Here is a 1144929-nt window from a genome sequence, read left to right as displayed (position 1 = left end):
GGGGTGGATTTGTCACCCTTTGAAGTGAGTCAAGCCCTGGTGGCTGGGGGGTGGAGTTGTCACCCTTTGAAGTGAGTCAAGCCCTGGTGGCTGGGGTGTGGAGTTATCACCCTTTGAATTGAGTCAGGCCCTGGTGACTGGTGTGTGGAGTTTGAAGTGAGTCAAGCCCTGGTGGCTGGTGTGTGGAGTTTGAAGTGAGTCAAGCCCTGATGGCTGGGGGGTGGAGTTGTCACCCTTTGAAGTGAGTCAAGCCCTGGTGGCTGAGGGGTGGATTTGTCACCCTTTGAAGTGAGTCAAGCCCTGGGGGCTGGTGTGTGGATTTGTCACCCTTTGAAGTGAGTCAAGCCCTGGTGGCTGGGTGTGTAGTTATCACCCTTTGAAGTGAGTCAAGCCCTGGTGGCTGGGTGTGGAGGTGTCAGCCTTTGAAGTGAGTCAATCCCTAGGGGCTGGTTGTGAAGATATCACCCTTTGAAGTGAGTCAAGCCCTGGGGGCTGGGGTGTGAAGTTATCACCCTTTGAAGTGAGTCAAGCCCTGGTGGCTGGGGGGTGGATTTGTCACCCTTTGAAGTGAGCCAAGCCCTGGTGGCTGGGGGGTGGAGTTTTCACCCTTTGAAGTGAGTCAAGCCCTGGTGGCTGGGGTGTGAAGTTATCACCCTTTGAAGTGAGTCAAGCCCTGGTGGCTGGTGTTTGGAGTTTGAAGTGAGTCAAGCCCTGGTAGCTGGGGGTGGATTTGTCACCCTTTGAAGTGAGTCAAGCCCTGGTGGCTGGGGGGATGAGTTGTCACCCTTTGAAGTGAGTCAAGCCCTGGTGGCTGGGGTGTGGAGTTATCACCCTTTGAATTGAGTCAGGCCCTGGTGACTGGTGTGTGGAGTTTGAAGTGAGTCAAGGCCTGGTGGCTGGTGTGTGGAGTTTGAAGTGAGTCAAGCCCTGGTGGCTGGGGGGTGGAGTTGTCACCCTTTGAAGTGAGTCAAGCCCTGGTGGCTGAGGGGTGGATTTGTCACCCTTTGAAGTGAGTCAAGCCCTGGGGGCTGGTGTGTGGATTTGTCACCCTTTGAAGTGAGTCAAGCCCTGGTGGCTGGGTGTTTAGTTATCACCCTTTGAAGTGAGTCAAGCCCTGGTGGCTGGGTGTGGAGGTGTCAGCCTTTGAAGTGAGTCAAGCCCTGGTGGCTGGGGTGTGGAGTTTGAAGTGAGTCAAGCTCTGGTGGTTGGGGTGTGGAGTTATCACCCTTTGAAGTGAGTCAAGCCCTGTTGGCTGGGTTGGAGTTATCTCCCTTTGAAGTGGGTCAAACCCTGGTGGCTGGATGTGGAGGTACCAGTCTTTGAAGTGAGTCAAGCCCTGGGGGCTGGGTGTGGAGTTATCACCCTTTGAAGTGAGTCAAGCCCTGGTGGCTGGGTGTGGAGTTGTCACCCTTTGAAGTGAGTCAAGACTTGGTGGTTGGTGTGTGGAGTTTGAAGTGAGTCAAGCCCTGGTGGCTGGTGTGTGGAGTTTGAAGTGAGTCAAGCCCTGGTGGCTGGGTGTGAAGTTATCACCCTTTGGAATTAGTCAAGCCCTGGTGGCTGGTGTGTGGAGTTTGAAGTGAGTCAAGCCCTGGTGGCTGGGGGGTGGAGTTGTCACCCTTTGAAGTGAGTCAAGCCCTGGTGGCTGAGGGGTGGATTTGTCATGCTTTGAAGTGAGTCATGCCCTGGGGGCTGGTGTGTGGAATTGTCACCCTTTGAATTGAGTCAGGCCCTGATGACTGGTGTGTGGAGTTTGAAGTGAGTCAAGCCCTGGTGGCTGGTGTGTGGAGTTTGAAATGAGTCAAGCCCTAGTGGCTGGGGGGTGGAGTTGTCACCCTTTGAAGTGAGTCAAGCACTGGGGGCTGGTGTGTGGAATTGTCACCCTTTGAAGTGAGTCAAGCCCTGGTGACTGGTGTGTGGAGTTTGAAGTGAGTCAAGCCCTGGTGGCTGTTGTGTGGAGTTTGAAGTGAGTCAAGCCCTTGTTGCTGGGGTGTGGAGTTATCACCCTTTGAAGTGAGTCAAGCCCTGGTGGCTGGGTGTGAAGTTATCACCCTTTGAAGTGAGTCAAGCCCTGATGGCTGGTGTGTGCAGTTTGAAGTGAGTCAAGCCCTGGTGGCTGGGGTGTGGAGTTATCACCCTTTGAAGTGAGTCAAGCCCTGGTGGCTGGGTTGGAGTTATCACCCTTTGAAGTGAGTCAAGCCCTGGTGGCTGGGGGGTGGAGTTATCACCCTTTGAAGTGAGTCAAGCCCTGGTGGCTGGGTGTGGAGTTATCACCTTTTGAAGTGAGTCAAGCCCTGGTAGCTGGGTGTGGAGGTATCAGCCTTTGAAGTGAGTCAAGCCCTAGGGGCTGGGTGTGGAGATATCACCCTTTGAAGTGAGTGAAGCCCTGGTGGCTGGTGTGTGTAGTTTGAAGTGAGTCAAGCCCTGGGGGCTGGTGTGTGGAATTGTCACCCTTTGAAGTTAGTCAAGCCCTGGTGGCTGGGGTGTGAAGTTACCACCCTTTGAAGTGAGTCAAGCCCTGGTGGCTGGGGGGTGGATTTGTCACCCTTTGAAGTGAGCCAAGCCCTGGTGGCTGGGGGATGGAGTTGTCACCCTTTGAAGTGAGTAAAGCCCTGGTGGCTGGGGTGTGCAGTTATCACCCTTTGAAGTGAGTCAAGCCCTGTTGGCTGGGTTGGAGTTATCACTCTTTGAAGTGAATCAAGCCCTGGTGGCTGGGGGGTGGAGTTATCACCCTTTGAAGTGAATCAAGCCCTGGTGGCTGGGTGTGGAGTTATCACCCTTTGAAGTGAGTCAAGCCCTGGGGGCTGGTGTGTGAAGTTATCACCCTTTGAAGTGAGTCAAGCCCTGATGGCTGGTGTGTGGAGTTTGAAGTGAGTCATGCCCTGGTGGCTGGGGTGAGGAGTTATCACCCTTTGAAGTGAATCAAGCCCCGGTGGCTGGGTGTGTAGTTATCACCCTTTGAAGTGAGTCACGCCCCGGTGGCTGGGTGTGGAGGTGTCAGCCTTTGAAGTGAGTCAAGCCCTAGGGGCTGGTTGTGGAGATATCACCCGTTGAAGTGAGTCAAGCCCTGGTGGCTGGTGTGTAAAGTTTGAAGTGAGTCAAGTCCTGGGGGCTGGCTGGTGTGTGGAATTGTCAGCCTTTGAAGTGAGTCAAGCCCTGGTGGCTGGGGTGTGAAGTTATCACCCTTTGAAGTGAGTCAAGCCCTGGTGGCTGGGGGGTGGATTTGTCACCCTTTGAAGTGAGCCAAGCCCTGGTGGCTGGGGGGTGGAGTTTTCACCCTTTGAAGTGAGTCAAGCCCTGGTGGCTGGGGTGTGGAGTTATCACCCTTTGAAGTGAGTCAAGCCCTGGTGGCTGGGGTGTGGAGTTTGAAGTGAGTCAAGCCCTGGTGGCTGGGGTGTGGAGTTGTCACCCTTTGAAGTGGGTCAAGCCCTGGTGGCTGGGTGTGGAGGTACCAGTCTTTGAAGTGAGTCAAGCCCTGGGGGCTGGGTGTGGAGATATCACCCTTTGAAGTGAGTCAAGCACTGGTGGCTGGTGTGTGGAGTTTGAAGTGAGTCAAGCCCTGGTGGCTGGTGTGTGGAGTTTGAAGTGAGTCAAGCCCTGGTGGCTGGGTGTGAAGTTATCACCCTTTGAAGTGAATCAAGCCCTGATGGCTGGTGTGTGGAGTTTTAAGTGAGTCAAGCCCTGGTGGCTGGGGTGTGGAGTTATCACCCTTTGAAGTGAGTCAAGCCCTGGTGGCTGGGTTGAAGTTATCACTCTTTAACGTGAGTCAAGCCCTGGTGGCTGGGGGGTGGAGTTATCACCCTTTGAAGTGAGTCAAGCCCTGCTGGCTGGGTGTGGAGTTGTCACCCTTTGAATTGAGTCAAGCCCTGGTGGCTGGGGTGTGGAGTTATCACCCTTTGAAGTGAGTCAAGCCCTGGTGGCTGGGGTGTGGAGTTTGAAGTGAGTCAAGCCCTGGTGGCTGGGGTGTGGAGTTATCACCCTTTGAAGTGGGTCAAGCCCTGGTGGCTGGGTGTGGAGGTACCAGTCTTTGAAGTGAGTCAAGCCCTGGGGGCTGGGTGTGGAGATATCACCCTTTGAAGTGAGTCAAGCACTGGTGGCTGGTGTGTGGAGTTTGAAGTGAGTCAAGCCCTGGTGGCTGGTGTGTGGAGTTTGAAGTGAGTCAAGCCCTGGTGGCTGGGTGTGAAGTTATCACCCTTTGAAGTAAGTCAAGCCCTGATGGCTGGTGTGTGGAGTTTGAAGTGAGTCAAGCCCTGGTGGCTGGGGTGTGCAGTTATCACCCTTTGAAGTGAGTCAAACCCTGGTGGCTGGGTTGAAGTTATCACTCTTTGAAGTGAGTCAAGCCCTGGTGGCTGGGGGGTGGAGTTATCACCCTTTGAAGTGAGTCAAGCCCTGCTGGCTGGGTGTGGAGTTGTCACCCTTTGAATTGAGTCAAGCCCTGGTGGCTGGGGTGTGGAGTTATCACCCTTTGAAGTGAGTCAAGCCCTGGTGGCTGGGGTGTGGAGTTTGAAGTGAGTCAAGCCCTGGTGGCTGGGGTGTCGAGTTATCACACTTTGAAGTGAGTCAAGCCCTGGTGGCTGGGTTGAAGTTATCACTCTTTGAAGTAAGTCAAGCCCTGGTAGCTGGTGTGTGGAGTTTGAAGTGAGTCAAGCCCTTGTTGCTGGGGGGTGGAGTTATCACCCTTTGAGGTGAGTCAAGCCCTGCTGGCTGGGTGTGGAGTTGTCAGCCTTTGAAGTGAGTCAAGCCCTGGTGGCTGGGGGGTGGATTTGTCACCCTTTGAAGTGAGCCAAGCCCTGGTGGCTGGGGGGTGGAGTTGTCACCCTTTGAAGTGAGTCAAGCCCTGGTGGCTGGGGTGTGGAGTTATCACCCTTTGAAGTGAGTCAAGCCCTGGTGGCTGGGGGTGGAGTTATCACCCTTTGAAGTGAGCCAAGCCCTGGTGGCTGGGGGGTGGAGTTATCACCCTTTGAAGTGAGTCAAGCCCTGTTGGCTGGGTTGGAGTTATCACTCTTTGAAGTGAGTCAAGCCCTGGTGGCTGGGGGGTGGAGTTATCACCCTTTGAAGTGAATCAAACCCTGGTGGCTGGGTGTGGAGTTATCACCCTTTGAAGTGAGTCAAGCCCTGGGGGCTGGTGTGTGAAGTTATCACCCTTTGAAGTGAGTCAAGCCCTGATGGCTGGTGTGTGGAGTTTGAAGTGAGTCAAGCCCTGGTGGCTGGGGTGAGGAGTTATCACCCTTTGAAGTGAATCAAGCCCCGGTGGCTGGGTGTGTAGTTATCACCCTTTGAAGCGAGTCATGCCCTGGTGGCTGGGTGTGGAGGTGTCAGCCTTTGAAGTGAGTCAAGCCCTAGGGGCTGGTTGTGGAGATATCACCCGTTGAAGTGACTCAAGCCCTGGTGGCTGGTGTGTAAAGTTTGAAGTGAGTCAAGCCCTGGGGGCTGGCTGGTGTGTGGAATTGTCAGCCTTTGAAGTGAGTCAAGCCCTGGTGGCTGGGGTGTGAAGTTATCACCCTTTGAAGTGAGTCAAGCCCTGGTGGCTGTGGGGTGGATTTGTCACCCTTTGAAGTGAGCCAAGCCCTGGTGGCTGGGGGGTGGGGTTTTCACCCTTTGAAGTGAGTCAAGCCCTGGTGGCTGGGGTGTGGAATTATCACCCTTTGAAGTGAGTCAAGCCCTGGTGGCTGGGGTGTGGAGTTTGAAGTGAGTCAAGCCCTGGTGGCTGGGGTGTGGAGTTGTCACCCTTTGAAGTGGGTCAAGCCCTGGTGGCTGGGTGTGGAGGTACCAGTCTTTGAAGTGAGTCAAGCCCTGGGGGCTGGGTGTGGAGATATCACCCTTTGAAGTGAGTCAAGCACTGGTGGCTGGTTTGTGGAGTTTGAAGTGAGTCAAGCCCTGGTGGCTGGTGTGTGGAGTTTAAAGTGAGTCAAGCCCTGGTGGCTGGGTGTGAAGTTATCACCCTTTGAATTGAGTCAAGCCCTGATGGCTAGTGTGTGGAGTTTGAAGTGAGTCAAGCCCTGGTGGCTGGGGTGTGGAGTTATCACCCTTTGAAGTGAGTCAAGCCCTGGTGGCTGGGTTGAAGTTATCACTCTTTGAAGTGAGTCAAGCCCTGGTGGCTGGGGGTGGAGTTATCACCCTTTGAAGTGAGTCAAGCCCTGCTGGCTGGGTGTGGAGTTTTCACCCTTTGAATTGAGTCAAGCCCTGGTGGCTGGGGTGTGGAGTTCTCACCCTTTGAAGTGAGTCAATCCCTGGTGGCTGGGGTGTGGAGTTTGAAGTGAGTCAAGCCCTGGTGGCTGGGGTGTGGAGTTATCACCCTTTGAAGTGGGTCAAGCCCTGGTGGCTGGGTGTGGAGGTACCAGTCTTTGAAGTGAGTCAAGCCCTGGGGGCTGGGTGTGGAGATATCACCCTTTGAAGTGAGTCAAGCACTGGTGGCTGGTGTGTGGAGTTTGAAGTGAGTCAAGCCCTGGTGGCTGGTGTGTGGAGTTTGAAGTGAGTCAAGCCCTGGTGGCTGGGTGTGAAGTTATCACCCTTTGAAGTGAGTCAAGCCCTGATGGCTGGTGTGTGGAGTTTGAAGTGAGTCAAGCCCTGGTGGCTGGGGTGTGGAGTTATCACCCTTTGAAGTGAGTCAAGCCCTGGTGGCTGGGTTGAAGTTATCACTCTTTGAAGTGAGTCAAGCCCTGGTGGCTGGGGGTGGAGTTATCACCCTTTGAAGTGAGTCAAGCCCTGCTGGCTGGGTGTGGAGTTGTCACCCTTTGAATTGAGTCAAGCCCTGGTGGCTGGGGTGTGGAGTTATCACCCTTTGAAGTGAGTCAAGCCCTGGTGGCTGGGGTGTAGAGTTTGAAGTGAGTCAAGCCCTGGTGGCTGGGGTGTGGAGTTATCACACTTTGAAGTGAGTCAAGCCCTGGTGGCTGGGTTGAAGTTATCACTCTTTGAAGTGAGTCAAGCCCTGGTGGCTGGTGTGGAGTTTGAAGTGAGTCAAGCCCTTGTTGCTGGGGGGTGGAGTTATCACCCTTTGAGGTGAGTCAAGCCCTGCTGGCTGGGTGTGGAGTTGTCAGCCTTTGAAGTGAGTCAAGCCCTGCTGGCTGGGTGTGGAGTTGTCAGCCTTTGAATTGAGTCAAGCCCTGGTGGCTGGGGTGTGGAGTTCTCACCCTTTGAAGTGAGTCAATCCCTGGTGGCTGGGGTGTGGAGTTTGAAGTGAGTCAAGCCCTGGTGGCTGGGGTGTGGAGTTATCACCCTTTGAAGTGGGTCAAGCCCTGGTGGCTGGGTGTGGAGGTACCAGTCTTTGAAGTGAGTCAAGCCCTGGGGGCTGGGTGTGGAGATATCACCCTTTGAAGTGAGTCAAGCACTGGTGGCTGGTGTGTGGAGTTTGAAGTGAGTCAAGCCCTGGTGGCTGGTGTGTGGAGTTTGAAGTGAGTCAAGCCCTGGTGGCTGGGTGTGAAGTTATCACCCTTTGAAGTGAGTCAAGCCCTGATGGCTGGTGTGTGGAGTTTGAAGTGAGTCAAGCCCTGGTGGCTGGGGTGTGGAGTTATCACCCTTTGAAGTGAGTCAAGCCCTGGTGGCTGGGTTGAAGTTATCACTCTTTGAAGTGAGTCAAGCCCTGGTGGCTGGGGGTGGAGTTATCACCCTTTGAAGTGAGTCAAGCCCTGCTGGCTGGGTGTGGAGTTGTCACCCTTTGAATTGAGTCAAGCCCTGGTGGCTGGGGTGTGGAGTTATCACCCTTTGAAGTGAGTCAAGCCCTGGTGGCTGGGGTGTAGAGTTTGAAGTGAGTCAAGCCCTGGTGGCTGGGGTGTGGAGTTATCACACTTTGAAGTGAGTCAAGCCCTGGTGGCTGGGTTGAAGTTATCACTCTTTGAAGTGAGTCAAGCCCTGGTGGCTGGTGTGGAGTTTGAAGTGAGTCAAGCCCTTGTTGCTGGGGGGTGGAGTTATCACCCTTTGAGGTGAGTCAAGCCCTGCTGGCTGGGTGTGGAGTTGTCAGCCTTTGAAGTGAGTCAAGCCCTGGTGGTTGGGTGTGGAGGTATCAGCCTTAGAAGTGAGTCAAGGCCTGGGGGCTGGGTGTGGAGACATCACCCTTTGAAGTGAGTCAAGCCCTGGTGGTTGGGGTATGGAGTTATCACCCTTTGAAGTGAGTCAAGCCCTGGTGGCTGGTGTGGAGTTTGAAGTGAGTCAAGCCCTGGTGGCTGGGGGGGTGGAGTTATTACCCTTTGAAGTGAGTCAAGCCCTGGTGGCTGGGTGTGAAGTTATCACCCTTTGAAGTGAGTCGAGCCCTGGTGGCTGGTGTGTGGAGTTTGAAGTGAGTCAAGCCCTGGTGGCTGGGGGGTGGAGTTGTCACCCTTTGAAGTGAGTCATGCCCTGGTGGCTGAGGGGAGGATTTGTCACCCTTTGAAGTGAGTCAAGCCCTGGGGGCTGGTGTGTGGAATTGTCACCCTTTGAAGTGAGTCTAGCCCTGGTGGCTGGTGTGTGGAGTTTTAAGTGAGTCAAGCCCTGGTGGCTGGTGTGTGGAGTTTGAAGTGAGTCAAGCCCTTGTTGCTGGGGTGTCTAGTTATCACCCTTTGAAGTGAGTCAAGCCCTGGTGGCTGGGTGTGAAGTTTGAAGTGAGTCAAGCCCTGGTGGCTGGGGTGTGGAGTTATCACCCTTTGAAGTGAGTCAAGCCCTGGTGGCTGGGGTGTTGAGTTTGAAGTGAGTCAAGCCCTGGTGGCTGGGGTGTGGAGTTATCACCCTTTCAAGTGAGTCAAGCCCTGTTGGCTGGGTTGGAGTTATCACCCTTTAAAGTGAGTCAAGCCCTGGTGGCTGGGGTGTGGAGTTGTCACCCTTTGAAGTGGGTCAAGCCCAGGTGGCTGGGTGTGGAGGTACCAGTCTTTGAAGTGAGTCAAGCCCTGGGGGCTGGGTGTGGAGATATCACCCTTTGAAGTGAGTCAAGCACTGATGGCTGGTGTGTGGAGTTTGAAGTGAGTTAAGCCCTGGTGGCTGGTGTGTGGAGTTTGAAGTGAGTCAAGCCCTGGTGGCTGGGTGTGAAGTTATCACCCTTTGAAGTGAGTCAAGCCCTGATGGCTGGTTTGTGGAGTTTGAAGTGAGTCAAGCCCTGGTGGCTGGGGTGTGGAGTTATCACCCTTTTTAGTGAGTCAAGCCCTGGTGGCTGGGTTGAAGTTATCACTCTTTGAAGTGAGTCAAGCCCTGGTGGCTGGGGGGTGGAGTTATCACCCTTTGAAGTGAGCCAAGCCCTGGTGGCTGGGGGGTGGAGTTATCACCCTTTGAAGTGAGTCAAGCCCTGTTGGCTGGGTTGGAGTTATCACTCTTTGAAGTGAGTCAAGCCCTGGTGGCTGGGGGGTGGAGTTATCACCCTTTGAAGTGAATCAAGCCCTGGTGGCTGGGTGTGGAGTTATCACCCTTTGAAGTGAGTCAAGCCCTGGGGGCTGGTGTGTGAAGTTATCACCCTTTGAAGTGAGTCAAGCCCTGATGGCTGGTGTGTGGAGTTTGAAGTGAGTCAAGCCCTGGTGGCTGGGGTGACGAGTTATCACTCTTTGAAGTGAATCAAGCCCCGGTGGCTGGGTGTGGAGGTGTCAGCCTTTGAAGTGAGTCAAGCCCTAGGGGCTGGTTGTGGAGATATCACCCGTTGAAGTGAGTCAAGCCCTGGTGGCTGGTGTGTAAAGTTTGAAGTGAGTCAAGCCCTGGGGGCTGGCTGGTGTGTGGAATTGTCAGCCTTTGAAGTGAGTCAAGCCCTGGTGGCTGGGGTGTGAAGTTATCACCCTTTGAAGTGAGTCAAGCCCTGGTGGCTGGGGGGTGGATTTGCCACCCTTTGAAGTGAGCCAAGCCCTGGTGGCTGGGGGGTGGAGTTTTCACCCTTTGAAGTGAGTCAAGCCCTGGTGGCTGGGGTGTGGAGTTATCACCCTTTGAAGTGAGTCAAGCCCTGGTGGCTGGGGTGTGGAGTTTGAAGTGAGTCAAGCCCTGGTGGCTGGGGTGTGGAGTTATCACCCTTTGAAGTGAGTCAAGCCCTTGTGGCTGGGGTGTGGAGTTCTCACCCTTTGAAGTGGGTCAAGCCCTGGTGGCTGGGTGTGGAGGTACCAGTCTTTGAAGTGAGTCAAGCCCTGGGGGATGGGTGTGGAGATATCACCCTTTGAAGTGAGTCAAGCACTGGTGGCTGGTGTGTGGAGTTTGAAGTGAGTCAAGCCCTGGTGGCTGGTGTGTGGAGTTTGAAGTGAGTCAAGCCCTGGTGGCTGGGTGTGAAGTTATCACCCTTTGAAGTGAGTCAAGCCCTGATGGCTGGTGTGTGGAGTTTGAAGTGAGTCAAGCCCTGGTGGCTGGGGTGTGGAGTTATCACCCTTTGAAGTGAGTCAAGCCCTGGTGGCTGGGTTGAAGTTATCACTCTTTGAAGTGAGTCAAGCCCTGGTGGCTGGGGGGTGGAGTTATCACCCTTTGAAGTGAGTCAAGCCCTGCTGGCTGGGTGTGGAGTTGTCACCCTTTGAATTGAGTCAAGCCCTGGTTGCTGGGGTGTGGAGTTATCACCCTTTGAAGTGAGTCAAGCCCTGGTGGCTGGGGTGTGGAGTTTGAAGTGAGTCAAGCCCTGGTGGCTGGGGTGTGGAGTTATCACCCTTTGAAGTGAGTCAAGCCCTGGTGCCTGGGTGTGGAGGTGTAAGCCTTTGAAGTGAGTCAAGCCCTAGGGGCTGGTTGTGGAGATATCACCCTTTGAAGTGAGTCAAGCCCTGGTAGCTGGTGTGTGGAGTTTGAAGTGAGTCAAGCCCTTGTTGCTGGGGGGTGGAGTTATCACCCTTTGAGGTGAGTCAAGCCCTGCTGGCTGGGTGTGGAGTTGTCAGCCTTTGAAGTGAGTCAAGCCCTGGTGGCTGGGTGTGGAGGTATCAGCCTTAGAAGTGAGTGAAGGCCTGGGGGCTGGGTGTGGAGACATCACCCTTTGAAGTGAGTCAAGCCCTGGTGGTCGGGGTATGGAGTTATCACCCTTTGAAGTGAGTCAAGCCCTGGTGGCTGGTGTGGAGTTTGAAGTGAGTCAAGCCCTGGTGGCTGGGGGGGGTGGAGTTATCACCCTTTGAAGTGAGTCAAGCCCTGGTGGCTGGGTGTGAAGTTATCACCCTTTGAAGTGAGTCGAGCCCTGGTGGCTGGTGTGTGGAGTTTGAAGTGAGTCAAGCCCTGCTGGCTGGGGGATGGAGTTGTCACCCTTTGAAGTGAGTCAAGCCCTGGTGGCTGAGGGGTGGATTTGTCACCCTTTGAAGTGAGTCAAGCCCTTGGGGCTGGTGTGTGGAATTGTCACCCTTTGAAGTGAGTCTATCCCTGGTGGCTGGTGTGTGGAGTTTTAAGTGAGTCAAGCCCTGGTGGCTGGTGTGTGGAGTTTGAAGTGAGTCAAGCCCTTGTTGCTGGGGTGTGGAGTTATCACCCTTTGAAGTGAGTCAAGCCCTGGTGGCTGGGTGTGAAGTTTGAAGTGAGTGAAGCCCTGGTGGCTGGGGTGTGGAGTTATCACCCTTTGAAGTGAGTCAAGCCCTGGTGGCTGGGGTGTGGAGTTTGAAGTGAGTCAAGCCCTGGTGGCTGGGGTGTGGAGTTATCACCCTTTGAAGTGAGTCAAGCCCTGTTGGCTGGGTTGGAGTTATCACCCTTTGAAGTGAGTCAAGCCTTGGTGGCTGGGGTGTGGAGTTGTCACCCTTTGAAGTGGGTCAAGCCCAGGTGGCTGGGTGTGGAGGTACCAGTCTTTGAAGTGAGTCAAGCCCTGGGGGCTGGGTGTGGAGATATCACCCTTTGAAGTGAGTCAAGCACTGATGGCTGGTGTGTGGAGTTTGAAGTGAGTCAAACCCTGGTGGCTGGTATGTGGAGTTTGAAGTGAGTCAAGCCCTGGTGGCTGGGTGTGAAGTTATCACCCTTTGAAGTGAGTCAAGCCCTGATGGCTGGTGTGTGGAGTTTGAAGTGAGTCAAGCCCTGGTGGCTGGGGTGTGGAGTTATCACCCTTTTTAGTGATTCAAGCCCTGGTGGCTGGGTTGAAGTTATCACTCTTTGAAGTGAGTCAAGCCCTGGTGGCTGGGGGGTGGAGTTATCGCCCTTTGAAGTGAGTCAAGCCCTGCTGGCTGGGTGTGGAGTTGTCACCCTTTGAATTGAGTCAAGCCCTGGTGGCTGGGGTGTGGAGTTATCACCCTTTGAAGTGAGTCAAGCCCTGGTGGCTGGGGTGTGGAGTTTGAAGTGAGTCAAGCCCTGGTGGCTGGGGTGTGGAGTTATCACCCTTTGAAGTGAGTCAAGCCCTGGTGGTTGGGGTATGGAGTTATCACCCTTTGAAGTGAGTCAAGCCCTGGGGGCTGGTGTGTGGAGTTGTCACCCTTTGAATTGAGTCAAGCCCTGGTGGCTGGGGTGTGGAGTTATCACCCTTTGAAGTGAGTCAAGCCCTGGTGGCTGGTGTGGAGTTTGAAGTGAGTCAAGCCCTGGTGGCTGGGGGGGGGTGGAGTTATCACCCTTTGAAGTGAGTCAAGCCCTGGTGGCTGGGTGTGAAGTTATCACCCTTTTAAGTGAGTCGAGCCCTGGTGGCTGGTGTGTGGAGTTTGAAGTGAGTCAAGCCCGGGTGGCTGGGGGGTGGAGTTGTCACCCTTTGAAGTGAGTCAAGCCCTGGTGGCTGGGGGGTGGATTTGTCACCCTTTGAAGTGAGTCAAGCCCTGGGGGCTGGTGTGTGGAATTGTCACCCTTTGAAGTGAGTCAAGCCCTGGTGGCTGGTGTGTGGAGTTTGAAGTGAGTCAAGCCCTGGTGGCTGGTGTGTGGAGTTTGAAGTGAGTCAAGCCCTTGTTGCTGGGGTGTGGAGTTATCACCCTTTGAATTAAGTCAAGCCCTGGTGGCTGGGTGTGAAGTTTGAAGTTAGTCAAGCTATGGTGGCTGGGGTGAGGAGTTATCACTCTTTGATGTGAATCAAGCCCTGGTGGCTGGGTGTGTAGTTATCACCCTTTGAAGTGAGTCAAACCCTGGTGGCTGGGTGTGGAGGTGTAAGCCTTTGAAGTGAGTCAAGCCCTAGGGGCTGGTTGTGGAGATATCACCCTTTGAAGTGAGTCAAGCCCTGGTGGCTGGTGTGTAGGGTTTGAAGTGAGTCAAGCCCTGGGGGCTGGCTGGTGTGTGGAATTGTCACCCTTTGAAGTGAGTCAAGCCCTGGTGGCTGGGGTGTGAAGTTATCACCCTTTGAAGTGAGTCAAGCCCTGGTGGCTGGGGGGTGGATTTGTCACCCTTTGAAGTGAGCCAAGCCCTGGTGGCTGGGGGGTGGAGTTTTCACCCTTTGAAGTGAGTCAAGCCTTTGTTTGTGGGGTGTGGAGTTATCACCCTTTGAAGTGAGTCAAGCCCTGGTGGCTGGGGTGTGGAGTTATCACCCTTTGAAGTGAGTCAAGCCCTGTTGGCTGGGTTGGAGTTATCAACCTTTGAAGTGAGTCAAGCCCTGGTGGCTGGGGGGTGGATTTGTCACCCTTTGAAGTGAGTCAAGATCTGGGGGCTGGTGTGTGGAATTGTCACCCTTTGAAGTGAGTCAAGCCCTGTTGGCTGGGTTGGAGTTATCACCCTTTGAAGTGAGTCAAGCCCTGGTGGCTGGGGGGTGGAGTTGTCACCCTTTGAATTGAGTCAAGCACTGGGGGCTGGTGTGTGGAATTGTCACCCTTTGAAGTGAGTCAAGCCCTGGTGACTGGTGTGTGGAGTTTGAAGTGAGTCAAGCCCTGGTGGCTGTTGTGTGGAGTTTGAAGTGAGTCAAGCCCTTGTTGCTGGGGTGTGGAGTTATCACCCTTTGAAGTGAGTCAAGCCCTGGTGGCTGGTGTGTGGAGTTTGAAGTGAGTCAAGCCCTGGTGGCTGGGGTGTGGAGTTATCACCCTTTGAAGTGAGTCAAGCCCTGGTAGCTGGGTTGGAGTTGTCACCCTTTGAAGTGAGCCAAGCCCTGGTGGCTGGGAGGTGGAGTTATCACCCTTTGAAGTGAATCAAGCCCTGGTGGCTGGGTTGGAGTTATCACCCTTTGAAGTGAGTCAAGCCCTGGTGGCTGGGGGGTGGAGTTATCACCCTTTGAAGTGAGTCAATCCCTGGTGGCTGGGTGTGGAGTTATCACCTTTTGAAGTGAGTCAAGCCCTGGTGGCTGGGTTGGAGTTATCACCCTTTGAAGTGAGTCAAGCCCTGGTGGCTGGGTATGGAGTTATCACTCTTTGAAGTGAGTCAAGCCCTGGTGGCTGGGGTGTGGAGTTGTCACCCTTTGAAGTGAGCCAAGCCCTGGTGGCTGGGGGCTGGAGTTATCACTCTTTGAAGTGAGTCAAGCCCTGGTGGCAGGAGTTATCACCCTTTGAAGTGAATCATGCCCTGGGGGCTGGTGTGTGGAATTGTCACCCTTTGAAGTGAGTCAAGCCCTGGTGGCTGGGTGTGAAGTTATCACCCTTTGAAGTGAGTCAAGCCCTGGTGGCTGGTGTTTGGAGTTTGAAGTGAGTCAAGCCCTGGTGGCTGGGGGGTGGATTTGTCACCCTTTGAAGTGAGTCAAGCCCTGGTGACTGGGGTGTGGAGTTATCACCCTTTGAAGTGAGTCAAGCCCTGGTGGCTGGGTGTGGAGTTGTCAGCCTTTGAAGTGAGTCAAACCCTGGTGGCTGGGTGTGGAGGTATCAGCCTTAGAAGTGAGTCAAGGCCTGGGGGCTGGGTGTGGAGATATCACCCTTTGAACTGAGGCAAGCCCTGGTGGTTGGGGTGTGGAGTTATCACCCTTTGAAGTGAGTCAAGCCCTGGTGGCTGGTGTGGAGTTTGAAGTGAGTCAAGCCCTGGTGGCTGGGAGGTGGAGTTATCACCCTTTGAAGTGAGTCAATCCCTGGTGGCTGGGTGTGAAGTTATCACCCTTTGAAGTGAGTCGAGCCCTGTTGGCTGGTGTGTGGAGTTTGAAGTGAGCCAAGCCCTGGTCGCTGCGGGGTGGAGTTGTCACCCTTTGAAGTGAGTCAAGCACTGGTGGCTGGGGGGTGGATTTGTCACCCTTTGAAGTGAGTCAAGCCCTGGGTGCTGGTGTGTGGAATTGTCACCCTTTGAAGTGAGTCAAGCCCTGGTAGCTGGTGTGTGGAGTTTGAAGGGAGTCAAGCCCTGGTGGCTGGTGTGTGGAGTTTGAAGTGAGTCAAGCCCTTGTTGCTGGGGTGTGGAGTTATCACCCTTTGAAGTGAGTCAAGCCCTGGTGGCTGGGTGTGAAGTTATCACCCTTTGAAGTGAGTCAAGCCCTGATGGCTGGTGTGTGGAGTTTGAAGTGAGTCAAGCCCTGGTGGCTGGGGGATGGAGTTACCACCCTTTGAAGTGAATCAAGCCCTGGTGGCTGGGTGTGTAGTTATCACCCTTTGAAGTTAGTCAAGCCCTGGTGGCTGGGTGTGGAGGTGTCATCCTTTGAAGTGATTCAAACCCTAGGGGCTGGTTGTGGAGATATCACCCTTTGAAGTGAGTCAAGCCCTGTTGGCTGGTGTGTGGAGTTTGAAGTGAGTCAAGCCCTGGGGGCTGGCTGGTGTGTGGAATTGTCACCCTTTGAAGTGAGTCAAGCCCTGGGGGCTGGGGTGTGAAGTTATCACCCTTTGAAGTGAGTCTGGCCCTGGTGGCTGGGGGGTGGAGTTTTCACCCTTTGAAGTGAGTCAATCCCTTGTGGCTGGGGTGTGGAGTTATCACCCTTTGAAGTAAGTCAAGCCCTGGTGGCTGGGGTGTGGAGTTTGAAGTGAGTCAAGCCCTGGGGGCTGGGGTGTGGAGTTATCACCCTTTGAAGTGAGTCAAGCCCTGGTGGCTGGGGTGTGGAGTTGTCACCCTTTGAAGTGGGTCAAGCCCTGGTGGCTGGGTGTGGAGGTACCAGTCTTTGAAGTGAGTCAAGCCCTGGGGGCTGGGTGTGGAGATATCACCCTTTGAAGTGAGTCAAGCCCTGGTGGCTGGTGTGTGGAGTTTGAAGTGAGTCAAGCCCTGGTGGCTGGGTGTGAAGTTATCACCCTTTGAAATTAGTGAAGCCCTGGTGGCTGGGTGTGAAGTTATCACCCTTTGAAGTGAGTCAAGCCCTGAGGGCTGGTGTGTGGAGTTTGAAGTGAGTCAAGCCCTGGGGGCTGGTGTGTGGATTTGTCACCCTTTGAAGTGAGTCAAGCCCTGGTGGCTGGGTGTGTAGTTATCACCCTTTGAAGTGAGTCAAGCCCTGGTGGCTGGGTGTGGAGGTGTCAGCCTTTGAAGTGAGTCAAACCCTAGGGGCTGGTTGTGGAGATATCACCCTTTGAAGTGAGTCAAGCCCTGGTGGCTGGTGTGTGGAGTTTGAAGTGAGTCAAGCCCTGGGGGCTGGCTGGTGTGTGGAATCGTCACCCTTTGAAGTGAGTCAAGCCCTGGGGGCTGGGGTGTGAAGTTATCACCGTTTGAAGTGAGTCAAGCCCTGGTGGCTGGGGGGTGGATTTGTCACCCTTTGAAGTGAGCCAAGCCCTGGTGGCTGTCGGGTGGAGTTTTCACCCTTTGAAGTGAGTCAAGCCCTGGTGGCTGGGGTGTGGAATTATCACCCTTTGAAGTGAGTCAAGCCCTGGTGGCTGGGGTGTGGAGTTTGAAGTGAGTCAAGCCCTGGTGGCTGGGGTGTGGAGTTATCACCCTTTGAAGTGAGTCAAGCCCTGTTGGCTGGGGGGTGGATTTGTCACCCTTTGAAGTGAGTCAAGCCCTGGGGGCTGCTGTGTGGATTTGTCACCCTTTGAAGTGAGTCAAGCCCTGGTGGCTGGGTGTGTAGTTATCACCCTTTGAAGTGAGTCAAGCCCTGGTGGCTGGGTGTGGAGGTGTCAGCCTTTGAAGTGAGTCAAGCCCTGGTGGCTGGGGTGTGGAGTTTACACCCTTGGAAGTGAGTCAAGCCCTGGTGGCTGGGGTGTGGAGTTTGAAGTGAGTCAAGCCCTGGTAGCTGGGGTGTGGAGTTATCACACTTTGAAGTGAGTCAAGCCCTGTTGGCTGGGTTGGAGTTATCACCCTTTGAAGAGAGTCAAGCCCTGGTGGCTGGGGTGTGGAGTTGTCACCCTTTGAAGTGGGTCAAGCCCTGGTGGCTGGGTGTGGAGGTACCAGTCTTTGAAGTGAGTCAAGCCCTGGGGGCTGGTGTGTGGAGTTTGAAGTGAGTCAATCCCTTGTGGCTGGTGTGTGGAGTTTGAAGTTAGTCAAGCCCTGGTGGCTGGGTGTGAAGTTATCACCCTTTGAAATTAGTCAAGCCCTGGTGGCTGATGTGTGGAGTTTGAAGTGAGTCAAGCCCTGGTGGCTGGGGGGTGGAGTTGTCACCCTTTGAAGTGAGTCAAGCCCTGGTGGCTGAGGGGTGGATTTGTCACCCTTTGAAGTGAGTCAAGCCCTGGGGGCTGGTGTGTGGAATTGTCACCCTTTGAATTGAGTCAGGCCCTAGTGACTGGTGTGTGGAGTTTGAAGTGAGTCAAGCCCTGGTGGCTGGTGTGTGGAGTTTGAAGTGAGTCAAGCCCTGGTGGCTGGGGGGTGGAGTTGTCACCCTTAGAAGTGAGTCAAGCACTGGGGGCTGGTGTGTGGAATTGTCACCCTTTGAAGTGAGTCAAGCCCTGGTGACTGGTGTGTGGAGTTTGAAGTGAGTCAAGCCCTGGTGGCTGTTGTGTGGAGTTTGAAGTGAGTCAAGCCCTTGTTGCTGGGGTGTGGAGTTATCACCCTTTGACGTGAGTCAAGCCCTGGTGGCTGGGTGTGAAGTTATCACCCTTTGAAGTGAGTCAAGCCCTGATGGCTGGTGTGTGGAGTTTGAAGTGAGTCAAGCCCTGGTGGCTGGGGTGTGGAGTTATCACCCTTTGAAGTGAGTCAAGCCCTGGTAGCTGGGTTGGAGTTGTCACCCTTTGAAGTGAGCCAAGCTCTGGTGGCTGGGGGGTGGAGTTATCACCCTTTGAAGTGAGTCAAGCCCTGGTGGCTGGGTTGGAGTTATCACCCTTTGAAGTGAGTCAAGCCCTGGTGGCTGGGGGATGGAGTTACCACCCTTTGAAGTGAGTCAAGCCCTAGTGGCTGGGTGTGGAGTTATCACCCTTTGAAGTGAGTCAAGCCCTGGTGGCTGGGGTGTGAAGTTATCACCCTTTGAAGTGAGTCAAGCCCTGGTGGCTGGGGTGTGGAGTTTTAAGTGAGTCAAGCCCTGGTGGCTGGGGTGTGGAGTTGTCACCCTTTGAAGTGAGCCAAGCCCTGGTGGCTGGGGGCTGGAGTTATCACTCTTTGAAGTGAGTCAAGCCCTGGTGGCAGGAGTTATCACCCTTTGAAGTGAATCAAGCCCTGGGGGCTGGTGTGTGGAATTGTCACCCTTTGAAGTGAGTCAAGCCCTGGTGGCTGGGGTGTGAAGTTATCACCCTTTGAAGTGAGTCAAGCCCTGGTGGCTGGTGTTTGGAGTTTGAAGTGAGTCAAGCCCTGGTGGCTGGGGGGTGGATTTGTCACCCTTTGAAGTGAGTCAAGCCCTGGTGACTGGGGTTTGGAGTTATCACCCTTTGAAGTGAGTCAAGCCCTGGTGGCTGGGTGTGGAGTTGTCAGCCTTTGAAGTGAGTCAAGCCCTGGTGGCTGGGTGTGGAGGTATCAGCCTTAGAAGTGAGTCAAGGCCTGGGGGCTGAGTGTGGAGATATCACCCTTTGAACTGAGTCAAGCCCTGGTGGTTGGGGTGTGGAGTTATCACCCTTTGAAGTGAGTCAAGTCCTGGTGGCTGGTGTGGAGTTTGAAGTGAGTCAAGCCCTGGTGGCTGGGGGGGGGTGGAGTTATCACCCTTTGAAGTGAGTCAAGCCCTGGTGGCTGGGTGTGAAGTTATCACCCTTTGAAGTGAGTCGAGCCCTGGTGGCTGGTGTGTGGAGTTTGAAGTGAGTCAAGCCCTGGTGGCTGGGGGGTGGAGTTGTCACCCTTTGAAGTGAGTCAAGCCCTGGTGGCTGGGGGGTGGATTTGTCACCCTTTGAAGTGAGTCAAGCCCTGGGGGCTGGTGTGTGGAATTGTCACCCTTTGAAGTGAGTCAAGCCCTGGTGGCTGGTGTGTGGAGTTTGAAGTGAGTCAAGCCCTGGTGGCTGGTGTGTGGAGTTTGAAGTGAGTCAAGCCCTTGTTGCTGGGGTGTGGAGTTATCACCCTTTGAAGTAAGTCAAGCCCTGGTGGCTGGGTGTGAAGTTTGAAGTGAGTCAAGCTATGGTGGCTGGGGTGAGGAGTTATCACTCTTTGATGTGAATCAAGCCCTGGTGGCTGGGTGTGTAGTTATCACCCTTTGAAGTGAGTCAAACCCTGGTGGCTGGGTGTGGAGGTGTAAGCCTTTGAAGTGAGTCAAGCCCTAGGGGCTGGTTGTGGAGATATCACCCTTTGAAGTGAGTCAAGCCCTGGTGGCTGGTGTGTAGAGTTTGAAGTGAGTCAAGCCCTGGGGGCTGGCTGGTGTGTGGAATTGTCACCCTTTTAAGTGAGTCAAGCCCTGGTGGCTGGGGTGTGAAGTTATCACCCTTTGAAGTGAGTCAAGCCCTGGTGGCTGGGGGGTGGATTTGTCACCCTTTGAAGTGAGCCAAGCCCTGGTGGCTGGGGGGTGGAGTTTTCACCCTTTGAAGTGAGTTAAGCCTTGGTGGGTGGGGTGTGGAGTTATCACCCTTTGAAGTGAGTCAAGCCCTGGTGGCTGGGGTGTGGAGTTATCACCCTTTGAAGTGAGTCAAGCCCTGTTGGCTGGGTTGGAGTTATCACCCTTTGAAGTGAGTCAAGCCCTGGTGGCTGGGGGGTGGATTTGTCACCCTTTGAAGTGAGTCAAGATCTGGGGGCCGGTGTGTGGAATTATCACCCTTTGAAGTGAGTCAAGCCCTGTTGGCTGGGTTGGAGTTATCACCCTTTGAAGTGAGTCAAGCCCTGGTGGCTGGGGGGTGGAGTTGTCACCCTTTGAAGTGAGTCAAGCACTGGGGGCTGGTGTGTAGAATTGTCACCCTTTGAAGTGAGTCAAGCCCTGGTGACTGGTGTGTGGAGTTTGAAGTGAGTCAAGCCCTGGTGGCTGTTGTGTGGAGTTTGAAGTGAGTCAAGCCCTTGTTGCTGGGGTGTGGAGTTATCACCCTTTGAAGTGAGTCAAGCCCTGGTGGCTGGGTGTGAAGTTATCACCCTTTGAAGTGAGTCAAGCCCTGATGGCTGGTGTGTGGAGTTTGAAGTGAGTCAAGCCCTGGTGGCTGGGGTGTGGAGTTATCACCCTTTGAAGTGAGTCAAGCCCTGGTAGCTGGGTTTGAGTTGTCACCCTTTGAAGTGAGTCAAGCCCTGGTGGCTGGGTTGGAGTTATCACCCTTTGAAGTGAGTCAAGCCCTGGTGGCTTGGGGGGTGGAGTTATCACCCTTTGAAGTGAGTCAATCCCTGGTGGCTGGGTGTGGAGTTATCACCTTTTGAAGTGAGTCAAGCCCTGGTGGCTGGGTTGTAGTTATCACCCTTTGAAGTGAGTCAAGCCCTGGGGGATGGAGTTATCACCCTTTGAAGTGAGTCAAGCCCTGGTGGCTGGGTATGGAGTTATCACTCTTTGAAGTGAGTCAAGCCCTGGTGGCTGGGGTGTGGAGTTATCACCCTTTGAAGTGAGTCAAGCCCTGGTGGCTGGGGTGTGGAGTTTTAAGTGAGTCAAGCCCTGGTGGCTGGGGTGTGGAGTTGTCACCCTTTGAAGTGAGCCAAGCCCTGGTGGCTGGGGGCTGGAGTTATCACTCTTTGAAGTGAGTCAAGCCCTGGTGGCAGGAGTTATCACCCTTTGAAGTGAATCAAGCCCTGGGGGCTGGTGTGTGGAATTGTCACCCTTTGAAGTGAGTCAAGCCCTGGTGGCTGGGTGTGAAGTTATCACCCTTTGAAGTGAGTCAAGCCCTGGTGGCTGGTGTTTGGAGTTTGAAGTGAGTCAAGCCCTGGTGGCTGGGGGGTGGATTTGTCACCCTTTGAAGTGAGTCAAGCCCTGGTGACTGGGGTGTGGAGTTATCACCCTTTGAAGTGAGTCAAGCCCTGGTGGCTGGGTGTGGAGTTGTCAGCCTTTGAAGTGAGTCAAACCCTGGTGGCTGGGTGTGGAGGTATCAGCCTTAGAAGTGAGTCAAGGCCTGGGGGCTGGGTGTGGAGATATCACCCTTTGAACTGAGGCAAGCCCTGGTGGTTGGGGTGTGGAGTTATCACCCTTTGAAGTGAGTCAAGCCCTGGTAGCTGGTGTGGAGTTTGAAGTGAGTCAAGCCCTGGTGGCTGGGAGGTGGAGTTATCACCCTTTGAAGTGAGTCAATCCCTGGTGGCTGGGTGTGAAGTTATCACCCTTTGAAGTGAGTCGAGCCCTGTTGGCTGGTGTGTGGAGTTTGAAGTGAGCCAAGCCCTGGTGGCTGCGGGGTGGAGTTGTCACCCTTTGAAGTGAGTCAAGCCCTGGTGGCTGGGGGGTGGATTTGTCACCCTTTGAAGTGAGTCAAGCCCTGGGTGCTGGTGTGTGGAATTGTCACCCTTTGAATTGAGTCAAGCCCTGGTAGCTGGTGTGTGGAGTTTGAAGGGAGTCAAGCCCTGGTGGCTGGTGTGTGGAGTTTGAAGTGAGTCAAGCCCTTGTTGCTGGGGTGTGGAGTTATCACCCTTTGAAGTGAGTCAAGCCCTGGTGGCTGGGTGTGAAGTTATCACACTTTGAAGTGAGTCAAGCCCTGATGGCTGGTGTGTGGAGTTTGAAGTGAGTCAAGTCCTGCTGGCTGGGGTGAGGAGTTATCACCCTTTGAAGTGAATCAAGCCCTGGTGGCTGGGTGTGTAGTTATCACCCTTTGAAGTGAGTCAAGCCCTGGTGGCTGGGTGTGGAGGTGTCAGCCTTTGAAGTGATTCAAACCCTAGGGGCTGGTTGTGGAGATATCACCCTTTGAAGTGAGTCAAGCTCTGTTGGCTGGTGTGTGGAGTTTGAAGTGAGTCAAGCCCTGGGGCCTGGCTGGTGTGTGGAATTGTCACCCTTTGAAGTGAGTCAAGCCCTGGGGGCTGGGGTGTGAAGTTATCACCCTTTGAAGTGAGTCAAGCCCTGGTGGCTGGGGGGTGGAGTTTTCACCCTTTGAAGTGAGTCAATCCCTTGTGGCTGGGGTGTGGAGTTATCACCCTTTGAAGTAAGTCAAGCCCTGGTGGCTGGGGTGTGGAGTTGTCACCCTTTGAAGTGGGTCAAGCCCTGGTGGCTGGGTGTGGAGGTACCAGTCTTTGAAGTGAGTCAAGCCCTGGGGGCTGGGTGTGGAGATATCACCCTTTGAAGTGAGTCAAGCCCTGGTGGCTGGTGTGTGGAGTTTGAAGTGAGTCAAGCCCTGGTGGCTGGGTGTGAAGTTATCACCCTTTGAAATTAGTCAAGCCCTGGTGGCTGGGTGTGAAGTTATCACCCTTTGAAGTGAGTCAAGCCCTGATGGCTGGTGTGTGGAGTTTGAAGTGAGTCAAGCCCTGGGGGCTGGTGTGTGGATTTGTCACCCTTTGAAGTGAGTCAAGCCCTGGTGGCTGGGTGTGTAGTTATCACCCTTTGAAGTGAGTCAAGCCCTGGTGGCTGGGTGTGGAGGTGTCAGCCTTTGAAGTGAGTCAAACCCTAGGGGCTGGTTGTGGAGATATCACCCTTTGAAGTGAGTCAAGCCCTGGTGGCTGGTGTGTGGAGTTTGAAGTGAGTCAAGCCCTGGGGGCTGGCTGGTGTGTGGAATCGTCAACCTTTGAAGTGAGTCAAGCCCTGGGGGCTGGGGTGTGAAGTTATCACCGTTTGAAGTGAGTCAAGCCCTGGTGGTTGGGGGGTGGATTTGTCACCATTTGAAGTGAGCCAAGCCCTGGTGGCTGTGGGGTGGAGTTTTCACCCTTTGAAGTGAGTCAAGCCCTGGTGGCTGGGGTGTGGAATTATCACCCTTTGAAGTGAGTCAAGCCCTGGTGGCTGGGGTGTGGAGTTTGAAGTGAGTCAAGCCCTGGTGGCTGGGGTGTGGAGTTATCACCCTTTGAAGTGAGTCAAGCCCTGTTGGCTGGGGGGTGGATTTGTCACCCTTTGAAGTGAGTCAAGCCCTGGGGGCTGGTGTGTGGATTTGTCAACCTTTGAAGTGAGTCAAGCCCTGGTGGCTGGGTGTGTAGTTATCACCCTTTGAAGTGAGTCAAGCCCTGGTGGCTGGGGTGTGGAGTTGTCACCCTTTGAAGTGGGTCAAGCCCTGGTGGCTGGGTGTGGAGGTACCAGTCTTTGAAGTGAGTCAAGCCCTGGGGGCTGGGTGTGGAGATATCACCCTTTGAAGTGAGTCAAGCCCTGGTGGCTGGGGTGTGGAGTTTGAAGTGAGTCAAGCCCTGGTGGCTGGGGTGTGGAGTTATCACCCTTTGAAGTGAGTCAAGCCCTGGTGGCTGGGGTGTGGAGTTGTCACCCTTTGAAGTGGGTCAAGCCCTGGTGGCTGGGTGTGGAGGTACCAGTCTTTGAAGTGAGTCAAGCCCTGGGGGCTGGGTGTGGAGATATCACCCTTTGAAGTGAGTCAAGCCCTGGTGGCTGGTGTGTGGAGTTTGAAGTGAGTCAAGCCCTGGTGGCTGGGTGTGAAGTTATCACCCTTTGAAATTAGTCAAGCCCTGGTGGCTGGGTGTGAAGTTATCACCCTTTGAAGTGAGTCAAGCCCTGATGGCTGGTGTGTGGAGTTTGAAGTGAGTCAAGCCCTGGGGGCTGGTGTGTGGATTTGTCACCCTTTGAAGTGAGTCAAGCCCTGGTGGCTGGGTGTGTAGTTATCACCCTTTGAAGTGAGTCAAGCCCTGGTGGCTGGGTGTGGAGGTGTCAGCCTTTGAAGTGAGTCAAACCCTAGGGGCTGGTTGTGGAGATATCACCCTTTGAAGTGAGTCAAGCCCTGGTGGCTGGTGTGTGGAGTTTGAAGTGAGTCAAGCCCTGGGGGCTGGCTGGTGTGTGGAATCGTCAACCTTTGAAGTGAGTCAAGCCCTGGGGGCTGGGGTGTGAAGTTATCATCGTTTGAAGTGAGTCAAGCCCTGGTGGCTGGGGGGTGGATTTGTCACCCTTTGAAGTGAGCCAAGCCCTGGTGGCTGTGGGGTGGAGTTTTCACCCTTTGAAGTGAGTCAAGCCCTGGTGGCTGGGGTGTGGAATTATCACCCTTTGAAGTGAGTCAAGCCCTGGTGGCTGGGGTTTGGAGTTTGAAGTGAGTCAAGCCCTGGTGGCTGGGGTGTGGAGTTATCACCCTTTGAAGTGAGTCAAGCCCTGTTGGCTGGGGGGTGGATTTGTCACCCTTTGAAGTGAGTCAAGCCCTGGGGGCTGGTGTGTGGATTTGTCAACCTTTGAAGTGAGTCAAGCCCTGGTGGCTGGGTGTGTAGTTATCACCCTTTGAAGTGAGTCAAGCCCTGGTGGCTGGGTGTGGAGGTGTCAGCCTTTGAAGTGAGTCAAACCATAGGGGCTGGTTGTGGAGATATCATCTTTGAAGTGAGTCAAGCCCTGGTGGCTGGTGTGTGGAGTTTGAAGTGAGTCAAGCACTGGGGGCTGGCTGGTGTGTGGAATTGTCACCCTTTGAGTTGAGTCAAGCCCTGGGGGCTGGGGTGTGAAGTTATCACCCTTTGAAGTGAGTCAAGCCCTGGTGGCTGGGGGGTGGATTTGTCACCCTTTGAAGTGAGCCAAGCCCTGGTGGCTGGAGGGTGGAGTTTTCACCCTTTGAAGTGAGTCAAGCCCTGGTGGCTGGGGTGTGGAGTTTACACCCTTTGAAGTGAGTCAAGCCCTGGTGGCTAGGGTGTGGAGTTTGAAGTGAGTCAAGCCCTGGTGGCTGGGGTGTGGAGTTATCACCCTTTGAAGTGAGTCAAGCCCTGTTGGCTGGGTTGGAGTTATCACCCTTTGAAGAGAGTCAAGCCCTGGTGGCTGGGGTGTGGAGTTGTCACCCTTTGAAGTGGGTCAAGCCCTGGTGGCTGGGTGTGGAGGTACCAGTCTTTGAAGTGAGTCAAGCCCTGGGGGCTGGTGTGTGGAGTTTGAAGTGAGTCAATCCCTTGTGGCTGGTGTGTGGAGTTTGAAGTGAGTCAAGCCCTGGTGGCTGGGTGTGAAGTTATCACCCTTTGAAATTAGTCAAGCCCTGGTGGCTGATGTGTGGAGTTTGAAGTGAGTCAAGCCCTGGTGGCAGGGGGGTGGAGTTGTCACCCTTTGAAGTGAGTCAAGCCCTGGTGGCTGAGGGGTGGATTTGTCACCCTTTGAAGTGAGTCAAGCCCTGGGGGCTGGTGTGTGGAATTGTCACCCTTTGAATTGAGTCAGGCCCTAGTGACTGGTGTGTGGAGTTTGAAGTGAGTCAAGCCCTGGTGGCTGGTGTGTGGAGTTTGAAGTGAGTCAAGCCCTGGTGGCTAGGGGGTGGAGTTGTCACCCTTTGAAGTGAGTCAAGCACTGGGGGCTGGTGTGTGGAATTGTCACCCTTTGAAGTGAGTCAAGCCCTGGTGACTGGTGTGTGGAGTTTGAAGTGAGTCAAGCCCTGGTGGCTTTTGTGTGGAGTTTGAAGTGAGTCAAGCCCTTGTTGCTGGGGTGTGGAGTTATCACCCTTTGACGTAAGTCAAGCCCTGGTGGCTGGGTGTGAAGTTATCACCCTTTGAATTGAGTCAAGCCCTGATGGCTGGTGTGTGAAGTTTGAAGTGAGTCAAGCCCTGGTGGCTGGGGTGTGGAGTTATCACCCTTTGAAGTGAGTCAAGCCCTGGTAGCTGGGTTGGAGTTGTCACCCTTTGAAGTGAGCCAAGCTCTGGTGGCTGGGGGATGGAGTTATCACCCTTTGAAGTGAGTCAAGCCCTGGTGGCTGGGTTGGAGTTATCACCCTTTGAAGTGAGTCAAGCCCTGGTGGCTGGGGGGTGGAGTTATCACCCTTTGAAGTGAGTCAATCCCTGGTGGCTGGGTGTGGAGTTATCACCCTTTGAAGTGAGTCAAGCCCTGGTGGCTGGGTTGGAGTTATCACCCTTTGAAGTGAGTCAAGCCCTGGTGGCTGGGGGATGGAGTTATCACCCTTTGAAGTGAGTCAAGCCCTAGTGGCTGGGTGTGGAGTTATCACCCTTTGAAGTGAGTCAAGCCCTGGTGGCTGGGGTGTGAAGTTATCACCCTTTGAAGTGAGTCAAGCCCTGGTGGCTGGGGTGTGGAGTTTTAAGTGAGTCAAGCCCTGGTGGCTGGGGTGTGGAGTTGTCACCCTTTGAAGTGAGCCAAGCCCTGGTGGCTGGGGGCTGGAGTTATCACTCTTTGAAGTGAGTCAAGCCCTGGTGGCAGGAGTTATCACCCTTTGAAGTGAATCAAGCCCTAGGGGCTGGTGTGTGGAATTGTCACCCTTTGAAGTGAGTCAAGCCCTGGTGGCTGGGGTGTGAAGTTATCACCCTTTGAAGTGAGTCAAGCCCTGGTGGCTGGTGTTTGGAGTTTGAAGTGAGTCAAGCCCTGGTGGCTGGGGGGTGGATTTGTCACCCTTTGAAGTGAGTCAAGCCCTGGTGACTGGGGTGTGGAGTTATCACCCTTTGAAGTAAGTCAAGCCCTGGTGGCTGGGTGTGGAGTTGTCAGCCTTTGAAGTGAGTCAAGCCCTGGTGGCTGGGTGTGGAGGTATCAGCCTTAGAAGTGAGTCAAGGCCTGGGAGCTGAGTGTGGAGATATCACCCTTTGAACTGAGGCAAGCCCTGGTGGTTGGGGTGTGGAGTTATCACCCTTTGAAGTGAGTCAAGTCCTGGTGGCTGGTGTGGAGTTTGAAGTGAGTCAAGCCCTGGTGGCTGGGGGGGGGTGGAGTTATCACCCTTTGAAGTGAGTCAAGCCCTGGTGGCTGGGTGTGAAGTTATCACCCTTTGAAGTGAGTCGAGCCCTGGTGGCTGGTGTGTGGAGTTTGAAGTGAGTCAAGCCCTGGTCGCTGGGGGGTGGAGTTGTAACCCTTTGAAGTGAGTCAAGCGCTGGTGGCTGGGGGGTGGATTTGTCACCCTTTGAAGTGAGTCAAGCCCTGGGGGCTGGTGTGTGGAATTGTCACCCTTTGAAGTGAGTCAAGCCCTGGTGGCTGGTGTGTGGAGTTTGAAGTGAGTCAAGCCCTGGTGGCTGGTGTGTGGAGTTTGAAGTGAGTCAAGCCCTTGTTGCTGGGGTGTGGAGTTATCACCCTATGAAGTAAGTCAAGCCCTGGTGGCTGGGTGTGAAGTTTGAAGTGAGTCAAGCTATGGTGGCTGGGGTGAGGAGTTATCACTGTTTGATGTGAATCAAGCCCTGGTGGCTGGGTGTGTAGTTATCACTCTTTGAAGTGAGTCAAACCCTGGTGGCTGGGTGTGGAGGTGTAAGCCTTTGAAGTGAGTCAAGCCCTAGGGGCTGGTTGTGGAGATATCACCCTTTGAAGTGAGTCAAGCCCTGGTGGCTGGTGTGTAGAGTTTGAAGTGAGTCAAGCCCTGGGGGCTGGCTGGTGTGTGGAATTGTCACCCTTTTAAGTGAGTCAAGCCCTGGTGGCTGGGGTGTGAAGTTATCACCCTTTGAAGTGAGTCAAGCCCTGGTGGCTGGGGGGTGGATTTGTCACCCTTTGAAGTGAGCCAAGCCCTGGTGGCTGGGGGGTGGAGTTTTCACCCTTTGAAGTGAGTCAAGCCTTGGTGGGTGGGGTGTGGAGTTATCACCCTTTGAAGTGAGTCAAGCCCTGGTGGCTGGGGTGTGGAGTTATCACCCTTTGAAGTGAGTCAAGCCCTGTTGGCTGGGTTGGAGTTATCACCCTTTGAAGTGAGTCAAGCCCTGGTGGCTGGGGGGTGGATTTGTCACCCTTTGAAGTGAGTCAAGATCTGGGGGCCGGTGTGTGGAATTATCACCCTTTGAAGTGAGTCAAGCCCTGTTGGCTGGGTTGGAGTTATCACCCTTTGAAGTGAGTCAAGCCCTGGTGGCTGGGGGGTGGAGTTGTCACCCTTTGAAGTGAGTCAAGCACTGGGGGCTGGTGTGTGGAATTGTCACCCTTTGAAGTGAGTCAAGCCCTGGTGACTGGTGTGTGGAGTTTGAAGTGAGTCAAGCCCTGGTGGCTGTTGTGTGGAGTTTGAAGTGAGTCAAGCCCTTGTTGCTGGGGTGTGGAGTTATCACCCTTTGAAGTGAGTCAAGCCCTGGTGGCTGGGTGTGAAGTTATCACCCTTTGAAGTGAGTCAAGCCCTGATGGCTGGTGTGTGGAGTTTGAAGTGAGTCAAGCCCTGGTGGCTGGGGTGTGGAGTTATCACCCTTTGAAGTGAGTCAAGCCCTGGTAGCTGGGTTTGAGTTGTCACCCTTTGAAGTGAGCCAAGCCCTGGTGGCTGGGAGGTGGAGTTATCACCCTTTGAAGTGAGTCAAGCCCTGGTGGCTGGGTTGGAGTTATCACCCTTTGAAGTGAGTCAAGCCCTGGTGGCTTGGGGGGTGGAGTTATCACCCTTTGAAGTGAGTCAATCCCTGGTGGCTGGGTGTGGAGTTATCACCTTTTGAAGTGAGTCAAGCCCTGGTGGCTGGGTTGTAGTTATCACCCTTTGAAGTGAGTCAAGCCCTGGGGGATGGAGTTATCACCCTTTGAAGTGAGTCAAGCCCTGGTGGCTGGGTATGGAGTTATCACTCTTTGAAGTGAGTCAAGCCCTGGTGGCTGGGTGTGAAGTTATCACCCTTTGAAATTAGTCAAGCCCTGGTGGCTGGGTGTGAAGTTATCACCCTTTGAAGTGAGTCAAGCCCTGATGGCTGGTGTGTGGAGTTTGAAGTGAGTCAAGCCCTGGGGGCTGGTGTGTGGATTTGTCACCCTTTGAAGTGAGTCAAGCCCTGGTGGCTGGGTGTGTAGTTATCACCCTTTGAAGTGAGTCAAGCCCTGGTGGCTGGGTGTGGAGGTGTCAGCCTTTGAAGTGAGTCAAACCCTAGGGGCTGGTTGTGGAGATATCACCCTTTGAAGTGAGTCAAGCCCTGGTGGCTGGTGTGTGGAGTTTGAAGTGAGTCAAGCCCTGGGGGCTGGCTGGTGTGTGGAATCGTCAACCTTTGAAGTGAGTCAAGCCCTGGGGGCTGGGGTGTGAAGTTATCACCGTTTGAAGTGAGTCAAGCCCTGGTGGTTGGGGGGTGGATTTGTCACCATTTGAAGTGAGCCAAGCCCTGGTGGCTGTGGGGTGGAGTTTTCACCCTTTGAAGTGAGTCAAGCCCTGGTGGCTGGGGTGTGGAATTATCACCCTTTGAAGTGAGTCAAGCCCTGGTGGCTGGGGTGTGGAGTTTGAAGTGAGTCAAGCCCTGGTGGCTGGGGTGTGGAGTTATCACCCTTTGAAGTGAGTCAAGCCCTGTTGGCTGGGGGGTGGATTTGTCACCCTTTGAAGTGAGTCAAGCCCTGGGGGCTGGTGTGTGGATTTGTCAACCTTTGAAGTGAGTCAAGCCCTGGTGGCTGGGTGTGTAGTTATCACCCTTTGAAGTGAGTCAAGCCCTGGTGGCTGGGGTGTGGAGTTGTCACCCTTTGAAGTGGGTCAAGCCCTGGTGGCTGGGTGTGGAGGTACCAGTCTTTGAAGTGAGTCAAGCCCTGGGGGCTGGGTGTGGAGATATCACCCTTTGAAGTGAGTCAAGCCCTGGTGGCTGGGGTGTGGAGTTTGAAGTGAGTCAAGCCCTGGTGGCTGGGGTGTGGAGTTATCACCCTTTGAAGTGAGTCAAGCCCTGGTGGCTGGGGTGTGGAGTTGTCACCCTTTGAAGTGGGTCAAGCCCTGGTGGCTGGGTGTGGAGGTACCAGTCTTTGAAGTGAGTCAAGCCCTGGGGGCTGGGTGTGGAGATATCACCCTTTGAAGTGAGTCAAGCCCTGGTGGCTGGTGTGTGGAGTTTGAAGTGAGTCAAGCCCTGGTGGCTGGGTGTGAAGTTATCACCCTTTGAAATTAGTCAAGCCCTGGTGGCTGGGTGTGAAGTTATCACCCTTTGAAGTGAGTCAAGCCCTGATGGCTGGTGTGTGGAGTTTGAAGTGAGTCAAGCCCTGGGGGCTGGTGTGTGGATTTGTCACCCTTTGAAGTGAGTCAAGCCCTGGTGGCTGGGTGTGTAGTTATCACCCTTTGAAGTGAGTCAAGCCCTGGTGGCTGGGTGTGGAGGTGTCAGCCTTTGAAGTGAGTCAAACCCTAGGGGCTGGTTGTGGAGATATCACCCTTTGAAGTGAGTCAAGCCCTGGTGGCTGGTGTGTGGAGTTTGAAGTGAGTCAAGCCCTGGGGGCTGGCTGGTGTGTGGAATCGTCAACCTTTGAAGTGAGTCAAGCCCTGGGGGCTGGGGTGTGAAGTTATCACCGTTTGAAGTGAGTCAAGCCCTGGTGGCTGGGGGGTGGATTTGTCACCCTTTGAAGTGAGCCAAGCCCTGGTGGCTGTGGGGTGGAGTTTTCACCCTTTGAAGTGAGTCAAGCCCTGGTGGCTGGGGTGTGGAATTATCACCCTTTGAAGTGAGTCAAGCCCTGGTGGCTGGGGTTTGGAGTTTGAAGTGAGTCAAGCCCTGGTGGCTGGGGTGTGGAGTTATCACCCTTTGAAGTGAGTCAAGCCCTGTTGGCTGGGGGGTGGATTTGTCACCCTTTGAAGTGAGTCAAGCCCTGGGGGCTGGTGTGTGGATTTGTCAACCTTTGAAGTGAGTCAAGCCCTGGTGGCTGGGTGTGTAGTTATCACCCTTTGAAGTGAGTCAAGCCCTGGTGGCTGGGTGTGGAGGTGTCAGCCTTTGAAGTGAGTCAAACCATAGGGGCTGGTTGTGGAGATATCATCTTTGAAGTGAGTCAAGCCCTGGTGGCTGGTGTGTGGAGTTTGAAGTGAGTCAAGCACTGGGGGCTGGCTGGTGTGTGGAATTGTCACCCTTTGAGTTGAGTCAAGCCCTGGGGGCTGGGGTGTGAAGTTATCACCCTTTGAAGTGAGTCAAGCCCTGGTGGCTGGGGGGTGGATTTGTCACCCTTTGAAGTGAGCCAAGCCCTGGTGGCTGGAGGGTGGAGTTTTCACCCTTTGAAGTGAGTCAAGCCCTGGTGGCTGGGGTGTGGAGTTTACACCCTTTGAAGTGAGTCAAGCCCTGGTGGCTAGGGTGTGGAGTTTGAAGTGAGTCAAGCCCTGGTGGCTGGGGTGTGGAGTTATCACCCTTTGAAGTGAGTCAAGCCCTGTTGGCTGGGTTGGAGTTATCACCCTTTGAAGAGAGTCAAGCCCTGGTGGCTGGGGTGTGGAGTTGTCACCCTTTGAAGTGGGTCAAGCCCTGGTGGCTGGGTGTGGAGGTACCAGTCTTTGAAGTGAGTCAAGCCCTGGGGGCTGGTGTGTGGAGTTTGAAGTGAGTCAATCCCTTGTGGCTGGTGTGTGGAGTTTGAAGTGAGTCAAGCCCTGGTGGCTGGGTGTGAAGTTATCACCCTTTGAAATTAGTCAAGCCCTGGTGGCTGATGTGTGGAGTTTGAAGTGAGTCAAGCCCTGGTGGCAGGGGGGTGGAGTTGTCACCCTTTGAAGTGAGTCAAGCCCTGGTGGCTGAGGGGTGGATTTGTCACCCTTTGAAGTGAGTCAAGCCCTGGGGGCTGGTGTGTGGAATTGTCACCCTTTGAATTGAGTCAGGCCCTAGTGACTGGTGTGTGGAGTTTGAAGTGAGTCAAGCCCTGGTGGCTGGTGTGTGGAGTTTGAAGTGAGTCAAGCCCTGGTGGCTGGGGGGTGGAGTTGTCACCCTTTGAAGTGAGTCAAGCACTGGGGGCTGGTGTGTGGAATTGTCACCCTTTGAAGTGAGTCAAGCCCTGGTGACTGGTGTGTGGAGTTTGAAGTGAGTCAAGCCCTGGTGGCTTTTGTGTGGAGTTTGAAGTGAGTCAAGCCCTTGTTGCTGGGGTGTGGAGTTATCACCCTTTGACGTAAGTCAAGCCCTGGTGGCTGGGTGTGAAGTTATCACCCTTTGAATTGAGTCAAGCCCTGATGGCTGGTGTGTGAAGTTTGAAGTGAGTCAAGCCCTGGTGGCTGGGGTGTGGAGTTATCACCCTTTGAAGTGAGTCAAGCCCTGGTAGCTGGGTTGGAGTTGTCACCCTTTGAAGTGAGCCAAGCTCTGGTGGCTGGGGGATGGAGTTATCACCCTTTGAAGTGAGTCAAGCCCTGGTGGCTGGGTTGGAGTTATCACCCTTTGAAGTGAGTCAAGCCCTGGTGGCTGGGGGGTGGAGTTATCACCCTTTGAAGTGAGTCAATCCCTGGTGGCTGGGTGTGGAGTTATCACCCTTTGAAGTGAGTCAAGCCCTGGTGGCTGGGTTGGAGTTATCACCCTTTGAAGTGAGTCAAGCCCTGGTGGCTGGGGGATGGAGTTATCACCCTTTGAAGTGAGTCAAGCCCTAGTGGCTGGGTGTGGAGTTATCACCCTTTGAAGTGAGTCAAGCCCTGGTGGCTGGGGTGTGAAGTTATCACCCTTTGAAGTGAGTCAAGCCCTGGTGGCTGGGGTGTGGAGTTTTAAGTGAGTCAAGCCCTGGTGGCTGGGGTGTGGAGTTGTCACCCTTTGAAGTGAGCCAAGCCCTGGTGGCTGGGGGCTGGAGTTATCACTCTTTGAAGTGAGTCAAGCCCTGGTGGCAGGAGTTATCACCCTTTGAAGTGAATCAAGCCCTAGGGGCTGGTGTGTGGAATTGTCACCCTTTGAAGTGAGTCAAGCCCTGGTGGCTGGGGTGTGAAGTTATCACCCTTTGAAGTGAGTCAAGCCCTGGTGGCTGGTGTTTGGAGTTTGAAGTGAGTCAAGCCCTGGTGGCTGGGGGGTGGATTTGTCACCCTTTGAAGTGAGTCAAGCCCTGGTGACTGGGGTGTGGAGTTATCACCCTTTGAAGTAAGTCAAGCCCTGGTGGCTGGGTGTGGAGTTGTCAGCCTTTGAAGTGAGTCAAGCCCTGGTGGCTGGGTGTGGAGGTATCAGCCTTAGAAGTGAGTCAAGGCCTGGGAGCTGAGTGTGGAGATATCACCCTTTGAACTGAGGCAAGCCCTGGTGGTTGGGGTGTGGAGTTATCACCCTTTGAAGTGAGTCAAGTCCTGGTGGCTGGTGTGGAGTTTGAAGTGAGTCAAGCCCTGGTGGCTGGGGGGGGGTGGAGTTATCACCCTTTGAAGTGAGTCAAGCCCTGGTGGCTGGGTGTGAAGTTATCACCCTTTGAAGTGAGTCGAGCCCTGGTGGCTGGTGTGTGGAGTTTGAAGTGAGTCAAGCCCTGGTCGCTGGGGGGTGGAGTTGTAACCCTTTGAAGTGAGTCAAGCGCTGGTGGCTGGGGGGTGGATTTGTCACCCTTTGAAGTGAGTCAAGCCCTGGGGGCTGGTGTGTGGAATTGTCACCCTTTGAAGTGAGTCAAGCCCTGGTGGCTGGTGTGTGGAGTTTGAAGTGAGTCAAGCCCTGGTGGCTGGTGTGTGGAGTTTGAAGTGAGTCAAGCCCTTGTTGCTGGGGTGTGGAGTTATCACCCTATGAAGTAAGTCAAGCCCTGGTGGCTGGGTGTGAAGTTTGAAGTGAGTCAAGCTATGGTGGCTGGGGTGAGGAGTTATCACTGTTTGATGTGAATCAAGCCCTGGTGGCTGGGTGTGTAGTTATCACTCTTTGAAGTGAGTCAAACCCTGGTGGCTGGGTGTGGAGGTGTAAGCCTTTGAAGTGAGTCAAGCCCTAGGGGCTGGTTGTGGAGATATCACCCTTTGAAGTGAGTCAAGCCCTGGTGGCTGGTGTGTAGAGTTTGAAGTGAGTCAAGCCCTGGGGGCTGGCTGGTGTGTGGAATTGTCACCCTTTTAAGTGAGTCAAGCCCTGGTGGCTGGGGTGTGAAGTTATCACCCTTTGAAGTGAGTCAAGCCCTGGTGGCTGGTGTTTGGAGTTTGAAGTGAGTCAAGCCCTGGTGGCTGGGGGGTGGATTTGTCACCCTTTGAAGTGAGTCAAGCCCTGGTGACTGGGGGGTGGAGTTTTCACCCTTTGAAGTGAGTCAAGCCTTGGTGGGTGGGGTGTGGAGTTATCACCCTTTGAAGTGAGTCAAGCCCTGGTGGCTGGGGTGTGGAGTTATCACCCTTTGAAGTGAGTCAAGCCCTGTTGGCTGGGTTGGAGTTATCACCCTTTGAAGTGAGTCAAGCCCTGGTGGCTGGGGGGTGGATTTGTCACCCTTTGAAGTGAGTCAAGATCTGGGGGCCGGTGTGTGGAATTATCACCCTTTGAAGTGAGTCAAGCCCTGTTGGCTGGGTTGGAGTTATCACCCTTTGAAGTGAGTCAAGCCCTGGTGGCTGGGGGGTGGAGTTGTCACCCTTTGAAGTGAGTCAAGCACTGGGGGCTGGTGTGTGGAATTGTCACCCTTTGAAGTGAGTCAAGCCCTGGTGACTGGTGTGTGGAGTTTGAAGTGAGTCAAGCCCTGGTGGCTGTTGTGTGGAGTTTGAAGTGAGTCAAGCCCTTGTTGCTGGGGTGTGGAGTTATCACCCTTTGAAGTGAGTCAAGCCCTGGTGGCTGGGTGTGAAGTTATCACCCTTTGAAGTGAGTCAAGCCCTGATGGCTGGTGTGTGGAGTTTGAAGTGAGTCAAGCCCTGGTGGCTGGGGTGTGGAGTTATCACCCTTTGAAGTGAGTCAAGCCCTGGTGGCTGGGGGGTGGAGTTGTCACCCTTTGAAGTGAGTCAAGCACTGGGGGCTGGTGTGTGGAATTGTCACCCTTTGAAGTGAGTCAAGCCCTGGTGACTGGTGTGTGGAGTTTGAAGTGAGTCAAGCCCTGGTGGCTGTTGTGTGGAGTTTGAAGTGAGTCAAGCCCTTGTTGCTGGGGTGTGGAGTTATCACCCTTTGAAGTGAGTCAAGCCCTGGTGGCTGGGTGTGAAGTTATCACCCTTTGAAGTGAGTCAAGCCCTGATGGCTGGTGTGTGGAGTTTGAAGTGAGTCAAGCCCTGGTGGCTGGGTGTGAAGTTATCACCCTTTGAAGTGAGTCAAGCCCTGATGGCTGGTGTGTGGAGTTTGAAGTGAGTCAAGCCCTGGTGGCTGGGTGTGAAGTTATCACCCTTTGAAATTAGTCAAGCCCTGGTGGCTGGGTGTGAAGTTATCACCCTTTGAAGTGAGTCAAGCCCTGATGGCTGGTGTGTGGAGTTTGAAGTGAGTCAAGCCCTGGGGGCTGGTGTGTGGATTTGTCACCCTTTGAAGTGAGTCAAGCCCTGGTGGCTGGGTGTGTAGTTATCACCCTTTGAAGTGAGTCAAGCCCTGGTGGCTGGGTGTGGAGGTGTCAGCCTTTGAAGTGAGTCAAACCCTAGGGGCTGGTTGTGGAGATATCACCCTTTGAAGTGAGTCAAGCCCTGGTGGCTGGTGTGTGGAGTTTGAAGTGAGTCAAGCCCTGGGGGCTGGCTGGTGTGTGGAATCGTCAACCTTTGAAGTGAGTCAAGCCCTGGGGGCTGGGGTGTGAAGTTATCACCGTTTGAAGTGAGTCAAGCCCTGGTGGCTGGGGGGTGGATTTGTCACCCTTTGAAGTGAGCCAAGCCCTGGTGGCTGTGGGGTGGAGTTTTCACCCTTTGAAGTGAGTCAAGCCCTGGTGGCTGGGGTGTGGAATTATCACCCTTTGAAGTGAGTCAAGCCCTGGTGGCTGGGGTTTGGAGTTTGAAGTGAGTCAAGCCCTGGTGGCTGGGGTGTGGAGTTATCACCCTTTGAAGTGAGTCAAGCCCTGTTGGCTGGGGGGTGGATTTGTCACCCTTTGAAGTGAGTCAAGCCCTGGGGGCTGGTGTGTGGATTTGTCAACCTTTGAAGTGAGTCAAGCCCTGGTGGCTGGGTGTGTAGTTATCACCCTTTGAAGTGAGTCAAGCCCTGGTGGCTGGGTGTGGAGGTGTCAGCCTTTGAAGTGAGTCAAACCATAGGGGCTGGTTGTGGAGATATCATCTTTGAAGTGAGTCAAGCCCTGGTGGCTGGTGTGTGGAGTTTGAAGTGAGTCAAGCACTGGGGGCTGGCTGGTGTGTGGAATTGTCACCCTTTGAGTTGAGTCAAGCCCTGGGGGCTGGGGTGTGAAGTTATCACCCTTTGAAGTGAGTCAAGCCCTGGTGGCTGGGGGGTGGATTTGTCACCCTTTGAAGTGAGCCAAGCCCTGGTGGCTGGAGGGTGGAGTTTTCACCCTTTGAAGTGAGTCAAGCCCTGGTGGCTGGGGTGTGGAGTTTACACCCTTTGAAGTGAGTCAAGCCCTGGTGGCTAGGGTGTGGAGTTTGAAGTGAGTCAAGCCCTGGTGGCTGGGGTGTGGAGTTATCACCCTTTGAAGTGAGTCAAGCCCTGTTGGCTGGGTTGGAGTTATCACCCTTTGAAGAGAGTCAAGCCCTGGTGGCTGGGGTGTGGAGTTGTCACCCTTTGAAGTGGGTCAAGCCCTGGTGGCTGGGTGTGGAGGTACCAGTCTTTGAAGTGAGTCAAGCCCTGGGGGCTGGTGTGTGGAGTTTGAAGTGAGTCAATCCCTTGTGGCTGGTGTGTGGAGTTTGAAGTGAGTCAAGCCCTGGTGGCTGGGTGTGAAGTTATCACCCTTTGAAATTAGTCAAGCCCTGGTGGCTGATGTGTGGAGTTTGAAGTGAGTCAAGCCCTGGTGGCAGGGGGGTGGAGTTGTCACCCTTTGAAGTGAGTCAAGCCCTGGTGGCTGAGGGGTGGATTTGTCACCCTTTGAAGTGAGTCAAGCCCTGGGGGCTGGTGTGTGGAATTGTCACCCTTTGAATTGAGTCAGGCCCTAGTGACTGGTGTGTGGAGTTTGAAGTGAGTCAAGCCCTGGTGGCTGGTGTGTGGAGTTTGAAGTGAGTCAAGCCCTGGTGGCTGGGGGGTGGAGTTGTCACCCTTTGAAGTGAGTCAAGCACTGGGGGCTGGTGTGTGGAATTGTCACCCTTTGAAGTGAGTCAAGCCCTGGTGACTGGTGTGTGGAGTTTGAAGTGAGTCAAGCCCTGGTGGCTTTTGTGTGGAGTTTGAAGTGAGTCAAGCCCTTGTTGCTGGGGTGTGGAGTTATCACCCTTTGACGTAAGTCAAGCCCTGGTGGCTGGGTGTGAAGTTATCACCCTTTGAATTGAGTCAAGCCCTGATGGCTGGTGTGTGAAGTTTGAAGTGAGTCAAGCCCTGGTGGCTGGGGTGTGGAGTTATCACCCTTTGAAGTGAGTCAAGCCCTGGTAGCTGGGTTGGAGTTGTCACCCTTTGAAGTGAGCCAAGCTCTGGTGGCTGGGGGATGGAGTTATCACCCTTTGAAGTGAGTCAAGCCCTGGTGGCTGGGTTGGAGTTATCACCCTTTGAAGTGAGTCAAGCCCTGGTGGCTGGGGGGTGGAGTTATCACCCTTTGAAGTGAGTCAATCCCTGGTGGCTGGGTGTGGAGTTATCACCCTTTGAAGTGAGTCAAGCCCTGGTGGCTGGGTTGGAGTTATCACCCTTTGAAGTGAGTCAAGCCCTGGTGGCTGGGGGATGGAGTTATCACCCTTTGAAGTGAGTCAAGCCCTAGTGGCTGGGTGTGGAGTTATCACCCTTTGAAGTGAGTCAAGCCCTGGTGGCTGGGGTGTGAAGTTATCACCCTTTGAAGTGAGTCAAGCCCTGGTGGCTGGGGTGTGGAGTTTTAAGTGAGTCAAGCCCTGGTGGCTGGGGTGTGGAGTTGTCACCCTTTGAAGTGAGCCAAGCCCTGGTGGCTGGGGGCTGGAGTTATCACTCTTTGAAGTGAGTCAAGCCCTGGTGGCAGGAGTTATCACCCTTTGAAGTGAATCAAGCCCTAGGGGCTGGTGTGTGGAATTGTCACCCTTTGAAGTGAGTCAAGCCCTGGTGGCTGGGGTGTGAAGTTATCACCCTTTGAAGTGAGTCAAGCCCTGGTGGCTGGTGTTTGGAGTTTGAAGTGAGTCAAGCCCTGGTGGCTGGGGGGTGGATTTGTCACCCTTTGAAGTGAGTCAAGCCCTGGTGACTGGGGTGTGGAGTTATCACCCTTTGAAGTAAGTCAAGCCCTGGTGGCTGGGTGTGGAGTTGTCAGCCTTTGAAGTGAGTCAAGCCCTGGTGGCTGGGTGTGGAGGTATCAGCCTTAGAAGTGAGTCAAGGCCTGGGAGCTGAGTGTGGAGATATCACCCTTTGAACTGAGGCAAGCCCTGGTGGTTGGGGTGTGGAGTTATCACCCTTTGAAGTGAGTCAAGTCCTGGTGGCTGGTGTGGAGTTTGAAGTGAGTCAAGCCCTGGTGGCTGGGGGGGGGTGGAGTTATCACCCTTTGAAGTGAGTCAAGCCCTGGTGGCTGGGTGTGAAGTTATCACCCTTTGAAGTGAGTCGAGCCCTGGTGGCTGGTGTGTGGAGTTTGAAGTGAGTCAAGCCCTGGTCGCTGGGGGGTGGAGTTGTAACCCTTTGAAGTGAGTCAAGCCCTGGTGGCTGGGGGGTGGATTTGTCACCCTTTGAAGTGAGTCAAGCCCTGGGGGCTGGTGTGTGGAATTGTCACCCTTTGAAGTGAGTCAAGCCCTGGTGGCTGGTGTGTGGAGTTTGAAGTGAGTCAAGCCCTGGTGGCTGGTGTGTGGAGTTTGAAGTGAGTCAAGCCCTTGTTGCTGGGGTGTGGAGTTATCACCCTATGAAGTAAGTCAAGCCCTGGTGGCTGGGTGTGAAGTTTGAAGTGAGTCAAGCTATGGTGGCTGGGGTGAGGAGTTATCACTGTTTGATGTGAATCAAGCCCTGGTGGCTGGGTGTGTAGTTATCACTCTTTGAAGTGAGTCAAACCCTGGTGGCTGGGTGTGGAGGTGTAAGCCTTTGAAGTGAGTCAAGCCCTAGGGGCTGGTTGTGGAGATATCACCCTTTGAAGTGAGTCAAGCCCTGGTGGCTGGTGTGTAGAGTTTGAAGTGAGTCAAGCCCTGGGGGCTGGCTGGTGTGTGGAATTGTCACCCTTTTAAGTGAGTCAAGCCCTGGTGGCTGGGGTGTGAAGTTATCACCCTTTGAAGTGAGTCAAGCCCTGGTGGCTGGGGGGTGGATTTGTCACCCTTTGAAGTGAGCCAAGCCCTGGTGGCTGGGGGGTGGAGTTTTCACCCTTTGAAGTGAGTCAAGCCTTGGTAGGTGGGGTGTGGAGTTATCACCCTTTGAAGTGAGTCAAGCCCTGGTGGCTGGGGTGTGGAGTTATCACCCTTTGAAGTGAGTCAAGCCCTGTTGGCTGGGTTGGAGTTATCACCCTTTGAAGTGAGTCAAGCCCTGGTGGCTGGGGGGTGGATTTGTCACCCTTTGAAGTGAGTCAAGATCTGGGGGCCGGTGTGTGGAATTATCACCCTTTGAAGTGAGTCAAGCCCTGTTGGCTGGGTTGGAGTTATCACCCTTTGAAGTGAGTCAAGCCCTGGTGGCTGGGGGGTGGAGTTGTCACCCTTTGAAGTGAGTCAAGCACTGGGGGCTGGTGTGTGGAATTGTCACCCTTTGAAGTGAGTCAAGCCCTGGTGACTGGTGTGTGGAGTTTGAAGTGAGTCAAGCCCTGGTGGCTGTTGTGTGGAGTTTGAAGTGAGTCAAGCCCTTGTTGCTGGGGTGTGGAGTTATCACCCTTTGAAGTGAGTCAAGCCCTGGTGGCTGGGTGTGAAGTTATCACCCTTTGAAGTGAGTCAAGCCCTGATGGCTGGTGTGTGGAGTTTGAAGTGAGTCAAGCCCTGGTGGCTGGGGTGTGGAGTTATCACCCTTTGAAGTGAGTCAAGCCCTGGTAGCTGGGTTTGAGTTGTCACCCTTTGAAGTGAGCCAAGCCCTGGTGGCTGGGAGGTGGAGTTATCACCCTTTGAAGTGAGTCAAGCCCTGGTGGCTGGGTTGGAGTTATCACCCTTTGAAGTGAGTCAAGCCCTGGTGGCTTGGGGGGTGGAGTTATCACCCTTTGAAGTGAGTCAATCCCTGGTGGCTGGGTGTGGAGTTATCACCTTTTGAAGTGAGTCAAGCCCTGGTGGCTGGGTTGTAGTTATCACCCTTTGAAGTGAGTCAAGCCCTGGGGGATGGAGTTATCACCCTTTGAAGTGAGTCAAGCCCTGGTGGCTGGGTATGGAGTTATCACTCTTTGAAGTGAGTCAAGCCCTGGTGGCTGGGGTGTGGAGTTATCACCCTTTGAAGTGAGTCAAGCCCTGGTGGCTGGGGTGTGGAGTTTTAAGTGAGTCAAGCCCTGGTGGCTGGGGTGTGGAGTTGTCACCCTTTGAAGTGAGCCAAGCCCTGGTGGCTGGGGGCTGGAGTTATCACTCTTTGAAGTGAGTCAAGCCCTGGTGGCAGGAGTTATCACCCTTTGAAGTGAATCAAGCCCTGGGGGCTGGTGTGTGGAATTGTCACCCTTTGAAGTGAGTCAAGCCCTGGTAGCTGGGTGTGAAGTTATCACCCTTTGAAGTGAGTCAAGCCCTGGTGGCTGGTGTTTGGAGTTTGAAGTGAGTCAAGCCCTGGTGGCTGGGGGGTGGATTTGTCACCCTTTGAAGTGAGTCAAGCCCTGGTGACTGGGGTGTGGAGTTATCACCCTTTGAAGTAAGTCAAGCCCTGGTGGCTGGGTGTGGAGTTGTCAGCCTTTGAAGTGAGTCAAGCCCTGGTGGCTGGGTGTGGAGGTATCAGCCTTAGAAGTGAGTCAAGGCCTGGGAGCTGAGTGTGGAGATATCACCCTTTGAACTGAGGCAAGCCCTGGTGGTTGGGGTGTGGAGTTATCACCCTTTGAAGTGAGTCAAGTCCTGGTGGCTGGTGTGGAGTTTGAAGTGAGTCAAGCCCTGGTGGCTGGGGGGGGGTGGAGTTATCACCCTTTGAAGTGAGTCAAGCCCTGGTGGCTGGGTGTGAAGTTATCACCCTTTGAAGTGAGTCGAGCCCTGGTGGCTGGTGTGTGGAGTTTGAAGTGAGTCAAGCCCTGGTCGCTGGGGGGTGGAGTTGTAACCCTTTGAAGTGAGTCAAGCCCTGGTGGCTGGGGGGTGGATTTGTCACCCTTTGAAGTGAGTCAAGCCCTGGGGGCTGGTGTGTGGAATTGTCACCCTTTGAAGTGAGTCAAGCCCTGGTGGCTGGTGTGTGGAGTTTGAAGTGAGTCAAGCCCTGGTGGCTGGTGTGTGGAGTTTGAAGTGAGTCAAGCCCTTGTTGCTGGGGTGTGGAGTTATCACCCTATGAAGTAAGTCAAGCCCTGGTGGCTGGGTGTGAAGTTTGAAGTGAGTCAAGCTATGGTGGCTGGGGTGAGGAGTTATCACTGTTTGATGTGAATCAAGCCCTGGTGGCTGGGTGTGTAGTTATCACTCTTTGAAGTGAGTCAAACCCTGGTGGCTGGGTGTGGAGGTGTAAGCCTTTGAAGTGAGTCAAGCCCTAGGGGCTGGTTGTGGAGATATCACCCTTTGAAGTGAGTCAAGCCCTGGTGGCTGGTGTGTAGAGTTTGAAGTGAGTCAAGCCCTGGGGGCTGGCTGGTGTGTGGAATTGTCACCCTTTTAAGTGAGTCAAGCCCTGGTGGCTGGGGTGTGAAGTTATCACCCTTTGAAGTGAGTCAAGCCCTGGTGGCTGGGGGGTGGATTTGTCACCCTTTGAAGTGAGCCAAGCCCTGGTGGCTGGGGGGTGGAGTTTTCACCCTTTGAAGTGAGTCAAGCCTTGGTAGGTGGGGTGTGGAGTTATCACCCTTTGAAGTGAGTCAAGCCCTGGTGGCTGGGGTGTGGAGTTATCACCCTTTGAAGTGAGTCAAGCCCTGTTGGCTGGGTTGGAGTTATCACCCTTTGAAGTGAGTCAAGCCCTGGTGGCTGGGGGGTGGATTTGTCACCCTTTGAAGTGAGTCAAGATCTGGGGGCCGGTGTGTGGAATTATCACCCTTTGAAGTGAGTCAAGCCCTGTTGGCTGGGTTGGAGTTATCACCCTTTGAAGTGAGTCAAGCCCTGGTGGCTGGGGGGTGGAGTTGTCACCCTTTGAAGTGAGTCAAGCACTGGGGGCTGGTGTGTGGAATTGTCACCCTTTGAAGTGAGTCAAGCCCTGGTGACTGGTGTGTGGAGTTTGAAGTGAGTCAAGCCCTGGTGGCTGTTGTGTGGAGTTTGAAGTGAGTCAAGCCCTTGTTGCTGGGGTGTGGAGTTATCACCCTTTGAAGTGAGTCAAGCCCTGGTGGCTGGGTGTGAAGTTATCACCCTTTGAAGTGAGTCAAGCCCTGATGGCTGGTGTGTGGAGTTTGAAGTGAGTCAAGCCCTGGTGGCTGGGGTGTGGAGTTATCACCCTTTGAAGTGAGTCAAGCCCTGGTAGCTGGGTTTGAGTTGTCACCCTTTGAAGTGAGCCAAGCCCTGGTGGCTGGGAGGTGGAGTTATCACCCTTTGAAGTGAGTCAAGCCCTGGTGGCTGGGTTGGAGTTATCACCCTTTGAAGTGAGTCAAGCCCTGGTGGCTTGGGGGGTGGAGTTATCACCCTTTGAAGTGAGTCAATCCCTGGTGGCTGGGTGTGGAGTTATCACCTTTTGAAGTGAGTCAAGCCCTGGTGGCTGGGTTGTAGTTATCACCCTTTGAAGTGAGTCAAGCCCTGGGGGATGGAGTTATCACCCTTTGAAGTGAGTCAAGCCCTGGTGGCTGGGTATGGAGTTATCACTCTTTGAAGTGAGTCAAGCCCTGGTGGCTGGGGTGTGGAGTTATCACCCTTTGAAGTGAGTCAAGCCCTGGTGGCTGGGGTGTGGAGTTTTAAGTGAGTCAAGCCCTGGTGGCTGGGGTGTGGAGTTGTCACCCTTTGAAGTGAGCCAAGCCCTGGTGGCTGGGGGCTGGAGTTATCACTCTTTGAAGTGAGTCAAGCCCTGGTGGCAGGAGTTATCACCCTTTGAAGTGAATCAAGCCCTGGGGGCTGGTGTGTGGAATTGTCACCCTTTGAAGTGAGTCAAGCCCTGGTAGCTGGGTGTGAAGTTATCACCCTTTGAAGTGAGTCAAGCCCTGGTGGCTGGTGTTTGGAGTTTGAAGTGAGTCAAGCCCTGGTGGCTGTGGGGTGGATTTGTCACCCTTTGAAGTGAGTCAAGCCCTGGTGACTGGGGTGTGGAGTTATCACCCTTTGAAGTGAGTCAAGCCCTGGTGGCTGGGTGTGGAGTTGTCAGCCTTTGAAGTGAGTCAAACCCTGGTGGCTGGGTGTGGAGGTATCAGCCTTAGAAGTGAGTCAAGGCCTGGGGGCTGGGTGTGGAGATATCACCCTTTGAACTGAGGCAAGCCCTGGTGGTTGGGGTGTGGAGTTATCACCCTTTGAAGTGAGTCAAGCCCTGGTGGCTGGTGTGGAGTTTGAAGTGAGTCAAGCCCTGGTGGCTGGGAGGTGGAGTTATCACCCTTTGAAGTGAGTCAATCCCTGGTGGCTGGGTGTGAAGTTATCACCCTTTGAAGTGAGTCGAGCCCTGTTGGCTGGTGTGTGGAGTTTGAAGTGAGCCAAGCCCTGGTGGCTGCGGGGTGGAGTTGTCACCCTTTGAAGTGAGTCAAGCCCTGGTGGCTGGGGGGTGGATTTGTCACCCTTTGAAGTGAGTCAAGCCCTGGGTGCTGGTGTGTGGAATTGTCACCCTTTGAATTGAGTCAAGCCCTGGTAGCTGGTGTGTGGAGTTTGAAGGGAGTCAAGCCCTGGTGGCTGGTGTGTGGAGTTTGAAGTGAGTCAAGCCCTTGTTGCTGGGGTGTGGAGTTATCACCCTTTGAAGTGAGTCAAGCCCTGGTGGCTGGGTGTGAAGTTATCACACTTTGAAGTGAGTCAAGCCCTGATGGCTGGTGTGTGGAGTTTGAAGTGAGTCAAGTCCTGCTGGCTGGGGTGAGGAGTTATCACCCTTTGAAGTGAATCAAGCCCTGGTGGCTGGGTGTGTAGTTATCACCCTTTGAAGTGAGTCAAGCCCTGGTGGCTGGGTGTGGAGGTGTCAGCCTTTGAAGTGATTCAAACCCTAGGGGCTGGTTGTGGAGATATCACCCTTTGAAGTGAGTCAAGCTCTGTTGGCTGGTGTGTGGAGTTTGAAGTGAGTCAAGCCCTGGGGGCTGGCTGGTGTGTGGAATTGTCACCCTTTGAAGTGAGTCAAGCCCTGGGGGCTGGGGTGTGAAGTTATCACCCTTTGAAGTGAGTCAAGCCCTGGTGGCTGGGGGGTGGAGTTTTCACCCTTTGAAGTGAGTCAATCCCTTGTGGCTGGGGTGTGGAGTTATCACCCTTTGAAGTAAGTCAAGCCCTGGTGGCTGGGGTGTGGAGTTGTCACCCTTTGAAGTGGGTCAAGCCCTGGTGGCTGGGTGTGGAGGTACCAGTCTTTGAAGTGAGTCAAGCCCTGGGGGCTGGGTGTGGAGATATCACCCTTTGAAGTGAGTCAAGCCCTGGTGGCTGGTGTGTGGAGTTTGAAGTGAGTCAAGCCCTGGTGGCTGGGTGTGAAGTTATCACCCTTTGAAATTAGTCAAGCCCTGGTGGCTGGGTGTGAAGTTATCACCCTTTGAAGTGAGTCAAGCCCCGATGGCTGGTGTGTGGAGTTTGAAGTGAGTCAAGCCCTGGGGGCTGGTGTGTGGATTTGTCACCCTTTGAAGTGAGTCAAGCCCTGGTGGCTGGGTGTGTAGTTATCACCCTTTGAAGTGAGTCAAGCCCTGGTGGCTGGGTGTGGAGGTGTCAGCCTTTGAAGTGAGTCAAACCCTAGGGGCTGGTTGTGGAGATATCACCCTTTGAAGTGAGTCAAGCCCTGGTGGCTGGTGTGTGGAGTTTGAAGTGAGTCAAGCCCTGGGGGCTGGCTGGTGTGTGGAATCGTCAACCTTTGAAGTGAGTCAAGCCCTGGGGGCTGGGGTGTGAAGTTATCACCGTTTGAAGTGAGTCAAGCCCTGGTGGTTGGGGGGTGGATTTGTCACCATTTGAAGTGAGCCAAGCCCTGGTGGCTGTGGGGTGGAGTTTTCACCCTTTGAAGTGAGTCAAGCCCTGGTGGCTGGGGTGTGGAATTATCACCCTTTGAAGTGAGTCAAGCCCTGGTGGCTGGGGTGTGGAGTTTGAAGTGAGTCAAGCCCTGGTGGCTGGGGTGTGGAGTTATCACCCTTTGAAGTGAGTCAAGCCCTGTTGGCTGGGGGGTGGATTTGTCACCCTTTGAAGTGAGTCAAGCCCTGGGGGCTGGTGTGTGGATTTGTCAACCTTTGAAGTGAGTCAAGCCCTGGTGGCTGGGTGTGTAGTTATCACCCTTTGAAGTGAGTCAAGCCCTGGTGGCTGGGGTGTGGAGTTGTCACCCTTTGAAGTGAGTCAAGCCCTGGTGGCTGGGTGTGGAGGTACCAGTCTTTGAAGTGAGTCAAGCCCTGGGGGCTGGGTGTGGAGATATCACCCTTTGAAGTGAGTCAAGCCCTGGTGGCTGGGGTGTGGAGTTTGAAGTGAGTCAAGCCCTGGTGGCTGGGGTGTGGAGTTATCACCCTTTGAAGTGAGTCAAGCCCTGGTGGCTGGGGTGTGGAGTTGTCACCCTTTGAAGTGGGTCAAGCCCTGGTGGCTGGGTGTGGAGGTACCAGTCTTTGAAGTGAGTCAAGCCCTGGGGGCTGGGTGTGGAGATATCACCCTTTGAAGTGAGTCAAGCCCTGGTGGCTGGTGTGTGGAGTTTGAAGTGAGTCAAGCCCTGGTGGCTGGGTGTGAAGTTATCACCCTTTGAAATTAGTCAAGCCCTGGTGGCTGGGTGTGAAGTTATCACCCTTTGAAGTGAGTCAAGCCCTGATGGCTGGTGTGTGGAGTTTGAAGTGAGTCAAGCCCTGGGGGCTGGTGTGTGGATTTGTCACCCTTTGAAGTGAGTCAAGCCCTGGTGGCTGGGTGTGTAGTTATCACCCTTTGAAGTGAGTCAAGCCCTGGTGGCTGGGTGTGGAGGTGTCAGCCTTTGAAGTGAGTCAAACCCTAGGGGCTGGTTGTGGAGATATCACCCTTTGAAGTGAGTCAAGCCCTGGTGGCTGGTGTGTGGAGTTTGAAGTGAGTCAAGCCCTGGGGGCTGGCTGGTGTGTGGAATCGTCAACCTTTGAAGTGAGTCAAACCCTGGGGGCTGGGGTGTGAAGTTATCACCGTTTGAAGTGAGTCAAGCCCTGGTGGCTGGGGGGTGGATTTGTCACCCTTTGAAGTGAGCCAAGCCCTGGTGGCTGTGGGGTGGAGTTTTCACCCTTTGAAGTGAGTCAAGCCCTGGTGGCTGGGGTGTGGAATTATCACCCTTTGAAGTGAGTCAAGCCCTGGTGGCTGGGGTGTGGAGTTTGAAGTGAGTCAAGCCCTGGTGGCTGGGGTGTGGAGTTATCACCCTTTGAAGTGAGTCAAGCCCTGTTGGCTGGGGGGTGGATTTGTCACCCTTTGAAGTGAGTCAAGCCCTGGGGGCTGGTGTGTGGATTTGTCAACCTTTGAAGTGAGTCAAGCCCTGGTGGCTGGGTGTGTAGTTATCACCCTTTGAAGTGAGTCAAGCCCTGGTGGCTGGGTGTGGAGGTGTCAGCCTTTGAAGTGAGTCAAACCATAGGGGCTGGTTGTGGAGATATCATCTTTGAAGTGAGTCAAGCCCTGGTGGCTGGTGTGTGGAGTTTGAAGTGAGTCAAGCACTGGGGGCTGGCTGGTGTGTGGAATTGTCACCCTTTGAGTTGAGTCAAGCCCTGGGGGCTGGGGTGTGAAGTTATCACCCTTTGAAGTGAGTCAAGCCCTGGTGGCTGGGGGGTGGATTTGTCACCCTTTGAAGTGAGCCAAGCCCTGGTGGCTGGAGGGTGGAGTTTTCACCCTTTGAAGTGAGTCAAGCCCTGGTGGCTGGGGTGTGGAGTTTACACCCTTTGAAGTGAGTCAAGCCCTGGTGGCTGGGGTGTGGAGTTTGAAGTGAGTCAAGCCCTGGTGGCTGGGGTGTGGAGTTATCACCCTTTGAAGTGAGTCAAGCCCTGTTGGCTGGGTTGGAGTTATCACCCTTTGAAGAGAGTCAAGCCCTGGTGGCTGGGGTGTGGAGTTGTCACCCTTTGAAGTGGGTCAAGCCCTGGTGGCTGGGTGTGGAGGTACCAGTCTTTGAAGTGAGTCAAGCCCTGGGGGCTGGTGTGTGGAGTTTGAAGTGAGTCAATCCCTTGTGGCTGGTGTGTGGAGTTTGAAGTGAGTCAAGCCCTGGTGGCTGGGTGTGAAGTTATCACCCTTTGAAATTAGTCAAGCCCTGGTGGCTGATGTGTGGAGTTTGAAGTGAGTCAAGCCCTGGTGGCAGGGGGGTGGAGTTGTCACCCTTTGAAGTGAGTCAAGCCCTGGTGGCTGAGGGGTGGATTTGTCACCCTTTGAAGTGAGTCAAGCCCTGGGGGCTGGTGTGTGGAATTGTCACCCTTTGAATTGAGTCAGGCCCTAGTGACTGGTGTGTGGAGTTTGAAGTGAGTCAAGCCCTGGTGGCTGGTGTGTGGAGTTTGAAGTGAGTCAAGCCCTGGTGGCTGGGGGGTGGAGTTGTCACCCTTTGAAGTGAGTCAAGCACTGGGGGCTGGTGTGTGGAATTGTCACCCTTTGAAGTGAGTCAAGCCCTGGTGACTGGTGTGTGGAGTTTGAAGTGAGTCAAGCCCTGGTGGCTTTTGTGTGGAGTTTGAAGTGAGTCAAGCCCTTGTTGCTGGGGTGTGGAGTTATCACCCTTTGACGTGAGTCAAGCCCTGGTGGCTGGGTGTGAAGTTATCACCCTTTGAATTGAGTCAAGCCCTGATGGCTGGTGTGTGAAGTTTGAAGTGAGTCAAGCCCTGGTGGCTGGGGTGTGGAGTTATCACCCTTTGAAGTGAGTCAAGCCCTGGTAGCTGGGTTGGAGTTGTCACCCTTTGAAGTGAGCCAAGCTCTGGTGGCTGGGGGATGGAGTTATCACCCTTTGAAGTGAGTCAAGCCCTGGTGGCTGGGTTGGAGTTATCACCCTTTGAAGTGAGTCAAGCCCTGGTGGCTGGGGGGTGGAGTTATCACCCTTTGAAGTGAGTCAATCCCTGGTGGCTGGGTGTGGAGTTATCACCCTTTGAAGTGAGTCAAGCCCTGGTGGCTGGGTTGGAGTTATCACCCTTTGAAGTGAGTCAAGCCCTGGTGGCTGGGGGATGGAGTTATCACCCTTTGAAGTGAGTCAAGCCCTAGTGGCTGGGTGTGGAGTTATCACCCTTTGAAGTGAGTCAAGCCCTGGTGGCTGGGGTGTGAAGTTATCACCCTTTGAAGTGAGTCAAGCCCTGGTGGCTGGGGTGTGGAGTTTTAAGTGAGTCAAGCCCTGGTGGCTGGGGTGTGGAGTTGTCACCCTTTGAAGTGAGCCAAGCCCTGGTGGCTGGGGGCTGGAGTTATCACTCTTTGAAGTGAGTCAAGCCCTGGTGGCAGGAGTTATCACCCTTTGAAGTGAATCAAGCCCTGGGGGCTGGTGTGTGGAATTGTCACCCTTTGAAGTGAGTCAAGCCCTGGTGGCTGGGGTGTGAAGTTATCACCCTTTGAAGTGAGTCAAGCCCTGGTGGCTGGTGTTTGGAGTTTGAAGTGAGTCAAGCCCTGGTGGCTGGGGGGTGGATTTGTCACCCTTTGAAGTGAGTCAAGCCCTGGTGACTGGGGTGTGGAGTTATCACCCTTTGAAGTAAGTCAAGCCCTGGTGGCTGGGTGTGGAGTTGTCAGCCTTTGAAGTGAGTCAAGCCCTGGTGGCTGGGTGTGGAGGTATCAGCCTTAGAAGTGAGTCAAGGCCTGGGGGCTGAGTGTGGAGATATCACCCTTTGAACTGAGGCAAGCCCTGGTGGTTGGGGTGTGGAGTTATCACCCTTTGAAGTGAGTCAAGCCCTGGTGGCTGGTGTGGAGTTTGAAGTGAGTCAAGCCCTGGTGGCTGGGAGGTGGAGTTATCACCCTTTGAAGTGAGTCAATCCCTGGTGGCTGGGTGTGAAGTTATCACCCTTTGAAGTGAGTCGAGCCCTGTTGGCTGGTGTGTGGAGTTTGAAGTGAGCCAAGCCCTGGTGGCTGCGGGGTGGAGTTGTCACCCTTTGAAGTGAGTCAAGCCCTGGTGGCTGGGGGGTGGATTTGTCACCCTTTGAAGTGAGTCAAGCCCTGGGTGCTGGTGTGTGGAATTGTCACCCTTTGAATTGAGTCAAGCCCTGGTAGCTGGTGTGTGGAGTTTGAAGGGAGTCAAGCCCTGGTGGCTGGTGTGTGGAGTTTGAAGTGAGTCAAGCCCTTGTTGCTGGGGTGTGGAGTTATCACCCTTTGAAGTGAGTCAAGCCCTGGTGGCTGGGTGTGAAGTTATCACACTTTGAAGTGAGTCAAGCCCTGATGGCTGGTGTGTGGAGTTTGAAGTGAGTCAAGTCCTGCTGGCTGGGGTGAGGAGTTATCACCCTTTGAAGTGAATCAAGCCCTGGTGGCTGGGTGTGTAGTTATCACCCTTTGAAGTGAGTCAAGCCCTGGTGGCTGGGTGTGGAGGTGTCAGCCTTTGAAGTGATTCAAACCCTAGGGGCTGGTTGTGGAGATATCACCCTTTGAAGTGAGTCAAGCCCTGTTGGCTGGTGTGTGGAGTTTGAAGTGAGTCAAGCCCTGGGGGCTGGCTGGTGTGTGGAATTGTCACCCTTTGAAGTGAGTCAAGCCCTGGGTGCTGGGGTGTGAAGTTATCACCCTTTGAAGTGAGTCAAGCCCTGGTGGCTGGGGGGTGGAGTTTTCACCCTTTGAAGTGAGTCAACCCCTTGTGGCTGGGGTGTGGAGTTATCACCCTTTGAAGTAAGTCAAGCCCTGGTGGCTGGGGTGTGGAGTTTGAAGTGAGTCAAGCCCTGGTGGCTGGGGTGTGGAGTTATCACCCTTTGAAGTGAGTCAAGCCCTGGTGGCTGGGGTGTGGAGTTGTCACCCTTTGAAGTGGGTCAAGCCCTGGTGGCTGGGTGTGGAGGTACCAGTCTTTGAAGTGAGTCAAGCCCTGGGGGCTGGGTGTGGAGATATCACCCTTTGAAGTGAGTCAAGCCCTGGTGGCTGGTGTGTGGAGTTTGAAGTGAGTCAAGCCCTGGTGGCTGGGTGTGAAGTTATCACCCTTTGAAATTAGTCAAGCCCTGGTGGCTGGGTGTGAAGTTATCACCCTTTGAAGTGAGTCAAGCCCTGGTGGCTGGGTGTGGAGGTGGCAGCCTTTGAAGTGATTCAAACCCTAGGGGCTGGTTGTGGAGATATCACCCTTTGAAGTGAGTCAAGCCCTGGTGGCTGGTGTGTGGAGTTTGAAGTGAGTCAAGCCCTGGGGGCTGGCTGGTGTGTGGAATCGTCACCCTTTGAAGTGAGTCAAGCCCTGGGGGCTGGGGTGTGAAGTTATCACCGTTTGAAGTGAGTCAAGCCCTGGTGGCTGGGGGGTGGATTTCTCACCCTTTGAAGTGAGCCAAGCCCTGGTGGCTGTGGGGTGGAGTTTTCACCCTTTGAAGTGAGTCAAGCCCTGGTGGCTGGGGTGTGGAATTATCACCCTTTGAAGTGAGTCAAGCCCTGGTGGCTGGGGTGTGGAGTTTGAAGTGAGTCAAGCCCTGGTGGCTGGGGTGTGGAGTTATCACCCTTTGAAGTGAGTCAAGCCCTGTTGGCTGGGGGGTGGATTTGTCACCCTTTGAAGTGAGTCAAGCCCTGGGGGCTGGTGTGTGGATTTGTCAACCTTTGAAGTGAGTCAAGCCCTGGTGGCTGGGTGTGTAGTTATCACCCTTTGAAGTGAGTCAAGCCCTGGTGGCTGGGTGTGGAGGTGTCAGCCTTTGAAGTGAGTCAAACCATAGGGGCTGGTTGTGGAGATATCATCTTTGAAGTGAGTCAAGCCCTGGTGGCTGGTGTGTGGAGTTTGAAGTGAGTCAAGCACTGGGGGCTGGCTGGTGTGTGGAATTGTCACCCTTTGAGTTGAGTCAAGCCCTGGGGGCTGGGGTGTGAAGTTATCACCCTTTGAAGTGAGTCAAGCCCTGGTGGCTGGGGGGTGGATTTGTCACCCTTTGAAGTGAGCCAAGCCCTGGTGGCTGGAGGGTGGAGTTTTCACCCTTTGAAGTGAGTCAAGCCCTGGTGGCTGGGGTGTGGAGTTTACACCCTTTGAAGTGAGTCAAGCCCTGGTGGCTGGGGTGTGGAGTTTGAAGTGAGTCAAGCCCTGGTGGCTGGGGTGTGGAGTTATCACCCTTTGAAGTGAGTCAAGCCCTGTTGGCTGGGTTGGAGTCATCACCCTTTGAAGAGAGTCAAGCCCTGGTGGCTGGGGTGTGGAGTTGTCACCCTTTGAAGTGGGTCAAGCCCTGGCGGCTGGGTGTGGAGATACCAGTCTTTGAAGTGAGTCAAGCCCTGGGGGCTGGTGTGTGGAGTTTGAAGTGAGTCAATCCCTTGTGGCTGGTGTGTGGAGTTTGAAGTGAGTCAAGCCCTGGTGGCTGGGTGTGAAGTTATCACCCTTTCAAATTAGTCAAGCCCTGGTGGCTGATGTGTGGAGTTTGAAGTGAGTCAAGCCCTGGTGGCAGGGGGGTGGAGTTGTCACCCTTTGAAGTGAGTCAAGCCCTGGTGGCTGAGGGGTGGATTTGTCACCCTTTGAAGTGAGTCAAGCCCTGGGGGCTGGTGTGTGGAATTGTCACCCTTTGAATTGAGTCAGGCCCTAGTGACTGGTGTGTGGAGTTTGAAGTGAGTCAAGCCCTGGTGGCTGGTGTGTGGAGTTTGAAGTGAGTCAAGCCCTGGTGGCTGGGGGGTGGAGTTGTCACCCTTTGAAGTGAGTCAAGCACTGGGGGCTGGTGTGTGGAATTGTCACCCTTTGAAGTGAGTCAAGCCCTGGTGACTGGTGTGTGGAGTTTGAAGTGAGTCAAGCCCTGGTGGCTGTTGTGTGGAGTTTGAAGTGAGTCAAGCCCTTGTTGCTGGGGTGTGGAGTTATCACCCTTTGACGTGAGTCAAGCCCTGGTGGCTGGGTGTGAAGTTATCACCCTTTGAAGTGAGTCAAGCCCTGATGGCTGGTGTGTGAAGTTTGAAGTGAGTCAAGCCCTGGTGGCTGGGGTGTGGAGTTATCACCCTTTGAAGTGAGTCAAGCCCTGGTAGCTGGGTTGGAGTTGTCACCCTTTGAAGTGAGCCAAGCTCTGGTGGCTGGGGGATGGAGTTATCACCCTTTGAAGTGAGTCAAGCCCTGGTGGCTGGGTTGGAGTTATCACCCTTTGAAGTGAGTCAAGCCCTGGTGGCTGGGGGGTGGAGTTATCACCCTTTGAAGTGAGTCAATCCCTGGTGGCTGGGTGTGGAGTTATCACCCTTTGAAGTGAGTCAAGCCCTGGTGGCTGGGTTGGAGTTATCACCCTTTGAAGTGAGTCAAGCCCTGGTGGCTGGGGGATGGAGTTATCACCCTTTGAAGTGAGTCAAGCCCTAGTGGCTGGGTGTGGAGTTATCACCCTTTGAAGTGAGTCAAGCCCTGGTGGCTGGGGTGTGAAGTTATCACCCTTTGAAGTGAGTCAAGCCCTGGTGGCTGGGGTGTGGAGTTTTAAGTGAGTCAAGCCCTGGTGGCTGGGGTGTGGAGTTGTCACCCTTTGAAGTGAGCCAAGCCCTGGTGGCTGGGGGCTGGAGTTATCACTCTTTGAAGTGAGTCAAGCCCTGGTGGCAGGAGTTATCACCCTTTGAAGTGAATCAAGCCCTGGGGGCTGGTGTGTGGAATTGTCACCCTTTGAAGTGAGTCAAGCCCTGGTGGCTGGGGTGTGAAGTTATCACCCTTTGAAGTGAGTCAAGCCCTGGTGGCTGGTGTTTGGAGTTTGAAGTGAGTCAAGCCCTGGTGGCTGGGGGGTGGATTTGTCACCCTTTGAAGTGAGTCAAGCCCTGGTGACTGGGGTGTGGAGTTATCACCCTTTGAAGTGAGTCAAGCCCTGGTGGCTGGGTGTGGAGTTGTCAGCCTTTGAAGTGAGTCAAGCCCTGGTGGCTGGGTGTGGAGGTATCAGCCTTAGAAGTGAGTCAAGGCCTGGGGGCTGAGTGTGGAGATATCACCCTTTGAACTGAGTCAAGCCCTGGTGGTTGGGGTGTGGAGTTATCACCCTTTGAAGTGAGTCAAGTCCTGGTGGCTGGTGTGGAGTTTGAAGTGAGTCAAGCCCTGGTGGCTGGGGGGTGGAGTTATCACCCTTTGAAGTGAGTCAAGCCCTGGTGGCTGGGTGTGAAGTTATCACCCTTTGAAGTGAGTGGAGCCCTGTTGGCTGGTGTGTGGAGTTTGAAGTGAGCCAAGCCCTGGTGGCTGCGGGGTGGAGTTGTCACCCTTTGAAGTGAGTCAAGCCCTGGTGGCTGGGGGGTGGATTTGTCACCCTTTGAAGTGAGTCAAGCCCTGGGTGCTGGTGTGTGGAATTGTCACCCTTTGAAGTGAGTCAAGCCCTGGTGGCTGGTGTGTGGAGTTTGAAGGGAGTCAAGCCCTGGTGGCTGGTGTGTGGAGTTTGAAGTGAGTCAAGCCCTTGTTGCTGGGGTGTGGAGTTATCACCCTTTGAAGTGAGTCAAGCCCTGGTGGCTGGGTGTGAAGTTATCACCCTTTGAAGTGAGTCAAGCCCTGATGGCTGGTGTGTGGAGTTTGAAGTGAGTCAAGCCCTGCTGGCTGGGGTGAGGAGTTATCACCCTTTGAAGTGAATCAAGCCCTGGTGGCTGGGTGTGTAGTTATCACCCTTTGAAGTGAGTCAAGCCCTGGTGGCTGGGTGTGGAGGTGTCAGTCTTTGAAGTGAGTCAAACACTAGGGGCTGGTTGTGGAGATATCACCCTTTGAAGTGAGTCAAGCCCTGGTGGCTGGTGTGTGGAGTTTGAAGTGAGTCAAGCCCTGGGGGCTGGCTGGTGTGTGGAATTGTCACCCTTTGAAGTGAGTCAAGCCCTGGGGGCTGGGGTGTGAAGTTATCACCCTTTGAAGTGAGTCAAGCCCTGGTGGCTGGGGGGTGGAGTTTTCACCCTTTGAAGTGAGTCAAGCCCTTGTGGCTGGGGTGTGGAGTTATCACCCTTTGAAGTGAGTCAAGCCCTGGTGGCTGGGGTGTGGAGTTTGAAGTGAGTCAAGCCCTGGTGGCTGGGGTGTGGAGTTATCACCCTTTGAAGTGAGTCAAGCCCTGGTGGCTGGGGTGTGGAGTTGTCACCCTTTGAAGTGGGTCAAGCCCTGGTGGCTGGGTGTGAAGTTATCACCCTTTGAAGTGAGTCGAGCCCTGTTGGCTGGTGTGTGGAGTTTGAAGTGAGCCAAGCCCTGGTGGCTGCGGGGTGGAGTTGTCACCCTTTGAAATGAGTCAAGCCCTGGTGGCTGGGGGGTGAATTTGTCACCCTTTGAAGTGAGTCAAGCTCTGGGTGCTGGTGTGTGGAATTGTCACCCTTTGAAGTGAGTCAAGCCCTGGTGGCTGGTATGTGGAGTTTGAAGGGAGTCAAGCCCTAGTGGCTGGTGTGTGGAGTTTGAAGTGAGTCAAGCCCTTGTTGCTGGGGTGTGGAGTTATCACCCTTTGGAGTGAGTCAAGCCCTGGTGGCTGGGTGTGAAGTTATCACCCTTTGAAGTGAGTCAAGCCCTGATGGCTGGTGTGTGGAGTTTGAAGTGAGTCAAGCCCTGCTGGCTGGGGTGAGGAGTTATCACCCTTTGAAGTGAATCAAGCCCTGGTGGCTGGGTGTGTAGTTATCACCCTTTGAAGTGAGTCAATACCTGGTGGCTGGGTGTGGAGGTGTCAGCCTTTGAAGTGAGTCAAACCCTAGGGGCTGGTTGTGGAGATATCACCCTTTGAAGTGAGTCAAGCCCTGGTGGCTGGTGTGTGGAGTTTGAAGTGAGTCAAGCCCTGGGGGCTGGCTGGTGTGTGGAATTGTCACCCTTTGAAGTGAGTCAAGCCCTGGGGGCTGGGGTGTGAAGTTATCACCCTTTGAAGTGAGTCAAGCCCTGGTGGCTGGGGGGTGGAGTTTTCACCCTTTGAAGTGAGTCAAGCCCTTGTGGCTGGGGTGTGGAGTTATCACCCTTTGAAGTGAGTCAAGCCCTGGTGGCTGGGGTGTGGAGTTTGAAGTGAGTCAAGCCCTGGTGGCTGGGGTGTGGAGTTATCACCCTTTGAAGTGAGTCAAGCCCTGGTGGCTGGGGTGTGGAGTTGTCACCCTTTGAAGTGGGTCAAGCCCTGGTGGCTGGGTGTGGAGGTACCAGTCTTTGAAGTGAGTCAAGCCCTGGGGGCTGGGTGTGGAGATATCACCCTTTGAAGTGAGTCAAGCCCTGGTGGCTGGTGTGTGGAGTTTGAAGTGAGTCAAGCCCTGGTGGCTGGTGTGTGGAGTTTGAAGTGAGTCAAGCCCTGGTGGCTGGTGTGTGGAGTTTGAAGTGAGTCAAGCCCTGGTGGCTGGGGGGTGGAGTTGTCACCCTTTGAAGTGAGTCAAGCACTGGGGGCTGGTGTGTGGAATTGTCACCCTTTGAAGTGAGTCAAGCCCTGGTGACTGGTGTGTGGAGTTGGAAGTGAGTCAAACCGTGGTGGCTGTTGTGTGGAGTTTGAAGTGAGTCAAGCCCTTGTTGCTGGGGTGTGGAGTTATCACCCTTTGAAGTGAGTCAAGCCCTGGTGGCTGGGTGTGAAGTTATCACCCTTTGAAGTGAGTCAAGCCCTGGTGGCTCGGGTGTGGAGTTGTCACCCTTTAAAGTGGGTCAAGCCCTGGTGGCTGGGTGTGAAGTTATCACCCTTTGAAATTAGTCAAGCCCTGGTGGCTGGTGTGTGGAGTTTGAAGTGAGTCAAGCCCTGGTGGCTGGGGGGTGGAGTTGTCACCCTTTGAAGTGAGTCAAGCAATGGTGGCTGAGGGGTGGATTTGTCACCCTTTGAAGTGAGTCAAGCCCTGGGGGCTGGTGTGTGAAATTGTCACCCTTTGAATTGAGTCAGGCCCTGGTGACTGGTGTGTGCAGTTTGAAGTGAGTCAAGCCCTGGTGGCTGGTGTGTGGAGTTTGAAGTGAGTCAAGCCCTGGTGGCTGGGGGGTGGAGTTGTCACCCTTTGAAGTGAGTCAAGCACTGGGGGCTGGTGTGTGGAATTGTCACCCTTTGAAGTGAGTCAAGCCCTGGTGACTGGTGTGTGGAGTTTGAAGTGAGTCAAGCCCTGGTGGCTGTTGTGTGGAGTTTGAAGTGAGTCAAGCCCTTGTTGCTGGGGTGTGGAGTTATCACCCTTTGAAGTGAGTCAAGCCCTGGTGGCTGGGTGTGAAGTTATCACCCTTTGAAGTGAGTCAAGCCCTGATGGCTGGTGTGTGGAGTTTGAAGTGAGTCAAGCCCTGGTGGCTGGGGTGTGGAGTTATCACCCTTTGAAGTGAGTCAAGCCCTGGTGGCTGGGTTGGAGTTATCACCCTTTGAAGTGAGTCAAGCCCTGGTGGCTGGGGTGTGGAGTTATCACCCTTTGAAGTGAGTCAAGCCCTGGTGGCTGGGTGTGAAGTTATCACCCTTTGAAGTGAGTCAAGCACTGATGGCTGGTGTGTGGAGTTTGAAGTGAGTCAAGCCCTGGTGACTGGTGTGTGGAGTTTGAAGTAAGTCAAGCCCTGGTGGCTGTTGTGTGGAGTTTGAAGTGAGTCAAGCCCTTGTTGCTGGGTTGTGGAGTTATCGCCCTTTGAAGTGAGTCAAGCCCTGGTGGCTGGGTGTGAAGTTATCACCCTTTGAAGTGAGTCAAGCCCTGATGGCTGGTGTGTGGAGTTTGAAGTGAGTCAAGCCCTGGTGGCTGGGGTGTGGAGTTATCACCCTTTGAAGTAAGTCAAGCCCTGGTAGCTGGGTTGGAGTTGTCACCCTTTGAAGTGAGCCAAGCTCTGGTGGCTGGGGGTGGAGTTATCACCCTTTGAAGTGAGTCAAGCCCTGGTGGCTGGGTTGGAGTTATCACCCTTTGAAGTGAGTCAAGCCCTGGTGGCTGGGGGGTGGAGTTATCACCCTTTGAAGTGAGTCAATCCCTGGTGGCTGGGTGTGGAGTTATCACCTTTTGAAGTGAGTCAAGCCCTGGTGGCTGGGTTGGAGTTATCACCCTTTGAAGTGAGTCAAGCCCTGGTGGCTGGGGGATGGAGTTATCACCCTTTGAAGTGAGTCAAGCCCTAGTGGCTGGGTGTGGAGTTATCACCCTTTGAAATGAGTCAAGTCCTGGTGGCTGGGGTGTGAAGTTATCACCCTTTGAAGTGAGTCAAGCCCTGGTGGCTGGGGTGTGGAGTTTTAAGTGAGTCAAGCCATGGTGGCTGGGGTGTGGAGTTGTCACCCTTTGAAGTGAGCCAAGCCCTGGTGGCTGGGGGCTGGAGTTATCACTCTTTGAAGTGAGTCAAGCCCTGGTGGCAGGAGTTATCACCCTTTGAAGTGAATCAAGCCCTGGGGGCTGGTGTGTGTAATTGTCACCCTTTGAAGTGAGTCAAGCCCTGGTGGCTGGGGTGTGAAGTTATCACCCTTTGAAGTGAGTCAAGCCCTGGTGGCTGGTGTTTGGAGTTTGAAGTGAGTCAAGCCCTGGTGGCTGGGGGGTGGATTTGTCACCCTTTGAAGTGAGTCAAGCCCTGGTGACTGGGGTGTGGAGTTATCACCCTTTGAAGTGAGTCAAGCCCTGGTGGCTGGGTGTGGAGTTGTCAGCCTTTGAAGTGAGTCAAGCCCTGGTGGCTGGGTGTGGAGGTATCAGCCTTAGAAGTGAGTCAAGGCCTGGGGGCTGAGTGTGGAGATATCACCTTTTGAACTGAGTCAAGCCCTGGTGGTTGGGGTGTGGAGTTATCACCCTTTGAAGTGAGTCAAGTCCTGGTGGCTGGTGTGGAGTTTCAAATGAGTCAAGCCCTGGTGGCTGGGGGGTGGAGTTATCACCCTTTGAAGTGAGTCAAGCCCTGGTGGCTGGGTGTGAAGTTATCACCCTTTGAAGTGAGTCGAGCCCTGTTGGCTGGTGTGTGGAGTTTGAAGTGAGCCAAGCCCTGGTGGCTGCGGGGTGGAGTTGTCACCCTTTGAAGTGAGTCAAGCCCTGGTGGCTGGGGGGTGGATTTGTCACCCTTTGAAGTGAGTCAAGCCCTGGGTGCTGGTGTGTGGAATTGTCACCCTTTGAAGTGAGTCAAGCCCTGGTGGCTGGTGTGTGGAGTTTGAAGGGAGTCAAGCCCTGGTGGCTGGTGTGTGGAGTTTGAAGTGAGTCAAGCCCTGCTGGCTGGGGTGAGGAGTTATCACCCTTTGAAGTGAATCAAGCCCTGGTGGCTGGGTGTGTAGTTATCACCCTTTGAAGTGAGTCAAGCCCTGGTGGCTGGGTGTGGAGGTGTCAGCCTTTGAAGTGAGTCAAACCCTAGGGGCTGGTTGTGGAGATATCACCCTTTGAAGTGAGTCAAGCCCTGGTGGCTGGTGTGTGGAGTTTGAAGTGAGTCAAGCCCTGGGGGCTGGCTGGTGTGTGGAATTGTCACCCTTTGAAGTGAGTCAAGCCCTGGGGGCTGGGGTGTGAAGTTATCACCCTTTGAAGTGAGTCAAGCCCTGGTGGCTGGGGGGTGGAGTTTTCACCCTTTGAAGTGAGTCAAGCCCTTGTGGCTGGGGTGTGGAGTTATCACCCTTTGAAGTGAGTCAAGCCCTGGTGGCTGGGGTGTGGAGTTTGAAGTGAGTCAAGCCCTGGTGGCTGGGGTGTGGAGTTATCACCCTTTGAAGTGAGTCAAGCCCTGGTGGCTGGGGTGTGGAGTTGTCACCCTTTGAAGTGGGTCAAGCCCTGGTGGCTGGGTGTGAAGTTATCACCCTTTGAAGTGAGTCGAGCCCTGTTGGCTGGTGTGTGGAGTTTGAAGTGAGCCAAGCCCTGGTGTCTGCGGGGTGGAGTTGTCACCCTTTGAAGTGAGTCAAGCCCTGGTGGCTGGGGGGTGGATTTGTCACCCTTTGAAGTGAGTCAAGCTCTGGGTGCTGGTGTGTGGAATTGTCACCCTTTGAAGTGAGTCAAGCCCTGGTGGCTGGTGTGTGGAGTTTGAAGGGAGTCAAGCCCTGGTGGCTGGTGTGTGGAGTTTGAAGTGAGTCAAGCCCTTGTTGCTGGGGTGTGGAGTTATCACCCTTTGAAGTGAGTCAAGCCCTGGTGGCTGGGTGTGAAGTTATCACCCTTTGAAGTGAGTCAAGCCCTGATGGCTGGTGTGTGGAGTTTGAAGTGAGTCAAGCCCTGCTGGCTGGGGTGAGGAGTTATCACCCTTTGAAGTGAATCAAGCCCTGGTGGCTGGGTGTGTAGTTATCACTCTTTGAAGTGAGTCAATACCTGGTGGCTGGGTGTGGAGGTGTCAGCCTTTGAAGTGAGTCAAACCCTAGGGGCTGGTTGTGAAGATATCACCCTTTGAAGTGAGTCAAGCCCTGGTGGCTGGTGTGTGGAGTTTGAAGTGAGTCAAGCCCTGTGGGCTGGCTGGTGTGTGGAATTGTCACCCTTTGAAGTGAGTCAAGCCCTCGGGCTGGGGTGTGAAGTTACCACCCTTTGAAGTGAGTCAAGCCCTGGTGGCTGGGGGGTGGAGTTTTCACCCTTTGAAGTGAGTCAAGCCCTTGTGGCTGGGGTGTGGAGTTATCACCCTTTAAAGTGAGTCAAGCCCTGGTGGCTGGGGTGTGGAGTTTGAAGTGAGTCAAGCCCTGGTGGCTGGGGTGTGGAGTTATCACCCTTTGAAGTGAGTCAAGCCCTGGTGGCTGGGGTGTGGAGTTGTCACCCTTTGAAGTGGGTCAAGCACTGGTGGCTGGGTGTGGAGGTACCAGTCTTTGAAGTGAGTCAAGCCCTGGGGGCTGGGTGTGGAGATATCACCCTTTGAAGTGAGTCAAGCCCTGGTGGCTGGTGTGTGGAGTTTGAAGTGAGTCAAGCCCTGGTGGCTGGGTGTGAAGTTATCACCCTTTGAAATTAGTCAAGCCCTGGTGGCTGGGTGTGAAGTTATCACCCTTTGAAGTGAGTCAAGCCCTGGTGGCTGGGTGTGGAGGTGGCAGCCTTTGAAGTGATTCAAACCCTAGGGGCTGGTTGTGGAGATATCACCCTTTGAAGTGAGTCAAGCCCTGGTGGCTGTTGTGTGGAGTTTGAAGTGAGTCAAGCCCTGGGGGCTGGCTGGTGTGTGGAATCGTCACCCTTTGAAGTGAGTCAAGCCCTGGGGGCTGGGGTGTGAAGTTATCACCGTTTGAAGTGAGTCAAGCCCTGGTGGCTGGGGGGTGGATTTGTCACCCTTTGAAGTGAGCCAAGCCCTGGTGGCTGTGGGGTGGAGTTTTCACCCTTTGAAGTGAGTCAAGCCCTGGTGGCTGGGGTGTGGAATTATCACCCTTTGAAGTGAGTCAAGCCCTGGTGGCTGGGGTGTGGAGTTTGAAGTGAGTCAAGCCCTGGTTCCTGGGGTGTGGAGTTATCACCCTTTGAAGTGAGTCAAGCCCTGTTGGCTGGGGGGTGGATTTGTCACCCTTTGAAGTGAGTCAAGCCCTGGGGGCTGGTGTGTGGATTTGTCAACCTTTGAAGTGAGTCAAGCCCTGGTGGCTGGGTGTGTAGTTATCACCCTTTGAAGTGAGTCAAGCCCTGGTGGCTGGGTGTGGAGGTGTCAGCCTTTGAAGTGAGTCAAACCATAGGGGCTGGTTGTGGAGATATCATCTTTGAAGTGAGTCAAGCCCTGGTGGCTGGTGTGTGGAGTTTGAAGTGAGTCAAGCACTGGGGGCTGGCTGGTGTGTGGAATTGTCACCCTTTGAGTTGAGTCAAGCCCTGGGGGCTGGGGTGTGAAGTTATCACCCTTTGAAGTGAGTCAAGCCCTGGTGGCTGGGGGGTGGATTTGTCACCCTTTGAAGTGAGCCAAGCCCTGGTGGCTGGAGGGTGGAGTTTTCACCCTTTGAAGTGAGTCAAGCCCTGGTGGCTGGGGTGTGGAGTTTACACCCTTTGAAGTGAGTCAAGCCCTGGTGGCTGGGGTGTGGAGTTTGAAGTGAGTCAAGCCCTAGTGGCTGGGGTGTGGAGTTATCACCCTTTGAAGTCAGTCAAGCCCTGTTGGCTGGGTTGGAGTTATCACCCTTTGAAGAGAGTCAAGCCCTGGTGGCTGGGGTGTGGAGTTGTCACCCTTTGAAGTGGGTCAAGCCCTGGTGGCTGGGTGTGGAGGTACCAGTCTTTGAAGTGAGTCAAGCCCTGGGGGCTGGTGTGTGGAGTTTGAAGTGAGTCAATCCCTTGTGGCTGGTGTGTGGAGTTTGAAGTGAGTCAAGCCCTGGTGGCTGGGTGTGAAGTTATCACCCTTTCAAATTAGTCAAGCCCTGGTGGCTGATGTGTGGAGTTTGAAGTGAGTCAAGCCCTGGTGGCAGGGGGGTGGAGTTGTCACCCTTTGAAGTGAGTCAAGCCCTGGTGGCTGAGGGGTGGATTTGTCACCCTTTGAAGTGAGTCAAGCCCTGGGGGCTGGTGTGTGGAATTGTCACCCTTTGAATTGAGTCAGGCCCTAGTGACTGGTGTGTGGAGTTTGAAGTGAGTCAAGCCCTGGTGGCTGGTGTGTGGAGTTTGAAGTGAGTCAAGCCCTGGTGGCTGGGGGGTGGAGTTGTCACCCTTTGAAGTGAGTCAAGCACTGGGGGCTGGTGTGTGGAATTGTCACCCTTTGAAGTGAGTCAAGCCCTGGTGACTGGTGTGTGGAGTTTGAAGTGAGTCAAGCCCTGGTGGCTGTTGTGTGGAGTTTGAAGTGAGTCAAGCCCTTGTTGCTGGGGTGTGGAGTTATCACCCTTTGACGTGAGTCAAGCCCTGGTGGCTGGGTGTGAAGTTATCACCCTTTGAAGTGAGTCAAGCCCTGATGGCTGGTGTGTGAAGTTTGAAGTGAGTCAAGCCCTGGTGGCTGGGGTGTGGAGTTATCACCCTTTGAAGTGAGTCAAGCCCTGGTAGCTGGGTTGGAGTTGTCACCCTTTGAAGTGAGCCAAGCTCTGGTGGCTGGGGGATGGAGTTATCACCCTTTGAAGTGAGTCAAGCCCTGGTGGCTGGGTTGGAGTTATCACCCTTTGAAGTGAGTCAAGCCCTGGTGGCTGGGGGGTGGAGTTATCACCCTTTGAAGTGAGTCAATCCCTGGTGGCTGGGTGTGGAGTTATCACCCTTTGAAGTGAGTCAAGCCCTGGTGGCTGGGTTGGAGTTATCACCCTTTGAAGTGAGTCAAGCCCTGGTGGCTGGGGGATGGAGTTATCACCCTTTGAAGTGAGTCAAGCCCTAGTGGCTGGGTGTGGAGTTATCACCCTTTGAAGTGAGTCAAGCCCTGGTGGCTGGGGTGTGAAGTTATCACCCTTTGAAGTGAGTCAAGCCCTGGTGGCTGGGGTGTGGAGTTTTAAGTGAGTCAAGCCCTGGTGGCTGGGGTGTGGAGTTGTCACCCTTTGAAGTGAGCCAAGCCCTGGTGGCTGGGGGCTGGAGTTATCACTCTTTGAAGTGAGTCAAGCCCTGGTGGCAGGAGTTATCACCCTTTGAAGTGAATCAAGCCCTGGGGGCTGGTGTGTGGAATTGTCACCCTTTGAAGTGAGTCAAGCCCTGGTGGCTGGGGTGTGAAGTTATCACCCTTTGAAGTGAGTCAAGCCCTGGTGGCTGGTGTTTGGAGTTTGAAGTGAGTCAAGCCCTGGTGGCTGGGGGGTGGATTTGTCACCCTTTGAAGTGAGTCAAGCCCTGGTGACTGGGGTGTGGAGTTATCACCCTTTGAAGTGAGTCAAGCCCTGGTGGCTGGGTGTGGAGTTGTCAGCCTTTGAAGTGAGTCAAGCCCTGGTGGCTGGGTGTGGAGGTATCAGCCTTAGAAGTGAGTCAAGGCCTGGGGGCTGAGTGTGGAGATATCACCCTTTGAACTGAGTCAAGCCCTGGTGGTTGGGGTGTGGAGTTATCACCCTTTGAAGTGAGTCAAGTCCTGGTGGCTGGTGTGGAGTTTGAAGTGAGTCAAGCCCTGGTGGCTGGGGGGTGGAGTTATCACCCTTTGAAGTGAGTCAAGCCCTGGTGGCTGGGTGTGAAGTTATCACCCTTTGAAGTGAGTGGAGCCCTGTTGGCTGGTGTGTGGAGTTTGAAGTGAGCCAAGCCCTGGTGGCTGCGGGGTGGAGTTGTCACCCTTTGAAGTGAGTCAAGCCCTGGTGGCTGGGGGGTGGATTTGTCACCCTTTGAAGTGAGTCAAGCCCTGGGTGCTGGTGTGTGGAATTGTCACCCTTTGAAGTGAGTCAAGCCCTGGTGGCTGGTGTGTGGAGTTTGAAGGGAGTCAAGCCCTGGTGGCTGGTGTGTGGAGTTTGAAGTGAGTCAAGCCCTTGTTGCTGGGGTGTGGAGTTATCACCCTTTGAAGTGAGTCAAGCCCTGGTGGCTGGGTGTGAAGTTATCACCCTTTGAAGTGAGTCAAGCCCTGATGGCTGGTGTGTGGAGTTTGAAGTGAGTCAAGCCCTGCTGGCTGGGGTGAGGAGTTATCACCCTTTGAAGTGAATCAAGCCCTGGTGGCTGGGTGTGTAGTTATCACCCTTTGAAGTGAGTCAAGCCCTGGTGGCTGGGTGTGGAGGTGTCAGTCTTTGAAGTGAGTCAAACACTAGGGGCTGGTTGTGGAGATATCACCCTTTGAAGTGAGTCAAGCCCTGGTGGCTGGTGTGTGGAGTTTGAAGTGAGTCAAGCCCTGGGGGCTGGCTGGTGTGTGGAATTGTCACCCTTTGAAGTGAGTCAAGCCCTGGGGGCTGGGGTGTGAAGTTATCACCCTTTGAAGTGAGTCAAGCCCTGGTGGCTGGGGGGTGGAGTTTTCACCCTTTGAAGTGAGTCAAGCCCTTGTGGCTGGGGTGTGGAGTTATCACCCTTTGAAGTGAGTCAAGCCCTGGTGGCTGGGGTGTGGAGTTTGAAGTGAGTCAAGCACTGGTGGCTGGGGTGTGGAGTTATCACCCTTTGAAGTGAGTCAAGCCCTGGTGGCTGGGGTGTGGAGTTGTCACCCTTTGAAGTGGGTCAAGCCCTGGTGGCTGGGTGTGAAGTTATCACCCTTTGAAGTGAGTCGAGCCCTGTTGGCTGGTGTGTGGAGTTTGAAGTGAGCCAAGCCCTGGTGGCTGCGGGGTGGAGTTGTCACCCTTTGAAATGAGTCAAGCCCTGGTGGCTGGGGGGTGAATTTGTCACCCTTTGAAGTGAGTCAAGCTCTGGGTGCTGGTGTGTGGAATTGTCACCCTTTGAAGTGAGTCAAGCCCTGGTGGCTGGTATGTGGAGTTTGAAGGGAGTCAAGCCCTAGTGGCTGGTGTGTGGAGTTTGAAGTGAGTCAAGCCCTTGTTGCTGGGGTGTGGAGTTATCACCCTTTGGAGTGAGTCAAGCCCTGGTGGCTGGGTGTGAAGTTATCACCCTTTGAAGTGAGTCAAGCCCTGATGGCTGGTGTGTGGAGTTTGAAGTGAGTCAAGCCCTGCTGGCTGGGGTGAGGAGTTATCACCCTTTGAAGTGAATCAAGCCCTGGTGGCTGGGTGTGTAGTTATCACCCTTTGAAGTGAGTCAATACCTGGTGGCTGGGTGTGGAGGTGTCAGCCTTTGAAGTGAGTCAAACCCTAGGGGCTGGTTGTGGAGATATCACCCTTTGAAGTGAGTCAAGCCCTGGTGGCTGGTGTGTGGAGTTTGAAGTGAGTCAAGCCCTGGGGGCTGGCTGGTGTGTAATATTGTCACCCTTTGAAGTGAGTCAAGCCCTGGGGGCTGGGGTGTGAAGTTATCACCCTTTGAAGTGAGTCAAGCCCTGGTGGCTGGGGGGTGGAGATTTCACCCTTTGAAGTGAGTCAAGCCCTTGTGGCTGGGGTGTGGAGTTATCACCCTTTGAAGTGAGTCAAGCCCTGGTGGCTGGGGTGTGGAGTTTGAAGTGAGTCAAGCCCTGGTGGCTGGGGTGTGGAGTTATCACCCTTTGAAGTGAGTCAAGCCCTGGTGGCTGGGGTGTGGAGTTGTCACCCTTTGAAGTGGGTCAAGCCCTGGTGGCTGGGTGTGGAGGTACCAGTCTTTGAAGTGAGTCAAGCCCTGGGGGCTGGGTGTGGAGATATCACCCTTTGAAGTGAGTCAAGCCCTGGTGGCTGGTGTGTGGAGATTGAAGTGAGTCAAGCCCTGGTGGCTGGTGTGTGGAGTTTGAAGTGAGTCAAGCCCTGGTGGCTGGTGTGTGGAGTTTGAAGTGAGTCAAGCCCTGGTGGCTGGGGGGTGGAGTTGTCACCCTTTGAAGTGAGTCAAGCACTGGGGGCTGGTGTGTGGAATTGTCACCCTTTGAAGTGAGTCAAGCCCTGGTGACTGGTGTGTGGAGTTGGAAGTGAGTCAAACCGTGGTGGCTGTTGTGTGGAGTTTGAAGTGAGTCAAGCCCTTGTTGCTGGGGTGTGGAGTTATCACCCTTTGAAGTGAGTCAAGCCCTGGTGGCTGGGTGTGAAGTTATCACCCTTTGAAGTGAGTCAAGCCCTGGTGGCTCGGGTGTGGAGTTGTCACCCTTTAAAGTGGGTCAAGCCCTGGTGGCTGGGTGTGAAGTTATCACCCTTTGAAATTAGTCAAGCCCTGGTGGCTGGTGTGTGGAGTTTGAAGTGAGTCAAGCCCTGGTGGCTGGGGGGTGGAGTTGTCACCCTTTGAAGTGAGTCAAGCAATGGTGGCTGAGGGGTGGATTTGTCACCCTTTGAAGTGAGTCAAGCCCTGGGGGCTGGTGTGTGAAATTGTCACCCTTTGAATTGAGTCAGGCCCTGGTGACTGGTGTGTGGAGTTTGAAGTGAGTCAAGCCCTGGTGGCTGGTGTGTGGAGTTTGAAGTGAGTCAAGCCCTGGTGGCTGGGGGGTGGAGTTGTCACCCTTTGAAGTGAGTCAAGCACTGGGGGCTGGTGTGTGGAATTGTCACCCTTTGAAGTGAGTCAAGCCCTGGTGACTGGTGTGTGGAGTTTGAAGTGAGTCAAGCCCTGGTGGCTGTTGTGTGGAGTTTGAAGTGAGTCAAGCCCTTGTTGCTGGGGTGTGGAGTTATCACCCTTTGAAGTGAGTCAAGCCCTGGTGGCTGGGTGTGAAGTTATCACCCTTTGAAGTGAGTCAAGCCCTGATGGCTGGTGTGTGGAGTTTGAAGTGAGTCAAGCCCTGGTGGCTGGGGTGTGGAGTTATCACCCTTTGAAGTGAGTCAAGCCCTGGTGGCTGGGTTGGAGTTATCACCCTTTGAAGTGAGTCAAGCCCTGGTGGCTGGGGTGTGGAGTTATCACCCTTTGAAGTGAGTCAAGCCCTGGTGGCTGGGTGTGAAGTTATCACCCTTTGAAGTGAGTCAAGCACTGATGGCTGGTGTGTGGAGTTTGAAGTGAGTCAAGCCCTGGTGACTGGTGTGTGGAGTTTGAAGTAAGTCAAGCCCTGGTGGCTGTTGTGTGGAGTTTGAAGTGAGTCAAGCCCTTGTTGCTGGGTTGTGGAGTTATCGCCCTTTGAAGTGAGTCAAGCCCTGGTGGCTGGGTGTGAAGTTATCACCCTTTGAAGTGAATCAAGCCCTGATGGCTGGTGTGTGGAGTTTGAAGTGAGTCAAGCCCTGGTGGCTGGGGTGTGGAGTTATCACCCTTTGAAGTGAGTCAAGCCCTGGTAGCTGGGTTGGAGTTGTCACCCTTTGAAGTGAGCCAAGCTCTGGTGGCTGGGGGTGGAGTTATCACCCTTTGAAGTGAGTCAAGCCCTGGTGGCTGGGTTGGAGTTATCACCCTTTGAAGTGAGTCAAGCCCTGGTGGCTGGGGGGTGGAGTTATCACCCTTTGAAGTGAGTCAATCCCTGGTGGCTGGGTGTGGAGTTATCACCTTTTGAAGTGAGTCAAGCCCTGGTGGCTGGGTTGGAGTTATCACCCTTTGAAGTGAGTCAAGCCCTGGTGGCTGGGGGATGGAGTTATCACCCTTTGAAGTGAGTCAAGCCCTAGTGGCTGGGTGTGGAGTTATCACCCTTTGAAATGAGTCAAGTCCTGGTGGCTGGGGTGTGAAGTTATCACCCTTTGAAGTGAGTCAAGCCCTGGTGGCTGGGGTGTGGAGTTTTAAGTGAGTCAAGCCATGGTGGCTGGGGTGTGGAGTTGTCACCCTTTGAGGTGAGCCAAGCCCTGGTGGCTGGGGGCTGGAGTTATCACTCTTTGAAGTGAGTCAAGCCCTGGTGGCAGGAGTTATCACCCTTTGAAGTGAATCAAGCCCTGGGGGCTGGTGTGTGTAATTGTCACCCTTTGAAGTGAGTCAAGCCCTGGTGGCTGGGGTGTGAAGTTATCACCCTTTGAAGTGAGTCAAGCCCTGGTGGCTGGTGTTTGGAGTTTGAAGTGAGTCAAGCCCTGGTGGCTGGGGGGTGGATTTGTCACCCTTTGAAGTGAGTCAAGCCCTGGTGACTGGGGTGTGGAGTTATCACCCTTTGAAGTGAGTCAAGCCCTGGTGGCTGGGTGTGGAGTTGTCAGCCTTTGAAGTGAGTCAAGCCCTGGTGGCTGGGTGTGGAGGTATCAGCCTTAGAAGTGAGTCAAGGCCTGGGGGCTGAGTGTGGAGATATCACCCTTTGAACTGAGTCAAGCCCTGGTGGTTGGGGTGTGGAGTTATCACCCTTTGAAGTGAGTCAAGTCCTGGTGGCTGGTGTGGAGTTTCAAATGAGTCAAGCCCTGGTGGCTGGGGGGTGGAGTTATCACCCTTTGAAGTGAGTCAAGCCCTGGTGGCTGGGTGTGAAGTTATCACCCTTTGAAGTGAGTCGAGCCCTGTTGGCTGGTGTGTGGAGTTTGAAGTGAGCCAAGCCCTGGTGGCTGCGGGGTGGAGTTGTCACCCTTTGAAGTGAGTCAAGCCCTGGTGGCTGGGGGGTGGATTTGTCACCCTTTGAAGTGAGTCAAGCCCTGGGTGCTGGTGTGTGGAATTGTCACCCTTTGAAGTGAGTCAAGCCCTGGTGGCTGGTGTGTGGAGTTTGAAGGGAGTCAAGCCCTGGTGGCTGGTGTGTGGAGTTTGAAGTGAGTCAAGCCCTTGTTGCTGGGGTGTGGAGTTATCACCCTTTGAAGTGAGTCAAGCCCTGGTGGCTGGGTGTGAAGTTATCACCCTTTGAAGTGAGTCAAGCCCTGATGGCTGGTGTGTGGAGTTTGAAGTGAGTCAAGCCCTGCTGGCTGGGGTGAGGAGTTATCACCCTTTGAAGTGAATCAAGCCCTGGTGGCTGGGTGTGTAGTTATCACCCTTTGAAGTGAGTCAAGCCCTGGTGGCTGGGTGTGGAGGTGTCAGCCTTTGAAGTGAGTCAAACCCTAGGGGCTGGTTGTGGAGATATCACCCTTTGAAGTGAGTCAAGCCCTGGTGGCTGGTGTGTGGAGTTTGAAGTGAGTCAAGCCCTGGGGGCTGGCTGGTGTGTGGAATTGTCACCCTTTGAAGTGAGTCAAGCCCTGGGGGCTGGGGTGTGAAGTTATCACCCTTTGAAGTGAGTCAAGCCCTGGTGGCTGGGGGGTGGAGTTTTCACCCTTTGAAGTGAGTCAAGCCCTTGTGACTGGGGTGTGGAGTTATCACCCTTTGAAGTGAGTCAAGCCCTGGTGGCTGGGGTGTGGAGTTTGAAGTGAGTCAAGCCCTGGTGGCTGGGGTGTGGAGTTATCACCCTTTGAAGTGAGTCAAGCCCTGGTGGCTGGGGTGTGGAGTTGTCACCCTTTGAAGTGGGTCAAGCCCTGGTGGCTGGGTGTGAAGTTATCACCCTTTGAAGTGAGTCGAGCCCTGTTGGCTGGTGTGTGGAGTTTGAAGTGAGCCAAGCCCTGGTGTCTGCGGGGTGGAGTTGTCACCCTTTGAAGTGAGTCAAGCCCTGGTGGCTGGGGGGTGGATTTGTCACCCTTTGAAGTGAGTCAAGCTCTGGGTGCTGGTGTGTGGAATTGTCACCCTTTGAAGTGAGTCAAGCCCTGGTGGCTGGTGTGTGGAGTTTGAAGGGAGTCAAGCCCTGGTGGCTGGTGTGTGGAGTTTGAAGTGAGTCAAGCCCTTGTTGCTGGGGTGTGGAGTTATCACCCTTTGAAGTGAGTCAAGCCCTGGTGGCTGGGTGTGAAGTTATCACCCTTTGAAGTGAGTCAAGCCCTGATGGCTGGTGTGTGGAGTTTGAAGTGAGTCAAGCCCTGCTGGCTGGGGTGAGGAGTTATCACCCTTTGAAGTGAATCAAGCACTGGTGGCTGGGTGTGTAGTTATCACTCTTTGAAGTGAGTCAATACCTGGTGGCTGGGTGTGGAGGTGTCAGCCTTTGAAGTGAGTCAAACCCTAGGGGCTGGTTGTGAAGATATCACCCTTTGAAGTGAGTCAAGCCCTGGTGGCTGGTGTGTGGAGTTTGAAGTGAGTCAAGCCCTGTGGGCTGGCTGGTGTGTGGAATTGTCACCCTTTGAAGTGAGTCAAGCCCTCGGGCTGGGGTGTGAAGTTATCACCCTTTGAAGTGAGTCAAGCCCTGGTGGCTGGGGGGTGGAGTTTTCACCCTTTGAAGTGAGTCAAGCCCTTGTGGCTGGGGTGTGGAGTTATCACCCTTTAAAGTGAGTCAAGCCCTGGTGGCTGGGGTGTGGAGTTTGAAGTGAGTCAAGCCCTGGTGGCTGGGGTGTGGAGTTATCACCCTTTGAAGTGAGTCAAGCCCTGGTGGCTGGGGTGTGGAGTTGTCACCCTTTGAAGTGGGTCAAGCACTGGTGGCTGGGTGTGGAGGTACCAGTCTTTGAAGTGAGTCAAGCCCTGGGGGCTGGGTGTGGAGATATCACCCTTTGAAGTGAGTCAAGCCCTGGTGGCTGGTGTGTGGAGTTTGAAGTGAGTCAAGCCCTGGTGGCTGGTGTGTGGAGTTTGAAGTGAGTCAAGCCCTGGTGGCTGGTGTGTGGAGTTTGAAGTGAGTCAAGCCCTGGTGGCTGGGGGGTGGAGTTGTCACCCTTTGAAGTGAGTCAAGCACTGGGGGCTGGTGTGTGGAATTGTCACCCTTTGAAGTGAGTCAAGCCCTGGTGACTGGTGTGTGGAGTTTGAAGTGAGTCAAACCCTGGTGGCTGTTGTGTGGAGTTTGAAGTGAGTCAAGCCCTTGTTGCTGGGGTGTGGAGTTATCACCCTTTGAAGTGAGTCAAGCCCTGGTGGCTGGGTGTGAAGTTATCACCCTTTGAAGTGAGTCAAGCCCTGGTGGCTCGGGTGTGGAGTTGTCACCCTTTAAAGTGGGTCAAGCCCTGGTGGCTGGGTGTGGAGGTACCAGACTTTGAAGTGAGTCAAGCCCTGGGGGCTGGGTGTGGAGATATCACCCTTTGAAGTGAGTCAAGCCCTGGTGGCTGGTGTGTGGAGTTTGAAGTGAGTCAAGCCCTGGTGGGTGGTGGGTGGAGTTTGAAGTGAGTCAAGCCCTGGTGGCTGGGTGTGAAGTTATCACCCTTTAAAATTAGTCAAGCCCTGGTGGCTGGTGTGTGGAGTTTGAAGTGAGTCAAGCCCTGGTGGCTGGAGGGTGGAGTTGTCACCCTTTGAAGTGAGTCAAGCCCTGGTGGCTGAGGGGTGGATTTGTCACCCTTTGAAGTGAGTCAAGCCCTGGGGGCTGGTGTGTGGAATTGTCACCCTTTGAATTGAGTCAGGCCCTGGTGACTGGTGTGTGGAGTTTGAAGTGAGTCAAGCCCTGGTGGCTGGTGTGTGGAGTTTGAAGTGAGTCAAGCCCTGGTGGCTGGGGGGTGGAGTTGTCACAATTTGAAGTGAGTCAAGCACTGGGGGCTGGTGTGTGGAATTGTCACCCTTTGAAGTGAGTCAAGCCCTGGTGACTGGTGTGTGGAGTTTGAAGTGAGTCAAGCCCTTGTTGCTGGGGTGTGGAGTTATCACCCTTTGAAGTGAGTCAAGCCCTGGTGGCTGGGTGTGAAGTTATCACCCTTTGAAGTGAGTCAAGCCCTGATGGCTGGTGTGTGGAGTTTGAAGTGAGTCAAGCCCTGGTGGCTGGGGTGTGGAGTTATCACCCTTTGAAGTGAGTCAAGCCCTGGTGGCTGGGTTGGAGTTATCACCTTTTGAAGTGAGTCAAGCCTTGGTGGCTGGGGGGTGGAGTTATCACCCTTTGAAGTGAGTCAAGCCCTGGTGGCTGGGTGTGGAGTTATCACCTTTTGAAGTGAGTCAAGCCGTGGTAGCTGGGTGTGGAGGTATCAGCCTTTGAAGTGAGTCAAGCCCTAGGTGCTGGGTGTGGACATATCACCCTTTGAAGTGAGTCAAGCCCTGGTGGCTGGTGTGTGTAGTTTGAAGTGAGTCAAGCCCTGGGGGCTGGTGTGTGGAATTGTCACCCTTTGAAGTGAGTCAAGCCCTGGTGGCTGGGGTGTGAAGTTATCACCCTTTGAAGTGAGTCAAGCCCTGGTGGCTAGGGGGTGGAGTTATCACCCTTTGAAGTGAGTCAAGCCCTGGTGGCTTGGGTGTGAAGTTATCACCCTTTGAAGTGAGTCAAGCCCTAGGTGCTGGGTGTGGAGATATCACCCTTTGAAGTGAGTCAAACCCTGGTGGCTGGTGTGTGTAGTTTGAAGTGAGTCAAGCCCTGGGGGCTGGTGTGTGGAATTGTCACCCTTTGAAGTGAGTCAAGCCCTGGTGGCTGTGGTGTGAAGTTATCACCCTTTGAAGTGAGTCAAGCCCTGGTGGCTGGGGGGTGGAGTTATCACCCTTTAAAGTGAGTCAAGCCCTGGTGGCTGGGGTGTGAAGTTATCACCCTTTGAAGTGATTCAAGCCCTAGTGGTTGGGGGGTGGAGTTATCACCCTTTGAAGTGAGTCAAACCCTGGTGGCTGGGTGTGGAGTTATCACCTTTTGAAGTGAGTCAAGCCCTGGTAGCTGAGTGTAGAGGTATCAGCCTTTGAAGTGAGTCAAGCCCTAGGTGCTGGGTGTGGAGATATCACCCTTTGAACTGAGTCAAGCCCTGGTGGCTGGTGTGTGTAGTTTGAAGTGAGTCAAGCCCTGGGGGCTGGTGTGTGGAATTGTCACCCTTTGAAGTGAGTGAAGCCCTGATGGCTGGGGTGTGAAGTTATCACCCTTTGAAGTGAGCCAAGCCCTGGTGGCTGGGGGGTGGAGTTGTCACCCTTTGAAGTGAGTCAAGCCCTGGTGGCTGGGGTGTGGAGTTATCACCCTTTGAAGTGAGTCAAGCCATGGTGGCTGGGGTGTGGAGTTTTAAGTGAGTCAAGCCCTGGTGGCTGGGGGGTGGAGTTATCACCCTTTGAAGTGAGCCAAGCCCTGGTGGCTGGGGGGTGGAGTTATCACCCTTTGAAGTGAGTCAAGCCCTGTTGGCTGGGTTGGAGTTATCACTCTTTGAAGTGAGTCAAGCCCTGGTGGCTGGGGGGTGGAGTTATCACCCTTTGAAGTGAATCAAGCCCTGGTGGCTGGGTGTGGAGTTATCACCCTTTGAAGTGAGTCAAGCCCTGGGGGCTGGTGTGTGGAATTGTCACCCTTTGAAGTGAGTCAAGCCCTGGTGGCTGGGGTGTGAAGTTATCACCCTTTGAAATGAGTCAAGCCCAGGTGGCTGGTGTTTGGAGTTTGAAGTGAGTCAAGCCCTGGTAGCTGGGGGGTGGATTTGTCACCCTTTGAAGTGAGTCAAGCCCTGGTGGCTGGGGGGTGGAGTTGTCACCCTTTGAAGTGAGTCAAGTCCTGGTGGCTGGGGTGTGGAGTTATCACCCTTTGAATTGAGTCAGGCCCTGGTGACTGGTGTGTGGAGTTTGAAGTGAGTCAAGCCCTGGTGGCTGGTGTGTGGAGTTTGAAGTGAGTCAAGCCCTGGTGGCTGGGGGGTGGAGTTGTCACCCTTTGAAGTGAGTCAAGCCCTGGTGGCTGAGGGGTGGATTTGTCACCCTTTGAAGTGAGTCAAGCCCTGGGGGCTGGTGTGTGGATTTGTCACCCTTTGAAGTGAGTCAAGCCCTGGTGGCTGAGTGTGTAGTTATCACCCTTTGAAGTGAGTCAAGCCCTGGTGGCTGAGGGGTGGATTTGTCACACTTTGAAGTGAGTCAAGCCCTGGGGGCTGGTGTGTGGATTTGTCACCCTTTGAAGTGAGTCAAGCCCTGGTGCCTGGGTGTGTAGTTATCACCCTTTGAAGTGAGTCAAGCCCTGGTGGCTGGGTGTGGAGGTGTCAGCCTTTGAAGTGAGTCAATCCCTAGGGGCTGGTTGTGGAGATATCACCCTTTGAAGTGAGTCAAGCCCTGGGGGCTGGGGTGTGAAGTTATCACCCTTTGAAGTGAGTCAAGCCCTGGTGGCTGGGGGGTGGATTTGTCACCCTTTAAAGTGAGCCAAGCCCGGGTGGCTGGGGGGTGGAGTTTTCACCCTTTGAAGTGAGTCAAGCCCTGGTGGCTGGGGTGTGAAGTTATCACCCTTTGAAGTGAGTCAAGCCCTGGGGGCTGGGTGTGGAGGTGTCAGCCTTTGAAGTGAGTCAAGCCCTGGTGGCTGGGGTGTGGAGTTTGAAGTGAGTCAAGCTCTGGTGGTTGGGGTGTGGAGTTATCACCCTTTGAAGTGAGTCAAGCCCTGTTGGCTGGGTTGGAGTTATCACCCTTTGAAGTGGGTCAAACCCTGGTGGCTGGATGTGGAGGTACCAGTCTTTGAAGTGAGTCAAGCCCTGGGGGCTGGGTGTGGAGTTATCACCCTTTGAAGTGAGTCAAGCCTTGGTGGCTGGGTGTGGAGTTGTCACCCTTTGAAGTGAGTCAAGCCTTGGTGGTTGGTGTGTGGAGTTTGAAGTGAGTCAAGCCCTGGTGGCTGGTGTGTGGAGTTTGAAGTGAGTCAAGCCCTGGTGGCTGGGTGTGAAGTTATCACCCTTTGAAATTAGTCAAGCCCTGGTGGCTGGTGTGTGGAGTTTGAAGTGAGTCAAGCCCTGGTGGCTGGGGGGTGGAGTTGTCACCCTTTGAAGTGAGTCAAGCCCTGGTGGCTGAGGGGTGGATTTGTCACGCTTTGAAGTGAGTCATGCCCTGGGGGCTGGTGTGTGGAATTGTCACCCTTTGAATTGAGTCAGGCCCTGGTGACTGGTGTGTGGAGTTTGTTGTGAGTCAAGCCCTGGTGGCTGGTGTGTGGAGTTTGAAATGAGTCAAGCCCTAGTGGCTGGGGGGTGGAGTTGTCACCCTTTGAAGTGAGTCAAGCACTGGGGGCTGGTGTGTGGAATTGTCACCCTTTGAAGTGAGTCAAGCCCTGGTGACTGGTGTGTGGAGTTTGAAGTGAGTCAAGCCCTGGTGGCTGTTGTGTGGAGTTTGAAGTGAGTCAAGCCCTTGTTGCTGGGGTGTGGAGTTATCACCCTTTGAAGTGAGTCAAGCCCTGGTGGCTGGGTGTGAAGTTATCACCCTTTGAAGTGAGTCAAGCTCTGATGGCTGGTGTGTGGAGTTTGAAGTGAGTCAAGCCCTGGTGGCTGGGGTGTGGAGTTATCACCCTTTGAAGTGAGTCAAGCCCTGGTGGCTGGGTTGGAGTTATCACCCTTTGAAGTGAGTCAAGCCCTGGTGGCTAGGGGGTGGAGTTATCACCCTTTGAAGTGAGTCAAGCACTGGGGGCTGGTGTGTGGAATTGTCACCCTTTGAAGTGAGTCAAGCCCTGGTGACTGGTGTGTGGAGTTTGAAGTGAGTCAAACCCTGGTGGCTGTTGTGTGGAGTTTGAAGTGAGTCAAGCCCTTGTTGCTGGGGTGTGGAGTTATCACCCTTTGAAGTGAGTCAAGCCCTGGTGGCTGGGTGTGAAGTTATCACCCTTTGAAGTGGGTCAAGCCCTGGTGGCTCGGGTGTGGAGTTGTCACCCTTTAAAGTGGGTCAAGCCCTGGTGGCTGGGTGTGGAGGTACCAGACTTTGAAGTGAGTCAAGCCCTGGGGGCTGGGTGTGGAGATATCACCCTTTGAAGTGAGTCAAGCCCTGGTGGCTGGTGTGTGGAGTTTGAAGTGAGTCAAGCCCTGGTGGGTGGTGTGTGGAGTTTGAAGTGAGTCAAGCCCTGGTGGCTGGGTGTGAAGTTATCACCCTTTAAAATTAGTCAAGCCCTGGTGGCTGGTGTGTGGAGTTTGAAGTGAGTCAAGCCCTGGTGGCTGGGGGGTGGAGTTGTCAACCTTTGAAGTGAGTCAAGCCCTGGGGGGTGAGGGGTGGATTTGTCACCCGTTGAAGTGAGTCAAGCCCTGGGGGCTGGTGTGTGGAATTGTCACCCTTTGAATTGAGTCAGGCCCTGGTGACTGGTGTGTGGAGTTTGAAGTGAGTCAAGCCCTGGTGGCTGGTGTGTGGAGTTTGAAGTGAGTCAAGCCCTTGTGGCTGGGGGGTGGAGTTGTCACCCTTTGAAGTGAGTCAAGCACTGGGGGCTGGTGTGTGGAATTGTCACCCTTTGAAGTGAGTCAAGCCCTGGTGACTGGTGTGTGGAGTTTGAAGTGAGTCAAGCCCTGGTGGCTGTTGTGTGGAGTTTGAAGTGAGTCAAGACCTTGTTGCTGGGGTGTGGAGTTATCACCCTTTGAAGTGAGTCAAGCCCTGGTGGCTGGGTGTGAAGTTATCACCCTTTGAAGTGAGTCAAGCCCTGATGGCTGGTGTGTGGAGTTTGAAGTGAGTCAAGCCCTGGTGGCTGGGGTGTGAAGTTATCACCCTTTGAAGTGAGTCAAGCCCTAGTGGCTGGGTTGGAGTTATCACCCTTTGAAGTGAGTCAAGCCCTGGTGGCTGGGGGGTGGAGTTATCACCCTTTGAAGTGAGTCAAGCCCTGGTGGCTGGGTGTGGAGTTATCACCTTTTGAAGTGAGTCAAGCCGTGGTAGCTGGGTGTGGAGGTATCACCCTTTGAAGTGAGTCAAGCCCTAGGTGCTGGGTGTGGAGATATCACCCTTTGAAGTGAGTCAAGCCCTGGTGGCTGGTGTGTGTAGTTTGAAGTGAGTCAAGCCCTGGGGGCTGGTGTGTGGAATTGTCACCCTTTGAAGTGAGTCAAGCCCTGGTGGCTGGGGTGTGAAGTTATCACCCTTTGAAGTGAGTCAAGCCCTGGTGGCTGGGGGGTGGAGTTATCACCCTTTGAAGTGAGTCAAGCCCTGGTGGCTGGGGTGTGAAGTTATCACCCTTTGAAGTGAGTCAAGCCCTAGGTGCTGGGTGTGGAGATATCACCCTTTGAAGTGAGTCAAGCCCTGGTGGCTGGTGTGTGTAGTTTGAAGTGAGTCAAGCCCTGGGGGCTGGTGTGTGGAATTGTCACCCTTTGAAGTGAGTCAAGCCCTGGTGGCTGTGGTGTGACGTTATCACCCTTTGAAGTGAGTCAAGCCCTGGTGGCTGGGGGGTGGAATTATCACCCTTTAAAGTGAGTCAAGCCCTGGTGGCTGGGGTGTGAAGTTATCACCCTTTGAAGTGATTCAAGCCCTAGTGGTTGGGGGGTGGAGTTATCACCCTTTGAAGTGAGTCAAGCCCTGGTGGCTGGGTGTGGAGTTATCACCTTTTGAAGTGAGTCAAGCCCTGGTAGCTGGGTGTAGAGGTATCACCTTTTGAAGTGAGTCAAGCCCTGGTAGCTGGGTGTAGAGGTATCAGCCTTTGAAGTGAGTCAAGCCCTGGTGGCTGGTGTGTGGAGTTTGAAGTGAGTCAAGCCCTGGTGGCTGGGGGGTGGAGTTGTCACCCTTTGAAGTGAGTCAAGCCCTGGTGGCTGAGGGGTGGATTTGTCACCCTTTGAAGTGAGTCAAGCCCTGGTGGCTGGGGGGTGGAATTATCACCCTTTAAAGTGAGTCAAGCCCTGGTGGCTGGGGTGTGAAGTTATCACCCTTTGAAGTGATTCAAGCCCTAGTGGTTGGGGGGTGGAGTTATCACCCTTTGAAGTGAGTCAAGCCCTGGTGGCTGGGTGTGGAGTTATCACCTTTTGAAGTGAGTCAAGCCCTGGTAGCTGGGTGTAGAGGTATCAGCCTTTGAAGTGAGTCAAGCCCTAGGTGCTGGGTGTGGAGATATCACCCTTTGAACTGAGTCAAGCCCTGGTGGCTGGTGTGTGTAGTTTGAAGTGAGTCAAGCCCTGGGGGCTGGTATGTGGAATTGTCACCCTTTGAAGTGAGTGAAGCCCTGATGGCTGGGGTGTGAAGTTATCACCCTTTGAAGTGAGCCAGGCCCTGGTGGCTGGGGGGTGGAGTTGTCACCCTTTGAAGTGAGTCAAGCCCTGGGGGCTGGGGTGTGGAGTTATCACCCTTTGAAGTGAGTCAAGCCATGGTGGCTGGGGTGTGGAGTTTTAAGTGAGTCAAGCCCTGGTGGCTGGGGGGTGGAGTTATCACCCTTTGAAGTGAGCCAAGCCCTGGTGGCTGGGGGGTGGAGTTATCACCCTTTGAAGTGAGTCAAGCCCTGTTGGCTGGGTTGGAGTTATCACTCTTTGAAGTGAGTCAAGCCCTGGTGGCTGGGGGGTGGAGTTATCACCCTTTGAAGTGAATCAAGCCCTGGTGGCTGGGTGTGGAGTTATCACCCTTTGAAGTGAGTCAAGCCCTGGGGGCTGGTGTGTGGAATTGTCACCCTTTGAAGTGAGTCAAGCCTTGGTGGCTGGGGTGTGAAGTTATCACCCTTTGAAGTGAGTCAAGCCCAGGTGGCTGGTGTTTGGAGTTTGAAGTGAGTCAAGCCCTGGTAGCTGGGGGGTGGATTTGTCACCCTTTGAAGTGAGTCAAGCCCTGGTAGCTGGGGGGTGGAGGTGTCACCCTTTGAAGTGAGTCAAGTCCTGGTGGCTGGGGTGTGGAGTTATCACCCTTTGAATTGAGTCAGGCCCTGGTGACTGGTGTGTGGAGTTTGAAGTGAGTCAAGCCCTGGTGGCTGGTGTGTGGAGTTTGAAGTGAGTCAAGCCCTGGTGGCTGGAGGGTGGAGTTGTCACCCTTTGAAGTGAGTCAAGCCCTGGTGGCTGAGGGGTGGATTTGTCACCCTTTGAAGTGAGTCAAGCCCTGGGGGCTGGTGTGTGGATTTGTCACCCTTTGAAGTGAGTCAAGCCCTGGTGGCTGGGTGTGTAGTTATCACCCTTTGAAGTGAGTCAAGCCCTGGTGGCTGGGTGTGGAGGTGTCAGCCTTTGAAGTGAGTCAATCCCTAGGGGCTGGTTGTGGAGATATCACCCTTTGAAGTGAGTCAAGCCCTGGTGGCTGGGGTGTGAAGTTATCACCCTTTGAAGTGAGTCAAGCCCTAGGTGCTGGGTGTGGAGATATCACCCTTTGAAGTGAGTCAAGCCCTGGTGGCTGGTGTGTGTAGTTTGAAGTGAGTCAAGCCCTGGGGGCTGGTGTGTGGAATTGTCACCCTTTGAAGTGAGTCAAGCCCTGGTGGCTGTGGTGTGAAGTTATCACCCTTTGAAGTGAGTCAAGCCCTGGTGGCTGGGGGGTGGAATTATCACCCTTTAAAGTGAGTCAAGCCCTGGTGGCTGGGGTGTGAAGTTATCACCCTTTGAAGTGATTCAAGCCCTAGTGGTTGGGGGGTGGAGTTATCACCCTTTGAAGTGAGTCAAGCCCTGGTGGCTGGGTGTGGAGTTATCACCTTTTGAAGTGAGTCAAGCCCTGGTAGCTGGGTGTAGAGGTATCAGCCTTTGAAGTGAGTCAAGCCCTAGGTGCTGGGTGTGGAGATATCACCCTTTGAACTGAGTCAAGCCCTGGTGGCTGGTGTGTGTAGTTTGAAGTGAGTCAAGCCCTGGGGGCTGGTGTGTGAAGTTATCACCCTTTGAAGTGAGCCAAGCCCTGGTGGCTGGGGGGTGGAGTTGTCACCCTTTGAAGTGAGTCAAGCCCTGGGGGCTGGGGTGTGGAGTTATCACCCTTTGAAGTGAGTCAAGCCATGGTGGCTGGGGTGTGGAGTTTTAAGTGAGTCAAGCCCTGGTGGCTGGGGGGTGGAGTTATCACCCTTTGAAGTGAGCCAAGCCCTGGGGGCTGGGGGGTGGAGTTATCACCCTTTGAAGTGAGTCAAGCCCTGTTGGCTGGGTTGGAGTTATCACTCTTTGAAGTGAGTCAAGCCCTGGTGGCTGGGGGGTGGAGTTATCACCCTTTGAAGTGAATCAAGCCCTGGTGGCTGGGTGTGGAGTTATCACCCTTTGAAGTGAGTCAAGCCCTGGGGGCTGGTGTGTGGAATTGTCACCCTTTGAAGTGAGTCAAGCCCTGGTGGCTGGGGTGTGAAGTTATCACCCTTTGAAGTGAGTCAAGCCCAGGTGGCTGGTGTTTGGAGTTTGAAGTGAGTCAAGCACTGGTAGCTGGGGGGTGGATTTGTCACCCTTTGAAGTGAGTCAAGCCCTGGTGGCTGGGGGGTGGAGTTGTCACCCTTTGAAGTGAGTCAAGTCCTGGTGGCTGGGGTGTGGAGTTATCACCCTTTGAATTGAGTCAGGCCCTGGTGACTGGTGTGTGGAGTTTGAAGTGAGTCAAGCCCTGGTGGCTGGTGTGTGGAGTTTGAAGTGAGTCAAGCCCTGGTGGCTGGGGGGTGGAGTTGTCACCCTTTGAAGTGAGTCAAGCCCTGGTGGCTGAGGGGTGGATTTGTCACCCTTTGAAGTGAGTCAAGCCCTGGGGGCTGGTGTGTGGATTTGTCACCCTTTGAAGTGAGTCAAGCCCTGGTGGCTGGGTGTGTAGTTATCACCCTTTGAAGTGAGTCAAGCCCTGGTGGCTGGGTGTGGAGGTGTCAGCCTTTGAAGTGAGTCAATCCCTAGGGGCTGGTTGTGGAGATATCACCCTTTGAAGTGAGTCAAGCCCTGGGGGCTGGGGTGTGAAGTTATCACCCTTTGAAGTGAGTCAAGCCCTGGTGGCTGGGGGGTGGATTTGTCACCCTTTGAAGTGAGCCAAGCCCGGGGGCTGGGTGTGGAGGTGTCAGCCTTTGAAGTGAGTCAAGCCCTGGTGGCTGGGGTGTGGAGTTTGAAGTGAGTCAAGCTCTGGTGGTTGGGGTGTGGAGTTATCACCCTTTGAAGTGAGTCAAGCCCTGTTGGCTGGGTTGGAGTTATCACCCTTTGAAGTGGGTCAAACCCTGGTGGATGGATGTGGAGGTACCAGTCTTTGAAGTGACTCAAGCCCTGGGAGCTGGGTGTGGAGTTATCACCCTTTGAAGTGAGTCAAGCCCTGGTGGCTGGGTGTGGAGTTGTCACCCTTTGAAGTGAGTCAAGCCTTGGTGGTTGGTGTGTGGAGTTTGAAGTGAGTCAAGCCCTGGTGGCTGGTGTGTGGAGTTATCACCCTTTGAAATTAGTCAAGCCCTGGTGGCTGGTGTGTGGAGTTTGAAGTGAGTCAAGCCCTGGTGGCTGGGGGGTGGAGTTGTCACCCTTTGAAGTGAGTCAAGCCCTGGTGGCTGAGGGGTGGATTTGTCACGCTTTGAAGTGAGTCATGCCCTGGGTGCTGGTGTGTGGAATTGTCACCCTTTGAATTGAGTCAGGCCCTGGTGACTGGTGTGTGGAGTTTGAAGTGAGTCAAGCCCTGGTGGCTGGTGTGTGGAGTTTGAAATTAGTCAAGCCCTAGTGGCTGGGGGGTGGAGTTGTCACCCTTTGAAGTGAGTCAAGCACTGGGGGCTGGTGTGTGGAATTGTCACCCTTTGAAGTGAGTCAAGCCCTGGTGACTGGTGTGCGGAGTTTGAAGTGAGTCAAGCCCTGGTGGCTGTTGTGTGGAGTTTGAAGTGAGTCAAGCCCTTGTTGCTGGGGTGTGGAGTTATCACCCTTTGAAGTGAGTCAAGCCCTGGTGGCTGGGTTTGAAGTTATCACCCTTTGAAGTGAGTCAAGCCCTGATGGCTGGTGTGTGGAGTTTGAAGTGAGTCAAGCCCTGGTGGCTGGGGTGTGGAGTTATCACCCTTTGAAGTGAGTCAAGCCCTGGTGGCTGGGTTGGAGTTATCACCCTTTGAAGTGAGTCAAGCCCTGGTGGCTAGGGGGTGGAGTTATCACCCTTTGAAGTGAGTCAAGCCCTGGTGGCTGGGTGTGGAGTTATCAGCTTTTGAAGTGAGTCAAGCCCTGGTAGCTGGGTGTGGAGGTCTCAGCCTTTGAAGTGAGTCAAGCCCTAGGGGCTGGGTGTGGAGATATCACCCTTTGAAGTGAGTCAAGCCCTGGTGGCTGGTGTGTGGAGTTTGAAGTGAGTCAAGCCCTGGTGACTGGTGTGTGGAGTTTGAAGTAAGTCAAGCCCTGGTGGCTGTTGTGTGGAGTTTGAAGTGAGTCAAGCCCTTGTTGCTGGGTTGTGGAGTTATCGCCCTTTGAAGTGAGTCAAGCCCTGGTGGCTGGGTGTGAAGTTATCACCCTTTGAAGTGAGTCAAGCCCTGATGGCTGGTGTGTGGAGTTTGAAGTGAGTCAAGCCCTGGTGGCTGGGGTGTGGAGTTATCACCCTTTGAAGTGAGTCAAGCCCTGGTAGCTGGGTTGGAGTTGTCACCCTTTGAAGTGAGCCAAGCTCTGGTGGCTGGGGGTGGAGTTATCACCCTTTGAAGTGAGTCAAGCCCTGGTGGCTGGGTTGGAGTTATCACCCTTTGAAGTGAGTCAAGCCCTGGTGGCTGGGGGGTGGAGTTATCACCCTTTGAAGTGAGTCAATCCCTGGTGGCTGGGTGTGGAGTTATCACCTTTTGAAGTGAGTCAAGCCCTGGTGGCTGGGTTGGAGTTATCACCCTTTGAAGTGAGTCAAGCCCTGGTGGCTGGGGGATGGAGTTATCACCCTTTGAAGTGAGTCAAGCCCTAGTGGCTGGGTGTGGAGTTATCACCCTTTGAAATGAGTCAAGTCCTGGTGGCTGGGGTGTGAAGTTATCACCCTTTGAAGTGAGTCAAGCCCTGGTGGCTGGGGTGTGGAGTTTTAAGTGAGTCAAGCCATGGTGGCTGGGGTGTGGAGTTGTCACCCTTTGAAGTGAGCCAAGCCCTGGTGGCTGGGGGCTGGAGTTATCACTCTTTGAAGTGAGTCAAGCCCTGGTGGCAGGAGTTATCACCCTTTGAAGTGAATCAAGCCCTGGGGGCTGGTGTGTGTAATTGTCACCCTTTGAAGTGAGTCAAGCCCTGGTGGCTGGGGTGTGAAGTTATCACCCTTTGAAGTGAGTCAAGCCCTGGTGGCTGGTGTTTGGAGTTTGAAGTGAGTCAAGCCCTGGTGGCTGGGGGGTGGATTTGTCACCCTTTGAAGTGAGTCAAGCCCTGGTGACTGGGGTGTGGAGTTATCACCCTTTGAAGTGAGTCAAGCCCTGGTGGCTGGGTGTGGAGTTGTCAGCCTTTGAAGTGAGTCAAGCCCTGGTGGCTGGGTGTGGAGGTATCAGCCTTAGAAGTGAGTCAAGGCCTGGGGGCTGAGTGTGGAGATATCACCCTTTGAACTGAGTCAAGCCCTGGTGGTTGGGGTGTGGAGTTATCACCCTTTGAAGTGAGTCAAGTCCTGGTGGCTGGTGTGGAGTTTCAAATGAGTCAAGCCCTGGTGGCTGGGGGGTGGAGTTATCACCCTTTGAAGTGAGTCAAGCCCTGGTGGCTGGGTGTGAAGTTATCACCCTTTGAAGTGAGTCGAGCCCTGTTGGCTGGTGTGTGGAGTTTGAAGTGAGCCAAGCCCTGGTGGCTGCGGGGTGGAGTTGTCACCCTTTGAAGTGAGTCAAGCCCTGGTGGCTGGGGGGTGGATTTGTCACCCTTTGAAGTGAGTCAAGCCCTGGGTGCTGGTGTGTGGAATTGTCACCCTTTGAAGTGAGTCAAGCCCTGGTGGCTGGTGTGTGGAGTTTGAAGGGAGTCAAGCCCTGGTGGCTGGTGTGTGGAGTTTGAAGTGAGTCAAGCCCTTGTTGCTGGGGTGTGGAGTTATCACCCTTTGAAGTGAGTCAAGCCCTGGTGGCTGGGTGTCAAGTTATCACCCTTTGAAGTGAGTCAAGCCCTGATGGCTGGTGTGTGGAGTTTGAAGTGAGTCAAGCCCTGCTGGCTGGGGTGAGGAGTTATCACCCTTTGAAGTGAATCAAGCCCTGGTGGCTGGGTGTGTAGTTATCACCCTTTGAAGTGAGTCAAGCCCTGGTGGCTGGGTGTGGAGGTGTCAGCCTTTGAAGTGAGTCAAACCCTAGGGGCTGGTTGTGGAGATATCACCCTTTGAAGTGAGTCAAGCCCTGGTGGCTGGTGTGTGGAGTTTGAAGTGAGTCAAGCCCTGGGGGCTGGCTGGTGTGTGGAATTGTCACCCTTTGAAGTGAGTCAAGCCCTGGGGGCTGGGGTGTGAAGTTATCACCCTTTGAAGTGAGTCAAGCCCTGGTGGCTGGGGGGTGGAGTTTTCACCCTTTGAAGTGAGTCAAGCCCTTGTGGCTGGGGTGTGGAGTTATCACCCTTTGAAGTGAGTCAAGCCCTGGTGGCTGGGGTGTGGAGTTTGAAGTGAGTCAAGCCCTGGTGGCTGGGGTGTGGAGTTATCACCCTTTGAAGTGAGTCAAGCCCTGGTGGCTGGGGTGTGGAGTTGTCACCCTTTGAAGTGGGTCAAGCCCTGGTGGCTGGGTGTGAAGTTATCACCCTTTGAAGTGAGTCGAGCCCTGTTGGCTGGTGTGTGGAGTTTGAAGTGAGCCAAGCCCTGGTGTCTGCGGGGTGGAGTTGTCACCCTTTGAAGTGAGTCAAGCCCTGGTGGCTGGGGGGTGGATTTGTCACCCTTTGAAGTGAGTCAAGCTCTGGGTGCTGGTGTGTGGAATTGTCACCCTTTGAAGTGAGTCAAGCCCTGGTGGCTGGTGTGTGGAGTTTGAAGGGAGTCAAGCCCTGGTGGCTGGTGTGTGGAGTTTGAAGTGAGTCAAGCCCTTGTTGCTGGGGTGTGGAGTTATCACCCTTTGAAGTGAGTCAAGCCCTGGTGGCTGGGTGTGAAGTTATCACCCTTTGAAGTGAGTCAAGCCCTGATGGCTGGTGTGTGGAGTTTGAAGTGAGTCAAGCCCTGCTGGCTGGGGTGAGGAGTTATCACCCTTTGAAGTGAATCAAGCACTGGTGGCTGGGTGTGTAGTTATCACTCTTTGAAGTGAGTCAATACCTGGTGGCTGGGTGTGGAGGTGTCAGCCTTTGAAGTGAGTCAAACCCTAGGGTCTGGTTGTGAAGATATCACCCTTTGAAGTGAGTCAAGCCCTGGTGGCTGGTGTGTGGAGTTTGAAGTGAGTCAAGCCCTGTGGGCTGGCTGGTGTGTGGAATTGTCACCCTTTGAAGTGAGTCAAGCCCTCGGGCTGGGGTGTGAAGTTATCACCCTTTGAAGTGAGTCAAGCCCTGGTGGCTGGGGGGTGGAGTTTTCACCCTTTGAAGTGAGTCAAGCCCTTGTGGCTGGGGTGTGGAGTTATCACCCTTTAAAGTGAGTCAAGCCCTGGTGGCTGGGGTGTGGAGTTTGAAGTGAGTCAAGCCCTGGTGGCTGGGGTGTGGAGTTATCACCCTTTGAAGTGAGTCAAGCCCTGGTGGCTGGGGTGTGGAGTTGTCACCCTTTGAAGTGGGTCAAGCACTGGTGGCTGGGTGTGGAGGTACCAGTCTTTGAAGTGAGTCAAGCCCTGGGGGCTGGGTGTGGAGATATCACCCTTTGAAGTGAGTCAAGCCCTGGTGGCTGGTGTGTGGAGTTTGAAGTGAGTCAAGCCCTGGTGGCTGGTGTGTGGAGTTTGAAGTGAGTCAAGCCCTGGTGGCTGGTGTGTGGAGTTTGAAGTGAGTCAAGCCCTGGTGGCTGGGGGGTGGAGTTGTCACCCTTTGAAGTGAGTCAAGCACTGGGGGCTGGTGTGTGGAATTGTCACCCTTTGAAGTGAGTCAAGCCCTGGTGACTGGTGTGTGGAGTTTGAAGTGAGTCAAACCCTGGTGGCTGTTGTGTGGAGTTTGAAGTGAGTCAAGCCCTTGTTGCTGGGGTGTGGAGTTATCACCCTTTGAAGTGAGTCAAGCCCTGGTGGCTGGGTGTGAAGTTATCACCCTTTGAAGTGAGTCAAGCCCTGGTGGCTCGGGTGTGGAGTTGTCACCCTTTAAAGTGGGTCAAGCCCTGGTGGCTGGGTGTGGAGGTACCAGACTTTGAAGTGAGTCAAGCCCTGGGGGCTGGGTGTGGAGATATCACCCTTTGAAGTGAGTCAAGCCCTGGTGGCTGGTGTGTGGAGTTTGAAGTGAGTCAAGCCCTGGTGGGTGGTGGGTGGAGTTTGAAGTGAGTCAAGCCCTGGTGGCTGGGTGTGAAGTTATCACCCTTTAAAATTAGTCAAGCCCTGGTGGCTGGTGTGTGGAGTTTGAAGTGAGTCAAGCCCTGGTGGCTGGAGGGTGGAGTTGTCACCCTTTGAAGTGAGTCAAGCCCTGGTGGCTGAGGGGTGGATTTGTCACCCTTTGAAGTGAGTCAAGCCCTGGGGGCTGGTGTGTGGAATTGTCACCCTTTGAATTGAGTCAGGCCCTGGTGACTGGTGTGTGGAGTTTGAAGTGAGTCAAGCCCTGGTGGCTGGTGTGTGGAGTTTGAAGTGAGTCAAGCCCTGGTGGCTGGGGGGTGGAGTTGTCACAATTTGAAGTGAGTCAAGCACTGGGGGCTGGTGTGTGGAATTGTCACCCTTTGAAGTGAGTCAAGCCCTGGTGACTGGTGTGTGGAGTTTGAAGTGAGTCAAGCCCTTGTTGCTGGGGTGTGGAGTTATCACCCTTTGAAGTGAGTCAAGCCCTGGTGGCTGGGTGTGAAGTTATCACCCTTTGAAGTGAGTCAAGCCCTGATGGCTGGTGTGTGGAGTTTGAAGTGAGTCAAGCCCTGGTGGCTGGGGTGTGGAGTTATCACCCTTTGAAGTGAGTCAAGCCCTGGTGGCTGGGTTGGAGTTATCACCTTTTGAAGTGAGTCAAGCCTTGGTGGCTGGGGGGTGGAGTTATCACCCTTTGAAGTGAGTCAAGCCCTGGTGGCTGGGTGTGGAGTTATCACCTTTTGAAGTGAGTCAAGCCGTGGTAGCTGGGTGTGGAGGTATCAGCCTTTGAAGTGAGTCAAGCCCTAGGTGCTGGGTGTGGACATATCACCCTTTGAAGTGAGTCAAGCCCTGGTGGCTGGTGTGTGTAGTTTGAAGTGAGTCAAGCCCTGGGGGCTGGTGTGTGGAATTGTCACCCTTTGAAGTGAGTCAAGCCCTGGTGGCTGGGGTGTGAAGTTATCACCCTTTGAAGTGAGTCAAGCCCTGGTGGCTAGGGGGTGGAGTTATCACCCTTTGAAGTGAGTCAAGCCCTGTTGGCTTGGGTGTGAAGTTATCACCCTTTGAAGTGAGTCAAGCCCTAGGTGCTGGGTGTGGAGATATCACCCTTTGAAGTGAGTCAAACCCTGGTGGCTGGTGTGTGTAGTTTGAAGTGAGTCAAGCCCTGGGGGCTGGTGTGTGGAATTGTCACCCTTTGAAGTGAGTCAAGCCCTGGTGGCTGTGGTGTGAAGTTATCACCCTTTGAAGTGAGTCAAGCCCTGGTGGCTGGGGGGTGGAGTTATCACCCTTTAAAGTGAGTCAAGCCCTGGTGGCTGGGGTGTGAAGTTATCACCCTTTGAAGTGATTCAAGCCCTAGTGGTTGGGGGGTGGAGTTATCACCCTTTGAAGTGAGTCAAACCCTGGTGGCTGGGTGTGGAGTTATCACCTTTTGAAGTGAGTCAAGCCCTGGTAGCTGGGTGTAGAGGTATCAGCCTTTGAAGTGAGTCAAGCCCTAGGTGCTGGGTGTGGAGATATCACCCTTTGAACTGAGTCAAGCCCTGGTGGCTGGTGTGTGTAGTTTGAAGTGAGTCAAGCCCTGGGGGCTGGTGTGTGGAATTGTCACCCTTTGAAGTGAGTGAAGCCCTGATGGCTGGGGTGTGAAGTTATCACCCTTTGAAGTGAGCCAAGCCCTGGTGGCTGGGGGGTGGAGTTGTCACCCTTTGAAGTGAGTCAAGCCCTGGTGGCTGGGGTGTGGAGTTATCACCCTTTGAAGTGAGTCAAGCCATGGTGGCTGGGGTGTGGAGTTTTAAGTGAGTCAAGCCCTGGTGGCTGGGGGGTGGAGTTATCACCCTTTGAAGTGAGCCAAGCCCTGGTGGCTGGGGGGTGGAGTTATCACCCTTTGAAGTGAGTCAAGCCCTGTTGGCTGGGTTGGAGTTATCACTCTTTGAAGTGAGTCAAGCCCTGGTGGCTGGGGGGTGGAGTTATCACCCTTTGAAGTGAATCAAGCCCTGGTGGCTGGGTGTGGAGTTATCACCCTTTGAAGTGAGTCAAGCCCTGGGGGCTGGTGTGTGGAATTGTCACCCTTTGAAGTGAGTCAAGCCCTGGTGGCTGGGGTGTGAAGTTATCACCCTTTGAAATGAGTCAAGCCCAGGTGGCTGGTGTTTGGAGTTTGAAGGGGGTGGATTTGTCACCCTTTGAAGTGAGTCAAGCCCTGGTGGCTGGGGGGTGGAGTTGTCACCCTTTGAAGTGAGTCAAGTCCTGGTGGCTGGGGTGTGGAGTTATCACCCTTTGAATTGAGTCAGGCCCTGGTGACTGGTGTGTGGAGTTTGAAGTGAGTCAAGCCCTGGTGGCTGGTGTGTGGAGTTTGAAGTGAGTCAAGCCCTGGTGGCTGGGGGGTGGAGTTGTCACCCTTTGAAGTGAGTCAAGCCCTGGTGGCTGAGGGGTGGATTTGTCACCCTTTGAAGTGAGTCAAGCCCTGGGGGCTGGTGTGTGGATTTGTCACCCTTTGAAGTGAGTCAAGCCCTGGTGGCTGAGTGTGTAGTTATCACCCTTTGAAGTGAGTCAAGCCCTGGTGGCTGAGGGGTGGATTTGTCACACTTTGAAGTGAGTCAAGCCCTGGGGGCTGGTGTGTGGATTTGTCACCCTTTGAAGTGAGTCAAGCCCTGGTGGCTGGGTGTGTAGTTATCACCCTTTGAAGTGAGTCAAGCCCTGGTGGCTGGGTGTGGAGGTGTCAGCCTTTGAAGTGAGTCAATCCCTAGGGGCTGGTTGTGGAGATATCACCCTTTGAAGTGAGTCAAGCCCTGGGGGCTGGGGTGTGAAGTTATCACCCTTTGAAGTGAGTCAAGCCCTGGTGGCTGGGGGGTGGATTTGTCACCCTTTGAAGTGAGCCAAGCCCGGGTGGCTGGGGGGTGGAGTTTTCACCCTTTGAAGTGAGTCAAGCCCTGGTGGCTGGGGTGTGAAGTTATCACCCTTTGAAGTGAGTCAAGCCCTGGGGGCTGGGTGTGGAGGTGTCAGCCTTTGAAGTGAGTCAAGCCCTGGTGGCTGGGGTGTGGAGTTTGAAGTGAGTCAAGCTCTGGTGGTTGGGGTGTGGAGTTATCACCCTTTGAAGTGAGTCAAGCCCTGTTGGCTGGGTTGGAGTTATCACCCTTTGAAGTGGGTCAAACCCTGGTGGCTGGATGTGGAGGTACCAGTCTTTGAAGTGAGTCAAGCCCTGGGGGCTGGGTGTGGAGTTATCACCCTTTGAAGTGAGTCAAGCCCTGGTGGCTGGGTGTGGAGTTGTCACCCTTTGAAGTGAGTCAAGCCTTGGTGGTTGGTGTGTGGAGTTTGAAGTGAGTCAAGCCCTGGTGGCTGGTGTGTGGAGTTTGAAGTGAGTCAAGCCCTGGTGGCTGGGTGTGAAGTTATCACCCTTTGAAATTAGTCAAGCCCTGGTGGCTGGTGTGTGGAGTTTGAAGTGAGTCAAGCCCTGGTGGCTGGGGGGTGGAGTTGTCACCCTTTGAAGTGAGTCAAGCCCTGGTGGCTGAGGGGTGGATTTGTCACGCTTTGAAGTGAGTCATGCCCTGGGGGCTGGTGTGTGGAATTGTCACCCTTTGAATTGAGTCAGGCCCTGGTGACTGGTGTGTGGAGTTTGTTGTGAGTCAAGCCCTGGTGGCTGGTGTGTGGAGTTTGAAATGAGTCAAGCCCTAGTGGCTGGGGGGTGGAGTTGTCACCCTTTGAAGTGAGTCAAGCACTGGGGGCTGGTGTGTGGAATTGTCACCCTTTGAAGTGAGTCAAGCCCTGGTGACTGGTGTGTGGAGTTTGAAGTGAGTCAAGCCCTGGTGGCTGTTGTGTGGAGTTTGAAGTGAGTCAAGCCCTTGTTGCTGGGGTGTGGAGTTATCACCCTTTGAAGTGAGTCAAGCCCTGGTGGCTGGGTGTGAAGTTATCACCCTTTGAAGTGAGTCAAGCTCTGATGGCTGGTGTGTGGAGTTTGAAGTGAGTCAAGCCCTGGTGGCTGGGGTGTGGAGTTATCACCCTTTGAAGTGAGTCAAGCCCTGGTGGCTGGGTTGGAGTTATCACCCTTTGAAGTGAGTCAAGCCCTGGTGGCTAGGGGGTGGAGTTATCACCCTTTGAAGTGAGTCAAGCACTGGGGGCTGGTGTGTGGAATTGTCACCCTTTGAAGTGAGTCAAGCCCTGGTGACTGGTGTGTGGAGTTTGAAGTGAGTCAAACCCTGGTGGCTGTTGTGTGGAGTTTGAAGTGAGTCAAGCCCTTGTTGCTGGGGTGTGGAGTTATCACCCTTTGAAGTGAGTCAAGCCCTGGTGGCTGGGTGTGAAGTTATCACCCTTTGAAGTGGGTCAAGCCCTGGTGGCTCGGGTGTGGAGTTGTCACCCTTTAAAGTGGGTCAAGCCCTGGTGGCTGGGTGTGGAGGTACCAGACTTTGAAGTGAGTCAAGCCCTGGGGGCTGGGTGTGGAGATATCACCCTTTGAAGTGAGTCAAGCCCTGGTGGCTGGTGTGTGGAGTTTGAAGTGAGTCAAGCCCTGGTGGGTGGTGTGTGGAGTTTGAAGTGAGTCAAGCCCTGGTGGCTGGGTGTGAAGTTATCACCCTTTAAAATTAGTCAAGCCCTGGTGGCTGGTGTGTGGAGTTTGAAGTGAGTCAAGCCCTGGTGGCTGGGGGGTGGAGTTGTCACCCTTTGAAGTGAGTCAAGCCCTGGTGGCTGAGGGGTGGATTTGTCACCCGTTGAAGTGAGTCAAGCCCTGGGGGCTGGTGTGTGGAATTGTCACCCTTTGAATTGAGTCAGGCCCTGGTGACTGGTGTGTGGAGTTTGAAGTGAGTCAAGCCCTGGTGGCTGGTGTGCGGAGTTTGAAGTGAGTCAAGCCCTTGTGGCTGGGGGGTGGAGTTGTCACCCTTTGAAGTGAGTCAAGCACTGGGGGCTGGTGTGTGGAATTGTCACCCTTTGAAGTGAGTCAAGCCCTGGTGACTGGTGTGTGGAGTTTGAAGTGAGTCAAGCCCTGGTGGCTGTTGTGTGGAGTTTGAAGTGAGTCAAGACCTTGTTGCTGGGGTGTGGAGTTATCACCCTTTGAAGTGAGTCAAGCCCTGGTGGCTGGGTGTGAAGTTATCACCCTTTGAAGTGAGTCAAGCCCTGATGGCTGGTGTGTGGAGTTTGAAGTGAGTCAAGCCCTGGTGGCTGGGGTGTGAAGTTATCACCCTTTGAAGTGAGTCAAGCCCTGGTGGCTGGGTTGGAGTTATCACCCTTTGAAGTGAGTCAAGCCCTGGTGGCTGGGGGGTGGAGTTATCACCCTTTGAAGTGAGTCAAGCCCTGGTGGCTGGGTGTGGAGTTATCACCTTTTGAAGTGAGTCAAGCCGTGGTAGCTGGGTGTGGAGGTATCAGCCTTTGAAGTGAGTCAAGCCCTAGGTGTTGGGTGTGGAGATATCACCCTTTGAAGTGAGTCAAGCCCTGGTGGCTGGTGTGTGTAGTTTGAAGTGAGTCAAGCCCTGGGGGCTGGTGTGTGGAATTGTCTCCCTTTGAAGTGAGTCAAGCCCTGGTGGCTGGGGTGTGAAGTTATCACCCTTTGAAGTGAGTCAAGCCCTGGTGGCTGGGGGGTGGAGTTATCACCCTTTGAAGTGAGTCAAGCCCTGGTGGCTGGGGTGTGAAGTTATCACCCTTTGAAGTGAGTCAAGCCCTAGGTGCTGGGTGTGGAGATATCACCCTTTGAAGTGAGTCAAGCCCTGGTGGCTGGTGTGTGTAGTTTGAAGTGAGTCAAGCCCTGGGGGCTGGTGTGTGGAATTGTCACCCTTTGAAGTGAGTCAAGCCCTGGTGGCTGTGGTGTGACGTTATCACCCTTTGAAGTGAGTCAAGCCCTGGTGGCTGGGGGGTGGAATTATCACCCTTTAAAGTGAGTCAAGCCCTGGTGGCTGGGGTGTGAAGTTATCACCCTTTGAAGTGATTCAAGCCCTAGTGGTTGGGGGGTGGAGTTATCACCCTTTGAAGTGAGTCAAGCCCTGGTGGCTGGGTGTGGAGTTATCACCTTTTGAAGTGAGTCAAGCCCTGGTAGCTGGGTGTAGAGGTATCACCTTTTGAAGTGAGTCAAGCCCTGGTAGCTGGGTGTAGAGGTATCAGCCTTTGAAGTGAGTCAAGCCCTGGTGGCTGGTGTGTGGAGTTTGAAGTGAGTCAAGCCCTGGTGGCTGGGGGGTGGAGTTGTCACCCTTTGAAGTGAGTCAAGCCCTGGTGGCTGAGGGGTGGATTTGTCACCCTTTGAAGTGAGTCAAGCCCTGGTGGCTGGGGGGTGGAATTATCACCCTTTAAAGTGAGTCAAGCCCTGGTGGCTGGGGTGTGAAGTTATCACCCTTTGAAGTGATTCAAGCCCTAGTGGTTGGGGGGTGGAGTTATTACCCTTTGAAGTGAGTCAAGCCCTGGTGGCTGGGTGTGGAGTTATCACCTTTTGAAGTGAGTCAAGCCCTGGTAGCTGGGTGTAGAGGTATCAGCCTTTGAAGTGAGTCAAGCCCTAGGTGCTGGGTGTGGAGATATCACCCTTTGAACTGAGTCAAGCCCTGGTGGCTGGTGTGTGTAGTTTGAAGTGAGTCAAGCCCTGGGGGCTGGTATGTGGAATTGTCACCCTTTGAAGTGAGTGAAGCCCTGATGGCTGGGGTGTGAAGTTATCACCCTTTGAAGTGAGCCAAGCCCTGGTGGCTGGGGGGTGGAGTTGTCACCCTTTGAAGTGAGTCAAGCCCTGGGGGCTGGGGTGTGGAGTTATCACCCTTTGAAGTGAGTCAAGCCATGGTGGCTGGGGTGTGGAGTTTTAAGTGAGTCAAGCCCTGGTGGCTGGGGGGTGGAGTTATCACCCTTTGAAGTGAGCCAAGCCCTGGTGGCTGGGGGGTGGAGTTATCACCCTTTGAAGTGAGTCAAGCCCTGTTGGCTGGGTTGGAGTTATCACTCTTTGAAGTGAGTCAAGCCCTGGTGGCTGGGGGGTGGAGTTATCACCCTTTGAAGTGAATCAAGCCCTGGTGGCTGGGTGTGGAGTTATCACCCTTTGAAGTGAGTCAAGCCCTGGGGGCTGGTGTGTGGAATTGTCACCCTTTGAAGTGAGTCAAGCCTTGGTGGCTGGGGTGTGAAGTTATCACCCTTTGAAGTGAGTCAAGCCCAGGTGGCTGGTGTTTGGAGTTTGAAGTGAGTCAAGCCCTGGTAGCTGGGGGGTGGATTTGTCACCCTTTGAAGTGAGTCAAGCCCTGGTAGCTGGGGGGTGGAGGTGTCACCCTTTGAAGTGAGTCAAGTCCTGGTGGCTGGGGTGTGGAGTTATCACCCTTTGAATTGAGTCAGGCCCTGGTGACTGGTGTGTGGAGTTTGAAGTGAGTCAAGCCCTGGTGGCTGGTGTGTGGAGTTTGAAGTGAGTCAAGCCCTGGTGGCTGGAGGGTGGAGTTGTCACCCTTTGAAGTGAGTCAAGCCCTGGTGGCTGAGGGGTGGATTTGTCACCCTTTGAAGTGAGTCAAGCCCTGGGGGCTGGTGTGTGGATTTGTCACCCTTTGAAGTGAGTCAAGCCCTGGTGGCTGGGTGTGTAGTTATCACCCTTTGAAGTGAGTCAAGCCCTGGTGGCTGGGTGTGGAGGTGTCAGCCTTTGAAGTGAGTCAATCCCTAGGGGCTGGTTGTGGAGATATCACCCTTTGAAGTGAGTCAAGCCCTGGTGGCTGGGGTGTGAAGTTATCACCCTTTGAAGTGAGTCAAGCCCTAGGTGCTGGGTGTGGAGATATCACCCTTTGAAGTGAGTCAAGCCCTGGTGGCTGGTGTGTGTAGTTTGAAGTGAGTCAAGCCCTGGGGGCTGGTGTGTGGAATTGTCACCCTTTGAAGTGAGTCAAGCCCTGGTGGCTGTGGTGTGAAGTTATCACCCTTTGAAGTGAGTCAAGCCCTGGTGGCTGGGGGGTGGAATTATCACCCTTTAAAGTGAGTCAAGCCCTGGTGGCTGGGGTGTGAAGTTATCACCCTTTGAAGTGATTCAAGCCCTAGTGGTTGGGGGGTGGAGTTATCACCCTTTGAAGTGAGTCAAGCCCTCGTGGCTGGGTGTGGAGTTATCACCTTTTGAAGTGAGTCAAGCCCTGGTAGCTGGGTGTAGAGGTATCAGCCTTTGAAGTGAGTCAAGCCCTAGGTGCTGGGTGTGGAGATATCACCCTTTGAACTGAGTCAAGCCCTGGTGGCTGGTGTGTGTAGTTTGAAGTGAGTCAAGCCCTGGGGGCTGGTGTGTGAAGTTATCACCCTTTGAAGTGAGCCAAGCCCTGGTGGCTGGGGGGTGGAGTTGTCACCCTTTGAAGTGAGTCAAGCCCTGGGGGCTGGGGTGTGGAGTTATCACCCTTTGAAGTGAGTCAAGCCATGGTGGCTGGGGTGTGGAGTTTTAAGTGAGTCAAGCCCTGGTGGCTGGGGGGTGGAGTTATCACCCTTTGAAGTGAGCCAAGCCCTGGGGGCTGGGGGGTGGAGTTATCACCCTTTGAAGTGAGTCAAGCCCTGTTGGCTGGGTTGGAGTTATCACTCTTTGAAGTGAGTCAAGCCCTGGTGGCTGGGGGGTGGAGTTATCACCCTTTGAAGTGAATCAAGCCCTGGTGGCTGGGTGTGGAGTTATCACCCTTTGAAGTGAGTCAAGCCCTGGGGGCTGGTGTGTGGAATTGTCACCCTTTGAAGTGAGTCAAGCCCTGGTGGCTGGGGTGTGAAGTTATCACCCTTTGAAGTGAGTCAAGCCCAGGTGGCTGGTGTTTGGAGTTTGAAGTGAGTCAAGCACTGGTAGCTGGGGGGTGGATTTGTCACCCTTTGAAGTGAGTCAAGCCCTGGTGGCTGGGGGGTGGAGTTGTCACCCTTTGAAGTGAGTCAAGTCCTGGTGGCTGGGGTGTGGAGTTATCACCCTTTGAATTGAGTCAGGCCCTGGTGACTGGTGTGTGGAGTTTGAAGTGAGTCAAGCCCTGGTGGCTGGTGTGTGGAGTTTGAAGTGAGTCAAGCCCTGGTGGCTGGGGGGTGGAGTTGTCACCCTTTGAAGTGAGTCAAGCCCTGGTGGCTGAGGGGTGGATTTGTCACCCTTTGAAGTGAGTCAAGCCCTGGGGGCTGGTGTGTGGATTTGTCACCCTTTGAAGTGAGTCAAGCCCTGGTGGCTGGGTGTGTAGTTATCACCCTTTGAAGTGAGTCAAGCCCTGGTGGCTGGGTGTGGAGGTGTCAGCCTTTGAAGTGAGTCAATCCCTAGGGGCTGGTTGTGGAGATATCACCCTTTGAAGTGAGTCAAGCCCTGGGGGCTGGGGTGTGAAGTTATCACCCTTTGAAGTGAGTCAAGCCCTGGTGGCTGGGGGGTGGATTTGTCACCCTTTGAAGTGAGCCAAGCCCGGGTGGCTGGGGAGTGGAGTTTTCACCCTTTGAAGTGAGTCAAGCCCTGGTGGCTGGGGTGTGAAGTTATCACCCTTTGAAGTGAGTCAAGCCCTGGGGGCTGGGTGTGGAGGTGTCAGCCTTTGAAGTGAGTCAAGCCCTGGTGGCTGGGGTGTGGAGTTTGAAGTGAGTCAAGCTCTGGTGGTTGGGGTGTGGAGTTATCACCCTTTGAAGTGAGTCAAGCCCTGTTGGCTGGGTTGGAGTTATTACCCTTTGAAGTGGGTCAAACCCTGGTGGATGGATGTGGAGGTACCAGTCTTTGAAGTGACTCAAGCCCTGGGAGCTGGGTGTGGAGTTATCACCCTTTGAAGTGAGTCAAGCCCTGGTGGCTGGGTGTGGAGTTGTCACCCTTTGAAGTGAGTCAAGCCTTGGTGGTTGGTGTGTGGAGTTTGAAGTGAGTCAAGCCCTGGTGGCTGGTGTGTGGAGTTATCACCCTTTGAAATTAGTCAAGCCCTGGTGGCTGGTGTGTGGAGTTTGAAGTGAGTCAAGCCCTGGTGGCTGGGGGGTGGAGTTGTCACCCTTTGAAGTGAGTCAAGCCCTGGTGGCTGAGGGGTGGATTTGTCACGCTTTGAAGTGAGTCATGCCCTGGGTGCTGGTGTGTGGAATTGTCACCCTTTGAATTGAGTCAGGCCCTGGTGACTGGTGTGTGGAGTTTGAAGTGAGTCAAGCCCTGGTGGCTGGTGTGTGGAGTTTGAAATTAGTCAAGCCCTAGTGGCTGGGGGGTGGAGTTGTCACCCTTTGAAGTGAGTCAAGCACTGGGGGCTGGTGTGTGGAATTGTCACCCTTTGAAGTGAGTCAAGCCCTGGTGACTGGTGTGTGGAGTTTGAAGTGAGTCAAGCCCTGGTGGCTGTTGTGTGGAGTTTGAAGTGAGTCAAGCCCTTGTTGCTGGAGTGTGGAGTTATCACCCTTTGAAGTGAGCCAAGCCCTGGTGGCTGGGGGGTGGAGTTGTCACCCTTTGAAGTGAGTCAAGCCCTGGGGGCTGGGGTGTGGAGTTATCACCCTTTGAAGTGAGTCAAGCCATGGTGGCTGGGGTGTGGAGTTTTAAGTGAGTCAAGCCCTGGTGGCTGGGGGGTGGAGTTATCACCCTTTGAAGTGAGCCAAGCCCTGGTGGCTGGGGGGTGGAGTTATCACCCTTTGAAGTGAGTCAAGCCCTGTTGGCTGGGTTGGAGTTATCACTCTTTGAAGTGAGTCAAGCCCTGGTGGCTGGGGGGTGGAGTTATCACCCTTTGAAGTGAATCAAGCCCTGGTGGCTGGGTGTGGAGTTATCACCCTTTGAAGTGAGTCAAGCCCTGGGGGCTGGTGTGTGGAATTGTCACCCTTTGAAGTGAGTCAAGCCTTGGTGGCTGGGGTGTGAAGTTATCACCCTTTGAAGTGAGTCAAGCCCAGGTGGCTGGTGTTTGGAGTTTGAAGTGAGTCAAGCCCTGGTAGCTGGGGGGTGGATTTGTCACCCTTTGAAGTGAGTCAAGCCCTGGTAGCTGGGGGGTGGAGGTGTCACCCTTTGAAGTGAGTCAAGTCCTGGTGGCTGGGGTGTGGAGTTATCACCCTTTGAATTGAGTCAGGCCCTGGTGACTGGTGTGTGGAGTTTGAAGTGAGTCAAGCCCTGGTGGCTGGTGTGTGGAGTTTGAAGTGAGTCAAGCCCTGGTGGCTGGAGGGTGGAGTTGTCACCCTTTGAAGTGAGTCAAGCCCTGGTGGCTGAGGGGTGGATTTGTCACCCTTTGAAGTGAGTCAAGCCCTGGGGGCTGGTGTGTGGATTTGTCACCCTTTGAAGTGAGTCAAGCCCTGGTGGCTGGGTGTGTAGTTATCACCCTTTGAAGTGAGTCAAGCCCTGGTGGCTGGGTGTGGAGGTGTCAGCCTTTGAAGTGAGTCAATCCCTAGGGGCTGGTTGTGGAGATATCACCCTTTGAAGTGAGTCAAGCCCTGGTGGCTGGGGTGTGAAGTTATCACCCTTTGAAGTGAGTCAAGCCCTAGGTGCTGGGTGTGGAGATATCACCCTTTGAAGTGAGTCAAGCCCTGGTGGCTGGTGTGTGTAGTTTGAAGTGAGTCAAGCCCTGGGGGCTGGTGTGTGGAATTGTCACCCTTTGAAGTGAGTCAAGCCCTGGTGGCTGTGGTGTGAAGTTATCACCCTTTGAAGTGAGTCAAGCCCTGGTGGCTGGGGGGTGGAATTATCACCCTTTAAAGTGAGTCAAGCCCTGGTGGCTGGGGTGTGAAGTTATCACCCTTTGAAGTGATTCAAGCCCTAGTGGTTGGGGGGTGGAGTTATCACCCTTTGAAGTGAGTCAAGCCCTCGTGGCTGGGTGTGGAGTTATCACCTTTTGAAGTGAGTCAAGCCCTGGTAGCTGGGTGTAGAGGTATCAGCCTTTGAAGTGAGTCAAGCCCTAGGTGCTGGGTGTGGAGATATCACCCTTTGAACTGAGTCAAGCCCTGGTGGCTGGTGTGTGTAGTTTGAAGTGAGTCAAGCCCTGGGGGCTGGTGTGTGAAGTTATCACCCTTTGAAGTGAGCCAAGCCCTGGTGGCTGGGGGGTGGAGTTGTCACCCTTTGAAGTGAGTCAAGCCCTGGGGGCTGGGGTGTGGAGTTATCACCCTTTGAAGTGAGTCAAGCCATGGTGGCTGGGGTGTGGAGTTTTAAGTGAGTCAAGCCCTGGTGGCTGGGGGGTGGAGTTATCACCCTTTGAAGTGAGCCAAGCCCTGGGGGCTGGGGGGTGGAGTTATCACCCTTTGAAGTGAGTCAAGCCCTGTTGGCTGGGTTGGAGTTATCACTCTTTGAAGTGAGTCAAGCCCTGGTGGCTGGGGGGTGGAGTTATCACCCTTTGAAGTGAATCAAGCCCTGGTGGCTGGGTGTGGAGTTATCACCCTTTGAAGTGAGTCAAGCCCTGGGGGCTGGTGTGTGGAATTGTCACCCTTTGAAGTGAGTCAAGCCCTGGTGGCTGGGGTGTGAAGTTATCACCCTTTGAAGTGAGTCAAGCCCAGGTGGCTGGTGTTTGGAGTTTGAAGTGAGTCAAGCACTGGTAGCTGGGGGGTGGATTTGTCACCCTTTGAAGTGAGTCAAGCCCTGGTGGCTGGGGGGTGGAGTTGTCACCCTTTGAAGTGAGTCAAGTCCTGGTGGCTGGGGTGTGGAGTTATCACCCTTTGAATTGAGTCAGGCCCTGGTGACTGGTGTGTGGAGTTTGAAGTGAGTCAAGCCCTGGTGGCTGGTGTGTGGAGTTTGAAGTGAGTCAAGCCCTGGTGGCTGGGGGGTGGAGTTGTCACCCTTTGAAGTGAGTCAAGCACTGGTGGCTGAGGGGTGGATTTGTCACCCTTTGAAGTGAGTCAAGCCCTGGGGGCTGGTGTGTGGATTTGTCACCCTTTGAAGTGAGTCAAGCCCTGGTGGCTGGGTGTGTAGTTATCACCCTTTGAAGTGAGTCAAGCCCTGGTGGCTGGGTGTGGAGGTGTCAGCCTTTGAAGTGAGTCAATCCCTAGGGGCTGGTTGTGGAGATATCACCCTTTGAAGTGAGTCAAGCCCTGGGGGCTGGGGTGTGAAGTTATCACCCCTTGAAGTGAGTCAAGCCCTGGTGGCTGGGGGGTGGATTTGTCACCCTTTGAAGTGAGCCAAGCCCGGGTGGCTGGGGAGTGGAGTTTTCACCCTTTGAAGTGAGTCAAGCCCTGGTGGCTGGGGTGTGAAGTTATCACCCTTTGAAGTGAGTCAAGCCCTGGGGGCTGGGTGTGGAGGTGTCAGCCTTTGAAGTGAGTCAAGCCCTGGTGGCTGGGGTGTGGAGTTTGAAGTGAGTCAAGCTCTGGTGGTTGGGGTGTGGAGTTATCACCCTTTGAAGTGAGTCAAGCCCTGTTGGCTGGGTTGGAGTTATTACCCTTTGAAGTGGGTCAAACCCTGGTGGATGGATGTGGAGGTACCAGTCTTTGAAGTGACTCAAGCCCTGGGAGCTGGGTGTGGAGTTATCACCCTTTGAAGTGAGTCAAGCCCTGGTGGCTGGGTGTGGAGTTGTCACCCTTTGAAGTGAGTCAAGCCTTGGTGGTTGGTGTGTGGAGTTTGAAGTGAGTCAAGCCCTGGTGGCTGGTGTGTGGAGTTATCACCCTTTGAAATTAGTCAAGCCCTGGTGGCTGGTGTGTGGAGTTTGAAGTGAGTCAAGCCCTGGTGGCTGGGGGGTGGAGTTGTCACCCTTTGAAGTGAGTCAAGCCCTGGTGGCTGAGGGGTGGATTTGTCACGCTTTGAAGTGAGTCATGCCCTGGGTGCTGGTGTGTGGAATTGTCACCCTTTGAATTGAGTCAGGCCCTGGTGACTGGTGTGTGGAGTTTGAAGTGAGTCAAGCCCTGGTGGCTGGTGTGTGGAGTTTGAAATTAGTCAAGCCCTAGTGGCTGGGGGGTGGAGTTGTCACCCTTTGAAGTGAGTCAAGCACTGGGGGCTGGTGTGTGGAATTGTCACCCTTTGAAGTGAGTCAAGCCCTGGTGACTGGTGTGTGGAGTTTGAAGTGAGTCAAGCCCTGGTGGCTGTTGTGTGGAGTTTGAAGTGAGTCAAGCCCTTGTTGCTGGGGTGTGGAGTTATCACCCTTTGAAGTGAGTCAAGCCCTGGTGGCTGGGTGTGAAGTTATCACCCTTTGAAGTGAGTCAAGCCCTGATGGCTGGTGTGTGGAGTTTGAAGTGAGTCAAGCCATGGTGGCTGGGGTGTGGAGTTATCACCCTTTGAAGTGAGTCAAGCCCTGGTGGCTGGGTTGGAGTTATCACCCTTCGAAGTGAGTCAAGCCCTGGTGGCTAGGGGGTGGAGTTATCACCCTTTGAAGTGAGTCAAGCCCTGGTGGCTGGGTGTGGAGTTATCAGCTTTTGAAGTGAGTCAAGCCCTGGTAGCTGGGTGTGGAGGTCTCAGCCTTTGAAGTGAGTCAAGCCCTAGGGGCTGGGTGTGGAGATATCACCCTTTGAAGTGAGTCAAGCCCTGGTGGCTGGTGTGTGTAGTTTGAAGTGAGTCAAGCCCCGGGGGCTGGTGTGTGGAGTTGTCACCCTTTGAAGTGAGTCAAGCCCTGGTGGCTGGGGTGTGAAGTTATCACCCTTTGAAGTGAGTCAAGCCCTGGTGGCTGGGGGGTGGATTTGTCACCCTTTGAAGTGAGCCAAGCCCTGGTGGCTGGGGGGTGGAGTTGTCACCCTTTGAAGTGAGTCAAGCCCTGGTGGCTGGGGTGTGGAGTTATCAATCTTTGAAGTGAGTGAAGCCCTGGTGGCTGGGGTGTGGAGTTTTAAGTGAGTCAAGCCCTGGTGGCTGGGGGGTGGAGTTATCACCCTTTGAAGTGAGCCAAGCCCTGGTGGCTGGGGGTGGAGTTATCACCCTTTGAAGTGAGTCAAGCCCTGTTGGCTGGGTTGGAGTTATCACTCTTTGAAGTGAGTAAAGCCCTGGTGGCTGGGGGGTGGAGTTATCACCCTTTGAAGTGAATCAAGCCCTGGTGGCTGGGTGTGGAGTTATCACCCTTTGAAGTGAGTCAAGCCCTGGGGGCTGGTGTGTGGAATTGTCACCCTTTGAAGTGAGTCAAGCCCTGGTGGCTGGGGTGTGAAGTTATCAACCTTTGAAGTGAGTCAAGCCCTAGGTGCTGGGTGTGGAGATATCACCCTTTGAAGTGAGTCAAGCCCTGGTGGCTGGTGTGTGTAGTTTGAAGTGAGTCAAGCCCTGGGGGCTGGTGTGTGGAATTGTCACCCTTTGAAGTGACTCAAGCCCTGGTGGCTGGGGTGTGAAGTTATCACCCTTTGAAGTGAGTCAAGCCCTGGTGGCTGGGGGGTGGAGTTATCACCCTTTAAAGTGAGTCAAGCCCTGGTGGCTGGGGTGTGAAGTTATCACCCTTTGAAGTGATTCAAGCCCTAGTGGTTGGGGGGTGGAGTTATCACCCTTTGAAGTGAGTCAAGCCCTGGTGGCTGGGTGTGGAGTTATCACCTTTTGAAGTGAGTCAAGCCCTGGTAGCTGGGTGTGGACGTATCAGCCTTTGAAGTGAGTCAAGCCCTAGGTGCTGGGTGTGGAGATATCACCCTTTGAACTGAGTCAAGCCCTGGTGGCTGGTGTGTGTAGTTTGAAGTGAGTCAAGCCCTGGGGGCTGGTGTGTGGAATTGTCACCCTTTGAAGTGAGTGAAGCCCTGATGGCTGGGGTGTGAAGTTATCACCCTTTGAAGTGAGCCAAGTCCTGGTGGCTGGGGGGTGGAGTTGTCACCCTTTGAAGTGAGTCAAGCCCTGGTGGCTGGGGTGTGGAGTTATCACCCTTTGAAGTGAGTCAAGCCATGGTGGCTGGGGTGTGGAGTTTTAAGTGAGTCAAGCCCTGGTGGCTGGGGGGTGGAGTTATCACCCTTTGAAGTGAGCCAAGCCCTGGTGGCTGGGGGGTGGAATTATCACCCTTTGAAGTGAGTCAAGCCCTGTTGGCTGGGTTGGAGTTATCACTCTCTGAAGTGAGTCAAGCCCTGGTGGCTGGGGGGTGGAGTTATCACCCTTTGAAGTGAATCAAGCCCTGGTGGCTGGGTGTGGAGTTATCACCCTTTGAAGTGAGTCAAGCCCTGGGGGCTGGTGTGTGGAATTGTCACCCTTTGAAGTGAGTCAAGCCCTGGTGCTGGGGTGTGAAGTTATCACCCTTTGAAGTGAGTCAAGACCAGGTGGCTGGTGTTTGGAGTTTGAAGTGAGTCAAGCCCTGGTAGCTGGGGGGTGGATTTGTCACCCTTTGAAGTGAGTCAAGCCCTGGTGGCTGGGGGGTGGAGTTGTCACCCTTTGAAGTGAGTCAAGCCCTGGTGGCTGGGGTGTGGAGTTATCACCCTTTGAATTGAGTCAGGCCCTGGTGACTGGTGTGTGGAGTTTGAAGTGAGTCAAGCCCTGGTGGCTGGTGTGTGGAGTTTGAAGTGAGTCAAGCCCTGGTGGCTGGGGGGTGGAGTTGTCACCCTTTGAAGTGAGTCAAGCCCTGGTGGCTGAGGGGTGGATTTGTCACCCTTTGAAGTGAGTCAAGCCCTGGGGGCTGGTGTGTGGATTTGTCACCCTTTGAAGTGAGTCAAGCCCTGGTGGCTGGGTGTGTAGTTATCACCCTTTGAAGTGAGTCAAGCCCTGGTGGCTGGGTGTGGAGGTGTCAGCCTTTGAAGTGAGTCAATCCCTAGGGGCTGGTTGTGGAGATATCACCCTTTGAAGTGAGTCAATCCCTAGGGGCTGGTTGTGGAGTTATCACCCTTTGAAGTGAGTCAAGGCCTGGTGTCTGGGGGGTGGATTTGTCACCCTTTGAAGTGAGCCAAGCCCGGGTGGCTGGGGGGTGGAGTTTTCACCCTTTGAAGTGAGTCAAGCCCTGGTGGCTGGGGTGTGAAGTTATCACCCTTTGAAGTGAGTCATGCCCTGGTGGCTGGTGTTTGGAGTTTGAAGTGAGTCAAGCCGTGGTAGCTGGGGGGTGGATTTGTCACCCTTTGAAGTGAGTCAAGCCCTGGTGGCTGGGGGGGTGGAGTTGTCACCCTTTGAAGTGAGTCAAGCCCTGGTGGCTGGGGTGTGGAGTTATCACCCTTTGAATTGAGTCAGGACCTGGTGACTGGTGTGTGGAGTTTGAAGTAAGTCAAGGCCTGGTGGCTGGTGTGTGGAGTTTGAAGTGAGTCAAGCCCTGGTGGCTGGGGGGTGGAGTTGTCACCCTTTGAAGTGAGTCAAGCCCTGGTGGCTGAGGGGTGGATTTGTCACCCTTTGAAGTGAGTCAAGCCCTGGGGGCTGGTGTGTGTGGATTTGTCACACTTTGAAGTGAGTCAAGCCCTGGTGGCTGGGTGTGTAGTTATCACCCTTTGAAGTGAGTCAAGCCCTGGTGGCTGGGTGTGGAGGTGTCAGCCTTTGAAGTGAGTCAAGCCCTGGTGGCTGGGGTGTGGAGTTTGAAGTGAGTCAAGCTCTGGTGGTTGGGGTGTGGAGTTATCACCCTTTGAAGTGAGTCAAGCCCTGTTGGCTGGGTTGGAGTTATCACCCTTTGAAGTGGGTCAAACCCTGGTGGCTGGTTGTGGAGGTACCAGTCTTTGAAGTGAGTCAAGCCCTGGGGGCTGGGTGTGGAGTTATCACCCTTTGAAGTGAGTCAAGCCCTGGTGGCTGGGTGTGGAGTTGTCACCCTTTGAAGTGAGTCAAGCCTTGGTGGTTGGTGTGTGGAGTTTGAAGTGAGTCAAGCCCTGGTGGCTGGTGTGTGGAGTTTGAAGTGAGTCAAGCCCTGGTGGCTGGGTGTGAAGTTATCACCCTTTGAAATTAGTCAAGCCCTGGTGGCTGGTGTGTGGAGTTTGAAGTGAGTCAAGCCCTGGTGGCTGGGGGGTGGAGTTGTCACCCTTTGAAGTGAGTCAAGCCCTGGTGGCTGAGGGGTGGATTTGTCACGCTTTGAAGTGAGTCATGCCCTGGGGGCTGGTGTGTGGAATTGTCACCCTTTGAATTGAGTCAGGCCCTGGTGAATGGTGTGTGGAGTTTGAAGTGAGTCAAGCCCTGGTGGCTGGTGTGTGGAGTTTGAAATGAGTCAAGCCCTAGTGGCTGGGGGGTGGAGTTGTCACCCTTTGAAGTGAGTCAAGCACTGGGGGCTGGTGTGTGGAATTGTCACCCTTTGAAGTGAGTCAAGCCCTGGTGACTGGTGTGTGGAGTTTGAAGTGAGTCAAGCCCTGGTGGCTGTTGTGTGGAGTTTGAAGTGAGTCAAGCCCTTGTTGCTGGGGTGTGGAGTTATCACCCTTTGAAGTGAGTCAAGCCCTGGTGGCTGGGTGTGAAGTTATCACCCTTTGAAGTGAGTCAAGCCTTGATGGCTGGTGTGTGGAGTTTGAAGTGAGTCAAGCCCTGGTGGCTGGGGTGTGGAGTTATCACCCTTTGAAGTGAGTCAAGCCCTGGTGGCTGGGTTGGAGTTATCACCATTTGAAGTGAGTCAAGCCCTGGTGGCTAGGGGGTGGAGTTATCACCCTTTGAAGTGAGTCAAGCCCTGGTGGCTGGGTGTGGAGTTATCACCTTTTGAAGTGAGTCAAGCCCTTGTAGCTGGGTGTGGAGGTATCAGCCTTTGAAGTGAGTCAAGCCCTAGGGGCTGGGTGTGGAGATATCACACTTTGAAGTGAGTCAAGCCCTGGTGGCTGGTGTGTGTAGTTTGAAGTGAGTCAAGCCCCGGGGGCTGGTGTGTGGAGTTGTCACCCTTTGAAGTGAGTCAAGCCCTGGTGGCTGGGGTGTGAAGTTATCACCCTTTGAAGTGAGTCAAGCCCTGGTGGCTGGGGGGTGGATTTGTCACCCGTTGAAGTGAGCCAAGCCCTGGTGGCTGGGGGGTGGAGTTGTCACCCTTTGAAGTGAGTCAAGCCCTGGTGGCTGGGGTGTGGAGTTATCACCCTTTGAAGTGAGTGAAGCCTGGTGGCTGGGGTGTGGAGTTTTAAGTGAGTCAAGCCCTGGTGGCTGGGGGGTGGAGTTATCACCCTTTGAAGTGAGCCAAGCCCTGGTGGCTGGGGGGTGGAGTTATCACCCTTTGAAGTGAGTCAAGCCCTGTTGGCTGGGTTGGAGTTATCACTCTTTGAAGTGAGTCAAGCCCTGGTGGCTGGGGGGTGGAGTTATCACCCTTTGAAGTGAATCAAGCCCTGGTGGCTGGGTGTGGAGTTATCACCCTTTGAAGTGAGTCAAGCCCTGGGGGCTGGTGTGTGGAATTGTCACCCTTTGAAGTGAGTCAAGCCCTGGTGGCTGGGGTGTGAAGTTATCACCCTTTGAAGTGAGTCAAGCCCTGGTGGCTGGTGTTTGGAGTTTGAAGTGAGTCAAGCCCTGCTAGCTGGGGGGTGGATTTGTCACCCTTTGAAGTGAGTCAAGCCCTGGTGGCTGGGGTGTGGAGTTGTCACCCTTTGAAGTGAGTCAAGCCCTGGTGGCTGGGGTGTGGAGTTATCACCCTTTGAAGTGAGTCAAGCCCTGGTGGCTGGGGTATGGAGTTTGAAGTGAGTCAAGCCCTGGCGGCTGGGGTGTGGAGTTATCACCGTTTGAAGTGAGTCAAGCCCTGGTGGCTGGGTTGAAGTTATCACTCTTTGAAGTGAATCAAGCCCTGGTGGCTGGGGGGTGGAGTTATCACCCTTTGAAGTGAGTCAAGCCCTGGTCTCTGGTGTGGAGTTTGAAGTGAGTCAAGCCCTGCTGGCTGGGTGTGGAGTTGTCAGCCTTTGAAGTGAGTCAAGCCCTGGTGGCTGGGTGTGGAGGTATCAGCCTTAGAAGTGAGTCAATGCCTGGGAGCTGAGTGTGGAGATATCACCCTTTGAAGTGAGTCAAGCCCTGGTGGTTGGGGTGTAGAGTTATCAACCTTTGAAGTGAGTCAAGCCCTGGTGGCTGGTGTGGAGTTTGAAGTGAGTCAAGCCCTGGTGGCTGGGGGGTGGAGTTATCACCCTTTGAAGTGAGTCAAGCCCTGGAGGCTGGGTGTGAAGTTATCACCCTTTGAAGTGAGACGAGCCCTGGTGGCTGGTGTGTGGAGTTTGAAGTGAGTCAAGCCCTGATGGCTGGTGTGTGGAGTTTAATGTGAGTCAAGCCCTGGTGGCTGGGGTGTGGAGTTATCACCCTTTGAAGTGAGTCAAGCCCTGGTGGCTGGGTTGGAGTTATCACCCTTTGAAGTGAGTCAAGCCCTGATGGCTGGTGTGTGGAGTTTGAAGTGAGTCAAGCCCTGGTGGCTGGTGTGTGGAGTTTGGAGTCAAGCCCTGGTGGCTGGGGTGTGCAGTTATCCCCCTTTGAAGTGAGTCAAGCCCTGGTGGCTGGGTGTGAAGTTATCACCCTTTGAAGTGAGCCAAACCCTGGTTGCTGGGGGGTGGAGTTGTCACCCTTTAAAGTGAGTCAAGCCCTGGTGGCTGGGGGGTGGAGTTGTCACCCTTTGAAGTGAGTCAAGCCCTGGTGGCTGGGGTGTGGATTTATCACCCTTTGAAGTGAGTCAAGCCCTGGTGGCTGGGGGGTGGAGTTGTCACCCTTTGAAGAGAGTCAACCCCTGGTGGCTGGGTGTGGAGTTATCACCCTTTGAAGTGAGTGAAGCCCTGGTGGCTGGGGGGTGGAGTTATCACCCTTTCAAGTGAGTCAAGCCCTGGTGGCTGGGTGTGCAGTTATCACCCTTTGAAGTGAGTCAAGCCCTGGTGGTTTGGTGTGAAGTTATCACCCTTTGAAGTGGGTCAAGCCCTGGTGGCTGGTGTGTGGAGTTTGAAGTGAGTCAAGCCCTCATGGCTGGGTGTGGAGTTATCACCCTTTGAAGTGAGTCAAGCCCTGGTGGCTGGTGTGTGGAGTTTGAAGTGAGTCAAGCCCTCTTGCCTGGGGGGTGGAGTTGTCACCCTTTGAAGTGAGTCAAGCACTGGGGGCTGGTGTGTGGAATTGTCACCCTTAGAAGTGAGTCAAGCCCTGGTGACTGGTGTGTGGAGTTTGAAGTGAGTCAAGCCCTGGTGGCTGTTGTGTGGAGTTTGAAGTGAGTCAAGCCCTTGTTGCTGGGGTGTGGAGTTATCACCCTTTTGAAGTGAGTCAAGCCCTGGTGGCTGGGTGTGAAGTTATCCCCCTTTGAAGTGAGTCATGCCTTGATGGCTGGTGTGTGGAGTTTGAAGTAAGTCAAGCCCTGGTGGCTGGGGTGTGGAGTTATCACCCTTTGAAGTGAGTCAAGCCCTGGTGGCTGGGTTGGAGTTATCACCCTTTGAAGTGAGTCAAGCCCTGGTGGCTGGGGGGTGGAGTTATCATCCTTTGAAGTGAGTCAAGCCCTGGTGGCTGGGTGTGGAGTTATCACCTTTTGAAGTGAGTCAAGCCCTGGTAGCTGGGTGTGGAGGTATCAGCCTTTGAAGTGAGTCAAGCCCTAGGGGCTGGCTGTGGAGATATCACCCTTTGAAGTGAGTCAAGCCCTGGTGGCTGGTGTGTGTAGTTTGAAGTGAGTCAAGCCCTGGGGGCTGGTGTGTGGAATTGTCACCCTTTGAAATGAGTCAAGCCCTGGTGGCTGGGGTGTGAAGTTATCACCCTTTGAAGTGAGTCAAGCCCTGGTGGCTGGGGGGTGGATTTGTCACCCTTTCAAGTGAGCCAAGCCCTGGTGGCTAGGGGGTGGAGTTGTCACCCTTTGAAGTGAGTCAAGCCCTGGTGGCTGGGGTGTAGAGTTATCACCTTTTGAAGTGAGTCAAGCCCTGGTGGCTGGGGTGTGGAGTTTTAAGTGAGTCAAGCCCTGGTGGCTGGGGGGTGGAATTATGACCCTTTGAAGTGAGCCAAGCCCTGGTGGCTGGGGGGTGGAGTTATCACCCTTTGAAGTGAGTCAAGCCCTGTTGGCTGGGTTGGAGTTATCACTCTTTGAAGTGAGTCAAGCCCTGGTGGCTGGGGGGTGGAGTTATCACCCTTTGAAGTGAATCAAGCCCTGGTGGCTGGGTGTGGAGTTATCACCCTTTAAAGTGAGTCAAGCCCTGGGGGCTGGTGTGTGAAGTTATCACCCATTGAAGTGAGTCAAGCCCTGATGGCTGGTGTGTGGAGTTTGAAGTGAGTCGAGCCCTGGTGGCTGGGGTGAGGAGTTATCACCCTTTGAAGTGAATCAAGCCCCGGTGGCTGGGTGTGTAGTTATCACCCTTTGAAGTGAGTCAAGCCCTGGTAGCTGGGTGTGGAGGTGTCAGCCTTTGAAGTGAGTCAAGCCCTAGGGGCTGGTTGTGGAGATATCACCCGCTGAAGTGAGTCAAGCCCTGGTGGCTGGTGTGTAGAGTTTGAAGTGAGTCAAGCCCTGGGGGCTGGCTGGTGTGTGGAATTGTCACCCTTTGAAGTGAGTTAAGCCCTGGTGGCTGGGGTGTGAAGTTATCACCCTTTGAAGTGAGTCAAGCCCTGGTGGCTGGGGGGTGGATTTGTCACCCTTTGAAGTGAGCCAAGCCCTGGTGACTGGGGGGTGGAGTTTTCACCCTTTGAAGTGAGTCAAGCCCTGGTGGCTGGGGTGTGGAGTTATCACCCTTTGAAGTGACTCAAGCCCTGGTGGCTGGGGTGTGGAGTTTGAAGTGAGTCAAGCCCTGGTGGCTGGGGTGTGGAGTTATCACCCTTTGAAGTGAGTCAAGCCCTGTTGGCTGGATTGGAGTTATCACCCTTTGAAGTGAGTCAAGCCCTGGTGGCTGGGGTGTGGAGTTGTCACCCTTTGAAGTGGGTCAAGCCCTGGTGGCTGGGTGTGGAGGTACCAGTCTTTGAACTGAGTCAAGCCCTGGGGGCTGGGTGTGGAGATATCACCCTTTGAAGTGAGTCAAGCCCTGGTGGCTGGGTTGAAGTTATCACTCTTTGAAGTGAATCAAGCCCTGGTAGCTGGGGGGTGGAGTTATCACCCTTTGAAGTGAGTCAAGCCCTGCTGGCTGGGTGTGGAGTTGTCAGCCTTTGAAGTGAGTCAAGCCCTGGTGGCTGGGTGTGGAGATATCAGCCTTAGAAGTGAGTAAAGGCCTGGGGGCTGAGTGTGGAGACATCACCTTTTGAAGTGAGTCAAGCCCTGGTGGTTGGGGTGTGGAGTTATCAACCTTTGAAGTGAGTCAAGCCCTGGTGGCTGGTGTGGAGTTTGAAGTGAGTCAAGCCCTGGTGGCTGGGGGTGGAGTTATCACCCTTTGAAGTGAGTCAAGCCCTGGTGGCTGGGTGTGAAGTTATCACCCTTTGAAGTGAGTCGAGCCCTGGTGGCTGGTGTGTGGAGTTTGAAGTGAGTCAAGCCCTGATGGCTGGTGTGTGGAGTTTGAAGTGAGTCAAGCCCTGGTGGCTGGGGTGTGGAGTTATCACCCTTTGAAGTGAGCCAAGCCCTGGTGGCTGGGTTGGAGTTATCACCCTTTGAAGTGAGTCAAGCCCTGATGGCTGGTGTGTGGAGTTTGAACTGAGTCAAGCCCTGGTGGCTGGGGTATGGAGTTATCACCCTTTGAAGTGAGTCAAGCCCTGGTGGCTGGTGTGTGGAGTTTGAAGTGAGTCAAGCCCTAGTGGCTGGGGGGTGGAGTTGTCACCCTTTGAAGTGAGTCAAGCACTGGAGGCTGGTGTGTGGAATTGTCGCCCTTTGAAGTGAGTCAAGCCCTGGTGACTGGTGTGTGGAGTTTGAAGTGAGTCAAGCCCTGGTGGCTGTTGTGTGGAGTTTGAAGTGAGTCAAGCACTTGTTGCTGGGGTGTGGAGTTATCACCCTTTGAAGTGAGTCAAGCCCTGGTGGCTGGGTGTGAAGTTATCACCCTTTGAAGTGAATCAAGCCCTGATGGCTGGTGTGTGGAGTTTGAAGTGAGTCAAGCCCTGGTGGCTGGGGTATGGAGTTATCACCCTTTGAAGTGAGTCAAGCCCTGGTGGCAGGGTTGGAGTTATCACCCTTTGAAGTGAGTCAAGCCCTGGTGGCTGGGGGGTGGAGTTATCAACCTTTGAAGTGAGTCAAGCCCTGGTGGCTGGGTGTGGAGTTATCACCTTTTGAAGTGAGTCAAGCCCTGGTAGCTGGGTGTGGAGGTATCAGGCTTTGAAGTGAGTCAAGCCCTAGGGGCTGGGTGTGGAGATATCACTCTTTGAAGTGAGTCAAGCCCTGGTGGCTGGTGTGTGTAGTTTGAAGTGAGTCAAGCCCTGGTCGGCTGGTGTGTGAAGTTATCACCCTTTGAAGTGAGTCAAGCCCTGATGGCTGGTGTGTGGAGTTTGAAGTGAGTCAAGCCCTGGTGGCTGGGGTGAGGAGTTTTCACCCTTTGAAGTGAATCAAGCCCCGGTGGCTGGGTGTGTAGTTATCACCCTTTGAAGTTAGTCAAGCCATGGTGGCTGGGTGTGAAGGTGTCAGCCCTTGAATTGAGTCAAGCCCTAGGGGCTGGTTGTGGAGATATCACCCGTTGAAGTGAGTCAAACCCTGGTGGCTGGTGTGTAGCCTTTGAAGTGAGTCAAGCCCTGGGGCTGGCTGGTGTGTGGAATTGTCACCCTTTTAAGTGAGTCAACCCTGGTGGCTGGGGTGTGAAGTTATCACCCTTTGAAGTGAGTCAAGTCCTGGTGGCTGGGGGGTGGATTTGTCACCCTTTGAAGTGAGCCAAGCCCTGGTGGCTGGGGGGTGGAGTTTTCACCCTTTGAAGTGAGTCAAGCGCTGGTGGCTGGGGTGTGGAGTTATCACCCTTTGAAGTGAGTCAAGCCCTGGTGGCTGGGGTGTGGAGTTTGAAGTGAGTCAAGCCCTGGTGGCTGGGGTGTGGACTTATCACCCTTTGAAGTGAGTCAAGCCCTGTTGGCTGGGTTGGAGTTATCACCCTTTGAAGTGAGTCAAGCCCTGGTGGCTGGGGTGTGGAGTTGTCACCCTTTGAAGTGGGTCAAGCCCTGGTGGCTGGGTGTGGAGGTACCAGTCTTTGAAGTGAGTCAAGCCCTGGGGGCTGGGTGTGGAGGAATCACCCTTTGAAGTGAGTCAAGCCCTGGTGGCTGGGTTGAAGTTATCACTCTTTGAAGTAAATCAAGCCCTGGTGGCTGGGGGGTGGAATTATCACCCTTTGAAGTGAGTCAAGCCCTGCTGGCTGGCTGTGGGGTTGTCAGCCTTTGAAGTGAGTCAAGCCCTGGTGGCTGGGTGTGGAGGTATCAGCCTTAGAAGTGAGTCAAGGCCTGGGGGCTGAGTGTGGAGACATCACCCATTGAAGTGAGTCAAGCCCTGGTGGTTGGGGTGTGGCGTTATCATCCTTTGAAGTGAGTCAAGCCCTGGTGGCTGGTGTGGAGGTTGAAGTGAGTCAAGCCCTGGTGACTGGGGGTGGAGTTATCACCCTTTGAAGTGAGTCAAGCCCTTGTGGCTGGGTGTGAAGTTATCACCCTTTGAAGTGAGTCGAGCCCTGGTGGCTGGTGTGTGGAGTTTGAAGTGAGTCAAGCCCTGATGGCTGGTGTGTGGAGTTTGAAGTGAGTCAAGCCCTGGTGGCTGGGGGTGGAGTTATCACCCTTTGAAGTGAGTCAAGCCCTTGTGGCTGCGTGTGAAGTTATCACCCTTTGAAGTGAGTCGAGCCCTGGTGGCTGGTGTGTGGAGTTTGAAGTGAGTCAAGCCCTGATGGCTGGTGTGTGGAGTTTGAAGTGAGTCAAGCCCTGGTGGCTGGGGGGTGGAGTTATCACCCTTTGAAGTGAGTCAAGCCCTGGTGGCTGGGTGGGGAGGTATCACCTTTTGAAGTGAGTCAAGCCCTGGTAGCTGGGTGTGGAGGTATCAGCCTTTGAAGTGAGTCAAGCCCTAGGGGCTGGGTGTGGAGATATCACCCTTTGAAGTGAGTGAAGCCCTGGTGGCTGGTGTGTGTAGTTTGAAGTGAGTCAAGCCCTGGGGGCTGGTGTGTGGAATTGTCACCCTTTGAAGTGAGTCAAGCCCTGGTGGCTGGGGTGTGAAGTTACCACCCTTTGAAGTGAGTCAAGCCCTGGTGGCTGGGGGGTGGATTTGTCACCCTTTGAAGTGAGCCAAGCCCTGGTGACTGGGGTGTGGAGTTATCACCCTTTGAAGTGAGTGAAGCCCTGGTGGCTGGGGGGTGGAGTTATCACCCTTTGAAGTGAGCCAAGCCCTGGTGGCTGGGGGGTGGAGTTATCACCCTTTGAAGTGAGTCAAGCCCTGTTGGCTGGGTTGGAGTTATCACTCTTTGAAGTGAATCAAGCCCTGGTGGCTGGGGGGTGGAGTTATCACCCTTTGAAGTGAATCAAGCCCTGGTGGCTGGGTGTGGAGTTATCACCCTTTGAAGTGAGTCAAGCCCTGGGGGCTGGTGTGTGAAGTTATCACCCTTTGAAGTGAGTCAAGCCCTGATGGCTGGTGTGTGGAGTTTGAAGTGAGTCAAGCCCTGGTGGCTGGGGTGAGGAGTTATCACCCTTTGAAGTGAATCAAGCCCCGGTGGCTGGGTGTGTAGTTATCACCCTTTGAAGTGAGTCAAGCCCTGGTGGCTGGGTGTGGAGGTGTCAGCCTTTGAAGTGAGTCAAGCCCTAGGGGCTGGTTGTGGAGATATCACCCGTTGAAGTGAGTCAAGCCCTGGTGGCTGGTGTGTAAAGTTTGAAGTGAGTCAAGCCCTGGGGGCTGGCTGGTGTGTGGAATTGTCAGCCTTTGAAGTGAGTCAAGCCCTGGTGGCTGGGGTGTGAAGTTATCACCCTTTGAAGTGAGTCAAGCCCTGGTGGCTGGGCGGTGGATTTGTCACCCTTTGAAGTGAGCCAAGCCCTGGTGGCTGGGGGGTGGAGTTTTCACCCTTTGAAGTGAGTCAAGCCCTGGTGGCTGGGGTGTGGAGTTATCACCCTTTGAAGTGAGTCAAGCCCTGGTGGCTGGGGTGTGGAGTTTGAAGTGAGTCAAGCCCTGGTGGCTGGGGTGTGGAGTTATCGCCCTTTGAAGTGGGTCAAGCCCTGGTGGCTGGGTGTGGAGGTACCAGTCTTTGAAGTGAGTCAAGCCCTGGGGGCTGGGTGTGGAGATATCACCCTTTGAAGTGAGTCAAGCACTGGTGGCTGGTATGTGGAGTTTGAAGTGAGTCAAGCCCTGGTGGCTGGTGTGTGGAGTTTGAAGTGAGTCAAGCCCTGGTGGCTGGGTGTGAAGTTATCACCCTTTGAAGTGAGTCAAGCCCTGATGGCTGGTGTGTGGAGTTTGAAGTGAGTCAAGCCCTGGTGGCTGGGGTGTGGAGTTATCACCCTTTGAAGTGAGTCAAGCCCTGGTGGCTGGGTTGAAATTATCACTCTTTGAAGTGAGTCAAGCCCTGGTGGCTGGGGGGTGGAGTTATCACCCTTTGAAGTGAGTCAAGCCCTGCTGGCTGGGTGTGGAGTTGTCACCCTTTGAATTGAGTCAAGCCCTGGTGGCTGGGGTGTGGAGTTATCACCCTTTGAAGTGAGTCAAGCCCTGGTGGCTGGGGTGTGGAGTTTGAAGTGAGTCAAGCCCTGGTGGCTGGGGTGTGGAGTTATCACACTTTGAAGTGAGTCAAGCCCTGGTGGCTGGGTTACAGTTATCACTCTTTGAAGTGAGTCAAGCCCTGGTAGCTGGTGTGTGGAGTTTGAAGTGAGTCAAGCCCTTGTTGCTGGGGGGTGGAGTTATCACCCTTTGAGGTGAGTCAAGCCCTGCTGGCTGGGTGTGGAGTTGTCAGCCTTTGAAGTGAGGCAAGCCCTGGTGGCTGGGGGGTGGATTTGTCACCCTTTGAAGTGAGCCAAGCCCTGGTGGCTGGGGGGTGGAGTTGTCACCCTTTGAAGTGAGTCAAGCCCTGGTGGCTGGGGTGTGGAGTTATCACCCTTTGAAGTGAGTCAAGCCCTGGTGGCTGGGGGTGGAGTTATCACCCTTTGAAGTGAGCCAAGCCCTGGTGGCTGGGGGGTGGAGTTATCACCCTTTGAAGTGAGTCAAGCCCTGTTGGCTGGGTTGGAGTTATCACTCTTTGAAGTGAGTCAAGCCCTGGTGGCTGGGGGGTGGAGTTATCACCCTTTGAAGTGAATCAAGCCCTGGTGGCTGGGTGTGGAGTTATCACCCTTTGAAGTGAGTCAAGCCCTGGGGGCTGCTGTGTGAAGTTATCACCCTTTGAAGTGAGTCAAGCCCTGATGGCTGGTGTGTGGAGTTTGAAGTGAGTAAAGCCCTGGTGGCTGGGGTGAGGAGTTATCACCCTTTGAAGTGAATCAAGCCCCGTTGGCTGGGTGTGTAGTTATCACCCTTTGAAGTGAGTCAAGCCCTGGTGGCTGGGTGTGGAGGTGTCAGCCTTTGAAGTGAGTCAAGCCCTGGTGGCTGGTGTGTAAAGTTTGAAGTGAGTCAAGCCCTGGGGGCTGGCTGGTGTGTGGAATTTTCAGCCTTTGAAGTGAGTCAAGCCCTGGTGCCTGGGGTGTGAAGTTATCACCCTTTAAAGTGAGTCAAGCCCTGGTGGCTGGGGGGTGGATTTGTCACCCTTTGAAGTGAGCCAAGCCCTGGTGGCTGGGGGGTGGAGTTTTCACCCTTTGAAGTGAGTCAAGACCTGATGGCTGGGGTGTGGAGTTATCACCCTTTGAAGTGAGTCAAGCCGTGGTGGCTGGGGTGTGGAGTTTGAAGTGAGTCAAGCCCTGGTGGCTGGGGTGTGGAGTTTTCACCCTTTGAAGTGGGTCAAGCCCTGGTGGCTGGGTGTGGAGGTACCAGTCTTTGAAGTGAGTCAAGCCCTGGGGGCTGGGTGTGGAGATATCACCCTTTGAAGTGAGTCAAGCACTGGTGGCTGGTGTGTGGAGTTTGAAGTGAGTCAAGCCCTGGTGGCTGGTGTGTGGAGTTTGAAGTGAGTCAAGCCCTGGTGGCTGGGTGTGAAGTTATCACCCTTTGAAGTGAGTCAAGCCCTGATGGCTGGTGTGTGGAGTTTGAAGTGAGTCAAGCCCTGGTGGCTGGGGTGTGGAGTTATCACCCTTTGAAGTAAGTCAAGCCCTGGTGGCTGGGTTGAAGTTATCACTCTTTGAAGTGAGTCAAGCCCTGGTGGCTGGGGGGTGGAGTTATCACCCTTTGAAGTGAGTCAAGCCCTGCTGGCTGGGTGTGGAGTTGTCACCCTTTGAATTGAGTCAAGCCCTGGTGGCTGGGGTGTGGAGTTATCACCCTTTGAAGTGAGTCAAGCCCTGGTGGCTGGGGTGTGGAGTTTGAAGTGAGTCAAGCCCTGGTGGCTGGGGTGTGGAGTTATCACACTTTGAAGTGAGTCAAGCCCTGGTGTCTGGGTTGAAGTTATCACTCTTTGAAGTGAGTCAAACCCTGGTAGCTGGTGTGTGGAGTTTGAAGTGAGTCAAGCCCTTGTTGCTGGGGGGTGGAGTTATCACCCTTTGAGGTGAGTCAAGCCCTGCTGGCTGGGTGTGGAGTTGTCAGCCTTTGAAGTGAGTCAAGCCCTGGTGGTTGGGTGTGGAGGTATCAGCCTTAGAAGTGAGTCAAGGCCTGGGGGCTGGGTGTGGAAACATCACCCTTTGAAGTGAGTCAAGCCCTGGTGGTTGGGGTATGGAGTTATCACCCTTTGAAGTGAGTCAAGCCCTGGTGGCTGGTGTGGAGTTTGAAGTGAGTCAAGCCCTGGTGGCTGGGGGGGTGGAGTTATCACCCTTTGAAGTGAGTCAAGCCCTGGTGGCTGGGTGTGAAGTTATCACCCTTTGAAGTGAGTCGAGCCCTGGTGGCTGGTGTGTGGAGTTTGAAGTGAGTCAAGCCCTGGTGGCTGGGGGGTGGAGTTGTCACCCTTTGAAGTGAGTCAAGCCCTGGTGGCTGAGGGGAGGATTTGTCACCCTTTGAAGTGAGTCAAGCCCTGGGGGCTGGTGTGTGGAATTGTCACCCTTTGAAGTCAGTCTAGCCCTGGTGGCTGGTGTGTGGAGTTTTAAGTGAGTCAAGCCCTGGTGGCTGGTGTGTGGAGTTTGAAGTGAGTCAAGCCCTTGTTGCTGGGGTGTGGAGTTATCACCCTTTGAAGTGAGTCAAGCCCTGGTGGCTGGGTGTGAAGTTTGAAGTGAGTCAAGCCCTGGTGGCTGGGGTGTGGAGTTATCACCCTTTGAAGTGAGTCAAGCCCTGGTGGCTGGGGTGTGGAGTTTGAAGTGAGTCGAAGCCCTGGTGGCTGGGGTGTGGAGTTATCACCCTTTGAAGTGAGTCAAGCCCTGTTGGCTGGGTTGGAGTTATCACCCTTTGAAGTGAGTCAAGCCCTGGTGGCTGGGGTGTGGAGTTGTCACCCTTTGAAGTGGGTCAAGCCCAGGTGGCTGGGTGTGGAGGTACCAGTCTTTAAAGTAAGTCAAGCCCTGGGGGCTGGGTGTGGAGATATCACCCTTTGAAGTGAGTCAAGCACTGATGGCTGGTGTGTGGAGTTTGAAGTGAGTCAAGCCCTGGTGGCTGGTGTGTGGAGTTTGAAGTGAGTCAAGCCCTGGTGGCTGGGGGGTGGAGTTGTCACCCTTTGAAGTGAGTCAAGCACTGGGGGCTGGTGTGTGGAATTGTCACCCTTTGAAGTGAGTCAAGCCCTGGTGACTGGTGTGTGGAGTTTGAAGTGAGTCAAGCCCTGGTGGCTGTTGTGTGGAGTTTGAAGTGAGTCAAGCCCTTGTTGCTGGGGTGTGGAGTTATCACCCTTTGAAGTGAGTCAAGCCCTGGTGGCTGGGTGTGAAGTTATCACCCTTTGAAGTGAGTCAAGCCCTGGTGGCTCGGGTGTGGAGTTGTTACCCTTTGAAGTGGGTCAAGCCCTGGTGGCTGGGTGTGGAGGTACCAGACTTTGAAGTGAGTCAAGCCCTGGGGGCTGGGTGTGGAGATATCACCCTTTGAAGTGAGTCAAGCCCTGGTGGCTGGTGTGTGGAGTTTGAAGTGAGTCAAGCCCTGGTGGGTGGTGTGTGGAGTTTGAAGTGAGTCAAGCCCTGGTGGCTGGGTGTGAAGTTATCACCCTTTGAAATTAGTCAAGCCCTGGTGGCTGGTGTGTGGAGTTTGAAGTGAGTCAAGCCCTGGTGGCTGGGGGGTGGAGTTGTCACCCTTTGAAGTGAGTCAAGCCCTGGTGGCTGAGGGGTGGATTTGTCACCCTTTGAAGTGAGGCAAGCCCTGGGGGCTGGTGTGTGGAATTGTCACCCTTTTAATTGAGTCAGGCCCTGGTGACTGGTGTGTGGAGTTTGAAGTGAGTCAAGCCCTGGTGGCTGGTGTGTGGAGTTTGAAGTGAGTCAAGCCCTGGTGGCTGGGGGGGTGGAGTTGTCACCCTTTGAAGTGAGTCAAGCACTGGGGGCTGGTGTGTGGAATTGTCACCCTTTGAAGTGAGTCAAGCCCTGGTGACTGGTGTGTGGAGTTTGAAGTGAGTCAAGCCCTGGTGGCTGTTGTGTGGAGTTTGAAGTGAGTCAAGCCCTTGTTGCTGGGGTGTGGAGTTATCACCCTTTGAAGTGAGTCAAGCCCTGGTGGCTGGGTGTGAAGTTATCACCCTTTGAAGTGAGTCAAGCCCTGATGGCTGGTGTGTGGAGTTTGAAGTGAGTCAAGCCCTGGTGGCTGGGGTGTGGAGTTATCACCCTTTGAAGTGAGTCAAGCCCTGGTGGCTGGGTTGGAGTTATCACCCTTTGAAGTGAGTCAAGCCCTGGTGGCTGGGGGGTGGAGTTATCACCCTTTGAAGTGAGTCAAGCCCTGGTGGCTGGGTGTGGAGTTATCACCTTTTGAAGTGAGTCAAGCCCTGGTAGCTGGGTGTGGAGTTATCACCTTTTGAAGTGAGTCAAGCCCTGGTAGCTGGGTGTGGAAGTATCAGCCTTTGAAGTGAGTCAAGCCCTAGGTGCTGGGTGTGGAGATATCACCCTTTGAAGTGAGTCAAGCCCTGGTGGCTGGTGTGTGTACTTTGAAGTGAGTCAAGCCCTGGGGGCTGGTGTGTGGAATTGTCACCCTTTGAAGTGAGTCAAGCCCTGGTGGCTGGGGTGTGAAGTTATCACCCTTTGAAGTGAGTCAAGCCCTGGTGGCTGGGGGGTGGAGTTATCACCCTTTGAAGTGAGTCAAGCCCTGGTGGCTGGGGTGTGAAGTTATCACCCTTTGAAGTGAGTCAAGCCCTAGGTGCTGGGTGTGGAGATATCACCCTTTGAAGTGAGTCAAGCCCTGGTGGCTGGTGTGTGTAGTTTGAAGTGAGTCAAGCCCTGGGGGCTGGTGTGTGGAATTGTCACCCTTTGAAGTGAGTCAAGCCCTGGTGGCTGGGGTGTGAAGTTATAACCCTTTGAAGTGAGTCAAGCCCTGGTGGCTGGGGGGTGGAGTTATCACCCTTTAAAGTGAGTCAAGCCCTGGTGGCTGGGGTGTGAAGTTATCACCCTTTGAAGTGATTCAAGCCCTAGTGGTTGGGGGGTGGAGTTATCACCCTTTGAAGTTAGTCAAGCCCTGGTGGCTGGGTGTGGAGTTATCACCTTTTGAAGTGAGTCAAGCCCTGGTAGCTGGGTGTGGAGGTATCAGCCTTTGAAGTGAGTCAAGCCCTAGGTGCTGGGTGTGGAGATATCACCCTTTGAACTGAGTCAAGCCCTGGTGGCTGGTGTGTGTAGTTTGAAGTGAGTCAAGCCCTGGGGGCTGGTGTGTGGAATTGTCACCCGTTGAAGTGAATGAAGCCCTGATGGCTGGGGTGTGAAGTTATCACCCTTTGAAGTGAGCCAAGCCCTGGTGGCTGGGGGGTGGAGTTGTCACCCTTTGAAGTGAGTCAAGCCCTGGTGGCTGGGTTGTGGAGTTATCACCCTTTGAAGTGAGTCAAGCCATGGTGGCTGGGGTGTGGAGTTTTAAGTGAGTCAAGCCTTGGTGGCTGGGGGGTGGAGTTATCACCCTTTGAAGTGAGCCAAGCCCTGGTGGCTGGGGGGTGGAGTTATCACCCTTTGAAGTGAGTCAAGCCCTGTTGGCTGGGTTGGAGTTATCACTCTTTGAAGTGAGTCAAGCCCTGGTGGCTGGGGGTGGAGTTTTCACCCTTTGAAGTGAATCAAGCCCTGGTGGCTGGGTGTGGAGTTATCACCCTTTGAAGTAAGTCAAGCCCTGGGGGCTGGTGTGTGGAATTGTCACCCTTTGAAGTGAGTCAAGCCCTGGTGGCTGGGGTGTGAAGTTATCACCCTTTGAAGTGAGTCAAGCCCAGGTGGCTGGTGTTTGGAGTTTGAAGTGAGTCAAGCCCTGGTAGCTGGGGGGTGGATTTGTCACCCTTTGAAGTGAGTCAAGCCCTGGTGGCTGGGGGGTGGAGTTGTCACCCTTTGAAGTGAGTCAAGCCCTGGTGGCTGGGGTGTGGAGTTATCACCCTTTGAATTGAGTCAGGCCCTGGTGACTGGTGTGTGGAGTTTGAAGTGAGTCAAGCCCTGGTGGCTGGTGTGTGGAGTTTGAAGTGAGTCAAGCCCTGGTGGCTGGGGGGTGGAGTTGTCACCCTTTGAAGTGAGTCAAACCCTGGTGGCTGAGGGGTGGATTTGTCACCCTTTGAAGTGAGTCAAGCCCTGGGGGCTGGTGTGTGGATTTGTCACCCTTTGAAGTGAGTCAAGCCCTGGTGGCTGGGTGTGTAGTTATCACCCTTTGAAGTGAGTCAAGCCCTGGTGGCTGGGTGTGGAGGTGTCAGCCTTTGAAGTGAGTCAATCCCTAGGGGCTGGTTGTGGAGATATCACCCTTTGAAGTGAGTCAAGCCCTGGGGGCTGGGGTGTGCAGTTATCACCCTTTGAAGTGAGTCAAGCCCTGGTGGCTGGGGAGTGGATTTGTCACCCTTTGAAGTGAGCCAAGCCCGGGTGGCTGGGGGGTGGAGTTTTCACCCATTGAAGTGAGTCAAGCACTGGTGGCTGGGGTGTGAAGTTATCACCCTTTGAAGTGAGTCAAGCCCTGGTGGCTGGGGTGTGGAGTTTTAAGTGAGTCAAGCCCTGGTGGCTGGGGGGTGGAGTTATCACCCTTTGAAGTGAGCCAAGCCCTGGTAGCTGGGGGGTGGAGTTATCACCCTTTGAAGTGAGTCAAGCCCTGTTGGCTGGGTTGGAGTTATCACTCTTTGAAGTGAGTCAAGCCCTGGTGGCTGGGGGGTGGAGTTATCACCCTTTGAAGTGAATCAAGCCCTGGTGGCTGGGTGTGGAGTTATCACCCTTTGAAGTGAGTCAAGCCCTGGGGGCTGGTGTGTGGAATTGTCACCCTTTGAATTGAGTCAGGCCCTGGTGACTGGTGTGTGGAGTTTGAAGTGAGTCAAGCCCTGGTGGCTGGTGTGTGGAGTTTGAAGTGAGTCAAGCCCTGGTGGCTGGGGGGGTGGAGTTGTCACCCTTTGAAGTGAGTCAAGCACTGGGGGCTGGTGTGTGGAATTGTCACCCTTTGAAGTGAGTCAAGCCCTGGTGACTGGTGTGTGGAGTTTGAAGTGAGTCAAGCCCTGGTGGCTGTTGTGTGGAGTTTGAAGTGAGTCAAGACCTTGTTGCTGGGGTGTGGAGTTATCACCCTTTGAAGTGAGTCAAGCCCTGGTGGCTGGGTGTGAAGTTATCACCCTTTGAAGTGAGTCAAGCCCTGATGGCTGGTGTGTGGAGTTTGAAGTGAGTCAAGCCCTGGTGGCTGGGGTGTGGAGTTATCACCCTTTGAAGTGAGTCAAGCCCTGGTGGCTGGGTTGGAGTTATCACCCTTTGAAGTGAGTCAAGCCCTGGTGGCTGGGGTGTGAAGTTATCACCCTTTGAAGTGAGTCAAGCCCTAGGTGCTGGGTGTGGAGATATCACCCTTTGAAGTGAGTCAAGCCCTGGTGGCTGGTGTGTGTAGTTTGAAGTGAGTCAAGCCCTGGGGGCTGGTGTGTGGAATTGTCACCCTTTGAAGTGAGTCAAGCCCTGGTGGCTGGGGTGTGAAGTTATCACCCTTTGAAGTGAGTCAAGCCCTGGTGGCTGGGGGGTGGAGTTATCACCCTTTAAAGTGAGTCAAGCCCTGGTGGCTGGGGTGTGAAGTTATCACCCTTTGAAGTGATTCAAGCCCTAGTGGTTGGGGGGTGGAGTTATCACCCTTTGAAGTTAGTCAAGCCCTGGTGGCTGGGTGTGGAGTTATCACCTTTTGAAGTGAGTCAAGCCCTGGTAGCTGGTTGTGGAGGTATCAGCCTTTGAAGTGAGTCAAGCCCTAGGTGCTGGGTGTGGAGATATCACCCTTTGAACTGAGTCAAGCCCTGGTGGCTGGTGTGTGTAGTTTGAAGTGAGTCAAGCCCTGGGGGCTGGTGTGTGGAATTGTCACCCTTTGAAGTGAGTGAAGCCCTGATGGCTGGGGTGTGAAGTTATCACCCTTTGAAGTGAGCCAAGCCCTGGTGGCTGGGGGGTGGAGTTGTCACCCTTTGAAGTGAGTCAAGCCCTGGTGGCTGGGGTGTGGAGTTATCACCCTTTGAAGTGAGTCAAGCCATGGTGGCTGGGGTGTGGAGTTTTAAGTGAGTCAAGCCTTGGTGGCTGGGGGGTGGAGTTATCACCCTTTGAAGTGAGCCAAGCCCTAGTGGCTGGGGGGTGGAGTTATCACCCTTTGAAGTGAGTCAAGCCCTGTTGGCTGGGTTGGAGTTATCACTCTTTGAAGTGAGTCAAGCCCTGGTGGCTGGGGGTGGAGTTATCACCCTTTGAAGTGAATCAAGCCCTGGTGGCTGGGTGTGGAGTTATCACCCTTTGAAGTGAGTCAAGCCCTGGGGGCTGGTGTGTGGAATTGTCACCCTTTTAAGTGAGTCAAGCCCTGGTGGCTGGGGTGTGAAGTTATCACCCTTTGAAGTGAGTCAAGCCCAGGTGGCTGGTGTTTGGAGTTTGAAGTGAGTCAAGCCCTGGTAGCTGGGGGGTGGATTTGTCACCCTTTGAAGTGAGTCAAGCCCTGGTGGCTGGGGGGTGGAGTTGTCACCCTTTGAAGTGAGTCAAGCCCTGGTGGCTGGGGTGTGGAGTTATCACCCTTTGAATTGAGTCAGGCCCTGGTGACTGGTGTGTGGAGTTTGAAGTGAGTCAAGCCCTGGTGGCTGGTGTGTGGAGTTTGAAGTGAGTCAAGCCCTGGTGGCTGGGGGGTGGAGTTGTCACCCTTTGAAGTGAGTCAAGCCGTGGTGGCTGAGGGGTGGATTTGTCACCCTTTGAAGTGAGTCAAGCCCTGGTGGCAGGGTGTGTAGTTATCACCCTTTGAAGTGAGTCAAGCCCTGGTGGCTGGGTGTGGAGGTGTCAGCCTTTGAAGTGAGTCAATCCATAGGGGCTGGTTGTGGAGATATCACCCTTTGAAGTGAGTCAAGCCCTGGGGCCTGGGGTGTGAAGTTATCACCCTTTGAAGTGAGTCAAGCCCTGGTGGCTGGGGGGTGGATTTGTCACCCTTTGAAGTGAGTCAAGCCCTGGTGGCTGGGTGTGGAGTTATCACTTTTTGAAGTGAGTCAAGCCCTGGTAGCTGGGTGTGGAGGTATCAGCCTTTGAAGTGAGTCAAGCCCTAGGGGCTGGGTGTGGAGATATCACCCTTTGAAGTGAGTCAAGCCCTGGTGGCTGGTGTGTGTAGTTTGAAGTGAGTCAAGCCCCGGGGGCTGGTGTGTGGAGTTGTCACCCTTTGAAGTGAGGCAAGCCCTGGTGGCTGGGGTGTGAAGTTATCACCCTTTGAAGTGAGTCAAGCCCTGGTGGCTGGCGGGTGGATTTGTCACCCTTTGAAGTGAGCCAAGCCCTGGTGGCTGGGGGGTGGAGTTGTCACCCTTTGAAGTGAGTCAAGCCCTGGTGGCTGGGGTGTGGAGTTATCACCCTTTGAAGTGAGTGAAGCCCTGGTGGCTGGGGTGTGGAGTTTTAAGTGAGTCAAGCCCTGGTGGCTTGGGGGTGGAGTTATCACCCTTTGAAGTGAGCCAAGCCCTGGTGGCTGGGGGGTGGAGTTATCACCCTTTGAAGTGAGTCAAGCCCTGTTGGCTGGGTTGGAGTTATCACTCTTTGAAGTGAGTCAAGCCCTGGTGGCTGGGGGGTGGAGTTATCACCCTTTGAAGTGAATCAAGCCCTGGTGGCTGGGTGTGGAGTTATCACCCTTTGAAGTGAGTCAAGCCCTGGTGGCTGGGGGGTGGATTTGTCACCCTTTGAAGTGAGCCAAGCCCGGGTGGCTGGGGGGTGGAGTTTTCACCCTTTGAAGTGAGTCAAGCCCTGGTGGCTGGGGTGTGAAGTTATCACCCTTTGAAGTGAGTCAAGCCCTGATGGCTGGTGTTTGGAGTTTGAAGTGAGTCAAGCCGTGGTAGCTGGGGGGTGGATTTGTCACCCTTTGAAGTGAGTCAAGCCCTGGTGGCTAGGGGGTGGAGTTGTTATCCCTTTGAAGTGAGTCAAGCCCTGGTGGCTGGGGTGTGGAGTTATCACCCTTTGAATTGAGTCAGGCCCTGGTGACTGGTGTGTGGAGTTTGAAGTGAGTCAAGGCCTGGTGGCTGGTGTGTGGAGTTTGAAGTGAGTCACGCCCTGGTGGCTGGGGGGTGGAGTTGTCACCCTTTGAAGTGAGTCAAGCCCTGGTGGCTGAGGGGTGGATTTGTCACCCTTTGAAGTGAGTCAAGCCCTGGGGGCTGGTGTGTGGATTTGTCACCCTTTGAAGTGAGTCAAGCCCTGGTGGCTGGGTGTGTAGTTATCACCCTTTGAAGTGAGTCAAGCCCTGGTGGCTGGGTGTGGAGGTGTCAGCCTTTGAAGTGAGTCAAGCCCTGGTGGCTGGGGTGTGGAGTTTGAAGTGAGTCAAGCTCTGGTGGTTGGGGTGTGGAGTTATCACCCTTTGAAGTGAGTCAAGCCCTGTTGGCTGGGTTGGAGTTATCACCCTTTGAAGTGGGTCAAACCCTGGTGGCTGGATGTGGAGGTACCAGTCTTTGAAGTGAGTCAAGCCCTGGGGGCTGGGTGTGGAGTTATCACCCTTTGAAGTGAGTCAAGCCCTGGTGGCTGGGTGTGGAGTTGTCACCCTTTGAAGTGAGTCAAGCCTTGGTGGTTGGTGTGTGGAGTTTGAAGTGAGTCAAGCCCTGGTGGCTGGTGTGTGGAGTTTGAAGTGAGTCAAGCCCTGGTGGCTGGGTGTGAAGTTATCACCCTTTGAAATTAGTCAAGCCCTGGTGGCTGGTGTGTGGAGTTTGAAGTGAGTCAAGCCCTGGTGGCTGGGGGGTGGAGTTGTCACCCTTTGAAGTGAGTCAAGCCCTGGTGGCTGAGGGGTGGATTTGTCACGCTTTGAAGTGAGTCATGCCCTGGGGGCTGGTGTGTGGAATTGTCACCCTTTGAATTGAGTCAGGCCCTGGTGACTGGTGTGTGGAGTTTGAAGTGAGTCAAGCCCTGGTGGCTGGTGTGTGTAGTTTGAAATGAGTCAAGCCCTAGTGGCTGGGGGGTGGAGTTGTCACCCTTTGAAGTGAGTCAAGCACTGGGGGCTGGTGTGTGGAATTGTCACCCTTTGAAGTGAGTCAAGCCCTGGTGACTGGTGTGTGGAGTTTGAAGTGAGTCAAGCCCTGGTGGCTGTTGTGTGGAGTTTGAAGTGAGTCAAGCCCTTGTTGCTGGGGTGTGGAGTTATCACCCTTTGAAGTGAGTCAAGCCCTGGTGGCTGGGTGTGAAGTTATCACCCTTTGAAGTGAGTCAAGCCCTGATGGCTGGTGTGTGGAGTTTGAAGTGAGTCAAGCCCTGGTGGCTGGGGTGTGGAGTTATCACCCTTTGAAGTGAGTCAAGCCCTGGTGCCTGGGTTGGAGTTATCACCCTTTGAAGTGAGTCAAGCCCTGGTGGCTCTGGGGTGGAGTTATCAACCTTTGAAGTGAGTCAAGCCCTGGTGGCTGGGTGTGGAGTTATCACCTTTTGAAGTGAGTCAAGCTCTGGTGGTTGGGGTGTGGAGTTATCACCCTTTGAAGTGAGTCAAGCCCTGTTGGCTGGGTTGGAGTTATCACCCTTTGAAGTGGGTCAAACCCTGGTGGCTGGATGTGGAGGTACCAGTCTTTGAAGTGAGTCAAGCCCTGGGGGCTGGGTGTGGAGTTATCACCCTTTGAAGTGAGTCAAGCCCTGGTGGCTGGGTGTGGAGTTGTCACCCTTTGAAGTGAGTCAAGCCTTGGTGGTTGGTGTGTGGAGTTTGAAGTGAGTCAAGCCCTGGTGGCTGGTGTGTGGAGTTTGAAGTGAGTCAAGCCCTGGTGGCTGGGTGTGAAGTTATCACCCTTTGAAATTAGTCAAGCCCTGGTGGCTGGTGTGTGGAGTTTGAAGTGAGTCAAGCCCTGGTGGCTGGGGGGTGGAGTTGTCACCCTTTGAAGTGAGTCAAGCCCTGGTGGCTGAGGGGTGGATTTGTCACGCTTTGAAGTGAGTCATGCCCTGGGGGCTGGTGTGTGGAATTGTCACCCTTTGAATTGAGTCAGGCCCTGGTGACTGGTGTGTGGAGTTTGAAGTGAGTCAAGCCCTGGTGGCTGGTGTGTGTAGTTTGAAATGAGTCAAGCCCTAGTGGCTGGGGGGTGGAGTTGTCACCCTTTGAAGTGAGTCAAGCACTGGGGGCTGGTGTGTGGAATTGTCACCCTTTGAAGTGAGTCAAGCCCTGGTGACTGGTGTGTGGAGTTTGAAGTGAGTCAAGCCCTGGTGGCTGTTGTGTGGAGTTTGAAGTGAGTCAAGCCCTTGTTGCTGGGGTGTGGAGTTATCACCCTTTGAAGTGAGTCAAGCCCTGGTGGCTGGGTGTGAAGTTATCACCCTTTGAAGTGAGTCAAGCCCTGATGGCTGGTGTGTGGAGTTTGAAGTGAGTCAAGCCCTGGTGGCTGGGGTGTGGAGTTATCACCCTTTGAAGTGAGTCAAGCCCTGGTGCCTGGGTTGGAGTTATCACCCTTTGAAGTGAGTCAAGCCCTGGTGGCTCTGGGGTGGAGTTATCAACCTTTGAAGTGAGTCAAGCCCTGGTGGCTGGGTGTGGAGTTATCACCTTTTGAAGTGAGTCAAGCCCTGGTAGCTGGGTGTGGAGGTATCAGCCTTTGAAGTGAGTCAAGCCCTAGGGGCTGGGTGTGGAGATATCACCCTTTGAAGTGAGTCAAGCCCTGGTGGCTGGTGTGTGTAGTTTGAAGTGAGTCAAGCCCCGGGGGCTGGTGTGTGGAGTTGTCACCCTTTGAAGTGAGGCAAGCCCTGGTGGCTGGGGTGTGAAGTTATCACCCTTTGAAGTGAGTCAAGCCCTGGTGGCTGGCGGGTGGATTTGTCACCCTTTGAAGTGAGCCAAGCCCTGGTGGCTGGGGTGTGGAGTTGTCACCCTTTGAAGTGAGTCAAGCCCTGGTGGCTAGGGTGTGGAGTTATCACCCTTTGAAGTGAGTCAAGCCCTGGTGGCTGGGGTGTGGAGTTTTCAGTGAGTCAAGCCCTGGTGGCTGGGGGGTGGAGTTATCACCCTTTGAAGTGAGCCAAGCCCTGGTGGCTGGGGGGTAGAGTTATCACCCTTTGAAGTGAGTCAAGCCCTGTTGGCTGGGTTGGAGTTATCACTCTTTGAAGTGAGTCAAGCCCTGGTGGCTGGGGGGTGGAGTTATCACCCTTTGAAGTGAATCAAGCCCTGGTGGCTGGGTGTGGAGTTATCACCCTTTGAAGTGAGTCAAGCCCTGGGGGCTGGTGTGTGGAATTGTCACCCTTTGAAGTGAGTCAAGCCCTGGTGGCTGGGGTGTGAAGTTATCACCCTTTGAAGTGAGTCAAGCCCTAGGTGCTGGGTGTGGAGATATCACCCTTTGAAGTGAGTCAAGCCGTGGTGGCTGGTGTGTGTAGTTTGAAGTGAGTCAAGCCCTGGGGGCTGGTGTGTGGAATTGTCACCCTTTGAAGTGAGTCAAGCCCTGGTGGCTGGGGTGTGAAGTTATCACCCTTTGAAGTGAGTCAAGCCCTGGTGGCTGGGGGGTGGAGTTATCACCCTTTAAAGTGAGTCAAGCCCTGGTGGCTGGGGTGTGAAGTTATCACCCTTTGAAGTGATTCAAGCCCTAGTGGTTGGGGGGTGGAGTTATCACCCTTTGAAGTGAGTCAAGCTCTGGTGGCTGGGTGTGGAGTTATCACCTTTTGAAGTGAGTCAAGCCCTGGTAGCTGGGTGTGGAGGTATCAGCCTTTGAAGTGAGTCAAGCCCTAGGTGCTGGGTGTGGAGATATCACCCTTTGAACTGAGTCAAGCCCTGGTGGCTGGTGTGTGTAGTTTGAAGTGAGTCAAGCCCTGGGGGCTGGTGTGTGGAATTGTCACCCTTTGAAGTGAGTGAAGCCCTGATGGCTGGGGTGTGAAGTTATCACCCTTTGAAGTAAGCCAAGCCCTGGTGGCTGGGGGGTGGAGTTGTCACCCTTTGAAGTGAGTCAAGCCCTGGTGGCTGGGGTGTGGAGTTATCACCCTTTGAAGTGAGTCAAGCCATGGTGGCTGGGGTGTGGAGTTTTAAGTGAGTCAAGCCCTGGTGGCTGGGGGGTGGAGTTATCACCCTTTGAAGTGAGCCAAGCCCTGGTGGCTGGGGGGTGGAATTATCACCCTTTGAAGTGAGTCAAGCCCTGTTGGCTGGGTTTGAGTTATCACTCTTTGAAGTGAGCCAAGCCCTGGTGGCTGGGGGGTGGAGTTATCACCCTTTGAAGTGAATCAAGCCCTGGTGGCTGGGTGTGGAGTTATCACCCTTTGAAGTGAGTCAAGCCCTGGGGGCTGGTGTGTGGAATTGTCACCCTTTGAAGTGAGTCAAGCCCTGGTGGCTGAGGTGTGAAGTTATCACCCTTTGAAGTGAGTCAAGCCCAGGTGGCTGGTGTTTGGAGTTTGAAGTGAGTCAAGCCCTGGTAGCTGGGGGGTGGATTTGTCACCCTTTGAAGTGAGTCAAGCCCTGGTGGCTGGGGGGTGGAGTTGTCACCCTTTGAAGTGAGTCAAGCCCTGGTGGCTGGGGTGTGGAGTTATCACCCTTTGAATTGAGTCAGGCCCTGGTGACTGGTGTGTGGAGTTTGAAGTGAGTCAAGCCCTGGTGGCTGGTGTGTGGAGTTTGAAGTGAGTCAATCCCTGGTGGCTGGGGGGTGGAGTTGTCACCCTTTGAAGTGAGTCAAGCCCTGGTGGCTGAGGGGTGGATTTGTCACCCTTTGAAGTGAGTCAAGCCCTGGGGGCTGGTGTGTGGATTTGTCACCCTTTGAAGTGAGTCAAGCCCTGGTGGCTGGGTGTGTAGTTATCACCCTTTGAAGTGAGTCAAGCCCTGGTGGCTGGGTGTGGAGGTGTCAGCCTTTGAAGTGAGTCAATCCCTAGGGGCTGGTTGTGGAGATATCACCCTTTGAAGTGAGTCAAGCCCTGGGGTGTGAAGTTATCACCCTTTGAAGTGAGTCACGCCCTGGTGCCTGGGGGGTGGATTTGTCACCCTTTGAAGTGAGCCAAGCCCGGGTGGCTGGGGGGTGGAGTTATCACCCTTTGAAGTGAGTCAAGCCCTGGTGGCTGGGGTGTGGAGTTATCACCCTTTGAAGTGAGTCAAGCCCTGGTGGCTGGGTTGGAGTTATCACCCTTTGAAGTGAGTCAAGCCCTGGTGGCTAGGGGGTGGAGTTATCACCCTTTGAAGTGAGTCAAGCCCTGGTGGCTGGGGTGTGGAGTTATCACCCTTTGAAGTGAGTCAAGCCCTGGTGGCTGGGTTGGAGTTATCACCCTTTGAAGTGAGTCAAGCCCTGGTGGCTAGGGGGTGGAGTTATCACCCTTTGAAGTGAGTCAAGCCCTGGTGGCTGGGTGTGGAGTTATCACCTTTTGAAGTGAGTCAAGCCCTGGTTGCTGGGTGTGGAGGTATCAGCCTTTGAAGTGAGTCAAGCCCTAGGGGCTGGGTGTGGAGATATCACCCTTTGAAGTGAGTCAAGCCCTGGTGGCTGGTGTGTGTAGTTTGAAATGAGTCAAGCCCCGGGGGCTGGTGTGTGGAGTTGTCACCCTTTGAAGTGAGTCAAGCCCTGGTGGCTGGGGTGTGAAGTTATCACCCTTTGAAGTGAGTCAAGCCCTGGTGGCTGGCGGGTGGATTTGTCACCCTTTGAAGTGAGCCAAGCCCTGGTGGCTGGGGGGTGGAGTTGTCACCCTTTGAAGTGAGTCAAGCCCTGGTGGCTGGGGTGTGGAGTTATCACCCTTTGAAGTGAGTAAAGCCCTGGTGGCTGGGGTGTGGAGTTTTAAGTGAGTCAAGCCCTGGTGGCTGGGGGGTGGAGTTATCACCCTTTGAAGTGAGCCAAGCCCTGGTGGCTGGGGGGTGGAGTTATCACCCTTTGAAGTGAGTCAAGCCCTGTTGGCTGGGTTGGAGTTATCACTCGTTGAAGTGAGTCAAGCCCTGGTGGCTGGGGGGTGGAGTTATCACCCTTTGAAGTGAATCAAGCCCTGGTGGCTGGGTGTGGAGTTATCACCCTTTGAAGTGAGTCAAGCCCTGGGGGCTGGTGTGTGGAATTGTCACCCTTGGAAGTGAGTCAAGCCCTGGTGGCTGGGGTGTGAAGTTATCACCCTTTGAAGTGAGTCAAGCCCTAGGTGCTGGGTGTGGAGATATCACCCTTTGAAGTGAGTCAAGCCCTGGTGGCTGGTGTGTGTAGTTTGAAGTGAGTCAAGCCCTGGGGGCTGGTGTGTGGAATTGTCACCCTTTGAAGTGAGTCAAGCCCTGGTGGCTGGGGTGTGAAGTTATCACCCTTTGAAGTGAGTCAAGCCCTGGTGGCTGGGGGGTGGAGTTATCACCCTTTAAAGTGAGTCAAGCCCTGGTGGCTGGGGTGTGAAGTTATCACCCTTTGAAGTGATTCAAGCCCTAGTGGTTGGGGGGTGGAGTTATCACCCTTTGAAGTGAGTCAAGCCCTGGTGACTGGGTGTGGAGTTATCACCTTTTGAAGTGAGTCAAGCCCTGGTAGCTGGGTGTGGAGGTATCAGCCTTTGAAGTGAGTCAAGCCCTAGGTGCTGGGTGTGGAGATATCACCCTTTGAACTGAGTCAAGCCCTGGTGGCTGGTGTGTGTAGTTTGAAGTGAGTCAAGCCCTGGGGGCTGGTGTGTGGAATTGTCACCCTTTGAAGTGAGTGAAGCCCTGATGGCTGGGGTGTGAAGTTATCACCCTTTGAAGTGAGCCAAGCCCTGGTGGCTGGGGGTGGAGTTGTCACCCTTTGAAGTGAGTCAAGCCCTGATGGCTGGGGTGTGGAGTTATCACCCTTTGAAGTGAGTCAAGCCATGGTGGCTGGGGTGTGGAGTTTTAAGTGAGTCAAGCCCTGGTGGCTGGGGGGTGGAGTTATCACCCTTTGAAGTGAGCCAAGCCCTGGTGGCTGGGGGGTGGAATTATCATCCTTTGAAGTGAGTCAAGCCCTGTTGGCTGGGTTGGAGTTATCACTCTTTGAAGTGAGTCAAGCCCTGGTGGCTGGGGGGTGGAGTTATCACCCTTTGAAGTGAATCAAGCCCTGGTGGCTGGGTGTGGAGTTATCACCCTTTGAAGTGAGTCAAGCCCTGGGGGCTGGTGTGTGGAATTGTCACCCTTTGAAGTGAGTCAAGCCCTGGTGGCTGAGGTGTGAAGTTATCACCCTTTGAAGTGAGTCAAGCCCAGGTGGCTGGTGTTTGGAGTTTGAAGTGAGTCAAGCCCTGGTAGCTGGGGGGTGGATTTGTCACCCTTTGAAGTGAGTCAAGCCCTGGTGGCTGGGGGGTGGAGTTGTCACCCTTTGAAGTGAGTCAAGCCCTGGTGGCTGGGGTGTGGAGTTATCACCCTTTGAATTGAGTCAGGCCCTGGTGACTGGTGTGTGGAGTTTGAAGTGAGTCAAGCCCTGGTGGCTGGTGTGTGGAGTTTGAAGTGAGTCAAGCCCTGGTGGCTGGGGGGTGGAGTTGTCACCCTTTGAAGTGAGTCAAGCCCTGGTGGCTGAGGGGTGGATTTGTCACCCTTTGAAGTGAGTCAAGCCCTGGGGGCTGGTGTGTGGATTTGTCACCCTTTGAAGTGAGTCAAGCCCTGGTGGCTGGGTGTGTAGTTATCACCCTTTGAAGTGAGTCAAGCCCTGGTGGCTGGGTGTGGAGGTGTCAGCCTTTGAAGTGAGTCAATCCCTAGGGGCTGGTTGTGGAGATATCACCCTTTGAAGTGAGTCAAGCCCTGGGGGCTGGGGTGTGAAGTTATCACCCTTTGAAGTGAGTCAAGCCCTGGTGGCTGGGGGGTGGATTCGTCACCCTTTGAAGTGAGCCAAGCCCGGGTGGCTGGGGGGTGTAGTTTTCCACCCTTTGAAGTGAGTCAAGCCCTGGTGGCTGGGTGTGAAGTTATCACCCTTTGAAGTGAGTCAAGCCCTGGTGGCTGGTGTTTGGAGTTTGAAGTGAGTCAAGCCGTGGTAGCTGGGGGGTGGATTTGTCACCCTTTGAAGTGAGTCAAGCCCTGGTGGCTGGGGGGTGGAGTTGTCACCCTTTGAAGTGAGTCAAGCCCTGGTGGCTGGGGTGTGGAGTTATCACCCTTTGAATTGAGTCAGGCCCTTTTGACTGGTGTGTGGAGTTTGAAGTGAGTCAAGGCCTGGTGGCTGGTGTGTGGAGTTTGAAGTGAGTCAAGCCCTGGTGGCTGGGGGGTGGAGTTGTCACCCCTTGAAGTGAGTCAAGCCCTGGTGGATGAGGGGTGGATTTCTCACCCTTTGAAGTGAGTCAAGCCCTGGGGGCTGGTGTGTGGATTTGTCACCCTTTGAAGTGAGTCAAGCCCTGGTGGCTGGGTGTGTAGTTATCACCCTTTGAAGTGAGTCAAGCCCTGGTGGCAGGGTGTGGAGGTGTCAGCCTTTGAAGTGAGTCAAGCCCTGGTGGCTGGGGTGTGGAGTTTGAAGTGAGTCAAGCTCTGGTGGTTGGGGTGTGGAGTTATCACCCTTTGAAGTGAGTCAAGCCCTGTTGGCTGGGTTGGAGTTATCACCCTTTGAAGTGGGTCAAACCCTGGTGGCTGGATGTGGAGGTACCAGTCTTTGAAGTCAGTCAAGCCCTGGGGGCTGGGTGTGGAGTTATCACCCTTTGAAGTGAGTCAAGCCCTGGTGGCTGGGTGTGGAGTTGTCACCCTTTGAAGTGAGTCAAGCCTTGGTGGTTGGTGTGTGGAGTTTGAAGTGAGTCAAGCCCTGGTGGCTGGTGTGTGGAGTTTGAAGTGAGTCAAGCCCTGGTGGCTGGGTGTGAAGTTATCACCCTTTGAAATTAGTCAAGCCCTGGTGGCTGGTGTGTGGAGTTTGAAGTGAGTCAAGCCCTGGTGGCTGGGGGGTGGAGTTGTCACCCTTTGAAGTGAGTCAAGCCCTGGTGGCTGAGGGGTGGATTTGTCACGCTTTGAAGTGAGTCATGCCCTGGGGGCTGGTGTGTGGAATTGTCACCCTTTGAATTGAGTCAGGCCCTGGTGACTGGTGTGTGGAGTTTGAAGTGAGTCAAGCCCTGGTGGCTGGTGTGTGGAGTTTGAAATGAGTCAAGCCCTAATGGCTGGGGGGTGGAGTTGTCACCCTTTGAAGTGAGTCAAGCACTGGGGGCTGGTGTGTGGAATTGTCACCCTTTGAAGTGAGTCAAGCCCTGGTGACTGGTGTTTGGAGTTTGAAGTGAGTCAAGCCCTGGTGGCTGTTGTGTGGAGTTTGAAGTGAGTCAAGCCCTTGTTGCTGGGGTGTGGAGTTATCACCCTTTGAAGTGAGTCAAGCCCTGGTGGCTGGGTGTGAAGTTATCACCCTTTGAAGTGAGTCAAGCCCTGATGGCTGGTGTGTGGAGTTTGAAGTGAGTCAAGCCCTGGTGGCTGGGGTGTGGAGTTATCACCCTTTGAAGTGAGTCAAGCCCTGGTGGCTGGGTTGGAGTTATCACCCTTTGAAGTGAGTCAAGCCCTGGTGGCTAGGGGGCGGAGTTATCACCCTTTGAAGTGAGTCAAGCCCTGGTGGCTGGGTGTGGAGTTATCACCTTTTGAAGTGAGTCAAGCCCTGGTAGCTGGGTGTGGAGGTATCAGCCTTTGAAGTGAGTCAAGCCCTAGGGGCTGGGTGTGGAGATATCACCCTTTGAAGTGAGTCAAGCCCTGGTGGCTGGTGTGTGTAGTTTGAAGTGAGTCAAGCCCCGGGGGCTGGTGTGTGGAGTTGTCACCCTTTGAAGTGAGTCAAGCCCTGGTGGCTGGGGTGTGAAGTTATCACCCTTTGAAGTGAGTCAAGCCCTGGTGGCTGGCGGGTGGATTTGTCACCCTTTGAAGTGAGCCAAGCCCTGGTGGCTGGGGGGTGGAGTTGTCACCCTTTGAAGTGAGTCAAGCCCTGGTGGCTGGGGTGTGGAGTTATCACCCTTTGAAGTGAGTGAAGCCCTGGTGGCTGGGGTGTGGAGTTTTAAGTGAGTCAAGCCCTGGTGGCTGGGGGGTGGAGTTATCACCCTTTGAAGTGAGCCAAGCCCTGGTGGCTGGGGGGTGGAGTTATCACCCTTTGAAGTGAGTCAAGCCCTGTTGGCTGGGTTGGAGTTATCACTCTTTGAAGTGAGTCAAGTCCTGGTGGCTGGGGGGTGGAGTTATCACCCTTTGAAGTGAATCAAGCCCTGGTGGCTGGGTGTGGAGTTATCACCCTTTGAAGTGAGTCAAGCCCTGGGGGCTGGTGTGTGGAATTGTCACCCTTTGAAGTGAGTCAAGCCCTGGTGGCTGGGGTGTGAAGTTATCACCCTTTGAAGTGAGTCAAGCCCTAGGTGCTGGGTGTGGAGATATCACCCTTTGAAGTGAGTCAAGCCCTGGTGGCTGGTGTGTGTAGTTTGAAGTGAGTCAAGCCCTGGGGGCTGGTGTGTGGAATTGTCACCCTTTGAAGTGAGTCAAGCCCTGGTGGCTGGGGTGTGAAGTTATCACCCTTTGAAGTGAGTCAAGCCCTGGTGGCTGGGGGGTGGAGTTATCACCCTTTAAAGTGAGTCAAGCCCTGGTGGCTGGGGTGTGAAGTTATCACCCTTTGAAGTGATTCAAGCCCTAGTGGTTGGGGGGTGGAGTTATCACCCTTTGAAGTGAGTCAAGCCCTGGTGACTGGGTGTGGAGTTATCACCTTTTGAAGTGAGTCAAGCCCTGGTAGCTGGGTGTGGAGGTATCAGCCTTTGAAGTGAGTCAAGCCCTAGGTGCTGGGTGTGGGGATATCACCCTTTGAACTGAGTCAAGCCCTGGTGGCTGGTGTGTGTAGTTTGAAGTGAGTCAAGCCCTGGGGGCTGGTGTGTGGAATTGTCACCCTTTGAAGTGAGTGAAGCCCTGATGGCTGGGGTGTGAAGTTATCACCCTTTGAAGTGAGCCAAGCCCTGGTGGCTGGGGGTGGAGTTGTCACCCTTTGAAGTGAGTCAAGCCCTGGTGGCTGGGGTGTGGAGTTATCACCCTTTGAAGTGAGTCAAGCCATTGTGGCTGGGGTGTGGAGTTTTAAGTGAGTCAAGCCCTGGTGGCTGGGGGGTGGAGTTATCACCCTTTGAAGTGAGCCAAGCCCTGGTGGCTGGGGGGTGGAATTATCACCCTTTGAAGTGAGTCAAGCCCTGTTGGCTGGGTTGGAGTTATCACTCTTTGAAGTGAGTCAAGCCCTGGTGGCTGGGGGGTGGAGTTATCACCCTTTGAAGTGAATCAAGCCCTGGTGGCTGGGTGTGGAGTTATCACCCTTTGAAGTGAGTCAAGCCCTGGGGGCTGGTGTGTGGAATTGTCACCCTTTGAAGTGAGTCAAGCCCTGGTGGCTGAGGTGTGAAGTTATCACCCTTTGAAGTGAGTCAAGCCCAGGTGGCTGGTGTTTGGAGTTTGAAGTGAGTCAAGCCCTGGTAGCTGGGGGGTGGATTTGTCACCCTTTGAAGTGAGTCAAGCCCTGGTGGCTGGGGGGCGGAGTTGTCACCCTTTGAAGTGAGTCAAGCCCTGGTGGCTGGGGTGTGGAGTTATCACCCTTTGAATTGAGTCAGGCCCTGGTGACTGGTGTGTGGAGTTTGAAGTGAGTCAAGCCCTGGTGGCTGGTGTGTGGAGTTTGAAGTGAGTCAAGCCCTGGTGGCTGGGGGGTGGAGTTGTCACCCTTTGAAGTGAGTCAAGCCCTGGTGGCTGAGGGGTGGATTTGTCACCCTTTGAAGTGAGTCAAGCCCTGGGGGCTGGTGTGTGGATTTGTCACCCTTTGAAGTGAGTCAAGCCCTGGTGGCTGGGTGTGTAGTTATCACCCTTTGAAGTGAGTCAAGCCCTGGTGGCTGGGTGTGGAGGTGTCAGCCTTTGAAGTGAGTCAATCCCTAGGGGCTGGTTGTGGAGATATCACCCTTTGAAGTGAGTCAAGCCCTGGGGGCTGGGGTGTGAAGTTATCACCCTTTGAAGTGAGTCAAGCCCTGGTGGCTGGGGGGTGGATTCGTCACCCTTTGAAGTGAGCCAAGCCCGGGTGGCTGGGGGGTGGAGTTTTCCACCCTTTGAAGTGAGTCAAGCCGTGGTGGCTGGGGTGTGAAGTTATCACCCTTTGAAGTGAGTCAAGCCCTGGTGGCTGGTGTTTGGAGTTTGAAGTGAGTCAAGCCGTGGTAGCTGGGGGGTGGATTTGTCACCCTTTGAAGTGAGTCAAGCCCTGGTGGGTGGGGGATGGAGTTGTCACCCTTTGAAGTGAGTCAAGCCCTGGTGGCTGGGGTGTGGAGTTATCACCCTTTGAATTGAGTCAGGCCCTGGTGACTGGTGTGTGGAGTTTGAAGTGAGTCAAGGCCTGGTGGCTGGTGTGTGGAGTTTGAAGTGAGTCAAGCCCTGGTGGCTGGGGGGTGGAGTTGTCACCCCTTGAAGTGAGTCAAGCCCTGGTGGCTGAGGGGTGGATTTGTCACCCTTTGAAGTGAGTCAAGCCCTGGGGGCTGGTGTGTGGATTTGTCACCCTTTGAAGTGAGTCAAGCCCTGGTGGCTGGGTGTGTAGTTATCACCCTTTGAAGTGAGTCAAGCCCTGGTGGCAGGGTGTGGAGGTGTCAGCCTTTGAAGTGAGTCAAGCCCTGGTGGCTGGGGTGTGGAGTTTGAAGTGAGTCAAGCTCTGGTGGTTGGGGTGTGGAGTTATCACCCTTTGAAGTGAGTCAAGCCCTGGTGGCTGGGGTGTGAAGTTATCACCCTTTGAAGTGAGTCAAGCCCTGGTGGCTGGCGGGTGGATTTGTCACCCTTTGAAGTGAGCCAAGCCCTGGTGGCTGGGGGGTGGAGTTGTCACCCTTTGAAGTGAGTCAAGCCCTGGTGGCTGGGGTGTGGAGTTATCACCCTTTGAAGTGAGTGAAGCCCTGGTGGCTGGGGTGTGGAGTTTTAAGTGAGTCAAGCCCTGGTGGCTGGGGGGTGGAGTTATCACCCTTTGAAGTGAGCCAAGCCCTGGTGGCTGGGGGGTGGAGTTATCACCCTTTGAAGTGAGTCAAGCCCTGTTGGCTGGGTTGGAGTTATCACTCTTTGAAGTGAGTCAAGCCCTGGTGGCTGGGGGGTGGAGTTATCACCCTTTGAAGTGAATCAAGCCCTGGTGGCTGGGTGTGGAGTTATCACCCTTTGAAGTGAGTCAAGCCCTGGGGGCTGGTGTGTGGAATTGTCACCCTTTGAAGTGAGTCAAGCCCTGGTGGCTGGGGTGTGAAGTTATCACCCTTTGAAGTGAGTCAAGCCCTAGGTGCTGGGTGTGGAGATATCACCCTTTGAAGTGAGTCAAGCCCTGGTGGCTGGTGTGTGTAGTTTGAAGTGAGTCAAGCCCTGGGGGCTGGTGTGTGGAATTGTCACCCTTTGAAGTGAGTCAAGCCCTGGTGGCTGGGGTGTGAAGTTATCACCCTTTGAAGTGAGTCAAGCCCTGGTGGCTGGGGGGTGGAGTTATCACCCTTTAAAGTGAGTCAAGCCCTGGTGGCTGGGGTGTGAAGTTATCACCCTTTGAAGTGATTCAAGCCCTAGTGGTTGGGGGGTGGAGTTATCACCCTTTGAAGTGAGTCAAGCCCTGGTGACTGGGTGTGGAGTTATCACCTTTTGAAGTGAGTCAAGCCCTGGTAGCTGGGTGTGGAGGTATCAGCCTTTGAAGTGAGTCAAGCCCTAGGTGCTGGGTGTGGAGATATCACCCTTTGAACTGAGTCAAGCCCTGGTGGCTGGTGTGTGTAGTTTGAAGTGAGTCAAGCCCTGGGGGCTGGTGTGTGGAATTGTCACCCTTTGAAGTGAGTGAAGCCCTGATGGCTAGGGTGTGAAGTTATCACCCTTTGAAGTGAGCCAAGCCCTGGTGGCTGGGGGTGGAGTTGTCACCCTTTGAAGTGAGTCAAGCCCTGGTGGCTGGGTTGTGGAGTTATCACCCTTTGAAGTGAGTCAAGCCATGGTGGCTGGGGTGTGGAGTTTTAAGTGAGTCAAGCCCTGGTGGCTGGGGGGTGGAGTTAGCACCCTTTGAAGTGAGCCAAGCCCTGGTGGCTGGGGGGTGGAATTATCTCCCTTTGAAGTGAGTCAAGCCCTGTTGGCTGGGTTGGAGTTATCACTCTTTGAAGTGAGTCAAGCCCTGGTGGCTGGGGGGTGGAGTTATCACCCTTTGAAGTGAATCAAGCCCTGGTGGCTGGGTGTGGAGTTATCACCCTTTGAAGTGAGTCAAGCCCTGGGGGCTGGTGTGTGGAATTGTCACCCTTTGAAGTGAGTCAAGCCCTGGTGGCTGAGGTGTGAAGTTATCACCCTTTGAAGTGAGTCAAGCCCAGGTGGCTGGTGTTTGGAGTTTGAAGTGAGTCAAGCCCTGGTAGCTGGGGGTGGATTTGTCACCCTTTGAAGTGAGTCAAGCCCTGGTGGCTGGGGGGTGGAGTTGTCACCCTTTGAAGTGAGTCAAGCCCTGGTGGCTGGGGTGTGGAGTTATCACCCTTTGAATTGAGTCAGGCCCTGGTGACTGGTGTGTGGAGTTTGAAGTGAGTCAAGCCCTGGTGGCTGGTGTGTGGAGTTTGAAGTGAGTCAAGCCCTGGTGGCTGGGGGGTGGAGTTGTCACCCTTTGAAGTGAGTCAAGCCCTGGTGGCTGAGGGGTGGATTTGTCACCCTTTGAAGTGAGTCAAGCCCTGGGGGCTGGTGTGTGGATTTGTCACCCTTTGAAGTGAGTCAAGCCCTGGTGGCTGGGTGTGTAGTTATCACCCTTTGAAGTGAGTCAAGCCCTGGTGGCTGGGTGTGGAGGTGTCAGCCTTTGAAGTGAGTCAATCCCTAGGGGCTGGTTGTGGAGATATCACCCTTTGAAGTGAGTCAAGCCCTGGGGGCTGGGGTGTGAAGTTATCACCCTTTGAAGTGAGTCAAGCCCTGGTGGCTGGGGGGTGGATTCGTCACCCTTTGAAGTGAGCCAAGCCCGGGTGGCTGGGGGGTGGAGTTTTCCACCCTTTGAAGTAAGTCAAGCCCTGGTGGCTGGGGTGTGAAGTTATCACCCTTTGAAGTGAGTCAAGCCCTGGTGGCTGGTGTTTGGAGTTTGAAGTGAGTCAAGCCGTGGTAGCTGGGGGGTGGATTTGTTACCCTTTGAAGTGAGTCAAGCCCTGGTGGCTGGGGGGTGGAGTTGTCACCCTTTGAAGTGAGTCAAGCCCTGGTGGCTGGGGTGTGGAGTTATCACCCTTTGAATTGAGTCAGGCCCTGGTGACTGGTGTGTGGAGTTTGAAGTGAGTCAAGGCCTGGTGGCTGGTGTGTGGAGTTTGAAGTGAGTCAAGCCCTGGTGGCTGGGGGGTGGAGTTGTCACCCCTTGAAGTGAGTCAAGCCCTGGTGGCTGAGGGGTGGATTTGTCACCCTTTGAAGTGAGTCAAGCCCTGGGGGCTGGTGTGTGGATTTGTCACCCTTTGAAGTGAGTCAAGCCCTGGTGGCTGGGTGTGTAGTTATCACCCTTTGAAGTGAGTCAAGCCCTGGTGGCAGGGTGTGGAGGTGTCAGCCTTTGAAGTGAGTCAAGCCCTGGTGGCTGGGGTGTGGAGTTTGAAGTGAGTCAAGCTCTGGTGGTTGGGGTGTGGAGTTATCACCCTTTGAAGTGAGTCAAGCCCTGTTGGCTGGGTTGGAGTTATCACCCTTTGAAGTGGGTCAAACCCTGGTGGCTGGATGTGGAGGTACCAGTCTTTGAAGTCAGTCAAGCCCTGGGGGCTGGGTGTGGAGTTATCACCCTTTGAAGTGAGTCAAGCCCTGGTGGCTGGGCGTGGAGTTGTCACCCTTTGAAGTGAGTCAAGCCTTGGTGGTTGGTGTGTGGAGTTTGAAGTGAGTCAAGCCCTGGTGGCTGGTGTGTGGAGTTTGAAGTGAGTCAAGCCCTGGTGGCTGGGTGTGAAGTTATCACCCTTTGAAATTAGTCAAGCCCTGGTGGCTGGTGTGTGGAGTTTGAAGTGAGTCAAGCCCTGGTGGCTGGGGGGTGGAGTTGTCACCCTTTGAAGTGAGTCAAGCCCTGGTGGCTGAGGGGTGGATTTGTCACGCTTTGAAGTGAGTCATGCCCTGGGGGCTGGTGTGTGGAATTGTCACCCTTTGAATTGAGTCAGGCCCTGGTGACTGGTGTGTGGAGTTTGAAGTGAGTCAAGCCCTGGTGGCTGGTGTGTGGAGTTTGAAATGAGTCAAGCCCTAATGGCTGGGGGGTGGAGTTGTCACCCTTTGAAGTGAGTCAAGCACTGGGGGCTGGTGTGTGGAATTGTCACCCTTTGAAGTGAGTCAAGCCCTGGTGACTGGTGTGTGGAGTTTGAAGTGAGTCAAGCCCTGGTGGCTGTTGTGTGGAGTTTGAAGTGAGTCAAGCCCTTGTTGCTGGGGTGTGGAGTTATCACCCTTTGAAGTGAGTCAAGCCCTGGTGGCTGGGTGTGAAGTTATCACCCTTTGAAGTGAGTCAAGCCCTGATGGCTGGTGTGTGGAGTTTGAAGTGAGTCAAGCCCTGGTGGCTGGGGTGTGGAGTTATCACCCTTTGAAGTGAGTCAAGCCCTGGTGGCTGGGTTGGAGTTATCACCCTTTGAAGTGAGTCAAGCCCTGGTGGCTAGGGGGTGGAGTTATCACCCTTTGAAGTGAGTCAAGCCCTGGTGGCTGGGTGTGGAGTTATCACCTTTTGAAGTGAGTCAAGCCCTGGTAGCTGGGTGTGGAGGTATCAGCCTTTGAAGTGAGTCAAGCCCTAGGGGCTGGGTGTGGAGATATCACCCTTTGAAGTGAGTCAAGCCCTGGTGGCTGGTGTGTGTAGTTTGAAGTGAGTCAAGCCCCGGGGGCTGGTGTGTGGAGTTGTCACCCTTTGAAGTGAGTCAAGCCCTGGTGGCTGGGGTGTGAAGTTATCACCCTTTGAAGTGAGTCAAGCCCTGGTGGCTGGCGGGTGGATTTGTCACCCTTTGAAGTGAGCCAAGCCCTGGTGGCTGGGGGGTGGAGTTGTCACCCTTTGAAGTGAGTCAAGCCCTGGTGGCTGGGGTGTGGAGTTATCACCCTTTGAAGTGAGTGAAGCCCTGGTGGCTGGGGTGTGGAGTTTTAAGTGAGTGAAGCCCTGGTGGCTGGGGGGTGGAGTTCTCACCCTTTGAAGTGAGCCAAGCCCTGGTGGCTGGGGGGTGGAGTTATCACCCTTTGAAGTGAGTCAAGCCCTGTTGGCTGGGTTGGAGTTATCACTCTTTGAAGTGAGTCAAGCCCTGGTGGCTGGGGGGTGGAGTTATCACCCTTTGAAGTGAATCAAGCCCTGGTGGCTGGGTGTGGAGTTATCACCCTTTGAAGTGAGTCAAGCCCTGGGGGCTGATGTGTGGAATTGTCACCCTTTGAAGTGAGTCAAGCCCTGGTGGCTGGGGTGTGAAGTTATCACCCTTTGAAGTGAGTCAAGCCCTAGGTGCTGGGTGTGGATATATCACCCTTTGAAGTGAGTCAAGCCCTGGTGGCTGGTGTGTGTAGTTTGAAGTGAGTCAAGCCCTGGGGGCTGGTGTGTGGAATTGTCACACGTTGAAGTGAGTCAAGCCCTGGTGGCTGGGGTGTGAAGTTATCACCCTTTGAAGTGAGTCAAGCCCTGGTGGCTGGGGGGTGGAGTTATCACCCTTTAAAGTGAGTCAAGCCCTGGTGGCTGGGGTGTGAAGTTATCACCCTTTGAAGTGATTCAAGCCCTAGTGGTTGGGGGGTGGAGTTATCACCCTTTGAAGTGAGTCAAGCCCTGGTGGCTGGGTGTGGAGTTATCACCTTTTGAAGTGAGTCAAGCCCTGGTAGCTGGGTGTGGAGGTATCAGCCTTTGAAGTGAGTCAAGCCCTAGGTGCTGGGTGTGGAGATATCACCCTTTGAACTGAGTCAAGCCCTGGTGGCTGGTGTGTGTAGTTTGAAGTGAGTCAAGCCCTGGGGGCTGGTGTGTGGAATTGTCACCCTTTGAAGTGAGTGAAGCCCTGATGACTGGGGTGTGAAGTTATCGCCCTTTGAAGTGAGCCAAGCCCTGGTGGCTGGGGGGTGGAGTTGTCACCCTTTAAGTGAGTCAAGCCCTGGTGGCTGGTGTGTGGAGTTATCACCCTTTGAACTGAGTCAAGCCATGGTGGCTGGGGTGTGGAGTTTTAAGTGAGTCAAGCCCTGGTGGCTGGGGGGTGGAGATATCACCCTTTGAAGTGAGCCAAGCCCTGGTGGCTGGGGGGTGGAATTATCACCCTTTGAAGTGAGTCAAGCCCTGTTGGCTGGGTTGGAGTTATCACTCTTTGAAGTGAGTCAAGCCCTGGTGGCTGGGGGGTGGAGTTATCACCCTTTGAAGTGAATCAAGCCCTGGTGGCTGGGTGTGGAGTTATCACCCTTTGAAGTGAGTCAAGCCCTGGGGGCTGGTGTGTGGAATTGTCACCCTTTGAAGTGAGTCAAGCCCTGGTGGCTGGGGTGTGAAGTTATCACCCTTTGAAGTGAGTCAAGCCCAGGTGGCTGGTGTTTGGAGTTTGAAGTGAGTCAAGCCCTGGTAGCTGGGCGGTGGATTTGTCACCCTTTGAAGTGAGTCAAGCCCTGGTGGCTGGGGGGTGGAGTTGTCACCCTTTGAAGTGAGTCAAGCCCTGGTGGCTGGGGTGTGGAGTTATCACCCTTTGAATTGAGTCAGGCCCTGGTGACTGGTGTGTGGAGTTTGAAGTGAGTCAAGCCCTGGTGGCTGGTGTGTGGAGTTTGAAGTGAGTCAAGCCCTGGTGGCTGGGGGGTGGAGTTGTCACCCTTTGAAGTGAGTCAAGCCCTGGGGGCTGGTGTGTGGATTTGTCACCCTTTGAAGTGAGTCAAGCCCTGGTGGCTGGGTGTGTAGTTATCACCCTTTGAAGTGAGTCAAGCCCTGGTGGCTGGGTGTGGAGGTGTCAGCCTTTGAAGTGAGTCAATCCCTAGGGGCTGGTTGTGGAGATATCACCCTTTGAAGTGAGTCAAGCCCTGGGGGCTGGGGTGTGAAGTTATCACCCTTTGAAGTGAGTCAAGCCCTGGTGGCTGGGGGGTGGATTTGTCACCCTTTGAAGTGAGCCACGCCCGGGTGGCTGGGGGGTGGAGTTTTCACCCTTTGAAGTGAGTCAAGCCCTGGTGGCTGGGGTGTGAAGTTATCACCCTTTGAAGTGAGTCAAGCCCTGGTGGCTGGTGTTTGGAGTTTGAAGTGAGTCAAGCCGTGGTAGCTGGGGGGTGGATTTGTCACCCTTTGAAGTGAGTCAAGCCCTGGTGGCTGGGGGGTGGAGTTGTCACCCTTTGAAGTGAGTCAAGCCCTGGTGGCTGGGGTGTGGAGTTATCACCCTTTGAATTGAGTCAGGCCCTGGTGACTTGTGTGTGGAGTTTGAAGTGAGTCAAGGCCTGGTGGCTGTTGTGCGGAGTTTGAAGTGAGTCAAGCCCTGGTGGCTGGGGGGTGGAGTTGTCACCCTTTGAAGTGAGTCAAGCCCTGGTGGCTGAGGGGTGGATTTGTCACCCTTTGAAGTGAGTCAAGCCCTGATGGCTGGTGTGTGGATTTGTCACCCTTTGAAGTGAGTCAAGCCCTGGTGGCTGGGTGTGTAGTTATCACACTTTGAAGTGAGTCAAGCCCTGGTGGCTGGGTGTGGAGGTGTCAGCCTTTGAAGTGAGTCAAGCCCTGGTGGCTGGGGTGTGGAGTTTGAAGTGAGTCAAGCTCTGGTGGTTGGGGTGTGGAGTTATCACCCTTTGAAGTGAGTCAAGCCCTAGTGGTTGGGGGGTGGAGTTATCACCCTTTGAAGTGAGTCAAGCCCTGGTGGCTGGGTGTGGAGTTATCACCTTTTGAAGTGAGTCAAGCCCTGGTAGCTGGGTGTGGAGGTATCAGCCTTTGAAGTGAGTCAAGCCCTAGGTGCTGGGTGTGGAGATATCACCCTTTGAACTGAGTCAAGCCCTGGTGGCTGGTGTGTGTAGTTTGAAGTGAGTCAAGCCCTGGTAGCTGGGTGTGGAGGTATCACCCTTTGAAGTGAGTCAAGCCCTGGTGGCTGGGGGGTGGAGTTATCACCCTTTAAAGTGAGTCAAGCCCTGGTGGCTGGGGTGTGAAGTTATCACCCTTTGAAGTGATTCAAGCCCTAGTGGTTGGGGGGTGGAGTTATCACCCTTTGAAGTGAGTCAAGCCCTGGTGGCTGGGTGTGGAGTTATCACCTTTTGAAGTGAGTCAAGCCCTGGTAGCTGGGTGTGGAGGTATCAGCCTTTGAAGTGAGTCAAGCCCTAGGTGCTGGGTGTGGAGATATCACCCTTTGAACTGAGTCAAGCCCTGGTGGCTGGTGTGTGTAGTTTGAAGTGAGTCAAGCCCTGGGGGCTGGTGTGTGGAATTGTCACCCTTTGAAGTGAGTGAAGCCCTGATGGCTGGGGTGTGAAGTTATCACCCTTTGAAGTGAGCCAAGCCCTGGTGGCTGGGGGGTGGAGTTGTCACCCTTTAAGTGAGTCAAGCCCTGGTGGCTGGTGTGTGGAGTTATCACCCTTTGAAGTGAGTCAAGCCATGGTGGCTGGGGTGTGGAGTTTTAAGTGAGTCAAGCCCTGGTGGCTGGGGGGTGGAGATATCACCCTTTGAAGTGAGCCAAGCCCTGGTGGCTGGGGGGTGGAATTATCACCCTTTGAAGTGAGTCAAGCCCTGTTGGCTGGGTTGGAGTTATCACTCTTTGAAGTGAGTCAAGCCCTGGTGGCTGGGGGGTGGAGTTATCACCCTTTGAAGTGAATCAAGCCCTGGTGGCTGGGTGTGGAGTTATCACCCTTTGAAGTGAGTCAAGCCCTGGGGGCTGGTGTGTGGAATTGTCACCCTTTGAAGTGAGTCAAGCCCTGGTGGCTGGGGTGTGAAGTTATCACCCTTTGAAGTGAGTCAAGCCCAGGTGGCTGGTGTTTGGAGTTTGAAGTGAGTCAAGCCCTGGTAGCTGGGCGGTGGATTTGTCACCCTTTGAAGTGAGTCAAGCCCTGGTGGCTGGGGGGTGGAGTTGTCACCCTTTGAAGTGAGTCAAGCCCTGGTGGCTGGGGTGTGGAGTTATCACCCTTTGAATTGAGTCAGGCCCTGGTGACTGGTGTGTGGAGTTTGAAGTGAGTCAAGCCCTGGTGGCTGGTGTGTGGAGTTTGAAGTGAGTCAAGCCCTGGTGGCTGGGGGGTGGAGTTGTCACCCTTTGAAGTGAGTCAAGCCCTGGGGGCTGGTGTGTGGATTTGTCACCCTTTGAAGTGAGTCAAGCCCTGGTGGCTGGGTGTGTAGTTATCACCCTTTGAAGTGAGTCAAGCCCTGGTGGCTGGGTGTGGAGGTGTCAGCCTTTGAAGTGAGTCAATCCCTAGGGGCTGGTTGTGGAGATATCACCCTTTGAAGTGAGTCAAGCCCTGGGGGCTGGGGTGTGAAGTTATCACCCTTTGAAGTGAGTCAAGCCCTGGTGGCTGGGGGGTGGATTTGTCACCCTTTGAAGTGAGCCACGCCCGGGTGGCTGGGGGGTGGAGTTTTCACCCTTTGAAGTGAGTCAAGCCCTGGTGGCTGGGGTGTGAAGTTATCACCCTTTGAAGTGAGTCAAGCCCTGGTGGCTGGTGTTTGGAGTTTGAAGTGAGTCAAGCCGTGGTAGCTGGGGGGTGGATTTGTCACCCTTTGAAGTGAGTCAAGCCCTGGTGGCTGGGGGGTGGAGTTGTCACCCTTTGAAGTGAGTCAAGCCCTGGTGGCTGGGGTGTGGAGTTATCACCCTTTGAATTGAGTCAGGCCCTGGTGACTTGTGTGTGGAGTTTGAAGTGAGTCAAGGCCTGGTGGCTGGTGTGCGGAGTTTGAAGTGAGTCAAGCCCTGGTGGCTGGGGGGTGGAGTTGTCACCCTTTGAAGTGAGTCAAGCCCTGGTGGCTGAGGGGTGGATTTGTCACCCTTTGAAGTGAGTCAAGCCCTGATGGCTGGTGTGTGGATTTGTCACCCTTTGAAGTGAGTCAAGCCCTGGTGGCTGGGTGTGTAGTTATCACCCTTTGAAGTGAGTCAAGCCCTGGTGGCTGGGTGTGGAGGTGTCAGCCTTTGAAGTGAGTCAAGCCCTGGTGGCTGGGGTGTGGAGTTTGAAGTGAGTCAAGCTCTGGTGGTTGGGGTGTGGAGTTATCACCCTTTGAAGTGAGTCAAGCCCTGTTGGCTGGGTTGGATTATCACCCTTTGAAGTGGGTCAAACCCTGGTGGCTGGATGTGGAGGTACCAGTCTTTGAAGTGAGTCAAGCCCTGGGGGCTGGGTGTGGAGTTATCACCCTTTGAAGTGAGTCAAGCCCTGGTGGCTGGGTGTGGAGTTGTCACCCTTTGAAGTGAGTCAAGCCTTGGTGGTTGGTGTGTGGAGTTTGAAGTGAGTCAAGCCCTGGTGGCTGGTGTGTGGAGTTTGAAGTGAGTCAAGCCCTGGTGGCTGGGTGTAAAGTTATCACCCTTTGAAATTAGTCAAGCCCTGGTGGCTGGTGTGTGGAGTTTGAAGTGAGTCAAGCCCTGGTGGCTGGGGGGTGGAGTTTTCACCCTTTGAAGTGAGTCAAGCCCTGGTGGCTGAGGGGTGGATTTGTCACGCTTTGAAGTGAGTCATGCCCTGGGGGCTGGTGTGTGGAATTGTCACCCTTTGAATTGAGTCAGGCCCTGGTGACTGGTGTGTGGAGTTTGAAGTGAGTCAAGCCCTGGTGGCTGGTGTGTGGAGTTTGAAATGAGTCAAGCCCTAGTGGCTGGGGGGTGGAGTTGTCACCCTTTGAAGTGAGTCAAGCACTGGGGGCTGGTGTGTGGAATTGTCACCCTTTGAAGTGAGTCAAGCCCTGGTGACTGGTGTGTGGAGTTTGAAGTGAGTCAAGCCCCGGTGGCTGTTGTGTGGAGTTTGAAGTGAGTCAAGCCCTTGTTACTGGGGTGTGGAGTTATCACCCTTTGAAGTGAGTCAAGCCCTGGTGGCTGGGTGTGAAGTTATCACCCTTTGAAGTGAGTCAAGCCCTGATGGCTGGTGTGTGGAGTTTGAAGTGAGTCAAGCCCTGGTGGCTGGGGTGTGGAGTTATCACCCTTTGAAGTGAGTCAAGCCCTGGTGGCTGGGTTGGAGTTATCACCCTTTGAAGTGAGTCAAGCCCTGGTGGCTAGGGGGTGGAGTTATCACCCTTTGAAGTGAGTCAAGCCCTGGTGGCTGGGTGTGGAGTTATCACCTTTTGAAGTGAGTCAAGCCCTGGTAGCTGGGTGTGGAGGTATCAGCCTTTGAAGTGAGTCAAGCCCTAGGGGCTGGGTGTGGAGATATCACCCTTTGAAGTGAGTCAAGCCCTGGTGGCTGGTGTGTGTAGTTTGAAGTGAGTCAAGCCCTGGGGGCTGGTGTGTGGGGTTGTCACCCTTTGAAGTGAGTCAAGCCCTGGTGGCTGGGGTGTGAAGTTATCACCCTTTGAAGTGAGTCAAACCCTGGTGGCTGGGGGGTGGATTTGTCACCCTTTGAAGTGAGCCAAGCCCTGGTGGCTGGGGGGTGGAGTTGTCACCCTTTGAAGTGAGTCAAGCCCTGGTGGCTGGGGTGTGGAGTTATCACCCTTTGAAGTGAGTGAAGCCCTGGTGGCTGGGGTGTGGAGTTTTAAGTGAGTCAAGCCCTGGTGGCTGGGGGGTGGAGTTATCACCCTTTGAAGTGAGCCAAGCCCTGGTGGCTGGGGGGTGGAGTTTTCACCCTTTGAAGTGAGTCAAGCCCTGTTGGCTGGGTTGGAGTTATCACTCTTTGAAGTGAGTCAAGCCCTGGTGGCTGGGGGGTGGAGTTATCACCCTTTGAAGTGAATCAAGCCCTGGTGGCTGGGTGTGGAGTTATCACCCTTTGAAGTGAGTCAAGCCCTGGGGGCTGGTGTGTGGAATTGTCACCCTTTGAAGTGAGTCAAGCCCTGGTGGCTGGGGTGTGAAGTTCTCACCCTTTGAAGTGAGTCAAGCCCTGATGGCTGGTGTTTGGAGTTTGAAGTGAGTCAAGCCCTGCTAGCTGGGGGGTGGATTTGTCACCCTTTGAAGTGAGTCAAGCCCTGGTGGCTGGGGGGTGGAGTTGTCACCCTTTGAAGTGAGTCAAGCCTTGGTGGTTGGTGTGTGGAGTTTGAAGTGAGTCAAGCCCTGGTGGCTGGTGTGTGGAGTTTGAAGTGAGTCAAGCCCTGGTGGCTGGGTGTGAAGTTATCACCCTTTGAAATTAGTCAAGCCCTGGTGGCTGGTGTGTGGAGTTTGAAGTGAGTCAAGCCCTAGTGGCTGGGGGGTGGAGTTGTCACCCTTTGAAGTGAGTCAAGCCCTGGTGGCTGAGGGGTGGATTTGTCACGCTTTGAAGTGAGTCATGCCCTGGGGGCTGGTGTGTGGAATTGTCACCCTTTGAATTGAGTCAGGCCCTTGTGACTGGTGTGTGGAGTTTGAAGTGAGTCAAGCCCTGGTGGCTGGTGTGTGGAGTTTGAAATGAGTCAAGCCCTAATGGCTGGGGGGTGGAGTTCTCACCCTTTGAAGTGAGTCAAGCACTGGGGCATGGTGTGTGGAATTGTCACCCTTTGAAGTGAGTCAAGCCCTGGTGACTGGTGTGTGGAGTTTGAAGTGAGTCAAGCCCTGGTGGCTGTTGTGTGGAGTTTGAAGTGAGTCAAGCCCTTGTTGCTGGGGTGTGGAGTTATCACCCTTTGAAGTGAGTCAAGCCCTGGTGGCTGGGTGTGAAGTTATCACCCTTTGAAGTGAGTCAAGCCCTGATGGCTGGTGTGTGGAGTTTGAAGTGAGTCAAGCCCTGGTGGCTGGGGTGTGGAGTTATCACCCTTTGAAGTGAGTCAAGCCCTGGTGGCTGGGTTGGAGTTATCACCCTTTGAAGTGAGTCAAGCCCTGGTGGATAGGGGGTGGAGTTATCACCCTTTGAAGTGAGTCAAGTCCTGGTGGCTGGGTGTGGAGTTATCACCTTTTGAAGTGAGTCAAGCCCTGGTAGCTGGGTGTGGAGGTATCAGCCTTTGAAGTGAGTCAAGCCCTAGGGGCTGGGTGTGGAGATATCACTCTTTGAAGTGAGTCAAGCCCTGGTGGCTGGTGTGTGTAGTTTGAAGTGAGTCAAGCCCCGGGGGCTGGTGTGTGGAGTTGTCACCCTTTGAAGTGAGTCAAGCCCTGGTGGCTGGGGTGTGAAGTTATCACCCTTTGAAGTGAGTCAAGCCCTGGTGGCTGGCGGGTGGATTTGTCACCCTTTGAAGTGAGCCAAGCCCTGGTGGCTGGGGGGTGGAGTTGTCACCCTTTGAAGTGAGTCAAGCCCTGGTGGCTGGGGTGTGGAGTTATCACCCTTTGAAGTGAGTGAAGCCCTGGTGGCTGGGGTGTGGAGTTTTAAGTGAGTCAAGCCCTGGTGGCTGGGGGGTGGAGTTATCACCCTTTGAAGTGAGTCAAGCCCTGGTGGCTGGGGGGTGGAGTTATCACCCTTTGAAGTGAGTCAAGCCCTGTTGGCTGGGTTGGAGTTATCACTCTTTGAAGTGAGTCAAGCCCTGGTGGCTGGGGGGTGGAGTTATCACCCTTTGAAGTGAATCAAGCCCTGGTGGCTGGGTGTGGAGTTATCACCCTTTGAAGTGAGTCAAGCCCTGGGGGCTGGTGTGTGGAATTGTCACCCTTTGAAGTGAGTCAAGCCCTGGTGGCTGGGGTGTGAAGTTATCACCCTTTGAAGTGAGTCAAGCCCTAGGTGCTGGGTGTGGATATATCACCCTTTGAAGTGAGTCAAGCCCTGGTGGCTGGTGTGTGTAGTTTGAAGTGAGTCAAGCCCTGGGGGCTGGTGTGTGGAATTGTCACCCGTTGAAGTGAGTCAAGCCCTGGTGGCTGGGGTGTGAAGTTATCACCCTTTGAAGTGAGTCAAGCCCTAGTGGTTGGGGGGTGGAGTTATCACCCTTTGAAGTGAGTCAAGCCCTGGTGGCTGGGTGTGGAGTTATCACCTTTTGAAGTGAGTCAAGCCCTGGTAGCTGGGTGTGGAGGTATCAGCCTTTGAAGTGAGTCAAGCCCTAGGTGCTGGGTGTGGAGATATCACCCTTTGAACTGAGTCAAGCCCTGGTGGCTGGTGTGTGTAGTTTGAAGTGAGTCAAGCCCTGGGGGCTGGTGTGTGGAATTGTCACCCTTTGAAGTGAGTGAAGCCCTGATGGCTGGGGTGTGAAGTTATCACCCTTTGAAGTGAGCCAAGCCCTGGTGGCTGGGGGGTGGAGTTGTCACCCTTTAAGTGAGTCAAGCCCTGGTGGCTGGTGTGTGGAGTTATCACCCTTTGAAGTGAGTCAAGCCATGGTGGCTGGGGTGTGGAGTTTTAAGTGAGTCAAGCCCTGGTGGCTGGGGGGTGGAGATATCACCCTTTGAAGTGAGCCAAGCCCTGGTGGCTGGGGGGTGGAATTATCACCCTTTGAAGTGAGTCAAGCCCTGTTGGCTGGGTTGGAGTTATCACTCTTTGAAGTGAGTCAAGCCCTGGTGGCTGGGGGGTGGAGTTATCACCCTTTGAAGTGAATCAAGCCCTGGTGGCTGGGTGTGGAGTTATCACCCTTTGAAGTGAGTCAAGCCCTGGGGGCTGGTGTGTGGAATTGTCACCCTTTGAAGTGAGTCAAGCCCTGGTGGCTGGGGTGTGAAGTTATCACCCTTTGAAGTGAGCCAAGCCCTGGTGGCTGGGGGGTGGAGTTGTCACCCTTTAAGTGAGTCAAGCCCTGGTGGCTGGTGTGTGGAGTTATCACCCTTTGAAGTGAGTCAAGCCATGGTGGCTGGGGTGTGGAGTTTTAAGTGAGTCAAGCCCTGGTGGCTGGGGGGTGGAGATATCACCCTTTGAAGTGAGCCAAGCCCTGGTGGCTGGGGGGTGGAATTATCACCCTTTGAAGTGAGTCAAGCCCTGTTGGCTGGGTTGGAGTTATCACTCTTTGAAGTGAGTCAAGCCCTGGTGGCTGGGGGGTGGAGTTATCACCCTTTGAAGTGAATCAAGCCCTGGTGGCTGGGTGTGGAGTTATCACCCTTTGAAGTGAGTCAAGCCCTGGGGGCTGGTGTGTGGAATTGTCACCCTTTGAAGTGAGTCAAGCCCTGGTGGCTGGGGTGTGAAGTTATCAGCCTTTGAAGTGAGTCAAGCCCAGGTGGCTGGTGTTTGGAGTTTGAAGTGAGTCAAGCCCTGGTAGCTGGGCGGTGGATTTGTCACCCTTTGAAGTGAGTCAAGCCCTGGTGGCTGGGGGTTGGAGTTGTCACCCTTTGAAGTGAGTCAAGCCCTGGTGGCTGGGGTGTGGAGTTATCACCCTTTGAATTGAGTCAGGCCCTGGTGACTGGTGTGTGGAGTTTGAAGTGAGTCAAGCCCTGGTGGCTGGTGTGTGGAGTTTGAAGTGAGTCAAGCCCTGGTGGCTGGGGGGTGGAGTTGTCACCCTTTGAAGTGAGTCAAGCCCTGGGGGCTGGTGTGTGGATTTGTCACCCTTTGAAGTGAGTCAAGCCCTGGTGGCTGGGTGTGTAGTTATCACCCTTTGAAGTGAGTCAAGCCCTGGTGGCTGGGTGTGGAGGTGTCAGCCTTTGAAGTGAGTCAATCCCTAGGGGCTGGTTGTGGAGATATCACCCTTTGAAGTGAGTCAAGCCCTGGGGGCTGGGGTGTGAAGTTATCACCCTTTGAAGTGAGTCAAGCCCTGGTGGCTGGGGGGTGGATTTGTCACCCTTTGAAGTGAGCCACGCCCGGGTGGCTGGGGGGTGGAGTTTTCACCCTTTGAAGTGATTCAAGCCCTGGTGGCTGGGGTGTGAAGTTATCACCCTTTGAAGTGAGTCAAGCCCTGGTGGCTGGTGTTTGGAGTTTGAAGTGAGTCAAGCCGTGGTAGCTGGGGGGTGGATTTGTCACCCTTTGAAGTGAGTCAAGCCCTGGTGGCTGGGGGGTGGAGTTGTCACCCTTTGAAGTGAGTCAAGCCCTGGTGGCTGGGGTGTGGAGTTATCACCCTTTGAATTGAGTCAGGCCCTGGTGACTTGTGTGTGGAGTTTGAAGTGAGTCAAGGCCTGGTGGCTGGTGTGCGGAGTTTGAAGTGAGTCAAGCCCTGGTGGCTGGGGGGTGGAGTTGTCACCCTTTGAAGTGAGTCAAACCCTGGTGGCTGAGGGGTGGATTTGTCACCCTTTGAAGTGAGTCAAGCCCTGATGGCTGGTGTGTGGATTTGTCACCCTTTGAAGTGAGTCAAGCCCTGGTGGCTGGGTGTGTAGTTATCACCCTTTGAAGTGAGTCAAGCCCTGGTGGCTGGGTGTGGAGGTGTCAGCCTTTGAAGTGAGTCAAGCCCTGGTGGCTGGGGTGTGGAGTTTGAAGTGAGTCAAGCTCTGGTGGTTGGGGTGTGGAGTTATCACCCTTTGAAGTGAGTCAAGCCCTGTTGGCTGGGTTGGAGTTATCACCCTTTGAAGTGGGTCAAACCCTGGTGGCTGGATGTGGAGGTACCAGTCTTTGAAGTGAGTCAAGCCCTGGGGGCTGGGTGTGGAGTTATCACCCTTTGAAGTGAGTCAAGCCCTGGTGGCTGGGTGTGGAGTTGTCACCCTTTGAAGTGAGTCAAGCCTTGGTGGTTGGTGTGTGGAGTTTGAAGTGAGTCAAGCCCTGGTGGCTGGTGTGTGGAGTTTGAAGTGAGTCAAGCCCTGGTGGCTGGGTGTGAAGTTATCACCCTTTGGAATTAGTCAAGCCCTGGTGGCTGGTGTGTGGAGTTTAAAGTGAGTCAAGCCCTGGTGGCTGGGGGGTGGAGTTTTCACCCCTTGAAGTGAGTCAAGCCCTGGTGGCTGAGGGGTGGATTTGTCACGCTTTGAAGTGAGTCATGCCCTGGGGGCTGGTGTGTGGAATTGTCACCCTTTGAATTGAGTCAGGCCCTGGTGACTGGTGTGTGGAGTTTGAAGTGAGTCAAGCCCTGGTGGCTGGTGTGTGGAGTTTGAAATGAGTCAAGCCCTAGTGGCTGGGGGGTGGAGTTGTCACCCTTTGAAGTGAGTCAAGCACTGGGGGCTGGTGTGTGGAATTGTCACCCTTTGAAGTGAGTCAAGCCCTGGTGACTGGTGTGTGGAGTTTGAAGTGAGTCAAGCCCTGGTGGCTGTTGTGTGGAGTTTGAAGTGAGTCAAGCCCTTGTTACTGGGGTGTGGAGTTATCACCCTTTGAAGTGAGTCAAGCCCTGGTGGCTGGGTGTGAAGTTATCACCCTTTGAAGTGAGTCAAGCCCTGATGGCTGGTGTGTGGAGTTTGAAGTGAGTCAAGCCCTGGTGGCTGGGGTGTGGAGTTATCACCCTTTGAAGTGAGTCAAGCCCTGGTGGCTGGGTTGGAGTTATCACCCTTTGAAGTGAGTCAAGCCCTGGTGGCTAGGGGGTGGAGTTATCACCCTTTGAAGTGAGTCAAGCCCTGGTGGCTGGGTGTGGAGTTATCACCTTTTGAAGTGAGTCAAGCCCTGGTAGCTGGGTGTGGAGGTATCAGCCTTTGAAGTGAGTCAAGCCCTAGGGGCTGGGTGTGGAGATATCACCCTTTGAAGTGAGTCAAGCCCTGGTGGCTGGTGTGTGTAGTTTGAAGTGAGTCAAGCCCCGGGGGCTGGTGTGTGGGGTTGTCACCCTTTGAAGTGAGTCAAGCCCTGGTGGCTGGGGTGTGAAGTTATCACCCTTTGAAGTGAGTCAAACCCTGGTGGCTGGGGGGTGGATTTGTCACCCTTTGAAGTGAGCCAAGCCCTGGTGGCTGGGGGGTGGAGTTGTCACCCTTTGAAGTGAGTCAAGCCCTGGTGGCTGGGGTGTGGAGTTATCACCCTTTGAAGTGAGTGAAGCCCTGGTGGCTGGGGTGTGGAGTTTTAAGTGAGTCAAGCCCTGGTGGCTGGGGGGTGGAGTTATCACCCTTTGAAGTGAGCCAAGCCCTGGTGGCTGGGGGGTGGAGTTTTCACCCTTTGAAGTGAGTCAAGCCCTGTTGGCTGGGTTGGAGTTATCACTCTTTGAAGTGAGTCAAGCCCTGGTGGCTGGGGGGTGGAGTTATCACCCTTTGAAGTGAATCAAGCCCTGGTGGCTGGGTGTGGAGTTATCACCCTTTGAAGTGAGTCAAGCCCTGGGGGCTGGTGTGTGGAATTGTCACCCTTTGAAGTGAGTCAAGCCCTGGTGGCTGGGGTGTGAAGTTCTCACCCTTTGAAGTGAGTCAAGCCCTGATGGCTGGTGTTTGGAGTTTGAAGTGAGTCAAGCCCTGCTAGCTGTGGGGTGGATTTGTCACCCTTTGAAGTGAGTCAAGCCCTGGTGGCTGGGGGGTGGAGTTGTCACCCTTTGAAGTGAGTCAAGCCTTGGTGGTTGGTGTGTGGAGTTTGAAGTGAGTCAAGCCCTGGTGGCTGGTGTGTGGAGTTTGAAGTGAGTCAAGCCCTGGTGGCTGGGTGTGAAGTTATCACCCTTTGAAATTAGTCAAGCCCTGGTGGCTGGTGTGTGGAGTTTGAAGTGAGTCAAGCCCTGGTGGCTGGGGGGTGGAGTTGTCACCCTTTGAAGTGAGTCAAGCCCTGGTGGCTGAGGGGTGGATTTGTCACGCTTTGAAGTGAGTCATGCCCTGGGGGCTGGTGTGTGGAATTGTCACCCTTTGAATTGAGTCAGGCCCTGGTGACTGGTGTGTGGAGTTTGAAGTGAGTCAAGCCCTGGTGGCTGGTGTGTGGAGTTTGAAATGAGTCAAGCCCTAATGGCTGGGGGGTGGAGTTCTCACCCTTTGAAGTGAGTCAAGCACTGGGGCATGGTGTGTGGAATTGTCACCCTTTGAAGTGAGTCAAGCCCTGGTGACTGGTGTGTGGAGTTTGAAGTGAGTCAAGCCCTGGTGGCTGTTGTGTGGAGTTTGAAGTGAGTCAAGCCCTTGTTGCTGGGGTGTGGAGTTATCACCCTTTGAAGTGAGTCAAGCCCTGGTGGCTGGGTGTGAAGTTATAACCCTTTGAAGTGAGTCAAGCCCTGATGGCTGGTGTGTGGAGTTTGAAGTGAGTCAAGCCCTGGTGGCTGGGGTGTGGAGTTATCACCCTTTGAAGTGAGTCAAGCCCTGGTGGCTGGGTTGGAGTTATCACCCTTTGAAGTGAGTCAAGCCCTGGTGGATAGGGGGTGGCGTTATCACCCTTTGAAGTGAGTCAAGTCCTGGTGGCTGGGTGTGAAGTTATCACCTTTTGAAGTGAGTCAAGCCCTAGTAGCTGGGTGTGGAGGTATCAGCCTTTGAAGTGAGTCAAGCCCTAGGGGCTGGGTGTGGAGATATCACTCTTTGAAGTGAGTCAAGCCCTGGTGGCTGGTGTGTGTAGTTTGAAGTGAGTCAAGCCCCGGGGGCTGGTGTGTGGAGTTGTCACCCTTTGAAGTGAGTCAAGCCCTGGTGGCTGGGGTGTGAAGTTATCACCCTTTGAAGTGAGTCAAGCCCTGGTGGCTGGCGGGTGGATTTGTCACCCTTTGAAGTGAGCCAAGCCCTGGTGGCTGGGGGGTGGAGTTGTCACCCTTTGAAGTGAGTCAAGCCCTGGTGGCTGGGGTGTGGAGTTATCACCCTTTGAAGTGAGTGAAGCCCTGGTGGCTGGGGTGTGGAGTTTTAAGTGAGTCAAGCCCTGGTGGCTGGGGGGTGGAGTTATCACCCTTTGAAGTGAGCCAAGCCCTGGTGGCTGGGGGGTGGAGTTATCACCCTTTGAAGTGAGTCAAGCCCTGTTGGCTGGGTTGGAGTTATCACTCTTTGAAGTGAGTCAAGCCCTGGTGGCTGGGGGGTGGAGTTATCACCCTTTGAAGTGAATCAAGCCCTGGTGGCTGGGTGTGGAGTTATCACCCTTTGAAGTGAGTCAAGCCCTGGGGGCTGGTGTGTGGAATTGTCACCCTTTGAAGTGAGTCAAGCCCTGGTGGCTGGGGTGTGAAGTTATCACCCTTTGAAGTGAGTCAAGCCCTAGGTGCTGGGTGTGGATATATCACCCTTTGAAGTGAGTCAAGCCCTGGTGGCTGGTGTGTGTAGTTTGAAGTGAGTCAAGCCCTGGGGGCTGGTGTGTGGAATTGTCACCCGTTGAAGTGAGTCAAGCCCTGGTGGCTGGGGTGTGAAGTTATCACCCTTTGAAGTGAGTCAAGCCCTGGTGGCTGGGGGGTGGAGTTATCACCCTTTAAAGTGAGTCAAGCCCTGGTGGCTGGGGTGTGAAGTTATCACCCTTTGAAGTGATTCAAGCCCTAGTGGTTGGGGGGTGGAGTTATCACCCTTTGAAGTGAGTCAAGCCCTGGTGGCTGGGTGTGGAGTTATCACCTTTTGAAGTGAGTCAAGCCCTGGTAGCTGGGTGTGGAGGTATCAGCCTTTGAAGTGAGTCAAGCCCTAGGTGCTGGGTGTGGAGATATCACCCTTTGAACTGAGTCAAGCCCTGGTGGCTGGTGTGTGTAGTTTGAAGTGAGTCAAGCCCTGCGGGCTGGTGTGTGGAATTGTCACCCTTTGAAGTGAGTGAAGCCCTGATGGCTGGGGTGTGAAGTTATCACCCTTTGAAGTGAGCCAAGCCCTGGTGGCTGGGGGGTGGAGTTGTCACCCTTTGAAGTGAGTCAAGCCCTGGTGGCTGGTGTGTGGAGTTATCACCCTTTGAAGTGAGTCAAGCCATGGTGGCTGGGGTGTGGAGTTTTAAGTGAGTCAAGCCCTGGTGGCTGGGGGGTGGAGATATCACCCTTTGAAGTGAGCCAAGCCCTGGTGGCTGGGGGGTGGAATTATCACCCTTTGAAGTGAGTCAAGCCCTGTTGGCTGGGTTGGAGTTATCACTCTTTGAAGTGAGTCAAGCCCTGGTGGCTGGGGGGTGGAGTTATCACCCTTTGAAGTGAATCAAGCCCTGGTGGCTGGGTGTGGAGTTATCACCCTTTGAAGTGAGTCAAGCCCTGGGGGCTGGTGTGTGGAATTGTCACCCTTTGAAGTGAGTCAAGCCCTGGTGGCTGGGGTGTGAAGTTATCACCCTTTGAAGTGAGTCAAGCCCAGGTGGCTGGTGTTTGGAGTTTGAAGTGAGTCAAGCCCTGGTAGCTGGGGGGTGGATTTGTCACCCTTTGAAGTGAGTCAAGCCCTGGTGGCTGGGGGGTGGAGTTGTCACCCTTTGAAGTGAGTCAAGCCCTGGTGGCTGGGGTGTGGAGTTATCACCCTTTGAATTGAGTCAGGCCCTGGTGACTGGTGTGTGGAGTTTGAAGTGAGTCAAGCCCTGGTGGCTGGTGTGTGGAGTTTGAAGTGAGTCAAGCCCTGGTGGCTGGGGGGTGGAGTTGTCACCCTTTGAAGTGAGTCAAGCCCTGGGGGCTGGTGTGTGGATTTGTCACCCTTTGAAGTGAGTCAAGCCCTGGTGGCTGGGTGTGTAGTTATCACCCTTTGAAGTGAGTCAAGCCCTGGTGGCTGGGTGTGGAGGTGTCAGCCTTTGAAGTGAGTCAATCCCTAGGGGCTGGTTGTGGAGATATCACCCTTTGAAGTGAGTCAAGCCCTGGGGGCTGGGGTGTGAAGTTATCACCCTTTGAAGTGAGTCAAGCCCTGGTGGCTGGGGGGTGGATTTGTCACCCTTTGAAGTGAGCCAAGCCCGGGTGGCTGGGGGGTGGAGTTTTCACCCTTTGAAGTGAGTCAAGCCCTGGTGGCTGGGGTGTGAAGTTATCACCCTTTGAAGTGAGTCAAGCCCTGGTGGCTGGTGTTTGGAGTTTGAAGTGAGTCAAGCCGTGGTAGCTGGGGGGTGGATTTGTCACCCTTTGAAGTGAGTCAAGCCCTGGTGGCTGGGGGGTGGAGTTGTCACCCTTTGAAGTGAGTCAAGCCCTGGTGGCTGGGGTGTGGAGTTATCACCCTTTGAATTGAGTCAGGCCCTGGTGACTGGTGTGTGGAGTGTGAAGTGAGTCAAGGCCTGGTGGCTGGTGTGTGGAGTTTGAAGTGAGTCAAGCCCTGGTGGCTGGGGGGTGGAGTTGTCACCCTTTGAAGTGAGTCAAGCCCTGGTGGCTGAGGGGTGGATTTGTCACCCTTTGAAGTGAGTCAAGCCCTGGGGGCTGGTGTGTGGATTTGTCACCCTTTGAAGTGAGTCAAGCCCTGGTGGCTGGGTGTGTAGTTATCACCCTTTGAAGTGAGTCAAGCCCTGGTGGCTGGGTGTGGAGGTGTCAGCCTTTGAAGTGAGTCAAGCCCTGGTGGCTGGGGTGTGGAGTTTGAAGTGAGTCAAGCTCTGGTGGTTGGGGTGTGGAGTTATCACCCTTTGAAGTGAGTCAAGCCCTGTTGGCTGGGTTGGAGTTATCACCCTTTGAAGTGGGTCAAACCCTGGTGGCTGGATGTGGAGGTACCAGTCTTTGAAGTGAGTCAAGCCCTGGGGGCTGGGTGTGGAGTTATCACCCTTTGAAGTGAGTCAAGCCCTGGTGGCTGGGTGTGGAGTTGTCACCCTTTGAAGTGAGTCAAGCCTTGGTGGTTGGTGTGTGGAGTTTGAAGTGAGTCAAGCCCTGGTGGCTGGTGTGTGGAGTTTGAAGTGAGTCAAGCCCTGGTGGCTGGGTGTGAAGTTATCACCCTTTGAAATTAGTCAAGCCCTGGTGGCTGGTGTGTGGAGTTTGAAGTGAGTCAAGCCCTGGTGGCTGGGGGGTGGAGTTGTCACCCTTTGAAGTGAGTCAAGCCCTGGTGGCTGAGGGGTGGATTTGTCACGCTTTGAAGTGAGTCATGCCCTGGGGGCTGGTGTGTGGAATTGTCACCCTTTGAATTGAGTCAGGCCCTGGTGACTGGTGTGTGGAGTTTGAAGTGAGTCAAGCCCTGGTGGCTGGTGTGTGGAGTTTGAAATGAGTCAAGCCCTAGTGGCTGGGGGGTGGAGTTGTCACCCTTTGAAGTGAGTCAAGCACTGGGGGCTGGTGTGTGGAATTGTCACCCTTTGAAGTGAGTCAAGCCCTGGTGACTGGTGTGTGGAGTTTGAAGTGAGTCAAGCCCTGGTGGCTGTTGTGTGGAGTTTGAAGTGAGTCAAGCCCTTGTTGCTGGGGTGTGGAGTTATAACCCTTTGAAGTGAGTCAAGCCCTGGTGGCTCGGTGTGAAGTTATCACCCTTTGAAGTGAGTCAAGCCCTGATGGCTGGTGTGTGGAGTTTGAAGTGAGTCAAGCCCTGGTGGCTGGGGTGTGGAGTTATCACCCTTTGAAGTGAGTCAAGCCCTGGTGGCTGGGTTGGAGTTATCACCCTTTGAAGTGAGTCAAGCCCTGGTGGCTAGGGGGTGGAGTTATCACCCTTTGAAGTGAGTCAAGCCCTGGTGGCTGGGTGTGGAGTTATCACCTTTTGAAGTGAGTCAAGCCCTGGTAGCTGGGTGTGGAGGTATCAGCCTTTGAAGTGAGTCAAGCCCTAGGGGCTGGGTGTGGAGATATCACCCTTTGAAGTGAGTCAAGCCCTGGTGGCTGGTGTGTGTAGTTTGAAGTGAGTCAAGCCCCGGGGGCTGGTGTGTGGAGTTGTCACCCTTTGAAGTGAGTCAAGCCCTGGTGGCTGGGGTGTGAAGTTATCACCCTTTGAAGTGAGTCAAACCCTGGTGGCTGGGGGGTGGATTTGTCACCCTTTGAAGTGAGCCAAGCCCTGGTGGCTGGGGGGTGGAGTTGTCACCCTTTGAAGTGAGTCAAGCACTGGTGGCTGGGGTGTGGAGTTATCACCCTTTGAAGTGAGTGAAGCCCTGGTGGCTGGGGTGTGGAGTTTTAAGTGAGTCAAGCCCTGGTGGCTGGGGGGTGGAGTTATCACCCTTTGAAGTGAGCCAAGCCCTGGTGGCTGGGGGGTGGAGTTATCACCCTTTGAAGTGAGTCAAGCCCTGTTGGCTGGGTTGGAGTTATCACTCTTTGAAGTGAGTCAAGCCCTGGTGGCTGGGGGGTGGAGTTATCACCCTTTGAAGTGAATCAAGCCCTGGTGGCTGGGTGTGGAGTTATCACCCTTTGAAGTGAGTCAAGCCCTGGGGGCTGGTGTGTGGAATTGTCACCCTTTGAAGTGAGTCAAGCCCTGGTGGCTGGGGTGTGAAGTTATCACCCTTTGAAGTGAGTCAAGCCCTGATGGCTGGTGTTTGGAGTTTGAAGTGAGTTAAGCCCTGCTAGCTGGGGGGTGGATTTGTCACCCTTTGAAGTGAGTCAAGCCCTGGTGGCTGGGGGGTGGAGTTGTCACCCTTTGAAGTGAGTCAAGCCCTGGTGGCTGGGGTGTGGAGTTATCACCCTTTGAAGTGAGTCAAGCCCTGGTGGCTGGGGTATGGAGTTTGAAGTGAGTCAAGCCCTGGCGGCTGGGGTGTGGAGTTATCACCATTTGAAGTGAGTCAAGCCCTGGTGGCTGGGTTGAAGTTATCACTCTTTGAAGTGAATCAAGCCCTGGTGGCTGGGGGGTGGAGTTATCACCCTTTGAAGTGAGTCAAGCCCTGGTGGCTGGTGTGGAGTTTGAAGTGAGTCAAGCCCTGCTGGCTGGGTGTGGAGTTGTCAGCCTTTGAAGTGAGTCAAGCCCTGGTGGCTGGGTGTGGACGTATCAGCCTTAGAAGTGAGTCAATGCCTGGGGGCTGAGTGTGGAGATATCACCCTTTGAAGTGAGTCAAGCCCTGGTGGTTGGGGTGTGGAGTTATCAACCTTTGAAGTGAGTCAAGCCCTGGTGGCTGGTGTGGAGTTTGAAGTGAGTCAAGCCCTGGTGGCTGGGGGGTGGAGTTATCACCCTTTGAAGTGAGTCAAGCCCTGGTGGCTGGGTGTGAAGTTATCACCCTTTGAAGTGAGACGAGCCCTGGTGGCTGGTGTGTGGAGTTTGAAGTGAGTCAAGCCCTGATGGCTGGTGTGTGGAGTTTAAAGTGAGTCAAGCCCTGGTGGCTGGGGTGTGGAGTTATCACCCTTTGAAGTGAGTCAAGCCCTGGTGGCTGGGTTGGAGTTATCACCCTTTGAAGTGAGTCAAGCCCTGATGGCTGGTGTGTGGAGTTTGAAGTGAGTCAAGCCCTGGTGGCTGGTGTGTGGAGTTTGGAGTCAAGCCCTGGGGTGGGGTGTGCAGTTATCCCCCTTTGAAGTGAGTCAAGCCCTGGTGGCTGGGTGTGAAGTTATCACCCTTTGAAGTGAGCCAAACCCTGGTTGCTGGGGGGTGGAGTTGTCACCCTTTGAAGTGAGTCAAGCCCTGGTGGCTGGGGGGTAGAGTTGTCACCCTTTGAAGTGAGTCAAGCCCTGGTGGCTGGGGTGTGGATTTATCACCCTTTGAAGTGAGTCAAGCCCTGGTGGCTGGGGGGTGGAGTTGTCACCATTTGAAGAGAGTCAACCCCTGGTGGCTGGGTGTGGAGTTATCACCCTTTGAAGTGAGTCAAGCCCTGGTGGCTGGGTGTGGAGTTGTCACCCTTTGAAGTGAGTCAAGCCTTGGTGGTTGGTGTGTGGAGTTTGAAGTGAGTCAAGCCCTGGTGGCTGAGGTGTGGAGTTATCAGCCTTTGAAGTGAGTGAAGCCCTGGTGGCCGGGGGGTGGAGTTATCACCCTTTCAAGTGAGTCAAGCCCTGGTGGCTGGGTGTGCAGTTATCACCCTTTGAAGTGAGTCAAGCCCTGGTGGTTTGGTGTGAAGTTATCACCCTTTGAAGTGGGTCAAGCCCTGGTGGCTGGTGTGTGGAGTTTGAAGTGAGTCAAGCCCTCGTGGCTGGGTGTGGAGTTATCACCCTTTGAAGTGAGTCAAGCCCTGGTGGCTGGTGTGTGGAGTTTGAAGTGAGTCAAGCCCTGGTGGCTGGGGGGTGGAGTTGTCACCCTTTGAAGTGAGTCAAGCACTGGGGGCTGGTGTGTGGAATTGTCACCCTTTGAAGTGAGTCAAGCCCTGGTGACTGGTGTGTGGAGCTTGAAGTGAGTCAAGCCCTGGTGGCTGTTGTGTGGAGTTTGAAGTGAGTCAAGCCCTTGTTGCTGGGGTGTGGAGTTATCACCCTTTTGAAGTGAGTCAAGCCCTGGTGGCTGGGTGTGAAGTTATCCCCCTTTGAAGTGAGTCATGCCCTGATGGCTGGTGTGTGGAGTTTGAAGTAAGTCAAGCCCTGGTGGCTGGGGTGTGGAGTTATCACCTTTGAAGTGAGTCAAGCCCTGGTGGCTGGGTTGGAGTTATCACCCTTTGAAGTGAGTCAAGCCCTGGTGGCTGGGGGGTGGAGTTATCACCCTTTGAAGTGAGTCAAGCCCTGGTGGCTGGGTGTGGAGTTATCACCTTTTGAAGTGAGTCAAGCCCTGGTAGCTGGGTGTGGAGGTATCAGCCTTTGAAGTAAGTCAAGCCCTAGGGGCTGGCTGTGGAGATATCACCCTTTGAAGTGAGTCAAGCCCTGGTGGCTGGTGTGTGTAGTTTGAAGTGAGTCAAGCCCTGGGGGCTGGTGTGTGGAATTGTCACCCTTTGAAGTGAGTCAAGCCCTGGTGGCTGGGGTGTGAAGTTATCACTCTTTGAAGTGAGTCAAGCCCTGGTGGCTGGGGGGTGGATTTGTCACCCTTTCAAGTGAGCCAAGCCCTGGTGGCTAGGGGGTGGAGTTGTCACCCATTGAAGTGAGTCAAGCCCTGGTGGCTGGGGTGTGGAGTTATCACCCTTTGAAGTGAGTCAAGCCCTGGTGGCTGGGGTGTGGAGTTTTAAGTGAGTCAAGCCCTGGTGGCTGGGGGGTGGAATTATGACCCTTTGAAGTGAGCCAAGCCCTGGTGGCTGGGGGGTGGAGTTATCACCCTTTGAAGTGAGTCAAGCCCTGTTGGCTGGGTTGGAGTTATCACTCTTTGAAGTGAGTCAAGCCCTGGTGGCTGGGGGGTGGAGTTATCACCCTTTGAAGTGAATCAAGCCCTGGTGGCTGGGTGTGGAGGTATCACCCTTTGAAGTGACTCAAGCCCTGGGGGCTGGTGTGTGAAGTTATCACCCATTGAAGTGAGTCAAGCCCTGATGGCTGGTGTGTGGAGTTTGAAGTGAGTCGAGCCCTGGTGGCTGGGGTGAGGAGTTATCACCCTTTGAAGTGAATCAAGCCCCGGTGGCTGGGTGTGTAGTTATCACCCTTTGAAGTGAGTCAAGCCCTGGTAGCTGGGTGTGGAGGTGTCAGCCTTTGAAGTGAGTCAAGCCCTAGGGGCTGGTTGTGGAGATATCACCCGCTGAAGTGAGTCAAGCCCTGGTGGCTGGTGTGTAGAGTTTGAAGTGAGTCAAGCCCTGGGGGCTGGCTGGTGTGTGGAATTGTCACCCTTTGAAGTGAGTTAAGCCCTGGTGGCTGGGGTGTGACGTTATCACCCTTTGAAGTGAGTCAAGCCCTGGTGGCTGGTGTTTGGAGTTTGAAGTGAGTCAAGCCGTGGTAGCTGGGGGGTGGATTTGTCACCCTTTGAAGTGAGTCAAGCCCTGGTGGCTGGGGGGTGGAGTTGTCACCCTTTGAAGTGAGTCAAGCCCTAGTGGCTGGGGTGTGGAGTTATCACCCTTTGAATTGAGTCAGGCCCTGGTGACTGGTGTGTGGAGTGTGAAGTGAGTCAAGGCCTGGTGGCTGGTGTGTGGAGTTTGAAGTGAGTCAAGCCCTGGTAGCTGGGGGGTGGAGTTGTCACCCTTTGAAGTGAGTCAAGCCGTGGTGGCTGAGGGGTGGATTTGTCACCCTTTGAAGTGAGTCAAGCCCTGGGGGCTGGTGTGTGGATTTGTCACCCTTTGAAGTGAGTCAAGCCCTGGTGGCTGGGTGTGTAGTTATCACCCTTTGAAGTGAGTCAAGCCCTGGTGGCTGGGTGTGGAGGTGTCAGCCTTTGAAGTGAGTCAAGCCCTGGTGGCTGGGGTGTGGAGCTTGAAGTGAGTCAAGCTCTGGTGGTTGGGGTGTGGAGTTATCACCCTTTGAAGTGAGTCAAGCCCTGTTGGCTGGGTTGGAGTTATCACCCTTTGAAGTGGGTCAAACCCTGGTGGCTGGATGTGGAGGTACCAGTCTTTGAAGTGAGTCAAGCCCTGGGGGCTGGGTGTGGAGTTATCACCCTTTGAAGTGAGTCAAGCCCTGGTGGCTGGGTGTGGAGTTGTCACCCTTTGAAGTGAGTCAAGCCTTGGTGGTTGGTGTGTGGAGTTTGAAGTGAGTCAAGCCCTGGTGGCTGGTGTGTGGAGTTTGAAGTGAGTCAAGCCCTGGTGGCTGGGTGTGAAGTTATCACCCTTTGAAATTAGTCAAGCCCTGGTGGCTGGTGTGTGGAGTTTGAAGTGAGTCAAGCCCTGGTGGCTGGGGGGTGGAGTTGTCACCCTTTGAAGTGAGTCAAGCCCTGGTGGCTGAGGGGTGGATTTGTCACGCTTTGAAGTGAGTCATGCCCTGGGGGCTGGTGTGTGGAATTGTCACCCTTTGAATTGAGTCAGGCCCTGGTGACTGGTGTGTGGAGTTTGAAGTGAGTCAAGCCCTGGTGGCTGGTGTGTGGAGTTTGAAATGAGTCAAGCCCTAGTGGCTGGGGGGTGGAGTTGTCACCCTTTGAAGTGAGTCAAGCACTGGGGGCTGGTGTGTGGAATTGTCACCCTTTGAAGTGAGTCAAGCCCTGGTGACTGGTGTGTGGAGTTTGAAGTGAGTCAAGCCCTGGTGGCTGTTGTGTGGAGTTTGAAGTGAGTCAAGCCCTTGTTGCTGGGGTGTGGAGTTATAACCCTTTGAAGTGAGTCAAGCCCTGGTGGCTGGGTGTGAAGTTATCACCCTTTGAAGTGAGTCAAGCCCTGATGGCTGGTGTGTGGAGTTTGAAGTGAGTCAAGCCCTGGTGGCTGGGGTGTGGAGTTATCACCCTTTGAAGTGAGTCAAGCCCTGGTGGCTGGGTTGGAGTTATCACCCTTTGAAGTGAGTCAAGCCCTGGTGGCTAGGGGGTGGAGTTATCACCCTTTGAAGTGAGTCAAGCCCTGGTGGCTGGGTGTGGAGTTATCACCTTTTGAAGTGAGTCAAGCCCTGGTAGCTGGGTGTGGAGGTATCAGCCTTTGAAGTGAGTCAAGCCCTAGGGGCTGGGTGTGGAGATATCACCCTTTGAAGTGAGTCAAGCCCTGGTGGCTGGTGTGTGTAGTTTGAAGTGAGTCAAGCCCCGGGGGCTGGTGTGTGGAGTTGTCACCCTTTGAAGTGAGTCAAGCCCTGGTGGCTGGGGTGTGAAGTTATCACCCTTTGAAGTGAGTCAAACCCTGGTGGCTGGGGGGTGGATTTGTCACCCTTTGAAGTGAGCCAAGCCCTGGTGGCTGGGGGGTGGAGTTGTCACCCTTTGAAGTGAGTCAAGCACTGGTGGCTGGGGTGTGGAGTTATCACCCTTTGAAGTGAGTGAAGCCCTGGTGGCTGGGGTGTGGAGTTTTAAGTGAGTCAAGCCCTGGTGACTGGGGGGTGGAGTTATCACCCTTTGAAGTGAGCCAAGCCCTGGTGGCTGGGGGGTGGAGTTATCACCCTTTGAAGTGAGTCAAGCCCTGTTGGCTGGGTTGGAGTTATCACTCTTTGAAGTGAGTCAAGCCCTGGTGGCTGGGGGGTGGAGTTATCACCCTTTGAAGTGAATCAAGCCCTGGTGGCTGGGTGTAGAGTTATCACCCTTTGAAGTGAGTCAAGCCCTGGGGGCTGGTGTGTGGAATTGTCACCCTTTGAAGTGAGTCAAGCCCTGGTGGCTGGGGTGTGAAGTTATCACCCTTTGAAGTGAGTCAAGCCCTGATGGCTGGTGTTTGGAGTTTGAAGTGAGTTAAGCCCTGCTAGCTGGGGGGTGGATTTGTCACCCTTTGAAGTGAGTCAAGCCCTGGTGGCTGGGGGGTGGAGTTGTCACCCTTTGAAGTGAGTCAAGCCCTGGTGGCTGGGGTGTGGAGTTATCACCCTTTGAAGTGAGTCAAGCCCTGGTGGCTGGGGTATGGAGTTTGAAGTGAGTCAAGCCCTGGCGGCTGGGGTGTGGAGTTATCACCATTTGAAGTGAGTCAAGCCCTGGTGGCTGGGTTGAAGTTATCACTCTTTGAAGTGAATCAAGCCCTGGTGGCTGGGGGGTGGAGTTATCACCCTTTGAAGTGAGTCAAGCCCTGGTGGCTGGTGTGGAGTTTGAAGTGAGTCAAGCCCTGCTGGCTGGGTGTGGAGTTGTCAGCCTTTGAAGTGAGTCAAGCCCTGGTGGCTGGGTGTGGACGTATCAGCCTTAGAAGTGAGTCAATGCCTGGGGGCTGAGTGTGGAGATATCACCCTTTGAAGTGAGTCAAGCCCTGGTGGTTGGGGTGTGGAGTTATCAACCTTTGAAGTGAGTCAAGCCCTGGTGGCTGGTGTGGAGTTTGAAGTGAGTCAAGCCCTGGTGGCTGGGGGGTGGAGTTATCACCCTTTGAAGTGAGTCAAGCCCTGGTGGCTGGGTGTGAAGTTATCACCCTTTGAAGTGAGACGAGCCCTGGTGGCTGGTGTGTGGAGCTTGAAGTGAGTCAAGCCCTGATGGCTGGTGTGTGGAGTTTAAAGTGAGTCAAGCCCTGGTGGCTGGGGTGTGGAGTTATCACCCTTTGAAGTGAGTCAAGCCCTGGTGGCTGGGTTGGAGTTATCACCCTTTGAAGTGAGTCAAGCCCTGATGGCTGGTGTGTGGAGTTTGAAGTGAGTCAAGCCCTGGTGGCTGGTGTGTGGAGTTTGGAGTCAAGCCCTGGGGTGGGGTGTGCAGTTATCCCCCTTTGAAGTGAGTCAAGCCCTGGTGGCTGGGTGTGAAGTTATCACCCTTTGAAGTGAGCCAAACCCTGGTTGCTGGGGGGTGGAGTTGTCACCCTTTGAAGTGAGTCAAGCCCTGGTGGCTGGGGGGTGGAGTTGTCACCCTTTGAAGTGAGTCAAGCCCTGGTGGCTGGGGTGTGGATTTATCACCCTTTGAAGTGAGTCAAGCCCTGGTGGCTGGGGGGTGGAGTTGTCACCATTTGAAGAGAGTCAACCCCTGGTGGCTGGGTGTGGAGTTATCACCCTTTGAAGTGAGTCAAGCCCTGGTGGCTGGGTGTGGAGTTGTCACCCTTTGAAGTGAGTCAAGCCTTGGTGGTTGGTGTGTGGAGTTTGAAGTGATTCAAGCCCTGGTGGCTGAGGTGTGGAGTTATCAGCCTTTGAAGTGAGTGAAGCCCTGGTGGCCGGGGGGTGGAGTTATCACCCTTTCAAGTGAGTCAAGCCCTGGTGGCTGGGTGTGCAGTTATCACCCTTTGAAGTGAGTCAAGCCCTGGTGGTTTGGTGTGAAGTTATCACCCTTTGAAGTGGGTCAAGCCCTGGTGGCTGGTGTGTGGAGTTTGAAGTGAGTCAAGCCCTCGTGGCTGGGTGTGGAGTTATCACCCTTTGAAGTGAGTCAAGCCCTGGTGGCTGGTGTGTGGAGTTTGAAGTGAGTCAAGCCCTGGTGGCTGGGGGGTGGAGTTGTCACCCTTTGAAGTGAGTCAAGCACTGGGGGCTGGTGTGTGGAATTGTCACCCTTTGAAGTGAGTCAAGCCCTGGTGACTGGTGTGTGGAGTTTGAAGTGAGTCAAGCCCTGGTGGCTGTTGTGTGGAGTTTGAAGTGAGTCAAGCCCTTGTTGCTGGGGTGTGGAGTTATCACCCTTTTGAAGTGAGTCAAGCCCTGGTGGCTGGGTGTGAAGTTATCCCCCTTTGAAGTGAGTCATGCCCTGATGGCTGGTGTGTGGAGTTTGAAGTAAGTCAAGCCCTGGTGGCTGGGGTGTGGAGTTATCACCTTTGAAGTGAGTCAAGCCCTGGTGGCTGGGTTGGAGTTATCACCCTTTGAAGTGAGTCAAGCCCTGGTGGCTGGGGGGTGGAGTTATCACCCTTTGAAGTGAGTCAAGCCCTGGTGGCTGGGTGTGGAGTTATCACCTTTTGAAGTGAGTCAAGCCCTGGTAGCTGGGTGTGGAGGTATCAGCCTTTGAAGTGAGTCAAGCCCTAGGGGCTGGCTGTGGAGATATCACCCTTTGAAGTGAGTCAAGCCCTGGTGGCTGGTGTGTGTAGTTTGAAGTGAGTCAAGCCCTGGGGGCTGGTGTGTGGAATTGTCACCCTTTGAAGTGAGTCAAGCCCTGGTGGCTGGGGTGTGAAGTTATCACTCTTTGAAGTGAGTCAAGCCCTGGTGGCTGGGGGGTGGATTTGTCACCCTTTCAAGTGAGCCAAGCCCTGGTGGCTAGGGGGTGGAGTTGTCACCCATTGAAGTGAGTCAAGCCCTGGTGGCTGGGGTGTGGAGTTATCACCCTTTGAAGTGAGTCAAGCCCTGGTGGCTGGGGTGTGGAGTTTTAAGTGAGTCAAGCCCTGGTGGCTGGGGGGTGGAATTATGACCCTTTGAAGTGAGCCAAGCCCTGGTGGCTGGGGGGTGGAGTTATCACCCTTTGAAGTGAGTCAAGCCCTGTTGGCTGGGTTGGAGTTATCACTCTTTGAAGTGAGTCAAGCCCTGGTGGCTGGGGGGTGGAGTTATCACCCTTTGAAGTGAATCAAGCCCTGGTGGCTGGGTGTGGAGGTATCACCCTTTGAAGTGACTCAAGCCCTGGGGGCTGGTGTGTGAAGTTATCACCCATTGAAGTGAGTCAAGCCCTGATGGCTGGTGTGTGGAGTTTGAAGTGAGTCGAGCCCTGGTGGCTGGGGTGAGGAGTTATCACCCTTTGAAGTGAATCAAGCCCCGGTGGCTGGGTGTGTAGTTATCACCCTTTTAAGTGAGTCAAGCCCTGGTAGCTGGGTGTGGAGGTGTCAGCCTTTGAAGTGAGTCAAGCCCTAGGGGCTGGTTGTGGAGATATCACCCGCTGAAGTGAGTCAAGCCCTGGTGGCTGGTGTGTAGAGTTTGAAGTGAGTCAAGCCCTGGGGGCTGGCTGGTGTGTGGAATTGTCACCCTTGAAGTGAGTTAAGCCCTGGTGGCTGGGGTGTGAAGTTATCTCCCTTTGAAGTGAGTCAAGCCCTGGTGGCTGGTGTTTGGAGTTTGAAGTGAGTCAAGCCGTGGTAGCTGGGGGGTGGATTTGTCACCCTTTGAAGTGAGTCAAGCCCTGGTGGCTGGGGGGTGGAGTTGTCACCCTTTGAAGTGAGTCAAGCCCTGGTGGCTGGGGTGTGGAGTTATCACCCTTTGAATTGAGTCAGGCCCTGGTGACTGGTGTGTGGAGTGTGAAGTGAGTCAAGGCCTGGTGGCTGGTGTGTGGAGATTGAAGTGAGTCAAGCCCTGGTAGCTGGGGGGTGGAGTTGTCACCCTTTGAAGTGAGTCAAGCCCTGGTGGCTGAGGGGTGGATTTGTCACCCTTTGAAGTGAGTCAAGCCCTGGGGGCTGGTGTGTGGATTTGTCACCCTTTGAAGTGAGTCAAGCCCTGGTGGCTGGGTGTGTAGTTATCACCCTTTGAAGTGAGTCAAGCCCTGGTGGCTGGGTGTGGAGGTGTCAGCCTTTGAAGTGAGTCAAGCCCTGGTGGCTGGGGTGTGGAGTTTGAAGTGAGTCAAGCTCTGGTGGTTGGGGTGTGGAGTTATCACCCTTTGAAGTGAGTCAAGCCCTGATGGCTGGGTTGGAGTTATCACCCTTTGAAGTGGGTCAAACCCTGGTGGCTGGATGTGGAGGTACCAGTCTTTGAAGTGAGTCAAGCCCTGGGGGCTGGGTGTGGAGTTATCACCCTTTGAAGTGAGTCAAGCCCTGGTGGCTGGGTGTGGAGTTGTCACCCTTTGAAGTGAGTCAAGCCTTGGTGGTTGGTGTGTGGAGTTTGAAGTGAGTCAAGCCCTGGTGGCTGGTGTGTGGAGTTTGAAGTGAGTCAAGCCCTGGTGGCTGGGTGTGAAGTTATCACACTTTGAAATTAGTCAAGCCCTGGTGGCTGGTGTGTGGAGTTTGAAGTGAGTCAAGCCCTGGTGGCTGGGGGGTGGAGTTGTCACCCTTTGAAGTGAGTCAAGCCCTGGTGGCTGAGGGGTGGATTTGTCACGCTTTGAAGTGAGTCATGCCCTGGGGGCTGGTGTGTGGAATTGTCACCCTTTGAATTGAGTCAGGCCCTGGTGACTGGTGTGTGGAGTTTGAAGTGAGTCAAGCCCTGGTGGCTGGTGTCTGGAGTTTGAAATGAGTCAAGCCCTAGTGGCTGGGGGGTGGAGTTGTCACCCTTTGAAGTGAGTCAAGCACTGGGGGCTGGTGTGTGGAATTGTCACCCTTTGAAGTGAGTCAAGCCCTGGTGACTGGTGTGTGGAGTTTGAAGTGAGTCAAGCCCTGGTGGCTGTTGTGTGGAGTTTGAAGTGAGTCAAGCCCTTGTTGCTGGGGTGTGGAGTTATAACCCTTTGAAGTGAGTCAAGCCCTGGTGGCTGGGTGTGAAGTTATCACCCTTTGAAGTGAGTCAAGCCCTGATGGCTGGTGTGTGGAGTTTGAAGTGAGTCAAGCCCTGGTGGCTGGGGTGTGGAGTTATCACCCTTTGAAGTGAGTCAAGCCCTGGTGGCTGGGTTGGAGTTATCACCCTTTGAAGTGAGTCAAGCCCTGGTGGCTAGGGGTGGAGTTATCACCCTTTGAAGTGAGTCAAGCCCTGGTGGCTGGGTGTGGAGTTATCACCTTTTGAAGTGAGTCAAGCCCTGGTAGCTGGGTGTGGAGGTATCAGCCTTTGAAGTGAGTCAAGCCCTAGGGGCTGGGTGTGGAGATATCACCCTTTGAAGTGAGTCAAGCCCTGGTGGCTGGTGTGTGTAGTTTGAAGTGAGTCAAGCCCCGGGGGCTGGTGTGTGGAGTTGTCACCCTTTGAAGTGAGTCAAGCCCTGGTGGCTGGGGTGTGAAGTTATCACCCTTTGAAGTGAGTCAAACCCTGGTGGCTGGGGGGTGGATTTGTCACCCTTTGAAGTGAGCCAAGCCCTGGTGGCTGGGGGGTGGAGTTGTCACCCTTTGAAGTGAGTCAAGCACTGGTGGCTGGGGTGTGGAGTTATCACCCTTTGAAGTGAGTGAAGCCCTGGTGGCTGGGGTGTGGAGTTTTAAGTGAGTCAAGCCCTGGTGGCTGGGGGGTGGAGTTATCACCCTTTGAAGTGAGCCAAGCCCTGGTGGCTGGGGGGTGGAGTTATCACCCTTTGAAGTGAGTCAAGCCCTGTTGGCTGGGTTGGAGTTATCACTCTTTGAAGTGAGTCAAGCCCTGGTGGCTGGGGGGTGGAGTTATCACCCTTTGAAGTGAATCAAGCCCTGGTGGCTGGGTGTGAAGTTATCACCCTTTGAAGTGAGTCAAGCCCTGGGGGCTGGTGTGTGGAATTGTCACCCTTTGAAGTGAGTCAAGCCCTGGTGGCTGGGGTGTGAAGTTATCACCCTTTGAAGTGAGTCAAGCCCTGATGGCTGGTGTTTGGAGTTTGAAGTGAGTTAAGCCCTGCTAGCTGGGGGGTGGATTTGTCACCCTTTGAAGTGAGTCAAGCCCTGGTGGCTGGGGGGTGCAGTTGTCACCCTTTGAAGTGAGTCAAGCCCAGGTGGCTGGGGTGTGGAGTTATCACCCTTTGAAGTGAGTCAAGCCCTGGTGGCTGGGGTATGGAGTTTGAAGTGAGTCAAGCCCTGGCGGCTGGGGTGTGGAGTTATCACCATTTGAAGTGAGTCAAGCCCTGGTGGCTGGGTTGAAGTTATCACTCTTTGAAGTGAATCAAGCCCTGGTGGCTGGGGGGTGGAGTTATCACCCTTTGAAGTGAGTCAAGCCCTGGTGGCTGGTGTGGAGTTTGAAGTGAGTCAAGCCCTGCTGGCTGGGTGTGGAGTTGTCAGCCTTTGAAGTGAGTCAAGCCCTGGTGGCTGGGTGTGGACGTATCAGCCTTAGAAGTGAGTCAATGCCTGGTGGTTGGGGTGTGGAGTTATCAACCTTTGGAGTGAGTCAAGCCCTGGTGGCTGGTGTGGAGTTTGAAGTGAGTCAAGCCCTGGTGGCTGGGGGGTGGAGTTATCACCCTTTGAAGTGAGTCAAGCCCTGGTGGCTGGGTGTGAAGTTATCACCCTTTGAAGTGAGACGAGCCCTGGTGGCTGGTGTGTGGAGTTTGAAGTGAGTCAAGCCCTGATGGCTGGTGTGTGGAGTTTAAAGTGAGTCAAGCCCTGGTGGCTGGGGTGTGGAGTTATCACCCTTTGAAGTGAGTCAAGCCCTGGTGGCTGGGTTGGAGTTATCACCCTTTGAAGTGAGTCAAGCCCTGATGGCTGGTGTGTGGAGTTTGAAGTGAGTCAAGCCCTGGTGGCTGGTGTGTGGAGTTTGGAGTCAAGCCCTGTTGTGGGGTGTGCAGTTATCCCCCTTTGAAGTGAGTCAAGCCCTGGTGGCTGGGTGTGAAGTTATCACCCTTTGAAGTGAGCCAAACCCTGGTTGCTGGGGGGTGGAGTTGTCACCCTTTGAAGTGAGTCAAGCCCTGGTGGCTGGGGGTGGAGTTGTCACCCTTTGAAGTGAGTCAAGCCCTGGTGGCTGGGGTGTGGATTTATCACCCTTTGAAGTGAGTCAAGCCCTGGTGGCTGGGGGGTGGAGTTGTCACCATTTGAAGAGAGTCAACCCCTGGTGGCTGGGTGTGGAGTTATCACCCTTTGAAGTGAGACGAGCCCTGGTGGCTGGTGTGTGGAGTTTGAAGTGAGTCAAGCCCTGATGGCTGGTGTGTGGAGTTTAAAGTGAGTCAAGCCCTGGTGGCTGGGGTGTGGAGTTATCACCCTTTGAAGTGAGTCAAGCCCTGGTGGCTGGGTTGGAGTTATCACCCTCTGAAGTGAGTCAAGCCCTGATGGCTGGTGTGTGGAGTCTGAAGTGAGTCAAGCCCTGGTGGCTGGGGTGTGGAGTTATCACCCTTTGAAGTGAGTCAAGCCCTGGTGGCTGGTGTGTGGAGTTTGAAGTGAGTCAAGCCCTGGTGGCTGGGGGGTGGAGTTGTCACCCTTTGAAGTGAGTCAAGCACTGGGGGCTGGTGTGTGGAATTGTCACCCTTTGAAGTGAGTCAAGCCCTGGTGACTGGTGTGTGGAGTTTGAAGTGAGTCAAGCCCTGGTGGCTGTTGTGTGGAGTTTGAAGTGAGTCAAGCCCTTGTTGCTGGGGTGTGGAGTTGTCACCCTTTGAAGTGAGTCAAGGCCTGGTGGCTGGGTGTGAAGTTATCACCCTTTGAAGTGAGTCAAGCCCTGATGGCTGGTGTGTGGAGTTTGAAGTGAGTCAAGCCCTGGTGGCTGGGGTGTGGAGTTATCACCCTTTGAAGTGAGTCAAGCCCTGGTGGCTGGTGTGTGGAGTTTGAAGTGAGTCAAGCCCTGGTGGCTGGGGGGTGGAGTTGTCACCCTTTGAAGTGAGTCAAGCACTGGGGGCTGGTGTGTGGAATTGTCACCCTTTGAAGTGAGTCAAGCCCTGGTGACTGGTGTGTGGAGTTTGAAGTGAGTCAAGCCCTGGTGGCTGTTGTGTGGAGTTTGAAGTGAGTCAAGCCCTTGTTGCTGGGGTGTGGAGTTGTCACCCTTTGAAGTGAGTCAAGGCCTGGTGGCTGGGTGTGAAGTTATCACCCTTTGAAGTGAGTCAAGCCCTGATGGCTGGTGTGTGGAGTTTGAAGTGAGTCAAGCCCTGGTGGCTGGGGTGTGGAGTTATCACCCTTTGAAGTGAGTCAAGCCCTGGTGGCTGGGTTCGAGTTATCACCCTTTGAAGTGAGTCAAGCCCTGGTGGCTGGGGGGTGGAGTTATCACCCTTTGAAGTGAGTCAAGCCCTGGAGCTGGGTGTGGAGTTATCACCTCTTGAAGTCAGTCAAGCCCTGGTAGCTGGGTGTGGAGGTATCAGCCTTTGAAGTGAGTCAAGCCCTAGGGACTGGGTGTGGAGATATCACCCTTTGAAGTGAGTCAAGCCCTGGTGGCTGGGGTGTGGAGTTATCACCCTTTGAAGTGAGTCAAGCCCTGGTGGCTGGGGTATGGAGTTTGAAGTGAGTCAAGCCCTGGCGGCTGGGGTGTGGAGTTATCACCATTTGAAGTGAGTCAAGCCCTGGTGGCTGGGTTGAAGTTATCACTCTTTGAAGTGAATCAAGCCCTGGTGGCTGGGGGGTGGAGTTATCACCCTTTGAAGTGAGTCAAGCCCTGGTGGCTGGTGTGGAGTTTGAAGTGAGTCAAGCCCTGCTGGCTGGGTGTGGAGTTGTCAGCCTTTGAAGTGAGTCAAGCCCTGGTGGCTGGGTGTGGACGTATCAGCCTTAGAAGTGAGTCAATGCCTGGGGGCTGAGTGTGGAGATATCACCCTTTGAAGTGAGTCAAGCCCTGGTGGTTGGGGTGTGGAGTTATCAACCTTTGAAGTGAGTCAAGCCCTGGTGGCTGGTGTGGAGTTTGAAGTGAGTCAAGCCCTGGTGGCTGGGGGGTGGAGTTATCACCCTTTGAAGTGAGTCAAGCCCTGGTGGCTGGGTGTGAAGTTATCACCCTTTGAAGTGAGACGAGCCCTGGTGGCTGGTGTGTGGAGTTTGAAGTGAGTCAAGCCCTGATGGCTGGTGTGTGGAGTTTAAAGTGAGTCAAGCCCTGGTGGCTGGGGTGTGGAGTTATCACCCTTTGAAGTGAGTCAAGCCCTGGTGGCTGGGTTGGAGTTATCACCCTTTGAAGTGAGTCAAGCCCTGATGGCTGGTGTGTGGAGTTTGAAGTGAGTCAAGCCCTGGTGGCTGGTGTGTGGAGTTTGGAGTCAAGCCCTGGGGTGGGGTGTGCAGTTATCCCCCTTTGAAGTGAGTCAAGCCCTGGTGGCTGGGTGTGAAGTTATCACCCTTTGAAGTGAGCCAAACCCTGGTTGCTGGGGGGTGGAGTTGTCACCCTTTGAAGTGAGTCAAGCCCTGGTGGCTGGGGGGTAGAGTTGTCACCCTTTGAAGTGAGTCAAGCCCTGGTGGCTGGGGTGTGGATTTATCACCCTTTGAAGTGAGTCAAGCCCTGGTGGCTGGGGGGTGGAGTTGTCACCATTTGAAGAGAGTCAACCCCTGGTGGCTGGGTGTGGAGTTATCACCCTTTGAAGTGAGTCAAGCCCTGGTGGCTGGGTGTGGAGTTGTCACCCTTTGAAGTGAGTCAAGCCTTGGTGGTTGGTGTGTGGAGTTTGAAGTGAGTCAAGCCCTGGTGGCTGAGGTGTGGAGTTATCAGCCTTTGAAGTGAGTGAAGCCCTGGTGGCCGGGGGGTGGAGTTATCACCCTTTCAAGTGAGTCAAGCCCTGGTGGCTGGGTGTGCAGTTATCACCCTTTGAAGTGAGTCAAGCCCTGGTGGTTTGGTGTGAAGTTATCACCCTTTGAAGTGGGTCAAGCCCTGGTGGCTGGTGTGTGGAGTTTGAAGTGAGTCAAGCCCTCGTGGCTGGGTGTGGAGTTATCACCCTTTGAAGTGAGTCAAGCCCTGGTGGCTGGTGTGTGGAGTTTGAAGTGAGTCAAGCCCTGGTGGCTGGGGGGTGGAGTTGTCACCCTTTGAAGTGAGTCAAGCACTGGGGGCTGGTGTGTGGAATTGTCACCCTTTGAAGTGAGTCAAGCCCTGGTGACTGGTGTGTGGAGCTTGAAGTGAGTCAAGCCCTGGTGGCTGTTGTGTGGAGTTTGAAGTGAGTCAAGCCCTTGTTGCTGGGGTGTGGAGTTATCACCCTTTTGAAGTGAGTCAAGCCCTGGTGGCTGGGTGTGAAGTTATCCCCCTTTGAAGTGAGTCATGCCCTGATGGCTGGTGTGTGGAGTTTGAAGTAAGTCAAGCCCTGGTGGCTGGGGTGTGGAGTTATCACCTTTGAAGTGAGTCAAGCCCTGGTGGCTGGGTTGGAGTTATCACCCTTTGAAGTGAGTCAAGCCCTGGTGGCTGGGGGGTGGAGTTATCACCCTTTGAAGTGAGTCAAGCCCTGGTGGCTGGGTGTGGAGTTATCACCTTTTGAAGTGAGTCAAGCCCTGGTAGCTGGGTGTGGAGGTATCAGCCTTTGAAGTGAGTCAAGCCCTAGGGGCTGGCTGTGGAGATATCACCCTTTGAAGTGAGTCAAGCCCTGGTGGCTGGTGTGTGTAGTTTGAAGTGAGTCAAGCCCTGGGGGCTGGTGTGTGGAATTGTCACCCTTTGAAGTGAGTCAAGCCCTGGTGGCTGGGGTGTGAAGTTATCACTCTTTGAAGTGAGTCAAGCCCTGGTGGCTGGGGGGTGGATTTGTCACCCTTTCAAGTGAGCCAAGCCCTGGTGGCTAGGGGGTGGAGTTGTCACCCATTGAAGTGAGTCAAGCCCTGGTGGCTGGGGTGTGGAGTTATCACCCTTTGAAGTGAGTCAAGCCCTGGTGGCTGGGGTGTGGAGTTTTAAGTGAGTCAAGCCCTGGTGGCTGGGGGGTGGAATTATGACCCTTTGAAGTGAGCCAAGCCCTGGTGGCTGGGGGGTGGAGTTATCACCCTTTGAAGTGAGTCAAGCCCTGTTGGCTGGGTTGGAGTTATCACTCTTTGAAGTGAGTCAAGCCCTGGTGGCTGGGGGGTGGAGTTATCACCCTTTGAAGTGAATCAAGCCCTGGTGGCTGGGTGTGGAGGTATCACCCTTTGAAGTGACTCAAGCCCTGGGGGCTGGTGTGTGAAGTTATCACCCATTGAAGTGAGTCAAGCCCTGATGGCTGGTGTGTGGAGTTTGAAGTGAGTCGAGCCCTGGTGGCTGGGGTGAGGAGTTATCACCCTTTGAAGTGAATCAAGCCCCGGTGGCTGGGTGTGTAGTTATCACCCTTTGAAGTGAGTCAAGCCCTGGTAGCTGGGTGTGGAGGTGTCAGCCTTTGAAGTGAGTCAAGCCCTAGGGGCTGGTTGTGGAGATATCACCCGCTGAAGTGAGTCAAGCCCTGGTGGCTGGTGTGTAGAGTTTGAAGTGAGTCAAGCCCTGGGGGCTGGCTGGTGTGTGGAATTGTCACCCTTTGAAGTGAGTTAAGCCCTGGTGGCTGGGGTGTGACGTTATCACCCTTTGAAGTGAGTCAAGCCCTGGTGGCTGGTGTTTGGAGTTTGAAGTGAGTCAAGCCGTGGTAGCTGGGGGGTGGATTTGTCACCCTTTGAAGTGAGTCAAGCCCTGGTGGCTGGGGGGTGGAGTTGTCACCCTTTGAAGTGAGTCAAGCCCTAGTGGCTGGGGTGTGGAGTTATCACCCTTTGAATTGAGTCAGGCCCTGGTGACTGGTGTGTGGAGTGTGAAGTGAGTCAAGGCCTGGTGGCTGGTGTGTGGAGTTTGAAGTGAGTCAAGCCCTGGTAGCTGGGGGGTGGAGTTGTCACCCTTTGAAGTGAGTCAAGCCGTGGTGGCTGAGGGGTGGATTTGTCACCCTTTGAAGTGAGTCAAGCCCTGGGGGCTGGTGTGTGGATTTGTCACCCTTTGAAGTGAGTCAAGCCCTGGTGGCTGGGTGTGTAGTTATCACCCTTTGAAGTGAGTCAAGCCCTGGTGGCTGGGTGTGGAGGTGTCAGCCTTTGAAGTGAGTCAAGCCCTGGTGGCTGGGGTGTGGAGCTTGAAGTGAGTCAAGCTCTGGTGGTTGGGGTGTGGAGTTATCACCCTTTGAAGTGAGTCAAGCCCTGTTGGCTGGGTTGGAGTTATCACCCTTTGAAGTGGGTCAAACCCTGGTGGCTGGATGTGGAGGTACCAGTCTTTGAAGTGAGTCAAGCCCTGGGGGCTGGGTGTGGAGTTATCACCCTTTGAAGTGAGTCAAGCCCTGGTGGCTGGGTGTGGAGTTGTCACCCTTTGAAGTGAGTCAAGCCTTGGTGGTTGGTGTGTGGAGTTTGAAGTGAGTCAAGCCCTGGTGGCTGGTGTGTGGAGTTTGAAGTGAGTCAAGCCCTGGTGGCTGGGTGTGAAGTTATCACCCTTTGAAATTAGTCAAGCCCTGGTGGCTGGTGTGTGGAGTTTGAAGTGAGTCAAGCCCTGGTGGCTGGGGGGTGGAGTTGTCACCCTTTGAAGTGAGTCAAGCCCTGGTGGCTGAGGGGTGGATTTGTCACGCTTTGAAGTGAGTCATGCCCTGGGGGCTGGTGTGTGGAATTGTCACCCTTTGAATTGAGTCAGGCCCTGGTGACTGGTGTGTGGAGTTTGAAGTGAGTCAAGCCCTGGTGGCTGGTGTGTGGAGTTTGAAATGAGTCAAGCCCTAGTGGCTGGGGGGTGGAGTTGTCACCCTTTGAAGTGAGTCAAGCACTGGGGGCTGGTGTGTGGAATTGTCACCCTTTGAAGTGAGTCAAGCCCTGGTGACTGGTGTGTGGAGTTTGAAGTGAGTCAAGCCCTGGTGGCTGTTGTGTGGAGTTTGAAGTGAGTCAAGCCCTTGTTGCTGGGGTGTGGAGTTATAACCCTTTGAAGTGAGTCAAGCCCTGGTGGCTGGGTGTGAAGTTATCACCCTTTGAAGTGAGTCAAGCCCTGATGGCTGGTGTGTGGAGTTTGAAGTGAGTCAAGCCCTGGTGGCTGGGGTGTGGAGTTATCACCCTTTGAAGTCAGTCAAGCCCTGGTGGCTGGGTTGGAGTTATCACCCTTTGAAGTGAGTCAAGCCCTGGTGGCTAGGGGGTGGAGTTATCACCCTTTGAAGTGAGTCAAGCCCTGGTGGCTGGGTGTGGAGTTATCACCTTTTGAAGTGAGTCAAGCCCTGGTAGCTGGGTGTGGAGGTATCAGCCTTTGAAGTGAGTCAAGCCCTAGGGGCTGGGTGTGGAGATATCACCCTTTGAAGTGAGTCAAGCCCTGGTGGCTGGTGTGTGTAGTTTGAAGTGAGTCAAGCCCCGGGGGCTGGTGTGTGGAGTTGTCACCCTTTGAAGTGAGTCAAGCCCTGGTGGCTGGGGTGTGAAGTTATCACCCTTTGAAGTGAGTCAAACCCTGGTGGCTGGGGGGTGGATTTGTCACCCTTTGAAGTGAGCCAAGCCCTGGTGGCTGGGGGGTGGAGTTGTCACCCTTTGAAGTGAGTCAAGCACTGGTGGCTGGGGTGTGGAGTTATCACCCTTTGAAGTGAGTGAAGCCCTGGTGGCTGGGGTGTGGAGTTTTAAGTGAGTCAAGCCCTGGTGGCTGGGGGGTGGAGTTATCACCCTTTGAAGTGAGCCAAGCCCTGGTGGCTGGGGGGTGGAGTTATCACCCTTTGAAGTGAGTCAAGCCCTGTTGGCTGGGTTGGAGTTATCACTCTTTGAAGTGAGTCAAGCCCTGGTGGCTGGGGGGTGGAGTTATCACCCTTTGAAGTGAATCAAGCCCTGGTGGCTGGGTGTGGAGTTATCACCCTTTGAAGTGAGTCAAGCCCTGGGGGCTGGTGTGTGGAATTGTCACCCTTTGAAGTGAGTCAAGCCCTGGTGGCTGGGGTGTGAAGTTATCACCCTTTGAAGTGAGTCAAGCCCTGATGGCTGGTGTTTGGAGTTTGAAGTGAGTTAAGCCCTGCTAGCTGGGGGGTGGATTTGTCACCCTTTGAAGTGAGTCAAGCCCTGGTGGCTGGGGGGTGGAGTTGTCACCCTTTGAAGTGAGTCAAGCCCTGGTGGCTGGGGTGTGGAGTTATCACCCTTTGAAGTGAGTCAAGCCCTGGTGGCTGGGGTATGGAGTTTGAAGTGAGTCAAGCCCTGGCGGCTGGGGTGTGGAGTTATCACCATTTGAAGTGAGTCAAGCCCTGGTGGCTGGGTTGAAGTTATCACTCTTTGAAGTGAATCAAGCCCTGGTGGCTGGGGGGTGGAGTTATCACCCTTTGAAGTGAGTCAAGCCCTGGTGGCTGGTGTGGAGTTTGAAGTGAGTCAAGCCCTGCTGGCTGGGTGTGGAGTTGTCAGCCTTTGAAGTGAGTCAAGCCCTGGTGGCTGGGTGTGGACGTATCAGCCTTAGAAGAGAGTCAATGCCTGGGGGCTGAGTGTGGAGATATCACCCTTTGAAGTGAGTCAAGCCCTGGTGGTTGGGGTGTGGAGTTATCAACCTTTGAAGTGAGTCAAGCCCTGGTGGCTGGTGTGGAGTTTGAAGTGAGTCAAGCCCTGGTGGCTGGGGGGTGGAGTTATCACCCTTTGAATGAGTCAAGCCCTGGTGGCTGGGTGTGAAGTTATCACCCTTTGAAGTGAGACGAGCCCTGGTGGCTGGTGTGTGGAGTTTGAAGTGAGTCAAGCCCTGATGGCTGGTGTGTGGAGTTTAAAGTGAGTCAAGCCCTGGTGGCTGGGGTGTGGAGTTATCACCCTTTGAAGTGAGTCAAGCCCTGGTGGCTGGGTTGGAGTTATCACCCTTTGAAGTGAGTCAAGCCCTGATGGCTGGTGTGTGGAGTTTGAAGTGAGTCAATCCCTGGTGGCTGGTGTGTGGAGTTTGGAGTCAAGCCCTGGGGTGGGGTGTGCAGTTATCCCCCTTTGAAGTGAGTCAAGCCCTGGTGGCTGGGTGTGAAGTTATCACCCTTTGAAGTGAGCCAAACCCTGGTTGCTGGGGGGTGGAGTTGTCACCCTTTGAAGTGAGTCAAGCCCTGGTGGCTGGGGGGTGGAGTTGTCACCCTTTGAAGTGAGTCAAGCCCTGGTGGCTGGGGTGTGGATTTATCACCCTTTGAAGTGAGTCAAGCCCTGGTGGCTGGGGGGTGGAGTTGTCACCATTTGAAGAGAGTCAACCCCTGGTGGCTGGGTGTGGAGTTATCACCCTTTGAAGTGAGTCAAGCCCTGGTGGCTGGGTGTGGAGTTGTCACCCTTTGAAGTGAGTCAAGCCTTGGTGGTTGGTGTGTGGAGTTTGAAGTGAGTCAAGCCCTGGTGGCTGAGGTGTGGAGTTATCAGCCTTTGAAGTGAGTGAAGCCCTGGTGGCCGGGGGGTGGAGTTATCACCCTTTCAAGTGAGTCAAGCCCTGGTGGCTGGGTGTGCAGTTATCACCCTTTGAAGTGAGTCAAGCCCTGGTGGTTTGGTGTGAAGTTATCACCCTTTGAAGTGGGTCAAGCCCTGGTGGCTGGTGTGTGGAGTTTGAAGTGAGTCAAGCCCTCGTGGCTGGGTGTGGAGTTATCACCCTTTGAAGTGAGTCAAGCCCTGGTGGCTGGTGTGTGGAGTTTGAAGTGAGTCAAGCCCTGGTGGCTGGGGGGTGGAGTTGTCACCCTTTGAAGTGAGTCAAGCACTGGGGGCTGGTGTGTGGAATTGTCACCCTTTGAAGTGAGTCAAGCCCTGGTGACTGGTGTGTGGAGCTTGAAGTGAGTCAAGCCCTGGTGGCTGTTGTGTGGAGTTTGAAGTGAGTCAAGCCCTTGTTGCTGGGGTGTGGAGTTATCACCCTTTTGAAGTGAGTCAAGCCCTGGTGGCTGGGTGTGAAGTTATCCCCCTTTGAAGTGAGTCATGCCCTGATGGCTGGTGTGTGGAGTTTGAAGTAAGTCAAGCCCTGGTGGCTGGGGTGTGGAGTTATCACCTTTGAAGTGAGTCAAGCCCTGGTGGCTGGGTTGGAGTTATCACCCTTTGAAGTGAGTCAAGCCCTGGTGGCTGGGGGGTGGAGTTATCACCCTTTGAAGTGAGTCAAGCCCTGGTGGCTGGGTGTGGAGTTATCACCTTTTGAAGTGAGTCAAGCCCTGGTAGCTGGGTGTGGAGGTATCAGCCTTTGAAGTGAGTCAAGCCCTAGGGGCTGGCTGTGGAGATATCACCCTTTGAAGTGAGTCAAGCCCTGGTGGCTGGTGTGTGTAGTTTGAAGTGAGTCAAGCCCTGGGGGCTGGTGTGTGGAATTGTCACCCTTTGAAGTGAGTCAAGCCCTGGTGGCTGGGGTGTGAAGTTATCACTCTTTGAAGTGAGTCAAGCCCTGGTGGCTGGGGGGTGGATTTGTCACCCTTTCAAGTGAGCCAAGCCCTGGTGGCTAGGGGGTGGAGTTGTCACCCATTGAAGTGAGTCAAGCCCTGGTGGCTGGGGTGTGGAGTTATCACCCTTTGAAGTGAGTCAAGCCCTGGTGGCTGGGGTGTGGAGTTTTAAGTGAGTCAAGCCCTGGTGGCTGGGGGGTGGAATTATGACCCTTTGAAGTGAGCCAAGCCCTGGTGGCTGGGGGGTGGAGTTATCACCCTTTGAAGTGAGTCAAGCCCTGTTGGCTGGGTTGGAGTTATCACTCTTTGAAGTGAGTCAAGCCCTGGTGGCTGGGGGGTGGAGTTATCACCCTTTGAAGTGAATCAAGCCCTGGTGGCTGGGTGTGGAGGTATCACCCTTTGAAGTGACTCAAGCCCTGGGGGCTGGTGTGTGAAGTTATCACCCATTGAAGTGAGTCAAGCCCTGATGGCTGGTGTGTGGAGTTTGAAGTGAGTCGAGCCCTGGTGGCTGGGGTGAGGAGTTATCACCCTTTGAAGTGAATCAAGCCCCGGTGGCTGGGTGTGTAGTTATCACCCTTTGAAGTGAGTCAAGCCCTGGTAGCTGGGTGTGGAGGTGTCAGCCTTTGAAGTGAGTCAAGCCCTAGGGGCTGGTTGTGGAGATATCACCCGCTGAAGTGAGTCAAGCCCTGGTGGCTGGTGTGTAGAGTTTGAAGTGAGTCAAGCCCTGGGGGCTGGCTGGTGTGTGGAATTGTCACCCTTTGAAGTGAGTTAAGCCCTGGTGGCTGGGGTGTGACGTTATCACCCTTTGAAGTGAGTCAAGCCCTGGTGGCTGGTGTTTGGAGTTTGAAGTGAGTCAAGCCGTGGTAGCTGGGGGGTGGATTTGTCACCCTTTGAAGTGAGTCAAGCCCTGGTGGCTGGGGGGTGGAGTTGTCACCCTTTGAAGTGAGTCAAGCCCTAGAGGCTGGGGTGTGGAGTTATCACCCTTTGAATTGAGTCAGGCCCTGGTGACTGGTGTGTGGAGTGTGAAGTGAGTCAAGGCCTGGTGGCTGGTGTGTGGAGTTTGAAGTGAGTCAAGCCCTGGTAGCTGGGGGGTGGAGTTGTCACCCTTTGAAGTGAGTCAAGCCGTGGTGGCTGAGGGGTGGATTTGTCACCCTTTGAAGTGAGTCAAGCCCTGGGGGCTGGTGTGTGGATTTGTCACCCTTTGAAGTGAGTCAAGCCCTGGTGGCTGGGTGTGTAGTTATCACCCTTTGAAGTGAGTCAAGCCCTGGTGGCTGGGTGTGGAGGTGTCAGCCTTTGAAGTGAGTCAAGCCCTGGTGGCTGGGGTGTGGAGCTTGAAGTGAGTCAAGCTCTGGTGGTTGGGGTGTGGAGTTATCACCCTTTGAAGTGAGTCAAGCCCTGTTGGCTGGGTTGGAGTTATCACCCTTTGAAGTGGGTCAAACCCTGGTGGCTGGATGTGGAGGTACCAGTCTTTGAAGTGAGTCAAGCCCTGGGGGCTGGGTGTGGAGTTATCACCCTTTGAAGTGAGTCAAGCCCTGGTGGCTGGGTGTGGAGTTGTCACCCTTTGAAGTGAGTCAAGCCTTGGTGGTTGGTGTGTGGAGTTTGAAGTGAGTCAAGCCCTGGTGGCTGGTGTGTGGAGTTTGAAGTGAGTCAAGCCCTGGTGGCTGGGTGTGAAGTTATCACCCTTTGAAATTAGTCAAGCCCTGGTGGCTGGTGTGTGGAGTTTGAAGTGAGTCAAGCCCTGGTGGCTGGGGGGTGGAGTTGTCACCCTTTGAAGTGAGTCAAGCCCTGGTGGCTGAGGGGTGGATTTGTCACGCTTTGAAGTGAGTCATGCCCTGGGGGCTGGTGTGTGGAATTGTCACCCTTTGAATTGAGTCAGGCCCTGGTGACTGGTGTGTGGAGTTTGAAGTGAGTCAAGCCCTGGTGGCTGGTGTGTGGAGTTTGAAATGAGTCAAGCCCTAGTGGCTGGGGGGTGGAGTTGTCACCCTTTGAAGTGAGTCAAGCACTGGGGGCTGGTGTGTGGAATTGTCACCCTTTGAAGTGAGTCAAGCCCTGGTGACTGGTGTGTGGAGTTTGAAGTGAGTCAAGCCCTGGTGGCTGTTGTGTGGAGTTTGAAGTGAGTCAAGCCCTTGTTGCTGGGGTGTGGAGTTATAACCCTTTGAAGTGAGTCAAGCCCTGGTGGCTGGGTGTGAAGTTATCACCCTTTGAAGTGAGTCAAGCCCTGATGGCTGGTGTGTGGAGTTTGAAGTGAGTCAAGCCCTGGTGGCTGGGGTGTGGAGTTATCACCCTTTGAAGTGAGTCAAGCCCTGGTGGCTGGGTTGGAGTTATCACCCTTTGAAGTGAGTCAAGCCCTGGTGGCTAGGGGGTGGAGTTATCACCCTTTGAAGTGAGTCAAGCCCTGGTGGCTGGGTGTGGAGTTATCACCTTTTGAAGTGAGTCAAGCCCTGGTAGCTGGGTGTGGAGGTATCAGCCTTTGAAGTGAGTCAAGCCCTAGGGGCTGGGTGTGGAGATATCACCCTTTGAAGTGAGTCAAGCCCTGGTGGCTGGTGTGTGTAGTTTGAAGTGAGTCAAGCCCCGGGGGCTGGTGTGTGGAGTTGTCACCCTTTGAAGTGAGTCAAGCCCTGGTGGCTGGGGTGTGAAGTTATCACCCTTTGAAGTGAGTCAAACCCTGGTGGCTGGGGGGTGGATTTGTCACCCTTTGAAGTGAGCCAAGCCCTGGTGGCTGGGGGGTGGAGTTGTCACCCTTTGAAGTGAGTCAAGCACTGGTGGCTGGGGTGTGGAGTTATCACCCTTTGAAGTGAGTGAAGCCCTGGTGGCTGGGGTGTGGAGTTTTAAGTGAGTCAAGCCCTGGTGGCTGGGGGGTGGAGTTATCACCCTTTGAAGTGAGCCAAGCCCTGGTGGCTGGGGGGTGGAGTTATCACCCTTTGAAGTGAGTCAAGCCCTGTTGGCTGGGTTGGAGTTATCACTCTTTGAAGTGAGTCAAGCCCTGGTGGCTGGGGGGTGGAGTTATCACCCTTTGAAGTGAATCAAGCCCTGGTGGCTGGGTGTGGAGTTATCACCCTTTGAAGTGAGTCAAGCCCTGGGGGCTGGTGTGTGGAATTGTCACCCTTTGAAGTGAGTCAAGCCCTGGTGGCTGGGGTGTGAAGTTATCACCCTTTGAAGTGAGTCAAGCCCTGATGGCTGGTGTTTGGAGTTTGAAGTGAGTTAAGCCCTGCTAGCTGGGGGGTGGATTTGTCACCCTTTGAAGTGAGTCAAGCCCTGGTGGCTGGGGGGTGGAGTTGTCACCCTTTGAAGTGAGTCAAGCCCTGGTGGCTGGGGTGTGGAGTTATCACCCTTTGAAGTGAGTCAAGCCCTGGTGGCTGGGGTATGGAGTTTGAAGTGAGTCAAGCCCTGGCGGCTGGGGTGTGGAGTTATCACCATTTGAAGTGAGTCAAGCCCTGGTGGCTGGGTTGAAGTTATCACTCTTTGAAGTGAATCAAGCCCTGGTGGCTGGGGGGTGGAGTTATCACCCTTTGAAGTGAGTCAAGCCCTGGTGGCTGGTGTGGAGTTTGAAGTGAGTCAAGCCCTGCTGGCTGGGTGTGGAGTTGTCAGCCTTTGAAGTGAGTCAAGCCCTGGTGGCTGGGTGTGGACGTATCAGCCTTAGAAGTGAGTCAATGCCTGGGGGCTGAGTGTGGAGATATCACCCTTTGAAGTGAGTCAAGCCCTGGTGGTTGGGGTGTGGAGTTATCAACCTTTGAAGTGAGTCAAGCCCTGGTGGCTGGTGTGGAGTTTGAAGTGAGTCAAGCCCTGGTGGCTGGGGGGTGGAGTTATCACCCTTTGAATGAGTCAAGCCCTGGTGGCTGGGTGTGAAGTTATCACCCTTTGAAGTGAGACGAGCCCTGGTGGCTGGTGTGTGGAGTTTGAAGTGAGTCAAGCCCTGATGGCTGGTGTGTGGAGTTTAAAGTGAGTCAAGCCCTGGTGGCTGGGGTGTGGAGTTATCACCCTTTGAAGTGAGTCAAGCCCTGGTGGCTGGGTTGGAGTTATCACCCTTTGAAGTGAGTCAAGCCCTGATGGCTGGTGTGTGGAGTTTGAAGTGAGTCAAGCCCTGGTGGCTGGTGTGTGGAGTTTGGAGTCAAGCCCTGGGGTGGGGTGTGCAGTTATCCCCCTTTGAAGTGAGTCAAGCCCTGGTGGCTGGGTGTGAAGTTATCACCCTTTGAAGTGAGCCAAACCCTGGTTGCTGGGGGGTGGAGTTGTCACCCTTTGAAGTGAGTCAAGCCCTGGTGGCTGGGGGGTGGAGTTGTCACCCTTTGAAGTGAGTCAAGCCCTGGTGGCTGGGGTGTGGATTTATCACCCTTTGAAGTGAGTCAAGCCCTGGTGGCTGGGGGGTGGAGTTGTCACCATTTGAAGAGAGTCAACCCCTGGTGGCTGGGTGTGGAGTTATCACCCTTTGAAGTGAGTCAAGCCCTGGTGGCTGGGTGTGGAGTTGTCACCCTTTGAAGTGAGTCAAGCCTTGGTGGTTGGTGTGTGGAGTTTGAAGTGAGTCAAGCCCTGGTGGCTGAGGTGTGGAGTTATCAGCCTTTGAAGTGAGTGAAGCCCTGGTGGCCGGGGGGTGGAGTTATCACCCTTTCAAGTGAGTCAAGCCCTGGTGGCTGGGTGTGCAGTTATCACCCTTTGAAGTGAGTCAAGCCCTGGTGGTTTGGTGTGAAGTTATCACCCTTTGAAGTGGGTCAAGCCCTGGTGGCTGGTGTGTGGAGTTTGAAGTGAGTCAAGCCCTCGTGGCTGGGTGTGGAGTTATCACCCTTTGAAGTGAGTCAAGCCCTGGTGGCTGGTGTGTGGAGTTTGAAGTGAGTCAAGCCCTGGTGGCTGGGGGGTGGAGTTGTCACCCTTTGAAGTGAGTCAAGCACTGGGGGCTGGTGTGTGGAATTGTCACCCTTTGAAGTGAGTCAAGCCCTGGTGACTGGTGTGTGGAGTTTGAAGTGAGTCAAGCCCTGGTGCCTGTTGTGTGGAGTTTGAAGTGAGTCAAGCCCTTGTTGCTGGGGTGTGGAGTTATCACCCTTTTGAAGTGAGTCAAGCCCTGGTGGCTGGGTGTGAAGTTATCCCCCTTTGAAGTGAGTCATGCCCTGATGGCTGGTGTGTGGAGTTTGAAGTAAGTCAAGCCCTGGTGGCTGGGGTGTGGAGTTATCACCTTTGAAGTGAGTCAAGCCCTGGTGGCTGGGTTGGAGTTATCACCCTTTGAAGTGAGTCAAGCCCTGGTGGCTGGGGGGTGGAGTTATCACCCTTTGAAGTGAGTCAAGCCCTGGTGGCTGGGTGTGGAGTTATCACCTTTTGAAGTGAGTCAAGCCCTGGTAGCTGGGTGTGGAGGTATCAGCCTTTGAAGTGAGTCAAGCCCTAGGGGCTGGCTGTGGAGATATCACCCTTTGAAGTGAGTCAAGCCCTGGTGGCTGGTGTGTGTAGTTTGAAGTGAGTCAAGCCCTGGGGGCTGGTGTGTGGAATTGTCACCCTTTGAAGTGAGTCAAGCCCTGGTGGCTGGGGTGTGAAGTTATCACTCTTTGAAGTGAGTCAAGCCCTGGTGGCTGGGGGGTGGATTTGTCACCCTTTCAAGTGAGCCAAGCCCTGGTGGCTAGGGGGTGGAGTTGTCACCCATTGAAGTGAGTCAAGCCCTGGTGGCTGGGGTGTGGAGTTATCACCCTTTGAAGTGAGTCAAGCCCTGGTGGCTGGGGTGTGGAGTTTTAAGTGAGTCAAGCCCTGGTGGCTGGGGGGTGGAATTATGACCCTTTGAAGTGAGCCAAGCCCTGGTGGCTGGGGGGTGGAGTTATCACCCTTTGAAGTGAGTCAAGCCCTGTTGGCTGGGTTGGAGTTATCACTCTTTGAAGTGAGTCAAGCCCTGGTGGCTGGGGGGTGGAGTTATCACCCTTTGAAGTGAATCAAGCCCTGGTGGCTGGGTGTGGAGGTATCACCCTTTGAAGTGACTCAAGCCCTGGGGGCTGGTGTGTGAAGTTATCACCCATTGAAGTGAGTCAAGCCCTGATGGCTGGTGTGTGGAGTTTGAAGTGAGTCGAGCCCTGGTGGCTGGGGTGAGGAGTTATCACCCTTTGAAGTGAATCAAGCCCCGGTGGCTGGGTGTGTAGTTATCACCCTTTTAAGTGAGTCAAGCCCTGGTAGCTGGGTGTGGAGGTGTCAGCCTTTGAAGTGAGTCAAGCCCTAGGGGCTGGTTGTGGAGATATCACCCGCTGAAGTGAGTCAAGCCCTGGTGGCTGGTGTGTAGAGTTTGAAGTGAGTCAAGCCCTGGGGGCTGGCTGGTGTGTGGAATTGTCACCCTTGAAGTGAGTTAAGCCCTGGTGGCTGGGGTGTGAAGTTATCACCCTTTGAAGTGAGTCAAGCCCTGGTGGCTGGTGTTTGGAGTTTGAAGTGAGTCAAGCCGTGGTAGCTGGGGGGTGGATTTGTCACCCTTTGAAGTGAGTCAAGCCCTGGTGGCTGGGGGGTGGAGTTGTCACCCTTTGAAGTGAGTCAAGCCCTGGTGGCTGGGGTGTGGAGTTATCACCCTTTGAATTGAGTCAGGCCCTGGTGACTGGTGTGTGGAGTGTGAAGTGAGTCAAGGCCTGGTGGCTGGTGTGTGGAGATTGAAGTGAGTCAAGCCCTGGTAGCTGGGGGGTGGAGTTGTCACCCTTTGAAGTGAGTCAAGCCCTGGTGGCTGAGGGGTGGATTTGTCACCCTTTGAAGTGAGTCAAGCCCTGGGGGCTGGTGTGTGGATTTGTCACCCTTTGAAGTGAGTCAAGCCCTGGTGGCTGGGTGTGTAGTTATCACCCTTTGAAGTGAGTCAAGCCCTGGTGGCTGGGTGTGGAGGTGTCAGCCTTTGAAGTGAGTCAAGCCCTGGTGGCTGGGGTGTGGAGTTTGAAGTGAGTCAAGCTCTGGTGGTTGGGGTGTGGAGTTATCACCCTTTGAAGTGAGTCAAGCCCTGATGGCTGGGTTGGAGTTATCACCCTTTGAAGTGGGTCAAACCCTGGTGGCTGGATGTGGAGGTACCAGTCTTTGAAGTGAGTCAAGCCCTGGGGGCTGGGTGTGGAGTTATCACCCTTTGAAGTGAGTCAAGCCCTGGTGGCTGGGTGTGGAGTTGTCACCCTTTGAAGTGAGTCAAGCCTTGGTGGTTGGTGTGTGGAGTTTGAAGTGAGTCAAGCCCTGGTGGCTGGTGTGTGGAGTTTGAAGTGAGTCAAGCCCTGGTGGCTGGGTGTGAAGTTATCACACTTTGAAATTAGTCAAGCCCTGGTGGCTGGTGTGTGGAGTTTGAAGTGAGTCAAGCCCTGGTGGCTGGGGGGTGGAGTTGTCACCCTTTGAAGTGAGTCAAGCCCTGGTGGCTGAGGGGTGGATTTGTCACGCTTTGAAGTGAGTCATGCCCTGGGGGCTGGTGTGTGGAATTGTCACCCTTTGAATTGAGTCAGGCCCTGGTGACTGGTGTGTGGAGTTTGAAGTGAGTCAAGCCCTGGTGGCTGGTGTCTGGAGTTTGAAATGAGTCAAGCCCTAGTGGCTGGGGGGTGGAGTTGTCACCCTTTGAAGTGAGTCAAGCACTGGGGGCTGGTGTGTGGAATTGTCACCCTTTGAAGTGAGTCAAGCCCTGGTGACTGGTGTGTGGAGTTTGAAGTGAGTCAAGCCCTGGTGGCTGTTGTGTGGAGTTTGAAGTGAGTCAAGCCCTTGTTGCTGGGGTGTGGAGTTATAACCCTTTGAAGTGAGTCAAGCCCTGGTGGCTGGGTGTGAAGTTATCACCCTTTGAAGTGAGTCAAGCCCTGATGGCTGGTGTGTGGAGTTTGAAGTGAGTCAAGCCCTGGTGGCTGGGGTGTGGAGTTATCACCCTTTGAAGTGAGTCAAGCCCTGGTGGCTGGGTTGGAGTTATCACCCTTTGAAGTGAGTCAAGCCCTGGTGGCTAGGGGGTGGAGTTATCACCCTTTGAAGTGAGTCAAGCCCTGGTGGCTGGGTGTGGAGTTATCACCTTTTGAAGTGAGTCAAGCCCTGGTAGCTGGGTGTGGAGGTATCAGCCTTTGAAGTGAGTCAAGCCCTAGGGGCTGGGTGTGGAGATATCACCCTTTGAAGTGAGTCAAGCCCTGGTGGCTGGTGTGTGTAGTTTGAAGTGAGTCAAGCCCCGGGGGCTGGTGTGTGGAGTTGTCACCCTTTGAAGTGAGTCAAGCCCTGGTGGCTGGGGTGTGAAGTTATCACCCTTTGAAGTGAGTCAAACCCTGGTGGCTGGGGGGTGGATTTGTCACCCTTTGAAGTGAGCCAAGCCCTGGTGGCTGGGGGGTGGAGTTGTCACCCTTTGAAGTGAGTCAAGCACTGGTGGCTGGGGTGTGGAGTTATCACCCTTTGAAGTGAGTGAAGCCCTGGTGGCTGGGGTGTGGAGTTTTAAGTGAGTCAAGCCCTGGTGGCTGGGGGGTGGAGTTATCACCCTTTGAAGTGAGCCAAGCCCTGGTGGCTGGGGGGTGGAGTTATCACCCTTTGAAGTGAGTCAAGCCCTGTTGGCTGGGTTGGAGTTATCACTCTTTGAAGTGAGTCAAGCCCTGGTGGCTGGGGGGTGGAGTTATCACCCTTTGAAGTGAATCAAGCCCTGGTGGCTGGGTGTGAAGTTATCACCCTTTGAAGTGAGTCAAGCCCTGGGGGCTGGTGTGTGGAATTGTCACCCTTTGAAGTGAGTCAAGCCCTGGTGGCTGGGGTGTGAAGTTATCACCCTTTGAAGTGAGTCAAGCCCTGATGGCTGGTGTTTGGAGTTTGAAGTGAGTTAAGCCCTGCTAGCTGGGGGGTGGATTTGTCACCCTTTGAAGTGAGTCAAGCCCTGGTGGCTGGGGGGTGGAGTTGTCACCCTTTGAAGTGAGTCAAGCCCAGGTGGCTGGGGTGTGGAGTTATCACCCTTTGAAGTGAGTCAAGCCCTGGTGGCTGGGGTATGGAGTTTGAAGTGAGTCAAGCCCTGGCGGCTGGGGTGTGGAGTTATCACCATTTGAAGTGAGTCAAGCCCTGGTGGCTGGGTTGAAGTTATCACTCTTTGAAGTGAATCAAGCCCTGGTGGCTGGGGGGTGGAGTTATCACCCTTTGAAGTGAGTCAAGCCCTGGTGGCTGGTGTGGAGTTTGAAGTGAGTCAAGCCCTGCTGGCTGGGTGTGGAGTTGTCAGCCTTTGAAGTGAGTCAAGCCCCGGTGGCTGGGTGTGTAGTTATCACCCTTTTAAGTGAGTCAAGCCCTGGTAGCTGGGTGTGGAGGTGTCAGCCTTTGAAGTGAGTCAAGCCCTAGGGGCTGGTTGTGGAGATATCACCCGCTGAAGTGAGTCAAGCCCTGGTGGCTGGTGTGTAGAGTTTGAAGTGAGTCAAGCCCTGGGGGCTGGCTGGTGTGTGGAATTGTCACCCTTGAAGTGAGTTAAGCCCTGGTGGCTGGGGTGTGAAGTTATCACCCTTTGAAGTGAGTCAAGCCCTGGTGGCTGGTGTTTGGAGTTTGAAGTGAGTCAAGCCGTGGTAGCTGGGGGGTGGATTTGTCACCCTTTGAAGTGAGTCAAGCCCTGGTGGCTGGGGGGTGGAGTTGTCACCCTTTGAAGTGAGTCAAGCCCTGGTGGCTGGGGTGTGGAGTTATCACCCTTTGAATTGAGTCAGGCCCTGGTGACTGGTGTGTGGAGTGTGAAGTGAGTCAAGGCCTGGTGGCTGGTGTGTGGAGATTGAAGTGAGTCAAGCCCTGGTAGCTGGGGGGTGGAGTTGTCACCCTTTGAAGTGAGTCAAGCCCTGGTGGCTGAGGGGTGGATTTGTCACCCTTTGAAGTGAGTCAAGCCCTGGGGGCTGGTGTGTGGATTTGTCACCCTTTGAAGTGAGTCAAGCCCTGGTGGCTGGGTGTGTAGTTATCACCCTTTGAAGTGAGTCAAGCCCTGGTGGCTGGGTGTGGAGGTGTCAGCCTTTGAAGTGAGTCAAGCCCTGGTGGCTGGGGTGTGGAGTTTGAAGTGAGTCAAGCTCTGGTGGTTGGGGTGTGGAGTTATCACCCTTTGAAGTGAGTCAAGCCCTGATGGCTGGGTTGGAGTTATCACCCTTTGAAGTGGGTCAAACCCTGGTGGCTGGATGTGGAGGTACCAGTCTTTGAAGTGAGTCAAGCCCTGGGGGCTGGGTGTGGAGTTATCACCCTTTGAAGTGAGTCAAGCCCTGGTGGCTGGGTGTGGAGTTGTCACCCTTTGAAGTGAGTCAAGCCTTGGTGGTTGGTGTGTGGAGTTTGAAGTGAGTCAAGCCCTGGTGGCTGGTGTGTGGAGTTTGAAGTGAGTCAAGCCCTGGTGGCTGGGTGTGAAGTTATCACACTTTGAAATTAGTCAAGCCCTGGTGGCTGGTGTGTGGAGTTTGAAGTGAGTCAAGCCCTGGTGGCTGGGGGGTGGAGTTGTCACCCTTTGAAGTGAGTCAAGCCCTGGTGGCTGAGGGGTGGATTTGTCACGCTTTGAAGTGAGTCATGCCCTGGGGGCTGGTGTGTGGAATTGTCACCCTTTGAATTGAGTCAGGCCCTGGTGACTGGTGTGTGGAGTTTGAAGTGAGTCAAGCCCTGGTGGCTGGTGTCTGGAGTTTGAAATGAGTCAAGCCCTAGTGGCTGGGGGGTGGAGTTGTCACCCTTTGAAGTGAGTCAAGCACTGGGGGCTGGTGTGTGGAATTGTCACCCTTTGAAGTGAGTCAAGCCCTGGTGACTGGTGTGTGGAGTTTGAAGTGAGTCAAGCCCTGGTGGCTGTTGTGTGGAGTTTGAAGTGAGTCAAGCCCTTGTTGCTGGGGTGTGGAGTTATAACCCTTTGAAGTGAGTCAAGCCCTGGTGGCTGGGTGTGAAGTTATCACCCTTTGAAGTGAGTCAAGCCCTGATGGCTGGTGTGTGGAGTTTGAAGTGAGTCAAGCCCTGGTGGCTGGGGTGTGGAGTTATCACCCTTTGAAGTGAGTCAAGCCCTGGTGGCTGGGTTGGAGTTATCACCCTTTGAAGTGAGTCAAGCCCTGGTGGCTAGGGGGTGGAGTTATCACCCTTTGAAGTGAGTCAAGCCCTGGTGGCTGGGTGTGGAGTTATCACCTTTTGAAGTGAGTCAAGCCCTGGTAGCTGGGTGTGGAGGTATCAGCCTTTGAAGTGAGTCAAGCCCTAGGGGCTGGGTGTGGAGATATCACCCTTTGAAGTGAGTCAAGCCCTGGTGGCTGGTGTGTGTAGTTTGAAGTGAGTCAAGCCCCGGGGGCTGGTGTGTGGAGTTGTCACCCTTTGAAGTGAGTCAAGCCCTGGTGGCTGGGGTGTGAAGTTATCACCCTTTGAAGTGAGTCAAACCCTGGTGGCTGGGGGGTGGATTTGTCACCCTTTGAAGTGAGCCAAGCCCTGGTGGCTGGGGGGTGGAGTTGTCACCCTTTGAAGTGAGTCAAGCACTGGTGGCTGGGGTGTGGAGTTATCACCCTTTGAAGTGAGTGAAGCCCTGGTGGCTGGGGTGTGGAGTTTTAAGTGAGTCAAGCCCTGGTGGCTGGGGGGTGGAGTTATCACCCTTTGAAGTGAGCCAAGCCCTGGTGGCTGGGGGGTGGAGTTATCACCCTTTGAAGTGAGTCAAGCCCTGTTGGCTGGGTTGGAGTTATCACTCTTTGAAGTGAGTCAAGCCCTGGTGGCTGGGGGGTGGAGTTATCACCCTTTGAAGTGAATCAAGCCCTGGTGGCTGGGTGTGAAGTTATCACCCTTTGAAGTGAGTCAAGCCCTGGGGGCTGGTGTGTGGAATTGTCACCCTTTGAAGTGAGTCAAGCCCTGGTGGCTGGGGTGTGAAGTTATCACCCTTTGAAGTGAGTCAAGCCCTGATGGCTGGTGTTTGGAGTTTGAAGTGAGTTAAGCCCTGCTAGCTGGGGGGTGGATTTGTCACCCTTTGAAGTGAGTCAAGCCCTGGTGGCTGGGGGGTGGAGTTGTCACCCTTTGAAGTGAGTCAAGCCCTGGTGGCTGGGGTGTGGAGTTATCACCCTTTGAAGTGAGTCAAGCCCTGGTGGCTGGGGTATGGAGTTTGAAGTGAGTCAAGCCCTGGCGGCTGGGGTGTGGAGTTATCACCATTTGAAGTGAGTCAAGCCCTGGTGGCTGGGTTGAAGTTATCACTCTTTGAAGTGAATCAAGCCCTGGTGGCTGGGGGGTGGAGTTATCACCCTTTGAAGTGAGTCAAGCCCTGGTGGCTGGTGTGGAGTTTGAAGTGAGTCAAGCCCTGCTGGCTGGGTGTGGAGTTGTCAGCCTTTGAAGTGAGTCAAGCCCTGGTGGCTGGGTGTGGACGTATCAGCCTTAGAAGTGAGTCAATGCCTGGTGGTTGGGGTGTGGAGTTATCAACCTTTGAAGTGAGTCAAGCCCTGGTGGCTGGTGTGGAGTTTGAAGTGAGTCAAGCCCTGGTGGCTGGGGGGTGGAGTTATCACCCTTTGAAGTGAGTCAAGCCCTGGTGGCTGGGTGTGAAGTTATCACCCTTTGAAGTGAGACGAGCCCTGGTGGCTGGTGTGTGGAGTTTGAAGTGAGTCAAGCCCTGATGGCTGGTGTGTGGAGTTTAAAGTGAGTCAAGCCCTGGTGGCTGGGGTGTGGAGTTATCACCCTTTGAAGTGAGTCAAGCCCTGGTGGCTGGGTTGGAGTTATCACCCTTTGAAGTGAGTCAAGCCCTGATGGCTGGTGTGTGGAGTTTGAAGTGAGTCAAGCCCTGGTGGCTGGTGTGTGGAGTTTGAAGTCAAGCCCTGTTGTGGGGTGTGCAGTTATCCCCCTTTGAAGTGAGTCAAGCCCTGGTGGCTGGGTGTGAAGTTATCACCCTTTGAAGTGAGCCAAACCCTGGTTGCTGGGGGGTGGAGTTGTCACCCTTTGAAGTGAGTCAAGCCCTGGTGGCTGGGGGGTGGAGTTGTCACCCTTTGAAGTGAGTCAAGCCCTGGTGGCTGGGGTGTGGATTTATCACCCTTTGAAGTGAGTCAAGCCCTGGTGGCTGGGGGGTGGAGTTGTCACCATTTGAAGAGAGTCAACCCCTGGTGGCTGGGTGTGGAGTTATCACCCTTTGAAGTGAGACGAGCCCTGGTGGCTGGTGTGTGGAGTTTGAAGTGAGTCAAGCCCTGATGGCTGGTGTGTGGAGTTTAAAGTGAGTCAAGCCCTGGTGGCTGGGGTGTGGAGTTATCACCCTTTGAAGTGAGTCAAGCCCTGGTGGCTGGGTTGGAGTTATCACCCTTTGAAGTGAGTCAAGCCCTGATGGCTGGTGTGTGGAGTCTGAAGTGAGTCAAGCCCTGGTGGCTGGGGTGTGGAGTTATCACCCTTTGAAGTGAGTCAAGCCCTGGTGGCTGGTGTGTGGAGTTTGAAGTGAGTCAAGCCCTGGTGGCTGGGGGGTGGAGTTGTCACCCTTTGAAGTGAGTCAAGCACTGGGGGCTGGTGTGTGGAATTGTCACCCTTTGAAGTGAGTCAAGCCCTGGTGACTGGTGTGTGGAGTTTGAAGTGAGTCAAGCCCTGGTGGCTGTTGTGTGGAGTTTGAAGTGAGTCAAGCCCTTGTTGCTGGGGTGTGGAGTTGTCACCCTTTGAAGTGAGTCAAGGCCTGGTGGCTGGGTGTGAAGTTATCACCCTTTGAAGTGAGTCAAGCCCTGATGGCTGGTGTGTGGAGTTTGAAGTGAGTCAAGCCCTGGTGGCTGGGGTGTGGAGTTATCACCCTTTGAAGTGAGTCAAGCCCTGGTGGCTGGGTTCGAGTTATCACCCTTTGAAGTGAGTCAAGCCCTGGTGGCTGGGGGGTGGAGTTATCACCCTTTGAAGTGAGTCAAGCCCTGGTGGCTGGGTGTGGAGTTATCACCTCTTGAAGTCAGTCAAGCCCTGGTAGCTGGGTGTGGAGGTATCAGCCTTTGAAGTGAGTCAAGCCCTAGGGACTGGGTGTGGAGATATCACCCTTTGAAGTGAGTCAAGCCCTGGTGGCTGGGGTGTGGAGTTATCACCCTTTGAAGTGAGTCAAGCCCTGGTGGCTGGGGTATGGAGTTTGAAGTGAGTCAAGCCCTGGCGGCTGGGGTGTGGAGTTATCACCATTTGAAGTGAGTCAAGCCCTGGTGGCTGGGTTGAAGTTATCACTCTTTGAAGTGAATCAAGCCCTGGTGGCTGGGGGGTGGAGTTATCACCCTTTGAAGTGAGTCAAGCCCTGGTGGCTGGTGTGGAGTTTGAAGTGAGTCAAGCCCTGCTGGCTGGGTGTGGAGTTGTCAGCCTTTGAAGTGAGTCAAGCCCTGGTGGCTGGGTGTGGACGTATCAGCCTTAGAAGTGAGTCAATGCCTGGGGGCTGAGTGTGGAGATATCACCCTTTGAAGTGAGTCAAGCCCTGGTGGTTGGGGTGTGGAGTTATCAACCTTTGAAGTGAGTCAAGCCCTGGTGGCTGGTGTGGAGTTTGAAGTGAGTCAAGCCCTGGTGGCTGGGAGGTGGAGTTATCACCCTTTGAAGTGAGTCAAGCCCTGGTGGCTGGGTGTGAAGTTATCACCCTTTGAAGTGAGACGAGCCCTGGTGGCTGGTGTGTGGAGTTTGAAGTGAGTCAAGCCCTGATGGCTGGTGTGTGGAGTTTAAAGTGAGTCAAGCCCTGGTGGCTGGGGTGTGGAGTTATCACCCTTTGAAGTGAGTCAAGCCCTGGTGGCTGGGTTGGAGTTATCACCCTTTGAAGTGAGTCAAGCCCTGATGGCTGGTGTGTGGAGTTTGAAGTGAGTCAAGCCCTGGTGGCTGGTGTGTGGAGTTTGGAGTCAAGCCCTGGGGTGGGGTGTGCAGTTATCCCCCTTTGAAGTGAGTCAAGCCCTGGTGGCTGGGTGTGAAGTTATCACCCTTTGAAGTGAGCCAAACCCTGGTTGCTGGGGGGTGGAGTTGTCACCCTTTGAAGTGAGTCAAGCCCTGGTGGCTGGGGGGTAGAGTTGTCACCCTTTGAAGTGAGTCAAGCCCTGGTGGCTGGGGTGTGGATTTATCACCCTTTGAAGTGAGTCAAGCCCTGGTGGCTGGGGGGTGGAGTTGTCACCATTTGAAGAGAGTCAACCCCTGGTGGCTGGGTGTGGAGTTATCACCCTTTGAAGTGAGTCAAGCCCTGGTGGCTGGGTGTGGAGTGGTCACCCTTTGAAGTGAGTCAAGCCTTGGTGGTTGGTGTGTGGAGTTTGAAGTGAGTCAAGCCCTGGTGGCTGAGGTGTGGAGTTATCAGCCTTTGAAGTGAGTGAAGCCCTGGTGGCCGGGGGGTGGAGTTATCACCCTTTCAAGTGAGTCAAGCCCTGGTGGCTGGGTGTGCAGTTATCACCCTTTGAAGTGAGTCAAGCCCTGGTGGTTTGGTGTGAAGTTATCACCCTTTGAAGTGGGTCAAGCCCTGGTGGCTGGTGTGTGGAGTTTGAAGTGAGTCAAGCCCTCGTGGCTGGGTGTGGAGTTATCACCCTTTGAAGTGAGTCAAGCCCTGGTGGCTGGTGTGTGGAGTTTGAAGTGAGTCAAGCCCTGGTGGCTGGGGGGTGGAGTTGTCACCCTTTGAAGTGAGTCAAGCACTGGGGGCTGGTGTGTGGAATTGTCACCCTTTGAAGTGAGTCAAGCCCTGGTGACTGGTGTGTGGAGCTTGAAGTGAGTCAAGCCCTGGTGGCTGTTGTGTGGAGTTTGAAGTGAGTCAAGCCCTTGTTGCTGGGGTGTGGAGTTATCACCCTTTTGAAGTGAGTCAAGCCCTGGTGGCTGGGTGTGAAGTTATCCCCCTTTGAAGTGAGTCATGCCCTGATGGCTGGTGTGTGGAGTTTGAAGTAAGTCAAGCCCTGGTGGCTGGGGTGTGGAGTTATCACCTTTGAAGTGAGTCAAGCCCTGGTGGCTGGGTTGGAGTTATCACCCTTTGAAGTGAGTCAAGCCCTGGTGGCTGGGGGGTGGAGTTATCACCCTTTGAAGTGAGTCAAGCCCTGGTGGCTGGGTGTGGAGTTATCACCTTTTGAAGTGAGTCAAGCCCTGGTAGCTGGGTGTGGAGGTATCAGCCTTTGAAGTGAGTCAAGCCCTAGGGGCTGGCTGTGGAGATATCACCCTTTGAAGTGAGTCAAGCCCTGGTGGCTGGTGTGTGTAGTTTGAAGTGAGTCAAGCCCTGGGGGCTGGTGTGTGGAATTGTCACCCTTTGAAGTGAGTCAAGCCCTGGTGGCTGGGGTGTGAAGTTATCACTCTTTGAAGTGAGTCAAGCCCTGGTGGCTGGGGGGTGGATTTGTCACCCTTTCAAGTGAGCCAAGCCCTGGTGGCTAGGGGGTGGAGTTGTCACCCATTGAAGTGAGTCAAGCCCTGGTGGCTGGGGTGTGGAGTTATCACCCTTTGAAGTGAGTCAAGCCCTGGTGGCTGGGGTGTGGAGTTTTAAGTGAGTCAAGCCCTGGTGGCTGGGGGGTGGAATTATGACCCTTTGAAGTGAGCCAAGCCCTGGTGGCTGGGGGGTGGAGTTATCACCCTTTGAAGTGAGTCAAGCCCTGTTGGCTGGGTTGGAGTTATCACTCTTTGAAGTGAGTCAAGCCCTGGTGGCTGGGGGGTGGAGTTATCACCCTTTGAAGTGAATCAAGCCCTGGTGGCTGGGTGTGGAGGTATCACCCTTTGAAGTGACTCAAGCCCTGGGGGCTGGTGTGTGAAGTTATCACCCATTGAAGTGAGTCAAGCCCTGATGGCTGGTGTGTGGAGTTTGAAGTGAGTCGAGCCCTGGTGGCTGGGGTGAGGAGTTATCACCCTTTGAAGTGAATCAAGCCCCGGTGGCTGGGTGTGTAGTTATCACCCTTTGAAGTGAGTCAAGCCCTGGTAGCTGGGTGTGGAGGTGTCAGCCTTTGAAGTGAGTCAAGCCCTAGGGGCTGGTTGTGGAGATATCACCCGCTGAAGTGAGTCAAGCCCTGGTGGCTGGTGTGTAGAGTTTGAAGTGAGTCAAGCCCTGGGGGCTGGCTGGTGTGTGGAATTGTCACCCTTTGAAGTGAGTTAAGCCCTGGTGGCTGGGGTGTGACGTTATCACCCTTTGAAGTGAGTCAAGCCCTGGTGGCTGGTGTTTGGAGTTTGAAGTGAGTCAAGCCGTGGTAGCTGGGGGGTGGATTTGTCACCCTTTGAAGTGAGTCAAGCCCTGGTGGCTGGGGGGTGGAGTTGTCACCCTTTGAAGTGAGTCAAGCCCTAGTGGCTGGGGTGTGGAGTTATCACCCTTTGAATTGAGTCAGGCCCTGGTGACTGGTGTGTGGAGTGTGAAGTGAGTCAAGGCCTGGTGGCTGGTGTGTGGAGTTTGAAGTGAGTCAAGCCCTGGTAGCTGGGGGGTGGAGTTGTCACCCTTTGAAGTGAGTCAAGCCGTGGTGGCTGAGGGGTGGGTTTGTCACCCTTTGAAGTGAGTCAAGCCCTGGGGGCTGGTGTGTGGATTTGTCACCCTTTGAAGTGAGTCAAGCCCTGGTGGCTGGGTGTGTAGTTATCACCCTTTGAAGTGAGTCAAGCCCTGGTGGCTGGGTGTGGAGGTGTCAGCCTTTGAAGTGAGTCAAGCCCTGGTGGCTGGGGTGTGGAGCTTGAAGTGAGTCAAGCTCTGGTGGTTGGGGTGTGGAGTTATCACCCTTTGAAGTGAGTCAAGCCCTGTTGGCTGGGTTGGAGTTATCACCCTTTGAAGTGGGTCAAACCCTGGTGGCTGGATGTGGAGGTACCAGTCTTTGAAGTGAGTCAAGCCCTGGGGGCTGGGTGTGGAGTTATCACCCTTTGAAGTGAGTCAAGCCCTGGTGGCTGGGTGTGGAGTTGTCACCCTTTGAAGTGAGTCAAGCCTTGGTGGTTGGTGTGTGGAGTTTGAAGTGAGTCAAGCCCTGGTGGCTGGTGTGTGGAGTTTGAAGTGAGTCAAGCCCTGGTGGCTGGGTGTGAAGTTATCACCCTTTGAAATTAGTCAAGCCCTGGTGGCTGGTGTGTGGAGTTTGAAGTGAGTCAAGCCCTGGTGGCTGGGGGGTGGAGTTGTCACCCTTTGAAGTGAGTCATGCCCTGGGGGCTGGTGTGTGGAATTGTCACCCTTTGAATTGAGTCAGGCCCTGGTGACTGGTGTGTGGAGTTTGAAGTGAGTCAAGCCCTGGTGGCTGGTGTGTGGAGTTTGAAATGAGTCAAGCCCTAGTGGCTGGGGGGTGGAGTTGTCACCCTTTGAAGTGAGTCAAGCACTGGGGGCTGGTGTGTGGAATTGTCACCCTTTGAAGTGAGTCAAGCCCTGGTGACTGGTGTGTGGAGTTTGAAGTGAGTCAAGCCCTGGTGGCTGTTGTGTGGAGTTTGAAGTGAGTCAAGCCCTTGTTGCTGGGGTGTGGAGTTATAACCCTTTGAAGTGAGTCAAGCCCTGGTGGCTGGGTGTGAAGTTATCACCCTTTGAAGTGAGTCAAGCCCTGATGGCTGGTGTGTGGAGTTTGAAGTGAGTCAAGCCCTGGTGGCTGGGGTGTGGAGTTATCACCCTTTGAAGTGAGTCAAGCCCTGGTGGCTGGGTTGGAGTTATCACCCTTTGAAGTGAGTCAAGCCCTGGTGGCTAGGGGGTGGAGTTATCACCCTTTGAAGTGAGTCAAGCCCTGGTGGCTGGGTGTGGAGTTATCACCTTTTGAAGTGAGTCAAGCCCTGGTAGCTGGGTGTGGAGGTATCAGCCTTTGAAGTGAGTCAAGCCCTAGGGGCTGGGTGTGGAGATATCACCCTTTGAAGTGAGTCAAGCCCTGGTGGCTGGTGTGTGTAGTTTGAAGTGAGTCAAGCCCCGGGGGCTGGTGTGTGGAGTTGTCACCCTTTGAAGTGAGTCAAGCCCTGGTGGCTGGGGTGTGAAGTTATCACCCTTTGAAGTGAGTCAAACCCTGGTGGCTGGGGGGTGGATTTGTCACCCTTTGAAGTGAGCCAAGCCCTGGTGGCTGGGGGGTGGAGTTGTCACCCTTTGAAGTGAGTCAAGCACTGGTGGCTGGGGTGTGGAGTTATCACCCTTTGAAGTGAGTGAAGCCCTGGTGGCTGGGGTGTGGAGTTTTAAGTGAGTCAAGCCCTGGTGGCTGGGGGGTGGAGTTATCACCCTTTGAAGTGAGCCAAGCCCTGGTGGCTGGGGGGTGGAGTTATCACCCTTTGAAGTGAGTCAAGCCCTGTTGGCTGGGTTGGAGTTATCACTCTTTGAAGTGAGTCAAGCCCTGGTGGCTGGGGGGTGGAGTTATCACCCTTTGAAGTGAATCAAGCCCTGGTGGATGGGTGTGGAGTTATCACCCTTTGAAGTGAGTCAAGCCCTGGGGGCTGGTGTGTGGAATTGTCACCCTTTGAAGTGAGTCAAGCCCTGGTGGCTGGGGTGTGAAGTTATCACCCTTTGAAGTGAGTCAAGCCCTGATGGCTGGTGTTTGGAGTTTGAAGTGAGTTAAGCCCTGCTAGCTGGGGGGTGGATTTGTCACCCTTTGAAGTGAGTCAAGCCCTGGTGGCTGGGGGGTGGAGTTGTCACCCTTTGAAGTGAGTCAAGCCCTGGTGGCTGGGGTGTGGAGTTATCACCCTTTGAAGTGAGTCAAGCCCTGGTGGCTGGGGTATGGAGTTTGAAGTGAGTCAAGCCCTGGCGGCTGGGGTGTGGAGTTATCACCATTTGAAGTGAGTCAAGCCCTGGTGGCTGGGTTGAAGTTATCACTCTTTGAAGTGAATCAAGCCCTGGTGGCTGGGGGGTGGAGTTATCACCCTTTGAAGTGAGTCAAGCCCTGGTGGCTGGTGTGGAGTTTGAAGTGAGTCAAGCCCTGCTGGCTGGGTGTGGAGTTGTCAGCCTTTGAAGTGAGTCAAGCCCTGGTGGCTGGGTGTGGACGTATCAGCCTTAGAAGTGAGTCAATGCCTGGGGGCTGAGTGTGGAGATATCACCCTTTGAAGTGAGTCAAGCCCTGGTGGTTGGGGTGTGGAGTTATCAACCTTTGAAGTGAGTCAAGCCCTGGTGGCTGGTGTGGAGTTTGAAGTGAGTCAAGCCCTGGTGGCTGGGGGGTGGAGTTATCACCCTTTGAATGAGTCAAGCCCTGGTGGCTGGGTGTGAAGTTATCACCCTTTGAAGTGAGACGAGCCCTGGTGGCTGGTGTGTGGAGTTTGAAGTGAGTCAAGCCCTGATGGCTGGTGTGTGGAGTTTAAAGTGAGTCAAGCCCTGGTGGCTGGGGTGTGGAGTTATCACCCTTTGAAGTGAGTCAAGCCCTGGTGGCTGGGTTGGAGTTATCACCCTTTGAAGTGAGTCAAGCCCTGATGGCTGGTGTGTGGAGTTTGAAGTGAGTCAAGCCCTGGTTGCTGGTGTGTGGAGTTTGGAGTCAAGCCCTGGGGTGGGGTGTGCAGTTATCCCCCTTTGAAGTGAGTCAAGCCCTGGTGGCTGGGTGTGAAGTTATCACCCTTTGAAGTGAGCCAAACCCTGGTTGCTGGGGGGTGGAGTTGTCACCCTTTGAAGTGAGTCAAGCCCTGGTGGCTGGGGGGTGGAGTTGTCACCCTTTGAAGTGAGTCAAGCCCTGGTGGCTGGGGTGTGGATTTATCACCCTTTGAAGTGAGTCAAGCCCTGGTGGCTGGGGGGTGGAGTTGTCACCATTTGAAGAGAGTCAACCCCTGGTGGCTGGGTGTGGAGTTATCACCCTTTGAAGTGAGTCAAGCCCTGGTGGCTGGGTGTGGAGTTGTCACCCTTTGAAGTGAGTCAAGCCTTGGTGGTTGGTGTGTGGAGTTTGAAGTGAGTCAAGCCCTGGTGGCTGAGGTGTGGAGTTATCAGCCTTTGAAGTGAGTGAAGCCCTGGTGGCCGGGGGGTGGAGTTATCACCCTTTCAAGTGAGTCAAGCCCTGGTGGCTGGGTGTGCAGTTATCACCCTTTGAAGTGAGTCAAGCCCTGGTGGTTTGGTGTGAAGTTATCACCCTTTGAAGTGGGTCAAGCCCTGGTGGCTGGTGTGTGGAGTTTGAAGTGAGTCAAGCCCTCGTGGCTGGGTGTGGAGTTATCACCCTTTGAAGTGAGTCAAGCCCTGGTGGCTGGTGTGTGGAGTTTGAAGTGAGTCAAGCCCTGGTGGCTGGGGGGTGGAGTTGTCACCCTTTGAAGTGAGTGAAGCACTGGGGGCTGGTGTGTGGAATTGTCACCCTTTGAAGTGAGTCAAGCCCTGGTGACTGGTGTGTGGAGTTTGAAGTGAGTCAAGCCCTGGTGGCTGTTGTGTGGAGTTTGAAGTGAGTCAAGCCCTTGTTGCTGGGGTGTGGAGTTATCACCCTTTTGAAGTGAGTCAAGCCCTGGTGGCTGGGTGTGAAGTTATCCCCCTTTGAAGTGAGTCATGCCCTGATGGCTGGTGTGTGGAGTTTGAAGTAAGTCAAGCCCTGGTGGCTGGGGTGTGGAGTTATCACCTTTGAAGTGAGTCAAGCCCTGGTGGCTGGGTTGGAGTTATCACCCTTTGAAGTGAGTCAAGCCCTGGTGGCTGGGGGGTGGAGTTATCACCCTTTGAAGTGAGTCAAGCCCTGGTGGCTGGGTGTGGAGTTATCACCTTTTGAAGTGAGTCAAGCCCTGGTAGCTGGGTGTGGAGGTATCAGCCTTTGAAGTGAGTCAAGCCCTAGGGGCTGGCTGTGGAGATATCACCCTTTGAAGTGAGTCAAGCCCTGGTGGCTGGTGTGTGTAGTTTGAAGTGAGTCAAGCCCTGGGGGCTGGTGTGTGGAATTGTCACCCTTTGAAGTGAGTCAAGCCCTGGTGGCTGGGGTGTGAAGTTATCACTCTTTGAAGTGAGTCAAGCCCTGGTGGCTGGGGGGTGGATTTGTCACCCTTTCAAGTGAGCCAAGCCCTGGTGGCTAGGGGGTGGAGTTGTCACCCATTGAAGTGAGTCAAGCCCTGGTGGCTGGGGTGTGGAGTTATCACCCTTTGAAGTGAGTCAAGCCCTGGTGGCTGGGGTGTGGAGTTTTAAGTGAGTCAAGCCCTGGTGGCTGGGGGGTGGAATTATGACCCTTTGAAGTGAGCCAAGCCCTGGTGGCTGGGGGGTGGAGTTATCACCCTTTGAAGTGAGTCAAGCCCTGTTGGCTGGGTTGGAGTTATCACTCTTTGAAGTGAGTCAAGCCCTGGTGGCTGGGGGGTGGAGTTATCACCCTTTGAAGTGAATCAAGCCCTGGTGGCTGGGTGTGGAGGTATCACCCTTTGAAGTGACTCAAGCCCTGGGGGCTGGTGTGTGAAGTTATCACCCATTGAAGTGAGTCAAGCCCTGATGGCTGGTGTGTGGAGTTTGAAGTGAGTCGAGCCCTGGTGGCTGGGGTGAGGAGTTATCACCCTTTGAAGTGAATCAAGCCCCGGTGGCTGGGTGTGTAGTTATCACCCTTTTAAGTGAGTCAAGCCCTGGTAGCTGGGTGTGGAGGTGTCAGCCTTTGAAGTGAGTCAAGCCCTAGGGGCTGGTTGTGGAGATATCACCCGCTGAAGTGAGTCAAGCCCTGGTGGCTGGTGTGTAGAGTTTGAAGTGAGTCAAGCCCTGGGGGCTGGCTGGTGTGTGGAATTGTCACCCTTGAAGTGAGTTAAGCCCTGGTGGCTGGGGTGTGAAGTTATCACCCTTTGAAGTGAGTCAAGCCCTGGTGGCTGGTGTTTGGAGTTTGAAGTGAGTCAAGCCGTGGTAGCTGGGGGGTGGATTTGTCACCCTTTGAAGTGAGTCAAGCCCTGGTGGCTGGGGGGTGGAGTTGTCACCCTTTGAAGTGAGTCAAGCCCTGGTGGCTGGGGTGTGGAGTTATCACCCTTTGAATTGAGTCAGGCCCTGGTGACTGGTGTGTGGAGTGTGAAGTGAGTCAAGGCCTGGTGGCTGGTGTGTGGAGATTGAAGTGAGTCAAGCCCTGGTAGCTGGGGGGTGGAGTTGTCACCCTTTGAAGTGAGTCAAGCCCTGAGGGCTGGTGTGTGGATTTGTCACCCTTTGAAGTGAGTCAAGCCCTGGTGGCTGGGTGTGTAGTTATCACCCTTTGAAGTGAGTCAAGCCCTGGTGGCTGGGTGTGGAGGTGTCAGCCTTTGAAGTGAGTCAAGCCCTGGTGGCTGGGGTGTGGAGTTTGAAGTGAGTCAAGCTCTGGTGGTTGGGGTGTGGAGTTATCACCCTTTGAAGTGAGTCAAGCCCTGATGGCTGGGTTGGAGTTATCACCCTTTGAAGTGGGTCAAACCCTGGTGGCTGGATGTGGAGGTACCAGTCTTTGAAGTGAGTCAAGCCCTGGGGGCTGGGTGTGGAGTTATCACCCTTTGAAGTGAGTCAAGCCCTGGTGGCTGGGTGTGGAGTTGTCACCCTTTGAAGTGAGTCAAGCCTTGGTGGTTGGTGTGTGGAGTTTGAAGTGAGTCAAGCCCTGGTGGCTGGTGTGTGGAGTTTGAAGTGAGTCAAGCCCTGGTGGCTGGGTGTGAAGTTATCACACTTTGAAATTAGTCAAGCCCTGGTGGCTGGTGTGTGGAGTTTGAAGTGAGTCAAGCCCTGGTGGCTGGGGGGTGGAGTTGTCACCCTTTGAAGTGAGTCAAGCCCTGGTGGCTGAGGGGTGGATTTGTCACGCTTTGAAGTGAGTCATGCCCTGGGGGCTGGTGTGTGGAATTGTCACCCTTTGAATTGAGTCAGGCCCTGGTGACTGGTGTGTGGAGTTTGAAGTGAGTCAAGCCCTGGTGGCTGGTGTCTGGAGTTTGAAATGAGTCAAGCCCTAGTGGCTCGGGGGTGGAGTTGTCACCCTTTGAAGTGAGTCAAGCACTGGGGGCTGGTGTGTGGAATTGTCACCCTTTGAAGTGAGTCAAGCCCTGGTGACTGGTGTGTGGAGTTTGAAGTGAGTCAAGCCCTGGTGGCTGTTGTGTGGAGTTTGAAGTGAGTCAAGCCCTTGTTGCTGGGGTGTGGAGTTATAACCCTTTGAAGTGAGTCAAGCCCTGGTGGCTGGGTGTGAAGTTATCACCCTTTGAAGTGAGTCAAGCCCTGATGGCTGGTGTGTGGAGTTTGAAGTGAGTCAAGCCCTGGTGGCTGGGGTGTGGAGTTATCACCCTTTGAAGTGAGTCAAGCCCTGGTGGCTGGGTTGGAGTTATCACCCTTTGAAGTGAGTCAAGCCCTGGTGGCTAGGGGGTGGAGTTATCACCCTTTGAAGTGAGTCAAGCCCTGGTGGCTGGGTGTGGAGTTATCACCTTTTGAAGTGAGTCAAGCCCTGGTAGCTGGGTGTGGAGGTATCAGCCTTTGAAGTGAGTCAAGCCCTAGGGGCTGGGTGTGGAGATATCACCCTTTGAAGTGAGTCAAGCCCTGGTGGCTGGTGTGTGTAGTTTGAAGTGAGTCAAGCCCCGGGGGCTGGTGTGTGGAGTTGTCACCCTTTGAAGTGAGTCAAGCCCTGGTGGCTGGGGTGTGAAGTTATCACCCTTTGAAGTGAGTCAAACCCTGGTGGCTGGGGGGTGGATTTGTCACCCTTTGAAGTGAGCCAAGCCCTGGTGGCTGGGGGGTGGAGTTGTCACCCTTTGAAGTGAGTCAAGCACTGGTGGCTGGGGTGTGGAGTTATCACCCTTTGAAGTGAGTGAAGCCCTGGTGGCTGGGGTGTGGAGTTTTAAGTGAGTCAAGCCCTGGTGGCTGGGGGGTGGAGTTATCACCCTTTGAAGTGAGCCAAGCCCTGGTGGCTGGGGGGTGGAGTTATCACCCTTTGAAGTGAGTCAAGCCCTGTTGGCTGGGTTGGAGTTATCACTCTTTGAAGTGAGTCAAGCCCTGGTGGCTGGGGGGTGGAGTTATCACCCTTTGAAGTGAATCAAGCCCTGGTGGCTGGGTGTGAAGTTATCACCCTTTGAAGTGAGTCAAGCCCTGGGGGCTGGTGTGTGGAATTGTCACCCTTTGAAGTGAGTCAAGCCCTGGTGGCTGGGGTGTGAAGTTATCACCCTTTGAAGTGAGTCAAGCCCTGATGGCTGGTGTTTGGAGTTTGAAGTGAGTTAAGCCCTGCTAGCTGGGGGGTGGATTTGTCACCCTTTGAAGTGAGTCAAGCCCTGGTGGCTGGGGGGTGGAGTTGTCACCCTTTGAAGTGAGTCAAGCCCAGGTGGCTGGGGTGTGGAGTTATCACCCTTTGAAGTGAGTCAAGCCCTGGTGGCTGGGGTATGGAGTTTGAAGTGAGTCAAGCCCTGGCGGCTGGGGTGTGGAGTTATCACCATTTGAAGTGAGTCAAGCCCTGGTGGCTGGGTTGAAGTTATCACTCTTTGAAGTGAATCAAGCCCTGGTGGCTGGGGGGTGGAGTTATCACCCTTTGAAGTGAGTCAAGCCCTGGTGGCTGGTGTGGAGTTTGAAGTGAGTCAAGCCCTGCTGGCTGGGTGTGGAGTTGTCAGCCTTTGAAGTGAGTCAAGCCCTGGTGGCTGGGTGTGGACGTATCAGCCTTAGAAGTGAGTCAATGCCTGGTGGTTGGGGTGTGGAGTTATCAACCTTTGAAGTGAGTCAAGCCCTGGTGGCTGGTGTGGAGTTTGAAGTGAGTCAAGCCCTGGTGGCTGGGGGGTGGAGTTATCACCCTTTGAAGTGAGTCAAGCCCTGGTGGCTGGGTGTGAAGTTATCACCCTTTGAAGTGAGACGAGCCCTGGTGGCTGGTGTGTGGAGTTTGAAGTGAGTCAAGCCCTGATGGCTGGTGTGTGGAGTTTAAAGTGAGTCAAGCCCTGGTGGCTGGGGTGTGGAGTTATCACCCTTTGAAGTGAGTCAAGCCCTGGTGGCTGGGTTGGAGTTATCACCCTTTGAAGTGAGTCAAGCCCTGATGGCTGGTGTGTGGAGTTTGAAGTGAGTCAAGCCCTGGTGGCTGGTGTGTGGAGTTTGGAGTCAAGCCCTGTTGTGGGGTGTGCAGTTATCCCCCTTTGAAGTGAGTCAAGCCCTGGTGGCTGGGTGTGAAGTTATCACCCTTTGAAGTGAGCCAAACCCTGGTTGCTGGGGGGTGGAGTTGTCACCCTTTGAAGTGAGTCAAGCCCTGGTGGCTGGGGGGTGGAGTTGTCACCCTTTGAAGTGAGTCAAGCCCTGGTGGCTGGGGTGTGGATTTATCACCCTTTGAAGTGAGTCAAGCCCTGGTGGCTGGGGGGTGGAGTTGTCACCATTTGAAGAGAGTCAACCCCTGGTGGCTGGGTGTGGAGTTATCACCCTTTGAAGTGAGACGAGCCCTGGTGGCTGGTGTGTGGAGTTTGAAGTGAGTCAAGCCCTGATGGCTGGTGTGTGGAGTTTAAAGTGAGTCAAGCCCTGGTGGCTGGGGTGTGGAGTTATCACCCTTTGAAGTGAGTCAAGCCCTGGTGGCTGGGTTGGAGTTATCACCCTTTGAAGTGAGTCAAGCCCTGATGGCTGGTGTGTGGAGTTTGAAGTGAGTCAAGCCCTGGTGGCTGGTGTGTGGAGTTTGGAGTCAAGCCCTGTTGTGGGGTGTGCAGTTATCCCCCTTTGAAGTGAGTCAAGCCCTGGTGGCTGGGTGTGAAGTTATCACCCTTTGAAGTGAGCCAAACCCTGGTTGCTGGGGGGTGGAGTTGTCACCCTTTGAAGTGAGTCAAGCCCTGGTGGCTGGGGGGTGGAGTTGTCACCCTTTGAAGTGAGTCAAGCCCTGGTGGCTGGGGTGTGGATTTATCACCCTTTGAAGTGAGTCAAGCCCTGGTGGCTGGGGGGTGGAGTTGTCACCATTTGAAGAGAGTCAACCCCTGGTGGCTGGGTGTGGAGTTATCACCCTTTGAAGTGAGTCAAGCCCTGGTGGCTGGGTGTGGAGTTGTCACCCTTTGAAGTGAGTCAAGCCTTGGTGGTTGGTGTGTGGAGTTTGAAGTGAGTCAAGCCCTGGTGGCTGAGGTGTGGAGTTATCAGCCTTTGAAGTGAGTGAAGCCCTGGTGGCCGGGGGGTGGAGTTATTACCCTTTCAAGTGAGTCAAGCCCTGGTGGCTGGGTGTGCAGTTATCACCCTTTGAAGTGAGTCAAGCCCTGGTGGTTTGGTGTGAAGTTATCACCCTTTGAAGTGGGTCAAGCCCTGGTGGCTGGTGTGTGGAGTTTGAAGTGAGTCTAGCCCTCGTGGCTGGGTGTGGAGTTATCACCCTTTGAAGTGAGTCAAGCCCTGGTGGCTGGTGTGTGGAGTTTGAAGTGAGTCAAGCCCTGGTGGCTGGGGGGTGGAGTTGTCACCCTTTGAAGTGAGTCAAGCACTGGGGGCTGGTGTGTGGAATTGTCACCCTTTGAAGTGAGTCAAGCCCTGGTGACTGGTGTGTGGAGTTTGAAGTGAGTCAAGCCCTGGTGGCTGTTGTGTGGAGTTTGAAGTGAGTCAAGCCCTTGTTGCTGGGGTGTGGAGTTATCACCCTTTTGAAGTGAGTCAAGCCCTGGTGGCTGGGTGTGAAGTTATCCCCCTTTGAAGTGAGTCATGCCCTGATGGCTGGTGTGTGGAGTTTGAAGTAAGTCAAGCCCTGGTGGCTAGGGTGTGGAGTTATCACCTTTGAAGTGAGTCAAGCCCTGGTGGCTGGGTTGGAGTTATCACCCTTTGAAGTGAGTCAAGCCCTGGTGGCTGGGGGGTGGAGTTATCACCCTTTGAAGTGAGTCAAGCCCTGGTGGCTGGGTGTGGAGTTATCACCTTTTGAAGTGAGTCAAGCCCTGGTAGCTGGGTGTGGAGGTATCAGCCTTTGAAGTGAGTCAAGCCCTAGGGGCTGGCTGTGGAGATATCACCCTTTGAAGTGAGTCAAGCCCTGGTGGCTGGTGTGTGTAGTTTGAAGTGAGTCAAGCCCTGGGGGCTGGTGTGTGGAATTGTCACCCTTTGAAGTGAGTCAAGCCCTGGTGGCTGGGGTGTGAAGTTATCACTCTTTGAAGTGAGTCAAGCCCTGGTGGCTGGGGGGTGGATTTGTCACCCTTTCAAGTGAGCCAAGCCCTGGTGGCTAGGGGGTGGAGTTGTCACCCATTGAAGTGAGTCAAGCCCTGGTGGCTGGGGTGTGGAGTTATCACCCTTTGAAGTGAGTCAAGCCCTGGTGGCTGGGGTGTGGAGTTTTAAGTGAGTCAAGCCCTGGTGGCTGGGGGGTGAAATTATGACCCTTTGAAGTGAGCCAAGCCCTGGTGGCTGGGGGGTGGAGTTATCACCCTTTGAAGTGAGTCAAGCCCTGTTGGCTGGGTTGGAGTTATCACTCTTTGAAGTGAGTCAAGCCCTGGTGGCTGGGGGGTGGAGTTATCACCCTTTGAAGTGAATCAAGCCCTGGTGGCTGGGTGTGGAGGTATCACCCTTTGAAGTGACTCAAGCCCTGGGGGCTGGTGTGTGAAGTTATCACCCATTGAAGTGAGTCAAGCCCTGATGGCTGGTGTGTGGAGTTTGAAGTGAGTCGAGCCCTGGTGGCTGGGGTGAGGAGTTATCACCCTTTGAAGTGAATCAAGCCCCGGTGGCTGGGTGTGTAGTTATCACCCTTTGAAGTGAGTCAAGCCCTGGTAGCTGGGCGTGGAGGTGTCAGCCTTTGAAGTGAGTCAAGCCCTAGGGGCTGGTTGTGGAGATATCACCCGCTGAAGTGAGTCAAGCCCTGGTGGCTGGTGTGTAGAGTTTGAAGTGAGTCAAGCCCTGGGGGCTGGCTGGTGTGTGGAATTGTCACCCTTTGAAGTGAGTTAAGCCCTGGTGGCTGGGGTGTGAAGTTATCACCCTTTGAAGTGAGTCAAGCCCTGGTGGCTGGGGGTGGATTTGTCACCCTTTGAAGTGAGCCAAGCCCTGGTGACTGGGGGGTGGAGTTTTAACCCTTTGAAGTGAGTCAAGCCCCGGTGGCTGGGGTGTGCAGTTATCACCCTTTGAAGTGACTCAAGCCCTGGTGGCTGGGGTGTGGAGTTTGAAGTGAGTCAAGCCCTGGTGGCTGGGGTGTGGAGTTATCACCCTTTGAAGTGAGTCAAGCCCTGTTGGCTAGGTTGGAGTTATCACCCTTTGAAGTGAGTCAAGCCCTGGTGGCTGGGGTGTGGAGTTGTCACCCTTTGAAGTGGGTCAAGCCCTGGTGGCTGGGTGTGGAGGTACCAGTCTTTGAAGTGAGTCAAGCCCTGGGGGATGGGTGTGGAGATATCACCCTTTGAAGTGAGTCAAGCCCTGGTGGCTGGGTTGAAGTTATCACTCTTTGAAGTGAATCAAGCCCTGGTGGCTGGGGGGTGGAGTTATCACCCTTTGAAGTGAGTCAAGCCCTGCTGGCTGGGTGTGGAGTTGTCAGCCTTTGATGTGAGTCAAGCCCTGGTGGCTGGGCGGTGGAGTTGTCACCATTTGAAGATTGTCAACCCCTGGTGGCTGGGTGTGGAGTTATCACCCTTTGAAGTGAGTCAAGCCCTGGTGGCTGGGTGTGGAGTTGTCACCCTTTGAAGTGAGTCAAGCCTTGGTGGTTGGTGTGTGGAGTTTGAAGTGAGTCAAGCCCTGGTGGCTGAGGTGTGGAGTTATCAGCCTTTGAAGTGAGTGAAGCCCTGGTGGCCGGGGGGTGGAGGTATCACCCTTTCAAGTGAGTCAAGCCCTGGTGGCTGGGTGTGCAGTTATCACCCTTTGAAGTGAGTCAAGTACTGGTGGTTTGGTGTGAAGTTATCACCCTTTGAAGTGGGTCAAGCCCTGGTGGCTGGTGTGTGGAGTTTGAAGTGAGTCAAGCCCTCGTGGCTGGGTGTGGAGTTATCACCCTTTGAAGTGAGTCAAGCCCTGGTGGCTGGTGTGTGGAGTTTGAAGTGAGTCAAGCCCTGGTGGCTGGGGGGTGGAGTTGTCACCCTTTGAAGTGAGTCAAGCACTGGGTGCTGGTGTGTGGAATTGTCACCCTTTGAAGTGAGTCAAGCCCTGGTGACTGGTGTGTGGAGTTTGAAGTGAGTCAAGCCCTGGTGGCTGTTGTGTGGAGTTTGAAGTGAGTCAAGCCCTTGTTGCTGGGGTGTGGAGTTATCACCCTTTTGAAGTGAGTCAAGCCCTGGTGGCTGGGTGTGAAGTTATCCCCCTTTGAAGTGAGTCATGCCCTGATGGCTGGTGTGTGGAGTTTGAAGTAAGTCAAGCCCTGGTGGCTGGGGTGTGGAGTTATCACCTTTGAAGTGAGTCAAGCCCTGGTGGCTGGGTTGGAGTTATCACCCTTTGAAGTGAGTCAAGCCCTGGTGGCTGGGGGGTGGAGTTATCACCCTTTGAAGTTAGTCAAGCCCTGGTGGCTGGGTGTGGAGTTATCACCTTTTGAAGTGAGTCAAGCCCTGGTAGCTGGGTGTGGGGGTATCAGCCTTTGAAGTGAGTCAAGCCCTAGGGGCTGGCTGTGGAGATATCACCCTTTGAAGTGAGTCAAGCCCTGGTGGCTGGTGTGTGTAGTTTGAAGTGAGTCAAGCCCTGGGGGCTGGTGTGTAGAATTGTCACCCTTTGAAGTGAGTCAAGCCCTGGTGGCTGGGGTGTGAAGTTATCACTCTTTGAAGTGAGTCAAGCCCTGGTGGCTGGGGGGTGGATTTGTCACCCTTTCAAGTGAGCCAAGCCCTGGTGGCTAGGGGGTGGAGTTGTCACCCATTGAAGTGAGTCAAGCCCTGGTGGCTGGGGTGTGGAGTTATCACCCTTTGAAGTGAGTCAAGCCCTGGTGGCTGGGGTGTGGAGTTTTAAGTGAGTCAAGCCCTGGTGGCTGGGGGGTGGAATTATGACCCTTTGAAGTGAGCCAAGCCCTGGTGGCTGGGGGGTGGAGTTATCACCCTTTGAAGTGAGTCAAGCCCTGTTGGCTGGGTTGGAGTTATCACTCTTTGAAGTGAGTCAAGCCCTGGTGGCTGGGGGGTGGAGTTATCACCCTTTGAAGTGAATCAAGCCCTGGTGGCTGGGTGTGGAGGTATCACCCTTTGAAGTGACTCAAGCCCTGGGGGCTGGTGTGTGAAGTTATCACCCATTGAAGTGAGTCAAGCCCTGATGGCTGGTGTGTGGAGTTTGAAGTGAGTCGAGCCCTGGTGGCTGGGGTGAGGAGTTATCACCCTTTGAAGTGAATCAAGCCCCGGTGGCTGGGTGTGTAGTTATCACCCTTTGAAGTGAGTCAAGCCCTGGTAGCTGGGCGTGGAGGTGTCAGCCTTTGAAGTGAGTCAAGCCCTAGGGGCTGGTTGTGGAGATATCACCCGCTGAAGTGAGTCAAGCCCTGGTGGCTGGTGTGTAGAGTTTGAAGTGAGTCAAGCCCTGGGGGCTGGCTGGTGTGTGGAATTGTCACCCTTTGAAGTGAGTTAAGCCCTGGTGGCTGGGGTGTGAAGTTATCACCCTTTGAAGTGAGTCAAGCCCTGGTGGCTGGGGGGTGGATTTGTCACCCTTTGAAGTGAGCCAAGCCCTGGTGACTGGGGGGTGGAGTTTTAACCCTTTGAAGTGAGTCAAGCCCTGGTGGCTGGGGTGTGCAGTTATCACCCTTTGAAGTGACTCAAGCCCTGGTGGCTGGGGTGTGGAGTTTGAAGTGAGTCAAGCCCTGGTGGCTGGGGTGTGGAGTTATCACCCTTTGAAGTGAGTCAAGCCCTGTTGGCTAGGTTGGAGTTATCACCCATTGAAGTGAGTCAAGCCCTGGTGGCTGGGGTGTGGAGTTGTCACCCTTTGAAGTGGGTCAAGCCCTGGTGGCTGGGTGTGGAGGTACCAGTCTTTGAAGTGAGTCAAGCCCTGGGGGCTGGGTGTGGAGATATCACCCTTTGAAGTGAGTCAAGCCCTGGTGGCTGGGTTGAAGTTATCACCCTTTGAAGTGAGTCAAGCCCTGCTGGCTGGGTGTGGAGTTGTCAGCCTTTGATGTGAGTCAAGCCCTGGTGGCTGGGTGTGGAGGTATCAGCCTTAGAAGTGAGTAAAGGCCTGGGGGCTGAGTGTGGAGACATCACCTTTTGAAGTGAGTCAAGCCCTGGTGGTTGGGGTGTGGAGTTATCAACCTTTGAAGTGAGTCAAGCCCTGGTGGCTGGTGTGGAGTTTGAAGTCAGTCAAGCCCTGGTGGCTGGGGGTGGAGTTATCACCCTTTGAAGTGAGTCAAGCCCTGGTGGCTGGGTGTGAAGTTATCACCCTTTGAAGTGAGTCGAGCCCTGGTGGCTGGTGTGTGGAGTTTGAAGTGAGTCAAGCCCTGATGGCTGGTGTGTGGAGTTTGAAGTGAGTCAAGCCCTGGTGGCTGGGGTGTGGAGTTATCACCCTTTGAAGTGAGTCAAGCCCTGATGGCTGGGTTTGAGTTATCACCCTTTGAAGTGAGTCAAGCCCTGATGGCTGGTGTGTGGAGTTTGAACTGAGTCAAGCCCTGGTGGCTGGGGTATGGAGTTATCACCCTTTGAAGTGAGTCAAGCCCTGGTGGCTGGTGTGTGGAGTTTGAAGTGAGTCAAGCTCTGGTGGCTGGGGGGTGGAGTTGTCACCCTTTGAAGTGAGTCAAGCACTGGGGGCTGGTGTGTGGAATTGTCACCCTTTGAAGTGAGTCAAGCCCTGGTGACTGGTGTGTGGAGTTTGAAGTGAGTCAAGCCCTGGTGGCTGTTGTGTGGAGTTTGAAGTGAGTCAAGCCCTTGTTGCTGGGGTGTGGAGTTATCACCCTTTGAAGTGAGTCAAGCCCTGGTGGCTGGGTGTGAAGTTATCACCCTTTGAAGTGAATCAAGCCCTGATGGCTGGTGTGTGGAGTTTGAAGTGAGTCAAGCCCTGGTGGCTGGGGTATGGAGTTATCACCCTTTGAAGTGAGTCAAGCCCTGGTGGCTGGGTTGGAGTTATCACCCTTTGAAGTGAGTCAAGCCCTGGTGGCTGGGGGGTGGAGTTATCAACCTTTGAAGTGAGTCAAGCCCTGGTGGCTGGGTGTGGAGTTATCACCTTTTGAAGTGAGTCAAGCCCTGGTAGCTGGGTGTGGAGGTATCAGGCTTTGAAGTGAGTCAAGCCCTAGGGGCTGGGTGTGGAGATATCACCCTTTGAAGTGAGTCAAGCCCTGGTGGCTGGTGTGTGTAGTTTGAAGTGAGTCAAGCCCTGGGGGCTGGTGTGTGGAATTGTCACCCTTTGAAGTGAGTCAAGCCCTGGTGGCTGGGGTGTGAAGTTATCACTCTTTGAAGTGAGTCAAGCCCTGGTGGCTGAGGGGTGGATTTGTCACGCTTTGAAGTGAGTCATGCCCTGGGGGCTGGTGTGTGGAATTGTCACCCTTTGAATTGAGTCAGGCCCTGGTGACTGGTGTGTGGAGTTTGAAGTGAGTCAAGCCCTGGTGGCTGGTGTGTGGAGTTTGAAATGAGTCAAGCCCTAGTGGCTGGGGGGTGGAGTTGTCACCCTTTGAAGTGAGTCAAGCACTGGGGGCTGGTGTGTGGAATTGTCACCCTTTGAAGTGAGTCAAGCCCTGGTGACTGGTGTGTGGAGTTTGAAGTGGTTCAAGCCCTGGTGGCTGTTGTGTGGAGTTTGAAGTGAGTCAAGCCCTTGTTGCTGGGGTGTGGAGTTATAACCCTTTGAAGTGAGTCAAGCCCTGGTGGCTGGGTGTGAAGTTATCACCCTTTGAAGTGAGTCAAGCCCTGATGGCTGGTGTGTGGAGTTTGAAGTGAGTCAAGTCCTGGTGGCTGGGGTGTGGAGTTATCACCCTTTGAAGTGAGTCAAGCCCTGGTGGCTGGGTTGGAGTTATCACCCTTTGAAGTGAGTCAAGCCCTGGTGGCTAGGGGGTGGAGTTATCACCCTTTGAAGTGAGTCAAGCCCTGGTGGCTGGGTGTGGAGTTATCACCTTTTGAAGTGAGTCAAGCCCTGGTAGCTGGGTGTGCAGGTATCAGCCTTTGAAGTGAGTCAAGCCCTAGGGGCTGGGTGTGGAGATATCACACTTTGAAGTGAGTCAAGCCCTGGTGGCTGGTGTGTGTAGTTTGAAGTGAGTCAAGCCCCGGGGGCTGGTGTGTGGAGTTGTCACCCTTTGAAGTGAGTCAAGCCCTGGTGGCTGGGGGGTGGAGTTATCACCCTTTGAAGTGAGTCAAGCCCTGCTGGCTGGGTGTGGAGTTGTCAGCCTTTGATGTGAGTCAAGCCCTGGTGGCTGGGTGTGGAGGTATCAGCCTTAGAAGTGAGTAAAGGCCTGGGGGCTGAGTGTGGAGACATCACCTTTTGAAGTGAGTCAAGCCCTGGTGGTTGGGGTGTGGAGTTATCAACCTTTGAAGTGAGTCAAGCCCTGGTGGCTGGTGTGGAGTTTGAAGTCAGTCAAGCCCTGGTGGCTGGGGGTGGAGTTATCACCCTTTGAAGTGAGTCAAGCCCTGGTGGCTGGGTGTGAAGTTATCACCCTTTGAAGTGAGTCGAGCCCTGGTGGCTGGTGTGTGGAGTTTGAAGTGAGTCAAGCCCTGATGGCTGGTGTGTGGAGTTTGAAGTGAGTCAAGCCCTGGTGGCTGGTGTGTGGAGTTTGAAGTGAGTCAAGCCCTGGTGGCTGGGGTGTGGAGTTATCACCCTTTGAAGTGAGTCAAGCCCTGGTGGCTGGGGTGTGGAGTTTTAAGTGAGTCAAGCCCTGGGGGCTGGTGTGTGGGGTTGTCACCCTTTGAAGTGAGTCAAGCCCTGGTGGCTGGGGTGTGAAGTTATCACCCTTTGAAGTGAGTCAAACCCTGGTGGCTGGGGGGTGGATTTGTCACCCTTTGAAGTGAGTCAAGCCCTGGTGGCTGGGGGGTGGAGTTATCACCCTTTGAAGTGAGTCAAGCCCTGGTGGCTGGGTGTGGAGTTATCACCTTTTGAAGTGAGTCAAGCCCTGGTAGCTGGGTGTGGAGGTATCAGCCTTTGAAGTGAGTCAAGCCCTAGGGGCTGGCTATGGAGATATCACCCTTTGAAGTGAGTCAAGCCCTGGTGGCTGGTGTGTGTAGTTTGAAGTGAGTCAAGCCCTGGGGGCTGGTGTGTGGAATTGTCACCCTTTGAAGTGAGTCAAGCCCTGGTGGCTGGGATGTGAAGTTATCACTCTTTGAAGTGAGTCAAGCCCTGGTGGCTGGGGGGTGGATTTGTCACCCTTTCAAGTGAGCCAAGCCCTGGTGGCTAGGGGGTGGAGTTGTCACCCATTGAAGTGAGTCAAGCCCTGGTGGCTGGGGTGTGGAGTTATCACCCTTTGAAGTGAGTCAAGCCCTGGTGGCTGGGGTGTGGAGTTTTAAGTGAGTCAAGCCCTGGTGGCTGGGGGGTGGAATTATGACCCTTTGAAGTGAGCCAAGCCCTGGTGGCTGGGGGGTGGAGTTATCACCCTTTGAAGTGAGTCAAGCCCTGTTGGCTGGGTTGAAGTTATCACTCTTTGAAGTGAATCAAGCCCTGGTGGCTGGGGGGTGGAGTTATCACCCTTTGAAGTGAGTCAAGCCCTGCTGGCTGGGTGTGGAGTTGTCAGCCTTTGATGTGAGTCAAGCCCTGGTGGCTGGGGGGTGGAGTTGTCACCATTTGAAGAGAGTCAACCCCTGGTGGCTGGGTGTGGAGTTATCACCCTTTGAAGTGAGTCAAGCCCTGGTGGCTGGGTGTGGAGTTGTCACCCTTTGAAGTGAGTCAAGCCTTGGTGGTTGGTGTGTGGAGTTTGAAGTGAGTCAAGCCCTGGTGGCTGAGGTGTGGAGTTATCAGCCTTTGAAGTGAGTGAAGCCCTGGTGGCCGGGGGGTGGAGTTATCACCCTTTCAAGTGAGTCAAGCCCTGGTGGCTGGGTGTGCAGTTATCACCCTTTGAAGTGAGTCAAGCCCTGGTGGCTAGGGTGTGGAGTTATCACCTTTGAAGTGAGTCAAGCCCTGGTGGCTGGGTTGGAGTTATCACCCTTTGAAGTGAGTCAAGCCCTGGTGGCTGGGGGGTGGAGTTATCACCCTTTGAAGTGAGTCAAGCCCTGGTGGCTGGGTGTGGAGTTATCACCTTTTGAAGTGAGTCAAGCCCTGGTAGCTGGGTGTGGAGGTATCAGCCTTTGAAGTGAGTCAAGCCCTAGGGGCTGGCTGTAGAGATATCACCCTTTGAAGTGAGTCAAGCCCTGGTGGCTGGTGTGTGTAGTTTGAAGTGAGTCAAGCCCTGGGGGCTGGTGTGTGGAATTGTCACCCTTTGAAGTGAGTCAAGCCCTGGTGGCTGGGGTGTGAAGTTATCACTCTTTGAAGTGAGTCAAGCCCTGGTGGCTGGGGGGTGGATTTGTCACCCTTTCAAGTGAGCCAAGCCCTGGTGGCTAGGGGGTGGAGTTGTCACCCATTGAAGTGAGTCAAGCCCTGGTGGCTGGGGTGTGGAGTTATCACCCTTTGAAGTGAGTCAAGCCCTGGTGGCTGGGGTGTGGAGTTTTAAGTGAGTCAAGCCCTGGTGGCTGGGGGGTGAAATTATGACCCTTTGAAGTGAGCCAAGCCCTGGTGGCTGGGGGGTGGAGTTATCACCCTTTGAAGTGAGTCAAGCCCTGTTGGCTGGGTTGGAGTTATCACTCTTTGAAGTGAGTCAAGCCCTGGTGGCTGGGGGGTGGAGTTATCACCCTTTGAAGTGAATCAAGCCCTGGTGGCTGGGTGTGGAGGTATCACCCTTTGAAGTGACTCAAGCCATGGGGGCTGGTGTGTGAAGTTATCACCCATTGAAGTGAGTCAAGCCCTGATGGCTGGTGTGTGGAGTTTGAAGTGAGTCGAGCCCTGGTGGCTGGGGTGAGGAGTTATCACCCTTTGAAGTGAATCAAGCCCCGGTGGCTGGGTGTGTAGTTATCACCCTTTGAAGTGAGTCAAGCCCTGGTAGCTGGGCGTGGAGGTGTCAGCCTTTGAAGTGAGTCAAGCCCTAGGGGCTGGTTGTGGAGATATCACCCGCTGAAGTGAGTCAAGCCCTGGTGGCTGGTGTGTAGAGTTTGAAGTGAGTCAAGCCCTGGGGGCTGGCTGGTGTGTGGAATTGTCACCCTTTGAAGTGAGTTAAGCCCTGGTGGCTGGGGTGTGAAGTTATCACCCTTTGAAGTGAGTCAAGCCCTGGTGGCTGGGGGTGGATTTGTCACCCTTTGAAGTGAGCCAAGCCCTGGTGACTGGGGGGTGGAGTTTTAACCCTTTGAAGTGAGTCAAGCCCCGGTGGCTGGGGTGTGCAGTTATCACCCTTTGAAGTGACTCAAGCCCTGGTGGCTGGGGTGTGGAGTTTGAAGTGAGTCAAGCCCTGGTGGCTGGGGTGTGGAGTTATCACCCTTTGAAGTGAGTCAAGCCCTGTTGGCTAGTTTGGAGTTATCACCCTTTGAAGTGAGTCAAGCCCTGGTGGCTGGGGTGTGGAGTTGTCACCCTTTGAAGTGGGTCAAGCCCTGGTGGCTGGGTGTGGAGGTACCAGTCTTTGAAGTGAGTCAAGCCCTGGGGGATGGGTGTGGAGATATCACCCTTTGAAGTGAGTCAAGCCCTGGTGGCTGGGTTGAAGTTATCACTCTTTGAAGTGAATCAAGCCCTGGTGGCTGGGGGGTGGAGTTATCACCCTTTGAAGTGAATCAAGCCCTGCTGGCTGGGTGTGGAGTTGTCAGCCTTTGATGTGAGTCAAGCCCTGGTGGCTGGGGGGTGGAGTTGTCACCATTTGAAGAGAGTCAACCCCTGGTGGCTGGGTGTGGAGTTATCACCCTTTGAAGTGACTCAAGCCCTGGTGGCTGGGTGTGGAGTTGTCACCCTTTGAAGTGAGTCAAGCCTTGGTGGTTGGTGTGTGGAGTTTGAAGTGAGTCAAGCCCTGGTGGCTGAGGTGTGGAGTTATCAGCCTTTGAAGTGAGTGAAGCCCTGGTGGCCGGGGGGTGGAGTTATCACCCTTTCAAGTGAGTCAAGCCCTGGTGGCTGGGTTTGCAGTTATCACCCTTTGAAGTGAGTCAAGCCCTGGTGGTTTGGTGTGAAGTTATCACCCTTTGACGTGGGTCAAGCCCTGGTGGCTGGTGTGTGGAGTTTGAAGTGAGTCAAGCCCTCGTGGCTGGGTGTGGAGTTATCACCCTTTGAAGTGAGTCAAGCCCTGGTGGCTGGTGTGTGGAGTTTGAAGTGAGTCAAGCCCTGGTGGCTGGGGGGTGGAGTTGTCACCCTTTGAAGTGAGTCAAGCACTGGGGGCTGGTGTGTGGAATTGTCACCCTTTGAAGTGAGTCAAGCCCTGGTGACTGGTGTGTGGAGTTTGAAGTGAGTCAAGCCCTGGTGGCTGTTGTGTGGAGTTTGAAGTGAGTCAAGCCCTTGTTGCTGGGGTGTGGAGTTATCACCCTTTTGAAGTGAGTCAAGCCCTGGTGGCTGGGTGTGAAGTTATCCCCCTTTGAAGTGAGTCATGCCCTGATGGCTGGTGTGTGGAGTTTGAAGTAAGTCAAGCCCTGGTGGCTGGGGTGTGGAGTTATCACCTTTGAAGTGAGTCAAGCCCTGGTGGCTGGGTTGGAGTTATCACCCTTTGAAGTGAGTCAAGCCCTGGTGGCTGGGGGGTGGAGTTATCACCCTTTGAAGTTAGTCAAGCCCTGGTGGCTGGGTGTGGAGTTATCACCTTTTGAAGTGAGTCAAGCCCTGGTAGCTGGGTGTGGGGGTATCAGCCTTTGAAGTGAGTCAAGCCCTAGGGGCTGGCTGTGGAGATATCACCCTTTGAAGTGAGTCAAGCCCTGGTGGCTGGTGTGTGTAGTTTGAAGTGAGTCAAGCCCTGGGGGCTGGTGTGTAGAATTGTCACCCTTTGAAGTGAGTCAAGCCCTGGTGGCTGGGGTGTGAAGTTATCACTCTTTGAAGTGAGTCAAGCCCTGGTGGCTGGGGGGTGGATTTGTCACCCTTTCAAGTGAGCCAAGCCCTGGTGGCTAGGGGGTGGAGTTGTCACCCATTGAAGTGAGTCAAGCCCTGGTGGCTGGGGTGTGGAGTTATCACCCTTTGAAGTGAGTCAAGCCCTGGTGGCTGGGGTGTGGAGTTTTAAGTGAGTCAAGCCCTGGTGGCTGGGGGGTGGAATTATGACCCTTTGAAGTGAGCCAAGCCCTGGTGGCTGGGGGGTGGAGTTATCACCCTTTGAAGTGAGTCAAGCCCTGTTGGCTGGGTTGGAGTTATCACTCTTTGAAGTGAGTCAAGCCCTGGTGGCTGGGGGGTGGAGTTATCACCCTTTGAAGTGAATCAAGCCCTGGTGGCTGGGTGTGGAGGTATCACCCTTTGAAGTGACTCAAGCCCTGGGGGCTGGTGTGTGAAGTTATCACCCATTGAAGTGAGTCAAGCCCTGATGGCTGGTGTGTGGAGTTTGAAGTGAGTCGAGCCCTGGTGGCTGGGGTGAGGAGTTATCACCCTTTGAAGTGAATCAAGCCCCGGTGGCTGGGTGTGTAGTTATCACCCTTTGAAGTGAGTCAAGCCCTGGTAGCTGGGCGTGGAGGTGTCAGCCTTTGAAGTGAGTCAAGCCCTAGGGGCTGGTTGTGGAGATATCACCCGCTGAAGTGAGTCAAGCCCTGGTGGCTTGTGTGTAGAGTTTGAAGTGAGTCAAGCCCTGGGGGCTGGCTGGTGTGTGGAATTGTCACCCTTTGAAGTGAGTTAAGCCCTGGTGGCTGGGGTGTGAAGTTATCACCCTTTGAAGTGAGTCAAGCCCTGGTGGCTGGGGGGTGGATTTGTCACCCTTTGAAGTGAGCCAAGCCCTGGTGACTGGGGGGTGGAGTTTTAACCCTTTGAAGTGAGTCAAGCCCTGGTGGCTGGGGTGTGCAGTTATCACCCTTTGAAGTGACTCAAGCCCTGGTGGCTGGGGTGTGGAGTTTGAAGTGAGTCAAGCCCTGGTGGCTGGGGTGTGGAGTTATCACCCTTTGAAGTGAGTCAAGCCCTGTTGGCTAGGTTGGAGTTATCACCCATTGAAGTGAGTCAAGCCCTGGTGGCTGGGGTGTGGAGTTGTCACCCTTTGAAGTGGGTCAAGCCCTGGTGGCTGGGTGTGGAGGTACCAGTCTTTGAAGTGAGTCAAGCCCTGGGGGCTGGGTGTGGAGATATCACCCTTTGAAGTGAGTCAAGCCCTGGTGGCTGGGTTGAAGTTATCACTCTTTGAAGTGAATCAAGCCCTGGTGGCTGGGGGGTGGAGTTATCACCCTTTGAAGTGAGTCAAGCCCTGCTGGCTGGGTGTGGAGTTGTCAGCCTTTGATGTGAGTCAAGCCCTGGTGGCTGGGTGTGGAGGTATCAGCCTTAGAAGTGAGTAAAGGCCTGGGGGCTGAGTGTGGAGACATCACCTTTTGAAGTGAGTCAAGCCCTGGTGGTTGGGGTGTGGAGTTATCAACCTTTGAAGTGAGTCAAGCCCTGGTGGCTGGTGTGGAGTTTGAAGTCAGTCAAGCCCTGGTGGCTGGGGGTGGAGTTATCACCCTTTGAAGTGAGTCAAGCCCTGGTGGCTGGGTGTGAAGTTATCACCCTTTGAAGTGAGTCGAGCCCTGGTGGCTGGTGTGTGGAGTTTGAAGTGAGTCAAGCCCTGATGGCTGGTGTGTGGAGTTTGAAGTGAGTCAAGCCCTGGTGGCTGGGGTGTGGAGTTATCACCCTTTGAAGTGAGTCAAGCCCTGGTGGCTGGGTTTGAGTTATCACCCTTTGAAGTGAGTCAAGCCCTGATGGCTGGTGTGTGGAGTTTGAACTGAGTCAAGCCCTGGTGGCTGGGGTATGGAGTTATCACCCTTTGAAGTGAGTCAAGCCCTGGTGGCTGGTGTGTGGAGTTTGAAGTGAGTCAAGCTCTGGTGGCTGGGGGGTGGAGTTGTCACCCTTTGAAGTGAGTCAAGCACTGGGGGCTGGTGTGTGGAATTGTCACCCTTTGAAGTGAGTCAAGCCCTGGTGACTGGTGTGTGGAGTTTGAAGTGAGTCAAGCCCTGGTGGCTGTTGTGTGGAGTTTGAAGTGAGTCAAGCCCTTGTTGCTGGGGTGTGGAGTTATCACCCTTTGAAGTGAGTCAAGCCCTGGTGGCTGGGTGTGAAGTTATCACCCTTTGAAGTGAATCAAGCCCTGATGGCTGGTGTGTGGAGTTTGAAGTGAGTCAAGCCCTGGTGGCTGGGGTATGGAGTTATCACCCTTTGAAGTGAGTCAAGCCCTGGTGGCTGGGTTGGAGTTATCACCCTTTGAAGTGAGTCAAGCCCTGGTGGCTGGGGGGTGGAGTTATCAACCTTTGAAGTGAGTCAAGCCCTGGTGGCTGGGTGTGGAGTTATCACCTTTTGAAGTGAGTCAAGCCCTGGTAGCTGGGTGTGGAGGTATCAGGCTTTGAAGTGAGTCAAGCCCTAGGGGCTGGGTGTGGAGATATCACCCTTTGAAGTGAGTCAAGCCCTGGTGGCTGGTGTGTGTAGTTTGAAGTGAGTCAAGCCCTGGGGGCTGGTGTGTGGAATTGTCACCCTTTGAAGTGAGTCAAGCCCTGGTGGCTGGGGTGTGAAGTTATCACTCTTTGAAGTGAGTCAAGCCCTGGTGGCTGAGGGGTGGATTTGTCACGCTTTGAAGTGAGTCATGCCCTGGGGGCTGGTGTGTGGAATTGTCACCCTTTGAATTGAGTCAGGCCCTGGTGACTGGTGTGTGGAGTTTGAAGTGAGTCAAGCCCTGGTGGCTGGTGTGTGGAGTTTGAAATGAGTCAAGCCCTAGTGGCTGGGGGGTGGAGTTGTCACCCTTTGAAGTGAGTCAAGCACTGGGGGTTGGTGTGTGGAATTGTCACCCTTTGAAGTGAGTCAAGCCCTGGTGACTGGTGTGTGGAGTTTGAAGTGGTTCAAGCCCTGGTGGCTGTTGTGTGGAGTTTGAAGTGAGTCAAGCCCTTGTTGCTGGGGTGTGGAGTTATAACCCTTTGAAGTGAGTCAAAACCTGGTGGCTGGGTGTGAAGTTATCACCCTTTGAAGTGAGTCAAGCCCTGATGGCTGGTGTGTGGAGTTTGAAGTGAGTCAAGTCCTGGTGGCTGGGGTGTGGAGTTATCACCCTTTGAAGTGAGTCAAGCCCTGGTGGCTGGGTTGGAGTTATCACCCTTTGAAGTGAGTCAAGCCCTGGTGGCTAGGGGGTGGAGTTATCACCCTTTGAAGTGAGTCAAGCCCTGGTGGCTGGGTGTGGAGTTATCACCTTTTGAAGTGAGTCAAGCCCTGGTAGCTGGGTGTGCAGGTATCAGCCTTTGAAGTGAGTCAAGCCCTAGGGGCTGGGTGTGGAGATATCACACTTTGAAGTGAGTCAAGCCCTGGTGGCTGGTGTGTGTAGTTTGAAGTGAGTCAAGCCCCGGGGGCTGGTGTGTGGAGTTGTCACCCTTTGAAGTGAGTCAAGCCCTGGTGGCTGGGGTGTGAAGTTATCACCCTTTGAAGTGAGTCAAACCCTGGTGGCTGGGGGGTGGATTTGTCACCCTTTGAAGTGAGTCAAGCCCTGGTGGCTGGGGGGTGGAGTTATCACCCTTTGAAGTGAGTCAAGCCCTGGTGGCTGGGTGTGGAGTTATCACCTTTTGAAGTGAGTCAAGCCCTGGTAGCTGGGTGTGGAGGTATCAGCCTTTGAAGTGAGTCAAGCCCTAGGGGCTGGCTGTGGAGATATCACCCTTTGAAGTGAGTCAAGCCCTGGTGGCTGGTGTGTGTAGTTTGAAGTGAGTCAAGCCCTGGGGGCTGGTGTGTGGAATTGTCACCCTTTGAAGTGAGTCAAGCCCTGGTGGCTGGGATGTGAAGTTATCACTCTTTGAAGTGAGTCAAGCCCTGGTGGCTGGGGGGTGGATTTGTCACCCTTTCAAGTGAGCCAAGCCCTGGTGGCTAGGGGGTGGAGTTGTCACCCATTGAAGTGAGTCAAGCCCTGGTGGCTGGGGTGTGGAGTTATCACCCTTTGAAGTGAGTCAAGCCCTGGTGGCTGGGGTGTGGAGTTTTAAGTGAGTCAAGCCCTGGTGGCTGGGGGGTGGAATTATGACCCTTTGAAGTGAGCCAAGCCCTGGTGGCTGGGGGGTGGAGTTATCACCCTTTGAAGTGAGTCAAGCCCTGTTGGCTGGGTTGAAGTTATCACTCTTTGAAGTGAATCAAGCCCTGGTGGCTGGGGGGTGGAGTTATCACCCTTTGAAATGAGTCAAGCCCTGCTGGCTGGGTGTGGAGTTGTCAGCCTTTGATGTGAGTCAAGCCCTGGTGGCTGGGGGGTGGAGTTGTCACCATTTGAAGAGAGTCAACCCCTGGTGGCTGGGTGTGGAGTTATCACCCTTTGAAGTGAGTCAAGCCCTGGTGGCTGGGTGTGGAGTTGTCACCCTTTGAAGAGAGTCAAGCCTTGGTGGTTGGTGTGTGGAGTTTGAAGTGAGTCAAGCACTGGTGGCTGAGGTGTGGAGTTATCAGCCTTTGAAGTGAGTGAAGCCCTGGTGGCCGGGGGGTGGAGTTATCACCCTTTCAAGTGAGTCAAGCCCTGGTGGCTGGGTGTGCAGTTATCACCCTTTGAAGTGAGTCAAGCCCTGGTGGTTTGGTGTGAAGTTATCACCCTTTGAAGTGGGTCAAGCCCTGGTGGCTGGTGTGTGGAGTTTGAAGTGAGTCAAGCCCTCGTGGCTGGGTGTGGAGTTATCACCCTTTGAAGTGAGTCAAGCCCTGGTGGCTGGTGTGTGGAGTTTGAAGTGAGTCAAGCCCTGGTGGCTGGGGGGTGGAGTTGTCACCCTTTGAAGTGAGTCAAGCACTGGGGGCTGGTGTGTGGAATTGTCACCCTTTGAAGTGAGTCAAGCCCTGGTGACTGGTGTGTGGAGTTTGAAGTGAGTCAAGCCCTGGTGGCTGTTGTGTGGAGTTTGAAGTGAGTCAAGCCCTTGTTGCTGGGGTGTGGAGTTATCACCCTTTTGAAGTGAGTCAAGCCCTGGTGGCTGGGTGTGAAGTTATCCCCCTTTGAAGTGAGTCATGCCCTGATGGCTGGTGTGTGGAGTTTGAAGTAAGTCAAGCCCTGGTGGCTGGGGTGTGGAGTTATCACCTTTGAAGTGAGTCAAGCCCTGGTGGCTGGGTTGGAGTTATCACCCTTTGAAGTGAGTCAAGCCCTGGTGGCTGGGGGGTGGAGTTATCACCCTTTGAAGTGAGTCAAGGACTGGTGGCTGGGTGTGGAGTTATCACCTTTTGAAGTGAGTCAAGCCCTGGTAGCTGGGTGTGGGGGTATCAGCCTTTGAAGTGAGTCAAGCCCTAGGGGCTGGCTGTGGAGATATCACCCTTTGAAGTGAGTCAAGCCCTGGTGGCTGGTGTGTGTAGTTTGAAGTGAGTCAAGCCCTGGGGGCTGGTGTGTAGAATTGTCACCCTTTGAAGTGAGTCAAGCCCTGGTGGCTGGGGTGTGAAGTTATCACTCTTTGAAGTGAGTCAAGCCCTGGTGGCTGGGGGGTGGATTTGTCACCCTTTCAAGTGAGCCAAGCCCTGGTGGCTAGGGGGTGGAGTTGTCACCCATTGAAGTGAGTCAAGCCCTGGTGGCTGGGGTGTGGAGTTATCACCCTTTGAAGTGAGTCAAGCCCTGGTGGCTGGGGTGTGGAGTTTTAAGTGAGTCAAGCCCTGGTGGCTGGGGGGTGGAATTATGACCCTTTGAAGTGAGCCAAGCCCTGGTGGCTGGGGGGTGGAGTTATCACCCTTTGAAGTGAGTCAATCCCTGTTGGCTGGGTTGGAGTTATCACTCTTTCAAGTGAGTCATGCCCTGGTGGCTGGGGGGTGGAGTTATCACCCTTTGAAGTGAATCAAGCCCTGGTGGCTGGGTGTGGAGGTATCACCCTTTGAAGTGACTCAAGCCCTGGGGGCTGGTGTGTGAAGTTATCACCCATTGAAGTGAGTCAAGCCCTGATGGCTGGTGTGTGGAGTTTGAAGTGAGTCGAGCCCTGGTGGCTGGGGTGAGGAGTTATCACCCTTTGAAGTGAATCAAGCCCCGGTGGCTGGGTGTGTAGTTATCACCCTTTGAAGTGAGTCAAGCCCTGGTAGCTGGGCGTGGAGGTGTCAGCCTTTGAAGTGAGTCAAGCCCTAGGGGCTGGTTGTGGAGATATCACCCGCTGAAGTGAGTCAAGCCCTGGTGGCTGGTGTGTAGAGTTTGAAGTGAGTCAAGCCCTGGGGGCTGGCTGGTGTGTGGAATTGTCACCCTTTGAAGTGAGTTAAGCCCTGGTGGCTGGGGTGTGAAGTTATCACCCTTTGAAGTGAGTCAAGCCCTGGTGGCTGGGGGGTGGATTTGTCACCCTTTGAAGTGAGCCAAGCCCTGGTGACTGGGGGGTGGAGTTTTAACCCTTTGAAGTGAGTCAAGCCCTGGTGGCTGGGGTGTGCAGTTATCACCCTTTGAAGTGACTCAAGCCCTGGTGGCTGGGGTGTGGAGTTTGAAGTGAGTCAAGCCCTGGTGGCTGGGGTGTGGAGTTATCACCCTTTGAAGTGAGTCAAGCCCTGTTGGCTAGGTTGGAGTTATCACCCATTGAAGTGAGTCAAGCCCTGGTGGCTGGGGTGTGGAGTTGTCACCCTTTGAAGTGGGTCAAGCCCTGGTGGCTGGGTGTGGAGGTACCAGTCTTTGAAGTGAGTCAAGCCCTGGGGGCTGGGTGTGGAGATATCACCCTTTGAAGTGAGTCAAGCCCTGGTGGCTGGGTTGAAGTTATCACTCTTTGAAGTGAATCAAGCCCTGGTGGCTGGGGGGTGGAGTTATCACCCTTTGAAGTGAGTCAAGCCCTGCTGGCTGGGTGTGGAGTTGTCAGCCTTTGATGTGAGTCAAGCCCTGGTGGCTGGGTGTGGAGGTATCAGCCTTAGAAGTGAGTAAAGGCCTGGGGGCTGAGTGTGGAGACATCACCTTTTGAAGTGAGTCAAGCCCTGGTGGTTGGGGTGTGGAGTTATCAACCTTTGAAGTGAGTCAAGCCCTGGTGGCTGGTGTGGAGTTTGAAGTCAGTCAAGCCCTGGTGGCTGGGGGTGGAGTTATCACCCTTTGAAGTGAGTCAAGCCCTGGTGGCTGTGTGTGAAGTTATCACCCTTTGAAGTGAGTCGAGCCCTGGTGGCTGGTGTGTGGAGTTTGAAGTGAGTCAAGCCCTGATGGCTGGTGTGTGGAGTTTGAAGTGAGTCAAGCCCTGGTGGCTGGGGTGTGGAGTTATCACCCTTTGAAGTGAGTCAAGCCCTGGTGGCTGGGTTTGAGTTATCACCCTTTGAAGTGAGTCAAGCACTGATGGCTGGTGTGTGGAGTTTGAACTGAGTCAAGCCCTGGTGGCTGGGGTATGGAGTTATCACCCTTTGAAGTGAGTCAAGCCCTGGTGGCTGGTGTGTGGAGTTTGAAGTGAGTCAAGCTCTGGTGGCTGGGGGGTGGAGTTGTCACCCTTTGAAGTGAGTCAAGCACTGGGGGCTGGTGTGTGGAATTGTCACCCTTTGAAGTGAGTCAAGCCCTGGTGACTGGTGTGTGGAGTTTGAAGTGAGTCAAGCCCTGGTGGCTGTTGTGTGGAGTTTGAAGTGAGTCAAGCCCTTGTTGCTGGGGTGTGGAGTTATCACCCTTTGAAGTGAGTCAAGCCCTGGTGGCTGGGTGTGAAGTTATCACCCTTTGAAGTGAATCAAGCCCTGATGGCTGGTGTGTGGAGTTTGAAGTGAGTCAAGCCCTGGTGGCTGTGGTATGGAGTTATCACCCTTTGAAGTGAGTCAAGCCCTGGTGGCTGGGTTGGAGTTATCACCCTTTGAAGTGAGTCAAGCCCTGGTGGCTGGGGGGTGGAGTTATCAACCTTTGAAGTGAGTCAAGCCCTGGTGGCTGGGTGTGGAGTTATCACCTTTTGAAGTGAGTCAAGCCCTGGTAGCTGGGTGTGGAGGTATCAGGCTTTGAAGTGAGTCAAGCCCTAGGAGCTGGGTGTGGAGATATCACCCTTTGAAGTGAGTCAAGCCCTGGTGGCTGGTGTGTGTAGTTTGAAGTGAGTCAAGCCCTGGGGGCTGGTGTGTGGAATTGTCACCCTTTGAAGTGAGTCAAGCCCTGGTGGCTGGGGTGTGAAGTTATCACTCTTTGAAGTGAGTCAAGCCCTGGTGGCTGAGGGGTGGATTTGTCACGCTTTGAAGTGAGTCATGCCCTGGGGGCTGGTGTGTGGAATTGTCACCCTTTGAATTGAGTCAGGCCCTGGTGACTGGTGTGTGGAGTTTGAAGTGAGTCAAGCCCTGGTGGCTGGTGTGTGGAGTTTGAAATGAGTCAAGCCCTAGTGGCTGGGGGGTGGAGTTGTCACCCTTTGAAGTGAGTCAAGCACTGGGGGCTGGTGTGTGGAATTGTCACCCTTTGAAGTGAGTCAAGCCCTGGTGACTGGTGTGTGGAGTTTGAAGTGAGTCAAGCCCTGGTGGCTGTTGTGTGGAGTTTGAAGTGAGTCAAGCCCTTGTTGCTGGGGTGTGGAGTTATAACCCTTTGAAGTGAGTCAAGCCCTGGTGGCTGGGTGTGAAGTTATCACCCTTTGAAGTGAGTCAAGCCCTGATGGCTGGTGTGTGGAGTTTGAAGTGAGTCAAGTCCTGGTGGCTGGGGTGTGGAGTTATCACCCTTTGAAGTGAGTCAAGCCCTGGTGGCTGGGTTGGAGTTATCACCCTTTGAAGTGAGTCAAGCCCTGGTGGCTAGGGGGTGGAGTTATCACCCTTTGAAGTGAGTCAAGCCCTGGTGGCTGGGTGTGGAGTTATCACCTTTTGAAGTGAGTCAAGCCCTGGTAGCTGGGTGTGGAGGTATCAGCCTTTGAAGTGAGTCAAGCCCTAGGGGCTGGGTGTGGAGATATCACCCTTTGAAGTGAGTCAAGCCCTGGTGGCTGGTGTGTGTAGTTTGAAGTGAGTCAAGCCCCGGGGGCTGGTGTGTGGAGTTGTCACCCTTTGAAGTGAGTCAAGCCCTGGTGGCTGGGGTGTGAAGTTATCACCCTTTGAAGTGAGTCAAACCCTGGTGGCTGGGGGGTGGATTTGTCACCCTTTGAAGTGAGTCAAGCCCTGGTGGCTGGGGGGTGGAGTTATCACCCTTTGAAGTGAGTCAAGCCCTGGTGGCTGGGTGTGGAGTTATCACCTTTTGAAGTGAGTCAAGCCCTGGTAGCTGGGTGTGGAGGTATCAGCCTTTGAAGTGAGTCAAGCCCTAGGGGCTGGCTGTGGAGATATCACCCTTTGAAGTGAGTCAAGCCCTGGTGGCTGGTGCGTGTAGTTTGAAGTGAGTCAAGCCCTGGGGGCTGGTGTGTGGAATTGTCACCCTTTGAAGTGAGTCAAGCCCTGGTGGCTGGGATGTGAAGTTATCACTCTTTGAAGTGAGTCAAGCCCTGGTGGCTGGTGTGTGTAGTTTGAAGTGAGTCAAGCCCTGGGGGCTGGTGTGTGGAATTGTCACCCTTTGAAGTGAGTCAAGCCCTGGTGGCTGGGGTGTGAAGTTATCACTCTTTGAAGTGAGTCAAGCCCTGGTGGCTGGGGGGTGGATTTGTCACCCTTTCAAGTGAGCCAAGCCCTGGTGGCTAGGGGGTGGAGTTGTCACCCATTGAAGTGAGTCAAGCCCTGGTGGCTGGGGTGTGGAGTTATCACCCTTTGAAGTGAGTCAAGCCCTGGTGGCTGGGGTGTGGAGTTTTAAGTGAGTCAAGCCCTGGTGGCTGGGGGGTGGAATTATGACCCTTTGAAGTGAGCCAAGCCCTGGTGGCTGGGGGGTGGAGTTATCACCCTTTGAAGTGAGTCAAGCCCTGTTGGCTGGGTTGGAGTTATCACTCTTTGAAGTGAGTCAAGCCCTGGTGGCTGGGGGGTGGAGTTATCACCCTTTGAAGTGAATCAAGCCCTGGTGGCTGGGTGTGGAGGTATCACCCTTTGAAGTGACTCAAGCCCTGGGGGCTGGTGTGTGAAGTTATCACCCATTGAAGTGAGTCAAGCCCTGATGGCTGGTGTGTGGAGTTTGAAGTGAGTCGAGCCCTGGTGGCTGGGGTGAGGAGTTATCACCCTTTGAAGTGAATCAAGCCCCGGTGGCTGGGTGTGTAGTTATCACCCTTTGAAGTGAGTCAAGCCCTGGTAGCTGGGTGTGGAGGTGTCAGCCTTTGAAGTGAGTCAAGCCCTAGGGGCTGGTTGTGGAGATATCACCCGCTGAAGTGAGTCAAGCCCTGGTGGCTGGTGTGTAGAGTTTGAAGTGAGTCAAGCCCTGGGGGCTGGCTGGTGTGTGGAATTGTCACCCTTTGAAGTGAGTTAAGCCCTGGTGGCTGGGGTGTGAAGTTATCACCCTTTGAAGTGAGTCAAGCCCTGGTGGCTGGTGTTTGGAGTTTGAAGTGAGTCAAGCCGTGGTAGCTGGGGGGTGGATTTGTCACCCTTTGAAGTGAGTCAAGCCCTGGTGGCTGGGGGGTGGAGTTGTCACCCTTTGAAGTGAGTCAAGCCCTGGTGGCTGGGGTGTGGAGTTATCACCCTTTGAATTGAGTCAGGCCCTGGTGACTGGTGTGTGGAGTGTGAAGTGAGTCAAGGCCTGGTGGCTGGTGTGTGGAGTTTGAAGTGAGTCAAGCCCTGGTAGCTGGGGGGTGGAGTTGTCACCCTTTGAAGTGAGTCAAGCCCTGGTGGCTGAGGGGTGGATTTGTCACCCTTTGAAGTGAGTCAAGCCCTGGGGGCTGGTGTGTGGATTTGTCACCCTTTGAAGTGAGTCAAGCCCTGGTGGCTGGGTGTGTAGTTATCACCCTTTGAAGTGAGTCAAGCCCTGGTGGCTGGGTGTGGAGGTGTCAGCCTTTGAAGTGAGTCAAGCCCTGGTGGCTGGGGTGTGGAGTTTGAAGTGAGTCAAGCTCTGGTGGTTGGGGTGTGGAGTTATCACCCTTTGAAGTGAGTCAAGCCCTGTTGGCTGGGTTGGAGTTATCACCCTTTGAAGTGGGTCAAACCCTGGTGGCTGGATGTGGAGGTACCAGTCTTTGAAGTGAGTCAAGCCCTGGGGGCTGGGTGTGGAGTTATCACCCTTTGAAGTGAGTCAAGCCCTGGTGGCTGGGTGTGGAGTTGTCACCCTTTGAAGTGAGTCAAGCCTTGGTGGTTGGTGTGTGGAGTTTGAAGTGAGTCAAGCCCTGGTGGCTGGTGTGTGGAGTTTGAAGTGAGTCAAGCCCTGGTGGCTGGGTGTGAAGTTATCACCCTTTGAAATTAGTCAAGCCCTGCTGGCTGGTGTGTGGAGTTTGAAGTGAGTCAAGCCCTGGTGGCTGGGGGGTGGAGTTGTCACCCTTTGAAGTGAGTCAAGCCCTGGTGGCTGAGGGGTGGATTTGTCACGCTTTGAAGTGAGTCATGCCCTGGGGGCTGGTGTGTGGAATTGTCACCCTTTGAATTGAGTCAGGCCCTGGTGACTGGTGTGTGGAGTTTGAAGTGAGTCAAGCCCTGGTGGCTGGTGTGTGGAGTTTGAAATGAGTCAAGCCCTAGTGGCTGGGGGGTGGAGTTGTCACCCTTTGAAGTGAGTCAAGCACTGGGGGCTGGTGTGTGGAATTGTCACCCTTTGAAGTGAGTCAAGCCCTGGTGACTGGTGTGTGGAGTTTGAAGTGAGTCAAGCCCTGGTGGCTGTTGTGTGGAGTTTGAAGTGAGTCAAGCCCTTGTTGCTGGGGTGTGGAGTTATAACCCTTTGAAGTGAGTCAAGCCCTGGTGGCTGGGTGTGAAGTTATCACCCTTTGAAGTGAGTCAAGCCCTGATGGCTGGTGTGTGGAGTTTGAAGTGAGTCAAGCCCTGGTGGCTGGGGTGTGGAGTTATCACCCTTTGAAGTGAGTCAAGCCCTGGTGGCTGGGTTGGAGTTATCACCCTTTGAAGTGAGTCAAGCCCTGGTGGCTAGGGGGTGGAGTTATCACCCTTTGAAGTGAGTCAAGCCCTGGTGGCTGGGTGTGGAGTTATCACCTTTTGAAGTGAGTCAAGCCCTGGTAGCTGGGTGTGGAGGTATCAGCCTTTGAAGTGAGTCAAGCCCTAGGGGCTGGGTGTGGAGATATCACCCTTTGAAGTGAGTCAAGCCCTGGTGGCTGGTGTGTGTAGTTTGAAGTGAGTCAAGCCCCGGGGGCTGGTGTGTGGAGTTGTCACCCTTTGAAGTGAGTCAAGCCCTGGTGGCTGGGGTGTGAAGTTATCACCCTTTGAAGTGAGTCAAACCCTGGTGGCTGGGGGGTGGATTTGTCACCCTTTGAAGTGAGCCAAGCCCTGGTGGCTGGGGGGTGGAGTTGTCACCCTTTGAAGTGAGTCAAGCACTGGTGGCTGGGGTGTGGAGTTATCACCCTTTGAAGTGAGTGAAGCCCTGGTGGCTGGGGTGTGGAGTTTTAAGTGAGTCAAGCCCTGGTGGCTGGGGGGTGGAGTTATCACCCTTTGAAGTGAGCCAAGCCCTGGTGGCTGGGGGGTGGAGTTATCACCCTTTGAAGTGAGTCAAGCCCTGTTGGCTGGGTTGGAGTTATCACTCTTTGAAGTGAGTCAAGCCCTGGTGGCTGGGGGGTGGAGTTATCACCCTTTGAAGTGAATCAAGCCCTGGTGGCTGGGTGTGGAGTTATCACCCTTTGAAGTGAGTCAAGCCCTGGGGGCTGGTGTGTGGAATTGTCACCCTTTGAAGTGAGTCAAGCCCTGGTGGCTGGGGTGTGAAGTTATCACCCTTTGAAGTGAGTCAAGCCCTGATGGCTGGTGTTTGGAGTTTGAAGTGAGTTAAGCCCTGCTAGCTGGGGGGTGGATTTGTCACCCTTTGAAGTGAGTCAAGCCCTGGTGGCTGGGGGGTGGAGTTGTCACCCTTTGAAGTGAGTCAAGCCCTGGTGGCTGGGGTGTGGAGTTATCACCCTTTGAAGTGAGTCAAGCCCTGGTGGCTGGGGTATGGAGTTTGAAGTGAGTCAAGCCCTGGCGGCTGGGGTGTGGAGTTATCACCATTTGAAGTGAGTCAAGCCCTGGTGGCTGGGTTGAAGTTATCACTCTTTGAAGTGAATCAAGCCCTGGTGGCTGGGGGGTGGAGTTATCACCCTTTGAAGTGAGTCAAGCCCTGGTGGCTGGTGTGGAGTTTGAAGTGAGTCAAGCCCTGCTGGCTGGGTGTGGAGTTGTCAGCCTTTGAAGTGAGTCAAGCCCTGGTGGCTGGGTGTGGACGTATCAGCCTTAGAAGTGAGTCAATGCCTGGGGGCTGAGTGTGGAGATATCATCCTTTGAAGTGAGTCAAGCCCTGGTAGTTGGGGTGTGGAGTTATCAACCTTTGAAGTGAGTCAAGCCCTGGTGGCTGGTGTGGAGTTTGAAGTGAGTCAAGCCCTGGTGGCTGGGGGGTGGAGTTATCACCCTTTGAAGTGAGTCAAGCCCTGGTGGCTGGGTGTGAAGTTATCACCCTTTGAAGTGAGACGAGCCCTGGTGGCTGGTGTGTGGAGTTTGAAGTGAGTCAAGCCCTGATGGCTGGTGTGTGGAGTTTAAAGTGAGTCAAGCCCTGGTGGCTGGGGTGTGGAGTTATCACCCTTTGAAGTGAGTCAAGCCCTGGTGGCTGGGTTGGAGTTATCACCCTTTGAAGTGAGTCAAGCCCTGATGGTTGGTGTGTGGAGTTTGAAGTGAGTCAAGCCCTGGTGGCTGGTGTGTGGAGTTTGGAGCCAAGCCCTGGGGTGGGGTGTGCAGTTATCCCCCTTTGAAGTGAGTCAAGCCCTGGTGGGTGGGTGTGAAGTTATCACCCTTTGAAGTGAGCCAAACCCTGGTTGCTGGGGGGTGGAGTTGTCACCCTTTGAAGTGAGTCAAGCCCTGGTGGCTGGGGGGTGGAGTTGTCACCCTTTGAAGTGAGTCAAGCCCTGGTGGCTGGGGTGTGGATTTATCACCCTTTGAAGTGAGTCAAGCCCTGGTGGCTGGGGGGTGGAGTTGTCACCATTTGAAGAGAGTCAACCCCTGGTGGCTGGGTGTGGAGTTATCACCCTTTGAAGTGAGTCAAGCCCTGGTGGCTGGGTGGGGAGTTGTCACCCTTTGAAGTGAGTCAAGCCTTGGTGGTTGGTGTGTGGAGTTTGAAGTGAGTCAAGCCCTGGTGGCTGAGGTGTGGAGTTATCAGCCTTTGAAGTGAGTGAAGCCCTGGTGGCCGGGGGGTGGAGTTATCACCCTTTCAAGTGAGTCAAGCCCTGGTGGCTGGGTGTGCAGTTATCACCCTTTGAAGTGAGTCAAGCCCTGGTGGTTTGGTGTGAAGTTATCACCCTTTGAAGTGGGTCAAGCCCTGGTGGCTGGTGTGTGGAGTTTGAAGTGAGTCAAGCCCTCGTGGCTGGGTGTGGAGTTATCACCCTTTGAAGTGAGTCAAGCCCTGGTGGCTGGTGTGTGGAGTTTGAAGTGAGTCAAGCCCTGGTGGCTGGGGGGTGGAGTTGTCACCCTTTGAAGTGAGTCAAGCACTGGGGGCTGGTGTGTGGAATTGTCACCCTTTGAAGTGAGTCAAGCCCTGGTGACTGGTGTGTGGAGTTTGAAGTGAGTCAAGCCCTGGTGGCTGTTGTGTGGAGTTTGAAGTGAGTCAAGCCCTTGTTGCTGGGGTGTGGAGTTATCACCCTTTTGAAGTGAGTCAAGCCCTGGTGGCTGGGTGTGAAGTTATCCCCCTTTGAAGTGAGTCATGCCCTGATGGCTGGTGTGTGGAGTTTGAAGTAAGTCAAGCCCTGGTGGCTGGGGTGTGGAGTTATCACCTTTGAAGTGAGTCAAGCCCTGGTGGCTGGGTTGGAGTTATCACCCTTTGAAGTGAGTCAAGCCCTGGTGGCTGGGGGGTGGAGTTATCACCCTTTGAAGTGAGTCAAGCCCTGGTGGCTGGGTGTGGAGTTATCACCTTTTGAAGTGAGTCAAGCCCTGGTAGCTGGGTGTGGAGGTATCAGCCTTTGAAGTGAGTCAAGCCCTAGGGGCTGGCTGTGGAGATATCACCCTTTGAAGTGAGTCAAGCCCTGGTGGCTGGTGTGTGTAGTTTGAAGTGAGTCAAGCCCTGGGGGCTGGTGTGTGGAATTGTCACCCTTTGAAGTGAGTCAAGCCCTGGTGGCTGGGGTGTGAAGTTATCACTCTTTGAATTGAGTCAAGCCCTGGTGGCTGGGGGGTGGATTTGTCACCCTTTCAAGTGAGCCAAGCCCTGGTGGCTAGGGGGTGGAGTTGTCACCCATTGAAGTGAGTCAAGCCCTGGTGGCTGGGGTGTGGAGTTATCACCCTTTGAAGTGAGTCAAGCCCTGGTGCCTGTGGTGTGGAGTTTTAAGTGAGTCAAGCCCTGGTGGCTGGGGGGTGGAATTATGACCCTTTGAAGTGAGCCAAGCCCTGGTGGCTGGGGGGTGGAGTTATCACCCTTTGAAGTGAGTCAAGCCCTGTTGGCTGGGTTGGAGTTATCACTCTTTGAAGTGAGTCAAGCCCTGGTGGCTGGGGGGTGGAGTTATCACCGTTTGAAGTGAATCAAGCCCTGGTGGCTGGGTGTGGAGGTATCACCCTTTGAAGTGACTCAAGCCCTGGGGGCTGGTGTGTGAAGTTATCACCCATTGAAGTGAGTCAAGCCCTGATGGCTGGTGTGTGGAGTTTGAAGTGAGTCGAGCCCTGGTGGCTGGGGTGAGGAGTTATCACCCTTTGAAGTGAATCAAGCCCCGGTGGCTGGGTGTGTAGTTATCACCCTTTGAAGTGAGTCAAGCCCTGGTAGCTGGGCGTGGAGGTGTCAGCCTTTGAAGTGAGTCAAGCCCTAGGGGCTGGTTGTGGAGATATCACCCGCTGAAGTGAGTCAAGCCCTGGTGGCTGGTGTGTAGAGTTTGAAGTGAGTCAAGCCCTGGGGGCTGGCTGGTGTGTGGAATTGTCACCCTTTGAAGTGAATTAAGCCCTGGTGGCTGGGGTGTGAAGTTATCACCCTTTGAAGTGAGTCAAGCCCTGGTGGCTGGGGGGTGGATTTGTCACCCTTTGAAGTGAGCCAAGCCCTGGTGACTGGGGGGTGGAGTTTTAACCCTTTGAAGTGAGTCAAGCCCTGGTGGCTGGGGTGTGCAGTTATCACCCTTTGAAGTGACTCAAGCCCTGGTGGCTGGGGTGTGGAGTTTGAAGTGAGTCAAGCCCTGGTGGCTGGGGTGTGGAGGTACCAGTCTTTGAAGTGAGTCAAGCCCTGTTGGCTAGGTTGGAGTTATCACCCTTTGAAGTGAGTCAAGCCCTGGTGGCTGGGGTGTGGAGTTGTCACCCTTTGAAGTGGGTCAAGCCCTGGTGGCTGGGTGTGGAGGTACCAGTCTTTGAAGTGAGTCAAGCCCTGGGGGCTGGGTGTGGAGATATCACCCTTTGAAGTGAGTCAAGCCCTGGTGGCTGGGTTGAAGTTATCACTCTTTGAAGTGAATCAAGCCCTGGTGGCTGGGGGGTGGAGTTATCACCCTTTGAAGTGAGTCAAGCCCTGCTGGCTGGGTGTGGAGTTGTCAGCCTTTGATGTGAGTCAAGCCCTGGTGGCTGGGTGTGGAGGTATCAGCCTTAGAAGTGAGTAAATGCCTGGGGGCTGAGTGTGGAGACATCACCTTTTGAAGTGAGTCAAGCCCTGGTGGTTGGGGTGTGGAGTTATCAACCTTTGAAGTGAGTCAAGCCCTGGTGGCTGGTGTGGAGTTTGAAGTCAGTCAAGCCCTGGTGGCTGGGGGTGGAGTTATCACCCTTTGAAGTGAGTCAAGCCCTGGTGGCTGGGTGTGAAGTTATCACCCTTTGAAGTGAGTCGAGCCCTGGTGGCTGGTGTGTGGAGTTTGAAGTGAGTCAAGCCCTGATGGCTGGTGTGTGGAGTTTGAAGTGAGTCAAGCCCTGGTGGCTGGGGTGTGGAGTTATCACCTTTTGAAGTGAGTCAAGCCCTGGTGGCTGGGTTGGAGTTATCACCCTTTGAAGTGAGTCAAGCCCTGATGGCTGGTGTGTGGAGTTTGAACTGAGTCAAGCCCTGGTGGCTGGGGTATGGAGTTATCACCCTTTGAAGTGAGTCAAGCCCTGGTGGCTGGTGTGTGGAGTTTGAAGTGAGTCAAGCCCTGGTGGCTGGGGGGTGGAGTTGTCACCCTTTGAAGTGAGTCAAGCACTGGGGGCTGGTGTGTGGAATTGTCACCCTTTGAAGTGAGTCAAGCCCTGGTGACTGGTGTATGGAGTTTGAAGTGAGTCAAGCCCTGGTGGCTGTTGTGTGGAGTTTGAAGTGAGTCAAGCCCTTGTTGCTGGGGTGTGGAGTTATCACCCTTTGAAGTGAGTCAAGCCCTGGTGGCTGGGTGTGAAGTTATCACCCTTTGAAGTGAATCAAGCCCTGATGGCTGGTGTGTGGAGTTTGAAGTGAGTCAAGCCCTGGTGGCTGGGGTATGGAGTTTGAAGTGAGTCAAGCCCTTGTTGCTGGGGTGTGGAGTTATCACCCTTTGAAGTGAGTCAAGCCTTGGTGGCTGGGTGTGAAGTTATCACCCTTTGAAGTGAATCAAGCCCTGATGGCTGGTGTGTGGAGTTTGAAGTGAGTCAAGCCCTGGTGACTGGTGTGTGGAGTTTGAAGTGAGTCAAGCCCCGGTGGCTGTTGTGTGGAGTTTGAAGTGAGTCAAGCCTTGTTTGCTTGGGTGTGGGGTTATCACCCTTTGAAGTGAGTCAAGCCTTGGTGGCTGGGTGTGAAGTTATCACCCTTTGAAGTGAGTCAAGCCCTGATGGCTGGTGTGTGGAGTTTGAAGTGAGTCAAGCCCTGGTGACTGGTGTGTGGAGTTTGAAGTGAGTCAAGCCCCGGTGGCTGTTGTGTGGAGTTTGAAGTGAGTCAAGCCCTGGTTGCTGGGGTGTGGGGTTATCACCCTTTGAAGTGAGTCAAGCCTTGGTGGCTGGGTGTGAAGTTATCACCCTTTGAAGTGAGTCAAGCACTGATGGCTGGTTTGTGGAGTTTGAAGTGAGTCAAGCCCTGGTGACTGGTGTGTGGAGTTTGAAGTGAGTCAAGCCCTTGTTGCTGGGGTGTGGAGTTATCACCCTTTGAAGTGAGTCAAGCCCTGGTGGCTGGGTGTGAAGTTATCACCCTTTGAAGTGAGTCAAGCCCTGATGGCTGGTGTGTGGAGTTTGAAGTGAGTCAAGCCCTGGTGGCTGGGGTGTGGAGTTATCACCCTTTGAAGTGAGTCAAGCCCTGGTGGCTGGGGTGTGGAGTTTGAAGTGAGTCAAGCCCTGGTGGCTGGGGGGTGGAGTTATCACCCTTTGAAGTGAGTCAAGCCCTGGTGGCTGGGTGGGGAGGTATCACCTTTTGAAGTGAGTCAAGCCCTGGTAGCTGGGTGTGGAGGTATCAGCCTTTGAAGTGAGTCAAGCCCTAGGGGCTGGGTGTGGAGATATCACCCTTTGAAGTGAGTGAAGCCCTGGTGGCTGGTGTGTGTAGTTTGAAGTGAGTCAAGCCCTGGGGGCTGGTGTGTGGAATTGTCACCCTTTGAAGTGAGTCAAGCCCTGGTGGCTAGGGTGTGAAGTTACCACCCTTTGAAGTGAGTCAAGCCCTGGTGGCTGGGGGGTGGATTTGTCACCCTTTGAAGTGAGCCAAGCCCTGGTGGCTGGGGTGTGGAGTTATCACCCTTTGAAGTGAGTCAAGCCCTGGTGGCTGGGGGGTGGAGTTATCACCCTTTGAAGTGAGCCAAGCCCTGGTGGCTGGGGGGTGGAGTTATCACCCTTTGAAGTGAGTCAAGCCCTGTTGGCTGGGTTGGAGTTATCACTCTTTGAAGTGAATCAAGCCCTGGTGGCTGGGGGGTGGAGTTATCACCCTTTGAAGTGAATCAAGCCCTGGTGGCTGGGTGTGGAGTTATCACCCTTTGAAGTGAGTCAAGCCCTGGGGGCTGGTGGGTGAAGTTATCACCCTTTGAAGTGAGTCAAGCCCTGATGGCTGGTGTGTGTAGTTTGAAGTGAGTCAAGCCCTGGTGGCTGGGGTGAGGAGTTATCACCCTTTGAAGTGAATCAAGCCCCAGTGGCTGGGTGTGTAGTTATCACCCTTTGAAGTGAGTCAAGCCCTGGTGGCTGGGTGTGGAGGTGTCAGCCTTTGAAGTGAGTCAAGCCCTAGGGGCTGGTTGTGGAGATATCACCCGTTGAAGTGAATCAAGCCCTGGTGGCTGGTGTGTAAAGTTTGAAGTGAGTCAAGCCCTGGGGGCTGGCTGGTGTGTGGAATTGTCAGCCTTTGAAGTGAGTCAAGCCCTGGTGGCTGGGGTGTGAAGTTATCACCCTTTGAAGTGAGTCAAGCCCTGGTGGCTGGGCGGTGGATTTGTCACCCTTTGAAGTGAGCCAAGCCCTGGTGGATGGGGGGTGGAGTTTTCACCCTTTGAAGTGAGTCAAGCCCTGGTGGCTGGGGTGTGGAGTTATCACCCTTTGAAGTGAGTCAAGCCCTGGTGGCTGGGGTGTGGAGTTTGAAGTGAGTCAAGCCCTGGTGGCTGGGGTGTGGAGTTGTCACCCTTTAAAGTGGGTCAAGCCCTGGTGGCTGGGTGTGGAGGTACCAGTCTTTGAAGTGAGTCAAGCCCTGGGGGCTGGGTGTGGAGATATCACCCTTTGAAGTGAGTCAAGCACTGGTGGCTGGTGTGTGGAGTTTGAAGTGAGTCAAGCCCTGGTGGCTGGTGTGTGGAGTTTGAAGTGAGTCAAGCCCTGGTGGCTGGGTGTGAAGTTATCACCCTTTGAAGTGAGTCAAGCCCTGATGGCTGGTGTGTGGAGTTTGAAGTGAGTCAAGCCCTGGTGGCTGGGGTGTGGAGTTATCACCCTTTGAAGTGAGTCAAGCCCTGGTGGCTGGGTTGAAGTTATCACTCTTTGAAGTGAGTCAAGCCCTGGTGGCTGGGGGGTGGAGTTATCACCCTTTGAAGTGAGTCAAGCCCTGCTGGCTGGGTGTGGAGTTGTCACCCTTTGAATTGAGTCAAGCCCTGGTGGCTGGGGTGTGGAGTTATCACCCTTTGAAGTGAGTCAAGCCCTGGTGGCTGGGGTGTGGAGTTTGAAGTGAGTCAAGCCCTGGTGGCTGGGGTGTGGAGTTATCGCCCTTAGAAGTGGGTCAAGCCCTGGTGGCTGGGTGTGGAGGTACCAGTCTTTGAAGTGAGTCAAGCCCTGGGGGCTGGGTGTGGAGATATCACCCTTTGAAGTGAGTCAAGCACTGGTGGCTGGTATGTGGAGTTTGAAGTGAGTCAAGCCCTGGTGGCTGGTGTGTGGAGTTTGAAGTGAGTCAAGCCCTGGTGGCTGGGTGTGAAGTTATCACCCTTTGAAGTGAGTCAAGCCCTGATGGCTGGTGTGTGGAGTTTGAAGTGAGTCAAGCCCTGGTGGCTGGGGTGTGGAGTTATCACCCTTTGAAGTGAGTCAAGCCCTGGTGGCTGGGTTGAAGTTATCACTCTTTGAAGTGAGTCAAGCCCTGGTGGCTGGGGGGTGGAGTTATCACCCTTTGAAGTGAGTCAAGCCCTGCTGGCTGGGTGTGGAGTTGTCACCCTTTGAATTGAGTCAAGCCCTGGTGGCTGGGGTGTGGAGTTATCACCCTTTGAAGTGAGTCAAGCCCTGGGGGCTGGGGTGTGGATTTTGAAGTGAGTCAAGCCCTGGTGGCTGGGGTGTGGAGTTATCACACTTTGAAGTGAGTCAAGCCCTGGTGGCTGGGTTGAAGTTATCACTCTTTGAAGTGAGTCAAGCCCTGGTAGCTGGTGTGTGGAGTTTGAAGTGAGTCAAGCCCTTGTTGCTGGGGGGTGGAGTTATCACCCTTTGAGGTGAGTCAAGCCCTGCTGGCTGGGTGTGGAGGTGTCAGCCTTTGAAGTGAGGCAAGCTCTGGTGGCTGGGGGGTGGATTTGTCACCCTTTGAAGTGAGCCAAGCCCTGGTGGCTGGGGGGTGGAGTTGTCACCCTTTGAAGTGAGTCAAGCCCTGGTGGCTGGGGTGTGGAGTTATCACCCTTTGAAGTGAGTCAAACCCTGGTGGCTGGGGGTGGAGTTATCACCCTTTGAAGTGAGTCAAGCCTTGTTGGCTGGGTTGGAGTTAACACTCTTTGAAGTGAGTCAAGCCCTGGTGGCTGGGGGGTGGAGTTATCACCCTTTGAAGTGAATCAAGCCCTGGTGGCTGGGTGTGGAGTTATCACCCTTGGAAGTGAGTCAAGCCCTGGGGGCTGGTGTGTGAAGTTATCACCCTTTGAAGTGAGTCAAGCCCTGATGGTTGGTGTGTGGAGTTTGAAGTGAGTAAAGCCCTGGTGGCTGGGGTGAGGAGTTATCACCCTTTGAAGTGAATCAAGCCCTGTTGGCTGGGTGTGTAGTTATCACCCTTTGAAGTGAGTCAATCCCTGGTGGCTGGGTGTTGAGGTGTCAGCCTTTGAAGTGAGTCAAGCCCTAGGGGCTGGTTGTGGAGATATCACCCGTTGAAGTGAGTCAAGCCCTGGTGGCTGGTGTGTAAAGTTTGAAGTGAGTCAAGCCCTGGGGGCTGGCTGGTGTGTGGAATTGTCAGCCTTTGAAGTGAGTCAAGCCCTGGTGGCTGGGGTGTGAAGTTATCACCCTTTGAAGTGAGTCAAGCCCTGGTGGCTGGGGGGTGGATTTGTCACCCTTTGAAGTGAGCCAAGCCCTGGTGGCTGGGGGGTGGAGTTTTCACCCTTTGAAGTGAGTCAAGCCCTGGTGGCTGGGGTGTGGAGTTATCACCCTTTCAAGTGAGTCAAGCCCTGGTGGCTGGGGTGTGGAGTTTGAAGTGAGTCAAGCCCTGGTGGCTGGGGTGTGGAGTTGTCACCCTTTGAAGTGGGTCAAGCCCTGGTGGCAGGGTGTGGAGGTACCAGTCTTTGAAGTGAGTCAAGCCCTGGGGGCTGGGTGTGGAGATATCACCCTTTGAAGTGAGTCAAGCCCTGGTGGCTGGTGTGTGGAGTTTGAAGTGAGTCAAGCCCTGGTGGCTGGGTGTGAAGTTATCACCCTTTGAAGTGAGTCAAGCCCTGATGGCTGGTGTGTGGAGTTTGAAGTGAGTCAAGCCCTGGTGGCTGGGGTGTGGAGTTATCACCCTTTGAAGTGAGTCAAGCCCTGGTGGCTGGGTTGAAGTTATCACTCTTTGAAGTGAGTCAAGCCCTGGTGGCTGGGGGGTGGAGTTATCACCCTTTGAAGTGAGTCAAGCCCTGCTGGCTGGGTGTGGAGTTGTCACCCTTTGAATTGAGTCAAGCCCTGGTGGCTGGGGTGTGGAGTTATCACCCTTTGAAGTGAGTCAAGCCCTGGTGGCTGGGGTGTGGAGTTTGAAGTGAGTCAAGCCCTGGTGGCTGGGGTGTGGAGTTATCGCCCTTTGAAGTGAGTCAAGCCCTGGTGGCTGGGTGTGAAGTTATCACCCTTTGAAATTAGTCAAGCCCTGGTGGCTGGTGTGTGGAGTTTGAAGTGAGTCAAGCCCTGGTGGCTGGGGGGTGGAGTTGTCACCCTTTGAAGTGAGTCAAGCCCTGGTGGCTGAGGGGTGGATTTGTCACGCTTTGAAGTGAGTCATGCCCTGGGGGCTGGTGTGTGGAATTGTCACCCTTTGAATTGAGTCAGGCCCTGGTGACTGGTGTGTGGAGTTTGAAGTGAGTCAAGCCCTGGTGGACGGTGTGTGGAGTTTGAAATGAGTCAAGCCCTAGTGGCTGGGGGGTGGAGTTGTCACCCTTTGAAGTGAGTCAAGCACTGGGGGCTGGTGTGTGGAATTGTCACCCTTTGAAGTGAGTCAAGCCCTGGTGACTGGTGTGTGGAGTTTGAAGTGAGTCAAGCCCTGGTGGCTGTTGTGTGGAGTTTGAAGTGAGTCAAGCCCTTGTTGCTGGGGTGTGGAGTTATAACCCTTTGAAGTGAGTCAAGCCCTGGTGGCTGGGTGTGAAGTTATCACCCTTTGAAGTGAGTCAAGCCCTGATGGCTGGTGTGTGGAGTTTGAAGTGAGTCAAGCCCTGGTGGCTGGGGTGTGGAGTTATCACCCTTTGAAGTGAGTCAAGCCCTGGTGGCTGGGTTTGAGTTATCACCCTTTGAAGTGAGTCAAGCCCTGGTGGCTAGGGGGTGGAGTTATCACCCTTTGAAGTGAGTCAAGCCCTGGTGGCTGGGTGTGGAGTTATCACCTTTTGAAGTGAGTCAAGCCCTGGTAGCTGGGTGTGGAGGTATCAGCCTTTGAAGTGAGTCAAGCCCTAGGGGCTGGGTGTGGAGATATCACCCTTTGAAGTGAGTCAAGCCCTGGTGGCTGGTGTGTGTAGTTTGAAGTGAGTCAAGCCCCGGGGGCTGGTGTGTGGAGTTGTCACCCTTTGAAGTGAGTCAAGCCCTGGTGGCTGGGGTGTGAAGTTATCACCCTTTGAAGTGAGTCAAACCCTGGTGGCTGGGGGGTGGATTTGTCACCCTTTGAAGTGAGCCAAGCCCTGGTGGCTGGGGGGTGGAGTTGTCACCCTTTGAAGTGAGTCAAGCACTGGTGGCTGGGGTGTGGAGTTATCACCCTTTGAAGTGAGTGAAGCCCTGGTGGCTGGGGTGTGGAGTTTTAAGTGAGTCAAGCCCTGGTGGCTGGGGGGTGGAGTTATCACCCTTTGAAGTGAGCCAAGCCCTGGTGGCTGGGGGGTGGAGTTATCACCCTTTGAAGTGAGTCAAGCCCTGTTGGCTGGGTTGGAGTTATCACTCTTTGAAGTGAGTCAAGCCCTGGTGGCTGGGGGGTGGAGTTATCACCCTTTGAAGTGAATCAAGCCCTGGTGGCTGGGTGTGGAGTTATCACCCTTTGAAGTGAGTCAAGCCCTGGGGGCTGGTGTGTGGAATTGTCACCCTTTGAAGTGAGTCAAGCCCTGGTGGCTGGGGTGTGAAGTTATCACCCCTTGAAGTGAGTCAAGCCCTGATGGCTGGTGTTTGGAGTTTGAAGTGAGTTAAGCCGTGCTAGCTGGGGGGTGGATTTGTCACCCTTTGAAGTGAGTCAAGCCCTGGTGGCTGGGGGGTGGAGTTGTCACCCTTTGAAGTGAGTCAAGCCCTGGTGGCTGGGGTGTGGAGTTATCACCCTTTGAAGTGAGTCAAGCCCTGGTGGCTAGGGTATGGAGTTTGAAGTGAGTCAAGCCCTGGCGGCTGGGGTGTGGAGTTATCACCATTTGAAGTGAGTCAAGCCCTGGTGGCTGGGTTGAAGTTATCACTCTTTGAAGTGAATCAAGCCCTGGTGGCTGGGGGGTGGAGTTATCACCCTTTGAAGTGAGTCAAGCCCTGGTGGCTGGTGTGGAGTTTGAAGTGAGTCAAGCCCTGCTGGCTGGGTGTGGAGTTGTCAGCCTTTGAAGTGAGTCAAGCCCTGGTGGCTGGGTGTGGACGTATCAGCCTTAGAAGTGAGTCAATGCCTGGGGGCTGAGTGTGGAGATATCACCCTTTGAAGTGAGTCAAGCCCTGGTGGTTGGGGTGTGGAGTTATCAACCTTTGAAGTGAGTCAAGCCCTGGTGGCTGGTGTGGAGTTTGAAGTGAGTCAAGCCCTGGTGGCTGGGGGGTGGAGTTATCACCCTTTGAAGTGAGTCAAGCCCTGATGGCTGGTGTGTGGAGTTTAAAGTGAGTCAAGCCCTGGTGGCTGGGGTGTGGAGTTATCACCCTTTGAAGTGAGTCAAGCCCTGGTGGCTGGGTTGGAGTTATCACCCTTTGAAGTGAGTCAAGCCCTGATGGCTGGTGTGTGGAGTTTGAAGTGAGTCAAGCCCTGGTGGCTGGTGTGTGGAGTTTGGAGTCAAGCCCTGGGGTGGGGTGTGCAGTTATCCCCCTTTGAAGTGAGTCAAGCCCTGGTGGGTGGGTGTGAAGTTATCACCCTTTGAAGTGAGCCAAACCCTGGTTGCTGGGGGGTGGAGTTGTCACCCTTTGAAGTGAGTCAAGCCCTGGTGGCTGGGGGGTGGAGTTGTCACCCTTTGAAGTGAGTCAAGCCCTGGTGGCTGGGGTGTGGATTTATCACCCTTTGAAGTGAGTCAAGCCCTGGTGGCTGGGGGGTGGAGTTGTCACCATTTGAAGAGAGTCAACCCCTGGTGGCTGGGTGTGGAGTTATCACCCTTTGAAGTGAGTCAAGCCCTGGTGGCTGGGTGTGGAGTTGTCACCCTTTGAAGTGAGTCAAGCCTTGGTGGTTGGTGTGTGGAGTTTGAAGTGAGTCAAGCCCTGGTGGCTGAGGTGTGGAGTTATCAGCCTTTGAAGTGAGTGAAGCCCTGGTGGCCGGGGGGTGGAGTTATCACCCTTTCAAGTGAGTCAAGCCCTGGTGGCTGGGTGTGCAGTTATCACCCTTTGAAGTGAGTCAAGCCCTGGTGGTTTGGTGTGAAGTTATCACCCTTTGAAGTGGGTCAAGCCCTGGTGGCTGGTGTGTGGAGTTTGAAGTGAGTCAAGCCCTCGTGGCTGGGTGTGGAGTTATCACCCTTTGAAGTGAGTCAAGCCCTGGTGGCTGGTGTGTGGAGTTTGAAGTGAGTCAAGCCCTGGTGGCTGGGGGGTGGAGTTGTCACCCTTTGAAGTGAGTCAAGCACTGGGGGCTGGTGTGTGGAATTGTCACCCTTTGAAGTGAGTCAAGCCCTGGTGACTGGTGTGTGGAGTTTGAAGTGAGTCAAGCCCTGGTGGCTGGTGTGTGGAATTGTCACCCTTTGAAGTGAGTCAAGCCCTGGTGGCTGGGGTGTGAAGTTATCACTCTTTGAAGTGAGTCAAGCCCTGGTGGCTGGGGGGTGGATTTGTCACCCTTTCAAGTGAGCCAAGCCCTGGTGGCTAGGGGGTGGAGTTGTCACCCATTGAAGTGAGTCAAGCCCTGGTGGCTGGGGTGTGGAGTTATCACCCTTTGAAGTGAGTCAAGCCCTGGTGCCTGGGGTGTGGAGTTTTAAGTGAGTCAAGCCCTGGTGGCTGGGGGGTGGAATTATGACCCTTTGAAGTGAGCCAAGCCCTGGTGGCTGGGGGGTGGAGTTATCACCCTTTGAAGTGAGTCAAGCCCTGTTGGCTGGGTTGGAGTTATCACTCTTTGAAGTGAGTCAAGCCCTGGTGGCTGGGGGGTGGAGTTATCACCCTTTGAAGTGAATCAAGCCCTGGTGGCTGGGTGTGGAGGTATCACCCTTTGAAGTGACTCAAGCCCTGGGGGCTGGTGTGTGAAGTTATCACCCATTGAAGTGAGTCAAGCCCTGATGGCTGGTGTGTGGAGTTTGAAGTGAGTCGAGCCCTGGTGGCTGGGGTGAGGAGTTATCACCCTTTGAAGTGAATCAAGCCCCGGTGGCTGGGTGTGTAGTTATCACCCTTTGAAGTGAGTCAAGCCCTGGTAGCTGGGCGTGGAGGTGTCAGCCTTTGAAGTGAGTCAAGCCCTAGGGGCTGGCTGTGGAGATATCACCCGCTGAAGTGAGTCAAGCCCTGGTGGCTGGTGTGTAGAGTTTGAAGTGAGTCAAGCCCTGGGGGCTGGCTGGTGTGTGGAATTGTCACCCTTTGAAGTGAATTAAGCCCTGGTGGCTGGGGTGTGAAGTTATCACCCTTTGAAGTGAGTCAAGCCCTGGTGGCTGGGGGGTGGATTTGTCACCCTTTGAAGTGAGCCAAGCCCTGGTGACTGGGGGGTGGAGTTTTAACCCTTTGAAGTGAGTCAAGCCCTGGTGGCTGGGGTGTGCAGTTATCACCCTTTGAAGTGACTCAAGCCCTGGTGGCTGGGGTGCGGAGTTTGAAGTGAGTCAAGCCCTGGTGGCTGGGGTGTGGAGGTACCAGTCTTTGAAGTGAGTCAAGCCCTGTTGGCTAGGTTGGAGTTATCACCCTTTGAAGTGAGTCAAGCCCTGGTGGCTGGGGTGTGGAGTTGTCACCCTTTGAAGTGGGTCAAGCCCTGGTGGCTGGGTGTGGAGGAACCAGTCTTTGAAGTGAGTCAAGCCCTGGGGGCTGGGTGTGGAGATATCACCCTTTGAAGTGAGTCAAGCCCTGGTGGCTGGGTTGAAGTTATCACTCTTTGAAGTGAATCAAGCCCTGGTGGCTGGGGGGTGGAGTTATCACCCTTTGAAGTGAGTCAAGCCCTGCTGGCTGGGTGTGGAGTTGTCAGCCTTTGATGTGAGTCAAGCCCTGGTGGCTGGGTGTGGAGGTATCAGCCTTAGAAGTGAGTAAAGGCCTGGGGGCTGAGTGTGGAGACATCACCTTTTGAAGTGAGTCAAGCCCTGGTGGTTGGGGTGTGGAGTTATCAACCTTTGAAGTGAGTCAAGCCCTGGTGGCTGGTGTGGAGTTTGAAGTCAGTCAAGCCCTGGTGGCTGGGGGTGGAGTTATCACCCTTTGAAGTGAGTCAAGCCCTGGTGGCTGGGTGTGAAGTTATCTCCCTTTGAAGTGAGTCGAGCCCTGGTGGCTGGTGTGTGGAGTTTGAAGTGAGTCCAGCCCTGATGGCTGGTGTGTGGAGTTTGAAGTGAGTCAAGCCCTGGTGGCTGGGGTGTGGAGTTATCACCCTTTGAAGTGAGTCAAGCCCTGGTGGCTGGGTTGGAGTTATCACCCTTTGAAGTGAGTCAAGCCCTGATGGCTGGTGTGTGGAGTTTGAACTGAGTCAAGCCCTGGTGGCTGGGGTATGGAGTTATCACCCTTTGAAGTGAGTCAAGCCCTGATGGCTGGTGTGTGGAGTTTGAAGTGAGTCAAGCCCTGGTGGCTGGGGGGTGGAGTTGTCACCCTTTGAAGTGAGTCAAGCACTGGGGGCTGGTGTGTGGAATTGTCACCCTTTGAAGTGAGTCAAGCCCTGGTGACTGGTGTATGGAGTTTGAAGTGAGTCAAGCCCTGGTGGCTGTTGTGTGGAGTTTGAAGTGAGTCAAGCCCTTGTTGCTGGGGTGTGGAGTTATCACCCTTTGAAGTGAGTCAAGCCCTGGTGGCTGGGTGTGAAGTTATCACCCTTTGAAGTGAATCAAGCCCTGATGGCTGGTGTGTGGAGTTTGAAGTGAGTCAAGCCCTGGTGGCTGGGGTATGGAGTTATCACCCTTTGAAGTGAGTCAAGCCCTGGTGGCTGGGTTGGAGTTATCACCCTTTGAAGTGAGTCAAGCCCTGGTGGCTGGGGGGTGGAGTTATCAACCTTTGAAGTGAGTCAAGCCCTGGTGGCTGGGTGTGGAGTTATCACCTTTTGAAGTGAGTCAAGCCCTGGTAGCTGGGTGTGGAGGTATCAGGCTTTGAAGTGAGTCAAGCCCTAGGGGCTGGGTGTGGAGATATCACCCTTTGAAGTGAGTCAAGCCCTGGTGGCTGGTGTGTGTAGTTTGAAGTGAGTCAAGCCCTGGGGGCTGGTGTGTGAAGTTATCACCCTTTGAAGTGAGTCAAGCCCTGATGGCTGGTGTGTGGAGTGTGAAGTGAGTCAAGCCCTGGTGGCTGGGGTGAGGAGTTTTCACCCTTTGAAGTGAATCAAGCCCCAGTGGCTGGGTGTGTAGTTATCACCCTTTGAAGTGAGTCAAGCCCTGGTGGCTGGGTGTGGAGGTGTCAGCCTTTGAAGTGAGTCAAGCCCTAGGGGCTGGTTGTGGAGATATCACCCGTTGAAGTGAGTCAAACCCTGGTGGCTGGTGTGTAGACTTTGAAGTGAGTCAAGCCCTGTGGCTGGCTGGTGTGTGGAATTGTCACCCTTTTAAGTGAGTCAACCCTGGTGGCTGGGGTGTGAAGTTATCACCCTTTGAAGTGAGTCAAGCCCTGGTGGCTGGGGGGTGGATTTGTCACCCTTTGAAGTGAGCCAAGCCCTGGTGGCTGGGGGGTGGAGTTTTCACCCTTTGAAGTGAGTCAAGCGCTGGTGGCTGGGGTGTGGAGTTATCACCCTTTGACGTGAGTCAAGCCCTGGTGGCTGGGGTGTGGAGTTTGAAGTGAGTCAAGCCCTGGTGGCTGGGGTGTGGACTTATCACCCTTTGAAGTGAGTCAAGCCCTGTTGGCTGGGTTGGAGTTATCACCCTTTGAAGTGAGTCAAGCCCTGGTGGCTGGGGTGTGGAGTTGTCACCCTTTGAAGTGGGTCAAGCCCTGGTGGCTGGGTGTGGAGGTACCAGTCTTTGAAGTGAGTCAAGCCCTGGGGGCTGGGTGTGGAGGAATCACCCTTTGAAGTGAGTAAAGCCCTGATGGCTGGGTTGAAGTTATCACTCTTTGAAGTAAATCAAGCCCTGGTTGCTGGGGGGTGGAATTATCACCCTTTGAAGTGAGTCAAGCCCTGCTGGCTGGCTGTGGAGTTGTCAGCCTTTGAAGTGAGTCAAGCCCTGGTGGCTGGGTGTGGAGGTATCAGCCTTAGAAGTGAGTCAAGGCCTGGGGGCTGGTGTGTAAAGTTTGAAGTGAGTCAAGCCCTGGGGGCTGGCTGGTGTGTGGAATTGTCAGCCTTTGAAGTGAGTCAAGCCCTGGTGACTGGTGTGTGGAGTTTGAAGTGAGTCAAGCCCTGGTGGCTGTTGTGTGGAGTTTGAAGTGAGTCAAGCCCTTGTTGCTGGGGTGTGGAGTTATCACCCTTTGAAGTGAGTCAAGCCCTGGTGGCTGGGTGGGAAGTTATCACCCTTTGAAGTGAGTCAAGCCCTGATGGCTGGTGTGTGGAGTTTGAAGTGAGTCAAGCCCTGGTGACTGGTGTGTGGAGTTTGAAGTGAGTCAAGCCCCGGTGGCTGTTGTGTGGAGTTTGAAGTGAGTCAAGCCTTGTTTGCTTGGGTGTGGGGTTATCACCCTTTGAAGTGAGTCAAGCCTTGGTGGCTGGGTGTGAAGTTATCACCCTTTGAAGTGAGTCAAGCCCTGATGGCTGGTGTGTGGAGTTTGAAGTGAGTCAAGCCCTGGTGACTGGTGTGTGGAGTTTGAAGTGAGTCAAGCCCCGGTGGCTGTTGTGTGGAGTTTGAAGTGAGTCAAGCCCTGGTTGCTGGGGTGTGGGGTTATCACCCTTTGAAGTGAGTCAAGCCTTGGTGGCTGGGTGTGAAGTTATCACCCTTTGAAGTGAGTCAAGCACTGATGGCTGGTTTGTGGAGTTTGAAGTGAGTCAAGCCCTGGTGACTGGTGTGTGGAGTTTGAAGTGAGTCAAGCCCTTGTTGCTGGGGTGTGGAGTTATCACCCTTTGAAGTGAGTCAAGCCCTGGTGGCTGGGTGTGAAGTTATCACCCTTTGAAGTGAGTCAAGCCCTGATGGCTGGTGTGTGGAGTTTGAAGTGAGTCAAGCCCTGGTGGCTGGGGTGTGGAGTTATCACCCTTTGAAGTGAGTCAAGCCCTGGTGGCTGGGGTGTGGAGTTTGAAGTGAGTCAAGCCCTGGTGGCTGGGGGGTGGAGTTATCACCCTTTGAAGTGAGTCAAGCCCTGGTGGCTGGGTGGGGAGGTATCACCTTTTGAAGTGAGTCAAGCCCTGGTAGCTGGGTGTGGAGGTATCAGCCTTTGAAGTGAGTCAAGCCCTAGGGGCTGGGTGTGGAGATATCACCCTTTGAAGTGAGTGAAGCCCTGGTGGCTGGTGTGTGTAGTTTGAAGTGAGTCAAGCCCTGGGGGCTGGTGTGTGGAATTGTCACCCTTTGAAGTGAGTCAAGCCCTGGTGGCTAGGGTGTGAAGTTACCACCCTTTGAAGTGAGTCAAGCCCTGGTGGCTGGGGGGTGGATTTGTCACCCTTTGAAGTGAGCCAAGCCCTGGTGGCTGGGGTGTGGAGTTATCACCCTTTGAAGTGAGTCAAGCCCTGGTGGCTGGGGGGTGGAGTTATCACCCTTTGAAGTGAGCCAAGCCCTGGTGGCTGGGGGGTGGAGTTATCACCCTTTGAAGTGAGTCAAGCCCTGTTGGCTGGGTTGGAGTTATCACTCTTTGAAGTGAATCAAGCCCTGGTGGCTGGGGGGTGGAGTTATCACCCTTTGAAGTGAATCAAGCCCTGGTGGCTGGGTGTGGAGTTATCACCCTTTGAAGTGAGTCAAGCCCTGGGGGCTGGTGTGTGAAGTTATCACCCTTTGAAGTGAGTCAAGCCCTGATGGCTGGTGTGTGGAGTTTGAAGTGAGTCAAGCCCTGGTGGCTGGGGTGAGGAGTTATCACCCTTTGAAGTGAATCAAGCCCCAGTGGCTGGGTGTGTAGTTATCACCCTTTGAAGTGAGTCAAGCCCTGGTGGCTGGGTGTGGAGGTGTCAGCCTTTGAAGTGAGTCAAGCCCTAGGGGCTGGTTGTGGAGATATCACCCGTTGAAGTGAGTCAAGCCCTGGTGGCTGGTGTGTAAAGTTTGAAGTGAGTCAAGCCCTGGGGGCTGGCTGGTGTGTGGAATTGTCAGCCTTTGAAGTGAGTCAAGCCCTGGTGGCTGGGGTGTGAAGTTATCACCCTTTGAAGTGAGTCAAGCCCTGGTGGCTGGGCGGTGGATTTGTCACCCTTTGAAGTGAGCCAAGCCCTGGTGGCTGGGGGGTGGAGTTTTCACCCTTTGAAGTGAGTCAAGCCCTGGTGGCTGGGGTGTGGAGTTATCACCCTTTGAAGTGAGTCAAGCCCTGGTGGCTGGGGTGTGGAGTTTGAAGTGAGTCAAGCCCTGGTGGCTGGGGTGTGGAGTTGTCACCCTTTAAAGTGGGTCAAGCCCTGGTGGCTGGGTGTGGAGGTACCAGTCTTTGAAGTGAGTCAAGCCCTGGGGGCTGGGTGTGGAGATATCACCCTTTGAAGTGAGTCAAGCACTGGTGGCTGGTGTGTGGAGTTTGAAGTGAGTCAAGCCCTGGTGGCTGGTGTGTGGAGTTTGAAGTGAGTCAAGCCCTGGTGGCTGGGTGTGAAGTTATCACCCTTTGAAGTGAGTCAAGCCCTGATGGCTGGTGTGTGGAGTTTGAAGTGAGTCAAGCCCTGGTGGCTGGGGTGTGGAGTTATCACCCTTTGAAGTGAGTCAAGCCCTGGTGGCTGGGTTGAAGTTATCACTCTTTGAAGTGAGTCAAGCCCTGGTGGCTGGGGGGTGGAGTTATCACCCTTTGAAGTGAGTCAAGCCCTGCTGGCTGGGTGTGGAGTTGTCACCCTTTGAATTGAGTCAAGCCCTGGTGGCTGGGGTGTGGAGTTATCACCCTTTGAAGTGAGTCAAGCCCTGGTGGCTGGGGTGTGGAGTTTGAAGTGAGTCAAGCCCTGGTGGCTGGGGTGTGGAGTTATCGCCCTTAGAAGTGGGTCAAGCCCTGGTGGCTGGGTGTGGAGGTACCAGTCTTTGAATTGAGTCAAGCCCTGGGGGCTGGGTGTGGAGATATCACCCTTTGAAGTGAGTCAAGCACTGGTGGCTGGTATGTGGAGTTTGAAGTGAGTCAAGCCCTGGTGGCTGGTGTGTGGAGTTTGAAGTGAGTCAAGCCCTGGTGGCTGGGTGTGAAGTTATCACCCTTTGAAGTGAGTCAAGCCCTGATGGCTGGTGTGTGGAGTTTGAAGTGAGTCAAGCCCTGGTGGCTGGGGTGTGGAGTTATCACCCTTTGAAGTGAGTCAAGCCCTGGTGGCTGGGTTGAAGTTATCACTCTTTGAAGTGAGTCAAGCCCTGGTGGCTGGGGGGTGGAGTTATCACCCTTTGAAGTGAGTCAAGCCCTGCTGGCTGGGTGTGGAGTTGTCACCCTTTGAATTGAGTCAAGCCCTGGTGGCTGGGGTGTGGAGTTATCACCCTTTGAAGTGAGTCAAACCCTGGTGGCTGGGGTGTGGATTTTGAAGTGAGTCAAGCCCTGGTGGCTGGGGTGTGGAGTTATCACACTTTGAAGTGAGTCAAGCCCTGGTGGCTGGGTTGAAGTTATCACTCTTTGAAGTGAGTCAAGCCCTGGTAGCTGGTGTGTGGAGTTTGAAGTGAGTCAAGCCCTGCTGGCTGGGTGTGGAGGTGTCAGCCTTTGAAGTGAGGCAAGCTCTGGTGGCTGGGGGGTGGATTTGTCACCCTTTGAAGTGAGCCAAGCCCTGGTGGCTGGGGGGTGGAGTTGTCACCCTTTGAGGTGAGTCAAGCCCTGCTGGCTGGGTGTGGAGGTGTCAGCCTTTGAAGTGAGGCAAGCTCTGGTGGCTGGGGGGTGGATTTGTCACCCTTTGAAGTGAGCCAAGCCCTGGTGGCTGGGGGGTGGAGTTGTCACCCTTTGAAGTGAGTCAAGCCCTGGTGGCTGGGGTGTGGAGTTATCACCCTTTGAAGTGAGTCAAACCCTGGTGGCTGGGGGTGGAGTTATCACCCTTTGAAGTGAGTCAAGCCTTGTTGGCTGGGTTGGAGTTATCACTCTTTGAAGTGAGTCAAGCCCTGGTGGCTGGGGGGTGGAGTTATCACCCTTTGAAGTGAATCAAGCCCTGGTGGCTGGGTGTGGAGTTATCACCCTTTGAAGTGAGTCAAGCCCTGGGGCCTGGTGTGTGAAGTTATCACCCTTTGAAGTGAGTCAAGCCCTGATGGTTGGTGTGTGGAGTTTGAAGTGAGTAAAGCCCTGGTGGCTGGGGTGAGGAGTTATCACCCTTTGAAGTGAATCAAGCCCTGTTGGCTGGGTGTGTAGTTATCACCCTTTGAAGTGAGTCAAGCCCTGGTGGCTGGGTTGAAGTTATCACCCTTTGAAGTGAGTCAAGCCCTGGTGGCTGGGTGTGAAGTTATCACCCTTTGAAGTGAATCAAGCCCTGATGGCTGGTGTGTGGAGTTTGAAGTGAGTCAAGCCCTGGTGGCTGGGGTATGGAGTTATCACCCTTTGAAGTGAGTCAAGCCCTGGTGGCTGGGTTGGAGTTATCACCCTTTGAAGTGAGTCAAGCCCTGGTGGCTGGGGGGTGGAGTTATCAACCTTTGAAGTGAGTCAAGCCCTGGTGGCTGGGTGTGGAGTTATCACCTTTTGAAGTGAGTCAAGCCCTGGTAGCTGGGTGTGGAGGTATCAGGCTTTGAAGTGAGTCAAGCCCTAGGGGCTGGGTGTGGAGATATCACCCTTTGAAGTGAGTCAAGCCCTGGTGGCTGGTGTGTGTAGTTTGAAGTGAGTCAAGCCCTGGGGGCTGGTGTGTGAAGTTATCACCCTTTGAAGTGAGTCAAGCCCTGATGGCTGGTGTGTGGAGTGTGAAGTGAGTCAAGCCCTGGTGGCTGGGGTGAGGAGTTTTCACCCTTTGAAGTGAATCAAGCCCCAGTGGCTGGGTGTGTAGTTATCACCCTTTGAAGTGAGTCAAGCCCTGGTGGCTGGGTGTGGAGGTGTCAGCCTTTGAAGTGAGTCAAGCCCTAGGGGCTGGTTGTGGAGATATCACCCGTTGAAGTGAGTCAAACCCTGGTGGCTGGTGTGTAGACTTTGAAGTGAGTCAAGCCCTGTGGCTGGCTGGTGTGTGGAATTGTCACCCTTTTAAGTGAGTCAACCCTGGTGGCTGGGGTGTGAAGTTATCACCCTTTGAAGTGAGTCAAGCCCTGGTGGCTGGGGGGTGGATTTGTCACCCTTTGAAGTGAGCCAAGCCCTGGTGGCTGGGGGGTGGAGTTTTCACCCTTTGAAGTGAGTCAAGCGCTGGTGGCTGGGGTGTGGAGTTATCACCCTTTGACGTGAGTCAAGCCCTGGTGGCTGGGGTGTGGAGTTTGAAGTGAGTCAAGCCCTGGTGGCTGGGGTGTGGACTTATCACCCTTTGAAGTGAGTCAAGCCCTGTTGGCTGGGTTGGAGTTATCACCCTTTGAAGTGAGTCAAGCCCTGGTGGCTGGGGTGTGGAGTTGTCACCCTTTGAAGTGGGTCAAGCCCTGGTGGCTGGGTGTGGAGGTACCAGTCTTTGAAGTGAGTCAAGCCCTGGGGGCTGGGTGTGGAGGAATCACCCTTTGAAGTGAGTAAAGCCCTGATGGCTGGGTTGAAGTTATCACTCTTTGAAGTAAATCAAGCCCTGGTTGCTGGGGGGTGGAATTATCACCCTTTGAAGTGAGTCAAGCCCTGCTGGCTGGCTGTGGAGTTGTCAGCCTTTGAAGTGAGTCAAGCCCTGGTGGCTGGGTGTGGAGGTATCAGCCTTAGAAGTGAGTCAAGGCCTGGGGGCTGGTGTGTAAAGTTTGAAGTGAGTCAAGCCCTGGGGGCTGGCTGGTGTGTGGAATTGTCAGCCTTTGAAGTGAGTCAAGCCCTGGTGACTGGTGTGTGGAGTTTGAAGTGAGTCAAGCCCTGGTGGCTGTTGTGTGGAGTTTGAAGTGAGTCAAGCCCTTGTTGCTGGGGTGTGGAGTTATCACCCTTTGAAGTGAGTCAAGCCCTGGTGGCTGGGTGGGAAGTTATCACCCTTTGAAGTGAGTCAAGCCCTGATGGCTGGTGTGTGGAGTTTGAAGTGAGTCAAGCCCTGGTGACTGGTGTGTGGAGTTTGAAGTGAGTCAAGCCCCGGTGGCTGTTGTGTGGAGTTTGAAGTGAGTCAAGCCTTGTTTGCTTGGGTGTGGGGTTATCACCCTTTGAAGTGAGTCAAGCCTTGGTGGCTGGGTGTGAAGTTATCACCCTTTGAAGTGAGTCAAGCCCTGATGGCTGGTGTGTGGAGTTTGAAGTGAGTCAAGCCCTGGTGACTGGTGTGTGGAGTTTGAAGTGAGTCAAGCCCCGGTGGCTGTTGTGTGGAGTTTGAAGTGAGTCAAGCCCTGGTTGCTGGGGTGTGGGGTTATCACCCTTTGAAGTGAGTCAAGCCTTGGTGGCTGGGTGTGAAGTTATCACCCTTTGAAGTGAGTCAAGCACTGATGGCTGGTTTGTGGAGTTTGAAGTGAGTCAAGCCCTGGTGACTGGTGTGTGGAGTTTGAAGTGAGTCAAGCCCTTGTTGCTGGGGTGTGGAGTTATCACCCTTTGAAGTGAGTCAAGCCCTGGTGGCTGGGTGTGAAGTTATCACCCTTTGAAGTGAGTCAAGCCCTGATGGCTGGTGTGTGGAGTTTGAAGTGAGTCAAGCCCTGGTGGCTGGGGTGTGGAGTTATCACCCTTTGAAGTGAGTCAAGCCCTGGTGGCTGGGGTGTGGAGTTTGAAGTGAGTCAAGCCCTGGTGGCTGGGGGGTGGAGTTATCACCCTTTGAAGTGAGTCAAGCCCTGGTGGCTGGGTGGGGAGGTATCACCTTTTGAAGTGAGTCAAGCCCTGGTAGCTGGGTGTGGAGGTATCAGCCTTTGAAGTGAGTCAAGCCCTAGGGGCTGGGTGTGGAGATATCACCCTTTGAAGTGAGTGAAGCCCTGGTGGCTGGTGTGTGTAGTTTGAAGTGAGTCAAGCCCTGGGGGCTGGTGTGTGGAATTGTCACCCTTTGAAGTGAGTCAAGCCCTGGTGGCTAGGGTGTGAAGTTACCACCCTTTGAAGTGAGTCAAGCCCTGGTGGCTGGGGGGTGGATTTGTCACCCTTTGAAGTGAGCCAAGCCCTGGTGGCTGGGGTGTGGAGTTATCACCCTTTGAAGTGAGTCAAGCCCTGGTGGCTGGGGGGTGGAGTTATCACCCTTTGAAGTGAGCCAAGCCCTGGTGGCTGGGGGGTGGAGTTATCACCCTTTGAAGTGAGTCAAGCCCTGTTGGCTGGGTTGGAGTTATCACTCTTTGAAGTGAATCAAGCCCTGGTGGCTGGGGGGTGGAGTTATCACCCTTTGAAGTGAATCAAGCCCTGGTGGCTGGGTGTGGAGTTATCACCCTTTGAAGTGAGTCAAGCCCTGGGGGCTGGTGTGTGAAGTTATCACCCTTTGAAGTGAGTCAAGCCCTGATGGCTGGTGTGTGGAGTTTGAAGTGAGTCAAGCCCTGGTGGCTGGGGTGAGGAGTTATCACCCTTTGAAGTGAATCAAGCCCCAGTGGCTGGGTGTGTAGTTATCACCCTTTGAAGTGAGTCAAGCCCTGGTGGCTGGGTGTGGAGGTGTCAGCCTTTGAAGTGAGTCAAGCCCTAGGGGCTGGTTGTGGAGATATCACCCGTTGAAGTGAGTCAAGCCCTGGTGGCTGGTGTGTAAAGTTTGAAGTGAGTCAAGCCCTGGGGGCTGGCTGGTGTGTGGAATTGTCAGCCTTTGAAGTGAGTCAAGCCCTGGTGGCTGGGGTGTGAAGTTATCACCCTTTGAAGTGAGTCAAGCCCTGGTGGCTGGGCGGTGGATTTGTCACCCTTTGAAGTGAGCCAAGCCCTGGTGGCTGGGGGGTGGAGTTTTCACCCTTTGAAGTGAGTCAAGCCCTGGTGGCTGGGGTGTGGAGTTATCACCCTTTGAAGTGAGTCAAGCCCTGGTGGCTGGGGTGTGGAGTTTGAAGTGAGTCAAGCCCTGGTGGCTGGGGTGTGGAGTTGTCACCCTTTAAAGTGGGTCAAGCCCTGGTGGCTGGGTGTGGAGGTACCAGTCTTTGAAGTGAGTCAAGCCCTGGGGGCTGGGTGTGGAGATATCACCCTTTGAAGTGAGTCAAGCACTGGTGGCTGGTGTGTGGAGTTTGAAGTGAGTCAAGCCCTGGTGGCTGGTGTGTGGAGTTTGAAGTGAGTCAAGCCCTGGTGGCTGGGTGTGAAGTTATCACCCTTTGAAGTGAGTCAAGCCCTGATGGCTGGTGTGTGGAGTTTGAAGTGAGTCAAGCCCTGGTGGCTGGGGTGTGGAGTTATCACCCTTTGAAGTGAGTCAAGCCCTGGTGGCTGGGTTGAAGTTATCACTCTTTGAAGTGAGTCAAGCCCTGGTGGCTGGGGGGTGGAGTTATCACCCTTTGAAGTGAGTCAAGCCCTGCTGGCTGGGTGTGGAGTTGTCACCCTTTGAATTGAGTCAAGCCCTGGTGGCTGGGGTGTGGAGTTATCACCCTTTGAAGTGAGTCAAGCCCTGGTGGCTGGGGTGTGGAGTTTGAAGTGAGTCAAGCCCTGGTGGCTGGGGTGTGGAGTTATCGCCCTTAGAAGTGGGTCAAGCCCTGGTGGCTGGGTGTGGAGGTACCAGTCTTTGAATTGAGTCAAGCCCTGGGGGCTGGGTGTGGAGATATCACCCTTTGAAGTGAGTCAAGCACTGGTGGCTGGTATGTGGAGTTTGAAGTGAGTCAAGCCCTGGTGGCTGGTGTGTGGAGTTTGAAGTGAGTCAAGCCCTGGTGGCTGGGTGTGAAGTTATCACCCTTTGAAGTGAGTCAAGCCCTGATGGCTGGTGTGTGGAGTTTGAAGTGAGTCAAGCCCTGGTGGCTGGGGTGTGGAGTTATCACCCTTTGAAGTGAGTCAAGCCCTGGTGGCTGGGTTGAAGTTATCACTCTTTGAAGTGAGTCAAGCCCTGGTGGCTGGGGGGTGGAGTTATCACCCTTTGAAGTGAGTCAAGCCCTGCTGGCTGGGTGTGGAGTTGTCACCCTTTGAATTGAGTCAAGCCCTGGTGGCTGGGGTGTGGAGTTATCACCCTTTGAAGTGAGTCAAACCCTGGTGGCTGGGGTGTGGATTTTGAAGTGAGTCAAGCCCTGGTGGCTGGGGTGTGGAGTTATCACACTTTGAAGTGAGTCAAGCCCTGGTGGCTGGGTTGAAGTTATCACTCTTTGAAGTGAGTCAAGCCCTGGTAGCTGGTGTGTGGAGTTTGAAGTGAGTCAAGCCCTGCTGGCTGGGTGTGGAGGTGTCAGCCTTTGAAGTGAGGCAAGCTCTGGTGGCTGGGGGGTGGATTTGTCACCCTTTGAAGTGAGCCAAGCCCTGGTGGCTGGGGGGTGGAGTTGTCACCCTTTGAGGTGAGTCAAGCCCTGCTGGCTGGGTGTGGAGGTGTCAGCCTTTGAAGTGAGGCAAGCTCTGGTGGCTGGGGGGTGGATTTGTCACCCTTTGAAGTGAGCCAAGCCCTGGTGGCTGGGGGGTGGAGTTGTCACCCTTTGAAGTGAGTCAAGCCCTGGTGGCTGGGGTGTGGAGTTATCACCCTTTGAAGTGAGTCAAACCCTGGTGGCTGGGGGTGGAGTTATCACCCTTTGAAGTGAGTCAAGCCTTGTTGGCTGGGTTGGAGTTATCACTCTTTGAAGTGAGTCAAGCCCTGGTGGCTGGGGGGTGGAGTTATCACCCTTTGAAGTGAATCAAGCCCTGGTGGCTGGGTGTGTGAAGTTATCACCCTTTGAAGTGAGTCAAGCCCTGATGGTTGGTGTGTGGAGTTTGAAGTGAGTAAAGCCCTGGTGGCTGGGGTGAGGAGTTATCACCCTTTGAAGTGAATCAAGCCCTGTTGGCTGGGTGTGTAGTTATCACCCTTTGAAGTGAGTCAATCCCTGGTGGCTGGGTGTTGAGGTGTCAGCCTTTGAAGTGAGTCAAGCCCTAGGGGCTGGTTGTGGAGATATCACCCGTTGAAGTGAGTCAAGCCCTGGTGGCTGGTGTGTAAAGTTTGAAGTGAGTCAAGCCCTGGGGGCTGGCTGGTGTGTGGAGTTATCACCCTTTGAAGTGAGTCAAGCCCTGCTGGCTGGGTGTGGAGTTGTCACCCTTTGAATTGAGTCAAGCCCTGGTGGCTGGGGTGTGGAGTTATCACCCTTTGAAGTGAGTCAAACCCTGGTGGCTGGGGTGTGGATTTTGAAGTGAGTCAAGCCCTGGTGGCTGGGGTGTGGAGTTATCACACTTTGAAGTGAGTCAAGCCCTGGTGGCTGGGTTGAAGTTATCACTCTTTGAAGTGAGTCAAGCCCTGGTAGCTGGTGTGTGGAGTTTGAAGTGAGTCAAGCCCTGCTGGCTGGGTGTGGAGGTGTCAGCCTTTGAAGTGAGGCAAGCTCTGGTGGCTGGGGGGTGGATTTGTCACCCTTTGAAGTGAGCCAAGCCCTGGTGGCTGGGGGGTGGAGTTGTCACCCTTTGAGGTGAGTCAAGCCCTGCTGGCTGGGTGTGGAGGTGTCAGCCTTTGAAGTGAGGCAAGCTCTGGTGGCTGGGGGGTGGATTTGTCACCCTTTGAAGTGAGCCAAGCCCTGGTGGCTGGGGGGTGGAGTTGTCACCCTTTGAAGTGAGTCAAGCCCTGGTGGCTGGGGTGTGGAGTTATCACCCTTTGAAGTGAGTCAAACCCTGGTGGCTGGGGGTGGAGTTATCACCCTTTGAAGTGAGTCAAGCCTTGTTGGCTGGGTTGGAGTTATCACTCTTTGAAGTGAGTCAAGCCCTGGTGGCTGGGGGGTGGAGTTATCACCCTTTGAAGTGAATCAAGCCCTGGTGGCTGGGTGTGGAGTTATCACCCTTTGAAGTGAGTCAAGCCCTGGGGCCTGGTGTGTGAAGTTATCACCCTTTGAAGTGAGTCAAGCCCTGATGGTTGGTGTGTGGAGTTTGAAGTGAGTAAAGCCCTGGTGGCTGGGGTGAGGAGTTATCACCCTTTGAAGTGAATCAAGCCCTGTTGGCTGGGTGTGTAGTTATCACCCTTTGAAGTGAGTCAATCCCTGGTGGCTGGGTGTTGAGGTGTCAGCCTTTGAAGTGAGTCAAGCCCTAGGGGCTGGTTGTGGAGATATCACCCGTTGAAGTGAGTCAAGCCCTGGTGGCTGGTGTGTAAAGTTTGAAGTGAGTCAAGCCCTGGGGGTTGGCTGGTGTGTGGAATTGTCAGCCTTTGAAGTGAGTCAAGCCCTGGTGGCTGGGGTGTGAAGTTATCACCCTTTGAAGTGAGTCAAGCCCTGGTGGCTGGGGGGTGGATTTGTCACCCTTTGAAGTGAGCCAAGCCCTGGTGGCTGGGGGGTGGAGTTTTCACCCTTTGAAGTGAGTCAAGCCCTGGTGGCTGGGGTGTGGAGTTATCACCCTTTGAAGTGAGTCAAGCCCTGGTGGCTGGGGTGTGGAGTTTGAAGTGAGTCAAGCCCTGGTGGCTGGGGTGTGGAGTTGTCACCCTTTGAAGTGGGTCAAGCCCTGGTGGCTGGGTGTGGAGGTACCAGTCTTTGAAGTGAGTCAAGCACTGGGGGCTGGGTGTGGAGATATCACCCTTTGAAGTGAGTCAAGCCCTGGTGGCTGGTGTGTGGAGTTTGAAGTGAGTCAAGCCCTGGTGGCTGGGTGTGAAGTTATCACCCTTTGAAGTGAGTCAAGCCCTGATGGCTGGTGTGTGGAGTTTGAAGTGAGTCAAGCCCTGGTGGCTGGGGTGTGGAGTTATCACCCTTTGAAGTGAGTCAAGCCCTGGTGGCTGGGTTGAAGTTATCACTCTTTGAAGTGAGTCAAGCCCTGGTGGCTGGGGGGTGGAGTTATCACCCTTTGAAGTGAGTCAAGCCCTGCTGGCTGGGTGTGGAGTTGTCACCCTTTGAATTGAGTCAAGCCCTGGTGGCTGGGGTGTGGAGTTATCACCCTTTGAAGTGAGTCAAGCCCTCGTGGCTGGGGTGTGGAGTTTGAAGTGAGTCAAGCCCTGGTGGCTGGGGTGTGGAGTTATCGCCCTTTGAAGTGGGTCAAGCCCTGGTGGCTGGGTGTGGAGGTACCAGTCTTTGAAGTGAGTCAAGCCCTGGGGGCTGGGTGTGGAGATATCACCCTTTGAAGTGAGTCAAGCACTGGTGGCTGGTATGTGGAGTTTGAAGTGAGTCAAGCCCTGGTGGCTGGTGTGTGGAGTTTGAAGTGAGTCAAGCCCTGGTGGCTGGGTGTGAAGTTATCACCCTTTGAAGTGAGTCAAGCCCTGGTGGCTGGGTTGAAGTTATCACTCTTTGAAGTGAGTCAAGCCCTGGTGGCTGGGGGGTGGAGTTATCACCCTTTGAAGTGAGTCAAGCCCTGCTGGCTGGGTGTGGAGTTGTCACCCTTTCAATTGAGTCAAGCCCTGGTGGCTGGGGTGTGGAGTTATCACCCTTTGAAGTGAGTCAAGCCCTGGTGGCTGGGGTGTGGATTTTGAAGTGAGTCAAGCCCTGGTGGCTGGGGTGTGGAGTTATCACACTTTGAAGTGAGTCAAGCCCTGGTGGCTGGGTTGAAGTTATCACTCTTTGAAGTGAGTCAAGCCCTGGTAGCTGGTGTGTGGAGTTTGAAGTGAGTCAAGCCCTTGTTGCTGGGGGGTGGAGTTATCACCCTTTGAAGTGAGTCAAGCCCTGCTGGCTGGGTGTGGAGTTGTCAGCCTTTGAAGTGAGGCAAGCCCTGGTTGCTGGGGGGTGGATTTGTCACCCTTTGAAGTGAGCCAAGCCCTGGTGGCTGGGGGGTGGAGTTGTCACCCTTTGAAGTGAGTCAAGCCCTGGTGGCTGGGGTGTGGAGTTATCACCCTTTGAAGTGAGTCAAGCCCTGGTGGCTGGGGGTGGAGTTATCACCCTTTGAAGTGAGCCAAGCCCTGGTGGCTGGGGGTGGAGTTATCACCCTTTGAAGTGAGTCAAGCCCTGTTGGCTGGGTTGGAGTTATCACTCTTTGAAGTGAATCAAGCCCTGGTGGCTGGGGGGTGGAGTTATCACCCTTTGAAGTGAATCAAGCCCTGGTGGCTGGGTGTGGAGTTATCACCCTTTGAAGTGAGTCAAGCCCTGGGGGCTGGTGTGTGAAGTTATCACCCTTTGAAGTGAGTCAAGCCCTGATGGTTGGTGTGTGGAGTTTGAAGTGAGTAAAGCCCTGGTGGCTGGGGTGAGGAGCTATCACCCTTTGAAGTGAATCAAGCCCTGTTGGCTGGGTGTGTAGTTATCACCCTTTGAAGTGAGTCAAGCCCTGATGGCTGGGTGTGGAGGTGTCAGCCTTTGAAGTGAGTCAAGCCCTAGGGGCTGGTTGTGGAGATATCACCCGTTGAAGTGAGTCAAGCCTTGGTGGCTGGTGTGTAAAGTTTGAAGTGAGTCAAGCCCTGGGGGCTGGCTGGTGTGTGGAATTGTCAGCCTTTGAAGTGAGTCAAGCCCTGGTGGCTGGGGTGTGAAGTTATCACCCTTTGAAGTGAGTCAAGCCCTGGTGGCTGGGGGGTGGATTTGTCACCCTTTGAAGTGAGCCAAGCCCTGGTGGCTGGGGGGTGGAGTTTTCACCCTTTGAAGTGAGTCAAGCCCTGGTGGCTGGGGTGTGGAGTTATCACCCTTTGAAGTGAGTCAAGCCCTGGTGGCTGGGGTGTGGAGTTTGAAGTGAGTCAAGCCCTGGTGGCTGGGGTGTGGAGTTGTCACCCTTTGAAGTGGGTCAAGTCCTGGTGGCTGGGTGTGGAGGTACCAGTCTTTGAAGTGAGTCAAGCCCTGGGGGCTGGGTGTGGAGATATCACCCTTTGAAGTGAGTCAAGCCCTGGTGGCTGGTGTGTGGAGTTTGAAGTGAGTCAAGCCCTGGTGGCTGGGTGTGAAGTTATCACCCTTTGAAGTGAGTCAAGCCCTGATGGCTGGTGTGTGGAGTTTGAAGTGAGTCAAGCCCTGGTGGCTGGGGTGTGGAGTTATCACCCTTTGAAGTGAGTCAAGCCCTGGTGGCTGGGTTGAAGTTATCACTCTTTGAAGTGAGTCAAGCCCTGGTGGCTGGGGTGTGGAGTTATCACCCTTTGAAGTGAGTCAAGCCCTGCTGGCTGGGTGTGGAGTTGTCACCCTTTGAATTGAGTCAAGCCCTGGTGGCTGGGGTGTGGAGTTATCACCCTTTGAAGAGAGTCAAGCCCTGGTGGCTGGGGTGTGGAGTTTGAAGTGAGTCAAGCCCTGGTGGCTGGGGTGTGGAGTTATCACACTTTGAAGTGAGTCAAGCCCTGGTGGCTGGGTTGAAGTTATCACTCTTTGAAGTGAGTCAAGCCCTGGTAGCTGGTGTGTGGAGTTTGAAGTGAGTCAAGCCCTTGTTGCTGGGGGGTGGAGTTATCACCCTTTGAGGTGAGTCAAGCCCTGCTGGCTGGGTGTGGAGTTGTCAGCCTTTGAAGTGAGTCAAGCCCTGGTGGTTGGGTGTGGAGGTATCAGCCTTAGAAGTGAGTCAAGGCCTGGGGGCTGGGTGTGGAGACATCACCCTTTGAAGTGAGTCAAGCCCTGGTGGTTGGGGTATGGAGTTATCACCCTTTGAAGTGAGTCAAGCCCTGGTGGCTGGTGTGGAGTTTGAAGTGAGTCAAGCCCTGGTGGCTGGGGGGGTGGAGTTATCACCTTTTGAAGTGAGTCAAGCCCTGGTGGCTGGGTGTGAAGTTATCACCCTTTGAAGTGAGTCGAGCCCTGATGGCTGGTGTGTGGAGTTTGAAGTGAGTCAAGCCCTGGTGGCTGGGGGGTGGAGTTGTCACCCTTTGAAGTGAGTCAAGCCCTGGTGGCTGAGGGGAGGATTTGTCACCCTTTGAAGTGAGTCAAGCCCTGGGGGCTGGTGTGTGGAATTGTCACCCTTTGAAGTGAGTCTAGCCCTGGTGGCTGGTGTGTGGAGTTTTAAGTGAGTCAAGCCCTGGTGGCTGGTGTGTGGAGTTTGAAGTGAGTCAAGCCCTTGTTGCTGGGGTGTGGAGTTATCACCCTTTGAAGTGAGTCAAGCCCTGGTGGCTGGGTGTGAAGTTTGAAGTGAGTCAAGCCCTGGTGGCTGGGGTGTGGAGTTATCACCCTTTGAAGTGAGTCAAGCCCTGGTGGCTGGGGTGTGGAGTTTGAAGTGAGTCAAGCCCTGGTGGCTGGGGTGTGGAGTTATCACCCTTTGAAGTGAGTCAAGCCCTGTTGGCTGGGTTGGAGTTATCACCCTTTGAAGTGAGTCAAGCCCTGGTGGCTGGGGTGTGGAGCTGTCACCCTTTGAAGTGAGTCAAGCCCTGGTGGCTGGGGTGTGGAGTTATCACCCTTTGAAGTGAGTCAAGCCCTGGTGGCTGGGGGTGGAGTTATCACCCTTTGAAGTGAGCCAAGCCCTGGTGGCTGGGGGGTGGAGTTATCACCCTTTGAAGTGAGTCAAGCCCTGTTGGCTGGGTTGGAGTTATCACTCTTTGAAGTGAATCAAGCCCTGGTGGCTGGGGGGTGGAGTTATCACCCTTTGAAGTGAATCAAGCCCTGGTGGCTGGGTGTGGAGTTATCACCCTTTGAAGTGAGTCAAGCCCTGGGGGCTGGTGTGTGAAGTTATCACCCTTTGAAGTGAGTCAAGCCCTGATGGTTGGTGTGTGGAGTTTGAAGTGAGTAAAGCCCTGGTGGCTGGGGTGAGGAGCTATCACCCTTTGAAGTGAATCAAGCCCTGTTGGCTGGGTGTGTAGTTATCACCCTTTGAAGTGAGTCAAGCCCTGGTGGCTGGGTGTGGAGGTGTCAGCCTTTGAAGTGAGTCAAGCCCTAGGGGCTGGTTGTGGAGATATCACCCGTTGAAGTGAGTCAAGCCTTGGTGGCTGGTGTGTAAAGTTTGAAGTGAGTCAAGCCCTGGGGGCTGGCTGGTGTGTGGAATTGTCAGCCTTTGAAGTGAGTCAAGCCCTGGTGGCTGGGGTGTGAAGTTATCACCCTTTGAAGTGAGTCAAGCCCTGGTGGCTGGGGGGTGGATTTGTCACCCTTTGAAGTGAGCCAAGCCCTGGTGGCTGGGGGGTGGAGTTTTCATCCTTTGAAGTGAGTCAAGCCCTGGTGGCTGGGGTGTGGAGTTATCACCCTTTGAAGTGAGTCAAGCCCTGGTGGCTGGGGTGTGGAGTTTGAAGTGAGTCAAGCCCTGGTGGCTCGGGTGTGGAGTTGTCACCCTTTGAAGTGGGTCAAGTCCTGGTGGCTGGGTGTGGAGGTACCAGTCTTTGAAGTGAGTCAAGCCTTTGGGGCTGGGTGTGGAGATATCACCCTTTGAAGTGAGTCAAGCCCTGGTGGCTGGTGTGTGGAGTTTGAAGTGAGTCAAGCCCTGGTGGCTGGGTGTGAAGTTATCACCCTTTGAAGTGAGTCAAGCCCTGATGGCTGGTGTGTGGAGTTTGAAGTGAGTCAAGCCCTGGTGGCTGGGGTGTGGAGTTATCACCCTTTGAAGTGAGTCAAGCCCTGGTGGCTGGGTTGAAGTTATCACTCTTTGAAGTGAGTCAAGCCCTGGTGGCTGGGGTGTGGAGTTATCACCCTTTGAAGTGAGTCAAGCCCTGCTGGCTGGGTGTGGAGTTGTCACCCTTTGAATTGAGTCAAGCCCTGGTGGCTGGGGTGTGGAGTTATCACCCTTTGAAGTGAGTCAAGCCCTGGTGGCTGGGGTGTGGAGTTTGAAGTGAGTCAAGCCCTGGTGGCTGGGGTGTGGAGTTATCACACTTTGAAGTGAGTCAAGCCCTGGTGGCTGGGTTGAAGTTATCACTCTTTGAAGTGAGTCAAGCCCTGGTAGCTGGTGTGTGGAGTTTGAAGTGAGTCAAGCCCTTGTTGCTGGGGGGTGGAGTTATCACCCTTTGAGGTGAGTCAAGCCCTGCTGGCTGGGTGTGGAGTTGTCAGCCTTTGAAGTGAGTCAAGCCCTGGTGGTTGGGTATGGAGGTATCAGCCTTAGAAGTGAGTCAAGGCCTGGGGGCTGGGTGTGGAGACATCACCCTTTGAAGTGAGTCAAGCCCTGGTGGTTGGGGTATGGAGTTATCACCCTTTGAAGTGAGTCAAGCCCTGGTGGCTGGTGTGGAGTTTGAAGTGAGTCAAGCCCTGGTGGCTGGGGGGGTGGAGTTATCACCCTTTGAAGTGAGTCAAGCCCTGGTGGCTGGGTGTGAAGTTATCACCCTTTGAAGTGAGTCGAGCCCTGGTGGCTGGTGTGTGGAGTTTGAAGTGAGTCAAGCCCTGGTGGCTGGGGGGTGGAGTTGTCACCCTTTGAAGTGAGTCAAGCCCTGGTGGCTGAGGGGAGGATTTGTCACCCTTTGAAGTGAGTCAAGCCCTGGGGGCTGGTGTGTGGAATTGTCACGCTTTGAAGTGAGTCTAGCCCTGGTGGCTGGTGTGTGGAGTTTTAAGTGAGTCAAGCCCTGGTGGTTGGTGTGTGGAGTTTGAAGTGAGTCAAGCCCTTGTTGCTGGGGTGTGGAGTTATCACCCTTTGAAGTGAGTCAAGCCCTGGTGGCTGGGTGTGAAGTTTGAAGTGAGTCAAGCCCTGGTGGCTGGGGTGTGGAGTTATCACCCTTTGAAGTGAGTCAAGCCCTGGTGGCTGGGGTGTGGAGTTTGAAGTGAGTCAAGCCCTGGTGGCTGGGGTGTGGAGTTATCACCCTTTGAAGTGAGTCAAGCCCTGTTGGCTGGGTTGGAGTTATCACCCTTTGAAGTGAGTCAAGCCCTGGTGGCTGGGGTGTGGAGCTGTCACCCTTTGAAGTGGGTCAAGCCCAGGTGGCTGGGTGTGGAGGTACCAGTCTTTGAAGTGAGTCAAGCCCTGGGGGCTGGGTGTGGAGATATCACCCTTTGAAGTGAGTCAAGCACTGATGGCTGGTGTGTGGAGTTTGAAGTGAGTCAAGCCCTGGTGGCTGGTGTGTGGAGTTTGAAGTGAGTCAAGCCCTGGTGGCTGGGTGTGAAGTTATCACCCTTTGAAGTGAGTCAAGCCCTGATGGCTGGTGTGTGGAGTTTGAAGTGAGTCAAGCCCTGGTGGCTGGGGTGTGGAGTTATCACCCTTTTTAGTGAGTCAAGCCCTGGTGGCTGGGTTGACGTTATCACTCTTTGAAGTGAGTCAAGCCCTGGTGGCTGGGGGGTGGAGTTATCACCCTTTGAAGTGAGCCAAGTCCTGGTGGCTGGGGGGTGGAGTTATCACCCTTTGAAGTGAGTCAAGCCCTGTTGGCTGGGTTGGAGTTATCACTCTTTGAAGTGAGTCAAGCCCTGGTGGCTCTGGGGTGGAGTTATCACCCTTTGAAGTGAATCAAGCCCTGGTGGCTGGGTGTGGAGTTATCACCCTTTGAAGTGAGTCAAGCCCTGGGGGCTGGTGTGTGAAGTTATCACCCTTTGAAGTGAGTCAAGCCCTGATGGCTGGTGTGTGGAGTTTGAAGTGAGTCAAGCCCTGGTGGCTGGGGTGAGGAGTTATCACTCTTTGAAGTGAATCAAGCCCCGGTGGCTGGGTGTGTAGTTATCACCCTTTGAAGTGAGTCAATCCCTGGTGGCTGGGTGTGGAGGTGTCAGCCTTTGAAGTGAGTCAAGCCCTAGGGGCTGGTTGTGGAGATATCACCCGTTGAAGTGAGTCAAGCCCTGGTGGCTGGTGTGTAAAGTTTGAAGTGAGTCAAGCCCTGGGGGCTGGCTGGTGTGTGGAATTGTCAGCCTTTGAAGTGAGTCAAGCCCTGGTGGCTGGGGTGTGAAGTTATCACCCTTTGAAGTGAGTCAAGCCCTGGTGGCTGGGGGGTGGATTTGTCACCCTTTGAAGTGAGCCAAGGCCTGGTGGCTGGGGTGTGGAGTTATCACCCTTTGAAGTGAGTCAAGCCCTGGTGGCTGGGGTGTGGAGTTTGAAGTGAGTCAAGCCCTGGTGGCTGGGGTGTGGAGTTATCACCCTTTGAAGTGAGTCAAGCCCTTGTGGCTGGGGTGTGGAGTTGTCACCCTTTGAAGTGGGTCAAGCCCTGGTGGCTGGGTGTGGAGGTGCCAGTCTTTGAAGTGAGTCAAGCCCTGGGGGCTGGGTGTGGAGATATCACCCTTTGAAGTGAGTCAAGCACTGGTGGCTGGTGTGTGGAGTTTGAAGTGAGTCAAGCCCTGGTGGCTGGTGTGTGGAGTTTGAAGTGAGTCAAGCCCTGGTGGCTGGGTGTGAAGTTATCACCCTTTGAAGTGAGTCAAGCCCTGATGGCTGGTGTGTGGAGTTTGAAGTGAGTCAAGCCCTGGTGGCTGGGGTGTGGAGTTATCACCCTTTGAAGTGAGTCAAGCCCTGGTGGCTGGGTTGAAGTTATCACTCTTTGAAGTGAGTCAAGCCCTGGTGGCTGGGGGGTGGAGTTATCACCCTTTGAAGTGAGTCAAGCCCTGCTGGCTGGGTGTGGAGTTGTCACCCTTTGAATTGAGTCAAGCCCTGGTGGCTGGGGTGTGAAGTTATCACCCTTTGAAGTGAGTCAAGCCCTGGTGGCTGGGGTGTGGAGTTTGAAGTGAGTCAAGCCCTGGTGGCTGGGTTGAAGTTATCACTCTTTGAAGTGAGTCAAGCCCTGGTAGCTGGTGTGTGTAGTTTGAAGTGAGTCAAGCCCTTGTTGCTGGGGGGTGGAGTTATCACCCTTTGAGGTGAGTCAAGCCCTGCTGGCTGGGTGTGGAGTTGTCAGCCTTTGAAGTGAGTCAAGCCCTGGTGGCTGGGTGTGGAGGTATCAGCCTTAGAAGTGAGTCAAGGCCTGGGGGCTGGGTGTGGAGACATCACCCTTTGAAGTGAGTCAAGCCCTGGTGGTCGGGGTATGGAGTTATCACCCTTTGAAGTGAGTCAAGCCCTGGTGGCTGGTGTGGAGTTTGAAGTGAGTCAAGCCCTGGTGGCTGGGGGGGTGGAGTTATCACCCTTTGAACTGAGTCAAGCCCTGGTGGCTGGGTGTGAAGTTATCACCCTTTGAAGTGAGTCGAGCCCTGGTGGCTGGTGTGTGGAGTTTGAAGTGAGTCAAGCCCTGGTGGCTGGGGGGTGGAGTTGTCACCCTTTGAAGTGAGTCAAGCCCTGGTGGCTGAGGGGTGGATTTGTCACCCTTTGAAGTGAGTCAAGCCCTGGGGGCTGGTGTGTGGAATTGTCACCCTTTGAAATGAGTCTAGCCCTGGTGGCTGGTGTGTGGAGTTTTAAGTGAGTCAAGCCCTGGTGGCTGGTGTGTGGAGTTTGAAGTGAGTCAAGCCCTTGTTGCTGGGGTGTGGAGTTATCACCCTTTGAAGTGAGTCAAGCCCTGGAGGCTGGGTGTGAAGTTTGAAGTGAGTCAAGCCCTGGTGGCTGGGGTGTGGAGTTATCACCCTTTGAAGTGAGTGAAGCCCTGGTGGCTGGGGTGTGGAGTTTGAAGTGAGTCAAGCCCTGGTGGCTGGGGTGTGGAGTTATCACCCTTTGAAGTGAGTCAAGCCCTGTTGGCTGGGTTGGAGTTATCACCCTTTGAAGTGAGTCAAGCCCTGGTGGCTGGGGTGTGGAGTTGTCACCCTTTGAAGTGGGTCAAGCCCAGGTGGCTGGGTGTGGAGGTACCAGTCTTTGAAGTGAGTCAAGCCCTGGGGGCTGGGTGTGGAGATTTCACCCTTTGAAGTGAGTCAAGCACTGATGGCTGGTGTGTGGAGTTTGAAGTGAGTCAAGCCCTGGTGGCTGGTATGTGGAGTTTGAAGTGAGTCAAGCCCTGGTGGCTGGGTGTGAAGTTATCACCCTTTGAAGTGAGTCAAGCCCTGATGGCTGGTGTGTGGAGTTTGAAGTGAGTCATGCCCTGGTGGCTGGGGTGTGGAGTTATCACCCTTTTTAGTGAGTCAAGCCCTGGTGGCTGGGTTGAAGTTATCACTCTTTGAAGTGAGTCAAGCCCTGGTGGCTGGGGGGTGGAGTTATCACCCTTTGAAGTGAGTCAAGCCATGCTGGCTGGGTGTGGAGTTGTCACCCTTTGAATTGAGTCAAGCCCTGGTGGCTGGGGTGTGGAGTTATCACCCTTTGAAGTGAGTCAAGCCCTGGTGGCTGGGGTGTGGAGTTTGAAGTGAGTCAAGCCCTGGTGGCTGGGGTGTGGAGTTATCACCCTTTGAAGTGAGTCAAGCCCTGGTGGCTGGGTTGAAGTTATTACTCTTTGAAGTGAGTCAAGCCCTGGTGGCTGGGGGGTGGAGTTATCACCCTTTGAGGTGAGTCAAGCCCTGCTGGCTGGGTGTGGAGTTGTCAGCCTTTGAAGTGAGTCAAGCCCTGGTGGCTGGGTGTGGATGTATCAGCCTTAGAAATGAGTCAAGGCCTGGGGGCTGGGTGTGGAGACATCACCCTTTGAAGTGAGTCAAGCCCTGGTGGTTGGGGTATGGAGTTATCACCCTTTGAAGTGAGTCAAGCCCTGGTGGCTGGTGTGGAGTTTGAAGTGAGTCAATCCCTGGTGGCTGGGGGGGTGGAGTTATCACCCTTTGAAGTGAGTCAAGCCCTGGTGGCTGGGGGGTGGAGTTGTCACCCTTTGAAGTGAGTCAAGCCCTGGTGGCTGGGGGGTGGATTTGTCACCCTTTGAAGTGACTCAAGCCCTGGGGGCTGGTGTGTGGAATTGTCACCCTTTGAAGTGAGTCAAGCCCTGGTGGCTGGTGTGTGGAGTTTGAAGTGAGTCAAGCCCTGGTGCCTGGTGTGTGGAGTTTGAAGTGAGTCAAGCCCTTGTTGCTGGGGTGTGGAGTTATCACCCTTTGAAGTGAGTCAAGCCCTGGTGGCTGGGTGTGAAGTTATCACCCTTTGAAGTGAGTCAAGCCCTGGTGGCTGGGTGTGAAGTTATCACCCTTTGAAGTGAGTCAAGCCCTGGTGGCTGGGTGTGGAGGTGTCAGCCTTTGAAGTGAGTCAAGCCCTAGGGGCTTGTTGTGGAGATATCACCCTTTGAAGTGAGTCAAGCCCTGGTGGCTGGTGTGTAGAGTTTGAAGTGAGTCAAGCCCTGGGGGCTGGCTGGTGTGTGGAATTGTCACCCTTTGAAGTGAGTCAAGCCCTGGTGCCTGGGGTGTGAAGTTATCACCCTTTGAAATGAGTCAAGCCCTGGTGGCTGGGGGGTGGATTTGTCACCCTTTGAAGTGAGCCAAGCCCTGGTGGCTGGGGGGTGGAGTTTTCACCCATTGAAGTGAATCAAGCTTTGGTGGGTGGGGTGTGGAGTTATCACCCTTTGAAGTGAGTCAAGCCCTGGTGGCTGGGGTGTGGAGTTATCACCCTTTGAAGTGAGTCAAGCCCTGTTGGCTGGGTTGGAGTTATCACCCTTTGAAGTGAGTCAAGCCCTGGTGGCTGGGGTGTGGAGTTGTCACCCTTTGAAGTGGGTCAAGCCCAGGTGGCTGGGTGTGGAGGTACCAGTCTTTGAAGTGAGTCAAGCCCTGGGGGCTGGGTGTGGAGATATCACCCTTTGAAGTGAGTCAAGCACTGATGGCTGGTGTGTGGAGTTTGAAGTGAGTCAAGCCCTGGTGGCTGGTGTGTGGAGTTTGAAGTGAGTCAAGCCCTGGTGGCTGGGTGTGAAGTTATCACCCTTTGAAGTGAGTCAAGCCCTGATGGCTGGTGTGTGGAGTTTGAAGTGAGTCAAGCCCTGGTGGCTGGGGTGTGGAGTTATCACCCTTTTTAGTGAGTCAAGCCCTGGTGGCTGGGTTGAAGTTATCACTCTTTGAAGTGAGTCAAGCCCTGGTGGCTGGGGGGTGGAGTTATCACACTTTGAAGTGAGTCAAGCCCTGCTGGCTGGGTGTGGAGTTGTCACCCTTTGAATTGAGTCAAGCCCTGGTGGCTGGGGTGTGGAGTTATCACCCTTTGAAGTGAGTCAAGCCCTGGTGGCTCGGGTGTGGAGTTTGAAGTGAGTCAAGCCCTGGTGGCTGGGGTGTGGAGTTATCACCCTTTGAAGTGAGTCAAGCCTTGGTGGCTGGGTTGAAGTTATCACTCTTTGAAGTGAGTCAAGCCCTGGTGGCTGGGGGGTGGAGTTATCACCCTTTGAGGTGAGTCAAGCCCTGCTGGCTGGGTGTGGAGTTGTCAGCCTTTGAAGTGAGTCAAGCCCTGGTGGCTGGGTGTGGAGGTATCAGCCTTAGAAATGAGTCAAGGCCTGGGGGCTGGGTGTGGAGACATCACCCTTTGAAGTGAGTCAAGCCCTGGTGGTTGGGGTATGGAGTTATCACCCTTTGAAGTGAGTCAAGCCCTGGTGGCTGGTGTGGAGTTTGAAGTGAGTCAAGCCCTGGTGGCTGGGGGGGGGGTGGAGTTATCACCCTTTGAAGTGAGTCAAGCCCTGGTGGCTGGGTGTGAAGTTATCACCCTTTGAAGTGAGTCGAGCCCTGGTGGCTGGTGTGTGGAGTTTGAAGTGAGTCAAGCCCTGGTGGCTGGGGGGTGGAGTTGTCACCCTTTGAAGTGAGTCAAGCCCTGGTGGCTGGGGGGTGGATTTGTCACCCTTTGAAGTGAGTCAAGCCCTGGGGGCTGGTGTGTGGAATTGTCACCCTTTGAAGTGAGTCAAGCCCTGGTGGCTGGTGTGTGGAGTTTGAAGTGAGTCAAGCCCTGGTGGCTGGTGTGTGGAGTTTGAAGTGAGTCAAGCCCTTGTTGCTGGGGTGTGGAGTTATCACCCTTTGAAGTAAGTCAAGCCCTGGGGGCTGGGTGTGAAGTTTGAAGTGAGTCAAGCCCTGGTGGCTGGGGTGAGGAGTTATCACTCTTTGAAGTGAATCAAGCCCTGGTGGCTGGGTGTGTAGTTATCACCCTTTGAAGTGAGTCAAACCCTGGTGGCTGGGTGTGGAGGTGTCAGCCTTTGAAGTGAGTCAAGCCCTAGGGGCTGGTTGTGGAGATATCACCCTTTGAAGTGAGTCAAGCCCTGGTGGCTGGTGTGTAGACTTTGAAGTGAGTCAAGCCCTGGGGGCTGACTGGTGTGTGGAATTGTCACCCTTTGAAGTGAGTCAAGCCCTGGTGGCTGGGGTGTGAAGTTATCACCCTTTGAAGTGAGTCAAGCCCAGGTGGCTGGGGGGTGGATTTGTCACCCTTTGAAGTGAGCCAAGCCCTGGTGGCTGGGGGGTGGAGTTTTCACCCTTTGAAGTGAGTCAAGCCTTGGTGGGTGGGGTGTGGAGTTATCACCCTTTGAAGTGAGTCAAGCCCTGGTGGCTGGGGTGTGGAGTTATCACCCTTTGAAGTGAGTCAAGCCCTGTTGGCTGGGTTGGAGTTATCACCCTTTGAAGTGAGTCAAGCCCTGGTGGCTGGGGGGTGGATTTGTCACCCTTTGAAGTGAGTCAAGATCTGGGGGCTGGTGTGTGGAATTGTCACCCTTTGAAGTGAGTCAAGCCCTGTTGGCTGGGTTGGAGTTATCACCCTTTGAAGTGAGTCAAGCCCTGGTGGCTGGGGGGTGGATTTGTCACCCTTTGAAGTGAGTCAAGCCCTGGGGGCTGGTGTGTGGAATTGTCACCCTTTGAAGTGAGTCAAGCCCTGGTGGCTGGTGTGTGGAGTTTGAAGTGAGTCAAGCCCTGGTGGCTGGTGTGTGGAGTTTGAAGTGAGTCAAGCCCTGGTGGCTGGTGTGTGGAGTTTGAAGTGAGTCAAGCCCTTGTTGCTGGGGTGTGGAGTTATCACCCTTTGAAGTAAGTCAAGCCCTGGTGGCTGGGTGTGAAGTTTGAAGTGAGTCAAGCCCTGGTGGCTGGGGTGAGGAGTTATCACTCTTTGAAGTGAATCAAGCCCTGGTGGCTGGGTGTGTAGTTATCACCCTTTGAAGTGAGTCAAGCCCTGGTGGCTGGGTGTGGAGGTGTCAGCCTTTGAAGTGAGTCAAGCCCTAGGGGCTGGTTGTGGAGATATCACCCTTTGAAGTGAGTCAAGCCCTGGTGGCTGGTGTGTAGAGTTTGAAGTGAGTCAAGCCCTGGGGGCTGGCTGGTGTGTGGAATTGTCACCCTTTGAAGTGAGTCAAGCCCTGGTGGCTGGGGTGTGAAGTTATCACCCTTTGAAGTGAGTCAAGCCCTGGTGGCTGGGGGGTGGATTTGTCACCCTTTGAAGTGAGCCAAGCCCTGGTGGCTGGGGGGTGGAGTTTTCACCCTTTGAAGTGAGTCAAGCCTTGGTGGGTGGGGTGTGGAGTTATCACCCTTTGAAGTGAGTCAAGCCCTGGTGGCTGGGGTGTTGAGTTATCACCCTTTGAAGTGAGTCAAGCCCTGTTGGCTGGGTTGGAGTTATCACCCTTTGAAGTGAGTTAAGCCCTGGTGGCTGGGGTGTGGAGTTTTCACCCTTTGAAGTGGGTCAAGCCCTGGTGGCTGGGTGTGGAGGTACCAGTCTTTGAAGTGAGTCAAGCCCTGGGGGCTGGGTGTGGAGATATCACCCTTTGAAGTGAGTCAAGCCCTGGTGGCTGGTGTGTGGAGTTTGAAGTGAGTCAAGCCCTGGTGGCTGGTGTGTCGAGTTTGAAGTGAGTCAAGCCCTGGTGGCTGGGTGTGAAGTTATCACCCTTTGAAGTGAGTCAAGCCCTGATGGCTGGTGTGTGGAGTTTGAAGTGAGTCAAGCCCTGGTGGCTGGGCTGTGGAGTTATCACCCTTTGAAGTGAGTCAAGCCCTGGTGGCTGGGGGCTGGAGTTATTACCCTTTGAAGTGAGTCAAGCCCTGGTGGCTGGGTGTGGAGGTGTCAGCCTTTGAAGTGAGTCAAGCCCTGGGGGCTGGGTGTGGAGATATCACCCTTTGAAGTAAGTCAAGCCCTGGTGGCTGGTGTGTGGAGTTTGAAGTGAGTCAAGCCCGGGTGGCTGGGGGGTGGATTTATCACCCTTTGAGGTGAGTCAAGCCCTGGTGGCTGGGGTGTAAAGTTATCACCCTTTGAAGTGAGTCAAGCCCTGGTGGCTGGTGTGTGGAGTTTGAAGTGAGTCAGCCCTGGTGGCTGTGGGGTGGAGTTATCACCCTTTGAAGTGAGTCAAGCTCTGGTGGCTGGTGTGTGGAGTTTGAAGTGAGTCAAGCCCTGGTGGCTGGGGGGTGGAGTTATCACCCTTTGAAGTGAGTCAAACCCTGGTGGCTGGGTGTGGAGTTGTCACCCTTTGAAGTTGGTCAAGCCCTGGTGGCTGGGTGTGGAGGTATCAGCCTTTGAAGTGAGTCAAGCCCTGGGGGCTGGGTGTGGAGATATCACCGTTTGAAGTGAGTCAAGCCCTGGTGGCTGGTGTGTGGGGTTTGAAGTGAGTCAAGCCCTGGTAGCTGGTGTGTGGAGTTTGAAGTGAGTCAAGCCCTGGTGGCTGGGGTGTGGAGTTATCACCCTTTGAAGTGAGTCAAGCCCTGGTGGCTGGGTGTGGAGTTATCACCCTTTGAAGCGTGTCAAGCCCTGGCAGCTGGTGTGTGGAGTTTGAAGTGAGTCAAGCCCTGGTGGCTGGGGGGTGAAGTTGTCACCTTTTGAAGTGAGTCAAGGCCTGGGGGCTGGTGTGTGGAATTGTCACCCTTTGAAGTGAGTCAGGCCCTGGTGGCTGGTGTGTGGAGTTTGAAGTGAATCAAGCCCTGGTGGCTGGGGTGTGGAGTTATCATCCTTTGAATTGAGTCATTTCCTGGTGGCTGGGTGTGAAGTTATCACCCTTTGAAGTGAGTCAAGCCCTGGTGGCTGGGGGGTGGATTTGTCACCCTTTGAAGTGAGCCAAGCCCTGGTGGCTGGGGGCTGGAGTTGTCACCCTTTGAAGTGAGTCAAGCCCTGGTGGCTGGGGTGTGGAGTTATCACCCTTTGAAGTGAGTCAAGCCCTGGTGGCTGGGGTGTGGAGTTATCACCCTTTGAAGTAAGTCAAGCCCTGGTGGCTGGGGGGGTGGATTTATTACCCTTTGAAGTGAGTCAAGCCAGGGTAGTGGTGAATACTGCAAAAGCCAGGTCTGCAGCTTCTTGAGGATGTTGAGAGTTGAGTGGGTGGCTCTGATGTGCAGCTCAGGTGACCCAGGCTTTGGGAGCCACCAGAACCCCAGACAGCCTCGCTGATTGGCTGTGCCTGGACCGTGACTCCCTCTTCTCGCCCCTTCAGGCCCAAAAGGGGGCCACTCCTTGTGCTGGGGGGCTCAGCAGGGCACCTCAGTGCTGCAGGTAGGGGAACCAGAGGGACCACAGAAGGGTCTGAGTATGAGGGCCCTGGCTCAAATCTGCAGGGGAGGTAACCATACTGGCGAGCAGCTGCTGAGGGCAGAGACCAGAGCAAAGAGACCAGGGCAGCTTCTGAGGGCCGAGACCTGGGCAAAGAGACCAGGGCAGCTGCTGAGGTCAGAGACCAGGGCAAAGAGACCAGGACAGCTTCTGACGGCCGATACCAGGGCAAAGAGACCATGGCAGGTGCTCAAGGCAGAGGCCAGGGCAGCTGCTGAGGGCAGAGAGACCAGGGCAGCTCCTGAGGTCAGAGACCATGCAAAGAGACTAGGGCAGCTGCTGAATGCCAAGTCTGGGGAGGATGAGCCATGGCATCTGCTGAGGGCCAAGACCAGGCCAGGGCAAAGAGACCAGAGCAGCTGCTGAGGTCAGAGACCAGGGCAAAGAGACTAGGGCAGCTGCTGAAGGCCAAGTCTAGGGAGGATGAGCCATGTCATCTGCTGAGGGCCAAGACCAGGGCAAAGAGACCAGGGCAGCTACTGAGGGGAGAGACCAGGGCAAAGAGATAAGGGCAGCTGCTGAAGGCCGAGACCTAGGCAAAGAGACCAGGGCAGCTGCTGAGGGCCGAGACCAGGGCAAAGAGACCAGGGCAGCTGCTGAGGGCAGAGACAAGGGCAAAGAGACCAGGCAGCTGCTGAGGGCAGAGACCAGGGCATAGAGACCAGGGTAGCTGCTGAGGGCAGAGACCAGGGCAGCTGCTGAGGGCAAAGACCAATGCAAAGAGATCAGGGCAGCTGCTGAAGGCAGGGACCAGGGCAAAGAGACCAGGGCAGCTGCTGAGGGCAGAGGCAAGGGCAAAGAGACCAGGGAAGCCGCTGAGGGCGAGACCAAGGCAAAGAGACCAGGGCAGCTGCTGAGGGCAGAGACCAGGACAAAGAGACCAGGGCAGCTGCTGAGGACCAAAGCAAAGAGACCAGGCAGCTGCTGAGGGCAGAGACCAAGGCAAAGAGACCAGGGTAGCTGCTGAGGGCAGAGACCAGGGCAAAGAGACCAGGGCAGCTGCTAAGGGCAGAGACCAAGGCAAAGAGACCAGGGCAGCTGCTGAGGGCAGAGACCAGGGCAAAGATAGGGCAGCTGCTGAGCGCGAGACCAAGGCAAAGAGACCAGGGCAGCTGCTGAGGGCAGAGACCAGGGCAAAGAGACCAGGGCAGCTGCTGAGGACCGAGACCAAGGCAAAAAGACTAGGGCAGCCTCTGAGGGCAGAGATCAGGGCAGCTGCTGAGGGCCCAAATTAGGGCAAAGAGACCAGGGCAGCTGCTGAAGGCCCACATCAGAGCAGCTACTGAAGGCCGAGACCAGTGCAGCTGCTGAAGGCCAACTCTAGGTAGGCTGAGAGCAGGGTAGCTGCTGAAGGCTGAGACCAGGGCAGCTGCTGAAGGCAAGTTTAGGGAGGATGAGAGCCGGGGAGAGGGGACTAGGGTAGCTGCTGAGGGCGAGACCAAGGCAAAGAGACCAGGGCAACTGCTGACGGCAGAGACCAGAGCAAAGAGACCAGGGCAGCTGCTGAAGGCAGAGACCAGTGTAAAGAGACCAGGGCAGCTGCTGAGGGCCAAGACCAGGGCAAAGAGACCAGGGCAGCTTCTGAGGGTCGAGACCAAGGCAAAGAGACCAGGGCAGGGATCAGGGCAGCTGCTGAGGGCCCAGACCAGGGCAAAGAGACCAGGGCAGCTGCTAAGGGCAGAGAGACCAGGGCAGCTGCTGAGGTCAGAGACCAGGACAAAGAGACTAGGGCAGCTGCTGAAGGGCAAGTCTAGGGAGGATGAGCCATGGCATCTGCTGAGGTCCAAGACCAGGGCAAAGAGACCATGGCAGCTGCTGAGGGGAAAGACCAAGGCAAAGAGACTAGGGTAGCTGCTGAGGGCAGACGCAAGGGCAAAGAGACTAGGGCAGCTGCTGAGGACCGAGACCAGGGCAAAGAGACTAGGGCAGCCTCTGAGGGCAGAGATCAGGGCAGCTGCTGAGGGCCCAGATTAGGGCAAAGAGACCAGGGCAGCTGCTGAAGGCCCACATCAGAGCAGCTACTGAAGGCCGAGACCAGTGCAGCTGCTGAAGGCCAGCTCTAGGTAGGCTGAGAGCAGGGCAGCTGCTGAAGGCTGAGACCAGGGCAGCTGCTGAAGGCAGAGACCAGGGCAAAGAGACCAGGGCCACTACTGAGGGCAGAGACCAGGGCAAAGAGACCTGGGCAGCTGCTGAGGGTCGAGACCAAGGCAAAGAGACTAGGGCAGCTGCTAAGGGCAGGGATCAGGGCAGCTGCTGAGGGCCCAGACCAGGGCAGAGAGACCAGGCAGCTGCTGAAGGCCCACATCAGGGCAGCTACTGAAGGCCGAGACCAGGGCAGCTGTTGAAGGCCAAGTCTGAGGAGGAGGAGGATGAGAGCAGGGCATCTGTTGAGGGCAGAGACCAGGGCAGCTGCTGAAGTCAAGTTTAGGGATGCTGAGAGCCAGGCATTTGCTGAGGGCAGAGACCACGGCATCTGCTGAAGGCTGAGACCAGGGAGAGGGGACTAGGGCAGCTGCTGAGGGCGAGACCAAGGCAAAGAGACCAGGGCAACTGCTGACGGCAGAGACCAGAGCAAAGAGACCAGGGCAGCTGCTGAAGGCAGAGACCAGCGTAAAGAGACCAGGGCAGCTGCTGAGGGCAGAGACCAGGGCAAAGAGACTAGGGCAGCTGCTGAGGGCCGAGACCAAGGCAAAGAGACAAGGGCAGCTGCTAAGGGCAGGGATCAGGGCAGCTGCTGAGGGCCCAGACCAGGGCAAAGAGACCAGGGCAGCTGCTTAGGGCCGAGAGACCATGCAGCTGCTGAGGTCAGAGACCAGGACAAGGAGACTAGGGCAGCTGCTGAAGGCCAAGTCTAGGGAGGATGAGCAATGGCATCTGCTGAGGGCCAAGACCAGGGCAAAGAGACCACGGCAGGTGCTGAGGGGGAAAGACCAAGGCAAAGAGACTGGGGTAGCTGCTGAGGGCAGAGACCAGGGCAGCTGCTGAGGGCAGAGACCAGGGCAGCTGCTGAGGGCAGACGCAAGGGCAAAGAGACTAGGGCAGCTGCTGAGGAGCGAGACCAAGGCAAAGAGACTAGGGCAGCCTCTGAGGGCAGAGATCAGGGCAGCTGCTGAGGGCCCAGATTAGGGCAAAGAGACCAGGGCAGCTGCTGAAGGCCCACATCAGAGCAGCTACTGAAGGCCGAGACCAGTGCAGCTGCTGAAGGCCAGCTCTAGGTAGGCTGAGAGCAGGGCAGCTGCTGAAGGCTGAGACCAGGGCAGCTGCTGAAGGCAGAGACCAGGGCAAAGATACCAGGGCAGCTGCTGAGGGCAGAGACCAGGGCAAAGAGACTAGGGCAGCTGCTAAGGGCAGGGCTCAGGGCAGCTGCTGAGGGCCCAGACCAGGGCAGAGAGACCAGGGCAGCTGCTGAAGGCCCACATCAGGGCAGCTACTGAAGGTCGAGACCAGGGCAGCTGCTGAAGGCCAAGTCTAGGGAGGATGACAGCAGGGCATCTGTTGAGGGCAGAGAACAGGGCAGCTACTGAGGGCAGAGACCAGGGCAGCTGCTGAATGCAGAGACCAGTGCAAAGAGACCAGGGCAGCTGCTGAGGGCTGAGACCAGGGTAAAGAGACCAGGGCAGCTGCTGAGGGCCGAGACCAAGGCAAAGAGACTAGGGCAGCTGCTAAGGGCAGAGACCAGGGCAGAGAGACCAGGGCAGCAGCTGAAGGCCCACATCAGGGCAGCTACTGAAGGCAGAGACCAGGGCAGCTGCTGAAGGCCAAGTCTAGGTAGGCTGAGGGCAGGGCAGCTGCTGAAGGCTGAGACCAGGGCAGCTGCTGAAGGCTGAAACCAGGGTGTAGGAGGCTGGACTGGCTTGTAGTGAGTACCAAGGGGTACTTACACCTTGCACCAGGCCCAGGTATCCCTTATTAGTGTATAGGGGGTCTAGCAGCTTAGGCTGATAGATAATGGTAGCTTAGCAGAGCAGCTTAGGCTGAACTAGGAGACGAGTGAAGCTCCTACAGTACCACTAGTGTCATATGCACAATATCATAAGAAAACACAATACACAGATATACTAAAAATAAAGGTACTTTATTTTTATGACAATATGCCAAAAGTATCTCACTGAGTACCCTCAGTATGAGGATAGCAAATATACACAAGATATGTGTACACAATACCAAAAATATGCAGTATAGTATTAGAAAACAGTGCAAACAATGTATAGTTACAATAGGATGCAATGGGAACACATAGGGATAGGGGCAACACAAACCATATACTCCAAAAGTGGAATGCGAACCACGAATGGACCCCAAACCTATGTGACCTTGTAGAGGGTCGCTGGGACTGTAAGAAAACAGTGAGGGTTAGAAAAATAGCCCACCCCAAGACCCTGAAAAGTGAGTGCAAAGTGCACTAAAGTTCCCCAAAGAGCACAGAAGTCGTGATAGGGGAATTCTGCAGGAAAGACCAACACCAGCAATGCAACAACGATGGATTTCCAGACGAGAGTACCTGTGGAACAAGGGGACCAAGTCCAAAAGTCACGATCAAGTCGAGAGTGGGCAGATGCCCAGGAAATGCCAGCTGTGGGTGCAAAGAAGCTGCTACTAGGAAGTAGAAGCTGAGGATTCTGCAGGAACGACAAGGGCTAGAAACTTCACCTTTGGAGGATGGATGTCCCACACCGTGGAGAGTCGTGCAGAAGTGTTTTCCTGAAGAAAGACCGCAAACAAGCCTTGCTAGCTGCAAGTAGTGCGGTTAGGGTTTTTGGATGCTGCTGTGGCTCAGGAGGGACCAGGATGTCGCCAATTGCGTCAGGGGACAGAGGGGGCGCCCAGCAAGACAAGGAGCCCTCTCAGAAGCAGGCAGCACCCGCAGAAGTGCTGGAATAGGCACTACGAAGAGGAGTGAAACAGTGCTCACCCGAAGTTGCACAAAGGAGTCCCACGCCGCCGGAGGACAACTCAGGAGGTAGTGCAATTCAGGTTAGAGTGCCATGGACCCAGGCTTGGCGGTGCACAAAGGATTCCCTCTGAAAGTGCACAGGAGCCGGAGTAGCTGCAAAAGACGCGGTTCCCAGCAATGCAGTCTGGCGTGGGGAGGCAAGGACTTACCTCCACCAAACTTGGACTGAAGAGTCACTGGACTGTGGGAGTCACTTGGACAGAGTTGCTGGATTCAAGGGACCTCGCTCGTTGTGCTGAGAGGAGACCCAGGGGACCGGTGATGCAGTTCTTTGGTGCCTGCGGTTGCAGGGGGACGATTCCGTCGACCCACGGGAGATTTCTTCAGAGCTTCTAGTGCAGAGAGGAGGCAGACTACCCCCACAGCATGCACCACCAGGAAAGCAGTCGAGAAGGCGGCAGGATCAGCATTACAGAGTTGCAGTAGTCGTCTTCGCTACTTTGTTGCAGTTTTGCAGGCTTCCAGCGCAGTCAGCAGTCGATTCCTTGGCAGAAGGTGAAGAGAGAGATGCAGAGGAACTCGGATGAGCTCTTGCATTCGTTATCTAAGGATTTCCCCAAAGCAGAGACCCTAAATAGCCAGAAAAGAGGGTTTGGCTACTTAGGAGAGAAGATAGGCTAGCAACACCTGAAGGAGCCTATCAGAAGGAGTCTCTGACGTCACCTGCTGGTCCTGGCCACTCAGAGCAGTCCAGTGTGCCAGCAGCACCTCTGTTTCCAAGATGGCAGATGTCTGGAGCACACTGGAGGAGCTCTGTGCACCTCCCAGGGGAGGTGCAGGTCAGGGGAGTGGTCACTCCCCTTTCCTTTGTCCAGTTTCGCGCCAGAGAGGCTGAGGGGTCCCTGAACCGGTGTAGACTGACTTATGCAGAAATGGGCACCATGTGTGCCCATGAAAGCATTTCCAGAGGCTGGGGGAGGCTACTCCTCCCCTGCCTTAACACCATTTTCCAAAGGGAGAGGGTGTAACACCCTCTCTCTGAGGAAGTCCTTTGTTCTGCCTTCCTGGGCCAGGCCTGGCTGGACCCCAGGAGGACAGAAACCTGTCTGAGGGGTTGGCAGCAGCAGCAGCTGCAGTGAAACCCCTGAAAGGCAGTTTGGCAGTACCCGGGTCTGTGCTAGAGACCCGTGGGATCATGGGATTGTGCCAACAATGCCAGGATGGCATAGAGGGGGCAATTCCATGATCTTAGACATGTTACATGGCCATATTCGGAGTTACCATTGTGAAGCTACACATAGGTAGTGACCTATATGTAGTGCACGCGTGTAATGGTGTCCCCGCACTCACAAAGTCCGGGAAATTGGCCCTGAACAATGTGGGGGCACCTTGGCTAGTGCCAGGGTGCCCACACACTAAGTAACTTAGCACCCAACCTTTACCAGGTAAAGGTTAGACATATAGGTGACTTATAAGTTACTTAAGTGCAGTGTAAAATGGCTGTGAAATAACGTGGACGTTATTTCACTCAGGCTGCAGTGGCAGGCCTGTGTAAGAATTGTCAGAGCTCCCTATGGGTGGCAAAAGAAATGCTGCAGCCCATAGGGATCTCCTGGAACCCCAATACCCTGGGTACCTCAGTACCATATACTAGGGAATTATAAGGGTGTTCCAGTATGCCAATGTAAATTGGTAAAATTGGTCACTAGCCTGTTAGTGACAATTTGAAAGAAATGAGAGAGCATAACCACTGAGGTTCTGATTAGCAGAGCCTCAGTGAGACAGTTAGTCATAACACAGGTAACACATACAGGGCACACTTATGAGCACTGGGGCCCTGGCTGGCAGGGTCCCAGTGACACATACAACTAAAACAACATATATACAGTGAAATATGGGGGTAACATGCCAGGCAAGATGGTACTTTCCTACACAACCCTCCCCCAAACGAAGGACAATAAGACTAGCCATGACCTGATGAGTCTTCATTTTCTAAGTGGAAATATCTGGAGAGTCCATCTGCATTGGAGTGGGTACTCCCAGGTCTATGTTCCACTGTATAGTCCATTCCCTGTAGGGATATAGACCACCTCAACAATTTAGGATTTTCACCTTTCATTTGTTTTAGCCAAAGTAGAGGTTTGTGGTCTGTTTGAACAATGAAGTGAGTGCCAAACAGGTATGGCCTCAACTTCTTCAGTGCCCAGACCACAGCAAAGGCCTCCCTCTCTATGGCAGACCAACGCTTTTCTCTAGGGGTCAACCTCCTGCTGATAAAAGCAACAGGTTGATCCTGGCCCTCAGAATTAAGTTGTGAAAGGACTGCCCCTACCCCTAATTCAGATGCATCAGTTTGGACAATGAATTTTTTGGAGTAACAGGGGCTTTTCAGGACAGGTGCAGAGCACATGGCCTGCTTCAGCTCCACAAAAGCTTTCTGACAGCTAGCTGTCCACAATACCTTTTTAGGCATTTTCTTAGAGGTGAGGTCATTAAGAGGGGCTGCAATGGAGCCATAGTTCCTTATGAACCTCCTGTAATACCCAGTGAGGCCTAAGAAGGCTCTCACCTGGGTCTGAGTTGTAGGGGGAACCCAATCTATAATAGTTTGGATTTTCCCCTGAAGTGGTGCAATCTGTTCTCTACCTACCAGGTGTCCCAGATAAACCACCTTCCCCTGCCCTATCTGGCACTTTGAAGCCTTGATAGTGAGGCCTGCCTTTTGCAGGGCCTCCAAAACTTTCCATAGGTGGACCAGGTGATCATCCCAGCTGGAGCTAAAGACAGCTATATCATCTAGATATGCTGCACTAAAAGCTTCCAGCCCTTGCATGACTGTATTCACCAACCTTTGAAAAGTGGCAGGTGCATTTTTCAATCCAAAAGGCATTACTGTGAATTGGTAATGGCCTCCAATGGTTGAAAATGCAGTTTTTGCTTTTGCATCTTCTGATAATTTGATCTGCCAATACCCTGCAGTCAAATCAAAAGTGCTTAGATACTTGGCAGATGCCAGTGTATCTATGAGCTCATCTGCCCTGGGTATAGGGTGAGCATCAGTTTTGGTTACTTGGTGAGACCTCTATAGTCTATACAAAACCGCATTTCCTTCTTTCCATCCTTGGAATGAGGTTTTGGTACAAGTACCACAGGAGAGGCCCATTGACTTTCAGAGTGCTCAACCACTCCTAGTTCAAGCATGTTCTGCACTTCTTGTTTTATGCAGTCTCTGACATGGTCAGGCTGCCTATAGATCTTACTTTTGACAAGCAAGCTGTCTCCAGTATCTATAGTGTGCTCACACCAAGAAGTGGTGCCTGGCACAGTAGAGAAGAGTTCAGAAAATTGACCTAGGAGATTTATGCAGTGGTCTTTCTGCTCAGCAGTAAGACAATCTGCCAAAACTACACCTTCCACTAGAGCATCTTGTTCTGTGGAAGAGAAGAGATCAGGGAGAGGGTCACTCTCTTCTTCCTGTCCCTCATCAGGCCTCAGAGTGACAAAGGCACTCTCCCCATGGGGCCAGCAACATGTCTCGGTTGTGGCAGGCTGCTGGAACCAGTCAGCCTACACAGATAGTCGGTTAAGGTTTCAGGGGGCACCCCTAAAGTGCCCTCTGGGGTGTATTTTACAATAAAATGTACACTGGCATCAGTGTGCATTTATTGTGCTGAGAAGTTTGATACCAAACTTCCCAGTTTTCAGTGTAGCCATTATGGTGCTGTGGAGTTCGTGTAAAACGGACTCCCAGACCATATACTCTTACGGCTACCCTGCACTTACAATGTCTAAGGTATTGCTTAGACACTGTAGGGGCACAGTGCTCATGCACTGGTGCCCTCACCTATGGTATAGTGCACCCTGCCTTAGGGCTGTAAGGCCTACTAGAGGGGTGACTTATCTATACCTGCATAGGCAGTGAGAGGCTGGCATGGCACCCTGAGGGGAGTGCCATGTTGACTTACTCGTTTTGTTCTCACCAGCACACACAAGCTGGCAAGCAGTGTGTCTGTGCTGAGTGAGGGGTCTCCAGGGTGGCATAAGACATGCTGCAGCCCTTAGAGACCTTCCTTGGCATCAGGGCCCTTGGTACCAGGGGTACCACTTACAAGGGTGTGCCAATTGTGGAATCAAAAGTACATTTTAGGTGAAAGAACACTGGTGCTGGGGCCTGGTTAGCAGGGTCCCAGCACACTTCTCAGTCAAGTCAGCATCAGTATCAGGCAAAAAGTGGGGGGTAACTGCAACAGGGAGCCATTTCTTTACAGTAGGTGACTTCACCCTTCTTCTCAACAATTGTGTGGGGTCCACTCCATTTATCTTGGAGTGCTCTTGGGGCCACAGGCTCCAAGACCCACACTTTCTGCCCTGGTTGGTACTGAACCAAAACAGCCTTCTGGTCATGCCATTGCTTTTGGAGCTCTTGGCTGGCCTGAAGGTTTTTACTGGCCTTTTTCATGTACTCAGCCATCCTTGATTTGAGGCCAAGTACATAGTCCACTATGTCATGCTTTGGAGCTTATAAAGGTTGTTCCCAACCCTCCTTAACAAGTGTTAGAGGACCTCTCACAGGGTATCCAAATAGGAGTTCAAAGGGGCTGAAGCCCACTCCTTTTTGGGGTACCTCCCTGTAAGCAAACAGGAGGCAAGGTAACAGGATATCCCATCTCCTGCGGAGTTTTTCAGGGAGTCCCATAATCATGCCTTTGAGAGTTTTGTTAAATCTCTCCACCAGTCCATTTGTTTGTGAATGATAGGGTGTAGTGAACTTGTATGTAACACCACACTCCTTCCACATGGCCTTTAAGTAAGCAGACATGAAATTGCTTCCTATGTCTGATACCACCTCTTTTGGGAAGCCCACCCTGGAAAATATTCCCAGGAGGGCCTTTGCCACTGCAGGAGCTGTAGTGGTCCTTAGAGGAATTGCTTCAGGATATCTGGTGGCATGGTCCACTACCACCAAGATAAACCTATTGCCTGAAGCAGTAGGAGGGTCAAGGGGGGCAACTATGTCAACCCCTACCCTTTCAAAGGGAACCCCAACCACAGGCAGTGGAATAAGGGGTGCCTTTGGAGTGCCACCTGTCTTGCCACTGGCTTGACAGGTTTCACAGGACTTACAAAATTCCTTTGTGTCCTCTGACATTCTAGGCCAATGAAACAGGGGAACAAGCCTGTCCCAAGTTTTCATTTGCCCCAAATGTCCAGCTAAGGGAATGTCGTGGGCTAGAGTTAGGAGGAACTTTCTGTACTCCTGAGGAATCACCAATCTCCTGGCAGTTCCAGGTTTTGGATCCTTTGCTTCAGTGTACAAGAGGTTGTCCTCCCAGTAAAGTCTGTGAGAGTCACTGACATCCCCATTTGCTTGTTTGACAGCTTGCTGCCTTAGACCCTCTAGTGTGGGACAGGTATGCTGTGCCGCACTCAGCTCCTCCCTGGCAGGCCCCCCTTCACCCAAAAGCTCAGCAGTGTCTGCTTCCAGCTCCTCTGGTGTAGGTTCTGCACAGGGTGGAAATTCTTCTTCCTCAGAAGTAGAATCCACTGTAGAGGGAGGGATAGTAGGTAGTGATTTACTTCTACTAGCCCTAGCTTTAGGGAGCACTTGGTCCATTGTTCCAGGATCCAAGTCACCCTGTCCTTTTTGCTTTTTGGCCTGAGCCCTGGTTAAAGCAAAAATATGCCCTGGAATGCCCAGCATTGCTGCATGGGCCTCCAAATCCACATCTGACCAAGCTGATGTATCTAAATCATTTCCAAGTAGACAGTCTACAGATAAATCTGAGGCAACCACAACTTTCTTTGGACCAGTAACCCCCCCCCTCCAGTTGAGATTTACAACAGCCATGGGGTGGCTAAGTGTGTTGTTGTGAGCATTGGTTACTTGGTACTGGTGACCAAGTAGGTGTTGTTCAGGGTGGACCAGTTTCTCTATTACCATTGTAACACTGGCACCTGTGTCCCTGTAGGCCTGAACCTCAACACCATTTATTAGGGGTAGTTGCTTGTACTTATCCATGTTAAGGGGACAAGCAACTAAGGTGGCTAAATCAATAGCCCCCTCAGAGACTAACACAGCCTCTGTGGTCTCCCTAACAAGACCAACCCCAACTAAGTTACCAAAAGTGAGCCCAGCTACTCCCTTGGATTGGCTATTAGTAGGTTTGCTCCCACCACCACTGCTATTAGTAGGGACACTAGGTGTAGCAGTAGGGGTTGTAGTGGTACGAGGCTTGGTGCTTTTCTTTGGACAACTGGGATCTGTTGTCCAATGGCCTTTTATTTTACATAAATAGCACCATGGTTTATTTTCTTTGTTTTGATTTGAAGAGGATTTGGACCCACCACCCCCACCAGAGTGTTTTTGTGGGCCTGATGAAGACTCATTTTTAGATTTGTCCCCACCCTTGTCAGAAGAGTTACCATCCTTCTTCTTGCCATCTTTATCACCCCCTGTATGAACTTTTCTGTTCACCCTTGTTCTGACCCATTTGTCTGCCTTCTTTCCCAGTTCTTGGGGAGAGGTCAGATCAGAGTCTACCAGGTACTGGTGCAACAAATCAGACACACAATTATTAAGAATATGCTCTCTCAGGATTAAGTTATACAGGCTTTCATAATCAGTAACTTCACTGCCATGTAACCACCCCTCCAAGGCCTTCACTGAATGGTCAACAAAGTCTACCCAGTCTTGTGAAGACTCCTTTTTGGTTTCTCTGAACTTCATCCTGTACTGTTCACTGGTTAAGCCATAACCATCTAGGAGTGCATTCTTAAGAACTGCAAAATTATTGGCATCACTTTCTTTCACAGTAAGGAGCCTATCCCTACCCTTTCCACTAAATGATAGCCATAGGATAGCAGCCCACTGCCTTTGAGGGACATCCTGTACAACACAGGCCCTCTCAAGTGCAGCAAACCACTTGTTAATGTCATCCCCCTCCTTATAAGGGTGAACTATCTTATGCAGATTCCTAGAATCATGCTCTTTTGCAGGATGACTATGGGGAATACTGCTGCTGCCCCCATGGGTTTCGAACCCCAATTTCTGTCTTTCTCTTTCCACTTCTAAGGACTGCCTATCCAAATCCATCTGTTGCTTCTCGAGCTTCAGTCTGGTTTGCTCCACTCTCAATCTATTGAGCTCCCTTTCTAACACTCTGTCATCAGGGTGGGTGGGTGGGTCATTCCTTGAAACAGAAGTATGGTGAGAATGAACAGAAGGAGACCTGTCCCTAACAGATGGCACCCTAATAGCTTGACTAACAGAAACAGCACTTCTACTATGATGAGAAGGGATACTCTTACTGTGATGTGAGAACACTATCAGTATGGTGTGACTCTACATCAGTACCAGCTATGCTAGGTGGCTTGCTAGGGGGCAGGCTTGAAATCTTCCCTCCCACATCTTTTGCTAGGGGTGCCCCAGAATCAGAGTGGGAACCATCAGCTAATTTTTCACCAGAAGTGCCACCTCTGGCTTTATCTTGTTCAACAAGCATGTTAACCAACAGTTCTCTAGAGGGATTCTTCCTTACACTTAAACCTCTTTCTATGCAGAGACCCCTTGCTCCTTTCCAGCTAAGGTGATCATAAGCTTGTTTGGACAGATCAACAGTTTGGCCTGTGCCAGACATTTTAGAAAGTGTTTAAGTGATAGAAAAAGGAAGAAAAAGTTTTTCAGAACTTTTGTAAAGACAGAGAAAAAACTTTTTAAACTTTTTAAGAACTTTTTAGAAAGTTTAGAGGTACTTTTCAGCACTTTAGAAAAGAAGTGAGAAAAGAAATGCAAAACATTTTGGTTAGGTGTACATACACTGAACTTGTTTTGTATATTTTTCTCTTATGAAAAGTACAATGACAAAAGTGGTAAGTAGTTACAAGTACTTATCCCACCACTGCATAACCAATGTAGGAGGCTGGACTGGCTTGTAGTGAGTACCAAGGGGTACTTACACCTTGCACCAGGCCCAGATATCCCTTATTAGTGTATAGGGTGTCTAGCAGCTTAGGCTGATAGATAATGGTAGCTTAGCAGAGCAGCTTAGGCTGAACTAGGAGACGAGTGAAGCTCCTCCAGTACCACTAGTGTCATATGCACAATATCATAAGAAAACACAATACACAGATATACTAAAAATAAAGGTACTTTATTTTAATGACAATATGCCAAAAGTAGCTCAGTGAGTACCCTCAGTATGAGGATAGCAAATATACACAAGATATATGTACACAATACCAAAAATATGCAGTATAGTATTAGAAAACAGTACAAACAATGTATAGTTACAATAGGATGCAATGGGGACACATAGGGATAGGGGCAACACAAACCATATACTCCAAAAGTGGAATGCGAACCACAAATGGACCCCAAACCTATGTGACCTTGTAGAGGGTCGCTGGGACTGTAAGAAAACAGTGAGGGTTAGAAAAATAGCCCACCCCAAGACCCTGAAAGGTAGGTGTAAAGTGCACCTACTATCCCCAGAGAGCACAGAAGTCGTGATAGGGGAATTCTGCAGGAAAGACCAACACCAGCAATGCAACAACGATGGATTTCCAGACGAGAGTACCTGTGTAACAAGGGGACCAAGTCCAAAAGTCACGATCAAGTCGAGAGTGGGCAGATGCCCAGGAAATGCCAGCTGTGGGTGCAAAGAAGCTGCTACTAGGAAGTAGAAGCTGAGAATTCTGCAGGAACGACAAGGGCTAGAAACTTCCCCTTTGGAGGATGGATGTCCCACGCCGTGGAGAGTCGTGCAGAAGTGTTTTCCTGAAGAAAGACCGCAAACAAGCCTTGCTAGCTGCAAGTCGTGCGGTTAGGATTTTTGGATGCTGCTGTGGCCCAGGAGGGACCAGGATGTTGCCAATTGCGTCAGGGGACAGAGGGAGCGCCCAGCAAGACAGGGAGCCCTCTCAGAAGCAGGCAGCACCCGTAGAAGTGCCGGAACAGGCACTACAAAGAGGAGTGAAACAGTGCTCACCCGAAGTTGCACAAAGGAGTCCCACGCCGCCGGAGGACAACTCAGGAGGTCGTGCAATGCAGGTTAGAGTGCCGTGGACCCAGGCTTGGCTGTGCACAAAGGATTCCCTCTGAAAGTGCACAGCAGCTGGAGTAGCTGCAAAAGACGCGGTTCCCAGCAATGCAGTCTGGCGTGGGGAGGCAAGGACTTACCTCCACCAAACTTGGACTGAAGAGTCACTGGACTGTGGGAGTCACTTGGACAGAGTTGCTGGATTCAAGGGACCTCGCTTGTCGTGCTGAGAGGAGACCCAGGGGACCGGTGATGCAGTTGTTTGGTGCCTGCGGTTGCAGGGGGACGATTCTGTCGACCCACGGGAGATTTCTTCGGAGCTTCTAGTGCAGAGAGGAGGCAGACTACCCCCACAGCATGCACCACCAGGAAAGCAGTCGAGAAGGCGGCAGAATCAGCGTTACAGAGTTGCAGTAGTTGTCTTCACTACTTTGTTGCAGTTTTGCAGGCTTCCAGCGCGGTCAGCAGTCGATTCCTTGGCAGAAGGTGAAGAGAGAGATGCAGAGGAACTCGGATGAGCTCTTGCATTCGTTATCTATGGATTTCCCCAAAGCAGAGACCCTAAATAGCCAGAAAATAGGGGTTGGCTACTTAGGAGAGAAGATAGGCTAGCAACACCTGAAGGAGCCTATCAGAAGGAGTCTCTGACGTCACCTGCTGGCCCTGGCCACTCAGAGCAGTCCAGTGTGCCAGCAGCACCTCTGTTTCCAAGATGGCAGATGTCTGGAGCACACTGGAGGAGCTCTGGGCACCTCCCAGGGGAGGTGCAGGTCAGGGGAGTGGTCACTCCCCTTTCCTTTGTCCAGTTTCGCACCAGAGCAGGGCTGAGGGGTCCCTGAACCGGTGTAGACTGGCTTATTCAGAAATGGGCACCATGTGTGCCCATGAAAGCATTTCCAGAGGCTGGGGGAGGCTACTCCTCCCCTGCCTTAACACCATTTTCCAAAGGGAGAGGGTGTAACACCCTCTCTCTGAGGAAGTCCTTTGTTCTGCCTTCCTGGGCCAGGCCTGGCTGGACCCCAGGAGGACAGAAACCTGTCTGAGGGGTTGGCAGCAGCAGCAGCTGCAGTGAAACCCCTGAAAAGGCAGTTTGGCAGTACCCGGGTCTGTGCTAGAGACCCGTGGGATCATGGGATTGTGCCAACAATGCCAGGATGGCATAGAGGGGGCAATTCCATGATCTTAGACATGTTACATGGCCCTATTCGGAGTTACCATTGTGAAGCTACACATAGGTAGTGACCTATATGTAGTGCACGCGTGTAATGGTGTCCCCGCACTCACAAAGTCCGGGGAATTGGCCCTGAACAATGTGGGGGCACCTTGGCTAGTGCCAGGGTGCCTACACACTAAGTAACTTAGCACCCAACCTTTACCAGGTAAAGGCAGGTTCAGTGACGCCGAACTCAGGGTCATGGTGGAGGAATTAGTCCGTGTAGAGCCCCAGCTCTTCGAGGCACAGGTGCAGCACACCACAATTGCCAGGAAGATGGAGCTATGGCAAAGGATAGTGGACAGGGTTAACGTGGTGGGACACCATCCACGCAATCGGGAGGACATCAGGAAGAGATGGAACGACCTACGGGGAAGGTGCGTTCCATGGTATCAAGGCACAACATTGCGGTGCAGAAGACTGGCGTCGGACCCCCACCTACTCCCCCAGAATTTACCGCGTGGGAGGAGGAAGTCTTGCACATCCTGCATCCTGAGGGCCTCGCAGGAGTAGGCGGAGGAATGGACTCTGGTAAGGCAAATCTTCACTACTGCTTCCCACCCCCTCCCCACCTGCATGCCAAATCATACCCCCACCCTCATCGTGGACTCATGTGGCTGAGGTGCCCCCCCTTCCCTTCCCCCTGAGGTGCCTGTAGTTTTATCATCTGATGCCCCTGCAGTGTTCTCTCCAATGGTATCTGGTCTCCTGTGTGGGCTTTGCCCATGTGTTTGTGCACATTGGCCCACGGACTATGGAACTTTGACGGAATGTGCAGGACTTTTTGCCTATGGATATATTGTTGACTATGTTCATTCCTTATTTTTGTATCTTTTATATGGCATATTTGCCATTCCTTCAATGGAGCTATTTATACATATATTTTATAGATCATTTAAATTGTGTCTTTGCATTATTCCGGGGGGTTTGTGTGGTGTCACTCTGACTTGTTGCTCGGCAGTGGGGTATAGGTATTTGTGGTGGGGGGGTGGGTGTATGGCGCATGTGTGTGCCCGTAAGCTTTCCTCCTCCCCCCTCGCCTGTGTCGTAGGTGCAGTACTCACCGTTGTCGTCTGCGCCGGCGTTCGTACTCCTGGTAGATGAGCAGGTAGAAAATAGCTGGTAGGATGTGTAATTCGGGCTCCATGCTGTCCTCCTTCCTCGTGGAGTGTGTATAGGTGAGCGTTTTCCCGTTCGTAGTCTGTTTACGCCGTGTTTTTATCGGCGGGGCTCCCGCCCTGGAAAAGGTGGCGGATTGGTGAATTGTGATAGGGTGGGCGGTACATTGTCTGCCGCATGCCTGTTGGCGGTGACCGCCGCGCTGTTTGTCGGTCCCGCCGTGGCGGTCGGAGTGTTAAAGTGGCGGCCTGTGTTGGCGGTTCCCGCCAGGGTTAGAATTCCATTTATTTGACCGCCGGCCTGTTTGCGGGTTGGCCGCCGCTTTATCACCGACCGCCAGGGTCAGAATGACCCCCAAAGTCTTCCCCGTGACAAAGCCCATGGGCCATAACCCATGACTGTGAAAGCTACTATCACTTCACTGATAAAGCTTACAATCTATTTGTATTTTTCTGTGACCATTTAGTAGAGAGTGTGGAACAAAGACCGTCTTTTTTTAAAGCCCAAGCACATTGGACATTGATGTTTTGTCATTGCGTTTTGCTGAAGTGGTGTCATGTGGCCCACACCACTTCCCTGAGATATCACTCGACAAAGTTGCACTTTTTGGTCAGAATATCACAGCGCCAGAACTCAGCCTCACTCACACAAGAATACATGATGGAGAAGCCTCCACGGTGCGGAGGCACAGGGCGCCTGGCGTGTGTGATGAGATGCTCTCAGCGCCTCGAAAGCAGGCAGGTAGGTGGTGTGAAGGGGGGGCGCCTGGGTACCCCATAACTCAGCCTCACACGGGCACTCATGATGAAGAGAGCCCCCCGTGCCACGAAGGCCACCGGCGGCCCCGACGCGCCCATGATGAGCTCCAGGGAGGGAGGCAGCGCCTGGTGGCTGGTGGAACCGAACTGCCAGGCGGCGCTAATTACCGTCCCATCTCCAGGCGCCACCGAGGCCGCCTGACAGCCCAGGTCGCCCTGCGCTCCCCCCAGACCACGATGGACGCGCTAATTGCTTCCTCTGGCAGGAGCCCCCCACACCTACGCCCCCGTTCCTCCTGTCCCCCCAGGGCCACTCCTGCCAAGGGCTGACATTTCACTTCACTACGACTTCCAATTAGGGAGAGCGGGGTCTGCGCGCCCCCCTGTGGTCCAAGTCAGATGGCGCCAGCTGCGCCATAGCGCCTTGGGGGAGTGGGAGCTGCTGCCCTAATGGCAACCCCCACAGGGTGGGCGCTGCTGTGCCAATGGGAGCCCCCCACAGGGTGGTAGCTGCTGTGCCAACGGAAACCCACAGGGGGTGGGTGCTACTGTTCCAAGGAGAGCCCCCCGCAGGGTGGTAGCTGCTGTGCCAACGGCAACCCAAAGGGGGTGGGTGCTACTGTTCCAAGGAGAGCCCCCCGCAGGGTGGTAACTGCTGTGACAATGAGAGCCCCCCACAAGGTGGTAGCTGCTGTGCCAACGGCAACCCCCACAGGGTGGGCGCTGCTGTTCCAAAGAGAGCCTCCCACAGGGTGGTAGCTGCTGTGCCAACGGCAACCCACAGGGGGTGAGTGCTACTGTTCCAAGGAGAGCCCCCCGCAGGGTGGTAACTGCTGTGACAATGAGAGCCCCCCACAAGGTGGTAGCTGCTGTGCCAACGGCAACCCCCACAGGGTGGGCGCTGCTGTTCCAAGAGAGCCCCCCACAGGGTGGGCGCTGCTGTGACAAGGAGAGCCTCCCCCCCCCCCCCACAGGGTGGGCGCTGCTGTGCCAACGGTAATCACTGCTGTGCCAATGGTTACCGTAGGGTGGGCGTGTCTGTTCCTATGGTTACCGCGGGCTTGGCGTGGCTGTGCCCATGGTTACCGCGGGATGGGCGTGGCTCTGCCCATGGTTACCGCGGGATGGGCGTGGCTCTGCCCAGGGTTATCGCTGGGTGCCTTTTGCACTCATTGAAGCATTATATGAATAAAGCAGTCACAAGCCAGGGTGCACCAAAGAGTCAGTCAGACGTCAGCCCTCAGGGAAGGATTATATGATTAAAGCAGTCAGTCACAGGTCAGGCTGTACCAAGAGGTTTTGTGTGCTGCAGCTGAGTCAGTCACACGTCAGCACTCAAGGGAGGATTATATGATTAAAGCAGTCAGTCACAGGTCAGGGTGCACTGCAGATGAATCAGTCACATGTCAGCGCTCGTGGGAGTATTATATGATTAGAACAGTCAGCCACAAGCCCTTGCCTGTGACTGTGCTGTGTTGGGCTATCCTGCCGTTGCTGCTTCGGCCTATGCAAGGGGACAGAATCCCACACTTGCATTCCTGCTTGAGAAGTGACTCCAAGGGCTTGGAGTAGAGCTTGCCTCCTGTTTTGAAGCCTCAGGGACAGCAAAGGCTTCACCAACCAGACCTGAGTCTACCTGCTGTGGGGTCTAGCTTGCCAGAGGGTGCCATTCCGGTTCCTGGACCCCTGAAAGTGAACTCCTGGAGAAAAAACAGTCTAACGATGCTGGATGACACAGTGCAACTTCGCAAAGGACACCGCTACCTGAAACCGCAACGCAGCTTGCCCCAAGGCCGTGGACCTCGCTGAGTGCAACGAATCCGACGACCCTGTGAGCTGACGCCGCTACCCCGGAACCGCAATGCCATCAGCCCAAGGCCGTGGACCTCATAAAATTCCGATGACCCTGTAGGCCTCATGTCGCTGCAGCCGCTGATCCCGCCCAACTTCGCTGACACCGGAGTGTCGTAAAAAGTCCAGCTTCCGTGAGGATCCAACGCAATAGTACTGCCTGAGGCTGTGTGATATCATCGCGATCCCGTGAGGTTGCCTTGCATCTGCTGGAACCAAGGGACCCACTTCGCATCTGACACCACTTCATCTCCACCTCCCTGTAGTGGGGGCCCTTGTAGGAAGGTAGCCTCTTACTAGCCTTGTTACCCCCACTTTTGGCCTGTTTGTTAGTATATGTCAGGGTGTTTTAACTGTCTCACTGGGATCCTGCTAGCCAGGGCCCAGTGCTCATAGTGAAAACCCTATGTTGTCAGTGTGTTTGATATGTATCACTGGGATCCTGCCAGCCAGGGCCCCAGTGCTCATAAGTTTGTGGCCTATATGTGTTCCCTGTGTGGTGCCTAACTGTATCACTGAGGCTCTGCTAATCAGAACCTCAGTGTTTATGCTCTCTCTGCTTTCTAAAATTGTCACTGCAGGCTAGTGAATAAATTTACCAATTCTCATTGGGACACTGGAACACCCTTATAATTCCCTTGTATATGGTACCTAGGTACCCAGGGTATTGGGGTTCCAGGAGAGACCTACGGGCTGCAGCATTTCTTTTTCCACTCATAGGGAGCTCAGACAATTCTTACACAGGCCTGCCACTGCAGCCTGCGTGAAATAGTGTCCACATTATTTCACAGCCATTTTACACTGCACTTAAGTAACTTATAAGTCACCTATATGTCTAACCTTCACCTGGTGAAGGTTGGGTGCCAAGTTATTTAGTGTGTGGGCACCCTGGCACTAGCCAAAGTGCCCCCACATCGTTCAGGGCAATTTACCCAAACTTTGTGAGTGCGGGGACACCATTACACATGTGCACTATACATAGGTCACTACTTATGTATTGCGTCACAATGGTAACTCTGAACATGGCCATGTAACATGTCTAAGATCATGGAATGGTCACCCCAATACCATTCTGGTATTGGGGGGACAATTCCATGATCCCCCTGGGTCTCTAGCACAGAACCCGGGTACTGCCAAACTGCCTTTCCGGGGTTTTCACTGCAGCTGCTGCTGCCAACCCATCAGACAGGATTCTGCCCTCCTGGGGTCCAGGCAGCCCTGGCCCAGGAAGGCAGAACAAAGAATTTCCCGTGAGAGAGGGTGTTACACCCTATCCCTTTGGAAATAGGTGTGAAGGGCTGGGGAGGAGTAGCCTCCCCCAGCCTCTGGAAATGCTTTGATGGGCACAGATGGTGCCCATCTCTGCATAAGCCAGTCTACACCAGTTCAGGGATCACCCAGCCCTGCTCTGGCGCGAAACTGGACAAAGGAAAGGGGAGTGACCACTCCCCTGACCAGTACCTCCCAGGGGAGGTGCCCAGAGCTCCTCCAGTGTGTCCCAGACCTCTGCCATCTTGGATTCAGAGGTGTTGGCGGCACACTGGACTGCTCTGAGTGGCCAGTGCCAGCAGGTGATGTCATAGACCCCCTCTGATAGGCTCTTACCTTTCTTGGTAGCCAATCCTCCTTTCTTAGTAGCCAAACCTCCTTTTCTGGCTATTTAGGGTCTCTCCTCTGGGGTATTCTTCAGATAACGAATGCAAGAGCTCACCAGAGTTCCTCTGCACTTCCCTCTTCTCCTTCTACCAAGGATCAACCGCTGACTGCTCCAGGACGCCTGCAAAACCGCAACAAAGTAGCAAGACGACTACCAGCAACATTGTAGCGCCTCATCCTGCCGGCTTTCTCGATTGTTTCCTGATGGTGCATGCTCTGGAGGTCACCTGCCTTCACCCTGCACTGGAAGCCAAGAAGAAATCTCCTGTGGGTCGACGGAATCTTCCCCCTGCTAACGCAGGCACCAAAAGTCTGCATCACCAGTCCTCTGGGTCCCCTCTCATCCTGATGAGCGTGGTCCCTGGAACACAGGAATTCTATCCAAGTGACTCCCACAGTCCAGTGATCCTTCAGTCCAAGTTTGGTGGAGGTAAGTCCTTGCCTCCCCACGCTAGACTGCAAACCGGTGTACTGCGTGATTTGCAGCTGCTGCGGCTCCTGTGCACTCTTCCAAGATTTCCTTCGTGCACAGCCTAGCCTGGGTCCCCAGCACTCCATCCTGCAGTGCTCAACCCTCTAAGTTGGCCTCCGGCGTCGTGGGACCCTCCTTTGTGAATCTGAGCCAGCTCCGGTTCACAAATCTTCTAAGTGCCTGTTAGGGTACTTCTGCGGGTGCTGTCTGCTTCTGTGGGGGCTCTATGAGTTGCTGAGCGCCCCCTCTGTCTCCTCCTCCAAGGGGCAACATCCTGGTCCTTCCTGGTCCCCAGCAGTACCCAAAAACCTCTACAGCGACCCTTGCAGCTAGCAAGGCTTGTTTGTGGTATTTCTGTGTGGGAACACTTCTGCAGCCTTCATCGCAACGTGGGACATCTTCCATCCAAAGGAGAAGTTCCTAGTCCTGTTCGTTGTTGCAGAACTCCAAGCTTCTTCCACCTGGAGGCAGCTTCCTTGCACCTTCATCTGGGGTTTTCTGGGCTTCTGCCCCCCCGGACACTATTGCGACTCTTGGACTTGGTCCCCTTGCCTTGCAGGTCCTCATTTCCAGGAATCCACCTTCAGTGCCTTGCTGGTGTTTGTTGTTCTTGCAGAATCCGCCTATCACGACTATTGTGCTCTTTTGGGGTAGTAGGTGTACTTTACTCCTACTTTTCAGGGTCTTGGGGTGGGGTATCTTGGACACCCTGACTGTTTTCTTACAGTCCCAGCGACCCTCTACAAGCTCCCATAGGTCTGGGGTCCATTCGTGATTCGCATTCCACTTTTGGAGTATATGGTTTGTGTTTTGCCCTAGACCTATGTCTGCCTATTGCAACCTATTGTAATTCTACACTGTTTGCATTACTTTTCTGACTCTTACTTACCTGTTTTGGGTTTGTGTACATATAACTTGTGTATATTACTTACCTTCTTACTGAGGGTACTCACTGAGATACTTGTGGCATATTGTCATAAAAATAAAGTACCTTTATTTTCAGTAACTCTGTGTATTGTGTTTTCTTATGATATTGTGCATATGATATAAGTGGTATAGTAGGAGCTTTGCATGTCTCCTAGTTCAGACTAAGCTGCTTTGCCATAGCTACCTTCTATCAGCCTAAGCTGCTAGAAACACCTCTTCTACACTAATAAGGGATAACTGGACCTGGCACAAGGTGTAAGTACCTTTGGTACCCACTACAAGCCAGGCGAGCCCCCTACAGCCCTACACCACTGCTCGATGCTGCAGTCCTTTTGTCCCGTGGCATCGGAACCGACGCCGCTTGGGACCCAGCGAGGCCGCTCTCCCCGACTCCGTGCACTGGCCTCCTTTCTTAAGGTACCGTACCTAGGGGTCAAACGACTCCATAAATGGCGCCATTGACGTCGTACTGTAGGAAACAACTCTGTCACGACACCGCATAATACCAACTTGCAGTATTTGTGCCTCAAGGCACTGTTTTCTTGCTTTTAAGTGCTAAATTCGTATTTTTAACTGTATATTGTGGATTACCATATTTGGTCTTGTTTATTTAGATAAAATATTTACTATTTTTCTAAACCTGTGTTGTGTCATTTTGTAGTGGTTCACTGTATTACTGTGTGTATTTGTACACATACTTAACACATCGTCTGAGTTAAGCCTGCCTGCTCGTGCCAAGCTACCAAGGGTGTGAGCGGGGGTTAACTGAGTGTTAGTCTCCTTTACCCTGACTAGACAGGGTCCTTGCTTGGACAGGGCGTAACCTGACTGCCAACCAAAGACCCCATTTCTAACAACAAATATATAGGGAAAATAACTTGTTACCCTCTGACAGAAACCTTGTCATATGATGGAAAAAAATAGACCTCTTTGGTGAGTTTGAAGCAAGTATGAAATATAAAAACAAAGTGATTCTAGGGAAAGTTTATTGAACTAAAAAGGATTGAATATATTCGGTATGACAATAAGACCAGGGAGGAGTGTTCAAGTTTTGTTAGTTACTGATGAGTTAAATGAAGAATCTCTGGTGGCTGAAGACAAGCAACCCAAGAATATTTGGTTACAAAAGTTCAATAAGGTGTTCAGTAATAATTTGGGCAAGATCATAGGTTTCAAATATAAGATCAAAGTACAAAATGGTGCTGCATCTGTAAAGCATAAATTGAGAAATGTACCCTTCAGTGTACGTCAGGATTCAGAGAGTATTCTCAGACAAATGGTTGTTGATGGAGCTATAGAACCTATAGTCTCATCACTTTGGTTATCTCCATTGGTCATCGTATGAAAATAAATTGACAATTAATAGTTTGCATTGATTTGCGTAGTATGAACAAGGTCATATGGGTCCATTCACATCCTTTACCATGTATTGATGGCATCACATCTACTTTTGCTGGAAAGAAGTTTTCAGCAAAATAGACTTATCTTCGGCATATCATCAGGTTGAGTTAGACGAAACCTCAAGACATTGCACAGCTTTTGTGTCACCTTTTGGCACTTTTCAATTCAAAAGGATGCCTTTTGGGCTGGCGTCCGCCGCTTCTGTCTTTCAGAGAGTTTTAAAAAACATACGTCAGGGTATTAAAGGTGTTCTAACTTTTCAAGATGATATACTGATCGCTGGTGAGAATGAACATACCCATGATGAAGCAATGATTAAAGTGTTACAAAGATTACAAAAATATGGGGTAGTAGCAAATGTAAAATAAATTGTGAGTTTGCTAAATCCAGAATAGAGTAATTAGGTCATGTTATCTCAAAAGATGGGGTTAAACCAAGACCAGGTTTGGTAGAAGCGATCGTTAGTGTATCTGAACCAAAAACAAAAGACAATGTCACATCTTTTCTTGGTTTATGTGAGTTTTATTCAAAATTCATTAAGAATTTTTAGACTAAAAAAGCAAATTTACGGGAACTCCTCAAGAAGAATAAAGAATTTGTGTGGGATGCAAAATCACAGGAAGAATTTAGAGCACTTAAAAGTGACATAGTTGAGGCAGGAATTTTAGCGCCATTTGATCCTGTTGAACCTTGCACTATTACTGTAGGCACTAGTAACAATGGTTTGGGGGCAATGTTATCCCAAGAAGACAAAAACAATCACAAAGTGGACTATAGGGTTTGCGTCACGTTCTTTGAGAGTCAATGAAAAGTTCTTTCTGTGATAGAAAAATAGTTTTTGGCTTGCTGTTGAGTGATTCAAGAACTACATTTGGGGGAGAAGATTTACACTCAAGACTGATCATAAACCATTAGTGAACATCCTTAGTGGAGAAGTTATCAAAGAACACACACTGAGAATTGCTAGATTGAGTTAAAAACTACTACAGTATGATTTCAAAGTAGAGTATATTCCTGGAGGGAAAAATTTCAGGGCCAATTATTTGTCTTGTGCACCAAACGATTCGGACGAGAAAATAGAGTTGGTGGATGAAGAAGATGAAGAGTGTTTGCGGTTGTAGATACATGTGATGGGAACACTTTTATGGAGATTGAGTGGAAGGAAGAAATGTTAAAAGATGAAGATATGGTACGTATTAAGAGCTATTTGACTCATGGTTGGCCCAAGGAAAGTTTTCTGCCAATAAATTTACAAGCCTATATTAAAGTTGCAGACAAATTATCGGTAGAGAACAATGGTATTCTGATGGTGAACCATAAATTAATTCCACCAGAGGCTTAAGAGACAAAGGGGGTTATTCTAACTTTGGAGGAGTGTTAATCCGTCCCAAAAGTGACGGTAAAGTGACGGATATACCACCAGACGTATTACGAGTTCCATAGGATATAATGGACTCGTAATACGTCTGGTGGTAAATCTGTCACTTTTCCGTCACTTTTGGGACGGATTAACACCTCCTCCAAAGTTAGAATAACCCCCAAAATCATTATGATTGGTCATCAAGGACATTTTGGACAAACCATCACTAAGAGAAAGATGAAAGGTGTTATTGGTGGCCATGTATGGATCTTGAAATACTTACGTGTGTGAGAAATTGTGTGATCTGTGCAAACAGTGACAAAGTGCTGAAAATTCTGCCAACACCTTTAACACCAAGTATTTTGCCTGCAGGACCCTGGTTTAAGCTGGTCATTGATTTTATTGGTCCCTTTAGCACCATAGCAAGAAGATCTAGATTTGCCTTTGTGGTGGTGGACTTTTATAGCAAATGGTGGGAAGTAGAGTTTATGGAGCAACCCAATACAAATGCGGTTATTAAAAGTTTTAAGAGATTATTTGCCAGGGAGGAGTCCCTAAATAATTAGTGTCAGACAACAGGGTTCAGTTTATCTCTAGAGAAATTAAAGATTTTTTGGGAAAATATGCCATCCTACACAAGCGGGTAGCTCTTTATCATCCCCAAAGAAATGGTCTCATTGAAAAGATGAATCGCACACTGGTAGAATGTATACAATGGGCGATTGAAAATGAAATAGAAGTGAATGAAGCAGTGGAGTACATGTTGTGGTCACATTGTTCCTCTCCAAATTCGGTTACTGGTGTAAGTCCATTTGAAGTGATGAGAGGTCATGTTTCGGCCTCTAAACTGTGTCCTGCTTGGTTGAAAGAAGTTAAGTCTAAAGCTAAGTCTTTAGATGAGATCATTAGACCTCGTGTTCAGAAGTTTCAAAATAAAATGAAAGATGACTGTAGGAAGTTGTTCTGTATATACTATCTCAAAATAAGAAATAGTGTGCACAGAGTACAAGGATTCCCCTTAGAGGTAAAATAGTGGCAAAAGTTGTTACAAGTTTGTTGTACCCACACAGGCAATAAATCAGAACATACACTCAAGACCTAACTCCAGGCCAACAGGTTTTTATATAGACAATTATTTTCTTAATTTATTTTAGAACCACAAGATTCAGAATTTAGGTAAGTACGTAAATTGTAAGGTACTTCACACAGCTAAGTATGGAACTTTGAATTAAAACAGTAGTATACACAGTTTTGGCAAAAATGGCAATAAGCTATTTTAAAAGTGTACAGGGCAAAAATCAACAGTTCCTGGGGGAGGTAAGTATTGGTTAGTTTATCAGGTAAGTAAAGCAATTACAAGTTCAGTCTCCTGGGCATAGGCAGCCCACTGTTGGGGGTTCAAGTCAACCCCAAACACCCAGTACCAGCGACACAGGGCCGGTCAGGTGCAGAGGTCAAAGTAGGGCCCAAATAACATAGTTGCCTATAGAGAACAGGGGTGCTCCGGTTCCAGTCTGCTAGCAGGTAAGTACCTGCGTCCTCGGGGGGCAAACCAGGGGGGTTTTGTAGAGCACTGGGGGGGACCCAAACAGGCACACAAAATACACTCTCAGCCTCCCAGGGGGGGGAAACAAGGCATCTGGCTTTGTATTGAAGTTAATGGAAGGACCCAGGGGTCACTCTGGCGATGCAGGCAGGGCACAGGGGGGCTTCTCGGGCCAGGCACCGACTGGGCTAGGAGGAGGACTGCCTGCTGGTCACTCCTGCACTAGTGGTTGGTTCCTCTCGGTCCTGGGGGCTTTGTCCAGGCGTCGGGTTCCTTTGTTACCAGGCAGTCGCGGTCAGGGGGGGCCTCTGGATCCTGTCTGCAGGAGTCGCTGTGGGGGTGCAGAGAGGTCAAGTCAGGATGTCCGCATCATTGGAGTCGCCTGGGGGTCCTCTCTGCAGTGTTGGTTTCTCTGACACAGGTCGGGGGCGTTGGGTGCAGAGTGTGAAGACTCACGCTTCCGGAGTGAGGCTGGAATGTTTTTTAAAGATGGTTTCTTGGTTGTAGTTATGGACAGAGCCGCTGTTCTCGGGAGTTTATTGGTCCTTTAGGTGCAAGTCAGTCCTCTGAGTCTTCAGAGGTCGCTGGTCCCGCGGGATGCGTCGCTGTGCAGGTTCTTTGAGTCTGGAGATAGGCCGGTAGGGCTGGGGCCAAGTCAGTTGTCTCCATCGTCTCTGCGGGGCTTTCAGGTCAGCAGTCCTCCTTCTTTCTTCAGGATGCAGGAATCCAATTTCCTGGGTTCAAGGTTGCCCCTAAATACTCAATTTTGGGGTGTGTTTAGGTCTGGGGGCAGTAGCCAATGGCTACTGTCCTGGAGGGTGGCCACACCCTCTTTGTGCCTCCTCCCTATGGGGAGGGGAGCACATCCCTAATCCTATTGGGGGTAATCCTCCAAAACAAGATGGAGGATTTCTTAAGGCTGGGGTCACCTCAGCTCAGGACACCTGACTGGTGGGTGACTCCTCCTTGTTTTTCTCATTATCTCCGGACTTGCCACCAAAAGTGGGGGCTGTGACCGGAGGGGTGGGCATCTCCACTAGCCTTTGAGTCTCACCGCCAGGTGTTACAGTTCCTGCTGGGGGAGGTGTAAAGCACCTCCACCCAGTGCAGGCTTTGTTCCTGGCCACAGAGTGACAAAGGCACTCACCCCATGTGGCCAGAAAGCTGTCTGGTGTGGCAGGCTGGCAGGAACTGGTCAGCCTAACACTAGGAATTGGACTGGTATACAGGGGGCATCTCTAAGATGCCCTCTCTATGCATTTCTCAATAAATCCCACACTGGCATCAGTGTGGATTTATTGTGCTGAGAAGTTGGATACCAAAATTACCAGTATTCAGTGTAGTCATTATAGAACTGTGAAGTACGTGTTTGACAGACTCCCAGACCATATACTGTTTATGGCACAATGTCTAAGAATTGGCTTAGACACTGTAGGGGCATAGTGCTCATGCAACTATGCCCTCACCTGTGGGATAGTGCACCCTTCCTTAGGGCTGTAAGGCCTGCTAAAGGGGTGACTTACCTATGCCCCAGGCAGTGGGGTGTGGGCATGGTACTCTGAGGGGAGTGCCATGTCGACTTAGTCATTTTCTCCCCACCAGTACACACAAGCTGTGAGGCAGTGTGAGTGTGCGTGTGCTGAGTGAGGGGTTCCCAGGGTGGCATAATACATGCTGAAGCCCTTAGAGACCTCCACCGGCCACAGGGCCCTTGGCATCAGGGGTACCATTTACAAGGGACTTATCTATAGGGCAGGGCTGTGACAATTGTGGGAACAAAGGCACAGTTTAGGGAAAGAACACTGGTGCTGGGGCCTGGTTGACAGGGTCCCAGCACACTTTCAATCATAACTAGCATCAACAAAAGGCAGAAAGTTAGGGGGTAACCATGCCAAGGGAGGCATTTTCCTACAATGACTATGATACAAAAGACAATGCACGGGTAGAAAGAACCAATATTAATATAGGTTATTGGATACGAGTTAAAGATCCCACTCATGTGGCTAAGGGGATGTCCAAATTCAGAAGTCCACAGAGAGTAGATGCTGTTTCCAAAAATGCAGTATGCATCAAAGGTCACGAATGGTGGAATAAAAGCAGAATAGTGAACATTAAGGGAGATTACGATGGAGACACTAGGGGGAGATCTCACGATGTTATTGAAGAGCCAAGTGGGATTAAAAATCATGGTGAACAAAAATCAAAAAACAAACCTGGCTTGAAACCAAACAATGAAGAACTATTAAGACACAGAAGTAAGAGGATTATTAAAAAAAGAACCTGCTAGATGTTGTAATTAAGCTTTTGCTTATGTATTTTGAAGTGCATTTATATTCAGTTGTTATCATTCTCTATAGAGAAGGAAGATGTTGTGGTGATCGCTTATACTCTACAGTCCATGCTAAACACGGATTGTGGAATAAGAGATCCTCGGGGGGCATTCCAGAGGGGACAGTTGTAGAGAGCAGTCAGAGTGGTCAATGACTTTGGCCAATAAAGATCTAACTTCATTTAACTGATCATCAGTGTTCATTCATATTTTTATCACCATACATTTGGCACCGTAAGTGGGAAGGATAATGTCCAGATGTGGGTCCCGTGCTCACTATGCCACCAGTTTCAAGCTAGCCTGGATGATGAGGGGTGATACCCCGAAACCGGTCCCAGGATGCTTGTTTCTGGTCAAAGGAGGACATGGTCTGGCAGTTTGGGCTGGACTATTCCCATGGGGAGCAGGGTCAAGGCTGATTTGCATACAGCTGGGTCCAAACTGGAATGTGGTGAGCACAAAAAAAAAACGATGGATTAAACTCAGATCTGTGACTGGGCGTGAATGTTTGTTTTGTTTTGCATCCCACCCATCATCTGTTCTTTCGGCACTTTACTCCCTGGAAAAGAGCTGCACCATGTGTCTGCACCCTGAAACAGAGTCATACCATGTTTCTGCATCCTGTAACAGAGGCACACCATGTCTCTGCATCCTGGAACACAGCTGTACCATGTGTCTGCATCCTGGAGCAGAGCAGTATCATGTGTCTGCACCCTGGAACAGAGCCGTACCATGTGTCTGCACAGTAGAACAGAGCCGTACCATGTGCCTGCACCCTGGAACAGAGCCGAACCATGTGTCTGCACCCTGGAACAGAGCCGCACAATGTGTGTGCACCCTCAAACAGAGCTGCACCATGTGTGTGCACCCTCAAACAGAGCTGTACCATATGTCTGCACTCTGGAACAGAGCCGTACCATGTCTCTGCACCCTGGAACAGACCCGTACCATGTCTCTGCATCCTGTAACACAGCTGTACCATGTGTCTGCACCCTGGAACAGAGCTGCGCCATGTGTGTGTGTACCTTCAAACAGAGCCGGAAAATGTCTCTGCATCCTAGAACAGAGGTGTACCACATGTCTGCACCCTGGAGCAGAGCCGTACTATGTCTCTGCATCCTAGAGCAGAGCCATACCATATGTCTGCACCGTGGAACAAGGCCGTACCATGTGTCTGTACCCTGGAACAGAGCTGGACCATGTCTCTGCATCCTGGAACCCAACTGTACCATGTGCCTGCACACTTGAACAGAGACATACTGTTGTGTAGCCATTTTAGTTATAGCTCCATGCACGTTATTTTAGCACACTAGGGGGGTCATCACGACCTCGGCGGTCTTTTTGCAAGACTGCCGAGGGACCGCCGTGCGGAAGACCGCCTGTGCAGGCGGTTTGCCGCTCGGCGTATTATGACTGTTGGCTGCTCTCCGTCGTTATTCCGACAGAGAGCCACCAACAGCCATACTTGCGGGCGGCGGGAAGTGGAGGTTGCTTCACCTCCACCGCCACGCCAACAGAACACCGCCCAGCGAATCACGTCCTGTGATTCGCCGTGCCGGTGTTCTGTTGGCGGTGTGGTGTCGGCGGAGCTTCCCCCATGGCTCCCGTCCCCTCCAGGAGGATCGACGGACCAGGTAAGTCGATCGTCCGTTAGGGGTGGGGGGGCGTTGTGTGTTGTGTGCGTGCATGGGGGTGTGCGTCTGTGTATGTAGAGGAGGTGTGTGAGTGCATGTATGCTTGTGGGGGTGTTGTGTGTATGGGAATGAGTGCGTGTATGGCTGTGGGTATGTCTGGATGGATGTGTGCGTGTATGTTTGAATGTGGGTGTACGTGTCTGACTGTGTGTGTGGATGTAGGCATGTATGTCGGGGTGTGTGCGTGTGTGTGTTGGTGGTGCCTGCATGCGTGTCGGGTGTGTGTGAGTAATGTTATGTTGGGGGTCGGGGTGGGGAGGGGGCCATGCCACCTTTGGGGGGTGGCAAGGGTGGTGGGGGGTGACCCCTATCAGTGCCAGGGAAGGAATTCCCTGGCACTGGTAGTGCTTACCGCCATGGATTTCATGGCGGTTGAAACCGCTGGTAATCCACGCCGTTAAGCTGGGTTCAAATGCCGCCAGCGGTATACTGACGGCCGCCGGGCTGGAGACTCACGTCTCCAGCCCGGCAGTCGTCTCCGCCCGGGCGGGACGGAGAACCGGCGGTTGACCATGGCGGTAACCACCATGGTCATAATACACAAAGGTAAGACCGCCAGCCTGTTGGCGGTCTTACCGCCGGTTCTCCGCCATCCGCCAGGTTTGTAATGACCCCCTAGGTCTGCCCCTGTGCACTTTAACCTAGATATATTTTATTCAGCTTTGTTTATTATTCTTACAATAGCCACTTTTGCGGTCTTGTTTTTATTTATTTCTATCTAGCTGTTTTTACTCAGGCCAGCACTATGTTCTTAACCAACACATTCTTGTTGACTCTGTGCTTCTTTCAGGGCTGCAGTAAGATAGCTTGCCAGAGAACGTGGTAACCGTTTTGTCTCTGACATTCATGGAAAAGCACACATCCTTACATAGGGACATTTTCTCAGAACATCAGCTGTTTATTATAAAAACACTTCCCTTTCCCTTACACGTTAGAGGGAGATTCCAGCCAGAGAACCACAACTGTATGCTGATTGCTGAACGCTTCACTACAGCTGCTTATGCAGACTTCAGGCCTTTGCTCAGGTATGGGGGATGATGTCTTCCCAGGGGAACACGAAGGGCAGAATTAGAGCTTAACTTGCGTGCTCTATTATAGCCTAGGTAGGAATTAGTCTATTGACTCTAGTGACAATATTGGTAGCGTTATTTCTACGCTTTACTCTCCTTGTCACAATTCTAATCTTGTCATGCTGTATCGTCTTGGTTATTACAGCACATGCTTTGCTATCTAAGATGCAGTTGCTTCATTAAAACCTTTTTGAAACGTATACTGCCTCTGTTTGTCATTGTGTATGTGAGACTAATGTAACTGAGAGAAACGGATGAGACCTGAGTGACCACGGTTTCCCTGAGAAACCAGTTATGTCATGCGCTCGGCTGCCCAATCATCCCTGCCCTTGGGTAGAGATGAAGCACTGCTAGTTAGCCGGAGCAAAACCCGGATTGGGGCGACATGTGTCACCTGTAGTTGGTCAGACTCCGTCTCCAACACAGCAGGAGATTATTCTGCTCAAAATCCAGAAGTTTCATTAGAATAATGAGAGCCTGCGCGACAATACCATGTGTCTGCACCCTGGAACAAAGCTGTACCATGTCTCTGCACCCTGAAACAGAGCCGTACCATGTCTCTGCAACCTGAAACAGAGTCATCCCGTGTCTCTGCACCCTGAAACAGAGCCATACCATGTGTCTGCACCATGGAACAGAGCCATACCATGTGTCTGCACCTGGAACAGAGCCATACCATGTGTCTGCACCATGGAACAGAGCCGTACCATGTGTCTGCACCCTGGAACAGAGCTGTACCTTGTGTCTGCACCATGGAACAGAGCCATACCATGTGTCTGCACCCTGGAACAGAGCTGTACCTTGTGTCTGCACCCTGAAACAGAGCTGTACCATGTCTCTGCAACCGGAAACAGAGTCGTCCCGTGTCTCTGCACCCTGAAACAGAGCCATACCATGTGTCTGCACCATGGAACAGAGCCATACCATGTGTCTGCACCTGGAACAGAGCCATACCATGTGTCTGCACCATGGAACAGAGCCATACCATGTGTCTGCACCCTGGAACAGAGCCGTACCATGTCTCTGCAACCTGAAACAGAGTCGTCCCGTGTCTCTGCACCCTGAAACATGGTCATGCCATGTCTCTGCATCCTGAAACAAAGATGTACTATGTGTCTGCATCCTGGAACACAGCTGTCCCACGTGTCTGCATCCTGGAGCAGAGCTGTACCTTTTGTCTGCACCCTGGAACAGAGCCGTACTATATCTCTGCACCCTGGAACAGAGCCGTACCATGTCTCTGCACCCTGAAACAGAGTCGGGCCATATCTCTGCACCCAGGAACAGAGTCGTGCAATGTCTCTGCATCCTGAAACACAGATGTACCATGTGTCAGCATCCTGGAACGCAGCTGTACCATGTGTCTGCATGTTGGATCAGAGCTGTACCTTTTGTCTGCACCCTTGAACAGAGCCGTACCATATCTCTGCACCCTGGAACAGAGCCATACCATGTTTCTGCACCCTGGAACAGAGTTGTGCCATGTCTCTGCACCCTGGAACAGAGCCATACCATGTCTCTGCACTCCGGAACAGAGCCGTACCATGTGTCTGCACCCTGGAACAGAGCCGAACCATGTGTCTGCACCCTGGAACAGAGCCGAACCATGTGTGTGCACCCTCAGACAGAGCCGTACCATATGTCTGCACTCTGGAACAGAGACGTACGATGTGTCTGTTCCTGGAACAGAGCCGTACCTTGTGTCTGCATCCTGGAACAGAGTTGTTCCATCTGTCTGAATCGTGGGACAGAGCCGTACCATGTGTCTACAACCTGGAACAGAGTCGTACCATGTGTCTGCACCCTGGAACAGAGACTTACCATGTGTCTGAACCGTGGAACAGAGCCGGACCATGTGTCTGTACCCTGGAACAGAGACTTACCACGTGTCTGTACCCTGGAACAGAGACTTACCACATGTCTGCACCCTGGAACAGAGCAGTACCATGTGTCTGCACCTGGAACAGAGCCGAACCATGTGTCTGCACCCGGAACAGAGACTTACCACGTGTCTGTACCCTGGAACAGAGACTTACCACGTGTCTGTACCCTGGAACAGAGCCGGACCATGTGTCTGCACCCTGGAACAGAGACTTACCACGTGTCTGCACCTGGAACAGAGCCGGGCCATGTGTCTACACCGTGGGACAGAGCCGTACCATGTGTCTGCAACCCTGGGACAGAGCCGTACCATGTGTCTGCACCCTGGGACAGAGCCGGACCATGTGTCTACACTATGGTACAGAGACTTACCATGTGTTGCACCCTGTAGCAGAGGGGAACCACGTGTCTACATCCTGAAGCAGAGTTGTTCCATGTCTTTGCACTCTGGAGCAGAGGGGAACCAGGTGTCTACACCCTGTAGGACAGGGGAACATGTCTCTGCATTCTGTCATTGTGTAGTCATTAAGAGGCTCCTTGGGTGTGTAAGTCAGGCTTGCATGCAGGCACAGCTTCGTGAATGAGGCCACTGGTGATTTACTAATGTCACTCCCCGCCAGCCTTACAGCTTGCACAGAAAATGTAAAAATGCCTGTAAGGGGAGGTGCATCTTCCAAAGATGCTGATTTCCCCGTGGACGCCGCAGGCAAGCAGATCAAAGGTAACGTTGTAAGTCTCTTTAATCACGTAAATCTGGGGCAGCCCAAATATCCACGTCAATGAGTCAGCAAGGGGCGCAGAATGCTTTCAAGGGCCCCTCACTCAGGAAAATATTGATTGAAAACGGGGTCAGTGGCAGTTTTTTAATAGCACTGTTTTTTATTTATTTATTTTCTGCATTTTTTTCCCTTTTAGCCCGAACTGGACGAAAGGTATAGAAGCGCTTTACACGAGCATCAGTCACATTACACAAGGGCACATATATATATATATATATATATATATACACGGGGAAATTAAGTGATTTACCCAGAATCACAGGATGCTGAGCCGACCTCAAAAAACCTTTGTACATCTGGCCTCTGGTTGCTCGGTTAAAGTCCACCCTACTGAGGCCTCTTCGACAAGGCAGGTTGCTTGCAGCCCGCCCAGCCCAGCTTCCCAGGTCCTGCCGTGATGTGCTGATCCATTCTCTGTTTTATTTTCTTTGAATTCTGTGACGTGTAGTTCTGTTTTTTCCCCATTATTAAGTAGGACTGCAACTCCCAGAATGCAAGAGAGAAAACACTGGACTGGAGCAGCACATCACGCATGGACCACACATGGACCTGGGAATCTTGGCAGCTATGTGCTTGCCCTACTAATGTGAGAGACGTTTTAAGCCAAAGACAAAGTGGCCACTTGCCCTCGATACCGCCTTCCAAAGGGTCCCCTGTCAATGTGAATTTTCTCTTACTCTCTTATCTGAAAACCTCTCCTTCTTTCTCCCATCTCTACTTCTCATCCACCCCTCTTTTTTAAGGATTTTCCAGCTCCAATTACATTTTATTGCGGTTTGATTTCACGCAGCCTTGAAGTACAAGTTACTTACCTTCGGTAACGAAATATCTGGTAGAGACAGAATCTAGTTGCAGATTCCTTACCTTAGAATTTTCCCCTAGGCGTCAGACTGGATCCGGAGATTTGTCTTCAAGCAATACCCTTGCATGTCGGTAGGTGGCATCGGTCGACTCTGCAGGCGGTGTTGGCATCGTAGTCTCCGTGATGACGTCGGGAGTAGTATATAGACGCCGCCTTCGCGCAGTGACGTCAGTTTCTTTTAATGACTTTTCACGCCAAAGCACAGAGCCGCTAAGAACACTGAGATTGGTGCTCCAGAGCTAAGGACCTGAAAGGGGAATCCTTGTCCCTAGAAATCAGTTCACAAGCGGGGAGGATGGGTGGGTGGTAAGGAATCTGCAACTAGAATATGTCTCTACCAGATATTTCGTTACCGAAGGTAAGTAACTTGTACATCTGATAGAGATTTCTAGTTGCAGATTCCTTACCTTGGAATAGATACCCAAGCAATGCCATCCTCGATGGTGGGCTGTGAACCAAGATCATACCAGGAAGTCCTGCAGGACCGAACAACCTAAGTAGCCGTCCCAATGGGCCTGACTGTCCAGGCAGTAATGTTTAGCAAACGTGTGCAGGGACGCCAACGTAGCTGCCTGGCACATATCCAGGACAGGAACTTCGAGTGCCAATGCACTGAAAGCAACAGTTGCTTTGGTGGAATGAGCGCACAAGCCCTCAGGAGGTTGCTTCTTGGCCAAAGTGTAGCACATTTTGATGCAAAGAAGCACCCATCAAAAGATGGCACTCTTTTGCACTGCCTTCCTGTTGGGAATGGACCTTTTTGCAGGGTTATCCCCAAACTTTTTGCCTTCTTCCTCCTATTTTTCTAGGTCTGTTTTTGCTGGTTTATTGTCTCTGCGCACTTTACCACTGCTAATCAGTGCTAAAGTGCAAGTGCTCCTTATAGATATTGTACTGTTGATTGGTTTATCCATGATTGGCATATTTGATTAACTAGTAAAGTGCACTAGGGGTGTCCAGGGCCTGTAAATCAAATGCTACTAGTGGGCCTGCAGCACTGGTTGTGCCACCCACATTAGTAGCCCTGTAAACATGACTCAAACCTGCCATTACAGTGTCTGTGTGTGCAGTTTTAAACTGCCAATTCGACTTGGCAAGTGTGCCCACTTGCCAGGCCTCAACCTTCCCTTTTACTACATTTAAGGCACCCCTAAGTTAGGCCCTAGGTAGCCCCATGGGCAGGGTGCAGTGTATGTTTAAGATAGGACATATACTAGTGTGTTTTCTATGTACTAACAGTGAAATACTGCCAAATTCGGTTTTGACTGTGCAAGGCCTATCTCTCTCATAGGTTAACATGGGGACTGTCTTTAAGTATCCTCAAAGCGCAGATTCCCTTTGAGAGCAGATAAAAAATTGGAGTTTAGGGTCTCTGAACTCACAATTTAAAAATACATCTTTTAGTGAAGTTGGTTTTTAAATTGTCTGTTTGAAAATACCACTTTTAGAAAGTAGGCATTTTCTTGCTTATACCATTCTGTGACTCTGCCTGTTTGTGGATTCCCTGTCTGGATCAGATTGACAGTTGGCCTGTTCACACCTCTCCTCTAGACAGTGACACGAAGGGGGCTGGGGTGTAGCCTGCATATTTTGATTAGCCATCTGTGCTGGAGAGGAGGGGAGGAGTGGTCACACACACCTGAAAGGACTGTGCCTGCTATCACACAATGCCATCTCCGACCCCCTGGTGAGTATCTGGAGCCTGGCCTGGACAAGGAAGGATCTTGCAAACACTTGAGACTTTGCTCTGAGGTTTGCCAACTTCAGAGGCAGAACTGGGTATAAGAAGAAGACCCAAAACCCCAGACTTTTAGAATCTTTCTGGAACCAAGAAAAACCTCTGCCCAGGAGGAGAGTTGAAGGAGGAGTACTGTCCCTTTGCTGTGTTGCTTTGTTGGACTGGCCTGCAGTTGCTGCTTCTGCCTGAAAAGAGTGCAATGGGTGAACTTTGCTGTGTGTCCTGCTTGAGAAAATTCTCCAAGGGCTTGGAGTAGAGCTTGCCTCCTACTGGAAGTCTCAGGGACACCAAAGACTTCAGTTTCCTCGACCTGCAGCACTGGGAACTGTGTGTTTTGTGCTGTTCAAGAGAAGAAACCACTGCGACGCCACCAACGACTCCGCTGGCCTGCACCGTGAACTGCTGATGCCACACGGAGTCGCATTGCCCCGCGACCCTGGTCTTCCCTACGCTGTCATCAGACGACTTCACCGAGCCGCTGCTCGCACCGCGACCTTTGGGCCCGCACTCCGGCATTTCCTGCTCACACAGGAGCCTGGGCATCCCCGACGACGACGCTCCTGCTGACAATGGCGCCGCTGCCTGCACCGTGGCCTGTGGACACTGCTCGTGAGGTACACGAAGCACTGTCCCATCCCGCACCGTTGCCCCGGTCCACCGACGCCAGCACCATCAACTCCTGTGTCGTCACCAGGCATCCTGCTGCACTATGGCCTGTGGACACCGCTTATGAGGGTCACGAAGCACCGTCCCGTCCCGCACCACTGGCTTGGACCTACCGACGACACCGCAGCCTCGATCTCACTGAGCCGATGCCTGCACCATGACCTGTGGACACCGTACATCGCATTGTCCCGCTTCGCACCGCAGCCCCAACACCATCCACGGCGGCCCACCTGACTTCATCAGCCTGAAGTTCGAGCTGCAACGCGTGTGACCTCAAAGGCCCAATGACTCCTGCACTGACTACGGAACCGACACCGCAACGTCAGTGACGGTGTACTCCGGGGCTCACCGCAAGGATCATGACACCCTGCAAATCCAAGGTACTATTTGCAGGTCTTCCCGACACCGTAGCTGGCCCGCAACGCCGCGGCCGGCCTGAACTGTTGGTTTTGCTGATCACGACGCAGTGATAGCCCCACGTGGAGCTATCGACTTCAAGGAACTGCATTTTTGAGTAAATATTGCAGAATTAATATTTTTATTACTGTATGTTGAATTTTTATCATATTTAGTCTTGTTTTATATAGATAAATACTGGCTATTTTTCTAAACCTGGTGTGGTGTCCTTTTGTAGTGTTTTCACTTATTACTGTGTGTTATGTGCAAATGCTTCACACGTTGCTTCTGAGATAAGCCTGACTGCTCGTGCCAAGCTACCAAGGAGGTGAGCAGGGGTTATCTGAGCGGGTATCTCCCGTATCCTCACTAGAGACCCCATTTCTAACACTTCCCTTTTTTCACACCCACATACCCAACAAAGAGTTGATCGTCCACCCGGAAATCTTTAGTACGATTGAGGTAGAACGTCAACGCTCTTTTTGGGTCCAGGCGGTGGAGTCCCTCCTCCTCATGGGAAGGGTGTAGGAGTGCATAGAAAGTAGGCAGAGTGATGGACTGGCCTACATGAAAAAGTGTAACCACCATAGGAAGGAAGGAAGCCTTAGTGTGTGCAACACTACTTTGTCAGGGTGCACAGACAAGTATGGAGGTTTTGAGGAAAGGGCCTGAAACTCACTCACCCTGCGAGCAGAGGTGATAGCAACCAGAAATACAGTTTTGAAGGTGAGGAGCTGCAAGGGACAATTATGCATTGACTCAAAGGGAGTACACATCCAATAAGTAAGGACAAGATTGAGGTCCCACTTAGGCATGATAAATGGAGTGGGAGGAAATAAATGAGTGAGTCCTTTTAGGAATCTACTCACAATAGGAGACTTAAAATGTGAGGACTGATCAGGTAACCTAAGGAAGGCCAAAATGTCAGATAAATACCTTTTAAGGGTGCCCAAAGCAGAGCCCTGCTGGGCCAAAGAAAGAATGAACAGAAGAACCTCAGTCAGAGGGGCAGAGAGGGGATCAACACATTTGCTAGTGCACCATGCCACAAATTTATGCCAATGACAGGCGTATACAGTTTTGGTTGAGGGACGCCTGGCTGCCAAGATAAAATAGCAGACTTCGGGTGGAAGATCAAAAGTCGTCAACTGTCGCCACTCAATTTCCACGCATGAAGGCGGAGGTTGGGCAGGTTCGGGTGAAGAACCGTCCCCTGTTGCTGCGACTGAAGATCCGCCCAAAGAGGCAGTTTGAGTGGAGGATCGACGGACATGCTCAATAGCTCTGGATACCAGACTCTTCTTGCCCAGTCCGGAGCCACCAACATGACTTCAGCCCGGTTGTTCCTGATTTTCTTGAGAACTCTGGGCAGAAGTGGTATAGGCGGAATGGAGGCCAGAGTTCCACTCGATACCTAAAGCGTCTCCGACAGCCGCCTTGGAAACTCCCTGACATTGCGTGCTCTCTGCCAAGGCGAGCAGATCTAACCAAGGCTCTCCCCTCTGCTGAAAGAGACCTTGCGCCACATCTGGATAGAGGTGCCATTCGTGATCGGCTGTGCATTGACGGCTGAGTTTGTCCGCTCCGGTGTTGAGGGAACCCGCCAGATGTTGAACCATCAGGGTAATGCCCTGATGTTCCAGCCATGTCCAGAGGCGTAGTGCCTCCTGACAAAGGGTCCAGGACCCTACTTGTTGCAGTACCACATGGCGGTAGTATTGTCCATGAACACCTGCACTACTTTCCCTTTGAGAGAAGGAAGGAATGATTTCAATGCAAGCCTGATTGCCCGGAGCTCCAGAAGATTGATATGGAGCCCAGACTCCGCCGGAGACCAGAGGCCTCTGATCTTTGCCTCTCCCATGTGGCCACCCCAACCCAGAAGTGACGCATCTGTCACTATGGATAGATCTGGTTGGGGAAGCGAGAGGGATGTGCCGTGGACCCAATGTGGATTCGAAAGCCACCACTGCAGGTCTTTTGCAGTCCCCTCTGAGATCTGGACCATGTCGGGGAGATTCCCCTGAACTTTAGGTCCCACTGCAGAGCCCGCATAGGCCGTCTGGCATGTGTTATTAGCAGGATGCAGGAGGCCATGAGGCCCAGCAGCCTCAGAGTCAGTCTCACCGAAACCCAAGACCGAGGCTGAAAGATCGGAATCATAGCTTGAATGTCTTGGACTCTCTTTTCGGAAGGATAAGCCTGAAACTGCACTGTGTCCAGAACAGCTCCAATGAAAAGGGGTGTCTGAGAGGGAGTCAGGTGTGACTTTGGCACTTTTATAGTGAACCCCAGTGTGTGCAGGAGGTTCGCCGAAGTCTGAAGGTGGGAGATGACTTCCTCAGGCGAGTCCGCCTTCAACAGCTAGTCGTCAAGGTAGGGGAAGACTGAGACCCCTAACCTGTGCAGATGAGCTGCAACCACCACCATCACTTTCGTGAACACCTGAGGGGCACTGGTAATGCTGAAGGGGAGCACGGTAAACTTAAAGTGCTCGTAACCTACCACGAACCGTAGGTAACATCTGTGGGCAGGCAGGATGGGGATGTGGAAATGAGCGTCCTGCAAGTCCAACGCTACCCATCCAGTCTTCTGGGCCCAAGGCAGACAGAACCTGAGCTAGGGTGAGCATTTTGAATTTTTCCTTCTCGAGAAAGTAGTTCAGGTCCCAAAGGTCTAGGATAGGACGTAAGCCCTTATTCTTTTTCAGCACCAGAAAGTAGCGGGAATAACAACCACAACCTACTTCGGGCACAGGGACCTTTTCTATAGCTCCCTTGGCCAAGACAGCCACGACTTCTTGGCGGAGAAGTGCCAAATAATCCTCTGGAAGGTGACTGAAGGATGGAGGCACGGCTGGTGGAGCAGATTCGAAAGGGAGGGAGTAGCCCTTTCGAACGATCTGCAAAACCCACCTGTCCATTGTGATGGATTCCCAGTGGGGCAGGTGATGGCCAATCCTGCCGCCAACTGGATGGAAGTGAGGGGACAGACTAGGAGGATTTGGAGGCTGCAGTGGGGGCAAAGGTAGCCTGGGCAGACCTCTGGTTCCCTGTCCCACGCGGGATTCCACGTCCCAGGCCATGCTGAGGCTGGACAGCATGGGTGGCATGGTGGCTGGGTGGAGGATGCAACTGGGAGCCCCGTCCGTGGCCACAAAAGGGGCAAAAAGCAGATTGTGGGGGGCGAGGGGCAGAGGAAAGACCAAGGGACCGAGCCATAGCCCGGGAATCCTTGAATCTCTTCAAGGCCGAGTCAGCATTGTCTCCAAAGAGACGGGCGCCATCAAAGGGCATGTCCATGAGTGACTGTTGGACATCCCCAGAAAAACCAGAAGTACGCAAACAGGGGTGGCGTCTTAAGGCCACCGTTGTAGCAACCGATATGCCCAGAGAGTTGGTCCTGTCCAGCCCACAATTGATTGTGAACTCCGCTGCATCTCTCCCATCGTTCACAGCTTGGGAGATGATAGCACAGGCCTTCTTCGGTATCTGCGGCAGGACTTGCACAACCGTATTCCACAAAGAGTGGGTATAGCGGCCCAAAAGGCATGCTGTGTTTACAGACCGCAGCACAAGACTGGAGGAAGAAAACAATTTCTTACCAAATTGTTCCAGTCTTTTTGATTCCCTGTCCGTGGGTGCGGAAGGGAATGTGCCTGAAGAAGAGGAAGCCTGGGTGACAAGACTCTCAGGCGTGGGGTGTTGGGACAGGAATTTAGAGTCGTTCAGAGTGGGCCAATGGCGGCGTGCAATAGTCCTATTCACAGGAGCCCCTGTGTTGGATTTGGACCAGGTACCCAAAAGGATATAGGTGAGGGTTTCATTGAATGGCAAAAAAAGTAGAAGCCCCAAGCTGAAGCACCTCCATCACCTCTACAATAGGAAGCTCAAGGCCAAGTACCTCAGCTGCCCTACTGACCACCATACCATAAGTCACTCCCTCCCCCGTACCCACAGTAGCAGGAGAAGTATCCAGACCACTGGCATTGCCCAATTCCTGAGCCCAGTCCAAAGATGGGTCATCCTGGTAATCATAAGGGTCCAGAGACCCCTCCAATCCCTCCCCAAATTCGTACCCATAAGAAAAAGGGTCTGAATCTGACCTGGGGCGAATAGACCCCATCGAAGACAATGGCAGCGGCAGCCAATGCCGCTCCAATTCCAAGTCACCGGGGATAAGGATTGGGTCGACATCGATAGTGGCCACTACCGATGTCGGGAGCATCGACTATCGACCCGGCGCCGGGGAAGGTCTCAAGGGTGCGACCAGTGCGGATCCACAAGTGGATCCAGAGGTGACCTCGGTGGCCAGTGCGGAAGCCGCCGGCGCGGAAGCCGAAGCTGGGCGGCCGTCGCTCCGGCTCTAGGAAACTCATGGAAGCGCAGAGCCGACTCAGATGTAGGCTCCGAGGATGGAGACCTTGAGCGTCAAGGCTCTTCCCGCGTCACGGCAGCTGAGCGACGGGGCGAAGTTGGAGAGCGATGGGATCTCTTCGACTTCTTCTTCTTCTTACCTTGACCCAAGGATTTAGAAGAAGACGAGTGTGATGGTTCCTCGAACGGTCTTGAGACCTTCCTCTCAATCGAGACCGTGACTTACGCTGAGGTGAATGCCAGGCCGCCATTAGCTTTAGGGACCACTCCCTCATGGCCTTCGGGTGCATGGCCTGGCACTCTGAGCACGACTTCGGGTCGTGGTCATGCTCGAGATACCACAGACAAACCCGATGAGGATCCATCACCGACATCGAGCGGGGACAGTCCTTGCACGGCTTGAAACCGGTCTTTGGGGACATCCTCGACGCACCAAATATCTCACTTGAAAACTCGACAAAACGGTCAAAGTCGGTCCAAAACAGACCAGGATAGCTCTTCTCCGGATCAGCGTGTGGCGTGGAAAGAAAAGAACTGACGTCACTGAGCGAAGGCGGCGTCTATATACTAGTACAGACGTCATCACGGTGACTGTTAGAAATGGGGTCTTTGGTTGACAGTCAGGTTACCCCCGGTTCAAGCAAGGACCCTCACTCTAGTCAGGGTAAAAGAGAATCACCCTCAGCTAACCCCTGCTTACCCCCTTGGTAGCTTGGCAGAGCACCAGTTTAGAAAAATAGGAAATATTTATCTAAACAAAACAAGACCAAAACGACAAAAATTCGACATACACAAGTCAAGTTATGAATTTTTAGAGATTAAACTCAAAAATAGCGCTTAGAAACAAAAATGCTTCGATGAGATGTTAACACGGCGTCGTGACGGAGTCGTTCCCAACAAGCCAACACCAGCGGCGCCGGACACGGAGTCGTGTAGACCCCCAAGTACAGTACCTTTGGTGAAGAGTGAAAACAAGCCGATGCACGAAGTTGGGGATCACGGCGTCTGTGCGAAACGTTGAATCCGTGCACTTCGAGCAGCGTCGGTCACGACGTGGTGCGGCGACTTCCACGGAGTCGCGGACTTCAGCGGGGTTGCAGCGGCGTCGGGCCTGCGAAGAGCGTTGCGTTCCAGCGAAGGTCACAGCCTCAGGTGCAGGCGGCGTTACCGGATTCAGCAGCGGCGTCTGTCCGGAGTCGTCCGAAGTCGATTTCCTTGGATTTCCACCAGCTTTTCTTTCAAGGGCCCAGGGACTGGATAGGGCACCACTTGTCAGAGCAGGAGTCTCTCCAGAGACTCCAGGTGCTGGCAGAGAGAAGTCTTTGCTGTCCCTGAGACTTCAAACAACAGGAGGCAAGCTCTAACTCAAGCCCTTGGAGATTTCTTCACAAGATGGAAGGCACACAAAGTCCAGTCTTTGCCCTCTTACTCTGGGAGAAGCAGCACTGCAGGAAAGCTCCACAAAGCACAGTCACACGCAGGGCAGCACTTCTTCCTCAGCTATCAGCTCTTCTCCAGGCAGAGGTTCCTCTTGGTTCCAGAAGTGTTTCTAAAGTCTGTAGATTTGGGTGCCCTTCTTATACCCATTTTAGTCTTTGAAGTCACCTTTCTTCAAAGGGGACTCACACCTACTTGTGAAATCCTGCCTTGCCCAGGCAAGGCCTCAGACACACACCAGGGGGTTGGAGCCGGCATTGTCAGAGGCAGGCACAGTCCTTTCAGATGAGAGTGACCACTCCACCCCTCCCTCCTAGCAGAGATGGCTAATCAGGAAATGCAGGTTACACCCCAGCCCCCTTGGTGTCACTGTCTAGTGCGAGGTGAAAAACAACCCAACTGTCAAACTGACCCAGACAGGGAATCCACAAACAAGGCAGAGTCACAGAATGGTTTAAGCAAGAAAATGCTCACTTTCTAAAAGTGGCATTTTCAAACGCACAATCTTAAAATCAACTTTACTAAAAGATGTATTTTTTAATTGTGAGTTCAGGGACCCCAAACTCCACATGTCCATCTACTCTCTAGGGGAATCTACACTTTAATCATATTTAAAGGTAGCCCCCATATTATCCTATGAGAGAGACAGGCCTTGCAACAGTGAAAAACGAAATTGGCAGTATTTCACTGTCAGGACATATAAACCACATTACTATATGTCCTACGTTATCCATACACTGCACCCTGCCCTTGGGGCTACCTAGGGCGTACCTTAGGGGTGCCTTACATGTAAGAAAAGGGAAGGTTTAGGCCTGGCAAGTGGGTACACTTGCCAAGTCGAACTTACAGTGTAAAAATACACTTACAGACACTGCAGTGGCAGGTCTGAGACCTGATTACAGGGTTACTTGTGTGGGTGGCACAACCAGTGCTGCAGGCCCACTAGTAACATTTGATTTACAGGCCCTGGGCACCTCTAGTGCACTTTACTAGGGACTTAACAGTAAAACAAATATGCCAATCATGGAGAACCAATTACGTACACATTTTAAACAGGAGCACTTGCACTTTAGCACTGGTTAGCAGTGGTAAAGTGCCCAGAGTAACAAAAACAGTAAAATCAGAGTCCAGCACACATCAACAACCTGGGGAACAGAGGCAAAAAGTTAAGGGAGACCACGCCAAGGATGAAAAGTCTAACAGTGACTAAGATGCCAATGACGCCCGCAGGGTTGACCGATGCCACCTACTGACGTGCAAGGGTATTGCTCGAAGAAAAATCTCTGGATCCAGTCTGACGCCTGGGGGAAATTCTAAGGTAAGGATTCTGCAACTAGAAGTCTCTATCAGATTTAGCAAAAATAGGTGAGAACATCCAATGTTTTTCCAAATAGGGGCCATAAAATACGCCTTGTCACAAAAAAATTCTTAAGGTGACACTGACTAATGTGGCTCGTACCCCACGGAAAGAACAAATCCACCAAAGTCTGTGTGTCCTGTTGGAAACCCAATGAGGGAGTGGGACACCCCTACAGTGTGGGACACTGGCAAGGTGCACCCAGATTTTGGCTGAACCATCAAAGTTTGTCTAATGGGTTTATACCCTCTTTGTGCCTCCTCCCTGAAGGGATGGGGGCACATTTCTATTCCTATTGAGGAAATCCTCCAAACTCAAGATGGAGGATTTCTAAAGGCAGGGGTCACCTCAGCTCAGGGCACCTTAGGGGCTGTCCTGACTGGTAGGTGACTCCTCATTGTTTTCTCATTATCTCGTCTGGCCTTGCCGCCAAAGTGGGGGTTGTAGCCGGAGGGGCCGGCATCTCCACTAGCTGGGATGCCCTGGGGTGCTATAACAAAAAGCATGAGCCTTTGAGGCTCACCACCAGGTGTTACAGTTCCTGTAGGGGGAGGTGAGAAGCACCTCTACCCAGCACAGGCTTTGTTCCTGGCCACAGTGACAAAGAAACTCACCCCATGTGGCCAGAAACTCGTCTGGTTGTGGCAGGCTGGCAGAAACTGGTCAGCCTAAACTAGGGGTCGGACTGGTATTCAGGGGGCATCTCTAAGATGCCCTCTGGGTGTATTTTACAATAAATCCCACAATGGCATCAGTGTGCATTTATTGTGCTAAGAAGTTTGATTCCAAACCTCCCCGATTTCAGTGTAGCCATTATGGAACTGTGGAGTTTACAATTGACAGACTCCCATACCATAGACTCTTTATGGCTACCCTGTACTTACAATGTCTAAGGTTTTGCTTAGCCACTGTAGGGACATAGTGCTCATGCAAATATGCCCTCACCTGTGGCATAGTGCACCCTGCCTTAGGGCTGTAAGGCCTGCTAGAGTGGTGACTTACCTATGCCACAGGCAGTGGGATGTGGGCATGGCAACCTGAGGGGAGTGCCATGTCAACTTAGCCATTTTCTCCCCACCAGCACACACAAGCTGTGAGGCAGTGTGCATGTGTTGAGTGAGGGGTCCCCAGGGTGGCATAATACATGCTGCAGCCCTTGGAGACCTTCCCTGACCACAGGGCCCTTGGTACCAGGGGTACCATTTAAAAGGGACTTATCTGTGTGCCAGGGCTGTGCAAATTGTGGGAACAAAGATACAGTTTAGGGAATGAACACTGGTGCTGGGGCCTGGTTAGCAGGGTCACAGCACACTTCTCAGTCAAGTCAGTATCAGGCAAAAAGTGGGGGGTAACTGCAACAGGGAGCCATTTCCTTACAATACCCCAACCCAGGACCCGGGAAAGTAGGAGTAAAGTACTACTATTTTCCCAGAAACACACTAGAGTTGTGATAGAGGATTTTGCAAAGACCATAACAGACTGCAAAGCACAGAAGACGGATTCCTGGACCTGAGGACCTGCAAAGGAAGGGGACCAAGTCCAAGAGTCGCAAAAGTGTCCAGGGGGGGCAGGAGCCCACTAAACCCCGGATGAAGGTTCAAAATGGCTGCCTTTGGCTGGAAGAAGCTGAAGATTATGCAACAACGAAAGGTGCTAGGAACTTCTCCTTCATGCAGAAGATGTCCTACGGGGTGCTGGAGGATGCAGAGTTGTTTCTTTGGCAAAATACTGCAAACAAGCTTTGCTAGCTGCAAGAGTCATGGCTGAAGAAAAAGGGTGCTGCCCGGGCCCAGGAAGGACCAGGATGTCGCCACTTGGAAGAGGAGACAGAGGGGGACCTCAGCAATGTAGAGTGCCCATGCACAAGAAGGCAGCACCCGCAGAAGTCCTTGAACACAGGTTCAAGAAGTATGAACACGGCAGTCATCTCAACACTACAAAAGAGGGTCCCATGAAGCCGGAGATCAACTCAAGGGGCTGAGCATATCAGGACAGAGTGCTTGGGGCCAAGGCTTGACTGTGCAAGAACAATTTTGTGGAAATGTGCACAGAAGCCCGTGTAGCTGCAGTTCACGCGGTGCACAGGATTACTGTCTGGAGAGGGCAGGCAAGGACTTACCTCCTCCAAATTTGAACAGTTGGACCACTGGACAGTCTGGGTCACTTGGGTCTACTACCTGTGTTCCAGTGGCCACGCTCGTCAGGATGAGAGGGGTCCCAGAATACTGGTGATGCTGACGTTTGGTGCCTGCTGAAGCATGGGGGAAGATTCCGTTGACCCACAAGGGATTTCTTTGTGGCTGCCAGTGCAGGATAAAGGTAGACAGCCCCCAAAGTATGCACCACCAGTAAACAGTTGAGAAAGCCAGCAGGATTAGGCGCTACAATGTCACTGGTAGTCATCTGGCTACTTTGTTGCGATTTTTCAGGAGTCCTGGAGCAGTCAGCGGTCGATCCTTGGCAGAAGTCGAAGAGAGAGATGCAGAGGAACTCTGGTGAATTCTTGCAAGTCGTTATCTGAGAAAAGCCCACAGGAGAGACCCTAAATAGCCCTCAGAGGAGGATTGGCTACCTAGTCAGGTAAGCACCTATCAGGAGGGGTCTCTGATGTCACCTGCTGGCACTGGCCACTCAGAGGCCTCCAGAGAGCCCTCACACCTCTGCATCCAAGATGGCAGAGGTCTGGGACACACTGGAGGAGCTCTGGGCACCACCCCTGTGCTGGTGATGGACAGGGGAGTGGTCACTCCCCTTTCCTTTGTCCAGTTTTGCACCAGAGCAGGGACTGGGGGGTTCCCTAAACCGATGTAGACTGGCTTATGCAAGGAGGGCATCATCTGTGCCCTTCAAAGCATTTCCAGAGGCTGGGAGAGGCTACTCCTCTCAGGCCCTTAACACCTATTTCCAAAGGGAGAGGGTGTAACACCTTCTCTCAGAGGAAATTCTTTGTTCTGCCTTCGTGGGACTGGGCTGCCCAGACCCCAGGAGGGCAGAAGCCTGTGTGTGGGGTGGCAGCAGCGGCAGCTGCAGAGAAAACCCCAGAGAGCTGGTTTGGCAGTACCCGGGGTCCATAGGGGAGCCCCGGGGATGCATGGGATTGGCACCCCAATACCAGATTTGGCATGGGGGGACAATTCCAAGATCTTAGACATGTTACATGGCCATATTCGGATTAACCATTGTGAAGCTACATATAGGTATTGACCTTTATGTAGTGCACACATGTGCTGGTGTCCCCGCACTCACAAAGTCAGGGGAAATTGCCCTGAACTATGTGGGGGCACCTTTGCTAGTGCAAGGGTGCCCTCACACTTAGTAACTTTGCACGTAACCTTCAGCAAGTGAAGGAAAGACATATAGGGGACTTATAAATTACTTAAGTGCAGTGAAAATGGCTGTGAAATAACATGTGCGTTATTTCACTCAGGCTGCAGTGGCAGTCCTGTGTAAAAGTTTGTCTGTGCTCCCTATGGGTGGCAAAATAATTGCTGCAGCCCATACCCTGGGTACCAATACCTTGGGTATCTAGGTACCATATACTAGGGAATTATAAGGGTGTTCCGTGTACCAATCGAAATTGGTAAAAGTGGTCACTAGCCTATAGTGACAAATTTAAAGGCAGAGAGAGCATAAGCACTGAGGTTCTGATTAGCAGAGCCTCAGTGACACAGTTAGTCACTACACAGGTACACACATTCAGGCCACAAACTATGAGCACTGGGGGCCTGGCTAACAAACCAATATACATGTAAAAACGGGGATAACATGCCAGGCAAGATGGTGCTTTCCTACATGGTGTTCTCGGACTACACGTTGGCGGTTCAGCGTAAACACCATACTTTCCTGGCAGTTAAACGCGCACTGAAGGAACAGCATATTCAATACACACTCTCTTACCCGCCCGTGTCCAGGCTGACAGCATGACAACACTTTTTAATGATCCCAAGGACGCTTAGGACTTGATGGAAAACCATGGAACAGCAAGGGCTGGCCATACCGTGACCCCGCGCAACCCAACAGCTGCAGGAAGGAAACACAAGAAGCATTTGAGGCACATGCCTTTGGCAAGCCCTCATGGTTCTCTGCCCCACAAACCTGGAGGAAGTTCTCCAGGTGCGCCATAAAGCACTGCAGATGGCGGCGGACTTCCGTGACCCTGTACATTGCTCTCGTAACTCTGGCAATATCCCAAAATAAAATGATGGACGGAGTGTTAAAACTTTTCAAACACTCACCCTCAGTCACAGATCTGTGTTTAATTCATCGTTATTTTGCTTGCAACGTCACCCCAGTTCGGACCCAGCTATATGCAAATCAGTCTTGACATTTCTCCCAATGGAAGCAGTCCAGCCCGAACTGCCAAGCCAGGTGTTCCCTGGACAGGATTCAAGCATCCTACGACCGGTTTCAGGGTATCACCCTTCATCAGCCAGGCTAGCTTGAATCCAGTGGCGCAGCGAGCAAGGGACCCACGTCTGGGCATACCCTTGCCACTTAGGGCACAAAAGGCAATATCACAAAATAAAATGATGGACAGTGTTGAAACTTGTCAAACACACCCCAGTCACAGATCTGGGTTTAATCCATTGTTACTGTGCTTCCCACATCACTGCAATTCGGACCCAGCTATATGCAAATCAGTCTTGATCCTGCTCCCAATGGGAGCAGTCCAGCCCGAAATGCCAAGCCACGTCCTCCACGGACAGGATTCAAGCATCCTAGGACCGGTTTCAGGGTATCACCCTTCATGGGTGATGGCAGTTCGGGCTGGACTGTTCCCATGAGGAACAGGGTCAAGACTGATTTGCATATGTTTGCATCCAAACTGGGGTGGCATGGTGAGTAAAAACACAATGGATTAAACCCAGATCTGTGACTGGGGGTGAGTGTTTGCATTGTTCATCACTCCGTCCATCATTCTTTTGTGTGACTCTCGTACCTCTTGCATTGTTTCCTCGAGCGTTGATGAGCTGTCCATAGTGACTCCTCAAACATCGGATATCCTTTAACATGTTGTTTTACTGCATTTGCATGTTTCACCTATTTGATCTCACCCTTCAAATCACCTGTTATTTGGGGTATATTTCCTGATTGTGTTGTTTCTGTTCTTGTCATTTGAATACTCTTTGTGGGCTCTCTCTGCTGGTCCCAACACCTGTTGGGTTCACCTGCTGACATTATTTGGGGTCTAGATGTTCGCCCAAATCGCTAACTTTTTTCCACACTGTATGTGTCACGGCCACTGTTTGGAACCACCTCCCAGCTCACCCTGTAGACTATCTCCTTCCTACTGGCCCTTTAATTTTACTGGTATGGGCATGTACCTGTAGTACACCTGCACTCAATGGTATTATCTGTTGGTTATTATCATGTTGTTGTTTTTTTGTTTTGTTATTGTTGTAACCTGCACTCATGTACCGCACACTGGGTCACAGTCAATGGCATTCTCCCAGGGCAACCTAGGATCCTTTACCCTCAGACACCACATCATGGCAGCCACTAACCTTTTCACTTGGAATGTGAAATGTATTCATACACCCTCCAATCTATATGCAGCATATTCATATCTACATCCTAGAGAGGCACACATAGCACATCAGAGAAGCATAAAGACAAATACAGTCAGTTTCAGGGGTTCACCTTCAGGGTTTGGAGTCGTAGTGGGCCAAGGTCCAAAGTTCTTCCATCAGTTCTTTGGGTTCCACATGGAGCAGGGTGCTGGTGAGGTTGTAGCTGGGTGCGCTAAGGTGAAGGGGGCCACCAGGAAACAGGCAGCACAGGGGGACTTGCGGACAAGTCTGTGAACTCCCAAGCAGGGGCTTAAGTCGCAAGGGAACTTGGAGCAAGAGGGCACAGCCGGTTCTTCGGAACACGGGAAGGGTGGCTCAGGTGCAGAGTGGTTAGGGTGGCTGGGCTGGTACGCAAAGATGCTCTTTGCGGTTAGGGGCCAACAGCTGGCAAGGGCAAAGTCAAGACAGCTGGGCCACTCACAAAGTGGGTCTCAATGGTGCTGACTTCCCTCGACAACCGCCCAGTCCTGGTGCAGTGGGAAATCGGACTGGACTCTCACTGTTGGTGCTTGGTGCAGGATGTCCGGTACATCCTTGGTTGGTGCTGCATGGCTCCGGTTGGTCCTGGTGTCTTCACACTTGGTGGAGAGACAGATCTGATCCTACAGAGCCTGGGTGCCTTTTCCTGTTTGTCTGCGGCATCAGTCGGGCGAGGAGCTGCAAGGCGGTGGACCGGCCTCTGCTTGTCGGTGCCCGTGGTCTTCAGGGAAGTAGCTCCTCTACTCCAAGGGAGACTGCTGGCGATTTTCAAGGTGCTGGTAGACTACCTGAGGCTTTGGGAATTCTCCAGCTTGCAGGACGAGTCACTCTGTCGATTGTCAAGCATTACGAGCAGGCAGGGTTTGGCGCCAAATTATTTCAGCTCTTCTGCTGTTCTCGCCAGGCATGGACTCTTCTTTGTCCTTCCTCTCTTGCTCTATCTAATCCGAGTTCTTGGGTTCAGGGGTGCCACCGAAATACTCAATTTAGGGGCATTAAAAGGGAGGGACAGGTTGCAGCCAATGGGCTGATAACCTTTAGGGTGTCTAAACCCTTTACATGACCACTTCTGGTGGAAGTGGGCATAACCCTGACCCTAGAATGCTAATTCCATCCAGAACAAGATGAAGGAATCTGAAACGTGGTGTCCACATCAGCCAGTCCACCTTGAGGGAGGGCCTGGCATGATGTGGGCACACCTCCTAATCTTACTAATTTTCCCGCCTGTCTTGCCGCCAAGAACTGGGGTCAGGTCAGAGGGGTGGCCATCTCTGCCATCTGGAGAGGCCTGGGTCACAAAACAAAGGTAGCTTGGCCTTTAAAGCTTCCAGCCCTGGATACACATCCTGCAGGGAGGTGTCAACACCTCCACCAAGAGCAGTCAACACACTAGCATTCAATAGGTTTTTCAGGGGACACCTCTAAGGTGCCCTCTGAGTGCATGTATTAATAAATCGTTCACTGGGATTAGTAAGGGTTTATTAAAACAAGATGCTTGATACCAAACATCCCTATGGTCAGAGAAATCATCATGTAGCTGGGGAACTCGTGTTGACCAGTGTCCAGCACATATATTTAGAATGGCTTCCCTGCACACTTACTATGTCTAAGGATCGACAGAGACATAGTAGGGGCATATTTGCTCATGCATATATGCCCTCACTTGTAATATAATACACCCTGCCTTAAAGCTGGAAGGGCAGCTGCAGGTGGGACTTACGGATATTGCAAGCAGTGTTTTAGCAGATATGACACAAGTGTGTGCCATGTGAGGTTTTCAATTTTGGGAGCACCTTATCACTCAGTCTGCATTGGCAGTGCGCATAAGTTTGGTGCTGGGTTTCAGAGTGGTACAAGCTGTGCTGCAGCTCTGAGGGGCCCTCCTCAGTACCAATGCCCTAAGTATCAGTGGTACCAGTAAATAGAGACTTACAGAGGTGCTAAGGGGCCTGGTCACTTGGGGATCTAGTGACCAGGTGCCTTGTCTTGTTTTGGGGTAGGAACACTGACGACCTGGTTAGCAGGAACTCAGTGCACTTCAAAGTTGCATCTAAAACCAGGCAAAAAGTGGGGGAGGATACTGCAACCAGAACCCAGTTCCCTACACAAGCCCCTCCGGAGCCACCAGGGCAGGAGACTCAGCTACAACCTGGAAGAGTCTTCCTAGTCTGTAAGGCGAGGAGGAGTAAGGGAGCAGGCTGTATGTATGCAGGGCCAAGGGAGACTGCTGGCGATTTTCAAGGTGTTGGCAGCCTGCCCAATGCTTTGGTCATTCTCCAGCTTCCAGGACGAGTCACTCTGTCACAAATGTTGAGAGGTGCGTGCAGGCAGGGTTTCACGCCAAAGGTTCTCAGCTCTTCTCACCAGGCACTGACTCTTCTTTGTCCTTTCTCTCTTGATCCGTCAAATCGGAGTTCTTGGTTTCAGGGGTGCCACCTATATACTCAATTTAGGGGCGTTAAGGAGAGTGACCGGTAGCAGCCAATGGGTTGCCTACCTTTAGGGTTTCCACACCTTCTATGTGACGTCTTCCGGTGGAAGTGGGCATAACCCTGACCCCAGAACACTGATTCCGTCCAAAACAAGATGGAGGAATCTGAAAAGTTGTGTCCACATCAGCTAGTCCACCTTAGAGGTGGGCACACCTCCTGATGTTACTCATTTTTGCACCTGTCTTGTCGCCAAGAAGTGGAATCAAGATGGGGGTGGTCATCTCCGCCATCTGGAGTGAGCTGAGTCACATAAGAAAAGTTTCCCCGCCCTGCAATGCACATCGTCAGCCATTAGCAGGCTTTGTTCCTGCTGTACAAGAGCACAGACTCTCACCTCAGGAGGTCAGAAATGTGTCTAAGGTGGCCGAACTGGTTGAGACCAGTCAGTCAACACACTAGCAATCAATAGGTTTTACAGGGGACACCTCTAAGGTGCCCTCTGAGTGCATGTATTAATAAATACATCACTGGGATTAGTAAGGATTTATTAAAACGAGATGCTTGATACCAAACATCCCTATGGTCAGAGAAGCAATTGTGTAGCTGGGGAACTCATTCTGACCAGTGTCCAGCACAAATATTTAGAATGGCTTCCCTGCACACTTACTATGTCTAAGAATCAACAAAGATATTAGGGCTTATTTGCTCATCCATATTTGCCCTCATCTGTAACATAATGCAGTCTACCTTAGGGCTGGAAGGCTTGCTGTAGGGTGACTTACAGATATTGCAAACAGTGTTTTAGGGGACAGGGCACACAAGTGTGTGCCATGTTGTATTTTCAATTTTGGGAGCACCTTGTCACAGTCTGCATCGGTGCTAGGTCCCTCAGGGTGGCACAAATTGTGCTGCAGCTCTTAGGGGCCGTCTTCAGTACGTATGCCTAGGTACCAGTGGTACCATTTACTAGGGACTTACAGGGGTGCTAAAGGGCCTGGTCACTTGGGGATCAAGTGACTGGTGTCTTGTTTTTGGGAAGGAACACTGGCTCTGGGGACCTGGTTAGCAGGAACCCACTGCACTGCAGTCAAAACCCACACCGTCTATACAGGGCTCTTATTACACACGGAAAGGAAAATACATTCCGCCTTTGTATGCCACTACGTATCACTATATACATCCCCGTGGTGTAAGGAAACTTTAGGGGGACCCCTGCACAGTACATGGAGGAGCATCCCTCTGGATTCACGCAGCTCTCAGACCAGAGTACCGTGCTGAGGGGCACCCCTGGAGCTCGCCCCCCTCGCTCTGTGGAGGCTGTGGGGGCCATTGTTATGCCACTGATACATCCACTACTATGGTACCGTTGGGAGACATAAGTGACTTCTTGTTTGACATTACCTACCACAGGTTACATTAGAACTGAAGAAGGAACTAAATGGAGATATCACCATCTTTGAGGTGCAAAAGGCGATACATGCTCCTGCCACCAGCAGAACCCCAGACTCTGATGGACTACCGTCAGAGTTTTATAAAGTGTGTGCAACATTGTGGCGCCCCGTCTGAAAATGTTTTGTGACATTGCTCTTGCTGAAGCAGCTTTGCTGTCAACGCTGAAGGACATTTTACTTCTTCATTACGTAAACCGGGATGAAACACTCTTGGGCTGGAATCTTAAAGACCTCTTGCGTTGTTACACACAGAGTACAACATTCTAGCAAAGATTCTGGCGGATCACCTGCCCCCCTGGCGCCACAGCCGGTACACACAGATGAAAGTGTTTTTTTGCCTGCCAGTTGATCTGGGGACACTTATCTAACATGCACCTGAAGACCTCCTGGAAGGTAATCTGGTTCAAGATGTCTCTGCTGCAGGCACAGATTTCATTCTGGCAAAATGTGCCACCATCAGTTGCGGGAAGGATGGCTCCAACAAAATGGTGGTTTTGCTGAGACTGGTATACTATTTTGACAGTCTCAATATCTATCTATCTATCTATCTATCTATCTATCTATCTATCTATCTATCTATCTATCTCTCTCTCTCTCCTCTATATATATACACACACATCAGCCCTTCTTTTGCTCCTTTGGAACATCTGATAGGTGCTCTTGTCTGGCACAAATCATACCGCAGAGTAGCGCTGCACAAACTTTATCTCTCGGCAGACATTGGCGGGCTCGATATATCTAACCTCAAACGTTATTATTGGGGCTCCCGGCTACAGTGGGTGGCACGCTGGTTTGCGGGCTGCAATCTAACATACGGTGACGCTCCTCCCTCTCTGGGATTTGGAAGGATTGCTGGCGGCTTTCCACCCATTCGTAAGACACCGCCCCCAAGGACACCTATCCTTCAGGCGTTTATCTCAGCTTTCGTAGGACCCCGTTTATTATTCGTCGCTTCACCCGTCTAGCATTGCCATCGCTAGGTATGCCCCGTGGACCAATAGTGACCTCCCTTACAGAGCTGACATCATGGCACACAGCGGGAATACACATTGTGGTACCCTCTCTCCACAGAGGAGCGATTACCTGACATTCAGCTGCCATCGGGACACCTTCAGTACCTGCTCCCTTTATTGGCGTTTTAAGCCACACACGGGGATGCAGATGGAGCCCGGCAACACCTTGACATTCAATACCTCCATGTTTTAGGAACGGGTGGCCCTCGGGCTCGATGGCCGCTCCCCTCACGGCACAGACAGTGGGGCGCAGATCTTGGGCATGCTTGCACTGATGCTGAATTGTGGACCACTTTACTTTATCCCTCAATAGTGTCCTCTAACGCCCGTTTTAAGTTAATACAATTCTCTGTCTTTCACTGCACCTATTTAACTCCCACCAAAATAAATCGTTATTTTCATCGCACTGGTGCTGCTTGCCCCCGCAGCTTGGCATAAGATGTGGCGCTCTTACACATGCTCGGGTTCTGCCCCTCACTGACAGACTACTGGAGGGCGCTCATTATGCACCTGGCACGCTGCGTGGGCATGGTTATCGCTTGCACCTGGGAAGCGTGCATTTTGGGACTCTACCCTCGGGGCAAAAAATACAGAGCTGCAAGGCGGTTTGCGGATCTCGCCCTCCTATTAACGAAAGAGGCTGATCACTTGCAAATAGAAAGCTCCAGCCCTGCCACCTTCCACGTGCATGTTAGCATGGGCACAGGCAGAGATCGCAGTCTTACACAGAGAAGAGGTGGAAGGTCTTTGTAAATACCCTGTTTCTGGACATGGATGCACCTTCAGCGAGAGCAGGACCATTTATTTTTTATTTTCAGATTCTAAAGTTCTACACCATTCTCCCTGCTTTTAAGTAGGTTCACATGACTATTAGAGAACATATTATTTGGCATCTCTGACTTCCAATAAACCTCTCTCACGTGTACCCTGATTTACATTCTGACATATTTATTATTGCAGTTGAGGTTACTTTAACTGGTATTAGCATTCACATTTATAGCCTTTATTATGCAAAATGCAACATCATATGTGATGTGTATATGTGCCAACGTGGTTGCACGATATGCATAAACCTACTGAACCATAAGTATTGTGTTATAGTTGATGTATTACACAAATGCCAACAAAACTATTAGAAAGAAAATGAACCACAGGTAGCACCAATGGGCATGCAGGATGGGGACAAGAAAAAAAGGTGTCCTGCAGGTCCAACGCCACTATCCAGTCTCTCGGGTTGAGGGCAGACAAGGCCTGGGCCAGCGTGAGCATCTTGAATTTTTCCTTTCGGACGAAGGCGTTGAGAAGACTCAGGTTGCCGTAAAGTGACTCCCGCTATGGTAATAAGGCTGCTGGATTTGGGCGGCAGCGCCACTGAGGGTGGGGGGCTCAGTCTGATCCTGCGCCGTGTGACAACTGTCGGTCAAACCGTTCCAGCCAGCTAGCAGCACCTCACCAGAACCCAAGTATAAACGTGATTTGTGGCAGCCCTTTGCATGACATCTTAGATTTCTCAGGGAAACCGTGGTGGACCAGATCTTACCCCTTTCTCTGGGAAAGACAGACAGAAGCAGGATTAGGGTCAATATGTTTTATTGAATCAACTGCATTCTATGTAAAGAGGCATGTATTGCAGTTATGAGGATGATAATGTAGTGTGGTTAGTTTTACGTATACTTTGCGCATTAGCTTCAGGCTTTTGGCCTTAGTGCACTTTGCCCTGAATGTATTTTATTCATTTGCTGACAGCTCAGAGCCTCTGTGCACTTTGCTCTAAATGCTTTTTATTAGGCTTCGTACTGTTATTTTTCAAATGGCCAGTTCTACGGTGTTGTTTTTTATTCATATCACACTGTTTTGCCTACTTCAGCACTGGAGTTCTTCATAACATATTCACTCTGTTCTTCAGTCAAGGATACAGTCTGGTACATTGCCGATAGACGTGGTAGGAGTTTAGATTTGGCATTCCTGCGTAGGGACATTTTGTGATCACAATGACATGTTACTTATAAAATCACTTCCTTGTCCCAATACACGCAAGAGGGAGATTCCGACCAGAGACCCACAGCTAGACGCTGACTGCCTCGTTGCAGATGCTGAACCAGATCACAGGCCTTTTCTCAGGTATGAGGGCTTATGTCTCCCCGGTGATTCGGAAAGGCAAGCTAGAAGCTTAACATGCTGTGCTCTAAATAGAACAAGCAGAGGGAGAGTAGAAACTGTTAGGCACTATGATAGCTTTGTTCTTATGTTTTACTCTCCTGGTGACTATTTCAATCCTACTGTGTTGTATGGTTCTGGTTACTGCGGCTCACGCCTTATTATCTAAAATACAGTTGTTTTATTAAATCATTATATAAAACTTATACTGTCTTTGTCATTTGTATATGAGATCATATTGTAAATGAGAGAGTGACCACGACTTCCCTGAGAAGTTCCAAAGATGTCATGCGCTCAGCTGCCTAATCATTTCTTCACCGTGGGAGAAATGAGGCACTGCTAGTTAGCCGGAGCAAAAACCGGATTTAGGGTGACAGAGTTCCTTACACGTGGGTCAGACTCAGTCCCCCACACCGTTATCGATCCTGCTGCCTAGAAATCCAGTAGTCTCATTTAGGATAATGAGAGCCCACGCGACATGGTGCCGCCAACGATTGGTCTGGCTCTAATGTTTAGGTCCGACTGACTCTCTCGGTCTCATATATATTTTGACTCCTCGGTTCCGTACGCGGAGACGTCCGTGGGGCTGAGGGTTTCCGCCACCACGGGATAGGTACGTCCTATTGCTTAGTGGTTGGTTGCTCAAGCTTGAACTTTGAAAGGAACAACCCCGATATTGGTGTGCCTTCTCTGACCTGGAGCTATTTTGTATAAATGGCGAATCCTAATGTAGTGAATATAGCAATCAATATGCGTCACCTGCTCACAGGACATCTGATAGCACATGGACTAACAGTCCAGGGGGGTCCAGTCACTTTTGTGGTGGACGCCCATGCAGCCTATAGGACAGAACTTTTTTATTCTTGGGTCGCATTTCCAGCAGTTGATGGGGGTACAAATACTTTTCACGAATACACTGTTGCGAATGCCCCTGTACAATACAGGGCTTACGCTTATTTAGAGATACCTCTATCTTATCAAGAACACCATAATTGGCTTGATGGCGCCCTCCCACATACAGTAGCACAAGTGAGGTTAGATCCGTTGAGTAATGATGGTCCGACCTGGCCTTTATTGGCTACTTACACACCATATCCTGCGGTTGCAAATTTGTCAGTGGCTGATGTGCGTCGTTTATATATAGACTTAGCTACAACATACAGAAGACTGGTTCAGTTTGTGATGCAGACATTAAATACTAATGCAGCGCGTGCTGCTCCGGCGCACCCACAAGCAGTGTTTCCGGGAATCAATCCAGCCACTGTACACTCAGTTATGGGCAAGGTGCCGGCTAAACGTGAGGAGACTCCATTTTGGCTGGCGCAAAAAATTAATACGCTGAAAGCAGTATTTCCCCATACGGGACCTCAGGATAAACATAGAATTTTGACGATGTGTTTGCCGTACGGGATGGTTCCTCCGGTGGACCTTTGTAATACTTGGGGCACAGAGTTTGCCGCGCTCTACACTACAGCACACGGTACGCCGACTTTAGCTAATTTACTGGAAGTGCTTAAACAAATTCAAGATGAATATGGGGCTGCCCCTGCCTTAGATTTGGGCATGCAGTTAATGGGCAATTTTGCTGCAGTTTCTTCTATTATTTTGAGTAATCTCAAGGGAGAGGAGGTAGCACTAGCCGTGCGAATGCGTCTTCGGGATGTTCCGCAGATTGATCAAGAGCGAGAACTTCCGAGAATAATAGCTGAGACATATTCCAGTATTGGTCGCGATAGCCTAGGGGCTAGACCGCAGAAACCCCAATTGCAGGGTAAAAATAATAAAGATGATGCTAAGCAACAGCAACCTGAGGGTACAAAAAAGCGCTGGGAAAAGAAACAGCAAACACCTAAAAAAGATGGGGGACAGTCTCCGCAACCGGAGACCCCGCAGAATAGGTATAATCTCAGGAATAGGATAATTTGAAGATGCCTGATAGATATCAATATACTGATACACGCCAATCTCGTTCCTTTCAGGACTCCTCAGAGAAGAGAAGTGAGAGAGGTGGGCGGTCAGAGCGGAGGACGGAGTACGTGAAACCGAGACAGGATTCACAACGCTCAGCGGAGGTTTCTGTTAAACAAGAAGAGAAACCGCTGCAACAAAAACAGCAATTTAAAAAGAAAAAAGTGGCAGCAGTCTCAGTTAGACATGCCGCTCAAGAAGAGAGTTCTCTTGACGAACAAGACATGGGCATTAGCACTGTTAGACAGCGCGGCAGAGGTCACAATAGTTCGCCGGAGTCTTCTAGAGCATCTGGAGGTGAAAGCAACTGATGACTTCATACAAGTCAAAACGGCGGATATGCGAGTCTCTGCTCCTGATAGAGTATATCAAGTGACTCTACGATTAGAAGGGGACACTGACCGCATTATACACGCCATCTTTTGGGACCATGTGGTAAAATCATATGATGTTCTGTTGGCCGAACAGGATTGGCCACCTGACTTTGTTCGCGACTGTCCGGTTGGGGAGGATGTTATAGTACCTTCCTTCTCGCCACTTGTTCCGAGAGAGCTAGCGGAGTCCTATGGTAAAACATGGGCTCTAGCACAGGCTCCCGCCCTATATAGAAATAATGTGGGGTGGGATAGACAATCACCTTATCATGTAATTCCAATAAAGGGCACACCTCAGCCACAGCCGCAGTATCCTATTAAATTTGAGGCAAGGGCATCGGTTCGGAAAATTCTTACACAATTGGAGTACCAGGGTGTAATTGAGCCCTGTGTCTCGCCGATGAATAATCCCTTATTTCCGGTTGCTAAACTGGACCATTCATCTAGGATAGTGGTAGATTACAGACATTTGAATAGTCACACACGCACATATGCAATACAGGATTCGCATAGCGCAGCGCTTATGAACAATATAGTGCGTAAAAAATGCAAAACAACGTTGGATATCTCGAATGGATTTTTCTGCCAAAATATAGCACCCGAAAGTCGGGACTATACCAGTTTCAGTGCGTTTGGCTCTCAGAAATTTTTGTCGTTTGCCTCAGGGGTATAAGAATAGCCCAGGACTGTTTTCGGTTCGTGTGACTGAAATGCTGCACGAGTTGGACCCTGAAGCGTTATCATATGTTGATGACATATATTTGACAGACGATGAGATTCTGCAACATCTAAGGCGCGTATCGCGCATTGTTGTGGGATTTGCTGATTTTGGCTATAAGTTTAATTTTAAGAAATCAAAGATTGCCTTCCTCAGCGTCATTTTCCTGGGATATGAGTTATCGAGTGAGGGCAAGAGCCTAGCACCACATTTTTTGGAGAAATGTGCTTTATTGCAGCCTCCTAATACGGTTCGGAAGCTCCAGTCATTGTTGGGGTTTCTGAATTTTGGCAGAACTTACATTCCTGACTATGCTACGCGTATAAAACCCTTATACGAACTGATTCGCCCGAATTTTTCGAGTAGATTTTGGACGATTGAGCATACACACATACTGCGAGAATTACAGACTGATCTCTTAGAAGTTAAACACTTACACACACGGGACAATAAGACACATTTAGTCATCAGGGTGATACCTGGGGCTGTTGGGTTTACGTATGTCACCTTTAATGAGGGTGAGACAGTCCCGATTGCATACAAGTCCCACTTGTATTCTGCTGCAGAACAACGATTTGCACAGACTGAGAAAATACTCACTGCAGTACAGATGGCTATGATCAAAGAAAGACCGCTTGCCCAGGGCCAACGCATCATTGTCGTTTCCCCGGTTCCGGCCTTAGAGGCTGTTACAAAAGCGAGTGTTCATAATTCGAAAGCTTTACACCCGCGATGGATACAATGGGCTACGTCTTTGACAGCCACTGATGTAGATTACATATTTGACCCTAAACTGCAGACTCAAGAATTTCTTCAATATGAAATAGAGTACCCAGTTCCTGCTGGCACATTGCCTATTGACCAATATCAAGTGGTCATGTATACCGATGGCTCTGCGCAACCAGCGGTTGGGACTAAACAACAGTATTCTGCTGCATGTGCGGTGGTGAGTGGCACTATGAAGGGGGAAGTGTTCTGCCCCCGACATACTAAAACCTTGGGAGATTGCACGGCACAGTTAGCAGAGCTCAAAGCTCTTTTGTTAGCGTTGGAGCACGCGGATCCAGCGATTTTGACCTTGCTGGTCTGTGACTCCTACTACTGTGTTCAGTCTTTCAATGAATATCTGCACTATTGGAAGTTGAATGGGTTCAGAGATTCTAAAGGCAACACAATTAAACATAAATTGTTGTGGGGTAAGGTTGCGGATCTGAAAGAAACGCTTCCTAAGGTCCATGTTGTGCATACACTTGGACACCAGCGCATTGGAATACACGTTGCTGGGAATACTTTGGCTGATGAAGCCACAAAGTCGGCAGTGGCTGTCGCCACTGTGGCCGCAGTGACTCGTTCGAGTTCCAAACCAGACACAGAGATTTCGGCTGCCATAAAAGCTACGGCTGATGGCACGCCGTTTCCTAAAGGATTTCCTTCTAAATATAGTTACTGCTTGAGTAGTGCGCTAAATGCTGTTGTTAATATTCCAGGCATTGGTGTACGTGAACTACCCAATAGAATTGAGAGACCTCGATTAATTTCTGCAGCACATGAGGGGGTGGCATCTGCACATGCTGGTGTGGCTGCCACAATTTCACTTTTACAGGCTCGTTACTGGTGGCCTCGTCTCTATAAAGAGACAAAGCAGTATGTCCTTTGTTGTGACGTCTGTCAACAAATTAAAGCATTGTCGGCTAGACGCCCGCAGCAGACGCCCCTTCTGATTTCAAACAAACCGTTACAGTGTGTGTACTTGGATCATTGTGGTCCGCTGACACCAGATAGTGCATACAAATATATATTGGTTGCTGTAGATTCGTGCTCCAGATTTGTGTGGGTCTGGCCACAACGCTCGGCTGACGCTCGGACTGTTATTAAAGATTTGCGCATCTTTGTCGATACATTTGCAGTTGCGGCTTTTCATTCGGACCAGGGCCCTGCTTTTGCCTCTAAGGCATTCAGGGACACCATGGGTTCATTGGGGGTCCAACTCCAATTCTCGTCTACATTTCATCCCGAGGGAAATTCTGTCATGGAGCGTTTAAATCGCGATTTAAAGCAATCCTTAACGGCCAGAGTTATAGGTACGGGTCGTAGTTGGTTAGCCCACCTATATGGAGTACAGAGAGCACTTAATAACTTGCCTAGACGGTCACTGGGGGTTCGTACTTCATATGAGTGCCTGTTTGGAACACGAATGTATGTTCCTGATCTAGATGGTCCTGGTGTGGAGGCGGCAGTTACGCCCTTTCACATAAATGATCGTGTCACTGTTTTGCAGGATTTACAACAATTCCGTTAAGATAACTCTTCTGCAAGTGCTGCCTCCTCAGGAATTAGGGATGAGCCAGTAACACCTACTGGTTGGATTCCCAGGATTGGGGATCTAGTGCGTGAAAAGGTCACAGTAAAGAAAGAATTTGGTCCTTCTTATCGAGCACCTGTCCCTGTGTTAGGGGTGAGCGGCACGAGAACTGTGATTTTACCGCCGCTGCAAGGGGCCAAAGGAAATCGCTTTGTTTCTATTGATAATGTCAAGTTACAACATGTGGCCGATTCTGCACAGCAGACCAAGAGGGACACCCAGTAGTTCCGGCATCCCTCTCACTACTGGGGAAGAAGTCCCGCTGCAGTTGATTTACACCGACGCTGTTTCCTCTCCGAGCTTGGGGAGGGTGGAAGATGATCTTGCAATTGTTCCACAGACAACGATTAATATGGAATCTTTTGATCAAGTTGCTGTACGTTCTACTGATGTTTCTGAACATGTGGTTTATAGCGTGCCTAGGAGAGAGCCTCCATCTGCTTCTTTGTTCACAATTGCACCTTTTGCAAGAACTGCCTCTGGCTTCTTCAACGACGCTGATGAAGCAGTGTCCAGCTCTTCGTCCTCGATGTCTTCTGTCCGAGGTCCACGTAAGCTGCTGAGTTGGCTTAAACGTACATATTTTATTTTTCCTTGGAACTATTTGTGGCTTTTTATGGCTGTAATGACTCTTTTTTTATGGTTGGGATTTGTAGTTACTTTTTTTCTAGTAATACATGGTCATTTTCTTCCTGATCGATCTGACATTGAGCACGTGGAGACTGTGTTGAGACCACATTTTTTGTCTCATATGGTTCGAAGAGACTTGTCCAATGTGAACATTTCTGCAATACCGATTCCGGATGGGATTGTATGGGATAAAGTAATGTTTGATATATATGGTCCGACTGAATTGATTCAAATACCGTATGTCCTCAAGTTATCAATGAATGATATTGTAATACCAGGCATTGTTTCTGATGATTGGGATGTGAAGACAGTAGATTCTATGCTAACGGATTTGCAATATTATACTGTCTATGACGATGAAGATGCTTACCAATTTAGAGATGATCATGGTGACATGTTTTGCTACAACTATTATGGACACCACTTTATTCATAAAGCAAGTAGCCCTAAGTCCATATTTAATTATGTGCAATGGGAACATTGCTCGACTCCTCCACAAGGGAGTTCGAAAACGTATTATGATAAATTTGCATATTTTTCTGGGTATGATCAGCGGAATGCTAAGTCTTACTATTTTAAAGTTACACCGTATTCTAATAAGCAAATTTTATTGACCGATACTAAATTACTATATTCAAATTTGTTTGTATCTAAACTTTCGGTCGAGGGGTATGAATACTGGTTAAAGACTGTTGACTTGAAAAGTGTTTGGGGTACGAAAAATTGGCAGATGCAAGGCAGGGATACATTATTTAGAGCATGTCTTATCCCTGTGCAGATGATTTTCCTCAATGACACGGTACAACAGACTAGCTGTTTGGGCTTGGTGACAATTAGAGAGTTGAATTTGCCTAGTAAACCTGTCCCTTCCAAATTAAACAACTGGCAGCACTATGTGAATGCTACTTTTAGTGAATTTACGCATTGGGTCCAGAATGGTACGCTTAACACTTCATCGTTACATCCGGGCGGGTGGTTATTATGGCCCGTAGACACTAATCAGTGTCATCAACGTTTTGTCACCTCTTCAGGGGGGTTGAGGACTAGTAGGGCAGACCCTCGTTACATTTCACCAGAACATGCTGATATTATAACTACGTACAGCGTGGGGAAGCTTTGTCAACAATGGTAGAAGGGTCCACGCTGGATGCAGTTAAGTCACATCTCAAATTACTGTCTAATGGTACTGATTTACAAGATTTTTTGTCAGGTCCCAAGGTACCACAGAAGAAAAGGTTTTTATATGAAGTTTATAATGAGATTTGGAAACTTTCACAACAGGAGGCTGCAGCCCGGTTGAGGCAGATTGATCAGGAAAATCTGCTGTAGACTTTGTCTGTTGTTGATAATGGCATGCATACCCTTTCTGACCGTGTTTACACGATTGACAGCATTGTTTCCTCTGCTATTGACATTATTAAATCGGACATGTCTTCTTTATATCATGGGCAGAGTCAGACACGGTCCATCATGCAGCTGGGTTGGACTCTTCAGACCTTGAAGGCGGGTCGCGTTCCATGGCAGCACATTCGTGCCAGAGAGATCTTTATCTCCTTTAATTTGACTCGTCAACAACAGTTGATGGCTAAAAAGGAAGCAACATATGTTATGTTGAATATTGAGAAATTGGAGAAACTGCCTTTCACGGTGGCTGAGATTCCGTCAGCTGAGTGGTTGATTCATGGGGTTATTAATTTGCCTATCTCCACTCTGCAATTTACTTCTTGTTTGAAGCACATTCCGGTGGGTAGATATGAACTATTGGGAGACAGTTACATACACGAGGTGTGGGAGCTTCCCTTTCAATACAGATGTGTTAATGGTTTGAGGGAAGTTTTTCTTAGCGGTAGCGAATGCGAAGCTTCTGTCAACCATTCCATAGTTTGTAAACAGCTGTCCTTGCACGGAGCGTGTAACGCTTCGATTGCTAACTTAGCTTGTTATTTAAAGGGTGTTCCAGTCCCGGTTATTAAAAGCACTTTCCAGGTGCTTTCTAACGGCAGTTACGTTGTTCTTAACAGAGAACGCTGCTGTGGCATGCGTGCTGGCATAGTTTACGTTGTCGTTGTCAACAAGGCCGTTACGTGCTGCGGGAATGTGTTGTTTCCCCCCACTCAAATTAGGGAGGTAGCGGACATCTGGCCTCATATTGCTACTTCCAAGGTTGATTTCGACAAGTTGAGTCGGCTGAAAGCTTTATTGTTTCAAAAGCATGTGGCCCTTACATCTGCTAGCGAGACCTACGCACTTCAGGTGGCAAGGTCATTGGCGGAGATACAGTCCCTTTTGAATACTAACTTTCCAAGTCACTTCGGTGAACTCGTGGGACGTATATTTAATGCATCCAGCACTGCTGGTATTGCTCATTTTTTCAAAGCCGTTGGTGTTGGTTTCGCTCACACCTTCTCTTCCATATTCGGTTTGATACCTTCGGCTATACACTCTATTTTCGGAAGCATTTTTGGGGGTTTCCCGATTACTTTGGCTTGAGTCTTGCTATTGTTGCTATTTTTTCGCAATGGCTGTCCCGCCACGACGAGATCCTATATTGCTGCTCCCGTCAGCGCAGCTGTGTCGTGAACGCATGATGCAGCATTTTGGAGCTACACTCCTGGGCCATTTGGAGTGTGACTGGTCTCTGTCATTCAGACCGGTTTTGGATTGTGTGCAACCCGTGTTTCGGTGCCTTTGGTGCTCATTTGAACATGCACTGGCTTTCTGTCTCTCACTGCAGCGCCCTCCAGTGGTCGATCCTGATCTGTTGATGTTCCCGATTAGGGCTCATTCCCAGACTTGTGCACTACGGTTGCGTTTGCTTCGTGAGGCGGTTTATGAGATTCCCTTCCTGGAGGAAGATGGTATTGTCTCTTTCATTGGCCCTGCACGGGGTGCCGCCCTGAATGGTTTTGGGGCTTTGGAACACACCTGCTCCATGGTACTTTGTGGCATGGATCTTCCGATATTAACATATATCGAAGTGGAGGAGCTCCTACGTTCTATTGCTTCTGTCTGACAATTGGATTTTTTTCTTCAGCAAAATTGACACTATATTGAATTTGGCTTTATTGTCACATGTTTCCTAAATTTATGACTTTGTTGTCTTCTTACCTTGTCGAAATATATTGTTTATGTTTAGTGCATGTTTTTATGTTATTGGAACCACTTGCTACCGACAAGGGGAGGGTGTAGTGTGGTTAGTTTTACGTATACTTTGCGCATTAGCTTCAGGCTTTAGGCCTTTGTGCACTTTGCCCTGAATGTATTTTATTCATTTGCTGACAGCTTAGAGCCTCTGTGCACTTTGCTCTAAATGCTTTTTATTAGGCTTCGTACTGTTATTTTTCAAATGGCCAGTTCTACGGTGTTGTTTTTTATTCATATCACACTGTTTTGCCTACTTCAGCACTGGAGTTCTTCTTAACATATTCACTCTGTTCTTCAGTCAAGGATACAGTCTGGTACATTGCCGATAGACGTGGTAGGAGTTTAGATTTGGCATTCCTGCGTAGGGACATTTTGTGATCACGATGACATGTTAGTTATAAAATCACTTCCTTGTCCCAATACACGCAAGAGGGAGATTCCGACCAGAGACCCACAGCTAGACGCTGACTGCCTCGTTGCAGATGCTGAACCAGATCACAGGCCTTTGCTCAGGTATGAGGGCTTATGTCTCCCCGGTGATTCGGAAAGGCAAGCTAGAAGCTTAACATGGTGTGCTCTAAATAGAACAAGCAGAGGGAGAGTAGAAACTGTTAGGCACTATGATAGCTTTGTTCTTATGTTTTACTCTCCTGGTGACTATTTCAATCCTACTGTGTTGTATTGTTCTGGTTATTGCGGCTCACGCCTTATTATCTAAAATACAGTCGTTTTATTAAAACATTATATAAAACTTATACTGTCTTTGTCATTTGTATATGAGACCATATTGTAAATGAGAGAGTTGGTTTGGATCTGAGTGACCACGACTTCCCTGAGAAGTTCCAAAGATGTCATGCGCTCGGCTGCCTAATCATTTCTTCACCGTGGGAGAAATGAGGCACTGCTAGTTAGCCGGAGCAAAAACCGGATTTAGGGTGACAGAGTTCCTTACACGTGGGTCAGACTCAGTCCCCCACACCGTTATCGATCCTGCTGCCTAGAAATCCAGTAGTCTCATTTAGGATAATGAGAGTCCACGCGACAATAAAACATAATAAAAGCAAAACAGTGATGAGGAAAGTGAAACCTATGAAAGGTCCCACCATACAGTCACAATAATGGTTATAGAATCCCAACCTGCACTACTACTATTCAATAGAAGAGCATAGCAGTGTAAGCCCTAATCTGCCTATCAGGCCCCCCGAAAGGAACCCAATCCCCACACCTCTGTTTGTAGGTAAAGAAGAGGTCTGTTGGTTTACTGCAAGTCCTTCTACACATGGGCAGAGGAGGCAGAAACGGCAAAGTCAGCTTCCAGCCTACGATATAAACCGGCTGGAAATCCACTCTGATGTGAAGGGGCACTGAGGTGTTTTATAATAAAACATCAGATGTTCTGAGAAACTGCCCTGACATGTCAACATGTATATTTCAGTGTATAAGAGTTTGGGACACGATGAATGGTTTGTACCAGCAATAACTAATAAGCTTATTAGAGTCAGTCTTGGAGAAAGAAGTGAATATGCCGTGCAAGAAAAGAATAACAAAATTCTATGCATAGGAACAACTGATAAAATAATAAAAACAGCTTCCACTAAACAAAGCCTTTTCTGAAATAATAAAGATTAATCAAATGCCATGTGTTAGAAATGGGGCCTTTGGTTGGCAGTCAGATTACCCACTGTCCAAGCAAGGACCCTCACTCTAGTCCGGACAAAGGAGAAACACACTCAGTCAACCCCCGCTCGCCCCCTTGATTGCTTGGCATGAGCAGGCAGGCTTAATTTCAGAAGCAATGTGTAAAGTACTTGTACCAACACACATAGTAATACAGTGAAAACACTACAAACACAGGTTTAGAAAAATAGGTAATATTTATCTAAACAAAACATGATAAAAACAACAAAATCCAATATACACAAGTCAAGATATGAATTTAAAAAAATAATAAGAGTCCTAATCCTTAAAACACAGTGAGAATGCTGTTTTTGCACAAAAAGTACCTAGGTAGCGTCAAAATAAAGCCGCTCGGGCGAGCGTGCGTCGAAGAAGGCCAGCGATGTGTCGATTTCTCATTCGCAAGCGAGACCGGCCTGGTCAGGTCAGCTTGCGTCATTTCTTCTCTCCCACAAGAGAGCGATGCGCCCATCCCAGACGGGCACCTCGGGTCCAGGCAGGCTTTCCATTGATTTTCCACACCCAGTGATGTTGTGTTGAAACCTGGTTGCATGGTGTCAAGAAACTGGGCTGCGTGGGGGCTTGCGTCATTAACAGCAGCCGCTGCGGATGTTGCGCACCATTTCTCCAGCTGCGTTGTGTCAACCTCTCAGCCGCGATGCAGGTGGAGTGCCGAATTTAGCTGCAAGTCCGGCGGCACGTCATTTATCAGCCACGGGTCAGGTGGTGTGTCGAAAATTTCCCCACACGGCAGTCTTTACGTGGATTTCTGTCCTTTTCCGCCAGCTTCACCTTTGAAGGGCCCAGAGACAGATTAGGGCACCACTTGCCAGGGCATGACTCTCAGCAGAAAGTCCAGGTGCTGGCAGAGAGAAGTCTTTGATGTCCCTGAGACTTCAACAACAGGAGGCAAGCACAGTTCAATCCCTTGGAGATTCTTCATCAGTGGGAAGTCACACAAAAGTCAGACTTTTTCCTCTCTCTGGCAGAAGCAGCTACTGCAGGCCAACCCAGCAAAGCACAGTCACAGGCAAATGCGCAGTACTCCTCCTCCAGCGCTCCCCAGCTCTTCTCATTGTCAGAGGTTCCAGAAGTAATCTAATTTTCAGGGGTTTTGGGTCCTCTCTTTATACCCCTTTCTGCCTTTGAAGTAGGCCTACTTCAATGAAAAGTCTCTGTTGTTTACAGGATGCTGCCTTGTATAGGCCAGTCCCCAGACACACACCAGGGGATTGGAGACTGCATTGTTTGAGGGCAGGCACAGCCGTTTCAGGTGTAAGTGACCACTCCTTCTCTCCCATCCAGCCCAGATGGCTCATCAGGATATGCAGGCTACACCCCAGCTCCCTTTGTGTCACTGTCTATAGAAGAGGTGCAAACAGCCCAACTGTCAAACTGACCAAGACAGGGAATCCGCAAACAGGCAGAGTCACAGAATGGTTTAAGCAAGAAAATGCCCCTACTTTCTAAAAGTGCCATTTTCAAACACACCATCTAAAAAACAACTTCACTAAAAGATGTATTTTTAAATTGTGAGTTCGGAGACCCTAAACTCCACATTTTTATCTGCTCTCAAAGAGAATCTAGCGCTTTAAGGATATTTAAAGGCAGCCCCCATGTTAACCTATGAGAGAGATAGGCCTTGCACAGTGAAAACCGGATTTGGCAGTATTTCACTGTTAGGGCATATAAAACACACTAGTATATGTCCTACCTTAAACATACACTGCACCCTGCCCATGGGGATACCTAGGGCCTAACTTAGGGGTGCCTTACATGTAGTAAAAGGGAAGGTTTATGCCTGGCAAGAGGGTACACTTGCAAGTCGAATTGGCAGTTTAAAACTGCCATACAGACACTGCAGTGGCAGGTCTGAGCCATGTTTACAGGGCTACTAATGTGGGTGGCACAACCAGTGTTGCAGGCCCACTAGTAGCATTTGATTTACAGGCCCTGGACACCTCTAGTGCACTGTACTATGGACTTACTAGTAAATCAAATATGCCAGTCATGGAAAGCCAATTACACATACATTTTACATAGGAGCACTTGCACTTTAGCACTGGAAAGTGGTGGTAAAGTGTCCAGAGTATCAAAAACAGAGTCCAGCACACATCAACAACCTGGGAAACAGAGGCAAAAAGTTAGGGGAGAACACGCTAAGGATGCCACGTCTAACACGTGTCCCTCCGAGCTGAAAGTGGGGAGCAACTACCCAAATTCATGTGAGCTCTCATCGCTAAGGCGGAAGAATCTGGACAGACCATCAGCATTGGCATGTTCTGTGCCAGGGCGGTGTACCACCGTAAAGTCCATCCCCTGTAGGAAAAAGGACCACCTCAACAGTTTTGGATTCTCACCCTTCATCTGCATTAACCATCTGAGGGGACTGTGGTCGGTCTGAAACCAGAAGCGAGTCCCAAACAAGTAGGGTCTTAGCTTCTTCAGCGCCCAGACCACAGCAACAGCTTCACAGTCTATTGCACTCCACCTAGGTTCCATGGGAAGTAACCTCCTGCTAATAAAGGCTTCAGGTTGATCTAGGCCCTCTTCATTAAGTTTTGAGAGTACTGCTCCTATACCATGCTCTGAAGCGTCTGTTTGCACAACAAACTCCTTAGAGTAGTCAGGTGCCTTCAGCACAGGTGCTGTGCAAATAGCAGCCTTCAGTGCATCAAAAGCGGTCTGGCGAGCCTCTGTACAGATCACCTTCCTTGGTTGCTTCTTTGAAGGCAACTCATTCAAGGGAACTATAATGGTGCTATATCCCTTAACAAATGCCCTATAATAGCTAGTGAGGCCTAAAAAGGCCCTCACCTCAGTCTGGGTCTTGGGAGGCTCCCAAGCCAGAATTGTGTAAATTTGTGGCTGTAGGGATTCCACCTGGCCACTCCCTATGTGGTGTCCCAAATACACCACTGAACTCTGCCTTATTTGGCACTTACTGGCCTTAATAGTGAGGCCTGCCTTTTGCAGGACCTCCAACACTCTGCAGAAGTGCTGCAAGCGTTCCTCCCGAGTGGGACTAAACACTGCAATGTCTTCCAGGTAGGCTGCGCTGAAGTCATCCAGCCCAGCCAACACCTGGTTGACCAACCTCTGAAATGTGGCAGGGGCATTTTTCATCCCAAAGAGAATCACTTTAAACTGGAAGTTCCCATCTGGGGTAGAAAATGCTGACCTGTCCTGGGCCCCCTCAGTTAGGGCAATCTGCCAATACCCAGACATCAAATCAAATGTGCTGAGGTATTTGGCAGCTCCCAACTGACTGATGAGCTCATCAGCTTGGGGGATGGGGTGCGCGTCAGTTTTAGTGACCGCATTGAGACCCCGGTAGTCAACACAGAACCAGATTTCTGGGGTGTCACCAGGAGCAGCAGCCTTTGGGACCAAGACCACAGGGCTGGCCCAAGGACTCCTAGAAAGCTCAATTACCCCTAGGGTTAACATCTTAGACACTTCATTTTTGATGCTAGCCCTGGCCTTATCAGTCACACTGTAAACCTTCTGTTTAATAGGTGGACTGTCCCCAGTGTTCATATCATGTGTACACAAGAGTTTGACCCCTGGGATCAGGGAGAACAGGGAGGCAAACTGACCCAATACCTGGCGACAGTCCCTCTTTTGTTCTGAGGTCAGGGAGGGGGAGAAGTTCACTCCTTCCGCAGACCCATCTTTCTCTCCAGCAGACAGGAGTTCAGGAAGAGGCTCACTCTCTTCCTCCATCCCATCACCTGTCGCTAGGAGCATGGAACATTCAGTCTGCTCAAAGTGTGGCTGAGACGGTTCACATGCAGGACCCTTAAGGGGTTCCTGGGAGTCCGCAAGTCCACCAGGTAGGTGACTTTGCTCTTGCTCTCTTCCATCCCACACCTCAAATGGCCCGGTCCACTTGTCCTGGAGCGCCCTAGGCTCCACCGGCGCCATAACCCACACTTTCTGCCCAGGATGAAACTTGACCAGTGTGGCATTCTGGTCATACCACTGTTTCATGTCTACCTGGCTTGCTTCCAGGTTCTCTTGTGTGAGAGCTCTGAAGCGGGCAGTCTGGATTCTGAAGCCCAGCATGTAGCTAAATACATCATGGGGAGGTTTACTGGGGGCTTTTTCCTAGCCCTCCTTCACCAGACTCAAAGGTCCCCTGATAGGGTGGCTATACAGTAACTCAAAAGGACTGAATCCAAGCCCTTTTTGAGGCACATCCCTGTAGGGGAACAGAAGGCATGGCAAGAGGACATCCCACTTCTGCCTCAAGGGCTCTGACAGGTCCATGATCACGCCTTTTAAGGCGCGGTTGAATCTCTCAACCAGACCACTGCTTTGAGGGTGGTAAGGAGTGATGAACTTATATGTTACCCCACACTCCTTCCACAGAGATTTCATATACGTAGATATGAAGTTGGTACCCTTATCAGATACGACTTCCTTGAGGAACCCCATGTGGGTAAAAAAAAAAAAAAAAAACATCAACGCATGACCCAGCACAGGGGAAGTGATTGATCTCAGAGGAATGGCTTCTGGGTACCAGGTGGCATGTCCACCAAGACCAGGATGAACATGTTGCCCATGGCTGTCTTGGGATCCAGAGGCCCCACAATGTCAATACCGACACTTTCAAAGGGGTTACTAACCACTAGAAAAGGTTGGAGAGGAGCCTTGCATTTCCCCCACTCTTGCCACTTGCCTGATAAGCTGGGCAAGACCTACAATGAGCATCTGAGTGCCTGTGCATTAGGGGCCAGTAAAAGTGTGTGACAAGCCGTTCAAAGGTCTTGTCCTGCTCCAAATGTCCAGCTAAAGGTACATCATGAGCCAGACCCAGTAGGAAGGCTCTGATGCACTGGGGTACCACCAGCACACGGGCAGACCCAGGGTCAGCAACCTTAGGCTCACTTTACAGGATGCTGTCCCATTAAATCAGGTGAGATCCTGGCTCCTTACCAGCCACCTGGTCTGCAGCATGCTGCCACAAACCCACTAGAGTAGGGCATGTCCTCTGTGTCTCACAGAATGCCTCCCTGGTGGGCCCCCCCATCCTGCTGCCATTGGGACAGCTCTGAAACCTCACTCAGTTCAGCCACCTGTTCCCCTGTAGGCTCAGGGGCGTCACCCTCAGGCTCTGCCTCCTCCCGGACCATGGGAACTTCTGGGGCTGGTTTCCCGCACCCCTTGCCCTTCCTCTATTTGGCAGTCCCCTGTTTCACTGTTTCAGGCTCCATAGGCCTCTGACCACCCTGATGGGCTTCCATTGGCCTGGTGGATCCGCATGCCCACCCAGGCAGACCCAACATCTCCAAGTGTGACCTGTGTTCCACCTCCTTCCGAGGGGAATCCTCCAGGTCATTGCCAAGCAAACAATCTACAGTCATGGTTAGACTCACAGCTACCTTCAAGGAACCTGAGACCCCCCCACCCCCCATTCAAAGGCCCTCTGAGTTGTCCACTGAAACTACTTGGCGAAGTACACAAGGATCTATCTGCTCTTCAGACACCAGGTGACTCCTCACTGTAGCATACTGGCTCCTGTGTCTCTCATGTCTCTCAAAGCCTCAACTCTCTGTCCATTAATGGTCACCCACAGTCTGTACTTCTTAGTTTTCTCAGGCACAAAGGTTCTCTGAACCATCTCACTGTCCTCTAGCGAGACAAGTGTCATCTCTGCTGGGTCCCACCCACCTGGAACCACCTCCTCCTAGCCAATCTCTGAGACCGAGCATCAGTGGGTGCCGGTGTACTCTTGGGGCATTTGGGGTCCCCCTCACATGACCAACTTGGTCACATGCATAACACTTACAGGGGGGACCCCCCTCCACAGGTTTCCTTTTGGAGAACCATGGTTTCTTTTCACTGGGGGATTGGGAATCCTTACCCTGGGAACTAGGTTGGGGTCCTTTTGAGAACCCCCCTGTTTACCCTTACCCCCCTTTCTTCTGAGAGGGACCACATCCACCCTTGGCATGGTCTCCGCCATACCTCTTCCGGACCCTGGTGCTCTCCCAACTGCACGCTTCGTGCGCAAGCTTCCTGGGATCAGTCAGCTTGCTGTCAATGAGGTGCTGGCGCAGCTCTGGAAAACAAACTGTACAAGTGCTCCCAAGCAATTAAATTGTAAAGCCCCTCATACGTTTTCACCTTACTGCCCTTCAGCCAACCATCCAGTGACCTGCAAAAAGAATCAACACATTCCAACCATGTTTGGGATTCCTTTTTCTTATGGGACCTAAACTTACTGCTCAAGGGTGAGACCATACCTTGTGAGTAGGGCATCCTTCATGATATAGTAGGTGAGCCCCTGAGGATCCCCAAAGGTTGTCAGAGAACCCCTCCTCTCTACCTAAAAGTGCTCCCAGAGACCTACCTGTAGGAGGCTGGACTGGCTTGTAGTGAGTACCTAGGGGTACTTGCACCTTGCACCAGGCCCAGTTATCCCTTATTAGTGTATAGGGTGACTAGCAGCATAGGCTGATAGATAATGGTAGCTTAGCAGAGCAGCTTAGGCTGAACTAGGAGACGAGTGAAGCTCCTACAGTACCACTTAGTGTCATATGCACAATATCATAAGAAAACACAATACACAGTTATACTAAAAATAAAGGTACTTTATTTTTATGACAATATGCCAAAGTATCTCAGAGTGTACCCTCAGTGAGAGGATAGGAAATATACACAAGATATATATACACAATACCAGAAATATGCAGTATAGTCTTAGAAAACAGTGCAAACAATGTATAGTTACAATCGGATGCAATGGGGACACATAGGGGCAACACAAACCATATACTCCAAAAGTGGAATGCGAACCACGAATGGACCCCAAACCTATGTGACCTTGTAGAGGGTCGCTGGGACTATTAGAAAATAGTGAGGGTTAGAAAAATAGCCCACCCCAAGACCCTGAAAAGTGAGTGCAAAGTGCACTAAAGTTCCCCAAAGGACAAAGAAGTCGTGATAGGGGAATAATGCAGGAAAGACACAAACCAACAATGCAACAACGATGGATTTCCAATCTAGGGTACCTGTGGAACAAGGGGACCAAGTCCAAAAGTCACAAGCAAGTCGGAGATGGGCAGATGCCCAGGAAATGCCAGCTGTGGGTGCAAAGAAGCTGCTACTGGACAGTAGAAGCGTAGGTTTCTGCAAGAACGACAAGGGCTAGAGACTTTCCCTTTGGAGGACGGATCCCTCACGCCGTGGAGAGTCGTGCAGAAGTGTTTTCCCGCCGAAAGAACGCCAACAAGCCTTGCTAGCTGCAAATCATGCGGTAAGAGTTTTTGGATGCTGCTGTGGCCCAGGAAGGACCAGGATGTCGCAAATTGCGGCAGGGGAGAGAGGGGACGTCGAGCAAGACAAGGAGCCCTCTCAGCAGCAGGTAGCACCCGGAGAAGTGCCAGAAACAGGCACTACGAGGATGCGTGAAATGGTGCTCAACCGAAGTCGCACAAAGGAGTCCCACGTCGCCGGAGAACAACTTAGGAGGTCGTGCAATGCAGATTAGAGTGCCGTGGACCCAGGCTGGACTGTGCACAAAGGATTTCCGCCGGAAGTGCACGGAGGCCGGAGTAGCTGCAAAAGTCACGGTTTCCAACAATGCAGTCTGGCGTGGGGAGGCAAGGACTTACCTCCACCAAACTTGGACTGAAGAGTCACTGGACTGTGGGAGTCACTTGGACAGAGTTGCTGGATTCAAGGGACCTCGCTCGTCGTACTGAGAGGAGACCCAAGGTACCGGTGATGCAGTTCTTTGGTGCCTGCGGTGGCAGAGGGACGATTCCGTCGACCCACGGGAGATTTCTTCGGAGCTTTTAGTGCAGAGAGGAGGCCGACTACCCCCACAGCATGCACCACCAGGAAAACAGTCGAGAAGGCGGCAGGATCAGCGTTACAGAGTTGCAGTAGTCGTCTTTGCTACTATGTTGCAGTTTTGCAGGCTTCCAGTGCGGTCAGCAGTCGATTCCTTGGCAGAAGGTGAAGAGAGAGATGCAGAGGAACTCGGATGAGCTCTTGCATTCGTTATCTAAGGAATCCCAAGTGACAGAGACCCTAAATAGCCAGAAAAGAGGGTTTGGCTTCCTAGGAGAGAGGATAGGCTAGCAACACCTGAAGGAGCCTATCAGAAGGAGTCTCTGACGTCACCTGGTGGCACTGGCCACTCAGAGCAGTCCAGTGTGCCAGCAGCACCTCTGTTTCCAAGATGGCAGAGGTCTGGAGCACACTGGAGGAGCTCTGGACACCTCCCAGGGGAGGTGCAGGTCAGGAGAGTGGTCACTCCCCTTTCCTTTGTCCAGTTTCGTGCCAGAGCAGGGCTAAGGGGTCCCCTGAACCGGTGTAGACTGGCTTATGCAGAATTGGGCACCTCTGTGCCCAACAAAGCATTTCCAGAGGCTGGGGGAGGCTACTCCTCCCCTGCCTTCACACCATTTTCCAAAGGGAGAGGGTGTAACACCCTCTCTCAGAGGAAGTCCTTTGTTCTGCCATCCTGGGCCAGGCCTGGCTGGACCCCAGGAGGGCAGATGCCTGTCTGAGGGGTTGGCAGCAGCAGCAGCTGCAGTGAAACCCCGGGAAAGGCAGTTTGGCAGTACCAGGGTCTGTGCTACAGACCACTGGGATCATGGGATTGTGCCAACTATGCCAGGATGGCATAGAGGGGGCAATTCCATGATCATAGACATATTACATGGCCATATTCGGAGTTACCATTGTGAAGCTACATATAGGTAGCGACCTATATGTAGTGCACGCGTGTAATGGTGTCCCCGCACTCACAAAGTCCGGGGAATTGGCCCTGAACAATGTGGGGGCACCTTGGCTAGTGCCAGGGTGCCACACACTAAGTAACTTAGCACCCAACCTTTACCAGGTAAAGGTTAGACATATAGGTGACTTATAAGTTACTTAAGTGCAGTGTAAAATGGCTGTGAAATAACGTGGACGTTATTTCACTCAGGCTGCGGTGGCAGGCCTGTGTAAGAATTGTCAGAGCTCCCTATGGGTGGCAAAAGAAATGCTGCAGCCCATAGGGATCTCCTGGAACCCCAATACCCTGGGTACCTCAGTACCATATACTAGGGAATTATAAGGGTGTTCCAGTAAGCCAATGTAAATTGGTAAAATTGGTCACTAGCCTGTTAGTGACAATTTGAAAGTAATGAGAGAGCATAACCACTGAGGTTCTGGTTAGCAGAGCCTCAGTGAGACAGTTAGTCACTACACAGGTAACACATTCAGGCACACTTATGAGCACTGGGGCCCTGGATGACAGGGTCCCAGTGACACATACAACTAAAACAACATATATACAGTGAAAAATGGGGGTAACATGCCAGGCAAGATGGTACTTTCCTACACAACCCCCCCCAAACGAAGGACAATAAGACTAGCCATGACCTGATGAGTCTTCATTGTCTAAGTGGAAATATCTGGAGAGTCCATCTGCATTGGAGTGGCTACTCCCAGGTCTATGTTCCACTGTATAGTCCATTCCCTGTAGGGATATGGACCACCTCAATAATTTAGGATTTTCACCTTTCATTTGTTTTGGCCAAAGTAGAGGTTTGTGGTCTGTTTGAACAATGAAGTGAGTGCCAAACAAGTATGGCCTCAACTTCTTCAGTGCCCAGACCACAGCAAAGGCCTCCCTCTCAATGGCAGACCAACGCTTTTCTCTAGGGGTCAACCTCCTACTAATAAAAGCAACAGGTTGATCCTGGCCCTCAGAATTAAGTTGTGATAGGACTGCCCCTACTCCTAATTCAGATGCATCAGTTTGGACATAGAATTTTTTAGAGTAACAAGGGCTTTTCAGGACAGGTGCAGAGCACATGGCCTGCTTCAGCTCCTCAAAAGCTTTCTGACAGCTAGCTGTCCACAATACCTTTTTAGGCATCTTTTTGGATGTGAGGTCATTAAGAGGGGCTGCAATGGAGCCATAGTTCTTAATGAACCTCCTGTAATACCCAGTGAGGCCTAGGAAGGCTCTCACCTGAGTCTGAGTAGTAGGGGGAATCCAATCTATAATAGTTTGGATTTTCCCCTGAAGTGGTGCAATCTGTTCTCCACCAACAACCACTGAATGCTACCGGGCATCCCCGAAGCACACGAAAGGACCTTTTTCCTGCCGTACCTGCAACTTCTCCTGCAACAGAACGACCATTCCAACTACGAAAACATCCAACCCCAACCACCTGAACTGCATCCTCATCAACACCCGCTCCGCACGAAAACACGCCATCGAGCTCTGGGATTTGCTCGACACCACTGCTCCTGACGTGGCTTTCCTGACCGAAACCTGGTGGAACGACTCCTCGTCTCCGGACATCACCATCGCCATACCGGACGGCTACAAAATCACCAGAAGAGATCGAACCAACGGAATCGGCGGCGGAATAGCCATCGCTCACAAAGCTACCCTCAAAATTCACACCCACTCGGACGACACCCTCAGGACAGCAGAACACCTCCACTTCCAGATCCACACGGACCCCAACACGACCCTCAGAGGAACCCTCATTTACCGCCCACCAGGACCAAGAGCCCCCTTCAACGACACCATCGCCGACCTTGCAAGCACCCACGCCGTCGCTTCCCCGGATTACATCCTCCTGGGAGATCTGAACTACCATCTGGAAAATGCCAACGACGTCAACACCGCGTCACTGACCTCCAACCTCCTCAACCTCGGTCTCCGACAGCTAGTCAACACGCCTACCCACATCGCCGGTCACACCCTTGACCCCCTCTTCACCTCTAGCAACCACATTTCCTTCAACCACACCTCCGAACTCCACTGGACTGACCATCACTGTGTCCATTTCACCTATAAGAAAACCACAGAGCAACACCGCATCCAGCTACCTCCCCACCGCCGCTGGGGCAAAGTCACCCAAGAACAACTGACCAGCACCCTCAGCAACAACCCTCCACCCGACGCAATCGACCCGAGCACAGCCGCCCTCAACCTCCATCAATGGATCCTCGACTGCGCCAACACCCTTGCCCCTCTCAAGAAACCCACCACCATCCAAGGAAAGAAAAAACCAGCCTGGTTCACAGACGATCTCACCACCTCCAAAAGCAACTGCCAGAAGCTCAAAAAGAAATGGATCCAAGAACGCACACCCGACAACCTCGCCGCCCTCAAAAACGCCAACCGCGAACACCACCAACGGATCCGCACCGCGAAGCGCGCCCACTTCACCGAACGCATCAACAACAACGCCCACGACTGCAAAGAACTCTTCGGCATCGTGAAGGAACTCTCCAATCCGAAAGCCAACTCCAACGACATCCCGCCCTCCCAGAAACTCTGCGACGATCTCTCCACCTTCTTCCACCAGAAAATCACCACCATCCACGACAGCTTCATCACCGGTCCACGGCCAGACCTCACCCCTGACGTCTCCTCCCGCGACTGCCGCCTCACCGCCTGGACCCACGTGGACGAGGCAGAAACCATAGCAACCATGAACACCATCCACTCAGGCTCCCCCACGGACCCCTGCCCCCACCATGTTTTCAACTCAGCCAACGCCACCATCGCCCCCGAACTCCGCAAGATCATCAACCTATCCCTCACTTCTGCCACCTTCCCGGACAGCTGGAAACACGCAGAAATCCAACCCCTCCTCAAAAAACCCAAGGCTGACCCCAACGACCTCAAAAACTTCCGTCCGATCTCTCTCCTCCCTTTTCCAGCGAAAGTCATCGAGAAGATCGTCAACACTCAGCTCACCCACTTCCTCGAAGACAATTCCATCCTGGACCCCTCACAATCCGGATTCAGACGAAACCACAGCACTGAGACTGCCCTCCTCGCCGCCACAGATGACATCAGACATCAAATGGACAATGGCGAAACCTCAGCCCTCATCCTCCTCGACCTATCAGCCGCTTTTGACACCGTCTGCTACCGCGCCCTACTGACCCGCCTCCAAGAAGCCGGCATCCAAGATAAAGCCCTCCACTGGATCTCATCCTTCCTCTCCGACAGAACGCAGAGAGTCCGTCTCTCCCCTTTCCGCTCCAAAGCCACCAACCTCATCTGCGGCGTCCCCCAAGGATCCTCCCTCAGTCCCACGTTGTTCAACGTCTACATGGCCCCCCTCGCTCAACTGGCCCGCCATCACCACCTCAGCATCATCTCCTACGCCGACGATACCCAGCTCGTCCTCTCCCTGACCAAAGACCCGCTCACCGCCAAAACAAACCTCCACGAGGGACTAAAATCCATCGCCGATTGGATGAACAACAGCCGCCTGAAACTCAACTCCGACAAGACGGAAGTCCTCATCCTCGGACGCACTCCCTCGGCCTGGAACGACTCATGGTGGCCCTCCGTCCTCGGACTCCCACCCACCCCTGCCAGCCACGCAAGAAAACTCGGCTTCATCCTGGACTCCGCCCTCACCATGTCCAAACAGGTCAGCGCCGTCTCCTCCTCCTGTTTCAACACCCTTCGAATGCTCCGCAGAATCTTCAAGTGGATTCCAACAGAAACCAGAAAGACGGTGACCCAGGCCCTCGTCAGCAGCAGACTTGACTACGGCAACGCACTCTACACAGGCATACCAACCAAAGACATCAAACGCCTCCAACGTATCCAAAATGCCTCCGCCCGACTTATCCTCAACATACCTCGCCGAAGTCACATCTCCCCTCACCTAAAGGAACTCCACTGGCTCCCGGTAGACAAGAGGATAACCTTCAAACTCCTGACCCACGCTCACAAGGCACTTCACAACACCGGACCCTCCTACCTCAACACCAGACTCAACTTCTACACTCCAACACGTCAACTCCGATCCGCCAACCTCGCCCTCGCCATCGTACCCCGAATCCAGCGCAAGACATCCGGCGGCAGATCCTTCTCCTTCCTCGCCGCCAAGACCTGGAACTCTCTCCCCACATCTCTTCGCCAGACCCAGGACCTCCTCACATTCAGAAGGCTCCTCAAGACCTGGCTCTTCGACCGCTAATCCAGCAGCGCTCCCCCCCCCCCCCCCCCCTCAGCGCCTCGAAACCCTGACGGGTACATAGCGCGCTTTATAAATACCATGATTGATTGATTGATTGATTGAACAAGGTGTCCCAGATAAACCACCTTCCCCTGCCCTATCTGGCACTTTGAAGCCTTGATAGTGAGGCCTGCCTTTTGCAGGGCCTCTAAAACTTTCCATAGGTGGACCAGATGATCATCCCAACTGGAGCTAAAGACAGCTATATCGTCCAAATATGCTGCACTAAAAGCTTCCAGCCCTTGCAGGACTGTGTTCACCAACCTTTGAAAAGTGGCGGTGCATTTTTCAATCCAAAAGGCATTACTGTGAATTGGTAATGGCCTCCAATGGTTGAAAATGCAGTTTTAGGTTTAGCATCTTCTGATAATTTGATCTGCCAATACCCTGCAGTCAAATCAAAAGTGCTTAGATACTTGGCAGATGCCAGTGTATCTATGAGCTCATCTGCCCTGGGTATAGGGTGAGCATCAGTTTTGGTTACCTGGTTGAGACCTCTATAATCTACACAAAACCGCATTTCCTTCTTTCCATCCTTGAAATGAGGTTTTGGTACAAGTACCACAGGAGAGGCCCATGGACTTTCAGAGTGCTCAACCACTCCCAGTTCTAACATTTTCTGCACCTCTTGCTTTATGCAGTCCCTGACATGGTCAGGCTGCCTATAGATCTTACTTTTGACAGGCAAGCTGTCTCCAGTATCTATAGTGTGCTCACACCAAGAACTGGTACCTGGCACAGTAGAGAAGAGTTCAGAAAACTGACCCAGGAGATTTATGCAATGGTCTTTCTGCTCAGCAGTAAGACAATCAGCCAAAACTACACCTTCCACAAGAGCATCTTGTTCTGTGGAAGAGAAGAGATCAGGTAGAGGATCACTGTCTTCTTCCTGTCCCTCATCAGTTGCCATGAGCAGGGTGAGATCAGCCCTGTCATAGTAGGGTTTCAGGCGATTGACATGGAGCACCCTAAGGGGACTCCTGGCAGTGCCTAAGTCAACTAAATAGGTGACTTCACCCTTTTTCTCAACAATTGTGTGGGGTCCACTCCATTTATCTTGGAGTGCTCTTGGGGCCACAGGCTCCAAGACCCACACTTTCTGCCCTGGTTTGTACTGAACCAAAACAGCCTTCTGATCATGCCATTGCTTCTGGAGCTCTTGGCTGGCCTGAAGGTTTTTACTGGCCTTTTTCATATACTCAGCCATCCTTGATCTGAGGCCAAGTACATAATCCACAATATCTTGTTTTGGAGCTTTTAAAGGTTGTTCCCAACCCTCCTTGACAAGTGTTAGTGGACCCCTAACAGGGTGTCCAAAGAGGAGTTCAAAGGGGCTGAAGCCCACTCCTTTCTGGGGTACCTCCCTGTAGGCAAAAAGGAGGCATGGTAACAGGATATCCCATCTCCTGCGGAGTTTTTCAGGGAGACCCATAATCATGCCTTTGAGAGTTTTGTTAAATCTCTCCACCAGTCCATTTGTTTGTGGATGATAGGGTGTAGTGAACTTGTAAGTCACACCACACTCCTTCCACATGGCCTTTAAGTATGCAGACATGAAATTGCTTCCCCTGTCTGATACTACTTCCTTTGGGAAGCCCACCCTGGAAAATATTCCCAGGAGGGCCTTTGCCACTGCAGGTGCTGTAGTGGTCCTTAAAGGAATTGCTTCAGGATATCTTGTGGCATGTTCCACTACCACCAAGATAAACCTATTGCCTGAAGCAGTAGGAGGGTCAAGGGGGCCAACTATGTCAACCCCTACCCTTTCAAAGGGAACCCCAACCACAGGCAGTGGGATAAGAGGTGCCTTTGGAGTGCCACCTGTCTTGCCACTGGCTTGACAGGTTTCACAGGACTTACAAAATTCCTTTGTGTCCTCAGACATCCTAGGCCAATGAAACAAGGGAACAAGTCTGTCCCAAGTTTTCATTTGTCCCAGATGTCCAGCTAGGGGAATGTCGTGGGCTAGAGTTAGGAGGAACTTTCTGTACTCCTGAGGAATCACTAACCTCCTGGCAGTTCCAGGTTTAGGATCCCTTGCTTCAGTGTACAAGAGGTTGTCCTCCCAGTAAACTCTGTGAGAGTCACTGACATCCCCATTAGCCTGTTTGACAGCTTGCTGTCTTAGACCCTCTAGTGTGGGACAGGTTTGCTGTGCCACACTCAGCTCCTCCCTGGCAGGCCCCCCTTCACCCAAAAGCTCAGAGGTGTCTGCTTCCAGCTCCTCTGGTGTAGGTTCTGCACAGGGTGGACATTCTTCTTCCTCAGGAGTAGAATCCACTGTAGAGGGAGGGATAGTAGGAAGTGGTTTGCTTCTACTAGCCCTAGCTTTAGGGAGCACTTGGTCCATTGTTCCAGGATCCAAGCTTCCCTGTCCTTTTTGCTTTTTGGTCTGAGCCCTGGTTAGAGCAAAAATATGCCCTGGGATGCCCAGCATTGCTGCATGGGCCTCCAACTCCACATCTGACCAAGCTGATGTCTCCAAATCATTCCCTAATAGACAGTCTACAGGTAAATCTGAAGCTACCACAACTTTCTTTGGACCAGTAACCCCCCCCCCAGTTGAGATTTACAACAGCCATGGGGTGGCTAAGTGTGTTGTTGTGAGCATCGGTTACTTGGTACTGGTGACCAAGTAGGTGTTGTTCAGGGTGGACCAGTTTCTCTATGACCATAGTCACACTGGCTCCAGTGTCCCTGTAGGCCTGAACCTCAACACCATTTATTAGGGGTAGCTGCTTGTACTTATCCATATTAAGGGGACAAGCAACTAAGGTGGCTAAATCAATAGCCCCCTCAGAAACTAATATAGCCTCTGTGGTCTCCCTAACAAGACCAACCCCAACTAAGTTACCAAAAGTGAGCCCAGCTACTCCCTTGGATTGGCTATTAGTAGGTTTGCTCCCACCACCACTGCTATTAGTTGGGACACTAGGTGTAGCAGTAGGGGTTGTAGTGGTAGGAGGCATGGTGCTTTTCTTTGGACAACTGGGATCTGTTGTCCAATGGCCTTTTATTTTACATAAATAGCACCATGGTTTCTTTTCCTTGTTTTGATTAGAAGAGGATTTGGGCCCACCACCCCCACCAGAGTGTTTTTGTGGGCCTGATGAAGACTCATTTTTAGATTTGTCCCCACCCTTGTCAGAAGACTTACCATCCTTCTTCTTGTTGCCATCTTTGTCACCCCCTGTATGAACTTTTCTGTTCACCCTTGTTCTGACCCATTTGTCTGCCTTCTTTCCCAATTCTTGGGGAGAGGTCAGATCAGAGTCCACTAAGTACTGGTGCAACAAATCAGACACACAATTATTAAGAATATGCTCTCTCAGGATCAAGTTATACAGGCTGTCATAATCAGTAACTTTACTGCCATGTAACCACCCCTCCAAGGCCTTCACTGAATGGTCAATGAAATCAACCCAGTCTTGTGAAGACTCCTTTTTGGTCTCTCTGAACTTTATCCTGTATTGTTCAGTGGTTAAGCCATAACCATCCAGGAGTGCATTCTTAAGAACTTTGTAATCATTAGCTTCATTTTCTTTCACAGTAAGGAGCCTATCCCTACCTTTTCCACTAAATGATAGCCATAGGATAGCAGCCCACTGCCTTTGAGGGACATCCTGTACAGCACAGGCCCTCTCAAGTGCAGCAAACCACTTGTTAATGTCATCCCGCTCCTTATAAGGGGGAACTATCTTGTGCAGATTCCTGGAATCATGCTCTTTTGCAGGATGACTATGGGGAATACTGCTGCTGCCACCATGGGTTTCTAAACCCAGTTTCTGTCTCTCCTTCTCTACTTCTAAAGTCTGTCTATCCAAATCCAGCTGTTGCTTCTTGAGCTTCAGTCTGGTTTGTTCCCCTCTCAATCTATTGAGCTCCCTTTCTAACAATCTGTCATCAGGGTGGGTGGGAGGGACATGTCTTGAAACAGAAGTATGATGAGAATGGACAGAAGGAGACCTGTCCCTTACAGAGGGCACCCTAACAACTTGGCTAACAGAAACATCATTTCTACTGTGATGAGAATGAATGCTCTTGCTATGATGTGAGACAACACTATCTGTATGGTGTGACTCAACATCAGTACCAACTATGCTAGACTGTTTAGTAATGGGCAGGCTTGGAAGTTTCTTTCCTGAATCTTTTCCTGGGGGAGTCCCTGGATCAGATTGGGAACCATTAGCTGCTTTTTCTACAGATGGGGCACTTTTAGCCTTATCTTGTTCTCTAAGCATGTTAAGCAATAATTCCAAGGAAGGATTCTTCCCTACACTCAAACCTCTTTCTACACAGAGACTCCTTGCTCCTTTCCAGCTAAGGTGGTCATATGCAAGTTTGGACAGATCAACATTTTGGCCTGTGCCAGACATTTTCAGAACGAGTTAAAGTGATAAAAAAAGAGAAAAAAGTTTGTCAGAGCTTTTAAAAAAACTGGAAAAAAAACTTTTAAATCTTTTTAGAACTTTTTAGAAAGTTAGAAGTACTTTTCAGCACTCAGAAAAGAGTGAAAAGAGGAAATGCAAAACTTTTTGGTTATGTGTATATACACTGAACTTGTTTTGTATATTTTTCTCTTATGAAAAGTACAACGACAAGAGTGGTAAGTAGTCTCAAAGCACTTATCCCACCGCTGCACAACCAATGTAGGAGGCTGGAGTGGCTTGTAGTGAGTACCTAGGGGTACTTGCACCTTGCACCAGGCCCAGTTATCCCTTATTAGTGTATAGGGTGTCTAGCAGCATAGGCTGATAGATAATGGTAGCTTAGCAGAGCAGCTTAGGCTGAACTAGGAGACGAGTGAAGCTCCTACAGTACCACTTAGTGTCATATGCACAATATCATAAGAAAACACAATACACAGATATACTAAAAATAAAGGTACTTTATTTTTATGACAATATGCCAAAAATATCTCAGTGAGTATCCTCAGTATGAGGATAGCAAATATACACAAGATATATATACACAATACCAAAATATGCAGTAGTAGTCTTAGAAAACAGTGCAAACAATGTATAGTTACAATAGGATGCAATGGAGACACATAGGGCTAGGGGCAACACAAACCATATACTCCAAAAGTGGAATGCGAACCACGAATGGACCCCAAACCTATGTGACCTTGTAGAGGGTCGCTGGGACTATTAGAAAATAGTAAGGGTTAGAAAAATAGCCCACCCCAAGACCCTGAAAAGTGAGTGCAAAGTGCACTAAAGTTCCCCAAAGGACATAGAAGTTGTGATAGGGGAATTCTGCAGGAAAGACACAAACCAGCAATGCAACAACGATGGATTTCCAGTCGAGGGTACATGTGGAACAAGGGGACCAAGTCCAAAAAGTCACAAGCAAGTCGGAGATGGGCAGATGCCCAGGAAATGCCAGCTGTGGGTGCAAAGATGCTGCTACTGGTCAGTAGAAGTGTAGCTTTCTGCAAGAACGACAAGGGCTAGAGACTTCCCCTTTGGAGGACGGATCCCTCACGCCGTGGAGAGTCGTGCAGAAGTGTTTTCCCGCCGAAAGACCGCCAACAAGCCTTGCTAGCTGCAAATCGTGCAGTAAGCGTTTTTGGATGCTGCTGTGGCCCAGGAGGGACCAGGATGTCGCAAATTGTGTCAGGAGAGAGAGGGGATGTCGAGCAAGACAAGGAGCCCTCTCAGCAGCAGGTAGCACCCGGAGAAGTGCCAGAAACAGGCACTACGAGGATGCGTGAAACGGTGCTCACCCGAAGTCGCACAAAGAAGTCCCACGTCGCCGGAGAACAACTTAGGAGGTCGTGCAATGCAGGTTAGAGTGTCGTGGACCCAGGCTGGACTGTGCACAAAGGATTTCCGCCGGAAGTGCACGGAGGCCGAGTAGCTGCAAAAGTCGCGGTTCCCAGCAATGCAGTCTGGCGTGGGGAGGCAAGGACTTACCTCCACCAAACTTGGACTGAAGAGTCACTGGACTATGAGAGTCACTTGGACAGAGTTGCTGGATTCGAGGGACCTCGCTCGTCGTGCTGAGAGGAGACCCAAGGGACCGGTAATGCAGCTTTTTGGTGCCTGCGGTTGCAGGGGGAAGATTCCGTCGACCCACGGGAGATTTCTTCGGAGCTTCTAGTGCAGAGAGGAGGCAGACTACCCCCACAGCATGCACCACCAGGAAAACAGTCGAGAAGGCGGCAGGATCAGCGTTACAGAGTTGCAGTAGTCGTCTTTGCTACTATGTTGCAGTTTTGCAGGCTTCCAGTGCGGTCAGCAGTCGATTCCTTGGCAGAAGGTGAAGAGAGAGATGCAGAGGAACTCGGATGAGCTCTTGCATTCGTTATCTAAGGAATCCCAAGAGACAGAGACCCTAAATAGCCAGAAAAGAGGGTTTGGCTACCTAGGAGAGAGGATAGGCTAGCAACACCTGAAGGAGCCTATCAGGAGTAGTCTCTGACGTCACCTGATGGCACTGGCCACTCAGAGCAGTCCAGTGTGCCAGCAGCACCTCTGTTTCCAAGATGGCAGAGGTCTGGAGCACACTGGAGGAGCTCTGGGCACCTCCCAGGGGAGGTACAGGTCAGGGGAGTGGTCACTCCCCTTTCCTTTGTCCAGTTTCGCGCCAGAGCAGGGCTAAGGGGTCCCTGAACCGGTGTAGACTGGCTTATGAAGAAATGGGCACCAAATGTGCCCATGAAAGCATTTCCAGAGGCTGGGGGAGGCTACTCCTCCCCTGCCTTCACACCATTTTCCAAAGGGAGAGGGTGTAACACCCTCTCTCAGAGGAAGTCCTTTGTTCTGCCATCCTGGGCCAGGCCTGGCTGGACCCCAGGAGGGCAGATGCCTGTCTGAGGGGTTGGCAGCAGCTGCAGTGAAACCCCGGGAAAGGCAGTTTGGCAGTACCAGGGTCTGTGCTACAGACCACTGGGATCATGGGATTGTGCCAACTATGCCAGGATGGCATAGAGGGGGCAATTCCATGATCATAGACATATTACATGGCCATATTCGGAGTTACCATTGTTAAGCTACATATAGGTAGTGACCTATATGTAGTGCACGCGTGTAATGGTGTCCCCGCACTCACAAAGTCTGGGAAATTGGCCCTGAACAATGTGGGGGCACCTTGGCTAGTGCCAGGGTGCCCACACACTAAGTAACTTAGCACCCAACCTTTACCAGGTAAAGGTTAGACATATAGGTGACTTATAAGTTACTTAAGTGCAGTGTAAAATGGCTGTGAAATAACGTGGACGTTATTTCACTCAGGCTGCGGTGGCAGGCCTGTGTAAGAATTGTCAGAGCTCCCTATCGGTGGCAAAAGAAATGCTGCAGCCCATAGGGATCTCCTGGTACCCCAATACCCTGGGTACCTCAGTACCATATACTAGGGAATTATAAGGGTGTTCCAGTAAGCCAATGTAAATTGGTAAAATTGGTCACTAGCCTGTTAGTGACAATTTGAAAGTAATGAGGGAGCATAACCACTGAGGTTCTGGTTAGCAGAGCCTCAGTGAGACAGTTAGTCACTACACAGGTAACACATTCAGGCACACTTATGAGCACTGGGGCCCTGGATGACAGGGTCCCAGTGACACATACAACTAAAACAATATATATACAGTGAAAAATGTGGGTAACATGCCAGGCAAGATGGTACTTTCCTACACCTCCTCCTCCTCATTCTCATCCTCCTCCTCCTCTGTGTGCCCCTCAGCTTCCTTTGCTGTCACCCAGGCCCTTAGTGGCTTCTGCAGCTCTTCCTTCCTGGTGGAGCCCCTAATGGGACAGGCAATAATTTAGCAGCACTGCCTTAATTGAGCAACTGTATTGCTCTCCAGTTTCCCTGAGTCAAAAGCAGCCGCTGCATCTCCAGATTGTGATAAGAAAAACTCCCCAGGGGGAACAGAAAACTATCCACCACTCAATACACTACTTCAAACACTCATTCACTTCACTGATCAGTCTCAATAAAGAAATATACTGGAAAATTATTAAATAAATAATCCCATATAAATAATAAATTTAAAAAACGCTATTAAAAAAAACGGCAGAAAACTACTGAAAGAAGATTAATAAAAATAAAACATCTTAGGGGAAAAAAAACACAACATGTGGGAGACAAAACACAAGACATCCATCATAGTCTATTATATTAACCTGTCCCAATTTTGGTAGAAACAGGCTAATTGATTTGTGCACTCAATCTCTGTTCTATTTTAAGCCCGTACCAATGGGCCCAGCAATCCAAGTTGCGTCAACACGTTTCGATGGTCTTCCAAAGTCCTTTCGTCACCTTCTTCAGGACAATTGAATATCCTCCCATCATATAACTTTCATATCTATACAAAAAAATTAAAAACAAACAAAAATACATAAATTCCCAAGTTCCGTACATTCCATATAAATCTAAAAACCTCCAAAAGGAGTACGTCCCAATTAACCACAACAACCCATTATTGCAGGACTTTAGTCCAAAAGGGAAATACCCCAATTCCTTTATAAAGAACATCACAAGGAGGAATGCACTATAAACAGTCAATCATCTCTGTACTCCCTTAAAGATAATCCACATTCTCCTCTCCCTATCATAAAACCTCACCGCTCATCTACATCCAAAATAAGTCAAACAGACACGAGCTCACCAATCATCACAAATTCATATCCTTATCCAAATATTGTCTTTTGCTTCACAATAGTCCAGAAGCAGATCACTTCTATATGGGCAAAACAAAACAAATTAGTAGGCCATTATAGTCCTATCCATTGATTGTCTCTGATTGTTTCTTCGTGTCACACATGATTTTTCCAACTCATGCACAGCCCGTTTTATTACCCACAATTGTAATATATGTGAAAACAGAAGAAAAAATGGGCTCTAACCTGGCTATCACAGCGTTGTTAATAGAGTCGTTCCCAACAATCCCAGGACACCCGTAAGGAGGGCGGCACCAGTCATGAAGTTGCACGGACCCCAGATACAGTACCTTTGGTAACGAGGAAACAAGATGGTGCACGGAGTCGGAGAGGTGAGGCGTCTTTGGATCTGGTGCGGCGTTGGTTCCTTAATGTAGAGAAGGGGAGATGATGGGGCATCGGTACGAGGCGTCGGTCTCTGGTGATCTGGCAGGGTTGATGAATCCAAAGCGCATCTGGCAACTGAATAGGGTGGGAGCAGGCATATAGCATCTGAATAGATGAGAAGCTATCTGGCACCTGAATATAGTCCATGCAGTTATCTGGCATCTGAATACAGTCTGAGCAGCTATTTGGCATCTGAATAAAATCCGAGCGGGCATCTGAATACAGTCCGAGCAGGCTTCTGAATATAGCTTGAGCAGGCATCTGAATAGAGTCTGAGCAGGCATCTGAATAGAGTCCGAGCAGCTATCTGCCATCTGAATATAGTCCGAGCAGCTATCTGCCATCTGAATAGAGTCCGAGCAGGCATCTGAATAGAGTCCGAGCAGGCATCTGAATAGAGTCCGAGCAGCTATCTGCCATCTGAATATAATCCAAGCAGCTATCTGGCATCTGAATACAGTCTGAGCAGCTATCTGGCATCTGAATAAAATCCGCGCAGGCATCTGAATAGAGTCAGAGCAGGCATCTTAATAGAGTCCGAGCAGGCATCTGAATAGAGTCCGAGCAGGCATCTGAATAGAGTCTGAGCCGCTATCTAGCATCTGAATATAATACGAGGAGCTATCTGGTATCTGGTTATAGTCTTAGCAGCTATATGGCATCTGAATATAGTTCGAGCAGCTATCTGGCATCTGAATATAGTCTGAGCAGCTATCTAGCACCTGAACAGAGTCCGAGCAGGCATCTGAATATAGTCCGAGCAAGCATGAGAATATAGCTTGAGGATGTATCTGGCATCTGAGTAAAGTCCAAGCAAACAGCTGGCATCTGAATATAGTGCGAGAAGCTATCTGGCATCTGAATATAATGCAAGCACCTATCTAGCATCTGAAAATAGTCCAAGCACCGATCTGGCATCTGAATATAGTCTGAGCAGCTATCTGGCATCTGAATATAGACCGAGCAAGCATGAGAATATAGCTTGAGGATGCATCTGGCATCTGAGCAAAGTCCAAGCATGCAGCTGGCATCTGAATATAGTGTGAGAAGCTATCTGGCATCTGAATATAATGCAAGCACCTATCTAGCATCTGAAAATAATCCAAGCACCTATCTGGCATCTGAATATAGTCTGAGCAGCTATCTGGCATCTGAATATAGTCTGAGCAGCTATCTGGCATCTGTATATAGTCTGAGCAGGCATCTGAATATAGTCCGAGCAGGCTTCTGAATATAGTCCGAGCAGGCTTCTGGTATCTGAATATAATCCGAGCAGCTATCTGGCATCTGAATAGAGTGTGATAAGGCATCTGGGTATAGTCTGAGCAGCTATTAGGCATTTGAATATAGTCCAAGGAGCTATCTAGCAGCTGAATATAGTCTGAGCAGGCGTCTGGCACCTGAATATATTTCGAGCAGCTACCTAGCATCTGAATATAGTCGAAGCACCCCTCTAGCATCTGAATATAGTCCAATCACCGATCTGAATATAGGCCGAGCATCTATCTGACATCTGAATATAGTTTGAGCAGGCATTTGAATATAGTCCGAGCAGCTAACTAGCATCTGAATAGAGTGCAAGAAGGCATATGGCATCTGAACAGAGTGCGAGCAGGCATATGGCATCGGAATAGAGTGCGAGCAGGCATATGGCATCTGAGTAGAGTGCGAGCAGGCATATGGCATCTGAGTAGAGTGCGAGCAGGCATATTGCATCTGAATAGAGTGTGAGCAGGCATATGGCATCTGAGTAGAGTGCGAGCGGGCATATGGCATCTGAGTAGAGTGCGAGCAGGCATATGGCATCTGAATAGAGTGCAAGCAGCTACCTGGCATCTGAATATAGTTTGATCAGGCATCTGAATATGGTCAGAGTCCAAGCTGAAGATGTCTTTCACTGTTTGCTAATACGGAGGTCTTGGGGTAGGCTGAAGCTGGGTTTCATCCTTTTACTGGCCTTTTCAGCCAAACTCCAGGCCTCTCTCCTTGATAGCATCAGGATCAGGTTAGTTTTTGGAGACGGCTGTGGTGCCTGGGTTGATGGTGCTGGAAGAAGGACCACTTGCAGCACCCCAGTTAGGAATTAAACACCCTAGGTGCTGACATTCCCAAAGTGAAACACTTGTGAACTGCTATTGTGCATCTCCCATTATGAACCTTAGGTCCTTGTGATGATGCTGGTCCACTGGTGAATGGAAGTGTGTGTTTTTGAATTGATCATGGCTAGGTAGTCTTGTTTCTCCAGTAGAATGAATTCCTGTAGGTCTGTCATCTAGAACCTTTGCTTCCTGCAAGACTGTTCAAACATCTGCTGTACATGACAGGCCACAGTATTAAGCATTGCTCTGGAATCAGGAAGTATACTACCCCATTTTACTTCTTCCAGGTTGCACTACAAGGCACGAGATCCCTTTTTTGCAGAACTTGCAGTTTCAGTGTTAGAAGTACAGTTTATGGCCTATGGAATTGCCTCTGTGGCTTAGAGAGTGTTGACCTTCCTTCCATTTCTATGCAGTAACCAAGCCAAATGAGATTTATTGTCCCCTTGTATGATGCGATTTCTCAACATTTAGGGGGTCATTCTGACCTTGGCGGACGCCAAAAGACCGCCCGCCAGCCCAGGGCAAATCAACCTTCCCACTAGGATGCCGGCTCAGAATTGAGCCGGCGGAGTGGGAAGGTGCGACGGGTGCAGTTGCACCCGTCGCGTATTTCAGTGTCTGCTGGGCAGACACTGAAATACTTTTTGGGGCCCTCTTACGGGGGCCCCTGCCGTGCCCATGCCATTGGCATGGGCACGGCAGGGGCCCCCAGGGGCCCCGCGGCACCCCCTACCGCCATCCTGTTCATGGCAGGAGAGCCGCCATGAACAGGATGGCGGTAGGGGGTGTCAGAATCCCCATGGCGGTGGAGCGCGCTCCGCCGCCATGGAGGATTCAGACGGGCAGCGGAAAGTCGGCGGTACACCGCCGACTTTCCGTTTCTGGCTGCGGCTGAACCGCCGCGGTCAGAATGCCCAGCGGTGCACCGCCAGCCTGTTGGCGGTGCTACCGCCGACCTCCGCCATGGCGGTAATTACCACCATGGTCAGAATGACCCCCTTAGTGAGGTAATCTGAGCTCTCCCTGAGACTTGTGTTAATCAGGCTTTAGGTAATCAAATACAGTGACTTATTTGTGCGCCTCCTTTGGAGGTTGGGTTCTTCCCATGAACCTTCTATGAAAGAGTGGCACGGCTGATGCCCCTGAGGAGTTATGAGAGATGCTCTCTGACTTTGGGCAGTAGGAGTTTGCGGGATCCCAGTTCCACTTCTTGGGCTAAGTGTTATCACTAGGAAAGGTTCCTCTTGGTTGTGATGCTCTGGCTGTGTCTGTTGCATTCATTTTTTCTTAGAAGCCGAGAGGTTCTCTCCAAGCATTATTATGGTGGACTGGACTCCTGGACTGGATCCAGAGTAGTGCCCAAGTGTGTCTGCTGCCGGTATCTGACAAGTCTAAGAAGGATTTAAGGTATGAGTCGGTTGTGTTCTTTACCTCTGGCTCTTTGCTCTCTTCCACAGTGAAGTGTGGGATTAATTCCTGCGTCTCATCCCACTGCTGCTACTAGTTGGCTTTGAAATTCTCAACTGTGTTGCAGTTGGGGTTTCTGCTTTATTTCCCAGCCTTCTGCTATCCTTGGCAGGTGAGAACCCAAGAAAATGTATGAGTATTTAGGAAAAAAGGAAGGTCATGCTCACCGAATTAATCAGAACCTAAAAAGGAGACCCAAACTAAAGCAGAACAGACAGTATTCTTTGGTCGAGAAAAAGAGAGCTTGCCAAGTTACAACCATTAGCCAATTTAATAAGTGGGTAAAAAAAACTCCTAACATGGTGTATGCACAACAGACAGGAAACAAAGAGGGTTTCTAAATAAACAGTAGGAGGGAGCCCAATTTTAATACTGTGAAAGATCAGTCTCTTAGGTTTCTCATCCCTGGTGTATCCAATACAATCAAGGGATCAATGGTGCTTTTATTGTAGAAAGAAACCACTACTTACAAAGGGGATCTACAAGGGACACTCTGGCACCTCGGTTTGTGTCCTGTTCCCCCCCTGAGGGGGCAGTTCTTTCCCTACCTCCACCCTGATCGCTGATGGACTGCCTCAGATGCAGTTAAGAGTCAGCTACTCCTCATGGAGACTTTTACAACCAGAGTCTAGCATTGACTTAGTTACTTCGATTACAACTGTGCTAGCACAGTATACACAAGTTTTACTAAATGTCAGTACCACTTAAAGTGGTATCGACATGTTTCACTGGATTAAAATAACTTTTTGCAGTCATCATCAGTGCCAACCTGTTTCATCATTAGTTGCCACAAAGGACAGTAACTGATACTGAAACACAGGGATGCAATGGGCAATCCTATGGTGAAACACCAAATATATCACTAAAGGTGTTTGGTGTGGAGGGTTACAAAACACTACTAAGTGCCAAAGGGATGCTGAACGCTCACTCCATGGCATCTCCCTGGAACTACTGTCAGGTGGGAGGCCAGCAGCCGCCACACTGGCGGTTATCCTTGCGCCACAGCCACCGTCGGCGAGTCTGATTCAGTGTGTGTCTTAATAGGGGTGAAGGCTACTGGTAATCGTCAAACAAGTTAATACCTTCGGAAACACTCTTTCTGGTGGAAACTGGCTACGTACAGATTCCTCGCCTTTGGAATCTTCTCAGGTGCCAATGTTTTTTTTTTTTTTTTTTTTTTTTACAGCAATAGCTTCTAATTGCTGGAAGGTAGCGTCATCTGACTCCATGGCAACTTTGTCCACCTCCAGAATGACAACAAGGAGACACATATAGGCACCAACCCAGCACCCTGACGTCAGTTCATTAACCTGACCACGTGTTGTGTCACCTTGAGAAAAGACCTCAGAGTTCTCCTCTTTGAACAACACCTGGCCTAACCCGCTCCTAACCCCTCATATTCCCCTCAAGTGCAGAACAACCTCAACCATCATAAACGATTGACAATCATCTCATGGTACTGTACCACCTGCTTGTCACTGCTATGTTTTACAATTAATAGATTTGAAGGACTCTACCTCACAGGGAGGCTTACCTGGTGTTCTCTCCACCTATGATGTACGTGTATAGTTACTCTTTGTTCTTTCTGCTGAGAGAGCGTAGCTTATATAATCTATATTAACATGAAATGTTCTGAATTAATGTGTGATAATGCCGCATAGAAAATGTATTAATATATTTTGTTAAACATGCACTTGAAATGTGACCACGGGGAGTGGCCGCCATTATATACGGGGACTAATAAAAATGACTAATGTTCTGTTAAAGAATGGTTTTGTACTAATTATTAATGATTATGTTACTTAAGTTATGCAAAATAAATCTTGTAGGCTTTAGTTAGCATGAGTCAAGGCCTAGCTGCCTGGCTCTCATATTAAATGTGTTTTCTAAACGCACAGTGTGCTGACTCGCAAAAGGACATGAACTCTTGTTTTCCTTCAAACTAGGAGCTGAATGTAACCATAGTAGATCCGTTCTCATGAAATTCATATTGCTTGTAGAAATGTTTTAGTCAAAATGCAACAGTGTAGATTAATATAATGTACAAGGTCGCTCAAACCGGTATGGACAATGGAGCTACTGACCAAAGATGTGCAAAGAAATTACAGAAGGATGAAATCATACCGGACGTGCTACCTCTGAAGACGTCAATCATATGGACCAATAAAAGTCTGAGAACTAATGTGGGGTGAAAGATTAATGACATAATCCGTTTCTTAATTGGCTAAAGATAGTGGGGTGCAATAATCGTCCAATCAAGTTTAGGGGAATGTACAACGAAAATGGGATAAAAACCCCTGTCACCAGGAAGTGAATTAGAGAATTAGGGAGCAGGAGACCAGGAGAGATTGGTTAGGGAAATGCTATTGATTTGATCCAGATACTTTGTCACTCTGTTTGGTGACTTATTGGTTTTACTTAAACCATCCTCTTCCTTAGATTGCCCATTCTTACACTTTACCTCCTTATGAGGGAAGTGCCCCTTTTCCCCGTGAGCGGAGTCTCTGACTGATGGCGAATCCACTGATGTCCTGAAGACGAAGACTGAACCTGAGTGCTGACCCAAACCTTGGAGGGTAACTATGACAATGATCTTGTGATTTGTCGGTTTGCTTTTCCTTTCTAGGTACCAACTGCTTGCTTTTGACAGAGACCTTCGCTAGATGTTTTCCAAATTGGTGTTCTAAATTGTTTTGCATGAAGCCCAAACATGCGAATGCTAATCAGTGGTTAGGACAGGTGTTCACCAAAACTGACGCAAATAGACAAACAACTGAATCCATGCTTTGTTGAACTGATGCTTTAATGGCACTCTGCTAAAGTTGATCTATGTTCACGCATTGTTATGTTCTGATGTTTGTGATTCTGCCTTAATGAAATCTTATCAGAGTTGCCATATTGTGACTATGCTATTTTGTTTCTTGGTTTTGAGATTAACACACCTGCTCTTAGAATTGTAATCAATAGGGAATAAACCTCATAAAAATCTACTAAACTGGTATGGTTATTCATGACTGCAAGTTCATGGTGGTGTCTTGAATTGATTAATTTACTTTGACTAAGGTGAAATGTATTATTGTACTAAATATTGATAATATTATTGACATACTGATTGACATATTGATTAGCTATCTCGTCCTAAGGTCTCTCTCAACTGGGTCAAAAGATTCACTGGCCTAAAACTAGTCCTGATGTGTAATAAATGATCATAGAGGGACGCGTTAGCAGTTCTGGTAGCAGAGCGACGGTTTAGGCCCTTTGAGGCCCTAGGACGGAGAATTAATGTTTAAATAGTTTTTCTGAGATAATGCAAATTGGAGATATGATGTGTTTCTATATTCCCCATGACTTTCCCGGGATCTCAGAGCCGGCCTAAGTGAGTTGGGAATGTTCTCGCCGTCTTAGAATGTGTGGTATAGAATTTGCGCTTGCTCAGCTTATGCATATTGCAGGTGTTTTGTGAGGATTATGTGTGTTTGGGCCAGGTAATGTTGTTTTAGTAGGAGTGGGCGTACTCCGGAGTATTAGAGTAGGGAAGTCGGCGTACTTCATGTGAATGTGGCGTTTGTGCTCGGAAAATTATCCACATGGTTGGTTAATGTACGGACCCGTAGTGGTCTAAGACTCCAGAGTATATTGACAAGTGTAGGAGACACTTGGGTTTATGTTGTAATTTGTGCAGTTTAATTAGGTCAATCGGGCGTGGTTGACAAGTCGAGTTTGAGTTAAGTGTATGAGTGAAACCTTCGTTGGAGATTTGGCAAGTTCTAAAGTGCACTAGAACAAACCATTGACAAGTCGAGAGTAGTATTTGCGGGTTGAATTCTGCTTGCGTATGCGGGAACTGAGAAGGAGAGAGTAGTGGCTGAGGCTTCAAGTGAAATCTCTGTAAAGTTCTGAAGCGATTGTTCACCCTTCCTGTAGTAAACCGACAAATTTGAGTTGTTGTTGTTGTTAAAGGTGTTCGCAATCATTTTGCATTAGTTTGGTGTGTATCCAGTGTAAGGAGGACAGGCCGCAAGACTTTGTCAGCTGCAGTGTGTGAGTGTGACGTCAGCAGTGCCGCGCTGGGATAGGTCAGTTGCCAAGAGGGGTCGCGCACGGATTGGCAGCCGTCCGTGAGAGGCAATAGGTTGAGAAAGGTGGGTGAAGAGTGTCCTGGGAATTAAAGTCACTTCCTGATCAAATACAAAACAAAAGAAAAGACGCAAAGATGAATTTTATCAAGGCTTTTAGGAGCGCTCTGAAAGGAGACGCATACATTATGGCGAGTGAAGGGGAGCCTACACCGCCTGAGGGTACTCCAGCTTATATAGTAATGGAGGAGAAGGGAGTCGCGCCTTGCCTATGGATGAAACAGTGGCGCAAATTAACAGAGAAGGAGGGATGTTTAGCGTTTCCGGAACACGGAACATTCAATACGAGAATTTTGGAAAATTTGAGGTGGATGTTAAGTGTACAAAAGCCACCTCCGAGGCCAGCTCAGTATGAGGCATTAGCAGTCTGGGATTTAATGGCTATTAAACAAAGACAACAGAAATTTGAGAGAAGAATGAGGAGGGCAGAGAGGACTTTAGCTGAGGCTAGATGGGACAATGAGAGCAAAATGTGGAGAAGGGGAATAGTTGACGGACTCAAACTGTTTCCAGCAATAGCAGAAGAAGATGAGACACAGGGAAAAAAAGCCACCTGTAAGATAGATAAGAGCTCTGGTAAACCAAAAGAGACTGAGCGGTCTTGGATAGAGGAAGACGACTCGGATGATGAGGAGTTTCTTAATCAGTTGTTGCATAATCGCCCGCCACCTTACGCAGTAGACGACAATGCCCCGAGCACTAGTGCGGGTCCTGGGAACCAGATGCAGGTTAAGGGAGTTACAGATACAGTACAGACTAGTGATACGTTTTCGACACAAAGTGGTGTCAGTGTACCCACTGCGCCAGACATGCAGATACAGTTGCAACCTCCACCGCAGATACAGAGAATTTATCCAGACGTCCCAGTACTTGAGACTACTACGAATCTAATGGTGCCGCCTGATCCGATATATACAAAATCAAGGTTAGTGCAGATTGAGCCAACTCCGCAATTGCTGCCCCAGCAACAGCTGATTCCGGGTTATAATCCAGCAGCAGGATCTCCGTTAGTACCTGCACCAGCCACAGTGAGCGAAGCATTGGGAGCTACTGCTCCGCGGGGGTTGGGACCAGGTCAGACACCAGCTGCCATATCGCTACTGATCACAGTTGGGCCCCCGGTACCACTGTATGCGCAAGATAAGCCTGGCACATGTGATCAGGAAATGAGGACCCAAGAAATAACAAGAGGAGGGTTCACAGGAACTCCCCAGCCCATTTTACAAAGAGAACGAGCAGCAGAAGGACTCAAATCTTTGTTAGACCTCAGTCCGATTGGAGCTCCTCTAGAGGCAATGAGACAAGCAGGGTTGAGCGTGCTGACCCCACAGGCAATGAGTGCAGAGACATCACAGTCACCATTGATGCAGTCCGGAAACATTTTGTTGCAAGGTTTCTCGGTGCAACAATTGAATGAGTGGTTAGAAAGGACCTATCCTTCACAAAATATTACAGTAACTGTGGAGAAGCCAGATAGGGAAGAATACCTACATTTTGTGAGACTGGGAGCAGAAGCTGCAGAACTAGTGGAAGGGACAATGGGGGTGAATAGATTAGAGTCATACACAGAAGCAGAATTGAGATATCTGTGCCCCAAAATCACTAAAGAAGTAGGTAAGGTACATCAGAGGTTGGCGAACCTGGCAGACAAATACAATATTGATGTTGAGAATACTAAACATTTGAAAAGAAGCTACAGATTAGACTTTGACTCCAAGGACTTTGAGCATATGAGGTCTGCTGGAATGAAAGCGCATCTTAAAGAAATACTGCACAGTGCGCAGATCTGGGGAGCTTTAGAGAAATGGGAAGGCAGATGGGCAAAGAAGAGCGATAAGGAGAAAAGCGACAGTCCGGGATCAAGTCAAGCTAAAGCTTTACCAGACTCGGGATCAGTAAAAATGCTACCAATGAGAGAAACAACTGGAGGGGTCTTAATCCACGTACCGTGGACTAGGGGAGATATTTTGTCATTTACAAATGATTATCCCAGGTTGAAGAAGAAACCGATAGAGTGGTATCAGCAGACAGACAGGTTTGTGAAGCTTGCGAAGTGTCTCTGGGAGGACTTGAATACCTTGTTTGAGATCATTGTTCCACCTGATTTATGGCTTGAGTGCAAGAGAGGTGTGGACTGGCCGACGCAGGAACCGGCAAGGGATAAGGTGACTGGAGCACCATCTGAGGAAGTGATGGAGTACTATCATAAAGTAATTGAGTTTTTGAAGCAGAAGGTGTTGCCAAAAGTGACTGATTGGCAGAAAATCCACCGGACCTCACAGGAGGTCAAAGAGTCAATCCATGCTTACTATGAGAGGTTGTTGAAAGCGTTTAAGCATTACAGTGGCACTGAGACTATTGAGCTGAAAGACATGAACCATCTTGTGTTTAGATTTGTTGAAGGACTAAAACCAGAGGTTAGTGTTGTATCAATACACGAAAACGCCGTATCCAGTAACTATAGTTTATTTAAGTTATAGATACACGCCAACACCTCCAAGACCTCTGTCTGCCACCCCGGTAATCTCCAACTGCCTCCCTTCCAACCCTTCACATTCTATTCCAACCCAACATTCTTTTAATCCATAACATTCTACATAACTCTATATTCCTACAAGTAAAACACATTACATAACACATCTTCCCCCTTTAGAAGAAAATCCAAAAAAATATATATAAAGATGAACAACAAAATTACAAATAAGAAACATCTAATCTACGATATAGTCCTTTAAATGCAATGGTTTCTTAATATTTCTACCCAGTTTGCTTCTATAAGTTCCATTCTTTTCATGGTGATCCAAATAGTTGTCAGAAACTTCCACTTCCTGTGTAGGATCGTCATCCACTTCCCGTGTAGGATTGTCATTCTTAACAAAGGTATCTTCTGACGCAGAATCTGCTCCCATAATGTTTGCCGCTCCAGAAGGAAAGTCATTATAAACAGTTTCTAACCACGAATAATTCTTTATAGCTTCAGTCGAAGAATTCTCATTCACGTCAGAAAAATATTTTACTAACTTTGCACAACGACTCATATGCCATACCCGCCCATCACTTAATTTAGCAGAATTTTTGTATACTTCAAGAATCGTTTTAGGTTGCGAAAACCTTGTATCACCTTTTTTAACTTTACCTGGTAGTTTGACACGAACAACATCCCCTTTTTCCAATCTAATATCCTTAGCACCTTTCTTACAATCAACATAGGTTTTATAAAGATCTTGTGCCTTTAGAATATTTGCCTTAATTTCAGTAGGTGACCATTCCTTCAATCTAGAATTACGTAACCAACCCTGGTTATCTTTCATGAATGGAATTCTTCCTCTCATGACAGTAAAAGGAGTGTGGCCTGTTACAGTCGGGGTGGTTCTGTACAACCAAATCATTTTCTTAACACTGGTTTTCCAATCAATATTCTTATACTTAGCTAACTGCAAAGAATCTTTAATAACTCGATTAAACCTCTCGACTTCTCCATTTCCACTCGGGTGATAAACAGAAACCAACTTGTGTTCAATGCCATTTCTCTCTAAAAATTCCTTAATCTCCTCACTCTTAAATTGAACACCATTATCAGTTATAATTTTCCTAGGTAATCCTTCTCTTTGGAAAAGTTCATCTAAAAATATGAGAACATTCCTCGAACTTGCACTCGAAACAATTTTAATCTCTGGCCACTTTGAGAAGTAATCTACCACTACTATAATGTACCATTGTACATTTTCCTCAATAATGGGTCCCATTATATCCAAGCCCACAACTTCCCAAGCCATCTCAGGGCAAGGTACAGGATGTAACATTGGTTTTAGGGTTACCAGAGATTTGTCAGCATTCATGCATAGATCACAACTCCTACCAATCCTCTCGATATTATCATCCATACCAGGCCACCAATAGTTCTCTTTAATTTTCTTCTTAGTCTTGACTATACCTAAATGTCCCTCATGATTTATTTTAATAATGGAGTCCCTTAATTTCTCAGGTGGAACTATTCTGGTACCCCTCCAAACCTTACCATGGTCTACTGATAATTCATCACGCACCTCAAAAAAAATTCTGAGCTCAGCTGAAATCTTTTTTTTTTCCGGCCAACCTTCATGAATATATTTCTTTAACGTGGTAAACATAGAGTCATTTGAGTTTGTTTCATCCCAAACCTCCGAACTAATGGCCGTCCAATCATAATTTCCCGACCAAGCAACCAAGAGCTCTTCGTCATCATTCACCACTTCTTGGAGAGGTAGAGGCAATCTGCTTAAACAATCCGCCACCTTATTCTTAACTCCTGGGACATATACTAATCTGTACTTGAAGTCTAACAATCTTATGGACATCCTAGCTAATCTTGCAGTGGCCTTTATCAATCCCTCAGTAGTTAAAACTTTGATTAGGGGTTTATGGTCACACCTAATTTCATTGTCAAAACCCCAAAGAAAATTCCTGAAATGCTCTAGACCCCAAACAACAGCAAGGGTCTCTCTCTCAATAACAGAATACCTTTCCTCTGTTGGAGAAAGTGCTCTTGAAGCAAATGCTATAGTGACCTCCGCACCATTAACATCTTTCTGGCTTAACACAGCACCAATACCCCTATTAGATGCATCCGTGGTGAGAATTGAAGCCAGATCAGGATCAAATCCTGCCAACGCCTTACCCTCACAAATCTCTTGTTTAATACATTCAAAGTCTTGCTGTAAAGCACTTGTCCATGCAAATTTACACCTTTCCTTCAACAATTGTCTTAAATTAAAAGTTTTCTCTGAAAAGTTTCTAACAAACCTCGCATAAAATTCTGCTAAACCCAGAAAAGATCTTAATTCGTCCTTATTATTAGGAGCTGGGGCACCTCTAATGGCAGACAACAACTCCTTTTTGGGTCTAATCCCACTCATAGTGATTTCATGACCCAAATAGTTCAAATGTTGAACTCCAAATGTACACTTTGAAAATTCAGCTGTTAGACCTTTCTCTCTTAAGATACCTAAAACGCAGTTAACTCTCTTATGTTGCATCCTGTTCTTTCCCATGATTAAAATGTCATCTTGGAATACAATCACACCTTCTACATCCTTGAATAGTTTATGCATAAATTTTTGAAAAACTGCTGCAGCTGAAGCCAATCCGAAAGGCATGCGAACATAACGGAAACAACCCTGTGGAGTCATGAACGCAGTTACATTTTTACTATCCTCATGTAATCTGACCTGATGGTAAGCGGACGATAAATCAATGGAGGTGAACCACTCCATGTTCTTTGTCAAGGCAATCATTTCAGATATCCTTGGCAAAGGAAATCGCTCCACCACAATGTTGTCATTTAAGTACCTCAAGTCGATGCATAAACAAATCTTCCCATTGGCCTTACGTACTGCCACCAATGGGGAAATCCATTCAGAGGCATCCACTTCCTCAATTACACTCCTTTGTAAGAGAGACTCCAATTCCTTATTCACTTCATCTCTTATCACCCAAGGAATATTCCGAGATTTGTGAACCCTCGGTACCGCATTGACCTTCAAAACAATTCTATGCGTGAAGTCTTTAAGTGCACCAATTTTTCCAGAAAAGAGTTCTGGAAATTTGTCCCTCAAAGTGATGCTATAATCTCTGTTATCATTCACTATCTTAACTTGTTCCACACCATTCGGATCTAACACAATGTTCAAAGCTCTTTGATCTAACCAACCTAATACCGATGGGCCCTCTTTAGCAACATATAATTTACCTACAGCTTTCCTTCCCTTGAACTCAAAAACTACCTCTCTAAATCCGATCATAGGGATTGATTCACCAGTGAAACTCTCAGGAGACACATCAGATGTAATTAATGTAGGTCCAAGAACCCTTTCGAATTTATTCTTCCATAGTCTCTTGTTAATAATTGTATACGGGGAACCAGAATCAGCCACTATTAATACATGCACTCCCCCCAAAATAATCTCACAAACTGGTTTGTTTCTTGATTGCACACATAGGTGTGAAACACCATAATTTTCAGTGTGGTTTACTTCCTCCTGATCTCCTACAACCGGGTGATCAGACTCACTGTTTATTCCTAGGACACACTCATGAGACTTACAGTCTATGCTAGAATCGGAATTGCATTCTGAATCAGACATACCGACAACAGCTGCAACCTTCCTACCTTTCCTGCATACCTTGGCAAAATGGCCCTTAATACCGCACTTAGCACATGTCTGGTCACGTGCAGGGCATTTCCTGTAAAATGCTAGATGTTCCTTACTACCACATCGAAAACACTTCCTCTCATTGGACTTTATTTCAGGTTGTTTCCTTAGTGTTTCTTGACTATTCTTTTTAAATTTAACCTTGTTAACTATTTCATTTTGTACCTCTTTTTTCTCAAGAGAAATAGCCCTTGCACATTTATTTGAAATTTATGCTTTTTTGACTAGGGTCACCACTTCCTCCAAAGGTGACTCGCCATGCACCCACAACCTCTCTTGGATATGTGAATTGTTTACATGCATAATTACCTGATCTCTGATCAGCTCATTGTGTAACCCACCAAACCTACAGGTAAGTGCTAATTTTTTTAACTCAGAAACATAATCTTCAATAGATTCTGTTTTCTCTTGTCTTCGACTAAAGAAATGATATCTGTCAATAGCAATGCAAACAGAGGTCGAATAATATCTATCTAAGTCTTCTAAGGCATGAGCGAAAACATCAGAGTCTCCAACTTGTTGAACCTTCTTTTCCAGCGAATTGTACACTTTAAGGCCCATGGGACCCAAGCAATGTAATAAAATGTTCTTCTTTTTAACTGGAGATAAGTCTTCGTCATCAATGGTGTCTAAATAATTCAAAAAATATTCCTTCCACTCCAGCCATTTAACGTGTTGATCACCTGTAGAGTTCAGAAAAGGCTGTGGAGGAGTGAGGGTAAAAGTTTGTGCAGCACTCATTTTACCCTGAGTAGTACACCAAAGATGGCCACCGAAAGAACAAAAACAAAAACACCACCAGAAATGCTAGTCTTTCACCAGGAGTAGAACTTGACCTTTGATCTCTAGATAGAGAGTGCAGAGTGAAAGATTGAAGTGTTGAAGTCGGACAGCCACGAGCAGAAAGTCTCTGTATAACGTACGGCGTAAAATCAGGTAAATAAATATATCAAGTTAATGCAGTATGTATCCAGGGAATTGCAACGGTGAAGCGAGTATGGTTGATACCTTGCGCCCCTTCAAATTCCGTGTGCGCGAGTAATACGTCGATGGAGCAAACTGCGCGCGGCGCCTCGCGCTCTTCTTATAATCCGTGGGCGCGAGGGTTACATCAATGGGTGCGTGCGGCAGTCGCTGCCTCGCGCCCTTCTAAGAATCCGTGGGCACGAGTGAAACCGTTCATGCCTCGCGCCTCTCACGGCCCACCGACAAACAACAAGTAAACATCTTGGAAAAAACAATAAATTCAGGGCTAAGGCGGGCTCGCGAGGGACACCAAAAAACGAATTCAATTCTGGAAATAGGAAGCGGGAGGTGTTGGCATTACTCACTTCATGTTGCTGAAGTAAGGAGTCGAATCATCGTGATTCCTTTGCTGCGTAAGTCCTTTGCTGATAAAATACAGCTCTCGTTGCCAAAATTCTTGTTGTATCAATACACGAAAACACCGTATCCAGTAACTATAGTTTATTTAAGTTATAGATACACGCCAACACCTCCAAGACCTCTGTCTGCCACCCCGGTAATCTCCAACTGCCTCCCTTCCAACCCTTCACATTCTATTCCAACCCAACATTCTTTTAATCCATAACATTCTACATAACTCTATATTCCTACAAGTAAAACACATTACATAACAGTTAGCCAGATGATTAAGAATCATTTGATCTGCTGGCAAGCGAAACCGATTGATGAGGTGTTACAGTAAGCAAAATACTGTAGTGACGAGATTAAACTGAAGCAGAGAAAATTGAAGGAGAAAGTGATGGTGATGCAGATTAAGGCAGCGCAGGCAGGTGTACAGGGAAATGGAGTCCAACAGATGGTTCAGCAGCAACCGCAAGAGAATGGCATGTTTCAGGCACAGCTGAGAGGTTGAGGTTTTGTGAATCGCGGTCCAGACTTGAATACGGTTGTGGTTCAAAATGATGCGCAGGGGATGAAAAAGATGTCACCATGTCACGCGTGGGGCATTGGAAGCGGGAATGCCCAAATGTGGTGCATGATGGTGTTGTTCAACAAAGCACTGATGTCTGTACATTTCAAAATATGAGGGGTCCAAAACTGAGAGGTCAAAATCAGAACCTCCAAAATAACATGGTTCAGATGCAGGGGTTACAGCCCATGCAGCAAATGCAGCAGGTACAACAGCAGGTTCCATGGTACCTAGATAGCAAATGCAATTACCATTAGCTCCAATGGGACAGCAACAGGTGATGCTTCCTCAGCAGGTCACAGGCCAAATGATGAGTCAAAATAACACAGTGCAGCAGTTTCCATTGCGGGGTGAAGATGGGATGAATGATGAATGGTCGGATGACAGTTCAGACAGTGAAGAGTGTAGGCTTGCAGCGTCCCTAGAAGTAGATCAGAGGGGACCCTATGTAGAGGGGAAGGTGATGGGTCACAAGGTCTCATTCTGGGTTGACACAGGAGCTACACGCTCTACAGTCAGAAGTGAAGAGGTTCCAAAATTACCACTATCAGGGCATACCATAAGAGTGGTAGGAGTAGCAAACCAGTACCTGACAAATCCGATTACTGACCCAGTTCAAGTTGAGATTGGCAACTTTCAGGGACTGCATAAGTTTGTAGTCTGTGATTCGAGTGCCGTATCTCTACTGGGAAGAGACTTCCTGTGCAAGACTAAATGTTTGATTACCTGCTCTAATGGAGAAATTGAAGTGCAAAGAAACAGTGATGATGAGGGAGATGATGGGCAGTTTTCAGAATCAGAAACAGAGACCGCAAATGAAGACTACCCTTTGATAACCTTGTTTCCGATGCTTACAGTAACTGACTTGCCAGCTGAGCTACAAGGAACCGTGACAGAGAAAGTGTGGGACCTGACAGGAAAGGAAGTGGGACTGATAAAAGGAATAGAACCGGTTAAGGTACAAGTAAAGCCAAATGCAGTGTTCCCCCAGGTGCCACAGTACCACATGTAATTCACCAATAATGGGTCTGAAAAAGCCTTGCGGGAAGGTTCGAATTGTGCAGGATTTGAGGAAAATAAATGAGATTGTGGTAAAATGTTGCTCCATAGTACCGAATCCAGCAGTAATCATGTTCCAGGTTCCGTGTGATGCAGAGTGGTTCACAGAGGTGGATCTGTCACAAGCGTTCTTTTCGGTGCCTCTTCATGAGGACAGCCAATTTTTATTCAGTTTCAAATTCTTGGACAAGGTGTACAGTGGGTGCAGAATTCCTCAAGGGTTTTCTGAGTCACCTTCCATCTTCAATCAGATACTGAAGAAGGACTTGGAGTCATTAGAACTGCCTTTCAGTTCGACCCTAGCGCAGTACATTGATGATTTGCTGATTGCGTCCAGAACAAAAGATGACTGTAGGTATGACACAATTGCCTTATTGAACCATTTGGGAAAGAACGGACATAAAGTGTCCCCAAAGAAGCTGCAGTACTGTCAGAAAGAGGTAAAATACTTTGGGCACTTGATTGAGAAAGGGTCCAGGAGAATATCAAAAGAGAGGGTCACGGCCATACTACAGATGAATCCCCCGACAACAAAGAGAGATGTCAGAATCTTTTTGGGAATGGTGGGCTACTGTCGCCAGTGGATACCCAACTTTTCAATTATCTCTAAACCATTGATAAAACTGACAGGCAAAGAAACTAAGGATGACCCGTATATCATAATCTTGTCTGAAGAAGAGCTTGAGTCATTCATGGAATTGAGAGAGTGCATGTGTAGGGCGCCAGCCTTAGGTATGCCTGATTACACAAAGCCTTTTCTACTGTTTTGTCATGAACGTGATGCTTGTTCTTTGTCTGTCTTAACGCAGGTCCATGGAGGTGCAAACCGCCCTGTAGCATATTTTTCAGCTACTCTGGACCCAGTCGCAGCAGCCTTACTGGGTTGTTTGCGCGCAGTTGCAGCAGTTGGTCAGAGCCTCACACAGTGTGAAGGCATAGTGATGGGACATCCCCTAACAGTAATGGTTCCACATTCAGTTGAAATTCCGTTGACCCGAACTAAAACTCAGCACATGACAAATGCCCGACTTACCCGATATGAGACAATTATTTTGGGGTCACCTAATGTTTCTTTGAAACGATGTACTGTGTTGAACCCGGCAACTCTACTTCCTGTTGAAAACACTGAGATTATCAATACAGAGGAAGTGGAGCACGACTGTCTTGAGGTAACAGAACTATGTACCAAACCCAGACCTGACATTAAAGATGCGCAGTTAGAAAAAAATGACTGCATTATGTTTGTTGATGGATTCTGTTTGAGAGACTCAGCCAGAATACTGAGAGCCGGTTATGCTGTATGTACAATCACCGGTATTATAGAAGCCTCCTGGCTCGAAAGAGATTATTCTGCACAAGTGGCAGAATTAATTGCCCTTACTAAGGCATGCCACGCAGCTGAGAATCTGTAAGTCACTATCTACACGGACAGCAGGTACGGGTTCGGAATTGTACATGATTTTGGCCAATTGTTGTCACAGAGGGGTTTTATGACCTCTTCTGGCTCACCAGTGAAAAATGGCGAACAGATTAAGGATTTGTTGCATGCGATTCAGTTACCTCTTGAAATTGCCGTAGTGAAACGCAGTGCTCATGTTAAGTCACAAGACTTTGTGTCAATGGGAAACGGCTACGCAGATCAAGTCACAAGGTTTTGTGCATTGAACTGTATATCGTTCAAGGATCAGTGGGAATTGTTACCGCAAACTGAAAATGAAACATGCTTAAATTTTGCATTAAGAGTTGTTGACACATTAGATGAGCTAAAATCACTGCAGGGCCGTGCTAGCAGAGAAGAAAAACGCTCCTGGCAGAAAATGCAATGTGTACAAAGAGCGACGACTTGTGGGTGTCAGAGGAGGGGAAACTGGTTTTGCCAAACAGTCTTTTGTCACAATTTGCAAGGCTTTATCATGGACATGCACATCTTGGGAGAGATGCAATGATCAGATTGTTCAAAATTGATTGGTTTAATCCGAAATTCAGACAAGCCGCAGAAGTTACCTGTCACAGGTGCATCATCTGTCAACAGATGAATGCAGGAAAAGGGACTGTGGTGATTTTGAGCCACATAGGGAGAGCTGGAGGTCCGTTTAGCAAGATGCAAATGGATTTCATTGAGATGCCCGTGTGTGGAGGCTTGAGGTATGTGTTGGTAATTGTGTGCGTTTTCAATCACTGGATTGAAGCTTACCCTACACGTAGGAATGACAGTCTCACAGTAGCAAAGCTATTGCTTAGAGAGCTAATACCAAGGTTCGGATTTCCGGTCTCTTTAGAATCAGATAGGGGCAGACACTTCGACAATGAGGTGATAAAGCTCTTGTGCGCCGCATTAGACATTGAGCAGAAGCTGCATTGTAGCTATCGCCCGAAGCATCAGGACTAGTGGAACAGATGAATGGCACCTTGAAGTCCAGAATGGCAAAAATGTGCGCAGCTACCAATATGAAATGGCCAGATGCATTGCCTTTAGTGCTGATGTCAATGAGAAACACACCTGATAAGAAGACAGGACTATCCCCCCATGAAATACTCATGGGCAGAGCTATGAGGTTACCCGCAGTATCTGCAAATGCTCTTGTGAATATCACGGATGATATGGGGTTGGACTACTGCAAGGGTTTGGCTGACGTGGTCCGCTCTTTTTCCCACCAGGTGGAGGCCAATACATTGCCACCAATCAGTGATCCAGGTCACACTCTACAAGCCAGTGACTGGGTGGTTGTTAAGAAGCATGTGAGGAAGTCGTGTTTGGAGCCACGCTGGAAGGGGCCACATTAGTAATACTGACAACAACCACTGCTGTGAAATGTGCAGGCGTACCAAACTGGATACATGCCAGTCACACAAAGAAAGTGACATGTCCAACTGATGAGGATCTTGAAGTGCCCGAAACAGCAACTACAGAAAAGGAAGTCTCAGGGCTGGAGAGTATTCAAAGGGGAACTGAGACTGCAGGAGAGCCCACTGAGGACGGCCTAGTCCCTCAAACAGTAAACAAGTTCGAGAGAGGTGATGGTGAGCCTATCTCAGTAGAGGCAGCAGGAGTAGACGGATACGGGTTAGAGCTTGAACCCGTTATGGACCCAGAAGACGAGGGGGAGAGAGCAGACGGAGATAAAAACACAGATACCTCCTGAGCCAATTGCAGGTCCGTCAAGAGAAAACACCATAGCACAAGAGGAGGGTGCTGTTCAGCGTCCTGAAAGGCCAAGCAGGAAGAAAATGCATAAAGGTGATAACTGGCCAAAGAAACAAGCTGCAAGAGAAAAAGTCGTCCCTTGTGAGACAATAGAGGAAGAAGTCGATACAACCAGAAGGGAGGATCTTAGTGAAGGACAATTGCAGAGTGAACGCAGACTAAAAAGGAAAAGAGTCGCAAACAGAAGGTACGCAGGTCCTGAATGGGCGTATGCAACGACATCTGAATGGCAACAAGAATTCTTAGCATTCTGCTTTGATCGAGAAGTACCAGGCCAATATTACGGCACCTGAAATCAACCAAAGAAAGAGAATGTGCTAAAATTTGAAATTGAAAGCTAAAAGGCTGAGAAAAGAGACTGAAAATTACTGGATGTGACATTGATAACCTGAATTGACTTTGAAAACCGATTATGACAAGCTGCTAACCTGATTTGATAAAAGGGTGAGTGAAACGCTGTAAATAACACGCAGAGAGAAAGAGAGACTTTGCATTAAGAAAAAAAAAGAGAGCTTTTAAATCGCCCTCAAGTTGATTGTTTGTCTTATATTTTCTGCTATCTGATTCTTTACAGATCATGGCTTACACTAGAGGTAGTAACAAAAAGGATAAAGTGTGTGGTTGGTTAAGTATTATATTAGGTATTGTGTGTGCAATAATAATTGTGGGTGTGATTGTGGGAATGCCATGGTTGGATAAGAAAATGACTAACAATGCTTCAAAACCTGAGACTGCTACACTAACACCATGGGAGAAGTTCAAGCAGGATACTAAATATTTGCATGAGGGAACTAATTCAAAGGGGGAACTCTCTACTAATATCTTCTATCGCTTGCTGAATGAGTATGTTGATACTACGGATGCGAGGAACTGTTTTGTGTGCACAAAGATTCCTTCGTCAGTACAAGAAGGGGTCACTTATCATAGTCTGCCACTAACCTACGGGATAAGCTGTAGTTTGCTACTAACAAGATTCTATGACCAGGAGCATGTGCAATATTTTTATTCTAATTTGGATGTAGTGTTTTCCTTAGTGCCTGTGATTGAGTTTCTGAACAAGTTAGCTAAAGAGCACAGTATAAAATTAGTTAGAGGTTTCTTTGAGCCGACATTGACATTTGGAACAGCTTATGCGCACCGCAACAATCTGACCTGCTTATTAACACGTGTAGAGAAAAGCTTTTTAGATCACACTGATGATAGATGCAAAGCACTGAAAGAAAGATTAGAAAAAGGGCTAGAGAAACACACCTATGCAAATGATTATGCTTACACTCCAATCAAGGCGCAGGGCAAATTAGCAATAGATGCATTACATGCAGGAAGGTTTTGTATATATAGGCCGAAATCTGATCATGACACTATTTGTGGGAACGAGTGAATGCAGGCATGTGTTTGTTTCAGAGTAAATGGACATTCATGTTAAATGGACAGGATCCAACGATCCCTGGGATCTATTAAATCTGTGGAGTCAATGCTTATTACCGTCTCCCTAGGGGATGGTATGGGACATGTTATCTGGGGATAGTTTTCCCAAAGATTTACCAGATTGATGACTTAAAGCAAATACCTAAAATGTCTGAATTACAACATGCTAGACAAAAACGAGAGACAGCGGCTGTTGTCGTTGGTGACATATTTGGAGCCATTATTCCATCAGTAGGGGTTATCTTAAACTCCATAAAGATTCGAAAGTTGTCTACTATTGTGGATAACATGCTGACAAATTTTACAGGGGCTATACTCCTGATGGATACTGAACTTGCTGCGGAAAGAGCTATGACTCTTCAAAATCGGCTTGCTTTAGAAATTCTTTTAGCAAAGAGCGGCAGAGTCTGTAAGATGCTTAACGAGCGTCATTGCTGTTCGTTTATTCCGGATAACAGTAAAAAGATTAGAGGTATGCTTACTAACCTAACAAGAGATAGTGTAGATTTGAAAGACTTGAAGGAACCTGGAGTTTGGGGGAAAGTTGGAAAAGGATTTGCCAGAGTAGGGAGCTGGTTTAGTAATATTTGGAATGGGGTGCTTGCAAAAATATTAGGGGGTCTGTTAATCGTTTTGATTTGTTTATTAGGTTTATGGGGATCATGCAAAATTAATGAGAGAATTAGAAGAAATTGGACCAAAAGAAATAAAAGAAATGAAGAAAACGAAAGGGAGAAAATGTTTAATGAAATTTAGGAAAGTTCACATAAAGGGTAAGATGTCGAAATGTGCATTATGCGCAAAGTGAAAAATTGAAAGTGAAAGGTTGAAAGGGAAAGATTGGTGTGATGACGAATGTCATCAGAGGAGGGACTGAGAGAGCGTAGCTTATATAATCTATATTAACATGAAATGTTATGAACTAATGTGTGATAATGCTGCATAGAAAATGTATTAATATATTTTGTTAAACATTAACTTGAAATGTGACCACGGGGAGTGGCCGTCATTGTATACGGGGACTAATAAAAATGACTAATGTTCTGGTAAAGAATGGTTTTGTACTCATTATTAATGATTATGTTATTAAAGTTATGGAAAATAAATCTTGTAGGCTTTAGTTAGCATGAGTCGAGGCCTAGCTGCCTGGCTCTCATATTAAATGTGTTTTCTAAACGCACAGTGTGCTGACTTGCAAAAGGACATGAACTCTTGTTTTCCTTCAAACTAGGAGCTGAATGTAACCATAGTAGATCCGTTCTCATGAAATTCATATTGCTTGTAGAAATGTTTTAGTCAAAATGCAACAGTGTAGATTAATATAATGTACAAGGTCGCTCAAACCGGTATGGACAATGGAGCTACTGACGAAAGATGTGCAAAGAAATTAAAGAAGGATGAAATCATACCGGACGTGTGTAGGAGGCTGGACTGGCTTGTAGTGAGTACCAAGGGGTACTTGCACCTTGCACCAGGCCCAGTTATCCCTTATTAGTGTATAGGGTGTCTAGCAGCTTAGGCTGATAGATAATGGTAGCTTAGCAGAGCAGCTTAGGCTGAACTAGGAGACGTGTGAAGCTACTACAGTACCACTTAGTGTCATATGCACAATATCATAAGAAAACACAATACACAGTTATACTAAAAATAAAGGTACTTTATTTTTATGACAATATGCCAAAGTATCTTAGAGTGTACCCTCAGTGAGAGGATAGGAAATATACACAAGATATATATACACAATAGCAAAAATATGCAGTATAGTCTTAGAAAACAGTGCAAACAATGTATAGTTACAATAGGATGCAATGGGGAAACATAGGGATAGGGGCAACACAAACCATATACTCCAAAAGTGGAATGCGAACCACGAATGGACCCCAAACCTATGTGACCTTGTAGAGGGTCGCTGGGACTATTAGAAAATAGTGAGAGTTAGAAAAATAACCCTCCCCAAGACCCTGAAAAGTGAGTGCAAAGGGCACTAAAGTTCCCCTAAGGACAAAATAGTCGTGTTAGAGGGAAAATGCAAGGAAAACACAAATCAGCAATGCAACAACGATGGGTTCCTGACTGAGGGTACCTGTGGAACAAGGGGACCAAGTCCAAAAGTCACAAGCAGCTCGGAGATGGGCAGATGCCCAAGAAATGCCAGCGGTTGGTGCAAAGAAGCTCTTACTAGGCTGAAGAACTGTGAATACTGCAGGAACGACAAGGGCTAGAGACTTCCCCTTTGGAGGATGGATCCCCCACGCCTTGGAGAGTCGTGCAGAAGTGTTTTCCCGCCGGATGGACGCCAACAAGCCTTGCTACACGCAAATCGTGCGTTTGGCGTTTTTGGACGCTGCTGGGGCCCAGGAGGGACCAGGAGGTCGCAAATTGGACCTGCAGACAGAGGGGACGTCGAGCAAGACAAAGAGCCCTCACTGAAGCAGGTAGCACCCGGAGAAGTGCCAGAAACAGGCACTACGAGGATGCGTGAAACGGTGCTCGCCGAAGTTGCACAAAGGAGTCCCACGTCGCCGGAGACCAACTTAGAAAGTCGTGCAATGCAGGTTAGAGTGCCGTGGACCCAGGCTTGGCTGTGCACGAAGGATTTCCGCCGGAAGTGCACAGGGGCCGGAGTAGCTTGCAAAGTCGCGGTTCCCAGCAATGCAGCCCAGCGAGGTGAGGCAAGGACTTACCTCCACCAAACTTGGGCTGAAGAGTCACTGGACTGTGGGGGTCACTTGGACGGTGTCGCTGGATTCGAGGGACCTCGCTCGTCGTGCTGAGAGGAGACCCAAGGGACCGGTAATGCAGCTTTTTGGTGCCTGCGGTTGCAGGGGGAAGATTCCGTCGACCCACGGGAGATTTCTTCGGAGCTTCTGGTGCAGAGAGGAGGCAGACTACCCCCACAGCATGCACAAGCAGGAAAACAGTCGAGAAGGCGGCAGGATCAGCGTTACAGAGTTGCAGTAGTCGTCTTTGCTACTATGTTGCAGGTTTGCAGGCTTCCAGCGCGGTCAGCGGTCGATTCCTTATCAGAAGGTGAAGAGGGAGATGCAGAGGAACTCGGCTGAGCTCATGCATTCGTTATCTAAAGTTTCCCCAGAGACAGAGACCCTAAATAGCCAGAAAAGAGGGTTTGGCTACCTAGGAGAGAGGAAAGGCTACTAACATCTGAAGGAGCCTATCAGCAGGAGTCTCTGACGTCACCTGGTGGCACTGGCCACTCAGAGCAGTCCAGTGTGCCAGCAGCACCTCTGTTTCCAAGATGGCAGAGGTCTGGAGCACACTGGAGGAGCTCTGGACACCTCCCAGGGGAGGTGCAGGTCAGGGGAGGTGCAGGTCAGGGGAGTGGTCACTCCCCTTTCCTTTGTCCAGTTTCGCGCCAGAGCAGGGGCTAAGGGGTCCCTGAACCGGTGTAGACTGGCTTATGCAGAATTGGGCACATCTGTGCCCAACAAAGCATTTTCAGAGGCTGGGGGAGGCTACTCCTCCCCTGCCTTCACACCATTTTCCAAAGGGAGAGGGTGTCACACCCTCTCTCAGAGGAAGTTCTTTGTTCTGCCATCCTGGGCCAGGCCTGGCTGGACCCCAGGAGGGCAGCTGCCTGTCTGAGGGGTTGGCAGCAGCAGCAGCTGCAGAGAAACCCCAGGAAGGGCAGTCTGGCAGTACCAGGGTCTGTGCTACAGACCACTGGGATCATGGAATTGTACCAACAATGCCAGGATGGCATAGAGGGGGCAATTCCATGATCATAGACATGTTACATGGCCATATTCGGAGTTACCATGGTGAAGCTACATATAGGTAGTGACCTATATGTAGTGCACGCGTGTAATGGTGTCCCCGCACTCACAAAGTTCAGTGAATTGGCTCTGAACAATGTGGGGGCACCTTGGCTAGTGCCAGGGTGCCCTCACACTAAGTAACTTTGCACCTAACCTTTACCAGGTAAAGGTTAGACATATAGGTGACTTATAAGTTACTTAAGTGCAGTGTAAAATGGCTGTGAAATAACGTGGACGTTATTTCACTCAGGCTGCAGTGGCAGGCCTGTGTAAGAATTGTCAGAGCTCCCTATGGGTGGCAAAAGAAATGCTGCAGCCCATAGGGATCTCCTGGAACCCCAATACCCTGGGTACCTCAGTACCATATACTAGGGAATTATAAGGGTGTTCCAGTAAGCCAATGTAAATTGGTAAAAATGGTCACTAGCCTGTCAGTGACAATTTGGAAAGAAATGAGAGAGCATAACCACTGAGGTTCTGATTAGCAGAGCCTCAGTGAGACAGTTAGTCACTACACAGGTAACACATTCAGGCACACTTATGAGCACTGGGGCCCTGGGTTACCAGGGTCCCAGTGACACATACAACTAAAACAACATATATACAGTGAAAAATGGGGGTAACATGCCAGGCAAGATGGTACTTTCCTACAACGTGCTACCTCTGAAGGCGTCAATCATATGGACCAATAAACTATCTGAGAACTAGTGTGGGGTGAAAGATTAATGACACAATCTGTTTTTTAACTGGCTAAAGATAGTGGGGTGCAATAATCGTCCAATCAAGTTTAGGGGAATGAACAACGAAAAGGGGATAAAAACCCCTGTCACCAGGAAGTGAATTAGAGAATTAGGGAGCAGGAGACCAGGAGAGATTGGTTAGGGAAATGCTATTGATTTGATCCAGAAACTTTGTCACTCTGTTTGGTGACTTATTGGTTTTACTTAAACCATCCTCTTCCTTAGATTGCCCATTCTTACACTTTACCTCCTTATGAGGGAAGTGCCCCTTTTCCCCGTGAGCTGATTCTCTGACTGATGGCGAATCCACTGATGTCCTGAAGACGAAGACTGAATCTGAGTGCTGACCCAAACCTTGGAGGCTAACTATATGGCAATGAAATTGTGATTGTCTGTTTGCTTTTCCTTTCTAGGTACCAACTGCTTACTTTTTACAGAGACCATAGCTAGATGTTTTCCAAATTGGTGTTCTAAATTGTTTTGCATGAAGCCCAACATGCTAATGCTAAACAGTGGTTAGGAAAGGAGTTCACTAAACTGACGCAAATACACAAACGACTGAATCCATGCTTTGTTGAACTGATGCTTTAATGGCACTCTGCTGAAGTTGATCTATGTTCACGCATTGTTATGTTCTGATGTTTGTGATTCTTGCCTTAATGAAATCTTATCAGAGTTGCCATATTGTGACTATGCTATTTTGTTTCTTGGTTTTGAGATTAATACACCTGCTCTTAGAATTGTAATCAATAGGGAATAAACCTCATAAAAATCTACTAAACTGGTATGGTTATTCATGACTACAAGTTCATGGTGGTGTCTTGAATTGATTAATTTACTTTGACTAAGGTGAAATGTATTGTTGTACTAAATATTGATAATATTATTGACATACTGATTGACATATTGATTAGCTATATCTCGTCCTAAGGTGTCTCTCAACTGGGTCAAAAGATTAATTGGCCTGAAACGAGTCCTGATGTGTAATAAATTATCATAGAGGGACGCGTTAGCACTGCTTTACTGTAAAGTGTTCTGATGGCTACGGGCCATGACTGCACTGTATAAAATCACAAAAATAAATGATTGGACCCATTACTTCTGCACTACAGCGCAATGTCGATAATATGCGAGCTCTAGCTTGGACCTGATCACCTAGAAATAGTCCACTCCACAGAAAAGCGAGGTGGGTGGATGGTGAGACACCTGCTTTTGCATTAGTACAGCCACAAGGGCCTGTGCTTACACTGAATCTGTCTTGATAAAGTAGGCAGAACTGTCTGCTGCATGTCAGGCTGGCATCCATCATCTACTGAAGGTCTTGACAGCCATTTCTGACTGACAGGTAGACGTTGTCAGACAGGCACCCTCGATGTTGGTGGCACTAAAAGCAAGGGTTCAACTGCAGAGGGTGCGTTTGCCAATGGGCACCATGCACAAGCAGTATGCATGGAACTCGGAGACCAAGTAGCATCAGACGCTTCCGGAATGGAAACAAGCCACAATCCTGGCTGTCTTAGACTTGCTGCCAATGTTGAAAGACCTTTAAAGTCTCCATGTCCAGGATGGCTCCTACAAAGGGAATGCACTGCACTAACTGAAGATGGCATTTTGGTTTGTTTACGGAAAATTCCATGGTACACAGCAATAAAACAATTGTTTCCAAATGATTTGAGACTGACTGAGGTGAGGTCACCTTAAGCAGCCAATCATTGAAGTATGAGAATGCATGTCTTCCAGACCGGCAAAGAAGCTCCTATCACTGACGTCACTTTCATTAACACTGTCACTATGCAGGATCTTAGGCCGCCAGGTACTGAGCAGATGTCAGCATCTTGAACTTGTCCTTCCTCAGGAACGTGTTCAGAAGCCTGAGATCCAATATCAACCTCAAACTCCCATCCTTCTTTAGGACAAAGAAGTTCTGTGTTCCTCTCAATGTTGAAAACCAGTTCTGGCTCGTAGGGTTGCATGCCCCGCAGATGTCTAACCACAAACTGGTAAAAGATGTAAAAGTGGGTACAAAAAGGGAAGGGCGTAATCAAAATGAACAATCAGAAGGACGCATAAGTCCTTAGAAGCTGCATGCCAACTTGGCAGGCGCTTGGTGGCTTCAGCTGCTGATAAGGAAGTAGGTGGGAACCGTGAATCTTCTGGTTGCCAAGGCGACTGCCACCACCTCACCCTCTGGAGCTACAACAAGGCTGGATAGGCATTGCAGGCTGCCTTATCAGCAGGCAAGGTCCGTTGAGTACCCTCAAATTTTCTGGAGCGTTATGTAAGTAATCCTAGGGAGCAGACCGTAGCCTTTTAATTCTTGAAGTGCACTAGTGCAGAATCCACCTTTCCCCTAAAGAGCCTACCTCTGTCAAATCGCATACCTATCAATGACACCTATACCATTTCCAGTACACATCTAATCATGTTGTCTAATGACCGCACTAGAGCTTATGGCATGACTGAAACACTGTATTATCCAAAACGGTCCTCAGGATGTAGTCGGCCACATCCAGGCCATTATGTACAGGTTTGAGAAAATGAAACCCAAAGGTCCTCAGGGACAGTAGGCAGGATGTTGTTCACCATGTCCCAAAGTGCGTACATATAACAGTTGAAGAGGCAACACAGTTCAATGAACACAGGGACTAACTGGCAAAAGAAAAAAACTTTTGCCTACAGCGTAGGTCTTCTTGGATTTCATTACAAGACCGGAGACTACCATTATGCATTATTCCTTTAATGCTACTCCACGTAGAACTTTAAAGCAATTATCACCACAAAGAAAACATTCCAGAACAGAACTTTCAATACAAAGAACAAGTCAATGTAGACAGTAATCTGCCTCTTTTAAATGCTGCTCTCGCAGATAAGTATCATTCTATGCGTGCTCTTTTATATGTTAAGTATATTGCCTAACTGTATTAATAGTGTTGGTTCTTCAGTTGTTTACGGTTTCCAATTTATGGATACTGAAAAGTACGGCGGACACAGCGGTATGGTTTCTTCAGATATTCTCTTTTATTTTCAAGATAGGACGATACAGCCTCGACTCCCGTCCGCCCACACAGCTGCCTCTTCGCAACTGCCCCGCAACCTTCAACCACCCCCTGACATTCCAAGATCTAGACATTCTAAATTCCTAACACGGTCGCGCGGCAGAGCATAATATGTGTAAATACCCAACAGATACCTTTATTATTCTGTGGCGTTTTTGGTGAATTGCTGATTTCTTTCATTTTGGATAACGGGACAAAAGTACTTTGTATGGGGCTATCTGGGTTTTAGACATTTGCTAGTTCCTTTGATTTCATACTTACAGAGGGTACTGTAGGAGTGTATATGGGTGTGGGAATAAAGAAGAACAGTCCGATGAGACAATGAGATTTCGGAAGAATTTATTGTATTAGAAGAACCCACAACAGCATGAGCAAAACAAGCATCCATGTCGAGAGCCAGTCGGCAACTACCAAGAGCACTCACGCCCAAGTAACAGAAGAAGGGCACGAGGCTTACCACAAGCGCTCGTACCGCTTGAGTCCCTGACAAACCACTGGAAAAATTAATTTAAGGAAGAAGCTCAAGTTTTAACATTACCTTTGTGCTTTTCACACGCTCAGTCCTTCACGCGTGCTGTGGTCTCTGTGATGTGATTAGGGCGTGTACTAAATTCTACTTCCTCTTGGCACACTAGAACTCTTGGAAGTGTCTTTTCGGCGGCCACATTGGATGTATTTTTTGTCACTTTAAGAGACTTCTTTAGCAGTTTTTTATTTATTTCTTTACTCAATTGTCGTGTTATTTTTTTTTCTTCAAAAAAAAAAAAAATGAGTGCTGCACAGACCTTTACTCCTACTCCTCCACAACCATTTCTGACTTCCACTGGAGATCAACATGTCAAATGGCTGGAGTGGAAAGAATACTTTTTGAATTATTTGGATACCATTGATGACGAAGATTTGACTCAAATTTAAAAGAAAAAGATTTTGTTACATTGTTTAGGTCCGATGGGTCTTAAGGTGTATAACTCAATAGAAAAAAAAATTCAACAAGATGGGGACTTGAATGTTTTTTCTCATGCCTTAGAAGACCTTAATAGATATTATTCAACATCTATCTGTATTGATATTGACAGATACAATTTGTTCAGTAGGAAACAACAGAAAACAGAATCCATTGAAGAATATGTCTCGGAACTAAAAAAAAACTGGCACTTACCTGTAGGTTTGGTGGGTTGCATAATGAATTGACCAGGGATCAAATTATCATGCATGTAAACAATTCTCACATTCAAGAGAGATTGTGGGTACATGGAGAGTCACACTTGGAGGAAGTTGTGGCTCTAGTCAAAAAAGCTGACATTTTGAAAAGGTGTGCGAAGGCCATTTGTTGTGAAAAAATAGAGGTACAGAACGAAGTAGTTAGCAAGGTTAAATTTAAAAAGAATATGGAAGAAACACATAGGAAGCAAGTTGAAACAAAGAATATTGAACAAAAATATTTCCGCTATGGGAGTAAGGAGCAAGGAGCATTTAGCATTTTACAAGAAATGTCCTGCGCAAGACCAACAGTGTGCTAAGTGTGGTATTAAAGGCCATTTTGCTAAGGTATGTAGGAAAGGCAGAAATGTTGCAGTGGTTATTAGTAAATCCGATTCAGAATTCAATTCTGATTCTAGTGTTGATTCAAAATCCCATGAGTGTGTCTTAGGTATTAACAGTGATATTGATACCCCTATTGTAGAAGAGTGTGTGGAAGTAAATCAAACAGAAAATTCTTGTATCTCACACTTAAGTACGCAATCTAGGAACAAGCCTGTTTGCGAAATTCTCTTGGGGGAGTGCGTGTGCTGATTGTAGCAGACTCTGGTTCCCCGTACACAATTATAAACAAGAATATGTGGGAGAATAAATTTCAAACGGTTCTTGGCTCCACATTAAATCCCACAGATGTGTCTCCGGAGAGCTTTACAGATGAATCCATTCCAATGACTGGTTTTAGAGAAGTGGTTTTTGAATCTAAGGGCAGGAGAACCATGGACAAATTATATGTTGCCGAAGGACCAGCGGTTTTGGGTTGGTTGGATCAAAGGGCCTTGAATATTGTGTTGGACCCCAATAGTGTGGAGCAGGTTAAGGTAGTGGATGACTACAAAGATTATAGTTTTATACTGGGGAACGAATTTCCAGAACTCTTGTCAGAAAATATTGGTGCCCTTAAGAATTTTACGCATAGAATTGTTTTGAAGGAAAATGCAGTACCGAAAGTTCACAAATCGCGTGATATTCCGTGGGTGATAAGAGACCAAGTGTATAAAGAATTAGAGTCCCTCTTACGTAGGGGTATAATTGAAGAGGTGGATGCCTCTGAATGGATCTCTCCTTTGGTGGCAGTACGTAAAGCCAATGGGAAGATTCGTCTATGCATCGACTTGAGGTATCTAAATAATAACATAGTGGTGGAGAGATTTCCTTTACCTAAAATTTCTGAAATGCTAGCCTTGACAAAGGACATGAAATGGTTCACTTCCATTGACTTATCTTCCGCTTACCATCAGGTTAGATTACATGAAGATAGTAAGAATCTGACTGCTTTCATGACCCCACAGGGTTGTTTCTGTCATGTTCGTATGCCTTTCGGATTGGCCACATCGCCAGCGGTCTTTCAGAAACTGATGCATAAACTGTTCAAGGATACGGAAGGTGTGGTTGTCTTTCAAGATGACATTTTAATTATGGGAAGGAACAGGTTGCAACATGATGAGAGAGTTAATTGTGTGTTAAGTATCTTAAGAGAGAATGGTCTGACAGCTGAATTTTAGAAATGTAAATTTGGAGTTCAATGCTTGAATTATTTGGGGCATGAAATCACTACGAGGGGGATTAAACCTAAAAAAGAACTGTTATCTGCCATTAGAGGTGCCCCAGCTCCTAGCAATAAGGACGAATTATGATCGTTCCTAGGCTTAACGGAATTCTATGCGAGGTTCGTTAGGAACTTCTCTGAGAAAACGTTTAATTTAAGACAACTGCTGAAAGAAAGATGTAAGTTTGCATGGACAGATGCATTCCAAGAAGATTTTGAATGTATAAAACGAGAGATTTGTAAGGGCAGGGCGTTGTCAGGATTTTATCCTGATCTTGCTTCTATTCTCACCACTGACGCTTCAAATAGAGGTATTGGTGCTGTATTAAGCCATAAAAGTACCACTGGTGAGGAATTTACTATAGCTTTTGCCTCTAGAGCATTTTCTACTGCAGAAGAGAGGTATTCGGTTATTGAGAGAGAGACTCTGGCGTCCGTTTGGGGATTAGAGCATTTCATGAATTTTCTGTGTGGCTTTGACATTTAAATTAGATGTGATCATAAACCTCTAATCAAAGTGTTGACTACGGAAGGATTGTTAAAGGCAACGGCAAGAATAGCTAGAATGTACATAAGATTGTTGGACTTCAAATAAAAATTAGTATATGTTCCAGGAGTTAAGAATAAGGTGGCGGACTGCTTGAGCAGATTGCCCTTACCCCTTCAAGAATTGGTGAGTGATGACGAGGGGCTCATGGCCGCTTGATCAGGGAGTTATGATTGGAAGGCCATTAGTTCTGAGGTTTGGAATGAAACTAATGTGAATGACCCCATATTAACCACTCTGAAGCAGTATATTCGAGAAGGTTGGCTGGAAAAAAAAAAGGATGCCAGCGAAGCTCAGAGTTTTCTTTGAGTTACGTGATGAATTATCTGTAGACCAGGATAAGGTGTTGAGGGGTGATAGAATAATTCCACCTGAGAAATTAAGGGACTCCATTATTAAAACAAATCATGAAGGACATCTTGGCATCGTCAAGACTAAAAAGAAGGTTAAAGAGAACTATTGGTGGCCTGGTATGGATGTTAATATTGAAAGGATTGTTAGGAGTTGTGATTTATGCATGAATGCTGACAAATCCCTAGTGACCCTAAAACCAACTTTACATCCTGTACCTTGCTCTGAGATGGCTTGGGAAGTTATTGGTTTGGATAAAATGGGACCAATTGTGGAGGAGAATGTGCAGTGGTACATTATAGTAGCAGTAGATTACTTCTCAAAGTGGCCAGAGATTAAAATTGTTTCCAAGGCTAATTCAAGGAATGTTCTGATATTTTTGGATGAACTTTTTCAAAGGGAAGGGCTGCCTAGAAAGATAATCACTGATAACGGAGTGCAATTTAGGAGTGAGGAGATTGAAGAATTATTTGAGAGAAATGGCATAGAACACAAGTTGGTTTCCGTGTACAACCCTAGTGGGAATGGAGAAGTAGAGAGGTTTAATCGAGTTATTAAAGATTCAGTGCAATTAGCTAAATTTAGGAATGTTGATTGGAAAACTAGTGTTAAGAAAATGATCTGGATGTACAGAACCACCCCAACATTAACAGGCCACACTCCTTTTACAGTCATGAGAGGAAGAATTCCATTTACGAAGGATAATCAGGGTTGGCTAAGTAAATCTAGAGTGAAAGAATGGTCACCTGCTGAAATTAAGGAGAATATTCAAAAAGCACAGGAGCTTTATCAAACCTATGTGGATTTAAAACAAAAGGGGCAAGAGACATTGGATTGAAGAAGGGTGATGTTGTTCGAGTTAAACTACCAGGTAAAGTTAAGAAAGGTGATACAAAGTTTTCAGAACGAAAAACAGTTCTTGAAGTTTACAAAAACTCTGCCAACTTAATTGATGGTCGTGTGTGGCATATGAGTCGTTGTGCAAAGTTAATAGGTGATGCTACTGGGGTGAATGGGAATACTTCTACTGTAGCTATGAAGAATTATTTGTGGCTAGATACTGTATAAGAAGACACTTCCTCTGGAGCTGCTAACATCTTGGGAACTGATCCTGCGTCAGAAAATACCATGGCTAATTATGACACCCCAACACAGGAAGTGGAAGTGTCAAAGGACCATCCGGACAATCTTGAAAGGAATGTAACTTACAGGAGCAAATTGGGTAGAACTGTTAAGAAACCTTTGCATTTAAAGGACTATATTGTAAATTAGTATTTGTATTGTAATTTTTTTTTCTTTTCTTCTTTTCCTTTCCCCTTTGATTTTTGTTTTACTGGTTGTATTATTTTCCAAGGGGAGAAGAGGTGTTATGTAATGTTGTTCTTATTCAGAATGTAGAGCTTAGTGGAATGTTTGTAATTAAAAGAATGGAATGGGATAGAATGTTAAGGATTGGAATGTTGGGGCAGTTGGAGCTTACCAGGGTGGCAGACAGAGGTGTTGGCGTGCATCTACAGCTTCAACCATTCGTCAGTATACTGTCTCATCATTCTCGCTTTCCCCTCCTCGAATATATTCCAACCAGCACGGCCGATGGAGGGCGCAGGTACGGGTAGTAAATTGTCAAGAACTTGTTGACCCGCCATCCCCAAGTGATTGAACAGTAAGGCCATCTTCCTTGCTGGCGAGAACTCAATGGCATCAATAGCTGTGAGATAATTCTCAAAGATTCTCAGCCATTCAGACCATTTCAATTCAGGTTTCCCACCTTTTTGTAAAAAGGGAGAAGGCTGAACAACACCTTGAGAAGATGCCATGGTTGAAATTAAGTATGCGAAATACCAACTAAAGAATGGCAAAGAAGGGAAAAGATACGTGTGAAAAGTAGTTAAAAATTAAGACAATGCTGAAATGTCCTGAACGACTGTCTTGCCAGACACAAACTGTATGGAAAACAGCATTATTTTGTCCTTTGACAGAAGTCTATAAAGTGCCAAAGATTATTAACAGTTCAATTACTAACAGTTCAAGTCATGACAGTTTCTATTGCGCTGATCTTTAAAGAAATCCTTTTTTTTTTCTTTCTTCTCTTCTTTTGAGCAAATTACCCATCTCGAATGCGAAGAGCAAACACTATGCGAGATTTCTTGAACAGTTAAAGAAAAAATGAATTGATGCAAGGATAATAAACTAAGCGCTCACCGTGCGTTTCAAAGCAGACTGGAACTGGTCTCTTGTAAACAAACGTAGCCAAAACTTTGCCTGGACGGTGCGATGATTAGGCAAGGATCGCACAGCCACCGTGACGCATTGATTCTCACCACGCAGCATAAATCACCTAGGCAACAATTGACGCTCCCTGCGTCAACCTCCGTGACGTGCAGTGACACTCCCTGCGTCAACCTCTGTGACGTGTAGCCCAGTTCGTGCATCTCCTGTACGTCAGCACCAGCAGCCTTCCTGTGAGTTTTTGAATCTGAGCTCCAAGGCGCGAGTGTTAAATGCCTCGTGGAAGTTCGCCTCGAAGAATCCTGGGAAGTATGGTAAGGCGATAGTGCGCAACTAACGTTTTATGTCCAAGGTGGCTGCGCGTCGCTACGGGTTTAAGGCCCAAAAATAAAAAGTCTCTATGAACGACACAGGCTTGCGGCAAAAGGAAACTGGCTTACTCACGCGACAACCTCACTTCTTCTTTCTGCCCGTACAAGACTAAGGTTGGGTCGGTGGATCCTCAATAAAAAATACTCGTCTTCCAAAATACACCCAAAATCACCCCACTCCTGGTATCATAAAATGTAGGAGTGTATATGGCTGTGGGAATAAAGAAGAACAGTCCGATGCGACGATGAGATTTCGGAAGAATTTATTGTAGTAGAAGAACCCACAACAGCATGAACAAAACAAGTATCCAGGTCGAGAGTCAGTCGGCAACTGCCAAGAGCTTGACTCCTCGAACTCGGAATGTTTTGCTGAGACAGACAGGGCACGAGCGAAACGAAAAGTAAACAAACACAAATACAGAACATAAAATCCATTATAAGAAATGACAGTAAGGAATAACAATACTGATGTTAAATGTTACAGGTACGAACTCCGCACTCGCCGCACTGGGCCACCCGACACCCATCGGCCACATTGGGCCTCCCGACACCCGAGGGCCTTCCGAGGCTTTTCTGATAGAACCGGGCCTTTTGAGGGTGTTATACAAACACAAAGGTTTACCTGTGCCCCTTCCCTACAGCGGCTACCATCTGACGCCTCTGCCACATTAGAGGAAGCGCTAATCATCCGTCATCTGTCTCAACACGAGACCTGAAGCACCATTTTACTTTGGGCTCCGGCTCATTGTTTTTAACTTTACTCACGCCGATGTACAGGGAGATTGTAACACGTCAACTCTGACAGTTACAGTCTCTGCTCCTCCAGCTGATCGCTGAGCATCCCCTATCATCAGCACCACCTCTTCGTGGATTTTAGAAAACTGTCTTACTTTCTTACTCCAGTTAGATAAATTAGTAAAGATAAGCACCCCCTTCATTTAAAACTTATACTATTCTGGATGAACCTGGAGTATTCTAAAATTGGACATTTTATATACTCTACCATGTCTGATAAAAAGGGCAGTGCTCTGATATTTTTAAGGGTAGAATTAATGAAGAACTGATCAAAAACAACTGACAGAGCATGAGAAGCATTCTTGTGTCAAAGAGACACTAGACCAAGTTATATCTCTTCATAATAATGAAGGGGATCCTGACCCCATTTCACTGGAGAAAAACACTCGGGGCATCAAAGGTGGGGTAAGAGGAAAAGAAAATGAAAGCATATTGATGATACTAAAAGGGAGTCTATAAAAAATGGCAGGTCAAAGCACCTCAAGCAGAATGTAGGTCCTAAGCACCTAAAAAAAAACTGGAGGTCCAAGCACCTCGCAGAACATGCGTGCCCTATGCAGCACAAAAATGAACAGTGTCCCTGGAGGCACAATGGGCTCAGATGTTTCAAATGACATCCAGATTTCTAATGCTAATGATGAGGAATTTCTAAATGAAAGTCCTCTGGATGAATATGTGTTAGATCTAAACGAGAGTTTGATCTGGACAAATTATTTATGGATGAAGGACTCTCCTCATCCTCAAAGGATGTAATCAGAGATCCCTTAGGAGAAGAGAGGTTTTCCCCAAATAATATTAAGCACCCAAGGACTGCAGACTAGTGCCCTCAAGAACTCATTGCTAAATTAATTAAAAAGTGGATTTGTAACCCACTTGATAAGAGATCCAGAAACATCTTAAAGTCTTGATGTTCTTGGCCTGTCATTCATGATAAAATTTGTCTTACCCCTAACCTAGACCCATAACCAATAACCTTCCTCTTGAAGCTGGGCAGAGACCCAAGTAAAGGGCTCGAAAGATCTCTAACTTCATACTAGGACAATCGCCTTGATGTGGTCGGGCCTCTGGCAAGTATCATTGATATGGTAGAAGAGGCTCACATCAATGAAATCCCACTGGCTTTAAATTTGCTCAGGGCGATTATCTTGCTGAGAAACACTAACGCCGGGCTCAATACTGAGAGACGTAGAGTTGTTCTATTGAAAATTAGTCCCAAGCTTAGGGGTCTTGCTTAGCGAGAATCTTCTCAAAATCCTAAAGGGCTTCTCTTTAGAGAGGCTATGATTAAGACATTAAGCAAGTATGTTGCAACCTTTACTGCCCTTGAGAAGGCACAGTCCAATATGCCCAAAGTCTTCAGCCTGAGTGTTTTTGGACAGGCAGAAGGGGACTTTCTGTCGGCCAACCCTTAGAAAGGTTCCATTTCTCGAACTACAGACAGTCAAGAGGCTTCGGCTGAGGTTATCAAGGGAAAAATGTCTCTTCCCAGCAAGGACGAGCCTTTCATAGAAGAGGCAACAGAGCTTGTGGTCAACCAACCCTCGTCAGGATATCAGGGTGAGTACCACAATTTTACCTTCTTCCCAAAAAGAGTGGGAAGACGACTCAAATTCTTTCCCCCATATTTGGCCAACAAATATACAAGACCCAGGGGTTTAAGGAACCGTCTAGGGGTTTAAAATAGACTTTTGGGAAGAACTCTTCCAATCAGGTTTTCCAAGAGATCTGATGTTAGCACCTACACAGGAACTCATTGTAGAAGAAGAGTTAGGAACCCTGCTACAGAAGGGAACCATCTTACAGGTGCCTGTAACGGACAGGTTGTTTGTGAGTACTTATTAGTGGAGAACGACAAGGGGTGGAGTCCTGTGATAAATCTAAGCGATATAACAAATTCCTAGTCTTCAAGGTGGCAGGGATCCATCTTCTAGGAGATTTGTTGTTGCTGGTCAAAGCATTTGGAATAGTAAGTATGAGTTCTCAGGAGCAAACGTGCTACCAAGCAATTTGGCGGCTCACAGGCAATGCTGAAGGAGGTTTGGACCCAGGGGTACCTAGAGCCTGTAAGTTAAATGTCACAAGTGCACTGCAGCACCCCTTGTGCCAATTTAAACATGACTGTCGGTCTGCTACCAGTAGCCTGGATGTGCAGGTTTTTACTACAAATTGGGTCTGTGAAAATAACATCTATTGACAGACCCAAACCCCTTCTTTTAAACATTTATGAGTAACCCCTAAGCAAAATCTTACTGCCCAATAAGGATGGTATTTAAAGGTTGGACATGCAAAGGTTAACATTACACAAAGATTAAACAAGTCCTTACAGTGACTCAAAGTTGTTTTCACTGTTCCAGGATAGGTTGTTCCAAAGAAAAGCATTGGGATACAACATTACGTTTAATAAATATCACTTCCACAACATTATGTTTAATAAATATTATTTCCACATTACATTTAAGAAATATTATTTCCACCTAGGGAACAGCTACAAATAAAATTTTGGGACTTTTGAAAAGTGTATTAAAAGCCCAATTAACTGATAAAGTTGGATTTGTAATAAAATGTTTTGGAAAGATGACTTTTAAAAAGTCACCTTTGCCCTGCTGGAACACCCTGGAAGCTAAATCTTCATTCTGCTTTTCTCCGTTCAGGACAGGAAAAAAAGAGCCTATGTTATAATATAGCTCATATGACTCATATATTATTGTAGTTCACATTACAATAAGTGTATATACTCATGCGGTAGTTTTAAGTCATCTATCTATAGTCAACAAACACTTATGTATATTATTTTCCATGTTAAGAGTTGGTAGGCTCCAATGCTCTCCTTTAGAATGTTGAACAGTGGAACAACCGGGAGTGCACCTTAGAATGTTGATGAGGGGAGCTGTGACTGGAGCAGTAGAGGTGTTGTGGAAGGAGTCTGTTCAATAAACCAGTATTCAACTTACCTGAGTTTGTGCGTTACTACAGAGGACTTTTGGCGACGAGGATGGGATCTGCGCAGGAGCAGTGAAGACTCCTTGCCCCTGATTACTTCATCACCTCAGTAAGACAATAATCTGCGGAGAGAACTGTAAGTGTATAGTGAAGGGAATTCTATGCCTGAAGGAAGCACCCTGGTGTACTGCCTGTTGAGTGGTCCTAGCACTGGGGCAATTCACAGGGCAGTTTTGTGAAGACCGGATAACTCTGGTCTGTGGACAAAGGCGTGTGCAAACGGAAAATGGAGCAGCATAACCATGATCAGTAAAGCGTAAAAGAGAAGAGAAAGCTATCCGCCTTGTCCTCTTACCGTATTTGTGAGAGGAACTGGCGAGTGCGTGTAGGAGGCTGGCCTGGTTTGTAGTGGTACCAAGGGGTACTTACACTCTGCACCAGGTCCAGTTATCCCTTATTAGTGTATAGGGTGTCTAGCAGCTTAGGCTGATAGAAAAGGGTAGCTTAGCAGAGCAGCTTAGGCTGAACTAGGAGACGTGTAAAGCTCCCACTATACCACTGGTGTCATATGCACAATATCATAAGAAAACACAATACACAGATACACTAAAAATAAAGGTACTTTATTTTTATGACAATATGCCAAAGTATCTCAGTGAGTACCCCCAGTATGAGGATAGCAAATATACACAAGATATATGTACACAATACCAAAATTATGCAGTAATAGCAATAGAAAGCACTGCAAGCAATGTACAGTCACAATAGATTGCAATGAGAGCACAGAGATAGGGGCAACCCAAACCATATACTCTAGAAGTGGAATGCGAACCACAAGTGGACCCCAAACCTATGTGACCTTGTAGAGGGTCGCTGGGACTAAGAAAACAGTGAGGGTTAGAAAAATAGCCCACCCCAAGACCCTGAAAAGTGGGTGCAAAGTACACCTAAGTTCCCCAGAGAGCACAGAAGTCGTGATAGGGGAATTCTGCAAGGAAGACCAACACCAGCAATGCAACAACAATGGATTTCCGGACGAGAGTACCTGTGGAACAAGGGGACCAAGTCCAAAAGTCACGATCAAGTCGGGAGTGGGCAGATGCCCAGGAAATGCCAGCTGTGGGTGCAAAGAAGCTGCCACCGGATGGTAGAAGCTGTGGATTCTGCAAGAACGAAGAGGACTAGGAACTTCCCCTTTGGAGGATGGATGTCCCACGTCGTGAAGAAGCTTGCAGAGGTGTTTCCGTGCAGAAAGACCGCAAACAAGCCTTGCTAGCTGCAAGGGTCGCGGTTAGGGTTTTTGGATGCTGCTGTGGCCCAGGAGGGACTAGGATGTCCCCAATTGCGTGAGGAGACAGAGGGGGCGCCCAGCAAGACAAGGAGCCCTCTCAGAAGCAAGCAGCGCCCGCAGAAGTGCCGGAACAGGCACTACGAAGAAGAGTGAACCGGAGCTCACCCAAAGTCACAAAGGAAGGTCCCACGACGCCGGAGGACAACTCAGGAGGTCGTGCACTGCAGGTTAGAGTGTCTGGGACCCAGGCGTGGCTGTGCACAAAGGAGATCCTGGAAGAGTGCACAGGAGCCGGAGCAGCTGCAAATCACGCGGTACCCAGCAATGCAGTCTAGCGTGGGGAGGCAAGGACTTACCTCCACCAAACTTGGACTGAAGAGTCACTGGACTGTGGGAGTCAATTGGACAGAGTTGCTGAGTTCCAGGGACCACGCTCGTCGTGCTGAGAGGGGACCCAGAGGACCGGTGATGCAGTCTTTTGGTGCCTGCGGTTGCAGGGGGAAGATTCCATCGACCCACGGGAGATTTCTTCGGAGCTTCTAGTGCAGAGAGGAGGCAGACTACCCCCACAGCATGCACCACCAGGAAAACAGTCGAGAAGGCGGCCGGATCAGCGTTACAAGGTCGCAGTAGTCGTCTTTGCTACTTTGTTGCAGTTTTGCAGGCTTCCAGAGCAGTCAGCTGTCGATATCTTAGCAGAAGGTGAAGAGAGAGATGCAGAGGAACTCTGATGAGCTCTTGCATTCGTTATCTAAAGAATTCCCCAAAGCAGAGACCCTAAATAGCCAGAAAAGGAGGTTTGGCTACTTAGGAAGGAGGATAGGCTAGCAACACAGGTAAGAGCCTACCAGAAGGAGTCTTTGACGTCACCTGCTGGCCCTGGCCACTCAGAGCAGTCCAGTGTGCCAGCAGCACCTCTGTTTCCAAGATGGCAGAGGTCTGGAGCACACTGGAGGAGCTCTGGGCACCTCCCAGGGGAGGTGCAGGTCAGGGGAGTGGTCACTCCCCTTTCCTTTGTCCAGTTTCGCGCCAGAGCAGGGCTGGGGGATCCCTGAACCGGTGTAGACTGGCTTATGCAGAGATGGGCACCATCTGTGCCCATCAAAGCATTTCCAGAGGCTGGGGGAGGCTACTCCCCCCCAGCCCTGACACCTTTTTCCAAAGGGAGAGGGTGTATCACCCTCTCTCTGAGGAAGTCCTTTGTTCTGCCTTCCTGGGCCAAGCCTGGCTGGACCCCAGGAGGGCAGAAACCTGTCTGAGGAGTTGGCAGCAGCAGCAGCTGCAGTGAAACCCCGGGAAAGGTAGTTTGGCAGTACCCAGGTCTGTGCTAGAGACTCAGGGGATCATGGAATTGTCTCCCCAATGCCAGAATGGCATTGGGGTGACAATTCCATGATCTTAGATATGTTACATGGCCATGTTCGGAGTTACCATTGTGACGCTATACATATGTCGTGACATATGTATACTGCACGCGTGTAATGGTGTCCCCGTACTCACAAAGTCCGGGGAATTTGCCCTGAACAATGTGGGGGCACCTTGGCTAGTGCCAGGGTGCCCACACACTAAGTAACTTAGCACCAAACCTTTACCAGGTAAAGGTTAGACATATAGGTGACTTATAAGTTACTTAAGTGCAGTGGTAGATGGCTGTAAAATAACGTGGACGTTATTTCACTCAGGCTGCAATGGCCGGTCTGTGTAAGAATTGTCAGAGCTCCCTATGGGTGGCAAAAGAAATGCTGCAGCCCATAGGAATCTCCTGGAACCCCAATACCCTGGGTACCTCAGTACCATATACTAGGGAATTATAAGGGTGTTCCAGTATGCCAATGTAAATTGGTGAAATTGGTCACTAGCCTGTTAGTGACAATTTGGAAAGAAATGAGAGAACATAACCACTGAGGTTCTGGTAAGCAGAGCCTCAGTGAGACAGTCATAACACAGGTAACACATACAGGGCACACTTATGAGCACTGGGGCCCTGGCTGGCAGGGTCCCAGTGACACATACAACTAAAACAACATATATACAGTGAAATATGGGGGTAACATGCCAGGCAAGATGGTACTTTCCTACAGTGCGGTGTTGATGTTAGTGGCAGACGGACTATCCTGCTGAGCGCCGGATCTGGTTGGGGCGCTCCCAGGCAAAGGTGCGGAAGGTGCATGGTGATTGGGAGCATCGCGCTCCAGGCGCTGGTCTGGGCTGAAGTTGCCCAATCGTACGATTCCAGTGACGGGCCCACCGGTAGTTGAGGAGATCGGGAGCAGAGTGCTAACGGAGCGGTAACGGGGACGTAGTGCTCTTGTGCCTGGTTCCAGGTTGGAGCGTGGTGAAAGGCAGGGTCCCTACCTCTGTCCTTCCCTTGCGAGTTCCCGTGTGAGGTGGATCTGCTTCACCCGACCTTCGTGGGTGTTACAGGAAGGCGGGGTCCCTACCTCGGTCCTTCCCTTGCGAGTTCCTGAGGAGGCGGAACCCGCTTCATTCGACCTTCCTGGGTGTTACAGGAAGGCAGAGCCGCCTACGAAGGACTGGACTGAAGCGACTTCAAAATAAGAGTGCTTGTCGGCCAGAAAATACTCTTTTGAGAGCCTTGTGAGAAGTTAGCTCTTAATTATTTTTACCTCGACGTCAACCGAGAGGAGGTAAAAGAAAGGTAAACATTGGCAAGGAATTTGACTGCGTGAATCCCCTAACTGGAGATAAAAAATAAAAATAAAAAAAAGAATTAACTGATTTACAGTGTGTGTACAATTTCATTTACATTTTGTGTATTTTTCTTGCCATTCAAATACAATTATCAGCTGGAATTGTGTGTGTGGGGGGGGGCTGCACAGATATCTATCAAGGTTGCGGGTCATCTTACAGTGTAACGGGCAACTTAACAAGTGTACTGTAGTTTGTATAATAAGTGTATGGTTAATGTATAGGGTGGTACAGAAATCTATACAAGGGTGGTCACTCTTACAGCATAACGTGTGACGTTGATACCCAAAGGAGTCATGGCAGCGGCAGGGATGTCCCAACCTCCTCCATTCTTGAACGAGATAAGTGAACCCAATTTACCCTGGAAGGAGTGGTCAAAATTATTTGAATCATATTTGATTGCCATAGGAGGGGAAAAATTTACGGCCTTAAGGAAACAGCACATACTTTTGCATAATTTAGGTATACAAGGAAGGAAGGTTTACGAGAGCCTGACAGGCTTAGAGGATGAAGTGGAAGAAGAAGGGGAAAATGTAGATGTTTTCCAACAAACGCTCAATAAATTGGAAAGTAATTTCACCCATAAAGTTAACGTAGTCCTAGAGAGACATAGATTCTTTAGTAGGATACATGGCAAGGACGAAAAAGTAGCCACTTACATTGCTTACCTGCGAGAGTTGGCCCATACATGTGAATCTGGGGAATTAGAAGATTAGTTGATTTGTGACCAGTTGGTAGGGTGCACTAATAATCCAAGAGTGCAGGAGAAGCTCCTAGCCCAGATTGCAGGAGAAGCTCCTAGCCCATAATCCTTCTATTAAGGAAGCTGTAGATATAGCAAAGAGCATAGAGCATACAGCTGAGTGTATGAGGGAGGTAAAAAAACACACCAGAATCAGAAGGGGTGAAGGAGATAAAAGTCTATCATAAACAGGAAGAGGGGGTGTTTAAAAAGGAGAAAGACTGTTACAGGCTACTTCAATAAAAAAAAAATACAACTGAGGAAACAAACAAAAGCAAATGCTTTAGGTGTGGGAACTACAAGCACCTGGCTAACAGCCCTTTTTGTCCGGCTCGTAATTACTTGTGCAGGAAATGTGGAGCTAGGGGGCACTATGCTCGCGTATGCAAAAATGATAGAAGTAATAAGAAAGTGGTACACAAAGTGGAAGAAATCACAGATCAATGTAATAAATTTGTCATTCAAGTGGAAGAAACACAAGGAACTAATCTACCTGACAATTCATACCCCATGTGTGACATTAAACTAAATGGTATAGGCGTGAGGGCGTTTGCAGACTCATGCTCCCCATTCACCCTCATGAACTACAAAACTTTGAAGACAAGTTCCAAAATCAAGGGTACGAATTGCGACCTGCCAACATAAAGCCTGGGGGGTACAACAATGATCCCATACCCCTGAAGGGAATGTTGAAACTATGCATATCCTTCAAAGATCGCCATACTGAAGGAATGGTGTATGTCACAGACAAGGTGTCCAATTTGTTAGGATGGAGACACCAAAGGGAACAGGGGATCAAACTTGATCCTAATAACAAAGAACAAGTACTGTTAGTGGACATGCCAAAGTTTAGTGAAAGTATATTTGAAGAATTTCCCAGATTATTTGAGGATAGACTCGGTCTGCTAAAAAACTATCAACACAAAACTAAAGTGAAAGAAAATGCTGTACTAGTGGTACATAAAGTCAGATCCATCCCGTATCTAATGAGAGAACCTTTAAAGGAAGAATTAGATAAGTTGGTTGAGCTGGGAGTCATAGAACCCATAGAAAGTTCCCTGTGGTTAGCTCCCATTGTAGTTACCAGGAAACCGAGTGGTAGAGGCATACGCCTATGCGTTGATTTGAGGGACTTGAATGCCAACATATGGGTGGACAGATTCCCTTTACCTAAAATAAATGAAATGGTAAGCATGTTATAATCAGCTAAGTATTTTAGTGTAATAGATTTATCATCCGCTTACCATCAGGTGGAACTACATCCGGCGTCTTGCTCGCTCACGTCTTTTATTATCCCGTTTGGAGCCTTCAGATACTGGAGAATGCCATTTGGCCTTGCCTCAGCTGTTGCAGTGTTCCAACAGATCATGCAAAGGATATTGCAAGGGATTAGACAAATAATGTGTTTCCAAGATGATATAATAGTGTATGGGAGTACGGAATGTGAGCACAATTCCATTTTGAGAGAGGTGTTCAAGGCCCTTGATGATGCTGGCATGACTATTAGGAAGGATAAGTGCCAACTGGGAGTAGAATCAGTGGAATATCTTGGGCATAAAATAAGCAGGGACGGAATAGAACCCAAGTGTGATTTGGTTGTGGCTGTGAAGAAAGCCCCAGCACCCACCAATAAGGAAGAACTGAGATCATTTTGGGGATGAGCCGAATTTATGTCAAAATTTGTGCACAACTTTGCAGAGGTTACAGCCCCTATGAGAGCTTTGTTAAAGACAAACATACAATTTGAGTGGAGTATTGATTGCCAAACGGCTTTTGAAAAAGTGAAAGAAACCATAGTTCAATGTCCAAGCTTAGGAAATTTTGACCCCACTAGGAAAACGTGGCTAACTACTGACGCTAGTGGGACAGGACTAGGAGCCACCTTATCCCAGTGTGTGGACGGGCAGGAAAGGATTGTGGCATTTGCATCTAAGTCGCTAAGGGATGCGGAACTCAACTACTCCACGATAGAGAGGCTTTGGCATGTTATTGGGCCATTAACCATTTTAAGTTCTTCCTATGGGGTTTACCCTTCCATGTCAGAACTGACCACAAACCTCTTATTTCCTTATTTACCACTAAAGGTAGAGACCATGCTACCCCACGAATAGCTAAATGGATCTTGGAGTTGGAGGGCTTTAACTTTGAAATGCAATATGTTCCTGGTAAAAGAAACATATTAGCTGATTGCCTTTCGAGGTTACCAAGGAAGGGAGGACACAACATGGTAAAAGAGACCCTCAAAGCAGTGCTGTATGTAGAGTTTGCAGGCATTACCAAGGAAGAGAGGGTTGCAGCTATGAACAAGGACCAGACGATACAGGCAATAAAAGACAAGATAAGGAATGGGTGGCCGGAAAGATCCCAGCATTTGGAGGAAGGCTTGAGGGGGTACTGGGAGGTGCGATCAGAGCCACATATTTCCGAGGACATGGTAATGAGAGGGGAGAGAGTTATACCCCCACATGAGCTATGGGACAAGCTTGAGAGCCTGGCCTACAAGGGCCACCTAGGAAGAACTTTAACCAGAAGTAAACTCAGGGCAACGTACTGGTTTCCCACCATGGACAGGCTAGTAGAGAACACTGTTCGAGATTGTGTCCAACATTTTAGAACAGCATTGTATAACCCCAAGGCAAATGGTCTTGTGGAAAGGGTCAACAGGATGATTAAGGAGTGCCTGCAATTAGCAACCATGTCACGTGAACCTGCAGAAACTGCGCTTAAGCAAATGTTGCGGTCGTATCATACCACACCCAATTTGGTTACAGGGATATCCCGCTTCCTGTCGCTTAAAGAAAGGCTACCAGGGACTAAACTAAACCCGAACTGGTTGAAGGCGGGGTGAACCCCACTGGGTGCGATGTGAGGAAGCAGCAACAAAAGTTCTGCAGAACCAATGGAAGTAACGGAATTGGTATGATAGCAAATATGGCACAAGGAATAAACAATGGAACGTAGGGCAGTGGGTCAGAGTCAGACTTCCTGGACCCTCCCGGAGGGAAGACAGAAAATTCTCGAAACCCTTTAGGATCGTAAGGGTACATAAGAACGTAGTGACTCTGGAGGATGGCCAGACATGGAGTATGGACCGAATAACTCGCAACCATGATATTGGGTCAGAGGCAGAACAGGAGCGTGAGAGAGAGAACCGAGGAATGCCTCGGATCGGAAAAGCCCAGTCAAGCCTTCAAGAGAAAAAACATGTCCAATGTGGCATAAGGACAATGTACTACATTATTAAATAGGCCTATGACAGGCAGACTTTGTTTACTTTATTAAAGGGGGGGGGGGGTGTTATAATATAGCTCATATGACTCATATTATTGTAGTTCACATTAGATTAGAGTATATACTCATGCAGTAGTTTGAAGTCATCTATCTATAGTCAACAACCACTTATGTATATTATCATCCATGTTAAGAGTTGTTAGGCTCCAATGCTCTCCTTTAGAATGCTGAACAGTGGAACAACCGGGAGTGCACCTTAGAATGTTGATGAGGGGAGCTGTGACTGGAGCAGTAGAGGTGTTGTGCAAGGAGTCTGTTCAATAAACCAGTATTCAACTTACCTGAGTTTGTGCTTTACTACAGAGGACAGGAAGGCTTTGTTGTGCCCTTGACAGAATAACTTGGGGTCTGGGCCCAAGGACTTGATTAACTTTAAAGTGGCCCGCCCTGTCACAAGCAGATGTGGCTAAGACCCAGGTTTTTTTGCGTTCTTGATGCGTCAGCGATGGGTGGCAGTGGCATCGCTGAATGAGGCAAGGTCTCTGCTGGTTTTGCTGTTTGGTCTGGTTTCTGTAAATTGGGCTTTGTCCTACCAGCCGTCTGTCCCTGAGTTTTTTGGGGGTATACGGATTCCCTAAAACTGGATTTCAATCAATCACTCAATCAGGGTTTATAAAGCGCAGCTAATAACCTGCTAGGGTATCCAGGCGTTGGCAGGTCCCGGAGGCTTATCCGAACAGTCATGTCTTGATGGCCATTCGGAATTCTGGAAGTGAGGCGATGGCCCTGAGGTGTGTGTGGGGAGGCTGCTCCAGGTTTTCTTGAAAATGTCCAAAGAGAGTAGGTTAGCCCCGGGAAGCTTTACCCCATTGGTCAGGATGTCCCCAAAGGCCATTCTCATCCACTGACCCATTAGATCATGTCAGGCATAAGAGGTATCTCTAGGCAGCCACTTCAGTGCACTCCTGGACCTGTAGAAGATCAGAAGCTGACTGAATCTGCTGTCTGATACATGAATTGCACTCCTTGTTCCCAGGACAAAGAAGTAGACTCCAAGGGCCATAAGGCTGACCTCCTGTGGAAGTAGCATGGACACAACAAGCTACAAGAGGCCTGTTCCTGCAACTGCCCAACTAAAAAGCCACAACTGAACCTGAACTAGAACCTCCTGTTAGCCTTGCATGGCCAACTTGTGACTTTCTAATGGCTTCCCCTGAAGTCCTGGGGAAAGGAGGGTCAGAAGAATGCACCTGTAGTGAATTGGGACATAAAGAACTAAAGTCAGACGGTAAAATCTTTGACGAGGATGAGCCTGGTTTAGTGTACCCCGCCTGCGCTCGAATGCAATCAGCGTCAATTGTATCCAGGTCCGATTCTACCACAATCATTGACTATCACTGGCATTCTGTGCTTCATGGTACTATTTCTATTTAATACCTGAGAAAGGCATATCTCTGCTTTCCCTTATTGCATTATTGTAATTTTGTTTATTAAAATGTACTCTTTTTTCTAATGTGTTTATTTTTTTCCATTTCAAATGTATTATTGCTTTAGTAATGCATGAATACTTTAATCATTTCCTCTAAGTTAAATCTGTCTGCCCTGTACCACAGCTACCAGAGGGTTAAACTCAGGTTTATTTAGTGATTCCACTGACAATGATTGTGATTATGACTTGAGGTGGGTACATATCCCCCTGAACTAATAATGTTGTTATACTTGCCAAATAATGAAAATGTCACTTACCCAGTGTACATCTATTCGTGGCATCAGTCGCAGTAGATTCGCATGTTCTGCAATAGCTCGCCATCTGGTGTTGGGCCGGAGTGTTACAAGTTGTTTTTCTTCGAAGAAGTCTTTCGAGTCACGGGACCGAGTGACTCCTCCTTTTGTCTCCATTGCGCATGGGCGTCGACTCCATCTTCGATTGTTTTTCCCCGCAGAGGGTGAGGTAGGAGTTGAATTGTAGTAATAGTGCCCATGCAATGGAGTGACTAAGTATGCACCTATTTAAGGTTGAGATGACACATATATAAATAATTGAAGGTAACTTCCAAACTGCTACAGGCTCCCGGGGAGGCGGGTGGGCACATGCGAATCTACTGCGACTGATGCCACGAACAGATGTACACTGGGTAAGTGACATTTTCAGTTCGATGGCATCTGTCGCTGTAGATACGCATGTTCTGCATAGACTAGTAAGCAGTTATTTCCCCAAAAGCGGTGGATCAGCCTGTAGGAGTGGAAGTAGTCTGAAATAATGTTCTTAATACAGCTTGACCTACTGTGGCTTGTTGTGCGGATAACACGTCTACACAGTAGTGCTTGGTGAATGTGTGAGGCGTAGACCATGTGGCTGCCTTACATATTTCTTGCATTGGGATGTTTCCTAGAAAGGCCATGGTAGCACCTTTCTTTCTGGTTGAGTGTGCCCTTGGTGTAATGGGCAGCTGTCGTTTAGCTTTAAGGTAGCAGATTTGGATGCATTTAACTATCCATCTGGCTATACCTTGTTTTGAAATTGGGTTTCCTGCATGAGGTTTTTGAAATGCAATAAAGAGTTGTTTAGTCTTTCTGATGTTTTTTGTTCTGTCAATGTAATACATCAATGCTCTTTTGACATCTAATGTATGTAGTGCCCTTTCAGCTACGGTATCTGGCTGTGGGAAGAACACTGGAAGTTCCACTGTTTGATTTAGATGGAACGGTGAAATAACCTTTGGCAAAAATTTAGGATTGGTCCTTAGGACGACTTTATTTTTGTGTAGTTGTATAAAGGGTTCCTGTATTGTAAACGCCTGAATCTCGCTTACTCTTCTTAGGGAAGTAATGGCGATGAGAAATGCCACCTTCCAGGTTAGGAACTGTATGTCGCAGGAGTGCATGGGTTCAAAAGGTGGACCCATAAGTCTAGTTAGGACAACATTTAGGTTCCATGAAGGAACAGGTAGTGTTCTTGGTGGTATAATTCTCCTAAGGCCCTCCATGAATGCTTTAATGACTGGTATCTTATATAGGGAAGTTGAATAGGTAGTCTGCAGGTATGCAGATATTGCTGCAAGGTGTATTTTAATGGAAGAGAAAGCTAGGTTAGATTTTTGTAAGTGAAGCAAGTAACCCACTACATGTTCTGGAGTTGTGTGTAATGGTTGTATTTGATTAATATGGCAGTAGCAAACAAACCTCTTCCATTTACTTGCATAACAGTGCCTGGTGGATGGCCTTCTGGCTTGTTTTATGACTTCCATACATTCTTGGGTAAGTTGTAAGTGCCCGAATTCTAGGATTTCAGGAGCCAGATTGCTAGATTCAGCGATGCTGGATCTGGGTGTCTGATCTTTTGGTTGTGCTGTGTCAACAGATCTGGCCTGTTGGGCAATTTGATGCAGGGTACCACTGATAGGTCTAGCAGCGTTGTGTACCAGGGTTGCCTTGCCCAAGTTGGTGCTATTAATATGAGTTTGAGTTTGCTTTGACTGAGTTTGTTTACCAGGTAAGGAAGGAGAGGGAGAGGAGGAAAAGCGTAAGCAAATATCCCTGACCAGTTCATCCATAGGGCATTGCCTTGGGATTGTTTGTGTGGGTATCTGGATGCGAAGTTTTGGCATTTTGCGTTCTCCCTTGTCGCAAACAAGTCTATCTGAGGTGTTCCCCAGAGTTTGAAATAAGTGTTCAGAATTTGGGGGTGAATTTCCCATTCGTGGACCTGTTGATGATCTCGAGAGAGATTGTCTGCGAGTTGATTATGGATCCCTGGTATAAACTGTGCTATTAGGCGAATTTGGTTGTGAATTGCCCAATGCCAAATTTTTTGTGCTAGCAGGCTTAACTGCGTGGAGTGCATCCCCCCCTGCTTGTTTAGATAATACATTGTTGTCATGTTGTCTGTTTTGACGAGAATGTATTTGTGAACTATTATTGGTTGGAAGGCTTTTAGTGCTTGAAAAACTGCTAGAAGTTCTAGGTGATTGATATGCAGTTTTGTTTGATGTACGTTCCATTGTCCTTGTATGCTGTGTTGATCGAGGCGTGCTCCCCACCCTGTCATGGAAGCATCTGTTGTTATTACGTATTGTGGCACTGGGTCTTGGAAAGGCCGCCCCTTGTTTAAATTTATGTTGTTCCACCACAGAAGCGAGAGGTAAGTTTGGCGGTCTATTAACACCAGATCTAGAAGGTGACCCTGTGCTTGAGACCACTGTGATGCTAGGCATTGTTGTAAGGGCCTCATGTGCAGTCTTGCGTTTGGGACAATGGCTATGCATGAAGACATCATGCCTAGGAGTTGTAATACCATCTTTGCCTGTATCTTTTGTGTTGGATACATGCGTTGTATGATGGTGTTGAAATTTAGAATTCTTTGTGGACTTGGAGTGGCTACTCCCTTTGATGTGTCTATTATGGCTCCTAGGTATTGTTGTACCTTGCGCGGCAGAATGTTGGATTTTGTAAAGTTGACGGTGAACCCGAGTTTGAAGAGGGTTTGTATGATCTGATTTGTGTGATTTGAGCACTGTATGAACGAATGGGCCTTGATTAGCCAGTCGTCCAAATATGGGAACACATGTATTTGCTGCCTTCTTATGTGTGCAGCGACTACCGCTAGACATTTGGTAAAGACCCTTGGTGCGGTTGTTAATCCGAAAGGCAGTACCTTGAATTGGTAATGTATTCCTTTGAATACAAACCTTAGGTATTTCCTGTGCGATGGGTGTATTGGTATATGGAAATAAGCATCCTTGAGGTCTAAAGTTGCCATGTAGTCGTGTAGTTTTAGCAATGGCAATACTTCTTGTAGTGTGACCATGTGGAAGTGGTCTGATTTGATGAAAGTGTTCACTACTCTGAGGTCTAGGATTGGTCTCAGTGTTTTGTCCTTCTTTGGTATCAGAAAGTACAGGAAGTAAACTCCTGTGTTTATTTGTGTGTTTGGCACTAATTCGATTGCATTCTTTTGCAATAGTGCCTGCACTTCTATCTCCAGGAGATTGGAATGGTGTGTTGTTAAATTTTGTGCTTTTGGTGGTATGTTTGGAGGGAATTGTAGAAATTCTATGCAATAACCATGTTGGATAATTGCTAGAACCCAAGTGTCTGTAGTGATTTTCTCCCATGCTTTGTAATAGTGACCTATTCTTCCCCCCACTGGTGTTGTGTGGAGGGGGTGAGTGACATGTGAGTCACTGTTTAGTAGTAGGGGTTTTGGGGCTTTGGAATCTTCCTCTATTTCTAGGGAATTGCCCTCCTCTATATTGTCCCCGAAAACCTCCTCTATACTGTCCCTGGTAACTGGACGGTGTGGCTTGTGAGGTGCTGGCTTGTGTGCTTTGACCCCGAAACCCCCCTCGAAAGGGTGTTTTACGGAATGTGCTGTAATTCCCTCTGCTCTGCGGGGAGTAGAGTGCGCCCATGGCTTTGGCAGTGTCCGTATCTTTTTTGAGTTTCTCAATCGCTGTGTCCACTTCTGGACCGAACAGTTCTTTTTCATTAAAAGGCATATTGAGAACTGCTTGTTGAATCTCTGGTTTAAATCCAGACGTTCGGAGCCATGCATGCCTTCTGATAGTTACAGATGTATTAATTGTCCGTGCAGCTGTATCTGCAGCGTCCATGGAGGAGCGTATCTGGTTGTTGGAGATGGTCTGTCCCTCCTCAACCACTTGTTTTGCCCTATTTTGTAAGTCCTTGGGCAGATGTTCAATGAGATGTTGCATCTCATCCCAATGGGCTCTGTCATAGCGCGCAAGTAGTGCCTGGGAGTTCGCGATGCGCCACTGGTTTGCAGCTTGTGCGGCGACTCTTTTACCAGCTGCATCGAACTTGCGGCTTTCTTTATCTGGGGGTGGTGCATCTCCAGATGTGTGAGAGTTGGCCCTTTTCCTAGCTGCTCCTACAACGACAGAGTCTGGTGGCAGCTGTGTAGTGATGAAAACCGGGTCCGTAGGAGGCGGCTTATACTTTTTTTCCACCCTTGGTGTGATTGCCCTACTTTTGACCGGCTCCTTAAAGATGTCTTTTGCGTGCCGGAGCATACCAGGGAGCATAGGCAGGCTTTGGTATGAGCTGTGGGTGGAGGAGAGTGTGTTGAATAAGAAATCATCCTCGACCTGTTCTGAGTGGAGGCTTACGTGGTGAAATTGTGCTGCTCTAGCCACCACTTGAGAGTACGCGGTGCTGTCTTCTGGTGGAGATGGCTTTGTAGGGTATGCCTCCGGACTGTTATCTGACACTGGGGCGTCGTATAGGTCCCATGCGTCCTGATCTTGGTCACCCTGGCTCATGGTGGTGTGAGCTGGGGAGTGTGATGGAGTTTGTGCTGGTGAAACGTTAATCACGGGCGGAGGAGAGGGTGGTGGTGTAACTCTTTTCACCACTTTTGGTTGTGGTGTTTGTTCCGTCTGGAACTCCAACCTTCTCTTTCTCCTAATGGGGGGAAGGGTGCTTATTTTTCCTGTCCCCTGCTGAATGAAGATACGCTTTTGCGTATGGTCCACATCAGTTGCTTGTAGCTCTTCCTCAAACCTATGCTTCTGCATTTGGGAGGTTAGCGAGTGCTCTTCTGTATAAGAGCCTGAAGCTGGGTCTCTTGCAGTTTGTTTCGGCATCGAAACTTTGTCTGCGTGTTTTTTCGGCTCCGAGGTGACTTTTTTCCTTTTCGGGGCCGAAACCTCTCGGCGTCGATCTGTTTCGGTGCCGCTGTCTCGGCGTCGAGCCGTGTCCACACCGGCATCTCGGTGTCGAGGCTTGTCTCCAGCACTTTCTCGGTCCCGAGAAGGCTGCGTGCCGGTGTCTCGACCGGAGTCGGACGATCTCGGCACTGTTTGGGCCTTTTTCGGTGCCGACGGTCGGTCACCGAATTTATGGGTCGAGCCATGGCCTGGTGGCAGTGGCGTCCCCTGGGCCTTGTAAATGTTCCTCTGAGTGGATTTCGACGTCTTACTCACGGTTTGTGTATCGTCGAATCCTTCGGAGTCTGAGTCTTGGATCGAGAAGGTACCTTCCTCTTCCTGTTCCTCGAACTCCCGTTGGGCTGTCGGTGCGGACGCCATCTGAAGTCTTCTGGCTCGACGGTCTCGGAGTGTTTTTCGGGACCGGAACGCACGACAGGCCTCGCAGGTGTCTTCGCTGTGCTCAGGTGACAGGCACAGGTTGCAGACCAAGTGTTGGTCTGTGTAGGGGTATTTATTGTGGCATTTGGGGCAGAAACGGAACGGGGTCCGTTCCATCGGCGTTCTTCAGCACGCGGTCGGGCCGACCAGGCCCCGACGGAGGATCGAAAAACTACCCCGAAGGGCACCGGAGCTCTTCGATCTTCGATGCGGTGTGGAATCTAAGTACGCCGATCCCGAACGCAACAATACCGACGAAAATCTTCCGAAATTAGCTAATTTTCCGTTCCGAAACTCGGAGCGACAGGAACACGTCCGAACCCGATGGCGGAAAAAAAACAATCGAAGATGGAGTCGACGCCCATGCGCAATGGAGACAAAAGGAGGAGTCACTCGGTCCCGTGACTCGAAAGACTTCTTCGAAGAAAAACAACTTGTAACACTCCGGCCCAACACCAGATGGCGAGCTATTGCAGAACATGCGTATCTACAGCGACAGATGCCATCGAACCAGAAGTTCTGTCTTGGTTGGGCTTCAGAAAGGCCCTGAATATTCAGATCTGAATGATGTGCAGGCAGTGTTTGAGGCCCTAGGTGTGAAGCAGAGATTTCCAAGTAGAGTTGTGTATCATCAGCGACTCTTGAATCTTGATGCTGTCATCTGTGAGGAGAGCAACAAGCAACTCCATGAAGTGGTTGTAGATGGCAGGCACAGTATGGAATGTTGGGGGACTCTGCAGGTGATAGATCCTCGTAGTCCTCCATTGTCTGTGACCATTGTGCTTGCATCCTTCCCAGGCTTGATCTCATGTGGAGATGAAATCCGAGGTATACATGTTGTCACCATGCCAGTAGGTTCATCACAGTTCTCATCTGTCAGACGTGGTCACTTCTGGTACAGGCAAGCTTGCTCTGTCAATGCAAAGCCTCCTTTACATTGCAAAGGCTTTCCCCTTCAACATATCAGGACTAGCTTTCTGAAAACCTATACCCTTGTGAATGTGGGGGACGGTTTGTCTATAGTTAATTAGAATCCCCGCATATGCCGGTCCTTTAGTGATCGCGCCTTAACCAGACAGTTGCCTAGAAGGGTGCACATGTACCTCCTGCCTTTTTGTATGAGCGGCAGACACTGCAAGGCATTTTCTGACAACCCTTTGAGCTTATTGTATCCCAAACAGGAGTTCCCTGAATTGAAAATATGAGTTGTTGACCACAAACCTGAGGTACTTCCTGTGCCTGTAGGGGTATGGATGGAGGCATTGTTGACGTCTATAGTCACCACGTAGTACCTTTTTTCCATCCTTGGGATAACCTCCTGTGGTCTTTTTGAACTACTAAGAGGCTGCCCCTCTTGTTGTTTGGCCTCTTCCTCTGTTTGACCTGGAAGGGCTGTCTTTGGTATTGCTGCAGGTGCCATGACATACATGTAGCGGTAGCAGGGTCAATGCTCGTCTATAGAGCCTGAGTTTGTTGTGGGACTGGTTGAAACACCTCCTGTGGTCCCTCACAGCCCCCCACTCTTAGCTATCCTCTCCTGCTGTGCGTCGTGCTCTCTTGAACGTGACCCTGAATTGTAGGGACCCAACTGCCTAGGCCATCTCACTGTCTTTCTTCATTTGATCCAGTGACTAATTCAAGCAGTTCCAAACAGACTATCCCCCCCGTGAACGATGGAGGCCTGGACTTCTTAATTTAATCCTGAGACTCTCAGCCATTTGTACCTTCTAAGCATGGTGCCAGTGCACATTTATCTGCTGGCAATCTTCGTTGCATCGAAGAGTGACAAAGCATGTGTTCAATATTGTCCTTCCCTCTTGTATGACGGCTTTTGCCCTTTGACTGTATTGGATTGGGGACGGCTGTCTTTCCTTTTCAAACCCTTGTGCTTCTCTCAATCATGATCCCCCTTTCGGAGTGGAGTCAGTTTTCAAAGGTTTATCCCCAGCGGTGTCCTTGTATTTTGACCTGAAGATCTCTTTTGTCTTGGAGCGGCTGATTGTTTCAGCGTTTAGGGTGCTTTTGCAGATTTCAAAGTCCAAGTGTTTTGGCTCGGACCCTCATCGATCTTGGGGCTTTTACGGGTGTGCATATCTGGATGTGCGCTTAGTCCGGCAATGCTTGTTTGGTGTCTTTGAGGTCGGCATAGATGTATTCCACTTCACACTACTCTCCCTGTGCCACCTTGGCCTCCTTAGGCATCTCCTTGTCACTCGAAAGTCAAGCTCCTTAAAGGAGTCCTGCTTGGTGTGACTATATCGCACAGCAAAGTTCTCTGTCACTAGTATTTTTCCCAGACGTGCTTCATTCATTCCCAGTTGACGATATGGGACTAAACGGCAGGTAATGAGTCAAACATGTGAATCTGTGAAAGATCCAATGATGGAAATTTAGCTTCACATTCTTTGCTTGAAAAAGGAAGTGGTGGCATGACTGAAAATTATGTTCTGGCATCTTATAAGAGCCCTCAACAGACATGATTTCTCATGCAATAGTCTGGCAGCATTCAGTATTAATTGTTAAAAATGTCAGCAGTACTCTCTTGAGGGATTTGTGGGGGGGTGTTTTACCTCATGAGGGGCTTCACATACAAATATTTCTAACCCAAAGCGACAGAGAGTACTACGATTGTGCAGCACACAATTTCTTTGAAAAAGAGCGCAGAGAAAAATCTGTGTCACCCAACCAGCGCATCTGCCGTGGCAGACTAACTCGCCTCGATTTGTTTTGCTGCCCACAGAACCCACCAAAAACACTGGTAAATGAAGAAAACACAGCAAAGTGAGGATGTTTGTCAGATTTTAATCATTATGACGTTGATCTTTGGTGTTTTCCTCTTTTTGAAGTTGAGCCATTTCCTTCCCCCGCCCCAGAGCTCCCACCAAAAACATTCTACGATGAAGTTAAAATAAAAGAAACAATAAAAGAGGGATGGAAATAAATCACATTTTATACTAAAACTGAAAGTGATCAGAGCGACTGGATTATTCTGGCGAGAAGCTACATGTACAGTTCCAGACCCATGCAACGACTTACATCACTGCCGGACAGCTTGCTATAAGGCTCCTGTTCAGGGCCCATCACCCTGTTCTTGCACAGGTAGGTGCACAGCAACCTCCATCACCAAACTCCCACCCTCCAACCAACAGGGTGTCTGGGAGGTCTTGGAGTTTATGGGTAACATTCAAGTTTTAACATTTTAATACTGCTAGGATGAGATCACCTGACCCAGGCTAGAATTTATCCAAAAACATGGTGACTAACCCTCAGGAAACGGATCCAAGCAACAGGTGCCAGAAAAGAGTCTATGGTGAAAGGACATACGACATCCCTGGGACCCAGGGATCAGAACACTAGTCAGGAGGACATCCTCAAGGGCCACCCATGGAGAGGCAACGGATATGAGCCCCAGAGCTGCAACAGAAGACATGCTGTCATGGTAGGTTTTAGGATACACAAGAAAAGAGGGTCAGGACAAGTGCCATCAGCAAAGACAAAACTTTTAAGAGCAAATATTCAGCTATACACAGTGTGAGCAAAACAGCTAGTGCTCTCATAAGCTGGAAAGCAGTGTTGAGCTATTCAAAAACGAAGTGACCCCATCTCTTCCAAGCAAAGCCATTAAAGGTTCAACACACTTAGGACATTTTCAAGGTGAGCTGTGCACTAGAGAGTGCAGGGGTGCAGAGGAATGTCCTCCACCAAGGAGGTACAGTGACTATTTTGTTTTAGAATGGCTGATCATGTTCTACCCTACCAACTGTTATTATTAAAGCAAAAGTGATGTCCACCAGAGGAGAGATCTCTCTCCTCCAAGACTCTGATCCAAAGGCAAATAAAGGGTTGTTGGGGGAAGTCGTGAAGACCTGCACGATGAAGAGGGAGGAGGAGGAAGGTGAAAATTTGCAGCTATTATCTACTAATATGAAAGTACCAACACAAAATGTCTGCTAGGGAGTGAAGATTTGAAGAATATGGAAACCAGTTAGTTAAACTTTAAAATATTGTGCATTTTTCTCAGCAGTGGTGCAGGGAGGGGGGGTATGTTATCACAGATGCCATAGCACCAGGTGAGGGGCCTTGGGAAGAAAGATGGGAGTCATCTGTCTGAGCAGGGGAGCTCTTTGCTCAATGATGAAGTCAACTTAATCAGTAAAAGGTGATCTATCTCCTGCTTGCGATGATTGGAATATCTTCTATTAGCAATTTGAAAACTGTGAGAAATGTACTCTTATTAGCAACTTATGCTCGGGAAGGGTGAGATGACCCTGTCATTCACTCGTCTCACTCTCTGGAGGAACTGGTTCAGCTATGGTTGACCAGGACATTTTCTATGACTATTCTCGCAGTGCCAGAGGGGATATTTCTTTCTCGGTGGAAGTCCAGTGTACCATCGAGGAATGTTTCTGGCGACATCAACAGAGCTATCGTCTTTACACAGTAAGAGCATACTCTGTTACTCAGTTTTGTTTTCAGGGTCCAGAACAGTCGATCCAGAAATCTTTGCATAATCATTGAGCGCATAGAGTTCTTAGACAGCCAAGCACACGTCCGGGAAGCCCTGGCTCAGGGAGTGGTGTTTGCCCAACTCCGTACCAACTGCATACACCCTGGTGCACTCCTCTTCCTCTGGCACTGAACAACGCAACATACATACTATGTGTAGATTTAGCACCCAGGATGGGAAACAAGGGCACCTCCCCACCCACCATACTGCTGACTATTTAGACCTCAGGATGGCTCTTCGTGGCCACGCGCCCTGGATTCTAATGCCCAACCATGATGCCGCACACAGACGAGAACATTAAATAAGCTACAGCCAAGGACCCCCACTGTATGACCCCTCAGGATCGCATGGCGCCTCGCGTCTGAAATGAAGTGACTAGGGTTTAGTTCTTCACTTTGCCATCACTTCAGGTCCATAAATGAATTTCACACAAAAATCCTAAAAAAAACAAAAAAACAAAAAAAAAAGGCAGGAAGCAGCATTTCTAGGCAATCAGTGAAACTTCTCCTAATATCTGGCTGGTGATCCCTCGCAAACACTTCAGCCCGATCCTTCATTCGCCGCAGGTAAACCGATGCCCAGGTGGCCTAGCTGGTGGCCAGGTAGAGGCTGTCCTCACAGCACTAAGCACTGACACGGGGGGCAAGTCTCTACCTGTTCTGGGACTCCCCAGTGTTGGAGTCCGTGCTAGAGAAGCTGTCACTTTCAAGGCGATAGGGCTGCTCGTTACTGTTACTGGACGAGTCACTAAGTTCAATTGGTCCCTCTGGGTGACTGGAGGTCTGGTCCTGCTCAACAACTGCCTGTCCGTCAGAAGCATCATTGTGAGAGTCTGACATGCCCTGCAGAGCCTCGAACAGCATTCTCCTCTCCATCTCAGTGGCTGTGGCGAGGGAGGTGGAGGGCTGAGGCGAGCCCCGGTCCGCTGCAGCGCTGTGGGCCTCACCACCCGTCTGAGAGCCACGGTGGATGCGGTGGCTCACAATGATGTTATTCCCAAAGCCACCCATGGAGGCCATGGTGGTGCTCTGCTCCCGTTGGACCACAGCAGTCATGCCGCCCTCTGCCATGAGACGCTGGATCCGGCTGATGGCGTCGTCTCCAGCCGCAGCATAGTCGTGACCTTCCACTAAACACAAACAGAGCAGACATTTTAGTGCAAAAATACCACAGAAAATATTCACTAACACGATCTACAAATCTGACAATGCTCTTTAAAGTGGACCACAGATGAGACCACTGCGCACATAATACCAAGGTCCGACTTGGGTCGCCAGAGGTATCTGGTGCATACCATGCAAGATACTCTGTTGCTTCCCTCTACCTTTGTAAGAAATTATGTAGCTGGGCTTTGTTTCAATGGGTGCCTGATTGACACCATCAAAGGTAAACCCACATCCAACCGCCTCCGTTGCGTATGCTTCATAAAAGCCCAACTGTGCAACTTACAACAGCGTAGAGGCAAAGAAGAAAGACCGGGGCAGTCACTGAGGATCACACCAGGTCAGGAGCACAGACCATGGCAGTCACTTAGGATCACACCAGGTCAGGGGCACGGACTGGGCTAGTCACTAAGGATCACACCAGGTTAGGGGTAACCGGAGGTTAAAGGGGCACAGACCGGGGCAGTCACTGAAGATCACACCAGGTAAGGGGTAACCTGAGGTTAAAGGGGCACAGACAGTGGCAGTCACTGAGGATCACACCAGGTCAGGGGCACAGACCAGGGCAGTCACTGAGGATCACACTAGGTTTGGGGCACATACCGGGGCAGTCAATGAGAATCACACCAGGTCAGGGGCACAGACCGGGCTGTCACTGAAGATCACACCAGGTTAGGGGTAACCTGAGGTTAAACTGGCACAGACCGGGGCAGCCACTGAGGATCACACCAGGTATGGGGTAATCTGAGGTTAAAGGGGCACAGACCGGGGCAGTCACTGAGGATCACACCAGGTCAGGGGCACAGACTAGGGCAGTCAATGAGGATCACACCAGGTTAGTGGCACAGATCAGGGCAGTCACTGAGGATCTCTTCATGTCAGGGGCACAGACCAGGGCAGTCATTGAGGAACACACCAGGTCAGGGGCACAGACTGGGGCAGTCACTGAGGATCACACCAGGTCAGGGGCACAGACCAGGGTAGTCATTGAGGAACACACCAGGTCAGGGGCACAGACTAGGGCAGTCAATGAGGATCACACCAGGTTAGTGGCACAGATCAGGGGCAGTCACTGAGGATCTCTTCATGTCAGGGGCACAGACCAGGGCAGTCATTGAGGAACACACCAGGCCAGGGGCACAGACTGGGGCAGTCACTGAGGATCACACCAGGTCAGGGGCACAGACCAGGGCAGTCACTGAGGATCACACCAGGGCAGTCACTGAGGATCACACCAGGGCAGTCACTGAGGATCACAAAAGAACAAGTTACTTACCTTGAATAACACTCCTTCTGGTGGAGACTACCTAGTCACAGATTCCTCACCTTTTGAGTATTCTGCAGATGTGGGACTGGATCAGGGAACTTTTTCAAAGTACTTCACTGTACAGGAAGGTGGCACCGTTCGGCTCCACACAGACGCCATTCCACTCTTGAAATAACATGCAGAGTCTATAAAGGCACCACTTCTGTTCGTTGACGTTAGTTGCTTTCAAGACTCCAGACGTGAAGCCCCAAAAGGAAATCGGTAGACCAAAGAGCAGATTCTGAGATTTTGGGATCTTTTAATAGAAAGAGTCAAACCACAGAAAGAAAAGGATGGGAGGGTTGGTGAGGAATCTGCAGCTAGACAGAGTAGCTCCCAGAAACAGTGTTACCGAAGCAAAGCAACTTGTTCTTCTGATAGCTACGGAGCCACAGATTCCTCACCGTTTGCACGGATACCAAAGCACGACCGAAGGGATGAGGGCTGTTGACAGACTCAAACTGGAAAGTTCTGCAGGACCAAGCGGGTAAAGTGCCCTGTTCAGGGGACTTGGCTGTTGAGACAATGATACTCTATGATTGTATGGAGGGTCGCCAACAAAGCCACCTGACAAACTCAAGGACAGGGGCGCCAAGTGCCAACGAAGTGGGAGCAGATATGGCTCTAGTGGAATGGTCACGCAGTCCTTCCTGACAGGGGCGTAATGCAAACCCCTTGAAGTCCCTGCAGCACAGAGGGCCCCCAACCTTTCAGCGGATCCCCATTGATACCTAAGCCCAATGAATATCTGTGAGATATGGAGGCTTCTGCACAGCCTTTTTTTGCTCTGGCAAACCCCACAAAGAGCTGATCATGCACACAGTGGTCTTAGGTGCGTTCGATGTAGACGCTCAGCTCACTCTAGCTCCTTGGAGGACGCAGTGAAGCACAGAACACCAGCAGAGTGATGGACTGGCCAATGTGGTAAGGTGTCACAACGTTTGAGAGAAAGGATGCCCTAGCACGCAGGCCCAACTTGTCAGGAAAAAAGGTGATTTATGGAGGATGGATACACAAGGTCTGAAGCTTAATCACGTGCTATACACAGTTTGATGATAAGAAGCTGTAAAGGACAACTGTGAGCGGTTCGAATGGAGTACACATCAGGACAAGAGTGAGGTCCTGTGAGGGTATGGGGAGTAGTACGCTTACCAACCCCTTTAGGACCAGTAGGTTTCATTTGTCAACCCTTCAGCTCAACTCTGGGTAGCTGTTGCTCTGAGCAGCAAGGCTTACACAAAGGAATAAGTGAGAAGAAATTAAACAGCAGCAAAACAACTGAAGAAATCAAAAAGTATCTGAAGAAATCCAACACCAATTTATAATGAAAATGTCACTTACCCAGTGTACATCTGTTCGTGGCATCAGTCGCTGAAGATTCACATGTTGTGCATAGCCCGCCATCTGGTGTTGGGTCGGAGTGTTACAAGTTGTTTTTCTTCTAAGAAGTCTTTCGAGTCACGGGACCGAGTGACTCCTCCTCTTCGTCTCCATTGCGCATGGGCGTCGACTCCATCTTCGATTGTTTTCCCCGCAGAGGGTGAGGTAGGAGTTGTGTTGTAGTAACAGTGCCCATGCAATGGAGTGACTAAGTATGTACCTATTAAAGGTTTAAATAATATATTTACAAATGTACAGAGCTTAAGCTAACTTCCGAACTGCTACAGGCTCCCGGGGAAGCGGGTGGGCACATGTGAATCTTCAGCGACTGATGCCACGAACAGATGTACACTGGGTAAGTGACATTTTCAGTTCGATGGCATCTGTCGCTGGAGATACACATGTTGTGCATAGACTAGTAAGCAGTTATCTCCCCAAAAGCGGTGGCTCAGCCTGTAGGAGTGGAAGTAGTTTGAAATAAGGTTCTTAACACGGCTTGACCTACTGTGGCTTGTTGTGCGGATAGCACGTCTATACAGTAGTGCTTGGTGAACGTGTGAGGCGTAGACCATGTGGCTGCCTTACATATTTCGTTCATTGGAATATTTCCTAAAAAGGCCATGGTAGCACCTTTTTTTCTGGTTGAGTGTGCCCTTGGTGTAATGGGCAGCTGTCGTTTTGCTTTAAGGTAGCAGATTTGGATGCCCTTAACTATCCATCTGGCTATACCTTGTTTTGATATTGGGTTTCCTGCATGAGGTTTTTGGAATGCAATAAATAGTTGTTTAGTTTTCCTGATGTTTTTTGTTCTGTCAATGTAGTACATTAATGCTCTTTTGACATCTAATGTATGTAGTGCCCTCTCAGCTACGGAATCTGGCTGTGGGAAGAACACTGGTAGTTCTACCGTTTGATTTAGGTGGAACGGTGAAATAACCTTTGGTAAAAATTTAGGATTAGTCCTTAGGACTACCTTATTTTTGTGTAGTTGGATAAAAGATTCTTGTATTGTAAACGCTTGAATTTCGCTTACTCTTCGTAGAGATGTGATGGCGATGAGAAATGCAACTTTCCAGGTTAGGAACTGTATTTCGCAAGAGTGCATGGGTTCGAAAGGTGGACCCATGAGTCTTGTTAGGACAACATTGAGGTTCCATGAAGGAACGGGTGGTGTCCTTGGTGGTATAATTCTTTTAAGGCCTTCCATAAATGCTTTAATGACTGGTATCCTATATAGTGAAGTTGAATAGGTAACCTGCAGGTATGCAGATATTGCCGCAAGGTGTATTTTAATGGAAGAGAAAGCTAGGTTAGATCTTTGTAAGTGTAGCAAGTAACCCACTACATCCTTTGGAGATGCGTGTAATGGTTGGATCTGATTATGATGGCAGTAGCAAACAAACCTCTTCCATTTGCTTGCATAGCAGTGCCTAGTGGATGGCCTTCTGGCTTGCTTTATGACTTCCAAACATTCTTGGGTAAGTTCTAAGTGTCCGAATTCTAGGATTTCAGGAGCCAGATTGCTAGATTCAGCGATGCTGGATCTGGATGCCTGATCTGTTGGTTGTGTTGTGTTAACAGATCTGGCCTGTTGGGCAATTTGATGTGGGGTACTACTGATAGGTCTAGCAGTGTTGTGTACCAGGGTTGCCTTGCCAAAGTTGGTGCTATCAATATGAGTTTGAGTTTGTTTTGACTCAATTTGTTTACTAGATAAGGAGGGAGAGGGGGAAAAGCGTATGCAAATATCCCTGACCAGTTCATCCATAGGGCATTGCCCTGGGATTGCCTGTGTGGGTATCTGGATGCGAAGTTTTGGCATTTTGCGTTCTCTTTTGTTGCAAACAAGTCTATTTGAGGCGTTCCCCAAAGTCTGAAGTAAGTGTTTAGAATTTGGGGGTGAATTTCCCATTCGTGGACCTGTTGGTGATCTCGAGAGAGATTGTCTGCAAGTTGATTCTGGATCCCTGGAATAAACTGTGCTATTAGGCGAATGTGGTTGTGAATTGCCCATCGCCATATCTTCTGTGCTAGAAGGTTCAACTGCGTTGAGTGTGTCCCCCCCTGTTTGTTTAGATAATACATTGTTGTCATGTCTGTTTTGACAAGAATGTATTTGTGAGTTATGATTGGTTGGAAAGCCTTTAGTGCTTGAAAAACTGCTAGCAGTTCTAGGTGATTTATATGCAGTTTTGTTTGATGAACGTTCCATTGTCCTTGTATGCTGTGTTGATCGAGGTGTGCTCCCCACCCCGTCATGGAAGCATCTGTTGTTATTACGTAATGTGGCACTGGGTCTTGGAAAGGCCGCCCTTTGTTTAAATGTATACTGTTCCACCATAGAAGCGAGAGATATGTTTGGCGGTCTATCAACACCAGATCTAAAAGGTGACCCTGTGCTTGTGACCATTGTGATGCTAGGCACTGTTGTAAGGGCCTCATGTGCAGTCTTGCGTTCGGGACAATGGCTATGCATGAGGACATCATGCCTAGGAGTTGTAATATCATTTTTGCTTGTACTTTTTGTGTTGGGTAGATGCGTCGTATGATATTGTTGAAATTTTGAATTCTTTGTGGACTTGGAGTGGCTAGTCCTTTTGTTGGGTCTATTATGGCTCCTAGGTATTGTTGTACCTTGCAAGGCAGAATGTGTGATTTTGCAAAGTTGACGGTGAAACCTAGTTTGTAGAGGTTTTGTATGACCTGATTTGTGTGGTGTGAGCACCTTGTCAGTGAGTTGGTCTTGATTAGCCAGTCGTCTAGATACGGGAATACGTGTATTTGCTGCCTTCTGATGTGTGCAGCCACTACTGCTAGACATTTTGTAAAGACTCTTGGTGCGGTTGTTAAACCAAACGGCAATACTTTGAACTGGTAATGTATTCCTTTGAATACAAACCTTAGGTATTTCCTGTGCGACTGATGTATTGGTATATGGAAATACGCGTCTTTGAGGTCTAAGGTTGTCATGTAGTCCTGTAGTTTTAGCAATGGTAACACTTCTTGTAGCGTGACCATGTGAAAGTGATCTGATTTGATGTAGGTGTTTAGTATTCTGAGGTCTAGGATTGGTCTCAGTGTTTTGTCCTTTTTTGGTATTAAGAAGTAGAGTGAATAAACTCCTGTGTTTATTTGTGACTTTGGTACTAGTTCGATTGCATTCTTTTGCAATAATGCTTGGACTTCTATTTCTAGAAGGTCGGAATGTTGTTTCGATAAATTCTGTGCTTTTGGTGGTATGTTTGGAGGGATTTGTAGAAATTCTATGCAATAACCATGTTGGATAATTGCTAAGACCCAAGTGTCTGTAGTTATTTCTTTCCATGCTTGGTAGTAATGACCTATTCTTCCCCCCACTGGTGTTGTGTGGAGGGGATGAGTGACATGTGAGTCACTGCTTGGTTGTAGGGGTTTTGGGGCTTTGAAATTTTCCCCTATTCCTAGGGAATTGTCCCCCTCTATATTGGCCCCGAAAACCTCCCCTGTACTGTCCCTGGTAGCTGGACGGTGTTGCCTGTGAGGTGCTGGCTTGTGTGGCCCGACCCCGAAACCCCCCTCTAAAGGTTGTCTTGCGGAAGGTGCTGTAAGTGCCTCTGCTCTGCGGGGAGTAGAGTGCGCCCAAGGCTTTAGCAGTGTCAGTGTCCTTTTTCAGTTTCTCAATTGCCGTGTCCACCTCTGGTCCGAACAGTTGTTTCTCATTGAAGGGCATATTGAGCACTGCCTGCTGTATCTCTGGTTTAAAACCAGACGTTCGTAGTCATGCGTGCCTTCTTATAGTCACAGATGTGTTAATTGTCCTTGCAGCTGTGTCTGCTGCGTCCATAGAGGAGCGTATCTGATTATTAGATATGTTCTGTCCTTCCTCAACCACCTGTTTCGCCCTGTTTTGTAGTTCCTTGGGTAGATGCTCAATGAGGTGTTGCATCTCGTCCCAATGGGCTCTGTCATAGCGCGCAAGTAGTGCTTGAGAGTTAGCGATGCGCCACTGGTTTGCAGCTTGTACTGCGACTCTCTTTCCGGCTGCATCGAACTTGCGGCTCTCTTTATCTGGGGGTGGTGCATCCCCAGATGTGTGGGAGTTGGCTCTCTTGCGAGCTGCTCCTACTACGACAGAATCTGGTGGCAGCTGTGTGGTGATGAAAACAGGGTCTGTGGGAGGCGCTTTGTATTTCTTTTCAACCCTTGGTGTGATTGCCCTACTTTTGACCGGCTCCTTGAAGATTTCCTTTGCGTGCCGAAGCATTCCTGGGAGCATAGGCAGGCTTTGGTAGGAGCTGTGGGTGGATGAGAGGGTGTTGAATAAGAAGTCATCCTCAACTGGTTCTGAGTGGAGGTTTACGTTGTGGAACTCTGCCGCTCTAGCCACCACTTGTGAATAAGCTGTGCCGTCTTCTGGTGGTGAGGGCTTTGTGGGATACGCCTCTGGACTGTTGTCCGACACTGGGGCGTCGTATAAGTCCCAAGCGTCTTGGTCCTGGTCACCTTGGCTCACGGTGGTGTGAGCCGGGGAATGTGATGGAGTTTGTGCTGGCGAAATGTTAGTTACAGGTGGAGGAGAGGGTGGCGGAGTTACCTTTTTCACCATTTTTGTTTGTGGTGCTTGGTTTGTTTGAAACTCCAGTCTCCTTTTTCTCCTAATAGGGGGAAGGGTGCTTATTTTCCCTGTTCCTTCCTGTATGAAAATACGTTTCTGCATATGGTCCACTTCGGTGGATTGCAACTCTCCCTCAAATCTATGCTTTCGCATCTGAGAGGACAAGGACTGCTCCTCTGAATAGGAACCGGTAACTGGGTCGGTTGCGGGTCGTTCCGGCACCGAAACCCTGTCTGTATGCCTTTTCGGCTCCGAGGTGACCTTCTTCTTTTTTAGAGTCGAAGCCTCTCGGCGTCGATCTTCCTCGGTGCCGCTGTCTCGGCGTCGAGCCGTTTCGGCACCGCTATCTCAGCGTCGATCCTTTTCAGCAGCACTTTCTCGGTCCCGAGAAGGCTGCGTGCCGGTGTCTCGACCGGAGTCGGACGATCTCGGCACTGTGTCGGCCTTTTTCGGTGCCGATGGTCGGTCACCGAATTTATGGGTCGAGCCATGGCCTGGTGGCAGTGGCGTCCCCTGGGCCTTGTCACTTTTCTTTTGTTTCTTCAACGTCTTACTCACAGTTCTTGGATCGTCGAATTCCTCGGAGTCCGATTCGTGGATCGAGAAGGTTTCTTCTTCCTCTTGTTCCTCGAACTCTCTGTGCGCTGTCGGCGTGGACGCCATCTGAAGTCTTCTGGCTCGACGGTCACGAAGTGTCTTTCGGGACCGGAACGCACGACAGGCCTCGCAAGTCTCTTCACTGTGCTCAGGCGACAGGCACAGGTTACAGACCAAATGTTGGTCTGTATACGGGTATTTGTTGTGGCATTTGGGACAGAAACGGAACGGGGTCCGTTCCATCAGCGTTGTTGTACACGCGGTCGGGCCGACCAGGCCCCGACGGGGGATCGGAAGCTACCCCGAAGGGCACCGGAGCTCTTCAATCTTCGATGCGGTGTCGATTCAATCTAAGCCAATCCCGAACGCAACAATACCGACGTAATCTTCCGATAAATAGCTAACTTTCCGTTCCGAAACTCGGAGCGACAGGAACACGTCCGAACCCGATGGCGGAAAGAAAACAATCGAAGATGGAGTCGACGCCCATGCGCAATGGAGACGAAGAGGAGGAGTCACTCGGTCCCGTGACTCGAAAGACTTCTTCGAAGAAAAACAACTTGTAACACTCCGACCCAACACCAGATGGCGGGCTATGCACAACATGTGTATCTCCAGCGACAGATGCCATCGAACAAATAGGCTATTTTTTAGGAGGGTTCAGGAATATAGAATTTACATGTTCGAGTAATTCAAAGAATTTCACTCACCCGCCAACAAGCAGAGGCAAATTCAACACATTTGACACTTCGAAACGTTTTCATTACCAACAGGCTTCTCCGCTCATGTGGACCTGCATTGAGAGCAGAATGTTGGCCAACTGACTCTTGGTGTCTCTTTGCTTTGGCTGGGCTCTGGAGACAACTTCTCCACAATCAGGTCGCAGCAGGCACAGTTCTCTTGTTTGCTAGCCACCAGGTTCAGCAGGGCAATCTTTCTTCTGTCCTTCTTTTAGTCCAGTTAAGATCTGAGTTGTGAGTACCAGGGTGCTCTATTTTATTTTCAGAAAATGCCCTCAGGGTAGACACAGTGAATAGTCAATGGGACCCCAGGCACCCTACCTCCTGATGACCACTTCCATGGAAGTGTGACAAATGACTAACCCAAGATGCACCACTATGCCCACTACCAACATGGCAGAACCTCTCTTTTAGTGTCTAGAGCTCTCTGGCACAACCCAGATGTGTAGCTACTAACACCCGTGTGGTTTCCTGCAAGAGAGAATTAACACTTCTCTCCATTGCAGGCCCATATGATGTCCCTTTCTGGGAGTCATTAGTAGAAAGCTGTCTGGAGGGTAGACCCCAAGTAGATCTGCAAACAGGAACTGGAAACCTTGGGCAACTAAACAGCCAGCCTCTTTTTTTTTTTTTAAATATGTTTTTATTGTTTTATCAGCCAAGTGGCAACATTTTAAATGGAATACAAGAGGTTACATTATGTTTCATCGAACATTATACATATAATTATTACGTATGAGCATATCGCTCAAGAAACATCTAGAGAAGAGAGTAAGATAGGAGCAGAGTCGGCTCCGGCGTACACACACCGATGGGGGGGGGGGGGGGGGGGAGGGGGGGGGTTGGTGGGGTGTTGTAGTGGACCGACAGTGGAGGAAGGGGGGTGGAAGGCCAGCCACCGGGGGGGGGGGGGGTTTGGTGGTGAGACCAGCCACCAGGGGGGGGCAAGAAGCGCCCCACACGAGCAATGCATAACAATTGCGCTAGCAACCCCTCGATTCCGCGGCCCACTGTTGGCCGTGGAGCGTCGTGCATGGGCATCGGGCCGCAGCAGGAGGGAACCAGCAGGGCACGAGGACTCCCAGACCCAGTACCCCCCAGCGCACCACAAGGCTCCAGCAATGCGCCCAGGGGCACACGCGAAGTGCGTCGCGATTTTATATTGGTGATTTATTTTTTATTTTTTTTATCCTTCCTCTCCCCGTGTGCCTCGATCGGCCCATGCATTAATGTTTCACTATGGCCATTGCAATGATGTCAATTATCTCTTACTCATTTGTTTAGGGAGGGCGTTCATCGTCTTTATTTTCTGCACCTGTCAAGAACGAGTTCCACACCTCTAGGCCTTTAACTAATATACCTTTATCCAGTAGATTCTGTAATGTCTGTGTTTCTGCTTTGGTCCAACGTATTACCTCCTCACGCCACTGGGTAACACTGGGAGCGCCGGGGGCTTTCCACTTCATGGCGATAAGGCGTCTATACAGCACCAGCGCCAGGGCAATGCATTTATATGTACGTTTGCGTTTCTTGGGATGAGGTGTTATGCCCAGTAGGCACACCTCAGGGGTGGGAGATAATGTGGTATTTGTCCATTCAGCTAGCAACGTTATTATCTCTATCCATGTGTTTCGGATCGGGAGGCATTCCCATGTCATGTGGTAGAATGTGGCCTCTTTTGTGTCGCATCTGGGGCATGTTTGCGGTGATCGGGGAAACATGCGTGTTATGCGGTGTGGTGATAGATAAGTCTGATGCACATAATTAAACTGTGTGTATCGGAAGCGAGGGTTGCGTGAAACCTTGCGAGTCATTTTCATCGCTAGTTCCCATGAGTTAAGGGATAGTGGTTCCGGTAGCACACGATCCCATTTATTTTTTGCATGTTCCTGTTTGTGTTCAGCCTGGACAGCGAGGATGTTGTATATATTTGATATACTTGATGGGGTGTTTGTGCTCCCCATCAGTTCGTGCAGCAGAGGGGAGACATCCGGTTCCGAGTTGCCTTTTCTCCAGCACTCTCTCATTACCTGCCGAATTGCACCATAAGCTATAAAGCCTCCCCGGCCGAGCGCATGCCTATCGGCTAGTGCTTCATAGGTTTGAAGTTGCCCATCCTGGTAGATGTCTCCTAGTGTATGTATGCCCCTGCTACCCCATGTATTCAGGCCCACTTTGGCTGCTATTTTTGCTAATGTCGGCTGGGCCAGCAGTGGGATCCGCGGTGAGTACTGCGGGTCTTTTGCGTTTTGCAACCTGTATCGGCCCCAAGCCCAGTGTGCAGTGTACAGCAGCACATTGCTAGTGTTTACTGGATCAGTACGATTCATGAGGTATTGCATTATTTCTGTGCCTTCGAGATCCAGTAACACCCTCTGAGTTTCGGCCCCGGTTGGGTTTCCAACCCACGTGGATATCCATTGTATTTGGGCAGCTGCGTAGTACGCTTCAAATTTGAGCGGTAGGAGTACTTTTGTTAATGCAACGCGTCTGCGGCCATTGCCCCATATTAGGTCCGTTAGTAAGCTATTCAATAGTTTAAAAAAGGAGCTCGGAAGTATCAAGGGTAATGCCATAAAATAATTGAGTAGTTGGGGCAGTACTATCATCTTTGCAATAGCTACTCTGCCCATTGGAGACAGTGGGAGTGAGCACCAGAAGGGCAAGGAGCCCCTCGTTGATCTGACCACTTGGCCAAGGTTACCATCTCTGAGATCTTGACTGTCATGGTATATATTTACACCTAGATATTTAAATGTTGTATAGCACCATTTCAAGCCTCCCGGACCCGTTGGTGTTCAGTGCCTCGGGGACAGGGCGCATAGGGAATATGCAGGATTTTGTCCAATTCACTGTTAATCCAGCCACCAAACAAATTTTTTTTAAGAGTTCCAGCAGGCCCGGTAGGGCTCCCACGTGATCACGTAGGAAGATCAGCGCATCATCCGCATATAAGGATACTATCTGGTGCGTCTGGCCATCCAAGACACCCCACGTGGGGGCCATTATGCGAAGGTGGGCGGCTAGAGGTTCAATAGCTAATGCGAATAACAGTGGTGAAAGCGGGCATCCCTGTCTGGTGCCTCTACTAATGTTAAATTTTTCGGAGATCGTGTCGCCCGTCTTAACCCTAGCTGTTGGGTCAGTGTATAATGTTCTCACCCAACCAATGTATACTTGCCCGAAACCCATCCGCTTGAGTGTCTCTGTTTAGAAAGGCCAACCCAACGTATCAAATGCTTTTTCTATGTCCAGTGATACTGCCACCTGGTGCCTGCCTTGCCTGATGTTGCTGAATGTGTTGCGACCGGGTATGAAGCCTGCCTGGTCCTGATGTACCAGCTCTGACACATAAGGAAGCAGGCGGTTAGCTAGTATTTTGCAATCAGTGTTTAGTAATGATAATGGCCTATATGAGCGAACATCCAAAGGGTCGCGGCCTGCCTTTGGTAATACTGCTATCAGAGCCTCACGGCATGTTTCAGGGAGCTGGCCCAGTTCCTGCGCTTCCTTTAGCATTGCTAGATATGGGGCTAGAATCTGAGATTGGAACGTGCTGTAGTATTCTATGGGTAGGCCATCGCTGCTGGTTGCTTTGCCGTGTGTCAACTGTAGCAATGCTCGTTGGATTTCAGCTATCTCAATCGGGCTGTCTAGCTCTACAGCTTGAGCAGCTGTCAGGCTGCTCAGGGTTATATAGCTGAAGAAGTCGTTTAAATAGGTATTAGTGGGTGGGGGCCGTGCCTGGTACAACAAGCTATAATACTCTTTGAAAGCATTATTTATATCTACCTGTGTATTGACTATCCGACCTGATTCCAGGCGGATAGCGCCTAAGGGGGCGTTCCGGTGTTCGCTCTTTATAAGCCACGCTAATAGTTTACCGGATCTGTCGCCCTCCGCATGTGTACGGGCCATGTTATATCGATAGTCGAAGTGTCTGAGGCGACCATCTGTCTCGGACCATTTGGAGCGCATGTTAGTGAGTATGGCCGCTGTTATGGCCCCTCTAGCGAACTCGCCCTCAGCTAACTGAATTTCTTGTTCTACTGCTCAGAGTTCGCGCATCAGTGTTTGCGGCACTCCCACTGTGGTTGATATGCATACACCTCTTATGACTGTCTTATGTGCATCCCATTCGATGGCTCTGGAGGTGGCCGTCCCTTCATTCGATGTGAAATATGCTGAGATGTGTGTAGCAATGTCCTTCCTAAAAGGGGGGTCTTGTAATAGTTGCGTTTGCAGACGCCAGGTAGGAATGCATGAGCGAGGTCTACCCCATCTTATTTGTACTATGAGTGGACAGTGGTCTGAGATTACCCTAGCGGAATACTCCGCTCTTGTTATTTTATGCGTTAGATTCAGTGAGGTGAGGATGAGGTCTATACGGGTATGTAATAAGTGTACTGGGGAATAATAGGAGTATACATTTTCATGTGGATACAAGTGTCTCCATATGTCGATCGGTCAACGTTCTTCCATCCATGCGCCCAGCATTCGGGAGTTTTTCATTATTGGGGCGGCCACTAGCGGGGGATGTGATCTATCCTTATCTATGTGTGGGACACAGTTCATGTCCCCCCCCCCCCCAATATGCATGATGAGGTTAGATCATTGGTTAATTGTGAAGTCTTGGTTTGTAAAAATTCACCTTGTTTGATGTTCGGTACATATAGCCCATTTATCACGAGTTCCTCCCCCATCCAACAGGCCCCTTAGTTGTATAAACCTGCCCTCCTTGTCTTTTGTGCTGTGTTGTACTGTGTAAGGGACACCCGGCGCTATCCAGACCAGTACCCCTCTGGCGAAGGAAGAGTCGCCAGCGCTGTATATTGAGCCCATCCAGCACTTTTCTAACCAAGCAGCCTCTGTGGGTGCAATGTGTGTTTCCTGTAGTATTGCTATATGTATGTGGTGGCGTTTTAGGTACGCATGTATTCTGTGACGTTTGCTAGTCCCGGACATGCCCTTCATATTCCAAGTCATAAGACTATAACTGGGTACCTTATTCATTGTGTTATGCTGAGGCGCAGGGAGCTATCTGATCTGTACCCGCCACGGCCACCCCCCCGGCCCCACCCCCACCACTGCCCCCCAGCCCCCAACCCCCCGCCCCAGCCCCCAGGCTCCAAAGAGTGAGGAGTAAGCCCGTAGTGGGCTAAAGATAGAAAAGAAAGAGATAGATATAACAACCAAAAGGATATTACGGACTGTATACGTCCGTTAATTAAAGTGGCACAACCGGTGCTTAAGGTGGCTTCCAGAGAAGTCAGTTCCATTCGGATACCGTTCAGGTGTAGGGGGTCGTGGGTAACTTGATGTCTAGCCCTTGGGTGGCCCACCTGCAGGATACTTCACGATTCTGCAGTCCCATTCGCCTTTATGCAGTTTACGAGGATTCAGTTGTAGTTACTCATATTAATGGCTGTTATTCGTTGTGGATCTCGGGGCGAGGGTGCCGATGTTGGTGTTATGCAGCACCTTAATTGCGGTCGCTGTCGGCGAGGGGCCGCGGGGGCCAGATCTACACTTTTAAAGTTAGTCCGCCAATCGCGGCGTGAGGTCCGGGCCCGCCAGCAACGGGGAGGGGGATGGGCTTGTATCTACCCCATGTGAGGCGATGTCGTTGGTGTCTGTCTCACTCCTTGAGTCCAGCATCCCACGAGCGAAAGAGTTTGTGTCTTAATATTTGCGCACGGTCCAATGCCATTTGCGCTTTTGTGGGACGGGAGGATGTTTTAGTGTTTTTTTCTTCTTTCTGGACTTAGCAATGGACCATTCTTCGGATACTGTATCTTCCTTGGCTGAGTCGGCCAATCCTTTGGCATGGATCCAAGTCCATGCGTCTTCAGGAGTGGGGAACATTAGGGTTTTCTCGTCAATAACGATGCGCAGTCGTGCTGGGAACATGAGGGAGTAAGTGATGCCTTTCTCTCGCAGCAACTGCTTGATCTTGCTATACGCGATTCTCCTGCCTTGTACTTCCATTGTGTAGTCAGGATAGACAGTTACCCTGCTGTTCTCCATCATGATCTGGTCAGACGTTCTGAAGTGTTGAAGGACCAAGTCTCTATCCCTATAATTTAGGAAGCGAGCTATTAGTGGACGGGGCGGTGCTCCCAGCCTAGGTGGTCTGCCCGGTATTCTGTGTGCTCTTTCGATCACTGGTGTTGTGGTAGGGTACTGCTCTTTAAGTGTGTTCCTCAGCCAGGCCTCTAAGAACACCTCTGCCTTAGGGTGTTCGATTCTCTCAGGAATTCCAAGGAATCTGATATTATTCCGTCTGGAGCGACCTTCAGCTTCCTCAGCCCTACGTTGTAGTTGAGTTATGTCTAGTTCAATTTTTTGCATTCTAGTTCTCATTTCTACTACTTCTGGTTGGATAGTTTTCAGTGACGTTTCAGTGTCGTGGACCCTTCCAGTTAATTTGCGGTGGTCAGCTCGCAGCAATGAAACTTCCTGTACTGCAGCGTCTATTTTCCCTTCTAACGATGATTTAGTGTCCATTATTGCTTGCATAATTTTGTCAAATTGAAGGGAGTGCATGCGTAATGTTTCATTCAGCCGTAGCTGTGTGAGCGATTGCGTGTCCGCATGGCAAGTCGGTTGGGGAGGGTCTCCTTCTCCCGTGGACCCCGTTTTGGGGTGTTTTGGTTTGACCATGATTTCCTTACTATTCTACATCAGAGCGTTACGCCAGAGTTACCGGTCAGCTGTTTGCCGGGAGTGTCCGCCCACGTCTTTGGGCTTCCTCCAGCGCGTCCCTTAGTTCTCTTGGACTGAGGTACAGGAGGGAGTTGCGTATCCTTTTCTGATATTGGTGTCAGTTTAGTTTCACCGTTTTTTTACTCCGTCTTTGTTGTTTTAGCCCCAGTTTGGTGCCTAACCGATCCACACCGCGTGGCACCCGCCGCTCCCGGTAGCCAGCAGGACCCAAATGGGCCCAATGTCATGTGTGGTGCTCCTTGCCAGGGGGGGCAGCTCGATATTCAGTGCTCCCGGAGATTCCAGTTTGAAAGCAGTAATAGTGCCATTAGAGACACCGGATGACTGTTGAAGATCAGCGTATGCCCGCGCGGCGCAGCTCGGCGGGAGCACCCGTTCTGCCAGAGGATCGCTGCCTCGCCTCCGGCCTCCCCGCCAGCGGAGCCCAGATGCTCAACCCAGTACCAAGATGTCGGTGTGACCAGGATATGAAGAGTGCACTGTGCGGGTAAGGCAGTTGGTGCACCAGTTCAGTATTTCACTAAGCCATAAATGCCGTGAGTCTACGGTGCAGGAGCAGGCCGGGGATGCAAGCGTCGACGAGGGAACGGGACAGCGCCGCGTACCTGCCCATCCAGGAAAGTCATTGGTGGAGTCTTCAACCTCCCAACTTAACTGTTGTCCATTTCGCATGAGCAGGCCTCAAAGGGGAAAGAGCGATCCCCCCCACACCGCGACCCGATCCGTGTCGCCGAAAGGGGTGCAGCCTCCCATCGCTCAAACAAGCCTGGGCACCCGGGGCCCAGCAGGGGATCCCCCGAGCGGCCGCCTTGGAAGCGTGAGTGCGACGGCCTCTCCGTCACTGCAGCGCCCAGGTCGTCCGCTGTTTTAAATTGAGTTTGGCTTTGAGGGCCTCAGCTCAATCGGGCCGTGCTCACATTAAATACCGTGTTCCAGCGCCATGGGGGGCCCCAATTGTTGTTACAGTTGCGGACCGGTTGGTGCGTTGAGAAATGGGGCCCAGCTGGGGAGAGAGCCCCGCCGGCTGAGGAGTCCCAGTGCCGCCGCAGTCATTCAAGTCGCGTGGCGCCGGGCGCTCCGAGAGGTCCAGCCGCAGCAACTCCGCCGCAGGTAAAGGGCCGCGTGCAGACGCACCGCCGCGGCTCGATCCCCGGGGCGCGAGTCCCCCGAATCTCCGGCTCCCCTCGGCTCCCCGCGGGTCTCCCCAGACCAGCACCGCGCGCCAGAGGTCCGGGGGCGGAGCCGGCCCACGGCCCCGGGCAGCAAGCACACCAGCCGCGGCCACGGGCGTCGGCTCGGCAGGCCGCCAGCTCCTCCTCAGGTCCTGAGGCGACCCCGGCGTCACAGAAAGGGTCGCTGCATCGGCTGGTGGAGCTGAGACGTTGGGCGGGCGGCACCCTCCTCAAGGAGGGCAATGGGCGCCGCACTCAGGATATTATTGTGGGCCAGGCACGGAGCTGCAGTATTATCCTGCCGCTCCGGTCACCATGTTGGCCACGTCCCCAAAACAGCCAGCCTCTAAAGCTGCACTTTGCCCACCAGTGACACTGAATTCAAGTTAACCATTAATTCACTCATTCTTTTGATATCTCACTCATTCTTTTAATACCTCAGTTATTTGGATACCTCACTCATCCTTTTGATACCAGACTCATCCTTTTGATACCAGACTCATCCTTTTGATACCAGACACACACTCATCCTTTTGATAACACACACACTCATCCTTTTGGTACCTCACAATGATAGCTTTAGCAGGGCAATCAGCAGTCAGCAGGGCTGCGGTGTAAACTCTGTACTTGCCAATAGGGTTACTAGCCTTTCCACAGTAAAAACGACAATTAAGGGTTCTTGCTGCTGGAACATGTAAAAGTGCATGTTCTACCTTTTAATATGCAGCACCCAGCCCTAGGGCTCAACAGGGCTATCTTAAGGTTGACTTTCATACATGAAAAAGGGAGAATTGGGCTTTGCCAATGCCTTAAATGGCAAAGTTGAGCTAGCAGTTTTAAAATGCCCTTTCAGTCTGCACTGGCGGACTGGGAGCTATATTTGACCTCGTCCCACTCAGGGTGGCACAGAAAGTACTGCAGTCCCTGAGGGGACACTAACCTACAAGTCCTAGGTACCCCCCTGGTACAATGGGTTAGGGGCCTACAAATAAATAAGGCTATGACATTTGGGGACAAGCCAATTAAAACATGCACCATTTTAAGGGTCAGAGCACATGCACAGTTTCCTGTTCAGCAGGGCTCAGGGCATTTCAGAGCCATTACAGCTGTATATTGCAATCAAAATGGGGGCAAAAGGAGGGGGTAAACCTGCAAAAAGTATGTTTCCTTACAACCTTCCCACCAAGCTAATTTGTTCAGGAGAACTTGACAAGACTTTTCGTTAGTCTCCTTGGCCATTCAGAGAGGAAGGATGTAGAGAAACTGGATGACCATTGCATGACCTACTCTGCCTTACATCCTTCTGCTAGGGTCACTCCTTCTAGGGAGCTGACCTACCGCCATCAAGACAGGCCCCTACCTACATCGTGCCTTGGATGGGACTGTCTCTGCCTAAGATCCCCCCCCAAATTTGGAACTGTGAGGTGCCTACCTCAGCTAGCCCTACCCTAGCTAGGGCAACACCTAGCTGGCCCAAAGAGGTCACCCAGCACTAGAGCAACCCCACCATGACCAGCAGGGTCAGTGGGCCTACCTTAGGCTCTATCATGGGGTCTGACCACCATGCCAAGGATTGTCCTGCTACAAAGGCCAGCACTGAGCAGAGGCTATTGGCAAATGTCAGTGGCCAGAACTACCCCCTGAGCTCTCCACTGACAGGTTGGTGGGCTAGCTTGGGGGCTATGTCAGTCCTTGGGGCCTCTCCAACTTTTCAGAATGGGGCCGGGGGGGCTACCACTTCAGGTGGCAGACACCCTCACCCCACTCCTTCCGTAGGATGTTAAATAACAGCCTTGTGCCTGGTCCAAAAACTAACACTGGTCCTGAGCCCTGACACCAAGCCTAATGCGGACCTTTAACATAAGTCTGTTAACTTTAAGCCTAAGTCTAACCATAACTCCTACATCTTGGTACAGTTTGACCATAAACCTAAAAGTAACTTTAAATCTCGGTGTAACTCTATCCCCTCACCCTATAAACAGAGCGCACAGCTTAAGTGTAACTCTAAGACCGAAACCTAGACCCAAGGTGACCCATTTAAATTTCGGAATACACAGACCTTGTAAGTTATCACATTAGATCTCACAGTTATTTTCAAGTACTTGACATTTTTGAATGTGTGCTCCAGGTGGCTCTAAGTAATGCATTTCGTCCACAGTATGACCAAGAACTGTAGCACAGCTGACAAGCTCTGACACTCATCAGAAGAGACCTTGCCCGTCTCAGCACAGCTATCCCTGGGTGCGCTGGACACCGGCAGCTAATTCAACACCGTCTGATCACGTCCACTCTCCTTAAATGTGATTCTGCAAAATGCATTACAAAACGTTTTATATGCTTTTCTATGAATAAGGATGCCTTGGATACTGAGACATGGCTCTGTGAGTTAATGTTCCACTGCCACAATTACTGTGGAGCAACTGTTTGTTTTACCTGGACTCTTGGGTAATATTCATTCATGGTCTTTTGTGCTCTTTTCCTTTGTTTGTTGAGGAGTGCCAATGAGATTCCGCACAGATTTCGTAAACTGCAGAGCACACAGCTTCTATTGTGTTTAATTAGTTCACCTGACACTGCAGAGAGATTTGCAAAGGTCTAATGTGTTTGCCCAAGCTCTTTGTTACTCAGCAACAAATCGATTGGCGATACCTAGACTTTGTCAATAAAAGGATCCTATGTGAAGTCTATTTGAAAATCAAATAGAATCTACAGGGAGATTTTAGTATAAATTAGGGAACATGTAAAGTACATATGTGCAAAGATCAAAGCAAGGGTAGAGAGGAGTGCAGAAGACAGGAAGGTATGTGTGGGCCCATCAGATCTCTTTGGTCGCTGTTCCTGCTCTTTCAGGTCCATTCAGAACACCAGATGCAGAGGTTCCCTCTTCACATTAGCCAAGGCACATTTGAGGCTTCTGCTTTCAGGCTGGGGTTCCACTGCAAGGGATCTAGTAAGCTGTCCGGCCTGCACTGGCGTTTGCAGTCCACTGGGGCTGAGAGGTGTCAGATGGCCGATCACAGCTTTCTGGCACTGACACATGGACAAATAGTAGCTTGAAAGCGTACAGCTGTATAGAGAGGTGCTCCTTGCAGAAACCAGCACTGGCATTGAGATGCCATCCATGAAAGATTAGACTGAGATGTTACTGTATGAAAAAGATGCCCCTCACATCCAATGCAGTGGTGGGCTGAATTGGATGAGGCACCCAAGCCTGTACCAGGTGATGGGCTGCATTAGATGAGGCAACCAAGCCTGCACCAGGAGGTGGACTGCATTAGATGAGGCCAAACAAGCCTGTACCAGGTGGTGGGCTACATTAGACTAGGTCAACCAAGCCTGCACCAGGTGGTGGGCTACATAAGACGAGGCCAACCAAGCCACTACCAGGTGGTGGGCTACATTAGACGAGGCCAACCAAGCATCTACCAGGGGGTGGGCTACATTAGACGAGGCCAACCAAGCATGCACAAGGAGTTGGGCTGCATTAGATGAGGCAACCAAGCCTGTACCAGGTGGTGGGATACATCAGACAAGGCCAACCAAGCCTGCACCAGGTGGTGGGCTACATTAGACAAGGCCAACCAAGCCTGCACCAGGTGGTGGGCTACATTAGACGAGGCCAAGCAAGCCTGTCCCAGGTGGTGGGCTACATTAGACGAGGCCAACCAAGGCTGCACCAGAAGGTGGGCTGCATTAGATGAGGCAACCAAGCTTGCACTACGAAGAGGGTTGCATTAGATGAGGCCCACAACACCTGTACAAGGTGGTGGGCTGCATAAGATGAGGCCAACCAAGCCTGTACCAGGTGGTGGGCTACATTAGACGAGGCCAACCAAGCCTGTAGCAGGTGGTGGACTGCATTAGATGAGGATTACTTCATGTATGCAACTTCTGTATTTCACCTCTCAGAATGACCGACTTGTGGGTAGTTCTAGGGCTTTTTTGTATCGAACAAGTTACCAATAAATAAGAAGAGGTTATGAGACAAAACACAGCAGTGCACAACAGAACACACTGTGCATCAGAAGAGGCTATGTGACAAAACACAGCAGGGTACAGAACGGGACACCCTGTGCATCAGAAGAGGCTATGTGATAAAACACAACAGGGTACACAACAGGACACCCAGTGCATCAGAAGAGGCTATGTGATAAAACACAGGAGGGTACACAATAGGACACCCTGTGCATCAGAAAAGGGTATGTGACAAATCACAGCAACGTACACAACAGGACACACTGTGCATCAGAAGAGGCCATGTGATAAAACACAGCAACACAGCAGGGTACACAACAGGACACCTTGTGCATCAGAAGAGGCTATGTGACAAAACACAGCAGCGTACACAACAGAACACACTGTGCATCAGAAGAGGCTATGTGATAAAACACAGCAGGGTACACAACAGGACACCCTGCATCAGAAGAGGTTATGTTATAAAACACAGCAGCGTACACAACAGGACACACTGTGCATCAGAAGAGGGTACGAGACAAAACAGCAGGGTACACAACAGGACACCCTGCATCAGAAGAGGTTATGTTATAAAGCACAGCAGGGTACACAACGGGACATGCTGTGCAGCAGGATGGGTGGTATGGAGAGTCTGAAACACCACTATTGACATGTCGGAGGTACTGCATCCAGTACTAGTGACATCATTTGGGTACTGCACCCAGTTATGCAGGCCTCATCCGAAGAGTTGCACCATTTTTGGGAAGCCTCATCAGGGGCATTTTAGCCAGCACTGGGGGGTCATGTGACACCCAAATGCTGCTCAGTGTTCGCGCGTGGTATCTCTAACCTAGCAATGAAACCTCAGAGCAGTACCTCTATCTTGACAGTTCTCACAGGGCTGACTGCAGGTGTCTCACCCAGCGCCTAAGGAAGGATTGCTTCAAGGAGTTTAATGCCGCTGCTGCCCTTCTGCAGAAGGGGCAGCTGGATTCTTGCAAAGTGCCCTTAAAAACCAGTCTGTAAAGGGATTGCTTCAGGGCAACAAAGATTTGCTGCTGTGACAAAGGAGACCTACGACTACTACCCCTGTTGCTGCTATGCCCTTCAAGGCCTGTCTGTAAAAGGATTGCTTCAGGGTGCCAAAGTTTGCTGCTGTGACAAAGGCGACCTACTTGTAAAAGGACTGCTTCAGGGTGCTGAAGGCTAAGATTGCCTCATGGTGCTGGATGTTGCTGCTATGCCCTTCAAGGCCCATCTGTAAAAGGTTGCTGCAGGGTGCTGAACATTACTGCTCCACCCCTGCAGGAGGGCCCACTTTGACCTCTAAAGTTTACATCAGGGCGCTGAATGCTGTTCCTGCAAGCTGTATTGGAATCCATTGTAAGCACCAAGGTCTGCCTGTTCAGGGCTGTTTGAGAGCACTGAACATTGTTGGTGTGAACGTTGCTGCTGTGATATTATGGGAGAGCCTTCTGTGACCAAAGAGGCCTCCCTGCAAAAGGAAAATGTTAGTTACCCTGCGAGCATCTGTTTGTGGCATATAGTGCTGTAGATTCACATGTAGAGCACACTACTGCCATCTAGTGTTGGACTCGGAAGTGTCTTCAAATTTTTCTTGAGTCAAAGGGTATGGTGACTCCACCTATTGCAGATAAGGCGCATGGGCATTGGCTCCATTTTTAGACTGTTTTTGACACAGCGGGTGAGGGTGGAAATGGAGCACAGTGATACAGAAAGAGAGGTGACCATGTAGAAGAAGTAAAGGAAGGAACATCTGCAAACATCTAAATGTTTCCGGGGAGGAGACTGACTGGGAGCATGTGAATCTGCAGCACTACATGCCACGAACAGATGCTTACAAGATAAGTAACATCTTGCGGCTGTAGATACATATTCGGTACATAGACTGTAAAAGCAGACCTCATTTAAGTGGTAGCTAGCCTGATGATGTTGCAGAGGACTCAAAGTGTATGGGGTACAGCCTGTCAAACATTTGTTTGTTGGCTTGCCAATACGTCCACACAACAGTGTTTTGTGGAAGTGTGTGGTGTGGACCAGGTAGCTGTTCAACAGAGGTCTCTTGGATTTTGCATAAAATATTTGAATACATTTCACTATCCACCTGGCTAGGCCTGATCTGGGAAGAGTCTGCCCCTTGTGCTGTTTTGAGAAGGCAACTAAGGGTTGTTGTAGAACAAAGGTTTTGTTTTATCTACATTACTTAACATGCAAATCACGAGGAGCCTGTTCTGCAACAAAGTCTGCTTGGGGAAAGAAAAGTGGGAGCTCTATGGATTGGTTAAGATGGAAAGGATGAACGACATTAGGAAGGAACTTAGGATTAGTACAGAGGACAAAGCTATCTACCTGGACCAGAAAAAAAAAGGATCCTTCAACGTTGAGGCCTGATGCTCACTTTCACTTTCAAGAGAGGTGACTGCGACAAGAAAGGCCACCTTCCAGGAGAGGAATTGAAGGGGCTCAAAACGACAGCCCATGAGTCTAGTGAGTACAATGTAGAGATTACACACAAGAGCTGGGGGGGATCCCTGGAGTAACGGCTCATTTCAGACCCCTCCATAAAGCCTTTGATAACATGGTTAATTGAGAGGGACATGCTCTCTATTTTGAAGGTAAACAGAACTGGGGTTAAGCAGAGCCAGATGGAAGCCTATGCTTGTCCACAGATCTGTAAGTGAAGGGGGTAGCAGACAATGTCCTGGACACTGGCTGCTAAAGATCACTGTGTTGTGAGAGGCAGTAGTGGGCAAATCGTTTCTACTTTGCAGTGTAACAGATGTGAGTGGTGGGCCTGAGTGCTTCCTTAAGTATATTCATGTATTGCAGAGGAAGGTTAAGCTAACCAGACTCTAAGACCTCAGTAGCCAAATGGCAAGTTGAACGTCCTGCAGTCGGAGTGTCTGATTTCTCCATGGTTCTGCGTGATAAGGTCACATCTGCTGGGGAGTGTCTCGTGCAGACCCACAGAGTTCAAAAAGTGTGGTGAACCAAGGCTGTCTGGCCCAGGTGGGAGCCAACCAGATGAGGGTGAGGGGCGTTTGACAAAGCCTTTGAATAGAAGAAGTAAGAGAGGCAGAAAAGCATAGGCAAACATTTCTGACTAGTTCATCCATGGTGCATTGCCGAAGGACTGTGGGTACCTGGAGGCGAATATTGGGCATTTTGCATTTTCTGAGGTGGCAAAGAGGTCTATGTTGGGGAACCATCACTGACTAAAGTACGGGAGGAGGACTTGTGGGTGGACTTCTCACTCGAGAACTTGTTACCGCAACCAGCTGAGGAGGTCTGCAAAGTCGTTATTCACACTCAGAAGGTACTCCGCCAGCAGCTGGAGATGCCCACCGCCAAATGCCCTGGGGCAATGCAGTTGGGGAGCGTGAGTGCCACCTTTTTTCTGTATATAGGATATGGTGGTCATGTTGCCAGTCTATATGAGGACCACTTTGCCCAGTGTGTGGAGCTGGAAGGCCTTCAAGGCTAGGTGGACAGCTAACAACTCCTGGTAATTGATGTGGTGACTTGGGTGTCTAGGTTCCCACAGTTTTTGGATGGTGAGAGCCTGCAAATTAGCTCCCAACCGGTGTCCAAAGATGTTAGTTTTGATGCAGAGGATTTTGGTGCCGGCACCTAGGTCATTGGTGCAAAAAGGGACTTTGACGTCAAAGGTTTCGGCTCAGAAGAGTGTTTCGGTGTAGCCTCGGATGCCAAAGTGGTGGTGGTTGGTGCTGAGTGTGTCGGCTTCATGACATTCTTTGGCATCAAGCTGAGGCTGGGCATGGGGTCCAAAGCAGGTGTTCGGTGCAGACCATGGTTGGGTGGAAGGGGCCGACCAGAAGCCTGTCGTTGGGCTTCATGACTCAATGCCTGGCCCTTGGGTGGGGGTTGCTCAGAGTGCCATGGTGGCGAGGGGGCAGCGGAGGAGGGTTCGTACTCATGGGCTATTGAGTGGATGGCAAGACTGATTTCCAGGTCAGAGCTAGGTTCCGGTGAGAAGGCCTCCTCCTTGGTTGTTGACAGAACTAGCTGGTGTTCATCCTCAAAGTTCTGGGTGCCGAAGAGGTCATAGGTACCGTTGGTGCTTCTCTGTGACATTTTGAGATGTCGAGCCTGATGGTATCAGAGTTTTCTTCGAGCAGAAAGAGCAGCAGGCGTCGGAGGCCTCGTCATGCTCAGGAGAGGTACAGAGGTTGCAGACCTGGTGCAGACTGACAAAGGGGAATTTGGCACGACAGGGATCAGCATTGTAATGGCATCCATTTCATCACTGGTGAGACATGCTTGTCATGGAGAAAGTAAATGGGGGAAGGGCCCAAAGGGAAAGGCTCTAACGTGGGTGTTGAAGTTGTGCCAATCCCCGACCCGGACGAAATAACGTTTGTCAAGTCGATGTGAGAAAGGAGACCGCGATGGCAAACAGTACAGATGGAAAGGAGAAGGCCTGGAGAGATCACAGCAACAGCCTCGACCCGGAGCATGGTCACACACACACACATCCGAATCAATAGTGGAAGAACACACTCTGAAAATGGATCTGACGCCCATGTACATTACCAGCAATAGGTGGAGTCACCATACCTTGTAACTTGGAAAACATCTTCGAATAAAAACAACTGGCACACATCCGAGACCAACACTGGATGACAAGAGTGAGCACAGCGTGTGTATTTACAACCACAAATGCTTTGAACTGACTGCTTTAGGGTCCTCAACATTGCAGCTGCACTCGTGCAGTGCCCTACAAGGCCTGGCTGTAAAAGCACAGCTGTAAGGCCCTGAACAATGCTCCTGCACTCCTGTGAAGTGCAGCACTTGCTGGTGAAGGCCTGCCTGTCAAAGGGTAGCTTTGGGGCCTTGAATGCTGCTGCTGTGACAACAGAGGTCTGCTTGTAAAAGGGCTGCTTCAGGGTGTAGTATGTAGGTCCTGCTGTGAACGCCAAGGTCTGCCTGTAAAAGGATTGCTCCAGGATTGAACATTGCTGCTGCAGCCCGGCAGAATAACCATGTCAAAGTCGGCCTTTATAACGTATCTTGTCACATTCTGGAGAGCATCAAGTACAGTCTGTTGGAGCATGCTGAGCAAGGAGACTGCCCCTAGAGGATTCCTAGAGTTCAAGATCTGGGAAACTAGCAAGGAGCGGGTGATGAGGCAGATGGATTTGCAGCCACCCCTGACAAATCTAGTTCAGGGCAGAGCTAGACCTGGGGTCATCCCATTAAAGCATCAAGAGACTGAACTTTCTAAAGCTGGAAACATTCAAACAGATCCGGCAGTCTCTTTGCAATATGTATGACCAGCAATACACACACACACAGACGTATGCCCACAGCGACCAGGAATGTATTGCTGTCTGCTTAAAATGTAGGTTGCGCAGGCAGTGAGCACATCACCTGCAGACAGCCAGGAAGCATGCAATAAAAGCTATGAACCCAGCCCAGTCCTCAGCCACACTGCTACAGAACGTAACACACACAAGAACTTTCCAAAATGACGGACTGTCTAAAGTACAACAGCCAGCACCGCTTTCATATGGCCCCAGTAAGCAATTCACATTAGTCTTACCAGTTTCACCACTGCCTTAGTATGTAACACATAACTATCAGGCCAGCTTCATGTAAGGAAATGCCTATTTTTGTATGGTCACCCTGGAGTATTCTGGACTAAAGCTGATGATTCTCAGATTGTGAGAGTGCACTGAGCCTGTTAATCAGACCTCCATGCCAGTGGCCTGACCCCCAAACATGTATGTTAATTGGCTATACCCAACTGCCATCAGCTAAGTTTCCTAAGTCCGTAGCATATGTGACCCAGGGCATGTAGGTTAGTGAGTCACCCCAAGAATTGCAGCACTGGTTGTGTCACAGGTAAAACACGTCTCCCAGTCCGCCAATGCAGACTGGAAGAGCAGTTTTAAACTGTTAACCTAACTTTGCCGTTTAATGCAATGGAAAGCCAAATCTCCCTCTGCACTAAGTGTTGTCAATTATATGGTAGGCTTACCGAGCCCTGAGGCAGGGTGCAGCATATTTACTAATCGAAAAGCGCTTCGACGCCTCGTCAGGGATAGTAAGCGCTATATAATGAAAATGTCACTTACCCAGTGTACATCTGTTCGTGGCATCAGTCGCTGAGATTCACATGGTATGCATGAGCTCGCCATCTGGTGTTGGGTCGGAGTGTTACAAGTTGTTTTTCTTCGAAGAAGTGTTTTCGAGTCACGGGACCGAGTGACTCCACCTTCTGTGCTCATTGCGCATGGGCGTCGACTCCATCTTCGATTGTTTTCCCCGCAGAGGGTGAGGTAGGAGTTGTACTATAGTAATAGTGCCCGCGCAATGAAAATGTAAGTATGTACCTATTAAAGGATTAAGTAATATATATACAAATGTACAAAATTGAAGGTAACTTCTGAACTGCTACAGGCTTCCGGGGAGGTGGGTGGGTCCATGTGAATCTCAGCGACTGATGCCACGAACAGATGTACACTGGGTAAGTGACATTTTCAGTTCGATGGCATCTGTCGCTGTAGATACACATGGTATGCATAGACTAGTAAGCAGTTAGTTCCCCATAAGCGGTGGTTTAGCCTGTAGGAGTAGAAGTTGTCTGAAATAGAGTTCTTAATACAGCTTGACCTACTGTAGCTTGTTGTGCGGATAGCACATCTATACAGTAGTGTTTGGTGAATGTGTGAGGCGTAGACCAAGTGGCTGCCTTACAAATTTCTTGCATTGGGATGTTTCCTAAAAAGGCCATTGAAGCACCTTTTTTCCTTGTTGAATGTGCCCTGGGAGTAATGGGCAGTTGTCTTTTTGCTTTAAGGTAGCAGATTTGGATGCATTTAACTATCCATCTGGCTATACCTTGTTTTGATATTGGGTTACCTGCATGAGGTTTTTGGAATGCAATAAATAGCTGTTTAGTTTTTCTGATGTTCTTCGTTCTGTCAATGTAGTACATTAATGCTCTTTTGACATCTAATGTATGTAGTGCTCTTTCAGCCACAGAATCTGGCTGTGGGAAGAATACTGGTAGTTCTACCGTTTGATTTAGATGGAATGGAGAAATAACTTTTGGTAAAAATTTTGGATTAGGTCGTAGGACGACCTTATTTTTATGTATTTGTATAAAAGGTTCTTGTGTTGTGAACGCTTGAATTTCACTTACTCTTCTTAGAGATGTAATGGCGATGAGAAAGGCAACTTTCCAGGTGAGGAATTGTATTCCGCAAGAGTGCATGGGTTCGAAAGGTGGGCCCATGAGTCTTGTTAGAACCACGTTTAGGTTCCATGAAGGAACAGGTGGTGTTCTTGGTGGTATAATTCTTTTAAGCCCTTCTATGAATGCTTTGATAACTGGTATCCTATACAAGGAAGTTGAATATGTAGTTTGCAGGTATGCAGATATTGCTGCAAGGTGTATTTTAATAGAAGAGAAGGCTAGCTTTGCTTTTTGTAAATGGAGCAAGTAATTTACTATATGTTTTGGAGTTGCCTCTAGTGGTTGTATCTGATTATGATGGCAGTACCAAACAAATCTTTTCCACTTACTTGCGTAGCAGTGTCTAGTGGATGGCCTTCTGGCCTGCTTTATGACTTCCATACACTCTTGGCTAAGTTGTAAGTGTCCGAATTCTAGGATTTCAGGAGCCAGATTGCTAGATTCAGCGATGCTGGGTCCGGGTGTCTGATCTGTTGGTTGTGTTGCGTTAACAGATCTGGTTTGTTGGGCAGTTTGATGTGTGGTACTACAGACAGATCTAGCAGTGTTGTGTACCAGGGTTGTCTTGCCCACGTTGGTGCTATTAAAATGAGTTTGAGTTTGTTTTGACTCAATTTGTTTACTAGGTAAGGAAGGAGAGGGAGAGGAGGAAAAGCGTAAGCAAATATTCCTGACCAGTTCATCCATAGGGCATTGCCTTGGGATTGCTTGTGTGGGTATCTGGACGCGAAGTTTTGGCATTTTGCGTTCTCTTTTGTTGCAAATAAGTCTATTTGTGGTGTTCCCCAGAGTGTGAAGTAGGTGTTCAGAATTTGTGGGTGGATTTCCCATTCGTGGACTTGCTGGTGATCTCGAGAGAGATTGTCTGCCAGCTGATTCTGGATCCCCGGAATAAACTGTGCTATTAGACCAATTTGATGGTGGATTGCCCACTTCCATATTTTTTGAGCTAACAAGCTTAACTGCGTTGAATGTGTTCCTCCTTGTTTGTTTAGATAATACATCGTTGTCATGTTGTCTGTTTTGACAAGGATGTATTTGTGGGTTATGATTGGTTGGAAAGCTTTTAGTGCTTGAAAAACTGCTAATAATTCTAGATGATTTATATGCAGTTTTGTTTGATGTATGTTCCATTGTCCTCTTATGTTGTGTTGATTGAGATGTGCTCCCCACCCTGTCATGGAAGCATCTGTTGTTATTACGTACTGTGGCACTGGGTCTTGGAAAGGCCGCCCTCTGTTTAAATTTATACTGTTCCACCATAGAAGCGATAGGTAAGTTTGGCGGTCTAGCAACACCAGATCTAGAAGGTGACCCTGTGCTTGAGACCACTGTGAGGCTAGGCACTGTTGTAAGGGCCTCATGTGCAGTCTTGCGTTTGGGACAATGGCTATGCATGAGGACATCATGCCTAGGAGCTGTAGTATTGTTCTTGCTTGTATTGTTTGGTTTGGAGACATGTGTTGAATGACCCTGTTGAAATTGTGGATCCTTTGTGGAGTTGGCGTTGCTACTCCTTTTGTCGTGTCTATTATGGCTCCTAGATATTGCTGTACTTTGCTTGGCAGAATGTTTGATTTTGCAAAGTTGACGGTGAACCCTAGATTGTAGAGGGTTTGTATGACTTGATTTGTGTGGTTTGAGCATTGTGTGAGCGAACTGGTTTTGATTAGCCAGTCGTCTAGATACGGGAACACATGTATTTGCTGCCTTCTGATGTGTGCAGCGACTACTGCTAGGCATTTTGTGAATACTCTTGGAGCGGTTGTTAAACCAAAAGGCAATACTTTGAATTGGTAATGTATTCCTTTGAATACAAACCTTAGATATTTCCTGTGTGATTGATGTATTGGTATATGGAAATATGCGTCCTTGAGGTCTAGGGTTGTCATGTAGTCGTGTTTTCTGAGCAATGGTAACACTTCTTGTAGTGTGACCATGTGAAAGTGGTCTGATTTGATGAATGTGTTTACTACCCTGAGGTCTAGAATTGGTCTCAGTGTTTCGTCCTTTTTTGGTATCAAGAAGTACAGTGAATAAACTCCTGTGTTTATTTGTGTGCTTGGTACTAATTCTATTGCATTTTTTTGCAGTAGTGCTTGAACTTCTATCTCTAGAAGCTGTGAATGGTATTTTGATAAATTTTGTGATTTTGGTGGTATGTCTGGAGGGAATTGCATGAATTCTATGCAATAACCATGTTGGATAATTGCTAGGACCCATGTGTCTGTAGTTATTTTGTCCCATGCTTCGTAATATTGATGTATCCTCCCCCCCACTGGTGTTGTGTGGGAGGGGTGAGTGACGTGTGAGTCACTGCTTGTTGGTAGTGGTTTTGGGGCTTTGAAATCTTCCTCTATTTCTAGGAAATTGCCCCCCTCTATACTGGCCCCGAAAACCTCCCCTGTACTGTCCCTGGTAGGTGGGCGGTGCGGACTGTGAGGTGCTAGCTTGTGTGGCCTGACCCCGAAACCCTCCTCTAAAAGGTGTTTTGCGGAAGGTGTTATAAGATCCTCTGCTCTGCGGGGAGTAGAGTGCGCCCATGGCCTTGGCAGTGTCAGTGTCCTTCTTGAGCTTTTCTATGGCTGTGTCGACCTCCGGACCGAACAGAAGTTTCTCGTTTACTGGCATGTTAAGCACTGCCTGCTGAATTTCTGGCTTGAATCCAGACGTTCTGAGCCATGCGTGCCTACGGATGGTAACCGACGTATTAATGGTTCTTGCGGCCGTGTCTGCTGCATCCATGGAGGAGCGTATTTGATTGTTGGAAATGTTTTGACCCTCCTCAACAACCTGTTTTGCTCTTTTTTGCAGATCTTTTGGGAGATGTTCAATGAGATGCTGCATCTCATCCCAGTGGGCTCTGTCGTATCGCGCTAGCAGCGCTTGTGAATTTGCGATGCGCCACTGGTTTGCTGCTTGGACAGCAACCCTCTTCCCGGCTGCATCGAACTTCCTACTTTCTTTATCTGGGGGAGGTGCATCCCCAGAAGTGTGTGAGTTTGCCCGTTTTCTGGCAGCCCCTACCACCACAGAGTCTGGTGGCAGCTGAGAGGTGATGAATACAGGGTCCGTAGGAGGCGCCTTATACTTTTTGTCCACCCTAGGCGTCACTGCCCTACTTTTAACTGGCTCCTTGAAAATGTCCTTTGCATGGCGTAGCATGCCTGGGAGCATCGGCAGGCTTTGGTAGGAGCTGTGGGTTGAGGAGAGGGTGTTAAATAAAAAATCATCCTCTATTTGTTCCGAGTGTAGTTCCACATTATGGAATAATGCTGCTCTAGCCACCACTTGTGAGTAGGCTGTGCTGTCTTCCGGTGGTGATGGCCTAGTTGGGTATGTGTCTGGGCTGTTATCAGACACTGGTGCGTCATACAAGTCCCACGCATCCTGATCTTGGTCATCGTGGCTCATGGCGGTGTGAGCTGGCGAATGTGACGGGGTGTAAGTTGGCGAAGCCGGAGTTACAGGTGGAGGCGAGGGAGGAGGTGTTACCTTTTGTGCTGTTTGTTGCTGAGGAGTAAACTGAAGCGTTCTCTTTCGTTTGACAGGTGGAAGGGTACTGATCTTCCCAGTCCCCTGCTGAATAAAGATACGCTTTTGCGTGTGATCCACGTCAGTGGATTGCAGTTCTTGTTCAAATCTATGTTTCTTCATTTGAGAAGACATAGAATGCTCTTCAGTGTAGGAGCCAGAAACAGGGTCTGATGTCGCTTTTTTCGGCTCCGAAAACCCAGTCGATTTTTTCGGCTCCGAGGTAACCTTCCTCTTTTTCTGTGCCGAAAATTCTTGGCCTCTATGGTCTTCGGCGCCACTGTCTCGGCGTCGATCCGTGTCGACACCGAACTCTCGGTGTCGATGCTTCTGTTTAGCACTCTCTCGGTCCCGAGGAGGCTGCGTGCCGGTGTCTCGACCGAAGTCGGACGATCTCGACACTGAATGGGCCTTTTTCGGTGCCGATTGTTGGTCACCGAGAATTTGGGTGGAGCCATGGCCGGTTGGCAGTGGCGTCCCCTGGGCCTTCTTTCCTTTTTTAAGGTTTGATCTCGACGTCTTACTCACAGTTCTTGTAGAGTGTAGCTCGTCGGAGTCTGAGTCCTGGATGGAAAAGGATTCCTCCTGTTCCTCTTCTGTCTCGAACTGTCGACGCTCTTTTGGCGTGGACGCCATCTGGAGTCTTCTCGCTCGACGGTCGCGCAGAGTTTTTCGGGACCGGAACGCCCGACAGGCCTCACAGGATTCTTCGCTGTGCTCGGGTGACAGGCACAGATTACAGACCGAGTGTAGGTCCGTATAAGGATATTTGTTGTGGCATTCGGGGCAGAATCGAAACGGGGTCCGATCCATCGGCGTTGTCCTCCACGCGGTCGGGCCGACTAGGCCCCGACGGGGTGCCGAAATCTACCCCGAAGGGCACCGAGGCGCTTCGATGTTCAACGCGTCGTCGTATGTGTCTATCTCTAACCGGATCGCAACGATACCGTCGAAAATCTTCCGTCTTCAGCTATCTTTCCGTTCCGAAACTCGGAGCGACAGGAACACGTCCGAACCCGATGGCGGAAAGAAAACAATCGAAGATGGAGTCGACGCCCATGCGCAATGAGCACAGAAGGTGGAGTCACTCGGTCCCGTGACTCGAAAACACTTCTTCGAAGAAAAACAACTTGTAACACTCCGACCCAACACCAGATGGCGAGCTCATGCATACCATGTGTATCTACAGCGACAGATGCCATCGAACATACGATTACAATACAATATTTCACAGGCAGAACAGGGATTTTACAAGTTCTGGCAGGAAAAACGTGAAACTTGTTTATACCGTGGAGAGAGATGGTTACCACACTGGCGAACACATAGTTACATGCCGACCCTGCAACTGTGCTAACTCCTGAACGGTGCAATCAAAGTCCAAGGTATAAAACAACTCTTTACATTAAACGACTTGATTCTCAAGCAGAAATTATTCTAACAAGTAACAGTGTGCAACTTTTATAAAGTTGCTTCTTTGTTGCCTTGAATCTCTTGTGCCACTTATGGTTATACAAGGAGCTTGAAACGGAGACAGCTTTCTGCCTTCCTAGGACGACGTGCTAACGGCTTTCAGGAAAGGAGACAATAGGGGCCTGCGCTAGAGAGGTGTTGCCTTCCTTCTTACCTGAAAATTTCAAGAGGGAAGTGCAGCAGTCAGTATATGGTACGTAGCATGTATTATGTCACCCACGGGAGCCCGTGCAAAATATGTCAGCAGGCCTGCCATTGAAGCCTGCATGAAAAGGTGCATGTGCCGTTTCACTACAGGTCACTGCACCAGGTCACTGTAAGTCATCCCTACGATAGGCCCTCCTAGCCCAGAGGGCAGGGTGCAGTTCCCTGTGTGTGAGGGCACACCTGCATGAGCAGAGATGGCACTATGAACTCCAGTTCCAATTCACTTGACTTCATAATTGCGTGGAAGCCATTTTACCCGTGTACTCACTACCTGTGTCCAGCTAAATCATGGTTGTTGGTTGCTGGCATCAAACGTGTCGGAATCACTCTTCAATACTAATGCCAGAATTGGTTGTATGATTCCATGCACTCTGGTGGCCCCTTAGATGTCCCCTAAGTATTGCTACTACCAGTCTTCCAGGGCTTTCCGGGCAGCCCACTCTGCTGCCACCTCTCAGACAGGTTTCTGCCCTCCTGCTGCTTCACCAGCTCAGGCAGGGGTAGGCAGAACAAAGGATTTCCTGTGGGAGAGGGAGGCAAAACTGTCTCCCCTGGAATGAAAATGTCACTTACCCAGTGTACATCTGTTCGTGGCATCAGTCGCTGTAGATTCGCATGTTGTGCATAGCTCGCCATCTGGTGTTGGGTCGGAGTGTTACAAGTTGTTTTTCTTCGAAGAAGTCTTTCGAGTCACGGGACCGAGTGACTCCTCCTTTTGTCTCCATTGCGCATGGGCGTCGACTCCATCTTCGATTGTTTTTCCCCGCAGAGGGTGAGGTAGGAGTTGTATTGTAGTAATAGTGGCCATGCAATGGAGTGACTAAGTATGTACCTATTTAAGGTTAAAATAATATATATACAAATAGTTGAAGGTACCTTCTGAACTGCTACAGGCTCCCGGGGAGGCGGGTGGGCACATGCGAATCTACAGCGACTGATGCCACGAACAGATGTACACTGGGTAAGTGACATTTTCAGTTCGATGGCATCTGTCGCTGTAGATACGCATGTTTTGCATAGACTAGTAAGCAGTTATCTCCCCAAAGCGGTGGCTCAGCCTGTAGGAGTGGGAGTAGTCTGAAACAATGTTCTTAATACGGCTTGACCTACTGTGGCTTGTTGTGCGGATAACACGTCTACACAGTAGTGCTTGGTGAATGTGTGAGGCGTAGACCATGTGGCTGCCTTACATATTTCTTGCATTGGGATGTTTCCTAGAAAGGCCATGGTAGCACCTTTCTTTCTGGTTGAGTGTGCCCTTGGTGTAATGGGCAGTTGTCGTTTAGCTTTAAGGTAGCAGATTTGGATGCATTTAACTATCCATCTGGCTATACCTTGTTTTGATATTGGGTTTCCTGCATGAGGTTTTTGGAATGCAATAAATAGCTGTTTAGTTTTCCTGATGCTCTTTGTTCTGTCAATGTAATACATTAATGCTCTTTTGACATCTAAAGTATGTGGTGCCCTCTCAGCTACGGAATCTGGCTGTGGGAAGAACACTGGAAGTTCCACTGTTTGATTTAGATGGAACGGTGAAATAACTTTTGGTAGAAATTTCGGATTAGTCCTTAGGACGACCTTATTTTTGTGTAGTTGTATAAAAGGTTCTTCTATTGTAAACGCCTGAATCTCGCTTACTCTTCTTAGGGAAGTAATGGCGATGAGAAATGCAACCTTCCATGTTAGGAACTGTATTTCGCAGGAGTGCATGGGTTCAAAAGGTGGACCCATAAGTCTAGTTAAGACAACATTTAGGTTCCATGAAGGAACAGGTGGTGTTCTTGGTGGAATAATTCTTTTAAGGCCCTCCATGAATGCTTTAATGACTGGTATCCTATATAGGGAAGTTGAATAGGTAGGCTGCAGGTATGCAGATATTGCTGCAAGGTGTATTTTAATGGAAGAGAAAGCTAGGTTAGATTTTTGTAAGTGAAGCAAGTAACCCACTACATGTTTTGGGGTTGCGTGTAATGGTTGGATTTGATTAATATGGCAGTAGCAAACAAACCTCTTCCATTTACTGGCATAGCAGTGCCTGGTGGATGGCCTTCTGGCTTGCTTTATGACTTCCATACATTCTTGGGTAAGTTGTAAGTGTCCGAATTCTAGGATTTCAGGAGCCAGATTGCTAGATTCAGCGATGCTGGATCCGGGTGTCTGATCGTTTGGTTGTGTTGTGTTAACAGATCCGGCCTGTTGGGCAGTTTTATGTGGGGTACTACTGATAGGTCTAGCAGCGTTGTGTACCAGGGTTGCCTTGCCCAAGTTGGTGCTATTAATATGAGTTTGAGTTTGTTTTGACTGAGTTTGTTTACCAGATAAGGAAGGAGAGGGAGAGGAGGAAAAGCGTAGGCAAATATCCCTGACAAGTTGATCCATAGGGCATTGCCGTGGGACTGCCTGTGTGGGTATCTGGATGCGAAGTTTTGGCATTTTGCGTTCTCTTTTGTCGCAAACAAGTCTATTTGAGGTGTTCCCCAGAGCGTGAAGTAAGTGTTCAGAATTTGGGGGTGAATTTCCCATTCGTGGACCTGTTGGTGATCTCGCGAGAGATTGTCTGCGAGTTGATTCTGAATTCCTGGGATAAATTGTGCTATTAGGCGAATTTGGTTGTGAAATGCCCAACGCCATATGTTTTGTGCCAGCAGGCTCAATTGCGTTGAGTGCGTCCCCCCTTGTTTGTTTAGATAATACATTGTTGTCATGTTGTCTGTTTTGACGAGAATGTATTTGTGAACTATTATTGGTTGAAAAGCCTTTAGTGCTTGAAAAACTGCTAGCAGTTCTAGGTGATTTATATGCAGTTTTGTTTGATGTACGTTCCATTGTCCTTGTATGCTGTGTTGATCGAGGTGTGCTCCCCACCCTGTCATGGAAGCATCTGTTGTTATTACGTATTGTGGCACTGGGTCTTGGAAAGGCCGCCCTTTGTTTAAATTTATATTGTTCCACCATAGAAGCGAGAGGTAAGTTTGGTGGTCTATTAACACCAGATCTGTAAGGTGACCCTGTGCTTGTGACCACTGTGATGCTAGGCACTGTTGTAAGGGCCTCATGTGCAGTCTTGCGTTTGGGACAATGGCTATGCATGAAGACATCATGCCTAGGAGTTGTAATATCATCTTTGCTTGTATTTTTTGTGTTGGATACATGCGTTGTATGATGTTGTTGAAATTTTGAATTCTTTGTGGACTTGGAGTGGCTACTCCTACTGTTGTGTTTATTATGGCTCCTAGGTATTGTTGTACCTTGCGCTGCAGAATGTTGGATTTTGCGAAGTTGACTGTGAACCCTAGTTTGTAGAGGGTTTGTATGATTTGATTTGTGTGGTGTGAGCACGTTATTAACTAATGGGTCTTGATTAGCCAGTCGTCTAGATACGGGAATACATGTATTTGCTGCCTTCTGATGTGTGCAGCGACTACTGCTAGACATTTGGTAAAGACTCTTGGTGCGGTTGTTAAACCGAAAGGCAGTACCTTGAATTGGTAGTGTATTCCTTTGAATACAAACCTTAGGTATTTCCTGTGCGATGGATGTATTGGTATATGGAAATACGCGTCTTTGAGGTCTAATGTTGTCATGTAGTCGTGTAGTTTCAGCAATGGTAACACTTCTTGTAGTGTGACCATGTGAAAGTGGTCTGATTTGATGTATGTGTTTAGTATTCTTAGGTCTAGGATTGGTCTTAGCGTTTTGTCCTTCTTTGGTATTAAGAAGTACAGTGAATAAACTCCTGTGTTTATTTGTGTGTTTGGTACTAACTCGATTGCGTTCTTTTGCAATAGTGCTTGAACTTCTATCTCCAGGAGCTCGGAATGATGTTTTGATAAATTTTGTGCTCTTGGTGGTATGTTTGGAGGGAATTGTAGAAATTCTATGCAATAACCATTTTGGATAATTGCTAGAACCCAAGTGTCTGTAGTGATTTCCTCCCATGCTTTGTAATAATGACCTATTCTTCCCCCCACTGGTGTTGTGTGGAGGGGGTGAGTGACATGTGAGTCACTGCTTAGTTGTAGGGGTTTTGGGGCTTTGAAATTTTCCCCTATTCCTAGGGAATTGCCCTCCTTTATATTGGCCCCGAAAGCCTCCCCTGTACTGTCCCTGGTAACTGGATGGTGTTGCCTGTGAGGTGCTGGCTTGTGTGGCCTGACCCCGAAACCCCCCTCTAAAGGGTGTTTTGCGGAAGGTGCTGTAATTTCCTCTGCTCTGCGGGGAGTAGAGTGCGCCCATGGCTTTGGCAGTGTCCGTGTCTTTTTTAAGTTTCTCAATCGCCGTGTCCACTTCTGGACCGAACAGTTCTTTTTCGTTGAATGGCATATTGAGAACTGCCTGCTGAATCTCTGGTTTAAACCCAGACGTTCGTAGCCATGCATGCCTTCTGATGGTCACAGATGTATTTATTGTTCTTGCAGCTGTGTCTGCTGCGTCCATGGAGGAGCGTATCTGGTTGTTTGAAATGTTCTGTCCTTCCTCAACCACTTGCTTTGCCCTCTTTTGTAGGTCTTTGGGTAGATGTTCAATGAGATGTTCAATCTCATCCCAATGGGCTCTGTCATAGCGCGCAAGAAGTGCCTGTGAGTTAGCGATGCGCCACTGGTTTGCAGCTTGTGCTGCGACTCTCTTTCCAGCTGCATCGAACTTGCGGCTTTCCTTATCTGGGGGTGGTGCATCCCCAGATGTGTGGGAGTTGGCCCTCTTCCTAGCTGCTCCTACAACGACAGAATCTGGTGGCAGCTGTGAAGTTATGAAAATAGGGTCTGTAGGAGGCGCTTTATACTTTTTTTCCACCCTTGGTGTGATTGCCCTACTTTTGACCGGCTCCTTAAAGATGTCTTTTGCGTGCCGAAGCATACCAGGGAGCATAGGCAGGCTTTGGTAGGAGCTGTGGGTGGCGGAGAGGGTGTTGAATAGAAAGTCATCCTCGACTTGTTCTGAGTGGAGGCTTACATTGTGGAATTGTGCTGCTCTAGCCACCACCTGAGAATATGCAGTACTGTCTTCCGGTGGTGATGGCTTTGTAGGGTATGCCTCCGGACTGTTATCTGACACAGGGGCGTCGTATAAGTCCCATGCGTCCTGATCCTGGTCACCTTGGCTCATGGTGGTGTGAGCCGGGGAATGTGATGGAGTTTGTGCTGGTGAGACGTGAATTATAGGTGGAGGAGAGGGTGGCGGAGTAACCCTTTTCACCATTTTCGTTTGTGGTGTTTGGTCAGTTTGAAATTCGAGTCTTCTCTTTCTCCTAATAGGGGGAAGGGTGCTTATCTTTCCTGTCCCCTGCTGTATAAAAATACGTTTCTGCGTATGGTCTACATCGGTGGATTGCAGGTCTTCCTCAAACCTATGCTTTCGCATTTGGGAGGTCATTGATTGCTCTTCTGTATAAGAGCCTGAAACTGGGTCGGTTGCAGGTTGTTTTGGCACCGAAACCCTGTCTGCATCTTTTTTCGGCTCCGAGGTGACTTTTTTCTTTTTCGGAGTCGAAACATCTCGGCGTCGATCTTCATCGGTGCCGCTGTCTCGGCGTCGAGCCGTGTCTACACCGCTATCTCGGTGTCGATGTATGTCTCCAGCACTTTCTCGGTCCCGAGAAGGCTGCGTGCCGGTGTCTCGACCGGAGTCGGACGGTCTCGGCACTGATTGGGCCTTTTTCGGTGCCGACGGTCGGTCACCGAATTTATGGGTGGAGCCATGGCCTGGTGGCAGTGGCGTCCCCTGGGCCTTGACAATCTTCTTATGAGTGGTTTTCGACGTCTTACTCACGGTTCGTGGATCGTCGAATTCCTCGGAGTCCGATTCGTGTATCGAAAAGGTTTCTTCCTCTTCCTGTACCTCGAACTCTCGGTGCGCTGTCGGCGTGGACGCCATTTGAAGTCTTCTGGCTCGACGGTCTCGGAGTGTTTTTCGGGACCGGAATGCACGACAGGCCTCGCAAGTGTCTTCACTGTGCTCAGGTGACAGGCACAGGTTACAGACCAAGTGTTGGTCTGAATAGGGGTATTTTTTGTGGCATTTGGGACAGAAACGGAACGGGGTCCGTTCCATTGGCGTTCTTCTACACGCGGTCGGGCCAAGCAGGCCCCGACGGGGGATCGAAAACTACCCCGAAGGGCTCCGGAGCTCTTCGATCTTCGATGCGGTGTTGATTCTAACTACGCCGATCCCGAACGCAACAATACCGACGAAAATCTTCCGAAATTTAGCTGTTTTTCCGTTCCGAAACTCGGAGCGACAGGAACACGTCCGAACCCGATGGCGGAAAAAAAACAATCGAAGATGGAGTCGACGCCCATGCGCAATGGAGACAAAAGGAGGAGTCACTCGGTCCCGTGACTCGAAAGACTTCTTCGAAGAAAAACAACTTGTAACACTCCGACCCAACACCAGATGGCGAGCTATGCAAAACATGCGTATCTACAGCGACAGATGCCATCGAACATAGGTGTTACAAGGCTTGGGAGGGGGTAGCCTCCTCAAGCCACTGGCTTGCCTTGAATAGCACATTTGGTGCCCTCCTTGCATAAACTGGTTTGCACCAGTCCTGGGACATCCGGTCCCTCCTCCGGCACGTAACTGGACAAAGGAAAGGGGAGTGACCACTCCCCTGTCCATCACCACCCCAGGGGTGGTGCCCAGAGTTCCTCCAGGACTCCACTTGATTCTGCCATCTTGAAACCAAGATGTACGGAAGCCCTGGCAGCATCGGAGTGGCCATGCCAAGCAGGTGACGTCAGAGACCCCTCCTGATAGGTGGTCACCATGCAAGGTGGCCAAACCCCCTTTTAGGGCTTTTTAGGTGGGTGAGTCCCCAGATTTGGCGTGCAAGACTCCACCAGGGCTCCTCTGCACTGTCTACTTCTGCTCCTGGCCACTGGAACCGCAACTGGACACTTAAGGAACCGACAAGACAAACTCCTGAGATGACCTCGCCATGCAACATTGTTTCCCCGGCTCCTTTCAGCAACTGCAACATTTCCCTGCCTGTGCATCCTCGGGTGTCGGCAAGACGTAGCTGCCCCAAGAAGCAAGAAGGAACTACAGCAACAATGTCCGACTGCGTGGATCTGCTCTCCTCTGGAACAGCGTGGATCCTGCATCACAGGTGGTGGTCTGGAGTGATCCCCTTGGTCCTCTCTACCCGCTGTCCAACTTAGGAGACAGTGAGCCCTTGTCTCTCCTTGCAGAACGGTACGCCTGTGCACTGCGACTCTTGCAGAAACCAAGGCTTGTTGTCTCCTGCTCCAAGGGATTTTCAGGCTCTGAGTAGTCCCGTCCTCCAGCACTTCATCCTGCCAAGAACAGTCTTCTCTCCGCTGCTCCAGTGACGTGGGACTCCTCTTCAGGTGTGCTGACTGGCCTTCACTGCAACTTACTGTGCCTGCTGCCAGTGGGTTGCCTGTGGGGACTGCAACTACTTCTGCTGGCTCTCCCGACTGCTGAGGGTCAGCCTGGACTCCCCTCCAAGGTTCGAGTGCCCTGGGCCTTGTTGGTCCTCTTCAGCCTTGCAACTCTTCTTTTGCTTCCTCTTGCATTTGTGAAGGCTTTTTGGTGGTTTTCCCAAACCACTGACCATCTGTGACCCGGCGACCGACGTGGAACATTATCTGCACCGCTCCAAGGGCTTCTCTGCAGCTCCTGGGCTCCACGGCTGATCATCCTACTTCATCGACCCAGATCTTCATCCATAGAAGGGTGGGTAGTGGCCCTTGCCCCGACTGGACACTCCATCGTGGACTGGACTCTATCCTTCTCTTGCAGGTCCTCTTCTTCCAGAATCCACCTTTGGGTTCCTCTGGTCTGGTCCTGTTCTTGCACAATCCATTTTCTAAGTCCTCTTGTTAGTCCTTGGGAAGACCAGGTACTTACCTTTGCTCTCCTGGTCGCTGGGGGGTCACTTAGGTACTCACCTCTTGGGGTCCTGGGTTCTCCCAGTTCCCATCTAACTACTCCATATCCATGGGTGGGGGTCTTCACTTCGCATTACACTATTTTAGTATATGGTTTGGTCCTTCCTTAGGGCCCTAACTATTTTTCACTAATTCTTGTCAATGCTTGTTGTTTCTTGTGCCATTTCCTAATTATTACTGTGTATATACATATAGTGTGTACTTACCTCCATTTTGGCTATAAATAATCTAGTGTTGTGTTACTATAATAAACACCCTTTATTTTTTTTAACACTGAGTGTTTTCTTTCATGTGTGTAAGTGCTGTGTGAGTGTAGTGTTATTGCATGAGCTTTGCATGTCTCCTAGATAAGCCTTGGCTGCTCATCCACAGCTACCTCTAGAGAGCCTGGCTTCTAGACACTGACTAGACTACACTAATAGGGGATACCTGGAATAATGTGTAAGTACCTTAGTTACCCACCACATACCAGGACAGCTTTCTACAGGGCCTACAACTTGGAGCAGGACCTACGTAAAGACTGCAACTGCTCATATTTGCCAATCTACAACTTCACCTCCGGGGCTACAATGGTCTTTGGATGTGCAAGAGAGCACCTGTCACAAGAGTCTCGGTTACGCCCAGTGCCAAACCTCCAGAGACGCAGCTCATGCTGGTCTGTGACCAACATCGCCTTCCTGCAGTCACAGCACGGCTTAAATGCTGTAGTTTTCAGTGGTGATGTTCATCCCCAGCACACCGTAGAAGACTTCTTTGGGGGCATCGTAGGACCCACAATTCTGGGAGCAAAGATCTGAATGCGAGTCAAGTCATACGGTGCGTAAAGGAAAGCGTTGATGCCAAAGTCCATGGGGTGGTGGTAATACGGGGCTCCGCTTTCTCACTTCCTGGGAGGTATGACGTCAGCACAGAGCTGCACAGCATCATCTACCTGCACAAAAGAGCACTGCTGCAGAACAAATCTGGCACTCGGGGATGTCCCACGGTGAGGAACTGGTGTTTCGAAATATCCAGCAGAAGGCCATAATTAAATGTACCCCCAAAGTTCAACCAAGGAGATGGTCGAGCATTCCAAGGGCATTGGCCTTTGATGAACAGCTTCATGAATCACATCTCTCTCAGTATAATGATTTCAGAAATGTTCAAGACTGATTGCAGTAGGTGCGGGAGGCTGGGAGGCTACTTGTAAGTGTGGTGAAGACCCCACACTAAAGACGCTGGCGGCTGTGCCATGTGTGGGAGCACACGTGTGCACAGGGCACTTCTGTTCAAGCAGCTGTGTGACAAGCACCGGGACAGACCTTGTGACAAGGATGGAGAGTGCACCTATCTGCTCAGCTCCTGAATGGAGTCATGTGCAGATCCCTGTGCACTATGCTTTTCTCAGCTAAAAACCACAGCTTACTTTTACAATTACCCTCCATTTATCTGCTGCAGCGACAGTCTCCTTCACAAAAAAAGGCTCTCTCTAGTGCTGGATGCATGCCCCTATCTTCAGTGTGTCTCCTAAGGGACAGCACTGAGGGCACTAGATCATTACCTTTCTTCAGAGTCTCTGCCAAAGTTCAGCACTGAGCTCCCTCTAAGCTCACAATACTCAAGTCTCTCTGCCTCACCAGATACCAGCCCCCTGCCTTCACTGTATCTGTCATGGGTCACCACTGAGTTCTCTCTAAGCCCACAATACTGACGTCTGCCTCACCAGATCCCAGCCCCTACCTCCAGAGTGTCTGCTAGGGGTCGGCACTGCGCTCCCTCTAAGCTCACAATACTCATGTGTCTCTGCCTCACCAGATCGCAGCCCCTGCCTTCACTGTATCTGTCATGGGTCAGCACTGAGTTCTCTCTAGGCTCACAATACTGACGTCTGTCTTACCAGATCTCAGCCCCTGCCTTCAGTGTGTCTGTCATGGGTCAGCACTGAGATCTCTCTAGGCTCACAATACTGAAGTCTGTGCCTCACCAGATCCCAGCCCCTGCCTTCAGTGTGTCTATCATGGCTCCGACTGAGCTCTCTCTAGGCTCACAATACTGAAGTTTGCCTTACCAGATATCAGCCCCTGCATTCAGTGTGTCTGTCATGGGTCAGCACTGAGCTCTCTCTAGGCTCACAATACTGAAGTCTGTGCCTCACCAGATCCCAGCCCCTGCCTGCAGTGTGTCTGTCATGGCTCTGACTGAGCTCTCTCTAGGCTCACAATACTGAAGTCTGCCTTACCAGATCCCAGCCCCTGCCTGCAGTGTGTCTGTCATGGGTCAGCACTGAGATCTCTCTAGGCTCACAATACTGAAGTCTTTGTTACCAGATCCCAGCCCCTGCCTTCAGTGTGTCTGTCATGGGTCAGCACTGAGCTCTCTCTAGGCTCACAATACTGAAGTCTGCCTTACCAGATCCCAGCCCCTGCCTTCAGTGTGTCTGTCATGGCTCTGACTGAGCTCTCTCTAGGCTCACAATACTGACGTCTGTGTCTCACCAGATCGCAGCCGGTGCCTTCAGTGTGTCTGTAATGGGTCAGCACTGAGCTCTCTCTAGTCTCACAATACTGAAGTCTGTCTTACCAGATCCCAGTCCCTGCCTTTGGAGTGTCTGCCAAGTTTCGGCACTGAGCTCTCTCTAGGCTCACAATGCTGAAGTCTGTCTTACCAGATCCCAGCCCCTGCCTGCAGTGTGTCTGTCATGGCTCCGACTGAGCTCTCTCTAGGCTCACAATACTGAAGTCTGTGCCTCACCAGATCTCAGCCCCTGCCTTCAGTGTGTCTGTCATGGCTCCGACTGAGCTCTCTCTAGGCTCACAATACTGACGTCTGTGTCTTACCAGATCGCAGCCCCTGTCTTCAGTGTGTCTGTCATGGGTCGGCACTGAGCTCTCTCTAGGCTCACAATACTGACGTCTGTCTTACCAGATCGCAGCCCCTGTCTTCATTGTGTCTGTCATGGTTCGGCACTGAGCTCTCTCTAGGCTCACAATACTCAAGTCTGCCTTACCAGATCACAGTCCCTGCCTTCAGAGTTTCTATCATGGCTCCGACTGAGCTCTCGCTTGGCTCACAATACTAAAGTCTGTGTCTTACCAGATCACAGCCCATGCCTTCAGAGTGTCTGCCAAGTTTCGGCACTGAGCTCTCTCTAGGCTCACAATACTGAAGTCTGTGTCTTACCAGATCCCAGCCCCTGCCTTCAGTGCGTCTGTCATGGGTCGGCACTGAGCTCTCTCTAGGTTCACAATACTGAAGTTTGCGTCCTACCAGATCCCAGCCCCTGCCTCCAGAGTGTCTGTCATGGGTCGGCGCTGAGCTCTCTCTAGGTTCACAATACTGAAGTCTGTGTCTCACCAGATCGCAGCTGGTGCCTTCAGTGTGTCTGTCATGGGTCAGCACTGAGCTCCCTCTAGGCTCACAATACTGAAGTCTGTCTTACCAGATCCCAGTCCCTGCCTTTGGAGTGTCTGCCAAGTTTCGGCACTGAGCTCTCTCTAGGCTCACAATACTTAAGTCTGTGTCTTACCAGATCCCAGCCCCTGCCTTCTGTGCATCTGTCATGGGTCGGCACTGAGCTGTCTCTAGGCTCACAATACTGAAGTCTGTGTCTTACCAGATCCCAGCCCCTGCTTTCAGAGTGTCTGCTAAGGGTCGGCACTGAGCTCTCTCTTGGCTCACAATACTGAAGTCTGTCTTACCAGATCCCAGTCCCTGCCTTCAGTGTGTCTGACATGGGTCAGCACAGAGGCCACTGAAGAGAAGGCTCTGTTAGCAGACCCTCATCCTATCTTAGGTGCGTGAGATCACTGACCTCTACTGCACTCACAGTGATGAACTGCCTCTTTCTAAGAACTCAGTGCCCCCGTTTTCAGAGTCTGCTGCCATGGGTCAGGGCAGAATATGGGTGGGGGTCATACAGTGGCCAAGAAGTGCGAGACTGGCTATAACAAAAGGGCACGGAATGAGGATAAAGGCTAGGAAATGAATGACACGTAAAGAGTGAGGGAATTAGGGTCAGGGTGGTCCAAGGAGTTTTATAAAAGGGGAACTAGAGAGTTTAGATCTAACAAATCAGTAGGGAATGAAGTATGGGCTGTGACATGATATGCTGTGTAAAATATCAGGGAGTGATTAGAGAAATGAGACACATGCTGAGACTTAAGTGATACATGCAGGGGAGCAGGAGACTGAAAAGAAGCTCCATGTAGAGGCAAGTAGAGTCTGGCACCTGCACACAGGGAGGATGAGTGATGGGAGAGGATCCACACATGATACAAAGGAAGGAGAAAAGACATCAGGAGCTTCAACAGAGTAGAAAATGCTTCAGGAAGACACTGAGAAGGAAGCAAATGATAAAGATATGGCAAAAGGCTGAGACACATACGTCTTTAACGATTAAAGCCCAGCAGAGTAAACAGGTGGAGAAGAGACAGGCTGGAGATGGAGGGAAGACATTCTCAAGTCAGATCATATACAGTCCCAAACAATCGCGAGCATGTCACACAAGGTATGGAGTGGGTGACTGAGGAAGTTGTGCTGACTGCTTTAAGTCTATATTACATTATGCAGCCAGATAGGGGTACTCAGAAGACAAGAGGGGCAAAAAGAACAAGTTGCCCTTCAGTCCTTCAGTCAACCGTATCTAACCACAGACTCCTCACCATCAAAGTATCCCTAGGTGCCCGATTGGATCCTAAAGATGTTTCAGCCTAGCCCCGGCGCACTCATTGGTGGTGTCACGGGGGCTCTGCATCAGCTCCATTCCACCCAGAAGTGATGGCTGGAGCCACATATATTTACCAACCAGGCATACTGACAACACTTTATTCTTGCACCCTTGGGCGGGAAGCCCTAAAGAACGAGTTCCTTACCTTTGGTAACACCTTTTCTGGTAGAGACTATCTAAAACGCAGATTCCTTACCTTCAAATATTTCCCAGGTGCCAGACTGGACCTGTAAAATCTTGAGTAGTACCTCTCTACACCGGTAGATGGTACAGACGGTTTCGCATCAATGTTGTCCATCCCTGATGTGATGTACGCGGTGCCTATTTAGGCACGACCCTGGTGCGATGAAAGCAGTTTCTTTTGTGATATATTCCATGCCCACAGAGCCACATCTGAACAAGTTACCAGTGTACTGTGACTGAGAGAACCTTTCTCCTGAGGAAGTGCAGTATGTGGAGAGGAAGTGAGGGTCAGTAAGGACTCTGCAGTTAGTTAGACTCTCTACCACAAAAGGTGTTATCAATGGTAAGTAACTTGTTCTTCTGGAAGAAACTTCTAAAAGCAGATTCCTTACCTTCGAATACACACCACAGCAATAACCTCTCCGGAGGAGGGGCTACAAAATGACTTAGACCAAAAAGCCCCTCTCGATGGACCTGACCATCCAGACAGTAGTGCTTTATTAATGTATGGAGGGGAGCCCACTTAGTTACCTAGAAAACATCAAGGACGGGAACTCGGTACATTAATGTAATAGTCACAGCCAAACTCTGGTGCAGTAAGCCTACAAACCTTCTGGGGGTCGCTTCTTCACCAACACGTAGCAGATCTTAAAGCAGGTTATAATCCATTGAGATGGCTCTTTTACACAGTTTGCCCTTCTTGGCTCTGGTGAGTCCAATGAAAAGCTGACCATTCAGTTGGTGTCCTTTGTACGATTGGTATAAAAACTAAAGGCCCTCTTTGGAGCCAAACAATGGAACCTCGCCTCCTCTTTAAGGGTGAGGGGGAGCAAACAGTGCCAGAATAGTGGAAAGGGGCCACCATGTTGGGTAGAAAGGAGGGAGGCATTCAGAGGACCAGTTTGTCCTTAAAGAATGTAGTGTGGACAAGTTGAGCCGAGAAAGCCTAAAGCTCGCTCACCCTCTGAGCAGATGTTATAGCCATCAAGAAGACAGTTTTAAAAATCAGAAACCTGAGAGGACAGCTATGCATGCGCTCACGATGGGAATCCATCAGGAAGTGAGGACCAGATTCAAGTCCCACTGCAGCATATTGAAAGAAGAAGGTGGAAACCTTGTCTGCAAACCTTTTAGAAACAGAGTCAAGACAGGTGGCTTAACCCCTTCTCTGCTAAGCCTTTCCCCCCTCCTGTGCTAAGCTTTTTTGGGCTACTTGGGGTAGTGTGCGCCTAGGCCCACATAACTTTGTCCACATAAGCTATAAGGGCCAAATTTGTGTCCTTTTTTCCCCAACATCCAGGGGACTCGAAAGGTACCCAGGGTTAGTGGATTCCCCTGGTGAGGATCGAGAAATTAGCCAAAATACAGCTAAAATGTGTTCTTATTTTAGGACAAATGGGGAAAAAAGTGCTGCAGAAAAAAGCATCTGTTTTTATCCCTTGTAAATGACATCAACAAAGGGTTTGCGGTGCTAAAATCTTCATCTTCCCAGCTTTCAGGAACAGGCCGACTAGAATCAGAAAACCAAGTATTTCAACACAGGTTTGGCCTTTTACTGGGACATAGACCATTTTTCCTATTTGTTTGTGTTTTCAACCTCCTTCCAGTTAGCGACAGAAATAGGTGTGAAACCAATGGTGGAGCCCAGAAATCTATATATTTCTGAAAAGTGGACAAAATTCAGATTTCATTTGTGTAGATCTTTCAAGGTTTTCCTATAAAAAAAAAAAGGAACAGTTGAAGTAAAAAATATTGAAATTCAGTTGAAAAATTTCTGTCTATGTTTTCATCTGTAACTTTCTCGAACTATGGCAGATTTTAGAAGCAATGTACCCTTTACGTCCACTGGGCCCGTCTGATTGCGGGGCTTGTACGTTCTCCAAGAACTCAAGCTACCCAGAGCTAATAACTTAGCTGCATCTTGCTATGTTTTTTCAAGCATACAGCAATTAATTTGGTAAAATATCAAGAGTGAAAAATAGGTATCAAGAAAACCTATGTATTTCTGAAATGGGCTCAAGATATGGAGTTTAGAAGCAGTAATTTTCACATCATTGAATTTGTGAATGTCCATGCTAGGATGAGCATTACAGGGCATTTCTCAAAATTATTTTTTCCTACACACTATACAGAAAGACAATTGTTAATAACACTTGCTCTGCTATTCTGTGTTCCAAATCTCCTGATAAAAAATGGTACCTCTCCTTGTGTAGGTAGGCCTAGTGCTTGCAACAGGAAACGTCCAAAAACGCAACGTGGACACATCACATTCTCCTACTGAAAACTGACGCGTTTTTTGCAAAGTGCCTAGGTGGGGATTTTTAGGTCTAGCTCAGCCAGCACTTAGGGAAACCTAACAAACATGTACATTTTCTAAAACTAGACACCTAGGGGAATCCAAGGTGGGGTGACTTGTGTGGCTCTCAACAGGTTCTGCTTCCCAGAATTCTTTGCAAACTTCAAAATATGCCTAAAAACACATTTTCCTCATATTTCTGTGATGGAAAGTTCTGGCATCTGAGGGGAACCACAAACTTCCTTCCACCCAGCATTCCCCCAAGTCTCCTGATAAAACTGGTACCTCACCTCACTTGTGTGGATTGGCGTAGGGCTCACAACAGGGAAGGTCCCAAAACGTATTGTGGAGACATCTAAGTTATTTATCACAAAATGACCTGTTTTTTCTAGGAGGACACCTGCGTTTTCGGTCCCGGGCTCGGCAGCCATTGAGGGAAACCTTCCAAACCCAGACCTTTCTGAAAACTAGACACCCGAGGGCCTCATTGGAGCATGGACGCTCAGTTCCAGAAGTTCCTTATACCAATGCCTCCTTGCACAGGCCAGAGCCAATAGGGTGACTTGAGTCCTGACCTTCTAGAGGAGCTTGGGGAACGAGTGCTATCAATGGAAAGGTGTACAGGAGTCCCACATTATACTCCAAGCAGAATACACCCCCTAGCGAGAACTAGTTTGGATACTCTAACACTCAGAAGTGCTGACACTGGGCGTTCTTGCCAGAAGTGAACAGATCAAGCCAAGGTTCTCCTGAACCATAGAAAAGACCTGGCATGGGAGTTAGTCTGCCCTTGAGTTCAGAGATACCACCAGGAAGATGTCCTGATGTTCCAGCCATTTACAGAGGCACAAGACCTCTTTGCACAGTATTCATGACTTGTTACAGAACCAGCCTTCCTTTCATGATTGGCAGGAAGGCTTTAATGCCAAGGGGTGATGCATTTGTCACCACTGTCAACTCCGGGAGGGGAATGGAGGGGCTTCTGTCACTGACCAGAATGCATTTCAATAGCCATCACTGCACATCACTTTTTCATCTCTTGCAGCCTCTTCTGAAATCTGGATTCTGTCGGAGATGTTCCCCTGATGTTACACTGGTACTTCAGATGCCACTACAGTGACTGCGTATGCCATCTGGTGTGATTTAACAGCAGGATGCCAGTATTCCAAGTACCATCAGAGTCAGTCTCACCAAAATCCCGGCTTGAGGCTGAAACATCGGGATCATGGTTCAAATGTCCTGAACTCTCTGCCTGGTGAGAAGGTGCAATACTGTACTGTGTCCAGAACAGCTCCGATGAAAGGCAGCCTTTGGGAAGGAGTCAGGTGTGACTTTGGCATGTTGGTAGTGAACCCCAACGAATAAAAACTGTTTGCGTAGTCTGGAGGTGGGTGATGACTGCCCGGGACAAGCCTGCCTTCAGCAGCTACTTGTTGAGTTAGGGGAAGACTGAAAAAATATAAACTGATAATTCCATGTATTTGTCTCACGTTGATTGTAGTAGCCGGGAAATGAGTAAGATAGTCCTTGAAAAATAACAGAACTGTTCTCGTGTATGATTCCTTATGGAACAGTATTTTGTAAATATTGTATATATTGCATAGTTACCCATGATGCACTGGAATTTGGGGTGCCCCGTGCTTGTATGTTTGACATCAATCCTTTAACAGAAGAAGCCTCGGAGCCACCCCCACTGAGACCTAGGACCAAGGCAGAAACATTGTGTTCTTAGGCTTAATGTACTCGACTCACTTATCTGGAAGAAAGGGCCGATAACGCTGTATTATCTGTGAAGGCTTTGCCACACTGAAAGTGAACCCCAATGATGTCAGGAGACTTGCCATAGTCTGTAAGTGGTCTCCAACCGACTGTCCTCCTTAGACAGCCAGTCATCGACGTAGGGCAAGACAGGTATACCCGGGCTCCAAAGGTATGCTGCGACCCCCATTATCTTTGTGTACACCTAAGGCTTAATTGTGAGGCCAAAGGGGAGCTCATCAACCTGAAAATGTCTCTGGCCCACTTATATCTACAAATAACGCCTGTCAGCTTGCAGGATGGGAACACGCAAATAGACATCCTGCTGCAACGGTACCCTGCGTTCTCATGGTTCGAGGGCAGCTGGTACTTGGCCAGGGTGAGCATTCTGAATTTGTCCTGTCTCTGGGAAAAAAGCGAGAGCCCGGAGAGCTAAAATAGGGCAGTGGCCTCCACCAATTTTAAGCATCAGGAAACAGCAGGAGTAACATTCAGTTCTGATTTCCGAGTCCAGGACAAACTGTTTCCCAGAAGATTCTGAACACCCTGTAGTAAAATGGGTAAGTGCTCCTCCAAAAGAGGCTTTGGTCTGGGTGACCGATGCAGTGGGACAGGGCAGGGTGTGGCCCTTCTGAACTATCAGTATCTGATGTCATGGTCCGCCAACTCTGGAGGAAATGGGTGGTGCTGCATTCCACAGGGTTGTCATGTGCTGCCAAAGACAAACCAAGCAAGCTAATAGCTGGGAAGAACATCAGTTTCACGAATGCCTCAATTCTATCTGACATTCAGTGGGAAAGGGGACATGTGGAAGAGCAGGGATTAATTGCGCTGTTAGATGCCTGAACTACCAGTCTCTCAAGAGTGGGGTACTGTGTCAGAAAAGCAGGTTCACCCGGAGCAGGTCTGTGGTGTTGTGCTACCTGTCTCTTCACAGGTGTCAAGGAACAAGGTTTAGCCCAGGTGTCCATGAGAGTGGGTGTCATGGCTATACTGAATAGCAGGAAGGGCTTAATGAGGGCTGCTCAGCCTGTAAGATTTCAAGGAGGACACTGGTTTTCATCACAACAGACAGCATCTGTTAGTCTAGGACTTCATCTGCTCATCTGATGACTACAGTGAATTAGGCTGTTCGTTCCATAGAAGGGCCAAGGAGAGAATGCAGCCCCACAATCTGCTGAGGGAACAGGCCCAAAAATGGTAACTGGTTAATGCTCTCTACTTCGAACATGGGAGGAATTGCATGACTTCCTGCATTGTTCGGCAACGGTCAAGTTGGTTTCGCAATCCCAGATTGTCTTCAGATGCATAATGACACACTCTTCACATGACAGGGAGTTGTGGCCCGAACCCAAATATCGAGACCTCTCATGAAGGTGTGTCACCGATATCTGCTTGAGACAGTCCCTACAAGGCTTGAACCCTGTAGCTTTAGAAGGGGACATGTTCCCTTACCCACTGGAGAAAGTTTTCAAGAAAAAAACTCAGCAAAGGACGAGAAAAAAGTTAGGTTCTAGCGCCGTATTCATGTACAAATGCGCAGAAAGAAAAGAACTGACATCAGCGCACTCGGGTGGGACATTTATACAGGTCCAGCTTTCACTTCTGGGTATATATTTTGCGGTGCCACACAATGCAACCTAATGGCACGTGGGGGCTATGCTGAAAATGCTTCCAGACCAGTCTAGCACCTGGGTATATATTTTGAAGGTGAGGAATATGCAGTTACAAGTTCCCATCAGAAAAGGCTCCTACTTAAGAGGCAAGGGCGTTATGTCTACCCACTCAGTGCAGTGTCCTACCTTCGCTACTCGTAGACGCTGTGCTGGGCTCTGGCAACTCACGCTCAGTCTGTGTCTCGGCATTCTGGAGCTGTGGCACTGGGGTCTGGGTGCCCTGTGAGGTCACTGACGTAGTGGGGTTCCTTCTTTGCAGTCCAATGGCATTCATTAAGCCCATATCCCGGTCTGTTCTCCATGTGGATCGGTTTGTTCTAGGGTTAGAAGCAGGAAGGGAATCACAATAAGTTACTGAGCAGGACAAGCACATGAACAAGCAGCAAACTAGAACAGTCACATTATAGTCTATGCCCTAATGAACATGAGGTCAGTATGGATGTGCACACACAAACATGGACACAGTGTCCAGTCAGGGGCACTCATTTTGCAAGAGCACACAGCACTAAAGGTGAACCCTCCTGAACCTAGGCCCAGGGTTCAATAGCATGTGCTCATTCTGTAGGCGCTCTGCACGTGTAAAGCAACGACCTGCATGAGGCCTTTGGAATACAGATAACAGGTTTGTTGCGAATCATGAATGTGGGCACTGTGCCCACTCTCTGAGGTCCCACAGGACCCTTCTGGAGTGGGGCAGACTAACACTTGTCACCAAGGAGTACACGATCTTTAGATGGTTGCTGAGGAGCGGACTTCACAAGAGAACTGCAATGGCCAAGCCCTAACAGAACTCAGACTTTCAGACTTCACTATACCATGCCTGCTCATCTAAAGACAACCTTCTGGCAGGTATGGTGGGGAGCATGTTCTCAACAAAGAAGACGAAGAAGCAGTCTAAAACCTGTCTGATTGAAACAATCAAAGCCTTTCCTTTAGAAAGGGCCACAGAGAAACATGAGCAAAGAAACAGGCAACCACGGACCAGCAGCTCCAATTCTGTAAACCAAGCACTTTGGTAGACTGCTAAAGGCTGAACCAGGAATGTGTTCTATGTTTTGAAACCAATGGTATTTAAAAACGTGTCTTGCAATCAGGCATACAGTGTCAACAATGTGAACACCTAGGTTTTTGTTGGTGATGTGGCCATCAGTATGTAAGTGGAACTGGCAGCAGAGGCTAACATGAATGAAGCAAACAGACCCTACATGTCTTAGGAGGCAGGAACAACTCCCAGGCCAAACCACGTAGGCCTACCACCAGTTGTGGCCATTCCGACATGGGGCCATGGTCCACCATGTCAACAGACGACTACAGATCTAGTTGCACTGTGCAGGAACGTAGAGTATTATGTGGTGTGGGGGTTAGTCCTCACCATGTAATTCTCTCACAGTGCCCCAAAGATGGTCCTTGGATTCACTCTAGTAAATCCTTATTTAAATACTGGTACTGTGGCAAAGAGCAGTCAGGCTTTACTTAGAGGAACAAGTGTTAAGCATTTCAGAGCACCCACATGAAAGATAGGTAACTGACGCCACTCAAAAGAAATCAAACACCAATTTATCAAAATAGAGCTTATTTTTATCTAAATTTAGACACCAAAATGAACAGAATTGAATCAGTATAATCATAGTTATAGATTTTAGAAGCAAAATTAAATCATAGCAGAACTGACATTTAAACATTGCGTTGAAGTCTATGGAGAAACATCACTGGTTGCAAAACTACACTTAAGAAACGAGTTATGTGGAAACCCTACAGGGTTAAGGCTGTGCAGTTGCCTAGGACCAGATCATGACAGTCAGTTCAGTTTTAACTGGCCTCTGGCGTCTGAGTGCAGACTTGTCCTGGCTGTCCGTGGTGCTGAACAGGACTCGCGTTGAAGTCAATGGCTGGGAGCCACTGGTGACAAAAGACCACTTAGGCGTCGAGTTAGTACGAACACTTACAGGGTTAAGGTTGTGCGGGGCCTAGGACTATGCCACGACAGTCAGTTCACTTCTACCTGGTCCGTGGCGCCTTGGTGCAGAGTTGTCCTGGCTATCTGTGGTGCTGAACGGGACTCACGCTGGTGCTGAATTTACCGCTTCCACAAAGGTGCTGACAAGGGGATGCAAAATCTCGGCTGTGGTGCAGATGTCAGATGCAGGCTGCAGGATGTGCCTTGCACTTCCAGCATGTGTGAGGGTTAGCTACTGGACTGGCAAACAACAAGCCTTAGCAGGGGTAAAGATGCAGAAAAGCTTCAGCAACTTTACAGGGTCCGGGGGAGCGATGTAGCGGCCTGAAACTTGGAGGCAGGCAGGACTACAACTCATAGAAGACACTGGACCACCTGACGTTTTTTGATCCCATATCAGGCCCAATTGGCCTGTAAGCGTTTTTACATGCAGTTTGCAGGGGACTAGTGCCACTAGTCGAAGTGAGTCTGAGGGTGCGTCTGGCTTCCATAAGGGACCCTTTGGTCGGGAGTTTCAGCCAAGGACGAGGGTCGTTCGCACAGTTCCCTCTTTTGCCCTGGTGCAGTGGACAAAATCTGGTTGTCAGTGATGCAGAGCTCTTTTTGGTCCTTCTTCTCAGTTGGTCGATCAGATCTGAGGTTCTGGTGACCGGGGTGTCCCTTAAATCCTGTATTTAGGGGATTTGGGTGTGTGGAGGTTAGTGCCAATGGGAAGCTAGCTCCTACAGCTGATCCGTCCCAGATGTAACCACATTAGGTGGGGTAGATCACCTTTAGCTACCCAGAAGTTTATATTCTGCCACTTCTAAGATGGCAGACATCCAAATGTAGTGCACAGACCGGGCTGCTCACCCTAGAGGTGTGGCCAGGCTGCTGGGGGTGTGCATTGTCATGCATACCTAATTTCCCACCTTAGCACATGCAAACGTGCCTAGGGGGAAGGGGAGGGCAGTTTCCTAAGCTGGGGGACAGCACAGATGGCTATCGGGGGTGGTGAAGCCTTTGAAGCTCACTGCCCTGATGGCTGTATTCACTATCAACAGGAGTGTAACCATCGGAGAAATAAAACACTTGTGGTAGAAAATAGCTGGTGAGGGTATCCCAAAAGAAACTAAAGGGACTCCTTAGTGAATACTGGGACAAGTGGTTACACTCCTGTTGATATTAAAAGATTGTTGGTTGGGAAGCTGAGTGGTAACCTGATACTTCTACCTCTCCTGTTTGATTATGCTGTCTGTATTCACTAGCTCGTGGGGGGATTGTCGGGGGCAGGGAGGTGTGACCTCCTTTCTGCCTCAGTCTTTGTCTCTGACTTATGGGAACACCTATGTGCCTGGCAGGGGGTCAGAAACCGATCCTGGCAGCAGCAAACATGGGTTGACCGTTCAGAGCACAAGAAAGGGTGGCAAACAGGTGGGTAACCTCTAATGTGCCACCAGGGTGCATGCCAGCCATCCCTCGACACCAGTTTCATGTTGGGGAGAGAAAGCAAGTTGTTTGACACCAACCTTGACATATCTAGGCAGTACCATAATGGAGGTAGTAGCCCACGTCTGCTGGGGCTTAAGTTCCATTTTATCCTATGGACCAGCCTGTACTTACAGTGTACTTTACTGGAAAGGACACTATAGGGATATAAAGGTTGTGCTTACATGTCTGCATCTTAAATAAAATGCATCCTGACTCCTGGGCTGCAGAGGTCTTCCTTAGGGGGTATCTGACATATATGTAAGGCTGTGCCCCTCATGGTGACGGCAGTCAAAGTCGAGCAGTTTGCACCACTCTGGCAGTCTGCATTGGCAGGCCTGCCATCCACAAATTGTGTGGGTCACTTAAGGTGGCACAAGCCTGTGCTGCAGCCCTATGGACGCCTTTACCACCTATACACTTGGTACCACTTACTAGGGGCTTATAAGAGGGTAAAGCCTTTGCCAATCAGGAAACTACCAAGTCGACAAATAAATTTAGGGAGGAAAAAAAAAAAAGAAAAAAAGTGTGTGTGTATATATGTATAAATATATATACACACACACGCACCATACATAAAGGGACACTTTCCTACACACTGGAGTGAATGGGGACCCAAACCAGCATGACCCTGGATGAAATTCCAATTAAAAGAGCCCCACGGAAACACAACCTGCCATATCATTCCACCACTACACACCCATCTCACGCTAGTAGGTTCAGATATAACTGTATGGATTAAAAATGGAAGATAAATGAGTGTGTGGAATCTGAAGGTGGTTTTGGGATCAGGGGACACCAGTTTGTCAGACCTTTTTAGCGATAGGGGACATCACTCGGTCAATTAGACATGGGAGAAGGACAGAGCGTGAGGCTGCTTATGTGGCTGGTGGAAGAGAGGCAAGTGCTCTGCTGCAACTATGATCACGTTAGACTTTGGTTTAATGGATCTTTCAGGGCCCAGTACGCCCCAGTCGACAGGATCCCTGGCACTCCTAGTATCTCCAGAGCTAGAACTCTTACAAGGTCATTATATAAGCACAGAAGTCTTAGTGGCAAATTCCGCTGGATATACATAGTAGTACTGTGTCATCTTATTCCACTGGTGTCACAGTGGTGCATTCACACGCTTCTGAGACATAGAATAATATTTAAACTGCTGCTCTAGACTCTGATTGTCCACTTTAAGCACATCTAGTTAGCACCTTTGTTGTCTTTAATGTAGGTCATATTGCCTTCTAAGAGCCGGTTCTGCTTCAATTTGAACACAGAGAATTTGAAAACACATGAAATTTTTAAGTCTCACCAGCCCTACCATGCCAGCCAACACAAGCTACATCAGCCTTTAGATGCCAGAGGAGGACATCTTACACTATCCTGCTGACTCTTGGAGAGTAAGTGACCATGACAATCCTTGAGAACTCAGCCTGAAGCTTGGAACAGGAAGGTGTGAAGACACGTTAGGCGCAAAGAAACCTATTACTTACGTGTAACAATGACTCTAGCTAGAGACTCTTCTATGTTTACTTCCGGGTCACTAGTTTGCAATCTAGTGGCTGGGGTCGAAAGATCCAGTATGACTCAAGCAGGTGTGAGAGCAGGCTAGGCGACAACATGAGAATTTACCAGCTGGGGCTTCCACTAGTTGGTAAATATCCTTGAAAACTCTCTAAAAGACCATTAGCAGGTCCGAAGAGTTGCTCTTTACTGTTTTAGTCACCTTTTTGATCCTGCGGGTACAGGAAAGATGGAGAACTCTGGAATGCTTTGTTCTCTTACTTTGAAGACGCTCACTGAAAACTGTAGTAAAAAAATAAAATTAAAATAAAAAAAAAGGTACTAGGCAAGGTATGGGTGATTACAAAGTGTAGGAAAGCCATGCTATTGTGCCACTATGTTTTGGTGGATGGGATGAACATGTTACGGACCTTCGGTAAGGCTCTTTCTGGTGGATACTCTAGCGGCAGATTACTCACCTTTGGCATATATCCCAGGTCCTAGACTAGATCTGGAGAATTTTCCCAACAACTTTCACCTGCTGCTAAGGTGGTGCCGTGTGACTCTGCAGGGACCTCACACTGCCCAGGAAGTGACACCTCCGTGTCACGTAGAAGCACCACCCCAAGCAATGATGTCAGACCGCAGGGACCTCGGACGTGCACCAGTCCAAACACATTATTACTAAAAGTGTTTGGATATCAAACTTGGATAATGGGAATAGGGTACAAAAAGGGGAGGAGTGAGTGCGGTGCAGAATCTCCTGTTAGATCCAGTATACACCAGAAAGAGCATTAGTTGATATTTTGATGGAGATTTCGAATCATAGATTTCTCACCTAAAGAATAGATACCAAGCTACGAAAAGGGGAGGAGTGAACATTAACCAAAAGTGGACAAATGGCCAACTCTCCGGAGGTGGGTGTGAAAGCACTAGTGCTCCTGAACGTACACACCGATGCCCATGTCGCAGCCTGGCAGTTGTCCAGGACCGGCACCAATGTTGCAGCCTTTGCCGCGGTGGAATGGGAATTCTTTCCTGGCCAATACAGAGCACAATACACCTTACCAGCATCCTCTTTTGCACTTCTTTACCTTTTCAGGTCCCAGCAAACGCCACAAAGAGCTGGCCTCGTGATCGATGTACCTGCCCATGGATCTTTTAGGGCCAAGCCAATGAAGCCTCTCCTCCTCTTTCAAGCGTTGTGGCAGAGCAAAAACAACAAGAAAGGCTGGAAGGGCGTTCAATGGCCTGACACGGAAGGACAATATTACTTTTGGCAGGAAGATGAAGTCCTAAGCACTAATAAGGTCCAAAAGAGAGCGGGGTAGCTAAGTGCACTGATGGTGTCTATAGCTTCCTCATGGGGAGCACAGAAGTGATTGCAATGAGAAAGTCTTCTTTGATTATTAGAAGTCAGAATGTGTAATGATGTATTGGCTCAAACTGTGCACGTAAAGAACGCAATGACCAAATAACTGTATAACTAAGGATTTTGGAGCAATTAGGAGATGTGCTTTTCAGGAAAGATCACAACTGTTAATCTAAAAAGAGGAGGTTGATCTGGCAAACTCGAAAAGGTCGACATGTAACCTTTGACTGTGTCAACTGCAAGGCATTTCTCAGCCAACTACATAACAAAGAGCACATCAGAAAGCATGGTCTATAGAGCATTACAGTGCCGATCACTTACCAGGCCACAAACCCTTCCCACCCTCCAGCAGAAATGGATTTAGTTAAGGGATGTCTCGCAGGAAGGATGACTTCCACTTCTTCTACGGGCAATTCGAAAGAGCTCTGCAGTTGCTGCTCAATCTACACTCATGATGGTGTAGGTTGCGAAGTGGCAGAGGCAGGACATTTCCGTGTTGTTGAATCAAGAGGTTCTCCTGAAGAGGGATCCTGACTGGAGAGTAAAGCATTGAGAATGACATGGACTCGGGCCTGTCCAGAACTCACGGTAAGAGATGCAAAGGTGGGAACATACCCATGAGACCAGTGTCCCACGGAAGTCTTTAAGCATTTCCCAGTGACTTTCCTGGAGGAAACACCGAACTACAGCACTTTTGACACTGTCCATTCTTGATGGTGGAGTTAAAACTAAAGCATGACCCACTGTTCGAAGATGCTTTGTGTCATCTCGGGATGGAAACGCTATTAGTGGTACACTTGTTCAGCTCATCAGCCCTCGTGTTCAGGGAGCGCACTAGGTGGCTGATCAGCATGCAGACCTGCTCCTGATACCTCCACAGGCGCAGGGTTTGCTGGCAGAGCATCAAACAACATACTCCGTCCTGCTTGTACCGGTATCTCATGGCAGTCACCTTGTCCGTACGTATCTAGATCCAGCCTCTCGATGATGGTCAGCAGGAAGGCTTTCAGAGCCAACTTGATTTCATGACGCTCCAACAGACAGTAACGGAGCTGAAAGGCAGCCCAGCAAATTGGAATTGTTCAGACTCCACAGTGAACATTAGGTAGTGTATGTGGGACAGCAAAAGACATGAGGAAGAGCAAAAGTAGCACATCTCACCGCTCTGAGTCCGGCATGCATCCAATGACACCCATCACCAGGCAGAGGGTGACTCCCGGCATTACAACTGAGGTAAGGTCTGCAAAGCTGAGTCTGGCATGCATCCAATGACACCCATCACCATGCAGAGGGTGACACCCATCACCATGCAGAGGGTGACACCCATCACCATGCAGAGGGTGACACCCAACACTATGCAGAGGGTGACACCCAACACCATGCAGAGGGTGACACCCAACACCATGCAGAGGGTGACACCCAACACCATGCAGAGGGTGACACCCAACACCATGCAGAGGGTGACACCCATCACCATGCAGAGGGTGACACCCATCACCATGCAGAGGGTGACACCCAACACCATGCAGAGGGTGACACCCAACACCATGCAGAGGGTGACACCCAACACCATGCAGAGGGTGACACCCAACACCATGCAGAGGGTGACACCCAACACCATGCAGAGGGTGACACTCATCACCATGCAGAGGGTGACACCCAACACCATGCAGAGGGTGACACCCAACACCATGCAGAGGGTGACTCCCGGCATTACAACCGAGGTAAGGTCTGCAAAGCTGAGTCCGGCATGTATCCAATGACACCCATCACCAGGCAGAGGGTGACTCCCGGCATTACAACCGAGGTAAGGTCTGCAAAGCTGAGTCCGGCATGCATCCAATGACACCCATCACCAGGCAGAGGGTGACTCCCGGCATTACAACTGAGGTAAGGTCTGCAAAGCTGAGTCTGGCATGCATCCAATGACACCCATCACCATGCAGAGGGTGACACCCATCACCATGCAGAGGGTGACACCCATCACCATGCAGAGGGTGACACCCATCACCATGCAGAGGGTGACACCCAACACCATGCAGAGGGTGACACCCAACACCATGCAGAGGGTGACACCCAACACCATGCAGAGGGTGACACCCAACACCATGCAGAGGGTGACACCCAACACCATGCAGAGGGTGACACCCAACACCATGCAGAGGGTGACTCCCGGCATTACAACCGAGGTAAGGTCTGCAAAGCTGAGCCCGGCATGCATTCAATGACACCCATCTCCAGGCAGAGGGTGACTCACAGCATTACAACCGAGGTAAGGACTGGAAAGCTGAGTCCACAATGCATTCAATGACACCCATCACCAGGCAAAGGGTGACTCCCGGCATTACAACCGAGGTAAGGTCTGCAAAGCTGAGTCCGGCATGCATCCAATGACACCCATCACCAGGCAGAGGGTGACTCCCGGCATTACAACTGAGGTAAGGTCTGCAAAGCTGAGTCTGGCATGCATCCAATGACACCCATCACCATGCAGAGGGTGACACCCATCACCATGCAGAGGGTGACACCCATCACCATGCAGAGGGTGACACCCATCACCATGCAGAGGGTGACACCCATCACCATGCAGAGGGTGACACCCATCACCATGCAGAGGGTGACACCCAACACCATGCAGAGGGTGACACCCAACACCATGCAGAGGGTGACACCCAACACCATGCAGAGGGTGACACCCAACACCATGCAGAGGGTGACACCCAACACCATGCAGAGGGTGACACCCAACACCATGCAGAGGGTGACACCCAACACCATGCAGAGGGTGACACCCAACACCATGCAGAGGGTGACACCCAACACCATGCAGAGGGTGACACCCAACACCATGCAGAGGGTGACTCCCGGCATTACAACCGAGGTAAGGTCTGCAAAGCTGAGCCCGGCATGCATTCAATGACATCCATCTCCAGGCAGAGGGTGACTCACAGCATTACAACCGAGGTAAGGACTGGAAAGCTGAGTCCACAATGCATTCAATGACACCCATCACCAGGCAAAGGGTGACTCCCGGCATTACAACCGAGGAAAGGTCTGCAAAGCTGAGTCCGGCATGCATCCAATGACACCCATCACCAGGCAGAGGGTGACTCCCGGCATTACAACTGAGGTAAGGTCTGCAAAGCCGAGTCTGGCATGCATCCAATGACACCCATCACCATGCAGAGGGTGACACCCATCACCATGCAGAGGGTGACACCCATCACCATGCAGAGGGTGACACCCATCACCATGCAGAGGGTGACACCCAACACCATGCAGAGGGTGACACCCAACACCATGCAGAGGGTGACACCCAACACCATGCAGAGGGTGACACCCAACACCATGCAGAGGGTGACACCCAACACCATGCAGAGGGTCACTCCCGGCATTACAACCGAGGTAAGGTCTGCAAAGCTGAGCCCGGCATGCATTCAATGACACCCATCTCCAGGCAGAGGGTGACTCACAGCATTACAACCGAGGTAAGGACTGGAAAGCTGAGTCCACAATGCATTCAATGACACCCATCACCAGGCAAAGGGTGACTCCCGGCATTACAACCGAGGTAAGGTCTGCAAAGCTGAGTCCGGCATGCATCCAATGACACCCATCACCAGGCAGAGGGTGACTCCCAGCCTTACAACCGAGGTAAGGTCTGCAAAGCTGAGTCCGGCATGTATCCAATGACACCTATCACCAGGCAGAGGGTGACTCCCGGCATTACAACCGAGGTAAGGTCTGCAAAGCTGAGTCCGGCATGTATCCAATGACACCCATCACCAGACAGAGGGTGACTCGCGGCATTACAACCGAGGTAAGGTCTGCAAAGCTGAGTCCGGCATGCATTAAATGACACCCACCACCAGGCAGAGGGTGACTCCCGGCATTACAACCGAGGTAAGGTCTGCAAATCTGAGCCCGGCATGCATTCAATGACACCCATCACCAGGCAGAGGGTGACTCCCAGCCTTACAACCGAGGTAAGGTCTGCAAAGCTGAGTCCGGCATGTATCCAATGACACCCATCACCAGGCAGAGGGTGACTCCCGGCATTACAACCGAGGTAAGGTCTGCAAAGCTGAGTCCGGCATGCATTCAATGACACCCATCACCAGGCAGAGGGTGACTCCCGGCATTACAACCGAGGTAAGGTCTGCAAAGCTGAGTCCGGCATGTATCCAATGACACCCATCACCAGGCAGAGGGTGACTCGCGGCATTACAACCGAGGTAAGGTCTGCAAAGCTGAGTCCGGCATGCATTCAATGACACCCATCTCCAGGCAGAGGGTGACTCCCAGGATTACAACCAAGGTAAGGCCTGTAAAGCTGAGTCCAGCATGTATTCAATGACACCCACCACCAGGCAGAGGGAGACTCCCGGCATTGCAACCGAGGTAATGTCTGAAAAGCTGAGTCCGGCATGCATTCAATGACACCCATCACCAGGCAGAGGGTGACTCCCAGCATTACAACCGAGGTAAGGACTGGAAAGCTGAGTCCACAATGCATTCAATGACACCCATCACCAGGCAGAGGGTGACTCCCGGCATTACAACCGAGGTAAGGTCTGCAAAGCTGAGTCCGGCATGTATCCAATGACACCGATCACCAGGCAGAGGGTGACTCCCAGGATTACAACCAAGGTAAGGCCTGTAAAGCTGAGTCCAGCATGCATCCAATGACACCCATCACTAGGCAAAGGGGGACTCCCGGCATTACAACCGAGGTAAGGTCTGCAAAGCTGAGTTCGGCATGCATTCAATGACACCCATCACCAGGCAGAGGGTGACTCCCGGCATTACAACCGAGGTAAGGTCTCAAAGTGGAGTCCGGCATGCATTCAATGACACCCATCTCCAGGCAGAGGGTGACTCCCAGGATTACAACCAAGGTAAGGCCTGTAAAGCTGAGTCCAGCATGCATCCAATGACACCCATCACTAGGCAGAGGGGGACTCCCGGCATTACAACCGAGGTAAGGTCTGCAAAGCTGAGTCCGGCATGCATTCAATGACACCCATCACCAGGCAGAGGGGGACTCCCGGCATTACAACCGAGGTAAGGTCTGCAAAGCTGAGTCCGGCATGCATTCAATGACACCTATCACCAGGCAGAGGGGGACTCCTGGCATTACAACCGAGGTAAGGTCTGCAAAGCTGAGTCCAGCAGACATTCAATGACACCCATCACCAGGCAGATGGTGACCCCGACATTAAAACTGAGTTAAGGTCTGCAAAAGCGTGTCCTGGTGGGGAGGGTGGGGGAATAAGAGGAAAGAAGTAAACGAAAAGCAGGGCTTGGTCCTTTTGAACAATCTGTAAAACCCATCAGACTGATCTGAAGGATTTCCAGCCAGAGAGGAAATATCTGATTATGCCACCCTCCGGCTGGCTGTGGGTCTCAGAGGACAAATCAAAAGGGCTTGCGGATCTCTGCTGTAGGGGAGGAAGAAGAAGAAGATGATGATTGCAGCCCCTGATGGTATGAATGGTTTCACCTAACACCATCTCCTCTGTAATGAAAAGTCTGGCTCAATCTCTGCACCTGATGAGGAGGATGGCTTTACCAGGATGCGAAACCTCTTGATTATCCTGTTGGTGTAACTCTTAGGCTGGCGGCAACAATTCTACGGATTATGTTGTGGCATGACTATTTTTAAATTACTGTCTGGCCAAATCATCGTTCTCGCTGAGCAGGCTAAAGCATCAATGGACATATCCATGAGGGACACCCGGTCATGCCTACAGAACTTAGCTGTTTGCATCCAAACACTGGTCTAATCACTATGCTGGTGCTGGCAGTGCAGCATATGCAACTGGTGGTGTCACGGCCAAATCACTGAACACGTTGGTACATCCAGTCCATCCTGAAACGTTTGGGCAGATGACACCCATATGCCAGGTTGGCTGAGGGAAAAAGTGTTACCAAAAGCATAAATACAGTTGGATATCTTGTCTGAGGGATAAGATGGAAAAGCAGTGGGGTTAGCTTTGCTTGTTATCCTACAAAACTATCAGACGTAGTGAGTCTCATGGGAAAATCAGGGTCGCCAGGCGTCAGTCTACATCTCCTAGTCACAACAGGACTGCCTAGAGGGAATGAGCAGGGTTTTGACCAATGGTCGTGAGTCTGCGAGGATGTCAATAAATGGCAACAGAAGCTGAGGAAGTCATCTAGGTTGGAGACTCTCAGTTAAGAAAATATATGTGATCTCAACAACAGGCTAACACGTCTGGAGCTCTGCGCACTACAAAAAAGGCACTTTCTCCAGCTGATGGACCAGGTTGCGAGTCCAGCTCAGTTTCGGGGGTGCAGCCTAACCCTCTGGTATCCTGTAGAACCAAGCAAAGCCCTTCATCTGTATAATTAGGAGGAACTCTGGATATGTGTTGAAGAAGGTGTAAATCAGAGCAGAAAAAGGCCACCAGCATCTGGTAATACTACTCTTATGGAAGAAGCTGAGGATCTGATTGCATGACTTCTCAATCAGCCTTAATCATGTCACATAACATAGGCTTGGTGAGGCCAAACCCAGCTCGGAGACTGGTGCTGGAACTAGTTTCAGAACAGATCCCGTTGAACCATCTGCATCACCTGCACAAGGGGACCAGCATGGATTTTGGAATGGCACTGGAAGTGAGTCCACCAGCAGACGTCTGGCCGGAAGCCCCTGCAACTCAATGGTCCCAATGATCTACAAAGGTAGCTGGTAGCATCTTGAAAGTCTGAAGCATGGCCTCCTTAAAGGCCTCAACTTGCTGCTTAGTCGACAACAGCCTGGAGAACTTAGGGAGCGCCGGGACCAGAGGTGGAACTGGACTGAAAAGTCAAGAAATTAGAAGTTGGGACCCTTCGAATGCCATCCTCACAGCTCCATGTCTGATTTTTGAGTGGCAAGAAGGGGTCGAATAAGACAAGGGAGTCAGTCCTGTAATGGAATGCTCTTCTTGTTCAGGTTTTTCTTGCTGAATACAATACTCCAAAGAGCCAAACAGTCACTTCCAGAGAGCTGCAAGGTCACTATGGAGCTATACAGCGTCACCTAGAGGTGTGTTGGAGTCATTGCTGAGAGAAGTCCCCTGATCCTGTTTGGCACTTTGGACAGAGGGGAGGAATATAGAGGTTAGAATAATTCATCAGAACTTCCTTTTATAGAAGCCACAAACAAAGCTCCACACTTAGCCGAATCTCAAACAACTAACGATTCCTCAGGTGAGAAGACTATTTCTACGGGTTAACAGTAAGTACTTAATTGTATTCCTCAAGAAAAACCAGAACAAGAAGAGCATTCCATTATAGGATTGACCCCCTCATCTTATTTTCACAGGTGATTTTCCTTGGAACTTCAACTTTACACACAGCTCAACTAATGGAGCTGATACTGGGCTCAGGGCAGAATGAGCGATCCAAAAACTCATGTCAATATTACAGAGCCTGAGAGCATCAGCTGTGACTTAAGTGATAATTGATGGTACTCACAAGTACTTGCCCAAAGTCCTCAAGGGCAGCACGGGATCACAACCATGAACACAACAATTTTGTCACTCAAAACCACTTTGTGTAAACTCGTCTTCATGTAATCATTTTCAATACATTTCCAAACTTTATATGCAATTTATCGTAAGTTGACTGCAAGAGAAGATATTCCTGACTGCAATATAGTACAACTGGACCACCACTATCTCTCCAATAAGTCTACTCCTGGTTTCTGGAGCTTGTACCTCTGTCTCTCCTTTCCCACGATATGCCTCTCTCTGCATCACTGAACTAAATGTTCCTCTAGATCTCCAGCCACCTCCTAGAACAATCTCTTTACGCTGATCTAAGATACCCCTGAACTGTTGAACTCTGTTACATTTAAACTCCATAAGCAGGCTTGCCATGCACATGTACTCACCCCAGCCTCTCGCTCGTTCGACTGCTGCTATTGCTGCCGCTGGAATGGACAGTGAAGACTGCTTCGTTCAGCTGGTCCCAGTAATATTCAGCACCGGAGTGCAAAGCCCTGGAAGGTGGACATGGACAAGTGTTACCTTCTGCACAGGCCTGCAGGCCTCAATGTAGGGTCTTAAGTTACTCCGAGAGCCTTCAAAGTATAATAGGTTACACACAATGTGTTTTAGCTCTCAGTGTCTAACAGAAAGCAAAAGACTGTCATTGGAAAACCCGCAGTAAACACTGTGGTCGTGGGACCAAAACCCAAACTGGCAGCAGAGGACAAGTGTACAAGTCCTAGGACAGCACCAATAAGGTTTGTGAAAATGAAGCCAGATATGTAAAATTAGAAAATCAAGTATTTATATATAAAAAAAACTAGGATTATCATACATACACATTTCTATACCTTAGTACTACACACAATATATCTTTGTTTAAAATCATTAGCCTTGTGATTTGTGAGCATTTACTAAACACACAACCTTGAGATACCATCACAGGGACACAGCACACAATTACCATCAGAAGCCGACCAGCTGCATCTGTCCTGCTCCTGCCCCACACCCAACTACACTGGTGACACCAGGTCCAGGGCCTTTTCCATGGGGCAGTGAGGAGTTACTGGGCATCATCCGTGGAGGGGTCCATTGCTTACTAGAGCTATCTCAAGGCTAGCAATACTATTGGATCAAACAAGACACCCAAGCTTCTTGCTTCATACACTTGACTCTCCAGGGGTAGTGAGGTCGAGCAGTCAAGCCTTACTTCGAGGAACTGAAGGGTTGGAGCACACATGCTTTGAGGGTGCAAGGTGCTTGTTTATTATTTACAGTTTCTCATGCAGTGCTTCTCAATCCAAAGGGTGTCAGCACGTTACAATAACAGCAAAAACAAGAAATAACGATATACCCAGTGCACATTTAACTGTAACCAGTGGAACCTTTAAACTAGAGCTGCGAGAGAGTAATTCTGCAAGAGGACTGGAAGAGTATGGGATAATGGGGAGGGGAGATGAGGCATTCGTGGGAGAGGGTAAAGAAGGAGAAAAACAGAAGCATTCCTCATTAGGAAGATATCAATGAGAGAATTACACATTTAGGGGAGTTTAGATAGTTGTGTTTTGAGATTTTCCTGGATAAACACATTCTTTCATCATGTTAGATATTCAGGAAGAGAAATCCATGGTCAAAAGGCAACCTCAAAAAATGACTTTGAAGCTGCAGAACTGGAGTTAAAAGTTCTTTCTATCAAGTACTTGTGAGATTTTGTTCTTCCAGATATATGTACAGGAAGGGCTGAGGATAAAACTGGTTTACAAGGTTTTAGTGCTTTAAAGTAAAGGCATGCATTGGGTCAGTAGGTGTATAAGCTTTTCAAAGAAAACAATTCTGGTTTAGTTGATTTTACTGGGTGATTTGTAAGTACTTTCTTGGGAAGATTTTAAACCTTCCAAAACTAATGGATAGTTTACAGCGTCATGGACCTCACTGGCTCAGCAGTCTGCGAGAATGCCAGTTGGCAGCAAGAGACAAGTATGGGAACTAAACTCCCACTGGTTAACCAGTTGAGCTGGACTTTAGAATTTGGATCCAACCACAATATTTATTTTTGAGAAGCTACCATGCTTTCCAGATTCAGAAGAAACTGTCTCAGCCAATGGGGCAATATCTCAAGACCCTAAGAGAAGACGAAAAACGTCAATGCTCTTCCTGGTTCAGGAAATTAACAGATATGGGTTTCTTCCTGAGGAGGGGGTGGGATGTGAAGGCCCAGGGACAGTGCAGGATCATCACCCTTGCAGTCTCCAAAAGCGTTCTGCATTCAGGAAATGCAACCAAGAGTAATGCTTACAAAGGGCATGAATGGCAGACCAGGAGGCTGCCATATAAGTGTGCAGTAGGAACGTCTGCCCAGATCTGATGGAGACATAATGAAGACTCAATAATGCAACAGCAGGAATCCACCTTGCAATGTAGCTTTCAATGCTTTGCTTCCCCAGGATAAGACCATCACACCGGACAAACTAATGGTCTTGAACTCTGAAGGAATCTATTCTTTACAACTAGAATGTCAAGGTTCTGAAAGTCTCTAGACCACAAGCATTTCTTCAACTGAGAAAACAAGTGGTCTAGGCTATTACAATGGATTCCCGATTTGGATGGCATTTCAATAACACTTCTGGAATGAATGAAGGGACCACTCTGGAGAAGCTCCTTGTTTTCATGAAGACTATGCATGACTGATTTGAACAGACACCGGAAGGCTCCCTGCTGCTTAAGCAAGATATGATCACAATCAGCACGGATGCATGTCTACATCACATGAAGACAGAGGATAAGACAACAGAAGCACAACTAGATTCAGATCCTGCTGAGGAGCTGGCCCACTAATGGCAGAGGCAAAGGAAGCAAGCCATCAAACTCCCGCATCAAAAAGGCGTGGGAAGATGGAAGACAAGTAACACCTGTTGGTCGTCCACTCCAGCACAATGGAATGAGCGGTGTCAATCCCCGTTTTAAGGCACAAGACGTAAGGAATCATGTTGTGATATCATCAACCAATGATACCTTGCATCACAGGTTGCACTTAGGTTGAGATGACCACAAAGTGAGGTGAAACAGGGAAGCCATGTTAGAAAATGTTTTCTTCCTTGGGGTGAAGTTGGCGGGCTAGGCCTCAGAAGTAATTAAATAGCTCGGGGACCAATTTGACTGAACAAGAAGGTGGCCCCTAAAGTTGAGGGTGAAAGTGGCCCCAATGCGGGATCTGGAGCAGGAAACACTCTGACCAGGCAATTCAAGGTGGGCCTATATACACTTTAGCATGATGTCAAGGAGTTCAAAAAATTCCTCCGTGAGTTGCAGGAGAGTGTAGAGTCTTGAGGTACGGAATCATGGAGGATGAGGGTTTCCAGTGATGGTTAAAGTTTCGAAGGCACAGACAGGAAGTGCTATGTAAGGCAAAATATCATCTAAAACTAAATGCAGCAGTACAAAACTTAACTTAAGAACTCTTCCCATGAGCACAAGAAAGAAGATGGCACCAGCATTGCTCCACCATATGAGGACGGCGACTACCCATGTGAGACAATGGGGCTTAAACCTGTGGGACTCTTTCTTGGATGGGAGGGGACTCAGATTCCTCAATATGAGGCTAGAAGGGAGAGACATCTCTCTAGCATCAATCGCTGCACCAAACCAGGGACAGGAGCGCATAACGGAACACACTATGTAAAAAACGCCTTTACTAAAGCTCTGGGCCTGTTACTGGGCACAAACAATAACAGTGCGCCCTAGTAAAAATAACACACTGCAGTCAAAGAGCTGTGAATCTGTGCCTGCCCTCAGGGCAGTGCATTCAGTGAAATATGGAGTGGTTCTTTACAAGGCACTCCGTGTTTCACAGTGCAGGCAACTTGCCGCCCGCACTCTAAGGAGAGGAGAGATTCCCTTGCAGGCAGGGGCAGTGAGTGAGTGAGTGGTGCTGCATGGGACCCTTATTCCCCCTTCCACAGGGCTGACCACACATGGCACACTAACACTGTTAATGAATACACCTCCTAACGGCCTGTTTGCCTCTGCACCCATGTCCCTAATACAGCGCAGGCACAGAGGCAAAGTGATTTCCCTCGTTTCCATGGCCTCACGCAAGTAAGGGAACACCCTCTTAATTTGGCGTGGTGTGATACCACAGTGGCGGCCTAAGGACGGGTCCAGCAGACCTTGGTGACTATATAGTCACAATGGGAGAGTGAAACCTCAGGTTCTTTGTGAGGAAATACCTCCTTGGCATGGTTACCCCCTAACTTTTTGCCTTTGCTAATGCTAAGTTATGATTTGAAAGTGTGCTGCGACCCTGCTAACCAGGCCCCAGCACCAGTGCTCTTTCCCTAAACTGTACCTTTGTCTCCACAACTGGCACAACCCTGGCACTCAGGTACGTCCCTTGTAACTGGTACCCCTGGGCCCTGATGTCAGGGAAGGTCTCTAAGGGCTGCAGCATGTCTTATGCCACCCTAGGGACCCCTCACTCAGCACATGCACACTGCTTCACAGCTTGCGTGTGCTGGTGGGGAGAAAATGACTAAGTCGACACGGCACTCTCCTCAGAGATCCATGCCAACCCCACACTGCCTGTGGCATAGGTAAGTCACCCCTCTAGCAGGCCTTACAGCCCTAAGGCAGGGTGCACTATACCACAGGTGAGGGCATATGTGCATGAGCACTATGCCCCTACAGTGTCTAAACAAAACCTTAGACCTTAGACATTGTAAGTGCAGGGTAGCCATAAGAGTATATGGTCTGGGGCTTTGTCAAACACAAACTCCACAGTTCCATAATGGCTACACTGAAAACTGGGAAGTTTGGTATCAAACGTCTCAGCACAATAAATGCACACTGATGCCAGTGTGCAATTTATTGTAAAATACACCCAGAGGGCATCTTAGAGATGCCCCCTGAATACATACCCGACTTCTAGTGTAGGCTGACAAGTTCCTGCCAGCCTGCCACACACCAGACATGTTGCTAGCCGCATGGAGAGAGTGCCTTTGTCACTCTGTGGCCAGGAACAAAGCTTGTACTGGGTGGAGGTGCTTCTCACCCCCCCCCCTGCAGGAACTGTAACACCTGACTGTGAGCCTCAAAGGCTCACCTCTTTTGTCACAGCGCCCCAGGGCATCCTAGCTAGTGAAGATGCTCGCCCCTCCGGCCACTGCCCCCACTTTTGGCGGCAAGGCTGGAGGAGATAATGAGAAAATCAAGGAGGAGTCACCCACCAGTCAGGACAGCCCCTAAGGTGCCCTGAGCAGAGGTGACCCCTGCCTTGAGAAATCCTTCATCTTGAATTTGGAGGATTCCCCCAATAGGATTAGGGATGTGCCCCCCTCCCCACAGGGAGGAGGCACAAAGAGGGTGTAGCCACCCTCAAGGACAGTAGCCATTGACTACTGCCCTCCTAGACCTAAACACACCCCTAAATTCAGTATTTAGGGGCTTCCCCAGATTCCAGGAAATCAGATTCCTGCAACCTGAAGAAAGAAGTATGGCTGGCCTACAAGCCTGCAGAGAAGGAGGAAGACTACAACTGATTTGGCCCCAGCCCTTCTGGCCTGTCTCCAACTTCGAAAACCTGCTCTAGCGACGCATCCGACAGGGACCAGCGACCTCTGAAGCCTCAGAGGACTGCCCTGGACTACAGGACCAAGAAACTCCCGTGAACAGCGGCCCTGTTCAAAACCAGCTACTACTTTGCAACAAAGAAGCAACTTCCAAGGACTTCACGTTTCCCGCTGGAAGGGGGAGACTTTACACTCTGCACCCGACGACCCTGGCTCGACCTGCAGAAAACCAACACCTCAGGAAGGACTCCCCGGCGACTGTGAGCCCATGAGTAACCAGAGACGACCCCCCTGAGCCCCTGCAGCGACGCCTGCAGAGAGAATCCAGAGGCGCCCCCTGACCGCGACTGCCTGTAACAAGGGACCCGACGTCTGGAACCAACACTGCACCTGCAGCCCCCAGGACCTGAAGGAACCGAACTTCAACGCAGGAGTGACCCCCAGGCGACCCTTTGCCTAGCCCAGGTGGTGGCTGTCCCGAGAAGCCCCCCTGTGTCCCTCCATTGTTTCCTACCTAACACCCGACGCCTGCTTTGCACACTGCACCCGGCCGCCCCTGTGCCGCGGAGGGTGTGTTTTGTGTGCCTACTTGTGTCCCCCCCAGTGCTCTACAAAACCCCCCTGGTCTGCCCCCGAGGACGCAGGTACTTACCTGCTGGCAGACTGGAACCGGAGCACCCCTGTTCTCTATAGGAGCCTATGTGTTTTGGGCACCTCTTTGACCTCTGCACCTGACCGGCCCTGAGCTGCTGGTGTGGTAACTTTGGGGTTGCCCTGAACCCCCAATGGTGGGCTGCCTATGCCCCAGGACTGAGACTTGTAAGTGTTTTACTTACCTCCTAAACTAACCTTTACTTACCTCCCCCAGGAACTGTTGATGTTTGCACTGTGTCCACTTTCAAAATAGCTTATTGCCATTTTTACAAAGACTGTACATGATATTGTTTTCATTCCTAAAGTATCTAAGTGAAGTACCTTACATTTAAAGTATTAACTGTAAATCTTGAACCTGCGGTTCTTAAAATAAACTAAGAAAATATATTTTTCTATATAAAAACCTATTGGCCTGGAATTGTCTTTGAGTGTGTGTTCCTCATTTATTGCCTGTGTGTGTACAACAAATGCTTAACACTAACCTCTGATAAGCCTACTGCTCGACCACACTACCACAAATGAGAGCATTAGAATTATCTGCTTTTGCCACTATCTTACCTCTAAGGGGAACCCTTGGACTCCGCGCACACTATTTCTTACTTTGAAATAGTATATACAGAGCCAACTTACTACACTATTCTATAATAAATCTGAAGGGAACTTGCGTGTTTGTTTACTTCGCTGACATGGTCGTGCCCATAAAACTGGTGGCGGTTTGCATGTTAATATGCTGTCCTTTTTTTGTTTTGATGGCATTGTGGAATATGTCTCAATATTTAAATGGGTGCATGTAACGTAACTGACATTTGTTTTGCAACGCGTGAACAGTGTGTGGTAAGAAAAACGGGGTAACTTAAGGATGTTGAATACCTTTCTTGGGTTTGAGTATACTCCACAAGGGCAGTAGGGTATATCTTTGCATCTGTAAACTAAGAGGAGCAAGTAGGCTCCTCTTTCATGGTGAACAGGAGAATATTTGCTTCTCCGATAAGGAATTCTGGTGCTTTTTGTTAGCGAATGTTTTGGGGCTGCATGGTCTATACATTGAATTCTTATAACTGTTGCAAGTAAATCAACATAACAATAGGCAGGGGATACTTTGCGACTAGGCTTTAAGGAAGCCTAATATAGAGGGTAGCCCTCAATCTTTGGTTTGTTTTTAGTCGATGGATGGAGACACTTATCAGGATCAAACAGGTAAAGAACGCGCCATCTACTATATTCCTACCAGTTTGTTCAGACATGTGAGGATTTAATTATTTGATGACCAGAAATGGTGAACACTGTACCCCGTTTTATCTTTCCTTGAATAGAGGTTGATGTATAATTTGGCTCATCACACTTTGAATCCAAGCAAATGATGTGAAAAGGGCTTCCCCATTAATTGGGGGTGTGGGGGGGACTACTTTTAGCAATTCCAAACTTAAGACGATTTCTTTTGCTGCCACCTCGGGCAATAATTAAGACACCAACTTTTTACATCAATTACATTTTGGGGGGGTTATTTTTTTCACTTACTTGTATTTTCTAATAATTTAAAAACTAGATATGGATTCTTGGACAGCAATTGACATAGCATCTTGTCATTGTGACAATACCTTTATGTATCCTCCAGTAGATTGTGAACAACTGCAAACTGGACTTGACATACCAGAGCCCTGTTGAAATTATCTGCAAATGTGTTCATCTCTATGAGGCTTGATGTTGTCCCTTCCATTCACAAGAGCGCACATGTGGCAACTCGTGGTTAGCACTGGGGAGACCACAAACCGCGCTCAAGGAGCCCGGTGTTTGTACTCCTGTAGATGTCACAGTAACATAGGGGTTCTGGCAAAATACAATTCTGAATTTGTGGTTCTCAGGTTAGTGTTTTCGATTTCGACAATTCTTCCTTTCATCTAGAAACCTTGCTCGTGGCTATCTTTGTGTCAGGTCTGGGAGAGGACAATTTCCCAGAAATAAGTAACGGATATTTCTTATGCATGTCTTTCAAGCCTTTTTGGATTTCCTTGTTTCCCACTTTCCTTTAATCCAATGATTTAGTTTTGATGAAGTTATATGGATTTAACAATTTATTTTTAACGCAATGTTTGCCTGGTGTAATAGCAGAGACTCTCTTCTTGTTCTATCACCTTTTCTTCACGATGCTGTTCATCTCTTCCATGCATTTCTTTCTGGGTTCTGTTGCATTTGTGAACTCTTATGGTTGAACCTATCATGGTGGTGGGAACTGTAGCTTCACAAGGACATCTCTTATTTCTGAGCACTTTTTTCTTGTTCAAACAAACAATGAGAACGCTCTTAGTGGATATTGTGTAAACTCTAGGTTGGCGACTTGTAAGACTTAAGTATTCATTGGAGCTCTATTTAAAATATCTCTCTTATCAATGTGCTTTCTTCTTTGCATGTATGATCGTACCAGGCTTGAAAAAGTCCAAGGAGTGGACGAAACACGTGTTGGATGAATCATCTGTATTTCATCTTAGAACAACTACTTCACCGTCATGTACACCAAGTGGAATAAAATACACCAGCTGAGCACAATATCAACGATTGGACTTTCGTGAGTACTAAAGGAACACGTCTACTTTACAGAGTCTCTAAAGTTATGGACTAGAACGTCTCATGATAGGGCTAGGAATTTCATATATTCTGAGAAGTGGGTACACATTTGGAGTGCTCTGCTTCTGAATTTCATGTTGTTCCCTCTTAGGATGACACAGGCGATATATGTGCGCTGGCACTATCGGTATTACAGACGGAGATGCAAAAGAGCACACATGTCCACCGCGCCCCAGGGCACTATGGGGGTTATTCTAACTTTGGAGGAGTGTTAATCCGTCCCAAAAGTGACGGTAAAGTGACGGATATACCACCAGCCGTATTACGAGTTCCATAGGATATAATGGACTCGTAATACGGCTGGTGGTAAATCCGTCACTTTTCCGTCACTTTTGGGACGGATTAACACCTCCTCCAAAGTTAGAATAACCCCCTATGTCTACAACAGCGACTGGTGGTGATCTTTCCCAGATAGGGGAGTTTCTTTGCTTGTAACCTGTGGGGAAATGTGAGATCTCAACAGAGTGGGACACATTTAAAGCTGTAGACTGGATCTAGATAAGCGAGATGGGCAGATTTAAGAAAATCCGGAAACTAATGTTGCACGGCCTTCTAGAGGAACTCAAGATACTAGACAACACAAACTCTGATCACGGAAGACTTGGCATAAGATCTCACATCAGTGGAACTTAAATAAAGATGTCTATCCTCAGATGAAATTGAAAAAGAAACTATAGTAAAGGGGGGAGCAGGGGGTATATTGGCAGTCAAACATAAGGCAAGATATGGCCTTAATCCTTCATAGTGACTGTCAAGGGAACAGACTAGGCTTATGACAGACTCAGGGTCTTCCAGCAGTACTTTCAGAGCCTATAGTCCAGGGGAGAGGCAGTGCATTATATTTTGGTGGGAAGATGGGGGACTATAAAAAACATGAAGGAGGAGCAAAGGGAGCGACCAGAAAGCCCGATAAGCCCTGAAAAAGTGGTTAATTTGAATAAGGGTCTCAAATCTCGCCAAGCTCCCGGCCTAGTCTTCTTAGGTCTGGACTTCCGTAAATCACTTTAGGCTCCACTGATTGGCCTCATGGTCAATTTGTTTAATCTGTCGGCTGGTCCCGTGGAGATGACTTGCTCAATGAGGGACACCGGGGTTTCAGTGCTTCAACAAAGTGCTCTCTCGTATAATACACCCAGATCAAACACATAGGCAAGCGGGTGAGAGCACCAGATAGTAGTGCACCTAATAGAAGGTGTCAACAATCGATGGCGAAGAGTCATGTTCCTGTCACCAAATTCTGAGAAGACTTTTGACGGGGGGACTTGAACCTCATCAAGCAGACTGCTAACTGGACATTTCCAGCCCCATTATCTCACAATGGCTCTGGCAGGCTACTCAGACCCATGTACAAAGATGTAAACGCAAGGACTGCCAGAAGGTTAAGATTGAGAGTGGAAGAAGCCAGGCACTGACTCTGTCTCCCCTCCTCTTTGTGCTTCTGCAACGCCAAGGACATCAGAGGAGTGAAACCAGAGTCGGTGACTGTGTACACCAATGATGTTTTAATCTACCTTGCTGACCCAGCTCACTCCCTGAGATCTCTGATCAGAGACATATCAGTCTCTGGCACGGTGCCAGGGTTTGAAGTCAATCTTCAGAAATCAGCACCACTCGGGTGAACGTGCACAGTGAAGAGAAGGCTTGGTTAGCAGATCAGTTGAAGCAGCTCCCTGATCAGATATTGCAGGATTCAACTTGCAGCATCAATATCTGTCCTTGGGAGGCATCATTTCTAATCCTTACAACAGAGAATCCAGGTGTATCTATAGCTTTGGTACAGCCATTCGCTCTCCTGGCTTGGCCGGACAGCCCTTTGGCAACGGAAGTCCTAACTAGGGTCCGATTCACATCTCAGACCGTAGCTCTCTAATTTGACTATAAATATATCTCACAACTTCAGAGTGTGTGCTGTAACTTCATAGTAGGAAGGATGAGAGCAATAATTATGGCAGGTGTGGGTTGGAGGCCCATCATGGTAGACAAGTCTGGGATCCTGCATTTGCATCTATGCTAACAGGCCACACACTTCCACTACCTACTTAAGTGGTCGAAGGCAAAGACAGAGAAACACTGGTGCCTCATAGATCATATATCCCAGTTGGGAGACCACTTTCGGAAGGACCCTCATTCACACCTGAAGCATGGCCATTTAATATGTGAGGATCTCACTGGACACAATAACCACAGACATGGGCTTGCCGGTTTCTTTTCACTCTACACCTTGATACTTGGAGATCTAGAGTTTGTCCCCACCCTTAAGAAGAAAGCATTTGGATGCAACAGTCCAGGTGTATAAACACAGAGGGACTTGATCCCATAAGGGGGCTTTAATAACTTTTTGACAGATGAAGATTGATTACGAGCTGGGGATGAAGACAGCTTAGATATGCATAGGTTAGGCAATGGCTATAGTTGCCATTATGAAGGCAGCAGCTGCACCATAACCAACACTGTTTGAAAAGCTGCTCCACAGAGCTTCTGATGACACTCACCTGACCTCTAAAATATATTAATTATTGCTAGAAGGGGCAACACAAACAAAATGCAGATTCTGACTTAAGTGGAAAGAGGGAAATGGGTACATCCCTCTCAGACTAGCAACAAAATATGATCTTAGTTTCTACATTTAGGGGTATTTCACACTACCAAGGGCAGAACTCAAAAGGGAAGATACTCTTTCGATGGCACTGGACACTGCAACAACATCACAGAACAGAAGGCAGGAGATCAGCCCAATGCTGGAGAGGGTGTGACTAGGAGGATAGTATTTCTGGAGGCTAGAATAAGCTGTGAGACAACAGGACCAGATGAAGATTCTAAAACTGAAACATATTACACGAGGGCCTGCTGCGAGACAACTGGACCAGAAGAAGGGTTGAAACATACAGTGTGATCACCGGAACAATGGTAGATCAGAAATCTACTTTGGGACAATAGGACTTGAGGAAAGGTCTGAAACCCAATGTGAGACATCAAGACCAGAGGAAGGGTCAGAAATCTTCTGTGAGACAACAAGATCAGGGGAAAGATCGCAAACCTGGTAGTATGCGATTTCATAGGAAAACTATTTAACGGAATTCCATTATTGAGAAACAATTTCACCTAAACTGTTTAATAGAAATTTGCAGAATTAATGGTTTTTACCTTTTCATATAGATCAAGTCATAGTGTGTCCTATTTTAAATTGCCCTTTGCATGTTTATTTTTAAAGGTGTAGATGCAGGTACATTTTTGTCCAAAGTATTTATTTTAGTGGTTCACTTCACAGGGTTATAATTTAAAATATGCATATTTTATTTTATCAAACAATTATTTTGGAATGCTTTAAATGCACTTACCTACTTCACCACCCATGAACACTCTTCATCCATGACCCTCTCACAACCTCTATAAAAAATCCATCCCTGCACACTAAAAACCCCTCGCCACATCTAAACAACACCCATCCCTGAACACTAAAAGCCATTTATACCCACGCTCCACCCATCCTGAATCCTAAAACCTCATTAGGCCTGTACTTCAGCCATCCCGGAACCCTAAAAACCCCTTTCTACAGCTAAACTTCACTCATCCCGGAATCTTCAAAATCCATTAACCATCCTACACCCTAAAACTGTCTGCCCCTAAACTCTACCCATCGCTGACACCTAGTTTCTCACCACCCCTAAAGTCCACCCGTCTGTGAACCTAAAAAGCCTTCACCACTGCTAAAATCTGTCCATTCCAGATCCCTAAAAACTCTTGCCATCCCTAAATTCCACCATTCCTAAAACCACTTTCTATGTCTTAACTCCACTCATCCCTGACCCTTTACAACTCCCCATTACCTCTAAACATCACCCATCCCTGAGCCTAAATACCAGTCATTACTCCTAAACGCTACCCATGTTCAATGTAAACTTGGATTTTGCCCTCAAATTATCTTACCTTTAAAAAATTTCATTCAATTGATTTGCCTTTCCTTGAAATTATTTTTCCATAATTTGGTTTCTCAGTTTTTGTTTTTCCATAAATTCATACACATTACGTAAACCTACTGTACGATAATACGAACTACGGAAGGGTATGGAAACTGGAAACCTACTGAAAAATCAATGGAACGGAGTTTCCAATCAGATAACAACTGTTATGCTGCTTCTATTATGAGCAGTCCAGAGGCACACGAAATTGGCTTCCAGAGAAGGCATCACTGCTTCAGGAAGAACCAGATTGAAAATGTCACTTACCCAGTGTACATCTGTTCGTGGCATTAGTCGCTGCAGATTCACATGTTGTGCATAGCCCGCCATCTGGTGTTGGGTCGGAGTGTTACAAGTTGTTTTTCTTCGAAGAAGTCTTTCGAGTCACGAGACCGAGGGACGACTCCTCTTTTGCTTCCATTGCGCATGGGCGTCGACTCCATCTTCGATTGTTTTCCCCGCAGAGGGTGAGGTAGGAGTTGTGTGTGTTAGTAATAGTGCCCATGCAATGGAGTGAATAAGTATGTACCAATTAAGGTTTAAGTAATATATTTACAAATGTACAAAGTTGAAGATAACTTCCAAACGGCTACAGGCTCCCGGGGAGGCGGGTGGGCACATGTGAATCTGCAGCGACTAATGCCACGAACAGATGTACACTGGGTAAGTGACATTTTCAGTTCGATGGCATGTGTAGCTGCAGATACACATGTTGTGCATAGACTAGTAAGCAGTTATCTCCCCAAAAGCGGTGGCTCAGCCTGTAGGAGTGGAAGTAGTCTGAAATAGAGTTCTTAGTACGGCTTGACCTACTGTGGCTTGTTGTGCGGATAGCACGTCTACACAGTAGTGCTTAGTAAATGTGTGAGGCGTAGACCATCTGGCTGCCTTACATATCTCGTGCATTGGAATATTCCCTAGGAAGGCCATGCTAGCGCCTTTCTTTCGGGTTGAGTGTGCCCTTGGTGTAATGGGCAGCTCCCTTTTTGCTTTAAGGTAGCAGATCTGGATGCATTTAACTATCCATCTGGCTATACCCTGTTTTGATATTGGGTTTCCTGTATGAGGTTTTTGGAATGCAATAAACAGTTGTTTTGTTTTTCTGATTTCTTTTGTTCTGTCAATGTAGTACATTAGTGCTCTTCTGATGTCTAATGTATGTAGTGCCCTTTCAGCTACCGAGTCTGGCCGTGGGAAGAACACTGGTAGTTCTACCGTTTGATTTAAGTGGAACGGTGAAATAACCTTTGGTAGAAATTTAGGATTGGTTCTTAGGACTACCTTATTTTTGTGTATTTGGATATAAGGTTCTTGTATTGTAAACGCCTGAATTTCACTTACTCTTCTTAGAGATGTGATGGCGATGAGAAATGCAACTTTCCAGGTTAGGAATTGTATTTCGCAAGAATGCATGGGTTCAAAAGGTGGACCCATGAGTCTTGTTAAGACGATGTTGAGGTTCCATGAAGGAACGGGTGGTGTCCTTGGTGGTATAATTCTTTTGAGGCCTTCCATAAACACTTTAATGACAGGTATCCTAAATAGTGAAGTTGAATGGGTAATCTGCAGGTATGCAGATATTGCTGCGAGGTGTATTTTAATGGAAGAGAAGGCCAGGTTCGATTTTTGTAAGTGTAGTAAGTAACCCACTACATCCTTTGGAGATGCGTGTAATGGTTGAATTTGATTATTATGGCAGTAGCAAACAAACCTTTTCCATTTGCTTGCATAGCAGTGTCTAGTGGATGGTCTTCTAGCTTGCTTTATGACTTCCATACATTCTTGGGTGAGGTTTAAGTGTCCGAATTCTAGGATTTCAGGAGCCAGATTGCTAGATTCAGCGATGCTGGGTTTGGATGCCTGATCTGTTGTTTGTGTTGTGTTAACAGATCTGGCCTGTTGGGTAACTTGACATGGGGTACTACTGATAGGTCTAGCAGTGTTGTGTACCAAGGTTGCCTTGCCCATGTTGGTGCTATCAGTATGAGTTTGAGTTTGTTTTGACTCAATTTGTTTACTAGATATGGAAGGAGAGGGAGAGGGGGAAAAGCGTACGCAAATATCCCTGACCAGTTCATCCATAGGGCATTGCCTTGGGACTGCCTGTGTGGGTATCTGGATGGGAAGTTTTGGCATTTTGCGTTCTCCTTTGTTGCAAATAAGTCTATTTGAGGTGTTCCCCAAATTTTGAAGTAAGTGTTTAGAATTTGGGGGTGAATTTCCCATTCTTGGACCTGTTGGTGATCTCGGGAGAGATTGTCTGCAAGTTGATTCTGGATCCCTGGAATAAACTGTGCTATTAGGCGAATGTGGTTGTGAATTGCCCATTGCCATATTTTTTGTGCCAGGAGGCACAGCTGTGTCGAGTGTGTCCCCCCGTTTGTTTAGATAATACATTGTTGTCATGTTGTCTGTTTTGACAAGAATGTACTTGTGGGTTATGATGGGTTGGAATGCTTTTAACGCTAGGAAAACTGCTAGCAGTTCGAGGTGATTTATATGCAGCTTTGTTTGATGTACGTCCCATTGTCCTTGGATGCTGTGTTGATTGAGGTGTGCTCCCCACCCTGTCATGGAAGCATCTGTTGTTATCACGTATTGTGGCACTGGGTCTTGGAAAGGCCGCCCTTTGTTTAAATTTATACTGTTCCACCATAGAAGCGAGATGTATGTTTGGCGGTCTATCAACACCAGATCTAGAAGGTGACCCTGTGCTTGTGACCATTGTGATGCTAGGCACTGTTGTAAGGGCCTCATGTGCAGTCTTGCGTTCGGGACAATGGCTATGCATGAGGACATCATGCCTAGGAGTTGTAATACCATCTTTGCCTGTATTTTTTGTGTTGGATACATGGTTTGTATAACTTTTTGGAAATTTTGAACCCTTTGTGGACTTGGAGTGTCTATTCCCCTTGTTGTGTCTATTGTTGCTCCTAGGTATTGCTGTACTTTGCACGGCAGAATGTGTGATTTTGCATAGTTGACGGAGAAACCAAGTTTGTAGAGGGTTTGTATGACCTGATCTGTGTGGTGTGAACACTTTGTCAGTGAGTTGGTCTTGATTAGCCATTCGTCTAGATACGGGAATACGTGTATTTGCTGCCTTCTGATGTGTGCAGCTACTACTGCTAGGCATTTTGTAAAGACTCTTGGTGCGGTTGTTATACCGAACGGCAATACTTTGAATTGGTAATGTATTCCTTTGAATACGAACCTTAGGTATTTCCTGTGCGAGGGATGTACCGGTATGTGGAAATATGCGTCTTTGAGATCTAAGGTTGTCATGTAGTCTTGTTGCTTTAGCAATGGTAACACTTCTTGTAGCGTGACCATGTGAAAGTGTTCTGATTTGATGTAGGTGTTTAGTGTTCTGAGATCTAGGATTGGTCTCAGTGTTTTGTCCTTTTTTGGTATTAGAAAGTACAGTGAGTAAACTCCTGTGTTTATTTGTATACCTGGTACCAGTTCTATTGCGTTCTTTTGCAGTAATGCTTGAACTTCTATCTCCAGAAGGTCTGAATGCTGTTTTGATATATTCTGTGTTTTTGGTGGTATATTTGGAGGGATTTGGAGAAATTCTATGCAATAACCATGTTGGATAATTGCTAAGACCCAAGTGTCTGTTGTTATTTCCTCCCAAGATTGGTAATACTGACTTATTCTTCCCCCCACTGGTGTTGTGTGGAGGGGATGAGTGACCTGTGAGTCACTGTTTGGTTGCAGGTGTTTTTGGGCTTTGAAATTTTCCCCTGTTTCTAGGGAATTGTCCTCCTCTGTACTGGCCCCGAAAGCCTCCCCTTTGGTACTGTCCCTGGTAGGTAGACGGTGTTGAATGTGAGGTACTGGCTTGTGTGGCCTGACCCCGAAACCCCCCTCTGAAGGTTGTTTTGCGGAAGGTGCCGAAAGTGCCTCTGCCCTGCGGGGAATAGAGTGCGCCCATGGCCTTGGCAGTGTCAGTGTCCTTTTTTAGCTTCTCAATTGCCGTGTCCACTTCAGGTCCGAACAATTGTTGCTCATTGAATGGCATATTGAGCACCGCTTGCTGTATCTCCGGTTTAAAGCCAGATGTTCGTAACCACGCGTGCCTTCTTATGGTTACTGCTGTGTTAATTGTTCTTGCAGCTGTGTCAGCTGCATCCATAGAGGAGCGTATTTGGTTATTGGAGATGTTTTGTCCCTCCTCAACCACCTGTTTCGCCCTTTTTTGTAAATCCTTGGGTAGATGCTCGATGAGGTGCTGCATCTCGTCCCAATGGGCTTTATCATATCGCGCTAGGAGCACTTGAGAGTTAGCGATGCGCCACTGGTTTGCAGCTTGTACTGCGACCCTTTTTCCGGCTGCGTCGAACTTGCGGCTTTCTTTATCCGGAGGTGGTGCATCGCCTGATGTGTGAGAGTTGGCTCTTTTGCGAGCTGCCCCTACTACAACCGAATCTGGTGGCAGTTGTGAGGTGATGAAAGCAGGGTCTGTGGGCGGTGCTTTATATTTCTTTTCCATCCTTGGTGTTATTGCTCTACTCTTGACAGGCTCTTTGAAGATTTGCTTTGCGTGCCTTAGCATTCCTGGGAGCATAGGCAGGCTCTGGTAGGTGCTATGGGTGGAGGAGAGGGTGTTGAAAAGGAAGTCATCCTCGACAGGTTCCGAGTGTAGCGACACGTTATGGAACTCTGCTGCCCTAGCTACCACCTGTGAATACGCAGTGCTGTCCTCTGGTGGTGAGGGCTTGGTAGGGTACGCCTCCGGACTGTTGTCTGACACTGGGGCGTCGTATAGGTCCCAAGCGTCCTGGTCATCTTGGCTCATGGTGGTGTGAGCCGGTGAGTGTGACGGAGTCTGTGCCGGTGATATGTAAGTTACAGGTGGAGGAGAGGGTGGCGGAGTTACCTTCTTCACCACTTTTGTTTGTGGTGCTTGTTCCTGTATTTGGAACTCAAGTCTCCTTTTTCTCCTAATAGGGGGAAGGGTGCTGATCTTCCCTGTTCCACTCTGTATGAAGATCCGCTTTTGAGAGTGGTCTACTTCAGTGGACTGTAACTCTTCCTCGAATCTATGTTTGCGCAATTGAGAGGACAGTGATTGCTCCTCTGAATATGAGCTGGTAGTTGGCTCGGTTGCCGGTTGTTTCGGCACCGAAACTATGTCCTTACTCGTTTTCGGCTCCGAGGCGACTTTTCTCTTTTTTGGAGTCGAAACTTCTCGGCGTCGATCCTCCTCGGTGCCGCTGTGTCTGCGTCGAGCAGCTTCGGCTCCGATGTCTCGGCGTCGAACTTTGTCGGCAGCACTTTCTCGGTCCCGAGATTGCTGCGTGCCTGTGTCTCGACCCGAGTCGGACGATCTCGGCACTAGTTCGGCCTTTTTCAGTGCCGATGGGCGGTCACCGACTTTATGGGTTGAGCCATGGCCTGTTGGCAGTGGCGTCCCCTGGGCCTTGTCTGTTTTCTTGTGTGCTGGCTTCGACGTCTTACTCACTGTTTCGTGGATGTCGAATTCCTCCGAGTCCGATTCATGGATAGAGAAGGCTTCCTCTTCTTCTCCTTGTTCCTCGAACTCTCGGTGTACTGTTGGCGTGGACGCCATCTGTAATCTTCTGGCTCGCCGGTCACGGAGCGTTTTTCGGGATCGAAACGCACGACAGGCCTCACAAGTTTCTTCCTTGTGCTCGGGCGACAGGCACAGGTTACAGACCAAATGTTGGTCTGTATATGGGTATTTGTTGTGGCATTTAGGGCAGAATCGGAACGGGGTCCGTTCCATCAGCCTCGATGTTACACGTGGTCGGGCCGACCAGGCCCCGACGGGGGATCGAAATTACCCCGAAGGGCTACCGGAGCTCTTCACGATTCGATGTCGATTCTATCTAACCCGATCCGGAACGCAACAATACCGACGTAATTTTCCGAATTTCTAACTATCTTTCCGTTCCGAACCCGGACCGAAAAGGAACACGTCCGAACCCGATGGCGGAAAGAAAACAATCGAAGATGGAGTCGACGCCCATGCGCAATGGAAGCAAAAGAGGAGGAGTCCCTCGGTCTCATGACTCGAAAGACTTCTTCGAAGAAAAACAACTTGTAACACTCCGACCCACCACCAGATGGCGGGCTATGCACAACATGTGTATCTGCAGCTACACATGCCATCGAACCAATAACTTACTGCAATCTGTGATTTTGTTCTGTGTGGCAGCCACATATCCTTTTCACATAAGGGAAGTCTCTCCATTTTCGGCCCCTCCTCTTTGGCTTCTGTAATAGGCAGCTAAAAAGTAGATCATGCGCAAATGGTAGGCGTACGCCCAGCCCTTCGTAACAAATGGGTTTCAAAAAGCTCTTTGCCTCAATATAAGTGCATTAGTGCAACAGTGTGCCGTCTCATACTGATTTTTAATCACTATAATTCAGCCTTTATTAGTCTTCATGCCACAGTACCCCACGTCCACTCCGCGAGGCAGAACAGCCTTGAAAGCAGCTTGCTGGAGGGGTTACAGTGAGAGCATTTATACAGTTTAAATTAAGGGAAACCCAAAACAGCTATTGTTGGTTCTAGCTCTGAAGACCAGGAGCCTTGGGCTAATTGAAAAACACAACCCAAGCTCCATGCTTAGGCGGCGGTTGCAGATGCCACAGGGTGATGGGGCAAGCTGTAAACACCCCCCCCCCCCCCACCATCTCTCCACATTTAACTGACCTTAAGTATTGTAATAGGGAAACCATGAAGTTTAATTGGAATTAGTTCACAACTCTAGTCTTTTGATAAGGGCACGATCAAACGGCCACTATAAAGAGAATAATATTCAGCGAGCCTTCGCAAGGCTGAAAGCACCTTACAATTCCTCAATTAGTTCCCCTACAAGAGCCTTTGTGAACGTAAGTCTCCGGTCACTGCACTCAGGGCCGACCATCACCCTCCTTCTCAAGCTCCAAGGACCAGAGACCTATTTCTTGCAAAAGACCTAAACCTAGGCCTTTTGTGAATTTACTGTTAAAGTGCTGGCAGAGAAATATATAGCAAAAGCTTTGAGCTGCCTCTGAAGGCCTAGAAAAGTATGGTTCAATAGAAACAAATAGCGTAAATTAATAAATTTACACGACGAACCAGCTACTTAACTTCGATATTGCCTTTTATGGTAGGGAATCTATCCAACCACAGAGTTCTCCCCTTGTGAATTTTCCCAGGTACCAGAACGGATCAGTAAACTTTCATAGCAATTCCTTCTTGCATTGACAGGTGGAGTCATGTGGCTTTGCATGGGATCTGTCCCACCCAGGATATGATGTAAGGGGGGCTACACCTATACCACCTCTGAGCATTGACGTAGGTGCCTTTTTCATCTCCGTCCATGCCGACTGCGGCAGAGCCGTGGTAATCAGATTGGGATCTTATTAATGGGCTATAAAAGGCCAATGCACAGAATGGGAAGCAGGGAGAGTCTGAAGGGAATCTGCAGTTAGAGTCTCTATCAGAAAATATGTTAATTAAGGTATGTAACTTGTTCCTCTGATAGAGACTTCTAGCCGCATATTCCTCAGCCTGTGAATGGACATCAAAGCAGTACACCTCCCTGGCGGTGGGTACCAGGAAATCCTACAGATGGGGCACAGTACCTGTCCAGGCAGTAGTACTTCTTGAGCATATGGAGGAACTCTCAGGTCACTGCCTGGCAAGCGCTCAGAATGGGTACACTATGCACCAGTAAAGTAGTAGCGCCCCTTTCTCTGGTATAGTGAGCTTGGAAGCCTTCCGGGGGCTGTTACTTGGTCAGGCCACCACAGATCTTGATGCATCATACAATGCTTTGCAAGGTGGTCCAATTTTGAACCGCTTTCCCTTTCTTGGACCCAGTGAAAACAAAGAAAAGTTGCCCATCCTGTCCCTGATGCGTTCTAGAGAGAAGGCAAGTGCCCTTCTAGGGTCCAGGGGGTGCAGCCATTCTTCCTACTTGCTGGGATGAGGCACTGCATAGAAAGCTGGCAAGGCGATGGATTGCCCTATGTGGGATGGCATGACTGTCCTGGGCAGCAATGCTGCTTTTGTTCAGAGAACTACTTTCTCCAGCAGGAAGGATGCATCCAGAGGAGCCATGGGCAATGCCTGGAGTTCGCTCACTCATCTTGCCGATGTTATGTCGAAGAGGAATGCCAACGTCATGGTAAGTAGGCGAAGAGGACAACCGCGCACCGGTTCGAAGAGAATGCACACCATGTAAATAAGTACTAAACTAAGGTTGCACTGCACCATCACAAATGGTGTAGGTGGAAACGTGGCCAGCCCCTTCAGAAACCGCCTCACAAGAGGCGATCTGAAGAGGGATGGCTGATCAGGTAAATGTAAAAAGGTCAAAAGATGACCTAACTATCGCCACAGCAAGGCATTGCTAGGCTAAGGACAAGCAAAAGAAGAGAATGTCTTAATTGTGCATTTAGGTATTAGAGGGTCCAAGAGAAACAGCATCCGGAGTAGACAGACTTGGTAAAGGGTTGCCTGGCTGCCAAAATAACACCAAGAACTTCGAAATGAAGGGAGCCGGCCATGATCTATCGCTGCTGAATCTCCATATCTAAAAGTGTAGCTTGTGCAGGCTCAGGTGTAGAACTCTGTCCTGCTGCTGCAACAGGAGGTCTACCCGATGGGGTATCCAAACTGGAGGACATGTACTGTTAGCCAGAAGTTCAGAGTACTACATTTTTTCATTTAGCCCAGAGCCACTAGGACGACCTGGGCCTGCTCTTTCTGATCTCCTTCAGCACTCTGGGCAGGGCAAGGAGGAGCATAAAGGTGTACAGGAGTCCTGATACCTAATGCTGGCGGAAGGAGTCTCTAAAGGATGACTGCCTTGGGAACTGTGTGTTATCTTTGAGGGCAAAAAGACTGAGCCAGGTTCTTCCCATTGCTGGAAAGTGGAAATGTCACTTGTGATCCATGGGCCATCATCAGCTGTTTGTGTCTATCCTGCCATTTAAAGATCTCATCAGCTACAGGGTCATCGGGGAGATGCCCTGAGAGTTCAGTCACGTCCAGAGGGCTCAAAGTCTCCTGACTCAGGACCCACAATCCAACATCACCCTGTTTGCTGCAATACCACTAGGTAGTCATGTTATCAGTAAAAACCTGCACCCATTCCTCCTAGATGGCTGGAAGGAACACTTTCAGTGCCAAACAAATCGCTAGCAATTCCAATAGATTCCTCTCCCAGATGGTCTCCCAAACCCAACAACAATGCATCCATCATGATCATTACCTGTGAGTGGGGTGTGGAGAGGGGTCTGCTGCTGTCCAATTGCGGTCAAGCAGCCACCACTGCACTGCAGGTCTTCTGCAGTCTGCTTCGACACCCCGATGGAGTCTGACATCTTCCCTTCGCGCTGAGTCCACTGAGAATTCAGATTCCACTACAGGGCCCACCTGGCGTGGTCTGTCGTCACGATGCAAGAGTCTGAGGCGTGTCAGAGATACGCTCACCAAGCTCAAGTCAAAGGTTGAAACATCAGGATCATATCCTGAATGTCCTGGACTCGTGAAGACGGGGGAATCTGCTTGGAGAAGCACCGTATCCAGGATTGTTTCAATGAACAGTAGCTGTTGTAAAGGAGTCAGGTGTGACGTTGGCACGTTAACGGAAAAAAAAAGTCAGCAGGTTGACCGTTGTCTGGAGGTGGTTTATGACTGTTTGAAGCGAGCCTGCCTTCAGTAGCCAGTCGTTGAGGTATGGAAAGGCAGGTATTCCCAAGCTCCACAGATGAGCTGCGACCACCACCATCACCTTTTTGAACACCTAGGAGCACTGGTGAGGCCGAAGAGGCGCATGAAGAACTGAACGTGCTATTGGTCTACCAGAAACTGCAGGTAATGTCTGAAGGATTGCAGGACAGGAATGTTAAATTTGCGTTCTACAAGCCCTGCGCTAACATCCAGTCTACTGGATGCAAGGAAGACAGGCGAAGTACTCCACCCTTTTTGTGCACTAGAAAATAACGAGGGGAGCAACCAACCCCAAACTCTGGTGCAGGCACCCTCTCTAGTACTTCCTTGGCCAAGAGAACTTGACCTTCTCCACGGACTATGGGCAAGCAGTCCTCCTGGAGGTTTTGGGGTGCAGGAGGCATGTTCAGGAACAGCGACAAAACAGGGAGGAAGAATACATTTGGCTCGACCTGGAGCGCCCATTAATCAGAGGTGATGCTCCTCCTGCACGGGAGGTGAAAGGAGATGTGACTTCCTACTGGGCTATCATGTGCCATCAAGAACAAATTAAAGTGGTTTTACGGCAGGTGTGGGGAGAGGGTCTGGGGTTTGAGTAGCTTGCTGCCCCTGGGGGGCCTCGCCGCTGTCAGCTTGCGTCCTGGCCTCAACATGGCATGACTGCATAAAGTGGAGTCAAGCGTTCCTTTCCCGTATTCCCTCCACAAGGGCCTTACAGTAAGAGACGCTGTCTGACTACACTGTGCACTGTGGTTGATAATTTGGGATTATGACATATAGCAGAGACCAATTAGCAAAACGATCACTGTATTTCTATTACAGCACTGTTATGTCACCCTAATGACTATAACAAGAGATGGCGATGTTTGATTCCAATGTCAAAATATCGCAGCTGATATATATTTCTCCTATCACAGCTAAGACATTCTTAGCATCTATCGACCTTGTACTGTTACAAATTAATAAAAAATATACTTTATAAAAAGTGGAGTCTAGCGTTGTAGAGTGGCATGGACTGGCACAGAGTGGAGTGGCGAGGAGTAGTGCTTTATAGTGGCGAGGAGTAGAGCTTTGGAGTAGAGTGAAGTAAAGTGGCATAGAGGGAGCTGCGCACAGTGTTGTAGAGTGGAGCAGTGTTGTACATTGACATGGTGGAGTAGAGCAGAGTGACAGAGTACAGTTGAGTGTAGTAGAGTGAACGGGCATAGTCTCCCAGAATGGAGTGGTAGTGTGGGGGGTGCTGAGTGAGGGGGCGGCGTAGAGCGAGGGGGCATAAAGGGAGGGCGTAGAGGGGGAAGGGTGTAGAGTGGGGAGGGCACAGAACAGGGAGGGCACAGAGTGGGGAGGCATGTCAAACTGGAGTGGCGTAAGAGTGGAGTGGTGTGTTGTGTTGTAGAGTGGCATAGAGTGGAGAGCGTAGAGTGGAGGGCACAAAGTGGGGAGGGCACAGAGTGGGGAGGCATGTCAAACTGGAGTGGCGTAAGAGTGGAGTGGTGTGTTGTAGAGTGGAGGGCACAGAGTGGGGAGGGCACAGAGTGGAGAGGCATGTCAAACTGGAGTGGTGTAAGAGTGGAGTGGCGTGTTGTAGAGTGGCACAGAGTGGAGTGACATGGAGATGAGTTGTGTGCTGTGGAGTGTCAGAGTGGCGTGCCGAGCGTGCAGTACGCATGGTGTGGTAGCATGCTGCCATTACAGGCAGCATATTTTTCAATTGAAATGACCATTACATTTGCACAAACACAGCTTTACTAATAAAAGTATACAGTGCACAAACAAGGTGTGGAAATGTCATCACCTAGTGCAATGATTTGTTTTGATCATAGTATTTGTTTCCATCACACTTCAGAATTACAAAGGTGGGTCATTTGTACTTTCCTAATTCTGATATATTCTGAAATATCTGCATTGTTTATTTACAGAGATTTGCATTTTGTTTTGTGGTCGAAAAAAGCCTTTCCTTTTACAGCAAGATGGCCACATAAATCCTCTCACTCAGCAAAAGAAACGTAAATACCAAGCCTCCTTAGAAGACAGAGCCTAACATTTGATGTCTGTCCTTGAATGTACAGCAAATGTGACAAAATAAGAACACGATTCAAAGGCCTGTTAACAGAAAGTGAGCACTTATAGAATACAGTAAATAGGCTGTGCTCCATGGGAGGGACAAACTCAAGATGGACAGCATAAAACAAATAAAGCCAGTAAATAGAAAGAAAGCAAATGTGAGTTACAAAACACAAGGCCAAAGGTAAGCAATGGGCAGAATGCATTCCCAGGGATGCTTTCCAAATGTCCCCAAAAGGTTGTTAGCAAACCAGATACTTGCTCGGTTTGGTAGTTTTCGACCTAATAGGCACTGCCTTGCCTTTAAAGCTTTGGGGAGGTCAGCTACCAATTAACACAACCCCAAAAGTGCAAGACTGTACACCTGTTTGAGCCTACTTGAAATAGTATTCTTGCTGGTGTACAAGCCACCAGTATCTTCCTAGCCCTGTGGCCAAGTGTCTCTATGCACCCTCTGAATAAGGGGCAGCAGAGCAGGTGACATGTCCCAGTGCCTGCAGCTCAACAGTATCAAAAGCTGTGTGGAAGTCCTGGAAGTGAGAGTAAAGATGGCTGACACCTTGTAGGAGGCTGGACTGGCTTGTAGTGAGTACCAATGGGTACTTACACCTTGTACCAGGCCCAGGTATCCCTTATTAGTGTATAGGGTGTCTAACAGCATAGGCTGATAGATAATGGTAGCTTAGCAGAGCAGCTTAGGCTGAACTAGGAGACATGCAAAGCTCCTACAGTACCACTTGTGTCATATGCACAATATCATAAGAAAAAACAATACACAGATATACTAAAAATAAAGGTACTTTATTTTTATGACAATATGCCAAAAGTATCTCAGTGAGTACCCTCAGTATGAGGATAGCAAATATACACAAGATATATGTACACAATACCAAAATATGCAGTAATAGCAACAGAAAACAGTGCAAACAATGTATAGTCACAATAGAATGCAATGGAAGCACATAGGGATAGGGGCAACACAAACCATATACTCCATAAGTGGAATGCGAACCACGAATGGACCCCAAACCTATGTGACCTCGTAAAGGGTCGCTGGGACTGTAAGGAAACAGTGAGGGTTAGAAAAATAGCCCACCCCAACACCCTAAAAAGTGGGTGCAAAGTGCACCTAAGTTCCCCAAAGAGCACAGAAGTCGTGATAGGGGAATTCTGCAGGAAAGACCAACATCAGCAATGCAACAACGATGGATTTCCAGACGAGGGTACCTATGGAACAAGGGGACCAAGTCCAAAAGTCACAAGCAAGTCGAGAGTGGGCAGATGCCCAGGAAATGCCAGCTGTGGATGCAAAGAAGCTGCCACCGGATGGTAGAAGCTGAGGATTCTGCACGAACGACAAGGGCTAGAAACTTCCCCTTTGGAGGATGGATGTCCTACGTCGTGAAGAGTCGTACAGAAGTGTTTTCCTGCAGAAAGACCGCAAACAAGCCTTGCTAGCTGCAAGGGTCGCGGTTAGGGTTTTTGGATGCTGCTGTGGCCCAGGAGGGACCAGGATGTCACCAATTGCGTGAGGGGACAGAGGGGGCGCCCAGCAAGAGAAGGAGCCCACTCAGAAGCAAGCAGCACCCGCATAAGTGCCGGAACAGGCACTACGAAGTGGAGTGAAACGGTGCTCACCCGAAGTTGCACAAGAGAGTCCCACGACGCCGGAGGACAACTCAGGAGGTCGTGCAATGCAGGTTAGAGTGCCGTGGACCCAGGCTTGGCTGTGCACAAAGGAAATCTTCGTGGAGGGCACAGGAGCCGGAGTAGCTGCAAAAGACGCGGTTCTCAGCAATGCAGTCTGGCGTGGGGAGGCAAGGACTTACCTCCACCAAACTTGGACTGAAGAGTCACTGGACTGTGGGAGTCACTTGGACAGAGTTGCTGAGTTCAAGGGACCTCGCTCGTCGTGCTGAGAGGAGACCCAGAGGACCGGTGATGCAGTTCTTTGGTGCCTGCAGTTGCAGGGGGAAGATTCCGTCGACCCACGGGAGATTTCTTTGGAGCTTCTAGTGCAGAGAGGAGGCAGACTACCCCCACAGCATGCACCACCAGGAAAACAGTCGAGAAGGCGGCAGGATCAGCGTTACAAGGTCGCAGTAGTCGTCGTTGCTACTTTGTTGCAGTTTTGCAGGCTTCCAGCGCGGTCAGCAGTCGATTCCTTGGCAGAAGGTGAAGAGAGAGATGCGGAGGAACTCTGATGAGCTCTTGCATTCGTTATCTAAAGAATTCCCCAAAGCAGAGACCCTAAATAGCCAGAAAAGGAGGTTTGGCTACCTAGGTGAGAGGATAGGCCACTCAGAGCAGTCCAGTGTGCCAGCAGCACCTCTGTTTCCAAGATGGCAGAGGTCTGGAGCACACTGGAGGAGCTCTGGGCACCTCCCAGGGGAGGTGCAGGTCAGGGGAGTGGTCACTCCCCTTTCCTTTGCCCAGTTTCGCGCCAGAGCAGGGCTGGGGGATCCCTGAACCGGTGTAGACTGGCTTATGCAGAAATGGGCACCATGTGTGCCCATGAAAGCATTTCCAGAGGCTGGGGGAGGCTACTCCTCCCCTGCCTTAACACCATTTTCCAAATGGAGAGGGTGTAACACCCTCTCTCTGAGGAAGTCCTTTGTTCTGCCTTCCTGGGCCAAGCCTGGCTGGACCCCAGGAGGGCAGAAACCTGTCTGAGGGGTTGGCAGCAGCAGCAGTGAAACCCCTGAAAAGGCAGTTTGGCAGTACCCGGGTCTGTGCTAGAGACCCGGGGAATCATGGGATTGTCTCCCCAATACCAGGATGGCATTGGTGGGGCAATTCCATAATCTTAGACATGTTACATGGCCATATTCGAAGTTACCATTGTGAAGCTATACATAGGTAGTGACCTATGTATAGTGCACGCGTGTAACGGTGTCCCCGTACTCACAAAGTCCGGGGAATTGGCCCTGAACAATGTGGGGGCACCTTGGCTAGTGCCAGGGTGCCCACACACTAAGTAACTTAGCACCCAACCTTTACCAGGTAAAGGTTAGACATATAGGTGACTTATAAGTTACTTAAGTGCAGTGTAAAATGGCTGTGAAATAACGTGGACGTTATTTCACTCAGGCTGCAGTGGCAGTCCTGTGTAAGAATTGTCAGAGCTCCCTATGGGTGGCAAAATAAATGCTGCAGCCCATAGGGATCTCCTGGAACCCCAATACCCTGGGTACCTCAGTACCATATACTAGGGGATTATAAGGGTGTTCCAGTATGCCAATGTAAATTGGTGAAAATGGTCACTAGCCTGTTAGGGACAATTTGGAAAGAAATGAGAGAGCATAACCACTGAGGTTCTGATTAGCAAAGCCTCAGTGAGACAGTTAGTCATAACACAGGTAACACATTCAGGCACACTTATGAGCACTGGGGCCCTGGCTGGCAGGGTCCCAGTGACACATACAACTAAAACAACATATATACAGTGAAATATGGGGGTAACATGCCAGGCAAGATGGTACTTTCCTACACACCTCCCACAGCAGACTTCAGCACAAGAGAGCAGAGGGCACCAGGTACCAATGCAGGACTCAAACTGTGGCACCAGTGTCCTGAAGAGAGACTATTCTACATGCTTCTGGCGCAGTCATAACTTGTTTCTAACAAGGTGCTCAACATGTGTAGCCAACCAGTTTTTGGTGGTATAACCAAACTATGATAAAGGGAAACAACAGATCATTAGCTTTAGCTCACAACTGCCCAACGGCGCATGCCCTCACACGAGACATGAGTACATGCTTCTCTCACTTGTGCTCACTTTTCACACTGCTCAACAATACCAGGCCCTCACACTGCCCACTAGTTCCATCTCCACACACTGTCCACCAGCATGAGCCACACACACTGCCCACTAGTGGAGGCCCTCGCTCTGCCCACCAGCGGCAAGCCATCACAGTGCTCAATAGTGCCAACTTGCCACACTGTCAACCACTGTAGGTTCCACTCAATGCCCACCAGTGCATCTACAACAATGCAGGCTTCGTGGGCGAGAAGTGCGTACAGCTGTATGGTTCACACTGGGAATAGGGTGAAAACAACAGGAAGGAGCTACAGTGTGGCATCCCTCAGCAGTACTGGTTATGGTTTTGGGTAAACAGAGGAGTACTGGGGTGCAGTCCAAAGAAGGGGCCCTACATCAATGCTTTTTTTTCTAGTACTATCAGCCGCTGCCCTGCGTCTCAAACTGAACAGGTGTTCTGATGGTGCGTGACGAGTTCCCAGAATGAACTTCTATCACCTTAATCTGCGTCTCTCCGCCACCTTCCTGCAGAGAGAGAGAGATGGGTACAACCGTGTCTTACACATAGCGGCTTAAAATTGAGTATTCGTCTGACATGACCTCAGAGGGCAACCTCTCACAGGCCTCCTTTCACCTGCCTACACGCACCAAGGGGAAGGCAACTCCAGAGACTAAAAGGGCCAAACACAGATACAAGGTGTCGCACACCCACTAAACCCGTGCCCCGCACCACATGCAAGGCAAGGTGAGACACACCACCTATACTACATGAGAATCAACAGAAGTCCTGCACCCCATTGCAAGGTGGCACATGCCCCCTAAACTCAGTGAGTGCTGATAGGTGCCCTGCGCCCCATGCAAGGTGGTGCACAGCCTCTAAACACTTTGTGAGCCAACTGGTGCCCTGCGCTCAATATAAAGTGCTGCACACCACCTAACCTCAATGAGAGCTGACAGGTGCCCTGCTTCTTACAGCAAGGTGGCACACCCCTTGGTATCCCATGAGAGGTGCCCTGCGCCCCCAATGCAAGGTGGCACACACCTATAAACCATGAGAGCTGACAGATGCCCTATGCCCCAGGGCAAAGTGCTGCACGCTCACTAAAACCAATGCAAGTTGGTGCACGTCCCCTACAGTGTCTCCAATATGAAAAGGCATGTGATCTGTAATTGATGTTTCCATGCGCCTTGTGCTGGTCACGCGTCCTGCATCCACGCATCCTACATCTGCACAAACACTAGAGCAGCATCTACACAGTTGAACCCTCCTTGCTTCGCTAGAGCTCCCTTGACACGGAGGGTCGGATGTCCCTGGGGAGGGAGTCCGGATCAAGCCTCGGACGAATAAACCTGCAGCTGCTGAAAGGCCCTTTGTAAGGCCTGACAGCCCAGTCCTGGGATTTGACAGCACAATGGGTTTCTCAGAAAATGACATCTGCACATGCATGAGTGGAATATCATGCAATATGTGCAGCTATGCATGAAGCGGGCTCTCCTTTGCAAAGGATGCAATTATGCAGATTTTACCGGCCTGTGATGCGAGTTTTGAGACAGGGAACATACACCACAAAGTGGAACTGCTCCTCACAACTGGTGCCAAAAGAAATGCTAAGGATGCCCCCAATCTCAGGTCTCCTCTGTTCAAGACATATTGCCTCCAATATAACACTGGGCTTTGGATCAGCCTCTTCGTCATAACTGGATGGCTTTTTTGTTGATGTCAGTGTCATGCTCCTCATGAAGAAGTTACTTACCTCCGGTAACGCACTTTCTGGCGCATACTCTGTCTCACCACAGATCGCTCTCCTTGTGATTATTCTCCCAGGCGTCAGACTGGATCTAGAAAATTCAAAAGCAGTACTCCTGCGTGTTTCTAGGTGGAGTTGTGCGGCTCGGTACCTGCATCATTCTGCTCCAAAAGTGATAAGCAGGGCCACATACAAGCTCGACACAAGTGCACCGACATCTTCTTTCAAAAGCTTGTCCACACTCTCAAATGCAGAGCCCATCGGCAAATTAGCTTGACCAGTGTGCACATATCTAAACTGGGACTTTTTAGATGAAAAATGGTTGATTTCACAGAACAAGGCAGTGAAGAATCTGCAGTTAAAGTATCCACCAGAAAGAGTATTACCAAAGGTAAGATACCTGTTCTTCTGATGGATACTTCTAATCACAGACTCCTCACCTTGTGAGTAAATACCAAAGCAATCACAAAAGTATAAAAAGTGATGGATGGAATATGTGAATTAACCTCAGCCATTGGTGTAGGAGGCTGGACTGGCTTGTAGTGAGTACCAAGGGGTACTTGCACCTTGCACCAGGCCCAGTTATCCCTTATTAGTGTATAGGGTGTCTAGCAGCTTAGGCTGATAGATAATGGTAGCTTAGCAAAGCAGCTCAGGCTGAACTAGGAGACGTGTGAAGCTACTACAGTACCACTTAGTGTCATATGCACAATATCATAAGAAAACACAATACACAGTTATACTAAAAATAAAGGTACTTTATTTTTATGACAATATGCCAAAGTATCTTAGAGTGTACCCTCAGTGAGAGGATAGGAAATATACACAAGATATATATACACAATAGCAAAAATATGCAGTATAGTCTTAGAAAACAGTGCAAACAATGTATAGTTACAATAGGATGCAATGGGGAAACATAGGGATAGGGGCAACACAAACCATATACTCCAGAAGTGGAATGCGAACCACGAATGGACCCCAAACCTATGTGACCTTGTAGAGGGTCGCTGGGACTATTAGAAAATAGTGAGAGTTAGCAAAATAACCCACCCCAAGACCCTGAAAAGTGAGTGCAAAGTGCACCAAAGTTCCCCTAAGGACAAAATAGTCGTGTTAGAGGGAGAATGCAAGGAAAACACAAATCAGCAATGCAAAAACGATGGATTCCTGTCTGAAGGTACCTGTGGAACAAGGGGACCAAGTCCAAAAGTCACAAGCAGCTCGGAGATGGGCAGATGCCCAAGAAATGCCAGCGGTTGGTGCAAAGAAGCTCTTACTAGGCTGAAGAACTGTGAATACTGCAGGAACGACAAGGGCTAGAGACTTCCCCTTTGGAGGATGGATCCCCCACGCCTTGGAGAGTCGTGCAGAAGTGTTTTCCCGCCGGATGGACGCCAACAAGCCTTGCTACACGCAAATCGTGCGTTTGGCGTTTTTGGACGCTGCTGGGGCCCAGGAGGGACCAGGAGGTCGCAAATTGGACCTGCAGAGAGAGGGGACGTCGAGCAAGACAAAGAGCCCTCACTGAAGCAGGTAGCACCCGGAGAAGTGCCAGAAACAGGCACTACGAGGATGCGTGAAACGGTGCTCGCCGAAGTTGCACAAAGGAGTCCCACGTCGCCGGAGACCAACTTAGAAAGTCGTGCAATGCAGGTTAGAGTGCCGTGGACCCAGGCTTGGCTGTGCACACAGGATTTCCGCCGGAAGTGCACAGGGGCCGGAGAAGCTTGCAAAGTCGCGGTTCCCAGCAATGCAGCCCAGCGAGGTGAGGCAAGGACTTACCTCCACCAAACTTGGGCTGAAGAGTCACTGGACTGTGGGGGTCACTTGGACGGTGTCGCTGGATTCGAGGGACCTCGCTCGTCGTGCTGAGAGGAGACCCAAGGGACCGGAGATGCAGCTTTTTGGTGCCTGCGGTTGCAGGGGGAAGATTCCGTCGACCCACGGGAGATTTCTTCGGAGCTTCTGGTGCAGAGAGGAGGCAGACTACCCCCACAGCATGCACAAGCAGGAAAACAGTCGAGAAGGCGGCAGGATCAGCGTTACAGAGTTGCAGTAGTCGTCTTTGCTACTATGTTGCAGGTTTGCAGGCTTCCAGCGCGGTCAGCGGTCGATTCCTTATCAGAAGGTGAAGAGGGAGATGCAGAGGAACTCGGCTGAGCTCATGCATTCGTTATCTGAAGTTTCCCCAGAGACAGAGACCCTAAATAGCCAGAAAAGAGGGTTTGGCTACCTAGGAGAGAGGAAAGGCTACTAACACCTGAAGGAGCCTATCACAAGGAGTCTCTGACGTCACCTGGTGGCACTGGCCACTCAGAGCAGTCCAGTGTGCCAGCAGCACCTCTGTTTCCAAGATGGCAGAGGTCTGGAGCACACTGGAGGAGCTCTGGACACCTCCCAGGGGAGGTGCAGGTCAGGGGAGTGGTCACTCCCCTTTCCTTTGTCCAGTTTCGCGCCAGAGCAGGGGCTAAGGGGTCCCTGAACCGGTGTAGACTGGCTTATGCAGAATTGGGCACATCTGTGCCCAACAAAGCATTTCCAGAGGCTGGGGGAGGCTACTCCTCCCCTGCCTTCACACCATTTTCCAAAGGGAGAGGGTGTCACACCCTCTCTCAGAGGAAGTTCTTTGTTCTGCCATCCTGGGCCAGGCCTGGCTGGACCCCAGGAGGGCAGATGCCTGTCTGAGGGGTTGGCAGCAGCAGCAGCTGCAGAGAAACCCCAGGAAGGGCAGTCTGGCAGTACCAGGGTCTGTGCTACAGACCACTGGGATCATGGAATTGTACCAACAATGCCAGGATGGCATAGAGGGGGCAATTCCATGATCATAGACATGTTACATGGCCATATTCGGAGTTACCATGGTGAAGCTACATATAGGTAGTGACCTATATGTAGTGCACGCGTGTAATGGTGTCCCCGCACTCACAAAGTTCAGTGAATTGGCTCTGAACAATGTGGGGGCACCTTGGCTAGTGCCAGGGTGCCCTCACACTAAGTAACTTTGCACCTAACCTTTACCAGGTAAAGGTTAGACATATAGGTGACTTATAAGTTACTTAAGTGCAGTGTAAAATGGCTGTGAAATAACGTGGACGTTATTTCACTCAGGCTGCAGTGGCAGGCCTGTGTAAGAATTGTCAGAGCTCCCTATGGGTGGCAAAAGAAATGCTGCAGCCCATAGGGATCTCCTGGAACCCCAATACCCTGGGTACCTCAGTACCATATACTAGGGGATTATAAGGGTGTTCCAGTAAGCCAATGTAAATTGGTAAAAATGGTCACTAGCCTGTCAGTGACAATTTGGAAAGAAATGAGAGAGCATAACCACTGAGGTTCTGATTAGCAGAGCCTCAGTGAGACAGTTAGTCACTACACAGGTAACACATACAGGCACACTTATGAGCACTGGGGCCCTGGGTTACCAGGGTCCCAGTGACACATACAACTAAAACAACATATATACAGTGAAAAATGGGGGTAACATGCCAGGCAAGATGGTACTTTCCTACACAACCCCCCCCCAAACGAAGGACAATAAGACTAGCCATTACCTGATGAGTCTTCATTGTCTAAGTGGAAATATCTGGAGAGTCCATCTGCATTGGAGTGGCTACTCCCAGGTCTATGTTCCACTGTATAGTCCATTCCCTGTAGGGATATGGACCACCTCAACAATTTCGGATTTTCACCTTTCATTTGTTTTAGCCAAAGTAGAGGTTTGTGGTCTGTCTGAACAATGAAGTGAGTGCCAAACAGGTATGGCCTCAACTTCTTCAGAGCCCAGACCACAGCAAAGGCCTCCCTCTCAATGGCAGACCAACGCTTTTCTCTAGGGGTCAACCTTCTACTAATAAAAGCAACAGGTTGATCCTGGCCCTCAGAATTAAGTTGTGATAGGACTGCCCCTACTCCTAATTCAGATGCATCAGTTTGGACATAGAATTTTTTAGAGTAACAAGGGCTTTTTAGGACAGGTGCAGAGCACATGGCCTGCTTCAGCTCCTCAAAAGCTTTCTGACAGTTTGCTGTCCATAATACCTTTTTAGGCATTTTCTTGGATGTGAGGTCATTAAGAGGGGCTGCAATGGAGCCATAGTTCTTAATGAACCTCCTGTAATACCCAGTGAGGCCTAGGAAGGCTCTCACCTGAGTCTGAGTGGTAGGGGGAATCCAATCAATAATAGTTTGGATTTTCCCCTGAAGTGGTGCAATCTGTTCCCCACCAACAAGGTGTCCCAGATAAACCACCTTACCCTGCCCTATCTGGCACTTTGAAGCCTTGATAGTGAGGCCTGCCTTTTGCAGGGCCTCCAAAACTTTCCAAAGGTGGACCAGGTGATCATCCCAGCTGGAGCTAAAGACAGCTATATCATCCAAATATGCTGCACTGAAAGCTTCCAGCCCTTGCAGGACTGTGTTCACCAACCTCTGAAAAGTGGCAGGTGCATTTTTCAAACCAAAAGGCATTACAGTAAACTGGTAATGTCCTCCAATGGTAGAAAATGCAGTCTTAGGTTTAGCATCTTCTGACATTTTGATCTGCCAATACCCTGCAGTCAAATCAAAAGTGCTTAGATACTTGGCAGATGCCAGTGTATCTATTAGCTCATCTGCCCTGGGTATAGGGTGAGCATCTGTTTTGGTTACCAAGTTGAGACCTCTATAGTCTACACAAAACCTCATTTCCTTCTTTCCATCTTTAGAATTGGGTTTTGGTACCAGTACCACAGGAGAAGCCCATGGACTGTCAGAGTGCTCAACCACTCCTAGTTCCAACATCTTCTGAACTTCTTGCTTTATGCAGTCCCTGACATGGTCAGGCTGCCTATAGATCTTACTTTTGACAGGTAAACTGTCTCCAGTATCTATAGTGTGCTCACACCAAGAAGTGGTTCCTGGCACAATGGAGAAGAGTTCTGAAAATTGTCCTAGGAGATTTATGCAATTATCTTTCTGCTCAGCAGTAAGACAATCAGCCAAAACTACCCCTTCCACAAGAGCATCTTGTTCTGTGGAAGAGAAGAGATCAGGTAGAGGATCACTGTCTTCTTCCTGTCCCTCATCTGTTGCCATGAGCAGGGTGAGATCAGCCCTGTCATAGTAGGGTTTCAGGCGGTTGACATGGAGCACCCTAAGGGGACTCCTGGCAGTGCCTAAGTCAACCAAGTAGGTGACTTCACCCTTCTTTTCAACAATTGTGTGTGGACCACTCCATTTATCTTGGAGTGCTCTTGGGGCCACAGGCTCCAAGACCCACACTTTCTGCCCTGGTTGGTACTGAACCAAAACAGCCTTCTGATCATGCCATTGCTTCTGGAGCTCTTGGCTGGCCTGAAGGTTTTTACTGGCCTTTTTCATGTACTCAGCCATCCTTGATCTGAGGCCAAGTACATAATCCACAATATCCTGCTTAGGAGCTTTTAAAGGTTGTTCCCAACCCTCCTTCACAAGTGTGAGTGGACCCCTAACAGGGTGTCCAAAAAGAAGTTCAAAGGGGCTGAAGCCCACTCCTTTCTGGGGTACCTCCCTGTAGGCAAAAAGGAGGCATGGTAGAAGGATATCCCATCTCCTGCGGAGTTTTTCAGGGAGTCCCATGATCATGCCTTTGAGAGTTTTATTAAATCTCTCCACCAGTCCATTTGTTTGTGGATGATAGGGTGTTGTGAACTTGTAAGTTACACCACACTCCTTCCACATGGCCTTTAAGTATGCAGACATGAAATTGCTTCCTCTGTCTGATACTACTTCCTTTGGGAAGCCCACCCTGGAAAATATTCCCAGGAGGGCCTTTGCCACTGCAGGAGCTGTAGTGGTCCTTAAAGGAATAGCTTCAGGATATCTTGTGGCATGGTCCACTACCACCAAGATAAACCTATTGCCTGAAGCAGTAGGAGGGTCAAGGGGGCCAACTATGTCAACCCCTACCCTTTCAAAGGGAACCCCAACCACAGGCAGTGGGATAAGGGGTGCCTTTGGAGTGCCACCTGTCTTGCCACTGGCTTGACAGGTTTCACAGGACTTACAAAAATCTTTTGTGTCCTCAGACATCCTAGGCCAATGAAACAGTGGTACCAATCTGTCCCAAGTTTTCATTTGACCCAGGTGCCCAGCTAAGGGAATGTCATGTGCCAGTGTTAGGAGGAACTTTCTGTACTCCTGAGGAATCACTAATCTCCTGGCAGCTCCAGGTTTAGGATCCCTTTGCTCAGTGTACAAGAGGTTGTCCTCCCAGTAAACTCTGTGTGAGTCACTGACATCCCCATTAGCCTGTTTGACAGCTTGCTGTCTGAGACCCTCTAATGTGGGACAGGTTTGCTGTGCCACACTCAGCTCCTCTCTGGCAGGCCCCCCTTCACCCAAAAGCTCAGCAGTGTCTGCTTCCAGCTCCTCTGGTGTAGGTTCTGCACAGGGAGGGAATTCTTCTTCCTCAGAAGTAGAATCCACTGTAGAGGGAGGGATAGTAGGAAGTGGTTTGCTTCTACTAGCCCTAGCTTTAGGGAGCACTTGGTCCATTGTTCCAGGATCCAAGCTTCCCTGTCCTTTTTGCTTTTTGGCCTGAGCCCTTGTCAAAGCAAAAATATGCCCTGGGATGCCCAGCATTGCTGCATGGGCCTCCAACTCCACATCTGACCAAGCTGATGTCTCCAAATCGTTCCCTAATAGACAGTCTACAGGTAAATCTGAAGCTACCACAACTTTCTTTGGACCAGATACCCCCCCCCAGTTGAGATTTACAACAGCCATGGGGTGGCTTTGTGTTATGTTGTGAGCATCGGTTACTTGGTACTGGTGTCCAAGTATGTGTTGTTCAGGGTGCACCAGTTTCTCAATCACCATTGTGACACTGGCACCTGTGTCCCTGTAGGCCTGGACCTCAACACCATTTATTAGGGTTAGTTGCTTGTACTTCTCCAAGTTATGGGGGCAAGCAACCAAAGTGGCTAAGTCAATAGCCCCTTCAGAGACTAAAGTAGCCTCTGTGGTCTCCCTAATCAGACCAACCCCAACTAAATTACCAAAAGTGAGCCCAGCTACTCCCTTGGATTGGCTATTAGTAGGTTTGCTCCCACCACCACTGCTATTAGTAGGGACACTAGGTGTAGCAGTAGGGGTTGTAGTGGTAGAAGCTGTGGTGCCTTTCTTTGGACAACTGGGATCTGTTGTCCAATGGCCTTTTATCTTACATAAATAGCACCATGGTTTCTTTTCCTTGTTCTGATTAAAGGAGGATTTGGGCCCACCACCCCCACCAGAGTGTTTTTGTGGGCCTGATGAAGACTCATTTTTAGATTTGTCCCCACCCTTGTCAGAAGACTTACCATCCTTCTTTTTGTTGCCATCTTTGTCACCCCCTGTATGAACTTTTCTGTTCACTCTTGTTCTGACCCATTTGTCTGCCTTCTTTCCCAATTCTTGGGGAGAGGTCAGATCAGAGTCCACCAAGTACTGGTGCAACAAATCAGACACACAATTATTAAGAATATGCTCTCTCAGGATTAAGTTATACAGGCTGTCATAATCAGTAACTTTACTGCCATGTAACCACCCCTCCAAGGCCTTCACTGCCTGGTCAATGAAATCAACCCAGTCTTGTGAAGACTCCTTTTTGGTATCTCTGAACTTGATCCTGTACTGTTCAGTGGTTAAGCCATAACCATCCAGGAGTGCATTTTTAAGAACTTGGAAATTGTTAGCATCATTTTCTTTTACAGTAAGGAGCCTATCCCTACCTTTTCCAGTAAATGATAGCCATAGGATAGCAGCCCACTGCTTTTGAGGGACATCCTGTACAGCACAGGCCCTCTCAAGTGCAGCAAACCACTTGTTAATGTCATCCCCCTCCTTGTAAGGGGGAACTATCTTATGCAGATTCCTGGAATCATGCTCTTTTGCAGGATGACTATGGGGAATACTGCTGCTGCCACCATGGGTATCTAAACCCATTTTCTGTCTTTCCCTCTCTATTTCTAAAGACTGTCTATCCAAATCCAGCTGTTGCTTCTTGAGCTTCAGTCTGGTTTGCTCCACTCTCAATCTATTGAGCTCCCTTTCCAACAATCTGTCATCAGGGTGGGTGGGAGGGACATTTCTAGATACAGAGGTATGATGGGAATGAACAGAAGGAGACCTGTCCCTTACAGAGGGCACCCTAACAGCTTGGCTACCAGTATAATGTGAGAGCACATCATCAGTATGATGTGATTCAACCTCTGTACCAACTATGCTAGACTGTCTAGTAATGGGCAGGCTAAGAAGTTTCTTTCCTGAACCTTTTCCTGGGGGAGTCCCTGGATCAGATTGAGAACCATTAGCTACTTTTTCCACAGATTGGGCACTTATGGCCTTATCCTGTACTCTAAGCATATTAATTAACAGTTCTAAGGAAGGATTCTTCCCTACACTCAAACCTCTCTCTATGCAGAGACTCCTTGCTCCTTTCCAGCTAAGGTGATCATATGCAAGTTTGGACAGTTCAACTTTTTGGCCTGTGCCAGACATTTTTTTTAGAGAGAGTTAAAGTGATAGCAAAAGAGAAAAAAGTTTTCAGAACTTTTTGGAAAGACAGAAAAAAAACTTTTTAAACTTTTAAGAACTTTTTGAAAGTTTAGAAGTACTTTTCAGCACTTAGAAAAGAGTGAAAAGAGGAAATGCAAAACTTTTTGGCTATGTGTATATACACTGACCTTGTTTTGTATATTTTTCTCTTATGAAAAGTACAATGACAAGAGTGGTAAGTAGTCTCAAAGCACTTATCCCACCACTGCACAACCAATGTAGGAGGCTGGACTGGCTTGTAGTGAGTACCAAGGGGTACTTGCACCTTGCACCAGGCCCAGTTATCCCTTATTAGTGTATAGGGTGTCTAGCAGCTTAGGCTGATAGATAATGGTAGCTTAGCAAAGCAGCTCAGGCTGAACTAGGAGACGTGTGAAGCTACTACAGTACCACTTAGTGTCATATGCACAATATCATAAGAAAACACAATACACAGTTATACTAAAAATAAAGGTACTTTATTTTTATGACAATATGCCAAAGTATCTTAGAGTGTACCCTCAGTGAGAGGATAGGAAATATACACAAGATATATATACACAATAGCAAAAATATGCAGTATAGTCTTAGAAAACAGTGCAAACAATGTATAGTTACAATAGGATGCAATGGGGAAACATAGGGATAGGGGCAACACAAACCATATACTCCAGAAGTGGAATGCGAACCACGAATGGACCCCAAACCTATGTGACCTTGTAGAGGGTCGCTGGGACTATTAGAAAATAGTGAGAGTTAGCAAAATAACCCACCCCAAGACCCTGAAAAGTGAGTGCAAAGTGCACCAAAGTTCCCCTAAGGACAAAATAGTCGTGTTAGAGGGAGAATGCAAGGAAAACACAAATCAGCAATGCAACAACAATGGATTCCTGTCTGAAGGTACCTGTGGAACAAGGGGACCAAGTCCAAAAGTCACAAGCAGCTCGGAGATGGGCAGATGCCCAAGAAATGCCAGCGGTTGGTGCAAAGAAGCTCTTACTAGGCTGAAGAACTGTGAATACTGCAGGAACGACAAGGGCTAGAGACTTCCCCTTTGGAGGATGGATCCCCCACGCCTTGGAGAGTCGTGCAGAAGTGTTTTCCCGCCGGATGGACGCCAACAAGCCTTGCTACACGCAAATCGTGCGTTTGGCGTTTTTGGACGCTGCTGGGGCCCAGGAGGGACCAGGAGGTCGCAAATTGGACCTGCAGAGAGAGGGGACGTCGAGCAAGACAAAGAGCCCTCACTGAAGCAGGTAGCACCCGGAGAAGTGCCAGAAACAGGCACTACGAGGATGCGTGAAACGGTGCTCGCCGAAGTTGCACAAAGGAGTCCCACGTCGCCGGAGACCAACTTAGAAAGTCGTGCAATGCAGGTTAGAGTGCCGTGGACCCAGGCTTGGCTGTGCACACAGGATTTCCGCCGGAAGTGCACAGGGGCCGGAGAAGCTTGCAAAGTCGCGGTTCCCAGCAATGCAGCCCAGCGAGGTGAGGCAAGGACTTACCTCCACCAAACTTGGGCTGAAGAGTCACTGGACTGTGGGGGTCACTTGGACGGTGTCGCTGGATTCGAGGGACCTCGCTCGTCGTGCTGAGAGGAGACCCAAGGGACCGGAGATGCAGCTTTTTGGTGCCTGCGGTTGCAGGGGGAAGATTCCGTCGACCCACTGGAGATTTCTTCGGAGCTTCTGGTGCAGAGAGGAGGCAGACTACCCCCACAGCATGCACAAGCAGGAAAACAGTCGAGAAGGCGGCAGGATCAGCGTTACAGAGTTGCAGTAGTCGTCTTTGCTACTATGTTGCAGGTTTGCAGGCTTCCAGCGCGGTCAGCGGTCGATTCCTTATCAGAAGGTGAAGAGGGAGATGCAGAGGAACTCGGCTGAGCTCATGCATTCGTTATCTGAAGTTTCCCCAGAGACAGAGACCCTAAATAGCCAGAAAAGAGGGTTTGGCTACCTAGGAGAGAGGAAAGGCTACTAACACCTGAAGGAGCCTATCACAAGGAGTCTCTGACGTCACCTGGTGGCACTGGCCACTCAGAGCAGTCCAGTGTGCCAGCAGCACCTCTGTTTCCAAGATGGCAGAGGTCTGGAGCACACTGGAGGAGCTCTGGACACCTCCCAGGGGAGGTGCAGGTCAGGGGAGTGGTCACTCCCCTTTCCTTTGTCCAGTTTCGCGCCAGAGCAGGGGCTAAGGGGTCCCTGAACCGGTGTAGACTGGCTTATGCAGAATTGGGCACATCTGTGCCCAACAAAGCATTTCCAGAGGCTGGGGGAGGCTACTCCTCCCCTGCCTTCACACCATTTTCCAAAGGGAGAGGGTGTCACACCCTCTCTCAGAGGAAGTTCTTTGTTCTGCCATCCTGGGCCAGGCCTGGCTGGACCCCAGGAGGGCAGATGCCTGTCTGAGGGGTTGGCAGCAGCAGCAGCTGCAGAGAAACCCCAGGAAGGGCAGTCTGGCAGTACCAGGGTCTGTGCTACAGACCACTGGGATCATGGAATTGTACCAACAATGCCAGGATGGCATAGAGGGGGCAATTCCATGATCATAGACATGTTACATGGCCATATTCGGAGTTACCATGGTGAAGCTACATATAGGTAGTGACCTATATGTAGTGCACGCGTGTAATGGTGTCCCCGCACTCACAAAGTTCAGTGAATTGGCTCTGAACAATGTGGGGGCACCTTGGCTAGTGCCAGGGTGCCCTCACACTAAGTAACTTTGCACCTAACCTTTACCAGGTAAAGGTTAGACATATAGGTGACTTATAAGTTACTTAAGTGCAGTGTAAAATGGCTGTGAAATAACGTGGACGTTATTTCACTCAGGCTGCAGTGGCAGGCCTGTGTAAGAATTGTCAGAGCTCCCTATGGGTGGCAAAAGAAATGCTGCAGCCCATAGGGATCTCCTGGAACCCCAATACCCTGGGTACCTCAGTACCATATACTAGGGGATTATAAGGGTGTTCCAGTAAGCCAATGTAAATTGGTAAAAATGGTCACTAGCCTGTCAGTGACAATTTGGAAAGAAATGAGAGAGCATAACCACTGAGGTTCTGATTAGCAGAGCCTCAGTGAGACAGTTAGTCACTACACAGGTAACACATACAGGCACACTTATGAGCACTGGGGCCCTGGGTTACCAGGGTCCCAGTGACACATACAACTAAAACAACATATATACAGTGAAAAATGGGGGTAACATGCCAGGCAAGATGGTACTTTCCTACAATTGGTAATTACTTGGAGTCGCATCCCAGATACCAAAGCAGTGCATAACACAATGATACCCCCCAGCAGAATGTGATGAGGGGCCCCCCGAGTCTCCTTTATCTTAGAGATATTAATTGACCTTCGGCTGAATGGGGGCCCACTGCACAGTTTGGGGGTTCCCTGAAAAGGGTGGGGCCTTCTGCACCACAGGGGATTCCACCCTGTACCAAAGCAGTACCTCCACAGGAGGTAGGTGGAATGGCACAGTCCAAAAAGTCCTCCAGGATCGAATGATAAAAATGCCCATCCCGACAGAGCTGACAATCCCACGTAGCCCCTTGACAAACACACATGGCGCGCACTCTGCGTGCTAGCGCACTCGTGGTCTCCTTTGTTTAAGTGGACTGAGCCTTCATCCTTTACGTGGCTGCTTCTTAGCTAGCAAGTAGCGGATTTTAACGCAGAGGACTATTGTAGGAAAGTACCATCTTGCCTGGCATGTTACCCCCAGTTTTCACTGTATATATGTTGTTTTAGTGTATGCGTCACTGGGACCCGGGTAACCCAGGGCCCCAGTGCTCATAAGTGTGCCTGAATGTGTTACCTGTGTAGTGACTAACTGTCTCACTGAGGCTCTGCTAATCAGAACCTCAGTGGTTATGCTCTCTCATTTCTTTCCAAATTGTCACTAACAGGCTAGTGACCATTTTTACCAATTTACATTGGCTTACTGGAACACCCTTATAATTCCCTAGTATATGGTACTGAGGTACCCAGGGTATTGGGGTTCCAGGAGATCCCTATGGGCTGCAGCATTTCTTTTGCCACCCATAGGGAGCTCTGACAATTCTTACACAGGCCTGCCACTGCAGCCTGAGTGAAATAACGTCCACGTTATTTCACAGCCATTCACCACTGCACTTAAGTAACTTATAAGTCACCTATATGTCTAACCTTTACCTGGTGAAGGTTAGGTGCAAAGTTACTTAGTGTGAGGGCACCCTGGCACTAGCCAAGGTGCCCCCACATTGTTCAGAGCCAATTCCCCGAACTTTGTGAGTGCGGGGACACCATTACACGAGTGCACTACATATAGGTCACTACCTATATGTAGCTTCACAATGGTAACTCCGAATATGGCCATGTAACATGTCTATGATCATGGAATTGCCCCCTCTATGCCATCCTGGCATAGTTGGCACAATCCCATGATCCCAGTGGTCTGTAGCACAGACCCTGGTACTGCCAAACTGCCTTTCCCGGGGTTTCACTGCAGCTGCTGCTGCTGCCAACCCCTCAGACAGGCATCTGCCCTCCTGGGGTCCAGCCAGGCCTGGCCCAGGATGGCAGAACAAAGGACTTCCTCTGAGAGAGGGTGTTACACCCTCTCCCTTTGGAAAATGGTGTGAAGGCAGGGGAGGAGTAGCCTCCCCCAGCCTCTGGAAATGCTTTCATGGGCACATTTGGTGCCCATTTCTGCATAAGCCAGTCTACACCGGTTCAGGGACCCCTTAGCCCTGCTCTGGCGCGAAACTGGACAAAGGAAAGGGGAGTGACCACTCCCCTGACCTGTACCTCCCCTGGGAGGTGCCCAGAGCTCCTCCAGTGTGCTCCAGACCTCTGCCATCTTGGAAACAGAGGTGCTGCTGGCACACTGGACTGCTCTGAGTGGCCAGTGCCACCAGGTGACGTCAGAGACTCCTTGTGATAGGCTCCTTCAGGTGTTGCTAGCCTATCCTCTCTCCTAGGTAGCCAAACCCTCTTTTCTGGCTATTTAGGGTCTCTGTCTCTTGGGATTCCTTAGATAACGAATGCAAGAGCTCATCCGAGTTCCTCTGCATCTCTCTCTTCACCTTCTGCCAAGGAATCGACTGCTGACCGCGCTGGAAGCCTGCAAAACTGCAACATAGTAGCAAAGACGACTACTGCAACTCTGTAACGCTGATCCTGCCGCCTTCTCGACTGTTTTCCTGGTGGTGCATGCTGTGGGGGTAGTCTGCCCCCTCTCTGCACTAGAAGCTCCGAAGAAATCTCCCGTGGGTCGACGGAATCGTCCCCCTGCAACCGCAGGCACCAAAGAACTGCATCACCGGTACCTTGGGTCTCCTCTCAGCACAACGAGCGAGGTCCCTTGAATCCAGCAACTCTGTCCAAGTGACTCCCACAGTCCAGTGACTCTTCAGTCCAAGTTTGGTGGAGGTAAGTCCTTGCCTCCCCACGCCAGACTGCATTGCTGGGAACCGCGACTTTTGCAGCTACTCCGGCCTCCGTGCACTTCCAGCGGAAATCCTTTGTGCACAGTCCAGCCTGGGTCCACGGCACTCTAACCTGCATTGCACGACCTCCTAAGTTGTTCTCCGGCGACGTGGGACTCCTTTGTGCGACTTCGGGTGAGCACCGTTTCACGCATCCTGGTAGTGCCTGTTTCTGGCACTTCTCCGGGTGCTGCCTGCTGCTGAGAGGGCTCCTTGTCTTGCTCGACGCCCCCTCTGTCCCCTGACGCAATTTGCGACATCCTGGTCCCTCCTGGGCCACAGCAGCATCCAAAAACCCTTACCGCACGATTTGCAGCTAGCAAGGCTTGTTGGCGTTCTTTCGGCGGGAAAACACTTCTGCACGACTCTCCACGGCGTGAGGGATCCGTCCTCCAAAGGGGAAGTCTCTAGCCCTTGTCGTTCTTGCAGAAACCTACGCTTCTACTGTCCAGTAGCAGCATCTTTGCACCCACAGCTGGCATTTCCTGGGCATCTGCCCATCTCCGACTTGCTTGTGACTTTTGGACTTGGTCCCCTTGTTCCACAGGTACCCTCGACTGGAAATCCATCGTTGTTGCATTGTTGGTTGGTGTCTTTCCTGCAGAATTCCCCTATCACGACTTCTATGTCCTTTGGGGAACTTTAGTGCACTTTGCACTCACTTTTCAGGGCATTGGGGTGGGCTATTTTTCTAACCCTTACTATTTTCTAATAGTCCCAGCGACCCTCTACAAGGTCACATAGGTTTGGGGTCCATTCGTGGTTCGCATTCCACTTTTGGAGTATATGGTTTGTGTTGCCCCATCCCTATGTGTCCCCATTGCATCCTATTGTAACTATACATTGTTTGCACTGTTTTCTAATACTATTACTGCATATTTTGGTATTGTGTACATATATCTTGTGTATATTTGCTATCCTCATACTGAGGGTACTCACTGAGATACTTTTGGCATATTGTCATAAAAATAAAGTACCTTTATTTTTAGTATAACTGTGTATTGTGTTTTCTTATGATATTGTGCATATGACACTAAGTGGTACTGTAGGAGCTTCACTCGTCTCCTAGTTCAGCCTAAGCTGCTCTGCTAAGCTACCATTATCTATCAGCCTATGCTGCTAGACACCCTATACACTAATAAGGGATAACTGGGCCTGGTGCAAGGTGCAAGTACCCCTAGGTACTCACTACAAGCCAGTCCAGCCTCCTACAACTATCCACCGAGATATGATACTTCCTGCGCTGCCCTGCGTTTCTTCGCTTCTGAGAAGCCAACAAAAACCACCCGCTGCTCCCTGATACAATCTATATAGAACCTGCGGGCTCTTGTTGGGACTCAAACAATTGAGTTATGTTTAATTTATTAAGTTTATTTGTAAAGCACATTATCACCCTTGACGGTACCCTGGCACTGAGCCTCTTGTGGAGGGTGATATTTGAAAAGCCAGGTCTTCGGCTTCTTGCTTCAGTCAAGCAGAGAGGAGGAGGTTCTGACATTGCGTGGAGGTCATCCACACTTTAGGAGAGATGCACAAGAAGGGCCAGGCTCTAGATTTATTCGTGTATGTGGGGGATGGGTGCATGTAGGAGTCCAGCAGAGAGGTGGTGTCTGGGGGATTGGTGGAAGGAGATGCAGCTGTTCAGGTAGGCGGGGCTTATGCTATGTAGTGCCTTAAATGTGCGCGGAAAGTCTGAACTGGGCACATTTGTGTATCGGGAGATAGTGTAGCTCTAGGGGTGAGGTGTGATGTGTGTTCCGAGTGTGAGGTTAAGGATAAGTCTGGCTGCTGAGGTCTGGATGGTGTGTAGGATTCTGGCGAGTCTCTCTTTCGAGGTTTGAGGCAGGGCATAGAATAACAGAAAGGTGCTAGCCTGCCCGACATAGGAAGGCGCTACCACAGAAATGCAGCTCGAGGAGCTTGTCTGGAAAAAAGTTGTGTAAGGCAGCTGGATCGTAACTGCCTGCAGCTCACTCATGCGATGAGCTGACATTATCGTGACCAGAAAGATTGTTTTCAGGGGCAATAGACGTAGTGGAGAACTTTGCACTGGTTAAAAGGGCTGGACTGCAATTCCATTGTTGCATCCCAAAGGGCTATTGTAGAAATAAATGTTGCAAGCCTTTAAGATACCTCATCAAAGATAAAAGGTGATTTAAACAAGGAAGGCTAATCTGTCAACTCTGAAGAAAGAACGAAAAAGAGCTGACAAGCAGCCTTAAACATTGTCCAATGCAAGTCCTTCTGGCCCAACAACAAAACAGGCAAGAAAGAACAATTCAGACACTAAGGATATCTGGACTTACCCTGATAAGCCTTTAGACATCATCCAGGCGTGGTGCTGAAACACCACCACTGCCCCTTGCCTGACCCAAGCAATCACTTGTATTCAGACCAAACTGAATAACAAATTTCGCAGCATCTCATATCTTTCATAGTTTGGACTAAAGATGCTCATGGGTCCCCTATTTGCTGGTATGATTTGCCCCACCGTATTAAAAGCATAAGAGAAGGTGCACTTATTATAGGAATCCGTGTATTTTGATTTGCAGTCAGGAGACTGTATTAAACCCTGCTACTTTGGGAGGTGACCTATTTAACTTGCATGCTGGTTAAAAGAAAAAATTTAGAAAATAACTCAGAGACGAGAGGAGCAGAGCGCCGGGTTTGTGCCTGATCGCACAGAAAGGTTCTGACATCAACGCATCTGGATGGTGATTATATGTGGCCCTGCTTGTCACTTTCAGAGCCTAATAACATCTGTGCAGAGCTGCACAATGCCAGGTACGCAGGAGACGTGCTTTTGTGTTTTCTGGATCCAGTCTGACACGGGGGGGGGTGAGACAGTAACTCGCTGAGGAATCTACAGTCAGAAGTATCCGTCAGAAAAATGAGTTACTTATCTTTGTTAACACTCTTTCTAGTAGAAGGTCTGTCTAACCGCACATTCCTCACCTTTAGAATATTTCCAGGTGCCAGACTGGATCTGTAGATTTTTTCAGCAATGCTCACTTCGTCCCGGTATCTGACACCCTGGTGGTGCCATCATTCTGCTCCGGGAGTGTCAGAGCAGAGACTCACATGAAGGCCATTCCCATACATAGATGACAGTTTCTTAATCGTTCTCCTTCCACACTCTCAGACATGGAGCAATGTATATAGTTCCGGGTGCCATAGAGCACACTCAGGGATATCCCGGCACTAGACAAGAGTCCTGACCCAAAACACGCTCTAGTAAGCCAGGCACAGAGAGTGTCAGAAGAAACAGACAAGTTTTCAACAGTTCACAAAATGTAATAAGATCAGGGGTGGTACACAGATTAAGGGGAAGGGCATTCCAATGGGTGGCTGCCAACTAAGTAATGGCGCGACCTCCAGCCCATGCCTTTCTCACACACCTGCGCTTAACACACGTCTGGCTAGCTGCTCTGAGAGCTCTAGCTGGCTTGTAGAAAAAAATTCTACTTCCAAAAGCCGCAAGCACTGTGCAACGGACAGCTCGATGCATGTGGCAGGGCAGTTTGAAAACTGCCCTGCTGCAGCCAAAGGGGAGAATTCAGACCGTCCGAAACTAAAGTCCTGGCGGGAAGTTTACAGATCAGTCGAGCCACACTGTTTTAAATACACTGTAAAAAAGAAAAAGAGATAGTTGGCTATCCCTACATAAAAAGCATTACCATAACACAGTCGACTCATGAGTGCGTATACCACAGCTTTGCGCCAGACAGTAGGAATCCAATAGACAATCCTGCACAGAGATTGAAGTTGGCCACCATGAGGTCTTCCAGGCACTACAGGCCTTCCTGAGTAGTAGGATCTCTGTTTTCTCCCCACGGAGCTTTAGGTAGAGGTACTGAATCCAGTCCTCCACAACTGTAAGTGGCTTCACTGCTCTCACATCGACGAAGAGCATCAGATGAAAGTGTGTCAAAACCTAGCTCTGCACCTTATTATCATGTTCAATAGTTCAGAAGATCATTCAATGAGTTCACTCTACAGAATAGAGAGAAAGGAGGGCAGGAATCTGTAGCTAGACTATATATCAGAAAGAGTGCTATCGAATATGAGTATCTTGTTCTTCCGATAGATACTTTTACCTACAGGTTCCACGCCTTGAGAATAAACACACAGGCACATGTTCTGGGTTCAGATGAGAAAGTCTTGCAGGACCAACCGAGTGCGTAAAACAGCCCTCCTGACTGCACTGACTCAACGGCAGTAGCATTTTGTGAACGTGTGCACCAGCGCCAACCTCGCAGCCCGACAGATGTCCAGAACTGACCTCCCTTGTCAACACTACCTTGGTACTGGTGGAACGAGCCTGCAGGCTTATTGGGTTCGTTTTCAGTCAGCGCACTTGGAAGAGCCCTCTTTTGCTCCACCTTGCCTTTATTTGACCCAGTGAAATGTACAAAGAGCTGGATCATCCACAGAATGATCCTTCAGAAAGCCAACAGAGAAAACCAAAGCTCTGGGAGGGTCACGCCAATGTCACAACTCTTCTTTCGAGGGGGTGAGGTGGAGAGAAAAAAGAAGGCTGGGTAATCAATTGACATGATACCGCCTATAACAGGATGACAGCCAGAGTCCTTACCACCAATTTGTCTAGGAAGTAAGCAGTGTAGGGAGTTTTCACAGAGACCACCCATAGTCAAATTATGCAGCACACCATATTTATAATGATAAAGACCGTCTCGACTGCAAGAAGCCAAAACAAGCAACTGATATGGAATGCACACAAGCAAAACCAGGACTAGATTTAGGTCCCACTGAGGCATGACGAATGGCTTTAGCGGGAACATATGCATCAGGCCCTTCAGAAAAAGCATCACATTGGGTGATTAAAAGAGACAGGATAGATCAAGCAAACAAACAAAATGCTGAAATGGCAGACAAGGAACACTTAACTGTGCCAACTGTAAGGCCTTGCCGGAAGAACAAAAAGAACAATACATCATAAAGTTTGGCCTGGAGAGGGTCAAGATGACAGACCTTACACCAGGTTGCAAACTATTCCCAGTGCCTGTCATAGATGGATGGGAACCCGGCTGCAGGAATGGCGTCTACACCGTTGAGCGACAAGTCAAAAGAAGTCAACTGCCACTGCTCTGTCACCAACCATGTAGGAGTAGGTTGTGGAGATACAGGTGAAGGACTCCCCTGATGGTGAGACAGAAGGCCCACCTGAAGAGATAGCCATATGAGAGGAGAAATGCTCAGGTTCAGAGGGCTCTGGGTACCACACTCTCCTGGCCCAGCCTGCGGCTTTCAAGATGACTTGGGCTCAGTCTATCCTGAATTTCGTCAGAACTCGAGGTAGGAGAGGCAGTCACGAGAACATGTCCAGATGATCCATGTCCCATCACAGAGAGAATATGCCTCCTCCAAAAAATATTTGGAGCCAAAGCACAGAAGCTTGACACTGGGTTATTGATCTTGGATACAAGATCTATCTAGCACATGCCTACTGATCGAAGGACGTTCAGGGACAACTCAGGACAGACACCACTTATAGTCTACCAGCTGGTATCTGCTCAGCTCATTTGCGCTGGCATTCAGGGACCCTACTAGGTGGCTGGCTACCAAAAAGATCTTCTGTTGGTGTAGCCACCTCTAGAGATGTATAGTCTCTTGGCACAAGATACAGGACCCCACCCAGCCCTGCTTCTTGCAGTAGCGCATGAAGGTCATGTTGGGAAGGTCCTCTGGGCATTGTGCATCGCCAGAAGCTCCAAAAGGCTTACACAGAGCTTGCTCTTTGTTGCAGACCAAAGGCCCCGGATGTCCACTTCCCATGGATGGCCTCCGCACTCCAGTAATGCATCCGGTTACACCTGTGACATCCAGGGAGGGATGGGAAAGTGACCTACCAATTTTCAGGCTGGCATTCGTCTGCCAACACATGAGGTCCTGAGCAGTCTCTTGCGAAGTCTGTGTATGGTATTTCTTTTGCAAGAAAATAGCAAGAAGGCAGTAGCATGCTTGTCAAAGACAAGCATAAAGCCAATGACTCAGAGGGGAGTAAGCTGGGTTACAGACGGTTAATGCACTGCAATATAGTGTTCTTTAAAGAGATGAGTCTTCAACTCTTTCCTAAATTGGAGCAGGGTTGGGGCAGTCCTGATGGATACAAAGATGTTGTTCTAGATCCTGGGTGCAGAGATGGAAAATGCCTGTTGTCTTGTTTTTTTCATTTTTTTACACTTCTACATCTGCAGTCTGATGGTATTTTGGCTGTGAGTGTGCCCAGAACCCCCTGAGATGGTGAGCTTGTCTGTGAGATAAGCGGGGTGATGTTCACAGTGGCTTCGTAAATCATGCAGCTGATTTAAAAGATAGTGCGGGTCGGCAAGAGAGACCAATGGAGTTCTATCAGAACGGGGTTGATGTGATAATATTTCTTCGGGCCCTGGGTGAGATGGCCTGCGGCATGTAGGATATTCCTAGGGAGTGCCACAGTAGAGTCTGGGAGGCCATGAAGTAGGGTATTACCACCATCCTGATGCAAAGGTACAACGTTTTGAGCAAAACATTTCTGAAGTCACTTTCTCAAAGAAACATTTAGACTTTCTTTAAGAGAAAGCTAGTAGGGTTATTTTTTGGTAGTGTGTTTTTTTAGGGTGATATAAGTGTCCTAGGTGAATCCAAGTCACTTTGTATTCGGTGAAAGTTGGGGTTCAAATCTGTAAAGGTTCATGTCACTGAGTCAAGCTGGTACAGGATGCACTGGGCCAGGAGCCGAAGAATCCTCAAAACCATCTTCACCAAGACCCAAGACAGAATCTGAAATGCTGGGATCATATCCTGAATATTCCAGGGCACCCTCGGCAGAGGAGTCAAGTAGGCCTTCGGCTCATTGACGGAAGACCCCAAGGAGATCAATAACTTAGCTACTGCCTGGAGGAGGACTGTAACTGACTGCGGCGATCCCTCCTTGAGAATCCAGATGTCAGCACATCTATCCCCGACCTCCAAAGACGAGCCTTGAACACCACCATCACATTTGTTAACACCCAAGGGATGAAGGTCAGCCAGGCAAATATTTCCAACCCCACTGTGAATCTAAGGTTGTGCAGGACTGGTAAGGAAAATACTCCTACAGGATCCAGAGTAAAGAAGATCTGAGCAGGAGTGAATGCTTTCAATTTGTCCATTATCACAAAGACATTCCATGACCTGGGATCCAATATAGAACCTAGGTCTCCGTGCTCTTGCAACAAAAACAAATTAGTGCAAATAGTATTCCTCGCTCCTCTACGAGTCCGGCACCAGCCAGCCTTCCACCAGAAAGAGAGTGACTCTTTGCATCAAGATATACACGGTCTGCTGAAAACCACACTAGTGTTGGGGGACAAGAGGTGGGGACAAAATGAAAGTCAGGGTGTAGCCCCTTTGAAAAATTTGTTAAGCCCATTGGACTGATATGAAGAGTTTTAGCTGTGGAAAGAATACAGTATCGTGCCGCCCACCGGCTGATCGCAGGCATGAGAATTAAAGCAACTGCAGACCTGCTGCCACAGCGGAGGAAGAGTAGAAGATTACTGTCCCTGCTGGAGTTTACAGCCTCAGCCTCCACCAGGCCTTCTGCCCCAGAAGGTCCAAGTTTGCTGTTGTATCAGCTGGGAAGCTTGAAGTTTATGGGTAGAACAGCTTCTAAACTTCGAAACTGATGATGGAATTGTCTGGCAGGGGACAATGACCCTAAAGATTGTGCTACGGTTCGACTATCTTCAACTCATTCAAGTGCAGAGTCAGCTTTTCTCCGAACTTTCCAGATCAATCAACGGACATATCCATAAAAGACATTTGGTCATCCACTGTAAATTCTGTTGATTGCATCCAAGCATGCCCTTTAAGCACCACACTGGTGCCAACAGCACAGTCTACGCAGTAGGTAGTGGCCAGATCTGAATGCAACACAAACTTTGTTGCAAACTGTTTATCTTCGATGCATGCTTTAGGCAGTGAGTTCTTGAGTACATCTAAAATATCCTTTAAGATCTCACTGGCCACGCCCTATAAGGTATACATTTACTTGTCCAGAAGGCACACCACATTCACAGAGCGAGGAAACCAGCGAGATTTGAAGGAAAAGCATTCAGATTCTCTTTACTTATGGATGCCTGCATCACAAGGTTTTTTAGGTGTTGAGTATATCATCACAAAGCAGGGTCGCCAAACCATGGTATGTGCCATGTGGCTTCAGGTCAGCTGACCAGAGGGGCCACAAGAGTGTCCGTAAGGGCTTTTGTCAAAGGGCAATAGTGGCTCAAATGAAGTTAGATCTGGTTGAAGAATTGTAGACGACAAATTGGCTTGAATATCCACGGTTGCAAGTCTTCGAGAACTACAGCAAAAAGAGGCACTGGTGGACCAGGTGGCGAGTCTAGCATTGCCTCTGGTAAGGTATTTAACTCACTGGCATTTTGTACGTCTAAACACAGCACTTAATCAGAGTAAGGGGGGGCCAGGGGCAGGCTGTCTCCTTTCTTGTCTTCATTAGAATGGCAACTGACATTAGGTTGACATAGCTTCTGAGTGAGAGATGGAAATGTTATTCCTAGTTCTGCATCATAGGTCTCCTCACTGAACTCATAAATAAACATGGACTTTTCCAGAGCATTTGCGGGGATCCTGGAACACTTTCTATTCAACTATTTCAAGTCAATCTTTATATAGTCACCTCACTGGCCATAAAAATTGGTGTTACCTCCATTAAAAACAAGACAGGCCTCTTTTACTGATTTTTTTGGAGCCATAAAATGACATGTATTTAATCGAATATGACCACACTGCAGCACCTAACAAAAGGCAATGTTGAATTAAATCGAAAAACACCTATTAGGTACATACAGAAAAGAGAAAAATAAAGGAAACAGTGACAGAGTGGCCGCACACCTTTGAGGAGGGACCTCCTTTTCAACTGTGGTCTCTTCAGCTTATGAGCGTTCACAAACTTTAGCTCCCAGCTCCCTGACTGCATCTGTGTGCGCGAGGGAACACTGATCGCACAACTTCAAGTAATGACTGAACACCAACCACCATAGGTATGTGTCGTGTGGGTCCGTAACCGACATGTTTCGTGCGGCCGGGTCACAATTTGAATTGGTCAGAAGCTAAGAGCAAAGCACCTGATTTGCACCAGAGAGCAAGGGAGGAATGCAACAGATGTCAGTGTTGAGGCTGATCTGCTCGGTCTTCCTGCTCCCTATGCTTTTTGTTCTACCAATGGTACATTTCCTATTTACCATCCTTTTGTATCTTTCCATTGCTTACATCAATTACTTTTCATTTTTTGTTAGCCCTTCATGGCAACACACTACTTTGCTTTCTCTTGCCTCCTCCGTGGTAACTCCCTTCTCACTTTATTTAGTGTTATTAGTTTTTCATTCATTTTTGATGGCCTGACAGCTGCTCACTCCATCCCTGTTCCTCCATTCCCTCGCTTGCCCAAAGTATTTTTTTAATTCCGTGAGGGCAGGACAGCCACGCACTGCAGACGAGCCGCTGGCTCCTTGAAGCTGCTCTACGTTTCCTATTATTTTAGGCGAGTGCCTTAGCAGATTAAAACTGCTGCCTGGTCACGTGCTCTTTGCCAATAATTCTTCCGCAAATCTCAGGTTTTTTTTTTCCTTCCTTGCACACAGTGGGTGCCCTCTGCTACTATGCAGCTTGCTCCTCTATTGTGCAGCTTTCATATTTTCTTCTTGATAGTTTATTTTACTGTTCGAAAATGGCAGTTGGCCAGATGTGAATGGTTAATTAAACCTGAAATAAATTGCAAAATGACTGAAGATTCGGTTGCCATCTTGGAATCTGCTTTCTTTGAGAACCCACCATTCCAAATAGCAAGAGTTGCCTGCATGCTTTTCATGTCACAACTGATGCACATGCCACAGCAGCCATTTTGAATGTGGTGTTCTCAAAAAAAGATGTTTTGCAAGATGGCTCCTGGTGTGCTAATATACACATGACATCAAGATACAGTGCGTACCAAGGTAGCCATCTTGGAATGGTATTTCCTTTGCAAAATGTATTCCTGAATGCTCGCCGGTGTGTGTGCTTATGACACACCACCGATTTTTTATATTTTTGTTTATTTCTACTATGCAAAAAACAAACCAGCATTGGCGAAGCTAATGGTTCACCGTGCAATTTAAAAGCAACATCAACTGGCTTTGCCAATGCTCGTTTAACAAAGTACTCAAAGTAACATTTCGGAACAAAGCCAAGACTAGTATTTCCACAGAAGGAATTGGGCGTGAGGGCTGTGGGAGCCCCACTCACTTCCCAGCAGTAGTAGTTAGTCTGGTAAGCCACTGCCAGCCTTGGAAGAATGTCGGGGGCTCTAGACTGCATGGTATTTTCGGCTGGTCTTCTAAGGGTTCTTCTACATCACACCTAAGACCAATGCTGGATCAGGGGCTGCGATGAGCCACATTACTTGAGAGCTGCATGTTTATTCTGGTGAGCCACTGCCAGCCATGGAAGGATGTCGGGGGCTCTAGGCTGCATGTCATTGTCGGCTGGTCTTCTAAGAGTTCTTCTACATCACACCCAAGACAATGCTGGATCAGGGGCTGGGATGAGCCGCATTACTTGAGAGCTGCATGTTTATTCTGGTGAGCCACTGCCAGCCTTGGAAGGATGTTGGGGCCTCTAGGCTGCATGTTATTGTCAGCTGGTCTTCTAAGGGTTCCTCTACATCACACCCAAGACAATGCTGGATCAGGGGCTGCGATGAGCCGCATTACTTGAGAGCTGCATGTTTATTCTGGTGAGCCACTGCCAGCCTTGGAAGGATGTCGGGGGCTCTAGGCTGCATGTTATTGTCGGCTTGTCTTCTAAGAGTTCTTCTACTTCACACCCAAAACAATGCTGGATCAGGGGCTGTGATGAGCCGCATTACTTGGGAGCTGCATGTTTATTCTGGTGAGCCACAGCCAGCCTTGGAAGGATGTCGGGGCCTCTAGGCTGCATGTTATTGTCAGCTGGTCTTCTAAGGGTTCCTCTACATCACACCCAAGACAATGCTGGATCAGGGGCTGTGAACAGCTGCATCACTCGGGAGCTGGATGTTTATTCTGGTGTGCCACTGTTGGAGCTGGCTGTCAAGTGTGGGATCTAGTTAGTCAGCCTTCAAATGCTCTTTTACATCACACCTTAGACATAGCCTTAGCCACAGGCAGACTGGAAACTGAACACTGCAGGCACTTCAGGGAGCCAACCTCCCTGCACCTCTTAGTGGATCAGGGGACATCAAGTGCTCTAATGAAGAACTACTTTACAATAACAAGTCTGCTTGGATGGAGCGCTGCACGGCCTTGCCTTGATGCACAGAGGGCTCACAACACAGGCCTGTCTTGGAAAAAGGGGTCTTGAGAAAAGGCACATTCTCTTCCCTCTCAGGGTTGCAAAGGCTGAACAAGAGAGAGGCCGGCAACGTTCACTCTGGAAGGACTGAGCTGATGACCATCAGTAGTTCCGATATAGGAGTCACACAAGGGACCAACGGCTGAAGAGGAATCTGTCTGAAAGAAACTATTTCCTACATAACAGTCAATAAAATGTATGCAGAGTAATACGACGCCTTCAGGGTTCATCGCTAAAATAACATGTACCCAGCTCCATAAGCATTTATGTACCACACCACAATCAATCAATAACCAAAGGAATTGGAGTCATTCTCTTGCCTTCAGAAAAATGACAATAAGTTGTCAAGTTCCTCGGTGAGGCAAACTCTCCCACCACCAGGGAAAGCTAGTTTCTAGATCAAAAAACTATAAAGGGGTTAGAGGGATTTACTGTCCGACCTCCCTTAACCAATAATTCTTCACACAAAAAGGACGAGGAATATAGTCAAGTATCAGAACCCGACTGATTCAAAATCAACAATATTTTGAAAAAACGGCCCTCACCCACAAGTTGTGGCATGCTTCATGATAGGACCCTGCTAACACACTCCAAAAATATAAATCCCCTTTGGAGTGGAGTAGTGAGGGTGGGGGAACATATAAGCACAACAGACAAGAACAACAATCATGACACAGGGACCTAAGACGAACAACAGAAAGAAATATAAAACTGACTCAGGCTGACCACTTGTCCTATTTTATTCCGGTACAACCCGGACAGGATTAAAATGTTATCGGTGGTGTTTTTAGAAGTTAGTAACCTGTACACCCCAATCTCTGAAGAGGGTCAACATGTTTCGGCTGTTTCTAATGCCAACTAGGGTCATGCGGGTCAGTCGGGTTCTGATACTTGACTATATTCCTTGTCCTTTTTGTGTGAAGAAAGCTAGTTTCTAGCCTGGCTCACACTTTCGCCAACCTCGTCTACCCTAGGAGTGCAGAACGGAGACAGAGGCTATGTCAGAGAATGTGGTACTGACCAGCAGCACCAACACTACCAGAACCAAGAAACCACTCAGTAAAGCTCCCACTACTTTATGATTACTCTAAGGGCACAGCAACAGAAATGGCAACAGCCACTGCAAAGGTCTACTGTGTTTCAAAGCATCAGTTCCATTCAACACACCTTCTCCGTTGTCCACAGCACCCACAAGTGTCCACTGGAGCCTTCTTATCTCATTCAGTCGCACAGCACAGCTCCCAGCTAGAGGCTGTCTCTTGTTCTCAGTCAGGCCGGAGGGGCTGGATGAGACAGTTGCTGTAAGAAATAGGGTCAATAGCGTGAAGGATACAGGACCTTCACCACTAATATGTCCATAACCATCCCCTTACTGAGAACCAAGCACACCACGGTGGCACTGGACTCTCCCAGGGAAGCGAAGCAGAGCAGTCCAAGGCCTACTCAGGGGAGGTGACGAGGATTAGCAATCCCAAGTCGTTGGCACACAACAAGTCAAATTATTGTTCAGCCAGTGCTTTTTTCTTTTCAAAAGGAAAAGTACATTTATTACACACTCACTACTAAATACTACTCATTGAATTACAAATATGTACATCAGGTAGATGGAAATACTTTTGGTGACACCCTTATACCTCATTTCACCCCAAGGGGGTCCTGAACCAAACAATCACAATGCCACACACTTACATCAGATGCAACATAACAATATAAGGATGCATCATTATAAATGAGGCACACCGACAGGCTTTGTCAAGAGGTCACCATATTAATAATCCAATACTCACATACCAGGAATCACTATCAAAACCAATCAAATCAATAACCATATTTAAATGCATTGATAGCTAACATAAGCTGTTGAAATGTACATCAATCATGTTATCAATAAAGTATTTTAAACAAACCCAAGCGTGTCAGAGCCTTGCTTTTACATGACTCAGGTCACATAATGTAGCCACAGGACCAATCACTAGAACTCCTTGCAACCGAGAGCCAAGTGTAAAGACTCCAGCTCTGGGGGTGCTTTCAAAATAATGGAAACCTTCTCCCAGGGTAACCTTTACTAGGGCTCAGGAGACTTTGGGTCAGTTTGTTAAGCAACATTACTGGGGCTGCTGGGACCTTTGTGCCCCTCAAAAATGTTACCTTACTGCTGGTACCCCTGCGCCTTCCAGAGGCAGGGACACCACAAGGGGGATGAACGCTACTAGCCTACCTTTGTGGTTCTGGGCTTGAGGCAAAGGGGTCCTAGGGCACACCATTGATGCACGTCCCTGGCAGGGCCACATCCTTCCTTGCTGCACCAGCCACCAAGGACATGGGGCCCCCAGAGGCAAAACGTAAGCACGGGGAGAGGAGCGCCTCAAAAGGGGATTTAAACACATATGTGCCCATGAACCAGCCCTGGCCCATCCTCGTGTAATTTAGAGAACTAGTGTTGAGACTCAGTTTCTCGTTTTTCTTTCAGGCTTTAACCGTCAAATCTTTTCAGTGCCATAACTCAGGCCCTGTTGGGCTATTGGTGGACATACTGCAGGGAGCTTGCCTGCATGCCTCCCTGCACCAGCCTTCTTCTCTTCCTGGCTGTTGGTGCTCCTCTCCTGCTGGTGTTGCATCCGGGGCAGCCTCTCTGCCATCGGCCAGCACAACACCCTCTGCCTGCGCAACAGGTTTCATAGCTTCCTGGCTGTTTTGCTGAGCACGTAGGGTGGCACTGGAGTCCAGATCTTTCCCCAGCTGGTCCTCAGGGGGAAATGAGGGTACACCATATGTCCCTGTCCAGATCCATTCTACATCTGGGGTCAGGTGGCGTAAAAGTCCTTAGTCTGTTTTGACAGGGCATCAGGTGGCTTCTCTTTCTAGCTGGCTATTCTTCTGCGGCCACATCTCCCACGTCCAGGACCTTCTTCACTGTCTCTCGCTCGTGTAACGATTTGGGAGTGGGGTTTAAATTTCAAGATGTCAGGCACACCTTGCCAATCCTAGGATGTAACATCATCCATCCACTTCTGTCCCAGCCCTCCAGCACAGCGGTCTGAGCCAATCTAAATTGGCCCTGTGAATTGTTTTCTGAACAGAGCTCCTCTGAGGGCCTCAGCACCATCCCTCATAGGCACCACAGCCAGATACCTTCCCACCAAACTTCAAAGACGAGACTCTCCTGTGTTGGCTTCAGATGTCTGGGCTTTCTCCTTTATTCAGAGGCCTGGTATGTCCCAGTACAAGTGCAGTGTGACAAGTTAATTATCAGAAGCATATGTTCCCCACATCCCCCTTCCTCTCCCAGGGACGTAGTCAATCAATGATAATTGTTCTTCTGGTGTGGGAAGGCCTTTGTTCCCTCTGCTGTAGAGTAATTCAATGGGCCCAGAGGGGGACAAAAAACTAGATCCTGATTATAAGCTGAGCCAGAGAAATAAGACAATTCCTAAAGTCCCATAAGGTTTTGATTAAGTGTGTTGGGAAAACTTGGCATGCTTGTTTTACTCCTGTTTGACATCTTGCTGAACTGTGTAGGCCTAAGTATAGCAAGGGTCTATTTTGTGCCAGGCTACCCGTTTACAATAAAAGGGCTGCGCACAAAGGTAGTCTCATACACACACAGCCTGCACATGTGGGCACACGTGTAACAGCCCAATGCCCCTCGCCCCAGCTAAATAAAAATTCAGGCCACTTTAGGGTGAAGACGCTGGACAGCTGCTTTCCTCCGCCTTCAATGGCAGAGGCACTGCAATAAGCACTGACACACTATCAATCAATCAATTAGTGTCTTCGGTCTGTCGTAGGGGCAAGGGAAGGGTGTTCCAGGTCGTGACGGCGAGGTGGGAGAAGGATCTGCCTCCGGTAGTCACTCTTCGGATGCGGGGGATGGTGGCAAGGGCGAGGTCGGCTGAGCGGAGTTGGCGGGACGGGGTGTAGAAGGTGAGTCGTCTGTTGAGGTAGGCTGGACTGGTGTTGTGGAGCGCTTTGTGCGCGTGGGTGAGGAGCTTGAAGGTTATCCTTTTGTTGACGGGGAGCCAGTGTAGGTCTCTCAGAAGGGGAGTGATGTGGCTGTGGGCATCGAGGAACAGGCGTGCGGAGGCGTTTTGTAGGCGTTGCAGTCGTTTGAGTTTGGCTGGGGCGCCAGCGTAGAGGGTGTTTCCGTAGTCAAGTATGCTGCTGACGAGGGCTTGGGTGACTGTTCTTCTTGTATCTGTGGGGATCCATCTGTAGATCTTGCAGAGCATGCAGAGGGTGTTGAAGCAGGATGAGGAGACGGCGCTGACTTGCTTGGTCATGGAGAGTGTTGAGTCGAGGATGATGCCCAGGTTGCGTGCGTGGTTGGTGGGTGTTGGGGCTGCTCCCAGAGCCGTCGGCCACCAGGAGTCGTCCCAGGCTGAGGGGTTGGCGGCGAAGATGAGGACCTCCGTCTTATCCAAGTTCAACTTCAGTTTGCTGTTCCTCATCCATTCGGCGACGGCCTTCATGGAGGTTGGATTTGGCTAACGTGGAAGGAAGTCACAAACTTTGGTAGGAAGTTTGCCCTGATCCAGAGTCCCAAACTGTCCAGGTAGGTGGTGGAGTAGGGCAGGTAAATCAAAGGCAGCTGCAGTTCACCATTGCTACGTACTGACATAATGACTACGAGGAGGATGGTTTTTTAGAGTCAAGAGCCACATGACATCCTAAGATACCAACCTCAGAATAACATCTGGACCTGTAAAAGATCAGAACTGGACTGAGACTGGACTTGCTGCCTGTGGCCAAAGTAGAACTGTGAAGGACTGGTTCTGCTCCCTCTTGTACCCAGGACAAAGAAGTGGACTCCAAGGAACAGGTCAGTTGGCTGACCACCCGTGTCCCCACAGGGATACAACAACCTACAAGAGGTCTTTTAGTAAAAGTATCTAGCTGACCAGTGGCAACTAGACCTAAACTGAACTTTGCTGTTGGACTCTGCCTGACACCATGAGAGTCTTTATGTACCCTGCCCTGAGGTCCTGAAGGCCTAAACACTGTACTCTTGTGATTGTCTGGGCACCAGAAGAAAGCTGGAAGCGTTCCCTACACAGCCTCTGGGGGATGTGCAGGAAAGAGTATCCGACAGCAGTTTCACAGTGTTGGACTGAATTTCCGCTTTGAACTTTTTGCCTTCCAGACTTTCATAGGGACCGATCCACTTGTAGAAGACCAGGGCACCATTGCAGTCAGCCATAAACGGCACCTAGGTCCCCGTCTACGGCCTCCAGACCATCACTGGCACTTCCTGCTTTTTGGCATTATTTTCAGTCTTTTGAAAAACATAGGTTCTTTTTATTGGATTTTTGTCATTTTGGTCTATCAATCAATCAATAAATAACTTTATTTCGGCTGAAAGCCATAAAAGTGTCCAATAATAACAGACAATTACCATGCAATGAGATAATAAATGATAAAAAGCACAATTTCCACATAAAACATTAAAAAGAGGAACAATAATTAGACTGAATTAAAATATAAAGCTCATTTGTTAAATCAATTACTGGACAACTATCTAATTTTATAGATCTAAAAACCTACCTAAAATTGATTCCATATAATAGTCTATTTCTTCCTACGGTAGATTGTGCAAAAACCCACAGTTATAACAACAATGTAAAACTAGCTACTAACATCAAATTTCCTTTTTCTTTACAACAAACCTTTGTGGTTTCATGCCCATAATGATCAACAGAGGCCTAGGGTAATTATAGCTAATCCAATCAATCGGCAGTGTATTCTCTAGTTCTTATGGCCCAAGCGTTTTGTAGGCACTTGGCAACGGCAAAGACCACCTTATCACTTGTGTCACTAGAAAGGATTCGCAAGGATATACTATGTTTCCTTATCCCCGTTGATCTGCATAAGGGGATTATCCACTTCTTCCTAGGCATCAGATACATAGGACAAAAAAACATAAAATGGGCCAATGTCTCTGATTGCTCAGGACAGAAGTGGCAGAATCTCGATTTGTGCACCACGCTACACCATCTTGTGGTAAACGTATTAAGAGGCAATAGCCTAAATTTAATAAAAAGTGTTTTGGCGTAAGGGGGATTGATATTATCCATAAAACCCTCAAACTTTGGGCTACACTTATGGTCCAAAAACTGTAACGTCCTACTACCATGGTCGTTTTTGGACCAAAGTTGGGTCAAAATGAACTCCCAGTAACACCACCTTATTCGTGCCTTTGCTTCCTTCGTCAAGCTATGGGGGTCTGACCACACCTCGTCCATTTTAATAAGTTGGCACGTATCTCTGATGTATTTAAGCCAGGGAACTTTTAACACACCGCGATCCGCTAAAAGCTCTAGGGGGACAAGTATTCGGATGTCCAAAGGTACACCCAATAAATAAGGGGTCTTAAGGCAGCCTCGTTGTGGATCTCATTTAAAGCTAAATCCAGTCTTAAAGGTGTGAGTGGGGTACTTGTTGGTAAGTGCAGAAAATTACGCATAAAGCGATTTTCCACTTTCGTCAAGCAGCTTGAATTGCAGTACCCCCATAATTCAGCACCATAGATTGAAGCAGAACAGCCGCTGCCTTATATACTGTCATTTTGGTCTAATTATACTCATAATTTACTATTTTTCTGTTTTATTTTACAATTGGCTGTGAAATTGTATTGTGTTTTGTGTGACGTTTTATACTGTGTGTGCACTGCTTAGATACTTTACACATTGCCTTTGCTTAAAGCCTGTCTCCTCTGTGTCACATTACCATGGAGTGAGATACTGTTCGCCCTCTTTATTGAGCCTCTAGCTCTCTCTATTAGACAGTATGCTGTGATCTGCCCCCTTGTCAAGCAGATGGCAAAGATGAAACTATATGCAGATGATATTCTATTCTTAGATAAAAATAGGACCTCCCTGGAAAAAGCCTCTAGAGATCTTTTTGAAGTCTGAGCAAGTGGGGGGGATACAATATCAATAGGATAAAAATAGAAATTATTCTAGCTGGATGTGGGTCAGACATTACAAGTTGAATTGGCTCCCTGCTTGAGTTCGTGATCTAAGAGATACTTGGGGGCTAGGTTTTCTTGAAAAATTTAAGACTTGTATTATCTCAATGTTGCCTCTCTCTGCAAAAAAGTTCAGACCATGCTATGACAGTGGGGCTCGCTTCCTCTGACAATTTTAGGAAGGGTTGCTCTGGTTAAAATGTCGATACTGCCATTATTCAACTTTTTATTCTCAGCCATCCCATGTGTTTTAACTACTTCATTTTTTTTTTTTTAAATAGAATCTATGTTTACCTCCTTTATTTGGCAAAACAAAACCGCCCGATTTGCACTGAGCACTTAATACGTGGAACCGGAGAAGGGGGGTGTAAGGAAATGCCTCCTTGGCATGGTTACCCCCTGACTTTTTGCCTTTGCTGATGCTAAGTTATGACTGGAAAGTGTGCTGAGGCCTGTTAACCAGGGACCAGCACCAGTGTTCTTTCCCTAACCTGTACTTTTGTTTCCACAATTGGCACACCCTGGCACCAAGGGCCCTGATGCCAGGGAAGGTCTCTAAGGGCTGCAGCATGTCTTATGCCACCCTGGGGACACCTCACTCAGCACAGACACACTGCTTGCCAGCTTGTGTGTGCTAGTGGGGATAAAACGACTAAGTCGACATGGCACTCCCCTCAGGGTGCCATGCCAACCTAACACTGCCTACAGGTATAGATAAGTCACCCCTCTAGCAGGCCTTACAGCCCTAAGGAAGGGTGCACTATACCATAGGTGAGGGCATAGGTGCATGAGCACTATGCCCCTACAGTGTCTATGCAAAACCTTAGACATTGTAAGTGCAGGGTAGCCATAAGAGTATATGGCCTGGGAGTCTGTCATGCATGAACTCCACAGCACCATAATGGCTACACTGAAAACTGTGAAGTTTGGTATCAAACTTCTCAGCACAATAAATGCACACTGATGCCAGTGTACATTTTATTGTAACATACACCCCAGAGGGCACCTTAGAGGTGCCCCCTGAAGCCTTAACCAACTACCCGTGTAGGCTGACTGGTTTAAGCAGCCTGCCACACTCCAGACATGTTGCTGGCCACATGGGGAGAGTGCCTTTGTCACTCTGTGGCTAGTAACAAAGCCTGTACTGGGTGGAGGTGCTTCACACCTCCCCCTGCAGGAACTGTAACACCTGGCGGTGAGCCTCAAAGGCTCACACCCTTTGTTACAGCACCCCAGGGCACTCCAGCTAGTGGAGTTGCCCGCCCCCTCCGGCCACGGCCCCCACTTTTGACGGCAAGGCCAGAGGAGATAATGAGAAAAACAAGGAGTCGTCACTGGCCAGTCAGGACAGCCCCTAAGGTGTCCTGAGCTGAGGTGACTCTGACTTTTAGAAATCCTACATCTTGCAGATGGAGGATTCCCCCAATAGGATTAGGGATGTGCCCCCCTCCCCTCAGGGAGGAGGCACAAAGAGGGTGTAGCCACCCTCAGGGCTAGTAGCCATTGGCTACTAACCCCCCAGACCTAAACACACCCCTAAATTCAGTATTTAGGGGCTCCCCAGAACTTAGGAACTCAGATTCCTGCAACCTAAGAAGAAGAGGACTGCTGAACTGAAAAACCTGCAGAGAAGACGGAGACACCAACTGCTTTGGCCCCAGCTCTACCGGCCTGTCTCCTCACTTCTAAAGACACTGCTCCAGCGACGCGTTCCCCAGGGTCCAGCAACCTCTGAAGCCTCAGAGGACTACCCTGCATCTAGAAGGACCAAGAACTCCCGAGGACAGCGGCTCTGTTCCACAAAGACTGCAACTTTGCAACAAAGAAGCAACTTTGAAACAACACGCGTTTCCCGCCGGGAGCGTGAGACTTGGCACTCTGCACCCGACGCCCCCGGCTCGACTTGTGGAGAACAATCACTTCAGGGAGGACTCCCCGGCGACTGCGAGACCGTGAGTAGCCAGAGTTGACCCCCCTTACCCCCCACAGCGACGCCTGCAGAGGGAATCCAGAGGCTCCCTCTGACCTGACTGCCTGCTTCTAAGAACCCGACGCCTGGTAAGGACACTGCACCCGCAGCCCCCAGGACCTGAAGGATCCGACCTCCAGTGCAGAAGTGACCCCCAGGTGGCCCTCTCCCTTGCCCAGGTGGTGGCTACCCCAAGGAGCCCCCCACTTACCTGCCTGCATCGCTGAAGAGACCCCTTGGTCTCCCATTGCTTTCTATTGAAAACCCGACGCTTGTTTACACACTGCACCCGGCCGCCCCCGTGCCGCTGAGGGTGTACTTTCTCTGTGGACTTGTGTTCCCCCCCCCGGTGCCCTACAAAACCCCCCTGGTCTGCCCTCCGAAGACGCAGGTACTTACCTGCTGGCAGACTGCAACCGGGGCACCCCCTTCTCCATTGAAGCCTATGCGTTTTGGGCACCACTTTGACCTCTGCACCTGACCGGCCCTGAGCTGCTGGTGTGGTAACTTTGGGGTTGCTCTGAATCCCCAACGGTGGGCTACCTTGGACCCAAACTTGAACCCCGTAGGTGGTTTACTTACCTGCAAAAACTAACAAACACTTACCTCCCCCAGGAACTGTTGAAAATTGCACTGTCTACTTTTAACATAGCTATATGTGATTTATGTGAAAACTGTATATGCTATTTTGCTAATTCAAAGTTCCTAAAGTACCTACCTGCAATACCTTTCATTTGAAGTATTACATGTAAACCTTGAACCTGTGGTTCTTAAAATAAACTAAGAAAATATATTTTTCTATACAAAAACCTATTGGCCTGGAATTGTCTCTGAGTGTGTGTTCCTCATTTATTGCCTGTTAATAAATACCTGATCACACGACTAAATTCCAAAAATTGTCATTAGAAACTGATTTTTGAAATTTGAGCTATTTTTCTAAATTTTTAAAAGTCCTGCTAGGGCCTTGTGTTAGTCCCGGTTAGCATTTCTTTTAGAGTTTAAAAGTTTTGTGAAAGTTTGAATTAAGTTGTAGAGATAGTTTTAGATTCTTAAAAAGTATTCCAACTTTTAGAAACATAATGTCTAATGCAGAAGAGAATGTGGTGGAACTCAACATCACCCCTTACCTCCATCTTAGGATGAGAGAGTTAAGGTCTCTCTGCAAATTAAAAAATATTAAAGCTGGTTTAAACCCTACCAAACTACAGCTCCAGGAGCTGTTGGCAGAGTTTGCCAAAGCCAAACCCTCTGAGGATGACCTCCCAGAGGAGGAAGCTAGTGATGTGGAGGAGAACCCCCCCCTCCAGTCCTAGTTAGGGAGAACAGGGCCCCTCAAGCCCTGTCTCCAAGTGTGATAGTCAGAGATGCTGTTTCCCTCACAGGAGGGTCCAGCACCTCTGGAGTCACTGAGGATAGCATCAGTGAAGATGACCTCCTGCTAGCCAGGATGGCCAAAAGATTGGCTTTAGAGAGACAGCTCCAAGCCATAGAAAGGGAAAGACAAGAGATGGGTTTTGGTCCCATCCATGGTGGCAGCAACATAAATAGGGTCAGAGATTCTCCTGACATGTTGAAAATCCCAAAAGGGATTGCAACTAAATATGAAGATGGTGATGACATCACCAAATGGTTCACAGCTTTTGAGAGGGCTTGTGAAACCAGAAAAGTAAACAGATCTCACTGGGGTGCTCTCCTTTGGGAAATGTTCACTGGAAAGTGTAGGGATAGACTCCTCACACTCTCTGGAAAAGATGCAGAATCCTATGACCTCATGAAGGCTACCCTGATTGAGGGCTTTGGATTCTCCACTGAGGAGTATAGAATTAGGTTCAGGGGGGCTCAAAAATCCTTGAGCCAGACCTGGGTTGATTTTGTTGACTACTCAGTGAAAACCCGGGATGGTTGGATTCAAGGCAGTGGTGTAAATGATTATGATGGGCTGTACAATTTATTTGTGAAAGAACACCTGTTGAGTAATTGTTCAAATGATAAACTGCATCAGCATCTGGTAGACCTAGGACCAATTTCTCCCCAAGAATTGGGAAAGAAGGCGGACCATTGGGTCAAGACTAGGGTGACCAAGACTTCCACAGAGGGTGATCAAAAGAAAGGGGTCACAAAGCCTCCCCAGGGGAAGAGTGTTGAGACATCCAAAGGGAAAAATAGTAAAGAGTCTTCTACAGGCCCCCAAAAACCTGCACAGGAGGGTGGGCCCAGAACCTCTTCACAATCCAATTTTGGGTACAAGGGTAAAAACTTTGATCCCAAAAAGGCCTGGTGTCGTAGCTGTAATCAGCCTGGACACCAAACTGGAGACAAGGCCTGTCCCAAGAAAGGTTTCACTTCAAACTCTACTCCAGCTAACACTGGAATGGCCAGTCTCCAAGTAGGATCAACAGTGTGCCCAGAGCAAATCAGGTGTCACACTGAAGCTACATTAGTTTCTGAGGGTGGGGTGGATTTAGCCACACTGGCTGCCCGGCCCCCTAACATGCAAAAATACAGGCAGCAGCTCTTAATTAATGGGACAAGTGTAGAAGGCCTGAGGGATACAGGCGCCAGTGTCACCATGGTGACAGAGAAACTGTTTTCCCCTGGTCAATACCTGGCTGGACAAACTTATCCTGTCACCAACGCTGACAATCAGACTAAAGTACATCCCATGGCTATGGTAACTTTAGAGTTGGGAGGGGTCAATGGCCTGAAACAGGTGGTGGTCTCCTCAAATATCCCTGTAGACTGTTTGCTTGGAAATGACCTGGAGTCCTCAGCATGGGCTGAGGTAGAACTGAAAACCCATGCAGCCATGCTGGGTATCCCTGAACTGGTGTGTGTCAAGACAAGGGCACAGTGCAAGGCTCAGGGTGAAAAAGTGGTGTTGGAGCCTGGAAAAAGGGCCCAACCTACCAAGAGAAAAGGAAAGACAACTGGGGAACTAGTTGCAACACAACAAGAACAAGAGAACCTCTCTTCTCAGGAAAAAGTTCTGCCCTCTGAGGGAACTGAGCCTCTGGAGATAGAACCTTATCAGGTTGAGCTCCTAGGCCCAAGGGGACCCTCAAGGGAGCAGTTGTGTAAGGGGCAAGATACCTGTCCCTCTCTTGAAGGCCTTAGGCAGCAAGCTGCTGAAGAGTCCAATGGAAAGAAAACAGGAACACATAGGGTCTATTGGGAAGATGGACTCCTTTACACTGAGGCAAGAGATCCCAAACCTGGTGCCACTAGGAGAGTGGTAGTGCCTCAGAAGTTTAGGGAGTTCATTCTGACCTTAGCCCATGATATTCCTCTTGCTGGGCATTTGGGACAGACCAAGACGCGGGAGAGACTAGTCAACCACTTCTATTGGCCCAACATGTCCCAGAAGGTCAAGGAGTTTTGTGTCTCCTGTGCCACCTGTCAAGCCAGTGGTAAGATAGGTGGGCACCCAAAGTCCCCCCTCATTCCACTTCCAGTGGTGGGGGTCCCCTTTTAAAGAGTGGGTGTGGACATAGTGGGTCCACTTGAACCTCCCACAACCTCAGGGAACCTATACATACTAGTAGTAGAGGATCATGCTACTAGATACCCTGAAGCAATTCCCCTTAGGTCGACTACTGCCCCTGCAGTAGCCAAAGCACTCATTGGTATTTTTACCAGAGTGGGTTTTCCTAAGGAGGTGGTGTCTGACAGAGGTACCAACTTTATGTCAGCATACGTGAAACACATGTGGAATGAGTGTGGGGTGACTTACAAATTCACCACACCATACCATCCACAAACCAATGGCCTTGTTGAGAGATTCAACAAGACATTGAAAGGCATGATCATGGGGCTCCCTGAAAAACTCAAAAGGAGATGGGATGTCCTCTTGCCATGTCTGCTTTTCGCTTACAGAGAGGTGCTTCAGAAGGGAGTAGGGTTTTCCCCCTTTGAACTTCTGTTTGGCCACCCTGTAAGGGGACCACTAGCTCTTGTGAAAGAAGGCTGGGAGAGACCTCTTCATGAGCCTAAGCAAGATATAGTGGACTATGTACTAGGCCTACGTTCAAGGATGGCAGAGTACATGGAAAAGGCAAGCAAAAACCTTGAGGCCAGCCAACAGCTCCAGAAGTTTTGGTATGACCAAAAGGCTGCAATGGTTGAATTTCAGCCAGGGCAGAAAGTCTGGGTTCTGGAACCTGTGGCTCCCAGGGCACTTCAGGACAGATGGAGTGGCCCTTACCCAGTGCTAGAAAAGAAGAGTCAGGTCACCTACCTGGTGGACCTAGGCACTAGCAGGACCCCCAAGAGGGTGATCCATGTGAACCGCCTCAAGCTCTTCCATGATAGGGCAGATGTGAATCTGTTGATGGTAAAAGATGAGGACCAGGAAGCTGAGAGTGAACCTCTCCCTGATCTCCTCTCCACAGACCCTAAAGATGGCTCAGTAGATGGAGTGATCTATTCAGACACCCTCTCTGGCCAACCGCAATATGACTGTAGGAAGGTCCTGCAACAGTTTGCTGAGCTCTTTTCCCTAACCCCTGGTCAGACACACCTGTGTACCCATGATGTGGACACAGGAGACAGCATGCCTGTCAAAAACAAAATATTCAGACAGTCTGACCAAGTTAGGGAAAGCATCAAGGTGGAAGTCCACAAGATGCTGGAATTGGGAGTCCTTGAGCACTCTGGCAGTCCCTGGGCTAGCCCAGTGGTCTTAGTCCCCAAACCTCACACCAAAGATGGGAAGAGAGAGATGAGGTTCTGTGTGGACTACAGAGGACTTAATTCTGTCACCAAGACAGATGCCCATCCCATTCCAAGGGCAGATGAACTCATTGACAAACTAGGTGCTGCCAAATACTTAAGTACCTTTGACTTGACAGCAGGGTACTGCCAAATCAAAATGGCACCAGGAGCAAAAGAAAAGACAGCATTCGCCACACCTGATGGGCATTATCAGTTTACTGTTATGCCCTTTGGTTTGAAGAATGCCCCTGCCACCTTCCAAAGGTTGGTGAATCAAGTCCTTGCTGGCTTGGAGTCCTTTAGTGCAGCTTATCTGGACGATATTGCTGTCTTTAGCTCCAGCTGGCAGGATCACCTGGTCCACCTGAAGAAGGTTTTGAAGGCTCTGCAATCAGCAGGCCTCTCTATCAAGGCATCCAAATGCCAGATAGGGCAGGGAACTGTGGTTTACTTGGGATACCTTGTAGGTGGAGGCCAAGTTCAGCCACTCCAGCCTAAGATCCAGACTATTCTGGACTGGGCAGCTCCAAAACCCCAGACTCAAGTCAGGGCATTCCTTGGCTTGACTGGGTATTACAGGAGGTTTGTGAAGGGATATGGATCCATAGTGACAGCCCTCACAGAACTTACCTCCAAGAAAATGCCCAAGAAAGTAAACTGGACTGTAGAATGCCAACAGGCCTTTGACACCCTGAAACAAGCAATGTGCACAGCACCAGTTCTCAAAGCTCCAGATTACTCCAAGCAGTTCATTTTGCAGACAGATGCCTCTGAACATGGGATAGGGGCAGTTTTGTCCCAAACAAATGATGATGGCCTTGACCAGCCTGTTGCTTTCATTAGCAGGAGGTTACTCCCCAGGGAGCAGCGTTGGAGTGCCATTGAGAGGGAGGCCTTTGCTGTGGTTTGGTCCCTGAAGAAGCTGAGACCATACCTCTTTGGTACTCACTTTTTAGTTCAGACTGACCACAGACCTCTCAGATGGCTGATGCAAATGAAAGGTGAAAATCCAAAACTGTTGAGGTGGCCCATCTCCCTACAGGGAATGGACTTTATAGTGGACCACAGACCTGGGACTGCCCATGCCAATGCAGATGGCCTTTCCAGGTTCTTCCACTTAGAAAATGAAGACTCTCTTGGGAAAGGTTAGTCTCATACTCTTTCATGGGGGGGGGGGGGGGGGGGGGGGGGGGGGTGTTGTGTAAGGAAATGCCTCCTTGGCATGGTTACCCCCTGACTTTTTGCCTTTGCTGATGCTAAGTTTTGATTTGAAAGTGTGCTGAGGTCTGCTAACCAGGCCCCAGCACCAGTGTTCTTTCCCTAACCTGTACTTTTGTTTCCACAATTGGCACACCCTGGCACCAAGGGCCCTGATGCCAGGGAAGGTCTCTAAGGGCTGCAGCATGTCTTATGCCACCCTGGGGACCCCTCACTCAGCACAGACACACTGCTTGCCAGCTTGTGTGTGCTAGTGGGGATAAAACAACTAAGTCGACATGGCACTCCCCTCAGGGTGCCATGCCAACCTCACACTGCCTACAGGTGTAGATAAGTCACCCCTCTAGCAGGCCTTACAGCCCTAAGGCAGGGTGCACTATACCACTATGCCCCTACAGTGTCTAAGCAAAACCTTAGACATTGTAAGTGCAGGGTAGCCATAAGAGTATATGGTCTGGGAGTCTGTCATGCATGAACTCCACAGCACCATAATGGCTACACTGAAAACTGGGAAGTTTGGTATCAAACTTCTCAGCACAATAAATGCACACTGATGCCAGTGTACATTTTATTGTAACATACACCCCAGAGGGCACCTTAGAGGTGCCCCCTGAAACCTTAACCAACTACCCGTGTAGGCTGACTGGTTTTAGCAGCCTGACACACTCCAGACATGTTGCTGGCCACATGGGGAGAGTGCCTTTGTCACTCTGTGGCTAGTACCAAAGCCTGTACTGGGTGGAGGTGCTTCACACCTCCCCCTGCAGGAACTGTAACACATGGCGGTGAGCCTCAAAGGCTCACCCCCTTTGTTACAGCACCCCAGGGCACTCCAGCTAGTGGAGTTGCCCGCCCCCTCCGGCCACGGCCCCCACTTTTGGCGGCAAGGCGTGGGGGGGGATAATGAGAAAAACAAGGAGGAGTCACTGGCCAGTCAGGACAGCCCCTAAGGTGTCCTGAGCTGAGGTGACTGACTTTTAGAAATCCTACATCTTGCAGATGGAGGATTTCCCCAATAGGATTAGGGATGTGCCCCCCTACCCTCAGGGAGGAGGCACAAAGAGGGTGTAGCCACCATCAGGGCTAGTAGCCATTGGCTACTAACCACCCCAGACCTAAACACGCCCCTAAATTCAGTATTTAGGGGCTCCCCAGAACCTAGGAACTCAGATTCCTGCAACCTAAGAAGAAGAGGAGTGCTGAACTGAAAAACCTGCACAGAAAACGTAGACACCAACTGCTTTGGCCCCAGCTCTACCGGCCTGTCTGCCCACTTCTAAAGACACTGCTCCAGCGACACGTTCCCCAGAGTCAGCAACCTCTGAAGCCTCAGAGGACTACCCTGCATCTAGAAGGACCAAGAACTCCCGAGGACAGCGGCTCTGTTCCACAAAGACTGCAACTTTGAAACAAAGAAGCAACTTTGAAACAACACGCGTTTCCCACCGGAAGCGTGAGACTTGGCACTCTGCACCCGACGCCCCCGGCTCGACTTGTGGAGAACAATCACTTCAGGGAGGACTCCCCGGTGACTGCGAGACCGTGAGTAGCCAGAGTTGACCCCCCTGAGCCCCCACAGCGACGCCTGCAGAGGGAATCCCGAGGCTCCCCCTGTCCGCGACTGCCTGCTTCTAAGAACCCGACGCCTGGTAAGGACACTGCACCCGCAGCCCCCAGGACCTGAAGGATCCGACCTCCTGTGCAGGAGCGACCCCCAGGTGGCCCTCTCCCTTGCCCAGGTGGTGGCTACCCCGAGGAGCCCCCCCCCCTTGCCTGCCTGCATCGCTGAAGAGACCCCTTGGTCTCCCATTGCTTTCTATTGAAAACCCGACGCTTGTTCACACACTGCAACCGGCCGCCCCGGTGCCGCTGAGGGTGTACTTTCGGTGTGGACTTGTGTCCCCCCCGGTGCCCTACAAAACCCCCCTGGTCTGCCCTCCTAAGACACGGGTACTTACCTGCTGGCAGACTGGAACCGGGGCACCCCCTTCTCCATTGAAGCCTATGCGTTTTGGGCACCACTTTGACCTCTGCACCTGACTGGCCCTGAGCTGCTGGTGTGGTAACTTTGGGGTTGCTCTGAACCCCCAACGGTGGGCTACCTTGGACCCAAACTTGAACCCCGTAGGTGGTTTACTTACCTGCAAAAACTAACAAACACTTACCTCCCCCAGGAACTGTTGAAAATTGCACTGTCTACTTTTAAAATAGCTATATGTGATTTATGTGAAAACTGTATATGCTATTTTGCTAATTCAAAGTTCCTAAAGTACCTACCTGCAATACCTTTCATTTGAAGTATTACATGTATATCTTGAACCTGTGGTTCTTAAAATAAACTAAGAAAATATATTTTTCTATACAAAAACCTATTGGCCTGGAATTGTCTCTGAGTGTATGTTCCTCATTTATTGCCTGTGTGTGTACAACAAATGCTTAACACTACTCCTTTGATAAGACTACTGCTCGATCACACTACCACAAAATAGAGCATTAGAATTATCTCTTTTTGCCACTATCTTACCTCTAGGGGGAACCCTTGGACTCTGTGCATACTATTCCTTACTTTGAAATAGTGCATACAGAGCCAACTTCCTACAGGGGGCCTGGCACTTCCTAATATCAAAGATTACTACTTTGCACACTTTGCACACTACATGGCTAGATTCAATAGAAAGCCGGACCATGGGTCTTTTTTCCCCACAAGTCTTTGTGGAATTAATCTGCAAGGTGTATAGAACATGGCAAAATTATTGAAATCCCCAAAGAACGTTTGCTATAAGATCCTTAGGTGGTTGTTCAGGAAGCGGACTGATCGCTAACGTACAAGTTACTTGCCTTCGGTAACAAAATATGCAACTAGAATATGTCTCTACCAGATATTTAGTTACCGAAGGTAAATATACATTTGATAGAAACTTCTAGTTGCAGATTCCTTACTTTAGAAGAGATACCCAAGCAATGCCATCCTCAGAGGTGGGCTGCGAACCAAGATCATACAAAATGTCCTACAGGACCGAACGACCAAGGAAGCCATCCCGACGGACCTGACTGTTCAGGCAGTAATGTTTAGCAAATGTGTGCAGGGATGCCCACGTACCTGCCTGGCAGATATCCAGGACAGGAACTCTGCGTCCTAACAGAGTGGACGCAGCAGTTGCTCTGGTGGAAGGAGCGTGTAAGCCCTCAGGGGGTTGCTTCTTGGCCAAAGCGTAGCACATCTTGCTGCAAAGAAGTAACCATCGAGAGATGGTACGTTTTTGCACCGCCTTTCCTTGCACCCACATACCCGACAAAGAGTTGCTTGTTCACCTGGAAATCCTTAGTACAATTTAGATAGAACGCCAACGCTCTTTTTGGGTCCAGACGGTAGAGTGTCTCCTCCTCATGAGAAGGATGTAGGGAGGAGGGGGGTAAAAAGTAGGCAAGGTGAGGGACTGGCCTACATGAAAAGGCGTAACTACCTTGGAAAAGAAGGACGCCTTAGTGCACAACACCACTTTGTCAGGGTGCACAGACAACAATGGAGGTTTGGAAGAAAGAGCTTGAAGCTCACTCACTCTACGAGCAGAAGTGATGGCAACAAGAAAGACAGTCTTGAAAGTGAGGAGCCATAAAGGGCAATTGTGCATCGGCTCAAAGGGAGTACACATTAAGTAAGAAAGGACAAGACTTAGATCCCACTGAGGCATGATAAATGGAGTGGGAGGAAATAAATGGGTGAGACCTTTAAGGAATCTATTCACAATAGGAGATTTAAAGAGTGAGGGCTCATCAGTTAGACTAAGAAAGGCCGAAATGGCCGATAAATACCCTTTAAGTGTGCCCAAAGCACAGGCCAGAGAAAGAATGAACAAAGAAACTCAGATAGAGGAGCAGAGAGGGGATGAACAGATTTGTTGGTACACCATGCCACAAATTTATGCTAACGACAGGCGTATACTGTTTTGGTGGAGGGACGCCTGGCTACCAAGATAACATTGCAGACTTCTTGAGGAAGACCAAAAGTCGTCAACTGCCGCCACTCAATCTCCTACCATGAAGGCAGAGATTGGACAGGTTCGGTGGAGAACCGTCCCCTGATGCAACGACAGAAGATCCACCTGAGGAGGCAGTCTGAGTGGAGGATCGGTGGCCATGCTCAATAGCTCTGGATACCATACTCTCTGTGCCCAGTCAGGACCCACCAAGATAACCTGGGCCCGGTCGTTCCTGATCTTCTTGAGAACCCTAGGCAGAAGTGGTATAGGTGGAAAGGTGTAAAGGAGGCCGGAGTTCCACTTGAGGCCAAAAGAGTCTTCGAGCGAGTGCCGCCTTGGAAACTCCAACGCGCAAAACAGCTGACATTGCGCGTTCTCTGCGGAGGCGAACAGATCTAACCAAGGCTCTCCCCACTGCTGAAAGAGACCTTGCGTCACCTTCGGATGGAGATGCCATTCGTGATCGGCTATGCATCAAAGGCTGAGTTTGTCCGCTCTGGCGTTGAGACCCCGCCAGATGTTGAACCACCAGAGTAATGCCCTGATGTTCCAGCCATGTCCAGAGGAGTACTGCCTCCTGACAAAGGGTCCAGGACCCTACCCTGCCTTGTTTGTTGCAGTACCACTTTGTAGTTTTGTCCGTGAATACTTACACTACTTTCCCTTTGAGAGAGGGAAGAAATGCTTTCAATGCAAGCCTGATCGCCGGGAGCTCCAGAAGATTGATATGGAGCCCAGACTGATCTCTGCCTCTCCCATGTGGCCACCCCAACCCAGAAGCAATGCATCTGTCACTATGGACAGATCTGGCTGGGGAAGGGAGAGGGATATGCCATGGAGCCAATACGGATTTGAAAGCTTCCACTGCAGGTCTTTAGCAGTCCCCTTCGAAAACTGGACCATGTGATGCTGCGCCCACTGGAACTTCAAGTCCCACTGTAGAGACCGCATATGTCATCTGGGATGTGTCACTAGCAGGATGCAGGAGGCCATGAGGCCCAGCAGCCTCAGAGTCAGTCTCACTGAAACCCAAGATAGAGGCTGAAAGATCGGAATCATAGCCTGAATATCTCGGACTCACTTTTCGGGAAAATATGTCCAAAACTGCACTGTGTCCAGAGCAGCTCCGATGAAAGGGAGCATCTGAGAGGGAGTCCGGTGTAATTTCGGCACTTTGATAGTGAACCCCAGTGTGTGCAGGAGGCTCACCATAATCTAAAGGCTGCCTTCAACAGCTAGTCGCTAAGGTAGGGGAAGACTGAGACCCCTAACCTGCGCAGATGAGCTGGAACCACCGCCATCACTTTTGTGAACACCCGAGGGGCGCTGATAAGGCTGAAGTGGAGCACGGTAAACTGATAGTGCTCGTGACCTACCACGAATCGCAGGTAAGGTTTGTGGGCAGGCAGGATGGGAATGTGGATATAAGCGTCCTGCAAGTCCAACGCTACCATCCAGTCTCCTGGGTCTAAGGCAAACAGGACCTGAGCCAGGGTGATCATTTTGAATTTCTCCTTCTTGAGGAAGTAGTTGAGGTCCTGAAGGTCTAGGGTAGGACGTAAGCCCTTGTACTTTTTTGCTACCAGAAAGTAACGGGAAGAACAATCATGACCCTCTTCTGGCACAGGGACCTTCTCTGTGGCTCCCTTGGCCAAAAGAGCCGTGACTTCCTGGTGGAGAAGTGCAAAATGATCCTCCAGAAGTTGGCTAATTGATGGAGGCATGGCTGGTGGGGCAAATTCAAAGGGGCGGGAATAGCCCTTTCGAACTATCTGCAAAACCCATCTGTCCGTAGTGATGGATTCCCAGTGGGGCAGGTGATGGCGAATTCTGCTGCCAAGTGGATAGGAGCGAGGTGACGGACTAGGAGGGTTTGGAGGCTGCAGCAGGGGCAAGGGTGGACTGGGCAGACCTCTGGTTTCCTGTCCCACGCAGGATTCCACATCCCCAACCACGCAGTGGCTGAACAGCGTGGGTGGCACTGTAGCTGGGTTGGGGATGCGACAAGGAGCCCCTTCCGTGGACACAAAAGGTGGACTGTTGGGGGCGAGGGGCAGTGGAAAGGCCAAGGGACCGAGCCGTAGCCCGGGAGTCCTTGAATCTCTCCAAGGCCGAGTATGCCTTGTCTCCAGAGACGGGGAGCCATCAAAGAGCATGTCCATAAGACACTGTTGGACATCCCCCGAAAAAACAGAAGTACGCAATCAAGCCTGGTGTCTCAAGGCCACCGTTGTCGCAACTGATCTGCCCAGAGAGTCAGTCATGTCCAGCCCACATTAGATTGTGAACTTCGCCACATCTCTCCCATCGTTCATAGCTTGGGGGCTCCGGGCACTTCTGGCGATAATTGTGCAATATAAATTGATTTATAAAGATGTTCTCTTCTTTCTCTTTCTTTATGCCACTATCTGTGAAGTACGAATAATATATTTTGGCACTGGATCTTAATAGAAATATATATTTTTTTAAACGTTACCAGGGATTGAGCACAGGTTTATTTCATTCTATTTGTGTGATATGTACCAGGAGGTGGCCTTATCCTTTGCCCACCTCAAATCAACTTTCCTACAGGGCTTCGTTTAGGAGTATGAAGATAATGTAAGAAATGAATGAGACATCTCTTAAGTGTACGTAGGCACTGATTTGGAACTGAGTGGGGTATATAGAAGTGCCTGAAGCCAGTGAAGGGAATAAGGGAAAGTTGTTGAGGTGAGCAAGGCTGGGAATACGTCAAAGAGTGAGACTCCACTTAAGTGTGTAAAGCCAGTGATGAGGGATGAGCGAGTCTCTCCTGAACAGAATAAAGCCAGTAAATTGAATGTGTGAGACTGTACATAAGTGTATGAGACCAGTGATGTGAGTAAGGCTTCACTTAAGTGAGACCAGTGATGGGAAAAGAGGGAGTGCAGTGGAGAAATACACAAGACTCCACTGGTGGGTATGAAGCAAAAACTATAATCAGTTCTACTGTTCGTATTTGGAGGTGGTATTGAGAAATATCAGGGTCTTACTTGACACCCCATCCCTGACTTCCAAGAGGCTGGTCCCCAATCGTTGGCTGATGGGTGAGGGCTCTTTCAATACACCTGCATTATCTCAGTGCATCTCGGAAGAACATGCAGACTGCTAGAACCCCCATGTCTCAGAGTACACAGGTCTTGTGTGTGAAGGTTTTGTTCTCACAAAATAAAAAGGATATTCAATGTGTAACAACATTAAAATATATGTTTCCATTGAGTATGGTATGTTATGTGTTTTTATAGCACGCTCATCACACCTGAGGGTATCCAGGCGCTCTGTAGCAGATTTGTAAGGTCAGCCCTGGGAGCTTACTTGAAAAGCCACGTCCTCAGCTTCTTGTGAATGTCAGGAACAGAGGAGGCTCTGATGTGTTGTAAGAGGTTGCTCCGGGTTTCAGGGGCCAGGTACGAGATGGTGCAGCTCCCTGCTCTGGTTTTATGTATGCATGGGGAGTGTGGTAGTGAGAGACCTGCAAAGCAGAGATGTCTGGAAGGTTGGTGGAACTGGATACAGCAGGGCTAGTGCTGTGGAGAAATATGTTGGTGGGCATGAGGATTTTGAAGTATGCACACTTGTGTTTTGGGAGCCAGTGGAGTAGTGTGGTGCGATTTGGGCTCAGCGTGGAAGGTTGAGCGTTTGGACAGTCTGCAGTCTTCTTGTAAGCTGTTTGGCAATCCCAATCCTTGCATACAGGGTGTTTGCATACTCTAGTCTGTTGGTGATGAGGGCTTGGGTGATCGTTTTCCTGGTGTTTCCAGGTAGCCACTTGAAGATTTCCCTCAGCATTCTTAGGGTGTTGAAGCCAGACAAGACAACTGCTTTGACTCGGGCAGTCATGTCCAGTTTGTTGTCTATGATGATTCTGAGGTTCCTCACTTGCGAGCAGGGTTTGGGCCAACAGGTGGAGTCCCATGGTAAGGCATGCTTCCTGAAGATTACCACCTCGGTCTTGTCAGAGTACAATTTGAGGCACATAGATTTTATACATGTGGCTACTTTGTCATGCATGTGATGAACTTTTTCCTAGTGCTGGATGTTTTTTTCCTGAGGACTGTATCAGTTGTGTGTCTTCCGAGTGAGGATATTTAGACTGTGAGCTCGTATGACAGCCAGCAGGATCATGGAGATGTTAAGAGCGTTGGGCTGAGCGAGGAGCCCTCAGGGACTCCGCAAATAAGATCTCATGCTTAAGAGGTGTAGGTGGTCATGTTGACAGTTTAGGTTCTTACGGTGAGAAGGGAGCAGATCCATTTGTGCGCAAGTACCTGGATGCCTCCTTTGTGGAGATGTTGGATTAGGTCCTTTACGCCATGTTGTGTATATTAATGCAAGAATATGTTGGTGACAGATCATGGACCCACAAAAGTATCTTTGATTTATAAAATTATTTGTGGAATTAATATTTACTTTGATATTCAGTAGTAAATGTATATTCTGAAAAGGTAGCAGGTATAGGGGTGTGAAGACAGGTACAAAAGAATTGCCTTAAAATAATAGAGATCAACGGTTAAGTACAGGTGCAAAATATCTTGTAGCCTGTAGTTGTTTATTTTCCTAACAAACCCATGGTTTAAGGAGCAACATTTTATTCTCAGGCAGTAGGTGCAGTGGCACCGGGTGCAGAAGTGTGAGGAGCCTATGGTGTCCTAAGAATTGTTAGCTTTTCTGGCCTAACCAGATGCACATTGGCCATGTTTCCTGGTATGCGTGCTACGCCGCTGCTCGTTTGCATGGAAGCAATGGTTTAACGTTAGCACATTATGGCCTCTTTCTGCACATAAGTCCTGGTTTTAAGGTCACCTGCACCACACTCGCACTCACAGGCCAGGGGCCCTCTAAGCAGGAAGTGATCCATACTCACTCTGGCCGGCAGATCACCAGGTCTCCCTTGTTGGTGCCATAGGCCAAGCCCAGCCCTGGCTCCGGAAGCCAACGCGCAGAGTTGATGCTCACATGTCTCCTCTGATCGGTGGGCATCGGATAAAGGACGTTGAAGACTCTCTGTCATGGGAGAATCAAAAAATACTACGAGTGAATCATGGTCAACAGAGCATGCTTGAACAGAAGGCGTCTTAAACAGCAAACACAGCACTCCACACAGCTGTAGTCAGCTTTTATTAAAGGGCGTCTTCCCCCCGGATAGAGAAACCCAGCGGTGAGAGCCTTCTGCACTGCTTCCAAGCTTACTTTGTTAATTTCTCAAACTGTACCCCGGCTTGAATAGAACCAAGTTTAAAGTGTCAGAAATGCGTGAAAAAAAAATAACAGATAAAACATGTAACAAATACAATTACAATTACAAAATTGGTGAAAACATACACAACCCCTTCTAAGAGGGTGTAGTAAGGATTAAACCCCAACATCCTTGCCTGGGATAGTAACCTGGTAAGTTCCCTGTAACAAAGTACCTGTCAAGAACAATTCACAGTGTCCTGCAGGCTTCTCCAACGAGTAGCTTGTGAGCCCCTGGTAGCTCTCCAGCTGCCTGTGAGTAGCTCTTCTGTGTGCAGCCGAGCATACTAAATTAAACACTTAAGCTTCTCTGAATTAATACGTCTATCAGAATTGCAAAGTATTTAAGACGAAAAAGTGCTTACCTCTGGAAATCCCAAGCAGGTGTTTGGAGAAGAAAAATGCTTGGATTTGAAAAATATATTTAAAGCTGATATTTCAGTGATAAATCATTTGGTGTTGGGAAGACTTGTTACTATTATTATTACCTTGGTGCCAGGGATGTTGCTGCACTGACCGTTAGATATTACCCATGCAAAGGCATTCTAAATTGACAAATTCTTTCTTTACGTTACTACTGGCAATCCTGCCTGGTGTACTGAGGTGATCACTGATGCTAACTGTGCATGGGGTGATCACTGATGCTAACTGTGCATGGGGCGGCCACTAGTGCAACCCTGCCTGCTGTACCACGTGATCACTGATGCTAACCGTGCATGGGGAGGCCACTACTGCAACCCTGCCTAGTGTAAATAGGTGATCACTGATGCTAACCGTGCATAGGGCGGCCACTAGTGCAACCCTGCCTGGTGTACCACAGTGATCACTGGTGCTAACCGTGCATAGGGTGCCACTAGTGCAACACTGCTTGGTGTACCGAGGTGATGACTGATTATAGCAGTGCATAGGGAGGCCACTAGTGAAACCCTGCCAGGTGTACTGCGGTGATCACTGATGCTAACAGTGCATAGGGAGGCCACTAGTGCAACCCTTCCTGGTGTACTGCGGTGATCACTGGTGCTAACCGTGCATGGAATAACTCTTTCAATGAACCAGAGACCATAGCCTTTATGACTGACTTCTCCCCATAACCAGCTCAGGCCTACTTTACTGAGTAGAAGCCTTCCCGCAAGGCAACCATAAGTCATACAGACATTAATAAAAGGCCACCACGTGCAAACTTACATTCGACAAAACAGTACTGAATCCTTCCTGTGATGGCCAAAAAAGGTGATGTTTTATCCCAGGGTTTGAGTAGGGGTACTAGCACTAAACCCTTGTCTACCATGGTAATCTGGGAGACTGTATGCCTCGTGTACTTATGTGCGGGCTTCACCACAGAGTAACAGCAGCCCACACCAAAAGGGCCCATGGGCCTCAGTACATGGCATATCTTCACAGCCAAGGTATGCCACGAGACCCAACTACTGATGAAATTCTGCCCTACAACCACAGCAATTATGCGGCAGGGTTCGGCCAAATTATGTGGCAGGTTTCAGTAAATTATGAGGTAGGTAAAGGAAAATTATATGGCGTAATTTGGCTCATTCTGTGATAGTTTTACTTAATTATTTTGTCATCTTTACACTGTTCTGGGTATTGATTGTATTTCATTAGTACCAGTTTAACCAGGGGTGACATGTTCATGAGAAAAAGGGGAGCTGCCCTGCCACCCTCGGGGGAGACGCAAAACAGGAACCAACAGAGCGCAGATGAAAAGTAATCACTGCTCAGAGAGAGTGCTGAATCGCCTGGGTGAACTCTAGTGAACTTTGCAGATGTCCTAAAAGGTTTTCTTGTGCAGGCACAAGCTACAGCAGTGACATCACAGGAGAGGGAGTGCTACAGCAGTGGCATTACAGGAGAGAGAGTGTGCTACAGCAGTGACATTACAGGAGAGGGAGCGTGCTAGTAGTGACATCACAGGAGAGGGAGCGCGTTACAGCAGTGACATCACAGGAGAGTGAGCGCACTACAGCAGTGACATCACAGGAGAGTGAGCGCACTACAGCAGTGACATCACAGGAGAGGGAGCATGCTACAGCAATTACATCACAGGAGAGGAAGTATGCTACAGCAGTGACATCACAGGAGAGGAAGTATGCTACAGCAGTGACATCACAGGAGAGGAAGTATGCTACAGCAGTGACATCACAGGAGAGGGAGCGTGATACAGCAGTGGCATCACAGGAGAGGGAGTGCTACAGCAGTGACATCACAGGAGAGGAGGTGCACCAGCAGTGACATCACAGGAGAGTAGGTGCACCAGCAGTGACATCATCGGAGAGGGGGTGCTGAATTAGAAAGCAATTGATCTGGTTAATTTTAAGGTGCATAAACTGTGGCCCTGGGGAGAGTAACAAAGCTCCATTTACCTCAATGGCTTGGGGTGGAGCAGGCCAATGAGGATAAGGAGGGAGTGGTTGGCAACCATTCCTTGGTCATCACAATGGGAAGGCTGTACGAGGAGTTCAGGGGGCTGCTCCCCTGGCAGTAACACCTGTTTACTACTGCATTTGGTTCCCCTCTGAAAAAGCATTACGGAGCTGAGCACACAGAGGGCTCCTTATCGTGACTCCGTAGAGGCCCAAGAGAAGGAAGGAAGCAGCAGTGGAAGAGAATTGCGCTAGTGAACTAAGAGGTAAGGGTTCCGCAACAGGGGCATCACACCCCCACCCCACCTCACTCCCTGCTTTAGCAGCTACAGGGGGGCGGGGTTCTTGATGGGTCTCTTGTCTGAAGCTCAGCAGACAAAGGCTCATAATAAGCTTGGGAGGCTGAGTGAGTGAAAGGAAGGATGGGTGGGTGGATGGATGGATGGATGAACAGAGGGATAGATGGAGGAGTGGAAGGATGGATTGATAGATGATGAGTGAAAGGATGGATGAGTGGATGGAGTCAAAATATGGATGGATGACCAAAAGGATGAAAGAGTCAAAGGATGTATGTAAAGATGGATGAGTAAACCAATGGATGGATGATTGAAAGGATGGATGACAAGGGGTGGATGATTGAATGGATGGATTGGTTTGATGGATGGGTGTCCCTGGAGCAGTGGTGGCTCTCCTTTATGGGCTCCACAGCTACTCCACACCCTCTTTGTTTTGTGAGCATGACTGTGTGTGAGTTAAAATGAGAGTGAAGGAGTAAGTCAAAGTGAGTGAGAATGAGTGACCATAAGGACGAGTGTGTGAGAATGAATGTGAGTGAATGAGGGAGAATGACAGTGTATTTGAGTGCTACTGTGGGGAGAAACTATAAGTCTGAGTAATTCAGAATGAGTGACACAGAGTGAGTTACAGTAGGATGAGTGATACTGTGTGAATTAGAGAGAGTGAGACTGAATGAGTGAAAGTGAGACATTAAACTTAGGGTGTTATTCACAAGAGGCCAGCGCCACGGGAGCGTCACTTTCTCAGTCCTCTCAATCATACCTATGAAGTGACGCGGAGCCACCCTGTGCGGCTTTGCGTTACCTCATAGATATGCAATAATGGCAGGCAGCACCAGGCGCTGCGTTGCCTTACTGTCTCAAGGAGGCATTCCACGGGCGTTGCGGTGCCTGTTCCCACACAATACCCATGGATTTTGACACTGCCCCAGATTTACATAGTCACGTAAACCTGGTGACGCGAGAAAACCTTACGCTTTCCCAGAGCAGACGTAAAGAGGAGAAAAGTTCTAATTTCTCCTTGTTTTTACTTCTTTCCACGTGTGCTGCGTTCTCCAGCACTCAGAGAACGAGGACAAGGATTGTTTTTGTGCAGGAAGGTGTCCCACAACGGAGAACCAGGGTGCCTGTGTTGGCGCTAAGCACTAAATTGTGCACCAGCGGTACTGCAAGGACAGGAACGCACAGTATTGCGTAGATATGGTGCACATCCCTGCCCTTTCGCTTCGGTGTAGGGCAGCAGAGCAATAAGACCAGATCTCTGTAAACGAGCCCCTTAGTGCAATAAGGTGCGGGAGAACCCATCGGTTCACGGAGCAACAGTAACGCAAGAGGCACCATCAAAGTAACTTTTGGCCGCGAGTGGCGGAGCGCCGGATCCTTTAGTGTGGCCAGTCACCAAACAAGTAAGATAGATTTTTCTTCCAAACAGATCGATCGGGCAATTTTTGAGCACGAAGCTACAAATCCGAACCCAAGATGCAGTTCCCTACCCACAAACATTTTAGGTAGGGTTTCTACCTGAGCGGAATGTTTGGGTAATTGAACGCTGCGAGCGAATAGAAATCAACTCAAAATTGTGTTTTTAAGTTACATTTGTACCCGGATTATCGTTCAGCTAAATTTGTACACACAATATGCATTTTGCGTATTTTTTAGATAATTTCAGATAATTCTGGTACAACAAATTTAACAGGTTCTCTGCCCCAGACATGACGAAGTGATTGCGGACAGCTTCACTAGTATTGATGAAAACCGCAGCCACTGTCCCCATCGCCTGGCCGGGAGTAGCCGCTTTACCTCCTCAGCCCCTTTAGGGATCTCACGCGACACTGGACCCCGCAGCCACGCTACCCATCACCTGGCCGGGAGTGGCCCCCTTCTGCCCCTTTAGGGGTGTCACACAGCACTGGACCCGAAACCACCATCCCCATCACCTGGCCAGGAGTGGCCCCTTCTGCCCCTTTCGGGGTGTCACACAGCACTGGACCCCGAAACCACCATCCCCATCACCTGGCCGGGAGTGGCCCCTTCTGCCCCTTTAGGGGTGTGTCACAGCACTGGACCCGAAACCCCCATCACCTAGCCGGGACTGGCCCCTTCCGCCCCTTTCGGGGTGTCACACAGCACTGGACCCCGAAGCCACCATCCCAATCACCTGGCCGGGAGTGGCCCCTTCAGCCTCTTTAGGGATGCCACACAGCACTGTACCCCACAGCCACCATCCCCATCACCTGGCCCGGAGTGGTCTATTCTGCCACTTTAGGGTGTCACAAGCACTGCACCCCGCAGACCCCATCACCTGACCGGGAGTGGCCCCTTCACTCCCTATGGGGATGTCACACAGCACTGGACCCCGCAGCCACCATCCCCATCACCCGGCAGGGAGAGGACCCTTCAGTCCCTCAGCCCCTTTAGGGGTGTCAGACAGCACTGCACCCCGCTGCCCCAATCACCTGGCCGGGAGTGGCCCCTTCAGGGATGTCACATAGCACTGGACCCCACAGCCACCACCCCCATCATCTGGCCGGGAGTGGCCCCTTCACTCCCTATGGGGATGTCACAGAGCACTGTACCCCGCAGACACCATCCCCATCACCCGGCAGGGAGAGGACCCTTCACTCCCTATGGGGATGTCACAGCACGGTACCCCGCAGACCCCATCCCCATCACCTGGCCGGGAGTGGCCCCTTCACCCCCCTCGGCCCATTTTGGACGGTGCCTTCTAACTGCTAAGAGGCCCCAATGATTTCTTTCTGTCCTTTGGTCCGGACAAAGTGTTGTGCAGACATCACCTGTTCCCATGGAAACAGCAGTGGAATATGATGGTTTCGTGGTACCCAGGAGCGCAGGCACCTCATTACCTGAGGGAGTGGGGGGTTTGGTGAGCAGAGCATGAAAGGAGCAAGGGGTTTACAGATCTGCTTCTGTCTAAGAAGCTGACAGCGCAGACAGCTCCCTCCTGCCACCACAGACTACAGATCAGACCCTCTACAGCTCACATTTACACCAAGTAACACCAACAGTAGCTAACAGCTCCCTCCTGCCAGTACCGACTACAGATCAGACCGCCTACAGCTCACATTTACACCAAGTAACACCATCAGCTGACAGCTCCCTCCTGCCAGCACCGACTACAGATCAGACCCTCTACAGCTCAGATTTACACCAAGTAACATCAACAGCGCAGACAGCTCCCTCCTGCCAGCACAGACTACAGATCAGACGCTCTACAGCTCACATTTACACCAAGTAACACCAACAGTAGCTAACAGCTCCCTCCTGCCAGCACAGACTACAGATCAGACCCTCTACAGTTCACATTTACACCAAGTAACACCAACAGTAGCTAAAAGCTCCCTCCTGCCAGTACCGACTACAGATCAGACTGCCTACAGCTCACATTTACACCAAGTAACACCAACAGCAGCTGACAGCTCCCTCCTGCCAGCACCGACTACAGATCAGACCCTCTACAGGTCAGGTTTACACCAAGTAACACCAACAGCACCAGACAGCTCCCTCCTGCTAACACTGGCTACAGATCAGAGCCTCTACAGCTTACATTTACACCAAGTAATACCAACAGCAGCAGACAGCTCCCGCCTGCCAACACTGGCTACAAATCAGACCCTCTACAGCTCAGATTTACACCAAGTAACACCAACAGCAGCAGACAGCCCCCTCCTGATCTCACCGTCTACAGATCAGACCCTCCCTACAGCTCATGTTTACACCAAGGAACACCTGCAGCAGTTGGCAGCCTCCTCCTGCCCCTACCAGCTACAGATCAGACCCTCTACAGCTCACATGTACACCCTGTAACACCCACAGGAGCCCCCTCCTGTCTCCGCCGGCTACAGATCAGACCCTCTACAGCTCACATTTACACCAAGTAACACCAACAGCAGCAGACAGCTTCCTTCTCCCTCTACAGCTCACATTTACACCAAGTAAAACCAGCAGCTGACAGCCCCCACCTCTCCCCACAGCTACAGATTAGATCCTCTACAACTCACATTTTCAGCAAACAACAACAACAGCGCAGACAGCCGCTGCCTGCCGGCTACAGGTCATTACCGCTACAGCTCACATTTACACAAAGTAACACCAACAGCAGCAGACAGTCCCCTCCTCCCAGCACTGGCAACTGATCAGACCTTCTACAACTCACATTTACACCAAGTAACATCAACAGCGCAGACATCCGTCGCCTGCCCCTCCCGGCTACAGATCAGACCCTCTACAGCTCACATTTACACCAAGTAACACCAACAGCAGCTGACAGCTTCCTCCTTCCAGCACTGGCTACTTATCAGACCCTCTACATCCCATATTTACCCCAAGTAACACCAACAGCAGTTGACAGCTCCCTGCTGCCACCACGGGATACAGATCAGACCCTTTACAGCTCACATTTACCCCAAGTAACACCAACAGCAGCTGACAGCTCCCTCCTCCACCCACCGGCTACACATCAGATTCTCTACAGCTCACATTTACACCAACAGCATCTGCTATCCCTTCCTGCACCCACCAGCTACAGATAAGAACCTCTACAGCTCACACTTACACCAACAGCGCAGACAGCCCCCTCCTGCCAGCACAGACTACAGATCAGACCATCTACAGCTCACCTTTACACCAAGTAACACCAACAGCAGCTGAATGCCCCCCCTTCGGCTACAGATCAGAACCTCAACAGCTCACATTTACACCAAGTAACACCAACAGCAATTGACAGTTCCCTCCTGCTCCCGCCGGCTACAGATCAGACCCTCTACACCTCGCATTTACACCATGTAACACCAACAGCAGCTGAATGCCCCCTCTTGCCCCCCTTCAGCTACAGATCAGAACCTCAAAAGCTCACATTTACACCAAGTAACACCAACAGCAATTGACAGTCCCCTCCTGCCCCCACGGGTACATACAAGACCCGTTACAGCTCACATTTACACCAAGTAACACCAACAGAGGCTGAAAGTCCCCACCGACTGCAGATCAGACCCTCTACAGCTCACATTTACGCCAAGTAACACCAACAACACCTGGAAGGTCCCTCCTGCCAGCACTGGCTACATCTCAGACCCTCTACAGCTCACATTTACACCAAGTAACATCAACTTCAGCTGACAGCTCACTGCTGCCCCCTCTGGCTACAGATGAGACCCACTGCAGCTCCCACTTACACCAAGTAACACCAACAGCAGCTGACAGCCCCCCACCGCCAGAACCGGCTACAGATCACCACATTTGCAGCTCACATTTATACCACATAACACCAACAGCAGTTGACAGCTCCCTCGTGCCAGCACCAGCTACTGATCAGACCATTTACAGCTCACATTTATACCAAGTAACACCAACAGCAGCTGATATCTCCCTCCTGGCAGCACCAACTACAGACAGACCCGCTCTACAGCTCACATTTACACCAAGTAACACCCACAGCAGCTGAGAGCCCCCTTCTACCCACGCCAGGTACAGATCAGACCCTCTACAGCTCACATTTATACCAAGTAACATCAACAGCACCAGAATTGCCCCCTGCAGATCAGACCCTCTACAGCTCAGATTTACACCAAGTAACACCAACAGCAGCTGACAGCTTCCTCCTTCCAGCACTGGCTACTGATCAGACCCTCTACAGCTCACATTTACCCCAGGTAATACCAACAGCAGCTGACGGCTCCCTGCTGCCACCACAGGCTACAGATCAGACCCTCATAACTAACATTTATACCAAGTAACATCAACAGCACCAGAATTGCCCGCCGCAGATCAGACCCTCTACAGCTCACATTTACACCAAGTAACATCAACAGCACCAGACAGCTTCCTTCTCCCTCTACAGCTCACATTTACACCAAGTAAAACCAGCAGCTGACAGCCCCCACCTCTCCCCACAGCTACAGATTAGATCCTCTTCAACTCACATTTTCACCAAGTAACAACAACACCGCAGACAGCAGCCGCCTGCCGGCTACAGGTCATAACCTCTACAGCTCACATTTATACCAAGTAACATCAACAGCACCAGACAGCCCCCTCCTGCCAGAACCAGTTACTGATCAGACCCTCAACAGTTCACATTTATACCAAGCAACACCAACAGCAGCCGATAGCTCCCTCCTGCCCCTATCGGCTACCGATCAGACCCTCTACAGCTCACATTTACACCAAGTGGCACCAACAGCAGCCAAGAGCCTCAGATCAAAGGGTTAGCTCGATAAAGTGGGCGCTGCAGAGAAGAATCAGAGGAGAGAGGATGTCAATCATACTGCACACCACAGTGATACAGCTCTGTGAAACACTGCTGCACACCACAGTGATACAGCTCACCATACCACAGAGATACATCTAAAATTTACACCAAGTAACACCAATAGCAACTGAGAGCCTCAGATCACAGGGTGAGCTCACTGAAGACTGCGCTGCAGAGGAGAATCGGACCAGGGGTGTTAGACATACTGCACACCAGTGTGATACAGGTCAGCAGACCACAGTGATACTGCTGAGCACACCAGTGATACTGGTCAGCAGACCACAGTGATACTGGTCAGCAGACCACAGTGATACTGGTCAGCAGACCACAGTGATACTGGTCAGCAGACCACAGTGATACCGGTCAGCAGACCACAGTGATACCGGTCAGCACACCACAGTGATACCGGTCAGCACACCACAGTGATACCGGTCAGCACACCACAGTGATACCGGTCAGCACACCACAGTGATACCGGTCAGCAGACCACAGTGATACCGGTCAGCAGACCACAGTGATACCGGTCAGACGACCACAGTGATACAGGTCAGCACAACACAGTGATACTGCTGAGCATACCAGTGATACAGGGCAGCAGACCACAGTGATACAGGGCAGCAGACCACAGTGATACAGGGCAGCAGACCACAGTGATACAGGGCAGCAGACCACAGTGATACAGGGCAGCAGACCACAGTGATACAGGGCAGCAGACCACAGTGATACTGGTCAGCAGACCACAGTGATACTGGTCAGCAGACCACAGTGATACTGGTCAGCAGACCACAGTGATACAGGACAGCAGACCAAAGCGATACAGGACAGCAGACCACAGTGATACTGCTGAGCACACCAGTGATACAGGTCAGCAGACCACAGTGATACAGGTCAGCAGACCACAGTGATACAGGTCAGCAGACCACAGTGATACAGGTCAGCACAACACAGTGATACAGGTCAGCAGACCACAGTGATACAGCTCAGCAGACCACAGTGATACAGGACAGCAGACCACAGTGATACAGGACAGCAGACCACAGTGATACAGGACAGCAGACCACAGTGATACAGGACAGCAGACCACAGTGATACAGGTCAGCAGACCACAGTGATACAGGACAGCAGACCACAGTGATACAGGACAGCACACCACAGTGATACAGGACAGCACACCACAGTGATACAGGACAGCACACCACAGTGATACAGGTCAGCAGACCACAGTGATACAGGTCAGCAGACCACAGTGATACAGGTCAGCAGACCACAGTGATACAGGACAGCAGACCACAGTGATACAGGACAGCAGACCACAGTGATACAGGACAGCAGACCACAGTGATACAGGACAGCAGACCACAGTGATACAGGACAGCAGACCACAGTGATACAGGACAGCAGACCACAGTGATACCGGTCAGCAGACCACAGTGATACCGGTCAGCAGACCACAGTGATGCTGCTGAGCACACCACAGTGATGCTGCTGAGCACACCACAGTGATGCTGCTGAGCACACCACAGTGATGCTGCTGAGCACACCACAGTGATGCTGCTGAGCACACCTCAGTGATGCTGCTGAGCACACCTCAGTGATGCTGCTGAGCACACCTCAGTGATGCTGCTGAGCACACCACAGTGATACACGAGAGCACACCACAGTGATACACGAGAGCACACCACAGTGATACACGACAGCACACCACAGTGATACACGACAGCACACCACAGTGATACACGACAGCACAACACATGACTGCTCAGTGCAGGCTGACATGTGAAACACTACTGCACACCACAGTGATGCAGCTTACACCACAGTAATACAGCTTAGCACGGGTTAACGTTAAAAAACGCTGCACATCACACTGATCCAGCTCTGTGAAACACTGCTGCACACCACTGTGATACAGCTCAGCACACCACAGTGACACAGCTCAGCATGAGCCGACGTGAAACAATACTACATGCCAGAGTGACACAGCTCAATACTGCACACTACAGTGATACAGCTCTGTGAAAAGCTACTGTACACCAGTAATACAGCTCAGCACACCACAGTGATACAGCTCTCAGCATAGGCTGACATGTGAAACACTGCTGCACACCAAAGAAGAACAGTTCTGTTAAAACACTACTGCACATCAGTGATACAGCTCAGCACAGGCTGACGTGAAAATACTGACTCCACAGTCATACAGCTCAGCCCAACAAACTGGCAAGTCATACACTGCTGCAGAAAAGAGTGATAGAGCTCAGCACAGGCTGACATGCCAACCACTTCTGCACTCTACACTGATACAGCTAAGCACTGGCTGACATGCCAAACAATACTACACACCACAGTGATACAGCTCAGTGAAGACTTTACTAGACAGCTCACAACAACACAGGATTAGACCCTCATAAAGCTCAGCACAGGCTAAGACCCTCTGATAGAGCTCAGTACAGGGTTGAGGAAACAGCTCACAACAACACAGGATAAGACCCCTGATACAGCTCAGCACATGCTTTATGAGACAGCTCACAACACAGGGTAAGGCTCTCTGATACTGCTCAGCATAGGCTTTATGAGACAGCTCACAACAAGACAGGCTAAGGACCTCTGACACAGCTGAGTGCAGGCATTATGAGACAGCCCATAACAACACAGGCTAAGGCTCTCTGATACAACTCAGCATAGGGTTTATGAGACAGCTCAGAACAAGACAGGCTAAGGACCTCTGACAGCTCAGCACAGGCTGTAGGAGACAGCTCAGAACAAGACAGGCTAAGGACCTCTGACACAGCCCAGCACAGGCTGTAGGAGACAGCTCAGAACAAGACAGGCTAAGGACCTCTGACACAGCTCACCACAGGCTGTAGGAGACAGCTCAGAACAAGACAGGTTAAGGACCTCTGACAGCTCAGCACAGGCTGTAGGAGACAGCTCAGAACAAGACAGGTTAAGGACCTCTGACACAGCTCAGCACAGGCTGTAGGAGACAGCTCAGAACAAGACAGGTTAAGGACCTCTGACACAGCTCAGCACAGGCTGTAGGAGACAGCTCAGAACAAGACAGGTTAAGGACCTCTGACACAGCTCAGCACAGGCTGTAGGAGACAGCTCAGAACAAGACAGGTTAAGGACCTCTGACACAGCTCAGCACAGGCTGTAGGAGACAGCTCAGAACAAGACAGGTTAAGGACCTCTGACACAGCTCAGCACAGGCTGTAGGAGACAGCTCAGAACAAGACAGGTTAAGGACCTCTGACACAGCTCAGAACAGGCTTTATGAGACAGCTCAGAACAAGACAGGCTAAAGACCTCTGATACAGCTCAGAAAAGGCTTTATGAGACAGCTCAGAACAAGACAGGCTAAGGACCTCTGACACAGCTCACCACAGGCTGTAGGAGACAGCTCAGAACAAGACAGGTTAAGGACCTCTGACACAGCTCAGCACAGGCTGTAGGAGACCGCTCAGAACAAGACATGTTAAGGACCTCTGACACAGCTCAGAACAGGCTTTATGAGACAGCTCAGAACAAGACAGGCTAAAGACCTCTGATACAGCTCAGAACAGGCTTTATGAGACAGCTCAGAACAAGACAGGCTAAGGTCCTCTGACACAGCTCAGCACAGCCTAAGACCCTCGGACAGAGCTCAGTACAGGTTTTAAGAGACAGCTCACGACAACACAAGGTACACCCTCTGATGTAGCTCAAAACAGGCGTTCTGACAGTTTAGAGGAACACAGGCTAAATCCCTCTGATAGAGCTCAGTGCAGGCTTTATGGCACAGCTCACAACACAGGGCAAGGCCCTCTTATACAGTAGAGCACATGCTAAGATTCTCTGATAGAGCTCAGTGCAGGTTTTAAGAGACAGCTCACGGCAGCACAGGCTTTAATAGACCGCTCACGACAACACAGGCTAAGACTCTCTGATACAGCTCAGCACAGGCTTTATGAAACAGCTCACAACAACGCTTAAGTTCCAAAGATACAGCTCAGGACAGGCTAAGACCCTCTGAACGAGCTCATTACAGGTTTCATGAGACAGCTCACGACAACCCACCTAAGACCCTCTAATAAAGCTCAGCAAAGGCTAAGACTCTCTGATACAGCTCAGCACAGGCTTTATGAAACAGCTCACAACAACGCTTAAGTTCCACAGATACAGCTCAGCACAGGCTAAGACCCTCTGAAAGAGCTCAGTACAGGTTTCATGAGACAGCTCACGACAACACAGGCTAAAACCCTCTAATAAAGCTCAGCACAGGCTAAGACTCTCTGATACAGCTCAGCACAGGCTTTATGAAACAGCTCACAACAACACAGCTTAAGTTCCTCTGATACAGCTCAGCACAGGCTTTAAGAGGCAGTTCATATCACAGGATAAGACCCTCTAATACAGCTCAGCACAGGCTTTATGAGACAGCTCAGAACACAATAAGACCCTCTGATACAGCTCAGCCAAGGCTTTAAGACATCTAAACAAGACAGCGCAAGTCCCTCTGATACAGCTCAGCACAGGCTTTATAAAACAGCTCACACAGGATAAGACCCTCTAATACAGCTCCCCCACGGTTTAAGAGACAGCTCACAATAACATAGGCAGATACCCTCTGATACTGCAATACTATAGCTTATTGGGCAATGCTGTGATGAAGGATCTTTCCTGAAACCTTTTTCTATTTTCTCCCAATCTTTGCTGACTCTCTGTGAACTTGGAGCTCTGGGCACTTCCCCAATGTCCGGCAGTGGGAAAGTGGGGGTGCCTGTCCTACCTGTGATAGGAAGGGACAGGTAGGGGTATGGTTGAGGTGCTGTAAACAGGAGGGCCCTGTGAAATAGTTATAACACATTCCCAGGGTGGGTACGGCCCTGGAAGCTAGGGGGACGTGCACTGGGTGTGCCACCTCCTACACAACCCAATTAACCATGTACTAGGCCTATAGAATAGACCTGCAGGGGAGCTAGCGGGCATGCGCTCAGGTTGGCAGTCCCTACGCAGGGGGCCAACCCTGGGCTCCCTTATGCCCTTCCGGGAGCGCACCCACGGCGGGGCTGCTGGTAGGCGGAGGGCAGAGTGGGCATACAAAGGTGTATTCTGTCTGGGCAGGGATGCACCCCCATGTGGGTGTCCCCTACCTAAAGGGGAAGTTGGTCACATCCATAGGGTGGTCCAGTCCTCTACTAGAGGTCATGGGCCATAGGCACAGTCTCCCTGTATAGAAGTCAGTAGGTGCATGCTTACATGATGGGGGAGTTCATGTATGTTGCGTCTGGCACATTTTGCCAATAGGTGCATCCTTGGAAACAGGTGCCTGACCATATAGTGAGCAGGGCCTAGGGGGCTTCTCTATGCCCATGTACACTTGGGAGCTCATATTCATGGGGAGCGTGGCATAGCTGGCCTCTAGGTGCCTACATGTGTCAGGGCATCAACGCATAAATGAGACAGGGACAACTCACCAGGGTATGCATACCTGCACACAAGTGTGCCATAAGTAGGTGGAGACTAGCATCACTCACCAGGGTGTGCATACTGCCCTGGGTAGTTTTCCTATATAGGGACTGAAGCTGGCAACACCTGCCAGGGTGTGCACATTTGTGCAAGGGTATTCTAATATAGGGACTGAGCGCGATAGAGCAGGCCAGTGTTGGCGCGCTGGCATCTTTGTGGTGGCTTTCACATAAGTGCTCAGCCTGCCTCGGCAGGCTTGTGTGCGCGCACCAGGGCACATGTACCGCAAGGAGTGCTGAATACCGATGAGTGTTCGCACTACCCATGAGAGCTGCTCGGCCCATAACGTAACATGGGAGAATGAGTCTTATTAGGTCTGGCTGCAGTAGTGGATTGCAGGGAAGCAACCTCAATGTTTAATATCGTTGGATTCAGAATGACAAACCCCTTCTGATGGTAAAGGTGGTTTTGTCATTGATGCCATAGAAATACCACTTCTAGGCAGTGGGCATTTCTAGGTTCTGAAATGGTTCTGGTGTCTTGTAAATTAGGCTTCATTCCAAGGGTCACGGAGGAAGAGCGCATCTGTGTATTCCCCAAGCGACCACTATAAAACTTGGGCATCCAGAATGACAGATCCCTGCCTTTGGGGCCTAGATAGATAGATTGGGAGGAGAAGTCTCTGACACTTGGCCTCTCGGAGCCAGAGCATGGCCTCACTAAAGATCTGCATTCCAGAGCCTCAGGGTAGACAGTGAGTTAACTTACGGGAGACATCTGTGGTTCAAAGGACAACCTACAACTTCAAAGGAACCATCTAGTATAACTAGGGGTACTCAACGTCTGCAAGAGTGAGTAACCTTTACTGCGACACAGGACTGGGACTGCAGGACTGCGGTTGGCACACTGCTAGAGGAATCTATTGTACCCAGGAGGGTAACTGGGCGAGGACGGGATCTGCACTCCCTTCCTGCTTAGAGACTGGCCTGGGGCTGATTGCCAGCTGCTGTCTAGCATCCCAAAGGGGGCTCTACAAGGTCCGGTTGACCTGCCCCCTATTCACTGAGGATGTCCAAGGGACATCAAAGACCTCCCGAGAGGGACTTGCATCGATGACCGTTAATAGCTGGAGAGCGGTGCCCTCTGCTGTGCCTACATCGTATGCTGGACTTATTGTAGCCTAAGTATTGTGTCTGGAGACCGGAATTGCCTGGTACGGAGCTTTCCAAGGACTGCCCGCACTTCAGGTGAGTGTCTCTTCATCGTGGGGACCACTGCACGCCAAAACGTCTTATTGGTGTGAACCGGATCACCTGGTGCAGGACCCCGCGGGGCCGCTATTGTACATTGTTTCGATTTTCTCTCGTGTGAGCCTCAGCTCCATGCCTGCTGTGTGCGGTGCCCTGTTCATTGGTTACAACCCTCGGAGGAAGCGGTGGAACCTGAGTTGTGCTGTACTTGGCCTCGCATGAACTTGTGTCGAAGTGTGTGATCGGGGAGTCTGGTACGGAACCCAAGTTCTGAGTGTGACCAGAGGGACTAGTGCGCCCAAAGTAACTGCATGCTAGATGTTGTGCTTTCCAGAGGGGATTTACACCCTTCGTGGGAGAGTTCGGGATTGTCTGGTGCAGCTCAACTCTTCACACACCAGACTAGTGCCTCTTTCCAAGGAGGTACCGCATTGGGAATAGGCTTGTGAATGAATGTATGGGTCAGGGCCATTCAGATCATCAGATCCCTGAAGTTGTGCCTTCTTTTTGTGGAGATACGGCATTTTTGACGTGGGATTGTAACTGTCTGGGGTCACTGAGTTTTAGTGACTCAGGCATAGCATCTCCTGGTACAAGAGGTGTGGGCCCAATAACTTGTCGTGTGCAACTGGAAGTGTCGAAGACGACTAAAGTCAACAAGCCCCCAAGGCATCTCCCCGTTCCGAGGGTGCTGAAATTGATTTGGTGACATTGGACTGTCTGGCTGGGCTTGGCCGTCTAACGGCGGCCCCAGAGACCCTCCCCCTGTGTTTTGCAGACCTCTGAGTGAACCTCCTGTGGGGAGCCCAAACATCTCCTTACTAATTGTTTACCGGCCATTGTCTTTCCTTTCCCCCTGTCTTGACCCCAGAACCCTGAGTGGTGTGACTTAACCTGGAGTGGCCTAGTAACCAAGGAAAGGTTGATGCAATCTTTGGTTCATGGAGGGGCGGGGTAGCCAAAGAGGGTTGGTGGGTGGAAGGCAGTTTGGAACCCAGGGTGCTTGCAAAACACAGTGGCATTCACTGTCCGTATATCAGGGCACCGCATTAGGGTGTCAGGAGTGAGTGCGTACTAGTGAATGTGTGCATCAGCGACTGTTACCTGTGGCACCGCACAATGGTGTAGAGTGGATGTGCCAGAGTGAGTGTTAGTGAATGCGAAGGCAGTACTGTGGTGCTGCTGATCATCTTTATTCTGTCAGGGATTTCTTAGTTGGCATTACGTCTCACTAGTGTGGCCTTGGCGCAGTGCTAAGTGGAGATGTGCTAAATCTTGTAGGTACATTTTGCTGCTAACGTTGGGAAGCAGGGCGCACCCTGAATTTCTGTGTTACAGTGATTGTGGGGAATGCTAGGGTGGGTCTCGTGCTGACATTTGGCACCTTATGTGGGCGCAGGGAGAGGATGCACCGTTTTCCTCGTGTGTACATTGTGGCGGGGAAGGGTTGTATCTTCCCTTTACACACTGTCTCTGTGATAAGCCTGACTGCTCTGTGCCAGCTACCCAAGGGTGAGCACAGGCTATACAGGGAGTGTAATCACCCACCCTTGACGGGAGTGGGGGATTATGTCTGGCTGGGGCCCTGCTTTAGCCAATCACGACATGCCACCTCCACTAATGACCCAAAGTCTTTCACTGTGACAAGGACCTTTCAGAGTAATGACATTGGGTGCTGGTCTTGACTTAAAAAGGAAGCGGGACTCGCAGTTTCTTTCAGTGTTTGATGACAAACACCTTTGCTTCACTTTCCTAGATCATCTTCAGGTTGATGAGTGCTCTCCTAAGACGACTTGGAGTTGTGTCCTTACCCAAACACCAAAGGTAGATCTGGCTGAGGTCTGTCATAGACATATGTTTGCAACAGCCCCTGCCTAGCTTAATTCCAGTAGTCTTTTGGGGTAGGCACAGATCCTTTGCCACTGGTTTTGATTGTGGCAATACAGTTTGGCAAACAATGAAGAAAAGGAAGACCGGACTACAGATCTGCACCCGAAGATGTGGACAGAAAGGAACTGATATCAACAAGCAGGGGTGGCACATATATCTGCTCCTCTCTGTCACTTCCGGGGTGGAACAAAGTCAATGCAGAGTGGCATAGCGCCACCTACCGGCGCGCAACAGCAGTGTTGTGTAAAGCTTACAGATCGAGTCTGAAGCCTGTGGATTATTCTAAAGGTGAGGAGTCTGCTATTAGTAGTATGCATCAGATAATATCGGGAAGGATAAAGTATCTCTGCTAGAGCTCACTGCTGCTCTGTTTATAGCTCTGAGACAGTTCAAAAACCAGTAAATTCTCCCAATGTTTACACCCAGAATAAGATGTATCTTTGATGCAGCATACTGCAGCCTGCGCTCAGATCTCTCCGAGAGTGCTCAGAGCATTGCAGGTTAAGGTCTCCCCCTCATAGTTCAGCAGAGCTAACCCCTCCAAATGGGTCAGCTCTCTTTGTCGAAGGTCAGCACAGGACACAATAAAGATCTGCTGTAGCTCACTGCAGTAGAGAATGTTAATGTGCCTGGCTTTACACTAAAGTAAACCAATATTAGCCTTCTTAACCAGACTGACACCCACTAATGAATTTAAACAGTAAAACTTGTCTTGAAGCCAATAGAGGGTACAAAACACTTGGGATTAACATTTACCGTCCCCCAATTCGACTATGGCGGAGGTACCTTATCAGTGCATTTAAGGTAAAACAGTATGTCCCTATCTAAGATTCACTTCCTTGAATACTTAGCAGACCTGAGTGAAATACACATGTGGCGCTACACTACGAGTACTGATTCAGAAACGGTACGCCTCTCTGTATACAATTTGCAATATGCCATGTCACAAACTGGAGGGTCTCCACCACCGTGCAACTATTCATGAGCCTAATGGGACTTCACAGCTATTTCTATTAAAACCAACTGCATGCGTGTACTTTATTTTTACTGTGGCTGACTCAGGTGCACCACCTACAGCGTATTGTATGGGGTGGATGTTGTGTTCTACCCACCAATCTTCAGACGAGTGACATATCTAGGTAAGCATTTGCAATACTTCGGTTTGCCAGTTTTTGATAGCAGAGTCATGAATGTGGCGATATTCCGGAGGAAGAAAGAAATTAATGTATTCTTTTTTTACATTTCAAAAAAATATTTATTGCTTTCTTCTGATTTATCTATAGGGTATAATGATTTCCTAATAGAAAGGGATACAATGGGATTTTTCATTCTATCACTGGACTAGAGGTATCCACGAGCGTTTCAGTTTAAACAGGGTTTCACGGTCCCGAAGAAAGTCCTTGGAAATTTTACTCGCAACACCAGGGCTGAAAGAGGTAGACCTGGGGACTATATTTTATATAGTGCCTGGTGGTACAACAGGTGCGTGCACCTGCTCTGAGTGGTCCGAGGCACTATGGTATTACAGAAGAGGATGCGGACAATTGTTTGGCCCCTTTTGCAAGACTCAGCTCTGTTGCACACGTAGCACAAACGCTATCTTGCAACTGTGCTTCCTAATTTGCATGGGGGCCTGGGCCCATGAAAATGAGGGAATCACTTCCCCCTGCACCCGTGCTGTGTTACGGATGTGGGCAAAGAGGCCCTTAGGAGGCTCACTGTCAGTGGGCAGCTCTCTGGACCCCTCCAGGCCAGCACTCTATCCCCTCTTCAAGATGCAGATGCCTTCTGCCTGCACGGACAAACACTTGAACACTGTATTTGACTGAGTGCGCTGCTCCCCAGGGCAGACACAGGGTTGCTGCTGCCCTGACAGCAGAGCCTTAACTGTAATAGGACACACATGTTTAAAGGTGCATCATGGTGCAAACAGGGAACGTGCGCCTTTAATATAATACTGGTCCGGCAAAGAGCTGTGAAGGTGGTGTCAGAATAACCACCCTGTTTCTCACACTCATTTGTTTTTAACCTTTATACAGGACATGATTTCAGCATCATTATTAGTAAAGTAAGCTGCATTTTACCGATCCCAGTACTAATTTGACAGTTCATAATTAGATCCTCCATTTCCCCCCCTAACTTCCATACCTAAAAGACTCCAGTAGTTCTGAATGAGACCACACCAAGATGGCGCTGGCGAAAGGAGAACCCTGATGATGACGCATGCCAACTAAGAGAGGTGCGACTTAATGCCGGGACTCGTCTTAACTGCTGTTGTTGTAGCACAGACTGCTGAGATGCACCTGACAGAGGTAATGCAGCCTACTTGAATAATATCCATGTAACTTTGGTTTTGAGGCAAGAGTCTTTCCTAATTGACAGGCCATTTTCGGTCTATTTGGAGGAGTACAAAGAGGAGCCAATCCACAAAGGTATTTTCGCCACTAAAGATAGCTGTGTGGTGAAACATACCTTCAGTTAAGGCTATCAGATATTCATAAAAGGATTCTTGGCATGAGGAAATGTTTTTATCACAGTGGATATCACCGTCAATAGAGGCAAGCAATGTGCAGCAGCAACTAAAATGCAAGGTGTGGGAAGTGGCATAAAAAGGCATGGTTCGCTTTGCAAGATTGGGCATGACCACAAACTTGTACGTTAGATTGGAAATGGATCTTGTGATGACCGGGTTCCTGGCGCACAGGGTAGTCCAGGGTTATTGGGCTGCAGATGCATTGCAGGAGTTGTTCACTCTGGTGTCCTAGGGGCCACAATATTACTGACTTCGAAATGGGTGACCAAGTATGCTCCTGCACTTGAGTCTCAGGGCAGCGAGACAGAGCAGCCCAAGAATTACTCAAGGAGGTGAGGTGGGTTAGAAAAACAAGTTACTTACCTTTGGGTAATGCCTTATCTGGTAGTGACTATCTAGCTGCAGATTCCTAACCTTTGAATTCTCCCCCGGCTTCAGACTGGATCTGGAAGATTTCTCATGGGCAGTACGTCTACGTGCCAGTAGGTGGCGTCGGTCAGCTCTGCGTGGTGTCATCTGCACCGGACATCACCTATCTGGGCACCACCTCACCACCCTGGCGCTGGTCAGGGAGCCGCAAGAAGGCAGATACAGCAGAAAGATAACCCTTCAGAGTGCTCAAAGCAGAGCCCTGGCTGGGCAAGGGTAAGAATAAAGAGTAAAATCTCAGAAAGGAAAGCAGAAAATGGGTCAATGGACTTTTCTGTGCAATATGATACAAAGAGCTTCCAAGGGAAGGTGCATACCCGCCTTGGTGGAGGGATGCCGGGCAGCCAGAATAACATTGCAGACTTTGTGAGGAAGGACGACACTCATATTCAGATACTTAGGATACCAGACTCTCCATGCTCAGTCCAGATCTACAAGGATGACTTGAGCCTGGTCGTTCCCGATCTTCTTGAGAGCTCTGGGCAGGAGTGGAGTGCACGGAAAGGAGGAGAGGAGGCCTAAGCTCCGCTCAAGACAAAGTGTCTCAGAGCGAGAGCTGCCTTGTAAACTCCAGCTCTCAAAACTACTGAAATTGTACATTTTTAGAGGAAGCGAACAGATCTAACCACGGCTCTCCCTACCTCTGAAAGAGACCTTGCACCACCTCTGGGTGGAGATGCCACTCGTGACCCGCTAGGCATCTATGGCTGAGTTTGTTCTGGCGTTCAAAGAACCTGCCAGAAGTTGAACCACGAGTGACATCCCCTGCTGTTCCAGCCATGTCCAGAGGCGCAGGGCCTCTTGACAGAGTTCACAACTCTACCCTGCCATGTTTTCTTCAGTACCACATGGTCGTGGTGTTGTCCGCAGACACCTGTACTAGCCTTCCATTGATGGACGGTAAGAAGGCTTTTAATGCCAGTTGGATTGCAAGGGGCTCCAGCATGTTGATGTGGAGTCCGGACTCCGCCAGAAACCAGATGCCTCTGATCTCTCCCGTAGATGGCCGCCGCATCCCAAGAGTCACGCATCTGTCACTGCTGCCAGATCTGGTTGGGGAAAGGAGAGGGATTTGCCTCTGACCCAATCGCGGTTCATTAGCCACCACTGCAGATCTCGTGCAGTTCCCTCCGAGACCTGGATCCTGTTGGAGAGATTCCCCTGATGTGCGCCCACTGGAACGTCAGGTCCCACTGCAGAGCCTGCATATGCATGAGGCCCAGCAGCTCAGAGTCAGTCTCACCGAAACCCAGGATGGAGGCCAAAACATCAGTAACATAGGCTGAATATCCTGGACTCCAAGCTCGGGAGGATAAGCCCGAAACTGCACTGTATCCAGAACAGCTCTGATGTCTAATAATCCTCGTTGGTGCTACCTATGTTGGAAAAGCAGGTGTACACCAAGGACTAGAATCTACAGTGGCACTCACAATTCCGTAACTATTGTATTATAATACAATAAACTCACAACAACTCTCTGTGACTACTTAAAATAGTGATCATGCGGTGACTGTTGTATTATAATACTGATCACAACATAAACTTGACGACTTGTCTTGCAGCGATTATCACAGACTAACAGAACAGAATGGAAAATGTCACTTACCCAGTGTACATCTGTTCGTGGCATGAGTCGCTGCAGATTCACATGCTGTGCACAGTCCGCCGTCTGGTGTTGGGCTCGGAGTGTTACAAGTTGTTTTTCTTCGAAGAAGTCTTTTCGAGTCACGAGACCGAGGGACTCCTCCCCTTTTGGTTCCGTGGCGCATGGGCGTCGACTCCATCTTAGATTGTTTTCCCCGCAGAGGGTGAGGTAGGAGTTGTGTCTATTAGCAATAGTGCGCCCATGCAATGGAATGAATACTTATGTACATAATAAAGGTTTAGAGTAATATATTTACAAATGTACAATTGTTTAAGATCTACTTCTAAACGGCTACAGGCTCCCGGGGAGGCGGGTGGGCGCATGTGAATCTGCAGCGACTCATGCCACGAACAGATGTACACTGGGTAAGTGACATTTTCCGTTCGATGGCATGTGTAGCTGCAGATACACATGCTGTGCATAGACTATTAAGCAGTTATCTCCCCAAAAGCGGTGGTTCAGCCTGTAGGAGTTGAAGTAGTTTGAAATAATGTTCTTAGTACAGCCTGACCTACTGTGGCTTGTTGTGCAGTGAACACATCTACACAGTAGTGCTTTGTAAATGTATGAGGCGTAGACCAGGTTGCTGCCTTACATATTTCGTTCATTGGAATATTCCCTAGAAAGGCCATGGTAGCTCCTTTCTTTCTGGTTGAGTGTGCCTTTGGTGTAATAGGCAGCTCTCTTTTTGCTTTAAGATAGCAGGTTTGAAAACACTCAACTATCCACCTAGCAATGCCTTGTTTTGAAATTGGATTTCCTGTATGAGGTTTTTGAAAGGCAATAAATAGTTGTTTTGTCTTCCTAATTTGTTTTGTTCTGTCAATGTAGTACATTAGTGCTCTCTTGATGTCTAATGTATGTCGTGCTCTTTCAGCTACCGAATCTGGCTGTGGGAAGAACACTGGTAATTCTACTGTTTGATTCAAGTGGAACGGTGAGATAACCTTTGGTAAGAATTTTGGATTTGTTCTTAGAACGACCTTATTCTTGTGTATTTGAATAAATGGTTCTTGTATGGTAAATGCCTGAATCTCACTCACCCGTCTTAGAGATGTGATGGCAATGAGAAATGCAACTTTCCACGTTAAGTATTGCATTTCACAAGAATGCATCTGTTCGAAAGGGGGACCCATGAGCCTCGTTAAGACAATGTTGAGGTTCCATGAAGGAACAGGTGGTGTCCTTGGTGGTATAATTCTCTTTAGGCCTTCCATAAACGCTTTAATGACAGGTATTCTAAATAGGGAAGTTGAATGATTAGTCTGCAGGTAAGCAGATATTGCGGTGAGATGTATCTTTATGGATTTTTGCAAGTGTAGTAAATATCCTACTACATCTTTTGGAGATGCGTGTAATGGTTGAATTTGATTGTTATGGCAGTAACAAACAAATCTTTTCCATTTATTTGCATAGCAGTGTCTAGTGGAAGGTCTGCTTGCTTGTTTTATGACCTCCATACATTCCTGTGTGAGGTCTAAGTGTCCGAATTCTAGGATTTCAGGAGCCAAATTGCTAGATTCAGCGATGCTGGGTTTGGATGCCTGATCTGTTGTTTGTGTTGTGTTAACAGATCTGGTCTGTTGGGTAGCTTGACATGAGGTACTACTGACAGGTCTAGTAGTGTTGTGTACCAAGGTTGTCTTGCCCATGTTGGTGCTATTAGTATGAGTTTGAGTTTGTTTTGACTCAATCTGTTTACTAGATATGGAAGGAGAGGGAGAGGGGGAAAAGCGTACGCAAATATCCCTGACCAGTTCATCCATAGAGCATTGCCTTGGGATCGCTGGTGTGGGTACCTGGATGCAAAGTTTTGGCATTTTGAGTTTTCTTCTGTTGCAAATAGGTCTATATGGGGTGTTCCCCAAATTTGAAAGTAAGTGTTCAGTATTTGGGGGTGAATTTCCCATTCATGGATTTGTTGGTGATCTCGAGAGAGATTGTCTGCTAGCTGGTTTTGGATCCCTGGAATAAATTGTGCTATTAGGCGAATGTGGTTGTGAATCGCCCAATGCCATATTTTTTGTGTTAGGAGACACAACTGTGTTGAGTGTGTCCCCCCCTGTTTGTTTAAATAATACATTGTTGTCATGTTGTCTGTTTTGACAAGAATGTATTTGTGGGTTATCATGGGCTGAAATGCTTTTAGCGCTAGAAATACTGCTAACAGTTCTAGGTGATTTATGTGAAACTGCCTTTGATGTATGTCCCATTGTCCTTGGATGCTGTGTTGATTGAGGTGTGCTCCCCACCCTGTCATGGAAGCATCGGTTGTTATGACGTATTGTGGCACTGGGTCTTGGAAAGGCCGCCCTTTGTTTAAATTTGTACTGTTCCACCATAGAAGCGAGATGTATGTTTGGCGGTCTATCAACACCAGATCTAGAAGTTGACCCTGTGCATGTGACCATTGTGATGCTAGGCACTGTTGTAAGGGCCGCATGTGTAACCTTGCGTTTGGGACAATGGCTATGCATGAAGACATCATGCCTAGGAGTTTTAATACCATTTTTGCTTGTATCTTTTGTGTTGGATACATGGCCTGTATTACCTTGTGAAATGTTTGAACCCTTTGTGGACTTGGAGTGGCTATCCCTTCTGTTGATTGTCGCTCCTAAGTATTGCTGTGTTTGACACGGCAAAAGGTGTGACTTTGCATAGTTGATGGAGAAACCTAGCTTGTGAAGGGTCTGTATGACATACTTTGTGTGATATGAACACTTTGTTAGCGTGTTGGTTTTGATTAACCAGTCGTCTAAGTAAGGGAACACGTGTATTTGCTGCCTTCTGATATGTGCAGCTACTACTGCTAGGCATTTTGTAAAGACTCTTGGCGCGGTTGTTATTCCGAATGGCAACACTTTGAATTGGTAATGTATTCCTTTGAATACAAACCTTAGGTATTTCCTGTGTGAAGGATGTATCGGTATATGGAAATACGCATCTTTTAGGTCTAATGTTGTCATGTAGTCTTGCTGTTTGAGCAGTGGGATTACATCTTGTAATGTGACCATGTGAAAGTGGTCTGATTTGATGTAGGTATTTAGTGTTCTGAGATCTAGTATCGGTCTCAGAGTTTTGTCCTTTTTTGGTATTAGAAAGTACAGTGAGTAAACTCCTGTGTTTTTCTGTGGACTTGGTACTAATTCTATTGCGTCCTTTTGCAGTAATGCTTGAACTTCTAGTCCTAGAAGATCTATATGCTGTTTTGACATATTGTGTTTTCTCGGTGGGACGTTTGGAGGGAATTGGAGAAATTCTATGCAATAACCATGCTGGATAATTGCTAAGACCCAAGTGTCTGTTGTTATTTCCTCCCAAGATTTGTAGAACTGGCTTAGTCTTCCCCCCACTGGTGTTGTGTGAAGGGGTTGTGTGACTTGTGAGTCATTGTTTATTTTGAGGGGTTTTGGGACCTTGAAATTTTCCCCAATTTCTTGGGAATTGGCCTCCTCTGTATTGTCCCCAAAAACCTCCCCTTTGATATTGTCCCTGGTAGGTAGGTGGTCTTGTTTGTGAGGTGTTGGTTTCTGTGGGTTGACCTCGAAACCCTCCCCTAAAAGGTGTTTTCCGAAATGTGCCTCTGCTCTGCGGGGAGTACAGTGCACCCATGGCTTTGGCTGTATCGGTGTCCTTTTTTAGTTTTTCAATGGCAGTGTCCACCTCTGGCCCAAACAATTGCTGTTCATTAAACGGCATATTGAGCACAGCCTGTTGTATTTCAGGTTTGAACCCAGATGTGCGCAGCCATGCGTGTCTCCTTATTGTGACTGCAGTGTTTATTGTCCGTGCAGCTGTATCCGCTGCATCCATGGAAGACCGTATCTGATTGTTCGAGATACTTTGTCCCTCTTCCACCACCTGTTGCGCTCTTTTTTGGAGCTCTTTGGGTAGGTGTTCGATGAGATGTTGCATTTCATCCCAATGAGCCCTGTCGTATCTCGCTAAGAGTGCTTGCGAGTTGGCGATACGCCACTGATTTGCTGCTTGTGCTGCAACCCTTTTTCCCGCTGCATCAAATTTGCGGCTCTCCTTGTCCGGAGGTGGTGCGTCGCCTTATGTATGGGAGTTGGCTCTCTTACGAGCTGCCCCCACAACTACTGAGTCCGGTGTCAGTTGTGTCGTAATAAATATAGGGTCTGTGGGTGGTGCCTTATATTTTTTCTCCACCCTTGGAGTTATAGCTCTGCCTTTAACTGGCTCCTGAAATATTTGTTTCGAGTGCCTTAGCATTCCCGGGAGCATGGGAAGGCTTTGATAATGGCTATGGGTGGAGGACAGGGTGTTAAAGAGGAAGTCATCCTCAATAGGCTCCGAATGTAGTGATACATTATGGAATTCGGCTGCCCTAGCAACCACCTGTGCATATGATGTACTGTCCTCAGGTGGTGACGGTTTAGTTGGGTACGACTCTCGGCTATTGTCTGATACTGGGGCGTCGTAGAGGTCCCATGCATCTGGATCATCCTGGCTCATTGTGGTATGAGCTGGCGAGTGTGTTAATGGTGGAGTTTGCGCCGGTGATGCATGAGTTGATGGTGGTGGAGAAGGTGGTGGAGTTACTTTCTTCACCACCTTTGCTTGTGGTTGCTTGTCTCCTTGTTGGAAGGCAAGTTTCCTTTTGAGTTTGATTGGGGGAAGAGTGCTGATCCTCCCAGTATCTTTTTGAATAAAGAGCCGCTTTTGCGTGTGATCTGGCTCTATTGTTTGTAATTCCTCTTCAAATCTGTGTTTTTTCATTTGAGAGGACAGTCCTTGTTCCTCTGAGTAGGAACTGATTCTCGGTTCGGATGCCGGATGTTTCGGCACCAAAACCTTTTCTACTGATTTTTTCGGCTCCGACAAAATCTTTTTTCTTTTCTGCGTCGTGCCCTCTTGGTGCCGACCAATCTCGGTGCCGCTGTCTCGGTGCCGAATGTTTTCTGCGCCACTCTCTCGGGCCCGAGAGTGCTGCGTGCCTGTATCTCGACCGGAGTCGGATGACTTCGGCACCAGCCCGCCCTTTTTCGGTGCCGATGGACGGTCACCTACTTTTCGGGTTAAGCCATGGCCTGTTGGCGGTGGCGTCCCCTGGGCTTTGTCAGTCTTTTCGTGAGCTTTTTGTTTCGACGTCTTACTCACGGTTGACGTTTCTTCGGCGTCGAGTTCTTCGGAATCCGACTCGCGGATGGAGAAAGTTTCTTCTTCTTCCTCCTCGAACCGTTGTTGTCCTGTCGGCGTGGACGCCATCTGCAATCTCCTGGCTCTTCGGTCTCTGAGCTTTTTCCTCGACCGAAACGAGCGACAGGCTTCGCACGTAGTCTCCTTGTGCTCGGGGGACAGGCACAAGTTACAGACCAAATGTTGATCCGTATAAGGATATTTATTATGGCATTTAGGACAGAATCGGAACGGGGTCCGTTCCATCAGTCTTGAAGTCGCACGCGGTCGGGCCGACCAGGCCCCGACGGGGGATCGAAATTACCCCGAAGGGCCACCGGAGCTCTTCAAGATTCGGTGTTGAGTTGTGCTAACTAACCCGATACCGAACGAAACAATACCGACGATTTTTTCCGAGATTCTAACTAACTTTCCGATCCGAAACACGGAGCGAAAAGGAACACGTCCGAACCCGATGGCGGAAATTTTTTTATCTAAGATGGAGTCGACGCCCATGCGCAATGGAACCAAAAGGGGAGGAGTCCCTCGGTCTCGTGACTCGAAAAGACTTCTTCGAAGAAAAACAACTTGTAACACTCCGAGCCCAACACCAGACGGGGGACTATGCACAGCATGTGTATCTGCAGCTACACATGCCATCGAACATTGTATTATATTAATGAACACAATAAACTCATGAAGACTAGCCACACAGTGACTATCGTATTACAATAGTGATCACAAAATAAATTCCCGACAACTCACTCTGCGGTGATTCCACTCACCCCATCACTAAACTGAGGGGCCTGGATGAGGCACAAGGAGACCAGTGCTCCACCCACACAAAGCACACCTATCCCAAACTGAGGGGGCCTGCGAGCTGCACAAGAAGACCACTGCTCCACCCACACCCATCACTAAACTGAGGGGGCCTGCATGTGGCACAAGGAGACCAGTGCTCCACCCACACCCATCACTAAACTGAGGGGTCCTGCATGAGGCACAAGGAGACCAGTGCTCCACCCACACCCATCAATAAACTGAGGGGGCCTGCATGTGGCACAAGGAGACCAGTGCTCCACCCACACCCATCAGTAAACTGAGGGGCCTGCATGTGGCACAAGGAGACCAGTGCTCCACCCACACCCATCACTAAACTGAGGGGCCTGCATGAGGCACAAGGAGACCAGTGCTCCACCCACACCCATCACTAAACTGAGGGGGCCTGCATGGGGCACAAGGAGACCAGTGTTCCACCCACACCCATCACTAAACTGAGGGGCCTGCATTCAGCACAAGGAGACCAGTGCTCCACCCACACCCATCACTAAACTGAGGGGGCCTGCATGAGGCACAAGGAGACCAGTGCTCCACCCACACCCATCACTAAACGGAGGGGGCCTGCATGAGGCACAAGAAGACCAGTGCTCCACCCGCACCCATCACTAAACTGAGGGGCCTGCATGTGGCACAAGGAGACCAGTGCTCCACCCACACCCATCACTAAACTGAGGGGCCTGCATTCAGCACAAGGAGACCAGTGCTCCACCCACACCCATCACTAAACTGAGAGGCCTGCATTCAGCAAAAGGAGACCAGTGCTCCACCCACACCCATCACTAAACTGAGGGGCCTGCATGAGGCACAAGGAGACCAGTGCTCCACCCACACCCATCACTAAACTGAGGGGGCCTGCATGTGGCACAAGGAAACCAGTGCTCCACCCACACCCATCACTAAACTGAGGTGCCTGCATTCAGCACAAGGAGACCAGTGCTCCACCCACACCCATCACTAAACTGAGGGGGCCTGCATGAGGCACAAGGAGACCAGTGCTCCATCCACACCCATCACTAAACTGAGGGGCCTGCATGTGGCACAACGAGACCAGTGCTCCACCCACACCCATCACTAAACTGAGGGGGCCTGCATGTGGCACAAGGAGACCAGTGCTCCACCCACACCCATCACTAAACTGAGGGGCCTGCATTCAGCACAAGGAGACCAGTGCTCCACCCACACCCATCACTAAACGGAGGGGGCCTGCATGAGGCACAAGGAGACCAGTGCTCCATCCACACCCATCACTAAACTCAGGGGCCTGCATGTGGCACAAGGAGACCAGTGCTCCACCCACACCCATCACTAAACTGATGGGGCCTGCATTCAGCACAACGAGACCAGTGCTCCAGTCACACCCATCACTAAACTGAGTGGGCCTACATGTGGCACAAGGAGACCAGTGCTCCACCCACACCCATCACTAATCTGAGGGGGCCTGCATGTGGCACAAGGAGACCAGTGCTCCACCCACACCCATCATCAAACTGAGGGGCCTGCATTCGGCACAAGGAGACCAGTGCTCCACCCACACCCATCACTAAACTGAGGGGGCCTGCATGAGGCACAAGGAGGCCAGTGCTCCACCCACACCCATTACTAAACTGAGGGGCCTGCATGTGGCACAAGGAGACCAGTGCTCCACCCACACCCATCAGTAAACTGAGGGGCCTGCATGTGGCACAAGGAGACCAGTGCTCCACCCACACCCATCACTAAACTGAGGGGCCTGCATGAGGCACAAGGAGACAGTGCTCCACCCACACCCATCACTAAACTGAGGGGGCCTGCATGGGGCACAAGGAGACCAGTGTTCCACCCACACCCATCACTAAACTGAGGGGCCTGCATTCAGCACAAGGAGACCAGTGCTCCACCCACACCCATCACTAAACTGAGGGGGCCTGCATGAGGCACAAGGAGACCAGTGCTCCACCCACACCCATCACTAAACGGAGGGGGCCTGCATGAGGCACAAGAAGACCAGTGCTCCACCCGCACCCATCACTAAACTGAGGGGCCTGCATGTGGCACAAGGAGACCAGTGCTCCACCCACACCCATCACTAAACTGAGGGGCCTGCATTCAGCACAAGGAGACCAGTGCTCCACCCACACCCATCACTAAACTGAGAGGCCTGCATTCAGCAAAAGGAGACCAGTGCTCCACCCACACCCATCACTAAACTGAGGGGCCTGCATGAGGCACAAGGAGACCAGTGCTCCACCCACACCCATCACTAAACTGAGGGGGCCTGCATGTGGCACAAGGAAACCAGTGCTCCACCCACACCCATCACTAAACTGAGGTGCCTGCATTCAGCACAAGGAGACCAGTGCTCCACCCACACCCATCACTAAACTGAGGGGGCCTGCATGAGGCACAAGGAGACCAGTGCTCCATCCACACCCATCACTAAACTGAGGGGCCTGCATGTGGCACAACGAGACCAGTGCTCCACCCACACCCATCACTAAACTGAGGGGGCCTGCATGTGGCACAAGGAGACCAGTGCTCCACCCACACCCATCACTAAACTGAGGGGCCTGCATTCAGCACAAGGAGACCAGTGCTCCACCCACACCCATCACTAAACGGAGGGGGCCTGCATGAGGCACAAGGAGACCAGTGCTCCATCCACACCCATCACTAAACTCAGGGGCCTGCATGTGGTACAAGGAGACCAGTGCTCCACCCACACCCATCACTAAACTGATGGGGCCTGCATTCAGCACAACGAGACCAGTGCTCCAGTCACACCCATCACTAAACTGAGTGGGCCTACATGTGGCACAAGGAGACCAGTGCTCCACCCACACCCATCACTAATCTGAGGGGGCCTGCATGTGGCACAAGGAGACCAGTGCTCCACCCACACCCATCATCAAACTGAGGGGCCTGCATTCGGCACAAGGAGACCAGTGCTCCACCCACACCCATCACTAAACTGAGGGGGCCTGCATGAGGCACAAGGAGGCCAGTGCTCCACCCACACCCATTACTAAACTGAGGGGCCTGCATGTGGCACAAGGAGACCAGTGCTCCACCCACACCCATCAGTAAACTGAGGGGCCTGCATGTGGCACAAGGAGACCAGTGCTCCACCCACACCCATCACTAAACTGAGGGGCCTGCATGAGGCACAAGGAGACCAGTGCTCCACCCACACCCATCACTAAACTGAGGGGGCCTGCATGGGGCACAAGGAGACCAGTGTTCCACCCACACCCATCACTAAACTGAGGGGCCTGCATTCAGCACAAGGAGACCAGTGCTCCACCCACACCCATCACTAAACTGAGGGGGCCTGCATGGGGCACAAGGAGACCAGTGTTCCACCCACACCCATCACTAAACTGAGGGGCCTGCATTCAGCACAAGGAGACCAGTGCTCCACCCACACCCATCACTAAACTGAGGGGGCCTGCATGAGGCACAAGGAGACCAGTGCTCCACCCACACCCATCACTAAACGGAGGGGGCCTGCATGAGGCACAAGGAGACCAGTGCTCCACCCACACCCATCACTAAACTGAGGGGCCTGCATGTGGCACAAGGAGACCAGTGCTCCACCCACACCCATCACTAAACTGAGGGGCCTGCATTCAGCACAAGGAGACCAGTGCTCCACCCACACCCATCACTAAACTGAGAGGCCTGCATTCAGCAAAAGGAGACCAGTGCTCCACCCACACCCATCACTAAACTGAGGGGCCTGCATGAGGCACAAGGAGACCAGTGCTCCACCCACACCCATCACTAAACTGAGGGGGCCTGCATGTGGCACAAGGAGACCAGTGCTCCACCCACACCCATCACTAAACTGAGGTGCCTGCATTCAGCACAAGGAGACCAGTGCTCCACCCACACCCATCACTAAACTGAGGGGGCCTGCATGAGGCACAAGGAGACCAGTGCTCCATCCACACCCATCACTAAACTGAGGGGCCTGCATGTGGCACAAGGAGACCAGTGCTCCACCCACACCCATCACTAAACTGAGGGGGCCTGCATGCAGCACAACGAGACCAGTGCTCCACCCACACCCATCACTAAACTGAGGGGGCCTGCATGTGGCACAAGGAGACCAGTGCTCCACCCACACCCATCACTAAACTGAGGGGCCTGCATTCAGCACAAGGAGACCAGTGCTCCACCCACACCCATCACTAAACTGAGGGGGCCTGCATGAGGCACAAGGAGACCAGTGCTCCATCCACACCCATCACTAAACTGAGGGGGCCTGCATGTGGCACAAGGAGACCAGTGCTCCACCCACACCCATCATCAAACTGAGGGGCCTGCATTCAGCACAAGGAGACCAGTGCTCCACCCACACCCATCACTAAACTGAGGGGGCCTGCATGAGGCACAAGGAGGCCAGTGCTCCACCCATTACTAAACTGAGGGGCCTGCATGTGGCAGAAGGAGACCAGTGCTCCACCCACACCCATCACTAAACTGAGGGGCCTGCATGTGGCACAAGGAGACCACTTCTCCACCCACACCCATCACTAAACGGAGGGGCCTGCATGTGGCACAAGGAGACCAGTGCTCCACCCAAACCCATCACTAAACTGAGGGGGCCTGCATATGGCACAAGGAGACCAGTGCTCCACCCACACCCATCACTAAAAGGAGGGGGCCTGCATGTGACACAAGGAGACCAGTGCTCCACCCACACCCATCACTAAACTGAGGGGGCCTGCATGAGGCACAAGGAGACCAGTGCTCCACCCACACCCATCACTAAACTGAGGTGCCTGCATTCAGCACAAGGAGACCAGTGCTCCACCCACACCCATCACTAAACTGAGGGGGCCTGCATGAGGCACAAGGAGACCAGTGCTCCACCCACACCGATCACTAAACTGAGGGGCCTGCATGTGGCACAAGGAGACCAGTGCTACACCCATCACTAAACTGAGGGGGCCCGCATGTGGCACAAGGAGACCAGTGTTCCACCCATCACTAAACTGAGGGGCCTGCATGTGGCACAAGGAGACAAGTGCTCCACCCACACCCATCACTAAACAGAGGCGGCTACATGTGGCACAAGGAGACCAGTGCTCCACCCACACCCATCACTAAAAGGAGGGGGCCTGCATGTGGCACAATGAGACCAGTGCTCCACCCACACCCATCACTAAACTGAGTGGGCCTGCATGAGGCACAAGGAGACCAGTGCTCCACCCACACCCATCACTAAAAGGAGGGGGCCTGCATGTGGCACAAGGAGACCAGTGCTCCACCCACGCCCATCACTAAACTGAGGGGGCCTGCATGTGGCACAAGGAGACCAGTGCTCCATCCACATCCATCACTAAAAGGAGGGGGCCTGCATGAGGCACAAGGAGACCAGTGCTCCACCCACACCCATCACTAACCTGAGGGGGCCTGCATGAGGCACAAGGAGACCATTGCTCCACACACACACACCCATCACTAAACTGAGGGGGCCTGCATGTGGCACAGGGAGACCAGTGCTCCACACACTGCCATCACTAAACTGAGGGGGCCTGCGTGCGGCACCGGGAGACCAGTGCTCCACACACTGCCATCACTAAACTGAGGGGGCCTGGACGTGGCACAAGGAGAACAGTGCTTCGCCCACACAGATCACACCCACCACTAACTGAGTGCGGCTACCCCAACAAGAGGGGCCTCAATGCCGATGTGGTATTCCCAGTTTTCAGGTGTTTTGGCAACGTGCGGAACTGAACTCCACGACCACAGCTCAAGAGCAGAGAGGGTCTGCACTCGGTAGGGAGGCCCAATTAAGCAGAACAAGCCTGCACTCTTCAAGCCCACCTACGAAAGCACTTCAAAGCCCCCTCTCATCCTGAGACTACCTTCCGCTTTTGATCATGGAGGGCAGCGGCATGGGCTGATTAAGACTTTGATGGGAAGAGGAATGTGGAAGCATGGTGCCTGCCAGACGTGGCACCCCACAGGCGGCATCCTTACTCTGTACGGAATGCCCTAGCAGCACTAAGGGAGAGTGCACACGACTTGAGAAGGAGAGCTCCTGCAGAGGCATCCTTTCAGTGTCTCTTCAAGACACCCACAAGGCAGCTGCGCTCCAGTGAAGGGTGGTCTTGTGCAGAGGGTGGGCATCTGCCATCTGATAAATGTGTCACCCACCAGGATGCAGCTGGGAAATCAAGCCAAAAAAGGCATGACTTTCCCAAAATAGGTTTGGAAAGAGCTGCTGATGGCAGCTTGGAAACAGCAGAGATCAGTCACCAGTGCCCGGGAGAAGGAGCCTGGGAAACCGCAGGAAGAACACTGGTGGAGCTCTCTGGATACAGAAAGCAGTGATCACACAAGGGCAACAATGGTGCTTCCAAACCCAACATTTGTAAAAGAGCAGGCTCTCTATAGTGAGAAGCCAAGGAGGGGGTAAACAGAGCAGAACCAGGAGCTTCTCTCCCGTCCCCGGATTTAGACATTCTTTAACCCTGGTACAAAATATCCCATAGAACAGCCCTCACCTTCACAACAAGTCACACTGCAGCAACACCCTCAACTCAACCCCACTAATCACAGCACCTCCCAATAGTATAGACTCAATAACACCAAAAGGACAAGTCACAAGGTCTCAACCTTACAGGCCACACCCCGGATGTTACCGTGATGTACACCACAAACAACCGGTCTCAGGCCCAGCCACTCGAATTGTGAGCTACTACCGAGCAAACAACTGTGGTTCAAGCACACACACCTGACCACCTCACATAACCACACCAACCAACCCTCACAAGCAAACAGCATCACGTTTCAAAACCCTCATAGACCAACCCAAATTCCACCCAGTATACTTCTCCTCAGCCACCCAATGACACATCCAGTGTTATGAGTCGACATGATCATGGCAAGAGTGCTAAGAGGGTGGGGTTTAGGGTCCACTAGAAATGGTGGTACCTTCAGGCCTAGGCTATGACACTACTAATGGTTGGTGCCAGCCGGCCCTACGGACCCTCTTATAGCTGGACCTCACTGCGGGGACGCCCTAGTGATTCACTGGTGTCATAGCTGAGCGCCTCACTGACTACGGATTCTACATGCATGCGAGGCTGGGACAGCCTATGGGGCTGAGGAAGGAAGGGGGGCCTGTTCCTATACATCCTACTTCCAAGAGAGCCTGGGTCATGGTATATCTGTGTTCTACATTGAACCTGACCCAGGAGGCGGGAAGTCATGTTGCTGTGTTCTTCACACACACAGCCAAAATGTGCATGTGCCCTTAAAAGCACACATCCTGACACACAACCTCCTTTTTAGAGCGAGAGACTGTCTGGCTGGGGCAAGGTGTACCCATTAGACAGGCTGTCAGGCTGGAGAGTAGCACACACATCCAGCCAGGATTCATCTGCTCCTCTATGCACACATTTCCGGAAACACAACCCTCACAGCTCAGATCCAGGCCAACCCATGCCCCTGACACACAAATTCCTCTTAATAGACAGACTGCCAGGTTGGGGGCAGGGTGTACCCATGTCCTCCATAAGTTCTGTCCCCACGAGACATGTCAGACTGGGGTGTGCTACACACCCTGCCAGAATATACCTGCGCCTCTAACCATACAACTCCTCTTAGAAGACTGTGCTAGACTGGCATCTGGGTGTACAGGTGTCCCTTTGACAAGACAAGCTTCTAAGTGTTAAAAGGGTTATCTGTACCCCACGCATACAGCCTCTGCTCCCAGGATAAAGGCCCAAACTATACAAACCCCTGACACATAGCCCCCCTCTTAGAAGATAGACTGCCAGGAGTTGGAAGGGGTATCGGTACCCCACACATACAGCCTCCGCTCCCAGGATAAAGGTCATAATGACACAACCCCCTGACACAGCCTCCTCCTAGAAGACAGACTCAGTCAGGCTAGGGCCAGTTTAAAAAATGTGGTTGTTGGTTGAGGGGGGTGAAGACCCTTCTCAAATAACCACAATCCCCGTCTGGGTGAACTACAAATGACACTAAAGTAACCTGTACTTAACCCTGGGTAGCTTGGCATCAAAGCATTCAGACGTAACATAGAGGCACTGTGCTACCTATTTACACAGCACATCAAGTAATAAAGTGAAAACACAACACAGGAAAAATCCCACACTAATTTAGAAAAATAGAATAAAAAGTATTAAATGAGAAGAAAAGAAGAAAAAATCCAATACGCAGAACCAGACATATTAAATTTTAAAAGTTTAAGTAAAAGAAGTGCCAAGAAACAGAAAATACTAACTGTGGGTATCTAGTCGGGACAGACTGAGAAAGTCACAAATTCAGGGTGACCGCGATGGATTGTGGGCAGGATCCAGTGTCCCGGTTAGTCCAGCTGACAAAGTTAATTTATCAGACAGACGTGCAAAGTTCAAAACTTCAGGATTTCACAGAAGAATCTCAATTAATGCCAGCCAATCGTCCAGGACCAGGAAGCTACCTCTCGGGGATCAGGAACTCACTCCAGCAGAGGTCAGCAGGGCTCAGACAGATCCAGTTGCAGCTCCAGTTGTAGCAGGTTAGCTGAGCAGTTCCAGGGAGGACTCTGGAGTTTGTTGTGTCCCTGTAGCCCAGAACAGAAGGTCAGCGAACAAATCTGTGGAGTCCCCAGGTAAGCTTCGGAGAAGGAAGCAGGTCCAGTCTTCCTTCTCAGAGAGCAGGGTAGTCCTCTCAAGTACAAGACAGGCCTCAACCAGCAGGGTAGTCCTCTGGGAAACAAGGCAGGCATCAAGCAGCGGGACAATCCTCTAGGTAACAAGGTAGGTGTCATGCAGCAGGAAAGTCCTGCAGGAAAGTCCTCTAGGAAACAAGGCAGTCCTCCTTCTGCAATGTCCACAGGTCCAGGAGTGTACTAAAGAGTGGGCCTAAGGGTCATAGAACAGCTGGTTCTAGAATTTCCTTCTTTCCTGTCCCGTGGTGGTGGTAGTGGGGGGGTGGGAGGGGTTGTTACTAAAATGTCAGTGGGTGCTCACTATCCTGAGAGGAGTGCCCTCGGCGGGCGGGTTGGTCCCTGCACAGAACGACTGAGGCCCACACTGCACACAACCAGGCACACGGACAGCCCTGCTCCGCAGCGGTCCCTCTGGGGGACGGATGGTGAGTTTCCCTGCGGGGTCCCCTCTCCTGTGGCCTGCGGACCAGGCTTTGGGAACTGTAGCGGCACGCCCCGCAATAATTCAAGAGCCCTCACATTGAGACCCGGTGTGCTATCTCTGCTAAGAGGCTGATGCTTGGTGTGCCTAGGCTGGTGAGATGAAACGCTCTGCCCTGAGATTGTGAGGGTGGACGGGGGCCTGCAAACTTCAGCACTTCAAGGCACAGCAGACTGCAGAGAAAGCAAAAGACAGCAACACCAGAGTGTCCCCTAAGCCTTTCCCAAGTGGACCCCCATTACCCCGAGCCTTTAATCGGCTGCAAAATTCTTTGGGCCTAGCACCGCCCCACACCCCTGCCGCAGTGCCCGTGGATCAGCGTGCTGTGAAACACCAAGACTGGCCTAATATGCCGGAGGGGTTGCAGTGGGGCCTCGGTCTCTCTGCCTATAGTAAGGCCCTTGGAATTGACCTTGTCTTTATACCCAGAGGGTATAGTGACTGGGGACCAGAGGCCCTCACCCCCTAGAGACCTGGTATATTGACCTGGACATGTGCTACACCTGGGTCCTCATGCTTGCTGGGCCTGCTGGAGGCGGAGCCTTTGATGCGTTCTGTGGCCCCCCCCAAATCTATCATCTTTGGAGCCTCACTTTTACTGCATCGACCCTGTTAAACAGCGAGCGGCATCAGTGGGTCTTGGACCTCTTCTGAGGAGTGTCTTCTTTGGCTGACTACCCTACAATGGGGCTCCACTTCATTCCTCTTGAGAAACACAGAAGCCTGTGAGGAGCAGGGTTGACGTTCTGTCCAAGGATGTGACAGCCACGTCGGCGGCTAGAAGTAAAAAAGAAAGGTCATACTGCAACATATTGCCAAAACCTGCTGGTGCAACCAAGAGTGATAAGGCTCCCATGGCAGACGCCAAGCACCCTTAGGACACTAAAGAAACAGAGAGCCTGGTGACGAGCTCCTTCTTGGAGGCTTTGTTTGCCTCCCTGCGTGAAGACCTGCAAGAGGGACCTCTCCTCAGACCTTCGAGAGGTACAACAGGTTCTGGACGAGGTAGGCAAGAGAGTTGTTGCCTTGGAAGATAAAGATGCTGGCCGTAGTGAAGAGACTGAATGGCTGAAACAAGCAGTGATACCACTCCAGGAACAACAAATCGACTTGTAGTTGCACGCAGAGGACCTTGAAAACTACTTGAGGCAGAACAATATCTGCATACATGGGGTTCCTACCAATGCAGAGGGAACCGACCTGGAGGAATATGTGATAGCCCTCTTCCGCTTCATCCTGCTGGACTTCTTGTCCAAAGCGTCCAACGCCCCATGCTCGCTCTCGGACCATGCACCCTTGACTCTCTCCCTTAGATTGCCTAATTATCAGCCCAAGAGTTCCCACTGGCAATTGCATAGCACCCTGCTACAGTCCCAGGCAACATTCGCCTCTATTAAGACAATAATTGCATCCTACCTGCACAATAATGACGATGGAGAGACTTCCCTGGTGTTCATATGGGAATCCATGAAATTAGTGGTGTGCAGGGAGCTAATAGCACTCTCCACAGTGGAGAACGGGTACCGCAGAGATAAAAGTAAGAGTCCAGAAAAATCTGTTGTTGAGATAGAAGCCATCCACAAATGCACTGGAGCTGGGAGTTTGAAGGGAGCTGGAAAAGACCCGACGCCTCCTTAAACCCCTGACTCGGATATGGCTGAATATGCAATGATGCGACTTAAGCATGATTTTTACCCTGAGCAGTAATCGGTGTGGGCATATGCTCGCACACCGCTTGCCCAGTAAGATCCATTCAGGTTCAGCGAGAACGATCTGCACGAGTTCCTCCACTGAGACGTGTTCCAACGTGGGAATACCAGCTGCATTTTGAGTCTTTTATGGCGCTCTTTACGCCACTGCAGATGGTCCAGATGGTAACTCTGGAATATCTCCAAGACATCACCTGTTTAGCAGAAGCTGACGCTTCGGCTCTGGAGCGGCCTATTTGTATACAAGTAGTCTCTGCCATAGCACACTTGAAACCTATGAAAGATCCAGGACCAGATTGTAGCAAAGTACCCTCTTTTAGGCATGGTTACCCCCAATTTTAGCCTGCTGTCAGTGTGTTTGGACTGTGTTCACTCGGATCCTCCTAACCAGGACACCAGTGATTGTACTCTCTCCCTTTACATTTGGTTGCTTAGGACACCCCACAATTGGAATACTGATGCCCCCATATGAGTACCTAGTATATGGTACCTAGGGGCATTGGGACATCAGGGGTTCCCCATGGGCTGCAGAATGTACTGTGCCACCCAAAGGAGCCCTTCTAAAATGTGTCTACAGGCCTGCCATGCACCCTTTCACCACAGGTCACTGTAAGTCACCCCTATGGCAGGCCCTTCTAGCCCAGAGGGCAGGGTAAAAGTACCTGTGTGTGAGGGTACCCCTGCATGAGCAGAGGTGCCCCTACAAACTCCAGCCCCATTACACTAGACTTCATAAGTGCGGGGAAGCCATTTTACCCTTTTATTTGACACCTGTGTCCAGCTACATAATGGTAACTCCGAACCTGGGCAAGTTTGGTATCAAACATGTCAGAATCATACCCCAGTACTGGTTGTATGATTCCATGCACTCTGGGGGCTCCTTAGAAGACCCCCAGCATTGCTCCTACTAGTCTTCTGGGGTTTTCCGGGTAGCCCAAGCTGCTGCCACCCCTCAGGCAGGTTTCTGCCCTCCTGCTGCTTGAACAGCTCAGGCAGAGGAAGGCATAACAAAGGATTTTCTGTGGGAGAGGGAGGTAAAACCCTTTCCCTTGGAAACAGGTGTTACATGGTTTGGGAGGTGTAGCCTTCCCAGGCCACTGGTATGCTTCGAAGGGCACATTTGGTGCCCACCTTGCATAAACCTGTTTGCATTAGTCCAGGGACCCCCGGTCCCTGCTATGGCACGAAACTGGACAAAGTAAGGGGAGTGAACACTACCCTGTCCATCACCACACCAGGGGTGCTGCTCAGAGCTCCTCCAATTGATTCTACCAACTTAAATCCAAGGTGGGCAGAGGCCCCTGGGAGCATCTGAGACGGCAGGTCAGGCAGGTGACGTCACAGCCCCCTTCTGATAGGTGGTCACACCCTACCAATCCAATCCCCTTTCCTGGGCTATTCGACATGCAGGATTCCAGCACGACTCATCTGCATCGTTTACTTCATCTTCTGACCACTGGGACTCCAACTGGACCCTCTAGAAACCGACAATCTTCAACTCCAGCGATGACTCCGCTATGCAACATTGTTTCTTCTGCTCCTTCCAGCAACTGCAACATTTCTCTGGCTGCAGATCCTCTAAGGGCGACGAGTCTTCAGCCTTAAGAAGGAATCTCCCTGGGAGTAAAGGAGTCACTCCCCTGCATCCGCAGGCATCAACTGCAATGACAACTGGCTACGTGGATCCACTGTCCTCTGGAATTGCATGGATCCTGCATCACAGGTGGTGGTCTGGAGTGGCCCCTTGGTCCTCTCTACCAGCTATCCAAATTAAGAGATGGTAAGTCCTTGCCTCTCCTAGCAGGACAGTACCCCTGTGCACTGCAACTCTTGCAGATACCAAAGCTTGTTTGTTCCTCCTCCACAAGATCTTCAGGCTCCATGTAGAGCTGGCCTCCAGCACTCTTCCCTGCAAAGCACGGTTTCCTGCGTGCTGCTCCAGTGAGGTGGGGCTCCTCTACAGGTGTGCTGAGTGGGCCTCACTGCGACTTTTGTGGCTGCTGCCAGTGGGTCACATGTGGGGGCTGCCTTCTTTTCATGTGACACTCTCAGCTGCTGAGAGTCACCTCGGACTCCCTTCCTTGGGTCGAGTCCCCTGGGCCTTGCTGGTCCTCTTTAGCCTTGCAAAACCCTCTTCTGACTCTTGCATTTGCCAAGGCTTGTTGGTGGTTTTCCAGCACCACTGACTGACTACATCACGACTGCCTACGTGGGACATCACTTGCATCACTTTTGGAACTCCTCTTCTGCACTGCGACTTTCTTCATCCACTGCCGACCCGGTCCTGCTTCTCCAGAATGGTGGTAGTGGCTCCTGCCACAACCGGGCACTCCAACTCGAATTGGACTACTTGGTCCCCTTCTTTTGCAGGTCCTCTTCTGAAGGATCCACCTCCGGTTTCTTCCAGTCTTGTCTGGGTCTTGCACAGTCCTTTTCCAAAGTTCTCCTGTGGGTTTTGAGAAAAACCCAGGTACTTATCTCTTCTCTCCTGGTCGCTGGATGTCAATCTGGTACTTACCTCTTGGGGTTCCTAGTTCCTCCAGTTCCCTCCTACTGATTCCACTTCATTGGGTGGGGGATTGCCTTTCACATTCCACTTTAGGATATGGTTTAGTCTCCCTCTAGGGACTTCACTATTTGCTATAGATTTTACTCTCTCCTATTACTTGCTATGCTAATCACTGAGTTTTAATTTGTATATAATAGTCTGTTTCTCACCTCCTAGTAGAGTACTGCCTTACCAGTATTTTAGTATTTGTGTTGCTATAATAAAGTACCTTTATTTTTGTAACACTGAGTATTTTCTTTCTTGTGTGTAAGTGTGTGACTACAGTGGTATTGCATGAGCTTTGCATGTCTCCTGGATAAGCCTTGGCTGCTCACCCACAGCTACCTCTAGAGAGCCTGGCTTCTAGACAATGCCTACTCTTCACTAGAGGGGATACCTGGACCTGGCATAACGTGACAACACCACAGGTGCCCACCACACACCAGGCCTGCTTCCTACATGAATGGCTCCACCTCACAATTTTACAAGACCTTTTGTCACAATTTAGCCCCACAGTTCACCTGGTTATATAACTCATTTGCCGATTCAGTCTCTATCCCGTACTACATACCAGAGGTAGTTATTTCAGTAATCCCATAGCTGTGTAAAGATCCAACACTTTGTGGGTCATATTCACCTACATCTCTGGAATAGAGATGTGAAGCTTTTTGCCAGTATTCTAGTGCATGGCCTCAGTCCCCTTATGCCTGGCCTGACAGACCCTGATCAGGCAGGATCAGTCTTGTCTGGGTCTTGCACAGTCCTTTTCCAAAGTTCTCCTGTGGGTTTTGAGAAAAACCCAGGTACTTATCTCTTCTCTCCTGGTCGCTGGATGTCAATCTGGTACTTACCTCTTGGGGTTCCTAGTTCCTCCAGTTCCCTCCTACTGATTCCACTTCATTGGGTGGGGGATTGCCTTTCACATTCCACTTTAGGATATGGTTTAGTCTCCCTCTAGGGACTTCACTATTTGCTATGATTTTACTCTCTGCTATTACTTGCTATGCTAATCACTGAGTTTTAATTTGTATATAATAGTCTGTTTCTCACCTCCTAGTAGAGTACTGCCTATCCAGTATTTTAGTATTTGTGTTGCTATAATAAAGTACCTTTATTTTTGTAACACTGAGCATTTTCTTTCTTGTGTGTAAGTGTGTGACTACAGTGGTATTGCATGAGCTTTGCATGTCTCCTGGATAAGCCTTGGCTGCTCACCCACAGCTACCTCTAGAGAGCCTGGCTTCTAGACAATGCCTACTCTTCACTAGAGGGGATACCTGGACCTGGCATAACGTGACAACACCACAGGTGCCCACCACACACCAGGCCTGCTTCCTACATGAATGGCTCCACCTCACAATTTTACAAGACCTTTTGTCACAATTTAGCCCCACAGTTCACCTGGTTATATAACTCCTTTGCCGATTCAGTCTCTATCCCGTACTACATACCAGAGGTAGTTATTTCAGTAATCCCATAGCTGTGTAAAGATCCAACACTTTGTGGGTCATATTCACCTACATCTCTGGAATAGAGATGTGAAGCTTTTTGCCAGTATTCTAGTGCATGGCCTCAGTCCCCTTATGCCTGGCCTGACAGACCCTGATCAGGCAGGATTTATACTGGCACATAAATGCAACGATAACACGAAGCATATATTATTACACCTTATAGATAGGGATCAGAGATTGCGAAAGGAGGCTTTACTCCCGTCCATTGATGCAGAAAAAGCATTTGATCATGTTCACTGGCCTTACCTTTTTTATCCTCTGCAGAAGTTCGGCTTCAGCCTACACTTCTGGAAATGGGTTGGTAGTATCTACAGCTCCCCTGGGCATCTGATAAGGTTAATGTCACTTTATAACCATCATTCCTGATCGAAAGAGGCACGCGCCAGGGCTGTCCTTTGTCCCCTCTTCTTTTTGATCTCTACATGGAGCCTCTAGCACGAAGGCTGCGAGACAATCCAGCCATACGAGGAATACCCTTTGGTGGAGAACAACACAGAATAAGCCTCTATGCTGACAATGTCATTCTATCTCTTACAGAACCTATGTCCTCACTTCCGGCGCTGGTTGAGGAACTATCTGCTTTCGGAGAAGTCTCAGGATTTAAGGGCAATATGCAAAAATCCCAGATACTGACTCTCACGGTCAGTCCCAGCCATGAATCGCACTGCGATCCTTGATCCCATTTGAAAGGGGTGTTGCCACTCTTTCCTATCTTGGCATCGCCTTAGCCGGAACTGCCTATAAAACAGACTCTTGCCTCTCAAAAATGCAGACTTGGCGTCGTAGAGCCGCCCCCGCCTACCATGGATGGGCAGGCTCGTGGTGATCAAGCTGACCATCCTCCCTCGCATATTATCTATTCCAGACACTGCCCCTGGTCCCACCTCCAAATGTGATCAGATCCCTACCATTGAGTGTCAATAAATGTATGTGGGACAGTAAGAAACCGCGCCTGCATAAACACTTGATTTATCGTTCGAAAGAGAATGGTGAGCTTGCACTTCCCCAGCTACTCCAGTACTACCAAACTGCCCAACTCAGATACAAAGTGGACTGGAACAGCCCACTTTTGGAGAAGCATTGGACATTCATGGACCAATCCGTTACCGGTTTGCACAGAAGGAAAGAGGTTTGGATTCTCCACCAGCACAGGGCTTATACTCTTCCCCAGTGACGAACCCACCAAAGCAAGCATGGAACTCCATAGCAATTAAGGCAGGCGTAACGACCGTCCCTTCCCCTATGACCTCGATTCTGGCCAACCCGGTCTTCGTCCAGGAGTTGCAGCCAGAGCAATTTGGACGCTGGCGAGATGGGACTTGTAAATGGGTGGGGCCCCTCTTTGACACCCTGGGGCTTATATCCTTCGACCAACTTCTAAGCTGACTCGGACCACGGCTGATATCTCCAGCTACGCCACTGGGTGACTGGCCCTGGGACTTGACTAGGAGTGAGTCGACCGATGACGCCTTTTGAGAAGTGGCTACTCCTTCAGTCAAGCGCCATATATGAACTCTACGCCTTACTGGGGAGGGAATCAACTCTAATCAAATCTAAAGGGCAACTCAGGTCGGAGGCAGAGTTGGGCAGAACTCTAACCACTAAAGAATGGGCAGGTATTTTTTTTATAGCGTGCATCACACTGCGCATAACATGGCTAACACTCCAACTGCATGAGGCCTCGAAAAATCATAAAAATGGCACTAGACCTGGAGTCGACCTAACTGTAATGTACTTGACGCGGAAATGGGTCTCAAATTGTGAGATCCTGGTCAACTATTGTATTTTACAGTCACCTTTTTCTTCATTTTTGCATATGAGAGCACCTTCAAATATGTGAGTTCAGCACTCCTGCTGTAAAGTAAATCCTCTTTTGCTTGATTAAATACACTAAACATCTGCTCCATGTATAATAAATCAAGCCCATATAGGGTACACATGGATGCCTCTTAGTTTACTAATAGCCTTGCCATCAGGGAAGGAGAGTTTCTCAGTTTATCTTTAAACACTCACTTTTAATAAATATATTACTAAAGCATGATGTGGTAGTGCACTGTCCTTTACAGACAGTAACTTTCCAAGAAATGTCCAAAAACCTTCCCACTAACTTGCAGCCTTATGGATTAAACTATATAGTGTATTAACAATAATCTTGAAAATTGGGTTTCAGAAAACATTTATCATTTGCACATCACCAAGTAAAGTGTTCTGACTTTTTTTTATTTTATTAAAATATTTTGTCATCACACTGAAGTAGAAAAAATGGTCTTTCACAGCTACTGAAATATATTTTGAAATGTTTATAAATGTTGTGTGTTAGGAAATGAAAATGTCACTTACCCAGTGTACATCTGTTCGTGGCATCAGTCGCTGAGATTCACATGGTATGCATGAGCTCGCCATCTGGTGTTGGGTCGGAGTGTTACAAGTTGTTTTTCTTCGAAGAAGTGTTTTCGAGTCACGGGACCGAGTGACTCCTCCTTCTGTGCTCATTGCGCATGGGCGTCGACTCCATCTTTGATTGTTTTCCCCGCAGAGGGTGAGGTAGGAGTTGTACTATAGTAATAGTGCCCGCGCAATGAAAAATGTAAGTATGTACCTATTAAAGGATTAAATAATATATATACAAATGTACAAAATTGAAGGTAACTTCTGAACTGCTACAGGCTTCCGGGGAGGTGGGTGGGTCCATGTGAATCTCAGCGACTGATGCCACGAACAGATGTACACTGGGTAAGTGACATTTTCAGTTCGATGGCATCTGTCGCTGTAGATACACATGGTATGCATAGACTAGTAAGCAGTTAGTTCCCCATAAGCGGTGGTTTAGCCTGTAGGAGTAGAAGTTGTCTGAAATAGAGTTCTTAATACAGCTTGACCTACTGTAGCTTGTTGTGCGGATAGCACATCTATACAGTAGTGTTTGGTGAATGTGTGAGGCGTAGACCAAGTGGCTGCCTTACATATTTCCTGCATTGGGATGTTTCCTAAAAAGGCCATTGAAGCACCTTTTTTCCTTGTTGAATGTGCCCTGGGAGTAATGGGCAGTTGTCTTTTTGCTTCAAGGTAGCAGATTTGGATGCATTTAACTATCCATCTGGCTATACCTTGTTTTGATATTGGGTTACCTGCATGAGGTTTTTGGAATGCAATAAATAGCTGTTTAGTTTTTCTGATGTTTTTTGTTCTGTCAATGTAGTACATTAATGCTCTCTTGACATCTAATGTATGTAGTGCTCTTTCAGCCACAGAATCTGGCTGTGGGAAAAAAACTGGTAGTTCTACCGTTTGATTTAGATGGAATGGTGAAATAACTTTTGGTAAAAATTTTGGATTAGGTCGTAGGACGACCTTATTTTTATGTATTTGTATAAAAGGCTCTTGTGTTGTGAACGCTTGAATTTCACTTACTCTTCTTAGAGATGTAATGGCGATGAGAAAGGCAACTTTCCAGGTTAGGAATTGTATTCCGCAAGAGTGCATGGGTTCGAAAGGTGGGCCCATGAGTCTTGTTAGAACCACGTTTAGGTTCCATGAAGGAATAGGTGGTGTTCTTGGTGGTATAATTCTTTTAAGCCCTTCTATGAATGCTTTGATAACTGGTATCCTATACAAGGAAGTTGAATAGGTAGTTTGCAGGTATGCAGATATTGCTGCAAGGTGTATTTTAATAGAAGAGAAGGCTAGCTTTGCTTTTTGTAAATGGAGCAAGTAATTTACTATATGTTTTGGAGTTGCGTCTAGTGGTTGTATCTGATTATGATGGCAGTAGCAAACAAATCTTTTCCACTTACTTGCGTAGCAGTGTCTAGTGGATGGCCTTCTGGCCTGCTTTATGACTTCCATACACTCTTGGCTAAGTTGTAAGTGTCCGAATTCTAGGATTTCAGGAGCCAGATTGCTAGATTCAGCGATGCTGGGTCCGGGTGTCTGATCTGTTGGTTGTGTTGCGTTAACAGATCTGGTTTGTTGGGCAGTTTGATGTGTGGTACTACAGACAGATCTAGCAGTGTTGTGTACCAGGGTTGTCTTGCCCAAGTTGGTGCTATTAAAATGAGTTTGAGTTTGTTTTGACTCAATTTGTTTACTAGGTAAGGAAGGAGAGGGAGAGGAGGAAAAGCGTAAGCAAATATTCCTGACCAGTTCATCCATAGGGCATTGCCTTGGGATTGCTTGTGTGGGTATCTGGACGCGAAGTTTTGGCATTTTGCGTTCTCTTTTGTTGCAAATAAGTCTATTTGTGGTGTTCCCCAGAGTGTGAAGTAGGTGTTCAGAATTTGTGGGTGGATTTCCCATTCGTGGACTTGCTGGTGATCTCGAGAGAGATTGTCTGCCAGCTGATTCTGGATCCCCGGAATAAACTGTGCTATTAGACCAATCTGATGGTGGATTGCCCACTTCCATATTTTTTGAGCTAACAAGCTTAACTGCGTTGAATGTGTTCCTCCTTGTTTGTTTAGATAATACATCGTTGTCATGTTGTCTGTTTTGACAAGGATGTATTTGTGGGTTATGATTGGTTGGAAAGCTTTTAGTGCTTGAAAAACTGCTAATAATTCTAGATGATTTATATGCAGTTTTGTTTGATGTATGTTCCATTGTCCTCTTATGTTGTGTTGATTGAGATGTGCTCCCCACCCTGTCATGGAAGCATCTGTTGTTATTACGTACTGTGGCACTGGGTCTTGGAAAGGCCGCCCTATGTTTAAATTTATACTGTTCCACCATAGAAGCGAGAGGTAAGTTTGGCGGTCTAGCAACACCAGATCTAGAAGGTGACCCTGTGCTTGAGACCACTGTGAGGCTAGGCACTGTTGTAAGGGCCTCATGTGCAGTCTTGCGTTTGGGACAATGGCTATGCATGAGGACATCATGCCTAGGAGCTGTAGTATTGTTCTTGCTTGTATTGTTTGGTTTGGAGACATGTGTTGAATGACCCTGTTGAAATTGTGGATCCTTTGTGGAGTTGGCGTTGCTACTCCTTTTGTCGTGTCTATTATGGCTCCTAGATATTGCTGTACTTTGCTTGGCAGAATGTTTGATTTTGCAAAGTTGACGGTGAACCCTAGTTTGTAGAGGGTTTGTATGACTTGATTTGTGTGGTTTGAGCATTGTGTGAGCGAACTGGTTTTGATTAGCCAGTCGTCTAGATACGGGAACACATGTATTTGCTGCCTTCTGATGTGTGCAGCGACTACTGCTAGGCATTTTGTGAATACTCTTGGAGCGGTTGTTAAACCAAAAGGCAATACTTTGAATTGGTAATGTATTCCTTTGAATACAAACCTTAGATATTTCCTGTGTGATTGATGTATTGGTATATGGAAATATGCGTCCTTGAGGTCTAGGGTTGTCATGTAGTTGTGTTTTTTGAGCAATGGTAACACTTCTTGTAGTGTGACCATGTGAAAGTGGTCTGATTTGATGAATGTGTTTACTACTCTGAGGTCTAGAATTGGTCTCAGTGTTTCGTCCTTTTTTGGTATCAAGAAGTACAGTGAATAAACTCCTGTGTTTATTTGTGTGCTTGGTACTAATTCTATTGCATTTTTTTGCAGTAGTGCTTGAACTTCTATCTCTAGAAGCTGTGAATGGTATTTTGATAAATTTTGTGATTTTGGTGGTATGTCTGGAGGGAATTGCAGGAATTCTATGCAATAACCATGCTGGATAATTGCTAGGACCCATGTGTCTGTAGTTATTTTGTCCCATGCTTCGTAATATTGACGTATCCTCCCCCCCACTGGTGTTGTGTGGGAGGGGTGAGTGACGTGTGAGTCACTGCTTGTTGGTAGTGGTTTTGGGGCTTTGAAATCTTCCCCTATTCCTAGGGAATTGCCCCCCTCTATACTGGCCCCGAAAACCTCCCCTGTACTGTCCCTGGTAGGTGGGCGGTGCGGACTGTGAGGTGCTAGCTTGTGTGGCCTGACCCCGAAACCCTCCTCTAAAAGGTGTTTTGCGGAAGGTGTTATAAGATCCTCTGCTCTGCGGGGAGTAGAGTGCGCCCATGGCCTTGGCAGTGTCAGTGTCCTTCTTGAGCTTTTCTATGGCTGTGTCGACCTCCGGACCGAACAGAAGTTTTTCGTTTACTGGCATGTTAAGCACTGCCTGCTGAATTTCTGGCTTGAATCCAGACGTTCTGAGCCATGCGTGCCTACGGATGGTAACCGACGTATTAATGGTCCTTGCGGCCGTGTCTGCTGCATCCATGGAGGAGCGTATTTGATTGTTGGAAATGTTTTGACCCTCCTCAACAACCTGTTTTGCTCTTTTTTGCAGATCTTTTGGGAGATGTTCAATGAGATGCTGCATCTCATCCCAGTGGGCTCTGTCGTATCGCGCTAGCAGCGCTTGTGAATTTGCGATGCGCCACTGGTTTGCTGCTTGGACCGCAACCCTCTTCCCGGCTGCATCGAACTTCCTGCTTTCTTTATCTGGGGGAGGTGCATCCCCAGAAGTGTGTGAATTTGCCCGTTTTCTGGCAGCCCCTACCACCACAGAATCTGGTGGCAGCTGAGAGGTGATGAATACAGGGTCCGTAGGAGGCGCCTTATACTTTTTGTCCACCCTAGGCGTCACTGCCCTACTTTTAACTGGCTCCTTGAAAATGTCCTTTGCATGGCGTAGCATGCCTGGGAGCATCGGCAGGCTTTGGTAGGAGCTGTGGGTTGAAGAGAGGGTGTTAAATAAAAAATCATCCTCTACTTGTTCAGAGTGTAGTTCCACATTATGGAATAGTGCTGCTCTAGCCACCACTTGTGAGTAGGCTGTGCTGTCTTCCGGTGGTGATGGCCTAGTTGGGTATGTGTCTGGGCTGTTATCAGACACAGGTGCGTCGTACAAGTCCCACGCATCCTGATCTTGGTCATCGTGGCTCATGGCGGTGTGAGCTGGCGAATGTGACGGGGTGTAAGTTGGTGAAGCCGGAGTTACAGGTGGAGGCGAGGGAGGAGGTGTTACCTTTTGTGCTGTTTGTTGCTGAGGAGTAAACTGAAGCGTTCTCTTTCGTTTGACAGGTGGAAGGGTACTGATCTTCCCAGTCCCCTGCTGAATAAAGATACGCTTTTGCGTGTGATCCACGTCAGTGGATTGCAGTTCTTGTTCAAATCTATGTTTCTTCATTTGTGAAGACATAGAATGCTCTTCAGTATAGGAGCCTGAAACAGGGTCTGATGTCGCTTTTTTCGGCTCCGAAAACCCTGTTGATTGTTTTTTCGGCTCCGAGGTAACCTTCCTCTTTTTCTGTGCCGAAAATTCTTGGCCTCTATGGTCTTCGGCGCCACTGTCTCGGCGTCGATCCGTGTCGACACCGAACTCTCGGTGTCGATGCTTCTGTTTAGCACTCTCTCGGTCCCGAGGAGGCTGCGTGCCGGTGTCTCGACCGAAGTCGGACGGTGTCGACACTGAATGGGCCTTTTTCGGTGCCGATTGTTGGTCACCGTGAATTTGGGTGGAGCCATGGCCGGTTGGCAGTGGCGTCCCCTGGGCCTTCTTTCCTTTTTTAAGTTCTGATCTCGACGTCTTACTCACAGTTTTTGTAGAGCCTAGCTCGTCGGAGTCTGAATCCTGGATGGAAAAGGATTCCTCCTGTTCCTCTTCTGTCTCGAACTGTCGACGCTCCTTTGGCGTGGACGCCATCTGCAGTCTTCTCGCTCGACGGTCGCGCAGAGTTTTTCGGGACCGGAACGCCCGACAGGCCTCACAGGATTCTTCGCTGTGCTCGGGTGACAGGCACAGGTTACAGACCGAGTGTAGGTCTGTATAAGGATATTTGTTGTGGCATTCGGGGCAGAATCGAAACGGGGTCCGTTCCATCGGCGTTGTTCTCCACGCGGTCGGGCAGACTAGGCCCCGACAGGGTGCCGAAATCTACCCCGAAGGGCACCGAAGCGCTTCGATGTTCAACGCGTCGTCGTATGTGTCTATCTCAAACCGGATCGCAACGATACCGTCGAAAATCTTCCGTTTTCAGCTATCTTTCCGTTCCGAAACCCGGAGCGACAGGAACACGTCCGAACCCGATGGCGGAAAGAAAACAATCAAAGATGGAGTCGACGCCCATGCGCAATGAGCACAGAAGGAGGAGTCACTCGGTCCCGTGACTCGAAAACACTTCTTCGAAGAAAAACAACTTGTAACACTCCGACCCAACACCAGATGGCGAGCTCATGCATACCATGTGTATCTACAGCGACAGATGCCATCGAACATCTTGATACCAAAAGCCTTTCATTTCACATAAGTCAGACAGTTCACCTTACAAAATCCTGGAACTCTGCAGTCACAAGGAAAAGTATTTGCATTGCAAGAAGACAAACTGACTTTTGACCTCTGTCTCTGAACACAGAGCAGATGTAACAAGAATAATATTTAAAGGCATCTTAATTGCTAATTCAGTTTCTGACTGAACAGAACACCTGTTCTTTGTCCACTCACCAGAAGGGAGAGTAGATTTTTCGAGCCCTGTGCATGTAAGATTGTTTCCTATTGGTACTTAACCCCTGCGAGACTGCAGAAATGGAGATCCAGGGGGTATCACAGGAGTGTTGGCAGGGTTGTGGTAACACCGGGACCCTCCTACACATCATGTGGGATTGCCCAAAACTCAAACACGATATTGGGAACAAGTCTTAAACGACATTGACTCAGCCTTCAACACATCCATCCCGAGGTTCCCGGCCTACACAATCCTGGGTCTGCCGAACCCTCTGACCTTGCCCTTCTGCTCTAATAGAGATAGGCAGCAAATGGCCTGGCACTGGGTGCTACCCACCAAGTTATAGTTTCGATCTGGTGCTCGGACAAAACACCAGACAATATCCCCTGGTTGCGTAGGCTATGGTGAATCTTCAGTATGGAGAAGTTGTCCTTGGCCACAGAATCAGACCACACATGATATGCAGACCTGTGGGCACCCTTCATACGCACCCTCTTGTCCAACTTTCGGGAGCTGACTTGTCCCTCCTCCCTGTGACTACTCCACCTGATCCCTGATATGCCCACTGTAGTGCCCGTGTGCCCTCCTGGGGCTCCCGTGTCCTCTACACCCACAGCTTGATTCAAGATATTACTGTTGTTATATACCACTTAGCAACACATGACGAAAGACCTGGGGGGAGAGGGATGGAGAGTGGGGCATATGTTTTTTTTTAATTTAATTTATGTACTGTTTTCCTTGTTCTTAGTTAGACTGCCTGCTACGTGCTGCGGCCCCAGGGTTGTAGGTGAAACGCTGTGTACATGACCGTACCTTACCTTGCTCCCGAATGTAGCAGGCAATACACTGTGTATTGTTAATGATAATGAGAACAAACAGAATTGTTCAATAAAAGCTAGAGCTTATTAAATGTAACGGGGTACCCCAATGTTATCCTACGGCAGAGGTACACCTCACAGTATTGAGCAATGCATTTGGGATTTTTTCACTATCAATACAGGTAAAATGTAAAGCCACATAACCTACCCTTTAAAAACAGGGAACCCTGCCCTATCGGCTCTTTAAAGCCTACCACAGGGTGACATATATATGTACTCAAAAAGGGGGTTTAAATCTGGCAAACGGGGTATCGTGCTAATTCAACTAGCAGTTTAAAACTGCACAAAGATTGCTTTGGCAGGCCAGGGACACATTTTAGAAAGCTACTTTTAGTGGGGGCCGCAGTCCACTATTAGCACGTAATTTATTGGCCCTGGGTACCCGTGGTACGACATACGAGGGACTTAGAAGTAAATTAAATGTACCAATCAGATGTAAGCCAATTGTCCCATTTTTTAAGGGGCGAGAACAAGCACTTTAGCACTGGTTAGCAGTTGTAAAGTGCACAGAGTCGTAAAAGCCACCAAAAACGGGTGCAGAAAACAGGAGGGGTGAAGGCAAGTTCCACAACCAGGGTGACATCTCTAAGTCACACCTAAGAGACAGACTGCTGGGGCTTTGGAAGGGGTACCTGTGTCCCACACACCCGGCTTCTGCTCCCAAGATAAAGGCCGGCAACACACAAACCTCCTGGCTCAGCCTCCACTTAGGAGACAGACTGCTGGGGCTTTGGAATGGGTACCTGTGCCCCACACACCCGGCTTCTGCTCCCAGGATAAAGGCCCATAACAGACAAACCTCCTGACTCAGCCTCCTCTTAGGAGACCGACTGCTGGGGCTTTGGAATGAATACCTGTGTCCCACACACGCGGCTTCCGCTCCCAGGATAAAGGCTCATAACACACAAACCTCCCGGCTCAGCCTCCTCTTAGGAGACAGACTGCTAGGGCTTTGGAATGGGTACCTGTGTCCCACACACGCGGCTTCCGCTCCCAGGATAAAGGCCCTTAACATACAAACCTCCTGGCTCAGCCTCCTCTTAGGAGACAGACTGCTGGGGCTTTGGAATGGGTACATGTGTCCCACACACACGGCTTCCGCTCCCAGGATAAATGCCCCTAACACACAAACCTCCCGGCTCAGCCTCCTCTTAGGAGACAGACTGCTGGGGCTTTGGAATGGGTACCTGTGTCCCACACACGGGGCTTCTGCTCCCAGGATAAAGGCCTGTAACACACAAACCTCCTGACTCAGCCTCCTCTTAGGAGACAGACTGCTGGGGCTTTAGAATGGGTACCTGTGTCCCACACACGTGGCTTCCGCTCCCAGGATAAAGGCCCATAACACACAAACCTCCTGGCTCAGCCTCCTCTCAGGAGACAGACTACTGGGGCTTTGGAATGGGTACCTGTGTCCCACACACACGGTTTCCGCTCCCAGGATAAAGGCCCATAACACACAAACCTCCCGACTCAGCCTCCTCTTAGGAGACAGACTTCTGGGGCTTTGGAATGGGTACATGTGTCCCACACACACGGCTTCCGCTCCCAGGATAAAGGCCCATAACACACAAACCTCCCGGCTCAGCCTCCTCTTAGGAGACAGACTGCTGGGGCTTTGGAATGGGTGCCTGTGTCCCACACACACGGCTTCCGCTCCCAGGATAAAGGCCTGTAACACACAAACCTCCTGGCTCAGCCTCCTCTTAGGAGACCGACTGCTGGGGCTTTGGAATGGATACCTGTGTCCCACACACACGGTTTCTGCTCCCAGGATAAAGGCCTGCAACACACAAACCTCCTGGCTCAGCCTCCTCTAAGGAGACAGACTGCTGGGGCTTTGGAATGGATACCTGTGCCCCACACACGCGGCTTCCGCTCCCAGGATAAAGGCCTGTAACAGACAAACCTCCTGACTCAGCCTCCTCTTAGGAGACCGACTGCTGGGGCTTTGGAATGGGTAACTGTGTCCGACACAAGGCTTCTGCTCCCAGGATAAAGGCCCATAGCACACAAACCTCCTGGCTCAGCCTCCTCTTAGGAGACAGACTGCTGGGGCTTTGGAATGGGTACCTGTGTCCCACACACACGGTTTCTGCTCCCAGGATGAAGGCCCATAACACACAAGCCTCCTGGCTCAGCCTCCACTTAGGAGACAGACTGCTGGGGCTTTAGAATGGGTACCTGTGTCCCACACACGTGGCTTCCGCTCCCAGGATAAAGGCCCATAACACACAAACCTCCTGGCTCAGCCTCCTCTTAGGAGACAGACTACTGGGGCTTTGGAATGGGTACCTGTGTCCCACACATGCGGCTTCCGCTCCCAGGATAAAGGCCCATAACACACAAACCTCCCCACTCAGCCTCCTCTTAGGAGACAGACTGCTGGGGCCTTTGGAATGGGTACCTGTGTCCCACACACGTGGCTTCCGCTCCCAGGATAAAGGCCCATAACACACAAACCTCCTGCCTCAGCCTCCTCTTAGGAGACAGACTGCTGGGGCTTTAGAATGGGTACCTGTGTCCCACACACGTGGCTTCCGCTCCCAGGATAAAGGCCCATAACACACAAACCTCCTGGCTCAGCCTCCTCTTAGGAGACAGACTACTGGGGCTTTGGAATGGGTACCTGTGTCCCACACATGCGGCTTCCGCTCCCAGGATAAAGGCCCATAACACACAAACCTCCCCACTCAGCCTCCTCTTAGGAGACAGACTGCTGGGGCCTTTGGAATGGGTACCTGTGTCCCACACACGTGGCTTCCGCTCCCAGGATAAAGGCCCATAACACACAAACCTCCTGGCTCAGCCTCCTCTTAGGAGACCAACTGCTGGGGCTTTGGAATGGGTACCTGTGTCCCACACACGGGGCTTCTGCTCCCAGGATAAAGGCCCATAACACACAAACCTCCTGACTCAGCCTCCACTTAGGAGACCGACTGCTGGGGTTTTGGAATGGGTACCTGTGTCACACACAAGGCTTCTGCTCCCAGGATAAAGGCCTGTAACACACAAACCTCCTGGCTCAGCCTCCTCTCAGGAGACAGACTCTCCTAGGCCGGACTCTGACAGGCAGCTCCAATCTGCATAAACCCTTATTATTGCCAGCTCAGTGGAGCGTAGGGGTGTGTGTGGGACGGAGGGGACGCCTGACAGGCGCTATCAGAGAGGATGATGTCAGGGAAATAACACTGTTTGTAGCCATCTTCTGTCAGTGACATTGTGTGACAGGAAAAAAACATGGCAAGAAAGCAAAGGAACCCACATCTGCCCCTTAGAATGTTAAGAAGGGATGGGCATGAGCTGTGTGATTATTACAGCACTGTGCACAGGCTGCAGGGGTAAGGTTTATTACAGCACTGTGCACAGGATGCAGGGGTAAGGACTATTACTGCACTGTACACAGGCTGCAGGGGTAAGGTTTATTACAGCACTGTGCACAGGCTGCAGGGTTAAGGTTTATTACAGCACACTGTGCACAGGCTGCAGGGGCAGGGTTTATTTCAGCACTATGGACAGGCTGTAGGGGCAAGGTTTATTACGGCACACTGTGCACAGGCTGCAGGGGCAACGTTTATTACAGCACTGTGCAGAGGCTGCAGGGGTAAGGATTATTACAGCACTGTGAAGAGGCTGCAGGGGTAAGGTTTATTACAGCACTGTGCACAGGCTGCAGGGGTAAGGTTTATTACAGCACTGTGCACAGGCTGCAGGGGTAAGGTTTATTACAGCAGACTGTGCACAGGCTGCAGGGGCAGGGTTTATTTCAGCACTAAGCACAGGCTGTAGGGGCAACGTTTATTACAGTACACTGGGTAGACTCACAGGGCGCAGGTTACTCTGGTAGGGTTGATTATTACAGCATACTAGAAGCAGGCTGTGGAGGCAGGGTCATTACAGCACACTGGAAGCAGGCTGTGGGGGCACGGTTATTACAGCACACTGGAAGCAGGCTGTGGGGGCAGGGTTATTACAGCACACTGGAAGCAGGCTGTGGGGGCAGGGTTATTGCAGCACACAGGGCAAACATACAGGGTGAAGGCTACTGCGGTAGGTTCAATTATTACAGCACACTGGACAGAGTCACAGGGCACAGGCTACTGCATTAGGGTTAATTATTACAACACACAGGGTAAAGAGACACAAGGCTTGTGCTACGCCGGTGCAGGCTGCAGAGGTAGGGTTGATTATTACAGCACACAGGTCGCAGGCTGCAGAGATAGGGTTGATTATTACAGTATACTGGGCAGCCTGCAGAAATATGGTTAATTATTACAGGACACTGGGCACAGGCTGTAGAGAAGAGGTTGACTATTGCAGCACAAGTCGCAGGCTGCTAAGGTAGTACGGTTGATTATTACAGGACACTGGGCGCAGGCTGTAGAGATAGGGTTGATTATTACAGCACACAGGCCGCAGGCTGCAGAGGTAGGGTTGATTATTACAGCACACAAGTCGCAGGCTGCAGAGATAGGGTTGATTATTACAGGACACTGGGTGCAGGCTGCAGGGGTAGGGTTGATTATTACAGGACACAAGTCGCAGGCTGCAGAGGAAGGGTTGATTATTACAGCACACAAGTCGCAGGCTGCAAAGGTAGTAGGGTTGATTATTACAGGACACTGGGCGCAGGCTGCAGAGATAGGGTTGATTATTACAGCACACTTGGCAGAGTCACAGGGCACAGGCTAATGCATTAGGGTTGATTATTACAACACACAGGGTAAAGAGACACAAGGCTTGTGCTACGCCGGTGCAGGCTGCAGAGGTAGGGTTGATTATTACAGCACACAGGTCGCAGGCTACAGAGATAGGGTTGATTATTACAGGACACTGCGCGTAGGCTGCAGAGGTAGGGTTAATTATTAAAGGACACTGGGCGCGGGCTGTAGAGATGGGGTTGATTATTACAGCACACAGGCCGCAGGCTGTAGAGATGGGGTTGATTATTACAGCACACAGGCCGCAGAGGTAGGGTTGATTATTACAGCACACAAGTCGCAGGCTGCAGAGGTAGGGTTGATTATTACAGGACACTGGGTGCAGGCTGCAGGGGTAGGGTTGATTATTACAGGACACAAGTCGCAGGCTGCAGAGGAAGGGTTGAATATTACAGGACACTGTGCGCAGGCTGCAGGGGTAGGGTTGATTATTACAGGACACTGTGCGCAGGCTGCAGGGGTAGGGTTGATTATTACAGCACACAGGTCGCAGGCTGCAGAGGGACAGTTGATTATTACAGGACACTGGGTGCAGGCTGCAGGGGTAGGGTTGATTATTACAGCACACAAGTCGCAGGGTGCAGACGTAGGGTTGATTAGTACAGGACACTGGCCACAGGCTGCAGAGATAGGGATGATTATTACAGGACACTGCGCGTAGGCTGCAGAGGTAGAGTTAACTATTACAGGACACTGGGCGCGGGCTGCAGAGGTAGGGTTGATTATTACAGCACACAAGTCGCAGGCTGCAGAGATAGGGTTGATTATTACAGGACACACGTCGCAGGCTGCAGAGATAGGGTTGATTATTACAGGACACTGTGCGCAGGCTGCAGAGGTAGGGTTGATTATTACAGCACAAGGGTCGCAGGCTGCAGAGGCCAGGGTTGATTATTACAGGACACTGGGCGCGGGCTGCAGAGGTAGGGTTGATTATTACAGCACACAAGTCGCAGGCTGCAGAGATAGGGTTGATTATTACAGGACACTGTGCGCAGGCTGCAGAGGTAGGGTTGATTATTACAGCACAAGGGTCGCAGGCTGCAGAGGCCAGGGTTGATTATTACAGCACACAGGTCGCAGGCTGCAGAGGGACGGCTGATTATTACAGGACACTGGGCGCGGGCTGCAGGGGTAGGGTTGATTATTACAAGACACAGGCTGCAGAGGTAGGGTTGATTATTACAGCACACAGGTCGCAGGCTGCAGAGGTAGGGTTGATTATTACAGGACACTGGGTGCAGGCTGCAGGGGTAGGGTTGATTATTACAGCACACAAGTCGCAGGGTGCAGACGTAGGGTTGATTAGTACAGGACACTGGCCACAGGCTGCAGAGATAGGGATGATTATTACAGGACACTGCGCGTAGGCTGCAGAGGTAGAGTTAACTATTACAGGACACTGGGCGTGGGCTGCAGAGGTAGGGTTGATCATTACAGGACTCTGGTCACAGGCTGTAGAGATGGGGTCGATTATTACAGCACACAGGTCGCAGGCTGCAGAGGTAGGGTTGATTATTACAGCACACAAGTCGCAGGCTGCAGAGATAGGGTTGATTATTACAGGACACTGGGTGCAGGCTGCAGAGGTAGGGTTGATTATTACAGGACACACGTCGCAGGCTGCAGAGGTAGGGTTGATTATTACAGCACAAGGGTCGCAGGCTGCAGAGGCCAGGGTTGATTATTACAGGACACACGTCGCAGGCTGCAGAGGTAGGGTTGATTATTACAGCACAAGGGTCGCAGGCTGCAGACGCCAGGGTTGATTATTACAGCACACAGGTCGCAGGCTGCAGAGGGACGGCTGATTATTACAGGACACTGGGCGCGGGCTGCAGGGGTAGGGTTGATTATTACAAGACACAGGCTGCAGAGGTAGGGTTGATTATTACAGGACAGTGGGTGCAGGCTGCAGAGGTAGGGTTCATTATTACAGCACACACGTCGCAGGCTGCAGAGATAGGGTTTGAATATTACAGCACACAAGTCGCAGGCTGCAGAGATAGGGTTGATTATTACAGGACATCTCACAGGCTGCAGAGGTAGGGTTGATTATTACAGAACATCTCACAGGCTGCAGAGGTAGGGTTGATTATTACAGGACATCTCACAGGCTGCAGAGGTAGGGTTGATTATTACAGGACACTGGGCGCAGCCTGCAGAAATGGGGTTCATTATTACAGGACATTGAGGGCAGGCTGCAGAGGTAGGGTTGATTATTACAGGACACTGGGCGCAGCCTGCAGAGATGGGGTTCATTATTACAGGACACTGGGCGCAGCCTGCAGAGATGGGGTTCATTATTACAGGACACTGGGCGCAGGCTGAAGAGGTAGGGTTGATTATTACAGCACAGGTTGCAGGCTGCAGAGGTAGGGTTAATTATTACAGGACACTGGGCGCAGGCTGAAGAGGTAGGGTTGATTATTACAGCACAGGCTGCAGAGGTAGGGTTAATTATTACAGGACATTGGGCGCAGGCTGTAGAGATGGGGTTCATTATTACAGGACATCTCACAGGCTGCAGAGATGGGGTTGATTATTACAGAACATTGGGCGCAGGCTGCAGAGGTAGGGCTGATTATTACAGGACACAGGACGCAGAGGTAGGGTTGATTATTACAGGTCGCAGGCCGCAGAGGTAGGGTCCATGATCACGTGAAACTGGGTGCAGGTCAGGCAATGCCTGTCGAGACGCGGTAAAGCTGTACCTGCCAGGGAATACAGGGTGTCATGAACACACGTGATAAGAGATTGTGACGATTCGTCCTAGGAGAGAGAGAAGCAGCCTCATCCTAACCTGTGCTGTTGGACTCTGACAAAGCTATGCTTAAGTCTTGTGGAAACTTGGTCTCATCAACCTGTCACCTGTGAAATCTTGTGGGCTCATCAACCTGTCACATGTGAAGTCTTGTGGGCTCATCAACCTGTCACCTGTGAAGTCTTGTGGTCTCATCAACCTGTCACCTGTGAAGTATTGCGGTCTCATCACCCTCTCACCTGTGAAGTCTTGTGGTCTCATCACCCTGTCACCTGTGAAGTCTAATCACCCTATCACCTGTGGAGTCTTGTGGTCACATCACCCTGTCAACTGTGAAGTCTTGCGGTCTCATCACCCTGTCACCTGTGAAGTCTTGCGGTCTCATCACCCTGTCACCTGTGAAGTCTTGCGGTCTCATCAACCTCTCACCTGTGACGTCTTGGGGTCTTATCACCCTGTCACATGTGAAGTCTTGTGGTCTCATCACCCTGTCACCTGTGAAGTCTTGTGGTCTCATCACCACGTCACCTGTGAAGTTTTGTGGTCTCATCACCACGTCACCTGTGAAGTCTTGTGGTCTCATCACCCTGTTACCTGTGAAGTTTTGTGGTCTCATCACCACGTCACCTGTGAAGTCTTGCAGTCTCATCACCCTTTCACCTGTGAAGTCTTGGGGTCTCATCACCCTGTCACCTGTGAAGTTTTGTGGTCTCATCACCACGTCACCTGTGAAGTCTTGCAGTCTCATCACCCTTTCACCTGTGAAGTCTTGGGGTCTCATCACCCTGTCACCTGTGAAGTCTTGGGGTCTCATCACCCTGTCACCTGTGAAGTCTTGCAGTCTCATCACCCTGTCACCTGTGAAGTCTTGGGGTCTCATCACCCTGTCACCTGTGAAGTTTTGCGGTCTCATCACCCTCTCACCTGTGAAGTCTTGGGGTCTCATCACCCTGTCACCTGTGAAGTCTTGGGGTCTCATCACCCTTTCACCTGTGAAGTCTTGCGGTCTCATCACCCTTTCACCTGTGAAGTCTTGCGGTCTCATCACCCTTTCACCTGTGAAGTCTTGCGGTCTCATCCCCCTTTCACCTGTGAAGTCTTGCGGTCTCATCCCCCTGTCACCTGTGAAGTCTTGCGGTCTTATCACCCTGTTACCTGTGAAGTCTTGTGGTCTCATCACCCTGTTACTGTGAAGTTTTGTGGTCTCATCACCCTTTCACCTGTAAAGTCTTGCGGTCTCATCCCCGTCACCTGTGAAGCCTTGTGGTCTCATCACCCTGTAACATGTGAAGTCTTGTGGTCTCATCACCCTGTCACCTGTGAAGTCTTATCACCATGTCAACTGTGAAGTCATGTGGTCTCATCACCCTGTCACCTGTGAAGTCCTGTGGTGTTATCGCCCGGTCACCTGTGAGGTCCTGTGGTCTCTTCGCCTGTCACCTGTGAAGTTTTGTGGTCTCATCACCCTGTCACCTGTGATGTCTTGCGGTCTCATCACCCTGTCACCTGTGAAGTCTTGGCGTCTCATCACCCTGTCACCTGTGAAGTCTTGGGGTCTCATCACCCTGTCACCTGTGAAGTGTTATCACCATGTCACCTGTGATGTCTTGGGGTCTCATCACCCTGTCACCTGTGAAGTCTTGTGGTCTCATCACCCTGTTATCTGTGAAGTCTTGTGGTCTCATCGCCCTGTCACCTCTGAAGTCGTGTGGTCTGATCACCCTGTCACCTGTGAAGTCTTGGGGTCTCATCACCCTTTCACCTGTGATGTCTTGTGGTCTCATCACCATGTCACCTGTGAAGTCTTGCGGTCTCATCACCCTGTCACCTGTGAAGTCTTGGGGTCTCATCACCCTGTCACCTGTGAAGTCTTGTGGTCTCATCACCCTGTCACATGTGAAGTCTTCCGGTCTCATCACCCTGTCACATGTGAAGTCTTGTGGTCTCATCACTCTGTCACCTGTGAAGTCCTGTGGTCTCTTCGCCTGTCACCTGTGAAGTTTTGTGGTCTCATCACCCTGTCACCTGTGAAGTCTTGCGGTCTCATCACCCTGTCAAGTCTTGTGGCCTCATCACCCTGATACCTGTGACATCTTGTGGTCTGATCACCCTGTCACCTGTGAAGTTTTGGGGTCTCATCACCCTTTCACCTGTGATGTCTTGTGGTCTCATCACCCTTTCACCTGTGATGTCTTGTGGTCTCATCACCATGTCACCTGTGAAGTCTTGCGGTCTCATCACCCTGTCACCTGTGAAGTCTTGTGGTCTCATCACCCTGTCACCTGTGAAGTCTTGTGGTCTCATCACTCTGTCACCTGTGAAGTCTTGTGGTCTCATCACCCGGTCACCTGTGAAGTCTTCCGGTCATATCACCCTGTCAATTGTGAAGTCCTGTGGTCTCTTCACCTGTCACCTGTGAAGTTTTGTGGTCTCATCACCCTGTCACCTGTGAAGTCTTGCTGTCTCATCACCCTGTCAAGTCTTGTGGCCTCATCACCCTGATACCTGTGACGTCTTGTGGTCTCATCACCCTGTCACCTGTGAAGTCTTGCGGTCTCATCGCCCTGTCACCTGTGAAGTCTCGCGGTCTCATCGCCCTGTCACCTGTGAAGTCTCGCGGTCTCATCGCCCTGTCACCTGTGAAGTCTCGCGGTCTCATCGCCCTGTCACCTGTGAAGTCTCGCGGTCTCATCGCCCTGTCACCTGTGAAGTCTTGTGGTCTCATCACCCTCTCACCTGTGAAGTTTTGTGGTCTCATCACCCTGTCACCTGTGAAGTCTTGCGGTCTCATCACCCTGTCACCTGTGACGTCTTGTGGTCTCATCAACCTGTCACCTGTGAAGTCTTGGGGTCTCATCACCCTTTCACCTGTGAAGTCTTGCGGTCTCATCACCCTGTCACCTGTGAAGTCTAATCACCCTGTCACCTGTGAAGTCTTGTGGTCTCATCACCCTGTCACCTGTGAAGTCTTGCGGTCTAATCACCCTGTCACCAGTGATGACTTGTGGTGTCATCCCCCTGTCACTTGTGAAGTCTTGCGGTCTCATCACCCTGTCACCTGTGAAGTCATGTGGTCTCGTCACCCTGATACCTGTTGTAGGAAGTTGGCTCTGTATGCACTATTTCAAAGTAAGGAATAGTATGCACAGAGTCCAAGGTTTCTCCTTAGAGGCAAGATAGTGTCAAAAAGAGATAATACTAATGCTCTATTTTGTGGTAGTGTGGTCGAGCAGTAGGCTTATCAAAGGAGTAGTGTTAAGCATTTGTTGTACATACACACAGGCAATAAATGAGGAACACACACTCAGAGACAATTCCAGGCCAATAGGTTTTTGTATAGAAAAATATATTTTCTTAGTTTATTTTAAGAACCACAGGTTCAAATTCTACATGTAATACTTTGCATGAAAGGTATTGCAGGTAAGTACTTTAGGAACTTTGAATAATCACAATAGCATATATACTTTTCAAATAAAACACATATAGCTATTTTAAAACTAGACACTTAGTGCAATTTTCACAGTTCCTAGGGGAGGTAAGTAATTGTTAGTTCTCGTAGGTAAGTAAACCACCTACGGGGTTCAAGTTTGGGTCCAAGGTAGCCCACCGTTGGGGGTTCAGAGCAACCCCAAAGTTACCACACCAGCAGCTCAGGGCCGGTCAGGTGCAGAGTTCAAAGTGGTGCCCAAAACGCATAGGCTTCAATGGAGAAGGGAGTGTCCCGGTTCCAGTCTGCCAGCAAGTAAGTACCCGCGTCTTCGGAGGGCAGACCAGGGGGGGTTTGTAGGGCACCGGGGGGGACACAAGTTAGCACAGAAAGTACACCCTCAGCAGCACGGGGACGGCCGGGTGCAGTGTGCAAACACACGTCGGGTTTTCAATTGGAATCAATGGGAGACCAAGGGGTCTCTTCAGCGATGCAGGCAGGCAAGGGGGGGCTCCTCGGGGTAGCCACCACCTGGGCAAGGGAGAGGGCCTCCTGGGGGTCACTCCTGCACTGGAGTTCCGATCTTTCAGGTCCTGGGGGCTGCGGGTGCAGGGTCTTTTCCAGGTGTCGGGATCTGGGAGTCAGGCAGTCGCGGTCAGGGGGAGCCTCGGGATTCCCTCTGCAGGCGTCGCTGTGGGGGCTCGGGGGGGGCAACTCTGGCTACTCACGGTCTCGTAGTCGCCGGGGAGTCCTCCCTGAAGTGTTCGTTCTCCACAAGTCGAGCCGGGGGCGTCGGGTGCAGAGTTGCAAGTCTCACGCTTCTGGCGGGAAATGCAGTTGTCTTGAAGTTGCTTCTTTGGAAACAAAGTTGCAGTCTTTGGTGAACAGGGCCGCTGTTCTCGGGAGTTTCTTGGTCCTTCTAGAGCAGGGCAGTCCTCTGAGGATTCAGAGGTCGCCGGTCCTGGGGAAACCGTCGCTGGAGCAGTTTCTTCAGAAGGGGGGGGTGACAGGCCGGTAGAGCTGGGGCCAAAGCAGTTGGTGTCTCCGTCTTCTCTGCAGGGTTTTTCAGCTCAGCAGTCCTCTTCTTCTTAGCTTGCAGGAATCTGAGTTCCTAGGTTCAGGGGAGCCCTTAAATACAGAATTTAGGGGTGTGTTTAGGTCAGGGAGGGCAGTAGCCAATGGCTACTAGCCCTGAGGGTGGCTACACCCTCTGTGCCTCCTCCCAAGGGGAGGGGGTCACATTCCTATCCCTATTGGGGGGATCCTCCATCTGCAAGATGGAGGATTCCTAAAAGTCAGAGTCACTTCAGCTCAGGTTGCCTTAGGGGCTGTCCTGACTGGTCAGTGACTCCTCCTTGTTTTTCTCATTATCTCCTCTGGCCTTGCCGCCAAAAGTGGGCCCGTGGCCGGAGGGGGCGGGCAACTCCACTAGCTGGAATGCCCTGTGGTGCTGTAACAAAGGGGGTGAGCCTTTGAGGCTCACCACCAGGTGTTACAGTCCTGCAAGGGGGAGGTGATAAGCATCTCCACCTAGTACAGGCTTTGTTACTAGCCACAGAGTGACAAAGGCACTCTCCCCATGTGGCCAGCAACATGTCTCGAGTGTGGCAGGCTGCTAAAACCAGTCAGCCTACACGGGTAGTTGGTTAAGGTTTCAGGGGGCACCTTTAAGGTGCCCTCTGGGGAGTATGTTACAATAAAATGTACACTGACATCAGTGTGCATTTATTGTGCTGAGAAGTTTGATACCAAACTTCCCAGTTTTCAGTGTAGCCATTATGGTGCTGTGGAGTTCGTGTTTGACAGACTCCCAGACCATACACTCTTATGGCTACCCTGCACTTACAATGTCTAAGGTTTTGCTTAGACACTGTAGGGGCACAGTGCTCATGCACTGGTGCCCTCACCTATGGTATAGTGCACCCTGCCTTAGGGCTGTAAGGCCTGCTAGAGGGGTGACTTATCTATACTGCATAGGCGGTGTGAGGTTGGCATGGCACCCTGAGGGGAATGCCATGTCGACTTACTCGTTTTGTCCTCACCAGAACACACAAGCTGGCAAGCAGTGTGTCTGTGCTGAGTGAGGGGTCCCTAGAGTGGCATAAGAAATGCTGCAGCCCTTAGAGACCTTCCCTGGCATCAGGGCCCTTGGTACCAGTTACAAGGGACTTACCTGGATGCCAGGGTGTGCCAATTGTGTAAACAAAAGTACAGGTTAGGGAAAGAACACTGGTGCTGGGGCCTGGTTAGCAGGCCTCAGCACACTTTCAAATCAAAACTTAGCATCAGCAAAGGCAAAAAGTCAGGGGGTAACCATGCCAAGGAGGCATTTCCTTACACCTGTGAAGTCTTGTGGTCTCATCACCCTGTCACCTGTGAAGTCTTGTGGTCTTGTCACCCTGTCACCTGTGAAGTCTTGTGGTCTTGTCACCCTGTCACCTGTGAAGTCTTGTGGTCTCGTCACCCTGTCACATGTGAAGTTGTGTGGTCTCATCATCCTAGTCGTGTGGTCTCATCATCCTAGTCTTGTGGTCTCATCATCCTAGTCTTGTGGTCTCATCATCCTGTCACCTGTGAAGTCTTGCCGTCTCATCACCCTGTCACCTGTGAAGTCTTGCCGTCTCATCACCCTGTCACCTGTGAAGTCTTGCCGTCTCATCACCCTGTCACCTGTGAAGTCTTGCGGTCTTATCACCCTGTCACCTGTGAAGTCTTGCGGTCTAATCACCCTGTCACCTGTGAAGTCTTGTGGTCTCATCACCCTGTCACCTGTGAAGTCTTGTGGTCTCATCACCCTGTCACATGTGAAGTCGTGTGGTCTCATCATCCTAGTCTTGTGGTCTTATCGCCCTGTCACCTGTGAAGTCTTGCAGTCTCATCACCCTGTTAAGTCTTGTGGTCTCATCACCCTGTTACCTGTGAAGTCTTGTGGTCTCATCACCCGGATACCTGTGAAGTCTTGTGGTCTCATCGCCCTCTCACCTGTGAAGTCTTGCGGTCTCATCACCCTGTCACCTGTGAAGTCTTGTGGTCTCATCACCCTGTCTCCTGTGAAGTCTTGTGGTCTCATCACCCTCTCACCTGTGAAGTCTTGCGGTCTCATCACCCTGTCACCTGTGAAGTCTTGTGGTCTCATCACCCTGTCACCTGTGAAGTCTTGCGGTCTCATCACCCTGTCACCTGTGAAGTCTTGTGGTCTCATCACCTTATCACCTGTGAAGTCTTGTGGTCTTGTCACCCTGATACCTGTGAAGTCTTGTGGTCTCATCACCCTGTCACCTGTGAAGTCTTGTGGTCTCATCACCCTGTCACCTGTGACGTCTTGTGGTCTCATCACCCTGTCACCTGTGAAGTTTAATCACCCTGTCTACTGTGAAGTTTTGTGGTCTCATCACCCTGTCACCTGTGAAGTCTTAAGGTCTAATCACCCTGTCAAGTCTTGTGGCCTCATCACCCTGTCACCTGTGACGTCTTGTGGTGTCATCACCCTGTCACCTGTGACGTCTTGTGGCCTCATCACCCTGATACCTGTGACGTCTTGTGGTCTCATCATCCTGTCACCTGTAACGTCTTGTGGTCTCATCACCCTGTCACCTGTGACGCCTTGTGGTCTCATCACCCTGTCACCTGTGACGCCTTGTGGTCTCATCACCCTGTCACCTGTGAAGTCTAATCACCCTCTCACCTGTGAAGTCTTGCGGTCTCATCATCCTGTCACCTGTGAAGTCTTGTGGTCTTGTCACCTGTGAAGTCTTATGGTCTCATCACCCTGTCACCTGTGAAGTCTTGCGGTCTCATCACCCTGTCACCTGTGAAGTCTTACGGTCTCATCACCCTGTCACCTGTGAAGTCTTGCGGTCTCATCACCCTGTCACCTGTGAAGTCTTGCGGTCTCATCATCCTGTCACCTGTGAAGTCTTGCGGTCTCATCACCCTGTCACCTGTGAAGTCTTGCGGTCTTATCACCCTGTCACCTGTGAAGTCTTGCGGTCTCATCACCCTGTCACCTGTGAAGTCTTGCGGTCTCATCACCCAGTCACCTGTGAAGTCTTGCGGACTCATCACTCTGTCACCTGTGAAGTCTTGCGGTCTCGTCACCCTGATACCGGTGAAGTCTTGCGGTCTCGTCACCCTGTCATCACCCTGTCACCTGTGAAGTCTTGTGGTCTCATCACCTTATCACCTGTGAAGTCTTGTGGTCTCATCACCTTATCACCTGTGAAGTCTTGTGGTCTCATCACCCTGTCACCTGTGAAGTCTTGCGGTCTCATCATCCTGTCACCTGTGAAGTCTTGCGGTCTCATCACCCTGTCACCTGTGAAGTCTTGCGGTCTTATCACCCTGTCACCTGTGAAGTCTTGCGGTCTCATCACCCTGATACCTGTGAAGTCTTGTGGTCTCATCACCCTGTCACCTGTGAAGTCTTGTGGTCTCATCACCCTGTCACCTGTGACGTCTTGTGGTCTCATCACCCTGTCACCTGTGAAGTTTAATCACCCTGTCTACTGTGAAGTTTTGTGGTCTCATCACCCTGTCACCTGTGAAGTCTTAAGGTCTAATCACCCTGTCAAGTCTTGTGGCCTCATCACCCTGTCACCTGTGACGTCTTGTGGTGTCATCACCCTGTCACCTGTGACGTCTTGTGGCCTCATCACCCTGATACCTGTGACGTCTTGTGGTCTCATCATCCTGTCACCTGTAACGTCTTGTGGTCTCATCACCCTGTCACCTGTGACGCCTTGTGGTCTCATCACCCTGTCACCTGTGACGCCTTGTGGTCTCATCACCCTGTCACCTGTGAAGTCTAATCACCCTCTCACCTGTGAAGTCTTGCGGTCTCATCATCCTGTCACCTGTGAAGTCTTGTGGTCTTGTCACCTGTGAAGTCTTATGGTCTCATCACCCTGTCACCTGTGAAGTCTTGCGGTCTCATCACCCTGTCACCTGTGAAGTCTTACGGTCTCATCACCCTGTCACCTGTGAAGTCTTGCGGTCTCATCACCCTGTCACCTGTGAAGTCTTGCGGTCTCATCACCCTGTCACCTGTGAAGTCTTGCGGTCTCATCACCCTGTCACCTGTGAAGTCTTGCGGTCTCATCACCCTGTCACCTGTGAAGTCTTGCGGTCTCATCACCCTGTCACCTGTGAAGTCTTGCGGTCTCATCACCCAGTCACCTGTGAAGTCTTGCGGACTCATCACTCTGTCACCTGTGAAGTCTTGCGGTCTCGTCACCCTGATACCGGTGAAGTCTTGCGGTCTCGTCACCCTGTCATCACCCTGTCACCTGTGAAGTCTTGTGGTCTCATCACCTTATCACCTGTGAAGTCTTGTGGTCTCATCACCTTATCACCTGTGAAGTCTTGTGGTCTCATCACCCTGTCACATGTGAAGTCGTGTGGTCTCATCATCCTAGTCTTGTGGTCTCATCACCCTGTCACCTGTGAAGTCTTGTGGTCTCATCACTGTCACCTGTGAAGTTTTGTGGTCTCATCGCCCTGATACCTGTGACGTCTTGTGGTCTCATCGCCCTGATACCTGTGACGTCTTGTGGTTTCATCATCCTAGTCTTGTGGTCTCATCACCCTGTCACCTGTGAAGTATTGTGGTCTGATCACCCTGTCACCTGTGAAGTCTTGTGGTCTCATCTCACTGTCACCTGTGAAGTTTTGTGGTCTCATCGCCCTTTCACCTGTGAAGTGTTATCACCATGTCACCTGTGAAGTCTTGTGGTCTCATCGCCTGTCACCTGTGAAGTCTTGTGGTCTCATCGCCCTGTCACCTGTGGTCTCATTGCCCTGTCACCTGTGAAGTTTTGTCGGCTCATCCCCCTGTCACCTGTAAAGTCTTGTGGTCTCATCACCTGAATCCTGATTGAGGCCACTCCATTGCTCACTGTCTAACGTAGTCATCGGCTTGCTGGCATTAGAAAGATGAAGCACCAGACAGGTCCTACGGTGATGCATTTTGAATTCATTATTTACTTTGCCTTATAGATACATATATATGCTGTGTATATTGCAGTGGAGAATCATGTTGGCATGTTTTCATTTCATTGTTGTTTTAACTATTTTTAAATGTGTGCTTTCAACATGCTAATCTCCTTTTAGGAACCATGGGAAGTGAAATAATAAATTTCTTCTTCGGACTAAGAAGTGCATTCCACAGATTTTTGTCAGCTCGGTCATTAGTGAAAAACAAAACAGAGAGCCAATCAAGCCTTCCTGCCAGGGCGCTGTGCCCCAAAGGAATGCTTCTAGGAGCAATGGGTTCATCTGCAATTGTAAAGGGTGCTTGGAAGCCAAGGCAGGGGCTTCAACTGCTGGAGTCATCTAAAGCTTTCTGATGAGACAGGTTTATTCTTCTTTGAGAGGTCTTGCGTGTGAGTCACCAGATGGGCTGTGAAGTGTCTGCTTCTAAAGGGCAGCTCTTCAAGAACGCACTACACCCAGTCTGAGCACTACCATCATCCATATTTTAAGCCTTTTTTTATCTTAAGGTTTGCACATTTTGTAGCAACAAATGTTATAATCTGTAATTCAAAGGTAAAATAGTGATTTACATGTCCAATGTGCTTTCTGTCACCGACTGGGGCCTCGCAGCGCTAAACTTACACAAGGCACTACTCTCCATGCACCGACCACAATGCAGTTCTGTGGCTCTCTGGTTGCACTCAGACCTCTGCAGTGACAAACTAATGAGTGGGAAATGCACTACTGTGCACCATAAACCCTCTGTTAAACCTGCATTTAAGCTGTGTGATGGCACAGAATATGTTGGGGTGTTTTGGCCACTCCTTTGCCCCCCCCCCCCACGCGGACTCACCCCATCCCCATTGGCAGCATCACAGCTCCCGTACTTTTGTAATGCACTTCACCCGCTGGATCCATCTCTTCTGGTCCCCGAACCCCACTTCTCCTGTCTACACCGGACCCCCCTTTCTTCCCTATCAGCAGTTCCCCTCCACTCACCAGTCACCTCGCTCACTCCTCCACCTCTCCCCAATGTAGTCCCTCCTCACAATGAAAGCATTCACTGCCTTATGTTGTAGGCCGAACCCCCCACACACCCCTCCCCCGCTCCATTCTCTGTCCCGTCAGTCTGTCGCCCTCCATCCTTTACTCCTCCCTCACCGCCCCAGCCCCTCCGTCCTTTACATACTCTACCCTCCCCGCCCCAGCCCCTCCGTCCTTCACTCTTCCCTCACCGCCCCAGCCCCTCCGTCCTTCACTCTTCCCTCACCGCCCCAGCCCCTCTGTCCTTTACTCTTCCCTCCCCTCCCCAGCCCCTCCGTCCTTTACTCTTCCCTCACCGGCCCAGCCCCACCGTCCTTCACTCTTCCATCACAGCCCCAGCCCCTCCGTCCTTCACTCTTCCCTCACCGCCCCAGCCCCTCCGTCCTTCACTCTTCCCTCACCGCCCCAGCCCCTCCGTCCTTTACTCCTTCACTCTTCCCTAACCGCCCCAGCCCCTCCGTCCTTTACTCCTCCCTCTTCCATCACCGCCCCAGCCCCTCCGTCCTTCATTCTTCCATCACCGCCCCAGCCCCTCCGTCCTTTACATACTCTACCCTCCCCGCCCCAGCCCCTCCGTCCTTTACATACTCTACCCTCACCGCCCCAGCCCCTCCGTCCTTTACATACTCTACCCTCCCCGCCCCAGCCCCTCCGTCCTTTACATACTCTACCCTCCCCGCCCCAGCCCCTCCGTCCTTCACTCTTCCCTCACTGCCCCAGCCCCTCCGTCCTTTACTCCTCCCTCTTCCATCACCGCCCCAGCCCCTCCGTCCTTCACTCTTCCATCACCGCCCCAGCCCCTCCGTCCTTTACATACTCTACCCTCCCCGCCCCAGCCCCTCCGTCCTTTACTCTTCCCTCACCGCCCCAGCCCCTCCGCCCTTCACTCTTCCCTCACCGCCCCAGCCCCTCCGTCCTTTACTCCTCCCTCTTCCATCACCGCCCCAACCCCTCCGTCCTTCACTCTTCCATCACCGCTCCAGCGTCCTTCACTCTTCCATCACCGCCCCAGCGTCCTTCACTCTACCCTCACCGCCTCAGCCCTTCCGTCTTTTACTCTTCCCTCACCGCCCCGGCCCCTCCGTCCTTCACTCTACCCTCACCGCCCCAGCACCACCGTCCTTTACTCCTCCCACTTCCATCACCGCCCCAGCCCCTCCGTCATTTACATACTCTACCCTCCCCGCCCCAGCCCCTCCGTCCTTTACTCTTCCCTCACCGCCCCAGCCACTCCGTCCTTCACTCTTCCCTCACCGCCCCAGCCCCTCCGTCCTTTACTCCTCCCTCTTCCATCACCACCCCAACCCCTCCGTCCTTCACTCTTCCATCACCGCCCCAGCCCCTCCGTCCTTCACTCTTCCCTCACCTCCCCAGCCCCTCCGTCCTTTACTCCTCCCGCTTCCATCACCGTCCAAACCCCTCCGTCCTTCACTCTTCCATCACCACCCCAGCCCCACCGTCCTTTACTCCTCCCTCTTCCATCACCGCCCCAGCCCCTCCGTCCTTTACTCTTCCCTCTTCCATCACCGCCCCAGCCCCTCCGTCCTTTACTCTTCCATCACCTCCCCAGCCCTTCGTCCTTTACCCCTCCCTCCTCCATCACCGCCCCTCCGTCCATTACTCTTCCATCACCGCCCCACCCCCACCGTCCTTTACTCCTCCCTCTTCCATCACCGCCCCAGTCTGTTCTCTACTCCTCCCTCACCGCCCCAGCCCCTTCGTCCTTTACTCCTCCATTTTCCATCACCACCCCAGCCCCTCCGTCCTATACTCCTCCATCACTGCCCCAGCACCTCCGTCCTTTACTCCTCCCTCCTCCATCACCACCCCAGGCCCTCCGTCCTTTACTCCTCCCTCCTCCATCACCACCCCAGCCCCTCCGTTCTTTACTCTTTTTTCACCGCCACAGCAGTCCTTGACTCCTCCATCACCGCCCCAGCCCTTCCGGCCTTTACTCCTGCCTCCTCCATCAACGCCCCAGCCCCTCCGTCCTTTACTCTTCCCTCTTCCATCACCGCCCCAGTCCCTCCGTCCTCTGCTCTTCTTTCACCGCCCCAGCCTGCCCGTCCTTTACTCCTCCATCACCGCCCCAGCCCCTCCGTCCTTTACATACTTTACCCTCACCGCCCCAGCCCCTCCGTCCTTCACTCTTCCATCACCGCCCCGGCCCCACCGTCCTTTACTCCTCCCTCTTCCATCACCGCCCCAGCCCCTCCGTCCTTTACATACTCTAACCTCACCGCCCCAGCCCCTCCGTCCTTTACTCCTCCCTCCTCCTTCACCGGCCCAGCCCCTCCGTCCTTTACTCCTCCCTCTTCCATCACCGCACCTCCGTCCATTACTCTTCCATCACCGCCCCACCCCCACCGTCCTTTACTCCTCCCTCTTCCATCACCGCCCCAGTCTATTCTCTACTCCTCCCTCACCGCCCCAGCCCCTCCGTCCTTTACTCCTCCCTCTTCCATCACCGCCCCAGTCTATTCTCTACTCCTCCCTCACCGCCCCAGCCCCTCCGTCCTTTACTCCTCCCTTTTCCATCACCACCCCAGCCCCTCCGTCCTATACTCCTCCATCACTGCCCCAGCACCTCCGTCCTTTACTCCTCCCTCCTTCATCATCGCCTCAGCCCCTCCGTTCTTTACTCCTCTCTCTTCTATCACCGCCCCAGCCCCTCCGTTCTTTACTCTTCTTTCACCGCCACAGCAGTCCTTGACTCCTCCATCACCGCCCTAGCCCTTCCGGCCTTTACTCCTGCCTCCTCCATCAACGCCCCAGCCCCTCCGTCCTTTACTCTTCCCTCTTCCATCACCGCCCAAGCCCCTCCGTCCTTTGCTCTTCTTTCACCGCCCCAGCACGCCCGTCCTTTACTCCTGCATCACAGCCCCAGCCCCTCCGTCCTGTACTCCTCCTTGTTCCATCACCGCCCCAGCCCCTACGTCCTTTACCCCATCACCGCCCCAGCCCCTCCATCCTTTACGCCTTTCTCTTCCATCACGACCCCAGCCCCTCCGTCCTTTACTCTTCCCTCTTCCATCACCGCCCCAGCCCCTCCGTTCTTTACTCCTCCCTCTTCCATCACCGCCCCAGCCCCTCCGTTCTTTACCCCTCCCTCTTCCATCACCGCCCCAACCCCTCCGTCCTTTACTCTTCCATCACCGCCCCAGCCCCTCCGTCCTTTACTCCTCCCTCTTCCATCACCGCCGCAGCCCCTCCGTTCTTTACTCCTCCCTCTTCCATCACCGCCCCAGCCCCTCCGTCCTTTATTCTTCCATCACCACCCCAGCCCCTCCGTCCTTTATTCTTCCATCACCACCCCAGCCCCTCCGTCCTTTGCTCTTTCCCTTTGCTTCCACCAGTCTTTCTTTTTGTCCTCCATCAGTCCTTCTCTCACAACCCCAGCACCATCTTTTCCTCCCGCCGCGTCTCCTCCTCCAATCTTGGTCCCCTCCTGAGGGGCTCTGATAACAGCCCCCCACGCCCACCCCCCCACACATGATGGATCCTCTAATACCACACGTGCCCTGATTGGCCGCCTCGCCCGAGTCTGGAGTCGGTGACAGGAACCCGCTGCCAGGGCAACCGCTGTGGGTCAGACTCGCATCCCTGGGCCGGTGCCATGGCAACCGGAGCATCGGACACCAAGGAAAGCACGAGATGAATGGCAGGCAGAGGCCCCAGCGCTGTGGGCTGCTCCCGGCCCGTCACACGGCCGAGGAGTAATGCGAGGGGGTGAAGGCGAAGACTCGGGGGGCTGAGTGCATGCGTGTGATGCAAGAGATAAACTGCAGTCCGGCTGCCGTCCCCCCAGAAACGCGGTGATCCCTGCTAGGGGCCACAGTGGATCTGGCACCTGACCTCTCTGAAGGGTATGTTACCCTGTACCTCACCTCCTCGGAGAATATGTCATACTGCACCTGACCTCCTTGGAGGGTATGTCGCACTGTACACTGCACCTGACCTCACTGGAGGGTACGTCACGCTGTACACTGCACCTGACCTCACTGGAGGGTACGTCACGCTGTACACTGCACCTGACCTCACTGGAGGGTACGTCACGCTGTAAACTGCGTGTAGGAAGTTGGCTCTGTATGTGCTATTTCAAAGTAAGGAATAGCATGCACAGAGTCCAAGGGTTCCCCTTAGAGGTAAAACAGTGGTAAAAATAGATAATACTAATGCTCTATTTTGTGGTAGTGTGGTCGAGCAGTAGGCTTATCCAAGGAGTAGTGTTAAGCATTTGTTGTACATACACATAGACAATAAATGAGGTACACACACTCAGAGACAAATCCAGCCAATAGGTTTTTATATAGAAAAATATCTTTTCTTAGTTTATTTTAAGAACCACAGGTTCAAATTCTACATGTAATATCTCCTTCGAAAGGTATTGCAGGTAAGTACTTTAGGAACTTCAAATCATCAAAATTGCATGTATACTTTTCAAGTTATTCACAAATAGCTGTTTTAAAAGTGGACACTTAGTGCAATTTTCACAGTTCCTAGGGGAGGTAAGTATTTGTTAGTTTTACCAGGTAAGTAAGACACTTACAGGGTTCAGTTCTTGGTCCAAGGTAGCCCACCGTTGGGGGTTCAGAGCAACCCCAAAGTCACCACACCAGCAGCTCAGGGCCGGTCAGGTGCAGAGTTCAAAGTGGTGCCCAAAACACATAGGCTAGAATGGAGAGAAGGGGGTGCCCCGGTTCCGGTCTGCTTGCAGGTAAGTACCCGCGTCTTCGGAGGGCAGACCAGGGGGGTTTTGTAGGGCACCGGGGGGGACACAAGCCCACACAGAAATTTCACCCTCAGCAGCGCGGGGGCGGCCGGGTGCAGTGTAGAAACAAGCGTCGGGTTTGTAATGGAAGTCAATGGGAGATCTAGGGATCTCTTCAGCGCTGCAGGCAGGCAAGGGGGGGGTTCCTCGGGGAAACCTCCACTTGGGCAAGGGAGAGGGACTCCTGGGGGTCACTCCTCCAGTGAAAGTCCGGTCCTTCAGGTCCTGGGGGCTGCGGGTGCAGGGTCTCTCCCAGGTGTCGGGACTTTGGATTCAAAAGAGTCGCGGTCAGGGGAAGCCTCGGGATTCCCTCTGCAGGCGGCGCTGTGGGGGCTCAGGGGGGACAGGTTTTTGTACTCACAGTCTTAGAGTAGTCCTGGGGTCCCTCCTGAGGTGTTGGATCGCCACCAGCCGAGTCGGGGTCGCCGGGTGCAGTGTTGCAAGTCTCACGCCTTTTGCGGGGAGCTTGCAGGGTTCTTTAAAGCTGCTGGAAACAAAGTTGCAGCCTTTCTTGGAGCAGGTCCGCTGTCCTCGGGAGTTTCTTGTCTTTTCGAAGCAGGGGCAGTCCTCAGAGGATGTCGAGGTCGCTGGTCCCTTTGGAAGGCGTCGCTGGAGCAGGATCTTTGGAAGGCAGGAGACAGGCCGGTGAGTTTCTGGAGCCAAGGCAGTAGTCGTCTTCTGGTCTTCCTCTGCAGGGGTTTTCAGCTAGGCAGTCCTTCTTCTTGTAGTTGCAGGAATCTAATTTTCTAGGGTTCAGGGTAGCCCTTAAATACTAAATTTAAGGGCGTGTTTAGGTCTGGGGGGTTAGTAGCCAATGGCTACTAGCCCTGAGGGTGGGTACACCCTCCTTGTGCCTCCTCCCAAGGGGAGGGGGTCACAATCCTAACCCTATTGGGGGAATCCTCCATCTGCAAGATGGAGGATTTCTAAAAGTTAGAGTCACCTCAGCTCAGGACACCTTAGGGGCTGTCCTGACTGGCCAGTGACTCCTCCTTGTTATTCTCATTATTTTCTCCGGCCTTGCCGCCAAAAAGTGGGGCCTGGCCGGAGGGGGCGGGCAACTCCACTAGCTGGAGTGTCCTGCTGGGTTGGCACAAAGGAGGTGAGCCTTTGAGGCTCACCGCCAGGTGTGACAATTCCTGCCTGGGAGAGGTGTTAGCATCTCCACCCAGTGCAGGCTTTGTTACTGGCCTCAGAGTGACAAAGGCACTCTCCCCATGGGGCCAGCAACATGTCTCGGTTTGTGGCAGGCTGCTAGAACTAGTCAGCCTACACAGATAGTCGGTTAAGTTTCAGGGGGCACCTCTAAGGTGCCCTCTGTGGTGTATTTTACAATAAAATGTACACTGGCATCAGTGTGCATTTATTGTGCTGAGAAGTTTGATACCAAACTTCCCAGTTTTCAGTGTAGCCATTATGGTGCTGTGGAGTTCGTGTTTGACAGACTCCCAGACCATATACTCTTATGGCTACCCTGCACTTACAATATCTAAGGTTTTGTTTAGACACTGTAGGGGTACCATGCTCATGCACTGGTACCCTCACCTATGGTATAGTGCACCCTGCCTTAGGGCTGTAAGGCCTGCTAGAGGGGTGTCTTACCTATACTGCATAGGCAGTGAGAGGCTGGCATGGCACCCTGAGGGGAGTGCCATGTCGACTTACTCGTTTTGTCCTCACTAGCACACACAAGCTGGCAAGCGGTGTGTCTGTGCTGAGTGAGAGGTCTCCAGGGTGGCATAAGACATGCTGCATCCCTTAGAGACCTTCCTTGGCATCAGGGCCCTTGGTACTAGAAGTACCAGTTACAAGGGATTTATCTGGATGCCAGGGTCTGCCAATTGTGGACACAAAAGTACAGGTTAGGGAAAGAACACTGGTGCTGGGGCCTGGTTAGCAGGCCTCAGCACACTTTCAATTGTAAACATAGCATCAGCAAAGGCAAAAAGTCAGGGGGCAACCATGCCAAGGAGGCATTTCCTTACACAACCCCCCCCCAAACGAAAGAGGATGAGACTAACCTTTCCCAAGAGAGTCTTCATTTTCTAAGTGGAAGAACCTGGAAAGGCCATCTGCATTGGCATGGGCAGTCCCAGGTCTGTGTTCCACTATAAAGTCCATTCCCTGTAGGGAGATGGACCACCTCAACAGTTTAGGATTTTCACCTTTCATTTGCATCAGCCATTTGAGAGGTCTGTGGTCGGTTTGAACTAGGAAGTGAGTCCCAAAGAGGTATGGTCTCAGCTTCTTCAGGGACCAAACCACAGCAAAGGCCTCCCTCTCAATGGCACTCCAACGCTGCTCCCTGGGGAGTAACCTCCTGCTAATGAAAGCAACAGGCTGGTCAAGGCCATCATCATTTGTTTGGGACAAAACTGCCCCTATCCCATGTTCAGAGGCATCAGTCTGCACAATGAACTGCTTAGAATAATCTGGAGCTTTGAGAACTGGTGCTGAGCACATTGCCTGTTTCAGGGTGTCAAAGGCCTGTTGGCAGTCCACAGTCCAGTTTACTTTCTTGGGCATTTTCTTGGAGGTGAGTTCAGTGAGGGCTGTCACAATGGATCCATATCCCTTCACAAACCTCCTGTAATACCCAGTCAAGCCAAGGAATGCCCTGACTTGAGTCTGGGTTTTTGGAGCTACCCAGTCCAGAATAGTCTGGATCTTGGGTTGGAGTGGCTGAACTTGGCCTCCACCTACAAGGTGTCCCAAGTAAACCACAGTTCCCTGCCCTATCTGGCATTTGGATGCCTTGATAGAGAGGCCTGCAGATTGCAGAGCCTTCAAAACCTTCCTCAGGTGGACCAGGTGATCCTGCCAGGTGGAGCTAAAGACAGCAATATCATCAAGATAAGCTGTGCTAAAGGACTCCAAGCCAGCAAGGACTTGATTCACCAACCTTTGGAAGGTGGCAGGGGCATTCTTTAAACCAAAGGGCATAACAGTAAACTGATAATGCCCATCAGGTGTGGAGAATGCTGTCTTTTCTTTTGCTCCCGGTGCCATTTTTATTTGCCAGTACCCTGCTGTCAAGTCAAAGGTACTTAGAAATTTGGCAGCACCTAATTTATCAATGAGCTCATCAGCTCTTGGAATTGGATGGGCATCTGTCTTGGTGACAGAATTGAGCCCTCTGTAGTCCACACAAAACCTCATCTCTTTCTTTCCATCTTTGGTGTGAGGTTTGGGGACTAAGACCACTGGGCTAGCCCAGGGGCTGTCAGAGCGCTCAATGACTCCCAATTCCAGCATCTTGTGGACTTCCACCTTGATGCTTTCTTTAACATGGTCAGATTGTCTAAAGATTTTGTTCTTGACAGGCATGCTGTCTCCTGTGTCCACATCATGGGTACACAGGTGTGTCTGACCAGGGGTTAAGGAGAAGAGTTCAGGAAACTGTTGTAGGACTCTCCTACAATCAGCTTGCTGTTGGCCAGAGAGGGTGTCTGAGTAGATCACTCCATCTACTGTACCATCTTTTGGGTCTGATGACAGAAGATCAGGGAGAGGTTCACTCTCTGCCTCCTGATCCTCATCTGTTACCATCAACAGATTGACATCAGCCCTGTCGTGGAAGAGCTTAAGGCGGTTTACATGGATCACCCTTTTGGGGCTCCTGCTTGTGCCCAGGTCCACCAAGTAGGTGACCTGACTCTTCCTCTCTAGTACTGGGTAAGGGCCACTCCATTTGTCCTGGAGTGCCCTGGGAGCCACAGGCTCTAGAACCCAGACCTTCTGCCCTGGTTGGAACTCAACCAGTGCAGCCTTTTGGTCATACCAAAACTTCTGGAGCTGTTGGCTGGCCTCAAGGTTTTTGGTTGCCTTTTCCATGTACTCTGCCATTCTAGAGCGAAGGCCAAGTACATAGTCCACTATGTCCTGTTTAGGCTCATGGAGAGGTCTCTCCCAGCCTTCTTTAACAAGGGCAAGTGGTCCCCTTACAGGATGACCAAACAGAAGTTCAAAGGGTGAGAACCCTACTCCCTTCTGTGGTACCTCCCTGTAAGCGAAAAGCAGACATGGCAGGAGGACATCCCATCTCCTTTTGAGTTTTTCTGGGAGCCCCATGATCATGCCCTTTAATGTCTTGTTGAATCTCTCAACTAAGCCATTAGTTTGTGGATGGTAAGGTGTAGTGCATTTATAAGTCACTCCACACTCATTCCACATGTGCTTTAGGTATGCTGACATGAAGTTGGTACCTCTGTCAGATACCACCTCCTTAGGGAAACCCACTCTGGTAAAGATACCAATGAGGGCCTTGGCTACTGCCGGGGCAGTAGTCGACCTAAGGGGAATAGCTTCAGGATACCTGGTAGCATGATCCACTACTACCAGGATATACATATTTCCTGAGGCTGTGGGAGGTTCCAGTGGACCAACTATGTCCACACCCACTCTTTCAAAGGGCACCCCCACCACTGGAAGTGGAATGAGGGGGGCCTTTGGATGCCCACCTGTCTTACCACTGGCTTGACAGGTGGGGCAGGAGAGGCAAAACTCCTTAACCATGTTGGACATATTGGGCCAGTAGAAGTGGTTGACTAACCTCTCCCACGTCTTGGTTTGTCCCAAATGTCCAGCAAGGGGAATGTCATGGGCCAATGTTAGGATGAACTCTCTGAACAGCTGAGGCACTACCACTCTCCTAGTGGCACCAGGTTTGGGGTCTCTGGCCTCAGTGTACAGGAGTCCATCCTCCCAATAGACCCTATGCGTTCCATTTTTCTTGCCTTTGGACTCTTCAGCAGCTTGCTGCCTAAGGCCTTCAAGAGAGGGACAGGTTTCTTGTCCCTTACACAGCTCCTCCCTGGAGGGTCCCCCTGGGCCTAAGAGCTCAACCTGGTAAGGTTCAAGCTCCAAAGGCTCAGTTCCCTCAGAGGGCAGAACTTCTTCCTGAGAAGAGAGGTTCCCTTTCTTTTGCTGTGTTGCAGTTGGTTTCCCAACTGACTTTCCGGTTCTCTTGGTAGGCTGGGCCATTTTTCCAGACTCCAGCTCTACTTTTTCACCCTGTGCCTTGCATTGTGCTCTTGTTTTCACACACACCAGTTCAGGGATACCCAGCATTGCTGCATGGGTTTTTAGTTCTACCTCAGCCCATGCTGAGGACTCCAGGTCATTTCCAAGCAGACAGTCCACTGGGATATTTGAGGAGACCACCACCTGTTTCAGGCCATTGACCCCTCCCCATTCTAAAGTAACCATTGCCATGGGATGTACTTTTCTCTGATTGTCAGCGTTGGTGACTGTGTAAGTTTTTCCAGTCAGGTATTGGCCAGGGGAAACCAGTTTCTCTGTCACCATGGTGACACTGGCACCTGTATCCCTCAGGCCCTCTATTCTAGTCCCATTAATTAAGAGTTGCTGTCTGTATTTTTGCATGTTAGGCGGCCAGACAGCTAGTGTGGCTAAATCCACCCCACCCTCAGAAACTAGAGTAGCTTCAGTGTGGACCCTGATTTGCTCTGGGCACACTGTTGATCCCACTTGGAGACTAGCCATACCAGTGTTACCTGGATGGGAGTTTGGAGTGGAACCTTTCTTGGGACAGGCCTTGTCTCCAGTTTGGTGTCCATGCTGTTTACAGCTATGACACCAGGCCTTTTTGGGATCAAAGTTTTTACCCTTGTACCCATTGTTTTGTGAAGAGGCTCTGGGCCCACCCTCCTGTGCAGGTCTTTGGGGGCCTGTAGAAGACTCTTTACTATTTTTAGTTTTGGTTGTCTCATCACCCTTCCCCTGGGGAGTCTTTGTGACCCCTTTCTTTTGGTCACCCCCTGTTGAAGTCTTGGACACCCTTGTCTTGACCCAATGGTCCGCCTTCTTTCCCAATTCTTGGGGAGAAATTGGTCCTAGGTCTACCAGATGCTGATGCAGTTTATCATTGAAACAATTACTTAACAGGTGTTCTTTCACAAATAAATTGTACAGCCCATCATAATTACTTACACCACTGCCTTGAATCCAACCATCTAGTGTTTTCACTGAGTAGTCAACAAAGTCAACCCAGGTCTGGCTCGAGGATTTTTGAGCCCCCCTGAACCTAATCCTGTACTCCTCAGTGGAGAATCCAAAGCCCTCAATCAGGGTACCCTTCATGAGGTCATAAGATTCTGCATCTTGTCCAGAGAGTGTGAGGAGTCTATCCCTACACTTTCCTGTGAACATTTCCCAAAGGAGAGCACCCCAGTGAGATCTGTTCACTTTTCTGGTTACACAAGCCCTCTCAAAAGCTGTGAACCATTTGGTGATGTCATCACCATCTTCATATTTAGTTACAATCCCTTTAGGGATTTTCAACATGTCAGGAGAATCTCTGACCCTATTTATGTTGCTGCCACCATTGATGGGTCCTAGGCCCATCTCTTGTCTTTCCCTCTCTATGGCTAGGATCTGTCTTTCCAAAGCCAATCTTTTGGCCATCCTGGCTAACTGGATGTCCTCTTCACTGGGGCTATCCTCAGTGATTTCAGAGGTGTTGGTCTCTCCTGTGAGGGAACCAGCATCTCTGACTATTATTTTAGGAGTCAGGGTTTGAGGGACCCTGTTCTCCCTAGATAGGACTGGTAGGGGGGAATTGTCCTCCAAGTCACTATCCTCTTCCTCTGAGTTGCCACCCTCAGAGGGGTTGGCCTTTTCAAACTCTGCCAAAAGCTCCTGGAGCTGTATTTTGGTAGGTTTGGGGCCCATTGTTATTTTCTTTAGTTTACAGAGTGACCTTAGCTCTCTCATCTGTAGATGGAGGTAAGGTGTGGTGTCGAGTTCCACCACATTCACATCTGTGCTAGACATTATGCTTCTAAAAGTTGGAATACTTTTTAAGAGACTAAAACTGATTCTAGAATCTAATTCAAACTTTTAACAAACTTTTAAACTCTAAAAGAAATGCTAAACAGGATCTAACACAAGGCCCTAGCAGGTCTTTTAAGAATTTAGAAAACTTTTCAAATTGCAAAAATCAATTTCTAATGACAATTTTGGAATTTGTCGTGTGATCAGGTATTGGCTGAGTAGTCCAGCAAATGCAAAGTCTTGTACCCCACCGCTGATCCACCAATGTAGGAAGTTGGCTCTGTATGTGCTATTTCAAAGTAAGGAATAGCATGCACAGAGTCCAAGGGTTCCCCTTAGAGGTAAAACAGTGGTAAAAATAGATAATACTAATGCTCTATTTTGTGGTAGTGTGGTCGAGCAGTAGGCTTATCCAAGGAGTAGTGTTAAGCATTTGTTGTACATACACATAGACAATAAATGAGGTACACACACTCAGAGACAAATCCAGCCAATAGGTTTTTATATAGAAAAATATCTTTTCTTAGTTTATTTTAAGAACCACAGGTTCAAATTCTACATGTAATATCTCCTTCGAAAGGTATTGCAGGTAAGTACTTTAGGAACTTCAAATCATCAAAATTGCATGTATACTTTTCAAGTTATTCACAAATAGCTGTTTTAAAAGTGGACACTTAGTGCAATTTTCACAGTTCCTAGGGGAGGTAAGTATTTGTTAGTTTTACCAGGTAAGTAAGACACTTACAGGGTTCAGTTCTTGGTCCAAGGTAGCCCACCGTTGGGGGTTCAGAGCAACCCCAAAGTCACCACACCAGCAGCTCAGGGCCGGTCAGGTGCAGAGTTCAAAGTGGTGCCCAAAACACATAGGCTAGAATGGAGAGAAGGGGGTGCCCCGGTTCCGGTCTGCTTGCAGGTAAGTACCCGCGTCTTCGGAGGGCAGACCAGGGGGGTTTTGTAGGGCACCGGGGGGGACACAAGCCCACACAGAAATTTCACCCTCAGCAGCGCGGGGGCGGCCGGGTGCAGTGTAGAAACAAGCGTCGGGTTTGTAATGGAAGTCAATGGGAGATCTAGGGATCTCTTCAGCGCTGCAGGCAGGCAAGGGGGGGGTTCCTCGGGGAAACCTCCACTTGGGCAAGGGAGAGGGACTCCTGGGGGTCACTCCTCCAGTGAAAGTCCGGTCCTTCAGGTCCTGGGGGCTGCGGGTGCAGGGTCTCTCCCAGGTGTCGGGACTTTGGATTCAAAAGAGTCGCGGTCAGGGGAAGCCTCGGGATTCCCTCTGCAGGCGGCGCTGTGGGGGCTCAGGGGGGACAGGTTTTTGTACTCACAGTCTTAGAGTAGTCCTGGGGTCCCTCCTGAGGTGTTGGATCGCCACCAGCCGAGTCGGGGTCGCCGGGTGCAGTGTTGCAAGTCTCACGCCTTTTGCGGGGAGCTTGCAGGGTTCTTTAAAGCTGCTGGAAACAAAGTTGCAGCCTTTCTTGGAGCAGGTCCGCTGTCCTCGGGAGTTTCTTGTCTTTTCGAAGCAGGGGCAGTCCTCAGAGGATGTCGAGGTCGCTGGTCCCTTTGGAAGGCGTCGCTGGAGCAGGATCTTTGGAAGGCAGGAGACAGGCCGGTGAGTTTCTGGAGCCAAGGCAGTAGTCGTCTTCTGGTCTTCCTCTGCAGGGGTTTTCAGCTAGGCAGTCCTTCTTCTTGTAGTTGCAGGAATCTAATTTTCTAGGGTTCAGGGTAGCCCTTAAATACTAAATTTAAGGGCGTGTTTAGGTCTGGGGGGTTAGTAGCCAATGGCTACTAGCCCTGAGGGTGGGTACACCCTCCTTGTGCCTCCTCCCAAGGGGAGGGGGTCACAATCCTAACCCTATTGGGGGAATCCTCCATCTGCAAGATGGAGGATTTCTAAAAGTTAGAGTCACCTCAGCTCAGGACACCTTAGGGGCTGTCCTGACTGGCCAGTGACTCCTCCTTGTTATTCTCATTATTTTCTCCGGCCTTGCCGCCAAAAAGTGGGGCCTGGCCGGAGGGGGCGGGCAACTCCACTAGCTGGAGTGTCCTGCTGGGTTGGCACAAAGGAGGTGAGCCTTTGAGGCTCACCGCCAGGTGTGACAATTCCTGCCTGGGAGAGGTGTTAGCATCTCCACCCAGTGCAGGCTTTGTTACTGGCCTCAGAGTGACAAAGGCACTCTCCCCATGGGGCCAGCAACATGTCTCGGTTTGTGGCAGGCTGCTAGAACTAGTCAGCCTACACAGATAGTCGGTTAAGTTTCAGGGGGCACCTCTAAGGTGCCCTCTGTGGTGTATTTTACAATAAAATGTACACTGGCATCAGTGTGCATTTATTGTGCTGAGAAGTTTGATACCAAACTTCCCAGTTTTCAGTGTAGCCATTATGGTGCTGTGGAGTTCGTGTTTGACAGACTCCCAGACCATATACTCTTATGGCTACCCTGCACTTACAATATCTAAGGTTTTGTTTAGACACTGTAGGGGTACCATGCTCATGCACTGGTACCCTCACCTATGGTATAGTGCACCCTGCCTTAGGGCTGTAAGGCCTGCTAGAGGGGTGTCTTACCTATACTGCATAGGCAGTGAGAGGCTGGCATGGCACCCTGAGGGGAGTGCCATGTCGACTTACTCGTTTTGTCCTCACTAGCACACACAAGCTGGCAAGCGGTGTGTCTGTGCTGAGTGAGAGGTCTCCAGGGTGGCATAAGACATGCTGCATCCCTTAGAGACCTTCCTTGGCATCAGGGCCCTTGGTACTAGAAGTACCAGTTACAAGGGATTTATCTGGATGCCAGGGTCTGCCAATTGTGGACACAAAAGTACAGGTTAGGGAAAGAACACTGGTGCTGGGGCCTGGTTAGCAGGCCTCAGCACACTTTCAATTGTAAACATAGCATCAGCAAAGGCAAAAAGTCAGGGGGCAACCATGCCAAGGAGGCATTTCCTTACACTGCGCCTGACCTCACTGGAGTGTATGTCACGCTGTACACTGCACCTGACCTCACTGGAGGGTACGTCACGCTGTACACTGCACCTGACCTCACTGGAGGGTATGTCACTGTTCACTGCCCCGACCGCCATGGACGGTATGTCACATTCTACACTGCGCCTGACCTCACTGGAGGAAATGCCACACTGTACACTGCGCCTGACATCACTGGAGGGTACGTCACGCTGTACACTGCGCCTGACATCACTGGAGGGTACGTCAGTGTGTACACTGCGCCTGACCTCACTGGAGGGTATGTCACACTGCGCCTGACCTCACTGGAGGGTATGTCACACTGTACACTGCACCTGACCTCACTGGAGGGTACGTCACGCTGTACACTGCACCTGACCTCACTGGAGGGTATGTCACACTGTACACTGCGCCTGACCTCACTGGAGGGTACGTCACGCTGTACACTGCGCCTGACCTCACTGGAGGGTACGTCAGTGTGTACACTGCGCCTGACCTCGCTGGAGGGTATGTCACACTGCGCCTGACCTCACTGGAGGGTACGTCACACTGTACACTGCACCTGACCTCACTGGAGGGTACGTCACGCTGTACACTGCACCTGACCTCACTGGAGGGTATGTCACACTGTACACTGCGCCTGACCTCACTGGAGGGTACGTCAGTGTGTACACTGCGCCTGACCTCACTGGAGGGTATGTCACTGTTCACTGCCCGACCGCCATGGACGGTATGTCACATTCTACACTGCGCCTGACCTCACTGGAGGAAATGCCACACTGTACACTGCGCCTGACATCACTGGAGGGTACGTCACGCTGTACACTGCGCCTGACCTCACTGGAGGGTACGTCACGCTGTACACTGCGCCTGACCTCACTTGAGGGTACGTCAGTGTGTACACTGCGCCTGACCTCGCTGGAGGGTACGTCACATTCTACTCTGCGCCTTGTGAAGAGTATGACAAGCTGTACAATGCATGTGACCTCCGTGAAGGGTATGTGTAGGAAGCTGGCCTCGTGTGTAGTGGGTACCTAAGGTACTTATACCTTACACCAGGTCCAGGTATCCCTTATTAGTGAAGTGTAGGCTGTGCCTAGAAGCCAGGCTCTCTAGAGGTAGCTGTGGATGAGCAGCCAAGGCTTATCTAGGAGACATGCAAAGCTCTTGCAGTATCACTGTAGTCACACAGCAACTTACACACATGAAAGGAACCACTCAGTGTCACAAAAATAAAGGTACTTTATTTTTGGAACAAATCACCACAAAGTACTAGACGAGTAACCCACCCTTAGGAGGTAATACACTAATTATATATACTAGTAATCAGAACTAGGCATAGAAAAGGTCAGAAAACAGTGCAAATAGCAATAACCAATAGTGACCCTGGGGGAGCACAAACCATAGGCTAAAAGAATGAAATGCAAACAAGGTGCCCCACCTAGTTAAGTAAAATGTGTAGAGGGGGGCTGGGAGTACTAGAAAACCACTGAGGTAAGTAACACAGTCCCCCCAGCGACCAGGAATGCAGGAGTAAATCACTGGAATTGCCCCAAACCACCCAAAAAGGAAGAAAAGAAATTCAAGACCCAGAAGAGACTGCAGGAAAACGAGCGTTGGATTCCTGAAGACAGAAGACCTGTGGAGAGAGAGGACCAAGTCCAAGAGTCACAGTGGGTCCAGGAGGAGTATGAGCTATCTTGGAAACAAGATTGCAAAACCCAGGGACCCTCTGGAGGAGCTCTGGGCACCACCCCTGGGGTGGTGGTGGACAGGGGAGTGGTCACGCCCCTTTCCATTGTCCAGTTTGGCACCAAAGCTGGGACTGGCGGTCCCTAAAATGGTGTGGACTGGTATATGCATGGAGGGCACCAAATTTGCCCTTCAAAGCAAACCCGTGGCATGCGGAGGCTACCACTCCCAAGCCAGTCACACCTATATCCAATGGGAGAGGGTGTTACCTCCTACTCCCAGAGGAAATCCTTTGTTCTGCCATCCCCTGCTTGAGCTGGTCAAGCAGCAGGAGGGCAGAAACCTGTCTGAAGGGTGGCAGCAGCTTGGGCTGCCTGGAAAACCCTGTAAGACTGGTGGTAGCAATGCTGGGGGTCCTCTAAGGAGCCCCCAGAGTGCATGGAATCATACTTCCAATACGTGCCACAGCATTGGGGTATGATTCCGACATGTTTGATACCAAACATGCCCAGGTTCGGAGTTACCATTATGTTGCTGGACATAGTTTGTGACCTATGTCCAGTACACGTTTAAAATTGCGCCCGCACTCACAAAGTCTAGGAAAATGGATCTGGTGTTTGTGGGACCTCTGCTAGTGCAGGGGTGCCCTCACACACAGGTACCTGCACCCTGCTGTCTGGGCTGAGAGGGCCTGCCATAGGGGTGACTTATAGTGACCTGGTGACCTGTAGTGCAAACAGGTGCGTGCACCCATTTCACGCAGGTTGCAATGGCAGGCCTGCAGAACCCTTTGCATGGGCTCCCCTTGGGTGGCAGAATGACTGCTACAGCCCATAGGGATCCCCTGGAAACCCAATGCCCTGGGTACCTAGGTTCCATATACTAGGGACTTACATGGGGGGACCAATATGCCAATTGTGGGAAGAAAAAGGTACAATTTAGAGGAGAAAGCAAAACTACTGGGGTCCTGGTTAGCAGGAACCCAGTAGACAGAGTCAAACATACTGACAACAGGCAGAAAATGGGGGTAACCATGCCAAGAAAGAGGGTACTTTCCTACAGTATGTCACACTGTACCCTGAGCCTGACCTCAGTGAAGGGTATGTCACACTGTACCCTGAGCCTGATCTCCGTGGAGGGGATGTCACTTTGTACATTGCACCTGACCTCCGTGGAGGGTACGTCACACTGTACACTGCACCTGACCTCCAAGGGCATTTCTCACTGTTCACTGCACCTCACCTCCGTATACAGAATGTCACACTGTACACTGCACCCGCCCCTCTTGGAGAGTATGTCACATTGGACACTGCACCTTACCTCTGTATAGGATATGTCACACGGTACACTGCGCCTGACCTCAGTGGATGGTATGTCACATTGGACACTGCGCCTGACCTCCTTGGAGGGTATGTCATACTGTACACTGCACCTGACCTCTGTGGAGGGTACGTCACTGTACACTGCACCTGACCTCTGTGGAGGGTATGTCACACTGTACAATGCACCTGACCTCTGTGGAGGGTACGTCATACTGTACACTGCATCCGACCTCTGTGGAGGGTACGTCATACTGTACACTGCACCTGCCCTCTGTGGAGGGTACGTCACACTGTACACTGCACCTGCCCTCTGTGAAGGGTACGTCACACTGTACAGTACACCCGACCTCTGTGGAGGGTACGTCACACTGTACACCGCACCTGACCTCTGTGGAGGGTACGTCACACTGTACACCGCACCTGACCTCTGTGCAGGGTACGTCATACTGTACACCGCACCTGACCTCTGTGGAGGGTACGTCACACTGTACACCGCACCTGACCTCTGTGGAGGGTACGTCACACTGTACACCGCACCTGACCTCTGTGGAGGGTACGTCACACTGTACACCGCACCTGACCTCTGTGGAGGGTACGTCACACTGTACACTGCACCTGACCTCTGGAGGGTACGTCACACTGTACACTGCACCTGACCTCTGTGGATGGTCCGTCACACTGTACACCGCACCTGACCTCTGTGGAGGGTACGTCATACTGTACACTGCACCTGACCTCTGTGGAGGGTACGTCACACTGTACACCGCACCTGACCTCTGTGGAGGGTACGTTATATTGTACACTGCACCTGACCTCTGTGGAGGGTACGTCATACTGTACACTGCACCTGACCTCTGTGGAGGGTACATCACACTGTACACTGCACCTGACCTCTGTGGATGGTCCGTCACACTGCACACCGCACCTGACCTCTGTGGAGGGTACATCATGCTGTACACTGCACCTGACCTCTGTGGAGGGTACTTCACACTGTACACTGCACCTGACCTCCGTCGGAGGGTATGTCACAGTGTACACTGCACCTGACCTCTGAGGAGGGTACGTCACACTGTACCTGACCTCCGTCGGAGGGTATGTCACACTGTACACGGCACCTGACCTCCGTGGATGGGATGTCATACTGTACACTGCACCTGACCTCCGTGGAGGGTACGTCACACTGTACACTGCACCTGACCTCTGTGGAGGGTACGTCATACTGTACACTGCACCTGACCTCTGTGGAGGGTACATCACACTGTACACTGCACCTGACCTCTGTGGATGGTCCGTCACACTGCACACCGCACCTGACCTCTGTGGAGGGTACATCATGCTGTACACTGCACCTGACCTCTGTGGAGGGTACTTCACACTGTACACTGCACCTGACCTCCGTCGGAGGGTATGTCACAGTGTACACTGCACCTGACCTCTGAGGAGGGTACGTCACACTGTACACTGCACCTGACCTCCGTCGGAGGGTATGTCACACTGTACACGGCACCTGACCTCCGTGGATGGGATGTCATACTGTACACTGCACCTGACCTCCGTGGAGGGTACGTCACACTGTACACTGCACCTGACCTCCGTCGGAGGGTATGTCACAGTGGACAAAGATCCTGATCTCTGTGGAGAGTATGTCACACTCTACAGTGCACCTGTCCTCCTTGGAGGGTATGGCACATGGCACACTGCACCAGGCGTCCTTGGAGGGTATGTCACGTGGTTCACTGCACCTGAGCTCCATGGAGGGTATGTCACGCGGTACACTGCACCTGAGCTCCCTGGAGGGTATGTGTCACTATACACTACACCTGACCTCCTTGGAGGGTATGTCACACTGTTCACAGCACCAGACCTCTGTGGAGGGTTATGTCACACTACACTGCATCTGACCTCCTTGTAGGATATGTCACACTGTAGCTTACCTCTGCGGTGGATAGGTCAGCCTAGCCACTGTAACCCATCTCTGAGGATGGTGTGTTACACTGGACACTGTACCTGACCTCTTTGGAGGGTATGCCACACTGGACACTGTACCTGACCGCTTTGGAGGGTATGCCACACTGGACACTGTACCTGACCTCTTTGGAGGGTATGTCACACTGTACACTGCACAAGCCCTTTGGAGGGTATGTCACACTGGACACTGCACCTGACCTCTGTGGAGAGTATTTCATCCTGTATTATTTGCTCATGTGCCGATAAGGTCAGAAACGAAGTGATCTCTGCCCGGCCCCACAGTGGACAGTGCACCTGACCTCTGTTGTGGTAAGTCATGCTGTACACTTCATATGACCTCTGAAAGGGATAGCTCCCCTCCCCCCCACCCTTTTCCAGGCCAGAGTAACTGACCTCTGTGGATGTGAGAGGAAATTAGGTATAATATATGGTGTAGCTGTGTGCCCTCACCATGTAGTACACTTACAACTCATTTAGGCACTTAGGTTTCGTTTGTTAAACCCTCAGCTCACCCCTGGGTAGCTATAGCTCTGAGCAGCAAGGATTACACAAAAGAACAAGTGAAAGCATTTAAACAACACAAAAACAACTGAAGTAATACACAAAATATTCAAGAAAGCAACACCAATTTCTAAAAACAGACTGTATTTTTATGAATTTTGTAGACACCAAAATGAACAAGCATTTTCAATGCAACGGGTCTCGCATTTGCTCGAGTTAGAGCTATTAATGTTGTAAACTCCTAACCGGACTTTTCTAGCCACCCAAAAGGAAAAAAAACACAGCGCGATCGCACTATGTAAAATGCAGCGCGATCGTGCTGAAATTTAAAACTGAAAAACAGAGCGCGATTGCGCTATGTAAACCCCAGCAAGTCAGGAGGATCAACAACGTCCTCAGAAACAGTTGCCTCACAGGAAGAAACATGCATTAGTAAGTTAAAGGCACTTTTATCCATTTCCGAGCAGGTCCTATAGAAGAGGTACTGATGCAAGCGATACAGGATGCTAAAGATGCTCACAGATGCTGTGGATTAGATGCGGTCGACGGGGGCCTTTGTTGGGCTACTTTTCAGTCCACAAATTTGGTGTGGCGGTTCTGGCAACAGAAATTGACATTCCTCAACGTCTTCTTGGTCCTAGTCGAAGTCCAATCGCCCAGCATTGCGGTGACAGCCAAATCCTATCCTGGGTGATAACTCGGCTTTTGGGTGACCTAACTGCACTCCAATGAATCTCTCCCAAGTCCAGAAGACTCGGGTGCAACTTTGAGCATCGGGTCCTAGTCTCTGGTGCTGCAGTCAGGGCAAAGTGAAGATCTGAGCTACCAACCTGACCTAGCAGGCTTCTTCAGCTTTTGTGGCCCTGGGCTGTGAACAGAAGCTCAGACAACTGAACCGTGGAGACTCTTGCTTCGGCTGGGCTCTGCAGAAAACGTCTCCACAAGCAGGACACAGGAGGCACAGTCCCTTCTCCTTTTCTAGTCACTAGGTTCAGCAGACAAAGTACACACTGGTTCAGCCTCTCTTGCCAGTTCCTGGGGGCAGCAGGGCAGTCCTTCAGTCCACTTCTCCAGTTCATCGAGATCCGATTTCTGGGTGCCAGTGGTGCCCTTTTTATCCTCAGAAAATACTCATGGTAGGGTGGGATGTGGGTGGTGGCCAATAGGCTACCAGCTCCTGATGACCACTTCTTGCAAAGTGTGGCATCTGGATATCCCAAGATCAGCAAATCCGTCCATTTCCAACATGGGAGAATCCTTCTCTAGGCATCCAGAGCTCTCTAGCCTAACCCAAAGGCATGGCTACCAAGGGGCTACACGCACCTGAAAAACAGATTTGGTAACTGGTTTCTCCTTTCCTGCTTGAGTGACAGCCTGTCTACCTAAACAATAGAGCGCGCCCTTTCCCAAGTGTTCCTCATTTGCTGTTCAAAGGCAGCGTCTCATTTGAAGCTCACCCCATGGGCAAACAACCGTGTGTTTTCCTGCCAGGGTGAGGTAACACCGCTCTTCTGCACAGGCTGCTATTGTCTTTGTCTGAACGTCTCTCAAGAAGTATAGAAATCTGTCTCAGGGACAGACCCCTGTGTTCAACCATGGATTCAGGGACTCAAAGTAGTACCTTTGCAAACGTTGCACACTGCAACAAGTTACATTAATTTCGAGTTGGGCAGCAATTCGGGGTTAATGAAATGAGTTGTTTGATTCCTTGCAGCATCAACTTTAGCAGTCCCAGTGATAAGTTAGCAGGGCTGCTCTGGAAGCCTACCACCCTGCCTTTGCCAATGGGACTACTGATCAAAACTGCCCTTCCAGTCTGCAGTGGCAGACAAGGAGCCATGGTTTACTTTTATCACACCCAGGGTGGCGAAAAACCATGCAGTAACCTACATGCACTCGATAACAAGCCAATCAAGCATTCATAGTTCAAAGTCAGGGCACAGGCACTGTGGTCTGGTTAGCGTGCCTCAGTGTGCTTGGAGTTATTAAAAAAAAAAAAAAAAAAAAAAACAGCAGCATCAGTTCAAAAATTTGAGGGGGATCATACAAAAAGAGGCATTTCCTTTTCCAATAAATGTTTTATTATTCCAAAACAAACTCCTTAAGTGTGTGGCTTTAGTGCTAAATATGTTTTTGTTCTGTCCTATGTGACTAGATCTTTCAACCAGCCTATTTGTTTGAGGACAGTGTTCCTGTATCATAGATGGCACAGCAATTCTGAGCTTAGCCAGCAGAAGCCTAATATAGCCGTCAGTGGCTGCAGCTCTTGGCTTCCAATCATGTTTGACATAATTAGGATGATCTTACCAATATTTAGAAATCAGGGGCAGCACTAGGCCAAATGAAGCAATCCTCACATGGGCTGCTCCACACTGTGGACAGTGATAAGACCTTGAGAGGTCTCAGTGGGAAAGTATACTAGGTGTAGGAACTTAAAGTGAAACTGGACCCCACTTTGAAGGTAAGAGTTTTCAGCTCTAATCTCTAAAACAGAAGTTACCTGTGTTGCTAAGGTACATTCCTAGCACGCTCCACTGATCTGCCTGGTGAAAGTAATTGCACCTTCCTGCCCCAGTCTGATCTTACCTATGTTTATAGATTCTAATTGGACCCAAGATGAAGCTGCCTTAGCACAACTCGCATTGTTGTCAAGTGCTTCAAAAGCTGTCCCCCTTTAACACAGGCAAAGGTCTTTGCGAGAGCCATAAAAAAAGCAGAAAAGGGTCTGCTCTTGACTAGTCACCAGATGCCAATTGTAGATTCATGAATAAAACTGCTCCATATAGCTGACACCAAGCCTCATGCACTAAATTCTCTGTTAGATCCTTTGGTTTCTTCTAATTTTAGAGCTTCATCAGCAGTAACTGCTCAAAGACATTTGAACCCCTCATCTGCCACTGGTCTGCAGTATTCTGCATGTAGTTTCATATTCCAATTTCAGCACAAATTATGCCTCCAAACTTTGGTATACTCCTTGGAGACGCTACTGCCCTGATCATGAGCCTGGAACAAAAGCTTTCAGCAGCTTCAAGGCCTACTGAAGTCCACCAAAGTAAAAGTAATACACCTAGTCTATCACAGACACATGAGCGTTAAGTTTGAGAGCCATCCTCATTGCTTACCAGCAAAACCTGTTCCATCAACGGCAAACAAAGCTGAACTATAAATATAAACCGCGTTGTAATGACGGCAACTTAATGAGTTTGACTGTAAATCTTGTATTGTAAAGGTAGCACGCCATGCTCTATTACCAGCTACCAGTGCAGAATTTCACCACTCAACTATAAATCCAGCACTCACTGGACAAATTAAGTAAAATGTATCTCTCTTCCATAACTGGGGATCTAGTCTACTACTCGTCAACGGGACAAATTAACTTCCTGGTCTATCCTGTTACAGCATGGCTAAATTGTACAGAACATCCATCAGTATTGCATTTATGTAAGTGATGTGCCACTGGCCGACGAGAGGAAATGATACACTTGGTCTATTTTAAAGTCAACAATGGACTACTTATTGAATACACTGGGTTTATCTTTGGCCATCTGTAAATTCATTGCTGGTTCATCGCTGGCTAGCCAAAAACGTTTATACGTCTTGCCTCTCATACATTAATTCAGGAATAGATAGTCAAATACTTAACTGAGGCACTTGCAGAGTTCTGACCTACCATGCTACCTGCAGCAGGCAGGCCGGTCACGGCCTAGAGCAACAGAGGTGGGCGTGACACCGCCCTGTTGCAGCTATTGAGTTCTGCCAGAGAAGAGATGGGCCCTGCCTAAAAGAAGTATTGTGTGTGTGGGTTACCCATTTGGTGAGCCTCGGTGGATCTAAGGAGATCACTAGAGATCAGCAAAATGTTCCCTGCTACGAGGCAGTACTCCTCCTCTGAATACTTAACAGGCACCCATTTTATTTTAGATTCATAGATGTCGTCTTAACCTATCACTATGAGCTGTGAACTACACACACTTCTAAAGGACTGCATTGAATATATTGTGGAAGTAGCAGTGCGACTTCAACCCTAGTCAGACGGCACAGCCTGTGCGTGCCAGGTCAGAGCAGCTTTAAACATGACTGCGACTACTCAGATCTGTGTGTGTCTGGTGAAAGCAGCTATACACTTGACTAATACCGAATGGGCCTGTGTGTGCCACCGCAAAGTAACTCCCTAGGTGTCTGATCATGCACAGGTGTGTGTGCGCCCACACCAGCTCAAGAGAGGTCCACAGGTAGCTGATCCTGCAAAGTATATGTATGCTAACTCAAGACACCCTCACAGGAGCAGGATCTAATACACCTACATATGCCAGCTAAAAGGCACACCCACAGGTGGCTCATCCTGTACAGGTCTCTGAATAATACCGCAAGACAGCTCCAGGGGTGTTTGATCCTGCAGAGCCATGAATGCCAAGTGGAGACAGCTCTACAGGTGACGGCTACTGCATAGACCTGTGAGCACCAGCCCTACTTTTACAAAGTGCTATGGATGCCAACACAAGGTTCTTCCAGAAGTATACGAGGGCCGTGTATGCCAGCACAAGGTTCTTCCAGAGGTATACCAGGGCTGTGTACACCAGCACAAGGTTCTTCCAGAGGTATACTAGGGCTGCGTATGCCAGCCCAAGCCATCCCTAGAGGTATCACAGGGCTGCATATGCCAGTACTAGGTTCTTCCAGAGGTATACCAGGGATGTGTATGCCAGCACAAGGTTCTTCCAGAGGTATACCAGGGCTGTGTATGCCAGCACAAGGTTCTTCCAGAGGTATACCAGGGCTGTGTATGCCAGCACAAGCCATCCCTAGAAGTATCACAGGGCTGCGTATGCCAGCACAAGGTTCTTCCAGAGGTATACCAGGGCTTTGTATGCCAGCACAAGGTTCTTCCAGAGGTATACCAGGGCTGTGTATGCCACCTGAAGGTTCCTTCCAGAGGTATACCAGGGCTGTGTATGCCAGCACAAGGTTCTTCCAGAGGTAAACCAGGGCTGCGTATGACAGCACAAGGTTCTTCCAGAGGTATACCAGGGCTGTGTATGCCAGCACAAGGAAGTCTCACTGGTGGCCACTAATACATAAGTACACATTTCTCTCAAGAGTCTGCATTCAGATTTTGAAGGGGTCAAGAGTTACTCTTCTCGGTGAAAAATGAACACCCCTGCACCCCCCACATCCATGACATGCATTATTTCAGTGGGGGGGACCCCAGCGACTCACCCTCATTGATGTCTCCCCACCATGGGGCTGCTGCAGCCGGAACACTTGCGCCACAGTATGCTCTGTTGACGGATGGAGCAGGATGCGGCGTGAGGCCAGGCCAACCATCACGTACCGACCCATTGGCGACAGGCTTACTGAGATGGCATTCGGACCTGGAGGCAGAAGAGAAATGCTGGTCATGATTTTGCCAAAGGCAGCCTTAAGCTATTGCAAGGACTTCATCTGAGTAACACACTCCCCAAGCCCTTCTACTAAAAGCCCCACGGAAAGCTTCCTCTCACCTGCAACATCAAGTGTGAGCTTGCTTCCAGCAACGACAACCCTAGGTGAGCTTTCCTCGGGTGTGCGCTCTCTCTCAAAGCCAAGCTCTACTGGGGCTTCCTCGCAGGAGTTAACCATTAATCTGAGCATTTGGTCAGAAACAACCCCAATGTAAATTTATGTAAACAACAATCCACAGTGCAACTTTCTCCAAGCAATAAAAACCAGAGTGAGCTAATTTCCAAATACACCCAACCCATGAGCTTTATCTCAGTATAAGACTTCCTTCTAGTAATAATTTCGTGTGAGCTTCCTCCTAACAACAATGCCCAGTGCGCGCTTCCAACAATGCCCAATGTGAGCTTCCTTCTAACAATGCCCAGTGGGAGCTTCCTACTAACAATGCCCAGTGTGAGCTTTCTCCTAACAGTGTCCACTGTGAGCTGCCTTCTGACAACAATGTCCAGGTGTGAGCTTACTTCTGACAACAATGCCCAGTGTGAGCTTCCTTCTGACAACAATGCCCAGTGTGAGCTTCCTTCTGACAACAATGCCCAGTGTGAGCTTCCTTCTAACAATAATGCCCAGTCTGACCTTCCACCTAACAATGCCCAGCGCGAGCGTACTTCTAACAATGCCCAGTGTGAGCTTCCTCCTAACAACAATGCCCAGTGTGAGCTTCCGCCTAACAATGCCCAGTGTGAGCTTCCTTCTAACAATGCCCAGTGTGAGCTTCCTTCTAACAATGCCCAGTGTGAGCTTCCTCCTAACAATGTCCAGTGTGAGATTCCTCCTAACAATGCCCAGTGAGCCTCCTCTTAATAACAATTCCCAGTGTGAGCTTCCTCTTAGCAACAATTCCCAGTGTGAGCTTCCTCTTAGCAACAATGCCCAGTGTGAGAATCCTCTTAGCAACAATGCCCAGTGTGAGAATCCTCTTAGCAACAATGCCCAGTGAGCTTCCACCTAGCAATGCCCAGTGAGCTTCCTCCTAACAATGCCCAGTGTGAGCTTTCTCCTAACAATGTCCAGTGAGAGCTTCCTCCTAACAACAATGCCCAGTGAGAGCTTCCTCCTAACAACAATTCCCAGTGAGAGCTTCCTCCTAACAACAATGCCCAGTGAGAGCTTCCTCCTAACAACAATGCCCAGTGAGAGCTTCCTCCTAACAACAATGCCCAGTGAGAGCTTCCTCCTAACAACAATGCCCAGTGTGAGCTTCCATCTAACAATGCCCAGTGTGAGCTTCCTCCTAACAATGCCCAGTGTGAGCTTCCTCCTAACAATGCCCAGTGTGAGCTTCCTCCTAACAATGCCCAGTGTGAGCTTCCTCCTAACAATGCCAAGTGTGAGCTTCCTCCTAACAATGCCAAGTGTGAGCTTCCTCCTAACAATGCCCAGTGTGAGCTTCCTCCTAACAATGCCCAGTGTGAGCTTCCTCCTAACAATGCACAGTGTGAGCTTCCTCCTAACAATGCACAGTGTGAGCTTCCTCCTAACAATGCACAGTGTGGGCTTCCTCCTAACAATGTACAGTGTGAGCTTCCTCCTAACAACAATGCCCAGTGTGAGCTTCCTTCTAACAACAATGCCCAGAGTGAGCTTCCTACCAACAACAATGCCCAGTGTGAGCTTCCTACCAACAACAATGCCCAGTGTGAGCTTCCTACCAACAACAATGCCCAATGTGAGCTTCCTTCTAACAATGCCCAGTGTGAGCTTCCTTCTAACAATGCCCAGTGTGAGCTTCCTTCTAACAATGCCCAGTGTGAGCTTCCTCCTAACAATGCCCAGTGTGAGCATCACCTAACAATGCCCAGTGTGAGCTTCCTCCTAACAACAATACCCAGTGCAAATTACCTCCCAACAACAATCATAAAATGAGCTTCTTCTCTGAAAAAAACACATTATTCTAGTAATAATCATCAGTGTGATCTTACTCCCAACAACAACGACCAGTGTGATCTTTCTCCCAACAAGACTTACAATGTGAGCTTCTTCTTGGTAAAAAACCTCCTTCCTGTAATAATTACTAGTCTGAGCTGCCTCAAACTACACTGACCAGTGTGAGCTTCCTCTCAATAACAACCAACGCTGGGATAAGCAGCAAGGTAGTGTGAAATTCCTCCCAATCACAATTCCCACTGGGAGCTTCCTACAAGCAGCAATCGACAGAGCCATTTTACCCCTCATAACAAATCAATTGCAAGCTTCCTCATAATAACAAGTCCCATTGAGGGCTTACTCAACGTGACGTCCAGAGTCCATTCCCCCCAAACCCGGCAGTAACAAGCCCAGGTATATGTTTTCTTCAAGCATGCAACAATCCACATCTTGAGCTTTCTCCTGCCAACACAACCAAATCAATAGAGGCCCCCATGTGAGGCTCCTCCAAATAACTACACCAGACTTTAAGCTGCCTCCCAGTACACATCCCAGTCTGAGTTTCCTCCCAGTAAGAACCCCAGATGTGATTGGTCTCTCGCTGAACCCCTGCAGAAGCGGGATACCTTACCCTCAGTCTCCTAGAACAGAACACTGCCATCCTGCGGACTCTGGATCATGTCAGCCCTCATACATCTCATTCCCAGTCTCACAGTAGTGCATACCCAGATCCCATCATCTCCCAGACATCTCAATCACAGGCTGTCACACTGCCAAGCGTCAGACTCCAGTCCCCCTCATCCGTCAGTGCCTTACTCCCGGTATCACACACTCCCTTCTGAATGCAACACGCATGAGGACTCCAAACCACCCTGGCCTTTACATGTCTCACAAACTTAAATCTGAGTGCACCATCCAAGCTGCAGAACTGGGACTCCTCTGTGGCTCTCAAGCACCCTGCTACTCTCAATTTTACAGCCTCCGTTCAGAATGGAGCATACATGTTTGCAGACGGGGGATGACCGAGCCCTCACAAGACTCACTCCCGCTGTCAGCCTGAAGTGTTTGGTACTCCGCAGTCCTCACACATCTCACTCCCAAATCTTGACCCAGCTCCCAGAGCATCCTCCTCACCGAAACGCTTGGTATAGAGGATTTCCCCAAGGTTATGGGGTGCCAAGGAGTAGACTGCCAGGATGCCTTCGTCAGGGAATCCCCGCTGGCTACTGGGGATAAAGGCTGCCAGCAGCTGCCCGTCCGCAGAGATGTCGCAGCTAGCATCATTGTAGATCTTGCAGTTGGGCACCAGCACGTTTACAGATGCTGCAAAGGGGAGAAAGAAACAGATTAAACCACGCACCTGGCCATCAGGGAAAAAAGAGGCTGTCATAAAGCGGTACACAGAACATGGGCTGAAGAGGGCATTATTACAAGCAAGAGAGTACATCAGACGGGGGAGTGGCACTCAAGGGAGGCGAGACGTGTGCAAGGGAGGGGAAAAAAGCTGTCCGAAGGGGCGGGGAGAAGCAGCGAAAAGATGGGGCGGGAAGAGGTCAAATGTTGGGTTGAGGTGTTCAAGGGGGCTTTAAGAGGCAGCTTGAGAGAGGGGTCTACCAAGGAGGTGAGGCGTGGGGGCTATGAGAGGTGATCAGGTATAGTAACACAGCGAAAGGTGATCAAGTGGAGAGGAACAAAGGTGATGAAGAGGAGAACATGGAGAAATGGTCAGGCGGAGGAGAACATGGAGAAATGGTCAGGCGGAGGAGAGTATGGAGAAATGGTCAGGCGGAGGAGAACATGGAGAAATGGTCAGGCAGAGGAGAACATGGAGAAATGGTCAGGCAGAGGAGAACATGGAGAAATGGTCAGGCAGAGGAGAACATGGAGAAATGGTCAGGCAGAGGAGAACATGGAGAGATGGTCAGGGGGAGGAGAACATGATGAGATGGTCAGGGGGAGGAGAACATGATGAGATGGTCAGGGGGAGGAGAACATGATGAGATGGTCAGGGGGAGGAGAACATGATGAGATGGTCAGGCAGAGGAGAACATGGAGAAATGGTCAGGGGAAGGAGAACATGATGAGATGGTCAGGGGGAGGAGAACATGATGAGGTGGTCAGGCTGTGGGGACCACAGAGAGGTGGTCAGGCTGTGGGGACCACAGAGAGGTGGTCAGGCTGTGGGGACCACAGAGAGGTGGTCAGGCTGTGGGGACCACAGAGAGGTGGTCAGGCTGTGGGGACCACAGAGAGGTGGTCAGGCTGTGGGGACCACAGAGAGGTGGTCAGGCTGTGGGGACCACTGAGAGGTGGTCAGGCTGTGGGGACCACAGAGAGGTGGTCAGGCTGTGGGGACCACAGAGAGGTGGTCAGGCTGTGGGGACCACAGAGAGGTGGTCTGGCTGTGGGGACCACAGAGAGGTGGTCTGGCAGAGGGGACCACAGAGAGGTGGTCTGGCAGAGGGGACCACAGAGAGGTGGTCTGGCAGAGGGGACCACAGAGAGGTGGTCTGGCAGAGGGGACCACAGGGAGGCGATGAGGCAGAGGGGACCACAGGGAGGCGATGAGGCAGAGGGGACCACAGGGAGGCGATGAGGCAGAGGGGACCACAGAGAGGTGGTCTGGCAGAGGGGACCACAGAGAGGTGGTCTGGCAGAGGGGACCACAGGGAGGCGATGATGCAGAGGGGACCACAGGGAGGCGATGAGGCAGCGGGGACCACAGGGAGGCGATGAGGCAGAGGGGACCACAGGGAGGCGATGAGGCAGAGGGGACCACAGGGAGGCGATGAGGCAGAGGGGACCACAGGGAGGCGATGAGGCAGAGGGGACCACAGGGAGGCGATGAGGCAGAGGGGACCACAGGGAGGCGATGAGGCAGAGGGGACCACAGGGAGGCGATGAGGCAGAGGGGACCACAGGGAGGCGATGAGGCAGAGGGGACCACAGGGAGGCGATGAGGCAGAGGGGACCAGGGAAGGGAGAGGTGGTCAGGAGGAGAGGATCACAGAGAGGTGGTCAGGCACAGGGGACCACTCAGAGGTGGTCAGGAACAGGGAACCCACAGAGAGGTGTTCAGGAACAGGGGACCCACAGCAGTCAGGCACAGGGGACCACCTTCAGGCTGTCAGGCACAGGGGACCACGAAGATGCGGTCGCAGAAACATGGTCAGGCACAGGGGACTACAGAGAGGTAGTCAGGAGCAGGAGACCACAGAGAGACAGTCATGTGCAGTGGACCATGGAGATGCAGTCAGGAGAAGGGGTGAGCATAGTAAAATGGCCAGGCAGCTAAGCAGAGGGGAACAGAGACAGGCTGTCAGGGAAAGGGATGAGGTTGTCAGGCAAAGGGGAGAGGTGGACAGGCAGACGGGAGAAGGTGGTAGACCCAAATTAAGTGAAATCTATCTCATCTCAACAGAACCGCCGTCCTTATAAGTAGCTTGAAACACTCCCTGCTGCGCAAGTTCACACCAGCCTAACGGTTACACCGGAGTAAACCTGAAACTGTAGAAATACTACAGACATGGTATTTAGTCACCCTTCCAGAGAAAAGGCTTGTCTGCCACACACTACCTCCTGCTGACGTGCCCTTAAATACACTGTGGACAGATTCAATTTTTAATTTTACGCAGCTTAGGTCGGTGGGCATGCACAGATGTGCCCCTCGTGCCTCAGAGCCTGCGATTATGGATGGGCACATGGCCTTCCACTGGAGCAATTTGCACGTATAACCAATAAAACAGGAAGCAGTCCCAGGTTGCAGATGGCCGCCTATGACAGATCTCCCTAGCAGAGGGCCTGTTCAGTCCAACCTGGGGAGGGGAGTGTCAGTGACAGGACCTCAGACTGGACCAAGAGCAGCAGAGATCAGACATTCAACTGCTAAGGAAACAAGTGTGGATGTGCAAGGACTGGCAGGGTGGGCAGCTAGAACAAAAACAACCTCCAAAGGTAATGGTGAGAAAGCAAAACAAAAAAAGGGCCTGGGGAGTGAGAGGGAATGTAGGGGGGTTGCGACAGACAGAAAAGTGAGCGTTCTCTCAATTCCCAAGGTAGAATATTTCCATCCGCAAGTGTTTGGACCACATCTCAACAAAATATGTTTTCCAGAAGAAAAAAAAACGAATTAGGAATATTTTATATTTTGTACATTACCCAGATAGCCGACCTGACATATGCAATCACATGTGGCTGAAAACATTACTGCATAATACTACATACATAAAAGAACAAAACACTGGACAGAATGTCCTAATAGGTAACTAATCAGAACTGTAAAAATATGTACCTGCCACTATAGGAATCCCGGAAGGCTACATTACTCCAGTAGGAACACAGTTTCTCTTTAAAGCCTACACAAGATTGTAGCAAGAAGCCCAAATTCAAAGACAAATCTTTGGGGAGGACAGAACTCTCAAGATGAAGAAACAGGGATTCAAGAAGGCAGCTTCTCCAGCACAGGACTCTCTCCACTAGTTATGGAAGATACAACAGAGTAGGAAGATCACCTAACCCCAAGCACAATCAGGGCCAGAGAACCAAAAACTAAGCAAACAAGGTACAAAGCGGAATGAGTCCGAATCCAAACACCGTCCAGCAAAGTTATGAACTGACCTCCAAGTGACAGCCTTACAAATGTCAAGAAAGGAAGTGTTCCTCATCAGAGCTGCAGAAGGTGTCCTTTACCTCTTATAGAGAGCCTCAGATGTCCTGGGTTAAGGTCTATTAGGTTTCACAAAACAAGAAACTATACAGGAGACAATCCATTTAGCAATAGTGTGCTTAGAGGCCAGACATACCCTGACAGTCTCGTAACTTAAAAAAAGAAAAGCTGTTTATCTTTATGAATAGCCCTAGTTCTGTCTAGTTGCTGCAAATCTGCCCTATGTGTTATCACCAGATGCTGAGATAAAAATGTTTACGAATGAGACCTACAGTAAGCAGTGATGGCAGTCAAGTGCACTCTGAGAAAGGGAAAATAAGAACCAGATTTCTTCTTGGCAAGTTATGAAGCCCAGCTTCTAGCCGATGAACCATAAGCAAAACCTCTTCTACTGAAATGTGTATGAGATTCAATGGGAGTGTGGTGAGTCAACATTTATCAGGTGGCGTCAAGTGTCCATATTTTTAAATTTATGAGCCAAGCAGTCAAATTCAGAGAATGAAGGGCTGGGTGGAGAAACCTGCCTGACATCCTGGATAGAAAATATGTCCTGACTGGAAGTCTCTTCTATGGAGGTGGCATAAACTGACAGAAGTCCAGGTACAACCACTGACGCAGCCAATCAGTAATAATCAAAATCAACTTGTGTGAGATGCTGTGTCTGAGCTTTGCAATCGTCTCTAAGGGGGTAGAGGACTATCTCTGGCTAAGTGATTCCTAGAGAGTAGGGTTCTTGACACCTGTTTGAATAAACAGTGCTTTTCGGCTTTTATTCTATTTCAAAGAGATTGATCACCAACATTCTTCAGTGTAAGAAGATGTTAACAAGACCCAGTCATGCTGTTCTACCAAACAGAGACTTTGTCCGTCCGCTCTGGATCACTGCAAGAGGAATTTCAATGAGAAGAGAAGGCCCTTCACCAGCCCCCAATGCCAGATGATTTGAGCTTCCTGAGAAACAATTCTGCATATTTGGCAATACATTGTGGATGTGTTTTCTACCTGCAATATTAAGTGAACTAGTTGCGTGTAGGAAAATGGCCCTTGTTGCAGTTACACCCCACCCCCGCTTTTTGCCTGATATTGATGCTGACTTGACTGAGAAGTGTGCTGGGACCCTGCTAACCAGGCCCCAGCACCAGTGCTCTTTCCCTAAAAATGTACCATTGTTTCCACAATTGGCACACCCCTCGCACCCAGATAAGTCCCCTGTAAAAGGTACCGGTGGTACAAAGGGCCCTGTGACCAGGGAAAGTCTCTAAGGGCTGCAGCATGTGTTGTGCCACCCTAAGGGACCCCTCATCTAACACATGCACACTGCCACTGCAGATTGCGTGTGTTGGTGGGGAGAAAAAGGCAAAGTCGACATGGCATCCCCCTCAGGGTGCCATGCACACAAAACACTGCCTGTGGTGTAGGTAAGTCACCCCTTAAAGCCCTAAGGCAGTGGGCACTATACCACAGCTGCATGAGCAATATGCCACCACAGTGTCTAAGTCCATTCTTGGACATTGTAAGTACGGTGTGGCCATATTAAGTATATGGTTTGTGTAGGAAGCTGGCGCTCTATATACTATATCAAAGTGAGAGACAGTGTGCACAGAGTCCAGGGGTTCCCCTTAGAGATTGATAGTGGCAATAATAGAAAATACTAATGCTCTATTTGTGGTAGTGTGATCGAGCAGTTATGCTTATCAGAGGGTAGTGTTAAGCATTTGTTGTATACACACACACACAGGCAATAACACACTCAGAGACTTAACTCCAGGCCAATAGGTTTTAAATAGAAAAATATTATTTTCTCAATTTATTTTAGAACCACAGGATTCAAATTGTAGGTAATTACATAAATTGTAAGGTACGTGGCATAGGTAAATATAGAACTTTGAATCCAAACAGTAATGTACACAGTTTAGCATAAAACGGCAATAAGCTATTTTAAAAGTAGACACTGACAATTCAACAGTTCCAGGGGGAGGTGTGTAAAGGTTAGTTTGTCAAGTAAGTAAAGCACTTACAAGTTCAGTCTCCGGGGCATAGGCAGCCCACCGTTGGGGGTTCAAGTTAACCCCTAACACCAAGCACTAGCAACACAAGGCCAGTCAGGTGCAGAGGTCAAAGAGGGGCCCAAATAACATAGGCGCCTAGGGAGTCTAGGGGTGCTCCGGTTCCAGTCTGCTAGAAAGTAACTGCCTGTGTCCTCGGGGAGTAGACCAGGGGGATTTTGTAGAGCACTGGGGAGAGGTCCCAAACAGGCACACAAAATACACCCTCAGCTGCATAGGGGCGGCCAGGTGCAGTGTGCAAACAAGGCGTCAGGTTTTGTATTGGAATCAATGGAGGGACCCAGGGGTCACTCTGGCGATGCAGGCAGGGCATAGGGGGACTTCTCGGGCCAGCCATCGACTGGGCAAAGGTGGGGACTGCCTCCTGGTGCACCAGTAGTTGGTTACTCTCGGGCCTGGGGGCTGCAGATGCAGTGCTTCTTCCAGGCGTTGGGCTCTTTGTTACCGGCCAGTCGCGGTCAGGTGGGTCCTCTGGATTCTCTCTGCAGGCGGCGTTGTGGGGGGTGCTGGGAGGTTATCTCAGGGTGGACACGTTGTTTGAGTCGCCTGGGGGTCCTCTCTGCGGTGTTGGTTTCTCTGGACATGGGCCAAGGAATCGGGTGCAGAGTGGTGGGGACTCACGCTTCAGGAGTGAGGCGAGAGTCTCTTTAAAGCTGGTTTCTTCTTGTTGCTTTGGACAGAGCCGCTGTCCACAGGAGGTTCTTGGTCCTTTGGGTTTGGAGGGCAGTCCTCTGAGTCTGCAGAGGTCGCTGGGCCCGCTGGATGTGTTGCTGTTGCAGGTTCTTTGAATCTGGAGACAGGCCGGTAGGGCTGGGGCCAAAGCAGTTGTCGTCTCCTTCTATGTGGGGTTTTCAGGTCAGCAGTTGTTGTTCTTGTTAGGTCGTCAGGAATCTGATTTCCTGGGTTCAGGGTCACCCCTATATACTAGATTTAGGGGTGTGTTTAGGGCTGGAGGGCAGTAGCCAATGGCTTCCTTCCCTGAGGGTGGCTACACCCTCCTTGTGCCTCCTCCCTTTGGGGAGGGGGGCACATCCCTAATCCTATTGGGCTAAATCCCCCATGCCAAGATGGAGTATTTTCTAAGGAAGGGGTCACCTCAGCTCTGGACACCTTAGGGGCTGTCCTGGCTGGAGGGTGACTACTCCTTGTTTTTCCTCACTAACTCTTCCAGACTTGCCATCAAAAGTGGGGGCTGTGTCTGGGGGCGGGCATCTCCACTAGCTGGAGTGCCCTGGGGCGTTGTAACACCAGGCCTAAACATTTGAAGCACCTCCACCCAGGACAGGCTTTGTTCCTGTCACAGAGAGCACAAAGGCACTCACCCTATGTGGCCAGAAACTAGTCTGGAAGTGGCAGGCTGGCAGAGACCGGTCAGCCTAGCACTAGCAGTTGGGCTGTCATGCAGGGGGCGTCTATAAGATACCCTCTGTGCGCATTTTTCAATAAATCCTATACTGGCATCAGTGTGGATTTATTGTGCTGAGAAGTTTGATATCAAACTTCCCAGTATTCAGTGTAGCCATTATGGAACTGGGTAGTTTGTGTTTGACAAACTCCCAGACCATATACTCTTTATAGCTACCCTGCACTTACAATGTCTAAGAATTGGCTTACACACTGTAGGGGCATAGTGCTCATGCAGCTATGCCCTCACTTGTGGTATAGTGCACCCTGCCTTAGGGCTGTAAGTCCTGCTAGAGGGGTGACTTACCTATGCCATAGGCAGTGGGTTATGGGCATGGCACTCTGATGGGAGTTCCATGTCGACTTAGTCATTTTCTCCCCACCAGCACACACAAGCTGCGAGGCAGTGTGCATGTGCTGAGTGAGGAGTACGCAGGGTGTCATAATACATGCTGCAGCCCTTAGAGACATTCCCTGGCCACAGTGCCCTTTGGTACCAGGGGTACCTTTTACAAGGGACTTATCTGTGTGCCAGGGATGTGCCAATTGAGGCGGCAATGGTACAGTTTTAGGGAAAGAACACTGGTGCTGGGGCCTGGTTAGCAGGGTCCCAGCACACATTCAATCAAAGCTGGCATCAACAAAAGGCAAAAAATAGGGGATAACCATGCCAACAGTGCCATTTTCCTACAGTCTGGGAGTTTGTCAAAACGAACTCCACAGTTCCATAACGGCTACACTAAATACTGGGAAGTTTGGATTTATTAAAAAATGCACACAGAGGGCATCTTAGAGATGCCCCCTGTATTTTAGTCAATCCTTTAGTGCAGGACTGACTGGTCTGTGCCAGCCTGCCACTGAGACAAGCTTCTGACCCCCTGGGGTGAGAGCCTTTGTGCTCTCGGATGCCAGAAACGAAGCCTGCACTTGGTGGAGGTGTTTCACACGTTCCCCCCCTTCAGGAACTGTAACACCTAGCAGTGAGCCTCAAAGCCGCAGGCTGCGTGTTACAATGCCCCAGGGCACTCTAGCTAGTGAAGATGCCCAGCCCCCGGACAAAATCCCACTTTTTGCAGTAAGTTCGGCGGCATAATTAGGAAAAACGAGGAGTCACCACTTCAGCCAGGACCACCCCTGTGTCCAGAGCTAAAGTGATCCCCTCCTTGGAGAATACTCCATCTTGGTTTGGAGGATCAGGGCCAATAGGGCTAGAAATGTGCCCCCCTCCCCAAAGGGAGTGGGCACCGGGAGGATGTAGCCACCCTCAGGGACAGAAGCTATTGGCTACTGCCCTCTAATTCTAAAACCGCCCCTAGCTCTTGTATTTAAGGGCTCCCTGAACCAAGCTAGTCAGATTCCTGATGACCTCAAGAAAAGAAGAAGGACTGCTTAACTGAAACCCCAGCAGAGAAGGAAAGGAGACAACAAATGACTTGGCCCTAGCCCTACCGGCCTGTCTCCTGCTTCAAGGAGCCTACAGAAGTAAGGCGACGCGTCCTGCAGGTCCAGCGACCTCTGAAAAACCTCCAGAGAATGGCCTGCATCACAGAGGATCAAGAACGCCTGTGGACAGCGGCCGTGTCCAAAGAAGAACAGAAGTAGAAACTTCTTCTGAAGGACTCCCATCTTACTCCAGAAGCGTGAGTCCTAACTACTCTGCACCCGACGCTCACTGCCCGAGTCCAGGTGGCCCAACCGACCAGAGGACCCCCAGGTGACGGCGACCAAGTCCCCACCCTGGGTTGACCTCCCCACCCCGCCACGACGACACCTGAGAGGGAATCCTGAGAACCCCCGTGACCGCGACTGCCCTGGACGAAGATAACAGACGCCGAAAGACCAACTGCACCCACAGTCTCCAGGCCTTGGAGAAATCGACACCCGCTGCAGCGATGATCAACAGGCGGTCCTCTTCCCTGTCCGACCAGTGGTGTGCCCAAGATAACCCCCCCCCCACCCCCTGGACCTCGCCTGCAGGGCCCGAGTGACCCCCAGGTTCCCCTCACAGAGTTTCATTGGAAACCCAATGCCCTGCTTGCACCCTGCACCCGGCTGCCCCAGTGCTGCTGAGGGTGTGGGATTGGTGCCTACTTGGGGCCTCTCCATTGCTCCTCTAATCCCTCCCTGGTCTGCCCTCCGAGCTGCAGGTACTTACCTGCTGGCAGACCGAATTCTAAGTACCCCCTGTCTCCATAGGAGCCCACGTTAAAATTGCTCAACTTTGACCTCTGCACCCGGCCGGCCCTGTGTTGATGATGGTTGGTGTTTGGGGTTGACTTGAACCAACGGTGGACCACCTATAACCCGGAGACTGGAACTGTAAGTCGTGTACTTACCTCTAAAACTGTACTTTATTTTTTTCCCTCAGGAACTGTTCTGAAAATGCAGTGTCCATTTTTAAAATAGATATTCTCTGTTTTCTTAAAAGCTGTTTACTTGACTAAAGTGAAACAGTTACATTGATGTCTGTGCTAAGTACTTACCTGCAACAGTATTTACTTCTGGACTGAGTCTTGTGGTTCTAGTAATAAAGTAACAAAAATATTTTTTTTTATATAAAATCTTATTGGTCTGGAGTTAAGTCATTGAGTGTGTGTTTCTTCTATTGCTTGTGTGTGTACAACAAATGCTTAACACTACCCTCTGATAAGCCTACTGCTCGGCCACACTACCAGAAATAGAGCATTAGTATTATCTATTATTGCCTCTGTCAAGCCTCTGGGGAACTGCTGGACTTTGTGCACACTATCTCTCATTTTGATATAGTACATACAGAGCCAGCTTCCTACACTGCGTCACTACCACGAATGATGTCAATGCCAGATGCAGCATTCTGAAGCTCAACACGCATACTTTTTTCGGAAACCGCATGTGTTGAGACACTCCCAATGTAAGTGTCCCAAGTCTCCATTGATGCCTCTGTCACCACAGTCTGTGAAACACAACACCAATGGGCAAGCTTTGTCCTCGGACACCACCACTTGAGGGATTGCAAGGCTCTGGCAGACATCTGTCCCATGTGGTCTCTTATGCAGTCACGCCTACCAAGCCACAGAAAGAGGCCACAGAGCTCAAGAGAGACTGATTGAAGGCTTTGGTCTTTAGTGAAGCTGACGTCATTTCCAACACAAAGACTAAAACCTATCTTGGGACCCCGAATCTTCCTCTCCTGGGGTCGGGGTCTAGGTCGGCTCCCAAGTACTGGATCAACTGAGATGGTCTGACCACGGATTTCTTGAAGCTGATGAAGACTCAGATCGTGAAGGTCTATCATAAAGTAGAGATTGGTGAGAATCTGTGACATGATTATGCCACAAGCAACTAATCAGGCAGATAAAGATAAATTGAAAGAGCGCTTCTGCATATAACTCCTAGTCATGAATTTTGTAAATATTCTGGGAGCCAATCTTAGCCTGAAATGCAGCACCTTGTATTGGTGATGTTTTGGAGCTTTCTTCTGCAACCAGTATTTTGTTTCTTGAATCAGTTGAGAGACTTTGCAGGAATCTTCCCCTTTATAGGAATTTAAAAAGAAAACCCAGCTTCGTATCGATTCGGCAAAGTACATAGCACCTACACATCCTTTGCGACCTACTGCCAAGCCAAGAGATGGTTGGAAATGCTCACAGCCATTCGGGAGGAAAAAGGTCAACACAGCCAGATAGTGGTTTCCCTGGAGCAGATAACGGCTGCTGTTCATTGCCTCTGTTTTGGACGGAAGTTTGATGCTGAAAAGCCGGCGGTTGCTGCTGCTGTTCCTGCAGCTGCCGCTACAGAAGGGGGGGCATGAACGCTGCTTATTCTTGCCCTAACCTTGAAAGTTACATCTTACAAATTCTTCACTCTTTTATAACCCTCCAGAGACCTTGGGATACTGCCTCAAGTTTTCTGTTTAGAATGTTTCATCAGCTTGAGATGCAAATAATAATGAATGGAAGCTTTAGTATCCTCTTCGGTGCTTGATGTCACAGAAGTTAGCCTCGATCATGAAGAGCAACTGATGGATGCCCACAGCAGAAGCCGCTACGATAAGGTAGGAGGAATCCATTGCTGGACCAATAAGACTGTCTGGAGAGGTTGTGCCTTCTTTAATGATGCCCGAAAGACTTATCTTGTCTCTTGAACGATGTTCCACAAACTGATTCAATGAATTCCTCAAAGATCGATAGTAACAACTGATAAGGTGGGAGGAACTTGCAACACTGACAATCTCAGTAGCTATCTGAAACATTCCTTCCTAAAGCATCTCATTCCAACTGTTTCTCTCTAGACGATTGGGTGAAGTGGTGTCTAGTGCATTACAATTTTTCCCTTGCAGCAGCAGCACCAAAGAGTCCATAGAGTCTGCCGGAGGATTCTCTTTAAAGAACTGTGGATTTCGCAGGCCAGAGTCTCCTCTCCAGATATTGGACAGTTAGTGAACACAGATGACGTCCTCAGTGGATGAATTTCTCCATGGAGCAGATTCCAATGACACTGGTGAAAGAGTGCACCAATCTGTAGAGAAGATGGAAACAGAATCCAAGTTAGAATGGTGTGAGACAACTGTCCTCTGGCCCGCCTGGGACGAGGAATTCACTACGTCTGTCCTGAATGTTCTCACGATGAGATCGAAGTAACCTTGAAGAGACTCATCTCTATCTCGAAAGAAACAAGTGCTGCACCAAAAATATCTTGAGACTTTGCAGTGTTAGAAAGTACTGTAGGAGGGTGTCCCGGAGCTTCTGTCTTTAGGGCTGGTACCTCAGGCGGTGGATGGAAAGGCTGAGCCCTTTGAGGCAACTTAGCTGTTTCAGGTCGTTGCACCACAGTTTTGTTTCCCCCAGCAGGCTCAATGTTCACCACCACACCACTCTCAAGTGCAGGAAAATCTGGAGGCAACAGGATTCTTGTCTGTCTTATGAACTGAAGCTGAAAAAGCTTTTGTCAAAAAGGGTGATACTCTGAGACAACAAGCCCTGTTCAAATCTCTTTTGATGATTGAGAAATGCTTCAATGTTGACCCAGAATATTCAAAACTTATAGATACTGAAGCTTGAGATGCCTCAACGGCTAGTGTTTTAACATCAAATGATGTTCTGAAGTGTCTCAATGTCAGGAGCCTCAATATTGTCAAGGAACTAGAGTGGGATTTGCCCTCCCAAGCTGCACATGCCAGAAGTGACAGGAGCAATGCCACGAGAGGAATAGACCGTGAAAACAGCACTGAAGAAATATTTTCCTCAATTTCACTTCTTTTAGCCATGAGGCCAGCACCTGCTACATTCCTGACCTGTCTCTATGACATTTTTCTATGAATATCACACTAAGTGTCAGGAAGAGACAGACATTGTAACCATCTTTCTGAGCCATCTCGCCAGATGTGGCTGACAAAAGACAGGAAAGGTGAAAAAGTAGAGGAAAATGGGAACAAAAAATAAGGAACTTCTAGAGACAGACGAGAAAATGAAACACACAATTTGGTGCTTGAGGCAAAAGATAACCGCAGTAAAAGGTGGGAAGGGTTCTGGCGATACAGCAAACTCCAGACTATCTCACTGCTTGGCATGATCTGTTCGGGAATTCTTAAAGTGGCGGGGATATTTTCACAGCTCTGCTTAGCTCTACATTAGGACACTACTGCCTGCGTTTTATTTTTTTTACAACGTAGTTATTTTACAGCAGTAGTTCCAGTCAAATGTGCTTTTATGTTTTTATGTTTCTATTTGAATATTTAAAAAAAACTGTAAATTTTGAACAACATGTTTTTCTGGAAAAACATTTTGCTGAGATGCACCCCGGGTTTTCTTACAGGTGCAGACAATCTATGAATATCAGAGACTCACATGGTGAACAGCATACATGTAGGAAAGTACCCTCTTTTTGGCATGGTTACCACCCACTTTTTGCCAGTTGTCAGTATGTTTTGGCAACTAGGCCCCCAGTGACTGTGCTCTATCCCTTTAAACTTGGTTGCTTGGACCACAAACACCCACATTTGGCATACTGGTGCCCCCTTATAAGTCCCTAGTATATGGTACCCAGGTAATTGGGCACCAGGGGCTGCAACATGTATTATGCCTCCCATGGGAGCCCATGCAAAGTGTGTATGCAGTCCTACCATCACAGCCTGCACAAAAAGGTGCATGCACCCTTTCATTTCAGGTCACTGCACCAGGTCACTGTAAGTCACCCCTATGATAGGCCCTCCTAGCCCAGCAGGCAGGGCGCAGGCCTCTGTGTGTGAGGGCACCCTTGCATGAGCAGAGGTGCACCCATGAACTCAAGCTTCATTTTTATGGACATTGTGAGTGCAGGGATTGCAATTTACGCGTGTACTGGACATAGGTCACTACCTATGTCCAGCTACATAATGGTAGCTCAGAACCTGGGTATGTTTGGTATGAAATGTGTTGGAATCATACCCCAAAACTGTTGCCAATATTGGTTGTATGATTTCATGCACTCTGGGGGCTCCTTAGAGGACCCCCAGCATTGCTCCTACCAGCTTCCTGGGGATCTTCCAGGCAGCCCACACTGTTGCCACCCCTCAGGTGTGTTTCTGCCCTACTGCTGCTTGATTAGCTCAAGCCCAGGAAGGCAGAACAAAGGAGCTCCTTTGGGAGAGGGAGGCAACACCCTCTCCCTATGGAAATAGGTGTTACCTGGCTTGCAAGGGGTAGCCTCCCCAAGCCACTGGTATACTTTGACGAGCACATCTGGTGCCAGTCTGCACTGGTTCAGGGACCTCCAGTACCTGCTTTGGCGTGAAACTACAATGGAAAGGGGAGTAACCTCTTCCCTGTCCATCACCACACCAGGGGTGGTGCCCAGAGCTCCTTCAGATGGCCCCTTGATTCTGCTATCTTGAATCCAAGGTGGGCAAAGGCCTCTGGGAGCATCTCAGTGGCCAGGTCAGGTAGGTGACGTCACAGCTGCCTCCCCATAGGTTGTCACCTGACTAGGTGACCAATCCCCCTTCCAGGGATATTTAGGGTCTCCCAAATGGATGAAACTCAGATACGACGTAAAAGATAAGCAGGACTCCTCTGCAACGTTTACTTTGACTCCTGGCCACTGGAACCGTAACTTGACTTCACAGGAACCTACAATCTGAAGTTCCAGCGATGACTTCGCCCTGCAACATTGTTTCTCCGGCTCCTTCCAGTAACTCCAACATTTCACCAGCTGTGCATCCTCTGAGGGAGCGGCAAGTCTTCAGTCTGCACAAGAAGCAAGAAGGAATCTCCCTTGTAGTGAAGGAGTCACTTCCCTGCATCCGCAGGCACCAATTGCAACAACTACCGGCTGTGCGGATCTCCTCTCATACTGAGCTGTGTGGATCCTGCATCATGGGTGGTGGTCTGGAGTGGTCCCCTTGATCCTCTCTACCAGATGTCCAACTCTGTTGAAGGTAGGTCCTTGCCTTCCCGTGCAGGACACTACCCCTGTGACCCGCATCTCTTGCAGCTACCAAGGCATGTTGGCATCTCCTCCAAGGGATCTTCAGGCTATGTGTAGTCCCAGCCTCCAGCACTGTTCCCTGCGACGCACAGCCCTCTGCATGGTTCTCCTGCAATGTGGGACCTCCCTTCAGGTGTGCTGCATGGGCCTCTCTGCCACTCCTGGGCTCCTTGCCTGTGGGTCTTCAGTGAGGGCTGGACTCTCCGCACTGCTGAGGGTCGCCTAGAACTCCCAGCATGGGTTGAGTTCCACTGGGGCCTTGCTTTTCCCCGCCATCGCCACTTTTTCACCAACTGCGACATTTGCCAAGGTTTTTTGGTGGTTTTTCCACATCACAGACTGACTGCAATCCTTCATCCGGTGTGGGACGTAGACTGCATCACCCAGGAACTCGTTATCCGCTCCAGTGATGCGTAGCTGACCGCCTTCGTCTCATCGTCGACCAACTCCTGCATCCACAGATGGGTGGTAGTGGCTCCTGCCACCACCGGACACTCCAACGTGAAATGGACTTGGTCTCCTCCTTCTCCAGGTCTCCCTCTTCCAGGCTCCACCTTTGGTTTCTTGCAGTCTTGTCTGGGTCTTGCAATATCCTTCACTGAAGTCCCATGGGTTGGTTTGGGTAGAATCAGTAACTTAGCTCTTTTCTCCTGGTTGCTGGGAGGCACCCTGGTACTTACACCTTCGGGTTTCCTAGTTCTTCCAGCTCCCCTCTACCGATTCCACTTCCTTGGGTGAGGGTGTGACCTTCACATTCCACTTCTTTTTTAGTATATGGTTTGATCCCGCCCAGCCATTCTGTATTGCCTGTTGCTTTTCACTGTTTTCCATTGCTGTCTATTCCTATTTTTGAGTGCTACTGTACATGCAATAGTGTGTTTACTTACCTCCAGTTGAAGAATTGCCTATCTAGTAAATTAGTATTTGTCACTAAAATAAAGTACCTTTATTTTTGTAACACTGTGTGATCCTTTCATGTGTGTGAGTGCTGTGTGACTATAAGTGGTATTGCATGAGCTTTGCATGTCTCCTACATAAGCCTTAGCTGCCCATCCACAGCTACCTCTAGAGAGCCTGTCTTGCAGACACTGCCTACACTTCACTAAGTGGGGATACTGGTGTAAGTACCTTAGGTACCCACCACACACCAGGCCAGCTTCCTACAGTACACAACTATGCAGAGAATCTACAGACTGTAAATATGCTGCATATACACAAAGAAAGGATCAGTCTGTAAACACTCGGGAAGAAAGATGGCAGTGTTATGTTCTGATTAATGTGACAATGTGAGATAGCTGTTGTGAGGAATGAGGGGTAGAGTCAAAAGGGCCCTATCATGGCTCAATTCCATTTTATGTTTTTGTAAAGCACACTGTCACCCAAACAGGATTTTCAACAGCTAATGCACGTTAAACCTATGAGAGTAACACAAAATACACTGAAATAGATGGGGTTCGGATGAGAGCAGGCAGTTACGTAACCTCTGGGGCAAAAAGGAAAATTGTCCACAAGACTACACTTGAGAGATTCTAAGAACGTAGAACAGCCTTAACTAAGTCCTGTTTTTCTTTTTAAATTATACTCCTATGGCCGTACAGGACCTAAGGGGGATTATGTGGCCTTAAACAGCATGCTCACAGCAATGGGAAGTCAATGAGTGGACCTAAGGTGAAAGGACCTGTGATGCCTAGTCTGACGTCTGAGCAGAAGACCAGCTGGAGCAGCACAGGCAGGGAAATGACAAGAGAAAGCTTCCATGGTCTAGGTGTTCAAAACATCACACAGTTCACCATCTTTGTACATCGATCAGAAACAACATGAAGAATCTCCTTTAAGAGTCAGAGTTGATAAAAAGGAGAAAGACAATCATGTTTAAAGTCAAGATTTTCCGCTGAATCAAGAAGAATAAGGGCACCACCTGACTCAGAGTGAAAAATAAGCGATGGAAGACGTATCCTTGATCAACATATTCTCAGTTCAAGATGGATTAAACTTCAGCTGGTTCTGAATCATCTATGAGGAAATAGAGCAACAAGAGGCAAGCAGCGGTCATATGGTCCAGAGTCCCTTATAATCCAAGAAGCAGAGTGTTCTCAGCAGGAGCACAGATGGGACAACAGAATGAACAAAACCAGGAACAACACTGAATGGGAGCTCTTAAATTAAGAGATATAATTTAGGGCAAGATCACAGATATCCATCTGAGTGTGGCAAGTAAAATGGTACGGTAGATGACAAGGTCTGCCCATAGATCAAACAAAATTAGAGTCTGACACGACTGTCCCTCATCACTCTTCTCAGAGTAACCCGGAACACAGACTCAGTACCAGGTGCTGGCCGAAAATCTGCTTAAACACGATCAAACATCAGCCTACGGAAGAAATACGATACATGCTCCTTAACAAATGTTTCAAGAAATTTGGCTGCAGCAAGTAATGGGGTAACCAAGCAGTATTTCAGCATTCCGAGATGAGTGTGAAAGGGTTGTTTTAAAGAAGAAAGACAAAGTGGTCTACTACAGTTGGGAGACTCGACTGGTCAAGGATGCAAAGGAGAATGAAACTAGTGCAGGGACATCTGACTTTCAACTGTAAGAAATTGAAATCTAATGACACTAACAAGGAGAGTAGAAGATGTGGGCAAAGATGGTACCCGATCAACACTTTAGAAAGGTCTCAACAAAGTTCTATCGGAGCAGGAACTGTGGAAACTGGCAGAAGAGGGTGATAGTCTGAACACTATGGATAAAAACTAATAAGAAAGATTGGTGGTGTTAGAAATATAAGTAACAAATTGTGTTCCAAGTCACAGGCAGTACTTCCATGCAACAAACAATGTGTGAGGAAAGTAACATTGCTTCCAAAGACGATCCAACAGCCTGAGCTATCCGATATCTTATGTGTTTCATTAACACGCTTGCTTCTGGCTTATTGCTGCTTTCAGCTAAGAATAGATTGAAAGCAGCAGTTGTTTTAATCCACATTCTCTCTTTGGAATATCAACAGAGGTTGTAGGGGATCGTGCACAAGACATTTCTGCTTCAATGCTCCATACACTCATTCAGGGAGAGATAGGTCGACTCCCGATATTTTAATGGAGGGGAGGGAACAATTCTTTGGAGAGGCTTCATTATACAATGTTTTTAAATGTTGATTTCATCGTTTTGGCACAGTGCATTCCACAGCTGGACACCTACGACGCAGAATGACTTCCCAGTTCCATTAGTGGATTTTGGAACATGACTCGTAGTGTAGCACTGGAACAACAACTGAATATGTTTGGGACAGGTGGCACAGAGGAAAAACGTTACTGACCTTCAGTAACATTCTTTCTCTAACTGCAGATTCCTAACCTTGCGGAAACTTCTCTCAGCATCCTACATCAACAGTTTGGGTGGAGGGACGTGTAGATGCCTGTATGAGAAAACACACTTCAGAAGGCAGATCAAAAGTCAATAACTGCCACCGTTCAACCTCCATGCATGGAGGTGTAGGTTGTGCAGGGCCCTGCCCTGCTACTTAATTTAACAGGAGGTCCTCCCAAAGAGGCAGTTGGATCATAGAGCAGAAGCTCATGGACAGAAGTGCTAAATGCCACATCTCAGCCACTAGGATTACGTGGGCCCAGAGGAGCCTGACCTTAAGATCTCTGAGCAGGAGAGGTAGAGGTGGGAAGGCATACAGGAGTTGGTACCTCCAGTGCAAAAAACAAATGTTTAGATACTGTGCCATCTCGTCAGAGGCGATAAACAACTGAGCCAAGTTTCTCTGCATTGGCTGGAGATGCCCTATACCACCTTTGAGTGTAGTCACCATTCGTGAACCACTCTACAATGCTTGCAGAGTTTGTCTGCCCTGGTATTTAGAGATCTTGCCAGGTGCAATACAATCAAGGAGATGCCATGAGCATTCAGCCACTTCCAGGGGCACAGGGCCTCCTAACACAACTCATGACCCCAGTCTGCCCTGTCTGTTGCACTACCACGAAAGTCATGTTGTCAGGGAGACCCTCCACCCAATCACCCTTGATGGCTGAGTCAAAAGCTTTCACATTTCAGTGAATGTTCTGCAACTCCAATAAGGTGAGGTGGAGGCAAGATTTCACTGACAACGAGAGGCCTTTGATTTCCACCTCTCCAATTATGTTAGCAAATTGGCAGTTGTTTAAGATGGTTCGAGGGATGCCCGCCTTCATTCGTCAGTCATCGAGGTATGAGACGACTGGTATTCTCACCCTGAGCAGATGGGCAGCAACCACCACCATCACCTTTGTGAACTCCCAAGGGGCACTGGTAAGGTGTTGCAAGAATTAGAAGTGCTATTGGCCTACATGAAACCTCAGGTGGGGTCTGTGGAACTGCAGGATAGGAATGTGGTACATGTGTCCTGCAGACCCAACGACACCTTACCGTCTCATTGATCAAGGGCAGACCGAAGTTGGGCCAATGTGAGCATTCTGAATCTGTAATTTCAGAGGAAGAAGTTTAAAGGATGAAGATCGAGGATAGAGCAGAGGTCTTCGTCCTTTTTTTATACCAACTAATGTGAATAACAACCAGTCAATCTCTGATGCCAGCACCCTTTCTATGGTGCCTTTGGCCAAGAAAGCTTGAACTTCTTCTCGGAGTATGGGCAAGTGGCCTTCTGGGAGGTTTTGCGGTTTGTGAAGCACATTGGGCTGGATTATCAGAAAGAGGACGGAGTAACCACTACACAAATTCTGGAGAACCCACTGAATAGACGTGATACTGCTCGACCCGGGGAGGTAAAGTGATGTAACCACCTACCGAGCGATCATGTGCCACAAAGTACAACTTAAAGTCGCTTTGCAGCAGCTGCAGGGAAGTGGCGAGAAATTGGGTAACAAACTGCCTCTGAAAGCCTGGATTCTGGTGGGTGTTCTTTACCTCTAAATGTGTGGGAGGCCTGATGCTGTTGAGGCCAGGTTGGACATTGCCTATGAAGCCTCAAAACGGTTGAAATTCCTAGGGGAACTTCAAGTTACTGTATATAGCTTTATTAAGGTATTATACAAAAGGACAGAATCGGTTTAATCCTGTGATTTGCCTTTTTGCTACCTTTGTAAACCAAATACAGAATGGATGGAACACTTAACTCCCGCTCTCCTGTGTATATGTTGGACACTACTCATTTTGAAAATCACTAATTAAATTGCAATATACCTTCTTTATTCAAGTGCGGGTACTTCCAATTAATTTTCAAAGTATTCAAGTAGCCTGCGAGCCACCCTTCTGACACAATCAGAATCACAAATTGGAACACCTACTTGATGTAAGGAATTAAGGAGGTGAAGTGACAAGACCATTCTAGGGACAGATGAGTCTGCCCCCTAATTGTATGCCTAGAGTACTCCTTCTGTCCTAGACCTTAAACACTGAAAAAACGAACTACTACAAGCCAGGAAGGTCAGATAGACAAGGCGTTGGCATCAGCAAGAGCTCAGAAAAAGGAGTTTCACTTTTTAGGCCTATGCAGGTAATAGATTAGAACGGACATGCAGAGCAGAGCATTAGCTACTGCAAGAAGTATGATCTGCATTCATGTAAAATCTTCACATCCGGTTCACATAACCACCTCTGGAACCTCAAGAAGTCAGGGGAAGAATTAGTGCCAGAGGAGTCACTAAGCCACGGAGCAGTGATGGATAAAAAGTTGAATGTATGCCTAACCAGCCTGTCTGATTCATTGGAGCTTTAGATCATACTCGGCGCTAATCAACGTAGCAGAGAAACAAAGTGAATATTGGCTTTACTAAAGATTTTAACACAGGGAGAACTACCTCAGTCCGGCGTGAAAATGTCATTAGTCACCAGAAACAAAGCCTGAGGTCTGTCCGTGACAAAAATGAACTTCTCCTGGAATAACGCTCAAATATTTCAGATGCTCAGGAGGACAGGGCACGAGGGCAAGTGAATAATCAATAACTGCTAACTTCCTTCCTACCCTCAGGAAGAGTAAAAACCAACAGCATTCAGTGCCGATAGCCCAGACTTAGCACAGATTGGCTATCTGTGACAGCCTTCGAGGTGCCTTCAGCACCAACTGCACTCCACAAGCCGAAATACCTCAAGCGAAGAATGCAGTCAGGGAAGGCACCCACCATCAGGTGTCCTTCCAAATAAAAATAAAGCAATGAAAGACCAAGTATGAAAAATTATACAAATAATCTAAAAAAACTAAAGGAGAAAAATAGCTTGATTAAAAAAAAAAAAACTAAAATAAGAACACACTAATGCATAATGTTGATTTAAAAAGTTCAAAAATAAACTATTAGCTGAGGATGGTACATATCTTCCATACGTTAAAGAACTGAAAAGGGTGAATATGCTGAAGGCTCCGGTCTGCAATAAAACGTGTTGACAACACAGTGTTAACACCATGTAAGGCTCACAGGCACAATGAACTTGGATCACAAGCACCCTCTGCACTGATGTTATAGCTAAAAAAAACTAAATCGTGAGGTCTCATTATTTTAATCTGGAGAGGACTGTACTGAACAATGGAAAAATGCTTTTTAACAAAAGGAAAGGCATTAAGGCATCTAGTAAATATTTGATCACTAGGATAGAGGGGGAATAAGTTGCCAGAGAGGAGATTACCAATGTGCACTCTTGAAAGTCAAATCTATTTTATAAAACTTTCCAGGCTGGGTTCAGTAAACTAAAACATTAGGTTGTTCTGTCTCTTCTTGTCATGTCCTAGAAACTGCTTTTCATGGTAGCAGATTCAGAATCTCTTTAACATGGAGTTGCACAAAGATATTGTGGTAGGATGCTTTGCATCTTGCAGAATGTCTATGCAGTGTTAACTGTTCGACTTTAGAACTCAGCTTTATTATGTTCCTCGTGGGGGGTGTTTTGGAAGCAGTAGAGTCTTTGGTGGGGTTCAGAGCCTTACATTATGAGTAATGGCACCTGGAGGTCATGCTGATAGATTGTCATAGCTGCCTTCAATGCAAATAAAGACTTCTCTCTTGATCTCAGTAAAGCTCAGTAATGGAAGTCTGCAGTGCACCATATAGCCAGTCATCCAAGAGAGGTGTGTAGCATGCACAGAAGCCTTCAGTGTTGCCCTTTCGCCATGAGGAGGTCTGGATACCACCACTGGTGTACCTAACATATAGCAAAGAGAATCTTCCTCCTGCCGTTCGCTTTGAGCAAGACAAACATTTTCAGAGAAATAGCCATTGGCAAGAAGATGAAAGGAAAATGTTACTTACCCAGTAAGCATCTGTTTGTGGCATTTGGTGGTGTAGGTTCACAAGCTATGTACAGGGAGTGCAGAATTATTAGGCAAGTAGTATTTTTGAGGATTAATTTTATTATTGAACAACAACCATGTTCTCAATGAACCCAAAAAACTCATTAATATCAAAGCTGAATATTTTTGGAAGTAGTTTGTAGTTTGTTTTTAGTTTTAGCTATGTTAGGGGGATATCTGTGTGTGCAGGTGACTATTACTGTGCATAATTATTAGGCAACTTAACAAAAAAAAATATATACCCATTTCAATTATTTATTATTACCAGTGAAACCAATATAACATCTCAACATTCACAAATATACATTTCTGACATTCAAAAACAAAACAAAAACAAATCAGTGACCAATATAGCCACCTTTCTTTGCAAGGACACTCAAAAGCCTGCCATCCATGGATTCTGTCAGTGTTTTGATCTGTTCACCATCAACATTGCGTGCAGCAGCAACCACAGCCTCCCAGACACTGTTCAGAGAGGTGTACTGTTTTCCCTCCTTGTAAATCTCACATTTGATGATGGACCACAGGTTCTCAATGGGGTTCAGATCAGGTGAACAAGGAGGCCATGTCATTAGATTTCCTTCTTTTATACCCTTTCTTGCCAGCCACGCTGTGGAGTACTTGGACGCGTGTGATGGAGCATTGTCCTGCATGAAAATCATGTTTTTCTTGAAGGATGCAGACTTCTTCCTGTACCACTGCTTGAAGAAGGTGTCTTCCAGGAACTGGCAGTAGGACTGGGAGTTGAGCTTGACTCCATCCTCAACCCGAAAAGGCCCCACAAGCTCATCTTTGATGATACCAGCCCAAACCAGTACTCCACCTCCACCTTGCTGGCGTCTGAGTCGGACTGGAGCTCTCTGTCCTTTACCAATCCAGCCACGGGCCCATCCATCTGGCCCATCAAGACTCACTCTCATTTCATCAGTCCATAAAACCTTAGAAAAATCAGTCTTGAGATATTTATTGGCCCAGTCTTGACGTTTCAGCTTGTGTGTCTTGTTCAGTGGTGGTCGTCTTTCAGCCTTTCTTACCTTGGCCATGTCTCTGAGTATTGCACACCTTGTGCTTTTGGGCACTCCAGTGATGTTGCAGCTCTGAAATATGGCCAAACTGGTGGCAAGTGGCATCGTGGCAGCTGCACGCTTGACTTTTCTCAGTTCATGGGCAGTTATTTTGCGCCTTGGTTTTTCCACACGCTTCTTGCGACCCTGTTGACTATTTTGAATGAAACGCTTGATTGTTCGATGATCACGCTTCAGAAGCTTTGCAATTTTAAGAGTGCTGCATCCCTCTGCAAGATATCTCACTATTTTTGACTTTTCTGAGCCTGTCAAGTCCTTCTTTTGACCCATTTTGCCAAAGGAAAGGAAGTTGCCTAATAATTATGCACACCTGATATAGGGTGTTGATGTCATTAGACCACACCCCTTCTCATTACAGAGATGCACATCACCTAATATGCTTAATTGGTAGTTGGCTTTCGAGCCTATACAGCTTGGAGTAAGACAACATGCATAAAGAGGATGATGTGGTCAAAATACTCATTTGCCTAATAATTCTGCACTCCCTGTATATTTCTGCCATCTAGTGTTAGGTCCAGAAGTTTGCAAGTTGTTTTTCTTCGAAAAGTATTTTGAGTACGAGGTGTAGTGACTCTTCCTCTTGCTGGTAATGCGCCTGGTTATCAACTCCACTGTTAGATTTTTATTCCAACAGGTGGGAGTGAATGGAGTGTAGTGTAGGAGTCAAAATAAAGATGTCCATGGAAATGTATATACATGTAATGGTAAATAAACTGCAACGGCCACAGGTGACCGGAGAGAAGGGTGGGTACATGTGAATATACAGCACTACGTGCCACGAACAGATGTCTACAGGGTAAGTAACATTTTCCGTTTGTTGGTTTGTGTGGCTATAGATACACAAAGCAGTCCCTCCATAAACAGTGGCTAACCTGTGGGTGTTGCAGTTGTCTAGAAATGCGTACGTAGTACTGCCTGCTAAGACACCCACACAACAATACTTGGTGAAGGTGTGCGATGCGGACCAGGTAGCTGCTTTACATATGTCAGCTATGGGAATATTTCCTAAAAAGGCCAGGGTTGCTCCTTTTTTTGCAGGTGGAGTGTGCTCTAGGAGCAACAGATATTTTTGGCTTTGCACGGCAAGTAAGGATACATTTTACAATCCATCTTGCTATGTCGGATTTAGATATAGGATTGCCTTTGTGTGGTGGTAAAAATGCAACAAAACTTGTTTAGTTTTTCTAACGGTTTTAGTTCTATCAATGTAGAATACAAGTGCTCTCAACATCTAGAACACACGGGGCTCTTTCTGCAACAGAGTCTGACTGTGGATAAAAGACTGGCAATTCAATGGATTGGTTGAGGTGGAATTGAGATACCACCTCTGGTATGAATTTAGCGTTGATGCAGAAAGCCACTTTATCCCTGTGTATTTGGAAAAATGGTTCTGGTAGGGTTAAAGTCTGAAGCTCATGAACACGCCTAAGTGAAGTGATTGCAGCTAAGAATGCCACTTTCCATGTTAAGAACTGAAGAGGGCATGAATGCTGAGGCTCAATGGTGGGCCCATGAGTCTTGTAAGTAAATATTAAGATTCCACAAAGGCACTGGGGGAATCACTCATTTATGCCCTTCCATGAAGGCTTTGATGACTGGAAGTTTGAAAAGTGAAAGATGCTGTCTGTTTTGAAGGTAGGCAGCTATCGTAACCAGATGCAATATTATGGAAGTGTAAGCTAAGTTTGCTTTTTGCAAAGAAGAAGGTTTGAAAGAATACCTTGCACTGAGATTTTGAAAGGGTCCCATTGTTTGGACATAGCAGACAAAACGTTTTTATTTTGCTGCATAACATTCCTAGTTGTGGGTGTCTGGGCCTCCTTAAAAATATCCAGGCATACTAGAGGCAGGTTGAGGTATCCAAACTCTATGACCTCATGTAGGAAGTTGGCTCTGTATGTGCTATTTCAAAGTAAGGAATAGCATGCACAGAGTCCAAGGGTTCCCCTTAGAGGTAAAATAGTGGTAAAAATAGATAATACTAATGCTCTATTTTGTGGTAGTGTGGTCGAGCAGTAGGCTTATCCAAGGAGTAGTGTTAAGCATTTGTTGTACATACACATAGACAATAAATGAGGTACACACACTCAGAGACAAATCCAGCCAATAGGTTTTTATATAGAAAAATATCTTTTCTTAGTTTATTTTAAGAACCACAGGTTCAAATTCTACATGTAAGAGCTCATTCGAAAGGTATTGCAGGTAAGTACTTTAGGAACTTCAAATCATCAAAATTGCATGTATACTTTTCAAGTTATTCACAAATAGCTGTTTTAAAAGTGGACACTTAGTGCAATTTTCACAGTTCCTAGGGGAGGTAAGTTTTTGTTAGTTTTACCAGGTAAGTAAGACACTTACAGGGTTCAGTTCTTGGTCCAAGGTAGCCCACCGTTGGGGGTTCAGAGCAACCCCAAAGTCACCACACCAGCAGCTCAGGGCCGGTCAGGTGCAGGGTTCAAAGTGGTGCCCAAAACACATAGGCTAGAATGGAGAGAAGGGGGTGCCCCGGTTCCGGTCTGCTTGCAGGTAAGTACCCGCGTCTTCGGAGGGCAGACCAGGGGGGTTTTGTAGGGCACCGGGGGGGACACAAGTCCACACAGAAATTTCACCCTCAGCGGCGCGGGGGCGGCCGGGTGCAGTGTAGAAACCAGTGTCGGGTTCGCAATGTTAGTCTATGAGAGATCTCGGGATCTCTTCAGCGCGGCAGGCAGGCAAGGGGGGGATTCCTCGGGGAAACCTCCACTTGGGCAAGGGAGAGGGACTCCTGGGGGTCACTTCTCCAGTGAAAGTCCGGTCCTTCAGGTCCTGGGGGCTGCGGGTGCAGGGTCTCTCCCAGGCGTCGGGACTTTAGGTTCAAAGAGTCGCGGTCAGGGGAAGCCTCGGGATTCCCTCTGCAGGCGGCGCTGTGGGGGCTCAGGGGGGACAGGTTTTGGTACTCACAGTATCAGAGTAGTCCTGGGGTCCCGCCTGAGGTGTCGGATCTCCACCAGCCGAGTCGGGGTCGCCGGGTGCAGTGTTGCAAGTCTCACGCTTCTTGCGGGGAGCTTGCAGGGTTCTTTAAAGCTGCTGGAAACAGAGTCGCAGCCTTTCTTGGAGCAGGTCCGCTGTCCTCGGGAGTTTCTTGTCTTTTTCGAAGCAGGGGCAGTCCTCAGAGGATGTCGAGGTCGCTGGTCCCTTTGGAAGGCGTCGCTGGAGCAGGATCTTTGGAAGGCAGGAGACAGGCCGGTGAGTCTCTGGAGCCAAGGCAGTTGTCGTCTTCTGGTCTTCCGCTGCAGGGGTTTTCAGCTGGGCAGTCCTTCTTCTTGTAGTTGCAGGAATCTAATTTTCTAGGGTTCAGGGTAGCCCCTAAATACTAAATTTAAGGGCGTGTTTAGGTCTGGGGGGTTAGTAGCCAATGGCTACTAGCCCTGAGGGTGGGTACACCCTCTTTGTGCCTCCTCCCAAGGGGAGGGGGTCACAATCCTAACCCTATTGGGGGAATCCTCCATCTGCAAGATGGAGGATTTCTAAAAGTTAGAGTCACTTCAGCTCGGGACACCTTAGGGGCTGTCCTGACTGGCCAGTGACTCCTCCTTGTTTTTCTCATTATTTTCTCCGGCCTTGCCGCCAAAAGTGGGGCCTGGCCGGAGGGGGCGGGCAACTCCACTAGCTGGAGTGTCCTGCTGGGTTGGCACAAAGGAGGTGAGCCTTTGAGGCTCACCGCCAGGTGTGACAATTCCTGCCTGGGAGAGGTGTTAGCATCTCCACCCAGTGCAGGCTTTGTTACTGGCCTCAGAGTGACAAAGGCACTCTCCCCATGGGGCCAGCAACATGTCTCGGTTTGTGGCAGGCTGCTAAAACTAGTCAGCCTACACAGATAGTCGGTTAAGTTTCAGGGGGCACCTCTAAGGTGCCCTCTGTGGTGTATTTTACAATAAAATGTACACTGGCATCAGTGTGCATTTATTGTGCTGAGAAGTTTGATACCAAACTTCCCAGTTTTCAGTGTAGCCATTATGGTGCTGTGGAGTTCGTGTTTGACAAACTCCCAGACCATATACTCTTATGGCTACCCTGCACTTACAATGTCTAAGGTTTTGTTTAGACACTGTAGGGGTACCATGCTCATGCACTGGTACCCTCACCTATGGTATAGTGCACCCTGCCTTAGGGCTGTAAGGCCTGCTAGAGGGGTGTCTTACCTATACTGCATAGGCAGTGAGAGGCTGGCATGGCACCCTGAGGGGAGTGCCATGTCGACTTACTCGTTTTGTCCTCACTAGCACACACAAGCTGGCAAGCAGTGTGTCTGTGCTGAGTGAGAGGTCTCCAGGGTGGCATAAGACATGCTGCAGCCCTTAGAGACCTTCCTTGGCATCAGGGCCCTTGGTACTAGAAGTACCAGTTACAAGGGACTTATCTGGATGCCAGGGTCTGCCAATTGTGGATACAAAAGTACAGGTTAGGGAAAGAACACTGGTGCTGGGGCCTGGTTAGCAGGCCTCAGCACACTTTCAATTGTAAACATAGCATCAGCAAAGGCAAAAAGTCAGGGGGCAACCATGCCAAGGAGGCATTTCCTTACACAACCCCCCCCCAAACGAAAGAGGATGAGACTAACCTTTCCCAAGAGAGTCTTCATTTTCTAAGTGGAAGAACCTGGAAAGGCCATCTGCATTGGCATGGGCAGTCCCAGGTCTGTGTTCCACTATAAAGTCCATTCCCTGTAGGGAGATGGACCACCTCAACAGTTTAGGATTTTCACCTTTCATTTGCATCAGCCATTTGAGAGGTCTGTGGTCAGTTTGAACTAGGAAGTGAGTCCCAAAGAGGTATGGTCTCAGCTTCTTCAGGGACCAAACCACAGCAAAGGCCTCCCTCTCAATGGCACTCCAACGCTGCTCCCTGGGGAGTAACCTCCTGCTAATGAAAGCAACAGGCTGGTCAAGGCCATCATCATTTGTTTGGGACAAAACTGCCCCTATCCCATGTTCAGAGGCATCAGTCTGCACAATGAACTGCTTAGAATAATCTGGAGCTTTGAGAACTGGTGCTGAGCACATTGCCTGTTTCAGGGTGTCAAAGGCCTGTTGGCATTCCACAGTCCAGTTCACTTTCTTGGGCATCTTCTTGGAGGTGAGTTCAGTGAGGGCTGTCACAATGGATCCATATCCCTTCACAAACCTCCTGTAGTACCCAGTCAAGCCAAGGAATGCCCTGACTTGAGTCTGGGTTTTTGGAGCTACCCAGTCCAGAATAGTCTGGATCTTGGGTTGGAGTGGCTGAACTTGGCCTCCACCTACAAGGTGGCCCAAGTAAACCACAGTTCCCTGCCCTATCTGGCATTTGGATGCCTTGATAGAGAGGCCTGCAGATTGCAGAGCCTTCAAAACCTTCCTCAGGTGGACCAGGTGATCCTGCCAGGTGGAGCTAAAGACAGCAATATCATCAAGATAAGCTGTGCTAAAGGACTCCAAGCCAGCAAGGACTTGATTCACCAACCTTTGGAAGGTGGCAGGGGCATTCTTTAAACCAAAGGGCATAACAGTAAACTGATAATGCCCATCAGGTGTGGAGAATGCTGTCTTTTCTTTTGCTCCAGGTGCCATTTTTATTTGCCAGTACCCTGCTGTCAAGTCAAAGGTACTTAGAAATTTGGCAGCACCTAATTTATCAATGAGCTCATCAGCTCTTGGAATTGGATGGGCATCTGTCTTGGTGACAGAATTGAGCCCTCTGTAGTCCACACAAAACCTCATCTCTTTCTTTCCATCTTTGGTGTGAGGTTTGGGGACTAAGACCACTGGGCTAGCCCAGGGGCTGTCAGAGCGCTCAATCACTCCCAATTCCAGCATCTTGTGGACTTCCACCTTGATGCTTTCCTTAACATGGTCAGACTGTCTGAAGATTTTGTTCTTGACAGGCATGCTGTCTCCTGTGTCCACATCATGGGTACACAGGTGTGTCTGACCAGGGGTTAGGGAGAAAAGCTCAGGAAACTGTTGTAGGACTCTCCTACAATCAGCCTGCTGTTGGCCAGAGAGGGTGTCTGAGTAGATCACTCCATCTACTGTGCCATCTTTTGGGTCTGATGACAGAAGATCAGGGAGAGGTTCACTCTCTGCCTCCTGATCCTCATCTGTTACCATCAACAGATTCACATCAGCCCTGTCATGGAAGAGCTTAAGGCGGTTCACATGGATCACCCTCTTGGGGCTCCTGCTTGTGCCCAGGTCCACCAGGTAGGTGACCTGACTCTTCCTTTCTAGCACTGGGTAAGGGCCACTCCATTTGTCCTGGAGTGCCCTGGGAGCCACAGGCTCCAGAACCCAGACTTTCTGCCCTGGTTGGAACTCAACCAGTGCAGCCTTTTGGTCATACCAAAACTTCTGGAGCTGTTGGCTGGCCTCAAGGTTTTTGGTTGCCTTTTCCATGTACTCTGCCATTCTAGAGCGAAGGCCAAGTACATAGTCCACTATGTCCTGTTTAGGCTCATGGAGAGGTCTCTCCCAGCCTTCTTTAACAAGGGCAAGTGGTCCCCTTACAGGATGACCAAACAGAAGTTCAAAGGGTGAGAATCCTACTCCCTTCTGTGGCACCTCTCTGTAAGCGAAAAGCAGGCATGGCAAGAGGACATCCCATCTCCTTTTGAGTTTTTCTGGGAGCCCCATGATCATGCCTTTTAATGTCTTGTTGAATCTCTCAACCAAGCCATTAGTTTGTGGATGGTATGGTGTAGTGAATTTATAAGTCACTCCACACTCATTCCACATGTGCTTTAGGTATGCTGACATGAAGTTGGTACCTCTGTCAGACACCACCTCCTTAGGGAAACCCACTCTGGTAAAGATACCAATGAGGGCCTTGGCTACTGCAGGGGCAGTAGTCGACCTAAGGGGAATAGCTTCAGGATACCTGGTAGCATGATCCACTACTACCAGGATATACAGATTTCCTGAGGCTGTGGGAGGTTCTAGTGGACCAACTATGTCCACACCCACTCTTTCAAAGGGAACCCCCACCACTGGAAGTGGAATGAGGGGGGCCTTTGGATGCCCACCTGTCTTACCACTGGCTTGACAGGTGGGGCAGGAGAGGCAAAACTCCTTAACCATGTTGGACATATTGGGCCAGTAGAAGTGGTTGACTAACCTCTCCCACGTCTTGGTTTGTCCCAAATGTCCAGCAAGGGGAATGTCATGGGCCAATGTTAGGATGAACTCTCTGAACAGCTGAGGCACTACCACTCTCCTAGTGGCACCAGGTTTGGGGTCTCTGGCCTCAGTGTACAGGAGTCCATCTTCCCAATAGACCCTATGTGTTCCATTTTTCTTGCCTTTGGACTCTTCAGCAGCTTGCTGCCTAAGGCCTTCAAGAGAGGGACAGGTTTCTTGTCCCTTACACAGCTCCTCCCTTGAGGGTCCCCCTGGGCCTAAGAGCTCAACCTGATAAGGTTCAAGCTCCAAAGGCTCAGTTCCCTCAGAGGGCAGAACTTCTTCCTGAGAAGAGAGGTTCCCTTTCTTGTGCTGTGTTGCAGTTGGTTTCCCAACTGACTTTCCTTTCCTCTTGGTAGGCTGGGCCATTCTTCCAGACTCCAGCTCTACTTGTTCACCCTGTGCCTTGCACTGTGCTCTTGTTTTCACACACACCAGTTCAGGGATACCCAGCATTGCTGCATGGGTTTTTAGTTCTACCTCAGCCCATGCTGAGGACTCCAGGTCATTTCCAAGCAGACAGTCCACTGGGATATTTGAGGAGACCACCACCTGTTTCAGGCCATTGACCCCTCCCCATTCTAAAGTAACCATTGCCATGGGATGTACTTTTCTCTGATTGTCAGCGTTGGTGACTGTGTAAGTTTTTCCAGTCAGGTATTGGCCAGGGGAAACCAGTTTCTCTGTCACCATGGTGACACTGGCACCTGTATCCCTCAGGCCCTCTATTCTAGTCCCATTAATTAAGAGTTGCTGTCTGTATTTTTGCATGTTAGGCGGCCAGACAGCTAGTGTGGCTAAATCCACCCCACCCTCAGAAACTAGAGTAGCTTCAGTGTGGACCCTGATTTGCTCTGGGCACACTGTTGATCCCACTTGGAGACTAGCCATACCAGTGTTACCTGGATGGGAGTTTGGAGTGGAACCTTTCTTGGGACAGGCCTTGTCTCCAGTTTGGTGTCCATGCTGTTTACAGCTATGACACCAGGCCTTTTTGGGATCAAAGTTTTTACCCTTGTACCCATTGTTTTGTGAAGAGGCTCTGGGCCCACCCTCCTGTGCAGGTTTTTGGGGGCCTGTAGAAGACTCTTTACTATTTTTAGTTTTGGTTGTCTCATCACCCTTCCCCTGGGGAGTCTTTGTGACCCCTTTCTTTTGGTCACCCCCTGTTGAAGTCTTGGACACCCTTGTCTTGACCCAATGGTCCGCCTTCTTTCCCAATTCTTGGGGAGAAATTGGTCCTAGGTCTACCAGATGCTGATGCAGTTTATCATTGAAACAATTACTTAACAGGTGTTCTTTCACAAATAAATTGTACAGCCCATCATAATTACTTACACCACTGCCTTGAATCCAACCATCTAGTGTTTTCACTGAGTAGTCTACAAAGTCAACCCAGGTCTGGCTCGAGGATTTTTGAGCCCCCCTGAATCTAATCCTATACTCCTCAGTGGAGAATCCAAAGCCCTCAATCAGGGTACCCTTCATGAGGTCATAAGATTCTGCATCTTGTCCAGAGAGTGTGAGGAGTCTATCCCTACACTTTCCTGTGAACATTTCCCAAAGGAGAGCACCCCAGTGAGATCTGTTCACTTTTCTGGTTACACAAGCCCTCTCAAAAGCTGTGAACCATTTGGTGATGTCATCACCATCTTCATATTTAGTTACAATCCCTTTAGGGATTTTCAACATGTCAGGAGAATCTCTGACCCTATTTATGTTGCTGCCACCATTGATGGGTCCTAGGCCCATCTCTTGTCTTTCCCTCTCTATGGCTAGGATCTGCCTTTCCAAAGCCAATCTTTTGGCCATCCTGGCTAACTGGATGTCCTCTTCACTGGAGTTATCCTCAGTGATTTCAGAGTTGTTGGTCCCTCCTGTGAGGGAACCAGCATCTCTGACTATTATTTGTGGAGTCAGGGCTTGAGAAGCCCTGCCCTCCCTAAGTAGGACTGGAGGGGGGGAATTTCCCTCCAAGTCACTATCTTCATCCTCTGAGTTGCCATCCTCAGAGGGGTTGGCCTTTTCAAACTCTGCCAAAAGCTCCTGGAGCTGTACTTTGGTAGGTTTGGGGCCCATTGCTATTTTCTTTAGTTTACAGAGTGACCTTAGCTCTCTCATCTGTAGATGGAGGTAAGGTGTGGTGTCGAGTTCCACCACAGTCACATCTGTGCTAGACATTTTGCTTCTAAAAGTTGGAATACTTTTTAAGAATCTAAAACTGGTTCTAGAATCTAATTTCAAACTTTTACAAACTTTTACACTCTAAAAGAAATGCTAAACAGGATCTAACACAAGGCCCTAGCAGGTCTTTTAAGAATTTAGAAAACTTTTCAAATTGCAAAAATCAATTTCTAATGACAATTTTGGAATTTGTCGTGTGATCAGGTATTGGCTGAGTAGTCCAGCAAATGCAAAGTCTTGTACCCCACCGCTGATCCACCAATGTAGGAAGTTGGCTCTGTATGTGCTATTTCAAAGTAAGGAATAGCATGCACAGAGTCCAAGGGTTCCCCTTAGAGGTAAAATAGTGGTAAAAATAGATAATACTAATGCTCTATTTTGTGGTAGTGTGGTCGAGCAGTAGGCTTATCCAAGGAGTAGTGTTAAGCATTTGTTGTACATACACATAGACAATAAATGAGGTACACACACTCAGAGACAAATCCAGCCAATAGGTTTTTATAAAGAAAAATATCTTTTCTTAGTTTATTTTAAGAACCACAGGTTCAAATTCTACATGTAAGAGCTCATTCGAAAGGTATTGCAGGTAAGTACTTTAGGAACTTCAAATCATCAAAATTGCATGTATACTTTTCAAGTTATTCACAAATAGCTGTTTTAAAAGTGGACACTTAGTGCAATTTTCACAGTTCCTAGGGGAGGTAAGTTTTTGTTAGTTTTACCAGGTAAGTAAGACACTTACAGGGTTCAGTTCTTGGTCCAAGGTAGCCCACCGTTGGGGGTTCAGAGCAACCCCAAAGTCACCACACCAGCAGCTCAGGGCCGGTCAGGTGCAGGGTTCAAAGTGGTGCCCAAAACACATAGGCTAGAATGGAGAGAAGGGGGTGCCCCGGTTCCGGTCTGCTTGCAGGTAAGTACCCGCGTCTTCGGAGGGCAGACCAGGGGGGTTTTGTAGGGCACCGGGGGGGACACAAGTCCACACAGAAATTTCACCCTCAGCGGCGCGGGGGCGGCCGGGTGCAGTGTAGAAACAAGCGTCGGGTTCGCAATGTTAGTCTATGAGAGATCTCGGGATCTCTTCAGCGCGGCAGGCAGGCAAGGGGGGGATTCCTCGGGGAAACCTCCACTTGGGCAAGGGAGAGGGACTCCTGGGGGTCACTTCTCCAGTGAAAGTCCGGTCCTTCAGGTCCTGGGGGCTGCGGGTGCAGGGTCTCTCCCAGGCGTCGGGACTTTAGGTTCAAAGAGTCGCGGTCAGGGGAAGCCTCGGGATTCCCTCTGCAGGCGGCGCTGTGGGGGCTCAGGGGGGACAGGTTTTGGTACTCACAGTATCAGAGTAGTCCTGGGGTCCCGCCTGAGGTGTCGGATCTCCACCAGCCGAGTCGGGGTCGCCGGGTGCAGTGTTGCAAGTCTCACGCTTCTTGCGGGGAGCTTGCAGGGTTCTTTAAAGCTGCTGGAAACAGAGTCGCAGCCTTTCTTGGAGCAGGTCCGCTGTCCTCGGGAGTTTCTTGTCTTTTTCGAAGCAGGGGCAGTCCTCAGAGGATGTCGAGGTCGCTGGTCCCTTTGGAAGGCGTCGCTGGAGCAGGATCTTTGGAAGGCAGGAGACAGGCCGGTGAGTCTCTGGAGCCAAGGCAGTTGTCGTCTTCTGGTCTTCCGCTGCAGGGGTTTTCAGCTGGGCAGTCCTTCTTCTTGTAGTTGCAGGAATCTAATTTTCTAGGGTTCAGGGTAGCCCTTAAATACTAAATTTAAGGGCGTGTTTAGGTCTGGGGGGTTAGTAGCCAATGGCTACTAGCCCTGAGGGTGGGTACACCCTCTTTGTGCCTCCTCCCAAGGGGAGGGGGTCACAATCCTAACCCTATTGGGGGAATCCTCCATCTGCAAGATGGAGGATTTCTAAAAGTTAGAGTCACTTCAGCTCGGGACACCTTAGGGGCTGTCCTGACTGGCCAGTGACTCCTCCTTGTTTTTCTCATTATTTTCTCCGGCCTTGCCGCCAAAAGTGGGGCCTGGCCGGAGGGGGCGGGCAACTCCACTAGCTGGAGTGTCCTGCTGGGTTGGCACAAAGGAGGTGAGCCTTTGAGGCTCACCGCCAGGTGTGACAATTCCTGCCTGGGAGAGGTGTTAGCATCTCCACCCAGTGCAGGCTTTGTTACTGGCCTCAGAGTGACAAAGGCACTCTCCCCATGGGGCCAGCAACATGTCTCGGTTTGTGGCAGGCTGCTAAAACTAGTCAGCCTACACAGATAGTCGGTTAAGTTTCAGGGGGCACCTCTAAGGTGCCCTCTGTGGTGTATTTTACAATAAAATGTACACTGGCATCAGTGTGCATTTATTGTGCTGAGAAGTTTGATACCAAACTTCCCAGTTTTCAGTGTAGCCATTATGGTGCTGTGGAGTTCGTGTTTGACAAACTCCCAGACCATATACTCTTATGGCTACCCTGCACTTACAATGTCTAAGGTTTTGTTTAGACACTGTAGGGGTACCATGCTCATGCACTGGTACCCTCACCTATGGTATAGTGCACCCTGCCTTAGGGCTGTAAGGCCTGCTAGAGGGGTGTCTTACCTATACTGCATAGGCAGTGAGAGGCTGGCATGGCACCCTGAGGGGAGTGCCATGTCGACTTACTCGTTTTGTCCTCACTAGCACACACAAGCTGGCAAGCAGTGTGTCTGTGCTGAGTGAGAGGTCTCCAGGGTGGCATAAGACATGCTGCAGCCCTTAGAGACCTTCCTTGGCATCAGGGCCCTTGGTACTAGAAGTACCAGTTACAAGGGACTTATCTGGATGCCAGGGTCTGCCAATTGTGGATACAAAAGTACAGGTTAGGGAAAGAACACTGGTGCTGGGGCCTGGTTAGCAGGCCTCAGCACACTTTCAATTGTAAACATAGCATCAGCAAAGGCAAAAAGTCAGGGGGCAACCATGCCAAGGAGGCATTTCCTTACACCTCAGGAGCCATATCACAAGATTTAGTTCCTTGGGATTTAAGTGCCTGATCTGACCATGGTTTTGAGTGAGCAGGTCTGGGTTGAGGCAAAGGTTCTTGTCGGAAACTACTGGTAGTTCTAGGAGGGTGGTGAACCAGGGCTGTCGGGCCCATTGGAAGCCACAAGTATTAGTGTGATGGATATTTGCCTAAGCTTCAGAACCAGAAAGGGAAGAGGAGGGAGAGGTGGAAATATCCTTGATCAGTTCATCCATACAGCATTGTCTTTAGATTGGGGGTGAGGAAACCTAGAGGGGAAGCTTGGGCATTTCACGTTTCCTGTCGTTGCCAACAGGTCTATGTCTGGAAACCCCCACTTTTGGAAGTATGGAAGGAGGACTTGTGGGGGGAGTTCCCACACGTGGACTTGTTGTCCCATCCTCCTGAGGTCGGCAAAATTGTTGTGTGCCCCCAGGAGATGTTCTGCTAGTAGGTGGATGTTGTGACGAATAGCCCAATGCCAGATTGTCTGCAATAGGCGAGACAGCTGTGGAGAATGTGCCCCCGCCCAAACGTTTCTGCACATAATACTTGGCTGTCATGTTGTCTGTGTGGATCAGGATAACCTTGTTGATGAGGTGATGAGTGAACACTTTTAGAGCTAGTTAAACAGCTATAAGTTCTAGATAGCTGATGGGAAGACTGCGGCGCTTGCTATCCCAGAGACTGTGGACTGTGAGATCCTGAAGGTGAGTACTCCACACCCTCTGATGCTTCTGTTGTCAGTATGGTCTGAAGGACGAGGAAAGGCTGCCCCTTCAACAGGCTGTTCTTGTTCCACCACTGCAGAGTGCGATTGGTGCAGCTGTCGGGCAACAATAGCTCCTCTAATTGTCCCTGTGACTAAGCCCACTGGCATGCTAGACATTCATGCAATGGAGCCATGTGTAGTCACGCGTTTGGATCTATGGCGATGCACGAAGCCATCATACCTAGTAGTGTCATGACATATCTGATTGTGACCTGCTGTTCAGTGTGAAAACATGATGCTTGTGTTTGGATTTGTATTCGGGTTGCGTTGGGATAACCTAATCCCCGCTGCATGTTTAAAACAGCTCAGAGATAGGGCTCGATCTGCAAAGGCTGAAGATGAGATTTTTGGAAATTGATGGTGATGCCAAGTTGAGTGAGCAGGTCTATGGTAGTTTGGGTGTTATGTACGCAAAGTGGGAGAGTGCTGGCTTTGATGTGTCAGTCGTCCAGAAATGGAAATACATGAATGTTTTGTCTGTGCAACTGTGCTGCTACTACCGCTAGACATTTTGTGAATACACTAGGTCCAGAATGGGAGAACTTTGAACTGGTAGTGGTTGCTTGCTATCAAAAATCTGAGGTATTTGTGATGTGCTGGCTGTATAGGGACGTGAAAATACGAATCTTTTTTAAGTCTATTGCTGAGAGGAAACTTCCTTATTGAAAAAGTGGGATCACGCCCTGAGGGTGACCATGAGAAAATGCTCTGACAGGATGTAAAAATGTAATGGCTGCAGATCCAGTATTGGCCGTAAAGATCCGTCATTTTTGGGGATTAGGAAGTACAGAGAGTATACTCCTGACCCTTCATGTTGCAGTGGGACGGGTTCTATAGCTCCTTTGACGAAAAGAGCCTGAACTTCCTGTTTGAGAAGGGTTAGATATTCCGTGGAGAGCTTGTGAGTGGGAATGTTTGAAGGTGTGAAAATGAGCTCCAGACAATAACCATGCTGGATAATATCCAACACCCACTAATACAATGTTGTATTTTGCCAGACAGGGAGGAAATGTTGGGGAAGGGAGTCACTGTTTTGTGGCAGAGATTGTGCCACGCGGTGAAGCAATTCTTTGCCCTTTCCTTTTGAATTGTTCCCCCATACAGGGAGTGCAGAATTATTAGGCAAATGAGTATTTTGACCACATCATCCTCTTTATGCATGTTGTCTTACTCCAAGCTGTATAGGCTCGAAAGCCTACTACCAATTAAGCATATTAGGTGATGTGCATCTCTGTAATGAGAAGGGGTGTGGTCTAATGACATCAACACCCTATATCAGGTGTGCATAATTATTAGGCAACTTCCTTTCCTTTGGCAAAATGGGTCAAAAGAAGGACTTGACAGGCTCAGAAAAGTCAAAAATAGTGATAGATCTTGCAGAGGGATGCAGCACTCTTAAAATTGCAAAGCTTCTGAAGCGTGATCATCGAACAATCAAGCGTTTCATTCAAAATAGTCAACAGGGTCGCAAGAAGCGTGTGGAAAAACCAAGGCGCAAAATAACTGCCCATGAACTGAGAAAAGTCAAGCGTGCAGCTGCCACGATGCCACTTGCCACCAGTTTGGCCATATTTCAGAGCTGCAACATCACTGGAGTACCCAAAAGCACAAGGTGTGCAATACTCAGAGACATGGCCAAGGTAAGAAAGGCTGAAAGACGACCACCACTGAACAAGACACACAAGCTGAAACGTCAAGACTGGGCCAAGAAATATCTCAAGACTGATTTTTCTAAGGTTTTATGGACTGATGAAATGAGAGTGAGTCTTGATGGGCCAGATGGATGGGCCCGTGGCTGGATTGGTAAAGGGCAGAGAGCTCCAGTCCGACTCAGACGCCAGCAAGGTGGAGGTGGAGTACTGGTTTGGGCTGGTATCATCAAAGATGAGCTTGTGGGGCCTTTTCGGGTTCAGGATGGAGTCAAGCTCAACTCCCAGTCCTACTGCCAGTTCCTGGAAGACACCTTCTTCAAGCAGTGGTACAGGAAGAAGCCTGCATCCTTCAAGAAAAACATGATTTTCATGCAGGACAATGCTCCATCACACGCGTCCAAGTACTCCACAGCGTGGCTGGCAAGAAAGGGTATAAAAGAAGGAAATCTAATGACATGGCCTCCTTGTTCACCTGATCTGAACCCCATTGAGAACCTGTGGTCCATCATCAAATGTGAGATTTACAAGGAGGGAAAACAGTACACCTCTCTGAACAGTGTCTGGGAGGCTGTGGTTGCTGCTGCACGCAATGTTGATGGTGAACAGATCAAAACACTGACAGAATCCATGGATGGCAGGCTTTTGAGTGTCCTTGCAAAGAAAGGTGGCTATATTGGTCACTGATTTGTTTTTGTTTTGTTTTTGAATGTCAGAAATGTATATTTGTGAATGTTGAGATGTTATATTGGTTTCACTGGTAATAATAAATAATTGAAATGGGTATATATTTTTTTTTTGTTAAGTTGCCTAATAATTATGCACAGTAATAGTCACCTGCACACACAGATATCCCCCTAACATAGCTAAAACTAAAAACTACTTCCAAAAATATTCAGCTTTGATATTAATGAGTTTTTTGGGTTCATTGAGAACATGGTTGTTGTTCAATAATAAAATGAATCCTCAAAAATACAACTTGCCTAATAATTCTGCACTCCCTGTATGTGCCGCTGTGGAAACCTCTAGGGGAGGACTGATGACCTTGTCCTCTGTGGTAAGACAACAAAGCACCTGTTTATGTAGTCTTGGAGCCTGGTTTGTAGGATGGACAGCCAAAGGACTCACGGGTAGTAAGGGTTTGCAATGCACCCGTGGACTTGGCTACATCTGTACCCTCTATCTTTTCAAATGCTTGATCGACCTGACTGCCGAAGAGGTGTTCCTTATCAAAGGGAACATTCAGGATGATTTGCTGCACATCTGGCTTAAAGCCTGATCTGTGCAACCACCCATGGCGGCATAACAGGACACTTTATTGATTCCTCTGGCAGCTGTGCCCACAGAATCTAAGGCACATGTATTGTATTGTATTGTAATAGTATTTATATAGCGCTTACTACCCTTGACGAGGCATCAAAGCGCCTTTGGGCGAGTAGGACGCTCATCCAGAAACCAAAAGTAATTAGTGTGATGGAATTATCTTCTGACCTTTCTTCCTATGTTCCTCTGGGAGGTCCTGGAGGAGTTCCTACTTCTCATCCCAGTGGTCACTGTCTTCACGGGCTACCAACACGAGTATTGACTATACACCAGTGATTGACGGCTTGGGCTGTAACGCGCTTGCCAGAGGTATCTATGAGCTTGCTCTCCTAGTCGGGAGGTGGAACGAAGCTGGCAGCTTGGAAATTAGCTCTCTTACATGCATTAGAGACCATTAAAGAATCAAGTGGGATTTGCCCTCTGAAAAAATAGGATCAGAGGATGAGGCTTTATATTTTTTCTCCACACTGGTGTAATAATGTGTGTCCTAGCAGCATTCCATCTAACATTGGGAGGAACTGTGTCACCCTAAGAGAAGTGGAAAGGGTTTTGAATAGGAAGTCATCCTCCATGGGCTTTTTAGCTAAGGGTACCTGTTGGTCAGTGGCTGCCCTTCCAATAAGCTCCTTGAAAGAGGCAGTACAGTCTAGAGGAGATGGCCTAGCTAGTTATATAAATATATGGGTCAGTGACAGATTGTGGATCAACATCATAAGCTGACCAAGGTTCAGAGGGTTGGGTTAAAATCAAAGGTTTCGTTCCCTTGTTTCCTGACCGCCAGTGAAGGAGTGCGGGGACCCCAGAGGGATGAAATCAAGCTGTGCACACTGTGAGAGAAGGTGAAGGTGGTGGTGGAGGAGAGGCCAGCAGAGGAGGATGTAAAATTATAGAGTCTTTATAAATACTCTTTGTTTTGGAAGAAGGCACTGGTAAATCGATGGCCTCTTCAAAGGAAAGTTGCCTCTTTGATGAGGAAGGCATGGTAACAGCAGTCTTTACCAAAATCCAGCCAGTTTGAGGCTGTATGTGGATTCGTTTTTGCTTGCCATCGAGTTGTTCCTTCATTTTGTAAAGAATGGGCTCTACCGAAGCACTCTGTTCCAAATGTGGTGCTTGTTTCGATGATTTTTCAGTGCCAAAGCGATCCTGAGTTTCAGAGCCAAAACGGTTGATGCCGAAACTGCCTTTGGCGCTTTTTTTCCACACCAAAACGGTCAGTGCTGACTGTGAGGCAGAGGTGGTTGGCTTAGGGTTGTGCTTCGGTGCCGAGGGCAGAGCATCCGAATCTGTATTTCAGTGTTGACCATGGCCTGTCGGCAGTAATGGCCCGGCAGCCTTTGTTTCAGAGGAACTTGGGTGTTTCTTCGGCAGGACAGAGATACTTGTACTTACAGTACGCTGCGCTGGTGAGAGATCCTGCATTTCGAGGTCTACCTCGGATTTTGAGTCCTTAACCAAAAAGGGCTCTTCCCCAGTTGCAGAGGCCTCTTGGAGTTGTTCTCCCTCCTCCCACTCAACATCTTGGTGTTGAAAGATGTAGGGTGTATCTTCCACCTCCTATCTATGCATTTCTCAATGGCATGCTCTCTGAACCCGCAGAGTCTTCTCTGATCGAAAGGACCAACAGGACTTGCAGTCCTGTCTGTGGCGTGAGACAAACTGAGATTGCAGTCCTGATGTTGGTCAGTCCGCATGAACTTTATGTGGCACCTTGGACTAAAACGGAAGGAGTCCATTCCATTATCAAATCTTTCTCTAGGATAGACTGAAAAAATGCCGGCCAGAAGGGTTCGGCCCAGAGGGCCTCTGACAGAGCACGTCAATCCGACAGGAGATATTATTGTGGTCCCAAAATGCAAGAGAAGGGGGTGAACGCATTCAACAATAATACCAACAAAGATGGGTGGATCACAAACAGGAAGTTCTAAATCATGGTCTGGACTCTGTGAGACACGACCGGACCACACAGCAGAAGAAAACAATCTAACAATGGAGTTGATGGCCATGTGCATTACCAGCAAGTGGAGGAGTCACTACACCTCGTGACTCGTAAGACTTTTAGAAGCAAAGGAACTTGCAGACTTCCAGACCCAACACTAGATGGCAGAAATATGCAGAGCATGTATCTACAGCCACACATGCCATCAAACATATGGAAAATGTCACTTACCCAGTGTTCATCTGTTTGTGGCATGTAGTGCTGCAGATTCACATGCTATGCATATCCCACCATCTAGTGTTGGGCTTGGAGTGTTACAAGCTGTTTTTCTTCTAAGAAGCTTTTTCGAGTCATGAGATCGACTGACTCCTCCTCTCAGTGCGCATGGGCATCGAGTCCTTTGTTAGATTGCTTTCTCGCAGGAGGGTAAAGTAAGAAGTGAAGAATTGTATCTGTGCAAATATATAGTAGGTAAAGAAGATGTCCATGCAATGTATGGAAAATGTCACTTACCCAGAGTACATCTGTTCGTGGCATGAGACGCTGCAGATTCACATGCTGTGCATATCCCGCCATTTAGTGTTGGGCTCGGAGTGTTACAAGTTGTTTTTCTTCGAAGAAGTCTTTTCGAGTCACGAGAACGAGGGACTCCTCCCCTTTCGGCTCCATTGCGCATGGGCGTCGACTCCATGTTAGATTGTTTTCCCCGCAGAGGGTGAGGTAGGAGTTGTGTATATAGTAATAGTGCCCATGCAATGGAGTAAGTATGTATGTACATAATGTGACTAAAAGTGATATATTTACAGATTTACAAAAGTACAAGTTTGAATTTTTTGTCAACTTCGAACGGCTACAGGCTGCCGGGGAGGCGGGTGGGCGCATGTGAATCTGAAGCGTCTCATGCCACGAACAGATGTACACTGGGTAAGTGACATTTTCCGTTCGGTGGCATGTGTAGCTGCAGATACACATGCTGTGCATAGACTAGTAAGCAGTTATCTCCACCAAAAGCGGTGGTTCAGCCTGTAGGGGTTGAAGTTGTTTGAAATAATGTTATTAATACTGCTTGTCCTACTGTGGCTTGTTGTGTTGTTAACACATCCACGCAGTAATGCTTGGTAAATGTATGAGGCGTAGACCATGTGGCTGCCTTACAGATTTCAGTCATTGGTATGTTTCCTAGAAAAGCCATGGTGGCACCTTTCTTTCTGGTTGAGTGTGCCTTTGGTGTAATAGGCAGTTCTCTTTTTACTTTTATATAACAGGTTTGAATACATTTAACTATCAATCTGGCAATGCCTTGTTTGGATATTGGATTCCCTGTATGAGGTTTTTGGAAAGCAACAAATAATTGTTTTGTTTTGTGAATTTGTTTGGTTCTATCAATGTAGTACATTAGTGCTCTTTTGATGTATAATGTATGTAATGCTCTCTCAGCTACAGAATCTGGTTCTGGAAAGAACACTGGGAGTTCCACTGTTTGATTTAAGTGGAACGGTGAAATGACTTTAGGTAAGAATTTTGGATTTGTGCGTAGAACTACTTTATGTTTGTGTATTTGTATAAAGGGTTCTTGCATGGTAAATGCTTGTATTTCACTTACTCTTCTGAGAGATGTGATAGCTATTAGAAAGGCTACTTTCCATGTTAAGTACTGTATCTCACATGAGTGCATGGGTTCAAATGGTGGACCCATGAGTCTTGTTAATACGATGTTGAGGTTCCACGAAGGAACTGGTGGTGTTCTTGGTTGGATAATCCTTTTCAGACCCTCCATAAATGCCTTTATGACTGGGATTCTGAATAATGAAGTTGAATGCGTAATTTGCAGATAAGCCGAAATTGCAGTCAGATGTATTTTAATGGATGAAAAAGCTAACTTGGACTTTTGTAAGTGTAGTAGGTAGCTTACGATGTTTTTAGCAGATGCGTGTAATGGTTGAATTTGATTATTATGGCAGCAATAAACAAATCTTTTCCACTTATTTGCGTAGCAATGTCTTGTAGTTGGTTTCCTAGCTTGTTTTATGACCTCCATGCATTCTTGTGTAAGGTCTAGGTGTCTGAATTCTAAGATCTCAGGAGCCAAATTGCTAGATTGAGCGATGCTGGATTCGGGTGTCTGATCTGTTGTTTGTGTTGAGTTAACAGATCTGGTCTGTTTGGCAGTTTGATATGAGGCACTAATGACAGGTCTAGTAGTGTTGTGTACCAAGTTGTCGTGCCCAAGTTGGTGCTATCAGTATGAGTTTGAGTTTGTTTTGACTCAATTTGTTTACTAGATACGGAAGGAGTGGGAGAGGTGGAAAAGCGTATGCAAATATCCCTGACCAACTCATCCATAACGCATTGCCTTGAGAATGAGCATGTGGGTACCTGGATGCGAAGTTTTGGCATTTTGCGTTTTCTTTTGTTGCAAATAGGTCTATTTGCGGTGTTCCCTATCTTTGGAAGTAAGTTTTTAGTATTTGGGGATGAATTTCCCATTCGTGGATCTGTTGGTGATCCCGAGAGAGATCAGGCTAACTGATTTTGAATTCCTGGTATGAACTGCGCTATTAGGCGAATGTGGTTGTGAATCGCCCAATGCCATATCTTTTGAGCTAAGAGACACAATTGTGTCAAGTGTGTCCCTCCCTGTTTGTTCAGATTATACATTGTTGTCATGTCTGTTTTGACAAGAATGTGTTTGTGGGTTATTAGTGGTTGAAATGCTTTCAACGCTAGAAATACTGCTAGTAGTTCTAAGTGATTTATATGAAGATGTCTCTTCTGAGTGTCCCATTGTCCTTGGATGCTGTGTTGGTTGAGGTGTGCTCCCCACGCTACCATGGAAGCATCTGTTGTGATCACGTATTGAGGCACTGGGTCTTGGAAAGGCCGCCCTTTGTTTAAATTTATAGTATTCCACCATTGAAGCGAGGTGTATGTTTGGCGGTCTATCAACACTAGATCTTGAAGTTGACCCTGTGCCTGTGACCATTGTGATGCTAGGCACTGTTGTAAGGGCCGCATGTGCAATCCTGCGTTTGGGACAATGGCTATGCATGAGGACATCATGCCTAGTAGTTTCATTATTAATTTTACCTGGAACCTTTGGTTTGGGTGCATGGCCTGTATTCTGTTTTGGAATGCCTGTACCCTTCGTGGACTTTTGTGTTGATTGTTGCTCCTAAGTACTGTTGTATTGGACACGGCTGCAGGTGTGATTTTTTGTAGTTGAGTGAGAACCCCAGCTTGTGAAGGGTTTCTATAACGTACTTTGTGTGTTGTGAACACCGTTCTTGCGTATTGGTTTTGATTAACCAATTGTCTAGATACGGGAACACATGTATTTGCTGTCTTCGGAGATGGACTGCCACTACGGCCAGGCATTTTGTAAAAACTCTTGGCGCTGTTGTTATTCCGAATGGCAACACTTTGAACTGGTAATGTACCCCTTGGATTACAAACCTTAAGTATTTTCTGTGGGAAGGATGTATGGGTATATGGAAATACGCATCCTTGAGGTCTAATGAACGAGTTACTTACCTTCGGTAACGACTTTTCTGGTGGATACATTAGCTACCTGTGGATTCCTCACCTAATGAATACTCCCATGGCGCCAGCATTCGACGGAAATCTTCTTCCTAGTCTCTGCACGTCGACGAGGACGTCACTCTAGCCTACGCGACGCCGGCTGACGTCATACAGGCAATAAGAGGTCCTCGACGACGTGCCGACGTCAGTACCAACATTTTTTACGTGCATGAGAACAACCCAATGCAATGAAAGAGCAAGGCAACATCCCATAACATTGTAAAATACACAACATTGCAATCAAATGGCTGTCAATTTAATATAACTCTTTTTTTTTTTTTTTTAACCAGCAAATATATGCAAATCATGTATATACACAAAGATATATACATATATATATACACAAGTATCCATATATACAACATCTATTGCAACCTTGAATACCAAGAGGAGCGCACTCAAGGATTACTTGGTAAGACCAGAAAGGCAACGGGGAGGCGGGTGGGACCGTGAGGAATCCACAGGTAGCTAATGTATCCACCAGAAAAGTCGTTACCGAAGGTAAGTAACTCATTCTTCTGATGGATACAACTACCTGTGGATTCCTCACCTAATGAATAGAGTCCCAAAGCAGTACCACTCCCGGTGGAGGGTGCCTGTATGGTCAAACCAAGAAATCCTGCAGCACTGACCGTGCAAAATGGCCGTCCCTTCTGACCTCAGAGTCCAAACAGTAATGTTTCGCAAAAGTGTGAAGGGACGACCAAGTTGCGGCCTTGCAGATGTCGACCACAGGAGCACCTCTGGCCAAGGCCGTAGTAGCCGACTTAGCTCTGGTGGAATGAGCTCTAATGCCATCAGGAGGATCCTTCTTTGCCAAAGAGTAACAGATTTTAATGCAAAGAACAACCCACCTGGAGAGTGTTCTCTTGTGGACTGCCTTTCCTCTCCTCTTGCCCACGTATCCGATGAACAGCTGATCCTCCAGCCTGAAATCCTTCGTTCTATCAATGAAGAAGCTCAACGCCCTCTTTGGGTCCAATCGATGTAGTCTCTCTTCCTCCTTTGAAGGATGAGGCGGAGGATAGAACGTGGACAAAGTAATTGTCTGGGCCAAATGGAAGGGTGAAACAACCTTCGGGAGGAAAGCAGCCTTGGTCCCCAACACCACCTTATCCCCATAAAAAGTTATATAAGGGGGTTTTACCGATAAGGCCTGCAACTCACTCACTCTCCTTGCAGGTGTTATAGCCACCAGGAAGACTGTTTTAATAACCAAATACCTTAATGGGCAAGAATGCATAGGCTCAAAAGGGGACCCCATAAGGAAAGTGAGGACCAAGGACAAATCCCATTGAGGCATCACGAATGGTTTTGGAGGATATTTATTTAGAAGACCTTTCAAGAATCTGAGAACAATAGGGGATTTAAATAACGATGGTTGATCTGGAAGACAAATGAAGGCTGACAGGGCAGACAAATAACCTTTAATGGTAGCCACTGCACAACCTTTCTGCGCTAGAGACAGAGCAAAAGACAAAACATCTGACAGATGAGCATGTAAGGGCTCAATCTGTCTCTCTCCACACCAGATAACAAATTTAGACCACCTATTAGCGTAGATAGATTTAGTGGAGTGTCGCCTGGCCGCTAATATAACATCCACTACATCAGGCGGGAGAGAGAAGGAACTCAGGTTGCCCCGTTCAATCTCCAGGCATGTAGGTGTAGACTCTGGAGGTTGGGGTGTAAAACCTGCCCCTGCGACTGCGAGAGGAGGTCTGCCCTGAGAGGGAGACGGAGCGGAGGGCACAGCGAGAGTTGGAGAAGGTCGGTGTACCACACCCTCCTTGGCCAATCCGGAGCTATTAAGATGACTTGGGCCCGGTCTTGGCGAATCTTCCTCAACACTCGAGGAATCAAGGGTATGGGGGGAAACGCGTAAAGCAACTGGTCGCACCAGGTTATCAGAAACGCGTCCCCCAATGCTCCCTGCACCGGATACTGGAGGCTGCAGAATAACGGACAATGCGCGTTCTCCCGAGTGGCAAACAGATCTATCCGAGGAAACCCCCACATCTGGAAGATTAAACGGACTTGATCTGGATGGAGACGCCACTCGTGGTCGGCCGAGAATTGGCGACTGAGACTGTCCGCATGTACATTCAAGACACCGGCCAGATGATTTGCTACCAAGCAAATCTGATGGTCCTTTGCCCAGGACCATAGTCGAAGAGCTTCTCTGCAGAGAAGGTACGACCCTACTCCTCCCTGTTTGTTTATGTACCACATCGTGGTAGTATTGTCCGTCAGGACCTGTACCGACTGACCACGAAGGGAAGGGAGGAAGGCCCTGAGAGCCAGACGTACAGCCCGTAACTCTAACAGATTGATATGAAACCTCTGTTCCTCTGGAGATCAAAGGACTTTGATCTCCAGATCCCCCAGATGAGCTCCCCACCCTAGAGTGGAAGCATCCGTTATGACCGTGGCCACTGGTGGCGACTGCGCGAACGGCTTTCCTTGTGAAAGATTGTTGCTCGCAATCCACCACTTCAAGTCCACAGCAGCATCTCTGGAGATCTTGACCGCACCTTCTAGATCTCCCTTGTGTTGAGACCACTGCCTTCGGAGGCACCACTGAAGACCCCTCATGTGGCAGCGAGCATGCGTGACCAACAGTATGCAGGAGGCAAACAGACCGAGCAGACGAAGGACCTTGAGGACTGGAACTACCGCTCCATTTCGAAACATTGGAACCAATTCCTGAATATCTTGAACCCGCTGAGGCGGAGGAAAGGCTCGATTCAATGTTGTATCCAGTACTGCCCCTATGAACAGGAGGCGCTGAGAGGGCTCCAGGTGAGATTTGGGCACGTTCACCGAAAAGCCCAGGTCGAACAACAACTGGGTCGTTGACTGCAGATGATACGACACAAGCTCCGGGGACTTGGCTTTGATCAACCAGTCGTCCAAGTAAGGGAATACTGCTATCCCCTTCCTTCTGAGCTCTGCCGCAACCACTGACATCACCTTCGTGAAGACTCGAGGTGCTGAAGTAAGAACAAACGGGAGGACCGCAAACTGATAGTGCTGCGACCCTACCACAAACCGGAGATACTTCCTGTGCGACTTGAGTATCGGGATATGAAAATAAGCATCCTGCAAGTCGACAGACACCATCCAATCTTCTTTGTTCAACGCCAAAAGCACCTGTGCTAGGGTCAGCATCTTGAACTTTTCCTGATTGAGGAACCAATTCAAGATCCTCAGATCCAGGATCGGTCTCAACCGACCATCTTTCTTGGGAATCAGGAAGTACCTTGAGTAACAACCTCGACCCCTTTCCTGCTCTGGAACCAACTCCACCGCGCCCTTTGAAAGGAGGACTTGAACCTCCTGTTCTAGCAACAGGAGGTGTTCTTCTGAACAATAAGATGGACGGGGCGGGAGGGGGGGGCGGAAACTCCCAAAAGGGAAGGGTGTAGCCTTTCTCCACAATACTGATAACCCAAGTGTCCGTTGTAATAGTCTCCCACTTGTGGAGAAAATGCCGTAATCTTCCCCCTACAAGAGAGGAGTGAGTGGGAAATGGTGGAAGCCTAAGGCTGCTTTCCCTGCTGCACCCCTCCAGAGGACGAGGCAGAGTGCTGTTGAGAGGCTCCTCTGGTGCGGGCCCTACCTCTCCCTCTAAATGATCTATAGGGGTGAGAAGAGGCGGCTTGCTGGAACCTCCCCCGAAAGGAAGAGGAGGAAGAGCCACGCCCAAATCCACGAAACCTCCTGAAAAATCTGGAAGAGGCAGAGGAAGAAGGAGCTTGCAGCCCTAACGATTTGGCTGTGGCCCTGCTCTCCTTAAATCGCTCCAAGGCCGAATCTGCCTTGGCCCCAAACAGTTTGTCCCCATCAAACGGGAGGTCCAATAGGGTTGACTGCACATCCGCAGAAAACCCCGAATTACGGAGCCAGGCCTGTCTCTTCGCCACCACAGCCGTGCCCATTGCCCTAGCCACCGAGTCGGTCGTGTCCAGCCCAGACTGAATAATCTGGGTCGCGGCAGCCTGGGCGTCCGAAACAACATCCAAAAGACCCTGGGGAAGCTCCGTAAATGATGACGAAATGTCATCCATAAGAGCATGGATGTATCTCCCCAGAATGCAAGTTGCGTTGGTGGCCTTCAACGCCAGACTGCAGGATGAAAAAAATTTCTTGGACTGCGCATCCAGCTTTTTCGAGTCCCTGTCTCCAGGCACCGTCGGGAAAGATCCAGGCGCTGATTTTGATGAACAGGAGGCTTGCACCACCAAGCTCTCCGGTGTAGGGTGTCTAGAAAGAAAGCCAGGGTCAGATGGCGCAGCTCGATACCTCCTGGCCACAGCCCTATGAACCGCTGAGGAAGATACTGGCCTCTTCCACACCTCTAGCACCGGATCAAGCAAAGCCTCATTAAACGGTAAGAGAGGCTCAGCTGCAGCAGAGGCCGGATGTAGCACCTCCGTTAGAAGATTCTGCTTCGCCTCTGCCACCGGCAAAGGCAGGTCCAGAAAGTTAGCTGCCTTCCGTACTACAGCGTGAAAGGAAGCCGCCTCCTCCGTATATTCCCCTGGAGACGAAAGATCCCACTCAGGGGAAGTGTCCAGCCCACTGGCTGTATCCAGACCATGCAGTCCATCACCAGAGTCCTCCAGTTCTCCTTCCTCCAGGACTCGTTGGTACTCCTGCTCTTCCAATAGACGAAGAGCCCGTCTCCTCGAATGTAGCCTCTGCTCGATACGCGGAGTCGACATGGCCTCCGCCGAAGATCGGCGCCGATCCCCAGAAGCAACCGACGCCGCGTCCGGCGCCACAGGCAACTTCGACGCAGATGAAAGAGCAGGACGAAGAGAACTTGGAGCAGATGGACCCACCGGAGTCACAGGACGAAATCCTGACGTCGAAAGGATGGAAATCTCCGGGGCCAACCCCTCTGAAGCCACCAGAGCGGCCACCGGCGCCGGCGCCGAGCCCACGTTCCCAAAAGGGAGAAAGGGCATAAAGGGTGCCGGCCATAGAGGCGCAGGATCACCCAATGAAAAGGCCAAAGGACCAGCCGGAGCACCCCCTGGAGCCATCTGTTGGAAGATGGTATACATCGCATTTAGGAATGCGGTACTATCGGCTCCAAGGGTGGGAAAAGCCGGATACTGGGGAGCCTGTATCGAAGGCGACCCCGACCTCGACGTCTGCGACGCCGGAGACAACACAAGAGGCTGCATCACCTCAATCACCGACGCCTGCCCAGGTGAAGTCGGGGACGCCGGAGAGGGCAACGGCGTCGACGGATGCGGCGTGACGGTGGGACTGACCTCCCAAGTCCTCCGGCGCCGATCCGAAGGCGACCTGGAACGAGTCTCCTTGCTTGAATGGCGCCGTGAATCTCTACGGCGCCGGTAGTCTCGATGACGCCGATGCCTTGGCGAAGAAGACTTCTTGTGATGCTTTTCTTTCTTCGACTTCGCCATAAACAACTTAGCCTCACGTTCCTTGAGGGCCTTCGGATTCATGTGCTGGCATGAATCGCAAGTTGAGACGTCGTGGTCAGAGCTCAAACACCAAAGGCAGTCGGCGTGAGGATCTGTAACTGACATCTTGCCCCCACACTCTCGACAAGGCTTGAAACCCGACTTTCTCTGCGACATTATTACTGCAGAAAAGGCATGCAGCAAAAAATACACTAACCACAAAAGTAACAGTTGCTCCCTCGAAGATAACCGTTTCGAATGCACGGAAAAAAGGGAACTGACGTCGGCATGTCGTCGAGGACCTCTTATTGCCTGTATGACGTCAGACGGCGTCGCGTGGGCTAGAGTGACGTCCTCGTCGACGTGCAGAGACTAGGAAGAAGATTTCAGTCGAATGCTGGCGCCATGGGAGTATTTATTAGATGAGGAATCCACAATTAGTTGCATCCATCAGAAGTTGTCATGTAGTCTTGTTGTTTGAGCAATGGGATCACGTCTTGCAGTGTCACCATGTGAAAGTGATCTGATTTGATGTAAAGATTTAAGGTTCTGAGATCTAAGATGGGTCTTCGAGTTTTGTCTTTTTTGGGTATGAGAAAGTACAGGGAGTAAACACCCGTTCCTTTCTGATGATTTGGTACTAGTTCTATTGCATCTTTTTGCAACAACGCTGGGACCTCCAGCTGTAATAGATCCATGTGTTGTTTGGACATGTTGTGTGTTTTCGGTGGCACATTTGGAGGGAATTGTAGGAATTCTATGCAATAACCATGTTGGATATTGGTTAGGACCCACGTGTCTGTTGTTATTTCCTCCCAGTCTTTGTAAAAATTTGTTAGTCTCCATCCCACTGGTGTTATGTGTTGGGGATTTGTGACACTGAAGTCACAGTTTATTTTGCGGGGTCTTGGGACTTTGGAACTTTCCTCTAGTTTTAGGGAACTGTCCCCCTCTGTATTGTCCCCGAAAACTTCCCCTCTGGTATGTGGGCCTTGTTTGTGAGGTTGAGGGTTCTGTGCTCTGTCCCCGAAACCCCCCTCTAAACTGTGTTTTTCGAAATGTGCCTCTGTCCTGTGGGGAGGAGAGTGCGCCCATGGCCTTGGCCGTATCTGTGTCCTTTTTAAGTTTCTCGATAGCAGTGTCCACTTCCGGCCCAAACAACTGTTGTCCGTTAAAAGGCATATTCAGCACCGCCTGTTGAATTTCTGGCTTGAATCCTGAGGTGCGTAGCCATGCGTGTCTCCGTATGGTGACCGCTGTATTTACAGTTCTTGCAGCTGTGTCTGCTGCATCCATTGCTGACCGTATCTGGTTATTAGAGATACTCTGGCCTTCTTCCACCACTTGTTGCGCACGCTTTTGGAACTCTTTGGGTAGATGGTGTATGAAGTGTTGCATTTCGTCCCAATGAGCTCTAGCGTATCTTGATAGCAAGGCCTGTGAATTGGCAATGCGCCATTGGTTGGCTGCTTGTGCCTCAACCCTTTTCCCCGCTGCGTCGAACTTGCGACTTTCCTTGTCGGGTGGTGGTGCATCCCCCGAGGTGTGTGAGTTCGCCCTTTTACGAGCTGCACCTACTACCACTGAGTCCAGTGTTAATTGCTGCGTGATGTACACAGGGTCTGTTGGTGGTGGTTTGTACTTTTTCTCCACCCTTGGAGTGATGGCCCTGCCTTTCCCAGGCTCTTGAAATACTTGTTTGGAGTGTTTCAACATTCCCGGTAACATAGGAAGACTCTGGTACTGACTATGTGTGGATGACAGTATTAAACAAAAAGTCATCTTCAATTGGTTCTGCGTGCAGGGTGACATTGTGAAATGCGGCTGCGCTTGACACCACCTGTGTGTAAGCAGTACTGTCTTCAGGTGGTGATGGTCTTGCTGGATAACAGTCGGGACTGTTATCTGATACAGGCGCATCATAAAGATCCCATGCGTCAGGATCACCTTGGCTCATCCCTGTATGCGTTGGGGACTGCATCATTGGTGGAGTGGCCATTGGTGATGGTTGTCGTGAGCGATGTGGTGATGGTGGCGGAGTTACTTGTCTTGCCACCTTTGCTTGTGGCTGTTTGTCTTTCTCTTGGAAAGCAAGTTTCCTTTTCATTCGAATTGGAGGGAGAGTTCTGATTTTCCCTGTTTCTTTTTGAATATGGAGCCTTCTCTGTGTGTAATCTGGCTCCCCTTCTTCTAGCTCCTGCCCAAATTTGTGTCCTTGCATTTGTGAGGACAGTCCCTGCTCCTCAGTGTAGGAACTTGGTTTCGGCCCCGAAGCCGGATGTTTCGGTATCGAAACTTTTTCAACCGTCTTTTTCGGCTCCAAAGACACTTTTTTGGCTTTCGGTGTTCCGATATCTCGGTGCTGATCTTTTTCGGTGCTGGTTTCTCGATGTCGAGATTGCTCTGACCCGGTGTCTCAGTGTCGAGCCTGTTCTGTGCCGGTATCTCGACCGGAGTCGGATGACTTCGACACCTGGTTGCCCTTTTTCGGTGCCGATGGCCGGTCACCTAATTTTCAGGTTAAGCCATGGCCTATCGGCGGTGGCGTCCCCTAGGCTTTAATGTATTTTCCGTGAGTTTTGGCCAGGGGTGTTTTACTCATGGTTTTCGGCGTCTGTTCGGTTTCTGCCTCGTCCGAGTCCGAATCCGCGATGGAGAAGGTTTCTTCTTCCTCCAAGTCTTGGTGTCCTGCCGGCGCCGACGCCATTTGAAGTCTTCTTGCTCTACGGTCTCTTAGCGTTTTTCTCGATTCAAACGCTCGACAGGCCTCGCAGGTATCCTCTTTGTGTTCGGGAGACAAACACAAATTACAGACCAGATGCTGATCTGTGTAAGGATACTTGTTGTGGCATTCGGGGCAGAAGCGGAATGGGGTCCGTTCCATTAGCCTGGAAGACGCACGTGGTCGGGCCGACCAGGCCCCGCCGGGGAATCGAAACCCCGAAGGGCCACCGGAGCTCTTCAAAATTCAGTGTCGATCTGCGTTAACTAACCCGATACCGAATGCAAACAATACCGTCAAATTTTCTGAGATTTTAATCTACTTTCCGAACCGAAACACGGAACGAAGAGGAACACGTCCGAACCCGATGGCGGAAAGAAAACAATCTAACGTGGAGTCGACGCCCATGCGCAATGGAGCAGAAAGGGGAGGAGTCCCTCGATCTCGTGACTCGAAAAGACTTCTTCGAAGAAAAACAACTTGTAACACTCCGAGCCCAACACTAGATGGCGGGATATGCACAGCATGTGTATCTGCAGCTACACATGCCATCGAACATACATATTTACATAAGGAAATACTACAGCGGCAACAGGCGTAGGGGGAGGACGCATGTGAATCTGCAGCACTACATGCCACGAACAGATGCCTACCGGGTAAGTGACATTTTCCATTCGGTGGCATGTGGAGCTGCAGATACACATGCTGTGCATAGACTGAAAAGCAGTCCCCTGCTAAGTAAGCGGTGGCTAGCCTGTAGGAGTTGCAGCTTCTACACATCAGTGTTTAGTAAATGTGTGTGGTGTGGACCATGTGGCTGCTTTGCATATGTCTGCCATTGGTACATTTCCTAAGAATGCCCTAGAAGCACCTTTCTTTCTAGTGGAATGTGCTTTACGAGTTACTAATAGTTGCCTTTTAGCTTTAAGATAGCAAGTTTGAATACACTTTACTATCCATCTGGCCAATCCTTGTTTGGAAATAGGATTCCCTTTGTGAGGCTGTTGAAAAGCCACAAAAAGTTGTGTAGATTTTCTAAAATCTTTTGTTCTGTCTATATAATACATAAGAGCTCTTTAGAGATCAAGAGGGTGGAGAGCTCTTCCAGCAACTGAATCTGGATGTGCAAGGAAGACTGGCAGTCGAATAACTGTTTTTGTACACTGGTATCTTGATCTATGTCCAACTCTCATCAACTGAACAGGCGCTGGGCCTCTGTCAGTCCTTGGAAGAGCAATATCACAATGACCTGTGAACTTCCTAAGAGTTCTTCGTGAACATTTCCGTTCAGCTCGGGGAAGCTCCAGTTATCAAACCTTACCTGAAGATGCATCCTCCGCAGCACTGCATTGTCTATCGTAGGCCAATAACTTATCAAGCCAGAGAAACAGCAAGGGAGACTCGAGTCAGTCTCACCAGAGCAGACACATCAGTGTAGCTCCACAGAGAAGATGAACAGTGTGTTGAACTATTGATGTAGGTTTCATACTCGCAGAAGAGTGACCATACACTCACTACAAAGTCTGAATAATAACGACCAATTGCACTAACATGCAAGGATGCTAGCTGAATCAGGAGACCGTTTTTCCTCAGCATTCCCTGTGGTGCCGGAACGTAGCGTCAAGTGGTTCCATGATGAGTCAGTCCAGCCCTGGACGTGATGTCCGGGCCACACTATAACCACCACCTTCATGTTTAAACGTCAGTTTCTTTCTTATAATCTACTCACACCAACAGACAAGGATTCCTTAGGAATCAGAGTTTGATAGCGTGAATATCTGCCAGTTTAAATCTTTTTTGAATGGACCACAGGAGTCCATTCCACAGAACGGAGAGGAGGGTGGGTCTGGGAGGAATATGTGGATACATGGGGTATCCACTAGAAAGAAAATTACCAAAGGTAAATAACTTTTTCTTCTGATGAATACTTCCAATCGAAGGTTCCTTACCTTGTGAATAGAAACCAAAGCAGTACCTCCCCAGGTGGTGGGTCTGTTGAGTGGCTCAAACCAGAACATTTTGCCTGACCGATCAGCCATAGTGACCCTACAACTGGATCTGGCTATCTAGGCAGAAGTGTTTTGTGAAGTTGTCAACTCACACCCAAGTCTCAGCCTGGCAGTTGTCCAAAACAGGCAATCTGTGCCCCAGTGTGCTGGTAATGGCTTTGGTGGAATTAGCCCATATCCCTGTTTCCTGCTAGTCCGAAGCAGATTTTGATACAAAGACAATACATCTGGAGATGGCTTGCTTCTGCACAGCTCTTCCCTTCATCATCCCAGAGAACCCTGCAAAGAGCTCATCGTCTACCCGTTGTTTCTTGGCACGATCAATATAAAAGCCAATAACTCTCTTCCCACTTGGATGGAAGAAGTGGGGTGAAGAAACCTGGCACGGTTATAGACTACCCAATGTGGAAAGGCATTACAATCTTCAGGAGGAAAGCTGCCTTAACACTAGGTTGCCAGGGAAGAAGGTGGTGTACAGGCGCTGGACAGAGTGCTTGAGCTCACTCATTCAACAGCTGATGTCATCTTAATGAGGAACACGGTCTTCACTGTGAGCAAACTCAGATGGCAGCTGTGCTCAAATGGGGTGCACATCAGGAATATAAGAAACAGACTGAGGTTCCACTGAGGCATCACTCAGGAATATAAGAAACAGACTAAGGGTCCCCTGGGGAATTGCAAAGGATTTCAGTGGGAACATATGGGTCAGCGCTCTTAGAAAACTTCAAAATAGGTGATTTGCACCAAGATGGATGAATAGGTAATCACAAAACAAGACCAATAAGGCCAAAAAATAAGCTTTAAACATTTCCACAACAAGACCTTGCTTGGCTAATGATTAAATCACAGCGCCAAATGAGTTGCCGGCAAATACAACCGATTGATGTGGAGGCGGCATTCCCTCAGTGACCAGTGTCCTCTGATCTCCACCTCTTCCACATGACAAACCACAACCCAGCGACAATGCATCCGTCGCGGCCATTGGCTCAGGGTGGGACAGGAAGAGACATCTGCTGCAGGTCCAATCACGATCCAGCATCATCCGCTGCAGGTCCAATCACCATCCAGCATCAGCCGCTGCAGGTCCAATCACCATCCAGCATCAGCCGCTGCAGGTCCAATCACCATCCAGCATCAGCCGCTGCAGGTCCAATCACCATCCAGCATCAGCCGCTGCAGGTCCAATCACCATCCAGCATGTGCCGCTGCAGATCTCTCACAGTCACCTGGATGAAGTCTGAGAGGTTCCCTTGGTGCTGAGGCTCCTGATACCACTGCAGAGCCCACAGGTGCCACCTGGCTTGGGCCAAGAAGCCTCAGATCTGCAGGAGAAGCAAATCAATAATATCCATACGTGGCGACAAAGCACAACTCTAGTACGAACTGCCTGACCCAGACAGACGTTTCCAGGCCTGGCCTGATCACATATTAGGTCTTGATTATCCTGAATTATTTGTTGGAGGTTGGCAAAAAAAGTCTTCTGGTAGTGCAGGCAAGGTAGTGAACAGCATGTCCCACAACGCATGTGAGTAATACCCGGGGAGGCAACTCAAATTGACAGGTATGGAAAGGAGCGGCAGACGACAACATCATTGTCCCAAATGACTCCATACGTTTTGAATCTCTGGCACTGGAGTTCCAAAGGCATTCAGGTTTAGCCAGCTGGTGAAAGCTTAAATAATTTAAAGTGCCGCATAAATTAGGCAAAAACTGATGTAGAGGACTCTGGTTCGTTCTCATGTTTTAGGTAGGTAGTAGCTCCTTTATGTGGAGCACCCTGACACAAGGCTGGCTCGGACAGGAAGCTGCAGGAACGAGGTGGGGCACATACCCTGGCTGCATAGTTCTACCCTCCACTGCAGCCTAGGTGTGCAGGGAAGGGCACCTATGTGTGCTCCAAAGGGAAGGACAGATGTGTGCACGTCCCAGACATGAGCCGGTGGGACTCCATCTCTGGCCGTAGCAGGGGCGCACATCCCCGGGCCTTGTGTAAGGAGAGGGTTCACGCATCCGCATCCGCACCAGTGCATCAACAAAGTACAAATAGATATTTCATGTAATGGCACTGCTGCAACCAAATACATAATGGATATTACATTATCATGGAGCTGCTGTAAGAACTCTGCAAAAACCATCTAATAAGGCGCCTACAGTGGGTAAATGCCAAGGCGTCACTTTCGTTTGAAACAGCCTGCCAGGTTCCTATCAGCCTGACACCAGTAGTGGAGAAGTGTAGGAAAGTACCCTCTTTCATGGCATGGTTACCCCCTTTTTCTGCCTGTCAGTGTGTTCGACTGTGTTACTCGGATCCTGCTACTTAGGACCCCAGTCATTATGCTCGCTCTCCCAAAGTTTGCATTTCATCCCACATTTGACATACTGGTGCCCACATGTAGGTCCCTAGTATATGGTACCCAGGGCATTGGGGTACTAGGGGATCCCTATGAGCTGCATCATGTATTATGCCACCCATAAAGGACCTATGCAAACTGTTCAGCAGGCCTGCCTTGAAGCCTGCATGAAAGGGTGCATGCACCCTTTCACTACCAGGTCACTGTGAGTCACCCCTATAGCAGGCCCTCCTAGCCCAGAGGGCAGTGTGCAAGTTACAAATATTGGAAGTATGATTCTATGCACTCTGGGGGCACTTTAGAGGACCCCCAGCATTGCTACCACCAGTCTTATAGGGTTTTCCAGGCAGTGCAAGCAGCTACCACCCCTCAGGCAGGTTTCTGCCCTCCTGCTGCTTGATATGATCAAGCTCAGGAAGGCAGAACAAAGGATTTCCTATGGGAGAGGGAGGTAACACCCTCTCCCTTAAATAGGTGTGACTGGCTTGGGAGGGGCAGCCTCCCTAAGCCCCTGGCTTGCTCTGAAGGGCACATTTGCTGCCCTTCGTGCATAAAACAGTCCACACTGAATCAGGGACCCCCAGTCCCTGCTCTGGCACGAAACTGGACAATAGAAAGACGAGTGTCCACTCCCCTGTCCATCACCATGCCAGGGGTGGTGCCCAGAGCTCCTCCAGAGGGTCCCTGGGTTCTGCCATCTTGATTCCAAGATTGGCAGGGAACTCTGGGAGCATCTGAGTGGCCAGGCTAGGAAGGTGACGTCAGAGCCCCCTCCTGATAGGGGCTTACCTGGTTAGGTGACCTGTCCCCCTTTTAGGGCTTTTACGGTTTTCCTCTGGGGTGGGTCCTCAGATTTGGCTTGCAGGTCTCCTCTGCAACCTCCACTTCGACTTCTGCCAGCTCTGCAACATTTCCCCATCTGTGAATCCTCGGAAGACAACAACTCTTCATCCTGCACAGAAAGAAAGACGTAATCTTCCTTTGAGTGAAGGAGTCACTCCCCTGCATCCACAGGCACCTACAGCAACGACGACTGGCTGTGTGGATCCCCTCTTCTGCTGAGCGGTGTGGATCCTGCATCACAGGTGATGGTCTGGAGTTTTTCCCCTTGGTCCTCTCTACCAGCTGTCCAACATGGGTGGGGTTAAGTTTTTGCGTTCCCACGCAGGCCAGTACTCCTGTGCACTGCGTCCCTTGCAGCTGCAAAGGATTGTTAGCATCTCCTCCAAGGGATCTTCAGGCGACGTGCAGCTCCAGTCCCCGGCACTCCTTCCTGTGAAGCACGTCCTTCTGCGTGGTTCTCCTGCGGCGTGGGATCTCCTTTTGCAGTGCTGCATGGGGTTCTTCCTGCACCTTCTGTGTCTTGTCCTGTGGGGCTCCTGTGGGTGCTGCCTGGATTTCTGTGGGCTCTCTTGATCGCTGAGGGTCCCCCTACGACTCCCACTCCTGGGTTGAGTCCTCCTGCACCTTGCTGGTCCACGGCAGCTCCACTTTCCTCCAGCCGTGAAGACTGCCTTTGCCATGGTTTGTTGGGGGAATCCGGACACGCAACCCAGTCTTCAATCTTCTACCCAGTGTGCATCAACTGCATCCTCCAAGAACTCTACTCAGTCTTCAGGGGGGTGCTGAACATCCTGTGTCCACTGGTGACCAACTCCTGCATCTTCAGTGTGGTGGGTAGGGACTCCTGCCCCCACTGGACTATGCTGTGCCTTCTAGACTTGGTCCCCTCTCTCCACTGGTCTTCCTTCACAGGAATCCACACCTGGGGACTTGCAGTCTCTTCTGGGTTTTGCATTTCTTCTCTTTTCTTCTTTGTGGGTAGTATGGGGGAAAAATCCACTGATTTACTCCTTCGTTCCTGGTCGCTGGGGGTCTTGTGGTACTTACCTCTGTAGTTTCCTGGTATCCCCAGCTCTCCTCTACACACTCCGTTTACCTGGGTCGGAGTCCCATATTTGTATTCCAATATTTTAGTATATGGTTTGGGCTCCCCCTAGAGTCACTATTCACTATTGCGCTTTATACTGTTTTACACTGTTTTCTAACTGTAGCCTGTGCCTATCTCTAACTGCTAGTGTGTATATACACAGTGCGTTTACTCACCTGCTAAGGTAGTATTGCCTCTACAGTATTTTTGTTATTGTGTTACAATAAAAAAGTACCTTTATTTTATAACACTGTGGTTTCTTTCATGTGTCTAAGTGCTGTGTGACTACAGTGGTATTGCAAGAGATTTGCATGTCTCCTAGATAAGCCTTGGCTGCTCATCCACAGCTACTAGAGAGCCTGGCTTCTAGACACTGCCTACATTTCATTAAGAGGGGATACCTGGACCTGGTATAAGGTGTAAGTACCTTAGGAACCCACCACACACCAGGCCAGCTTCCTACAAGAAGTGGTTTATATCAGTGTTCATTACATGCATGTTCTGGGTTCAGTGTGCCCAGGGCAGGCTGCCTTAGACGTAGGGCATTAGTTTCTAGGAGGGCACACAGGGGCCATGCCAGGATGCCGCAGACCCTCACATTGCAACACTAAACTAGGGACCCTAACGTAGGGGCACTCTTCCCCTGTGCCATGTTTAATCCATGACACACAGTGCTAGTGACGTTGGCTGCGGCTCCTGGTATAAGTCACGCCCCTCTTACACAGCAATGGACTGGACACACATGGCTTAATCTGTGCCAGCCCGGACCAGTGGGTAAAGTGTGCAGGGTGCATGAAACAAAGGCAAACAAAAGCAAACAAATCCATTACATTATATACTAACCCTCTGTGGCAGCACTGACCAATGCCCTCATTGGATTAGAGGCAGTACTGGCTTTACTCGAGCACGGTTATGTGAAAGCATGAACAAGGCACACACCCCTACCCCCTACTCTCCTCTATCACCAGTGACCCCTATACTGTATGCCAGCACTAAGCCAGTGCCCCACAGTGCAGTCTGTCGCGTTCACCTGGGTCAATGATTCCCAATGCCCTCTCTTTACTTCTGTTCGTGGTTCTCATTCCTGTGTCAGCCCTATCCACCATCAGGGGAGGGGCACTATTCCTTGTATGCCAGTCCAGACACAATGACCTCACAGAAAAAGGAGCACTTCTCCTATGACCTGCAAAGTGTGGGGACCCTCTTGTGTCTGTGCTACCACTGGGCTGTCCCCATGGTGTGAGGTCCTTGTCTATTAACTACAAGGACAAAGGGGTACCTCATTCTCTCCTCAGTAGCACTGACCCTAAGTACAACCCTCCCCCGCACTGTAAGGGCGGTCTTGTCTCTGCTAGCACTGGGCTGTCCTCATGGTGTGAGGTCCTTGTCTATCAACCACAAGGACGAAGGGATACCTCATTCTCTCTGCCGTAGCACTGACCCTAAGTACCACCCTCCCCCCGCACTGTAAGGACGTTCTTGTCACTGTGCTACCACTGGCCACTGCCCCATGTGTAAGGTCTTTGCCTAATAACCCCATGGTCGTAAGGATACATCCCACCCCCTCTCCGTTGCAGCACTAACAAACCCCCTTGCACTAGAGGCCCTCTTATCTCTGTGCTAACCCCCTTTTCCCTGTCATTATTCCAATTGCTGGCAGATAAGTTTTAAGGCCTGGGCAAAGTGGTAACTGTCCTCTGCCCCCACCTTTCAAGTGCCGTCCTGGAGGAAGTCAACCTTATTTCTTTCTAACCTCTAGTATCTATTCTATTTCTCCACCTAAACCTCTCTCCCTCCCTGCCACCCTCTACGTGACCCTCTCTTGTTCTACTTGGTGTCACCATAAGGGTGCGACGAAGCCGCAGCGCGAAGCCCCTCACCGTTGCTGATTTCTGGCAGGTCGAAGCTGGTGAAGTCCCACCACTGCAGCCGGTAGGTGGTGTTTGCGATGTTACTGGCAACAGCCGACTGCCCGTCTCCGATGACTGCACCTGCAGGGGGGGCAAAAAGAAGACATCAGTGGACTGTGGGCATGCTGGACAGGGCTATTAATATTCAGTAGACTGTCAATCAGAGCAGAGGCCAGGGACCCCAAAGAAGAGCAGAAAGTACTTAAAACACCGAAAAATCCAAGGAGACGGCAGGGGGGTCATTCCCACAACCAGCAGGCGGTCATACCCACAACCATAAGATGGCAGGGTGTCCCTCCCACAGCCTGCACACGTCAGGGTGCCACGCCCAGAGCCAGCGGACGTCAGGGTGCCACGCCCAGAGCCAGCGGACGTCAGGGTGCCACACCCAGAGCCAGCGGACGTCAGGGTGCCACACCCAGAGCCAGCGGACGTCAGGGTGCCACACCCAGAGCCAGCGGACGTCAGGGTGCCACACCCAGAGCCAGCGGACGTCAGGGTGCCACACCCAGAGCCAGCGGACGTCAGGGTGCCACACCCAGAGCCAGCGGACGTCAGGGTGCCACACCCAGAGCCAGCGGACGTCAGGGTGCCACTCCCACCGCCAGCGGACGTCAGGGTGTCACTTATACAACCCCCACATGTCAGGGTGTCACTTCCAAAGCCAGCAGACGTCAGGGAGTCACACCCACAACCAGCAGAGGGCAGGGTGTCCCTCCCACAGCCTGCACACATTAGGGTATCAGTCCCACCGTCAGCACACATCAGTGTGAACCTCCCACAGCCCGGAGACATCAAGGTATCACTCCCACAACCAGCACGCATCAGGGTATCACTCCCAACACCAGCATATCTCAGGCTGTCACTCCCAAACCCAGCAGACGGCAGGGGGTCACTCCCACATCCACAACCAGCACATCTCAGGGTGTCACTCCCACTGCCAGCACACATCAAGGTGTCACTCCTGCCCACCAGCACACATCAAGGTGTCACTCCTGCCCACCAGCAGACACCAGGGTGTCACTCCCACAGCCAGCACACATCAAGGTGTCACTCCTGCCCGACAGCAGGGTGTCACTCCCCCTCGACAGCAGAGTGTCACTCCCCCTCGACAGCAGAGTGTCACTCCCCCTCGACAGCAGAGTGTCACTCCCCCTCGACAGCAGAGTGTCACTCCCCCTCGACAGCAGAGTGTCACTCCCCCTCGACAGCAGAGTGTCACTCCCCCTCGACAGCAGAGTGTCACTCCCCCTCGACAGCAGAGTGTCACTCCCCCTCGACAGCAGAGTGTCACTCCCCCTCGACAGCAGTGTCACTCCCCCTCACCAGCAGAGTGTCACTCCCCCTCACCAGCAGAGTGTCACTCCCCCCTCACCAGCAGAGTGTCACTCCCCCTCACCAGCAGAGTGTCACTCCCGCTCACCAGCAGACAGCAGGGTGTCACTCCCGCCCACCAGCAGACAGCAGGGTGTCACTCCCGCCCACCAGCAGACAGCAGGGTGTCACTCCCGCCCACCAGCAGACAGCAGGGTGTCACTCCCGCCCACCAGCAGACAGCAGGGTGTCACTCCCGCCCACCAGCAGACAGCAGGGTGTCACTCCCGCCCACCAGCAGACAGCAGGGTGTCACTCCCGCCCACCAGCAGAGTGTCCCTTCCACAGCCTGCACACATCAAAGTGTCACTCCCATAGCCAGCACAAGTCACAGTGTCACTCCCATAGCCAGCACAAGTCACAGTGTCACGCCCATAGCCAGCACAAGTCACAGTGTCACGCCCACAGCCAGTAGACATCAGGGTGTCACTGCCACAACCAGCACATCTCAGGGTGTCACTCACACAGCCAGCAGACGCCAGGGGGTCACTCCCACAGCCATCAGGGTGTCACTTCCACTGCCAGAAGACGTCAGGGTGTCACTCCCACAGCCAGCAGACGTCAGGGTGTCACTCCCACAATCCCCACATTTCAGAGTGTCACTCCCATAACCAGCAGATGTCACTGTATCACTCCCACAACCAGCAGCTATGAGGGTGTGACTCCCACAACCAGCAGACATCAGGGTATCTCTCTACAACCAGCAGACTTCAAGTTATTGCTCCCACAACCAGCAGACATCAGGATATCACTCCCATAACGAGTAGACGTCATGGTATCACAACCAGCGGACATAAGGGTGTGACTCCCACCATCAGCAAACGTCACAGTATCATTCCCACAACAGGCAGGCGTCACGGTATCGCTCCCACAACCAGCAGACGTCAAAGTAGCACTCCCACAACCAGCAGACGTCAAAGTAGCACTCCCACAACCAGCAGAAGTCAAAGTAGCACTCCCACAACCAGCAGACGTCAAAGTAGCACTCCCACAACCAGCAGACGTCAAAGTAGCACTCCCACAACCAGCAGACGTCAAAGTAGCACTCCCACAACCAGCAGACGTCAAGGTAGCACTCCCACAACCAGCAGACGTCAAAGTAGCACTCCCACAACCAGCAGACGTCAAAGTAGCACTCCCACAACCAGCAGACGTCAAAGTAGCACTCCCACAACCAGCAGACGTCAAAGTAGCACTCCCACAACCAGCAGACGTCAAAGTAGCACTCCCACAACCTGCAGACGTCAAAGTAGCACTCCCACAACCTGCAGACGTCAAAGTAGCACTCCCACAACCTGCAGACGTCACAGTATCACTCCCACAACCAGCAGACGTCACAGTATCACTCCCACAACCAGCAGACGTCACAGTATCACTCCCACAACCAGCAGCTCTGAGGGTGACACCTACAACCAGCAGACGTCAGGGTATCACTCCCACAACCAGCAGACGTCACGGTATCACTCCCACAATCAGCAAACGTCACGGTATCACTCCCACAACCAGCAAACGTCACGGTATCACTCCCACAACCAGCAAACGTCACGGTATCACTCCCACAACCAGCAGACGTCAAGGTACCACTCCCACAACCAGCAGACGTCAAGGTACCACTCCCACAACCAGCAGACGTCAAGGTACCACTCCCACAACCAGCAGACGTCAAGGTACCACTCCCACAACCAGCAGACGTCAAGGTACCACTCCCACAACCAGCAGACGTCAAGGTACCACTCCCACAACCAGCAGACGTCAAGGTACCACTCCCACAACCAGCAGACGTCAAGGTACCACTCCCACAACCAGCAGACGTCAAGGTACCACTCCCACAACCAGCAGACGTCACGGTACCACTCCCACAACCAGCAGACGTCACGGTACCACTCCCACAACCAGCAGACGTCACGGTACCACTCCCACAACCAGCAGCTATGAGGGTGTGACTCCCACAACCAGCAGACGTCAAGGTATCACTCCCACAACCAGCAGACGTCACGGTATCACTCCCACAACCAGCAGCCATGAGGGTGTGACTCCCACAACCAGCAGCCATGAGGGTGTGACTCCCACAACCAGCAGACGTCAAGGTACCACTCCCACAACCAGCAGACGTCAAGGTACCACTCCCACAACCAGCAGACGTCAAGGTACCACTCCCACAACCAGCAGACGTCAAGGTACCACTCCCACAACCAGCAGACGTCAAGGTACCACTCCCACAACCAGCAGACGTCAAGGTACCACTCCCACAACCAGCAGACGTCAAGGTACCACTCCCACAACCAGCAGACGTCAAGGTACCACTCCCACAACCAGCAGACGTCAAGGTACCACTCCCACAACCAGCAGACGTCAAGGTACCACTCCCACAACCAGCAGACGTCAAGGTACCACTCCCACAACCAGCAGACGTCAAGGTACCACTCCCACAACCAGCAGACGTCAAGGTACCACTCCCACAACCAGCAGACGTCACGGTATCACTCCCACAATCTGCAGACGTCACGGTATCACTCCCACAATCTGCAGACGTCACGGTATCACTCCCACAACCAGCAGACGTCACGGTATCACTCCCACAACCAGCAGCTATGAGGGTGTGACTCCCACAATCAGCAGACGTCAAGGTATCTCTCCCACAACCAGCAGACGTCAGGGTTTCACTCCCACAACCAGCAGATATCAGGAGTCTCTCCCACAACCAGCAGACGTCAGGGTGTGTCTCCACAACCAGCAGATATCAAGAGTCTCTCCCACAACCAGCAAACATCAGAGATAACCTCCAGAATCAGCAGACATCAGGGAGTCACCCGAAGCAGACATCAGGCGGTCAGTTCCACCCCCAGAAGAAAAGTGTCACTCCCACTCACAGCAGACATCAGATTGTCATTTCATTCTCTGATGACACCAAGTGTAAAGCAGGTGTCAATAGACACTTCCACCCCCAGCAGACATCACGGGTCACTCCCAATAACAGAAGACCTTGAACATCTAGCCGATGTCAGCAGCCAATTACACTTTTTTCCAGACGTCATGATCTGAATTCCACCCTCCGACCCCCCTCACCCCAACACACAAATCAGTGATTGTAGGAAAGTACCCTCTTTCTTGGCATGGTTACCCCCATTTTTCTGCCTGTTGTCAGTGTGTCTGACTGTGTCCACTGGGTTCCTGATAACCTGGACCCCAGTGGTTATGCTTTCTCCCTTAAAACTTGTTAACTGTACCCTTTTCTCCCCACATTTGGCATACTGGTGCCCCCATGTAAGTCCCTAGTATATGGTACCCAGGTATCCAGGGCAGTGAGGTACCAGGGGATCCCCATGGGCTGCTTCATGTACTATGCCACCCATGGGGAGCCCATGCAAAGGGTTCTGCAGGCCTGCCATTCACCATAGGTCACTATATGTCACCCCTGTGGCAGGCCCTCCTAGCCGAGAGGGCAGGGTGCAAGTACCTGTGTGTGAGGGCACCCCTGCACTAGCAGAGGTGCCCACACAAACTCCAGTGCCACTTTCATGGACTTCGTGAGTGCGGGGACAACATTTTACACGTGTACTAGACATTGGTCACTACCTATGTCCAGCTACATGATGGTAATTCCGAACCTAGACATGTTTGGTATCAAACATGTCGGAATCATACCCCAATACTGTTGTCAGTACTGGAAGTATCATTGCATGCACTGGGGCTTCTTAGAGGACCCCTAGCATTGCTCCTACCAGCTTTCCAGGGTTTTCCAAGCAGCCCAAGCTGCTGCCACCCCACATTTGGTGCCCTCCATGCATAAACAAGTCCATACCGGTTCAGGGACCCCAAGTCCCTGCTCTGGCACAAAACTGGACAAGTGACCACTCCCCTATCCATCACCACCCCAGGGGTGGTGCCCAGAGCTCCTCCAGAGGGTCCCTGGGTTCTGCCATTTTGAATCCAAGGTTGGCAGGGACCTCTGGGAACATCTAAGTGGCCAGGCCAGGCACGAGACGTCAGAGCCCCCTCCTGATAGGTGATCACCTGGCTAGGTGACCAACCCGCCTTTCAGGGCTATTTAGGGTCTCTCTCTTGGGTGGGTCCTCAGATTCAGCTTGCAAGATTCCAGCAGGACTCCTGTGCAACCTCCACTTTGACTTCTAGCTACTGAAACCGCGACTGGACTCTCCAGGAACCCCAGGAATAAGACTCTTCTTGCAACATTGTTTCCACAGCTCCTTAAAGCTTCTGCAGCGTTTCCTCGGCTGTGCATCCTCTGAAGGTAGCAAGTCTGCAGTTTGCACGAGAACAAAGAGGAATCTCCCTTGCAGTGAAGGAGCCACTCCCCTAGATCCGCAGGCACCTACTGCAATGGCGACTGGCTGCGTAGATCTCCTCTCATCCTGAGCTGTGTGGATCCTGCATCACAGGTGGTGATCCAGAGGAGTTCTCTTGGTCCTCTCTGCCAGCTGTCCAACTTTGGTGGATGTAGCCCTTGTCTTCCCATGTATGACAGTACACCTGTACACTGCGTCTCTAGCAGCTGCCAAGGCTTGTTTGCATCTCCTCAAAGGGATCTTCAGGCTGCATGTAGCTCCAGTCCCCAGCACTCCTTACTGCTATGCACAGCCCTCTACGTGGTTCTCCTGCGGCGTGGGACTCTTCTTTTGTGTGCTGCGTGGGCTCCTTCTGTGACTTCTGTGTCCCCGTCCTGTGGGACTCCTGTGGGTGCTGCCTCTGCTCCTGTGGGCTCTCTCGGTCGCTGTGGGTCCCCTCTGACTCCCCCTCCTGGCCGGAGTCCTCCTGGGCCTTGCTGGTCCCCAGCAGCACCACTTTTCCACTAGCCGCGCTGTAAGGAAATGCCTCCTTGGCATGGTTGCCCCCTGACTTTTTGCCTTTGCTGATGCTATGTTTACAATTGAAAGTGTGCTGAGGCCTGCTAACCAGGCCCCAGCACCAGTGTTCTTTCCCTAACCTGTACTTTTGTATCCACAATTGGCAGACCCTGGCATCCAGATAAGTCCCTTGTAACTGGTACTTCTAGTACCAAGGGCCCTGATGCCAAGGAAGGTCTCTAAGGGCTGCAGCATGTCTTATGCCACCCTGGAGACCTCTCACTCAGCACAGACACACTGCTTACCAGCTTGTGTGTGCTAGTGAGAACAAAACGAGTAAGTCGACATGGCACTCCCCTCAGGGTGCCATGCCAGCCTCTCACTGCCTATGCAAGTATAGGTCAGTCACCCCTCTAGCAGGCCTTACAGCCCTAAGGCAGGGTGCACTATACCATAGGTGAGGGTACCAGTGCATGAGCATGGTACCCCTACAGTGTCTAAACAAAACCTTAGACATTGTAAGTGCAGGGTAGCCATAAGAGTATATGGTCTGGGAGTTTGTCAAACACGAACTCCACAGCACCATAATGGCTACACTGAAAACTGGGAAGTTTGGTATCAAACTTCTCAGCACAATAAATGCACACTGATGCCAGTGTACATTTTATTGCAAAATACACCCCAGAGGGCACCTTAGAGGTGCCCCCTGAAACTTAACCGACTGTCTGTGTAGGCTGACTAGTTCCAGCAGCCTGCCACACTAGAGACATGTTGCTGGCCCCATGGGGAGAGTGCCTTTGTCACTCTGAGGCCAGTGACAAAGCCTGCACTGGGTGGAGATGCTAACACCTCCCCCAGGCAGGAGCTGTAACACCTGGCGGTGAGCCTCAAAGGCTCACCCCTTTGTCACAGCCCAGCAGGGCACTCCAGCTTAGTGGAGTTGCCCGCCCCCTCCGGCCACGGCCCCCACTTTTGGCGGCAAGGCTGGAGGGAACAAAGAAAGCAACAAGGAGGAGTCACTGGCCAGTCAGGACAGCCCCTAAGGTGTCCTGAGCTGAGGTGACTCTAACTTTTAGAAATCCTCCATCTTGCAGATGGAGGATTCCCCCAATAGGGTTAGGATTGTGACCCCCTCCCCTTGGGAGGAGGCACAAAGAGGGTGTACCCACCCTCAGGGCTAGTAGCCATTGGCTACTAACCCCCCAGACCTAAACACGCCCTTAAATTTAGTATTTAAGGGCTACCCTGAACCCTAGAAAATTAGATTCCTGCAACTACAAGAAGAAGGACTGCCTAGCTGAAAAACCCCTGCAGAGGAAGACCAGAAGACAACAACTGCCTTGGCTCCAGAAACTCACCGGCCTGTCTCCTGCCTTCCAAAGAACTCTGCTCCAGCGACGCCTTCCAAAGGGACCAGCGACCTCTGAATCCTCTGAGGACTGCCCTGCTTCGACGACGACAAGAAACTCCCGAGGACAGCGGACCTGCTCCAAAAAGACTGCAACTTTGCCCAAAGAAGCAGCTTTAAAGAACCCTGCAATCTCCCCGCAAGAAGCGTGAGACTTGCAACACTGCACCCGGCGACCCCGACTCGGCTGGTGGAGGACCAACACCTCAGGGAGGACCCCCGGACTACTCTACGACTGTGAGTACCAAAACCTGTCCCCCCTGAACCCCCACAGCGCCGCCTGCAGAGGGAATCCCGAGGCTTCCCCTGGCCGCGACTCTCTGAAACCTAAGTCCCGACGCCTGGAAAAGACCCTGCACCCGCAGCCCCCAGGACCTGAAGGACCGGACTTTCACTGCAGAAGTGACCCCCAGGAGTCCCTCTCCCTTGCCCAAGTGGAGGTTTCCCCGAGGAAGCCCCCCCTGGCCTGCCTGCAGCGCTGAAGAGATCCCTTGATCTCTCATTGACTTCCATTGCGAACCCGACGCTTGTTCTAACACTGCACCCGGCCGCCCCCGCGCCGCTGAGGGTGAAATTTCTGTGTGGGCTTGTGTCCCCCCCCGGTGCCCTACAAAACCCCCCTGGTCTGCCCTCCGAAGACGCGGGTACTTACCGGCTGGCAGACTGGAACCGGGGCACCCCCTTCTCCCCATTGAAGCCTATGCGTTTTGGGCACCACTTTGAACTCTGCACCTGACCGGCCCTGAGCTGCTGGTGTGGTAACTTTGGGGTTGCTCTGAACCCCCAACGGTGGGCTACCCTGGACCAAGAACTGAACCCTGTAAGTGTCGTACTTACCTGGTAAAACTAACAAAAACTTACCTCCCCCAGGAACTGTGAAAATTGCACTAAGTGTCCACTTTTAAAATAGCTATTTGTGAATAACTTGAAAAGTATACATGCAATTGAAATGATTCAAAGTTCCTAATGTACTTACCTGCAATACCTTTCAAACAAGATATTACATGTTAAACTTGAACCTGTGGTTCTTAAAATAAACTAAGAAAAGATATTTTTCTATAACAAAACCTATTGGCTGGATTTGTCTCTGAGTGTGTGTACCTCATTTATTGTCTATGTGTATGTACAACAAATGCTTAACACTACTCCTTGGATAAGCCTACTGCTCGACCACACTACCACAAAATAGAGCATTAGTATTATCTATTTTTACCACTATTTTACCTCTAAGGGGAACCCTTGGACTCTGTGCATGCTATTCCTTACTTTGAAATAGCACATACAGAGCCAACTTCCTACATTGGTGGATCAGCGGTGGGGTACAAGACTTTGCATTTGCTGGACTACTCAGCCAATACCTGATCACACGACAAATTCCAAAATTGTCATTAGAAATTGATTTTTGCAATTTGAAAAGTTTTCTAAATTCTTTAAAGTCCTGCTAGGGCCTTGTGTTAGTCCCTGTTAGCATTTCTTTTAGAGTTTAAAAGTTTGTTAAAAGTTTGAATTAGATTCTAGAACCAGTTTAGTTTCTTAAAAAGTATTCCAACTTTTAGAAGCATAATGTCTAGCACAGATGTGAATGTGGTGGAACTCGACACCACACCTTACCTCCATCTACAGATGAGAGAGCTAAGGTCACTCTGTAAACTAAAGAAAATAACAATGGGCTCCAAACCTACCAAAGTACAGCTCCAGGAGCTTTTGGCAGAGTTTGAAAAAGCCAACCCCTCTGAGGATGGCAACACAGAGGATGAAGATAGTGACTTGGAGGGAAATTCCCCCCCTCCAGTCCTACTTAGGGAGAACAGGGCTTCTCAAGCCCTGACTCCACAAATAATAGTCAGAGATGCAGGTTCCCTCACAGGCGGGACCAACAACTCTGAAATCACTGAGGATAACTCCAGTGAAGAGGACATCCAGTTAGCCAGGATGGCCAAAAGATTGGCTTTGGAAAGACAGATCCTAGCCATAGAAAGGGAAAGACAAGAGATGGGCCTAGGACCCATCAATGGTGGCAGCAACATAAATAGGGTCAGAGATTCTCCTGACATGTTGAAAATCCCTAAAGGGATTGTAACTAAATATGAAGATGGTGATGACATCACCAAATGGTTCACAGCTTTTGAGAGGGCTTGTGTAACCAGAAAAGTGAACAGATCTCACTGGGGTGCTCTCCTTTGGGAAATGTTCACAGGAAAGTGTAGGGATAGACTCCTCACACTCTCTGGAAAAGATGCAGAATCTTATGACCTCATGAAGGGTACCCTGATTGAGGGCTTTGGATTCTCCACTGAGGAGTATAGGATTAGATTCAGGGGGGCTCAAAAAACCTCGAGCCAGACCTGGGTTGACTTTGTAGACTACTCAGTAAAAACACTAGATGGTTGGATTCAAGGCAGTGGTGTAAGTAATTATGATGGGCTGTACAATTTATTTGTGAAAGAACACCTGTTAAGTAATTGTTTCAATGATAAACTGCATCAGCATCTGGTAGACCTAGGACCAATTTCTCCCCAAGAATTGGGAAAGAAGGCGGACCATTGGGTCAAGACAAGGGTGTCCAAAACTTCCACAGGGGGTGACCAAAAGAAAGGGGTCACAAAACCTCCCCAGGGGAAAGGTGGTGAGACAGCCAAAAATAAAAATAGTAAAGAGTCTTCTACAGGCCCCCAAAAACCTGCACAGGAGGGTGGGCCCAGAGCCTCTTCACAAAACAATCCTGGGTACAAGGGTAAAAACTTTGATCCCAAAAAGGCCTGGTGTCGTAGCTGTAATCAGCCTGGACACCAAACTGGAGACAAGGCCTGTCCCAAGAAAGGTTCCACTCCAAACTCCAATCCAGGTAACACTGGAATGGCTAGTCTCCAAGTGGGATCAACAGTGTGCCCAGAGCAAATCAGGTCCACACTGAAGCTACTCTAGTCTCTGAGGGTGGGGTGGATTTAGCCACACTAGCTGCCTGGCCGCCTAACATGCAAAAATACAGGCAGCAGCTCTTTATTAATGGGACAAGTGTAGAGGGCCTGAGGGATACAGGTGCCAGTGTCACCATGGTGACAGAGAAACTGGTTTCCCCTGGCCAATACCTGACTGGAAAAACCTATACAGTCACCAACGCTGACAATCAGACTAAAGCACATCCCATGGCAATGGTAACTTTAGAATGGGGAGGGGTCAATGGCCTGAAACAGGTGGTGGTCTCCTCAAACATCCCAGTAGACTGTCTGCTTGGAAATGACCTGGAGTCCTCAGCATGGGCTGAGGTAGAACTAAAAACCCATGCAGCCATGCTGGGTATCCCTGAACTGGTGTGTGTAAAAACAAGAGCACAATGCAAGGCACAGGGTGAAAAAGTAGAGCTGGAGTCTGGAAGAAAGGCCCAGCCTACCAAGAGAAAAGGAAAGTCAGTTGGGAAACCAACTGCAACACAGTCAGAAAAAGAGAACCTCTCTTCTCAGGAAGAAGTTCTGCCCTCTGAGGGAACTGAGCCTTTGGAGCTTGAACCTTATCAGGTTGAGCTCTTAGGCCCAGGGGGACCCTCAAGGGAGGAGCTGTGTAAGGGACAAGAAACCTGTCCCTCTCTTGAAGGCCTTAGGCAGCAAGCTGCTGAAGAGTCCAAGGGCAAGAAAAATGGAACACATAGGGTCTATTGGGAAGATGGACTCCTGTACACTGAGGCCAGAGACCCCAAACCTGGTGCCACTAGGAGAGTGGTAGTGCCTCAGTCGTTCAGAGAGTTTATTCTGACCTTAGCCCATGATATTCCCCTTGCTGGGCATTTGGGACAAACCAAGACGTGGGAGAGGTTAGTCAACCACTTCTACTGGCCCAATATGTCCCACAAGGTTAAGGAGTTTTGCCTCTCCTGCCCCACCTGTCAAGCCAGTGGTAAGACAGGTGGGCATCCAAAGGCCCCCCTCATTCCACTTCCAGTGGTGGGGGTCCCCTTTGAAAGAGTGGGTGTGGACATAGTTGGTCCACTAGAACCTCCCACAGCCTCAGGAAATATGTATATCCTAGTAGTAGTGGATCATGCTACTAGGTATCCTGAAGCTATTCCCCTTAGGTCAACTACTGCCCCTGCAGTAGCCAAGGCCCTCATTGGTATCTTTACCAGAGTGGGTTTCCCTAAGGAGGTGGTGTCTGACAGAGGTACCAACTTCATGTCAGCATACCTAAAACACATGTGGAATGAGTGTGGAGTGACTTACAAATTCACTACACCATACCATCCACAAACTAATGGCTTAGTTGAGAGATTCAACAAGACATTAAAAGGCATGATCATGGGGCTCCCAGAAAAGCTCAAAAGGAGATGGGATGTCCTCTTGCCATGTCTGCTTTTCGCTTACAGAGAGGTGCCACAGAAGGGAGTAGGATTCTCACCCTTTGAACTTCTGTTTGGTCACCCTGTAAGGGGACCACTTGCTCTTGTTAAAGAAGGCTGGGAGAGACCTCTTCATGAGCCTAAACAAGACATAGTGGACTATGAACTTGGCCTTCGCTCTAGAATGGCAGAGTACATGGAAAGGGCAAGCAAAAACCTTGAGGCCAGCCAACAGCTCCAGAAGTTTTGGTATGACCAAAAGGCTGCAATGGTTGAGTTCCAACCAGGGCAGAAAGTCTGGGTTCTGGAGCCTGTGGCTCCCAGGGCACTTCAGGACAAATGGAGTGGCCCTTACCCAGTGCTAGAAAGGAAGAGTCAGGTCACCTACCTGGTGGACCTGGGCACAAGCAGGAGCCCCAAGAGGGTGATCCATGTGAACCGCCTTAAGCTCTTCCATGACAGGGCTGATGTAAATCTGTTGATGGTAACAGATGAGGATCAGGAGGCAGAGAGTGAACCTCTCCCTGATCTTCTGTCATCAGACCCAAAAGATGGCTCAGTAGATGGGGTGATCTACTCAGACACCCTCTCTGGCCAACAGCAAGCTGATTGTAGGAGAGTCCTACAACAGTTTCCTGAACTCTTCTCCCTAACCCCTGGTCAGACACACCTGTGTACCCATGATGTGGACACAGGAGACAGCATGCCTGTCAAAAACAAAATCTTTAGACAGTCTGACCATGTTAAGGAAAGCATCAAGGTGGAAGTCCACAAGATGCTGGAATTGGGAGTAATTGAGCGCTCTGACAGCCCCTGGGCTAGCCCAGTGGTCTTAGTCCCCAAACCTCACACCAAAGATGGAAAGAAAGAGATGAGGTTTTGTGTGGACTACAGAGGGCTCAACTCTGTCACCAAGACAGACGCCCATCCAATTCCTAGAGCTGATGAGCTCATAGACAAATTAGGTGCTGCCAAATTCTTAAGTACCTTTGACTTGACAGCAGGGTACTGGCAAATAAAAATGGCACCTGGAGCAAAAGAGAAAACAGCATTCTCCACACCTGATGGGCATTATCAGTTTACTGTTATGCCCTTTGGTTTAAAGAATGCCCCTGCCACCTTCCAAAGGTTGGTGAATCAAGTCCTTGCTGGTTTGGAGTCCTTTAGCACAGCTTATCTTGATGATATTGCTGTCTTTAGCTCCACCTGGCAGGATCACCTGGTCCACCTGAAGAAGGTTTTGAAGGCTCTGCAATCTGCAGGCCTCTCTATCAAGGCATCCAAATGCCAGATAGGGCAGGGAACTGTGGTTTACTTGGGCCACCTTGTACAATTGAAAGTGTGCTGAGGCCTGCTAACCAGGCCCCAGCACCAGTGTTCTTTCCCTAACCTGTACTTTTGTATCCACAATTGGCAGACCCTGGCATCCAGATAAGTCCCTTGTAACTGGTACTTCTAGTACCAATGGCCCTGATGCCAAGGAAGGTCTCTAAGGGCTGCAGCATGTCTTATGCCACCCTGGAGACCTCTCACTCAGCACAGACACACTGCTTACCAGCTTGTGTGTGCTAGTGAGAACAAAACGAGTAAGTCGACATGGCACTCCCCTCAGGGTGCCATGCCAGCCTCTCACTGCCTATGCAAGTATAGGTCAGTCACCCCTCTAGCAGGCCTTACAGCCCTAAGGCAGGGTGCACTATACCATAGGTGAGGGTACCAGTGCATGAGCATGGTACCCCTACAGTGTCTAAACAAAACCTTAGACATTGTAAGTGCAGGGTAGCCATAAGAGTATATGGTCTGGGAGTCTGTCAAACACGAACTCCACAGCACCATAATGGCTACACTGAAAACTGGGAAGTTTGGTATCAAACTTCTCAGCACAATAAATGCACACTGATGCCAGTGTACATTTTATTGCAAAATACACCCCAGAGGGCACCTTAGAGGTGCCCCCTGAAACTTAACCGACTGTCTGTGTAGGCTGACTAGTTCCAGCAGCCTGCCACACTAGAGACATGTTGCTGGCCCCATGGGGAGAGTGCCTTTGTCACTCTGAGGCCAGTAACAAAGCCTGCACTGGGTGGAGATGCTAACACCTCCCCCAGGCAGGAGCTGTAACACCTGGCGGTGAGCCTCAAAGGCTCACCCCTTTGTCACAGCCCAGCAGGGCACTCCAGCTTAGTGGAGTTGCCCGCCCCCTCCGGCCACGGCCCCCACTTTTGGCGGCAAGGCTGGAGGGAACCAAGAAAGCAACAAGGAGGAGTCACTGGCCAGTCAGGACAGCCCCTAAGGTGTCCTGAGCTGAGGTGACTCTAACTTTTAGAAATCCTCCATCTTGCAGATGGAGGATTCCCCCAATAGGGTTAGGATTGTGACCCCCTCCCCTTGGGAGGAGGCACAAAGAGGGTGTACCCACCCTCAGGGCTAGTAGCCATTGGCTACTAACCCCCCAGACCTAAACACGCCCTTAAATTTAGTATTTAAGGGCTACCCTGAACCCTAGAAAATTAGATTCCTGCAACTACAAGAAGGACTGCCTAGCTGAAAAACCCCTGCAGAGGAAGACCAGAAGACAACAACTGCCTTGGCTCCAGAAACTCACCGGCCTGTCTCCTGCCTTCCAAAGAACTCTGCTCCAGCGACCTCTGAATCCTCTGAGGACTGCCCTGCTTCGACGACGACAAGAAACTCCCGAGGACAGCGGACCTGCTCCAAAAAGACTGTAACTTTGCCCAAAGAAGCAGCTTTAAAGAACCCTGCAATCTCCCCGCAAGAAGCGTGAGACTTGCAACACTGCACCCGGCGACCCCGACTCGGCTGGTGGAGGACCAACACCTCAGGGAGGACCCCCGGACTACTCTACGACTGTGAGTACCAAAACCTGTCCCCCCTGAGCCCCCACAGCGCCGCCTGCAGAGGGAATCCCGAGGCTTCCCCTGGCCGCGACTCTCTGAAACCTAAGTCCCGACGCCTGGAAAAGACCCTGCACCCGCAGCCCCCAGGACCTGAAGGACCGGACTTTCACTGCAGAAGTGACCCCCAGGAGTCCCTCTCCCTTGCCCAAGTGGAGGTTTCCCCGAGGAAGCCCCCCCTGGCCTGCCTGCAGCGCTGAAGAGATCCCTTGATCTCTCATTGACTTCCATTGCGAACCCGACGCTTGTTCTAACACTGCACCCGGCCGCCCCCGCGCCGCAGAGGGTGAAATTTCTGTGTGGGCTTGTGTCCCCCCGGTGCCCTACAAAACCCCCCTGGTCTGCCCTCCGAAGACGCGGGTACTTACCGGCTGGCAGACTGGAACCGGGGCACCCCCTTCTCCCCATTGAAGCCTATGCGTTTTGGGCACCACTTTGAACTCTGCACCTGACCGGCCCTGAGCTGCTGGTGTGGTAACTTTGGGGTTGCTCTGAACCCCCAACGGTGGGCTACCTTGGACCAAGAACTGAACCCTGTAAGTGTCGTACTTACCTGGTAAAACTAACAAAAACTTACCTCCCCCAGGAACTGTGAAAATTGCACTAAGTGTCCACTTTTAAAATAGCTATTTGTGAATAACTTGAAAAGTATACATGCAATTGAAATGATTCAAAGTTCCTAAAGTACTTACCTGCAATACCTTTCGAATGAGATATTACATGTAGAATTTGAACCTGTGGTTCTTAAAATAAACTAAGAAAAGATATTTTTCTATAACAAAACCTATTGGCTGGATTTGTCTCTGAGTGTGTGTACCTCATTTATTGTCTATGTGTATGTACAACAAATGCTTAACACTACTCCTTGGATAAGCCTACTGCTCGACCACACTACCACAAAATAGAGCATTAGTATTATCTATTTTTACCACTATTTTACCTCTAAGGGGAACCCTTGGACTCTGTGCATGCTATTCCTTACTTTGAAATAGCACATACAGAGCCAACTTCCTACACGCGCGTTTTAGTGTTCCAAGGCTTGTTAGTGGAATTCCTGCACCGACACCAGTCTACAATCTTCACTCCAGCGTGGGACATCTGCATTCTTCAGCAACTCTTCTCCGACTCCAGGGCTGCAGTGCTGACTTGTTCTTCATCACCGCCGACCCACTCCTGCAAGTACAGCTGGGTGGGTAGGAGCTCCTACTCCTCCTGGACTCCACTGTGACTCTTGGACTTGGTCCCCTCTCTCCACAGGTCTTCCTTCTGCAGGAATCCACCGCTGGTTTTCTTGCAGTCTTCTCTGGGTGTCTCCTTTTCCTTCCTTTTGGGTGGTTTGGGGAAATTCCAGTGATTTACTTCTGCTTTCCTGGTCGCTGGGAGGTACTGTGTTACTTACCTCTGTGGTTCTCTAGTACCCCCAGCTCCCCTCTACACATTCCACTTACCTAGGTGGGAGTCCTGTGTACTCATTCCACTTTTTCAGTATATGGGTTACTATTGGTTATCCACATTTGCACTGTTTTCTAACCTATTTTATGCCTATTGCCGCTCACTAGTGTATATATTTAGTGTATTACGTACCTCCTATTGGAGGGCTGCCCTTCTAGAACGTTGTGGTATTGTGTGACCAAAAATAAAGTACCTTTATTTTTGTACCACTGAGTGTTTTTTTTTTCATGTGTGTGAGTACTGTGTGACTACAGTGGTATTGCATGAGCTTTGCATGTCTCCTAGATAAGCCTTGGCTGCTCATCCACAGCTACCTCTAGAGAGCCTGGCTTCTAGGCACTGCCTACACTACACTAAGAGGGGATACCTGGTATAAGGTGTAAGTACCATAGGTACCCACCACACACCGGGCCAGCATCCTACAGTGATCCTTCACACCACAAGCTGGCATCATGTCACTCCTACCCTAAGCACACATCGACTCTCACCCTCCAGCAGACGTCAAAGTGTCACTCTTAAACCCCAGCAGATGCCAGGGTGTCACTCCAACCCTCAGCAAACATCAGGGGTCACTTTCACCCCCCCCCCCCCCCACCAGCAGACGCCCTCACTGGACATCAGGGGTCACTCAAACTCAAGCAAACATCAGGGGTCACTCTTAAATCCCAGCAGATGCCGGGTGTCACTCCAACCCTCGGCAGATACTGGGGGTCACTCAAAACACAGCAAACCTCAGGAGTCATTCTGAAATACTAGCAAACATCAGAGGTCAATCTTAAACCCCAGGAGACATCAAGGGTAACTCTAAACCCCGCAGACGGGAGGGTGTCACTCGAACTCTAGGCTGACACCAGGGGTCACTCTTACACTTCCAGCCCGGTGCCACGTGATTGCTGGAGTCTACACTTGCAACGGCTCCTTGTGTGCCAGCGCTCTATCTGCCTTTGCCAAGTTTGTCGACTGGCACAGAGGGCGAGGAGCGCCTCTCTGCGTGCCACCAGGAGCTATGGATGGGCAGAGCTGCAGGGGCACCACAGCTAGGGTGGCAGGGCATCCACAGTATGGGTAGAGCTTGACTGGCACTGAGAGGGCGAGGAGCGCCCTACTACGTGCACCAGGAGCTATGGATGGGCAGAGCTGCAGGGGAACCACAGCTAGGGTGGCAGGTCATGCACAGAATGGGCACAGCTGGACTGGCAGAGAGGGCGAGGAGCGTCGCACTGTGTGCACCGGGAGCTATGGAGGGGAAGAGCTGCAGTGGCACCACAGCGGGGTGGCAGGGCATGCACAGTATGGGCATAGCTGGACTGGCACTGAGAGGGTGAGGAGCACGTCACTGTGTGCACCAGGAGCTATGGATGGGCAGAGCTGCAGGGGCACCACAGCGGGGTGGGCAGGGCATGCACAGTATGGGCACAGCTGGACTGGCATTGCAGAACGTGAAATTAGAAGGGGCCCACTGCCGGGTCCTACAGAACTGGAGAGGGGGCATTACTGCAATGGGTGGAGGAGGTAGAGGGAAGAGGAAGGAGAGCGGTTGTGAGGACAAAAGATCAGAGGAGAGAAGGGGTACGGAAGAGGTGGAGAGGAGAGAGGAAGGGAGAAAGAATGTGAGGAGAAAAGATCAGATGAGAGTCGGGGTACAGAAGATGTGGAGGGGGGCTTGAAGGGGGAGAGGAAGGCAGAAGGAGAGAGGGTGTGAGGAGAAAAGATCAGAGGAGAGCAGGAGTACAGAAGAGGTGGCGAGGAGGTTGGAGAGGAGAAGGAAGGCAGAGGGAGAGGGTGTGAGGAGAAACAATCATAGGAGAGCAGGGGTACAGAAGAGGTGGCAAGGAGATTACAGAGGAGAGAAGGAAGGGAGAGGGCATCAGAAGAAGCGATCAGAGGAGAGTGAGGGTACCGGTGAGCTGGAGATGGAGATCACAGAGGAGAGTTGGTCGGACAGGGAGAGGGGAGAGCAGAGCTACAGAGATGGTTGGAGAGGAGACCGGAGGGGGAGAGGAGGCGACAAGAGATCGGGGAAGAAGGGTGTAAAAGTAAAGGGAAGGTCCGATGTGCACCTTTAGCGAGGATACCAGGGCAGCAAAGGGGCCAGGGCAGCGGCAAGGCGTCAAATACCCCACAGGGAGGCCAGGAAACGTACCCACTGGTATCCTGGGATAACAGCATCACAGCAGGTCTGAGGAGGAGGGGGAAGGAACTTACACCAGGGGGTGTGTCCCTCAAGGAGGTAAGGGGGACCCCTCATCTCACTGGACCTCCACGCACCCCCAAAACACAGAACCCTGGTGCTTCAGCACCGAGAGCTTAGGGCAGTAGAGAGAGGCCAGCTTCTGGTGTCTGCCTCAGTAGAGTCGAAGCATGCCCCAAGATGGCGGCTGCAGTTCACAGCTTGTCTTCACCCCCAGAGCACCAGTAATGCCCCAATCTGAGAAAATATGTCAGCTACCAGCTACTGTAAGGGTGCCTGAAAGTGCCACGTATGTGGTCAGTGGTTCAACTTAAGCTCCCTCTGCTTGCAAAGGCCAGGCCGGCTTTTCTAATCACACCTACCAATGTAACTTGCTATGGAGTGATGTGCCTAGTACTTAGCGCCTCGTAGGTCAAGGAGAAGACCCGTATGGTGGCCAGTCGAACTCGGCCCATCCCCCATCTCGACAGACCACGCCTGCAACCTCAGCAAACAGCAAGCTACCAATGAAGAAATTAGGAAACGCAGGCACCTTCGCCTGCTTCCACGCCCTACGCATACTAGGTTTAAGATCTTCAGGTGCCTCCCAGTTAACACCAGAAGGACCATCACGCAGGCCCTCATCACCAGCAGGCTGGCAATGGGAACACACTAAGTAGGAATCACCCAACACCTCCTGAAGTGACTCCAGACCATGCAAAACTCAGTAGCAATACTCATCCTTGACCTCCCTAGACGTACCCACACCCCAACAAGCTACATTGGCTCTTGATCCAGAAGAGATGCCAGTTCAGGATGCTGACCCATGCATACAAAGCCCGGCACAAAGAAGGACCAGTATACATAAACAAATGAATAACCCTCTACCAACCAACCAGTCACCTACGATTGGCCGCACTCTTTCTCGCAGACTCCCCCAGGATCTGCTGAAGCAACAGTGAAGTACTTCTCACAACTAGCAGCCAAAGATTGAAACGACCTTCCACTGGACATTAGGACTGCCTCATCCGTGCAACAATTCAGGAAAGGACTCAAGACTGGGCTTTTCAAATGAGCAGTTCACCACTAAGCAGCTAGCAACTCCAGCGCCTTGAGACCCTCACAGGTGACTTGAGAAGCTTATCAAATCTCTGATTCATCGATATAATTTTTTCTGGAGGCAGCAAGTCGCCTGCCTCACTCATCCCCGTCTGTAGTCTGATCATGTGCAGAAGACCTGAGTACATTTGTGGCAGAATGAAGCCGGTCCCAATACCTCACCAATTCTTGAGTACTCATTATTTCATCATTGCCGACAACTCAGTTTGTGAGGAATGAACTTCTGTCTTCTCTCCTGTACTTCAAAGTGAACGCTCAGTCGTGGGTGTTTTGGAGGGACAAGACCGAGGGCTGGCTTTGGAAAAGATGTCAGGCTTGATGAATGTGGAAACATTACTCTTACGCACAGTGGCATCACTAGGGATGAGCTTACAGCACTGCAGGTGGGGTGAATGAGGATCAACGGTGCCAGAAAGTACGTGGCGTTTCCAGCAGGTGTGAAGATGTGGTTGAGCAGCTGGAACGAATGAGGCATATCCAACAGATGTGAAGACGTGATGGGGCATCAATGATTCCAGACAGAATGTGTTTTTTCCAGTAAGTGTGCTGAGGTCCATGGGCATCGAGGTGCCAGAAGGCATGTGGTGAATTCCAGCAGCTGTGCAGACGTGATGGGCATCGAAGATGCCAGAAGGAACGTGGCGTATCCAGCAGGTGTGAAGATGTGGTTGGGCAGCTGGAACGAATGTGGCATATCCAGCAGATATGAAGACGTGATGGGGCATTGAAGGTGACAGATGGAATGCAGCTTATCTAGTAAGTGTGCTGAGGTCAATGGACATCAAAGGTGTTGGAAGGAATATGGTGCATCCAGCAGGTGTGAAGAGGTGATGGGCATCGAAGGTGCCAGAAGGAACATGGCGTATCCAGAATGTGTGTTGAAGTCAATGGGCATCGAAGGTGCCAGTAGGAACATGACATATCCAGCAAGTGTGTTGAGGTCAATGGGCATCAAAGGTGTCGGAAGGAACATGGCGTATCCAGCAGGTGTGAAGAGGTGATGGGCATCGAAGGCGTCTGAAGGAATGTGGTGTATCCAGCAGGTGTGAAGAGGTGATGGGCATCGAAGGTGTTGGAAGGAATGTGGTGTATCCAGCAGGTGTGAAGAGGTGATGGGCATTAAAGGCACTAGAAGAAACGAGGCATATCCAACAAGTGTGAAGGTCTCATGGGGCAGACGGAAGTAACGCAGCGTATCCAACAAGTGCTTTGAGGTCAATGGACATCAAAGGAGGTGCCGGAAAGAACGTATTGTGTCCAGCAGGTGTGCTGGGGTCGTGGGGCATGAAAGGTGCTGGAGGGAACGTGGAGCATTAACAAGTAAGTATTTGTCAATAGGCCTCAGAGGTGCAGGGAGGAACGCGGTGTACCCAAGCAAGTGTGTTGAGGTCAACTGGCCTCGAAGATGCCACAAGGGCGTATGAAGCAAGTGCACAGAGGTCACTGCATGGCAAAGGTATTGCAAGGAACGTGGGAGATCCAGAGATTACACGAGGTCAATGGGCATCAAAGGTGTTGAAAAGAATTTGGCGGATCCAGAGAGCACACCGAGGCCAATAGGCACAAAGGTGGCAGAAGGAACATGATGGACTGAGAGAGTGCACCAAGGCTGATGGGCATCGAAGGTGTCAGAACAAACTAGGGAGATTTGAAGAGTGATCCGAGGTCAATCAGCATCAAAGATATAGAAAGTGCACCGAGGTCAATAAGAATCAAAGGTGTCGGAGGGAAGAAGTTGGATCAGAGAGTATGCAGAGGTCAACAGGAACATGACCGACCCAGAGAGTTCACTATGGTCAGTCTGCGTCAAAAGTGTCAGAAGGAATGTGGCAGATCCAGAGTGCGTGCTGCGGTTAGTACTCATTAAATTATCAGAAAGAATATGCCGAATCCAGAGAGTGTGCTGAGGTCAGTCGGCATCGAAGGTGTCAGAACAAATGTGGCAGATTTGATGAGTGAGTCAAAGTCCATCAGCATCGAAGATATAGGAAGGAACGCAGCGTATCCAGCAAGTGCACTGAGGTCATTGTGCATCAAAGGTGTCGGAGGATCGAGAGATCACACAGAGGTCAACAGGACCATGACAGACCCAGAGAGTTCACTATGGTAAGTCCGCATCAAGTGTCAGAAGGAACATGGCAGATCCAGAGAGTGAGCCGAGGACAATGGGCATAGACACCGGATAGAATGTGTGGGATATAGAAAGTGCACCAAGTTCAATAGGCACCAAAAATGGCAGAATGAACGCAGCTGATCCAAAGAATGCTCAGAGGTCAATTGGGATCAAAAGTATTGAAAGGAACGTGGTGGTTCGTGGGAGCGTGTCGAGGTCAATGAGGATCAAAGGTGTCAAAAAGAATGTGTGGGTGGAAAGTGGCAGATCCAGAGGCTTCAGAGGTTAGCAGGCATCAAAAGTGTCAGAAGGAACATGGCGGATCTAGGCACTGTACTGAGGTCAATAAGGATCGAAGGTGTTGGATCCAAAGAATACATCAAGGCACATGGCTATCGAACGTGCCAGAAGCAATGTGGCAGACGCAGAAAAATCGCTCAGGTCAATAAGGATCGAAGGTGCCAGAGGGTACCTGGTGGGCGCAGAGTGTGCCGAGGTGAACGGGTATTAACGGTGTTGGCATGTACACTTCAGATCCAGGGAGCGCACCAAGTGCAATGAGGATCGCAGGTGGAGGAACGTATATGGTGGAAGGAGCATAGCGAATCCTGAGCGTGGCAGATCAGAAGTGCATTTAAACCAAGAGTCACCCACTGTGTCGGAAGGAATGTGGCAGATTCGGTCAATGTGCTGAGGTCACTCGATCGAAGTGGATGGAAGAACGAGGCCAATCCAGAGTGCACCAAGGCCAATGAGCATCAAGGGTGTTGGAAAGAACACTGTAGGTCCAGAGAGGTCAATGAGCTCAAAGGTGTTTGAAGGGATGTGCTGAAACTAATGAGGCAGTTTTACAGGGTGGTCCAAGGTCAACAAGGAATGAAGGTGGCAAAAGGATCCAGAAAGTGCACAGGATTTTTTTTATTTATTTTTTTAAGAAGGACTCCCAGATGGATTTCTATATTGAGATCTGGTGACAGCCTGTTTCACAGACACCGTGAACAATTTGTCTTTTACCACTGTGTTTGTCGCCCTCCTCCTGGAGCTCAACTCCATTCCTTAACTACATTGCTACGGATCCACCATTACCAGTTCAAAAACACTGGGAGGCCGCAAACAGGACTCGGTTGTCCAGGATTCAGACGGGCACACTCGCTGCCATCTCCTGTCCTCCAGGATTAATCACTCTGATTGGAAATTAACCCATCAACTGAAAAGACCACCAAATCAACTATTTCAATATCAATCTACCCTAAGCAAATTCTAAAACAACTGCTGCAAGCAGCAAGAGCATTAGTAAACTTAACCTCAAGTGCTTTCAATCTCAGTTTGACCATAACTGTCTGCTTCCATCAGCATCTTGATCCCACACAAGACCCATTGTCTTCAAAACAGTCAAAGTCACTAAAACCAGAAAAGAGACGCCTGGAAAGAGAACGGAAAAAACAAACAATGCTACTGATAGGCTGTGTCTTCAGCCATACAGAATACTTCAAGCAACTACCGACAAGACAAAAAGCCTGCACTACACCTGCCACACGTCAAAACTAATACAGCAACAACAGAACTATAGAAAGAAATTATTGCTGAATTCATCGTCCATTCACAAGTACGCTGCGACTCTCTGGAAGATCACATCTTCTATAAGGCAGAAAGCCTTGGAAACTACCTCCTGATGGAATCACTTGACAACTTTCTACCTCAGCTACTAGCTACTAGTCTTCTTATACCTGCCCTTCAACTTAGACTGCTGTTCTTAAACCCACTCTACGTAAACATGTCGAAATTCAAGAAGGGGTAGTAACATTGTGGATTCGCAAAAAAACAAACATGTTCCCCCTGAGGATTTTTGCGAATTGGCCAGAGAGCATCATCAACTCCCTAAATCTGACAAAGATCATCGTGAGTTCAAGACAACTAACATCAAAGTCAATCTGAAGAAGCAAGCCAAGCCCTCAGCCTGCCATACTCCTCCAGCTTATGACCAGTACTCAACAGACCGCTCGTGGGTAATCTACCAAGGAGCAGCTTTTGTCCAGATCGCTCTCCAACAGAAGGAGAGGAAGTTGTGTTCTTTAAAAGCAAACACAATTCAGTCTTACACGTAGCAAGTGAGGGTTTCGTGCTTGCTCTCTGCTACAACCTCAAGAATATTTTTTGGTCCAAAACTGAATCGACACCCTCCTCAAACTTAAGTGCTCTTCTGGTTTCTCCAGAGTACATCGCCATACAGTGCGAGAGAATCCACGACAACAGAACTCAAGATACCGCCCTGGAATAGCCAATAGATCTTGTGTTAACTCCTTTCAATTTCTTTAGAACCTCTTGTGAACACTGCCAGCTTTCTTCAAAGCACACCCCTATTGCCCTTCTGCTCTTGATTGCTTGATCTACATCCCATCTTGGACCTCATCAAACCTACCTCATGTACTACCACTCCGCAGGTGACATCTCAATCACTCTGAAACTGAAAATCCCTTAAAAAAAGACTCAAGGTAAACTTGTCCACGAGGGAGGACTGTAACTTCTCGGTCGTAAGTAGCACCGTCCCTCTAGCTGGCCACAGAAACTCTAACCATCACAAACTAAAGGAGAGGACCGAGAAGTGATCGAAGACTCTACTCTCGCCTTTTAACCAGAGGTTAACCAAAAGACCAACGATCACCAACTGAAGGAGAGGACCTAGAAGTGATCTAAGACTCTAATCTCGCCTTTTAACCAGAGGTTAACCAAGAGACCAACCATCACCAACTGAAGGAGAGGACCTAGAAGTGATCAAAGACTCTACTCTTGCCTTTTAACCAGAGGTTAACCAAGAGACCAAAGGTATTTCTTCAACAAGCACACAAGAGTTTCATTACACATCTGGGGATCCGTTACAAGGTGTAGGGTACCATCACCTTGTTCCTCTTCGAGCCTAGATTACGTCAATGTTCTGAACATTAATGCATCACTCTCAAATCAGCAGACTCCACTGACCCAGAAGGTGGCTGTCAGACAGCTTTCACACATGTGCAAAGGCAACCTCATTTCTCACAACCTTAATGCACTATGTTGTCCGCCAGTTGCAAGACATATGTCAGTTAAGGCTCTATACAACACACAGGGCTGTGCATGGCATAGTTTCGATAGTCTTAAATTAGACTTAAAAGCCGACTGACAAACCAGCCATGATGCAGAATGAATAGCTCTTCATCACCTCTTCTTTCATGAAAACTTGCATCAATGGGAGATTATTCTCCTTAGAGCCCATTAACTTCTGGAATACTCTCTTGGAAAGAACAAATTATTAGACGTGGCCAAAATATTCCGCTCCACTGGTGGCATTGGCAGAATTTTAGCCACTGGTCAAATTCTGCCAACCATTGCGTGGCGGAGCTTTTTCTTGCGTGCGGCCTGCCAACAGTAAGTCGGCGAGTGAGATCTGGTGTCCCCTGGTGTGATTTTCGGTCACTAGGAGGGCACCTGGTGAGATGTTCACAACGTGGGCAGTCGCAACTGATCACAGTGAAAAAGCTGCCATTTGAGTGCAAACTCCACTAGAGCGGAAGCAAAAACTGCTCAAAAAGCAGCACAACCAGCTCTTGGTGATAAAATTCCGTGCTAGAAGCATAACATGCCTATTTCTACATGTTTGCAGAACTTGGCGGAATCCTGCAGAGTTTTCATGTAACTCCACAGAACTCCATGGAGTGAAATTCCGCGAGTTCCACCCACCCCTATAAATAACCCCAAAAAACATCTCAAATTCTAGACTGCATTAAGGAGTAGACTGTTTCCAAACAATCTGCCCTGCATGTCTTGGACAAGAAGAACTGTAGTAGCAACAAACTGTGACTCTACCTCTCACATGCATTTCTGGGTCATGTTCATGCGTCCATGCTGATAGAGGGTCAATGCAACACTTCTGTTATTCACAAAAGACGCATCACAACAATCAAGCTACACTATTCAACTCGCTCTATCAATCATACATAAACTTGGTAGGTACATACTTGAGGAACCAAAGAGTACTTTGTGTCTCAACAAGAGTATCTACTCACGCCTGTGCCTGGGTCTCAGCATGAGAAAAGTGGGTCAAAACTGATAACGCTGTGCATGATTTCCATACTTAGAAAACTGGGATTAAGGTATACAGGGGAAGCAGGGTATAGATACAGGTGGTGGAAAAACAGGGCATGTGGTACATTGGCAAACCTGTGAGAGGAATCCAGTGGTGGAAAAGCAAGGAATGAGGTACACTGACGAAAATGAGTGGATCCTGGTAAGGAAAAAGCATGAACTGAGGTAAGCTGGTGAAACTAAGCGGATTTCAGTACTGGAAATGAAGGTTAGAGCTAAAGAACACTGGTAAAGCTGTATATAGCTCTCAGAAGTGGAAAAGCAAAGAATGAGGTACGCTTGAAAACTTTGAGTGGAACTAGGACTGGAAAAGCAGGAAATGAGGTACACTTGAAAAACTGAGTGGAACCAGGCCAGGAAAAGCAGGGAGTGAGGTACACTGGTGAAGCTGTGGGTGGATCGCAGAAATGGAGAAGCAGGGAGTGTGGTGTCCGCCAAAGCTGTGTGAGATCTCAGTACTAGAGGTGCAAGGCGTTAGGTATGATCACAGCCGGCCTTGAGCATACTCGAGCTGGGCGTAAGTCCAGGGATCCAATGTCCAGAGGTAGGATCACCAGCCGCCAAGGATTTGCCAGGACAGTCCTCTTTTTTTCTGGATTATATCAGTGTCCCGACACTTTTGTCAAAAAACAATTAATGTCCCTGTTTTTGTGAGAAGGCTGGGTGAACGTGCTTAATAATCAGTGTTGTGCAGGCACATGATTCAACCACCCTGCAACTAAACTTGTTAGGTTCAAGCAGCAGAGCAGGATATGAGGGGTGAATAAGGGCAGCAGAGCCCGTAAGCCAAGGCCGGGGTCCCCAGCACCCCGACTCTGAAGCTGCTCATAGCAAGAGGAGGGAATGCTTCATTTCGATCAAACAGATAAATAGAAAGATAGATGGACAGACAGACAGACAGACAGACAGACAGACAGACAGACAGATAGATAGATAGAGATTCCTTAATGCGTCGCCAATAGATCTGATCATCGCCAGTGGAGTCAGTAACAGGTGGTGGAACTCATTCAAAATATAAAGAGTGGTTCGCTTCTGATATAGAAATGAAAGCCATGACTCTGGGACTGCAGTGACACCAATGTTTATTCCATGCTAACATGTTTCGGCAATAAAAAGCCTTTGTTGGACCAATGAAACAATATATCCGCGTCGTATAGTCACTGAAGACAGACTCCCTACTTTGCTCAACATATTCCTTGAGTTTAAAAAAAAAGCATAATACCTTACAGTACATTCAGTCCGAATTCATGGATTGCAAAAGCAATTTCTAAATTATAGTATGAGTCATCATGAGCCCCATTAGTTCCCTGCATCGTAATTAAAATTCATTTGGGGAACGTTGAGTAGTATTTCAAATGAAATCCAATCCCGCGTTTGTCATCATCATTCTGTGGCGTCAGTTTAACAATATCTCTAACGACTTATGTTGGAAATTGGGTTATTGTTTTCTCGGGGGGGGGTATGGAGTGCGGACAGAGCCCTGTTAAAGCAGAAACCACAGTTCCTGTCAGGGGAAAGTCAGAAGCAGGCCCCACATCAATCTGTGCTAAACCCTCTGTTATCCTGGCACAAAGCAGCCAGGGTAAACTTACAGGCTATGTGTGAACTACATATGCAGCACTCAAACAGTAATAAAGTGAAAACACAACGGAAGGAAAATCCCACACTCAGGACATGTAGGTCACAAAGAGGTCCACTGGTGACGCTGTGCGTGGATCCCACTACTTGAAATGTAAGTCACCAAGTGTCCACTGGCGAAGCTGTGAGTGAATCCCAGTACTGGAAATGAAGGTCATTAAGAGATCCACTGGCGAGTCTGCATGTAGACCCCAGTACTGGAAATGTAGGTCACTAAGAGTCCACTGGTGAAGCAGTGCGTGGATCCCAGTACTGGAAATGTAGGTCATTACTAAGAGGTCCACTGCTGACGCTGTGCGTGGATCTCAGTACTGAAAATGTAGGTCATTACTAACAGGTCCACTGGTAACGCTGTGCGTGGATCCCAGTACTGGAAATGTAGGTCATTACTAAGAGGTCCACTGGCGAAGCTGTGCGTGGATCCCAGTACTGGAAATGTAGGTCATTACTAAGAGGTCCACTGGTAACGCTGTGCGTGGATCTCAGTACTAGGAATGTAAGTCAGTACTAACAGGTCCAATGGTGAAGCCGCGCGTGGATCTCAGTACTGGGAATGTTGGTCAGTACTAAGAGGTCCACTGGTGAAGCCGCGCGTGGATCTCAGTACTGGGAATGTAGGTCAGTACTGAGGTCCACTGGTGAAGCCGCGCGTGGATCTCAGTACTGGGAATGTAGGTCAGTACTAAGAGGCCACTGGTGAAGCTGTGCGTGGATCTCAGTACTGGGAATGCAGGTCAGTACTAAGAGGTCCAGTGGTGAATCCGCGCGTGGATCTCAGTATTGGGAATGTAGGTCATTACTAAGAGGTCCACTGGTGAAGCCGCGCAAGGATCTCAGTACTGGGAATGTAGGTCAGTACTAAAAGGTCCACTGGCGAAGCTCCATGTGGATCCCAGTACTGGAAATGTAGGTCACTACACTAAGAGGTCCACTGGCGAGACTGCGCGTGGATCCCAGTACTGGGAATGTAGGTCACTAAGAGGTCCATTGGAAAATCTGCACGTGTATCCCAGTACTGGAAAAGTAGGTCTGAACTAAGAGTCCACTGGTGACGCTGTGCATGGATCCCAGTACTGGAAATGTAGGTCATTACTAAGAGGTCCACTGGTGAAGCCGCACGTGGATCTCAGTACTGGGAATGTTAGTCAGTACTAAGAGGTCCACTGGTGAAGCCGCGCGTGCATCTCAGTACTGGGAATGTAGGTCAGTACTAAGAGGTCCACTGGTGAGGCTGCGCGTGGATCCCAGTACTAGGAATGTAGGTCAGTACTAAGAGGTTCACTGGTGAAGCTGTGTGTGGATCTCAGTACTGGGATCTCAGTACTAGGAATGTAGGTCAGTACTAAGCCGCGCATGGATCTCAGTACTGGGAATGTAGGTCACTAAGAGGTCCACTGGTGAGGCTGCGCGTGGATCCCAGTACTGGGAATGTAGGTCATTACTAAGAGGCCCACTGGTGAAGCTGTGCGTGGATCTCAGTACTGGGATCTCAGTACTGGAAATATAGGTCAGTACTAAGAGGTCCAGTGGTGAAGCCGCGCGTGGATCTCAGTACTAGGAATGTAGGTCAGTACTAAGAGGTCCACTGGTGACGCTGCGCATGGATCTCAGTACTGGGAATGCAGGTCAGTACTAAGAGGTCCACTGGTGAAGCTGTGCGTGGATCTCAGTACTGGGAATGCAGGTCAGTACTAAGAGGTCCATTGGTGAAGCCGCGCGTGGCTCAGTACTGGGAATGTAGGTCAGTACTAAGAGGTCCACTGGTTAGGCCACGCGTGGATCTCAGTACTAGGAATGTAGGTCAGTACTAAGAGGTCCAGCGGTGAAGCCGCGCGTGGATCTCAGTACTAGGAATGTAGGTCAGTACTAAGAGGTCCATTGGTGAAGCCGCGCGTGGCTCAGTACTGGGAATGTAGGTCAGTACTAAGAGGTCCAGTGGTGAAGAGGTGCTTGGATCTCAGTACTGGGAATGTAGGTCATTACTAAGAGGTCCACTGGTGAGGCTGCGTGTGGATCCCAGTACTAGGAATGTAGGTCAGTACTAAGAGGTTCACTGGTGAAGCTGTGTGTGGATCTCAGTACTGGGATCTCAGTACTAGGAATATAGGTAAGTACTAAGCCGCGCATGGATCTCAGTACTGGAAATGTAGGTCACTAAGAGGTCCACTGGTGAATCTGCACGTCTATCCCAGTACTGGAAAAGTACGTCTGAACTAAGAGTCCACTGATGAACCTGTGCATGGATCTCAGTACTGGAAATGTAGGTCATTACTAAGAGGTCCACTGGTGAGGCTGCGCGTGGATCCCAGTACTAGGAATGTAGGTCATTACTAAGAGGTCCACTGGTGAGGCCGTGCGTGGATCTCAGTACTGGGAATGCAGGTCAGTACTAAGAGGTCCACTGATGAAGCTGTGCGTGGATCTCAGTACTAGGAATGTAGGTCAGTACTAAGAGGTCTAGTGGTGAAGCTGCATGTGGATCTCAGTACCGGGAATGTAGGTCAGTACTAAGAGGTCCACTGGTGAAGCTGCGCGTGGATCTCAGAACTGGGAATGTAGGTCATTACTAAGAGGTCCACTGATGAGGCCGCACGTGGATCTCAGTACTGGGAATGCAGGTCAGTACTAAGAGGTCCAGTGGTGAAGCCGCGCGTGGATCTCAGTACTGGGAATGTTGGTCATTACTAAGAGGTCCAGTGGTGAAGCCGCACGGGGATCTCAGTACTGGGAATGTTGGTCATTACTAAGATGTCCAGTGGTGAAGCAGCGCGTGGATCTCAGTACTGGAAATGTAGGTCAGTAATAAGAGGTCCACTGGTGACGCTGTGCGTGGATCTCAGTACTAAGAATGTAGGTCAGTACTAAGAGGTCCACTGGTGAGGCCACACGTGGATCCCAGTACTAGGAATGTAGGTCAGTACTAAGAGGTCCAGTGGTGAAGCTGTGTGTGGATCTCAGTACTGGGAATGTAGATCATTACTAAGAGGTCCACTGATGAGGCCGCACGTGGATCTCAGTACTGGGAATGCAGGTCAGTACTAAGAGGTCCAGTGGTGAAGCCGCGCGTGGATCTCAGTACTGGGAATGTTGGTCATTACTAAGAGGTCCAGTGGTGAAGCCGCACGGGGATCTCAGTACTGGGAATGTTGGTCATTACTAAGATGTCCAGTGGTGAAGCAGCGCGTGGATCTCAGTACTGGAAATGTAGGTCAGTAATAAGAGGTCCAGTGGTGAAGCCACGCGTGGATCTCAGTACTAGGAATGTAGGTCAGTACTAAGAGGTCCACTGGTGACGCTGTGCGTGGATCTCAGTACTAAGAATGTAGGTCAGTACTAAGAGGTCCACTGGTGAGGCCACACGTGGATCCCAGTACTAGGAATGTAGGTCAGTACTAAGAGGTCCAGTGGTGAAGCTGTGTGTGGATCTCAGTACTGGGAATGTAGATCATTACTAAGAGGTCCACTGGTGAGGCCGCGCATGGATCTCAGTACTGGGAATGTAGGTCATTACTAAGAGGTCCACTAGTGAAGCCGCGCGTGGATCTCAGTACTGGGAATGTAGGTCATTACTGAGAGGTCCACTGATGAGGCTGCGCGTGGATCTCAGTACTGGGAATGTAGGTCATTACTAAGAGGTCCAGTGATGAGGCTGCGCGAGGATCTCAGTACTGGGAATGTAGATCAGTACTAAGAGGTCCACTGGTGAAGCTGTGAGTGGATCCCAGTACTGGAAATGTAGGTCAGTACTAAGAGGTCCACTGGTGGCGCTGTGCGTGGATCTCAGTACTAGGTATGTAGGTCAGTACTAAGAGGTCCAGTGGTGAGGCCACGCGTAGATCCCAGTACTAGGAATGTAGGTCAGTACTAAGAGGTCCACTGGTGAAGCGGTGCGTGGATCCCAGTACTGGGAATGTAGGTCATTACGAAGAGGTCCACTGGTGACGCTGTGCGTGGATCTCAGTACTGGGAATGTAGGTCAGTACTAAGAGGTCCACTGGTGAAGCCGCACGTGGATCTCAGTACTAGGAATGTAGGTCAGTACTAAGAGGTCCACTGGTGACGCTGTGCGTGGATCTCAGTACTAAGAATGTAGGTCATTACTAAGAGGTCGAGTGGTGAAGCCGCGCGTGGATCTCAGTACTAAGAATGTAGGTCATTACTAAGAGGTCCACTGGTGAGGCCGCGCGTGGATCTCAGTACTGGGAATGCAGGTCAGTACTAAGAGGTCCACTGATGAAGCCGCGTGTGGATCTCAGTACTGGGAATGTAGGTCAGTACTAAGAGGTCCAGTGGTGAAGCCGCGCGTGGATCTCAGTACTGGGAATGTAGGTCAGTACTAAGAGGTCCACTGGTGGCGCTGTGTGTGGATCTCAGTACTAGGAATGTAGGTCAGTACTAAGAGGTCCACTGGTGACGCTGTGCGTGGATCTCAGTACTGGGAATGTAGGTCATTACTAAGAGGTCCACTGGTGAAGCCGCGCGTGGACCTCAGTACTGGGATCTCAGTACTAGGAATGTAGGTCATTACTAAGAGGTCCACTGGTGAAGCCGCGCGTGGATCTCACTACTGGGAATGTAGGTCAGTACTAAGAGGTCCAGTGGTGAAGCCGCGCATGGATCTCAGTACTAGGAATGTAGGTCATTACTAAGAGGTCCACTGGTGAAGCCGCGCGTGGACCTCAGTACTGGGATCTCAGTACTAGGAATGTAGGTCAGTACTAAGAGGTCCAGTGGTGAAGCCACGTGTGGATCTCAGTACTGGGAATGTAGATCAGTACTAAGAGGTCCACTGGTGGCGCTGTGTGTGGATCTCAGTACTAGGAATGTAGGTCAGTACTAAGAGGTCCACTGGTGACGCTGTGCGTGGATCTCAGTACTGGGAATGTAGGTCATTACTAAGAGGTCCACTGGTGAAGCCGCGCGTGGACCTCAGTACTGGGATCTCAGTACTAGGAATGTAGGTCATTACTAAGAGGTCCACTGGTGAAGCCGCGCGTGGATCTCAGTACTGGGAATGTAGGTCAGTACTAAGAGGTCCAGTGGTGAAGCCGCGCATGGATCTCAGTACTAGGAATGTAGGTCATTACTAAGAGGTCCACTGGTGAAGCCGCGCGTGGACCTCAGTACTGGGATCTCAGTACTAGGAATGTAGGTCAGTACTAAGAGGTCCACTGGTGAAGCCGCGCGTGGACCTCAGTACTGGGATCTCAGTACTAGGAATGTAGGTCAGTACTAAGAGGTCCACTGGTGACGCTGTGCGTGGATCTCAGTACTGGGAATGTAGGTCAGTACTAAGAGGTCCAGTGGTGAAGCCGCGCATGGACCTCAGTACTAGGAATGTAGGTCAGTACTAAGAGGTCCACTGGTGACGCTGTGCGTGGATCTCAGTACTGGGAATGTAGGTCAGTACTAAGAGGTCCAGTGGTGAAGCCGCGCGTGGATCTCAGTACTAGGAATGTAGGTCAGTACTAAGAGGTCCACTGGTGAAGCCGCGCGTGGACCTCAGTACTAGGAATGTAGGTCAGTACTAAGAGGTCCAGTGGTGAAGCCGCGCGTGGATCTCAGTACTAGGAATGGAGGTCATTACTAAGAGGTCCACTGGTGAAGCCGCGCGTGGATCTCAGTACTGGGAATGTAGGTCAGTACTAAGAGGTCCAGTGGTGAAGCCGCGTGTGGATCTCAGTACTGGGAATGTAGGTCAGTACTAAGAGGTCCACTGGTGAAGCCGCGCATGGACCTCAGTACTGGGATCTCAGTACTAGGAATGGAGGTCATTACTAAGAGGTCCACTGGTGAAGCCGCGCGTGGATCTCAGTACTGGGAATGTAGGTCAGTACTAAGAGGTCCAGTGGTGAAGCCGCGTGTGGATCTCAGTACTGGGAATGTAGGTCAGTACTAAGAGGTCCACTGGTGAAGCCGCGCATGGACCTCAGTACTGGGATCTCAGTACTAGGAATGGAGGTCATTACTAAGAGGTCCACTGGTGAAGCCGCGCGTGGATCTCAGTACTGGGAATGTAGGTCAGTACTAAGAGGTCCAGTGGTGAAGCCGCGTGTGGATCTCAGTACTGGGAATGTAGGTCAGTACTAAGAGGGCCAGTGGTGAAGCCGTGCATGGATCTCAGTACTAGGAATGTAGGTCATTACTAAGAGGTCCACTGGTGAAGCCGCGCGTGGACCTCAGTACTGGGATCTCAGTACTAGGAATGTAGGTCAGTACTAAGAGGTCCAGTGGTGAAGCCGCGCGTGGATCTCAGTACTAGGAATGGAGGTCATTACTAAGAGGTCCAGTGGTGAAGCCGCGTGTGGATCTCAGTACTGGGAATGTAGGTCAGTACTAAGAGGTCCAGTGGTGAAGCCGCACGTGGATCTCAGTACTAGGAATGGAGGTCATTACTAAGAGGTCCACTGGTGAAGCCGCGCGTGGATCTCAGTACTGGGACTGTAGGTCAGTACTAAGAGGTCCAGTGGTGAAGCCGCGTGTGGATCTCAGTACTGGGAATGTAGGTCAGTACTAAGAGGTCCAGTGGTGAAGCTGCACGTGGATCTCAGTACTAGGAATGTAGGTCAGTACTAAGAGGTCCACTGGTGACGCTGTGCGTGCATCTCAGTACTGGGAATGTAGGTCAGTACTAAGAGGTCCAGTGGTGAAGCCGCGCATGGACCTCAGTACTGGGATCTCAGTACTAGGAATGTAGGTCAGTACTAAGAGGTCCACTGGTGACGCTGTGCGTGGATCTCAGTAGTGGGAATGTAGGTCAGTACTAAGAGGTCCAGTGGTGAAGCCGCGTGTGGATCTCAGTACTGGGAATGTAGGTCAGTACTAAGAGGTCCAGTGGTGAAGCCGCGCGTGGACCTCAGTACTGGGATCTCAGTACTAGGAATGTAGGTCAGTACTAAGAGGTCCAGTGGTGAAGCCGCACGTGGATCTCAGTACTAGGAATGTAGGTCAGTACTAAGAGGTCCAGTGGTGAAGCCGCGCGTGGACCTCAGTACTAGGAATGTAGGTCAGTACTAAGAGGTCCAGTGGTGAAGCCGCGCGTGGATCTCAGTACTAGGAATGTTGGCCAGTACTAAGAGGTCCAGTGGTGAAGCCGCGCGTGGATCTCAGTACTGGGAATGTAGGTCAGTACTAAGAGGTCCAGTGGTGAAGCCGCGCGTGGATCTCAGTACTGGGAATGTAGGTCATTACTAAGAGGTCCACTGGTGAAGCCGCGCGTGGATCTCAGTACTGGGAATGGAGGTCAGTACTAAGAGGTCCAGTGGTGAAGCCGCGCGTGGATCTCAGTACTGGGAATGGAGGTCATTACTAAGAGGTCCACTGGTGAAGCCGCGCGTGGATCTCAGTACTAGGAATGGAGGTCATTACTAAGAGGTCCACTGGTGAAGCCGCGCGTGGACCTCAGTACTTGGAATGTAGGTCAGTACTAAGAGGTCCAGTGGTGAAGCCGCGTGTGGGGGAATGTAGGTCAGTACTAAGAGGTCCAGTGGAGGTGTTGTACGTGGTTCCAGCAGGGGCCAGATGCACACTTTGGACAGTCACTCTGGAGAGAGAGGGCCGGCTGGCAGCAGGCGAGTGCCCAGGACACAACGGGCCTGGGGGCATGTCTGGCAGGACTTTAGTCCCAGCCATGCACAATTAGACCTTTGGCGCGCCTTTCACGCCCTGAATAATCTGAAAGGAGCGGCCCAGGGCCACACAATGCGGGAGTGCATGAGCCGGGCCGAGCACGGGGCGCTGGGAAGTCCCGCCCGAGGCCGAGAGCGCGGTTAATAGACCGTACTTATGTCGAGCACTCAATTAACTAATGGAGGGCGCATTAGAGTCTCCCGGGAGCCAGGGGCGGCTGTCACAAGCATCATCCACACTCCTGCAGAGAAACAAGAGAGCTTTTTACAGGGCTACCAGCAAGAAGCTGGGGCGAGCAGCATGGACGCCAGGGTTAGTATGAGCCGAGGAGCGGCTGCCTCCACCGCCCTGGGGCAGGAGGGGGTGCGGGAAGCGAACAGTGGACAATGGGTGGGGTGGGGGCTGCCGTGTGTTTGTGAAGCGCAGTACACCCTTGGACTATATTGGCGTTTAGGAATAGAATTTTACTGTTACTTAACTCAATGGTACTCATGTTATCGACCTCAGAAGAATGAAGGACTACGTGCACCCCGAGAGTCGACCGATCGACCATGAAGCCTAACAGATAGTCACAGAGGATGCATTAATCTACTGAGCCTCGGCTGGACCAGATGTATGTTAAGTTTGTGACTGAAGGCAGGAGGGGGCTGGGGCCGCCCCTGTCATGTACCAGGTGTCTTCCGGCAGGCCTCATTCGTTGACATAACTTTTCCCAGTGAACCGATCAGACCTCTAACCTTGATCACTGCTTGCCACTAGAACCGCCTCGGGAACACTGCGCTGAGCATAAGCATTCGCACTATACAACAAGCATTGCTAAAGCCAACAGGCCTCGCCTAAGCAAGATCTATTTGCTTTGTCCCGGTGCTTAACCACGAAGCTGAGCAGCGAGGCTGCCCTGGAGCACAGATGAGCGCAGAAAGAAGAGGCTCCGTGCAGTGAGCGCTGCCCCGCTATAGCGCTTCTGCTTCCTGTACTCTCAGCCCCACAGCTCTCCAGAACCTTGTCCAAGGCACGTGCATTGACTTGGGAGCGTGCGGGGTGCGTGTGTAACGTGCGGCGCAGAAGGCACTTGATGGGCTGGGCTTGCACAACTGGGGACACATTGTGTACACTCCAGGGGCGTCAGCAACCCCCGCCCTTTACCAGCTTGAGCCGGCGAAGCACTACAGTGTGTTCACGGGGTGCAGGACCCCGGCCCGAAGCTCGGAAGTGTCTGAGGGGCTGTGAGACGGGTGTCATTGCAACAATGGCACCAGACAGCACAAAGGGAGGAGGGGAGAAGAATGGGAGAGAGAGGCAGGGGTGGATGGATGGATGAGTGATGATGTAAAGGAGAGAGAGAAGCAGGGGTGGATGTATGGATGGAGCGATGGATGGATGAGTGATGGATGTAGAGGAGAATGAGAGAGGCAAGGGTGGATGTATCGATGGAGTGATGGATGTAGAGGAGAAAGAGAGGCAGAGGTGGATGGATGAAGGGATGGATGGATGGAGTGATGGATGTAGAGGAGAATATGAGAGGCAGGGGTGGAGCGATGGATGGAGCGATGGATATAGAGAAGAATCAGAGAGCGGCAGGGGTGGAGCGATGGATGGAGAGATGGATATAGAGAAGAATGAGAGAGAGGCAGGGGTGGATGGATGAGTGATGATGTAAAGGAGAGAGAGAAGCAGGGGTGGATGTATGGATGGAGCGATGGATGGATGAGTGATGGATGTAGAGGAGAATGAGAGAGAGGCAGGGGTGGATGTATCGATGGAGTGATGGATGTAGAGGAGAAAGAGAGGCAGAGGTGGATGGATGGAGTGATGGATGTAGAGGAGAATGAGAGAGGCAGGGGTGGAGCGATGGATGGAGCGATGGCTATAGAGAAGAATCAGAGAGAGGCAGGGGTGGAGCGGTGGATGGAGAGATGGATATAGAGAAGAATGAGAGAGGCAGGGGTGGATGGATGGAGGGATGGATGGAGCGATAGATGGATAAATGGAGAGATAGAAGTAGAGAAGAAAGAGAGGCAGGGTGGATGGAGTGATGGATGGATGAATGGAGTGATGGATGGATGAATGGAGTGATGGATGTAGAGGAGAATGAGAACAGCAGGGGCGGATGTATGGATGGAGTGATGGATGGATGGAGTGATGGATGGAGCGATGGATGTAGAGGAGAATGGGAGAGGCAGGGGTGGGTGTATGGATGGATGAATGGAGAGATGGATGTAGAGAAGAATGAGAGAGGGGTGGATGAATAGATGGATGGATTTACTTTTCTGGCTCCTCTGTTGCGGGGGCCTGATTAGCCCCCGAGAGGTGGGTGGGTGGGAAGACCATATAGTCTCGGGCACTCTTATAAAGTGCATGTCAAAGAGTTAAAAAAAAGAGATGCATCAGGACCAGTTTGTGGCCAGTAATGGGCCACTGGCCTGAAACCGACAGCTGTGAGAGGTCCTGGCTCCAGGGCAGGGAGAGAACCCAAGGGAGGAGGAGGGAACAGCCAGGAGGAGGCCTGGCCAGTAAGAAGCAAGGAAACAAGTCACCTGGATGCCAACAAATGAGGGGAGGGGGGCTATAAAAACATTGTATTTTTTTTTTTAGCCTTTTTAAAATTTTAAAAACAGCTTTTGCTGACAGCACATGTGCGTTGTAGGTAAAACCTACAAAATAACAGCCAGTGTCAACAAATGCAGGTAGTTGGCATTATCAAAAGGTGGATCTAGAGCTTGATAACCAGCGCTGGCTCCTCCATTACAGCGGAGGAGCGTCGCCCCACTGTTGAAAATGTCCCCAGACACTGGCCAGAGATGAAAAATAAAATAATGATAAACTTAATTTATCACCATTTGTTTCCCATCCTTCATCCCAAACCGAGTGTCAGGAAGGGGCAGGCAGCAGGGAGGAGCGGTGGGCCGCCTGTGCACTCGTTTCAAGTGCGCATGTCTCCGTCCGTCTGTCTCATGATGCTCAGCCAGACATGCGCACTTTAAACCTCTCAACCCAAGTGTCGGAGAGAGCTGGGCTGAGAGCAGGCACGGGCGTCCAGTGCCATCTGAAGCCACGACGGAAGCCACTCCCTCCAATCTAGGCACTTCTCTCATCAAGGTTAACAGCATGACAGCAGTGCCAGGATTGGTCCATGGAGTTGAAGTCTGGAAACAAAACTAAACCGGAGCGAGGAGGACGTCACCTTGCAACTAGATAATTTTTATTTTATTTAGTTTGTTTTATGTACTCCCTCCTTGCACCCACCCCCACTCCTTTGCCCACCCCACCACTCTCAGAAGTTGTCAGGCACCCCCAGCGATACCAAAAACAGTAACGTATCTGTCTGGGTACAAAAAACGTGTTGAGTGTGGCTTCCACCAGGAGGACTCTATACAAAGAATTCAAATTTGAGCCTGCTTCTATTAATAACACATACGGATTCATCACGTATGTTTTTATGTCGAGTTAAAAAAAAAATCACATCACAGAAGAACAGAACACGTTTCTTAAAAATGGAGGCATTTGATCTCATTTCTACACACCCAACCCCACCCCACCCCACCCATTTAAGGAAACCCTTTCATAAATCATGACAAAACACGTTTCTTCTCAAAACAAGCTGCACATATTTGGCTATACAAACTACTTGGCTGAACACTTGCTGTGAACCCAAAAATGGACTCTAGCACACATTTTTACAATACCTTCATCACTGAAAATGTGTTTTGCACACAGGCTTACGGCAAGCGCTAAAGAGATCTGACTGCAGTACTGGCTCGTGCTTTCATCTTGCCTAAGTTGATAAACTGAGTGCAGCTGAATTAGTTGTAAAGTCATGGACAGCTCTATGCAGCTGCAAGCCAGCAGCAGTCAGTGCTGTACCAGAAACTCTTGTTGCGTCATTACAAATCTAACCTGCACAGTCTTGGACATTGGGGAGAACATAGCGCTAACACTGGGCGCACAAACTTCAAGGGCTTCATTGTGCTAGAATAACACTTAGCAAGGGAACCAGCAGTGAAGCTGGCTAAGGGTAAGCAACAACAAGCAAGCAAGGGGAGGCCGGGGCAGGTATGAAGCAGCAAGAAAGCGAACTACGATAACAGCAGAAGCATCAACGGCGGGGTGGAAAGCAAAATCCAGCGACGGGGCAGGAGTGGGAATGGGTGATACAACAGGAGGGAGCGTGAAGGTGTAAACAGCACTGCGGATGCACAGCGGAGGGACACTGAGGTGAATCCATCTGTGCTTGGTCCATGCTCCACAGAAAGAAAAGGAAGTGATGCCTGCATGCGCTGGCTAACTAGCAGGCAGCAAAGAAGATTGAAAACCAAGCCAACGAATGGCAAGCAATGGGCGGGCTTCAAGTCCTTTACTGGACGCAGTACCCCGGAAGGGAGCACATGCGTCGTCGTAGGAGTGACCTTACATAAAACAAGCATCCCTTTTCCAGCAGCTTGGAGGGCGGATGTTTGAAGTGGCTGCAGACCAAGCTTCCCTCTTAGTATGGCTACTTAAAGCTCTTCCAACTCTCACATAAGAAAAAGCAACGGCTACATTGTCCAGTGTCTTGAGACCCTCACAGCTGATTTGCCACACTTTATAAATCCTTGACTGATTGATGCACTGATTGAAACCAGACCTAAAAAGCTAAGTCCTTGTGGAGTTTTCTAAACCACTAGAAGCCTTAGTCAGCCACTAAGAGTTTTCGGGGTGGATTCTCCTCCACGTGCCCACAAAACCTTCCACCAGAAGCCGCACGTGAGACCCCTGTATAGCCAGCAGTATCGTGTCAGCCAGGTACTCAGTGCCTCCTATGTCTGAGGTATCGTCTGAACAAATGCACACCGAACAGGAGGTGGTGAGAGTGCTACCAGGACGTTAGATATCCTCACCCACCCTTTGTCCAGGTGAAATCCCGACTCTAGAGTACCTAGTGCCTTGAGGCGGGTGTACGGTCGCCTGACATCTTGTCACAGACATGGGCTATTGAAAATGTCACTTACCCAGTGTACATCTGTTCGTGGCATTAGTCGCTGCAGATTCACATGTTTAGCACAGTCCGCTGCCTGGTGTTGGGCTCGGAGTATTACAAGTTGTTTTTCTTCGAAGAAGTCTTTTTTGGTCACGGGACCGAAGGACTCCTCCCTCTTCGGCTCCATTGCGCATGGGCGTTGACTCCATCTTAGATTGTTTTCCCCGCAGAGGGTGAGGCTGGAGTTGTTTGCTATAAATAGTGCCCATGCAATGGAGTGAATACGTATGTACATAAAAAGTTTATAATAATTATTTACAAATGTACAAATGTTTAAGATTTAAGATATACTTCTAAACGGCTACAGGCTTCCCGGGGAGGCGGGAGGGCACATGTGAATCTGCAGCGACTAATGCCACGAACAGATGTACACTGGGTAAGTGACATTTTCAGTTCGATGGCATATGTTGCTGCAGATACACATGTTTAGCATAGACTATAAAGCAGTTACCTCCCCTAAAAGCGGTGGTTTAGCCTGTAGGAGTTGAAGTAGTTTGGAATAATGTTCTTAGTACAGCTTGGCCTACTGTAGCTTGTTGTGCATTTAGTACATCTACACAGTAGTGTTTAGTAAATGTATGAGGCGTAGACCAGGTTGCAGCCTTACATATTTCGCTCATAGGAATGTTTCCTAGAAAGGCCATTGTAGCACCTTTCTTTCTGGTTGAGTGTGCCTTTGGTGTAATAGGCAATTCTCTCTTGGCTTTAAGATAGCATGTTTGAATACATCTGACTATCCATCTAGCAATGCCTTGTTTAGAGATTGGATTTCCTATGTGTGGTTTTTGAAAAGCTATGAACAGTTGTTTTGTTTTCCTGATTAGCTTTGTTCTGTCAATGTAGTACATTAGTGCTCTTTTGATGTCTAATGTATGTAGTGCCCTTTCAGCCACGGAATCTGGCTGTGGGAAGAACACTGGTAATTCTACTGTTTGATTTAAATGGAATGGTGAGATTACTTTTGGTAGAAATTTTGGATTTGTTCTTAGAACTATTTTATTTTTGTGTATTTGAATAAATGGTTCTTGTATGGTAAATGCCTGTATTTCACTTACTCTTCTGAGGGATGTGATTGCAATGAGAAATGCGACTTTCCACGTTAGATATTGCATTTCACAGGAATGCATGGGTTCAAAAGGTGGACCCATGAGTCTTGTTAAGACGATGTTAAGGTTCCATGAAGGAACTGGTGGTGTTCTTGGTGGTATAATTCTTTTTAGCCCTTCCATGAATGCTTTAATAACTGGTATTCTAAATAGAGACGATGAATGAGTAGTTTGTAGGTAAGCAGATATTGCTGCGAGGTGTATTTTTATAGATGAAAAAGCGAGGTTTGGTTTTTGCAAATGTAGTAATTATCACACTATGTCCTTTGTAGAGGCATGCAATGGTTGGATTTGATTGGTATGGCAGTAGCAAACACATCTTTTCCACTTAGATGCATAGCAGTGTCTAGTGGAAGCTTTTCTAGCTTGTTTTATGACCTCCATACATTCTTGTGTGAGGTCTAAGTGTCCGAATTCTAGGATTTCAGGAGCCAAATTGCTAGATTCAATGATGCTGGGTTTGGATGCCTGATCTGTTGTTTGTGTTGTGTTAACAGATCTGGTCTGTTGGGTAGTTTGACATGCGGTACTAGTGAAAGGTCTAGTAGAGTTGTATACCAAGGTTGTCTTGCCCATGTGGGTGCTATCAGTATGAGTTTGAGTTGGTTTTGACTCAATTTGTTTACTAGATATGGAAGGAGAGGGAGAGGGGGAAAAGCGTATGCAAATATCCCTGACCAACTCATCCATAGAGCATTGCCTTGTGATTCGCGGTGTGGGTACCTGGATGCGAAGTTTTGGCATTTTGCGTTTTCTTTTGTTGCGAACAAATCTATCTGGGGTGTTCCCCAAATTTGAAAGTAATTGTTCAGAACTTGGGGGTGAATTTCCCATTCGTGGACTTGTTGGTGATCTCGCGAAAGGTTGTCTGCTAGTTGGTTTTGGATCCCTGGAATAAATTGTGCTATTAGGCGAATGTGGTAGTGAATCGCCCATTGCCATATTTTTTGTGTTAGGAGACACAATTGTGTTGAGTGTGTTCCTCCCTGTTTGTTTAAATAATACATTGTTGTCATGTTGTCTGTTTTGACAAGAATGTATTTGTATGTTACTATGGGTTGAAAGGCTTTTAACGCTAGAAATACTGCTAACAGTTCTAGGTAATTTATATGAAATTTTGTTTGGTGTACGTCCCATTGTCCTTGAATGCTGTGGTGATTGAGGTGTGCTCCCCACCCTGTCATGGAAGCATCTGTTGTTATAACGTATTGAGGCACTGGGTCCTGAAATGTCCGCCCTTTGTTTAAATTGTTGCTGTTCCACCATAGAAGCGAGAGGTATGTTTGGCGGTCTACCAACACCAGATCTAGAAGTTGACCCTGTGCTTGTGACCATTGTGATGCTAGGCACTGTTGTAAGGGTCGCATGTGTAGTCTTGCGTTTGGGACAATGGCTATGCATGATGACATCATGCCTAGAAGTTTTAGTACAAATTTTGCTTGTATCTTTTGGTTTGGAAACATAGCACTTATTACCTTGTGGAATGCTTGAACTCTTTGTGGACTTGGAGTGGCAATTCCTTTTGATGTGTTGATGGTTGCCCCTAGATATTGTTGTGTCTGACACGGTTCGAGGTGTGACTTTGTATAGTTGATGGAGAAACCCAGTTTGTGAAGGGTTTGTATGACATATGTGGTGTTGTTTGTGCACTTTTTTACTGTGTTTGTCTTGATTAGCCAATCGTCTAGGTAAGGAAACACATGTATTTGTTGTCTCCTGATATGTGCTGCTACTACTGCTAGACATTTTGTGAATACTCTTGGTGCAGTTGTTATTCCGAATGGCAACACCTTGAATTGGTGATGTATTCCTTTGAATACGAACCTTAGGTACTTTCTGTGAGAAGGGTGTATCGGTATATGAAAGTACGCATCTTTTAGGTCTAATGTGGTCATGTAATCTTGCTGTTTGAGCAGTGGAATGATGTCTTGTAGTGTGACAATGTGAAAGTGGTCCGATATGATGTAGGTATTTAGTGTCCTGAGATCTAATATTGGTCTTAATGTTTTGTCTTTTTTTGGAATTAGAAAGTACAGGGAGTAAACTCCTGTGTTTTTTTGTTGTACTGGTACTAACTCTATTGCATCCTTTTGCAGTAGTGCTTGAACTTCTAGTCCTAAAAGTTCTAAATGTTGTGGTGACATTTTGCCTGTTTTTGGAGGGATGTTTGGTGGGAATTTGTGGAATTCTATGCAATAGCCATGTTGGATTATTGCTAGTACCCAATTGTCTGTTGTAATCTGCTGCCAAGATTGGTAGAATTGGCTTAGTCTTCCCCCCACTGGTGTTGAGTGAAGGGGTTGTGTGACTTGAAAGTCACTGTTTAGGTGGAGGTGTTTTTGGAGTCTGGAATCTTCCCCTACTCCTTGGGAATTGACCCCCTCTATATCCCCTGAAACCTCCCCTTTGGAATGAACCCTGATATGGTGTGGTTCTTGTTTGTTGGTTGGTGGTGTCTGTGGGTTGGCCACGAAACCCCCCTCTAAATGGAGTTTTTCTAAAAGAGCCTCTGCTCTGCGGGGAGTAGAGTGCGCCCATGGCTTTGGCCGTGTCTGTGTCCTTTTTAAGTTTTTCAATGGCTGTGTCCACTTCAGGGCCAAAAAGTTGTTTCTCGTTGAAGGGCATATTAAGGACAGCCTGCTGGATTTCAGGTTTGAACCCTGAAGTGCGGAGCCAAGCGTGTCTCCTTATGGTGACAGCAGTGTTGACTGTTCTCGCTGCAGTATCGGCTGCGTCCATTGAAGAGCGGATTTGATTGTTTGAGATCGTTTGTCCCTCTTCAACTATTTGCTGCGCCCTTTTTTGGTATTCCTGGGGAAGATGGTCTATGAGAAGTTGCATCTCATCCCAGTGTGCGCGGTCATATCGGGCTAGCAGCGCTTGAGAATTTGCGATGCGCCACTGGTTGGCTGCCTGTGATGCTACTCTTTTTCCTGCCGCATCAAATTTTCGGCTTTCTTTGTCCGGAGGTGGGGCGTCGCCAGATGTATGGGAATTTGCTCTTTTGCGAGCTGCCCCTACTACTACGGAGTCAGGTGGTAACTGCGAAGTAATAAACACTGGGTCTGTGAGTGGTGGTTTGTATTTCTTATCCACCCTTGGGGTGATGGCTCTTGATTTTACGGGCTCCTCAAAAATTTGTTTTGCGTGCCGTAACATCCCTGGTAGCATTGGGAGACATTGATATTGGCTATGTGTAGCCGAGAGGGTGTTAAATAAAAAATCATCCTCTATAGGATCGGAATGCAGTTGGACATTGTGGAATTCTGCTGCCCTAGCCACCAGTTGCGAGTATGAGGTACTGTCCTCTGGCGGTGACGGCTTTGTGGGGTATGAATCGGGATCATTGTCCGGCACTGGGGTGTCGTACAGGTCCCAAGCGTCTTGATCCTGATTATCTTGACTTACAGTAGTTTGTGCTGGTGAGTGCATTTGTGGCGGAGTTTGTGCCGGCGATGCCTGTTGTGGTGGAGAGGGCGGAGGCGTGACTTTTTTAACCACTTTGGCTTGTGGTTGTGCGTCATCCTTGAGAAATCCGATCCTTCTTTTTCTCATTATTGGGGGAAGAGTTGATATCTTCCCTGTGTCTTGTTGGATGTACAGTCTCTTTTGTGTGTAGTCTGATTCTACACTTTGGAGCTCTTGTCCAAATCTGTGCATCTGGCCACTTATCCCTTGTTCCTCTGTGTAGGAAGGAGGTGTGGAACTTTTCGGCGCCGAGAGAGAATCTTTTTTCGGCTTCGGTACCGACTGAATTTTTGTGGCTTTCGGCAGTGTGTCTCGGTGCCGATGTTTTTCGGTGCCGGCATCTTGTTTTTGCTTCTCGGAGCCGCTATCTCGGCTCCGAGGTTGCTCCATGGCGGTCCCTCGACCGGAGTCGGGTGTCTTCGCTATGGGCGTGCCCTTTTTCGGCACCTTCGACAGGTCGCCTGTTTTATGGGTCGAGCCATGGCCTGTTGGCAGTGGCGTCCCCTGGGCTTTTGTTTTTTCGATGGTCTTTATTTTCGACGTCTTACTCACTGTTTGTTGTTGTTGTTCGACGTCGGAGTCTCCGGATTCTGAGTCCGGAACCGAGAATGTTTCCTCTTCGTCGTCGAAACGTTGTTTTGTCGGCGTGGACGCCATTTGTAGACGCCTGGCTCTTCGGTCCCGGAGTGTTTTTCTGGACCGGAAGGCTCGACAGGCCTCACAGGTATCCTCCTTGTGCTCGGGGGACAAGCACAAGTTACAGACCAAGTGCTGATCTGTATAAGGATACTTACTGTGACATTTTGGGCAGAAACGGAACGGGGTCCGTTCCATCGGCTTCGATGTCGCACGCGGTCGGGCCGACCAGGCCCCGATGGGGGATCGAAGCTACCCCAAAGTCTTCCGATGATCGGTGTCGATGTACCTAACTATCCCGATACCGAACTGAACAATACCGACGCTTTCTTCCGAGATTCTGACTAACTTTCCGAACCGAAACACGGAGCGAAAAGGAATATGTCCGAACCCGACAGCGGAAAAAAACAATCTAAGATGGAGTCGACGCCCATGCGCAATGGAGCCGAAGAGGGAGGAGTCCTTCGGTCCCGTGACCAAAAAAGACTTCTTCGAAGAAAAACAACTTGTAATACTCCGAGCCCAACACCAGGCAGCGGACTGTGCTAAACATGTGTATCTGCAGCAACATATGCCATCGAACAAAATGTTACAAGCTATGTATGTTACAGCATGTTATCTAGCATTTCTATAGCGCACAACTGCCAGGCCCTCATAGCACTATCTATCTGCTTGGAATGTGGGATATGCTATGGGGAAGAGCGGGGTGTGATGTGGTCTGGTCGTGTCACTTGAGTACCTGTGTCACTGAGGTGTGTCGGAGAAAATGAAGTTTACATCATGTAGCATTTGCCCGTCCCCCCCACAGCCTGCTCATGGATCGCAGCACACTGAGTATTTAACCCACCCCCCTGGATGAAGGGGGCAGCTTGGAGTCTATGGGGGAATCCATAGGCAGTGACTGAATGTGGATAAGACTTCCTTGCTACCTACTGGCGGGAGGATTCTGTCTGAGAGACATTCATCAGTGTTGTCTTTCAGAGGACTGAAAACACTGCTTTCAATACACACGCTGACTGAATACCAAGATATCCAAAGAGCTGACTTAAAGCACCTCTCGGGGACAACTGTCCCAGTACAGAGACATATGCAGAGCTCTCTGTCCTGGCCTCTCATGCACGGCTATTCCTGTACTGAGACATCGGAGATCTCAACTCATATAAACTCTCTCACAGGTTCAGACCTATGTGAAGGAGACCCTTCGGTTACAGAGGTCTCAGTCTCCGACCTATGTAAAGGAGACCCTTAGGTTACAGATAGCTCACAGGCTCAGACCTATGTGAAGGAGACCCTCGGGTTACAGAGAGTTCACAGGGTCAGACCTATGTGAAGGAGTCCCCTGGGTTACAGAGATCTCACAGGCTCAGACCTATGTGAATGAGACCCTCGGATTACAGAGATCTCACAGGCTCCGACCTATGTGAAGGAGGCCCTCGGGTTACAGAGATCTCAAAGGCTCAGACCTATGTGAAGGAGTCACTTGGGTTACAGAGATCTCACAGGCTCAGACCTATGTGAAGGAGTTCCTCGGGTTACAGAGATCTCACAGGCTCAGACCTATGTGAAGGAGTCCCTCGGGTTACAGAGATCTCACAGGCTCCGAACTATGTGAAGGAGACCCTCGGGTTACAGAGATCTCACAGGCTCAGACCTATGTGAAGGAGTCACTTGGGTTACAGAGATCTCACAGGCTCAGACCTATGTGGAGGAGACCCTCGGATTACAGAGATCTCACAGGCTCAGAACTATGTGAAGGAGACCCCTGGGTTACAGAGATCTCACAGGCTCAGACCTCTGTGGAGGAGTCCATCAGGTTACAGAGATCTCACGGTCTCCGAACTGTGTGAAGGAGTCACTTGGGTTACAGAGATCTCACAGTTTCCGAACTCTGTGAAGGAGACCCTCAGGTTACAGAGATCTCACAGACTCAGACCTATGTGAAGGAGGCTCTAAGGTTAGAGATCTCATAGGTGGAGACCTTTGTGAAGGAGTCACGCAGGTTACAGAGATCTCACAGGCTCAGAACTATATGAAGGAGGCCCTAAGGTTAGAGATCTCACAGGTTGAGACCTTTGTGAAGGAGTCACGCAGGTTACAGAGATCTCACAGGCTCATAACTATGTGAAGGAGGCCCTAAGGTTAGAGATCTTACAGGTTGAGACCTTTGTGAAGGAGTCACGCAGGTTACAGAGATCTCACAGGCTCAGAACTATATGAAGGAGGCCCTAAGGTTGGAGATCTCACAGGTTGAGACCTTTGTGAAGGAGTCACGCAGGTTACAGAGATCTCACAGGCTCATAACTATGTGAAGGAGGCCCTAAGGTTAGAGATCTTACAGGTTGAGACCTTTGTGAAGGAGTCACGCAGGTTACAGAGATCTCACAGGCTCAGAACTATATAAAGGAGGCCCTAAGGTTAGAGATCTCACAGGTTGAGACCTTTGTGAAGGAGTCACGCAGGTTACAGAGATCTCACAGGCTCATAACTATGTGAAGGAGGCCCTAAGGTTAGAGATCTTACAGGTTGAGACCTTTGTGAAGGAGTCAAGCAGGTTACAGAGATCTCACAGGCTCAGACCTATGTGAAGGAGTCCCTTGGGTTACAGAGATCTCACAGGCTCAGACCTATGTGAAGGAGGCTCTAAGGTTAGAGATCTCACAGGACGAGACCTTTGTGAAGGAGTCACGCAGGTTACAGAGATCTCACAGACGCTGACATCAGTGAAGGAGACACTGAGGTTACAGGCATCTCGCAGGTTCTGATCTTACTGAGGGAGTCTTTCAGGTTACAAAGATCTTGCAGGAGAGTATTCATCCCTCAGTCTTGAGAAACAAGTAGGTTAAGAAAGAATATGGAGGCTGAAGCGCCCATGGGAAGAAGCCAGGTTTAGACCAGAGCTGGCATTGGCTGAAAACTCCACCTCAAGGGTAAGGAATCAGCAGGCTTCTTCTGGCACCAGCACAGATTGTGAGCTGACTGAACACTCAATGGAGTGTTAAATGGCAAACATGACTCACTGCTTCAGATTAAACCCCTCTGAGAGGTGAGCAACATGGGCGAGCCAGAAAGCTCAAAATAACACGAAAGGTGACCTGGGCTCAACATCTAGCATCCACCACAAGGCTCAATGTCTCACCTCAAGCATAACCTCTGGCCTCAGGGTCTCCCTCCCAACATTCACCACAAGGATCAATGTCTCACCTTTAGCACAACCTCTGGCCTCAGGGTCTCCCCCATCATTCACAAGGATCAATGTCTCACCTCCAGCATAACCTCAGACCTCAGAGTCTCCCTTCTAACTTCACCACAAGAATCAATGTCTCCCCTCCAGCGTAACCCTCTGGCCTTAGGGTCTCCCCCCATCATTCACCACAAGGATTAATGTCTCACCTCCTGCACAACCTCTGGACGCAGGGTCTCCTTTCCAACATTCACCACAAGGCTCAATGTCTCACCTCCAGCACAACGTCTGGCCTAGGGTCTCCCCCATCATTTATCACAAGGACAAATGTCTCACCTCCAGCACCACCTCTAGACTCAGGGTCTCCCTTCCAATATTCACCAGAAGAATCAATGTCTCACCTCCAGCCTAACCTCTGGCCTCAGCGTCTCCCTTCCAACATTCACCACAAGAAACAATGTCTCATCTCTAGCATACACCTCTGGCCTCAGGGTCTCCCTTCCAACATTCACCACAAGGCTTAATGTCTCTCTCATCTTCGGCATTCACCTCTGGCCTCAGGATCTCCCCCCCCCCCCAATCATTCACCACAAGGCTCAGTGTCTCACCTCCAGCATACACCTCTGGCCTCGGGATCTCCTCTCCATCATTCACCACAAGGCTCAATGTCTCACCTTCAGCATTCACCTCTGGGCTTACGGTCTCCCTTCCATCATTCACCACAGGGCTCAATGTCTCACTTTCAACATTAACCTCTGGGCTTAGTGTCTCCCTTCCAACATGCACCACAAGGCTTAATGTCTCACTTTCAACATTAACCTCTGGGCTGAGAGTCTCACCTTCCATCATTCAACAGAGGGCTCAATGTCTCACCTTCAGCATTCACCTCTGGTCTCGGGGTCTCCCAACATCCACCACAGGGCTCAATGTCTGTCTCACCTCCAGCATACACCTCTGGCCTCAGGGTCTCCCTTCCAACATTCACACAAGGCTCAGTGTCTCACCTACAGCATTCTCCTCTGGGCTCAGGGTCTCCCCCCTATCATTAACCACAAGGCTCAATGCCTCACCTCCAGCATACACTTCCAGGGTCAATGTCTCACCTCCAGCATAGAACTCTGCGCTTCCGGTCTCCCTTACATCATTCACCAAAGGGGTAAATGTCTCACCTCCAGCATAACCTCTGGCCTCAGGGTCTCCCTGCCAACATTCACTACAAGACATAATGTCTCACCTCAGGCATACACCTCTGGCCCCAGGGTCTCCCATCATTCACCAAAGGGCTCAATGTCTCACCTCCAGCATACACCTCTGGCCTCAGGGTCTCCCTTCCAACATGCACCACAAGGCTTAATGTCTCACCTCCAGCATTCGCACTGGCCTCAGGGTCTCCCTTCAAACACTCACTACAAGGCTTTATGTCTCAATTTCAACATTAGCCTCTGGACTTAAAAAGAGTCTCCCCTTCCATCATTCAACACAGGGCTCAATATTTTACCTTCAGCATTCACCTCTGGGCTTAGGGTCTCCCTTCCAACATCCACCACAGGGCTCAATGTCTGTCTCACCTCCAGCATACACCTCTGGCCTCAGGGTCTCCATTCCAACATTCACACAAGGCTTGTCTGTCTCACCTGCAGCATTCATCTCTGGCCTTAGGGTCTCTGTATGAAGTTGGCTCTGTATGCACTATTTCAAAGTAAGGAATAGTATGCACAGAGTCCAAGGGTTCCCCTTAGAGGTAAGATAGTGACAAAAAGAGATAATACTAATGCTCTATTTTGTGGTAGTGTGGTCGAGCAGTAGGCTTATCAAAGGAGTAGTGTTAAGCATTTGTTGTACATACACACAGGCAATAAATGAGGAACACACACTCAGAGACAATTCCAGGCCAATAGGTTTTTGTATAGAAAAATATATTTTCTTAGTTTATTTTAAGAACCACAGGTTCAAGATTTACATGTAATACTTCAAATGAAAGGTATTGCAGGTAGGTACTTTAGGAACTTTGAATTAGCAAAATAGCATATACAGTTTTCACATAAATCACATATAGCTATTTTAAAACTAGACAGTGCAATTTTCAACAGTTCCTGGGGGGGAGTAAGAGTTTGTTAGTTTTTGCAGGTAAGTAAACCACCTACGGGGTTCAAGTTTGGGTCCAAGATAGCCCACTGTTGGGGGTTCAGAGCAACCCCAAAGCTACCACACCAGCAGCCCAGGGCCGGTCAGGTGCAGAGGTCAAAGTGGTGCCCAAAACGCATAGGCTTCAATGGAGACGGGGGTGCCCCGGTTCCAGTCTGCCAGCAGGTAAGCACCCGCGTCTTCGGAGGGCAGACCAGGGGGGTTTTGTAGGGCACCGGGGGGGACACAAGTCCACACAGAAAATACACCCTCAGCGGCACGGGGGCGGCCGGGTGCAGTGTGCAAACAAGCATCGGGTTTGTAATTGAAATCAATGGGAGACCAAGGGGTCTCTTCAGCGATGCAGGCAGGCAAGGAGGGGGGCTCCTCGGGGTAGCCACCACCTGGGCAAGGGAGAGGGCCTCCTGGGGGTCACTCCTGCACTGGAGTTCGGATCCTTCAGGTCCTGGGGGCTGCGGGTGCAGTGTCCCTACCAGGTGTCGGGTTCTTAGAAGCAGGCAGTCGCGGTCAGGGGGAGCCTCGGGATTCCCTCTGCAGGCGCCGCTGTGGGGGTTCACGGGGGGGCAACTCTGGCTACTCACGGTCTCGCAGTCGCCGGGGAGTCCTCCCTGAAGTGATTGTTCTCCACAAGTCGAGCCGGGGGCGTCGGGTGCAGAGTGTCAAGTCTCACGCTTCCGGCGGGAAACACAAGTTGTTTTAAAGTTGCTCCTTTGTTACAAAGTTGCAGTCTTTGGTGAACAGAGCCGCTGTCCTCGGGAGTTCTTGGTCCTTCTATATGCAGGGCAGTCCTCTGGGGATGCAGAGGTCGCTGGTCCCTGTAGAAAGCGTCGCTGGAGCAGTGTCTTTAGAAGTGGGGAGACAGGCCGGTAGGGCTGGGGCCAAAGCAGTTGGTGTCTCCGTCTTCTCTGCAGGTTTTTTTTTTAGCTTAGCAGTCCTTTTCTTCTTAGGTTGCAGGAATCTAGTTTCCTAGGTTCTGGGGAGCCCCTAAATACAGAATTTAGGGGTGTGTTTAGTTCTGGGAGGACAGTAGCCAATGGCTACTGTCCTTGAGGGTGGCTACACCCTCCTTGTGCCTCCTCCCTGAGGGGAGGGGGGCACATCCCTAATCCTATTGGGGGAATCCTCCATCTGCAAGATGGAGGATTTCTAAAAGTCAGAGTCACCTCTGGCCAGTGACTCCTCCTTGTTTTTCTCATTATCTCCCCTGGACTTGCCGCCAAAAGTGGGGGCTGTGTCCAGGGGGCGGGCATCTCCACTAGCTGGAGTGCCCTGGGGCATTGTAACACGAAGCCTGAGCCTTTGAGGCTCACTGCTAGGTGTTACAGTTCCTGCAGGGGGGGGAGGTGTGAAGCACCTCCACCCAGAGCAGGCTTTTGTTTCTGTCCTCAGAGAGCACAAAGGCCCTCAACCACATGGGGTCAGAAACTCGTCTCTCAGCAGCAGGCTGGCACAGACCAGTCAGTCCTGTACTGAACAATTGGGTAAAATACAGGGGGTAAATCTAAGATGCCCTCTGTGTGCATTTTTTAATAAATCCAACACTGGCATCAGTGTGGGTTTATTATTCTGAGATGTTTGATACCAAACTTCCCAGTATCCTGTGTAGCCATTATGGAGCTGTGCAGTTCGTTTTTGACAGACTCCCAGACCATATACTCTTATGGCTACCCTGCACTTACAATGTCTAAGGTTCTGTTTAGACACTGTAGGGGCATAGTGCTCATGCACCTATGCCCTCACCTGTGGTATAGTGCACACTGCCTTAGGGCTGTAAGGCCTGCTAGAGGGGTGACGTACCTATGACACAGGCAGTGTGAGGTTGGCATGGCACCCTGAGGGGAGTGCCATGTCGAATTAGTCATTTTCTCCCCACCAGCACACACTAGCTGGCAAGCAGTGTGTCTGTGCTGAGTGAGGGGTCCCTAGGGTGGCATAAGACATGCTGCAGCCCTTAGAGACCTTCCCCGGCATCAGGGCCCTTGGTACCAGGGGTACCAGTTACAAGGGACTTACCTGGGTGCCAGGGTTGTGCCAACTGTGGAGACAACGGTACATTTTAGGTGAAAGAACACTGGTGCTGGGGCCTGGTCAGCAGGGTCCCAGCACACTTCTCAGTCAAGTCAGTATCAGGCAAAAAGTGGGGGGTAACTGCAACAGGGAGCCATTTCTTTACAGTCTCCATTCCAACATTCACCTCAAGAATCAATGTCTCATCTCCAGCATTAACCTCTGGCCTCAGGGTCTCCCTTCCAACACTCACTAAAGGGCTCAATGTCTCACATTCCCCATAACGTCTGGCCTCAGGGTCTCCCGTCCAACACTCCCCACAAGGCTTATTGTCTCACCTCCAGCATACACCTCTGGCCTCAGGGACTCCCTTCCAACATACACCACAAGGCTTAATGTCTCACCTCTAGCATTCACCTCTGGCCTCAGGGTCTCCCCTACATCATTCACCACAAGGCTCAATGTCTCACCTTCAGCATAACCTCCGGGTTTAAAGTCTCACCTTAAGCATACACCTGCAGGCTTAATTTCTCACCTTCAGCATACACCTCTGGTCTTAGGGTCTCCCTTTTAACATCCACCACAGGGCTCAATGTCGCACTTTCAACATTAACCTCTGGGCTGAGAGTCTTCTTTCCATCATCCACCACAAGGTTTAATGCCTCACCTCCAACATTCACCTCTGGTCTTAGGGTTTCCCTTTTAACATCCACCACAGGGCTCAATGTCGCACTTTCAACATTAACCTCTGGGCTGAGAATCATCTTTCCATCATCCACCACAAGGTTTAATGTCTCACCTTCAGCATTCACCTCTGGGCTCAGGGTCTCCCTTCCAACATTCACCACAAGGCTCTATGTCTCGTCTCCAGCATACACCTCTAGGTTTCCGTTCCAACATTCACCACAAGGCTTAATGTTTGTCTCGCCTCCAGTGTTTACCTCTGGCCTCAGGGTCTCCCTTCCAACATTCACCACAAGGCTTAATGTCTCACCTCCAGCATTCACCTCTGGGTTTAGGGTCTCTCTTCCATCATTCACCAAAGGGCTCAATGTCTCACAACAAGCATAACCTCTGGTCTCAGGGTCTCCCTTCCAACACTCACCACAGGCTTAATGTCTCACCTCCAGCATTCACCTCTGGCCCCAGGGTCTCCCTTCCAACATGCACCACAAGGTTTAATGTCTCACCTCCAGCATTCCTCTCTGGCCTCAGGGTCTCCCTTCAAACACTCACCACAGGGCTTTATATGTCTCACTTTCAACATTAACCTCTGGGCTGAGAGTCTCCGCTCCATCCCTCACCACCAGGCTACCAGTATTCACCTCAAAGCTCTATGTCTCACCTTCGGCATTTACCTCAGAGAGGTATGTCTTACCTTCAGCATCTACCTCAGGGCTCAATGTCTCAATCTTCCAGAATACACTTCAGGGCTCAATGTCTCACCTTCAGCATTTATCTTTTGGCATGGCATTCACCTGATGGCTCAATGTCTCACTCTCACAGTATTCACCTCAGAGCTCTATGTCTCACCTTCAGTATTCACCTCAGAGCTCTATGTCTCACTCTTACAGTATTGACCTCAGAGCTTTATATTTCACCGTCAGTATTCACCTTAGAGGTCAATGTCTCACTCTTCCAGTATTCACCTCAGAGCTCAATGTCTCACCTCCAGCATTCACCTCAGAAGGCTGAGCCTCAAGGTGCTAGAGAACGGCCAGAAATGCATTTTTGTGCTTCACAGTCTAGAGCCCAACAGATATGCAAGATCTGAACAAGCAGCATTAAAAGGAGAACACTGCAGGCACACCCTCAATCTGTCCTGTCCTCTCCTATCCTGCCCCATGTCAGCGACTGCTGGAGAGGAAAGCCAACATGAGCATGGCACTGGGCACAAGGCACACCTCACCCTGCAGAGTCAACACCGAGCATGGCACAGGGCACAAGGGCACACCACAGTCTGCAGAGTCAACTGTGAGCATAGCACCGGGTACACGAGCACACCTCACGCTGTAGTCAACACTGAGCATGGCAGAGGTTACAAGGGCACACCTCACCCTGTAGAGGCAACACTGAGCATGGCACCTGCAACACGGGTACACCTCACCCTGCAGAGTCAACACTGAGCATAGCACCGGGCACACAAGCACACCTCACGCTGTAGTCAACACTGAGCATGGCAGAGGTTACAAGGGCACACCTCACCCTGTAGAGGCAACACTGAGCATGGCACCGGGCACACCTCACCCTGCAGAGTCAACACCGAGCATGGCACAGGGCACAAGGGCACACCACAGTCTGCAGAGTCAACTGTGAGCATAGCACCGGGTACACGAGCACACCTCACGCTGTAGTCAACACTGAGCATGGCAGAGGTTACAAGGGCACACCTCACCCTGTAGAGGCAACACTGAGCATGGCACAGGGCACACCTCACCCTGCAAAGTCAACACTGAGCATAGCACCGGTTACAAGAGCACACCTCACCCTGCAGAGTCAACACTGAGCATGGCACCGGGCACAAGGGCACACCTCAACCTGCAGAGTCAACACCGAGCATTGCACAGGGAACAATAGCACACCTCACCCTGCAGAGTGAACACTGAGCATGGCACCGGTTACAAGGGCACACCTCACCCTGCAGAGTCAACACTGAGCATGGCACCAGTTACAAGGGCACACCTCACCCTGCAGAGGCAACACAGAGCATGGCACCGGTTGCAAGAGCACACGTCACCCTGCATAGTCAACACTGAGCATGGCACCTGGCACAAGGGCACACCTCACCCTGCAGAGCCAACACTGAGCCTGGCACCTGGCACAAGGGCACACCTCACACTGTAGTCAACACTGAGCATAGCACCGGTTACAAGAGAACACCTCACCCTGCAGTCTCAACACTGAGCATGGCACAGGGCACACCTCACCCTGCAGAGTCAACACTGAGCATGGCACCGGTTATAATGGCACACCTCACCCTGCAGAGTCAACACTGAGCATGGCACCTGGCACAAGAGCACAACTTACCCTAGAGAGTCAACACTGAGCATGACACCGGATACAAGAGCACACCGCACCCTGCAGAGTCAACATTGAGCATGGCACCGGACACAAGGGCACACCTCAACCTGCAGAGTCAACACTGCGGATGGCACCGGGAACACCGCACCCTGCAGTCTCAACATTGAGCATGGCACCGGACACAAGGGCACACCTCAACCTGAAGAGTCAACACTGAGCATGGCATTGGTTACAAGGGCACACCTCACCCTGCAGAGTCAACACTGAGCATGGCACCGGGCACAAGAGCACACCTCACCCTGCAGAGTCAACGCTGAGCATGGCACCGGTTACAAGGGCACACCTCACCCTGCATAGTCAACACGGAGCATGGCACCGGTTACAAGGGCACACCTCTCCCGCCAGAGTCAACACTGAGCATGGCACCGGGTACACCTCACCCTGCAGAGTCAACACTGAGCATGGCACCTGGCACAAGAGCACACCTTACCCTAGAGAGTCAACACTGAGCATGGCACCGTACACAAGGGCACACCTCAACCTGCAGAGTCAACACCGAGCATTGCACCGGGCACAAGAGCACACCTCACAATGCAGAGTGAACACTAAGCATGGCACCGGTTACAAGGGCACACCTCATCCTGCAGAGTCAACACTGAGCATGGCAGAGGTTACAAGGGCACACCTCACCCTGCAGAGGCAACACTGAGCATGGCACCGGGCACACCTCACCCTGCAGAGTCAACACTGAGCATGGCACCTGGCACAATAGCACACCTGACCCTGCAGAGTCAACACTGAGCATGGCACCAGTTCCAAGGGCACACCTCTCCCGGCAGAGTCAACACTAAGCATGGCACCTGGCACAAGGGCACACCTCACCCTGCAGAGTCAACACTAAGCATGGCACCTGGCACAAGGGTACATCTCACCCTACCTTGGGTGTTGTAGATGACAGCCAACACTGAGCATGGCACAGATAGAAGGGCATGCCTCACCCTGCCAAGGGTGTTGTAGAGGAGAGCTAGCACATACTACTGTGCCGAGCACAAGGGCACACCTCATGCTGCTGAGGGTATTATAGAAGAGAGCTAACACCCAGCACTGGAAGGGGGCAGGTGGGTATCATTACCTACCATGGCACCAGGTACAAGGGTACACCTCGCCCTGAAGGGGCTGCTGGAAAATTAAGTCAACACTGAGCATGGCACAGAGCACAAGGGCACACCTCACCCTTCCGAGTCAACACTGAACATGGCAATCGGCATAAGGGCAGACTGTAGGAAGCTCGCCTGGTGTACACCTGTGGTGTTTGCACCTTATACCAGGTCCAGCCAACCCCTATTAGTGAATGACAACCGTGTCTATGAAGCCAGGGCTCTTAGAGGTAGCTGTGGATGAGCAGCCAAGGCTTATCTAGGAGGAGTGCAAAGTATGTGCAATACCATAGCAGTCACAGAGTAACTTATTACACCTGAAGAATAAGTTACTTACCTTTGGTAATGAATTATCTGGTAGAGACTACCTAGTTGCAGATTCCTTACTTTAGAATTCCCTGGCATCAGCTTCGAATCCGGAATCTTTCTGCTGAGCTGTACCCTGCATGCGTCGTCGTGTGGCATAGTTCGGATCCACGTGCGTCGTCCGGCTCTGCGTGGCGTTGTCAGCGTCGTTGGAGTCGTCTATGACGTCAAGGTTGTCTATATAGACGCCTCCTCGGCAGGTGTACGTCAGTTCTTTTCCCACAACTTTCCATGCCAGAAGCGCAGTCATGGAAGAACTAACAGAATTTAGTTTAGCTTTTTTACTTGATTGTTTGAAGATTTTTTTTTTACATGCCTGTAAGAAAGGCAAAAATGCCAAAATGAAAATGTCACTTACCCAGTGTACATCTGTTCGTGGCATCAGTCGCTGTAGATTCGCATGTTTTGCATAGCTCGCCATCTGGTGTTGGGTCGGAGTGTTACAAGTTGTTTTTCTTCGAAGAAGTCTTTCGAGTCACGGGACCGAGTGACTCCTCCTTTTGTCTCCATTGCGCATGGGCGTCGACTCCATCTTCGATTGTTTTTCCCCGCAGAGGGTGAGGTAGGAGTTGTATTGTAGTAATAGTGGCCATGCAATGGAGTGACTAAGTATGTACCTATTTAAGGTTAAAATAATATATATACAAATAGTTGAAGGTACCTTCCAAACTGCTACAGGCTCCCGGGGAGGCGGGTGGGCACATGCGAATCTACAGCGACTGATGCCACGAACAGATGTACACTGGGTAAGTGACATTTTCAGTTCGATGGCATCTGTCGCTGTAGATACGCATGTTTTGCATAGACTAGTAAGCAGTTATCTCCCCAAAGCGGTGGCTCAGCCTGTAGGAGTGGGAGTAGTCTGAAACAATGTTCTTAATACGGCTTGACCTACTGTGGCTTGTTGTGCGGATAACACGTCTACACAGTAGTGCTTGGTGAATGTGTGAGGCGTAGACCATGTGGCTGCCTTACATATTTCTTGCATTGGGATGTTTCCTAGAAAGGCCATGGTAGCACCTTTCTTTCTGGTTGAGTGTGCCCTTGGTGTAATGGGCAGTTGTCGTTTAGCTTTAAGGTAGCAGATTTGGATGCATTTAACTATCCATCTGGCTATACCTTGTTTTGATATTGGGTTTCCTGCATGAGGTTTTTGGAATGCAATAAATAGCTGTTTAGTTTTCCTGATGCTCTTTGTTCTGTCAATGTAATACATTAATGCTCTTTTGACATCTAAAGTATGTAGTGCCCTCTCAGCTACGGAATCTGGCTGTGGGAAGAACACTGGAAGTTCCACTGTTTGATTTAGATGGAACGGTGAAATAACTTTTGGTAGAAATTTAGGATTAGTCCTTAGGACGACCTTATTTTTGTGTAGTTGTATAAAAGGTTCTTGTATTGTAAACGCCTGAATCTCGCTTACTCTTCTTAGAGAAGTAATGGCGATGAGAAATGCAACCTTCCATGTTAGGAACTGTATTTCGCAGGAGTGCATGGGTTCAAAAGGTGGACCCATAAGTCTAGTTAAAACAACATTTAGGTTCCATGAAGGAACAGGTGGTGTTCTTGGTGGAATAATTCTTTTAAGGCCCTCCATGAATGCTTTAATGACTGGTATCCTATATAGGGAAGTTGAATAGGTAGGCTGCAGGTATGCAGATATTGCTGCAAGGTGTATTTTAATGGAAGAGAAAGCTAGGTTAGATTTTTGTAAGTGAAGCAAGTAACCCACTACATGTTTTGGGGTTGCGTGTAATGGTTGGATTTGATTAATATGGCAGTAGCAAACAAACCTCTTCCATTTACTGGCATAGCAGTGCCTGGTGGATGGCCTTCTGGCTTGCTTTATGACTTCCATACATTCTTGGGTAAGTTGTAAGTGTCAGAATTCTAGGATTTCAGGAGCCAGATTGCTAGATTCAGCGATGCTGGATCTGGGTGTCTGATCTTTTGGTTGTGTTGTGTTAACAGATCCGGCCTGTTGGGCAGTTTGATGTGGGGTACTACTGATAGGTCTAGCAGCGTTGTGTACCAGGGTTGCCTTGCCCAAGTTGGTGCTATTAATATGAGTTTGAGTTTGTTTTGACTGAGTTTGTTTACCAGATAAGGAAGGAGAGGGAGAGGAGGAAAAGCGTAGGCAAATATCCCTGACCAGTTGATCCATAGGGCATTGCCGTGGGACTGCCTGTGTGGGTATCTGGATGCGAAGTTTTGGCATTTTGCGTTCTCTTTTGTCGCAAACAAGTCTATTTGAGGTGTTCCCCAGAGCGTGAAGTAAGTGTTCAGAATTTGGGGGTGAATTTCCCATTCGTGGACCTGTTGGTGATCTCGAGAGAGATTGTCTGCGAGTTGATTCTGAATTCCTGGGATAAATTGTGCTATTAGGCGAATTTGGTTGTGAATTGCCCAACGCCATATCTTTTGTGCCAGCAGGCTCAATTGCGTTGAGTGCGTCCCCCCTTGTTTGTTTAGATAATACATTGTTGTCATGTTGTCTGTTTTGACGAGAATGTATTTGTGAACTATTATTGGTTGAAAAGCCTTTAGTGCTTGAAAAACTGCTAGCAGTTCTAGGTGATTTATATGCAGTTTTGTTTGATGTACGTTCCATTGTCCTTGTATGCTGTGTTGATCGAGGTGTGCTCCCCACCCTGTCATGGAAGCATCTGTTGTTATTACGTATTGTGGCACTGGGTCTTGGAAAGGCCGCCCTTTGTTTAAATTTATATTGTTCCACCATAGAAGCGAGAGGTAAGTTTGGCGGTCTATTAACACCAGATCTGTAAGGTGACCCTGTGCTTGTGACCACTGTGATGCTAGGCACTGTTGTAAGGGCCTCATGTGCAGTCTTGCGTTTGGGACAATGGCTATGCATGAAGACATCATGCCTAGGAGTTGTAATATCATCTTTGCTTGTATTTTTTGTGTTGGATACATGCGTTGTATGATGTTGTTGAAATTTTGAATTCTTTGTGGACTTGGAGTGGCTACTCCTATTGTTGTGTTTATTATGGCTCCTAGGTATTGTTGTACCTTGCGCGGCAGAATGTTGGATTTTGCGAAGTTGACTGTGAACCCTAGTTTGTAGAGGGTTTGTATGATTTGATTTGTGTGGTGTGAGCACGTTATTAACGAATGGGTCTTGATTAGCCAGTCGTCTAGATACGGGAATACATGTATTTGCTGCCTTCTGATGTGTGCAGCGACTACTGCTAGACATTTGGTAAAGACTCTTGGTGCGGTTGTTAAACCGAAAGGCAGTACCTTGAATTGGCAGTGTATTCCTTTGAATACAAACCTTAGGTATTTCCTGTGCGATGGATGTATTGGTATATGGAAATACGCGTCTTTGAGGTCTAATGTTGTCATGTAGTCGTGTAGTTTCAGCAATGGTAACACTTCTTGTAGTGTGACCATGTGAAAGTGGTCTGATTTGATGTATGTGTTTAGTATTCTTAGGTCTAGGATTGGTCTTAGCGTTTTGTCTTTCTTTGGTATTAAGAAGTACAGTGAATAAACTCCTGTGTTTATTTGTGTGTTTGGTACTAACTCGATTGCGTTCTTTTGCAATAGTGCTTGAACTTCTATCTCCAGGAGCTCGGAATGATGTTTTGATAAATTTTGTGCTCTTGGTGGTATGTTTGGAGGGAATTGTAGAAATTCTATGCAATAACCATTTTGGATAATTGCTAGAACCCAAGTGTCTGTAGTGATTTCCTCCCATGCTTTGTAATAATGACCTATTCTTCCCCCCACTGGTGTTGTGTGGAGGGGGTGAGTGACATGTGAGTCACTGCTTAGTTGTAGGGGTTTTGGGGCTTTGAAATTTTCCCCTATTCCTAGGGAATTGCCCTCCTCTATATTGGCCCCGAAAGCCTCCCCTGTACTGTCCCTGGTAACTGGATGGTGTTGCCTGTGAGGTGCTGGCTTGTGTGGCCTGACCCCGAAACCCCCCTCTAAAGGGTGTTTTGCGGAAGGTGCTGTAATTTCCTCTGCTCTGCGGGGAGTAGAGTGCGCCCATGGGTTTAGCAGTGTCCGTGTCCTTTTTAAGTTTCTCAATCGCCGTGTCCACTTCTGGACCGAACAGTTCTTTTTCGTTGAATGGCATATTGAGAACTGCCTGCTGAATCTCTGGTTTAAACCCAGACGTTCGTAGCCATGCATGCCTTCTGATGGTCACAGATGTATTTATTGTTCTTGCAGCTGTGTCTGCTGCGTCTGCTGCGTCCATGGAGGAGCGTATCTGGTTGTTTGAAATGTTCTGTCCTTCCTCAACCACTTGCTTTGCCCTCTTTTGTAGGTCTTTGGGTAGATGTTCAATGAGATGTTGCATCTCATCCCAATGGGCTCTGTCATAGCGCGCAAGTAGTGCCTGTCAGTTAGCGATGCGCCACTGGTTTGCAGCTTGTGCTGCGACTCTCTTTCCAGCTGCATCGAACTTGCGGCTTTCCTTATCTGGGGGTGGTGCATCCCCAGATGTGTGGGAGTTGGCCCTTTTCCTAGCTGCTCCTACAACGACAGAATCTGGTGCCAGCTGTGAAGTTATGAAAATAGGGTCTGTAGGAGGCGCTTTATACTTTTTTTCCACCCTTGGTGTGATTGCCCTACTTTTGACCGGCTCCTTAAAGATGTCTTTTGCGTGCCGAAGCATACCAGGGAGCATAGGCAGGCTTTGGTAGGAGCTGTGGGTGGCGGAGAGGGTGTTGAATAGAAAGTCATCCTCGACTTGTTCTGAGTGGAGGCTTACATTGTGGAATTGTGCTGCTCTAGCCACCACCTGAGAATATGCAGTACTGTCTTCTGGTGGTGATGGCTTTGTAGGGTATGCCTCCGGACTGTTATCTGACACAGGGGCGTCATACAAGTCCCATGCGTCCTGATCCTGGTCACCTTGGCTCATGGTGGTGTGAGCCGGGGAATGTGATGGAGTTTGTGCTGGTGAGACGTGAATTATAGGTGGAGGAGAGGGTGGCGGAGTAACCTTTTTCACCATTTTTGTTTGTGGTGTTTGGTCAGTTTGAAATTCCAGTCTTCTCTTTCTCCTAATAGGGGGAAGGGTGCTTATCTTTCCTGTCCCCTGCTGTATAAAAATACGTTTCTGCGTATGGTCTACATCGGTGGATTGCAGGTCTTCCTCAAACCTATGCTTTCGCATTTGGGAGGTGATTGATTGCTCTTCTGTATAAGAGCCTGAAACTGGGTCGGTTGCAGGTTGTTTTGGCACCGAAATCCTGTCTGCATCTTTTTTCGGCTCCGAGGTGACTTTTTTCTTTTTCGGAGTCGAAACATCTCGGCGTCTATCTTCATCGGTGCCGCTTTCTCGGCGTCGAGCCGTGTCTACACCGCTATCTCGGTGTCGATGTATGTCTCCAGCACTTTCTCGGTCCCGAGAAGGCTGCGTGCCGGTGTCTCGACCGGAGTCGGACGGTCTCGGCACTGTTTGGGCCTTTTTCGGTGCCGACGGTCGGTCACCGAATTTATGGGTGGAGCCATGGCCTGGTGGCAGTGGCGTCCCCTGGGCCTTGACAATCTTCTTATGAGTGGTTTTCGACGTCTTACTCATGGTTCGTGGATCGTCGAATTCCTCGGAGTCCGATTCGTGTATCGAAAAGGTTTCTTCCTCTTCCTGTACCTTGAACTCTCGGTGGGCTGTCGGCGTGGAAGCCATTTGAAGTCTTCTGGCTCGACGGTCTCGGAGTGTTTTTCGGGACCGGAACGCACGACAGGCCTCGCAAGTGTCTTGACTGTGCTCAGGTGACAGGCACAGGTTACAGACCAAGTGTTGGTCTGTATAGGGGTATTTGTTGTGGCATTTGGGACAGAAACGGAACGGTGTCCGTTCCATCGGCGTTCTTCTACACGCGGTCGGGCCGAGCAGGCCCCGACGGGGGATCGAAAACTACCCCGATGTATTGTTATATGGAAATACGAATCCTTTAGATCTAATGTTGTCATGTAGTCTTGCTGTTTGAGCAGTGGGATTACGTCTTGTAAGGTGACCATGTGAAAGTGGTCTGATTTGATGTAGGTATTTAGTGTTCTGAGATCTAGTATTGGTCTCAGAGTTTTGTCCTTTTTGGGTATTAGAAAGTACAGTGAGTAAACTCCTGTGTTTTTCTGTTGAATTGGAACTAATTCTATTGCGTCCTTTTGTAGCAATGCTTGAACTTCTAGTCCTAGAAGATCTATATGTTGTTTTGACATATTGTGTGTTTTCGGTGGGACGTTTGGAGGGAATTGGCGAAATTCTATGCAATAACCATGCTGGATAATTGCTAAGACCCAAGTGTCTGTTGTTATTTCCTCCCAAGGTTTGTAAAATTGGCTTAGTCTTCCCCCCACAGGTGTTATGTGATGGGGGTGTGTGACTTGTGAGTCACTGCTTATTTTGAGGGGTTTTGGGGCCTTGGAATTTTCCTCTATTTTTTGGGAATTGGCCCCCTCTAAATTGTCCCTGAAAACCTCCCCTTTTTGACCCTGGTAGGTAGGCCTTGTTTGTGAGGTTGTGGTTTCTGTGGGTTGACCTCGAAACCCTCTCCTAAAAGGTGTTTTCCGAAATGTGCCTCTGCTCTGCGGGGAGTAGAGTGCGCCCATGGCTTTGGCTTTTTCGGTGTCCTTTTTGAGTTTTTCGATGGCAGTGTCTACCTCCGGCCCAAACAATTGCTGTTCATTAAACGGCATATTGAGCACAGCCTGCTGGATTTCCGGTTTGAACCCAGAAGTGCGCAGCCATGCGTGCCTTCGTATTGTGACTGCAGTGTTTATTGTCCTTGCAGCTGTATCTGCTGCATCCATGGAAGACCGTATCTGATTATTTGAGATACTTTGTCCCTCTTCCACCACCTGTTGCGCTCTTTTTTGGAACTCCTTGGGTAAGTGTTCGATGAAATGTTGCATTTCATCCCAGTGAGCCCTGTCGTATCTTGCCAAAAGTGCTTGTGAATTGGCAATACGCCACTGATTTGCTGCTTGTGCTGCAACCCTTTTTCCCGCAGCATCAAATTTGCGGATCTCCTTGTCTGGAGGTGGTGCGTCGCCTGAGGTATGAGAGTTGGCTCTCTTACGAGCTGCCCCCACAACTACTGAGTCCGGTGTTAGTTGTCTTGTGATATATATTGGATCTGTGGGCGGTGGCTTATATTTTTTCTCCACCCTTGGAGTTATGGCTCTGCCTTTAACTGGATCCTGAAAAATTTGTTTTGAATGTCTTAGCATTCCTGGGAGCCTGGGAAGGCATTGATACTGGCTATGGGTGGAGGATAGGGTGTTAAAGAGAAAGTCATCCTCAATGGGTTCCGAATGTAAGGAGACATTGTGAAACTCGGCTGCCCTTGCGACCACCTGTGTATAGGATGTACTGTCTTCAGGTGGTGACGGTTTTGTAGGATAAGAGTCTGGGCTATTGTCAGACACTGGAGCATCGTAGAGGTCCCATGGATCGGGATCATCCTGACTCATTGTGGTATGAGCTGGTGAGTGCATCAGTGGTGGAGTTGTTGCTGGTGATGCATGTATTGATGGTGGTGGAGACGGTGGTGGGATTATTTTCCTTGCCACCTTTGCTTGTGGTTGCTTGTCCTTTTGTTGAAAGGCAAGTTTCCTTTTTATTTTGATTGGGGGGAAGAGTGGTTATCTTCCCTGTGTCCTCATGAATATGAAGCCTTCTTTGCGTGTAGTCAGGCTCTACCGCTTGAAGCTCCTCTCCAAATCTGTGTAATTGGGAGGTTAATCCTTGTTCCTCTGTATAGGAACTAGTTTTCGGCTGTTTCGGAACCGAAACCTTTTCGGAAGTCTTTTTAGGCTCCGAAGAAACCTTCTTTGTTTTCGGCATGGTGTCTCGGTGCCGAAATTCTTCGGTGCCGCTGTCTCTGTGCCGAAGTTTCTCGGAGCCGCTGTCTCGGCTCCGAGGTTGCTGTGTGGCGGTATCTCGACCGGAGTCGGATGACTTCGACACTAGCATGCCCTTTTTCGGTGCCTTGGATGGGTCACCTAGTTTTCGGGTTAAGCCATGGCCTGTTGGCGGTGGCGTCCCCTGGGTTTTTGTAGACTTCTCGTGAGTCTTGATTTTCGACGTCTTACTCACAGTTTGGTGTGTTTCTTCGGCGTCGAGTTCTTCAGAATCCGACTCGCGGATGGAGAAAGCTTCTTCTTCCTCCTCGAAGCGTTCTTGACCTGTCGGCGTGGACGCCATTTGCAGTCTCCTGGCTCTTCGGTCTCTCAGCGTCTTCCTCGACCGAAAAGCTCGACAGGCTTCACAAGTATCCTCCTTGTGCTCGGGGGACAAGCACAAGTTACAGACCAGATGGTGATCCGTATACGGATACTTGTGATTGCATTTTGGGCAGAAGCGGAATGGGGTCCGTTCCATGAGCCTTGAAGTCGCACGTGGCCGGGCCGACCAGGCCCCGACGGGGGATCGAAAAAACCCCGAAGGGCCACCGGAGATCTTCAGAATTCGGTGTTGATTTGTTCTAACTAACCCGATACCGAACGCAAACAATACTGACGTTTTTTTCCGAGATTCTAACTAACTTTCCGACCCGAAACACGGAGCGAAAAGGAACACGTCCGAACCCGATGACGGAAAAAAACCAATCTAAGATGGAGTCGACGCCCATGCGCAATGGACTCGAAATGGGAGGAGTCCCTCTGTCTCGTGACTCGAAAAGACTTCTTAGAAGAAAAACAACTTGTAACACTCCGAGCCCAACACCAGATGGCGGACTGTGCACAGCATGTGTATCTGCATCTACACATGCCATCGAACATAAAGGTACTTTATTATAGTAACACTGAACTAGATTACGTATAGGCAGTCACCCAACTGGAGGTAAGTACACACTATATATACACGGTAAGTATTAGGAATTAGCATAGAAAAACAACAAGTAATAGCAGAAAATAGCTAGGGCCCTATTGGGGAGGGGGGCAAACCATATACTAAAATAAAATAGTGAAATGAGAAGTGAGGTCACCGACCCAATGATGTGGAATAGTTAGAAGGGAGCTGGGAGAACTTGGAACCCCTGAAGGTGAGCACCTAACTGACCCCCAGCGACCAGGACAACAGAGGTAAGTTACCTGGTCTTCCCACAGACTAACAAGGGGACTTGGAAAAGGAACTTTGCAAGAAAAGGAACTCTGCAAGAACGGGACCAGTCCAGTGGAACCCAATGGTGAATTCCGGAAGAAGAGGACCTGCAAAAGAAGGGGACAGAGTCCACACAGGAGTGTCCAGGTGGGGTAGGAGCCACTACCTATCCTTTTGTGGATGAAGATCTGGGTCGACTACGGAAGATGGAGGCCAGCTGTGGAGACCAGGAGCGACAGAGGAGTCCCTGAAGTTGTGCAGAAGCTGTCCCACGTCGGTCGCTGGGTCACAGTCTGGTCAGTGGTCAGGAGGACCACCAACAAGCCTTGGCAAGTGCAAATCTGGACAGAAGAGGAGTTGAAGAGAACCAACTAGGTCTAGAGGACTCAACCCTTGGCAAGGAGTCCGGGCTCACCCTGAGCAGTTGGAAGAGCCAGCAGAAGCAGTTGTAACCCTCACAGGCAACCCACTGGCAGCCGGCACAATAAGTTGCAGTGAGGCACCAGTCAGCACATCTGGAGAGGAGTGCCGCGTTGCTGGAGAAGCAGAGGAGAGACTGTCCTTGCAAGGATGAAGCACTGGAGGCCAGGGCCACTTTGGAGCTTGAAGATCTCTTGGAGCAGAAGTCAACAAGCCTTTGTTGCTGCAAGAGTTGCGGTGCACAGGGATTCTGTCCTGCAAGGAGAGTCAAGGGCTCAACGTCTCCCAAGTGGGACAGAAGGCAGAGAGGACCAACAGGACCACTCAGAACCACCATGCAGTTCCAGTGGAGAGTAGTTCCCAGCAGACTGACATAGCTTTAGGTGCCTGTGGATGTAGAGGGGTGACTCCTTCACTCCAAGGGATATTCCTTCTAGCTGCTTTGGTGCAGCTGAAGTCTAGTCGACCCCAGAGGATGCACAGCCGTCGAAATGTTGCAATTGCAAAAAAAATTCTCCGGCTCCTTCCAGCAAGGCGAGATCGTATCGGTAGTTCCAGGCTTGTTTGGTTCCTGTGAAGTCCAGCAGCAGGTCTGGTGGCCAGGAGCAAAAAAGGTCGATGCAGAGGAGTCCTGGTGGAGTCTTGCATCCTGAATCTGGGGACCCACCTGCAAGGGAGTTCCTAAATAGCCCTAACAGGGGGCTTGGTCAATCTGCAGGGTGACCACCTATCAGAGGGGATCACCAACATCAGCTACCTGTCCTGACCAGACAGATGCTCCTAGGGGCCTCTGCACATCTTGTTTCCAAGATGGCAGAATCAAGTGGGTTTGGATTTCGACATACCAAACATGCCTAGACTTGGAGTTACTATTATGTAGCTGGACCACAGGTACACGGGTAAAATGGCTTTCCGGCACTAACAAAGTCCAGTGCATTGGAACTGAGGTTCGTAGTGGCACCTCTGCTCATGCAGGGGTGCCGACCTGCCCCCTGCCCTCTGGGCCGACCATAGGGATGGAGTTAACAGTCACCTGGTGCAGTGACCAGCAGTGAAAGGGCGCATGCTCCTTTTCACACAGGCTGCAATGGCAGGCCTGCAGACACAGTTTACATTGGCTTTCATGGGTGGCATAATGCATGCTGAAGCCCATGGGGACGCCCTGGGTACCTATGTACCATCTACTAGGGACTTACAGGGGTGCACCAGCATGCCAACTGTGGGTTGTAATGGGTACCAAAGCAACCAAATTTAGAGGAGAGAGCACAATCACTGGGGTCCTGGTTAGCAGGATCTCAGAGAAAACAGTCTAAGCACACTGATAAGAGGGGAAAAAGGGGTGGTAACCATGCCAAGAAGAGACTTTCCTAAACATGCATCACCCTACAGAGGCTGTTTGGGAAAAGAAAGCTAACAATGAGCATGGCAGCAGGCAGAAGGGCATACCTCACCTTGCCGAGGGTGCTGGGAGAAGAAAGCTCACACTAAGCATGGCACCAGGCACAATGGCACACCTCACTCTGCGGAGGCTGTTGTAGAGGGAAAGCCAACACCTAGCATTGCAACAGGTAAGAGGGCACACCTCAGCATTCCGGGGTCTTGCAGAAGATTGCAAACAATGGGTACAATGGCCCATCTCACACTGCTGGGAGTGTGTGTGGGGGGGGCACCAGATACAGGGGAACATCTTGCCCTGCCCAGGCTGTTGGAAAATAAATCAACACAGGACACAAAGGCACAACTCTCCCTCCTGGGGGTGCTGGAGAATAAAGCTAATGTGCAGCATGGCACCGGGTACAAGGACACACCTCAATCTGCCGAGGTGTTGGTGAAAAAAACAAGTTGCAACATGGAACCAGATACAAGGGCACACCTCAGCCTGCACGAGGTCTTGTGCAATGCACCCTGAAAGGATGTAAAAATAGAAAAGGCAGCTCCGCGCACAGCACAGGTTAAGAGAGACAGCTCATCCTGCAGGGTGCAAGAGGGAATAAATTGCATCCTGCAAAGTTTGGGTAGAAGAAACCCAACATCAAAGCAGTGAACATGGTATAAAGAGGGCTATTAATCACAATTAAAGGGCTGGAGAACAGGTAGTCAACATCTATTATGCCACGGGATTCAAGATGGGGAACAAAGAACAAGTTACTTACCTTCAGTAACACATCATCTGGTAGAGACAATATCTAGACGTAGGTTCCTTACCTTAGAATTTTCCCAGGAGTGTCACTGAATCCAGAAGATTTTGTTTCAGCAGTACCCCTGCGCGCCGCCGAGTGGCTTCGTTCGGTTCTGCGCATCGGCGGCGAATGCACAGTAGTGATGTCATGGGCACCTATATAGGAGTCACCTCGGCGTGTGGGCAGCAGTTACTTTTCACAACTTTGCACGCCAGAAGCACGAAGTCATTAACTTGCCTGACAGTGGTGTGTCGAAACTAGGGCCCTGAAAGGGCTCATCCCTAACCCTAGAAAGCTGTCCACAGAGTGTGGAGGCATGGGTGGGTCTGTAAGGAATCTGTAGCTAGATATTGTCTCTACCAGATAATGCATTACTGAAGGTAAATAACTTGTTCATCTGATACATACTTCTAGTTGTAGATTCCTTACCTATGAATAGATAAATCAAGCAATGCCATTCCCAGTAGTGGGCCACAGACACACTTATTAAACTAAAAAGTCCTGCACAACCAAACAGCCAAAAAGACATTCACAGTAGTGTTTAATAAACATGTGCATGGATGCCCATGTTGCTGCCTGGCAGATGTCCAACACTCGAACTCCATGTGCTAAGGCAGTGGTCTCAGCTTTTCCTCTGGTTGATTGGGCCCTTAAGCCGCCAGGAGGCTGCTTTTTAGCCTAAGCATAGCAGGGCATTAGAAAGAGAATGACCCACCGCAAAATGGTTCACTTCTGCCTGACTTTTCTTTGCTCTAACACATCTCACAAAGAGTTGGTCATCCATCCGGAACTCTTGTGCGGTTAAGATAGAACTCCAACGGTCTTTTTGGGTCCAGACGGTGGAGTCACTCCTCTTCTTTAGAGAGATGTGGAGGAGCATAAAAGGCGGACAGGGCGACTGACTAGCCCACATGGAATGGAGTCACCAGTTTTGGAATGAAAGAGGCCCTAGTGCGAAGCACCAACGTGTCTGGGTAAACAGACAGGAATGGAGGCTTGAAGGACAAAGTCTACAGCTCACTGACCCTCTGGGCAGGTGCTACTGTCACTAGAAAGGCTGTTTTGATAGTAAGCAGTTGGAAGGGACAATTATGCTGAGGTTCAAGGGAGCACACATCAGGAAGATGAGAACTAGAAAGAGATTCCACTGAGGCATGGCGAAGGGGGAAGGATTATATTACTTACCCTGTAAGTTTCTGTTCGTGGCATGTAGTGCTATAGAGTCACATGTTCTGCATACTCCTGCCATCTAGTGTTGAGTCCGGATGTGTACAAGTTGTTTTTCTTCAAAGAGGCATCTGGAGTCACGAGGTTAAGTGACTCCTCCTCTCAGTGATACTGTGCATGGGCAGTTTTTTCCATTGTTAAGATTGTTTTCCTACAGTCGAGTGAGAATAGAGTGTTAGAAAGAGATGTCCATGAATCTGAAAGTATAAGAGGATACTTGTAGGAGAATGGCTCCCTGTTGCAGTTACCCCCCACTTTTTGCCTGATAGTGATGCGGACTTGACTGAGAAGTGTGCTGGGACCCTGCTAACCAGTCCCCAGCACCAGTGTTGTTTCATCTAAAATGTACCATTGTTTCCACAATTGGCACACCCCTGGAACACAGATAAGTCCCTTGCAAAAGGTACCTGTGGAACCAAGGGGCCTGTGACCAGGGAAGGTCCCTAAGAGCTGCAGCATATGTTGTGCCACCCTAAGGGACCCATCACCTAACACATGCACAATGCCATTGTATATTGTGTGTGTTGGTGGGGAGAAAAAGGCAAAGTCGAAATGGCATCGCCTACTGATGCCAGTGTTGGATTTATTACAAAATGCACACAGAGGGCATCTTAGAGATGCCCCCTGTATTTTACCCAATCCTTCAGCGTGCTGCTGAGAGATGAGTTTCTGACCCCCTGGGGTGAGAGCCTTTGTGCTCTCTGAGGCCACAAAACAAAAGCCTGCATTGGGTGGAGATGCTTAACACCTCCCCCTCTGCCGGAACTATAACACCTAGCTCAAAGGCTCATCAAGCTTCGTGTTACAATGCCCCAGGGCACTCCAGCTAGTGGAGATGCCCGCCCCCTGGACACAGCCCCCACTTTTGGCGGCAAGTCCAGGGGAGATAATGAGAAAAACAAGGAGGAGTCACCCACCAGTCAAGACAGCCCCTAAGGTGTCCTGAGTTTAGGTGACCCCTGCCTTTAGAAATCCTCCATCTTGATTTTGGAGGATTCCCCCAATAGGATTAGGGATGTGCCCACCCCCCCCCACACACACACACATGGAGGAGCCACAAGGAGGGTGTAGCCACCATCAAGGACAGTAGCTATTGGCTACTGCCCTCCCAGACCTAAACACGCCCCTAAATCTAGTATTTAGGGCACCCCAGAACCCAGGAAATCAGATTCCTGGAACCTGAAGAAACAAGAAGGACTGCTGAACTACAAGCCTGCAGAGAAGGAGGAAGACGACAGCTGCTTTGGCCCCAGCCCCACCGGCCTGTTTCCAACTTCAAAAACCTGCAACCAGCAACGCATCCAACAGGGATCAGCGAAAAATATATTTTTCAATATCAAAACCTATTAGCCTGGAGTAAGTCTTTGAGTGTGTGTTCCTCATTTATTGCCTGTGTGGGTACAACAAATGCTTAACACTACCCTCCGATAAGCCTACTGCTCGACCACACTACCACAAAATAGAGCATTAGAATTATCTACTTTTGCCACTATCTTACCTCTAAGGGGAACCCTTGGACTCTGTGCACACTATTTCTCACTTTGAAATAGTATATACAGAGCCAACTTCCTACAATACTGCAACGGCCACAGGTGCCTGGGGAGGAGGGCCGGAGCACGTGAATCTACAGCACTACATGACACGAACAGAAGCTTATACGGTAAGTAACAATCTGTTCGATTGCATGTGTGGCTGCAGATACACATGCTCTGCATAGACTGTAAAGCAGTCCCTCCCAAAAGCAGTGGTTAACCTGTGGGTGTTGCAGTTGTTTGAAAAGGGGTACGTAGCCCTGCCTGTCCTATATTTGCTTGTTGGCATTCTAATACATACACACAATAATGTTTAGTGAAAGTGTGTGGAGTTGACCACGTGGCTGCTTTAAAATTTTCAGCTGGATGCTCCTATCTTACATGTTGAGTGTGCTCGAGGAGGTGTGGGCAAAGTTCTTTTATCTTTGGCATATCAAGTCTGAATGCATTCAATTATGCATCTTGAAATGCACAATTTAGATATGGCCCTCCCAGTGGCGGCTGGTGTTCAAGGGCTAAGGGGCTGCGCCCCTAGCCTTTTCTGGCCTCTCTAGTGAAGCATATATTTAATTACATGATGAAAGTAAAACATTTTCTGCACATTTTCAGAGTGAAAGTTGTGCACTTTGAAAAGCCCCACTGCGCCAGCATCAGTATGTGGCTGAAAGCTGCACAGTAGGGCTGACAGGGCTGGCCCACCAAAGCCCTTACGTTTTCTCAGAACGCAGTGACGTCCCTGGCTTATCTCCTCCTCCACCAGAAGCCCTGATAGTAAACAGCCTGGAGCGTTTTTTGTTCAGCCCGGGTTTCTGAAAACTTCATGTCACTCCGATATTATTATCCACCCTTTCCTATTTACTCAAATGGTGGGGTGTGATCAGAAGGGTCTACATACCAGAGGTCACATTTTATTAAAAGAATGTGGCACTGCGCAAATAAAATCCCCTTTTCCTGCATTACAAGCAGTCTGTGGCAAAGAAATGGAATAAATACAATAAATAACTCCACCCAGGGCTCTCTGGGAGACAGAAGTGTGACCTGAAGACCACAAGTCATAAATATGCCAAAGACAACCCTGCACACAAGTAAGTTGGAGCACTATCTTTTTTTACAGACAATAAGAAAAAAATCTGTTCTCTCAGCTCTCCTCTCCTTTCACTGCCTCTGTAGGTGATTTCGTCTCTCAAAGGCAGTAATGGTTCCAGTAATTTATCATGGCTGGTTATGCTAGTTTTATTTCTTCTGCAGACTAATGACGTGATATGTCATATTAAACATGTAATCTGCAGCTCAAATAAATGTGTACCTTTTATCACTGAAACTGCTGGATACTGGATGGGTGAGGCAATGTGTGTTTGTTTGAATGTGTTTGCAGGGCTTGACTGAGTGGCTGAGAAAATGTGGGTGTCTGTGTATAAGAGTTGTGTGAATGGCAGTGGATGACAATGTGGATGAGTAAATGAGTAGGTGACCAAAGGCAGCGGGTGAGTAGGTGAATGGAAATACGTGGGTGTAGGAGGCTGGACTGGCTTGTAGTGAGTACCAAGGGGTACTTGCACCTTGCACCAGGCCCAGTTATCCCTTATTAGTGTATAGGGTGTCTAGCAGCTTAGGCTGATAGATAATGGTAGCTTAGCAGAGCAGCTTAGGCTGAACTAGGAGACGTGTGAAGCTACTACAGTACCACTTAGTGTCATATGCACAATATCATAAGAAAACACAATACACAGTTATACTAAAAATAAAGGTACTTTATTTTTATGACAATATGCCAAAGTATCTTAGAGTGTACCGTCAGTGAGAGGATAGGAAATATACACAAGATATATATACACAATAGCAAAAATATGCAGTATAGTCTTAGAAAACAGTGCAAACAATGTATAGTTACAATAGGATGCAATGGGGAAACATAGGGATAGGGGCAACACAAACCATATACTCCAAAAGTGGAATGTGAACCACGAATGGACCCCAAACCTATGTGACCTTGTAGAGGGTCGCTGGGACTATTAGAAAATAGTGAGAGTTAGCAAAATAACCCTCCCCAAGACCCTGAAAAGTGAGTGCAAAGTGCACTAAAGTTCCCCTAAGGACAAAATAGTCGTGTTAGAGGGAGAATGCAAGGAAAACACAAATCAGCAGTGCAACAACGATGGATTCCTGACTGAGGGTACCTGTGGAACAAGGGGACCAAGTCCAAAAGTCACAAGCAGCTCGTAGCTGGGCAGATGCCCAAGAAATGCCAGCGGTTGGTGCAAAGAAGCTCTTACTAGGCTGAAGAGCTGTGAATACTGCAGAAACGACAAGGGCTAGAGACTTCCCCTTTGGAGGATGGATCCCCCACGCCTTGGAGAGTCGTGCAGAAGTGTTTTCCCGCCGGATGGACGCCAACAAGCCTTGCTACACGCAAATCGTGCGTTTGGCGTTTTTGGACGCTGCTGGGGCCCAGGAGGGACCAGAAGGTCGCAAATTGGACCTGCAGAGAGAGGGGACGTCGAGCAAGACAAAGAGCCCTCACTGAAGCAGGTAGCACCCGGAGAAGTGCCAGAAACAGGCACTACGAGGATGCGTGAAACGGTGCTCGCCGAAGTTGCACAAAGGAGTCCCACGTCGCCGGAGACCAACTTAGAAAGTCGTGCAATGCAGGTTAGAGTGCCGTGGACCCAGGCTTGGCTGTGCACACAGGATTTCCGCCGGAAGTGCACAGGGGCCGGAGAAGCTTGCAAAGTCGCGGTTCCCAGCAATGTAGCCCAGCGAGGTGAGGCAAGGACTTACCTCCACCAAACTTGGGCTGAAGAGTCACTGGACTGTGGGAGTCACTTGGACGGTGTCGCTGGATTCGAGGGACCTCGCTCGTCGTGCTGAGAGGAGACCCAAGGGACCGGTAATGCAGCTTTTTGGTGCCTGCGGTTGCAGGGGGAAGATTCCGTCGACCCACGGGAGATTTCTTCGGAGCTTCTGGTGCAGAGAGGAGGCAGACTACCCCCACAGCATGCACAAGCAGGAAAACAGTCGAGAAGGCGGCAGGATCAGCGTTACAGAGTTGCAGTAGTCGTCTTTGCTACTATGTTGCAGGTTTGCAGGCTTCCAGCGCGGTCAGCGGTCGATTCCTTATCAGAAGGTGAAGAGGGAGATGCAGAGGAACTCGGCTGAGCTCATGCATTCGTTATCTAAAGTTTCCCCAGAGACAGAGACCCTAAATAGCCAGAAAAGAGGGTTTGGCTACCTAGGAGAGAGGAAAGGCTACTAACACCTGAAGGAGCCTATCACAAGGAGTCTCTGACGTCACCTGGTGGCACTGGCCACTCAGAGCAGTCCAGTGTGCCAGCAGCACCTCTGTTTCCAAGATGGCAGAGGTCTGGAGCACACTGGAGGAGCTCTGGACACCTCCCAGGGGAGGTGCAGGTCAGGGGAGTGGTCACTCCCCTTTCCATTGTCCAGTTTCGCGCCAGAGCAGGGGCTAAGGGGTCCCTGAACCGGTGTAGACTGGCTTATGCAGAATTGGGCACATCTGTGCCCAACAAAGCATTTCCAGAGGCTGGGGGAGGCTACTCCTCCCCTGCCTTCACACCATTTTCCAAAGGGAGAGGGTGTCACACCCTCTCTCAGAGGAAGTTCTTTGTTCTGCCATCCTGGGCCAGGCCTGGCTGGACCCCAGGAGGGCAGCTGCCTGTCTGAGGGGTTGGCAGCAGCAGCAGCTGCAGAGAAACCCCAGGAAGGGCAGTCTGGCAGTACCAGGGTCTGTGCTACAGACCACTGGGATCATGGAATTGTACCAACAATGCCAGGATGGCATAGAGGGGGCAATTCCATGATCATAGACATGTTACATGGCCATATTCGGAGTTACCATGGTGAAGCTACATATAGGTAGTGACCTATATGTAGTGCACGCGTGTAATGGTGTCCCCGCACTCACAAAGTTCAGTGAATTGGCTCTGAACAATGTGGGGGCACCTTGGCTAGTGCCAGGGTGCCCTCACACTAAGTAACTTTGCACCTAACCTTTACCAGGTAAAGGTTAGACATATAGGTGACTTATAAGTTACTTAAGTGCAGTGTAAAATGGCTGTGAAATAACGTGGACGTTATTTCACTCAGGCTGCAGTGGCAGGCCTGTGTAAGAATTGTCAGAGCTCCCTATGGGTGGCAAAAGAAATGCTGCAGCCCATAGGGATCTCCTGGAACCCCAATACCCTGGGTACCTCAGTACCATATACTAGGGAATTATAAGGGTGTTCCAGTAAGCCAATGTAAATTGGTAAAAATGGTCACTAGCCTGTCAGTGACAATTTGGAAAGAAATGAGAGAGCATAACCACTGAGGTTCTGATTAGCAGAGCCTCAGTGCGACAGTTAGTCACTACACAGGTAACACATTCAGGCACACTTATGAGCACTGGGGCCCTGGGTTACCAGGGTCCCAGTGACACATACCACTAAAACAACATATATACAGTGAAGAATGGGGGTAACATGCCAGGCAAGATGGTACTTTCCTACACAACCCCCCCCCCCCAAATGAAGGACAATAAGACTAGCCATGACCTGATGAGTCTTCATTGTCTAAGTGGAAATATCTGGAGAGTCCATCTGCATTGGAGTGGCTACTCCCAGGTCTATGTTCCACTGTATAGTCCATTCCCTGTAGGGATATGGACCACCTCAACAATTTAGGATTTTCACCTTTCATTTGTTTTAGCCAAAGTAGAGGTTTGTGGTCTGTCTGAACAATGAAGTGAGTGCCAAACAGGTATGGCCTCAACTTCTTCAGAGCCCAGACCACAGCAAAGGCCTCCCTCTCTATGGCAGACCAACGCTTTTCTCTAGGTGTCAACCTCCTACTAATAAAAGCAACAGGTTGATCCTGGCCCTCAGAATTAAGTTGTGATAGGACTGCCCCTACTCCTAATTCAGATGCATCAGTTTGGACATAGAATTTTTTAGAGTAACAAGGGCTTTTCAGGACAGGTGCAGAGCACATGGCCTGCTTCAGCTCCTCAAAAGCTTTCTGACAGTTTGCTGTCCATAATACCTTTTTAGGCATTTTCTTGGATGTGAGGTCATTAAGAGGGGCTGCAATGGAGCCATAGTTCTTAATGAACCTCCTGTAATACCCAGTGAGGCCTAGGAAGGCTCTCACCTGAGTCTGAGTGGTAGGGGGAACCCAATCAATAATTGTAAGGAAATGCCTCCTTGGCATGGTTGCCCCCTGACTTTTTGCCTTTGCTGATGCTATGTTTACAATTGAAAGTGTGCTGAGGCCTGCTAACCAGGCCCCAGCACCAGTGTTCTTTCCCTAACCTGTACTTTTGTATCCACGATTGGCAGACCCTGGCATCCAGATAAGTCCCTTGTAACTGGTACTTCTAGTACCAAGGGCCCTGATGCCAAGGAAGGTCTCTAAGGGATGCAGCATGTCTTATGCCACCCTGGAGACCTCTCACTCAGCACAGACACACTGCTTGCCAGCTTGTGTGTGCTAGTGAGGACAAAACGAGTAAGTCGACATGGCACTCCCCTCAGGGTGCCATGCCAGCCTCTCACTGCCTATGCAGTATAGGTAAGACACCCCTCTAGCAGGCCTTACAGCCCTAAGGCAGGGTGCACTATACCATAGGTGAGGGTACCAGTGCATGAGCAGGGTACCCCTACAGTGTCTAAACAAAACCTTAGACATTGTAAGTGCAGGGTAGCCATAAGAGTATATGGTCTGGGAGTCTGTCAAACACGAACTCCACAGCACCATAATGGCTACACTGAAAACTGGGAAGTTTGGTATCAAACTTCTCAGCACAATAAATGCACACTGATGCCAGTGTACATTTTATTGTAAAATACACCACAGAGGGCACCTTAGAGGTGCCCCCTGAAACTTAACCAACTATCTGTGTAGGCTGACTGGTTCCAGCAGCCTGCCACACTAGAGACATGTTGCTGGCCCCATGGGGAGAGTGCCTTTGTCACTCTGAGGCCAGTAACAAAGCCTGCACTGGGTGGAGATGCTAACACCTCCCCCAGGCAGGAGCTGTAACACCTGGCGGTGAGCCTCAAAGGCTCACCCCTTTGTCACAGCCCAGCAGGGCACTCCAGCTTAGTGGAGTTGCCCGCCCCCTCCGGCCACGGCCCCCACTTTTGGCGGCAAGGCTGGAGGGAACAAAGAAAGCAACAAGGAGGAGTCACTGGCCAGTCAGGACAGCCCCTAAGGTGTCCTGAGCTGAGGTGACTCTAACTTTTAGAAATCCTCCATCTTGCAGATGGAGGATTCCCCCAATAGGGTTAGGATTGTGACCCCCTCCCCTTGGGAGGAGGCACAAAGAGGGTGTTCCCACCCTCAGGGCTAGTAGCCATTGGCTACTAACCCCCCAGACCTAAACACGCCCTTAAATTTAGTATTTAAGGGCTACCCTGAACCCTAGAAGATTAGATTCCTGCAACAAGAAGAAGGACTGCCCAGCTGAAAACCCCTGCAGCGGAAGACCAGAAGACGACAACTGCCTTGGCTCCAGAAACTCACCGGCCTGTCTCCTGCCTTCCAAAGATCCTGCTCCAGCGACGCCTTCCGAAGGGACCAGCGACCTCGACATCCTCTGAGGACTGCCCCTGCTTCGAAAAGACAAGAAACTCCCGAGGACAGCGGACCTGCTCCAAGAAAAGCTGCAACTTTGTTTCCAGCAGCTTTAAAGAACCCTGCAAGCTCCCCGCAAGAAGCGTGAGACTTGCAACACTGCACCCGGCGACCCCGACTCGGCTGGTGGCGATCCAACACCTCAGGAGGGACCCCAGGACTACTCTGATACTGTGAGTACCAAAACCTGTCCCCCCTGAGCCCCCACAGCGCCGCCTGCAGAGGGAATCCCGAGGCTTCCCCTGACCGCGACTCTTTGAACCTAAAGTCCCGACGCCTGGGAGAGACCCTGCACCCGCAGCCCCCAGGACCTGAAGGACCGGACTTTCACTGGAGAAGTGACCCCCAGGAGTCCCTCTCCCTTGCCCAAGTGGAGGTTTCCCCGAGGAATCCCCCCCTTGCCTGCCTGCAGCGCTGAAGAGATCCCGAGATCTCTCATAGACTAACATTGAAAACCCGACGCTTGTTTCTACACTGCACCCGGCCGCCCCCGCGCTGCTGAGGGTGAAATTTCTGTGTGGACTTGTGTCCCCCCCGGTGCCCTACAAAACCCCCCTGGTCTGCCCTCCGAAGACGCGGGTACTTACCTGCAAGCAGACCGGAACCGGGGCACCCCCTTCTCTCCATTCTAGCCTATGTGTTTTGGGCACCACTTTGAACTCTGCACCTGACCGGCCCTGAGCTGCTGGTGTGGTGACTTTGGGGTTGCTCTGAACCCCCAACGGTGGGCTACCTTGGACCAAGAACTGAACCCTGTAAGTGTCTTACTTACCTGGTAAAACTAATCAAAACTTACCTCCCCTAGGAACTGTGAAAATTGCACTAAGTGTCCACTTTTAAAGCAGCTATTTGTCAATAACTTGAAAAGTATACATGCAATTTTGATGATTTGAAGTTCCTAAAGTACTTACCTGCAATACCTTTCGAATGAGATATTACATGTAGAATTTGAACCTGTGGTTCTTAAAATAAACTAAGAAAAGATATTTTTCTATATAAAAACCTATTGGCTGGATTTGTCTCTGAGTGTGTGTACCTCATTTATTGTCTATGTGTATGTACAACAGATGCTTAACACTACTCCTTGGATAAGCCTACTGCTCGACCACACTACCACAAAATAGAGCATTAGTATTATCTATTTTTACCACTATTTTACCTCTAAGGGGAACCCTTGGACTCTGTGCATGCTATTCCTTACTTTGAAATAGCACATACAGAGCCAACTTCCTACATTGGTGGATCAGCGGTGGGGTACAAGACTTTGCATTTGCTGGACTACCCAGCCAATACCTGATCACACGACAAATTCCAAAATTGTCATTAGAAATAGATTTTTGCAATTTGAAAAGTTTTCTAAATTCTTAAAAGACCTGCTAGGGCCTTGTGTTAGATACTGTTTAGCATTTCTTTTAGAGTTTAAAAGTTTGTAAAAGTTTGAATTAGATTCTAGAACCAGTTTTAGTTTCTTAAAAAGTATTCCAACTTTTAGAAGCATAATGTCTAGCACAGATGTGAATGTGGTGGAACTCGACACCACACCTTACCTCCATCTACAGATGAGAGAGCTAAGGTCACTCTGTAAACTAAAGAAAATAGCAATGGGCCCCAAACCGACCAAAGTACAGCTCCAGGAGCTTTTGGCAGAGTTTGAAAAGGCCAACCCCTCTGAGGATGGCAACTCAGAGGATGAAGATAGTGACTTGGAGGGAAATTCCCCCCCTCCAGTCCTACTTAGGGAGAGCAGGGCTTCTCAAGCCCTGACTCCACAAATAATAGTCAGAGATGCTGGTTCCCTCACAGGAGGGACCAACAACTCTGAAATCACTGAGGATAACTCCAGTGAAGAGGACATCCAGTTAGCCAGGATGGCCAAAAGATTGGCTTTGGAAAGACAGATCCTAGCCATAGAGAGGGAAAGACAAGAGATGGGCCTAGGACCCATCAATGGTGGCAGCAACATAAATAGGGTCAGAGATTCTCCTGACATGTTGAAAATCCCCAAAGGGATTGTAACTAAATATGAAGATGGTGATGACATCACCAAATGGTTCACAGATTTTGAGAGGGCTTGTGTAACCAGAAAAGTGAACAGATCTCACTGGGGTGCTCTCCTTTGGGAAATGTTCACAGGAAAGTGTAGGGATAGACTCCTCACACTCTCTGGACAAGATGCAGAATCTTATGACCTCATGAAGGGTACCCTGATTGAGGGCTTTGGATTCTCCACTGAGGAGTACAGGATTAGGTTCAGGGGGGCTCAAAAATCCTCGAGCCAGACCTGGGTTGACTTTGTTGACTACTCAGTGAAAACACTAGATGGTTGGATTCAAGGCAGTGGTGTAAGTAATTATGATGGGCTGTACAATTTATTTGTGAAAGAACACCTGTTAAGTAATTGTTTCAATGATAAACTGCATCAGCATCTGGTAGACCTAGGACCAATTTCTCCCCAAGAATTGGGAAAGAAGGCGGACCATTGGGTCAAGACAAGGGTGTCCAAGACTTCAACAGGGGGTGACCAAAAGAAAGGGGTCACAAAGACTCCCCAGCAGAAGGGTGATGAGACAACCAAAACTAAAAATAGTAAAGAGTCTTCTACAGGCCCCCAAAAACCTGCACAGGAGGGTGGGCCCAGAGCCTCTTCACAAAACAATGGGTACAAGGGTAAAAACTTTGATCCCAAAAAGGCCTGGTGTCATAGCTGTAAACAGCATGGACACCAAACTGGAGACAAGGCCTGTCCCAAGAAAGGTTCCACTCCAAACTCCCATCCAGGTAACACTGGTATGGCTAGTCTCCAAGTGGGATCAACAGTGTGCCCAGAGCAAATCAGGGTCCACACTGAAGCTACTCTAGTTTCTGAGGGTGGGGTGGATTTAGCCACACTAGCTGTCTGGCCGCCTAACATGCAAAAATACAGACAGCAACTCTTAATTAATGGGACTAGAATAGAGGGCCTGAGGGATACAGGTGCCAGTGTCACCATGGTGACAGAGAAACTGGTTTCCCCTGGCCAATACCTGACTGGAAAAACTTACACAGTCACCAACGCTGACAATCAGAGAAAAGTACATCCCATGGCAATGGTTACTTTAGAATGGGGAGGGGTCAATGGCCTGAAACAGGTGGTGGTCTCCTCAAATATCCCAGTGGACTGTCTGCTTGGAAATGACCTGGAGTCCTCAGCATGGGCTGAGGTAGAGCTAAAAACCCATGCAGCAATGCTGGGTATCCCTGAACTGGTGTGTGTGAAAACAAGAGCACAATGCAAGGCACAGGGTGAAAAAGTAGAGCTGGAGTCTGGAAAAATGGCCCAGCCTACCAAGAGAACAGGAAAGTCAGTTGGGAAACCAACTGCAACACAGCAAAAGAAAGGGAACCTCTCTTCTCAGGAAGAAGTTCTGCCCTCTGAGGGAACTGAGCCTTTGGAGCTTGAACCTTATCAGGTTGAGCTCTTAGGCCCAGGGGGACCCTCAAGGGAAGAGCTGTGTAAGGGACAAGAAACCTGTCCCTCTCTTGAAGGCCTTAGGCAGCAAGCTGCTGAAGAGTCCAAAGGCAAGAAAAATGGAACCCATAGGGTCTATTGGGAAGATGGGCTCCTGTACACTGAGGCCAGAGACCCCAAACCTGGTGCCACTAGGAGAGTGGTAGTGCCTCAGCTGTTCAGAGAGTTCATCCTAACATTGGCCCATGACATTCCCCTTGCTGGACATTTGGGACAAACCAAGACGTGGGAGAGGTTAGTCAACCACTTCTACTGGCCCAATATGTCCAACATGGTTAAGGAGTTTTGCCTCTCCTGCCCCACCTGTCAAGCCAGTGGTAAGACAGGTGGGCATCCAAAGGCCCCCCTCATTCCACTCCCAGTGGTGGGGGTGCCCTTTGAAAGAGTGGGTGTGGACATAGTTGGTCCACTGGAACCTCCCACAGCCTCAGGAAATATGTATATCCTGGTAGTAGTGGATCATGCTACCAGGTATCCTGAAGCTATTCCCCTTAGGTCGACTACTGCCCCTGCAGTAGCCAAGGCCCTCATTGGTATCTTTACCAGAGTGGGTTTCCCTAAGGAGGTGGTGTCTGACAGAGGTACCAACTTCATGTCAGCATACCTAAAGCACATGTGGAATGAGTGTGGAGTGACTTATAAATTCACTACACCATACCATCCACAAACTAATGGCTTAGTTGAGAGATTCAACAAGACATTAAAAGGCATGATCATGGGGCTCCCAGAAAAACTCAAAAGGAGATGGGATGTCCTCCTGCCATGTCTGCTTTTCGCTTACAGGGAGGTACCACAGAAGGGAGTAGGGTTCTCACCCTTTGAACTTCTGTTTGGTCATCCTGTAAGGGGACCACTTGCCCTTGTTAAAGAAGGCTGGGAGAGACCTCTCCATGAGCCTAAACAGGACATAGTGGACTATGTACTTGGCCTTCGCTCTAGAATGGCAGAGTACATGGAAAAGGCAACCAAAAACCTTGAGGCCAGCCAACAGCTCCAGAAGTTTTGGTATGACCAAAAGGCTGCACTGGTTGAGTTCCAACCAGGGCAGAAAGTCTGGGTTCTGGAGCCTGTGGCTCCCAGGGCACTCCAGGACAAATGGAGTGGCCCTTACCCAGTACTAGAGAGGAAGAGTCAGGTCACCTACTTGGTGGACCTGGGCACAAGCAGGAGCCCCAAAAGGGTGATCCATGTAAACCGCCTTAAGCTCTTCCACGACAGGGCTGATGTCAATCTGTTGATGGTAACAGATGAGGATCAGGAGGCAGAGAGTGAACCTCTCCCTGATCTTCTGTCATCAGACCCAAAAGATGGTACAGTAGATGGAGTGATCTACTCAGACACCCTCTCTGGCCAACAGCAAGCTGATTGTAGGAGAGTCCTACAACAGTTTCCTGAACTCTTCTCCTTAACCCCTGGTCAGACACACCTGTGTACCCATGATGTGGACACAGGAGACAGCATGCCTGTCAAGAACAAAATCTTTAGACAGTCTGACCATGTTAAGGAAAGCATCAAGGTGGAAGTCCACAAGATGCTGGAATTGGGAGTCATTGAGCGCTCTGACAGCCCCTGGGCTAGCCCAGTGGTCTTAGTCCCCAAACCTCACACCACAGATGGAAAGAAAGAGATGAGGTTTTGTGTGGACTACAGAGGGCTCAATTCTGTCACCAAGACAGATGCTCATCCAATTCCAAGAGCTGATGAGCTCATTGATAAATTAGGTGCTGCCAAATTTCTAAGTACCTTTGACTTGACAGCAGGGTACTGGCAAATAAAAATGGCACCTGGAGCAAAAGAAAAGACAGCATTCTCCACACCTGATGGGCATTATCAGTTTACTGTTATGCCCTTTGGGTTAAAGAATGCCCCTGCCACCTTCCAAAGGTTGGTGAATCAAGTCCTTGCTGGCTTGGAGTCCTTTAGCACAGCCTATCTTGATGATATTGCTGTCTTTAGCTCCACCTGGCAGGATCACCTGGTCCACCTGAGGAAGGTTTTGAAGGCTCTGCAATCTGCAGGCCTCTCTATCAAAGCATCCAAATGCCAGATAGGGCAGGGAACTGTGGTTTACTTGGGACACCTTGTAGGTGGAGGCCAAGTTCAGCCACTCCAACCCAAGATCCAGACTATTCTGGACTGGGTAGCTCCAAAAACCCAGACTCAAGTCAGGGCATTCCTTGGCTTGACTGGGTACTACAGGAGGTTTGTGAAGGGATATGGATCCATTGTGACAGCCCTCACTGAGCTCACCTCCAAGAAAATGCCCAAGAAAGTGAACTGGACTGTGGACTGCCAACAGGCCTTTGACACCCTGAAACAGGCAATGTGCTCAGCACCAGTTCTCAAAGCTCCAGATTATTCTAAGCAGTTCATTGTGCAGACTGATGCCTCTGAACATGGGATAGGGGCAGTTTTGTCCCAAACAAATGATGATGGCCTTGACCAGCCTGTTGCTTTCATTAGCAGGAGGTTACTCCCCAGGGAGCAGCGTTGGAGTGCCATTGAGAGGGAGGCCTTTGCTGTGGTTTGGTCCCTGAAGAAGCTGAGACCATACCTCTTTGGGACTCACTTCCTAGTTCAAACTGACCACAGACCTCTCAAATGGCTGATGCAAATGAAAGGTGAAAATCCTAAACTGTTGAGGTGGTCCATCTCCCTACAGGGAATGGACTTTATAGTGGAACACAGACCTGGGACTGCCCATGCCAATGCAGATGGCCTTTCCAGGTTCTTCCACTTAGAAAATGAAGACTCTCTTGGGAAAGGTTAGTCTCATCCTCTTTCGTTTGGGGGGGGGTTGTGTAAGGAAATGCCTCCTTGGCATGGTTGCCCCCTGACTTTTTGCCTTTGCTGATGCTATGTTTACAATTGAAAGTGTGCTGAGGCCTGCTAACCAGGCCCCAGCACCAGTGTTCTTTCCCTAACCTGTACTTTTGTATCCACAATTGGCAGACCCTGGCATCCAGATAAGTCCCTTGTAACTGGTACTTCTAGTACCAAGGGCCCTGATGCCAAGGAAGGTCTCTAAGGGATGCAGCATGTCTTATGCCACCCTGGAGACCTCTCACTCAGCACAGACACACTGCTTGCCAGCTTGTGTGTGCTAGTGAGGACAAAACGAGTAAGTCGACATGGCACTCCCCTCAGGGTGCCATGCCAGCCTCTCACTGCCTATGCAGTATAGGTAAGACACCCCTCTAGCAGGCCTTACAGCCCTAAGGCAGGGTGCACTATACCATAGGTGAGGGTACCAGTGCATGAGCAGGGTACCCCTACAGTGTCTAAACAAAACCTTAGACATTGTAAGTGCAGGGTAGCCATAAGAGTATATGGTCTGGGAGTCTGTCAAACACGAACTCCACAGCACCATAATGGCTACACTGAAAACTGGGAAGTTTGGTATCAAACTTCTCAGCACAATAAATGCACACTGATGCCAGTGTACATTTTATTGTAAAATACACCACAGAGGGCACCTTAGAGGTGCCCCCTGAAACTTAACCAACTATCTGTGTAGGCTGACTGGTTCCAGCAGCCTGCCACACTAGAGACATGTTGCTGGCCCCATGGGGAGAGTGCCTTTGTCACTCTGAGGCCAGTAACAAAGCCTGCACTGGGTGGAGATGCTAACACCTCCCCCAGGCAGGAGCTGTAACACCTGGCGGTGAGCCTCAAAGGCTCACCCCTTTGTCACAGCCCAGCAGGGCACTCCAGCTTAGTGGAGTTGCCCGCCCCCTCCGGCCACGGCCCCCACTTTTGGCGGCAAGGCTGGAGGGAACAAAGAAAGCAACAAGGAGGAGTCACTGGCCAGTCAGGACAGCCCCTAAGGTGTCCTGAGCTGAGGTGACTCTAACTTTTAGAAATCCTCCATCTTGCAGATGGAGGATTCCCCCAATAGGGTTAGGATTGTGACCCCCTCCCCTTGGGAGGAGGCACAAAGAGGGTGTTCCCACCCTCAGGGCTAGTAGCCATTGGCTACTAACCCCCCAGACCTAAACACGCCCTTAAATTTAGTATTTAAGGGCTACCCTGAACCCTAGAAGATTAGATTCCTGCAACAAGAAGAAGGACTGCCCAGCTGAAAACCCCTGCAGCGGAAGACCAGAAGACGACAACTGCCTTGGCTCCAGAAACTCACCGGCCTGTCTCCTGCCTTCCAAAGATCCTGCTCCAGCGACGCCTTCCGAAGGGACCAGCGACCTCGACATCCTCTGAGGACTGCCCCTGCTTCGAAAAGACAAGAAACTCCCGAGGACAGCGGACCTGCTCCAAGAAAAGCTGCAACTTTGTTTCCAGCAGCTTTAAAGAACCCTGCAAGCTCCCCGCAAGAAGCGTGAGACTTGCAACACTGCACCCGGCGACCCCGACTCGGCTGGTGGCGATCCAACACCTCAGGAGGGACCCCAGGACTACTCTGATACTGTGAGTACCAAAACCTGTCCCCCCTGAGCCCCCACAGCGCCGCCTGCAGAGGGAATCCCGAGGCTTCCCCTGACCGCGACTCTTTGAACCTAAAGTCCCGACGCCTGGGAGAGACCCTGCACCCGCAGCCCCCAGGACCTGAAGGACCGGACTTTCACTGGAGAAGTGACCCCCAGGAGTCCCTCTCCCTTGCCCAAGTGGAGGTTTCCCCGAGGAATCCCCCCCTTGCCTGCCTGCAGCGCTGAAGAGATCCCGAGATCTCTCATAGACTAACATTGAAAACCCGACGCTTGTTTCTACACTGCACCCGGCCGCCCCCGCGCTGCTGAGGGTGAAATTTCTGTGTGGACTTGTGTCCCCCCCGGTGCCCTACAAAACCCCCCTGGTCTGCCCTCCGAAGACGCGGGTACTTACCTGCAAGCAGACCGGAACCGGGGCACCCCCTTCTCTCCATTCTAGCCTATGTGTTTTGGGCACCACTTTGAACTCTGCACCTGACCGGCCCTGAGCTGCTGGTGTGGTGACTTTGGGGTTGCTCTGAACCCCCAACGGTGGGCTACCTTGGACCAAGAACTGAACCCTGTAAGTGTCTTACTTACCTGGTAAAACTAATCAAAACTTACCTCCCCTAGGAACTGTGAAAATTGCACTAAGTGTCCACTTTTAAAGCAGCTATTTGTCAATAACTTGAAAAGTATACATGCAATTTTGATGATTTGAAGTTCCTAAAGTACTTACCTGCAATACCTTTCGAATGAGATATTACATGTAGAATTTGAACCTGTGGTTCTTAAAATAAACTAAGAAAAGATATTTTTCTATATAAAAACCTATTGGCTGGATTTGTCTCTGAGTGTGTGTACCTCATTTATTGTCTATGTGTATGTACAACAGATGCTTAACACTACTCCTTGGATAAGCCTACTGCTCGACCACACTACCACAAAATAGAGCATTAGTATTATCTATTTTTACCACTATTTTACCTCTAAGGGGAACCCTTGGACTCTGTGCATGCTATTCCTTACTTTGAAATAGCACATACAGAGCCAACTTCCTACAATAATTGTTTGGATTTTCCCCTGAAGTGGTGCAATCTGTTCCCCACCAACAAGGTGTCCCAGATAAACCACCTTACCCTGCCCTATCTGGCACTTTGAAGCCTTGATAGTGAGGCCTGCCTTTTGCAGAGCCTCCAAAACTTTCCATAGGTGGACCAGGTGATCATCCCAGCTGGAGCTAAAGACAGCTATATCATCCAAATATGCTGCACTGAAAGCTTCCAGCCCTTGCAGGACTGTGTTCACCAACCTCTGAAAAGTGGCAGGTGCATTTTTTAAACCAAAAGGCATTACAGTAAACTGGTAATGTCCTCCAATGGTAGAAAATGCAGTCTTAGGTTTAGCATCTTCTGACAATTTGATCTGCCAATACCCTGCAGTCAAATCAAAAGTGCTTAGATACTTGGCAGATGCCAGTGTATCTATGAGCTCATCTGCCCTGGGTATAGGGTGAGCATCAGTTTTGGTTACCAAGTTGAGACCTCTATAGTCTACACAAAACCTCATTTCCTTCTTTCCATCTTTAGAATTGGGTTTTGGTACCAGTACCACAGGAGAAGCCCATGGACTGTCAGAGTGCTCAACCACTCCTAGTTCCAACATTTTCTGAACTTCTTGCTTTATGCAGTCCCGGACATGGTCAGGCTGCCTATAGATCTTACTTTTGACAGGTAAACTGTCTCCAGTATCTATAGTGTGCTCACACCAAGAAGTGGTGCCTGGCACAGTAGAGAAGAGTTCTGAAAATTGTCCTAGGAGATTTATGCAATTGTCTTTCTGCTCAGCAGTAAGACAATCAGCCAAAACTACACCTTCCACAAGAGCATCTTGATCTGTGGAAGAGAAGAGATCAGGTAGAGGATCACTGTCTTCTTCCTGTCCCTCATCTGTTGCCATGAGCAGGGTGAGATCAGCCCTGTCATAGTAGGGTTTCAGGCGGTTGACATGGAGCACCCTAAGGGGACTCCTGGCAGTGCCTAAGTCAACCAAGTAGGTGACTTCACCCTTCTTTTCAACAATTGTGTGGGGTCCACTCCATTTATCTTGGAGTGCTCTTGGGGCCACAGGCTCCAAGACCCACACTTTCTGCCCTGGTTGGTACTGAACCAAAACAGCCTTCTGATCATGCCATTGCTTCTGGAGCTCTTGGCTGGCCTGAAGGTTTTTACTGGCCTTTTTCATGTACTCAGCCATCCTTGATCTGAGGCCAAGTACATAATCCACAATATCTTGCTTAGGAGCTTTTAAAGGTTGTTCCCAACCCTCCTTTACAAGTGTGAGTGGACCCCTAACAGGGTGTCCAAAAAGAAGTTCAAAGGGGCTAAAGCCCACTCCTTTCTGGGGTACCTCCCTGTAGGCAAAAAGGAGGCATGGTAGAAGGATATCCCATCTCCTGCGGAGTTTTTCAGGGAGTCCCATAATCATGCCTTTGAGAGTTTTATTAAATCTCTCCACCAGTCCATTTGTTTGTGGATGATAGGGTTTTGTGAACTTGTAAGTTACACCACGCTCCTTCCACATGGCCTTTAAGTATGCAGACATGAAATTGCTTCCTCTGTCTGATACTACTTCCTTTGGGAAGCCCACCCTGGAAAATATTCCCAGGAGGGCCTTTGCCACTGCAGGAGCTGTAGTGGTCCTTAAAGGAATAGCTTCAGGATATCTTGTGGCATGGTCCACTACCACCAAGATAAACCTATTGCCTGAAGCAGTAGGAGGGTCAAGGGGGCCAACTATGTCAACCCCTACCCTTTCAAAGGGAACCCCAACCACAGGCAGTGGGATAAGGGGTGCCTTTGGAGTGCCACCTGTCTTGCCACTGGCTTGACAGGTTTCACAGGACTTACAAAATTCCTTTGTGTCCTCAGACATCCTAGGCCAATGAAACAATGGTACCAATCTGTCCCAAGTTTTCATTTGACCCAGGTGCCCAGCTAAGGGAATGTCATGTGCCAGTGTTAGGAGGAACTTTCTGTACTCCTGAGGAATCACTAATCTCCTGGCAGCTCCAGGTTTAGGATCCCTATGCTCAGTGTACAAGAGGTTGTCCTCCCAGTAAACTCTGTGAGAGTCACTGACATCCCCATTAGCCTGTATGACAGCTTGCTGTCTGAGACCCTCTAATGTGGGACAGGTTTGCTGTGCCACACTCAGCTCCTCTCTGGCAGGCCCCCCTTCACCCAAAAGCTCAGCAGTGTCTGCTTCCAGCTCCTCTGGTGTAGGTTCTGCACAGGGAGGGAATTCTTCTTCCTCAGAAGTAGAATCCACTGTAGAGGGAGGGATAGTAGGAATTGGTTTGCTTCTACTAGCCCTAGCTTTAGGGAGCACTTGGTCCATTGTTCCAGGATCCAAGCTTCCCTGTCCTTTTTGCTTTTTGGCCTGAGCCCTTGTCAAAGCAAAAATATGCCCTGGGATGCCCAGCATTGCTGCATGGGCCTCCAACTCCACATCTGACCAAGCTGATGTCTCCAAATCATTCCCTAATAGACAGTCTACAGGTAAATCTGAAGCTACCACAACTTTCTTTGGACCAGTTACCCCCCCCAGTTGAGATTTACAACAGCCATGGGGTGGCTTTGTGTTATGTTGTGAGCATCGGTTACTTGGTACTGGTGTCCAAGTATGTGTTGTTCAGGGTGCACCAGTTTCTCAATCACCATTGTGACACTGGCACCTGTGTCCCTGTAGGCCTGGACCTCAACACCATTTATTAGGGTTAGTTGCTTGTACTTCTCCAAGTTATGGGGGCAAGCAACCAAAGTGGCTAAATCAATAGACCCTTCAGAGACTAAAGTAGCCTCTGTGGTCTCCCTAATCAGACCAACCCCAACTAAATTACCAAAAGTGAGCCCATCTACTCCCTTGGATTGGCTATTAGTAGGTTTGCTCCCACCACCACTGCTATTAGTAGGGACACTAGGTGTAGCAGTAGGGGTTGTAGTGGTAGGAGCTGTGGTGCCTTTCTTTGGACAACTGGGATCTGTTGTCCAATGGCCTTTTATTTTACATAAATAGCACCATGGTTTCTTTTCCTTGTTCTGATTAAAGGAGGATTTGGACCCACCACCCCCACCAGAGTGTTTTTGTGGGCCTGATGAAGACTCATTTTTAGATTTGTCCCCACCCTTGTCAGAAGACTTACCATCCTTCTTTTTGTTGCCATCTTTGTCACCCCCTGTATGAACTTTTCTGTTCACTCTTGTTCTGACCCATTTGTCTACCTTCTTTCCCAATTCTTGGGGAGAGGTCAGATCAGAGTCCACCAAGTACTGGTGCAACAAATCAGACACACAATTATTAAGAATATGCTCTCTCAGGATTAAGTTATACAGGCTGTCGTAATCAGTAACTTTACTGCCATGTAACCACCCCTCCAAGGCCTTCACTGCCTGGTCAATGAAATCAACCCAGTCTTGTGAAGACTCCTTTTTGGTCTCTCTGAACTTTATCCTGTACTGTTCAGTGGTTAAGCCATAACCATCCAGGAGTGCATTCTTAAGAACTTGGAAATTATTGGCATCATTTTCTTTCACTGTAAGGAGCCTATCCCTACCTTTTCCACTAAATGATAGCCATAGGATAGCAGCCCACTGCTTTTGAGGGACATCCTGTACAGCACAGGCCCTCTCAAGTGCAGCAAACCACTTGTTAATGTCATCCCCCTCCTTATAAGGGGGAACTATCTTGTGCAGATTCCTGGAATCATGCTCTTTTGCAGGATGACTATGGGGAATACTGCTGCTGCCACCATAGGTATCTAAACCCAACTTCTGTCTTTCCCTCTCTATTTCTAAAGACTGTCTATCCAAATCCAGCTGTTGCTTCTTGAGCTTCAGTCTGGTTTGTTCCACTCTCAATCTATTGAGCTCCCTTTCTAACAATCTGTCATCAGGGTGGGTGGGAGGGACATTTCTAGATACAGAGGTATGATTGGAATGAACAGAAGGAGACCTGTCCCTTACAGAGGGCACCCTAACAGCTTGGCTACCAGCATAATGTGAGATCACATCATCAGTATGGTGTGATTCAACCTCTGTACCAACTATGCTAGACTGTCTAGTAATGGGCAGGCTGAGAAGTTTCTTTCCTGAACCTTTTCCTGGGGGAGTCCCTGGATCAGATTGAGAACCATTAGCTACTTTTTCTACAGATTGGGCACTTATGGCCTTATCCTGTACTCTAAGCATATTAATTAACAGTTCTAAGGAAGGATTCTTCCCTACACTCAAACCTCTCTCTATGCAGAGACTCCTTGCTCCTTTCCAGCTAAGGTGATCATATGCAAGTTTGGACAGTTCAACATTTTTTCCTGTGCCAGACATTTTTTTGAGAGAGTAGAAGTGATAGAAAAAGAGAAAAAAGTTTTCAGAACTTTTTGGAAAGACAGAAAAAACACTTTTTAAACTTTTAAGAACTTTTTGAAAGTTTAGAAGTACTTTTCAGCACTTAGAAAAGAGTGAAAAGAGGAAATGCTAAACTTTTTGGCTATGTGTATATACACTGACCTTGTTTTGTATATTTTTCTCTTATGAAAAGTACAATGACAAGAGTGGTAAGTAGTCTCAAGCACTTATCCCACCACTGCACAACCAATGTAGGAGGCTGGACTGGCTTGTAGTGAGTACCAAGGGGTACTTGCACCTTGCACCAGGCCCAGTTATCCCTTATTAGTGTATAGGGTGTCTAGCAGCTTAGGCTGATAGATAATGGTAGCTTAGCAGAGCAGCTTAGGCTGAACTAGGAGACGTGTGAAGCTACTACAGTACCACTTAGTGTCATATGCACAATATCATAAGAAAACACAATACACAGTTATACTAAAAATAAAGGTACTTTATTTTTATGACAATATGCCAAAGTATCTTAGAGTGTACCCTCAGTGAGAGGATAGGAAATATACACAAGATATATATACACAATAGCAAAAATATGCAGTATAGTCTTAGAAAACAGTGCAAACAATGTATAGTTACAATAGGATGCAATGGGGAAACATAGGGATAGGGGCAACACAAACCATATACTCCAGAAGTGGAATGTGAACCACGAATGGACCCCAAACCTATGTGACCTTGTAGAGGGTCGCTGGAACTATTAGAAAATCGTGAGAGTTAGAAAAATAACCCTCCCCAAGACCCTGAAAAGTGAGTGCAAAGTGCACTAAAGTTCCCCTAAGGACAAAATAGTCATGTTAGAGGGAAAATGCAAGGAAAACACAAATCCGTAATGCAACAACGATGGATTCCTGACTGAGGGTACCTGTGGAACAAGGGGACCAAGTCCAAAAGTCACAAGCCACTCGGAGATGGGCAGATGCCCAAGAAATGCCAGCGGTTGGTGCAAAGAAGCTCTTACTAGGCTGAAGAACTGTGAATACTACAGGAACGACAAGGGCTAGAGACTTCCCCTTTGGAGGATGGATCCCCCACGCCTTGGAGAGTCGTGCAGAAGTGTTTTCCCGCCGGATGGACGCCAACAAGCCTTGCTACACGCAAATCGTGCGTTTGGCGTTTTTGGACGCTGCTGGGGCCCAGGAGGGACCAGGAGGTCGCAAATTGGACCTGCAGAGAGAGGGGACTTCGAGCAAGACAAAGAGCCCTCACTGAAGCAGGTAGCACCCGGAGAAGTGTCAGAAACAGGCACTACGAGGATGCGTGAAACGGTGCTCGCCGAAGTTGCACAAAGGAGTCCCACGTCGCCGGAGACCAACTTAGAAAGTCGTGCAATGCAGGTTAGAGTGCCGTGGACCCAGGCTTGACTGTGCACGAAGGATTTCCGCCGGAAGTGCACAGGGGCCGGAGTAGCTTGCAAAGTCGCGGTTCCCAGCAATGCAGCCCAGCGAGGTGAGGCAAGGACTTACCTCCACCAAACTTGGGCTGAAGAGTCACTGGACTGTGGGGGTCACTTGGACGGTGTCGCTGGATTCGAGGGACCTCGCTCGTCGTGCTGAGAGGAGACCCAAGGGACCGGTAATGCAGCTTTTTGGTGCCTGCGGTTGCAGGGGGAAGATTCCGTCGACCCACGGGAGATTTCTTCGGAGCTTCTGGTGCAGAGAGGAGGCAGGCTACCCCCACAGCATGCACAAGCAGGAAAACAGTCGAGAAGGCGGCAGGATCAGCGTTACAGAGTTGCAGTAGTCGTCTTTGCTACTATGTTGCAGGTTTGCAGGCTTCCAGCGCGGTCAGCGGTCGATTCCTTATCAGAAGGTGAAGAGGGAGATGCAGAGGAACTCGGTTGAGCTCATGCATTCGTTATCTAAAGTTTCCCCAGAGACAGAGACCCTAAATAGCCAGAAAAGAGGGTTTGGCTACCTAGGAGAGAGGAAAGGCTACTAACACCTGAAGGAGCCTATCACAAGGAGTCTCTGACGTCACCTGGTGGCACTGGCCACTCAGAGCAGTCCAGTGTGCCAGCAGCACCTCTGTTTCCAAGATGGCAGAGGTCTGGAGCACACTGGAGGAGCTCTGGACACCTCCCAGGAGAGGTGCAGGTCAGGGGAGTGGTCACTCCCCTTTCCTTTGTCCAGTTTCGCGCCAGAGCAGGGGCTAAGGGGTCCCTGAACCGGTGTAGACTGGCTTATGCAGAATTGGGCACATCTGTGCCCAACAAAGCATTTCCAGAGGCTGGGGGAGGCTACTCCTCCCCTGCCTTCACACCATTTTCCAAAGGGAGAGGGTGTCACACCCTCTCTCAGAGGAAGTTCTTTGTTCTGCCATCCTGGGCCAGGCCTGGCTGGACCCCAGGAGGGCAGCTGCCTGTCTGAGGGGTTGGCAGCAGCAGCAGCTGCAGAAAAACCCCAGGAAGGGCAGTCTGGCAGTACCAGGGTCTGTGCTACAGACCACTGGGATCATGGAATTGTACCAACAATGCCAGGATGGCATAGAGGGGGCAATTCCATGATCATAGACATGTTACATGGCCATATTCGGAGTTACCATGGTGAAGCTACATATAGGTAGTGACCTATATGTAGTGCACGCGTGTAATGGTGTCCCCGCACTCACAAAGTTCAGTGAATTGGCTCTGAACAATGTGGGGGCACCTTGGCTAGTGCCAGGGTGCCCTCACACTAAGTAACTTTGCACCTAACCTTTACCAGGTAAAGGTTAGACATATAGGTGACTTATAAGTTACTTAAGTGCAGTGTAAAATGGCTGTGAAATAACGTGGACGTTATTTCACTCAGGCTGCAGTGGCAGGCCTGTGTAAGAATTGTCAGAGCTCCCTATGGGTGGCAAAAGAAATGCTGCAGCCCATAGGGATCTCCTGGAACCCCAATACCCTGGGTACCTCAGTACCATATACTAGGGAATTATAAGGGTGTTCCAGTAAGCCAATGTAAATTGGTAAAAATGGTCACTAGCCTGTCAGTGACAATTTGGAAAGAAATGAGAGAGCATAACCACTGAGGTTCTGATTAGCAGAGCCTCAGTGAGACAGTTAGTCACTACACAGGTAACACATTCAGGCACACTTATGAGCACTGGGGCCCTGGGTTACCAGGGTCCCAGTGACACATACCACTAAAACAACATATATACAGTGAAGAATGGGGGTAACATGCCAGGCAAGATGGTACTTTCCTACAGTGGGTAGTGAGGCTCTCTCACAAGGTGCAATTCCGTCTTGTATTTGTGCCCCACCACTGCTTTCAGTCACCAGCCACCACTGGGCCCTCCCTGTGTGAAGGGGCGAAAAAGCAACGAAGAGTTGCTTGGTTTTACAAAACTTTAGTTCGGTCAATATAGTACATTAAAGCTCTTTTTACATCTAATAATGTGTGCAGAGCATTTTTTTGCAACTGAATCGGGATGCGAAAAGAAAACCAGTAATTCAACGTACTGGTTTAGGTGGAAAGTGGAAACCACTTTTGGAAGGAATTTTGGGTGAGTTTGAAGGACAACTCTGTGTATTCGGAAGAAAGGTTTTTTCCAAGGTTAGTGCCTGGAGCTTTCTGAAACGTGTAAGTGAAGTGATTCCTTGCTTTTAAAAGGCTACATCCCGTGATAGGAATTGAAGAGGACAGTAATGCAACGGTTCAAATGGTGGCCCCCATAAGTCTGGTACGTACAATATTGAGGTTCCAAGCTGGTGCAGGGGGACTTTGGGTAGAAATACTCTTTTAAGGCCTTCCATGAATGCTTTAACAATTGATACTTTAAACAATGGTAAATGTTGTCTGTTTTGCAGGTAAGCTGCTACTGCAGCAATATCCAGACATATTGAGGTGTACGCTAGGTGGCAGACAATATTTTGAACAGTAGCATTAATAAGATCAATGTGTTTGTCACGGCAGTAGAAAACAAATCTTTTTCCACTTACATAACACGTTCTGCTTGTGGGTTTACACACCTCCAGGAGAATGGTCATGCATTCTCGGGGAGATTCAAGTAACCAAAATTTTATGACTTCAGGAGCCAAATCGCAAGGTTGAATTCCTCTGGATTTGGACGCCTGGCTCCTCCATGGTTCTGAGTAAGAAGATGCGGGCTGATGAGAAGGTTCTCATGACACTACCAAAAGCTCAAGTAGTGTGGTGAACCATGGTTGTCATGCTCAAGCAGGAGATACTAAAATGCAAGTGAGAGACATCTGCCTGAGTTTCTGAACTACGAACAGAAGAAGAGGGAGAGGCGGAAAAGCATAGGCAAGTATCCCTGACCAGTTCATCCATACAGCATTGCCTTTGGATAGTGATTGTGCGAGCCAGGAGGTGAAGTTTGGGCATTTTGCATTTTCTGCAGTTTCGAACAGATCTACGTGTCAAAACTGCCACTTGTGAAAATATGGAAGGAGGACTCGGGTGGAGTTCCCATTCGTGGACTTGTTGTCGCATCCTGCTGAGGAGGCTGGCAAAATCATTGTCTGTTCCTGGAAGGTGTTTCACTAACAGGGGAATGTGGTGACATATTGCCCAACGCCAAACCATCTGAGATAGGCGTTATAACTGTAAGGAGTGTTTCCCCTCTGTTTCTGCAGATAAAACTTAGCTGTTGTGTTGTCTGTCTGGACTAAGACAACTGTCTATCAGGTGAACTAAGAAGGCTTTGAGCACCAGATAAATGGCTTAAAGTTTTAGGTGTCTGATGTGTTGAAATTGGTGTCTGGAGTCCCAGAGTCCCTGGATTGTGAGGTGCTGTAGGGTGAGCACCCTAATCTGTGAGGGACGCGTCTGCTGTGAGAATGATCTGGGGAACAGGGTCGAGAAACGGCCGCCCTTTTGATAGGTGTTCCACCATTGCAGAGAGTGATGAGTACGGCTGTCTGCTAACACTAGATCTTGTAACTGACACTGTGACTGAGACCATTGACTCACCAGACATTCCTGCAGTGGGCGCATATGTAGTCTTGCATGTGGCACTATTGCAATGAAGGAGACCATCATGCCTAAGATGCATTGAACTGTTCTGACTGTTACGCGTTAAATGGGGTGAACCTGTTGCACTATGATTCGTGATGTTCTGAATCCTGATAGTATTTGGGTTGCTAACCCTAGCCGTGTGCTGAGGATAGTCCCCTAGATAAGGATGGATCTGTGAAGGTTGGAGGTGTGATTTCTGTATGTTGATGGTAAACCCCAACTGAGGGGGAAGCTGAAGCGAGGTTTGGGTGTGTTGCAGGCACAGTGGAAGTGTACAGGATTTGATCAGCCAGTCATCCAGATATAGGAAGACATGAAAACTCTGCCTGTGCAGATGTGATGTGACTACCGCCATCCATTAGTTAAAGACAAGAGTTATGGTACTGACCCCAGCAATGAGTTCCTGGAATGATGTGTCATAATCTGGGGACAATGGTTTAGATGGGGATAGGTCTGGGTTGGGATCTCCCGGGGGGGTCAATGTTATAAGTGTCCCAGGGATCTGTAGGTGACTGATCTATGTTACCTCCCTCTTCTTGATCCCCTGTATAAGATTGCGAGGAGCCTTGTGGAGTAATAAGTTTGTTAGATCACTGAGTGAGTGATGTGGTGAGCGAGGTTGTGAAGGAGAAGCAGGCAAATGTGGCTGTAAAGGACGGGTGGCAATGACGTTCTTCCGCTTTTAAGGAGGTGCAGGCAAATCAATGTCTTCCTCGAATGAAAGTGGGTGCTTTGATGGAGTAGATGTCAACTTAACTGTCCTTACCAGGATTCAACCGGTGGAGGGCTGAATGTGAATTTTCTTTTGCTTCGGATCGAGCCTCTCCATCATAGTCTCTATGACCAGTTCCAAAACCATAGTGGAAGGGTTCGGTGTCGAAGTAGGTTTTTGCTTCAGCCCCAAAGTGGTCTGAGCTGGGGAGGCAGATGGGCGGCTCTACACTGAGAATGGTCGGATCGGTATGGCAGCGGGAGGTTTCAGCTTGACGTTCGGTGCCGGGCCCAAGGGTGGGGCATCCTTAGCAATTGGCAGGGGACTACCGTGGCCTGTCGGCAGTGGTGGCCCAGAAACCATATTTACTGAATGTCTTTGGTGGGCTGAACAGGGGCATGTGTACTCACTGTGCACTGCACTGAAATAGGATCTTGTATCTGGATGCTGAGCTCAGTTTCTGAGCCTTACTCAGAGTCCACTATGGAAAAAGCTACTTCCTCTGCTGCTAAGGCCTCAAGCAGTTCTTCCTCCTATTCGACAACATGATGACCGAGGAGGTCGGGTGTCTACTCCAGGTCTTTGCGTTGCATTTCTTTCCAACGTGCCCGACGATCCCACAATGTTTTCTTTGACCAAAAAGATCAACAGGCCTCACAGTTCTCCTCGTGGTCAGGAGACTGACACAGGTTACAAACCTAACGGAGGTAAGTGTGCAGGTATTTTGTGTGGCAGCCGTTCCATTGGAAGTGCATTGTCACCTGAATCCGATGAGAAAGAAAGGCCCAAACAGGAAAGGCCCGAAGGCCGCAAGTGGAGGGCATCGAACTGAGGGAGGACAATTTTCTTCTGCTGTCGAAGGTAGAACGTGAACAATACAGAACATGTTTGATCCCAATGGCAGAAAGGAAACAATCTAACAATGGAGTCGATGCTCATGTGCAGGATCACAAAAGGAGGCGTCACTCGTGACTCCAGAAGCTTCTTCGAAGAAAAACAACTTGCACACATCCAAACCCAACACTTGATGGCAGGAGTATACAGACCATTAGTATCTACCGACACACATGCCATTGAACACGTATATAAAAGCCCCTTAAGAAACCTAATTACAATAAGGGACTTGAAGAGAGAGGGGTGGGCCAGGAAGCTGCAGGAACGCAGACAGAGCAAAAGGTAACCCTTAAGGGTACCATTGAGCAGAGCCTCGCTGGGTAAGAGTAAGAATGAAAAGAAAGATATCAAAGAGAGAAGCAGAAAGAGGGTCGATAGACTTTTCTGTACAATAAATTTAGAAATGTTTGTAATCAGCAGGCTTATGCACTCTTGGTGGAGGGACACCTGGCTGCCAGATTAACATTACAGACTTCGGGGTAAGACCAAAGGTATTAAACTGTTGTCGCTCAAACTTTACTCAAAAAGGCGTAGAGTTGATAGGTTCAGGTGTGACATAAGATCCTCCCGAAGGGCAGAATGATCGTAGGATGGATGCTCATGCTGATCAGTCCAGAACTAAAAGGATGACTTGGGCCCACTTGTTCCTGATCTTCTTGAGAACTCTGGGATGGAGTGGTATGCACGTAAAGGCATACAGGAGGCCTGAGCTCCACTCTACACGAAAAGTGTCAACGAGCAAGAGCTGCCTTCAAAACTCCAGCGCACAAAACTGCTGCCATTGCGCATTCTCTTCAGAGGAGGACCAATCTAACCAAGGCTCTTCCCACTGCTGAAAGCGACCTTGCGCTACCTCCGGATGGAGACGCCACTCATGATCCCCTAGGCAACGATGGCTGAGTTTGTCTGACCTGTCGTTCAGAGAACTTGACATATGTTGAATCACCAGAGTTATGGCCCACTATTCCAGCCATGTCCAGAGGCGGAGAGAGCCTCCTGACAAAGACCCAACCCTGCCCGTTCCAGTACCACGGGGCAGTGGTATTGTCTGAGAGGAAGAAGTGCTTTCAATGCCAGTTGGATCACTCAGAACACCAGCAAATTGATGTGGAGTCCGGATTCTGCCAGAGTCCTCTGATCACCTCTCCCACATGGCCGCCCCATCCCAGGAGAGATCCATCTGTCACTACTGTAAGATCTGGTTGGTGAAGGGCAAGAGATCTGCCTCTGACCCAATCGACAGGTCGTTATTCACCACTGCAGGTCTTTTGCAGTTCCCTCCGAGATCTGGACCATGTCAGAGAGATTCCCCGGATGCTGCGCCCAGTGGAACTTCAGGTCCCACTGCAGAGCCTGCATACACCATCTGGCATGAGTTACCAGCAAGGGGCCATGAGGCACAGCAGCCTCAGGGTCATTCTCACTGAAACCCAGGATAGAGGCTAAAATATCAGTATCATAGCCTGAATATCTAGGACTCACTTCTCAGGAGGAGAAGCCCGAAACTCCACGGTGTCCAGAACATTTCCGATGAAAGGGAGTATCTGGGAGGGAGTCAGATATGACTTCGGCATGTTGATAGTGAACCCCAGCGAATGCAGGAGGTGTGACGTAGTCTGGAGCTGGGAGACACAATCTAGGGCGAGCCCAGGCCTTCAAAGTCAGTCATCGAGATAGAGAAAGACTGACACTTCTGATCTGTGTAGATGAGCTGGGACCACCGCCATCCCCTTGGTGAACACCCGAGGGGCACTGGTAAGGCCAAAGGGGATCACTGTGGACTGAAAGTGCTTGTGGCCTATCTAAACCCACATGTAATATCTGTGGGCAGGCAGGATGGGAATATGGAAATACGCATCCTGCAAATCCAACGCTACTATCTAGTCTCCTTGGTCTAGGGCAGACAAGACCTCAGCCAAAGTGAGCATTTTGAATTTCCCCTTTTGAAGAAGAGACGGAGGGTTCGGAGGTCTAGGATAGGCCGAAGCCCCTTTTTTGGGGGGTATCAGAAAGTAGCGGGAATAAGAACCACTGCCTACCGCTGATATCGGAACCCTCTCTACTCCCCTTGGCCAAGAGAGCCACGACTTCCTCGCGGAAAAACGTCAAATTATCCTTCATCAGCCAACTATGTGTTGGAGGAATAGGAGGAGGGAAGGATTCAATGGGAAGGGAGCAGCCCCTTCGAGTAATCTGCAAGACTTGTCTGATGTAATGGACCACCAGTGGTGAAGATGATGTGGGATTCTCCCCCTAATTGGGCGTCCATGGTCTTACAGAACAAGATTAGGAGGGCTTGGAAGCTACAACTACCGGGGGCTGCTGGATGTGGACGACCTCTGGCTACCTACCCGAGGGGTTGGTATGCACAGAGTGTGGGAAAATGGCTCCCTGCTGCAGTTACCCCCCACTTTTTGTCTGATACTGATGCTGACTTGACTGAGAAGTGTGCTGGGACCCTGCTAACCAGGCCCCAGAATCAGTGTTCTTTCATTAAAAATGTACCATTGTTTCCACAATTGGCACACCCCTGACACACAGATAAGTCCCTTGTAAAAGGTACCAGTGGTACCAAGGGCCCTATGACCAGGGAAGGTCCCTAAGGGCTGCAGCATGTGTTGTGCCACCCTAAGGGGCGCTTCACCTACACATGCACACTGCCATTGCAGATTGTGTGTGTTGGTGGGGAGAAAAAAGAAAAAGTCGACATGGATGCCATGCACACAAAATACTGCCTGTGGCATAGGTAAGTCACCCCTCTAGCAGGCCTTACAGCCCTAAGGCAGGGTGCACTATACCACAGGTGAGGGCGTAACTGCATGAGCAATATGCCCCTACAGTGTCTATTCTTCGACATTGTAAGTACAGTGTGGCCATATTAAGTATATGGTCTGGGAGTTTCTCAAAAACGAACTCCACAGCTCCATAATGGCTACACTGAATACTGGAAAGTTTGGTATCAAACGTCTCAGAATAATAAACCCACACTGATGCCAGTGCTGGATTTATTTAAAAATGCACACAGAGGGCATCTTAGAGATGCCCCCTGTATTTTAACAAATCCTTCAGTGCAGGACTGACTGGTCTGTGCCAGCCTGCTGCTGAGAGACGAGTTTCTGACCTCCTGGAATGAGAGCCTCTGTGCTCTCTGAGGACAGAAACAAAGCCTGCTCTGGGTGGAGATGCTTCACACCTCCCCCCTGCAGGAACTGTAACACCTAGCAGTGAACTTCAAAGGCTCAGGCTTCCTGTTACAATGCCCCAGGGCACTCCAGCTAGTGGAGATGCCCGCCCCCAACTAGCTGGAGGACCCCCAGCATTGCTCCTACCAGCCTTGTACGGTCTTCCGGGCAGCCTAAGCTGCTGCCACTCCTCAGACAGATTTCTGCCCTCCTGCTGCTTGAACAGCTCAAGCCCAGGAAGGCAGAATGAAAATGTCACTTACCCAGTGTACATCTGTTCGTGGCATCAGTCGCTGGAGATTCACATGTTCTGCATAGCTCGCCATCTGGTGTTGGGTCGGAGTGTTACAAGTTGTTTTTCTTCGAAGAAGTCTTTCGAGTCACGGGACCGAGTGACTCCTCCTTCTATCTCCATTGCGCATGGGCGTCGACTCCATCTTCGATTGTTTTCCCCGCAGAGGGTGAGGTAGGAGTTGTGTTGTAGTAATAGTGCCCATGCAATGGAGTGACTAAGTATGTACCTATTTAAGGTTAAAATAATATATATACAAATGTACAAAGTTGAAGCTAACTTCTGAACTGCTACAGGCTCCCGGGGAGGTGGGTGGGCACATGTGAATCTCCAGCGACTGATGCCACGAACAGATGTACACTGGGTAAGTGACATTTTCAGTTCGATGGCATCTGTCGCTGTAGATACACATGTTCTGCATAGACAAGTAAGCAGTTATCTCCCCAAAAGCGGTAGCTCAGCCTGTAGGAATGGAAGTGGTTTGAAATAATGTTCTTAACACGGCTTGACCTACTGTGGCTTGCTGAGCGGATAACACGTCTACACAGTAGTGCTTGGTGAACGTGTGTGGCGTAGACCATGTGGCTGCCTTACATATTTCTTGCATTGGGATGTTTCCTAGAAAGGTCATGGTAGCACCTTTTTTTCTGGTTGAGTGTGCCCTTGGTGTAATGGGCAGTTGTCGTTTTGCTTTAAGGTAGCAGATTTGGATGCATTTAACTATCCATCTTGCTATACCTTGTTTTGATATTGGGTTTCCTGCATGAGGTTTTTGGAATGCAATAAATAGTTGTTTAGTCTTTCTGATGTTTTTTGTTCTGTCAATGTAGTACATTAATGCTCTTTTGACATCTAATGTATGTAGTGCCCTCTCAGCTACGGAATCTGGCTGTGGGAAGAACACTGGTAGTTCCACTGTTTGATTTAGGTGGAACGGTGAAATAACCTTTGGTAAAAATTTAGGATTAGTCCTTAGGACGACTTTATTTTTGTGTAGTTGTATAAAAGGTTCTTGTATTGTAAACGCCTGAATTTCGCTTACTCTTCTTAGAGATGTAATGGCGATGAGAAATGCAACCTTCCAGGTTAGGAACTGTATTTCGCAAGAGTGCATGGGTTCAAAAGGTGGACCCATGAGTCTTGTTAAGACAACATTCAAGTTCCATGAAGGAACGGGTGGTGTTCTTGGTGGTATAATTCTTTTAAGGCCTTCCATGAATGCTTTAATGACTGGTATCCTATATAGGGAAGTTGAATAGGTAGTCTGCAGGTATGCAGATATTGCCGCAAGGTGTATTTTAATGGAAGAGAAGGCTAGGTTAGATTTTTGTAAGTGAAGCAAGTAACCCACTATGTCCTTTGGAGTTGCGTGTAAAGGTTGGATCTGATTATGATGGCAGTAGCAGACAAACCTCTTCCATTTACTTGCATAGCAGTGCCTAGTGGACGGCCTTCTGGCTTGCTTTATGACGTCCATACATTCTTGGGTAAGTTGTAAGTGTCCGAATTCTAGGATTTCAGGAGCCAGATTGCTAGATTCAGCGATGCTGGATCTGGATGTCTGATCTGTTGGTTGTGTTGTGTTAACAGATCCGGCCTGTTGGGCAATTTGATGTGGGGTACTACTGATAGGTCTAGCAGTGTTGTGTACCAGGGTTGCCTTGCCCAAGTTGGTGCTATTAAAATGAGTTTGAGTTTGTTTTGACTCAATTTGTTTACCAGATAAGGAAGGAGAGGGAGAGGAGGAAAAGCGTAGGCAAATATCCCTGACCAGTTCATCCATAGGGCATTGCCTTGGGACTGCCTGTGTGGGTATCTGGATGCGAAGTTTTGGCATTTTGCGTTCTCTCTTGTTGCAAACAAGTCTATTTGAGGTGTTCCCCAGAGTCTGAAGTAAGTGTTTAGAATTTGGGGGTGAATTTCCCATTCGTGGACCTGTTGGTGATCTCGAGAGAGATTGTCTGCAAGTTGATTCTGGATCCCTGGAATAAACTGCGCTATTAGGCGAATGTGGTTGTGAATTGCCCATCGCCATATCTTCTGTGCTAGAAGGCTCAATTGCGTTGAGTGTGTCCCCCCCTGTTTGTTTAGATAATACGTTGTTGTCATGTTGTCTGTTTTGACAAGAATGTATTTGTGAACTATTATTGGTTGGAAAGCCCTCTAGAAGGTGACCCTGTGCTTGTGACCATTGTGATGCTAGGCACTGTTGTAAGGGCCTCATGTGTAGTCTTGCGTTCGGGACAATGGCTATGCATGAAGACATCATGCCTAGGAGTTGTAATATCATCTTTGCTTGTATTGTTTGTGTTGGATACATGCGTTGTATGATCTTGTTGAAATTTTGAATTCTTTGTGGACTTGGAGTGGCTACTCCTTTTGTTGTGTCTATGATGGCTCCCAGGTATTGTTGTACTTTTCAAGGCAAAATGTTGGATTTTGCAAAGTTGACGGTGAACCCTAGTTTGTAAAGGGTTTGTATGATTTGTTTTGGGTGTTGTAAGCACTTTGTTAGTGAATTGGTTTTAATTAGCCAGTCGTCTAGATACGGGAATACATGTATTTGCTGCCTTCTGATGTGTGCAGCCACTACTGCTAGACATTTTGTAGACTCTTGGTGCGGTTGTTAAACCAAAAGGCAATACTTTGAATTGGTAATGTATTCCTTTGAATACGAACCGTAGGTATTTCCTGTGCGACGGATGTATTGGTATATGGAAATACGCGTCTTTGAGGTCTAAGGTTGTCATGTAGTCCTGTAGTTTTAGCAATGGTAACACTTCTTGTAGCGTGACCATGTGAAAGTGGTCTGATTTGATGTAGGTGTTTAGTATTCTGAGGTCTAGGATTGGTCTCAGTGTTTTGTCCTTTTTTGGTATTAAGAAGTACAGTGAATAGACTCCTGTGTTTGTTTGTGTGTTTGGTACTAATTTGATTGCATTCTTTTGCAATAGTGCTTGAACTTCTATTTCCAGGAGTTCGGAATGTTGTTTTGATAAATTCTGTGCTTTTGGTGGTATGTTTGGAGGGAATTTTAGGAATTCTATGCAATAACCATGTTGGATAATTGCTAAGACCCAAGTGTCTGTAGTTATTTCCTCCCATGCTTTGTAATAATGACCTATTCTTCCCCCCACTGGTGTTGTGTGGAGGGGGTGAGTGACATCTGAGTCACTGCTTGGTTGTAGGGGTTTTTGGGCTTTGAAATTTTCCTCTATTCCTAGGGAATTGCCCTCCTCTGTATTGGCCCCGAAAGCCTCCCCTGTACTGTCCCTGGTAGGTGGACGGTGTTGCCTGCGAGGTGCTGGCTTGTGTGGCCTGACCCCGAAACCCCACTCTAAAGGGTGTCTTGCGGAAGGTGCTGTAGGTTCCTCTGCTCTGCGGGGAGTAGAGTGCGCTCATGGCTTTAGCAGTGTCAGTGTCTTTTTTAAGTTTTTCGATTGCCGTGTCCACTTCTGGTCCGAACAGTTGTTTTTCGTTGAATGGCATATTGAGCACTGCCTGCTGTATCTCTGGTTTGAACCCAGACGTTCTTAGCCATGCGTGCCTTCTAATGGTCACAGATGTATTAATTGTTCTTGCAGCTGTGTCTGCTGCGTCCATAGAAGAACGTATCTGGTTATTTGATATGTTCTGCCCTTCCTCAACCACCTGCTTTGCCCTCTTTTGTAGTTCCTTGGGAAGATGCTCGATGAGGTGTTGCATCTCATCCCAATGGGCTCTGTCATAGCGCGCAAGTAGTGCTTGAGAGTTAGCGATGCGCCACTGGTTTGCAGCTTGTACTGCGACTCTTTTCCCAGCTGCATCGAACTTGCGGCTCTCTTTATCTGGGGGTGGTGCATCCCCAGATGTGTGGGAGTTGGCTCTTTTCCGAGCTGCTCCTACTACGACGGAATCTGGTGGCAGCTGTGTGGTGATGAAAACAGGGTCTGTAGGAGGTGCCTTATACTTCTTTTCCACCCTTGGCGTTATTGCCCTACTTTTGACCGGCTCCTTGAATATTTCCTTTGCGTGCCGAAGCATACCTGGCAGCATAGGCAGGCTTTGGTAGGAGCTGTGGGTGGAGGAGAGGGTGTTGAATAAAAAGTCATCCTCGACTTGTTCTGAGTGGAGGTTTACGTTGTGGAATTGTGCTGCTCTAGCCACCACTTGAGAGTATGCTGAGCTGTCTTCTGGTGGTGAGGGCTTTGTTGGATATGCCTCCGGACTGTTGTCCGACACTGGGGCGTCATATAAGTCCCAAGCGTCTTGATCCTGGTCACCTTGGCTCATGGTGGTGTGAGCCGGGGAATGTGACGGAGTTTGCGCTGGTGAGACGTTAATTAGAGGTGGAGGAGAGGGTGGCGGAGTCACCTTTTTCACCATTTTTGTTTGTGGCGCCTGGTCTGTTTGAAACTCCAGTCTCCTTTTTCTCCTAATAGGGGGAAGGGTGCTTATTCTTCCCGTTCCCTGCTGTATGAAAATACGTTTTTGCGTATGGTCCACTTCGGTGGATTGCAGCTCTTCCTCAAACCTATGCTTTCGCATCTGAGAGGACAGTGATTGTTCCTCTGTATAAGAGCCTGGACCTGGGTCGGTTACGGGTTGTTTCGGCACCGAAACCCTGCCTGTATCTCTTTTCGGCTCCGAGGTGGCTTTTTTCTTTTTTGGCGTCGAAACCTCTCGGCGTCGATCTTCGTCGGTGCCGCTGTCTCGGCATCGAGCCGCTTCTACACCGCTATCTCGGTGTCGTTGCTTTTCTCCAGCACTTTCTCGATCCCAAGAAGGCTGCGTGCCGGTGTCTCGACCGGAGTCGGACGATCTCGGCACTGTTTTGGCCTTTTTCGGTGCCGATGGTCGGTCACCGAATTTAAGGGTGGAGCCATGGCCTGGTGGCAGTGGCGTCCCCTGGGCCTTGTCACTTTTCTTCTGTGTTGTTTTCGACGTCTTACTCACGGTTCTTTGATCGTCGAATTCCTCGGAGTCCGATTCGTGGATCGAAAAGGTTTCTTCTTCCTCTTGTTCCTCGAACTCTCGGTGCGCTGTCGGCGTGGACGCCATCTGAAGTCTCCTGGCTCGACGGTCACGGAGTGTCTTTCGGGACCGGAACGCACGACAGGCCTCGCAAGTCTCTTCACTGTGCTCAGGCGACAGGCACAGGTTACAGACCAAATGTTGGTCTGTATACGGGTATTTGTTGTGGCATTTGGGACAAAAACGGAACGGGGTCCGTTCCATCGACGTTGTTCGACACGCGGTCGGGCCGACCAGGCCCCGACGGGGGATCGAAAACTACCCCGAAGGGCACCGGAGCGCGTCGATCTTCGATGCGGTGTTGACTCTAACTATGCCGATCCCGAACGCAACAATACCGATGAAAATCTTCCGATATTAACTAACTTTCCGTTCCGAAACTAGGAGCGACAGGAACACGTCCGAACCCGATGGCGGAAAGAAAACAATCGAAGATGGAGTCGACACCCATGCGCAATGGAGACAGAAGGAGGAGTCACTCGGTCACGTGACTCGAAAGACTTCTTCGAAGAAAAACAACTTGTAACACTCCGACCCAACACCAGATGGCGAGCTATGCAGAACATGTGTATCTACAGCGACAGATGCCATCGAACCAAAGGATTTCCTTTTTTTTGGGGGGGGTGGGGGGGAAACACCCTCTCCCTTTGAAAATAGGTGTTACATGGCTTGTGGGGTAGCCTCCCCAAGCCACTGGTATGCTTTGAAGGGCACATTTGGTGCCCTCTGTGCATAAACCAGTCTAAACCGGTTCAGGGACCTCCACTCTCTGCTCTGGCGCCAAACTGGGCAATGGAAAGGGGAGTGACCACTCCCTATCACCATCCCAGGGGTGGTGTCCAGAGTTCCTGTAGAGGGTCTCTGGGTTCTGCCATCTTGAATCCAAGGTTGGCAGGGTCCTCTGTGAGCATTTGAGTGGTCAGGTAAAGCAGGTGACATCAGAAACCTCTCCTGATAGGTGGTCACCTGGCTAGGTGACCAATCCCCCTTTCAGGGCTATTTAAGGTGTCTCTCTGGGGTGGGGTCCTCAGATTGAGCTTACAAGATTCCAACAGGACTCCTCTGCAACCTCTACTTCTAGTCACTGGAACGCGACCGGACCCTCCAGCAACTGACAATCTGCATCCACAAGACTCTGCTTGCAACATTGTTTCCATGGCTCCTTCCAGCTTCTGCAACATTTCCCCGACTGTGCATCCTCTGAGAGCGGCAAGACTTCAGTCTGCATGAGAAGAAAGAAGGAATCTCCCTTGGAGTGAAGGACTCCCTCCCCTGCATATGCAGGCACCACCTGCAACGACGACCGGATGTGTGGATCTCCTCTCATCCTGAGCTGCGTTGATACTGGGTTGTGGTCCAGAGTAGTCCGCTTGGTCTGCTATGCCAGCTGTCAACTTTGGTGGTGGTGAGCCCTTGTCTTCCCACGCAGGGCAGTACCCACGTGCACCACATCTCTTGCAGCTACCAAGGCTTGTTTGCATCTCCTCCAAGGGATCTTCAGGTTCCGTGTAGCCCCTGCACTCCTTCCTGCAACACGCAGCCCTCTGCATGCTTTGGCCTGGGTGGTTCAGGGAAAATCTAGTCATTTACTCCTTACTTCCAGGTCGCGAGGGGGCACTGTGGTACTTACCTTTGGGGTTTCCTAGTACCACCAGCTCCCCTCTACACATTCCGCTTACCTAGGTGGGGGTCCTGTGTTCGCATTCCATGTTTTTTAGTATATGGTTTGGGCTCCCCCTAGGGTCACTATTGTCTATTTGCATTGTTTTCTTTCACTTTCTATGCCTATTGCTGATAACTAGTGTACATATTTAGTGTGTTTAGTTATCTGCTATTGGAGGGTTGCCTCTAGTACTTTTTGGTATTGTGTCACTAAAATAAAGTGCCTTTATTTTGTAACACTGAGTGTTTTCTTTCATGTGTTTAAGTGCTGTGTGACTACAGTGGTATTGCATGAGCTTAACAGGTCTCCTAGATAAGCCTTGGCTGTTCATCCACAGCTACCTCTAGAGAGCCTGGCTTCTAGGCACTGCCTACACTTCTCTAAGACGGGATACCTGGACCTGATATAAAGTGTAAGTACCTTGGGTACCCTCCACACACCAGGTCAGCTTCCTACAATTATCCTATGGGGTATGACGTGCTCCTGACTGGAAGGCGTGAATTCGCTTTTCCTATAATATTTACAAAATCTCCCTCACCAAACGGAGGTGTCCATAGTGTGTTGTGCTGTAAATTCTCATGCTTAGCATACTCCAGCCGTTTACTGTTGAGCTTGGACGTTTGCATGTTTTTGTTTGAAGAAGACTCAAGTCACAAGATGTGGTTTGACGGTCCCATTGATGTACACTGCACATGGGCACCAACTCCATGTTAAATTGTTTTGTCACACAGTGAGTGAGGGTTTGTATTGCCTGTGGATAGACATGAGGTGTGTGAAGAGGTAAGTGCAGGGAAATACAGAAAGCAAGAGGTCCTCACAAGTTAATCAATGACCAGTATTTTGGGTACCTCTCAGTGAGATTTCAGTTATTGCATCCACATTTGTCACTCAGCAGTTAAAGACCGAATAAGCCAGACCTGTTTGTGTTGCCAGTGCTTCTTACCACTATCAACCACATGAGTAATAAAGTCCTCAGCACTGGTGAACCACTGCTGCTTAAAAACTGTCAGTGAACTAAACTATACAAGTTCTTCACTATTCACGCAGCTCTTTTACTTTTTGTAAACGCTGAGCCAGGATGCTGCCTGCTCTACAGCACGGCTTTCGGTTGGTGCGAGTGTTGGTTCTAGCACAACAGTACCTGGAAGCTCAGGCTTGGTGAGTCAGGCTTCTGATGGTCAGCTAGGATCCCCGTCAGTGGTGGGCAGGCTGGTGAGATCTCGAGGAAGAGGACATGCCAGGGACAGGGAGCTCTGTAGGAAGAGGACATGCCAGGGACAGGGAGCTCTGTAGGAAGAGGACATGCCGGTGCAGGGAGCTCTGCAGGGAGAGGACATGCCAGGGACAGGGACATGGTGAGCTCTGCAGGGAGAGGACATGGCAGGGAGCTCTGCAGGGAGAGGACATGCCAGGGACAGGGGCATGGTGAGCTCTGCAGGGAGAGGACATGCCAGGAACAGGGAGCTCTGCAGGGAGAGGACAGGGAGCTCTGTAGGAAGAGGACATGCCAGGGACAGGGAGCTCTGCAGGGAGAGGACATGCCAGGGACAGGGAGCTCTGTAGGAAGAGGGCATGCCAGTGCAGGGAGCTCTGTAGGAACAGGATATGCCAGGGACATGGTGAGCTCTGTAGGAAGAGAACACGCCAGGAACAGAGGCATGGTGAGCTCTGCAGGGAGAGGACATGGCAGGGAGCTCTGCAGGGAGAGGAGACGCCAGGGACAGAGGCATGGTGAGCTCTGCAGGGAGAGGACATGGCAGGGACATGGGGAGCTCTGCAGGTAGAGGACATGCCAGGGACAGGGAGCTCTGCAGGTAGAGGACATGCCAGGGACAGGGACATGGTGAGCTCTGCAGGGAGAGGGAGAGGACATGCCAGGGACAGGGACATGGTGAGCTCTGCAGGGAGAGGACATGCCAGGGACAGAGGCATGGTGAGCTCTGCATGGAGAGGACATGTCAGGGACAGGGACATGGTGAGCTCTGCATGGAGAGGACATGTCAGGGACAGGGACATGGTGAGCTCTGCAGGGAGAGGACATGCCAGGGACAGGGAGCTCTGCAGGTAGAGGACATGCCAGGGACAGGGGCATGGTAAGCTCTGCAGGGAGAGGACATGCCAGGGACAGGGGCATGGTGAGCTCTGCATGGAGAGGACATGCCAGGGACAGAGGCATGGTGAGCTCTGCATGGAGAGGACATGTCAGGGACAGGGACATGGTGAGCTCTGCAGGGAGAGGACATGCCAGGGACAGGGGCATGGTGAGCTCTGCATGGAGAGGACATGTCAGGGACAGGGACATGGTGAGCTCTGCAGGGAGAGGACATGCCAGGGACAGGGGCATGGTGAGCTCTGCAGGGAGAGGACATGCCAGGGCAGGGGCATGGTGAGCTCTGCAGGGAGAGGACATGCCAGGGACAGGGGCATGGTGAGCTCTGCAGGGAGAGGACATGCCAGGGCAGGGAGCTCTGCAGGGAGAGGACATGCCAGGGGCATGGTGAGCTCTGCAGGGAGAGGACATGCCAGGGACAGGGGCATGGTGAGCTCTGCAGGGAGAGGACATGTCAGGGACAGGGGCATGGTGAGCTCTGCAGGGAGAGGACATGCCAGGGCAGGGAGCTCTGTAGGAACAGGACATGCCAGGGACAGGGAGCTCTGTAGGAAGAGGACATGCCAGGGACAGGGAGCTCTGTAGGAAGAGGACATGCCAGGGACAGGGAGCTCTGTAGGAAGAGGACATGCCAGGGACAGGGAGCTCTGCAGGGAGAGGACATGCCAGGGACAGGGAGCTCTGCAGGGAGAGGACATGCCAGGGACAGGGAGCTCTGCAGGGAGAGGACATGCCAGGGACGGGGAACTCTGCAGGGAGAGGACATGTCAGGGACGGGGAACTCTGCAGGGAGAGGACATGTCAGGGACAAGGGCATGGTGAGCTCTGCAGGGAGAGGACATGCCAGGGCAGGGAGCTCTGTAGGAACAGGACATGCCAGGGACAGGGGCATGGTGAGCTCTGTAGGAAGGGGACATGGTGAGCTCTGAAGGAAGAGGACATGCCAGGGACAGGGAGCTCTGCAGGTAGAAGACATGTCAGGGACAGGGGCATGGTGAGCTCTGCATGGAGAGGACATGCCAGAGACAGGGAGCTCTGTAGGAAGAGGACATGCCAGAGACGGGGAGCTCTGCAGGGAGAGGACATGCCAGGGACAGGGAGCTCTGCAGGTAGAGGACATGGCAGGGAGCTCTGCAGGGAGAGGACATGGCAGGGAGCTCTGCAGGGAGAGGACATGGCAGGGAGCTCTGCAGGGAGAGGACATGGCAGGGAGCTCTGCAGGGAGAGGACATGGCAGGGAGCTCTGCAGGGAGAGGACATGGCAGGGAGCTCTGCAGGGAGAGGACATGGCAGGGACAGGGGCATGGTGAGCTCTGCAGGGAGAGGACATGCCAGGGACAGGGGCATGGTGAGCTCTGCAGGGAGAGGACATGCCAGGGACAGGGGCATGGTGAGCTCTGCAGGGAGAGGACATGCCAGGGACAGGGGCATGATGAGCTCTGCAGGGAGAGGACATGCCAGGGACAGGGACATGGTGAGCTCTGCAGGGAGAGGACATGGCAGGGGCATGGTGAGCTCTGCAGGGAGAGGACATGGCAGGGGCATGGTGAGCTCTGCAGGGAGAGGACATGGCAGGGACATGGTGAGCTCTGCAGGGAGAGGACATGCCAGGGACAGGGGCATGGTGAGCTCTGCATGGAGAGGACATGCCATGGTCATGGTAAGCTCTGAAGGTCTCCTTAAGCATCAACAGGCTTCACAGTTGGAAAGTCTGAGTCTCCCGGCGATGTCCAAGGCTCTGTGCACCGCCTTCGCCAGTCCCTGTACTGCCCGCTTGACCACCTGCCTGTGGTGCCTGTCACCAGCAGACCACACTCAAGGGTCATGGGTGCGGTGCCTCAATGTCTCGGTAGGTACTGCCACAGCACAGGCAACAATCTGTTCAAACAGCCTGCCAACTCCTGGGACCAGTGGTGATGGAAAGGGCCCTCACAAATACACTGGGGGCAATTCTAAGGCACATTGCTATGTGACAATTCTATTTTGTTCTGTACAATGATTTGGATTTCTTATGATGTAAGATCTTCTAATGGCTCCCAGTCAACACCAGACAATCCATCACTCAAGCCCTAGCACCAGCCGGCTGGACTACACAACACACACTATGTACGAATCACCACACACCTCCTGAAAAGACCACAGACCATAGAGAATTCAGCAGCAGACTCATCCACAACGTCCCAAAGGAGACCCACACCACCCCCACCTCAAGAAGCTGCGCTGGCTCCTTATTCAGAAGAGATGTCAACTTAAGACGTTGTTCCACACCTACAAGGCCCTTCAACTGTGGACCTCATCCACTCTTCTGGAATTCAGGAAAGGACTTAAGACCTGGCTGTTCAACTGAACCCCTTAGCAGGTGTGTTCTCAGCGCCTGGGTACCCTCTCAGGGGACTAGCTGAACTCTAACAAATCCTGTTTGTTTGATTGATTGATCTGATCGTTTATTAACTCCCAAGAAGTTCTCAAAGATGAGGAAGATATAGGATAGAACCCTGGTTTAACTCAACCCCAAGCAAGAACTTTAATCTGCAACTGACAGACAAAACATTCATCTACTCATGGCACATTTTCATAATCCGAATGAGACTCTACGATGGAGATATCAAAACCACTTTGAAAGTAATCCTCAGACTTCCAAAAGTGCTGCGATGCCATACAAATGACAGATTATGTGCTGGACAAATCAAAACAACAAATCACACCTAGCCACTGCGGAGGATTCTTTCTTGGCCCTATTATTGTTCCTGGATTATAATGTTCAGTAAAATAAGCTCCTTGACTGACATAGACAGTCTCTCTCTCTCCTCACTCTCTTGCAGTTATTGCTGTGCCATGGTAGTTGGTTTTTACAAGTGTCATCATTTGTGTATAAGTCCTACACGTGCTCATAACAGGTAACAACATGGTGTTACTCAATCTACAGTCTTGAAACCATTCACTGGTTGTGTTTAATACCTGAGAGTAATGACAACAAATCGTGTTGTGCAGAAAGTATGAAGATAAACTTTTTTTCTAAAATATTATTTATCAAATTAAGAAAGAGCTTTGCACAATGCATTATAAGAAGCCGAGACAGTGGGTTATTTTACTACGAAGAAAGATGGCATGAACATTCTTGCTGTAGTGCAGGCTGTCCCCCCACCCTAACTCCCCATCATGTAGCTGAACCATCTGCATGCATAGGACATGGACGTACCTGCCAGGACTCTGTTGACAGAGGAGTGGGTGGCAAGTCCCGGCTGACCTCTTTCATGGAATATCCCAGCATAAGGCAGGTATTCTGGCAAAAGGAACCTCCTACAAAACGAAAATTACACAAAAAAAACATGTGACTGATAACTTAAGACGTGCATTTCATCTTTTAGTCTTACACAGACACAGCTTCAATTCCTCAGAGCGTGAGCTTACATCAGTGACCTGACCTCCCTATGATGAGGCACTCAGTTTGTGAAATCTATTCCAAATCTCCAATGCAAAACCTTGTAAAACAATCAGAGTGAAAAGAACATAAACCTTAGACAGCTACAAATCTGCAATTGTGCCTCAGTGCCCAGAATCTTCCCAGGTGAGGCCTTGGCGCACAGCATCTGCTCTGGTGAAACCTTGGTGCACAGAATCTGCCCTGGCGAGGCCTGGGTGCATAGAATCTGCCCTGGCGAGGCCTTGGTGTGCACAGCGTGCATCCGTGTGGACTCGCAGTGTGGAACAGAAAGATGAGGCACCAAAGAAGCAGCAGGAAAGCCACCACCTGAGATATGAGACAAACCAGCCTGGCATGGAACATCAACCACTGCAGATGTGACGCAGCCAAAGGGCACCACCCAGGTGATGAGAACTGTTGTTTTTTAAGAAGCACTCATGAACCCAATGCACCCTTGATGGTTGAAAACAGGGAAGCAGAAAGAACAGGAGAAGAAAAACTGCCCACTAAAAAGCAATCTCAAGCCAAATGATCATCGATTAATGTTCTTTTCAAAAGGTAATAAGAAAAGTCACCACAGTGGAGACTGAGGCAAAGAGCTCCACAAGTTAGAAGTGAATATTGAAAATTGTTGGCCTGAAACAGTTTCTTCAAAGCGTGATGGCACTCCAGGAGGAAGCTCAGGAAGGGATCCTCTGCAAGAGGAAAGACGCATTCTGAGTGCAATAGGACAGCTACCCTACCTCACCAGGACAGACACCGAACAAGATCACCAAAGGAAGGACAAGCACTGTGCTCTACGATAGGCTAATGCTCCACGTGGTACAGAAAGGGCAACAGGAAGAGTTTGCCAGGCACAAGTCGCAGAGGGACAGTATTTGGGGAACCATCCACTGTGCAGGATGGCAAAGAAGATTGGTGTTAAGAGGTGCGACAGGAAGAATATCTGTACTGAATATCTGATGCAGGGCATGAGAGGTGTGCCAAGGAAAAACTAGTTACTTACCTGTAATTCCAGCTCTCCAGTGTTGATATCTTTCACATACTCACATGCTTGAAGCGTTCCCTGTCGTCAGGCTGGCATTCCAGTACTTTTAAATAGCAGTAAACAGTGTAAAATAGCCATCAGCCTCAACAACTGTGTTTGATTAGTAGTACATCCACCTAACAAACCAAACTTCAGCCAATGAGGTGGAAGTGCTAAGCTCTCCTACGCCTCTAGCAGCCACCACAGCTCAGATCTCATGGACCAAAGTGTGAGCAGAGTAGACAACAAACGAGCCTCTGACCGGCGAATGTGAATATATGAACGTTACCAAGACTGGAGAGCTGTAACTGGGAAGTAACTCATTTCTTCTCCAGCATCAGATATTTCAAGTATTTACAGGTGTAGGAAGCTGGCTCTGTATATACCATATCAAAGAAAGTGAGAGATAGTGTGCACAGAGTCCAGGGGTTCCCCAAGAGGCTTGACAGAGGCAATAAGAGATAATACTAATGCTCTATTTGTGGTAGTGTGATCGAGCAGTAAGGCTTATCAGAGCGTAGTGTTACGCATTTGTTGTACACACACAAGCAATAAGTGAAAACACACTCAATGACTTAACTCCAGACCAATGGGTTTTTATATAGAAAAATATTATTTTCTTAATTTATTTCTAGGACCACAAGATTCATTTAGCAGGTAAGTACATCAAACGAAATGTACTTTGCATAGTAATACTTAGAACTTTGAATGGAATCAACAATGTAGACAGTTTTCTAAAAAAATGGCAAAAAGTTATTTTAAAAGTGGACACTGCAATTTTCAACAGTTCCTGGGGGAGGTAAGTAAAGTACAGTACAGTTTTTGAGGTAAGTAACAAACTTACGGGTTCAATCTCTGGGGCATAGGTAGCGCACCATTGGGGGTTCAAGAGAACCTCAAACACCCAGCACCAGCAACACAGGGACAGTTAGGTGCAGAGGTCAAACAGGAGCGAAAATAATGTGGGCCCCTACGGACACAGGGGGTACTCCGGTTCGGGTCTGCTTGCAAGTAACTACCCTCGTGGTCAGAGGGCAAACCAGGGGGGTTTGAAGGAGTACTGGAAGGGGCCCCAAGTAGGCACAAAAACCACACCCTCAGCGGCACACTGGAGGCAGGACACAGGGGGGCCTCTTGGGCAAGCCACTGACTAGGCAAGGGTGAGGGCCGCCTGCTTGTCATTGCTGCACCGGTAGTCAGTTTCTCTCGGGTCTGAGGGTGACTCCTCCTTGTTTATCTCATTATCCCTCCGGACTTGCTGCCAAACGCGAGGGTTTGGGAGGGGGGAAGGGAGGGGGGGGGAATCATGGGCGTCTTGGTCAGATCTCTCAACTAGCTGGAGTGCCCTGGGGCACTGTAACACAAGGCTTGAGCCTTTGAGACTCACCGTCAGGTGTTACAGTTCCTGCAGGGGGAGGTGTGAAGCACCTCCTTCCAGAACAGGCTTTGTTTCTGACCACAGAGTGCACAAAGGCATACACCCCATGGGGTCAGAAACCTCGTCTGGAAGTGGGAGGCTGGCACAGACTGTTCAGCCTTGCACTAGCAGTTGGGTAACATACAGGGGGCATCTCTAAGATGCCCTCTGTGTGTATTGTTCAATAAATCCCACACTGGCATCAGTGTCGGTTTATTGTGCTGAGAAGTTTGATACCCAACTTCCCAGTATTCAGTGTAGCCATTATGGTGATGTGGAGTTCACAGTGACAGACTCCCAGACCCTATACTCAGTATGGCTAGCCTGCACTTACAATGTCTAAGAATTGGCTTAGACGCTGTAGGGGCATAGTGCTTATGTAGTCATGCTCTCACCTGTGGTATAGTGCATGCTGCTTTAGGGCTATAAGGCCTACCTATGCCACAGGCAGTGATTTGAGGGCATGGCACTCTGAGGGGAGTGCCATGTTGACTTTGTCTTTCTTCCCCACCAGCACACACAAGCTGCAAAGCAGTGTGCATGCACTGAGTGAGGGGTCCCTGAGGGTGGCATAATACATGCTGCAGCCCTTAGGGACCTTCCCTGGTCACAGGGTCCTTGGAACTAGGGGTACCTTTTACAAGGGACTTAACTGTGTGCCAGGGCTGTGCCAATTGTGGAAACAAAGGTACAGTTTTAGAGAAAGACCACTGGTACTGGGGTCTGATTAGCAGGGTCCCAGCACACTTCCAATCAAAGCTGGCATCAACACTAGGCAAAAAGTGGGGGGTGACCATGCCAACAGTGGCATTGTCCTACAATAGGCTTGAATCAGAATGGGAATTGTACCAGTAAAGACACCTTTGCACCCAGACTGGAACCGGAGGCACCTGGTAACATCAAAAACAAGGGACTCATGGGCGAGATGTTTACCCCCAGATTGGGCTGTGGTATGATGACACCAAATAAAGCACAGAGAGAATGTATAAGCTCATTTAGACCGTAATATTTCAACATCCTAATACAATAGATGAAAATCTAGTGTGGATGTCGCAAAGTGCATAAAGTGCTCAGTGTATGATCATATTTACAAATACACACAGCCCGGGATGTCAAGATATTGTGCATCATGTTTTAGTCATGACCACTCCTAACTCTGGCAATGACAAAAAGCGTAGATTACAACCCCAGAGAAATGTTAACATTTCAACCCTAATGGAAATAAAGCCACGGGTGGGTTCAGAACAGCACTGTCTGTCTAAAACCTGTGAATTTGGAACAGGGTGCTTAGCATCTCCTATGCTCAAGGCCTGCTCATTATTTATCAGAGACGTGACTTAGTACCTACCTTCGAAAATGCAACTATCGCAGGATACATTCATTCACAGGTCAAACTGGATTTGTGACTGGACATCGGTGCATTATGACATCCACATGATACAGTACCGTTGAATTTATCCATCAGTCCTGTGATTGAGTGTCATACTACAGCATCTCACCATACTTTTTTGGCCAGGATGAGTAGATCTGTGGATAAAAACTTCACCCACAGGCCCATTCTATTTGAAGAATCAGAATAGTAAGCAGTACATGTAAATTACAACAAAGTGTGAAGCAGGTTCACTTTCACTGAAACAGGCTGCAGAGAACCGCCTGCCCCACTGCTGAGTAGACAGTGCTTCCTGAACGTGTGCCTGCTCTTCCAGGTAGTTGCACAGCAGACGTCTTGTAAGGACACAGCAGCGTAGAGTAGTACTGCAGTCACCATGCTCCTGGTGAAATGCACTTTCATGCTTCCTTGGAGCAGACGCTTCGCTTCAAGAAGGCAGAAAATGATGTAGGCTGTCCCAACGTGCTTTATCCCCTGTTTAGACAAGAGTTGGCCCCTTCCTGGCTAGCCAAAGGACACAAACAGTTGGTCTGATGAATGTGTCCTTTGTCTTGTGCATCTGCATGCATCTAGCGAATGCAATGACCATCCTGCCGATGTTACGGGATGTGCGAATGTAGGAAGTTGGCTCTGTATGCACTATTTCAAAGTAAGGAATAGTGTGCACAGAGTCCAAGGGTTCCCCTTAGAGGTAAGATAGTGGCAAAAAGAGATCATTCTAATGCTCTATTTTGTGGTAGTGTGGTCGAGCAGTAGGCTTATCAAAGGAGTCGTGTTAAGCATTTGTTGTACATACACAAGCAATGAATGAGGAACACACACTCAGAGACAATTCCAGGCCAATAGGTTTTTGTATAGAAAAATATATTTTCTTAGTTTATTTTAAGAACCACAGGTTCAAGATTTACATGTAATAATTCAAATGAAAGGTATTGCAGGTAGGTACTTTAGGAACTTTGAATTAGCAAAATAGCATACAGTTTTCACATAAATCACATATAGCTATTTTAAAACTAGACAGTGCAATTTTCAACAGTTCCTGGGGGGAGTAAGAGTTTGTTAGTTTTTGCAGGTAAGTAAACCACCTACGGGGTTCAAGTTTGGGTCCAAGGTAGCCCACTGTTGGGGGTTCAGAGCAACCCCAAAGTTACCACACCAGCAGCTCAGGGCCGGTCAGGTGCAGAGGTCAAAGTGGTGCCCAAAACGCATAGGCTTCAATGGAGAAGGGGGTGCCCCGGGTCCAGTCTGCCAGCAGGTAAGTACCCGCGTCTTCGGAGGGCAGACCAGGGGGGTTTTGTAGGGCACCGGGGGGACACAAGTCCACACAGAAAGTACACACTCAGCAGCACGGGGGCGGCCGGGTGCAGTGTGCAAACATGCGTCGGGTTTTCAATAGGTTTCAAAGGGAGACCAAGGGGTCTCTTCAGCGATGCAGGCAGGCAAAGGGGTGCTCCTTGGGGTAGCCACCAACTGGGCAAGGGAGAGGGCATCCTGGGGGTCACTCCTGCACTGGAGGTCGGATCATTCAGGTCCTGGGGGCTGCGGGTGCAGTGTCCCTACCAGGCGTCGGGTTCTTGGAAGCAGGCAGTCGCAGTCAGGGGGAGCCTCGGGATTCCCTCTGTAGGCGTCGCTGTGGGGGCTCAGGGGGGGCAACTCTGGCTACTAACGGTCTCGCAGTAGCCGGGGAGTCCTCCCTGAAGTGTTTGTTCTCCACAAGTCGAGCCGGGGGCGTCGGGTGCAGAGTGGCAAGTCTCACGCTTCCGGCGGGAAACGCAAGTTGTTTTAAAGTTGCTCCTTTGTTACAAAGTTGCAGTCTTGGGTGAACAGAGCCGCTGTCCTCGGGAGTTCTTGGTCCTTCTAGATGCAGGGCAGTCCTCTGAGGCTTTAGAGGTTGCTGGTCCCTGGGGAGAGCGTCGCTGGAGCAGTGTCTTTAGAAGTGGGGAGACAGGCCGGAAGAGCTGGGGCCAAAGCAGTTGGTGTCTCCGTCTTCTCTGCAGGGTTTTTCAGCTCAGCAGTCCTCTTCTTCTTAGGTTGCAGGAATCGGTGTTCCTAGGTTCTGGGGAGCCCTTAAATACTACATCCAAGGGCATGTTTAGGTCTGGGGGGTTAGTAGCCAATGGCTACTAGCCCTGAGGGTGGGTACACCCTCTTTGTGCCTCCTCCCAATGGGAGGGGGGCACATTCCTATCCCTATTGGGGGAATCCTCCATCTGCAAGATGGAGGATTTCTAAAAGTCAGAGTCACCTCAGCTCAGGACACCTTAGGGGCTGTCCTGACTGGCCAGTGACTCCTCCTTGTTTTTCTCATTATCTCCTCCGGCCTTGGCAAAAAGTCAGGGGGTAACCATGCCAAGGAGGCATTTCCTTACAGCGAAGTATGAGCACAGTGTGACAGGTTCAGTTGGATGGAAGTCAGTGGGCACTATAGGGATGAATTTAAGATTGGTCCACAATAATACTTTGTCCTTCGTAAAGCGGAGAAAGGGTTCTCTCATGGTATATGCGCTTGCATCTCTTCTACTTTCCCTGCCAATGTAAGCACAAGGAGACATGCTGTTTTCTAAGAGAACATCATACATAAGATTACAAACATAAGCTGGCACAAAATAGTGTTGAGCTGTTTTATAAATCTTTTGGAGAACAGGTTGGATGAAGTTTCTTCCAGCTTTATGAATCTAGATATTGTTGCGAGATGGGCTTGTGCTGATGAATATTTAAGACCGCTCTTGGCCAGGTATGGAAGTATTTGGTGGGGTTGCACAGATGATAGATCCTTTGCACCACACACTAAAACCTGGCGTTATATGTCTGTGTCTGATGCTGCCAGGACGTTGCTGTATTCTGCCAACAGATCCCAGTGACTGAACTCTGGTCAGGTACCATGCTGTCAGGCTCAGCAACCTGAGGTTGTGATTAAGTAAATCTCTGCTGTGTCTGGAGAGGAGCTTGGAGTGCACTTTCCGTGGTACTGTCAAGAATGTAGATAGCTTCAGGAGCTCGCTGTACCAGTACAGATGCGGTCATGCTAGGGCAATGAAAATCAAGATAGTGATCACCTTTCGCCTTCCTCAGTACCCTGGGGATCAGGGGATATGGAGAAAAGAAGTATGCTAAGAGGATGAACTATTTGTTTGAAAAGGTATTGCCCTTGGTTTCTGGCTGCCAAAACATGCTGGCATGCCACTGGCATTTCTTGTTGCTCTTGGTGGTGAACTGCCTTTGGTTCGTGTTGGATGTGTATCCCAGGTGGTATACAGGCTGTTGTGCGGGTAATACGGTCGGCCTTGATCTCCACGCTGACTGAAACCTCCACTGTAAGCCTGGGATAAGTGGACAATATGATGATACTGCAGAACTCCCAGGGATTTTGTTATACCTGAATCAGTCTTAATATTTTGCAGAGCATTGGATAAATGTTCTCCAAACAGGGTGAATACCAAATGTCATATTGAGGATCTTTGCTTTGACCCCTGGACAGAAATCTGAAGCTGTCACCTATCCTTCCGTTCTCAAAACAACTGCCCGTGACGGACTCCGGAGTTGGATATAACAACTGAAAGCATTGATATTGGCCCCAGATGTTATCGCTCCCTCCTTGATTGTTCCCTTTGCAGCTTCCTTTTTGCCTCAAGGCAATGAGGTAAATTAAAGGCAAGATCATATGCCACATCTGGCAATCACAACTGCCTAATATTGTTAAGGCATCTTCAACTTTGAATGATTTTGCCGCCATCGAACTAACATCACAGGCAAAATTATCTAAGCACTGGCTGTGTCGGTCAAGAGGCGCTGATGGCGACGTGGCTGGGTTTGGTCTGCATTGGACCACTAACAAACACTGAGTCCGGTGTCAGATGGCTCATAAGGCAGGCCGAGGCTGACCTGGGGCATTGTACGTCTTCTCCAATAGGGATACTACTGCTAGAAACATAGCTGGAGTCCTCATCAATTTTAGAACTTCTGACCAAACCATGCCAGTATGTGTATGGATCTTGTGGCTGGGTATTAAAAGACGTACTGCTGCTCCCGAAGACACTGTGAGACCGAAATTATTAGCCACTTTCTCCACCAGAGCCTGAAAAGAGCTGTGTCATCCAGAGGTGCATCTGGCTTGAGTGTGATACAATCATCTTTTTCATCATTACCTCTGTTGTCTCCTTGTGTTAGCCCATCTTCTTCCTACAAATCTGAATAGGCAGAATCCAATGGGTCTTTGTCTCTCAAGTCCACAGGAGTTGGTGGGGCCAATGGTTGTGTGACAGCTCTGGGAGGTGTATGCACAGGGGGAGGAGGTGGGCGTACTGGGGGAGGTGGTGGGAAAGTAGGTAAGGTCAGACCTGAGGTTGGGGGGCATAGGTTACCCGGTAAGCTGTTGAGAACGAATCTTTGAAAGGCGTCCATCATCTTCTGCAAAATTAACAAAAATACAACAGTCTCCTGCATGACCTCTAGTTCTCTACAATAATGATGCGGTCCATAAAACTGAGGGCGGTTATCAGATGCAAAGGTCTGAAGCGGATACTTATACTCCTGGTAGGATTCCTCTTCATCTGAGGCTTCTCCCTGAACCTCATGGATCTAACACAAATGCAGCTCCATAGAACGGTAGGAAGTCTTGAAGGCGTCATGGTAGTTAAGATCTGCGACCAGTTTATGGTGCATAATCACATTGGGAAGCTCAATCTCACCTTGATGGGTACAAAGGTAAATGGTGTACAAAACTCAGTTGTAAAGGGTGTAATAGTTGAACTGATAGCCTCATTCTACAGTTTGTCATCAGCGGCCAAAGGAGAAACATCCTTGGGGTGGTCACTGACTCATCATCATTTGCAATGGTCTTAATACTGTTGGGGGCAGTAATCATCGATCACAGCTTCATAGTCAATGGGAGTTATCAACGAGGATGGTCCTACAGGCGACAATGGGAATATGATAGATTAGACAATGGTGTTTTTTCCTTCATCATCGAAGGGATAACTTCCAAGTCACTAGTGAGGACAGCGGTTCCCACAGACATCAAAGGAGCTTACAATACTCTGAAAGCTGGAGGTACGACTGGTTCAGTTGCAGGGTAGAACAGAAAAAGTATTAAGATAAGGTCACTGAGGGATAAGAACGGATGTCTTCTTGCAGAGTCTATCACACGTGGGCAGAAGAAATCTGAGCTAAGTGCTAGAAGAGCTTAGCACTTTGGTGTCATTGGCTAATGTCCGAATTATTTCACATGAGGGTGTGTGCTACTAAACAAACACTGCTGTTAAGTACTAAGGCCTTTTAAACACTCTTTACAGCTAATGGAAATTAATGGGGATTGTCAGCCTTACAAAGGAAAATGACTCAAGCGTGTGAATATATGAAAGATCCAGTGCTGGAGTACAACATTTGCATAAGGGATGGTGTGCAAGAACACCTACAGAGGGGATGAAGGGGTGGTGGGGGAAGAGGGTTCGCCAAAGGTGAGACAGGAAGAATACCTGGGGATGGTGCAGAAGGAGGGCAGTTGATGGGTAACTGGAGAAAAACCTCTGCAATGATGTGCGGAGCAGGAGGAAACTAAAGAGTGATCAATCGAACACCTCTGCAATGGATGTGAGAGAAGGAGGTCACCATACGGGTAATAGGAACAGCGCCTCCATAAAAGACAAAACACAGTGGTCCTGCTGCAGGTTAGAGCTTGTCCTACCTAGGCACAAATCGACCAAGCGAGGGTGCAGACATCCGGGCATTCCTGGGGATTCGGTGCCGCGACCGGTCTCCATTGTCCCTAAAAGATTAAAAAAAATACCTTGTCAGACAGCAGGAAGAGATGGCTTCTAGTTCATTCCACTTAAATGAGGGACTTCAGAGACAGAAGGCAGCAAATGAATGCTGACCCTGATAACTAGAATACTAGTGGAAGAGGAAGAAAAAAGAGAAAATGATGAGGAAAAAAATGAAACAGATGAGACAAGAAAAACTAGAAAAAAGAGCAAAAAGGGAAACGCTACAGGAAACAAGGCAGAAAAGAGGTGCAAAGAGAAAGGACTGATAAGAGAGGCATGGGGGAAAAAGTGAACATGAGTAAACAAATTAGATAAAATGTTCAGAAAATACCATGAGGATTGATAGCAAGAAGAAATGGCAAAACAGAACGCAAAAGACAGGAGAAGTTTGTTAGAAGGAACTGCAGAAACAAAAGCAACATAAAAGGTGAATGGTGAGAAAGTGACAAACAACGAAGATATACAGAATCAATTTACAAACAGAAAAGCCCATGCAGATGGTTAAGGGGGTGGAGAAGCGGGAAAGAAGAGAGGTAATAAACACAGGAGAACAGAAACAAGAGAGGAATGAAAGAGGACAGGAGAAGAAGGCAGTTGCAGAACAGGCGTTGTCAAAGCTAATAGGCCTTCCCTATGGGACCTACTGGTTTTGCCAATGCTTTCTTGGCGATGCTACATAGCATCCCAATGTGTATGTAGCAAGTTAAAGAGTAGAAAAAACACCTGTGACATGGTTACTATTTATTTCATTTTATTTACCGATCAGAGTTGGATTGGTAAAAAAAGAAAAACAAAGTAGCACAGAAAACATTATTTGATCGGGTGGGGGGAAGCAACAGTAACACAGAGAGCATGAGTGGAGGGAAGCAACCTGGGTAGCAACGCTGAGGCCGCCTATGGGGAAAAGCAGCACGAAGGGTGGGGTAGAGCAATATATAGCACGGGGAAAGAGAAGCCCATGTGCAAAAGAGAGCAATACGGAGCTGGGGGAAGAAGCAAGGGGAGGGAAAGCAACACAGGGTGAGGAGGAACACATGAGGGCAGGGAGAGGCACACGGAAGAGGAGTACATGAGGGAGACAGCTGGAAAACACACGCACACTCATGGAGTGCTGAACCAAAAAAAAATACAGAGCCTAAAAGAAAGTGCTGGAAGGACACAAGTAATGAGGCCATGCTCCTGCGGAGCGACAAATACAAGAAAAGGTAGGAAAGACCACACAAGCTGGGTAATAAGAAGCATGCAAATAAGAGTGACAACACAGCCAACCAATAGTAAAGTAAGCAAGGGTTCTAAAGTCACTGAAAGTAGACAATAGTTCTTTTCACCAGAGGAGAGGCAGAAGAAAAATGGAAAGAGGGAATGGAAAGAAGGGAGAGAAAGGGATGGTGAATCAAAAGGGAAGAAGTGAGATACAGAAGAGATACAAAATTGAAGCAAATGTTGAGAAATGGAAAAAAGAAAAGGGGGTTGACCGGAAAGAGGTTAACAGACGAGATAAGAGAGACTGCACAAGGTGAAAAAACAGAAACAGAAGCAGAGAAAGGAGGGGGAAAAAACAAGAGCTGCAAGAGAGGGGCAGAAACAGCAGAGAACAGGATGGGGAATGAACCAAGGGGTGAAGAAACATAAGGAAGGACAGGAAAGAAATGGTTGGCCAGAAGAACAGCAGTGAAAATTTAAGTATGTAAGAATGGCAAGTCTTCCAGGCCAAAAAAACATCCTTTGTAATATTGTTCACAAACTGAGACCGACAATGATTCTGCACTCTTGTAGTTCATATTAAACAGAAAAATAATATAAGCACAATGAAGAGAGATGACGCATTATAGAGCAAATGGAAAACACCACAGAGGATATTTGGAAAGGAGTCTAACCATTTATAAAATAAAATGAACCTTCTGAGTGCTGCTGTGAATGAATGAACTGACTGGACTTCTTCAATCCACATCTGGAGATAGCATAGCAGCTTCATAGCATTATCCCTCCACCACAGGGGAGTACTCCTGAATGATTAGGGGACAGTCCATTCGTAACTGTTTAACATGATCATCGATCAATGCACAAACAGACTGACATCAGATACGTCTCCTGAATGAAGTGTATGTGAGACCAATTCCGTCTTCTCAAACTCTCATTGTGTATGGCTGGTAATCCTGATGCAGTCGGTAACTGAGTTAAAGGCTGCCTTGGGATTACCAGGAAAGTGGAAGCACCACTCTCCAATGATGATCTCATTCCATTACCTGACACTTAAGCATCACAAATCAGCTGAAATCTCTGTGTGGGAAAACAGAGTGAAAACATGGAGTACCTGGCAGAAAGGTTATAGTAATGCCAGTTTCGTTGCTTACTCTACATTTGTCAGAGTCCAACTTGCGATAGCCCAGTAACTGTGACCCCTGAAACTACCTATGTCTGCTGGAGCCCAATATCACAACCGAACAACAATGCAATTTTAGCGAGTGCCTATATTTTTATGCGCCCTTTACTGCATGCCAAGTTACAGAATGGCAAGGCCATTTCTCTCTTGTATTGTACCTCTTTTGCCACATTCAAGCACATACAATTAACTCAACAAACTGCAGATCTGGAAATCGAGTTTGGGCGTGTGCTCTTCTGATCACCTGGCAAGTTGTGAGATTGGAGCTGTGAGAGTCACAAAAAGAACCAATTTACTAACTTCAGTGGGTCCTCTCTCAGACTATGAAAATCCACAACACTGTGTGCTTTTGTTAATAAATATATAGCATAGGGTTTGTGTTAGGAAAACAGTTCTTTATAGACTTCAGTAAAAATAATTGAAACCAGTGAGGTGAGTAACAAAGCTTTCCAAGGAACGAAAGCTGGCAAAATATTTAGAATTATATCAGCTATTATTTGTTGCAATACCTGCAGTAAGAACAGCTCAAAGGTTGCATAAAGTTGTCAATAAAATACTGGAAATGTCTTATAAGTGTTGGAGTTGCACAAAAATTCGAGGCAATTTAAAGTGAAAGCTCGAGGGATGTTTTGAGAAGGAAAGGAGCAACAGTAATATTTTTCACAGCGAATTGACACATTTATGAAAAACAGGATTCGGCCCACGCTGTGTGAGCGCTCCTCCAAAAATGATTCAAGTGTTACATTAGTGGTAAGGTATGCCAGAAGTTCATCAGCCGGCACAGGGACTTGAATGAAAATTGAACAAGCTGCGCCGCATCTCCAATGCTGTACAGCCCGGCTAAAGACTGAAAAATATAAAAAGCGTTTGATGCTTACACCTACGTCATATTGTAGGTGGTCGCAGCACGCATGTGCACACCTACAAAATTACAAGGGTGCTTTTCTTTTTAATTGCTGATCTGAGCTCTATTGGTCCTGAAAAATAAAACACGTAAAAAAAATGTTTTTTCTTCAAATGCTACTGGTACGAGCGGAAGCAATGGGGAGAGGAAGTAACACCAGCCAACACGGGAAGTGGGGGGCGGGGGTGACATGCGGAACAACACAGATTGGCAGAGGTAGGGCAGACTGAGGCTGTAGAAAGCAGCATGGAGGGCGTGGGTGGGGAAAGTAGCAACTGCTAATAAAGAAGGTGAGTGCGGGTAGGGGAAGCAACACGTAGGGTGAAGGTCGGGGATGCAACACGTAGGGTGCAGGTCGGGGAAGCAACACGCAGGGCGCAGGTCGGGGAAGCAACACGCAGGGCGCAGGTCGGGGAAGCAACACGCAGGGCGCAGGTCGGGGAAGCAACACGCAGGGCGCAGGTCGGGGAAGCAACACGCAGGGCGCAGGTCGGGGAAGCAACACGCAGGGCGCAGGTCGGGGAAGCAACACGCAGGGCGCAGGTCGGGGAAGCAACACGCAGGGCGCAGGTCGGGGAAGCAACACGCAGGGCGCAGGTCGGGGAAGCAACACGCAGGGCGCAGGTCGGGGAAGCAACACGCAGGGCGCTGGTCGGGGAAGCAACACGCAGGGCGCTGGTCGGGGAAGCAACACGCAGGGCGCTGGTCGGGGAAGCAACACGCAGGGCGCTGGTCGGGGAAGCAACACGCAGGGCGCTGGTCGGGGAAGCAACACGCAGGGCGCTGGTCGGGGAAGCAACGAGTAGGGTGTAGGTTGGGTAAGAAACACAGAGGGCGCAGGTCTGGGAAGCAGCACAGAGGGCGCAGGTTGGGGAAGCAAAGGGGAGAAGTAAATGGGTGAGGGCAACATGGAGGTGGCAGGAAGAAGTTTATGTGTGACAGAGCAAGAAGGAGTGCAGGGGTAGAAAAGTACATGAAGGCAACAGCTCAAGCACACTCACTCTCAGGGGGGCTTAGTACATAAGAAAAAAGTTCTTGAAAAATAAGCTGTAGAAGTAGCGATGGCACCCAATCAGAGGAGCTATAACAGGTCAATGCTCAGTGACAGAGACAAACACAAGACTGACACGCTGGGACACGAATAAGAAGTAGGTGAATGAAAGTGACAGGAAAAGCCAACCAATGGTTAGCAATGGATGGGCCCCAAGTCCCTGTATGTTCTTGATGAGCCAAATATGTCTCACAGCAGACATCAAATGTGCTGCCTAGTAGGCCGAAGAAGTTGGGAGCACTAACAATGTGTCAATAACCACCCACAAGCACTGTGTTGTCACATTATTGCTACGAAAGGAACTAGAAAGGAGAGCAATGAATTTCCAAAGTCCGCCACCATTTGAGATGTAACTGAGAGCAAACCTAAATCTAACACCTAACCTACTCATGAGCACATTAACCACCTTTTTGACACATCTAGGTTTTCGTGTAACACACTATACATATTTATATTATTTCACTAGTTTTCACTGCTGTAGTGTGCAAGTGTTTCAGTTTTAGGGTTTGTACTTGTTGACTGCAAGTTAACTTGACATCAAAGGAAACTAAAACTCTGGAAAATAGAGATTTAGGTAATACAATACCATATTTAGAGACAGCATTGACTGATGACCTTTCCTTCCCTCTGTAGCATAAACGCAGTCCACACAGAAGCATGAGTGCGGTGCTCTATCACACTCGAGGTCCACTCAGAAGCATGGGTGTGGTGCTCTATCACACTCGAGGTCCACTCAGAACCATGGGTGAGGTGCTCTATCACACTCGAGGTCCACTCAGAAGCATAGGTGCGGTGCTCTATCACACTCGAGGTCCACTCAGAAGCATGGGTGCGGTGCTCTATCACACTCGAGGTCCACTCAGAAGCATGGGTGTGGTGCTCTATCACACTCGAGGTCCACTCAGAAGCATGGGTGAGGTGCTCTATCACACTCGAGGTCCACTCAGAAGCATGAGTGAGGTGCTCTATCACACTCGAGGTCCACTCAGAAGCATGGGTGCGGTGCTCTATCACACTGGAGGTCCACTCAGAAGCATGGGTACGATACTCTATCACACTCGAGGTCCACTCAGAAGCATGAGTGAGGTGGTCTGTCACACTCAGAAGCATGAGTGAGGTGCTCTATCACACTCGAGGTCCACACAGAAGCATGGGTGTGGTGCTCTATCACACTCTAGGTCCACTCAGAAGCATGAGTGAGGTGCTCTATCACACTCGAGGTCCACTCAGAAGCATGAGTGAGGTGCTCTATCACACTCTAGGTCCACTCAGAAGCATGAGTGAGGTGCCCTATCACACTCGAGGTCCACTCAGAAGCATGAGTGAGGTGCTCTATCACACTCTAGGTCCACTCAGAAGCATGAGTGCGGTGCTCTATCACACTCGAGGTCCACTCAGAAGCATGAGTGAGGTGCTCTATCACACTCGAGGTCCTCACACTCGAGGTCCACTCAGAAGCATGAGTGAGGTGCACTATCACACTCGAGGTCCACCCAGAAGCATGAGTGAGGTGCTCTATCACACTCGAGGTCCACACAGAAGCATGAGTGAGGTGCTCTATCACACTCGAGGTCCACTCAGAAGCATGAGTGAGGTGCTCTATCACACTCGAGGTCTACTCAGAAGCATGAGTGAGGTGCTCTATCACACTCGAGGTCCACTCAGAAGCATGGGTGAGGTGCTCTATCACACTCGAGGTCCACTCAGAAGCATGAGTGAGGTGCTCTATCACACTCGAGGTCCACTCAGAAGCATGAGTGAGGTGCTCTATCACACTCGAGGTCCACACAGAAGCATGAGTGAGGTGCACTATCACACTCGAGGTCCACCCAGAAGCATGAGTGAGGTGCTCTATCACACTCTAGGTCCACACAGAAGCATGAGTGAGGTGCTCTATCACACTCGACGTCCACTCAGAAGCATGAGTGAGGTGCTCTATCACACTCGAGGTCCACTCAGAAGCATGAGTGAGGTGCTCTATCACACTCGAGGTCCACTCAGAAGCATGAGTGAGGTGCTCTATCACACTCGAAGTGCACTCAGAAGCATGAGTGAGGTGCTCTATCACACTCGAAGTGCACTCAGAAGCATGGGTGCGGTGCTCTATCACACTCGAGGTCCACTCAGAAGCATGGGTGTGGTGCTCTATCACACTCGAGGTCCACTCAGAAGCATGGGTGCGGTGCTCTATCACACTCGAGGTCCACTCAGAAGCATGGGTGCGGTGCTCTATCACACTCGAGGTCCACTCAGAAGCATGGGTGCGGTGCTCTACTACACTTGAGGTCAACACAGAAGCATGAGTGAGGTGCACTAGCACACTCGAGGTGCACTAAGAACCACAAGTGAAACTCTCTAGCACACTCGAGGTCCACTCAGAAGCATGGGTGCGGTGCTCTATCACACTCTAGGTCCACTCAGAAGCATGGCTGCGGTGCTCTATCACACTCTAGGTCCACTCAGAAGCATGGGTGCGGTACTCTACCACACGTGAGGTCCATTCAGAAGCATGAGTGAGGTGCTCTATCACACTCGAGGTCCTCTCAGAAGCATGGGTGCGGTGCTCTACTACACTTGAGGTCAACACAGAAGCATGAGTGAGGTGCACTAGCACACTCGTGGTCCACTCAGAAGCATGAGTGAGGTGCTCTGTCACACTCAAGGTCCACTCAGAAGCATGAGTGAGGTGCACTAGCACACTCGAGGTGCACTCAGAAGCATGAGTGAAACTCTCTAGCACACTCGAGGTCCACACAGAAGCATGGGTACGGTACTCTACCACACGTGAGGTCCATTCAGAAGCATGAGTGAGGTGCTCTATCACACTCGAGATCCACTCAGAAGCATGAGTGAGGTGCTCTGTCACACTCGAGATCCACTCAGATGCATGAGTGAGGTGCTCTGTCACACTCGAGGTCCACTCAGAAGCATGAGTGAGGTGCTCTATCACACTCGAGGTCCACTCAGAAGCATGAGTGAGGTGCTCTGTCACACTCTAGGTCCTCTCAGAAGCATGAGTGAGGTGCTCTGTCACACTCTAGGTCCTCTCAGAAGCATGAGTGAGGTGCTCTATCACACTCGAGGTCCACTCAGAAGCATGAGTGAGGTGCTCTATCACACTAGAGGTCCACTCAGAAGCATGAGTGAGGTGCTCTATCACACTAGAGGTCCACTCAGAAGCATGAGTGAGGTGCTCTGTCACACTCTAGGTCCACTCAGAAGCATGAGTGAGGTGCTCTATCACACTCGAGGTCCACTCAGAAGCATGAGTGAGGTGCTCTATCACACTCGAGGTCCACTCAGAAGCATGGGTGCGGTGCTCTATCACACTCGAGGTCCACTCAGAAGCATGGGTGCGGTGCTCTATCACACTCGAGGTCCACTCAGAAGCATGAGTGAGGTGCTCTATCACATTCGAGGTCCACTCAGAAGCATGGGTGCGGTGCTCTATCACACTCGAGGTCCACTCAGAAGCATGGGTGCGGTGCTCTATCACACCTGAGGTCCACACAGAAGCATGAGTGAGGTGCACTAGCACACTCGAGGTGCACTCAGAACCACGAGTGAAACTCTCTAGCACACTCGAGGTCCACACAGAAGCATGGGTACGGTACTCTACCACACGTGAGGTCCATTCAGAAGCATGAGTGAGGTGCACTAGCACACTCGTGGTCCACTCAGAAGCATGAGTGAGGTGCTCTATCACACTCGAGGTCCACTCAGAAGCATGAGTGAGGTGCTCTATCACACTCGAGGTCCACTCAGAAGCATGGGTGTGGTGCTCTACTACACTTGAGGTCCACACAGAAGCATGAGTGAGGTGCTTTAGCACACAAGAGGTCGACACAGAAGCATGGGTACGGTATTCTACCAAACGTGAGGTCCATTCAGAAGCATGAGTGAGGTGCACCAGCACACTCGTGGTCCACTCAGAAGCATGAGTAAGGTGCTCTATCACACTCGAGGTCCTCTCAGAAGCATGGGTGCGGTGCTCTACTACACTTGAGGTCCACACAGAAGCATGAGTGAGGTGCACTAGCACACTCGTGGTCCACTCAGAAGCATGAGTGAGGTGCTTTAGCACACACGAGGTCCACACAGAAGCATGGGTACGGTATTCTACCACATGTGAAGTCCATTCAGAAGCATGAGTGAGGTGCACTAGCACACTCGTGGTCCACTCAGATGCATGAGTGAGGTGCTCTATCACACTCGAGGTCCACTCAGAAGCATGAGTGAGGTGCTCTGTCACACTCAGAAGCATGAGTGAGGTGCTCTGTCACACTCGAGGTCCACTCAGAAGCATGAGTGAGGTGCTCTATCACACTCGAGGTCCACTCAGAAGCATGAGTGAGGTGCTCTGTCACACTCGAGGTCCTCTCAGAAGCATGAGTGAGGTGCTCTGTCACACTCGAGGTCCACTCAGAAGCATGAGTGAGGTGCTCTATCACACTCGAGGTCCACTCAGAAGCATGAGTGAGGTGCTCTATCACACTAGAGGTCCACTCAGAAGCATGAGTGAGGTGCTCTATCACACTCTAGGTCCACTCAGATGCATGAGTGAGGTGCTCTGTCACACTCGAGGTCCACTCAGAAGCATGAGTGAGGTGGTCTGTCACACTCAGAAGCATGAGTGAGGTGCTCTATCACACTCGAGGTCCACTCAGAAGCATGAGTGAGGTGCTCTATCACACTCGAGGTCCACTCAGAAGCATGGGTGTGGTGCTCTATCACACTCGAGGTCCACTCAGAAGCATGGGTGTGGTGCTCTATCACACTCGAGGTGCACTCAGAAGCATGAGTGAGGTGCTCTATCACACTCGAGGTCCACTCAGAAGCATGAGTGAGGTGCTCTATCACACTCGAGGTCCACTCAGAAGCATGGGTGCGGTGCTCTATCACACTCGAGGTCCACTCAGAAGCATGGGTGCGGTGCTCTATCACACTCGAGGTCCACTCAGAAGCATGGGTGCGGTGCTCTATCACACTCGAGGTCCACTCAGAAGCATGGGTGCGGTGCTCTACTACACTTGAGGTCAACACAGAAGCATGAGTGAGGTGCACTAGCACACTCGAGGTGCACTAAGAACCACGAGTGAAACTCTCTAGCACACTCGAGGTCCACTCAGAAGCATGGGTGCGGTGCTCTATCACACTCTAGGTCCACTCAGAAGCATGAGTGAGGTGGTCTGTCACACTCAGAAGCATGAGTGAGGTGCTCTATCACACTCGAGGTCCACTCAGAAGCATGAGTGAGGTGCTCTATCACACTCGAGGTCCACTCAGAAGCATGGGTGTGGTGCTCTATCACACTCGAGGTCCACTCAGAAGCATGGGTGCGGTACTCTACCACACTTGAGGTCAACACAGAAGCATGAGTGAGATGCACTAGCACACTCGAGGTGCACTCAGAACCACGAGTGAAACTCTCTAGCACACTCGAGGTCCACACAGAAGCAGGGGTACAGTACTCTACCACACGTGAGGTCCATTCAGAAGCATGAGTGAGGTGCTCTATCACACTCGAGGTCCTCTCAGAAGCATGGGTGCGGTGCTCTACTACACTTGAGGTCAACACAGAAGCATGAGTGAGGTGCACTAGCACACTCGTGGTCCACTCAGAAGCATGAGTGAGGTGCTCTGTCACACTCAAGGTCCACTCAGAAGCATGAGTGAGGTGCTCTGTCACACTCGAGGTCCACTCAGAAGCATGGGTGCGGTGCTCTACTACACTTGAGGTCAACACAGAAGCATGAGTGAGGTGCACTAGCACACTCGAGGTGCACTCGGAAGCACGAGTGAAACTCTCTAGCACACTCGAGGTCCACACAGAAGCATGGGTATGGTACTCTACCACACGTGAGGTCCATTCAGAAGCATGAGTGAGGTGCACTAGCACACTCGTGGTCCACTCAGAAGCATGAGTGAGGTGCTCTATCACACTCGAGGTCCACTCAGAAGCACGAGTGAAACTCTCTAGCACACTCGAGGTCCACACAGAAGCATGGGTACGGTACTCTACCACACGTGAGGTCCATTCAGAAGCATGAGTGAGGTGCACTAGCACACTCGTGGTCCACTCAGAAGCATGAGTGAGGTGCTCTATCACACTCGAGGTCCACTCAGAAGCATGAGTGAGGTGCTCTATCACACTCGAGGTCCACTCAGAAGCATGAGTGAGGTGCTCTATCACACTCGAGGTCCACACAGAAGCATGAGTGAGGTGCTTTAGCACACAAGAGGTCCACACAGAAGCATGGGTGAGGTGCTCTATCACACTCGAGGTCCTCTCAGAAGCATGGGTACGGTACTCTACCAAACGTGAGGTCCATTCAGAAGCATGAGTGAGGTGCACAAGCACACTCGTGGTCCACTCAGAAGCATGAGTGAGGTGCTTTAGCACACACGAGGTCCACACAGAAGCATGGGTGCTGTGCTCTAGCACACTCCCGGTGCACTCAGAAGCATGAGTGAAACTCTCTAGCACACTCGAGGTCCACACAGAAGCATGGGTACGGTACTCTACCACACGTGAGGTCCATTCAGAAGCATGAGTGAGGTGCACTAGCACACTCGTGGTCCACTCAGAAGCATGAGTGAGGTGCTCTGTCACACTCGAGGTCCACTCAGAAGCATGGGTGTGGTGCTCTATACACTTGAGGTCAACACAGAAGCATGAGTGAGGTGCACTAGCACACTCGTGGTCCACTCAGAAGCATGAGTGAGGTGCACTAGCACACTCAGGGTCCATTCAGAAGCATGAGTGAGGTGCTCTATCACACTCGAGGTCCACTCAGAAGCATGGGTGTGGTGCTCTATACACTTGAGGTCAACACAGAAGCATGAGTGAGGTGCACTAGCACACTCGTGGTCCACTCAGAAGCATGAGTGAGGTGCACTAGCACACTCAAGGTCCACTCAGAATCATGAGTGAGGTGCTCTGTCACACTCTAGGTCCACTCAGATGCATGAGTGAGGTGCTCTGTCACACTTGAGGTCCACTCAGATGCATGAGTGAGGTGCTCTGTCACAGTCGAGGTCCACTCAGATGCATGAGTGAGGTGCTCTGTCACACTCGAGGTCCACTCAGAAGCATGAGTGAGGTGCTCTATCACACTCGAGGTCCACTCAGAAGCATGAGTGAGGTGCTCTACCACACTCGAGGTCCACTCAGAAGCATGAGTGAGGTGCTCTACCACACTCGAGGTCCACTCAGAAGCATGAGTGAGGTGCTCTATCACACTCGAGGTCCACTCAGATGCATGAGTGAGGTGCTCTGTCACACTCGAGGTCCACTCAGAAGCATGAGTGAGGTGGTCTGTCACACTCAGAAGCATGAGTGAGGTGCACTAGCACACTCTTGGTCCACTCAGAAGCATGAGTGAGGTGCTCTATCACACTCGAGGTCCACTCAGAAGCATGGGTGCGGTGCTCTATCACACTTGAGGTCCACACAAAAGCATGAGTGAGGTGCACTAGCACACTCGAGGTGCACTCAGAACCACGACAAACTCTCTAGCACACTCGAGGTCCACACAGAAGCATGGGTACGGTACTCTACCACACGTGAGGTCCATTCAGAAGCATGAGTGAGGTGCACTAGCACACTCGTGGTCCACTCAGAAGCATGAGTGAGGTGGTCTATCACACTCGAGGTCCACTCAGAAGCATGAGTGAGGTGCTCTATCACACTCGAGGTCCACTCAGAAGCATGGGTGTGGTGCTCTACTACACTTGAGGTCCACACAGAAGCATGAGTGAGGTGCTTTAGCACACAAGAGGTCCACACATAAGCATGGGTACGGTATTCTACCAAACGTGAGGTCCATTCAGAAGCATGAGTGAGGTGCACTAGCACACTCGTGGTCCACTCAGAAGCATGAGTGAGGTGCTCTATCACACTCGAGGTCCTCTCAGAAGCATGGGTGCGGTGCTCTAATACACTTGAGGTCCACACAGAAGCATGAGTGAGGTGCACTAGCACACTCGTGGTCCACTCAGAAGCATGAGTGAGGTGCTTTAGCACACACGAGGTCCACACAGAAGCATGGGTACGGTATTCTACCACATGTGAAGTCCATTCAGAAGCATGAGTGAGGTGCACTAGCACACTCGTGGTCCACTCAGATGCATGAGTGAGGTGCTCTGTCACACTCGAGGTCCACTCAGAAGCATGAGTGAGGTGCTCTGTCACACTCAGAAGCATGAGTGAGGTGCTCTGTCACACTCGAGGTCCACTCAGAAGCATGGGTGCGGTGCTCTACTACACTGGAGGTGCACTCAGAAGCATGAGTGAGGTGCACTAGCACACTCGTGGTCCACACAGAAGCATGAGTGAGGTGCTTTAGCACACACGAGGTCCACACAGAAACATGAGTGTGGTGCTCTATCACACTCGAGGTCCACTCAGAGGCATGAGTGAGGTGCACTAGCACACTCGAGGTCCACTCAGAGGCATGAGTGAGGTGCACTAGCACACTCATGGTCCACTCCGAGGCATGAGTGAGGTGCACTAGCACACTCGAGGTCCACTCAGAGGCATGAGTGAGGTGCTCTAGTTCACTCGAGGGAGGTCTATCCAGAAGCATGAGTGAGTTTCTCTAGCGCACTCGAGGTCCACTCAGAAGCATGCGTATGGTGCTCTACCACACTCGAGGTCCACTCAGAAGCATGAGTGAGGTGCTCTACCACAATTGAGGTCCACTCAGAAGCATGAGTGACTTGCTCTAGCGCACTCAAGGTCCACTCAGAAGCATGGGTGCTGTGCTCTAGCACACTCGAGATCCGCTCAGAAGCACAAGTGAAACTCTCTAGCACACTTGCGGTCAACCCAGAAGCACGAGTGAGGTGCTCTAGAACACTCTAGGTCCACTCAGAAGCATGGGTACAGTGCTCTAGTACAATTGAGGTCCACTCAAGCATGAGTGAGGTGCTGTAGCACACTTAAGGTTACTCAGAAGCACAGGAAGTGCTCTAGCGCACTCGAGATCCACTCATAACCGTGAGGGAGGTCCTCCAGCACACTCCAGGTCCACTGAGAAGGATGGGTACGGTGCTCTAGCACACTTGAGGTCCACTCAGAAGCATGGATGCTGTGTTTTAGCACACTCAGAATTTACTCAGAAGCACAAGAGGTGCTCTAGCACACTCCAGGTCCACTCAAGCATGAGTGAGGTGCTCTAGCACACTCCAGGTCCAGTCAGAAGCATGGGTGCTGTGCTCTAGCACAATAGAGGTCCACTCAGAAGCATGAATGAGGTTCTCTAGCGCACTCAACGTCCACTCAGAAGCATGAGTGAGGTGCTCCAGCACACTCGAGGTCCACTCAGAAGCATGAATCCGGTGCTCTAGTTCACTCGAGGTCCACTCAGAAGCATGAATCCGGTGCTCTAGTTCACTCGAGGTCCACTCAGAAGCATGAGCGAGGTGCTCTAGTTCACTCGAGGTCCACTCAGAAGCATGAGTGAGGTGCTCTAGCACACTCAAGGTTACTCAGAGGCATAAGAGGTGACCTAGCGCACTCGAAGTGCACTCAGAAGCATGGGTGTAGTACTCTTGCACACTCAAAGTCCTCCAAGAAGCATGGGTTCAGTGCTCTTGCACATTTAAAGTCCTCTGAGAAGCATGGGTGTGGTGCTCTGGCACACTCAAAGTCCTCTAAGAAGTGTGGGTGCTGTGCTACGCCGGGGAGTCAAATTCCTCTGAGAAGCATGGGAATGGTGCTCTCGCACAATCAAAGTCCCCTAAGAAGCATGGTTGCGGTGCTATGACGGACTCGAAGTCCCCTGAGACGCATGGGTGCGGTGCTCTGGTACAGCTGAGGTCCACTCAGAAGCATTGGTGGAGTTCTCTGGTACAACGAAGGCTCACACAGAAGGATGGGTGGAGTTCTCTGGTACACTAAAGGCTCACACAGAAGGATGGGTGGAGTTCTCTGGTACACAAGGCTCACTCAGAAGGATGGGTGGAGTTCTCTGATACATGGGGGCTCACTCAGAAGGATGGGTGGAGTTCTCTGGTACACACAAGGCTCACACAGAAGGATAGTTGGATGTAGGGAAATACCTCCCTTGGCATGGTTACCGCCTTTTCTTGATGCCAGTTATGATTGAAAGTGGGCTGGGATCCTGCTAACCAGGCCCCAGCACCAGTGCTCTTTCCCTAAACTGTACCTTTGTTCCCACAATTGGCACAGCCCTGGCACACAGATAAGTCCCTTGTAACTGGTACCCCTGGTACCAAGGGCCCTGTGGCCAGGGAAGGTCTCTAAGGTCTGCAGCATGTATTATGCCACCCTGGGGACCCCTCACTCAGCACATACACACTGCCTCACAGCTTGTGTGTGCTGGTGGGGAGAAAATGACTACGTCGACATGGCAGTCCCCTCAGAGTGCCATGCCCTCAACCCACTGCCTGTGGCATAGGTAAGTCACTTCTCTAGCAGGCCTTACAGCCCTAAGGCAGGGTGCACTATACCACAAGTGAGGGCATAGTTGCATGAGCACTACGCCCCTACGGTGTCTAAGCCAAACCTTAGACATTGTAAGTACAGGGTAGCCATAAAGAGTATATGGTCTGAGAGTTTGTCAAACACGAACACCACAGTTCCATAATGGCTACACTGAAATCTGGGAAGTTTCGTATCAAACTTCTCAGCACAATAAATCAACACTCATGCCAGTGTGGGATTTATTGAAAAATGCACACAGAGGGTATCTTAGAGATGCCCCCTGAATACCAGTCCAAACACCAGTAGTAGGGTGACCAGTTCCTGCCAGCCTGCCACAACCAGACGGGTTTAGGGCCACATGGGGTGAGTGCCTTTGTCACTGTGGCCAGGAACAAAAGCCTGAACTGGGTGGAGGTGCTTCTTACCTCCCCCTGCAGGAACTGTAACACCTGGTGGTGAGCTTCAAAACTCATCCCTGTTACAGCGCCCCAGTGCACCCCAGCTAGTGGAGATGCCCGCCCCTACGGACACAGCCCCCACTTTTGGCGGCAAGTCTGGAGGAGATAATGAGAAAAACAGGGAGGAGTCACCCACCTGTCAAGACAGCCCCTAAGGTGTCCTGAGCTGAGGTGACCCCTGCCTTAAGAAATCCTCCATCTTGGTGTTGGAGGATTCCCCCAATAGGAATAGGGATGTGTCCCCCTCACCTCAGGGAGAAGGCACAAAGAGGGTGTTGCCACCCTCCAGGACAGTAGCAATTGGCTACTGCCCCCCAGACCTAAACACACCCCTAAATTGGGTATTTAGGGGAAACCTTGAATCCAGGAAATCAGATTTCTGCTACCTGAAGAAAGAACAAGGACTGCTGACCTGAAAGCCCCACAGAGACCACAGAGACAACAACTGACTTGGCCCCAGCTCTACCGGCCTGTCTCCAGACTCAAAGAACCTGCACAGCGACGCATCCAGTGGGACCAGCGACCTCTGAGGACTCAGAGGACTGACCTGCACCTAAAGGACCAAGAACCTCCCAAGGACTGCAGCTCTATCCAGAAACAACAACAAAGAACGCAACATTTAAAGAGACTCCAACTTCCCGCCAGAAGCGTGAGTCTTTACACACTGCACCCGACGCCCCCAGCTCGAGTTCAGGACAAACAACACTGCAGAGAGGACTGCCAGGCGACTCCAACGACGTAGACACCCGAGTCAACCTCCCTCCACCCCCACAGCAACGCCTGCAGAGAGGATCCACAGGCTGACCGCGACTGCCTGGTAACAAAGGAACCAGACGCCTGGACCAAGCTTTGCACCCGCAGCCTCCAGGACCGAGAGGAACCACCTACCCGTGCAGGAGTGACCAGCAGGCGGCCCTTATCCTAGCCCAGTCGATGGCTGGCCCAAGAAGCCCCCCTGTGCCATGCCGCCATCGCCAGAGTGACCCGCTGGGTCCCTCCATTGTTTTCTACGACAAACCTGACACCTACTTTGCACACTGCACCCCCCCGCCGCTGTGCTGCTGAGGGTGTGTTTTGTGTGCTTGTGTGTATCCCCCCACACCCCCCCCAGTGCTCTACAAAACCACCCTGGTCTGCTCCCCGAGGACGCAGGTACTTACCTGCTAGCAGACTGGAACCGGAGCACCCCTGTTCTCCATAGGCACCTATGTTATTTGGGCCCTCCTTTGAACTCTGCACCTGACCGGCCCTGTGTTGCTGGTGCAGTGGCTTTAGGGTGGCATTGAACCCCCAACGGTGGGCTGCCCATGCCCAGGAGACTGAACTTGCAAGTGCTTTACTTACCTGAGAAACTAACCAATATTTACCTCCCAAAGGAACTGTTGATTTTTGCGCAGTGTCCACTTTTAAAATAGCTATTTGCCATTTTTACCAAAACTGTGTGTACTACTGTTTTAAATCAAAGTTCTATACTTACCTGTGTGAAGTACCTTACAATTTATGTACTTAACTAAAATTTGAATCTTGTGGTTCTAAGATAAATTAAGAAAATAATATTTTTCTACATAAAAACCTATTGGCCTGGAGCTAAGTCTTTTTGAGTGTGTGTTCTCATTTATTGCCTGTGTGTGTACAACAAATGCTTAACACTACCCTCTAATAAGCCTACTGCTCAGCCACACTACCACAAAACAGAGGTTGATAGTGGCCAAATTAGATAATACTAACACTCTAAGTGGAACCTTTGGACTCTGTGCACACTATCTCTCACTTTGAGATACTATATACAGAGCCAACTTCTGACATTGGTGGATCAGCGGTGGGGTCTAAGACTTAGCATTTGCTGGACTACTCAGCCAAAACCTGATCACACGACAAAGTTCAAAAAATTGGCATTAGAAATTGATTTTTGCAGTTTGACTATTTTTCAAAAACAATTAAAGTCCTGCTAGGGCCCTGTGTAAGTCCATGTTGGCATTTCTTTTGAAGTTTAAAGGCTTGTATAAGTTAGGATTCAAGTTCTAGAAGTAGTTGTTAGATTCTTAAAAAGTAATCCCAACTTTTAGAGTGATAATGAGTCAAACAGAAGAGACAGTGATGGAACTCAACCTCAAGAATTAAGGTCTCTCTGTAAATATAAAAAAAGATAAAAACTGAGTCCAACCCTACCAAGGCAAAGCTCCAGGAGCTCTTGGCAGAGTGCACAAGGGAACACCCCTCTGATATGGAGGATCCTCCTTCAGATGGGGAAATTAGTGAACAGGAGGATGAACTAACCCTTCCTGTCCTAATTAGGGAGAACACGGTTCCCAGAACCCTGACTCCACAAATCATAGTCCGAGAACCTGGCTGTTCCACAGGGGAGACCAGTGCCTCTGTAAGCATCGAGGACAGCCTCAATGAATCAATCAATCAATCAATCATTGAATTTGTAGAGCGCTCTACGTACCCGTGAGGGTTTCAAGGCGTGGGGGGTTGGGGGTTTGAGTTGATGTTACTGATCGAAGAGCCAGGTCTTGAGGAGTCTTCTGAAGGTGAGTAGGCCTTGGGTCTGTCGCAGGTTGGTCGGGAGCGTGTTCGAGGTTTTGGCGGCGAGGTATGAGAAGGATCTGCCGCCTGAGGTTTTTCGTTGGATGCGGGGGACGACGGCAAGAGCGAGGTTTGCAGAGCGGAGCTGATGGGTGGGGGTGTAGAAGGTGAGTCTGTCGTTCAGGTAGGTTGGTCCGGTGTCGTGGAGTGCTTTGTGGGCATGGGTGAGAAACTTGAAGGTGATCCTCTTGTCCACGGGGAGCCAGTGAAGGTTTCTCAGGTGGTGGGAGATGTGGCTGCGGCGGGGTACGTTGAGGATCAGCCAGGCGGAGGCGTTTTGGATGCGTTGGAGGCGTAGAAGGTCTTTTGCTTGGATGTCTGTGTAGAGCGCGTTGCGGTAGTTTAGCCTGCTGCTGACGAGGGCCTGTGTCACCGTTCTTCTTGTTTCTATCGGGATCCACTTGAAGATCCTTCGGAGCATGCGGAGTGTGTTGTAGCAGGAAGAGGAGACTGCGTTGACCTGTTTAGACATGGTGAGGGAGGAGTTGAGGACAAAGCCCAGGTTGCGTGCATGGTTGGTTGGTTGGTGGTGTTCCTAGTGTGGTGGGCCACCAGGAGTCGTCCCAGGCGGAGGGGGTGGGTCCTAGGATGATGACCTCCGTCTTGTCCGAATTGAGTTTCAGACAGCTGTTTTTCATCCATTCGGCAATGGATTCCGTTCCCTCGTGGAGGTTGGTTTTGGCTGTGCGCGGGTCTTTGGTGAGCAAGAGGATGAGCTGGGTGTCGTCGGCATAGGTGAGGATGTTGAGGTTGTGTTGTTGGGCTACTTGTGCGAGGGGGGCCATGTAGATGTTGAACAGCGTCGGATGAAGAAGACATCCTGTTAACCAGGATGGCCAAGAGATTGGCTTTGGAGCAGCAGCTCCTAGCCATAGAAAGGGAAAGAAAATAAATGGATTTAAGTCCCATAAATGGTGGCAGCAACTTAAATAGGGTCAGAGACAATACTGACATCCTAAAAATCCCCAAAGGGATTGTAACTAAATATGAAGAAGGTGATGATATCACCAAGTGGTTCACAGCTTTTGAGAGGGCTTGTGCAACCAGAAAAGTAAGCAGATCTCACTGGGGAGGTCTCCTTTGGGAAATGTTCACTGGAAAGTGTAGGGATAGACTCCTCACACTCTCTGGTAAAGACGCAGAATCCTATGACCTCATGAAGGCTACCCTGATTGAGGGCTTTGGATTCTCAACCGAGGAGTACAGGATTAGGCTCAGGGGGGCTCATAAGTCCTCGAGCCAGACCTGGGCTAATTTTGTTGACTTCTCAGTCAAAACACTAGATGGTTGGATAACTGGCAGGGGTGTAATTGATTATGATGGGCTGTATAATGTATTTATGAAAGAACATCTGTTAAGTAATTGCTTCAATGATAAACTGCATCAACATCTGGTAGACCTAGGTCCAATTTCTCCCCAAGAATTGGGAAAGAAGGCAGACCACTGCGTCAAGACTAGGGTGACCAAGTCTTCCACAGGGGGTGACCAAAAGAAAGGGGTCACAAAGCCTCCCCAGGGGAAGACTGGTGAGACATCCAAGGACAAAAAAAAAAGTCTTCACAAGGGCACCAAAAACCTGCTCAGGAGGGTGGGCCTGAGCTTCTTCACATTACAAAATGGGTGTAAGGGTAAAAACTTTGATCCCAAGAAGCCCTGGTGTCACAACTGTAGACAGCATGGACACCAAACTGGAGACAAAGCCTGTCCAAAGAAAAGTCCCACAGCAACAACAACTCCAGTTAGCACTGGAATAGCCAGTCTCCAGATGGGATCAACACTGTGCCCAGAGCAAATCAGGGTCCACACTGAAGCTACTTTAGTCTCAGAGGGTGGGGTGGATTTAGCCACACTTGCTGCCTGGCCACCTAACATGCAAAAATACAGGCAGCAGCTCTTGATAAATGGGAATAAAGTAGAAGCCCTGAGGGATACAAGTGCCAGTGTCACCACGGTGACAGACAAACTGGTTTCCCCAGGACAGTACCTGGCTGGACAGACATATCCAGTCACAAATGCTGACAATCAAACTAAAGTCCATCCCATTGCCATGGTAACTTTAGAATGGGGAGGGGTCAATGGCCTGAAACAGGTGGTAGTCTCCTCTGTAATTCCAGTAGAATGTCTGCTAGGGGATGATCTGGAGTCCTCAGCATGGGTTGAGGTAGAGCTCAAGACCCATGGAGCCATGCTGGGTATCCCTGAACTGGTGTGTGTCAAGACAAGGGCACAGAGCAGGGAACAGGGTGAAAAAGAAGTGTTGGAGTCTGGAATAATGGCCCAACCTTCCAAGAGGAAAGGAAAGAAGACTGGGGACCCAGCTTCTGCACAGCTAAAGAAGCAGAACCTCTCTTCTCAGGAAGATGTTCTATCCCCTGAGAGAACTGAGACCATGGAGTTGGAGCCTTATCAGGTTGAGCTCTTGGGCCCAGAAGGACCCTCAAGGGAACAGCTGTGTAAGGAGCAAGAAACGTGTCCCTCCCTTGATGGCCTAAGACAGCAAGCAGCTGAGCACGAAAAAAGCAATGTCAGTGGAACCCACAGGGTCTATTGGGAAGATGGACTCCTTTACACTGAGGCAAGAGATCCCACACCTTGTGCCACTAGGCGAGTGGTAGTGCCTCAGGGGTTTAAGGAGTCCATTCTGACCTTAGCCCATGACATTTCCTTTGCTGGGCATTTGGGACAAACCAAGACATGGGAGAGGTTAGTCAACCACTCTACTGGCCCAATATGCCCCAGAAGGTTAAGGACTTTTGCACCTCCTGTGTCACCTGTCAAGCCAGTGGTAAGACAGGTGGCCATCCAAAGGCCCCCCCTCATTCCACTTCCAGTGGTAGGGGTCCCCTTTGAAAGAGTGGGAGTGGACATAGTGGGTCCACTTGAACCTCCCACAGCATCAGGGAACCAATATATTCTGGGAGAAGTGGATCATGCTACCAGGTACCCTGGGGCAATTCCCCTTAGGTCCACTACTGCCCCTGGCCTGGAGTAGCAAAAGCACTCATAGGTATTTTTTTACCAGAGTGGGATTTCCCAAGGAGGTGGTTTCTGAAAGAGGTACCAACTTCATGTCAGCTTACCTAAAACACATGTGGAATGAGTGTGGGGTGACCTTCAAGTTCACCACACCATCCACAAACCAATGGTCTTGTAGAAAGGTTTAACAAGAAATTGAAGGGCATGATCATGTGGCTCCCTGGAAAACTCAGAAGGAGATGGGATGTCCTCTTGCCATGTCTGCTTTTTGCCTACAGAGAGGTGCCACAGAAGGGAGTAGGGGTTTCCACCTTTGAGCTTCTATTTGGCCATCCTGTAAGGGGACCACTGGCACTTGTAAAAGAAGACTGGGAGAGACCTCTCCATGAGCCTAAACAAGATGTAGTGAACTATGTACAAGGCCTCCGCTCCAGGACGGCAGAGTACATGGAAATGGTAAGCAAAAACCTTGAGGCCAGCCAACAATTCCAGAAGTTGTGATGTGATCAAAAGGCTGCTATGGTTGAGTTTCAGTCAGGGCAGAAAGTCTGTGTTCTGGAGCCTGTGGCTCCCAGGGCACCTCAAGACAGATGGAGTGGCCCTTACCCAGTGCTAGAGAAAATGAGCCAGGTCACTTACTTAGTGGAGCTGGGCACTAGCAGGACCCCCAAGAGGGTGATCCATGTTAACCGCCTTAAACTCTTATGACAGGGCAGATGTAAACATGCTGATGGTTACTGATGAGGATCAGGAAGCAGAGAGTGAACCGCTCCCTGACCTCCTCTTCACTGACCCTAAAGATGGCTCAGTAGATCGAGTTGTCTACTCAGACACCCTCTCTGGCCAATAGCAAGATGACTGCAGGAAGGTCCTCCATCAGTTTGCTGAGCCCTTTACCTTGACCCCTGGTCAGACACTCCTGTGTACCCATGATGTGGACACAGGAGACAGTTTACCTGTCAAGAATAAAATATTCAGACAGTTTGACCAAGTCAAAGAAAGCATCAGAGTGGAAGTCCACAAGATGCTGGAGTTGGGCGTGATAGAGCACTCTGACAGTCCCTGGGCTAGCCCAGTGGTCTTGGTCCCCAAACCTCCCACCAAAGATGGAAAGAGAGAGATGAGGTTTTGTGTGCATTACAGAGGGCTCAACACTGTCACCAAGACAGATGCTAACTCCATTCCAAGGGCACATGAGTTAATAGACAAATTAGGTACAGCCAAATTCTTAAGTACCTTTGACTTGACAGCAGGGTACTGGCAAATCAAAATGGCACCTAGAGCAAAAGAAAAGACAGCATTCTCTACACCTGATGGGCATTATCAGTTTACTATTATGCCCTTTGGCTTAAAGAATGCCCGTCACCTTCCAAAGGTTGGTGAATCAAGTCCTTGCAGGCTTGGAGTCCTTTAGTGCAGCATATCTAGATGATATTGCTGTCTTTAGCTCCAGCTGGCAGGATCACCTGGTCCAACTGAAGAAGGTTTTGCAGGCCCTGCAAGCAGCAGGCCTCTCTATCAAGGCATCCAAATGTCAGATAGGGCAGGGTACTGTGGTTTACTTGGGACACCTTGTAGGTGGAGGCCAAGTTCAGCCACTCCAACCCAAGATCCAGACTATTCTGGACTGGGAAGCTCCAAAAACCCAGACTCAAGTCAGGGCATTTCTTGGCTTGACTGGGTACTATAGGAGGTTTGTGAAGGGATATGGATCCATAGTGGCACCCCTCACAGAACCTACCTCCAAGAAAATGCACAGAAGAGTTAACTGGACCTTGGACTGTCAAAAGGCCTTTGACACCCTGAAAGAAGCTAGGTGTTCAGTACCAGTTTTGAAAGCTCCAGATTATTAAAAGCAGTTCATTGTGCAGACTAATGCCTCTGAGCATGGAATAGGAGCTGTTCTATCCAAAACCAATGATGATGGCCTTGACCAGCCTGTTGCTTTTATTAGCAGGAGGTTACTCCCCAGGGAGCCGTGTTGGAGTGCCACTGAGAGGGAGGCCTTTGCTGTGGTTTGGACCCTGAAGAAGTTGAGACCATACCTGTTTGGTACTCACTTCAATGTTCAAACTGACCATAGACCTCTTAGATGGATTATGCAAATGAAAGGAGAGAACCCTAAACTGTTGAAGTGGTCCATATCCCTACAGGGAATGGACTTTGTAGTGTAACACAGACCTCGGACTGCCCATGCCAACGCTGATGGCCTTTCCAGGTTCTTCCTCTTAGAAAATGAAGACTTTCTTGGGAAAGGTTAGTCTCATCCTCTTCTGTTTGTGTGTGTGTGTGTGAGGGGGGGGTGTGGTGGGGGGGAGGTGGGGGGGGTGTAAAGGGAAATGCCTTCCTGGGCATGGTTACCCCCTAACCTTTTGTTGATGCTAGTTATGATTGAAAGTGTGCTGGGACCCTGCTAACCAGGCCCCAGCACAAGTGTTCTTTTTGTAAACGCAATTGGAACAGCCCTGGCACACAGATACGTCCCTTGTAACGGATACCCCTGGTACCAAGGGAAGGTCTCTAAGGTCTGCAGCATGTATTATGCCACCCTGGGGACCCCTCACTCAGCACATACACACTGCCTCACAGCTTGTGCGCGCTGGTGGGGAGAAAATGACTAAGTCGACATGGCAGTCCCCTCAGAGTGCCATGCCAACCTCACACTGCCTGTGGCATAGGTAAGTCACCCCTCTAGCAGGCCTTACAGCCCTAAGGCAGGGTGCACTATACCACAAGTGAGGGCATAGTTGCATGAGCACTACGCCCCTACAGTGTCTAAGCCAAACCTTAGACATTGTAAGTACAGGGTAGCCATAAAGAGTATATGGTCTTATAGTTTGTCAAACACGAACACCACAGTTCCATAATGGCTACACGGAAATCTGGGAAGTTTGGTATCAGACTTCTCAGAACAATAAATCCACACTCATGCCAGTGTAGGATTTATTGAAAAATGCACACAGAGGGTATCTTAGAGATGCCTTCTATATACCGGTCCAAACACCAGTGTTAGGGTAACCAGTTCCTGCCAGCCTGCCACAACCAGACGGTTTCTGGCCACATGGGGTGAGTGCCTTTGTCACTGTGGCCAGGAACAAAGCCTGAACTGGGTGGAGGTGCTTCTCACCTCCCCCTGCAGGAACTGTAACACCTAGTGGTAAACCTCAAAGGCTCATCCCTGTTGTTACAGCGCCCCAGGGCACCCCAGCTAGTGGAGATGCCTGCCCCTACGGACACAGCCTCCCCTTTTGGCAGCATGGCTGGAAGAGATAATGAGAAAAACTAGGAGGAGTCACCCACCAGTCAGGACAGCCCCTAAGGTGTCCTGAGCTGAGGTGACCCCTGCCTTAAGAAATCCTCCATCTTGGTGTTGGAGGATTCCCCCAATAGGAATAGGGATGTGTCCCCCTCCCCTCAGGGAGAAGGCACAAAGAGGGTGTAGCCACCCTCAAGGACAGTAGCCATTGGCTACTGCCCCCCAGACCTAAACACACCCCTAAACTGAGTATTTAGGGGCGACCCTGAATCTAGGAAATCAGATTCCTGCAACCTGAGGAAAGAAGACGCACTGCTGACCTGAAAGCCCCGCAGAGACAACGGAGACAACTGACTTGGTCCCAGCTCTACCGGCCTGTCTCCAGGCTCAAAGAAGCTGCACAGCGACGCATCCAGCAGGACCAGCGACCTCTGAGAACTCAGAGGACTGACCTGCACCTAAAGGACCAAGAACCTCCAGAGGACAGCGGCTCTGTCCAGAAACAACAACGGAAGAAACTTTTAAAGAGACTCCAACTTCCCGCCAGAAGCGTGAGTCTTCACACACTGCACCCGACGGCCCTGGCTCAAGTTCAGGACAACCAACACCGCAGAGAGGACTCAGAGGCGACTCCAACGACGCGGACACCCGGAGTTGACCTCCCTGCACCCCCACAGCGACGCCTGCAGAGAGGATCCAGAGATTCCCCCTGACCGCGACTGCCTGGTAACAAAGGAACCCAACGCCTGGACCAAGCACTGCACCCGCAGCCCCCAGGACCGAGAGGAACCACCTACCAGTGCAGGAGTGGCCAGCAGGCGGCCCTCATCCTAGCTGAGTCGGTGGCTGGCCCGAGAAGCCCCCCTGTGCCCTGCCTGCATCGCCAAAGTGATTCCCCCCACCCGGGTCCCTCCATTGTGTTCTATGATAAACCGGACACCTACTTTGCACACTGCACCTGGTCGCCCCTGTGCTGCTGTGTGTGTGTTTTGTGTGTGTGTGTGTGTGTGTGTGTGTTTTGTGTGTGTGTGTGTGTGTGTGTCTTGTGTGTGTGTCTTGTGTGTGTGTCTTGTGTGTGTGTGTGTGTGTTTGTGTGTGTGTTTTTGTGTGTGTTTTGTGAGTGTGTGTGTGTTTTGTGAGTGTGTGTGTGTTTTGTGTGTGTGTGTGTTTTGTGTGTGTGTGTGTTTTGTGTGTGTGTGTGTGTTTTGTGTGTGTGTGTGTGTTTTGTGTGTGTGTGTGTGTTTTGTGTGTGTGTGTGTGTTTTGTGTGTGTGTGTGTTTTGTGTGTGTGTGTGTTTTGTGTGTGTGTGTGTTTTGTGTGTGTGTGTGTTTTGTGTGTGTGTGTGTTGTGTGTGTGTTGTGTGTGTGTTGTGTGTGTGTTGTGTGTGTGTTGTGTGTGTGTTGTGTGTGTGTTGTGTGTGTGTTGTGTGTGTGTTGTGTGTGTGTTGTGTGTGTGTGTGTCTCCCAGTGCCCTACAAAATCCCCTGGTCTGCTCCCCGAGGACGCAGGTACTTACCTGCTAGCAGACTGGAACCGGAGCACCCCTGTTCTCCATAGGCGCCTATGTTTTTTGGGCCCTCCTTTGACCTCTGCACCTGACCGGCCTTGTGTTGCTGGTGCGGTGACTTTGGGGTTGCTTTGAACCCCCAACAGTGGGCTGCGTATGCCCAGGAGACTGAACTTGTAAGTGCTTTACTTACCTGAGAAACTAACCAATACTTACCTCCCCCAGGAACTGCTGATTTTTGCAGAGTCTACTTTTAAAATAGCTATTTGCCATTTTCACCAAAACTGTGTGTACTACTGTAATAAATCAAAGTTCCATACTTACCTGTGTGAAGTAACTTACAATTTACGTACTTACCTAAAATTTGAATCTTGTGGTACTAAAATAAATCAAGAAAAGAATATTTTTCTATATAAAAACCTATTGGTGTGGCGTTAAGTCTTTGAGTTTGTGTTCCTCATTTATTGCCTGTGTGTGTATACAACAAATGCTTAACACAACCCTCAGATAAGCCTACTGCTCGACCACACCACCACAAAACAGAGCATTAGTATTATCTAATTTGGCAACTATCAACCTCTAAGGGGAACCCTTGGACTCTGTGCACACTGTTTCTCACTTTGAGATAGTATATACAGAGCCAACTTCCTACAGTGGAGTTCTCTGGTACACTGGAGGCTCACTCAGAAAGATGGGTGGAGTTCTCTGGTACACTGGAGGCTCACTCAGAAGGATGGGTGGAGTTCACTGGTACACTGGAGGCTCACTCAGAAGCATGGGTGGAGTTCTCTGGTACACTGGAGGCTCACTCAGAAGGATGGGTGGAGTTCTCTGGTATACTCGAGGCTCACTCAGAAGGATGGGTGGAGTTCTCTGGTACACTCGAGGTTCACTCAGAAGGATGGGTGGAGTTCTCTGGTATACTCGAGGCTCACTCAGAAGGATGGGTGGAGTTCTCTGGTACACTTGAGGCTCACTCAGAAGGATGGGTGGAATTCTCTGGTACACTCGAGGCTCACTCAGAAGCATGGGTGGCATTCTCTGGTACACTCAAGGCTTACTCAGAAGGATAGGTGGAGTTCTCTGGTACACTCAAGGCTCTCTCAGAAGGATGGGTGGAGTTCTCTGGTACACTTGAGGCTCACTCAGAAGCATGGGTGGAGTTCTCTGGCACACTGGAGGCTCACTCAGAAGGATGGGTGGAGTTCTCTGGTACACTCGAGGCTCACTCAGAAGGATGGGTGGAGTTCTCTGGTACACTCGAGGCTCACTCAGAAGGATGGGTGGAGTTCTCTGGTACACTTGAGGCTCACTCAGAAGCATGGGTGGAGTTCTCTGGTACACTTGAGGCTCACTCAGAAGCATGGGTGGAGTTCTCTGGTATACTCAGAAGCAGGGGCTGGGTGCTTTGACGCACACAAGGTCACTTCAGAAGCATACGGTGAGTACTCGTTGACGCTTGTGGTCGGCTCAGAAGCAAGATCGGTATGTTGTGGAACCACAAGGCTGCTGTTCTCCCACACGAGGTCCACTTGGATGCAGCATGTGTGAGGTGCACTGTGGAATATGAGGGGTGCTCTGTCACACTCGAGATCCACTCAGAAGCATTAGTCGAAAGGCTGGACTGGCAGCACCGGGCCTCGGGCTTTTATCCGGGAGGCTGAAAAGGTGGGGCTGCTTTTTTATTTTTATTTTTAAACTCAGGCCGGTTTTATAGCAGTGCAGAAGTTTTAAAAGCTCAGCGGAGCTCCTTGTATTTCGATCAGCTTTCAGGCAACAATAAAAGTGCGAAGATAGCTGGGAGAGATGAGAGTTTTGTCTAGTGGCAGTTTTGATTCATTTAAGCTAGTGCAGATGGTTAATGTGCCTGCTGCAAAGAACGTGTACCGTACAGAACAGTATTTTATGTACAATGCTCAGTGAGTTACTGCTTTTGTCACAGAGAACCCTTTTGTTACTGTACAGTTCATAAGTTACAAAAATAATCTAACTACATGGTACAGGTCAGAAAGTTATGTTTTTAACCAGTGTTTGATTATCCTGATTTTGCTAAAAAAAAAAAAAAAATGGTTTGTTTGGTTAGAAATAAATTGTTATTAGGGAAAGTCAACCCTAACCTCTGTGTTATGTTCTGAATCCTGAGTTTATGCTTCCCCAGACCAAGCACTCTTAAAAGGTACCTGCCAGTGTGGATGACGTGTGAATCCTACACCCTGTAGGCCTCCATTTTCTATACTCTGATTTACACAGGTATGATTCATTGTCTCTGTATGTGTGTGAAGTAAAGTGTTTAGGGTAGGGTGACCAGAAATGTAAAGCCAAAACTGGGACATTTCACAAAAAATAAACGAAGGATTACAAGTAAGTTTACTTCTGTAGAGCGCACAGAATGACAGCGCTCATCAGCGTATAATTACAGGAGAGGCACTAAGAACATAAATAAAATGCGATTTTTAGGGCCAGTGTAATGCCTATTAATTTACTTGCTTTCTGATAACACCTGCTAACTATTGCTGCTTTGGAAAACCAAAGAAAATCACCTCCCACCATTGTCAGGCGACCCTCTAAAAACCGGGACATGAGCTAAATTTCCGGAAATCTGCTGGGACAGCTGGTGAAAAAATGGGACTATCCCGGCAAATCCAGGTCGTCTGGTCACCATGGTTTAGGACCGACTTCAGCCTTTCAGACGTAGAACAGTCCCTCGTGGATTCTAATAGAAATACTTGCCGAAAGGCGGAAGCATACAGCAAACAGCCGCCTGCAGGAGGTGCAAGGGCCTCAGTCCAATGGGTGGAGCTGCGGGCGGGACTATGTAAATGTGAAAGAAGCGATAACAATACTTCAGAGCAGGCAGCTGTGCTGTGAAGCCAGACCTAAAAGGGAAGGTGACCGGTATCAGCAGATGGAGGAGAGGCCTGGGGAGCGGAGAGGAACAGAAAGAGGCTAAAGGGAGCAGAATGAAGGGGAGGCGAGACAAGGAACACAACACTGAAATACGAGGACAAAGAAATATCCTATGAATGAGATGAGGCTGAAAACAGCGAGCGCCAGCTCCCGAGCTGGAGCAAAGGTACATAAAGGAGCCCACAGAAGAAGGCGCAGGAGGGATGCACTGCTCCTTATCGCACAGCGACACCCATACCTTCACCTGAAGGAGGAGACGCTAGCCCTTACATATGGAAAGGAGGCCCAGGAGAGCCCTTTGTGCCCAGTCTGCTGCAGAGACGGCTTCTCTGAATCCTATCTGCAGGAGCGCCATCCATCAGCACACCCCCAACCAGACAAGGCCCATGCTGCCCCCTGAGGCGGCAGCAGGGTGATGGCCGATCCAAGCATGGGCCATGGAGTCTGAGCCAGGCTCTGGTCCACCTCCAACTGCTGACCTTGGAGAAAGCACTTCCCATGGTGGCCCAGCATCTGCCGAACCCCAAGGACCAGACAAATCTGATGAGTTCATGTCACCTTCCTTCACCCACTGGACTCAATGCAGACAAGAACACAACGGGCACTCACTCAAAGTCCTCGAAATCCAGGTCCGTGCCCTCCACTGACGAGCCCTGGTTCTCTGAAACGGAGGCCGGGGAGGAGGAGCTGGAGCGGAGGCGGTTCTGCTGGTACCGCATGGAGCGCTGTCGGATGCTGTCCCTGCGGGAAAGGTACTGGATCATCCTCTGTGCGTAGTATGCAGCTGGGGACAACCTGGGAGAACGAAAGGAGAGGAGACCTGAGAGGACGTGAGAGGATGGAGAAAGCAAAAGTATGATTCAGCTCTGAGACCAAGAAGGACTCAAAGGACCAAAGAACAATATCAGCTCAGCACACACTCTGCCGTCAGACATCGCCTACCCTCTCTCAACCCCACATGGCCATCAGATGACCACTTCACCCTATGAGTTACGCAACCACTTGGCTATCAGACAACAAGCCCCTACCCTACCTCGACCATACATGGCCAACAGATGACCACAACACCCTGTGAGCTCAGCGGTGCTCGCTTACCAGACAACACGTACCCTACCTTGACCTCACATGGCCATCAGATGATCACAACACCCTGTGAGCTCAGCACCCACTCTGCCGTCAGACCCCACATAGCCCTACCCTACCTCGACCCCACATAGCCATCAGATGGACATAACCTATGAGCTCAGCGCCACTCGGTTATCAGACAAGACGTACCCTACCTCACATGGCCATCAAATGACCACAACACCATGTGAGCTCAGCACCCACTTGCCCATCAGACAAGACATACCCTACCTCGACCCCACATGCCCATTGGTTGACCACAAAACCCTTTGAGCTCAGCATCCACTCAGTCATCAGACAACAAGATGTACACTATCTTGACCCCACATGGCCATCAGATGACCACAACACCCTATGAGTCCAGCAACCACTCAGCTATCAGACAAGAAGCCCCTACCCTACCTCGATCTCACATGGCCATCAGATGACCACATCACCCTAGGAGTTCAGCGACCACATGCTATCAGACAAGAAGCCCCTACCCTACCTCGACCTCACATGGCCATCAGATGAACATAACTCCCTATGAGCTCAGTGCCACCCGATTATCAGACAAAATATACCCTACCTCAAACTCACGTGGTTATCTGATGGCCATAACACCCTGGTGAGCTCAGTACCCACTTGGCCATCAGACAACAAGAAGTACCCTACCGTGACCCCACATGGCCATCAGATGACCACAATACCCTGTGAGCTCAGCGCCACTCAGTTATCAGACAACAAGACCTACCCGAACTCCCTCACATGGCCATCAGATGATCACATCACCCTATGAGTTCAGCGCCCACTGTGCCGTCAGACAAGACCCTACCTATCTTGACCCCATACGGCTATCTGATGACCACAACATCCTATGAGCATAGTGCCCACTCGACTATCAGACACAAGCCCCTACCCTACCCTACCTAGACCCCACATGGCCATCAGATGACCACAACACCTTATGAGCTCAGCGCAACTCGCTTATCAGACAACAAGACGCACCCTACCTCGACCCCACATGGCCATCACATGACCACAACAACCTATGAGCTAAGTGCCCACTCGACCATCAAACAAGCCCCTACCCTACCTCGACCCCACATGGCCATCAGAGGAACACAACAACCTATAAGCTCAGTGCCCAATCGACTATCAAACAAGCCCCTACCCTACCTCGACCCCATATGGCCATCAGATCAACACATCACTCCATGAGCTCAGCGTCCACTCGTCCATCAGACAACAAGCCCATACCCTAGCTCAACCCCACATGGGAAGACCACAAAATCCTATAATCCCAGACCACTCAGCCGTAAAGCAACAGGTCTCCACATGTCCATCAGAAGACCACAGGTTCTTTATGATTTCGGATCCAGTCGGCCATCAGACAACAAGTCCTTATCATGACCCCGCATGGCCATCACAAGACCACAGGTCCCAATGATCTATAGGTAACTTGCCCCTATATAACTTTTTTTTTCTTTTTACTATACCGTACCCCGGTGAAGGAGCAAGGGACACTGGAACTACATTACATTATTGAGTTCCATATCTAACTGAATTGTTTGCAAACTTGCAATCCACAAGAAGGCTCAATAAGCAAAATCAACACAGCGTCTGTGTATTTGAAAATGTAGCTAAATGTAATATTGTACACTCACAATAGCACACTGCAGGGCAGCTAGATTTCTTAACACTTCGTGTCCTTAATCTAATGTGATTATTCACAGCATTATCAAAGGTATATGTCCATTCAAAGACATTTTTCAAAACTGTTCATAATAAAGCATGTGATTTCAAGGAATGAAGGAATGTCTGTTTTGCATTAAGATTTAGATGCTTGTTCATTTCAAGCAGTGGATAAAAAGAACCAGGGAGAATTAGGGAAAAACAACCTAAACTTCACAGGCCCAGACGTCACTAGATTGACAAGGAGCCATTCATTCCCATTAAAGTCTGCACTGTGCAGCAGCATGCAGGTACCCTGCAAGAAGCTGCAGCACCCGAGCAGCTTGCAAGAAGCTGTGGCACACGAGCAGCTTGCAAGAAGCTGCGGCACACGAGCAGCTTGCAAGAAGCTGCGGCACACGAGCAGCTTGCAAGAAGCTGCGGCACACGACCAGCTTGCAAGAAGCTGCGGCACACGACCAGCTTTGCAAGCAGCTGGAGCAAACGAGCAGCTTTGCAAGCAGCTGGAGCAAACGAGCAGCTTTGCAAGAAGCTGCGGCACACGAGCAGCTTTGCAAGAAGCTGCGGCACACGGGCAGCTTGCAAGAAGCTGCGGCACACCGGCAGCTTGCTAGAAGCTGCGGCACACCAGCAGCTTGCTAGAAGCTGTGGCACACAAGCAGCTTGCTAGAAGCTGCGGCACACCAGCAGCTTGCTAGAAGCTGCGGCACACCAGCAGCTTGCTAGAAGCTGCGGCACACGAGCAGCTTGCAAGAAGCTGCGGCACACGAGCAGCTTGCAAGCAGCTGCGGCACACGAGCAGCTTGCAAGCAGCTGCGGCACACGAGCAGCTTGCAAGCAGCTGCGGCACACGAGCAGCTTGCAAGCAGCTGCGGCACACGAGCAGCTTGCAAGCAGCTGCGGCACACGAGCAGCTTGCAAGCAGCTGCGGCACACGAGCAGCTTTGAAAGCAGCTGCGGCACACGAGCAGCTTTGCAAGCAGCTGGAGCAAACGAGCAGCTTTGAAAGCAGCTGCAGCACACGAGCAGCTTTGAAAGCAGCTGGAGCAAACGAGCAGCTTTGAAAGCAGCTGGAGCAAACGAGCAGCTTTGAAAGCAGCTGGAGCAAAGGAGCAGCTTTGAAAGCAGCTGGAGCAAAGGAGCAGCTTGCAAGAAGCTGCAGCACACGAGCAGCTTGCAAGAAGCTGCAGCACACGAGCAGCTTGCAAGAAGCTGCAGCGCACGAGCAGCTTGCAAGAAGCTGCAGCGCACGAGCAGCTTTGCAAGAAGCTGCAGCGCACGAGCAGCTTACAAGAAGCTGCAGCGCACAAGCAGCTAGAGGTAATTAACATGCAGGTGGCCTGCCAGAAGCTGCACCACACAGGCAGCCTGCAAGCAGCTGCAGCAAACGAGCAGCTGCAAGTAGCTGCAACACGAAGGTGGCCTGCCAGAAGCTGCAGCACACAGGTGGCCTGCAAGGAGTTGCAGCACCCAGTTCTCCTGCAAGGGGCTGCAGCACCCAGTTCTCCTGCAAGGGGCTGCAGCACCCAGTTCTACTACAAGCTGCAGCACCCAATTCTACTACAAGAAGCACTGCAACACCCAGTTCTACAAGGAGCTGAAGCACACAGTTCTAGTACCAGGAGCTGAAGCACCCAGTTCTACTACAAGGAGCCGCAGCACCCAGTTCTACTACAAGGAGCCGCAGCACCCAGTTCTACTACAAGGAGCCGCAGCACCCAGTTCTACTACAAGGAGCCGCAGCACCCAGTTCTACTACAAGGAGCCGCAGCACCCAGTTCTACTACAAGGAGCCGCAGCACCCAGTTCTACTACAAGGAGCCGCAGCACCCAGTTCTACTACAAGGAGCCGCAGCACCCAATTCTACTACAAGCTGCAGCACCCAATTCTACTACAAGCTGCAGCACCCAGTTCTACTACAAGCTGCAGCACCCAGTTCTACTACAAGCTGCAGCACCCAGTTCTACTACAAGCTGCAGCACCCAGTTCTACTACAAGCTGCAGCACCCAGTTCTACTACAAGCTGCAGCACCCAGTTCTACTACAAGCTGCAGCATCCAGTTCTACTACAAGCTGCAGCATCCAGTTCTACTACAAGCTGCAGCATCCAGTTCTACTACAAGCTGCAGCATCCAGTTCTACTACCAGGAGCTGAAGCACCCAGTTCTACTACAAGAAGCCCTGCAACACCCAGTTCTACAAGGAGCTGAAGCACCCAGTTCTAGTACCAGGAGCTGCAGCACCCAGTTCGAGTACCAGGAGCTTCCGCACCCAGTTCGAGTACCAGGAGCTTCCCCACCCAGTTCTAGTACTAGGAGCCGCAGCACCCAGTTCTAGTACCAGGAGCCGCAGCACCCAGTTCTAGTACCAGGAGCCGCAGCACCCAGTTCTACTACAAGCTGCAGCATCTAGTTCTACTACAGGAGCCACAGCACCACGTTCTACTACAAGAAGCTGCAGCACCCAGTTCTAGTACCAGGAGCCGGAGCACCCAGTTCTACCAGGGGCTACAGCACCCAGTTCTACTACAATAATCTGCAGCACCCAGTTCTACTACAAGAATATGCAGCACCCAGTTCTACTACAAGAATATGCAGCACCCAGTTCTACTACAAGAATATGCAGCACCCAGTTCTACAAGAATCTGCAGCACCCAGTTCTACTACATGAATCTGCAGCACCCAGTTCTACTACATGAAGCTGCAGCACCCAGTTCTACTACATGAAGCTGCAGCACCCAGTTCTAGTACCAGGAGCCGCAGCACCCAGTTCTAGTACCAGGAGCCGCAGCACCCAGTTCTAGTACCAGGAGCCGCAGCACCCAGTTCTAGTACCAGGAGCCACAGCACCCAGTTCTAGTACCAGGAGCCACAGCACCCAGTTCTAGTACCAGGAGCCACAGCACCCAGTTCTACTACAAGGAGCCGCAGCACCCAGTTCTACTACAAGGAGCCGCAGCACCCAGTTCTACTACAAGGAGCCGCAGCACCCAGTTCTACTACAAGGAGCCGCAGCACCCAGTTCTACTACAAGGAGCTGAAGAAACCAGTTCTACTACAAGGGGCCCCAGCACCCAGTTCTTTTACCAGCAGTTGCAGCCCGCAGTTCTCTTTCCAGCAGCTGCAGCCCGCAGTTCTCTTACCAGCAGCTGCAGCACCCACTTCTAATACAAGGAACTGCAGCACGGACAAAACAGCACAGCAGAGCAGAACATGGGTCTTTGTAAGTGCCTTCGCACAGTGCGACATAACCTGATGCTGTGCCAGAGTAGTGTCAGATGGGTAGCACCCTACACTGCAAGCGAGTGCCTGGATGGAAGGGTGCTGCATCTGCACCGAGCTCTAAGTGAGAACCTTGTTGGCACTGTGCATGAGTGACTAGGGAGGTGCCCTGGGTTACAACGCTTAGCAGTGTGTTTGAGGAAAGAGGGGGAGAGACAGTGCACACGTAGCTGACATCACTCAGGTTGTTCTGTGCTACTCTCTGGGTCCCTTATGGCGGTGTTTCCCAAACTGTGGTCTGCGACACATTCCCAGGGGGTCCGCAGGCCTGGGATGACGGAAAGATACTTCTCCAGCTGAGGCCAGACAGAAACACCTTTGTGTTTTTATTTGTGCAGCAGTTGTTAAAGCACTTCAAAGTTCCTTGTACAACAAGCAACTTTCGGGTGAAAATAAAAGCGTCAAGATAGCTTTGGTGATTAATATACCTGCTGGAGAGAGAGATGGGAGTTTTGTCTAGTGGCAGTTTCTAAGGCGTTTCTAAGGCAGCTGGTTAAGGTACCTGATGCAGAGAATGTGTATCATGCAAAGAAAGTTATTTTATGTGCATAGCGCAGTGCTTCTGTCACAGAGATTATTTTGTTACTGTGCAGTTCATAAGTTACAATCATATTCTAGCACAGTCAGCTATGAGTTGCTATCAAAGAATTGTATGCAAACTGCATGGCACAAATTAGAGAGTTTCTTTTTTTCTCTGCCTTTCATTATCCTTATGCTGCTAAAAATAAAAGGTTTGCTTGTGTAGAAATACATTCTTAATAAAGTCAACGCTAACCACTGTGTTACGTTCTGAATCCTCAATTTGTGCTTCTCCAGACCATCACTCTTAGAAAAGGCCTACCATTGAGGATGACGTGTGAATCCTACACCTTGTAGTCACTGGAAAGGTGCTCCAAAACCCTACACTGGTATGCGAGGTGCTATGAAACAAATGAATTACATGTGACAGATAGGCTATGGAAACTTGAGAGGTCCTTATGGTTTTACTTCCTTTCACCACCACATATTTATGTGAAAAAGCTTTCTCAGATTTTATATACCTAAAAAATAAAAACAGAAATCGCTTGGTGTAAGGAAATGCCTCCTTGGCATGGTTACCCCCTGACTTTTTGCCTTTGCTGATGCTATGTTTTGAATTGAAAGTGTGCTGAGGCCTGCTAACCAGGCCCCAGCACCAGTGTTCTTTCCCTAACCTGTACTTTTGATTCCACAATTGGCACACCCTGGCATCCAGGTAAGTCCCTTGTAACTGGTACCCCTGGTACCAAGGGCCCTCATGCCAGGGAAGGTCTCTAAGGGCTGCAGCATATCTTATGCCACCCTGGGGACCCCTCACTCAGCACAGACACACTGCTTGCCAGCTTGTGTGTGCTGGTGAGAACAAAACGAGTAAGTCGACATGGCACTCCCCTCAGGGTGCCATGCCAACCTCACACTACCTATGCAGTATAGATAAGTCACCCCTCTAGTAGGCCTTACAGCCCTAAGGCAGGGTGCACTATACCATAGTTGAGGGCACCAGTGCATGAGCACTGTGCCCCTACAGTGTCTAAGCAAAACCTTAGACATTGTAAGTGCAGGGTAGCCATAAGAGTATATGGTCTGGGAGTCTGTCAAACACGGACTCCACAGCACCATAATGGCTACACTGAAAACTGGGAAGTTTGGTATCAAACTTCTCAGCACAATAAATGCACACTGATGGCAGTGTACATTTTATTGTGAAATACACCCCAGAGGGCACCTTAGAGGTGCCCCCTGAAACCTAATCCAACTACCCGTGTAGGCTGACTGGTTCTAGCAGCCTGCCACACTCGAGACATGTTGCTGGCCACATGGGGAGAGTGCCTTTGTCACTCTGTGGCCTGTAACAAAGCCTGCACTGGGTGGAGATGCTATCACCTCCCCCAGGCAGGACCTGTAACACCTGGCGGTGAGCCTCAAAGGCTTACCCCCTTTGTTCCAGCACCACAGGGCACTCCAGCTAGTGGAGTTGCCCACCCCCTCCGGTCACGGCCCCACTTTTGGCGGCAAGGCCGGAGGAGATAATGAGAATAACAAGGAGGAGTCACTGGCCAGTCAGGACAGCCCCTAAGGTGTCCTGAGCTGAAGTGACTAACTTTTAGAAATCATCCATCTTGCAGATGGAGGATTCCCCCAATAGGGATAGGAATGTGACCCCCTCCCCTTGGGAGGAGGCACAAAGAGGGTGTACCCACCCTCAGGGCTAGTACCCATTGGCTACTAACCCCCCAGACCTAAACACGCCCTTAAATTTAGTATTTAAGGGCTTCCCTGAACCTAAGAATTTAGATTCCTGCAACTTACCGAAGAAGAAGACTGCTGAGCTGAAAACCCCTGCAGAAGAAGAAAGAAGACACCACCTGCCTTGGCCCCAGTCCTACCGGCCTGTCTCCTGCCTTCTAAAGAAACCTGCTCCAGCGACGCTTTCTCCAGGACCAGCGACCTCTGAATCCTCAGAGGACTGCCCTGCTTCCAAGAGACCAAGAAACTCCCGAGAACAGCGGCCCTGTTCAACAAAGACTGCAACTTTGTTTCCAGAGGAGCAGATTTAAAGACCCCTGCAATCCCCGCAAGAAGCGTGAGACTTGCAACACTGCACCCGGCAACCCAGAATCGACTGGTGGAGAAACAACACCTCAGGGAGGACCCTCCGGCGACTCAGAGACTGTGAGTAACCAAAGTTGTCCCCCCTGAACCCCCACAGCGACGCCTGCAGAGGGAATCCCGAGGCTCCCCCTGACCGCGACAGCCTGACTCTAAAATCCCGACGGCTGGAAAAGACCCTGCACCTGCAGCCCCCAGCACCTGAAGGATCGGAACTTCAGTGCAGGAGTGACCCCCAGGAGGCCCTCTCCCTTGCCCAGGTGGTGGCTACCCCGAGGAGCCCCCCCCTTGCCTGCCTGCACCGCTGAAGAGACCCCTTGGTCTCCCATTGAATCCTCTTGCGAACCCGACGCTTGTTTGCACACTGCACCCGGCTGCCCCCGTGCTGCTGAGGGTGTACCTTTTGTGTGAGCTCGTGTCCCCCCCGGTGCCCTACAAAACCCCCCTGGTCTGCCCTCCGAAGACGCGGGTACTTACCTGCTGGCAGACTGGAACCGGGGCACCCCCTTCTCTCCATTGAAGCCTATGTGTTTTGGGCACCACTTTGAACTCTGCACCTGACCGGCCCTGAGCTGCTGGTGTGGTGACTTTGGGGTTGCTCTGAACCCCCAACGGTGGGCTACCTTGGACCCCAAATTGAACCCCGTAGGTGGTTTACTTACCTGCAAGAACTAACAATACTTTACCTCCCCCAGGAACTGTGAAAATTGCACTGTGTCCACTTTTAAAACAGCTTATTGTGTTTTATGTAAAAAGTATATATGCTATTGTAATTATTCAAAGTTCCTAAAGTACTTACCTGCAATACCTTTCAAATGAGATATTACATGTAGAATTTGAACCAGTGGTTCTTAAAATAAACTAAGAAAATATATTTTTCTATAACAAAACCTATTGGCCTGGATTTGTCTCGGAGTGTGTGTTACTCATTTATTGCCTGTGTGTATGTACAACAAATGCTTAACACTACTCCTTTGATAAGCCTACTGCTCGACCACACTACCACAAAATAGAGCATTAGTATTATCACTTTTTGCCACTATCTTACCTCTAAGGGGAACCCTTGGACTTTGTGCATGCTATTCCTTACTTTGAAATAGTGCATACAGAGCCAACTTCCTACACTTGGGAAATATAGAATCTGACCTGAGGAGTCCGCTTTCCTAAATAAAACCAAATAATGAAAAGTTAATCACCAAGATGCAGCAGCAAACGTCTCATTAAATTGTTTTGATTTCTGCATAAGTTTTCAATATATAATAATTATATCATTAATAATTCGAGTATTTGTTTGGTGTGTACTTGTTTGTGTATTATTTGTGAATTACTATTTTAATGTTTGAAATTAAAATTGTACAAATTGTTTGGGGGTCCCTGGCTTCCAGTAGTGATTCAATGGGGTCCTCAGGAGTCAAAAGGTTGGGAACCACTGCCTTATGGGATTACTGGGTACTGAAGTATTACCCTTTATCTTGTGCTGGATACAAGTTCTGTATAGTCTTGGAGGGGAAGCTGAGGGGGATTAGAGCAGACAGAGCTGCATGGACAGTCTGTATTGAAGTAAACCCTGGTGTAAGCCATTGTAATGTGAGGCTTTTTAATGCTTTAAAGAGTCCAATCCTAAGGCTGGTGAGAGCACAGAGCGGGACGCAGCCAGCAGGGCGTGGCTATAGTAAAAGCAACTATTACTGACAACTGCTGTATAGCAAGAGGTTCAACATCAAGCTGTATTGATCTCTTTGTTCGTTGGTGAATGTCCTCTCAGTATTGAGTGGCCTGGTTTAGGAGGGTTGATGGTGCCTGCCTTCAACTACAGGCATTCCCTGAGCTTTTCTGGTTGCAGGTTGGGTGCAGAAGCCACCCAGAGTTCGCTCTGGATACAGATAACCACAAGATGTTCTATCAGGACAGTCAGGAGAAGTAGAAGTTCAAGGCCTACACTGATTACAATTGGCTGTGAAAGCACTACATCTTAGTGCTTCTTCTGACTTTTCCTATAGTTGACCTCAATCTTGTGTGAGTCTTCGAGGAACCTTAGGTAGAGTGACCCATATGTATCAATAAAGAGGAGGCAAAACAGTGACAAACAGCACAGAGAGCAGCATATGTGGATATTGTGAAGAGTAGCAGCACAAAGGTAATGAAAAAGTATCAACATCCAAGCAGTCAAAAGGAACTGAACACAGGTCAAAAAGTAGTGCACAGGCAGCTAGCGAGAAGTATCTCACAGCCAACCAACGTGCAGCAACAGTGCACAGACCGCCAGCGAGGAGCAACAGCGCACAGACCGCCAGCGAGGAGCAACGGCGCACAGGCCGCCAGCGAGGAGCAACGGCGCACAGGCCGCCAGCGAGGAGCAACGGCGCACAGGCCGCCAGCGAGGAGCAACGGCGCACAGGCCGCCAGCGAGGAGCAACGGCGCACAGGCCGCCAGCGAGGAGCAACGGCGCACAGGCGCAGCATGCAATTGTAAAGCTGCTGCTTAAAAAGCCCATTCTGGATTCAGCGGTATTTAACAACTATAAGCCGATATCCATGCTACCTACTGTCGCAAAAGCTTTGGAAAAGCACGTGAATACCCATCTTTCTAAATTTCTGGAAAATAACCAGATTCTACACCCCTCCCAGATGGGTTTTAGGCCCTCCCATAGTACGGAGTAGGATCTATTGGGAATGACAGAAGAAGTTAGGAAACAAATGGATCAGGGTAAGGCCTCTGCGGTGGTGCTGCTCGACTTGAGAGCTGCTTTTGATACCGTTGACCACAGTATTCTACTTCATAAATTGAAGGGAATTGGAATCACCGGAAATGCCCTAAAATGGTTTACAGCTTTTCTGGATGGAAGAACCTTTCAGGTTCTTGACCGCTTGTTTTTTTCAGACAACTTTAAGACCATTTGGGGAGTCCCACAGGGCTCATCATTAAGCCCCACATTTTTTCATGTGTATATGAGTCCATTGGCAAGAATAGTGGAACTCTTTGGTCTCTCGTTGATGTCTTATGCCGATGATACCCAGCCAGTAGTCTCCTTTTCGTCCTCTCACAAGTCCTTTGAATCGCAGCTTGCCTCATGCCTACGGGCGGTTTCAAATTGGATTTTATCCATCCCTAATAAGAAAAAACATGGTCTACAGAGGCTAACACTGCTCCAAAAGAAGATCACAGGGACCACTGAGAAGACCTCGGCTCCAAAACAAGGACCTTATGTGCTTATAAAATGTTAATCACTGGTGAGCACTTGTCCAGGCACTGTGTCCACTACACCAATAGAGACACTGTCTTCAATACTGAGTAGGCTTAACGGTGGGTGGCATCACCATTAACAACCCAACCGAACATACATGAAAGTTACACAAGGACATGAAGCTAGAGTGATTGAGGCAAGCTAAATCAGATATGGCACTGTGCACGACATGGCCACAGCGGAAGCATGGGCTGAAAAGAGGAGACCGCAGAAGCAGGCCTGGAGGGAAAGGACAGCTGGGTAAGGGCTGAAGAGTGGAGACAACAATGACAGGACTAAATAGAGGACACAGCAAAATTATAGGCTGAAGAGAGGCCACAGTGTAGGCATAGCTGAAGAGATGGCGTGAGGTGGCATGGCTGAAGAAGGTCAAACAGGAGGTAAGGCTGAAGCAAGGCCACAAAAGAGGTAGGGTAGGAGAGGGGCCACAGCAGAGGAAAAGGTAGAGCGAGGGAGAGGGAGTACACATCAGAGGCAGGGTGTGTATAGAAGGCACATAACAAGGGAGGGCTGTAGAGAAACAACAGGAGAAGGGAGAAATGAAAAGAAGCTACAGGACAAGACAGAGCTGCAGAGATGCCTGGGAGGACTAAAGGTTGCAAAGGCCACTGGAAGAGGCATGCCTGAAGACTGCCACTGGAGGAAGCGGGGATGAATAGAGGCCACTGGAGGAAGCGGGGATGAATAGATGCCAGTGAAGGAGGTGGGCCTGAAGAGAGGCCGCTGTAGGAGGCGGGATGATTAGATGTCAGTGAAGGAAGCGAGCCTAAAGAGAGGCCACTGGAGAAGGCAGGGATGAAGAGAGGCCATTGGAAGAAGCAAGGATCAAGAGAGGCCACTGAGAAGCAAGGATCAAAAGAGACCACTGGAAGAAGCAAGGATCAAGAGAGACCACTGGATGAAGAGAGGCCACTGGAGGAGCCAGGCCTGAAGACTGCCACTGGAGGAGGCGGGGATGAATAGAGGCCACTGGAGGAAGCAGGGATGAATAGATGCCAGTGAAGGAGGTGGGCCTGAAGAGAGGCCACTGTAGGAGGCGGGATGATTAGATGTCAGTGAAGGAGGCGAGCCTAAAGAGAGGCCACTGGAGAAGGCAGGGATGAAGAGAGGCCACTGGAAGAAGCAAGGATCAAGAGAGGCCACTGAGAAGCAAGGATCCAAAGAGACCACTGGAAGAAGCAAGGATCAAGAGAGACCACTGGATGAAGAGAGGCCACTGGAGGAGGCAGGCCTGAAGAGAGGCCACTGGGGCAGGCGGGGTTGAAGAGAGGCCAATGGGGGAGGCAGGGATGAAGAGAAAGGCCACTGGGGGAGGCAGGGATGAAGAAGGAGCCACTAGAGGAGGCAGGCCTGAGGAGAGAGCCCTGGAGGAGGCAGGCCTGAGAGATGCTACTAAAGAAGGCGGGCCTGAAGAGTGACCACTGGAGAAGGCTGCGAAGACGAGAGGTTATTGGAAGAGGCGTGGATAAAGAGAGGTCATGGAGGAGGCAGGGCTGAAAAGATGTCACTGAAGTTGGCGAGCCTGAAAAGAGGCCACTGGAGGAGGTCACAATGAAGAGAGGCCAATGGAAGAAGCAGGGGTGAACAGAGGCCACTGGTAGAGGCAGGCCTGAAAAGAGGCCACCAGAGGAGACAGGGCTGAAGACAGATCACTGGAGGAGGCAGGGATAAAGAGAGGTCACTGAAGAGGCGTGCCAGAAGAGAGGCCACTGAAGGAGGCTTGGATGAAGAGAGGCCACAGAAGGCAGCATGGATGAAGAGAGGCCACTGGAGGAGACAGGCCTGCAAAGACGCCACTGGATGAGGCGGGCCTGAAAAAAGGCCACTAGACGAGGCGAGGATGAAGAGAGGCCACTGGAGGAGGCACAGATGACGCAGCAGCAATGGAGGAGTCAGGAAAGAAGAGATCCATTGGAGGAGGCAGGGATGAAAAGATACCACTGAAAGAGGCGACCTGAAGAGAGGCCACTGAAGGAGGCATGGATGATGAAAGACAACTGGAGGAAACAGGTATGTAGAGGGGTCACTGGAGGAGGAAGGGATGAAGAGAGGCCACTGGAATAGTCAGGTATGAAGGGCAAAAAAAGAGGCCTCTGGAGGAGGCAGGCATGAAGAGAAACCACTGGAGGAGGTGTGGACAAAGAGCCGACTGGAGGAGGCAGCCCTGAAGAGAGGCCACTGGATTAGGTAGGGATGAAGTGAGGCCACTAGAGGAGACACGGATGAAGAGAGGCCACTATAAGAGGCAGGTATGAAGAGAGGCCACTATAAGAGGCAGGTATGAAGAGAGGCCACTGAAGGAGGCAGGGATGAAGAGAGGCCACTGAAGGAGGCAGGGATCTAGAGGCCACTGGAGGAGGCAGGAATGAAGGGAGGCCACATGAAGGGAGGCCACTGGAGGAGGCAGGGATGAAGGGAGGCCACTGGAGGAGGCAGGGATGAAGGGAGGCCACTGAAGGAGGCAGGGATGAAGGGAGGCCACTGAAGGAGGCAGGGATGAAGAGGCCACTGAAGGAGGCAGGGATGAAGAGGCCACTGAACGAGAAAGAGATGAAGAAAGGCCACTGGAGGAGGTAGTGATGAGGCCACTATAAGAGGCAGAGATGAAGAGAGGCCACTGAAGGAGGCAGGGATCTAGAGGCCACTGGAGGAGGCAGGAATGAAGGGAGGCCACTGGAGGAGGCAGGGATGAAGAGAGGCCACTGGAGGAGGCAGGGATGAAGAGAGGCCACTGGAGGAGGCAGGGATGAAGAAGGCCACTGGAGGAAACAGGGATGAAGAGAGGCCACTGGAGGAAACAGGGATGAAGAGAGGGATGAAGAGAGGCCACTGGAAGAAACAGGGATGAAGACAGGCCACTGGAGGAGGCAGTGATGAAGAGAGGCCACTAGAAGAGGCAGGGATGAAGAAAGGCACTGGAGGAGTCAGGGATGAAGAAAGGCACTGGAGGAGTCAGGGATGAAGAAAGGCACTGGAGGAGTCAGGGATGAAGAAAGGCACTGGAGGAGTCAGGGATGAAGAAAGGCACTGGAGGAGTCAGGGATGAAGAAAGGCACTGGAGGAGTCAGGGATGAAGAAAGGCACTGGAGGAGTCAGGGATGAAGAGTGGCCTCTAGAAGAGGCAGAGATGAAGTGAGGCCACTAGAGGAAGCAGGTCTGAAGAGAGATCACTGGAGGCAGCAGGCCTGAAGAAAGCCCACTGGAGGAGGCAGGCCAAAGGAGGAATTAGGACTGAAAAGAGCCACAGGAGCAGGCAGGGCTGGACAAGGCCATATAAGGAGGTAGGGTTGAAGAAATCCCATGAGAGAAGTAAGGCTGAAGCAATTCCAGAGAAATAAGCCAGAACTTAAAGGTAGCAGAATGAGACAGGGCTGAAGACGAGGGCGTGGGCAGCGCTGAAGAAAGGCTACAAATGACGCTGACAAGGTAGGGATGAACAGTGGCCAAACAGAGGAGACATTTATGAACACAAAGCAACATTATGAGACAGGGCTGAAGATAGCCATAGGAGGAGGCAGGTTGAGAAATGACATGGAAGATGCAGAGCCGAAAAGACCACGGGAGGAGGCAGGGCCGAAAAAGGCCACGGGTAGAGGCAGGGCCGAAAAAGGCCACGGGTAGAGGCAGGGCCGAAAAAGGCCACGGGTAGAGGCAGGGCCGAAAAAGGCCACGGGTAGAGGCAGGGCCGAAAAAGGCCACGGGTAGAGGCAGGGCCGAAAAAGGCCACGGGTAGAGGCAGGGCCGAAAAAGGCCACGGGTAGAGGCAGGGCCGAAAAAGGCCACGGGTAGAGGCAGGGCCGAAAAAGGCCACGGGTAGAGGCAGGGCCGAAAAAGGCCACGGGTAGAGGCAGGGCCGAAAAAGGCCACGGGTAGAGGCAGGGCCGAAAAAGGCCACGGGTAGAGGCAGGGCCGAAAAAGGCCACGGGTAGAGGCAGGGCCGAAAAAGGCCACGGGTAGAGGCAAGGCCGAAAAAGGCCACGGGTAGAGGCAAGGCCGAAAAAGGCCACAGAAGGAGGCAAGGCCAAAAAAGGCCACAAAGGGAGGCATGGCCAAAAAAGTCAGTGGGGGGAGGGGGGCCTGAGCCCTAAAAGGCCACAGAGGGCCATTAGAGGAAGAAGGGCTGCCAAAAGCCACGTAGAGGCGGCAGGCAGCAGGGCTGCAAATGGACACTTAGAGGAAGGCAGGGCAGAAAAAGGCCACATAAGGTAGTGCTGAAGGAAGGCCATAGGATGAGGAAGGTTGAAGCAAGACCAAAAGAACAAGGCAGAGTTGAAGAAAGGAAGCGGGACAAGACAGGGCTGAATACAAGGGAGTGGGAGGGCTGAAAAAAGCCACATATAAACAATTCTGAATAAAGGCAGAGATGACCAAAGGCTAAAGGAGGAGGCACAGCTAAACAAAGGCCACAGGAGGTGGAAAGAGCGGAGAAAGGCCACAAGAGAGGTGGTGAGGCTGAAGCGAGGCCAAGCAGAGGTGCAGATACCCACCTCAAAGATGAAGGACAATAACAGGGCCTATGGCAGTGGACAGAGAGCAGAAGATCTCGTAAGGAAGAGACACACAGGGAGCAGAGGCCCCAATCAGGGGAGTAAATGGGATCAATAAGGTCACAGTAGAAAGGCTGCAGGAGACAGAGCAGAAATAGCAGGAAGGTGTAATGAGGTAGGAGCTGTTACATAGTGTAATAAAGCTGAATCGAAATACAGTCTTTCCAAGAAGAGGGGGGCCGGGAGATGAGGTCCTTACCTCGCTGGGTCTGGGTAGATGGGGTGCTCCCGGGACCCGGCTCCATCATAGCGGGATAACGAAATGAGAGAGGACTCCAGCAGCCTCCTAAACAAGGAAGAGAGGAAGAAAACAAGACGACCTTGTAAGTTATCAGTGGAGAGAAGGACAATTAATTGCAGGGGGTTGGATATGTGGGAGGGCAGAGAATGGAGGAGGATGAAAAGAGGTGGGCTGGGATAAAAGAAAGCAGAGTGTGTGGCAAAAGGGGGACTGGAGGGCATAAAGATGTGGGCTGTTAACTGGGAAGGACAGACAGATGGGGCTGATAGGAAGGGCACAAATGTAGGCAGGTATGAAATCAGTGAAAACAAAAAAGAGGGGACAAAATGGAGAAGAAGTGGGTTAGGATGGGGAGAAGGGCATGTAACAGAAAGACAGGAAAGAAACATTAGAAAAAGTAATGAAGCATCAGGGAATGAAATGGAAAGATATGGGCGTTATGGGTGTGAGCGCAGCCTACATTCAGGCAACGCAGGACAGTCCCCACCCTCCCCCCGAGAGTTCAAACAGGCCATGATACTACTAACAAAAAAACTGTGCAAAAAAGCCATTATGAAGACAACTTGGAGGGAAGATTAACATTTAAACGGCAAATGGACAGAAAAGTTTTACTTAGTGTGTAATACATTCCATGAAGAATTGGTGACGACAAAGTCCATTGTGTAATATCCCATCTCAGACTGATCATCCATCAGGGTATGAAGAGAGATCCTTACAGAGAACTGACACATCCCCCCCTTGTTCAATCTGCTCCACTGTGACTTCTGTGTGCAAAGATGATCTGAGGTGATCTAGCCAGCCAGCAGATTGCCCCCCGTACCAAAAAGAAGGAAGATGGCAGGGTTCGTCTTGCCAAATCTTTGGAACTAAATGAGTGGCTCCACATTTCACTGATGAATGACGACTTCAAGACGTCCCACAACAAAGATGTCTGCAATGTTACCTTGAAGGATCAAAGACCAACCTGCATGGCTGCCTAGTTTTCCTCTCCGTCACTATTTCACTGGCTTGAGACACTGAACGAATTTTTCAGTATTTTCTAAATAGCTAACATTCTTTGTTCACATCAAACCACAACCCCTTCAAGCAGCACAGCTATGCTGAGCACAATAATCAATGTCTGATCTTGAGACCCTGGAAAATTGTAGACTGTTGACAGCATTAGAATTTTTAATTATCCTTCCGTCCTCAAAGAATGTGCCTCAGAGCACCTCACACTATGTACGATTCTTCCACATCTACCCCGCCTTCGCAGATCTAAGAGAAGAATGAGCCTTTACACTGGTTTAAGGACACGACCAACCCCCCAGATTCCACCAATCGCCTCCTCCATACTTCTGCGCCGGCACCTGCTTGTGCACTACACTGAGCGCTGCTGCCACTGTATGCACAAACATGTATGCCCATGTGCATTCTGCACCTTTTCTTCCTCTCAGACATGAGAATTAATGTCAAGCAACCTCGCCGTTGAGAGGTATTCTAGCTCCTCTCAAGCTCTACAAGATCCACCTATTAACACATCTTAAAATATCTCAAAAACACTAATCAGATTTACACCAAATCACAAGAAGCGCATCTTCTGCACCAAGATCTAGACTCCTGCTAAATATGGTTTAGTTCCCTCCGTTCAACAGTTTTTGCTGTAGTGCTTCTCAAAGACATCTGTGGAAAATGTATGGAGATTTTGCATTTTAGGACCTACCCCTCCTTTTTAGGTCAAGAACTCGGCGCTCTGGCCTGCTGTAATCTATCTGTGTGTGGGCTTTTAACCAGGTCCATGGACATTCATCACTATCACTCGTGCATGGGCTTGCCTTTCAAAAATCCTTTGTTATCACTGGCAGATACTTTAAGTTTGTCCTTCCTTCGGCAGATTTGTTCCCACCTTGGCTATCAACCCCGTCCCATGGACAACTACACTTTTGCCAACACGTCTGACTGCGAACTAACTTATTTTTCCTTTTGTGTCTCTCCTCCGTGCTCATGCTCATGGCGGCCATGGCTCTTTGAATCAGCTCACTTATGTCAGCCGTTTTACTTTTCATTTACAATTTACAACGCTAATAGCTCTAACTCGAGCAAACGTGGGACCCATTGCAATGCAAATGCTTGTTTTCTCAGCCGCTGCTTGACGGATCACTTAGAAACGTTACAGGAAGGAAATGATGTGGATAAACTTTTTTGGGGAAAGTTTCAAGAAGATTTGTCAAAGGGGGCAAAATGTATTAGGAAACCAAAGACCATTCTTCCTAAGGTACGTAGGCACTGAATAATGGTGCCTGCCACTGTGTAATGCACACATATGTGTGTGTGTGTGTTTTTATACTTATTCACTAAAAGAATAAATACACAAAATGATACAGGGCCATTACAGTTAGGATCAGAATTACATGCACAAAACTATAGAAATTCACTAGTGTAGGAAGTTGGCTCTGTATGCACTATTTCAAAGTAAGAAATAGCATGCACAGAGTCCAAGGGTTCCCCTTAGAGGTAAGATAGTGGCAAAAAGAGAGAATACTAATGCTCTATTTTGTGGTAATGTGGTCGAGCAGTAGGCTTATCAAAGGAGTAGTGTTAAGCATTTGTTGTACACACACAGGCAATAAATGAGGAACACACACTCGGAGACAATTCCAGGCCAATAGGTTTTTGTATAGAAAAATATCTTTTCTTAGTTTATTTTAAGAACCACAGGTTCAAGATTCACAAGTAATACTTCAAATGAAAAGTATTTCAGGTAGGTACTTTAGGAACTTTGAATTAGCAAAATAGCATATACAGTTTTCACATAAATGACATATAGCTATTTTAAAACTAGACAGTGCAATTTTCAACAGTTCCTGGGGGGGGTAAGAGTTTGTTAGTTTTTGCAGGTAAGTAAACCACCTACGGGGTTCAAGTTTGGGTCCAAGGTAGCCCACCGTTGGGGGTTCAGAGCAACCCCAAAGTTACCACACCAGCAGCTCAGGGCCGGTCAGGTGCAGAGGTCAAAGTGGTGCCCAAAACGCATAGGCTTCAATGGAGAAGGGGGGTGCCCCGGTTCCAGTCTGCCAGCAGGTAAGTGCCCACTTCTTCGGAGGGCAGACCAGGGTTTTTTTTTTGGAGGAGACCGGGGGGGACAAAAGTCAGCACAGTAAGTACACCCTCAGCGGCACAGGGGTGGCCAGGTGCAGTGTGCAAACAAGCGTCGGGTTTTCAATAGAAAGCAATGGGTGACCAAGGGGTCTCTTCAGCGATGCAGGCAGGCAAGGGGGTGGGGGGGGGAGGGGCCTCCTCGTGGTAGCCACCACCTGGGCAAGGGAGAGGGCCACCTGGGGGTCGCTCCCGCACTGGAGGTCGGATCCTTCAGGTCCTGGGGGCTGCGGGTGCAGAGTCTTTACTAGGCGTCGGGTCTTTGAAGCAGGCAGTCCCGGTCAGGGGGAGCCTTGGGATTCCCTCTGCAGGCGTCGCTGTGGGGGCTCAGGGGGGTCAACTCTGGCTACTCACGGTCTCGTAGTCGCCGGGGAGTCCTCCCTGTGGTGTTAGTTCTCCACAAGTCGAGCTGGGGGCGTCGGGTGCAGAGTGCAAAGTCTCACGCTTCCGGCAGGAAATGTGTGTTGTTTCAAAGTTGCTTCTTTGTTGCAAAGTTGCAGTCTTTGGGGAACAGAGCCGCTGTCCTCAGGAGTTCTTGGTCCTTCTAGATGCAGGGTAGTCCTCTGAGGCTTCAGAGGTTGCTGGACCCTGGGAACGCGTCGCTGGAGCAGTGTCTTTAGAAGTGGGGAGACAGGCCGGTAGAGCTGGGGCCAAGGCAGTTGGTGTCACCGTCTTCTCTGCAGGTTTCCAGCTCAGCAGTCCTCTTCTTCTTAGGTTGCAGGAATCTGAGTTCCTAGGTTCTGGGGAGCCCCTAAATACTGAATTTAGGGCTGTGTTTAGGTCTGGGGGGTTAGTAGCCAATGGCTACTAGCCCTGAAGGTGGCTACACCCTCTTTGTGCCTCCTCCCTGAGGGGAGGGGGGCACATCCCTAATCCTAATCCTAATGGGGGAATCCTCCATCTGCAAGATGGAGGATTTCTAAAAGTTAGAGTCACCCCAGCTCAGGACACCTTAGGGGCTGTCCTGACTGGCCAGTGACGACTCCTTGTTTTTCTCATTATCTCCTCCGGGCTTGCCGCCAAAAGTGGGGCCGTGGCCGGAGGGGGCGGGCAACTCCACTAGCTGGAGTGCCCTGGGGTGCTGTAACAAAGGGGGTGAGCCTTTGAGGCTCACCGCCAGGTGTTACAATTCCTGCAGGGGGAGGTGATAAGCATCTCCACCCAGTACAGGCTTTGTTACTAGCCACAGAGTGACAAAGGCACTCTCCCCATGTGGCCAGCAACATGTCTGGCAGACTGTTAAAACCAGTCAGCCTACACGGGTAGTCGGTTAAGGTTTCAAGGGGCACCTCTAAGGTGCCCTCTGGGGTGTGTGTTACAATAAAATGTACACTGGCATCAGTGTGCATTTATTGTGCTGAGACATTTGATACCAAACTTCACAGTTTTCAGTGCAGCCATTATGGTGCTGTGGAGTTCGTGCATGACAGACTCCCAGACCATATACTCTTATGGCTACCCTGCACTTACAATGTCTAAGGTTTTGCTTAGACACTGTAGGGGCATAGTGCTCATGCACCTATGCCCTCAACTATGGTATAGTGCGCCCTGCCTTAGGGCTGTAAGGCCTGCTAGAGGGGTGACTTATCTATACCTGTAGGCAGTGTGAGGTTGGCATGGCACCCTGAGGGGAGTGCCATGTCGACTTAGTCGTTTTATCCCCACTAGCACACAATCTGGCAAGCAGTGTGTCTGTGCTGAGTGAGGGGTCCCCAGGGTGGCATAAGATATGCTGCAGCCCTTAGAGACCTTCCCTGGCATCAGGGTCCTTGGTACCAGGGGTACCAGTTACAAGGGACTTACCTGGATGCCAGGGTGTGCCAATTGTGGAAACAAAAGTACAGGTTAGGGAAAGAACACTGGTGCCTGGTTAGCAGGCCTCAGCACACTTTCAAATCAAAACTTAGCATCAGCAAAGGCAAAAAGTCAGGGGGTAACCATGCCAAGGAGGCACTTCCTTACAACTAGTTATAGAATATAAAGTTATTTCAAGTTACTATAACTCGTACGCTAAGATAACTATAACTAACTCCCACCATGTATAGTTTTCAGATCAATAATTGTACTGCAAATGTTGCAATATTATCATCAATGATGTCATAGAAGCAATTACTGATGTAATAGATGGGGTAATTAGCAGGCCATAGCGAGGGCATGATCTATATTTACTTGAAAGAACTCAAACTAGAACAGCTGAGTTTCCATGGTTTTGTGCATGTAAATTCTGATCCTAACTATAATGTCCGTGTAACCTTTGTTTTTTAGTAAATTTCTAAGGTTTTTTAAATGTGAATTCCTAACTATAATGCACCTTTAACCTTGTCTTTTTTTCAATACATTTCTATGTTTTTTTCTATGTAGTGAGGGATTGGATGCTGGGGCTGGCTTGAGGCCAGGCCCTGTGGCCAACCCCCCACATGCATCCAACCCCACATCACAAGAGAAAAGCAAGGAGAAGGCACTCAAAAACATGAGAAAAAGCACAGAGAAAGTAGTGAAACAAGGGAGAAATCAGTGAGAAAGAAGGAAAAGCAAGAAGAATACACACAAAAGACTAGGGAATAAAGCAAGGAGAAAACAGTGAAAAAAATGGAAAAGCACGGAGAAGGCACACAGAAAATAAGGGGAGAAAGCAGTAAAAACAAGGAAAAAGCAATGAGAGGGCACAAAAAAAAGGGAGAAAAAGCCGTGAAAATGAGGGACAAGCACGGAGCGGGCACATAAAAAACAGGGGGAAAAAGCAGGGACAAAGGCAGTGAAAACAAGGGAAAAGCACGGAGAAGGCACACAGAAAATAGGTGGGAAAATGAGAAAGCAGTAAAAACAAGGGAAAAGCAATGAGAGGGCACAAAATAAAGGGGGAAAAGCCGTGAAAATGAGGGACAAGCAAGGAGAGGGCACACAAAAATAGGTAAGAAAGCAAAGTGAAAGCAGAGAGAACAAGGGAAAAGGAGAAGGCACTCAAACAGGGAAAAGCAAGGAGATAGCAGTGAAAATGTGGGACAAGCAAGGAGCGGACACACAAACAAACAACAAGGGAAAAAAACAAGCAGTGAAAACAAGGGAAAAGCAAGGCGTATGCACCCAATAAATGGGGGGGGAAGCAAGTAGAAATCTGTGAAAACGAGGGAAAAGCGAGCAGAAGGCACACAAAAAATGAGAGAAAATGCAAGGAGAAAGCAGTGAAAACGAGGGAAAAGCAAGGAGAAGACAGGAGCAATAGCAGTGCAGCAGCATGGGGAGAGATGGGACTTTTTTCTTTAATTTTTTTCAGCAAATTTGCAGACACACAGCAATTCTGCAGCAAAAATTTACAAAAATAAACCAGGCCTAGGGGGTTAGAGTATTCCTACCCCACCCCCTTCTGTGTTATTTTTTGCTTTTTTTTCTTGGAACTTGGCGGAGTCAGAGTCCCAGAACGGCTGCCAGCACTTTCTGGTTGAAGTGCTGCCAGCCAATCAGATCTGTCAGATCTGCAAGGGATGCGTGTCCCCTACGATAGATTTATTTTATTAACTCCAAAACTACTGAACGGATTTACAACAAATTATAACGAGCATTTACAATGCAACGGGTCTCGCGTTTGCTCATGTTAGAGCTGATCGCGTTGTAAACTCTTAACCCGACTTTTCACCTATCGGGCAAAAGTGCATTTATGTACATAACCCGAAAAAGTGAAATCAAGTATGTAAAGCGCTCGACTTCTGCCAAGCGAGATCGCGCTCGTAAATTAGAGAAAAAAAAGTCCAAGAGCCCGATGGAAAACAGCGAGCCTCGCATGTTTTCTGTACTTGGTCGCTGCGCTCGAGGAGGGCTAGCCACCGGAAAAGGCATGACGTATGCTTGCCTTCAACTAATGAAAGCAAGCAGATTTTATTAGGGAAGCCCACGAACCAATAAAAAACACGGACGTGAAGTTGACAGGGCTCCGAGCCCTTTTCTAAATACAAAAGAGTCTTGCTGCATACCCATGCGCGAGCGCATGCAACGCAGGCTCGACCCTAAAAAGGGCTCTTTCTGGACCAACAGCTAGCTTCATACCAAATTTGGCATAATTCCATCTAGCAGTTCGGGTTGTAGTAATGTCTAAAATTCCTATGGGAAACTGCATGGGGAAAACATTCAGCCGTTTTGGCTATGGCTGTGTCTAATTATCTTATGGAAAACTGCACGGGGAAAAAGCATTTTGGGGATCACCCCACCACAACTATTTTTCTCCTTGACATATATTGAAAATTTCCCGGAAGATCATTTTTTACATTTTTTGTGAATATTCATCAAAAAAGGTATTAGCAAATTGAAAAATACACTTTGTATGGAAATGTGGTCTTAGCTATACCTACTCAGAGACAATTGCTACTGGGTCTTCTCCACCTCAGCTCTTTCCTGGAAGGTGGAGTCTATGGGGTGAAATGAGTTGGGAGGTCTCCTGCTGTGCTGCAGCGCTTCTGCCAATTGTGGCCCGAGTAACAGGGAGTCCCTGAAACACCTGTTCAAAACACTTTGCACCTAGGCAACACAAAACTCATGTCACTTGTGACACCTAAAGTCCAATTAATGGCAATTCTGAGGTGTCTACACACCTCCTGTGTCCACTGGGAGGATGGGTGTACTGTAAGCGTCTTGTACTGCCAATTCACGTAGTAGTGACAACGAACCTGCTTGACATCCAGCCATGATCATTACCAGATTGTTACTTATATTAGTCCTTTTATGACTTCCACAAAAGGGTACAAATAAAGGTCTCTGCTCAGCTGTCCTGTCATGGGCAGCCTGGTGCTGCTACATGCAGCCGAATAAGCCTGGCACAGGTGTAGCCAATCACAGAGTAGGAGAAGGCTGGCCAGACAGTGGGAGCACCTTTCGACAATGAGGCATGTTCACCAGCAGCAAGACTTCATTAGAGGACACCCGACTCTTTTCCACCCCAGTGACATTTTCCCCACATAGAAGGACCTGGCTGACAGGAGGCAGGTCAGGAAGGAAGGAGGCAACACCAGTGCTCTGTCTCATGACCCATACAAAATACCTCCAGCTGTCCATTCCTGATCCCTTGATGGACATCCTGAATACCGTGGGGTGTCGGCCGTCAAAACAGCTTGTCTCTTATAAGACGAGCTCTACATTAGCAGTGCAGCCAGCCTGATCTGTTGTGAGACCACATTAACAGGAGGTGTATGCATTTTGCATTACACACAAAATTATTGAAAATGTGAATGCTGCAGCTCATCCTACATTGATAATGTTACCAACGTACCAGCCAGTCCAAGACAGTAAGCTCACATGGTACTGCCAATACCGGGGGATATGCCAATATGTCTTGAAATTTTATGACATTGTTGCCATGAGCCTCTTTTGCACTCATGTTGTTTCCCCCTGTTTTTAGCTTCATTTTATATTTTATGTGTTTTAGCTGCACAGCTGTTAGCAATGATATTTTACCCGCATTTCTTGCATAATATTTTTCTAGAAATAAGTGGTACGAGTTGCTCGGTTAGTTAGCCTTTTCATGACTTGTAATCAGTACTTTCTGTTCAAGGTTAGAACACTGTACACAATATTCTAGTTCTTTATTTCCTGTTCAGGAGACAGCTTCTAGCATCTAGACACAGCACTGCATCAAAGCTGTGCTTCCAATACAGTATGACTATTATATAAACAGTGCACTGATCCGGAAGGGGCAGAGGGCATTCCAGCTTCGACCGTCCTGGGACACACGCTGGGTTTGACATGTAGCTCTTCTGGCGTTAATCTACCAGCTCCCAGAGAGAATTCTCAACTACACCGCAGACCAACTCCTGACGCTGACTTCAGGTATGGTGCTGGGGCTAATCTTTTAGATCGGGCCAGGCAGAAAGCTACACCCGCTATGCTCTCCGCATAGTCTTAGGGTTAGGTAGGAACCTGTAGAACTCATTTCCCATGGTTGGATTTTTCAATGTCTTTACCATATTCACTATGCTGGTTACTTTACTTTGTTTCACCTACCCAATTATCACAGCTCATTCTATCTATGCAAGACTACGATTGTTTCAATAAAGGTATTGAAAACGTATCTTGTATCGCTCTTGTGTTTCACCTGGGCATGCATGACTAATACAACAAATAGGCTGATTTGTTTTAATCAGTTCCCTGGGTAGTCTGAGTGTCATGTTCAGGTTGCCATAATCACCTTCCACCCCAGTAGGTTTAGCGATTCGGGGAGGCACTGTGAGCTAGCCAGGAATTGGGAGGACAGTTTCTGATGGTGTAGACAGACTTATCCCCCACATTCACAGTACTGCCATCCTGAAGAACCAATCTTAGTAGGAACCATAGATCATTGTAGGCACTGGTACAATGTCAAGTACTGAGTAGGAAACTTTTATTGAATCCCGTTAAGTTCAAAGCAGTAACATAGCGAGGGTACAATAGGCCCTAAAGCAAGAAAGAAAAATGGGCCACCACTGGTTTGCAGATAAAAGACACCTAGAGTCTGGGTGCAGTGGCCACTCACACTCCATCAGCCATGGTGCCAGTGCACCTGCTGCACTAATAATATCCAAGCCCCTGGTTTATGAAACCAGAATTGAGAAAGAACAATCGAGGTTATATAAAACTTGCGTGTAGAAAGCTGGCTAAGTAACGGGAAGTATATCAGGCAGAAAATAAAAACTGGTCACAGGAAGCTTGATTGAGGACGGTCAAACAAAAGGTTAACAGAGGCTTGTCCAGCAGAAGGACACACAAAAGATGGCAGAAAGGGTTTGGCCTACGATCACACAAAGCTCATTTGGTAAAACAAAAAAAACAACAATTAGATAAATCTTGTTAGTTATAATAATGGTTAAACCCACAATTTGTCTGGACAACAAAGGCTCAACAGTAGATAATTTGTCTACTAAGGAGAACAAATATTGCTATTACACCGATTACCCGATACTAACAAGCCCTTGATTTTAAGACTGTAGTTGAACCATAACTCCAAAGATTACAATGTTTTCTACAGAATCAGACTAATAGAAGATCGTACACTCCAGAAAAAGTATCTAGTGGAACAGACAAACTGAGAATAGTCTAATCCAGGATTACAGAAATAACAATGGAACAGTCAATGAAGCAGACAAACTGACAATAGCACAAGACAGAGACAGAGACAAGTGAGTCCGGAGCAGCTGGGGGCGGGACCAGAAAGCCCCTTTAAATTTTGATCGCTCGCCCGCTGCCGCGGGTCGCGCAAGACAGAGACGGAGACAAGTGAGTCCGGAGCAGCTGGGGGCGGATCCAGGAAGCCCCTTTAAATTTTGATTGCACGCCCGCGGGTCGCGCAAGACAGAGACAAGTGAGTCCGGAGCAGCTGGGGGCGGGACCAGGAAGCTCCTTTCAATTTTGATCGCGGGCCCATCCTGTGCCCGTCTGTGACCGGTTGAGGCCGGGCCGGGCCCCCCTTGAGGACTGCAGAACAGGAGGTCTTGTGTGTCTAATATTAAGGGAAGAGAGGGGAATTTTCCACATTGCACTGGACTCCCTGATCTCTGCTGACTGGCTGGAGCAGGGGGCGGAAACCCGCAGCCCTTCTAAACTTAACTTAACTTTGTGCGCACGATTTGCGGGTCGCGCAGGACTGCTTAAACGTTGCTGGCTGGTTGGAGCTGGGGGCGGGAACCTGTAGCCCTCTAAACTAATCTTTAAACGAAGCCCGGGCTAAGGGCGGACTTGTCCCTCGCTCGTCTTCGACCGGGCTAGATTTTGTGCATCTTATAGTATTTAGAGGTTCTCTAATTTATCAGTGAGTTTTTGTTCTTAATTTATTACTTAAAGTTTAGATTTTGCTCTCCCCTGGTGAGGAATTATTCTCTGCTAAGGAGTGCTTCAGCCCACTGCGCTGCCTTGTGGAGAAGTGAGTGGTCACGGGGCTGGGGTTGGTTATTTTGCCTTTGACACATCTCAACCTATTTCAGGAGTTCTTAGACCTGTGGTATCCACGACTACGATAGAAGGTTTTACTATTGCTGTCTAAGGGTACTTTTGTGAATTTTATTTACCATGGGGAAAAGGAAAACTAGTCTCCAGCAGGGGGATTGTAGGAAGGGCTCTTCAGGCCAACCCTCCATTACTAGTTATCTATCTTCTGTAATTGGGGCTATCGAATTAGAACAAGTAGAAGAACGGATTGGGGCTGTCCAGAAATCTGCTCAGCCACCCCCACTTGAGCCTGTTGTTCATATAAATACTGTTTCAAGAACCAGGCCATTACATCCGTCTTGTCCTCTAATATTGCACAGCTGGGTCATGATGCAACTCCTCTTACAGACTCAATTAATTCTCCTACCCCAATTGTTAATTCATTCCTGGAATGCTTCCGCTCCCAGGCTGATTCCCCTCCATTGCAGAAGAGGAGAGCTGGGAAAAAGTCTAAGAACACAAAAAAGGATCTAGGTTCTAAAAGGAGAACATACACCCATCCGGTAATAGGTGCTAAGGATCCAGTTGCCTTGGTTTCCACTCTTGAATGTTCTTTGAAGAAGGGTGCCCCTGGAGATTTTACTAGCGCAATAGATTCTATACTTAAATCCTTTTGTGCAACCTTAGAAGCGAAACTTATCACGATTACTAGAAAGCTTGACTGTTTTTGTAATGATGTGACTAATACTTTATCCCAATTACTTAATCCAGGATTACTAAATTCAGGAAAACTTCACAGCCACGACCCAGTACATCAAACCAACCCCTTACCTACTTTGTTACCCCAAGGAGTTAATACTCCCTCTGCCAATTCTCAGGTTGTTTCTGGCCAGGATAATTTAGTAAGTGATTCTGCTCAGGGGACGACCATGGAAGTTTGCTCCCCTAGGCTGCATGTTTCTGGATATGACAAATCTGTAAATCATGCAGATTCTCTGCACCTACCTCCAGATTGTAATCCGTACGTACTGGTTTTATCAAATGTTCCCTCTCTGGAGAGATCCAAAATAGAAGACACCCAATCTTTAATCAGGAAGGCTGGTTATTGGCTGAAATCGAATTTTAAACTAAATATTCACTATAATGATAAGATTCTTAAGGCACGTAGAGTGAAGAGGGTTGGATATTCAAAGAAAATGGAGGAGGGAGACTATGTTGTTTTACATTTTGCAAACCCTCGTTCAGTGGACTACTTTTTGGCTAACTCTGACCTATGTAATAGGTCATATAATGGGATTCAAATTCATTCTCTGTGTCATTTTTATGACCCCTCGCTTTTACCACATCGCTCCACTGCTGACTTAAGAAACCACACCTCTGTCCCGGGAAGGTCTCATTTGCAGGTAAATGTGCCCACCAGTAATCGTTTTTTGGCTCTCAACTGCCTAGATGAGAACGATTGACTGAAGGTCACGGAATTTCCTTGCCCTAATAATATGGTGAGATCAATGGCTGGGAATTATTATGATGATGTTATCCGGGATGTAGGAATGATTTGGATATGCCAACTCCCAAAAACACCAGAGACTTAACACCATGTCTTGTGTCCAGACCACTAACCCTGATTAGTTGGAATATAGCGGGCTTCGGTCCAAAATTGTCAACTCGGATTGGACGAGTTTTATTTCTTCTTACGACATAATTTGTCTACAGGAGACTTGGTCTAAGGATACGTTCCTTCTAGATGGATTTACTTCTTTTTGTCAGCCAGCTATAACCTCTCCAATGGGGGGAGCACGTGGCGGCCTTTTAGTTCTCGTATCCTTACATCTTCCTTTATAGAATGTGTCTTTAATTTGGTCTTCTCCTTATTTTATGGTTGTTCTAGTATCCATCAGAAGACGGAAAGGTATTTTGATTTTAAATTTTTACAACAACATCCCCCGGGGGTCTCCTTATGGGTTGCTTGGAGGAGGTAGCAGATGATGTTGATTTATCAAATGATTTGCAGGTTAATGATCTGATTGTATTATGGGTTGGCGATTTCAATACTTCTTTGTGTTGTAAGAAACCTTCTGAACTGTTTGCCTTTCCGGATGAGGGCAGAGAGTCATCAATCCATTTTACTCATTCTGCTGAAGGAGTTGATTTAAACTACTTTTTATGTAAATTTGATTTGGTACATATTGTGGAAAAACTGGCTGCTGATGCTTGTAATATACCAACCTTTACAGGGAAACTGAAGGGGAGCATCATTGATTTTATACTTATTGGCTCCTCAGACTATCATCTAATACAAGAATTTAAGATCACGCCTCATTGTGCCAGTGACCACAATCTGCTTAGCATTAAATTGGACTTAAATATCAATCAGGTTCCTAAGAATAAAAGTGTGAGAGCTAGTACTGTTTATAACTCAAATTGCGGCTTACGCTTAAAATGGGACAAAATAAACCAAAAATTATTTAATCAGGAAATCATAAGAACTAGGATTGATTCTATTAATATGTGTTTGTCCCAGCAGTTAGATTATGATCGTATAGTCCATGAATTTGAACTTTTAAGTACTGATATCTCGTAAGCCTTGGTGGTGAATAGGCCCTCGAAGGGCCCGGTTGTTCATAGATGGTTTGATTCAGTATGCTCTTCTGCTCATAAAAAACTTAAAGAAGCTCTTAAAGCAGTTCCCCCTTCTTGCCAATTAGTTAAATTAGCTAGAGCCGAATACAAGGTTGCTCTTGAAAAAAGGAAATCAGAAATTAGGTCCAAGGCTTTGGACGCTCTTCTGGCTGCCTCTGAGCTGAAGGATACCTCTAAATTTTGGAAAGTGATAAATCACCCATATTTTTCAGATAATAACACTAAGGTTGATGATTGCCTTATTGCAGAGGATGTATGGGTGACTCATTTTAGGAAAGTATTTTACCCAGGAAATTAGGACAACGAGAACCGGTATAAGGAGGATAACTCTACTGAAAAACCCTATTTTAGACTCCAATATTAAGGCCCTAGATATTACTTTTGATCTTCATGAGGTCCTAGGTGCCATTAAACGGTTAAGGCAGAGAAAGGCTCCTGGCCCTGATGGGGTCCCTGTTGATCTTTTTAAATCTGAAATTGATCTTTGGGGCCCTTTTGTTACAAATGTGTTGAGAAGTGTTGTAAAAAGTAACGTACCTACTTCATGGAAATCGGCTATCATCATTCCCATCTTCAAAAAAGGAAACAAACAAGATCCTTCCTGTTACAGACCACTTTCTCTTATTGATTCAACGGCTGAGATTTTGGGAAGTGTGATCTTATCTCGTTTAGAAGATTGGGTGATTGAGGCACAGATTTTATCCCCAATTCAATTTAGTTTTAGACCTGGTTTAGGTACAGTTGAGCAAGTTTTAAACTTGCATCTGATACTTAGAAAATATGTGATTGCCAAAAAGGAGTCGATTCACATGGCATTTATTGATTTGACCAGTGCTTTTGATTTGGTCAATAGGTCGAAATTATGGCAAATTTTGGGAGCTTTAGGTTGTGATACGACCCATTTGGAGCTTATTAAACGCCTACATACAGACTTAATGGTTTCAGTTCAGTCGGGCTCATCTGGTCAGAGAACTTCTATTCCGTCAACAAGGGGCGTAAGATAGGGATGTATTACATACATACATAAATGGGCTTTATGATTCATTGGTAAAACACGGTAAGTATGTACCAAAGACGGGCCAGAGACTGCTCCCAGTTTTATTATATGCTGATGATGCCGTTTTAATTGCTCGTACTGAAAATGGTTTACAGGGTTTATTGGACATCTTTTATAAATTTATGCTGGATCTTGACTTGAAAGTGAATTATCCTAAGACTTTTGTTATGACATGCGGCCCACATAATACAAGGTCCAAACAATTTACCATGGGAGGACATATTTTAAATAAGGTAAAGAACTTTTGTTATCTAGGTATGTATATGAGTTCCTCTTTGTCCTGGAAGACTCACCTTAATTTTAAGTTCCAACAGATGATAAGGAATAATGAAGCGATTTTTCGCTTTACTCGTAAATTAGGTCACAGACCCCCTTCCTCAGATGAAAACACTTTATAACACCAAGTGCGTTGCAGCAGTCTTATATGGGGCAGGTGTTTGGGGCTATAACAAAGTACCCTCCCTCCAAAGTGCTGAAAATAAATTCCTGTGTAGATTACTGATGGTACCAAAGTGTATAGCAAACATCATTAGTCACGAGGAAATTGGTCAATGTTTTTTGGAGGACAGGGTTTCCATCGCCCCTTTATTGCTCTGGATTAGATGTTGGCTGAATCCAGCGGCAAAACTTGTACAAGACTGTATTTTTGACTGTTTACAGTTGGACAACTCAAATAGAATTCCCTCTTTTGAAATCTTTTGATCCCTATGTCCGGATTGCCACGGCTCCATCTCTGGAACCTTATTTGACCTGGTTTTCATGTTCTAAAATAAGCTCTTTTTCTAACCTTTTTTAGAATTAATCTGATTCATTTTAAGGTAGCCTTTCCTAAACAATGTATTCGGCAAAAGGATTTACCACCCTGCCCTTGTGATTTCAAATCAAAGCAGAGTACCTCTCATTTTTTCCTTTTCTGCCCTTTATATGCTACTCCCAGAAAGACCTTTATTTTACTGATCTTATGTCTTTTAAGACCCATCCATTACAAGGAAGCTCTACTATATTTCCAGAGATTGACAGATATTCAAACCTGTCATCATGTACTAAATTTTGTCATAGCTTCTTTAAGTATTAGGAAAGGATTATTTCGATCTAATCCCTATACGTTTGTGAGAGATTTCTGCATAACACCACAAGGTAGTTGTCAATAGTTTTGTTCTGAGATAACGTCTGCAAATTCTGTATTTTCTGTGATCTTAAATTGTGCCTAGTATACCTATTTGCCATTTGACAAGGAGTTTCTGGATTGGATGTTTATATGTTGTTTTTAGATCATGTTTTTATGGTATTTAAATGTGTTTTATACTATTTATAGATTTGTAATGTGTGTTTTTGTATGCACTTTTATGGCAACTGGCGAATAAAGTTCTCTGACTGACAACAGTCTAATCCAGGATTACAGGACGTTTAACAATAAAACAGTCAGTGGAGTAGACAAACTAACAATAGTCTAATCCAAGATTACAGGACGTTTAACAATAGAACAGTCAATGGAGCAGACAAACTGACAATAGTCTAATTCAGGATTATAGCAAAGTTAACAATGGAACAGTCTGAAGATCATCTGACCTAGGATTGCAGAACGTCCACATAATAGAACAGACTAACTTAGTTGTTCCAATGATTGTTCAATAAAGTCACAGGGAGCACATTAACTGAAGATGCAGGATTAAAATAAACTTCATAATGGACAGGCTGAAATCAATCCAATCTAGGATTACAGGATGTTTATGTAATATTATAGGCTAGGAGAAAATGGTCCAGTTCGAGAACGCACCACATTTATTTAATGGATTTAACAGAGTAACTGAAGATTTTCCAAAATACAATCATTTATGTAATGCGACAGACTAACAGAAGCTGGTCTATTAAAGGATTACTCAGTAAAACAGACAATGCACTCCTATTCTTTACGTTCAAGTAATGCTGGACAAGTTACTTACCTTCTGTAACAAATAATCTGGTAGAGATATATTCTAGTTGCAGATTCTTTACCTTAGAATTTCTCCCAGACGTCAGTCTGGATTTGGAGATTTTTCCTTGAGAAGTACCCCTGCGCACCATTAGGTGGTGTCGGTCGACTCCATGTCCGTCGTTAGTTTCGTGTTCACCAGATATTACATCTTAAGTCGTATATAGGTGCCACCCTAGCATGCTGACGTCAGTTACTTTAAGACTTTCCACGCCAGAAGCGCAGAGCTATGAAGGACACCGACCCTGGTGCATCAGAACTAGGGCCCTGAAAGATAGGTCCCTGTCCCTAGAAATCAGTCTGCAGAGAGGGGAGGATGGGTGGGTCAGTCATATGTCTCTACCAGATACTCTGTTACCGAAGGACAGTAACTTGTTCATCTGATAGATGCTTCTAGTTGCAGATTCCTTACTTTAGAGTAGATACCCAAGCAATACTATCCCCAGAGGTGAATCTGCAAACTAAGATCATACTAGGAAGTCCTGCGGGACCGAATGGGCAAAGTACCCTCCCCTTTGGACCTGACTGTCCAGGTAGCAGTGTTTGGTGACCATGTGCAAAGATGTGCAAACTTTGCTTGCTAACACAATACTTGCAGCTGTTGCTTTAGTGGAGTGAGCAAGAAAATCCTCCGGGGGTTTCTCCTTACGCAATGAGTAGCACATTTTAATGCAGAGAACAACCCATCTAGAGATGGTTCTCTTCTGCACTGCCCAACTTTTCTTCGCACCCACATAACCCACAAAGAGTTGAACATCCACCTAGAACTCTTTGGTACGATCAAGAGAGATCAACAATGCTCTTTTTGGGTCCAGGCGGTGAAGTTTCTCCTCTTCCTCAGAGGGATGTGGAGGCGCGTAAAAAGTAGGCAGGGTGATGGATTGGCCTACATGAAAGGGCATGACCACAGAAGGTAAAAAGGAAGCCCTGGTACAAAGCACCACCTTGTAAGGATGGAGTAAAGGGCCTGCAGCTCATTCTGCGTGCAGAAGTGATGGCTACAAGGAAGGCTGTCTTTGGTGTAAGAAGCCGAAGTGGAAGGTTGTGAAGTGGCTCTAAAGGAGCACCCATTAGGAAAGTAAAAACAAATTCAAATCCCATTGGGACATTATGAACGGAGGAGGAGGACATGTATGGGTAAGACCCTTCAGAAACCTACCAACAATAGGAGATTTAAAAAGGGTTGGTCAGGTAATCGCAGGAAAGCCGAGATAGCAAACAAATAACCCTTGAGGGTGCCTGTAAGGAAATGCCTCCTTGGCATGGTTACCCCCTGACCTTTTGCCTTTGCTGATGCTATGTTTTGAATTGAAAGTGTGCTGAGGCCTGCTAACCAGGCCCCAGCACCAGTGTTCTTTCCCTAACCTGTACTTTTGATTCCACAATTGGCACACCCTGGCATCCAGATAAGTCCCTTGTAACTGGTACCTCTGGTACCAAGGGCCCTGATGCCAGGGAAGGTCTCTAAGGGCTGCAGCATGTATTATGCCACCCTGGAGACCCCTCACTCAGCACAGACACACTGCTTACCAGCTTGTGTGTGCTAGTGAGAACAAAATGAGTAAGTCGACATGGCACTCCCCTCAGGGTGCCATGCCAGCCTCTCACTGCCTATGCAGTATAGGTAAGACACCCCTCTAGCAGGCCTTACAGCCCTAAGGCAGGGTGCACTATACCATAGGTGAGGGTACCAGTGCATGAGCACTGTGCCCCTACAGTGTCTAAGCAAAACCTTAGACATTGTAAGTGCAGGGTAGCCATAAGAGTATATGGTCTGGGAGTCTGTTTTACACGAACTCCACAGCACCATAATGGCTACACTGAAAACTGGGAAGTTTGGTATCAAACTTCTCAGCACAATAAATGCACACTGATGCCAGTGTACATTTTATTGTAAAATACACCACAGGGGGGACCTTAGAGGTGCCCCCTGAAACCTAACCGACTATCTGTGTAGGCTGACTGGTTCCAGCAGCCTGCCACACTAGAGACATGTTGCTGGCCCCATGGGGAGAGTGCCTTTGTCACTCTGAGGCCAGTAACAAAGCCTGCACTGGTTGGAGATGCCAACACCTCCCCCAGGCAGGAGCTGTAACACCTGGCGGTGAGCCTCAAAGGCTCACCCCTTTGTCACAGCACCGCAGGACACTCCAGCTTGGTGGAGTTGCCCGCCCCCTCCGGCCACGGCCCCCACTTTTGGCGGCAAGGCTGGAGGAAACAAAGAAAGCAACAAGGAGGAGTCACTGGCCAGTCAGGACAGCCCCTAAGGTGTCCTGAGCTGAAGTGACTAACTTTTAGAAATCCTCCATCTTGCAGATGGAGGATTCCCCCAATAGGATTAGGGATGTGACCCCCTCCCCTTGGGAGGAGGCACAAAGAGGGTGTACTCACCCTCAGGGCTAGTAGCCATTGGCTACTAACCCCCCAGACCTAAACACGCCCTTAAATTTAGTATTTAAGGGCTCTCCCTGAACCTAGAAACTAGATTCCTGCAACTTACCTGAAGAAGAAGGACTGCTGAGCTGAAAAACCCCTGCAGAGGAAGAACAGAAGACACCAACTGCCTTGGCCCCAGACTTACCGGCCTGTCTCCTGCCTTCCAAAGAAACCTGCTCCAGCGACGCTTTCCAAGGGACCAGCGACCTCTGAATCCTCTGAGGACTGCCCTGCTTCAAGAAAGACAAGAAACTCCCGAGGACAGCGGCACTGCTCCAAAAGAACTGCAACTTTGTTTCAAGGAGCAGATTTAAAGACCCCTGCAACTCCCCGCAAGAAGCGCAAGACTTGCAACACTGCACCCGGCGACCCCGACTCGACTGGTGGAGAACCAACACCTCAGGGAGGACCCTCCGGCGACTCTACGACTGTGAGTAACCAAAGTTGTCCCCCCTGAGCCCCCACAGCAACGCCTGCAGAGGGAATCCCCAGGCTCCCCCTGACCGCGACTGTCTGAACTCCATTTCCCGACGGCTGGAAAAGACCCTGCACCCGCAGCCCCCAGCCCCTAAAGAAACGGAACTTCTGTGCAGGAGTGACCCCCAGGAGGCCCTCTCCCTTGCCCAGGTGGTGGCTACCCCGAGGAGCCCCCCCCTTGCCTGCCTGCATCGCTGAAGAGACCCCTTGGTCTCCCATTGAAAACTGAAGGAAACCCGACGCTTGTTTGCACACTGCACCCGGCTGCCCCCGCGCTGATGAGGGTGTACTTTCTGTGCTATCTTGTGTCCCCCCCCGGTGCCCTACAAAACCCCCCTGGTCTGCCCTCCAAAGACGCGGGTACTTACCTGCTGGCAGACTGGAACCGGGGCACCCCCTTCTCTCCATTATAGCCTATGTGTTTTGGGCACCTCTTTGACCTTTGCACCTGACCGGCCCTGAGCTGCTGGTGTGATAACTTTGGGGTTGCTCTGAACCCCCAACGGTGGGCTACCTTGGACCAAAAACTGAAACCTGTAAGTGCCTTACTTACCTGTTGAAACTAACAATAACTTACCTCCCCCAGGAACTGTGAAAATTGCACTGTGTCCACTTTTAAAACAGCTTATTGTGTTTTATGTAAAAAGTATACATGCTAAAGTAATGATTCAAAGTTCCTAGAGTACTTACCTGCAATACCTTTCAAAAGAGCTATTACATGTAAAATTTGAACCTGTGGTTCTTAAAATAAACTAAGAAAAGATATTTTTTTATAACAAAACCTATTGGCTGGATTTGTCTCTGAGTGTGTGTACCTCATTTATTGTCTATGTGTATGTACAACAAATGCTTAACACTACTCCTTGGATAAGCCTACTGCTCGACCACACTACCACAAAATAGAGCATTAGTATTATCTCTTTTTACCACTATTTTACCTCTAAGGGGAACCCTTGGACTCTGTGCATGCTATTCCTTACTTTGAAATAGCACATACAGAGCCAACTTCCTACAGTGCCCAAAGCAGAGCCCTGCTGGGCTAGAGAAAGAACAAATAAAAGGACCTCTGAAAAAGGGGCAGAGGGGAAGTCAACAGACTTGTCTATACACTGTGCCACAAATGTGTTCCAACTGCAGGCGTATGCCATTTGGGTGGAGGAACGCCTAGCTGCCAGGATAATGTTACAGACTTCGGGCAAAAGATCAAAAGCTGTCAACTGCCACCACTCAATCTCCATGCAAGAAGTCGGAGACTGCACAGATTTGGGTGGAGAATTGTTCCTGCTGCTGCGACAGAAGATCCTCCCCGAAGAGGCAGTCTAATTGGAGGATTGATGGCCATGCTCAAGAGCTCAGAATACTAAACTCTTCGTGCCAAGTTCGGACCCACAAGAATTACTTGGGCCTGGTCGTTTTTGAGATTCTTGCAGGAAGCTGGCATAGTGTGTGCTGGGTACCTAAGGTACTTACACCTTATACCAGGTCCAAGTATCCCCGCTTAGTGAAGTGTAGGCAGTGTCTAGAAGCCAGGCTCTCTAGAGGTAGCTGTGGATGAGCAGCCAAGGCTTATCTAGGAGACATTCAAAGCTAATGCAATACCACTGTAGTCACAGCACTTACACACATGAAAAAAAACACTCAAGTGCTATAAAAAAATAAAGGTAATTTATTTAAGTGACAATACCAAAAAGTACTAGAGAGGCAACCCTCCAATAGAAGGTAAGTAAACACACTGAATATGTACACTAGTTATCAGCAATAGGCATAGAAAGTGATAGAAAATAGTGTGAATGCAGTTAGACGATAGTGACCCTTATGCGAGCCCAAACCATGCACTAAAAAAATGGAATGCGAACACAGAACCCCCACCTAGGTAAGTGGAATGTGTAGAGGGGAGTCTACCCCTCCCAAGCCATGTAACATCTATAATCCTTTGTTCTGGCTTCCTGGGCTTGAGCTGTTCAAGCAGCAGGAGGGCAGAAACCTGTCTGAGGGGTGGCAGCAGCTTGGGCTGCCTGGAAAACCCTAAAAGGCTGGTGGGAGCAATGTTGGGGGTTGTCTAAGGAGCCCCCAGAGTGCATGGAATCATACTTCCAATACTTCCAACAGTATTGGGGTATGATTCCGACATGTTTAATACCAAACATGCCGAGGTTCGGAGTTACTATTATCTAGCTTCCTACAAGGCCTGAGTTCCACTCGAGACAAAAACTGTTGCCAAGCGAGTGCCAGCTGACACTGTGCATTCTCTGCAGAGGCGAACAAATCTAAACAAGGCTCTCCCCACTGCGGAAAGAGACCTTGCGCCACCTCTGGATGGAGACGCCATTCGTGATGGACTAGGCATTAACGGCTGAGTTTGTCTGCTCTAGCATTCAGAGAGCCCGCCGAATGTTGAACCACCAGGGATATGCCCTGATGTTCCAGCCATGTTCAGAGGCGCAGAGCCTCCTGATAAACGGTCCACGACCCCACCCCGCCCTGCCTGTTGAAGTACCACATGGAGGTGGTGTTGTCCGTGAACACCTGCACCACTTTCTCTTTTAGAGAGGGAAGGAATGCTTTCAATGCTAGCCTGATCACCCTGAGCTCCAAAAGACTGATATGGAGCCAGGAATCCGCCAGACCCCAGATGCCTCTGATCGCCACCTCTCCAATGTAGAAGCCCCATCCTAGGAGTGATGCATCTGTCACTACTGTCAGATCTGGTTGGGTTGAGAAAGGGAGAGGGATCTGCCTCTGACCCCCTCACAGTTCAAAAGTCACCACTGCAAATCCTGCACAGTTACCTTCGAGATCTAGACCATGTCCAAGAGATTCCCCTGATGCTGCACTCACTGGAACTTCAGGTCCCACTGCAGAGCACGCATATGCCACCTGGTATGTGTCAACAACAGGATGCAGGAGGCTATGAGGCCTAGAAACCTCAGAATCATTCTCATCGAAATCTAGGATAGAGGCTGAAACATCGGTATCATAGCCTGAATATCCTGAACTCACAACTCGGGAGGATAGGCCCAAAACTGCACTGTGCCCAGGACAGCTGCAATGAAAGGAGGCATCTGAGAGGGAGTCAAGCGTGATTTCTGCATGTTTATAGTGAAACGTATCGAATGCAGGAGGTCCGCCGTAATCTGGAGGAGGGAGACCTAGATTGGGTGAGCCTGCCTTCAGCAGCCAGTCGTCGCGGTATGAGAAGACTGAAACCCCCAACCTGCACAGATGAGCTGCGACCACCGCCATCACTTTGGTGAACACACGAGGGCGCTGGTAAGATCAAAGGGGAACATGGTGAACTGAAAATGCTTGTGGCCTACCATGAACTGCAAGTAACGTCTGTGTGCCGGCAGGAGAGGAATATGGAAATATGCGTCCTGCAAGTCCAATGCTACCACCCAGTCTTCTGGGACTAAGGCAGATAGGATATGAGCTTCTATGTTTTAAGGAAGAGAGGGCTAGGCCCTTGTCCTTTTTGGGCACCAAAAACTAGCAGGAATAGCGACCACAACCTATTTCTGGCAGAGGGACCCTCTCTATGGCTCCCTTGGCCAGAGAGCTGTAACCTCCTTGCGGAGAAGTGCCATGTGATACTCAGTCATCCGATAGTCAGATCGTGGCATGAAATGGAGGGATAGTCTTGAAGGGAGTGAGGAGCCCCCTTCAGACTATTTGCAAAGCCCACCTGTCGGACAAGATGGATTCCCAGTGGGGCAGGTGATGGCGAACCCTGCCTTCGACTGGTCCCTGATGGGGAAGCGTCAGACTAGGAAGGTTTGGAAGCTGCAGCAGGAGGGGCGGTGGACTGGGCCGACCGGTGACTCCTGGATTCAAAAGGACATTGAATCCCATGTCCCTGGCCCCGCAGAGGCTGGGCAGCATACACAGCATGGTGGCTGGAGGGAAAGGGACATGGCTGGGCTCCCATCCCATAGCCACAAAAGGGGCAAAAAGTGGACTGAGACGGACAGCTGCGAGGCCCAAGGACTGAGCCGGAGCCCGGGACTCCTTAAGTGCCAAATCCGCTTCGTTTCCCGAAGAGCTGGGTGACATAGAAGGAAATGTCCATCAGCGCAGCTTGGACATCCCCCCAAAAGCCAGATGTTCTCAACCAAGCGTGGCGCCTCAAGGTCACCATCGATGCAACTGATCTACCCAGCGAGTCAGTAATATCCAGTCCACATCCTATTGTGAACTTAACTGCACCTCTTCCTCCGGGACCTGTGGCAGCACCTGTGCAACCGTGTCCCATAGAGTATGGGAGTAACAGCCCAAAAGGCATGCAGTATTCACAGAGCGAATGCCAGACTGGAGGAAGAAAACAATTTGTCCCCTAGTGGATCCAGTCTTTTGGATTCCCTATATGGGGGTGCAGAAGGGAATGCACCTGAGGACATAGAGGCCTGGATAACCAGTAATTAGACGCATGCCCGTGGTGGTGGGTGTTTGTCCTATTAACAAGAGCCCCAGTGCTGGGTTTGGACCAAGACTCCAGCAGAACATCCGTGAGGGCTTCAGTGAAGGGCAAGAGGGGTTCTGAAGAAGCAGCCCCAGGATGAAGCATCCCCAGTCAGGGGGTTGGTCCTGACGGTCACAGAAGGCAGTGCAAGACCCAGGACCTCTACCCCTCTCCTCACCACCACTGAATATGTTACTTCCTCCTCCATAGCCCGGTATGGGAAGACAGCATCCCAGCGTCAGAGGAAGTGTATAGACCACTGTCTTCACCCAGGTCCTAATCACAGACCATGGGGTCATCAAGCTGGTATTCTAAAGGATTCAGCGATCCCTCCATACTTTCATCTTATCTGTACCATACTCGTACCCATAAGAATAAGGGTCAGGATCCGACCCAGGGAGCAAGGTCCCCGCCGAAGTCAGGTTGGAGTTGGCAATAGGTATGGGATTGATGCCAACGTGGGCCCTGCCAGCGTCAGGAGTTTCAACGTCTGCACTGTCATTCGGGAAGGTCAAAATGGCACAAACAACGCTCGTGCAGATCCGGAAGCAGAGGTCGAAGATGCCTGTGCGGAATCCTAGGAGGCCCCTTCTGACCACGCAGGTCCTGAAAGCACCCCACAGGGTCGGACTAACCGGCTACCAGAAATTTGGGGAGGTGCGGAACCGACCCAGAAGTAGGCCCTGAGGATGGAGGCCTAGAGCAACAAAATGCCCTTTCCCGCATCGCGACATCCGACTGACGAAGTCTAAATCCCGAATTGGGGCTCACAGTAGTAAACTTAGGGAACGCTGTTTCTGGGAACAAGACAGCACAATCAGATATTTGCATTGATACCTATGATTAGAAGGCAATACCCTGGTGCACACAATTATTACTAAGATACTACAGATAATAATAAAGGATTACAAAATATTTGATACAATCAAATGACAGAAGTTGTGGAAACGAAAGCCTGGCTTCAATACTGTGAAACTAGCATAATGTGAAGGCGATTTCGGAAACAGTAATAGCTTGATTACAGAAGCTGCTGTAAGATACAGTGAAACGCAACTGAAAAAGAAGCTTATCAGTGATTCTAGGAAAAGGACTATCAGCGATACTGTCGAACTAACAAGATGTGATACAATATGGGGAAACGTGTCATCTCAGGCAGTGAGCTTTGCAATTCATAAATGTTGGTCTAGATATGAAAAACTTTCACAGGCTATTTATGAAATTCTGCACTGGACAAACTACTATCCATAAATTAAACATTTTAATATCCAGACTGGGTGACTGCTTCACTCCTGGTCACTATGGACACTGCTTACAGTTCTACCTATTCTCCTATCTCTCTCTAATTTTCAGTACATTGGTCTAAATAGTACAGTGGAAGAAAAACAAGACTGAGACACCAAGGCTGTATTCAGATATCACACAAAAGTCCAAGATTGGAAAACAGTACACCATGGCCTTGGGGTAGGTAGTCACCCTATAATTAGATGACATGCTTGGCCAGTCTCCTTGCATTATTTCAATGTCTCCTGCATATCTTTAAAGTACATACAGAGCAAAGCGTTCCAAGATGGCACTTATCAAACTGATACATGGCCAGGTCCTTGCTCGCTCGCACTGACACCTCCGTGTCAGACCATGACATGAATCTGTGCTTGCAAGAGTCACCTGGCCACACACAGACTTCCTTTGCACAGGTTTCCTCAAATGGTTGTGCACAAGGTAAAGCACTAGGTCGTTAAGTGCTTATAGGTAGGGAGGGACATGGATATTGTGTCTGGCTAGATTCCTTAAGGGCAGACTGGAAAAGTGAGCCCTTTATCAACTCGACAACTATGTCAAGAGTTTGCAAAAGTTGTGTTTAACACAATTCGAAGGCTCTCTGCAGTCAGTAATAAATACAATTGGGTGCAGCATCACAAAGGAAGTGTACTGACATCTACCTGAACCACTTGTGATGATGGAATAGTCAATCTCTCACAAAACGTAGTCAGCCCTAAGAACATGATGCGCTACAAAGCAGTTCCATATAAGAATTAAGTACCAAAGAAGCTGACTGGCGTACAGTACGTCATTAGAAGACAGCATAACTGTGATGAGTCCTAGCAAGTGTAATTATTCGTTCCACGACTGGGGCACATCGAGCAAGGGATGTCACAATCCTGCAAGATTCTCTAATGTGACTGTGACAACAGACAGCCCTACCAATGTGTGCTATAGAAGTAATTTGCAGAGCGCTGACAAGAGAAGCTAATGAGAAAAAATTAATTGCTGCAGAAAATGTAAATATGCATCCCAATTAAGTGTCAGCAGACACCCACTCTGTACTAGAAATGATGGAGCGAGAAACCATGACAAGTGTCTCTGGTTATGAGCTATGGGTCTTTGCATAGAAAACCTTATTAACTGGGATGATCCCAAACAGTTGTGAGCCAAAGCAGACTAGTGGCTAAAATCTTTTATAAATATTTTGGAGCGACCATGATTTGTAGGCCCAGACTTGGTCAATGTGGATCAGATTAAGAAGCAGCAGCATCAAGGCAATGCTTGCCTCATCGTTGGCTTACACAGTTCTCCAAGATCTGGAGAAGAAGATGGTTTTCCTGCTTCAGAGCACAATTGAAGATCTGCTTCTCCTCCTGTGGATGTCTCCTTTTTGAGTCCTAAAAACAAGACAAAGAGTATTGCGGGTTCAGCCCACGACCATTACACGCATGGGACTGACCAGTACCACCATGTGTTGAGGGCTACCACGATCAGCATAGCAAGTGACTGGCTCATGGTAAAAGCAGAGGATTCCATTTGAAGAAAGAATAGTTGTTTTGAACTTTAGTAACTGCCAGCTAGGACCAAAAGGGAATCACAAGACTCCAGCTGTTGTAAGGATCATGTTTTTAAGTGCAGAGACCCCTTTCTCATTTCAGTTTTAACCCCCCCCCCCTTTCCCCTAGCGCCTTGAGACCCGCACGGGTGAGTAGCGCGCTTAATAAATGTTAATGATTTGATTTGATGTGTTATTGAACATGCAACAATTGATGAATTGCTAACACATCAAATGCATGTTTCTGGCATGTGCTTTTATTCTGTAAAGGTATAATGAATATCTCTGATAAGCAAGATCATTCAAAAACACAATCAGAGATAATTTAGTAACTATTTAGCCTAGATATTATTCCAAGCAAGGTCATAATTCTTAAGACCCCCCCACCTCCCGCTACCCCCATACTTCTATTATTTTAATCACTTGCTTTTAGGCTTCTTTCTTCTAGTTTCAGGTTCTGAATGACGTACAGGACAGGTTCCATTTTAGCTATAGTTTCCATTGAGTTAGCCTTTCATTTCTTTACCTATGAATGCCTAACTGCATCCTGACTAATGGAGGTCGCCATCTCCTCCGTCGCAGACATCGCCATGTCGCTCTTTCTGCTGAATCATTGTCATGGTCAAGTCTACATGTTAACACAGCTGTCGCCAAACCTTATCTTTCTAAGAAATATTATATTGTCCAGCTAGTTGATCAGAGACATAGATACAAATTCTAAGGCATCATTCGTCTGGGTCTCCTAAGACTTCCAGCTGTGTTCCAGTCTGGTCTCAGTCGTTTTCCAGCTACTCACCAGCTCCTCACACCCCTAACTTCATAGGATCTGTGTGTTTCGGAGCCCGTTAATCAAGCAACCGATTACCTGTCTCCAATCCAGTCATCAATGAAACGCTAACAGATACAGCACCTAGTGGAGATGGTGGAGAACACCCTGGTTGAGCTCTCCACCCCTACAATCTATGACAGTCTCTGGGTGCCCCAGATTCAAATGTACACAAACTAGAATCAGACACTCAGCAGCTGTGGTTGGTCACAGAATCTATCCTATCAGTGCAGACCACCACAGCAGGAGCCTACATTTGATACAGCCCTGTCACAATGGGACCTGTGGTGCCGTCTACGTAGTAAGACCTTGGATGAAGTGTTTTATCAACCACTCAAGGTTAGGTTTCCACTCAGTGCCTTGCAGAGGTCGAACTGAATTAAGGAAAGTGGCTTAAGAATGCACCGGGTGCAGGTCCACTAAGGAGAGGCACATGATGCCAGTATAACTGACAAGCCCTGCTTGCTGTAAACATATCACGCTTGTCAGGAATTAACTAGACTTTAAGGACTACACCAAGATGCTGGTTCATACACCATTTATGTATATTACTGTGAAAAAACAAACCAAAAACATTTGGAGATTGAAAGTGTGTTTTGATGTATAGTTTGGCACCATGTGAAGTGTGTCGTGGCGGCCTTCAGACACCAGTCCTCAGCAACTAACGAGGAGACAAATGTAGTGCTAACACGTTCACTGAGTTTTAATGATTCTTCAACACTTCCTCCGAATAGGGTGTGCAAAGGGGGCTCACGGCAGAGGGGGGTTGGAGGGGACCACAGAATACTGGGGGAGACATGTAGCCCCAAGTGAGGAATGAGGTATCAGGGATAGGGGGTGGGCATTCTAGGGGAGTAGGGCCGGGAAATGGGGGTACCAGAGGAGTGGAGGTACCAGGGGCCGTGAAGTAGCAGGGGAATGGGGCTACCAGGGGATGGCGGTTACCAGGAGGAGGGTCTGAGCAGGGACCACGCTTAGTGACTGTGTAATATCTCTCACATCATCGCCACGAGAGACGCTGTGAGGGTAAGAGCAGTGACCACACTTAATGCACTGTGTAACGTCTCACAAGATCTTCAGGAGAGAGGCTGTGAGGGTCAGAGAAGGGACCACAACTTCATGCATTGTGTAATGTCTCACAGTATCTTATGAGAGAGGCTGTGAGGGTTAGAGCAGGGATCACCACTTAATGTGCTGTGCAACGTCTCACAAGATCTCCAGGAGAGAAGCTGTGAGGGTCAGAGAAGGGACCACAACTTCATGCACTGTGCAAGGCCTCACAGCACCTTATGAGAGAGGCTGTGAGGGTCAAAGTAGGGACCACACTTAATGCACTGTGTAATATCTCACATCATCTCCACGAGCGATGCTGTGAGGGTAAGAGCAGTGACCACACTTAATGCACTGTGTAATACCTCACGAAATCTCCAGGAGAGAGGCTGTGAGGGTCAGAGAAGGGACCACAACCTCATGCACTGTGTAATGTCTCACGGTATCTTATGAGAGAGGCTGTGAGGGTTAGAGCAGGGACCACAACTTCATGCACTGTGCAACGTCTCACAAGATCTCCAGGAGAGAAGCTGTGGGGGTCAGAGTAGGGACCACACTTAATGCACTGTGTAATGTCTCACAACATATCTACAAGAGAGGCTGTGAGGGTCAAAGCACAGACCACCACTTAATGCACTGTAATGTCTCATGAAACAGGCAGCTCAGCGGGGGCTGCTCTATAAAGTATATCGGGAAGGGTAGGCATCAGGCAGCAAATCGTTATGCAATGGATATAAATACATTCATCAGATTTACAAAACTCATCTGAATGAAAAGGCTGTTGCCACCTCAGCAAGTCACTTCACTGCTTTTCAGTCACTTAATTCCATTAACAACAAAAGCTCTTGCTGCAAACATTTATTTTCTGTCACCTGAGCCAGTGAGAAGAGCATACGACAAGTGAACCAAAGCTAGGAGCTAACAAAGAATCACCCGAGCAAGACTCGCCTCCCCAAAATAAGAAAGATGCACAATCAAACAGCCCAACCTCGGTCACAGGCCACGGTGCTGAGCACCAACTCTGAGAACTGGGCCCATTAACCTCCACTGTCCTGGGGTCACTACCCCAGACTTTAGCACCACGTACACACTTTGAACTACTGACCCTCAGGGTAGCAAAGCTAAGCAACCCTAGGCTTACTTAAGGAGGTGGTGTGGACGTAGAAACTCAGAGCTCAGCACAACATAAATAAATCACCGTGCAAACAGTAGAAGATCTTCTGAGGAAAAAGAATTCCTTCTGCAGACTGCTAAATAACTACTCATGCAAATTAACAGTATATCTTTAGATCGATAAAGCAGGATGGTCTGGTCACAGTGTCTTTGTGCTATCAAGACAGTTAGGTTCCTGAACATAAATAAGGGGAGCTAGCCCATCGAGTTCTCTAGCCCCACAGCTCTGCATGACAATCTTCTTTGCAAGAACCTTTAGTCTCTTTTAAGTAATGTTTACCAGCCACCAGTAACCAGCGTAGTCTTTCTCTTGCTTCAGGCCCATGTCAGACCGTCTTTGAGGTAGATTCGGTAGGCTTGGGTGGGTAAGTGTGAGTCCTCGCTTCCTAGGCAGCTCTCCTTCTCCAGAGGCAATGCTTTGCACCTTCCCCTAACAGTAGTTTGCTGCATCCTTCAAGGGCAGGGTCCAAGAATGGCTGCGTTCAGGATTCTCATAGTCAGTCCCTCACTTGATAAGGAGGCGGACAGTCAAATACACCAACCATGGATCCTAGAAGATATATCTAAGCATCTACTCCTACACATGCAGGATATCTTGACACCAACACACTGTCCTTTGGGTAAATTGGAAAGCTATGTTCTATTTTGGGTTTCATGTGTGTTGGTTTCTGTTCACACAGGCTGCCCGGCAACAACACTGATATGTAAGTAGATTTCACCCAAAGGGGATGAGACAGCCTTCCCTGTCAGGGGATGAATACCACTGGCACACACAAGGAGGATGCTTTCCTATCTGACTACTACACAAATGTATTTGAGGCACATCTAGGGGGTAAAAAGAAGCATCTGCCTCCTTTAATTCACAGGAGCCTGGACGATCTCAAAGAACCTGGTGGATGTTCTCTGTACAACCAAATCACATCCCTCTGTGGCGTGCTCTCATACTCTATCTTGTTGTCCTTTCATTCACAGTCCAAAATGGATTCATCTCTTCACGCACTCAAGCACAGCACAGACGCTTCACACTCACTCTCCCACATTCTTACGCACCAAACATGCATGCACAAGCCACGTACCACATCAATGTAGTGAAGAATACAGCTGAAAGGAAATGAAGGGCATCAGGAAGTGCAGGTGGACAACTCTCCCATAGAAAGTAACAGGTGAAAGGGTCTTCTCTCATTGTTACAAGCTTTCGCTGGCACCACTAAAAGCTCTTCTCATCCCTTTGCGATGACAGCAGTCATTGCCAGAGCGGTGGACATAGCGTGCCCCTCTAAGCAACAGACACACACTCCAGGTCTCATTCCAGTTCACCACAGGCCCTGAGAGCGCACACTGTCGTGAAAAATCAAAACTACACAGACTAACTGCGAAGGGACGTTAGGGCAATGGTGCGCACTCCACCAATCCATAGAGGGAACATTTCTGTACCAACATTTGACTCCTTACCAACTGCAGATTAACTGGAGCCACAATATAGCAACAGGGAAGGAAGAATCCTAAATCAGCCACATTCCAAAAATCCGTCCAAAACGAACCACAACTCAACCACACCCAAAATTAAAAACCATGAAAAAGAACCACAATCAGGTACATAAATAACTACAACTCACTCACACCCAAAACAGGCATCACACAATGACAAACTGGATGCAGGAAAGGATATAATTTCATCACAAGTCAAGGACCAGGAGACAAGCTTCTAAACTAAGGTCCTGGAGAATCTCAGTCACTGGAGCATGTCAGTGTGCGCGTAATAGCGGGTCTGTTTGTGTGACAGACTATCAGTGTCTGTGGGTCATTCATATCTTTTTGTGTGTGTATGTGTGAGAGACTGCCAGTGTCTGTGGATCGTGTGTGTGTGTGTGAGGGAGAGAGAGAGAGAGAGAGAGAGAGAGAGAGGACAGAGAAGAGAGAAAAGAGAGAAGAGAGAGAAGAGAGAAGAGAGAGGGGACAGAAAGACGAGAGAGAGGGGAGACAGAAAGACGAGAGAGAGGGGAGAGAAAAGAGATAGGAGAGAAAGGAAAGATGGAGAGAAAGAGATTGTCTTCCAGGACTTGGTAGGAGTAGAGTCTTCCTCCACTGTCGCTTCAGCAAATGTAGTTGTGTAAGTTGGTCCTAGTGGTTGTGGGGTCTTCTGAGAGCGAGAAGATGAGCTGAATGTTTTCTGTGTAGGATATGATGTTGATGCCATGGGTTCTGATGATGGTGGCTAAAAGCGTTATGTAAGTGTTGAACAGGGTGGAGCTAAGTGATCAGCCTTGAGGGCAGATAGTGCTCTTGGGTTCTGAGGTGAAGGATGGTAGGTGGATTCTCTAGGTTCACCCTGTGAGGGATCATTTTGAAGGTGTCTCACTGGATCCCGAAGTAGTGGAGTCTCTTGATGAGAGTGGGGTGGTATAAGGAGTTGAACGCTGCTGAAAGATCAAGGAGGATCAGGGCCCCTGTCTCTCCCCAGTCAAGGAGGATTCTGATGTCATCGGTGGTACCAATCAGGGCAGTCTCAGTGCTGTGGTTCATGTGGAAGCGGAATTGGGAGGTGTCCAGCAGGGAGGTGTCCCACAGGTTGTTTCTTTCCAGGTGTTCGCTGGGTTGGCAGTTAATGGCCTCGGTAGAGAGAGACTGACAGTGTCTGTGGGTCATGCAAATCTTCTTGTGCATGCGAGATGCGAATGGATGTATGAGAGACTGCAAATGTGTGTTGTGCGTTCAAGTGTGTGGGGGGGTCTATGAAGGAATGTGAGTGTGTCTGTGGGTGTGTGCCTCTCAACACCCTACCCTTCAGATTGACTTCTTGCAGTTATAATGAGTTCTGTTTTCCCAAGGATCCTGAAGCAAAGCCGGTACAGCTCCGTATCAAGCTTCCTCTCTGACCAATTACAAGCTATTCCAGACCCAGCATCTGCCAGGGTGGACCCCATAGCACCACATGGGCGGTCTTCTTGAAATCCTGAGGTCTGTGTCCAGCCACACCCACTAAGCTCTCGGGGCTATAAAGGAGTAGACAATCCGCTGTTCTGCCTCTCCCACACTCAAGGCCCACCTATAGTTTTTACAGTTTTCAGTTTACAGTTTATAGTAGGACTGTACAGATTGGACAGGCAGCAGGAGTAAGGGTCTGCCATCCCTCTTTATTAGAAAGGCACATATCAAAACTGATATATACATTTTACCCAGTTAGTGACAGGGAACTCACCAAGACAGAAAACAGACTAACGCTGGGTCAGAGAATACTCTGAGACACACAATACAAACTGAAAAGAAAGACAACGGCACTCCGATCATGACCAAAATACAACACCCAGTGTCCATCAGGACCACATGGACCCCTAACTCTAATCTTACAAACTTCTAAGCTCTTAGTCAATGCTATGGTTAATATGGATAAAACCATGTTTAAGCGTAAAACCTCATGTCAGGAAATCATGGGGTAAGACTGGCCTGGATAGTTATCCTATGCTAAGCTTAACCACTACCCTTACAGACTGAAGAGTAGATCCCGATTCTGATTGCTACATAGGATGGGGGAGCAGAGCCATGAAAATCTAAGAGGCTAGTCAATAACAAAATGTATCCTATGCCCATGTAGGGATGGAGGTAGAGTTAGACGTTCATGTGGTCCTGGACAATATCCGTCTACCATCGGGCTTATTGTTGGCAGGCAGAAACTCGCTGGCCTCTCTTAAGAGACAAGGCAGCGTCCTCATAAACACACCCTTTTACTAGCCCCTTCTTCAGTCTGGCAGATTCCTCAAACACGCCCCTCAACTATCCCCTTCTTCAATCTGCAGTTTCATCCTAAACATGCCCTTCACTAGACCCTTCTTCAATATACCAGATTCCTCAAACATGCCCCTCAACTAGCCCCATCTTCAGTCTGGCAGATTCTTTAAACACACCGCTTCACTGGCCCCTTCTTTGGTCTGGCAGACTCCTTATAAACACACCCCTTCACTAGCCACGTCATCAATCTGGCAGATTCCTCAAACACAACTCTTCACTAGTCCCTTCTTCAATCTGGCAGATTCAACCTAAACATGCAACTTAGCTAGACCCTTCAATCTAGCAGATTCCTCATGGACACACCCCTTCAGTAGCCCCTTCTTCAATCCGGCAGATTCTTCCTAAACACACCTCTTCACCATCCCCTTCTTCAATCCGGCAGATTCCTCAAACACCCCGCTTCACTAGCCCCTTTTTTCGATCTGCCAAATTCTTTAAACACACCTCATTTGCTAGCCTTCTTCTGTGTGGCAGATTTATCAAACGTAACCCTCCAACTAGCCTCTTCTTCAATCAGGCAGATTCCTCATAAACACATCTCTTCACTAGCCCCTTGCTCATTCTGCGATAAGTGGGTGACTGATTAAACAAATGCTTTCCGTCTTGATACAACTAAAACTGATATGGACTCCACCGGATGACAAATCACCACAACTTCAGGAGGCAGCATCGCTGTCACAACTAGAAAAAGAGACTCACACAGACACAACCAGTCAGAAAAGATCTCATGCTAGTGAGGAATGACCCCAGTGATGAAGAAAGTTACCTACTGCGGGTGAGGGGTCGGAGTCTGTTTTATCTTAAACTTGCTCAGAAGACTTAAATAATTAAGTGAGCCGCCTTCTGCATTCCAGAAATGTGTACATGCTCCAAAGTGGCAGTAATTTGGTACTTACTTTCCTCATGACTGCCAGCTTCCAGAATATGCATAAATAGTGATAAAGCGGAATATTTCTTTTCATAAAGCATTGGTCCTTATTTACAAAGTGATATGGTAAAAACGTTGCTATGATTTTCACCAATGTCCGAATTCTAAGAAAGTAATCCGATGAGCAGGTAAGCTAGTTATGCTCTCTGAGACTGAGTTTGTCATACTGTGCAGACTGCCATGCTTCTCCTCATCCAAAGGATATAGAGCCACCCACTATATAAGCGTCCACCTCACTGTGCAGACTGCCATGCTTCTCCTCACCCAAAGGATATAGAGCCTCCCACTATATAAGCTTCCACCTCACTGTGCACACTGCCGTGCTTCTCCTCATCCAAAGGATATAGAGCCTCCCACTATATAACCTTCCACCTCACTGTGCACACTGCCGTGCTTCTCCTCATCCAAAGGATATAGAGCCACCCACTATATAAGCGTCCACCTCACTGTGCAGACTGCCATGCTTCTCCTCACCCAAAGGATATAGAGCCTCCCACTATATAAGCTTCCACCTCACTGTGCACACTGCCGTGCTTCTCCTCATCCAAAGGATATAGAGCCTCCCACTATCTAAGCTTCCACCTCACTGTGCAGACTGCCGTGCTTCTCCTCATACAAAGGATATAGAGCCTCCCACTATATAAGCTTCCACCTCGCTGTGCACACTGCCGTGCTTCTCCTCCTCATCCAAAGGATATAGAGCCTCCCACTATATAAGCTTCCATCTCACTGTGCACACTGCCGTGCTTCTCCTCCTCATCCAAAGGATATAGAGCCTCCCACTATATAAGCTTCCATCTCACTGTGCACACTGCCGTGCTTCTCCTCATCCAAAGGATATAGAGCCTCCCACTATATAAGCTTCAGCCTCACTGTGCACACTGCCATGCTTCTCCTCATCCAAAGGATATAGAGTCTCCCACTATATAAGCTTCCACCTCGCTGTGCACACTGCCGTGCTTCTCCTCCTCGTACAAAGCATATAGAGTCTCCCACTATATACCCTTCCACCTCACTGTGCACACTGCCATGCTTCTCCTCCTCGTACAAAGCATATAGAGTCTCCCCACTATATAAGCTTCCACCTCACTGTGCACACTGCCGTGCTTCTCCTCCTCATCCAAAGGATATAGAGCCTCCCACTATATAAGCTTCCACCTCACTGTGCACACTGCCGTGCTTCTCCTCCCCATCCAAAGGATATAGAGCCTCCCCACTATATAACCTTCCACACATTGCCATGCTCCTTCTCCCCATCCCCAGTATCTAGTTTATCTCCACTATACATGTGCCGACGTCACTGTACACATTGCCATGCTCCTTCTCCCCATCCCCAGTATCTAGTGTATCTCCAATATATATGTGTCGACGTCACTGTACACATTGCCATGCTCCTTCTCCCCATCCCCAGTATCTAGTGTATCTCCAATATATATGTGTCGACGTCACTGTACACATTGCCAAGCTCCTTCTCCCCATCCCCAGTATCTAGTGTATCTCCAATATATATGTGTCGACGTCACTGTACACATTGCCATGCTCCTTCTCCCCATCCCCAGTATCTAGTGTATCTCCAATATATATGTGTCGACGTCACTGTACACATTGCCAAGCTCCTTCTCCCCATCCCCAGTATCTAGTGTATCTCCAATATATATGTGTCGACGTCACTGTACACATTGCCATGCTCCTTCTCCCCATCCCCAGTATCTAGTTTATCTCCAAAATACATGTGCCGACGTCACTATACACATTGCCAAGCTCCTTCTCCTCATCCCAAGGATCTACGGTCTCACCACCATACAAGTGCCGACGTCACTGTACACATTCTCCTTCTCATCCTGATGATGCATGGCCATTATGAAAGTGCCGGCCTCATTATAATAAACACTGCCTCATTCTTGCTCTTCATCACAGGGTATAAAGGTTTCTCTCCAGAAGCACCCACCTCACCACACACATTTCCAGATTCTTTTACCTCATCAAAAAGTAGAGTCTCTCCACTATAGATGTGCCCAACTGATCACAAGAGTTGTCTCATTCTTCCTTCTCCTCATAGGATTGAGGGTCTCTCAACAGAAGCATCTGGCACTGCACACATCTTACTAGAGGCCTTGACAAGAAAGACAATGCCTTCATGTAAAGAAATGGCTCCCTGTTGCAGTTACCCCCCACTTTTTGCCTGATACTGATGCTGACTTGACTGAGAAGTGTGCTGGGACCCTGCTAACCAGGCCCAAGCACCAGTGTTCTTTCACCTAAAATGTGCTTTTGATTCCACAATTGGCACACCCTGGCATCCAGGTAAGTCCCTTGTAACTGGTACCCCTGGTACCAAGGTCCCTGATGCCAGGGAAGGTCTCTAAGGGCTGCAGCATATCTTATGCCACCCTGGGGACCCCTCACTCAGCACAGACACACTGCTTGCCGGCTTGTGTGTGCTGATGAGAACAAAACGAGTAAGTCGACATGGCACTCCCCTCAGGGTGCCATGCCAACCTCACACTACCTATGCAGTATAGATAAGTCACCCCTCTAGTAGGCCTTACAGCCCTAAGGCAGGGTGCACTATACCATAGGTGAGGGCACCAGTGCATGAGCACTATGCCCCTACAGTGTCTAAGCAAAACCTTAGACATTGTAAGTGCAGGGTAGCCATAAGAGTATATGGTCTGGGAGTCTGTCAAAAACGAACTCCACAGCTCCATAATGGCTACACTGACTACTGGGAAGTTTGGTATCAAACTTCTCAGAATAATAAACCTACACTGATGCCAGTGTTGGATTTATTAAAAAATGCACACAGAGGGCATCTTAGAGATACCCCCTGTATTTTACCCAATTGTTGAGTGCAGGACTGACTGGTCTGTGCCAGCCTGCTGCTGAGAGACGAGTGTCTGACCTCATGCGGTGAGAGCCTTTGTGCTCTCTGAGGACAGAAACAAAGCCTGCTCTGGGTGGAGGTGCTTCACACCTCCCCCCTGCAGGAACTGTAACACCTAGCAGTGAGCTTCAAAGGCTCAAGCTTCGTGTTACAATGCCCCAGGGCACTCCAGCTAGTGGAGATGCCCGCCCCCTGGACACAGCCCCCACTTTTGGCGGCAAGTCCAGGAGAGATAATGAGAAAAACAAGGAGGAGTCACTGGCCAGTCAGGACAGCCCCTAAGGTGTCCTGAGCTGAGGTGACCCTGACTTTTAGAAATCCTCCATCTTGCAGGTGGAGGATTCCCCCAATAGGATTAGGGATGTGACCCCCTCCCCTTGGGAGGAGGCACAAAGAGGGTGTACTCACCCTCAGGGCTAGTAGCCATTGGCTACTAACCCCCCAGACCTAAACACGCCCTTAAATTTAGTATTTAAGGGCTCCCCTGAACCTAAGAGATTAGATTCCTGCAACTTACCTGAAGAAGAAGGACTGCTGAGCTGAAAAACCCCTGCAGAGGAAGAACAGAAGACACCAACTGCTTTGGCTCCAGACTTACCGGCCTGTCTCCTGCCTTCCAAAGAAACCTGCTCCAGCGACGCTTTCCAAGGGACCAGCGACCTCTGAATCCTCTGAGGACTGCCCAGCTTCAAGAAAGACTAGAAACTCCCGAGGACAGCGGCACTGCTCCAAAAGAACTGCAACTTTGTTACAAGGAGCAGATTTAAAGACCCCTGCAACTCCCCGCAAGAAGCGTGAGACTTGCAACACTGCACCCGGCGACCCCGACTCGACTGGTGGAGAACAAACAGCTCAGGGAGGACCCTCCGGCGACTCTACGACTGTGAGTAACCAAAGTTGTCCCCCCTGAGCCCCCACAGCGACGCCTGCAGAGGGAATCCCCAGGCTCCCCCTGACCGCGACTGTCTTAGACTCCATTTCCCGACGGCTGGACAAGACCCTGCACCCGCAGCCCCCAGCGCCTAAAGAAACTGAACTTTTGTGCAGGAGTGACCCCCAGGAGGCCCTCTCCCTTGCCTAGGTGGTGGCTACCCCGAGGAGCCCCCCCTTGCCTGCCTGCACCGCTGAAGAGACCTCCTGGTCTCCCATTGAAACCTGAAGGAAACCCGACGCATGTTTGCACACTGCACCCGGCCGCCCCCGCGCTGCTGAGGGTGTACTTTCTGTGCTACTTTGTGTCCCCCCCGGTGCCCTACAAAACCCCCCTGGTCTGCCCTCCGAAGACGCGGGTACTTACCTGCTGGCAGACTGGAACCGGGGCACCCCCTTCTCTCCATTATAGCCTATGTGTTTTGGGCACCTCTTTGACCTTTGCACCTGAACGGCCCTGAGCTGCTGGTGTGATAACTTTGGGGTTGCTCTGAACCCCCAACGGTGGGCTACCTTGGACCAAAAACTCAAACCTGTTAGTGATTTACTTACCTGTGAAAACTAACAATAACTTACCTCCCCCAGGAACTGTGAAAATTGCACTAAGTGTCCACTTTTAAAACAGCTTATTGTGTTTTATGCAAAAAGAATACCTGCTAAAGTAATGATTCAAAGTTCCTAGAGTACTTACCTGCAATACCTTTCAAAAGAGCTATTACATGTAAAATTTGAACCTGTGGTTCTTAAAATAAACTAAGAAAATATATTTTTCTATACCAAAACCTATTGGCTGGATTTGTCTCTGAGTGTGTGTACCTCATTTATTGTCTATGTGTATGTACAACAAATGCTTAACACTACTCCTTGGATAAGCCTACTGCTCGACCACACTACCACAAAATAGAGCATTAGTATTATCTCTTTTTGCCACTATCTTACCTCTAAGGGGAACCCTTGGACTCTGTGCATGCTATTCCTTACTTTGAAATAGCACATACAGAGCCAACTTCCTACACTTCATTGACAAGCATATCATCAGTGACAATGATCAGCAAGACACTTCCTTTAGCCATTTTAGCAGAGGGAGGGTGTATATTCCTGTGGACAAAGTTGACAATCGATGAGCAGAAGTCCCTCCACGCTGTATGGAGCATGGAAGCTGTGGAAGAATCCAAGAAGGAGGCAACACCAGGCGACTGACTTCTGAAGTAAAGATTGGGTCCTTCAACCCTCTTATGTCAAACTCTTCCCCCCCACCTGCGCCAGACCAAAGACCTCCTTACCTTCAGGAAACTTCTCAAGACCTGGCTGTTCAAGCAGTAGCAGCACTACCCCCTCCTCGCCCCCCTCCCCCCCCCCCCCTCAGTGCCTTGAGACCCTCACTAGTGAGCGGTGTGCTTTACACATTCCTGATTGATGACGGAGGACAAGAGGAGCTTAGGCAGCGGCCCCATCTTGGGACTAGCTAAAGTCAGAGGGGTTTACTCTCATGCATGAGAGGCACTTGACAAACATTGCTGTCTATGCTGTCATAAAGATGCTTATATTTTGGTGAAACTGGTACCTCGTGCCATGGAGGGCATGAGACAACACTCTGTGAACACGCAACATCTCTGGAGGAAATGAGACATATGAACGCGCACTATCAGGGCATGATGGATAACTATATGAATACACTATCTCAACATGGGCATGTGGGGGACCCGACTGTACACTCAATCCAACAATGCATACAGTTTGGCTACAGTACATAAACTTCATCCCCCGGGGAAACAAATTGGCTATTGTGTACCGTTTCCACAGTAACGAGCAATCCTGCTCTCCTTCTCTCAAGAAAACGGATGGTTCTTTAGGTCATGTCTCGCTGCGAAACATATCCTTGGAGAGCAGATAGTGAATGACTGAGATGATACGGAAAGACTACTTACTCCCTGGGGGACATGAAATGGCCATGCAAGTGTTTCACAATACTTGACTTCCTGAAGCTCCCCGCTCCCCAGAGATGGGTTCCTCTGCCTGGAAGCACCTTCCTTCCCGCTCTCATCTGCCCCAATTCCTGTGAATTATAGGACAGGCATGTGACCTCTCTGCACTCAATGCTCCAGTTTTCACCAGCCTGCCTATATAAATCAGCAAAACAGGAGAAGGAGGGAGAAAGAAGCTAGGAACAGATGAGAGAAAGATGAATGTCCCCCTATGAGAAGAATGTGACCTGCCTGCAAGACCAGAGGACAATAAAGTTTGAAATGTTTGACCGATTTCAGGAGCTGCCAGCACACTAAAATGGCACTCTTTTTTTATATTAGGGAGTAAAGCTGAGTAAGAAAACACTACCAGTTGAAAGTATCAAATCTAATCAATAAACAAGACCAGGCTAAAGCTGTTCCAAGTCCTCAGTGCTACAAAGCAGGTTCAGGTCACCTTTCTGTAAAGATTCAACTAAACCTGCTGTATAAAGCTGTAGAAGGTAGAACCTCCCACACATTATTTTATGAAGTTTACAAACAACGTACATCTAGTGCTTCACAAATGGAACCAATGCAGCCATTCTGCCTAAGGATCGTGGGTCTCCACACTATAAAAGCGTCCATCTCACTGTGCACACTGCAATGTTCCTTCTCATCCTGAGGACCGAGAATTTCTTCACTATATAAGCGCCCGCCTCATTTAGACATTGCCATGCTCCTTCACCTCATCTCCGGGGTCTCTCCACTATATAAGTGACAGCCTCACTGTACACATCACCATACTTTTTCTCTGTACCCTGAGAATCTACGGTCTCTCTACTAGATAAGAGTCCGCCTCAATACACATTGCCATGTCCCCTGTCCTCATCCTGAGTATCTAGGGGTCTCTCCACTATAAAAGCATCAGCCTCACTGTACACAGTAATGTTCCTTTACATCCAGAGGATCTAGGGTCTCTCCGATATTTAAGTGTTCGCCTCATTATACACATTAGCATGTTCCTTCTCATCCTGAGGAGACTCAAGGTTTAGTGTTTTACCAATTACACTGATTTTAACAATAAAGACAGTACGCCCAACCCCTGACTTTGAAAGGGTGAATAGGTCTCTAGCTGACATCACCAACACAGGCAGCATCAATGCATCCATCAATGAAGTAATTATCAAAGGCAGAGTTAACACACACTTAAACCTGATTCTATTAAAGCACATGGAATGAGAGACCATCAATGACAACCAGCTAAATATAAGGTAAAAAAGAGCCAATCAGTAAACCCTGAAGAGGGCCATTTGTTTTAAATAAAACGCAAGACTTTTAGGATTAACTTGAACAAGCCGCATGATTGGCCAGTTCACGCTCGGTCTCTTCCACTCCATTATAATGCACAGGATCTGCCTCAACGGGGTGTAGCCATCACCCGGCAAACAGCTAATATACTCCCTACCCACAGTAACATGTCACCTTGAGGATTTCAACACTTTAGTGTCGAACCCAATCTGCCTACGAAGCTAGGATGTAATCTAAAATGTACTGGAAAACCATATAAGGAGCAAAAAAATCAGTAACATAAATGAGCGGAAAATGTTTTGCTCCTGTTTGCACTTGACATCTTGGACAAATGTCTAAACTAGTGAGAAGCATTTTGTTCAAAACCTAGGAGTAAGCTCGACTGAGGAACACAAAATGAAGACGTAGATACCATTAATTAACAGGGCCACTGTTTGTTTGCTGGTGTATCTAAAACCATCAAAACAATAACTAATTCACAGGCATGGTGTAAAAATATACAACTATACAGACAGGCAAATGTTCTTCAATATCGAGGAAACACTGAACTCTAGAAAGCTCTTTCGGAGTACCAGGCTACACAACCGATCAGCTGAAGCTTAACGCGGATAAAACTGAGATTGTGTTTTTTTTTTAAAACAACCTGCAAAGGTGGATCCCCTCCTTTTGGCCGGCAGAAATGGGCTCTCCCCAGTGCCCAAAAATGCGGTCAAAAGCCTTGGGATACTCATGGATGAGGATTTATCTATGAAGCCCCAGATCGGTGCAGTCACCTTAGCCTGCTTTTTCCAACTTCGGAAAACAAAGGATGTCAGGAAATAGTTCACAGAAGAAGCCATTATTCAGATCATTATTGTACTAGTCAAGTCCCGGAGTGATTACGCCTATTCCCTCTGTATGGGACAGCCACAGAAGCTGAACCAAAAGTTACAAATGGTCTAAAATCAGGCAACCAGGCTGGTGTGGTGCCAGCCTAGATCTGGTCATATTACTTCCTAATTGAAAAAACGACACTGGCTCCCAGTAGTTCAGAGGACCTCCTTTTAAATTTAATGCAATATCTTTAAATCCTTATACAGGAAGAGCCCCACATTTTTTATCATCGACAATCCGTAAATATACGCTCAAAAGTAGTCTTAGATCTCACCAAAACCTCCTCTCGGTCCCAAGATTTAACAGGAAAAGCCTTGGCGGCGCCAGATCTGCTGTGATAGCCCCAAAATGATGGAATGCCTTCCCCAGGAGATCACAGCGTCCACCTACCTTCATGGGATTCAGGCGAGTGTTGAAAACCTAGTTACTCAGACGGGCGCACGGCTAAAGCGAGGTTCTTCGGCACCGCTGCTTCAGCGCCTCGAAACTGTAGCTGGGGTGTCTGAGCGCTTTACAAAACTGCTATAACATAACTCCCACATTTAAGTCGGATCTCAGTTGTTGAGTGGGCTTTCATTTACAGACCAATAATACACTATTTAAAAAATTAGTGCAGCAGCCAGTTTTATTTCTCAGGTCTTTGTACGTTCACTTCCACAGCTGGACCTTTCCTTCTCTTTATAATCAGTAATTTGTGTGGTTTATGCCTTAAACATTCAGTTCAAACACTCATTAAGTTATCTTATGATGTAATAGGTGCTGCTTAATTGATATGAATGATATATCTGCAACATTACACATCTATCATTATTAAGAGGCTATACTCTGGTGGTTTGTGGTGTCCGCTCCCCCCTTCTTTTGCCAATCTTACTGTTTTTAGCACGTGCACTATGAGAACAGCAAATGGGACCCATGTCTGCACATGTAATGGACATGGTCATTTATACTTTCCTTACATGGGGCAAACATCTCTAGATATATTTAGGGGGATCACCATGTTTGCTGTTTTTTTTTCTCTCTCTCTCGTCCTCTACTACTGTTATATATGTACATTTTTTACTACTTTGAGTCGCAACATATACATTACTCTACCTCTGGACATTGACTTGTCGGAGAATTACTGGATATATACGCTCAGTTTCGAGGACATCAGGAGATTAGAGCATTCACGTTTATGTTTTCATTATTTACTATTTATTTTACACTTTTTGCTATATGCACGGTAGATATATTAACATTATTAGCAGACTGTGACTATCTAGTAGGTCGGACTACTCTCATGCCCTAGGTGGCACTCTCATATTACTACATGGTTTTACTACCAAATGGGCTCTCTATACATGTGTTTGATCACCTTTCTGTGCGTAGGTACACCTGGACATGGTTTTAAGACGCCTTATATCATATAGACTTGTTAAATAGAATGGCTCTGTAGTACATTTACGTGAGTCCCCTCAGTACTTGCGTAACACCTGGGGGGGGGGGGGGATTGTTCAAAATTCAGTTTGTGGCTCCCCTCAGATTCCAGAACTTTCCATCACCGAAATGTGAGGGAAAAAATAGTTGTTTTGCCAAATTTTGAGGTTTGCAAAGGATTCTGGGTATCAGAACCTGGTGACAGCCCCACAAGTCACCCCATCCTGGATCCCCTTGGTGTCTAGTTTTAAAAAATGTACAGGTTTGGTAGGTTTCCCTAGGTGCCAGCTGAGCTAGAGGCCAAAATCCACATTTAGGCACTTTGCAAAAAAACAGGTCAGTTTTCGTTGGGAAAATGGGATGTGTCCATGTTGTGTTTCCAGTTGCGGCCACCAGGCCTACCCACATAAGTGAGGTACCATTTTTTTATTCAGGAGACGTGGGGGAACACAGAATAGAGGAACAAGTGTCATTGCACCTTGTGTTTCTCTAAATTTTTTCCTTCCAAATGTAAGACAGTGTGTAAAAAAAGACGTCTGTTTGAAAAATGTCCTGTAATTCACATGCTAGTATGGGGACCCCGAAATTCAGAGATGTGTGAATAACCACTGCCTCTCAACACCTTATCTTGTGCCCAGTTGGGAAATATGAAGGTTTCTTTGATACCTATTTTGAACTCTCTATATTTCAGCAAATGAATTGCTGTATACCCGGTATACAATGAAAACCCACTGCAAGGTGCAGCTCCTTTATTGGCTCTGAGTACCTAGGGGTCTTGATGAACCTACAAACCCTGTAAATCCCCGCAACAGAAGAGTCCAGCAGACGTAACTGTATATTGCTTTTGAAAATCTGACATGGCAGGAAAATGTACAGAGTAAAACGTGGAGAGAAACAGCTATTTTTTTTCACCTCAATTTCAATATTTTTTTTATTTCAGCTGTTATTTTCTGTAGGAAAACCTTGTAGGATCTATACAAATGACCCCTTGCTGAAATCAGAATTTTGTCTCCTTTTTTTAGAAATATTTAGCTGTCCAGGACCCAGCATTGGTTTCACACCCATTTCTGTCACTACCTGAAGGAGGCAAAAAGCACAACAAAAAATAGTAAAAATGGGGTATGTCCCAGTAAAATGCCAAAATTGTGTTGAAAAATGTTGTTTTCCAATTCAAGTCTGCCTGTTCCTGAAAGCTGTGAAGATGGTGATTTTAGCACCGCAAACCCTTTGTTGATGCCATTTTCGGTGGGGGGGGGGGGGGGGGGGGGGGGGGGGATCACAAGCTTTCTTCAGCAGCCATTTTTTCTCCCTTTTTTAAAAAAAAAAAAAAAAAAAAAAACGAAATTTGGACTGTATTTTGGCTCATTTCTTGGTGTCCTCCTGGGGAACCTACAATCTCTGGGTACCTTTAAAATCCCTAGGATGTTGGAAAAAAAGGACACAAATTTGGCTTGGGTAGCTTATGTGGACAAAAAGTTATGAGGGCCTAAGTGCGAACTGCCCCAAATTGCCAAAAGGCTCAGCACAGGAGAGGGAAAAGGCCTGGCAGCGAAGGGGTTAAGGCCTGGCAGCGAAGGGGTTAAGGCCTGGCAGCGAAGGGGTTAAGGCCTGGCAGCGAAGGGGTTAAGGCCTGGCAGCGAAGGGGTTAAGGCCTGGCAGCGAAGGGGTTAAGGCCTGGCAGCGAAGGGGTTAAGGCCTGGCAGCGAAGGGGTTAAGGCCTGGCAGCGAAGGGGTTAAGGCCTGGCAGCGAAGGGGTTAAGGCCTGGCAGCGAAGGGGTTAAGGCCTGGCAGCGAAGGGGTTAAGGCCTGGCAGCGAAGGGGTTAAGGCCTGGCAGCGAAGGGGTTAAGGCCTAGCAGCGAAGGGGTTAAGGCCTGGCAGCGAAGGGGTTAAGGCCTGGCAGCGAAGGGGTTAAGGCCTGGCAGCGAAGGGGTTAAGGCCTGGCAGCGAAGGGGTTAAGGCCTGGCAGCGAAGGGGTTAAGGCCTGGCAGCGAAGGGGTTAAGGCCTGGCAGCGAAGGGGTTAAGGCCTGGCAGCGAAGGGGTTAAGGCCTGGCAGCGAAGGGGTTAAGGCCTGGTCCAAAATTATCATATATCTGGAAACTATCATTCACGTTCTACGTACTCATGCCAGAGTGCTGGGGTCTTCATTTGAAACTCATCAAGTTTGTATTCATTTATCATACAAAGATCTGAGCAATTAAACAGGCTGCTGCACCAATGTTTTTTTTTAAACAGTTTATTATTGAGATAGCAACTGAACAAACTGCTTCACAAAATAACCCAGCATTCAGCTTTTACTTCTGCATTACCTCCCTTCAATTAGCTTGCTTCATGTCTCCTTCTAAAAACTGTATTTTCTTTTCAAGGGACCAGTATTTTCTCCAGTGACCACCGCTTAACTATACCTCCTACAGGCAGGAAAAACTCCTGCTGAGATGCAGACAGTCTGTAGGGGATTTCACCTTTATCCTCAATTCTATCTACATTTATCTCAACAAATGGATAGACGGAGGGATGGTAACTGCCTGCACACTCCCCTAACCCAGAACCTCAGAGGGGTGGTACTGGATGTTGCTATTGGTCTCAGAGTCGCACGAGGACAAGTCAATGGCCTTCCTGTCGAGGGACGCCTGATCCTACCACCTGAGGTTCTAGTAGTGCCTTGACGCCTTGCTTTGCATTCTTTAATGTTTCAATGACAGCCCTGGTCAACCTACGTTTATGGCTTGCATACATGTGGAATAAGAGTGAACACAGTTAATCTATCAATGGAAACCTCCAAAGATCCCACTGACGTATGAAGAAAAAAACGACCACGTTGGATCATTCACTAGGCTGGAAGGCCATGGGGGAAAACGTTGGCACTGCAGGCAGTCCAGGGAGGGAGATGACCACCCATATGTCATCTCAGGAGGACTGCAGAGGGTCCAGGCAGAGAGATGAGTAGTCTCTGACCTCCTGCTCTCATGAAGCTCCACATCTGAGGCCACCTACAGGCAGACGAGGGCACTGCAGGAGGTCCAGGCAGAGAGGTGATCACCCATATGTGACCTCTGGGGGACACCTGCAGGCAGACGAGGGCACCGCAGGAGGTCCAGGCAGAGAGGTGATCACCCATATGTGACCTCTGGGGGACACCTGCAGGCAGACGAGGGCACTGCAGGAGGTCCAGGGAGAGAGGTGACGACCCACCCATATGTGGTCTGGTCTCAGGAGGACACCCGCAGTCAGACAAAGGCCCTACAGAAGGTCCAGGCAGAGAGATGAGCAGCCTCTGACCTGCTGCTCTCATAAAGCTGCACATCTATGACCTCAAGAGGCAGACAAGGACACTGCAGGACGTCCAAAGAGAGAAGGGACCACCCATATCTGGTCTCAGGAGGACACCTGCAGGCAGATGAGGGCAATGCAGGAGGGCCACACAGAGATGTCACTACCCATCTGTGGTCTTAAGAGGACAACTGCATACAGATGAGGGCATAGCAGGAGGTCCAGGCAGAGAGATGAGCATCCCCCGACCTGCTGCTCACTGGAATCTGCGCATCTGTGGTCTCAGGGGGACACCTGCAGGCAGACAAGTGCACTGCAGGAGGTTCAAGCAGAGAGATGAGCATCCTCCGACCTGCTGCTCCCTGGAATCTGAGCATCTGTGGTTTCAGGGTGGCACCTGCAGACAGACGAGGGCACTGCAGGAAGTCCAGGCACAGAGGTGACCACCCATCTGTGGGCACATGAGGACACCTGCAGCCGTCAGCTGTAGTAGGGTTTATGAAGGAAGCACAGACTTTTTAAAAAGTGCTCTCACGAATAAGGAGCCAATGTCAACCCAGAAGAGCTCAGAAACAAAGTAAAAAACGAATGCAACCGCCTCCGGAAGTACATTAAGCATAAACCCCTTAAGGAGGAAAGGCAGAACATTCACAGGTGCAAAAGAAGGGGCAGGGTCTGGAAATAGCATTGATTTCAGCGTGGATAGGCTGTTCTTGGTCATAAATTAACTCCAGAGCTGTAACTTTTAGGAGGGGCATGGACTACAGAGGACCTCGGAAACATGAACAGGGGGAGAAAAAAAGAGAGAGGGAGGAGAGAAAGATGTGGGTGGGGGGGGTGAGACAGACGGAAAGAGAGAGGGAGGGGGAAAAAGGTGTGTGAGAATTGGAAAGAGGGGAGATGAAAAGAGCGAGGGGAGAGATGAAAAGAGCGAGGGGAGACAGAGGTAAAGAGCGAGGGAGGAGAGAGACAGAAAGAGAAAGGAAACGAGAGTGGGTGGGGTAAGACGTGTGTGAGTGAAAGAGCTGGAGAGGGAGAGAGAGAGAGGAACCTGGGGGGTTGGAAAGGTGGATGGGGTGAGAGGGTGTGTTGGTGGGTAGAGGTCTGGCTCAAGTGAAGTCTGGGGCTTTGAAAGTTATTCTAACAAGGGTGAAACTAGCGGTACGTACTGGGTATTTTCCTTGAAATTAGAAGTGCGGTTACTGACACATAACTAATCCTGCACACTCGAGGCCAAGTGCCCTTTGGTGCTGCTGCACAAACCACATCACTCAAACACGAGGAACCACAGAGCATTTGTGTTGTACTGAGAAGAGCAGGCTTCCTAGCTGCGGATCTCAGGAATACTGTCCTTCTGTGGTCCAAGGGAGACCCCTGCGGGCAGATAGGGGTGCTGCAAGAGCTACAGATGCTAGAAAATGCTGCCCAGTGAAAGGGACTGCAGGAAATACAGATGCAAGGAAAAGCTTCACTGGCCTGCAGCTCACAGGAAGGTTTTGCATCGGTATATCAAGGGAGACCCGTGCAGGTAGAGAGGAGGGCTGCAAGAGCTACAGATGCTAGAAAATGCTGCCCAGTGAAAGGGACTGCAGGAAATACAGATGCAAGGAAAAGCTTCACTGGCCTGCAGCTCACAGGAAGGCTGTACTTCTGTGTATCAATGGAGACCCCTGCGGACAGATAGGGGGGCTGCAAGAGCTATACATGCTAGTAAATGCTGCCCAGAGAAAGGAACTGGAAGAGATGCAGATACAAGGAAACGCTGCCCTGAGCAGCAGCTCACAGGAAGGCTGTTCATGGGTGGACAAAGGAAGACCCCTGCAGGCAGAGAGGGGGGGCTGCAAGAGATACAGATACAAGGAAATGCTTCCCTGGCCTGCAGCTCACAGGAAGGCTGTGCATTGGTGTATCAAGGGAGACCCCTGCAGGTAGAGAGGAGGGCTGCAAGAGATACAGATACAAGGAAATGCTTGCCTGACTTACAGCTCACAGGAAGGTTGTACTTCTGTGGATCAAGGAAGACCCCTGCAGAAAGAAAAGGGGGGTTGCAATGGATACAAATAAAAGGAAATGCTGCCCTGGCCTACAGCTCACAGGAAGGCTGTGCATCGGTGGACTAAGGAAGACCCCTGCAGGCAGAGAGGGAGGCTGCAAGAGATGCTGAGAGAAGGATATGCTGCCGCAAGCTGTGACTCCTAGGAAGGCTGTGCACTGATGGATCAAAGACACCTGCACGCAGAGAGGAACTACAAGAGCTGCAAACAAGGAAATGCTGCCCACAGCTGCAGCTCCCAGGAAGACACTGCATCAGTGGATCAAGAAAGACCCCTGCAGGAAGAGAGAGGGACTGCATGAGGTCTAGATAGACGGAAATGCTACCCAAGCTGCGGATCACAGAAAGGCTGGGCACGGATGGATCAAGGGAGACACCTGCAGGCAGAGAGATGGGCTGCAAGAGCTGCAGATACAAGGACATACTGCCATGGGCTGCGGCTCACAGGGCTGTGGCTCAAGGAAGACCCCTGCAGGCAGAGAAGGGGACTGCAAGAACTACAGAGAGAAGGAAATGCTGCTCCAAGCTATGGCTTACAGGAACGCTGTGCATCGGTGGATCAAGGAAGACATCGGCAGGCAGAGAGAGGGACTGCAAGAGATGCAAGGAGAAGGAATGTTGCCAAGGGCTGCAGTTCACAAGAAGGCTGAAAGTATGCGGGCTAAGGTACACCCCTGCAGTCTAAAAGAGGAACTGCAGGAGCTGCAGAGGGAAGGAAATGCTGCACTGACCCGCAGCTCCCAGGAAGGCTGTGCATCGGTGCATCAAGGAAGACACCTGCAGGCAGAGAGGAGGACTGCAAGAGCTGCAGAGAGAAAGAAATGCTGCTCCAAGCTACGGCTCACAGGAAGACTGTGCGACAGTGGATCACGTAAGCCATCTACAGGCAGAGACATGGACTGCACAATGTCTAGAGAGAAGGAAACGCTACTCAAGCTGCTGATCACAGGAAGGCTGGCAACTGATGGATCAAGGGAGACCCCTGCAGGCAGGGACATGGACTGCAAGAGCTGCAGAGAGAAGGAAATGCTGCTAAGGGCTGCAGCTCAAGGAAGACCCCTGCAGGCAGAGAGAGGGACTGCAAGAGCTGCAGATACAAGGACATACTGCCAAGGGCTGCGGCTCAAGGGAGACCCCTGCAGAAAGAGAGAGGGACTGCAAGAGCTGTAGAGAGAAGGAAATGCTGCCAAGGGCTGCAGCTCACAGGGCTGAGGCTCAAGGAAGACCCCAGCAGGCAGAGAGAGGGACTGCAAGAGCTACAGAGAGAGGGAAATGTTGCGCCAAGCTACGACTCACAGGAAGGGTCCTCAACCAAGGATATCACATCCCTCATCCTTCTCCACCTATCAAAACTCTCTGTCATTGTCTCCCACCCCACCCTAAACCAAGAAGTTCATGAAGCAGGCATCCAGGGACTCGCCCTTGAAGGGATCTGCCCTTCCTCACCGGAACAACCCAAACCGTCAACACAACATCTGATTTGCAGAGTCCCGCAAGCCCAACGCTTTCAACATGTACAAGACCCTGCCGGCCGATGTTAGAAGAGCCAGCAACACAAACATTCTGATTACACCGACAGCACACAACTGATGCTGTTCTTCTTGAAAAAAAACACCGACAACCAGAAACAAATTCACCTTTGAGATCTGCTATTCCTTTGGAAATTGTTCTCATTTACTTCAGGGACTTGTTAACTCCAAGCACCCCCCAGTGCCAGGAGCAGATGTTGACTACAAAACGTAAATTATCCCCAAAATGAGGGTCTTCCACAAACATGGCTGGCTCGTTTCATTTCGCATTTGCAGTGTGACTGCTGGTGAATAGATGAACGAGTAGCGGCGTCAGCACAATGTTCTTGTTATAACTTGTTTAACTTGCTCGGTTTCTTTTGTAGAGTGTTATTTACTAGAGGTGGAAAAGTGTCAAGGACACGTGAGGTGGACAGGACCTGAATCAATGTATGTATTCTTGACTATAGGAAAGGGTTTTCTTTTCCGACATTCTAAGAAAAGGTCGCAAGGAATAAACAATAATCCCTTTTGCAATGTGTCAATAAAATTTGAATATGTATTGGAACCCAAACAAAACAATATTCACAAACTGGACACAGTAATGTGTGACCACACATTGCACATGGGGCAACGATAGTAAACAAAATACACACTGGGGTTTGACTCAAAATGAAGTTGGCACGAATAACAAACCTTTGTTTGCCTTCAAACGAGGGAAAAATGTACGAGCCAATGTATTGGCTCAGGGCCGTACGCCTGCTCACCTGACCCGTGATGGCACTGTAATTTACCACCTTTCTCAGGATACTGCAATAGTGGAGGCTGGGAGGCTTGTGATGTGACCACTGAGAGCAAAGAATTCCCACATAACAATAACCATGTCTTCTCGGAGATTACAGCATCTGCAGCGAGCAGCACCGATGTCATCCGCATTGTCCGAAGCCGATGAGGCCTGTGGACGTGGGACAAACCCAACAACAGCTCATGCTCTGGGTCAGCACCAATCATAATGCAGATGACTTACGATGGATGCTGTGGAGAAACGAGTAAGAATCCCGTAGCACGGATATCAATTCTATAAGGAACTCGGGAGAACGTCAGTGGATACATCTTCTGAACTCGGTTCTTCGTGAGCGAGGAAATCAAGGAACGGGTGCAGTTTTCACCGGTGGATGAGTTTTGACACCGGTGGATTGCTCGCCCTGGTTCCATAACTCATGTCTTGTCTCTATCACACTGTTCTATGGTTAAGTGCTCAGTGCAATACATCACCTGCCCACTGCGCGTACACGGCCTGCTCTACCTGCATCACCCGTTACACGGCAGCTGGTCACCACTGGACTGGGATACTCGCTTTTTTCTTTCATACATCAGTGTATACAGGAGCGAGTACCCGGACGTATACAACTGCCTTCACACAATCCGTCAGGTTATGCATACAATTTAAGCAGAATTGTCAGAACAGACTAACAGTGACCGCATCACCACCGTCATTCCGCAGCATCCTGTAGGAGAAAGCGCTATATTAGATCTACAGGTAGAAAGACTATTGCTCATTTTGGAATATGTGTTAAACGTTATGAAAAAACACATTTCAAGACGACTGCCCATTATGATTGGATGATTAAGCATAAAAAAGCCAAACCACCTCGGCAAAGGCAGTACCTCTGCACCCGCACTTGATAGGCAAGGCCTATTGCCTTTGTCAATGGTAACGTGGATGAACTGAAAGGGTAAGTGACACGGATGCTCTGGAAAGCACCTGACTGTGGAGGGACTTTATTAGGGACGCGGGGAGGGACACAGTGAGAGGACAGTTTGTTGTTAAATAAACCACTAGGGTGTACATAGGTCCCTAAAAGGTGGCTGACTCTGTCTGTACAACCAGCAGTGTTGTTGATGGGATTAAATGATGGATGAAAAGGAACCGGCACATCCGAGGGTATCCCCCGACCAGTGAGTGCACCCGCAGCCCTCCCTCCCTACACTCATGAGGAGGGGGGCGCTTACCTGAGCAAGGCAGAGCTGCGGGCAATGCAGAGGTTGAGTGCATCTGCAGCCCCCCATGGAATCACAAGGAGAGGGGCCTACCTGCCTCCAGTGCGGTGGGTGAGGGCACCTGCAGCACCCCCCTCCCCACCGTGGACTCACACGGAGGGTGTGGGGGGAGCTAACCAAGCACAGCCGAGCTGCCGCAGTGTAGGGTGCAGTGGCATGCAACACAGTGATGCAGAGTAGATTCAAGTGGTGTACAGTGGATTGGCATGGAGTGCAGGGGAGTAAAGCTGAGTGGTGCAGAGTAGAATGCACTGGTGTAGAGTGTACTGGCAAAGAGAGGAGTGGCGTAGAGTACAGTGAGACAGAGTGGAGTTATGCAGAATGGAGTGGCCTAAATAGGAGTGGTGTAGAGTGCAGTGGCAAAGAGTGCAGTGGTGTTGAGTAGAGTGGTGCAGATTGCAATAGCATCGAGTAGAGTGGTGCTGAGTAGAGAGGCATAGAGTGAAGCGGTATAGAGTGAAGAGGAATAGAGTGCAGTGGTGTGGAGTGGTGCAGAGTAGAGTGCAGTGGTGTGGAGTGGTGCAGAGTAGAGTGCAGTGGCGTGGAGTGGTGTAGAGTGCAGTGGCGTGGAGTGGTGTAGAGTGCAGTGGCGTGGAGTGGTGTAGAGTGCAGTGGCGTGGAGTGGTGTAGAGTGCAGTGGCGTGGAGAGGTGCAGATTAGTGCCGTGGTGTGCAGTGGTATAGAGTGCAATGGTGCCGAGTAGAGTTGTGCAGATTGCACTGGCATTGAGTGGTGTAGAGTGCAGTGGTGTACAGTGCAGTGGTGTAGAAAGCAGTAAAGTAGAGTGGTGCACAGTAGAGTTCAGTGGTGTGGTGTAGAGTGAAGCGGTGTAGAGTGCAGTGGTGTAGAGTGCAGTGGTGTAGAGTGGTGCAGAGTAGAATTCAGTGGTGTAGAGTAGAGGGCAGTGGTGTGGTGTAGAGTAGCGTGGAGTGGTGCAGAGTAGTGCTGTGGTGTGCAGTGGTATAGAGTGCAATGGTGGTTAGTAGAGTTGTGCAGATTGCAATGGCACTGAGTAGAGTGGTGTAGAGTGCAGTGGTGTAGAGTGCAGTAGGGTAGAGTGGTGCAGAGTAGAGTTCAGTGGTGTGGAGTAGAGTAGAGTGCAGTGGTGTGGTGTAGAGTGGAGTGGAGTAAAGTGCAGTGGAGTGGAGTAAAGTGCAGTGGCGTGGAGTGGTGTAGAGTGGACTGATGCAGAATGGAGTACTCATGGTATGGTAGCACTGTTGTTGCACGGACGTACAGATTTGCAAATAAAAGTACCAGCGCACAAACGTGTGGAGATGGTTCACCTAGTGTATTGATTTATTTTGATCATATTCAAGTATTTCTTTCAAACGTACTTTAGAATTAACAAAAACATGATTCATTTGTGCGTTTCTAATACTGATATATTCTGAAATAATTGAAAGTTCATTTAAATGTTGTTGTGATCTAGAAAAATACGCTTTCATACCCCCAGAATCCAGCAAGGTTGTCACGAAAATCCTCTCACTTTGAAGTCAGAGAAAGATAAGTAAACATCAAGCTCCCTCCGAAGACTGAGATCTCTGTCCAAATGGACAGTAAATGTGACAAGATAGGAACAAGATTTCTAGGCCATTTACAGAAAGGAGCACGTGTGCAAAAATAAAAGGAGGGGTACTGTGAAAAGGCTTTAGTCCTTGGGAGGGACAAACTCACACTGGACAGCCTAAAGCAGATAAATCCAACAAATAGAAAGACAGAAAATGTGAGTTACAAACCGCAAAGGCAATGGTAAGCAATAGGCAAAATGCATTCCCAGGGAAGCTTTCTGAATTTCCTCAGGAAGTCTTTGGCAAACCAGACAGCTGTGCTGTATGATAAGCTTTAGCCTAAAGAGTGTACGCTAAATGTAACAATTTGACCCTATTTATTATACTCTCAGAATGCACCCATATTATAAACAAATACACCCATATATTGGGGATTGTTTACTTTCAAAATAAAATATTCACCAAAACAATCTGCAATATGAAAAAAAATATTTTGCTGAAACAATGTGCAACTCCAACAACCATTTCTCTGGCGCATCATTTAGTAAAACATGTTTGATGCATGCCATTATTCATCAAAAAGATTACTGTCGCAGAATCATTTTTAAGCCATTATAGGCACCATGAAACAAACCTGGGTCCAATTCTTAAAGAAAGTCACAAAAAAGTATTCACAGGTTTTACATCCTTGCATTGGTGCACATTTACAAACAAGAGATTACAGAACTAGGTCTGGAAACGGTACTCTTAGCAGACGATTGCGAATATTTTCAGATGAGCAAATACATAGGAATATTTGCTCACGCAAAATCTGCTAACCAATGCAAACTCACTTTCCCTATAACCCTTCCTCCCCACACCGTGGAAAATGTTTTACCCTGCCCTTGGCAGGAGTAAATTCTCAACCTATTCCAGTGTGGGAAAAGATTGGAGAGGAGTTTGTTAAAATCCTTAGAGTTAGTTTATGGGTGCGCAAAGACTTGCTTCAGATGCGACGCTACTCGCTGACATGAAAGACGGGAGACCGACAGCAGACTTATCATGGTCTCTGGACTCCCTTACGAGCCATACCATACTATGTACATTTGTCCTATATCCTTGAAAATTTGAGTCTTTTAATACATATAATACCCCTAATATTGTTAAAGCCTTGAAAAAGTCAAGGATGACGAAACACGTGTCGGCTGTTTTCTCTCAACTGTGAAAATTGCTTTGGCTTTTAAACCATTTGCCTAGTGTATTTCATTGGATCAGGTTACCAACTTCTGTGACATAGTACTAAGGAATAAATGGCTTGCACTAGGATCCCGAGATGTGCCGTGGTTTTCTTCATGGTGCGCAAAGACTTGCATGGCACGTGAACCCCAGGGCTACGGCTTCCCACATACTTTCTGTCCTTGCATGTAGATTTGGGGAAAGATGGCAAAATAAGAGCCTTGCCAGAATGCAAATCCTGACTTAACACAAGCTCTAACATAATCAGAGAACCATTATCAGATCTCTGATGGAATGAGAACTCTGCCATCATTTGCCAAGCCCACGTCAGGGTGCCAAAGTGACAAGTGTTTTTTTGTTTTAACACAACAGAGATTACTGAGCATCCCACCCCTAGGACAAGTAGATATTTTATAAAATTCCACACCCTGATTTTCCATGACAAAAAGCATTCTATAATACTATAATGTGTATATGTATAAATGTGTGAGTCAGTCCATATGATAGCGAAAGGGTTAACTGACATCTATAATTTAATTTGAACAAACTCAATGCAAAGCACTATAAAAGAACAAACTGGATACATATTCAATAGGTGACCTCTCTATTTTGCACCCCAAAATGAACCTCCTGAGGTGGCCCTCTCATTCAAATACAAATGATATGGTTCATCCCAATGTTTCCAGCCAATAAAGTACAGCACAGATAAACAAAAAGCAAACCTATGTCTTTTCATGCAGGTGATGTACACAGCTCTAATATTTACAGAATTTCTCAGAACTATACCTTGTTCTAAGGAGACACTGTGCAGGAGGTCAACAATCTCCTCCATTTTGGGCAGTAGGGCAGATCCGCTATACATTTCTATTCAAGTGGATCTCGCTCCACAGTTCTATTACCCCCTCATAGTGATCTTCAGTACAGAGTGCTGGCTGGCCGTGTGGTGCCACCCCAGTCTTGCTGCCTCTAAAGACCGCCAACCGAACGTACTTTGTTCCATAAGACTCAGCCCTTCATTTAATGTGAAACTGTCTCCCAGACACCTTCTTTACTCTGAATCTGAACAGATGGCATCAAGCCGAGAATTCAGACAACAATGTTTAGTTATGTTTAACCAAACTGATGGGATACAGAAGTGTAACTTATTCCATGTGTATGATACTGGATAAGATGTTGACATGTTCTGGATGATCATCTTCACTGGACAGGTTATGACTGGCATGCACATTATTTGTTGTTATAAGGACTGACATCCTTACAGTTTAGCTTGTGGTTTACTCCACATCGCACTGAAGCCCATCAACGTCGTTTTTTGTTTGTGATTCACTTTATGAAGAAAGCAGACTGGCAATCAGCTTTTATCAATAGCTCTGATGTTTCACTTAATGTTGCTTAGCAAAATAATGTTTCTATTTTAGTCTTGAAAACGCAAGAGTTTGCGAATGTGGTTGTTATGTCCTTTTTGTTTTAATAAAAAAATTTAAAAAAACTCAGTTAAACAGGATCCAACTGGATTTTGGTCATTTTTACTGAATACTGGCAAAATTATTTTAGGCATTATCAAATTAATTGAAATGGTGAATACTGAAGCTCCCCATTTTCCTATGATTATTAACAATATAATTTGCATTTCAGTGAGCAAACGTAAAGCTACACTTAACATCTGAACTAATATCTGAAGTGTCCTATACAGTTATTGTGTAACTCCCTTCATCCTCTATGTCTATGCAGATAGCACTAGAACGTGGCCGGCAGTGATCCACTGGTTTTAAAACAAAACAAACACACAGTGTCTTCAGCTGAATTAACATAATAAAGCAAACTCCAAGGGAGCCCGTAGACCCAGTTTAGACCTGGAGGGAAGCATTACATTAGCTTCACAGTAACTCTGCCCTGAAGGTGACATTAAGTAACTGGGGTCCAAACGCAGTCGACATTTGCAACAGCAAATCTCGGCTTATGATTTATTACATGATATTCACAAATGTTTTTGTATTATCCAGTTTGCGTACCAAAACCGTAAAAATATTACCCCTATGCTGTTTTCTTTCCTGGGTTTCACATGCGCTGTTCACTGGCACTTGATCACGAGCACTTCGTGTTCACTTCTTTTTATTCACTGCACTTATTTTAGATAAATGTGAAAGCTGTAATATGTTTTTGTATTCAATGATCTTTAATTACAACTGCAGTGTTTCTTATTTATCATGTTTATTGAATTGTGATTTTAACTGATACCTGTTGAGAAGTTGTTCAGGATCTCATTCAGCTGAACTGACTTCATGGCATCTCCGTTGAAAGCACTGAGCCTTTTCTGAGCAGGCAGTGCTGATGGCACCAGCCCAGGAAAGTTCTTGTTTTTCAAAGACAGATTATGGTAAAAAAAAAAAAAAAGAAGAAGAAATGACTCTTAACTTGCTCTCTCCCAGCATGTGGTAGTCATTTCTCTGGTAGTCCCACCAGGACAATCTTTGTTGTTACGTCCACTCTAAAAAGAGCAGTATCTGAGGTACCCTAAAAAGAGCAGTATCTGAGGTACTGGGACAGACATCCCAATATCCAACAGGTTGTCAATCAAAGGTTTACATCAACAAAGCCAACATAGACTCCACTGTGAGAATCAGGCAGTTCGCCCGACTCACAGAGCAAGAAAATCTTGAGTCTGGGGGACCGGATCCACCTCGCTATCAAAGCCAGAGAGGACAGTTATTGATACATGTACAGAAGGGTCAGTGTGTCCGAGAGTACAAGAGAGTGCAAGTGTCAATCAACAAAAAAAAGGGACTTCACTGAGCTCGTCCACAAACCGTTTAAAAGTAAGAGAGGAACTCCATTTGGAAACGTTTCCTCCATCGAGGAAAAAAACAGGGCACTACGGCCAATACATGTACACAATGTTTTTTTGAGGTTTTGTTCCCCTGAGGAGTTACAGCTCCCACATGAACTCACTGCAAAGCCTCACACTGAGGGTCACTCTCTCAGAAACCAATGCTTTCACCACTACGAGCAGCCAAATCTGCACCTCTCGCCAGGCTCTTTCAACTGTTCCAAGAACACACAAGTATTCTGACTTGTAACCATTACCTCCTGAAGGTATTCTAAGCAGATTTTGTCACCACTGTACACTCTTAATTAATACATAAAGCATAAAAAACATGATTGTGCTTGTCTCCTACCTTCTCAAAGAGTCCTCCTCGGAGTTCTCATCAGGCATATCCTGGTTTAAGGCCTCCTGTGATACATTCCCTGGTCTGCCTGTAGTGGCCTGGCTGTAAACCCGCTCCCAGTGCCCTGTTTCTTGGTTGAATACTACTCCCACGGTCCTCTCCTCCGGGGTGCCAGAGGTGACGGGGACTGCTGCACTGTCCTCGGTTCTATCAGCTGGAGGGGGCAGGGGTTCACTAACTGGAGTGAGCCCGTCAAAGGTGTTCGGCAGCTGCCAGGAGGGCGCCTCCTGGCTCTCTGCCGCAGGGTAGGCAGGCGGTGTGCGCTCCCAGCGTAATGTATCATTGTTGAACGTTAGCAGGTTGTGGCAAGCCCGGCAGCGGTTCAGGTGTCCGCGAGACAGGTTTGAATTGTTCTCGCTACTGTGGGGGGGTGCTTGGTGCGACGGGCCGGGACGCTCAGGCTCCAAGTTGTTGTTGAGTAGTTCCTGTGCCTGCTGTGATTGGCTGGTCCCAGTGCGCATGCCCCGCCCCAGCTCCTGCAGACGGTCATATTCCAGAAAAAACCTCCTGAGGTCACACTGCAGCTCGTTCCTGATGGAAGGGATACTCTGGCTACTGCCATCACTGTTGCTTCCATTTTCCTGCTCAAGGCCTAGCCCTAGGCCTGGAAAACTACGACCTTCCGTGGCAGAAGTGTAAACAGGTGACTGGGCACCACCTTCCCGCTGCCTGAGTACAGACAGCAAACTCACAGATGAAGCGCTAGTTCTGGGCGGGGGCATTGCCTCCAGTTCTGACCGGGACCCTAAGTGCAGCACAGTCCGAGTCCACTCCGAGCCTGTCAGGTCCCCAGATTGCTGATACCGGGGCGAATGGGTGGAGAGTGACCTGCGAGTGGGCCCCAGGTTGACATAGCGCAGAGAGTTGCTGGCAGTGCTGCCCACAGTACTGAAAGCAGACGGGCGGGTAAGGAGCATTGGGTCCAGTGGGGAAGAGGTCTGGTGCGGTGGCTCAGTCTGCACAGAAGAGAAGGAAGTGGGTGTCACTCCTGAGGAAGTGGAAGGTGTCCCCTCCGGGTGTGGGAAGAGAGCAGGTGGCATTCCGCTGCCAGAGCATCGGCTGCAAAGACACAGCAGGCCCAAGGGCTGGCAGCAGGGCAGAGGATAGCTGGAGCGGTCTCGGACACGAGTGTACACCAGCCGTGGATTGCTCTCACTTGTTGCAGGTTGGGAAGGAAGTGGTGCTGGTGGTGGCGGAGGTGGTGGTGGCGGCGGCGATGGAGGGGGAGGCGGCAGCAGTGGTGGTGGTGGAGTGGCAGTGTGCTGGACTTGACTTTGTTCCCCAGCCTGGGTGCTGGAGGACCGAGAAGACAACATGTGCAGGAAATTGTGTAGGAGTGGGGTGCGACGTACGGGCTGGGACTGCAGCATGGATCTGTGGCGGTAGTGGGGAATCTCCGTGCTGTCCAGAGGGGCTTCTGATTCTTCATCGCTCTAAAATAAGAAAGGAGAAGGAATAAGTACCAGAACACAGTCAGTGCTATTAAAACAAGCTCTAGATCCACAGAACAGTGAGCTAAGCAGAAACCAAAACCAAGTTTACCCTGTTTTCTAACACACTGACTGCTACTGAGAATATCTCATGTGCTTGAAGTCTTCTACACTATCTGCCAGAAATTATCCCATAAACTGCAGCCTCGGTAAGCCCATACTGAAACCATTCTCGTTTTCTCACAATCAACTCTCTAACCTTCAACCCTGCTGGTGTCCCCAATATTGTCGCGCAACCTAGGCCCCAGTAATCTGCCATGATGCTAGGCCCCCTAAGCGACCCTCATGCTGGCCTCACTCTAACCAGCCACAGTCCTCCTAGCCTGCCCAGCCTTGAAACTGCAGGCCTTGGTGATCCACCCCCAACTGCAGGCCTCCCTAAATACCGCCGGCTGCATGCCTCCATAACCTACCACTACTGCAGGCCTATCCTAATATGTATCCACTACAGGCCTGTCTAACCTGTCCCCATTGCAAGGTTCCTTAGTCTGTCCCGACCGGAAGCCTCCTTAATCTGCAACCCTCTTTAACCTGCCTCCCAAACGGTTAGCTCCCCTAACTTGTTTGAGTCATTTATCCTTCCCAGTCTCATAGCTTGTATATTTCTAAAATATTAACATTTTTACCTCTGTGAAGTCTTTCTACCCTAGTTTGGCAGGTTCCCTTATTAGCTTACAAAGATTCTCTTGTGCTACTATACAGCAAGCCTATAGGCCTGCAGAACTCCCAGGTGGAACATACAAAGTAAACACCAAAAACAAAATAAGTTGCACAAGTTATTTGTGGACCTCAATAAAACAAAATATATTATATTTGGTTGCTGATGGCCATAGACTGGAGGTGCTAAAGGAGAGCAATTACCTTGGAGTAAAAATGAAATGTACTCTTGCCTAGGATTCTCAACTAAAATAAACTCCCAAAAATAAACTGATTAAAAAGTTTAAAAGCACTATTAACTATCTTTAAATGTATTGACAAGTATAATTAACTACGCCCTAAAATATGAGGCAATGGATTGCTTTACAGTGGAATGTGCAATAGAGTCTTCGGTCGCTTGTGAGTCAATGAACTCTGTAAGATGGTTAGTAGTAGGCCAACACTCCACAGTCCTTTATAAGACTTGAAATAGTTAGTAACTCTACAAGCCAATGGACCTCCGGTGGAAATCCTTCTGCTTAACTACATTCATAGGGCAAGAGGAGCGTCATTGATTTTAACTGTAAAGTTTCAAATTACAACAATGATGTGGTCAGAGGATAAAATGACCTTCGTAGTGTTTAAAGATTAGTACGTTATAGTATCAGGCTGCATGGTTTTATGGATGGCTTTTTTCACAGCTAAAACTGTTGCATGTAAATAGATTGCTCTTAATTTATGCACAATTGAGACCTTAATGCTATATGTGTGATTCCATAAGTAAAGAAATCAAATCAATCCTGGTGTTTTCTCTTCATGACATTGATGTATTAATCGGATGAATTATGTAAACTGTGTGGGTTAGGTAATTTACATTAAGAGCATTTCATATGCTCACGTCCGGGACCCTTAGGGCCATGCTAAAAACATCTACTACATTTGATCCAGGCAGGGGGAGTACATCCGATAGAAAGGATGCTCTTATGTATTTTGAGTTCTTCCAATGAGGCATGAGTTAGACTAGTTAAACGTATCAAATTGTCTTATGTATGAATGAGGAAACAAAGTTTGTGACTTATTTCAAACATTTTCAGTAAAGCTCAAAATTGCATTGATTGTCGGACACTTTTGGTGACTTTTTTAAAAATCTTTTAAGGCCACTGAGTGCTGATGTTGGGTACATTTGTAATGGTAGAATGATGATTGCAATAAGAAACTACCTGCAAACCCCTCCAAGATGCCCCAGTGCTTAAGGAATCTCTCTAACCTCCCCCACAACTTAGAAAGTCCTTCTAATCAGCCCCTATATACTGCTTACGGAGGCTCTGTGGCCTCCCTTCTGTCGGTGTCGTCGTTAACACTTATACAACTTTCTGCGGCACCGACGTGTGGCAAGAAATGGTCTCTCTCCAACTATGGGTAATCTTGAAGTTCTGAGAACCCAATGGCCTTAGTATGATGTTGGATGGGGTCAGGCATGAATGTAATCCTCAAGTGCTCATGCTAATGGCGAGAGTATATGGGTTTAATGCCTTTGGGAAGGGTATGCAATGCCCCTCATCGCCTTCTCAGCCCACCTTGAACTGGAGAAATGACGCCTGTGCTGAAATGCACGAGGTGAGAATAAAGCCACAGCCGGATAGCGCCAGGAGTGGTATATCACTCTACACAACCTGTTTATACCTCTCAATGCTTAGGGTTCGGAGCTTCTGGAGCACAGGTCTTCAATCTCTGGCCCGATCTTTACTCGTGCCAGGATTACTGGTACTTAAACTACGTCCAAGGAGGAAGGTACTAACTTTAACACCCTTGCATTCTTCACAGGCTAGAGATGTTGTTTTCAACTGACAGGAACCACGTGCACGGGATCGCCCACGGAGGTAGAGATGAGCAGCGGTGCCATCCATGTAGGGCCCAGACATGTCATATCGCCCATCTCACATTATCCAATTTTAGGGCTACGCGCTAGTAAAATAACAAAGTAGATGCTGATAGTGAAAAAAATGGATAGCAAAGATATCACCAAAAGAAATGTATCTGCTGCGCCGGACGGCCACTATTCAAAATTCAGGTGGTGGTAAATACCACATATGCTGAGCAGTGTCCCGATAGCGCCTAGATGACTTGCATAGTGCCGAGCCCAGGAGAGGCCTGTGTGTTAGACGCAACACTAGGTTAACAACAGGGCTGGCAGACAATTCCAAGCGGCATTATATGCGATGATGCTGGCACGCTTGATTCAAGGAGAATCCAGAGGAAGTCCAAAGAGCCCCTCTTATCTGCATCTGACATTAACGGGAGTTTGTCTTGTGTGACCATCAAGTGTACGTATGTTGTATGTCTTACCCTTGACTTGCTTAATGCTCTGGGTTAAAACCATATAAGGGGAATGTAGTATTCACTATTGCACAAAACCTTTACTGGGGGGGTAAGAAAATAAGGTGAGTTGTAAGCTCAGCTTACATTTAAAATAGAGTTCCTAACATAAGTGTACATGTTTGCAAAACGTAAATAATTGTGGCAATTTATAATGTATTTTATGAGTAAACACAAGCAGAAGACTGGTTATTTTATTTTGAGAGCCAACAACGTAGTCAAAAAATATCTGTGAACAAGGTTGCAGTTAGTTTTGCTCTACTAACATGTCATTTGTTTTCTTACAAAATAAAAAGTACTAAAATAATATTCACAATTTGGAAGAAACAGATGAAGGTCACAGACTTTAACCTGAATATCTTCGATGCTTGTCAATAGTGAATCAAATGGTAATGGAGATTCACTGTTAAACTGATAAGAGCAGGGAAAACCCTCATGAGACCTATGAGAAAAGCCACAGAAGTGCCCCCGCAGTTCTACGACCTTGCAGAGGAGCAAATTTACTGTAGGAAGTTGGCTCTGTATGTGCTATTTCAAAGTAAGGAATAGCATGCACAGAGTCCAAGGGTTCCCCTTAGAGGTAAAATAGTGGTAAAAAGTGATAATACTAATGCTCTATTTTGTGGTAGTGTGGTCGAGCAGTAGGCTTATCCAAGGAGTAGTGTTAAGCATTTGTTGTACATACACATAGACAATAAATGAGGTACACACACTCAGAGACAAATCCAGCCAATAGGTTTTGTTATAGAAAAATATATTTTCTTAGTTTATTTTAAGAACCACAGGTTCAAATTTTACATGTAATAGCTCTTTTGAAAGGTATTGCAGGTAAGTACTCTAGGAACTTTGAATCATTACTTTAGCATGTATACTTTTTACATAAAACACAATAAGCTGTTTTAAAAGTGGACACAGTGCAATTTTCACAGTTCCTGGGGGAGGTAAGTTATTGTTAGTTTCAACAGGTAAGTAAGGCACTTACAGGTTTCAGTTTTTGGTCCAAGGTAGCCCACCGTTCGGGGTTCAGAGCAACCCCAAAGTTATCACACCAGCAGCTCAGGGCCGGTCGGGTGCAAAGGTCAAAGAGGTGCCCAAACACATAGGCTATAATGGAGAGAAGGGGGTGCCCCGGTTCCAGTCTGCCAGCAGGTAAGTACCCGCGTCTTCGGAGGGCAGACCAGGGGGGTTTTGTAGGGCACCGGGGGGGGGGACACAAAGTAGCACAGAAAGTACACCCTCAGCAGCGCGGGGCGGCCGGGTGCAGTGTGCAAACACGCGTCGGGTTTCCTTCAGTTTTCAATGGGAGACCAAGGGGTCTCTTCAGCGATGCAGGCAGGCAAGGGGGGGGCTCCTCGGGGTAGCCACCACCTGGGCAAGGGAGAGGGCCTCCTGGGGGTCACTCCTGCACAGAAGTTCCGTTTCTTTAGGGGCTGGGGGCTGCGGGTGCAGGGTCTTTTCCAGCCGTCGGGAAATGGAGTTCAGACAGTCGCGGTCAGGGGGAGCCTGGGGATTCCCTCTGCAGGCGTCACTGTGGGGGCTCAGGGGGGACAACTTTGGTTACTCACAGTCGTAGAGTCGCCGGAGGGTCCTCCCTGAGTTGGTTGTTCTCCACCAGTCGAGTCGGGGTCGCCGGGTGCAGTGTTGCAAGTCTCACGCTTCTTGCGGGGAGTTGCAGGGGTCTTTAAATCTGCTCCTTGTAACAAAGTTGCAGTTCTTTTGGAGCAGTGCCGCTGTCCTCAGGAGTTTCTTGTCTTTTTCGAAGCAGGGCAGTCCTCAGAGGATTCAGAGGTCGCTGGTCCCTTGGAAAGCGTCGCTGGAGCAGGTTTCTTTGGAAGGCAGGAGACAGGCCGGTAAGTCTGGGGCCAAGGCAGTTGGTGTCTTCTGGTCTTCCTCTGCAGGGGTCTTTCAGCTCAGCAGTCCTTCTTCTTGTAGTTGCAGGAATCTATTTTTCTAGGTTCAGGGAAGCCCTTAAATACTAAATTTAAGGGCGTGTTTAGGTCTGGGGGGTTAGTAGCCAATGGCTACTAGCCCTGAGGGTGAGTACACCCTCTTTGTGCCTCCTCCCAAGGGGAGGGGGTCACATCCCTAATCCTATTGGGGGAATCCTCCATCTGCAAGATGGAGGATTTCTAAAAGTTAGAGTCACTTCAGCTCAGGACACCTTAGGGGCTGTCCTGACTGGCCAGTGACTCCTCCTTGTTGTTTTGTTTCCTCCAGCCTTGCCGCCAAAAGTGGGGGCCGTGGCCGGAGGGGGCGGGCAACTCCACTAAGCTGGAGTGTCCTGCTGTGCTGTGACAAAGGGGTGAGCCTTTGAGGCTCACCGCCAGGTGTTACAGCTCCTGCCTGGGGGAGGTGTTAGCATCTCCACCCAGTGCAGGCTTTGTTACTGGCCTCAGAGTGACAAAGGCACTCTCCCCATGGGGCCAGCAACATGTCTCTAGTGTGGCAGGCTGCTGGAACCAGTCAGCCTACACAGATAGTCGGTTAGGTTTCAGGGGGCACCTCTAAGGTGCCCTCTGTGGTGTATTTTACAATAAAATGTACACTGGCATCAGTGTGCATTTATTGTGCGGAGAAGTTTGATACCAAACTTCCCAGTTTTCAGTGTAGCCATTATGGTGCTGTGGAGTTCGTGTAAAACAGACTCCCAGACCATATACTCTTATGGCTACCCTGCACTTACAATGTCTAAGGTTTTGCTTAGACACTGTAGGGGCACAGTGCTCATGCACTGGTACCCTCACCTATGGTATAGTGCACCCTGCCTTAGGGCTGTAAGGCCTGCTAGAGGGGTGTCTTACCTATACTGCATAGGCAGTGAGAGGCTGGCATGGCACCCTGAGGGGAGTGCCATGTCGACTTACTCATTTTGTTCTCACTAGCACACACAAGCTGGTAAGCAGTGTGTCTGTGCTGAGTGAGGGGTCTCCAGGGTGGCATAAGACATGCTGCAGCCCTTAGAGACCTTCCCTGGCATCAGGGCCCTTGGTACCAGAGGTACCAGTTACAAGGGACTTATCTGGATGCCAGGGTGTGCCAATTGTGGAATCAAAAGTACAGGTTAGGGAAAGAACACTGGTGCTGGGGCCTGGTTAGCAGGCCTCAGCACACTTTCAATTCAAAACATAGCATCAGCAAAGGCAAAAAGTCAGGGGGTAACCATGCCAAGGAGGCATTTCCTTACATTTACCATTTTCAGGAATTCACACAAGTTTACAGAATTAAGCCAGGAATACTGTGAAAGTTGCAGGTTTCACGCTAACCTGCTAGTAAACCTTTGTGAATTTCATTTTCACATGCGCAAACATACAGTCAGATATTTGTTCAGGCAAAAATCTGCTGAGCAAGTGCAAATTCACTGTTTAAAACGTTTATTTTTTTCTCAATTAAAAAATATTGTCCACGTTTCTAGAATCTTCTTTTTCACCATAGAAAACGTTTTGCTCCAGGTTCTTGACAAAAGAAGTTGAAAACTACCTTTAAACATACAGGTTTGTAACTCTGCACAAACTGAGAAGCCCAATTCCAGTCTACCTCAAGCTCCTGTAAGTAGATCTGCTTACATGAAAACTTTCATGGATGTAAGTACTTTTATGGTGGTTAAATGAATAACCACCTACAGCGTGTAAAAAGCCAAAAAGACATGAATAGCTAGTCTGTAACATTTTAACTGTGACAAGACTTTGCAGGGTTTATCTAGCTGTAAGATGTGAACATCCAAGCACTTTGTATGTTTTCACAATTGCAGCAAACGAGAACTGGGGCAGAATTAAATGAAGATATGACCAAGAATTACACAATGGGGTGAAATGGAGAATGTCAAACTGGGGGCCAAGCTCCTTTATGCTCTGGAGGCAATCGTGGCATTGGGCCACAGGCAGCATCCTAGTTTATTTACAGTAACAGTTTGTGAAATCGAGTTAATGCTTATAGCAAATGCGCTACTGCAATTTGCAATACATTTTCTCAGAAACTAAAGAAAGAAACAGAGTAATGATATATCTGGAATCTGCTGTAATCGAAATGACAGCAAGTGCAGAGCCCTGCCATGGCCTCAAAGCTTGACTAAAGAGACGCCATCATAAACAGAGCCTCTACATATTCAAAGATCCGAGATATATAGAGCCCTGGTGTGTTGAGGAAAGTGTACTATCAGATCACTGCTAGATCCCAGACTATGACCTAATATGGTCCTGGCATAAACAGCGCTGCTATCATCATTGCTGTGATATAATGAGAATGTTGCCCTAATCTGTCACTTTATTACATTGCACCAAATAGGACAAGATGATTTTTGTAAAAGGCAAGTAGGTGTTTGAAACATCCAGTCACTTAGGTAGTAGATATTTTATAACATTCCACACCGCTGCCCCACATACATTATATACAAATATGCAGCGGGTGTGGACAACCATTAAAACCAAGGAAAACTTACAAGTCGTTTGACAGGAGCATTTATTTACAATCCTCTACAATGCGAGGGCTCTCCACCCTGGATACCACAGTGGGACGGTTATCCGTTGCAGTTTGGAGCTCCTTACATTGGTACAATAAATGGAATGCATGCTAGCAAGGCTTGGCGTCGTTATTGTAAAGACTGCAGCTAGAAGGCTCTCACTGCAAGGTAATGAGTGCAGACTACACAATACAATCAAGCAGTACCATGGGGACAGCACACAAAGTAGTAGCGAAATAACACATTAATACATCCTTACAAGCTGGCTAAAGACAAACCCTGACCCCAGGCCCCGAACAGCACTTTCTCTGGTTGGTCGAACAACCAGTCACTGATGAGGGATTACATTATTGCCTGTTGCCACAACCATGAACCACTCATAGGCCTGTCAGTCACTATACCTGCTGGTTCGAAGGATTAACAATGGCGGTGAGCAGCGAGTGTCCTAGGGGATCGAATCTCACCAGCCTACAAAGAAAGCAGACAAATTGTTAAATTGGTACTCTCCATAACTCTTAGCATGAAAACACTATATAAGAAAAATCACACCAGATACACATGACAACCACCCTCCCCGCACTCATCCAGTTTTTTAGCGTCCATTTATATCTCAAGCGCCATGAACTAAAATGGCAGCCGAGCCATCGAGTGTGCAAGGAAGCTCTGACATTTCCCAGATCCCCGCATAAGTCACCTACTCCAGGTTTTTGCTCTGCATTCTGGGACTTCTAGTTGATTCTATAATGAAATAACAAGGACTACAAGTTCAAGAATGAAGAGCAAAATCCTCATCCGGATAAAGGTTTGAGGCACGGACCTGGGATATTTCAGAGCTCTGCAACCCAGCTGCAATGTTCCATCCAGACTAAATTATTTAATTTCATTTACATAGCGGTTCCACTAACATCAGTTGATTAAACAAGGGTGCAAAATACATAAAAGACTCAATAAAAATATAGAAAAAATCTAGTGCTGAAAAAATGAGGGAAGACTTAACAAAATCACGGTGGAAGTAGGTGAGGACAGCACGCCAAGGGTTAAGATTCAGAGGAAACAGCACAAACAAGAATTCAACAGGCCAATAACATTCAGGGAAAAATAAGCAGGATTAGAACAAATAAAACACAATGATTATGTTTGTGACCTGAACTGTAAACAACAATCCTCTTAACAAGCACATTTTAAGAACAACAATTTAGAGAGGTTGAGGGACTGTGGAACAGTTTCAGATGCAGACGGACAAGCAGAATAAAACAAATAGAGATTTCATTGTTACTGAAGTTTAGACTTTCTGGCTTGACATCCAAATCCAAAAGGGTTGTATGTCAGAATTATAAGGGAAAAACTAATGTGTTATCCTAACAACCTCTGTTCGTACAATACAGTGCTGTCAATTCACATATTCTATGAGCCATTTAGTCCCAGACGTTGCAAGCAATGTTTGTTCAAATAAATTTTTTCGAGGCACAAGGTATAGCGGCTCCTCCCTTCATTGGCAATGTGCACGGATATCACCTTAAGAATGTTTTCCGCACAGTAGGTGAGCGTACATATGGAGTATTAGTGAAACCTGGTGGCCATTCAAATTGTGTATAATGCTAACATCTGTTAATCTTAGAGACCTGGGAAGGTGGCAGGGCACATGTGAATCTAAGGCACTACACGCTATGAACAGACACATAGGCTAAGCAGCCTATTCCGTTCGTTGCATGTGCGGCTGTAGATACAGATGCTTTCCATAGACTGTAGATCAGTGCTTCCCAAGGCGTGGGTAGTCAGCAAATCTTGCAGACATCTAAAACAAAGTTTGCTATGCTACTGACTACTCTTTCCTATTGACGGGCAAGAATAATCACACAATAGTGTTTTGTAAACATTTGTGGGGTTGGCTACGGAGCTGCTTTTCAGCTCTGGGAATATTCCTTAAGAAAGCCATGCTTGCCCTTTTCCTCCTAGTAGTATATGGTCTAAGGGGAACAAGGAAAACAGTTTAGCTTTAAGGTAGCATGTCTGAATACACTTAACTATCCATCTGGTATGCCAGATTTTGATATTGGCTCCCCATTATAAGTTATTGCAAAAGAGACAAAGTGTAGGTGGTTTTCCAATAAGATATGGTTCTATTAACATAGTAAATTAGAGTGCTTTTGACATCCAGTGCACCAAGGGCCCTTTCTGCTACTGAGTATGGATGGGGGAAAAAAAGACTGGTAACTCAATTGTTTCGTTGAGGTGAAAGGATTAAATTAGAGACATTTATAGTCGGTCTGGAATACAACCCTATCTGCATGAACTTACATGAAAGGTTCTTGTAAAGTGAGGGTCTGTAGCTCACTTATACGCCTCAGTGAGGTAACAGCTATGAGGAAAGATACTTTCCAGGAGCAGTACTAAATGGGGCACAAATGTACTGGTTCAAATTGAGGACTTATGATTCTTGCGAGTACTATGTTCAGGTTTCAAAGCAGGGCAGGTGGGACACTAGGTGGCATAATGCTTCATGGGAGGCCTTAATGATTTGAACTCTGAATAGAGATTATGGTTTCCTAGTAGATATATGGCTATAGCAGCAAGGTGTAGACGTAAAGAAGTGTACACTAACCCTGATTTTTGTAGGTGAAGTAAATAACATACAATCTCTTAAAACGCTGGTGTAATGGGGTCAAGGCTCTTAGAAATGCAGCTGCAGGCAAATCATTTCCACTTTACAGCATAGCAAGCTCTAGTAGTGTGTCTGCAAGCTCCATTTAAAAATTGTTACAAATGGGTGCAGCCTTGCAACTGGAGATAGTTATCGCAGTCATATATTCAGCCTTTATAAGTACCACCTTGCCCTGAAGGTTCTGAAAGAAGGCTTTTAGGGCTAGATGAATGGCAGGGAGTTCTAGAAAGTTGATGTGGTAAACCTACTGCTTAGCTTAACAAAGTCCCTGGACTGCCATGTTATGTAGCTGTGCCACCCTGCCAATTAGGGACGAGGCCAGGGTGAGGGCTACCTGTGGAATGGGGTCCATGAAAGGCCTACCCTCAACAGGATTTGCTGTTTTAACAAAGCAGAGAGTGATGAGTGCAGGCCCTAACCAACACAAGTTCTTGTAGATGACCCTCCGCTTGCGACCATTGTGCTGAAAGATACTCCTGTTGTGGGCACATATGGAGTATGGCATGGGGAACTATAGCACTGCACAATCCCACCAACCCTAAAGGGAGAATGGCTGTCCTCACTGGGAAACAACAATATGGTCAAAGAAGAAGCAGAAGCTGCTGGAAATCCTACACCCTCTGTTGGTTGGGATATGCCCTGCCTGTGGTGGAATTGAGATTCAGCCTAGGAAAGGTTGACTTTGTTGGGGGAGTAGGTGTGACGGCATTCATCTTAAACTCACAGCGTTTACAGCTCGCCAGTCCTATGAGGTCACAGCTAAGGTGCATGAAAAGTGACTCATCCACTACTTTGACAACCGCCAAGTCACTTACAGAACTTGGTTTGTGTGAATGTGTATCATAATATTTTGATGAGCTACAATTAATCATTTATTGACGCCGTAACATGAAGTGGAGTTCCATACATTCAGCTATCTTTCTTGTAAACAGGGAGTCACCTCATACATTCATATAGTTTGCCCTGATTGGTACTAAACGGGGTCTTTCTCCATCGACACACAAGTACCATAGTCCTGAAAATGGCCTCTTGGGAGTTTTTCTGCGTGAGACTGAAACGTCGGCAGAGTCTATCTTGCTTGTGGATTACTTTTTTCATTTCAACAAGAGTCATCTACATTCAGTAAAGGACATTCTTGAGTTTTAATTAGTAAACAGACATTGGAGTATATTGGCATATGTCACTGAGAATTATAAGTTCCACTGTACTATAGGTATTACATTGTCAATATGCTATGTGTCTTTATGACTGCAGAACACCCTTTATATGAGATTTTCTATGTTTTTATTAAGCATACATACCCTGTTCATGTGATTTATTTGTGATTATGGAAACAATGTTTTTGAGTTTATGCGTAATTGAATTGAGATGTTACCAATGAACATCACCAAGCCAATATACGATTATTCAAAATAACTCTGTATCCAAATGAATCCCTTGTTGGCACCGACAATATTTTTGCAGTCACTGTTGAAGCCAGGTGTCTCCAAACAGTCGATCGCGAGCTACCAGTAGCTTGCAGACACCTTCAGAGCAGCTCACCGCCCAAGTTCATTTTTAAATAAGCACAGGGTCACACTTTCCTTTTAAAGTTAAGCGAAGGCTGCGTCTATCGCACATTAATATAATTAGGGTGCAGATAGAAGGACCTGATAAGAACTGAAGCACTGAGGTATTTAAATCTTAAATAAAAGTCCTTGTCAACTCAAAAGTGGAGCGTGGGAACAAAATTATGTTTCTGAATTCTTTTAAATGGGAGAAAATTAAAATGAGAAGTTACCTTAATGATCTACTATTGTCCCTTTTCAAAGTGCTCCATTAACAAACAGCAGATCTCTCGCACCCAGTGGGCAGTAGACACTGTTATATTTCTAACTGAAAAATAGTCTTTTTTTTTTTTTTTTTTTTTTTTTTTTTAAGTGTGAGAAATTTAGTTAAGAAAAATATTTCTATGAAACATTAAGTCTTAATGTTTCTCCACTTTCAATTAAACCAATTACATCTTAATGTTCAAGTTTATTATGTTACGGAACTCCGACTGAGATCAACATAAAATAATACATAAATATACAGAAAGAAGAAACATAATGGTAGCAAACAGATTAAACTTTGATAAACACATTGATTAAGCTAATACAAAGTTAAAAAACACTTAAAATGGTTAACTCTAGCACAAAACATTTCATTAGGCAGAATGAATAAGGCTTGTAACAGATTAGAAGCAGATCTAAGCAAAAGAGATAATCAAATAGTGCGCAGCTACTTACGGCGATAAGGCAATAGGGCCGTGCAAATTAAAACAACATGTTTCAAATCTTGGACGCCGTTATGGCATAAATTACAAATAGCGGAGGAGCCAAACCATTTTGCTTGTAATGTGTTCAGGGAGAGCTGCCCCTGTCGCAGCAGGAGCCAGAATCTTCTCACCCCATGAGGCAAATTCCAGATAAGGTACGGCTGTGAGATCCTTGGCTTTAAGGAATTAGATATTATATGAAAACTCTGTCTATGTGCGCACGCCTGGCTGTCCTGGTGGAAGCTCACTCCCCAAGTTGCTTTCCTGAGTGTAGATTTAAGCTTTGCTGGAGAGCGAGTAAAAATTGCAGAGGGATCTAATTGCAGATGATCCATGGCACATAAAAAGTTTCTGTAGATGGTATATTTTACTTTATGACCAGCTAATATTTTTTTTTGTAGCAGTGACTGCAAAGAGTCGTCACGGTACGTCATCAAATTAAACATACAACGAATTACCACAGCCAGGCCTTGAATAAGAGAGCTACACAGGCCCAACTCAAATCTTAATAATGGTACAGAAAAGGCAGAGTTTACAGCTAAAATAGTCCTTAAGACATGTCCCTCGGGTTTATCGAGAAAGATCCACTTTGATACCGCTACATGGTCTATACCTTACAATAGAGATGGAGGTATCTTATCCCGATAAACCTCTAAGAGATTTTTAAAACGCCTTCTGCCCGTTGCCCTATGTAAGGTGTTCAGACCGTTAGCTTGGGATTGGGCCTTCCTTTGATTGTGCTCAATATGCTCTCTGTCTTTAAGGCTCCCACAGACAAAGTTACCCAAAAATGCGTAAGAGGTTACTCTTTCAAGGTGTTGAGCTCCCAAGATCCAGCTAAAATTGCTGTACTTTAATCTTTTGTTCCCATGAAAACACAAGATTTTGTTTTTTGAGCAATTTATCTTTCAAAAGTGAGCTTCATTGTATTGTTAGGGGGCTTGTAGTCGGTTATTAAGCCCCTTTGGGGTACGATCTCAAATGATTATGTCATCTGCATAAAGTAGACAGCATAGGGATCTGACTCCTAATTTGGGAACAAAGCCCTCACATTGAGTTAAATGTGCTGGTAAATCCGAAAGATACAGAGAAAATAACAGTGGAGCCAACATACATCCTTGTTTTAGGCCGTTTTTGGTTGAAATGACATGAGACTGACCTTGTTCACCACCAGCAAAACTCTGCACCAGGTGGAGGAGTAAAGAGCTACCACAAGGTCAAAGAGAATAGCAGGCATGCGGTCTACCTTATCAAATGCTGTGGAGAAATCTATGAAGGCTGCATAGATGACTTCCCCCTTCAGAGAGACATATTTTTCATTAATTACTTGCAAAACAGAGATGCTGTCAATTGTGCCATGATTTCTCCTGAAGCCTTACTGCTCTAAGGGGATAATTTTGTACCTTTCTGCCCAATCATTAATCTGTGACAACTATTACATCTTAATGTTATATGAAGGATGTTCCTTCACTTCACAAAGTCTACCTCACCTGTCCACTTTAAGATTGGAAAGAAAGGTAGATTCAACCACCAAAGAGGCATTTTTCCACCCCGTGGAGCCTACTACAAAAGGTCCCTGGGTCATACTACAAAAGGTCCCTGGGTCATACTACAAAAGGTCCCTGGGTCATACTACAAAAGGTCCCTGGGTCATACTACAAAAGGTCCCTGGGTCATACTACAAAAGGTCCCTGGGTCATACTACAAAAGGTCCCTGGGTCATACTACAAAAGGTCCCTGGGTCATACTACAAAAGGTCCCTGGGTCATACAACAGAAGGTCCCTGGGTCATACAACAGAAGGTCCCTGGGTCATACAACAGAAGGTCCCTGGGTCATACAACAGAAGGTCCCTGGGTCATACAACAGAAGGTCCCTGGGTCATACAACAGAAGGTCCCTGGGTCATACAACAGAAGGTCCCTGGGTCATACAACAGAAGGTCCCTGGGTCATACAACAGAAGGTCCCTGGGTCATACAACAGAAGGTCCCTGGGTCATACAACAGAAGGTCCCTGGGTCATACAACAGAAGGTCCCTGGACATACAACAGAAGGTCCCTGGACATACAACAGAAGGTCCCTGGACATACAACAGAAGGTCCCTGGACATACAACAGAAGGTCCCTGGACATACCACAAAAGGTCCTTGGGCATACCACAAAAGGTCCTTGGACATACCACAAAAGGTCCTTGGACATACCACAAAAGGTCCTTGGACATACCACAAAAGGTTCTTAGACATTCCACAAAAGGTTCTTAGACATACCACAAAAGGTTCTTGGACATACCACAAAAGGTCCCTGGACATACCACAAAAGGTCCCTGGACATACCACAAAAGGTCCTTGGACATACCACAAAAGGTCCTTGGACATACCACAAAAGGTCCTTGGACATACCACAAAAGTCCCTTGGACCTCAAGGAACAAGGCATTGGAGGAGGTGAATAAACTGCTCTGCTGTGTTAAATCATGAGTGGAGCGGGCAGTTTGCTAGACAGAGACCTTCTCAGATGGACACAAAGCGGACAGGCAAGGAGGACAATTTGGGGATGGTCTCAATGATCACATGAGCTGTCAAACCACACAGAAGAGGAGGGCCCTGAAGCTGGCAACCTTGAACTCACTGTAATCACTGCACACACAAAAATACTCAAAGCAGCACTACATTATGTCCTTCAGAAAAAAAAGGAATAACATTGCACAAAGACAATAGGCTAGACATTCCCCTGAGCTTTTGGCAAACATCCAAGAGCCGAAGACGCATACTTCAGTGCTTTCAGGATAACACTCTTGGAATTGCACATTCAAGCTTCACAGCAGCAGCAATAAGTTACCTGCAGCACAAATTTGATTTTTGTATACAAGTCAAGCATGGTACTTTAAGGATGGAACCAAGAATGAGAAATCTCCTGAAAAAGCAGAAGATAGACATTCTGATTTCTGAAAATGGTGGATGGAAAAGTAGATGCCTTTACTTGGGGCGAGGGAAACAATGGTGGTGATGGTATCACATCTAGCTGATGACAAAGGCCTTAGATAGCATTTTTGTCAGCACCATATGAAATGGTTCATCATGTTTCTGAAAAGTTAATCTTTTGTGCCTTCCCCGGTAAACAATGATATGGGGTATTAAGTTCTCTTGTTAACATAACCAGACCCATACAGAGTTAATGGCCTGTTCCGGCTATGAGCAGAAGGCACATGCCATCTTGTAAATAGAAATGTTTTGGGGTCTGCCTCCTCGCTACTTTTTTTTGGCTTCATCTCCAAGCCCATCAGGGCACTACACTGTTGTTTAAGAGAAGTTAAACCACACAGAAGTGATAAAAGCCACTTTTAGGGTCATTATTTGCAGACAGTCTACATAAAATCTGTTTGAGATTTGCTTCTTGTATGCAGAAATTATGCTGAGGGTAAAATGTTGTAAAAAACATTGTAGACCGCTAAGATGAATCAGGACTGCTAACACGAAAAAGCAGAGAGGTAAAAGGCAGCTAATTAGCTTATTCTGGGGCCAAAACAGTGTAATGGTGCTTTGAACAGAGATATTAAGCAAGGAAATTCCGAACTACACTGGGCAACTAATACCGCACGTTAGACTAGCATGAATATTTTATTTTCCAGCGATGTACAAATATAAAATAAATTAAAACGGGATATCCCTAACTGAATCTTCGAAGGAACTTTACAATCCTGAGTAAAGGTCCTTCTAATTACACAAGCAGCTGCCAATCATTAGTTTTAGGCCCCCCTGCATGGTGCTGAGTTTCTGATCAGCACACAGATCAAATAATTAAAAGAAAGGTGTGCATACACATTGTGAAAAGAACACACCGTGCAGTAAAGTATCCTTCATTTCTCAATGGAAAGCTGCAGATGGCCCAATATTTTTCTATAGCATTTGCGTATCTGACCACAACACCAAAGTAATGTTCTGAAGCAGTTTAGTGTCAGCCCCAGCTCTATGGTGCACCCCCAGTGTTCTGAGGCCCAGGGTGTGTTCTTGAGGTCAGAGTAGTTTTGCCTGATCATCCTTTTAAACAACATTCCCATTTGGAACATCGAGCAGCACGGGCCACCCCAGAGAACCCAAAAAAAAAAAAGAAAAGGAAGAGGACAAACAAAAAAGAAATAGAAACAAACCCTACAGGAAATGGGGGTTCTGCAATCCTAACTGTTGAACAAGCGACCTCCCAGGGAGCTGCTCACATGGGAGGGCTTCGTACTCCTCGAACCAAACAGCTTTGTGACAGGTTGATTGCCACGACGACACTGGGCGCTGCCCAGTCCGGATACTCCTTGTAAGGAAATGCCTCCTTGGCATGGTTACCCCCTGACTTTTTGCCTTTGCTGATGCCAAGTTATGATTTGAAAGTGTGCTAATCAATCAATCACAGATATTTATATAGCGCGCTACTTACCCGTTAGGGTTCCAAGGCGCTAGGGGGGGTTTGGGGGGGGGGGGGGGACTACTACTGTTCAAAGAGCCAGGTATTGAGGAGTCTTCTGAAGGCGAGTAGGTCTTGGGTCTGTCGGAGGTATGTAGGGAGCGTGTTCCAGGTCTTCGCGGCGAGGTAGGAGAAGGATCTGCCGCCGGAGGAGGCTCGTTGGATGCGAGGGACGGTGGCGAGGGCGAGGCTTGCGGATCGCAGTTGGCGGGTCGGGATGTAGAAGTTGAGTCTGTCGTTGAGGTAGGAGGGGCCGGCGTTGTGGAGTGCTTTGTGTGAGTGGGTGAGGAGCTTGAAGGTGACCCTTTTGTTGACGGGGAGCCAGTGGAGTCCTTTGAGGTGAGGGGTGATGTGGCAGTGGCGGGGTGCGTTGGTGATGAGTCGGGCTGAGGCGTTTTGGATGCGTTGGAGTCGCTGTAGGTGTTTTGCTGGGATTCCTGCATAGAGTGCGTTGCCGTAGTCCAGTCTGCTGCTGACGAGGGCATGGGTCACTGTCTTCCTGGTGTCGGTCGGGATCCACTTGTAGATCCTGCGGAGGGTGCGGAGGGTGTTGTAGCAGGAGGTGACGGCGCTGACTTGTCTGTCCATGGAGAGTGCGGAGTCGAGGATGAATCCCAAGTTGCGGGCGTGGTCGGCGGGCATCGGGGCAGTTCCGAGGGTGGTGGGCCATCATGAGTCGTCCCAGGCGGAGGGAGATGTCCTGAGGATGAGGATTTCTGTCTTGTCGGTGTTGAGTTTCAGGCGGCTGTTCCACATCCAGTCGGCGACTGCTTTCATTCCCTCGTGGAGGTTGGCTTTGGCGGTGGCAAGGTCGTTGGTGAGGATGAGCTGGGTGTCGTCGGCGTAGGTGATGATGTTGAGGTCGAACCGGCGGGCCACTTGTGCGAGGGGGGCCATGTAAATGTTGAACAGCGTTGGGCTCAGGGAGGAGCCCAGGGGGACGCCGCAGATGATGATGTTGGCTTCTGAGCGGAAGGGTGGGAGGCGGACAGTCTGTGTTCTGCCAGAGAGGAAGGATGAGGTCCAGCCTAGGGCTTTTTCATGGATGCCGGCTTCTTGGAGGCGTGACAGTAGGGTGCAGTGGCAGACCGTGTCGAAGGCCACGGAGAGGTCTAGGAGAATGAGGGCGGTGGTCTCGCTGCGGTCGAGTTGGCGTCTGATGTCATCTGTTGCGGCGATGAGGGCGGTCTCGCTGCTGTGGTTGCGTCTAAATCCGGTTTGTGAGGGGTCGAGGACGTTGTTGTCTTCGATGTGGCGTGTCAGTTGAAGGTTGACGATTTTTTCTGCGACTTTAGCTGGGTAGGGGCGGAGGGAGATGGGGCGGAAGTTCTTGAGGTCCTTGGGGTCGGCTTTTGGTTTCTTGAGGAGGGCGTTGATGTCTGCGTGCTTCCAGCTTTCTGGGAAGGTACCTGTTTCTAAGGAGGCGTTGATGATCTTGCAGAGTTGGGGCGCGATGATGGAGTCGGCTTTGTTGAAGATGTGGTGGGGGCAGGGGTCGGTCGGAGATCCGGAGTGGATAGAGTTCATGACTTTGCGTGTTGTGTCGTCGTCGACGTTGGACCAGGCGGTGATGGGGTTGGTGATGCTAGGGTACGAGGTGGTGACGGAGGTGGGTGCGGTCGGGGTGTTGAAGCTGCTGTGGATGTCGGCGATCTTGCTGTGAAAGAAGGAGGCGAGGGAGTCGCAAAGTTCCTGAGAGGGCGGGATGTCATTGACGTTGGTGTTGGGGGTGGATAGTTCCTTCACTATGCGGAAGAGCTCTTTGCTGTCATGTGCGTTGTTGTCTAGGCGGTCTTTGAAGGAGGACCTCTTGGTGGTCCTGAGGAGGTGGTGGGGTCGGCGGGTTGCGTCTTTGAGGACTGCGTGGTTGTCCGGTGTGCGTTCTTGGAGCCATTTATTTTCCAGTTTCCTGCAGGCGCGTTTGGAGGCCAGGAGTTCGTCGGTGAACCAGGAGGCTTTCTTCCTGGCGGGGTTGTTGGGGGGTTTCTTCAGTGGGGCGAGGATGTTGCCGCAGTTGTTGATCCATTGTCTGAAGTTACAGGCCGCGGTGTCTGGGTCGGTGGGCTCGTTTGGTGGGTTCTGGGAGAGGGTGCTGAGAAGTTGTTCTTTGGTGACTTTGCCCCAGTTGCGGCGGGGGAGTTGGCGGCTGTGGTGGTGTGCGGTGTTTTTGTTGTAGGTGAAGTGGACGCAGTGGTGGTCGGTCCAGTAGGGTTCGGTGGTGTCGTTGAAGGTAACGTGGTCGCTGGTGGAGAAGATCGCGTCCAGTGTGTGTCCGGCGGCGTGAGTTGGTGACGTGACGAGTTGTCTGAGGCCGAGGTTCGTGAGGTAGCTGATCAGCGTGGTGGAGTTGTGGTCGTTGTTGTTCTCGAGGTGAAAATTGAGGTCCCCGAGGAGGATGTAGTCCATGGAGGCAAGTGCGTGGGTGCTTGCGAGGTCAGCGATGGCGTCGCAGAACTGGGCTCGTGGTCCGGGGGGTCTGGGGCCTCCTAGCCAGGCCCCAGCACCAGTGTTCTTTCCCTAACCTGTACTTTTGTTTCCACAATTGGCACACCCTGGCATCCAGTTAAATCCCTTGTAACTGGTACCTCTAGCACCAAGGGCCCTGATGCCAGGGAAGGTCTCTAAGGGCTGCAGCATGTCTTATGCCACCCTTGGGACCCCTCACTCAGCACAGACACACTGCTTGCCAGCTTGTGTGTGCTAGTGGGGATAAAACAACTAAGTCGACATGGCACTCCCCTCAGGGTGCCATGCCAACCTCACACTGCCTATAAGTATAGATAGGTCACCCCTCTAGCAGGCCTTACAGCCCTAAGGCAGGGTGCACTATACCATAGGTGAGGGCATAAGTGCATGAGCTCTATGCCCCTTCGGTGTCTAAGCAAAACCTTAGACATTGTAAGTGCAGGGTAGCCATAAGAGTATATGGTCTGGGAGTCTGTCATGCACGAACTCCACAGCACCATAATGGCTACACTGAAAACGTTTGGTATCAAACTTCTCAGAACAATAAATGCACACTGATGCCAGTGTACATTTTATTGTAACATACACCCCAGAGGGCACCTTAGAGGTGCCCCCTGAAACCTTAACCGACTACCCGTGTAGGCTGACTGGTTTTAGCAGCCTGCCACACACCAGACATGTTGCTGGTCACATGGGGAGAGTGCCTTTGTCACTCTGTGGCTAGTAACAAAGCCTGTACTGGGTGGAGGTGCTTCACACCTCCCCCTGCAGGAACTGTAACTCCTGGCGGTGAGCCTCAAAGGCTCACCCCCTTTGTTACAGCACCCCAGGGCACTCCAGCTAGTGGAGTTGCCCGCCCCCTCCGGCCACGGCCCCACTTTTGGAGGCAAGCCCGGAGGAGATAATGAGAAAAACAAGGAGTCGTCACTGGCCAGTCAGGACAGCCCCTAAGGTGTCCTGAGCTGAGGTGACTCTGAGTTTTAGAAATCCTCCATCTTGCAGATGGAGGATTCCCCCAATAGGGATAGGAATGTGCCCCCTTCCCCTCAGGGAGGAGGCACAAAGAGGGTGTAGCCACCCTCAGGGCTAGTAGCCATTGGCTACTAACCCCCCAGACCTAAACACACCCTTAAATTCTGTTTTTAGGGGCTCCCCAGAACCTAGGAACTCAAGGTTCGTGCAACCTAAGAAGAAGAGGACTGCTGAACTGAAAAACCTGCAGAGAAGACGGAGACACCAACTGCTTTGGCCCCAGCTCTACCGGCCTGTCTCCCCACTTCTAAAGACACTGCTCCAGCGACGCTTTCCCCAGGGACCAGCGACTTTTGAATCCTCAGAGGACTGCCCTGCTCTAGAAGGACCAAGAACTCCCGAGGACAGCGGCTCTGTTCACCCAAGACTGCAACTTTGTTACAAAGGAGCAACTTTAAAACAACTTGCGTTTCCCGCCGGAAGCGTGAGACTTGCTACTCTGCACCCGACGCCCCCGGCTCGACTTGTGGAGAACAAACACTTCAGGGAGGACTCCCCAGCGACTGCGAGACCGTGAGTAGCCAGAGTTGACCCCCCTGAGTCCCCACAGCGACGCCTGCAGAGGGAATCCAGAGGCTCCCCCTGACCGCGACTGCCTGCTCCTCAGATCCCGACGCCTGGTAAAGACTCTGCACCCGCAGCCCCCAGGACCTGAAGGATCCGAACTCCAGTGCAGGAGTGACCCCCAGGAGGCCCTCTCCCTTGCCCAGGTGGTGGCTACCCCGAGGAGCCCCCCCCCTTGCCTGCATCGCTGAAGAGACCCCTTGGTCTCCCATTGATTTCAATTACAAACCCGACGCGTGTTTGCACACTGCACCCGGCCGCCCCGTGCTGCTGAGGGTGTACTTTGTGCTAACTTGTGTCCCCCCCGGTGCCCTACAAAACCCCCCTGGTCTGCCCTCCGAAGATGCGGGTACTTACCTGCTGGCAGACTGGAACCGGGACACCCCCTTCTCCATTGAAGCCTATGCGTTTTGGGCACCACTTTGACCTCTGCACCTGTCCAGCCCTGAGCTGCTGGTGTGGTAACTTTGGGGTTGCTCTGAACCCCCAACGGTGGGCTACCTTGGACCCAAACTTGAACCCCGTAGGTGGTTTACTTACCTGCAAAAACTAACACACACTTACCTCCCCCAGGAACTGTTGCAAATTGCACTGTCTAGTTTTAAAATAGCTATATGTCATTTATGTGAAAACGGTCTATGCTATTTTGCTAATTCAAAGTTCCTAAAGTACCTACCTGAAATACCTTTCATTTGAAGTATTACTTGTAAATCTTGAACCTGTGGTTCTTAAAATAAACTAAGAAAATATATTTTTCTATGCCAAAACCTATTGGCCTGGAATTGTCTGAGTGTGTGTTCCTCATTTATTGCCTGTGTGTATGTACAACAAATGCTTAACACTACTCCTTTGATAAGCCTACTGCTCGACCACACTACCACAAAATAGAGCATTAGTATTATCTCTTTTTGCCACTATCTTACCTCTAGGGGGAACCCTTGGACTCTGTGCATACTATTCCTTACTTTGAAATAGTGCATACAGAGCCAACTTCCTACACTCCTATTAATGCAAACGGAGCAACGGAAGCAGTGTCAATGCTCTCCTTATATGAGGCATACGTTGGGGACTCCTCAACTTTCGTAGTTGAATATGCTGGACTGGGCGACAGGCACTATGCAGCTTTTGGGGGGGGGGGGGGGAGGGGTGGTTATAGATCCACCTTGCAGGGAGGGGGGTTAGTTTTTAACGTGGTTTAGTTTTGTTAGGAGCAATGTTATTAATACGTTTAGCAGGCAGCACAGTTGATTGGATACAGCGCACGTCTCTTCTTGGGGGAAGACAGACAGATTGGGTACCTGCCCCTGCACAATGCTAGGATGCCCCGGGTGGGGAATTTCTCTATCTTTCCCCCATGACATTGGCCACACCACACATTAAGCCGATCTCCTGGAACGTAAACGGTCTGGGCGACAAGCTAAAGAAGGGTGGTGGTACTCCAATACTTAAAGAGAAATGCCCCAGATGTGGTGCTTCTACAGGAGACGTACTTGTAAGGCAACACCTATTGAGTCTTAGATTGCTGGGGATTTAAACTGATAGACGCGGAATACACCTCAGTCTCCCAGGGAATGGGCATTCCGATGCAAAAGAACTCACACTTCAGGATTCAGAACACCTGGGCAGACCAGTATGGGTGACACACAGCAGTGTGCGGACAATAGGAGAACACTACGGTTAATATAATCTCAACATACATTTCCCCAAGGCTACCCGGCACTGCCTTTGTCGCACTGAGTACCCTTATACTCGGCCTCCCGGAAGGGGAGCTGTTACTGGGAGGGGACTTTTACTCGATGCACTGTGAGATTCAGGACTGCTGGCCCTCCCAGGGACCGGGGTCCCATTGTCACTCCTTGTCGGAGTTTCTGGGAGCCATGGGGCTGATAGACGTAGCCTGCCACCCGTAGGAATTACTTTACACATTCCTTTCCGGGGCCCACAGTAGCATGTCACAAATTGACTATGTCCTAGTCCTCCCACACATGACACCTTGCATTAAACAGGCTGACCACCTGGCGAGAGGCATATCGGACAACTCCCTGATCGGCTTGATATATGGGGGCCCACCTGTCTCGGAACAGCGCTGTTTAGTGCTCAGCCCCAGCTACCTCCAAATTCTAAATATTTGAGAAAGTCTGATCACAACAGCGAAGCACTACTTTGAGGAAAACACAGGCTCAGTAGAGTCAGCACAGATACTCTGGGAGGCCTACAAGGCAGTGATAAAGGGTCAGGGGATTTCATTGATTGCAGGCCACAAGAAAGAAAAGAGGCTATGCCTGCAGGCACTGGAGAAGGAGATTCTAGAACTAGAGGCCAGACACATGGGCTCGGGGCAGGAGAGAGTGCACCATCAGCTGGCCTTGAATGAGAAACAGTTTAGGGACGTCGCAGCAGATGCGGCTCGCTCACACTACATAGCACAGCAAAGACCCTATACGAAGTAGGCGACAGGGCTGGAAAGTCACTGGCCTCGTTGGACGGTAAGGAAAGGGCAAACCGATGGGTACTGTAGGAAGTTGGCTCTGTATGTGCTATTTCAAAGTAAGGAATAGCATGCACAGAGTCCAAGGGTTCCCCTTAGAGGCAAAATAGTGGTAAAAATAGATAATACTAATGCTCTATTTTGTGGTAGTGTGGTCGAGCAGTAGGCTTATCCAAGGAGTAGTGTTAAGCATTTGTTGTACATACACATAGACAATAAATGAGGTACACACACTCAGAGACAAATCCAGCCAATAGGTTTTTATATAGAAAAATATCTTTTCTTAGTTTATTTTAAGAACCACAGGTTCAAAGTCTACATGTAATATCTCATTCGAAAGGTATTGCAGGTAAGTACTTTAGGAACTTCAAATCATCAAAATTGCATGTATACTTTTCAAGTTATTCACAAATAGCTGTTTTAAAAGTGGACACTTAGTGCAATTTTCACAGTTCCTAGGGGAGGTAAGTTTTGATTAGTTTTACCAGGTAAGTAAGACACTTACAGGGCTTAGTTCTTGGTCCAAGGTAGCCCACCGTTGGGGGTTCAGAGCAACCCCAAAGTCACCACACCAGCAGCTCAGGGCCGGTCAGGTGCAGAGTTCAAAGTGGTGCCCAAAACACATAGGCTAGAATGGAGAGAAGGGGGTGCCCCGGTTCCGGTCTGCTTGCAGGTAAGTACCCGCGTCTTCGGAGGGCAGACCAGGGGGGTTTTGTAGGGCACCGGGGGGGACACAAGTCCACACAGAAATTTCACCCTCAGCGGCGCGGGGGCGGCCGGGTGCAGTGTAGAAACAAGCGTCGGGTTTTCAATGTTAGTCTATGAGAGATCTCGGGATCTCTTCAGCGCTGCAGGCAGGCAAGGGGGGGATTCCTCGGGGAAACCTCCACTTGGGCAAGGGAGAGGGACTCCTGGGGGTCACTTCTCCAGTGAAAGTCCGGTCCTTCAGGTCCTGGGGGCTGCGGGTGCAGGGTCTCTCCCAGGCGTCGGGACTTGGGATTCCAAGAGTCGCGGTCAGGGGAAGCCTCGGGATTCCCTCTGCAGGCGGCGCTGTGGGGGCTCAGGGGGGACAGGTTTTGGTACTCACAGTATCAGAGTAGTCCTGGGGTCCCTCCTGAGGTGTTGGATCGCCACCAGCCGAGTCGGGGTCGCCGGGTGCAGTGTTGCAAGTCTCACGCTTCTTGCGGGGAGCTTGCAGGGTTCTTTAAAGCTGCTGGAAACAAAGTTGCAGCTTTTCTTGGAGCAGGTCCGCTGTCCTCGGGAGTTTCTTGTCTTTTCGAAGCAGGGGCAGTCCTCAGAGGATGTCGAGGTCGCTGGTCCCTTCGGAAGGCGTCGCTGGAGCAGGATCTTTGGAAGGCAGGAGACAGGCCGGTGAGTTTCTGGAGCCAAGGCAGTTGTCGTCTTCTGGTCTTCTGCTGCAGGGGTTTTCAGCTGGGCAGTCCTTCTTCTTGTTGCAGGAATCTCATTTTCTAGGGTTCAGGGTAGCCCTTAAATACTAAATTTAAGGGCGTGTTTAGGTCTGGGGGGGTTAGTAGCCAATGGCTACTAGCCCTGAGGGTGGGTACACCCTCTTTGTGCCTCCTCCCAAGGGGAGGGGGGTCACAATCCTAACCCTATTGGGGGAATCCTCCATCTGCAAGATGGAGGATTTCTAAAAGTTGGAGTCACTTCAGCTCAGGACACCCTAGGGGCTGTCCTGACTGGCCAGTGACTCCTCCTTGTTGCTTTCTTTGTTCCCTCCAGCCTTGCTGCCAAAAGTGGGGGCCGTGGCCGGAGGGGGCGGGCAACTCCACTAAGCTGGAGTGCCCTGCTGGGCTGTGACAAAGGGGTGAGCCTTTGAGGCTCACCGCCAGGTGTCACAGCTCCTGCCTGGGGGAGGTGTTAGCATCTCCACCCAGTGCAGGCTTTGTTACTGGCCTCAGAGTGACAAAGGCACTCTCCCCATGGGGCCAGCAACATGTCTCTAGTGTGGCAGGCTGCTGGAACCAGTCAGCCTACACAGATAGTTGGTTAAGTTTCAGGGGGCACCTCTAAGGTGCCCTCTGTGGTGTATTTTACAATAAAATGTACACTGGCATCAGTGTGCATTTATTGTGCTGAGAAGTTTGATACCAAACTTCCCAGTTTTCAGTGTAGCCATTATGGTGCTGTGGAGTTCGTGTAAAACAGACTCCCAGACCATATACTCTTATGGCTACCCTGCACTTACAATGTCTAAGGTTTTGTGTAGACCCTGTAGGGGCACAGTGCTCATGCACTGGTACCCTCACCTATGGTATAGTGCACCCTGCCTTAGGGCTGTAAGGCCTGCTAGAGGGGTGTCTTACCTATACTGCATAGGCAGTGAGAGGCTGGCATGGCACCCTGAGGGGAGTGCCATGTCGACTTACTCATTTTGTTCTCACTAGCACACACAGGCTTGTAAGCAGTGTGTCTGTGCTGAGTGAGGGGTCTCTAGGGTGGCATAAGACATGCTGCAGCCCTTAGAGACCTTTCTTGGCATCAGGGCCCTTGGTACTAGAAGTACCAGTTACAAGGGACTTATCTGAATGCCAGGGTGTGCCAATTGTGGATACAATGGTACATTTTAGGTGAAGGAACACTGGTGCTGGGGCCTGGTTAGCAGGGTCCCAGCACACTTCTCAGTCAAGTCAGCATCAGTATCAGGCAAAAAGTGGGGGGTAACTGCAACAGGGAGCCATTTCTTTACACAAGCCCCCCCCAGCCTACAGGCCAGGAGACTCAGCCCAAGCTGGGAGAGTCTTCCTAGTCTGTCAGGCGAGGAAGAGTAGGAGAAATAGGCTGGTTAGTTGCAGGGCCTACTCTGCCTTACATCCTTCTGTTCAGGTCATTCCCTTTGGGGAACTGACCCACTTCCACAGTGATAGGACCTAGTCTGAATTGCCTCTTGTCTGCCTCTTCAATGTCTCCACCCATTCTTTCTATTTTGGTCTTAGAGGTGTCCACCTCTGCTAACCTTATCTTGGCCAGGGTCACCCCTAGCTTACCCAGAGAGGTTACCCAGAGCTGGAGTAACCCCACCATGACCAATAGGGTCAGGGGGCCTAACTTGCCATTTGGCATGGGGTCAGACCACCATGCTAAGGATAGTGCAGCCATAAAGGCTAACACCCAGCAGAGGCCACTGACAGCTGTCAGTGCCCAGAACCACACCTTTAGCTCTTCACCTAAAAGGGAAGGGGCTAAGTTACAGGCTTCTTTGGGTTCAGGTTGCCTGTCTGCTGTATTGGAGTGGGGGGTTACCACATCTTGTAGTAAACACCCTTCTTCCACTCTTTCTTCTGTTAGCTGAGGAGCCACCCACTCAGGTTTAACAGTTGCCTGACTAGCCAGGACTTCTTGTGGGTCAGGTTGGACTTTATCAGGGCCATTTTTGGAGTTCTCCCCTACTGGAGCAGAATCTCCTTGGCTTGCTGTAACCTTGGCTAAAGGTTGTCCACCCTTCCTACTCTGTTTTCTTTTCTTCTTCTTCTGGGGCCTGCTTGCATTTACTGCAGAGGCAGGACTTCCAGAATCCTTGGGAGAGGACTGGCACTGGACCAGGTTCTCTCTTGGGCTCTGACTAACCTCTGGGGAGTCATTTCCAAGGAGACAATCAAGGGGGAGGTCTGTACTGACTACTACCCTTCTCCAGCTAAGAGTGCCACCCACTTCTATGGGCACTAAAGCCACAGGCCTCTTAGTGACCCTGTCTAGGCTAACTCTTACCCTGGCAGTCTCACCTGGGATGTACTGGTTTGAGAGCACCAGCCTGTCATGCACAATAGTGTGACTGGCACAAGTGTCTCTCAGGGCAGTGGTTGGGATTCCATTCACCAGTAGGTGGTGGAAGTGTCTACTTCCCTCTGGAATCTCCAACTCACCTGTTGGGCCCTGTTTCCAGTTGAAGGCTAGGAAGACCTCCTCATCTGAGGAGTCATCTCCCATGGCTACACTGGTTACCCCTGGAATTTTGTTCTGGGGTTTGTTTTTGGGACAAGAAGTGTCCTTGGTGTGGTGCCCAGACTGTTTACAGTTGTGGCACCATGCCTTAGTGGCATCCCAGTTCTTACCCTGGTACCCACCTTTGTTTTGGGTTGTGTCTTGGGGCCCACCCACCTGTTCTGGTTTTTGGGGGCCTACAGAGGACTCTTTTTCTTTGTTTCTAGTGTCACCCACCTTCTCCTGGGGAGTTTTTGTAACCCCTTTCTTTTGGTCACCCCCAGTGGAAGTTTTGGTTACCCTAGTCTTGACCCAGTGGTCTGCCTTCTTTCCCAATTCTTGGGGAGAAATTGGACCTAGGTCTACCAGATACTGATGCAACTTTTCATTGAAGCAGTTACTTAAAATGTGTTCTTTCATAAACAAATTATAAAGCCCAACATAGTCACACACTTCATTTCCAGTTAACCAACCATCTAGTGTTTTTACTGAGTAGTCTACAAAATCAACCCAGGTCTGGCTCGAGGATTTTTGAGCCCCCCTGAATCTAATTCTATACTCCTCAGTGGAAAATCCAAAGCCCTCAATCGGGGTACCTTTCATGAGGTCATAAGATTCTGCATCTTTTCCAGAGAGTGTGAGGAGTCTATCCCTACACTTTCCAGTGAACATTTCCCAAAGGAGAGCACCCCAGTGAGATCTGTTTACTTTTCTGGTTACACAAGCCCTCTCAAAAGCTGTGAACCATTTGGTGATGTCATCACCATCTTCATATTTTGTTACAATCCCTTTGGGGATTTTTAGGATGTCAGGAGAATCTCTGACCCTATTTAAGTTGCTGCCACCATCGATGGGACCTAGGCCCATCTCTTTTCTTTCCCTTTCTATGGCTAGGAGCTGCTTTTCCAAAGCCAATCTTTTGACCATCCTGGCTAACAGGGGGTCATCTTCACTGGAGTTATCCTCAGTGATTTCAGAGGTGTTGGTCTCTCCTGTGAGGGAACCGGCATCTCTGACTATTATTTTTGGAGTCAGGGTTTGAGGGACCCTGTTCTCCCTAGATAGGACTGGTAGGGGGGAATTTTCCTCCAAGTCACTATCCTCTTCCTCTGAGTTGCCACCCTCAGAGGGGTTGGCCTTTTCAAACTCTGCCAAAAGCTCCTGGAGCTGTATTTTGGTAGGTTTGGGGCCCATTGTTATTTTCTTTATTTTACAGAGTGACCTTAGCTCCCTCATCTTAAGATGGAGGTAAGGTGTGGTGTCGAGTTCCACCACAGTCACATCTGTGCTAGACATTTTGCTTCTAAAAGTTGGAATACTTTTTAAGAATCTACAACTGGTTCTAGAATCTAATTCAAACTTTTACAAACTTTTAAACTCTAAAAGAAATGCTAAACAGGATCTAACACAAGGCCCTAGCAGGTCTTTTAAGAATTTAGAAAACTTTTCAAATTGCAAAAATCAATTTCTAATGACAATTTTGGAATTTGTCGTGTGATCAGGTATTGGCTGAGTAGTCCAGCAAATGCAAAGTCTTGTACCCCACCGCTGATCCACCAATGTAGGAAGTTGGCTCTGTATGTGCTATTTCAAAGTAAGGAATAGCATGCACAGAGTCCAAGGGTTCCCCTTAGAGGCAAAATAGTGGTAAAAATAGATAATACTAATGCTCTATTTTGTGGTAGTGTGGTCGAGCAGTAGGCTTATCCAAGGAGTAGTGTTAAGCATTTGTTGTACATACACATAGACAATAAATGAGGTACACACACTCAGAGACAAATCCAGCCAATAGGTTTTTATATAGAAAAATATCTTTTCTTAGTTTATTTTAAGAACCACAGGTTCAAAGTCTACATGTAATATCTCATTCGAAAGGTATTGCAGGTAAGTACTTTAGGAACTTCAAATCATCAAAATTGCATGTATACTTTTCAAGTTATTCACAAATAGCTGTTTTAAAAGTGGACACTTAGTGCAATTTTCACAGTTCCTAGGGGAGGTAAGTTTTGATTAGTTTTACCAGGTAAGTAAGACACTTACAGGGCTTAGTTCTTGGTCCAAGGTAGCCCACCGTTGGGGGTTCAGAGCAACCCCAAAGTCACCACACCAGCAGCTCAGGGCCGGTCAGGTGCAGAGTTCAAAGTGGTGCCCAAAACACATAGGCTAGAATGGAGAGAAGGGGGTGCCCCGGTTCCGGTCTGCTTGCAGGTAAGTACCCGCGTCTTCGGAGGGCAGACCAGGGGGGTTTTGTAGGGCACCGGGGGGGACACAAGTCCACACAGAAATTTCACCCTCAGCGGCGCGGGGGCGGCCGGGTGCAGTGTAGAAACAAGCGTCGGGTTTTCAATGTTAGTCTATGAGAGATCTCGGGATCTCTTCAGCGCTGCAGGCAGGCAAGGGGGGGATTCCTCGGGGAAACCTCCACTTGGGCAAGGGAGAGGGACTCCTGGGGGTCACTTCTCCAGTGAAAGTCCGGTCCTTCAGGTCCTGGGGGCTGCGGGTGCAGGGTCTCTCCCAGGCGTCGGGACTTGGGATTCCAAGAGTCGCGGTCAGGGGAAGCCTCGGGATTCCCTCTGCAGGCGGCGCTGTGGGGGCTCAGGGGGGACAGGTTTTGGTACTCACAGTATCAGAGTAGTCCTGGGGTCCCTCCTGAGGTGTTGGATCGCCACCAGCCGAGTCGGGGTCGCCGGGTGCAGTGTTGCAAGTCTCACGCTTCTTGCGGGGAGCTTGCAGGGTTCTTTAAAGCTGCTGGAAACAAAGTTGCAGCTTTTCTTGGAGCAGGTCCGCTGTCCTCGGGAGTTTCTTGTCTTTTCGAAGCAGGGGCAGTCCTCAGAGGATGTCGAGGTCGCTGGTCCCTTCGGAAGGCGTCGCTGGAGCAGGATCTTTGGAAGGCAGGAGACAGGCCGGTGAGTTTCTGGAGCCAAGGCAGTTGTCGTCTTCTGGTCTTCTGCTGCAGGGGTTTTCAGCTGGGCAGTCCTTCTTCTTGTTGCAGGAATCTCATTTTCTAGGGTTCAGGGTAGCCCTTAAATACTAAATTTAAGGGCGTGTTTAGGTCTGGGGGGGTTAGTAGCCAATGGCTACTAGCCCTGAGGGTGGGTACACCCTCTTTGTGCCTCCTCCCAAGGGGAGGGGGGTCACAATCCTAACCCTATTGGGGGAATCCTCCATCTGCAAGATGGAGGATTTCTAAAAGTTGGAGTCACTTCAGCTCAGGACACCCTAGGGGCTGTCCTGACTGGCCAGTGACTCCTCCTTGTTGCTTTCTTTGTTCCCTCCAGCCTTGCTGCCAAAAGTGGGGGCCGTGGCCGGAGGGGGCGGGCAACTCCACTAAGCTGGAGTGCCCTGCTGGGCTGTGACAAAGGGGTGAGCCTTTGAGGCTCACCGCCAGGTGTCACAGCTCCTGCCTGGGGGAGGTGTTAGCATCTCCACCCAGTGCAGGCTTTGTTACTGGCCTCAGAGTGACAAAGGCACTCTCCCCATGGGGCCAGCAACATGTCTCTAGTGTGGCAGGCTGCTGGAACCAGTCAGCCTACACAGATAGTTGGTTAAGTTTCAGGGGGCACCTCTAAGGTGCCCTCTGTGGTGTATTTTACAATAAAATGTACACTGGCATCAGTGTGCATTTATTGTGCTGAGAAGTTTGATACCAAACTTCCCAGTTTTCAGTGTAGCCATTATGGTGCTGTGGAGTTCGTGTAAAACAGACTCCCAGACCATATACTCTTATGGCTACCCTGCACTTACAATGTCTAAGGTTTTGTGTAGACCCTGTAGGGGCACAGTGCTCATGCACTGGTACCCTCACCTATGGTATAGTGCACCCTGCCTTAGGGCTGTAAGGCCTGCTAGAGGGGTGTCTTACCTATACTGCATAGGCAGTGAGAGGCTGGCATGGCACCCTGAGGGGAGTGCCATGTCGACTTACTCATTTTGTTCTCACTAGCACACACAGGCTTGTAAGCAGTGTGTCTGTGCTGAGTGAGGGGTCTCTAGGGTGGCATAAGACATGCTGCAGCCCTTAGAGACCTTTCTTGGCATCAGGGCCCTTGGTACTAGAAGTACCAGTTACAAGGGACTTATCTGAATGCCAGGGTGTGCCAATTGTGGATACAATGGTACATTTTAGGTGAAGGAACACTGGTGCTGGGGCCTGGTTAGCAGGGTCCCAGCACACTTCTCAGTCAAGTCAGCATCAGTATCAGGCAAAAAGTGGGGGGTAACTGCAACAGGGAGCCATTTCTTTACAGGTACCATAAATCGTGACTGACAGCGGGGATGGGGTGAAGGGTGGGCGGCAGATCGCATATGCCTTTGCGGCCCATTACATACAAATATATCCCCCAGCCTCGTCAGCTACGGCACTCGAGGCTTGGGAATTGCTGTCGACCTCCCAGTCCCAGCAGCACCCGATAAACTTTTCCTAGATCAGGAGATAACAGTAGACAAAATACCCCAAGCTATATGTGACTTGGCACCTGGCAAGGCACAGGGGCCCAATGGCCTCCCTATCGAAATATACAAACTCACAGCAACTACGATTGTCCCCCACCTCCTACCGATGTTCCTTGAATGCCAAGATAAGGTAGCCCTACCAAAAGATCAGAGGCTGGCTACTATAACAGTCATACTCCAGGATGGCAAACCACCAGAGTTATGTACTTCATATAGACCAATTTTGCTCCTTAACGCTGAAGTGAAAATCCTGGCTAAACTCTTGGTCTCCTGCTTGGTCAAAGTGATCATCTCTCCGATCCACCCAGACCAGAATGGCTTTATGCCAGGACAAAATACAGTCCTTAACCTACAACGTCTTTATGGCATTTTGGGCCGGGTGCCTCAAATCCGTGAAGATGCCCTGGTCTTCCTCCCTCGACGCAAGGATGGCCTTCGACGCGATTGAGTGGCCATACATCTTTGAGGTTCTCCAGCGTTTCAGCTTTGGTACACACTTCATGGGGTAGGTGCGCCTCCTATACGCAGAGCTCCTGGCTCAAGTAACCGTGAACAGAAGTTCATCAACACCATTCCGCCTACAGAGGGGAACGAGACAGGGCTGCCCATTGTTCCACCTGATATTTGCCCTGGTCTTGGAACATAAGCGGTCTGAATACGCGATGACCCCTTGATTAGAGACCTGAAATGGACAGAGGACTGAAAAGACAGGATATCCCTTTATACGGATGACATTTTACTGTATGTGACGGACCCCACACACACACTTGACAGAATACTCCATGTTCTAACGCAATTCAGTTATTACTCAGGCTATACTATCAATTAGGACAAGCCTCTGGTCTACCTTCTCTGCGGCTCCAAGACTGTCAGCCGGATGCCCCACTCACATAGTTAAGGAGGGATTCCGATACTTGGGCATTTACATTACTACGGACCCGAGTGTATTTACAGCTCACAATTTGACACCCCAGCTGGTACGCTTGCAGAAGGATGTGGAACGCTGGCGTTCCCTTCCTCTTTCCTTGCTAGGCAAAGCAGCCTTATTTAAAATTATGGCTTTGCCTCGCTTTTTGTACGTTCTCTAGAACACACCCTACCCCGTTCCGGCCTCTTATTTCAGGCACATTGACGGTGGAATGCGCACCCTGCTCTGGGACACAGGCCCTGCGCGTATAGCCATTAAGAAACTCACAAGAAGTTGGTATGACCAAGGCACTGTGTTGCCTGACGCGCAGGCCGACTACCAAGCAGCTCAGTTGGTACCTATCAACCACTGGGTCCATCTCCCGGAGTCTGACCCAGCTTATCAACTAGACCATGAGGCAATGAAACCTGGGAGCTTCCAGCGGGCGCTGTATGGAGGGAAGAAGCCCCGGAACTTCCCTGTTCCCATGGCAGCGACCCTCAGCACCTGGCATGAAACACTTAGTTCACTGGGTTGGAGAAACACGATTACACAGGCCACCCCGCTGTGGGACACTGCAAGCTTGGGACTCTGGGAACACACACCTGGGCTTTCACAACTGGGACACTATTGGTACAACGAAGGTGGGAGACCTGTGGAGAAATGGCTCAGTCCTTTCTTTCTCGGATCTTCAGGTAGAATAACTGCAGAAACATACTGATATCTAAAAATCCGGCATGCACTGGATAGGGAGCTTCCAAGGGGGGTGGACACCCATGAGCCCTCCCCGCTCGAAGAGCGATTACTTACTGACTATATGCCCAAGAAGGCCATCTCTCTCACATACCAGAAACTCTCAGGACCTTGAGGGGTCAGTGGGAGCAAGATCTGGGTGGGGTGAATGACAGGGAGTGGCAGGAGGCTCTCGCTTCCCCAAGGGAGGTGGCTGTGTGCTCTAGATTCCACCCAGTCCAGCTGAAAATCCTCCACAGAAGTTACTATGCCTGCACAAGATTGGCAAAGATAGGTAGAGTAGAAACCCCCCTTAACTCTCGAAATTGCGGCCAGGGTGGGACCTTCTCCCAGATGTTATGGAGCTGCACGGTCATACAAAGTTACTGGGAAGCAGTGCAGTTATGCCTAACTACTGTGTGTGGGAAGGTCGTTGAGCTTTACCCTAAGTGTTGCTTGCTGAATATCTGGGGTGAAATGGATATTGCCCCCTGGACAGGGTATGGATGACTTTGGGACTGATCATAGCAAAACCCAACAGTCACCCGCCAGCACAGGTGGACTGGAAACAATATCTAGACTGGTGCATGCTGGCAGAAAGAGTGTTCTACGCGAGTAGAGGATGTCCAAGGAAATGGACTGGGATTTGGGGGAAATGGAACACCTACAGAGGGGGTTTGTGCTCTCCGCCCAGGTCCGCAAGAGCAAAGGGATGCAGTCAGGTACAACCGTATCTATATGCAACGATTTTGACTGTGCCGGGGATGGAAGGGAGGGAAAGGGCCTCATGGAGCCCCCTGAGAGAAGTAGCACAGCTAAGTTGCATCCTAATATTGGCTAATATGGTGCAGCTAGGTTATTTGTTGTTGTTCATGTGCAATAAAAAGAATTACAAAAAACATTACCATTTGGGTCTAGAAGGGCTAGAGGTGACTGCATCATCTGCAAAGTTTATTTTTGGATTGAACTCTGAAAAGTCGTATTATTCCCCCTCCGAGGATGGATTTAATGGCATTTAACGTTATGAAATCTCAATGGCTCTTCCACAAAGAAAAGACAACATATTGAAGACCGATTTCACATCTATGGAAGTAGCTGGTTTACCCCAGGGCTAGACAAAAATTGTGCACTGAAATTCGCACATTTTCCATTATGTAGAATTTTTCAACTTTCCTGAAATAATTTTCGTATGCAGAAAAATGGTTAGCACAGAAAACGTCTCTCTAGAAAGACATTTCAATTTGTGTTCCCTGTAAGTATCCTGGCTGACTTGTCAGGTGAGTTATTCCATAACATGTAACTTTCAATCAAGAAACCAGCAAGCCGCATTGCGTGTAAATTAGGAAACAACTTGTGGAACTTTGCAAGAGATTCCGTACAGCCCCTAGTTTCCCCCTAGTGAGCCGTGCAAATGGAACTAGTCGTTTGACATCTTTTACTTTTTGTCCCCCCAGAGCCTCATTACCAACAGCTGCCTTCAGAGTCTGATGTTTGTTCTCCTTTGGCATCCAGACAACAATATCCATCAACTCCAAATCCAGGAAGGATCTTCCTCAAGAATGCAGAGACCTACAATGGTGCAACTGGTTACCATTCAGCAGTGAGTTTACAACCAATAGGTCCTAGCACAAAGGGACTGCAACTTCTAGAAACTGCCTCGGTCATAAAGAGTCTGGCAAGGAGCTTGACTCGCTGTTCGGGCCTCTTGAGAATGCTGTGCATTACATCTACAAGCTGAGCAATGGTGGAAAAGCATCTATGCCGCTACTGAACAAGCCTCAACATTTCACTGAGAGCATCTTCTCTTTCAGGTCGCATCAATGTGGTGACGGACTGGAATTCTAGACATCTGTCTGGACAGCTTTGATCCAAGTAGAGGTAATCTCCTTTTACAGCAACAGGACCCTCTACAGTGACCACATACCCTAGCCATGAATGATCACCTTTAGGACCAGCAAGTTCTTAAGGTCTTTTAAGACTGTCACCAAAACATAGCACCTGCATCATGTGGAGCTGCCGCTCTCCAGCCTGGACCATGCACTAGTAGACCGTCTTACGCCAATCTTCCTGGACCCTCTACTGTATGTGGATGAGTGCTCCAAAAAAGCTCTTACCCAGGAACCTACCATTAATTGTTTTAGAGAGGTCTGGGCTACTTAGCATGCAGGAGTACATTTACGAGGTTCTCTCATCATGAAAGACCCCTGGGATCCTACTAGAAAGTAGCATTATAAGTCTCACCTTCCTGGGTCTCATGGAGCTTGGGAATGTGTGGACCAACCTGAAGTACCCATGATAGCAGCCTCTTCGAAGTGGGTGAAGCTTATACCAGTATTAATATAAACAAGTCTGCTGACAAATGATAAGGTTGAAACAGGCAGTTTATTACGCTGAGACCCTCAGTGTGTCGCCTAAGAGTGTCTCCGAAAAGAAGGTTGTTTCCTAGGGATACTTTCATCTTGGGCACCAAGAGGCCTCTAAAATATTCAGCACACAGCCAGAAAACGAGAGTCTGTCCCTGAAGCATTCTTTTTTATTTAACTGTTCCATTGCCATGTCTGGCCAAAAACCATGGAATCTGCAATTACTAGAAGCAAAAAAGTAAATCTCAATCCCTAACATATTTGAATAGTCGTGCAACTCAGAGTGCCCTTTAATGCCTTGAAACCTATAATGTTGTGAAAGCAATCAAGCTCCCGATCACGTAAGACCCTTCAGGATGATTTCAGTTCCACCCCACACAAGACTGCAGCATAATCGCGCAGGTTGGGTGTTCGATAGGAAAGGGAAGCAACAGCTTTAATGATTTCATTTCAGCTGGAAAGTAAATTGTAAATCAGAAAATGGCCTTTAACATCTCATTTACAGTGACGGCCCTTTCAGCATTGTCATTTTAGTTGAGAAACAGACCATCATACTCTCCTTCTTTACACTCTCAACTGCTTACAAAAGATTATCATCCAGGCCAACCTGCTTGCTCATCGTTCTCCTATTTTCTCCTTTCTACTATCGGTTTTCACTTCCACAAGTCCCTGCCTTCCAACATGTTCCAGTGCCCATCCACCTGGCAGGTTGCCAGGTGCCTCAGAGGACCTGAGTCCCCATCTTGTGGCACCCAACCAGCAGCACCTTCCGGTACCAGAAGCAGAGGGCGCTGTTAAAAGTATTGCAAATTCCTTGTCTGCAAAAAGGATAAGCGATAAGGCCTTCTACACTGCTGAAAGTCCATTACAGCAGGACCTGTGGGTCTTGAGGGGAATTAGGCAACCTTTGTGACAGGGCTGCCATTGGCATTTTCACCACTTAACAACGCAGCTCACTGAACTGCCAGAAACGTTTTTTGGACTTCATCTTCGAGGGGGTCGGGAGGGCAAACACTCAAGGCTTCTACTCTTAAAGGCTGGACAATAAATATAGTGTATAAGACTTTTGTTTACAACGAGGGACATTTACCTGGCAATCACCGTCTTTAGCAAGCGCTGCAGTTAGATTGACAGCTCTGCCTCTCGGGGGCTTGTGCATTTTCACAGGAAGTATGCTACGGCCATAGGCATTCTAATGTCTGAAGCCAAAGTGCAGTGCTGTAAAGGAAGCATTGTCACACAGGTCATACACATTATCTACTGTAGGACACACTCACTGTTCTGTTGTAGAACAGGGTGGTAGGAAGACCACACTGCTCAGGCAGCATCTAGACAGCTGCTCTCCTCGGGCCGTTCTTCCTGCATCTCACAGTGGCTGCTGCCAGCAGGACAGAGGCCCAATAGGAACGTGACAGCACACACACCCTCAAGCTAGTGAAACTGGCCTGCGGATGCAGCACTGCTGACACAGTGTGCTGAGTCGCTGCCGCTTAGTCTGGACTGAAGTGCGGTCCCACTTGTAAGGCTGTCTCCGTCCTATCCACTTTAGTCTGCAGGAGGACAGTCTGCTTCCTCAGTCTTGGGGTATACACCCTACCCACAGAGTGAACATTTCTCCTTGTGGTTCTGGCGTTGCTCTAGAGGGGAAGGCAAGAACTAGGGGCAGAGGTTCTCCCAGGTAAGACGCCACTAGAATAGTTCTCAGGACAGTGGTACTAGGTTGCCAATGAAATGGAAAGTCAAACTTCTAGCTGGCTCCACACATTTGGACTGAGTCAACGAGTTCACAGGCCATTTCCAGCAAGTGTTTTATAGCTCCAAGGCAAACAGGCTTCAATAGACCATCCATTAGAGGTTTTGGAATCTTGTTCAATCATCTCTCCAGCAAAACAGGAACGATAACCGAGATAACAGCCAGATAGGCCATATCTTTGTGGCAAGTGAGCAGTCTTATCCGGTGCCCCTGGCCAATGTTAAAGTGTTGGTCCTCTCAGGCCACAGACTGACCTAGTGGAACTGGAGTGTACTAGAACTGGTTGGGTCCAGGACAGGTAAACACAAAGGGTCCTCAATGTTCCATTCAGCGGATGCAAAACTAGGCAATAACTAGAGGGGAAGTAAACAGTGACAGGCTTGGCAGGGTAGAGCTGCAGCAGCATTGGCTGCCATTTAACCCCATGCAGCACCCAACAACCTTAAGGGTTGGAAACACAGAATGACTGCCACGTGAACACCCACTTCTAATGTCCCAACACGTTCATGCATACTTCAGCCTGACAGGGAAAGTCGTGGGACCGGTCACGTCATTACACAGATTTATAGTGAGTCTCAGTAGACAAGTCTTCATGCCTAGTTATAGGGATGGTTGTCCCCCAAGGTGAAAAAAAAAAAGTACAACTGGAGTGGACCGACCCCTCAACTCCCCAACAATCCAACAGAGACCAGCACTCTATTGAGAGCACGAGTGGCGAAAACAGTAACACAAGTCATACAAGAGCAGTCAGGATGAGAAAATGACAAGCAGGTAGGCACAGAGATTGTGCACCACTGACTTTAGAACCTAGTTGTGAAATGGCTTTAGATATGCAGGTAAGAGCTACTGTCATGACTAGATTTAAAATAGCAGCGGTCCAGAGAACAAGCAGCATCTAATTCAAATGGGAAGTGGAGCACAGTAAGACGCAATTCATATGAACATGCTTGGGATCTGTACTAATTCCCAACAGCCTTGTGAGGAGTATTTGACTTGTGTATGTATGAACTGGTACTTGGAGATTCTAACTAAAGCTAGCGAGCAGCTTTTCAAAGGTTTCAGTGTAAGGTGAAAGAGCACAGTGGACAGACATTTGAGCAGCCTAGTGGCCAGAAATGTGGTCTGCTTCACAACCCACAATATTTAGGAATGTGCCTAGAACACCTAACCTCTCTGATAGTGAAACAAATAGAGAGTCAATGATACTTGTGGAGAAGAAGGCCACTATCTGCATTATTAGATGCTATCATGGTAAAAGTCAATCCAATACACTGAGAGCTGCATTAACTGAGGTCTGGTTATTACCTAAACACGCAGCACATGTTTGATTTAAGATAATAAGATGGATAACATGGTTAAAATGTGGTTAAAAGGAAAAAGACAACCTCGCCAACTGCTACACTCCCACCTAGTTCCTCACTGTTCCATAAGGTGGGCCGACTCTAGCCATGGGGCACACGACCCACAAGCTGACCAACACAGAAAGTCATTCACACATGGCAAGTACTTATCAATCACATTTCACGACTTTAATACAAACACTTTACCCCACAGAAACTCAGGGCCCTACAACTCTTTGGCTGCCTCCCTCACCCAAGGGGTGGCAATCATCTGACACCCCACTCCCTTATTTCATCCTCTACACCCCTTGCCGCCCCCCCCCAAAGGTAACTATCTCTTCTTTTGGAGTTGTCAGGAAGGGGGTGAGAGAAGGGCTGCCTGTAAAAAAGATCGGAATTAAAAAATCCTGGATAAAAGACTGGCCTAATGCTTCTATTACAGAAGCCATTTCTAGCCTCCCAGTTATGCTACGCACTAAATGAGCCACTCAGATGAGACAAGGGGGGGTAGAATTGCCATTAACATCAAAACCTACCTTCACACTTTAATTCTCTCTTCTCTCTCTTTAAAAGACTCTGAAGCCTAACATTTCAAATTTCAGTCACTGATCATTTGACTCTTACTCATCTAGATTAATTGCGTCCCTGGGAACATCTCTGCTTTGTAAAAAGATTTTTACCTAAGCCATTATTTCTTTTAGTTCCACTCAATCACTTCCGATTCTTTTGGGTGACTTAAATTTGCAAAGGGACCCTACATTAAAGCTCTCTCATCTTGTTCTCTAAAGCAATTACCAAGTTCATTCACTAACGAAGTGTATCATATACCTGAATTAGTCACTGCATGTAAAATTCTTCAAATTAACTTTGTGATTACGCTGATGGTTTGGGCTCTACGCTATTTAGGAGCATTTTCTTTATGCATAGATGTCAGTCACAACCCTAGCCCCTGCTCAACAGCCCACCAGTCCTTTTGTGAAGAATATGAATTTTCTAATAATTTTCTTTCTAAAGTACAAACCATTATAGAAAATGTCACCAAGGACCTTAACGTTTGAGATCTCTGTTGTTTTAGAGAAGAAATTCCTACTACCTGGTATGAATCCACACCCACTGATGAACCAGCAATACTGTGACTGGCCGACCAAAGTAAATTCAGTATTTCCTTTTCAGCGGATTGCAGAAATACCTTCTTTGGTCATTCTCAACTCATCACTTGAGTCAGGTCTAGATATCGAAATAAACCAGCCTTAAATCTAATAATCCATCTATTAACTCATCCCTCCATGTCTAGCCGCTGCAAACGAATCGAAGGTTTACCTAGCCAAGCTGCTTTCTTCCTACTAGTGAGGTGCCGGTTTTCAGATCTAACAGGATTACCGAGACAATTATTATATTAGTGGATCTGAGAAATTGGGAAGGGGGCGTTAGCCCTTTTCAAGCAACAACCACAATCTTTTTCAGGGTGAAACACAAAAATGTCACTAAATTAACCTGTGCTTAACCCTCTGGTAGCTTGACACAAAAGCAGTCAGGTTTAACTTACCAGCAATATGTAAAGTATTTACGCAGCTCTAAAACAGTAATAGAGTGAAAACACAACACAAGAAAAGTCCCAAACCAATTTAGAAAAATAGATTTAAACTTAATAAATTATTTGACATCAAACTTACAAAAATCCAATTATTAAAATCAGAGATGTGCAATTATTTAGGTAAAAAAATAGTGCCTAGAAGCACAAAGCACTAACAATGGTTATCTGGTTGCACAGGACCAGGACAAAGTCACAAGTCCAGGACGACCATGATGGAGTGCAGGCCGGATACAGGGGCCAGGTTAGGCCCACAGTGAACTGTATCTTATATCCTGGATGCAGGCAGCTGAGCCATGCAGTGGTGGTTCCAAGGAACGATGAGGGGTTCCTGTGTCGAGTTCTGATTGGAAGCTGTGAGAGCTGCAAAGTGATGTCCACATCCAGTTGTGTCGCGCTGCATCAGGTCTGATGGGGAGTACCCAAGGGCTGACAGAGCTCTTGCAAGGGTCCAGGCCCAGGGAGCCACTACTTGGCGAAATAGGACTCACAGTAGGCGGAGTGCAAGTGCAGGGTTCAAGGGGGTTGGAGCCCTTGGAGTCACTCTGGTGGTCCTGGGTTCAAGGTGCAGGGCAGTCCTTCTTACAAGAGGAGCAGCATGTCAGCAGAGAGCAGCGAGGAAGTCCTTCCTAGTCCTCCACAGGTCTGGAAGTGATCTGAACGATGGGTGTGAGGGTCCCTTTTATATCTGGTGCCTGCTTTGAAGTGGTAGAAACTTCTGGAGCCCCCCACCCCCCCCCCCCTACAGAGGTGTCTGGAATTCGCCTACCCTGATCTCAGCTTTATGCAAACACAACTGACTAGTGTGAAATCCTTTGATTGTGAGCTGAGGCACAGTCTATGAGGTGCGAGGGTGACAGGTGCCAGCTCAGGCCCCTGATTACATCAGGATGCTAACACCCAGACCCTCTATCGTGTGACTACCACACCTAGGCATGAAACCCAGGAACCAGGCTGCAGACCCCAAATAGTTGGGACAAGAAAATGCCATTTTGTTTTTAAAAAGTGGTATTTTCAGAATAGTTACTTTCAAGTTTTAAGCTCCAGCTCTCAAAGAACCACATCACTTTTCACATTACTAAAACTGGTGCAACAAGTGAGCAATACTTCTTAGTAGATGGGGGGGGATCTCTCCCTCAAAACAAACATTGCCATAAAAACTCAAAGCTGGTACCAGGTCTTCTGACAAATTAAAATAGATCATACTCCTTAAAATGCGAGTATTATATAAACGGTCCTTCTATAGCACAAACCTATCCAAAGGCAGCACAGTGCTGAACACAGTTAAGGGTAAATCCTGACTTCAAACTATGTAAAAATATATGTGCATGCTTTGATTTTTTCTTTTCTTTTTTCTGTACAGACCAGAATCTGCAGCTCGTAATGCACAGCAACTTCCACAACCCCACTTGACACAAAGGCATAAGATGTACAACTATACAGTATCCTGAAGGAGCTGCCCTAATACACTCTATGGAGCCACACCATCCCTAAAGTCTCCGTGTGATGTACGTGGCGCAGGCCACAGCTCACTACTCTTCCACCAAGACATGAAATACCTGTCATGTCAAAAGACAAACACAAGTGAAGAAGCCATCATTCTGGCACCTTGAAATCCCGTAAAACGAAAGCAGCCCATCTCAAACTAAGAGATCTTTAAAAATGCCACCCTAAAGGTCAGGCTCAGTCTATCAGCTCTGCACTTCAGAAAGGTGCTGAACACACATTTTGTAAAGGAGGCCAAACAAGTGGGCCAACTACATACAAGAAAAACATTCCTTTGGTACTCCCCCGACCCCTCCCACCTACAAATTCTTGCATCATCTCTTAGACTTTGTTACTTACCAAGTTAGTGTCCTACTTTATAGGTAACAAAAGTAAATCTGACTAAATGGAGAGGGCCCAGCACTGAGTTCATATTGTTTGGTGCAATGCTGGTTCTGTGGGTCTACGGTGCTGATATCTAAGCAGCGTGGCGCTGGCACCCTACCTGGCATATCATGCAAGCACCAGCACCCATCCCTGTGGCAAACGTTCCACCTAGCAGCCAGATAAGCTGCAATTTGAATAACTGTACAGCACTGCTGGGACCTACGCCAGAAGCTACTAGCGAAATGAATCGTGAATACTGGCTGAGAAGCACTGGAGCCTGAGCACGGAAGAGGAAAGTTCACACAAGGACAGTGGGGGCACGGAGCGATACCCAGCCATCTGTTGGCACTGCACAGCGGAGCTCCGGCGCAGCGCTCAATAGGAAGATCGCCCTGGGATGCTGCAAGCACAAAATCAGTAATTTGCCATCTGTTAGTACTACACACCAGAGGTCCAGGGCCGTGCTCCAGAGGAGGGTCACTCTGGGTCAGCGTAGCCAAAAGCACAGTATCCCACAATTCTTCGTAACGCAGGGATCAGATCTAGGCCTTTGAAGCATGTGTTCTTGATGAAGAATGTTGAATTACATTACTGTAGATCTCAGAGCCCCCAACTCTGGCTCTTCCTCCTGCACAGCTGCTCAAGAGCTGCTAGTGTGGCGCAGGCAGGACCAGAAACACTTCTCTGGCTATGCAAGAATGCAGTCACTAACATCTTCGTAGGGCTCTGGGAGGATCTGTCTCAGTGTATGACCTGAAGGACTGTTTGGCTATTGGTTCTGTTGTGAAGGAGGCTCGGTGAGGCATACGAGCAGCAGAATTAATACAAAGTATATTTTTCCTTATTCTTTTGTTCTGGTCTGCATCCTTCACAACTGGCATGGAATCCAATCCATTGCTGTTAAACTCGAAGAAGAGGCGATGATCAGGCGTCAGGCGCATTATTTCCACAGAATTTCACTGGCAAAGGTATGTAATGCGTGCAAAAAGCATGCAGAAGAGAGCACATTACTGCCCTGTAAACGCCTGGGATGAATATGTGCCACTGCAAGGTTTCTGTGCTTTTCAACATTCTGCTGCTTTTTCATGAACTGAGAAACAAACACCCCAATCCAACTCCAGTTATTGGCTTGGTACGGAGGGATAGATGGAATATTTCTGGATACGTGGTATAGCATCTCCTCCTACCGCAGGCAAAGCCAGTATCATCGAACAGATGCCAGGACCCTGTAGGTAGACTTTCTCCAGCGTAAACTTGAGGGAACTGGCAAAACTTAATAAGGGTTGACTTTTCAAGACGTTTTAAATATGCTTGGCACGTTTCAAAAGTAGGAAAACTCTTGTTGGTATCTTCAGTACAGTTTGAAATGGTTGCCCATGTAAGACTGAGTCCATGATGCAAGGTCAGTGTATTACCTTTCTTGTAAAAAAGTTGGCACAAAAGGACAGGTAACGCTCATCTGCACCTCGCCCTTACCAACATCAGGAGCCTTGCCCCATCAAGATTCTATATGGACATCACAGAGACAACATGAAGCAAGCCTGAACCCTCACTTGGTGACCAGCAGCAACACACCAGTCTGTTCCCTAAAGAACCAACTGCTCCTCCCACTCCAGAGGTAGCAGACCCTCAAACAGGAGAGGAAACCCTCCGACCGGATCGGCTCTGTCCAGCCTGAACTGGTTACTGTACCAGGTGCACCTCTCTTACCTACACGTGACGGCCTCCATCCTACTGGAACATCAGAGTCTTGTTTGGAATCATCACTATCCTTCAGTGGCCTGCTAAGAGCTCCTGTGCAGAGCAGACAATAACTTACATTGTGGCAGATACTCAGACATGAAGCAGAGGCTTCCAGTGGGACAGCTGCAGAGAACTGGTTGTTCACGGTGAACTAGCAGCGCGCAAAAGGGACACAACGTTTTTGAACTTTTTTTTTTGTATTTTTTTTGTTAGCCGACTGAAATAGAAAAATGAAATGCATCCCTTTGGGAAGGGGGAGAAAGCAACAGAATCAAAAGTAACTTAATTTTAGACATCTCTCTATTAAGAGTGTTTTTTTTTTTTTTTTTATAAATCCCTACGGAAATACAATATACATAGAAAAACATCTATCTCCGAACAGCATATTGTGTTTTTTTGTTAATCAATCTAAGTACAAACAAATGTTGGTCTTAAAAACACTCAAGACTTAAAAATAAAAAATAAAATAAAAAGTGTGATTCCTTTAGAAAAAGGGGGGAGATTGGGACATGGTGGCATCTCTTAAAAGGACTCTGACACTTCCTCTCAGGGTCCAAGGCACTCTAATGCACCAGAATAAAGAGCACTGCCAGGCAGAGACCTTCGGACGGATGGTAAGTGTAGAGCAAGTATTCAAATGACTGCCAAGCAGCTAGATTTTTGATTTACCTGATTAGGAAAGAATCCTAAACTATTCCTGGAGGCCTGATCTAGATTCTGGCCCAGTGCCTCCAGTTCTGAAAGCATCATACTTAACACTGTGCCTATTTAGTTCCTTTAAACCTCATCTGGTGCCATGAGCCTCTTGCTCGAGTCCATGTTCAGAGGGACGCATCCTGTTCCGCAGGCCACTTCTGGGGTACTATATCCAGTTCTACAAGATGGCGGGTGTGCTTGTTTATTGCAATGTTTATTCATTGGGACGGGTCGGCAAGAGAGACAGAGGAGAAATGAGCAGAGAAGGATGAAGGGAGAAAGAATAACACGATGAGCGAAACAGAAAAACAAGAGGTAAAAAAGCCAACAAGAATAGATTGGTAATAAAAGAAGAGCAGGAAGCAAGGGGGAGCTGGGAAAAGAGAAAAATAAAGTGAGAAATAAAAAAATGTATGATCAAAAAAATGCACAAAAAAAGCCATAGAACAAGAAAGGGGGAGTGAAAAAGAACAACTGAGAGAAAGGCAAAAGGGTAATGTAAGGAAATACCTCCTTGGCATGGTTACCCCCTTGACTTTTTGCCTTTGCTGATGCTAAGTTTTGATTTGAAAGTGTGCTGAGGCCTGCTAACCAGGCCCCAGCACCAGTGTTCTTTCCCTAACCTGTACTTTTGTTTTCACAATTGGCACACCCTGGCATCCAGGTAAGTCCCTTGTAACTGGTACCCCTGGTACCAAGGGCCCTGATGCCAGGGAAGGTCTCTAAGGGCTGCAGCTTGTCTTATGCCACCCGTCGGGACCCCTCACTCAGCACAGGCACACTGCTTGCCAGCTTGTGTGTGCTGGTGAGGACAAAACGAGTAAGTCGACATGGCACTCCCCTCAGGGTGCCATGATAACCTCACACTGCCTATGCAGTATAGATAAGTCACCCCTCTAGCAGGCCTTACAGCCCTAAGGCAGGGTGCACTATACCATAGGTCAGGGCATCAGTGCATGAGCACTGTGCCCCTACAGTGTCTAAGCAAAACCTTAGACATTGTAAGTGCAGGGTAGCCATAAGAGTATATGGTCTGGGAGTCTGTCAAACACGAACTCCACAGCACCATAATGGCTACACTGAAAACTGGGAAGTTTGGTATCAAACTTCTCAGCACAATAAATGCACACTGATGCCAGTGTACATTTTATTGTAACATACACCCCAGGGGGCACCTTAGAGGTGCCCCCTGAAACCTTAACCGACTACCCGTGTAGGCTGACTGGTTTTAGCAGCCTGCCACACACCAGACATGTTGCTGGCCACATGGGGAGAGTGCCATTGTCACTCTGTGGCTAGTAACAAAGCCTGTACTGGGTGGAGGTGCTTCACATCTCCCCCTGCAGGAACTGTAACACCTGGCGGTGAGCCTCAAAGGCTCACCCCCTTTGTTACAGCACCCCAGGGCACTCCAGCTAGTGAAGTTGCCAGCCCCCTCCGGCCACAGCCCCACTTTTGGCGGCAAGGCCGGAGGAGATAATGAGAATAACAAGGAGGAGTCACTGGCCAGTCAGTGCCCCTTGGGAGGAGGCACAAAGAGGATGTAGCCACCCTCAGGGCTAGTAGCCATTGGCTACTAACCCCCCAGACCTAAACATGCCCTTAAATTTAGTATTAAGGGCTCCCCAGAACCTAGGAACTCAGATTCCTGCAACCTAAGAAGAGGACTGCTAAGCTGAAAAACCCTGCAGAGAAGACGGAGACACCAACTGCTTTGGCCCCAGCTCTACCGGCCTGTCTCCCTCCCTTCTAAAGACACTGCTCCAGCGACGCTTTCCCCAGGGACCAGCGACCTCTGAATCCTCAGAGGCCTGCCCTGCTCTAGAAGGGCCAAGAACTCCCGAGGACAGCGGCTCTGTTTAACCAAGACTGCAACTTTGTTTCCAAAGGAGCAACTTTAAAACAACTGCTTTACCCGCCGGAAGCGTGAGACTTGCTACTCTGCACCCGACGCCCCCGGCTCGACTTGTGGAGAAACAACACTTCAGGGAGGACTCCCTGGCGACTACGAGACTGTGAGTAGCCAGAGTTGCTCCCCCCCCAAGCCCCCACAGCGACGCCTGCAGAGGGAATCCCGAGGCTCCCCTGACCGCGACTGCCTGTTCTCAGATCCCGACGCCTGGAAAAGACTCTGCAGCCCCCAGGACCTGAACGATCCGAAGGATCCGAACCCCAGTGCAGGAGTGACCCCCCAGGAGGCCCTCTCCCTTGCCCAGGTGGTGGCTACCCCGAGGAGCCCCCCCCCTTGCCTGTATCGCTGAAGAGACCCCCCCATTGATTTACATTGGAAACCCGACGTGTGTTTGCACACTGCACCCAGCTGCCCCCGTGCTGCTGAGGGTGTACTTTCTGTGCCAACTTGTGTCCCCCCCGGTGCCCTACAAAACCCCACTGGTCTGCCCTCCGAAGACGCGGGTACTTACCTGCTGGCAGACTGGAACCGGGGCACCCCCTTCTCCATTGAAGCCTATGTGTTTTGGGCACCACTTTGAACTCTGCACCTGACCGGCCCTGAGCTGCTGGTGTGGTAGCTTTGGGGTTGCTCTGAACCCCCAACGGTGAGCTACCTTGGACCCAAACTTGAACCCCGTAGGTGGTTTACTTACCTGCAAGAACTAACAAATTCTTACTCCCCCTAGGAACTGTGAAAATTGCACTGTCTAGTTTTAAAATAGCTATATGTGATTTCTTTGAAAAGTATATATGCTATTGTGATTATTCAACGTTCCTAAAGTACTTACCTGCAATACCTTTCATTTGAAGTATTACATGTAAAATTTGAATCTGTGGTTCTTAAAATAAACTAAGAAAAGATATTCTTCTATACAAAAACCTATTGGCATGGAATTGTCTCTGAGTGTGTGTTCCTCATTTATTGCTTGTGTGTGTACAACAAATGCTTAACACTACTCCTTTGATAAGCCTACTGCTCGACCACACTACCACAAAATAGAGCATTAGTATTATCTCTTTTTGCCACTATCTTACCTCTAAGGGGAACCCTTGGGCTCTGTGCATGCTATTTCTTACTTTGAAATAGTGCATACAGAGCCAACTTCCTATAGGTAAGAAAAGTGGAAACAACGAGAGACAAAAGAAAAATGAGACGGCAAACAAAAAAGATCTAGAAAACAGTCAAGAAAGGAAGTATTGAGAAATAAATTTGGATACAACGAAGTATAAAGAAAAATGAAACAAGGAGGAAAAGAAAAGAAGAATAAAAAAGAATGTGTGGATGGGAGTGAGTAACAGCTTTGGAAGAAATCGGAGGAAGAGAAAGTGAAAGAGAAAAGGCTTCAGATGGATGAGGGTGGATGGATAGGTAAACAAGTGGATGGGTGAGCCAACAACTCACTGGATAGACAGATACATGGTTAAGTGTGTAAATGGCAGACTGGTGAGTTTGTGAGTGTGAATCAAAGGATTAGTAGTATGTCTAGGAGTGGGTAGTGGGGCGGATGGATGGAAAAACTTGTGAGAAAAGGAATAAACACCACTTCTATGAAAAAACCTACTCAGAGTTTTATGCTAAAATAGAAATATTTCACTTGGAGCACAAATTAACCCCGATTTTTTAGTAATACAGTAAAGAACTCTAATAATATTTGGAGCAGAGCCCAGAAACCTGCTTCAAATCATACTATTCGTTCAGGTGATATTCAAAGAAGTTAAGTACTGTGCCTTGGATTTCATGCTCCCGCAGTCCTTCAAGGCAACATTCAACACCTCTTTACTTGACAGGCACACATTCTACAGACCGCAGAACTAGAAGTTGAGTTTAAAAAATTAAGCAGGCTACATTGCTGGAAAAAGCAGTTATACCTCAGCTGCGGACAGTGGTGGGTGTAGAATGTAGCTGTAGGAAGTTGGCTCTGTATGCACTATTTCAAAGTAAGGAATAGTATGCACAGAGTCCAAGGGTTCCCCTTAGAGGTAAGATAGTGTCAAAAAGAGATAATACTAATGCTCTATTTTGTGGTAGTGTGGTCGAGCAGTAGGCTTATCAAAGGTCTAGTGTTAAGCATTTGTTGTACATACACACAGGTAATAAATGAGGAACACACACTCAGAGACAATTCCAGGCCAATAGGTTTTGTTATAGAAAAATATCTTTTCTTAGTTTATTTTAAGAACCACAGGTTCAAATTCTACATGTAATATCTCATTTGAAAGGTATTGCAGGTAAGTACTTTAGGAACTTTGAATAACTACAGTACCATATATACTTTTCACATAAAACACAAATAGCTGTTTTAAAAGTGGACACTTAGTGCAATTTTCACAGTTCCTGGGGGAGGTAAAGTATTGTTAGTTTTAGCAGGTAAGTAAATCACCCACAAGTTTCAGATTTGGGTCCAAGGTAGCCCACCGTTGGGGGTTCAGAGCAACCCCAAAGTTACCACACCAGCAGCTCAGGGCCGGTCAGGTGCAGAGGTCAAAGAGGTGCCCAAAACACATAGGCTTCAATGGAGAGAAGGGGGTGCCCCGGTTCCAGTCTGCCAGCAGGTAAGTACCCGCGTCTTCGGAGGGCAGACCAGGGGGGGTTTTGTAGGGCACCGGGGGGGACACAAGTCCACACAAAAAGTACACCCTCAGCAGCGCGGGGGCGGCCGGGTGCAGTGTGCAAACAAGCGTCAGGTTTCCAATGGGAGTCAATGGGAGACCAAGGGGTCTCTTCAGCGGTGCAGGCAGGCAAGGGGGGGCTCCTCGGGGTAGCCACCACCTGGGCAAGGGAGAGGGCCTCCTGGGGGTCACTCCTGCACTGAAGTTCCGTTCCTTCAGGTGCTGGGGGCTGCGGGTGCAGGGTCTTTTCCAGCCGTCGGGATTTTAGAGTCAGGCAGTCGCGGTCAGGGGGAGCCTGGGGATTCCCTCTGCAGGCGTCGCTGTGGGGGCTCAGGGGGGACAACTTTGGTTACTCACAGTCTCGGAGTTGCCGGAGGGTCCTCCCTGTAGCGTTGTTTCTCCACCAGTCGAGTCGGGGTCGCCGGGTGCAGTGTTGCAAGTCTCACGCTTCTTGCGGGGATTTGCAGGGGTCTTTAAATCTGCTCCTCTGTAACAAAGTTGCAGTCTTTTTGGAGCAGGGCCGCTGTCCTCGGGAGTTTCTTGTCTTTCTTGAAGAAGGGCAGTCCTCTGAGGATTCAGAGGTCGCTGGTCCTGGGGAAAGCGTCGCTGGAGCAGGTTTCTTTAGAAGGCAGGAGACAGGCCGGTAGGTCTGGGGCCAAAGCAGTTGGTGTCTTCTTTTCTTCTTCTGCAGGGGTCTTTCAGCTCAGCAGTCCTCTTCTTCTTGTAGTTGCAGGAATCTAAATTCTTAGGTTCAGGGAAGCCCTTAAAAACCAAATTTAAGGGCGTGTTTAGGTCTGGGGGGTTAGTAGCCAATGGCTACTAGCCCTGAGGGTGGGTACACCCTCTTTGTGCCTCCTCCCAAGGGGAGGGGGGTCACATTCCTATCCCTATTGGGGGAATCCTCCTTCTACAAGATGGAGGATTTCTAAAAGTCAGAGTCACCTCAGCTCAGGACACCTTAGGGGCTGTCCTGACTGGCCAGTGACTCCTCCTTGTTTTTCTCATTATCTCTCCTGGACTTGCCGCCAAAAGTGGGGGCTGTGTCCAGGGGGCGGGCATCTCCACTAGCTGGAATGCCCTGGGGCATTGTAACACGAAGCTTGAGCCTTTGAAGCTCACTGCTAGGTGTTACAGTTCCTGCAGGGGGGAGGTGTGAAGCACCTCCACCCAGAGCAGGCTTTGTTTCTGTCCTCAGAGGGCACAAAGGCTCTCACTGCATGAGGTCAGAAACTCGTCTCTCAGTAGCAGGCTGGCACAGACCAGTCAGTTCTGCACTGAACAATTGGGTAAAATACAGGGGGCATCTCTAAGATGCTCTCTGTGTGCATTTTTTAATAAATCCAACACTGGCATCAGTGTGGGTTTATTATTCTGAGAAGTTTGATACTAAACTTCCCAGTATTCAGTGTAGCCATTATGGAGCTGTGGAGTTCGTTTTTGACAGACTCCCAGACCATATACTCTTATGGCTACCCTGCACTTACAATGTCTAAGGTTTTGCTTAGACACTGTAGGGGCATAGTGCTCATGCACTGGTGCCCTCACCTATGGTATAGTGCACCCTGCCTTAGGGCTGGAAGGCCTACTAGAGGGGTGACTTATCTATACTGCATAGGCAGTGTGAGGTTGGCATGGCACCCTGAGGGGAGTGCCATGTCGACTTACTCGTTTTGTTCTCATCAGCACACACAAGCTGGCAAGCAGTGTGTCTGTGCTGAGTGAGGGGTCCCCAGGGTGGCATAAGATATGCTGCAGCCCTTAGAGACCTTCCCTGGCATCAGGGCCCTTGGTACCAGGGGTACCAGTTACAAGGGACTTACCTGGATGTCAGGGTGTGCCAATTGTGGAATCAAAAGTACATTTTAGGTGAAAGAACACTGGTGCTGGGGCCTGGTTAGCAGGGTCCCAGCACACTTCTCAGTCAAGTCAGTATCAGGCAAAAAGTGGGGGTAACTGCAACAGGGAGCCATTTCTTTACACAAGCCCCCCCCAGCCCACAGGCCAGGAGACTCAGCCAAAGCTGGGAGAGTCTTCCTAGTCTGTCAGGCGAGGAAGAGTAGAGGAAATAGGCTGGTTTGTTGCAGGGCCTACTCTGCCTTACATCCTCCTGTCCAGGTCATTCCCTCTGGGGAACTGACCCACTTCCACAGTGATAGGATCTAATCTGAACAGCCTCTTGTCTGTGCTTTTAATGTCTTCACCCATTCTCTCTATTTTGGGGTTAGAGGTATCCACCTCTGCTAATCTTATCTTAGCCAGGGTCACCCCTAGCTTACCCAAAGAGGTTACCCAGAGCTGGAGTAACCCCACCATGACCAACAGGGTCAGGGGGCCTAACTTGCTATTTGGCATGGGGTCTGACCACCATGCCAAGGATAGTGCAGCCATAAAGGCTAACACCCAGCAGAGGCCACTGACAGCTGTCAGTGTCCAGGACCACACCTTTAGCTCTTCACCTATAAGGGAAGCAGCTAAGTTACAGGCTTCTTTGGGTTCAGGGTGCCTGTCTGCTGTATTAGAGTGGGGGGTTACCACATCTTGTAGTAAACACCCTTCTTCCACTCTTTCCTCTTTAGCTGAGGAGCCACCCACTCAGGCTTAACAGTTGCCTGACTAGCCAGGACTTCTTGTGGGTCAGGTCAGACTTTATCAGAGCCACTTTTGGAGTTCTCACCTACTGGAGCAGAATCTCCTTGGCTTGCTGAAACCTTGGCTAAAGGTTGTCCACCCTTCCTACACTGTTTTCTTTTCTTTTTCTTCTGGGGCCTGCTTGCAGTTACTGCAGGGGCAGGACCTCCAGAATCCTTGGGAGAGGACTGGCACTGGACCAGTTCCTCTCTTGGGCTCTGACTAACCTCTGGGTAGTCATTTCCAAGGAGACAATCAATGGGGAGGTCTGTACTGACTACCACCCTTCTCCAGCTAAAAGTCCCACCCACTTCTATGGGCACAAAAGCAACAGGCCTATCAGTGACCCTGTCTGGGCTAACTCTTACTCTGGCCATCTCACCTGGGATGTACTGGTTTGCGAACACCAGCCTGTCATGCACAATAGTGTGACTGGCACAAGTGTCTCTCAGGGCAGTGGCTGGGATTCCATTCACCAGTAGGTGGTGGAAGTGTCTACTTCCCTCTGGAATCTCCAACTCACCTGTTGGGCCCTTTTTCCAGTTGAAGGCTATGAAGACCTCCTCATCTGAGGAGTCATCCCCAATGGCTACACTGGTTACCCCTGAGGTTTTGCTAGGGGGTTTGTTTTTGGGACAAGAAGTGTCCTTGGTGTGGTGCCCTGTCTGTCTACAGTTCTGGCACCATGCCTTAGTGGCATCCCAGTTCTTACCCTGGTACCCACCTTCGTTTTGGGTTGTGTCTTGGGACCCCCCCCCCCCCCACCTGGTCTGGTTTTTGGGGGCCTACAGAGGACTCTTTTTCTTTATTTCTAGTGTCACCCACTTTCTCCTGAGGAGGTTTTGTAACCCCTTTCTTTTGGTCACCCCCAGTGGAAGTTTTGGTTACCCTAGTCTTGACCCAGTGGTCTGCCTTCTTTCCCAATTCTTGGGGAGAAATTGGACCTAGGTCTACCAGATACTGATGCAACTTTTCATTGAAGCAGTTACTTAAAATGTGTTCTTTCATAAACAAATTATAAAGCCCAACATAGTCATGCACTTCATTTCCAGTTACCCAACCATCCAGTGTTTTCACTGAGTAGTCAACAAAATAAACCCAGGTCTGGCTCAAGGATTTTTGAGCCCCCCTGAACCTAATCCTGTACTCCTCAGTGGAGAATCCAAAGCCTTCAATCAGGGTACCCTTCATGAGGTCATAGGATTCTACATCTTTTCCAGAGAGTGTGAGGAGTCTATCCCTACACTTTCCAGTGAACATTTCCCAAAGGAGAGCACCCCAGTGAGATTTGTTCACTTTTCTGGTTACACAAGCCCTCTCAAAAGCTGTGAACCATTTGGTGATGTCATCACTATCTTCATATTTAGTTACAATCCCTTTAGGGATTTTCAACATGTCAGGAGAATCTCTGACCCTATTTATGTTGCTGCCACCATTGATGGGTCCTAGGCCCATCTCTTTTCTTTCCCTTTCTATGGTTAGGATCTGTCTTTCCAGTGCCAATCTCTTGGCCATCCTGGCTAATTGGATGTCCTCTTCACTGGGGCTATCCTCAGTGATTTCAGAGATGTTGGTCTCTCCTGTGAGGGACACAGCATTTCTGACTATTATGTTTGGAGTCAGGGCTTGAGCAGCCCTGTTCTCCCTAAGTAGGACTGGAGGGGGGGAATTGCCCTCCAAGTCACTATCTTCATCCTCTGTGTTGCCATCCTCAGAGGGGTTGGCTCTTTCAAACTCTGCCAAAAGCTCCTGGAGCTGTAGTTTGGAAGGTCTGGGCCCATTGTTATTTTCTTTATTTTACAGAGTGACCTTAGCTCCCTCATCTTAAGATGGAGGTAAGGGGTGGTGTCGAGTTCCACCACATTCATCTCTGTACTAGACATTATGCTTCTAAAAGTTGGAATACTTTTTAAGAATCTAAAACTAGTTCTAGGTTCTAATTCAAACTTTCACAAACTTTTAAACTCTAAAAGCAATGCTAAACAGGATCTAACACAAGGCCCTAGCAGGTCTTTTAAGAATTTAGAAAAATAGCTCAAATTGCAAAAATCAATTTCTAATGACAATTTTTGGAATTTGATGTGTGATCAGGTATTGGCTGAGTAGTCCAGCAAATGCAAAGTCTTGTACCCCACCGCTGATCCACCAATGTAGGAAGTTGGCTCTGTATGCACTATTTCAAAGTAAGGAATAGCATGCACAGAGCCAAGGGTTCCCCTTAGAGGTAAGATAGTGGCAAAAAGAGATAATACTAATGCTCTATTTTGTGGTAGTGTGGTCGAGCAGTAGGCTTATCAAAGGAGTAGTGTTAAGCATTTGTTGTACATACACACAGGCAATAAATGAGGAACACACACTCAGAGACAAATCCAGGCCAATAGGTTTTGTTATAGAAAAATATATTTTCTTAGTTTATTTTAAGAACCACAGGTTCAAATTCTACATGTAATATCTCATTTGAAAGGTATTGCAGGTAAGTACTTTAGGAACTTTGAATAATTACAGTAGCATATATACTTTTCACATAAAACACAAATAGCGGTTTTAAGAGTGGACACAGTGCAATTTTCACAGTTCCTGGGGGAGGTAAAGTATTGTTAGTTTTAGCAGGTAAGTAAATCACCCACAAGTTTCAGATTTGGGTCCAAGGTAGCCCACCGTTGGGGGTTCAGAGCAACCCCAAAGTTACCACACCAGCAGCTCAGGGCCGGTCAGGTGCAGAGGTCAAAGAGGTGCCCAAAACACATAGGCTTCAATGGAGAGAAGGGGGTGTCCCGGTTCCAGTCTGCCAGCAGGTAAGTACCCGCGTCTTCGGAGGGCAGACCAGGGGGGTTTTGTAGGGCACCGGGGAGGGACACAAGTCCTCACAAAAAGTACACCTTCAGCAGCGCGGGGGCGGCCGGGTGCAGTGTGCAAACAAGCGTCAGGTTTCCAATGGGAGTCAATGGGAGACCAAGGGGTCTCTTCAGCGGTGCAGGCAGGCAAGGGGGGGGGGGGCTCCTCGGGGTAGCCACCACCTGGGCAAGGGAGAGGGCCTCCTGGGGGTCACTCCTGCACTGAAGTTCCGTTCCTTCAGGTGCTGGGGGCTGCGGGTGCAGGGTCTTTTCCAGCCGTCGGGATTTTAGAGTCAGGCAGTCGCGGTCAGGGGGAGCCTGGGGATTCCCTCTGCAGGCGTCGCTGTGGAGGCTCAGGGGGGGACAACTTTGGTTACTCAAAGTCTCGGAGGGTCCTCCCTGTAGCGTTGTTTCTCCACCAGTCGAGTCGGGGTCGCCGGGTGCAGTGTTGCAAGTCTCACGCTTCTTGCGGGGATTTGAAGGGGTCTTTAAATCTGCTCCTCTGTAACAAAGTTGCAGTCTTTTTGGAGCTGGGCTACTGTCCTCAGGAGTTTCTTGTCTTTCTTGAAGCAGGGCAGTCCTGAGGATTCAGAGGTCGCTGGTCCTGGGGAAAGCGTCGCTGGAGCAGGTTTCTTTAGAAGGCAGGAGACAGGCCGGTAGGTCTGGGGCCAAATCAGTTGGTGTCTTCTTTTCTTCTTCTGCAGGGGTCTTTCAGCTCAGCAGTCCTCTTCTTCTTGTAGTTGCAGGAATCTAAATTCTTAGGTTCAGGGAAGCCCTTAAATACCAAATTTAAGGGCGTGTTTAGGTCTGGGGGGTTAGTAGCCAATGGCTACTAGCCCTGAGGGTGGGTACACCCTCTTTGTGCCTCCTCCCAAGGGGAGGGGGGTCACATTCCTATCCCTATTGGGGGAATCCTCCTTCTACAAGATGGAGGATTTCTAAAAGTCAGAGTCACCTCAGCTCAGGACACCTTAGGGGCTGTCCTGACTGGCCAGTGACTCCTCCTTGTTTTTCTCATTATCTCTCCTGGACTTGCCGCCAAAAGTGGGGGCTGTGTCCAGGGGGCGGGCATCTCCACCAGCTGGAGTGCCCTGGGGCATTGTAACACAAAGCTTGAGCCTTTGAAGCTCACTGCTAGGTGTTACAGTTCCTGCAGGGGGGAGGTGTGAAGCACCTCCACCCAGAGCAGGCTTTGTTTCTGTCCTCAGAGGGCACAAAGGCTCTCACCGCATGAGGTCAGAAACTCGTCTCTCAGCAGCAGGCTGGCACAGACCAGTCAGTCCTGCACTGAACAATTGGGTAAAATACAGGGGGCATCTCTAAGATGCTCTCTGTGTGCATTTTTTAATAAATCCAACACTGGCATCAGTGTGGGTTTATTATTCTGAGAAGTTTGATACTAAACTTCCCAGTATTCAGTGTAGCCATTATGGAGCTGTGGAGTTCGTTTTTGACAGACTCCCAGACCATATACTCTTATGGCTACCCTGCACTTACAATGTCTAAGGTTTTGCTTAGACACTGTAGGGGCATAGTGCTCATGCACTGGTGCCCTCACCTATGGTATAGTGCACCCTGCCTTAGGGCTGGAAGGCCTACTAGAGGGGTGACTTATCTATACTGCATAGGCAGTGTGAGGTTGGCATGGCACCCTGAGGGGAGTGCCATGTCGACTTACCCGTTTTGTTCTCATCAGCACACACAAGCTGGCAAGCAGTGTGTCTGTGCTGAGTGAGGGGTCCCCAGGGTGGCATAAGATATGCTGCAGCCCTTAGAGACCTTCCCTGGCATCAGGGCCCTTGGTACCAGGGGTACCAGTTACAAGGGACTTACCTGGATGCCAGGGTGTGCCAATTGTGGAATCAAAAGTACATTTTAGGTGAAAGAACACTGGTGCTGGGGCCTGGTTAGCAGGGTCCCAGCACACTTCTCAGTCAAGTCAGCATCAGTAACAGGCAAAAAGTGGGGGGTAACTGCAACAGGGAGCCATTTCTTTACAGTAGCAGTTTATTTATTGCTGCGATTAATCATGCAAAATTGCAGTACATTAGTGCCAAGGACTTTACACCGGTTTCCTGGTAAGAGAGAGTTAGGTCCACATCCCTTTAATGGGACAAGACCACAGGCCCTGACTGATTACATGTACAATGCACCTGGACCTAATTCCCTCAGGTGCCCGCAGTGGGCTACTTTCTTTCATTTATGCCACTGTGTGAAGGTCTAAGTGGCATGGGATCAGACAAAATCAGTATAAAGAGAGGTAACCACCTTGGGCCAGTAGGTGCTGTAAAAAAAATACTATGTAAAAATGCTATAAAAGTCGAGCACTGGGAGTAAAAGAAAGAGGGGAATCTTCATGTAAGGCAAGACTGGGACTGGCTGCATGGAATAAATCGCCGATCCCAACCGCAGCCGAATTGAACCTACGGGGATTGGAGTAATTTCCCTTTTACTTGCGGACTTATCTGTGCAACTGACTTCTTGAAACAAGAATAGTAGGCCTTGCAACTGCATTGAACTTAAGATCTATTGTTTAAATTGGTATGCGGGTGTGTACCATCTTTGAAACTCGAAATTAGTTTTATTTTCTGCTGTGTTAGAATTAGGTTAGCGCTTAGAAGTAGCAGAATGGGGATAGGATTGCTGTATGTTTATCACCACAACCATGTTAATGGTTCCTGTAGGAAGTTGGCTCTGTATGTGCTATTTCAAAGTAAGGAATAGCATGCACAGAGTCCAAGGGTTCCCCTTAGAGGTAAAATAGTGGTAAAAAGAGATAATACTAATGCTCTATTTTGTGGTAGTGTGGTCGAGCAGTAGGCTTATCCAAGGAGTAGTGTTAAGCATTTGTTGTACATACACATAGACAATAAATGAGGTACACACACTCAGAGACAAATCCAGCCAATAGGTTTTGTTATAGAAAAATATCTTTTCTTAGTTTATTTTAAGAACCACAGGTTCAAATTCTACATGTAATATCTCATTCGAAAGGTATTGCAGGTAAGTACTTTAGGAACTTTAAATCATAAAAATTGCATGTATACTTTTCAAGTTATTGACAAATAGCTGTTTTAAAAGTGGACACTTAGTGCAATTTTCACAGTTCCTAGGGGAGGTAAGTATTTGTTAGGTTAACCAGGTAAGTAAGACACTTACAGGGTTCAGTTCTTGGTCCAAGGTAGCCCACCGTTGGGGGTTCAGAGCAACCCCAAAGTCACCACACCAGCAGCTCAGGGCCGGTCAGGTGCAGAGTTCAAAGTGGTGCCCAAAACGCATAGGCTTCAATGGAGAAGGGGGTGCCCCGGTTCCAGTCTGCCAGCAGGTAAGTACCCGCGTCTTCGGAGGGCAGACCAGGGGGGTTTTGTAGGGCACCGGGGGGGACACAAGCCCACACAGGAATTTCACCCTCAGCAGCGCGGGGGCGGCCGGGTGCAGTGTAGAAACAAGCGTCGGGTTTGTAGTGTTAGTCTATGGGAGATCTAGGGATCTCTTCAGCGCTGCAGGCAGGCAAGGGGGGGGTTCCTCGGGGAAACCTCCACTTGGGCAAGGGAGAGGGACTCCTGGGGGTCACTTCTCCAGTGAAAGTCCGGTCCTTCAGGTCCTGGGGGCTGCGGGTGCAGGGTCTCTCCCAGGCGTCGGGTTTTGGATTCAAGGAGTCGCGGTCAGGGGAAGCCTCGGGATTCCCTCTGCAGGCGGCGCTGTGGGGGCTCAGGGGGGACAGGTTTTTGTACTCACAGTATCAGAGTAGTCCTGGGGTCCCTCCTGAGGTGTTGGATCTCCACCAGCCGAGTCGGGGTCGCTGGGTGCAGTGTTGCAAGTCTCACGCTTCTTGCGGGGAGCTTGCAGGGTTCTTTCAAGGCTGCTGGACACAAAGTTGCAGCCTTTCTTGGAGCAGGTCCGCTGTCCTCGGGAGTTTCTTGTCGTTTCGAAGCAGGGGCAGTCCTCAGAGGATGTCGAGGTCGCTGGTCCCTTTGGAAGGCGTTGCTGGAGCAGGATCTTTGGAAGGCAGGAGACAGGCCGGTGAGTTTCTGGAGCCAAGGCAGTTGTCGTCTTCTGGTCTTCCTCTGCAGGGGTTTTCAGCTAGGCAGTCCTTCTTCTTGTAGTTGCAGGAATCTCATTTTCTAGGGTTCAGGGTAGCCCTTAAATACTAAATTTAAGGGCGTGTTTAGGTCTGGGGGGTTAGTAGCCAATGGCTACTAGCCCTGAGGGTGGGTACACCCTCTTTGTGCCTCCTCCCAAGGGGAGGGGGTCACAATCCTAACCCTATTGGGGGAATCCTCCATCTGCAAGATGGAGGATTTCTAAAAGTCAGAGTCACCTCAGCTCAGGACACCTTAGGGGCTGTCCTGACTGGCCAGTGACTCCTCCTTGTTGCTTTCTTTGTTCCCTCCAGCCTTGCCGCCAAAAGTGGGGGCCGTGGCCGGAGGGGGCGGGCAACTCCACTAAGCTGGAGTGCCCTGCTGGGCTGTGACAAAGGGGTGAGCCTTTGAGGCTCACCGCCAGGTGTCACAGCTCCTGCCTGGGGGAGGTGTTAGCATCTCCACCCAGTGCAGGCTTTGTTACTGGCCTCAGAGTGACAAAGGCACTCTCCCCATGGGGCCAGCAACATGTCTCTGGTGTGGCAGGCTGCTGGAACTAGTCAGCCTACACAGACAGTCGGTTAAGTTTCAGGGGGCACCTCTAAGGTGCCCTCTGGGGTGTATTTTGCAATAAAATGTACACTGGCATCAGTGTGCATTTATTGTGCTGAGAAGTTTGATACCAAACTTCCCAGTTTTCAGTGTAGCCATTATGGTGCTGTGGAGTTCGTGTTTGACAGACTCCCAGACCATATACTCTTATGGCTACCCTGCACTTACAATGTCTAAGGTTTTGTTTAGACACTGTAGGGGTACCATGCTCATGCACTGGTACCCTCACCTATGGTATAGTGCACCCTGCCTTAGGGCTGTAAGGCCTGCTAGAGGGGTGTCTTACCTATACTGCATAGGCAGTGAGAGGCTGGCATGGCACCCTGAGGGGAGTGCCATGTCGACTTACTCGTTTTGTCCTCACTAGCACACACAAGCTGGCAAGCAGTGTGTCTGTGCTGAGTGAGAGGTCTCCAGGGTGGCATAAGACATGCTGCAGCCCTTAGAGACCTTCCTTGGCATCAGGGTACTAGAAGTACCAGTTACAAGGGACTTATCTGGATGCCAGGGTCTGCCAATTGTGGATACAAAAGTACAGGTTAGGGAAAGAACACTGGTGCTGGGGCCTGGTTAGCAGGCCTCAGCACACTTTCAATTGTAAACATAGCATCAGCAAAGGCAAAAAGTCAGGGGGCAACCATGCCAAGGAGGCATTTCCTTACAGTTCCTCTTAATTATGCTTTTGGTGAAAGCTGTGGCTGCCGTTTTGTCTTTATTGAGGTTATAATATATGTTATGTGCACTACACTGGAATTCATTATTTTAAATAAATGTTTAAAAGTGTGTCCCTTGTCTTCTGGTGAGCTTAAGTGTGTAATTCTTTAATATAAGAGAGTTTGGGATTCCACTAACTATCCCTACGATCTCTCATGGAATTGATTGTTTCTTGAAACACATCTCATTCAAATATAGCTCAGTGGATTTTGGAATTGTGCAGTGCAACTGGTTTTTTAATTCGGGCTAGCACATTGACTAAGTCAGGGGTCTAGAAAACAGATCTCTGTATTTCTAGAAAAATCACAGCTGTGGTCCCCTTTGGTGGTGTAAAGTTTCCATATCTAAAGGTTTCAGGTTTGTCCAACCTCAGCTTAGGGTGAGGTCATCCAGTCTTTCACTGCAAGTGCGCATGGTGCCAATCGGGATATCATGCTGTCACAGAGTTCCTTGAATTTGAGGATGCACATAATGGTGCAGTTATGTTGTGACAATTTGTATAGTGCACTAATCACCCATCAGTGTATCCAGAGGCATGAGTAGGTGTGAAGGCATGAGGCCCCCGCAGGGTTACTCAAAGAGCCCGGTCTTCAGCCTCTTGAGGAACTCAAGTGAAGATGAGGCTCTGATGGGTTGAGGGAGGTTGTTCCATGTTTTGGGTGTGATGCAGGAGAATGGGCAGCCTCCAGTTCTCTTTTTGTAGATGTGGGGCAGGGTGAAAGCGAATGAGAGTTAGAGCCTAGATGTCTGGCAAGCTGCTGAAAGTGTATACAGCTGTTCAGGTATGCTGGTCCAGTGTTGAGTAGCAAGGTTTTGAATGTGTATACAAGGAGTTTGAATAGATAGCACTTGTAGATGGCGAGCCAGAGAAAACTTCCCAAGCTGCGGAGTGATGTGGGTGTGGCGTGGGTGGTCGAGTATGGGTCTTGCGGAGGCAATCTGGATGTTTTGAAGTCTGTGTAAAAGTTGCTTGGAGATTTCACTGTAGATCACGTTGCCAGAGTCGAGCCTGCTTGTGCCAAGTGCTTGAGTTTTCACAAATGAGCCTCAAGATCAGAATCTGTCAAGAAAGAGGGCTATGATAAATATTGAAAATAAGGAAAGAGGTGGTTTTAGCCCTGGTGGTGCCGGTATAAATTGTGGGAAAGTTGGAGTTGAAATGTTGTAGAGAGTTGGGGGCAACTAAGACTGACTAAGGAAGAGGTGATCCAATCCAAAGCTTTTCCTTGGATGACCAAATTCTTTAATCTGGATGGTGTCGATGGTGATCTTTCTCGAAAGATGCAGAGATGTCTAGTGAGATCAGGATGGCCGCTCATAGTTTGTTCTTAGTTCATTCAATTTAGACACTTTGGCAGATCCTGTCCACCTGGTGCATTTGAAAAAACATTGGTTCCTGAGAATTTCAGCATTTGGGCATAGGTGGCCGTTCCAATTAGTTTGTCTTAAGAACAATAATTTAAAATGTTCTATAGTTTGCAGGATTATTTGTATCCAGCTCAGGGTTCTGTAAAAGCTGTTTGATAAAAGCTATGCTGGCAATGTACCATGCGTAAGCGAGGTGTTGGTAATCATTTGTGCACTTTTGGAGTAAATTTGAAGGACAGGATTTCATTGAAGATACCAGGGAGTATCGGGCATCTGGTGATGCAGATTTTTTTCTGAGCCCTACTGCTTCTTCAAATGATTTTTCTGAAAACAGGGAAAGCGGATGAGAACGCTTCTTTCAGTGGATCAGGTATGCGTTTCTGGATTGGGATGTGTTGAGTTCCTTGGTACATTAGAGCTCAAGAGGTTGTTTGGCAGTTCTTTGTAAACAAACATGGGTATAGGTTTCACATTTGCAAGGATATACTGTCTTTGGCAAGTTCTTTTACACACGCGCACACGCACAGATATACAGGCGCACACAAATGTGCTACCTCTGTCTCACACACACAAGAATGCGCTACCTCTATCTCACACACACACACAAGAATGCACTACCTCTATCACACACACACACACACACACACACACACACAAGAATGCACTACCACTGCCACTGAGAGAATATATCTTGGAAGCTTTGTAATTACTTACTGCACTTTTGTGTGATGCCTCGGACTTTAGGAGCGGCTCAGAAAACAAGCATTTTCAATGCAACGGGCCTTGCATTTGCTCGAGTTAGAGTTATTAGCGTTGTAAAGCAAAAAAAAAAAAACGCAGCTGGATCACACCGTGTAAAATGCAACACGATGGCGCTGCGTGGAAAACAAACCGATAAGGTAGTCCGGACCCCAGGCTGAAAACATCGAGCCTCTTATGTTTTTGGTACTTTACCGGTGCTGTGTAGGTGGGCTAAACACTGGAAAAAGCATGACGTATACATGCCTTTTACAAATGAAAGCAAGCAGATTTTAAAAAGTAGGCCCAGGAACCAATGAAAGAGACTGACATGACATGGGCGAGGTTTGAAGCCCAAAGAGAGATTACAGAAAGGACGGAGCGCTTTGCGCTCGCCCATAAAAACCTTGTTATGGCAGCAAGTGGATGGTGGCAGGGAGGTGGGTAAAGCAGCACAAGTGAGCCGGAGGAGGGTGGGGAGAGAGCTAAGGGAAAACATAGCGATTCAGTGTTTTTTCGTGCCATTCTTCTGCTCAGCACAGCTGGTATAAGCATTCCTGGGCGAAGCAACAAGATGTTACCCAGGAAGGGGGTGCAACCAAGACTGCAGGGAGCAGAGAGAGGCCTGCAGATGCACTCGCATGGAGTGCTTAATCGTAAATCTAAAAAAAAAAAAAAAAATGCAGTGTGCATAGCCAGTGGAAGGACACATGGCAGTAACCAGTGATCGGAAGCTGTACTTGGTGCGAGCTCCTCAGCAGGCAAGAACGGGAAAGCAAGAGAGGAACAAAGCAGACGTCAAAATGGACGACGTGCTGGCCAATCATAAACACACAAATAAGAGCAACGCTGGAATAATGGAATGCTAAGTTCAGGTAAGTAAGGGGTGGATTCTAAGCCCCTTCTAAGATTTCTTTTAATCACAAAAGACTTCACAAGCACAGCGCAAGCATTGTGCAGGCAGAACCTAAAAAAAATGAGTAAATGAGTGACAAGAACTTCAGTGTTTGGGAGGGAACTAGTGTCGTAAAGCAAGATGTACGGTCTTTAAATTCAGATAATTCTGAAAACCTCTTTTGAATGGCATGGTGCAAAGCCAAGGAGACTTCCATTTCTTTTTTCATTTCTAATGATTGCTATGTAGATGTGAAACGGAAAAGAGCATATGTTTCAATGGTCCTAGTCTAGGTTTTTCCTCCATTTATGTTTGAGTGCTCTATCTTGGTCTGGCAAGCTCCTTAATGAACCATTTTGCCACTAGGACTGCTTTCTCCATAGGATGATGGTGTCAAAGGGTTTTGACAGCCATTTTTTGAAACTTGGAATTGCTAATGCTCCATAGCTGAAGGTTTATGGGGTATGTTTCATGACTGTCACTAATGTCAAATAAATCCAATTCAAGCTTTTTTCTAGCCATGTTTCGTGCGTCCTTGCTGCAACCTCAACTCCAACCATAACTTACAATTTACTTTTTGTCAATCTTGCTTTTAGATTTTTAAATTTACCTTTATATTTTTAAGTCTTACGATTTTGGAGATCTATGGCTGCTCACACCACTTCTACCTAGTGTTGTGTCTCTGTTTAATTTCTGGGCTTCTTTCTTGGTTAGATGTGTAAGGTTATGACGTTTTACACCAATGTTATTTGCTGCTGGTATGACATCTGCATTTCTAAATGTTATAAACTGAAGTCAAAATAGGAGCTGGCTACCCACACAATCATTGACACTGACAGCAACTTAAGCCCGCAACCAGACCCAACAGATCTCGCCAAAAGCCTCCCTAATTTTTCTGAAGAACCAATTCTAACCACCTCACCCCAGAAGAAACAGCTGCCACCATGAAACCCAACTACTCCGGGGCACCATCAGACCCCTGTCTCCACCATTTCTACTCTAGAGGACTGTAGCCCATCAGCACCATGCTCACACCCTTTCTGAATGGCTGCACCTCTTCCACAACCTTGCCAGATGGTAGGAAACATGCAACTGCCCCCTGTCCCCCCCATTGCTGAAGAAACCCTCTGCAGATCCTTCAATGATAGCCAACTGCAGACAGATAGATCTCTTGCTACTATTCTCGGCGAAGGTCTTACAGAAAATCATCAACATACGTCTCACTGAATACTTCAACAACCACCAACTCCTAGACACCACTCAGTCTGGTTTCAGATTCAACCACAGCACGGAAACTGCCCTCGTCTCTGCCATGGATGACATCCACATGACTCTGGACACAGGGGACATAGCGTTCTTCATCTTCCTCTACCTCTCTGCAACATTTGATAGTGTCTCCCACCCCACCCTCATCCACACCTACACAACATCAGAAAATAAGGACACACACTTCGATGGATCGGCTCAATCCTGACTGAAAGGACACAGGCAGCCAGAATGATACCTGCAACATCATCTGTGGAGTCCTGCAAATTCTCCCTTAACCCAGCCTCCTTCAAAGCATACATGAACCCTGTAGCTAGCATCATCTGCTCTCACAATGTCAACATCCTCTCCAAGGCCAAACAACGGATTCTCTACCTCACGGATAAGATCCCCATCACCCCAGATCAAGTTCCTTGCTGGCATGACTAAAACTGCCCAATGGATGAACACCAACTGTCTAAAGCTGAACAAGAAGACCAAAAACGTGATCTTCTGGAAAAGCACATCACCATGGCACTCTACCTGGTGGGCAAATGAGCTAGGATTCACATCCAACCGCACCACTCAAGCCAAGATCAACATCGACAGCAAACTCAAAATGTCTGCCCAAGCCCTGAAGATGCTGCAGAAGGTTTTCAAATGGCTCGGAATCAGCACCTTGAAACTCATCACATAAGCATTGGTCACAAGCAAGCAGACGTCAGGAACACCCTCTGCCAGGAACACCCTCCTGCCAGGATAAATAATGCATAAACTTATCAGAAAGCTACACACCATTGAGAACTCGGCGGCCAGAATCACTCCAACCTCACATGCCACACACATCAAACCACACCTGAAGGAGCTGCAATGGTTTTCCATTCACAAACAAGCACAATTCAAACTTCTCACTCATGCTTTCAAGGCACTACATAACACTGGCTTAGCATACCTCAACATTAGCATCTGCTTCACAAACCATCCAGACATCTCTGCTGGTCCGGAATCCTTGCACGAATCCCATGCCTATGGAAAACCAAATCTGGGTCCCGAGCCTTCCAGATTGCTCCTACAGCACGGACTGACCTGCTGCTACACATAGGAGCCTCCTCCTTCACTTACTGAGTTCCACAAGTGGCTGAAGACCTGGCTCTCGGAGTAGTCCAACTAGGCCGTTCATGTGCCTAGACTCACACCTGCTCAGAGGTAGGTTACACTCTCTTGAGTGACAGTGCACACTACAAAGTTACATAACATAACACAGGGATGAAAACATGGCAAGAAGGGACCAGCACCAAAATGTCCATGAATAAGAATACAATACTTCTCTGAAATGTATGGGCGCTTTCCGAATTTGGTTGCCTTAACTCCAAGTGAAAACTTTGCTGCAAGATCAGTTACTCTTTTCCTTCACTCAAACACAAGTATGTAGACTTCCCAAAATGAATTTTTTTTAGTGAGAACTGAAAGGAGTGGTCCCATAGGAAGTAATGCAATTCAAGAAGGCCCCCCCAATTTTTGTTTGCCTGGTTTTGTTTAAACTGTTTATGTGCTATGTATGAATACAAAGTTTGCATAGAGGAATGGCAGACATCGCTATGAAACCTGGGTGATACACAGTCATCTATTATTGATTCACAGTATGCTGTATTAAATGGCTAAAACAATATGGCATATACTATAAAAGAGAATGCCATCTCTACTTCATAGGCAGAAGTGATGAACCGCCTAAATGTGCTCCTCGTAAGGTCCCCATTTCAGCAGGGTTTTCATGATCGTCACAGAAGGAAACATTCTTAGGGCCATTGCTCCTGTATTAGGCTGATGAAACATTTAACTTACCGGACACGTTCCATCTCGCTGGCCGTCTTTACCACAGCAAATGGCTCCCGGCGGCTCCAATCCCAGAAGTGGATTTCGTTGGCGGTGGCGATGAGCAGGAGTTGAGCCGTAGGGTGGAATGCCAGGGATGCAATGGCATTGTTACTGTCAGTGAACCAGCTCTCACTACCACCCTAGGAACAGTAGATTACAGACATTCCTTAGATACATAAACTGATACATAGGCGCTCAATCCACACAAGCAACGTCCCTGGTATTTCAGGAAAGTCGCTTCAGGATAGCAGAGAAGAGAAAAGCTACACATACAATACCAAACATCATTCCAAGCATGGTGGAAACTGGACATGACTATAAACTCACCACTTGTCTTCCATCTTCAAGCATGCATGCGCCATTCATTTCAAATTGTCTATCAGTGCTTCAAACCAAATCATTCGGATTGTTCCCAGAAAGCAGATGTTTTTTTGTTGCTTGTACAAACTCATAGGGATTATCTGAGCAAGTCATAAATCTAATCTCACTGTGCGAATGAGGCACCAACACACACAGCTATGCTCATGGTGTATGACACCACCAAACAATCCATGAACTGCACTGCAACATGACACACACTGTAAGCATCATTGGATGAGCAGTGCAATGATTTCCAAGAAACTCACATGTAAATCCCAGATGCGCACTTCCCCATCCAAGCACCCGGAGGCAATGAGTCCTGGGATTGTGGGGTGAAAGGTCACACACCATGGTGTGCGTCTGTGCCCCACGAGGGAATGAATGCATTTACCAGTCTTCACCTCTGTGATGTAAATGTTGTGGTTGACGTGAGTTGAAGCCATCAGTGTCCTGAGGATGGAAAGAGGGAAACAAATGGTCATTAATGGACCGGCGAGAAGGAAGAGGTGAGTTTAGGTTACGAGTGCGGAGAGCGCTCTGGTAGGACAGCAATTCCACTACTTCAGAGTCAAATGAACAATCACACTTCCTGCCTACCCAATATCTTAAACTGCATGTATACTTACATGAGGGGACACTACTGTGAACAGTGCTGAGAAAGAGTGGGGTCTACTGGGACCCAGATTACTCAGAGACCATAACACTGTGGTTTGAAAATCCACTTGCCCACCACTGTATGCACACAGATAGATATGGGTCATACAACATGTTTAACTTAAGGTGTGTCAAGAAGAAGGTCAGTGAGATCCACGGAGCCACAAGCACTTCAAAGGTCTATGTCGAGAGAAATATAAAGAACTACACAAGTACAGGCCTACACACTATACTGCACTATACTGAGAATGAAAGACCTCAACATTTCTAGTAAATATTTTGCAACTCAACATAATCAGATTCTGATGGGTGCAGATGAACAAAACTGCATATCTTGGGACTGAAATTCTACACAAGGCCCTTAGTAATAAGAATTAATCTTACTACATCAATAAGCAATTTCTCCTTCATACACCTTGAAATTCCTACACTTAGTTGGCATACCTTGCACTGTTTGGTTACTATGTATGTTCAACATGGTGTTAAATTGTGTTAGATTTGTTTTTATTGAGGCTTTACTTAGGCTACCTAATGTAACCCTAGCACTGAGGGGCTAAACTAGGGTGGGGCACACAGTTACAGGAGCAGAACCTTATCAATGATGTAGGTTTTACAATTCACAGTGTTTGTGGTTAGTTCAGTCTTCTCCAACAGAATGTTCAGCCTTAGGTAAGTGCTTAGGGAAGGAGGGTAAATCAGAGCCAGCGCTCAGCAAGCAGGAGAGTCAGCCGGAATCGTTGGAGACCCCAGGAGTACCCTTTGGCAGCAGGCACAGGGAGTTGCAAGGAGGCCTCAGCAGAACAACAAAGATGGATGCCCATGTCACAGGGGTTGCAGAGAGGACATCGTTCTTGGAGCTGTGTGATGCTGGGACTTCATGGAAGTAGGAGGTCTTCATACTGAAGAGCCAGCAAGCATTGGCAAATACAAGCAGATGTGGTGCACAGGGGTTCCGGCCAAGCAGCTCCAACGAGGGACCACAGAATTCTCAGATGCAAAGAAGACAGGTCTGACCTCTGGAGAGCCACAGAACCACCACCTGTATATGTAGACCCTTGAAGGTTCCATGGGACAGCAGGATCCACAAAACGGTCGTCAAAGTTGAGGTGCCTGGAGACTCCTTCACTCCAAGGGAGATTCCTTCTTGCTGTCCTAAATGCAGGCCGAGTCCTTGTAACTGTGTGGATGCACAGCCATGAAGGTTGCAGAGTCCTTGCAATGCACAGGGACAAAGTTGCAGTAGGAGCCCTCCTACTAGCTGCAGTCTTGTCTTGGTTCCCGGCGAGGACCAGCAGTGGCTCCAGTGGCTAGGTTGCAGAAGAGTCTTGCAGATGAATCCAGAGTCCCATCCTCAGGAGCGACCTTAAGTAACCCAGGAAGAGGGTTGGACAGCTTTTGCAATGACCCACCTATTGGGGGAGGGATGCTAATCGAGTGAACTGACCAGTCAGATGCTCCCAGGGACCTCTGCTCATCTTATTTCCAAGATGGCAGAATCAAGTGGCCACCTGGCAGAGTTCTGGGGACCTCCCTAGGGGAGGAGCTGGATGGGGGGGGGTGGAGGAGGAATCACTTGTTTGTATTATGTGTGCTTTCATTCTAGAGTGGGAGCAGGGGGCTCCTGCACTGGAGTAAACCGGTTTATGCAAGGAGGGCACCAAATGTATCCTTCAAAGCAGTCTGGTGGCGCTCAGGAGCATCCTCACCCTAGCCTAGAGACATCTATTTCTATAGGAGAGGGGGTAACCCCTCTCCTCTACAGAAAGTTATTTATTTTTCCTTCCCCTACCCGAGTTAAACTCAGCAGAAGAAGGGCAGAACACTGCCTGGGGTCCACAGGTGCACTGGAGCGCACACAGACCTTGCAAGGCTGCACAGGCAGACATGGGGATCCTCTAAGGAACCCCCAGAGTACAGGGCATCATGCAACTAACAATGGAATCGGTGTAGTTGCATGATACCAAACATGACTAGGCTCAGTGAAGCCATTATGTAGTTGGACATCTTGTGATGACCAGTGTTCACTATATACCTTAAACCCCGCACTTAGAAAGCCCAGAACATTGAGTCTGGGGTTTGTAGGGGCACCTCAGCTCATGCAGGGGTTCCCTCATACTTAGAACCATGCTCCCTGCCCTTGGGCTGAGGGGCCTACCTTAGGGGTGACTTCTAGGGTCAGAGTGCCATGACCATGATATAGGGTGCACCTTATATTTGGGGTGAAAGGTGCATGCACCATTTCGCACAGGCTGCAATGGCAGGCCTGTAGTCACAGTTTGCATGGGCTCCCAAGGATGGCATAATAGATGCTGCAGCCCATGGGGGACCCCCGGTGTACCAATGCCCTGGGTACTTAAGTACCATATACTAATCAAATCAAATCAAATCATTAGCATTTGTAAAGCGCGCTACTCACCCGTGCGGGTCTCAAGGCGCTAGGGGGGAAAGGGGGGGTTATCGCTGCTCGAACAGCCAAGTCTTTAGGAGTCTCCGGAAAGCGGAGTGGTCCTGGGTGGTCCTGAGGCTGGTGGGGAGGGAGTTCCAGGTCTTGGCCGCCAGGAAGGAGAAAGATCTCCCACCCGCCGTGGAGCGGCGGGTGCGAGGGACGGCAGCAAGTGCGAGGCCAGCGGAGCGGAGGGGGCGGGTGGGGACGTAGAAGCTGAGGCGTCTGTTGAGGTATTCCGGTCCCTTGTTGTGGAGGGCTTTGTGTGCGTGGGTGAGAAGACGGAAGGTGATCCTTTTGCTGACTGGGAGCCAATGCAGGTGTCTCAGGTGTGCGGAGATGTGGCTGTTGCGGGGTACGTCGAGGATGAGGCGGGCCGAGGCGTTTTGGATGCGTTGCAGGCGGTTTTGGAGTTTGGCGGTGGTCCCGGCGTAGAGGGTGTTGCCGTAGTCCAGGCGACTCGTGACAAGGGCGTGGGTCACGGTTTTTCTGGTGTCGGCGGGGATCCAGCGGAAGATCTTGCGGAGCATGCGGAGAGTGAGGAAGCAGGCGGAGGACACGGCGTTGACTTGCTTGGTCATGGTGAGAAGAGGGTCCAAGATGAAGCCGAGGTTGCGGGCGTGGTCTGCGGGGGTCGGTGCGGTGCCGAGGGCCGTGGGCCACCAGGAGTCGTCCCAGGCGGACGGGGTGTTGCCGAGGATGAGGACTTCCGTTTTTTCAGAGTTCAGCTTTAGGCGGCTGAGCCTCATCCAATCTGCGACGTCCTTCATACCCTCTTGTAGGTTGGTCTTGGCGCTGGCGGGGTCCTTGGTGAGGGAGAGTACAAGTTGGGTGTCGTCGGCGTAGGAGGTGATGATGATGTCGTGCTTGCGTACGATGTCGGCGAGGGGGCTCATGTAGACATTGAAGAGTGTTGGGCTGAGCGATGAGCCTTGAGGTACGCCGCAGATGATCTTGGTGGGTTCTGAGCGAAACGGAGGGAGGTAAACTCTTTGGGAGCGGTTAGCGAGGAAGGAGGCGATCCAGTCCAGGGCCTGGCCTTGGATCCCGGTGGAGCGTAGGTGGGTGATTAGGGTGCGGTGACAGACGGTGTCAAAGGCAGCCGAGAGGTCGAGGAGAATGAGGGCGACTGTTTCACCGTTGTCCATCAGGGTTCTGATGTCGTCTGTGACTGAGATGAGGGCGGTTTCCGTGCTGTGGTTGGTTCGGAATCCGGTTTGTGAAGGGTCGAGCAGGTTGTTGTCTTCCAGGAAGGTGGTCAGCTGTTTGTTGACGGTCTTTTCTATTACCTTGGCTGGGAAAGGTAGAAGAGAGATGGGGCGGAAGTTTTTCAGGTCGCTTGGGTCAGCCGTAGGTTTCTTTAGTAGGGCGTTGACTTCAGCGTGCTTCCAGCATTCGGGGAAGGTAGCAGAAGAAAAAGAAGAGTTGATGACGGTCTGGAGGTGCGGGGCGATGATGTCGTCGGCTTTGTTAAAGATGAAGTGCGGGCAGGGGTCCGAAGGGGCGCCGGAGTGGATAGAGTTCATGATGGATTTGGTTTCTTCCGTGTTGATGTGGGTCCAGTTGTTGAGGGTGATGTCCGGGGAAGCGGGTTCAGTGGTGTATGGTTGGGTCTGGTGTCCGAAGCTGTCGTGGAGGTCGCTGATCTTGCGATGGAAGAAAGTGGCGAGGGATTCGCACAAATCCTGTGAGGGCGTGACGGCGTTGGCGCTGGCGCTGGGGTTGGAGAACTCTTTGACGATGCTGAAGAGTTCTCTGCTGTTGTGGCTGTTTTTGTCTAGTCTGTCGGTGAAAAAGTTCCTTTTGGCAGTGCGGATCAGGTGGTGGTGTTCGCGTGTAGCGTTCTTGAGGGCGGTCATGTTGTCAGCGGTGTGGTCCTTGCGCCAGGCCTTCTCAAGGGCACGACAAGTTTTCTTTGATTCTTTGAGGGTGTCAGAGAACCAGAGAGGTTTTTTGGTGTTGGTCTGTCGATGCGTGCGTTTGAGGGGAGCAAGGTTGTCAGCGCAGTTGGAGATCCAGTTTGTGAGGTTGAGAGCTGCGTCGTTGGGGTCGGTGGTGAGGGTGGGTTGGTTGGCGGCGAGAGCGGAGAAGAGTTGCTCTTCAGGGATCTTGTTCCACTGTCGACGAGGGATGGGTTGAGTGCGGAGGTGGGAGGTCTCGCGTCGGAATGTGAAGTGGACGCAGCTGTGGTCGGTCCAGTGCAGGGCAGAGGTGTGGCTGAAGAAGACGTGTTTGCTGGCGGAGAAGATAGGGTCGAGCGTGTGTCCGGCGATGTGGGTGGCGGTGTTCACCAGTTGTTTGAGGCCGAGGTTGGCGAGGTTGTCGAGCAGGGTGGTGGTGTTGGGGTCGTTGTTTTGTTCCAGATGGAAGTTGAGGTCGCCTAGGAGGATGTAGTCCGGTGAGGCGAGGGCGTGCGGGGAGATGAAGTCGGCGATGGCGTCGCTGAAAGAGGCGCGAGGTCCGGGAGGACGGTAGACGAGGGATCCTCTGAGGGTGGTCCTTGGGTCGGTGCGAATCTGAAAATGCAGGTGTTCAGCGGCGAGGGGGGGGTCTTCGGTGGAGGTGGTGACGCTGATGGAGTCTTTGAAGATGATGGCGACACCTCCTCCTACTTGGTTGGTGCGGTCTTTTCTGGAGATCTTGTAGCCTTCGGGGATGGCGGTAGCGATGTCTGGAGCAGAGGAGGCGTTCATCCATGTCTCCGTGATGAAGGCGACGTCCGGGGCTGTGGAGTCCAGGAAGTCCCAAAGTTCAACGGCGTGCTTGTGGACGGAACGAGCGTTGACCAGGATGCACTTGAGGTGGTTGATGGCGCGTGGGCTTGTGGTCGTGGTAGTTGCGTGGTGGAAGATGCGTTTGCAGGAGTTGCAGGCGAAGGGTCCATGGGTGCGTTTGGGGTGAGCTAGGAAGCAGGTTTTGGAGCGCCCTGGGTTGAGGGCGTGGAGGGTGGTGGGGTCGTAGCGGATCAGCGGGGCTTGGGGGAGCTGGGGACCAGGGGTCGTGGCGCTGGGCGCGGGCCAGGCGCGGACGGGCGCAGACGGGCTTGCCTCTGGCGCGCCTCCGGCACGCCAGCGGCGTGCCCGCTGCGCGCGCCCGCTGCGCGCGCCCGCTGCGCAGTCGCGCAGCGGCCGCCATAAGAGGTAGGAGGGGGGGGGAGGGGTCAGCTGGGGGCGAATGGGAGCTGGGGGGCGGGGGCGTGCAGGAGGTCGCGGCGGGAAAGCGCGAGGGAGGGGGGGGGGACAGGTAGAGTGAGAGGAGCTGGGGGAGGGGGTTTAGGGTGGAGGAGGGTGAGTGTTAGGAGGTTTGGAGATTAGGGAGAGAGATAGGAGTAGGGTTGTGAAGATAGGGGAGGGGGGGTTGTAGAGGTGGGTGAGGGAGAGAGGTAGAGTGAGAGGATAGGGAGATAGGTAGTAGAGGGGGTGGCGGGAGGGGGGGAGAGATAGAGAAATAGATAGAGAAAATAGATAGAGAAGTCGATAGATAGGGAAATAGATAGATAGACAGATAGGTAGGTAGGAGGAGGTGGAGAGTGGGGGAGTTAGATAGTGAGATAGGGAGCTAGAGAGATAGGAAGATAGGAGGAGTGAGGGAGGTAGATAGCGAACGGGTTAGCTAGGGGTGAGAGAGGGGGAGGCGAGTGAGGGAGGGGGATGAGGAAGGAGCAGGAGGGCAGGCTCGGGGGAAGAAGACGGAGGAGGTAGAAGAGCCGAAGACAGGAGAACAGAAGACAGGAGAACAGAAGACAGAAGAACAGAAGACAGAAGAACAGAAGACCGGAAGAGCAGAAGACAGAAGAACAGAAGACAGAAGCACAGAAGATCGGAAGAGCAGAAGAACAGAGAAGAACAGAGAAGAACACAGAAGAACACAGAAGAACACAGAAGAACACAGAAGAACACAGAAGAACACAGAAGAACACAGAAGAACACAGAAGAACACAGAAGAACACAGAAGAACACAGAAGAACACAGAAGAACACAGAAGAACACAGAAGAACAGAGAAGAACACAGAAGAACCGAGAAGAAGAACACAGAAGCACAGAGAAGAACAGAGAAGAAGAACACAGAAGACCGGAAGAACACAGAAGAACAGAAGGGAAGAACAGAAGAACAGAAGGGAAGAACAGAAGAACACAGAAGAAGATTGCAGAGGGGGAGCGAGGAGGAAGAGACAGAGAGGAGGAAAAGAAGCAGGAGCAGAAGAGAAGGTGAGTGGCGCGGGGCAGGGCGAGGGGCTGGGAGGAGGGGGGTACTTACAGTTAGGTGGGTCTCAGGAACACAGGAACTCGGGAACTTGGAGGAGCTGCAGCGGCAGGGGGAGCGACCTACCCTTGGGTCAAGGGTCGCTACCACTGTCGCGCAGCGGCCGCCATAAGAGGTAGGAAGGGGGGGGAGGGGTCAGCTGGGGGCGAATGGGAGCTGGGGGGCGGGGGCGTGCAGGAGGTCGCGGCGGGAAAGCGCGAGGGAGGGGGGGGGACAGGTAGAGTGAGAGGAGCTGGGGGAGGGGGTTTAGGGTGGAGGAGGGTGAGTGTTAGGAGGTTTGGAGATTAGGGAGAGAGATAGGAGTAGGGTTGTGAAGATAGGGGAGGGGGGGTTGTAGAGGTGGGTGAGGGAGAGAGGTAGAGTGAGAGGATAGGGAGATAGGTAGTAGAGGGGGTGGCGGGAGGGGGGGAGAGATAGAGAAATAGATAGAGAAAATAGATAGAGAAGTCGATAGATAGGGAAATAGATAGATAGACAGATAGGTAGGTAGGAGGAGGTGGAGAGTGGGGGAGTTAGATAGTGAGATAGGGAGCTAGAGAGATAGGAAGATAGGAGGAGTGAGGGAGGTAGATAGCGAACGGGTTAGCTAGGGGTGAGAGAGGGGGAGGCGAGTGAGGGAGGGGGATGAGGAAGGAGCAGGAGGGCAGGCTCGGGGGAAGAAGACGGAGGAGGTAGAAGAGCCGAAGACAGGAGAACAGAAGACAGGAGAACAGAAGACAGAAGAACAGAAGACAGAAGAACAGAAGACCGGAAGAGCAGAAGACAGAAGAACAGAAGACAGAAGCACAGAAGATCGGAAGAGCAGAAGAACAGAGAAGAACACAGAAGAACACAGAAGAACACAGAAGAACAGAGAAGAACAGAGAAGAACAGAGAAGAACACAGAAGAACACAGAAGAACACAGAAGAACACAGAAGAACACAGAAGAACACAGAAGAACACAGAAGAACACAGAAGAACACAGAAGAACACAGAAGAACCGAGAAGAAGAACACAGAAGCACAGAGAAGAACAGAGAAGAAGAACACAGAAGACCGGAAGAACACAGAAGAACAGAAGGGAAGAACAGAAGAACAGAAGGGAAGAACAGAAGAACACAGAAGAAGATTGCAGAGGGGGAGCGAGGAGGAAGAGACAGAGAGGAGGAAAAGAAGCAGGAGCAGAAGAGAAGGTGAGTGGCGCGGGGCAGGGCGAGGGGCTGGGAGGAGGGGGGTACTTACAGTTAGGTGGGTCTCAGGAACACAGGAACTCGGGAACTTGGAGGAGCTGCAGCGGCAGGGGGAGCGACCTACCCTTGGGTCAAGGGTCGCTACCACTGTCGCGCAGCGGCCGCCATAAGAGGTAGGAGGGGGGGGGGAGGGGTCAGCTGGGGGCGAATGGGAGCTGGGGGGCGGGGGCGTGCAGGAGGTCGCGGCGGGAAAGCGCGAGGGAGGGGGGGGGACAGGTAGAGTGAGAGGAGCTGGGGGAGGGGGTTTAGGGTGGAGGAGGGTGAGTGTTAGGAGGTTTGGAGATTAGGGAGAGAGATAGGAGTAGGGTTGTGAAGATAGGGGAGGGGGGGTTGTAGAGGTGGGTGAGGGAGAGAGGTAGAGTGAGAGGATAGGGAGATAGGTAGTAGAGGGGGTGGCGGGAGGGGGGGAGAGATAGAGAAATAGATAGAGAAAATAGATAGAGAAGTCGATAGATAGGGAAATAGATAGATAGACAGATAGGTAGGTAGGAGGAGGTGGAGAGTGGGGGAGTTAGATAGTGAGATAGGGAGCTAGAGAGATAGGAAGATAGGAGGAGTGAGGGAGGTAGATAGCGAACGGGTTAGCTAGGGGTGAGAGAGGGGGAGGCGAGTGAGGGAGGGGGATGAGGAAGGAGCAGGAGGGCAGGCTCGGGGGAAGAAGACGGAGGAGGTAGAAGAGCCGAAGACAGGAGAACAGAAGATAGGAGAACAGAAGACAGAAGAACAGAAGACAGAAGAACAGAAGACCGGAAGAGCAGAAGACAGAAGAACAGAAGACAGAAGCACAGAAGATCGGAAGAGCAGAAGAACAGAGAAGAACAGAGAAGAACACAGAAGAACACAGAAGAACACAGAAGAACACAGAAGAACAGAGAAGAACACAGAAGAACACAGAAGAACCGAGAAGAAGAACACAGAAGCACAGAGAAGAAGAACACAGAAGACCGGAAGAACACAGAAGAACAGAAGGGAAGAACAGAAGAACAGAAGGGAAGAACAGAAGAACACAGAAGAAGATTGCAGAGGGGGAGCGAGGAGGAAGAGACAGAGAGGAGGAAAAGAAGCAGGAGCAGAAGAGAAGGTGAGTGGCGCGGGGCGAGGGGCTGGGAGGAGGGGGGTACTTACAGTTAGGTGGGTCTCAGGAACACAGGAACTCGGGAACTTGGAGGAGCTGCAGCGGCAGGGGGAGCGACCTACCCTTGGGTCAAGGGTCGCTACCACTGTCGCGCAGCGGCCGCCATAAGAGGTAGGAGGGGGGGGGGAGGGGTCAGCTGGGGGCGAATGGGAGCTGGGGGGCGGGGGCGTGCAGGAGGTCGCGGCGGGAAAGCGCGAGGGAGGGGGGGGGGACAGGTAGAGTGAGAGGAGCTGGGGGAGGGGGTTTAGGGTGGAGGAGGGTGAGTGTTAGGAGGTTTGGAGATTAGGGAGAGAGATAGGAGTAGGGTTGTGAAGATAGGGGAGGGGGGGTTGTAGAGGTGGGTGAGGGAGAGAGGTAGAGTGAGAGGATAGGGAGATAGGTAGTAGAGGGGGTGGCGGGAGGGGGGGAGAGATAGAGAAATAGATAGAGAAAATAGATAGAGAAGTCGATAGATAGGGAAATAGATAGATAGACAGATAGGTAGGTAGGAGGAGGTGGAGAGTGGGGGAGTTAGATAGTGAGATAGGGAGCTAGAGAGATAGGAAGATAGGAGGAGTGAGGGAGGTAGATAGCGAACGGGTTAGCTAGGGGTGAGAGAGGGGGAGGCGAGTGAGGGAGGGGGATGAGGAAGGAGCAGGAGGGCAGGCTCGGGGGAAGAAGACGGAGGAGGTAGAAGAGCCGAAGACAGGAGAACAGAAGACAGGAGAACAGAAGACAGAAGAACAGAAGACAGAAGAACAGAAGACCGGAAGAGCAGAAGACCGGAAGAGCAGAAGACAGAAGAACAGAAGACAGAAGCACAGAAGATCGGAAGAACAGAGAAGAACAGAGAAGAACAGAGAAGAACACAGAAGAACAGAGAAGAACAGAGAAGAACAGAGAAGAACAGAGAAGAACAGAGAAGAACAGAGAAGAACAGAGAAGAACACAGAAGAACACAGAAGAACACAGAAGAACACAGAAGAACACAGAAGAACACAGAAGAACACAGAAGAACCGAGAAGAAGAACACAGAAGCACAGAGAAGAACAGAGAAGAAGAACACAGAAGACCGGAAGAACACAGAAGAACAGAAGGGAAGAACAGAAGAACAGAAGGGAAGAACAGAAGAACACAGAAGAAGATTGCAGAGGGGGAGCGAGGAGGAAGAGACAGAGAGGAGGAAAAGAAGCAGGAGCAGAAGAGAAGGTGAGTGGCGCGGGGCAGGGCGAGGGGCTGGGAGGAGGGGGGTACTTACAGTTAGGTGGGTCTCAGGAACACAGGAACTCGGGAACTTGGAGGAGCTGCAGCGGCAGGGGGAGCGACCTACCCTTGGGTCAAGGGTCTACTAGGGACTTACAGGTGTATACCAGTATGCCAACTGTGGGGTGTAAAAGTTGCTTACCAACTATATTTAGGGGAGAGAACACTGGCACTGGGATCCTGGTCAGCAGGATTCCAGTGTACTTCTGTCACAACACACTGACGCCCGGAAAAAAGGGGGGGTAACTATGTCAGTAAGATCCTACGTCCCTACAATTCACATGAGTGAATCATGGCCACTACTCTAGGGACTCAAAGAGTTAGGACCTTTTACACAGTTACTAGGCACCCCAGTGTGCAAGGTGAACCACCTACCTGTTCATTGGCCAAATGGCTTGTCTTTTAGTTGCAAATGACAAGTAACCTTCACTTTCTGAAATGTTTCAATAAAACCAGAAAAGGTTTCTAAGCACGGACTGCTGTACGTCATGATGGCAGAGTTTAGAGCGTGGGGTACTGGTCGATATCCTACGAAGAGCAGCAGTTTGGAAGTACAGGCGGAGTCACCAGGCGCACTGACGGCTTCACCAGCAGGTTTTCTGTTCCAGCACAAACAAAGCCCGAGCTATGAGGCTCGGAGGTGCAGGACTTTGGGATCCGCGGAGACTTGGCAAAGCTAGTGCAGCCTTTGCTGGCTCAGATGTGTTTTCTTCAAGATGGGTAAGAATATTTGAGCTTATGATAGTATTTAAAATGCACTCACTATTTGGAATCAATCATCTCTGACAATCAGCGGCAGATGAATTCAACTGCACTCGGCACAGCCACCGCAACACTTGGTCCAATCACAATGGACTCCCAGGGTCATTTCCATCTCAAGCACATTTCCAAGGTTTTTCACATTTAGGATCGGTCGGTAAACCAAAGCAACGCTTCAGGCTGTGTGGGTGGAAGACAGGAGCACAAACACTTTATCTGACTGATTTAAGCTGAGGCAACTGAATACTGTTTGGGTTTGTTCTATATTCTTCCTGTGTGGGTTGGAGAGTATAAAGTGGACATGTGTCATCCCTCTATGAAATCTGACAACTGGCTGGATGTATTCAGAAATCAAATATAATAAACGAGTCCCATAAGGGAGCGAAAGAAGCACATTATGGACGAACATAAAAGACTCATGAACAGAAAGTGGAAAAAAGCTAAATCTGAAAAGAAATAAAGAAAACATAAAAGCCTGACAGACTACGAGCAAGACAAAGAAGAAATATGAGAATATGAAATCAATGCTTACATAAAACAAGAAAGAAAACAGTAAGAGGTGTCCTAACCCACAATGGAGCATACGCACACCGAGCACAGCAGTAACTTTTTACCTGTCTGGGCTGAAGGCCAGGAGGAATGTGGACCGTGGACTGTCGGGAAGCTCCACCTTCTGTAAAATATAAAGTTAAGAGAAAAGCATATGTTGGAGTCTAGTTTAATTTTAATCCCACCAAAACAACTTTAAGAAAGAACACCACAACCAATCCAGGGGGACAACGTATACTTTGATTACTACCGTAGCATTTATGGAGACACCTGACTAAGTATGCAGGCAAGAGTACAACCAACATGGCTTGTCCCAGAGCACAGGACTGCTCCACAAGAGAAGGGATAACCACTAGCTGGTGCCTATTCCACTACAACAAAACCATTGCTAGCCAAGAGTGCTAGCCATCAGTGGTAATATCGTACTATTTAAAAAAGGCCAATGCCAGCACTGTAGAACAATGCTTGGCTGCGCTGCAGATGGTCACTATATGCAGATAGTATTTGCCCTGAAGAACAGGCTGTGTGCTATATAAAGAGAGATTCATTTTACTGCAGAGGGTTCCTTATAGGTGCTTCAGGCTCGACATGAAGTGTTACTGTGCTACGGCCAGCAGGGTTTCGCCTGTTACATATGTAACAGCTTTAACCCACTGTTCAACCAAGGGACTGAGCTCTACTATTGCCCCCATGTCCAGCTTCCTGCAATCCCTAAAAAACCTGTCAAGACAGATTCCCAGACTCCCTGGCTGCTATGTTAGTAGTCAATCATCACTAGCAGGTCTGGTAAAGGAACAACAGCATTCAAAGTAAAGGACTGTGTACAGAGACGTACCTGGTGCATTCAGTGAGATCATACGAAAGGTCATGTAGAAGCATTCAAAGTGTGGGCTGCAGCATTTTGTAAACACAAATCAGGTCCGCTTCCCTAGATATTACTACCACATCACTAGAGCAGTTATCTTCTCAACACAGCTTATCGTATCTGTCTCCTATTCACCCTCAAACTCCTCACCAACCAGTTCACAGCTGCCTGGTCTGTCTCCAACATTACCCTCCCTGCCCAACATGGTAATATTAACAGCACACAAAACGTTCCTTCCATGTCATTCACCCTCTAACTCCATACAAAAATTCCTTCACAGCTATTTTAGATAGCTCTTCATTCGCTGACCTTTAAAGTCTGCTAAATACACATTTCCTTCCTAGCATTCGTAATCTGCAGCATCCTTTCCACTTTACTGTGTCACCTCAATCACGATCCTCAGTCAGCCTCTATCTCCCCATCTAGACCCAAACACCTGCACCCACCCCTCCTCCTTATCCAGGTAATTCTACCCTCTTGGAAATGCTCACTGAAATCGCATGCTTGATACCCTCCATGCCATAACATAATACGTCTCTATGATGCACAGGTTCATCTGAGGCTTTTATGTGTATTGTTACCCGGTTCTATGGTACTCATTTTATCAGAACATAAAAGCCCAGATTTGAACCTATAACCACAGTATCAAGTCGCAACTTGGCAGTGTTGCAATCACACCAAGGGGCCACATGTGCTGTGACGGAGTCGGGTGTCACAGATGTCAGTGACACACCACTCGGGACTCACGCTGTGGTGGGATTTTGCAGCCGCTGCGACGGGCCTGTGTTGCAGGCTGCGGTCGTTGCAGTCAGCGGGGACCACGGCTCCAGTGCAGGCGGTGGCTCCGAGTCAGAAAGTGGCACCAGTTCCTTAGGCGTTCTGGAGCCGATGTGCTTAGCTCTTTTCTTTGTTGCACCAGACCTCACTTCCAAGGGCCCAGGAACTGGATTTGGCACCACCTGGAAAGTCAGGACTCTCAGCAACAGAGCACAGGTGCTGGCAGGTGAAGTCTTTGATGGCCCTGAGACATTTTAACAGGAGATAAGCTCAGGTGAAGCCCTTGGAGAACCCTGGAAAGCAGGATGCACAAAGCAATGTCCAGTCCTTTCACTCCCAGGTCAGAAGCAGCAGGCCAGCACAACAAAGCAACAGGCAGAGTGGCAGTCCCTCCTACAGCATCCAGCTCTTCTTCCTGGCAGAATGTCCCGAGTCCAGAAGAGTTCTAACTATGTGGTGTCTGATGTTCAGTACTTACACCTATTTCTGTCTTTGACGTAGGCAAATTTCAAAGAGAAGTCTTTGAGGTGCACAAATACTGAAGGTAAGTAACTTCTTCTTCTGATGGATACAACTACCTGTGGATTCCTCACCTAATGAATAGAGTCCCAAAGCAGTACCGCACTCGGTGGTGGGTGCCTGAATGGTCAAACCAAGAAATCCTGCAGCACGGACCATGCAAAATGGCCATCCCTCCGGACTTCAGAATCCGAACAATAATGTTTAGCAAACGTGTGGAGGGATGCCCAAGTTGCGGCCTTGCAGATGTCAACCACAGGAACACCTCTAGCCAAGGCTCCAGAGGCCGCCTTAGCCCTGGTTGAATGGGCTCTTAACCCAACAGGAGGTTCCTTCTTTGCTAAAGAATAACACAATTTGATGCAAAGAATGGCCCACCTGGAAAGTGTTCTCTTGTGGACAGCCTTGCCTTTCCTCTTCCCCACGTAACCGACGAAGAGCTGATCCTCCTGTCTGAACTCTCTTGTCCTGTCGACGAAGAAGCTCAATGCTCTTCTAGGATCTAGTCGGTGTAGCCTCTCTTCCTCCTTTGATGGATGAGGTGGAGGATAGAAGGAGGAAACTGTGATGGACTGTCCTAAATGTAAGGGTGTAACAACCTTCGGTAAGAAAGCCGCCTTGGTCCTTAACACCACCTTGTCCCTATAAAAGGAAGTGTATGGGGGTTCTACACTAAGAGCCTGGAGCTCACTCACCCTCCTAGCTGACGTAATGGCCACCAGGAAAACAGTTTTTAAAACTAAAAACCTCAATGAACATGAATGCATTGGTTCAAATGGTGAACCCATCAGAAATGCTAACATTAAGTTCAAATCCCACTGGGGCATAACGAATGGAGTGGGCGGAAACTTGTTAGTGAGACCCTTAATGAACCTCAAAACTATTGGGGACTTACACAAGGAGGGTTGGTCTGGTAGACACAGAAAGGTTGACAGTGCGGACAAGTAACCCGTAACAGTCGCAACCGCACAACCCCTCTGCACTAAGGACAGCACAAATGACAAAATGTCCGATAAGTGGGCACGTAAGGGATCAATTTGCCTCTCTCCGCACCAAGTCACAAACTCAGCCCACCTGCTTGCATAGATAGATTTGGTGGAGTGTCGCCTGGCCAATAATATAACGTCCACCACTTCTGGTAGGAGAGAAAAAGTACTCAGATTGCCCCGTTCAATCTCCAGGCATGCAGGTACAGGCTCTGGAGGTGGGGGTGTAGAACCTGCCCCTGCGACTGCAAGAGGGTGTCTGCCCTGTGAGGGAGACGGAGCGGAGGGCACAGAGAGAGTTGGAGAAGGTCTGAATACCACACCCTTCTTGGCCAATCCGGAGCTATTAAGATGACTTGGGCCCGGTCGTGGCGAATCTTCCTCAGAACCAGAGGAATCAAAAGGTATGGGGGGAAACGCATAAAGAAGCTGGCCGTACCAGGAAATCTGAAATGCGTGCCCCAACGCTCCTTGCAGCGGATACTGGAGGCTGCAGAATGACAGGCAGAGCGTGTTTTCCCGAGTGGCAAACAGGTCTATCTAAGGGAACCCCTCATCGGAAAGATGTAAAGGACAAGGTCTGGATGAAGACGCCATGCGTGATCAGTCGAGATGTGCCGACAGACTGTCCGTGGATACGTCCAAAACTCCGGCCCAGATGGTTTTCTACCAAGCAAATCCGATGGTCCTGTGCCCAGGACCAGAGTCGCAGAGCTTCTCTGCAGAGAAGGTACGACCCCACTCCTCCCTGTTCGTTTATATACCATATCGCAGAAGTGTTGTCCGTCAGGACCTGAACAGACGGACCGCGAAGGGAAGGGAGGAAGGCCTTAAGAGCCAGACGTATCGCCCGCAATTCCAACAGATTGACGTGAAACCTCTGTTCCACTGGAGACCAATGACCTTTTACCTCCAGGTCCCCCAGATGAGCTTCTCCCACCCTAGAGTGGAAGCATCAGTTATCACTGTGGCCACTGGAGGTGGCAGCGAGAATGGCCTTCCTTGAGAAAGGTTGCCGATCGCAGTCCACCATAGAAGATCCGCTGCAGCGTCTCTGGAGATCCGTATCAATTCCTCGAGATCCCCTTTGTGTTGAAACCACTGCCTGCTGAGGCACCACTGAAGAGCCCTCATGTGCCAGCGTGCATGAGTGACCAACAGAATGCAAGAAGCGAACAGACCGAGCAGATGAAGGACCTTGAGGACTGGAACATTGGAATCAACGCCTGAATGTCCTGAATCCATTGCGGCAGAGGAAAGGCCCGATTCAATGTTGTGTCTAGTACTGCCCCTATGAACAGGAGGCGTTGAGGGCTCCAGGTGAGATTTGGGCACGTTCACCGAAAAACCCAGATCGAACAACAACTGGGTTGTCGACTGCAGGTGACACAGCAAGAGCTCCGGAGACTTGGCTTTGATCAACTAATCGTCCAGGTAAGGGAATACTGCTATGCCCTTCCTTCTGAGCTCTGCTGCAACCACCGCCATCACCTTCGTGAAGACTCGAGGTGCTGAAGTAAGACCAAACGGAAGGACCGCAAACTGATAGTGTTGCGATCCCACCACAAACCGGAGATACTTACTGTGCGACTTGACAAGCGGGATATGAAAGTAAGCATCCTGCAAGTCGACAGACACCATCCAATCCCCTTCGTCCAACGCCAAAAGCACCTGTGCTAGGGTCAGCATTTTGAACTTTTCCTGTTTGAGGAACCAATTCAAAATCCTCAGGTCAAGGATTGGCCTCAACAGACCATCCTTTTTGGGGATCAGGAAATATCTTGAATAACAGCCCTGACCCCTCTCCTGCTCTGGAACCAACTCTACTGCACCTTTTGACAAAAGGACTAGAACCTCCTGATGTAATAAAAGGAGATGGTCTTCCGAACAGTAGGATGGGCGGGGAGGGATGGGAGGTGGGAAACTCCCAAAAAGGTAAGAGTATAGCCTTTCCCCACAATATCGGTGACCCAGGAGTCCGATATTATTGACTCCAACATGTGGAGAAACTGAGACAATCTCCCCCCTACAGGAGATGCATGCAAAGGGATTGATGGAGGACTACGGCTGCTTTCCCTGCTGCACCCCTCCAGAGGAAGAGGCAGAGTGCTGCTGGGTGGCCTCTCTTCTACGAACCCTACCCTATTCCCCATATATGATCTATAGGGGTGAGTAGAGGCAGCCTGCTGGCTTGTCTGCTGAAATCTCCCTCGAAAGGAAGAGGCACGCCCGAACCCCCTGAATGCTTGTGAAGTAGTGGAGACAGAGGCCTGCAAGCCTAATGACTTTGCCATGGCCCTATTCTCCTTGAACCGCTCCAAGGCAGAGTCAGCATAGATGTACCTGCCCAAGATACAGGTTGCATTCGTTTATTTCAGGGCCATGCTACATGAAGAGAATGCCTTTTTTGCAGATTGGTCCATTCTCTTGGATTCCCTGTCCGAAGGAACCCCCGGAAAAGATCCTGGAGCTGTGCGGGAGGAACATGAGGCCTGCACCATCAAGCTCTCTGGAGTTGGATGTTTTGACAAGAAAGCTGTATCTCCAGGAGCCACCCGATATCTCCTTGCAACTGACCTATTCACTGCTGTCGAAGTCACAGGCTTCTTCCACACCTCCATTATCAGTCTACGAGTGCCTCATTAAATGGAAGAAGTGGCTCCGCCACAGTTGAAGAAGGGTGCAACACTTCTGTGATAATGTTAGTTTTTATTTCAGTAGCTGGAAGAGGAAGGTCAAGAAAATCCGCCACCGAATGGAAAGAAGCAGCCTCTTCGGTGTACTCCCCCCGGAGATGCTAAGTCCCACTCCAGGGAAGTGTCCAAGCCTGTAGGTCTCCCAGGGGCTCTGCAATCTCACCCTCTTCCAAGAGCGGTTTCTTGTATTCCTGCTCCTAAGGCACCCTCAGAGCCAATCTCCTGGAGCGCAGCCTGGCCTCAATTCTTGGCGTTGATAAGGCGTCTGCTGACGCTGAAGACCTCGGTCGGCGCCAACCCTCGGATTTATCCGATGCCGGGTCCATCGGCGCCATAGGCTTCTTTAGCGTTGATTGAGGTTGTGGTGAACTCATCGGCACCGGGGCGGCAGACGACGTCGGCATCACATGCCTTCTAGGGGATGCCATTGGTACCGGCACCTCCCGAAGGAAGGAAAGGCATGAAGGGCGTCTCTCTGTACGAAGCCGGAACACCCATGCCATATGCCAAAGGACCTGAAGGTCCAGACGGGCCACCTCCTGGAGCCATGCTGGCAAAAATGCTAAACAACACATTTAGAAATGCGGCAGGGTCTGTACCTGGCACCAGGAACGCCGGATATCCCTGAGGAGTCAGCGCCTGAGGTGACACCGGCGTCGGTTCAGGCATCTCCCTCTGCGCAAGTGAAACATCCAGATCCTGATGAGGACCGACCTCAAAGACAGATAGGAGATGTAGGAGAAATAGGAGTCGGCGGAGGTGTTACCATCGGACTAACCTCCCATGTCTTACGGCTTCGAGCTGATGGCGACCTCGAGTGGGATCGGTCCTTACTTGACTGACGTTGTGATCCATGCCAGCGTCGGGAGTCTCGATGACGTCTGTGCGACTTCAAAGATTTAGAGGAAGACCTACAATGGTGATGTCTCTCCTTCTTTGATTTCGTCAAGAATAACTTGGCCTCCCGCTCCTTGAGTGCTTTCGGATTCATGCGCTGGCATAAATTGCACGCCTCAACTTCATGGTCAGAACTCAAACACCACAAGCAATTTTCGTGTGGGTCTGTCACCGACATTCGGCCACCGCACTCTCTACAGGGTTTAAAACCCGATTTACGTGGCCGAGACATAATAATTCTCGAAGTGAAACATTAGCTTCCTGGAGCCTCGAAAAAATAACCGTTACTCGAAGGCACGGAAAAAAGGGGACTGATGTCTGCACGCCGACGAGGACCTCTTATTGCCAGGATGATGTCATACAGCAGCGCATGGGAGTCTGGCAATTGTGACGTCATCGTTGATGTACAGAGCTAGAAGAACATTTCCGTCGGATGCTGGAGCATGGGGAAATTTCATTAGGTGAGGAATCCACAGGTAGTTGTAACCATCAGAAAGAGGAGGTTTGGGCCTGGCAAGTGAGTGCACTTTCTAGGTCAACATGGCAGTTTAAAACTGCACTAACAGACACTGCAGTGGCAGGTCAGACACGTTTACAAGGCTACTCATGTGGGTGGCAAAATCAGTCTGCAGGCCCACTGGTAGCATCTGATTTACAGGCCTTGGGCACATATGGTGCACTATACAAGGGATGTACTACTAAATCAAATATGCCTATCATGGAAAAACCAATCACCAATACAATTTAGACAGAAAGCATTAGCAATTTAGCACTAGTCACCAGTGGTAAAGTGTCCAGGGTCCTAAGGCCAGCATAAACAAAATTCAGCACAGGATCAAAACCAGGAGGTCACTAGCACAATGACTGTGGAAACCAGACCAAGAGCTGACAGGTCAAACACAGCTCTTCAAAGAACCTGACATGGTGCTAGGTGGCCTGTTTTTAGGAAGAAGTGTGCCGGTGTAAAGAGCCTTGAACAGTTTGTCACTGCCAATAGATAAGTCTGGTCCGAGTACACCAGATTTTAAGTCCTATTATTTAGCTGCACAGCTTCTATGGGTCTTTCAGTGGCTTACTCTCCTGAGTTGCCACACAACATTTCAAGAGATAGTTGAGTCAGTATATACAATGACTTATTCTGCAGTACACCTATAGTGAACAGATCACTTACAGGGTTCCAGGGTATTTAGGGATTTCACTGACATTAGTGAAGCCATTGGAATTTCAGTTGCAGTGCTAAGTTTGTAAAATAGGTAGGCAAATACATGCATTAAATAAATTTAAAAAAAACCCTGACTACAACGGGTCTGACTCGGAATCAGCCTGAGTTAAGACTTGCGTACTGGCGTAACCGGCTTCAGATGACTCCTTGCTACTCATGACAAATAGTTGCACTGCCCTGTATAGGTCCCGCTAAGATGCTTGCCAGGCTGCACAGCCTTTGCATGCTCATTTCACCTTCACTATTAGGATGAAGAGGGGATTGTCCACACTCAAGAGCAACAGAAAAGACTCCATTATGAGCCACAGCAATCAATGGCAATGCCATTTTATTCAACATTGTCCACAGATGGGTAATTGTGGGTAGATGAAGGGGCACGAGAAGAAAGGCCAAGAAAGCTGCCGCAAAGGGGTACAACGACACCTTTGCCACTTAACCTAGTTCCACCACAGGGTGTTATTCTACTTCCTCGTCTACAGTCTAGATTGTGAAAAGACTTAGGGGGTCATTTTGACCTTGGCGGACGGCGGAGGCCGTCCGCCAAGGTACCGCCGCTGAATGACCGCACCGCGGTCAAAAGACCGCGGCGGCCATTCAGACATTTCCTCTGGGCCGGTGGGCGCTCTCCAAAAGAGCGCCCGCCGGCCCAGAGGAAATGCCCCTGCAACGAGGACGCCGGCTCAGAATTGAGCCGGCCCAGTTGCAGGGGTGCGACGGGTGCAGTTGCACCCGTCACGTATTTCAGTGTCTGCTTAGCAGACACTGAAATACTTTGCAGGGCCCTCTTACGGGGGCCCCTGCAGTGCCCATGCCATGGGCATGGGCACTGCAGGGGCCCCCAGGGGCCCCGCGGCACCCCCTACCGCCATCCTGTTCCTGGCGGGAGACCCGCCAGGAACAGGATGGCGGTAGGGGGTGTCAGAATCCCCATGGCTGCGGAGCGCGCTCCGCAGCCATGGAGGATTCACAAGGGCAGTGGTAAACCGGCGGGAGACCGCCGGTTTACCCTTTCTGGCCGCGGCTGAACCGCCGCGGTCAGAATGCCCTCGGGAGCACCGGCAGCCTGTTGGCGGTGCTCCCGTGGTCGGTGACCCTGGCGGTCACCGGCCACCAGGGTCAGAATGACCCCCTTAGTGTCAGTTTACAGAGGGCTTAGAGCCCACTTGTTGCTTACAATCTGCGGACTTTACTTCTTACTCTCAGCTGCTTGCTTTTATTTGCCAGATTACTTTTCAGGCACTTCTTTTTGGTCAAACACTCCACGAGCTGAATGCCTTCTGTACTTTACTCTCCACCACCAGCTCACTCCACACTCTGGTTTGCGTGCTTTACAACTGTAGCCCCCATGCTGAGCTCGCCCTTGTGTGCCTTTCTTCTCTGTGCTGCTTTCTTGTGTGCATATCCCTCGAGTGCCACTGCAACCTCCTACTCTCCTCCAACTCACCAATTCTGCCTTCTCCCACCACTCTGTGGTATTTTTTTATTTTTTTGTGGAAGACCAGACAGAAAAATGCAGATGGCCTGCCAGCCTTATAGGGCTTTTGTGTTACTTCCTTTCTTTTTTTTTTTGTTTGGCTGATCCATCTCACGTACAAAATGAGGCTGCCCCATTATCGTGCCTAATAATAATTGGATTGGCCAATGCTTATTTAATTTTGAAAATAAGCAAAGGCGTCCAAAGTACAATAATAAAATGTTCCAGTCCTTAAAGAAAAGAAAAGAAAAAAAAACATGCTGTTGGGCACAACCTGCTTAAATTAAGCACTGGCCCAATTTCCCTTTTTAGGTTGAGCATAGCAGCACGCAAGCTCTGCTTTTCCGATGTGTTAGTATGTATCTGGGCTTTCAACGACGCCCAGCTCACACCCATCACTATCACTCATTCATGGGATTGTCTTTCAAAAATCCTGTTATCATTAGTAAATGCTTTACGTGTCCCTCCTTGAGAAGGTTTGGTTACCATCTTGGACACCGACCCTGTTACATGGATAATTGCACGTTTGCCGATACATTTGACGGCAAGCAAACTGCTTTTCCTTTTTGTGTCTCTCCTTCATGCTCATGGTGGCCATGTCGCTGTGAATCGGCTCGCTTATGTCAACTGTTTACTTTTAATTTCCAATTTATGTGGCAAGAAAAGTCTGATTAGGAATTTACAACGCTTATAGCTCTACCTCGAGCAAACGCGAGACCCTTTGGATTGCAAATGCTTGGTTCAGGACCACCTTGAACTGGTCCTGTGCTATTTGTTTCCTTTTAACTGGTCCCGCGCTGCTCGTTTACCAGATCCTGTACAAAATACAAAGAAGATACGACCTCCTTGTGCAAGCATTGCCCTAAGGAACGTTAAAACAGCCCCCTCAGTTTCTCATGCAACGGGAAAGGCTCCATAGAGGGTTTATTTCTCGTGTAGCTCTGAAAGGAAACGACTGCCCACCAAACCCACCTCAATCTACAAGAGCTAGCTTCAGGGGCATTTCGCTGGCAAGAAAATAAAAATAAAGTGTTACCAGCCAAATAGCTTTAAACCTTGCACTGGCTTCACACAGTGTGAAGATTTCCGAAATGCCAGCGGAGCTGCCCTTGAACACCACTAGGGAGCACTGCCCTGCGGCAGGCTGGGTCAGCCCGCTGTGTGGCCCTGGCTTCATTCCTCCAACAGAACTTGCGCGGTGCCCACTTCTTGGTGTGTTTGAATGTGGAGACAGCTTTGTGTATGTGTTCTAGGTTTATGTTTACGTTATATTCTAGCACCTTATGGCGATTGGTGTGGAAAAATTACTCAAAATTTACATAAAAATGTCAGCAAAAACTATGTCCATTTACAAGGCACCAATAAAAATGTTTTTAATAGCGCCCGGTCGATGCTGGCCTGCTTATTAACGAATATTTAAATTGAAAGTATATTCCAGTGCCAGAGCACAAGTCCAAGTCTTGTTTTTACAAGAGCCCAAAATATTTTTTATAGTACCTTATAGACGTTGGTGTGCTTATATTTTAGAAAATTTTAAGTAAAGTTAAAGCTCAGACCGCAGCGTCAGGCCCCAGCCCCATATGTATGTATGTCTGAGTCTTACGCTTATAAGTGCTTAGAAAACATTGTTACAGCTCCTGAATGAGGATGATGTTATTCAGTATATGTAAGGAAATGCCTCCTTGGCATGGTTACCCCCTGACTTTTTGCCTTTGCTGATGCTAAGTTTTGATTTGAAAGTGTGCTGCGGCCTGCTAACCAGGCCCCAGCATCAGTGTTCTTTCCCTAACCTGTACTTTTGTTTTCAAAATTGGCACACCCTGGCATCCAGGTAAGTCCCTTGTAACTGGTACCAGGGCCCTGATGCCAGGGAAGGAATCTAAGGGCTGCAGCATATCTTATGCCACCCTGGGGACCCCTCACTCAGCACAGACACACTGCTTGCCAGCTTGTGTGTGCTGGTGGGGACAAAACTAGTAAGTCGACATGGCACTCCCCTCAGGGTGCCATGCCAACCTCACACTGCCTATGCAGTATAGATAAGTCACCCCTCTAGCAGGCCTTACAGCCCTAAGGCAGGGTGCACTATACCATAGGTGAGGGCACCAGTGCATGAGCACTGTGCCCCTACAGTGTCTAAGCAAAACCTTAGACATTGTAAGTGCAGGGTAGCCATAAGAGTATATGGTCTGGGAGTCTGTCAAAAACGAACTCCACAGCTCCATAATGGCTACACTGAATACTGGGAAGTTTGGTATCAAACTTCTCAGCACAATAAATGCACAGTGATGCCAGTGTACATTTTATTGTAACATACACCCCAGAGGGCACCTTAAAGGTGCCCCCTGAAACCTTAACCAACTACCCGTGTAGGCTGACTGGTTTTAGCAGCCTGCCACACTCGAGACATGTTGCTGGCCACATGGGGAGAGTGCCTTTGTCACTCTGTGGCTAGTAACAAAGCCTGTACTGGGTGGAGATGCTTATCACCTCCCCCTTGCAGGAACTGTAACACCTGGCGGTGAGCCTCAAAGGCTCACCCCCTTTGTTACAGCACCACAGGGCACTCCAGCTAATGGAGTTGCCCGCCCCCCTCCGGCCACGGCCCCACTTTTGGCGGCAAGGCCGGAGGAGATAATAAGAAAAACAAGGAGGAGTCACTGGCCAGTCAGGACAGCCCCTAAGGCAACCTGAGCTGAGGTGACTGACTTTTAGAAATCCTCCATCTTGCAGATGGAGGATTCCCCTAATAGGGATAGGAATGTGACCCCCTCCCCTTGGGAGGAGGCAGAAAGAGGGTGTAGCCACCCTCAAGGATAGTAGCCATTGGCTACTGCCGTCCCAGACCTAAACACACCCCTAAATTCAGTATTTAGGGGCTTCCCAGAACCACCTAGGAACTCAGATTCCTGCAACCTAAGAAGAAGAGGACTGCTAAGCTGAAAAACCCTGCAGAGAAGACGGAGACACCAACTGCTTTGGCCCCAGCTCTACCGGCCTGTCTCCCCACTTCTAAAGACACTGCTCCAGTGACGCTTTCCCCAGGGACCAGCGACCTCTGAATCCTCAGAGGACTGCCCTGCTCTAGAAGGACCAAGAACTCCCGAGGACAGCGGCTCTGTTCACCCAAGACTGCAACTTTGTTTCAAAAGGAGCAACTTTAAAACAACTGCGTTTCCCGCCGGAAGCGTGAGACTTGCTACTCTGCACCTGACACCCCCGGCTCGACTTGTGGAGAACGAACACTTCAGGGAGGACTCCCCGGCGACTGCGAGACCGTGAGTAGCCAGAGTTGCCCCCCCTGAGCCCCCACAGCGACGCCTGCAGAGGGAATCCCGAGGCTCCCCCTGACCGCGACTGCCTGTTCCTCAGATCCCGACACCTGGAAGAGACTCTGCACCCGCAGCCCCCAAGACCTGAAGGATCCGAACTCCAGTGCAGGAGTGACCCCCAGGAGGCCCTCTCCCTTGCCCAGGTGGTGGCTACCCCGAGGAGCCCCTCCCCTTGCCTGCATCGCTGAAGAGACCCCTTGGTCTCCCATTGATTTCAACTACAAACTCAACGCGTGTTTGCACACTGCACCCGGCCGCCCCGTGCTGCTGAGGGTGTACTTTCTGTGGTAACTTGTGTCCCCCCCGGTGCCCTACAAAACCCCCCTGGTCTGCCCTCCGAAGACGCGGGTACTTACCTGCTGGAAGACTGGAACCCGGGCACCCCCTTCTCCATTGAAGCCTATGCGTTTTGGGCACCACTTTGACCTCTGCACCTGTCCAGCCCTGAGCTGCTGGTGTGGTAACTTTGGGGTTGCTCTGAACCCCCAACGGTGGGCTACTTTGGACCAAAACTTGAACCCCGTAGGTGGTTTACTTACCTGCAAGAACTAACAAACTCTTACTCCCCCTAGGAACCGTGAAAATTACACTGTCTAGTTTTAAAATAGCTATATGTGATTTATGTGAAAAGTGTATATGCTATTTTGATTATTCAAAGTTCCTAAAGTACCTACCTGCAATACCTTTCATTTGAAGTATTACATGTAAAATGTTAACCTGTGGTTCTTAAAATAAACTAATAAAAGATATTTTTCTATACAAAAACCTACTGGCCTGGAATTGTCTCAGAGTGTGTGTTCCTCATTTATTGCTTGTGTATGTACAACAAATGCTTAACACTACTCCTTTGATAAGCCTACTGCTCGACCACACTACCACAAAATAGAGCATTAGTATTATCTCTTTTTGCCACTATCTTACCTTTAAGGGGAACCCTTGGACTCTGTGCATACTATTGCTTACTTTGAAATAGTCATACAGAGCCAACTATGGGGAACCTGGGTGAAGTACTTGCGTCCTCTGGGGTCAGGCCAGGGGGTAGAGCACCCGGGGCAGGGAGGGAAGGGGGGGGGCATACACAAGAAGGCACAAAAAGTACACCCTCAGACCCTCAGGGGCGGCCGGGTGCAGTGTGCAAACAGGCGTCAGGTTTTAGATTGAAAACAATGGAGAGACCCGGGGTTCCCTTCAACGATGCAGGCAGGTACAGGGGGGGCTCCTTGGGGCAGCCACCACCTGGGCTATGCCTATGCAGAGGGTCGCCTGGGGGTCACTCTTGCACTGGAGTTCGGTTTCTTCAGGTCCTGGGGGCTGCGGGTGCAGTGTTGGTTCTAGGTGACGGGTCCCTTGTTACAGGCAGTCGCGGTCAGGGGGAGCCTCTAGATCTTCTCTGCAGGCATCGCTGTGGGGGCTCAGGGGGGTCGCCTCTGGTTACTCAAGGGCTCGCAGTCGCCGGGGAGTCCTCCCTGAAGTGTTGGTTTTCTGCAGGTCGAGCCGGGGGTGTCAGGTTCAGAGTATGAAGTCTCACGCTTCCGGCGGGAAACGCGAAGTCTTTAAAGTTGTTGAAAAGTTGCACGTTTGTTGCAGATTGTTGAGCAGAGCCGAAGTTCATGGGAGTTTCTTGGTCCTGGGGGGTCAGGGCAGTCCTCTGAGGCTTTAGAGGTCACTGGTCCCCGTCGGATGTGTCGCTGGAGCAGGTTTTCGAAGTTGGAGGCAGACCGGTAGGGCTGGGGCCAAAGCAGTTGTCGTCTTCCTCCTTCTCTGCAGGCTTGTAGGTCAGCAGTCCTTCTTTCTTCAGGTTGCAGGAATCTGATTTCCTGGGTTCTGGGGAGCCCCTAAATACTGAATTTATGGGTGTGTTCAGGTCTGGGAGGGCAGTAGCCAATGGCTACTGTCCTTGTGGGTGGCTACACCCTCTTTGTGCCTCCTCCTTGTGGGGAGGGGGGCACATCCCTAATCCTATTGGGGGAATCCTCCAAACTCAAGATGGAGGATTTCTCAAGGCAGGGGTCACCTCAGCTCAGGGCACCTTAGGGGCTGTCCTGACTGGTGGGCAGCGACTCCTTGTTTTTCTCACTATCTCCTCCAGCCTTGCCGCCAAAAGTGGGGGCAGTGGCCGAAGGGGCAGGCATCTCCACTAGCTGGGATGCCCTGGGGGTGCTGTAACAAATGGGGTGAGCCTTTGAGGCTCACCGCCAGGTGTTACAGTTCCTGCAGGGGGAGATGAGAAGCACCTCCACCCAGTACAGGCTTTGTTCCTGGCCACAGAGTGACAAAGGCACTCTCCCCATGCGGCCAGCAACATGTCTGGTGTGTGGCAGGCTGGCAGGGACTGGTCAGCCTACACTAGAAGTCGGGTATGTTTTCAGGGGGCATCTTTAAGATGCCCTCTGGGTGTATTTTACAATAAAATGTACACTGGCATCAGTGTGCATTTATTGTGCTGAGAAGTTTGATACCAAACTTCCGAGTTTTCAGTGTAGCCATTAAGGAACTGTGGAGTTTGTGTATGACAAACTCCCAAACCATATACTCTTATGGCTACCCTGCACTTACAATGTCTAAGGTTTTGCTTAGACACTGTAAGGGCATAGTGGTCGTGCACATATGCCCTCACCTGTGGTATAGTGCACCCTGCCTTAGGGCTGTAAGGCCTGCTAGAGGGGTGACTTACCTATGCCAACAGGCAGTGTGAGGTTGGCATGGCACTCTGAGGGGAGTGCCATGTCGACTTAGTCATTTTCTCCCCACCAGCACACACAAGCTGTGGGGCAGTGTGCATGTGCTGAGTGAGGGGTCCGTAGGGTGGCATAAAACATGCTGCAGCCCTTAGAGACCTTCCCTGCCATCAGGGCCCTTGATAGCAGGGGTACCAGTTACAAGGGACTTACCTGAGTGCCAGGGTTGTGCCAATTGTGGAGACAAAATTACAGTTTAGGGAAAGAACACTGGTGCTGGGGCCTGGTTAGCAGGGTTCCAGCACACTTTCAATCATAACTTAGCATCAGCAAAGGCAAAAGGTTAGGGGTTAACCATGCCAAGGAGGCATTTTGTTTTACACACACATTTAAATTATAATTGCATCACAAGCATGGGTTTATCTGTCCGATGCTTTTGTTAATTAGTGCCCAGAAAACCTGTAGTTAAATAGCGCCCTGTGGAAGCTGGTCAGTTTATCTTATGCAACATTGAAATTATAATTTCACGAAGTGCGCTTTTCTATTTCGATGTTTAGGTCTAAATGACCGGTCTTTTCTATGCATTGTTTAGTTTAATACAAAGAGGGCGTTTCACCATTGGAAAACAAGTCATTAAATTGAATTTAATGTGCTTTGCGTGTGGAATTTCTCCTACGTCTGCCTACCAATAGACTGAAGTTGTTAGTTTTAGCATTTTCTTGGTTTATGTTGTTCTTAGATTGTGTGTCTTAAAAAACTATAGATTTTTTCATTTTGATTTTATTTTGTGTACTAAGTCGCACTAGTGTCTAAACTACGAATACACTAATAAAACCTCCTTGCCTTCCAATGTACATTATTTGGCTTCTTTATTGGTGGTGTTTGACTCAGAGCAGGGGTGGTCGTGTGGGTGGAAGGAGGCATGTACAGCCCGCTCCTCTGAACCGTGGGAGTGAGGTCGCACCCAGACCTCAGCAGAACACCGGGTTAGGGACTCAGGGACACTACAAGTAGGAAGAAATTAAAGGCTTAAAGCACAGGGTTTCGGGGATGCTCGGGCACAGAAGGGGATCGAGGTGAGTTGTATGAGGAACTCACAAAAGTGCATTTGCTTGAGCACTTTAAAGTCAGGATGTTGGTTGTGGTAAAGTTTGCTTCTAATGTTACCTATAAAATATATCTAACGTCTGTTTGACGTGAAGCGTTGTTCTGTGAATTAAATACTGAAACCTAGTCTGTCCTCTGATGGGGTCTGTATCACTGAATATATCTATGGATGTGAAATATATGTTAGTAGTAGCACATTGTGTGACAACCGTCAAAGCCATATTTAGACGAAAAAACATTTAGTTGTGGGAGGGAGCGAGCACACACCTCTAACAATCCTAGGAAACACTGCTCAGTACGTACGAAAGTTTCCTCCATGGTCCGCTCTCTGCCCACAGAGCCAGAACCGTCCTCACTTAAACCGGTTCAAACAGCTGAAACAGTGTGAAGGAGGAATGTGGCTCGTCTTGACCCCTTTACACATCCCTTGTCCTATTTGTGACAGACCCGGTGGCTCAGGGGGTTAATGCACCTCCTTCTCTGCTCGGTCACAGATTCCAATTCCGGAGCTTCCCCTGAGATTAATAAACAGATTACTATCTGGGGGGAAACACCGTGCACCCCACTAGTCTAGCAATCTCAGCTGTCCTTACTCCTTTGGTGTGGTTCTTCATTGTTCCATCTTCCCCCCGTGGCTTTGTTTCAGTCTCCTTCCCATGTTCCCACCGATGACGCCACTGATCAGGTGGTTCTTGATTTGACCTTTCTTTCGCCGGTCAGCCCTTTTGAATTTGGTGGCATGTCATCATTGAGGCGCCCGGGACAATGTGCTGCATGGATGGCTAACTCATAAGTTCCCAAAGGCGAGACCTATCGGCTATGCTAATGCTTGTTTAAATTTCTTATATTTTATGCATTGTGTCATGCACATGAAACTGTAAAGCCCTGCGGAAAACCTCCACTTATCCAATTCAATTCAGCTTTGTTTCACTACAAAATACCATAAAAGCACAATTTACAAACCGCTATTAATAAATATAGAGATTAAAAAGAACAGGAATATAATCCTCTGCAAAATTATGGGATGGAACATCCAAATTAATATTATGCATCATAAACGGAGTCTAAAATGGAAATAAAAATATAATTTATATACAAGATCGCAATATTTCTATATAAAACTAAATGATAAAAACAGACCCTCATAGACACAACAAGTATCTTATCATCCATACAATGCTTCATATTCCGAAATGTATTTGTGATAAGAGATTACTAATGAGCCGCAGCTCAGGGGTCAGTGCTCAGTTTTAGACTTTGATACTATACATTATGCATTGGCCCTCAAAGTTTTTGCTCTAATGCGCCAAATTGCCTCTAGAACTTTTGCCAATGCGCATGCCACAGTCCCGTGAGGGTTTGTTTTGCAGATCCTAAGGGCCAGAAGCCGATTCCTAAGGCCCAAGGATCTGCAGAGTGGTATAATCCAGCGAGCCCTCTGCTTGGAATAGGTGGAACAATAGAATAAAACACGGGCAGTGCACTCAATAGTTTTGCATCCCATTACGCCTAAGTCTGTGTGTCCTTCAGGTTGGTTCCATCTGCAAGTAAGAGCGCATAATGGTAAAGATCCAATTCTAAATCTAGTATAAAGTGCACGTGCTGAGGGGGATATAATCTAATCCATATGATGCTTGAATTCATAATGGCACTTTACTGATAAAAAAAAAAAAACTGTCATACTAGAAGAAGGAACCGCTGCTAACTTTTCTACTTGCGAGCTTAGCCAGCATGCATCCTTTACAATCTGCGTAGCATTTTTTGGAAGATGGGAAGGATCTAACCAATAGACACCCAACCCTTTGATAAAAGTAATTTTAACGTAACTACAACAAGCAATTTTTTGGATTGAGGAAGCACCCAACAAGGCGCTCAGCCATGCTCTATATGCGATCAGGGTATCCGTAGACCAGATCCTAATCCACTACAGCAATGGTCTTAAAGCTGCTATGTCTGAGATGGAATATAGATTTAAATCCATTCAAATAGGCAATGTGGGGAGATGACAGGTATTTTTAGTAAAGCTTTTATAAAGAAATTCTCTGCTCTCTCTATATCTTTCAAATTCCCATGACCCCATTGCTCTGCCCCATATAACCCGCCACTCCCCTCTCTGACTTGACTTTTGTATATTTCCATCACAGCAGTGATGGAGAATCTAGGAGATCTGCCAACAAATCTCAAGATACCCCCTGACTTGTGTTTCAATCTCATAGAGCACTTCAACAGTTGGGCTGGCCATTTGTGTGAATCCTCCAGCCTGACGCCCAAGTAATCGAAGTCGGATACTATTTCTAATGTTTTGCCATCCAACAGTTTGTGTCCTCGCTTTGTATTTTATATAATCAAAAACCATATATTTGTTTTTGGTGGCTTTTATTTGTAAACCACGCTCCCTACAGAATCCTGTAAACTTCTCAAGTAGGTTAACAAGACAAGAAGCAGTTTGCGATAGCAGTATAGCTGTAAGGTGTCATCAGCAAACAATAAACATGGGGTCTCGGCCCGCCTATTTTGGGAGCATCATTAACACAGTTGAATAATAAGGAATAAACGCATTTATAAACAATAAAAAGATTGTTGGGGCCAACCCACATCCCTGCCTCTCCCCCTCTTGGATTGGAATCTCTCTCGTTAATTCCCCATTTGTTCCCCACCTTATTCTGGCATAACTCTCTGGAGTACAGTTCTTTAATCAAATGTATGCAGTGAACCCGGGGCTCCATCTCTGTCCAGAACTTCCCACAATGTGTGGCGAGGGACCAAATCAAAAGCAGATTTGAGATCCACAGTAGCGACAAAGAGTTTCCCTACGTCCAGGTCCACCGTCTTCCATTTGATCGCAAGGAAGCGGAAGACCTGGTCAACTGTACTTGTCTTCCGCCTAAAGCCCGCCTGCAGGTGGCAAAGGGCTTCAATTTCCTCTATCCAGTCCTTAAGCGTACTCAGGACCTGATAGCAAAATATTTTTTGCAGGTTATTTAACAGACTAATTGGTCTGTCATTACCGGGACCAGCCTATCCCCTTTTTTGTAGATGGGAACAATTATCGCTCCTTTCCAAGAGCAGGGGTGGTTGCCGTCCACCAGAATGGCATTTGACACACTGTTGACATAGGGAACCAATAGTTAGGATCAGATTTAAACAAATCAGAAGATATTCCATCTAAGCCAGGTGCCTTTCCTGATTTTTGGACCTTATTGGCTATCGCAGTTTCCATAAGAGTAAACGGTATAAGACTGCTTACAGAGAAAGAAGCACACACTATTACACTGTCTTTACAAATAGGAAGCACAGACTACTGACTCCGCAATTCAGAAAAATGTCCGATCCAATTTTCAGGGGGAATGTGGCAATCAGGTGTGGGGTTCTCATTCCGCCCCTTTTTGTCCACCAAAGACCAAAAACGTTTTGGATTGATATCCTTTGCTGCTAGTAATAATTCCTGCCATGTTGTCCCTTCCCAGTGGATTTTGCTGGTCCTTATTACAGCTGCGTACTCACGCCTTGCAGAGGATTTCATTTATCTATCCTTAAGTTTTATTTCTTTTAAAAGACTGTGCTTGGCTTCTATACATGCCTTATTAAACCACCTTTGGTGGATTCCTACTTTTGGTTGTTTATAACCCCTATTAGTTCTGAAAAATAACTCTTTCAAATAAGAAAAAAAATCTGCATGCAAGGCCATTATCTCGTTCTGTGTGTACGTACAGAGACTAGCAGGTGATTGATGGGTTGAAACTAAATCGTGAATTTTCGCAACTAATTCATTTGAGCTTGTAAAAGGACTCCCGTTTTATGGCACGCCTATTATTTTACACCACTATGGGAAGCGTGCCTTCATACTATTGTTGTGCATCTCCTTTGGAAAAAAAACACCCATAGTATGTTACCAAAATTGCAGAGTGGTCACTATTATATTGTTTACCCACCCTAAGATCTTTAATGGCATGCCAGATCCTCACATCACTAAGCACAAGGTCAAGTAAGACGCTCTAAAGAAGGAAGGTTTTGCTGCCATATCTGAGGTAAAGCGTCTGTTTCCTGGGCGAAGACTGTGAGTTTACATGAAATCAATAACCTGCAAGGCCCTAATGCTGGATTTGGACTGTTTTCTCGAAGACGAGAAGGGAGGGATTCTCCAGATTAAGTTCTCTACCTGCGTAATCTCAGAAGAAAGAGAATTCGGCTTGAGGGACACATTAAAGTCACCGGCTACAATAATAAAATGTGAAGAAAGGAAATCCAACACAAGGGCATTCAGCAGGCAGATAGTTTTGGACATTTGATTCGAAGGATCTGGTCTATTGTAGATATTGACGCACAAGAGCAAGAAACCCTGCTTTAACTGTATTGAAAGTGCCAATATGTCGACCGAATCCACATAGATTTCCTTAATTTCGCCCCCCTCCAAGATTTTTATCCATGTAATAAGACCCCAGGCTGCTCTCCCAGCAGAGGCCGGACTAGCCTCTTTACAGAAAGAGCTGTATCCCGGTCTATAAACATTTGAAGTGGCCCAAGTTTCCTGAAATAAACAGATATTAAAATTGTCAATATACAACCCCCAATCAACATCATCTAGCTTATTTCGAATTCCGGCTACATTCCATGACATGAATTCCAGAGTTGGAGTCTCAGAACCCTTATGATCTCTCTGGGGGAACTCCAGAATGTGGGTTCTAGTGGGGCTCCTAGTAGATTTTGCCCTATTGGGATTGTTAGCTAGATCAAGAATTCTAGGGGAAGACAATTCTATATCTGGTTCAGTGTCTGACTGAAGATTGTCTGCAACAGAATTTGTGGTATTCATCCAGGGGGCTGGAGGTAAGAGCAGTCAGTCAGTATCTGAGGGAACATTTATTTGCGTTGACTCCCATGAGTTGGTGTGAGAAAGTAGCCTCTTTCTAGCCTTGTTACCCCCACTTTTGGCCTGTTTGTGAGTGTATGTCAGGGTGTTTTCACTGTCTCACTGGGATCCTGCCAGCCAGGGCCCGGTGCTCATAGTGAAAACCCTATGTTTTCAGTATGTTTGTTATGTGTCACTGGGACCCTGCTAGCCAGGACCCCAGTGCTTATAAGTTTGTGACCTATATGTATGTGTTCCCTGTGTGATGCCTAACTGTCTCACGGAGGCTCTGCTAACCAGAACCTCAGTGGTTATGCTCTCTCTTTACAAATTGTCAGTAACAGGCTAGTGACTAATTTCACCAATTCATATTGGCATACTGGAACACCCTTATAATTCCCTAGTATATGGTACGGAGGTACCCAGGGTATTGGGGTTCCAGGAGATCCCTATGGGCTGCAGCATTTCTTATGCCACCCATAGGGAGCTCTGACAATTCTTACACAGCCCTGCCACTGCAGCCTGAGTGAAATAACGTCCACGTTATTTCACAGCCATTTACCACTGCACTTAAGTAACTTATAAGTCACCTATATGTCTAACCTTTACCTGGTAAAGGTTGGGTGCTAAGTTACTTAATGTGTGGGCACCCTGGCACTAGCCAAGGTGCCCCCACATTGTTCAGGGCAAATTCCCCGGACTTTGTGAGTGCGGGGACACCATTATACGCATACACTATACATATGTCACTACATATGTATAACGTCACAATGGTAACTCCGAACATGGCCATTTAACATGTCTAAGATCATGGAATTGTCACCCCAATGCCATTCTGGCATTGGGGAGACAATTCCATGATCCACTGAGTCTCTAGCACAGACCCGGGTACTGCCAAACTACCTTTCCCGGGGTTTCACTGCAGCTGCTGCCGCTGCCAACCCCTCAGACAGGTTTCTGCCCTGAACAAAGGACATCCTCAGAGAGAGGGTGTTACACCCTCTCCCTTTGGAAAAAGGTGTCAGGGCTGGGGAGGAGTAGCCTCCCCCAGCCTCTGGAAATGCTTGGATGGGCACAGATGGTGCCCATCTCTGCATAAGCCAGTCTACACCGGTTCAGGGATCCCCCAGCCCTGCTCTGGCGCGAAACTGGACAAAGGAAAGGGGAGTGACCACTCCCCTGACCTGCACCTCCCCTGGGAGGTGCCCAGAGCTCCTCCAGTGTGCTCCAGACCTCTGCAATCTTGGAAACAGAGGTGCTGCTGGCACACTGGACTGCTCTGAGTGGCCAGTGCCAGCAAGTGACGTCAGAGACTCCTTCTGATAGGCTCTTACCTGTGTTGCTAGCCTATCCTCCTTCCTAGGTAGCCAAACCTCCTTTTCTGGCTATTTAGGGTCTCTGCTTTGGGGAATTCTTTAGATAACGAATGCAAGAGCTCATCAGAGTTCCTCTGCATCTCTCTCTTCACCTTCTGCCAAGGAATCGACCGCTGACTGCTCTGGACGCCTGCAAAACTGCAACAAAGTAGCAAAGACAACTACTGCAACCTTGTATCGCTGATCCGGCCGCCTTCTCGACTGTTTTCCTGGTGGTGCATGCTGTGGGGGTAGTCTGCCTCCTCTCTGCACTAGAAGCTCCGAAGAAATCTCCTGTGGGTCGACGGAATCTTTCCCCCTGCAAACGCAGGCACCAAAAGACTGCATCACCGGTCCTCTGGGTCCCCTCTCAGCACGACGAGCGTGGTCCCTGGAACTCAGCAACTCTGTCCAAGTGACTCCCACAGTCCAGTGACTCTTCAGTCCATGTTTGGTGGAGGTAAGACCTTGCCTCCCCACGCTAGACTGCATTGCTTGGTACCCCGTGATTTGCAGCTGCTCCGGCTCCTGTGCACTCTTCCAGGATTTCGTTTATGCACAGCCAAGCTTGGGTCCCCGACACTCTAACCTGCAGTGCACGACCTCCTGAGTTGTCCTCCAGCGTCGTGGGAGCTTCTTTTGTGACTTTGGGTGAGCTCTGGTTCACTCTTCTTCGTAGTGCCTGTTCCGGCACTTCTGCGGGTGCTGCTTGCTTCTGAGTGGGCTCTTTGTCTTGCTGGACACCCCCTCTGTCTCCTCACGCAATTGGCGACATCCTCGTCCCTCCTGGGCCACAGCAGCATCCAAAAACCCCAACCGCGACCCTTGCAGCTAGCAAGGCTTGTTTGTGGTCTTTCTGCACGGAAACACCTCTGCAAGCTTCTTCACGACGTGGGACATCCATCCTCCAAAGGGGACGTTTCTAGCCCTCTTCGTTCTTGCAGAATCCACAGCTTCTACCATCGGGTGGCAGCTTCTTTGCACCCACAGCTGGCATTTCCTGGGCATCTGCCCACTCCCGACTTGATCGTGACTTTTGGACTTGGTCCCCTTGTTCCACAGGTACTCTCGTCTGGAAATCCATCGTTGTTGCATTGCTGGTGTTGGTCTTCCTTGCAGAATACCCTATCACGACTTCAGTGCTCTCTGGGGAACTTAGGTGCACTTTGCACCCACTTTTCAGGGTCTTGGGGTGGGCTATTTTTCTAACCCTCACTGTTTTCTTACAGTCCCAGCGACCCTCTACAAGCTCACATAGGTTTGGGGTCCATTCGTGGTTCGCATTCCACTTCTAGAGTATATGGTTTGTGTTGCCCCTATACCTATGTGCTCCCATTGCAATCTATTGTGACTATACATTGCTTGCACTGTTTTCTATTGCTATTACTGCATAATTTTGGTATTGTGTACGTATATCTTGTGTATATTTGCTATCCTCATACTGAGGGTACTCACTGAGATACTTTTGGCATATTGTCATAAAAATAAAGTACCTTTATTTTTTGTATATCTGTGTATTGTGTTTTCTTATGATATTGTGCATATGACACCAGTGGTATAGTAGGAGCTTTACACGTCTCCTAGTTCAGCCTAAGCTGCTCCGCTAAGCTACCTTTTCTATCAGCCTAAGCTGCTAGACACCTCTTCTACACTAATAAGGGATAACTGGACCTGGTGCAGAGTGTAAGTACCCCTTGGTACCACTACAAACCAGGCCAGCCTCCTACAGTTGGTCCTCCCAGTCAAGCTTGTGCGCTCCTGCTTGGGGGCGTAAGAAGCACCATTTCAGATGGAGCATGAACCCCACTTCCCGCATTTTGGGGTCTATTGCTCAAGATGATGGGAGTTTCCTTCATCAACGCACTATTCTCAGGCCAACAAGTTTTAAAACAAATATTTGAACCATTTCGCAAAGGATTACGTGCCTCCAGGGATATCAAACCTTTTACCATCTTGGGGCTAGATAGCATTAGTTTAATAGTATCCCAACACCCTGCCTTCTCTGTAAGACGTTCGTCAGATATTATATCTGAATAAACAATAGAGTCACATTGTCTAACATGCCGTATCCAATGGATGACCTTATTTTTCAATGATAAACTATCTTCACGTATACTGGGAGATAGTGAAGGTACCTTACACATGTAAATTGGATAGCCACTATCTGGAGGTTTGACAGGAAGTTGCACAATGGTAGAGTCACACGCCATTTTCGCACGAAAGCGGGATGTAGATAAAACACAAGAATGATCCTTGGTCCGAAGGAGGATAATAAGACTGGCCTGGAATACTCTTTCGCCACGGGCAGTCCTAACAGGTGAGCTGGAGCAGCCCTTGCTCCTCGTGTTTCTCTGTTTTGGGGGAATAGGGGTAGTAGAGTTCATCTCTTCCTTTTTTATTGGTACAATGTCCCTCGTCAAGGTAGTGAGTCAGAGGATGTTAAGTACCTCCATCGTTATTTGTTTCAGCTCCCTCACTTCTTCAGTGATGAGAGAAACCACTTCCTCCTGGGAGAGCACTGCAATGGGTTGATGTTTAGAAAGTTGTGAATTTGGAATAGATCTTCGTGGTTCAAAGGACTGATCATGAGCCTCCAATGGCAAAAAACGATTTGTACAAGGAATATCATGAACTGTTACACTACATGACAGAGCGCTCTCTGGATTGGGGTGTGAAGAACTATTTCCTGTGGCCTTTACATTGGAGCCTTCGCCCTGAGCCACCAATGCCAACAAGGCGTCACCACTTGGGACAATATTTTTCTTACTAGCCAGTCTAGCCTTAAAAACGGGAGAAAGGGAACCGCTTGTCGGCCCTTTCCGAGGATGCTTCTCTTTTTTCTTCAGCAAGGATTCTACTTCTCCAATCAGTGTGCCAATTTTATTGGAGGAGCTTAGGGGTTTTGGTTTGCACTGAGCCCACTGCCAGACTTCCTTTTGCCTTGCGCTTTCCCCATCCTCTAACTATAAAGCTAACAACAGCACAACAATGCCGAGACAGAAATATATCCAAAGGCCAGTTCCTACCTCAGGGTGGAGGGGGGTGGCCCAGGCCAGCCTTAGTCAGACTCTGATGGGTGTGGACAGGCCCGGGCTTTGCCCGGGCACGGCCTGCGCACATACCACGCTGCAGGAGAGCAGGAGCGCTAAGTACCGCATCTGATGCGGCTTCCGGACTGCGAAGCGCCGCCCCCTATGTCCCCGTGGCCAGCGAGTCAGGCGGCAAGAGTTCTGTGCAGCGGGAGAGCAGGAGCGTTAAGTAGCGCTTCTGATGCAGTTTCCGGGCTGCGAGGCGGCACCTCCTGTGTCCCTAGGGGCAGCGAGTCAGGCGGCAAAAGTCCCCCACTTATCAAATATCGGGTTCACAGGGAAGGTCGAAACGAGTTAGCGTAACAGTGTGTGCTTAGAGGGCAGATACATCCACACAAGGCCAATAATAGCCAAAAAATGGAAACTGAAAGGATTTATACCTTCAAGAAATATACTTAAGGGTAAAAACAGATCACACCCGACCATGTATGGCTGCATGGTACATTTGAGACCAGGCACTAGGAGGACAATAGAGTATCTTCAGCAATGAAAATGTTTATGCTGGACACGTATTTATGTTGAAAAATATTAAGCAAATATACATGCTGGACACTTACTTTTGTTGACAAGGATATAAGCTTTACATCAAGAGGTTATTGTATCTGGTGGAAATCATGTCATTGATTTGTTTTTTTGTTGTTATTACAGTCAATTTGTCATTTATGTCATTATGCTGTGCACATTAATTTGAATATCACAACAACAACAAAAACATTTTCTTTGGTTTATAATGTTGTTAATGGACTCATTGTGTTTAATATGCACTTATATGTTTTGTCGTAACTGTATGTCATGAAAGTGTAGCAGGTATAGATGTGTGGGGATAGACAAAAATAATTGTTTTGAATAACAGCGAAGAGCTGTCATCAAGAGTAACCTACAATAACGTACCAAATCTACGGTAAGGGGGTAACATTGTGTACACTGCAAGTTTCTCACACATGCATCTTTAACCAAGGGGGCTTAGTCAAGTAGGGGGTGTGATCGGACAAACCATCAACCATTGGGTGCTACACAGTTTGTCCCAGGAGGTACAAGAAACAGGTTACACACCTTACTGAAACATAAGTGAAACAATTAGACACCACTTGGGTGGCTGAAGGTGAAATGGGGCACAGATCTGAATGAAGAGTTATCAAAACAGGAATGGTTGGCGGGCTGGACTGCACAGTTAAAGTTTTTAAAAAAATATATAAGTTTACACAACATACACCACACTTTCGTAACTCCGAGAAGCCTGCACAAAATGGTCCCTTGTGTCACACATGCATGACTGCAGAAGCCCTGTTCCTTCACATGGTTTGGGCATGTCAGAGCAGTCGCAGCTGTTCAACGTATCCTACACAACTCAAATATGTGCCTGTTAGGGTTAATGCCTCAGTGAGATGACTAGCTGGAAGGATGTAGAAATGGTACTTCTAGCTATGGAGCTGACAGATTGGTTCAACCCTCAAATACCCACATTACTTCATAGTAATAGTAACTACTGGAAAGGTAAACGGCAGAAAACCAAACTTCAGATGTTGAAAGGCAGGAGGAAGAGCAGGACAAGAGCCCGCAAACGATGAAAACAGCCCTGACTTCAGACACGCTGAATGGCACTGCACAGAAAGTCCCAACATAGTAGAGAGCCCTGTGATGATGATTACCTGATGGTTCCTCTCCGGACCAGGTCTACAGCGCACAACAAACTCTGCCATTAAAACAGTGAAATCGAAACGTTCTACCAGATGGACTAAGTCTCTACAAGTGGCCGGTGCAAATGGTTTATTGAAGCAGGAATGTCCTATTTAGAGGACTAAACAGGATTGATTTTATTTATTAACCATGTTCATAACAAACTGCTGATGTTATTGTAACGTCTTGTAACGAGATAAGTATTCATTGTTTAACATAAAAATTTATAATTATTCATTAAAAAAAACACACATCTGAGTCGAGAATTGTGAGAGACTGCCTTACCTTGCCCTCCCATTTCATCCAGCGGGTTTTGTCCTCTACCAGGGCTTGCAAAAGTCTCTGAGCGCCCAAGGCCTGGATACCACGTTCCCTCCCAGACAGGATCCGGACAGAGTTCTTCTCACGAACAATCTTCATGGCTCTGGTAACACCACCACCTCAGATACCAGCAAGAAGACAGCTGCAGACCACAGCCTACTAGTCACATCCAGGCCTCGAGGTGTCTTCAACATTTACACCTAACATAAGGAAAGAACAAAGAGTGAGAAGTGAGCAAGACAATACCCGTAATATAGGCATTGGAAGAACCTGCCATGAAGACAGCAAATTTGGTTTACTGCTCTAGTGACCCTGTTGCCTCAGATTTTCACTTTAGCGACATGGGCGGCTGTGCAGATTATCTGGTGCTTTACACCTAGTTTCTCCATTACCACAGTGTTGGGTAACATTAGCAAGGTCAAACAGCCATGACACTCGCATGCCACTAATGGAGAGCATCTGTACAGATTCCTTCACTGAAGGCTAGCCTGAGATTCCTCTACTGGATACCTGCAAGCAGCTGACTAGTTATCTTCATCCACTCAGATGTTTTGCTAACACTGAATTTTGGCATACCTGTAAATACTCCAGGAGATGCTGAGGGCTGTCTCTCTTCACCCCGAGCTATAGCATGTGGCCAATAACTTTGGTTTGTGTTTTACATCAGCATGTGAAATTCTTGGGGAATTAAGAAGGCTCTCGACCCAGGCACCAGCTTGTGTAAATCGATGCAGTGTGATGGTGTCCGAGAGGACAAGAACCCCCCACTGGCCCTTTAAAGGCCCCTGGTCTGTAATAAACCTGTAACTATCATCACAGACTGAGTGAACACCAACCTGGATGAGGTGAGAGAAGGATTCTTGCTGTCACCAAGAGATGGACCCTATATAATGCTGACCACTGCAAGGAAAGAGTCACCTCATATCACAAGTGTAGAAGCAGTCTGAAGAGACCTATGTGGTCCAAAGTGACAACTCCACCACTAGATACTGAACCTTCTCAACATCTCCACAGCTTTATCAATCCACAGACCTCTCCAAAACTGCCCCATTCTAAACACCCATGCCCACAGTGCCTCTCAGGAAACGCTTTCCTGGATCTGTGCACTAGGATAGAAGAGAGGGCGGAGGCACTTCCCAATCAACCACTGAGGATATCTTCATTGGGATACATTTTGGAATGCTAAACAGACATCTGTCCCAGAAAACCTCACCTTGGAAAGTATTTGACAAAGCAGGGAGATTGGCACACTTGTTTGGAAAGAAACACATTTTAATCATCTCTAGTTGTCAGATTGGCACCACTCCCATGCAGATAACCGTGACTGAAAATGTACAGACTGTCAGTACACCTCCGCTAAAGCAGGCATCCTTAGGACAAGAGGTGTCAGCTTCCCTTTCACTGAAGCAGTGTACGAAGCTGACAAGCATAATTTCGGTTCAAATCCCCCTAAAAAAAACTCCAACTAAAGGCTGAGGGAGAGGACCTGAAATGGAGAGGGGAGCTCATCAGGGTCTTCAATATGCCCTGTTTTCTGGGAGGAAATTAAATTCTGACTGGGAGCAACTGCTAGTGAATTCACAACTTGCTCAAGATGTTATAATAAAACTCCAGCGCATTCTCCTAGTCACCTGCAGCAGTCTGCAGACCGGAGTACCATGTGAATAACTTCACCTGCACGCTGAATGCAGCAAAGATAGTTCCAGAGCTCACTGCCTAAGCAACTCAAGGATCCACCGCTCCAAAATGCTTGCCAGCTCTGTCTCTATCTGGTTCACGCGGCTGCCAAGCCACACAGGAGGCTCCCATTCAACATCCCCTCCTACCAGGTTCCGTTTTGTTCATCTTTTCACCTGGTTAGGATGCCCCGATTCTCAACCAAGCAATGTTTTTATATTCACTCTTACAGGCCGCAGTGAAGAGGGCTCAGTCAGCGGTCTCCTTGTGTAACCCAGAAACAGTAACAATCTGCTAAGCTTTGCTGCCAGCAGCAGAGACGAGGGATGGGGGTAAAGGGGGTCTGCCAATGCTGCAAAACCAGCCGTGCTGCACAGGAGTATGAAATGGAGACGCTCACTGAATGCAAGCAGAGCGCCCAAAGAGCAGAATACGACTAGACTAAACTAAAATACATGCAGCAAATGAAATCCCTGAGATGCAAAAGGAAATTATTTTCGACCACAAAGACCACACATACATCAACGATTGCATTTTATATCCTTCATTAGGATGCCCTGGACTTGAACAAACGCTGTTCAGAGTCCCTCTTCAGAAGGTGTTAGCAGCGTATACTCTTCCAAGGGCCTATGGCACTGAAGTTGGAAGACCTTGCTTATGATTAGGGCTCCTGGTTTTTATGGTATTCATTTTTTTTAAAAACATTTCCATCTGTATTTATCTATAGTTTCTGTACATCTTATTAGTATTTATCCCCAAAAAAAATCTTGTTTTCAAAAAAGTGGAGTCCAAAATGGTACATTTGCACATTTATTTAACTGATAGAAAAAACACTCATATTTTGGGGACTGTCGGGTTTTAACAAATTCAGCAGCCAAATATTGCACAACACTATACCCACAGGTAAATATTAGCAATTTACTACAAATATATTTTATCATATGCCTATATTTAAATATACCTTAACCTGATTTTTAACTCCCCATGCTGCCTAGCTGCTTACCTGTGGTCTTGGAATTCACAACAGACCGAATGAAAGTCATTGATCAGAAGCACAATTTTCAGTAATTTTCCACTGTTTCTGATAAATACAGACATGAAACACATGGTTTTCTGCATGTATGTATCTGTAAAAATCAGTAAAAACGGAAAAAACAGGAGCCTTTCTTATGATCAAGGCCATCACGCACTGGAGACAGCAAACACATGACAAAGACCAACGAATAAAGAAATATAGAGATGCAGGTTTTACACACACCAGAATAACAATAACCTCTGATCCAGAAGAGGCACCCAGGCAAATGCCTAGATTTTATGTATACATTTACAGACTACCCCTGGAACTGCAGATAGGCAAAATAAAGGAGCAAAATTTCAATAGGCTACACTCTAACACATAGCAAGGGATCTTTACAGGCTTGGCTTTCTAATCAGAGACCAACTTCGAGGGATGGGACCGGGAGGGAGAGAGGTGGTAAGCTATAGCAGGGTTCGGAGGGGAGTACCACTTTCTGTCCTGTGTTGTATGCATTCGATTTCGGAGCGTCAAATGCACATACCAGGGGTTATCTTATGGATTCTAATTGAAAATGTAGCCAGGGAAACACTGGGGTAGCCGAGATCAGTGGCAGAACTAAAACTGGTTATTTGCAGCATGTCTGGTGGCCCCTGGATATGAAGGCTATGCAGCATATGCTAACTTCCTGGTATATCGTCACTTGGTCATGTATGAAGCATTAGCTTCAGGAATGCGACACCCAAGCGTTCATGAAGCAATAATTGTTATTCTACTTATGGCAGGAAAAGCCCCTCTATTAGTGCCTCTGACAGACTGCTTTCTCGAGTAATAAAACAACAATCAAAATAATGACTAATAATCTGTCTATTTTGGTGCATGGCTAATTTCTACTGGACCTGGGGGGAATCTGTCACTGTCCAATGGTCATAATTCACACACATCTGCATTACTGCATCAACTGTGCCACAATCTGACAGTCAGAGTTTTCCTTGCTGCAGAGAACGCCTTTGACTTCCAGACTGGGAGGTGGTGGACTTTCTTCTGATAGTGCTACTATTATATTCTGGGCCCATTCACAGAATCCACAGTTCTGTTTCCAGTCCTATTATGGTATCTCCTAGTACCCACCAGAGATGTCCTCTCCACATTCAACTTTGCAAAAGATCTTAAAATTATTGGCCTGCATACTACAGGAGTGTCAGTTGTTTAGGGAAGTAAGGATTCAAGGTAGCAGATTTCTGTTGTCCCTCTACAAGGGTGATACCCTTTTGTTTACAAAAGACGACAACTTGTCAGACACTCTCTGCAAGAATATTCAATTCATACGGGTGTCTGGGCTTCAGAATAATTTGGTCTAATCAGAAATGTTCCCACTGACATAGGGCATTGTTCAATCAGAACGTGTCTACCACCCCAATGGCGTTCTGACTGTTGCTTTCCTTTAATAGCAATCCTCTTCACAGCAGGAGAGACTGTGGTTTGTGTGCATGAGTGACCTATTTTGTGACAGGCGATTTTAACTGCTGGCCCAATTCAAAGTGTATGGTAATGTTTAGGCCTATTAATATGTTCTCTATGCCAAGGTACAACCTTACGAGCTAAGAAGAGTGTACAATGACATGTGGTAGGGATGCCAAAGGCAAACAACATCAGCTCGATTCAAAGAACCGGCGTACTAAAGTGAGAAAATGAAGCTTCTGTACTAGAACGGTCGCGATCAACCCAACCTAGAGACAGACCTCTGGGACCCCTTCGAAAGCCATCTTAGGTGGAGAGGAAGAGATGCATTGAGAAGCTGTGGGACCTGCTGCTTACAGGAGCATGGTGTATCAGGAACAAACATGGATTCTGGTCAGGCAACCACAGCTGTTTGATATTCTTAAAGGTGTGCAATAATGTTCTCAACTACTATTGACATTCCACTTGTGTTTCACTGCAACTTCTTAAAACATTTTCAAAACTCTGCTTCTTCGTAATACATCCATTCACTCCTTGAACACACATAAGTTTTTAAGATACTAACTTGCTGCTTTTATTTGTGTTTTTCAGAAGCTGCTCTGATTTTGTAAACAATGCTTTTGCGCTATTTGCTAATGTTTTAAAGATTTTTGTATTTAGATGAATGTATAACAACTAATGTAAATTGTTATGCAGGGCTTTCGTTGTGACTGGAAGGAACACGTTCAAAGAAGGTCGTTGGCATGCACAGGACAGCGGAACATTGCATCTTGGAGGAGCTACTGATGAAGAAGGAGTAACAGTACTATGAAGGATTGCAGGCCTTGAGTTTCAGCTGGCAACACTGAACAAACGTCACAAATCAAACAAAAGTCTAATATTGTGTTGTCGCATTTTACCTGCCAACAGTCAACCACTGTGTTTGCACCCACAGCAGGCATCTTACATTGTAAGCCATAACTCCAAAGTATCTACCATTTCCATAGTTCAGCTGAGGACGTCAAAGCAACATGAAGGTTACACTTCCTAGCTCTACCGCAGCAGAGCGGTAGGGCTCCGTGGCTACAGAAATGTAGGAACACACGTGGACTTGAATGCTTGATACAAAACCAAGAACAGTCTTGGAAAAGGACATGCAAGGTGGTTTGAAAATTATCCAGGTGCAGGAATAAGATAATACTAATAAGTGTAATCCATTCAGTAATTGGTCCAGTGTTTTTCAATGCAATACTAAGTAATACTGTCTAAGAGCAGCATGGTGGCTTAGCTCATTGCTTCTTAAACTACTGAAAAATAGTACCAATAGCCCTGCATAAGCTAACAAGTTTTTTTGTGTTAACAACAAACCTTTTTATTATTATTTAGAAAATAAAAAAATATTTTTTTCAAAAGGTTTGGGAACATATGTTTAGCCAAATCAATGGGGCCAGACCATGTGCTCTGAAGCGGTACCGCAAATGATGGCAAACATTAGGGCCACAAATAGGGAGAAATAAATCTTATCACAACAGGTGCTACAACTCAGTGCTATCTGGAATTTGATGTTCTTAAAACCTAACAACAGGGAACTAGAGAACAAAAATAGAGCTCTACGTCTCCAATGAGACAATCTTGGTGCCCAAGTGGGCAAAGCATATCATCAGGCAAAACTAAAAAGTAGGCGCTACATGAAATGTGATGTTTGAGAACAATATGAATATGACAATTTACAGAAGACATCAATTACCATATAGGCCTCATTGGACCCAGCAGTGGCAAAGTCCTATCCATGTCAATGCGATCAGTAGAGACTACATGGAATATGGTGGTCATAAACTAATTATGTGACTTATGAGGATCTATGGGTCTATGTGGGCTCACGGAGAAGCCACTATAGACACTAACCAGCTAAAGACCACACAATGAAATCTTAAATATGGAACACAGTCAGACTGAAGGACACAACAAGGGACAGTAACAACTTTTGGCATCTGAAGAAATAAGAACAATTTGTGTTTTTTTTTATTGTTTTTTAAAAAAAAAGGAAAACACATATCAGAGTAAGAAAAATGAGGTGTCATTAATATAAAAATGTATAAAGCCCCAATATGAACAGACATGCGATAAGTGTATGTTTTCACCAAAACATCACAAAGAATTAGAAACTCCAGATATTTTTAAAAGAAAATATTGCAATACTGGGCAGGAGTCCCTACACATGCAAAAGAATCCACAAACTATGCAATCACGAACATCTGAAGGTAGAAGAATAGAGTTTTTGCGAAGCAATTACTACAAACTAAATAAGAGAGATTACCAGGCATGGCATAACACAGCATTTTGTACCCAAGTAGCAAAAAACCCAACAGCACGTTCTAGGTTTTTTGTGCAAATATTACTAGGCTGGTCTTCACCTCAGACGACCCGTGATAGGAGACCACAAACTATATTTTAACATTACAGTGCATTCCTAAGCTGAACTTCTAAGGAGTAAAAACCATAACCCTCGGCGCCAGAAGTGCTCTCGATTTGTACGCTACAGAACTAGGAAGCAGATGCTGCCCTGGAAGGATAAACCATTTATTAAGTTCAGAACACCAAACTCACTCTCAATTAACCCAATTTCATTGCAAGTGAAAAGGCCTCCCTTGATCATTTAATTTCTTCTCAGGAGCAAAGAAATCAAAGTATAACAAACAAGAGAAGCGTGCACTCGGCCATCTGTCTTGATGTGGGTGCAAGTCTCCTCGATACTGGATGCATTATTCAAGAAGGAAAGATACTTGAAGCAAACTGCCAAAGGCATCTTCTATAGTCTATAGTGGAAGCATTCATATCCCTAGGTGCCAGAGTGCGGGTGAAGGCATCACACACCACCTGAATACGCAAGCACACTCAGAGTAGGGATCAGACCTTGGAATGCAGAAAAACAAATGTTAGGAGAGTAACAACAGGAAGCTTATCCTTGAACACATTTTTCCAAGGTCATGAATATGATCTGCAGTCAGCAGTTGAGTCTCTTACTGAGGTTCTCATCTAAAACTAAGAGTTCAACAGCACATAACCTGCGACAGATCGTGATGTCTCAACCTGGAAAAGTTACAGTTTAGTAAATCATATTCATTAGCGCACATGCTCTCCTCTCAGATGAACTAGGCTTTAGCACATTACATACCGTATATTTTGCGCAAGAGACACCAAAAATGATTAACATTTATCTTCCAAGTTCTTTGTACTATATATGTAAAAGGAAAATGTATATGCCACAGAAGGAAGAACCCCTAGCAAGCCAGCTTCTTTCAGCCAAACAGAGAAACATTAAGACTGAAGTAGAAACCTCCTCTTTCCTTGCTGCTTCTTGTCAGATGAGGCATGCTTTCTCCTCGTTAATAAATTTTAGTAAAGGCTACTTGGTAACATTGATCATTAAAGACAGTGTTGTGAACATTGTTTGTGCACAGGTCACGCAAGGAGGAGCATTCATGTTTTGAGTGGTATTGTGATTTTAGTTTAAATTGGTCCTTGCAAGAATGTCAGATTTAGTGGACCATCCCAAGTCCAGACTGCGACAATCCTTGCCAGTTGGCCATCGCAGGTTCTCCATCTAGGTGAACTGTACAGCTTAGGGAAGCTTCGTGCCCGGCATTCTGGATCACTAATATGCATCCATTAAGCCAGACAATTATCTTGAACACCTTTACAGGAGGATAATGCGAAAGATAGTGGACTGGATGGCATCACAAATTCTAGGATACATTACATGCAGTCTTATAAAACTTAACAAGATTCATTATTAGCAGAGGTCTTTGGAGGCTGTGGCTTCTTAGCTTGAGAGTGGGTTTCCAAAGGTCTCTGGGCAGGTGGTGCTCAGCAGAACCTTTGCACTTCCTGTCAACCCTAACAAATAGGAAGACACTGCAGGACCAGACTCAAGTCATTGTTGTAGTGGCTCTGTGGTGCTCACTGTTATTTACATTGCTCCCTCGATCATTTATGTTTGACAGTTATACACACCAAAAAGAAGTGCGTAATCCAATCAGAGACTGTAGTTTATGGCGTAAAAGTGCCAGTGCAAGTGCAGTAGTAATCTCAACTGTTTGTAGTCAGCTATTACAGTCGCTCCCGTTCTAAGCCAGCAAACATACTACTGTCCCCAGGCATACTAAGGGCATTAATCAATAATCCCCGACAGAAACAAGCAGGCAGTGAACCTCTTCTCCAGCTGTCAAGCAGGGCCAGTCCACCCTACTCTTTCAGATTCTGGCCTTACTTGCAGAGGTGCTCCCTGCCTCTGCCGGACTTGTCTGCAGCTTGCTCAGCTTCTTCCCTTTATTTACTCCTCTGAGGCGGAAGTGTCAGTGCAGTGAATGCCGCTCGATGCAGGTGGAAAGGTGGCCAATAAGTACAGGACACAGAAGCATTGGGAAGGGATATCTGCTTAACGCCAAGAACAGGCACCAAGTGGGCAAAAAAGTGTTAGGCTTAAAACAGTGTCATTAATTCAAATTGCTCTGTGCTATAGGATCACAAGAATATTATTCGGAAGCTTGACTTAAGCTAGGGTGGGGATGTCATGACCAAGGGGCAGGTGCTGGTAGTGAAGTGGAGACAGCTTCCAGAAAGGAGAGGACATACTCTGTCATGCTGTCTTTTTAATGTATGGTTGCCAGACTGACAGTGGAGCCAATTCTCCAGAGACTCTGAAATATCACTAACATCAAGCCCTTCCCATATGGACTTATGTTTTCTGGATGAGTAAAAGCACATTTAAGTGCCAGTGACCAAACATACCATATTCCTTAATGTGGAATCTTAAAAATACAAGCACTGGGTGCAAAGTACCAAGAACAAAAATACATCGTCCAAAGCAAAAGCATTACAAATACCGCTGTAAAAGACTTGATGGGCCTTATGCGTATAACAGTTTACAGTGGGATCAGCTACAGCATTGTCGATTCAGACCTAGACTGAAGCATGTCAGTCTTAGGACCACTTGAAAGAACAAACAAGAGACAACCAAAGAACCATGTCCAGTCGCAATGGCCACACTCTTTCCAGAATCGGACCCGATACAAAATATTCCAGTTGCTGACTGCAACTATTTTTATTGCGGCTGAAATCACAAGATCTCCTGGTCAAATTCTATACGATATCCTACTTTTTGTGTTAGAGTCCGCATGTAGCCTTTTCAGGCAGTGATGTAGTACATTCAGGAGTGGCTCTGTTCACCTTCCTCTGGGTGAGCGTTCGAGCAGCTGCAGGTAATGTGCTGGCCATCAGACTAATAATACTGTTAAACTGGCCTCACCGTACCCACACATTGATACATTACTTTCTAGGTGTAGGTCCCGACATTATTGGGTGCACTCTTGCATCATTTCTGCCCTCACTGACCAGCCGAGAAGTGGCCACTCATACAATGTCTTCATTTCGGCTGTGCATTTCATGCAATATAATATTACTTGGATAAATTTAACCTGACACTTTCTGATCTGGTTTTCTTTTTCCTTTGTGTCTATTGTAGTTTAATTAGTGTTCACGAATAGGTTTTTTTATAGGGCAGCAACGACATTTTCAGTCTCTTGCATTCGGGGTTGGCTCTGTTGACTTTACCCAAAGGTGGGACTTGGAGCTGCCTTGTGTGTAGTCAGTGCCCAGACAGCTGGCTCCACAAAACTGCAGCAAGAGCCTCAACAGCACATCAAAAGCAAGCACATGTGTTTTTATCTTCTGAAAAATTTAGCACATTTGTGCCTGGATGTACCAGCCGCTAGGCTCTGCTCTAAACTGTCTTTCCATGGGTCAAGACCACATGAGCCACACAGCAGAGAGTAAGCACAAGCGATACTGGGTAAATAACACAGCAATTTTTTGTTTTGCTCAAGAACAAATTGTGCTGATCAAACTAGGGCAAGAAAAATTAAAGGTTTGTGATTTAGCCTTAAGACGGGACACGTTTTTTAAATGCTGGAAACCCTCACCCAACTGCTGGTGGCATGCTTCATCATCTGTTCCCTCCCTACCTTGACCAAAGCCACTGGGATTAGACGGGCTCTACCAGGAGCACACTGTGAGGTTGTTTTCCATGTGTGTAATATGTGAGAAAGTGCGCTTCCCACTGTTGCTGTGTGACGAGTGACCCAACACGCAAGGTAGGGAGCTTAAGTTAAAAAGCCGTTAGGAATAGATGTCCGTTTCATATTTTATTCCAAACCGTTTTGACAACTGGTTATACAAGTTAAAGCGAAAGCCAGGATCTTCTAGTCTATAACCTGAATTTAGTTAGTGTGTCACCAACACCTGTAGCAGGCTATTCATTGCAGTCAATTGTCTGTACATTTAAATATCTTGCAACTTGGGAAACAAATTCCTTTTATATGGTTAAATATTTTGGAGCACCATTTAAAATCTGTGTCTTAGCCCAGCAAACTAAACAAGAAAGGTATAATTGATGCAGAGCTTGGGAGGAATTTAACCTGAAAGCATCAGTTGATCCCTTAACAAAAGATGTACAAAATTATAATCCATTTGATTTCTGGTAGCGTTTAATACCTTGCTTGCAGATATCGCTGGCAAAACGCTTCTGGTCTAAGATGAAAAAGTCTTCAGGTTTTCAGTTAAGGCATACGCAGGCTATTCGGCGACCTGGATACGCTCAGATTGACAATCTACCAGGCTGAAAGAAATGGGGAATAACAATCTGCAGATTTCAAAGCTGAATTTGCCACCTGAGAGTCAAAAAACAAGGCTAACATTACGAAATTTAAATTAGATTACTTTTTCAGGAGATGAATAATGTCCTAAACACAGGATTATTTGTGAACTGCAAATCCAATTGGCCACTCAGTCCCTTCTTGCAAAACGTGTCCACTCTGTGAAGACTTATTTTTGGAGAATATCACAGACAGCCAAAATCCAATGCTATGGCAAGCTATCCATGCAAGACTGGTATGATATTAGAGTGTGCCCAGGCCCAGATGAAACACTTTGAAATGATGGTGCAGTAAAAAGAAAAAATAGCAGCCGTTCTAGGTCCCTAATAACTTTAGCCAGTAACAATTTTGGAACACTTAGCCATTCTTCACTCGTGAGTTCCTGCCATTTCTGAATGGGTCCCTTGTTGAGGGGGTAATGCACACTTTATGGAAATCAGCTACGATAAACCCTTTACAAAAACCAGTAACCCCAACAACCTTTACCTCTTGCATTTAGGAAAGCTACTGAAAAGACATTTTTACAGAAAATGATTCAATGCTTACCTAATGTCATGATGGAATACGTCCAATACATAGCACTAAGTTAGATGCAGCGTAGGGGTGGCAATGGTGTCGTGGGATTGGTCCCATTAGATCTGTTATCTCCTTTAACAAAAGTGCTCACATCATAATAAAATCCAGGCTGCAGAAGCAGTTTTCCCTGCCACCATATTGGCATGGCTTGAATCATTCTTAAGGGCATGGGCAATCTACTGCCTTACCTCCAAGCAGCACAAAGCCGCAATAAATCAGGCAGGGGATTCCACAAGGTTCTATGCTAGCACCTTATCTATTTAATGCACATGTGCACCCCCTGGCTAAAGCATTCCACCCAGCATGGTCCAATTCTCTACATATGCTATTAACAACCCACTTGTGACACACAAACCTCCAAAGCTCAGCCTACATTGTCTTTAATTGACTGTCTCTCTCTATCCCTCGTTGGTGAATGCCTGAATTATTTAACACTTAATCCTAACGAATTTGTTAAATTCCAAGACAAATCCTCCACCAGACTCCATCAGGCTGGCCTAACTGAGCCCCCCGAGGCCCTGCCTAGTCAGTTATGAAAGTGTATCACCTTAGTATTCTCCAGGATTCTGATCTTGCTCTTGAAGTCAAGCCGGCTAAAGTTTCTTACATGCACTCCCTACAAATTCAAAGCTTGAAGAGACTTTCTTTTTCTAAAAATTCAACACCAAGTACTGGTTATCAAAGCCACTTTCCAATCCTGGTAACATTTTGGCAATTATATTTTTAACTGCATTTACTCCTTTCCCAACATAATATAATTTTACTTCCACATAAGTGCATGCCACAGTCATGTCACAAAGCAGGATTTTTGTCAGACCTCGTAGTCAATTGTCTAAAAACAGTGTTCACAATCCTCTTTCTGCCCTCGATCCCTTTGTATCTGTAGCTCTCCCCCATCATCAATGCTGGCAATGATATGTACATGGTTGCCCCGCAAAGATACTGGACCCATTTACAAATGGTAATTGCATCAGCATCAATCGTCAGAGGACTACCTGAAAAAGATTATGTTAGTGTCACGGTTTGATTACCGCACTGGTAACCAGTCTGACAGAATGCTTTTTTCAAATTAATGGTTGTTACCCACAGAACTATATGTTAATCTACTCTGGAGTTTTTTGCAGTCAAGTTAAAATGCTAGATGCTAGTATGTTTCTAGGAGTTAGCCAATGTGGCCAACCTTGAAATCCCCAGAACCAAGTCGGTCACATTTGGCAAAAGTACAAGCAAATCAACTAAAAGACTGAGTTGAATGTGTACCTTTCTTTAAACCAACATACAATGCTGCTTATACTTACTTGTTACAGATAGGGGTTATAAAAGAAATTCTGATGTTCCAACCAAAATAAGAAAACATGTAAGGATATCTTGTGATAAATCACACCTCACACTTGGGCAAATAGATGTTAAATTCCCCCTCACATTCACAGCACGTCAAGAGAAGCAGTAGAAACTCATCTCAAAGGCCAACAAATTCTTGCAGTCGTGCTGATTCAGGGATGTATCAATTGCAGGTACATACATCTCTCTGACCGGCCCAAAGGACAGTTGCTTGAGAAAACTTAATCTTATACACATCCTCTCAGATGCTGGCGAGCATCACCAAAATCCACCTGCTGCCCAAAGGGGACTGTGTCTGGCTGTGCCACGGAATGCACTTTCTTTAACCTTCTGCACACCCTCACCTTCAAAGGTGGCTGGCATTTTTAACATTAAAAATAATGATCACTAACACTAATGCACACTCAAAGATGACTTATTAAATCCTTGGAGCCCGCTGTTACGGGCTATACCAGCCACTAAAGGCCCGCTCCAGGGTTAAAGGCCCTAGCCCAGGGCAAGAGCATTTAACAAGGAAGCAGGACTTCAATATAGCATTAAAGCCCACTGTAGCGTAGCGGGCTATACTGGCAATTAAAGGCCCACTAAAACGTTAAAGCCCAAGGCGAGGGCCTTCAACAAGGGATACTTTAAAGTATAGCCCAGCTACAAAGGGCTATAAGGTTATTAGAATATTCCAAAACTAGATGGCAGAATGTTCGAATAAATAAAACAAAGACCTAATGGACCTTGGGCCATTGGAATGCTGACATTCCAGGCTTTTACCAGCCAGTAAAAGCCCAGAGCACTCCACTGTCACCAATGGAGATTCCCAACCTTCCAATGTTCTAATCCATTGTCTCCAATGGAGATCCCAACATTCCAATGTTCTAATCCATGGTCTCCAATAGAGATGCCAACATTCCAAGGTTCTAATCCATTGCCTCCAATAGAGATACCAACATTCCAAGGTTCTAATCCATTGCCTCCAATGGAGATCCCAACACTCCAATGTTCTAATCCACTGCCTCCAATGGAGATCCCAACGTTTTAATATAGCCTTAGAACCCACCGTAGCGGGCTCTACCGGCTATTAAAGGCCCGCTCCCGCGTTAAATGCCCGAGCCGAAGGCGAGGGCATTTAACAAGGGAAAGGGCCTTTAATAGCCGGTAGAGCCCGCTACGGCGGGTTCTAAGGCTATTAGAACATTCTGCCACTCAGGGCAGAATGTTCTATTAAAAAAAAATAATAATAATATGCTCACAGAGCCCGAGGGGATTTTAATCCCCTCGGGCTCCGTGAGGCTTTGTTCACAGCTGTTGCTGTGAACAAAGCGAACATTGGAATGTTGGCGCTGCGGGCTTTTACCGGCCAGTAAAAGCCCGCAGCACTCCATTGTTTTCAATGGAGCTGCCAACGTTCGAATGTTTTAATACGGTATGTCTCACTATCACAAAAAAGTTATCTCCTATAAGCTTTTTCGGCTGCCAAAATGAGAAGCACCTAAATAAACACTAAGCACCTGCATTACAACCTCACTGCACCATTATCTGTTCTCTTCATGGCTTGTATATACTGATCTTAAAATACTAAACTGTGTACATTTCACCTGAAGTTGCAACATTATTACTGCAAAAGAAATGCAAGGTAATTTCTCAAGGACAAAACATTGAACCTAAGCAAGGGAAAATTCAGATCGTTCATTTCCCAAAATATCTTAATTGGGGACATTTTGTGCCTCCTTCCCCAAATTATTTTTTTTGTGCCCACATTAACCAAGAAGACCTGTTTATCAGATTTTCTAGCCATCTAGCATACCAAGTCCTAAACTTTGTTTCTAATTCATACAAGAGCACAGCTGCAGAATGTCTAAATCCTGCTGTGACTTCTGGGGCTTGCTAATAAGAGTGGATCAAAATACATTGCTTGTCAGGGGCTGTCAAATTGTTTAAAACAAAAAACCAACTGGCAAAAAGGTAATATCTCTTGCCACATATTAAACGTTTCCCTTTCAATCATTAGTTAGAACAGTTCTACAATTGATGGCGCTATCACATATCAAGTAAGCCAATGCCTTGCTGATGGCACAACGAAACAGGGCCATACTACGTTTAGCTTGAGGTACATTCTGCTGCCTTATAACACGACCTATGAAATCACGCTGAAAATCTAGGCCTTATATTGGCTGACTCTTCACTGATCCATAGAGCTCCGGGCTGGCACCAAACCTACAAACTGTTAAACCGTTGTCAACTTTCATACAAGGCTGACAAACTTACTACTGCTAGTAGTACACGTTTAGCACTTGGGAAAAGCCTGGCTCAAATAGCTATACAAGGCTACCACAATGAATCAGTCATTTTCAACCACTGCTCTCAGGTTGTGGGACATATTCCTTCCCATATGATTAGTTGTCTCACTAATTGCCCAAGGGATAAAAAAAAAATCTATACGTTCAATATCCATTGTTCAAATCCACATGTCTGCAAAAAACAATGTTAAACCATATCTCTGCAGGGTTTCTCAAAAGAATAAAACCTGACACATCTAAAGTTACATCATAACATCCAGTTAACACCTCTACACACCTAAACATTGCAGATTCTTTATAACCTAATATATAACTAACTAATCACAACATAATAATTATTATATTAGAATTATAACTAATAATAATTTAAAACATGTCAATTGTTTTCAACTGTCTGGAACAAAAGATTATGAAAAGCAATGCTAAGAATATATCTATTTTTTTAAAGTTTTTAACAGAAAGTACATTTTAATACTCAAACACAACGTCAAAGTGATTACAAAATACCATGAAATGATTTTTGGCCACAACAGAAGATTTAGATCTTGTTTTTAATAGTCAAATACTGCCCACAACAAGCATTTACTTACATTATCAATCCTCTGTTAACTACACAATAAAACACGATTGAACAAACTAGTGGGTTTGTTTTACAAATGCAACGTGAATGGACTGATGAATATTACACTACGATGTTGAAATTTCTTATACTACCAGTTTGATGTTTAGCATGCAGGTTTTTATTTTGAGACAAAATAGAGCAACTGTCCCATGAAGAAACTCATAAAACGAATATATTAAATATGGAAGTCTCAGTGTCTGTCTTATCCAAACATTACGGCTACCATCGGGCTGTATCTGCATAATATAAGAGGGTGGCTGAGAGCCTTCCCTGAGATGAAAGCTCCAGGGCCAATCCCTCTGTGAGCTCGAAGGATAAAAGAGAGTCCCAATAACCACTTTCTCAGCCAACCTTTACTTCAGTACATTCTTTCACATTTTTATAAAAAATTATGCATTATTTAACAGATCTTATGCACTGAAAAGTTAAAGAGTGCAATGGGGCCTTAGCAGGCTGTAGGAACGCTCGATACAAACTGATTCAGGGTTGCCTCTATTTTGCAGTCAACAGGTGGTCTAACTGTGCCTCCAAATGCTGGACTCATAGCTAGGTGTATGCCAGGAAGTGATCTGCTGGTGGTCTAACTGCGTCCCCGGGAGTTGGGCTTCCATTGTTCAAAGGTGGACATGATATGGTGGAATACTGGTGATTTAACAGTCACTGCTTCCTAATGGCTTACTTGTGGTTTAACAAAGTGCCCATGGCCTGGCATGGGCCTCCTATTCCTCCTGGTGAACGCCATCTAGTGGTTTGCTGGGATTTAAGAGTGCCTCCAGAGGTTGGCCTAGCCCCTTGGGGGACCATGTACTGCAATCCTGGGAACTCAGCCCATATGGGATGATCAGTGTCTGAGCTCCAGCATTCAGATCAGCAACAAAGCCCTGGGTTCTCCTAATGTGACACACATGACTCAAATGAAACTAGACTGTAAGGCTGCCTGCAAAGATCTCTTGAATAACGGTTCACACATACACCGGTACTACATACTCTGCTGAGACATGTTGGGAGCAGACACTCTGGACATCACGTTCAGCAGGAAACCCTATACTGTCTTTGACACGCCAAACAATCCTTTTTCTTATCCAAGCACTAGAAAATTCAGTGCTACCTGGACACTCATTTGAAGAGAATTTCAGAATCAACAAGAGGTACAGAATATGCTAAACAAATACCAAAAGACAATTAGTACTGCTTTTACCCAAGCTAACCACTGTGCAGAACACAGTGAGCATAATCTACCTGGGGGGCTAAAGTCATTGTGTTCACGTGCTGCTATGTTATTCTGCACAATTCCACATCATTAAGAAATGCTACAAAACCTCTCGCCTACAGGGACACCACCACTTCAGTAGTCTCAGGCCACGCACACCTTGAACACAGGTGGCACATGCATCTGTTGTAGTGGGAATTTGCTAGCAGGAGAGAGAGAGAATATTCCCTACACCATTACATATCATTCACATATATATATGCCTCGTAGTTAGCCATCTTGATGCTCTCATCAATGTCCAATACCAGAAAAAAAAAATATCACATATAAACTCCCTACCTCACAATAGAACGCATCAGACATCATGCACGACATGAACCTAGCAAAACCAATCTGATTATTATCCGGCCAGCTCCAATACTCACCATAGGCCACTGCATCGTATTCATCGTACCAAGACATTTATAATTCACCAAGCCAAGGGATTAAACACAACATCAAAGCGATACAGTTAGCTAAGCATTCCCACATCAATAGTACTTCTATATTCAAGGATGTTTACACCTCTCCCTAAGGCAACAGAACACATTAGACACCCCACTCAGAAACCACAAGGAGCACAACTCTTCACCAAAGCCAGATTAGCAGGTAAAGGGTTCCAACATAGGAGCACATCTACTTTCTCTCACCAATCTACGTATCTCATCTTCACTGAACTACATAGCATAAAATTTACCAGACGCACAGTGGCACAAAATTGCCTCAAAGCCAAAATATCACCTAATGATGCTTCTAAAGCATGATAAAGAAAAGTAAAAAGTGATGGATGGACTGCTTAAATGAATCTCAGCCACTGAATTATTTTGGGCAGAAATCTAGTCCATCGTGTTCTTGTCCCACATGCTACCTCAGACATGAGCCAAGTACCGATCAACAATGAGGCCTAAATAGACCAAGCTCGGTCTGGGGTTGCTTGAGTTTCGGTCTGGAGTGGACTGCGTCTACCAGTTCAGGCCGGACTGTTCCTATTGCAGCATGACAGAGACTGGCCTGCATGTCTGATCTCTGTCTAGGATGGAATATTGAGAGAAAAGTGATTAAATGGATTATGGCCTTGAGGGATCACCACTGGCCAACATTATCACAAGCATTCTTTACATCACTTTGTTGCAGCTGACGCACTAAGTATGATGAGAAAGCTCACATGTGTGCCTGGTGGCCACTGTGCCAGAGGACTCGAGCTGTAACTTGCAGACAGGGATTAGGTAGGTCGAAATCTGTCTGGAGCTGCTTGCGTTCCGGACTAGATGAAAATTGGTCTGTAGTTCAGTCAGACTACTTCTATTAGAGCAGAACCAAGATTTATCCGTATCATATTATGGTCCCAGGGTAGCGTGCCATATTCAGAGAAAAATGACGGGCTGGAAATCAGTCTTAGTGACTGCCACCGACTGAAATTATTTCACACATTCCTTCCATCACTTTGTTGCAGTTGACATCTCAAAAGCACAGCATCTTTAAACTGAGCATGGAGCAGTGAAGTAGTCAGGAAGAAAGGAATAAACAGCCAAGTGTTTTTACATGTAGAGTTGAGAAGATTATGCACCAAGAAGATCTCTGACAGAAGCAGACACATCCTAGTCACATATTATGCAATACAACCCATGCTAAATAACCCATTTCAGACATACGTTTTTCTCTAATCAAGCAGGGGTTTCGAACGACTAGCTTGCAAGTACCCTTGACGTATTATCAGAAGCAAAGGTCAGCCAGTACATCATGCACAGGGTCGGCGTGCTTGTATAACAACACCACTGCTCAGCTCAAACCTCTAAACTGGCAGCCATTTAAACCAATGGCAGGGCCTCATGCTAACAAAAAAACACACTGGCTTGAAATACAGGGTCTGAAGCATGCCCATCTGTCCCCACTCCCAATCTAGCAAGCTAACAAGGATATCTGACATGTTGTAGGCTCTGCTCTGCCAATCATATTGTACATGTCAAATGTGGCCCAGGAGAGAAAAGTGTATGCAGTAGTCGGAACAGGAGTCAAAGTTTAGTCACTGATGTGTGGGACTGCAAAAGTCAGATAGAAAGTGACATCTAATACTAAGGGGTGGTTTCACGGGGTCGGGCGCTCACCGTTCTATTGGTATTATATTTAATCTCAGCAAATATCGACTTATTTTAATCAGACGGTGCTTCAGCTAAGACCCCCCCCCAACTAAAGCTTAGCAATGATAACACCTATGAATGTTAACCTCAACTCTAATCACAATAAGCACTCGCCATACTCCTTGATTCAACAGTAGGTCGTCTCTCAATAAATATTCAAAAGTCCACAAATAAATCAGATAGATTCCAACATTTGGCACATGATCTTCTTTATTCTTATTATTAAATTCCGTTCTAGCCAAGCCAACACATGATTCGTCTGGGGGATACCCCTCAACTTCTTCAGGGCTTTCTATAACAGCAAACAATATAACATATACATTCTTTGAATATACACCCATCTTTCATATAACTTTCCACATCCCTTACTCATGCAGTGTAATACAATAGTTCAAATGCACAAAGTGGAAACCATTTTTACGAGCAATATACGTGTTTACCACTACTCGTGGGTGTTCTATTCCTGTAATTAGGACCTCTTCCTTATAACCAAAGTGAGTATCTCAGAATTTTTTATCCATGTTTTCCTCTTATTATGCTCACACCAGTGAAAAAACATCCCCCTACTTGGGGATTTGTGTAATTTAATTTGTGCTCCTTTTGCAATATGACTGGGAAATCTCTACCTGTCCTTCGTTCTTATACCTGAATCTGGCCTCCTCTACTGGATTCGCCATCTCAATCTTCACTGCTTGTATTTGTTTAGTTATGCCAGTTATAATATCTGTATAGTGAAACCAGTATTAATTAAATATCTTGTATTTTAATCCTTCATATCAGTTTAGCTGTATTACTGAAAAGTATGAAGAAACACTGGGATATTCTATTACAAGACAGGTATTAAGAAAACATGTCAAGAATAAACCAGAGGTGTCATACCGGAAAGGAAAAACACTTAGTAATATTCTCAGTCCTAGCTATTTGAACAGAAAAACTGAGATTAACTGGTTAGATACCTATAATCCAGTAGAGGAGGCCAGATTCAGGTATATCAACGAAGGACATATAGAGATGTCCCTGTCATATTGCAACACAGCGAAGATATTGTAGTGTGGTCAGTTTTACGTATTCGTTGCGCTTTAGCTTCAGGCCTTTATGCACTTTGCCCTGACTATATTTTATTCATTTGCTGACAGCTTAGAGCCTCTGTGCACTTTGCTCTACATGCTTTTTATTAGGCTTCGTACTGTTATTTTTCGAATAGCCAGTTCTACGGTGTTGTTTTTTTATTCATATCACACTGTTTTGCCTACTTCAGCACTGGAGTTCTCCATAACATTTACTCTGTGCTTCAGTCAAGGATACAGTCTGGTACATTGCCGATAGACGTGGTAGGAGTTTAGACTTGGCATTCCTGCGTAGGGACATTTTGTGATCACGATGACATGTTAGTTATAAAATCACTTCCTTGTCCCAATACACGCAAGAGGGAGATTCCGACCAGGGAACCACAACTAGACGCTGACTGCCTTGTTGCAGATGCTGAACCAAGATCACAGGTCTTTGCTCAGGTATGAGGGCTGATGTCTCCACAGTGATTCTAATAGGCAAGCTAGAAGCTTAACATGCTGTGCTCTAAATAGAACAAGCAGAGGGAGAGTAGAAACTGTTAGACAATATGATAGCTTTGTTCTTATGTTTTACTCTCCTGGTGACTATTTCAATCCTACTGTGTTGTATCGTTCTGGTTATTGTGGCTCACGCCTTAATATCTAAAATACAGTCGTTTTATTAAAACATTATATAAAACTTATACTGTCTTTGTCATTTGTATATGAGATCATATTGTAAATAAGAGAGTTGGTTTGGATCTGAGTAACCACAACTTCCCTGAGAAGTTCCAAAGATGTCATGCGCTCGGCTGCCGAATTATTCCTTCCACATGGGAGAAATAAGGCACTGCTAGTTAGCCGGAGCAAAAAAACGGATTTAGGGTGACAGAGTTCTTTACACCTGGGTCAGACTCAGTCCCCCACACCGTTATCGATCCTGCTGCCTAGAAATCCAGTAGTCTCCTTTAGAATAATGGGAGCCCACGCGACAATATAAGGGTGCATAACAGCCCCCGGAACATTAGGCCTGGAAGCGGAACATGGACTGGTCTATGATGGCAGAGAGGATTATTCATAAAAGTAGGGGTGTCCCCAAAAATGGGGTAAAATTTGGAAAGAGTGGAATATTAATAGAGGCCAACTATGTGGCATCATTGACTATTCTGGTGATGGGGAGTCACACACTGAGTCTGCACCGAGGACACCAAATCACGAGATGTGTTAACACCGGGGGACAAGAGATGGCGATTAATATATCTGTGAAATATACAACAGTGCTGAATACAACCTCTGATATACATCCAAAATGCTGATACAAAGATATGGTAAAAAAAAAATGCACGACTTTCCTTAAGCTCTCGGTATGGAAAAGGTTCTAGACCACTGAACTAGTGACTACTCAATACAATACAGGATAATACAACTGGTAGGATTGTGGTATGCAAATGTCAGTAAATATGTCTTGACATTTCCTTTCAAACAATGTTACGACAGATTTCTTATAATGCTTAAAAACGATTGCCATGGATAAAAGGTTTCTTATTAGTTGCTGGAGGGGGCACAACCACGACTTTCGGGGTGAAGACAAAAATCTGCCTGGGTACAAGCTAAGGCTTATCTGCAGACACAGAGACCCCAGCTTGTTCACTGGAAAGGGCGTGCCACTGCTTGCACTGGAAAGCAATGATCTCTAGTTGCTTGCTGTTGAGAGCACAGGCCTATGCACACTGGGGAAGGCACTGGCCTCTGTTGCTGGGCAGTGATCATGATTCCGACTTCTGGTGTAGGCACAAGACATCTGGTTTGGGTGGTAGGGACAGGCTGAATGCTGGGAAGATACTATGTCCTTGCTTGGTTACTGAAAAGGACCCAGGCTCTTGGCTGATAAGGGAGAGATTACTTGCTCTGGTTGGCACGTCCTCTGCTTGCTAGGGAGGGCACAATCGTCGTCAAACAGCAGGGTCTAGGCCTCTCAATGTTGGGGAGACACCATGTCCTTGCGTGGTTGCAGGAAAGGACACAAGTTCTTGCATGCCTGGTAACAACGGAGAGGTTGCTTGCTGGGGAGGGCACTATCCTCGCCAGAGAGCAAGGCCTAGTCTCTGGCTATGGAGAACATATGCTGTTTCCTATGGGGACATGGGAGTGAAACTCTGGCTGCTCCCTAGGCATGCCAAGGGACACTGGCCTCTGCCTGCTGGGCACTGTACAGGCATTTGATGCCAGGTGTGGACAAATATCTAGGGGTGCAGAGGGCACAGGCCTGAGATGTCAGGTGTGGACACAGACATGTAGGGCGTGCAGGGGTCACAGGCCTGAGTTCTATGGGGGGCACAGGCCTCTGATGCCAGGTGTGGCAGGGGGCACAGGCCTTTGTGCTAGGGGGGGGGGGGGCACTAGCTCCTGGTCTTTGCACATCATCTGATGCCAGGTGTGGAGACAGACATCTGGGGGAGGTGCAGGGGGGGGGCACAGGCCTCTGTGCTATGTGGAGTCACTGGCCTGTGTGCTATGAGAGGGAGCACAGGCCTCTGATGCCAGGGGTGGAGGCAGACATCTGGGGGGGGGGGGGGGTCAGGGGGGCACTGGCCTGTGTGCTATGAGGGGGGCACAGGCCTGTGTGCTATGGGGGGGCACCGGCCTCTGATGCCAGGTGTGGCAGGGGGCACAGGCCTCTGTGCTATGGGGGGTTGGGGGGGGGGGGGGGGGGGGACAGGCCTCTGTGCTATGGGGGGGGCACCGGCCTCTGATGCCAGGTGTGGCAGGGGGCACTGGCCTCTGTGCTATGGGGGGCACAGGTCACAGTGCTATGGGGGGGAGGGGGGACAGGCCTCTGTGCTATGGGGGGTTGGGGGGGGGGGGGGGGCAGGCCTCTGTGCTATGGGGGGGCACCGGCCTCTGATGCCAGGTGTGGCAGGGGGCACTGGCCTCTGTGCTATGGGGGGGCACAGGTCACAGTGCTATGATGGGGAGGGGGGCACAGGCCTCTGTGCTATGGGGGGGATGGGGGGGGGCACAGGCCTCTGTGCTATGGGGGGGCACCGGCCTCTGATGCCAGGTGTGGCAGGGGGCACAGGCCTCTGTGCTATGGGGGGGGCACAGGCCTCTGATGCCAGGTGTGGCAGGGGGAGGGGGGGGGGGACAGGCCTCTGTGCTATGGGGGGGCACCGGCCTCTGATGCCAGGTGTGGCAGGGGGCACAGGCCTCTGTGCTATGGGGGGGGCACAGGTCACAGTGCTATGGGGGGGAGGGGGGACAGGCCTCTGTGCTATGGGGGGTTGGGGGGGGGGGGGGGACAGGCCTCTGTGCTATGGGGGGGCACCGGCCTCTGATGCCAGGTGTGGCAGGGGGCACTGGCCTCTGTGCTATGGGGGGGCACAGGTCACAGTGCTATGATGGGGAGGGGGGCACAGGCCTCTGTGCTATGGGGGGGAGGGGGGGGGGGGGGCACAGGCCTCTGTGCTATGGGGGGGCACCGGCCTCTGATGCCAGGTGTGGCAGGGGGCACAGGCCTCTGTGCTATGGGGGGGGCACAGGCCTCTGATGCCAGGTGTGGCAGGGGGAGGGGGGGGGGGGGACAGGCCTCTGTGCTATGGGGGGGCACCGGCCTCTGATGCCAGGTGTGGCAGGGGGCACAGGCCTCTGTGCTATGGGGGGGCACAGGTCACAGTGCTATGGGGGGGGGAGGGGGGAACAGGCCTCTGATGCCAGGTGTGGCAGGGGGCACAGGCCTCTGTGCTATGGGGGGGGAGGGGGGGGGACAGGCCTCTGTGCTATGGGGGGAAGGGGGGGGCACAGGCCTCTGTGCTATGGGGGGGCACAGGTCACAGTGCTATGATGGGGGGGGGGGGGAACAGGACTCTGATGCCAGGTGTGGAGACAGACATCTGGGGGAGGTGCAGGGGGGGGGGGGGCACAGGCCTCTGTGCTATGGTGGGGAGGGGGGGGGGACAGGCCTCTGTGCTATGGGGGGGAGGGGGGGACAGGCCTCTGTGCTATGGGGGGGAGGGGGGGACAGGCCTCTGATGCCAGGTGTGGCAGGGGGCACTGGCCTCTGTGCTATGGGGGGGCACAGGTCACAGTGCTATGATGGGGGGGGGGGGACAGGCCTCTGATGGCAGGTGTGGCAGGGGGCACAGGCCTCTGTGCTATGGGGGGGCACAGGTCACAGTGCTATGATGGGGGGGAGGGGGGACAGGCCTCTGATGGCAGGTGTGGAGACAGACATCTGGGGGAGGTGCAGGGGGGGCACAGGCCTCTGTACTATGAGGGGGGCCAGGCCTCCGCGCTGACACGGCAGGCCTCGGGTCCCGGGTGAGGGCGCCGGCCCCCGGGGTTGGGGCTCAGCCCTCGGGGTCACCAGGCAGGGGCAGACACCGCCGCTGGAGCGTTAGGGGGCGCCGGCGGGGGGCAGAGGTAAACCCTAGTTCTGCGGGGGCGCAGGAGGCTCCGCAGCCTCCGCGGGACGGGGAGTCTTCTCGGGGGGCTCTTACCTGCGCCTCTCCCGCTCCGGGGGGTGCGGTGGCCGCCTGCACTCTGTGGCCGCCTCTTTCCTGGACCCGTGAGACCCGGAGCGCCGACAGCATCGATGGAGCGCCGACAGCATCGATGGACCTCGGGGGAACGGCTGAAACCGCAGGCCTCGCGTGCGGCAGGATCTGCGCATGCGGCTACAGCGCTCGCCAACTTAAGGTCAGGCACTGCTTCCTTTCCAAAACCGATGGCGATGCAATTCCCGTCCTATAGGCGTCACCTGATCCCAACATGGCCGCTAGCCAAGTACGCGTGCGCATACCCGGACGTTCGGCCTACAAGGAGCTAGAGCGCAGAGAACTTCGAGCGAGTCCCATGAAATCAAACGCCGAAGCGCCTCGAACGCAAGGCATGGCTAGCCGAACACCAATGAAACCGATCGAGTGAAGAAGGGACTGAAAGCAGATGTGATGAGAATGCCCTGAGTATCAACAAGGGTGACTCAGTGTCACCATCATTTATTTACTGTCAAAGAGGTGTAAACCTGTAACGTTATTTTACACTCACATTTAGTGAAACTAGTGGGGTCTATGTGTTTAATTAACAGCCCTGCCAAGGACCACGCTTCAGGGGTTAGACTAACGCATTTTACAGCTACATACATGCTAACATTTCAACAGAGGAAAGTGGGAGAATCAAAAAAATAATAATAATCTGCAGACTATATTTCCCCATTTTACTTCTATTGAACAAGAGGCAATTTCAGGCAGGAGAAAGCCTGAATAAAGCAATTTCTAGCTTCAAATATCAGCAATCTCCCACCTCAATCAGGTCTATTGGCATTTATAGTGCCATAGCTGCCAAGTTTTCCCGGTCCATGAGTGATCTGCTGCTCCAGTCCACGTTTTTTTTTCTTTCAATTCTTGGACTTATAGTCCTGTTTTATAATAGAGTTAACAAGGCTACAAGTCCAAGATTTCAAAGAAAAAACCTTGATTGGACCAGCATATCACACAGGGACCTGGGAAACCTGGCAGTGCTGATGTTTATATTTGTGCACTAAAATAAATCAGTCACCGTTATAGAGCCAGATAGCCCTCCACAACAAGGTGCAATAATGTCAGAGCTTGGCTGCATACATGCTACCAGACCTGAGACGCTATATGTTTAAAGCAAAAAATGGCTTTAATTTAGCATTTTCCTGTCTGAAAGTGTCCCCACTCCAGTACAAGCTAATGGGGAAAATATACTCCCATGATCATTTCTAATAATCTCCTTGTAGTATGTATGTATAGTACTTTGTTCTCATGATTGTATGTACCTGTGCTTGTTGTTTCTTATTTACCTTCCCTTACTCATTGTTTATATTCAAGCTTGTAATTCCATGTCGTTGGGGAAACAGAATCTTTGTTATTGGGTTCTGGATTCCTGACGGGCATTGCCAGTCTGACTTCCATCCAGATCAGTTGTGTATGCCTGCCGTGGATTTACAATAAACATCCTACCTGTTTCCACCCACTTTCTGCGTGTGAGGAGTTCATCGTTTTCCACTTCTACCATCCTACATTTAGGTACCAGGAGTGGGCTGAAGTTTCCGTTGGAAAACATTTAGGAGCTATTTTGAGTTCACTGGGAGTACAAGTCCACCGACCAGCATATACAATTTGGCAGAGTATTTTGCCTCATCGTGATCGTCAGTACGTAAGGTTGCGCAGCGCTTTATTTCAACTCATCCTGCTCTTATATTTGGCATTGAATCTTACCTGCTGAAAGCGCGAGGATTGTTGAAGCTAGGATTGTTTAATTTAAACTCTGCACGCGTGAACCACCGGCGCGTGAGCCTCTTGTTGTTTTAACAGTTCCTTATTCTTCTGTCTGTCGTCACACGTCGCGCGTATTTCAGCAGCAACGTGTCTCCGCGTCAAGTTTCCGTGTCGAGTTGCTTTGGAAACGAAGACGCTTACGTACTACGCCACGCTTCCGAATTTTGGAAACTCGTCACCAAGGAGACGAGACGCGCAGAGGGCAACGCGCAAAGGGCCTTAGTAACAGTTTCCCGGCAATAAAATGCCTGCTTAACACACACATTTTACTAAATTTTTGCAGTGATTTGATAATTGAGAATCCAGACATTTTAAAGAAGTAAATAATATAATTAAACTGGACTTGTTTTATTTAAAAGTGAATGATTTCCACAAACAAGTACAACAAATTTTGTGAAGAAAGTGTTTTGGCCTCAAGTATTTAGGACGGAATTGTTTACAAAACATCTCAACTCCATTTTTGACTTTATCGTAATTTATGGCGACCAGCAACTTAGTAGTTCAACCTCCACCTTTCTTATCTAAAAGTGGAAAACCGGACATTAAGTGGAGAGAATGGATAAGGATTTTTGAGAATTACTTAGTTGCTATTGATGCTGATGATTTTACTCCCACCAGGAAGTTGGCACTTTTATTTAATCATCTTGGGGTGGCCGGGCAACGTGTTTTTGACAATTTACCGATTATTTCTGATGGTGGTGACACTACTGTATGGAATGTTTATAACGAAGCAAAAGAAAGAATTGGAAAGCAATTTTCGGACGAGTACAATGTTTTATTAGAAAGGTTCAACTTTGCAATGTGCAAACAATCTATGGACGAGACAGTGGATGAATTTGTGGCTAATTTGCGTGTGCTGGCTGCAAGATGTGATTTTGGTTCTCATGTAGACATGCACATTAGAGACCAGTTTGTGTTCCACTGTTATTCTAAAAAAATTCAAGAACGGTTATTAGCGTGCCGAAATCCTACTTTGGAGGAAACGTTAGATATAGCTAAAGCTGTTGAAAGATCTATTGTTACCTCTAAAGTAGTATCTGGACACTTAGAGAATGTAGCAGTTGATCAAGTAATAGAAAACTCTGAAGTTAACTATATAAGGGAAAGAACGACAAAATTCAATAAGAGTACACTACTTTGTTTCCGTTGTGGGTCACACAATCATCTAAGCAACAACCAGTTGTGCCCAGCTTTAGGAAAAAAATGGTTGAAATGTCAAAAAATTGGTCATTTCCAAATTGCTTGCAAGCAGTCTTACCGTTCTTACAAACCTAGTGGAAGTGGCATGAAAGTTAAAGTTAACAATGTGTATTCCAAAGGGGTGCAGTCAGATGACGTAGATGACTGCGCTAATAATCTATCCAATGTTGTCCTAACAGTGGATATTACCGCTGTTAGAAATATCAAGGGACCCATCTGCCAAGCAGTTATTGACTCAATTGAGCTTTCCGTTATGGCTGATTCTGGCTCACCTGTCACCATTATTGCAGATGTTACTTACCGGAGATATTGGCCAACTGCGAAGGTATTAAATGATGCCGACATTAGCCCCAAGGCTTTTGGAGATCATGACATCGAGCTCTTAGGGTTTTTTTTGTCTTCTTTATCTATTTTAGGTAGAAGCATCATGCCAAAATATACGTAGCAGTGGATGGCAGAGACATCATAGGATGGAAAGACCTTGCGAAGTTGGGCATAGTATTACGTCCTGGTTTTGATAATCCCATTAGTTTAGGAGAAATGCCTATAGTAGTGTCGGAAGACAGTGTACCAGTTACCAACATCTCAGAATCTTTTACCAAGAAATATCCTGAGGTATTTGCCGATGTTATCGGAGTTGTTAATGGCTTTGAACACTGTATCAGGCTTAAAGATGGAGCTGTTCCTGTTTCGCATAAGGTAAGACCAATTCCCATCTCTGTGAAAGAGCAGCTCAAAGATCTTTTAGAGAAGCTGGTCAAAGATGGCATAATAACCCCCACAGACTCTTCTGAGTGGGTTTCGCCCATTGTCCTTACTAAAAAGAAAAATGGGGATTTGAGGTTGTGTGTAGATTTAAGATCTTTGAACAAAAACATTATTATTGATTGTCATCCCCTTCCTCGTATACAAAAGATGATTGCCAGCTTGGTCACCTCTAAAATTTTCTCCACTGTTGATCTACACTCTGTGTATCATCAGATTGCTCTTAGTCTTGATTCTCAGGAACTCACTACTTTTGTGACTCCTTTTGGGGCGTATAAATATCTTAGACTTCCGTTTGGACTAGCTTCTGCAGCAAGCGTTTTTCAGAAGTTAATGGATTCTTTGTTTGGCGATTTTGAGAACGTATGTGCTTTTCAGGATGACATTTTAATTCACACTAAAGATATGGAAGAATATGTTGTTGTCTTGAACAAAGTATTCTCTATACTCAGAGACTGTGGTATCACAATCAAGAGTGAGAAATGTAAATTCTTGGTTCAGAATGTAGAATATTTAGGACACTCTATTTCTTCTGATGGCATTAAGCCCAAACAAGGAAATGTGGAAGCTATCTCAAATGCACCTTGCCCATCGAATAAAGATGAGTTACGTTCATTTTTAGGCCTTTGTGAATATTATTCGAGGTTTGTTGATGGGTATGCAATGTTGGTTCAACCCCTTAGAAATCTATTGAAGAAAGGCAGTAAGTTTCAATGGGATGAGCAAGTTATAGCAGCGTTTAATGCCATTAAAAAACTAATATTATCCGCTCCTGCTTTGAAGCCGTTTATACCCTCAGCCAAATCTTTTCTAGCGGTGGATGCTAGTATGAAAGGTTTAGGGGCGGTCTTTCGTCAATGGGTGGGAGGGCAAGAACGCACTATCGCTTTTGCCTCTAGATCTCTTTCAGAAGCTGAGATCAACTACAGCACTATTGAGAGAGAAGCCCTTGCCTGTGTCTGGGCAGTACACAAGTTTAAAAGCTATATTTGGGGTATGGCCTGTACTCTGTTCACTGATCACAAGCCACTTGTATTCCTAATGGATGGGAATGGCTTAGGTAAAGCCTCCTCAAGATTAGTAAGGCTGTTATCTAGGTTTCAAGAGTTCAACTTAGAAGTAAAATACCTTCCTGGAGGGAAAAATGTTAGGGCGGATTGCCTCTCCAGGTTGCCTTTGCCTTTACCTCTGAATGTTACAGAACATGAAGACACGGAGTGTGTAATTGGTACTGTAGACGTAGTTTCAGCTTCTGAAGGTTTATTTTCTGAGCAGGATTGGAATTCTGCTATGTCAAGAGACTCTGTCTTGTCAGAGCAATGTTTTATATTTCTCATGGTTGGCCCAAAAATCAGAAGTTCAGTGCGGATCTTAACACTTATCACCAACTTGCTGCTGAATTATCGTGTGAGAATGGTGTGTGTATGAGAGGCCCTGTTTGCATTCCTCCTTATGATTTGAGGCTTTTGCTTATAACAGCAGCTCATGAGGGACATCTAGGTATTTCAGCTACTTGTAAAAGGTTAAAAGAAAGGTATTGGTGGCCATCTTTAGACAAACAAGCATTGAATTTTGTGGACCAGTGCACTTCTTGTGTGGTGTCTGATAAACATTGGAAGTGCCACAATGAACCCTTACACAATATTCCTTTTCCTGATGGTGCTTGGGAAAACATTGCCATAGATTTTTTAGGTCCTTTCAACCTCCTGCCTAGAAATATGAGACATATGATTGTTGCTATTGATTATTTTTCTAAATGGATATACTACACTTTCGTGGAACATGCTGACACAGAATCTGTTATTTCATTTTTATCTTCTCTGTTCTATTTAGAAGGCCCACCATCTAACATTGTCACGGACAATGGAGTTCAATTCATTTCCAGTAAAATAGAGAACTTTTTGCTAAAATTTAACATCAAACACTCATGTGTGGCTTTATACAGTCCAATTTCTAACGGACTCGTGGAAAGGGCTAATCGGATTCTTAAAGAGGGCATTCAAACAGCAATTGCTACCAATTGCAATGTGAAAGATTTCTTAAATGAGAAATTATGGGCATACTTGAATACTCTGCATTCCACCACAGGTGTTTCGCCTTTTGTTTTGCTCAGAGGGAGGGAATCCAAATCCAAATTAACACCTTCATGGATGACCTCTTTTCATAAAGGTGTGAATGTGGATGTTGAAAAACTGAAACAGAAGGTTTCTGAAAAACAATTTATTCAGAAGCGTGACTATGATTCTCGAAGGAATGTGAGTGAGGTAATAGTTAATGTGAATGATTGGGTATTAATCAAGAAACCGTGTAGAGTATCCAAAGGAGCGTCTAGATATTCATTACCTGTTAAAGTTGTAAGAGTTTCTAAATCCGCTGTGTTGCTGGAAGGCAAGGGGTGGTGGAACAAAAACTCCATTATTCCAATTTCCTCTTCGCAAGCTGATATTTTCAAACAAGTCTATGCTGGACGTGAAGACGAAGATGATGCCAGTTCTAGTGCTGCGTTCATTGACAGTTCTACTAAAGGCAAGATGTTCAACCAAGCATTGATTGATTCTAACTGCCAAACACGTACTTCTTGACATAGTCTGGAGAGAGAGGATGATCCTGCTGTTTCTTCTTCTTCTTCTTTGGTGTGCCCAGCTCCTGAACCACTGCGTACACGCAGCCATAGACTGGTTAAACTCCCTTCAAAATACAATGATTATCTTTTAAAGTAAAAGCATATATACATAGTTGTTTTCTTTTGCTTTGTGGAGGGGGAAGATGATGTAGTATGCATGTATAGTACTTTGTTCTCATGATTGTATGTACCTGTGCTTGTTGTTTCTTATTTCCTTTCCATTACTCATTGTTTATATTCAAGCTTGTAATTCCATGTCGTTGGGGAAACAGAATCTTTGTTATTGGGTTCTGGATTCCTGACGGGCATTGCCAGTCTGACTTCCATCCAGATCAGTTGTATATGCCTGCCGTGGATTTACAATAAACATCCTACCTGTTTCCACCCACTTTCTGCGTGTGAGGAGTTCATCGTTTTCCACTTCTACCATCCTACACTCCTTCTTTCTGCTTCCCAAATATTGGCATGGATACAGCTACATGATATGACCAAGCAAGATTGGCTTCACATCCTGGCTGACTTTGATATTTTTTAACACTCACTTACTGGTGGTGCATGTCTCAAATCAATTTACATAGCTTATCTGTGAAATCACTGCATGCAGGCCACCCCCTGAGCTGAGGTCAAGCCGAAAGCCCATCCTCAGTGAAACAGGCCTAAACAACGAGGTACAAGCAACACTGGTGTTGAAATGAAAAACAACACCCATCAGCCAGATAGATTGCAGCAAATGGTGATCTGGGCATCTCCTAGCTTTGCTGTTTTTTAGTGGCAGGTTAGGTACCTGACCACCTCCATTGGTGACAGCGGTTAGGGCGTCATACCTTATTAAGTTAACTTATAAGGGGACGCGTTGTAGGTCAATGGCCTTTTTGACTGCGCTTTGAGTGGTTCCCACCATGTAACCCCGTACCAACATAAATCAATGGCAGTAACAATCAATGACATCAATAATCAACAGGAGTCAGTAAATTGCACACACCATGACCTCTCCGCCAAGAATAACCACACCTTTATGTAAAACTTAGAATGTTTATTTCTCTATATTAACAATGCTAATGTCACATAACTTAGTCTCAATATCAAATGATAAGCATACAGAAACAATACTGGCTGCCCAAAGCGCCCAAAGAATCGCAATCTAATCAAAGCTTGGGGTACTACACATTCTAAGGTTACAGTACAAATTAATAGCAGGAATAACTGCGCAAACAAAACATTTAGATTCAGCAAAGAAAATACATCAACTGTTATTACATGTAGTGAGCATCATCAGTGAGTTCCCTAACTAACTTTCAGATTAGAATATCATGTTTGGAATTCATGCAAAACAATCTAGTCAACACAAATTTGGAAAACATCTAACTATGACTCTTATAAAAAGTAGCGGTTGGTACATAGAAACGAGAGCAAAAGCAAATAGACATAACAATCAGTAACATTGTCTTATACCTGGCTTCAGTATGGTTCAGCAAGCTGTGACAGTCTTCGTCAATTGGACATCAGTTCGGTTGGCAAAGCATCAGGATTCAGCATTAAAGTTCAGAAAAGGCAAAGTCTCTTCAGGCAGTTCGGAAAAGAATAGCTAAATGCTCAAGAAGAAGGGGGAGAATGGCGCATCTCCTCTCAGTGTAGTCCAAAAGAATAGAGCTAACGCAAAATGGATAATGGTAAAATGGTGTCCTCTTCTCAGTGTAGTCCAGCTAAGTTAGATTCCCTAAAACTACTTCCCATGTCCCTATTGGTTAAAGAATTGCATTTTTGCATTTAGTTCAATTAAAATAAAACCCCAAATCTTTGAATTTTACTAGTATTCGGTTCACATGTTGATGATTGGCTCCTCTTCTCCTGTTCCTATCGTTGGCCTTGTCAGGTATCAATATTTGTATCAGTTTATACTCCAGTCAATGCATAAATTGTCTTCTCCTGGAAAGGTCATTCTTACACATACTATGTTATACAATATATCCTTAGCTAGTACAACATCTTCCAGCAAGCAGTTCTCATGAGAAAGAATTTCAGCTACTTGGTCAGTACAGTGGAAAATCACAATTTAATTCTCTAAGCAGCCATTTTATAAGTTGTCTAAGAAATGCAGCTCGACATGAGGCCGTGAAACTAGGCCCAAGACCTCGCTAAGTTAAGGCCTACGGTTAATAAAGCTAATATATAATACATAACTCTTATTATGACATATTACTACATTAATCACAACATGAGCTTAACATTTCACATTAATTAGCTGTAAATTAGTACACTTCATGAACATTGACGGCCACTCAGGTAGGCGCGACTTCAAATGCGTGCATTATTTCCTCTACGTTAACTCATTTTCTATGTAAATTCAACAATCAGAATACATGGCTATTCATTAGTAAAATTTAGCTTTAACACTGCAGACAAGTCAGAGATGATCATAGTTGAGATTGACCCAAACATAGGCAACAGTAGGTTTGTTTTTCCTTTTTGCGCCCACTGTTCATCATGAGACGGAACTGCCTGGCGACTTTCCTGCATCCTATGTGCAAGCCATCTCTCTCACAGTGCTCACTGGAGGAGGGTCGTGCTGTCTTAGGCTGCAGTATGCTGTTTAAGTTTTCCGGGCCTGGCATCAACCAGGCTTTGGTCGAGTCCTGCAGGTTGACACTCCACCTCTTTAGCCCTGGTGACCAGCAGCCCTGCCAAGTACCACCCATCAGGTGTTAGACTAATGCATTTTAATGTGGTAGTCCACATCACTGCATTAATCACGCATTTTGTAGCACCTCTCTCACCTGCGCATTGTGAGGGTCAGGAAGCAGGTAGAGGGACTGCGACCGTCGGAACAGCGCTGCATCCAAGTGCTGGGGGCAGCTGGGGCAGGTCTGCAGATCCGGGTCCTGCAGCAGGGCGGCTACGATAGAAGCATGATTGTGAGGAGCCCTGGAGTGTCCCCTGCCCTGAGTTTTAACTCTGTCAGTGCATGTGGTGCGCTGAGGGCAGAATTTACACCCCGAAGATGCGGGAGAAGCCGCAATGCTACTTATCTCAGCCTCGCTCTCCCAATGGCAAATAAGGAGACAATTTGACATTTAAGGGCCAATCTGGGATCGCACTTGTTGTGTTTCTAGCACAGAATGCTCTCTGCTCTCAGTTCCTGCAGTTTTTGTTGATGAAGACCAAACTCCAAGGTCCCTAGACTCGCAATGAATGCCATGTGCCAACATGTGCAGTGCCTGCTGCAGGCTTTACAGTGCCGGAGTGAAGAGCATCCCACAGAGCACCTGGGACAACCCTCTTACCTGAACTCGGCGCATGCTACCATCAGCGCCAGCTTTAGCGCTGGTGGCGTCCTGTGTGACAGTATACCCCACTCCATAAGCATCTCCTCGGATCACTCACTATCACCCGGGAAATGTGTATCTCATCTCTCCTTATTCCCTCTTTCACATACATTCATTTGTTTTAAAGCGCTTGTAAAGGCTGGCTTTACTAATCCACTCAGCTATCCACACAAAATATAGTTCTATTCTTTGCAGCAGGCACACTAACCCTCTGTGCTACTTTATGGCGAGTCAAAGCTGTCCCTAGACAAAACTCTGATCTCTCTCCCTAGCAGGAACATTACTCACAAGAGGTATCTTGACATTTGAATTGTTTCCTGAAGGCTGGATGCACAAGGAACTTTTCAGCAGGTGCTTTTAAATCGCAAGTTTCAGAAGTTATTGCTAAACACATTCCCCCCCTGAGGTCAGCGCCCCCAAAACCAGGTCAGCACCTGGTGCGGCCGCACCGCTCGCACCGCCCTAATGCCTGCCCTGCCTTGGCAGCTATGCACCGGGCATGGCCAGACATTTCTCAGTGCTGCCAGAGGCAGGCCCGCTCGCTGGTCTGGGGGCCCACATGAGAAGTCAACAACTTCTCACCCCCTTTGGTCATCAGTGTGGGGTTTGGGGGGGGCACAGTTTTCAGTCCCGGCGTGAACCACACACTGACGCCAGCAGACAGTCTTGAGAGAGTGTGAGTTAGTCTCCCCAGTGCCACAACCTGGCTCCCCAGAAGGCTGCATCGCTCTAAGCAGCAACTTATGACAGTGAGCAGTGATAAACCTCCTTATAAATGCAGTTGGTGGCAATGGCTAAGGCATTTAAAAGGCTGTCCAGTGGTGGTAAGTAGTGGCCAGTCTGGAAAAAACTCGGGTTGTTACTGTGATGGTGCAGTTGGTCGTAATTAAAAGTAGTGTGGAGAGCTGAGTTTGCTACTGCCCGCCAGTTTTATTAAGTGGACAGTGTTGGGTAGGAGGCCTTACTCACCATGAGGTGATTTGTGGCAGATGGCACCCAGGACTGTAATGTGGAGGATCCATTATTCCCAGCTGCCTAATTGCTTCCTGTCATTTCTAACACTTTCTGAGTCACTTACTAACCCTAAGCACTTTGCATACTGGGACTTGTACTTTTCTCGTTTCCTATTATATGGTATAGGCATGATACAAATCCCTGCCTTAGAGTACACCTGGGTAAAAAAAATAGGACTTGTGATTATGTCCACACACATTCTTTACTGAAGGAGAGAACGAGCTGCTCGCTCACTGCACTACTGGAGCTTGAAAACCTGCTGGACCTGCCTGCCTGTGATGTGGGATGATGGGTAGATGACCAGAGCACCGCAGGATGAAGGGGGCACCAGTCCTACAATGGGATAAATAGAAATATGCAGAAGCAAGTCACATGACGATTGGGAAAGTTCACAGGAATGGTCAAAGAAAGACTTGTCTATTCAATCAATCAGTACATTTGTAAGGCACGCTACTCACCTGCGAGGGTCTCAAGGCGCTGCTGGGGGGGGGGAACTGATACTGGTCGAACAGCCAGGTCTTCAGGTGTCTCCTGAAGGTCAGCAGGTCCTTGGTCTGCCGTAAGTGGATGGGGAGGGTATTTCAGGTCTTGGCAGCGAGGTAGGAGAATGATCTGCTGCCAGTTGTTGTCCTGTAGATGCGTGGGACGGTGGCGAGGGCGAGGTTGGCTGAGCGAAGCTGTCGATTCAGAGTGTAGAAGGTAAGTCGTTCATTGAGGTATGCTGGTCCGGTGTTGTAGAGCGCTTTGTGGGAGTGGGTGAGGAGCTTGAAGGTGATCTTCTTGTTGACGGGGAGCCAGTGTAGGTCTCTCAGGTGGGCTGTGATGTGGCTGTGGTGGGGGATATCGAGGATGAGGCGTGCAGAGGTGTTCTGTATGCGTTGCAGTTTTTTCTGGAGATTGGCCGTGGTTCCCTCTTAGAGAGCGTTGCTGTAGTCCAGTCTGCTACTGACGAGGGCCTGGGTGACCGTCCTTCTGGTTTCGGTGGGGATCCACCTGTAGATTTTGCGGAGCATGCGGAGGGTGTTGAAGCAGGAGGATGAGATGGCGTTGACTTGTTGGGTCATGGAGAGGGATGAGTCTAGGATGAACCCCAGGTTGCATGTGTGGTTGGTGGGCATCGGTGCGGCTCCTAGTGTGGTCGGCCACCAGGAGGCGTCCCAGGCGGAGGGGGTGGAGCCGAGGATGAGGACCTCCGTCTTGTCCGAGTTCAGTTTTAGGCGACTGTTCTCAATCCAGTTGGCGACGGCCTTCATTCCTTCGTAAAGGTTGGTTTTGGTGGTGGCGGGGTCCTTGGTGAGGGAGAGGATCGGCTGGGTGTCGTCGGCGTATGAGATGATATTGAGGTTGTGAGTTCGGACGATGTTGGCGAGCGGTGCCATGTAGACGTTGAAGAGGGTCGGGCTGAGGGAAGATCATTGGGGTACGCCGCAGATGGTCTTGGTGGCTTTAAATCGGAAAGGAGGGAGGCTGACTCTCTGGGTTCTGCCAGTGAGGAAGGAGGTGATCCAGTCCAGAGCTTTGTCGCAGAACCCTGCATCGTGGTCGTGGGTGTGTAGGGTGTGGTGGCAGACGGTGTTGAAGGCAGCCGAAAGGTCCAGGAGGATGAGGGCCGCGGTTTCGCCTTTGTCCAGCAGGGTCCTGATGTCGTCGGTGGCGGCGATGAGGGCGGTCTCGGTGCTGTGGTTGCTGTAGAAACCGGATTGGGACAGTTCTAGAGTGTTGTTTTCCTCAAGGAAGTGGGTAAGTTGCCTGTTGACGATCTTCTCGATGACCTTCGCCGGGAACAGGAGCAAAGAGATGGGCCGGTAGTTTTTGAGGTCCTTTGGGTCCGCCATGGGTTTCTTGAGTAAGGGGTTGATCTCGGCATGCTTCCAGCTTTCCGGGAAGGTGCAGTTGATGATCATCCGGAGTTGGGGGGCGATGATGGAGCTTGCTTTGTTGAAGATGGGGTGCGGGCAGGGGTCGGATGGTGAGCCGGAGTGAATGGTGTTCATGACTTTGGTGGTATCATAGTCGTTGACGTGGGTCCAGGAGAGCAGGAGGTTGGTGTGGCTGGGGGACGGTGAGTCTGAGGTGTTGGCGACTGCCGGTGGGGTCTTGGTGTTGAAGCTGTCGTGGATGTCTGCGATCTTGCGGTGAAAGAAGGTGGCTAGGGAGTCGCAGAGGTCTTGCGAAGGTGGGATGTCGTTGGTGCTGGAGCTGGGTTTGGAGAGTTCCTTCACGATGTTGAAGAGCTCATTGCTGTTGGGCACGTTGTTGTCGATGCGTTCCTTGAAGGAGGATCTCGTGGTGGTCCGGATGAGTTGGTGGTGCCTGCGGATGGTGTTCTTGAGGGCCATGTGGGTGACCGATGTCTGTTTGTGGCGCCACTTCTTCTCGAGTTTTCGGCATGTCTGTTTGGAAGTCTGGAGGTCGGCGGTGAACCAGGTGGCCTTTCTGACGGTGCGGTTGTTGGTGGGTTTCTTAAACTGGGCGAGAGCATTGGCCCAGTCGTCGATCCATTGCCTGAGGTTGCGGGCAGCTGTGTCAGTGGTGTCGGCTGGTGGGGTTCGGGCGAGGGCGGAGATCAGCTGGTCGTTGGTGACCTTGTTCCAGCTGCGGCGGGGGATCCGTTGAGGGTGGTGGTGCGTGGTGGGTTTCTCGAAGGTGAAGTGGATGCAGCGGTGGTCGGTCCAGTGGAGTTCGGTGGTGTGGCTGAAGGTGACATGGCTGCTGGCTGAGAAGAAGGGGTCGAGTGTGTGTCCGGCGGAGTGGGTGGGTGACGTGACGAGCTGTTTGAGTCCAAGGTTGGCGAGGTTGTCGAGCAGGGCGGTGGAGTTGCTGTCATTGGTGTTCTCGAGGTGGAAGTTCAGGTCTCCGAGGAGGATATAGTCTGTAGAAGCAAGGGCTTGTGTGCTGATGACATCGGCGATGAAGTCACTGAACTGCGGTTGAGCTCCTGGGGGTCTGTAGATGAAGGTTCTTCTGAGGATGGTCCTGGGATCGATGTGGATCTGGAAGTGCAGGTGTTCGGCGGTGCTGAGGGTGTCTTCGGTGTTGGTCGAGATTCTGATGGTGTTTGTAAGGAAATGCCTCCTTGGCATGGTTAACTCCTGACTTTTTGCATTTGCTGATGCCAAGTTATAATTTGAAAGTGTGCTGAGGCCTGCTAACCAGGCCCCAGCACCAGTGTTCTTTCCCTAACCTGTACCTTTGTCTCCATAATTGGCACACCCTGGCATCCAGGTAAGTCTCTTGTAACTGGTACCCCTGGTACCAAGGGCCCTGATGCCAGGGAATGTCTCTAAGGGCCGCAGCATGTCTTATGCCACCCTGGGGACCCCCTCACTTAGCACAGACACACTGCTTGCTAGCTTGTGTGTGCTGGTGGGGAGAAAATGACTAAGTCGACATGGCACTCCCCTCAGGGTGCCATGCCAACCTCACACTGCCTATGGCATAGATAAGTCACCCATCTAGCAGGCCTTACAGCCCTAAGGCAGGGTGCACTATACCAAATGTGAGGGCATAGGTGCATGAGCACGATGCCCCTACGGTGTCTAAGCAAAACCTTAGACATTGTAAGTGCAGGGTAGCCATAAGAGTATATGGTCTGGGAGTCTGTCATACACGAACTCCACAGCACCATAATGGCTACACTGAAAACTGGGAAGTTTGCTATCAAACCTCTCAGCACAATAAATGCACACTGATGCCAGTGTACATGTTATTGTGAAATACACCCAGAGGGCATCTTAGAGATGCCCCCTGAAAACATACCCGACTTCCAGTGTGGGCTGACTAGTTTTTGCCAGCCTGCCACACACTAGGCATGTTGCTGGCCACATGCGGAAAGTGCCTTTGTCACTCTGTGGCTAGTAACAAAGCCTGTACTGGGTGGAGGTGCTTCTCACCCCCCCTGCAGGAACTGTAACACCTGGCGGTGAGCCTCAAAGGCTCACCCCCTTTGTTACAGCGCCACAGGGCATCCCAGCTAGTGGAGATGCCCGCCCCCTCCGGCCACGGCCCCACTTTTGGCAGCAAGGCCGGAGGAGATAATGAGAAAAACAAAGAGGAGTCACTGGCCAGTCAGGACAACCCCTAAGGTGTCCTGAGTTGAGGTGACTCTAACTTTTAGAAATCCTCCATCTTGCAGTTGGAGGATTCCCCCAGTAGGATTAGGGATGTGCCCCCCTCCCCTCAGGGAGGAGGCACAAAGAGGGTGTAGCCACCCTCAGGGCTAGTAGCCATTGGCTACTAACCTCCCAGACCTAAACACACCCCTAAATTGAGTATTTAGGGGCCCCCAGAACCAAGCAAGATAGATTCATGCAACCTGAAGACGAAGAAGGACTGCTAACCTGAAGCCGGAAGACGGAGACACCAACTGCTTTGGCCCCAGCCCTACCGGCCTGTCTCCCCACTTCAAGAAAAACTGCAACAGCGACGCGTCCCCCAGGGTCCAGCAACCTCTGAAGCCTCAGAGGACTACCCTGTATCTAAAAGGACCAAGAACTCCCAAGGACAGCGGCTCTGTTCCACAAAGACTGCAACTTTGCAACAAAGAAGCAACTTTGAAAGACCACACGTTTCCCGCCGGAAGCATGAGACTTCCCACTGTGCACCAGACGCCCCCGGCTCGACCTGCGGAGAACCAACACTACAGGGAGGACTCCCCGGCGACTGCGACCCTGTGAGTAGCCAGAGTTGACCCCCCTGAGCCCCACCAGCGACGCCTGCAGAGGGAATCCAGAGGCTCAACCTGACCGCGACTGCCTGCTTCAAAGAACCCAACGCCTGGGAAACACACTGCACCCGCAGCCCCCAGGACCTGAAGGATCCGACCTCCAGTGCAGGAGCGACCCCAAGGTGGCCCTCTCCCTTGCCCAGGTGGTGGCTACCCCGAGGTGCCCCCCCTTGCCTGCCTGCATTGCTGAACAGACCCCTAGGTCTCCCATTGAAACCTATTGCAAATGCCTGTTTGCACTCTGCACCCGGCTGCCCCTGTGCTGCTGAGGGTGTACTTTTTGTGCTGACTTGTGTCCCCCCGGTGCCCTACAAAACCCCCCTGGTCTGCCATCCGAAGTCGCGGGTACTTACCTGCTGGCAGACTGGAACTAGGGCACCCCCTTCTCCATTGAACCCTATGCGTTTTGGGCACCACTTTGACCTCTGCACCTGACCGGCCCTGAGCCGCTGGTGTGGTAACTTTGGGGTTGCCCTGAACCCCCAACGGTGGGCTACATTGGACCCAACTTTGAACCCTGTAAGTGTTGTACTTACCTGTGAACTTAACATTTACTTACCTCCCCCAGGAACTGCTGAATTTTGCACTGTGTCCAATTTTAAACTAGCTTATTGCCATTTTTGCCAAAATTGTACATGCTATTGTGATGATTCAAAGTTCCTAAGATACCTAAGTGAAATACCTTTAATTTAAAGTATTGTTTGTAAATCTTGAACCTGTGGTTCTTAAAATAAACTAAGAAAATATATTTTTCTATATAAAAACCTATTGGCCTGGAATTGTCTTTGAGTGTGTGTTCCTCATTTATTGCCTGTGTGTGTACAACAAATGGTTAACACTACCCTCTGATAAGTCTACTGCTTGACCATACTACCACAAAATAGAGCATTAGAATTATCTCTTTTGCGACTATCTTAGCTCTAAGGGGAACCCTTGGACTCTGTGCATGCTATTTCTTACTTTGAAATAGTACATACAGAGCCAACTTCCTACATTGGTGGATCAACGGTGGGGTACAAGACTTTGCATTTGCTGGACTACTCAGCCAATACCTGATCACACGACTAAATTCCAAAAATTGTCATTAGAAACTGATTTTTTTAATTTGAGCTATTTTTCTACATTTTTAAAAGTCCTGCTAGGGCCTTGTGTTAGTCCCTGTTAGCATTTCTTTCAGAGTTTAAAAGTTTTGTAAAAGTTTGAATTAAGTTGTAGAGATAGTTATAGATTCTTAGAAAGTATTCCAACTTTTAGAAACATAATGTCTGCTGCAGAAGAGATAGTGATGGAACTCAACTTCACCCCTTACCTGCATCTTAGGATGTCAGAGTTAAGGTCTCTCTGCAAAATCAAAAAGATAAAGACTGGTTCAAACCCTACCAAAGTACAGCTCCAGGAGCTTTTGGCAGAGTTTGCTAAAAACAACCCCTCTGATGATATCTTCACAGAGGGGGAAGCTAGTGATGAGGAGAGAAATCTCCCACCCCCTCTCCTATTTAAGGAGCCCAGGGTTTCTCCAACCCTGACTCCAGAAGTGATAGTCAGAGATGTTGCTTCTCTTACAGGAGAGTCCAACAGCTCTGCAAGCATTGAGGGCAGCCTCAATGAAGATGACCTCCTGTTAGCCAGGTTGGCCAAAATATTGGCTTTGGAAAGACAGATCCTAGCCATAGAAAGGGAAACACAAGAGATGGGCTTAGGTCCCATCAATGGTGGCAGCAATTTAAATAGGGTCAGAGATTCTCCTGACATGCTAAAAAAAAACAAAGGGATTGTAACTAAATATGAAGATGGTGATGACATCATCAAATGGTTCACAGCTTTTGAGAGGGCTTGTGCAACCAGAAAAGTAAACAGATCTCACTGGGGTGCTCTCCTTTGGGAATTGTTCACTGGAAAGTGTAGGGATAGACTCCTCACACTCTCTGGAAAAGATGCAGAATCCTATGACCTCATGAAGGCTACCCTGATTGAGGGCTTTGGATTCTCAACTGAGGAGTACAGGATTAGGTTCAGGGGGGCTCAAAAATCCTCGAGCCAGACCTGGGTTGATTTTGTTGACTTCTCAGTCAAAACACTGGATGGTTGGATTAATGGCAGTGGTGTAAATGATTATGATGGGCAGTACAATCTGTTTATGAAAGAACACCTGTTAAGTAATTGTTTCAATGATAAACTGCATCAGCATCTGGTAGACCTAGGACCAATTTCTCCCCAAGAATTGGAAAAGAAGGTGGACCATTGGGTCAAGACTAGGGTGACCAAGACTTCCACAGTGGGTGACCAAAAGAAAGGGGTCACAAAGACTCCCCAGGAGAAGAGTGTTGAGACATCCAAGGGTAAAAGTAAAGAGTCTTCTACAGGGCCCCAAAAACCTGCTCAGGAGGGAGGGTCCAAAGCCTCTTCACAATCCAATTTTGGGTACAAGGGTAAAAACTTTGATCCCAAAAAGGCCTGGTGTCGTAGCTGTAATCAGCAGGGACACCAAACTGGAGACAAGGCCTGTCCCAAGAAAGTTTCCACTTCAAACTCTACTCCAGTTAGCACTGAAATAGCCAGTCTCCAGGTGGGATCAACAGTGTGCCCAGAGCAAATCAGGGTTCACACTGAAGCTATATTAGTTTCTGAGGGTGGGGTCGGGTGGACTTAGCCACAATGGCTGCCTGGCCCCCTAATATGCAAAAATACAGACAGCAGTTCTTAATTAATGGGACTAGTGTAGAAGGCCTGAGGGATACAGGTGCCAGTGTCACCATGGTGACAGAGAAACTGGTTTCCCCAGGACAATACCTGACTGGACAAACTTATCCAGTCACCAACGCTGACAATCAGACTAAAGTACATCCCATGGCTATGGTAACTTTAGAATGGGGAGGGGTCAATGGCCTGAAACAGGTAGTAGTCTCCTCAAATATCCCTGTGGACTGTTTGCTTGGAAATGACCTGGAGTCCTCAGCATGGGCTGAGGTAGAACTCAAAACCCATGCAGCCATGCTGGGTATCCCCGAACTGGTGTGTGTCAAGACAAGGGCACAGTGCAAAGCTCAGGGTGAAAACGTGGTGTTGGAGCCTGGAATAATGGCCCAACCCTCCAAGAGAAAAGGAAAGAAGACTGGGGAACCAGCTTCAACACAACAAAAGAAAGGGAACCTCTCTTCCCAGGAAGAAGTTCTGCCCTCTGAGGGAACTGAGCCCATGGAGTTAGAACCTTATCAGGTTGCGCTCCTAGGCCCAGGGGGACCCACAAGGGAACAGTTGTGTAAGGGGCAAGAAACATGTCCCTCTCTTGAAGGCCTTAGGCAGCAAGCTGCTGAAGAGACCAAAGGAAAAATCACTGGAACACATAGAGTCTACTGGGAAGATGGACTCCTCTACACTGAGGCAAGAGATCCCAAACCTGGTCCCACTAGGAGAGTGGTAGTGCCTCAGGAGTTTAGGAAGTTCATTCTGACCTTAGCTCATGATATTCTACTTGCTGGGCATTTAGGACAAACCAAGACTTGGGAGAGATTAGTCAACCATTTCCATTGGCTCAACATGTCCCAGAAAGTAAAGGAGTTTTGTGTCTCCTGCGCCACCTGTCAAGCCAGTGGTAAGACAGGTGGACACCCAAAGGCCCCCCTCATTCCACTTCCAGTGGTGGGGGTCCCCTTTGAAAGAGTGGGTGTGGACATAGTGGGTCCACTGGAACCTCCCACAGCCTCAGGGAACCAGTATATCCTAGTGGTAGTGGATCATGCCACTAGGTACCCTGAAGCAATTCCCATTAGGTCCACTACTGCCCCTGCAGTAGCTAAAGCACTCATAGGTATCTTTACCAGAGTGGGATTTCCTAAGGGGGTGGTGTCTGACAGGGGTACCAACTTCAAGTCAGCATACCTAAAACACACGTGGAATAAGTGTGGGGTGACTTACAAATTCACCACACGATACCATCCACAAACCAATGGACTTGTAGAACGATTTAACAATACATTGAAAGGCATGATCATGGGGCTCCCTGAAAAACTCAAAAGGAGATGGGATGTCCTCTTGCCATGTCTGCTTTTCGCCTTCAGAGAGGTGCCTCAGAGGGGAGTAGGGTTTTCCCTCTTTGAACTTCTGTTTAGCCATCCTGTCAGGGGACCAATAGCTCTTGTAAAAGAAGGCTGGGAGAGACCTCTTCATGAGCCTAAACAAGATATAGTGGACTACGTACTAGGCCTACGTTCCAGGATGGCAGAGTACATGGAAAAGGCAAGTAAAAACCTTGAGGCCAGCCAATAGCTCCAGAAGATGTGGTATGACCAAAAGGCTGCTATGGTTGAATTTCAGCCACGGCAGAAAGACTGGGTTCTGGAGCCTGTGGCTCCCATGGCACTTCAGGACAGATGGAGTGGCCCTTACCCAGTGCTAGAGAGAAAGAGTCAGGTCACCTACCTGGTAGACCTAGGCACTAGCAGGACCCCCAAAAGGGTGATCCATGTGAACCGCCTCAAACTCTTTCATGACAGGGCAGATGTAAACATGTTAATGGCTAAAGATGAGGACCAGGAAGCTGAGAGTGAACCTCTCCCTGATCTCCTCTCCACAGACACTAAAGATGGCTCAGCAGATGAAGTGATCTATTCAGACACCCTCTCTGGCCAACAGAAAGCTGACTGTAGGAAAGTCTTACAACAGTTTGCTGAGCTCTTTTCCCTAACCCCTGGTCAGACACACTTTTAGGAGTCTCCGGAATGCGGAGTGGTCCTGGGTGGTCCTGAGGCTGGTGGGGAGGGAGTTCCAGGTCTTGGCTGCCAGGAAGGAGAAAGACCTCCCACCCGCCGTGGAGCGGCAGATGCGAGGGACGGCAGCGAGCGCGAGGCCAGAGGAACGGAGGAGGCGGGTGGGGACGTAGAAGCTGAGGCGTCGGTTGAGGTATTCCGGTCCCTTGTTGTGGAGGGCTTTGTGTGCGTGGGTGAGAAGTCGAAAGGTGATCCTTTTGCTGACTGGGAGCCAATGCAGGTGTCTCAGGTGTGCAGAGATGTGGCTGTTGCGGGGTACGTCGAGGATGAGGCGGGCCGAGGCGTTTTGAATGCGTTGCAGGCTACAGAGGACTTAATTCTGTTACCAAGACAGATGCCCATCCCATTCCAATGGCAGATGAATGAATTGACAAACTAGGTGCTGCCAGATACTTAAGTACCTTTGACTTGACAGCAGGGTACTGCCAAATCAAAATGGCACCAGGAGCAAAAGAAAAGACAGCATTCTCCACACCTGATGGGCATTATCAGTTTACTGTTATGCCCTTTGGCTTAAAGAATGCCCCTGCCACCTTCCAAAGGTTGGTGAATCAAGTCCTTGCTGGTTTGGAGTCCTTCAGTGCAGCTTATCTTGACGATATTGCTGTCTTTAGCTCCAGCTGGCAGGATCACCTGGTCCACCTGAAGAAGGTTTTCAAGGCCCTGCAAGCAGCAGGCCTCTCTATCAAGGCATCCAAATGTCAGATAGGGCAAGGAACTGTGGTTTACTTGGGACACCTTGTAGGTGGAGGCCAAGTTCAGCCACTCCAACCCAAGATCCAGACTATTCTGGACTGGGTAGCTCCAAAAACCCATACTCAAGTCAGGGCATTCCTTGGCTTGACTGGCTACTACAGGAGGTTTGTGAAGGGATATGGATCAATAGTGACACCCCCTCACAGAACCTACCTCCAAGAAAATGCCTAAGAAGGTAAACTGGACTATAGAATGCTAACAGGCCTTTGACACCCTGAAACAAGCTATGTGCACAGCACCAGTTCTAAAAGCTCCAGATTACTCCAAGCAGTTCATTGTGCAGACTGATGCCTCTGAACATGGGATAGGGGCAGTTTTGTCCCAAACAAATGATGATGGCCTTGACCAGCCTGTTGCTTTCATTAGCAGGAGGTTACTCCCCAGGGAGCAGCGTTGGAGTGCCATTGAGAGGGAGGCCTTTGCTGTGGTTTGGTCCCTGAAGAAGCTGAGACCATACCTCTTTGGTACTCACTTTGTAGTTCAAACTGACCAGACCTCTCAGATGGCTAATGCAAATGAAAGGTGAAAATCCCAAACTGCTGAGGTGGTCCATCTCCCTGCAGGGAATGGACTTTATAGTGGAATACAAACCTGGGACTGCCCATGCCAATGCAGATGACCTTTCCAGGTTCTTCCACTTAGAAAATGAAAACTCTCTTGGGAAAGGTTAGTCTCATCCTCTTTCGTTTGGTGTGGGGGGCAGAGGGGTTGTTGTGTAAGGAAATGCCTCCTTGGCATGGTTACCCCCTGACTTTTTGCCTTTGCTGATGCCAAGTTATGATTTGAAAGTGTGCTGAGGCCTGCTAACCAGGCCCCAGCACCAGTGTTCTTTCACTAACCTGTACCTTTGTCTTCACAAATGGCACACCCTGGCATCCAGGTAAGTCCCTTGTAACTGGTACCCCTGGTACCAAGGGCCCTGATGCCAGGGAAGGTCTCTAAGGGCTGCAGCATGTCGTATGCCACCCTGGGGAACCCTCACTCAGCACAGACACACTGCTTGCCAGCTTGTGTCTGCTGGTGGAGAGAAAATGACTAAGTCGACATGGCACTCCCCTCAGGCTGCCATGCCAACCTCACACTGCCTATGGCATAGATAAGTCACCCCTCTAGCAGGCCTTACAGCCCTAAGGCAGGGTGCACTATACCACAGGTGAGGGCATAGGTGCATGAGCACTATGCCCCTACAGTGTCTAAGCAAAACCTTAGACATTGTAAGTGCAGGGTAGCCATAAGAGTATATGGTCTGGGAGTCTGTCATAAACGAACCCCACAGCACCATAATGGCTACACTGAAAACTGGGAAGTTTGGTATCAAACTTCTCAGCACAATAAATGCACACTGATGCCAGTATACATTTTATTGTGAAATACACCCAGATGGCATCTTAGAGATGCCCCCTGAAAACATACCCGACTTCCAGTGTGGGCTGACTAGTTGTTGCCAGCCTGCCACACACCAGACATGTTGCTGGCCACATGGGGAGAGTGCCTTTGTCACTCTGTGGCTGGTAACAAAGCCTGTACTGTGTGGAGGTGCTTCTCACCCCCCCCCCCTGCAGGAACTGTAACACCTGGTGGTGAGCCTCAAAGGCTCACCCCCTTTGTTACAGCGCCACAGGGCATCCCAGCTAGTGGAGATGCCCGCCCCCTCCGGCCACAGCCCCACTTTTGGCAGCAAGGCCGGAGGAGATAATGAGAAAAACAAGGAGGAGTCACTGGCCAGTCAGGACAACCCCTAAGGTGTCCTGAGTTGAGGTGACTCTAACTTTTAGAAATCCTCCATCTTGCAGATGGAGGATTCCCCCAATAGGATTAGGGATGTGCCTCCCTCCCCTCAGGGAGGAGGCACAAAGAGGGTGTAGCCACCCTCAGGGCTAGTAGCCATTGGCTACTAACCTCCCAGACCTAAACACATCCCTAAATTGAGTATTTAGGGGCCCCAGAACCAAGCAAGATAGATTCATGCAACCTGAAGACGAAGAAGGTCTGCTAACCTGAAGCCCTGCAGAGAAGACGGAGACACCAACTGCTTTGGCCCCAGCCCTACCTGCCTGTCTCCCCACTTCAAGAAAAACTGCAACAGCGACGCGTCCCCCAGGGTCCAGCGACCTCTGAAGCCTCAGAGGACTACCCTGTATCTAAAAGGACCAAGAACTCCCAAGGACAGCGGCTCTGTTCCACAAAGACTGCAACTTTGCAACAAAGAAGCAACTTTTAAAGACCACACGTTTCCCGCCGGAAGCGTGAGACGTTCCACTCTGCACCCGACGCCCCCGGTTCGACCTGCGGAGAACCAACACTACAGGGAGGACTTCCCAGTGACTGCGACCCTGTGAGTAGCCAGAGTTGACCCCCCTGGGCCCCCCCAGCGACGCCTGCAGAGGGAATCCAGAGGCTCCCCCTGACCGCAACTGCCTGCTTCAAAGAACCCGACGCCTGGGAAACACACTGCACCCGCAGCCCACAAGACCTGAAGGATCCGACCTCCAGTGCAGGAGCGACCCCCAGGTGGCCTTCTCCCTTGCCCAGGTGGTGGCTACCTCGAGGAGCCCCCCCCCCCCCTGCCTGCCTGCATCGCTGAAGAGACCCCTGGGTCTCCCATTGAAACCTATTGCAAACCCGACGCCTGTTTGCACTCTGCACCCGGCCGCCCCTGTGCCGCTGAGGGTGTACTTTTTGTGCTGACTTGTGTCCCCCCCACCCCGGTGCCCTACAAAACCCCCCTGGTCTTCCCTCCGAAGTCGCGGGTACTTACCTGCTGGCAGACTGGAACCGGGGCACCCCTTCTCCATTGAAGCCTATGCGTTTTGGGCACCACTTTGACCTCTGCACCTGACCGGCCCTGAGCTGCTGGTGTGGTAACTTTTGGTTGCCCTGAACCCCCAACGGTGGGCTACTTTGGACCCAACTTTGAACCCTGTAAGTGTTGTAATTACCTGTGAACTTAACATTTACTTACCTCCCCCAGGAACTGTTGAATTTTGCACTGTGTCCAATTTTAAAATAGCTTATTGCCATTTTTGCCACAACTGTACATGCTATTGTGATGATATAAAGTTCCTAAGATACCTGAGTGAAATACCTTTCATTTAAAGTCTTGTTTGTAAATCTTGAACCTGTGGTTCTTAAAATATCCTAAGAAAAGATATTTTTCTATATAAAAACCTATTGGCCTCGAATTGTCTTTGAGTGTGTGTTCCTCATTTATTGCCTGTGTGTGTACAACAAATGCTTAACACTACCCTCTGATAAGCCTACTGCTCGACCACACTACCACAAAATAGAGCATTAGAATTATCTCTTTTTGCCTCTATCTTACCTCTAAGGGGAACCCTTGGACTCTGTGCATGCTATTTCTTACTTTGAAATAGTGTATACAGAGCCAACTTCCTACAGTGCTCCTTTGGACGATGGCGATTCCTCCTCCCGATCTGTTGGTGCGGTCTCTGCGGGTGATCTTGTAGCCATCCGTGATGGCTATGGCGATGTCGGGTGCCGAGGATGAGTTCATCCGGGTCTCCGTCAGGAAGGCGACATCGGGGAAGATGAGTCGAGAAGGACCCAGAGTTCGATGGCGTGCTTGTGGTCGGAACGGGTATTGAGAAGGATGCATCTGAGGTGGTTGCGTCCGGCTCTGGCAGGCGGGGCGGCGACTTGGGGGCTGGTGGAGCTGCAGCTCTGGCAGAAGGGTCTGTGGATGAGCTTCAGGGAGGCCTGGAAGCAGGTGGCTGATTGGCCGGCGTTGAGGGCGTGGAGGATGTTGGCATCATAGGGGCGTTGGGCAACCTGGCGGTCACGGGGGCCAGGGTGTCTGGCGCTGGGCACGGTCCAGGCGCGGACAGGCACCGGTGGGCTTGCCTCTGGTACGCTTCTGGCGCGCCAGAGGCGCAGCAGTTATTAAGAAGAGGAGGTGGGAGCAAGGAGCAGCTGGGAGGTGGGAGTGAAGCGCGAATGGGCGAGCGAGGGGGGTGGGGCCGCAGGGGATGCATCGGCGGGAAGAATGAAGGGGGAGCAGGCGAGGCAAAGGAAACAGAGAGAGAGATAGCGTGAAAGGGCAAAGAGCAGAGAAAACAGTAAAGTGACAGAAAAAGGCAAAAAAGCAGAGAAAACAGTAAAGAGGCAGAAAAAGGCGAAAAAGCTGAGAAAACAGTAAAGAGGCAGAAAAAGGTGAAAAAGGAGACACAAAGGCAGACACAAAATACTTATGGCTCCCCACTGGCCACCAGGGAAGAGGCGCATGGTTATGTGGTTATTGAAACCATGTTTTAATATCATGGTTACTCAATTGTTTTACAGTATTATCCGTTTACAGGGGGACAGTAGGTTAGTGACCTTCCATTTCAGGTACTCGGCAGCAGTTAAAAGATCTTCTTACAGCGTCTCTTTGCTCAAAATGATGGATTTCCTGACATGTCTATCTTCCATTGCACTTCATTGCCTGGTTTTACCTCTGAGAAAGTGTTGTTATAAGTGTCACACATTTGGTCGTTGAATGTCACTCAAGTACACTGAAATCAAGGAAACGTCTCACATAAGCAACTCGAATACTTGGCAGCTATGGATTACCTATAGATAGGATACGAGCATCTTAAAATTCACGTGTCAACAGAGGCCTTAGACACTCAACTCCATACTGAAAATAACACATTGCAAATCCACTTACTGTGCACAACTCTTTCTGTTCCAGGCACCAGAGGCATCATATTCTCATTGAATGCATTATTACTTTTTCTGTTAGCTTACTGTGTGAAGGTCATGTTTGTTGCAAATAATTGGTTCGATGATGATTCTCAGCACCTGCACGACTGTGATGGGGGCAGAGGAGGTGAATACTCCTTGAGATATTGTGATGAACACGATGATGGAAGAATCTGGCATTGTACTATCCGTGAAAAGGAGGCCGGCACTGAGCGCACCATGGCTGTTTAATTTTGATTGGTTGTTATTTGGTGAGAACTTGTGCAATGTATCACTTCCATGAAATCTCATGCTTAAACTGTGTGGATCTGTCTTCAATTCGCCAGACTTGTCTCTGTCCATCCTTGCGGGCGGACGTCCCTTTCCCTCCCTTGAGGTCGATGCTCTATTTTCCTGCTCACAGAGATACTCCCAAGAGCAAGCACGTTCCTTCTCATTCTAATTTGAACCTTTGTTTGCTTCTGCTTGTGATTTTATACAGCTGACCCCAGCTATTTCTGGATTTTCCTGATTCGCTCATAACCTTAGACTAGCATTAAGGAAACTGACTTCAGGGGAACAGACATCATCCACATTTCCATATGCTGTCTTTAATAACGTGTATTTGCATCTGCTAATTAATTTGCCTGGATTATGTTCACGTATGCTGCTTTCAGGTAACTAGTGATTTTTGATTTAACTGTTTCGATTTGAGATTGTAACCTTACTAATTTGTTAATAAACGTTCATGGTTTGCAAGGTTCTTTTCTTTGTCATTCTTGTGGGGCAAATTCTGCTTCACTCTCCTTGATATATTGCTGAATTTATAATTTCAGCCTCAGTTCGAGATAAAGGTCCATCCCAGTGGACACAGCAGGGTTTACATCTTGTGCCATGTTTTAGGGTGTACCGTCCGTATCCCTCACACTAACGAGAACGAAAGTTTCAATTCTATGCAGAACACGAGAGGTGAGGATTAACCATGTACTTCCAAACCTACTGACAACAACCTCACTGGGCATTTTCAAAATGGATCGAAAAGCCCTCCTCTTTCAACAAACACTATTTTAGCTAAGACACCACAGCTAATCTTGCCACAAACATCTACACTACCTCTACTTCATCAAGCACTTACAAACTTTTCACTGCTGTATATACTTCTTGTACATTGTGTTTTTCTATAATGGTTTAACCATTTTGTAATTGTCGACCTAATGCAATTATTTTTGGTAATATCTTGTTATTTTGAACCTTGTGTAATTTCCATGTAAAAACATATGTGTACGAAAAAGCATTCTAGCACCTTTAGATAATGCCCGCACTATATACGAATGCACAAATGAATAAATACATTTCTTCACTTTTATTTAACAGCAGTCGTTACCAATAACATTTGTTTAATATCTAAAGAACTACGGGCCAGATGTAGCAAAGAAACATTTTGCGAGTTGTAAATAGCGAGTCATAGCGACTCGCTATTTGCAGCTCGCAAAACGTTATGCAGAACGGTGTCTCAGACACCGTCTGCGAGTCGGTATGGGGTCGCAATGACCCACCTCATGAATATTCATGAGGTGGGTCGCAAATTGCGGCCCCATAGCGAGTCTAGGCACTCGCAAACATGGAGGCCTGCTGACGTCAGCAGACCTCCGTGTTCGTGACTGCTTTAAATAAAGCAGTTTTTTTTTTAAAGTGTAGCACGTTTTCCTTAAAGGAAAACGAGCTGCACTTAAAAAAAAAAACGAAACCTTTGGACCACTCCCTGCCCTGAAAAAATGTTTTTGGGTCCAGTCACAAACTGGAAGGGGTCCCATGGGGACCCCTTCCAATTTGCGAGTGGGTTACCATCCACTTGAAGTGGATGGTAACTGCGACACCATTTGCGACCGCATATGCAGTCGCAAATGGTATTGCATACCACTAGGAATCGCAAATAGGAAGGGAACACCCCTTCCTATTTGCGATTCTGAAATGCATTTTGCGAGTCGGTCTGACTCGCAGAATGCATTTCTGCATAGGAAAATGCGATTTGCAACTCGCAAACGGCAGTTTTTGCCGTTTGCGAGTTGCAAATCCTTTCCTACATCTGGCCCTACATTCCCCAATAAAATGGGCAAGAAACAAATTAACAGCAGTACCATCCACCAATGTCCATCCCAGTATCTATCCGTCCATCCATCCATCCACCAATCCACCCATCCATCCACCCACCATAACACCCCTAACCAAATACCAACATCCTCTTTCTTCTTGCAAGGAATCCCAAATCTTCTTTGTAAGTTAAAGTTCGGCTGAACTCCTGGGAAGATAATACAAAACCGTTATCCAGATCTTTCATGAAACATACAACCATTTGGTTTTCCAGCTTAATTCATCCAGAGCTACAACTTCTTACATATCACAAACTATCTTTTGCTCTAAATAATATTTAACAGCCTCAAACAACATCCCTTTATTCATGGAGATACGTCACGTTGCAAAAATACCATCAGTAAATTGAAATCAGTTTACTTACTCTTAACAAAGCAACTCATGGGAGGAGAGAATTTTTCCATGAAGATTCATAGGTGGGATAATCCTTGCTTCCATGTCCTTAAAAGAATTGGAACTTCCCTTCTTGATAGCTGGAAAATTTGACACTCTATGTAAGGCCTGAAGGCGAGAATTATATATGTTCAGAGCCTACTTAACCACCAAATAGGCTCGAAGCAAAACTTCTTAAAGGTCAGCTTCGAAGGCATTCCTGCCGTATTCATAATATCTTCCAATTCTCCTCCCACTGAGACGCCTTTGGAGGCATTAGTCCATCTCGTTGAATGTGCTCCTAAATGGACCAGATCTATACCCTGCTTCTTGCATAGACCACCTCACCCACCTTACGATGGATGGAGATGACATTTTCAGGCTTGTCAGAGTCCCAGCTTGGTTCTGCGTCTTCCGATGTGCTACAATACCGCAAGCCAGTCGTGTTCGACGCCAGCACCGCAAGCGTGACATGTGTGGCTTCTATATATGCCACACCCATGGTACAAACGCCACTTGCAATCCTTTCTGAACCACCACGTCTGGTGTACTGGCGTCCGTGACTCCTGTTTCCCTCGTCCTCTTCAAGTTTGTTCCTTGCCTACTTCACTACCTCGGAGGAGTCTGTTCCTTCGCCCGCTTCACTCGGGCAGTTTGCAACCAACAGCGCAGACTAAAGGTTGTAATGTACTTGCGCCTCTCGCGTTCTGCTTCAGTACCAGATAATATAAATCCCTAGATCCCCATGCTCTGTCCCTGTCTAAGGGGTAACATATAGCGCTGCATTGCCCTGAGACATTCCCCTGAACTCTATGATCATATGAGTGTGAATGTTGGGTTAATAATACTGAAGTCTATATCCTGTGCATGTTCCTTTGAATGTACCCTGGTGTTTAAAGCTTGTGAATTAACAAGACATAAGATGGTTCTGTAAATGCGAAGTTAACATTCACTATTGGGTATGTGTGAAGATGCTTTATAAAGCAGCAGCATTCTATGCATTCTATGTTTATGGAGATATATTATAAGTGCAGCATTCTATGTTTACCATGGGGAAATTATGCCAACCATAAGCAGAATTAAGGTGGTTTATGCCTGTCCAAAGTGCATGTACATTGTTCTTGCATATATTAGATATAGTTAGATATGCTCCCACTTGTACCTACAAGGTGGAAAACCAGAACCCTAGGAGTACAGTTGGTGCCAAGATGTATTGCCACCTTAAAAAAGATGCCTTCACAGAAGATAAGCCCTGGTATGTTCTTTATGGTAGCACTCATAATATACATAGAAAGTAGGACACAAATAGAATGCCTGCATTTATGTTCCTTTAGTGTTTTTTTATTTAAGGTACAGAGTGCCATCGTAGCACATGCAAGAGAGAGGGCGCATCAAAGGGGGGAAAGGGGACCGTACCAGGTATCCATTCAGCCATGGTGGAAGATTTGTACCCTGATGACAGATGGTGGACATGATATGTGCCTGTCCCTCAGTAATAAGCTTGTATTCTCCCTCATCATTGCAGAAGGATCAAGAAAGCAGGAAGGTTCAGCAGTCCCGAAGGGAATTCTAGCATCCAAAGAATCTCTCTCTCTCTCTCTCTCCCACCCCACACCCCCCCTTGACACCCCAATCCCCCTTCCTCTCTACGGCCTCAGGCCTGGCTGAGTTTATGGTTCACTCAGGTCTCCCAGTATGGGGAGGAGTTGGAAACTATCTTCTGGGCTTGTCTCGCTTCCGCAGATACCCAGGGTATTGAGAAATCCTAGTCTGACAGGAACTGCTTTAAAGGGCCTCTTTAGTACAACCAGGAGTTGTCTCTCACAGGCGGTCTGAGGTCTCCGATCAAGGTTTTGTAGCATTCACACAGTGCACCACACACAGCTTCAGTTTGTCTAGAAAGGCTGTGTATGATGCGGCTCTGGTGCTAGTCCTAGTAGATCTAGCAATGATGAAGAGCACCCCATCTAGTATAAACATACGCTTTGAAATGCCTTGTGCTCTCCCATCAGAGACCTCAGCCATGTTGTCAGGCATAACAGCATAGCAAGGTTTGCTGATAACTACTTTCTAGAGAAGAACTTGTTCTCTTGCCAGGCCTACACAAGACAATTTAGGACCTTATTGACAATCCATCAGTTGGTAGAACTAAGTTCGGCATCTGTAGACATCCTTAATCTCATTAGGCCTTGTATATCAAGTCTGCAGCAACTTCTGACATTCCTAGGTCTATCCAAAGTTTCATGAAATCCTAAACACCATCAATGTGAGATCGACCTGTACCACCAAAGGCTGAGGCTGGCCCCTGCAATCCATCAGACTTTCCAGGATGATTGGTAGTGCTATCGGGGACTCGCTGGATAATTCTATTAAACTTGGGAACCACGCTTACCATCTCCAAATTGGAGTCACTAGAATTAAATGTGCTGTCTGTCATCTCACTTGGGTTGAGACCCTGGCGATCATGGTAAACTGTGGAATTGCACAGTTAAGGTTGGTCAACCAGTCTTTAGAAATGAGTCAACAGCTGTCGTCTCTGGATCCGGCTTCAAGCTGAAGTAATCCAGGAGTTAATTGTTGATCCTGGATTCAAAAAGGTCCATCTTGCAATGAGCCTCTGACCATCAAGCTCTTTAAGACTTGGCATCTCTGCTTCAGTAACTAGAGCCCCATCTGAATCTGAAATTCCAGTTCACCCCTTCATTTTGCTTTTCCAGTAAGTATTTTGCAGTCACTGATATTTGTCACTGTGACGGGCTGGAACCTGTTCGCCCGTACTCGGACTTCACTTGTGCTGACACTGCCACTGATGGGCCCAGGCAGTCCAGTTTACCTTCCCATGATTGGCTGGATGCTTGCAAGCGGCGGGATGTCAGGAAGTTAAAATCGCCGCTACCGGAGTTTACGGCGTCTGGGGTTTGTGAGGAAGGAGTCAGAGGCGATCGAGGACCAGTGAAATACCATCAAAACGAGGAGACGGACGGAAACCATACAGACGTCGGGAGCGGAAGACGGAGCCAAAGGACTACACGGAGGCAGGTGGAGCACTCGTATCCTGGAGGAGACGGCTGGAGACGAGCATCGGACACACTGAAGCCCAGAGCCCAGAGCTGCTGCATCCCGCAACGCTTCCGGAGAAGCGTGGCAGTACAGGTGCGTGGTATCACAAGCCTGAACCTGAGTAAAAGTGGGGAGAGAGAGAGAGAGAGAGAGTCAAACAAGGGCACAAACACAGCACAACAAGGGGAGAAGGAATGAAAGGAAGGGAGGGGGAGGGCTGGAAAACACTTACCACTAACACCGTAGAGTACAACAAGAATCTAAATCACCGAAGTCATCGCGCACATGGTCACGAGCACTATAGAAGGGGGGGAGAGAAAGGATGTTAAACATAACAAAAAAAACACTGGAATGACTAGTATCAGGAATAGAAAGTGAGGATAAAAGGAAAATAAAAGCAATACTTACCATACGACAGAAGTGCCTAGTCCACTTACCACTACTGTTCTCTTCTTTCTGCATGTACCTCCCGGGGAATCCCTACGGAAGCGGATCAGAAAAAGAGGAGAGTGAAGACCTGACTACAGACAACCCCATACCAACTTCTACCCAGCAATTAATGACCATAATCACGTACCTGTACTTGCTTCATCTATAATATTCCAATAAAACTTCTTTGTTTTCACACTTGGAACTCTGTCGGAGTGATTCATTACCTACCATCCGGTCACAGTCTCTCCATGCAAAAGTGGCAAAAGTCTTTCTCAAGTTACACCAGGTTTCTTGACTTTGTGCCCCCTCGCCAGGTTCATATATCTCACCACTGACATGTTGTCCATTGTCAGCAGTACCCAACAGATACTTTCCAATCAAGCAACATGGTAGCCAGGCATTGTGGGCACACCCTTTCATGTACCCGTGGGTGTTATAGACAATTTATGTGGAATTTCAGTCCATCTTCCATCCATCTTCCTTTCATGGAGATGTCTCCACACCTGATTCCGCAGCCCCATTGGCTGGCATCCGATTCTGCAACCATGTCTGGGAAAGTTCAGAAGATCGCTCTCCTATTCTATATTTCCATCTATTACTGGATCTCTAATCTGGTTTTTGATGACAGCTGAATGAGTTCAAAGAAATTCACACCTGTCCTGAGGTGGTTTTCCTTCAACATATGAAGAGCTCTGTAGTGAAGGGGGCCAGATAGATGACCTGAACTGATGTCAACAAAAGACCTACAATTCTGTCAGTTGTCTCAGGGACACCCTGTTCCTTCGAATGCTGCTCTAAAATTCCTTCTTTACTGTTGTGACCACCTTCTCCAGTAGATCAAGACTGGTATTCACCAAATCTATGTCAACCCCCAGGAACTTCATGGTCTGACTCATGAACAGTTCCGATTTCTCTTAATTTATAGTGAAGTCCAGGTCATGCAACCGAGCAACAGTAATGTTGAGATTGTATGAAAGTGGCAGTCAGCATTAGTTCATCAGAGGGGGGTCATCCAAATATATGATCAGTCTGACACCTCTTGTCTGTAAGTATTCCACTATAGGGTGTAGCAACTTGGTAAAGCACCAGGGGGCCTAAGATAGTTTGAACGGTAATGCTTGAAACTGATACACCTCACTCCCTCCACTAGGACAGAAGAAATCTCCAATGTGGATAGAAGATGGGAACTGTTAGGTGGATGTCTTTAACGTTGAGCCTGGCTATCCAGTCTCCTTGAAGAAACATGCTTCTCAATAGCTGATGAGCCTCCATTGCGGTAAGCCAGCCACTTGGTGAATTCTTTTGGTTTTTCACTGGACGGAAAACCTTGTCTTTCTTCCTGACCAGGGAGATATTGCTTAGAAACCATCATGGGTGTATTATTGATGATCACCATCTTTTTCACCTCTCAGCTGTAAAGTCCACCTTTGGTTTCCATCTCTTTCACTTCTTTGTCAATGAGATTTATTCCTTGATTGGAAAATCTCAGGGGGGGGGGAGAGTCAGGATTGGGGGGTCCCATGGAATTCTATGTGGAAACCATGGATCATTTCTATGACCCATTGGCCATCATCAGTTCTTTCCATTTGTTCCTGAACCACCTTAACCTCCCTACCCCCGGCTCTAGAAGGGTAAAATAGATAATTCCTACCCGAAAATGCCCCTGGGTGGTTGGCTCCCCTGAATGATCCTTTTCCGCCCCTGACACTTGTGAAGACTCATGAAGTGAAGAAAGTTTTTAGTGGCGTGTATCTTGTCATCTGTTAATTCTCCTGTTATGTCCTTTGAAGGAGCCTTGGTCGTAGAAACACCCAGAGGAGCAGCGCTCTCAGAAACATGTTTCTTGATGGATGTCTGCACTTTGTCAAGGGCTGAGACAGGTGCCCCAAACCTCCCCAGTTCCTTGAAAAAGGGGTCTCCAAAGAGGTTTGCTGCGGTGGCTAAATCCCCCAGTTTGGGTTCGATCTTTATAAGGCGAGATCAGTATCTTTCTGGCTCTAAAGCACAGTTGGCGTTGCCCAATATACACCTGGCCTGCTGGGCCCAGACAGATCAGCAGATACAGGATTGCCTGAAGATTTGGCCTCTTCAGCCAGTTCTAATATTTTTGTGAGAGGGACAACCACGTCCAGGAGTCTGTCATGGCAAGCCTTCTATGGCAAGGGTCTATCCTCTTCTTGGGTTCCTTCGTATATATGTGCAGAATAAAGTACACATATTGGAGTCAATGACTTGCTTCAGAGTCACCCTCCCTTCCAAGGATGGTGTGGGGACTTCTGCCCTCGGTCTCCCTGACTTCCTTATATCGGAGCTGTCTAATTTTCCTGGCCACATAATCCACCACATTTGCAAATGGCGCTCACTCAGAGGATCTAGAGTGATGTATCTTTTCAGGTTCAAACATGTCTGACGAGGACAGCTTGTTATCTGACCCTCCTGCAGGGGGTTCGGTCGCCAGGGATGCTACTATGTTTCCTCATCAGATACAGCACTGTAACCTGGGCCTCCTTCCCCTTTTATGGGGGATCCTGTGCCAGGATCACATTCTGGGTAGGGATGTTGTCATCATTTCCCCAAAGTAGTGCAGCCTCCCAGGTAGAGGGTAAAGGGTTAAGCGTTCGCACCCTCTTATGGAAGGATTCTCTTAGTCTTTTGAATCTGTCTAGCTGCCGCATGTCATACTTTTTGGAGCTTTCAATAGGCCTAAGGGAGTCATTGCCCTGACTGCATCTCTGGTGAAAGCCTGATCTATTAATGGTTTTGGGAGTCTGGCCACTGGTAACAGGACCTGATCGTTGATAGGTTCAAGTTCTCCTGAAACTGCCAGTGAGAGAGTTTTCTCAGATCATCAGGGAGATTCAGACTCGAAGGAGGCCAGTCCTCCTTGCGCTCTCACAATCCTGTGAGTATTCATGGTCATGAAAGGCCTGCATGCCTGCACCAATCAGTTGTGAATAGTGTTTCACTAGAATAATATGACAGGCAGCGTTGGGAGGCCTTTGGAGCGCCACACTCTTTACAAGTACATATAGAATAGACTAGAATGAACAGAATAGAACAGAATGGAATAGAAAAGAATAGAATAGGCAGTGCCTTAAGTACCCCCTTCAGTTTCACTGGGGCACTCTGCTCACTGGTGCCTTTATTAAATATGTTTCAACAGTCATGTGGGTTTCCCTACTGCCACCAGTGGGGCTCTGTTTGCTAGTGTAGGAAGCTGGCCTGGTGTGTGGTGGGTGTAGGGAGTTGGCTCTGTATATACTATTTCAAAGTAAGAAATAGTGTGCACAGAGTCCAAGGGTTCCCCTTAGAGGTAAGATAGTGGCAAAAAGAGATAATTCTAATGCTCTATTTTGTGGTAGCGTGGTCGAGCAGTAGGCTTATCAGAGGGTAGTGTTAAGCATTTGTTGTACACACACAGGCAATAAATGAGGAACACACACTCAAAGACTTATTCCAGGCCAATAGGTTTTTATATAGAAACATATCTTTTCTTAGTTTATTTTTAGAACCACAAGTTCAAGATTTGAAGTAAATACATAAAATGCAAGATACTCCACACAGGTAAGTTAGGAACTTTGAATTAGAGCAATAACATATACAGTTTTTGTTAAAATGGCAATAAGCTATTTTAAAAGTGGACACTGCAAAAATCAACAGTTCCTGAGGGGAGGGTAAGTAAAGGTTAGATTGTGAGGTAAGTAAGACACTTACAAGTCTCAGTTCCTGGGCACAGGCAGCCCACTGTTGGGGGTTCAAGGCAACCCCAAAGTTACCACACCAGCAGCTCAGGGCCGGTCAGGTGCAGAGGTCAAAGAGGTGCCCAAAACACATAGGCGCCTATGGAAAACAGGGGTGCTCCGGTTCCAGTCTGCCAGCAGGTAATTACCCGCGTCCTCGGGGGCAGAACAGGGGGGTTTTGTAGAGCAATGGGGGGGACAGAAGTAGGCACACAAAACACACCCTCAGCGGCACAGGTGCGGCCGGGTACAGTGTGCAAAGCAGACGTCGGGTTTTAGATAGGAAACAATGGGGGGACCCGGGGGTCATTCTAGCGGTGCATGCAGGCACGGGGGGGCTTCTCTGGACAGCCACCACCTGGGCTAGGCAGAGGGTCGCCTGGGGGTCACTCTTGCACTGAGGTCCGGTTCCTTCAGGTCCTGGGGGCTGCGGGTGCAGTGCTTGGTCCAGGCGTCAGGTCCCTTGTTACAGGCAGTCGCGGTCAGGGGGAGCCTCTGGACTCTCTCTGCAGGCGTCGTTGAGGAGGTCCCGGGGGGTCCTCTCGGGCTACTCACGTGCTCGCAGTCGCCGGGGAGTCCTCCCTGTGGTGTTTGTTCTCTGGATCTTGAGCCGGGGGCGTCGGGTGTAGAGTGTGAAATCTCACACTTCCAGCGGGAAGGGTGAGTTCTTTGGAAGTTGCTTCTTTGTTGCAAAGATGTAGCTGATGTTGAGCAGAGCTGCTGCTCACAGGAGCTTCTTGGTCCTGGGGGTCAGGGCAGTCTTCTGAGGCTTCAGAGGTCGCTGGTCCCTGTTGGATGCGTCGCAGGTTTTCGACTCTGGAGACAGGCCCGTAGGGCTGGGGCCAAAGCAGTTGTCGTCGTTCGTCGTCTCTTGTAGGTCAGCAGTCCTTCTTCTGGTTTCAGGTTGCAGGAATCTGATTTCCTGGGTTCTGGGGTGCCCCTAAATACTAGATTTAGGGGTGTGTTTAGGTCTGGGAGGGCAGTAGTCAATGGCTACTGTCCTGGAGGGGGCCTACACCCTCTTTATGCCTCCTCCTTGTGGGGAGGGGAGCACATCACTAATCCTATTGGGGGAATCCTCAAAAACTAAGATGGAGGATTTCTACAGGCAGAGGTCACCTCAGCTCAGGGCACCTTAGGGGCTGTCCTGACTGGTGGGTGACTGTAGGATGTTGGCTCTGTATGCACTATTTCAAAGTAAGGAATAGTATGCACAGAGTCCAAGGGTTCCCCTTAGAGGTAAGATAGTGGCAAAAAGAGATAATACTAATGCTCTATTTTGTGGTAGTGTGGTCGAGCAGTAGGCTTATCAAAGGAGTAGTGTTAAGCATTTGTTGTACACACACAAGCAATAAATGAGGAACACACACTCAAAGACAATTCCAGGCCAATAGGTTTTTGTATAGAAAAATATATTTTCTTAGTTTATTTTAAGAACCACAGGTTCAAATTTTACATGTAATATCTCATTTGAAAGGTATTGCAGGTAAGTACTTTAGGAACTTTGAATAATCACAATAGCATATATACTTTTCAAATAAATCACATATAGCTATTTTAAAACTAGACACAGTGCAATTTTCAACAGTTCCTGGGGGAGGTAAGTATTTGTTAGTTTTTGTAGGTAAGTAAACCACCTACGGGGTTCAAGTTTGGGTCCAAGGTAGCCCACCGTTGGGGGTTCAGAGCAACCCCAAAGTTACTACACCAGCAGCTCAGGGCCGGTCAGGTGCAGAGTTCAAAGTGGTGCCCAAAACACATCGGCTTCAATGGAGAAGGGGGTGCCCCGGTTCCAGTCTGCCAGCAGGTAAGTACCTGCGTCTTCGGAGGGCAGACCAGGGGGATTTTGTAGGGCACCGGGGGGGGACACAAGTTAGCACAGAAAGTACACCCTCAGCAGCACGGGGGCGGCCGGGTGCAGTGTGCAAACACACGTCGGGTTTTCAGGCTCACCGCCAGGTGTTACAGCTCCTGCAAGGGGGAGGTGATAAGCATCTCCACCCAGTGCAGGCTTTGTTACTAGCCACAGAGTGACAAAGGCACTCTCCCCATGTGGCCAGCAACATGTCTCGAGTGTGGCAGGCTGCTAAAACCAGTCAGCCTACACGGGTAGTTGGTTAAGGTTTCAGGGGGCACCTCTAAGGTACCCTCCGGGGTGTATGTTACAATAAAATGTACACTGGCATCAGTGTGCATTTATTGTGCTGAGAAGTTTGATACCAAACTTCCCAGTTTTCAGTGCAGCCATTATGATGCTGTGGAGTCCGTGTTTGACAGACTCCCAGACCATATACTTTTATGGCTACCCTGCACTTACAATGTCTAAGGTTTTGCTTAGACACTGTAGGGGCACAGTGCTCATGCACTGGTGCCCTCACCTATGGTATAGTGCACCCTGCCTTAGGGCTGTAAGGCCTGCTAGAGGGGTGACTTATCTATACTGCATAGGCAGTGTGAGGTTGGCATGGCACCCTGAGGGGAGTGCCATGTCGACTTACTCGTTTTGTCCTCACCAGCACACACAAGCTGGCAAGCAGTGTGTCTGTGCTGAGTGAGGGGTCCCCAGGGTGGCATAAGATATGCTGCAGCCCTTAGAGACCTTCCCTGGCATCAGGGCCCTTGGTACCAGGGGTACCAGTTACAAGGGACTTACCTGGATGCCAGAGTGTGCCAATTGTGTAAACAAAAGTACAGGTTAGGGAAAGAACACTGGTGCTGGGGCCTGGTTAGCAGGCCTCAGCACACTTTCAAATCAAAACATAGCATCAGCAAAGGCAAAAAGTCAGGGGGTAACCATGCCAAGGAGGCATTTCCTTACAGTGACTCCTCCTTGTTTTCCTAATTATCTCCTCCAGCCTTGCCGCCAAAAGTGGGGGCAGTGGCCGGAGGGGCGGGCATCTCCACTAGCTAGGATGCCCTTGGGTGCTGTACCAAAGGGAGTGAGCCTTTGAGGCTCACCGCCAGGGGTTACAGTTCCTGCAGGGGGAGGTGTGAAGCACCTCCACCCAGTGCAGGCTTTGTTCCTGGCCACAGAGTGACAAAGGCACTCTCCCCATGTGGCCAGCAACTGGTCTGGTTGTAGCAGGCTGGCAGAAACTGGTCAGCCCCACACTAGAAGTCGGATTGGTATTCAGGGGGCATCTCTAAGATGCCCTCTGGGTGCATGTTACAATAAATTGCACAGTGGCATCAGTGTTCATTTATTGTGCTAAGACGTTTGATACCAAACTTCCCAGATTTCAGTGTAGCCATTATGGAACTGTAGAGTTCGTGTTTGACAAACTCCCAGACCATATACTCTTATGGCTACCCTGCACTTACAATGTCTAAGGTTTTGCTTAGACATTGTAGGGGCATAGTGCTCATGCACATATGCCCTCACCTGTGGTATAGTGCACCCTGCCTTAGGGCTGTAAGACCTGCTAGAGGGGTGACTTACCTATGTCACAGGCAGTGTGAGGTTGGCATGGCACTCTGAGGGGACTGCCATGTCGACTTAGTCGTTTTCTCCCCACCAGCACACACAAGCTGTGAGGCAGTGTGCATGTGCTGAGTGAGGGGTCCCCAGGGTGGCATAAGACATGCTGCAGCCCTTAGAGACCTTCCCTGGCATCAGGACCCTTTGTACTAGGGGTTCCAGTTACAAGGGACTTATCTGAGTGCCAGGGCTGGGCCAATTGTGGAAGCAAAGGTACAGTTTAGGGAAAGAACACTGGTGCTGGGGCCTGGTTAGCAGGGTCCCAGCACACTTTCAATCAAAACTTAGCATCAGCAAAGGCAAAATGTCAGGGGGTAACCATGCCAAGGAGGCATTTCCTTACAGTGGGTACCCAAGGTACTTACACCTTATACAAGGTCCAGGTATCCCCTATCAGTTAGTGTAGTCAGTGTCTAGAAGCCAGGCTCTCTAGAGGTAGCTGTGGATGAGCGGCCAAGGCTTATCTAGGAGACATGCACAGTTCAAGCAATACCACTGTAATCACACACTTACACACATGAAAGAAAGCATCCAGTTGTACAAAAATAAAGGTACTTTTATTTTGGCACACAATACCACAGAATACTAAAAATACTATCAATCTCAGCACAAAACAATAATCAAAAGGCAAATGGGGTGACAACTTTGGAACAAGCAGTAAAGAACGAGGACTTTAGGTTATGGACGAGAGACAAGAAAAAATGCAAAACAATAAATATCACAGAAAGAATTAAAACAATAGAGTAACAAACTGAAACCAAAATGACAAAAATCCAATGTGGACAACAGAAGATATGAATTTTAAAACATTTAAGTAGAAATAGCACCAAAAAGCATAAAATGTCAATTACAGTCAATGGTCACTGTAAACCGAGACAAGATGTAGGCACAATTTGAGTCTGACTGTGATGGAGCACGGGTCCAATAAATCAACTATGTTCTTTTAAGGCAAAGATTTTACCTCTAAAGTAGCTCTTAATGTACACTTTGGCAGATGCGTCAGGACCATCGAAAGACGGGGTTCCATCCATTCGCTGTCATAACTGTCTCTTCATCCAATTTATATGCTGGCGGTATGACAGATGAAACGCCATCAAACCTCCACCGCCTCTGTTGTGTTTAGACTTCTCTTTCAGCCAGAACTTTAACCGCCAAATTATGACTTTGCTTTACGTCACTGTAACAATTGGCGTTAAACCTCCACACCTGACTTAGGGAATAATGCTCCTCACCTACATTTCTACCTGGATCCTTCACCATGATGGTGCAAGGCTTCGCTTACCTGCTGGTCGACATGGGTCCCGAGCCAGCACATCGCCAACGTACGAGAAGGTATACTTATTTATGTGTTATTTTTAAGTCCCCACATTATGAAACTGCATGTTTTTTCTTAAAATTATATTGCTTTTTTTTCCATATTAAATGTGACTTGTAATCCATGTTAAATGTTTACCTACACCCTTTACACTTGTTTTTAACAACCTTATATATATTCTTTATCATACACGCATCACTATCCATTGAAAATTTGATGTACGCCTTCCTCAATATGACGGCAGCGCACCCCAAATTATTTTTATCGTACCTTTCACTTACAGGCAAACTGCATTTCCGAGCATTTCAGTGTAAAACACTCCTATGACACACTTACCATCTGTATGTCATAGTGACCACGTACTGTCCTAGTCCCATTTCATATACGTCTATATATGTTAACAATTCTTACATAAAAATATCTTGGTATTTTTGATACTTGTCATTTTCTATATTAGCTAATCCTTCTTGGTTTTGAGCTTATCTTACCTTTTATTTTACATTTCAGGTACTATTTAGTGTCTAAAATGTACAATATATGAGATTCCAATGTATACAAAAAGACATACATAAAAGTATTTTAAATGCTATCTGTTGAACCTACAATTTTCATGAATCCAAATGCATTGTTACATTATGTGTGCAAAACCAAACCACGTGTTGATAACAATAAAATAAATTTAATTTGTAAAATACTTCTCTCCCAAAATCAAAAACATTTTGCTAAACATTCAATATACATACTTGTTTTGGACAAAAAATAAATAGCATGATTGTACCTGAATCTTGCATCATAACTCCATTAGTACAACAAATAATTCCTCCTTCTAAAGGGGCATGTCTCGCTCTATGAGCTGGTGGAACTCAGGCACCTCAAATAATTATTGGGGAGGGGATGTGAGGCTTTTTTAAGGGGGTTGGGATTATGAATGGGTGGGTGTGACAGAGTATTAAGGCTATATTGGGTAGGTGAAATGGGTGTTTGAGAGGTAGAGGGTGCTGGGATGGCATTTGTGGTTTGTTTAGGTTGTGTGTGTTGGTGTTAGGGTGATTGTGTCTTTCCTGGTGAGGTCAGGTGTGATGGTGATTTATGATGGGTGTTTGGGTGTGTGACTTTTGGTTTTGATGAACATGTGTTATTGGTTAAGGGTGTGGGTTAGGGTAAGGGTGTGTGTTTGGGTGATGGTATGGGTTTTGGTGATTGTGCGTGACTGGATGAGGGTGTGGGTTTGGGTTATGGTGTTTGTTTTGGTGCTTATCTGTGATTGGGTGTGGGTGTGTGTTTGGGTGAGGGTGTGTACTAGGGCGAGTGTGTTGGGTGGGTGAGGGTGTGGGTTTCTGCTTAGGTCAGGGTGTTGGTGTAGGTGTTTGTTGGGGTCTGAGAGAGTCTGTGTGGTGCTGGTGTCTGCAAGTTTCAGTCTGATTGTAGTGATTAGTGTTGGATTCATGGGTGTATGTGACTACGTGGGTTGGATGGTGGTTGTGGTGGTGCTTGTTTTAGTGTGTGTCTATTTAGTTTTGTGTGCGTCTTTTGTTTTTTGTGTTGGTGTGGGTGAAAGTTTGTGTTTTTGTGTGTGTTTTGGGGGGTATGAGTGTAGTGTTGGGGTTGTGTGGGTAAGGGAGGTTGGTGGTGGAATGGTGGTTCAAAAATGGGTGTAAGAATAGAAAAAGTCCTAAGAGGAAGAGTCAGGTGGTGGTGGGAGGGAGGCAGTGATGTCTGAAGGGGCTTAGCTGTAGCCCAAGCCTCTCTGTGACACTGCACTGTGTGTGCCATCCAGGAATGCTACTAATTGGGTGAGGTATTTAATTAAGACCACAGCACTCCAGCACACGTATATAGAACATATTAGATAATTTTCTGAATATAAAGTAGTATAAGACAAGTCTTTGAAGAAAACAAAATGAAACGAAAATCTTCTCTCCTTGTGACCTTGTAGGTTTATTTATGTCAATTAAAGTTCTTTATTACTTTGTTCATTCATTGGAAATGCATTTTCATAGCCAATCCATATAGTAACAGCCTGTAGTCAATCCATACAATAACAGCCAACACGTGTTTCGTCACAAAGTGACTTTTTCAAGGCTGCGAAAAGATGAATACATATGCTTACAGGAGAGCGGAGTTCAAGTGTATGGACATGACATAATCCATACAAAGCATAGTTGCCAAAAATAAATAAAGGGACGTCGTACACCTTGCATAGGTCCGAAAGTGCCACATTCTCATTATTTACAGAGAAGATAAAACTACCACCGGGGTGAGTCCCAAACCTAAGTGAAAAGGCATAGGCATACTCCTAGAAGAATATGCAGTGGGTGAGTATAGTTACAGGAAACCGTAACCATATTCACTATTATCAACCTACCCGAGAAATTGGAGCAATGAGTCCTTATGAACTTGAATCAGTCATGCATGAGAAAGCTGGTATATAATAGTGTATTGTTGGGTTAGTACACTCGCATAGGGTGACTAGTATGTAGTGCACAAGGCTAACAGATAATGTAATCCATATTGAGCCAAAAGAATATAAATTTACCAACAAGAATCAAACATGAAATTCTTGCATAGGTACCTGTGTTTCAGCACCATATCCGTAGACACATGCACTACGAACTCCGAAATATGTGCCCCTGTAGTGTGCATTAGTTGTTTTTGTGGCCCTTAACCTCCTACATACTCTCTGCTTTAATATTAACATGTTTGTACGTGATTCTCTACTTCAAGTGCGTTTTCATGCACAAAGTGACAGACCGTTGAACACTCAGTCCTGCATATTGACAAAACAGTTAGTTTGACTACCCTGGCTCGGGTGACTAATTCCAGCAAGATAGAGGTCCAGGGGCATAGAGTGGGCACTTTGGACAGTTACCTAGCCACTAGAGCATTTTAAGGCAAGTTCCAAACTTTACAGGACAATTGCCATAGGCATCAATGGGGCGGTCCTGATGCTGAGGGATGCAGGCAAAAGATGCTCAAAGGATGCTCCGGTTGCGGTGCGGTCGACAGAGGTATCCTTGTGGTTGCTCCTCGGTCCACGGGTGAAGTGGTATGGACTTGGCCACAGAGATCAGAGTCCCTCGAAGTCCCCTACATTGCACTAGCAGACCAGCTAATGGTGGGGTACTGGTCAGTCTGCACTGCGATTGAGGCAAAATCCATAGGTGGCGGCTGGTGTCCCTTGGGTGTGACAAATCCTGACTTGGATAGCACTCCCAGGTCAGACTTGGGTGCCCGGGAACTGGTAGCAGCAAAAGCTCTGCAGTGGCTACCAACTTGTTGGTTGGTTGGGGCTAGGAACCAACTTTTTTCCCTGAGCCAGGAGCCGCAGACAGAGTCCAAACTTTGCTATCCCAAAGTGCAGCAGGTGCAGTCCTTCTGACTGTGCAGCCTCTCTTTCTGTGAATTCAAGGGCAGCAGGGCAGTCCTTCTTCAGTCCTCTATCTGATTACATCGTGATCTGAGGGTCAACGTGCCAGGGATGCCATATTTATTCAAAGAACGTGCCATGAGGGGAGCACGCGGTTACTAGTGAATGGGCTACTCCAACCTAGTGACAATGTTCCTGTGATGTGTAGCATCTGGCTATCCCAGAAGGCCTCTAGAGGTGTGGCTACCAGACGGCTACATGCTCGTGGTAAAAACTGGTTTGAGGGTGAGCTTTCCCTCCTTGGCCCTGTCTCCACTTTGTCTGCAGGAACAAAAGGCATCCTGCTCAGAGGTGCTGGGACCACTTCCCTCACAAAGGTGGCTTCCCCATTGAAGTTCGCCTTTTGGGCAAACACCCTGTGTGGCCACCCTGGGAGAGGAAGTAACACCTCTCTCTGCGGCAAATGCCTCTGTTCCTGGGAGTCGTTCACACGTCTTTCCAGGTGGTCAGAAAGCTGTCTGTGTGCCAGGGCCTTTGTGAGGCTGCTAGGCTAGCTGGAGTACAAAGTGGCAACTTTCTAAAAGTTCCTAAACTTTAATCGTGGTATGAAATTTGACAAGGGCATCAGGTTGGCATTAATGCCACTAATAATTTGATACCTTACATGACCCAGTTAGGTAGTCCCAATCAGGAGTGCCAGCTGGTAACCCTGTGTTAGCAGATGGGGTTACTAACTTATCCACAGCAAAACGACAATTTGGAAGTTGCTGCTAAGACATATTCAAATATATGTTCTACTTAACAAAATACAGCTCTTTGCCATAGGGGGCTATAGGCCTTCTTCAGAGGTGACATATATATTGTTAAAGGGTAGGGTGGCTTTGCCATTGGTGTGAATGGTAAAGTCGAGCTGCCAGTGTAAACACTGTCCTTTCAGTCTGCAGAGGCAGGCTGGGAGCCATTATGTACCTTGTCACATAGGGTGGCACAAACAATGCTGCGGCCTTGCGTGGACACTCTTCCATGCCCTGGGTACCATATACTAGGGGCTTATAAGTAAGTCAGTCCTTGCCAATTGGGTCTATCCAAGTAGACATGGAATGTGTACAGGGTCAGTGCACTGGCACTGAGGTCTGATTAGCAGGCCTCAGTGCACTCTCCGAGTAGAAAAACAAGCAGCATTAGTACACAAATGCGAGAACATGCAAAAGGAGGAATTTCTTTACACAAGAGAAATGAGCAAATATTGTGCCTGTAGCCAAAAGTAAATCTAATACACCCACATAATGCAACTGCATATACAGAAAACATATTGTCCATGTACAAACAACTCACCAGTGGGCCTGTGTTGATCACAAGGACAACCATGTTGTCAAAACAGAAATATAAAGTTTTGGAGATTCATTATCGAACTTTAAAGAAATCTGACGTAAATCTTGAGTGACCTACAGGCACCACTAAATTGCCATATGTATGGCAACTATGGAGAATATTTTCTCTTTACACATCACTTTAACAACTTTAAGGGTGTTTAGCAGTCAGGCTACCTGACCTGTTTAACTGGTGTACACAAAACAGAAAGCTTACCTTTGTGAATTATGCCCTATAACTTTAAAACTGCACAAACAATGTAGCTATAATATCAAAAAGGACCCTTTACAAAACATAACCTCTATTTCTGACACATTTCATCTACATCAGTTCAACCATTTAACCACTATGGCCCTCATTACAACCCTGGTAAATCCCGCTTTCCGCCGTGCTGAAAACCGCCAACATACCGCTGTGGCGGCGGAATACCGCTTCAGGTATTAAGACCCACATCTCGGAATCCGCCATAATACAGACACCCACACAAGTCCGCCACACCAAAGGTCGGTGATAAACTGGCGATACCAAAACCCACACCGTCACACCAACAAGAATACGCCCACAGTATCACGACCCACAAATCAACGCAGCAGTCTTTCAACTGCGGTAATCCATTGGCGGTACACACCGCTGCGCTCAAAATACACACACATTTATAAAACACAACCACATTGGACAATTCGAAATACACACACCTGATACACATACACACACCACACCCACATACCCACGCCACTATAAAACACACACCCACATTACCCACAAACCCTTACAACCTAAAATTTCAAAGAAGGCTAGAGAGAGAGATTAGCTAACACAACACCACCATCCACAGACACACAACACCATCACTTATACAACATCCACGCACCTCAAACAACACACACCAACACATCCCCCCACACATCACAACAGACAGCACCTCACACATCACCCACACCACATCATGGCACCTCAAAGACACCCCAGGTTTTCAGAGGAGGAGTTCAGGGTCATGGAGGAGGAAATCATCCGGGTAGAGCCACAGCTATTCGGATCACAGGTGCAGCACATCTCCATTGCTAGGAAGATGGAGCTATGGCAGAGAATCGTCGACAGGGTCAACGCAGTGCAACATCATCCAAGAACACGGGATGACATCAGGAAGAGGTGGAACGACCTACGGGGTAAGGTACGTTCCGTGGTATCAAGACACCAGATTGCTGTACAGAGGACTGGGGGTGGACCCCCACTTCCTCCCCCACAACTAACAACATGGGAGGAGCAAGTCTTGGCAATACTGCATCCTGAGGGCCTGGAAGAAGTAGCAGGAGGACTGGACTCTGGTAAGTCAAATCTTTATTACCATATCCCCCCACCCCATCTGCATGCCATCACATACCACCACCCTTACCCTCACCCCCATCACACCATCATCTCACATATGTCCCACTATCACAACCCACACATCTCAATACCAAGGCCCTGCATGCAACACCTATGCATGGACCACCGTCACCAAAGCATGTCCAGTACAGTAACCCACACAGACCCCAAAACAACTATCACAAAAGGGCAAACACAATTATGCAAGCACAGGAGTAGAGGGTACCTCACCCAATGCACAAGATGGCACACACAGATACTTAAAACTATGCATTTACACGCCAACAGGACCCCTACCCAATGTCACCGGACAGGAGGTGCCAGACATATCCAGTCCCCCCACAGAAGAGGCCCACAGTGATGACAGCAGCTCTGCATGCCTGGATCAAGATGACCAGCCCGGCCCATCAGGGACCTCGGGATAGTCGGTTCCCCTGACACAGTCCCAAATCACAACTGAACCTCCCCCCTCAGGAAACACCACCACCACAGCACCCACCCAGCGGGACCATCCCTCTGTCCCCAGGACACGTCAATCAGCAGTGGGTCCACCACTACAGGGAACCCAGGCAAACCCACCAACCCAAGACAATCAGGGACCTGGGGTCAGTGGCAGTGGGCACATGGTTCAGGGGACAGAGTCACAGGATAACAGGGAAGCTGGGAGGACTGCTGTGCGACAGGGGGAGGACAGGCCCAGGGAACTGACACTCCACGAGGCACTCTCCAACATCATGGGAGCTTACCACCATTCCCAGGAGACCATGGGCACGGTACTGGGCAAGTTTCAGGAGACCCCGCGGCTGCAAGAGGAACACCACCTGGGGATCAGGGAGGACTTGAAGTCCATTAACACCACCCTGGTCACCATTGTAGGGGTGCTGGCAGACCTTGTCAACACCATGAGGGACACAGTGGCACACAAACGGGCCCCTGACACTAGCCTGGACGATGAACAGCCCTCCACCTCCGCCTGCGCTGGTGGACAGGAGGCACCGCCACAGGAACAACAGGCCACCAGCACCCCAACCCCTGCAGAAGGAGAACCAGCCCGCAAAAGGTCCCTGAGATCCAGGAACAAAGACAGAGAACATTGCCAAGACCCCGCCAGGAAATAAGACCCTCCTGAATGTCACCCTTCTGTCCCACTTTGTCACCCTGTCCACCTTAAACTGCCATAGCTCCACTTCCTATGCCCCATTGGACAATGCACCTGTGAGACCAAGAGACTGGACTCTGCCATGGACATTCCTCGACCATCACCCCAGCCCATTTTACACCCCTCTCCACTTATTTGCACAGAAATAAACACACTTGAATCACAAAACAATCTGGAGTCAGTCTGTGCTTTCACAAATGGGTAATTTCAAAATCTCTGGAATATAGCAATGTCAATGTACTTGTTCACATACCAATGTTACACAGCTGTAGGCCAGGAGTAAACATAGCAGAGGGCACACATGGGGACCCAGATCTGTGAAATGGAAAGCCAAAGTGACAAGTCAAGGTCCATACACAGAGGTAAAAAGGCAGACTTATGCTAGGTCCTACAATAGTATGATATGTGGGAAGCAGTTCCATCTTCTTACCTGTGTCTCACTGGAAGTATTGCATGATGATGTTGTTTCGGTTGTCTACATCTTCTTCTTCTGCCTCATCTTCTTCACTGTCCACAGGCTCCACAGCTGCCACAAGACCAGCATCATGCCCATCCTACTGCAGAAAAGGCACCTGGCGTCGCAAAGCCAGGTTGCGCAACATACAGCAGGCCATGACGATCTGGCACACCTTCTTCGGTTAGTAGTATAGGGATCCACCTGTCAGATGGAGGCACCGGAATCTGGCCTTCAGGAGGCCGAAGGTGCGCTCGATTATCCTCCCAGTTTGCCCATGTGCCTCATTGTAGCGTTCCTCTGCCCTTGTCCTGGGATTCCTCACTGGGGTCAGTAGCCATGACAGATTAGGGTAACCAGAGTCACCTGCAAATATCGAGGGACAACTGTTAGACATCCTCCAAACATTAGGGAATCTCCCATAACCAGACAGCAAATTAAACTGTGTGGGGACTTTAGGCTCACCTATAAGCCACACACGGTGGCTCAGGAGTTGCCCCATCACATAAGGGATGCTGCTATTCCTCAAAATGTAAGCGTCATGCACTGAGCCAGGATACTTGGCATTCACATGGGAGATGTACTGGTCTGCCAAACACACCATCTGCACATTAATGGAATAGTAGCTTTTCCAGTTTCTGTACACCTGTTCATTCCTGCGGGGGGGATGACAAATGCCACATGTGTACCATCAATGGCACCAATGATGTTGGGGATATGTCCCAGGGCATAGAAATCACCTTTTACTATGGGCAAATCCTCCACCCGAGGGAAAATGATGTAGCTGCGCATGTGTTTCAGAAGGGCAGACAACACTCTGGACAACACGTTAGAGAACATTGGCCGGGACATCCCTGATGCCATGGCCACTGTTGTTTGAAAAGACCCACTGGCCAGGAAATGGAGTACAGACAGGACCTGCACTAGAGGGGGTATTCCTGTGGGATGGTGGATAGCTGAAAACAGGTCTGGCTCTGACTGGGCACACAGTTCCTGGATTGTTGCACGATCAAGTTTGTAAGTGATAATTATGTGTCTTTCTTCCATTGTCGACAGGACCACCAGGGGTCTGTACACCAGAGGATGCCGCCATCTCATCAGCTGCCCCAGCGGACGTGCCCTATGGAGGAGAACGGTGAGCAGAGGGTCATACAACACTTAGGTATCACAATGCTGATTTGCAAAAACGTTACATTTTCTCTATGTGCCTTTGTCTGTCCGTATTCCTGCTCTAAATAGGTGTCACGCAGTTATTTGGCCTGCCATATGGCCCCCTGAAATGGCGGCTGCCTGACCTGTAAGGTGGGACAAGGGGAAATGAGGTAACTGCGCTGGCGTTGTACACCGTCGCGGTAAGCGTTCGAAGACCGCGGTGCCATTCAGCATTGGTTATCATTGGGCCCTATGGGTTCCAGGAGCCAATGATGATGTATGCCGGCGGTGACACTACGCACCGCCACGGACCTGACTGCCATTTTCTCTCTGTTCACTCACTTGATACCTGACCTTCAACGGGAGAGGACCTACACTGCAAGTGCTGCTGTGACCTGTGTCTGGAAGCGACGAGGGCTCCAGTGTCTGGGGAAAGGGCCCCTGCCTTCACTTCAGAGGAGTTGGAGAAACTAGTGGATGGGGTCCTCCCCCAGTACACGCAACTGTATGGTCCTCCAGACAAACAGGTGAATACACTGTGTGCATGGTGGATGGCACATGATTGTATGGAATGCCGTGGATGGAAGAGATGGGGGGGGGACAGGCCAGCATGTGAGAATAGTGTGTGTGTATGTATGTCTGGGCCAGGGTTGGAGGTTTTTAGGCAATGTGTGAGAAGAACTGTACGGGATAGTAACATCCATTATAACTTCACTTTTCCTCTAGGTCAGCGCCCACCAGAAGAAGGGTGTTTGCATGCCATCGCCAAGGGAGTGCGGACCCTGGGGGTCTACCATAGACGGAGCACCCACTGCCGGAAAAGATGGGAGGACCTGGCCACTGGAGCAAGAAGACGGCGGAGGCCCAGTTGGGGATGGCCTCCCAACGGGGAAGGGGTGCCCGTCGCACCATGACCCCCCTGATGTACCTAGGGTGACCACCCGTCCGTAAATTTCACGGACTGTCCGTAATTTCACCCTGCTGCCCGTTGTCCGTGATGAAAGCTTTAACGGACGGCATTTGTCCGTAATTTCAGCCTTTCACCTAAAGGGCAACTGAGGCAGGGCGAAATTACGGGCAGATCAGTTTCCCCAGCTGGACTGGAAGGCAGGGAGTTTCCTGTGCTCTGAGGGAGGGGCAGACAGATAAGAATCAGACCTTCTTGCCTGGGGGTCTCCTTCCCTAAAGACATGCAAATGTGCCCAACTGGTAAATCTGCAAATACAAAGGGGCTTGAAAACCTGCATTGACTTTACTAAAATGAGTCACTTGGAGTTTTCTGATAGCAAAGACATTACTTTTAGAGAGGTGTTGTAATGGTGTCCCAAGGTGAGCTGTGGAGTGTGTGGTTTTAATGGAGTGTTATACATTTTTTTAGTATTAGGTATAAACTGTATATTATTCAAATCTGTATTTCAGAAGCACTTTTTTTTATTTAACCAAAATGTATTTGCGCATTTTGTAGCAGCCTTTATTATGATGTAATTGTATTTTTCACAGTTCTTTCAGGTACCTCGGTACCTCATAGTACTAACAAACATTGGCAAAGCAGTAGGTCTCATCTACGAAAGAGTTATTGGCTTTGTTAATGTGTTTGGGCCATTAGCCATGTTGTACACCAGAGTAGCTGCTGTTCAGCATGGCTTAAAGCTAGTGGCATAGCGGTGTGGAGTGGAGTAGAGTAGCACAGGAGCAGTGGCGTAAAGCCCAGTGGTGCAAAGTACAGTGCAGTGGGGTACAGTGCAGTTGTTTAGAGTGTGTTAGTGTAGAGTGCAGTGGTTTAGAGTGCAGTGGCATGGAGTGGTGTGGGACAGAGTAGAGTGGCATAGAGTGCAGTGGAGTAGAGTGGCATACAATAGAGTAGCAGAGAGAGCAGTAGTGTAGAGTGGTGCAGTGGCATAGATTGCAGAGTAGACTCACGTTGCAGGGAGTGCAGTGGCGTAGTGTAGAGTGGTGCAGAGTAGAGCAAAGTGCTGTAGAGTGGAGTGATGCAGAGTAGAGTGGCATAGAGTGCAGTGGCACAGAATGCAGTAGTACATAGTACATCAGTGTATAGTACAGTGGTGGAGAGTGCAACGCTGCAGAGTAGAGTGTCAGTGTAGTGGTGTAGAGTGGTACAGAGAACAGTGGCATAGAGTACAGTGGTGCAGAGTAAAGGGCAGTGGCATACAGTGCAGTTGTTTAGAGTGCACTGGTGTAGAGTGCAGTTGCATATAGTGGCATTGGGCAGAGTAGAGTGGCATAGAATGCAGTGGAATAGAGTATATTGGTGCAGAATGCAGTAGTACAGAGCAGAGTGGTGTAGATTATAGTGGCGGCCAGTGCAGTGTTGCAGAGTGTCAGCGTGCAGTGGTGTAGAGTGCATTGAACTAGAGTGCGGTGGTCAGAGTGGTATAGAGTACAGTGGCGTAGAATAGATTGTTTCAGAGTAGAGTGCAGTTGCATAGAGTGGAGAGGTGCAGGGAGAGTGCAGTGGAATAGAATGCAGTGGCACAGAGTGCAGTGGCATAAAGTAGATTATTTCACAGTAGAGTGATGTGGATTTGAGTGGAGAAGTGCAGGTTAGAGTGGAGTAGCATAAAGTGGCATAGACTGTGATGGCGTAAAGTAGTGTAGAGTGTCGTGGCATAGAGTGCAGGGGCGCAGAGTAGATTAGAGTGATGTACAGTGTATTGATGTAGAGTGCAGGGGCATAGAGTTGAGTGTTACAGAGTAAAGTGCATTAGCATAGAGTGTATTAGCTTAGAGTGCAGTGGCGTACAGTGCAGTGTAGCAGAGTGGCAGAGAGTGGAGCTGTGTGGATTAGATTGGTTTTGCCTAGACTGGAATGGTATGGCGTGCAGACGAGCTGAGCGCAGTGGTGTAGAGAGGCATAAAGTGCAGTGGCATAGAGTAGAGTGGTACAGAGGAGAGTAGAGATGCATAGTGTGAAGTAGCATAGAGTGCAGTGGCATAATGTGGAGTGGTTCCGAATGGAGAAGATTGCAGTGGCATGGAGTGGAGTAAAGTAGAGTGATACAGTAGGAAACAATGAGCAGTGCATTAAGCCTTCCTTAAAAGTCTTTACTGGTAAACCCCATCTCATGCAGGGAGGTGGGCAGAAAGCCAGTGAGCCACCCATTGGACCTGTGCAGCTGAATAATAGCATTCTAAGTCCAGAAGACCTAATCCACCCGCAGTCAGAGTTAGCTTTAGGGTGGAAAGAGCTCCCGATGGCGCAGCAGCGACCAAATCAGACATGTGGCCTACCTGAAGAAGGAATGAAGGACGAGCAGGGGAAGGTTTGCAAAATAATACTATCATTGGGGTAGCACACCATCTTCGCTAGTGCCACGTGGCCTTTACAGAAAGCAGAACAGAAGACCAAAAAGCAAACTGGGCTTGGAGGGACCGTTCGCTCTGCAGAGATTTTCATCCTGGAAATCAGTATAAGAATGGTAGATATTAATCACTGGGTATCAAAAGGTAACTGGTTTCCAGTTCAATCTGAGATCTAATTGTATATGAAGGCGAAAACAGTGCCATATGTTAAAGAAACACTAATTACATTTTAAAATTTCTAAATTTTGTTTGTGCAATTTACATCCCAAATATTTTGAAGATTCTGTGTGTACTTGACCCTTCGGGATAACCCAGATCTCTAGTTTGGCTTTTGCTCAATTTCAAAAGCATATAAAGACATGGACAAAGCGGGAAATTGCCTTGCACAACCTTGCAAGTGGTCTGGCCATTGCTCACCCTTCAAAAGCACTAACAGCGGACCATTGCACCAGAAGAGTTTGCCAAGGTGGATGGGTGTTGCTTGTTCAACCACTTGACAGTGCCCCTTCTGTTTCGCTCCTGTGTGAGACAACTCCCCAGGTACCCAATACCTTCGAATAGTCTTGGTGGACCCATCTTGTCTGATTTTAGGAATTGTCCCACCTTGTTCTTCTCTTCTTTATTCATCCAGTTCTTAGCAACAACCCTTTGAATTACTTGCCGTGGATCTCCCATTTGATCTCAGTTTCATCCTCCTCTTTGATTATCTTTGATTGGTAGTCCGGGCTCCCATTTCTGAGATAAATGTAGAGTTCCATTCATACACTAGTGCAGTGAGACTACAGACAAGTTATGGGTACATCACATCCTGTCATTAGATGTGAGACTATCGCCCACACCATCTGCCCTGCCTCTTTAAAAAAAAAATAGGTTGAAAGTCCATGGGTGGTTGGGGTAAGCCAGATGTTTTTGTTCAATTTGTTTAAACTAGCATAAGGTTAATTACCTTAATGTGTCCCAAACTGTTTGCCAGGGGTTTTAAAATGTTCAGAAACATAATAAAAATTTTGCTGTTACTTTCTCTTCAGGAAAGATCGGGTAGATTTGGGTAGGGGTGATGGCCTTGCCGCAGTACTGAAGGGCATTAATTTACTACTGAACAAGGACGTAATGTGACACCTGAATGTAGCATACCAGGAGGCAATCACAAAAGGTCCACATTGAATAAATAGTGCTATGTTAAAAAAGAGTAAATAAATGCACTGACAACATAGTGAGGCATGGCCTCTCTTGCGCGTGTCTGTAAAACTGACGTTTGTTCTTGAATTTTTGTCCTGAATTTTGACCCTTTGTCCTGAATTTTTGTCCTGAATTTTGACCCTTTGTCCTGAACTTTTAACAGTCCTGTCCAGAATTTGCCTCAGTGCCAGGTGGTCACCCTAGATGTACCGGATCCTGGCGGTGGCATATCCGGAGTTGGATGGGCGCTTGAGGGTATCACAGCAGCCACAAGGGGGTGAGTACACTGTCATTCAGCTGACTCTGCACGCTTGACAAGGTGTCTGGGTGGGGGTGGTGGCCTGTGGGTTCCCTTAGGCAAGGGCAGATGCGCAAAGGTAGATCCATTGTTTTGCAGCCTCATTCCCACTCCAACCCCAAAGGGGGTATTTGTCCTCTACACCTAGTAAGGCTCCCATGGGTTCCAGCTGTGCATGAAATGGGTCTAGACAGAGTCCCCCTTGGGCATGTGCTTTTCCCCGGCACTGTTAGTGCATGGCTTAGTGCATAGGGCTGCTCAGTGTGTTGTGTCCGCCAACAGTAGTGGTGTTGCATGCACTGACCATGTGTCTCTTCTGTCTTCCCCCCCTTTTTGTTTTGTCACCCTGTTCTTGCGTGCGTTAGCATCATCTGGCGGAGGAGCAGTGGCACCGGAGCAGGAGGGAGCTGCATACCACATGGCCTTGGAGGGTGAAGTAACGGAGTCTGAAGGCACCAGTGGTACGGAGGGCGAGGGGAGCTTCACGACGGGGACAGGAGCATACACCAGCGACAGCGACTCCTCCTCTGATGGGAGCTCCCTTGCGGTGGCAGGCACCTCTGTGCCCACCGCATCAACAGGTACAGCTGCCAACCCCCCCCCTACCAGCACCGCCCTCCCAGCAGCCCCTCACCGAGTTTCCCATGCCCGCTCACTCAGGAGGGTGGGCATCTCCTTTGCCCCAGGCACCTCAGCACCTGCCCTGGTCAGCCCTGCTGCCCTCAGTGAAGAGGCAATTGACCTCCTGAGATCCCTCACTGTTGGGCAATCTACCATTTTGAATGCCATCCAGAGTGTTGAGAGGCATTTGCAGCAAACAAATGCATACCTGAAGGGCATTCATTCTGGGCAGGCAGCCCAACAGAGAGCATTTCAGGCTCTGGCCTAGGCACTGATGGCAGCCATTGTCCCTGTGTCCAGCCTCCCCCCTCCAACTTCCTCCACCCAGACCCAATCCCCTGTACCTCAGCCTATTCCAAGCACACCATCAGACCAGCATGCACACTCATCAACACACAAGAGTGGACATGGCAAACATAAGCACCACACATCCCACCGGCACTCACACAAGCACCATCCCCATGCAGACACAGCAACATCCACTGCCTACACTGTGTCCCCCTCCTCCACATCCTCCCTCCTTGTCTCGTCTCCACTCACACCTGCATGCACTACATCCTCAGCCACTACCTCCATCACCAGCACGCCCATCACTACAGACCGCTCACGTGCACTCACCACCCCCACTACCATTCACCCATCCCCTGTGTCCTCTCCAAGTGTTTCTGTGAGCCCTCCTCCCAAACTACACAAATGCAGGCACACACCCACCCAACAGCCATCCACCTCACAACAGCCTCCTACCCATGCACCTTCACCCAAATTCAGCAGACTTACACCTCCTACAACCACTACCTCTTCCTCCACTCCCAAACCCCCTCCATCTTCCCGTCCCAGTGTGTCTAAGAAACTTTTCCTGGCTAACATTGACCTCTTCCCTACACCTACCCCCGTCCTTCCCCAAGGGCCAGGATGTCCAGGTCCCAGCCCAGCACCTCAGCCACCAAATCCCCAAGCACAGTGGTCACAGCAACTCCGGTCTCATCGGAGGTGCCACCCATCAGGCCTGCCAGTGCGCCACCTAGCGTGGGCCAAGGAGCAGGCCATTCCGCCACCTGCCAAGATGAAGAAGGTTTCCACATGCCGGAGGGAGAAGCCGCACCTACCAGCAAGCAAGGGCTCTTCCAAACCAAAAGGGGACAGTGGCAAGACACCAGCAGCAACATCAAAGGTGGGGAAGGGACACAAGCCGAAGAGCAGGTCAGGACAGGGCACGGAGGCTCCGGCTGAAGGACCAGAGTCACCCCTTCTGTCAGCCAGTACATCAACCTGTACGGCGGTGGACACCGCTACCTGCACCGCCACCAGCACCGCCACCTGCACCGCCACCTGCACGTCTGCTGCCTCAGCAACAGTCCCCAGCATCATCCCCATTGGGCAGCCGTCCGAGGCTGCAGGAGACGTCCTGCTGTGTCCCTCCACAGGTGCAGACACATGCACCATCGCCAGCACCTCCACCACAGACACCGCCACAGACACCGCCGCAACCACCGCCACCACCGCTACCACCGCCACCAGCAACGCGACGTGCTCAGACAGTGCCACCACAGCTGACATGGCAATCATCCCCAGTGGGCAGCCGTCCGAGGCTGCAGGAGAAGTCCTGGACCCTGCCCAGCGTCCATGAGGCATGACTCCTAGCACTGTTTGTACCAGCAGGTGGCAGGCGAAGTCGCAGCAGGGTGAAGTGTGTCTCTGCCTCCATGGCGTATCATGCTACCTGTTCCCAGGCAATCTCGTGGCACACACACCCAAGTGAGGGAATGGGACCAGCCACACTGCATGTGAAGCACTCTGGGCACAAAGCCCCCTCCAGAACCAGTGGCGAGATACATCCACTACCCCAGTCCTTGGCAGGATGAAGCAGTCTGGGCACCAAGCCCCCTCCAGAACCAGTGGAGATTCACATCCACTTCCTCAATCCTTGGCAGGATGAAGCACTCTGGGCACAAAGCCCCCTCCAGAACCACTGGAGAAAAGTGTCCACTACCCAAGTCCTTGGCAGGATGAAGCACTCTGGGCACAAAGCCTCCTCCAGAACCAGTGGAGAGATACATCCACTTCCTCAGTCATTGGCAGGATGAAGCACTCTGGGCACAAAGCCCCCTCCAGAACCAGTGGAGAAAAGCATCCACTACCCCAGTCCTTGGCAGGATGAAACACTATGGGCACAAAACCCCCTCCAGAACCAATAGAGAGATACATCCACTTCCTCAGTCGTTAGCAGGATGAAGCACTCTGGGCACAAAGCCCCCTCCAGAACCAGTGGAGACTGACATCCACTTGAGAGACTGTGGCTTTGCACTCCCAGGAGAGAGCAGTGGGCAACCCACCCACTGGAAAGACTTGTGAGACTGTGGCTTTGCACTCCCAGGATACAGCAGTGGGCATGGAGCCCCCTCGTGGAGCAGTGGCGTTGTGCGTTCATCTGGCTGAGGTGCCCACCCCCTCTCCCCCTGAGGTGCCTGTTTCATTTCGATCTGATGCCCCTGCAGTGTTCTCTCCGTTTCGAGTCAGGTATCTTGTGTGGGCTTCGCCCATGCATTTTGGGGCACTGATCCATGGACAATGATTTGATTAATATCCAGACTTGTGTAATTGGTGTACATATTTGTATATACTGATTTTTTAAATTGCCCTATCTGATTTTTATTGATTACACTTGTTACAACCATTTTCTTTTGTCCTTGCGTTCTTCCAAGGGGTGAGGGGGTGTATATGTAATGTTGCTGCATGTATTTGTGTGTATGGTGTTGTGGGTGAGGGTGGGGGTGTTGCATGTTGCGTGTGTGTGTCACTCTCATTTCCCTCCCACCCTCCCCTGTGTTGTAGGTGCAGTACTCACCGTGGTAGTCGACGGCGTCTTTCCTGCTCCTGATACAAGAGGAGGAACACCAGCATGGGCAGGACCTGTAGTTCGGGCTCCATGGCATCCTGGTTCCTCGTTGGGTGTCGAGAGGTGAGTGGCTTTCGTTCCAATTCCTGTTTCCGCCGTGCTTTTGATAGCGTTGGTACCGCCCCGGAAAAGGTGGCGGACAGGCCTCTTGCAATAGTGTGGGCGGTACATTGTCTTCCGCCAGTCTGTTGTATGTTACCGCCGCAGTGTTTGTTTCTACCGCCGTGGCAATCGGAGTGTTAAAGTGGCTGTCTATGTTGGCGGTTTCCGCCATGGTCGTGATTCCATTTTTTTTCCCGCCAGGCTGTTGGCAGTATTACCGCTGCTTTAACACCGACCGCCAGGGTTGTAATGCGGGCCTATGTCTCTTTAAACAATACACTATGACACACCACTCCACTACATTGTACTCCAATCTATGAGACGGCACTCCCTTCTATGACACTGCACTCTACAACAGTCCAGACCACTCTATGACACGCCACTCCACTGTACAAAATGCCACTACATTCGACGACATGCCACTCCACGACATTCCACTATACCACACAGCATTCCACTCTTCCACACGCCATTTGTTCTTAACCCATGCCACTCCACTCTACAAAATGCTTACACCACCATACTCCACTCTACGTT

General features: G+C 49.8%; 1 protein-coding gene across 5 annotated transcripts; it reads right to left on the bottom strand.

The window, feature by feature from the left end:
- Nucleotides 1-419156: 419156 nt before the first annotated feature.
- Nucleotides 419157-1087137, bottom strand: AMBRA1 (autophagy and beclin 1 regulator 1). 5 transcript variants are annotated; one of them, XM_069221710.1, is made up of 19 exons: nt 1086904-1087136; nt 1072981-1073104; nt 1062261-1062496; nt 1034518-1034576; nt 1022445-1022628; nt 1021786-1021958; nt 963318-963384; nt 953908-955391; nt 895078-895164; nt 878987-879172; nt 849819-849899; nt 840077-840177; nt 726374-726484; nt 665624-665812; nt 662342-662496; nt 566466-566605; nt 487695-487802; nt 473625-473815; nt 419157-422010 (listed from the first exon to the last, which is right to left on the bottom strand). In XM_069221710.1, exons 3-19 carry the CDS (start codon nt 1062393-1062395, stop codon nt 421532-421534), a joined length of 3930 nt encoding a protein of 1309 aa, XP_069077811.1. In that variant the 5' UTR covers nt 1062396-1062496; nt 1072981-1073104; nt 1086904-1087136; the 3' UTR covers nt 419157-421531. The 5 variants fall into 5 exon arrangements, with proteins under 5 accessions (XP_069077811.1, XP_069077810.1, XP_069077812.1 ...); XM_069221709.1 differs by lacking the exon at nt 1072981-1073104; XM_069221711.1 differs by lacking the exons at nt 895078-895164; nt 1072981-1073104 and having other exon boundaries at nt 1086904-1087137.
- Between the last annotated feature and the right edge of the window lie 57792 nt (nt 1087138-1144929).

This window comes from Pleurodeles waltl, chromosome 3_1 (assembly GCF_031143425.1).
Source record: "Pleurodeles waltl isolate 20211129_DDA chromosome 3_1, aPleWal1.hap1.20221129, whole genome shotgun sequence".
NCBI lineage: Eukaryota > Metazoa > Chordata > Amphibia > Caudata > Salamandridae > Pleurodeles > Pleurodeles waltl.
Note: the sequence above shows the minus strand (reverse complement) of the source record. Positions and strands in the feature narration are given on the sequence as shown.

Bases quoted from the DNA above. Each gene is read 5' to 3' on its own strand.
- AMBRA1 (XM_069221710.1), bottom strand. From the start codon at position 1,062,395: ATGAAGATTGTTCGTGAGAAGAACTCTGTCCGGATCCTGTCTGGGAGG. The intron at 1,034,577-1,062,260 runs GTAAGGCAGTCT...TATATTTTACAG, and splicing joins GGATGAAATGGGAGGGCAAG to AAGGTGGAGCTTCCCGACAG. The intron at 1,021,959-1,022,444 runs GTGAGTTTCTTG...TACTGTTCCTAG, and splicing joins TGCGCATCTGGGATTTACAT to GGTGGTAGTGAGAGCTGGTT.